Here is a 1,088,961-nt window from a genome sequence, read left to right as displayed (position 1 = left end):
ATCCAAAATCAACCATTTATAAACTTGTCTAGTAAGCTCTGAATTTTAATTTACCGACTTGTCTCCCATTACTGCATTTTCATTCTTGGCTTTTAGATATAACAGTCTGTACTGTTGTGGCCTACAAAATTGTACATTTTTACTTTATGCTTTAAAAACGTATAGTTTATATAAAAATTATATACATCAAAATGTAGTATTGAAACACAATGAATTCTTCAAATGCTTTGTTAAGCTGCAGGATAGTGGCCTTCGGATTTGGAAACCTGGTAAAGCGTCGCGGAATGAAGCAGCTACGCTTAGATGGTATTCACTACAAGCTGAGCTTCAAGCCGGGACTACAGATGGAGCCGGAGAAGCCGGAGCCTGAGAAGCGCATGGATGACACGAAATACAGTCCAGGTCGTTGGACGGAGCGGAAGTATCAGGCCACATGGCGGGAAGCTGTCATCGAAGAGCCGAAAAGCCATGAGGAAGTGAAGAACTCACACTCACAGGAGGAGCGACCACCCTTCCGAGAACTTCGCCGAACTACCGACCCCACAAGGCGCCTCCAGAGGATCGCAATTCCTGCCAACCAATTCATATCCCAGTTTATCTGCACCCAAAGCAAAAACAAAAGGCGTCACGTAGAAGCTGCCGCAGATCGAATGGCGTTTGATGAATACCAAACCATCTAAAATGCCAAGTAAAAGTCAAGACGTCATACCCGTTATTAATAGAGTTAAAAGGTATACTAGATTCGCTAATTTGCCCAACATATGAAGAAATTTTGCAATTTTTGATTCGCCATCCAGCTAACTCGCAAAACTCAACTACAGCGTTCTTTCTTGTTTTGTTTTAAGGTCGAATAGGATTTTCTGTCCTGTACAACAGGAGAAACGAAAACAAATTAAATGTCCAATTTTTAAGATAATTGTATAGTTTTTCTTAACTTATGTTGTAAGGCATGTCGTCAAATATTTTCTTAGAAAAGCATTCAGTTAAATTTGTGCATATTAGTTGCATGAAGTGGACATTATGATAAATGTTTTTTTTCGCGTATAAGCGAACGCTATAGTCGAGTTCCACGACTATCATACGGACAGACAGACGGACGGACAGACGGACAGACGGACATGGCCAGATCGACTCGGCTATTGATCCTTTTTAAGAATATATATAACGGGTGTTTTTTTTAGAGGTATAGAACTTTAAGTTGGCATTACTGTTCAAGATGGCGACCGATTTAACAGCTGTCAAGTGATTTATTCTCAGTTTGGTTTGGCAATTCGTCATGCGTGCTTACAAAATCCAACTCGTGCAAGAATTGAAACCAAACGATCATCAAGCAAGGCGTAGATTCGTCGAATGGGCCCAAAACGAGATTGCTGTTGTTCCCGATTTTTCATAAGCCTCCAAGATCTTGTGATTTAACACCGCTAGACTACTTTTTGTGGGGCTATGTAAAGTCATTGGTCTATGCGGATAAGCCACAAACGCTAAACCATTTGGAAGACAACATTCGCCGTGTTATTGCCGATATACGGCCAAATGTTGGAAAAAGTCATTGCAAATTGGACGTCCAGATTGGACTACATCCGAGCCAGCCGTGGCGGTCATATGCCAGAAATCATATTTAAAATGTAATGCCACAAGATTATCTTTCATGTCAATAAAATTCATGTCAATCGAATAATCCATCGTTGTTTTATTGCAATTTAAAGTTCTATACCTCTAAAAAAAACACCCTATACTTTATATGGTCGGAAACGCTTCCTTCTGCCTGTTACATACTTTTCTACGAATCTAGTATACCCTTTTACTCTACGAGTAACGGGTATAAACATTTTAAAAAATTAAAAACTGAAGATTTGTTCGGTTTTTGGCCATCGACTTGGCTATTGATCCTGATCAAGAATATATATATATATAAGCGAAAACGCTTCCTGTTACATACTTTCCACCGAGTCTAGTATACCCTTTTACTCTACGAGTAACGGGTATAAAAACCTCAGTTACCCGAGTAACTTGCTTCAAATCTCGACATTTTGTAAAAGATCACATTCCGTTACAACGCTCAGGATGAAAATTTCGCAGTGACTCCCAGTTTTTGTTTATATTTTAAATCAGGACAAAATTTTTGCAGTGTGTACGGCAACTCAAGTGTGCAACTCAATTAATACTCTACTTCGATTCCAGACTAATTGGAACACGATGATGCTGGCAAAGAAGACGCTTTCCCGAGCACCAGCTGCTATAAGGAGCGGATTGACGTCGAGGACCAATCAGGTGCGCGGCATGGAGTCGATGTTCGATCCGTATGAAAATGGTGTGCCCAGAATGCCCGCGATGCGAAAGGATCTGAAAAAGAAGGAGCCCGTGGACAACACCAAGGTGCCGCTCAAGGACCTGTGTTGGATGTCGATGCGGCGCAGTGAGTACAAGTGTCGTTCCGACCCCGAGTTCAATGTCCCGTCCTTCATTGACACCCGCAAGAGGTGCCTGGCTGATCCCTGCGCGACGTCCTATCCGCCCTCTGACCTCATCTTCTACAAGCCCACCGACAAGCTGAACCGCAAGTACCAGCGCACCTGGTGCGAGTGCGAGCTGAAAGAGCGCAAAAGGAAGGCAGTCTGCCGGTGCCGTCCGCCCAACTTCTTTCGACGGCCCCTTCGAACCCCGCCGCTCCAGGCTTCACAGGTTTGCCCCGATGGCAACGAGAGCCTGGGGCTGGGGCTTTGCCGCCCGAAGCCAGCGAAGAGCTCCTGCCCCAGGTTCAAGATGCCCTTCTGTAAGCCGGCCTCCAAAAAGGGCTGCCGGCCTGGACGCCCTCAATCCAATGTCATTCGCCTCAGGACCAAGTACCCCAGCTTTTCGGAGTGCCAAACGTATCCGCTTCCCGATGTGCCTCCCACCCAGTGCTTCTGCATCAACCAGCCGCCCATGTGCGTGGTTTGGAACTACTACCGCATGAAGAAGTCTTAGTTGCCTAGGTCGTCCTACAGTTACCAATTGCCAAGCATAAGATTCGAATAAACAACAGGATATACAATATTTGGGACTAAAACGAGTTTCATATTGGGTATGACTCAACTGGTAGCGCGCTTTGGGTTAAAGCTCCTGATCAGTAATGGTTTAGTAATGATCTGTTTCGTTGGACTTACCCTTTATAACAGGTCTCTTCAACGGTATATTTCACGCCCAATGCATAGAAATTTTTTGTACACAGAGTCCTTTGGCTAGCATGTCAGATATTCGCTGCCTCAGTCAAATTTTCAAGCGCACCTTTTCGGCAAACTCCTCTCTAAATTTGATATTCAAACAGCCAGGCACCATGATCACCTCGAAGCTGCGCCTGCGCCGAGCACAGATTCCAAGGTTCCCGATCACGAGTCGCTGGTACAACTGGGGCAACTATGACGCCAGCTCTGGGGAATGCTGCAAGATGCGCGACAAGGATGTCACGGCCTGCAAGGATGGAAAATGGTTCTGTCCGGTCAAGTACGAGCCCAACAAGTGTTACGAAAAACCATCGTTTGGAGTAAGCGAGTATCCCCAGTATCTGCAGGAGATCTACAATCGGGGCAAGACTGATCCCGACTGCTTGCTGAAGCTGATCCGCCACGACACCGACCTTTACAAGCCGTCGGATAAGCGCCGCAAGTTCCAGCGCACGTGGCCTGAGTGTCCGCTTCTCTGGCTACGACCTAAGGACACCTGCTGTCCTGATCCGGGTATATCCCTGCCCATGAATCGCCGCATCCGCCCCCCGCAGGAACCGCCACTTTCGGCCATTGATAAGCATCTCTTCCAGATGAGCATCTTTTGCAAGTCTGTCAAGGCTCCCTGCTGCAAAGTGGGTCGACGACCACCCAACTGCACCAAACCCCGGAGACCATCAGACTGCTGCAAGAAGTGTACGCCGATGCCCAGTTTCTCGGAGGCCTGCCGCCATCTGATACCACGATTCTGTGGCACCGAGTGTGCCTGCCGGGGAGGGAGCTTATGTGAAATGTGGAACACGTATAATAAGTGTAGCAAAACGCGGAGGAACTGCACCAAACCATTCATAGGCTATTCTCCCCTAAGATCCAGAATGAGATTTCCGTTCTGAGAGATCCCCAAGTGTACGGATGTGTTCGGACGCCGATGAAAATTCCTAAAAACTGGTGCCAGAAATTTCGCCATCACCATCTTTTGTCCAAAGGCAGCGACTTTGCAAACATCTTTACTATCCTCCATGGATATTCTAAAAAATCTTTTTTTTTAAGGATGACCTAGTTTTCCCAGCCTAGCTACTCACAAGTTTGACAGCTTTCGAAAAATCAGGAGGCCAAATCGAAATTCTTCCAAAATTTTAAGGATGCAGTCAGTACTCTGGGCCTTTTGCAGGCAAGGTTTCAGGAGCTTTGCCACGAAGACGCAAGGTTTCCGGAGCTTCGCCAGCAAAGTGACCTACCACGCGGATCCACCTTGCCAGCCTGCCGACCCTTTGTGCCACCATGTTCCAAGCGGCAGATGCGTGGGGGCCAGGAAGGTGCTAGCTCTCGAACTGCCGCACGAGAAGTTAATGCAGCAGGAACGCGACCAGGAGAAGGAGAGGAAGTGCTGTGTCCTGCGATCGGCGGCCAAAAATCCATGCGTAAAAATGGAGCGACCCAAAGCCCCCAAGCCGGAGGAAAAGCCATTTCGCTCGATGTGGGAGCCACCTTGCCTGTCGGACGAGCAGCCGTTCTGCAAGGAAATGCTGCCACGCTTCGATGCGATGTACTACCATCCTTCCAACAAGTGGCGCTGCTACCAACGCACCTGGGTGGAGTGTCCACCCGTTAAGCGACGCCTGAAGAAGGTTTGCTGCCTAGACGCCATCGAACCTCCAGAGATTCTGTACCGAATCAGGCCGCCCTGCCCAGGCACTTGCGGAATCAACTATAAGGCTCGAAGGCTCCTCTGCGAGGATGGAGACTTGGAGCGGGATCCAATGTCCAAGTGCCCGAAATTCTTTCACCCCTGTTGCAAGCTGGCTCGCTGCAATCCGCGTTGCACCAGAGGCAGAAAGCCCTCAAAGTGCACCAAATTACGGGCTCCATATCCCTCATTCTCAGAAATGGGAATTTGGAAAAGATTGCTCCGGAAAAGGGAGTGCCTTTGCTTGGAGAAAATCCCCAAATGTATAGGTCTTAGGGAAGAAAAGAGACGCCAGGATACACAAATCTGAAAAAAAAGGAAGTTGAGGGACTGCCTTTTAAAACGAAGTAATAGATGCAAGTTGGCGTTTCTATTACTTTGCTTTAGAAGTCAGGTCTTCGATCCTAGCAACAACCATGGAAACTACCCAATAATAATGTGGCACAAAACATTTAGATATAAAATTATGAGTCTTAATAAAGCATATAACTAAAATTCATTAAATGCATTTTGGAACCTTTGCTTATAGACCTCTATAAAAAATTCGGATTTTCCTTGTTCGACATCAAGGCCACCCACGCTATTGCAGTCATCCATAAAATGAATCGATCATTTCGGAGTGACCCATTTTTTAATCAAGCAACAGGCTTCCAAATCGAACGTTTCCATTTAGATACTATCCAACACAACTCCCACACAGACCGAAGCATTCAGGGAAACTAAGCAGCCGAAGAAGCCAGCGAGAACTGGTGAGGATCTGAGATGGGTACCTCTGTATTGGCCACCATGTGTGCCGAGCGCCTGACCAAGCTCCTCGTCCGCTACTCCCGTGCTCAGCCTCCCGTGGGGCGGAATCAGTCCCACTGCGTCGATAACGTGCTAAGTCCTTTGCCAAGAAGCGAAGCCACCACCGCCTTCCTGAAACCAATTAACACTGCTGCCCAGGACCATCCCAAACCGGTGCTCACCAACAAGTGGCAGCCGATGGGCACCATCACGAGCATCGGTCAGAGATTCCAGCGGGAGGCCATGGATGAAATTTGTGCCAAGGCCAAGGACCGCCTGCTGCCAAAGACCGAACCGCGACGTTTGAACTTCTCTAGAAACCATGCCTTCTTCCCCAACAAATCGAGAGGCATGGAGGATTGGAAGCATCCGGAAAGTGGACGCTGCTCAGCCCCATTTGTCAGCCTATTTCAGTCTCCGAACTGTCCAAGTCTACCGAAAAATACGTTTGCACATCCTCATACCTTCGACCGCCAAAAACTGTATCGAGACTGCTATTAACCGAACAAAGTGGACAGTCTTCGATCCTGATGCCAAACTCATATGCACCTCAATAACTTCACTTTAGCGTTGTGATTGGGTTGCACTTGCGATTGGCAACATGGGTTCAAGACTCTCCACAATTCGACGTATTAAAGATGTAATGTGTTAACTAATGGTCTATTTAATCAATGGTTTATAGACGGAGTAAAGTCAGGGGATGGATACTTTATGTTTTTAGAAGTTTAAAAATTGTTTTAGTTAAGAAGCACACATTTTTCATTAGATTTATCGACAGAAAATGTTCTGTGACAACCCTATATGATAAACCCCAGTTTTAACTCACAACCTCATACCTTTTCATTCGTTTCGGCAACACTTCCTCTCCGAGAAGGAACTCAAATTTAAGTTCAACAGCCATGCTCCAATCTTTGGCCAAGAGAATTGTGCTGATGCCCAGCCTTATAGCTCTGGAGGTCACTAGTCGAGCTATTCACCTTACCGCTTTAATGGCGAGGATGGGAAAGGACATGTGCCCCGAGAGTGAGGTTCCCGCCTGCAAAGTGGTAAAGAGGCGCCCATGCAGTCCCACGGATCCACCAGTTCGTCCTTGCAGCGAGGAGGACTGCACCCATCCGCGATACCCATGTTGCGTGAGTACCAGCATTGCTAGGAATCCGTGCGCTGAGCCGAACAAGAAGGCCAAGTCCGTCTCCATGTGGAAGAGCTACAAGGATATAGGTATCGAGCGGCCGGAGGCTATGTGGCACTACCCGGAGGAGTGCTGTCCGAAATGTGAGGATACGCGCTTCGACGTTCTGTACTACACTCCGTCGGACAAGTGCCGGGAGTTCCAGCGCACATGGTGGGAGTGCTGTCCGAAAATGGTACCGAAGCGAGTCTGTTGCTGGTGCGACGCCATTCCGCCGGAGGTCCTGCGACGGGATCTGCCCATCTGCCCGCGATCCTCTTGTCTCCAGGAGCACGAAAGGAAGCGCTATAAGTGCCTAAACGAACGGTACAAGGGTTGCATGCGCATCCGTATGCCGTGTTGTCGAACCGCTCGAATTCCGCCCAACTGCAAGGCATTCCCTGGGCCCTCCGATTGCGAGAAGCTTAAGTGCCCCTTTCCCAGCTACTCCGAGTGCGTTCAGGAGGATCCCGCTGTTATCCCAACGCGGCCACCAGAGTGCGAGTGCCTGAAAAAGGCGTCTACATGCGAGCAGATTCGACGGGGACAACACATGGAAGTCCACAACATTAGCATCTGGCCCTGTTTTCGCAGGGGATCGTGAAGATGAAGACCACAACCGATGGCTACAGTAACTGTGGTCTCCGCTGGGATTTCTGAAACACCTTATGTTACAGAGATCCCTACGGAGACCAAAGTCCCGAGCAACAAGCCACCCACCAGAAATCATAACCTTATCTTTATGGTTTCTGGTGATAATGGCCAACTCCATCCTAGCAACCCTGGTCTTTCACTGAAATTCTGTCAGTTGAGGTACGCCTGATATCTGATTTAATTGGCATTCGGAATCCTGTTCAAAACTCAAACTTCTAGGCCTCGTTCAAAATTAAAATATGCCTCGCCTCTCGGTGCTCTGCGGCATGTCGCGTAGAATCATCTGCTCCAGTAATGTTCACGGAAATCTTTGGCGACTATTGTCCGACAGTGCTGATTCGACCATTAACCCACCCGTATCGGACCGAACGGAAAATAATTTGAAGAAATTTAAAAAGGAAACGCAGGTGGAGCAAACAGGTCACCTGTTTGTGTGGCCGGAGGCGAAGGAAGAAAACGTGCACCATGTTGAAGAGATCAAGGAGGATAGCAATGACGATATAACTGCATCTTGGGGCTGGAAAAATGACGAACTTGACGTGGAGCAATTGGCAGGACTTCCAGGTCCCAGTGAGGTTGAGGATCCATACAGCCAGGCGATCAATGAATACGAGGATGAGAAGTTGCATTTCGCTGAAGCTGACCAATCAGGAATTCAAGAAGAATTACAATTCGCAAGAACGCGTTTACTGCGGGAACAGCTTACCCAGAATCAGGACTCCCAAGAACCTTTTACCACCTTCGAGAAAACTTCTCTCACATCCGTTCGAGAGAATGTGGACTTCATGATGCAAGAGCTTAGTCAGATTTCACTTATTTTGAATACTTTGGGAGAAGCTAAAAACACAATGGGAATGGTTAACTCTGAGCCGGAAATGGCCTCCTTTACACTCAACCAACCCAATATAAGCGAGAGTTTGGATAATGAGGATATATCAAATCAGTCTTTGGACTCAGAGTTAAACAGTGCTAGGACCGATCAATCTGGGCTAGGTGAGGTGATTTCCAATCAGTCTATGGAGGTCTTGTCAGAGGTAAACAGTGCGTTATCTGAATCATCTGGATTGGGTTGTGAAGAGAACATAGATCATCCGTCTTTAGATTCCGAACTACCCAGTGATATCTCCCGTCGACCCAAATTGGATCATGCGACGGAAGCAAATCAGTCATTGGGCTCTGAATTATTCGATGAAACGTCTAATCAATCTGGTTCAGTAGTAGCTGTTGCAGATGATAAGGTGATTTCCAATCAGTCTATGGAGGTCTTGTCAGAGGTAAACAGTGCGTTGTCTGAACCATCTGGATTGGGTTGTGAAGACAACTTAGATCATAGCGCGAGTGCAAATCCGTCTTTGGATTCCGTACTACCCAGTGATATCTCCCATCAACCCAAATTGGATAATGCGACGGAAGCAAATCTGTCCTTGGATTCTGAGTTATTCGATGAAACGTGTAATCAATCCGGTTTAGTAGTTACGAAGTCTTTGATCTCGAATGAGGACATCGGGGAAGAGCTGACAACAGAATCTCACGAAATCGAGCAAGTTGTGTCTGCTAGCGATACTCAAGAGTCCAGTCCTTCAAAGACTAATCACAATACCCCCAAGATTGATGACACGCCGGATATCCAGCCTAAGGAGACCATACACACCTATAGACCCTTTAGGACCATCAAAATTCCTGTCAAGGAGCCCACTAGTAACCTATGCACCGAGTCAATTGAAGAGCAGCCCTTGATCCAGGAACCCCAAGCCGCCACTGGTGTCCATTTAGATAGCGAGGGGTACAAAGTTTCTGCCCAGCTGACGGAGTCCGAGTCCCGCCTACTTATGCGCATGGCTCTGAAGCAAGCTTTAGAGGATCTGGAGTCTGGCCAAAACAAGTACAAAGCAACCATTCTGGAGGCCGAAACCGAGTGATATAAATAAATATTTAAAAAAACGCATAACATTTAAAGCTTATTTTCCTTTATTTTTATCCTTGTCATCGTCCTTCTTATCATTACATTTAACGTGCTTATCCTTGCTTTTATGCTTTTTCTTTTGCTTGAGCATGTCTTTTCTCGCCTTCTTGGCTTTTTCGATGGCACTGGGGCAAACATGGTTCTCACCATGAATCTTGACCCACTGGCGACCCCGCTCCGCCTCGCAGAGACTCAGGGGGAACCGGCACTCGCGAGGCCGATATGGTCGCTTGGCCAGCTTGGGTTGCTTACAATCCGACCAACAGGGCATCGGGGCACACAGCCTGCGGCAGCAGGAGGGCGTCTTGGCCCCGTGGCATCTGGGCGGACGACGTCCTGGCACGCATCGCGCCAAAGGAGCGAAATGGGGACAGGGTCCTGTGCCTGCGGGGCCTGACGTTGTCCGCTCACGCCGCTTGGCCACCCGACGGGCGGGGCTGAGAGCCTCCAGCTTGTCGTAGGCGCAGATGATCTTCTTGCGGATCATGAACTTGGGACACTCCACCCAGTGGCGCTGGTAGGGGCCGTTCTTGCAGGAGGGTCGGTAATACAGCTCGTCGAACGAGGGCAGTGGCTTGGTGCAGTTGGGGCCGCAGCACAGCTCATTGGATCGGCTGACCACGAAGGGATACGGCGGAGGCAGGTTCTTCGGCGGATCCCACATCGACTTAAACTTATCCGCTTCGGCGCAGAAGGCGGCCGGAATGCAGTGCGTCCGGATATTGCATTCCCCTTTGCCATGAGGAGGCTTTGGTGGAGGTGCAGACGATGGAGGCTTCGGTGGATTTGGAGGCTTTGGGGGCTTACTTGAGGAGCCGCTCTTACGTGAGCTGAAGCCCCTTAATAAAGAGGACCAAAACATTAGCCAAAACTTGTTTTAATGAAAATGGAATTTTGACAATTTTTTTGTTGGAAACCGAAAGGCCGATGAATAGCTAATTTAAAATTTTTCGCTTGGTACTCGAAACATTGATCGAGGCCTGCTGGACGAAAAATAGTTGTTCGAAAATTGGAGAAAATCAGAAGAGGGTCCTGTCGCACACATTCACTTCGCCTGCAACTCAACCTCAACGCAACGGCGACAGGCAACAGGCAACACAAACTTGCAAACAGCGGACTGCGCATGTTTAAATTTAATTGAACATTTAGCCAAATTAAAATGCATTTTATTACGCAGCCGCCGTTTCTGGCCTGGAAATGCAAAACAACGCGCGCCCAATCAGCCAGGCCAAGTCAAGTAAATCCAGCGAAGTTGGCCATACGCGCTGATAGACGGAGGAAAAGGCAAGTCACACTGAGAGAAATAATCCAGATGTAATGCTTCGTCCTTTAGATAAAGTCAGCTCATGCTTACACCATTTGTTTATGTACTCATTTCAGATTTTTAATGTTTGTAATGTGTAACGTAAGTATACTATTATGAAATTTGTTTAAGTGCATAGACGCAGGCACAGCCGAAAACCAAAGACGCTGACTGGGCCTAGGCACGCAACGGTTATTCAGTTTTGTCGGTTTTTCGATTTGGCCTTAAATTGGCATAGGCAGTGCCTATGCGAAATTTGGCACAGATTCGCTGCAGATTCGAAGCTATTCGGCTGGCATCGGATTGGATCGGATCGGATCGGATTGGATTGGACCGAGGCGGAACTGAGAGTTGCAAACTGGTTGGAGACAGGCCTAGCAAGCATGCGTTCTGCAATTGTTTAATAGCCTAATTAAGTGTGCGAGCGAACAGGTTGGCTGGCCAGGCCGGGAAAGTCGGAAAAGTCGGAAAAGCGGGAAATCGGAAAAGTCGGGCATATGCAAAGCCAAAGGAGCAGAGCGACTGTCAAGCCTCACCAAGAGCAGTGATGTGATGTGATGTGAAGTGATGTGATGTGACGGGACAGTGACTGCCATGCGGGTGGTTTGTCAGCTGCTAATGCCAGTCTGTCTTTATTTTCCTTTTTCTATTTTTTGCTCCTTGTTCTGGCTTGCAATTACATTTGGCTGTTAATTGCATTATGCATATTTATGGAAGCTCTCCGGCTGCAGCTCCTCCCCCGGCAATCGAGTTAGGTCCGGAGAAGGATCGGGAGCCGGAGATGGGGCAGGAGCAAGGGAAGCAGACGGATCCGGCTACAATGCCGGCTCATTAGCATACATCAGCGCGTTAAGCTTGGAGCGGGTGTCTGACTGAGTTACGACCAGCTTTCCACTGCCCGCCATCGCCCTCGCCATCATCATCATCATCATCATTGTCGTAGTCATCGTCATCGTCATCCAGTGAGTGGCTTAGTGGGTGTTGCCCTCTAATTTAAATTAAAATATGAAAAATACTCAACGAGCGAAAAGGGGTTTGGCTGTGAACAAAAACATCACGCTGCGAAAACTGAGAAACGTGCAGAAAAATCAAATCTAAAATAGCTGCTGGACATGGCATAATCAAATTGTGCGCATTAAGGAGAGTAGGGAAAAGATTATTTGCCAGGAGATTGTTGTCGCTGTGTGTGCTGCTGCAACTAATTATATTATTAAGATTTAAGGAAGCTTTCTGCTTCTGTATCTAACAGATAGAAATCAACAAAACTAAATAAAGAATACTCCTGATTGCTAGCTAAGACATATAAGAAGTCACACCAGAAATGAAATGAATTAAGGCACGAGGAAATTAATATAAACATATCAAAATATCATCGTACAAACATGAATCTCAATTGTAAAATTTGTTTGCTATTAAGGTATCCTATGCTTTCAGCATTTTACATAAAAACTTCCATCTGTATACCCCACACACAAGATTCCTGGCCTGAATGACTCTTAACTGCTTTTTCTCGCCAACACCCAAAGTATTTTCTCTGGAATGCTCAAAAGCCATGCTCTCAGTAGGTGTTTTCTTGGCTCAAGAGTGCGTGGGGTTCCTACAACTGGCGGAGAAAGCTGAGATACTTGGCTAGGAGCTGGGAGTTGGGAGCAGGGAGCTGGGAGACACTCAGCCGAATGGAACCTTCTGATCGCCTGGTGTGCCCAAATGCTCCGACGAGAGAATGCAAGGAAGCCGGAGAGGAAGTTGGTGGCACGGAGCACGCGAGCGTAATTCGTTCGAATGGCCATAATAAATAAATGTGCCATTAGCCCGCTTGCAAAGTCCGCCTAAATCCACATATACAGAAATACTAGACGGCATTCGTATATCAATAAGCCAACGGGCGGACGAAAACTTTCTAATCGCAGTATAATTGCAGGGGACCAACAAAAAATATTCGTAAAGCACATTAAGAAAGAAAAAAGCTGGGGAAATACACGCAGCATTAGCCACAACTAACATGACATGCGCCAAATTATGCTGCCAATTTCGCAGGTGGGGAGCGTAAGTCATGCAAAGCGAACAGCAGCTTATGATTGGGAAACGCTGGTAATCAGTTTGTTAACACCCGGCGACAATTAGCGACTGGGTTAAGTGCTTAGCTATATTGGACCATAAGCCAATAGCCGTCGATATAAATTCACGGAAATTTACTGGACAGCCGCTCGCACGACATTAGCATAATTAAGTTAACTTGAGGCGAGAACGGGTTTCTCTGATCCGCAGATCGATACTTTTGCCCATTGGGGGGAGACTATCTCTGATCGACGAGCGAAATGCCAATTAGGCCGACCCTAATGCCTCCCGGCCCCACCCAACTTATGGAAACAGGATCGCGTTCGGATCGGGACGAGGCATCGGGGGAAGCATTGCTTAATTGAAATAATTACACATTAAGTGCATTAATTATTTTCACTTGCATGCAAACAGCCAGGACGCCTGCAAGTCGCCACTTTGGTCGTGGCCAGCGCCTTTTGCCTTCTGCCTTCTGCCTTTCGCGTAATTATTAATTTAAGCCATTCGACGACTCCGCTGGGTATCGTAGGCCATTACGGACCACAACTACGGGCTGCAACATCGCGCAACATCGGCACGACATCCACTTGCAACTCGTTTTGTAGCCGCCGTTAGCTTAGGTCATAATTATAAACGCAAAATCATAATTAAAGTGTATTTAGCCGGACTTTGAAATATGTTTCGACCGCCCCCGAAGACAGCAATCACGTTCAGAGTGGCAGGACTCCGGCAGGAGTCGGTAATTAGCCGGAATACGTGAGATAATGTCGGGGCTGTCTAATCGATGGCATGGAATGGAATAAATATTACGGAGGATATACTATAAAATCAATCAAAATCACATATGGTAATGCTAAATCATTCATCAATGACACTCGTCTTAGGAAAATATCCCACATAAATATTGCATGTAAACTATGGCTTTATTTATCCACTTTAATAATGCATCTTATGTACATACAACCCTTCCGGTTGAGCCAAGGGGTCAATAGCTTTGGCCAATCACCAAAATATTGCCTCAATTTGCTGCCATCAGTCTCCTGTTTGGACAGCCTCCTTCTAAACTAATTAAAGCATACAATACCCAAATTAATTACTAAAACAGGTTAAGTTGGGCGCATAATAGCCGTCTATGCAGCGCGACTGCTGCTTCGCCGCTCCTGTGGATCTCGTCCTGTCGATGGATGTTGCTCCTGCACCTGTCGTTCTTGGCGCTTGAATAATTATTGCAGTCAACTACTGTTCGGGTCCGGTATCAACCGGCACTGGGTCTGGCTTTTGCTTTGGCTATGGCTTTTGCTTTGGCTTTCGGTGCCCCCCCCCCCAGCACGTCAATTGTTTCATTAGTTACCCTTAGCTCCGACGAGCTTGTTCGGCGGACAACCCGGCGTATGTGTAATGTGGCCCGGAATGTGCGCACTGGTGGTGGTGAGGGGTTGCGGGGGTGCCGGGTATGCAAATAAAGTGCGGAATATATTTACTAATAACTATTTTACCTTAGCGACATGTGTCGCGCTCACCAGCGGAACCACATTTGCGTTGTCCTTTTTTGACCGAAAGTTTTGCGTCAATGTTTTCGGCTTGTGCTTCTCAAGGGGGCGGGCGTTGGCCACGCCCACTGTTTTTTCCGACTATGTCGCATATGTCAGCTGCTCCTCTTATAATTTATTGAAGCACATAAATTTCACTTAATTGGCAGTGCCAATAATAAAGCACCAACGGGAAAGACTAACGATACCAACAAAGTTTTGAAAAGTCCTTTTCGCCATCTCACTTGTTTGTCCACATGCATATTAGCTGCAATTATTGAGTGGACTAATTACTCAGTAGAGTCAGTGGTTTAGTAAAAAGAATGTTTTCCGTTTGCCGTAAATGGCCAAGTCCCAGGTCGCCAAGTGTTCCTTTTTTCCGTTTTCCTTGAGGTATCTAGTACTCACCCACCTGGCGCACTCATTAAACAAACAAAATCGGCCACAAAACTCGTTCTTGCCATTGTTATTTCTATTTTTATTATCTATGCCACACCCAATGCAAAGAGTAGAAAATTATGCATTTTTCTTGGAAATTTTCTATGCCATCTGCGGAGTGCATCTCAGCCGTTCGCCTCCCTCTCAACCCGAGCTCATAATAAACGAATTAGCGCCTTTGGCTAAATTGAAGTAGAATGCAATTTCATTGCAATTATCAAGTGGAGGAGACTGGCGTCTCCTTCCACTGCCGTCCTCCTTTGCATGGCTGGGCTAAATAAACAACCCGGTAAGAGTTCGACTTTGACTTCTACTGGGGCTGCGTCTGCGTTTGGGTCTGGGTCTGGGTCTGGGTTTCGGACCTGGTCTCCGACTTGGACTTGCACTTGGACTTGGCCTCACAATGAGCACATAAAAAAATTAATGCTCTCCCGCTCGGCGAAACCATAAAGGTATGTCTGCTCATGGCCAATTTCTTTTGGGGCCAAAACGCAATGCTAACAAATAGAAAAATTATCGCAATTGTGGCATCTTTTTTATGTTTTCGGTTTACCAGCTTGTCTTGTGGGTTTTTCATTAGGCCAGAGCGAATGTGCATTTAGTTTGTGACGCATTCAAACAAATGCACGGAGAAAAATGTATTCGAACACAAGAAATTAATTTACAATTTAAAGATCTTACTAATACGGAATTGACAATACAAATAAATCTCACTATATACCACATAGAAAAGTAACCAGTTAATAAATGGGAAAAAAATGATAATTATTTTTGTGTTTGATAAACCCTTAACTAGCTAAGTTTATGCAAAGGTTTTTCAATTAAAAAACCGATTAAAGGATTATAAACCAGACTACTAATTATATTGCATAAACTATTAACTATTTCTCCCTGTGGATCCGAAATTGTCCCGCTGATGCATAAAATATCAACAATGCGATGCGAAACGATCCGACCAATTCGACAGTCAAAAAGCGAGACTCGTTCCTCTCTCGGGGACCTAGCCAACTTTTCGAGCATTTTGGCCACAAAAGAAGCGCAAAATAAATGCCAAAACCAACAGCCACAATAACAGCGAGCGGCAACAATAACACAAGCAACAAATATTATGCCTTCTGGCAACGTTTTTCATACTGCGGCGGACTCGACTTCTAGCAGGCAGTCGAAGCCGAAGCCACGAACTCCAAGTCCGAGTCGAAGTTGTACTCTTACAAACATGGTCATAATCACGCGTTAAATTAATGAGTTTAAATGCTATTTTTGGCTTTAACTATTACACACACACACACACACACAGACTTAATTGAAGCCAGCTTGCGGCAGAGTGGAGTGTCTCAGTTTCAGCTTCGAGTTTGAGTTCGAGTTCGGGTTCGATGCAATCCCCTCCCAGTCGCAGTTTCCCCGCAAATTATGAGACACATACAGCCAAGTTCAGGCTCAGCTTTGGACCAACCGGCTTCCACCGCGGCGGCTATATTAAATTTATTTTAATGCCAAACTCCTAGTCCAGCTCGGTTCCAGCCCGCACTGCATCCATTCGCTCACATGGCCAGTGGGCATGGTTTTAATATTTTCTCCCATGGCGGCCAACTGGCCCAAATCGCGTTTCGCTAATTATTAACGTTCCGATCCCTTTTCCTAGCTGCCAGCCATTCGGACGGATCCCATAGATTGCTAAGGGCAGATGTGGGGTCAATCGAGATTTGGAACAATTTTCCGAGCCATCTGGCATATGACTAAGGAAAGGTTACCACAACATGGAAGTCAAAGGAGAGGATGGACTATGATTCATATGCTAACGGATTCATTTGCTAGACACAAAAGTGAATCACCAGGAGATTTATGGTGATAGAGGGCATTGCTTTTTATGAGAATTCGATTCGTTTTCAATTAAAGAAGAGGCACCGATCTTAATGAGATCAGATTTGAATAATTTAATAATTCTTAAGAGTTCCATGTTAATACTTAACCCGAGTACCAATCAAGTCCATTATCACGCAATAGAAATTACCTTATTATTTATGATATTGTAAGCCACCAACCACAACAGCAGAAAACGTAAGTCGTTCATGTTGTTGTCGGCAAGACGTCAGTCACATTGTTAATAATTTTTTAATACCACCATAATTAAGACTGAGGCAATTGGCAATTTGCCATTTGCTGTATGTTTTGTTTTTGCCCTCGGTTTTGCGTAAATGAGTTAAATGAATTGAGGCAAAGCGCCGGGGTACTTAGAGCCGGACAACGTCAAAATCAACTTGCCAGATACTTATTACATTGGCTCGAAGTTGCCTGATGATTATTGGCATTACGTGGACGTGCATAAGTTGAACTTACAGGCAATATAATTAATTTATACTCAAACTCTCTGACAATTTCAATGTTGCATGCAGCTGGCGCAGAGACGAAAGCCGCAAACAACCAGCTCGACACACAAATTGCTTGGTAATTTATTTGCAATTAATTTTGAATTAATTTCAACGAAAGACGAGCGAACAAAAACGGTCTGCAAAGGAATTTGGGTTGCGCTGTCTTGGCCAAGAGACCCAAGAATTCGGCAGTGCAAGCCATAATGGAGTAGGGAACTTTATGAGGCCCCTTAAATGAGGGGTATAATGTGTGAAAAGTTTATATGCCGCGAATCTAAAATACTATAACCGCTTAAAGCCGAGACACGGCCATTTATCAATGCATCCACCATTTAAACCCCACAGCCGGCCCTCCTGTTTTGGTGCCGACAATGGGCCATCATCTTTGGCTCATTTGCAGTCAATTTAGCGCTCACGTGGTTAGTCATAAACATTTTTGCACAGAACATTCATTTAATAAGCAATTATTGGCTGCTCCTCTTTAATATTTTGTTCCCTGCCCGTTTGCTGTGTTGCATTTACGCGTCAAGACTTTCAACTAATTACAAACGATTTACATGCAACACAGCTGGGCGTACGCTAACCAGGGCCAAGAACATTGGAGCAAGAACCAGGCCAGGTTTTCGCCTGCTGCCTGCTCTCCGCCAGCTGAGTATCCAGGTCCGGATAATCCCGCCGAGTATTTGCAACATTTAAGGCAAAATGCAGAAACCGGTTGGCCGCTCCTCATCATCATGGTCATCATAATCATCACGACAGAACCGCGGCCAGGGAGCGAGGAAAAAACACCCACGAGAAGGCAAATCAAATCCGCTTGGCACGCACGTCTGAACATGGATGTGCAACTCATAGAACGCGCGGTTCATTGCGCATGCGCAACATGCTCCTCTTGGCCAGAAGGAGTGCACTTTGTGACCAGCTTATAATTAGCCGTACTCGCACTTGGGCCACATCCGTGCTCGACTTTCGCCAGCTGGCGACCAAAGGCCAAAGGCGGCTAAAGGCGGACGGCGGCTCATTAGACGTCCATGAGTCACCCAGCGGGTTGGATTCGTATAGTCCACAGTCGGCTTTCAAGAGCTGCCGCCTTGGCCCCAAAAAAATGGAAAATGGAAAATGAAAACCTGGGTACAGCTGCGTAGTCAGTGGGTCCGCTTAGATCAGGCCAGGTCTCGTAATTAGCTGTAATATATCTCCGGACAACTCAAGTCCGGTTCGGTTAGAGTATTTTCGGGTATTTTCCCAGATTTTCCGTTCTTGTTATGCCTCGAATCTAATTAATGCCAAATGAAATGTTTATTTGCTTTGCTTTGGGTAAAACTAAATTTAGTATAGTACCCAAACAGAAAGGGGAAATGTAAGTTATGTTATTTTAATTAAGTTAAGGTAATACTTCACTCATCATTCAAGTAATTCCAGTCATTTCTACGTGCTTATAAATATAAGCATGTATACCATTCAGAAGCTCTTTAAATAGCCGATTTGCTATTCCTACACAAGTTGCAAGGAAAGTGTGTTGATTCGTTTCATTGGTTTCCTTCCAGCACATTAATTTTCAATAGATTGTACTTATAACTTTATTTTTCCCCTGGCCTCTAATTCGATTTTTATTGCACCTGGATTTTCTTGTTTGGCGCTGCCAATAGACAATTTATTTCTCAGGTACACACATTTTTCTTCAAACGCCGCTCGAGTGTGTGTGCTGATTATTTCGCGCTTATTATTTGCTGCCTTTGAGCTTGCAGCCTTTTCCTTTATTTTTTGCTTAATTTTCAATAAATGTTGCGGCTTTGTTGCCGCTTGTCTCTCCGTCGCAGTCGATTACTCATTTGACTGCAGCACATAAATTTTATGCACTTTTCCATTTTTTCCTTTTCTATATTTTGATTGCTTTATTTTTATTAATTGCTTTTTACGGCACTTTGTTAGGAGCTAAGTTCGTAGTATCTCGCTGCCTCTGAGCGGCTGAGTGTGCGTGCTGTATCGTGTGAGCTGATTGTGTCATTAGAGTGGATCGCATTCAACGGATACTGAGACTCCGACAGAGACAAAGCGGCCAAAATGCCACGAAATGCGGTCGAAGAGATACTCGAGACCATGCAGCGAATTGATTTGCCATTAGAATTGGGTCAGCAATCGGTGAGCGTTCGTATTTAATTGGGAATTTTAATGGGTAAATTACAAACACCATATTGGATATGGTAAGTGGATATGTCAAGGCGTGCTAGGATTTCCTTTTTAGAGGGCGTTGTCTGCGAGGCATTTTGTTTAGTGTCTACTTGTGCAGCTTATGTTAATTGCATAGCAATTTAACTGGCGAGACCATGAACAAATTCAAAAAGAAGTGTTTGTAAACTATTATAGTCTGAAATCTTTGCGTATCAGGAAAATGTAAATTGATAGTCCAATTTTTTCCCGCTAAATCTACACTGTTTATTTTTATTGGGGCTGACACACTTCTGCAGCTTGAAGAACACTTAAAGCTGATACCCTTATTTCCCAAACTCATAATTTATACATTTTTACGATCAGCCACAAGAAGCGCCTTAGGTCTCAGAATTAGGCGAAATAAACTTGAAAATAGAACTCGCACTGATCAGCAGATCGCTTGTTGTTCTGAATCGGGCTGGTTGGCTGATTCGCCACTAAAGTATTTGTGTGCCACAAGGCAACAAGGCAGCAAGCAACACAGAAACCCAAGACCGCGAGCAAAACCGAGCTGCGAACCGACGAGGACATGCGAATATTTTATTTATTGCTGACAATTGCACAAAAGTTTTTTCCCTACTGTGATCGGTTTTTTATGGTCATTAAAATTGGGACAAAAATATTTTGACCGCGCTGAAGTCGCTTGGTTCTGGTTGCTCGTTTTGTTATTTTGTTATTTGGTAATTCTAGAGCACGACGGCCTGGGGCAAGAGTTTGAGTTCTGTGCCGCCGATTTGCCCTTGATTGGCTAGGTTGCAACATTCTGCGGCCCGTTGGTCGCCGATCGAGCTGATTAGCCGGTTCCTAAGCGGCGACTAATTAATGAGCTCACATGCTAATTAAAAGCGCGCTGGAGAAACCAACACGTAAGTCCCAAAGGGAGCGAAATCGCCACTCGGACAAATTTCTAGACGAAACCAGAGACAAGAGCATGGGCTTCTTGATGATAAACGCACCACGCTACCCAATCTCAGGGGTGCCATTTAACTCAACCCCTATGGGACCTACAGCTGTGGCCAGAAAAATAGTCACCGAGGAGTAATCATACGAAAAGAAAACAAGTTCATATCTATTCAAATAAAACATAACCTAATCTAGCTATGTGAGCTCATCTACATCTAAAAATTAAAGTACTAATAGTTTCTAGCTCCCTTCATCATTCAGTTGTGGTTAATGACATAGGTAGATATATGTTTTAATTTTTAATTGTTACTCTTTAAAGTAAATATTATTTTATAATCCGAGCTATGAGCTGACTTCGCTATTATTTTGACCACGAGCGCTGCAGTTGCTCAGCTTGAAATGGGTAATGCATGAATTCAGCGATGCTGTTCGACTCACCGACTCGGTTTTGATGTTGAGCGCCAGGACGTGGGACGAACTGTTGGAGGAGGCCGACGGCGGCGAAGAGGGCGCCGCTCCGCTGCACGGCGACTTGGCGGCAATGGTGGAGGCGATGGCATTCAGCGGCGAGCGGCTGCTGGGCAGCGGACTGGCCTCCCGGAGAGGACTGCTGCCCGCCCCCGCCCCGATGCCGATGGCCATGCCAAGGCTCTGGGAGTAGGGCGAGACCGGCGACTTGTTGGCATTCGTGGAGCAGTTGGAGGGCACCACGGCGGCGGTGGTGCAGCTGGTCAGGGTGCTGGTGGCGGAGCTGGAGGATGACGAGGATGAGGAGCAGGACGACGACGAGGAGGAGCTGCTGCTGCTGTTGTTGGCGCTGCTGCTCTTGCTGCATATCATGGTCTGCATTTTGGTATTGTTGTTGTTATTATTATTATTGTTGTTGCTGCTGGTGCTGCTGTTGTTATTGTTGTTGTTGTTGGTGGCGTTGGCATTGTTATTGTTAACACTTGCCCCAGCACCGGGCATCAGGCTGCCATCGCAGAACTCGCGCTTCACAATGTTGCTGCCGTTGTTGCCGGAGTTGGCGGTGTTGCCGCCGATGTTGCTGCTGCTGTTGCCGCTGCTACTGCCGCCGGGTGTCGCCCCAATGGCCGCCTCACATGGCAGCACCGTGCCCAGCATCTTGTCTAGCGTTGTGTACTGTGACTGTGACGTTGTGGATTCAGCGGCACCGGCAGAGTCCTCGCAGCCCTCGGCCATGTCACGTGTCACTGACCCGCTCGCATCCTGGGCCACTCCTGCAATGGGCACAGAAGGGGCTTAAGTACCTCGGTGTGCATTAAATATTAAGCCTATAATGGTAGGGGCTTTACAAGAAGGGGTTTATACAAGATGGGTGCAAGTGCAAAAATGCGTTTGGACACTGGTGCAATTCATTTTGACTTCAAAAACTGTTCACCTTCTGAATAAAAAGATGGCCACCACATTCCTTACTATTCCCAAACAGTAAGTATTATACAATGTTTTTTTAAGAACAGTGACTAACAAGAACACAATTCTCTTGAGAGTACCACTTTAAGAGTACCAAAAATCATTCACAGATGCTCACGCCGCAATTATCTGATATCAATGCAACTCCTTTCTACCCCTCAAATATCAAATGGCATCTGGCTGAACTCCCCCTCACCCCGCAACCCATTCTATGTCGCCATGCCGCTGGGGCCATCATAACTTAGAATTTACATTTATCGAATATATTTCGTGCACTTAAAACCCGTACCCTGGCGCATTAATTTCATTAATTATCCCTGTTGCCCGTCGGTTGACCACGGCAACAACGCACAAACAACAATGACGGGCAAGACGTGAGGGGCAGGCGGAAGAAGGGAGGTGGAATGGAGAACCCACACACGCCGCATAATTTTGCAAATGCAAAACGCAGACGACGCTCCAGTCTGAGGCCATGTCCTTGCCCAGCCACGACGTTCTGCACCGGACAACGGACGACTTTTACCGCCGGAACTGTGAGGAGGAATTACACTGCACAAATTGGGAGCATGATTAAATACAAAGAAGTTGGGAAACAAAAACAAACCCGATTTTAATATACAGCAGTATATACCAAAGAGGCTATATTTACCCCGATTTTCTTCCGGTGTAGGAATCGGCTTGATGGACACAAAAGCCGGAGCATACGGGTGGCCTCTGCACAGGAGGGATGCAAGTTCGGTGGAAAGTGGGTGGAGCAGTTGGGCGGCTTGCACATTCGTAATCGAAAATTTTACACCTACTCTGCATTATAATTTATAACCGAAGAGGGACAACTGACCAAAAGTGACCGGGAGGGGGAGTGAGGCGAACGTGTCTGGCAAGAAAGTTTTCCTGCATACAAGAAAACGGAAAACACGATGGGAAAAATTAAGAGCGAGAAGGAGAGAGGACTGAAAATGCCCGAAAATGTTGTTCAAGTGTGCAGGGGGTAGGGGGAAAGCTATCCGGGAAAGATAACGATGGTAAGAAGGCGAGTTTTCGGAAGGCTTATGCACGCACTCTGTGTGGAAGGGCATACCAGCAAAGGACTCTCGTAATCGTCACTCAACTGAAATAGATTCCACTAAATGTCATTTCTTATGGGATCACGATGATGGGACAAACTTCGGCCTAAGCTGCACCCAAAGGCGTCTAAATTTAGGCAACAATTTGCACTAAAGAGCTTACCTCCAACCCACAAAGGAAACATCAATGCCTATGCCTCAACGTTCGGACCCAACAAGGAGAGCCATCATTTCGTCCTGGGGTGGTAAGGAAAGGTCCTTCGTTGCATTGTCTGCAGGTCTACACAAAACGGGCGTTGATTTTAATGCATAATGCATACAGCTGGCTCTTGTCCCTTGCACGCCTTCCACACCCACAGCTCCCAACCTGTGTGTGTATCTGTGTGAGTGTGCTTGTATTTGTGTCCCTGTGTGTGTGTCTGCAGCTGTAATAATGCAAGCAACTGCACTCGGAACTCAGAACTCGGAACTCGAGTCGCAGTCGCAGTCGGACTCGAACTTCTGCGGCTCGGACTCAGACCCTCAGTTTGCTGTTTCCATACACGGAGCAAAAATGCGCCTCTTAATTGAGTTAATTGAAAACCTTAAACTATTTGAATCTATTAACTAACCCTTCAAACTTAAAGAGTGAGATGCACCATGAGCCCGCAGAGCGAAAGAAATTGGTAGGGAAAATATATATTATGAAATATAATGATGTGATCCAATTATTTTCAGAGTGCTCATTGTTTGTGTCGACGTTGGCCAGCCGGCAGCAGTCAACGAACGCACTTTTCCGGCCACATAGCCAACGCCGTAATGAGCCACATGAGGCGGGTACTGGGAGATGCCAGGAAGGGGAAAAGGATCTGGATCGGGAGGTGGACAGGGGGACAGGGGGACAAGGGGACAAGGGGATGGGGGAAACGGAATGCCAGGACTGTGCCTTGAAAGTTGGAGTGTGCAGGACATGCAATGCCAATGCCTGAGTCTGAGCCCGAGTCCGAGTCCGAGTCCTGAGTACGAGAATGAGAATGAGCAAAGCTCCGTGTTGTAGATTTTGGCCAGGAAAAGGCTGCTTTTCGGGGGTGGCAAAGGGGCGTAATAATTAATTTCGTACGTTGCATGCATATGTCTGGCCACCACCACCCCTGCTCCACCATCTGGCATATGCATAAGAAGCAAAAACAATGCATAATATCAGGGGCAGCAGCAGCAAAAACAGAGTGCACATCGGCCACATACAAAATAATTTCAAGCATGCGTCAACACAAAATGCCAAAAGCCTGCAGAGATGCAATCAAAGGGAACGGGGTTGGCTCATGGCTCATGGCTTATGGCTCCTAGTTGCAAGTACAAGTCGGTGCAACATGTTGTGAAAGCAAATTGTAGCGACAAAATGTGCAGCCATATTAAGTACAATTTGCGCATATTAAAGTCTGGCCAAATTACACGGAGGCAGCAGTGGCAACGGCAACATTTTGTCGCTTCCTGCGATCGCCGCCTGCCTCGAAATCTAATCAATAACCAGCAAACTAGTAGAATTTCATGTAGCACACTAAATAGCACGATTAATTATCGCCATGCTGGCAACTATAATTCAAATCAAGCCCGCTTCATTTTCAATGCACGCCAGCAACATGCCATCCGCAACGCAGTGCTCCTATCGACTTGCAAACGCATTACAAACCGGTCTAATTATACTCATTTTCTTGCTGCCTGCCACATGTTGCTGCTGCTGCTGCTGCTGCGGCTGCTGCTGCGGCTATAAATTGCAATTTCCATGCAACTTTCTATCGCCGGTTAAGAAGCGAGCTGGAAAAATTTATCATTCAAAGCCGTCCCTCCTGCTCGATGCTCCATCTCCAAGCTCCCCATGCCGCATGCTGCATGCCGCATGCTCCAAGTTCCAGCTGGATCGATCGCATATAGTCGTTTGGCGAGCGTTTTGTCTTCGACAGCAATTCGTAGGCAATATTCAAATTAATAAAATCATCAATAATTTCGCCCGGCCGGCACTGGCAAACATGTAGAACATGTTGCTGCTGCTGCGGTGCAGCAACTTGTTGTAATTAATAGTCAAACTAAATTGTAGCACACTTGCCATCATTTAGAGTTAGGAGCCAAATGTGGCACAAAGCAATTTTTGATTAGAAACCGGGCACCCAACTCCGGCCAACGGACATCGATCGCCCCTCGCCCCTCGGCCCGCAGACAACTTCATTTTTATGGCCAACTCTGGAGCTATTAAATTTTTCTTTTGATTTGTAATTAGCGCAAAATGCATATTAAATAGCGAACGCGACGAACTCGAGTGCCTCGCCTTTGAGGAAGTGAATGGAGGTTGTGTCGCTCGCAGAAGAAAGAGGGATTTGGGGAAGAGGGAGTTTTGGGCTGTTTTTGGCTGCTTTTTAGCAGGGTAACGTGGCCAAAATAATCAATAATGCGCCGGCACTAAGTCATGGAATTGAACTTATTTATGCAACATTTATTTACGCACACACACAGAGGGCGCATAAAAAGTTTTGCCACTTGGCTCTGTTGATCCTGGTCGACTGCACTGTTTTGGGGTTGTTGCTGCTTTTCCTGTCGGGGGTGTTCGGCAAAACGTGCAATTTTCTTAAAAATTACACACGATTACACATGAAATACAACGGCTGATATATTATGGTGCGGCCAAGGGTTAGGGTGCAAATGGAAAGGGAACTGTAAGTTGGCGTCATAAGTTTGCAAGGTGTGTCCTCGATGGAAGAAATTAACCAGGGATTACTAATGCTTATTCGAAATTTGTTTATTTTGTTTATCTTAAATTGAGAAGCAAACAATCCGGATGAACATTAATAGGTGAGAATAGGTGGGAAACAGGCAATACATATTGGATATACATATGTATATGCTTCAGATACGCTCTAGAGATAAAGATAAGTGATATCTTGATTTGCTTATTCTTTTGAAAATTGATATTGGTCAGAAAATCCTTTGTTTCCCATTTTCCACTGAAGGACTAAAAACAATGGGCACTTGCGATGCGGTCAGTGGTATCCAGTCAGCCAACTGGCTTTCATGAGCGCGTTTCATTCATTCGACAGCCATTCCCCACTCAAATCATTAAAAAAATAATAATAATAATGAAATTTGCGTGATTCAAGCGGAGCACGCACTAGGCCATGCAAATAGCAGCAACAACAATCGCCGGAGGCGTTCTCAATACAACAGCAACAACAGCTACCATAAACACATGTGCAGTAAACGCCCCCGGAGAAAATGCAAAAAGCGGGAAAGGAAGTCAAAGTCAGGCCCGGCTGAAGCTGAAAAATCAACCCTCTCGTGGCGCGAGTCCTTCGTCCTTCCTGCACACTCACACTCACACTCACACTCGCTCTTGCCCAGACATTGTCCTTAATGCGCAGCGTAATGAGTTATTCGCATTTTTTCCTGCTTTGTTTCGCCCAGCTGACTCCCCTGATCGCCCACATTTGGCGATTTTAATTCATTTAGAGCAGGAAATAATAATGAGAAATAATGGGAGGCACTGGCGTAATAAAGGTAGAACTTTAAATGCTCTGTAAAATGGTGATTCACTCACTTTGGGATAACTAACTACAGAACGTATTTCTTAACTGTATCACATTGTGTTAAATGAGTGTTTTTCTTTCAAAATCAAATCAAAAATCATATAAGAATTGTAGGGCTCGACACCTGAAGGTAACTTTAAGTCAAAACTAGACTTAAATTACTAGCACATGTTTCTCCAATAGTAACGGGTCTTTAATGTCAAACACACTCAACTTAAGCCAGTAGCTTTATTAGCCCACATACTTGGTGCCGACTCCGGAATACCCTCGCCAGGGAGCTCCTCGAGTGGGTCGAGAGTTGCATGTCCCGTTCCGTGCTGCAGTCGCATAATCTAGGGGTAACGCGGAGCGGAGTCCTGGGAACGGGCAGCAGGATTGCACCCTAGCCGCACACGACATCTAGACATGAGAGCACAAAACATAATTTCGCTAAATTAGCGAAAAACAAAAGAAGTGCCAGCAGGAAGGCGGCCCGCTCTGCTCTGCTCTGCTCAGTCCAGCAGCAGTTTGAGCTTCAGCTCCAACTCAGTTCATTTCGAATCCTTCCGTCCGTTAGCGTTCGAAGTGAAAACTCCCCAATTGAGCACGCACCAAAATCATTTGCGGAGTCAACTCCGGGGGTGAAGCGGCCATAATCAACGTCTAAATATTTGGTAAAACGTAGAAAAAAAGAAAAAGAGGGAAAAAATTGGATTGAAACCTGCATTTTGGTGCCGGGCAACGGACAAGGGGCAACGGACAACTAATTATAAAATTTTGCAACCCCCGAATCGGAGCGGAAACCCTTTTTGGCGAACTGCATGTGTCCCGGGGTAAGTGATTGTGTACGTGCTCATTATGGAAATTTCTTGCTTTCCCAATTTTATTTTTTTATTTCTGCAGCTCTGCGGCGGTGCAAAAATTAATGCAAAGACCGCAGTCGGCGGAGTGGGTCGTTAATGACACGAAGCCGAAATGTGGGAGGGGACTTGGCAAGCGATTCGCTTGACAAAGGTTTATTGGGGCTTTGGCACATGCGATACGCGATTATAATTAGAATTTGGCTGCGGGGTGTTGCACTGCACATGGTCAAAAGGACCTCGTGCGGCATGACATGACCATTCCGAGGGTGGTTCTACATATCTGGGGGGTTGTAAAGTGTTTTTATTCTGGCCGCGGGGCAAAGTGTTATGGTAATCGAATTTTGAATCGATTAACCGGGCAGCAGTCCTTCCGCAGCGGGTGTACGTAAGTCACTTAAAATGGCTGGCTTATTTGCACGAGTTTTGTCTTTGAGTACGCTTCAAGTCCTCACCGATCCTCACCGTCTAAAGCCCAGTCTTTAACTCACACATTCAATACATTCGAGCGCAGCTGTACAATTAAAATTAATCGCACTTTACAGATAGCTAAAAGAGCCTCATAAAAATAATGGCGATTTCCAATACTCGTAAAACTACAGTCATAATCGATAGCTTTTTATACTTACTAAATACTTGTTTTACATTTTTGGGCCTACTCAAAAATGTTTAATTATTTATTATATATTTTTTATATATATATATATATTTATTTAATTATATATTATTTTTATGGAATGTGCAATCTTAGGTTAATTAAAATTGAGCAACTTAAGTAAGCCTTAAGTGTGCTATAAAAGTCTAGCGTTTCCCCGATTCCCCGATTACCGATAACACTTAGAAATGCATCAAAATTCAGACACTACCATTACCATTTGCATACCCGTAAAATGCCGCTCTCTAATGAGCTGCACAATGTGGAAAATCATCTAAATGGCCGCAGTCCATCGACTAAGTTGCATTCAAATTGAGTCTTTAAGCGCTTTATTAACCACCGATAAAGTAGGACGCGGGAAGTCGGGGGAGTGCGAATTAAATCCAGTGTTGCACTTTGCATGTGCCCTTTGGCGAGTGCAATTAAGCGGAAGGAGACGGCAATATTGTGTGACTGTACCTGCCCGTCCGACTGCACGGTAATTTATTATTTATTTATTATAATTATTTATTTGCTTGACGCGGTCGCTTATTAAAAGCTACTTACAGTCCCGCCAGCGAACAATGGGTCAGGCCATTAGGAGCCACCACTTCCACCCCTTCCACCAACCCCTCCCCGTCAAAACAACCATATAACTTGGTCATAATTACTGCAAGTTGCAGTTTGCTCATTGCGAAAACATTCCACTTGATATGCCGGCCACGTAGCTGCACGCACCGCTCGCTAGATGGCGCTTGTATGGTATGGCATGTCATTTGTTTATGACAGCTAACCGCTCATAATCAAGAGGGGTTATAAATTCGCCAGAATATAAGCTGATTATAAGCTGATTGCGAGTGTGTGGGTGTGTGGGGTATGGGCGGGGGACTTTTTAATTAACTTGAGTTAAGGGGAAAGTCATATGCGGAGCCAACGGCTGGATAATGGCCGAGTTCAACTGAGATAAGGACTGTACTTATTAGTTTTGCCCTGCATGCAAAACTAACGGATGGAAAACGCAGTCAGGGCCGTTTGGAAGTGAAATTTTTGATTTCAATTGAAATAAATTTCCATTAATATTTGTTAATTGTTGGTTAAGTGAAAGAGGGAGTGGGGGAGAAGAAAGCAACAATCGTTATATTTGCTAATTGAGATTTGACCTGATGATATGGCGAAATGAGCACAACAATAATAACTAACGATGAGCGAAATTGACGTCAACAAAAAGTTGTTGCTAGAAAGAAATTCTGTGAAAGTATGTTAATTAATGGAGGAGGAACAGAAGCAAGCGGGATGGAGCAAGCAGGAGGAAGAGTTTATACGCAACAATAATTGACTTTTATAGCGAATTTTAATTTTCACTTGGAAACTGGAAAAAATTGGGTTTAAGGAACAAAGCTGGAAAATACGATTCATTAGGTCGTATGCAATACAATCTGCAGCCAGATGATGTAAGACGGTTGTTCATTTGCGTATAAGGGAAGAAATTAGAATTCCGAGCTGCCATAGGATCAACATCCTCGAAAGCTCGTAGTTTATATTTCAAATATACACTTATTATTATACAGATCAATGGAAAGTGTAGTTAATTTATGTAATTACTCTATGCAGGCGTTTTTATGGTTCTTACCACACAACCTTTGATTGGGCGACGATTGTCTTGGTAAACATCATCAAGCGATCGCAGACACCTTTCCATTATGCAAAGGCCCATAACTAGATGCCCAGATTTAAAGTGCTCCACTCCATGAGCATGGGCAATGAGCCTCGCGGCATTCGGCAGAAACCCACTGTGAAACAACGCCCAGCACTTGCCGCTCAGCAGACGCAAGAAATAGGGGCACGATCGGGATCCCGTCCCGTTACCCGTTACCCTTGCCTGTAATTTGTGCCCAGAGTGGCAACAAAATCAAATGGCACGCATGAAATTAAAGTTTAGGCGCGCAAAAATTTATATGTGCGACGCCGTGTGCCAATTAATGTAAATTACGCGACGGCGACGACGGCAACACGACACCGACAACGGCAACAGCAATGGAAATTGCAACTGCGACTGCAACACTGCAGCGATATGGCAACGCCGTTGGGCCGCAAATGTGGCCCCCAAGGGGCGCACCACGCAACTTTTTGAAAGTGCGCACAACAACGCCTGCAAGAAATTAGCGCCTGAAAGCATTGCAAACATTGTAAAATATTATTAAACGCGTCAATTTGTTGCCGTCAGTCGGCGAGGCGACTCAATCTCAATCTCGGGGGCTCATTAAGTGCGTGACGGCCCCGACTGATGCATAAATGCATGAGGCCAACTAAATCGGTCCGGGCCAACTGTACCTAAAGCGCCGCAGATGGCGCAGAGCAAATAGATCACTCGTTTCAGCATTACATTTGTTTTAAAAGGTCTCAGTCGATTTCTAACTTATTTATTTTATATATACGGCGGTCAAGATATATTTTAGCCCATTGGATAATAAATATATTATAAATGAATTCAAAACTGTCGGATAGTTATAGTTAAATGTGTGCCAACTGTACTCTCGTTTGATAATTATATTTTAGAACTTGATTATCTAACATCAAGCTCTGCCCGCCGTCCAGCTTATTAAGAGGTTAAATATCTTTGCATTGAACTCGTTTTCGCAATTGCCGTCGACGATATCGTAATATTGCAAAAGACCAATCAACAAAAGTATATTTATTTAAATGAGTCTAAATTACGGCTCATTGAAAACGAATTGTAGAGAGGCATTCTATGATTGGAAATCAATATGGAAACAAAAGCGGAACGAATACGTAAATTAATAAAATCAGAAATCAGTGAAAAACGGCCAGTAAATGTTCAATTTATGTGACAATAATTGAGGCAGGCAGGGGAACTATGACGACAATGAGCCGCAGAGGGGAAGAAAATGAAAAGAAATAACCAATCAGGGCCATATTAATCAATCTTTAATGAAAGTAATTTAAATGTGTTAATTTTTGTTCAACGTTCCACTATTGTTTTGCTGCTGGTGGCTGGTGGTGATTTCTTGGAAGTTGAAGGAGCCAACGGCAAGTATGAATCTACATCTCCTCCAGTATCTTCAATTAAATAAGGCGTCATAAATGACGCAATCAAGACTCGTTTTGCTCCTCAATTATGCCTATGCCTGGCCATAATGCCAATTAATCAACTGCGGCAACACAATACATATTTATTAATAATCAGTAAAAATAATTTAGCCAATTAACAGCAACAACATTCCATGCACACTGCTGCTCTAGTCAGAAATCACAGAAAACTCAATAGCTCGCAACATAAAAAACTCCGCTCGGCGGTCTTTGTCGGAATACTTTGTCCAATACTGTTGCAATTGTTTCCAGCGGCGTTTGTGGAAAGACATTTTTGAGTTGGACAGATATAATAATTGTAAGTAGAATTCAAACCAAGACAGGCAGGCCAAAGGGGTAATTAAGTGAAGTGGCATGAGGCCCGCACTTTTGAGGGAGGCACTTTGTTTATTTGGCTCTCCAAATTTATAGACTCTTTGATTAATCCCTGCCAAGAGAAAATGCACTGTTAGGAGATTCGATTTCAGCTTGCCAAGTAGCGGGGGTAATAAATTACTATAGATAACTAGTTGGATTGAATGAGAAACCAAAATGTAAAAAGCAGTTCCAGTGATATTACACTAAATATTGTTGAAGAACTGTATTTGACAATATTAATACAATATGGTTACTAGCCAAAAAGCAGTACTTAAATAAATGGGTGTCCCTATCTAAAGGGCTAATTCGGAGAATTCCTATCTGACACATGTCCCCGCCGCAAAGCTGTCTATCTCCGTTCGTCATTATATCGGTCTCTGTTGCACTGTTTGGTGCCAGTCAATGGAAAATTGATCAGAAATTATTGCCAATTGAGCGCCAAAATCGCTGGCACACAGCACACATGCAAAGTTCGCCAGTATATACACAGTACACTGAAATTTGCGCTCATTTAGGCTCATAAATTGCAGTCAAGACATGGATATTCGAGTAGACCCCAACAGAAAGAGACGGAAGAGTCAACAAGAAAGAGAGAGAGAGAGATAGAAAGAATGAGAAAGGGGGGAGGGAGAGGCAAGTATCGCATTTGGCATTCCTTTGCCAATAGAAATCAGCTTTATTTGAGGCTTTTTACATGCCAAAGTTGCCATACTCGCAGTGGTATTGTTGGATTTCTGCGGCTGTTACCGTTTATTAATTATACCAGCTCCAGTTTTCCGCTGCTTTATGCAGCTTTATGGACTGACTAGGTCGTGAATTTGAAATTATGCTAAATTACATATGCAAGTGTTGATGCCGGTAATGAAAAGTCGGTCGAAACGCTTCGGATTGGCTGCAATCTCAGGGCAATTACACATACGCAGCGTTGGCCAGATCTATAATTGCCAGCAATAAAGCCGGGACTCATTTAGATAACTTATTCCTGTTCCGAGCCCCGCCATCTGGTTCTGAATTCAGAGAACGGGGGCACCCTTCTTCCCCTTCCCAATCGAATCGACCAACCCTGGCCACAACGCACACACACACAAGCACACACACCTGCGGAGAGAGAGAAAATCAAGTCAGCGGCATAACAGAAGCCCAGCAGCAGCAGACAAAGGCCGACGTCACTCGAATGTACAATGTACTATACAAGCATGAATTTCTGGCGAGTGATGCGCGAAAAAAGCGGCCACAGGCGCCGTGACATTGCTGCCAACTTATGAAGTTGTAAGAGCCGCTGCTTAGCGTCTCGGCCATGGCAGAGAAACCAAACTTGGCCCAAACAGGCGGCGCAACAGGCGGCGGCAACTGCGACAACCGCAAACACGGCCAAAGCGACACAATCGGCCGGCGCCTCCACTTTGGCTAAGAGCAGCAGGCGCTCAGCACTCGGAAAACATCGCCACATGACCGACGGTGGAGCGTGCGCGCCGGAAAAAGCTCGCTGGGAAAAGCCCCCCCCAGATACCCCCACCCACAAGAGGTTGTGCTTATGCTGGCGTTGCTGTTGTTGTTCTTGGCAGTGGTGGTGGGAGGTGGAAGTTGAGGCGGAAAATCGGGCAGATGAAGTCAAACAGATTTGAGCAAGTGATTGCACAGAGGAGCGGAATGATGCGGCGATAAAGTGCCACGAATGGGGCGGCTACTTTTAGAACTAAGTGGCAGTAGTTCGTTTGTTATGTCTGATTGTTTTCTATTAGCTTAATAATAGTGTATTGGTACCTCAAGCAAAAAGGGGTTTTTGTAAATACTAATGTTAACTAAATTAATTTAATTATTGAATTTAAATCTGAAACCTTTTTATTTTTAGCGATTAATGAGTCAAACAAAATTAATTTCAGCCTTATAATCGTAGTTCATTTAAAATATAGATTCTTATGACTATTTTCCATTCAATTTCAACTTGAAACATGCAACTCGATCCCCGAAGAGCCGCCAATGCACTTAGAAAAAACACTCAAGAGACTTCCACTGAACACCCATTTTTTGTAAACAACCAGACACACTTTCGTCCCCTTAAAGTTAACAACCTCTATTAGATACAACCACTAAGAGAAAAATTACAGACACTTGGTAGACACACAGCAGAAGTCAAAAGGAAATACAAAGAGCGCTACAAAAAGGGAAACCTACACTTTTTGGCAACCTCTTTCAACTTTGGCAAATCTCCTTGGAAAATAAAACACGACCAAGTTGAAGAAACAAGCACTCCTCACGCCGATGTTTAACATATAATTTTGGCACACGACCTGGCAGAGAAAAAAGAAAAGGCTGTGGCACACTTGTACCATTGATGGGGAATGGGGAAAAGGCAGAGGGACTGGATGGATGAAGGGACTCAACAGGTTGCTTCTGTCGCCATCCTCAGAAAACTTCCTTTTTCTATGTGCGACTGGATGGGTGTGCTTGTGTGTGTGTGAGAGGGTGTCTGTTTTGGCCCTTTTTGTGAATGAGCTCATAAAACGTTTTTCTTTTCACAGCGCCCGGGTGTTGATGTCGTCGTTGTCGTTTGTAGGTTGTACGTTGTACGTTGTACGTTGTAGGTTGTCCCATGTCCGTCCGTCCCTTTTCAGGACTGGTGACTGGAGACTGGCGACTGGCGTGCGGCCCAAGTTGCTCTTTAGTTTTCAATTTTTTGCCTTTCAGCTCGGTAGCTGGCTTGGCTTTTGTGCTGCCTTTGGCCCAAACCGACCACCGGGGAGCTGCCTTTGATAGTCTCGGTTTGGGCCAGTCCGCTGCTCGTTTTGATTAAGTGCGAAACAATTAAGGCGGCTTCTGCTGCTGCTGCTGTTTACGTAGTTAATCGGGCCGGGGTCACCACGGGATGTGGGAAGTGGGAGGTGGGATGTGGGAGGGTAACACGGGGGCACGACCCCAAAACAGCTGCTCTGGCTAACCGAGCTAACTGCTTGTGGTTGCTCCGAGCGTAGAGGAGGTGTGTTTCGGCACTAATACGGAGAAAAATAGGATTGGCTAAGGTTATAGTTGAGGGAAGAGACCAATTGCACTACGTGACTATTTCCAATGTTTTCCAGAGTTTAAAAAATCAATCAATCAAACAAAATTAATTTGAGCTGCACCATGATAGCTCCATCTTATTATCTTGTAAACTATATTATGAACCATTACTATAATATGACTATTATCTTTTATCGGCAATGTGAAATTTATATCCGTAGCAGCATAGTGCTGCCTTTACATACCAATCAAACATCTCATTAGCAACTAAATCAGCATGGAAATCCTTTCGCCCTGGGCCTTATCACACTATCACACTTTGTTGGCTGCTGCCAACACCAACGCAACGCCAGAACATGATTCCTTGCCATCTGCTCTCCGCAGACTGCTTAGCCACTTTAGCCATAAAAATATAACACCTGCTTATCTAGAATGCCACCCGGGCGCAAAGTCCCCAAAATCCACCCCCCCTTTGGGGCAAGAGCAAAGCCACAAGCCTGAAGGCAACCGAAAACATTTCTCAAAACGAGGCTAAACGGGAAGGCAGTACTGAGATGGGGTTGGGTTTGCATGGTTTGGGCACTGACCTAGCCCCCCGTAGAATGCTTGAGCCAACAAATACCGTAGAAACACTTATACGGAATTCCTCAACGCCTGGTAAACCAGGGCTGGGGCGTAAAATCCACCCCATGAAGCAACCCAGGCCAAACCCAAGCCCGAAATTCAGAGACAAAAAAAAGAGTGGCGCAAGCCAACAGAACGAAAAGCAGAGCAAAGTTTCGAAAGTCGTAGCCAAGGGCCGACGGCAAATGGAGACGTAACCCAAACTCCGGTGAATCTTGGGAAACATTTAACGGATTTTCTGAGGGGGCGTTAGTCGTTTTACATGCATTATCCTGGCCAGAAACCAAAAGCGCTGCAAAAAAGTGTTGACATTAAAATAATAATTTTAATTGCCTCAAATAACACAAAGGTCGGCGGTGACCCTCGCACAGGGATGCAGCACATCCGAGCTGGGAGTGTGTGAGCGTGGTCTGCTTAAACACAAAGGGTAATTAACATTTTTCTTTTCGTCCGGGTCCTGGCCGAAGGATAAGCAGCTTGTTTAGCCCGGCCAAAGTCAAATGAGCAAAAAAAAAATACAAATGGCAGCGGAGCACAAAAAGGACCGGGCACACACATCACACATCACACATCACACATTACGTGGGTTCGTATGGGAGTTCCTTTTTTGCGGTTTCGCATTTGGTTTAACTTAGCTGGTAAGTACCCCCAGGTTCTTGGGTGGCCCTCTGGATTCTGGTTTCTGGATTCTCGTTTCTGGATGCGGGATCCCGGATTCAGTCGACCGCCTTTCAACACCTTCAACAAAGCGTGAATTAAGTGCTCGAGATTTTCTGCACTTAATACAACAAATTTACAGCGGCTCCGTGCAACATGTGCCATGCCCCTTCGCTCGTCACCCTGCCACCCCGCACTCCTCACTTCTCACTCCAACAAGCTAATTGCGCAATTATCTCGTTTTGTGGAACATCTGTGCAACTGTGTCGCGTCTCATTAAGTACGATCTGACTGCTCAAATGCCCAAAAGGCCGTGCGGACGGACAGTTGGAGAGAAATTGTTTAATTGCTTTAATTAACAATAGCAATAAGTTGACGAAGAATATTGAAACGAAACATCAAATTGGCTGAAACTTAGACCGAAATTCCTGGTCTGAACAGAGTAAGGATCATACTTGATAATATATGCATCTAAAATTGGAATGGGGTTTCACTGTTTACTTCACAATTTTAGTGTTGCAATCATATCTGGTCATATCGTCAACATTCGTCGATACAAAAAACGTTAGCCATAATAGAGGGAGAATCATTTAAAAAGATTTCGAAGTACCTTAAGATTCTCAAAGTAAATTAAAACAAAATGCAATTCTAATTGATCAGCAAGACAAAAGTTTACATTTAAATAAAATTAGACAATTATGCTTCTAAACCGAATTTGTCTATCGGCATAATTACCCAAACACGACAGACTCGCATTACAGCTATCGTTTATCTAGCATCTTTGACAATCCATCCATCAAGCATGATTGAATCCACAGAACAACCCCGAATTTCCGAGTTTAGTTCCTCGGTACTCCATTTCCATATTGCTATACACGCAATGGCAACGCGTGAATGGTAAAGTAGTGTTTTTAATAGCTAATTGAGCAAAATACTTTATGGAAGGGAATTAATTATAGTTTCATGTTTTTTGACTACGAAAATTCGGCCTGTTTCACATAGCTTCTCAATGTTCACGCAAAAGCATAAATTGTTTAATTGCTAATTAAGAATAGGAAACGGGCAACAAACGATAAATGTAATGAATTAGAAGGCGAATCGAAGGCAGTTGACATTATTTCAGTTCTAGCGTGTGACAATTCGCATTAATTACAAGAAATGCTCCAAAAAATAAGCCATTAAGAGGGCCATTCGAGTACATAGACGATTTCCCGGGCGGGGGACTCTGAAATGGCGAAATGAAAGTGCGCAGCGGAGATCCCCCGACTTTCCGCATTTGGCGTGTTTTAGGCTGCTGCCGCCGCAGTTGCTGCTTGGACACTTGTGACATTTTCTTAATTGAAATGATGCGCGTTCGTTGATAAAATTTCGTAGCCTCCATATACGAGGGTCTATATGTGCTCATACGAGTATATGTACGGAGCCACTTGGACACTCTCCTGCACGTTTTGCTGATGATTATTATTACTCTTCATTATTGTTCATTATTAAATGAGCGGCGTGTGTGCGTGTCTTTCGCTTTTGTGTAGGCTTTGTGGCATTTGCGGCATGCAACGTCTTATTTTGGTGGATCGGCGAAAAGTGAGCCAATCCTCGCAAGATCATCTCCAAATGGAATCGCTCAGAAAAGCATGTTAATCAAAATAATTGCGGATAGTTGCGATCTTTGTCCCATATATTAAGTAAAAACTAAATATCAAGGAATTCATGAATGTGCGGGTTCTATTATTACTTTAATAATAGTGATATTGAATAAATTAAAGAAGAGTTGATTTATTTTCAAAAGTTATTAATTTTAAGCATTTTTAAAAGTTGCTCCCCACGGAAGTTTACGAATTTACAATATTATCATTGAATGTTTTGTTTCTACTTTATTTGCATATAAGTGGTCATCTGAAACTCGTGTACAAAATAATCGCATGGATTTCCTTTGATTCGCCTTATAGTCGACTAGGCAATGCATTTTCGATTGCAATGGCAGTCGGAGAAACACACTTCCTGCACTTTCGCCACCGCCACCCTGAATGTTTTAGGGCAATAAAATCTCATTTTATGTGTGCGCAAGTTTGCAAATTGGCCACACATCAAAAACAGAAGTGAAATCCTTTCAAGATGCCTGGTCCGACCCGAGTTCGCCTCATTTGGCCAACTTCAAAACTTCAATGCCTTTGCGGGGCATAATTATTACTTTAATTATGCTTAATTAAAAGACCGCCCACACGGGGGCGTGGCCGAGGCAGCTGTCCAGAATGCACGGCACATAATTAAGCGTTTTGCTTTGCGGATTTTCTATCTTTCATTTTTACGATTTGCCTACGTTAAGTGACAACGTGACGTGATCGTTGGATATATGTATCTTTTCTTTTTTGTTTGCGGGGTTCGGGAGGAAATTGCAATTCTCCGCTGGCTTTTGGATATTTTTAATGAGTGTGTGTGGTGTGTGGTGTGTGATAGTCGCCTCCTTGTTGATTTGTCTGTCCCGCAGTCGGTTTGTTGTTTTTCCGCTTCTGGTGCCGCTGCAATTTTATGCGTTCGTCATCCGTTTGCCATAAAAAAGAAACATCCACTGCAGCAACAACATTTAATTTTTAATTTAATATCTAATCATTTTCCGTCGACGTTGATTTTCTTTTTCACAGCTATTTGTGCATTAAAAGCTGTCGCAATGCATTTGACCAAAGACCCGCGCAACTAATGGCTTTTCCTGATTTGTCGAGGATGCCACTCCAAATAGTAAAAATCCTTCACTAAATTTAATGAGATAATTCACTTTCGCAATCAAACGAAGCCGAAATTTTAGTGGAAAATATTATGTAACACTCATCGTAAAATCGTAAGTAGTAGATTTAGAATTTAAAGTGGAATCGAAGGCATTGTCGGATCGAAGATTATAAAATGCCGACGGCTTTTTCCAAACACTTTGGACTCAACTATTAGATGTCAAGATTTCTAAACACTTTGGATTTTGCTCGTGTAAATCCAGGCTTCAATAATTAAATAACAAAAATGTATATAGAAACATTGTTGCATAATTTGATTATAATTTAAACTAGTAAATACTACATATCTCGTTATATTGGCTAAGCATTTAACCAGCCATTTTTAAACGTAAAACTTTATAATAATTATAAAATCAACAATGGTAATTTAAGACACTGACTTTTAATCAAAATCATGCGTGAAGAGATCCGAATCTAATGATTGTAATTTCTGCAACGAAAGCCGCTGAAGTACGTGGAAACCTTAAAGTTAAATGCACCTCATTAGGCCGTAGTATGCACCCGCTGAATGTCATTCCAGAGTTTGGCCATTGCATCTGTGTGGCCGGCCACTGCAACTGCGACTGCGAGCCCAGTTAATTCTCGCTAAATAATTGCCGGCGATAACGAGGCGTGTAGAACGTGTAGCTGGGAGCAGGGCAGTGGCAATAGCAAGCTCTGCTTGGCAACGACAATGGAACAGGCAACAAAGAGACTAAATTCTGTATTAATTTGCAATTAATGCAGCTAATTATATTTAATTAAATGAGCGGGCCGCGCTAACAATGCACTGCATAGATACGATTTCTACTCGGATGCCGATGAGGGGTGGTGGGAATCAGCGGGATCGCTGGGATCGCTGGAATCGGTGGGCAGCAGGGATCCAGAGTGGGGCAGGGGGCTCCAAGTAGGGCTTGGGTAGTGGGAAAAAATGTAGCGCAGGTTGGTGCGGCTTTGAAATGAAACTGATTATTACAATTGTTGTTACGCCCGCTGGCGCTGTTGTTAGTGCGAATTGTGCGCTGCTGCTGCTGCTGCTGTTTATTGTATCTCATAGATACGTTTAGATTATTTTTGCAAAAATGACACTGAGCCACCGGCGAGTCAATTGTAATACGTTTTAGTAATTTTTCGTGGGGTGGCAGCAGTCGCAAGGCTCAGCACATTAAACTATTTATGTGTAGAGTTTCATTCTGATTTCGTTTTGGCGATCGTTTGATGAGCCTCATTGTTGCAAATTGCTACTGTCCACTGCCGTCGAGCCGTATTATTAGTTTGTTTATGGCTATTTATTATATTTGGTTTTATTATTAGACACTCGCAACTATTTTTGAGACCCTCGCTAAGTTTGCTCATGCACATGCCCATGCTCATGCTCATGCCGGTCCAACGATAATGCTGATGTTGATAAAATTAACGTTAATTAAAGTTATTAACCGCCTGCAGCGAAATCGCATCAATTCATTGGTTTTTGCATACTACCATGTCAGGGTTGAGATTTACATAAAAACTGCATTTGGCTGTTTCGAACACTATTCGAGTGAGCGAAGTGCGTGAGAGCCTAAAAAGGTTTGATATTTCTAACTTGATAATGATGATGAGCACTTTACTTAAATGATTTTTTTATTAAGCCCCATTATTTGGTTTTAAATTTTGGGGTTGAGTGGTTTGCAAAAATGTTCAGTTTTGTGGAACTTTTAAGTTTTCTAGTAAGATGTAAATTATTCGATTTTTTCACTATTTTTAATTTTTGTCTGCTATAAGAGACAATAAAACTTCCACCCAACTAACTACATGTATCTGTATATTTTATTAAATCAGGCAATAAAATATATATTTACCAATCTGGCGTATAAGTTAAATAAATGCCCTTAGCTTGAGTGACTTTTGATTAAAAGTTGTAAAGTGCCTCTAAAAATGTGAAATATATTTTACAGCTCACACTTCCGGACAATCACATGTCATTACAATAAATATATGTAAATGTATATTAGTTCTATTTATCTAAAATATACATGATGTACGTTTTCTAAACAACATCCCACTAAAATTATAATATGTATTAAATAATACACGATAACGAAAAAAGCTAAAATCAACTACTTAGCGATATTTACCGTTATTTAGATATTCGCAAGCGGTTGCCAAAATCGACGAAGGAGTTGTTATGTTCCAATAGCTTTTCTCCAATCCTGTTTTTCATTCACCTTTTAGTGGTCGTTTGGATTTGACGTGAAATTTCTTAACTCTTATCACAAATGAGCACTGTATTCAAAGTATTCATGAGTACTTATGAGTAACAACGAGTATCTGACAGATGGTTATCACCCACGCACTTCAGATGAGACGATCGCTACGCGCCAAAAATTCGGAGCTGAGCAGTTTCGAAACGGATTTAAAAATCGCGGAGCTACGGATGTACAAAACACTTGGGGCTCAAAAGTTGCAGTGGCAGCTGTTAATGATGAATCGTGGGCACACGCCGAAGTTTATTTGCTTGGGTATTGTATGTTGCACTTTGGTTGTTTGTTTGTTGCACGAGTCGAGGGGCGTCCAAGATATATGTGGCCGTTCGTTGCGATTCCGGTTCAGATCAGCCGTCGTACGTTCAGGCGCAGCGTCGTCCGTCGACTGAATGAACGTGTGGCGCACGAGCGGCGCTTTGGACCCCCAGCAATCGCAATCATCAGCATAAGTAGCAACAGAAAGGAGCAGCAGCAACAACAGCAACAGCAACAACAGCAACAAGAGCAACAACATCGGCAAACACGAGCAAACAAAACGAAGGCAAGGAACCCGAAGCCGCAGGCCCAGCTCAGCGGGTGCGAGCGAGAGCGCGACAGGGGTCTCTCTCGCTCACCGCCTCTCCTTCTCTCTCGCTCTGGCTCTCTCTGTCGCTCTCTCACCCACCCCCTAGCCCCACTGGCGGTGCAGCGACGCCGGCAGAGCGCCGACTGCGCAGGAGCAGCAACGGTATATATGCAATTTGCTTGGCGCTGTTAAAATAAAAATAATGACGTCATTAAGCGCACAAATGAGCGGCGCTGCTGCCGCAGTCGACGGCGACCGCGACGCCGACGCAGGCTGAGCTTATAACTGTTGTTCTGAGAAGGAGAAGTTGCACACTTGACGAAAAACGAGCACTTAACGACGGCGAGGCAGAGATAGAAAGAGAGGGAGAGCAGGCGTGCGAGAGGGAGAGGGCGCGAGTGTGGGTGAGCGCTTTTGTGAGCGAATTTTGAGCATTTATCACAGCCAAACATTGCACTTCTTACACCGCACCGTTCGGTGTGAATGCATTTAGATTATACATATACCCCTCTATGGAGATGGGCAAAATAATATTAAAAATCGTGAAAGTTTTTGAACTAATAATTGCTGGGTCTCATAAACCAAACCTATGATATGCATCAGCAGACGACTTGTCAAATGCTCCAAAATTTCACCCCGTCTCGAGCCTTCGACAACTATTGCTGTGCATTAATAATTTAGCCTTCGATCCGCAGAGCAGAGCCAATGCCAAAAGCTCCAGTCACTCAGCTCGTCGGTCAAAAGCCCACTCGAAAGCCAGGACCCTCTCGCTGTTACTGCAGCCCTCCTGCCCTCCTGCCCTCCGCCCTCCAACTCCCAACCACCCACAATGTGACGTGTGCCGTGTCCACTGAACCACACCCCTCCACCCCCTTTTGCAACGGGCCGAACCGCTTCCAGAAAACCGAAAAGTGCCAATAAATATGGAAACGTTTTGCCTTGTTCTGCCCACTCTTCCTCCCACTCTTCCATCCCATTTCTCTTCCATCCCTCTCTGCCACGTCTTCTGCTCCTTCTTCGGTACTCTTTCAGCTCCACTGTGAAAAACTTCACCAAAGTTCAGCGTAACGCTACAATTAAATTTATATTTATGTTGGTTCTCACTTTGGGTAAAATAAAAATATTCCTTTAATTAGGATTTAAATTGTAAAAACATAAATTTCACTTCATTTAATTTTATCTTCGATTTGTAACAAATATATTTGTAATAACTATAACGCTATATTTATAAACATATATACCTAAAAAACAGCATCTTATCTATTTTATTCATTTAAAATTTTGATATAAAAATCTTTCTGTAACAAATACTGAGTACTTTTTTTTTTATTTGAAGTTACTTAGTATTTTATTAATTATATAAAACATCGCAATGAATACATGTACTTTTTTTATTTAAATGCTAACGCTACTACATTTTCTAAGTGTATCCTTGCTCCTTGGCTACCTTTGCACTAATTCACATTTGATGTTTTGTTGTCTGCGCTTGTTGCCGTTGCCGCTTGCATTTTTCTGGTCAATGAGGTTACAGTCAAGTCACTAGACAAGCCCCCGCCGCAATTCGCACTCCCCCTTCCCACCCTCCAGGGGACAGAAGATGCAGCAGCGACCGGTGCGGTCTACAACCGGTCGAGGCTGTCGGTCAGTCGAGGCTGCCAAACGGGCTGCCCCTGCCGACTCCGCCGCCGTCGGTCCTCCAGTCTGGCCACCCACCCGCCTCGACGACTATCGGAGGTGTCGATGACGTCGTAGTAGTAGTCGTAGGGTCGTCGTCTGGCTGAAAGCCCCTTGAAAGCCCCCAAGGCCCCAAAGTCGCAGCCGGCCTCCCCCAAAAGCAGATTCTGACTGCAACTGCCTACGCCATTTGATGATTTTGTTGTTGCCCCTCCTAATGTGATTTGCTAGGGTATGCACTTAGCCTGTTCGGCTGCCGATCGCACAGATTTCGAAGCCAGAACCATAGTGTAGTGTGCTCGTGTACAGATTTCTACGGAATCGAAAAAGATCTGTGATATAAAGAAGTGGAAATTATTATTATTTATTAAAGGCTAACCTCTACTAACCAATTTTAGGTGTCTTGGTATGCTGTTTTTCTGATATCATACTAGTTATGTAATAATTCACTAAGCTACTGGCACATGCAAATATTCTTTCCGAATGGGAACATAGCGTATTCCCCATTCGGACATCTTAAGAATGGACTTTGGTACATCGTTCCTTCTACTGGTGGCTGATTTTGTTTTTAGCCAATTTTGGTCAATATTTAAGTGCCGCTTGATGCTTCCACTTCGACGGGCACTTCACTGTTTTGATACCCGGTGTCTAGGCCTGGTCCACATCACCTCATCAACTTAATTTTCGGAATTTCAACTCGGACCCTGCTCGCTTTCGTCTCTCTCACACTCCCTCGCTCCGTCTTTGTCTTCCACGTCTAATTTTGTGTTGCATTTTACCGGCAGCTATGAAGCGTATTACCGTTAAATGTTGCACTGTCGACTTGTCGTCTAATTTGCCTCACCCGAGAGGGAAATGGGTGGCGAAAAGTGAGCGGTGGGTGGGGTTCTGCTGCGGCTGCGGCCGAGGATGAGGATGCGGATGCGGATGCAGTGGGCCACTGCCCACTTTCCATCTTGGCTTGATTGTCATTGCAGCTCGCCGGTCTGGCCGGCAAACTGATTAAATTCAGCACGCGCCCTGCGGGCGTCTTGGGAAACTTCTTCCACAGCAAGCGAGATGCCCGAAAAGGGGTTTAAAGGGGGGTTAGGGGGGATGGATGCACACGAAAAACTTTAATGATTCCTTCTCTTTATGAATGAACTATATATACATATATTAAAATCCATTTATTTTATTTGATCGAATGTCATATCAAGATTAAAATTCAACTGGTTATTAGGGAAGAGATTACCAAATTATAGTGGATTCCGAACTAACAGTCATACACATTTGACTTTAAAACATAAGAAATGGAAAAAAATATTCGATATTCAATATATATATTCTCATACACAGAGTCGAAGAATTCCCCGATTTTAAGGATATTTTTTCTGTGTACAAAAAGGAGGTTGCTGTCGGAGCGTGGTGGTAACTCAAAGTCATCAGCTTAGACGGGCCGAAACTAGACGCTCTACATAAATTTGAAATTAACGTTTTCTTGCACATTGTCATTTACCTCTCTCTTTCTCTCGCCGCTACCCATCTCTTTCTGGGCAAGCGCCTCTCCCTCTCTCTGTCTCTCTCGGCCGCTTAGATGCTTTCTGTAATTATCATTTGCCAGTACGTTTGCCTTGGAACACACACGCGGACCAGCGTCTTGGCCTGATCTCAACTTGGCTTTCGGGCGTACTCTATGGCCCCTCCCCCTCCCCCTCATCCGCAGACCGCCCGTAATTAAATGCAAATCTCCCGTCCCCCGAATGCGTCAAATATATGGCCGTAGTGCCACGGGGCAAACTGTGGCCACATTTTCAGCAACGTTCCGAAACTTGTCAGCACCGCTCGGCGGTGCAAGAAAAATGAAGTGAAGTGAAATACTCGAACGTGTATAAACCAAACAACATTAAAATTATCGCCTAGACAAGCCATAAAGACTTGGAGCTGAAGGATCGCCCACGACACCGGATCGGAGATACCCTAGAACTCAAAAGCCATTCGGTTTCTCTAGACAAGAATCACTATTCCAATTGAATATTCTTCAGTTTTTACCAATATTATATGAAGCATTATAAATATTTTTAAATTTTAGATGATCCCAATAGCCTGGTGAAGAAGATAGAATGAAAAGCCTATATATTATAGACAGATTACACGACCAGAGACAGAGAGGGAAGATGCAATGACAGAGAGGGAAGAGTAATTAAGAGCGCTCCAACTTTTTAGTTTTGTTGGATGGCTCTCGTTGAAATGGCTGCTAATTACAAAAGGCATCCTGGCCAGCATCATTTGAGATATTTTTCCATTAACCGGCGACGGCGTCGTCATGCCCATGAAGCTATAGGATTGGGGCAGAGGTTCGAAGGGGACGGTGCATACAAAACATATTAAAATTAACCTGATTACTCCGCAGGCGCTGCCAGCTCTCAGATTGTGGAATTGGAGTCGTGTATGTGTGCATGTGTATCTGGACTTGGAGGAGTTTTGAAAGCCAGGCACAAACTAATTTCAAATAACATAATTCATTCGCTTAGCCAGCGGGGAAGGGGAAGGGGCGGGGAATGAGGCGATGGGGGATTGGGGGCCTTGGCATCAAGGAAAAGACGGCAGCAGCTCTTGGACTTGGCCAAGACTCCCCGACCGGTTTCTTCGGGAGCACCAAATAAGTTGGAGTTTGATCACAAGCCACTGAGAGCGGAGAATGTGAAAAATTTACAGGAAAATGATCAATAATTAAATTTATTTTTTTTATTACCATTACCTTAGCTTTACTAATATTGAATTATTTTAAAATGGTTAAAAGTTATCTTTTTAAAATGATTTTTCTATTTGCTATTGATATATGAAGCCAATTGTTGATTTAATTTTAACATATATTTCGATTTTTAATCATTTAAGCTTTAAGTGTTTATAGAGCCACAGTCATTTTAAAATTATTTAGGAATCGTAAGAATCAGAAAATATACCGAAATATTTTTTTTTAGGTTTAGCATTTGCTCAATGCAATTTTAAAACCGTATAACAAAATATGTTTTTCCAATTGTGTATGCTAGCAAACATTACAGTTTTTCTCTGTGATGGCGGCGATTTACAGGGACCAAACAAAACCTCCAGCTGTCATAACAGGGAAAAGGACGGGTGATAAGAGAGAAAGAGAGAGGCAGAAGCGCAGATTGGTGTGCGAATGCGGAAGGTGCTAACTGACAAATAAATGGACTCCAGCTCCAACCTTACGAATGCTAATTGTTATTGTACTTAAACCTGAAGCCTGCCTCCTGCCTCCTGCGTCCTGCAGTCCCACTTCCATGCCTCCATTATCCCCATTCCCTACAGCATTCCTTACCAAACATGTCCTCAAACTATGCGTCGCCTGCAATAATTTCGCGAGCATAAAAATTTAATATTATTGAATTTATATTGTAGCATTCTACCTTATTTTAACCATGGCTGTTGCTGCCCAGCCACAATAATCGAAACAACAGCATCAATACGGCCAACTGTAACAGCAACTGCATTAACAAGCGCCCAAAGGCTACGCGAAAGCCTCACTATGCCACAATGGGTACAGTGCTCAAATGAATTTTAAAACTTAAATACATAAAAAGTATGGATGTGAGATCCATTGCGATCTATGTGGGATCCGTGTGGTATTTATTGGGGTTCATGTATCGAATATTCACCACCACTAAGGCCGGCAAAATAACATTTGGTAACTGAGCTGCAGCTGTAACTGACTTTAAATGAATATATATTTTTATTGGTACTACATGGACCTACAAATTTAGAAGACTTCTCGAAAATGGTCAAAAGCAGTCAATTAGTCACTTGGGCTGCTGAAATACAGCGATTTCATTCCACTGTGCACAGAGTTGTCTCGCGCAGCTTGTGCCTCAAGTGGCGTACTTAATGCCATTCGAATTATGCGCATGCGTCCCCTTGGAGGACGTGGCTCTGGAGCCCGAGCCTGAGCTGCAGCGAGAAGGCAGACTGCAATGCCCTTGCACCGCCCATTCTTCCAGAACGACGCCTCAGCGATCCACCAATGCAAGCACCACCCTGGTACGTGGTAATTTTGTAATATCGTAAAGTATTTTTTAATTGAACGTACCACCTTCGGCACACTCATAGAGCGGGCTTTACGAGGCCTACGAGTTCTACGAAGCTCTCTGAACTGGTAACTGCTCTCCTGGCTTTGTCAACTCTGGAGTTTGGAGTCTTGAGTCCAGAGTCTAGGCGACGCGGTCCTGCAGTCAAGCTGGTGGTGGCAACCCTGGAGCCAGCCCACTTTTATGACTCACTTCCTTTTTGGGTGATTTATGGGGACGCGAATGCCTTTCTGCCGACATTAAAATTAGCTCTAATTATGAGAGTGGATCGGTACGCAGCCAATTAAAAGTGCATTTCCCGCCAGCATAAATCAATAAAAGATTTATGTGACTCTGCCTATAGACGGGTATAATTTTAATGATTAGTCGCGAGCACATTTGGCGTTTTGCATAACCTTTGGCAGCCTTCTATCCCTCGCCACATCTTGGCGAGGTCTTCGCCAGCATTTCTTTTATTTTTCGGCCAGTCGGAACGGGTCTGGGCCATTCATTCCGCATTCATTCATGGGCGAGCCAGATCGGCTCAACCTGGGATCCGAGCGGATCGGATCGGATCGGAGGTAACCTGTTCCTGTTCCCCAGACTCACGACTTTATAATTAGGCAGCCTCGCTTAGCTGATGCTGCTGCTGCTGCTGCTGCTGAAGCTGCTTCTTCTTCTGCTCGGGTGGTTAATGCATTCATAATAATATTTCTTTTTGCTGTTAAATTTATGTTTTCTGCCTTGTAGCCTTTCGCTGAAGCTCCTCTGCTCCTGCTGCAGCTCCAGCTCCTGCTCGTCCTCCTCTACATCATCATCTTTTTTATTTATTTTTGCCAGTTTTAATTTTCTCGCTTCCACTTCCCCGCGCCGCCTCCGTTGGCGAAATCGTTTTGCATTCTTAAACATAATTGCATGTGGGCGTGGTCACATATGAAATTTCTTTGATTAAAGTCGATTAAAATCGCGGCCTGCTTTGCCTGCTGTTCTTGTGGCTGCTGTTATTGCCGTAGTTATTATTGTTGCTGCTGGTCAAGTTAGCCAAGTTGGGCAAGTTGGCCAAGTAGTTGGCCAGCATATGAGGCAGTCACTGCCGCAGATGAGTCGGAGTTTTATGGGTTCAAGGATTAGGGCGGAAGCAGCCGCCCAATCTCTTCTTATTTTTTAAAAAAGCATTGGAAACCGCGTTGTGAACTGTTTTTATTTACACAAATATAGCCAGTTTAAATATCTTTATTATGACTTGTAATTAAAAAAATCGTTACAGGGGTGAAATATAAATGTAATTTTATATAGTAATTGTTTCTTATAAGATATAGTATAATTTTGTATACTTGTGCAAGTTAAGCTGTACAAAAGGAGGTAAGTATAATTACTAGAAGAAACGTGCAAGTGCTTGTGTACAAAAGATTTACATTGTAGCTTTAATAATACTGCAATCAAGTGATCTGTGGTACATTCTTAGCCATTCATAAGGGTTCGTTTAATAAGTTCTTCAGTTCTATAATTGATCTAGCCTGCTAAGTACTCCACTCGTACATTCTGATCATTGGAAGATCGCAACGCAGAGCTTACATGCTAGCTTAAGATCCTGTGCCTTTTAACTTTACACCGAAAAAAATTTTTAATTAATTAGTAATAAAAAGTAATATTAATAAAAACTAATATTTTATTACTGCAAATACGATAAGACCAAGGACATTAGAATAATGTCTTTAATATAATTTTTTTATAAAGTACTATAAAATAGATAGCAAGACTATTAATAAACGATCTTTTAAGTGATCTGTCTTTTTTTGTGTACCCATACCTATCGGCATCATCATCATTACCATCATCATCATCATCATCAGCGGCTGCGTGGCCAGCTGGCCACTCCCAACTCCGGCTCCCATTGGCCCCACCAACACCCCCTCCTGCGATGGTGGACATGCCGCTTCTAATCTGCACTCGAGTGAATTGCAAATTACGTGTCTTAAATTGAAGTTTTACGAGTTGCTACTCTAAATGTTTGCACCAAAGTGCTCGGTTGGATGTGTTTGCACAGGGTTCCAGCCTCTCGGGATTCTAATGGGCGGTGGAGAGGAGTTGCATCTGGGATGTGGCTCTGGAAGACCGCGCTGATGATGAGGATGAGAATGAGGATGGTGCTGCGTGTTTAGGCGCGAGTGTTGTATTTCATGTTGCCAGCTCTCCTCGCCAGTTGCGCTGGCCATTCTCCACTTGGGATGGTTGTTTATGCGATGCAGGATATGATAATAATTACACCTTCAACGTTTGCTGCTCTGTGCCAACTCCATCTGGCCAGGAAGTCGGCCTGCTGCTCCTGGCCCGGTTCCCCTTCGTATCGCTGCTGCGGCCTGGCTGGCGATTAAAAATTGATCTCATTATAATTATTTTTTATAATTTATGAAGCCTTAAAACTTTGTGTGCTGCAACATGGCCACAAAGTAGTCATTATAAATGCCATAAATTTCGATCCCCCCAAGCACCACGTCCCTCGCTTAATGATGGAAGAGCTTGTAGGATCCGAGGCGAAGCCCTGCCTCAATCCCTATTGGCGAATTATGAGCAAACGCGTGTGATTTCAATGCTCTTCATATTGGACTCCATCTGTTTGCCCGCTTGATTTTACAAGGCAGAGGGAAATATTCAGAGTACTCCTACACATATTCCTGCCTCTCAGGGACCTCCTGGGCCTCCTAGTCCACCTTCCGGGAACCCACATATCTCAGATAGAATTCAGGCAAACATTATGCATATTACCATAGACCTGAAAAGCACCACCATCCCAGCACCACAGAACACGCACAGCGACCTATGATGATAAACGGGTAGATGCAAATACACTGAAAATTATAATAAGCAAGATTAAAATGTTTCATTCGGGCCAACAAACTTGATTGAATTGTGTTGGGTATTGTGAATAACGGAGCAATGCGGTGAAATGATATTCTTTAATTTTAGTAAAACGAATATCTTTTTAGATAGTTACAAAACTTAAGAATTTTAACTATTAATTGTATTTTTTACAAAAATGTACTTATATTCCTTGCAGTGCAGACAGAGACACCCGCACATCCACAAATAAAGGGGTGAATTGAGGCCCTCCTGCTCATTTTGCATTTTAGTTTGTAATTTAGTTTCATTTATTGCGATTTTACATTGACGCCTGACACGCAAATTCGTGTAATCCTTTCTGCCTTGCCAAGGAGCCCAGGAGGACAAGAGGACAGGGGTGGCGGGACAGGGGCTGACTTCGAGTGGCTGTCTTAGCCATGGCCCGAACCACTGCCCCTTCGAGCCATCGCCAATGCGCCACACAAAGTCCAATTAAATTATGAGGGTCCACACGCCAAGACAACGACGACAGCGACGACCACAGCAGTCTCAGATTCAGCTCCCCCTTGCCCCCCTCATGCCAGCTAGGTACACTCAGAGAATTTCTCCTAAGTAACAGCATTGCCATGAATAATCGAAATAAATATTCTAGCATCATGCCTATAAGTTACAGGTGGCTGCAAACGACAGCTCAAATGCTGAACCCTCAAAGATTACAAGACCAAGGTCTGCACTTTTTCGCTGAGTGCATCATCCACTGAGACGTAGCAATTTCAAGAACTGCTTATGCCTAACTTCAGGACATTGGACTTGGACTGGCTCATTTCGAGAGCCTCCTTTTTGGCCACATTGCCACTACCTTTGCCGTTGGCTTGCATTGGCACTAGCACTGGCACTGGCACTGGCATTGGCAATGCGGTGTAAGAGTAATTAAAATCCCTTGATTAATATGTAAATTTAATGAGATTACGAATTCAGCGAACAAGATTAGGAATGCATGGGTCGCTCTGCTTCGACTTGGTCGCCACCGCCACCGCCACCGCCTTGCCTTCTCCACGTATTTCTGTCACTGTCTGAACGGGCTGGTCTCCACTTCTCCCCTCTCGCTCTGACACTCTGCCAGCTCTCTTTCCCACTTGCACTGAGTACGGCGTGTAATTTTCACTATCTTAACCCTTTCAGGTCAGGCTGGCACTCGTAATTTTAAAACATTTCGCGCCTGTATTTCAATAGACTTCAAATTAGCTACTGGAAAGTTGGTAATTTCCACAAAACGCATTGTTGTACATGACTTTACTTATTTTATCAATTCTATATTTCGGTATATGAATCAATTAATATTCAAAACACTTGCAGAGGTATTCAAAAGTATTCAACAATCACTTGTATGTACATATATATATATAATTTCGAAATATATTTCATTAATGTGCAATGTCCACTGTGCTCATAAGAAAAATGAATATTATTATTATTATTAAATGCTGTTGTACTTGTAGGGTTAAGCAGCGGACCCCAGCCGAGCTAAATGCCAAGTCAGGCCAATCTAGACATCGGCCAGCTCCACAGCTCCACAGCTCCATAGCCCCCACAACCGTCTCCAACCTTCGCCATGTGTGTGCCAGTGTGTGCGAGTGGGTCTGCTAAGAGCTTGTTAACATTTCTGTGGAAAGCCGCAGCAGCGGAGGCCACAACTCGAGTCGAGTCCAAGTGCAAGTCCAAATCGAAGTGCTTTTTGCTTTTGAGCCACCCAAAAAGCAAATCGACATCGACGGAAAATTGGAAGCGCGAAATAAACTTGTACATAAATTGTGTGAAATGGATTTGCTTGTAGTTCAAAAGGTTTTCGATTTGTTGTTGCCGTTGTTAGTTGCCCGGTTAGTTTGCTGGCTTGTAGCTGTGGGTCCCATTTGCTTAATCTGTCAGCATCTGGCGTGTAGCAGTTTTTGATCCTCATGTGATAAATTTTCATTAAATTAGAGGGGAGTGTGCTGTTGGCCACCTTTCGTTGCATGTTGAAGTGGACTTAAAGCAATGGAAATCCCACGAAAATTATTATTCATTTGGCAGTTAGATGTGTATCCCCTTTACATTTCTCTGTAGACAAACTAACTCCGTATTGCTCATTCGTTTACGGAATTTTCATCCCCTATTCGGCAGCCTCGTTGTTTAGTAAACTCCGCGAGGTTTTCATCAACTTTTTGCTCATTATCCCAAAACGCGCCCGCGTTTTTTGCCGCGCCAGTTGGAGGCACTTGCCAACTGCGTCTGCCATTGGCCTGGCAACTAGAAATCCTGCTGATTGGACGGATGAGGTCCTTAGGCGCCAAATCGGGAACGCTTTTGCTCTGTGGATGTTGGCTGCGGATGAAGGAGTTTTACTGCTTATATAATAATGGGGTAAAGTTTGGTACTTTAAAATCGTACTCCAAAGAAATGGCGTATTATAACTTAAAAAATTAAACACACCTGTTGGTTCTTTATATAAAGGGAGTGTTTTTTTAAATATGTGTAAGCTTCTGGATAGATGGTTTGTGAAGGTCACCCAAAGGCGTTTCGGGCAAATCAATGTCAAATGAAAAAATGGGTGCAACGTGTTGAGTTTGGTACTCGGAAGACATTGGACAGAACGCAGGGTGGCGTGTCGACTGTGAGGTGGTGTCAGTTATGAGCTCAATGGCCAAATAGCAAGCCAAAGGCTTCAATGAATGAAAGTGAGCCCGAGTCGAGAGTCCGTAGTGCAGAGTCCAGACAGTCGGACAGACTGACTGCAGGACAGGGTGAAGGGTGGCTTGTGGGCGGCAGACGCAGCAGACGCACGCAGACAGGCGACAATAGCGTCCATGTCCGAGAGCATGTTCCTCGTCCTGGTGTCGCCCACGTCCTCGTTCATGGCCCGGAAAAACTGCAACGAGTGGACGGAAAATGCATCTGTAGTGTGCTACGGAAAACGGGAAACATGGGAAATGGGAAGTGCCTGTTGCTTTTGCAGTTGCAGTGGCTTGCTAAACATGGTCCAAACACGAAGCGCTGAAATATGCAGGACTTCTTCTCTGGGTCGTTCCCAGTCAAGGTCGCTTAACGCCGGCTTAAAGCGACTGGCAAAAGTCGCAATAAAAACGCAAACAAACTCGGCAGACGGCAAACGTAAAAGAAAGAGCATGCAGTGTTGGGGGTAGAGGGTGGAGCAGAAAAAGATATAGACGTTCGTTCAACTTTGGCTGGCTTAGAGATGGTCCCGCTGTGTGAGAAATGCCTTTTCAAGGACTGCCACCCATACAGGCACACACACACACACACATGGGGGTGGGTGGGGTGAAAAAACGTAGAATACTTTTTCGAGCGAGTGGCCCGAGTTTTTCCTGGCAACTGGTTTTCGGTTCTGCCACTTGTTCCTGGCCACCTTTCACCACTTTCGCCTCTTTCTCCTTCTGCATTTCCTTGTCGACCAAACTCTCTTCACACTCCCTGGATTCCTAGTGTCTGTCGGTGTAGAAACTTCAACTGCGAAGTATGCAATATATTTTTGGGTCCGACTAGAGACGTTTGCAACTCGTTTTGCCGTTTCCGCCCAAAGTAAAACCCCCTTTTTTGAGGCGAAATGTGTCAAGGTCGTTTGCCCATTTCGCCACTTTAAACACAAAAACCGTTCGGCTTTAAAACTTTCCGTTCGTCCAACTGTTGCGGCCAAAAACGGATATGCATAAAATGTTGCGTGCCAACCACGCCCCCTGGACCATTGCCAGAATGCAGCCGCCCCCTTGCGCGCTCTTCCTCTTGTTAACACACAACAAATAACAGATTTTCGTGGTGCATGTATGTACGTGTGTGTGTGTGGTGTCTGTGTTTGATTCTGTGGCATACTTTTGGCGCCCGTTGGCGGGCCTAACTATAAAATCGGCTGATCCCATACCATTTAGCACGACCACTTGTCGTTATGATGATTCATGTGGCCGGCCACAGGACCTCGCTATCCTTCTGTCCGCGCTCCCATCTTTAAGCCCCATCCGAAAGCACAAAACACAGCTCGTTTCGAGTGTTTTGTTAAAAGCCGCTCAATTGGAATGCAATTTTCATTTGAGGTTGGGGTCAACGCATTACGCATACGCCGTGTATGGCTGCGATTTTAAAGTAATTGGCGTCGGGCGGACACTAAAACCGAAAAGAGTATACATTAAGACGTGCTCTGGTTTTAAAGATAAAGTGACTAATTCAGAGACATTATAACTGACTCCATATTGATTTAATTTCAACTACATGAGATCGTAGTGTAGTATTTATTTAGTATGCCTTTAGCAAATTTCAGGTAAATAAAAATAAAAATAAAAATTAAATTGAAATGGAAGTGTATACAACTAGCAGAGAAAAGAGATCTATAGGATTCTTTTTCTCATTTTTTTTCTTGGTTACGGTTACGGTGGTTATAAAAAGTATTTCACCAATTATACCCCTACCATGTACAAGACACAATTTGTATACTTTATATAAAAGGAAAGTAAGTTTTTACTATATTTTTGGGGTTGCTAATTAATTTCATTTTGGTAGTCACTCCATCGATAAAAAAATGACACTGTTATCGAGAAACAGGTTTAATAATATTATTCCTGCGTTCCAGCCCAATACTCGTAGTATAAATTTCGAAACATCCTCGGCTGAACATATTTTTCCGTTTAAATAAGCTCAACCCCCCAGTCACCTCATCAGTAGTCATCACTGTTTATCAATAAGCTGGCCGGCTGGGCTCGATCGAAATGCAGTAGTAATGCAGGAAACAGGTGAAAACCAAGTAAGCAGCGCTGTTCTGGCCAAAACAGCGAGCCAAACTGCCGGGGATGCACACATTTGCATATACTACACGCGTATGTACGCAAAATAAAGCTCAAAAAGTCAGATGCAAAAAAATTGTCAAAAATCAACTATGAGCATTTTTTTATGTTGATTTCTTGCCACTTGCGCTGCTGCGACGCCAACCGCGCTGCCATCATTTTTTGCGTTTTTTTGGAGGGCGGAGCCTTGTGTGGGAACGACTTTTGTTGTTGTTGCTGTTTTCCGGCCTTTTTCCCGCTGCCGTCGCGGCTTTTTTACTGAGCCGCCATTGCGTAGTTTTTGCCGGCATTTGTTACATTTTCTTCTTTTTAGCAATGGGCGTGTGTAGGCAGGCTGCAGGATTGGGTAGACACTGAACCGGGCGGCGGGAAAACAAACAGAGGAAGGTGGGGGAGCGAGGAACCGCTGTCCGGCGAACAGAGACGGCACGACGGCGAGTGAGGGAGAGAGAAAGAGGCGCAAATGTAACATGCCAGTTAAAAGTGAAACAAAAACATTTCAACATAAGAAGGATGCATTTTTATCCCAAAAATTATGCCGCGTGTTCATCGGTAAATATGAGTGTTATATTTATTTTTTAATTCGATAGGCGTTATCTTGCCCTTTCCAAGATATGTGTGATTTTGAGGGAACATATATATATATACCTACTATATATTTTCTCGAATTAAATAAATATTAAAATCCTTTTTTTGTTCATCAGTTAATTTGTTATTTAACTTATTTCAAATTATCCTTACTTTGGCTATATGAAATAAAAAAGTTTGGTGTACTCATATAGGTATACACTTCTTGGCGCTTTGATACTGCTGAATACTCTAAATCTCCTTAAAAATGAATTAAAAATATGGACGCAACTCCACCTTGTGACAAAGTATACGAGAGTGTGCAAAGGCGACTACTACAAGAAGAAATGAAATTTTGTTGTGGTTAATAAGTTATAGCTTCAGTAATCAAAAGTTATACCTAAGGACTAATAATTTTTCTTATGACATTTTTAATTAGTTCAAGGTAAACTTACAATAATTTTTTTAATTTGCTATCTAGTTTTTCTTGCGTTAACCAAATAACACTTCCCTCCACACTCAAAAATCTACCATCTTATTCAACTGCCCTTTAATGACGGTTTTCCGTTCGAGGATCCAAACCTTCTTCACAAGAAATCCTTGAACGTAATCCTCGCTGCATATTGCGGTCATCGCTTCACGGCTCTTTGCTACGCCGTTAATGATTTACCAAATTTTGCAGCCGCAAATGTAAAATACACGACTCTGGAGGCCTCCGGTCCCACTGCTCATGGGGACCCTCGACCCTCCGATTCGCCCGCGTCTGCCGTAATCATGACCGGAGTCAGTCGCCAAATGTTTATTAATTGAAAACGTAAAATTGCATTTTTGTACTGTTATTGGCCAGCCCGCGACGCTCTGTGGCCATTGCCATGATTTCGATAATGCGGTTGCCACTGGCCACAAAAACAGTTTGTCGCTGTCAGCGCATCCATGTTGGCCCAGTGACCAGGAGGTGGGAGATGCGGGCAGTGGTGGTACGGGGCGGGGCGGTGAGGGGTCAGCTGCAACGGGGCTGATAATTGGCATCGGGTCAATTGCAGCCGACGATTTGGGGTGGGGTTAAATGCACACAGAGTGCAGCGGAGCCTCGCCAATAAAATTAAATATGACTTTGTGTCACATTAAATGTTAAGTACAACTTTCTTCTGTTCATTTTGCAGTACTTGAATTTCGAAAATTTAAGTTTTTCACATTGTACTGACTGTATATAAAAACATATATTTTCATAGGAACCTATCTACAAAAAGCTGCGGCCACAAATCGTTTTTATATGCATAATATGCATTGCATATATGTATACTCTTCCTCAAGGCATATGGATTTATATAAAGTCTAAATATTCCTTATCAGCCGAGACTTTTTGTCCGTCCGTCCGTTTCTAGTCTCTTCCTTTAAAGCTCTAAATGAAATTTTGGCGAATCGGGCCACTACATCATTAGCTGTCATTGGATTAATCGAACAAGAAATTACTGGCATAGAAACAGTCAGAACGAAAGGAAATATGAGGAAAGAACTCATTGTTTCATTGTTTCGTTCTTATTTGGCACAGACTAGATTATTTTATGACATCATTTATGCTGAAGATAGCTTTCTTTCTTGGTATATGGAAACTGTTCAATAATTTTAAGTAAGGATATGTATATTACTTGGATGCATACAAAATATGTATTTATTATCTTTAATAATCTATCACTCAAAAGTTTCTAAGAAATAATTATTTATTTTTATTTGTTGAAGCTATCATTACATTTTTGATAGATACATTTTTACATTAAAAGCTTTCAAAACAGCCTTTAAAAAATAAACTAGAGACGAGTTGCGTATGTTCTTATGTTTATATGTTATGTTAAGAACACGCACTCTACACACACGTCGATTCCCCTCAGATTGCCCTCCAGTTTTTGTGCAATTTAGCCAGGAAACTGAAAAAGCAAAACTTTAATCAACATTTTCATTTGGTTTATTGCATAAAACATTTCTCTTAATTTGAAGTCACCCACACTGGACCGAAACCACTAAGTCCTGGCACAAGACATTGCATTGCGTTCGTCCCAACATCAATTCGCTTTCGATGCAGCAAATTTTCAAATTTTCAATTCATTTGCACCGCACATCCACACATTGCATTTCGAGGATGGCCAGGATGTGGGTGTGCAGCCGGCTCATAAATTTAGCATTATGTGCTTTAGATGGCTATCGCATATTCATATACAAATCATCTATATATCACTCGTATATGCTGGGCACAGCGCCTTCTCGGGTGTGTATATATGTATCTGGGGATCTCCAGGCTTGTTTGCACTTTGGCAGCCGCTCACACAAGGACTAACGAAATTAAGAAAAATTAGTTGCATGTGCATGGCATGTACTGCAGTCTGTGGGTGTGTGCGTGCGAGTCTCAGAAATCATAAGCCACACTCACACACACACACACAGGACGAAAACAACAACAGGAAGGACACCTGGCCTGGGGCATTGGAGTAGACTTCAGCATGATTTTCAACATTCTACGCAAGATTTTCGTAGCCCGAAGAATTTTTGGCAGGCGATGGGATTATGTCACATGCCTGGGCAGCAATTTGGATAGACAGAGACGGCCATAGCCGAGGTGCGAGCGGGACAAAGCTACCGCTTGCCGCATAGCCCAAATGGCTAAGACCATTTTCCCAGGCCGAAATTCGCATTACACCTATTCGTGCCATTTTAATTTCGTTGCCCTCTGCTGGTTTTCGCATGCAAATAAGTCGAAATGAGAGGCTCCGCCCGTGTGTGTGTGTGAATGTGAGTGTGTGCACCTAATTGAGCTTACCATAGACTGCCGGAATGCCACTTACACTTGTCTCATATTTCTAGCCATGCAAAGTGCAGCAAAACTATTGTTGCAGTCACAAACTGCATGTGGAAATAGACGACGAGGGACAAGAACTTACTTACGCCGCTTAATTAGTAGGAAGTGGTACACTCAGCCGATTTTATTCCAACGAAGAGTCTGGAATATACAAGGCACTTAAAGAGGTGTCATTTGAACATGATTGTCAGGTTTCTATATATCAGGATCTGGATATTACACCGATATCACGCTATTCGCAGCTGTAGTTCATTATTACCATGTGTTCTTTAACCGATGAATTTTCATGAGCCAATACTTTTCATTTAGTTTATTCCATATGTTCATTAGTGGAATTGTAGATAGCAATGTTATTTTTATCCGCATTATTTTCTTAATGTGTACGAACAGCAGCAACGAAACAAACTGACAGCTACAAATACAACGGGGGCGATGAGTGTGTTGTTGTGTGCTCACTTCCGCCGACAATTGTGTCCTCGTTGAGTTTGTCGTCCTGCAGAGGCAGACCCCCTCTCCACCCGCTTTCGTTCCACCCTCCTGATCCCATCATCCTTTGGCTGGGGCTAATGATGTCAAATTACTTGCGGGCATTTTTATGTCATAATTAAACTGACAACGAGAGGCAATTTTTTTATTTGAGTGAGCGGCACTTGGCGCTGCAACTGAAACTGAACTGAGCTGAAACTGGGGCCCAGAAAAGTGCGCTGCGCTTGTGTTTTTTATTTAGATGCACAATTGCTGCAATTGCAGTTCCTCATCCACGCTCCGCTCCTTGTTAACATACTTAAATGCACACAGTGGGCCAAAAGGAAGAGGAAGCCGGGCATAAAAATAAACACACACACTCACTGGTGCACGTTTGAGGACCTGCAAGTATGCCATGAAGTTTTGTTATTGCCACTAATTACAAGCAGCCGCTGCTGCTATTGTTGTTGTTCTTCTGGGCTTATCATCCACTAGTCCACTTTGTTTGCCGACTCTAATTTGTTTGCGGGCCAAACACCGGCAAGGAGCGGCGGAAGGAGGGGAAGGTCCTTGGGGTCCTGGAGTAAGCCAAATATTTTCGAAGCTTTATTAGGTCCAAGCTCGGAAAGGACTGCAGGCCTTTAAGGATTATCAAATAAAAATATAATCCTGGAAATGCACAATAAACCTAAAAAGGGAAATTAAACCATTGGGTCAGAAAAAAAACACATTCGGGAAAAGTGTAGATTTTTGCCTTGCTACTCGTTTAATTTCGAGAATAAGCGCATTGTTTCTAGTCCAAATCCTATCGCCACATTCCTAAATGGAATGATATAATAAATTATCATGTACAAAATGTAGAACTCCGAAATTAAAACGAAATCTTAAAACTCGGAACGCAACCGCAATGGATTTTTGTGGTGAGCAGCTCGCTTGCTGTTCGGAGAAGGGGTGGAGCTCCACCCATGTGTTTTCCTGGCCTCCCAAGTTGGCCAGCCGAAAATGGACGACTAGCGACTTCCTTGCCGCTCGCATCCTTGATCCATTGGCCACCGGATATGCGTGGCCATTAAAGTCCGCTCCCCCTGCCTGACCAACGTGTCCGTTGCCGTTGAGTGGACAGGAGAGCCGAACTGTTCAAACATTGTAATTCGCGCCCTGGTCGCATCGACAGCAGGGTGGCCTGGTGGCTGACAATGGTTAAAAATTGTTTCGATGTTACCTGTTTGGAGCCAGCAAAGCGGAGGACTGCGCATCCATTTTTTTTCGCGCGGTATATATATTTTATTGCGCTGGTAGTTGAAAGGAAATGAAAATTGTTTTATGCGGTTACGCCAAAAAGTATGCGATGCATTTCATTTTAACTCCTTTTTTGCTTTTGCCGCTGCCCATCAGGCCGCATCGGGCAGCAACTCAGATCCTGGCAACTGGGCCGCAAAAGTTTAAATAAATGTTTGATGGAATGCACAATTTGGTCGGCAAGCCCTCGGTACTTCAGTTAAATGTTAATCACCTCCCCGGTAACAAAACCGAAAAAGCTGTGTGCTTTTTGCATTTATATTTTTCGGAGAAGTGCAGCTGCCGCCACCACATCCGTTGGCCGATTCCTTCGAATCCTTCGTACAATTAAACTAATTTCCGCTGATGGGAAGACAACTTATTTTGCATCGACAATAAGTTGTCCCCAACTGTCCTCTGCCTGCACATGTCAATCGCTGGGGGCCATCGATTTCATTTCGCGACGAGTTCGCCAGCTGCCTCGCCTTCCCCATTTTTGTCCCCCATTCGGCCCCAAAACCTCGCGACTTCTGCTCCTGCTCATCAGTTTCTTATTTACAAAAGAAATCATGCAATTTGCATTTGTCTCTTTGCAAGCTGCTGATGCTGATGTTTTGCACTGCTTTGCCCTGCCTGATTTTGTTTTATTTCATTTTCGACTCGTTTTGTTGAGACGTCAAGTACAGCGATTGGTTGGCAGTGGTTCTACAGTGGGAAAACTTAAATTATATGATTAAAGTTGAGTAGAAAAATTGATTTTTAATTTGAACGTTTTTCTTTTTTTTTTTGTTATTTTTTTTTTTATTTTTCGTTGCTTTGTTAATGAGTTTGGTCACATTGACTAAGCCACATAACTTAAAACCTGTAGCCTTTGGTTCTTTTCTTTTTCGCTTTTTTTAACATATCTCCTAAATGGTAATGCAAGAATCAAATGCTTTCAGAATTGGCTTTTTCAAATGGAATAGGTTCAAAATGAAGTATTATCGCGCTAAATATGTATGTAAATACGAGCACCGCTTGGACACTGTGCCAACTTGGTCAACTGTCAGGCCATCAGCTGATTTGCATCGAAACGAAGCGAAAGCCACCAACAGTCAAATTGCCAAGCGCTGTGAGGATTAATTCATTACAAAAACCCGTTCAGCACAAGAAATAATAACAACAATCAGTGGATAGCAAAGGACCGGCCCTAAGCGATTCCGATTCGGATTCGGAGTCGCTCCTTATTTTTGTGTGTTTTTTTTTTTTTTTTGCTGTCCCTGTTTTGCTGTCTGTCCTCTTAATGCCACCGAAAACTCATTTGAATTTAGTTTTCATTTAATTTAATTTAATTCGCTAGTGCCCGGGCTTCACGTTGGCTGGCTGGTGTTTGGCCAGGCTTTCGGTTTTCCTTCATTACGTTTTGGATGGCTCTGGGTCTTGGCTGATTTTCATTAGTTTTTTCCATATAAGTTTCAAATCGATAACGAGCATTCGTCGAAATCATATACATATATGAGTGGATGCCACAGTAGCCAGTAGCCGGACTTGCAGTCGGATTGGGTTGTCCGCGCTGGTGAGTCTGGCATGCGCATTGGCCAGCAGCATCATTATTGGCATCCTCATCGGCATCGTCATCGTCAACCGCTTCAGCTTCAGCATCTGCAGCACGCTTAGCCCACGGGCTGCTTAGCCAGGATCGAGGGCCACACCAGCTGGCCGGCAGTTCGGGCCACGTTAAGACAGCCGGCCAAGTCGGGCAGAGCGGCTTGTGAGTTATGTGAAGCGGCGCTGCTGTGACATAAAATGTTTGCTTTTGTCATGCTCCACCGGGCGGATGAGGACCACCAGCAGTCGGGTTTGATAAGGGGAGAAATACCTTGTGGATGGCCAAACGAGGGGAAGGTATTGCCCCAGGACCAGAGTCAAGCTAAGCAATTAATAATCAATTTAAATTTCCTTTTGCTCTTACAGAGCTTCTCTGGTGTTACTTAGCACGACAAGAAAGTTTCATAAAATTGTATAATACAAGAAAGAGAACTTCCATTAAGTTGATATTTTAAAAAGCCCATTTCAAAATAAATTATATTAAACGAATAAACAAATATGGAATGTGATAAATGTTGATAAATCTCCATTAGGTTATATCGATGTTTTCAAGAATTTCCGAAAGGAACTGCAAGGAGATTGGAGGCATAAGTAATTTTATTTCCTGACACATCCTCCTCCTCATTTGATATCCAAGGCATCTAAAGCACCAATCGACTTCGCCTCGCTCCTCAGCTGGGCGTTCATCACCAGACGGATTTTGCCATCTTAGGCGAGACCCCAATGATAAATTAGCATACGTTTAGAGAGCCAAGAAGACAGGACCACCCATCCGCAAACAACGAAAATTTAACCCTTTGTTGCCGGCTGAAGACGGGCGTCTTCATCGAGATAATTAAAATGCATAATTATAACGAAAATGCGACAACATTTTCCCGACAGCAGCAAATTACGACAAATGCCGACAACGCATTTAGAAATGCAAATCAATCAGGGGTGTCCTGCCGCAGGACGACGACTGGACCGAGTGGCATGGCAATGGGCCGTCGTCTCAAGTAGGCAACCCCAAAGGTCCGAGGCGAGGCGAGGCATTATCATTTGGATACGCTTTTGTGTGTGACGGGCACCAAAAAATCAACTTCTAATTAGCATAAAATTTCATTCGACAAAAGTTTATTGAGTTCTGCATTAATTGTACGCCGGTCCGACGAATAACCCTTTAAGATGTGCGGAGGTTGGGGTTGCGGGGTCTGCAAGGTGCGTAGACAATTAATCTTGAAATTGGGCAATATTTGACTTTTGTAGTCGCTCTCGCCTGTCCTGCCTACCCACCTCCCTCCGTTCCCTTCCCTTCCCGTCCCTTCCCACAGAACGCTTTTAATGGGCAAATTTGAATTGCTAATATGCGGTGACTGGTGGGGGGAATCAGACTGTTTTTTGGGGCTTCGATGTTGACATATCGAGCCATATAACATAATGAACGCTTTGGCCGCAGTTTTGCATATTTACCCCTTTCCGCCTTTTTTCTGGTCTATTTTTATTAATTTTCTCCCAATGGCCAGAGCATTCTAATTAGTGTTAGATCTGCTATCTGCCCAACAGGATTTTATGGACTATTTTAATTGAAAAATCCAATGGAAATGGATTTAGAAAAATTGGAAATACTAAAATGATGGGGAGATAAGAAAAATGTTTCTCCCGTTGGTTAATAATAACGCAAGGGAAATATAAATACTTTTTTTTTCCAACATGGCTCAAAAGCTATAAAATTTATTCACTTAAAACGCAGTCAATTACGAAAAAATTTACCTAATGAGAAAATTACATTTTGCACTCCCACACTTTTCAGAATTGAAATTTCCCTTGCAGTCATGCCCTTTAACTAATTGCAGGCAAACAAAATTGACACAGAGAAGGAAGCTGAGAATGTGAGATGTGTGCCAATATGCATTATAAGAAATAGCTAAATAAAAAAAATTTCAACAATTCATTAAAAAGCTGTCAAATGTTTCGTAATTCAAATTGTATGGTATATATTTTTTATTTATGTTGGCACACATTTACATATTAAAATAATATTTATTAAGCAAAATAATACAAATAATCATAATTAAGTTATATAATTAAGTTATTAGTTACTACATATCAGATCGTAATATTAGATGGCTCAATACACATTTAACTACTATCAAACAAGCTCAGAATAACCACTTACATATTCCGATTTAGCTAGAAAATAGCAAAATTCGCAACACATTTGTGAAGACAGGATTGCAGAAGGCTGCTCCTGGCCGGGCGCAATCTAATTGCATACTTTCGGGCGCATAACTTTGCACTAAAATTAACCTCTAACCTATTTTACGCTGCTTCCCGCCAGCGGCCCATATAATGAAGGACGCAGCCGGGGTCCTGGCTGCGGATGCAAATGAAGAGCTGCACGGAGATGCCAAAGGACCTGGACAGCAGATAGAACCAGGGGACACGAACATCTGGCAGCCAAAGGACGCGACCGCCAAAGCGCGTGGAACTCTGCTCGCTCGCGGAAGGTGCAAGGGGGCGGGGGGTGGAGGTCTTGGAGGTGAGCGGCCAGGTGAGAGAGACCTACCCGCAACAACATTGCAACGCCATCATCATCGCCATCAGGAGAAGCAGCGCAACGGTCTTAATTGCACGAATTTCATTTTGTTTAAATGAACAGCAATTTGGATTGGAGGTCACCGCCTAGGAAAGTGCAGGTGTGTCAGGTGAGTGAACTGGAAGACAGCTGCGCTCCTGTTCATCTAAGAGGTAAATAAAGTAAATTTATTCAATTTTGCTTTCCTGTCTTTAAACCTAACTTAAAATTATCTAATTTAACATATTTATCTATACTATCATACTTCATATCATATTTAGCAAACTTTAGCTTTCTATAAAAGTCCCACTAATCAGGCGATGATAATTCCTTCAATTCAATTTTGCTTTCCTGTCTTTAAACCTAACTTAAAATTATCTAATTTAACATATTTATCTATACTATCATACTTCATATCATATTTAGCAAACTTCAGCTTTCTATAAAAGTCCCACTCATCAGGCGATGATAATTCCTACATGGACCAATGCCATATTAAAGTTCCCTAATATGTTCTAAATGTAATCTAGTTAACGCTCTATGTACCATACTCTAACTTTCCATCTTCCTCGACCGGATATGTTCATAAGGAACTAAACGGTTCCTACGCAAAAAAAAATACAACAAAAATGTCATGTTATTTTGTTACAGCATACTTTAAGACACTTATCAGTACCCTTATAGTCATTGAATAAATGTTTTATTTCTGAGAATACCTTAAACAAATTGTACATTCTTATACCTGTGGAAACGCCTTTGTCCCCATTCACTAAGTTAATTAATGACCTGAATCACTAGCAAAGGATATCTACAAGTGTCGGACCCAAAAACCCTTACTGTTGTCCATATTTTCTAATATTTTAAAGGTTATAAACTCAAAGAGCCCGTTATAATAAATGCAACCCCTGCGCTCGGCAGGAGCTCTTTTCAGAGTAATTGACACCAATTTCCCAGTAATTATGACAAATTTCAAGGTTCTAATTCTTGGCAACGTCAGCATAATTGTATGCAATGGCAAATTTTAATTTGCGCTACAAAATGCATTATCATGCGCGTCCTCAGAATAAAAGGGTCACTATATGTGTGTAAGAGTAGCCGTGCTTGTGTTTATGAGCCAAGTAAGGCAAATACGTGATTTGAATATTAATACTTGCTCATTGAAAGTGGAAAAGCAGCTTGCCGCACTGGAAACTATGTCAGGGCAGGTCATGCCATAATATAGAAAGCTTGATTGACACGTTGATTGGTCATGGGGTGCAATAAATAAACGTGGGCTTAAGTTGACAAAAAGTTACAAGTCAGACTCTTCATTGAAAACTCCCAGCAGTACGCAATTATTTTTAGTATTTAAATAAACGATTTGGCATGGTATCAACACATATGGAAATAATCACATTTAGGCGAGATACTTGAACACTTTTTGTATCTACCCTCAGAGACACCAATCCGTTTTCGGAGTCTTCTTTTCCGCTGCTTAACAGTCCAAGCCTGCCCGCCCGCTCCAGCGAAATGTTTAATTTATTACGTCTGTCGATGATTTTTCTACTACTTTTTATGGCGATTTAAGCAACATTTTTTTCTGCACCCGTCGTCCCCGTTCCGCTGGCACCCACCCACTTCATATACACATGTGTACATTGCGAGGCGAATACGAAACTCGCGAAATTCGTAATTTTGCATTTTTATACAAATTCCGCGAGCTTGTTCTTATTTTTATTTTGGCCAAAAATGGGGGTGTGGCAAAAAGTGACAGAGAGCGAGCAGAGCAGAGAGCCAGAACAGAACAGAACAGAACAGAACAGCAGGAGCATTGTTTTCCTTAATTAATGTTTAATCAGCAGGACTCGAACAAACGGCCAGCGTCCGTGGCTGCTGACCAAAGCAGCGAACCACACGCGATAATGGTCAAAATAATAAAAATGAACAGCTGAGCATCAGCATCAGCATCAGCCAGGGAAGCCACCCAAAAAGAACCCCTACCCCATCGAAAAGCAGAAATGGGGGTTTGCTTTTTAATGCTCGGGTGTGCGGCTTAAGGTGGCGCTGCGATGGCGACGTCCTCCTGCATCCTCCACATTGCTCGGCTTCTTCGCGGGCATCGTTTTTTACCAATTTCCAGTGAACCGAAACCAGCGCGTTGTTTTCGAATCCCCCAGCACACACACACACACAAACACACACACACTAGCGAAAATGGGGTAAAATGGGAATATGGCGTTGGCCTGGGCAATGCAAAAACGTAAATGAAAACAAATTCGCGGCCAAGAAAAAATTAACAAAACACAAAACAAACTTTTGGGCGCATGTGAAGGCGTCGGGATGAGTTGGGGCCCCACATACGAGCACATACAGGGCATACAGGGAGGGCATGGAATGGGGCAACATGGGACTGTCGCTGCACATTTTTCCAACGTGCACGTACCCATAATCAGTCCACGGGGTGGTAAGGTAGGGCAGGACACCCAGCAAGGCGACTCGGGGGCAGTGGCAGTGGCAGTGGCAGTGGGGTGGCGACCATTTGGTCAAGCGACAGTTCCCCCCAAAACGGAAAAAATGTATGAGAAAGTTGCTGGCTGAATTTACGCGAGAATAAAAGAATTTCGGCGGACGGAGCCGGAAGGGGTTGAAGCGCTAAAAATGGCAAGGCAAAAAATCGCTGGTCGCCAGGGTAAGCAGCTTCAATTGAGAACATAGACGGGTTGGGGATAATGGTGGGGCAGGGGCGACCAGACGACAACCGAGTGTGTGTACCACCACCCAGCCAATGACCAACCCACCCACTGGACTCAATCGGTCCTGGAGCGATGGTCAATTGCAAGCCAAGTTTTGACTTATGAGGTGTGTGTATAGAGGTATTCTATGAGAACTAAAGTGACATTGTAATACTGCTTTCTCGCTTCCAACCATCACTTAGCCATATAAAATTAGCTTTAGTAATTATATAATTTTAATTTCTAATTCCATTAATCCTATGAGCTCACAGTTAAATTGGCACATTTTGTTATACGTCTTGAAAGTTACTAACAGAGACCAATAGTTTCGTCCACCAGCAACATTGAGAAGCGGTTGGCACTCGGAATCAATAATCAATATATGTATGCATGGATTGCCGGGGGAATAAGTTTGAATGCGAAATCAAAAAGTATTTTGCCGACTTAAGGCTCGTATGTATTCGATACTCCAGTGCATACCTGGCCCAACAACCCTGCTATGCGGCTGAAATTCTAATTTACTTAAATTACATTTTATTCCATTCAATAACTTAGAATGACTTTGGAATACTCGCACGCACACAGACACGGAGCTAAACACGTAACCGAAAACTTACATGCACAAAATGCTAGGCAGGCTGAGAGAGAGAGAGAGAGAGAGAGCGAGAATCGAGAACTTTGCGACGTAATGAAAACCTCCTAAATGTATGCAATGAAATGCATTTCGAGGCGTACCCACCCGACCAGAAAGCACCCCCAGCCACCCAACCACCCAGCCACCCAGCTACCCACCCAGATACACGACTGCAACTTGTACTAATAATAATGCAAATGTCTGCCTGTCATTTCTGTTCATTTACTTAAAGTTCCTTCGGGCCCGCACCACAACGCATTTGGCCGCCCCAAAACTGAAAGGGCTGAGTGGTTGGGGCATGGGAGTAGGCTATGAGAGTTCTGGCGTCAGAACTTAACTACGCATACTAATACATGCAGAGGCAAAGCCGGCCACCCGCCCAAAGCTCACCCCGTCCATTTGTATAGCCGAAAATGCACACCAGACTTTTTGGGTCCTTTAACTGAATTAACTTGTACGGCATGGCCACCCCAGAATACCCAACCCGAACCTAGGACACGGCCGCCCATACTAGCGCCTGCTATACTAACCAACTATTGTGCGTCACTCGGAGACGGAGTCGGAGACGCAGAAAGAGACGGCGACAGGATGGCCAGGACGAAGAAGGAGCGGCAGGCGAAGACGGTGACGGCGACGGCGGCGGCGACGATGGGGGAAAATCCTTGCCCAAGCTACGTTCTCATAACATTTTCGTTTGTAAATTTTGAATTTTCGTAATTCCAAATGAGAATGCAAGCCCCGCTCCCAACCCGCTCCCAACCGCCCCAGATACCCCAAATACCCCGATCCCCTCTTCGCAGTTTCAGTGAATTTCCAGAGTCCTCCGCCCCAAAAACATTCCCCCACCCCCCCTTGGCCCTCCCCGCACTGCGGCAGACTTAGACTTGGTCATTTTATGCGTTTGATGCTAATTTTCCAAGGCGGTTTTGGCAGCGTTGGCAAGGACATTGCACTGGTGTTGGTGTGGTGTTGTCAGGCACTCCGGCTATGTGTTAGTATGTGTGCGCAGGAGAGTGAGTGCGAGTGTGTTTGGGCTTGGGCTTGGGTTTCCGTTCTGGTTTGATGGCGACCGAGGGGGGCGGGGGCAGTTGGGTTGGCTGGTAGCTTTGTTAATGCCAAAAACTTAAGCAGCCGTAGCGTCGTCATCATCATCATGATCATCATCATTATCATCGTCGTCGTCATCATCATGACCATCATTGTCGACGTCCATGTCCGAAAAAGGGGGTAATTTCGTCCCTGTGTTTGTGTGTGGACAGATTTATAATTGTGCGCTGTTGCTGCCATTGTTGTTGCTGCTGTTTGCTGTATATATGTATGTATGTATGCGAGTGTGCATGTATTGAAGACGTGAGCGGAAACGCCGGGGAGCAGCAAGTCATCTACATGAGTGCAAGTAGCTGGCTGCATGTCCTGACGCTTCCTAACGCTTCCTGTCCAACCCAGCCAACACAGCCAACTGGCCAAGTTGTTGTTGCTGCTGCTGATGCTGATGCTGATGCTGATGCTCCTCCTGCTCGGTGTGTTTGTTGTGTTTGCAGTTATCGGTGCGGAATAGGCTTTTGTATTTGGGCAAAATAGGGAAAACGAAGAAACTGCAGCCGGAAAAGGACAGCAGGAGTCGGCAAAGGACAGCGACAGTGGCAGCTTTTAATGTATGCAGACAAGTGCTTAATTAAGCCAGAGTCGTGGTCAAAGCTTCGTCCACTTGAGGGGGAGAAAGGATTAGGCCTCCGTGGGGGATTAAAAATTAAGATTATGATAATGTAAAATGTGACCTAATATAAAAATGTCTTTACACTCTTTCCTTTAAATATAGTCTTGCAGGAACTCTCTGGAGACTTTTCCAAATGAATTGGATATTGTTTTAGGCAACAACACCATAATTTTTGAATGCAATCTTAGAAAAAGTATTTGAAATAAATCTCTGTTAGCGAAGTTCGGAAACATATTGATAGCTATGTCTCGGAAACCATCGAGCAGGCTTTGAAAATAAATTGTTTTTATAATCCGATCAAATTTAATAAATGTCTTATCTCTTAATAAGTTATTTAACATATCAAATAATTGTTTTAAATTCATTCAAATGCCCGTTTAAATTAAGATTATACATACATGTTCGATCTTTCCATTGCTCGAGTGGCGTCCGAAGAGGAACAATTGCTCTCCAACATCGCAAAGTCTTTAGTGCGACTTGATCCCCGTAAAAACTGGCCCAACGCCGTCACTGTCTGGCGACTAATTCATTTACACTGCAATAGTTCATTTATATATGAAAACCAGACACTGGCACACAAACTCATGAAGAGGAGACAAACTCTGGCCAACTTATGTATTATATGCGAGCTTAGATATGTACGTACGTACGAAAGGACAACATGCAACTAAATACATGCACAGACCGATGTCTAATTGTACATACACACACATTATCAAATTCCACACTCACACTCTCACTCACACACACACACACACAGGCAAAGCCAAAGCCATGGTTGTGTGCGAGCGCAAGACATGGACATGGACAAAGTATGTTGGTGTCGTCGTCAAATGAATCTCATTTGCATTTAAATTAGGAACCTCGAAGAAGCAGAAGCAGAAGCCGAAGCCAAAGTTGATGGGCATCGGGAGGGGGCAGGGAAGTGGTGTCCATGCGGCTGTCCGCCCGTTCCAGCTCGATCCCCGCCACTCCCGCTTCCGTTCCCGTCCAAAGAGCCCCCGTTTCCCGCTCCCTCCTCACTGGCTGCATAAAATCTGTTTCAACATTTCGATAAATTTTCTTAAGGGGGGCACCACGGCAGTTTGCATTTTGGGGCCATCGCTGCAATGTCTTTCCAATTCGGCTTAGTTAGTTCGGACTGGTGTGTTTGTGGGCTTAGGGTCTTCGGTGGGCTTGGGTCCTCGGTGAGGACTTCGGTGTGGGGCGGGTGACTTCTGAATGCATAAATGTTGATAATAATGTTGAGTAAAACTTGATTTGTTTAGTGCTCTCGAAGCATACACATCTATCCGAGCGTCCCTGGCATACAGTACAGATACATGCGCACAGCGCTCCGTCTCTTTCCCGCCCACTCGGCCAATACATAATGCATATAATGAGTATGCAGATGGAGTTGCAGATGCCTCGGATGCAGTTGTGGTCGAATCTGGCTTGCAGCGTGGAAGGAGCTACGAGTTCGATGGCTGCAGGAAAGATTCTGCACCCTGGGACAAGGTCGAGTTATGTGCTCCAAAAAAGATTGTTTGAAAACAAGAAAGGAATGAAAATGGAAACCTCTTAAATGGGCAAACTAACTAATTGGGATACAAAATACAAAAGACATTACAATAAATCCGTAAAACATCTGTGGCATATGGCAATATTTGCTTATAAATAAAGTTCATGAACTGAAATGTTATGTTATGCAGCAAGCAGATACATTTTGATCAGGAACAGATATACTAAATATTTTTGTATAATTACGTGAAATTTTATTTCAGTAAAAGCAATTTTTGACCACTTTGCCCCACTGTCCAAATAAACACCAAACTACACTCAACACTCATCTGCATATTGACCATTAGTTCTAATCATTTTATATGCCTAAAGAGACAACAACAGCAACCGAGCGAGTCCTGGCAAACAACAGACAAAGCAGACATTTCTGTCTTTGTCATCTCGACAAGCTCGCACGCAGAGACACACATACTAGGACATTATTTCGCAGGAGCGTAGGATCGAGCGGGAGAGTGCAGTGTGCAGGACCTCAAGTTGCATATACCTGCATATAAAATAATCTGTTTACTATAAATATCATTTCATATGCAACGTAAATACATAAAAGCCAGCACACACACGTCAGGCAAATTTGCAGCACATCAAAGTTATACGAAATATGCATTAAATAGCCAGGGCTGGAGGAGGGGTGGTCCGATGTCGTTGTCCTGCTCAGGGCTGTTGTTGTCTGCTGCATATCCTTAGCAACTTCGCTCGGGCATGTGTTTGTGCATTTTTGAGTTTCTAATTATAAGTGATACTCAATGTCCACATATAAACACCCCAGCCACACACACACAATCATGCACATACGGCACAAATTGGTAATTTTGTAGACGTTCTCCAAGGCGCCTGGAAGTATGCAAAGCAATTTATCGCAGCACATATATATCCTGGCTTCCTTCACTGCAGCTGTTGTAAATTCGTTTATTGCCCAATACATAATCGTCTTATGTGCCATTACATAGGACGTACAGCCACATCGAGTTCAAAATATAATTGTTACATAAGCAACGACTTCGGCCGAGGCTCAACATTTCTGATTATACACATTTTAATTAAAAATATTCGTCAACTCCCAAACACCGAGCCGGAAAGTACAACTCGAACAATTTTAAGCATAAGCGAATTATGCAAAACTTTTGATGTTTTTCCTATCCCCAGCCCAGTTCCCCCCTCTCCAGCCTTCATAATCAAGCATTTGGATTTTTAGTTTTCATTATGCCCAGGTTCTGGACGATGACGGCTTCTCAGCATAATATTTACCACTATGCAGTGGATAACCACCATCCACCCGCCCACATTTTCACTCCGAAACCGAAACCAAGCTGCTTAGCATTGTCATCCATTTGCTTGTTTTGCATATTCATAATTTTATTTTACGTATTTCAATTAGAATACCATCAGAGAAAGTGCTCTACTTAGAACAATGGAACTATCCGAGTGTCTGCAGGATTAACTGGTGAGCGGATAATAAAGTGAGGCAGGGATATTATTGCAGTGTGTTATAGTTTTAATATCATAAGTAATAACTTGCGTTAGCTTCGAAAAGCCTACTCCAAAAGAATGCAGGAGATAAAGAGTTATATACAAAATCCAGCTAATCAAAATCCGCCCAACCCATAATTACGCTCAAACATAATACATATATATTATATATGAAAACTAGTATAATTTATACTCCCTTATGCCATCTCAGCAAGCAGTTAGAAGACTTGAACTCTGCGAAATCTTTCACTGACATTGACGGCACAAAGTCAAAAGTCAAAGGAGCAGCCATAATATATTGATTACGAGTTTAAATAGGGGACGCAGCAGGGCGGCAGGACGGCAGGACGGCAGCTCCATGTATACAAGGCAGTTTGGTGTGGTGGGTGTGCGCTTTGGCCTGGGCTCACAAAGTGCGTCCTGGCTGCGATGTCGCCATATATGCGGTTGCCTTTTGTCACGGCCACAATAACTTACTCATTTTGCTCAATAATAAATGCAATTATGTGCCGGGGTGCTCGGCGAACCCCTTCGTGGCCCCTCGCTGGCATAAAGGAAACGCAGTGCGCCCGAAAGGACCAAAAGGACGAACAACAAGCAAATTAATTTAGACACAAAGCCCGCGCTGACGACGAAGTCCTGGAAAGCGCTGTCAGTTCTTGGCCCGAAAATTTGCATTTGGGCGCAGCTTCCCGAAAATGCCTTTGTTTAGATTTTCTTGTGAAATTAATTTATTGGAAAATTAGCGCACGTCACACACAAGTTGCAGAACTAATTGAAAAGGGTGGCAAAGTGTCTAGATAGATGGGCTCGGATTGGGGCAAGTCAGCTGCATGCAACATGAGTACTGCATAATTTTAACATATTTATAAGTCTGAATTCATTATTGGCCAAGCCAAGGCGGCCAGACAATTACCGGCAATTAGTTGCGGTCTTTCAACCGACTTGGCTAAGTAGTTGCAGCTCTTTACTCCTCTACTTACTTTCTATAATTAGCACATTCTTATTTTGCCAGTGTTAACAGGTTCCAGGCACGCAGATTACCACAATTGTGGCTCATAATCACGGTGTTTATCCGTGGGAACTTGGCTCTTGACTATCGCACGCTAAAATGATTATGTTCGAGAGCAATTGCCATTCGAAATTGTTTAAATACGTACAAGGATAGAGAGAAATAATTATTAAAGCGCACTTTGCACTCTCAACAAAGTCTAAGCTAACAATAATTATGCATATCTTCAAAGCTTAAGCACAAAAGATGTATAAAAAGGGTTTATATTAATAAGTTATATTAATTCGTCAAACAAATCAAATGACACTGAATTTCGACAAAAAAGAAGATTATTTATTTAACTTTTCTCGGGTTCATAACAGCCCTTGCCAAGTAACTTCTGTTTTACCTTTGAATTAAACATAGTAGGAAGAAAATTGTATACTCCTGGCACTTCCTGTCGTTCTGTCCTCCTGCGCTGCTTGTAATGATAATAATAACCTTTAATATTTTATTAATTAACTTCCGTTGTGCGTATGCCAGTACCTGAACCCAGAATTCGGAATCCAGATTCCAGAATACCGAATCATAGAGTGCCGAAGCTGCACGGACGGAACGCATTAAAACGCATGGAAAATTAAATCCTGACGCAAAACCGATTATGTCAGCTGGATTTTTTGGCAAGTCCTTCATTAAAATGTCATTCGGCACAGGAAATTGAAACATTTACCATTTGCAAATGGCACACGCCCTGTAATGTGCAAAAAGTGCGTTAGCCCATGCCCATTCCTGCGCAAATTGTTTTCGTTAATTTCCAAAGTTTTCACAATTTTTGCGCATTTGCCAACACGCCATTTGGCTGGAATTATTTCGACTATTTCCTGCTCTGCAATCGCATTTGGCTTGCAAATCGAAGACCCCTTTCGCCCCACCACGACCGATCACTCAAATGTAGTCTAATTTTGTATTACATAAATGTCGGAGTCGCAGAACGGAGGCTGTGCCACTCGGAGGAACCCCTCCTTTCCCCGTTTCTTGGTTACTTGGTGTTTCAAGGGGGTCTGTCGTCTTTGGTCTTTCTGGGTTTGGATATCGCCGATGTCCGTCGTCCGGTATAATTTGTGCGCGTTTAATTTGTAATTCTATTACCCAGGCAAACCGAGTAGACTTCGGCCAACTGGTTCCCTCCTCATCTGCAGTGTCCAAGGCGCCCATGCCCCCCTCTCAATTATGTTAATTCGAGCTTCTGTCGAAACAGTTATAGCGCGGTGTCCGATCGATCGGCATCGATCAATTCGCCTGTCCGTATAATAATATGAAAATTTAGCATTTCCGCTGTGTGTGTATAGCCAGCGAGCGGGGGATTGGGAAATGGTCTGCTTTTGTTTGTAGCACGATCAGGGGCCTGATTTGTGTGCATAATATCCTCTCTTTAAGTTGCTCTTAGTTTTCAGGTATCAGTGAACTCGAGAGCTCGAAACAATACATTTTATTTTGGAGAACGCATGAATTGCAAAACGATTTTTTTGTTTAGAGATTTAAATAAACGGATCATCATGGTATTTTGAAGTCAATCTTTTAAATATAAATAACGATAAGCTTTGCCAAGAACAATCACTACCCTTCTTAGCATCTAAATTACCATGACGTATTTGTATTAATACTATTGTATAACACACATACACATATACAAAAGTATACAAATATTTAAAAATGTATTTATTACTTTAAGTTTTCTATGTATTTATGTAGACATGAAAAAGCTTTGTTTTTATTATCTATCTATAATATCTTATCTTATAATATTTAAAGCCCAATTAAGCGATCATGGTACCGAAATAAATTTTAAAATACTTGAAAATTAACTGAAATTCTCTAGAAAATAGTTTAAATGTTGGCATTCTGTTCGAAAACTGTTTGTTAATAAATGGTTCTGTAAACCGTTAAAGACTTGTTTGAGTAACCCAGATACCAGAACCCCTTTTCAATAGCCCGGCTTTTTGTGCCCCTTCAGTTATTGTGTGCAAAGTATTCGGTTGACTCAACTAAGCCCCTGGAACCAATGCGAATCCCTTTCCCAACAGCTGGCGCCCATTTCAGTTCACGTAACCTGGCCAAAAGCAGACCAAAGCAGACCAAACCTCAACCCGCCGACGACTGGACCACATGCCTCCGCGCACTCCGAGGACCAACTGATGGATGTGGATGTGTATATGGATGCGTACGTGCCAGCATCTCGAAGCGAAAGCCAAGGAATGCCCAAAGAAGTGGAGCAGCCGGCGTGACGTCACGGTCGGTGAGTAAAAACTGCAGGAGAAACCGGAGCCAACGAAGCCCGAAAAAAGGGGAAAAACAAACTCAACGAACGAGTTAAAACCGCCGGCCAACTCGAGTGAGTGGGGCGCAATTGAGTCAAGAGTGCAGAAAAAGAGGGAATCGAACTCAAGAAGATGCCAGAGGAAGGAAGTATGAAATGAAGACGCAGGTAAAGGGTTGAAAGGCCTGGGAGGCGATGGAAAAATTCACGGGGGGAACGGGTGAGCATTTCTAAGAGGGGCAAGTGAAGCAACCTGTTTCCCAGAGAGTGGTGGAATTCAAATCAGAAGTCGGGGAATGGGGAAACTGCTGTCAATTTGGCCAGCTCGACTTGCTCAGTGCTTAGTGGGCTAGGTCGTGTGGGAAGGATCCACTAATTGCTTGGGTGGCGCACATTTTTTCACTCAATTGCCAACTGGGGCATAAGGAGCGAACCGAAAGTGGAGGGTGCTCCAGGGAATGGATGCTAAAATGTGTCAAAAGTTTTGGATTAGTCGATGGCGAATGGAACGCATTTGAATCTTTCGCAAATTCTATTCAAAAATAAACTTTAAATTTAGATAAAATCCAATTAAAACAATTTAAAGTCATGATGTACTCGTTTATAATACATATATTTGTACACCTATCTAAAATAACGATTAATTTAACTTTAGTGAATAACTTCTTGGAATTAGACAGCATTAAATACTCTAACTGTAGAAAGTTTAAAGACTTACAGGGCAGATTAATAGTAAACCTTTCATAAACATGTAAAAACACACTTTTGTAAAATAAAGTTAGATGTATGAACATTGTATAAATTGGCTACATAAAATAGGTATATTTTGTGTATTTTGCATATAAATAATACTAATTAATTACGTAATTTTGTTAATTGAAATATGGATATTTTGTAGCTTTTTCATTCAAATAAAAAATAAAAATAAATCCGTCTAGTTATAATCATCTAAATTCAGATCTGCATTGCGGAATCTACTTTGCGACTTGGCAAAATCCATCTTGTGAAATTATTAATAACCCTTGGCCAACTGCACAAATCGGCAAAAACTTATTAAATAAAACAAGCAATAATTTAGGACAGCAATTTCCCCGAAAATAATCACCTTCATAAATTTGATGCGAGATAGCTGAGCTGAACAGGCCGCAAATCACAAATTCGACTTTAAGAATCTGAAAGTCCTCTGAACTCGGCGACAATTTAAATGATCTCCTAGCCGGCAGGCTGTTGTAATTACTTCATAAGAAGCAGAAAGCCGGTATTGGCCAACACCCTTGATTAGCATGCCAAAGCCAGCAGAAACTGGTAGGAGCAGTGGACTCAAGCAGCTGCCGCTGCCGCCAGCCACATCAGCATCATCAATAGACGGTGAACTCCTGCTGCTCCTCATTCTGCACCGCCATCTCCAGGCACCATCTCTAGTCCGCAGCTCCGTTGGCTGCTCCAGCCCCGATTTAAGCCAATAGCCCAGGTCCCCTCCTGCTGCTGGCCTCGTCATGTAACTTAACCTCATTGACCAAACGCATTCGACGAACATCAAATGTGAATTAGTGCACTACGATTGCGGCGACCGCCACACACAGATGCACTCAAATACCCTCAAATACCAGTGCAGTTGGTAGGTCTTCAGTACTTGCAGTGCTTTTGTTGTCGGCGGTTGGTCGGCGAATAGAGTCTTGCAGTTGTTGTTGGCCTGGCCGCTTCTCATCGGCGACCGCTGACGCTGCTATGCATGCATAATTCGCAGGCATAATTTAATTTATAGACGAGGCAATTGCATTTGCATAGGACAGCGCAAGTGACTTAGGCGAGGTCCCAACTCCGCGGCTCAACGGCTCTTCGATCTGCGCCCTCCACTTCCTCCCTCCCTGCCAACATCACCCACCACCTCCAATCTGCCGGAGCAGAAATTATTACAAGACCCCAGCGTGGACCCGAAAACGAGCGGCGCGAAAAGCCGAACGAAAATTTTAATTGCACCAAATATGCAACGGACTTGGAGTCGGAGGCCCAAGAAATCGTCCAGAGATGTGTGGTCTCCTCTGGCATATCACTAAAAGCCAACGCAGGTTAATGGCGTAAATGTTAACAATGGACAAGGAAGTGTAAATCGTAGCCAAGTCCGTCTAAGGTACACAAGAAAAAACACATTCCGCTGATTTTATTTTTTAATATAATACCCTTCAACATAAGATTAATATACGTATTTGGCAGCTAAGAAAAGCAAATAAGCACAAAATGATACCTACTTTCAATATAAGATTATATTGTTTAAATATGTCTACTTAGTCAGAACTTTTTCTTTTGTGTAGTTAGGCCAACTTAGCTGGCCAACAAATGACTCGGACTCGAATTGAGCCAGCGACCACCTGGAATCACCTGGAATAGAAGACGTTGTAGTTGGTGTTGTGTTTGGAGTAGGGTTCTTGTTGTGGCCTAAAGTGCTTGGCTCATTTGGGTCTGTTTGCAAGGGCTTGCTGTTGGGATCGATATTGATTTAGAGGACTGATTAAATATTCTAGTAATTTAGGAATTGGGAAATCTGCCATTGCACATTAATGCCAGTGCACTAAGCATAAAATTAGGAGAAAACAAATTCATTTAATTTTATGACTTCTTTAAAATCTGTTCAAAGAAATTCAACGCTGAGCCATTTTTGTGGGCATCTCTTAGCCAAAACATAAGCCTATTAACAGAATTTCAATGCAGTCCCTTGGCACTCATACCATTAAGCGCATCGGCCAATGACTTTCCAGCCAGACACATGGAATTCGGGTAAGGACTCAAAGGATAAGAGCGAGATATCGCCATAGTTATTTGGCGCCCAATTTACTAATAACATGGCTGATTCTGGCGGCGCGTAGCCAATAAGTCGCCTGTGAAGCATTTTTTCGATAGCTCCGCGGCCATTGTTATTTATTTATATAGATTTTTATTTTAATTTTTATTGCCGCGGCGACTGGCAACACGGAAATAGTTTAATTGCATTGCCGAGAGGCAGCCGGCGAGGGATCAGAATCAGAGCCAGGAACCAGGACCCTGCAGCGGAGGAAGGGGAGGAAGTGGAGGAAGGGGAAAAGGGAAACTTTGCTACAATCTCAAAGTTGAATGGCGTCGCATTTGTCGCCACGTCAATATGTGACAGCGGCACTTCCGTTTCCGGAGTCATGGCGTCGCTCGCTGCGCTCCTTTGGCCTCTCTGGCAGTCGGTAATCAAATTGTTTCATCATATTTGGCTTAAAAGCGAACCCGGGTTTTTCACAAGCAAATTAAATGCAAAATGTTTCTCGGCCGAACGACAATGCTGTGACAAAACACAAAACGAAGGCAATCTGATTCACTTTTTTCAGCGATTACTCTTTGATTATTGTTGCAGTTTAATGGATTTAGCCGCAGATAATAAATTTCATTATTATACGGCAGACCATCTACGTTTATCTGAAAAAAATTTTAAATTAAGCTCATATGTATTTACATAAACTAGAACAGTCAACAAATAACAACTGAACAACAAATTAAGATAAATGTACCAAAGAAATTTTATATTGTTTTATGCACATGGCTTAAACACAGCTTTAATAACTTTCTTTCAAACTCCTAAGTATTTTATATTTTTATCGAAGCCTTTAGAATAAAACATCATCTTTATAAAGATTCTTGAAGAATTCCCAAGAAAACCCTTGAAAACTCGCTCATAGAGTTGAGCACCTTATGTCGTCTATTGTGTAATGAAAGGCAAGCAAACAGATGAAGCTAACTGTATAGAAGGTTGCATAACTTTGGGCGAAAGGAAAACGCTTCCGGTTCGAAGGAAGTGTCTGTGGGGAAAAGCTTAGAGCCACCCGGTTCTCCCAACTCCAGGAGCGGATTTCCAAAGTGTCACACAACGAAAAACAGAAACAAAAACGAGGAAAAAATTAAAACGTTTTCCTGTTGCTCTCCTTTGGTCCTTCCTCCGGCTCCTCCTGCGCGCTGCTCCTTTCCGCATCTACAGACTCCGGTCTCCCAGCTGGCTGAGTGTTGTTTTTCAAGGACGCAAGACGACGCGCAGACAAAATGTTTGCTAGACAGGATGTGGCCGGCGAAGTGGGGCAAAGGAACTCTGCCACTGGATGTGGCAGGGCGATGTCAAAAATGTCTTTATTGGCTGGGTTTTGGGTCAAAGCTCGGCATCCTTGGGGGGTATGAGAAATTTCGACGGTTGGCCGTGAACGGCAGAAGACCGAAAGTTTCTTCTAAAACAAACAGAAGCACTGAGTGCCAACAAAGACGAAAATCCAATTAATCGGCAGTTAATCCTTATGAAAAAATGCGAGATATGCTACACAGTAAGGAATTTTACACATATGTATAAAACGATGCAAATTAACACACTTACTATTTTGACAATTTTACAAAGCAGGCTCTAAGAAACATACAAAATAAAACTTAATTTTACAAAGCTGAATATTTCTTGGGTAAATTTAGGGGTACACAAAAGGACAACCAGCAAATATTCCTTTATTAATATCTTTGCATGACATTTTTCTCAACTTTCTCTCGCTGTAGACCGCCCAACCACGGGAGGAGGATGCTGCTTCTCCGGCGACTTGGGCCGCTTATCCTTTTAATCATAATAAGGAATGCGCCAGCGTCGGAGCCATCCCCCAAAAACGCTAAACAGAGACAGAGTCAGCGTTCTGGCTCGCGACTCGCGGAAAAAATGAGCTATACAAGTGTATGTGTATATATCTGTGGAGGGGGAACATTTTCCGCGTCGTCGTTGCGTTGTCGTCATCGTCATCGTTTTCCTCAGCATCCTCGTCGGCGTCGCGACCAATCACAAAATTTCGTGGAAAAGCGCGCAAAAATAAATAACGCAAAAAACGAAACGAGGAAAACATAAGTAGGCAACAACAACCGCTGACAATGACAGGCGCTGCTTGAGGTTAGCGACGTCGCTGCAAACTAATGCGTCGCTGCCTGCAGGAGAAAGTGGCAGCGGCAGATGCGCGGCGGCAGAGCAGGAGAAATGGCTTTTCCCGCCGCTCGGGGGTAGTTTTCTTGACTTTTCCGAGCAGGGGAGAGTCGCTCAAATGGCTGCAGTTCTTTGAGTGCGAGCATTGAGCAAGAAACCTCAAACTATGAGTGAGCTGACATTTTCCGTTTGTGGTTGTGGGTGATGAAAAAGTTTTCAAGGTTGGCCTGCCAAGTGTTCAAACTCTGTGCTAAGTGAGTGGCAATGGCCAAAAGATGGCTAAACGAAAGTCTACAGTTTTGACAGTTAATATTAAATGACCCCGAATCGAATGTGTGTTGAGGCGAACCAGAAAGAATTTCCCTAGCTTTAGATATCAAAAACCTCATTGCCTCATGCATAAGTAAAGTTCGTATTAAACTTAAATTCATTAAGTATACGCCATGTACTCAGAATGTTTAATTTATCAAATATACGATAAGTGAATTTGTAATTAAGCCAATAAAACGTACATTACGTATACGTATTACGTACGTATCTATCACATCAAGTATACGCCGTGTGCCAAACGACTGCTCCCTTAAAGGGCTCTCTTAAGCTTTCTCTTAGGCGTACTTTAGGTTTCTTCCCCATCTCAGGCTGTATCTCTGTCTCTCTGTCTCTCTCTCTTTCTCTCATATTACAGTTTTAATCACTTTCTGATCATGTACAAAATGCTTTGTGTTCGAAGAAAAATGTGAGGAACGGCAGCCAAGAATTTTGAGCATTTTTTCCGCGTCTCCGCTGCTTAAATGATTACTTTCAGGGGCCAGAGAAAAGGACACAGGCGAAGAGAAAGCACGTTCAGGACCAAGCCTATTCGCAATTTTCTAAGCCAATCGCAGGACGACGGCAACGACGACGACGTCGGCGCACGACAACAAAACAACAACGAACGACGAACGGGCGGCGAACACTCACGAAGCCTGATTATGTCCTGCCCCAAGGATGCGAGCTGAGTGTGAGCCACAATTAATTATCCCAGGCTGATTTTTTCCCTTTCGCACCACAAATTTTCGTCGGATTCTTTTTCTTTCAGCTGCCAGATAATAAAAATGAGGAAGGCCAGAAAAACAGTGCCACACGCCACGCCCTGCAGCGCCCATTAAGAGCCGCACACACACTCGCACACACATAGATCATTTAAAATGCGCGTCGATGACCATTTCAAATGTTAAACCCACCGCCGGGCAGGAGGATCCACCGCCACCGCCCCAAAACCCCCATGTCGGATGTAGACTGACAAAAAGAGTAGAAATAAAACGGCGAACAGAAAGCGGAGAGAAGAAAAGCCGGGTAAGGTGTGGTGGAAGAACCGATTGCCGCTCAGAGACAGAAAATAAAACCAATGCAAATATAACACAAATATGTGTACAAAGCGAAAGAAAAATTCTACAATTGCTGCGCCTCGTGCAGACCACCCCGGATAACCCAAACTCTATCTGAAGCTCCACCGAAAAAACCGCGTGTCTGCGCCAAAAAACAAAGTCAAATGGAAAGCGTTCAGGGGGCAAACAACAAGCAACAACCAACAACGCCAGCAACAACATCAACAACAACGCAAAGTTAGCAAAACAATTGAACAATCGCCTGGCATTTTGAAGCTGGCGGCCAAAATATAGAGAAAACGGGTTCGCATCCGCGGATTTTGGACTGAGGTTGGAGTTGGAGTTCCCGGGATTGGGATTGGGTTTGGGATTGGGATTTGGTTTGCCATTGGTATTGGTCTGGGGATTGGGATTGGGATTGGATCCGGTCAGCGAGCACCAACTGACCACCATGCATAGGTTGCGGTTTCTCCGGGCTTCTCCGTGAACTTCCTCCTCAAGCCACCACATGAGCAACAAACTTTATAAATTGAAGCTCGCCCTCATGAGCTATGATCTATTTGCTATGAGTTTCAGGAACAAGATATTTTCTGTTTTCGGCTTCGCATTTACAATCAAATAATTTACTTAGTTTTATTTGACACACAGCACTGCCACAAATGTGTAATTATATACTTGGGAGTTTCTTTATGCTTCCATCTTATTTTATACAAATATCCATTATATGCCATTATGTCTAATTGTAGTTAAACTAATCTAACCATCTTTCTAGATCTCATGGTTTCCGAAATTTCCGCGCACTTACTAAAAAATTATGCTATATACATACTCATGCTTCTCTTCTAGGCCAACCATTTCAAATAAATCTTTTATTTTTAAGTACCATTATATACCATTTCAACACTGTGACTTTAAAAAACTATTTTGAATATGAATATCAGAGAATTTGTTTTTTCTCCCAATTAAAACTAGGAACGATGACAGTAAGAAAGTCTTTTTTTATATCTACTATGTATGTATGTATGTATATTGTTGCCCATGAATAACGCCTTTGTTTAAATAATAGGCCGCAGGAAAGTCACTTTTCTCATTTGCAGTATGCGTAACAGCACAATTGTTTTTAAAGCCTCAAGAGAATTTTTAGCGATTTAAAGTCCAATGAAAATGAATAAAAAATGCGTGAGAGAAGATAAAAAGTGCATCGAAAACGAAGGTCGCTTGAATTTTGACCGCGATCAGGGTCATGGGAGCAAATACTTCAACTGCATTGTGCATTGAATGCATCAGTTGAATTTACTGCACTTTTTACTCTCTCCCTTGCATCCGCTGTTTTGGCTTCTATACGCTATATATCCTCTTTGTGGGTTTTGTTTTTGTACGTATTTGGTATTTGGGACACAATCAAGTGCAATGGCACGAGCTGCAATAAATCAGACATTGATCCACATATATATAGCAATATAGATACATATATATGTACATATATGCATTTTCCGCACACATAAAAACCCCTAGACTCGACGGACTTTTTGTTGTTGCGCTGTCGAGCGACCTTGAACCCCAGTACACTGCAGTGCGAAGAGCGTTCAAACAAAGATGAACAAAAACAGACCAAAAAGAATCGGCAGCGCAGAGAGGCAAACGAAAAAACCCCCTGCATGTGTATAAAATGTGTTAAATAAATATCTATATGTACATACATACATACATATATACCAAAGCCGGCCATGAATGGCGGCAGAGCCCCAAAAACAGGCCTCCGACCATATGTTCACAAAGCCGGTCCATAGTGCGTGTGCCACATGTTGCAAGCGTTGCACTCACTCAGCCCGAGCTGCACACAAAGTCCAGCGAAATGCTGCAACAATCTGGGGTAAGTCTGGCGTCCAGAGGAACGGACTTTCCCGCCCACTGAGAGCATATTTGATGCCAGTGCAGTTGCAGTTCCTGCTGCAGTTGCTGCAGTTGAGTGAGAGGCTAGCTCCAGCTGACAATAAGCCAAAAGCCAGGTCGTTCAAAGAGAATCTGTAATGACATCGAACTGCAGCTGACAACTTATGAGTTAAAGTTAAATACAAGTTAATAATTAATGAGTAAATAGTTAATAGTTCACATCAAGCCAACCCTTTAAAACTAGTAACTCAGCCCATTGCGGGAAATAAATCATGTCATTTGGCAACAACAGAAGAATATTATATTTTTAAAAACTTGTGTAATGCAACATAAACATTGTTTGTATGCTAAGCAAATCAAATCAAATGCTTTCTAGGGAGAAAATTTGCTACCTCTTAAGAAAAGACACGCGCCAAATATTCTGTTTACTCACATGCCAAACATCTTTTAAGCAAACTTCTGTGGGATTAATGCTGCCTGTTTGGCTTTTAAATCCCCAATTCGAATGTCACAATCTTTGAAATTTAAAATTACACAGAAAATATCAGATGGCATTATTAGTGATTGATGAAAAAGAATAAATCTTTGAGCTGCTGGCATAACTTATGTATTCGCTCGTAAAAACACTTTTATGGTGGAATACGGACAGGATACACTTACGATATAATCATTTCATTGGGATTAAGACTTATAATAATGATGTAACTTTTTATCTATATGTAACTATGCAGCGTACTTCTATTGAAATTATACTTGGTATACCATTACCTCGGGCTCTGTAAAACATATTCAGCGGAAGACTAATGTCGCTCTCTCTGGGAAGAATTTCTTGCGAAACCGCAATGCAAAACTGTCATTTGCCTGCTGGATCCCCATTTTTTCCGCTGGCTAAAACCACAGACAACGACAACGACAACGGCACACAAGCACAAGGGACATGTGTGTGTGTGGGGCGAGCAAGAGGAGCGCTTTTCATTAAAAGAAATTCTTTGCTTTGAATGCTTTGAATTTTGCTCATCTTTTTTGTGTTTTCCGCCAAGCGAGTACATAAATAGGCAGCAGCAGCAGCAACAACAGCGGCACATAGGAAAATGTGGGAAAGCTAACTGCAGAAAGGGACGTAGGGGAAAGTGGCGTGGGGAAAACGAGACAGAGAGCGGCAACAAATGGCGAGCATCTTTCGCTTTAATTGCAAACTAAGCGTGCGGTTGGCAGGGCCTAAAAAAGTGCATGCCAAATGGTAAAAAAGGACCACGCACATGGGAGACGCCAAAAAGTAGGCTCCAACGGGCGGTGCGATAAACAACAACAGGGCAGCGACGCCGACCGAGGCAGCGACAGCAACGGCAGCGGCAGCAACGGCGACAGCGACTGCAACTGCAGCAGAGTCCCGTTAGTTGCAACCCCCATAACCGAAACCCAAATACCAATCCCAAAAGCCAAACGTGGGCCTGTCGGTAGTTTTTTTCCCCAGCCACCCAAGCCACCCCCACCACCCTTAAGCCCCCCTTTCCCTCCCCGCTCCCCTGAACGCAGTTGAACGCAGGGCGGAGCCTAGGATACATAAGGGGGCTCGCACACACCCTTACACACTCTCTCACACACACACACACACACACTCAAAAGGGGGGGCCCATTTTTTATTTACCCCTGCTAGTGTGTGTGTGTGTGTGGGTGGGTGCAGCGAAAGTGCACTGGTGTTTGTGTAGTTTGCACGCATTTCATCATTTTGGGGGGCGTGGATGGGGGCTTTGAGGAGGGGCTGCGCGTAGAAATTGTTTTTAGAAATACGCGAAAATGTTTGCTGCACAGCAAAAAATGTTTTTTACATATTTTTTTTGGCTCTGCCGCCTGGAAATGAAAAATTTTTAGTGTCTACATAGAAGGCGGCAGATAAGCGAAAATGACGGCAGGGGTATTTCTGTATTTCTCTGATGGCTGCGTGCTGTTGACTGTTCCTAATGGCCACTGGGCGTGTGTGTGTGTGAGTGTGTGTAAGCGTTTTTTTAGGCCCCAACTGATGTAGAGACAGACACACACATACACACACACGCAGATCGCAGGTTAGAGGTTGAGTGGGCAGAAGGGAAGGAGCGCAGACAGCAATTGGTTTCCGTGCAGAGCGGGAAAGTAAGCTACACGTAGGCATAGATAAGCACAGAGGTGGCGCCCAGAGGGGGTTAGAGAACTGCCTAGAACTACTGGGAATATATTGACAGATTTGCCATATCATTCAGGATCGATGGATACCAATTCTTCTTATCTATTGTACCAAACAAAGCTTTAAAAACTACAAGACTATAGTATTTTAGGATGTATGTAATGACAAGTTACGTTATAATCTAATTTCAAATGTATTCATAATTTCCCATGCAGTCATTTTAGTACTCACACTATTTGGTATGCATAAATAGTGTTTTTAATTTTGATGTCATTTATTTTTAAGTTAGTTCAGCAAATATCTCATAGTTGATTATTTGGAGCTATAAATATGTTTAGCTACAAGTTAGTCTGTTTGGTTGCATTTCAAATATAATGTTAATGAAACACACCATCATAATTACTCAGTTCCAAACCTATTCCCTTGCCTAATATGTTTAACAATATAAAAGCTACAGTTAGTCTGTTTAGTTGCATTTTAAATTAAATATTACCATAATATAATGTTGATAAAACATAACATTGGTAATTACCCAGTTCCCCAAACATAATAGTATCTAATGACATATTTTAATAGGTCCAATCCAGTTCTTAAGAATTATTTTTTTTTTGTCCTAGCATACCTTCTCCCATCCCCCTTGTCGCCCGCCCATGTGTCGGCAATCTGTAACTACAGCCACCTCGCTCCAGAAGCAATTTTGGCCACCCAGCCATCTTCTAGTACATAACCATTACGCTTTAGTAAATGCCCCTTTTCGACATTATCCTTAGCCATTCGCACTGCAAGCGCTCTTCCTGCGACTGAAGAGCTGGGTTGAATGCAAGACGCTTTCCTCAAAAGTCGATCAACTCGACGATTTGGTCGAGTTTGCGGCTGCTAATGAAGTGGCTCGGGTCAGGAGTTGGCATTAAATGCCAGAATTAAGACACCCGGCGAGGAAACGGGTACGAAAATTAATGCAAATAACCGGCAGGTATTTTAATCAAGCGGCACCCGCCCACTTCGCAGCCCCAATTGGAATGCGAGGGTGTGCAGGACCTCCTAATACGTTTTTCCAAATTATTTGATATGTGCGCGCACAATAAAAAGCCTGCGACGGGGTGTTGGCATTGATGATGGCCACGGTCCCCACTCGACATCCTACACCCTGGACACTCTGGGCCCGAAATTAAAGGCTAACCAAGGCAGAGCTCCCGGAAGGGGCTCTGGAGTAGATCCCGGCTGTACAAGTGCGCATAATAACCATCAATCAAGCGGCATAGACAGGTGGTCAAGCGGTGGGGCAGGCAGACGCAAGCTTCACCGTACCGGCAGACTCAAACAAACAACGGTGACCAGTCGCCAACTTGCAGACTCACACACTCGACAGCGACAAAAAATAAAACGCGAAATTTTCGCATTTCACAAAAAAAATTTCGCATTAATTTACCAAAAGGCGTTGGGCCAAGGCAAAAAAAATAAAAACGGCACATTTTTGACTCCCTTTCCCGTGGAAAAAAATTACGCCGCATAAAATGGACAACAAGAGCAACAAGCCAACAAATTTTTAGAACATTTTTTCCCCACTCAAGTGCCGAAGGGTTGGGTCACTGGAGGGAGGGGCTGGTGGGGTTGTGCCCTCTTTTTTTGGGGGTAAGCTTTAGATTTGGCCGGGCCACCAAGTGGAAGTCAGAAAAGCTGCGAGTTGTATGTGTTTTGCGTTTAACGGGCATTTTTCGCGGAATTTTTTTTTCCATAGATTGAACTGGGTGGGTATTAAAGTCAAAAAATAAATAACTCATCTATTCCAGAGGTTGCAAAACTTAAAATATTTTACGAATATTATCTATGTAAGCTGTAACTACTAATTAAGGAAATACTCGTAGCAACCTTATCAGATAATACACTTCAATCATTTTCAATTGCGAAAGTAAACCACTCGATGGGGGCACAGAGGAAAATGTTGGTATAGCAATTAAATTGCCTTTTCCGAAATAATTGCAGGAATGTAGTTTGAAAAAAGCCTGAGACAAGTCTTGTAAGGAATCGAGTGAAAAAACCGGTATGCCACAAAGTACGCAACAGAAAATGCATAAATTGATGGAAGAACACACACAGACGCACTCAAAGATGATGAAAAGTTGTGAGGCAAAGTAAAGTGAATGTTTTGGCGTATGGAAATTAGAAAGTTTTTCTCGTGCCGGTCAAAACCCGATAGCAACATCCATAGATTGTGTAATAGACAAACTACAAATTATTATTGCTATTAAATGCACAGCAAGAAGTTCTTTTCAGGCAAACTTTTGCTTTTGCTCACTTCTTGGTCCGTCATTATGAGGCTAGCATCTTAGGGCGGTCTTTGGACTCGGACTCCGTACTTTCGACTCCGGACTTCGGACCTCGGACTACGGACCTCGCTCTCCGGACTTTTGAGTGGGTGAGTCGGGGAGTGCGTAACAAAACCAATCAAGCGGCTGTCCATCGGTCCTGATGGAGATGCTGGCCAGGCCAAAACTTTGCCACTGGGAAACTTAATTAGTGTTCAATCAACAATAAACTATAAACACTCTTTTGCCTTAGAAGTTGGACTTTTTGCATGAAAGGTTGCGGTTGCCATGGCTTTTCCCCAGTCCCGAAATGCCGGAAAAACCCTAAGACGGCCAAGTCAAAGACAACCGAGATGAAGGGCGGCCAGCATGCAAATTATAAGTTATTACTTTTGAGTGCCAGAAGTTTCTCTCTTTCTATGCAATCGAATTATTTAGTGATGCACTGCAATTTAATTAATGACTTTGTGTGCAGCGCGGCTGAATTTGATATGGGAAATGCACGCAGAAAGCTCCATTAAATTGAAGCATTTTCGTTTTACACTTTAATTGGCAACTTGCAAATGCGTTTTCCATTTTTCCTTTTGGCTGCCACCCTGCTCGAGTTGCAGCAGAGAACGAAAGAGTTTGACTATCAATTAACTATGTATTCAAGTTGGTGGTTATACCAATATGAAGCGAACAGGAGTCCTTTACCCTATCACAACTTATTCCCGATCGAAAGCCAAACACATGCCTGACTGCAGTACAGCGAACTACTAGAAAAGGATGCTGTACAAGAAGAGTCCTCCTTTGCAAGTACATTTTCCATAAAATATACAAAATTATGTAAAAGTTATTAAGTGCATGCAAAGAAGAAAAACATCACACGCACACACTTGCACCTGCAAGGAAAAACTTTCTAATCACGTGGACATGCCGGCAGCCAAACTTATATTACTTGGTCTGGCCAAGACAGCCGACCGGTATGTTCACATACTCGCACATACAATACATATATATTTATGTATTGCCAAAGTTTTCTATTTGAAATGTAAACAGATGCTTGATTGGAATTGGGATCCAGCGAGGGCACAGATATTTTAATTGCTGTTATTATAAGTTTCAAAGAAAAAGTCAAGTCAGTATAAAAGAGCTAAAGAATTTTAAAATCCCTTGAGTTTTCTGTTTTGCCACCTGAAGCTTCTTAAAAAGCAGCAGTTTGCCGTATGCAAAATATACAAAACCTAATGCACCAATTTACAAACTTACAAATGGCAGGGAAGGCATTCCAATTTCTATTTCTTGTATGTACGAGTATACAAAGCTCGCATTTGTACATATATGCTCTGATTCCCGGCCAAATCTCACGAGGATTTCCTATTTTTCAGCACTTTTTTCGAGCGTTCCCTGGTTTTTATTAGAATTTTTTTCTAATTTGCCAAGGCAAAGCTCAGCTCGCACAGCTCTCGGCGCTCATAACTCACAACACCTGGCGGCCAGGTGAAACGCCAAAAGTGCCGCAAATGAAAAATGCAGGCGGAATTAAATTATAGTCAGTAACGAAACAGCGAAAAAGTGCAAAAAACACTGTTAAAATAACGGCAGAAAAAGAGTAAACTAAAAAGTTCAAGCAGGCGGCGCATAGTTGGATGGCAGCGATTTTATTTTCTACCCACTCCTCCCCTCCCACTCACTTGAACGAAATTAAATCTGAGCGGAAGCAATGCACACTAGCGCCCCTCGCACCACACACACATGTGCACCTTATATGCATCCCTATATACATACTCCCTAGAGATGTGCCCGTGAGCCAATTAAAAATCTACTCACGCACAGAAGCGTTACCTTTGAAAGTAAGTTCTGTGTTTCGTCACGAAATTGTAGTGGCATTAAATGATACAATTTACCGCATTCCACGAGATAAAAAAGTTGTTTTTTAATACTAATTTACAATTAGTTACCTTGAAATCCTTGTGTCGTGTCACGCTCCCACCTTCAAATGCACTCGTCTATACTATAAGCAAATACATAATTCAGAATCCTTGTTTTGTGAGTGTTATAGTAACACTAAAAATAGTCACATAGCTCCCATCTCTAAGTATACACTCACACAGGAATAAGTGTCGTAAAGATGCAGCACCGCGCTTAGATAGCATTAAGTGGGTGGCTGAAGGTGGAAAAGCGGCGAAAAGCAGAATATAGCTTTTAATTTCCGCAAAAAAATCAAATTTAGTAGACGATAGATTATGAGATGGTATAAAAAGAAGGAACTAAACTTAAATTTAGCAGTGCATCAGTGTATTCAATACTCCAAAAGGCAAAAAAGTAATTCAATAAAACCCATTTCTTGCAAACTTTTGGTAATTTGAGCACATTTCATTGTTGCTCTCGAAGCAAAAGTTGAAAGGCTAAAAAACCACAAGTGAATTATTTTTATATGGTATTTATTCTTTCATATTTGCCATTCGCTGCTCTCTAATTAAAACATCATATGTAATTTCACCTTTTTCGTCCGTTGCCTTCTCTCCTCTGTTGCATTAAAATTAATTTCCACATATGTTTTTATACACTTTTTCCGCTTGTCAAGTCAAAAGCTTAGCCCACATGAAGAACAACTTTTTCTAGTTGCCATTCGAGTTTGCCAAGCCACACAGTATTTGCTGTACCCCCACCTCCATCTCCTTTTTTGTTTGTAATAAAAATATTATTTTTACTGCGCTCGTTACCTTAACAATGTCCCTAGTCCGCCGTCGAGTCCTTCCAAAAGTTGAGGAGTGTATGCGGCAGAATGAAAAGCTCAAATAACCTCGCGAGCATTCAGCGCCGGCCAGCAAGTTAAAAGTTAATGAGACAACATAACTTTTGCGGTCCGCAAATGAGTAACAAAGTGTGAAAAAAAATCCCCTCTGGAGTGATGGAAAAGGCTTATATATCTATGTTGCCCTTACTTTAAACCTCTGGGGACCAAGTACCTTTGTAATCAATGGACGAAAAAGCGAGAAAAACAACAAAATATGGGAAATATGACAAATTTAAAGTTTTTACTGGCTACTCAATAAAATCCTGTTAAGCTTAACTAAAATTAATATATATTTAATATTTAATATTTAAAATAAAATTCTTTTATTTACAAGAGCAGTCAATTTGCTTACCATTCAATTATTCATTTTATCCCTGCGCATCCCTTAATCAGTGGACATGGGAAAATTAGTGGAAAAACATTTGCCTGTCCAAACGCTACTAGCGGCACTTCAACTTGTGTCTTACGTCGTGTTAACATTACGAAATTTATACCATCATCCAGCGACTGGCACAGTGACTGGCAACTAAAAACTGGCAACTGGAAACTGGCGACCAACACCTCCAGCCAGAGCTGGCCGTGCCTTATCCTTTGGCAAGCATCAGCCATTAATCAGGACGAGTTCCAGGACTCAACTCCCACAGAGGCCCCTTTCCCACTCGCTTCTCCATCCGCATAGTTGTCCGTCAAGTGGTGCACGCTTATCACTTGCACCATTGAACGCTCGCCGCGGCGTCTGGCATAAATATCACTTAAATCAGTTGACTTAGCCGGAGCCAGAATATATATGCTATGGCAAGTCAGCTGCCCAGGACATATCAACTTGTAATTGTGACAATTGCTGTCAACAAAGCGCTGCTGGAAGCTGGCGAAGATGGGGGGGCACAGATTCTGCAGGAAACCGGAAGCCAGACAAGGACTGCTTGCCAGGACCCTTTTTCCATCCATTTCCCACTCTGCACCCATACTCGCAGTCTCTTTTTTCTTTTACGCTGACACTTTTTTGACAAAATAAGATAAATGACTTTGTTTTTCGTTTTTTTTGGCTTGGCTTGGCTTGGTTTGGTTTGATTTGGCGGAAAGGGCAGTTGGATCGGTTTGCTTGGGAGCCCAAAAGATAATGACTGGTTAAAATTGCTTATATCACAACTTTTAACAAATATTTTTGGAAATTTACACGCATGGAGATATAGAATGATTCAAGTTACATTAATTCCAAACATTGACTAAACTAGTACAACTGCTACATATTTTTATATTGTTGAAAAGTAATTACCTATTTTTAAATATAAATATTGCCTACATATATTTGTACAAATTAATGAGAAACGTACAGACTGATGGCAGGAATGCTGGTCAGGATGCTACTCAGGAAGCAGGACTGGAATACTCTTCAAGCCAAGGTTTATAACTGATAGATGTGGACAATATTTAAGTGCACTGAGGCGAATAAAACTGATGTTATAAGGTGTTTGGAAGAACCCTGCTGCAAAGCCATTCGCAGAATAGCGCTCCCATCATTTTTGGGGGAACGCGTCAACAATAAATTCGCGATTTCACTCAGTTTGTTGGCTCCATCCGCTCTTCCCGGTTTTGGCTGGCTTCTTTTTGCCGTGCAGGCAGTTGGGGAACTGCTACCATCTATGCTCAATGGCTAGCATTTTTTTATTCCTTTTTTGCTGTGTGGACCATTGACTAAGCCAAACAAAGTCTGATGCTCGAATTTATTATGCTCACTCCAATCGCCGGCTGGAATCGCTCGTTTTCCTTTTTGGTTTTGTCTTTGCGTTTTTTCTGTGCTCTCGCCTTTTTTAATTCAATTTATTTTTGGATTTATACGTATTTATGCACATGGGATTCATTTCCGCTTACGGTTTTCTAACTTTTCGCGAGCTAGGGAAAAAATTCAACTTTTTACGCGCCGCGCGTTTTAATGAAAATTGATGCAGCAAAAGTGCGCAAAGGTTATTGGCGTGCCTAAATTAATGTCGTGCATATCAGGATGGCAGCATATCTGGTGGCCATGGAGCGGAGCCTGGGTGACCCTGAAGCAAAATCCGGGATCCGCATTGTGTTCAATAAAATTTTGACATTTCTTAATTGAATTCCGCTGCACAAAGTTTTGAGCGATGGCGAACTCGAACAAAAGCCAACAAACCAAAAATCAAATTACAACAAAAGTCAGGCCAGCAATGAAATTTTCACCACAGCCCACCGACACGCACACGACTTCACCTGTACATATCTATCTATATGTATCTGTACCAACCTGCTCAGCACATGGGCAAAACTGTATAACTTCATTAAATAATTGCGCGACCCGAAATGCAGCGCCAAAAGCCGCAAGGACCCAAGAGCAGCGTTGTCCTGGCAAACTTTCCGAAGCCATCGCTAACTGGCAAAAGACGAACGGAACGGCGGTAAGAAGGCAACTTGCCACCTGAACCATGGAAGCTGCGGCTCCGGCAGGAACAAGCCCTTCATAACCCAATCCCTTCTTGCCTCCATTTTGCTCCACTTTGCTGCATTATGCTCTATTCTCCTCCGGTCTTTTCCGGGTTTGCACTGGCATGTGTTGCAAATGCTCAAATATTGAATTTTGCGATATTCCATCGAACATTTTTCGGGTTATGTTCGTGTTGTGTGGCCTTCAGGGGGTAAATGAGGTGGGGTTGGCCATACTTGTAGTCAATTAGGCAAAATAACCAACGATATTTGAGTAGCTTTTCTGAAAATAGTTTGGCACTAATGCAAGAAAGGAGGAACGAAAGGGGAAATCTCATTTTATTGGGGAGATCTTGAAAGCTCTACTAAAATATTTAGCTTAGGGCAAATAAAAAAAGTAAGTAGTATTTACTAAGTCACTAATCTTAATTTACAGAAATATGTAGATACGTATTAAGTATATTCTCATTCGTAAACTGACTTTCCATAAAAAAAACTGATTAGTTAGCAACGTGATCCAACTAAAATCATGCAATTGTGTACGTTCTGTTCAACAAATAATTATTTGATCACTGCCACGCCGCTAATCTCACGCTCTGATAGATCAATTAAAAATCCAACTTCATTAAGTGCATATTGAACCAATAATTCGTGGCCACGTAACCGATATGCATACGCAAAGTGGCAATTTTATCATCATTGCCATTATTTACAAGTTATCAACAGATGCAGCTGGCTCTCCCCGTGCAGCTCATTTGCAGTAATTTTCAATAAATGCACCGCTATCAACCGTCTGCCATCGGCCAAAGGATGTGGAAGGATATATGGGGAGCTGAGGAACACCGCAGGTCGTAATTCGCGGCAATAATTTTAATTTTAATTGGCTTATTTTATATTTCAATTAAGTGCCCGTTGCCAGTTGCCAGCCAATAAACCAAAACGGCAAACCAAACAAGTTGACAATGTGTGAAAATATGGAAAATATTTGAAGTGAAAATTGTGCACGAGCGTGGCTGTGTGCGGTGCTCATTAGTTGACCGGAAATCGCACACATACACATGACCGGGTCTGTTTCGTACGAGTATGTGTTTTTACGCGGTTTCACGCGGCGTATGCGTAATACGAGTACATACAATTTTCTGGGTAGCTGGGGCATTGCAGGTGGTCAATAAATATTCGATTAAATAGTATAGAAAAATCAGGCTGCAATTTAAAGTAAATAAACATCTAGTTGAACTAAATTCAAGCGCTTACATTGTGTATTTACCCCAAGTAAACATGAGAACTGGGCAATGCATTCCCTAATACTTTATTAATTTATAAAAGCGCCTCATTTTTGGGTTGAGCTACCCCAAACCATCCCGAGCATTGTACCTGATTGTCCTTCGATGTCCTTTGTAAACATGTTGACTAAACAAACCGCGACAACTGAGGCAATCTCCCCTTCCCACAGCGGCACTCGCACCCTTTGAACGGCCATAAATGTCACGACATCGCGCACAAAAGCTTAATTTATAATTAAATTAATTGTTGTAATTACTTCATTAGCGCCCACCTTGGCGGCTTCATTAGGGGCCATTCCGCGGCTATTATAGGGCGCAAGTTGGAGATGGGACAGCTCCATTGTTATGTCCATGTAAATGGCAGCCAAAATGCGACACCACGAATTACACAATTAGGCGACATTAACGTTTAATGCGTTATGTTTACCGTTTCATTTACCTGTTTGCCTCCTTCTTCCGATCCCGAAAATTCCCCTAACCATTAGTTGAGTAATATCTGCTTACAACGCAGCACGCAGGTCATAAGCTGCCTAATCGATTCTTGGCTAATAGAAAAATGCTTTGGGGACATTGCGCGCAGTTGTACAATGCTCTATTTCTGGGTTAATGAATGTCGTAAAGTCTTTGAGTGATGGAAGAATTGGTTCTGGTAATTTTGTGTAATTATGGTACCTTTTCTTAACTTCTCTTGTGAAATGTGTTCCGTTTAGGAAATGGCTTGGAAGTTGTGTTACAATTATCTTTTGTAAACAATACAATAGAAGCTCCCAATGTTCTATTTAGAGCCTTAATACGGGATTGTTCAAAAATACAAACTTTAATGTTAAATGGAAACAAGCCGCTAGGCTGGTGAGTATCTATAATACCGAAAGGAAATACATTATGATTAAAAACAACGAAACTATCGTTTCTTTTTTTTTTGTTTTTAATTATTGCTTCGGCTGTTCCTATGGCAGCTATATGAAATAGTCGTCGGACTTAAATCATATTAAAATCTAAATTGTAATGTTGTCAAAGATACCGAGTAAAAACACTTGTTTGTATTTATTATTAGATTTTTCCTAGCTTCAACTAACTAGTTGATTAACTAGTTTGCGTAAGAACGGACGGACGAACCGATGGACATGGCTATAGCTACTCAACTGTTGGTTCTGATCAAAAATATATATTCCTTAGATGGGCGCAATTGTCTCCTTCACTGCGTTGCTAACTTCTGAACGAAATCAATATACCTTTATCAAATGTATAATAGTAGTTTCGTTCTCGTGTCAATGTAAGCCAAATAGTAATATTTTTTCAGGAATGTAATTTGTTTGTTAAATACAAAAATGTAGGTTTTAAAATACGATATATGTTCTAAGAAGTTATTCCATCATCTGGTCTTAGCTTAATAAGTGCAAATAAATTTCTTAAATGAGTGCAAAAGTTTATTATTATTATTGAGAAATTAACGCATGATTAAAATTATGCGGAATTTTGGATTAGCTATAGCAGCTGAGGGCCTTAAGCTAAAGTGCAAAAGTTATTTTTAAAGGATGAAAGGCATATAAGCTCGAAGATATATTTATTTATTTCTTAATTTTGTCTGTGTGGAATTACAAAAATGTATTTTCCCATTTCTAACACGCTGAAAAAATTGTTCGTACGCGATGAAGAAGCATTAAAAGCCACCAAACAAACAATACCTACGATTCTCTAAATTCTAAACATTTCTGGGTTTTTAAAAAAAAATGACCCCCGTGTTAAGCGATGTCCAATAGTATAGGTAATGTATTATAATGTTTTGTTTATTTATTTTATATTAGTTATGTTATTATTATTATGTTATTATGTTATGTTACTGTTATTTTTATTTTATATTAGTTTCAGCATTTAAAAAAAACTGCTGAATTACATTTTGTCCTAAGTGAATTTACTTGATAAATAAAATGTGATATTAATGTTTCAAAATCAGCTGTTTTCATATTTTAAAACTAGCAAACTTAAATCTTACAGCTATGTTTATTATTTTATATTAGTTTCAGCATTTAAAAAAAAGTATTGAATTAAATTGTGTCCTAAGTGAATTTACATGATAAATAAAAAGTTATATCCCCAACATTTTGCCAAATCCAATAAAATTTAGTTGAGGCATTGCCTGTCGCTCTCGTTTCCCCCTCGCATTCATTCATCAAACATTTACAAACATGGACCATTCAATTAAAATTTGTTGACCATATTAACTAAAACGTCAATCGACAGAAACCCGTTTGCCAGCCAACCAAAGCGAGTATGTGCTGCCCGCTGCTCCCCACCGCCCCCGGCATTTTCCACCGCCCTCCGCCTCGTGAAAACTCAACGAAGCAAAGAGAGCGCGGTGCAAAAGAGAGCGCTCGACACGTGGCATTTGAGGGAAAAATAAAAACTGTGCCGCGAGAGGGAGAGCAAAGTGTGGCGAACAGAGAGAGAGAGTGGAAAATGCAAGAGTTCGGTGAGCATTTTTCTTTTCCCCAACTGTTTTCTTTCTGTTGCTTTTGCCACCCAATTCGTAAACAAATTCTGCCATTGGCCGAGCCAGTTGCTGGGGGAAAACGCTCTTTCCCTCTATGTATCTGCATCACAGTGTCTGTGTGTAGTTTTTGCCTCACGTTTTCCTCTTATTAACGCGTTTTTGTGATTGGGTTTGGGTGCTGCGGTGGTGTGTGTCATGTGTATGGCGGTATGGTGGTATGGCGGTATGTGCGAGTGTGTGTAGGTGCGGAAAACGGAAAATTGCCTATGCGCCAGCCCCAAACTATGCGAAATGAGTGTAATGAGCGAATGCCAGAATGAGAGGCAGCGAGCGCAGTTCAGTTCGCCAGCTTGCGTCCCATTCGCACATTACACATACGCCGCGTTATCTATGTATGAAATATCATGCAATTTTTCCCTCTGCCTTAGTTTATCCCCCCCTCCCCCATCACGCGACGCCTGATTTTTTCCTTGGCTCTAACTGCGATGCCGTTGGCCGAATCCGAGGCTGAGGCTGGAAAACTCAGCAAAAAATCGAGGCTCTGTTAATGTTTTTTGCGTGTTTATGTTAATCGGCGACGCTGGCAGCGACAGAGCGTTGCTTAGACGCATGCCAAACAAGCCCACCCACCGAAGCAAAAAACACGCCCAAAACCCCTCTATGTACAGCCCATATGTACTTGCTGGCAGTGCGTTTTGTTTTTTTATGCAGTTACTGGGCACACCAGTTTTGTGTTTTTGTTTGCCTGCGGATTGCTTGCTCTTTTCCTATGGCCATTTTTTATCTGACGTGGAAATGGAAAACTGTACTGGCCAGAGGGAGATAGTTGGTGGTTGGTGGCAAGAAAGCCAGGCCCGTTTTTTAATTGCAATTTTTCATTAATTAAAATTTGCTTAGTTTGCATTTGAAAAGAGTTGGGCCCTGAAAAAAAGCGGAAATTTGTATGGATTTATTGTGATTGAAGGTGCAGCAAATTGAATATGTTTTCCGTTCCGTCTATATGCGTTTTAACTGAATTTCAGAGAGTGTAACTGGGAGCTAAGGTGGATGGGAAATGCCTGATGGATGCGCCGATTCTGCCGGATTACGGTCTCGGAAACTGCAATTACTATTTATCGATTGCATACCTCTTATTCGGAGGTCATCGGCAACGATTTTGATTAGAAACTTGTAGATTGGCACTTAACATCCTGATACCTAGGAACCAAATTTGCAATTTCATTGTAAATATACAAATAAATGTATTTAGAAAAGCCCTAAGAACTAATAGGAATGAAACAAAGTCGATTGTTTGATAACAAGAAAAAAATTTGTATATACCTTTTTGGAAAAATATATAAAATAAAAGAAATTTTGGAAACAGTTTTTCTACTACCTATAAAATAGAAACACCTTATTTGGTTTCACCATAATAATCAACAAAATCGTTTGTCTGTATGTATGTACATATATGAATGAAGTTAAGGATTTAAAAATCCAATAAAAATATAGAGAAATTTAGTATTCAGTAATCAGAGGTCCAAAAACATATCATAAAATTCAAATTAGAATTGCTGAATTGCCGTTCTTTAGTTTCCTTCTATTAAATATTGAACCACACTACTAGATTTTCCTATCAACTCCCATTTCGGCATTTCCAATATGGTATTTGCCACACTCCACATTTTTATTCTCCCTCCACACCCCTTGCAATTCCAATAACCCACTAATTTGCGTGTGTTCGGGGCCTTTTCATGCCCGGTTCCTGTTACCAGCTAACGGCAATTAATGATATGGCCACAGAGTCACAGCCACATCAAATGACAAGCCCTGGGAAAATGCACTCCAACTAACGGAAAAAGAGACATAGGCGGAGGGCAATGGGTGGGGGGTGGGTGTATTTGGCCAAGTTCCAGACCCAAAGACCCAAAGAGAACCCATCCCCAGTGGAGCCCACTCGGCAGCCAACCAATGCATGAAAACGCATTTTCCCCAACGAAAAGTCAAAAAGTGCGTAGCGCAGCCCACCCACCAATACCCACGCGCAGTCACACACACCCACACACACACTGACACACTGGCGATGTGAAAGAGGGAATGCGATTGGTGGAAAGCCAAAAGGAGCACAAAAAACTCTAACACATAAACTGGCTGGGGAAGGGGATGAGGATGGAGGGTGATGGGTGGTGGGGCGACCGCAACAATACAAAAGTCAAATTAGTGGAAAATGCAAATGCATGGCAAAAAAAGAGTACACAACAAAAAACGCACAGAAAAATGTGCAAAAAATGTGTGACACTAGAAAATATAGACATTGGATGACTATGTGCCTGGGCACGGAAATTAGAGGGGGCTGGGATGGGCGTGGAGCTCCAAATGTGTTGGGAGCGTTGGAAAAAAGTACATTTTGTTTCCATATTATAATTACACAGCTCGGGGCATCCTGTGACAAAACTGCTGCATGCTTTTAGGCGTTTTTTATGTGATGGGTATGGTACCGATGGGTATTTTTGCATAAAGTCAATTTTTGATGGACAGATTGCTTGATTTTCATCGACATTTAGCTCCACCTTGTCAGCCATTACGGCTATGTTCGTTTTGTCGATTTTCCCAATTGATTTTGAGCGCAAATTTAATTTTTGTCCTCTGCTTCCCATTGTGTTTTCAGCATTTAAAACTTTTTCAATACTACAAGTTTCCGCTACTTTGACACAGCATTACAAATATTCATAAGCGTAAACATAATTAAATATCGACATATGTTTTTCCTCACCTCCACTTTCTACGTGTAAATGATTTCTTAATTATTTGTTTTGAACAAGAATATACATTTATATATAAATATAATCAAATGTTACGCAGTGTTTGCTTTAAGCCAATTAACAAACATTTTGCAAGAAAGCTGTCAATTTTTGTGTGAAATATCAGTTTCTAGAGTTTTGTCTATTAAGTGATATAAAGATATAAAGGTATAAACCAAATAAGGCCAACTCTTAAGATAGTTGTACTAAAAAATACATTTTATAGTTAATATGTATACATCGCAATCAAAGCAGCGTGTTTGCCATTATAAAATTAAATAAATAATAATTCCTTAAATGTATGTGGTAGATAATATTATAGATAGCTCTGCTATCTTAAAATGGTAAATAGTAGAGAAAAAAGTAAATTAACTTTTAATCTGTTCAAACAGATCTTCGAACGTTGACTCCATGTTTTGTTTTCGCACTTAGTTCTTGTTTTTTGAGAGCTCATTATTCAGAAATCGTTTATTTGCTGACGGCTTTGGCTTATCACCAGGCTAACAGCTGTTGGATAACCCTAGGCTATCTGGGCCAAAAGGTGTAACGTGACATACGAAAATTGAATTTCCCTTAGTTGAGTTGGCAAATGCAGTGGGTGTTATCAACCAAATGGAAAATGCCAAGGCACAATTGGCCAAGTTCAAAGACGAAGTGGTATGCATTTGACAAGGCCGTTGGAGTGTTATATGTACATGCCTGTTTGCACAACTGCAGACTGAGGGCGAAATCGCTTTCAACCTGTACGACTAATTCCGTACTATCATCCGCTGGAACGCGGCCTTTTATTTATTTAATTAGCTTAGCTCTACCTTTGGTGTTTTGCCTGACTTTAGTAGTGGGTGGCATTATCGCGTTAGCCCAGTTGAGTGCTGCCTTCGATGCCGAAAGGTTTGGCCAAAATGCTAAGTCGCCTTCTAATCTCGCTGCTGCTAGCAGCACCTGCTGTTTTGGCCTACTTCGAGGGCTGTGATAACAGCTATACCCTGAGTCCGGGTACCACCTACGTTGAGTCGCCCTACTACCCCAGCAATTATCCTGGCGGCACTTCCTGTCGCTACAAGTTCACCGCGCCCCTGGACTATTACATACAAGTGCAATGTTCCCTAGGAATTCCATCGGTATGAAACTCCCCCCTATACAAACATACATGGTTTTTCAAATGGAAAACACCTAACGCATGTTTTCCCACCTCCAGAGCAATGGTCAGTGCACCACGGATAACTTTTGGCTCGACACGGAGGGCGATCTTCTGATGCGCGGTGCCGAAAACTTCTGTGGCTCCGGCTCCCTCTCACGGGAGTCTCTTTTCACGGAGCTTGTCTTCGCCTACATTTCCACCGGCACAAAGGGAGGTAACTTTAAGTGCACCTTGACCACCGTCAAGCAAAACTGCAATTGCGGCTGGTCGGCCACTACGCGGATTGCCAATGGCCAAAAGGCGGCGGAAAATGAGTTTCCCAGCATGGTGGCCCTCAAGGATGTGACCAAGAATCAGGCTTCCTTCTGCGGCGGAACCATAGGTGCGTTAATAGAGAATACAAGTGAAAGGTACAAAGTCGACAGACTCGTTTATAAGTGAAATAACCATTCGCATACACGTAAGCTTAAGTTACCAAAATTTCGAGTTATAGAAGGCAATAACAGAATTAGTTTCTTATAATAGTTTAACTGTAATTATAAGGTTAAACGTATTAGGCTTGATTGATAATAACTTATTCAGTTGACATATTTTAAATTTACTATTTCAGTGGCCCATCGTTATATCCTAACTGCTGCCCATTGCATTTATCAAGTTAGCAAGGCAACGAATATTGTGGCTATTGTGGGGATAAATGATCTGAGTAATCGTAAGTTTTCAAAATTGATAAAGCAAAGAATATGATAAGCTAATCCCCTGTCATTAATAAAAAACTTTCGCTTTCCGCTACTAAGCTTCCAGTTCCAGGTACTACCAGCAATATAGTATTCAGCAGATGATACCACATGAGCAATACGTGAGCGAGGGCAACGTAAACAATGATATCGCAGTTCTGATAACCGCCAGCAATATTCAGTGGTCCCGTGGCGTAGGTCCCGCTTGTCTGCCTCCCGTGGGAACGTAAGTATCCCCTAAATATCGGGGTTGTATTGAAAATAATTCGGTTTCCCGTGTAGGACCACGCCATTCACTTACGATCTCGTCGACGTGATTGGCTATGGCACCATCTTCTTTGCCGGACCCACGTCCACAACTCTGCAGAAGATCAACCTGAACGTGGTCAGCAATCAGGACTGCCAGACGGAGTACAATGATGTGACCACGATATACACTGGGCAAATGTGCACCTATGATTACTCGGGCACCGGCCGCGACTCCTGCCAGTTCGACTCCGGCGGCCCAGTTATCCTGCGAAAGTCCAGGCAGTTTTTGGTCGGAATCATCAGCTACGGAATGAGCTGTGCTGCGACGCAGTACCCGATGGGTGTCAATACCAGGATAACGTCCTATATAAGCTGGATACGCCAAAAAATAGGGAATTCCAATTGTGTTGTCAGCTTGTAATGTAAATAAATGCGCCGGACATGCGTTTATATTGAAAATGAGTTAAGAAGGATTTTTACTTCATTTAAATTTGTCTAATTTTTCTAGCTATTAAGCGAAAAACAGAAGGAAATTAAAATGGTTAAGTATGGAAAATACTCTTGAATTTAAATTTGTATTATCAAAGAAAATAGTAGATTTAATTGCAATGCGAATATTTGTGTTGCGGGAAGTCATTTTGTATGCATATACTCTATCTGCTTGCACTCAAAAACAATGTCAATAGTAATATTTTCTTACCTTGACCTAAAAATCCAATTTAACGCTCTTAAATATTTTTTCGGCTTTATTAACCAACAAATATATATATTCCCTATCAATTGGAAGGTCCTATATAAGCTGCCGCGAATCTTCATCAAGTTTACAGTTGCAAAAGCTTCGCATCCATCATGTACGAACCAAAGATTGCGGCAATACTTTCGTTACTATCATTTATCAGTTTGTCGTGCGCCCAACAACAGTGCACTAGATTCTTTGATTTGATCCCAAACCGAACGATTAATATAACCAGTTTCAATTACCCCGGTGCTATACCAAGTGGTAGCAACTGTCGGTTTCGCTTGAAAGCGCCCAGTAATCACGTCATCTATTTGAGCTGTCGATTTGAGTTGGTAAGTACTGTTTTATCATATCCACTATAATTAAAATATTATTTTAAAATAGTTCTCTTGCTAATAATATTTGATCCCGTTTCAAACATGATTTACCTTAGTTTCCTGACACCTGTGGCTCGGAGTTCCTGTTTATCTCCCGCGACGGCGACTTGCAGTTCCGCGATGGCGAACGGTACTGCCGCATGGGCCAGGTCAATCGGATGTCCAACTTCCAAAGCATGGCCTTCGCCTACTATTCCAGCAGTCCGCAGACCCAGCAGCGATCCAGACTCAATTGCCAAGCAGTGGCTCGTCCGGCGCCCTGCGATTGCGGCTGGTCCTTGCCAAATCGCATAGCCAACGGGGTGGAGGCGGGCAAGCACGAATTCCCCTCAATGGTGGGCCTCAGAGATCTGGCCTCCAACCTGCCCATCTTCTGCGGCGGCAGCATAGTCAGCGACCGGTACATCCTGACCGCTGCCCACTGTACCGCTCGCCAACCAGTGGCCAGTCGTCTATTGGCGCTGGTCGGGGAGCATGACTTGAGCACCGGTGAGCCATTTACATACATAGTTTATTATATTTGGAATTTTGAGACGAATAGTACTAAAATCTCTTTCAGGTAGCGAATCAATCTATGCGGCGCAGTACCGCATCCAAAATATCATCAACCATCCTGGCTACATGGAAACGGAATCGGGCAATATAAATGACATAGCCTTGCTCCAGACTGCAACACCCATTGAATGGTCTCGCGGAGTGGCGCCCATCTGCCTCCCCATTCGACAGGCGTACGTGTAGCTCTCATATCTAAAGTGATGGAGTCTTAAAAGAAATGCTTTCTTACAGGGAGAGCAGCTTCAGCTACCAGAACGTGGACATAATGGGCTGGGGAACCCTGGGCTTCGCTGCCTCCAAGTCGAACACCCTGCAAAAGGCCACCCTGCTGACCATGGACAATGCCGTCTGCCGAAGCCGCTTCAACTCCAGCATAGCTCCCAGCCACCTCTGCACCTACGATGCTGGCGGCAGGGGCCAGGACTCGTGCCAGTACGACTCCGGCGGCCCGGTGATCCTGCGTCAGCGGGAGCGGATGTTCCAGCTGGGCGTGATCAGTTTCGGCCGGGCCTGCGGCCAGCCCTTTGGCATCGGTGTCAACACTCGGGTCACTTCGCACCTCAACTGGTTGTGGCGCTATATAGGCGGATCTGTGTGTGTGCGTTAAGGATGTGCTTCGCATGAATAACCACTTTTGTGCACAGAGGGAAACTATATGGATCATATAATTAATTTTACCAAATATTTTTAGTAGCATTCTATACATTGGGTACATTTATGAACTTGACTTCAATATATGGTAAAATTAAAAAGAGTCTTTTTGTAAAATCATACACAACAAGAGAGAATGTTATAGACGATGTCCTCAACTTTAACATTTCCATGGGCGTGCGAAAATACAGTTAGGACTTTTTTTTAAAATCGCTATAAATTAACAAAACAAAAAATTTAAATACAAAAAAAGGGAAAGAAATAGGAAAGTTAATTGAAATAGTACAAATCTAATGATTTATAGTTTTGTGAGGTTATTGGGCCTTCTAAAACAGGCAGACGAACGGGCAGAAGAACGGCCACGCCAAAAAATCACAATTTTGATATCATTATTTTTTTGCCAATTTATATAATTTACTCTCTGATTTTGTCTGTGTTTATATTACTTTACTTATGTAAATAATTCATGTCCGCAAAACTTCTGCGAAATACCAAACTAATTAAATTGGTTAATAAAACGTTGGTGAATACTAGTATGTTGCTTTCCTTCGACACATTTATTTTTAAACAGTGTACATGGTTTATTGGCCATGAACAACAGCTAGTGCTGCATTTTTTCCCGTGCACACGCACATTTTAGACATATACATAGTTCCTCAGAATCGTTCCTTGGCCGACCTCCTTGCACTTTCTTCAGGCATTTGTCAGCGTTGTCTTGAGTTTGGCAAAGTGTTGACAAAGGCCTTAATTTGCATTTAAATTAAAAAGCAGTGACATGTTTCTGCCTACATTTAAACAACGAACAAGCTCGGCAGCCCCGCACTTACCAATCATACCCCGCTGGCCATCAAGTTCCGACAGGCGTAGTTCTTTGTGTGCAATAAAGTTTTATCACATACCCTATCTGGATACGGCTGGCACTATTAGTTCGCAGTATTATTTCAAGTATTCAATTAGAGCTATATAATCGAAAGATCTGGTGCTAGTAAATCAGAAAACATTTTAATTTCAATTTAGTTGGGTCATAACGCTAGTTTTTCCGAGCTCGAAATTAATATGTGCATAAGCGGGAAGTGTACAGAGTTTTCACAGTTTTCCTGCATATTTTGGTATTTATTGTAAAATTTCTCTGCTCATAATTGTTGTTGTAATTGTGGACTAACTCAATTTCAAGTCTCGCTGTTGTTGCTGCTTCCATTTGGAAATTGCGTTAAATTCGTACCAGGACTTATCGAGCCACCAAAGGACCTCGCACCACTGCAGCACCACGATGCAAAATTAATAAATGTTCATGTGACGAAGGCAAATTGTGTTTTTGGTGTATGATTTCCATTTTGGCTTTGTTGTTTAATTTGCCCGAAAGACTCAAGTCGCAATCAAATTGAATTCCTTGTGGCTGTAAATAAATTATGATATTTTCCTTCGCAGCACGCACACATATTCTTTTTGCTCTGTCTATTCAGTGAGAAGAAATCGAAAACTAAATTGGCCGAGCACAGTAAACATTTGTATTAGTGTCAGTGTTTTACGAATACTTCAACACACGACTCGTTGTGTATTTCATTTTAGAAATAGTTTTCCCCTAAAGACAACCAAAATTTGCTTTCCCGAGCGCCTTGCTTTTATCAATTTAAAATTTTAGTAGATCCAATTTCGGCCGAGGAATCTGAGTCTTCATACAAATTAGCCGTTTTATCAGACAATTTAGGGGAACCAGAGACATAACAGAGATGCCATTCTTCGTGAAAAACCTGCCATCCATTCGCCACCTGGCCAAGCGAAGTTTAATCGAGGGGCGACGCTCACTGACCACCATATCGGGCCTGGAGAAAGGTCCAAACAGCGCTGTCCAAAACTCAAATCCCTGGCACAAGGACTGGCCCATGAGGGAGGAGTCTTTTGCGGCAGCCCAGCTTCTCCGCCAGCGGCAGCAGAACCGCCGGTGGAGCAACAACTACTCCGGCCTGGACTCCGCCATGTTCCGACCCGTCGCCAAACCGGATGAGATCGTGCCCCGCCGCAACAATGTGGTGGCCGCCCAAAACGCGGCCCGCAGGCGGAACTTCAAGTCAGCGCAGGTGCCCCAATACGAGGACATGCAGAGGCAGGAGGAAGAGCAGCAGCGACCGGGCGGCGAACCAGAAGCCAAGGCCGAGGAGCACGACTACGAGTCGGATCTGGAGGTTCGATCAGTACGAGAGACTGTTTTCGGACCGCCAGAGGACAACTCGGAAGAGGAGATGGACCGCGCCCGTGCTGAGCAGGAGCTCCTCCAGCGCGTGGCCATCGCCTCCAAGCAGGCGGAACGTTTGCCGAATAGCGCCACCATTTCCCGGAAGGTCATCTCGCCGTACAACTCCTACCGCAGCCATCGCACCCGCTGGGCGGAGTTCCGGCACTGCATGATCTTCGGCCGTACGAGCTACTGAGCCAACAGGGACTCGTCAACAGAAAGCTTATCCTTATCCGTTGATGTCTCTCTTTGCGGGAAACGCACGTGAAACTCACGTTTCCCTTTGTATGTGGGGGCTCTCGCGTTCTTCAAGAACAAATACAAATTCGGTCTTCAAAATTAATTGATATGCTATACTCGTATATTATTAAATATTATGTGCTTTCACTTGTTCGTCGAAAGTCATATAGCGGGCTAGAGGTGTACATATTTCTGATGAGGCTTACTAGCGTAGTCCAGGGTGCCATGCTCATCCATGGGAGTGAAAGTTAGAGGGTAAAGTAAGAGAAAGTAGTTTTATTACAAATAAAAATCACTGACACTAGCAATCGTGGATTTTTAATGTTTGGAGAAGCTAATAGTAAATCGCAGTAGTCTTTCCGGCGTACATCCCAAAAACCTGGGATTACAAAATTATCCAAATTTATCATACTCTACAGCCATGATCAAGATTCTCAGGACGCTGTCAGGCAAAGGACTTCACCTCGCCAGGAGACTTCATACGCGACTGCAGGTCTGCCAGGAAGTCGGCACCTTTGTTCATCCGGAGCTGCGACGCACCATTCCCCTCGTTTACTTCAGCAAAGGGGAACTGCCGCCTAAGCTGAATCAAGGAGTCCCAGCCAAGGGGCAGTGCGAAATATCTTCCTTGGAGAGGAGTCGAAGATGCACGGAGGCTTTTCGTCAGTTTTGTAGTAGACAGCACCAATGCTTTTCCAGCACGTACCAGTGGGCAGAGCTCCGGCGAAAGATGATCTACGGCAGTTACTAGCTTGCAGCCACCCACCAAAGACTAAATCCAGTGAAAAACTTTTAAATAACTCCAGCATCGTGGCTTAAAAAGTGTATTGTTCTGATTTGATTCGTCAGCAAAGTCATAACAGGACGGTTTCTAAGTCGCAATGCCTGGTTCAGCCCAAAATGCAATGTTAACTTCAAGCAATAAAATAGGATGACATAGCAACCAAAAGAAATGTGTTTCGTTATTTTTATATTTATAATAATCTTGGGCACAATACTGAGACTGCTGCAGAGCAGTTCATTATTATCCCAAGTATCCTTAACCCTTTTTTCTACTTAGCACGCGAGTTTGCACTCAAAAACTAGCGACATACTTTGATACTTTGGCATACCTGCGCATCCTTCTGATCGGAGAAAATCCGAGTGCAAGCAAGGACTGGGTGGGAAAAGTGGCAAAGGAAAGAATGGAGAGAGGCACCAAGTGCACTCAAGTAATATGCTTCATAATTTTTATTGTCAAGCCCTTTTCTTTTGGCTCGGGTGGCACTGGCGGGCACTCGACAACAAAAGCTCAAAAGCGCTTGGAAAAAATGTGAAAAAAAATGACTATGGAAAGCAAAGGCAGAAAATGAAGTGCACCGGGGGGTGGGGCTGGTGATGGTGGTGGCAGAGACAAGAGTGCAACAAAGCAGAGCGGGCAGCATAAATTTTATAATATAGAAAAAATCAATGGGCCACGGGGGCACAAAAAATGTAGAGAAGAAAGGATTACAGTCCGGGACTGGACTGCCGAGGGTCCAGCCACTTTTCATTCAAAGCACTGTCCTACTAGACGGCACTCGAAAAAAAGTGTTGCAACCAAGAACTAATTAACGAACTATGGTCGCTAGAGAAGATTATTTTCCACTTATTTACTTAAATTCAAGCCAGTTACGTTGTTTTTCTTTTCCGAGAATTTAGTATTTTGGGTTCCCCTTTGTACATGTTACTATAATTATTTTTTCCGTGTTCCCCACTCACTTCAAAGCTGCACATTTAACTTGGCCCGCAAATGCTGTGATTTCGCCACTCGCTCCCATTGTTGGCAGTTAATTTTGATGGATTTTGTATTGCCTTGTTGCAAATTTGCATTTCACTGCACTTGGCCGCGTAATTAGGAGCACAACTCTTCCACGGCTTTGATGTGCCTTCCTGGGAATTCGGCTAAGTAAGGACGAGTGCCAAGGGCTTTAATTGTTTAATTATGTTTTGTGCTTTGGTCTCGAGTAGGTGCAATGCGATAATTGCTCAAAAGGCGACTTGAAAGGGGACTCAAATAATGTTACATTATCATATTTAGACTTTGCAATCTATCGCAACATTCCACACGACAAGCTAAACATCAGAGACAGCTGGGACCTTGAATCGGACCACCTGTCTCTCATCACTACATTAAAAACAGAAGCCACACAATGCACTCAACGTAGGCAACTTCTTAGCAAACACACAAATGTAGCTGTTTTCAAGGAAGAACTATGTAGATCGATACGCCTTAACATTAAGATCAACTCTGCTGCTGAAATTGACGACGCGGTAGACCTCTTCACTACCAATGTGACAAATGCGGCGAGGAGTGCAAACATGCACACTGTAAATAATCATAGCAGAGCCCTCATACGCCACTCGAATAGATTTGATCCAACCATTGCAGAGATGCTAGTCCGTAAGAGAGCACTGAGAAGACGTTATATTCGAACGCACAGTCCTGAGGATAAAGCTCAATGGCATAGATGCGCCAGAGAGCTTCACGTTGCCATGGCTGAATTGAAAAATGCGCAATTCGAACATATGCTAACCAATATGGATTATTCTAATGATTCCACTTTTAATATGTGGTCCTTTACCAAAAAAGTAAAAAGAATGCCACAGAAAGTTACGCCTCTGAAGAACAGCAATGGTAACTGGTGTCGCTCCTTAGAAGAGCAAGTACAAACATTTGCGGAACACCTTGGCGACAGATTCACTGCGTTTAATTTCGCATCCGAGGGGGATATCAACAGTATAAACGAAGTACTACAGCGCCCATTCCAGATGTCACCTCCAATAAGACCTATCCGTCTGGAAGAAGTCTCAAACATGATACGTACCCTCAAAAGACGAAAGGCGCCAGGTCACGACCTAATAAGCAACGCAGTACTTAAAATCCTTACCAAGAGAGCACTATTACTTATCACATTGATATTCAATGCGATACTTAGAGTGCAATACTTTCCCAAAAAATGGAAGAGTGCTAGAATCAGTATGATTCTAAAGCCAGGGAAGCCGGAACAGGATCCAAGCTCCTACCGGCCTATCAGTCTCCTGCCCTCCTTATCGAAGGTAATGGAAAGGCTGATAGCTTCCCGACTTATAATACATCTAGAAGACAATGATACTATCCCAATGCACCAATTCGGATTCAGAGCTGGCCACAGTACGATTGAGCAACTGCACCGTGTAGTCAATCATATCCTGAAGGCCTATGACCATAAAGAATACTGCAACGGAATCTTCCTCGACATTGAACAGGCATTTGATAGAGTTTGGATCCCGGGACTACTAGCCAAAGTCAAAACAGCGCTGCCAGCCAACCTGTTTGAGCTCATCAGATCGTTTCTCACAAACAGAGAGTTTTGCGTCCAGTCCAGAGACGCAACCTCTGTAAATGTTGCCATTGCAGCTGGCGTACCTCAAGGAAGCGTCTTAGGACCGATACTTTACTCCATCTATACAGCAGACATCCCCAAGCCAAGCTATTATGAAATGACCAATGACAACAGCAAAATGCTGCTGGCCAGCTTCGCTGACGACGTCTGCTTTCTCAGCTCCTCGAACAGTGAGACCGAGTCGTCACAAATGCTGCAAACTTATCTCAACGAATTCGAGAAATGGGCCATGGCGAACAACATCAAAATTAACGAAAGCAAATGCGTAAACGTTTGCTTTACGTTACGCCGTAAAACAACTCCTGCGGTACACATTAATAATGTGGACATAGAGCAAGCAACTAAGGCGAAATACCTAGGCCTCACACTGGACAAACGCCTAACCTTCCGAGATCATATTGCCAGAGTCGTCAAAATGTGCAACCTAAAGCGTAACCAACTATTCTGGATGCTAAATAAGAAAAGCAAACTACCTTTAAGATGCAAGCGTCAGATTTATCAGCAAATTATCGCACCTACTTGGAGATACGGCATCCAAATTTGGGGAGTGGCGGCTGCGTCCCACCGAAAACGATTCCAAACCGTCCAGAACAAAACATTAAGACAAATCACTGGCTGTGACTGGTTCGTTAGCGGCCAAACGCTTCACAATGATTTAAACCTGAGCCTTGTTGAAGACCAAATCTCGTTCTTCTCAAGCAGATACAACGATCGACTAACTGCCCACCGTAATCGTCTCGCCCGGAGATTACAGGGGGCTATCCCAATTCGCAGGCTCAAAAGAAGACATTTTGGGCTGCTTCTAAGATGATAGTATGAATATATTATTTACCTGAAACCTCACTACTCGAAATTTGACCTATTCCTATATATTAAGATGAAAACAAATTATATTTTATAATTAAGAGATTATTTACTTAAGACAACATTTAGGTTAAAGGCTTTAATTGACCTGTTCCTGAATAATATTAAATAAAGATGTTAATTAATTTAAAAAAAAAAAAGCCATATTTATTTATTTACATTTAGCTGCCAAGCGAACAATTAACTGAACATGTTTTTAGTAAAATTAAGTGTGAGGAGTATTTTTAACCCAGTCACCCTAGAGTCAGCTCTTAGAAACATTTCATTTCGTTTCACTTTTCTACGTTCCCCTCGTTTGACAGACAAACAAGTACAATAGACAAGTCATAAATTTAAATTCCTTCCTTTCGGCCAATCCTTTAAGCCATATAATCGCCACACTACAGTACAACTGCCATCCAAATATAGGCTTACCAATACCATCAGAATCCGGAACACCAAATTACAGACAAATCCGACTAGTTTCATCCCCCTTCCAAATGCTGCCAACCAATAGAAACCTGTCGGCCCTACCCGCCTATGTCCGACTGGCGGTCCAACTAGCCACGTCCCGGATGAGTGGAAGATTCGCCTACTCGACACGCCGAAACCAGGGCGTTGGGGATCTGAAAAAGATCGACGAGTACCAGTGTCGCCAGCGGGATGAGCCCAACCCGGAGTACCACCATGCTCCGCGATGCTTTGTGAAGAACTTCCATAAGTACCAGGAGCAGGCACAGGATCGCGGAGAGGTGCAGACAACCCGCTTCCGCAATCCACGCTACCGCTGGGCGGACTTCCGGCGACGAATGGTTTATGGAACCTACGATATCTAGACGGTTTCCCCTGATGCAATCCTCTCTGCAATCAATTTTCATCCGGACTTGTCGTGTACGACAACCCATCTTGCCCAACCAATCGATCCATAACGAAGTATCCAAAACCCATATGCATACTGTAAAATTGTCAGAATTTTTTGGCCAGAAAAACGGATTCAACTCGGTCTTCCGTTCAAATTTCAATATAATTCAGCACAGAATGCGATACTGGATGTTTCTTTATTGTGCACTTAATTATTACTTATTGGGGCTTATTTGGACATCTAGAAAAGTCTTTTCAAGGCTGAAGGCTCTTTAGTGTAATTAACTTAAACAACTGCAAGCATGCAGATCGCTAGATTGATCTCTAATCTATTAGCCATGACCCATTTTATAGATCTTTATAGATTTTAGCTTACTTTACCGTCCATTAGCCCCTCGATATATCCAAGGAAATTAAAGTTGAAATCAAATTAAATGTTTAAGTAGGTCAATGATTAAAAGCTTGGCTTTAAACGTTTAAACATTTCTTATCCCTTTCATTTACTAGAAAACCGTGCAGCCCTCTCAAAAATATCAAGCTTTATTCGATAAAATTAAAAAGAAACATTTATTATAAAATACTTAAAACATTCTCCTCCCACTCACGGCTTCGAACCCGAGTCCAAAGCTAGCGGATTGGCATCCATCACGTCCGCAAATCGTTCCGTGTCCGAAAACTGGCGATCCGGCATCCGCAGGATGTTGATGAAGAGGGTGCGATGCGGCTGGAAACTCAGCTCGTCCGTAACTCGCGTGATATCCTTCCCGTAGTCGGCGTCCATGTGGCGCAGGTTCAGGAAGCTCTTGACCAGCAGGAAGGGCGGCCTCTTCAGATCGGTCGTAGAACTCTTGCGCTCCTGAAGCTTCACGGGCACTGGTCTGCGATGGAAGGGAAGCCTGTGCTCCGACATTCGACGCCTCTGCTGTTGTCGGAATATCGGGAATCCGATGAGAACCCGGCCTGGGATCATTATGCGACAGGTGGATGCGTTACCGGTGCTCACTGAAATACTTCTAAAATTTAGGTTAACCAACGTATGTAAAATAAGCTTTTCATAGTTCTCATTTTAGAAATGTATTCAACGAGCCTACTGTATGCGGTACTTATGTATGGCTTTGTAACGCTGAATAAAATTTGATATATTTATAATTAATATTAATATTAATATTTAATATTAATTTAGTTTCAGTCCCACAATGCACAGCTCTTACATAAGCTTCATACATAAGTCTGTCTATAGTAATAAATTGACCATTAAAAGAATCAAAAATATTCTCGTCAAAAATAAATCTTTCAACAAGGCAAAAACCTCAATATATTTTTACAACAGTATTTTTTCCAAAAACTTTTAATTTCATGACTGCAATGGCGGTTACCAGGCTATAAATGGTAAAGTCCAGGAGGTGTATCATCTTTTTGCGTTTTTCCAGCTTGACATAAAAAAGTCTCTAAGATCGCGAGGAGCACCCTGCATGTAAACAGAATCCAGATGATGGAGGGCCAGGAAGCTCTTCACCAGTATGCGGGGTGGTCGGGATGACTGCGCTGGGATCTTCATCCTGGCGTCGGGAACCACCGGAAATGGTCGCCTCGTTCTCCGCTGATGCAAACTCCTGCTCCGGGAAAGTTCCATAAATGATAGAGCCCCGAGAGCTCGACCTAAAGACATCATGGCTGAGATTTCGGGGCTTAAAAAATGCGTTTACTGATATTTCCAATTTTATCGAAGCCAAAAAATAAACTAGGGTTTCTGATTTCATTAAAAATGCCTACTTCATAAGCTGCTAAAAAGATGTTGTAATCATTTCAATGCAAACTGCTCCGAACGTGTTATTTCTATGGTATAACATACATAGGTATGGATTCTATAAATAATTTCGCAATCCACCTCTAGTTGGTATTGGAAATAACGCAATGAGGAAACTTGGTAAGGCTAATACCTTTTAATTTCGATTTTGAATCTAGAATTAAAATGGTTTCACATACTCGATTTTTGTGATGTAAATGGATTTAATTGGCCCAGTCGTGTGTGCAGGGACTACGTGCCGAAAAAAAGTGCTGTGTACTAATTTCTGACCACAAACCGAATTTACTTGTGAGGGCCAGCGAAACAGTTTCGCAGCTGTTCCGAAAAGCGTATTCTTTGTGAATATGTATCTAGAACATAAAGTGCAGATTCAATTTAATTGGTATTACGCTTATGTGCCCATATTTAATATGCAGAACCGCTCCTTAAATTATTAACATTTTGTATCAGATAGAAATAGTTTGCTGGAACTGTGCGGAGTTGCATGTGGCTCGGCCATTTTGTATTTTCATCGCTGGGGCTTTTGAGCGACGACGATTTGGCGGCTTTTGTGCAACGCGTGGTTTTATGTAACAGACCCCAATCCCTAGTCCGCGAAAATCCCTCTCCCACTCGCCCGCAAAACGTCAATTGCATGAGCCGGCACGTCGATATTTTTGCCAATTTTTTAGCCGGCCTCTCGCAAATTGCTTTTTGAGCTTGTTAGAGTTTTTTGGCCCTCATCCTGCCGCACAGATACAGATGTACACCCACAAAGTCACACACTCACACACCCACATACCCACACCAACACACATGCTAATGAATAGTCAAAGTCCAGGCGATTGCAGCAGTTGTAGATGCAGCAAAACGAGAACTAAACGCAATGTTTAGGCTGCATTACGACTGCAACAGGAGCCAGCAGGTCCTGTAGCTCGTGCAGGAGCAGCCAGGATACCGGACAGCCGCCATTTTGTAATCAAATGCAGCACAAAAGTATGCAAAGGAAATTGCCAGAAAAAAAGCACGAAGTAAAACGCGTTGTGCGCATTGGCTTTCTTCGTACAGTGGACAGTCGCAGGATGATTTCATTACACCTTGCAACTAAAATGATGCTTGTATTTACAACAATCTGCAGTTAGTAATATAATTTTCTTTATTATTTTTTTGGTTTCAATATATATAAGTTGGTTACCAGAAAACTAACCCTTCAGTGATACCCACTTTTTCTTGAGTTCTTTTAAATTCTGGTATGGTTTCTTTTTACTATGCTTGTGGGATACCCAACATTAGTTTTCAATTCAAAAACATGCTAACTTCTTCTACTTGCCGATGAGATGAGCCACAATTGCTCTGCTTCCGGATTAATCAAAGTTATTACATTTCTACTGTAGCATTGCTCTCTAAACCCAATCCCTTGGCAGCCCTTTAGCGGCGGCTGCTGCTAGTGGCTGCTGCTTTTCAATTAGTGCCACCAGAGTACGGGAGCACCCCCATCCCCACCCATCCCCACCACGCCCCCGAACACAACCACACCACGCACCACCGCCCATTTCTATGCGGAGCCGCCAATCCCTGGCAGCACTTGATGCCACCGACTGCAGTTGACGTGGGTTTGCTCTGTTCTGGCCGCGTTTTACGTAAATTGAACAACAGGCTTGCAAGGCTTGCAAGGCACCGGGTACCCGAAACTGCAAAACTGCAAAACAAACACGGCCAATACACTGCAACAGCTCGGAAATGCAGGCGAGCTTAGCCAGACATACACAAAACGCGCCGAGGGTGGAGCATTGAAAAAGTGCAACGCCACCACTGCTGGGTTAGACAAAAAACAGGTCCTCCAGAAAAACGAGTAAAAAGACGTTGTTGCTGTTGCCAGACGAGTTCCGTGCTGCCTTTAAGCCTAAAAGCGAGCTCCATCTGTTATGCGAAACGTTTAATTATTTATCTGAAAGGAAGATCCCGGCTGTCTGTGAAAATAAAGCAGTTGAATGGAATTTTATTGACAAGCCCCCACCATGCGGATGACTGGAAGGTTGAAGGTTATAGGTTGCAGGCAATCGCCGTCCCCCAGGTTAATTAGTTGACATTTGCGCTTAATTGCAACGCCTCGGGCGGAGGACATAGAGCTCCAGCCAGGCGTTCCGTTCCATTCGCATGACAGCCGAATGGAGGGCATATCCATCCACCTGGTGGAGCCGATACATGCGTATTGATGCCAAACGCGTTCAGGCGGAGCGCCAAACTTGACACCCACTCAAAAGTGTTAAGTGGTTCAGCACTCTGAAGATGGGAGGGGAATGGGGAGTATTTCTATAACATACTCAATATGGCAGGGAAAATTACAGAACTGATGACATTTCTACTTACTGTCTGTTGGAACTTTAGGACCACTCTCTTAAAACCATTTGATATTAATAATGTTAAGAAAATTACGGTAAAATTGTACAACTATTGTAATTGTTCCAAAAATGTTCCAGCATCGTTTAATATTACATACAAAATAAAAAAAGTATTTAGACAATTTACCAGGAGTTATTACATAAATCTTGGAGTGCAAACATAAGAACTTGATGTGTTACATTTAACTTACACAATTCAAAAGTTTCACAGTGCTAGAAGCTCCATTCACTCATCCATTCACCTCGCAGATCATCGTATAAGATATTTTTCTTTACAACCCCCCGATTACCCATTAATCAACATTTTTGTTTTCCACATAAAAAACTTCTTAGCCCTATACATACACATAAATCAGAGTAGTTGCTGGTCTTATGTTCGGCCAGGACAATAGGCCACCTCGGGGCTGTTGATCCGGATCCACTTGATGAAGGAGGCGACGCGAGTGTTGACCGATGGCTGCTGGGCGGCGCAGGCCTGGCCAAAGCTGACGATGCCCACGGCCACCAGGCGTCCGTTGATCCGCTCGTAGAGAGCTCCTCCCGAGTCATACTGGCAGGTGTCCCGCCCGGGCGTGTATGTGCAGAAAGTGTGCGGCGGTACTCCGCCGGCGGAGCTCAAGGCCTGTCTGCAGCGCTTACCATCGATCACATCCAAGGTGGCCTTGAGCAGGCGATGGGTCTGTGGACCGCCGTAGGAAGTGGTTCCCCACCCGGCGGCCACCACCTGGTGACCCGCCAGCGGCGGTTTCCGGCCATCCTCCGCCGGCTGCAGTGGCAGGCAGGCGGGACCCACATGATGGCTCCACACGATCGACGATCGCGTCCTCAGCAATGCGATGTCGTTCCTCGGCTGTCCACTTGCCTGGCTAAAGTCCTCGTGCAGAATGAGGGCGTCCAGGTCGTAGCGCCGGGTGGCGAACGTCTCAAAGGAGCTGGCCAAGTCGTGCTCACCCACCACCACCCGCAACTTGGCAGCACTGCTCGTCTCCGGACCCTGGAAACAGTGGGCGGCCGACAGCAAATAGTGGTGATGAACTGTAACAAAAATTACCAAAGCTAATTAAGTTATGTTAAGAAAGTCCCTTGTAAACATCAGAAATATTGTTAAATGTAAATGGTTTTTAAAAATACATTTCCAGTAACCAAGTCACCTAAGGTATTGTTACTTTAAAAACACAGTTGCAACTCTACCTATAATATTTATTAACTGCATACCCTGCAGATACTATCAATGTTTTGATCAAAGGTGTGCCTCGCAGAGAAAGAGCTTGAAGTGTGTACTTTGATGTTTATAAGTTACGGATGTGAAGATATTATAGGATTTAGTTTTATTTGTATAAATTTATAAAAGTTGCACGGATCGGGAGTTTAAAGCTTAAAGGATCTGCTAAGCCGGGAGTAATGTCTATAGTTCTCTTGAGATTTTGGGGGTTTATCCAATTACAAACCTTCCATTCAGAAACAAATGTTTGCCAATCGATCGACTATACAGCTCTCATAGGGATAGTCTCCTGTCTCGCCTTCTAAAATCTGTTAGGAACTTAAGACTACGATCAGGTAAAGCTAGCTATCATATCTTTCAGAAGTATACGAGTAGTTATATGTCTGCTGCAGCTTGCATTTTCATGTTACTTAAATAACTTTATACTAAGAAAGCTCTGTAATTCGTCTGAGCAAACTTATATAAGTTTTATATATACTCATTATTTTAGCAGGGACTTGATTTCCATATTCTTTTAAAGCCCCCTTCACAATTTTTACGCGTATACTTACTGATCGCAGCGCCGCAAAAGACCTTTCCGTGGGCTTTGGTCAGGACACCGGCCATTGGCGGAAACTCGTGCAGGACGGCCTCCTCGTTGGTGGGACTGGCAATCCGGGGAATGCGGCTCCAGCCGCAACTGCACGTGGGCTGAAAAGCCTCCACGAGGCAAGAGAAGCGTCCACCTCCGTGGGCAGGCGAGGGGGCAGTTGGGTAGCTGGAAACAATCCTGGCACGTTTTGCGGAAGTCTTTGAACTGCTGTGAATTGGCAACTTGTCAAGGTAAATAGTAGTGCTGGACTTTCTCGGCTCCTCGGCGTCGTAGAGCAAAGAGGCCACATAGGCCAGGGCATCGCTGACGCCCACATCCTGCAACACGTGCAGCACCTCGTCACTGAGGTCCTCGTCGGCTTCTTCTTCTTCTTCTTCTTCTTCCTCTTGCAGCTCCTCGTCCTCCTCGGCGTCCTGTTCCTCTATGGAAACACCTTGTGGTGCCTCGGTGGTTGTGCTCACAGTGGTTACCGCGGAGAGTTTATCCTTCAACTTGACGGCTGAGGGCGGCTCCGAATGTCCACTGGATATGTACGAAATCACCGCACGATTGAGAAAACTTTTGCGCTCGAATTTTCCGCTGCCGCAAAAGTATTCGGAACTTGTTAACACCTCGTCGCCCTCGGAATTGAAGTGAAACACCTCCGTGCGGCATTTCAAGTCCGTGGAAAGCTTTAGAGATTAAGACGTAACATGGCAGTGATTAAAAGTGGACTATAGCGATGTCGCTCTACCTATGTATTATTCAAAATATAAAATATAAATGTATGACTTTCTATTGATTCATTAAGGCATCATTCATTTTTTTCATTCATAAACATATTTAATCTAATGGGAACTTTTATTTGTTTATTACTTTAATTACGAACTTCAGAGTTACTTCAATCTTTAAGATATGCACTCTTTATATGCATTCTTATTCTTTACCGAAATAATACGAAAATATAAAAATAATTTCACAGAGCGGAAGAACACAATCTTTTAACTTAAAGAATTGAAAGTTAAGGATTCCATTTGAACATTTATAACAAGCTTCTAGCATCACTGTTTTGTTTTCACTTCATTTCCTTACCGTTCGAAGTTGGAGCTCGCACTTGAATTGGAGCACGTGATCCTTGGGAGCCTCCACGGCGTAACGACAGGAAGTGCCCACAGGATACAGAGCAGGGTAATAGGGCGAGTTGATGAGAAGTTTCTGGTCGGATTGCAGCTTCACCTGGTGGTTGCACTGCTCGAAGATGGCACTCGTTGAGGAAACTTTCAGAAGAGGAAGAAACAGCAGCCAAGACCACATGATCGCGATCGCGACGAAGTCTCAAGCGGCACTGAGGCGGCTCCACAGACGACAGCCTCTTAAGAATAATGGAGCTAACACCCAAGTCATCACGCGATCTGCCTACATATCCATGCGGGTCTCTGGTCTCTGGTCTCTCAGCACCTCTTTGGCACCCACGCCCCGTTCCTGCCTCAAATACCAATTAATTAGGGTCTCGAAGAAATCCGAAATTGTTACCGCCAAAAAGAAAAGAAAAGACAGCAGCAAACACACGAGCGTCTTTGACGGCTAATTGAAAGAAAGTGCAAGTGTGTCAATCCAAAACCGGTTATCGGAATTCGGAACACTTTGGAATCTGTAGGTGGAAGTGAGCATAAATAGAACTTCAAGTTGGCCATCAGTTGGGGTAGGTCACAGCTGAATCTTAGTCTTGTGTAATTCATGTTTTGCTTTGCATTTCATTTACAGGCGACATTAGCTAAACAATAATACATAATTTAATATGATATGGTAAAATAGTAAATTGTGTAGTTAAAATATTGAATTTTAAACAATTATCCTTCAATTTATTTATATTTTGATTCAACTCCGCCAGTATCATCTCAAATATAATTATATACTTAGTTCACTTTATCCACCATTCAATTTCCTTATACTTTCGCTCTTATGTTAATTGCTTAATTTTCAATTTCCCATCATGTCACGTGCAATCCTCTCATACAGTCATTAGTTCCAATTCCCCGAGATCCCTTTAAAGTCGACAATTTCGCACCCGTCGTTCCGCCCGCCTCCCCCACCAGAAATCATTTTTTAGAGCACTTTCAGAGCTGCTTAATTGGATGTGCTCCATATGAGCAAAAAGAGGAGAGCACACAAACTACAAGACCAGGAGGAGCGAAAAAATGGAGCCTGCAAAACCAAGCCGGCAAGTTTGTCGCCCATTTTGTAAAATAAATATCAGAAAAAAGGGGAATCCTTGGGATGGTCGACGGATGGCGCCGTGTCTGTCAGAGGCGCAGAGACAAACGCTTAATGCTAATATTATTTTCTTGCTTAACAAGTGATGAGCTACACGCGGGGCACATTGCTGCTTCGCTGGCCGGGCAGGATTTTCCCCGGCAGTTTCGCGGATTTTTGCGACCCCACTGCTCGCCGCCTGCCTGCCTGGCTGTGACTTATTTGCACAAGCCATAAAAAATTTAACTTTATTTCGCCATTTTTAATTTCCTACTCCGCGGATCGCCGCTACGTGGCGCAGCGCATTCGGCGTAAACAGTCAACGTTGGACAATAACTACAAAACCGGACTCGGACCACCAGAACTGGGTCCTAGACGTCCAATCTCCACCCAGAAGTCCGCGGAACAATGCTGGTAAAAAAGAGCTGATGCCGTTTTCTATTTCCTTTTTCCAGTTCCCAGTTTTGGACGGCGGAGCGTGTGGGGAAAACAAACAGCAAATAATTCAAAGTGGATACAACTAAAGCAAAGTCAAAGCTAATATACGAAAATGTAATAAAAATTAAAAAGAAATAAAAACGAATTAAAATGAGTTTCGAAGGAGCAGCAAAGTCCTTCTGGCACTATAAAAAATATACAACAGGGGGATCAAGGACCCCAAGGTGTGGGCTCCATGGGGGTCCTCGCAAAAGCGACAGTTGTAGGACTTCTTTTTGCGCAGTGGGATGATGACACATGCGAGTGGAGGTCTCTGCACCCTCGAAAGGGTCATCCTGCGGGAGGAGGGATAAAAAAATATGTGACCATTTGAAGTATGCAATTTATAGGAGCGTATACTAAGTCCACTTTAATTACGTTAAATGCCAGAACAAAAGCGGAAAATGTCAAACTAACTTTATTTTATTTTTGCATTAAACAAATGCAATCAAAACATTGTCTTGAATGCTTAAATTATAAAAGAATGCATCTCATTGTAGAAACTAATCGCCCCAATACTTAGATTAGATAGTACCTTTCTATGATTTCTATCTATACATTACTAAAGGGACGAATATTTTGACATTTTGATATAATATTTTAACATCGTCTCTTCTGCACTTCTATTTAAGAAATATATTGTTTCAAAAATTTAAAAAAAAAATGGATTTAATTTAAAATATTTCAATTTAAAATACATATATCTTGTCTCATGAAATCTTAGTTCTGCGTTTACTAACAATACACCAATTCAATCGAATTATTCATAAATACATGTTGGTGTATTGTTAGTAAGCGCAGAACTAAGATTTCATGAGACAAGATTTGCACTACTCTAATTAAATGCAATACATTATTTGAAAGCTTATTATAAAGAACTTTATTTTAAATTATTGTTTTTTATATAAATGTTTTTTATTTTTTTGTAGTAGTACAGCGCCATATATTGACGAGTAGCAGTACTACTATCACTAGCTTAAAGGGACGGCGTATAGGTGGCGCCCTTATGTCGTGTATATAACGAATCTACTATCGCTGATAGAGGGCGCTAGCAAAACTGTAATAAATATGAAGATAAATTGACAGATTTTGGATACCTATTTATTGTAGTCTACATTGTATTCTTTAGGCAAAATAGAACAAGCTGAAGGTCCAATAAGAACGATGGTCCTCTATAGGAATGTTACATTTAATTTAAAATCACCTACTAAAATCCAATCAGTGTACTTAGGATAGAATTTTCTAATGAATTTATATTCCATTTCTGTGAAGTTTTTAATAAAGTTTGTTTCTTGCATGCCAAAAAAATCATATATTCAGCCATAATACAAATCAGCGTTTGATAAGACAGCTAGACTAGCTCGTGTTATTAATAAGTTTTGAGCAAAATAATCGTAGTGAGTTGCTCGTGGTGCATAATTAGATTGGATGTCAATATTACTATATTTAAGTCTTGGTTAATAGGAATTCTATTTGGTTAAGCAAAAATACCTTATGTGTAGTATGTATAGAACCAGCACATTAATATCCTTCACTCCCTTAATTATTACCTGGCATCCATGCCACTTCCTCTTCCCAGGCGTCCTGCTTGACCAGCACAATTAATTAACAATAGATTGTTTTGGCCACAGGGTTCCAAGTGACCCACAGGAAGTGCCTGGCAAGCACAAAAGGAGCCAAAAGGACGAGCAACCATCATTCCGGAAGGAAGAAATGAAGCCAAGCGCAACAGTTGCGTGAAGAGCGGGTACTTCAAATCAATAAAAGGAACTGCACATAACAATGGAAATTAAATGGAAGAGGAAAGGTCAGTCAATTGAACGTCCTGCGGAGAGAGATGTGAGCAAGTGCATGTAGTCCTGGCTGCGTGGGGTCCTTTCCCACAGGTGTGTGACTGAGATTTTCCAGAGTTTCCACTGACCACCACTGTTCAGGACCTTTGATCAGGACCGCTCGGTGCAAATCTAATTAACGCTCCCCAAGAACAACGATCGATCTTCGGGGCCAAGGATTTGTTTGCTTGCACTGCCATTCGATGCGCCAATGTGAGCCAGGACAAAGGATTCCCATGCCCTAAGGACTACCTGCGCGTCCTTGAAACGCGCACTCCATAAGTGTGCGCGTATCAAATTACCATTTCATTTTATTTCATTAGTTCGTCTTGTTCTTCATTTTTTCATTATCGCTTTTCTCGGACTACTTAGCCTAATTGCTGTTACTGAAATGCAAATGAAATCCGAACCATTGCAGGCGTTCTCCGATTTATGGGACGGCGAACATGCTCCATTCCCTGGCCCTTGGATTCCGTGGATTGATGGCTGACCACCCACTCCAGATATCGCATCCCATCCATCGCCCTAATCCTGACTGATCTCTGGGCTAAATACCTGTTAACCTGTTTCGAGCACAAACAAGCAAATGTTTCTCCCAGGCGAACAAAGGAACCCTCTGCGTTGCCACAACAAACGAGATTTTCTCAGCACCTCCTTTGGCCGATGATCTTATCGATGGTGCGAGGGTGGGCCCTCATCAAATTGGTTCCTTTTCCCGTTCCCTTTCCAGTTCCCATTCCCACAGGCCGTGGCCCATATTTTGCAATTTAGATTTCTATTCATTGTCTGGCCGGAGAATATCCTTTCTGCGTGCTGGTTGCCCCTATGCGCTCCTTTCCTTCCGCTCACCGGAAGGAAGTGCACAAAATTTGTGTGAAATGTCTCAAAACGTCGACCTGGGGCGGGCACAGGAAATTAGCAGAAAGTCGAAACATTTGGCTGTGCAAGGAAATAAAATTAGAATTTATGCGTTGTTAAAGTGGCAAAAGAAGTGAATTAAAACTAAGATCTCCCACCTACTGTACTCAACATAGTAGTTGACCTATTGGGGTATTTAACCATTTAGGCATTTAGTTATAAATTTAAGTAAGTGGTTAGGTAATTTTATATACTTCTTATTCATTTATTATTTTTATTTATTTTTATTTTATATTTATTATTTTTACAATTAAATGGCCATAAGAAACAATGTGTGCATAAACTAAATAAGTCATTTTATTTCAGTGTTCTTTATAAAGTGATGCATATATATTATCATTATCATTTTATTATCCACTATTTTTTAACTTTGCATTTACTTTGTTTTAAAAATCTCTGTATAAAATAAAATACATATATATCATTTTTAATATCCACAATGTTTTAACTTTGCATTTATTTTGATTCAAAAATTGCAATAAAAAGCATTGCAATTTGAGTCTAAAATAGAATATATAGCACCAATTACTGGTCCAAGAAGAGTATTCCTTGGGAACTTCCAAAGAGTTTCCTAACTCCTCCTGATCTCCCACCCTATCACCTCTGACAAGACCCAGCGTATTCATCAAATTCACACCAAACAAAGGGAGCTGAGCGAATTCCCACCGCACAACACAACACACACTTGCACTCAAAGACTTTCCCAAGCCAGACACCTACAAATTCCCATAGCAAACAAATTTGACTTTTGCATACCTGTGCAGCAGGGCCAGGATCTGAACCTGTTACCACTACGGACGAGCCCCTCCTTGAATGCATTCGATTCTCACGGCCAGCAACGGCAACACTCCAACGCACACACAAAAGGACATCCAACCCTGTGAAACAGGTTGCCATGGGACCGAGAATGGGACCGAGAATGGGAACCAGAATGAGAACAGGACGATGACAAGTCCTGAAGTAGGCGCTTCGTTTTCGTTTCGTTTCGTTTTTATTGATTCAGCTCGTTGATCATAATAAACGATTAGTGTAGCACCGGAGGATCCTTGCTGATCCTTTAGATTTTGCGCTGAGAAATTCCTCAATTTTTTATTGTTCTGTTATCCTTTTTGTGTGCACGATATGAAGATATGGGGATGAAGCAGGGGCTGGGAATATTAGTTAGTAGGTTCGCCCTCGTATTTTTGGGCGAGATTTACAATTATCAACAGTTTACTTTTTTCCCAAATATTTTGATAAAAAATGTACTCAGCTTATCGGTAGATTATTTATGATTGCTGCTGTCACTCAAATGAATTATATCGTAAAAACACAGTAAGCCTTTTTCCAAGAATTTTCTATATATGGAAGAATTGCCAGACAAGCTTACATAACATTGCCGCATAACCAGACAAAGCCTGGCAGGAATTCGCCGTTTTTTAAGCAAATGTAAACACACCTTTAATGCCAAACAGAGGAGGATTTCTCGGAAGGATCCCTGGAATTTGAACTGACTCTCCTAACCGTTGGCAAACGCTTTTTACGCAAATCTAGCTGCATTTTTTACGCAAAACTAAAAAATGCAGGGAGAATCGCGCAAAGGTTCCTTCGCTTCCTGGAAGCTCGGCTCAGCCCTTCCACCCGCCGGATGTCCCGATGGACAAGCCGCTAATCGTCGTGCTAATGGCTTGAGGATGCAGAAGGATATCCTTCCATTACCCTGCCACCCGCCGTCTTTATTGTGACCAAAACAAATAATCACCCATTGGTCATATTGTTCAATGCTCAAACGGTCTTTACGAGCGGCCCATAAAGTTATCCTTTCTTGCATCCTTCCTCGCAAGCAGTTCTGCCGTCAACTTTGCGCATCGCATCCTTTCGAGCCCTTACTCGGAACTCCCTCGCTGGAAATTCGCCAAATCATAAACTGCAGCCTTGAGTCGAGGACACTGCATCGCACATTATACACATGCGTAGTGGGAATGGGAATCGGAGTGCCATATAAAGCCATTAGCGCTCCCATCAAGGTCGCGGATCTGTTTACATTGACTTGGCCGACAATTTAGGCCTAAGTGCTCAGAGACATTAATAGGGAACCCGAAAACTAGAACAGCCCAAGGTCTGTCTGGATAAGAAGAATGTATTTTATCGAACCTGGCCGTTTTGATAATTTTCCAACAAACAACATATCAATGTTATTCACGCGAAATGAAGAGCTCTTTGTTCTATACAATGCTACAATTTTAGAAAACTTGTTTTTAGATTTACTAAGATCAAAAACCGATCGGTTTTAAAAGCTATTGTTTTCAGGGACGCTTTATATTTTATTATTACAAAAATTGATCAATATTTTCTTGCACCAAGTTAAGTGTATGCCCAGAGATGAAATGAAAATCTATAAATCCATACATTTTATTAAATGAAAATCAATTCGAACGAAGCACATGCAATATTTAAATATTAATTGGTCACGGGTGATTTGCCACAAACCCGTGGGATATCCCTTTTATTGCGCAATCTTCCTTTCACTCTATACGAGTATATGCCACAGTAAATGGGGATTGTTGCTGCCTGCTGCTTTAGAAGGAATCCAAAATGTACGACGTTTAGCTCGCTTCACAGGAACTGTAATTTCCTTGGCGAACTTCTTTTGTTGGCACACCCTGAGAGCCGGGCCAGTTTTCTCCCCTAGATCCCTGAGCACACGCTTCTGCCACATTCCCCCCACTCGTCCACAAGGACGAGTTTCTTGTGCGTCGCAGCCAGATCGGGAATCGGCTGCCCAAGAGCCAGGATAGTATTGAACAAAATGGCTGAAGCGTGGCCAGGAATACGGAAACTACGGAACTGCGGAACTGCAGAACTTTCACACGCGTTGCACACAACCAAGACCAAGACTGCTTTTTTCGGGGTGTCTTGACGAAAATCTTTCGTTCAAGCAAAAACAACAGCTGCAAAAGCAAAGAAAACCCCGGAACAGGGAAAGGTCGTTGCGCCTCAGCGACCCCTGGCAACCTCCTGCTCCTTCCCGAACCCCCTTTCTCGTCGGCTCTGTGTTCCAACCAACCAACCCCCTGATTGTACATTTCGCAAAAGATTTATCGAGACAAAGCCAAGTTACCAAGGGGTGGAGACCTCCGAGCTGCACATGCGCAACAAACTTTTGCTCGTTTTTTAAGGCGATTTTCTAAAGGCGACGGGGTGGAGTTGCGTCTATAACATCTATAACATATGCATAAAAAGGTCTGTACAGATATATGGGTTGTGCAATGCGATGTCGTCACACGACTTGGCGCACACCTGGTCACGAGTTGCCATGCGATCCATGAGATCCAGGCGATCCGGGCGATCCCTTCCGTTTCTGACCTCAGGCAAACTGGCTTCGATTCGTTCTGGCTGAGCGATATGTTAAATTAATAGTTTACTTATGTAGAACGAAGTCGTTCTAACAAAGCCTAATTACCTTTTACTTTCCTCCCAAAAGGCAAAAAAAACGAATTTTCCCAATCATAATCGCTTTATGGCCCACCTACAAAAATCCCTCAAAGAAAGGGAGATTGTCACAACACTGGCCCAGCCAGAGTCAGTCGAGGGCGTTACCTGATTTTCCCCGCTTTTCCGGGAAAACGCGTTATGGTTTTATAGACACTTTTTCACATTCACCACGAAAACTGCAAAATTGTGAACTGTGCACCCCCAAGGTGGCATGCATAATGCGTTTATGAGTGGCCAAGGATCCCGCTTTCCTCCTTATCCTTATCCTCCTCCTTCTCTTTCCCTTCCGGGGAGTGTCCTTTGGCCAACGGCGACACTTGCTGTGGTCAGCGATGCTCGGTTTTCGCCCTAAACCCCGCGTCCAGAAAACCCGGAATAGATAATTTGCTGGCAACCATGAAAATGGTTAGAGAACTTTGCTCTGCCGCTGTGTTCGCCGGAATTCCAAGGCTGAGACATTTCACGCCCTGTATCCTTAGCAAGGATATGAGTTGAGTTCGGCTTTGAGTACTTCCTTGAGTGGAGTGCCACATTTGAGTGAGCTAGAGTATTTGAGTCAGTCTATCTCGAAATAGAACGAGTTTTATGCATGTTTCATTTATTTGGATGTACACTACTATTTTATTACATATTTATTATACATTTTAATTCTGAAGTATTAACATATTTAATAAGTTCTAGTTATTTTAACTAGCCTATCAATACCTAGTAACACTTCAATTTGGTGCACTTTTAAGATCGTTTTCCATTTAATTCGTGAGATTTTGTACAAACAGTAAAAAAATATGTAAACCCAAGTGTCAGCTTTACTTTAAAAATATCACTACATATTGACAGCTTTAGTGACCCTTCAAATAAAGAAGATCTGAAATATTTCAAAAAACATAGTGACACATTCTGTCAGATTTGAGTCGAAGCAGTGCTACCTTTCTCACAGATTCAGTGGTTCAGCTAAAAAAAGAATCTGGGCTGGCACTTCAATTACTATGAAATGTCCTGCAGGAGTCGGTAAAAAAGGAAGAGCAGCTGTTGGTGGTAGAACGGAGTGGGGGATATTTGTGGCGCGTGCCAGTAAAAGAACACCGGGCCTAGGCCCTAAAGTAACGTTCGTTTCAGGATCAACGATAACAATTACTCAAACAGGACGACGCTGCAGCTCAATGTGCAACTGCAACCCCGAAGAGAGTGCTCCTTGCGGGGCTCAACGAGGATCCTGCCGGCGAAGAGGGGACTCTCTTTTGTGCAGGATCCTTTGCTTCTCCGAAGATTGCATAAAGTAACGTATTTTTTCCTGCTCTTCGGCAGATGATAGCTTCCTGGCACGTGTGCCGCGTTCTAAAACGGCGCTCACTTCTCTCACTCCTCTCATTTCCGCTGTCTAATTCGGCCTAATTAAATCAATTTGATGTGGTTACACAAAACCATCATCTGCCCGATTTGCAGCAAGCATAACAGAGAGTAGAGCACAACACAAATCTGTGGCAAGTGTCTCTGCCTCAGCACCGCTTGCATCACCATTCATCAGTTATTTGAACATCAATTATGAGCAGAGACTCGCACTGAATGGATGATGATGCGTTTGAGGGGGTTCTTTGGAACGGGGATTCTGGGGACGGGGGATAGCGACAATCCGGCCGACATCCACAGAGGATGAGCAGCACTCAGCATGCAGAGACATTCAATGGAGCAGGCCCGCGCACAAAAAGGGTGGCACAAGCCAAGATGCATCACAAAAGGCCGACCAGCAGTAACAGGGTCGTCTGAAAGAGGGGACCTTATCTACAGTCCCACATGCAAAAGATTTAAGTTCCAGAATTTTGAAAAGTCTCTATAGCTGATATAATCATATGATCATAATCGATATAATCATAATAGAAATTATTAGGTAGACTTTAAAAAAGTGTGTCACAGAGATTACACTCACACTTTTTTATGTACAAGAACTTATGATAAAATTTTACAACTAAGTATAGCAAGAATGTCTAATAATTGCAGAAGGTAAAGAAGTATAAATAGTTAATTTTAAAAAGAAGTATAAAGTGTACATTTTATATGTATACAAACACAATTTATCCTCGTTAATAACACAACATTCCAGTGCATGAGCTGCTAAAAGTATCTTGCACACATTACGGATATGCCCCAAGGGGCACCCTCAAACCTCAAGCCCCCTTGTGGCACCACTGCACCCTCGGAAGCACTGAGCAAAAGCTTCAGCATCCCATCGAGCTAACCTACATTCAGGTCACTTGACGAACTGCCTCAATGTGAGCAGACGCCATGCCCACCGCAGCGCCCCTGCGACCCCTGGAAATGTAAAATGTTACTGACCCAATTGGGTTTGCATGACCGACCGGGGCAACTGTCAATGGCCACGGAAATGTGTTCCCAGGGTCAGGATGGCAGACCACAAATCTGCTACTCGCCAACTGTCCCCAATTACATGAAATTATACCCGAAATAGCCCTTTCAGTTTTGATTTTTTCCTCTTTGTCCTTTGTGGCGTCTTATTGTTGGCAGCGTTTAAGAGCCATAATTGTGCGGATAGTGTTCTTGAGACCATGTGTCAAGTGGCCTGACAGATTGTGGGATAAATGGAATAAAATGTCCGAAAGTGAGGAAAAAGTGCAAAAATCTGTGCATTAGGAGGGAAACCCCCCACCTCTAACTGTGCCACATGTATTTAGAGTCGTAAACGATGAACTACGAATTATTATCAACGTTAAATTATTGGCAAAGCAATTAAGTAGATCGTGGGGTAAATAAAATATGAATTATTTGATCAGTTTCGCGTAAACAACTCAATTAAAAACTGAAGAACTCGAGTTCTTCCCACAATCGGAAACACAACAATACCAACAATGGGCCGAAATCCACCCTCATAACAATCTGAATCCTAAGTATATTTTCACACCTCCCCAAATGAATTATCAGATAACGGGATCACCTGTGCATCACTGCAATTCCCAGGATGTCGGGAAGCGGAATCCAAATATTCCAACTGTAAAATGAACAACAAAAGCAAAGAGAACGATTTGCGGAAATTAAAGGGAAGTAAAGAGCGGATGTTGTGCACGCTTCGCGCGCAAGCGTAGCGGAAATCAAAAAAAGGACAATGAAAGGACGAACGAAGAGAGGCACACAGATTGTGAGTGAGGAAGTAGAGGTAGAAGACGGCGAATCACATTTTACCGCTATGGGATCGACATAGCGACAAACGGATGCGAAACACAATCACTTCCGATTGCGGGCAGGATAGAGGACCACACGCAGACGGGCGACTGTGTCCACTCTTAGGTCATTTAGCAGGTGCCTTTACTATCTCAATCTCTACATCAATTAAAATCTCTTTATAATAAAGTCTATTACTACAATATTCTTTTTATAAAAAACTTCCCTAGAAATATACTCTTTTTCTTGATGCTGACTCTAAAATTGAATTGATAACTGACCTCTGCAATTTGGTTGAACTGAACGAGTGAGTGCATTCAAGATGCCCAAACAAATATGTGTCAGTTCCAACAAGTGTTTGTTTATCTAGTCGCGCCGGATAATTTATGGACCCAGCGGGTTTATCAACGCCTCGAAGTTGCGTTCCCACAACTGTTGCATAAAGCTGATAGAACGTCTCGATCGCTGCCCGCACGATCTCAATTTATTTGAATTGTAAACAAGAAAATATATCCTATACATATAACGGGTGTTTTTTTTAGAGGTATAGAACTTTAAGTTGGCATTACTGTTCAAGATGGCGACCGATTTAACAGCTGTCAAGTGATTTATTCTCAGTTTGGTTTGGCAATTCGTCATGCGTGCTTACAAAATCCAACTCGTGCAAGAATTGAAACCAAACGATCATCAAGCAAGGCGTAGATTCGTCGAATGGGCCCAAAACGAGATTGCTGTTGTTCCCGATTTTTCATAAGCCTCCAAGATCTTGTGATTTAACACCGCTAGACTACTTTTTGTGGGGCTATGTAAAGTCATTGGTCTATGCGGATAAGCCACAAACGCTAAACCATTTGGAAGACAACATTCGCCGTGTTATTGCCGATATACGGCCAAATATGTTGGAAAAAGTCATTGCAAATTAGACGTCCAGATTGGACTACATCCGAGCCAGCCGTGGCGGTCATATGCCAGAAATCATATTTAAAATGTAATGCCACAAGATTATCTTTCATGTCAATAAAATTCATGTCAATCGAATAATCCATCGTTGTTTTATTGCAATTTAAAGTTCTATACCTCTAAAAAAAACACCCTATAGTATGTACATATGTATAGGAGCAATCATAAAGCAAAGGAAACAAAACGGAAAGGGCGCCCTTATCACTGTGACATTGAGTCGCTGGGGGGCGAATGGGGGGAGCGAGAAGGCAATTGGAATGGGCAATGGAATGGGAAATGTAAGAAACCCAAACAAACAAACAAACCAATGAACCAACCAGTCTATAAAAATCACTTCCCATTGCCATTTGACGTGGAAGAACTTGTGTAAAGAAAATTTAAAACTGTAAACGGAAATCTCAAATAAAAATGTATTTAAGCACTTGGTTAAAGAGACTTGTAGCTATCCTATAATACAAACATTTTCAACATGTATGTATATGTATACATAAATAGTTATTTTATTAATAGTTATTTATATATGTATGGGTGTAAGATAATAAGTTTGTTTCGTGCCATAACCAATAAATAAAAATAAATCTATATATCCATGTTAGAATAACGAAATATAACTTTAAAAATCTGTTTTTTTAGAAAAAAAAGAATCTAAAAAGCACCAAAACAGCATACACTGTGCATACCCTTGAGCACGGTAAAATTAAGAGTAATGCGCGTGCGCAGCTCTGCTGTTCTCTCTCGCAGTCACGTAAGTGTGTCGGACTGACGTGGGTGTGTGTGTGGGAGAGAAGAGGGCTCAGTTTTCCTACCTCTTACTCCCTCTGGCTACAATATGCCGGCTCGTTAGAAACGGTCAACATTTGTTTTTGATCTAAAGCGTTTGGCTTGCGGTGTTTGGGATCGGTTCTTTTGCGCGTTTGACGTGCAGGAATGCCGTCCGTCCACAAGCGCGGCAAGCGCAGTAACAGGGTGTTCCTTATACGCACGCACACACTCGCACCAGATGGACGCCACATGAAGTTCACCCACAAGCGAAAACAAACGCGCTGTTGTGCTCTCATTCCAGCCCGATATTCTCCACACACACACACACACTCCTACCTTCTCACCCCCTTCTCCAACGACACCCCTGTTCTGTGTACTTGAGTCATCGTCCTAAAAACAACACAGCAACGAAACGAACTCCACTTTAATACACTCGAAAAACAGGGGCATAAGCTTTTAATAGTTGAATGAACTGCGGAGAGATAGTATATAGAGGAGTATATAGGGAGTATATAGAGAGAGAGGAGTATATAGTACACAACAAATTTAATATTAATCATACTTTTGGAATATTCAATGATCAGTATTTCAATGGTTTTAAGAAAATCTAAGACAAATATCCGAATATCGAGATATTCATTCAGTTTTTGTTCAGTGTACGCCACTCACACTGGAGCTTCTTCTCTGGTGTTGCGTTCATTGATCGCCAAAGCCAATTGCTTCGAGTTGAGTTAAGTGCTGCGTCAACGTTGTTGACTTACATACTCGGCACACACACACTCAGGCAAACGTAAATATATATTGATTGCCACCCCTCCTGCCGCCCACCACCCACCGCCCCTGTGCCCACTCTCGCTCCATATTTCTTCGACGTCTTTCACCAATGGATTTTCATTTTACGCTTTATATGGCTCTAATTGAGTGCTTTCCAATTGGGTTATGGATTAATTTTTGTGCATAAATTAAATATCCATGCACACATGTCTCTCTATAAAGCTTGTGTCTGCGGCATTTAGAAAGCAATTTCAAGTGGAGAACCAGCGAATGTGCAATACTTTCATGCGGAAACAAGATCGGCCAAGAAACTAGTAGTAACTCTTGATAAAAATCTTGTTATCCATCAGGCAAATGAGATATACATATGTACATATGTACTTTCCAGAAGAAATGCTTTTGTGATATGACTAAACTGATCCAATATTGACAACACGCAAACCAGTTTATCTTATCTGATAATATAGCTCATTACTACCAACTGGTGGGACATTTCGTTTATACGGTCTTCGAATAATACCTATTAATTTGACCCAAATTGTGACCACAGAAGGCATAAGATTGTATACATGTATTCACATAAAGGGAGTGTCGGTTTTCGAAATTGCTTGAGTCGCATATGGGCAAGAACTACATAAAGGGTATTTCTTATTAAACGAAGAGCATGATATTTTTAGGCGTTACTCACTGTTCGCGTTAGTTTTCACTGGTCCAATATGCACCCACTGTGCAGTGTACAGGGTAAACACGTTTAATTGTTTGCGACGAGTGATTTACCTATCCGCTTGACGCGCGCCACGTTCACAGCCAATGCTCCTGGGGAATGACTCATCCATTAGCCATCGCCATGCTCATGGATAACTAAGAAATTAGTCAGAGATTGGAGAAGGTAGCGCTCCAATCATGACCACCCAAATGCCCAAACCCATCGTCATGCCGATCTTACCCAGACCAAGCAGACCTGTGCCAAGCAGCCCCGAAAACACCCTGTTCGAAATCGCTCTTTTCGCTGCAGTTGAGTAAACAACGAAGTCAATATGGAATTCTTTTCGGTTTTTATGTAGTTAAACTAAGGAGAAGACTTTATTTTGTAAAATGCAAGAGTATATTTTGTTTCTTGATGTTTTCTGCTGCGGTTGCGGCTTTTGCCTTGCTGTTGTGTGTTCGGGTGTTTAATGACTTTATGCATAATAGGTAAAATACAATTACAATATCAATAGCATACGTTATACATGGGTTCGTTATTCGTTATAATTAATTTTAGGATCAATTTCGCCTCGTTCTCGTACATTCTGCTTAGATCTTGTTTGTGATTAGGCTTTAAGATACTTAAGTATTTTGCAAATACCGTTTGTTACTTGTCTCGGTTTAATTCGTTTGCGTGTTCAATTCATTAGGCTAGCAAATGTGTCTCGTCAAGTAATGCGTGGATATATATTGATAAAATACTGCAACTGCTGTGTTATATGTACTTGAATAGTATGTAGAAAACAAATGCAACGCCGTCGCGGGCCGATTGCTGTGCGAATAGAAGCCTTGTGGGGCGGCCGGCCCAACAATAGATATATTTATGCACTTTTCGAATTACTTTATGCGGTAGGAATAAGAGTAGGATACGCTAGGGGTTTCGTTTGCTTTGTTCTCGAGATTAGCGCTTAAGTATAAGGGGAGCGGGGAGGGGAATGGGTTTTTTGAGCGGGTTGACTTAGAACAGACCCTTCTTTTTCTTCTCCTTCTTGCCATCCACATTGTCCGTGCTGCTGTTGGCCCCCAGGCTGCGTCGCTTGAGCTCCTCGAGCGTCACGTGGTTGACATCCTCCCACTCCTTCTTCTCGCGCTCGAACTCGCGTCTCTTCTCCTCCAGCTCCCGGATCTGCAGCTCCAGCGCCTTCTTGCGCTCCTCGTGACGCCGCGCCAGCTCCAGCTCCGAGTCCCTGAGCTTCTGCATTTTCTCCTTGACCTTCATGTCGAATACCTGCTCCATCTCGGCCTCCATCTTTTTCATCTTCTGCTCGTGCTCCCGCTTCTCCTCCTCCATCTGGGTAAGAGGGTTCTTGTTGGACAGCCTAGCCTTGCCGTCCACCAGTCCCAGTTCCGATAGTTTCCGGCAGCGATAGTTCTCGTAGTGGACGTTGTTCGTCACGTCCTTGAGGTCCTGTAGGTGAGTGCGTATGACCATGTTGCGCAGCGCTATAAAGTCGCAATGCGTCAGGTTCTCTACCTCCACCAAGCCCCAGGGATAACGCCTGCCCCGCACCTTCTTTCCGTCTTGCTCGATGATGGTGTTGGCACCCACCACCGCAAATGGCACTCGGCTGCGCAGATTCTGCGTGGTCTTGGCCTCCTCGGCCGCATCCTCCAACGTGGCAGGGAAGTCGTAGATCTTGATCTTGTGCTGGGCGATCTCGTTGAGGATCTGCTTCTTGAATAGGTGCACTTCGTCGGGCGTCATGGTGTCCGCCTTGGCGATCACCGGCACCAGATTCACCTTGTCCGACAGGCTCTGCATGCAGGCAATGTCCAGCGGCAGGAGTCCGTGTCCCGATGGTGCTATGAAGTAGAGGCAGCAATGCACCCGGCTGTCCGAAATGGTTTTACGGTACACCCGCGACTCGGCGGTCAGGTACTCCTCGTACTTGCTGTCCACGTACTCCAAAATGGGCACCCAGCAGTTGCTATTGTCCACGGCATCGCCGAATCCGGGTGTGTCCACCACCGTGAGTGTCAGATTGACGCCGTTTTCCTTGAGCATCACTTTGGTGGCCTCCACGGCTACGGTCTTCTTTTTGCGCAGCGAGGGGCCCGGATACTGTTCCGCGTTGTAGATGTCCGACAGGAACATGGAGTTGATCAACGTCGACTTGCCCAGCCCACTGGCGCCCACCACCATCAGGGTGAACTCGAATCCCCTTTTGACGGCCTTGCGGTAGACCTGATTGGGCAGGTTGGCGAAGCCCACATAGCCGGCGATCTCCATGGGCTTCTGGCGCACCGGGAGCGGTGGCTTCTGTGGCTTCTGCGCCTGCTGGTGCTCCTTCTCCTGCAGATCGTGGGTCAGTTTGTTCGAGTCGCCGTTGGAGGCGCCTCCGCTGCTGGTGTCCAGCTTGCCACTGACGGCCACTGGCACACTGGGCGGCTGATTGGGCGGTCGTCCACCGATTCCCACCAAGGACTCGCTGCCGCCGCTGCCGTTGGTGGCAGAGGACGCCGACGCCGATGCCGACGCAGCCTGCTGCTTGTCGCGAAGAGCCAGTTGGGCCAGAGTGCTGGGCAGAGCGGAGATGGCGCCGCCGCTGCCGCCATTGACCGCGTTCGAGCGAGGACTATTCATTGGAATAGCGCCAAATTCGCCTTTGAGCCTTCGATATTCGTTCGCAGGTGGGCTTCACTGTATTTATTCACTTTGCTTGCACAGAACCGTTTCTTTTTGCCCGCTTTTGTCACGCCTACGCCAGCTCTTTTTCGCTCTTACTTTTTTTGCATTTTCTGTGTCAGTAGGACCGTGCGCAGCAACGCGATAAATACTTCTGCTTCGCTCTCGCACGCAACAACAACGCCCCAGCTCAGGCGCAGTGTGACCCTGGAAAATACTAAAGGGGAGCCAGGAAAATACCGAACTACGCTTGGAGTGAGAGCGCATGAGTAATACCACACATACAAACAGAGATACACACACGCACACAGGCGCAGCAATGCACATGCACATGCAAACGGGCAAAGAGGACTGTTTTTCTGGAGGCCTTATCACTTGGAATGGAATGTTATGTTTAAAAATAGGCAATGAAACGCATTCATGTGTCCCCGCACTTGGGATTCCAGATTTCTGGCCTGAATGACTGCTCTTGAGTGGCCACGGATCGCATTACAATCGCCCGCTGATGCACAGGAAGAAATTATATGTTGAGATGAGTTTGCCTTTTGCTTAACGTCCCATGTCCAGCGTCGGATTAGTGAGGGGTTTCTTGACTACATTTTGAATATGAGTTCTTGAAAAACATTTTTGAAGTAGAATTTTATTTATGGTCCATTTTTATAGGGAACTAATTTTCATGATACACCTAAACGTGTTTTGAATAAAATGTTTCTGTCCCCTATCACTACGCCCTTGATTATTGTGGTTTCGGGTTCCTTTTGGTTTTTGCAATGTTGCAATGTTGCGCATGCCCGTGAGAGCAGCACAAAGCTGAGCTTATTTCTCTCGCCGAGAACTAAAGATGCTTCTTTCGAGTGGGTGTTGTTATTGTGACGCTGAGAACGCGACTTTCGCATCTCTCTCAGACTCTCGCTTGCGACTTGCTATAATTTCATTTGACTTCCTTTGGAACGATGTCGGTGAGCTTACTAACGCTCTTTGTGGGCGTGTGAGAATTGCCATAAAAAGGAGCTGGATAATAACTGCCCTCTATCGTTTGACCCGCTTCATGCTCGAGTGTCCTCGTCGAAAGTTCCCACACACGCCTCGTCCTGGCACCCTACCCCCCTCCCTCTCCGCGTCATCGCATGCCGATGCACACACGCACACGGACAAACCCCGTTGATTGTGCGCTCTCCGTTTCTGTTTCTGTTTGTTTGTAATTTAAATTCTCATGCACTTCTGGCGATCGTAACTGCGGGATGGGGTGGAGGAGGGAACAGGGAAGAGGGAGGTACTAACCACCACTAAGAGGGTCCTGCGTCCTACTCCGCCTGCTTTGGTGGTGGTGGTTTCCTTCCTTCCTTCCTTCCAGCCATCCAGGCTGCCTTGCTTCCGAACTTCCCCCTTTTGCACGTGGATTTCCACCAAACGCCGTCTGCGCGACATCAAGGTGATCGTGAGAAAGTTTTTTTCTCACATTATTCCACGGCGACTCCTGTTTTAATTTTAGCCTCTATCGGAATTAATATGCATTTATGAATTGATATGACTCGCGGTGGTGGCTCGATTTTTACCCAAGGGGACGACTGTACTTATTGGAAGATTTACAGTTGTTGTCGTCAGGGGAAAAGGTAAATTAGTGGAACTTCAGGGGAATTTTGTTGCTACAGATTCTCTTGTTAACATTTTTGTTATCTCTACTAATGAGGCTATAGATTGAATTCAATGTTTATATTTTTGTATATATTTTGTTGATGAATAAATGAATGAATTACTTACATATATTTAATACATTTAATATATTAAATTAGCCACAACAATTTGAAAAACCTGAGAGAAGTAGAGAAAGATGATGTAAAACAAGTCTTAAAAATGAATTTTGTATATAGCTTACCATTCCATTTACCAAATGTTTCGTTTAAATTTAGTTTAGAGTCTTTTTTGGTGCAAGTTAGCATTTTATATCATAGACATATGTATATACATATATTATAAAATTGAAATGCTGATTTTCTAATGTCGTATATACAAATACTTAGTGAATTTTACCCTTGCCATGGAATACGAAACTAGATGTTTCTTACGACAGATGCTAGGTCTTAAAAAGTGTCACCGCAACTGCAACCGCAAATCTCTACAGCGAACAAATCCACCTAATCTCCTCGCAACCCTTCCTCGTGTTCGTAGATTTGTGATCTTGAGCAGCTGTTTCGCATCAGGCACACTCCATACGAAACGCATTCGGAGACGCATCATCTTCTTCAATATTATGTAAGATGCTTGCCAGCAATTAGAGCCCGCCAGAAGCCAGAGGAAAACCCCGTGCGCCCCTGGAAAGTCAGTTTTCCTTAGCGCCGACCATTGTCCGGGCCAAATGCATTGTTCACATGGCCCGAAGAAGTGGCGGGGGATGCAGCAGGGAGAATGGAGTCGGCAGATGTGCCAATCCTTGGCACGATGGCACGAGAGCAAGGACAGTTTAGTGCAAATGTTGGCTTAGGAGCAGCTGATCCTCCAAGTGGCCGTTACATCAGCTGGTTTGGGTCATCAGCCATTGGGATCAATGCTATGAAGTCGACCCAACCCATGATATGTGTTTAGCTCAATAAAGATCAATGTGTTCCTGAAGTCCAACAACTTACGCTACTTACATACTTCTACAGATATCTTTAAGGGTTTGAATCGCTATTTTAAAATAAAAAACTTCTTTAAATACCATGAAAAGCTATTGCCAACGTCATAATATTTTAATTCAAATTCTTCAGAGAAATATGAGATTTCACTACTCAACAAATGGGTTTCATTATGTCTGGGTTTTAAGTGCGAATACTCCATTTGAGTTCGACAATAAACCTTTATTTTTTAGCTCATAGGAACACAAAAATTTCCTTATGAAGCTAAGTATAACTAAAATCGATAAAAAAGCCAAAAGCAATCACCGCACGTGTGACGACTTCACTTTTTCGAGAACATATAAATTATAGAATTGTTTTTTGGGTGAAAAATACTTTCCCCCTTTTTGGAGTCTGTCAGAAAGAACTATCCAGTTATTAGCCCAACTCCTGGCTGGCCATTTATCAAATTCATAAAAATGAAATCTCCCACAGCAGGAATAACAATCAAATAGTTGGGCGGCCCGTCACGACTTCTAATGCCCCGCAGACGACCGCACACTTCACTCGGATTTCCCCTCGCTGCTAAGCGCCATAAAAATCAACAAGGAATTCATTTAAATCAACATATATCTTGCCCAAAGGAGTTCTATTCCTGCCCAGCATCCGAAATCCACTTGGGTCTAGTTCCGTTTGGATCAGTTCACACATTTGCTACCGTTTCATATTTTTCATGCTCATTATTTCACGCATGTGCATATATGTATGCATGTATAAGCGAGGGGGTGCGGGGGCGTTGCAGCTCGCACACCCCAAGTAATAACTGCAGTTCCCACAGCTAAAAATACATACCCCAAAGTCACTAATTTGAGGTTGAGAAAGGTCTCCATCTTCGTCTTAGTCCGCCGGTGTCTTCATTCTGCCTCAGAATTGATTAAAAAAGAGGGAAGTAGATCGTCACTGGTCGACAGATCGAAGCTCCCAGCTTCGTATGTACACCCGACCGGGTGTACAATAAAAATTAAAGTGTTTTAATGTGTAAATCGTGCGTTGGGAACGACGCACCGAGGATCCCAGCCCGGGAAGCCCCAAAAAGGAGGACTGGCAGACACAGTACAGATACAAATACAGATACAGGCCTGGCTACCGATCGGCAGCGATCGTGCCACACTAAATGGCGTTTACCTTGATCCCTGAGCCAGGAATGAAGAAAAAAGGAAAGAGCGAAGAGAAGCCACAGCAGCGGCGTTTGGGGCTGATATTGAACTTTGATTTCAGCCTGGTTTCTTCGTTATAGAATTTCAATTCTCCGTTTCTGAAGAAGCTCGGCAGACAGACTCTGCACGTTTCGCCAGACGATTGATCCACATATGTCGGATGGTTCTGAGGTTTCTTCTCCCTGTCCCGTCCCATGGCACTTTTACATTCTGCCAGCTCATCGTGCTCATTTCGGGTTTCGTGGGAAAATGTTTGCCAAATTTGCGGCGTTTAAAGGAGCCAAAGTGATCGCTATTACCAGGTGTACAAGTATGGAATGTCGGTTCGAACATATAGATGTCTCCCAAACGTAAATATTTATCGATTGTCTTAAAACTTTGACCTTGTGAAGTGTCAACCTTGACTGTCGAACCACCATAGTTTTGCGCCAATCGAGCGTCATTATCGTTTACTCTCAGTGCAGTCAACATGTCGAGTTTCGTGCCGAATAAAGAGCAAACGCGGACAGTGTTAATTTTCTGTTTTCATTTGAAGAAAACAGCAGCGGAATCGCACCGAATGCTTGTTGAAGCCTTTGGCGAACAAGTATCAACTGTGAAAACGTGTGAACGGTGGTTTCAACGCTTCAAAAGTGGTGATTTTGACGTCGACGACAAAGAGCACGGAAAACCACCAAAAAGGTACGAAGACGCCGAACTGCAAGCATTATTGGATGAAGACGATGCTCAAACGCAAAAACAACTCGCAGAGCAGTTGGAAGTAAGTCAACAAGCAGTTTCCAATCGCTTGCGAGAGATGGGAAAGATTCAGAAGGTCGGTAGATGGGTGCCACATGAGTTGAACGAGAGGCAGATGGAGAGGCGCAAAAACACATGCGAAATTTTGCTTTCACGATACAAAAGGAAGTCGTTTTTGCATCGTATCGTTACTGGCGATGAAAAATGGATCTTTTTTGTTAATCCTAAACGTAAAAAATCATACGTTGATCCTGGACAACCGGCCACATCGACTGCTCGACCGAATCGCTTTGGCAAGAAGACGATGCTCTGTGTTTGGTGGGATCAGAGCGGTGTCATCTACTATGAGCTCTTGAAACCCGGCGCAACGGTGAATACGGCACGCTACCAACAACAATTGATCAATTTGAACCGGGCGCTTCAGAGAAAACGACCGGAATATCAAAAAAGACAACACAAGGTCATTTTTCTCCATCACAACGCTCCATCACATACGGCAAGAGCGGTTCGCGACACGTTGGAAACACTCAATTGGGAAGTGCTTCCGCATGCGGCTTACTCACCAGACCTGGCCCCATCCGATTACCACCTATTCGCTTCGATGGGACACGCACTTGCTGAGCAGCGCTTCGATTCTTACGAAAGTGTGAAAAAATGGCTCGATGGATGGTTCGCCGCAAAAGACGATGAGTTCTACTGGCGTGGAATCCACAAATTGCCCGAGAGATGGGAAAAATGTGTAGCTAGCGACGGCAAATACTTTGAATAAATGATTTTTTCTTTTTCCACAAAATTTAACGTGTTTTTTAATTTAAAAAAAACGACATTTCATACTTGTACACCTGGTAAGCAGGGTGATGTGCTCGTCATCAGTGCAGAATTCAACCGAACCCCATGGTTTTGTTGCTTTAGATGGTTTAGTTGGTCAGCCGTAGCCATGGCATTTATTCAATTTACGAAAGTTGACATCAGATCAGTGCTGCAGAGCTTGTGCATGATGGATGATCGCCACAGATCATTGCTCAACACGGGATTTACGCTCAAGCCGCGAGGGATCAATTTGCACAACCAGGGTTGCCAGGCGGCGCAATATGCGTACGATCCCTCCCAAACTCCCCAAATCGGTCCATAGTCCATAGGTAGATCTACGTCAGCTGTCAGCTGGCGCATGACCCGCGTCCGTGGTTATTGACAACTCCTTTGGTCTTAATCCTGCCAACATCGTAAAGTAATAAATTTGCCTGAAAAAGGAAAATCTGCTGGGGATCGACTATAAAAACTGGCCCAGTCAGGTAAGCTCCGTAATGATTGACCCCGACCCCGATCCGAGTCCCAGACCCAGGTCCGATTCTGATCCATTGCCAGTCGCGATCCCGTCCCAATCCCAAGCAACCCCCTTAAGACGCTCCTCACGATGAGCAGGGCAGGCAAAAGCGGAGAATTTGAAAATTTGAAACTAAGGATTTCGCCTTGCAAGGGGGTTGGGTTGTCACGGGGTTGTGGCAGCTGCGCCGAACAATTGCCAAGGAGTTCTCCTTAATGAATTGCAAATCATTCCGTTCGCCGGGCAATGATCAAGTTTGTCCTTGCCAAGGGTGAGATCTTTGCGACTAAATTCGCCATCAGCCACCGAAAAAGACGGGCATATAGAACATCTGTCGCTATGTGCTATTCACAGATAATTTATTTCCCAAAGTCAATACGTATTTCCAATATTTAAAAAAAGCGGTTGATATTTCTCTGAATATCGTTCACATTTTTGTTAAAAGGCACTATAATTACAAAAGCCAATTTTATGATGACCAATACGTGTTATACATTATCGGTAATCAATAATTTATGATCTTTTTCTTTTTGATATTCTCATAGGTTAATACTTATTCTAAATTGATAACATTGGGTTTATTTAATTATAAATACAACTGGCTATAAGTTTATTAATGGTCATGATAATAAAATTTAGCTTTTTCCTGTTTATTCTTTTAACTTTTTGTTTATGATAAGCAATGTTCGTAATGTTTTAAAATATAAAAAACCTATATAATGACTTGGCTTACTCGAATGTTGTGGTGTTTCTCGATCAGGCTCGACTTAGTCGCGTTTACTTGAGCTAAGCTCCTATTTCCACTAATCCTCCAGATTCCGCAATTTCTTGACTCGACAACTCTGCCTGCCCGGGAATTTCACTCACTCACTCAAATCTCACTCCATGTGCCCGACTCATTGGAATTGAGATTGGGGTGGTGGTGGTGGTTGTGCACTCACTCACTCGCTCTCCGGTTGAGTGGAACTGCGCTGCTGCGGTGAATAGCTCTCAGTCTGCGGACGGCGATCGTTGGACTGCCTACCTGCCTCTGCCGCTGCCGCTGCCCGCGTCACCAGGTAAGGAGTTCCTCGGTTTCACTCGGGGACTCGTTTCTGCTTCGGCCCGATTCGTTTTTAGCCGGTGTCCGTCGACTCGGAGGATCAGTATCCTTTTGGCATCTTGCGAGCGCGGTCGTTTGCCGCTCTCCTTCGAATGAACATTTAGAATACAACGATTTGAAAACCAGAACGATCTGAAACCGCCTGTTAAGTTTTTGTTGTTCGGACATTACTAAAAAGTACGTGCAATAATTGTTACAACTATTTTCGAACTCGAGCCAAAGTTATTGTGTTGTGAAAAAGACCAATTCGAAGCAGAAACATCTTGGATTATCTCCCACTTGGATATACAAATTAAAATCGTTACAAAATGGATTACAAAAACGATATTAATTCCGACGACGACTTCGACTGCTCCAACGGCTACAGCGATAGCTATGGCTCCAGTGGACGCATGTCCAATCCCAATGGATTATCAAAAGCAGAACTGAGAAAGGTGAGTTCGCTATTACTTACTACAAGTATTGACTAAATAATTGGGTAATTAGTATCCATCAATGGCTACTAAGAATGCCATATGATTGGAATATTTTATCAAAAATATGTAGTTTCTTTTACAATCGAACAATATATTTTTAATGGTCAAAAAAAAATTAAAACAATAATAATTTTTAAAATGAAGTGAAACATATTTTACACAATCAGATATTCCTAAAAATTAAATAAATTCCAACGAAATTAACTAATTCTTATCTTCTTTTTTTTAGACAAACAAACCGATTATGGAGAAACGTCGCCGAGCTCGCATTAATCACTGCCTCAACGAACTGAAGTCCCTTATCCTGGAGGCGATGAAAAAAGACGTAAGTATCTTGCCCGAGATTCAAAACAGGGAAAGGCCGCGAATTAGAAACTAGCCCCCGATCCGTATCGGTTGACTTTCTTATAGATTATATCAGCCCATAAAAAACCCTTAAGGCACAAGTGTCCGAAGGGCGGCAAAACTACAAAAGAACAAAAAAAGAAACAGTATAAAAAGCAACTCCTACGACACAAGAACTAAAAAAACACAAGGCAAGGGCTCTAATTGAGTATTAAATTTTATTGATGATCATTACACGAGAGCGCCGACGAGCAGTCAGTCAAGAGACCAAAAAGTGTTAACAAGTCGAGGAATTACGCAGAAATCGCCGGAGATGCGAACGAAACCAGTTTCCAAGGAGTGATCCTGCTGTGAGAAACTACAAAGCAGAAATCAAGTAAAATTTGCCGCCGCAGAATTCCGCAGGAGAGCCGGACCAAAAATCAAATAAGAAAGACATTGAGGGAAAAAAGCAAAAGTAAACAAAGGTTCAGACAGGGGAGCGGGGGAGGTTGAGGGGGCGGGGCTGGCGAGCGACCTGCGTGGGAACCTTTTGCTATATGCAGTCCCAGCGGCGAGAAAGGGACGGAGAATTGGAGAGCGAAGACTGCCGAAGATCGCACTGGGCGAAAAAAGACGATAAAGAACTGCATTTTCAGATCTTTTGACGAAAAAATTAGCTTATATGAAATCTACAAACATTGTATATGAGTAGATCAGAGACTAGGTTTAGAATCAAGACACTTTCCGAACAGCGGTAACTATTACCCAGGACATGTGATTTGAAATCCACTTTTTTTTTGTCAGTGCACAGTAGCAAGATCAGTCGTTCTTCTCGCTGGAGTTGCTGAATCTCACCTTGGTCGTGTGATATTTACAGAGTGGACTCGACTGAAGTGGATTGCAGATTACACGCGAATAGCTGGACATATGAGGCACGAAACGTGCTTCTTAACTTTGTTTTTTCCCAAGCCATTGAACTTGTTGTAGGGCCCCAAACAATTAGCCCGACCATCTCCCACCCCATCCCCAGTTCATCAGTATCTGACTTTGGTTCCTTCGTCTTCTATACTTTTAGCCGGCTCGTCATACCAAACTGGAGAAGGCCGACATACTTGAGATGACGGTGAAGCATCTGCAGTCGGTACAGCGCCAGCAGCTCAACATGGCCATCCAATCGGATCCCAGCGTGGTCCAGAAGTTCAAGACGGGATTTGTGGAGTGCGCAGAGGAGGTGAACCGCTATGTTAGCCAAATGGATGGCATCGACACGGGTGTTCGTCAGCGGCTCAGCGCCCATCTGAATCAGTGCGCCAATAGTCTGGAGCAGATCGGGTCAATGAGCAACTTCAGCAACGGATACCGTGGTGCTATGTTTCCCGCCGCAGCTGTCACGGCTGCTCCCACTCCGCTGTTTCCCTCGTTGCCGCAGGACTTGAACAACAACAGCCGCACGGAGTCGTCGGCTCCCGCCATCCAAATGGGCGGACTTCAGCTGATTCCCTCACGTTTACCCTCGGGAGAGTTTGCCCTGATCATGCCGAATACCGGATCCGCTGCTCCGCCTCCGGGACCCTTTGCCTGGCCAGGATCTGCAGCAGGAGTCGCAGCTGGAACAGCCAGTGCCGCCTTGGCCAGCATTGCCAATCCCACACATCTGAATGACTACACACAGAGCTTCCGAATGAGTGCGTTTAGCAAACCAGTCAATACCGCAGCTCCGGCCAACCTTCCGGAAAACCTCATCCACTCGCTGCCCGGGCAAACGCAGCTGCCCGTAAAGAACAGCACAAGCCCACCGCTGAGCCCGATCTCCTCCATATCCAGCCACTGCGAGGAGTCGCGGGCTGCCTCGCCCACCGTGGATGTGATGAGCAAGCACAGTTTCGCCGGCGTCTTTTCAACTCCGCCACCAACCAGCGCTGAGACCTCCTTCAACACCAGCGGATCCCTCAACTTGAGTGCCGGAAGCCACGACAGCAGCGGATGCTCGCGATCGCTGGCCCACTTGCAGCAACAGCAAGTGACCTCTACCAGCGGAATCGCCAAGCGCGACAGGGAGGCGGAGGCCGAGTCCAGCGACTGCTCCTTGGACGAACCCTCGTCCAAGAAATTCCTAGCCGGCGCCATCGAAAAGTCAAGCTCCGCTTGGAGGCCGTGGTAGATCATCTGCATCTGCCTCTGCATCTGCATAGGCCACTTCTATGTTACGTTTATACATTGTTAATTTATTTCATTGCAATTTTTTTCAAAGATCACTTCAATGCTTTAGAACCCCATTAAGTTTCTACGATTTCTATATGTTTTTATGTATCCCCGTTTCGCTTTCTTCTTTTTAAGTTCAGCTGTGATTTTGTATATTTTTTGTGTAGTTCTCGTTTAAGCTTTTTATACGACTATTATGTAGCTCATTAACTAATTCTGTTCTTTAATGTTTCTTTAACTGACCAAGTATTTAAGCACTTAAACGTGTTTTTATTTAAGTTATGTAGTTTTCATTGTATAGCGTTTATCATAGGGTCATTTACGTTTCTATTTTAGTGTTTTAATATAACGATTGTAATTTTAACTTTTAGTTAATGCAAAATTCAAAGGAGTGAGAATAATCAGAATAAAAAACAAATGCTGCAAAAAAAGCAATCAATCGAAATTTAATTGTTCTTGGGAACTTAACAGATTAGAATTCGGAAATTCAAGATCGCATTAATAATCTAGTACTTGAACTCACTGGAAAATCGGAAGCTGAACTCAAACCTATACGAAAACAGCCTTGTCATATATGTTGATTGCATGTTTTCTCAAAGTTCGATCGAGTAGATAACTCAAACTAAAGCTTTCAATTCATGCTATATAAGCTATAGGCGCACATTCAGTGTGTGAAAAACAAAATTATTGCAAACAAGAGCGCGCAGTGACTTTCAGGCGTGCATTAAAAAATTTCAGAAAACTCTAAAACGCTTTATTCATACAATTCAATTTTTACCATGCCACGAAATGGGTTTCAATTGTTACTAACTGTGGCGATCCTGCCAGTTATCAGTTTGGCCGCTAGTCCTGCAGATGGTCTGCACAAGTACCGTGCTTCTCCAAAACTCACGGGTCCTGTGAAACTTCTACACGATCCCGAGGACACCATTCTGAACACCTTGGATGGCGCTCTGGAAAAGATCTCCACTATCTACATGCAGGCCTTGTTCGCTGGTACCCACACACCGGAACTAGAAGCTCCGCTGAGAGCCCTCGAAATGGAGTTGTTCGATCTGCTGGACGAGCTCTATAATCAGAATCGTCTCAAGGACTATATAAAGTACGAGGCGGAAGTGACGCGACAAATGATAATCTACAACATGCTCAAGAGATTGTTTGGCTACACACAGGAAGTTGAGGCGGGATCTATCGAGCTATAAATGCTAAATATATTTCCTATTTATAAATCATTTTATACATGCAAATTGAAAGCAGTCGATTTATTATTTCAATAAATTATAATATAATACTATTCTTTTTGTTGTTAATACTTGTATCCCCTAGTAAGGTGGTAAGACGGTAAGTAAGAATGTTTAATGTTTTGTTTTATTTAATTATTTTTTTTTTGAAAAGAATTTTAAAATGTACTTTGCGTAATGGTTATATAACAGTGAAGGAACTCTTTTGCTAATTGTACGATTTAAAATGATTTCGTGGCAAAAGTATGTCCTATTATATTTATACCTAATGAAAAATGTTACTGGAATCATTTCTTAATGCTTTTGGTGACCTTAAAACTATTTAGCTTACAAATCATCTGTCTTAGATTTGACCCAAAATGTTTATTTTGATCTCCGAATAAAAGTGGTTGAACAGGGTATCCAGATATTAATTGATCTACATCCTCTATCCCATTATTAATTTTTAGTTTCCCCTTTCATGCCTTTCCCTTTCGACCTTTTTTAATTTTCTTCACGATTTGATTTTACTTCCGTAATAACTTCCGCAACAGCCTGTTCTCGTCCTGCGGCTGCCTTGCGTGTGGCTGTCGAGTGTCGCCCCGCCGTTTAGGGACTCAGATCCTCGAACATTTCGATCCCGGTACTTCCCACACTCAATCATATCGGCGCTGCTGTTACCCGATCCTGCTGTGAGAAAGGAACAACACCTTCGCCGAGCGATCGAAAATTATCATAATTTCCATTTCCTTCTACACTATTATCCTTTTGCATTTTCAAATACCGTTGCACTTGTTCGTGTGTTTCCCACACATGCTTGAGATCCCGTATCTATGCTTGCTTGCTTTGTGGTTGTTCGCATATCCCCCACCACTCGCCTCCTTGCATTCCACTTGTCTCGCTGGATCCTTCGGTTTCATTCCTTTGTGCGCTGTGTGCGCTGTGTTTGCTGTGATTTGATGCTGGGATCGGGATCGGAATCCTGTGCGTTTTCCGTGGGGTTTCGGCTATCACATTTGTTTTTACTTTTGATTTCTTTCTTGGGAATCTCTGTGGGAACGCACACCTACCTCCTTTTTATACCCGTTACTCGTAGAGTAAAAGGGTATACTAGATTCGTTGAAAAGTATGTAACAGGCAGAAGGAAGCGTTTCCGACCATATAAAGTATATATATTCTTGATCAGGATCAGTAGCCGAGTCGATCTGGCCATGTCCGTCTGTCCGTCCGTCTGTCTGTCCGTCTGTCCGTCTGTCCGTCTGTCCGTCTGTCCGTATGAACGTCGAGATCTCAGGAACTACAAAAGCTAGAAAGTTGAGATTAAGTATACAGACTCCAGGGACATAGACGCAGCGCAAGTTTGTCGATTCATGTTGCCACGCCCACTCTAACGCCCACAAACCGCCCAAAACTGCCACGCCCACACTTTTGAAAAAGGTTTTGATATTTTTTCATTTTTGTATTAGTCTTGTAAATTTCTATCAATTTGCCAAAAACCGTTTTGCCACGCCCACTCTAACGCCCACAAACCGCCCAAAACTGCCACGCCCACACTTTTGAAAAATGTTTTGATATTTTTTCATTTTTGTATTAGTCTTCTAAATTTCTATCGATTTGCCAAAAAACTTTCTGCCACGCCCACTATAACGCCCACAAACCGCCCAAAGCTGCTACGCCCACACTTTTGAAAAATGTTTTGATATTTTTTCATTTTTGTATTAGTCTTGTAAATTTCTACCGATTTGCCAAAAAACTATCTGCCACGCCCACTATAACGCCTACAAACCGCCAAAAACTGTGTTTAAGACTCTCCTTCTCCCTTCCACTAGCTGAGTAACGGGTATCAGATAGTCGGGGAACTCGACTATAGCGTTCTCTCTTGTTTTTGTATTAACTCATATACCATAGGCCATTTACCAGATTTTTGGGCAAACTTGTTTACCATTATTAACAGAAATCGTCTTAGCGCCCCCTTGGTTCTTTGTCTTTGGAACTCCGGCATATTTAATTGTCATTTAACAAATTAATTTGCCAAAAATTCAAAAACTCTGGCACTGATTTTCCCACAGACAAATTCCCCTGCTTACAATAGAATTATTCGTACGGAAAACAAAGTCATGCGGTGTTTCGCAGGAACTCTCCCACACACACATTTTGAATATGCCCCTGTGATCCTTTTCTGCTGCAAGAAAAGGATGAAATGTATCCCGGCTACCTGTGCATCGGCAAATTCAAATCGGCTGCATTTCTCACAGCCAAACCGAAATAGGTCCTGAATGGACCCAGCTATCTGCGTTTCTTGGGCCGATTTGGATTTCTTGTGGGTAACAAGTGTATCTATCAGTATCCGTGAGATGGTCGTGATTGAACAGCTTTGCGCAATGGGAAATGTGGAAATATGCTACCCTTAGTTTTCCCAGGATATGAGCGCCGTGGAAAATCCTTGAGAAAAAATTCATTATTATTGCTTTGTATCGTTTTATTTTATTTTTTCTTATTTCGCCTAAAAGAAACACTCCTTAGCTCTATTTATTGCAAATTAATGCATATTATTTTTTTACAGTGATTTCTTTCAGTGCATTTGCTGTTGCGCGTTAGTTGAACGACTTGCGCTTCGCTTAGCTAATTACATTCATCATTATAAATATCATTTTTACATTATATATTTGTTAAAATTTGGCTTTTGTCTGAGCATTATTTTTACAATATATCCCTTTCGGATTTAGGTCGATAGATTTAAAAATCGTGCAAACTAAATAACGCTACAAGTATGTAGTCATAAGTATTCTAGATGTGTGAAGTATTCGGTAATGTAATTATTTCTAAGAAATTTGATCGTTAATTGATATATTCTGGATGTGCTGGCGTTGTTTGTCCTGGCTTTGTGAATACTTAATTAATTTAAATGCATATTTGGTCAATATCAAAAGACGATTTCAATTTCGCCCGCATTCACTAATTGGCAAATTGTTAGTGACTGCTCGAATGATTTCTTCGTTTAAATGTTAACTAGGCTGCTTGTGGGCAATAAATGTATAAAATATGTACAACTTTCTCTTCAGCTCGCGAGCTACAACTAAATCTACCAACTATTAAATTTACAGATCCACAAAACGTTCCGGATATACACAGATTCACGTATATTAAAAATTCATTTATCAAAAGGCGCTTGTAGAACGTGTAGGCAAATAGAAAATATAAGGACATCGTTGGGGACATAACAAAGGTAGCAAGGCTGCCCGAGTTATAGCTCTTTGGATGGGAGCTGAGGTCAGCCCAAAATTTAAATAATATCAATTAAAGAAATATCAAGAAAGAAACAAAATATACACAAACGTTTACAAAAGTTCGTTATATGGCTAAACTATCAGTCCATTGTTCGAGTTTAAATCATTATTGAGAGTGCGGGATGTGGATATGGATGTCTCCATGTATGACTGCGACTAGCGCAGCTCTGGGTTGCAGCTGGTTAATCATCAGAGGATGTCCGGCGTGTGATTCTCGTCGTGCGTGTGCTGCAGCAGTCCCTTTCGCTCGTCCGGAGCCGTGCTGTGCGTTATTTCCGTGCTCACTGGCTCCGGAATGGCATCCGCGTACATGGATTCGTACACCGGATTTGCAAAGTTTCCCTGCAAAATAAACAAGAGTTAGTTGTGGTAAATAGCATATGTAGGCTGTGGACAATTAAGTCAATTAATTATAAATGGCAAAAATCATTAGAGCTACAATTTTAGAAAAATTGTGAAAATATGGACTCACCTTGTCATCTTCACTGGCAAATGTGGGCGCCTCATCTGCATCCCCGCGATACATGGCATTGGTGAGCATAATCTCCACGTTGTCCGTCAGTCGAGCGTGGGAGAATGGCTGTGCTATGCGATGTTTCCTGCGTAAAAGGCGTAGATTAGATAAGCTAAAATATGTCACACTAAAAAACACCCACCTAAGGAAGTAAGCGGCACCAGCGAACAAGGCAAGTACGAGAAGGATCACAGCCAGGACCACGACTAGCACAGAAAACACTCCGTCCGATTCCGTGGGCTCCTGTTCACCCTTTAGGGCATCGGCACTGTCCGATAGACACGGCACCACCCTGTTGTTCCCACACAAACACTCGTTTATAGAGCTCCCCGGACGACAGACGTTGCACTCGCCTCCGACGCAGTGAGGCGGCAATTCACAGGCATTGCCCTGCCACTCTCCAATGCAACTGCAGTGTGGCAATCTATACTCGTCCAGATGACAGACGCCACCATTCGCACAATACCGGGCGCAGGGATTGTCATCCGTAACGGGTATGGTGCATAAATCTCCATTCCACTGGTCTGTGCAGTTGCAGAGTGCCACGCCCTTGATTATGTGACACGTTCCCGCATTCTGGCATATCATTACCGTGCAGGGATCCCTGGTGGGCACCTTGGTGTTGTCACAAAAGTGCGGTGGACTGGAGGTGTTGCATAGATCCGATTCGCAACTTTCGCCAATGTAACGCGGCGGACAAGTGCAACTTAGTCGACCACCTCTCTCCGAGCAAGTTCCTCCGTTGTGGCAGAAGTCACGGCATGAATTGGACTCACAATGCTCGCCGAAGAAGCCACTGGGGCACTTGCACTGCCGTTGACCCTTAGTGCTGATCGCACAGGATCCGCCATTCTTGCAAAAATCGGCGCACTCGTTTATCTCGCATCGTTTGCCGGTAAAGCCATCCGGACACTCGCATTGTGGGGTACCCGTTAGCGTTTCCCTGCAGATACCGCCATTTTCACAGGTTAGATTCTTGCAGTGCTCGCATTGCTCGCCAATAAACATTTTGGGACAGCTACACTTCATGCCCTCCGTTTCGGAGATCAGACACGATCCGCCATTGTGGCAGCGGCTCTGGCAAGCAGGCATGGAGGTCTCGCATCGTGCCCCCGACCATCCTGCTGTACAGGTGCATTTCAGCGGTGGCGGTTCTTGAGATCCTGGCAACGATGGCGCAACAGAGCACACTCCGTAATTCTGACAGTAGCCGGAGCACCGATAGTGCTCACAGAGCTCGCCCTCAAACTGCGGCTGACAGATGCACTTGGGCACGTGATCCACGATCTTGCAAGTACCCAGGTTACACTGCAGAGGGCAATAGTCTGGTATATCCGCATGCGCCTTGCAAACCCCATCATCGGTCATCACATAGCCTTCAGCGCACTTGCAACTGTACCCAACGGACGCCTCCGAGGAGAGAATGCAAAGGGCGCGAGATGCCTTGCAGGGATCCTTGGCGCAGGGATTGCTTACTAGAAATAACAATATTATTTAAATATAATAAAGAAAAATGAATTCTCAACCAAAAGAGGCAACTCACTATTCCTATTCTGCTTCATTGGATGCAGGATGCCAATGTCAGATGAGCGATAGCCCTTCAGCAAGTAGGTGCCGTTGTCGTTGCCAAACTTGTTCATCTTAATGATACTCTGATCGTAGAGTTTGATATACAGATAGTCCTCGAAGACGTCGATCTTCTGGGGTTTCTCTCGATTTCCGAAACGCCTCACCACGTTGCGATCCTTGCCATTGAGACGACACGTTTCGATTGTTCCCTTCCGATAATCAGCCCAGTACAAACGTCCTGTCGGGTAGTCCATTGACAAACTAATTGGCCAGCCCACGTCTCGCTCCACCAAACTCTTTTTGTTGCTGCCGTCCAGAGAGGCCACCAATATACCGTTCTCAAGGGTGGACCAGATCATAATGCGCGATTCGGGTTCCACTACAATATCCGTAGGATTCATACCCGTCGACACCAGAGAGATGTACTTTTTACCCTCAATATCGGTGGCTAGTATTTGATTATGCCTTGAGTCTATGATGTACACACGCTGAGATATCCAATCCACGGCCAACGATTTTGGGTCGTCCAACTCGGGAATCTATCGGGTAAAAATAACAGACCGACCGTATGTTGTGATATGTAAAAGATTAGTATAAGTAGTGAATACCCACATTAAATGCAGTAAGCTCCTTGAGATCACGGCGTACCCTTACTCCCGTACCCTCCACATGCGGTGTAGCTATCTTCATGGTGTGAACCTTGCCGTGGTGCGAGTCAATCCAGAAGAGCAGCGTGTCCTTAGGCCTAATCAGTATGTCGAAAACGTCTATCTTAAGGCTGTCCGTCTGGAAGAAGCCAACTATGGTGGTGCCCTCCTGCTTGGCAGGAAGAATAAATCGGAACTCCTGCTCCGAAGCCAGCAAGAGGATCTGATCCGGTCCGGATGCTAGGCAGGTGGCATTCTTCTCCGGCCCCTTGTGATAACCATCCGTGCACTTACAATTGAAGTGGCCTGCCTTCTTCTCAATGCAAATTTGAGAGCAGCTTCCGAATCCGCAAACAGGTGGCTGGCAGTTCATCTCATCAGACCCATCGACGCAGTTGTACTGCCCATCGCATCGAAAGGCTTTCGAGATACAGTCGTCGTTTTCGCATTGGAATTGATCGTGTCGACACTTGGGCAGCGCCGCACACACAGCATCAGATTCATCCTCGTTCTCCCCACAATCATTGACGCCGTCGCAGAGCGCCGAGTTGCGGATACACAGCTGGTTGCGGCACTTGAAGGCGTTTGCGTGGCAGTGAGTTTTGGCACAAGTCTCCAAGCTTTCGTCACTGCCGTCCAAACAGTCATCCCAGCCATCGCACTTCCAGCGGGACATTATGCACTTTCCGTTTCCGCAGCTAAAGTGATCCAAATTACAAGTGCAGTTCACCTCGTCAGATCCATCCGGGCAGTCATCATCGCCATCGCATTTGTATTGCCTGAATTAAGGTACGTATAAATAATTAGATATATTTATTTTCGGATACTAGTCCTGATCACTCACTTGTTAATACACGTGTTGAAGGCGGCGCACTTGAACTGATTCTCCTTGCAGGTGATATTGCAGTTGATCTCATCACTGTTGTCGTCGCAGTGGATCTCTCCATCGCAGCGATAGTTGTGCTTGATGCACTTGCCCGTTCCGCAGCGAAACTCGCTCTCCGAACAGTTGCGCATCTGGCAGTTCAGCTCGTCACTTCCATCACCGCAGTCGTTCTCGTAGTCGCAGCGCCAACGTCCGGGAATGCACTTGGAATTGTTGCACTTAAAGTAGGTTGGATCACAGGTGGCCTTGGAGCTAAAGCAGCTTTCTGGTTCGTCTTCGCCATTGGGACAATCGTGGTCGTCGTCGCAGCGCCAAGCCAGTGGAATACATCGACCCGAATCGCATCTAAAAAGAAGAAAAGAAAACAAAATTTATTTTCACATACATTTATGTTCTAACAAGTCGAAACGGGATAGTCGACTGTTGCGACTGTTAGTTTTATTCACGGAGCTAGGTTTATAGCAAGCGGCAAGGAAGCCTACCGACTATGGATACAACGAACAAAAAGTAAAAGTACATTCAAAATCATACTCACTGGAAATCATTAGGCCCGCAAGAAACATTATCACAGTTAGCCTCGTCGGACTTGTCCGGGCAATCGATGTCCCCATCGCACACCCACACGAAGGGCATGCAGCGGTTGTTGCCGCATTGGAACTGATCCCTCTTGCAGACGAGCGGCGTGCACGCGGACTCATCTTCTCCGCCCGGACAGTCCTTAACACCATCGCATCGCTTTACGTTGTCCACGCAGAACGCACTCGAATTAGCCGTCGCTCCGCACTTCATATGGTTGTCGAAACAGGTGAACTTGTCGCAATTAAGTTCATCAGAGCCGTCTCCACACTGGTTGATGCCGTCACAAAGGTTCGATGGGTGGGTGCACTTCTTGTTGGCACACTGGTATTGTCCTGGCTCACAGTGAAAGGGAGGACAGGTCTCCGGCTCATCGCTGCCGTCGCCACAATCGTCCTGTGTATCACAGCGCCAGTAGAAGGGAATGCACTTGTAGGTGTTAACGCACTCGAAATGGGCTGCCGTACAATTAGCCCGACAAGTGCGTCCATCGTCCGCCAAGATAAAGTTTGTGGGACACATGCACTTGTAGTAAGGTTTCTCCGGCGACAAAACGCACAGAGTGGAACAGTTGGCAGCCAGGCAGGGATTCCCGCTCATGGGCTGCTGCTGTCTGTAGGGATGAAAGACGCGTAGGTCCATCGGCCGATGGATTGTGGTAATCAGAGTGGTGCAGTTTTGCCCATTGAATATACTGCAGTACTCAATGGACTTGGTCTCCCAATCGGACCAGTAAATGTGACCCTCCCACACGGCAATAGCAAAGATGTGGTGCAGATTCAATGCTGGATTAATGCTCCTTGCCAGTAGCAATCGCGTATGATTTCCGTCCAAATCACTCACCGAGATCGTATCTTCCCTGGCATCGCCCCAAAACAGCTGCTGCGTCTCAAAGCTAATGGTCAGGGCGTTTGGCCAACCCAGACCGTCGCGAATAATCATCTTTGGATTGGAGCCATCCATGCCAGCCTTGCCAATGTGCGGAGTGTCCCCCCAATCTGACCAAAAGATCTGCTGCTGATATGGATGCAGGGCAATGCCCCGCGGTTCCCGTAAATACTCGTTAATTAGGACCTTCCGGTACTTTCCATCAAGCTGGGACACCTCTATGGTATCTAATCCCTTATCGCACCAGTACAAATTTTTGGCCACCCAGTCCACGGCCAAGCCATCCGGGTTCTTAAGCATAGCTTGATGCAATGTCTGCGTTTTATTTTCCTTGGGACAGTGTCGTTTGATGGTGCCCACGGTGCTGGTGACATCAGACCAGTACAGGCACTGGCTATCCCAGTCGTAGTCCAGGGCGACTGCATTGGAAAGTTCGTTGATCAATATGCTGCCGTTGCCCGTCATGTCGACCTGACGGATATAATAACGGTTTGAAAAGATCAGCTCCATGGACACGTTGCTGGTGGCCTTGCAGGTGTGGTGGTCGACCAAAGCATAACCCTTCGCGCACAAGCACTTGTATGATCCGTAAGTGTTAACACAGATCTGAGAACACGGCTGCTGCTCACTGCACTCATCGATGTCCGTGCAGAGATGCGTGCTGTTGGGAAGAAGCTTGAACCCCGATCGACAATGACATTGGTAACCAACCACCTTGTCCTCGCACTCGTGCTCGCAGATATCTAGAATCAGACATTCATTTACATTGCACAGCTCTTCGTCCGAGAAGTCAGCGCAATCGTTCCTTCGATCACACAACAAATCAGCATGGATGCATGCTCCATTCTTGCAGCGGAAATCATCGGTGCCATTGCATCCACGAGTGTGGGCACACAGACTGCTTGCCTCATCGGATCCATCGCTGCAATCTAGTTTGCCATCGCACGTCTGGTTCTTGAATATGCAGTCGCCATCTAGACACTGGTGCATCAACATTCCGCCTGGACAGGAGTGCGGCTGAAAGGCTGGCACACAACCTTCATACTCATCGTCTCCTCCGGGGCAGTCCTCATCGCCATCGCACACGTAATGAGAGTCGATACAGAGCCCTGCCGATTAAAAGTTGGTGTTACTTTTAATTAATTGTGCAATACAAGTGTAATCACAGTACAAGAAATGATTGGTTTAGTAAGGTAGACCGAAATAAAAAGAATCCTAACTTACCACTGGTGCAGAGGTGGGCTGGTGGTGGACAGTCAGGAATGTGAGCGACGCCCCCGCATTGGGGTCCTTCGTCCTCGCTGCCCTCGTCCCCGAGGCCACTGGGGCAGTCCTTTTCACCGTCGCACACCCACTTCTGAGGAATGCAGCGACCGGAGCTCTTGCACTGGAACAAGTGCGGTCTGCAAGGCCGACTCGGGCACTGCGGCCCCTCATCGGAGCCGTCTTCGCAGTCACTCTTCCCGTCACATTGCCAACTGGCTGGAATGCACGTTTTATCGCAGGCGAACTGATTGTGCCCGCACTCGAAGCGGCAATTCATCTCATCACTGCCATCTGCACAGTCATTTTCACCATCGCAGTGCCAGGAGCCGGCAATGCAGTTCCCAGCAGCACAGCGGAACTGCCCGGGATCGCAGCTTGCACTGGTGTGGTTGCCGCAGTCCAACTCATCCGTGCCATCTGGACAGTCGGGATCGCCGTCGCAGCGCCATCTGGGCAAAATGCATATAGTGCTGTTCCCGCAGTGCACAAACGTCATGTTCACCTCGCAGGGAATCGGAGCACACATCTTTTCGTCGCTGAAGTCGCGACAGTCCTTTAAGCTGTCGCACAGGAACTTGCGAGGAATGCACTCTCCACTTCCGCAGCGGAACATATCCGGAGTTTCCTAAAAAACGAAGTTTCGAATATTTTCATTTGAAATCTTAGTACGTTAGACGAACGGAACTTTGCATCTACTCACCCTGGTGTGGTTATTGGATTGATGCACGTCTATCTCTTCTGACTGGCACTTGCAGAGCAAGGGGGTCTCATCACTTCCATCGCCACACTGCTGTTCCCCGTCGCACTTTTGCTCCTTCGGAATGCATCGATGGTTTTGGCACATGAAGTGCGTCTCAGGACATTGGCGGAAGATGCAGTAGCTGCGGAACTCGTCCGATCCATCTGCGCAATGGGTCACATTGTCGCAGGTGAGCTCCAAAGGAATGCATTCGCCGGAACGGCAATTGTACTGCGATAAGCCACAGCTTGTGTTCACTGGAGCAATGCAACGACGACCATCGGGAGCCAATACTCCCTGTGTGCAGTGGCAGGAGGCTTGACCACTCTTGTTTAGGATGCACACGTCCTCGCACTGACCATTGAGTATCTTGCACTGATTCGCATCGCAGTTGATGCTGGTGTTCTGCACTGCCACAATACCCATTGGCCGGGTCACGTGCTCTCGCAGAAAGAGCACATCCGTGCCGGTGTACTTGTTTGCTCGAACCACAGCATGAAGTACCCAGTCCGTCCAGAAGAGAAGATCCCCATAGACAGCCATTGCAAAAGCGTGCTTGGGCGTGGAGTGGGCTAACACCACGCGATTGCTGCCATCATAGTTCGTCCGCTCAATTTTGTCCAGCCGGGCGTCCGCCCAGTATAGCTTCTGCTGCTCCAGGTCCAAGGTCAGCGCATTAGGCATTTTGATATCCGTCTTTATGATCACCTCTGTTCCATATCCCGTAAGGTATGATCTCTGAATGCAGGGCGAACCCTCGTTCCAGTTGGTCCAGTATATCATGCCCAGGCAGGGCTCTACCGCAATGCCACGCGGCTTGTCATTCTCCCGTAGACTAAGCACTTTCTTGACATGAATCAGGTTTTGATCAGCGTGCTCAGAGAGATGCCGCAGCTCAACGCTACGGATAGTCGCATTGTTATTCGAGGTCCAGAAAAGCTGCTCGTTGACAATATCGTAGGCCAAGCCTTCCACTCGCTGTTGTTGCTCCAACAGGACGCGCTGGCCGGTGCCATTGAAGTGCACCTGGTTTATGGTGCTGAGCTGTACATCCGAATAGTACACCAACTGTTCCTCGTAGTTATAGGTGATGGCAATTACGTTTCTCATCAAGCTGCTATTCGAAATCATTTGAACTGGCCAGTTTTTATTGGCATGGTCGGTCATGTGGATGCTCTCAATGTTGCTTCGATAGCTAAACAGCAGGAAGTTTTCGTATGGCTCACAGCTGGTGCCATCTGAAGCCAGACGGCTATGGGCACAGGCACAAACGGCACTGGTTCCGTTAAACAGGCAGAGCTGATCGCAGGCTCCGTTGCTCTGGGCACAGGGATTGCTTCCCCGCTGAAGGTGCTTGGAGTATATTTTCAGATCCCTAATGGCATCCTGCTCCGTCTGCAGGACTACCTTTGACTGACTTAGATTTGCCAGAGGAGCCACCCGGATAATTCCCTCGTTGTACTTGTTTTCTGCCCAATAAAGATAGTCGCCCATCTTGGCCAGAGCCACGGGATTGTTAAGGCTTTCATTCATCAGCTGCTCCCGAAGATTTCCATCGTAGTCCACCTTCATTAGAGCATCCGGATATCGCTCACACCAATACACCTTGGTGGCTTCTATGTCAAGAACCAGACTCCCAACCGCCCAATTGGCTCGTGTTTGATTAACTAAAACAAAGGGCTGACTTCCATCCAGTCCGACACGCCCTATGTGTTGTTGGGTCACATAGAAAAGCAGACCTTGTAGTGGATCCACTGCCAGAACAGTAGGTTTTTCCAAATTGGAGACCACCACATATCGATGACTGCCATCCAGGCGAGCGACCTCGATGATATTTCGCTTTGTGTCGCTCCAGTAGATGTTTCCAGCCACCCAGTCGATGGCAATGCCACCCAGCCAGTCCTGCTGCTTGTATCCCACCAGGTTAAGGGCCTCTAAAATAGTTTCCCTTTGGGTTCCGTCGCGTTTCACGCGAGAGATACTACCCAGTTCGTTGTCGCCCCAGTATAATGTATCCGTTTGGGCAAGGTAGTCAATGAAGCTCGCCGAGCTAACGCGGGAAATGGGTACCAAAGCCTGAAACATTGATTTTCTCAATTTGTATTTTCCAAAGATCAAACGGTTATATTACCGGAGAAGGCGTATCGAACTGCTCCGATGGGTCGATCATTTCCACGCCCTGCAACACATCGATGGAGTAGAAAATAAATTCCGCCCGCGGAACACAACCGGTTGGGTTGTTTGGCTCAACGTCGTAACCAAGCGCACAGCGGCAGACGTGTTCCGTGGACGAAGTTGACAAGCATAGCTGCTGGCAGCCACCGCGATAGGCCCACTCGGCACAGGTATTTGAGCCGGTCTGGGCATCGGCATAAAACATCTTCATGCTTTGAATGCTCTCTGCAAGAGGAAGTGGATAAGATAAAAGATCAATAGTTTAGTTTTAGCATTCGCGTACTTGTATTGACTCTGAGATAGGACATATTGGAGCAGGCTTCCTTCTCGCATTGCATGATTACACTCTGAATATTCTCCGGAAAGTACAGCGTTCCATTGTAGACAGTTAGGGAACTGATCGATGTAATAGGACTGGCAACCAGTACTTTACGCGTCTCGTTTCTTGGAATGTCGTAGTAGGCGATACCTGAGTTGTCATATGCATAGTACAACCGCTGAGAGTCGAAATCCATTGTCAAACTTTGAAGATTGTTCTCGTGCTGATAGATCAACAAACGACCTGAACCGTCAAGATTAGACTGCTCCAACTGAGACAGACTTCCATCGGAGGCGGAGTGTATCCAATACATTCTACCACTGCAAATATAAAAGGATAGTGTCATGATAAGTACAGTTTGTAGACTAAAGAGAAGATTACTTACTTGGCAGGATCCAGGACAATGCTGTCCACCATATTAAGATCCTCGTGAATAATAGTCACGAATTCGCCCTTAAGGTTACTAGCCAAAATATTGCACTTGATCTGCCCAGAGGAGAAGTACATGTTCCGGGCAATCCAGTCAACTGCAAAGCCATGGGGTTTCTCAATGTTGGTGTTAATTATGGGCTCTATAAGGCCGTTCGAGATGCCAGCGCTTGAGATCTCATTCTGCTGGATATCTGACCAGAAAATGCGACTTTCATCTACAAGGAAATCAATGCGTTGTGGAGCGACCAACTGTAAACTTTGAAAGTTAATACATATTCTCAAAAGTGTATATTTAGTGCTATATTTACCCTTGGAGACTGCCGAATCGTTGGTATGGTGTGGTGATTGGGCTGATGCAAATCAATACCCCGAATCTCGTCCCCCATGACAAACAGAAGAATCTGCTCATTGGGAACACAACTACGTTCATTGGCTGGATCTAGGCGCATAACATGAGGACACTCGCACTTGAAGGTTCCCCTCCCACTCAAGAGGCAAAGGTGGGAGCATCCTCCGTTGTTCTCGCCACAGGGATTCCGATCCCAGGGCTGTCGACTAGAGTGCAGTACCTGAATGCCAAAGGGCTGGGACTGGGTACGCTGCAACACCTGTACATCGCTCCCATTCCACTTGTTGGCACGTATAACCGATGTGGTTCGCCAATCCGTCCAGTACACGTAGTTCTCGAACACAGAAATGGCGAATGGGTGGGAGAGAATTTCCTTGTTGCGCAGTACTACATGATGCTCGGACCCGTCATACATGGTACTACTAATCGAGTCCGACTTGGCATCCACCCAATACACTCTTTTTTGGGTGTAGTCCAGAGTTAAGCCATTGGGCCATCCTGCACTTAACTGCCAGCTGGTGGAGATCATGCGTCTTCCATCGCCCGACATGCTGGCCCGCTCAATTCTTGGCGAGTTATCATCCCAATCCGTCCAAAAGAGAAGACCCTCCCTTGGGTCCAAGGCTATGGCTCGTGGGCTCTCCATGTTTCCAGCAATCAGGGTTCGACGGAAGCTTCCATTCAGTTTTGCCACCTCGATTTGGTCAAGATTTGAGTCGATCCAGTATAGGTTTTTGCCCACCCAATCAACGGCCAATCCCTCGGTAGTTGAAAGTCCGGAGTGAATAACAGCTTCTACATTTCTCAAACTCTCGCCCACCAGTTGACCCCTATAAATCTTGTCGTCTATCACATCCGTCCAGTATATCTCAACGTTGGATTCGTTATTGTACAAGAAATCGAGAGCAATAATATTCCTCAGGGAACTGTAGAAGTTGCCCACGTTTAATGTCTTTAGGTTGATGCCCTTGATGTCCTGCCTGTTAGTGAAGATAACGTATGGCTCATCTGGAGCGGTGCTTTTGCATGTGAACCGATCAAAGCCCAATTCGAATCCATCCAAGCAACGGCAATCAAAACCCTTACCGCTACTTTCGCAGACCTGTGAACAAGTATCCCAGTGATCGCAGGCGTGCTGCATGCTGCAGCGCTTTCCGTTTGGCTGCAAGTATAGGTGGTCTGGACAGGAGCATATATATCCCTCCGGGGTGTTATGGCAACGATGGGAGCACTCGTGTCCGCGATCACACAGCTTATCCGCGCATAGAAAGCCCTCATCCGTGGTATCCTCGCAATCGTTCTTGCCATCACACAGCTGATCCACTGTTACACACAGCTTGGAGAAGCCACACAGCCGATCTGGGTGCTCGCAGATCACCGTCTCGTTCATATCAAATCGACTGGCATTGATATGCGTGCAGTTAAACTCATCCGTCTTGTCAAAACAGTGCGGTATGCCATCGCAGCGCAGAAAGTTCGGAATGCACTCAAATGGATCCATGCAAGCGAACTCGAGGGGACCACACTCGCTCAACTCTTTCCACCCAGTCATCGGATGGTTATCGCTCTTGGTCTGATTGCAATTAGCCTCATCGCTGAAGTCCACGCAGTCGTGGATACCATCGCACATGTGCATCTCACCATAGCATCCGATGGGCCGGCAATACTTCTCGCCGTGCTCGCACTCCTGATCACATTCCACCTCGTCGGCATTGTTTCTAGAGAATGGAAGCAAGATATTTATTTATTATAAACTCTTATTGACACTGCCCACTGTCCACAGACTAGTCCAGGAATTGCAGAACCTACCCACAGTTATCAACGCCGTCGCAGACATCGGCAAACTGGCGACACCGCCCGTTGTTACAGTCGAATTCCGGGCATTTACTGGCGAAGATAGTTTCCGACGTCTCATCGGAATCATCATCTGGTCCACAATCAACCACTCCGTCATTTACCCACGTTAGCTGAATGCACCGCCCACTTTTGTGGCAAGTGAACTCGTTGCTATTGCAGGTGTTCTGGTGGCAATTGGCCTGATCTGTTCCGTCCGAGCAGTAGGGAATGGTGCTACACAGCAGCGATCGCTGATAGCAGCGACCATTGCAAACAAAATTATGGGTTTTATCACAGGTATTGACGTTGCAAGGTCCCTTCGGATCAGAGCTCTCGTCAATGCCATCTTCGCAGTCCTCGAAGCCGTCGCACATGTCCTTGCTGTCGATACATTGCCGCGTGCTGCGGCACATGTAGCCGGAAGTGCAATTGGGTCGAATGGGGGAGGGAGCCAGTTGGGGAATGCAGTGGCTTCCAGTGCCGTTAAGCGTGAACCCATCGGGACAACGGCATATAGCGCCTTTGGGCGTGTTCAGACACATGCCCGGGCACTTGGATTGCGCACAAGCACTTGGAGTTTGGGGGAGTGGTTGTGTAGCTATATCAAAGATCCGCAGATCTGCAGCTCTACCAGTTCGCTGCAAGTGCACTGTTGAGCTAAATGTGTTTGATAGATTTGCCTGGTGCGCATGAAATCGCAGAATAGTAGAGTTCTTGTTGTCTGCCCAATATATAAGTCCATTGCTCTGCACAATCGAGTACGGATGAAACTGGTCCGACTTGAATAGCACCTCCCTGCCAGTGCCATCCAGCTTCATGAGCTCAATGGTGCTCAGTCGGATATCGCACCAGTAAAGCTCTTTTGTGCGTCGATCCACGTCAAGGCTGCGGGGCCATTGCATAGGCATCGCGATGGTGCCCTTAGCTAGCAACTCCTTATGTGTACCATCCATCCAGGCGCTGTATATGCCCGCTTCGCAGGATTGCGACTCCCATTGCGTCCAGTAGAGCAGTCCGGTCGTGGGGTCAAGTTCCAGGGACCTTAAAAATAAAAATTCTCTAATTGGAGAACGATGCTTATTTTCGGTTTCTTTAAACTTACATGGCATCACAGTCAGTGTTGAATGTCAGCACTTTGCTCAAATTTCGCAGGGGAGCGACCTGCATTCTCTTGTGGTTGGACCAGTACAGATGATCGTTGATCCAATCGAAGGCCACGGCGTGCACCCTTTTGAGACCTTGGGTCAGCAGTCGAGAGACACTACCATTAAGCGATTGACTCCGAATGCTGCACGAGGGTTCACCGTTTCCAAAGGGACTCGCACCCGAGTCGGCGACCACATAGAAAACCGATTTGCCACGAACATTTACATCAATTGCCAGGGTTTTCGATACATTGTATACCGGCACCATTACATCCGGCTGCTCGCCGATCTGCTCCAGCTGCTGAACTCGCTCGGTGTCGAGCGGTATGCCACTGATCCTAGCTAGATGCTTGTCGCTGTACACGAGGAACTTGTCCAGGACGGAAAGAAGGCAGGTCGTTTGATTGCGCAATTTATAGCCGGCGGCGCACAGACACTTGGCGCTGGCGAATCCCTTCGTCCATTGCGGCACACAGATCTGGTTGCAACCGCCGTTGTTGTCTCGGCACGGATGAGCCACCTCGGGCTGCTTTTGGCGGTGGAAGATTCTCAAATTGGCATCACGGCTGACATTCGAATGCAGAATGCGCGCTTTGAGCGTGAATTTGTCCAGGGCAACGATAGCCGTGTCCATCCACGCCGCCAGATAAATCGAATTCTCAAAAACTTCCACGGCATGAATGGTTTTCAATGGCACTGGCGACTACAAAACGAGATACAGAAATAATCAGATAGTCCCTCAGCTGCAAAATGTATGCTAATCCATCATAAAACTCACATCTAGTGGCCTTTTAAGGGTCCAACGATTCCGGCCCTCGTAGTCCACTCGGTTCACCTCATCCTTGTAGATGTCAATCCAGTACACCAACTCGTTTGCCAAGTCCAATGTGACGCTGCTCGGGTGATAAACTTGGTCGGTGACCAGAATAGTTCGATTGCTGCCGTCCAGCAGCGAACGCGACAAACTGGGCGTCCAATCCGTGTAAAACATAAAGCCCTTGGTGGGGTCCAAAGCCAGCGATGACAGCGGGTCCACCTGCTGCAGTATCACCCGGCAGTAAGTCATCGCATTGGTGCACAGATAGACCAGACCGTCGTCCTCGCTAACCAGATACCAGTTACCCGACAGCCAGTCCAGCCGAAGCTCAGAGAAAACTGTAAGGGAACAATAGAGCCAAATGTAGTTTCCTAGGCTTACAGGTTTGGTTTTCTTTATATTGAAACGGATATAATTTAAGATTAACATATAATACGCGAAATTGATTTGCAAGGTTTAATATTGTTGGCAAAACATATTGTTTCACGTAGTTTAGATAGAAAGCTATAGTTATTTACTCGCAAGATTCCCGACAAACGAATGCAAGTGGGCAATGAATTCTACTTTTGAACCGGAATACCCTGTGCAAGGACCCACATCGGGGTCAAGATAAACGGTCACTCACATTGCTGCGGCGAGACAAACGAGGAGAAGGGCAGTGTCCAGTTAACCCGGGCGTCATCGATGCGCTGGCACCGCATCTGCAGTTCGGGCCAGCTGAAGAGCAGGGAGCAGAGGGTGCGATTCCGGTGCCACACCTCGAAGGCGTGCACGAAACGAAGGGGTTGCGAGAGCAGCAGTTCCTCCACACTTCCATCGCCATCGCCATCGCCAGCCTTATCATTATCCTTTGCCCCCGGGGGACCGGTGACTTCGCCATTCGTTCCAATGCTCTGCACGCCGTCCCGCGAAAGAAAAATCAGCGTGGCCGGCTCCGTTGGTGGCACTATAAATTGAGAGGGATTAGCCGGATGTGTATCTGCTTCGTCGTGCTTTTGTGGCCCTTACCATTGATGGCCCGGCAGCGACCTCCCTTGGTCTTCGCATAGCCGGAGACGCAGGAGCACTCGTAGGAGCCCGGCGTATTGCGGCACAACTGGTCACAGGTGCCCGGCTCGGAGCACTCGTCGTAGTCCACGCAGCGGGTGGAGTTCGACGACTCTGGCACCTGATCCTTGGGGCAGTAGCAGCGTGCCCCTTGCGGGGTCAGTTTGCAGTTGAAGCTGCAGTTCAGTGCTGCACAAGCAGCGTCCTGTTTATCTATTCAGAAGTGGACATTATCGTAATGAGATTGTTTGAAAAAGAGTTTAGAAGGACACAAAATGGTGTGTACCGGATAAGAAATCAAAATAATAATTTATAACATGAAAAGCAGTTTGTAGAGTTGCTATATAATTTGTAGAGTTGTATAGAACAATTTTGTTTGGACCAACACACAATTTTCTAGTACACATTTAGGGACTTTAGGAACAGGATGTTGTACTACGATTGTGCCAGCTTGGGCAGCCCAATTAGCCGAATCGATCGGCTGCACTTACCACATTGCAGCTCATCGTTATCACAGTCCCAGCGGCCGTCGCAGAAGCGGGACAACTCCAGGCAGTCGCCGTTGCGGCACTGGCCCTCGAAAGCGCGGCACTTGGGCGTAGCGCCATGCGGACCTGGTCGGGAGGCAAATGAGGCGGTGGTCAGTGGGTGGCGTGGCCAGGGCCGCGGCTTACTTACAGTTCAGTTCGTCGGATGTGTCGCCCTTGCCGCAGTCGAACTCCCCGTCGCAGAGCCAATTGTTCGGGATGCAGTGGCGGCTCGCCCCGCACCGAAACTGCCCCTCGTTGCACTTGGGCGCTTCGGCTGGAAAACGGATGAGAAGCAAGCTGAGTACACTCCTCCCGTACAATAACAATAAGCGAAATGAAGATTTATGGCGGGGTTTGTTAGTGGTCTTGGAGCTGGTTGCTCGTTGGTCCGCATTTTGGCCAACAAAAAGTTGCTTCTGCTGTTGTTCGTACAAATCGCTGAATTATTTCGCGAGATATCGTAAATAACACGCAAACAAGGGCGGTCGTGGCCAACTTTTGCCAGATATAAAACTTTGAACTCCCGCTTTAAGTGGAAAACCCTAGAAATAACCCTATAGTCCTGGCACTTATAATTGGAAAGTGTTGGGCGAGCCAAACGAAAAGTGTCATCAATGTGGTTATCGGGCTTAAGCTGTAGATGTATCCCCAAGAAATCGTTGAAATATTAGACCGCACGAAACTGAAATCGTAAAATGGAAAATTGTCTCCAAAGAACCACCTAGTAGTATTCCATGGGAACACATACATACATCAAAGGGAAGCAGATTAGTTTGGCGACCATCTGGTGGCTTTCTGAAATGGAAAATACCCCTAGTGTGCCCGTGCTCCCTGTTCCTTTCAAAGTCATTACCCAATTAGCTCGCCTTTTATTAAAGCCAGTGAGTTTTATTCTTTTTTTAGGGGGTGACAATGTCCAACCCTCACAAGACCTCGAAAAAATAACTGTGACAAATACGCTTCGCTAAATGGCACGTTAATTTTTCGAGTTGACTTCGCATCCAGTTAGTTGAACTCCCCGTGGCACTTGAAAATGTTTAACAATTGGCGGCCAACATAATTTTTGACCATTTTCGAGGGTCCGGGTTGATTAAAAAAACGCCGGGCTCCAGTTTGCGCTATTCTCGCCCTGCAATTTCGCTGGTGGTCAGCATCCCATGGCTCCGTCGCCACGACTCCCTTGATAAAATTTCTGGTCCTGGTTTCGTTTTTCGCCCGCTTACTCCTTCCTCTCTGGGTTCAGGGAAAAATAAAAAATTTAAACTTTCCTCTGGACCCGGTGACTGCATGCCCTTGGGCTTATTACGTATTATATCCGTGTTGCCTTCCGCCAGCGCCATGCAAATTGCCACACGAACACCCGAATGCCCGGATACGGGAATACGAGAATACGGGAATACGGAAGCACGGCAGACGGAGACATGGACACGTCCAATGGATGTCTCTGGAGTTTAACCTCTTGGCAAGCAAAATATTTTTGGCCGTTCCCATGTGTTGCCAATGTGGCTTTTATGGTTATAGTCGCGTACGGCGGTCGCCATCCGTCCACCCATCTCACATCTCCCATCTTCCGAGTCACCCATGCCACCCGTTCGATGTCAAGGCATTGTCATGGCTGCCTTTGATTTGGACCACCATTGCGGAGAGAGTACAACGCGTTATTTGAATTCTTCTTTGCACACATCCCCTTATTTGTGTCAAGCAATTTGCATCTCTGAAATGCTCACAAGGAGCACAAATGTATGACTCTAGGAAACCAGGAAAATATTATAATATTGTTCGTAATGTCTGCTGTATGGGAACATTCCATTTGCAGTCAAATGGGGAAGGAGATCTCGTAAAAACTGATACACTCGAAAATGGCGAATGCATGAGTGTGAGCATATAACACGATTGGACAGGAAAGTGAAAGATGGGTCAATAGGTTAAAATGGCAAGGAAGTTGTTACATTTACCCACCCTCTTCGTTTGAACTTTAGTTACCAATTTAAAGGCAATGTCAAATTCAGCAGAGTCTCCATTTCTCTCCATCTACAAAATGACTCCCTCATTTCAAAGTAGCAATGCTTAGATATTCACAGTTGTTAAATCCCAAGGGTCCATTTAAGTCAAGCCCCATTTATAAGTTGAGTATAAATTTGAATGCAATTTATTTGGTCCGACGATCTGAGGAAACTTTTTTGTCGCTAGTGTAACGAGGCCAGTTTAAATGCAATATATCAAGAGGCTTATATATATGACAACACTTTATAACTCAGTGTGTGGCTGTGTGTGTGTGGCTGTGTGTGTAGCTGTGTGGCTGTGTGTGTGTCCCTGTGTGTCTGCATTCAGTTCAGTTGTGTTTAATTGAAATTGCGCGAACGGCAAGAGGGGCGGGGGAAGGGGCGGGGCTGGGAAGTTGGGCAAATGTAGATGACAACGATGTGCCGGGCACATTTATTATAATCTGTTGCATTAATATTTGCCGACAATTTGTCGTCTCAGTTGTCGTTCTCTCCCCGCTGCAGTGCCACAAAAATTAAATTAAAAATGCCAGAAGAACTCTGCGACCCAGCAGCAATTGTTGCACTTCGCAGTCGTCATTGAGTCGAAAAAAGAGGATATAAAAATGTCTACACATTAATTTTAGTCTTGTGGCTTTTCCACTTATCAGCCCTCGAGAAAATTAAGGACAAGCGCATTCATTTTCCACAGACAGTCGACCAGAGTTGGCTTTTATGGACCATGACAACTGGGCTTTCAATTTACGGATTTCTCGGCCCCAAAAATGGTCCGACAACTAATTGCATTTGCTGCGGGCAGCTGGTGAATATTCCGGTGCTTTTGACCATGTATTTGCGGTGGATTTTTAGGCCCGCCCACCTGTCAATAGGACGAAGGCACGGGGTATAGCCGAAAAAGCGTTCCGACCAAACAGCCAAACCAATAATAAAGCAATCACCGCCTGCTAATGTCCCCAGCGGGAGTTGCCAGCACATGTGGGGGATTCTGGGGGGGCTTACAGTGATCGAGGGACATATTGAATACTCACCGCAATCGCTGCCCTCATCGGACATGTCCGGACAATCGGCCTTGGAGTCGCATTTCCATCGCATCGGTATGCAGAATCCATCGTTGCATGTGAAGTACGAGGCTGGACAAGGACCTGCAATGGGATAGATGACGGAATAATGGTCATTCAGGATGGAAAGGAAGAACAAGGATGTGGAGGCAGCCATTCAATCGTTTGAGTCTCTGCCACAGTTTGCATACTAATGAATGCAAGGAGGTGTGTGCGAACGAAACCATTATGCTAATCACAAATAGTGCCATTGTAGTCACTGAGGTATTCATCCCAACACTGGGGATTAACTAGAGTGGCCAACCTGTTCTTAAATGATATCTTAAGTGCGATATAAGCATGCAGATCGATGGCCAGGCTAGATAATTAAATGAAATATGACGCTATTTCATTGTTTGGAAAACAAATTCTATCCTTCTATTTTAGCGCTTTTCATCCTATGCAATATAGCCGACAACGCACACTCACATAAATTATTCCCGAATAATATTATTATCCTTCACTTGATCCACAGCTGCGACCAAAAGATTGCCAAATTATTTTTCCATTTAATATGCAGAGTGGCGACGTGTCAAACACCACACCACCACCACCCACCGAAAAGCCCGATGCTGTTCCATTCTCTTCGCCGAAAATGCCAGATAATTTCAATGTTTATGCAGTTGTTGTAGGCCAGTACGTGCCTACAATTAAGCATTAACAACGAAGCTACATTGCTGGAAGCCAAATGCCGATGTACGTGACTCTGGAACAGTGCATCATTAGGCTGGTCGAAGCTGTTTCTAGCTGCTTCCGTAAACAATAAAAAAGTAATTTAAATTTGCTTAGCGCATAAATAAGAGGGTGTCGGAAATGGCCCAGCTTCCTTGTGACAGCATTTTCGGATCCAGAAGACCCACTTTCCCAAGTCAAACAAAAAGCATTCGACTCGTTTACTCAGCCGCCCAAAAGCTGAACTCTGGTTCCCCATAAAAGCCATGTCCGGCACAGTGCAGCAACATAACGCATCCAACAGCCATGTCATTGAAGTGGCTCTTGTTTGTCGCCCTGGTGGCGCTGCTCAGCATTGGAACAGGTTCCCTGGCCCAGCCAAGGAGGTCCGCCATCCGGGCCAGACCAGCTCTGGAGCAGCAGATTCGCCTCCAGCGCTTGAATGCCAAATACTATGCCATTCAGCAGGACGAGGAGGATGGCGATGACATCCTCGAGCATGAAGAAGACCTGGCCGACGATGGTGAGGACGAGGAGGAAGATGATATCAACGATGGAGAGGAGGAAGAAACCCAAAACACCGAAGCTGAAACGGAAAACAAAAAAATGGATACCAAATCGGTGACCGCTAACAGCACACCCGCCAAGTCAAAGACTGAAGTCAAGCAACAGTTGCAGAGGGAGGACGAGTCTATCGATGAACTGCAGGACCTTGAGGAACCTGAAGATGAAGGCGAGGACGAGCTTGAGCAGGAAATCGACCTCCCACGCGCTGAGGCGCGTAATCGCCGGCGCGGGGGCGGGCGAAATGGCAAGGGCGGACGGAGGGGGCGTGGCAACAGCAAGCGCAGGAGGGGAAACCGCAGGTGCGGCGGTAAGGGAAAGCGCGGCCGTCGTGGCCAACGAAGACGCTCGCCTTCAAAGCGCAGCGGCAACAAACGAAGAACGGGTTCCAAGACAAAGCGACAGGGTCAGAAGAACAAAACAGCCGCCAACAAGGAAGCTGGTGCGCCGTCAAACAAGGTGGCCTGAAGCGGTAAATACTCCCATCTTCGAATGCAGCTTTAAAACTCATTTAAACAGCAGCGAAAATCTTAATAAATAATCCACAATCAAATGTATCGCGTATTCTTATCTTGCGGTTATCCAACCCTTTTGCGGTTAAGGATACTGCAATCGATTTTTGCAATTTTCGAAATATTCTTCAATATTGTTGTACCCGTTAATCGTAGAGTAAAAGGGTATATTCGATTAGTTGAAAAGTATGTAACAGGCAGAAAGAAGCGTTTCCGATCTTAGGAAGGATAAAAGCTAGAACGTTGAGATTAATCCTGCATTCTAGAGACTTAGGCGCAGCGCAAGTGTGTGATGTTGCCACGCCCACACTTTTGAAAATTGTTTTTATTTATTTCTTACCAATTCCTATCGGTATATGTACCAAAAGTATTTTAGTCATTCCCCTTCTAACGCCCACAAGCCACCCAAAAGTGTCACGGGCAAACATTTAAAAAGTTTTTCATTTTTATATTTTATTATATTATATTATTATCTGATAGCTGGGATCCTTGACCTCTCTTGTTTTCATGTTGTAGTTCCAAAGGATCTAGGCCAAAATAACTATACTATACAAGAAGATATACAAGAAAAGTAGTGTGGAAGCTAGACTGAAAGAGAGATCACTGAGCCAAACATATAATAGTTAGAATTTGCAGAACTTATTGTATATACATAAGTAAGCATTAGATTCCCATTGAGTAATAGTCATTTATGAATGAATGAATATTAATACAAAATAAATTAAACAAGGAAAACTGAGCCATAAAATTTGTTTTCTATACAAGTTTAGCTCACTAAATAATAGATTAATTTCAAACAAATTCTGCAGGATGTGTTTTGCATCTGAACGTAGTAAAAGAGCTTAACAGAAACGAATTGCAAATATTGCTGGAAATATCCCTCGGAATAATCTTTATTGTAGCATACTTTTCGGAGCAAACACTCACGTATTTCGCCAGAGAAAGTTTTTATCGCGAACTCATACACAGGTGTGTGTGCCGCCAGGTAGCAACCGCAAGTCATAAATTTCGTAGCTATTACGCTTTTGTTATAGTGATTTTTTATGTATTTATGCTGTTATGCTCGCATGACCCCATAAATTATAGAGCGCTGCAATTTCGTTTAGCGGTTTTTGCACTGTTCAAAATTAGTTTTACGCCTCTTTTTGATTTAGTTCCCATGGAGGTTTAGTGCTTGCGCCACATAAAATCAAAATAAGGGATTCGCAGTAAGGGGGTGCAGTTGGTGAGCCAGCTCCAACTCCAAATCTGGGATGCACTCAATTTCAGAATGTTTTCCCTTCAGCTTATCTTTTGTCTGGCTGGATTGGCCACTGGGTTCGTTTACCTGACAGCGTCGTCATGCCAATCGTTGGTTTAAGGATGTTCCGCAGAAAGTTATTTTCAAGTCAATTGGAATTGGTCGCAGAGGATTCGAGGAAATTAGGTTCTCGTTAAGAGTTTTCAAGCAGTTCATTAGAAAGAGAAACATAAGTACAATATAAGGGCCATAACTACTTGCGATTGAAATAAAAAAGTCGAAACACGTCAAGCGATGGACTCTTTAAAAAATTATAGTCGTCTCCTCTTTTCTCCGGAAGTATGTTTTTAATGGATAATAGAATTTTCAACTATAAATATTTTACTAAGTAATTACACCTTGAGTTAAAATAAAGTGAACAGGAAGTCCAATAATTAAAGATAACTCTATTGCCTTGCTTCACTCCCTCGCAATTTTTGAGAAATTCCTTTTGAGAACATTGAAGGACGTTATCCTGTGTTTGCTCTGTCTGTCTACCCGGTCTACCTGTAGCCAATTTCGAGTTGCTCTTATCTGTCTGAACTGCTGTTGGCAGTTGGTCAGCACAATGGGATGGGCATGTGCTCCTCCGCTTGGTTGAGTGGGTGGCTGGTGAGTCCTGTCTCTGTTTCAGGTCCCGGCCCTTCTGCCACCCAGCGTCTGTTAGCCAGCCAACGACTGCCTGCTTCTGACATTTGCCAAATCAAATAGAAATTTTAATTGACTCTTGGCTGGCAGACGTGCCAACGCTTTAGTTTCCGACTGGGTTCCTGCTTTTTGTAGCAGGCTCTTAAACCAGAAGCGGATCTTTAACGCAGCCCTATTACTTTACCCTTAAAGCCTTTGTCCTAGCTATTTGCTCTGATTTTGAGCGACCCGACCTCTGCCCTGAATCTCCGCTTGTTTTTCCATCAGCAGGAAAACGGGTTAAGCGCCTTTTGGGCTTGAAGGGAAATTTGCATCTGTCGCTGTTGCGAATTATGTGGGCGCACACGGAAAACAGAAACTTTCGGATTCAGGACTCGGATTCAGTTCAGCGCCACTTCTCCACCTCCTGATCTGCTCCTCCCTGTTTGTCAACAACTTTGCGCGCACCTAATACTGCTGGATCAAAGGGGATATTTGTTGCGTGTAGTATAAGTTATTTGTATAGCAGACACCACCTTCTGACTGTAATAAAAATATAATACTGCTGGATCAAAGGGGATATTTATTGCGTGTAGTTATTTGTATAAAAGACACCTCCTCCTGACTATAATACAAAAATATACATTTCTACAATCTTCAATTGCGCAGTCAATGAGATTCGTTCTAATGGTAAGATGGGATATGGATCCATTCCATTCTGAAATAACTAATACGTTTAGAACCCCTTTGAAAAAACAGATTAAGCCTTCAAATAAAGATCAGCCCAAGTATAAAAGATGAAGTATCAGTTAGTCGTGACCGTTAAGTATGGAAAGCCATCTTGTTTTTTGTACTTGTTTTTGTTTGCTTTTTGGGTCAAAAAGATCTGTGTTTGTGCGCGTTGGCTGTCTGTGTGTAACATAGTTTTTCACTTAATTAGCGCGCTGAATGACGCGTTGACAGTTGGCAGGAGTACGTGCCACGCCTGAGGGGCATGCAACACACAACTTTCCGTGATTGTTGTTGTCTCTTGTTGTCTGCGGGAGCGGCAGTTGTCAGCTGAGAAATGTGCCAGAGATTTTGGGGATATGGTGCTGCCTGAACCTCTCACTGCTGTGAGGTAGCGCTCATTATTAAGGACAACTGGTGTTTATTACGGAAATCATATGGCGAACTTATTTTTTTGTAATTGAATTTAAATGATATTTGAGTAAATACTTAAGTAGAGCTGGATAGTTAAAACAAAGAACATTTACAAACTGGTATCTTTATACAAATATTTATTATGGCGAGGATTATCCAGGCAAGAGAATACATCGGTGGATTGGGCCGAAGAAATTTACCACAAACTTAACGATTGAATGCTTAAATTTACACCAGTGCTCTGAGCCATCCCTCGTTCGGAATGGAGCCATTGCATATCGTTTACATTTTCACTGCCGGCAGCCGACGAATTTCCGTTGTCGGCTCGTGCAATTTGCAGTTCACACATTACTTTTATGTCTGCCACCTCCCGTCTCGCATCTATCAGCTCTTCATCCTCTTACTCCTTTAGTGAAAAACATAGTGAAAATTCACACAACGCTGGGAAGATGCCTTTTTAATGTCACAACATTTTTCCTTTACATATAATGAGCAGCATCAAGGTAGCGAATTTTTCCTTTTAAAAATCACAGCTTTTACAAGCATTTAATACGACACAAAATGAGTACACAGAAAAAACATAAATAATTTTTAAAAAATTATTGTAGAAAATAATAATTATGGTTCTTTTAATTCACCAACCTATACCAACTAATTAGCTAATAGGATTGCGGGGGAGAATTAAAAAAAAAAATGATTGCCATAACTGCTGTATGAAGATTCTAGTAACTGTGATTTGCGAGTTTAATTCAAAACGTTGCCCCGCCCACAAAACGCAAAAAGTTGGCACTCCCACGTATATGATTATATATGATTATATCTTTTCTGCCAGCTTCTATCGATAGATTAAAAGAACTTTTAAATTTCCAGGTGTATTCGATAGTCGAGGAAAACGATTATAGCGTCCTCTCTTGTTTTATAATATGAGCTTCCTCTGGCATAAAAATCATGAGAAAGGTGACAAAGAGAGATGCGGGCAGTCCAGATTTCCGGTTGCCATTGCCCATGGCCTAAACCAAGCCGTGGAGCCCGCAGGAAGCAGGAAGTTGGAAGCCGGAGCTGCATCCTGTGGGGATCCCCCGCTGCGGTGCCGGTCATCATCTGGCAGTACATACAAATTCGGCGGCTTCCGTTGGCATTTCAACTTCCTTGTACTGCGGTCTCAATTTTCATTTATATCGACAGCAAAATCTGATGTAATGTCCTCGCATGCTCCACTCCATGTCCCTATGAATAATTTAATGCACTGGAGTGCGCATAATGAGCGTGAATGACATAAATGCACTTTAAATTCTTGCGGGAATTGGTTCCGAATTGGGATAGTAAAGGGGGTACAAGGTCGGGAAATGTTGTAGGATATAACAGGCCAAACAACACCAATTGCCTTTTAATTAAAAAAATACAACAAATATATATTTCATTATATATCAAGAAAATAAACCTGAGTTTACTAAAAGAAAAGTTTTTTTTTTTGAAACTAACATTGTCATAGGAAAAACTAGTTTATTATTTGCTAACCAATCTATTTTGATTTCGTCTAGTTGTTCTCTTTTTGTCCTAATTTTTTCAGAATGGCTTGCTGGCACCACTGCATGTTTGAGTAGGGTGGTAGTGGGCGGTGGAAATGGGGATTGCTTTGGGCCAGATAGCTGTGTCCGGCTTTCGGTTGTTTGCCTTGGACATCGGACTTTGCCGGCGTTTTTGGTTTCGGTTTGCTCGCTCGGTTTGTTGTCTGTGGCCGTATGTTTTCGGCACTTAAATCGAGTTTATTACGTGCTTTCTATTTGGCCAAATGGAGAAAATGGGGCCTGAGAGCACTACTAAAAGCCAAATCACTTCGAAGCAATAAGTAAAAAAAACTTTAACCCTATCTCTACTTGAACTGCGCCAGCGTTTTGTTGTGTCTGTGACCACGCAAACTTGTAAATGAGTGTTTCGTTTATTAAATTGAATTGTTTTTGGGAAACTCAAAAATACACACAGAACTTCTTCCATCGACAAAGTTTTGTGGGCATATATGAGGTGGAAAGAATAGGGGATTACGATATTAGACATCTGAAGTGCACTTGCACATCAGTTAGAGGCTACCTGAATATTTAGAGCATTTTGCATAAAATTGATAAGCTAAACTATTTACTTTATACAAGAGCATCCCACCCCTTTTGCACCCTTTGCCGAAAATTGAGATATAATTTTGCATCTGGATGGACCATAAAAAGTTGCAGCATCATCAACGCTTGTCGAGGGACCAAAATGCAGAAACGGCGAGAAGGAAATCCTGCAAAAGGGCTGAAAAACTTTCTCTTTGCAGTTGAGGAAAAACTTTGTAGCAAATATTTGAATAAGCTACCCTCTGCTTTCTTTTTTCACTCGCACTACCAATTTTTCTTGCATTTATTGCTATGTTTTTCGGTTGCCTAGGGCCAAACTTTTATTAATGAGCCAAAAGTTGTGAAGAAATGGAGCTAAGGAAAGAATGAGGCCTTCAACGCCTTATATATGCCATTATTAGCTAACTCAAAACAGCAATATTACAATTTAGAGAAAATTCAATTTAAATACTTTTCATGAATATATTCGTTGAGTCTTGGTATTTCCATAAATTTGATAACTTTAGATCAGTAGTGTATTACATTGAATAGCATGCAAAACTAAAAAAATGAGATAGACAATGCAAACTTTTCCACTGCAGCATAATTTTGCCAGTCTGAAAACTTTACCCTTCCATCGATCCATGTTGTGTTCAAGTTTCGGGTTAGGAGTTGAGTCAATACCTTAAAGCACTTGATGCCTTTTCATGCTTTCCACCGGCTGCACCATCATCATTGCCGTTGTGGTTCGTTCTCTCGTCGTTTTCAATCTCCCTCTGGATGTTGAAAATTTCCATCATAAATGTTTATAAACACAATTTTCTAGTTGCGGCAAAAGTTATACTATTGGAGCAGCCTCTTTCCCTGCTCTCTGATGCACTATGATTTATATGTAAGCGATCATCAATCTTCTTTTGCTGACATGGTTGTTGTTGGTTCAGTTACTGCCAGTTGAGTGGAGCCGAACAAGCAGGCCTTTAAAGATTTTCTTTTTGTCTCCCATTGATTTCCCAGCTCCTAAGACTGCAAATTCATTTTGCTTGTTTCTGGGCAGGAAGGAAGGATGTCAGGACGGAAGGAAGGAAGGATGTGGGGCGTGGGGCGTGGGAGTGTTGTGGCTTGTCGTGTCTGTCATTGTCATGTACTTGTCGTACTCGAGGACAATAAATGCATTTGCAGCAGCACTAAAAACTCCAGTTGCCCCCACAGAAAACGGCAATCAATCGATGATTTCTATTCATTTTTAAACACTTTGGACCAATAAGTGGAAAAGACCGAGCCTGATATTTTAGGACATACATATATAAGAATATTAGAACACTCTAAAAATAAATTTCGGTAGTGCACTTCACTTTTCGAAATATAGATTAAGCACCTTTAATTCGAATGCAGATACATCATTATTTTGTAATTATAAAAAATAGTTTTTCCTCAAAACTATTAAAACACCGTGGAAAGAATATTACAGTCTATAATTCAAGCTAACTTTAATTGTATACTTTCCATTTGAGCTACTGCATCAGCGGCATGATAGTTTAGCTTGATTTGTGGTGATTTTATTATGTTGTTGACAGAGCTTTACGCCTGATTCGCCTTTTGTGCGCCATACCCGGCGTATACGCAATGTTTTACCACATAAGCATTACACACACGCCATGCTGAACAACAAATTTATTTACCCAACTACTCAGCTTGAATTGCGCAGGCACTTCGCCTAAAGGGATAGCCTGACGACAATGTATTTGGGAGCAGATATCCACATTATCCTCTTAGTCGAACAATTCGTTATCTACATGCCTGCTCAGTGCGAAAGCACTTTCTTCAAGCCTTTGAGGTGACCCGCACTTCGAGGCACTTGTGGAGCTCCTGGCTGATGACTTTTGGAGCTTGGCTTCAGCTCTGACCTCTGTGCATCTGCATTTACCACTTTGACATTGGCAGCAAAAAATGCCCCAAGTGATTAGCCAGCCAGATGGATTGGACTACGAAAACTTAAAGCCACGCATATTTTAAGTGGCAAAGTTTCTGAGGGCTAAAGAAAATAGTTGCCCCAACTACTCTTTCCACTTTTCCATTCACACTGCCATGCAATAAAAAATGCTAGTAGCTGCAGAGGGGCAAAGTCAAGTAAATAAAAAAATTATTGCAGAACTTTCGCATGCAATAAACGATGAAAGTAAGTCCTTCTTCAAGAAGGCACCAGAGCACGAAAATCGCAGTAAAAATAGTTACAGCCACGACACTAAGAACAGGATCTTTCGCAAGAACATCATCTTTCAGTGGCATGTCTGCCTACACTGTCACGGCTCCTCCAATACCCCAATAGTGTAATCAACGCAGGTTCCACCCAACCAGATCTGCAGCAGTAGCATTTTGGGGATTTGGGCGCAGTTAAACGGCCTACTGACAATCCAGCCCCCTCCGTTTCTTAATCCCATAACGCCGAGGAGCGGACAACACTTTCGTTGGCATGGCACACACGCTTTCATAGTTGCGGCAGACGTGACAATGACCAAATGACACAATGTTGCTCTGCACAGTGGGCATTGTGGGATGTAGACTGGAGAATGATGTACTTGCTAACATCTGCGCAGTACTGGCAATATTATTAAGAATTATACAGCATGAATAACAAGAAAACTTATATGTTCAAATGAAAATACCTTTTAGACAAACAAATTAAATTAATTAGTTAATCAAGGCATCTTTCAGCAATGACTTTAGTAATGTTTCCATCATTTTCGGCTGAACTGATAAATGACGCTTTGATTTATTATGATTAATATTTCCCTACCATTCCAATGCTGCATGACAGGCGAATAAAATCAATCATTCCAATTAATTGTTGTGCAAACTCCATTGGCGTTTATATATGTAAGCAATTTAATTGAGCACAGCCGTTCGCAGCCCATTGTCCAGTGTCTGAGCAGTTATTAGAGATGTTGCAGCTATCAAAATGCCATAAAGGCGAACGTTAAACTGAGCTGCCGTAAACTGCTCGAAATACGGCCGTGTTCCATGGATGCTGATGTGCAAGCAGCGGAATGCCGGGCACTCAGTTAAGGAATAGGGTAAACGGACAAGTCGAGTGAGGCGGCGTCAATTAGGCCCCAGTTTGATTAGAGGATGGGAGCAGTTGGCCGAGGGAAAAATTTCCATTACACTTAGCATGCCACACGCCCCATATCATCATCTCCATTCGCTTCTCTCTTAGGGGCTTTTCCTTTTCATTAGCTAAGTGGCTGAGTGCGGGCTATCCGTTGAGCCTCCGAACAATATACAATATAATTTTTATTTGCCCCTCTGTTTTTGTAATTATCCAATACGAGCCGCAATACCCGCCCTGAGCCGCATTAAACATTTCGGGCGTTGATCTATTTTATCTGTTCTCTCAAGTGGCATAAATCACACAGAACACTGGGGCACTGACACAATTGGGTAATTAGATGGGAATTGAGACGTTCAATTCAAACTCGAATAGATCTAGAAGTAGAGCATGTGCGTTGTACAATGCTTTTGTTTCACGAAATTAATTCTTATGATAAAGGACAGATGACCAAGTATTATGATAATAAATGAATTTTTAAATAATAAAACTGGATATTCTTAAAATAAAAACATCTTTAAAATAGATATTCAAAAAGAATGATACAATGATCAAAAGGAAATATATATATATATAAATAAAACTTTTTGCATTCCGCCTTGAGTAAACAAACTTGCGTTTTGCCTACGTCTCCGAAATCTGCGTGCTTTATCTCAACTTTCTAGATTTTAGAGTTCCTGAGATCTCGACGTTCATACAGACAAACAGACGGATTCGTCTATTAATCCTGATCAATATATATATTCATTATGTGGTCGGAAACGCTTTCTTCTACCTGTTGCATACTTTTCAACGAATCTATTGAACCCTTCTGCTCTACAAGTAACGGGTATAATTACAAACCCAATTATTTCATGATTTAGATCTAGAAAAAAAAAAACACTCATAAGCGCAAGTAAAAATGTTCATGCTAGTTGATGGTTGCAAATTGCTATAAGAGCACTTAGTCAGCGGGCATGCAGTAAATAACCTTTATTGTCATTCATCACCGCATAATACACAGAAATACAAATTGTCACTCAAACCAAGGGGGTATTATAAATATATTATGGCAAAGCGCAGCCTGGGGAAATTTCAAAATAATGGACAAACGTGACCAACGCATAACGAGGACGAACATGATTTTCACTTAAACGAAAACTTGTGGCAAGATATCCTTTAAAGACCAGGATATGCGGAGTGCAAGCCAGAGGAAGTGGTGACTCAGGGACGTCTGTCAGAGGCAAGCAAAAGCGATTTTGCGGTTAGTCTGGTAAGCCACAGTGTTGTTGACCCCCTCAAAAACCCCTTCGACTGCACTTGACTCTGACCCTCCCCGCTGCTCGTCTTCTCTCTTCTCCCCTCTGCCGATCCCCGTCGACGCTCATTAAAAACAACAAAGACAGTTGACTCCACCGGTCACAGGTAGCTCAACAAGGAAAAAGAATTCCTTAACATTTAAATTAAAAACAATATTACATTTTTATTGAAATACATTTTTAAAACTTTCTGCATTCCGCCTTGGCTACATCCGTCACATTTTATAACCTCAGATACCAAGAAAATCTCGAATATTCTTATTAAAAGGTAAAATACCCGATAGCAGTTTTGCCAGTGCACCGTGTTTGCCCAGTGCCATCAGCGGGAGAGCCGAAGAGCTGCAGCATCAACGGCCACGTAACTGAGACAGGAGCAGTCCACGTAATTGAATCACCCTCCAGAACATATTAAAAGCATCCTGAGCAGCACACAGAATTCCCCACGAGTCTCTGGCTCTCTTTTCTGTATTTCTGGATGTTGGACTGCGGTTTGGCCTTCAGGCAGAAATGACCGATACCAGGGACCAGGATTTACCATCGCCCCCTGGCCGGATTGTTGGTATTTGGTTGTTCTGAGTTGTGCAACTGATTGCCAGTTGGCTTTGCTATCCGTGCGTTTCATGTAGTAAGTTCATTTGCTTATTTTTGGGTTGTAGAATTATACATTGTAAGTCAGTTAAACTTTAAACAGTATAATTCCGATAGAACTTATTAATCGTTTGAGTATGATTCCATTAAATAATAGAATGCCGTTCATTGATATAGGCGTTATACATTTAAAAATACTATATTTGTTTAAGCTGTAGCATAATGCACTCTTTAGAATTAATTAACTTCAATTGAACTTATACATATGTACATATGTATGTACTATGTATTATGTATTATGTAAGTTGTGGCGCCAATAAAGGAATGCGAAAGTATATCAGTTTTTTAAAATTTCATATTTTTAAAACCGGACGTGGGCAGTAAAGTTTATTGATAAGCAACCAATTTTCGCTTTCAAATTTCAAACATTCGATGTATAATTTTTTGCTGACTGCGTAAAGTGTATAAATGCGTCGTGTGATAAGCTTAACTACCTTGGGACACTGACTTCCCCGACCTCCCCAACTTCCCCGCTTTCTTGTTTTCTTTTTTTCCTGTGATCCAACTTGAAGTTGCTGCTGTCCATTGCTCACGTTCCCGCTGCTGTTGAACCGAACAGGGTCAGAACGGCCACCTGAACAAAGCATATGACGAGAATAAAAGGAAAATCACGACTGATAAATGAAACAAATATATATATGTAGATGTATATACACATATATGTATATATATTCGTGTATATACAGATACTCTGAAGCACACGCATGTAATGTTTAAATTTAGATATATCTGCAAGTTCCCCGAACGTCGCGAGCACTTGGTCCGCTTATCATTTCGTCTGTGTCGTAAGTCTGTGATGCCTTCTGCCTGTCAAGTAACCAACTCCACTACTCCCGGCCTTAACATATGTTGGCCAAAAAAAAAACAGGGCCTGAAATAAAGGAGGGATCGCAGAGAAGAAGCCGGAATGCAGCGCCAAAACTGCAGCTCCTTTGGACAACTTTTCGTTCTGTGTCATTCTAGAATCTAGATGCAGAAATTTGATGCCAGCTGCAACTTGTTAGCCCCATGTCTTGGCTCAGCCTTCTTCTTTGCTTTCCTGATTTTGTTTGCGCCTTCGAATGACTTTAACTTACTGGTTTTGGGTTTCAGGAGCTCCTTCTGCACTCGCTGCAGTCTGTTAATTGCAGCAAAGTTTCCCACATTAAGCTTGAGAAACAATGAAGAATTGAAGACCGATGAAGGCCAATAAGAGAATTTCGCTAATCATGATTTGCTTTCTTCACAATGTTCTCTGTTTGCCTTGGTATTGTTCATTAAGGTAAAGGGTAATGGCGAGTTAAACTTTTTCCTTGGATCGGTTTGAACTTTTGCGAATGCCAAGTCCAACGACCATTAGGTTGTGCAAAAGGTCTAACCTCTGTCACAACTGGCTTGATTTTAGTTTAAGTTACGTGAAGTGTATACAAAATTGAGTAAGAAATTTTAAAATTTCTTAAAGAGAAGCGTTTGCACAAGCGTTTGCACAAAAGTTTTTTCGTTATCTAACCAAACAAAAATCATTTTCTGGGATTTTTTAGTTTGTGTAGTTCTCTCGTGTTTTATTTTCCTTTGAGCCTAAACGAATTTCATTTAAAAGACTGCATTAAAAAGGCATAGAGAAGAGCAGATTTAATCTGGGAGCAGAACCTGCCATATCACCTTAAGCCTTCGCACTTGGGACCTCACCTTAAGAGATCCGCTTCCATTATTTATTATCGGGTCATGAGGTGTCCACATTTTCCTCTTTTTGTCCAGACACGAGTTTCAACTTAGTTGAGCCCAAACCCACACACAGAGGCTGCCATAAGGCTAGCTAATCGCATTGGATTGAATCAATCTAAAAGCAAAATCGATAACTAGACCATGCTGGCAAACACATTTTAATGTGATTCCTAGGCTGTAAATGTGCAATAATTTATTTAAATTCCCAAATGTGTGCTCTCGCAGACATTGTCATTAATATTTACTCGATTTGATTTTCTTAGCCGTGTCTTTTGGGTCAAGCCATTAATTCGAAGTCCAGCAGAGCTCCGCGTGGGCCGCTTCCAACGATCTCTGGGCAGCTTGGAAAGCCGTTAACTGGCAACCCAAGTCAGCCAAGTCAGCCAAGTCAGCCAATCAACCTAGCAAACTAGTTTAGACAGACGGACTTCTTGGCCATCTGGGGGCAGAAGGGAAGTAGATCGACTTGGCAGCCAAAGAACGAGAAGCTGTAACACGAAATGCGGCTGAGTGACAAGTTTTCTGAGGCCGAGGCATACATATTAAATGGCATATTTAATAATTTTGTGTTTTATTAGGGGACAAACTTTTAAGAGATATTCCTGTGGAAACGATTATGTTCAGAAACAATGAAATCCATTCTATAAGTATGCCTTGCTCTAGTATAGCCGACTGAACTGAAATTAGCTTTGACGTTTTCGATGAAGCTGATTGCAAAAATATAATCATATACTACCACCACAGCAAAAGTTTTAATTCGTCAGATTTTCCGTTTTTATTTATGGTTTTGCTTCTGGGACGGCAACCTTTTGGCCTCTGACTGAACTTTGATTACAGGCAGATCTGTTTGCTCAATAAGCACGTTTTCGTGTTCCAAATATTTCCTGGTCGTTTACCCTGATACAGATAATCAAATCCTTAAGCCAAATTCTCGCAGTTTTTTGTCTGCATGTCGTGGGAGCTGAACCCAATTATTTTTTCGCAAGTCGTAAATCTATCTGAATTCATATAGATGTATAAATACGCTATAAGCGCAAATTCGGTCTCTAGGGTAAATGAATAAATGATATCCTTATATCCGATATGTGCGATAAATATTTATGTGGCAATTTGGAGCACACTCCTCCGTCAGCTCCACAACTTTACCCCCTCTCGAAAGCTCTGCTGTACTCTGCTAAGGCATTGGGACATATGTGACACATGTCAATAACATCTTACAGCACCACAAGCTCCACGCAAAAAGAAATCATCACAAAGCATAATATTTTTCATACAACCTTATGCACAACCCAACGTTAAGGGGCAAACAAATTGTGAGTAAGAAACATACAACCAATAATTAAGAAATTAATTAAGGGTAATATCTAGATTTTCAAAGTCTCAAGTAGAATTGGGAAAGTTGTTGTTTAACTTTTTCACAATAGTTTTTACACGAAAACAAAAACGGTTGATTTTTTCAAGTGCACGCTCTTCATATTGTCAATCCCTACAACGTGAAGTGTTTTTATCACGCTTGTGTGAAACTTATGCTCAACGATTTCAATTTCCATAGAGTCCCCGCCCAAACTCTCGAACCCATTCCCCTATCCATTGATTGGCAGCTGGTATAACTTTAAACAACCAGAGATTGTTGTTGCCATTACCTTTTTAAAATGTGGACATCAACTAAGCAACCACAAGGCTTTCAGCAAAAGCTACAAAGCTCCTAAGCTGCTTAGTTTCAAAGGCTTAGAGCACTTGTACTCGTATAAGAAGGAGAAAAAAACTGAAGGGGTAAAATTAAGAGAGAAAAACTGTGCAATCAGTTAAAAAAAATGTGTGGGTACTTGAAGCTAAAGAGGCTTATGGAAACCTTAAGTTGACCCAGTTTGATGGACCCAACACTTGAGAATCTATTGAAATTCTAGTTGAAAGCACATCCTTCAGGCCCTGAACTAAATCCTTCAGTTCATTTTGCACAACATTTTCGAACGTTTAATTAGTAAATTCTTGGGGAATTTTTCGTTTTTCCAATGATTGGGCAGCAGTTTGCAGTCGTCCACAGGGCTAATAAACTGTCGATGTTTGCCACATCGCTCACCCAACAATTACGAAAAACCTTCAGACTCTAAGCTCTAAATTACGCTTAAATTGTTTTTACGCATCTTTTGCTTCAGACATTGAGCAGAGATCTATAAAAAGAATTTGATGCAATCTAAACCCAAGAAATAGGCAGGAATATATATATATATAGCCGTAAAACAACTATTTGGTCGAATGAGAAGTGCATAGTCAAGAGTCATGGAAACGTTGGTATCTATGGAAATGTGGAATGTTAGAAGGTGCTTAATTTGTATAATGGCGTATTTATTTTCATTATACAAGGATGGTGAAACTTATCTATAAAAAACTCATTTAGAGCATTACTCCTACGTGCAGCTTTAGTGGCTGTAAACCATTTGCATCTATAATTCAATGAATCCTTAGTTTACTTTTACTTATTCTGCACCTTGAAGAGCCCAAAAAGAGGGACAGCAGCATACTGTTCAACAATTTGGCACATTTTGCTTTCAGATCTAGTTTTTATGGTCTCACCCACTAAAGCTCTTGCCTTTGGCCATCTTCAGCAGACTTGAAGCATTGTCTGCTGGCCATCAATAATTTATGCATTCGACCATCAATCACTTTGAGCTGCTTTGCGTTAGCCAGGAATTGAGAATTGAGAGAGACGTTGTCACAGAAGTGAAAGGAGGTTTTGGGGATTCCGAGCCCAAGCTAAGTAAAATCAGTCAAGTGTGGAAAGCAAGGCGCAAATGGTTTGAATTCAGCCCCCACTGTTATCGAATACTCCTTGAATGGGGAGTGAAGCACATATTTTATGTATTTGCTTTACTCTACTTTGTATACAATTCTGTTAATTTTTTCTTGGTATTTGCCTCTGGTTTCTGCCTGCTATGCCAAATTTCCATCCTTTGTTATGACCCAAAGACCGGAAGAGCAGGAGAGAAAAACTTTATCCATTGGTCCTCTGTAAATTTGCAAAATTGCTTCCTTATTTCATTTTTGGCAAATAAACTGAAAGAATAACATTCCCAGCCCCCAGGACATGTGAAGATACCCGCTCGCTTTGCCAATTTGCCAGAGACATTTCAAACAGCTGACGGTGCTGAAGCATTTGATTTATGCAAAGTTGTTGCCTAAATTGATTTGCAATTGCCAATTTTCTCAAAGAAAACTCATAATCAGCCTAGGCAAGCCGGCATACCCAATCCCTCGTGGGGAAGTGAAAAGCTATCCCCATACCGAGCGCGTTGCGTAAATGTTTTACACCGAGGCGTCAATGTGGCTCAAGATGTTAACAGATCTTCGCCGGCTGCTTACGCCACCCACTCCAATTTAAATTTTTAATATGCGAGGCGGCGAACAAGACGATGACAATGAGATGTGAAGCAAAGTTCACGCCCCAGAGCGACGAACAAGTCAACAAACAATGAAATCCTTGTATGAGGCCCGGCCTCGCCAATGTAAGCACTCTGAACTACCGTATACCCTGTAATCATTTTATATAACTTTGAATGGCTTTTCAAAATATATGCTTCCCATATAGAACTTACTTGTATGGCAAACTTGTTAAATCCCAATAATAAATAAAAGTCATAAATTTGTTATTTAAATAATTCTTATCATTTTAAATTGGATTACTTATTGATTTCACCAAACTGTTCAGTCCTCAAAACTACCCTCTAAGTACAACACAAAAAATTCATTTAAATTATATTGAGTTTGTTTGCTGGTGTGCCAGGTTTTTTGAGACTTTTGGTATCGCTATAGGGGCTTCATTTACATATGTACTTAACACGTGTCGGTTTGGGTGCTTCGGTTTCACTTTGGGGAAAACAGGGAGCAATTACTTAATGAAGAAACAAAAGCATGAAAAAGTTCTGGGCCAAAATGCAAATACTGGTAGCAATACGCGCCCAGCTTTATGCTGCTTAATATATTTATGCAGACAGCCGACAAATGAGACCAACAGGGGGAGAAAGTGAAAGAATGAGCTTTTGTGCTTAATCAAATTACAGCTCTAATTAATTTCAATTGTTGCGGTAATGGGATTCTTGTGAGCTCGCTGAACACAAGAAGCATCTTAAGAGGCGTTCTGGAAGATACTTTCGGATTATCATTAGCAAGGCGAATAGCTGTGAAAACAATACAATGACTGTGCTGTCTATGTTACAGACATGATTTGATATCTATTTTGAATTATTTGAGATATAACTGTATACTTTTTTATTATTTTAGATATAACTTGAATACTTTTTTATTACATTTTATGCAAAATATGCATTTTTTTGATAAAGAAATATATTGATTTTGATAGTTCTTATGTTTGTAAATTTTAGATGTAAATTCTTCTTTGCTGCAGGGTGCGATGAATATTTTTAATCATTTTATTTCTATACTTTTTATTAATTAATTATTAACCTGTGTTCTACTTATTTTAGTAGTCACCTCCTTAATAATTGTAACAAATGTTCATCTGAAGTTAGTGAAGCACTACAATGTACTTCATTTTGCCCACTAGTTTCTGCCACGCTGCCCACAGTGGTTGCCGCAGCCAAGAGGCAGCACACCGTTGCAAGTTCATTACAAACAATTGATTTGGCAGAACGGCGTAAAACTTGGCACAGGTAAGAAGGATGGGCCAACTCAGCGCCAGCACTGTCTGGCGAAATGGTAAAAGCCGGCATAGAAAGGGGAAGGCGCCGCCGAGGGGAGGCAGGAAGCAGAAACCCACTCGGAACGATAAAGTCTGCTCATGACCAACGCAATGTGGCTGCAACTCTAGACAAAAAGCCAAGTCAGCACTTGCGCCGCAGACGCTCCGCACGGAGCGGAGGTGGGTGGAGGTGCTTGTGGCATTGGGCAGGAGCCAGGTGGGAGACTGGCAAGGGAAAAGGCAGGAGGAGCAGTTGGTGGGCTGGGGCATAAATGAGGGCGAGATGTGATGACTGCTGGCTAGCATTAATAATGAAAATATTCAGGCAGCTGCTGCTGCGGCAGCCGTTGATTGAAACCGAAAGGGCAGGAAAGTCGGGGAATGGTACAAGGTACTCCAAGGAACTACACTTGCACAAACTACGTCGATATCGCGTGGGATCATTTTAAAATTATGCAAAATCCTTACTTTCACTACTAGGAAGAAAACATTTATTTTATATTATTTTTAAAATAATAATTCAGTTTGAAGTTTTTATATACGATGAACTATGCAAATTATAGTAGGTATTGCAAAATGGTATTTAAAGTATAGCATTAAGGAATGGTGTATGCGAGTGGGTGGAAAATCTTTTGAAAAAGGATTAACATTAAATATGCATGTGTGTGTTTGTACCGAGCAGTTTGAAAGTGTGTTCGGGTGAAAAGTTGCCCGTTGGTTTGAGTAATGTGCGCACATAATGAGTAACAAAGCGCCCTAATGAAGTACTCAAAACCGTCGAGCAGAAGCCAACTTTCAAGCTCGTGGATATAAAGTTCGCCAAGTGTTAGGGGCGAATTGCCAGACTTAAACCTTAAAAGTTTCATAAATGCTCAGCTACAAACAGGAAAATTGGACCCAATTGCCAAATCGGAAGTGGCGAGCAACTTCAAATAAAGTCAATAAGCGAGAAGTGCGTTAAAAAGTAAACAATATGCCAAAGGATTAAACCATTCGCACAATAGCATGTGAAGCGTTATAAGCCCCGCACAAATGCAAATAGGTTGAAGAGGATAGTTTGGAGAAAGAGAGATTGGAGAAAGAGAGTCTGGAGAAAGAGAGATTGGAGAAAGAGATATTGGAGAGAAGAAAGCGAGCGAACGAGGATCGAGACTGCACAAGGTAAAGGAGGACGCCAGAAGATCAGAGTGTTCGAGGAAACAACGGTACAAATATGGACTTTGAACCAGACAAACGGTAGGACCGTGGACATCGCACCTGGGGAGAAATGAAGGAATCACTGTTAAAGGAGACTCATATAAGAAGACTGCTGGAAGCAACACATTCAAGGATAACCAAAAGGTAGTGAACATCGTGAAGGGAGTATTCAAGCAAAGGAAGTACGGCCGTGAAAGTCAGCAGGGAGCAAGATCGAAACGTCGAGATGTTCGGGACGAAGCAAGTGACCAAGAGACAGAGGTAGCTGAGGTCCTCTAAGGCAGAGCACGGTTAGGTTGAGACGTCGTGCTACCAAACTAATCGAGACCAGATTCTGGCGTTCTGGCTAAGGCCAGATCAAGGACGACGAGAGGCAGGACAGCGGAAACGAGGTTCACGAACCCGGTTGAGGAAAGGCAGTCTATCACTGGGCGTCTTGCTAACTGAAAGTGGAAACTGGACAGACGTCTGGCGGGAATGACCGGGACAAAACAATAGACAAGAGGCTCTAGCAAGCAAGGCGGTTCCCTTGAGAGCCCAGCACCTGTCTAGGAACGGCGACGCTTCCCTAAGTCCAACAGCCCAATTCCTCGCCAACAATCACGCGTGGCACCTGTATTTCCTGGGGTAGGAACATCACACAAGCAGAGGAGGATCTCGAGGATCTCCAAATGTCCCACGAGAGATAATAAAGACCATTGAAACTGAAATATGCAAAGTGCTGTTACTGAAAAACGGGTGATAAGCTCAAAGAAGCTAGGTTCTTCTTCTTCTTTTTTAAGAGTGGGCAAACGAAAATATTTTGGGCAAATATACGTGGACAAACAATGTTATTGCGATTTAAAAAAATCAATATTTTGATTTTCGAAAATTTTTGAAAATCTATATCTTCAAAACTGGACGTGGGCGGAAAACTAATTGGTTGGCAAACATGAGCAAACGATTCCAGCTGTCAAATTTCAAAAATTCGATTTAACTAAACCCGTATAACTTTTGGTGGGACAAACACGAAAAATTGAGCTAGCCGCACGTTGTTCATAGCAAGCAGCAGTTCGATACAAGCATTGAAATTGAAATCGAGGTGTAAATTCCTTCTGGTCATTTGTTTCCGCCCGAAATATGCTTCTCATTTTATTTAACCACAGGCTTCGTCTTTTCGGTATATCAGTTTCGTATTTTTATACCCATTACTCGTACACTAATAGGGTATACTGTATTCGTTGAAACATGTAGATCAAAGCGTTCCCTGACCGTACAAAGATTAGGATCACTAGCCTGGTCGATCTGGCCATGGCCGTCCGTCTGTCCGTACTTGCTAATGTATGTGAATATGCGAAAAAATATGTTAGGAATTGTTAGGAATCAGCTAAGTAAAGTGTAACCGAAGTCGAGGAACTCGACTATTGCGTTCTCTCTGGTTCACACACACTTATACACAGTTGTTTTGAATCTAGGGTATTTTGATAGTCCATATTCTAAATATGTAGATATGTTTACTTTTCCAATTATCTTGAGAAAAATACCTGCCAGCTGCTTTAAATTGTTGATCTAAATAAATACAATTAAAATTTCAGCAATGATTTCATTTACAATTTGTTTGACCAAAACAAAGTATTTCAATGAAGCAGTTTGAAAAAATGTGAAAGCACTTTGAAATTTCAAATTGAATGGAATGTCACAAATCTTGATAGTTGACTCAAATGAACTTCATACAATAACACATGGCGAAAACAATGCATTTAATGCAATAAATATTTAAAGCAAGTTTATTTTTGTATAGTGGAATTTATGAAAGTGTACTTAGGTTGATTTTCATTCGCGAAGATGTTTACAAGAGTATACGTAACATGTGACAAATAAAACGCAATCTTGCGGTTTTCTGCCTTTTTTATTGAGGCAATCACGAGCATAATAAAATTAATGATAATAGTGAGCATAAAGAAACCAAGAGTAGTCCTCCATCGCAATAATAAATGGTAATGATGACAACAATGGGTGGTACTTAATAAATTTAATACGTCCGTTTAGGCTCACAATTAGGCGAACGATTTTTGGCCAATTTAATTCCTGAATACTTCCGTCTGCGGTTAGTGCTTCATTTGAGTGGATAAACACGCGGGACTTAACACGATTTCTGGATTTGTGTGCATTACGTGGAAATAAAGGAAATAATCATTAGTAACTCCGTGGTGTTCTGAACATAAAATGCGAATTAATGCGGTATAGAAAATGGGGAATGTATGGTGGCACCACAACTTATAGTAGGAATGAGTTACACCTTTATTTATATTTTATTTTCAAAAGGACTCCTAGAATTTAATAACATAATTTCTGCCTTTATCTTTAATATATATAATAATAATAATATAATATAATTATAATTTTGGATTATATTTCAACCAGACATTGGTTTACCTTGTGACGTGGCAATTTCGATTTCAATTGCACTTCGCCAAGGTGGAACCGGGCCGCAATTGGAATGCCGGGAGGAGACATATTGGCTAACCCGATCCGAACCCCGTGCCGCCAATAAATCGCCGGTGAACGACAGCCGCTAGATAGTTTATCCGTACAGAGAGCACCCATGAATCGCCGGCCTAAGCCCGCTGAAATTTATTATAAAATTCAATCTTTTTATTTTTCGCTGGCTTAGAAGGGGCAAGAACTTTCTCGCCCAAGTGTCGAAAGCGCCTGCGATAAGAGGAATAGCGAAGAAAACATGGCAAAAGGTATTTAAATCGTTTTTAATGGAAAAATATGCAAAGCAGCCGCGCGGCGGACTCGTAAGCCGCTGAGAGGCTGAGCAGGATACCAGACAAATCTCTGCCGACTGCCCGGCCACCTCCTTCATTAAAATTCCAAGCATTTTCACTTTACGAAAATACACGGCAGATGAGGGGCGGAGTAGGTTGTAGGAGTGGGGAAAAGAAGTTGCGGCAGTTGGAGAATAAAGAACAGACGGAGAATACGGCGGGAACTGCTGACTGACACACTTTAAAACAATTTCCTGGCCTGGCATCGCTTCCTTCTGAATACAGAATACAGATCCCAGAAACCAGAATCCCGCCCGAGGAGGTTGGACACATCCTTGTCATCCCAAAGTGCAAGCAGGACATATGACAAACTTGACGTAGCATGTCAAAAGATTTGAAGCCAATTTGTCTGACGAAGTGGGATACAAAATGGGATGAAGTCGGAGCCAAAAAGCTAGAAGTTGCGTAGTGCTGCCGTATTGCATGTGAATTTTACATTAGAAAAACTTACAAAAGGAAAGGAAATGCAATTCAGTGCAGAAGCTAGCTAAGTATATCTCATTCTAAACACGCTGCATATGTTTTGAAGCATGGCTAACTTGCGAATCGTTTAAGATACAATTTGCGCAGCTTATACAAGTTACGAGGAAAAGACATGTGGATTTAAAGAAATCAAATATTTCGATTGAGATTTTCAGATAATGTCGGCCTATTAAAATGAAAACAGAATTAAACTATATCAATCACAAACGGAATCCTCTATCGTCTATCCTCTATCGCCTATACCCTTAAAACTATAATTGGTTTAACGTACAACCTGCCAATTCTAAGATTACATAAAATTCAATAAAAGCTTAAGCCTATTAGCAGTCAGAGCTGATTAAATGAAGTATACTGTTTGAAATAAACACAATCATTACGAAAACTATTTATAATATAACACTATTTACTGCCATATTTCGTTCATACAAAATCACAAGTCCACTCAAATCTAATAGTTGTATTAATAGAATAATTATGATTCAATATTTTGGCGCTCTAATTGTATGAAAAGCCCAGGAGATATTTCATTTAATTTACGCCTGTAAATTCAAATGCTGATATTATATTGTCTCTCTAATTGGGCATCCTTTGGGGGACGAGCGGCGTGTGTTATGTTGTGCATACCAAATGCATATTTAAACTGATTAAATTAGTTGAAGCGTTGTCATAATGAATGCGAACCGTGCACACACATTCAGGACCTTAACAAGTTCTAAAGTGCCACTAAAAAGTGCAGGAGAGATAGACAGTTGGCAGCGACGGAGTGGGTCTATGCGCACTCTCCACAGAAGGGGTCCTGGAATGTTTGCTCGGAAGACGAGGGCAAAGCTTTGCACTACTATAAAATTAAGATTAAAAGCTCCAGCTGTAAATGAGTATAAAAAGCCAGTCTTTGGCCCCCTTCTCCGGAGTTCAGTGTTTGTCTAAGGTGAGCATTTGTGTGTCTGCTTGTGAAAGGATGCTTCTCGCAAAAGTCAGAAAGGCTACACACAGAAAAAGTGGGGACAACGACAAATAGAAACAGGCAAACAGAAGCGACCTCTCCTCCTCTCCAACCTTTGCTTACTTCTGTCCCCTCATTGTCCCCTAGATTAGCTGCAAATTCTTTTGTGGCTGCGAGGAAATTAAAAATTTTTACTTCAAACACAGAACAGAAGTGAAACAAAGCTTTTTAATTTCCTAGAACGTTAAAGGATGCGAAATATATTATAGAAGAGAATGGGGACAAAAAATAATGAAGAAAATGTAGAAAGTGAGCGTTGTCTATCAGCGTTTTTTTCGGCAAACTAAAGCAGCACAAATAACACCGACCACTGAGAAGGGTCATCTTGTTTTTATATATTTAATAGTTCTATATACAACGTATTCGTTATCAACCTTAAATTGGATTTCATTATCATTTTCCAGATTACCAGGTTACAAAATATTTTGTATATATTCAAGGTACTTTAAAACATTGTAGCGTGATAACTAATCTTTGGTTTTCACTTTGGGGCAAGATTTTAGAATTTAATTAATTTTATTCCAGAAAGACAGTTCTCGTAAAACTTCATATCCGAAAATTTATTTGGATTTTTCAAAGAATCTCGAGTGATACCACAGAAGCTGCGGGTGCCCGTACAATTTGAAAAAATTCTATTTTCGTTCCCTATTTGAAAAAATGTACTACCAAATATATTGCTCTTCGTTTTTAGAAGCTCCCTTGTCGGAAAAAATGATTTACAAAGAATGATGAAAAGTAAAGGGTGTCCTAATTTTTTTGCGTTTGGTGGTGACTTTTGTGACTTTAAAAGGAGGTTTGGTTTAAAGGCGGAAAAAAACTATCCAAAAATGTGCCACTAAAAGGGTTTCATCCATGGCTGAGCCAACGAACAACTGGGATATACGAAATACTCTCGAAAACGGATAGAAAATTTCAATTGAAAATGGCAAGGAACAAATTCCAATAGGATTCGAGTATTCAATTATTTAATTGGTTCATTTTATTGTTTTGCTGCATGTCAAATGAACTCGGTAACGCGCCGCCAAACCAAAAGGTTACATATCATTTATAAATATTTCCCTGCGCCTCTGCAATGCCAAAGTTGTCAATCATTTGTCAATTAAGCACTCTATCAATCCGCATGTCTGCCGGAATTCCATCTTGTTTGTTTATGCAGCCAATCGCGGGTCGTGTAATGTATCTCTGATATATATTTCAAGCCTACGATACACATTTATTATAGTGTGTTTTTTGAGTTTATCCCGAGCATAAATTGAAATTCTGTCAGCATCGGGATTATATGGATATGTAGATATGGGTGAAATGGATGAGAGGGGCAGCGGATGTGATCCGTCTTTTTCACTCCGCTTTCATTAAATTGAAAAATTGTTCGCCAGGCGCAAATTACACAAATCATCAACGGCGCGGCACTGGAAATATTGTGAAAATGAATTGCAACTTTGCGCTGCTTTATTGTTTTATCCTTTTACGATTTTTTTTTAAAATATTTATTGCTTTATTATTTTCAACAATTAAGGCAATTCAGAAAAAGTGGATATTCAATAAAATGTTGAGCTCGGTAGGTTTTTTTATCACTTCGGCAGCAGTAATTAACTAAGGGCCAAACAAAAGAATTTGATTGATGGGCGATACTGTTCCTGATTTCTGACGGAAGGTGTTATTAAAAGGCATCAACAGATATTGAAATAATTAAACACCTTACCACATATGTATATTTGGTAAAGCTTAAACGCATAAGCCTCTTGAAGGTATTAATGGGCCATTTCATTATCGTTTCGGAAATCAGCTTCCGCGGAAAATAACCTTACTTTCACATAGCATTAATGTTTCTTCACTCCCTTTTCCAATCCACTTCACGTTTGGACTGCACAAAATGCCACATTTCCTAGTTATAAGTACGCGGGACAGAAAATGAAAAACTTTTGCTAATCATTCAACCCGAAGCGACCTCCAACCCCCAAACACCCCCCTTATCCGTACAGTGTCTGACAAAACGTGGCTGGAACCAGTCTCCGCCAAAAGTTTGCACATTAAAATTGGCGCTAGAACTAACAAACTTTGTCACTAAGCTGACGGAGACAAAACTCGCACTCCACTTTTCTCCTTCAGCCACGCATAACGCGCATAAAAACTTCTCCAAATGAACTTGGGAAAAGGATGTACATACATATAGATGGATATGGCTTAGCTTATTTATCAGGCGAAATATTTTAATTAGATTGTAGCTTTTAAAGCTCGTGCCCCTCGTTTTCGAGTCTGTGTCGTCGAATTCCTCTGCAGCACCCAGATGAGTTGGGCCTGAAAGCCTTTTTCTTAATTAAATAGTTGGCAAATTTAATTAAAATAGTGCTTATCTGCTTTATGGGAGACGCAGCGGAATAAAACGAAAAATATATTAAATAAATATTTTGTCGTTTGTAAAAATGTAAGAATAAGCATTTAAATACGTTTCTCTTAGGGAGTAATGATTGAAGCAAAGTCTGTAATAAAATACGCATAGATTCGATGCTTATTACTCGAAATCTTAACGGGGTTGGCTTGGAGCAATTAATGCGAGACAGACTCATATTTCATGGCCCGCTTGCCTCAGCGCGGTTCCGTCCCGTTCCACGACGCGCGTTCCGCTGATAAGGATCTGCCCATCCATCTAACATCCACGTCCACTTCAGTGCTTCCCTGCACCGATGCTCCCCCAATTGATGGGACAAAGCCATAAATTAGAGAACAAAGTTGCGACGCATCAACGAGCATGTGAAACATGTTTCGACGGGGAAAACTTATCATCGATGGCCAATGCAACGTGTATCTATGAGGACCCTACACTGTGATTAACCGGGGGCTGCCAGTGGGCGGGGCGCATTGGAAGGAAGCAGTTACTCCAAATGGATCGGGCGCAACAAAAGCTAGCAAATCGGGACGGGGGACTCGGAGCCGCCAGATCCGAGGGAGGTGGAAACAATTTTACAAAGCGTCGAGCGCTATGCAAAAGCAACAGCAGCAAAAGCAACAGCAGCAACAGCAACAGCAGCAGTCGGGCAAACAAAGGAAGAGGAACAAATTACAGCACAAAAACCAGCAGTGCCAACAACGAAACCGCCCGACGAGTGCGCCAAAGGTAGGCAAATATGCTAAAACAAAAAAGAATACAAAAAAAAAGCGGTGGAGAAGCGGGGGGAATCGCGGCAAAAGGGAACATTACAGGAAGCTGTACCTAAAAGGGTACGACTACTGAGCGCGATACCCCTCATGGAAAAATATAAGTCCTCTATACTTCCCGGACTGTGTAACTAAAAAATCGATAGGGAGTATCTCCTTTTATCATATAAATTATCATTTATGAAAGTAAGATTATGACGAAAAAAGTCATAAAAAAGTAATCAAAATATAACAAAATTTTAATGACTTTTAATACAAAAGTGTGTCTTCTATTATTAAAGATGTAATACAACATGTAAAAGCAATTTAACAATTTTCCTTATTAAGAATTAATTTTCCGTATTCCTCTATATTAAAACGAGATTATTACATTTTGTTAACAAACCCAAATCAATTTAAATAAAAACTTTAAACTTTAATTAAAATAAAAACCTTTATAAACTCCACTCAGAAAACATCGTATATGCACTAATTGAACGTAAAAGAAAAACTCTGTAAAACTTGTTATAGTTGCGCTTTTAGTCCTTAGCCCATTTTAACCAAATATTGTTGGCCAAAACTGGGAGGCAGCCGACTGTTATTAATACAACTAATTGAGAACCTACCACAACGTGATGCGGAGTCGGACATGCAGTGGTGCAAATGGTGCGAATGTGAAAAAGCGGGCAAACGACAGCTTGCAATTACATCCGAGACCACTTCTGCAGCCCGCGCCTCTGTTGCACCACCCACCTCGCCACCACCACACCATCGCACCACCGCACCACTGCCCCACTGCACACACACACACAGGACGAAGTGCACTTCAAACAAAACGTCGCCCACATGGAAGCGTGCGATTTGCCGCAATTGCGTATCATTAATTTGCGTTTTGCCTGCCACCTTCCCCCTTTCCACCCGCCCTTTCCATTTCCTTAACCTCCATAATACCGCCTGTCGTCGTTCGGTTAAATTACTTTGCAAAATGTTTCATGGATGCAACGCGAAGAGCAGCAGCACAACAATTACGAGTACATAGGAATGGTTACTCATAAAATTGTGGTACCTGTAAATTATGAGTCGATTTGCTAAAATGATATTATAGTCATCTCACGTCATATTATATTTCCAACGCTGGAGGTATATTAGTTTAAGAAATGAGCATTAATATTACATAATCCATTAACGACATATATAAATTACATAGTACATTAAAGACACAACCTTTTTACCTAGATAAGAGTTCAATCTTGTTTAAACAAGTCTTAGATATAGTCTGTCTATTACGTAGATATTCAAAAAGTAACTCAAAGCTTGTTTTTCTTATATAAATCTTAAATCTTGGAAAACCTTTTATATTTTAAATAAACTTTAAAAAAGGGACAGTAGTATGAACAGTATAATTAAATAAAATATCACAGGTAAACCCGTGAAGATAGCTCGAAATATAGTTCGCAATATCAGTCACCGCATAAACCAAGGAAAAGAGTAGACAAAGTCCGTGGGTGATGGATTGGTTTGGCTTTGCGGTTTTGCTGTTACGCGGGTACAGCAGTTACTGCTTACGTTGCACCCACACCCCCCGTTCCTGCCCCCCTAATGGTAGTAGGCGAATCCGTAGCGCTGTTTTAATACATTTTCAATATTCTAACGATGCCACAGCAAACTGGCCAGGCACACAGCATCGAGAGCTGGCCATATATAGTGATTATACGATGGACCACCGCTATTGATGTTTTCCTGTTTCAGAAATTAATTGCTTTGGAATAAGTATTAGCATTGTGCCATTGTACTACTGATTCCGAATTATAAAGTGGTTAAGTAAATTATAATTGTATCCAGTTCCAGCTTTAGGGTGCAGCGTGAATTTTTTGCGCTTCTTTTTGAGTCTATTCAACTCTCAACTTTCGCAACCCGACATTCTACTCAGTTCATCTTGTTTTTAAGCCCCGCATTTCGAAGCTCTTCCAATCTGAATTGAATGCTAAAATATATTTGCCCTCAAGTAAACCATTTGATGAACAATTATAAAATATATAAATAAATATTTAAACAAATAAAGTGGCCAAATGGCGAGGTCCACTCGAGATGCTTGTTGAGCTGCGTACAATTATTTCATGCTCACTGCTAATTAAAACTAAATTGAGTGCACTCTGTGGGCGGGCAAATGGGTGAGCATTGCGGGAAAAGTGAATTCACGTTTGACAAATATTCGTATTATTAATCATTCAGAATTGCAAAAATGAACAACACTTCCAGCAATTTCCTTTTAAGGGGAATCTGAAAAAACGTGATAGTAAGCGTTCGCTTAATTAAAATCGTGACGGACAAGAAAAACACTGCAAAAGTATTTTATTTGCAAATTAAGCTCGCGGATCTGCATGCACCGAAAAAGGATTTGATTTATTAATAAAATTAAAGTCTTTTTGCGAGCGCAATTTTTTTCAATTTTGAATATGTACCAATTCCGTTGTCACAGTTGTCTTATTTATTGTATGCAACGGGTGTTTTTTTTAGAGGTATAGAACTTTAAGTTGGCATTACTGTTCAAGATGGCGACCGATTTAACAGCTGTCAAGTGATTTATTCTCAGTTTGGTTTGGCAATTCGTCATGCGTGCTTACAAAATCCAACTCGTGCAAGAATTGAAACCAAACGATCATCAAGCAAGGCGTAGATTCGTCGAATGGGCCCAAAACGAGATTGCTGTTGTTCCCGATTTTTCATAAGCCTCCAAGATCTTGTGATTTAACACCGCTAGACTACTTTTTGTGGGGCTATGTAAAGTCATTGGTCTATGCGGATAAGCCACAAACGCTAAACCATTTGGAAGACAACATTCGCCGTGTTATTGCCGATATACGGCCAAATGTTGGAAAAAGTCATTGCAAATTGGACGTCCAGATTGGACTACATCCGAGCCAGCCGTGGCGGTCATATGCCAGAAATCATATTTAAAATGTAATGCCACAAGATTATCTTTCATGTCAATAAAATTCATGTCAATCGAATAATCCATCGTTGTTTTATTGCAATTTAAAGTTCTATACCTCTAAAAAAAACACCCTATACATGACAACTCATTTCGCATGAAAATGAATTGCCATCTAATTATTTGCAATTCCCCAATTGACATTTTTAAGTAGTTGTATGTTGTAGTTGAAGATGGATGAGGATAACACAGTCGAAGGGGAAAAAGTACTGTCGTACTTAATGGGCAACCGAGGGTTCAACTCTATGCTCCTGGCAGACAGTCAAGTCATCACTGATGATGACAAGACAACGTATGCGTTGTCCAACTGTCCTGCCCATGACCATATTGGGCACTTCGTCTAGACCCCCTGGCGATGTTGGTGTCTTTGCTCGACGTCTTGAACCAATCCGATCCGATCTGAACCGGTTCCAGTTCTGAGACCCACACGGCAAAAAATCATGTGATATGGGGTCTGGTTTTGCCAATAAATTGAAAAAGATCGGAACAAACCAATTTGTAATCTACAAATCGGGTTGATAAACTCATTACATACAAGGCCCAGGCTAAGAGAAGCTTAAAAATGATTATTTTTAAGTAAATAAGTAATAACGACTTTCGAGCTGCTACCCAGATTTGATCCCAGATTTTTTCGGTGCAATCCCCATATCGGTGGTGCGTCATTCGAGGCCAGAAGGGCCATAAATGCCCGGCGCAGCCAGCAGAAATAAAGACAGCATACAGCAGCTCGCCTGCATTGAGCGGCAACAATAAAATGTACAATAAATCAATATAGAAAAACGTCTTGCATAAAAAGTTTGCAAAAGAGGGAAAAGGAGAAGCGAGCGAATATCGTTGTGTGAAACCCTGAATGGATTTTCCACATAATTGTTCTGCAACAAATTACTGGCCTAACCGATTTTCCAGACTCCATTATGAAGGGGAGTAAAAAAAATGTATTTATATGTACATCACGAGGGAAGTCCGGCAAACTTTAAAGGTTGCTCACCAGATTTTTCCCCGATTTTTTACCACCCTTGTTTCGTTTTCCTTTCCGCAAGCCGGCCGGCTTGTTCATTCTGTTTTTAGCCCGTTTGCTTTGCTTTGGGCCAACTTGTTTGGCTTAAGGCAAATTGTATCTTTTTGACTATGCGTTTTCGTTTTATTTATTTTTTTTTTGACTCTTTAAGCAGGTGTTACCAGTTTGTGTGTGTGTGTGTACCAGTGTGTTTGTAACCCACCTTACAAACTTGTTTGTTTCTATTGTTGTTGGTGTTACTTAATCGTCTGCGGACAGGTTATCGGTTGCTCTTGAACTTGAGGCGAGGAAACAAACAAACTTAAAGTGGAACTTGAACGGACGCGACTGAGAATAAATACGACAGCCCAAAAAATTGATCTAAAGGTGACTTCCAATCTCGAATGTTGTCCCTTGACAGATTGATGGCCTTTCTGCACCTGATATCTACATTGGGAATCCACTAAAGATAGGTATGGTTAAATATATATATATATATACTCAAGATCTATTAAATTATTTGTTGTCCATTTTAATTATTAAAACGGTGGAATAGTTTTTCTAAGCCAATTCAAACATTTTCAAAAACCATGTAAAAGCACCTGTTTACATAAACAAATAGAACAGCTTTATTGTTCAATGATTTCGATTAATTATAAACAAATAATTAACCTTTAATCATTACCTACAAACCCCAATCAGTGCCCGACTTTGTGACTTAGTAACCACAAACATGATAAGAAATAAATCCGTGATTATAATTTCGTTAAAAAGGTCACATATTTTACTACACGATTTCACTAATTACTATAACAAAAATACAATTTTTTGTTCACCATATCCTGGGCGCATTTTCAAAAACATACTTCGCTCGAACATAGGAATAGTTACGGTCATAAATATAACGCTGGGAACAATCAGTGTGCTTTCACCACTTCTTCTGCCTCAGTTCACGAACACAAATGAGGCGTGCCACTCCCACTTTCCCTTCCGGTTTCTCTGCCCTTTCCCACCCGTCCGTTAAACGCGGACAGCAATTATTAAAACAGAGCCATTGGCGACATGATAAACGATTTCCGCAATATTTCCGCCAGCCCAGGTTGGTCGGAGCGGAGAAGGCAGCGGAGACGAATGGGAGAGTTCACTGTAGGGTCGCAGGCACGGCCTTCACCCCTTCGCCCCTCCACCCCCTAAAAGCCGCGGGGTAGAACGCTCACTGCGGAACACTTTGTGGGTGCGTCTCAAATTTTTGAACTGCTTAAACGGCTGCGGCAGGTTACAAAATTAGACAGAACTCTTGCGTAAAGTAACATAAAATATGACTCAATTAAAAACAAATTCTATCTTAGAATTAAAATTTAAATACATTGCAAGCTGTTCCTAAAAATGGTGCAAGAACGCCCAAACGTGATTGTTGAAAATAAGATAGTTAGTTAAGACACATCAAAACATTTGAGGCAAAACAGATTTCATCGAATTTTCAAGAATAAAATTCTTTCACTAGCCAAGTCCATTTATCTCGATTAACTAAATGCAAATTGGCTTAATTATACGATTTGTGAAATGGAAAGTGACAAACGGAAATCTATGCTGTAAATGCATTCCTGTAAATAACTGGACTTCGAATGTAAGTAAGAATACATATTTTCTGTTCTAACACAACGTTCGTATGTTGTTCACACTTCAGCTGAAAGATTATGAAGGATATTTCGAAAATTTAACAAACAACATGGTGTCATTAGCATTTGTGGGTGCAATCCATCGCAGAAAAAGCATATACTGAATCTGCGTAGGAATAGGATTACAGAGCTCGCAGTGAATGCGAAATAAGTGCACAAGCTTAATAAATGAATAATCCGCGTCGCCTTCTAACTTTGTCGTGTATCTCATAGCTCGTTGTCTTGTTGGAATTGCCAGACAGACAATTCGTTTGATTGATTTCGGTGCCTTCTCTGCATTTGCTCGCTCAAATTGTCACTGAGTTCTGGCGTCGCATCGCCTCAAATGAGGAAATGCTTACTTTAATTTTATTTACTTCTGCGCGTTCCTTATCTGAATCTTAACGAGATGGGGGCAGCGGTGGCCTTTGTGCGGAGACTTTTGGACCCCCGGGTCATGGATCATGTGCATGCATAATGCGTCCGAGTCAAGCAGTTCATTGTATGTACATAATTTATTTAAATTTATTTGTTGATGCTGTGCAAATTTTCCGCGGACAAAAGTATTTCATTCGGTGTCAGCAGCTGGCACGAACTACGAGTACATGTGTAAAAAGTCAACGTGTTCACGTGTACTTTTCTAAGAGTATTTAATTATTGCTCATTACTCTTTCAATACCATATAAAGGTGAAATTACTTTTAGTAAACTTTTGAATCCAATCCAATAAATCGTCGAGTAAACTCCAGTTGTTTTACACTTTAAAAGCTTTTAATACTTGACAAATCTTGGGAAAAATGCGCAAACTTAGTTCGTTTAATTTGTTTGCACTATCCTAGGGATCTGCATCTTTGCATGATGGTCAAAAATTTGGGTTTAATTCACGTTGCGTGAAAATTCCACCCGAAAACGCAGAAAAAGCGACTAAAATATTTTGCATTCCATTGTGTTTGATTCTATTTTCATTTGTTTTGCGGCGAGAAAACCAAGGCATTTGCATAACAAAGTGATACGACGGTTTGCGGTGGAAAGGGGGGCCAACAGCCAGCAATACAAAAACAGAGAGACAAAGACACCGACAGAGACAGAATGGCAGACGGAGAGAGCAGTTGTTATTTTTGGCACAGCAAGGAGCAGGGAACGATTGTGAGAGGGGAGAGGAGATGTTTACTTAGGCCAGGTTAATGCACCGCAGATTAACAACAATTAAGATGCGGGGGAGCGAGAGGCAAGAGGCAGTTGGCGAGAGGCAGATAGCACACGTACCTTTTTCAGGAAGGGGACGCAAAGTGGGGGCCTCCTGTTGCTCCTGCCACTGGAACTTCCTGTTGCCGCTGCTGCTGCTGCGACTATTGATGCGCCCGCTGCTGTTGCTGCTGCATCTTTCCACGGCGACCAACAACAACAGCAACAACACCCATGAATTCGCTGTCGCCGGCATTATGCCGCTGGCCGCTCTCCTCACACACACACACACACGCACAAACACACGCGCGCGACTCTCCTTGTTGTTGTTCTTCTTCTTCCTCTTCTTCGTGTTGTTTCAGCCTTCCGTTTTGTTTTCCTTTTACACAATAACACAACACTCACACTAAGAGACGCACTCGAACGTACACCAACACACGCGTAAACCGGGGGTGGCAAGGAAATCACAAACAGGTAACTTTTTTACTTAGATTTCCATTGAAACAAGCATTTTGTTTGTTTACTTTTTCGAAACGCTTTGCGCGCTCAGCATTCGCTGCATATTAGTACACCGCACTCAAACACTTCAGCATCCCTCATGCCGCAATTTTCCATCCGCCAAACACAACGGAAAAAAACAAATATTAACTCATTATATTTCGCCGGCTGTTTTTACCGAAGCGGCGTGATTTCCCGAATTTTCCCCGATTTTCTCGATTTCAGCAGCGGGACTACCGCTCGATTCAAATAGATTTCAATTTCTGCTCTGCGAGATTTGCGAGATGCGACCGAACACCTTCAACAACGTTTACCGATTGAGCGCTACAATCGGTTAAATACTACGTGCATTTGTGGGGCGGTATTTTTTACGTGCTTTTCTGCGGTCACACTGTCGCTGTTAGTGAAACGAAGAACTTTATCAGTGCTGTTAATGGGGCTTACGAAAATTGCTAGCCGCTAATTTTAAATTATTTTAATTTAATATGTCCTTATTTATTTAAATTAGGATTGTTGTCCGTAAACATGTATTATCAAGTTGAACGCTAAGCTATGATATTAAGTTGTGCACTCTTAGTCATTTACAAGGTAACCTTTTTTTTAAATTTAGAAGTTAATAAAATGCTAGGACAAACTGCTTGCAAGTGGTAATTTAAAATAAAACGGGGGAAACCCCTTAATAAAAAAGCTCTGTAAGACACACAACGCTCTTTTCGTTTTTTAGTCACAAGTTTAACGGCCGGCAGTTGTCAAAACATTTTCAATTTTCAAATTTTCTGATAGTCCAACACAATCCAAAAATACTTTCTAAGCCGAACGAACACCTAAAGAATTTCAGATTTATTTGCTCCTAAAATGTTGCGCCAACTAAGGGTGAGTTCTGGAAATATGCCCCAACCGGTTGCGTAAGAATGCAATTGAATGCAATTTGTGCAGTTTTCTACATACATAGTTTCTATTTATATTTTCGCAACGACCAGTTGACAATGGATATTTCGGGTTGGATTTTCCTCCCGTGGAGACGTTCGATATCCAACATTAAGGATTCTCCTCCGCCGCCGCCTCTGGCCAGCACTTTCGACGACGTGATTGTGGACTACGAGGACCCGGACTATCTCCCACTGCCGGAGTATCCGGTGCGTCCCAATGAGCCATTGGAAACCCGCAAACAGCGGTGAGTAAAGCTATTAACTCACTTCAATCATACCTTCCAAAAGTTTCACACAACTATATTTGTTTAAAAAGTAGTTAATTAAAAATGATCATATTTAAATTATATATTTTATCTTCGCTTTCATCCATTGTCTTTAATTAACTTTATGTAAGAATGTAGTACAATTAGTTCAAAATTTGGTTTCCTATTGTTTTTTCAATCAAGCATGACTCACTCTATATATTTTCATACAATTATTAATTGTTAAACTAACGAATTTCACAACTTTGGCAACTGAACGTATTCAAAGGTCAATTTTTACCCTTAACCAGAAATGTCCTTCACTAATCCCTTCCAGGCTTCTGTATCAGTCGCGCAAGCGCGGGATGCTGGAGAACGATCTTCTGCTGAGCACCTTTGCGGCCAAGCATCTCCAGAACTTCAGCGCCGAACAGACGGCGCAGTACGATCAGTTAATAAACGGGGTTAGTAACGACTGGGACATATATTACTGGGCCACCGATGTCAAGCCCACACCCAAGGAGTACGACACGGAGATCATGGGGCTGTTAAAGGAGCACGTCAAGAATGCTGAACGCGTCACGCGTCTCCGCCAGCCGGATTTAAATACTTAGTCATGCAGTACTTTGAAGTTGAAGTGATCCAGGAGATCATAACCATACCATAATAGCCAAAACGCAAATATTTTTGTTTAGAATATCGAATATACTGGGACCTAAGCTCCTATAAAAAAAAATGTGGAACATTTAAAATCTAAACTAGCACCTCTCAAACACTTTGTACAGATTGGGAAGGTTAGTGAGCTCGTATATCTGATCCTTGATACGTGGTGGTGGCAAAAGATATTTCTTAAAGGCTGGGAATAGAACATGTTCCATTGTCCATTTGGAATACCCCGCAGTCGCACCTTCCCGCCAATCCAATTGCGAGTAAAATCGAGCAGTTTCCCTGCAGAAAGTTTCAAAGCACTGGGCCTCCTGCTCCCAGTCCACTTCGGTGGCCAAGCGGAGTAGGTAAACGGGCAGGAGGGTCACACAAGGTCGATACTGGTGCAGCAAACTTGGTAGACTTTCGAGCATTCCCTCCTCCGAGATGCGCAACCCGAAATACTCCCTCATAATTGGCGCCTTCTTCAGAAGAATTTCCGCAGCACTGTCCGCTAGTTCACCCTTATTCCCGTCCTCGGGTGTCCATCCGGCGGCTTCGCTTTCCAGCGACAGCATCAGCAGATCCTTGAGAGGCAATGGTGGAGCTATTGTGATTTCAGAGCAGTTTTGAAACTCGTAAATCATCCGTTGGTAGAACAGTTCCTCACTAAAAGCGCGTGTGTTGCACAGATAAAGGTGCGTTTCATGCTGGAACAAGGCTCGCTTCTCATCCACACAGCCCACATAGACCAAGTTTTTGAGTGTGCTCCTAAGCTGAACGCTGCACTGCCTCTCCACCCGCTGTCTCATGTCTAGCACGCTGCTTAAACGCACGTCTCGGGATTTTCTTGCCGCAGTTACACGAAAACTCTCTTCTGGCAGACGAGGTGCTTCTTGGGAGGAACTGGAGGACGCACCTGAATCACTTTTGACCAGAGGCGCCAGGAACTTATCTAGCTTTTGCTCAGTGGAATCAGTGCGCACCAGCTCCTTGGGATAGATGCGTTGCGTCTTATCAGCAGACTGAGTTTCATCTAGGTCGGGGGCTCCTGGTAGCCTTAGCTGTTTGTAAAACGTCCTTGTGGAATTGCTGCCTAGGAGTTGGGCTTCAACCTGCTGCTTAATGCGATCCACAATCTCTTCCTGGTAGAGAAAATGCACCTCATGTTTTGTGGGATGAACATTCACATCCAAATTCTGGGGCGGCAGCGTAAGGCTCATGTATACGAAAGGATGGTGGCCACGGGGTAGGTAAGTGGCATACACCGAGTCCACGGCGGTCTTGAGAGCTGGGGGATATAATGAATTTGTTTTCTGAATAAAGAGATGTTTATGCTCACTAACCCGGGGACTCCACTAGTCGCTGGTTGATGAACAGCAGCATCTGGCTCTTTTTGGCTGAATAGTTAACCTGGGTGATTAGGCATTCGGCCTCGAACTTGAAAACCTCATCACGGTGGCTAAACCCCAGCAGCTCCTTGGAAATTGCTGCCCCGTATATGATACGGATGTTTTCGGAACGGGAACTGTTCACTGGTGTCCGCAGGGCAGGTTGCGCGTCTCCCTGCTTACGAAGAGTGAAACCCACACTTGGATTGTGAACAGCGTACCTAGCCAGAACCTCCGACAATCTCTGTAACTCCTCGGCTGGGGAACGGAGGGCCTGCCTTCTTTGCGGCATGTTGTAGAACAGATCCTCTATGCAAATAATGGTACCTTGGTTTCCAGCACACGGTTTCGGCGGACCTTGGAGTTTGCCATCCGCATAGGTTGCCTTGAAGCCGCACTTCTCCTTCGCCGTCTTGGTCTGGATGCTTAGGTGCGCCACATGACTAATGCTGGCCAAAGCCTCCCCTCTGAAGCCAAACGTGGCTATCTGTGACAAGTCCTCGAAGCAGGTTAACTTGGAGGTGGTAAACCGCTCGCAAACGATGGCAAGATCTTCGCGCCGTATCCCAGTGCCATTGTCCTGGATTTGGAGCAGCTTTAGTCCACCGGCCTTTACATGCACCTGGATGTGACTCGATTGGGCGTCCAAACTATTTTCGAGCAGCTCCTTTAAAGCGTTGGCGGGTCGCTGAATGATCTCTCCGGCGGCTATGCGGTTCACCACAACCTCGTCCAGCTTCCGGATGACACCAGGCTCCAAATCTTCCGGCATGGCGGGAAATCTTAACGCAAAGTTTTATGTAAACAAAAAACCAGTGTGCCCGTTTTCTTACGCGGGTTAACATCGGCAAAAAATAGATAAGTTAAGTCCACCGAATATAAGATACCCGGTACTCAGCTAGTGACGGTACGAACAAGAAAATTTCACGATTTTTGTGCCATATCGATAGAATTTGGAAAAAATAAATTTTTTAAGAAGTGGGCATGACAGTTTTGAGCGTCGTCTAGGCGTTAGAAGGGGCGTGGCAAAATATTTTTGGTAAATCGATGTACCATAAAGATAAAAAGTAAAAGAAATAAAATCATATTTTCTTTTTACCTGTTACATACTCTTCAACTAATTTAGTATACCCATTTACTCTAAGAGTAACGGGTCGGGCGGTAAATTAAAATTGAAAACTTCTATGACAACATTTTTAGAAACAAATTAATTGAAAACTAAAGGAAGAACGGGCTGGCTAGGTAACAACTCCTTTATTTATCGGTTAACAAAAATACAATTTTCAGTTTTTTACATTCGACGTTTTGCTCATATATATGTACATATATATATTGTTTTCGTCATAACCTTTAGTTAATACATTTGAATATTAGTTTCAGTTTCAGGTAATTCATCAGTTTTGAGGTAACGATTGATATATTCCTATTGCGTGGTAACAAATATTGTCGTAACGAGTAAATTGCTGTTCAATATATTAAGAGATTGCTCGTTTTCCGATAATTCGAAATAACAATTAATAAACTTCGATTCGTAAGAAGTATGTTATACTTAAACTAAACACTTTCACTTAAAACTAGTTTGATTTGCAAATGAATTCCGACAATTCAGAGCGGTTAGAAAAACAATGTGCTTCGTAAACGTTGGAAATAATATAGGGAATGTTTTTCAGCGGATACTAGGAGAACCACTTGCACTTAAGGCAAATGAAAACTGAGATTCCAAGGATAATGGTGGTGTACTTGAAGTAGTTACGGACCGTTTTGCGTTTTCGCTCTGCAAGAATTTCATTGAAGTCAATGAACAGGGGATTCTGAGAGGGACTGAAAGAACCAAGCTAAAAATATAATTAAAAGTAGTGAGAGTCCTAAAGTAAGTACAGTTTTAATGGGACACTTACATATTTAACTGTCTTTGTGATTTGGTGAAGAACATCTTGATACCCCCCAAGACTGTTTTTTATCGCAGCCAACTGCGTCTCGGAGGGTTGCCCCATTATTTTGTGCTCCTGTTGTCTTAAAATGAAGCGCAGGGAAGCCTGAATAATGATCAAGTGCTGCAGATGATTTGCGGTTACCATCAGTATCTCATAGAAGCTGTAAGCACTCTTGGGTTAGTTAAAATAGTAATTATAAGACCACCGCATACTTATTCATGTCATCTTTTTTGACCCGAGCTATCGACGAGTTGCACCAATGATGAAGATGAAAGCTGCAATAGCCAATTTGTTATGGGTTGTCAAATGATTTGTACTCCATTAAAATTCACTTACTCAAGAATGCCCGTCAATATCTTGTGACGAAAGATAGGATACTCGATGCCGACCTCGCGAAGAGACTGCTCATTCATGACGAGGAACTCGGCCAGCGAGATCCTTGCAACGGCAAAGTATTGGACCATATTTCCAACATTGATAGCTTGCAGAATACCATTAAGTTCCTGAAAATATTCCGGACAATCGCTTTTAAGAAAGATGCGTGGAATGTGATCTCTTAGCGTGTTGTAGCCCAGGAAGTGTGACGGCACCAGATAAGTAGAGGCTGGACGCGGCAGGATCTCCAGCAGGTCATAGTATCCATGGCACTCTGCCACCTGGGTGGGCGTGTAACCCTTGTTGTTGGCTATCGTAGCATTCACTCCAGCCTCCACTAACAGCTTCACCACCTCCACGTGATTCTTCTCAATGGCGTGAAAGATGGCAGTGCAGCCCTGATTATCCACAGCATCAAAGCTAACGTCCTTGATGAGGAGACGCACAACGTCGGTGAAGCCATTCTGGCAGGCGAACATAAAGGGTGTCATTCCGTATTTATCCGACACATTGATCACGGCTCCGTAGCGGAGGAGCAGGCGCACAATTCTCTCCGCAACATACGGATCCTTGTGGCTGCTATTGCAGGCCATCATCAGCGGCATTGAGGAATCAAGCTGCCTATTTACGTTGGCCCCTGCCTTTTCTACCAGCCATTCAACAATGTTGTAATGGCCCTCACGACAGGCGAGCATCAGTAAGTTGAGACCACCTCTTACAGCCTGATCCACTTTGAGGACGAGGCTGCGCATCTCGTGCTGCATTGCCTTTAGATCCCCGTCGAGGACTGCATCGTAGAGCTTCTGCTCGGGATCCACATAAGGAGCTGGTTTCGAGCGTTTCACCTGGACAGAAAATACAGTCACGCACGGGGACACTAGGAAGAACAAAACAAGGAACACCCACCTCATCCGAGAAGTAGAATCCGTCGTAGCTGCTATCCGAGTCGGAATCTCTGGGAGGTCCATATTTGCACTGGCTGCTCATCGTTCAGAGATATAGATAAATTTAGCAGTTTAAGCACATTGTTGTGGCCAAAATCAGGAATAAAGCAAAAGGAAAATGGCCAGGCACAATTAGTGAAGGGGGACGAAGTTCTAAAAAGTTTGCACCATCGATTATTATCGATATCATTGGCGCGCCTTTTAAATTTAACTAATTTAACTAAGATAGCCGAAACTAATTTAAGTAATATTAAAAATTAATTAATTATTCATCCGAACAATCTGAATAACAAACGTAATTTTTCGTTAAATAGGTACTCTCAATTTTTGTGAGGTGCCATTTTTTATGTAAATCAAAAGAATTAAATGCCTTAAAGAAGAAAAAGTTTTATTTTACAAGTTTACTATTTAACATAGCGTAGTTTGCAGCTCTACTTCTTTCTATCCTTCTTGGCGTGACGAGGTCCTCCGAAGTTCTTGCCCTTGTTGAACTTATTCTTTCCCGCCTTGTTTGTCAGTTTGACACTGCTTGCTTTCTTCTTGGCAGCAATCTTGGTCATTTTCTTGTGCCGATTTGCCTCGGACCTGGAACAAAATGTACAACATTAAAACAGCTATTAACTAATATAGAAAAAATAGCTACTCACCTTAAACGCAGAGCTCCACCACGACTCACATCGGTCAAATCATTTGTGAACGCTGACTGACCGCCGCGTCGCTTTGGCTTGCTGTCGGATGCGCCGCCTCTGTGAACTTCGGTGGCGGCCCCCAGTTTGCCTGGACGTTTGCGTAGCTTGGCCATCTTGGCGCGCACAAGGGACACCTTCTCGATTTCCTTCATTGCTCGCTCTTTAGCCAACTGCTCGGGCGTCTTCTTACGGGGCTCCTCTTTCTTCTTTTTGTTGCGCTTTGCCTCGAGCTCCTTGACCGGTGGACCATCCTCGCCATCGCCTCCGTACTCGGGTCGCTTACGCTTTCCGGCCGTTTTGCCCTTGCCCTTTCCACCAGATACTTTATCCTCGTCGCCGGTTGTTAAAGCTAAGCGGTCCTTCTCCGCCTCGCGTTGCTGCTTCGTCTGGAACCATCCACGCCGCTCGTTGGTCTGACCCAGCAGCTTTCGCTCCGTTTTGGAAAGCTGTTGCTCCGTTTTGGCTAGCTGTCGTTCAGCCTGTTCTTCATCCAGAATGTTTTCTATTAAAGAATAAAATTACATTAGCAAATTAAGAAAATGCTACACTTAATTTAACTTACGGATCTCTGGCTCCAAGCTTGTCAGTTTGTTGCGGTATTTTTCAATGATCTCTGGCGGAATAATACGATTCTTGATGGTACTCTCTGCATTCTTGATAATGTCCTTAACGATCTTGCGCTCTTTTTCCCCGGCAAGGGAAACGGAGATACCAGCACGTCCAGCTCGAGCGGTACGGCCCACTCGATGGATGTAGTGCTCTGTGGTGATGGGCATCACAAAGTTGATGACTGTTTTCACGCCCACAATATCCAGACCACGAGCAGCTACATCTGTGGCGATTAGCACATCAATCTGCTCCTCCTTGAACTTCTTAAGGGACTCCAGACGCTGTTGTTGGGTGAGGTTGCCATGCAGTTCGCCGGCTCGGACGCCCAAGAGACCCAGTAAAATGTGCAGTCGATGGGCCTGCTTTTTGGTTTGCACAAATACCATGCAGTGATCGTGGAACGTCCTACAAATCAAACTAGCCAGGATAGGTTCCCGGTCACCTTCCTTATCCTCACGTATGCGAATAAATTCCTGACGCAGATTGAAGGCCACTTGCTGGTTATTGTTGACGAACACCTTGATAGGTTTGTCCAGCGAAACGGCTGCCAGATCTTTGACCTGCTCACTCATTGTGGCAGAGAACAACATAGTCTGACGTGTTTTACAGCAGGAGTTGATGATCTCCTTCATCTGTTCGGCGAAGTACTCGTCTAGCATACGATCGGCCTCGTCCAGAATGAGAACCTATTCGGGTTATCAAAAGTTATTTAAAGTTAGGGTTCAGGTGAAGTAAACAATGCAATCACAATAGCCGTAGAATCAGCTTGCATCTGCGGCGCAGAAGCAAGAACCAGGGTTTCCTCTTAGATCCGAAAAGACCTCAGAGCGCAAGGATGGAGAATCATCATAATTAAGATATAAAACTGAAGTTCTTCTTGATATCTTACCTCGATAGAATCCAATGTGAAACTAGGCGTATTTTTAATGTGGTCAATTAGACGACCTGGAGTGGCAATGACAATGTCGGGATTCTGGCGCAGTACTGCCTCCTGAGCCTTCACATCCAAACCGCCAATGGCCAGACCCACATCAATACTAGTGAACTGGCACAACTGCTTTGTCACCTGGTAGACCTGGGCGCCCAGCTCACGAGTGGGCACCAAAACCAGTACCCTGGTTATAGCCTTATTGTTAAGAGGACGATATAGCAAACGTTCTAGAGTAGGCAACATGTAGGCAGCCGTTTTGCCCGTTCCCGTGGCAGCGCAGCCACAGATATCACGACCTAGCAAAGCCACCGGAATCGTAGAGGCCTGGATCGGCGTAGGATAGATGTATCCCAGGACACCGATGGCACGCATCAGGGGACGTGACAGATTCATCTGGTAGAAGGAGGTGATCTGCTCGTTCGCCTCCACAGTGTCGTCGAACTGCATCTTCTCTCCCTCATCCTCTTCATCCTCCTCTCCAGCCTTCTTCTTCTTTTTCTTCGACTCCTTCTTTTCTCTTAGCCGCAGGTTGTCATGCTTCAATTCGTCCTCGGAAAGATCTATTTCACTTCCATCGCTCTGCTCCGCGGCCACAGCTTCTGCGCCACCCCGCTTTTGCAGCCGGGCGGCGATCTTGTCGTCGGTCTTTGTACGCGCCTTCCGCTTTACGTACTTCATCAGGTCGTCCCAAGTGTCCTGGTTGTACTCCTTCACCGAGGACACGAACTCGAAACCCTTCTCAAACTCAGTCACCTTCTTGTGCCTCAGTTTTGTGGGTTGGTACTGCAGAGGCACTAGGAACTTAGTTTTGGATTTGGATTAAAAGTGTGAGTAACCTACCTCGACCTCCGCATCGGAGTCCTCCGACAAGTTCTCGACCTCGGCATCGTCCTCGATGGTGCCAATCAAGTCCAGGTTCTTGGTTGCACCCATTTTTGCAGCAAAGAACTATTTAAAACTCCACCAGCGCGTGTTTACAATTTAAAACACACGTGTGGCGTGTTAGAGATGGGCGAGCCGGTGGTCAAATCATCGCTTGCAAGCGTGGGTGGAATTTATAGTTTAATAGTTTTATTGCTTTTTAAAAATTGTTTAAATTGAAAAAATAATAATAAATAAACTTATACTAAATATAAATAACATATTATCTTCAATTAAGTGATTTCTGACGCTGTTTCGTTAGCTATCGATACATCGCGATATTGCGTGCCGGCGATAGCTCTCATCTCTAAATCGTCAGCTGTTTTACCAATTTTGTTATGAAATTTGTTTGAGTTTCCCATCGAAAATGCTACGTTTGCTGACAAAAACAAGAGTGCTGCGGTGAGTTATTATAATGGTATGATCCCTAACCAATAGAGTGACAAATGGCTGTCTTCGTAGGCAACTGGTGCCAACCACAGGCGCTACTCCACCTGCCTCCCGCTTTTATGCGAAGAATCAAGAAGCAGCCAGCCAAAAAGACGACATGGTCAGCAACGAGCCCATTAAGTTTTTCGGCAGCCAGGCGGCCACTTGGCGTGCCAAGGACACACGCAGTGGCGGAAGTGACGAGAGCCTGTGGTACCAACCCTACGTAATCTCCGTCAGCCTGGCCGTCTTCCTCGTGTACTTCTGTGCTCTGCGCGAGGAGAGCGACATCGATCTGCGGTTGGAGGGCAACTTGTACGAGCATGTCAGTGGTCTGGAGGAGGTGCAGCTGACTGTCAACTATAAGTACAACAAGGAACATGGACTGGACACCAAAGAGCAGGAGAGACGGCTCAGGGAACTGGGTATTGATCTGGGCCAGTTGGACGCCAAGTTGGCCGCCCAGTAGACATAGGGTTGGTTTATTGTACGTTTTTGTTTCGTTAAGTGAAATTAAACAATATTAATAACTAAAAGTGTACGTATTACGAAGAACTCGAAAAATTTGCCAGAAATTTTAGTTGCTTACACGGTAAAATATTTATTGATATTTTGGTTACGGCTCGGTGCTATTTTTATGAAATTGTAGGAAGCTTTTGTTTGTTAAGGTTTTCAAAACTCAACTTTTAATTTATTTGTTGTTAAATTTTAAGCCGATTGGTTTAATTTATAAATCTAATTGCCTACCTACGATTTCTAATGGTGAAACACATACTTGCGTGACTTACTGTCTTTCCGTTTGTTTATAAATCGCTCAAAAACAAAATTTAAAAGTTCACGACTTACAACTTTATCAATCGCCTTTTACAATTTATTTACAGATTGGTTTTATTGGATCGGTTAGAAATGATTAATTTAAAAAAAAAAATTGGAAATAATTTTCTTTTGTATAGCATACCCCGATCATTTCCTTTTTTTTTTTGAGTGGGCGGAAACTTTAAGTGAAAGGATTATAAACTATAGTATTACACAAAATGTATTAAAATTTATGAATTATGTGACCATACCGCGTTTTCCTTGGAAATCGCCCCAGCTGATTGCTATCGATAGGAACAGCTGAGTTCAGTCAGCAGGTGTGCACACACTGTGACTGCGATAAGAAACGCGCAGGAAAAACAGAAAAAGGTAAACTGAACCCGAAAGCTATAGCCATTAGCTGTGCGTTTCATGCACATATTCGCTGACCCAAGGCCGGTCCCACCCCCAAACCCAGATTCCAGTGGAAGGCGCACAACTCCGACAGCATGGTGAGTAGACAAAGAAGCCATATCGCAATGGCCCCCGCCCATCGCAACCGACTGATTTGCACCCAATCACGCCCTCGCAGAGCTACGATGACGATGACTATCCGGCGGACACGTTCCCCAAGGACTTTGGCTACCGGGCCTACAACCAGGATGGCTTGGAGCTGGAACCCAATGCAACGGGCAACAGTGAGACAAAGCCGCGCATTCTGCTGATGGGAATGCGCAGATCCGGCAAGAGCTCCATCCAAAAAGTGGTCTTCCACAAGATGTCGCCAAACGAGACGCTCTTCCTGGAGTCCACCAGCAAGATCGTGAAGGACGACATCAACAACTCCAGCTTTGTGCAGTTCCAGATCTGGGACTTCCCCGGCCAGATTGACTTCTTCGAGCCGACCTTTGATTCGGACATGATCTTTGGAGGCTGTGGAGCACTGGTTTTCGTCATCGATGCCAAGGATGACTACAACGAGGCGCTGACTAAGTTCAAGAACACAGTGTTGCAAGCCTACAAAGTGAACCAGCGCATCAAGTTCGAAGTGTTTATACACAAGGTAATATCTGCGTATACGCGCATATCGAGCTGATAACCCACTGACACCTGCACTTTTCCCAGGTGGATGGAATTAGCGATGACTCGAAAATGGAATCGCAGCGGGACATTCACCAACGGTCGTCCGACGACCTAAGTGAGGCTGGCCTCAATCAGATCCATCTGAGTTTCCACCTGACCTCCATATACGACCACTCGATCTTCGAGGCCTTCTCCAAGGTGGTGCAGAAGCTAATTCCCCAGTTGCCGACGCTGGAGAATCTGCTGAACATTTTTATACCAGTACGTTAAACTTGGTTTGTCTTTTTCCAACTACACAGCTAATTCCTTATCTGTTTTAGAACTCTGGAATAGAAAAGGCATTTCTGTTCGATGTGGTTTCCAAAATTTACATAGCCACGGACTCGTCACCAGTCGACATGCAGACCTACGAGCTTTGCTGTGACATGATTGACGTAGTCATTGATCTGTCCAGCATATACAGGCAGGCAAACTAGTTTTGATGTTTTTACTGTTTAATATCCATTGCTTCCACGCAGCTCCGAAGAAACCGCCTTTGATAGCGGGAGCTCTAGTCTCATCAAGTTGAACAACAACACGATACTCTACCTGCGGGAGGTGAACAAGTTCCTGGCCCTGGTTTGCATCCTGCGCGAGGAGAACTTCAACCGGCAGGGAGTCATCGACTACAATTTCATCTGCTTTCGGGACGCTATCAGCGAGGTATTCGAGCTGCGACTAAAGCGCCAGAAGCAGCTAGAGAACAACGGCCAGGACGACGATGATCTGGTCGATGAGCAGGCCCTGATTCGACATGGCCACGACGCAGGTGGAATTTCGAGAGCGCAGCCGATTAATTAGGTGCACTTTATCCCCAAGCGGCGGGCTCCTTTTATTTCTCCCCGCGCTAGCTTCTCTGTGGAGTCTTCGATTCCAATTTGTACGTTCTCTTCCGTTTTATCTGCTGTTACCTTTGTCTTCTGATACGTTAGGACGCTACTCTTACAGAGCAGCGTAACAAATTGCCCAGCGGTTGAAATTAATGATAATACTACCAATAAATATGTCTATTTTTAAATACAAATGTACTTTGGACTTATGTATTAGATTTTTCTTACGCCACTTAGATTGGTTACTTGCATGCTGCCAATGAGGCCTACACACCCATCTGAAATGAATTATGACAGTGATGGGACGCCAGCTTTTCCAATATTCTAAAAAGTACTAGGAAAGTTACATTTTATAGGTCAATTCCCAGAAGTAATTACAAGCATAATTAACATTGAGGCATTAAACAATTTAAATTGTTTGAAATGTAATAGTTCTTATTATTTGAGTAGCACACAACTACGAGTAAAAACTAATAAGAAAAGATGTTTACGAACATTTTATCTAAGAATTTTGCAATACATTTGTATTAAAAAGTGCTACTTCACGTTAACGTTGTGCTTTTGCCTATCTGATAGTTTAAAACTTGACTGCAAAGCTTAAAAACTTAACCTGCTATTCGAAGAAGGGAAATATATTATATATATGTATATAAGATACATGTTAAGCAATAGTCTTTCTTATCTTTTGTAAATAATTTTAAACCAATAAAAATCTATTTCATTATTTTTATTTCGTCCGTGGATGAATAAGAACATTTTTGACTTGTATAATTATTTTTTCTTGCGGGATTCATGTAAGTAAAAATTTCGAAAACATCCAACTTGCTTACTGCTTTCTTAAAAATTCCCCTAACTCACTTACGTACAAAGACCCATTTCCTTCTCCTTACATCGGCTTTTCCACAAGTTATGTTTAATCAACTGTTTTCAGGAACTATAACTGAAGCCACCGATCTGATCTCCAGACAAAGATTATGCTGCTCAGTCGCTTAGCTATCGCATTAGGGTTCAGTTGTGGTTTCAAATAGAGTCTTTAGCCTTTGACGTAATTGCAAGACAATAAGAAATTGGACACATAACCAACTTCTTGTTTGCACAAGTGATCCATTCTGGGTTACCAATTGAAAGGGAAACTTAAATAATAATAGTTGCGAGCGGTGCAGAATGACGAGTGCAAGTCTTTTGTCGCGTTCTCTGCTAACAGAAGGTGCATATTTTAAAACTTAATGTATTTAATTTGTATTTAATGTTATCTTAATCCACTGACCTTTTGCAGCTCCGCGCTCCAAGAATCGCTCGGTGTTCACCTTGATTGTGGGCGTGGTGGTCGGTTACTGCCTGGCCCAGCTTTTCTCCGGTATTGCGCCGAGCCAGAGCCTGTATCCCTATCTCAGTAGACGCCTTAGCCAGCCCAGCGATTCCCAGGTGGCCACCCAGGGTCAGTTGGCACAGGAGCACAGCGCCTTCCAGCATGATCATCGCAACGACAACGTCACCGTGGCCGAGCAGCTGAAGAAGGAGGTACGCATCCTCTGCTGGGTGATGACGAATCCTACAAACCACAAGAAGAAAGCTCGCCATGTGAAGCGAACTTGGGGCAAGCGGTGCAACATCCTGCTCTTCATGAGTTCCGCCGCCGATGAGGAACTGCCCACCGTGAAGCTCGATGTGGGGGAGGGCCGGGAGAATCTGTGGGCCAAGGTCAAGGAGGCGTTTAAGTACGTCTATCATCACCATTACAATGACGCCGACTTCTTCTACAAGGCCGATGACGACACATACGCCGTGATGGAGAATATGCGGTATATGCTTTATCCGTACAATCCCGAAACACCCGTACACTTCGGATTCAAGTTCAAGCCTTTCGTGAAACAGGGCTACATGTCCGGCGGAGCGGGTTACGTACTCAGTAGGGAGGCACTGCGTCGGTTCGTGGTCGAGGGCATTCCGAATCCCAAGATGTGCCTGCCGGGCACGGTGGTCAATGAGGACATCGAAATCGGGCGATGCATGGAGAACCTGAACGTTACCGCCGGCGATTCCAGGGACGAAATCGGTCGTGGTCGAATGTTTCCCTTCATACCAGAGCATCACTTGATCCCAGCCAAGTGGGACAAGAACTATTGGTACTGGAACTACCTTTACTACAAGACGGATGACGGTCTCGACTGCTGCTCGGATTTGGCCATTTCCTTTCACTACGTTGCTCCGAATTCCTTCTATGTTCTGGACTACCTCATCTATCATTTGAAACCCTACGGTTTACAGCGTTCCCTAGAACCTCTGCCTGCTAAACTCAAAGTGGGTCAGTTGCTACCGCCCCCCGTAGAGCGTCCCCTGGCCAGTAACGAGGATTCCGCCGATGATTACGACAGGATCTACACAACCACGACTGAGAAGCCAAAGGAGCCCGATGCCCGGGAAATGGACTCCAAGGAAGTGGAAAAGGAGGAGGTCAAATACAGGGAAAAGCTTTCAAAGGAGGCCGAGGAGCACGAAGACTCGCGAAATACTGGCAAGGACTCGGAGTATACTGAAGAGGAAACGAATAAGCGTTCCAAGTCCAAGGAAACATCGGATGAAAATTAACATGTATTGAGTTTAGTTGGTAGGCTTTGGAACCATGTTGTTTCTAAAACTACTCAGCTCTTTTAATACAAAGTTTTTAAGCTTTACATAAATTTATTATGAAAGCCACTATAACTAGTTGGCTTGGAATTATTAAAGGTTGGATGGAACAGACTTCTTTAGCTGTTCTCGCCCAAAACTCTTAATCTTAAAACCCTAAACTGAATAAAAGCGAAAAACTTCCGGAGAAGGTGAAATGTGCACTGGGATTCTTTAAGACCAGGCCACCACGTTCACATACCCTTAAGAAAGATGGTTATAATAGACATGCCTACGGATTCCTATATGTTGTCATCGTGAACCGGGCTCATAAATAAGTGGCATATAGTCGAGTTTTGCAGATATCCAGTTAAAATTGGCATATTTAATAAATAACCAACTCTTAACATTTAAACTGCACGCCCATAAAAGACAAGAGCATTTTAAGTGGATCATGCTAATTTTATTGGAGTGGTATCTATTTTTATCTAATTTTATTGGAGGCGGCAGGCGGAGGGCCGGTATGCAAGCCGACGGAAATGGCTTAATCGACATGGCTAGTTATTAATTAGACTAAAAGCAAAAAATCTAGTGGCCCATGAGGGGATCGAACCCGCGACCTTCGCGTTATTAGCACGACGCTCTAACCAACTGAGCTAATGGGCCTTCGTGAAAGAGGCGTTCTGGGTTATTAATTTATATTAGGGGATGGTTCTCTAACCACTCATATTGGTATTTATTTAAAGTTATCTTTATATAAATTACTTTTATTGTATTCCTACCTATTCGGTTATAAATAAATGAAAAGAAATAATTGTATACATTTAAATAATTAAAATACAAACCAATAAAAACTGCATTCTTTTTTATTCTCATCAGCCAAGAATAATTACGAAGTATCCAAGGAATACTCACAGGATGGCGCTTTTTGGAGGAGGTTCCCTGATTTTCCCCAGGGTTGTACTAACGGCAGCCACCCTGCTGCTGTCCAAACCCGCAGATGAGATTGTGGTCAGAGCTGTCGAATGGGATATAGCGTCCGTGGACGAACTGCGACGGCATGAGGATCGCCGGGTAGTGAGGGTGGATCGACATAAAAACTTCGAATACATGACATGGGGATAACGACATAACGATTCTGTATCTTGACTCTTTCAGCTTACTTATTCAAGAGGAGTCCTATGACCAAACACACTGTGTGGTATCCGGATGGCGAAAACGTTTAAAGTTTAAAGTTTCTCTCTTCAAGAGGAAGATTGCCAGAACATGTTGAGAAAAAGCATCTTGGAAGGCAGTTTTTAAGAAGAACAAGGATGCCTGCATTGGTGACGGTGGTTTCTCCTTGTTTTGTTCCACTGTATTCCAACCAATATTGTCGTTTCACTCAAAGAGCCCTATGTTTTAAATAAGAAACGTTGCGATTATAATTAATAACATCGTATTCAATATATATAACTGAACTCTGAGATTGGATTGCGCTGCTTAATATATAAAAATATACATATTATCAAAATAAGTAAATTACTCTGAACTGATTTTAAACCTCTAGTTTGAGTTTTAGATTAAATTTGTTTAAAATGAGAATTTTAGGAAAGGACCTTCTTAGTCTTAGTTTAGGATGCAAAAATTGTTTCTGTTAGAATAATCTTATACTAGTTCGAATATGCTTGATTGTAAACAATAAATCAGTTTTTAGTCGATTGTGAATGAAATATTTATAAAGCCGCATGATATGAGGTGCAAAACTATTTGAATTGTTATTTGTTCTTTAATACTATTCAACTATCGATATAGCCCCATATTCCTCGTCATATTCCATTTTTTATGCAAAGAGGCCTTATACCGCCATAAATTTCAAAACTCACCGAGAACGTTTAGTCAAAAGTACTCGATACGCCGATTGCAAGCATCGATAGCGGCATCGATGTTTCCCCACCACCACCAGCCCGGCTGGCCACACTGGCGCTCAGCTGGCGCAGTTGTTGTTATTCTTCCATTTGCCCAGCGCGAGGTACGAATTTTCGAGCGCAGCGTAGCGACAATTTTCTGGGGGTTAGTTCACCAACGCGACTAGTTTAATTAGCGGAATTGTGCGACGACGTCGTGGTCGAAATTCAATTGCAACGCCCAGACGGTAAATCGGTAAAATCGCGACATCGTAGCAGGCGAGTGAGTGCAAAGAGAACCCTGGAAAGTGGTCAATGTGTGTGTATTTGGCGAGCAGTGGCGGAGCACTGAAAAAACCAGTTAGTTGGCAGTGAAAGAGATTCAATAACGTGTTGGTGGGGAAAAGAAGAACAAATTGTTTCGAGTGTGCGAGGCGACGACAGCCAACTGGTCCGGTACGAAAAAGTCCGCTTTCCTCGCTCATTAGCGGTGCTTTCCTCGGGCCCACGATCTGGAAATCGGCATTACCTAAACCGGGCCGTAGCCACCACTATCTTATCGGCCAATTGATATATGCAAGTGCAGCAGCGCGACATCAGCACTGTTCCCATCATCGCCTAGCAGGTGCGTATTGTCCACCACTTTCGACATTATATTGGTCTGATCGGGTGTCTCTCTATCTCTCTCTGGTGCGTGGTCTCAACTATATACATATATTATACGTATGTATATGCTCCGTAACAACACACTTCACTGTCTTTCGGCCATTGTTAACACCCCGGTGGTGGAGCATCTTTGGCATCCATTCAGTCGGTTCCCCATTCATTTGCCTAACAGACTCATTTCTGCCCCAACCGACGAACAAGTAAAGTGAAAGGCGGCGGCACGCGTTTCCCATCTTTTGTATTGAATTCGCTTCGGCAGCGAGGAAAGCGAAATCGTTCTTAGTCATCAGGACGTTTGAGTGGTGGAGTGGGGTGAGCCAAATTAAGGAGCAGATACACATGCATCCGCCTGGCAACAGGGATGTCACAAAAAACATTTTAAACATTATATACGCCTACTTGTTTCATTCTGGGATTACTAATTAGATAAAAGGAACAAGGATGAAATCCTATTTATTTTTTGCCGACTCCAGGAGGAAATCAAAGTCGGCCGATAACATAATTATATCGATATCTGTAAAATCAACAATTGCAATTTGTTAGGAGAACAAAATTTCATTGTTAAAGATATTTCAGGCTTTTCGAAAGCCTGATGCATGCAAAATACTTTCCATTTTGTATGTTATTTTTTATGGTTGAATACTTGTTCTTGTATTGAAAATATCCCGGTTTTACCTATTCCAGCGTTTGATTATCCATACATTAGGACGAAAAAATGATGTCTAAGAAAGCCGGCAAGACAGGCCAAAGCACTGTTGACCCACGACGTTATTGATTTTTGCAGCTGCTTGGCGGCTTAATCATTCGTTTTGTGGCGTGACAAGTGTTTCGGCACCACACCCACTTACATACATACATACATACATATGTCATAGGGAAAAGCGTAAGCGGAAGTGATTTCATAGACCGAAACTCACCCCGAAAACGGAAAACAGAGCACGTTGAAAGCGGGTTTTCCGTGCTTTGTGGCCATTGCCTGCACCAAGTAGATAGTTGAGGTCTATGTTGAGGTTAGGACTTTCCGAATCCATGTGATTTTCCAGTGTGCCGGCTTCTGTGCGTCGTCGCAAAAGTATGCTGCACTTCGGGGGTGCAAACAGCATGCTTTTCGTTTCGTTTTCGTTGAATTTTCACGGCCGAATTGATTTTTCCAGTATAGACATTACAAAATGCCTCGTAGCAGCGGCAATAATAAAGAGCCATTTCAGTTTTGCAGCCAACACGCACATCGGGGCAACTATTACCGCTCTTCCGTTCCCCGTTTTTCACTTTTACAAAAAAACTAAGGAGTAAATGCGGCCAGCACGTGGGTCTACGCATTGACTTTTCCGTTCCTCAGTTTTCATCTGGCCAAGCAATTCTCAGCTGGTCCCCGAAGAGCAAGGGGAAACGAAAGACGCAACCATGACCAACGAAACTCAAAACTCCAAACTTGAGCAATTTGTAGACTAAAGTGTTAACTAACCGTGAAGTTGGTCAGTGGGAAACCCAGAGAAGATGGTCTACCTCCAAAGCTCATAAAGAGCAACAAAAAAGGCACAAAGACTTTGAATATCTTATATCTTTTTTTTATAAACTAAGATAAGCAGCTAAAAAAGTTTAACCTTACTGAGGCAAACATATCCGAGTTTAACGAGCTACGATTTCTGGCAAAGCACTTGCAAATATTTCTCGCTGTGTAGTTGCGGCAGACAAGAAGCTCGGCAATTGTTTGATCGATTCCTTCGTCCGCTTCCGCTCCGCCGCTATTGGCTGTTGCCTTTTGCCCGGCTATTCGCCACTTGCTAACAGTTGTTTTCGTACGTGAGCAGCGCTCGGATACACAGATACTCATACTCCCCTTCAGATACTCAGATAGCTTCCTCTTCTGCCTGGATGATGCGATGCACTGTGTCCAAGCGGAAGCAACTCCATTTATGTAAATTGCTTGCGTGACATTTCAATGCGACGGGGCGCTTTTGAAAAGCTGGAGCGGAATAGGTCGAGCGGGATAAGCGGTGGCTGGGGAGCGTTGAAGAATCAGCTCCATTGTTGGAACCTAGCTGGTCTGGCAGCTAGGGCTGCCACGGGCTGCTCCGTCATGCCAACAGTTGGCAATCAGTTTAACTGTGCTTTTTATGGCCGTACTTTGCGCTTTTTATGCGCACTCGTTGCATCACATGTGCAATATCACTGCACTAATGTTTTTCCAATCAGTATCAGATGTACTCGCAACTAGTGCGAATGAATCTGCATGTTTTCCATCTGCGTGATTTTCTTACTCCGCTTTAATTATCCACAGTTCCTCATTCGATTCATGTCATTAATACATGATCGGGCACAGCGATCTTTGTTTTTACAAATAATAAGGCGATCTTGGAAATATTTGCATCTAAATGCTTGGCTTTATCCTGCAACCAGGAGTAATAGAAACATAAATAAGGAATTGCTTTAATTTAAATATATTGGATTTGCATTGCTTAATAGCAGTACCAGATATGATATGATTCCTCTTTTTGCCCCTTACAGTCTTTACATTCCCAAATTTCCGCTCCGATTTCATCACCCCAATTTGTGAGCTGATGAAAAGGGCATTACTAAACAATACAGCCTTTGGATTACCATATTTTGGAGAAACGTTACAAAGAGATAAAATTCATATTTGGGTTTAGTTTGTCGGGCGCCGTAAACTTGGCCCAAAACAAACATTGCCACGGGTTTTCGGCTATAATTCGTTTGCTTAATTTGCTTTTTCGAGCTCGCAGTTCAGCGAGGTGAAACGGTTAAATGTTTTCCAAACTGCCCCAATGCTTTCCTTCACCAAACGTACATACATATGAACATACATACTTGCTTTGCGTGTGGTGCTCATGGTTGTTGTGCTGTGCCGCCCCTCCCATGTGTGTGCATTATGCTAACTAGACCCTAATGTCGGTGCCCGGTGGCCGGGTGTTTTGAGTGCTCCACATTAGTAGTTTTTGTGGAATATGCCCCATAAAGGGCCATTCGATACGTTTCAGCCAGGGCTCCAGCCAGAGTTCATTGCACTGGATCGTCGAATCGTAGAGCAACGACTTTGGGTCGCGACCATGCCAAATGGAAAATGTCAGCAATTTATGAATTATGTAGTGGGAAACACAGGAACCGCAGAAAACGTGATCGGAAAATGCCACAGAAACAGTGCATAAATACGTAAAAATATTCAAATTTGGGTTATTAAATTTGAATAAACGTACAGAAAGTCTCTCGAAGATTTCAGGATTATTACCTATGTACATATTATTTAAAATAACGGGTGTTTTTTTTAGAGGTATAGAACTTTAAGTTGGCATTACTGTTCAAGATGGCGACCGATTTAACAGCTGTCAAGTGATTTATTCTCAGTTTGGTTTGGCAATTCGTCATGCGTGCTTACAAAATCCAACTCGTGCAAGAATTGAAACCAAACGATCATCAAGCAAGGCGTAGATTCGTCGAATGGGCCCAAAACGAGATTGCTGTTGTTCCCGATTTTTCATAAGCCTCCAAGATCTTGTGATTTAACACCGCTAGACTACTTTTTGTGGGGCTATGTAAAGTCATTGGTCTATGCGGATAAGCCACAAACGCTAAACCATTTGGAAGACAACATTCGCCGTGTTATTGCCGATATACGGCCAAATGTTGGAAAAAGTCATTGCAAATTGGACGTCCAGATTGGACTACATCCGAGCCAGCCGTGGCGGTCATATGCCAGAAATCATATTTAAAATGTAATGCCACAAGATTATCTTTCATGTCAATAAAATTCATGTCAATCGAATAATCCATCGTTGTTTTATTGCAATTTAAAGTTCTATACCTCTAAAAAAAACACCCTATATCATTAGTATCATTATCATTATTATTAGTATACTTAAATTAATAAAAACTGAAGATTTTACACTGAAAATCAATGTAATTGGGAGAACGACATCTGTGTTCGAATATGCCAATTGCCTATTCATTTTACAATTATCCTATGAGTTTTACATTTTTCCTTAGAACATGATCAACAATTATGTTAAAACCGGATTTATAATAAAAACCTCTAAACTGAAATTTCAATTTGAATATGTTAAACCAACACTTCAGTTTTTTCAGTGCACCGTTTTCTTCGATTTCATTAGATATGGCAGCTCAATTTTCTGCTTGTCTCCGTGCCTTTGCCCACAAAATGTTGACTTTTCGAATTAAGTTTCACCGTTAGCAAAGATCAGGCGGTCTTTCGCTGGATTCTCGCCTTTCGGCAGCGCTGCCGGCGATTTTCGCATTCAGTCGAAAAAGTTGACCTAGTCAACGAAATGGAGATTCGCGATATCTTTTCCCTGAGTGGGAACTAGTTATATGAGCTTTTGGTAAGCTTTGTAAAAGCTTTTAAACTTTCTTTCGGAAGAGAAAACGCTCTTAAAAGCAAAACTTTGCTCTCTTGCGCTTCTTATTTTGACATTGCAATACGCTCTTGTAGTTGCTGTATATTGTAAGTACTACGAACATTATAAACAACTATAACCAACCTTTGGGTTCCCAAGGTTTTAAACCTTCAAAACCTATACTTTGGGAATGACTGTTGGGCACAGACGTTGAAAATGTAATGCAAGCAGACGATGGGCAAAGTTTTGAGGGCATTTAAGTCAAGGCTCACTCAAGTTGAGGGCTCACCTTTCCTCTCATTTTCCCCTTTACTTACTAATACTCGGTAATATTAAGCAGGTAAAAAGTTGTTTACAAACCTACGAAAATAAAAAACAACGCAGGTGTTTGACTGTGCTCTAATGAATAAAAACAAGTGCAGCGTCGATGAGCAGCACACAGCTCAACTGATAATATGAACTTAATCATGCTGTGCGCAAATCGAAAATCAAATACCCTACTCTGGTAGATTCTATTGTTTCTTATAGTTTGTTTTTAATTTTTGTTACACCTACAAGCAATGCCAAAACTTGTAGTAAAATGTGGTATTATATGGCTAGACGGCAAAGAATGAATTGTTTTGAATTAATTTTTTCAGCACTATTTTATTGGTATTTCCCCAATGGACTTCGCAACTAAAACTCTAATTCAAAACAGTTGTTTTAACACACAGCTTAGAAAGCGATGATTAGGTATCTTTGATATCGTGTAAGGCTGATTGTCTGCACTATAGTGAGTATATAGTGAGGGTATTAGAAACCAAAATAGAGTGGATATATGAGTGCCCACGCGCGTGCCGATCGCGCAATGGTGTGCGATATGTTCGGTGGCTTGTTTGTGACTTTACTGTGCTGTAACAAAAACAAGTAAATAAAACAGCAATTAGAAACGCAGTTCCAGTTCCATCATGTGCTTCTGAAGCTAACCCACACTCCCTCAAAGATTTCGGATACTACTGCAATCCGTCAATTGTATGTACATATATCCAATCCCGATCCGTGGGGGCAAACAAACTCACATAGCGTTGTTTACACATTCGTTATTTTTAAGTGTGTTTTCTGCAATTCGACCAGAGGCATGTGCACTTGTTGCCGCGGCCTGTTGTTGTTTACAGCAAATCAAAGCTGCTTTACATATCCAACCGAATGTCCCACCATTCTCCACATTCTTAGCGCCGAGCCCTCCGACGGCGACCAATGGCAGCCAAGTAAACAAGCAGCGGGCAAAACAAAACACACCATCAGCCGGCAACGCGGAAGTGAACTTGTTTACGTCTTATCCGAGCGGCAATTAAATATCGGGCCATATCGCAGTGCCACTAGCTCTGTATCTATGACTACCCGCACTATACTTACTTGTCGTATCGGAAAAACGCTCCACTATGCAGGCCTACCCACCAGCTTAGCCTTGAAAATTCCCTCAGAAGGGATAAACATACGTATATTGGAAAATACTAAGCAAATATTGTAGGAAGCATCTGCAAATGTTCCAAAAAGATTCAAAAAGTGTCATTTCATGTGTTGGTTTATAAGTTAAACTTCCACTTGATACAGTATCCATTTCGTTAAAATGAACTGAAAGCAACATAATCATGTGTGGTTCATGTAATAAATCAAGTCCATAGGGCTAACAAAAACGCCATTGACTACCACTCTTCGCACCCTTAAAGCTTGAAATCTCGGCCATATACACATGATTTAAACAAAAACGAGTTGATTGAACGCAGAAATAGCTGAAGTGTCAACACTGCCCCCCAGCAAATGACCCTGGCTGCTATAATTTACGATAACTCTCGGGCGTGTTTATTAATATGAATCTCTGACTGCCAGAAACTTAAAGCCGAAGCAGCTTTTTCGGATGGCGAGGTGATTGCTCGCACCGGTTTGTGGTCATCCAAGGGGGCCTGCCCTCTCAACCGGCTTCCGCCTTTGGGGATATACACAATTCTATGCTCCCATGCTCCACCTCAACTGCGTAGTTCGACCAGTCTATTAAATAGTGCTTATAGTGGCATATAGTATCTGCCGATGTATGTCAAGCTATTTGCTCGCTCATATATGTTTGCAGGATCTTGGTCTGCTGAGGCGCGAGTAAGCCACACGCGCTCGCAACTATTTCGACCTTGAGCGGACTAGCGGCACTATCATCCACTGGCGGTTGTTTTGCTCGTTATCCCACTCTGATTATATTACAGTGTAGAACCCGATTGCACGTGTGTATGTTCACACATGTATATACGTATATGGGAATGGCGCAGATACATGTGAATGAAGGGGCTCGTCTCATGCTGACCGCTCGATTGGGATGTGTGTTACGTGTTTTTATTTAAAGCTGAGAAAAAACCAGTTATTGGTGGGGCATATTTATTCTGTCTTAAGCATTCTTGGATGGTGTAAACAGAACATAAACAGAAAGGTCTCGAGTTCATGTTACTCAAGTTGGCAAGCTTTTAAAGCAATTTAATCTCTAATTTCCTTTGATTCAGGAACAAAAGTACTGTATACACTGGTAAACGAATCTAAGGAAGCCTGTGGCTTACATTTCTCTGGGCCTTTTTATTTAAAAGACTTCTCTTCATCGATCAAAATTTTAGTGTGTAAATGCAATTCATCGGATCTATCGCCATTCCACTCATGTACGTACAATTAGCGGAGATTCAGAGGTTCATGAACTGCTGCATTTCTCCGGCGGAAGGGCGTGCACATGTACATATCTGCGGGGAATTGGCTGCCATCAAGTGGCCACCTTCGGTCGACGTTGGTTCAGTTCACTTTGACGGACTGCTCCGGACAGTCGTGCTGCGATAAACCCTCGGTTCCACCCGTATCTTTTGCCGAGGCCCCTATCGTGCCAAGTTTTCTTATCGGGCATTGGGGCAATCTTATCGCCAGCACCAGAAAGTCGGGAAAAAAGTGGTGGAAAACAGCCAGCTCAGTCAGCTCAACTAAAATTGGTCGGAATTAATGTGTTTTTTCGCAGCTCGTCGCTGTTATGCTGCCTCAGTAGGGTAATAATTAATCAATTGATTACCAAGTTCGACTAAATGATTATAAGTGAGAGTGTTCATGTTCTTAAGACGTTATCTAAAAAAAATTCGAGAAATAGAAATAGAGCCCCTTGACATGTGTATAACCTCAAATAGCAAAAGAATTCGATCAAGTTCTTCTGACCTACACTATCAACATAGACCGGTGATAAGTCGTGACTTAAGAGTACAAGTTTGTACTGGCTTTAATATCAATCTGCGCAGATCGATTTGTGATTCATCACTTGATATAAGTGGCCTTGGTATTTCCACTTCCCGTTTGCAATTTACGACCGATTTGAACCGACAGACCGATTAGATAAGCCCGTAGCATGGTTGTGGGTTGTACTTTACAGTCTTAACTCTGTGCTGACAAACACACGCACACACATCCCCCAATTAATCGCCACTAACTCACCCACCCCTGACTAAGTTTATGTGAAAGCAACAGCATCATAAATTACTAAACGCAACGCCTAACACCCAGTGTAATCGCCTAATCGCAAGAGCATCCCCATTTCTTCTACGCATACAGATCAGTATCAGGATCAAGAGCAAGGTAACCTTCGAGCACTACATGTAACAAAACTAGAGACGGTTCTCCAGCCCGCGGACTAATTGAGGTCACTATCCAATCCCATTCAATCATGCCGCTCTTCACAAGAAAATCACCAAAACAAGGACCCACCACGGATGGGGGCTCCCAGTTCGGCAGTCGCTCCTCCATGAACTCCGGATCCTCCCAGGGCAGCCACATTAGCAATAACAACAACAATAGCATTCCGGAAAAAACAAAGCCCCCGCTGGTCTTCCACTGCCAACTGGCCCACGGCAGTCCCACCGGTCTAATCCACGACTTCTCCAGCGTTCGAGAGCTGTACCAGAAGATTGCCGAGTGCTTCGACATATCCGAGAAGGACATTCTCTTCTGCACCCTCAACTCGCACAAGGTGGACATGACGCGTCTGCTGGGCGGGCAGATCGGGCTGGACGACTTCATCTTCGCCCATCGCAAGGGTCGACCCAAGGAGATTGAGATTGTGAAGTCGCAGGATGCCCTCGGGCTCACGATTACCGACAATGGAGCCGGCTACGCCTTCATAAAGCGCATCAAGGAGGACTCGATCATCGACCGCATCGAGCACATCTGCGTGGGCGATCATATCGAGAAGCTCAACGGCCAGAATATGGTGGGCAAGCGGCACTACGAGGTGGCGCGCATGCTAAAAGACATAGCCACCGGTGAGACCTTCACACTGCGGCTGGTGGAGCCCGTACGGAGCGGATTCCAGGGCATCGGACCGCGCAGCCAGTCAAGGGCGTCGGGTTCGGCCGGAGGAAAGAACTACGGCAGCGGCAAGGAGACGCTGCGGTTCAAGGCCAATGGCAATGCCCAGATCGAGCCACAGTTCGATGAGGCGACTGTGGCTGGCATCGAGGCCATTAATAACCTGCTGGAGTCCTTCATGGGCATTAACGACACGGAGCTGGCGTCCCAGATCTGGGACTTGGGCGACCAAAAGTCCAACTCGATGGACTTCGCCGAGGCCATCGACAACTCGGACCTGGAGTCGTTCGGTTTCACGGATGACTTCATCATCGAGCTGTGGGGTGCCATAACGGATGCCCGCCGCAAATCCACGACCAGTCCCAAGTAATTGGGTAACCATACCAGACGCATTTCACTTTGCCGGTTACTACTGGGTCCAATAAATGAGAAGTCCTTCTTAGTAACTGCTATTATCTGCTATCTGCTAACTGAGAATGTTTTGTTTTAGAGCCTAGTTTTTATTTACACATATCATGCTGCAATCCCATATACAATCATATGTCGTCTGCCTTTGCCAATTGTTTAATAACCTATTTATTATATATATTTTTGCGTTCAGATGAACGGAGGGATGGGATGTGTCGAGCCATCCCACTATACATATATTTTTTGGTACAATTTGTTCGATGTACATACATACGTATAACTATACTTTTTAGTTTTATCCTTTAAACAATACAAATATATTTAAATTATTTAAATCGTATGTGATTTTGCTGTTGTTTTTTATTTTGATTGTTATTGCTTTCTGTTTTGGTAAGTTTGTTTATTTGCTCGGGTCTTAAGTTATAATTTGATTCACAAATAAGAACTATTAGTTTGTCGTAGGCGTTGTTATCTTTTGTTGGCACCGATCGCATGGCATTCGAAAAATATTCCACAGTCCCCAACTGTGACGAATTGTTGGCTGCTTTTCTCTTGCGGTTTTTGTTTTTCTTCAACTTGCTTAAGTAGCGACGGTCCTAGTAAACATATTTGGACCATGGATCATTTAAAATATTCTCATTAGTATATTCTAAAGCAGACTTCCTGTACAAAAGAACAATTTATGTACATAGTCATCGGGAAAACATCTCCAGTGACGTAGATCGCGCCATTCCACAGTGACGTTCCTTTCGATTCCCAGATCTGATCAGATCGCACAAACATATGCATATATCTTTATTTTATTTATTACATGTGCGAAGCTTTTGATTGCGCATAAACAGCTGCTGTTTGGCGTGTGAGCAGCTGATAAGCACAATTATTAAGGCTCGCCAAAAGCAAAGAACGGCAGAGAGAGAGAGAGAGCAAGAGAGAGAGATATGATTTTGCCCACTAACACTGACAGAAATCGCAATATACAGCGGTGGTCAATTGTACAGCAACTGTTGAACATTTTGTTTACACTCAGGTCATTTAACAATTAATATCGTATTTTTAACAGATTAGAAACGAAAATTTCTTAGATTTAAAGAACTTAAACAAGTTATAAAGCTTGCGCTATTAGTACGGCCACAGCTGTTTGTGCACACATACAAATGTAGATGGCAACATGGCAACAAGAGTTACATGACTTTCCGGTTTTACAGGTTCGTGTCTGCTGCAAAGCTTTCGCTCTCCCATTCACTCACACTCTGGCACCTGCCTAATTCGATTAGCCGCACCGCTTGAACGCTCAGTCTTCAAAGCGATCTCGACCGAGCAACAAGTGAACGGAAGAATTCGAGCAGAGAAGAATCAGAAACGGAAAGACCGAGGAAACACTCGTGAACTCTTTAATAACATTGTGAACCGAAAACCAGAACTGAACCAGCCACTGAAAATACACGGAAAGCAGAGTGATTCGCCATAGTTTTGCTTGTGCTTTCAAGGGCACCTATCATACAGCTGTGCTGCAAATTTTGTGCCAGGTAGTGAATTTAAATGAAAGGCCGAAAACCCACGAATTATATTGAAAATTTCCATTATACTAGAGATTTGTCGAGAACGTATGTACGCCTGCAGACGTATTCTTGGCAAGATTTTCGGTTAGACTTTGGTCGCGTGTTTGCTTGCTTGTTTGTTCGCCCCCTTTTCTTCGCTCGCGGTTCCCGATCAAAAATTCCCTGGACTTTGATCGTGACTCAACACAAACAGCCGCAGACCCAGACCCATTAAAAAGTGCATATTATAGCTAAACTCGTCGCGAAATAAAACCAATCTGCTGGGAGTGAAATTAGACGCGGTGCGGGAACGATGTTGCGTGATATTTTGTGCACAGCGAAAAAGCAAGGCTCACTTTTTAGATGTGTTTGCAGATCTATATTGTATCAACTAACACATTGTTCTGTTTGAACACATCTTGGGAAACACAAATGTTGCTGAACATCCTTATCTTTGGAGCCTCTGAGTTTTTTTGTGTGGAAATCCGAGTTCTCCTTTGTGCCTTTGTTTGGATAACTGTATGTACATATATACAAAGTGCTTACTTGAGTTCTCCCGAAGTTGGCCCCATTCTTAGGTTTCTTTGTTGCCCTCTGTAGTTAGGCTGTTAACATCGGCTGATTTCCATGCGTTTCATCGCATGTTGTTTTGCTCCACGTTTCTCGGCCTGCTTGCCTCCCCAGCTTCGCAGGTGAAAGTGAAGCGGGCCGCAACGCGTCAGATGGCGTGATTTCTGCGGTTCGAGTGCGATTGCTGCGTGCAATTGAAGGACCCTTGATTAAGTGCCCCACCTATCATACACTGAGAGAAAAGCTTTAAGTCACCGAATAATATGTCCTTATGTCTGTCAAAATAGTTGGTCTGTTTAGAACAGAAAGCAATATGCATTAGATAGCTATTTCCTGTTTGTTTGAAGTTTATTTAAGCCTGACACAATTATCAAAAGATTATGACAAACTCGAATGTTTATAAACACATGGCTATATGGGTGTGAATTATTTGTTGCGATGGCTACAGTTTAAACTTACAAACAGTATATGTATGATGTTTGAATTGTTTGACTGTGTTTTCAAAAATAGTCTATCTTAAAAAAAAGTAAGCAGAGGTCGCAAGAACGATTGTGTGTGTAAAATCGTTTTCTGAACATCCGATGTCCAGCGATCTTTGATTAAAATCATACTTTATTCGTAGAAATCATTAATATACATAGTTATGACTTTGTAAACAAATACAAACATGCATATTATACAAAATATCACTACAAATGAGATGTTTAGGAAACTATTTCACGTGTAATCTGAGTGTTAAGAGACAAAAACAGAGTAAAATATGTAACAGGTACTAGAAGCACTAGAACGTATGAACTCGGGAAAGCTCAGGAACTGTAAAAGATATACCGTTGAGATTAAGTCAAAATCTCAAATCTCAAATTCAAAAAAATATAGACTATATTTTAATTTAAAGCAAACAAACAACAAATAAACTAGTAAGTTATTTGGTAGTTCGAGCTAAATCCAATCAAAAATTGGTATCAACAAAACCACCTACTTTTTGCGTATTTAGATCTGACTCTTATCTATCAAATTCCTGCAAATTCCCAGGTATGGTAACTGCGATAATCGGCAGATTGTCAAATGTGTGGATTGCCGATACCGACGACCGACCGTTGGCACGGCTGCCAAAAGCCAAAAATCTATCAATTATTGTTTGTCGAATTCGCTTAATTACTGTACAATGTTGGACGTTGAACTCCATGGCTAGTTATTAACGAATTCGCTCGGTTGTATTGTTGTATTTCGAGTTGTAAAGCCCGCGTTCCACTCGATATAGCGTGATGTCTTTCGGAGCCCACGATTAATACAACTTATTACGTTTGCGAATGTGTGTGCACTTCGAGGCGATATTTGTTCTGAGTTTTATCATTCGCGAACAGTAGAACACGCCACTGGCATCGGTAACCGTCTTTGATAAGCGGCGTTCGACTGTATTTATCACCCCAATTCATCGGTGACACTCGTAAATAGTTTTTATCCCAGATAAGTGCTCAAAGGTGCCTTCACCACAATCCACTGCCCGAATAATTTTATTAACCCACCACCTTGACAGGTTTCCAATCTCCTTGAACTTGTAAGAAACGTAACGTAAATAAAATGAATTTCAACTAAGCGATGTTTGCACTATTCAGGATTATTGTTTTCTTTTATTAGTTCCAAATATACAATTCAAGACAAATTATCAAACAAATATTTGCATGATTTTGGAGATATCTAAAATTTTAGATCAAACTTGGGACTATTTAAATTATTCCAGTGTCCGTGTTAAAAATTGTCAAACATAATCATAGGCATTTCTCTGCGGTTGCTATGGCTGTGACCACTGCTGTAGAATATATTTTACATACATACATGTTTATGTAGATACGCAGCTGCTTTGTTTATAATTTTCATATTGCACTCGTATTTTCGACGTCACGTCCGCCGTTTGGCAACATTTCAGCGTGAGTACCTCGTGTTGCCGAGGTGACACAACCACAACCATGTTGCTGTGGGGGGGAAAGGGGCATGTTGCCGGCGGTCAGCAACACTTTGCTACGCGGCTTTGTCTCTGGTCTGTTCACCTTGACTTTGAGAACCGTCAGGGAGAGGATGGGTTATAAATACCATGCAGGTGCATTGGCGGGGCTTCCAACCACAGGAACACAGGCTGCTGATGCAATGCATCTATTTTCTCCGCGACGCTGGCCGTTGCCAAGCCGAAAAGAGTGTCGGAAAATGGTAAATGGCCTATACAAATTACTCATGACCGTTTCCGCTTTGCCCTTTACAGTTGCCGTATCTCAGAGGCGGGTCCAAAGTATTGCCGAGTACGTCGCAGAACCAATTTCTTCGCCAATAAGCGGCGCATTTGACCGCCTGCCCATAAACATGGCCGTCATATAACCGCACACGGCGGACGCAACCACACAAAGTCGGAGCTTTGCGATTAGACAAGCACATAGCGCGGAGTTCAAGGAGAGATCCCCACCAGCAAGGAAATCCATTTTGAAGGGAGACCAACCGCAGCAGACCAAAGATGAACAGCCTGGCGAGGGTCTTCAGCAACTTCCGCGACTTCTACAACGACATCAATGCAGCCACCCTCACGGGAGCCATCGATGTGATCGTGGTGGAGCAGCGCGATGGCGAGTTCCAGTGCTCGCCCTTCCACGTCCGGTTCGGCAAACTGGGAGTACTCAGAAGTCGGGAGAAGGTGGTAAGTAACATGATCAGATCCTAAATAAGGTTTCTCACCAACTCATAAATATTACCATTTAGTGAAGAAACTTCCACTTTTAAGGAGGTAAACCAAGAAAAAGCAAACTTTTATGTCACAGCCAATATTTATACCTTCTGAACTTTGTATTTAGAAAGTACTTTTACAAGATAATTCATATCTTATGTACACAGATCTTGTAACAGGAATAATGCCGAGTCTATTAATCATGACTCGGTATAGGTATGAAATCAATTGAATATCACTGTGGATGATTTTAATTTAGTTGCCAAGACTACGAGAATACATATTATATTGTACATACATCATAATAAAAGCAGACAGAATCCCGGAATAAATTCACATTCCATAATAAAATAATTTTAATTAATTAACTCTGTTCCATTCGATTCATTCAGGTGGACATTGAGATCAATGGCGCACCCGTCGACATACAGATGAAGCTGGGCGATTCTGGCGAGGCCTTCTTTGTGGAGGAGTGCCTGGAGGATGACGACGAGGAGCTGCCAGCCAACCTGGCCACCTCGCCCATACCTAACAGCTTCCTAGCGTCGCGGGACAAGGCCAACGACACTATGGAGGACATCAGTGGAGTGGTGACAGATAAGTAAGTAACGTTTGCTTCATACTCCACAAGATCAGTTTCACCCTATCACTTGCGAAACCATTTTAGAAACGCTAGCGAGGAGCTGCTCCTGCCACTGCCATTGCCGCGGCGCAACTCCATAGACTTCTCCAAGGAGGAGCCCAAGGAAGCCGTTGCTGAGGGCAGCAAGTTCGAGAATCAAGTCTCGGACTACACGCAGCGCAGGTACATATGCCTTTTCATGCCCACGAGAACCGGGACAGAGCTAACTAACAACATCCTTGACCCAAACAGACACACCGACAACACTCTGGAACGTCGCAACCTAAGCGAGAAGCTCAAGGAGTTTACCACCCAGAAAATCCGGCAGGAGTGGGCCGAGCACGAGGAGCTGTTTCAGGGCGAGAAGAAACCTGCGGACTCGGAGCTGGAGAACCAAAGCAAAGCTTTATACGATGCTGAGGCGGAGAAGGAAGTTCAGGCGCTAGTTAAAGACAAGGAAAAGGATCAGATCAAACCAGACGTTAACCTCACCCCGGTCACAACCAGCGAAACCACCAAGGAGGTGTCCAAGAGCAAAACCAAGAAGCGGCGCAAGAAGTCGCAAATGAAGAAGAACGCCCAGCGCAAGACCTCTTCAAGCAGCTCTTTGGGCAGCACCGGTGGCGGGGACTTACCTTCGGCGGAGACGCCATCTCTGGGAGTGATCAACATTGATGAGGGAGATGCCCCCATATCGAGTGCCACAAACAACAACAACACCTCATCGTCGAACGATGAGCAGCCATCGGCTCCCTTGGTGACAGCTCGCACTGGGGACGATAGCCCGCTCAGCGAGCTTCCCCACACCCCCACTACCAATCCCCGTCTAGATTTGGACATTCACTTCTTCAGCGATACGGAGATCACCACTCCCGTGGGCGGTGGTGGTGGTGGGTCAGGTCGCGTCGCTGGCGGACGACCTTCGACTCCCATCCAAAGTGACAGTGAACTGGAAACCACCATGCGGGACAAGCGGCATGTGGTGACTGAAGAGAGCGCCGCATCATGGAAGTGGGGCGAGTTGCCCACTCCGGAGCAGGCCAAGAATGAGGCCATGAGCGCCGCCCAGGTGCAGCAGAGCGAGCATCAATCGATGCTCAGCAACATGTTTAGCTTTATGAAGAGGGCTAATCGGCTACGCAAGGAGAAGGGCGTCGGCGAAGTGGGGGACATCTACCTGTCTGATCTGGATGCTGGCAGCATGGACCCCGAGATGGCGGCCCTATACTTCCCTAGTCCGCTGTCCAAGGCGGCAACGCCGCGTGAGGAGGACGGGGAGAGCGGCAATGGCACCAGCCTACCTCACTCGCCCAGCTCGCTGGAGGAAGGTCAAAAGAGTATTGACTCGGACTTTGACGAGACCAAGCAACAGAGGGACAACAAGTAAGTAGCACTCAGGGTTGAGCTCCAAATTGTATCCTAGACTTACATCTATAATCTGCCTTCAGGTACTTGGACTTTGTGGCCATGTCCATGTGCGGAATGTCAGAGCAGGGAGCTCCACCTTCGGACAAGGAGTTCGACCGCCACCTGGTCAACTATCCAGACGTGAGTATTCTTCAAATGGCCCAGTGCCATGTTCCGTGTATGTGTTTAAGTTCCATGCACTTCACTGCGCCTCCACGCACTGCATCCCGCCTTGTTAACAAGTCTCTTCCCATGCAACGCCCTCATTTGTACCTGTGCGCAGGTGTGCAAAAGCCCCAGCATTTTTTCATCGCCTAACCTAGTCGTACGGCTGAATGGCAAATACTACACCTGGATGGCTGCATGTCCCATTGTCATGACAATGATCACCTTCCAGAAGCCACTAACCCATGTAAGTTGGTTCAACGCCATGCCTTTTGTGTAGCCCCATGCCTTGTCTGCTGCCGGTTTTATTTAAATTATGTCCAAAATTGCCATTTGTCAGGATGCCATTGAGCAGCTGATGTCGCAGACGGTGGAGGGAAAGTGTCTGCCGGGCGACGAGAAGCAGGAGGCTGTCGCCCAGGCTGACAATGGGGGTCAGACGAAGCGCTACTGGTGGAGTTGGCGCCGTTCACAGGATGCTGCGCCAAACCATTTGAACAACACTCATGGAATGCCATTGGGCAAGGATGAGAAAGGTACATCAGGGGTACCTTGAAATAGTAATGAACAGCCCATCTAAAAGTTTTCATCTTATATTTCAGATGGTGATCAGGCAGCTGTGGCTACGCAAACCTCGCGGCCCACCTCGCCCGACATCAGCGATCCCACGCTGAGCAAGAGCGATTCCCTAGTAAACGCAGAGAATACCTCGGCGTTGGTGGACAACCTGGAGGAGCTAACCATGGCCTCAAACAAGAGCGATGAGCCCAAGGAGCGCTACAAGAAGTCGCTGCGACTCAGCTCGGCGGCTATCGTAAGTTATCCAATGTAGGCTTCAAATCGATCTTAGCAATGTCCATTCTCCTTCAGAAAAAACTAAACCTCAAGGAGGGCATGAATGAAATCGAGTTTAGCGTGACCACCGCCTATCAAGGCACGACGCGCTGCAAGTGCTACTTGTTTCGCTGGAAGCACAACGACAAGGTGGTGATCTCGGACATTGACGGCACCATCACCAAGTCAGACGTGCTGGGCCACATCCTGCCTATGGTGGGCAAGGATTGGGCGCAACTTGGTGTGGCGCAGCTTTTTTCGAAGATCGAGCAGAACGGCTACAAGCTGCTCTATCTGTCGGCTCGTGCAATCGGCCAGAGCAGGGTGACACGCGAGTACCTCCGGTCGATCCGACAGGGCAACGTGATGCTGCCGGACGGTCCGCTGCTGCTGAATCCCACGTCCTTGATATCGGCCTTCCACCGCGAGGTGATTGAGAAGAAGCCGGAGCAGTTTAAAATTGCCTGTTTGTCGGACATTCGAGATCTGTTTCCGGACAAGGAACCCTTCTACGCCGGCTACGGCAACCGGATCAATGTGAGTCTGGCGGGTTTATCTCAAAAAAATAAATTTATTGTTTCAACTTATTATTTGTTATTCCAAATAACGAATTATGCTTATATGACTAAATTAAGTTACTAAATATGGCTTTTTTTTATTCTTTCCAGGACGTATGGGCATACCGAGCCGTGGGCATTCCCATCATGCGCATATTCACGATCAACACCAAGGGCGAGTTGAAGCACGAGCTGACCCAAACATTCCAGTCCTCGTAAGTAGCGATCCGTTCACGCCCTAGCCTAGTGTTAATTGTATCCGCACAAGTGTCTCTCCCATGTACCTGGTACCGGTGTTGCTCATTACTGAACTCATGCCACATCCGATAACGTTAACTAATTCGCCAAAGAACACCAACAAACAAACGCTAATTGGCTCAAGTCGAATTAACTTCATCAAGTAACGCTAGGTGTTTTTAGCCTTATAAGTGTACCTTCTATCTGTGTAGTATGTATCCATTGTACTACCCAAACCGCACCACACTCAATCAATCAATCGATCAAAAGCCTGCCAAATCCAATTCAAGCATTTTGGTTGTCAAATTTACACAGTGGCTACATCAATCAGTCGCTAGAAGTCGACGAATACTTTCCCCTGCTAACCAACCAAGATGATTTCGATTACCGGACGGACGTCTTCGACGACGAGGAGTCCGAGGACGAGCTTCAGTTCAGCGACGACTACGACGTGAGCGTCGAGCAAGACCCGAGTGAGGAAAGCAGCGGGGATGAGGACGATGACGAAGCCCTCTACAACGATGATTTTGCGAACGATGATGATGGCATTCAGGCGGATGTGACCTCCGGCGACGAACAATCCGCAGATGTGGGTCTCATTATGCGAGTCCGCCGCGTCTCCACCAAAAACGAGGTCATTTTGGCCTCGCCTCCCAAGTGGATAAATTCCTAGACTAGCTCCAGTCCTACCCCCAGTGCAAGGTTGTGCAGCTTACAAATTGTGATAAGTTCTTTAAGAGAGTTAGGATTGTGCTATATATGTATGTGTGTACATCTGTGCCTGATGTGCCAGGTCAGCGAACTCCAAGTTCGTCGACCAGTTAAGTTTTGAAAGTATTCTGCTCCCGCAGGTCTTTATGTTTAGTTCTAAGGTTGACCATTATATAAATTACCCAACAAAATATACCTTAATTCTCGCCGTGATTGAACTCTTTTATTTCTCCGAGTGTGGCATGAGTTATGAGCTAGATTAGATTATTTTTAAAAAGAACATCGGTATTTTAGGAGTTCGTAAGTCTAAGCCATATAATTCACGTTTTATAGAATATCCTACAATACAAAAAAATGCAGTATATCCCGAGGCGCCTTTTCCCGATTGAAAATGTCCAAGAAATCGCATTGCATACCCTCGGGCTGCTCAGATCGGGGAGATTATAGCATAGCCATGGGAGTTGGCCTTAAATTATTCGTTGATCTAATGCATTGCATTATTTTCCAGATACTGCAGCATGACGTACATCGTCGATCAACTGTTCCCGCCGGTGAAACACGACGAAGCCTCCGCCGAGTTCTCCAACTTCAACTACTGGCGCGACCCCATCCCCGACCTGGAGATCCCCGAGCTGGAGACGGCACTGGTGCAACCGAGCACCAAGGTGGACATGGCCACCCTGCGTCCCATTCCCGAGAAGTAAAATGGCTACCTAGAAGCCTAACTGGCGTACTACAAACATATTTATACGGATATGCAACACACTCTATATATGTATAACAGATATCGCTATTCCAAATTGTTTGCCTAGCTTCAAACCCTCTAGATGTGCTTACCAAAAATGAAATATCTTTATTATGCATAAGCTTAGCCAGGATTCACGATTACCTTGGTTTCATTATCATTTCCTATCGATCGTTTCCAGTTAAATGGGTGGTTTAAGTTGTAATCAAAATTCAGTTATTAATAGTAACTACTACATGTAAGTTCCTTTGAGACTCCCGCAGGTTCTTAGAAGATGCATATTCCAAACGGCGTATAGGAGTTGTGATTTTGATTTCATTATTTTTCGTATGTGATCATTTAAATTAAGTTCATTGTGATGAGGTTTTTATTTGGAGTTTTTCTGAAAACTGTGCTCTAAACCTATGTATACTTAACTGATAGTGTTTCAATAAAAATAAATGCTTCAAATTCAAAGAAAACCAGTCTCCTCACGTCTCTGTCTGCGACTGGAAACCACCTCCATTCCCAGGCGGCTTTTCTCATATTGCAGTGGAAAGTTCTCGCATTGGGCTGCGGTACCTCCATGACAGCCGATAGCAGGGTGTGCGTTGGCGGAGGGGGAATTTCATTTGTCAACGTAATTTTGCCAATTCAATTAATGCTCATTTAATGCAGAGCAGGCCGACCGGCCAGCCTACAGCATACACATTGGTGTACAAAGGCCCACGGACAACGAAGTGGGCAGTTAAGTGACCACAAACGGTCGGTCGGTCATGCAAACTCAGTGGCAGATCCACAATTACTTTTCCTAGGGGGAAAGTGGGAATTATGAGACACAAGTTTTTGCATACATATGTGAACATGCCTTTTGGTTCCTAGTTCTATTAATTTTATTTCCCATTTAAACAAAGCCTGTATGAAAAAAAAGAATATTTTTCAAAAGATTCAAGTTCAAGATGAATAAATTACAATTGTTTTAGTCTTAGTTTATTTTATTTATTTTTAAAAGATCAAAAATTGAAGTCAGAAAAGATGGAAAATTATTATTCTTATAAAAAGTTGTTCCTAAAGAAGTGTCATTACATTGACTTCATGTCCTATAACAACGAAAACATTGTTAGATAATTCTATCCCGTGGGCCCCACCTATGTGAATCTCAGTTATGTTTGAATTTTATACTTAACGCGCGACGCCTCCAAACAAACAATGGGAATTTAAACAGATTTTGCTGCTTATGCTAATGCTTATGTCAGCTCAAATCAAAATCAGCTGATTCTTCTATTTAAATGTTGTTGTATACCATGTTTTTGAAAGACTGCGAGAGAAGAGGGTAGGTTAGGTGGGAGAATTGGATATATTGATTTTCGTCAGAATAAGGAAACTTTTGCGACTATATAAAGTATGAATTTAGCCATGTCCGTGCGTTTCTACGCAAAGTAGTCACTCAGTTCTAAAGCTATCTAAATGAAACTTTCCATAAAGTTTGTTTTCTATTCCAAGAAGTACATAAGTCGGCACAGGGCGGATCGGACAAGTAGTAATAAACCAAAAAAATAAACCTTTGTTGTAGCTGATCATAAAGTTGGTTTTAATTTGATACAAATTTGACAAATATATCATACAGCTGTCATAGAAACAGTCGGAAAATTATTGAAAATAGTAAAAGTGAAATCATAGTTGTGGATCATAGTGACCTTCTTGGGAATAAATATTTTTTAAATTTAATATACAATTGCTGCAAGACTTTAAATCTTCCTTTCTTGTTTTCCCCTTCCAAAAGGAAATGATATTTAATATTCATATGTTGGTAATTTAATGTAAACTATCTAAGATTGTCAGGTGTAAGTAAATTAGGAAAAATCGTATTAGCTCCCCAAATTGCCCACGATTTACTTGCTTTAAACGGAATAAATTATCTATCATCTATTCCACTTTTCCTTTCTTAACGATATACAAACCCTTCAGTCCTAGACAATCCTTTATTTCTCGTCTTCTCAACAACCTCGAAATTATTCCGTTGGTTCCAAAAATTCCATAATGAGATTTAAATTACAGCAGGCGAGTGCAACTCAATTGAGCTACACTCAAAATCGCCACACAATTGAGTGCGATATACCCACATTGAGCGGGGCTCAAAGGTATAAAAGCTGGAGCAGCCCAGACCACAGTCAACAGTTTCCTCCGGTCAACCACAGAGCGAGCAATCAGTCCTCACACAATCTTCCAAAAAGCAAAAAAGAAGAGACACTATGAAGAACGCTGTTGCCATTCTGCTGTGCGCCCTGCTGGGTCTGGTAAGTTCCAAGCAGAGAGAATCCGATGGCAGCCAGTAATCCGCTTGTTCCTCGACAGGCCTCCGCCGCCGACTACAAGCTACGCACCGCCGAGGATCTCCAGAACGCGCGAAAGGAATGCGCCGCCACCAGCAAGGTGACCGAGGCTCTGATCGCCAAGTACAAGACCTTCGACTATCCCGACGATGACATCACCCGCAACTACATCAAGTGCATCTTCGTCAAATTCGACCTGTTCGATGAGACCAAGGGCTTCAAGGTGGAGAACCTGGTGGCCCAACTGGGCCAGGGCAAGGAGGACAAGGCCGCGCTGAAGGCCGACATCGAGAAGTGCGCCGACAAGAACGAGCAGAAGTCGCCCGCCAACTCCTGGGCCTTCCGAGGCTTCAAGTGTTTCCTGGGCAAGAACCTGCCACTCGTGCAGGCCGCCGTCCAAAAGAACTAGGAATTCAGCGTAGTTTCACGCCAATTTTGGAAGCGCATGAACAAAACGTCAACAAAGCGGAATTTTCGAGTTGAAACCCGCTCAGGTTCTGCAATCCTACAATTGAAATAAAACCATATAATAGTGCTTGAATGAAGAAGGTTCTTTTTATTAGCTGACACGCATGCATTCACATTATTTTTCAGGGCTGGAAGAGCGGGGCTGGTGGATCCGCAGGAATAGCTTGACATCGCATCATTAATCCCAAAAACCTTGTCCCGCCCAAAGGAAAGGCATTGATAGCTTGTTTAATTCGATTATATTTGTCATCATCTTTTTCAGTTTAGTAAATTCAACTTCTTTTCTTTACTCTATATATTTTTTGAATATATAAATTACGCACTTTCTTTTTTATCTATTTTGTTGATTTACTTCTTTCCCAAGAGTCTTGTGTTCTTTTGATTTTTTTTTATTATTTTCTTCCTTCTTTTACTGGATTTTGCCTTCTTTTAACTTCTTTTATTACGGTTTGTGGTTTCTTTTGTGTTTCTTTTATATATACTTATTGATATATATTTTTTGTTTTTCTAAATCAACTTCTTGTTTTTCATATCTTTTTTTTCGATTTTTTATTTGAAAATTAAAATGTGTGAAAAAGGGGAGTTTGGTGTTGGGTGCTTCAAAAAACATTATAGCCAAGTCAAGATATTCGTTTTCCATGTTGATTTTATATTATTTTCGAGGTCTCTTCTTTTCGCCTGTTTTGTTGCTGCTGATGTTTTTTTTTTATTGAAACGATATTTTTTCTGGCGTTTTCTCTTGCGATTGTTTTCTCTTTTCTATTTTTCTATTTAGCAAAGAAGTTTGGCAATAAAATAATGTTTTTTGAAATAATATTGTAAAAAAATCTGAAATCAAATAGTTAATGGATTAAAGACGAGTGTCGGTAAATTGAATGGAGGCATTATAATAAGTCCCAATACGATGCGGATGAGAGCAAGGATTTCCCTTAACGGCTTCTGAATATTATTACTTTTTGAACTAAAATTGTAGTCTATTTAAAATATTTGGCGTTTTCTAAGAATCCAATTTCGTTATTCAAACCAACCGTTTCAGAAAAAGTCAAAATTACCATAGAAATTACCTAAATAGATATTCTAAGATCTAAGGATACAATAGGTAAACGACAAAAATCGGACGCAACCCCACAAATGAAATTTCGTTAATCAACCAATTTTAGTCTCGTTCGTCTGGGTTTTTAGGAGATCAGTTCGATATTGTTAACTCACCTTACTAGGGATTTAATAAAACAATCAGTATGGAGCATAGTAATTGGCGCGACCACGGTAACCCCTACTGGAACGAAAGACAGACCGGGATTAGCTGGATCCAAACGGAATTGGCCAGAGCCCACTTACATAGCGCGACGAGCGCCTCGGAAGGTGGAGTGACAGCACGCCCTGGAGACACGTGCTCCTCGACCCCGGAAGCTGCCGCGGGCAAAACGGTTTGTGGTGGAGAGTCCAGGGCGGTTTGTGCGCTTTGACATGACCTGAAAGAGAATTTAGAAAGGATTAACTTATTGCGAGTTTCACACTAAATATCTATTTGTATAAGAGTTTATTAAGTAGCCGGTATAGTAAATACAAAGTTCTCCTAATACTCACTTTAATTTGACGCCCTCGGAAAAGGGTTTCGTTCATGGCCAGTGCCGTCTCAACGAACTCCTTCGATCCGAACTCGATGTACGCGAATCCCTTGGGGTGCCCGTCAGCCTTGTTGCAGAGTATGGTTACTCGGTTGATGGTGCCGCAACCGTGGAAGTGGGCCTCCAGTTCCTCGGCTGATGCGCCGTAGTCCACATTGCCCACGTAGACGGACCGCGTGTCAATTTCCTGCTTCTCCTCGAGGGAAAGCGGCACTGTGGCCAAGCCGGTGGTAGACCCACCGGCCATTTGTTTGTCCACCTCTGACTGCATTTGCTTTATCTTTTCGGCCTCCTCCTCCATCTCCTTGACGCGAGCCTTAATGGCCTCTAGTTCCGGGTCGATTTGCATGCTGCCCTCCTCCTGGCGACGTGGAAAAGATGGAATTTAATAGTATTTGGCTTGGAGTGATGAGCAGACGCCCATAACCACAGCAGACAATGGATTGGCGGTGCGAAGTGACGCTCTGAAAAAGGCAGCCATTGCTGCGACTTTTGGCTTTGTATATCCCCCAAAGCTTAGCGAGCTTTTCCAGGGAATTCGGCGGGCTTTCGCAGGGCGGGCCAATAAACTGGTTCTTGGACACTGTCAACAATGGCATCTCCAACTCACCTCGGTCTCTGTGGTGATTTCAGTCTCTTGCTCGCCGTTTGTCTCCTCCAACGACTCCAGAAGCTGATCCTCGTTCAGTGTGATATCCTCATCGGCCATGGTTTTGGATTTGGGTTTGTTTACGTCTGCTGCAAAAGCTTGGTTTGGTTGTTGCAAAAGCTTCCGGCGTGGTACACAAAACGGCAGTTGTCGTAACTAGCTGCCAATGAGAAAGAGCGGCGAAAGTGAGTACAAAGAGAGTTGAAAATTTCAAGAGAGCGAATGAATTGTCCTATGCATCATGCAAATGCAAAAAAAATCCTAGCCCACAACTAAATAAATTCGGGTTGCGGTAACCAAAATTTCTAGAATTCACTGCGTTTCACGCATTAATACGTAATTTTAACCACTATTCTTACGTTGAATATATGTACAAAATAGGTGCTCGTTCTGCTGACGTTGAAATCGCCCAAAATGGCCGCTGCCCTGTGAAAGCACGTACGTTGGGTTGCTGTTTTTTGATCAAAAGTCTACGTTTTTACAGCCTTTTTAACTTTTTAACGCGCTAGACCACGGCAGCTTATATATTACCCGTTTTTTATTGACTAATATTTACAATAATACAAAAACGTACGTATTTTCTGCCACCGAAAACAATTGTATTCGCCTCGTTTTTAGGGATGACAGTTTGGTACAGTTTTCGCCTCGATATGTTGTTTGGTTCCGGGTTGCCCAATCGATGGTGGTATTTAAATAAGCAGTTCTTGGGTGATAGTAATAATAGTATTTTCACACTATAATGCAAATTTACCATAAGAAGGGATATAATAACTATATTATTTATTATCTTTTTATTATTATTTATTATTTAAACTATATTATTTTAATGTGTAAAAGAAAACCCCACTTGTAAAAACGGACAAAGTATTGTTTTAAGAAAGTCAATAAAATATAACCCTTAATGTATTTGCGGTATTAGATTGAACAAGTCTGGTAGTTTAGTTTGCCGGTCTCTCCAAGTCAAAACTTTAGCGTATGTTTACAAGATCTATTGCGAAGTAACACAAAATAAAGTAAGAGCTATAGATTCTGAGTTATCTGCTCAACCGCAATAACCATAAAAAATCGCACATGAATAACAATAAAAAGGGAACATGAACGATTCCTCCGATTCGGAGTACGAGGACACAGAGTACCTGGTATTTGCGGATTTCAAGAACCACATTCATCCGCACCAGCTGAAGCACGAGGACGCGGCCATCAAGATCATTGGAATCGAGAGTGACACGCCTATGGCGGAGGTGAATGGAAGCATATACCGGGGACGCTACGAACATTCCGTGGGAACCAACGTATTCTTCGAGAAGGAAAAAGACAACCTGGCAAGTGATCCTCTCTTTGAGTCTGTGTGTCGCCAGCGGTACCAATACGTGGACAAGTCCTCCAAGGTGATATCTTTTGAAAGGGTTTATGTCGACAATTTGCACCAGGAGGTCGAAAAATCGGTTGAAGCTGATGAGGACGAGCAGACCGAGTCAAAGCCAGAATCATTAAAGCTAAATATTACCTATAAGGAGGCTATCAATAAGTTTGGAGAAGAGCATTAAGTGTGCTGAGCTTAATAAGATCCGCAATAAGAAACACATTTTCAAGACTCACTTTCAAACAATGGATGAAACCTATATGGCGACGGAGCCAGCTTTAAACCTGCAAGACTTTCTAGCCGACTACCAAAAAAAATTATCCGTTACTGCGGACGAAGTGCCCTTCTTTCTGCAAACAACCCCACCACTTGTTGACGTGGGTGAAAGCTGTTCCCTGGACCTGATCGAGTCACCAGACGACAGCTCGGTTGCAGTCTTTCAGCCCGCCGCAGACAAAAGCCGTCTGACCCTTGCTCGGCCGCGGGAGAATCAGCATGTGCCCTCCACCTATTCGGCTTTAAGCCAGCACAAGGCCAAATCCCGTAAATGTTCCTTTGGCCGCACCCAGTACAGCCACAAACTGAATCCGCCGCCGACAGACTCCCCAAACCCCTTCCTTGATGCTTGCTGTGAGCTAGAGCTAACCGTGCGCCTCTATCGACCACCGCGGGCCTACCATCGAGGGTTTAAGGTGGAGATGCCTGTTTTTGCGGAGGAATACGTTTGTCTGGGCAGCAATTATCTGACCGAGCTGCGAGACAAGATAAGCTGCGTTTGCCATGGAAAACGCTTCGTCGACATCAGCGACGACCCAGATGCACCGTTGCCATCCGTTGACACAAATCCCGGATACCTCTTCATCAACGACACATTCTACAATGACAAGCGCAATCCAAACAATCCCGACTATTCCCAGACCGTATTGCGCTGGGCGGCCAGAGCGAACGGAGTAAACGGAGAAACGCTGAAGGTGGAAAGTATGGAGGGCAAACGATTCATTGATCTCACTGTCAGCCCTGGGTCACCGCTACACTACCTGCACCATGGCAATTGTGAGCATCTATTCGTAATCTCCCAGATCGAGATGCTAACGCCACGAAGTAAACGCCCAGATCGCAGCCTGTATCCTTATCCTCACGCCTTTAACACATTTAATCGCAGGACTTGCTATATGTGCGGCATTCGCAGCTATAGCTTCATCGTGAATCAGTCTCGGCGTCAGCTGCACGATCCTTCCTACCTGTGCCGCAGTTGTTTTCTCAGCTTCTTTTACGTGGATGGTGTCAAGCTGGGCCAGTTCAAGGCTTATCGCATGTACGACCATGTGGAGGTGGAAGACGAAGAGGAGGAGGGCAGGGCAACGGAACGCGAAATTAAATAATCAAGTCCCCCGTCCTGAGTAAACATAATATAAATATGTGTGGTTTTTTTATTTGCGAGCTCCATTGACTGCAAGATTGCCCAAGGAGTTGATTGATATTTTGTTCTTGCAAAATATTCGTAGATAGATTTAAATAAAATACATACACGTTGCAACAAGAGTAACTGGCATTGAATATACTCGACTGCCGTAAGCTGCATAAATTTCATGCAATCTAGATTAGCAAAAAGTTAGTGTCCAAGTTAGGAATACAAAAATGCAAACAACGTAAATAGTACGATACATCTGGCTTAGAACTAACGTTAATAAATATATGCAGTAGTTAAATTTTTAAAAATTTGTTTAGGGATTTGCACACTTGGGTGCAGAGTATAGACTTGACCAAGACCCATATAAAACAAACAAATAGACTAAATATGGCCAATAACATAATTCATTATCCTAGACAAGATACTAGTACTAATGGTACTTAGCAGTACAATACAGTAAAATTCTGTGCACTGGGACTTCGGCGTGTACGTGATGAGAAACTGTGCGCTTAGTTACTGGGGCGAAGAAATGCATCAACAACATATTGCCAATCCCACCAACAAATATCATTCAAATAACTGCAGGCTGGAATTCCATTCGCCCGAACCTCTTTGGTGTACGCGCTTGCGTTTACTTCAATGTTAAAGCTTTGACCAGCGGCTTCTTGACATCGAACAGCGGATGCTTAGCTCTGGAAGACCAGCTCCCGCTCCAGCGACAAGTACTCCAGCATCTGCGCCGGCACTGGCAACAGAGCTAGCTGCTCGCGTGACATCTGGCGCTGCAGGACGCGGCGGCATAGGTCCTGCAGCTTGGGCATGTTGGCGTACCGGCTCAATGGGTACTTGAGGATCACTGGGAACGGTGGCTGCATCTCGTTGGGAACCTTAACAAAGCACACAAAGTTGTCGTTGGTGCAGCGGTGCAAGATATCTTCGATCATCTCCACAATGGACTCGTACTTGAGTTCCTCAAAATGCCAAAAATCGTCGCGAAATTCCAGTCGGTAATGCAGGGTTACGTTCACAATCCGAAAGCTCAGTGTGAATTGGGATCCACTGGTTTCCGAGTCGCGGACTAGAAACGACCCAGTTGGCTTGTCGCTCAACTGCCGCTGCGAATCGCGCCTGGAGATCTCACCCCAGTACCACACTTGGCTGAAAACAAAGGGCATGAGTCATCGATCGTTTATGAATGGAGAAACACGGCGCTTACTTGAGCATCTCGGAGCAGGCCTTGTACATGACCTGGTTGGGCGAGTGGGCGTCCTCGCGTTCCAACCACTTCTTCCGGATAAAGCGTAAGTAGTCGTGTGTAAATGGTAGCGTGGGTTCCGGGCAAATGGACGGCGTAAGGAACTCGTAGGTGGCATCGGTGGTTCCGCCGTCGTCGCAGTCACCCATGGAGTGCCAATTTCGCAGGGAGCTGAGCCCTTGGCCCACCTTCCGCCGCAGTCTGGCAAACACGTTTCGCTTGTCCTTGTCCCGCCTTCTGCGCAGAGTTCCTGTGCCCGTGCCCCCAGTGCTGCAGCTGGCCATGGAAGAGTCCGCTGCCTCAAGGACGCTCACTTCGTTGTTGTTGTTCTGGGATCCGCTGGTGGAGACGGATGCAGACACGGCTAGCGCCGAGTCGGACTTCTTGCGCCTGGTCAGGGAGTGGAACCAGCCCTTCTTCTCCTTCTCCCTGTCCCTCGCGGAGTCGCCACCGCCAGTGAGCGCCTGGCTCCGCTGGCTGTACTGGTTTTGACTCTGGTCGCCGTGGCTCATTTTGGAGTGGGATCGGAACGGAACGGCGTCCTCGTGGCGTTATCACATCATTGGTCTAATTCGGAGCCGTGATTAATGCCTAACTTTATTGATAAGAACTATTTGTTTTCGTTGTACACAAGAACTGTCTTATCGCTATCGGCCGTGCATACCTGGTTTGCTATCGATAATATAGTGGAGTTAAAAAAATTAAATTCCCCAGAATGTAAGCCTTTATCCATTATTTCAGCACCCTGATTTAAGTATTTTTAAAACTGACTTAAATAATTTAAAAATAATATCGCAATGACTTCACTCAATTATTTTTCGTTTTGGAATTTATTTTTAAATTTTTAATATATAATTTATTTAATATTTAATTATTTTGTAATTCACACAGGCATCATTTTTATGAATTAAAAAAAAATATTTAATTTATTCTACAAAAAAGTAAACAAATCGACTTCACGATAACGTAATCGATTATACTTCCATCTCTAGCCAGGTGGGCGCATTTTAAAAACATTTTGATGAGAAGAAAACTAATTGAACCATGCGCCACTCCAGCATGAAAGTGGATTTATCTAACTTTTTTAAGGACGAACGTCGACATTCGTTAGTTTTTATAGATGCAGAATGGCAAAACATCAAGGACCTCCAGGACCACATACAAAACCTCTTCAGCTTGGCAAGATCTTTAAGAATCGGTAACTTCTAATTCTAAACAAATTGCACTTCAACAGAAGGATATTAGTCTGCTCACCACAGATGGATGCTTTCTGCCCCCGAGGGAGTCTATCAAAGTGCTGAAGGCCGCCGAAGGGCTCAAGTAGGTAAGCTTATTCCTTTTTACGAGCTACTCGAGCCTATTTCGTCTTTTGCAGAGCCTTTCGGTTGGCCAGTTTCGATAATGAAACCTTTTTAAGTCCTGCTCCTGTAAAATGCAGCAAAAAGCGGAAGAACCGATCCGCTGATGAACAGGTTCACCTATCTGCTTCCACTCCCCTTCGACCATCAAAGCGCTCCAAGAACCACAGCAAGGCAGATTGGCTTGAAATTGCGGCAGGACCATCTTGTGTGAGAACGGATGAGATGGAAGGTGAGGCTCCTGAATCTTCGGTGCAGTCTAAGCTTTTAAAAAACAAGAGCACTGCAAAGACCCATGAAACTAAGACAGAAGTTTCGAACATGTCAGTGACAATTGTGGCAGAGAACAAGGAATCTTTTCCTCAGACTCAAAAACTATCCAGAAGCACGAAACGGCCAAAATCGCCCGGCGGTACTGACCAGGAAGAGAACGAACCTGATCCTGAGGGTATTTCTCAATGTCCGCTCAAGGAAGGTAAAGTGTCAGAAAGCAAGAACCAAACGAAAACGCCTAACATTCTATTAGAAAAATTTGGTGCTGTAACGCTGCAGGAAGACAAAACTCAAGAGGAGCAACAAGAAAATGCTCAACAAAAAGCTGTGGATCAAATTGAGAAGGGTCCTAAGATTTCTGCTAGTCTCCCATTGATCTCCTTCCGCTCCCCTCTTTTGGATATGTCCTTTAATGTTCCGCGCATATTTCAATTTGCAACTCGAACAAAAGAAGTCGAAATTTTGGAAAATATTAAACTTACGCCTATCAACGCACGCTTTTTGCCGCAAAGGGAGGCTAAGATCGATGACTCGGCTAAACAAGTCTCAAGCAATGGGAAAGATTCAACTTTAGAGATCGAATCCGACACTGTACGCGAAAAAGAATCTCCAAATGTTCAAGATAAAGAAACAGTTTCAAAAGATACAACGACGGCAGACGCTACTATTTCGGAAGACATAATTGAAACATCAAAAACTCTTCGGCAGACTACAACTGGAGTTGAATCCGCTTGTCTAGACAATTCGACTGAACCTGAGACCACTCTTCTGTCTGAAGCTGAAGCAACTAATCCACTTGAAATTACTGATTCCGAATTACTTCTGCAGAACAACACAACTATGGAAGAAACATCCAAAGCAGAAACAATTCTGCCACATGACGCGAATGCATCTCTGATTAAAATTAAAGTTGATTCTGAGGATGTTAAGCTGCCGCCAGTACGCATTTGTGCTGAACAACTAGTATCCGATTCCGATGACGACGTGATGGTGGTAGATGACTCCAATATGGACGTTTCAGACTCTGATTCGGAAATAGAGCCGGTTCCAGGTGAAATCCATGCATTATATTGGAAGTCGGTATACTTATAAGCTTTACTTCAATTTTTAGTCGTAGAAGATAGGCGGTCTATAGACATTATTAAGGACCTAATGCGAAGTGCAACTCCGCTTACGGGCCTGCCGACCAGGGGCGATACGGTTCTATTTAAGCTGCTGAAGATTAAGGGAAACGCAAACTCAGGAACAACCGATTTTATCGCCGGGAACTGCACTTACGTGAACCGGCGCACAAAAATCGTCACAGTGGAAACAATAAGTGAGGGACATTCCATTAAATTGTTTACCCGAAACTGACATTTTTTTTTAAATTTGTAGCTTATCCCCCCGAAATTGGACGCATAATGACTCAATATTATATGAGTGGCATGGATGAGTCTTTCGAAGATGTGCGTACTTTAAGTATCCATCTTAAAGATATGAATGAAGCCAAAATCGTTGTTGCCACAATTGACTGAATATTATCATAATTTTGTGTACATTCTTGAGTTCTATTTCCAGGGCTTCGTAAATTTATAGCTTTTAAAATACAAACGATTAAACAACATCTATATGTACGAATTCATGTTAGTTGTCTACCCTCTACTTAATGTGCTCCTTGATCTTCTTCAGCAAGTCGTCGGCTTCGTCACCGGTCTTTACGCGCAGCAACAGCGATGTAGCCTTGGAGTCCTCTGGCGTGGGCACACATACCATCATCACATTGTTCTTGCCCATGCGCTGGCAAGGTATACCCTCGCTTAGAATAAGGTTGACCAGGATGTTGCCTAGGTTGGTGTCGGCGCGGACTAGCAGTTGGGTCTTTTCTGAGCCCTTGACGGGTTTTAAGTACAACGTGCCTACGCCGCGTTCGCCAAAGTCCTTGTCTTTCTTAATGAATACCTTACACCGCTTGGAGTATACAGCGTCATCCTCCACGACCTGTTAAAGTTACGTTAACTTCCAAATGAAAAACAAATTCTATTATAATTCACCTGTTTAAACTCGACTTTTGGGGGCGTGTCCTCTTCTTCCTCCGCTACTTCTGTTGGTGGCTGAATGTTGCCGATAGAGAAGGGCGTGGCACTGTTGGAAAAGCCCTTTGTGCCGCCTTCTGCTCCTTCAGGCGCCTTTCCGAAACCTGCAAACAAGGAGGTGCTTGGCTTGTCGTCGCTGTTACTTTTCAGTCCAAAGGAAAAGCCATTGGTCTTCGGTGGGGAGAAGTAAGGCTCATTCTTTTTGGTGGTAGTATCCTTTGCTCCAAAACTGAAAATGCTGGACTTAGGGGCATCATCGGCTTTGGCTTCTCCAGTGTGTTTTGTTGTCAAAGTGAAGATACTGGCGGAAGACGGCACGGGCGCATTGGAAGCTGCCGTGCTGCCGAAGGAAAACAGTGGTGTTGTGGTCGTGGTGGTTGTCCCACCACTTGTTATGGTGCAGTTGGGCTTTTTAGCAAATGGAGACACATTGGCGCCTATTGGGGCGCTGGGCTTGCCAAACGAAAACGTAGCAGACGGTTTTGATGGCGAGGATGCACTGGACACCGTCGCAACTGGTTCTTCAAAACGGGGTTGTGCCGGTTTGGACTTCGTGGAGTTCGTTCTGGCGCTCTCCTCGTCTTGCAGTTCCTTTAGATGCTCCTCATAGTTCTTAAACACTGGAGTCAGTATGCAGTAGGGAGTTTTGTCCATGTGTTCCTGCAGGAATTTCATGATGGCCCGATTCAGCTCGGCAACGCTTTCCCGGTACTCGGAGCTCTCTATGGTGGATGTAAAGCTAGTGCTACTGCTGCTGGCTAGCGATATTTTCGCCTCGCTGCTTTCCTTCTTGGCAGCTGATATGTTGCCAAATATGGAGGTGGTCGGCTTGGCGCCATCGATGGTACTTGTTGATTCCTTTGCCGGAGAAGATGACGGGGCCGTGCTGCTGGTGCTGGCGGAGCCGAAAATGCTAGTGCTGGCAGGCCTATCGGTAGAGCTGGAGTTGAGCCCGAACGAGAATGCAGGCTTTTTTGTCTCGCTGGAGGAGGTCGTGGCTGGAGCCGGCAGATTGGCCAGGAAGGAGAAAGGCGAGCCTGCGGCTGCGCTCGGAGCTGGCTTGCCGAAACCTAAGAGCAATCGATGTGAGCAAGTCCCACAGGTCTCAAAGGGTTCGATAGCTTACCGGAGAATCCGCTGAACACGCTTTTCGGCTCTGCCGTCTTTTCTTCGGCGCCATCCTCTTCAGCGGCGGACGATCCACCGGCAATCTTGCGGCGCGCTTTCTTGATAACGCGGGTCTTTAACTCTTCTTCTGTGGCCGTGCGGAAGGTACCGCGCTCCTCGGGTTCCTCCTCCTGGTCCCAGTTGTCATGGTTCAGGTTCGAGGTGGCCTGTCGCTTGCCAGCCATCTTGTTCTACTCTGTATTGAAATTCAAAGCAAATGCCAGTGAAAATGCAAAAACCAAATGAAATCCACACCGCGTTGCTGCCGGTCGATAAATCGCTCCCTCGATTGGCTGACGCAGTTATGAGTCGGCGGTGCAGGGCTGCTATCGATACCTAATCGATAGGGTAACAACAGCGAGACGCCAGCAGCACAAAATCGCAATAAAACAAAAGTATTAAATCACGCCTTAAGTTAGGTCGACAATGTCCAGTGCCGCGAGTCCCAGTCCCAGTACCAGTCTGAGTGCGTTCCTGTTCCTGCCATGATTGCCGCGATTCCGGGTACTGCGCACTTCCCTCACCCAGAACCAAAGTTAATTGTGCATCTCGAGTAGTACTAACAGTACCAAAAACGCAGAAAAGCGAAAAGCAAAAACCAAAATCGCAAGAGGATGATGAGAACGTCAGTGTGTGGATATATGGATATAGTGCCAGGGAAAGTGCGACGAGCAACAACAAAAATCGGGAGTGAACAAAGACGCGGAGACACGTACAGTGCTTAAAGGCGTTATCCTGGTTTCTCAGCTATTCGCCGTCCCGCTCCCACTCCCATTTTGCTCCCGTGCCACGGCCTTGGGCGTGAGTTGGTGTGCGTGCGACTCGCGTGTGTGTGTGTGCGGTGTGCGGTGTGCGTGTGAGTAAGAGATACGTTGTATATACCAGGACATCGGAATAGCCTGAGCAGCAAAATGCCGCCATCCCTGATTGCCGTGTCCGAGTTCGTGGAGGAGACGCGCTCCGACTACAGCTCGCCCACTACCTCCACCTTCGCCTCCCGGATGCCCGACTGCCGCCACACGATTGGCGTCCTGGAAGAGGTAAGTCTGTTGTCCAGGGAATTCCCGAGCCATGTTCCTTAGGTAGGCAGGTAGCCCAGCCAGCTAGCCGTCCCTGTACCTACAGCCAAACCAATACCTAGTTCAAGGTGGCCGATCAGGAGGGTTTACAGGTGTGTTCCGGGAAGCCCAGTCACAGCTATATTTTCACATTTGAGCTGAGCACATTCTTTCTATGTATGTTCATATATAAAAAGTATTATGTATATGGGTCACTGATGATTTTATGGAATTTGACTGATGAGTATTTGGATTTGTTGTTGAAAAACTAATATCTAGTTTGAAGAAAGTAATGAATGTCTTATCGTCGTTACTTGTTTATTTTATTTATACTAGGGGTCTACAAATAATGGCTAGACATTATATCTTTTATAAATAGATAATCAGTAGTAATTCAATGCTATTTTGTTTTACACTTTAAAGCCAACTCCCCATAGTTCCTAATGGAATCTAATGGATCCGTGAAAGTGAAAACAGGAGCTGGGCTATATTATATATCCGTGCGATTCTGCAGCAAACATGGCAGACGACGCCCCCTGCCACACGGCGATGATTATTGTTTTTTTTCCGGGGGGAGCAGCGAAAAGATTTGTAAATTGGCGCGGCGCCAAAATGAGCCACCGCCTGTTATTTTAGTGCGATCCCTCTCTGACCGGCTATGGCTCTCTCTTTCTGCCCGCAAGGTGGTTTTCCGCGATTCCACAAAAATAGTATAATGAAAATGCAAAGTGCATTCCCGACCGTGCTGGTGCAGATGGAGCTAAGGGCGCAGGGAACTGGGCGCCGAAGTGGGAGTGGGTGCCACATGAGCATGCTGCAATTTCTATATTTACTCAAGGCAGCTGTGATGTCGCCTCCACTTTCATGTGTATATAAGTACACGGATATAATACACCCGCTGATAAAGCTAAGCACACAAACAGTATTTAACAGTATTTTACGGCCGGAAAAAGGCGTGTGATAAGAGAAGCGATTCCGAGAGCCGAGAGCCGTGGCTATTCCCGTGCGTGAACAGTCAGTCAGTTGGGGATATCGCCCACAGAAAACGCAGAGCGTCTAAGTGGAAAATTCATCCATGCTGTCATCCGAAAGACCCTTGAGTGGGCCGGTTGTGCAATATACACAAAATGCTCCAATTCCCCATGCTAATGCAGAACCCGGCGAAACAAAATTAGACGATTTATTGGGCACGTCATGCCCAGCGTTTCCCGGAACTCTGCGCCGCCTTCTTGGACGCCACAACCACATCCACGTCAAACGTTTAATATTTAATTTCGCTGATGGATTTTTGGTGTAGCCCAAGCAGCCCAAGCAGCCCAGTGACCTCCATTCCCCGCCAGTTAAATGAATTTTATTTCATTTTTTCAGCCAGTCTCTCCCATTGCGTGTTTATTATATTTGGAGCAGCTGTAAAACTGTCTAAAATGAAATTTAATTTGATTCGTCCAAGAGTTTCTCTCTGTGCCATTCATTTGGCCGCTTCCACAACAAAGTGTTGCTGTTTTAGCCTTCTTATGGGGCTTTGACTTATTAAAAATTAGCATCTTTTGTTATCAAAACAGCTAACTGGCCGGGCAACTCGTCCAAAGAGCAATACAAGTTGACGAATATTATTAGCTGGTTTTTGTTTTCGTTCTAGGCGTGTTGTTTGCATTCCCAGCAATTTGCTCAACCTCTGCTCATGACTAATCTTCTCCAGTCGATGGCGGATTGCTAGGGGTTCGATTGTCCCCAGATGTTTGCCACTCAACGACTATCGCGTAGTATAGAATTGCAATCGCAAATATTCAGGTTTCCCCGAAGTTCGTTCTTGGCCGATTCGCTTGTAACTTTTGTTCAGCACATAACATTTAATCTAATCTGCAGTATTTATTGGGCAGTTGTTGACTGGTAGCTCATATATCAGCTTCAGCTGGAATGTAACCGATCTTTACCGATTCCGATGTGATTCGCAGCCAAGTCAGGATCCCGCGCCCCTCCTTGGCGGCTAATTGAATTTTGAATACAGTAATTCGAATTGAAAGCAATTGGGGAAAGTCAACGGGTTAATGGGGGAACGAACTCTTTCCTACTCGACTTTGGAAATCTACTAAAATAATTGTTTATGCGGTTCCGGTTTTGGTTTATAAAAAACTTTGCCACATAAAACATTTATGCTGCAAAAAGGGGGTGTGTATAAAGTAGGGAAATAGCATCGAATCTTTTTTACTTGCTTTCTTAATTGGTGCATGCGACTGCATTTGAAATGGGGCTGGTTTGGTTATTAAGTTTAATAATAGAAGTGACCTTGTCGTACATTTTCAATTAGCTGGTTCCATAAAAAGTAAGGGGAATATAGAAGTGGGGGGTCAACCGGCAGGAGGACTGAATACCTAATGCCGATATTGACGCGATTTCAATCTGGGAATATTGTTCATTCGGCGTCCGTTCAAAGCGTTTCCTTTATTGTTTCTTCCCATCTTTGGCTCAACTTGGGAATGCATTGTGGTTGTTTCTCTAAAGCACAAAATGTGCAGGTCGTTTATAAAAACAATATATAAAATTGATCGGCCTTAAAACTTAACGATTTTTCTATATCAAAACCACTCAATTAAACAAAACCCTATCGCTAACAATTGTCTTAAAAAACTTCTTTAATGAGTACAAATAATTTAAGAACCATTCACGCTCAATTGTTCACTATAATAACTATGGGATTTCCCTCTTTCAGAGATTGGAGTTTGATCGGGAGGGTCTAACTAAGTTGAAAAAAGCGGTCAAGGCTATTCACAACTCTGGAAACAGTGAGTACATTCTCTTAGATATGATACTATTTTTGTTATTTCCTTTCGAATAATCTTTTCGCTTTTATCTTTTAGCCCATGTGGACAATGAGATGTTTATGGTGCGTGCTCTGGAGCGGTTGGGCGGCAAGGTCATTGAGCAGGATGAGCCGGACATCGGCGCCGCATTTCTTAAATTCAGCGTGGTCACCAAGGAGCTCAGCGCACTGATGAAGACCCTGGTTGGTATCAGTGTTTTGTAACCGTTACAGGGTTATCTAATTGATAATTTGTTCACCCACAAAAAACAGATGCAAAACATCAACAACATTGTGATGTTTCCGGTGGACTCAATGCTGAAGAGCGAACTGAGGGGCGTGAAGGGGGACATGAAGCGGCCGTTTGACAAGGCGGCCAAGGACTACGAGGCAAAGTTCATTAAGATTGAGAAGGAGAAGAAAGCACAGGCCAAAGAGGCGGGTATGGTGCGTACAGAGATCGACGCCGCTGTGGTGGCCGAAGAAATGGAAAAGGAGCGTCGACTTTACCAGCTGCAGACTTGCGAGTATTTGCTGAAGTACAAAGACATTAAGACCAAAACGGGAATCGAGCTGTTGCAGCACCTTATAGAGTATTATCATGCGTTAAGCAAGTGAGTACATCAATATAGACCAGAGATTATTACTAACATCCTATCATCTATACAGCTACTTTAAGGACGGCCTACAGACGATCGAGCACTTTGGCACATACATCGGCGACCTCAGCGAGAAGCTACATGAGATCAAGCAGAAGCAGGACGAGGATCGTCGCAGTTTGCTTGACCTGCGAACAGTTTTGCGCAGCACTCCGGACTTTGAGCGAGTCGACAATGTGCCATCGTCGGAGAGCCGAAGTGGGGGAGCTGGTTACTCTCTCCACCAGCTGCAAGGTGACAAACATCACGGCGTCACTCGACAAGGCCACCTATTCAAGAAGAGCGAGGGCAAAGTGCGTCGCGTGTGGCAGAAACGACGATGCCGGGTCACCAGCGATGGTTTTCTTGACATCTTCCATGCCGACGAGTCCAAGCCGCCAACACGCGTAAATCTGCTTACCTGCCAGATTAAGCCGGTGCCAGATGACAAGCGCGGGTTTGATCTTATCAGCTGTAAGTGAAGCTCCATAGAAGTTGTAAAAACTTAGTTCTCTCTCTCATCACTTATACTGAAATGATCATTGGGCTTTTCCTTTATACAGACAATCGTCCGTATCACTTTCAGGCGGAGGATGAAGGCGACCAGAAGGCATGGATGGCCGTCCTGGTGAACTGCAAGGAGAAAGCACTTACCAAGGCCTTCCAGCACGCCAATCCGCAGATGAGTCCAAGCCTGGTGGAGTTGCAGAAGACTGTGATCCGATATGTACAGCTACTGCCGGGAAACGATCGCTGCTGTGACTGTGGATCGCGAAACGATGTGACCTGGATCAGCCTTAACTTTGGCATTTTGGTGTGCATTCAGTGCTCTGGTGTTCATCGCGACCTGGGCGTGCATCACTCGCGTATCCAGAGTCTTACGCTGGACAACTTGACGACGGCTAACCTGTTGATTGCACGTGCCATGGGCAACAGCACACTGAACGACATTATGGAGGCGAAACTGGGAAGGTGCAAGCTTCAGCACGAGAGCAGCATGTAGGTGTTATTGGGATATAAGCAATTGTTTTTATGTGCTTAGTTTCAATATGTTTTTGCAGGGAAGAGCGCTACGACTTTATTCGCGCCAAGTATGTTGCCAAGCGCTATGTCATGCGCACCTGCTCGGATGACAACGACTTACGGTGCGATTTAGAGCAGGCAGTGGTCAATGCCGACATGAGTCAGTTGCTCCAGGTGTGGGCAGAAGGAGCGGATCTCACTTGCTGTCTGCCCAGCTCTGATGCAGGAGAGACGGCCCTTCACCTGGCCGTGCTGCGCGAGATGGGATCCACGCTGCACATAGTCGACTTCCTCATCCAAAATATGCCGCCCAAAGGTCTTAACAAGGCTACCAACCCAGCAGGCCTTCTGGATGTGACGGGAAAGAATACGGCTTTGCATTTGTGTGCTCTTCACGATCGGAGAGAGTGCATGAAGCTGCTGCTCCGCTCAGGAGCGGACTATGAGCTCAAGAACTCACAGAATAAAACAGCGCTGGATATTGCCAAAGAAATGGGACACAATAGCTGCAGGGAGCTCGTTAGTTTCATAACATACACATCCACTCAAATGAATATTAATCAGCATTTGTTATACTGTAGATTGAATGTGCCATTAAGAGGGAGAAAAGCGCTTTTGACCACATCAACACCGACTGGAATTTGCCAAACGAGGATGGTTCCACGGATTTCAGCGACGATGAAACAGTCATCGATGAGCGCGTAAGTGGCACTTTCCGACTAGCTAAGTTCTATGCTGATCCCCTGTTGGTTTGCTTGCAGAAATCCCGTTCGCGTCCCCCCAGTTTTGCTGGCGGGGACTCGCCCGTTCTGCGCTCTCGTTCCTCTACATGCGACTCAATACAGTCCAGTTCTAGTCCAATCGCCAATTGTCCGAGTCGGCAATTTACTCTACCCTCCGGTCTGCCGAGCTATACACATTCTGCAGGGACTTCGCCCAAACAGCATATTAGCGTGGGACAGTATCTGGGCAGTGCTACCAATGTTGGAGGCGGTGGGGCCGGGAATGGTGGTTCAAGTCCCAGTTCCGCCTCCAGTCAGAGCGTTCGCGCGGCGAGAAACAGCTTAAATATGCAAAGCGATCTGGGCGGGCATGTGACTGGCGCTCGGAAATCAACATCTACAGCCAACATGAATTCGCTAAAGAAGCGTACAGCCCCAGCTCCACCACCTGGAACATTGGGAAGTGCTTCGTCCAGCTCTTTTTACGGCACTTTGCCTCATCCTCCACGCCATTCACAAAACTTCGATGCCAGCGACATTCGAGCCATCAATCACAAGAACCAGTCCCTGGACGTGGCGTATGGCACGTTGCCTCACCTTCGGAGCGTAGAAAGCAGCCCTAGAGGCGGAGGAGGATACGGGTATGGAGTGTCACAAGATCCAGGAGGATCTGGAAACGGGAGCAACAACAGTCTGATGCCTGCCATGACTACATTCGGCCACAAGCGTTCACCCAGCGGTGAGTCGCTGAACAGGAATATCCATTTAGCGGGCGCCAAGCTTGTTCTGCCGCCCACCGGTGAGTTGCCCACGCTGAAGCATGTGGACAAATCGGCGTTAGCAAGGCCAAAGATACCTCCGCCAGGACCGCCATCAGGTGATTATAATAACAGATATTTAAATGGCAGTGTTTTTAATATTATTCTGATCGACAGAGCGTGAAATATCAAACGGACAGTCTAACGAGAGCATCAGTTCCATGGACGAGGGTCCAGTGGCGCCTCCCCGTAAGGTAAGTCCTCTAAGAAAGTTGCGTAGGTTACGAAAATGTCCTGTAGATCAACACCCAAACCTTTATTTGTATTTGATCTAATCCGCACTCGGAAAACAATTTGCAGCGCAAGCAACACATCAATCAATTGAGATTCCAGTCCAGCGAGGAGACGGTAAATGGCAAGCACCAACGCTCATTTGCACTTTCATACAATGTTTGACAAGCGAACTACGCAATTTTATTGTTGTTCTTGCTGTTGCAGTTGTCGTTTCTCTACTAATTGTCTCGCTTTGTGCATCTCTCAAAAGCTCTAATCTTTTACGCCCATACCCACAAATTATATCCAATATAAAATTTTCTATGTTCCAGTTGTTGTTGCATTTTATGCCATTGTAAAATTTACCTTGCTTATGTTTGTCCCTTGAAATCTTTCAGCTGGTTAACCAGTCGGCCAATTTCCCCGACTACGAGTCCTGGCATACGGATATGGACAGCTCTGGTGGCGGTCTGGATCACTCAGCCGAGTCGAATGTGTCCTCGAGCGACAACGACCGCCTCAACTCATCGCCGGACAATCCATCGAAAACTGGTGGGACTGGGCTAGGCGGAAAGTTCCACTATGTAAGGGTTTTTATGTACTATCCTTGGTCTTATTAAAGACAAATCCATATCAATCTTTCCAGAATGGTCAGCGGCGGTGCCGAGCTCTCTACGATTGCGTGGCGGACAACGATGATGAGCTGGAGTTCAAGGAAGGTGAAATTTTGATCGTGCTGAACGAACGCACCGACGACGAGAATTGGATGGAGGGCATTATTGAGGGACAGCCGGCGAGGAAGGGCATGTTTCCTGTCAGTTTCGTGCATATGCTGCCTGATTAATAAAACCCCTGTTTGTGCTGATTGTGTGTGGCTGCGCGTGATTGTATATAGATATATATATAGATGTTTGTATGCGTCTTTTAAACTCTAATGATATATAAAAAAAGTTTTTATTTATTACGACTATTTTATCACAAAGCGTGTGACTATTAATTTGCCTAAGACTAAACATGTAAACGTCTCAAGTAAGTTTCTCTTAGCTTAGAAGCCAACTACTCATTTACACTTGTATTTCAATCAAAGCCTTTAAGTAGAGATCTTGCTGTGCATTTCCCGTTGGCTTCCTTCCCAAGGTTAGCGCTTTAATAACTGAATATTTCCTGCAAAAGCTGTAATTCGTACCATAACTACGTTTAACTTTATCTTAGCCTAAAACGCTGTGCGCAAAAATTACTCAATGTCAGAAGAATTGTCAGGAGATATAATTATGTATTGTATGCTTGTACTTTATGCTGCCATAAACAGATACTAGCGATATGCACAAAGGCCCCCCCGCTCTGATCGGGCTCTTGACTTACACTCGTACTCAAGTATTCTAAATCTGTTGTTAATGGTTTGACAAAGAGTTTATAAAACAACGTTGAAAGAAATATCAATTTAACCAAACCTAAGCCCAAACTATCCATATTGCGGACAAAATTTGAAAGCCAATAATGCTTTTAAAAAGAAATACAAGCATATTCTGCAAAAAGGAAAGCAAAAGCCCTTTGTACCTAGAAGTTGTTACCAATTACGTACCCAATATGTATAAACGTATCTAAAAATTACAAACTGCGAGATATCAATAATCGAGACTTGTTTATCACATATGATTAATTTGAAAATTCAAAGTGTATATAATGATTTATTAAGTCACCACACACCTTATTCTTTTTACTCATTTTGTATACACGTTTCAGTATTTATTTAGCAAAACCTTAAAATATATTGATATTATATGTAAGTCAAATAAAAGGAAGAACATAACGCTTATTACATATATACACATATATAAGGTTGTGTTTTTACCAAAAACAATAATCGGTCTGACTTGTTGGGAGGACTAATGGGTAAAGGGTAGATGATACAAACTAGGACAGAATAGCATCTAATGATTCGTCTAATGCTTCCTCCTCAACTGTGGGGCTTTTCGGAGGCGTCGGTTCCACTCGCAACTGCTCCATTTTTGTGTAGAATTTTGGGCACTTTTGAAGAACCTTGGAATATTCAGTGAATGTTTGGAAGGAGGCCCTTTGGAGCAGAGTGTCTCCCAAATGATTGGAGGCCAGTATTTTAGCCAAATTCTTGTAGTCCCGCTGCATTAGGCAATTCCGGGCCAGTCGTAGTTTTTCGTACGCAGTTGATCGTCTAACGCTGAAGTAAAACTCATAGCTGGCCGGAGGAGAACAAGATGGGTTTTGGTTCAGCCAAAAGCCATCTTCGGGACTGGTGGCGATTTCAAGCGTGCGTTTCAAGACGTTTGCGGGTATCCTTCTCGCTGGAAAATTCTCCCCCTTTATTTTACGTTTTGCATTTCTGAAAGGAGGCTCTTCCTCAGCTTTTGTTTTCATTTTATATGGGTTTATTAAGCTACACGTTTTTTGGAAAAGGAAGCAATGTATTTAATAGGTAAATATTACACGTTTTCTTTAATTGATAAATATTTACTTCCTAATTATTTTTGAGGAAAAAACAATGCGTCGTTCTAACAGCGATAGGCAATGTTAACCTGATTTACACCAGTATCGATAAGCAATGATATCGATTACAAGCAGCCAATCGATGTTTTGATTCGCCCGATATCGTACAAAGCAATATTTTCCGCATGCAACCAAAACCGAAATAGTAAAATGCTGGCTGTGTAATTGTACTTGCGAAGTTGTTTCGTTTTGAATAGTCTCCCAGGCTTCGAAGGAACCCAATTTGTCCACCAGGACACCGTTTGTCGGAAAAACCTACTTCGCAGCCGGAAAATTTACAGGTCTCTTCGCCTTGAGGTCGCGAGTTGCCAATTTGTTGTCGGCCCCAGTGCAAAAGTCGCAAAAATATTAGGAATATTCGCTGGTAATAATTTGAAGGGTAAGTATATAAAAACCAACTGCAAATTATCACCTTACAGGCAGATCCTGCAATGAATAACTGATTTTAAAGGTCAGGACTAAACAAAGCCGGTGCGACGGAAGCAGGCCAGGATTAGGCGCACAGGAGCGAAGTGGAGAGCCTGCTGGCAGCAGGGGCCCAAAGCTATGAGTGCGGCCAAGAAGTACAAGCCCATGGACACAACTGAGCTGCACGAGAACACAGAGAACATCGCCGCCTGCCTAAAGAAGGCCGAGAACGTTGCCCCCACCGCTGCCGCCGCCTCGAGCCTGGGCCGCAGTGCCTTCGCTGCCCAAAACATGAATTCTGCGTCCACCAACGGCGAGCGCCTGCCAAATTTCTCCAAGCTGGGCGGCAGCCATGGCGAGATCCGCACGCCTTCAACTACCTCAAATCTTCTAAATCGCATGGGGGCTATTCACAACAGCAAGCCCGGCGATGTCAAGAAGATAGTTATTAAGAATTTTAAGGGTAGGTCCTGTCTAGATCCAAACGGTTTTTACACTGCCTGAATAAACTTGCTTTTTTAGATAAGCCCACACTGCCCGATAACTACTCCAAGGACACGTACGTGAAGCTTGAAGAGGCCGTTATCGCCATCCAACTCTCCAAGCCCATTAAATATTCGCTGGAGGAGCTCTACCAGGCGGTAGTGAATATGTGCAGCCACAAGATGGATGCGCAATTATACGCGAAACTCAATGAGCTAACAGAGCAACACGTAAAGCGCAATATTAAGCTCAAGGAGCTTACCGGCGGCAGCATGGACAAACTGGTATGTTGCTGTTTAGATAAAAAATGCATTATGCAAGATAAATGAATCCTATTCTATTGCCTTTTAGATTTTGCTGGAAAAGATCAACCACTGGTGGCTCTCGTTCTGCCAACAAATGATCATGATTCGCAGCATATTCTTGTATATGGATCGAACTTATGTGCTGCAGAATTCGTCCATTCACTCGATTTGGGACATGGGGCTGGACCTTTTTCGCATCCATTTCGCCCAAAACAGCGTTGTCCAAAAGAGAACCGTCGACGGTATACTAACGCTTATTGAAAAAGAACGACAAGGCTCCACCGTGGACCGTGGTTTGCTGAAGAGTTTGGTTCGCATGTTATGCGACCTGCAGATCTACACCAGCTCCTTTGAGGAGAAGTTCCTCGATGCAACCAACCAATTGTATAAGGCTGAGAGTCAACGCAAGATGCAGGAAGTAGAGGTTCCCGAGTATTTACAGCATGTTAACAAGCGTTTGGCCGAAGAGAACGAGCGTTTGCGTCACTATCTAGACTCGAGCACCAAGTATGTACGCCAGCAAAAACTAAAAACATTTATTAATGTATTTCTCGCAGACATCCGCTGATTTACAATGTGGAAAAGGAGTTACTCGCTGAACACCTAACGTCAATATTGCAGAAGGGCTTAGATTCATTGTTGGAAGACAACAGACTGAGCGACCTCACGCTGTTGTACGGGCTGCTTAGTCGAGTCAAAAATGGAACATCTGAATTGTGCGGCAATTTCAACGGTTTCATTAAGGTATGTGTTTCTTCTAAATACTATAAATTATTAAATGAGTCTCTTTGTTTAACCATAGTGTAGCATAATAATAGATTGTATTAAAATGCCTATTTTCAGAAAAAGGGACGCACCATTGTCATTGATCCCGAAAAGGATAAGAGCATGGTCCAAGATTTGCTAGATTTCAAGGATAAAATGGATGTGATAGTTCGCACTTGCTTTGAGCACAATGAGAAATTCACAAACTCGTTGCGCGAAGCCTTTGAGTTCTTCATCAACCAACGTGCCAACAAGCCGGCTGAGCTCATTGGTAAGCCCGTCTATTACTTACTATTAATTGGAGTTGGATAAACCTTATTCTTCCATTAGCTAAATACGTGGATATGAAATTGCGGTCGGGCAACAAGGGAACCACAGATGAGGAGTTGGAAAAGACTCTAGATAAAATTATGGTTCTGTTTCGCTTTATACATGGAAAAGATGTCTTTGAAGCGTTTTACAAAAAGGTTGTGCCAATCCACTGTATATTATTGTGCATTAAGTAGTAACCAATATGTTTTTAGGACTTGGCCAAACGATTACTTGTGGGCAAATCGGCATCAGTGGACTCCGAAAAGAGTATGCTCTCCAAGCTTAAGCAGGAATGCGGTGGTGGTTTTACGTCCAAGCTGGAGGGCATGTTTAAGGACATGGAACTGAGTCGAGATATCAACCTTGCGTTCCGCGGACACGCATTGGGCAACAACCGCGATGTCCAAAACTTGGACTTGTGCGTCAGCATTCTGACCATGGGCTACTGGCCCACATATGCGCCTACAGAGGTCACAATGCCGCCACAGTTCATTAATCCGCAGCAGATTTTCAACAAGTTTTATCTGGAAAAGCATAGTGGGCGGAAGTTGCAGTGGCAGCCTACATTGGGAAATTGTATGCTGCGTGCTCAATTCGATGCGGTAACTAAAATAACTCATAATGTTTTTATGCGGTTGCAATGCTTACGTATGCTTCACAGGGTCCGAAAGAATTGTTGGTGTCGCTGTTTCAAGCGCTTGTGCTTCTATTGTTTAACGATAAGCCAGTTCTAAGCTACGAGGAGATATTGGCCGCCACCCTAATCGAGGATGGTGAGTTGCGCAGAACACTTCAGTCCCTGGCTTGTGGGCGCGCCCGCGTCATAACAAAATCACCGAAAGGGCGCGAAATTTTGGATGGCGATCAGTTCGATTTTAACAATGAGTTCACAAACAAATTGTTTAGAATCAAGATCAACCAAATACAGATGAAAGAAACAGTAAGTGCCTTTAATTTTAATGAAATATTCCAACACTTAATTATTTTCCTTTTCTATTAGAATGAGGAGCAAAAGGCGACCGAGGAGCGAGTATTTCAGGATCGCCAGTATCAAATTGATGCGGCTATTGTGCGCATTATGAAAATGCGGAAAACGTTGAGCCATAATCTTCTCATCACCGAGCTGTTTAACCAGCTTACCTTCCCTGTCAAGGTGGGTCCACTTATCCTCTTTATTTATAGTAGAAAGAAGCTAATAAGTTTGTTGGTATTATTCCAGCCCGCTGACCTAAAAAAGCGAATCGAGTCGCTCATCGACCGCGACTACATGGAGCGGGACAAGGATAATCAAAACCAATACAACTATGTGGCATAAATGCCCTCAAATTCTGTGTAACTTGTTCTATACCATACACATACATACTAGCAGTATAATGAAGTTTTTGGAGTGTCCTTTCGGCGATATGCAGAAAGTTTTTCAGCTGTAATTTTGTTTCTTTAACTAAATCGTTGAAAACTCCGCCAGCTAGCAGTGTACTTGCGACAGTTCTTTTTGTAAGTTACCTTATCACACAATAAATTAAGCGTTTAATTTAAAAGCCGAGTCCCTTGAAGTAGGTTATCGCTCCAGATAAGTCGATACCTCCGGCAATTCAAAAAAGTTTTCGAACTGAAAAAGAACTACGTGTTCAATAAACGTATTTATTGGACTAATTCTAACTTGTTTACTTTTAATTAATAATTCTCCTTCAATTAACAATAGAAGTGACATTTGCAGGCTAATTTTCTAAAGGAAGTATTAAAATAATTATAACTCGTACTAGTAGCTCTGTATGCAAAAGAGATACGCATAACTTAATAGTTTTTTATTTACCATAAATAAAAAAATTACGTGAAAATATAATGCACTTCGTGTTTCATTTGTAAAATATTACAAACTATACTGCCTTGAAAAATCAGCGTCGAGCTCTTTGATAAGCATTTAGCAAAAGAATATAATATATACAGTTGTTACACATAAAATTGGGAAATAATGTAGATTATATACAGATCAGAAATATATATTGCCACCGGTATTGGGTGCAGGGGCTCACTATATAAATGACATTGAAGATGCGTTAGGTATCACAAATTGCCTTGGTGTTATCCTCCTGTCATTCTTTCGTATGCAAATCAAAGCCGCCAACTTGCAAAGTTCTCAGTGGCTTTTGTAGATATTTTACAAAAATATTTGTAGTGTCTCCCGACAATAATACCATTTACGCCTCAACACTGTTGACGCTGTATTGTGAGCTGTCGTACTCGGACACGCTATCGGAGCCATAGCCCCCAAATCCTGCCACAGAGGGTCGGACACTGCTGGTCCTTACTCCATTATCTTTAAGCACATCGGGCACGTAAATGGGTGCCGGTCCGGCAATTTCCACAATGCTCGGGCGCCTCGTGGCAGCACACCGTTTAATTGGTGACATAAATGTGAACAAAGTCAAGGTGATAGCTAGGCTGATGATAAGCAGCAGAAACCGAGCCATTCCGTCATCGCCGCGGAAGAAGCATATCATGGCCATGACCAGCACCAGGATCACGACCGAGAACTTGGTCATCGTAACTGCCGTGGAGTGGATCTTACCACCCTTGCGAGATATCATGTTTGACGGACCGTAGGCAAAGTAGAGGTTGTGGCGATCCACGAAGTGTTTTAGGCAGATGTAGACCATGGCAAAGGGCATGATCAGTGGGCAGGCTACGCTATACACAATGGCTATGGTGAAAACGAGCGTTGTCCAAGCGTAGTGCGTTCCAAAAGGAAACTCGATTAGGATAGCCTTGCGAATGTACGGCGTCTCGGCCTTCGATTTCGCCTTTAGCAGTGACCAGATGTAGACAATCAGTTCCGGGAAGCGTAGCAGCTCCAACGCAGTACCTATAAACGCAGCCGTAATGATGTAGTTCACATAGAAGGAGCCGCGTTCAGGCAGGAAAATGCATTGCCAACGATCCGTCTGATTTGTGAATCCCCACTCTAGCAGCGCCTGTGCCGAGGTCAGTCCAAGGGAAGGCAGAATCATGATCATCATAAGCAGATAGCCAAAGCACTTCGTCATGATTGAGTAGTTCTGCTTGGAGCGCGTGTAGTGCCTCATCCACTTGTCCGAAATAGCAACAATCACGGGCATCAGTGCCGATAGGGTCCAAAGCATCAATGTGGGCAGGAAGTCGGCAACGAGCGGCGATATCTTACCCTCCGTTTCCTTTACCCATGGTCGACTGTTTAGAAGGCTTACCACCATGGCCGGCGTGGAAAGGAAGAAGAGGACAAGGAAGAGCACTGCATTCACGCAGAAGAATTTTAAGTACCAGTGACTCTTATTCACATTTAAGTTCTCCCAAAAGAGATCATCAGGCGACGGAGCGAACACCAAGTGCCATTGACGGTAGGTGCCCGGTGTAAAGTGCGTTACAATGTTCTGGGCCTCCTGCACAGTGGACACGGTAATAAACGCAATGTCCAGGGGCTCATTCATGGTGGAAGCACGCAGACGGGCAACATCGCCGGACAACTTGCGTTCCTCTCGCTGGTAATACTCGTAGGCGTTTTCCTTTTTGCAGGAACACATGTCTGGTTTGGCCTATAATAGACTGTGTGAAACAAATGCTCTACAACAATTTTGAAGGGTATGAACTTACCATAAGAGTATCCCTATTCCTATGCTGCTCGCAGTACAATCGTGCTTCGTGAACTCGCTCGAACTCCGCGTTTCTTACATAGAGTCGTGAAATGTTGTATGCTATGGACACATTCTCGATGGTGACATCCGGAAAGAGCTCCTGCATATAGTTTCGTACAACAGTCTTGTTACGATCGCTGGAGGATATGTTTGAAATCATAATGGTGCGGGTGGCTGCCTTCTTGAAGGCATTTCGTCCGGAAGCTCGCCGCATAATGAGCACTACCAGCGGAATGTACAGAATCGTGATAATCGTGTGCACCCACAACCAAGGCGAATCCGGCGATAGATTCGCCATTGTGGTGCGACCGAAGGCATTCACATCGTACGGATTTTCCTTGGGACCGTTTAGGAAGTTGACAGGCAGAATGATGACCAGGGAGACGATAGTAACCAATGCCATTACAGCCATTAGATGCTGCTGAAAAGATAGGTAGTGCACGGCATCCGGCCCAGTATGCAGCAGAATGGTCTCCTTGCGCAGTTTCAGCGTAACCTGTATCCAACCAAAAAAGCCCTCCTCCGGCTGGATGGGGGATAAGGGCGTGGAGTCGGCAATTCCTTGGGAGGTGGTACTTGGCCTTGGCGACACCTGCGTCGAAGTGCTCGGCTGGGGATCGAAAACACTGGTGGCTCGCGAGTAGAAAATCTCGGTCCAGCGCTTTTTACTGCCATTGCTGTTGACCAACGCCAGACGTCCAAAGTCACCTGCCTGGTGTCGCAGAGTCGTGAACAAAAGGATCAGGAGAACCCAAAAAATAGTGTTGAGTATTAGAGTTTCCGGAATGCCATTGTAGGCGGTGGTAAAGAACGAAGTGCGGTTGGCCACCGCTTGGCAGTAGGAAATGTTGCTGTATTCCGCCATGACCATGAATCACTAAAAAAAAAGAAACCAGAAGCTATAAGTAGTGTGTTTGAAGACACTGATAAGGCCTCGATAACAGCACAGCTGATCGGGTTTTCTCCAATGCAATTCCGTTTTGTTTGTATATGGATAAGTGCGTGGGAAAATCTAGACGCTTGATTCTAACACCGATTATCGGTTTCTCGCCTCCCAGACTGATTCATCTCTTTGGGGTCACTAGGGCAAAACAAACAATGTCCGCAGACCACAGATTCAGATGCTGGGCTGGAAGGCAATGCGCCCACAGATTAACCCAATTAAAACTAGCAGATACTGTATCTTCATTGACGAAGGCAGAATGTTATAAATCATGCGTCTTGGAAATGAGATAATGGGGGGATCAAACATGTTTTAGTGTTCGTGAGGCAATCTAGAAGGGGTTTGTTGTCCGTGGGGGGAAGAAGCACTACGTCATGTTAGTCCACCTCCACCACCTTTCTTTTGGCTTTGTTTCCGAAATGAATCATCGTTAATCTATTTTCGACTTGGTCTGTCGCGTGTCAAGTGTGCAAAATGCAATAAAAGAAACCCACTCGTGGCATTTACTTATTTAATTATTTTTCACTGGCTAAATGGCATTGTATTTGTGTGTTTCTGATTGTTATTTGCTTTCATTGCACTGCGATTACCAAACTTTCACCATAATACCTTCGCTGAATTGTATTATTCCCAGTGACTCGTTGTTCGTAGCTTCACATTAAACATAACCCATGAATATCCTCAATTGTTTTGATCAATAAAAGCCACTTTGTGTCGTAAAAAGTATATGGAATAATTGCCTTTCGCTCCTTAGCTGCATTTAGCTGGCAGTTATCGATAACTCACTGTTAAACATCGATTGGCAGGTATCATTAGAGGTAGTCGTGAATAGAAACCTTTTATTAATTATAAACTGTGTTGAATAATAAACAAAAATAATAAATAGGATTAAAGATTATATAAATATCTATTATTAATAAATATATTTGTTATTTTAATAGGATATATCGTGTTGAGAAAATACCATCACTAACACACATCACATTAAGGATCGTATACGATGCAGCCCTGTGCTTCCGTTTTTTAGAATTGTAATCGTTTTTTAGTTCTCCGCTGTCCTGTTCACATTACTATTTGGTATGTCAACTTGACTTTAAATTACAATTTTTAGTTCGTTTTAACGTTGCCTTTTACAGACAGGGAACATTTTGTTCAGACTTTTATAAGACTTGAACCGGCACTTGCCCACCAAATCATAACCATGCAACGTGCACCAACAAAGGAGTTAATCTTCAAGATCCAGCTGCTGTCCGGCAAAAATGTTCTCCTAGTGGAGAGTCCTGACTACGAGAGCGAGCTTTTTATGCCGCAAATCGTTGGGGGGCGAATCACCTTGCAGAACATTATACCAAATCGCAGGTGCTGTCCAGAGAGCAGGATGCTGTCGGATCCCGTGATGGGCGACATGGGCTCAGGAACCAGGATTGCTAAGAGCCCTCCACGGCGCTCCTTTGCCGCTGCCAATCCCCCAACCCCACTGGCCAAGAGCACACCGATGAATACTTCGTCTCTGAGATCTCGGGCTGGTAAGGAAAACGCCGTTCCGCAGCTTACGCCAGAGGGTTTGCGCTGCCGCCCCTTTCGGCTACCTTCACAGGGTGAGATGCCCATGTACGAATTGTCCTGCCAGGAGCGGGCACCTGGTAGCGTGGCATCCTCCAAGTCTATGGTGTCAGCTTACACAAATAATAGTCTCTCTCAGACTGAGATGACGTCGCCAGTGAATTTAAGCAAGAACGTCACCTATGTCCATGCTAACGAATCGGGCCGTAAAATATTTACGCCCTTAAGCATCTCTAAGACTAGAATCTCCCCGGTAGTCTTGCCAAATGAGACATACACCGAGCAGAACCCTCAAGCGATTGAAGTCGTCCACAACAAGAGTAAGCCGAAAGTGGCCGCCGTAAGGACATATTCTCGTAAAAAAGCGGGCACCGCCAGCAAAGCAAAGCCGACACCCGTGTGGTCTCCTCTTCAAAAGAGGAAAAAGAACTCGTCGGTATCATCCACCAAGGTGCCGTCTCCAACCATGAAGATGGAAGTGCGTAATCGCAAATTGATAGTTGACACCAAGAAGACGCTAGCTGCCCATGATCCTAGCAAATTGTCCTCGGGGCCTATTACAATGAAGAAAATCATAAGGAAGCAAGTGACGGGAAAGACACGAAAGCAATTTGAAGCCCTCAAAGTAACAGCCTTTGACTTATTAACCAATTTGTGTGTGGGCAATATTTCCGAGGATCTGGCCAAGCAATTCCAGAGAGCCTGTGCGAACAGGGTTTGCACTACCTTGCCCAATTACGCAGAGATCGCAGTTGTCCCACCGCTGGAAATGGATCGAGAGGTGACTGCGATGATTGCCAGGCAGAAGCGGTTGGAACGGGACAGCCAGAGACCAAGGACCGCAGTGGGTTAGAGGCTCATTTTTTTAATGATGATCTCGATGTATTTGTTATATCATTCAGACAGTAGTCCAAATGCATGTATGCTCTTGTCAACCCGATTAAACATATAATACTCTAAAAGTCATGCTTTGATCTCGATTTATGATTACAATACATATACCAAAAAGGAACACATTTTGTCTAGTTTTATATGTACAGTTCTACCTTAAGCTAGCCTAGGAGAGCCTATACTAACAGCGAATAAAAATATGACTTTGTACGACGGGACATCTTTGTGATTGGGCCACTTGGTTCCTAAGAGGTGCGGCACCGGAAGCAGGCCTTGAATGCCCTCTTGATCGCCCGAATGTTGTGAACGACCTGTTCCTGCAAAGAGAAAATGCCTTAGAAACGATATAGGGGGTATTTCTGTTTAATTTACCTGCATCAGATTGAAGCACATGGCAATCACGGCCATCCCGAGCAGCAGATATATGGCGCAGAGAATGAAGCTGACCTCCACCTTATCTTTGTCGGCGGTTATCTAACAAATGCAAAATTAGTTGAGCATTTTAGGTATCTTTTCAAAACGCTTTAAAGTGTGTGAATTAATAAAACAATAGTAATCCTTAATCAAAACCTTTTGTTTAGGAATGACAACTATTGAAACTTAACATTTATATGCGATTTCGAAAAAGCGCTGAAATAAAGTGAAAATCTATGAATATCCTTACCACACGATCGCCTGGCACCAGATCTCCAAATCCAATGCTGCTGAGCGATATGAGGCAGAAGTAGCTTCCATCCAGATAGTTCCAGTCCTCCCAACGACCGAAGAGCAGCGCACCCCAGAGGATATACCTGTAATTATGAGGTGCCCTTAGAAGTTCGTAATTGGCCAAAGGAGGATGAGACTTCCATACCCGACCATAACGAAGACGCACACAGTGACTGGCACTGTAATCTCATCCGTGCTGCCTCGTATTTCGCGCTCGATATCCGAGTCGGACTCGGTGTACGGAATATCCATGAGGCTGGAACTCTGTCGGGAACTCCTGGTGTATTCACTACTGCTGCTGTTGGATGAGGTGTTACTGCTGGTGCTAGTGTAGCTGCTGCTTCCCCGGGCATTCTCCATGTCGTGCATCTGGAGCTGCAGTCAGATACCCAAAATCAGTGAATCTAAATCATTTTTAAAAGTGTTGTGTATTTTCAACCCACCGCTCTGGCCAACTGGCGCATCTTTCGTCTCTCGCGAATTATCCGGCGCTTGGCCACGCCGGGGCAGATGCGGCACAAGCACACCTTTGAGTAAATCCACTTAAAGGACTTGGCCAGGACGTCGCCTATGTTGGACAGGTAAAGCAGGAACAGCGGCATGCCAATTATTGCATACAGAATGGTCACCAGCTTTCCCCACTCAGAGTGCGGTGTAATGTTCCCGTATCCGATCGTCGTGATCACCGTTAGAGAGTAGAGAAAGGCTCCGGAGAAGCTCCACTGCTCCACGTCGGGTCCCTTGAGCTGCTTCTTCACTATGGCCCTCTGATAATCCAGAAGTACATCGTTGACCCTGCCGCGATTACGTTGGGTTTAGGGTACTCAAAAACCAAATATGTAGCTTTGTTTGGGAACACATGGACGACTTACCGTCTCCTGTAGGCGTGGTGGTCGAAGAAGCTGATGTTCTCCGCCGTCAGCTCCCATATGCGGCTGAGGCATTCGCCGCTAAAGTTCCGGGCTATGAAGCGGTGCGGTTTCTCCGACTTGAGCCGCTCGTACTCGAATATCTCGATGCTCTGGAATATGAACGCTCCGCCGATAATATAAAATGTGACCAGTAGAATGATGCCCACGTTGCTGAACATGAAAGCCGTGAAGTGGCGGCAGTGGTCCTTGAAGCGCTCGAAGGCCGGCTTCTCCTTCCGGCGAAAGGAGCTGCGTCGGGAGGACATCTCTTCTCGGTTCGTTTCCGTTTTGGTCTTAATTCCGGTTCCGTCTGGCCTTCCACTGGCGAGCGGCTGGACATGCTCGGGTCTGGTCAAGCACTCGCATTGATGACGTCTGAAGGGATTTCCGGCTACCTATCGCTGAAAATATACACGATTAGTTTACCGAATCGCCAGTTCAGAGTGGTAAATAAACAAGTTGCTACATTATCAAAGTGTTTGGCGGCATAAATCTTCTTAAATAAAATGTATGCGTTGAATTTTCTTTGTGTGTGGGTGGTTTATTTTCATGGTTTGGGATTATCGTGAATTATACGATCTCAAGATCGCAAAAAAGGCATATCAATTCCTGCTGGAATATTTATGTACATGCTTAATATAAATTTAAAACTACATTTTAAACCATCTTTTCATTTTTATAAAACCCAATTCACCATTTTATATATAAATTGACATATTGACAAATTGTTGTGTGAATAAATAAGCTTACAAATCCCACTCGAAAATATATACTTTTTGCCATTAACATAATTGATTATATTTTATTTTCCCTAACTTGCGCTGTTTAGTTGTTGAAAATTCTGAAACTGCATGTAACTCATGCGAGGTGACGGTTTTCGCGCATTTTTGAGGGCATCGAATATTTCGACTAGCAGCATGAATGGGTTTTTTTATTTTTAATACAGTGTTTTCTATGCTCTCTAATGAACAGCCAACATGAACATGAATTATTGGACTACGATCTTGGCAGCTGGCCTATGGAACAGTCACATCATCTCGTCTCATCGCGACTCATCTCTTCCCATTCCCACGGATCGGTTGTGTGTGGTATTTCAAATTTCTCGCGTGGCCGGAGGATGACACTCGTCTAGATTCTAGAATTGATGGCGTAGCCGTGGCGTCAAATTAGAAAGTTTCTAACGATCCAATGCGGCGTCTGCGGTTGCCAAACGCAGCGTTGTTGTTTGTTTTCCGTCTTTTTTAGGGTTTTATTTAGTGGGTGTGAAATACGAGTTCATTGGGGATTATTTTTATAAACTTCTGTTTTGGACGGGGCCGACAGTCATTCGCTTGATTTGTGGCTGCCGAAATTCCGCGGATCCACGTATCTGGATGGCCTTGGAATCCACCTTCCCATCTGCCTATCTGCCCACCTAACACACCTCATTCGCTTGCCCAGCATATTGGGGATATCTGGCAGACATACATATGTATATAATTATTGATTTGCTCAATCTCGCACGCACTCTGCCAGCAGGCATAAATTAAATTCGATTTGCAATTGATGTCTGCCTTGCTTATACATAATTAAAAAACACAAGCACAAAACAAATAGAAACTAAAAACTGAGGCCCACCAGCCTGTGTTTGCAATGAAAATACACAAAACTAAGGTAGGAAAACACATTAGTGGATCAAGCTTTTCACAGGGATAGACCGCAGAGGGTCTGACATAAAAAACATGCCCTGCTGTTTATGTTTTGGATGCAATTAAGCCACGAGAGGGACAGACACGGTGATTCTGGCCAAGACCGAGCGCATTTTGTGGCCGACACTTAAAATGCACTTCGGGCGAGTTGGCCGGGATATTTTTGGCCAGCGGCAATAAAGCCATTTTCCGTTTGGACGTACACTCATTAGCTCGAAATGCCTGTTTCGCCTAGCATAGAAATTTTCAATTATAATTGCTCTGAAAATTTCCAAGACGTCCTAACTCGAATCCGCAGATTACCGAAAAGATCAAAGCAGAAGGCGCAGGAAACGGCCGGCCAATGCTAATGTAATGTGTTTAGATCTTTCTCAGAAAGCGAATCCATGGGCAACAAAAAGAGATATTGAATTTTCAATATAGGTTCTGTAAAGTATGTTTATTTACTAAGTGTTCCAATATTTTGCTCGGCCACTTGAGTTGCCTTTTAGTTAGAAACTAAGTTGCGTCATATCTCTCGGATTCTGTTTTCGGGCCAGATATGACTGCAGTGATTGGAAGCACACTTCCCTGCTACGTTTTCATGGACTAGCCAAGTCGTCAGCCAATCTGTGGTGTCAGTTGTCAGTCACTGTTCATACCAAGACCTGGTACCCTGACCAAGTACTTTGCCAGGCAGATCCTTCGGCCAACCCACTTGCACAATTAATTCTGAGCGCTTATAATTTGCAACGCCAAGGCGAAAATGGAAAGCAGAATTGCTTAAATCTGACAGACAGCCCCAGAATGTTAAGTGTCAGCGGCTACACGAGAGGAGATTTTCAAATTTAATTACGGTGAAAATACGGCGACAATGGCGGGGCAAAAAGGTGTCCGGCACGGAAAAAAGAAATAACGGCGACGACATCATCACCGTCTCCACACATTGATGACCAGCAGTCCAATTGACATGACATCGGAGCAGAAAATGTGCGTTTTGAAAACTAATTTTCGAGCATTGACCGCAAATTGGGAAAATTGGTTGCGTATCCGGTTGCTTTTCTTTGCTTGTGACGACGGAAAAAATTAGTTTTTAAAATACTAATCCGTTTTTTACCTGGACGAAGCCATACAAAGAAAGTCGCGACTATACGAACACAGTTTTTGAAAATGTTCTCAATTAATTGTCGTACAGATCGCAGTAGATTATTTTAATATTTCTTTAGATTTTTTGAAAACCAAGTCTCTGGAATAGTGTGGGATTTAGCTACAAATATGCAAATGAATGGTCAATTTTAAAACTAGGTATATAAACGCAACCCTAATATAATATTTATATTTTTCTAAGCAGCACCATATTTTATTCTCTACTCTTCACATTGATTAATATTTTAAAAGGATTTTAAAGCTAATTGATTTGTTTTTGGTAAATTGTTTAGCGATTTTTACGGTGGGATTGCATTAGTAGTATCCATTTTGTGTTAATTGTAAAGGATCACGAACCTGATTATCGTTTCGGTTTGTTTCGCTGCTGAAGGTGATGCTACTGATGCTACTGATGCTACTGATGCTCCTCGCCAGATGCTCCCCCGTGACGTCATGAGCGGCGGACGGGTGGCTGTTGTTCTCGTTGTTGTTGGAGCTGCGAACGCTCCGTTTATTTTAGCAGCTGATGTATTTGCGAGCTATGCATGTGGAATATTATTTATGTTTGCGCGCTCTGTATATTATTTTATCAGTGTTATTCAACGCGCGCCAAGGAATGCCTTCTACCAGCTACTTTAGAGATTTCGATTTTCCCGAGAGTTATCCGATCCCGATTCCGGCTGATCTGCACAGAACAACTTCTTCGTTTGCTTCGCGTGCCTTGTTTATTTATAACCGAACCACACTTCACCTCACTTCATTTGACCACAGCCATCTCTGCCCGTATCCCGATGCCGAATGCGATTATGGAGCAAGTGCCTCATCCGCCGGTCGTGCGTGCTGCTCGACGTTCCGCTGCCCACTGAGACCCGTACTCGCACCCGTATTTATAGACGGCCATATTGACGCGCTACCTGTGACGTCGCTGCGCTGTTGGATTCCGAATGGTGATCTCTTGGCGATCTTTCGGAAAGAGAGGAATCCCTCACTAAGGTGGCTGGTCGCACCGACTTCCTAATGCCCTATATTTATCACTAGGCTGAGTTTGCGTGGGATTTCAGTACTGATAATGCTAGCCATATTGTGTAAAATATTATGTGAAATATTAAAAAAAAATGTATTTATTGCATTTCTATATTGTATATTGTGGTTTCGTAAAATGAGTACTTAGATTTTTTCAATTGTATGAGATAAATAAAAGTTTTTTTTTAATATAACTAACACCTTTTTTTTGGATAACAGGACACAATTTTGTTCATTTGCTGGTTCGAAGCATTTTAAGCTTTTGATTACAAAACGAAAATTTCGCTCACAATGATTACAAAGTATTCAACTTACAAAGAAATCTTTATTTGAATGAGATCCTACTAGCATACATACATATATGTATATTTTAAAATTATAGAAAAATTCACCAGTCAAAGAGTCGTGCCTGATCACTCGCAGATTGACCCTACTTTATCTTGGACTTGAAGCCGTTCTCCATGAGCAACGCGACATCCTTGGTATCGCGGTTTCTCGTCTCGGGAAGATATCGGTAGGTTAATAAGAACCCATATGTACAAAAGACCACACATATTAGGAATACAAATGGTCCAATCGACTCGTTTAGGGTGGGGAAGATCATGCTAAGGACGAAGTTGCCAAGCCAGTTGAAGAAGCTTCCAAAGGCCATCGCCGAGGGCCGTGATGCCGTCTCAAAGATTTCTGTGGGATCGAAAGATATGAGCAATACTCCGGTTACCACCGCGGATTTCAACCTGAGCCAATAAAGTAGGGAATAGGCCCCAGACCCATGTTGAATGTGATGAGGTACAGCGTCAGAAAGACGATGCTGGCGAATGAGAACTCACGTATGGTTAACTATGGGCGGATAAAAAGGAAATCGTATCATAGTATGAAAACCCAAAGGGCAGCTAAATGATATCACCATTAGTTTTAGGCCAACGACAAGTAGGGTCAGGAAGATGGCAGTGAAGAGGCAGGAGATCGTCATCATAAGGCGTCTGTTGAAGCTTCTCATTAACCACGGTCCCAGGAGGGCGGATATGAAGTTCAGAAGTCCCAAGGCGAAGTTGAGCCACATGGCCACTGCTGCAGTGAATCCGGATTGTGTGAAGATCTCTATGGAGTAAAACCATATCTGTCAAATTGAAAATGTTCTGTTAGTATCTGTCGTTATGGATTATATATTTGTATTCAATGTAGCCCACCGCACTAATGCCGCTCATCTGCTGGACAAAGTGGAAGGAGCAAACGATGATCAGCGGCATCTTGAGCCTGCTATTACACAGCACCTCCTTCGTGGTGACCCCCTGACCCTGAGCTTCGGAGGTGACCTCGATCTCCGCCATCTCCGCGTTCACACGTCCCTCATCCCGCCGCAGACGCATCAGCGTGACCCTGGCCTTCTCCCTCCGGCCCTGGGACATCAGGAAGCGCGGACTCTCGGGGAACCAGAAGATGGGCGCCAGTCCGATCAATACGAAAATGGCGGATCCGGACAGCGCGTAGGGCCACAGTTTCTCCGTGCCGAGAAGGAAATCAAAGCTAAAGACCTGGCCCAAAACAATGCCGCCGGTTATCCCGATGCAAGTAAAGACTCCTACGCTGCCACTTAGCTCTGACGGAGCCAACTCCACCAAGTACATGGGCTGCGTGGCGTAGATCAGAGCGGCAGCCAGTCCAGCGATCAGTCGCCCCAGCAGCAGCATCTCGATGGAGTTGGCCATTCGGCAGAAGAGCTGGCAGATGCAGGACACCAACAAGAGCAATCCACTGAGCGTCAGAATTCCTCGACGGCCTAGTCGGGCACTAAAGATCGGTGCAAACGGAGCGCCGAGCATACCACCTATCAAGAATATGGAGACCACGGCCGACATCATTATGGTCACCTGGGAGTCGCCCAGCCGCGATGAGTACCGCGTTAGAGCCGATTCCACTATCCACGACCTGATGAACTAGAGGTGCCTTTCAGTTGGGGCTATTTTGCACATCTTCTCGGTTTACTCACGGCATACGGAGCATTCACCACGCCGAAGGCATACCCAACGGGAATGACGGTGCCCACGGTGATGCTCACACATATGAGCATCAAAAGGCACGTCCAGCCCTGTTTTCCCTCGGCCATTCCGGAATTTATGGTAGTGTATTGCTTTGTAATGATTTAACCAAAATGATGACAGCTTGGCCCAGCAAATTACTAAAGCATACTTTAGGGCTATTTAATGAAGCGAGATCAGAGAGACCAAGATCTCAAGGGCTACAATTCTGGGTCACCAAGAGTGGCTTTGGATGCCTCATCGAAATTATTGATCAAGGCTCAGAATGACTTGGAAATCAACTAAACTACTATTTACTACGAACTAAACAACTTTCTATCAGGAGTTCATCTTCTACATTAGAAATCAGAATTATATAGAAACCATATTTATTAAATGGATATCTTTTGAAAAAGAGGTGGAAGCAGTTTTTGATGAACTTCCAGCTTGTGCTATTTTCTGTGTAAAGGTACATGTCACGTCAGTTCCGTTTGGAGGAAAACCCATGGCTCATAAGCTGCTTGACATCCTTCGGCTCCCGGCCACGTGTCTCTGGCAGGTAACGCCAGGTGAGCAGAAGGCAGTAGAGGCACACGCACATACACGGAATGAAGGCAAAGGAGCTCCAGACACTCTGCAGCAAGGGAAAACACATGCCCACGAGGAAGTTTCCGATCCACGAGAAAAGACTGCCCATTGACATGGCCACAGGACGAGGTGAATCCTCGAGGAGCTCTATTCAAAATGTAAAATAAATTATAAATTGCAAATGTTGTCTTTGATATGCTCTACAAACCTGAGCCTATGAAGTAAGCGATTGGGCCTAGTCCCAGCTGGAAACCCAGGATAAATGTTAGAATGAAGGCGGCACAAAAGTAGGTGAGAACCGTGCTCTCTGATCTCTCCAAGAAGAATAGCCCCAAGGACATGGCAAGCAGGGCCAGAGCACACATGGAGCAGGAAATCATCATCAGAGGACGACGCGAAAACCTGCGAATTAGAAGTGGTCCCAGAAGGGAGGTGCAAAGATTGAAGCCTCCGATTCCCAGATTTAACCAAATGGCTGCCCCGTCGGAGAAACCAGCATTAGTTAAAATGGAGAGCGAGTAGAAGAATATCTGCGATAAAACCAGAAATTAACACAAAATGCAATATGAGAAATATGTGTTGTGTTACTCACGGCATTGATACCACTAAGTTGTTGGGTGGCCTGGAAGGAACAGACTAGCAGGAGTGGTAGCCACAGCTCCCTATTCCTTAATACCGAGCACAAAGAACTAGCTTCGGAGCTGGACTTGGCTTCGAAAGTGGCCTTCATTTCAAGCAGTTCCTGATGCACTTCCTCCTCTGCATTTCTTCCACGCAAACGGAACAGAGCTTTCTCACTGGCGGCCGAATCCCGCTTGTGCAAGTAGAGCCATCGCGGACTTTCCGGAAACCACCAAAGAAGCAGCAGCGATGCTACAACGAATAGGCAGTAGAAGCTCAAGGCATAGGGCCACAGCCGTTCGCTCCCCAACAAGTGGGAAAGAGTGACCACCTGGGCGAGCAGGATACCACCAGTTACACCAATGCAAGTAAACACTCCGACGCTGCCACTGAGCTCCGATGGAGCGGACTCCAGCAGATACATGGGCTGAGCGGTAAAGATCAGAGCGGAGGCGATGCCGCCTAGGAAGCGGCCAGTCATAATCATTTCCAGGGATTTGGCAGCACGACACCAGGTGAACAGGATGCCGGAAACAACGAGAAGGATGCTACTGATCACGAGGCATCCCTTACTGAAAGGAAAACAGGACTTAATTATTATAAAGAAAACCTTTGAATTGAATGAAAAATTGGCACGTCGACTACTTTTCTATTAGCAGCATTACAGACTTTCACAAACACTTTGTAAATTATGGAAGGAATCCAATCACAATATGGTATGAAGGCCTTACCGGCCGTATTTATCGCTAAGCACAGCGCTGAAGCAAGATCCGCAGATGCCTCCAATCAGGTAGATGGACACAATGCTGGTCCATAGGATATCTAGTTGGCCGGCAGTGACAATGGTGTCGTATTCGGTCGCCAGTATGTCCTGGCACCACTTCTTAATAATCTCGGCCGGTGCATTGAGAACCCCGAAGAAATAGCCTACTGGAATGGTGGTGCCCAGCGTCACGGTCAGACAGATGAGCATAAGAAGTGGGGTCCAGCCATTGACTTTTGGCGGAGTCACGTGCTGTAAGGAAGACAGAGATTTACATGATTAGCACTGTGCGATAAGCGCAAACGAAAGACTTAAGCAACAAACTCGTCCCGAATGAGAAAGTTTAGAGAAGAGGTTTTAAATCACCATTACAACAACCATGGCGATGAAACGATTCTGGCACCGCAAAAGCCAAACCGAAAGTGACTCGCATCCGACGGTTCACTCAGTGCCATTCGACAGATTGTTGAGTCATCCACGCCGCTTGTATATCAATCACATAAACACATCTTCACTTCGGTTGCCCCGGACTTGGAATACATTTACAGCATATAACCAGCCATAGATAAATTCAGCGTTTTGTCTTACGAATACTTGTTTTCTTATCATTAGACGGGGGCGTTTGTTTGCTCCAACTACTTCCCGGCCATATATGTCAATAGTTAAATACTCTCACGAATCGATCATAGATCTTTCGTAGTGAAAAATACAAAATTTTATTAACCGACACTAAGGCATGGACAATAGGGGGTAAGGATATATTTAAGTCTTCCAAGTGTTGACATAATTCTAAGTTGTTCAACCCAAAGAGCCGTGAAAGAGTATCCAGTGATTCCGCTTCGCTCTTGTTCAACAATAAATCTAATTAACAGAGTATTACTTGGCGGACCGTCCCAAGGTGTCTAAATTAAACTTGTGCAGTGATAAGAGGACGCAGCGCTCCAAGCTTTCTTACAGGGTGACTCTTAAAGTTATATAAATTTTTGCATTTATTGGTTTTTACAAACAAACTTACAGGCTAGGCGGGAAATTACAATTAGAAAGAGCAATTTAACCCTGAACAACGTGGATTCCGGCTTATTGTCAATATCTACAAAAGGCACACAATTTGACGAATCACTTAGCAGCCCACTGCATACATGAAGTTAAACTGTATTTCCACAAACCACCGGCTACCTATGGCTAATTGTATGTTGAGCCCACTGGGCTAGGTCTTATTTGACCTTGGAGCGGAAGCCCTTCGATACGAGTGGCGCCACCTCCGAGGGATCGCGTCCCCGCGTTTCCGGCAGATAAAATTTCGTGAGCAAGAAAAGCAGCACGCAGGTAATGGAGAAGGGCAGGAAGACGAAGGCGCCCCACGCGTTCTGCAGCAAAGGAAACGATATGCCAATTATGAAATTGCACGTCCACGAGGCCAAGCTGCCCATCGACATGGCCACGGAGCGGGGAGCCACCTCAAACAGTTCTGCAAATTGGAGAGTACAAATCGAATCAGTTATAGGTTTAAAAATAACCAAGCCATCCAATTATATGGCAAGTGTGTCTGGTATCTGGTTGCCGTAAACAAATGTGTGCTGGGCAGCCATTGAACCCAATTCGATCCCGATTCCGCCTTAATTGCAGAATCACTTCTTCGAAACACGAGCAGCTGCCCCAGTAACGATTAATGGAGCTTTTGAAATGCGCACAAGCAATGGAGTCACTCGACAACTTACCCGCGCCAATAAAGTAGGGAATGGGACCCAGTCCGAATTGGTAAAAGAATATGTAACCCATGATGCAGACGATGCAGGCGATAGCAAACCAGCTAACTTGGTCCTTTGAACAAAGAAAAAGCACAGCATTAATAGATGTTGATTTGCCCGAATAACAAATATAACTCACAATATAAAACAAAACAAAGGCTATGGTGAACAGAAAGACGGAGCACAGAGCGCAGGAGAACATCATCAGTGTTCGTCTATTGCACTTGGCCATTAGCCAAGGTCCCAACAATGAGACGGACAGATTCAGGCAGCCAGCTCCCAAATTGGCCCATTGCGCATCCACCGTGGACAGTCCGGCCTTTTCGAAAATGCTGACCGAGTAATAAAATATCTAAACGGGAAAAAAATTAATAGGAAGGCCCAGGAAAAAGGGAGAAGTATTCGCTTCACTTACCGCATTAATGCCCGAAAGTTGCTGACCACCATGGAAACAGCAGACAATGATCAGGGGCAATGTGAGACGAGGGTCGCGCAGCACATCGCAAAAGCTGCTCGTCTGCACCTTGGCATTGGCCTCAGCCTCCATCTCGGCCATTTCCTGGGCGATAAGTTCTCCCGCATCCTTGCCCCGTAAGCGTTGTAGCTCCCGCTTGGCAGCTGCGCGATTTCCCTTAACGATAAACAGGAACTTGGGACTCTCGGGAAACAGGTACGATGGCAGGTAGCAGAGCAGGATCAGAACCATGTAGGCGGTCAAGGCGTAGTGCCAGAGATCCTCAGTGCCAAAGACATTGGCCAAACTGCAGACCTGACCCACTACCACGCCCCCCGTGACGCCGACGGCAATGAAGACTCCCAGTGTTCCCCGAAGAGCCAATGGAGCTACCTCAGACAAGTACATGGGCAGGGTGGCGGTCACGAGGCCGGAGGCCAGGCCCACAATAAACCTTCCGATCACCAGCATCTCCACGGAGCTGGCTGCTCGGCAAAAGAAGAAGAGCACTGCTCCCACGGTGAACAGGACGCCGCAGATGAGAAAGCATGCTTTTCTGAAAGGATAAGGTAATTATTGATTTATTACTCAGAGCTGGTTTTCTACGTTTTAACATATGTACATACAAAATTAATTTTTACTCACTAATAAAAGTAAAAAAATTAAAAAATTGTTTTCATTACTTAAATGCCTTTACCGTGCAGTAAATAATTATTATGGCATAATACCCGCCACTTATGAATGGTTTCTGAATTGGTGAATTGGCGGATTAGAAACACTTCAGGAAATCCAAGTGGCTTATCCTTATCTTATTGATTAATAGCCAAATACCTGCCGAATTTATTGGCCGCTCCAGCTCCGCCCAGTGAACCGATGGCGCCTCCGACCAGGAACACAGAAACGACGCACGACCACAAGAGATCTAGACCGCCAGTGGTGAGGTTACTCCCGTAGGTGTCGTGCAGGGTCTGATTACACCAAACTTTCATCAGCTGAAAAGATATCGTTGGAATCGGCTTCACTTGCTGGGGCTGTCCATATCTCACCTTAGAGGGGGCGTTGATAACGCCTATGCAGTAGCCTGTGGACACGGCGCCGCCAAATGTGGTTGCCAGGGCCACCAGCAGCAGGAGGTTGCCCCATCGCGGTTTCTGCAAGTGTTCCAAGCACAATTATTTACTCTGTAGCTATAGTTCCCCTGCTTGTTTCTAAAATTCGGACTCTGATAGCGGTTCAGTGCGTCATTGTGCGGGGTCATTTCGAATGGGGGTTGCGTTATCAGTACTCTCTGATTAATTCCTGTTTTGGCATAATCAGTATAATTGGCGCTAATTACGACTAAACTTGACCCACGGGCAAAACTTTCCATTTTTCAGCAGGAACATTTGAGATCAGATGCGATTAGGTCGCTATTAGCTATACTATTTATAGCCAAATGAAAGTCATAAGGCGGTGTCTCTTTATAACTGATAAGCAATGACTGGGAACTCAGCTGAGTATACACTGGGAGATCAGTTTATTTACCAAAAAAAAATTACGGGGTCAAAGTTGCAGTATTAAAATTATTATTGCTAAGTGGAAAGCTTTTAAGCTAACGCTAATAAGGCATTTCCATAAAAAGTACCTAAAAAGTGTCCCCCTTACTGTTACATTATCTATAATCTATCCGTATAGGGGGAATCATATCTTTCGTATCTTGTAACTTGTATCTTATAAGTAACTTCTTAATTCCGCAAAATTTTGTAGATATATACAAAGAATTGGATAAATAGAAGATAATATAGATTAGATGTTCAGAAATAATTGTATGTTCCCATTTGTATTACTATGACCCCAACTGTATATACTTGTTTATATGTCATGTCCATATGGGCTCCACTGTAGGCGAATAGAACATATGCTAATACGTCGGTTGTGTGTGCATGCACATAAATATCTTTTCGACTTTGAAAACAACTATGCGTGACAGAAAATAAAATTTAAACATAGAAGCGCATAAAGCCGAGTAAATTTACATACAAAAACAAAAGGAAAGAGCGGAAAATATTAAAAATAAAATGCGTGAGATAAAAGCGTGAGCAACGGCATCGAAAAAGAAACAAAAAGAGAAAAGTGCAGAGATACAGTCCACAGAATAACAACAACAACTACAAAACAAAGGTGGTAGGTACGAGGGAAATTCGGCGATCTTTATTTGAAACATATTTCAATTCTGCGATCTTCCCGCTCTCTCTCACATGGAAAAATGTCTCACCTGGTTGGGATCCGTCTGCGCCGAGAGCAGCTCCACTCTGTTGGGCTGTGGGTACAATTGCTGGGCCTCCGCCGGCTGACTTTTGGTAGCCATAACAATGGACTTTGCCTGGTAATCACTTTTTAAGGAAACTCTTCCCAAGGCACTCGGAGCACACGGTTGCGATGTGTGTGCGTGTTACCACGTTTAAAGCAATTGTTAACAATTTGCGCTAAGGCAGGTAATCGGGTTCCGAAACAGTGTTGTGCAACGGACACCGAGTGTAGATTCTTAGTTCCCGGTCCCCCAGTAGTTAGGAATGCTAAACCACAATTGTTTGTAAACGGCGCACCGCCAGCAGTGCACGCGGGATCGACTCGGAATCAAAGCGGTACGGTACGGCAGCGTTGGAGTCGGAAGCACGACTGAGCGTCGCCAGCTGAGCAGCATTGGTGGAGAAAAAGCTTTTGCCAAGAACGAACCGCAACCACAACAACGCTTTGGGTGCCGGCAACAGATAAGGGTAACCAAAATAGAACAAAACGAAGTAGTTATACCCTTGAAAACGATTCAAATAGCTTTCATCAAAATGTGTGATTGTTTGTGATAAATTCTCAATCGAAGGCAATTAATAAATAAGAAAGAATGCTATAGTCGAGAAACCAAGGTAGAGGAAGTGTGAACGAGAATTTACAACATTTTGTGGAATATCGGTAGAAATTGGGGAAAAAAATATAACAAAATTTTTTTTAATATTTTCAAAACTATGGGCGTGACAGTATTGGGTGGTTTGTGGACCTGACATAGCAACATTATTTATCAAACTTGCGCTGCGTCTATTTCTAATCTGAATATTTTTAGGTTTTATAGTTCCTGAGATCTCGACGTTGTTACGGACGGACATGGCCAGATGTATATAATTTATATGGTTTTTCTACCTGTTACACTTTAATATTTTAAAAATACTTAAATATTTCCTAATAGCATTAACAGTTTCTAAATAATCAACCCTTTGCTAGAATAAAACAAGATATAGTCGAGTTCTTTGACTATCAGATCCTTAGCTGGTGGGAGTGCGAACGAGAAAATTCAAAATTGATTTACAATATCGATAGATATTGGCCAAACAAATAAAAAAATAAAAAATATCGAAACTGTTTTCAAATAAGGGTGCATGAAAGTTTTGGGCGGTATAATGGGCGTGGCCAAAATGTTACTCGGCATACCGATAGAAATGGACAACAAAGCAAACGGACAAACAGAGACAAACTGTCTCTGGAAGGCGTATCCAGGATTTCAACGAACCTAGTATACCCTTTTACTCTACGAGTAACGGGTATAAAAAGCTCCTTTAGTTTTCATTGCCAGAAACATTTGGTAGCAAAAAAATATTTTCTAATAAAAAGAAGACCACAAAAACATAAAAACCGAAAATGTAATAGGGGAACAAAATATTTTCAGGATTAAATTATTTCTTGATTAGCGCTGGTCTCCGAATAACTTTAGAATTGCGCTCCCGGTATCGATAAAAAAAAACGTAGTGATGCAAAATCTTTTGTGACAGTATGCGAAAAACGTTAATTTATTTCGCAGATACAAAAAGGATTTCCCAGACAACATAAGACATTTTTAAATTTAGTTAGCCCCTGCACACGCGACCATCTCTAGTCGAAAGTGCCATCTCTACGCCCTCGACCAGCTGTTCAGTTTTTTGTTGACGTTGTAGTTGGAACCGCAGCGTCTTCAACCAGCGTTTAGGCTTAGCGTTAGTTACTAAGAAGATCGATCGCTATGTCGGCGGTGGCCTACGACTCCCTGCTGTCCACGACGGCGGTGATCAGCACCGTCTTCCAGTTCCTCTCCGGCGCGTAAGTCATCGTCATTAGGCTCTCATAAGCCCATGCAACTGGCTTTGTCCAAAGCAATATCAACTGTTTGATTTCCCTTTACTTGCAGCATGATATGCCGAAAGTACATACAGAAGAAAAGCACGGGAGATTCTTCCGGAGTTCCCTTCATATGCGGATTCTTATCGTGAGTAGAAACTGCCGACTTGGCACTACTAAGATAAATTTGAATTGGTCGCGCTTGGCGGGGCTACTTTTTCTTAAAATAAAATATGTGTACTGGCGCATGTATTAAACGTCTTAAGTGGCATGTTATTAAGATTGAACCATAGCTAAAATGCTCTAAGTTTTGAGTATACTAGCTGCACAGGACTATTAATTATTTTAGCTTTACATACATATTTTAGAAACATTACATGCCAAACTTGACGGATTTAGCATTAGATATCAGCTTAGTTCATTCCCTTAACGGTTTATACAGCATCTAAAGTTAAAGACATGAATTGTGGGAACTTTGCTTGGCTGGCAATACACCCCTGTGTTCGGCCTTTAACCAACTTAAATAATTGAAAATATTTGAACAGGTGTAGCTTTTGGCTGCGCTATGGAGTCTTAACCAACGAGCAGAGCATTGTGCTGGTCAACATCATCGGATCGACGCTTTTTCTGGTCTACACGCTGATCTACTATGTGTTTACCGTCAACAAACGTGCCTGTGTAAAGCAGTTTGGATTCGTTCTGATCGTTCTGGTGGCGGTCATTCTCTTCACTAATCAGCTGGAGGATCAGCGCGATCGAATGATACACGTCACAGGTACGAGCACGTTTTTGAATACAGTTCTGCAATGTCAGGTTTGCTACATTCCGGAATAAACTTCCAGGAATCGTGTGCTGCATCGTGACCGTGTGTTTCTTCGCCGCCCCGCTGGCTAGTTTGCTGCATGTGATACGGGCGAAGAACTCCGAGAGCCTTCCCCTGCCCCTAATAGCCACGTCCTTCTTGGTCAGCCTGCAATGGCTAATTTACGGCATACTGATATCGGACTCATTTATCCAGGTGACCCACTTCCCACAACTGGCTAGACAAACAGCAAATAACGACGGCGATTGTTTGCTTTGCTTTTTCAGATTCCCAACTTTCTTGGCTGCATACTGTCGCTACTGCAGTTGGGTCTGTTTGTCCTGTACCCGCCACGAAGCTACTCCGGCCATGGCTACAAGCTGGTCGAACAGGCGGTGCCGTTTTAGGGAGCTAATCGAACGGACGCAGCCACGCATTTTGCTTTGGCTTCCGAGCGTGCTGCATACAGGGTTTATACATGCTGCTTGCTTAGACGCCAAGCTTATTTACTATAGACATACGTAAAAGTAAGCCTATATTTATTGTAAAGTATTTATTAAATCCGAGGATTTGCCTCGAATATCCCGCTACTTACGTTGCCTTGCTGTTCGGTGGCGCCCATTTAAATGTAGCCTGTATTCCTAATAAACCAACACACGGAAACGATTGATTTGAACTAATCTAATATTAACACAAAAGCCCGAATTTGTTTCGGCACGTTCTGAACAGATAGAGAGCAAATTGCTGACTGGAAATTATAATGAGTGAACCCAGTGCACTTTGCTGGGCTGCGGTCATTGGTATCGATAAGCTGATATGCTGATATTCCGGGCCATAAAATGTTGAATTAAGCGACCGTAAACTGGCTGTTTTGCACCTCTGATTTAATGAAAATATTCGTTGGCGCGGGGTGAGGTCTGATCAATGAAATCGACTTGCCTTAACTCAATAATAGTGCTTATCGACCTGCGTGGAATTAGCCAGTAAACATGCAACCAGATAAAGCGGTAATCTTTATTTGGCGCCCAGAAAACCACCAGCATCGATAAGGTGGCATTTTGGGGGGCGGAAATGATAAAGCGAGATCATAAAAAATATTTCAAACATTCAAATTTGAATTGGAGAGACAGACGTTTATCACTCTGGCGTTAACCAATACTGGCTTGAGAGTTTTATGGGTATGTGCGCAACGGTCACACTGCTAGAACTCTGAATCATTACTTTGTATTCAACCCAGATAGTATTTAAGACAAACCCCGTTTTAAGGATGCAGGAACAGAGCCCCGAGCTGTACGAGGAGGTGAAGCTCTTCCGAAATGCCCGCGAGCGGGAGAAGTACGACAACATGGCCGATCTGTACGCAATCATCAACACCATCCAGCAGTTGGAGAAGGCCTATATACGTGACTGCATTACTCCCCAGGAATACACGGCCGCCTGCTCCAAGTACCTGGTGCAATACAAGGTGGCCTTTAAGCAGGTGCAGTGCGACGAGTTCCCCTCGGTGGAGACGTTCGTTAAGAAGTTCCGACTGGACTGCCCGGCGGCGCTGGAGCGGATTCGCGAAGACCGACCCATTACCATACGCGACGACAAGGGCAACACATCCAAGTGTATTGCCGAGATCGTGTCGCTGTTCATTACCATCATGGACAAGCTGCGCCTGCAGATCAACACCATGGATGCCCTGCAGCCGGATGTCAAGGACTTAGCAGACAACATGAACCGCCTGTCACTCATACCGGAGGAATTCGACGCCAAGCTGAAGGTGGAGAAGTGGCTTGGCAGCTTGAACGAGATGCAGGCCTCCGACGAGTTGAGCGAGGGACAAGTACGCCAGTTCCTTTTCGACCTGGAGTCGGCGTACGCGGACTTCAACAAGCTGCTGCACAGTCAGTAGCTATCAGTTTCTCATTGCTTACGTGTATCATTAAATTTATATAGCATATTCCCATATTAAACAAGTTTTCTATATACCTCATGATCGCGTTGTATCACTTTAGATAATGGCAGTAAGTAAATTGAAAAGCGGTCTCAAAAAATTTAATTCATTTTGAATTAACAGGGGTAGCTGTTTCGTAATTTCGAAATAATATAAAGCAGGACTTTCTTCAAATTACGTTAGCTTACAATATTAATAAAGGGTTATTTTCAATACTAATGGATACGTATTTAAACGGCAATACAATAAATAATTGATTGTTTTTAGTAAGTTGAGCAGTAGCGAGACTTTTAACCTAGTACAACTTCTATTCATTCCGTTAACTTAAAGTTACGATATAGCTTGGCCCCTTGCATTGAATCATGATACGAATCATGACAAAATTAAAAATATTTAAGAAAAAAATAAAGTCTTATAGTCCCACCATTAGTCAAACATTCCAACAGATTTAAGTAAAAACGGCAAGGCACTTCATTTTTTGCATTTTGTTTGGATTTAATCGTATCATCTTTTTTGTATTTAGTTTAAATATTAAGGTTATAATTATACATATAAGTTTAAACCGATTACAATAATTAATTTTTGTTTGTTTTGTTTTTTCTCATTCACGTTATGTTTGTGGTTTTGTGTTCTTTAATATATATACTTGTATTTTTAATTTACTGTTCTGCTCTTTCCGGTTTCTCTCTTACACTCTTAAATCTGTTAAATCGTTTTACGCCTTTAATAATTAATAATTGTTACTCTTTATCTTTGTAAATTTATTTGTATGCAATGTGAAAATGGTACTTGGTATATTTATGCGGATGTTGCTGTATGTTTTGTTTTACTCTTTGCTGTGTGAGGGAGTGTGTGGTTGGTTTTAGGAGTCTCCTCCTGCCACATGAAACACTTTCATGCTGGGTTTTTGTATGCAAGTGTGGGGTATGCAAGTTGAGGCTGAGGGGAGGAGGGAGGCGTGGTCAGGACGCTGCTGAGCGGCGCCTTTACAGTGCGTTCGTAGTAAAAACGTTTCTTATTAAGTAAAGTATGATCGCTTATCTTCGTATATTAGATAATCCTCCTCCGACGCTGGAGAAGATTTCTCGCTCTCCACCCCGTCGGCGGGTGCTTGATGTGGTTGTGGTGGCGGCTGTGGTTGCTGTTGTTGTGGCTGCTCCTTGACGAGCATCAGCAATTGCCCGGGAATGCCCGGCATCGCTGATGTCGTCTTCACTATTGCTGCTGAAGGCGTGCTGGTTGCATCTACGGTCGTTGTGGTGTTGCCGGCTGCTATTGTGGTCACTTTTGAGTTGGTTGCGAGTGTAATGGGAAGAGCTCGGGCATTGCTGGCGCTGCTCTTGCTGTAGATGTGGTGAATGGGTGTGGTTGTTGTTGTTGTGGTGGTGGTGGTGCTGCTGCTGCTGCTATTGCTGCGAAGGCTATAAAAGTCGTTCGCGCGGGCGATCTGCAGGGGCCGCCAGATCGTGTTCTCCGGAAGCTAGTTCTGTCCGGCCCAGTACGAGGGCGAGTACCCTTGCTTGCCAGCAGACTTCGACTGGCTGGTCGACTGCTGACGCTGTCCGGCACTGTTCGAGTCCTGCAACGGATACGGTTGGCGATCAATACCTATGTTAAACGCAATCTGCACTCATTGATGCTGCCGCCTTCCCAAGCAGAATCAGAATAATCTGCTTTTTTTTAGGACTGCACCCGGCCATCCATATAACAGTTTTGGATACACATATTCCTTGATTATATACACGGCAGTTTTATAATAAAGTAAAGGCACATAAACATGGATATGCATCTGATTAGAGTACAAGCCCTTCGGCGATCGATAACTTCTTTTTGGCGCCGCTTCTGTAGGACACATGCAACTAGAGACTAGATGATACGAAACATATTCTTTCGATAGGACAGGTTACATGGGGATAAGGCATGAGTGGGAGTGTTAAAGTTATGCAGTTCACCAAGAATTAAGCAACTTTACACATGATTACAACAAAGGAACTTACCCGGCGGGATGAGCTATGAATCCTGCCGTCCATCTAATAGTTGTCCCATAAAAAATCAAAAGAAATTATAAAGAAAAGTCAAACAATAGAACAGTTTCATGCATTTCTCAATTATATGCCTCACTACCGTGTATGTAATGTTTAATTCCGAATTAAGCCAACAATCTTCCCACGGACACGGCTTACTCGTACTGATGCTAATGCTCTAAATCAATTTCAAAATATCAGAAAATGCATGAAATGTTATTTGTTAGTAACGATCACATGTGAAAAGAAAACGGTTTAATGACTGACACAAATAAAATACTTTGGGTGTGTGTTTTACAGAAGATGTGCGTGTGTAACAGTGATTAGTGACGTACAAATACTTGATTAGTTAGTGTTAATGTGGTGTTATATACTTTAATAATGGGGAAAAAAATATACAAATACATGCAGTTCAACAAAATCAGCTTCACAGCCACAAGGAAAACAAGATTAATGTGATATCCAGGATTAGTGTAGGCGTGAGCTTATTTAAGGACATAAACAAATATCTAAACGAAGTCAACAAATGTGGAATGTAGTGGCGGGTGTGCAGCTACACGATTGATGAAAAATAAAATTGTTGTTGTGTACATATAACGAGATGAGTTCCCTAAGCATTTCATCAGTCGGCGAAGAAGGACAAGTCGTTGTGATTGTCGCGAACACAGCAGTCGATATTCTGTTCAAAATTATTGCATTGACTAGAAACGCGCTGATTCTGACACTGGGCAGCGTCTGTTTGCCAGATCTGCTGGTATGTAACTTGAGGACCATTCCCATGAATGAGGACATGACTATCCGCCCCTCCGCCTACAACAACCTGGAGTGGTAATTCTGAATGTACCTGGTGGATGGGCTGATGAATCATATTGTGGTGTCCGGCCGCTGGCATCGGCAAGTACATGCCGTACGGTTGGGCAGAGGTGCCTCCAGCCGTCTGGGTGTTGGGCATGTTAAACGGCGGCGGAGTGCCCGAATGGAAACTCTGCTTTTCGTACGACTGAATAACGGAAAATACAAAGGTAAAATGTAGACAGGTGTGGAAAAGGTGTTTTAACCAGGGCTGTGAATTCTTATTGTTGTGTTGTTTAATAATGGCGCAATATAACGCGGCCATCATCCCAGCAAGTCAAATGATTTGCTTAAAGATGATTTAAATGTTTTAACATCGAGGACAGGGTTAGAAGATCCTGTATCGCAGTCCACAGCCCTGCTTATAACCATACGTACATTAACCTTGTTCAGCGCCACATGTCCCTTCCCGTACATAGAAGAGGTCAGATCGGATCCAGTGCCTGCCTGTGACTGGTTAGACACCGTCTGAGTTTTGCTCTGCTGATTCACGCTCGACGAGTAGCCGCCCTTGCTGTAATCCTGCGTGGTCTGCGACAGAGTGTCATAGCTGGTCGAGCCGTAGCCCGCGCTATACGAAGGCTTCGGGAACTGTTGACCGGAGGCAGTGTTTGCTGCCGGTATTTGCTGCTGTTGAATCAGTTAAGACGTTGTTGGGAATTGCATACAAAATTATCCGAAATGATTAAACTTACTGGATATATGGCGGGTGTGCCATATTGAAAACTACCGGGCATTACATTGCCGCCATAGAAGTAGGCGTAAGGAACATTTAGCATGGGCGCACTTGAGCCTGCCTGTTGTGACATTGTGCTGGAGACCTGCAAGATAAACATTTTTACCATCTGTCTATTCATTTAAGGTGAACCCATACATTGCCGACCGGACTGGAGTTATTGTCAGTGCGGGCAAAGCGTCCGTCATTCATTGCTGAATACGTCACAGAGCCGAGGTTGTCACGTCCAGCTCCTAAACTGGGCGGCGGATAGGTCAGATCGTAATATCCCTGCTGCAATTGAGAATAAATATTTAACGTTTGCCTTACGGGAGTATGCTGGGCGTGTTATTATGGCTGTGAAAATAATGAACGTCACTTTGTCAGACCCTTTGAAAAAGGAAGTTAATATGTGAAAATGGTCTGAAAAAGCCACGTACCGGTTCAAACAAAAAAAAAAAAAAATGAAATATGTTTAATTCAATGTAATAAATTTGTACATTAGTCAGATGTTAGGTTGAAAAAATGAAATGAATACGATGTTAGTAATCGAATGAAATGGGTCAGTAAGGAGGACAGATTTAGAATTCGGTGTTATTGGGGATGCAAAATAATTCAAAAGCTTGAAAACATTTTGTAAGCATATTTGTTCAATTTTAATTGGTTTTGCATCCCTAATTTCCACAACTACATTTTAGATTGAAATTAGGAAGAACGTTCGGATTAGTTTTTGGTTAATTTTGAGTGTAAAGCAGAGCCTGGGAGGTAAGCAATACATGTGGATTCTTTTTTCTTTTCTTTTTTTTTTGTTGTGATGATAATGCCAGGAATTTGGGACTGGATAGAAACGGAAGCGGATGGTTTAACGAAATGAAAATGCAGGAGTGTCAGCTTTTTACACAATCACACACACACTCAAACAGACACAAGTAGGAATAAGGACTTGATCACAGACATCGCGGTATATGTTATAATGTACAATGCACTCTTAGGAACGGTAAGGAGTGGGAGGCCGCAACGTCAACGAACCCGAGCCGGAATAACGATTTCGATCAGCAGCGGGAGGCAAGTTGGAATGCGCTGAGCAGTTGTCGTATGCGTTTTAATGGAACTAAGACTTGACTAATGCGAAAACGTTGTAGCAAACATTATGGGAGGATATTGATAATATTAATGATTGATTAGAAACGGTTCGATTGATTGGTCGGTTGCATTATGTAGTTGTTGGTTTGGTATTTGCTTTTGCTTTTCTCCATGAACTCACCACATGTGGCACTCTCTGTTGCATCATTTGCAATTCCTCGTAGGAATACACTGGTTGCTGATAGTATGGCAATCCAGTCTGAATATATTGACTAACCATTTGGATGTTGGTGGGCACCAAGCCGCTGCCGCTGCCACCACCACTACCAGCACCACCAGCACCCGATGCTCCGCCCACGCCGCCGGTGCTCGCTCCCGCACCTTGTCCGCTGGCGTTGCCCGTCGTCGTGGCAGAACTGCCCCCGCTGCCGCTGCTATTGCTGCTGCTGCTATTCTTGTTGGTCAGCGAGGCTAGCACTGCAGCGGTGGTTCCGGTAGCTGTCTGGGCAACGGCCGATGTTCCCACCGAGCTGGCGCTGCTGCTGTTGTTGTTCACATTCACACCGACGCTGGACGCGCTGCCACCGGCCACGCCGACTCCACCACTTACGCCGCTCTGGCTGACGCCTCCGCCCACGCCGGCTACGTTGCCACTCGCAACGCCTGCCGTCACATTGCTGACCGAGCTGCTGCCGGTCACGTTGTTATCTAGGATTGGTAAAGTTTTAGTCTAAATGCGCATACTGGAAGGTGGCCGAAAATTGAGATTTTGCTTAATATTATGTACAAAAAGTCGCAATTAAAAATTCTATTTATTTTGGAAATCCATATTACTGCAGATCCAAAGTGGTGGCTTATAATAGTTTTGTTAAGCAAACTCTCTAACTTGGCAAGAATATGCATTTAAGATAACTAAACCGGAGAACTAAATGTTCATGTGGGCATGACTGCAATGCCTGCTCTGTATTATTAAATCCGCGATTACTTACTGTTCGATACAACCGCCTGGTTAGCACCTGCTTGACCGCTCACCCCACCGCCATTGCCAGTACTTCCGCTGTTGCTGCTCACTCCACTGCTGGTCGAGACACTGAAAGGTCAATAATCAAAATTTAGTGATGCAGGGACCCGCGTCTGAACGGAATATGTACTAAAGAGTTGGGTTAGTCGGAATATTGGAAAAAGCGGGACATGCTGAGCGGGAGTTTCGCGCTTACCTGTCGTAGTGAGCGGCGCTGCTCGCCGTGGTCGCATCCTTTAGCTTGGCGCTGGAACTGAAATTGGCGTACTGCGAGGACGCATTGCTCGCACTGCCAGAGAACCTGAACGGGCGAGAGGCCGCAATTAACCATAATGGAGAACCAAGTCCAAATCAGCAAAATAAGGTACGTGCCATCCCCAGGGAACTGGTTATAATGGAATTGGGATTGACGCATTTGATACTTACCCGCTGCTGTTGGACAGTCCAGTGTTGCCATAAACACTCTGGCTTGACTGGTAAGCACTTTGTGGTGTCGAGTATCCGGATGTAAGGAAGGCAGAGCTTGCATTGCCACTGTTAGGTGCGGAGCGCGATTGCGGATTAGGTTTTTGGGACATGAACGAGCATTTAATGTGTTAGGAGAGAAGAAAAACAGTAAACAAAATTAGGATTAGCTTTCTTTCGGGTGGTGCGAATTGTTAAGCAGAACTTGCATACAAACAAATAATGGAATCTTGAATAAAAATATATATTCAATAAGGATTGTACCCCTTATGGATTTGTAAGTTGGCCTTTTTGAAATTAGGCTGTTGCTTACAAATATTTTGTTCAATTTAACATATATTATATACACCAAAAGGTTATTTTCAGCGGTAATACTCTTTGAATAATAATAATTAAATAAAAAGAAAAGAAAAGGAAGCGCAAAAGCCACGACTTTACTGACCTAACAAGTTTAAAAATAATTTAGATGGCACCAATGGATCTTCTACATAACATATTGTACTGGCAATGTTAATTATTAACCAGAATATGAACATCTAACGACGTTTTGGCAAAGCAAAATCAATTCCCATTTAAATGAGCACGCCAATGGTAAGTTGGAACAAAATAAATCTATATGTTATAGCATTTATTAATGTTCATATCATGACTTTCAGACATACGAGCATGGCTAGATCGACTAAATCAGTGATCCCTATCAAGAATATCTAAAAAATATTTTAGAGTGAATCAAGACTCTCTGCTAGGCTACCCTTTAGAATTAAATATAAAACAATTAGTACTGAATCATGTCATACCTTGTGCTGTTTTGGCTGCTGCTGCCTCCGACCGGAATGTTTTGCGTCGCCGTTCCTCCGCCGCCGCTTACCGCACCTGTACCGCTTTGTGCTCCGGTGCCAGCCTGCTGCTGGTAGGAACTGGGCTGGTATGAGCCGTATCCCTGCTGCTGGTAACTGTTGGCCACCGAGCTTTGAATATTCGCGTATGTGGAGCTGCTGTAGCCACCGGGTGCCGTTGTCGGAAAGCCACTGGTTGCCTTGCTCGCTCCACTGCTCTGGTATGCGTTTTGGTAGGCGTTACCACTGCCGCCCGTCTGTCCGTACGGATCATTCTTGGCTAGCTGATCGATTGTGGCATTCACCGCTGAGCTAACACCCTGCTGCTGTGCCGTCGATCGGCTTGTATAGCCTGCTGCACTCAAGGCATCGCTCTAAAAATGGTTATTGCTATTAGATTCTCAAAAGTGTATGCAGTATGTTACAAACAATCGCATTAACGAAATCGTGGTAATAATTACTTGGGTAATGATAGGGATACAGTACGGTACTCACAATCTGGGAACTCTGCAGTCCCGCCGCTAGCGTCACCTGCTGTTGTTGCTGGGATTTGCTTTGGTAGTCTTCTGCCTGCTGTTGCTGCTGCTGACCATCAATGCTAAAGCCCGACCCAACCTTTTCCGGCAAAGACTCGAAGCCATCGTCCGTGCCGAAGTCCAGAGCCCCGAACTGCACGTCCAGGTAGCCAATGTTGTTCAGTGCATTGTCTCCAGGCATTTCAACGGCACTCGCAGGAATCTTCGAGGGTGGTGGCAGCTTAACGCGAGCCCTTCGTATCTGCGGTTGCTGCTGCGATTGCTCGCCGGTACCAGATCCAGCTCCCGTTCCAGAGGCAAACACGTTTGCATAGGTGTTGGGATACGGGCTGACACCCACGCTAGTGCTAGTTTGGGAGTAGGCGGCTACGGGGTTTTGCGCGTAACCCGCTGGCGCCGACTGTACTGGTACAGAACCTGGACTGACGCCCTGGCTGGCCAACGAGTTGAAATACTGAGATTGCTCGACAGACAAGGTAGCAGACGGCTTAATAGGCGTCGTCTGCTGCTGAAGTTGCTGCTGCTTTTGTGCTTGGTGCACCAGCGTGGCAGCTGCCGAGGCGGCGCTTGAGAATGTGTCGGGAGATGCGGATACAAAGGATGGCGGTGTGCTGCCCGCTCCTCCGCCGGCAGCTGCGCTCGCTCCTGTACCCGCTCCTGACTGTGTGGCCTGGGACTGCAGCTGGGGTGGTGGATTACTGACCGCTGCGCTGTATTGGAGCAACGGCGTGGTCGCCGAGCCAGTCAGCGTTGCTGGCGGTGTGACTGCCGCTGGACCACTGCTGGAGCTCTCCTCCAGATGAGATCCCTGCTGCACTAACTGATGTTCAAGACCTGGTGGCGCCGATATCTCGCTTCCAGCCACCGCGACGACACAAGCTCCAGTTCCGCTAACCACATTAGCAGCGGATTGTGTTGCCAGGTTGCTAGTGGTAAATACCTTGCTGTCCTTAAGCGAGCCCTCATACTCCTCGTTGTTCCAGTCACCCCAGGCATCGTCATGAGCCTGTTGCTGCTTCTCGGCGTTTTGGGCAATGGTGTTGTCCCACAGCTCAACCTCGTGGTGATCCTCGTTTGCGTTGCCACCGCGACCAGATCCATAAGCACCGCCAGGGCCTCCGCTTCCGCGATCGCCACGAGGGCCACCGGTGCGTCCGCCCATGCGGCCGCCGCCGCGGCCAGATCGAGAGACAAAGCCACCGCCGCGTCCACCGCCACCGGCACCACTACGTCCGCCGCCGTTGCGCTGCCCGCGGTAGTTGTCATTAGTCCGATCATCACCGCGGTCCTGACCAACGTTTTGTCCTGACCATGGTTCACGAGACTCCCGTTGGTTGCGCTCGTTCTCGCGAGTCTCTCTTCCGCGCCCTAAAATAGAAAACCGTGTATTAGTTTATGTTCAGAGGAGGAGGATTATTTCATTAGTTAATATTTCGTCTAATTACAGCTAAAGCTTAAATGCCAATTATCATCGAAATATTGAATGATCTTAATTTGAATATATCTCCCACCTTGGTGCTGAACCAATATCTTTAGTAGTTTGACAATGACTAAATTTTAATTTTTATAATACTTACATCCACGACTGTCACTGGAGCCACGGGTGCCTCCGCGATTTGAGCTGCGGTTTCGCGACTTTTCCCGCTTGTCCGCGTTAGCATTGCCATCGGCCCAATCGCCATCGCCAGCAGCGCCATCACCCGTGTTACTTGCAGCCTTGTTCTTGCGCTTTTTCTCGTACTTGGCAAAGGCGCCCTACAATAGATTCAATTAAATACCTGGAGCGATGGATATTAGAATCGAAACCAACCTGCGGTAGCTCCTCGATCAAAAAGTTGGCCGCTGCCTCCAAGTCGTAATCGCACTCGTTGAGGGCACAGCAGACCTCCTCTTCGGAACGTTGGGTCATGGTCAAAAGGAGGAGAACCTTCTCGTTGATCTGCGGATCTTCTGTGGTGCTATTGGTGATCTGGGCAATGCGCAACTGTTCGGTGGTAGCCTTGGGCTGGGCCTTCTCTGGCTTGTCTGTCTTGCTGGCATCCTGACCGCCCTTCTTGCCAGCGGCCGCAGCATGTGAGACTCCATCGAGATGGCCGGCACCTCCTCCGCCGGAGTTGCTGGCATTTGACTTTTTCTGGTTGCGGGTATGGCCGCCGCCTCCCCCGCCGCCGGAACGAGTTTGTGTGCTCATCTCTATGTACACTGTATATACAAATTAGCTGCAATACGGAAAAGATGAAAGATTTAATGTTAAAACCAGGGAATCTACAATCTGAATGATAAAAATTTAAGTCTGTGCTGACTGGATGCTGAATCTAAAGAATCTGAATATGCTGAGTATCTAAAGATCAATACAGATAAGTTATAAGAATAGAGAGTAATAATTGTAATGTGCCAAGTAACATATATTTAGTAGTGTTAATGATTTAGAAAGTCAACCGACTCTGTATTGTATTAAAATAATCTATACGGATTTAATAACAAGCCTAGCTAGATTCTAGTTGCTTGATTAGATATATGTATGTCAGTGGCAACAACTTTTCGACCAGCAGTACTAACTATAATATAATATGAATCTAATCAGAATTTATGGGGTATTTAAATGTTTTCTGTAATTAGCGATAATGGAATGGATAAGATCAAAGTCTTGGATCGTCGGCGTGAAACTATTAGTGATAAACTCCCACAATCCAGACATCTTTTATCTACGGATGTGTAAAAATGGCTAAACAAGTGGCCGAAAGAGAGCAGCGAAGGAAAAGCTGGCAAACTGAGAGTTCAATGTACATTTAATAAAAGAGAATGAAAGAACGTGAACAAGCAGACACAAGCCGAAGCAAAGGAGTGCTAGAGGAAGGGAAGAGCGTACGCACAAACAAAGCGAGCATTCAGAAATAACAAAAATAATGAAAAGAGATATCAGGGGGGAAGGGGGAAAATATATTGGCAAAACAGGTAACAGGGGTGGATGCGGGAGACGTTGGCGGGGTACATGACCACAATGCATCCAAGCCGAAACGACAGTTTGGTTTTCCAGGTTGGGGTGCTTTATGGGAAAGAGAGCGGGAGAGGCGACCCCGATACTAAGTGCATATCTGAATTACTCAATTTTTGTTGTCAAAACAGTTTTATCAACGTTTGCCGTGAATAACGCCTTTCCATGCATTATTCATACACAAACACTCATGTACTGCCGCACACAAACAAAAGACCGCTGTCGCCATCACTTTTCCATCAGGTTTCGCATTTCGCACGTACACCATGATATGGAAATTTGACCACGGGAACTGGGGACCTGCGATCCGGAACCCGGAAACTGCTCAATACCAATTGCAACGGGAATCGCGGGGACTGACATACACAAAAATTGATTTATAAACTCCTTGGCCTCCTCGCTTCGGTTTTTCGCTTTCGCTTTTGTGCTCGCTCTTCTGCATCTGCCGTATGGGCATCTCCCTCGCACTTGCACCAGCGCGGGCTTACCAGTGTTGCCAGGTTCGAACGAAGCGAGACGGCAATTGGCAAGGCCATTAAATCAACCATAAATTGGAACACAATAGTACGTTTAGTAATCGAGGTAGCGGGTCCTAGAACGGGCAATGAGAATTAACTACAATATTTGCACAAACACACCAATTCACGGCAGGACTCGGATTGCACACATCACTAGGCACGCCCCGGCACTTCGCAACACTGAATGCGAGGGCATTGAAACCGAATGAAGCGCACAAAGAGGAATGCAAAACCGGACAAAGTGGCGTACACTGCGCCGAAGAAAACAAAATGTACGGAACGTTGGGGTTGAAACTTGTCCAATATGTAGCATACTCGGCAAATATAACGCACTCCCAGTTGCACTTTTTGGGGCGAACGGGAAATATAGCCTAAATAGAACCAGCCATGTGCACATACTTCGACGCCATTTCTGCAACGCCACACTAGCCGACTCTTTCGCTCTTATGTAAACCAAGGGACCCAGTAATTGACGGCGACCGCCGCTCCAGACAGCGGCCACTATTGAATTTTCAAGGGAATTTTACGCTGACAAGGCCCCGGAAAATAAGTCGAAAACACGTTCCATAGTTTGGGGACCACTTAAACTACACTTTAACACCTCAGCAGGCTTTCGCTAACGGCTTTAAATTGAAAAAACAAATTTTCAAAACGGAGTCACACACAATACCTGCAAATGCGCCGAGAAACGCACTTTTAATGTGACCGCTTGTGATGTCGATCGATATGCCTTTATGTGGTCATGCAGCCCTCAATTCAGAGTTAGAAATTAGCGGTGCCTCAAACCAGTTCTGATAGTTTTTAAATTTTTAACAAGTTTCTACCAACGCCAAAACGGAAAATTATCAATTTGCTTTAAGCTAACTTAAGCAACTGCATTTGATTTAAGCAAATTGGGCCTCAAATAAACTATTTGCTTTAAAAATGTGATTTTTATTTACAGGCACATTAAGGTTCCGAACTCTGATTAAATCAAGTCGTGGGTATATCGATACCAGATGACAAATTTATGGCATTTGCACACCTCTATCGTCAACAAAACATTACTTTTGCCAAGTATGTAAACAAAAACAGTTCATGTATAAAACTATGAACAAGATGGGACGTTTGATGACAAAACATTAATTATATTTACCCAGGCGGGCAATGAGAAAACATAGTTGCACCAATTGCATGAGTTATTGGTAGATGCAATGGAGGAGCTGCAAAGTAAGTTGGATAAGATCCTAGTAAACCAAAATGATATTCTCGCACGCCTTTGTCAGGTGGCTCACATTAGGCCCACTGGTGACTTATACAAGGCGGAACTCGACCTTTTTCCCGGGATTGATCCCCAGGAGCATTTCAATCTGGACGCGAATCTTTCAAAACCGGCCATAAATATAAGATTGCATGCAGCTTAAGCCTAAATGTCGGATTATTATTGATCTTACACTCAAATTATTCACCGCATCCTGAACCGCTAAAAAACAATTTTTCAGATTATATGATTACGATATTTTCTTATTATTATTATTTAAGTAATTGTTGTATTAAGCAATACAAATATATTAACAAAACTATTTTTGATTAGTTAAGTAATGCTTTATTCCGATTATAAACATTCATTTCGTTTTGCTTAACTATTTATAATGTGGTCTAACAAATCTATTCTTTAGAATCGATCTAATTAATTTATAATTGCTAGTTTATTGAATAACTAAATTAATATTTACATGGGTGCTGAACAAATTTTGCTTACATATATCAGCATATGAAGTCCGCCATAGTTCCTTTTCTAGAGCAATTTGTAGTTTGTAATTTCTATGAACCTTTATATTAAAGTTATTAAAGTTCGGAAAATTACATTAGTCGGCAAGAATGCATGTAGTATCCGTATGTACTATTCCAAGTAGGTCGCAAACAAGATAAGTTAAATAAGATTTAAGTAAACATTTTCGGAACAATACGTAATAAACTTTCTTTTCCTCACAAACAGGGATACTGAAAACAGATGGATATATCCAGGCGAATACATGGCCGATATGAGAGGTGCCTTTTAGACATTTAAGCGACGTTATCGTAAAAGAAACCACAAAGAAACATACGGAGAAGGATTAAACGGACCCAAAAGTGCAAGCTAGATTCTGATTGGGATTAGCTGATCAATTGGTACCAATGCTGGATTTCGTTTATTTGCAACGTTTAATTGAGCGAAAGGAATAAAAAGCCAAACCGGTTTTGGCTCTCTGAAGAATGTTGTGTTCTTTCCGCTTAAATGAGATTATTTTTGGCCTGCATAGCACCATTAAAAACGCCAGTTTTTAAACCGTAACGTTCTGGTCGACATCCCCTTACAAAAATATGGATCAAAGATTTCACCACCTAATATGTCTTCTAAGTCTTTATAATATTTGTTATTATTTACCGTCAATTGCAAAGCAACCTAAAGTATTTTGGATATCACTGCCACTAACATGTTTTGTATTTAGTTCGATTGTTAAGGAACTTGTTAATATATTATAAATTAGGTGTTTTTTATCTGAATTGTAAATGTTCGGACAAAATAAAGGAAAACACTTTTATTCAAACAATTTGAAGAGATGTTTGTTTTAACGTTTCTGAAGGTTTTGCAAAATGTTTTCCTATATAGGGTTATATTCTAACATATGTTTTGAGCTCATATGTACATATTTTATATTTGCATATGGGACAACACCATCGATATACTCTACTCAACATTCTTCAAGGTTTCGTCATCATCATAAAAGAAGTGCAAAATTTTGAAGAGACACGATGCACAAGATATATTGCTGGTGGATGGATACTTAATCGCCAGTTCCACTAAGACAAGTGATTTGAAATGAAAACGACAAGTGTCGCTGCTTTTGGTGAAAAAGTCAACCTAGCAGGGTTCAGTAAACTTGTATCCAATTTGAAAATGGTTATGCCAGCCGGATAAAAACATTTTCCTATGGTTTTAGGCAATGCAACAACAAGTACCAGTGCTCGGTTGCACAGTCGGTGTAGCGGGCCATAAATGAGAACTCAATTAGAACGTTTACATTTCTGTAAGAAACGAGTTGCTGCTGCCGCCGCTGCCACTGCTGCCTGCCGTAGTTGCTGTGGTACATTATTTTTTGGCCTAAATAGTAGGCCTTGAGGAATCGGAATCGCTTGAGTTGTTTTTGTTTTACCGAGCGCCACGGCAGCGCAGCCAGCAGCGACGCGCGCAGCGACAGAGCGTCGGCGGAGCGGGAGATACCGATTCCGAATCGGAATCCGCTCAGAGTGGATTCGTCTTTTGGCCCATTCGGATGTGGCCTCGCATGTGGCGCGCGCGTTGTCCACTGACAGTTTTATTATTATTATTGTTGTTATTATTATTATTATTATTATTTGGGGCCCAAAGCTAACTCTTGCCCTTTCGAGCTGCGCGTTGTTTCGATTTCGGTTTGATTTCGACTCCATATCCATTCGGCATCTCGGCGTTCGCGTTGTTTCGAGTGCATCCACATCCACATCCGACTCCACATCCACATCCACATCCATTGCGATTGTTGTGTTGTGTTCCAGTTGCCGTTTTTGTGGGAGGTTAGTTGGTTGAATAATACGCGACTCCGCAGTGTACGCAAATTGCAAATTGCAAAAGCAATGCCCCCGCTCCATGGAAGTCCATTGAGAAACATAGATCCAAGAACTGCAATAGTGCCCTAGTGTGTGTGTGTGCCAGTGAGCGGGAGAGCGCACCAGTGCCTGTTTGTGTGCGTGTGTCTATATGAGTGTGTGTTTAGAATGCACCTTGTGGTATTTTGAAATCTAAAATTGCCAAACACCCAGCGCGTTTCTTTTTTTCGAGAGCATTGCAAAAGACTCCAGCTGTGCTAATGCTAAGTTAAAACGAAAAAACTATCAAACCGAAGAATCGAAGAACTGAACAACTGACAAGCTAAAAAACGAAAAAAAAAAAACTGAAAATCAGAAGCCAAGGCTGCCGCTCTTTCATTTTAGCGGGTATGTAATTACGAAACTCCTGCGAGCGCCTGGCTATTTCGGATATCTGTCGGATTGCGACAGATTTTCGTGGATTTTCCGCCATGGATTAATGGGCGCCAAGGGTACAGTCAGCTTTCCCACACGAACACGCACACACTAACGCGTTTATTGGCCAACATACAGTAAAGATTCCATAGGTGGCCACACCAGCTGTTCCTCTTACAACTAGAGTTTTACTAAAATTGCATAAAGGTATAAGTAATCAACTGTTTATGATCACAGTCAGATTCATATTAACTCTTTTCTTTTGCCTACTTTATTTTAACAGGAAAGATTGTTTTTATTAGCCATTTTTGGGATAGGCCAAGTCACAAGTTTTAGAAAACATTCTGCTATTAAACCGACCACCATATCTAAAATCCCATTTCCTTGGAGTTCCAAGAATCCAACTTCGCGGAGTTGCACCGTATTTACCTACGTCACGCCCACCTGATTTCAGTGCAATCGCGTTGGCCCAGTTTACGGGCATGCTCCAAGACAAAATACACTCCTACAAGGTCGATTGCCTATGTGTGCTGCTGTTTCTGTTGCCGTTTCTGCCTTTGCGGCTGTGGCTGGCGTTTTTCTATACCAGTTTCTAAACCTGCCGCAGCTAGTTTCAATTTCTACTGGGATTATCTGCTCCGGCTTCGGTGGCTGCGACGCCTCCGTCGCTGCTGCAGGTGGTGATGGCGATGGCGATGGCTGCAGCTCTCTGGGAGCTCATTACTTGGCCCGTCCTCGTCGCCCCCTCCACCTTCCTCGTCCACCTCGTCTGTGTGATTGTGACACAGAAACCAACTAAGAAGTATGTGGAAATCTCTTGGCTGCATCGAAATCAAATCAGAAACCCAAGTTGGTCTCGCCAGTCGGCGGCTCCGCGTTGAGTTTCCATTTCAGAACATATGTGCGTTTTCGCAACAGTTTTCAGATAGAAGATTGCTCGGACCTTTTAAAACGACAGTCATACCTGTTCAGGTACAATTTGGTTAGAAGTTAACTAAAGCGTATACCAAGAAAGAGCTCTTTTCCCTTAAATGTAACCAGCAGACAACATTAGGATAGTATTATATTACTGGATATATTTAACCGCTTTTAACTTATTTAGTGTGTGAAATGTAATGGAACATTTTATCTCAAAATGAACTGACTGTAAGATATATGAAGACCGAATAAGTTTATTCAAAAGGGCTTTAAAAAAAAAAAAGAAGATTCACTTCCTAATTTCTCTGCTTAAAGAATTGGGATTCAAGAAAATCTTGGTGATATCATATGTTTTCGCAATTTAACCTATTGAATTGATATGAAAGGCCTCTATGAAATGTTGTACAATGGTCACAGTTTTACAATCTCTAAAACTTGCTTTTACCATGTTTTCCATTTAGAAAATACGTCTTAGAAGGGCTTTACTGTAGTCGCTTGGCGTCAATTTCGTTCCCGCTCCCTTATCGATTCCGAATTTGTCTCTTGCAGTGGGATGCTAGAATTGTGCTCTGCATCTCTGGTTCATTCCCCAAAAGCAGTACACGCACACAGTGACGTTCACCCGTCACCCCTTTCCCACCACCCACAACCCATCGGGCACCTCCCGCACATCCACAGAGCAGTGTGCTCAATTAGGATTTACGGCTGTGTGTGTGTGTGTGTGTGTGTGTGTGCGAGTGCATCTCCCCCTACAGCAACTGCAAACTGCAAACTGCAGACTGCACGAACTGTGGTGCAATAAACGACGAACGGCGTGCGGGACGGAACTGAACGCATATTGCGTTGGCGGCGATAGCTTGGATGTAGTTGCTGCTGCTGCTGCTGGTGCTGCTCCCTCAGCTCCCCTACTCTACCACAACTCTGCTCTGCTCCCCCCTTGATGATGACAGCCGAGGTCGTAGGCAAAGACGACGGCATACGCTCGAGTAACTGGCCCACCACTACAAGCAGCCAAACCTGTTGACCTAATTTCAAATTCTGCTGCGTCTTGTTGTTGCTGCTGCGGCTGATCTGTGTCTCTGTGCCATCGGTTGGATGAGTGTATGTGTGTGAGTGTGTTTGAGTGAGTGGCGGCTCTCTGGGTGACGGTGTAGTGGTGTGCCGGAGAGCCAAACGATTGCAAATCTTCGGCAGTGGTGTTTGGCGCTAAGGGGGATCCACATCCACTTTTAATGGGAGAATAACCCAACAAAAAATAAAAGGCCTTCAAACTCAAGCATTCCCCTAAACGAAGATCTTCAAGCATTAGTTGGCTGGTATACATTTGGGAACATATTTGGTAACTTCGGGTGTACCAATGATTAGTCGTGCGAGATGAAACATAAAATGCTTACTAAATTTGTTAATAATGAATTTAGATGCTACGGAATAGTGTTACGTTAGAAAAATCTTCATTTAAGTCTTCATTTAATAAGGAGACAATAAAAGTGCATTGCAAGTTTATAACTTTTTAGTTATAGTTCTTACTTCAAAATAAGAAAAAGTATTAAATACGAGATTGATGCAATGACAGAATGGCATTCAGCTTTATTTACATATCTTTATAATATTCCATGCGCTCTTATTATTAGTAAACTAAAACTTAAATAGGAATTTTTGTCAGTGCAGAAATAATTGAGGCTAATATCTATCTGATCCTTATCCCCATCCCTTCGAACTCTGACTCACCTGAAGTGGTGACCCCCTCGGACGCCAGCCCTGGCATTTTCGTTCCAAACAAAACGAAGACAGACACAAATACGTATACGTATGTATATTGCATATTGGGATTCGGATACCGATGCAGATGGTGTGGAACTTCCACATTCATTTCCACCAGCTATTGCAGTTTGGATTCAGTTATGTTCGGTTTGTGTCGGTACTTGGGAATTTCGGAATCGGGAATTATTGGCAGACTTCGATGCTGGGATGCACTGGCTACGTATCATACTCTGGGTTTCGAGTGGGTGTATCCCACCTTATTTATATTTTGTATTTGTTTTTGCGTCCCAGTAACCACAAGAAATTACGGTCGCTGCCACAAGCTGCTGCCTCTGCCGGCGTCGCTGCCTGCTCCACTTGTCGCAGTGACGAAACGTTCGTGCCTGTGTGTGTCTGTTTGCCAGTGTTTGTGTGCAGAGAAAATCAAGTGAATCAAAATGAGCGTATAATTAGGTCAACACAACAAAAATTATACGCTAGCCACTTAGCAAAGAGAGCAGAGCGGCAGACTCTCTCTCTGGGAATCGGAAGTGGGGCAGAGCATGGTTGCTGGTTCCATCAATTAGAAATTAATTCACGCGCCTAATGCTACAAAATTGCAATAGCAGCAAGAGAAAAAAACGTGCACCTGCAACAACGGGAACAACAGCAGCGGCAACAACAACAACCACAGCTAGAGAGAGCGGGTGTGAGAAAAGCATAAACAAAAACGGGACATGCGCTGCCTGCTGCACTTGCCGAACGGGAGAGAGTGGGAGAAAGAGCGTGGGAGAGATGTTGTATACAGAGAGCTACATGGGAAGAAAAGATGTTTAACAGCTGTTCGCATATTTAAAGGTGTAACAATATAATTAGTGGGATAATGAACTTATTAAAATAGCAAAAAAACAAATACAAATTTTCAAATTCCCTAAAATTTTTAATTTCATTTAAATTTTAATACTCCATTGACCTTTATTTTTTTCTCAGTGTGCAGGAGAGCGCTTAAACTCAGAGAGCTCCAACGTTCGAATCGGCTCCCACTGAACTATTTTTTACCCCACGTTTTTTCTCGCCCGTTTCTTGATTTTCTTGCGTTGTTGTTGCTGCTGCTGCCCGTTGCTTGTTGGCCGTGGCAAGTGTTTCGCAATGAGTGCAGGCCAGGCCAAAACCAAAGCCGAAATGAAATCATCGCCGTGGCGTGCTCTCTGGCATTGATAGAGGGGGGAAATTCCTGTTCCACTTTCTATTATGGGAGTCGCGTTGTTGTTGTTGGCGTTGTTGCTGCAGCAGCAGTAGCAGCAAAAGCGGCGACTAAAGTAGCAAAACAGCACGTAGCATAAAAGTGTGTCACCATGGAAAGTGGTTTTCTCTCTCCCGCTTCTCTTTTTTCGCTCTGTTCTTGTTCTCATTTCGACGCACATGTTACCCGCTTGTAGTTGTTGTTTTGTTTTCTTTTTTTTTTGGCAATGCTTCATTGATTTGGCAAGAAGGAGAACAAAAAGAAAAACAACTCCATCGACCGACTGACTCATTTTGTTGCGTGACGAAAGACGATCTCCCCGCCATCCCACGCTGGAAAACCGGTAAAAAAAAAAAAAAACGCTGCTAAGGTCAAATCTGAAATATGGTCTATTTTGCATGAAGATCCAGCCTTCGAAAGTCAGTTGCCTTCAAAAAGATGCGCCACCTTCGTTTTTAACTCCACTTCCACTTTGGATCCCCGTCCACATCCAATTCCGATTTCAATTCCGACTCCCATTCCGCTGCGGATTCACCACTGGTCAATGCAATGCTAATAAACTAGCTTTTGATTTAAATTTGAATGGGAATCGTGCGCGGTGGCCTAAGGCTATGCAAAAGATTCATTTGGCCTACAAGCGAACGCACAGTGGCTTCAAGCCGACGAACTCGAATTTAAAGGCCAGTCTTTTAAAACATTTTTCTTTAAATGATTTCACTTTCTACGTTCTTAACAATTCGATAAGTTACTTAAGTGAAGTTTGTTAGAAATTTAATCGAAATACAGGGAATGTTCTTTAGAATCCATTTTTAATGCTACATACTAATTAATTAATACAACAACAAAATTACTAATACGCAATGTAAGTGTTACTCATCCGCCCTGATGATAAACAAAAACATAATTGATATTGTTTGAAAGATATGTAAATACACATGTAAATTCACATGTCTAACAATAATACATATCGACTTAAACAGAACTTCTTTGCGACTTTTTTAAAGTATCTCTGTATACACAGAAATCACTTCTTTGAACACTAATTTAACTATTAAATTCGGCATCCTAGGACGAAATCATAACTCTGTTGGAATTCCCACACCCGTTTTTGGACTCCCCTGAAAATAAGCCGCACACGTGGGCACCCCTTTATGGACGCCCGGCGGACAGTGTGCGACATCATTAAGGGCTCTCGGGGCGCTCCAATTATGTCGCTCACTGTGTGTGTGCTCCCATTCGCATTTCTCCGAGCATTTCTCATTTCCAGAGCGCTTTATGTTTTCTTTTGCTCTCGGCTTTTGGGGCTTCAAATTGGGAACAGCTCGGCGGGCAAGTGAAAATGCGGGACACCCGAAGACCCGAAACCCCAAGTTGGGTCGTACATACATACATATGTTAGCCAGCGCTTGGCCAGAGATTATGGTGATGATGATGATGATGGTGGTGGCGATAATGATAATAATGATAAAGCCTGACCCAGTTGCACTCTAAATCTTGACCCTATGACTCCATTGGGTTGGCAACTATGGCATTTATAATGCCAAAGCCAACAGCGCCTCATAATTACTGAAAATGCAAACCGAGTTTTTGTGCGTTTTTCTTGGGCTCGCAACGCTAATGCTTGCGAGCTTACAACACTTGAGTGGCCTGGCCCGAAAAGAAGTTTGGTACCTCCGAAAACCCGTTCGGCGGGGCATCGAAAAGTGAATTTGTAATTATGTAGATGCCCCCAAATAGGCCTATGACACACATCTCATTTTTCAGAGTGCTGACCTGGCCAGAAATGCACAGCCACTCACACAACCACTCTGTGGCACAGGGAAGCTGGTCGGGGCTGAGGTCGGCCCCATGGCTCTTGGCTTTGTGATCTGGCTAATGCTAATGCACAACCATTCAAGGTTGAATTAAATTAGCTGCGAGAAGAGCTGGCCCAGCTCTGTCCAATGATTATGGATGATGATTTATACGCTGCCCGATATACACCGACACCCCGCACATCTGCACATCCGCACATCCGCACCTGCTCGTATGTGTCTAACCTGCACTATGTATGGGTATCCACATTTGACCTATTGCCCAATTCCGGGCGAGACGACGGGTGACATGCGTCACTAAGCCAAAGTTGCACAATGGGACGAAACTCGAAACTTCAAATATAATCGTTGTTTATGGAAGCACCTTCAAAGCTCAATTAAAATACAAAGATGCTTTCTAGTTCGTTTATGAGTTTGCTTTCTTAGGGAAAATAAAGGCTGAAGAAGGGTCAACATATATGATTCAAATATACATTTGTGTAAAAAACAAACATAAATGCTTTAAAACAACTTGAGGATGATATTATCTTGTTTTGTTAAAACTATAATTAGGTTATTGTAGGATTGAAGTTGTTTGCTTGAAACAAGAACGTCTTCAAAAGAATTCCAAAATGTTGTGCCAAATGCCATCTGGTTGCCATTGTGTTTGCCGCACAGCTTTGAATGATTCGCTCGCCGTTTGTTGGTGTGGTCCCCATCTCTGGTTCGGGCAGCGTTTCTGTCAGTGTTTGGGTGTCCAAGTGATTGCCCACCTGCAAGACCAGTAATTGGCCCCAATAACTTTGGTATTTTCGTAGCACGAAGTCAACGTCAACGCCGGCAACGACTACAGCGACAAGGCCGCCCAAAAATGGTCGGTGCCGATGTGGTTGTTGTTGTTTCTGCTTTGGTTCTTGGCGAATTGTCCACAGGTTCCACCTGCCCCCTACCGCACACCAGTTACCCCTCCCACTGCCCCTCATCCCCATCCCACAAAGCTGCGACGCTGACACCAATTTGGCTTATTAGAGTCGAAGTCGAAGTCTGAGTTTGGGCTTTGGTCTATGGGCTGGAAGCACTTGAAATGCCAAAAACTGACTGCAAAATACAGCAACAACCGAAATAGCAACCACAGCTTGTCATCGATTTTCGGGCGTGGTCTGGACTAATCTTATTCGCACTGAGCCGACATATGTGTGCTAACATACATATATAAATGTGCCCAATGATATAAGCCATTAAAATAATTTAAAATCAATTTTAACATACATAGATTTTGGGTCAAGTTGGTGTATAATTTTAATATTCAATACAAAATATTATATATTTCGAGCAAAGAGCTTAAAGACAATGCCCACTTTGTACTTCCAGATGGCCGAAACGATCAGTACAGCAGCCAGCGGGATGGAGTTGGCCCTAAAGGACCCCAATCCGACGGTGGGTGGCGGCATCATTGTGGACATGACGCCCACCACGGCTGCCCTGCTGCATCATAACGCTATGGCGCTGCGCAGCCTCAAGGAAGCCGCCTCATCCGCCTCCGAGTCTGAGCTACAGGAACCGCGATCGCCGACACCCACGCCAACGAATCTCAGCACCGGCCCCCACTCGCCACCCATGACCTTCCGCTGCGAGCGTTGCGACAGTTTCGAGACCAGCTCGCGGGCATCCCTGCTGCTCCATGTGGTCCAGTGCCTGGCGGGTCAGGCGGCGGCGGCGGCAGCAGCGGCGGCGGCATCTGCGCGCCTGAAGAGCGAGGACCTGCAGGAGCCGGAGAACATGAGCCTGGGTCACATGGAGGGCGGTAAAGGCGATGGCCAGACAGGCAATGGTTCTAGCTCCTCGGCCAGCTCCTCGCCGGCCGGGAATAGCGGCGGAGGAGGCGGTGGCAACAGCAGCTCTCGCAAGGTCTTCGAGTGCGATGTGTGCAACATGAAGTTCTCCAACGGCGCGAACATGCGCCGCCATAAGATGCGACACACTGGCGTAAAGCCCTACGAGTGCCGGGTGTGCCAGAAGAGGTTCTTCCGCAAGGATCACCTGGCGGAGCACTTCACGACGCACACCAAGACGCTGCCCTATCACTGTCCAATCTGCAATCGTGGCTTCCAGCGGCAAATAGCGATGCGCGCCCACTTCCAGAACGAACATGTGGGCCAGCATGATCTGGTGAAGACGTGTCCGCTTTGCAGCTACCGAGCGGGGTCCATGAAGTCGCTGAGGATTCATTTCTTCAACCGTCACGGCATCGATCTGGATAACCCGGGACCAGGTGGCACCTCTTCGCTGCTCCTGGCCCTGGAATCACAGGCTTCGGCGGCGGCAGCGGCGGCGGCTGCTAGTTACGTGCCACCTGGACTCAGTCCGGTGCCCGTGCAATCTCAGTCCCAGCAGCAGCAGCAGCAGCAACAGGTGGCTCCTCCGGCCAGCGATAGCGGAGAGTCCATGCGATCCCTGGAGAATGCAACGCCTCCCATGCACTTCCTCACGCCCCACGTGGAGATCTCGACGCTGGGAGAGAGCGGCAACACGGAGTTGTTTAATGTAAGTCAATCGCTGTATACCAGTCCATCCCTTTTTTGAGCCCCTTCTCTTACAAATGATAAACTAGCTGATTTGCGTTTGGCGTGAATCTGCATTACAGGGCAACAACAATAACAATAACAACAACAACAACTGCGCTACCAACAACAATATAAATGGAGGGAACCACAACAACAACAACAGCAACTCCATTAGCAATGGAAATGCCGAGTCCAATAACGATAAGGTGAAAGATCGAGCCCTCATCATGCAATCGCCGGTGGAGTTGCCCATGGATTGCAACACAAAGGCCACGCCCATCACATCCAGTACCACAGCCAGCAGTCTGAGTGGAGGCCTGAAGAGCCACCACCAGCATCCGCATCACCACCACCACCATCACCACCACGAGAACCACATAACGCCGTCGATCAGTCTTATACCGATTAAACAGGTGAGTTGCCGAGTGCCACAATCGGGAGATAAAACAAATCAACGCTCGCCATTTTACTGGGCGAATGTGCTCCTATTTATTGGCATTATCAAATGGGGCTATACACTAGAATACCAGAATTATGAAAGCTATTTAATAGGTATATGGATATCTCCAATGCATAGTTCACTTCAGAGTACATAAAACAAACTAAAAAGACCAATTCACATCAAACTTTTTGTTAACTTAACTTTTGTTAACTTAACTTTGTAAATATTCATTTTCAAGAGATGGAAGATCTGTTCGTAGTGGATCGAATCCATACTACATCTGCATGCGAAGGCGGAACAATTTTTAAAAACCTGTTGTGCATCATAAAAGACTGCATACCTAATTTGGTTGAACTGGCTCTAATACACTGCCGAGATCCAGGGCTTTTATAATAATGGTTGATTCAGAGCTTGATCTTGACCTGTAAAATGAATTTCTGTGTACACTTTTATGATTCGAAATGCCATGAAATACGTATTGAATGGAAATTATTGTATTTTGTTATTATATATTAATATTTTAACCAATTAGCCTACTGATTTATATATTTATATATATTATATTGTATTCCTGTTACTTGTAGAGTAAAAGGGTATACTAGATTCGTTGAAAAGTATGTGACAGGCAGCAGGAAGCGTTTCCGACCATATAAGGTATACATATTCTTGATCAGGATCAATAGCGGCGCAAGTTAGTTGCCCATGTTTCCATTCCCACAATTTTCGGTATATTAAAGTAAAGGATTTTGTTCAATGAATGGAACGTATGAACGTCAAGATATCAGGAATTATAAAAGCTAAGATTAAGCTGATATTATTTACATGCAGCGCAAGTTAGTTGCCCATGTTTCCATGCCCACAATTTTCGGTATATTAAAGTAAAGGATTTTGTTCAATGAATGGAACGTATGTAAATGAGATAACAACATAAACATATTTATCTTGTACTTTTATATTTCTTGTTTTTTAACACTAAGTTTTTCTCTTATTGATCAAAAGGAACCTATGTCGGAGGATATGGACAAGAAGGACCTGATGAACGGCAGTGATCCCAACAGCGACACAGAACAGGCTTCCAACAATAACAACAGCAGCAGCAACCACAACAGAATCACCTCACTGATCAAGGTGTGTTAATATGAAATATATATATGAACATTTTAAGCCACCATACTAATCCATCGGTTTTTGGGCTAGGTCTCGCCACTGAAGTCGCTTCTGCGCGAGGATCTCAAGCGTCGCATCTGCGCAAAGGCCAACAACCGGATCACCCGGAATAATTCCACGCCGCTGGAGAGTAACAACAACAACTCCGTGCTGTCTAACAGCCTGAGCAACGGATCCGGCCGGGGATCACCCGGTGTGAATGGCGGCAGCGGAGGAGGTGGAGGCGGAGGAGCACCCACGTCGGCAACACCCAGTGCCACCAATGGCGCCAGCTCGACGCCCATCTGCAACGGGACCATCACGTCGACCGGCCAGGATGGAGACCTGCTGATCAACCGCAAGCTGATCCTAACCTGCCACTTCTGCGGCATCGAGTTCCCGGACGAGACGCTGTACTTCCTGCACAAGGGCTGCCACTGCGAGAGCAATCCGTGGCGGTGCAACATCTGCGGCGAGCAGCTGAACAACGTCTACGAGTTCAACTCGCACCTGCTCAGCAAGAGCCACCAATAGCAGCCACAGTTGGCCGGCAAGTAGGCGGATTGAGGAGCTTGCCGGCTTGGGATCTGGATGGTCCCAGGAATCGGAATCGGAGTCGGAGTCGTACTCGATTCAGAATATTTACTTAGCTCAATTTTGAGAGATTTTCCACAACCAGGCACACAGTTAAGCTCAGAGCAAATTATACACTTACCATCTAGTTCTACGTTTACACTTACGTCTATGTTACATATATAGTTAGTTAGAGATAACTCATCATATTTTTATGATCTGCATGAAGAGAGTATGAAAATCCAATGAGAGCTACGTAGTTACCTAACCCCTTGAAAAGTCGGAGACGAAGTTGAAGTCGAACAGTCGAGATGGCAGAATCAAAAACGGAGTGCGATGGATATACACACATCTATACCTTCCCGGAAACCAACCCTGTTATGTAGTCTTATTATGCATTAGGTTTTGTAGTTTAGTCCTTAAGTACTTGGCAATAATTTCCAGCCGGTTCAACTGGCCAGCAAACACTTGCGTCAACGCGGGTCCGCTTTAGTCGGTTTAGTGCATTATATAGCTAAGCTCGCCTCAAAGGTGGCAGTCTATGGTTTTAAGCATCCACAACTCACACTTCACACACATACATATATACATCCGATATAGATACATATACATACATATATATATGCCTATAAAATTGCAGCGAAGGGCTTTAAATTTGTTATGTTTTCAGAGTTTAATACGACAGCAGCAAGTTTGATTAGGCGGATATAAACGAGAAGCTATATCTACATATATTTACATATAAACAACAGGATATATACGTACATAGCCAGGTTATATACTCCACTGTCACACAGCAGACATACAGCGACAGACATACATACTACACACAGAAACAGATGCAAATACAGATCCAGATACATATGCAGATATAGAATCGGATTCAGATTTAGATTCAAATTCAGATTCAGATAATGATTCTTTTAGCTTAGCAGAGGGTTATCGAATTATGAATTCAATTATTATACTCGTACCTTTTACATAGCTCCTAGTTTGAGTAACTAATCTAACACAATAACAACAGCGATCGGGGGTTACTTCGATTGTGGAAAACATTTCGAATATTCGCACAGTGCTGCTCGTAAGTTTGCATACAACTGGAGCGTAGGAACATTTTTTAAACAAGCAAGACAAAAACATGCAAAAAATACAATTGTGATACGAAATTGTTGTAAATAATTGGTAAATCGAAATATGAGTAACACGAACTTTATCGTTTAGACAAAACTATGCCTTAGATGCCTATGATAGCATTACATACATATACTGATATACTGATATCTACATCTACGATACGAGCGATCACTGTACAAACAACCAACTGGACATGGAACTGTTGATTAGTATAGATAACTTTAGTGTAAATCAAAATTTGGAAAGTAATCCCTAGACCACTCCCCTCCCACCATCCACCTTCCACATCCCTCCATCCCCCCTTCCATTTCAAACTTCCCAGTCCCACCCCCTGCTGACGTTACGGGTTGTATGCAGCCAGCATGGCGCCACTGTGCGCTAAATTTTACTTCAGATTAACATCCGTCCATGATGTTCACGAGTTCTAGCGAAAGTAACACACTTATCCATAAAGCCTATGTATGTAAAAAGGAGGACTCGAAGCCAATCACATTGCTTATTGCTTAGTTCCCTTCTACTCTGTTATTTGATCTGTACTTTTAGCTAGCGTTAATTCTTAGTCGAAGTTTTTTGTTAATCATTTTGTTGTTTATCCGTTAGCACATAGAAGACACCTGCAGCACTTGCACATTATGTACATTACGTTCTTCCCGACCCTTCTTATAGCAATACATTGTAATAACCCCTTATTTTGCTCTACTCTAGCCAATTCACTCGTGTATAAATGGTTTGTTGTGTTCAGTTAATATTTACTACTTACTACTTGGTAACTCACCACATAGGGCGTAATTTTGTTTTTGTTTTTAACTTTGTTAATGAACTATTGTCACGCTGTTACACGAATCAATCCATTTTCAAATCAAAAGGCGTATAACGTTGAATGTAACAATTGAGCAATTTTTAGCGATCTTTCGTGTTAAATTTTAATAGAATTAAACGATAACAGAATGGAAAAATTAAAAACACCAAATGGATTAAGAACAGAAACAAAATATTTACTTAATTAGTGATTATAATTCTAGCTACAAACAAAAAGGCATGTTAATTTTTTAGAAATAAAAATGGTTTAAAACAAGCAATATAAATGTCTCTTTTTTGCCGCCGTGCATAACGGTTGACTGCTTGCGGAAAATTAAAGCAGATCGCGTATGTTAAAATGCCTCTGTTAGTCCACTGCTTGACGATGTTAACTCACTGCTTGTTAATCGTCTGCTCAATGCGGAAAAATTAAGGGGAGAATTGTTTCGCATTTATTGTTACAGTTACATTTCAAATAAAATTTAAGAAACGGAAAGATACAATTTTTATTTAATTTTTACTTTATTTTGAAATTACCAATTAATAAATAATAATGAAAGCTTGTTTTATGAAAACTACACTAAAAGTTACCACTTGCTTATCTCGCCCACACAATTATGTACATGTCCTAACTATTCTATTAAATATTTTAATACCGGTTCGATAATGACTTTACTTTACGTCTAAAAACAGATGTAAGTGACTTTTATTCAATCACTTCACTCGCCTTTTGTTACGACGCAGCTCCAGTGTTCCGTACGTCACAGGATTGGTTGACTGGCAATTCACCAATGGAAGCTCCTTAACAGCACAGTGGTTGAAAATGTACCATAATAGCAGAGAAATTCTGACGCCGGCGCAGTGAGTGTTGTATGTACATATCATGTCAGATACATTTATCTGGTTGACAGGGGTTGGTTACGAAATGCGAATGAGAGACCTTTTTTAAAAGGAAACAATATGGGAGGTCACATCAGCGGTCCCGGTTGTGCGTCTGTATATATGGCAGCTTAGCATATACTCCAATTAAAAGGAGAGCTAACGTTCTAAAAATAGTTGTCAGGCCTGTGACATGTTACCCATACATGGATATATACTACAGTATTAAAAGAATTCCTCAATTATTTTACTGAAATGGTAAAAGGCATTTTATATATTTTCGCTTTGATATTACAAAACATTCTGTAGCTACCTAAAAAATAGCTATCTTTTGGTCTTGTTAAGCAAGCATAAGTTGGTGAATTCAATTTAAATAATATATCCCCTAAAGTAAGATGAAATGCCCGTTGGTAATTTATATTATATTATACAAATATATATATCCATGATGTTTTATAAAACAAAACTGTAAATTATAGAAGTGCGTTATAGGAAAATTAAATAAACGATACATTTTAAATAGCCATTTGTTCGTTTTTTTCTTTATTTGAATCTAAATATGTCAAGTTCAAATAAGGGGTACATCTTTTAATCTTCTAATGAAAATAAAATACGTAATAAATCTTTATAATTTTTCCAACCTATTAAACATAATATATATTTTAAAGGCAAATACATTATTTTGAGGTTCGTAAACATTTTTGTCCCATCCTAGTTTGTGATTTTAAAGATGTTTGTTTTGGCATATACATGTATATAATTAAATAATCGCAATACTCATATGTAAAAAAATATAATTTTATTTTACTGAATGATTACAATATTTTTTAGTTGAGAAGAACACCGACCGATTATAATTAGGTCTCAAACTGAACTCTGATAATTACTCTGATTTGATTGACGTTCAAGCCTCGGTTTCGAGCTTTTCTAATATGGACTTTAGACTTTAGGGTTCTGATCAAATGAAGAGAGAAAGCTTTGGAGTTGCTGACTTTAATAGTCTTCGCATTTCTCTTGGATTCAAGTGCATTCGCTCTTGGATACAAGTGCTCTTAGAATCTTATAATTTTGTTTATTGAAATCTAATACTTCTGTTTTCGGGATTGCGAGTCCGAGCTTTGAACGTGGGAACGCAACGATGATGCGAGGGCTTAAGCATAGATTGTTTAAATTAGGCAACGGATGTTTAGTCTACCAGTGGGTGACTTATCAGGTATCTGGTATCTGTTGGGTACATCCAGAGTTGTGTTGGGTGTATGGGTGTGTGGGTGTATTTGGGTGTACATGTTGTATGTGTATTAGTGTGTAGGCATGTGCTTAAGTCTTAGGGACTTATGGATATGTCACTCCCCCAATCATTGAATTTGGCCTGTCCTCAGGTCGTTAAATTTGGATATATCATAACATTGTTTTCTGGTTGAATATTTTCTTTGACATTAGTTTCAAGGTGCGGATGTTCTTCTTTTTGTTTACAATGTTTGACAATAATTTTCTTAGGTATATTTTTAAACTTATATGCTAAATACAGAGTCAAACTAATTATCATGATGACAAAAGTTGTAATGCATATAATTTGGAAAAAGTTGTAGTGTTTTACATGTAATTTTATCATTTCTTTTGTTTCTAAGTGATTTATTGGTTCTAAGCGTGTAACATTGTTGGTGATATAAATCGTTTGTGTAAAATCTGCTACATTATTAGAAATTAGGAATTCATCTATTTGCATGGTACAATTTTTAATTTTAATGATGTTGTTTCCTGATATTAATATTTCGTTGTTTGTACAATCTTGGTTGACAACTGTTTCAGGAATATTCCATGTTAAAAGTATATTTGGTTCTATATAATTTATTTGGAAATTTCTTTGGGTTTTAATGTATTTGCATTGAGTTTGCTCTTGTTTAATAAGTCCAACAATACATTTGTCGAATATTAATTTATCTGTATCTTTATGAAATACTTGGTTATTGAATACATAAAACTTATCGAATATTTGCTCGGTTAGAATATAGTTATGTTCATCTGGGTACGGAACTATTTGAAATATCGGAACTTTAGTGACCTCGCTAGGAACGTGGGATATAATCAAAATTTCGTTCGTGTCTGTCTTGAGCCAAGTTGATGTTTTTATCTTTAGCATTTTCTCAGAATTTATGTGTTTCAAATAATCATGTTTTAGTAATTTTGGGTTAAAGATCCCTAATCTGGTTAATTGCATACCTAACTCGATGTCTTCTATGTATTCTGTAAACTGCTGTAGGTTGAATATCAGTATCGCAATTTGTTGGTTCTGTTCTTTTTCCACCTTGAGCCTATTAATTATGTCTATACCGCTGTTGATTATGTCGATAACTATGTTTAGATCATGGGTTTTAACGGAGTCTTCTGACATGTTATTAATTTTTTCCTCTAACTCCTCCCTGTCGTCTTCATCTAATGTACCAAATAAGTATTTATATGCCTTCCCTACTACGTTCAAGAGACCTCTTTTACTTCTGTTAATAATTCTTAATCCATTTATTTCCCGTTTTAGTTTATCGACTAAATATTGTATCTGAGGTACATTGGGATAGTCATTTGCATCAGTTACTAGATTTTCGAACATAAGCATTGTCTTTGTTATGTTTATACTTAAATAGTGGTATTCGTAGCTGGTTGGAATTTCCATCGTTCCGGTTTGGAATATAAGGTATCCATTTTTCGCACTTATTGGGTTTACTTCGATGTTGCTGCATTTGACCATAGTGATAAGTGATAACATGCAACTAAGCATTATTAGAAATATATTGCGTACTTTGCGCTTCTTTGGCTGGTCTGGAATGATCGTATTTGCTCTTATTAATTTTTTTTTGTTTCTTGAATTTTGATTTATAATGAACGATTTTCCTGCCGCGGTTTGTTTCCTCAAAATGTTTACTGTCTACTTGTTCAATTCTTCCTGTCTTTTTAAATGGATTGGTGATTTTACTCTTCACGAGTGGAGCCTGTCTATATTTTATATCAACTTCAAAATCATGCCTATTCTTATTAAGATATTCGATCTTATCAATTTTGTTTTGTTGTACGTTAAAGTCTGGGCTGCCTGCATATAGAAAAATGTCTGCCGGAGATAGTTTTGTACTATTATGTTTAGTTTTATGATTATAGACGTATAAGATTGTTTCGAACCTTGTAAACCTATCTTCTATATTTTGTTCACTACCGATGATTCTTAGCTTTTCGTTTACGGTCTTGTGAAATCTTTCTATATCGGATACACCATTTTTGCTGGTTGTTACAGAAATTTGTACGCCTTCGGATCTTAACCAATTTTGCAAAGCTATGCACATAAAAGCTGAATCTTTGTCTGCTTTAATTTCTTGTGGCTTTCCCATATCATTGAATATTTTAGTAATGGCTCTTTTCGCTTCTAGCCAATCTCTACTTTTTACTTCAACTAGGGAGGCAAATTTTGAATAAATATCAATACAAGATAAGAAGATCTGGTTACCCGTGAGATAAAAATCTATCACGTATTTTTCTCTTGTGTTAAATATTTCTGGTGTTGTTTCAAATGTCAATTTAGTGTCTCGATGTTCTGTTTTTGCTAGATTACAGATTTCACATTCATTAATAATATTTTGAATTAGCTTTTGACTATCTGGGTAATAGTATTTTTCTTTAAACCAATTAATGGTTTTTTCTATACCTGGGTGTAAAACTTCCTTATGTCTTTTTAGGATTAAATCCTTAAATTCTGCATAAGTTAGTATATCAATTAGCTTCGTGGTACATCTCAATAGTTTTGTGAAATTGTTAGGGCTTATGATTTCGGTAAATGCTCTCTGGAAGATCAGAAAATCCTCATCATTAGGGAAGTAAATTGCGCTTTTCTTGGTGCACACATATTCCTTAATGAGGGTTTTGGCGAGTTCAAGTGTCATTTCTTTATAGATTATTTTAATCTTTAGTTTTTGAAAGTAGTGGATTACACTTGTTGTGTCATTGTCGCCTTTTTCTATCTCTATTTGTCTAGAAAAGAAATTCATTGGTCTCTCCGTTATGGATATATAATTTAAATTATCTTCATTAGCACTATGTATAGTTGCGTCTGCGCTGTTTGCGACTTCGCCAACCATGACTTCTTCTATCTTTGTGCGGGAAAGAGCATCCGCGACATAGTTTTCTTTGCCTGGAAGATATTTTATTTTATAATCGAATTCATTAAGTTTGATTTTCCACCTTTGTAATTTCATGTTTGGCTCTTTGATATTATTCAGCCATACCAATGGCTTGTGATCACTCATTATTTCAAATGGCCTGCCGAATAAGTATGACCTGAAATATTTTGTCGCCCAAACTATAGCTAACAATTCTTTTTCAATGGTAGCATAGTTGATTTCGTGTTCGTTCAGCGTTCTGCTGGCATAACAAACGGGCTTATGATTCTGTGAGAGCACTGCACCAATAGCTACATTACTCGCGTCAGTTGTTAGAGAAAAAGGCTTCGAAAAATCGGGGTAGATTAATATCGGATCTGAAGTTATCAAAATCTTTAGTTTTTCAAATGATTCGATGTAGTCTTTACATTTAATATCTATTACAGCACCTTTCTTAAGTTTGAGGGTCATGGGTTTAACTATCTTGGCAAAGTTAGGAATGAACTTGCGATAGAACCCACATAATCCCAAAAATGATTTTATCTGTTTAGGTGTCTTAGGTAACGGAAAATTTGTGATTGCAATGGTTTTGTTTGGGTTTGGTTTAATGCCATTTGTTGTGACAATATGTCCCAGGAATTCAGTTTCTTTTTAACATTTCAGTGTAATTTGATTTATCTACAGGGTCGCTTTCTAATTCTAACTTGTCAAACATAATCCAATATTGTGATTCGAGCTTCTCGATGAACTTACAGATGTTTCCGGGGTATGATGTATCCTCCAGTTGTCTTATGAGTTGTATGTAGGGCCTGTGATCCTTGAATGCCATCGCCAGGACCGTCTTTGTATCCAGCCATGTGTTTACTCTTTCTTGGGTCACGACCTCCAATGCTGCATCTACTAGTAACCGTTTCACTGCTCCGTAGATAACGTGTGCTTGTCTGGCATCTTGGGTAGGGTATAAGTTGAGTAGCTGCTCGACCTGGTTAACAAACACAGACAGCTTGCCAGGTGTGCCATCGTAGTAGTTCAGTTCTTTCATTTGATTTAATAATTGATTTAGGTGGGTTTCCGAAAGTTGCGGAACTGCCATGGTGTATTTGTATAAGTATTTGGATACACGTTGTTTATTTAAATTCTTTGTTTTAAGTTACGGAATTAAAAATTTTAATTAATTTTGTTTCCGACCGCACGGGATTTTAAATTGTCTTGCAGATGTTACTGACCACACGGGATTTTTTCTTGAATACTACTTTCACGTAGATTCTTTTGCGGATCTTAAAATAATTTAAGAATCACTGTTTTAATTCGCCGATCCTGGATAGCTAGTTGTATAGCGTATCCTTCAATGGATCAGTACCGTACTAAAAGGACTCTTTATTTAACAAATCCTACCGACTGCGCCAATTAAATAATCGCAATACTCATATGTAAAAAAAATATAATTTTATTTTACTGAATGATTACAATATTTTTTAGTTGAGAAGAACACCGACCGATTATAATTAGGTCTCAAACTGAACTCTGATAATTACTCTGATTTGATTGACGTTCAAGCCTCGGTTTCGAGCTTTTCTAATATGGACTTTAGACTTTAGGGTTCTGATCAAATGAAGAGAGAAAGCTTTGGAGTTGCTGACTTTAATAGTCTTCGCATTTCTCTTGGATTCAAGTGCATTCGCTCTTGGATACAAGTGCTCTTAGAATCTTATAATTTTGTTTATTGAAATCTAATACTTCTGTTTTCGGGATTGCGAGTCCGAGCTTTGAACGTGGGAACGCAACGATGATGCGAGGGCTTAAGCATAGATTGTTTAAATTAGGCAACGGATGTTTAGTCTACCAGTGGGTGACTTATCAGGTATCTGGTATCTGTTGGGTACATCCAGAGTTGTGTTGGGTGTATGGGTGTGTGGGTGTATTTGGGTGTACATGTTGTATGTGTATTAGTGTGTAGGCATGTGCTTAAGTCTTAGGGACTTATGGATATGTCACTATATGTATGTTTAGATAAAAACGGTCGTGTTCATTTTTGTGTGTTCTTTTGGGGTATTTTTTTAGTACAGAAGAAACCCATTTAAGTTCCTAACTAATTTATCAGCAAACGGAACAAGATCAGATTAAACAACCCCGATCAGAATAAACACCTTTTCGCAGATCAGTGCGAGGCACAGTCTGCTGGTCGGATATATCGTATCATTGGCAGCTCACTTCCTCTGCTGCGGAAGCCATTTGGCAATTTCCTAATGCCAAATACCCTCCCGATTCGAATGCCGATCCGGATTCCGAGCATATGCTCCGCTCGCCTCAAATCGGTGTGTTTTTCTTGTTTCGGGTCCCGCTTTGCGGCAATTTGTTTGCAGTTTTGTTTGCAGTTTTGTTTGCGATTTAGGGGATAATGCGCCTTAAAGCCAAAACACGATTGACTGAGACCCCGGTCACAACTAATCGCCCGACGAGCAGAGTGGCGAGCAGAGAAGAGGAGAGGAGAGATCTGTCTGGCTGACTGGCTAGCTGGCTAGCTGGTTGGCTGATCGGGTAAGGATAATGCCCGGCAAGTCCATTGTGAACGCATCAATAGCTATAATCGCAGCATCAATATTTACCCTGCGACCGACTCCGGATTCCTCCTTTCCCCGATCCCCGATCCCCGATCTCCGAGCCCCGACGGACAACAATGCGAGCAAATCCGCTGCCAGCGTTCCAATGAGGCGATTAACACCTAAATATGTGTGTCATTAGAGGCGACAAATGGAAAACGCATTGACAGCCAGACAGACGGTGGCTTTGACATCCTCATCCTCATCCTCATCATCGTTCTCAGCCAGTATGCTGAATGCAGCCGCGGAATACACCGTCAGAAAACTGGGACGCTTCACTTGAAGTTTATACCAACAAGATTTTATATTATTAAGGCGCTAAAGACTGGCAGTTCACTCGAAATTTGTATTACCTTCAACATCAAAATTTGTAATAATACTGCATACATCGTTCATACTTTTACTGTATATAATAAGAATTGGAACAATGCTTTGTAGAATTTGAAGTCCCAGTCCAGGCAAATGAAATCGAAGACCCATTTCTCGCAGTGCACTGCCACATATCAACCTTCTGTGCTGCTTGGTGTTGATAATGCGCGTGTTTTTATTTTCAAATGCCGATAACTTGCCCTTAAGCCGATTTGGCATACGTGTCATAAGGCCCACGAATACATACAAACGGAATGCAGATGGATTTTTAAATGGGGCTTGAGGTCGGCAAAACAAAGACCACGGTTTTCTGCCAAGCAAATGACGTCACCAAGAAGACCCCTCACGGAAATGCAAGCCTTAAATCGAAAATAGTTGAAATTAAAGTAAAACTGCTCTGCACTGTGTGTTGTTATTTAATCTGTAGGTAAAGAAGATGCCTTCTAATAATTTCAAATTTAGTTAGCTAGTGACAATAAAGTTGTTTCGCTGCAACTTGAGCCGCACTTCTTTCAGTGCACAGCTTACCAATTCGCTCACACTTTCCCTAACCCCTTGTGGTCACCAATGGTTGGTAGTGGCATCCGCGTCCCTCACGGCTGACCGAATATATCCCCTCCATCTGTGTGGGCGAGTGTGTGCGGCCTGGCCTAAACCGATTTAAAGCTGACTTGGCCGAAAGGAGGCTCAACCAGAGGAGATTTGCTAACTAATTATTGAATAACTCAATGAGGCTTTGACATTCGATACTTTCAAAGTGCAGCGGGTCATAATCTCCAAAAAGTAAGCTCATATGGAATAGAATACTATCCATATATGTAAGAAGATGCAATACAACAACAAGGGATAACTCTATAGTGGCTTAGCTAGTAGAGTGTTGGCCTATCAAAAGAAATTGAGAAGAAAACCATACAAATAAAAAAAATTAAAACATTTTTTAATATTGTAGTCTTTTAGTCTTATTGTAGGTTTATAAAGATCCTGATCAAGAATATATTTACATAATTTATAGGATACAAAGCGTGTGTCCCTGTTGAAAACATGACAACTCTATTATCGTGGATTCCTAACTGTCAAGCTTCGTCGACTAGAAGGAAAGTTCATTTAACAATTAATTTGAAAAAAAATGGCAGAAAACAAGAACTTATATTGCATCCAATTGGAATCATGTTTCCGAGCAATTATCTTGTTTATACACCAATTGAAAGCTTCAATCCGTACGAAAATAATTGTCAGGGACGCGATTATCAAACACTATCTATCCGACTTCTAGTCGATCTCCCCCGAAATTGGTGTTTCCAGCCCCTGCCGCACACCATCCATCCAGAATCACACAAGCTCATGTCAGTGAGTTCAAATTACATTTAATTGTTGGACATTTTTTTGTGGCACGAAGCGGGGAGGCAGCGAGGGAGTACTTATGTAGTACATACGAGGGGCATGTGGATGGAAAGCCGCCATGAGGTCAGGGGAAAGGGAAGCTGGGCTTAATTTGTAAAAGAGATAACATTTACACGTCAAAAGCCTCAGACATGCGTTGGGTTGCAAATGGCTTTGGCTTGGATGAGGGCGGTACGGGCGGAGATTACGGTGGTGGTAATGTGGCGATGTGCCGGGTCGGCCAGCTGAAATACTAGAACCTGAACCCGATGGGCTGGGGTAAGTGAATTTGAATCTCAATTGAATTGCGAGTTTGGGCGAACTTTACGCCTGTCTGCCCGCTTAGATCCTGCCCTGCTCATCTGCGAACCCAATTATCTTCCAATAAAAGGGCAGCGGAAAAGTGCATCCTCAAGTTACGACACACACACACATCCCAATCCCAATGTTGTTGTAACGGATTTGTAAGCTGGCTGCTTGTTTGCCCAAAAAACCGAAAAGCCAAAATCTACTTTGCCACAGGGGTTGACTTGCCCTTGTTGTCTTTCGGCCGGAGTAACCGAAATCTAGCCTGCGGGCGAACATCTTTATTAATTCATAATTCAATCGGGAATCGCCGGGGAAGACAATGGAAACAACACATTTGCCAACATTATGGATTTTGATTTAACTTCAATTTTCCTAGCCCTATTTCGCTTTTGTCTCAGTAATTCAATACGATTTTTCAATCTCCGCACAATGCGAGTCAGTCGAGACGATGCCTATGGAAAAGCTCACTTGGCCAGCAGCCGCACTTTTCAATTTTCCAGCTGCCCATTCCAGCTGATGAGATGATGATGGTCCAGGGCGAATCTCTGAATGCAAGTGGAAAATTGGAATCTCTGAATGCAAGTGGAAAATTGGAATAGCAATTCAGTTTAATTAGCTCGAATGCAGGAAGCCGTTGGCCGATTAAGTTAATGCACTTCGAATTAAGTAGTACACTTGCATTATGACTCGAAATGATCACCAATTGGTCTGTAAAAAGATAGAGAAATTCAGAAATTCTAAACCAATAACTCGTCTTACATATGCCAAATATGATGCCGTTAAAATACCTCAAACTCATAGGTCTTAGTCCTATCTTCCCAACCAAGTCATCCCTTCAGAGGAACAGCATCCAACCTAAAAATGGTCACATTTTACTGTCCACATTTTAGCGATGCTATCTAGGCGCAAACCGTTTACACGGAGTTCCAGTAATCGCCGGAAAATCTGCAGCCGTCCCTGGCTCATGCTCATGAATATTATGGGCAGAGCATTTAATGCGTTCTCCGCTTCCCTAATCCGTTTCCAAATCTCCAAATCCATGCGGTCTGTGGGCTAGAGAAACAATAACAATGGCAGCGGAAATGTTTTCAGAATCGGAATCCGTTGGCTGAGTGCTTTTGTTAATCCGAACTCGAATACGAATCCGAGGGAATAGGAATGGGAATGGGAATGGGAATGGGTCTGGGACTGGGACTGGGTTCTGGAAGTGGAACTCCCGCTCCAGACCGCAGTGGAGGCGAGTCTCTTTAGCACCGAGACACGACCACAATATGGCCACGCCCATTGGGATCGGGCCAGGATGAAGACATCATCGCGATAGAGACCCGGGTACTTTGTTACTGTAGCTGTGGCTGATGCCTTTTCAATGCTCTTATGAATTACGCATCGACGCCTCCTTTTGTCCGATGATGAGCACCTTTCGCAGGAACACGATTCCGATTCCGATTTCGATTCCGAATCCATGCTAGTGTGAGTGCGAATACGAACCTGACTCCCTCATCTGGATGCCGGTATATAGAGGTACATACATATACATATATATATATGTATCGATGGCTCTGTGCGGGGCAAATCTCATTAGACGACAAAAGGGAAAGCGACTGAGACGGCGACTCACCTTTCATTGGGACTCCTGGGCGACAATTAGTACGAGTGTCGAGTTATTCACAACCGAAGGCAGTGTATTTCATTAGTGAAGCTGTCAAGGGTCCTCGGATGCCTCACAGCCACGCCCCCGGGCCACCGAGAGGGGCGGTGGTGGAGATCCTGGAGCTGCAAGTGGAATTTCCCTTCCCGCACAATGAAAACGAAAAGGGTTAAGGGCTGAGCATGTGTGAAGTGTTTGTCTTGCTCATTTAATGCTGCAAATATTTTGACAAAGTTCACGCACAACCACCAGACCCAAGCCCTTTTACACACACTCCAGATGCACTGAAAACTAAATCTTTTATAAACAAACCATGGTATCGAATCAAAGCGTACTAGTTGTAATCACATCACTGCTAAAAGATAAACTTTTATTAACAACTTTTTATCTATATCTTAACAACACTAGTTATATTTCTTGAATGATTTTAGGTCCAAACACATTGATCTTTTCTCCCTGTGTTCTCTTCCTCTTCCTCTGACAAATTATCATAATAAAGTTTCATTTATTGATTCGCCTTGTTGACTGTTCACAATTGTCAGTTGAACAGATGGGCGCGGATGGGCTTTTCTCGGTTTCCACTGCTGTTTGTTCAGGGAATTTGCATTGCTAACCCGCCAGCCATCCACTCCATCCATCCATTCATCCATCCTTCCATCCACCCACCCACCTCCACCCCCTCAAAAGCTTGGCAACAATGCAACTCTTTTGGCTAAATTTTATTCAAAGCGCGTTTGTCTATTTACAGTACATTTACGCACTTAATGATGGGGTTCGTTTGTGCCGCCCCTCGGACCCCCGCCCCTGTTCAACCCCCTGGCAAATGTGGGCAAATGTCAGTCAAAAGATTTAAAGATGCGCACGTTAAATGTTTTATATTGTGGTAAACGCTCGCTGTCTATGTGTGTTTGCACTCGCCTTGTCGATAAGCTCTGCTACAGTGGAGCAAGATGTCCTTGCAAATGTTTTATTCATAATAAATTTATACCAGTTATTCGTAGAGTAACAGGGTATACTAAACTATACTATACTTAAACAGGATCAATAGCCGTTCGTCTGTCCGTATGAACGTCGAGATCTAAGGAACTATAAAAGCTAGAAAGTTGAGCATGCAGACTCCAGAGACCCATGTTGCCACGCCCACTCTAACGCCCACTAACCTGAGTAACGGGTATCCGATAGGCGGGGAACTTGACTAGCGTTTTCTCTAGTTAATAAATCTTTACGTTATTTGAGACAGAGATAGGCATATCTTACGAATAACAGTTTGTGTCTGAGATATGTTGACTAGCAAATGGCACCTTTTCCCAAGCAAGCAAATTAAAAACATTAAATTAATTATAGGTTTCCCTTAGAAAAGACAGAATCGAGAGTTGGCCTTTAAATAAAATACAATAATAAATGTGGGACAGGGGATAAAAGCAATATAACCATAATTCCCACTGGTTTCTTATCTATTTTTATAATTTGTGCAAGCCCATACAAACTAATAACTTTGTGCAATGAGTTTGTCCAAATATTTTGTGTACGTACCATGAGTTGGCACTCCACTGTGCGAGTTCTTTGTTCGGGGAGTTGTTGGATGGCAATTGCCAGGCGAGACGACCCGATCCGTGGAACGCGATGAGGATGGGGCAGGGAACTGCGGACAAATTGACAAAAAATAAGGCAGGAATGGAGGAGCGGGGGAAAAAGAATTCGGCCAGGGGTGCATAAACTCAATTTCAAATACGTAAACCTTTGCATTGGGGCTTTCGTTCGGCGGTTAACCTAATTGAGTCGTCTTGTAAAATATGTAAATGCAACCACAACAGTCCGAGGTTGTTTGACTGCTCCGTGGCGTTAATAATTACGAGCAGCAACCCTCGACGGCCGAAATTTGGCGACAACGCATTAATTTGATAAAACAACAACGGGCGCTTTCGCCAGACACGGCAGTCAATCAGTCAATCAGTCAGTCAGTCAATCAGTCAATGAGAAGCCACCCCCTTGTGGGCGATGCATTTGGGCTCCTGTAATTGGTAAATGGCTCTCGAATGACGCATTCCCGCGCTGGCCAAGTGTAAAATCAATTACTTGGTCGGCCCGGCTAATTGGAGCCATATGGCGTCCGTCTAGCGCCTATTGATTCCCAATTCCGAGTACCCAGGGCAACAGCGGTGCCAAATCCAAATCCAAACACCAACCAACTCCAGACGACGCCGAAAATTGGAGGGTTGCAGGAAACAGGGTCAAAAGTGTCACATCATGCATAATGATGACGGTGATGAGGCGACGCGACTCAACTCAACTCAACTCAACTCAAGTCGACTTGCCTAAAAATAAAACGTGAAATGGCCGAAATGCCTGCATTGAAAATTAACTGACAATGCGGCGTATACTTAATGCGCCCGGTGCCCAGCTACTGATAATTGCGCCTTCAAGTGTTTCTTTCGCTGACTGTCGGACGGCCTGACAACTTGCACATGCTCGCAGTCGTGGTCGTGGTCGTGGTCGTCCCTCTGCCCACCTCCCATTTGGTTTGGATGGTACCTAGGGCCCCCAGTCTCACCTTGTAATTTGAGCCGAAAATTTGTTGGAAAAAGGAAGCACTTATATCCAACTAGTCAGTCAGTCATCCATCCACGTTTGGCCCATCAATCCGGGCAAGTGAGTCTGTGGCGCTAGCTGGCATCAGATTAGATCGTATACTCGGGCACTGAGAGAAATACATTGATCTGCAATGAAAATGAATCTAATATAACCTCCGTTTATGTTTATTGGCTCCCTTTTATTGCTGAATATAAATCATAAGAAACCAAATTTCATATATATAGTTACGAGGCAAATATGGGAAGAAAGACAAAGAGATATAAAAACCAACTATGTATAAACTAATACAATTAAGGATAGCTTAACTGTTAAATATTAATGCTGTTCTCTTAATTTAAGCCATATGAAATCTAATATTAACCAGCTAGAAAAGCTGGTCCTAAAATTGAAATGGCTAATATCAAACTTCTTATATCCGAATTGTTTTGGTTGGATGGCTAAATTTTTCCTTGTGTGCTGGAACGATTCTCTATATTCGATATATATACATATACATAAAGGCAGCCTGTTCCCAGGGAAGATCGGAGACTTTTGAGCCCGTAATGACGATGATGTGGTGCATTTGTGTGAGTGACAGTGACGCGTCAGTTTTTCATCTCGCTGCATTTTCGGTGAGAGGTTGTGGATTCGGTTGTGGTGGATGTGGATGTGGATGCATCATGTGTTTGCCCACAGCATTGGATATTTTCATAAGGCAGCTAAGTAAACCACTCAAGTAGGACATGGCAAGGCCGGACATGTCATCGCTGGCGCCATCCGCCGACGCCATCAGCTCGGTTCTGGGTTCTCCGGCCTCGGATCTCGCTTCTCGGTTCTCAGTTCTCAGTTCTCAGTTCTCAGTTCCCAGTTCGGTTGGGCTGGAGTGAGAGGCTACCAATGGCACTGGCACTGGCACTGGCACCGATCTTGGATGTTGTTCTTTCCCCTCGGACTTGACTTGGCTTTCGCCCGACTCCCGCCGACTCTTGTGGATGTTTACACAGAAACTGATATTTTATTTCAAAATATCAACAGACATCGAGGAACAACACAATGGCAACAGCGGCAGCAACATTAGCAGAAGATGAATAGTTGGTAGTATCAGCCCGAAGAAAGGGAATTTCTCCTCCCCCTTGCTGTTTTTCCAGTTTCCACGGACTGTTTACCCAGCAGTCTGTGTTTTTGTGTTGAAGGAAAGAAGCACATGACAACCAAAAAAGTCTGCTATGTAATGTGCAGGATATTCCGACATTTTTATCCTTGCTTACTGTGCAGCGCTATGTAATGTGCAGGATATTCCGACATTTTTATCCTTGCTTATTGATTTTTCGTGCTGAAGTATTTTCTGGACATAAATTGTTGGTTCAAACCAGATTTAGTAAAAGTCGAACAGTATAAATAGTAGAGTAATCTATAATCTTCTTGAGTTGATCTGAGAAAGTTTTAAATAATAATTAAATAATAATAAAAAATAATAATAAATAATTCAAATTTTTTACCAATATTGAATATTTTTGAACTACCCATCTTCATATTTACTCTCGCTTTTAAATGGCTTGTAAGGACATTCATCCCGTGGTATCAACATTCCTTTTTGCAGCAGTTGAAGACAGCGAAATTCACATAAATACGATCGTCAAACCTAAAGCGAAACTTGACCAGTTCGATTCGATTTCCATTTTGTATCCCAAACACAGAACGCATTTTTGTATAATGATTCAAATTCTTAACTGTTCATTCGGTTTTATTGCAATCTAATTGTATACGTAAGCTCTATGATTTGCATACTTAAACTCTATTTACAAATACGTACACACACACAAAATTAGAATGAAAACGTCTCGAATTCAAGTTCAGTTTTGGGGCCACTGGGACCGCCATCTGGATTAGCTCTAAATCTGTATCTCTGTTTCCATCCGGCTTAAATGGCTATCTTTGAAGAGTGAGTGTGCGACGCTTGCGATTTGCTGCTGCTGGGTAACGGTATAGGTATAGGTCTAGGTATAGGTAAAGGTATGGTAATTATGGGTGATGATATAGGAAACAGTTCCGGATCGAATATTGCTCGAACTCCGCCGCTGGGATGCGCTTAACTACGGGCTAACTTAGAAGTACAATTGAAACAATCTGAATAGCTGGGCCTTAGTGCTTCGGAGCTTATGGTATTGGGATTGGGATTGGGATTAGGATTAGGATTGGGATTGGGTTGGAAGGTTAGTCTGGGTGGGCTAACATGGGTGGACACCTCAGACCCGCTGATATCATGTGATCTCGGGAGCACTGTGCTTCAGTTCCGGAGACGTGGAGAAGGGCCGATGGAGCATCAGTTGGCCACTGTGATGGTAGCCCATGGTGGTGGGCTCATGGTGTTGGTTGCCACCTCCTCCTCCTGCTCCGCCCGTTGCCGCCGCCGCCACTGCCGTGGAGTTGAGCTTCTCCGGTGAGTTGATCCTTAGCTTCGGTGGCGGATGCGGTGGACCACCATGACCACCCGGAACACACTCCACACTGTAGGCAGCCGCGTAGGCCGGATGATGCAGTGGTGGTCCGCCAGAGGCTCCATTCAGTGCCAGCGGCTGCGGCAGCTGCGGATGCGGACGCAGTACAATCGGCTGGATGGGGAACTGCTGCGACATCTCCTTCAGGTTGCTGAAGCTCTGCAGGTAACAGCCGGCGCTGAAGAGACTGGTGGCCGCGTCCAGCTTGAACGGAGGCAGGCAGCCCGGAGCGGTCAGCGGTCCTCCGGGTCCTGCGCCCGCCCCACCGCCACCGTAGCCCGCCGTAAGTTGGGGCGGCGTGTGGGTTGGCGAGGCCAGCGGCAGGGGCAGGGAGAGGGGCAGTGGCAGCGATCCGCTCAGATCCCGCGGCTTGTCGTCGTCCACGCTCAGGCTCTCCTCGCGGTCGTTGGCGCCGTTGGAGGTGCTGCCCGGACTGTGCTGCAGCTGCAGGCTGCTGGGCACTGGCGAGTGGGTGCCCAGCGAGATGTCCGAGTCGGAGCTGTCCGAGGGCGTCGGCGAAGCAGCTCCGTCCGCCCGTCGGCTGCGGCAACCCATTCCCGAGTTGTTCTGGCTATGCTGGATGCTGGAAAGAGGCAGAAACGGAGACAATGTGTAAGTATTTGGAGTCTTAATTTATATATAATGTTGTTGATTTTCTAAACCATATATCATATATCATACATATCACTTCTATATCATCATATACACATCACTTTTATATCATCATATGTATCATACTCAATTTAATATGCACAACATTAGCACGTTCTAAAATTTTATGGCTTTTAATAAATTGACCTAATAAAACTTGTTATCAATGGTGTTGTTATCTTGTGATGCGTAATGTGCACATTATTCTCGAATTTAAACATTGAGCCAATTGCAAATTATTGGAAAACATAAAATACACTAAAAGGAACGTTTCTAAATCTGCTTGCCTTGATAGACTTATCATTGGATTATATTACATTGGAGTTATTACACGCCTATTAATCATTAAAGGGCCAGTTTTTCAATATTTTCTTGACAGACCTTTTAACTGGCCTATTAGGGCTATTTTGGAGTAAATTTATAGTGTTCCGTAACGGTTTAACTTTAACTAAAAGCCGTAGCTGATCGAATGTTAAAAGAATTTGAGAGGAGCCATTCTCTTGCAGTTCCACGGCTTTTTGCCGCCACGCCAGATGAAGACATCAAGACATCAAGGCATCGAAATCGGATTCGGAATCGTCGGCATCGTTAATTAGTCGATGCTGGACAGTTGCAGTGGCCGCAGTGGGCTAAACGCCCATTAAGGCGGCCCATTTGTCGTTGCCCTCGGAGCAACAGGGGGCTCCAAGGAGCAGGGGGCAGCACATAAATCTGACACAACTTTCACACATGCTTAAGATAAATCGTCTGTGGCCAAAACAAAAGACGCGCCTGACGCTCTGACCAGAAGATGACTTGATTAGCCGCCATGGATTTAACACCGGCAGCGGGCAGGAGATCCCAGCCTGGCCAGGAGCGGCGGAGAAGCATTCTCATATACATCATCATTTGCCATCACGCCATGACTCCTGCAATGTCATAATTATCGGTTAGGATTCGCTCAACTTGCCGCAATTTGTTCCCCTTCTGGCTGCCTTTGGCTGCCCCCGAGATCCTGGAGCGGCTCGTGTTGTGTGATTAATGGTGCTCCACCGGCATGGGCACTCCGGTTGCGGGAGCAGGGACACCACCATCACCACCATCACTACCATCACCACGACTCAGTTGGAGCTGCGAAATGTATATGCGGCTACCTTGCTCGGCCCTTGTCTCGGAGGGAGCACTAAATCGTTTAGTTGCCTAATGTGCCAACTTGATGGATCACTCACAGTCCGATGAATTGGGCAAGAGAATGGGGATCGGAGATCGGGACTTCCCGCTGCTGGGATACTCCGCAAAGAAGGCCCTTCCGATTAGAAAGGTTTTTCGGCTCGTTTTTTCTGTTCTCAGCTATTGGACTTGGGTAATTGGAACCTAACTATGGGAACTTGGCTTGGAACAGCTATCTGTGTGTGGTGGATCTGGGGGGTGAAACTCTGGACGTGGATCATAAAAACCCAACTTTTATTTGGATATACGCAAACAAAGTGGCTTTCAATGAGAAAGGTTTTTGCTCTCTTTTCCCGATTTTCTCGGTTATATTATATGGTTAATTTAAGTTGTAAGACAGTTGATTATGAACTTTCAGATGGTACCTATGAAAAAATGGCTTTTAAACACATTAAATAGAGCAAGCAAAACGGGATTCCTTGATTGTTGAAACCACGACTAAGTATGTTAGGTAAAGTAAAGTATAGTAGGTAAATATGAACTTTAGGGCCAAGTACAGAAGCTAAAGCTTCAAATAAAAAATGAAGAATTATGATATTTTTATTAGGCCAAGTCGATTCTATCACATTATATGTACATATATGTTACGTAACTTATGCTACCTGAATCTGAAGTATAGCAATAAGTTTAAATGGTTTGGATATTACACTTCCCAGAAATGGTAATTGGAGCCTGTATAATAGTAGTAGTGGATCGGTGAGGTGAAACCTCAAGTCAAAGCCCACGACGCTGGAGTCCTTGTGAGAGCTTCTGGTAGCCAGATTTTTGGCACGGGCGACTCAAGGCCATTTTCACACACGAATGGAGCTGGAGCGACTGGATTTGCTGGGACTTGGCACGCTCGGCTTGAGCCCAGAAACCGAAAACTTGGATGCACGAATATGATATACATTTTCCACACAATTGACTAGGCAGCGAGAGGCTTACGGCGAAGGAGAAGCACAGGAACGGGGACAGGGGCAGGGACAGGGACAAGGGCAAAGGGTTGAGCGAAATCGGATACCCTGTGGCACCTAACCTAACCGAAGTGACACGTATGTAATTACCAGCCTGGACATGGCCAGTCGGAGGAGATGGCTGTGCGGAGTAACCCGAGATGCATTGAAATGCTCCTTAATCGGCTCATGTCAGAAGATGGGGATTCCGATTCGACTCGATTCGATTAGATTCGATTCAAGTCGAGTCGAGTTGAACTGAAACCCATTCAGGCTGCAAAGAATGCCAGCGGAGTAACACGATCCGCTAGGCCAACAAAAGATGCCCGCCTTGAATATGTGGCTTAAGGACCGAAAAGCAGAAAATATAGAAAAGATGGGGAAATCAATGAACCTGCAGATAACACTGAGTCAATAGCGCGACAAAATCATACGGAAAATTGCAGCGCTCTGCTGGAGCATTTCTCCAATAATTGTGTCAATTCAAATTGAACGCCGTAAATTGTGTAAATATTTGGACGGGCGCGAGCAGTTACCATTTAGCAGTTGGCAATAAGAGCAATCCGCAGTCCGCAGTCCCAAGGGTTCCTAAATGCAATCAACATTTATTTTATATTTATTCCTTTTCTCTTTCCCGGAGATCTGTTGACAAACGGGATTTAAATTTGCTCGCATTTGAATATTTCACTTGCAACCCTTGGGCCGGAGTGCCCTGTTCCGCCGCCTGTTCGCTTATTTGTCGAGCCTCTTTCACTTGTCAAGTGAACAAAGGCCACATCCGGTGATGCTGCTTGCCCAACCATCCAACCATCCAACCATCCAATCATCCAGACATACAGCCATCCAGCTATCCAGCCATCCTATCGTCCAACTGGCCAGCCGTCGATGAAGAGTCATCTGCCTGCCGAAGATGATGACTCGGAGCTGACTTCTTATTAATTTCTTTAATACACTTTCTATGCGGCATTGAAGTGTCCGACATGGAAGCTTCGCTTCCATTCAGCTCATTCTGGGAGCTCAGATACGGATACACAGAGAGAAATCCATTTTGGGGTTTAAGCTTTAAATTACATTTAACGTTTTTGTATCACTTCCCATTTACTTTGGAGGTTATTAAACTTATGGTCCTGAAAGGAAGTGCCTTCAGCCATATCCCATTCAATGCCCAGGTTTTTCTCTGTGTATCTTCTGGGTAACTCCGACTTCTGCTCCCATTGGAGAGCTGATTGTATATTTTTCTCACAAGCCACCGAAAACGGTAGTTGGTGTTGTGCAAACAGCGTCGAGTGGTCCGAGTTCAGCTCCCTCGGATCGCATGGAGCACGGGCATGGATGGTATGGATGGTATGGGTACTTATGGGGCTTGAGAGCCCTGTCCGAGCGCTCGGACAAGTGGGCCCTCCGATTCGGATATTGACAATGGTTGGGGTTGAGGATGGGAATGGGAATGGGGATGGGAATATCAGCTTCTGCATCTTCCTTTCTTCATTAGAATTTGAGAGAGGCTGGGAATCGATGGACCAAAACCTCTTCAACTTTGGTCCCTGTATATTTCGAACGATATCTGCTGTCCTCAAGTGCGTGTTTGTCGATTTGATTGATAATTGACATTTACAACATATTTGCTGGGTACTCTCAACTTTATTACACTTTGCCCGCAACCCAAAAAAATGCTGACTGATTCGATTTCGTGTTCTGGACAAATTGCTCGCTCAACGACGCCCACTGTGCTCCTAATTTGGCCACCGCTTCTGGAGACTCGAGATGGATGGATAGATGGATGGCTGGTTGCATGTGGGCGAATCTCATCTTATATCCATCTCCAGTGGCTGTCCACGAGCCACGCATTTCGCTCGCCGGGTAATTCACGCAATAAAACCATCGGCGCGAGGCGGATTCAGTGGATTGAATGGATTCACTTTATTCATTTGATTCGGGGGCTCCGTTTGGCCAAGAGTTTCGTATCGCTGTCGTGCATCGTCGAGTGGCAATTGTAATTGATCAAAATCAAGTCTCGAGCCGGGGTTTCGGCTTAATGAATTTGCACAATAGAAGCTTCTCGTTTGGTTTTCTCCAATGATTTGTGAAAACTTCTATGACTCAGCCGTTAATGGGCGCAGATGTATTTACATTTTCGTAGTCCATTTAACTAGCAAACACAGTACCATTAACACATTCGGAATTGATGTACTACAAGTACACAAATGTATTTAACTTTAGGAAGTGTTTAAAAAGCTTTCGTTCTATGATTTCTGCAGCTGGTGATGAAAGTATCAGTAGCACGATCTAGTCATGATGTTTGCATGAAAGTTTTAGAATACTTCTCGAACAGAGGTAGTAACAACTGAATCAATATCCAGTTTTAGTAATGCCAGATTAATTACGTTCCCATCCGCTCCTCAATGGGCATTGCACGCCTCGAGGGTTCCGCTGAATCAAACAAATGGTGATGACTGGGGCATCTGCGTTTTACGGCAGGCCATTCAAGATGCCTGCCCAGAATTCCTGTATAATGCGCGGCAATCTTGATTTTGAATATCTTGCAACTGCCACTGCTTGAGCCGCTGCAACTGCAACTGCAACTGCTGCACTCCACTTGCAATGGCCACTTGGTGGTTGGAGGCATCAGAGCATGACAAGTCAGCAGTCAGCAGCCAGCAGCGCCAAGTTTCCGCCGTAACGACTCAAGTCGAGTTGAGTAGTCGATCAATCTCCGATGTCTTAATTACTCAATTCGGGAGCGGGAAACGTGCCGCTGCCTTTCTCCGCGGAGCCTTTCTAATAGAGTGGATTGCACCGGAGCTGTGCATTTGATTGATTTACCATCTCGTCTGGAGCAGCAAACAGCAACAAACGTTTGACATCGCAACTCCTTCTGCCTTCACGATCCGTTTCTCGTTTCCCAGCTCCAGCTGCCTTTTCCATGCTCTTCCTTGGGGCGCTTCTGTTTGGGCCAAGAGGTTGCACAGCTCTTAGGCAGCTTTCTTTAACCACAGATACTAATACTTATTGTATCATCTTTTTGGTATCAAGGGATCCAGTTAGGGAATGGCTTTTCATTGATTTTTCAATTGGAATTAGAGCTCTTACTGAATAATTTTCGAACAATTATATTCCATTACTCTAAGGTGTCATTTAACTTATTAAGAAGCGATGCAAACAAGTTATTTTGGGTGAGAAGTCACTGGGAAAGGGTGTTGAACGATTCGGATAGGATATTATCCTGCCGTTCGCGATTCCGACTTGTCCGCCTGTCGCATTTGGTTCGCACAAGTGCAGTAGCAAAAATGTTAACAATTTTTCAGCGCACAATGCTCGAACAGTCAGCGCCTGCTGGTTGGGGTCTGGTTTGGGTCTGGTTGGGGTCGTCGGTTAGAATGGGTCTGGAACCCCTTTCCGCTGCCCCCGGAGAGCGCGTTGAGGACGCCCCTGTCTGCCGCCTGGCGCTGTCGAAGTTGTCTGGCCGTCGCATATGAACGGCTTTTAATTTCATATTTTTTATATGGGCATACTTTGTGTTTCGTATCGCCAGTGCGCCTTTTTGTCTCATCTCTGGGGCTTTTGCTGTGCCGCCGCTGCTTAATAACACGATGACTACACGAAACCTCGGAGCCAAAAACCGAACCTCGAACCTCGAACCTCGAACCTCGAATTGAAGTTGGGATCCGCGGATCTGCGGATCTGTGGATCTGCGGATGGAGTTGTAATGGCCGCGTATCCGTGGTTGCTGCCGCTTTACAAGCGAAATAATCGCCATCATTTTAACTAATGACCCGCTCGCATCTGGTTTTTATTCGTATTTGTATACTCCTTATTTTGTTTTTTTGGGGGCCATATGCCATTTGCTTGGCGCTTTGTGCAGATTCATTCAATTTGAGACGAGACCGCTGCCGATGCTGCTCCTAACTTAATAAACACGGCTCTTTGGATGGGATCTTGGGGCTAGGGGCTCTGGGCTGTGGGGCTGTGCGGCTGCCAGGTTTCCGAGGAATGCCAAATGCTGTCTCGATTTGTTTTACTTTTCCTTTTCCCTCTCTTGCTTTTTTTGTGATCAGGTAGAACTTGAAATATTTGCGCATCTGCAGGAGCAGCCAAACACTTGAGTGGACTACGATTTCGACTCCAGATCTGCGACTCCAGCGCCGACTCCGACTCTGAATCCGGATTTCTTGCAGTGTCATTCCACTTAACTTGCCTTCTTTCACTTCGAGCGGATCTTCTTCATTTCAACTTCGCGCGAATTGGTCGAGTTTTAACTTCTCCTGCCCATTTTCGCAAGCGGTTGCACCTTTCCAGCTGAAGCATGAGCTGCGTTTACACTGTCATCATCGTCATGATCATCGCTATCATGATCGTCGTATCTGCTCGTTGTCTCCTTCACCATTACGGCCAGGCCGGGCCAAGACCAATACCCATACCCATACCTAAGTCCAAACCCAAGCCCATCGTCATCGTCATCGTCATCGTCGGCGGTCAGTTTAATGTGGCCAAAAAGCGACGACCGCAACAAACAGCAGAAATCGAGAACGCTTCACTGGGTGCCGCCACCGCTGCCGCAGATCGGCACGGATCAATGAAATGGAAACGCTCCTGTGTGCCCCCCCTCCACGGCATCCACCTCACCCACTGCACCCACTCCTCCGGAGGATGATATCCGCTTACCCAACCCCGATCGGGTTACTAGCCCATCCACTCCCCAGACCCCAGACCCGTCTAACTCCAATCTCGAAACTCCAATTGCTAATTGAGGCGGTCGATGGTCGATAACTTACCGATTCTTGGCCGCAGCAGCCCGATCCCGCTGGCGGCGGTTCTTGAACCAGTTGCCCACTTGCGTGGGATTCAGGCCGGTGGCCTTGGCCAGCTCCCGCTTCTTGGTGGGATTCGGGTAGGGATCCTGTAGGTACCATTCGCGCAGTAGGCTCCGCGTGCGCTCCTTGAAGCAGTGCGTCTTCTGCTCGCCATCCCAGATCGTCGGCGGCAGGGGGAACTTCTTTCGCACCCGATACTTGTCCACGGGGCCTGCAAGTCCAAATGGGAGTTGGATTAGTCAAAGGATGAGGAGCGATATGCTTTCAATGTAATTACCTAATGGCCAAAAAGCCTAACTAAATAAACTGCTTATGATATATGTATGTTCAAAAACTATTTTACTTGTAAAAGTGTTAAAGAAACATTACAAGAAACAATTATGAAGTATATTTGTAAGAATAAAACGGGTTTGATAATCTTTAATTAGAAGACATTAATGTAAATTCCAATATATCGTTTCACTGAAAAACTGGTTTATAAACGATACAATTCAGAAATTAGCAAGATATTAACAAATTTTAAAATATTTCGTATCCGCCTTATTGTTCAGCGACGACGTTCGAAGTATCAAGTTTATTAACAATTTATCAATATTAACATTAAAATTGGGAAGTGAATAATTACGTTTGCTATTTATAACACTAAGTTGGGGTTTTCTAAAACTCGTTTACTGCTTACTTGATTACTTGATTTTGTTTCAAAGCATATTAAATAAATAACGTATGTATTCGATCAATGCAAACATTTTGCGGTGTTCCATTGAACCCATGGTGATTAGACAATTGGCCTAAAACCGAACTCTTCCTCGGCTTTGACTAGTGTTTCTATCTTTCTCGATGAATCTCCCTCACGAGTATTTTACCATTATTATCATATCATACATATATCATATCTAGCTTTAAAGTGAATGCCTTACTCACCCAGTGATCGACCGCGCAGCTTCTCGGCCTCAATGTAGTGGGCCTCCAGCCACATGGCCTGCAGTTTGCCGTAGGACGCCTTTGTAAACTTATGATTCTCTATTATTGCATAAAGTTCCCTGAAAAGAGAGTCTAGGTTAAGTATCCGTAGTCGAACTTAATGCGAAAGTTAATGCGCAGAATTTGCCATCCCGATTTCAAACCCATCAACCCCCGAATCCTTTTGGACTTTTGGGACTTCCCGCTGCGAAAGCCATCCCCACCTCCGAATCTTTACACCCCTCGACGCTCGGCGGGCGTCCATATGTATTTTGAAACAATTTCATAAGCATTTATTGTCGTCACTGGTGCTGACAGCTCGGTTGAGTACGTCAAATGGTTTTAATTGGAAGTCGTTTATTTACCAAGTCAAAGCAATCAAATCACTTGCATCGCATCGCATTGCCAGATCTCAGATCCGTATATGCATGCCCAGGCCTTATATGTTTATATTTACTGCCTCTGGACATTGATTGATTATACTCAAATTACACAGTCGCTCTAACTGCAGTCAGATGAGATGCAAAACCTGATGCAACCGTTTATAGTTGTGATTGCTTGAGCCGATCGGATAATTGTCGATATCGATTGCCAGGGACCTGTTTTGCCCACTTTGAAATGCGGCAAATGGCAAATGGCTGACTCGTCTAGTCGAAAACCACAAGGCTAAGTCTACATTAGTGGTACCCCAGGAAAGCTAATCTTTCGCCATAATTTGTGAGAGCTTATTGCGAAATTCCCATTGGAGTGCAATGTTTCCGGTTGTCTAAGAAGGCCGAGTGAAATGTGAGAACTTAGAATGTCGTGGCGACGGAAGCCGAAACCCCGATCCTGGCGTGGAACCTATTGTTCGGTCGGTGTTTTATTAATCAAGCCTGCTCCACTTGGCTTTGGGCAGCAGCGAGTTCTTTAATTAGTAAATTAATGCCATTGTTTATTAATTTAGCGGCTCATTGTGCCCTCATTAAGCTGTCGCTGTGCAAAACTATCGGATGTCGGGGTTAATCAGGACAGGAGGCTGCGACTCTGGGTCTCTGGGTCTCTGGTTGCTGTTTTTCTGTTTTTCTGATCTTATGGTTTTCTGATTTTATGAGAGAGTGTCATTCGAGCAGGGGGCTTTTGTCTGGCGGATTCCTACCTGAAGTTGCCCACATGGTAGGCGACCACTGCGCGGGCACGGAGCACCGCCTCGCAGTTGAGGATCTCGTGCATGTTGGGCAGGGCCACCGGCAGGCTCCAGAGGAAGCGGGCCAACCGCTCGATGTCGCCGGAGTCCTCGAGCGTCTTGCACACGATCTCCACCTGGGCGGCGGAGAAGGCCAGCGTTGGAACGGCCAGGATGGGGCTGGGTGCTATAATCTGGTGGTGCGTGGGCGAGAAGCTCTCTGAGGGCGGCTGTTTGCCCTCCGTCGGTCCAACGGCCATTTTATTCGTTGAATCCACTGTGAACAAATGGGCATACTATTCTCCACCGGAACGAAGCAATCTTGCTGGGCACTACACTGGTTTAGTCACTATCAATTCAATTCCTTGGCTGTCTTATTTATGATTGTGATTTATGTGTTCACTAGCACTTGGGTTGCTCGATCCGACTCGATTCAATCCGTTTTGGGGTTAGCACTTTGCACGCGCGATCGAGGGCTCAGACATCTGGCCGTCAGGATGTGTAAGGTGGCCACCGGTTCGACTGGCGTACGGTTCCAAATGATTGCCAATGAGCCAGCTCATGAATGCGATACCCGTGCCCGGTCCACGAACGGAGCGCAACTGCTGCTCCACATCGAAGCGATAGAGGGGGCCTTTGGCAATGGATATAACCGATGCGATGCGGTGCGGTGCGATGCGATACGATCCAGCGAGCGAGAGAGCGACCAACCAAACGGCCAACCGAGCGCGCAAAAAATACGTCAAATAATGGTCTTGTAACTGAGCTGCCCACTAGGCGACGGGAACGGCACAGAAGCTATACACACTATAGAGGCTATAGAAGCTATGGCTATGGCTATGGAGCTCAATCGGCAGAGGCAGCAGCAGCAGCAGCGGCAGTAGCAGCACAACAATAGCAGCACAACAATGACGCGCCACAGATACAGATACTCTGGCTGGCAGCTCGGCTCTCCGGCTGCCACTGCTACTGCTTGCCAGCTGCAGACACGGATACAGATACAGATAAAGATACAGATACAGATACAGATACAGATACAGATACAAATACAGCTGCGGACACAGATACGGCCTGAGATATGGAAACAGAAACGAGTTGGCACCAATACCAGGCCACAACCAGTTTGCCGCACACACAGATACAGATACGCGAACAGATGCGGACACGGATACTACGACGTCGCACCACCATACACCACCATGGGCACCACTACCACGGGGTGGGCGTGGTCCTCACTGCTCGCTGCCCTACGTACGTCTCGCTCTGGCACACGGCCATTCAATGGCGCCACTGCCGACAGCCGTCTCTTTTCCGCCGCTGCGGTGGTGCCATCGCCTTCATGGGTCTCGTTTAAATGAATCGTACATAAGAGTCGCACACACACACACACACACACACTGGCGCACGGGAACTAATACTGTTGCAGTTGCAGGATAACAACGGGTCGTTGAATAGGGGTTACGAACGTTGTGGCGGCAGTGGTAGGGCTGGGTGCCGCCACCGAGGGGGTAAGGGGTGAGCGGGTGAGCTGCAGGCAAGCCAGCTCAGATATTGATAAAGAAATCAAATAAAACAACCCGGCGCACAGTGGGTCGAGATCAGCTGGATTATGTTTATTTGCCGGGCAGTACTGGGGTTGATTTATTTACAGACGATATTTTGTCAAATCATACTGGGAAAGCGGAGAATTTACATTGCTCACATTCAAGTTACTAGTTGGGAGGGAGAATAGCCGGAGTCAAGATCACACGGATATGAATTTTGTCTAATTTATTAAGCTTCTACTTAAAAGCTTCATACATGAGCACTTCACTAAATTATTATTTTGCCCTTATAGATTGGGATAAACCTAAAACATTAAAAAAACATCAAAATTAATTGGAGAGTTGTAAATAACTTATCAACTTACTAAGCTTGCTTTGTAGCAGCATAACGTAAAAGAAGGAGCACATACAAAAACTAGTTATAAATTAAATGGAAATACCAAGCTTAGAGCCGCTGTTCATTGATTTTGCATCACGGTAAGTGAAGCATATTGTATAAGTGTAGCAAAATGTTTGACACCATGTGGTCTGGCAACCTCTGCCGCCGCTCACCGCTCCACCCACCCCTTCTCACGCCATTTCCCCTTTTCTGAAGCCCCTACTCTGAGTAAGCCATATCCTTATGCCAGGACGAAGCTCTAGCCCTCTCCCCCCCTGGCATTTATATGCACATATATATGACCAAGGAGAAAATCACGTTTTCATTTTGGCAAAGGGAACTTTTGATTATGCCCGTCGAATAAGGCAAAGTATTCACGAGCAAAAGTTTTTATTGTGGCGCTGTCAGTGGTGTTGGTTGTCGGGTCCCGGTGCTTCATCATGCTCCGGGTTTGACAGGATCCGGAAATAGCCAGGAGGAGGGGCTGACAAGAAGTTGGATTGTGTTCGCGGGGATAGGCGGGGACGGGGCACACGCTAATGTATCGTTCGCGCTTTTGTCCGGAGTGTTAACAGATTAGTTGTTTACATGCCACAAGTAAATGAGTTTTCCAAAAGTGTAGCCGCGGGCTTCAAACGAACCGCCACCCCGTGAGACACCCCCAGCCCCCTCTACCAACACTTACCTACATACCTACAACCAATGTAAAACCTAATACACACATACTTATATACGCATGCACAGCGTAGAAACACAAGCACACGAACATCGCCATTGCTGTCTCTCGCTCTCTCCGCCTCTTTTCCTCCCCCCTACCCACTTTACACCCAACCCCCCACCGACCACTAGCCACCCCACACCCCCCTCCATCCCACCAACCTTGTTAAATCTGAACGATGACTTTTTGAGTAGTTGGTTGAACATTTTGGACAATTGCATTACGTGAGCGACAAACGCTGCGTATGGATGTGAATGGGTGACTGACGTCGGCCTCACAGATACATGCTCAGATACAGATACAGATACATTCGCCAAGAGTACGAGATACAGCCTTGCAGATGCTCGGTGATAGCGCACGCTCTGCTCCAGCTCCCACATGGCCACATTATGTGCTGCCACGGCCGATGTCCTCTGAATACGCTCATTATGGTATCGATCACCTTTCATGGGCCACAATTGGGGCTGGAGTAAGAGATACAATCGCATCATGGCCACACCAGATACAGATGCAGATACATGCTGAAATGCAAAGTAATACCGAAAGGGCCGCGGGCTATTCGGTTCGGGCAGCGACATGAGTTCAAAGTGGAGGAGTAGAAATATAGCAGCTGCTTAGGACAAAATAGGGGAAATATATATTTAAAAAAATCAGTTTTATGGCCACAGTTTTATGCCGCAAAAACACAAAACTAAAAATGAAAAGATGCCGCATTCAGAATTAACATGACTTCATCGTCCGACCTTTAGAATAAAATGCTTCAAAGGATCTTGAATAAAATAGGTGTTTCTGAATTATTTGATAGTACTAAATTTTATAACTCTCAAAATATAAATGAAAGGAATTTATTCAAATGGAGGGCAATATTTCAATGTATAATGAACGGCCAATAAACTTTTGAAGTAGACTGTCATGTTTCTCATGTTTTCAATTTGGGGATCAATCAGTTGAGCAAACATCTTTGAATCAGTGTACCCAGCTATTCTCATCTCCCATCTGAAGGCCAAAAAGCAATCGCAATCCCATTTGAATTGCCTAACGAAGCATGGATTTTCGTTCGGGGTTCACTTGGAGCACGGTGTATAATATCATATTGTTGACAATTGCGCTTGCGGTGCTAATCAAAATATCCAACTCCGAGTGGAAGAGCAACTTCCCCGTAGTGAGTGAGTGACTTCTAACGGCTAACTGTGTCACTGGCGCAATCAAATCACACGCCCAGTGGTCCATTAAATGACAAAATTTGCGCACCAAGGCGGGCGAACTCACCCTTTCTTGGCCTGGAGAGCTGTTGAAAGCGGTGTAATTAGGCCAAATACGCATACCGTTAGGGCGCTCAAATGAGTTCGCTTTGCGAAAACAATTAAAAGGCAATTAAATGCCATTTTTGATGGGCGCTTGGCCAGGCTTTAAAGGCTTTCCACTCGCCACACACAAAAGGCAACCGCAAACAACAAAGGGACCTGGGACCACCGCACACGACTGGCTTTTCGATGGGGAGCCCGCGGGCAGAAAGTAAATCTCTATTATTGCAGTCTAGGGTGCCCTGCCCACATATGGTGGGGTTACGACGGGACAGCCATCCGGCCAAAAATATAATCTAAATGTACTCGCCTGTGTATTCGCCTTTTTAGTTTCGGCTTTTCCACCCTCGGGCGAAAGCAAGTTTGGCTGCGCTTTGTCTGCGTCTCAATTTGTTTAAGATAATTTAATCAGAATCCATGTACCTGAATATTTATAAATCCATATTTATATTTTTTGAAGCGGCGGGACAACAACGAGGGTTGTTGTGACGAATATTTAAAGGGCATTAGGCGAAAGTAACACCTCGATGTCAATCATTTTTTATTGTATTTCCCTTTTAATAGGCGCTCCCATGGTGTCGTTTATTTTTCGCCTCAACTGACCCAAGTGTATCCCACATGCAGTACTATATTGTAATACAATTACGAGGGCAAAGGACCCCTGAAAAATGGGACCCAAATTCAATTTAAGCGATTTTCCTTTGTGACTTTTGTGGCCAATAGTTCGTTAACCTAGCCCGAAGGTTACAAAATATTTGCCAAAAATAAAATGCTAAGGAATAACAACAAGCTGGGTAATTAAAGGGTTTTGTCGCCGAAAATATTTAATATTTTAATTTATACGAAATTCAATAAATCGAGAAATAACGCGGAGGAACAGAATTCGCGGGCTCAGTGATTGAAAACGAGGATGAAATAACTTCATAAGCAAGTGGTGACTGGAAAGGCGGGAAGGGTCATGATGTGGCACCGATGATGAAAGATCGGCGCTGAGGCGAGGTATTCCTTTAATTTACATCGCTCTTCTCGTTTGGCTCCATCTCCAGGTCCTGTTCCTGTTCCTCCAGACGCGCCGGCGTTTAGAGTGGACTCTTTCGAGGAGTCCCAGGTCCCAGATCCAAGTCAAAGTCAAAGTTATAGTCACATTTTGATTCCCCGGAGGGAATATCTTGTTCTGGGGGCTTGCTTACATGAATGTTTTAAATATATAGTTTAAAAGTAATTATTTTATGTATATTTCATTTAGGCGTGAGATATGAAATAAATTCCACAATTTAGAAGCATATATTTGTAAATGTTACAATCATAAATTAATCACTGAATTAACGTTACAAAGCAATGTAGTTTAGTTCAGTGTGCTCAGTTTTCAGTTCAGGTAAAATGTTACATTTTTATAACTTATTTATGTACATTACATTATTAGTGAAAACTTATCCACCCAAGTTTATTTCATGTTTTTACCTATCGACCGCAACATTAATTATAAAGGGTAACTGATAGTCGTTACGCCCCACGGCAACTTGCTCCTGGTGCGATTGGGCTGCATTCCATAGTCATAAGGCCGCCGGCGGCTGCGTCGGCCCCAAGAAATATCTTTGGGCATTAGGTTGCGCAGGAATGCCAGCGATTCGAGGCAAATGTATTGAGCTGCATTTAATAATTATGTTGGGGACGTGGTCGCAAACCGAGCCGACCTGAACCGCACTCCGTGGCTTTACTTTTCGGCTGTGCTGCTCTGTTCTGTTCTGTTCTGTTCCGCCTAATGGATATGTCAAGGAGTGCGGTGACTGTCGAGCGGCTCAGTGTCATCTGCTCGCCCATCGGAATCAGGAGCAAAAGCAGGAGCTGGAGCTCGAGCTGGAGCAGGAGCATGTGGCCGCGGCTACTGTTTGGCCAGCACTGCGCATATTAATCAACGCACCTCTCAGGTGAGCGACGCAGACCCACGAAGGCGAGGAGCTGGCAGGGAACGAGCATCCTCCTCATCCTCCTCATCATGCGTGAAATCTTCTTGTTCTCTCGAACAAGATTAAGCCAGGACCAGGAGCGGAGATAAGGGGTGCTGGTAATACATTAAAGTACCGAGTAAAGTAAGGTGTGCATTTAATTATAATGCAATTAGCTATATAAGGATTTAAAAGGCAGTTAAAAAACCATGATAGTATATACATACATATTTCGAAAGGAAAAAAGTTGTTTTAGAAATAATTAAAATCCTAAGATATAATGTAAGATAGAAATATGAAAAAACTATAGATTCTTTTCACAACTGTATTGTATTGGAAATTTGCCAAGAAAAGGAACCCCAAATAAACCCCAAATTTCCCTTTCTAGACCCCCCTTAACCACGCCCCTGTTGGCCCAGACTGTGTGTACCTGTGCACGTTTGCCTTTCATGCGACAGTTTCACCAGTCGTGCCACTTTTGATATTGCCATTGCCACGCAAAAAGTGTGAAATTGTCGGACGGACTACTGGAAAAGCAGGCACCAATTGGGACTTGGAGTGCGACTCCGGATCGGTCGGTTAGCCTGGTGGTTTAATTAAGTCATTAACACCAGGGTCTGTCGGTGTTCAGTGGGGAAACTCAGCGTGGATCCCCTCTCACCGCCTCTCGCCTATCCAGAGGCATCGCTGATTGTCCTTGTGGCCAATATCGAATTTGCCATATTTGGTCAAAATAATCGGGCCCAAAATGGTCTGTGGAAGCGATACTGCTGCCTATAAATATGTATATATAAATTATGCATTCGAGCCTCGGCTACGGGGGGATGGGGGGATCGAATGTATAGGGAGGGGGGCTCTATCGAATCAACTTGGGAGCACATTCATCAATGCGACTGACATTTCGCTGCCATGAGAATCGGAATCGGGATTGTCTAACAAGCGCTAAGTGGATAATTACTGCGATAGCTGCCTGCCAGCTCGGATAGTCTTAATCGGTGCTAAAAAGCATCATTATACCGTGCATACTCCGGGTAATCACCACTAATGATCGATGCTCTGGTTTTGCATGTGCCGTCGATCGTTTGCGAAGAAACGAAATAGTACAGTGAACGCTATTTGGGCTAACTCGCTCTTCAATCTCGATCATCTCGAGCATTTTAGGGGTATATAGCGATACAGCTCGATGCAAATTATATAATTGTAATTTGTTCTGAATTCGATGAACACTAAATTCTGTGATCTAACTCGCTGATCTGGTCTCCGTTTATATATCAAATAATTGGAACCTATGAAGCTGCTATATTTAAAACGCAGTTTTTAAGGTAAGAGCTCCTTAATGGGTCCTCAAAAGTAAATGCTACCGACCAATTTCGGCGAGCGGGTGTTGACTGTACAACGGAAAAGAAGCGCGCACAATTATAAACTAGCCGTTGACGAGCTAGAGGTGGAGTGTCAATTAATGATCCCTTCCCCTCCACCTCCCCGTCACCGTCCCACTTCACTCGTCTTCACTTCGTCTCTATCTCCATCTCTATCTCTATCTCCTTCTCCGTTCCCACTCCGATTCCCCTTCCCCTTCCCCTGCTCCTCCGGTGGCGCACAAAGGAAACGTCAAACAGCGCGTCAAATGCGCAATGAGCTTAATTCGATGCGCCTGCGCACCACTTACCGCCCGATCTCCCCGTCCCGTTCCCACGCGCAGTGCTGCCATCTCGCTCCGTCAATTGCCGTTGATTGCCTTTGTTTCCCTGGTAATTCCCTGTCCCATTCCCCCATCCGGCTGGGGGGACCAAGATGGAGATAGCGGGCCTGGGTCTCTTGACTCTCTCTCGCTCCGCTTAATTGAACGGGAACGTTTTGTTGACATTACCGTACTTGGCACCCCCTCTCCCTCTCCCCCTCCCCCACTCCCGTGCACTTCAAATTATAAATTGCCGAAACGCCCACCCAACGGAGAGCCGCCTTTGTTTTTTGGCAAGAGGGAGCGATCACCTCGGAGTGTCCGAAGTCCATTGTTCTTGGCCACCCGCTCCTCGCACCCCGCTCCCCGCTCATTAGGAGTGCTGAGTTGTGAATGGAATCGAAATGGAACTGTGCCACACAGCCGCTGTCGGGCTATTAATTAGATAAGTATCTCGTGGAATTGCCCATTTTCAAATAGTCGGCGAGCATTCGCGTAATTAGATTTGCTTTTCACAACATTTACGTTGGGCGCGGCCAAGTCGAGTTGACGGTTTCTAGCGTGGTTTCGAGTCGAGTGGAGGTGGGGATAGCCGAGCCAAGTGTTGGCCAGGTCAAAACAGATATCCCCGAGATGGTAGCGTGAGAATTTAGATCGGTATTACAGGTACACGCAATATTAAACTTCACTTACTTCTTGGATTGCAGCATTAACAACGCTTCTGATCTCCAGTTGCTGTCTGGTTTGTTAGCATCGGCATAAACTGTACCTTACCTATTTTAGCTTATGAATTTAGTTATGTTTTATAACTAATCGACTAGCATGAGACTTCAAGAATACAGTTCATGTTCATTCAAAGTCTCTACAGTCAATAAAACAAAGTTCGAGCTATGGAAGTTATACTGTACATATTGACTAAACGAACAGTTGAACAGTTCAGTTTGCGATATCTAACAAATTCGATGAAACTTAGTTCCGTATTATAATCTAAAAGGCAGAGTCGGATACATTAAAGACTCAGAACTGAATCTAAACCCATTCCTAATTAGGGATAAATTTCTCTTTTACTTTTCTAATTGCAAACTTTATAGAAGAATAAGTTTGTTAAATCATTTCTAGGTGGTTTTATAGTTCTAAAGAACGTGCGGATTACAGGATCTGTCGTGACTCACGGCGGTAACACGAGCGATCACGCAGCCACCTCTAGAGCCCACGGCTATGTGGCCCGTTGATTGCATTTGGCGGCAGCGACTCAACTAACTCGGGCGATTAATCATCGCCGACCCGGGTCCGACCCCCCACTCCCTCTCCGCAGTCCACAGTCCACGGGCTCAAGTCTTGGGTCTGGGCTCGGGCAAAGGCTACTGACCATGTGTAAGTGCCGCCTTGCGGTTTGTCGCAATTTATGAGGTGATAATTATTCATCGCGAGCCGCAGAACTGTCATAATATTGTAATTAACATTGGGCCAGCAATGAAATTAAACGCACTTGATTGCATTTGCAACTTTCTCCAGTGACAGGACGGGATTAGGGCAACTGGATCCGGCCGTGTCCAGACCAGGATGGTTTCCTTATTGACTTCAAATCCGAGACGGAAATGAGGCAAAGCCGCAGATGCGGAGGAGTCCAAGTCAATCGATTGATAACATCGTTGTGCTAGAAATGAAAAAACTGAAATGGAAAAACATGGAAAAAAGTAAAAACAGAAACAAATCAAATTCCAAAGCCGTAAACTAATCACCCAAGAAGGATGTGGGCAAAGGTAGTAAGATGAGAGCCATCCGAGTCTACAATCAAAGTCAAAAAATCGTTGGCCATCCGAGAAGAGGCTTTTTACTCCAAAAGGAGATTTGTGGATGCAGCTGCTCGGGATTTAAAAGTATCGATAAGATACGGATAAGATACACCTACTCAGAATGGTAAACTTCATGTATTTCAACTAGTTTATGTACTTATATATGTATGTATTATAATATATAAAATATTGGTTACTTTCGGAAATTAATTAAAAACGCGAGAAACCAGCTGCATATATCACAAAACCAAGCAAGTTTCACATGTTTCACTAAAAGCCTATCACTAATTCCTATCACCGCGAGGATTATCATAATTAGCTTTGTTAATTCTTACAAATATGGCAACATAATTCCCTCCCGAGGATCTAACCCCTAACTAGTGTGCCACCCCGATGGTCGGACTTTGTAAATTGACTCATCGTCTGTAGTCGGTGGGATCCGACTGGTTCTGCTTCAAAAATATGCCAAATGCTGTAATTCGAACTCACATGCAACCAACTGGGGCAGGGGCAAATAGGGCAATTCTTTCTATCGCCACCTTATTTCTATTTTCCAGATTTGTCCGCTGCGAATGGAGTACGACGTGGTATTGTGCCGTCTGCTTTGTGTTTGGATGGCAGGCATGGCTCTGCTAATGGCATAATGTACCTTCCCTTACCCGAGAATTTCGGCACAACAGTAACTGATTTTTTAATTTCATTATGGCGCACAATAGGCGTTTCGCCTGTGACCCGTTGGGCAGGATCTGAAGGCAGGCAGGGATCTGGTCGCTGGGATCTGGAATCTGGGCGGGAGGGAGTTGGGCAAATTGTTGCCATTTAATGTGGCCATCCAGGCTGCCATTACATTGCCTTCCGAAGGGCGTGAGCCTGCCCCCTGGAACGTGCAATTCCACATATACATACATATATATATTATGTGCGCAATTGCAATTTATTGTATGGCAAAGTTTGAACTGGCCAGGGTCTTTTGCGGAGTGTTGCGCTAACACGGCTTTTGTGGCATTCCGGCTTCTGTTGCCACTCGATTCGGGGTGGTTCGCTGCCCAAAGTGGGCGGCGCGGAGTGGGAGTGGTTTCTAGCACCGCCATTTCCAAAAGAAAACATTACGAAATCACTGGCCAGGGGCGTAGTTGGCTTTTGCAAGGGGACATGTTCAGGAGTCAAGCGATTTTGAACAGCTAGAATAATTGATTAAAAAAGAATTAAGCAATAATAAGCCGATAATATACAATTATACGAAAGTTGTTTTAATTTTCTGTAATAAATCGCTATAAAAACTATGCTACAAGCTAAACTCATGCCATAACATCTCTTTTGAAGCCCCTCGTTTCACAGTATCTCCACCCCAGCTGCGGCCCTATTGCTTCCGAAAGTTAGACCCCCCTCACAGCTGCTATACTGCCTCTCCCTGGCACATTCAACCCCCATTCCACAGACGCCTCTTTTCACAATTGCAATCAGCACACGTACTGGATGTGCTACAAAATGACTTCCATGCCATGTAACTGGCTGCTCGCTCGGCGGATGGGTCGAACAGATGGACCGGGATGACGCCCATTCTGGCTTCCTTTGAATTGGGCTTGAAGTGGGAACTGGGTCCACCTCTCGCCTTCCATTCCAAGCTCGAATTGCCGGTCCTTGGTGGCCAGTGAACATGTTGGAAATCACATAATGTGTCATTTAATAATCAAGCTCAATATTGACAGCGACACAGCACAACAATGCGATGTGGCAACGGCGACGGGGACATAAAGAAGTACAACAATCCCGCCATTAGGCATAAATTCATTTGCGTTTGTCTGTGTACTCCGACTGGATTCGAGTGCTCGGCACAGCTGCCGCCATTGGCACAGCCGCTCATCCATCCATATCCATCTATAACCATAGGCACTCTCCGCATTCATATGCTTCCGCACCGCACCGCACCTCACCTCCCATCCCATCGCATCTCATCGCGTCTCACATCACATCATCTCATCGCACATCATCCCATGGCATCGAATCGCATCCCATCCCATCTCATCCCATCTCATCTCATCTCATCTCGAGCGCTGTGTGCGAATCCCTGCGGCCGGCTCTTCCTGCTCGCTGCCTGGAAATGGAATAAAAAAGTTAAACAAACCTTAAATGAAAAATTCAACTCAATTGAATTCGTTAGCTGGAAATGTCGTTCCTCCTTGTTACTTCATCGTCATTCCCTGCCACATTCCCAGCTCAGACGATGATGACGCTGCTGATGATGATCACCATCCCATCAGCATCGTCGTCAATGCCCATCCATGTCATAGAGAGGGCTGGACTCGCCATTGTTGGTCTTGTCACCGGCAATGTCCTTCGCACCGGGCAAATCCTATCGGAAGGATGTCATATGAAAAGGGCTTTAAACGCGCTCGGATAGTTCCGTTTAGGCTTCAAAAGGCTTTTTAAGGACACTTATTTAGGATAAACTACCATAGACACGATGTAAAAGTTTCGCTATTCTAATATGTAATTAGGGTTTATTTTGTTTAAACTATAATGTTTTTACTTCGTTGTTCTTTCGATCCATAGTAATATAAATATATAAAACATGGTTAATTGGTTGGCTTTTCATGGTTTAAACTTAGAAAATTCTTAGCAAGGACTTAGCAATACAGTAAATTAATATGGAGTGTATTTATTCTGTTTTTTAATCAACGGAAAAGTCAAACAAACATTCTATTAAATTAAATAAATGATACATAATATATTTTTTATTTAATAAAAAATATTTCAAATTAAAATTCGGCATAATGAATTTGAAAACGTTTTCAACATCATAAGATAAGAGTTTGCCGAGGTATATAATTTTATTTGCTTTCTTAATTAAAATTTTATTAAAAAATAAGCAAGTTGTTTACTCCTTATTAAAAGATTTAAAAAATTAAAACTCTTGATACAAATTGAGCTTTGTGTTTCATCTTCTATTTTGATATTCTGAACGACAAAGTGGACATCATGGTTTTATTTGGTTTTATATCTTGAAATGATTGCTAATATAATTCAAACTTTTACATGCCAAATCTCTTTAGACATTTTATGTTACTTATGCGTTATGCCTTGCTTTAGTGTGCAAAATGTAAAAACTTATTTAAGACCGAGTCAGTACGCTATTTCGAAATTCATCTGTTAAAAAGGTGGACTTTAAACTTGGGAAAGGGCTGCCAAAATTTGAATCTATTTTTTACTCCGCGAGGTGCTACATTTTGCATTTTATGAATTCAAATGTATTTCATGCGTCTTCCACCAAATGGGTTGACGCAGCACAGGGAGCACAGGTAGTACAGGTAGCACAGGTGGGTAGGTGGTGTGCGCCAGAGTTTCCTCGCACTGAGGGATAATAAGATACTCTGCCGCGGGGAGAGTTGGAGGGTGCGGGTGGAAATGGAGGTGGAGGTGGCATGATCATCCCGACGATGATGACGGCGATGATATGGCAAAAAAGAGCGGGCCAGGCCAAGAGTTCAGAGCCGAATGCCAATGCCGGCGAGAAAGAGCGGCTGTCAGCGCGACGCGGTATCTACACGGCTACCGTGTGCGGGGGCGACTTCCATGCGGTCGTACGTCGCCGCCGACAAATTGCCATTTACACCACTTGCCAAGACAGCAGTTACAGCAGCTGTGTGTATGTGTGTGAGGGGGGGGCAGCAACAACATAACAAGTGGCACCCCCACACAGCCCCACTGGCGCGCTCACACAGATACTTTGTGCGCGTATATACACTTGCCTGGCGGCCCTCCGCCATACGGTTGTCTCCCTCGCACTGCAGCAGGGGCGTGTATGAGGCCGCGCCACGCCCCCTTTGCCAATGGCAGCCACACGGCGGTGGGAGGGAGACAGTGCGACAGGGAGAGAGCGGTACATAGAATGTATCTCACAGATACATTTCTACATTGTTGCAGCAGCAGAGCGGAGGCAGCAGCGCCAGCGAGTGCGGCAGAAGTAGCAGCTTTGAGTAGCTGCCGTTGACGTATTTTGAATAAATTTTAATTGAATTCGCACAATGAAACTGTTTACTTAACCTGCCACTTTGCCAGATGAGCTTCATCTGAGCGCCAATGCAAAGATACGGTTACAAGGCTGCCGCACACAGTGGATGTCCACCGCTCCTGCGCTGCATAGCCGTTGCAACCCCCCGCAACGGTGAGGGGTTGTGAAGAAGGATGAGGTCCTGTGTGCTGAACGCACTCTTTGTTTTAATTACAGCAGCCGACGGATTCGGTTTGTTAGCTGCTGTTAAATCTGCAGGAAGGCAGCTGAAAGTGTTCAGAATAGAGATACTCTGAGCATCTAACCCAATTAGTCTCCTACTCAAAAGTGACTCAAAAAGCTCATTCCTTCGATAAGTGCCATCTCGGCTAGTTACCGCAATAATTTATTGTTCATTTTGTTATCTCGTTTGGAGTGAAAAGTATTTACCATACATTCAAGTCAGTCAATTATGAAAGTATACTTAATTTCCGGATAAATTCTGATAAGTTGTATTGTATTTTGGAACACACAACCTGCTGCAAAAGCTAAAATCTTATATAAATCGGCCTTTTACTATTTCTTCTCGACAACATGATTGAAATAGTTATATTATATAGATTAAAAAATACCATTAAGGATGCAGATTCCAGTTTGAATCCCTATTCTAGGGCCCACAATCTTTGCTAAAAAAAACACATCTCTTTAAAAAAATTTTAAATTATTATAAATTTTGTTTTGTTATTTCAAAAAAAATTTCAAATTTCTCGTTCGCACTAACGCAAGCTGTGGAACTATAGCGTTTCCTCGTGTAACGTTTTTAGTTCGATGCGGATAAATTCCATTAATTCAAATATGTAATTGGGTAAGGCGATAAGACCATTTAGACGCCAAGCACGATTTCCAGTACGTTGAGTAGTCACCTTAACGCACTTACAGAACAGGAAAATACTGAAAAAAGCGAGTTGGTGTGGAAGAGTGGAAGATTGGAGGGGCGCAGCTCCTTTGTGGGCCGCTCAGCTTCCGGTTCACTCCGAATCACGTGTCAGGTAAATGTGGCACACAACACTCCTTCATTAAGTTAATAACAGTTTTCCAAGTACAAAGTGAAATTGCGAAATTCCGCTTCACAATTTTTCAGCATCGCTTTCCCAGCGCCTTCCGCCGCCCCCTCCTCCTCCCCCCCAGCGATTTTCGTGGGGCTACTGCAACTGTAACGCTGTAATTTGCCATCGCTTTGGCTTTTGATTCCTCAACGGTTTTGTTTGGTTTTGAATTACAACCACCTCGCCCTCCCCGCCCGATTGTGTTTTACATCTTGATTATCTTCCGCTTGTTTATTCAGGACTCACACTGTGAGTAACCTCCTTGCAGCACAGCACACCCCCATTAGCCTCGCAGGAAAGTGAAACACAATTTCCATTCAAATCCATTCGAGGATAAGAAGTCAATCAGTCTTCAAAGTGTGAAGGATTTTGCACTTTGACGCAGCCAAAGTCCGACCATATGCTGATGTGGCGGTGGACTCCACCCGCACATCGCCCGTCGCCCATCGCCCGTCGCACTTCGCAGCCGCCTGTTGGCGAGAAAAGCCACTGGGACACAGAATCGGAATCGAACGTAATCCCGAAACAACCCCAAGACGCTCCGTTCGTTCGGCCAAAGAATATCAAATTGAAACTTTGCGCCGGTCGAAGGCGTCTTGCAGGCACGTGGCCATGTGGCAGGGATATCCCAGGTTTTCGCTTCTTCAATTACCCTTTCGACGACGACGACGTCGCTCGTATTATGATAATCGCATCCTAATTGCGAGAAAATTACGCCCACGTGCTGCTGTAACCCGATCAGGAGTGTCATCAAAGGATACGCTGCTGGTGGAGCAGTCAGCTGGCGCAGTGAAAGTCGGGCTCGAACATGACCCTTTCACTCGCTCATCTGGGAGTTAGTATATTGAATTCGCAGACCTATTGCGGTTTTCTTGAAATAAATTAATTGAAATAAGTAATCATTCTTTGTAGCTGCACCGAGATGAAACAGAATTTTCTTTACAATTATTTATTTTTTTAATTGTTTGTTTTTATTTTGTTGAATTAAATATGTTAAAATGTCAACATATTTAAAACATGCGTTTGATCTAACATTATACTTTATATTCAAATTCAAATACGTTGAGTAGTAGTAGCAGTAGTCACGACCCTGCTTTGACTGAAGCAGGTTTAGTTTTATAGCATGAAGCAGTTGAACGAGCAGTTTATGACGAGCAGTGGACACTAACACTGCTTTGACAAATCAGTATTACTTTTATATCATGAAGCAGTTGAACGAGCAGTTCATGAGAAGCAGTTAACTGCAAGCAGTGGATACCAACACTGCTTTGACTGAAGCAGTTTAAGTTTTATAGCATGAACCAGTTGAACGAGCAGTTTATGACGAGCAGATAACTGCTTTAATGACAGTAGGTATAACAGAACATAAGCAGTTAGCGGAAATAAGCTGTTCAACAAGCACTTACCGGAAATAAGCTGTTCAACAAGCAGCAAGCTGAAATGTTTGGTTCAGTTCATGTAAAATGCCATAGGTGGCTCTTTACATATGGCAAAACAAAAATAAAGGTTTTGTTAAACTATGGACAATACCGTTATTTTGTTTTGGTTTTACAATTCTCGCAAAAATAATGTTATATTAATGTAAATATTTTTCCAATCAAATTGCCAATGGTCTGACGTTATTGACCTTATTGTTTAGATGATGCAACTGCAGCGACTGCACCTAACGATTGATAACAGCACTGAGTTCCCAAGTAGGAGTCACTACGCGACTGCTATGAGCGCTGATTGGAGCTTTCGCTGATTCTGAGCTTGGAAAAGCTCAAGCCACCCCCGATAGTCAACTCTGGTGCTGGTATTCAATTTCACGCTGAGAGCCTCAGTCCGCAATCGTCGGTTTTGCCAACCAAACGTGCTTCATTTTCCATCAATTGTCGCTTCGAACCGTTTCAAATATTTTCCGATTCTGGATTCAGGATTCGGGGGCTTGCCAGTGGGATTCGGCAGAGGATGCAACAGGATTGATACCTTGTACGGAGGGCTGAGAGCCTGACAGAGCGATTATAGCCTGACTAGACCTGCATCCTGGCTCGCCATTTTCAGCGAATGTAACGGAATCCAGTGGAAAAGCGCCTTCGATTCGATTCAATACGATTCAATTCGATTCGATACTGGGCTTACTGGGCAGTAAAGGCTGAGGCGAGCAAAGGACCCTTCGAGGACTGTTGAATTAGTTAGAGGCGAAGCAACAAATACAAACAAAGGGGCCATTCAACAACCTCCCGAAGTCGCCGTATCGATTTTCCGTTACATCGTTATACACACACACTAACCCAGTTGGCACACATCCATTACGCATACGCCCCATAGCCACCCCAGAAAGCGAGAAGAGCGTGCGGCTCCAGCTGCTCCACTCCACTCCATCCCACTCTGCGAAGAGAAAGGGAGAGCCTGGCGGATTATCGGACTGGCTTTGTTGCATCCCGCAGCCACTGGAGGCATGTTTCATTTGGCACTCGCCAGCAGCGGACGGACAAACCATTTAGGTGAGAGAGCCCTGGGGACGGAGAGGAGCAGCAGTAGCAACAGTAGCAACAGCGGCCGGACGGACAGCTCAATTGCGGGCAATTTATATTTAATCCGCGGGCACACAACCCAAATAAAAGCGCGCATTGTGCGCCCAATTAAAATCCCCTAACCTCTTCTCCTTTCGCCCACAGGGCTACGGCAATAGCCATTGTAGGTAGCATTCACCAGCATCGGCATCCGCGACCAGTCACGACAGTGACGCTTTCTGCCGCGGAATAAGGAATCCTTCACCCCATCCACCCAATCACAGTCGCCCCAACGAAATCGCAAGCCACCAGCAGGTGTTCAGCATGGCGGGAATTCAGCTGCAACCAGGATGCACGATGGCCGTGGTGGTGGTGCTCCTGCTGCAGGTGCTCGTGATGGGCCAGGTGCTCGGCCAGGGTCCGCCGCAGGCCCAGGTGTGCCCGGAGCAGAGCGAGATCGCGCCCTGCATCTGCACGGTGAAGAAGAACGGGCTGGACATTCTGTGCGAGACCACCGATCTGGCGCACATCACCAAGTCGATGGGCACGCTGAAGGGCAAGAGTCCCATCATCTTCTACCTGAAGCTGCGCCACAACAATCTGCCCAAGCTGCAGGGCTTCGTCTTCCTGGCCCTGGACATCCGCCACCTGACCATCCACAACAGCAGCCTGGCGGCCATCGAGGAGAACGCCCTCAGCTCGCTGGGTAACTAGTTGGACACCAGTTGGCGATGGGTATCCTAATCCTTTCTCTTTGTCGCATTCACAGGTGCGGGGCTCACACAGCTGGATGTGTCCCTAAACCAAATGAAGACGGTGCCCTCGCAGGCTCTGCAGCACCTGTTCCACCTGTTGATCCTTAATCTAAACCACAACAAAATCACCGTGATCCACAACAATGCCTTCGAGGGACTGGAGACCCTGGAGATTCTGACGCTCTACGAGAATAAGATCACACAAATCGATCCCGAGGCTTTCCGAGGACTAGAGGAGTAAGTTGAAATGGATTTTGTAAGTTTCCTTTGGCACTCATCGAAACCCTTCTTTTAGCCATATTAAACGCCTGAATCTGGGTGGCAACGATCTTACAAATATCCCGCAGAAATCTCTTTCCATTTTAAGCACCTTAAAGAAGCTGGAGATTCAGGAGAACAAGATACGGACTATCAGCGAAGGCGATTTTGAAGGTGGTTATTGGAACACTTCCATGGGCTATGCAGTTGCCAACGATTGTATTTTATATTTCGGCAGGCTTGCAGAGCTTGGACTCATTGATTTTGGCCCACAACATGATCACCACCGTGCCTGCCAATGTGTTTAGTCACCTCACCCTGCTGAACTCCTTGGAGCTGGAGGGCAATAAGATCAGTGCGATTGACAAGGATGCCTTCAAGGGCCTGGAGGGTGGGTTGTCCCTTGCATTTTCCCATCCACTTTCTAAACTGCTTTCTGAACCCACAGAGAACCTGCAATATCTGCGCCTGGGTGATAACCAGATCCACACTATTCCCAGCGAGGCACTGCGGCCACTGCACCGCCTTCGCCACTTGGACTTGCGCAACAACAATATCAATGTTTTGGCCGAGGATGCCTTCACTGGCTTTGGAGATTCCCTAACTTTCCTCAACCTGCAGAAGAACGAGTAAGATTCTCCCCCAATAATAACTCACCCTCCAATTCAAAATCCCTTTTAAACCCTTGAACCCTTTTCAAGTTGTATTTTCCATTTGATATAAGAATTCTCTCGCGTTTAGTTTCTCTAGATTTCATCACAATGTATCTGTAACAATTATATTCTCCATTACCTAGCATCAAGGTTCTGCCCAGTCTTCTGTTCGAGAATCTGAACTCTCTGGAAACGCTGAACCTGCAGAACAACAAGCTGCAACGCATACCGCAGGACATAATGGAGCCCGTCATCGACACCCTCCGCATCATCGACATCACCGGCAAGTCATGGGCTCTACTGCCCAGCCAAGCACCTAACCGAACTAACCGAGCTAATGCAAATCCGAAATACCCGCGCAGATAACCCGCTGAACTGCTCCTGCGAGCTGACCTGGTTCCCCAAGCTGCTGGAGGACCTGAAGAACAAGGACGACGAAATGTCGCAGAAGAAGAAGCCGCTGTGCCACATGTCGCTGGACAACCGCGAGTACTTCGTGCAGGCCATGCCCACCGAGAAGATGCACTGCGCCGGCCTCAATGTGAGTCCCTCGCCCACCAGCGGCGGTCTAATGCGGATCCTGCAAGTGAACATCCTGGCCCAGATTGCCGTGTGTAGCGTGGCCTTTCTGACTAGCGTCTAAGCATCTAGCCTCTGTCCAGCTAGACGCGGTGTTCCATGTGGGTCAGTTTCAGCTTCAGTTTCAGTTCCACCCCCGTGATCAGTGATAGCATCCAACAGAGCGACAGTTCCATTCGGTTTAATTCGGTTGCCACATAACGAATCACCCAAAAATGCAAAAATGCAAAAATGCAAAAAGCAATCCCAGACCCAAGATCACAGACCTCTCGTACGCCCACAAGCCATTTCTGTGTTGTTGTATTGTATGTTTTCTTATAGATTATAGGGAATCCGTGAATTATGCAACTCTGCCAGTAATTAGACTCAGAAAGCACGCTTTTCGAACCAGCAGCAGGCTTCCCCCACCCCCGAAAGTTATTGAGACGACGCCCCTGGAGAGGCACCACCACCACTATCCGGTCCACCCACTGCACTCCGCTCCAGACGTGCACGGTAGCTCGACGAGAAGGGGAATGCTGGGATGCTATTCACTTGTCTGCGGACGTAGCTTAGATGTAAGGCTTGGTTTGGGCACCAGTGCACCAGTGCACCAGTGCGGAGGCAACCCAAACCCAAACCCAAACCCAACTCCAAAATCAAAACCCAAACCCAAACATATCGGAATATTGTTACGTTTAAGCGTGGGATTTTGTTGTTACTTGCGTTAATCTGTACGAGCTTAGTTGTGCAGCCTAGGGCTCCGTATGCCCATCTATTATGTGTAGTCTATCGTCGTCTTGTCGTCGGTGTTGTGAGATACAATCATTACTAACGAGTTTTGAAGTCCCTTATCCAATTCGAAGCAGGCATGGCCAATTGTGGCTCCACTTTGGGTGCCAGAGGCAGGCGAAACGGAGGGAAAACACAAGAGAAAGTAAGAAATTTCATTTGCATCAATCACCAAGAACTGATTATGGAATAAGTAGTTTGTACTCTTTATTTGCCGCGAGCACGGGCAAACTCCCAAGTATCCCAAGTAATCCCCATCCCCATCCACATCCACATCCCGATTCCCATTCCCAAAACCCACATCCAGAACCCAGAAGGAGCAACCCACAAAAATCAAGAATGCATATCGTTATATTGTTATATTATATCGTGACATATCAAGAGCTCCCAGTAGTAAGACACTCGGAAAGCTCGGCACAGCTAATATAGTGACATTTTATAGAATTTACTTACATTTTTGAGGCATCTGACAAGTTTGATATTTATGCAAGAAGTGAATTAAGCAAATGCGTATGCAGAGTGGAATTTTTGAAATTTTTTATACATATACTTTTATACACACATACATACGTACCTTTTCGATTATGTCTACGCAAACTAAGTTGTAATTCGATTAGCTATACTATACACTGACACCCCAATCCGCCCGACCCCAATCCCCTCCCTCCGCCACCCCAACCACGCGGTGGCTTAGGTCAGTAGCCACCCACTGGTGGGCGGTGGTGCAGCGGGAGCGGGTTCGGGTTCGGGTTCGGGGCGGGAAATATTTTCAAGAGAATGCGCCGCACCACCGATTCGGGTCAGTTTCCTTTGGCTAGAGCTGTTCTTTTCAAAATATTGCTAACACTGAACCCCATCGAAAGCTGGGCTTGCATAATGCTCTCCATGTGAGCAGAATCTGAGAATCTGTCTAATAAAGAATCCATGTTGGTTACAAATGCAAGCACGAGTTTCCTTTACTGCCTCAAATCCGATGAATGGCCAAGAAACGTTATATTACTACTTTCAGAACTAAAGATAACTCCCTAAAATCCTGAGGAATCCTCTTTGATCTTTCCAGTTTCCCCAATTCCTAGCAAGTTACTTAATTGGTGGTATTGAGCTGATCTGTTTCCCAATTGTGCTTGTGATTTCTTTGCCGCGAAAAACACCAATAACTATTAAAAATCCAGGAACAGTTCTGAAAATTCGTATTTAATTATAAGTTGAACATAGCAAGTATTGCTCTTAGAGTACTGTAGAGTTACTTTGCCCTGAAGTACCTGGTCTCTGGCACATCGAATCCATTGAAGGGGCTGGCAATGGGCATGGTGTAGGCCCCCATGTTGTGAAAGCCCAAAAGGTCGCCCGGGTTCAAGTTGGGCAATAGCAGGTCCCCCAAAATCTGAAGGTGAAGAGAAGCAAATTATGCTATTGCCTTTTCTATTGTCTTTTAAAATTAGCTTACCTTATCCAAAGCATCGCAGCTTGGTCCCCAAACTACAGATTTAAACTTTGGCAAGCTCTCGGCATCATCCTGGAATTGGAGAACAATATGTTCGATTATTACTACCTTAACTACTAAAATCCAAGGTAAACTACAAATACTGTTTAACGACTCGCTAAAAAGTTATCAGGATCGTGGAAAATAGAGAATTTATGGGTTAGGGATTCTCCTTTGCTCATTCTTTAAAGTCGATACAACATCTCCAAATTGGGAGAAAAATATAGAATCTTGTATTATTTGTGGGAAAGGTTAAAGGCTTGTGTTCTTACCAAGTAAAGCACGGGGGTCAACTCCTCAGGGTAGTAAAACATAGCCGCGAACGCTCCGAAGATGCCATCATTCAGGTAGTACATCATAGTGTCCAGCTTGCCATCCTTGCCGCGGGTTTCCCGCTTGGCATGCACCTTGCAGATCAGTGTGTTGGCGGCCTCCACAAAGAAGCGTCCAGGCTCGGAAATTATTCGGACACGCTCATCGGGGAAACGGAGCTCCAGCGACGTGTTTACAGCCTGTGCTATCTATGAGAAATATGTGCCATTCAATAATAGCTTGAAACATAGACCATTTCTGCACCCACTTTCTCGAACATGTCGTCATCAATGCCAGGAAAGCCACCGCCGATATCCAACATCTCCATCTTATAACCCACGAGCTCGCCGACCTTAAATATGCTTTCCGCCCTCTCGATGGCACGATCGTAGGCCTCCACCTCGCTGCATCCGGAACCCACGTGGAAACTGGTACCGGTCACCTTCAGATCCAAGGCCTTGGCCAGAAGCATCAGGGCTGCGGCGTCCGACTCCGCATCGCATCCATACTTGTCGCCCAACGGGCACAGCGCCTTCTTGGCCTCACTTTTGAACCTGACTATAAGGCTGTAAAAAGAAACATATCACCAAGCTGCCAGAATCTTACATTCGTATGTACTTACTTGGAGTCTGGATAGTGTTTCTTCAGCTTGTAAACCTCGTACTCGTTGTCCACCGTGCCGTTGACCACCTGCTGCTCCTTGGCGTACTTCAAGTGGCTGGCAGGACGACAAGGATGTGCGAAGATAATGCGCTCAGGCGAAACGCCAAATCCTAGAACCTAAATAAGAACATCGATGATCATAACTAATGAAATAGGAAATGGGAATATGAATAAATCTAAATCTATTCTCTTCAAAATAATAATAATTGGAATTTTGACCGTGTAACCTTGAAATGTGTTTATTTGGCAAATCAGTTTCAAAATTGAATACTCGATCGATCAAAGGTCGATCCCAAACTCGCAAGCCTTTAATGCCCACGCACATCTGTACCTACCAGTTTGAGTTCGTTTTTGGAGGCGCAGTCGAATCCAGTTCCGAGATCCGCTAGAAACTTGACCACCACCGGATCGTCGTTGCACTTGACAGCATAGTGGGGCTCAATCCTGGGCATGAGTTTGTGCCACAGTCGCAACTTCCGCTCCAGACTCGACAAGTCACAGATGTTGAGGGCCTGGTCCAGATTTTGTAAGTCCGCCTGCTCGATAACCCTGCGGATGTCGAGGTCTTTCGAGTAGTATTGAATTCGCGTGCTTCCGTTCACCATCTCGATTAGACTGACAATGATAGAGAGGTGATGTGCGTACATCCCAAACGGTCAAAGCTTTTGGATTATCTATGTGCGACCGACAAAAACATTATTTGTACCCAAACCATAACGTCTTTGGGCATTGCAATGCAATTCATCCAATGCATTGGATGAATTGCTTTTGGTTTATTTAAAGTCTGCGCATCCAAAAATTATGCTACAAGCCAAGAGTTTTCGAAAATTAATTCTTTCAGAAGATAGAGCTCAAATAATTCGAATTTAGAATACTCTGTATTTAGAAGCATTATGAGCCTTTATTTCGTATTTGGCACTTTTCCATTGTTCAGCTGATATCGCTTTCAAGATATGCGATGTGTGTGACTTGAAAGTATAAGCGCAAAGCTAGGACTGATATACTTGCTTTCACAGCAACATTACCGACACTTGTAAGATCCCAAATATGTTAGGAATAAATACCCAAAGAGTGTCTTTTATAAACCCAAGTCCACTACATTTGAAAGCTGCAAGCAAGTAAACAAGTGAGTCCACAAGATGCTGGTTTTATTGGATTGAGTAAGTGTTTTAGTCATATTGCTTGGAAATACAGCGTCTTGGGCACCTCGAATCCATTAAATGCGCTGGCAATGGGCATTGTGTAGGCTCCCATGTTCCGGAATCCCAAAAGATCTCCTCGGTTTAGGTTGGGCAAGTGCAGGTCCTCCGAAATCTGAGGACAGGGGCACACATTACTTGGTTTTGCCAAGTTGAGGACAACATTTAACTCACCTTATCTAGGGCGTCACAACTTGGCCCCCAAATCAGGGACTTTAACTGGGGCAAAGAGTCTGCATTGTCCTGTGGTATAAAAAGTGGTTTAGTTTTAAAAAACCATGTTGGTTCAATGAAAAATATAAAAAACATGTAATAGGTGAATGTATACATATGTTATTAGTATGCATTAGTAATCTCGGGCATTCTCACCAGATAATGCTCTGCTGTCACCACTTGGTGGTCGTACAGAATGCAGTTGAAGGACCCATAGACGCCATCATTCAGGTAGTACATCACGGTGTCCAGCTTCCCAGCTTCATTCCTGATCTCCCGCTTGGCGTGGATCTTGCACACCAAGGTGCAAGCTGCTGCCACAAAGAAGCGTCCTGGTTCGGCGATTATGTGAACGCGCTCGTTGGGGAAATGACGCTGCACCGAGGTATTCACACTCTCGGCTATCTGTAAAAAGTTTCCTATAGAGGCCATCTCTTCAAAAACCTCTGCTTACTTACCTTCTCAAACTTTCCGTCATCGCTGCCGGGGAACCCACCGCCTATGTCCAGAAGGTCCATGTCATAGCCCAGAAGGGCGCCGAACTTGAAGAGGTTCTTGGCCTTCTTGATGGCCCGATCGTAGGCCTCCAGCTCGCTGCACCCGGAGCCCACGTGGAAACTGGTGCCGGTCACCTTCAGGTCCAAGGATTTGGCCAGCAGCATCAGGGCCGCGGCATCCACATCCGCATCACAGCCAAACTTGTCGCCCAGTGGGCACTGCGCCTCCTTTGCCTCGCTCTTGAATCTCACGATCAGGCTGGAATACAATGTAAATGTATACTAATGATCGTTCCCGAGAGTCATGCACCTACTTGGAGTTGGGGTAGTGCGTGTGCAGCTTATACACCTCGAACTCATTGTCCACCGTGCCGTTGGACACCTGGTGCTCCTTGGCGTACTCCAGATGGCTGACGGGGCGACAGGGATTGGCGAAGATAATACGCTCGGGTTGGACACCGAAGCCCAAGACCTTTCAATTAAATCAATATTAAAAAAAATGAAAGTCCGGGAATAAACTATAAAACACTTATGTCTGATTAAAAAATAATGGAAGTATGTAAAGTAACTTAACGTATGTCTAAATCTAGAATAACACGAGCTAATCGCTTTAAAAATTAATAAAAACATTGAGGAATTGATAAGACGCAGTCGTTCACTACAAATACGTTCAGTCACTCACAACATCTTTTGTATAATAATATATACAATATGTGTGGCACCAAAAACTTAATTCCATAGATCATTTGTTGTTTGTTGTTGTTTGGCACTTGCAGTAGAATAACGAGTCCACCCACCAGCTTGACTTCGTTCTTGGAGGCGCAGTCGAATCCGGCACCCAGCTCGGCCAGCAACCTGACCACCATGGGATCGTCATTGCACTTGACGGCGTAGAAGGGCTTAATCCTGGGCAGGAGCCGCTGCCAGAGGCGCAGCTTGCGCTCCACGCTGGACAGGTCGCAGATGTTGAGGGCCTGGTCCAGGTGCTGCAGGTCGCACTCCTCGATCACCCGGCGGATGTTCAGCTGGCGCTCGTAGAACTGGACTTCTGGGTAACCGGCCGCCATCTCGAAAAGATCACAACTGATCAGAAGTGGGGCACTCGCAGTAAAGCCATATACTATAGCTGTTATCAGTCAACGACTTGGGTTTGAATCGCAACAGACTTGCGAAACATTTAGGAACACGCTCCGAAAACGTTCCTCTCGGCGGGAAACAATGAGGCTCTAATTAGCGGCAAAGGTCAAGCGATTGGACGTCACACTCCCCTTCTCTCCTCCCTTCTCTCCGCTCCAGAGCAGCGATATTTGCCAGAACGCGTTATTTACAACCAACAATATTTGGCATCGTAAATAATTTTAATGCCCCTGCCCGGCTGCACGGGCATGTAAAAGTAATAAAATGTAAATTTTGAACGCAACTGCCCGAGTGGCCATCGAGTCGCGCATAATCGACACTTGCCCTTGCCCCGCGGACACTTCACACCGCCTTTGGTTCGAAATCGTATATGGAATCGCATCAAACCCCTACACACCCCTAGGAAATTCCACGGCAATGACAATCGTAATAATAATAGTAGTAATAATAGAAGTGTGCGCGACGGCGGAAAGAGGAGGGTTGTTGTGGTCTGTGTCCCGGCCAATTTAGCAACCCTCGACTGCGTCCGAACTGGCAATTAAAAATTAAAATCAAACTTTCGTAATCGATACTGGCAATTGGCAATGCCAATGGCAATGGCCCTTCACGCTGGAGTGTCCTATCAATCAACCTTTAATTGGCCAAACCCATCAATATTTTTTCGCACACCCTTTGGCCTTCGGCGAAGATCTTCCCAGCGAAAGGAGTTGGATTCTCCGGAATGATAACTGTCAAAAAGTTGCGAGTATTGAGCGATGGCCGCGAAACGTATCTTGTCATGCTCAAAATTCGAGGCGATCCGCGTTCACCCGAATCATTGCGATTTGATTGCAATTTGCTGCGAGTGTCATCATTCACTCGAATTCGAATTCGGTTTTCCAGCTCCGCTCCGATGCGATTCAAAACTAACCCGAAACCACAGCAGGCACTCTTTGAGGCCCACTTTGAGTGATGTGACAAATCGACGACAGGCCGAAAAGTGCTCACCAAAAAAATATTCGAATTCGGAATAGGAATAGGAATAGGAATAGGAATAGGAATCGGAATCGGAATGCCAGGCACTCGTACCATGCTGAATTGTAAAACTGGTTTCGCCTTTTTTACAACTAAATGCGTTTAAATCATTCGCCCAAATTGCTGGAAATTTACATGCGAATGTCATTAGTTCAGTCGCCAGTCCCACCATTTCCCATGGCAATTGATTTGAATGTATCCATTGCAACTACGCTCGTCAATGGGAAAGTCAAATGGGAAACATAAGAAAACTCTTTGCTTTTTGAAACCCCATTGAAAACCCCTGAAAAGATCAGATTTCAGCAAATGCAAAGTAAGAATTGGGGTCACCATACTCGGTTTTGTCTGGGCAACAAGTTGATTACTCAAATTTGTATGAGTCCAGTGATGAGCCAAGCAAAAGACTCTTTTTCATAAGAGAACTTTTAGACAATTTTGCATCTCAAGTTCCTAGATTAACTCAATAAACTTCACTGGACGATAACACAATTGTCTTTGCAAAATGCAATACTTGCTCTTGTTCCCAAAATGTAGCATTAATCGGTGCTAGCTTCAGAAATCATTACCAAAACGGAATTATAAAAGTGGACAAACATGAATCATCAACATTTTTCCGCGGACACTTACACTCAGTTTTCCTGAGACGTAAAAACATATTTCACCTTTTTTAATCAGATTCTAAGCCCCACTAGCAGTTGTTTTCAAACCCAAAGTGCGCTGTTTTGTTTAATAGGTGTCAGAAAGCAAATAAGAAGTTATTGTGAGGTTGTTTCTCCACCATATATTTGCTGTTCGCAGGAGAATTCCCTTCCACTTCAGCATTCATGGCATTGGCCCACTATTTATAACGCAATTCGCGTGGTATACAAATTCCCATAGTTACATGAGCGCCTCCCGCAAGTTCAGCGGCGACCCTCTCCTCCGCAAATAGTTTCATAACAAACCTGCCACGGAAGGCAGCGCCAAGTTGGCGCCCCATCGGCACACGCACCGAAATAATCAGGGAGCCGGACTCACCTTTGGTCCTTCGGAGCACCCCAGGCACTTGACCGGCTGGCCATTCGAGGGCCGTCGCTTCAGGGGCTCTGGAGGGGACTCTGGAGGGGGCGCTTAGCCGGGCCATTACCGCATTAGCGACGACCCACTCGAGATTCCCAATCTGTGCGCCAGGATCACACTGCGCCTGTGCGGACAGAGGCTCTCAGCTGGCGCGTGCACTGCTCCCCAGTACACTGAAAAAAACGCATAGTAGTATTTCAGAATATTTCAGAAACATTTCCACATCTACATTAGCTCTACGGCAAGAGCTCATGACAAGATCAATTATATACAATCAAGGACTTCCTAACATTATTGCAACAATTAAATCACTTGAATAAAACTTAAAGGTACTTTCAATGGATTGCGAACACTTCATTTTTCTGCGTGTTTCAAGCCGCGCCACGAGGATGAGTCATTTGGCAGGAGCGCGGCATGGGAGGTCCTTGCTCCACCTGCAAGGGTTCGCCGCGGCGCTTCCTCGTTCAGTTTTGTTTGGATAGCCCAACGGGCTGCAGCGGTGATGAGGCACATGCCCCGGCTGACGGGCGCAACTCCGATGGCAGGGCAACAATAGCCACAGTAATTGCAGCATTCACTTAGGGAGGATAAAGCGGCGGCGACACAAAGACATCGCCAGCATGTCGCATTTGCTGAGGCGCACCAGGAAGTCCTGTCTGAAGGTGAGTCCTCGTGTGGCGCCCGCGTGGGTGGCAATCTATAGGAAATCGATGGCGACCAGCGCCGCATGAAAATAGTCAGTTAAGTTTGCATGCCAGTGCTTTTGGCACGTTAATCATACGCCGCGTTGCCCGCTATGTTTATGCGTATCGATTTGTGTCCTTGCAGTTCCTGCGCAAGATATCGACTTCAAAGCAACTCTTTGTCCAGCGGCTGGACGAGGAGGACGGGGACGACGAGGATGTGGAGGAGGAGTTGAATCTGCAGCGCGATCTGGAGCTGGATGTAAACAGCAATTGCCAGGTGACGGAGGCTATCTACGAGGAGCTGCAGCTGAGTGAGTGCAACCAGGCTTTGGACTTGGCCAGGGAGGAGGAGGAGGAGCTTCAGCCCGCAGCCAAGCATGATCTGCGCACCAAATACTTGATGAGCTGCGGCAACTACGAGGTGTTGGCCACCCCGCCAACGACCGTCGAGTTCGAGCGGGTGAAGTACAAGGCGAATGTCCGCTACCTGCGGCACACGCCCTCCAACTCCAGCCTGGATCTGCAGCTGGAGGAGCAGAAGGAGGAGCAGAAAGCGGAGCAGAAGCAGGAGCAGCCAGCGCAGCAGCAGGCCACCCCGCGAAAACAGCAAGTGCAGCAGCAGGCTACTCCGAGGAAACAACAAGTGCAGCAGAGGATTCCCACGCCCAGTCGCTACCATCCCTGCAGCATCAGCCTGGGCTCCAAGCTGGAGGGCAACTACCACAGCGTGGTGATCATGGAGCCGCCGCACGACGACTTCCCCATTGTTAAGTGGGACATCAACGGCAACTCCCTGGATGACGACACCTGCGATCGCTGGGATGACTTCGACGCCAGGTGGCGGCAGGCGGCGGTGGCCACCAGATCCCTCTCCCAGTCCCAAAAGTCCAGCCACCAGTCCAGCTCCTGCACCCTAGAGACCTGGGTGGACGACACGGAGCCCCTCAGCCTGGAGCTGCACCGACACGACAACGCAGTAGCCGGAAACAACTGCAATCTTTGCCTTAGGAGCTTCTGAGTCCGGAAACGGACACTCAGCGGCTTTGTAACCTCCACTTTGCGTCCAGCGATAGAGCACGAAAACCAGTCTTGTGAGAATTATCTACATTTATATATGTAATCGAGTATTTGAGTCGGCGTCGGCAGACCGCAATTTTCATTATAGAAAGTTGTTTTCGGAAATATCCATTAACAATAAAGTGTGTTTGTGTGTGCGGCGCTCCTTTGGCTCCATACCTTGAGTAATGCACTTCAGAATGCGAACGTAAATGCGAATGCGTATGCGATTGCCCTTTGCCCTGTGGGAGGGAGTAAGTTCGTCGTCCACCCACCCATCCATCCATCGATCCATTCCGGCGCACGACCCGCACGTGCTGGACGCTCGTGAGAATCCGTAGACCTTTGGCTTTCCCACGAGCCACGGCTGCGATTTCGTGGGTTCGTCCCGTCGCCGCGTCGGTGGTGCAACTTGCCGCCTTGTCGCTACACCGCTTCAGCCCGGCACTATCCATCCACTTGATTCGGGGTGGGTTCCGGCAACTCGGAGCGAGTTTGTCCCACGCTGGCACTACCACTCGCATTGGCATTGGCCATTAGGCATTTCCACTTTGCTGCTTGCCGCGGTCAAAACCTGAGCGACAGCATGCCGAATCAAATGAAAAGCACTTTTTATAATTTTCGATTTTAATGTACTTTTTTGAAATTGATATGGGCGCCATTGTAACCAAGGCCTGATTAATCGAGAAAATAGCAAAAATGCTACACTAAATAACGTTGTGGGGGAGAGAAAATAATGATCTTTCCAGTTTCTTTAACCGGCAAGAACACATAGACCTTGGTAATGTGAGATACTTAGATACTTTTAGAGACGCAGGACTAATGGGTTTGTACTGAACATCTTTACACAGCTATCCACAGATGCATTACTTTCTAATATAATAATTCACACATTTTCTCTTGTTTGAATTATTCTAATGTAAAAACGATGCAATAGTATCCCGATATCTGCAGGCACAGATATCAAATGTAGTTTGGGATAGTTCTATCACACCACTTCAGCCATAGATCAGCAATATTTGCCGTAGATGGTTTTATACACGTTACTCGTAGATTAAAAGGGTATACTAGATTCGTTGAAACGTATGTAACAGGCAGAAGGAAGCGTTTCCGACCATATAAAGTATATATGGTCGATCTGGCCATGTCCGTCCGTCTGTCCGTCCGTATGAACGCTGAGATCTCAGGAACTACAAAAGCTAGAAGGTTGAGATTAAGCATACAGACTCCAGGGACATAGACGCAGCGCAAGTTTGTTGCCACGTCCACTCTAACGCCCACACTTTCGAAAAATGTTATGATATTTTTTCATTTTTATATTGGTCTTGAAAATTTCTATCGATTTGCACAAAAAACTTTTTGCCACGCCCACTCTAACGCCCACAAACAGCCAAAACTGTCAGTGTCGAAGACTCTCCTGCGCACTTCCAATAGCTGAGTAACGGGTATCAGATAGTCGGGGAACTCGACTATAGCGTTCTCTCTTGTTTTGTATTTGTGTTTTAATCACTTTTAATCTACTTCTAGCTTTCAGTAGTAATAGGCGTGCAATCTTGAGATGATATAATATATTGGAAATTATTTATTATATACAAATTTATAAGTAACATTGGAATTAATAATAATATCAAGCAACTGGCCACAAACTTTGCGAGTAATTTTTTGAGATAGCGGAGAGAGATATAGCAGAGAGTATTATGAAAGTATTTAGATGGTTCCACAGTCTAGGGTTATGTTAAACGATTTCCTCTCAGAGGAAGCCGCGACAGTCCATTTCGTCGATTATCAGATACCTATTACTCAGATTGCAGGAGTACTGGGTATAAATACTAGGGATTTCAACATTTTATTGGCATAGCTATTAAAATTGGCCAAACAAATAGTAAAATCAAAAATCTCAAGACATTTTTCTAAACGAAATCTAAAAATTTTCTAAGTATGACACTTTAGCTCGGTTTGTGAGCGCAACAGTGGGCATGGAAATCTTCTGTAATGATCCAGCGCTGCGTCTACATCTCTTCCTGATCCCTTCCTTCCTGCGTTCATACGGACGGACAGTCGGACAAGGCCAGATCGCCTCGAAAGGGTATAAAAATATTGGCGTTTTAGAATTAACGAGTTTAACCTCTTAAGCAAACACAGTTTAGAATGGATCATATTATGCGCAACTGAAAGTTCAATAGGCTAGAGAGTTTAATAGATAAAGAATTTAAATACCTCCAAGGATCACGTGTTCTTTTACGTAAAAAATGTCAAATAAATTTGGGTTTTTAACGTCGCAGTTAATTTAACTTATATTCATTTTGCGATTTTCTACAATGATGCTTGGGACTTAACACTAAAGCTCCCAAAAATATAAAAGGGTATTATTTGCGCATAAGCATAGCTCTAGGTAAACAACTCGAGTTTACCTCGAGCAATTTCTAAGTCAACCTTGGTCACCTGCCGTCGTCGTCGCCATTATCTCGGCTTCTGCACCTGCCGATGCTCCCGTTCCTGTTCCGGATTCCTGATGCCGCAACCTTGAGCCGGCGGCACTGACCTAGAATTGTGTGGGCCACCCACCAGCACGCGTCCCACTGCTCAGATAGAGGTCAACGACGGCTGTTGCACTTGTTGGGGCTTTCCCGGCGCCACGCAATGCCGGGCAATGCCACACGACCGGCGCGTGCTCCAGTTTGAGTTCCATGGTCGGGTGCAGCCGCTCCAGCAGCAAACAAGTGGACAGACGGACGGCGGACGTCGCCAGTTTGTCGCCCACGGCGCCGATTAGAGGCCGTGCTGCAGATGCCTTAGATACATAAACACTTTAGATGCTGCTGAAAGGCTGTGTCAGATGCTCGGGCGATACAATCGGATGAATCGATGACAGAGGCTTGCTCATTTGCCGGCTTGCCGCTCCTTGTCGCACACACCCTTGCTCACTTGGCGGCGATCGCCGTGCGGCGAATATGTTTATTCCCCGTTTCCTACCCCAATCTCGGCCAGCACGCGCTACGCGTTGCCAGGGGGTGGTTGCTGCTGCATCTTATTGGACGGCTGCCGCAGGCGGTAAAAAGGGGTTGAGCGGCGGCAGCGGAGGGCAGGTCGTCCGCTCGACGTGTGCTGCAGAATCAGTCGAACGCCGTTCGCGCACACGATAAGTCACGTGCTCAAACTAGCTCCGCCAGCCCGGTCGCCTACTGCATCTGCAACTTGCTGCCAGTGCCACTAGCAACACTAGCAACACTAGCAACACGCAACGCGCAACACTCGCCCAGCGACAACTGCTACAGCAACACACCAGTGTCAAGTGCGCAGGAGCAGCGAGTAAACACTGCGAGTCACCACACACAATGGATCACAACATGCACGTGAACGCGCCGTCGCTGCACCACTGGGGCTACGCCGCCGGACCAGGAGTGGTCATGCCCGGCGCCAGCGTCACAACACCCCAAAGCCACTGGGTGCCGCCGCCGCAGAGCCACCACAGCGCCCACAGCAACCACAGCCATGGGCACAGCCAGAGCCAGAGCCACAGCCACGGGATTGGCAGCCTGAAGCGGACGCTCTCCGAGAGCGACTGCGACGATCTGTACTCCGAGGAGTCCTCTAAGGAACAGTGCGTATTCCCGACTTCTTTCAAAAGTGTTTTCAATTTACTGCATGAAGAGTTTCTCTAAAGAAGCTTAGGAGTTTTCTTGTAAAGGAACAATTCTAAAAAACTGTGCGATTTAGTGCATCAAAATAATGGATAACTCTACTAAACCCAAGAATAGATAGGTTTTAGAATGGTTCAGTAACTCTATGATTTTCATAGCTATGCAGTTAGGAGCACCATTGAGTGTTAGATAGCACACGCTTAAAAGAAGATATAATTATAATCCATCCTTACTTTTAATCCATACCTAATAGAAACCCTTTGTGCTTTTAGAATCTCGCCCAGTGAGCCGGGCAGCTGCCAACTAATGAGCCGCAAAAAGCGACGAGGAGTGATCGAGAAGAAGCGGCGGGATCGGATCAACTCCTCACTCACCGAACTCAAGCGCCTGGTGCCCTCCGCCTATGAGAAGCAGGGATCCGCCAAGTTGGAGAAGGCCGAAATCCTCCAGCTGACCGTGGAGCACCTCAAGAGCTTGCAGTCCAAAAGTAAGTGTACTTCGCCAACTTGAGCTACCTTCAAATTAGTGAGCGAGTAGTGAGTAGTGAGCGACTTGGTTAGAACTAAAGTTAAAAGCGGAATTAGGTCATATGACACATCGGCTTTGGAAATATTAAGGACATTTTGTATTTCGCCAGTTCAAATCACTACTCTCCCACTGACATATGAACTACAATCCCAGTAAAAAAAAGCATTCGATGGGAAAACTGCAACCAGAATCCCCATACAGAGCCCGCTGTGGGAAACAATTAAGGCACGAAATTAAATACAATATGCGGCAAATTATCACAAATCTGGGTAAACAATCCTGACCTGTTGTCCCGCACAGGGTCGCATGGTGGGAAAAGTATGATTGCCATAAGCAAAGCAGGACCACCACCACCACCCTAGCGCTCAAGAGAATCTCGAATCTCGGGGCTTCCCACGCTCGGAAGCGGCACCACCACGATAGCAAAGTTGTAGCCAGGAGCGGGCTTTCACCCCCTGATAACCACCTCACAACGAGCCATCCCGCCGAAGGACATGGGTTTTGGGGTTGTTCTTTATGCTCGTCGCGTGGGAACAGCTATTTTAATTGTTTGCCTGAACTGGGATTAGACAGCTTATTGACTTTCTCCACCTCCTCTTATCTTGTTGCAGCTCTCGACTCGCTGAGCTACGATCCGCAGCGAGTGGCCATGGACTACCACATCATCGGGTTCCGCGAGTGCGCCGCCGAAGTGGCCCGCTATCTGGTCACCATCGAGGGCATGGACATCCAGGATCCTCTGCGCCTGCGCCTCATGTCCCACCTCCAGTACTTTGTGCAGCAGCGCGAACTCTCGGCAAAGAGCTGCGCCAGTCCGGCCGGCTGGACACCGGCTGCTCCCAGCTCCTCCGGCTACCAACCCAACTGTGCAGCTGCTCCCTACCAGAGCTATGCGGCGCCAGCGAATCCAGGTGCCTATGTATCCAGCTACCCCACTTTGAGCGCCTCGCCCTCGCAGCAGGCTCAGCAACTGGGAGGACGCACCAGTGTCTCGCGGACTAGTGGAACTGCCGTAAACGAATCGCTGCCCAGCCATGATCTCCACTCTGAGAGCAGCAGCCAGCAACAGCAACAGCAGCAGCAACAACAGCAGCAGCAGCAGCAACAGCAACACCAGCAGCAACATCAGCAGCAACAGCAACGGACGCAGACAACACCTCAACCGGCGCAGCAGCAGCAGCAGCAGCAACACTACACCCACGACCACAGCGCAGTGCATCCCGAGCAGCAGGTGCCCACCTACATAGAACTCACCAACAGCAATCGCCCGGCGGCCTTGGGTTCCGAGAGCCTCAGCTACAGTGCCGCTCCCCAGTACCCGGTCAGTGGCCTGCCAGGCCAGGATTACAACAACTCCAGCGTCCTACAGTATGCCACTCCAAACGGAGCCAAGCCCTATCGTCCTTGGGGTGCCGAGATGGCCTATTGATTGGAAAAGTTAGCCTAAGAAGGAATATTTCAACGTCTAGTCAGAGCAGACCAAGTGTGATAGTCTTAAGTTTCGCATCCTACACAGAGAAAAAACAGAGAACAAACAGAGAAACAACGCAGTGAGATTAGCTAGTGCCGTTAGCATATAAACTTAAGTTATTCATAATGATACCTATGTATAGTTTGGAACATTTTGTGAATCTATTGTAAATAAACGCATGAGTTTGTAAGAGAAAATGTTGAAACGCGGTCATTAATTGATATTTTATCAGGGAAAGGGGCTCACATCATTCACGCATCAAAAACACGCGGAATAAAAATAACTCAAATATGGTTATTATAAATTAAAAACAAGAGAACGAGAGGAGTCTTAAACACAGTTTTTGGAGGTTTGTGGGCGTTAGAGTGGGCGTGGCAAAAAGTTTTTTAACAAATCGATAGAAATTTAGAAGACCAATACAAAAATGAAAAAATATCAAAACATTTTTCAAAAGTGTGGGCGTGGCAGTTTTGGGCGGTTTGTGGGCGTTAGAGGGGGCGTGGCAAAAAGTTTTTTGGCAAATCGATAGAAATTTACAAGACCAATACAAAAATGAAAAAATATCAAAACATTTTTCAAAAGTGTGGGCGTGGCAGTTTTGGGCGGTTTGTGGGCGTTAGAGGGGGCGTGGCAAAAAGTGTTTTGGCAAATCGATAGAAATTTACAAGACCAATACAAAAATGAAAAGATATCAAAACATTTTTCAAAAGTGTGGGCGTAGCAGCTTTTGGCGGTTTGTGGGCGTTAGAGTGGGCGTGGCAAAAAGTTTTTTGGCAAATCGATAGAAATTTACAAGACCAATTCAAAAATGAAAAGATATCAAAACATTTTCAAAGTGGGCGTGCAGTTTGGGCGGTTGTGGGTTAGAGTGGCGTGGCAACATGAATCGACAAACTTGCGCTGCGTCTATGTCTGGAGTCTGTATGCTTAATCCTAACTTTCTAGCTTTTGTAGTTCCTGAGATCACAGCGTTCATACGGACGGACAGACAGACGGACAGACGGACAGACGGACAGACGGACAGACGGACAGACGGCCATGGTCATATCGACTCGGCTATTGTCCTGATCAAGAATATATATACTTTATATGGTCGGAAACCCTTCCTTCTGCCTGTTACATACTTTTCAACGAATCTAGTATACCCTTTTACTCTACGAGTAACGGGTATAACTATTATAATCAAACAAAAAAGAAAAAACAACTAGCGACGACAAGCATACAATAATTTCGTTATTAATGAAGCATACTTTTGTATATTGCGAAAACTTTAATTAGTATTATTTTCCGATGATCAGATCACATATTAACTTTATCGTACATTATTGAGGTGCGCATTGTCACTACGTGGACTACTTTTCACTGACGTACGAGTAGCAGCTGCATAATCCGTAGGTAAATGTGAACACTCCTTATAAGTATTACACGTCAGTTAGAATAAATTTTTTTAAAAAAGCAAAAAAAAATTATTTAAAGAATTAATTGACTTCAATCTATGGGAGAAGACAGTTCGAGGCGCCTCCCGCGTTGGTGGTTTGGTGGGGTTTGTGCGGCAATCGCAGTGACCGTTACCCATCCGCTGGATCTCATCAAGGTGCAGCTGCAGACCCAAACACAAACGAACCAGAAGCCCGTGGGGGAGATCCTTAAAAGCATACTCCAGCGGAACGGCTTACTGGGCTTTTATAGTGGCATTTCGGCATCCTGGTTCCGGCAGCTGACCTACACCACCACCCGATTTGCCTTGTACGAGGCTGGAAAGGATTACGTCGACACGAAAAACGTAACTTCCAAGATGGCGCTGGCCACCTTTGCAGGACTCGTGGGTGGGGTTGTGGGCGTGCCCGGGGACGTGGTCACAGTGCGACTCCAGAACGACATTAAATTGCCGGAGGAGAAGCGACGTAAGTAAGTACTACCACGGTCTCCTTTGCTAGAAATCTCCCAAGCTTTGTCCGTCCGTTTGTCCGTCTTCATGTCCACGTGCTTGTTTGGTTTGCTATTAGTTTGTTTTGAAAATATTTAAATTGCGAATCATGATTGCAGCACTCCTTCCCTCTCCACATATAGACAATATAATTAAGCCGAATTCCGCAGCTACAAGCACGTTTTCGACGGCCTTTTTCGCATCTACAAAGAGGAGGGCGTGTCCAGTCTCTTTCGCGGCTCATTGCCAGCTGTTTCCAGAGCAGTGCTGCTGACCATCGGAACGAATGCGGCCTACGACCAGGTGAAGCAGATGCTCAGGACCGCAACCGGGGCAGCCGAAGGAGTTCCACTGCACTTTGCCACTTCCACGATAGCTGGATGCATTGCTGTGGTGATAACGCAACCGCTCGATGTGATCAAGACCACTTTTATGAACGCCAAGCCGGGAGAGTTCTCCGGGCTTGGAGGGGCCTTTCTCAGTATCGCCAGGCAGGGTCCCTTGGCGTTCTACAAGGGATTTATTCCGGCCCTGATACGGGTTAGTCCCAATACGATCATCACCTTCGTTTTGTACGAGCAGGCGCGAATGCGATTTGGATATCTACCGCCAGAGAAATAGTGATGCTCCCAAATCTATATCCATTTCGAATATCTACTTAAATTATATTTTATACTCGTGATTAAGGAATAAAGAATCTTTCGTAAAAGACCATTGAATCGGAAATAATCCGGACCTAATCGGCTGCCACTGTGCTCATTAGCACCGCTGGACCGCTGGACCACTGGATCGCGGACCGCTGACCACTGCCCACTAACCAGTAACCACTAACCGCTGGTCAGCGAGCTCTGGGGGTCAACGAAAGCCGCTCACGGTTTATGAAATTTGCATACCCACTAACCACGTGAGCACCCAATCCGCGGCGGTTAGCTAAGCCGGCTGCACACTCGCTGCTCGCAATTAGGGAGCGGGGTTAGCAAGGTGCAAGGGTCGCAACCCAGAACTCCAAGTTCTAAGCCGCAGCCGCACGGGAAACGGGAAATTATCGAGAAAAACTGGAAACCTGGCGCGCCCAGTATCTTGTCCCTGCTCCAGAAACATAATCCTTCAAAGGGAAACTGTGTCACAAAGGTAGCAGGGTTAAAAAATTGTAATATGCAATGACATATTAGTTTAGTTTAGTTTAGGGTGCTTTTGTAAGCCAAATGTGTTTCTAGGGACTAGGTACCTAAACCGCTCTACATGTTGTCTAAAGGGGGTTTTTAATGGCAATATTCGGTTGTGGCTTTATGGAAGTTTCACGATTCCACAATTAGAAGGAGAAACTGATAAAACAAAGCAATCCTAAGTTGGAAAACTTACAAGCATTATTATTAGAATTTGATACAAAGCTGTGCAATCTTAAGTGTGTGAATAAACCTTTACCCAAAAATAATTAAATAACACATAATTACAATATATTAAGTGCATTTTTGCATTCTCATGCTTAAGACTAGAGATAGACACTTGAAATATTTCCCGCGGATCCCACAGGACCCATTTCCCGAGCGCATAGTTTAATTTAATTAAACACAATATAACTACTTGTAATAAAACCACTTGGCCCACGGCAAAAAATCACTTGAACCGAAATTAATTGAAACCGGGCAACCGGGCGAAATTGCCGCCTGTGGAATGTGGGAACATTCCGAACCACCCCTGACAAAAAACAAGAAACAATCTTTTGCGCATTAATTTCTTTTTGCCGGTTAAACACATATAAACGACTCGGGACCTACCACGTTCTCAGCCATGTGAGAGACCCCTGAGCTTTGACTTCCCACGCGGTGAGCTAACCACCACCCACCAAGTATTACAATATGCGAATGCAGTATGCCCCATAGGGGTAGTTCGACCCAGAGATCGGCGTCAACACCATCGCCTTCAACATAATACACACGTCAAAACTTCCAATTAGAGACAATCATTCGGATCTGGGACAGGGGAACGAACTTGTGATATCGATGCGGGGTGGTTTCATCGCTCGACTCTACTACGGTGACTACAAAAGGCATCGGGCTGGTCGGTCGGGACTTCATTCCTCGGATTACCAGCACAGCGACAGGATCGAAAGGACGCAGCCCGTGGAGGGGTGATTGCATATCATTATTATTATCATTTTAGTTGTGTGGTGTCATCGAGAGTGAGATGATTCCGTTTTTATTGCGGTTCGAGTCAATTAAGTGGAATATTTCGCGACATTTCTGAATGGTTTTCCGTGTTAAACATAATAATAACGGGTATAAAAACCCTGTTTCGGGCACTTGTTGGCGTCATATTTAATTTATGCACATGTGGATGGAATGTAAATGGGAATGCACTTGAAAGGGATTTATGATCCATTCATTTTGTTCCCATATGAGAAGTTAATCAAAAATACATAACCCATAAATAAAGCTCAATAAATTCGATTTGAATGCAACCACTGAGCCCGAAAATGCGTTTTCCTCCTCACTTCTGGTTCTGGTCCCAACCCACTCGAATCTATCTCGGATTTGGCCCATGTTCTAGGGGTTTAAAAATAGCTAGCACATCAGGTCTGCCGCTCTCACTCACACACGCATGCGACCATAAGGAGAGCGTTTCCTATTATTATTTAGTGCTCGCTCTTTCTCGTCGTGTGAACTTTAATTCTGTTTTAATTATTGATTGTCCAAAATCAATAGTTGCTTGTTTGTTGCTAGTTTCCCGGCAGAAGTTTAAGTTACATCCCATTCGATTCGTTAGTGTCTGGTTCTGGTACTTTGGGGCATTGATGCCCCCACTACGTGTGATGTAACGCGAAAATGCCCTATGAAAAACCATCTGAAGAACACTGAATCAGGGAAATGTGGACCAGAAAGCTAATTATTGGATTCGCGAGAATGCCGGCTCCTAATCCGAGATGTAAGTGGTATCAACACAGGTCTTCCTAATACTCGGTAGAATGTTTGTAGGCCCCATTTTGTATGTGAAGTATCTGAATTACGCAAAACATCCTATTTATTGATTAGTATTTCTGGCCTACTACGATTTATTTTGTTGAATGAAAAATTAATTTCTTTTTCAAATTTCCTTGGTAGATTGTTATTTGCTATGTAGCTCTCGCACACTCCCATGGTACGCTTCGTCACTATGTGGACTATCGGTCACTGTGATTACATGTTGCTTATACAAATATTTATATATTTGACTTTCAAAACTTTATTGAGTTACTAAGATAACGTTTGATCAAAAAATATTTTTCTTAAAATTCAATTCCTTTTCCAGGTAAACAGGAAAACTACAAAAAATGCTCACACCTAATTAAAGTTCATAACAAAAAGTTACATTTTTTGCAAAGCATTAATCTACAAAATGATTTTAACATCAATAACTTTAACTCTAAACTTAACTAAAGAAAAACTACTCATAATGAAAAGAATGCGGCTGAGGATTAACTTATGAATTTATTCGGGACTCTTACAATTAAGAACAAGATCAGTGCCACGGCACCTGGTTGCCGATGGTGCCCTTCTTGTAGAACTTGGCCGTGGCCGAGGCTGTAGTAGCCAGTGTGGGAGTGGGCGGAGCAGGCTCGTAAGTGGGTCCGCTGCCCTCTGCCTTCAATACGGCGGCACAGCGCCATTGTCTGTTGTAGTTCATCCGCCATAGACGCACGCAACCGTCGTCGCCCGTGGAGATCAGCATCGTGGCCAGCATATTCCAGCAGACGCGCCACACAGGGCAATTGTGCTCGCTAAACTTAATAGTTTGGATGTCCAGCTTGGAGATGTCAGTGGCGTCCCTTAAATTGTAAAAATTATTATTGTAAGATAGTTTCTTTTTGTCTTTAAAATGTCGATCTTACGTTACACCACGCAAGTTCACAATATAAAGATCCTTGCTGGCCACTGCCAGCATGTGGAAAGTCCGTCCGGCATTTGGAGCAAAGGCCACATCCGTGACCGGATCGGTTATATCGTTGACAGTCTCGATTTTGACGCACTTTCGGGTATTCTCGCTGTACGCAAACAAGAACACCTTGCCAGTAGGCGTGGCCGCTTCGTCGCTGCCAGCCTGCAAATTAAGTAGATAGATATTAGATTTCTTTCCACACCGCAGAGATAGATTAATCTATTCTGCCTATTAATAGATCTTTAATAGTGTAAAATAAAGCACTGTCTTATGCATTTTTAGAAATACGCTCACCGCTATCAGCTGAGTGACCATGTAAGTGGAAGTGTTCCAGGATAAACAGCTCAGCGGCAGTTTGTTGGCAATCTCGTGCTGCACAGGCCACTGCGATAGGTTCATTATGTCGGGGGCCTCATAGATGCGGATAATGCCGTCTGCGGATGCAGTAGCCAACAGGAGTCCCAGGTACTTGGGCGCAAACTCCACATCCGTGACACTGGTCCGCGAGTCCACAAGGGTGGTACGGCGCACCCAGCGGCGTGTGGGGGCATTGGTCGCGGATACCTTGTCGCCAATCACCTCCTCCCAAACGGAGGCGGTGCGATCGAAGGAGCAAGTGGCCACAACCTGGCCAAATTCCGGGTGAGCCCAGGAAACGCGCCAAATGGAACCGGAGTGCGCTTTCCAGCTGCTGGTGACATTCCACTTGCCTTGCCCGTCTTCGTCCCAAATCTGCAAGCAGAAAATCCGGATTGCCTTAGTTGTTTATCGCAGAACAATTCGAGTCCCTACCTTGACCGTCTGATCGCTGGAGCAGGTGGCCATTCTGCGGCCGTAATAATCAAAGACGACGTCGTGTATCACATCCTTGTGATCGGCAATAATAGGTTCCACGTCAAACATGCTTGAAACTCTCGTTATTTCCGTAAATGTTGTTTATAAAATGCACGCGCCGAAAAATCTGCGCCGGTAATGCAGCCCTGCAAGGACAGGGTTGGCTTGCACCCGCCAAACAGCTGTTGATTACCTCGCTCAGTATTTTTTCTGTCCTCCGAGGCGAACGGTCACACCGGCTAAGTGGTCCGAATTACGCGTGAAATACGAACAAAAAATCAAGCGAAAAATAACAAAACACAGTGCTTCAGACGGTCACAAGCTGATAACGTATCAGCCGTGCCACACGCCCATCTGGGACTCGCGAGAACCACAAAAATCGGGGATTCAGGACTCAAATAGCCGAAAAGAAGCCGTTTTGCACCCGGAAAAGAACAGTTACACACAACAAAATTGCCAACCGAAAGAAACGTGCGAAGCGCAGTGCGATGGAGAAGAGTAAGTGCGGTAATCTAAGCGCTAAACGGGTAATTACGGCCCGATCCGAGCGAAATGTATGCGCATATGTGTATGCAAATGAGCGGGGTGAATAACCCCACAGCATAGACGTAGATCGGGACCCGCGTTTGTTTAGCATTTGAATTCGCTGGCTAAAGTGCGGATTTCAATCAAAGTGCAATGGACAACATAAATTCCAATTACTTCCATCTGCAATATGCTCGCCTTTCCTCGCTCGCCCTCTCGCTCTCGCACTCGCTGCTGACCTTGATTCCTATTGGATTTTACACATCGCGCGATGCCCGTAACGTATGTGTGTGCGAGTGTAGGCGAGAGAGCAGCATATCTGCCAGCGTGTGTGTGTTTCAGCCGGCATCAATTACCTAATAAGAACTAAATTGGAGACTGCATTTATTGTTGCTATTGAATTGCAAAAATATGATATGATATATTTATGATATAAGAGCAGTTCAGAATAACTCAAAACGAAAATTCAATCCGACGCAGTAACTAAATTCGTAGTATTTTCTTAAGAAATTTAAAACAATTTAACTGTATACACTGCACTTGATAGTAGGAAACTATTTATGTCAAAAAGTACACACAAATTGGTTCAAACGAAGGCACAGGTTGTTTGTTTCTCTGTAGAAATCCTAGTGATAAGCCCATCGAAATCAGGCGTTTCACACGCGACCGACTTTCGGATCTATTATTATTTGGTGGTGATATCAGTAGACGGTTTCTTTCTGGCCACGCGCCAAACATGAATAATTCGACCAGAATCGAACACCGAAATACAAAAATTTCCGCGCGATAAGATGTCGGGAAAGATTTGAGCTAGAGTCCGTAAAGACCCGTCACCGTTAAGTATTAATCATAATCGGTCGCCAAGGCCAATGCCGAAATCGGAAGATTTTTCAGGCACTCGCGCCTATCTGAGATTAAAGCTGGCGTCGCGTCGGTTCGGGAATTTCTTTTATGACTTTTAAAAAACCTCTGCTGATGCCGGGAGCAGCAAGCAGCACAAAATGAAAACAAATCAGCGGCATTCGCGTGTTCTGCTCGTGGCAGCGGACTGAATTCGTTAATAATTCGATTCGAGTGCATCGTGCTAATCAATTCCTATCGTTTTCGCTCATTTAACCCTAATCAGCATCGCTCACCACTTACGCCAGCAAATTGAGAAATTATGATTGTTGTTGTTGTTGGTGTTCCCAGCAGCAGAGTGCATTACCGTCAGCGGATGGGTCAACTCGCAGATTAAATCCAGCTGGCCCAACCACAACAAAAATGCTAAATTCCACCGCCGACCTTGACATTGAAATGCTCCCGCCCATGAGACACAGATACATTGAAGAGAAAAGAGAGGGACGGACTAATAGAGACAGAGAGGGGTAGACAGTTGTTGGCAACAGCTGATCGCCATCAACATGTCGTTCTTATCTTTTATCATCGGCAGACTGTTAAGGAGTAATTGCCCTGCAACAGTGAAACTTACTATGTAAAAGAATTTAATTTTAATTCAAAATGAATGACAATGGTCTTCATTTCAGAACTTTTTAAGCCGGCATAAAAGGAAACCGTATTTATCAGCGACAGTAAAGAAATGTTTTTGTAAAGTAACTGCTAACTCGGTGTGTCACTGTACCAAACATATGTTTATTTCGAAATTGTTATGGCATAATTGGTCCACAAAGATGACTTGAACCGACATTAATAAAAATTGTTAATAAACCCGGAGGTTTCGCTGCTTAATTCGTCCGCCTTTCTGTTTGAATTAGTGGCGATCCTTGTACATACATATGTATGTACATATGTACATAATATATACATACATGTAGTACACATATGTTCCTCCTGGTCACTTGGCGCTGAGTGAGCCAGCCATAACCGAAACAATAACAACAACAATCGGCTTAGCGACCCGCGAGACCCGCCGGCGATTAACATACGAGCGCAACAACCTGAACACGCACAAACACAGGTCCGCGCACGAAAACCTGGCCGCAGCCAAAGCTATAGCTACAGCTATACTTATAGTTGATATTGATAGTGGCGACGACGAAGTCGGCGCTGCGCGGACGGAGAAGCGGCGTTCAGGCATCGATAGCGCTTTTCGGACGAGCATGGCCCAGTTGAGTTCCAAGCGTCGGTCACTGCAGTAGCCATCTAGAAATTGTGCGGAACCAATCAGTCTAGGAAGTTAAATCCGATCCTACACGGTCTTGTTCGATCCCATCCGAAATCGTCTTCGAAACTCACTAAATCACTAACTAGACAAAGGCACACGCAGAGTGGTAAAGCGAGCTGAAACCGTAGACCTATATAACCTACAGTAAAACCTAAGACAAACCAAACCCAAAACACAACCGTATAATACCCAGCCAAGGTCCCGAAAAGTGCTGCCCTAGAGATAATCGTTCGGCGAGTAAGATTTTTGGATTTTCGCTGTTGAATAATGGCAGCAGAGTTCTTATCGCAGGATCGGTGGAAAATAAAATATTAGACTCCATTGCGAGAGTGTTTTCGAAACTATTTAAGTGCGGGGCCACACCTGTTGAGTCGTTTCCAGCGCGAAGTGTAACCCAAGTCACAGTTCCCTGCGCGATTTCCGAGTAAGCCGTTACATAACACCCCGCTGGTTGCTAGAGATCGATTCCGGTGTCCAATCCGGAATCCGACTTTCCGTGCCTTTCAAAGCCCGCCTGGCTGGCACACTTACACACTGTAATGCCAAAATCATTGACCTCTTCTGCTGGCCATACCAATTTGCATTTCCACACACCAACTGGGGTTTTTGTTTCTGTCAGCTTAAGTTTCTTCCATTTCCCCTTCGCACTCCTCTGCGTTTTGTTTTAATTTTAAATGCGCTGCACATTGAACCCCATATCCGAAATAAATTTTCGTGTTTTTAAGTTTTATCGCCCTGCCAAAGGGTATTAGTTGTGAGTTGTTCAGTAATGGAGCCATCTTTGACCCGGAAACGGTTTGAGCTCCTGTATTACCGTATAGTATATTGAAAACTAATTGTGTACTTACTTAGGTTGGAACTATTAAGTAATATATGTACAGTGTTGATTAAATTGTATTTCGACATCTGTCAGTAATTTCGTAGTTGTCTAATATAATATACACGTATAGACGTATTAGTTAACCTTATGAATCTGCTTGATCTTGAATATCATTACAACGAACTTTAAAATACTCATTGCATACTTTTGATGTAACCAGCCTGATCTATAAATCAGTTAGTAATTCCCCTAGAGTATACCTTGTTCGTTGAACATATCTCTTATCAACAGCCTCATTGACCTGGCAACGATTTATTTTTGGGTCTCATATGGTTGTATTTTGGTTTCTTAATTGTATCTCGCAAACTAGTTTATGCATAAATTAGCATTTTCATTTTGTTTTGTTTCGCCGCTTTGGCCTACAATTTCGTGGCAAGGTTTTTGAACTTGAAAAGTATCCAAAACGAGATGATGCACAGACACTTTCACTGTCCTCACATTGTAAACTAAACCAGATAGCAGCCAAACACGATTATCTAATCCGATTGCATTCACCGATCTAAAGCAGCTTTTTGGATTTAGCCGATGTTGATCACGATATTAGGCACTCTGGCTGCTTTTCTCGCATTCCTCTTGACATTGATCTTTGGCCGCGGCCAGAAAAGATTGAAACTTGACCAATCGTCTTCAGCAACATCCGCCACGACAGCAACAACTGGCGACAGCGACAACGGCAACACCAATCGTAAGAATCCTCCACTTTGCTAAACCGAAACACTTGAAGGGCACACAAATCGCACACCTAGCTGATAACCCAGTTTAATTAGTTCATTATGTGTATACGACTTTTGACCACGACTAACACGTACATACATTGTTTGTGTTATCTGTGCTTTCAGACAACTCCAGCGTGATTGCAGCTACAGCTACAGCAACAACCACCACCAGCAAACCTCTCACTGCACCAGCAGCACCTCCCCCGGCAGTTAAAGCGGGTGACAAGCGGTTTCCCAAGGCCTGCATCAAGAAGGTCAAGTTCTCCAGCGAGAGCCTTCGTTCGGAAGTGGAGGAGCTGTGTGACCAGCTGAAGGATAGCGCACTCACCGACCTAAGCAACGACAACATCCGCATTGCCTGCCACCAAAACAACAACAGCATCAACAAGAACCAAAACAACAACAACATCGACATCAAAATCAGCAAGATGAGCGAAACAAATGAGTCCAATGACACGGCCGCCCAATCCGCCGAGGGCGAGCGGCCCAGCTTCTTGGTACGAAATTATATTCCTAATATCTTGGCACCACCACTCAGCTTCCGTTTCCCTCCCACAGGTGGGCGATGAGATCGACGAGGGGGCCGCCGAGGCGGGCGAGGCCTGCGACGAGTTTCCCCAGAAGATGCAGAGCGATGTCCGGCAGAATGGGGATATTTCCGAGCGGCGCAAGCGGTTAAGGTAAGCCGATTTGGGTTTATCCCAATCAAAATGGGACAGACAACATCATAAGTACATTATCGTTGTGGATGAAATGTGATTGCAGAGTCTTGATACTGAAATTAAATTCATTGAACATAGCAAAATGATATATGTATATAACGACACAAACAGAGGTTAAACTGCGAGTTCGTAATATATTTTATAAATATCAATTTGGATATGATTTTAATATCGTAAGCAAGCTATATTATCCGGTCCTTTTCCAATGAACCAAAAAATGTGGTTTGTGTAATTGATTAAGTTCAATATATTCTCCCAATCTTATCTTCAATATACTTTAAGTCGCAGCAGTATCAGATTAGGACTCTTTTGAATCTGGCAACCATCCACTTCAATTAAAGCTATTCCTTCATTTAGACACTTGAAAAGTGAAGCGTTTATAGCTCAAGATATTTGCGCTCAGTGTAGTGAACAAAACAAAAACAGGTGGGTGCGTCAGAGGCAAACGCTGCCAAACATATCGCGTGAGTTTAGGGAAAAGAGACGGCACAAAGCTCGGGACCGTGTGTGCGAGTGGGAGGCAGTCTCCCAGCCAGCTTTCCGAGAACTTTTGCGGTGCGCAAACATGGAGAGAAAAGTGAGAAGTGGCGGCAATAGAGAGTGCCATGTGGGGACGCCGCATTTTGTTTTCATTCATATTCGATTCAAAACTCGTTTGGCCAGCGAGTGGCTCGCTCAGTGGCTCTCTCCGCTTCTCCGGGCCACGAGGCATATGAACGATGGTGGCCAACACCGCTCTGCGGTTCAGTTCCCTGGCAGTCGTCGGCTCCGTCGGTCCGCAATCCGCTTTCCGCAAACCCCAGAAACACGTCAGATATAACCCAAGACCCAGCCCGTTTCCCAAATAAGTTTCTCGCGTGTGCGGACATCGTTCGACATTGATTTTTGTGTGTGGATATTTCGGCCAGCGGAGCGCGGTGAAAGTGGTGCAGTGGCATTAAAATATTTTGTGAGCTGATTGCTTACTAGTCACACTTGCATAATTACGAGGAGCCGATACAGCACCACGACGATCCCCTTGCCACAGTTCCCTTTGGATGCTCTTAGCCCTCGTGGAGCTCATTAGAATGTTGAAGCGTCGCGCCAGCAAGCGTTTCGTACTTGTTGAGTCCGGTGAAGATAACACCAATGGATCCGGCTCTGGATCAGGAGTGGGAACGGTCTCAGGTGCGGTTATACCCCAATTTGTGGCAGTGGATTGCGGGCAGAACGAGAGCAACAACAACAATGTCGGCGAGATGAGTGCCAGCATCAGCAATCACAATAATGCCAATAACCAGTCGTCGCCATCGCTGCTCAGCGTCCCCGTGGTGGGAACCCTCAAGTAAATTCCATGTTTAATTCCCCATTTGTTTATTGCAATGCGACACTCGTTGACAAGATGTAAACAAACGCGAATTATGTGCAGAACTTTTCACAATGTCAGCCAAACCGGTTTTGTCAAATCTTATTGTGCCTTCTTTTTCTGCACCACCTGTCCCATCGCGCCATTACTTACACTGACCAGCATAAAAAAGGTTTGATTCAGTTGATACTGGTAACGCTTTACTTTTGGCGTGGTCGCAGAGTATAAGATCTAAGCAATCTTTGGAATCTAGGAATCTATGCATCTCTTAGTATTTAAGTTTTTAAAAGTACGATGAGAGTAATATTATGATATTGACTTTCTTCGAACTCCCCGACTTTATTTATGAAGCAGTTTCCTATGTAGCTATCTCATTTGATTGTTTAGGTTAGTTTTGTTTCTAGATTATATCCATTAGCAACTAACTTTCTAACTGACCACTTTCAGGCCAAGTATGTCGCGTGGCACTGGGCTGGGCCAGGACCGACATCAGGATCGCGACTTCCACATCGCCACCACCGAGGAGTTCGTAAAGCGCTTCGGCGGCACCCGTGTGATCAACAAAGTCCTAATTGCCAACAACGGTATCGCGGCCGTCAAGTGTATGCGATCCATAAGGAGATGGGCCTACGAAATGTTCAAGAACGAGCGGGCCATAAGGTTCGTGGTGATGGTTACTCCGGAGGATCTGAAGGCGAATGCCGAATACATCAAGATGGCGGATCACTATGTGCCCGTGCCCGGCGGATCCAACAACAACAACTACGCCAATGTTGAACTAATCGTGGACATTGCTCTTCGTACCCAAGTGCAGGTGAGTCCGGAATCTAGGGGACACCGCCATAGAAGTGGCCAGTGTCGGTCCGAGTTGTCTATTTACCTTGGCCAGCTCCACCCAAAACGCATCGTTCGATTTGTATTTGCACTCCGTCAATCGGGGGAACTGCCAAAGTCAAGCGATCGCCCCGCATACCAATAAAGAGACCCCTATTCGTATTCGTGTGTCTACGAGACAGCAGACTTTGAAGATGACTGTGTGTGTCAGCCAACACTGTGCTACAAAATTTGACTAAATTCCCCTGGGTATAGACGTTTATCGCCTTCATTTGTGCTACTTACAATCCTGCCTCATTCCAACATATAATGTATGCTCGAGAACAATTTAAATGTATTTTATACAAATCTTCGACAGTGTAAACGATTGTACGTGTCAATTACCAATAAGCAAATATAATTACATGTTTTTGAACAGGCTGACATACAGGTTAGAAACAATTAAGATTCGTTAAAAGTGTAGTGTTTAAGTATCTAAGAGCTTCCAAATACCCAGTGTGTTTATACCTCACTGCGTATATTACCTTTAAGATTTAATTGCCTATCCAATATTCAATGCTTGATCTTTAGCAAAGTGTAAAAAAAGCAAGCCGTGAAAATAACTGCGACAGCACACTAATTATTTTCTTATATGTATATAAAAACCTTGTTGAGTATAAGAGTTAACAACTGTAAATAATACAATTGTGTATGCTTGTTGCAATTTAAGAGTTGTTTAAGTGCCAGAAGATTGCCTTTAAAGCAGCATAGCACACCTGTAATCCAAAACCTTCCACCATTCCACTTCCCTGCGGAGCTCTCCCAACAACCTGGAAAGCAAACACTGGGCGGTTAGATTGGAATGCATTCGAAACACTTTCAAGTGGAAATTCAGTCTAAGGTGTTTACTTTCCCTTAGATATAGCAGGGCACTTGGGGTTAATTAGCAGCCGCGTCGACATCTTGTTGCACAGTGTGAATTATCTATTTTGTTTTGCTATCCGGGTGTAGCCAATGAACGTCGCAATGACGTCACGATTGATTTTTACCGACAATAAAGCTTCATAATTTTCCCCACACCCACGACGTGTGCGCTGTCCTTGGGGTATTGGGCTTATTAAATCAAAATGTACTGATTATTAACCTGTGTGCAATCCCTTTCTGATTTCAGGCCGTGTGGGCTGGTTGGGGTCATGCCTCCGAGAACCCGAAGCTGCCGGAGCTCCTCCACAAAGAGGGTCTGGTGTTCCTTGGTCCTCCGGAACGTGCCATGTGGGCACTTGGTGACAAGGTGGCCTCCTCGATTGTGGCCCAAACAGCCGAAATTCCCACCCTGCCGTGGTCCGGTTCGGAACTGAAGGCCCAGTACAGTGGCAAGAAGATCAAGATTTCCAGTGAACTCTTCGCCCGCGGTTGTGTGACAAATGTGGAACAGGGTCTGACCGCAGTTAACAAGATCGGTAAGTGTAATCTGTAAAAATATAGGTTAGAAAAAGTTGTTTAAGTTGTTGTTTCACCCAGGCTTCCCCGTAATGATCAAGGCCTCAGAAGGAGGTGGTGGCAAGGGCATTCGCCGTGTGGACACCGCTGAGGAGTTCCCCGGCCTGTTCCGCCAGGTTCAAGCTGAGGTGCCTGGCTCACCGATTTTCGTGATGAAGCTGGCCCGCGGAGCTCGCCACTTGGAGGTGCAACTGTTGGCGGATCAGTACGGCAATGCCATTAGCTTGTTTGGTCGTGACTGCTCCATCCAGCGTCGTCATCAAAAAATTATTGAGGAAGCTCCTGCCATCGTGGCCCAGCCAGAAGTGTTCGAGGACATGGAGAAGGCCGCAGTGCGTCTGGCCAAGATGGTGGGTTACGTCAGCGCGGGAACCGTGGAGTATCTTTATGATCCGGAGGGTCGCTACTTCTTCCTGGAGCTGAACCCCCGTCTGCAGGTGGAGCATCCGTGTACGGAGATGGTGGCCGATGTGAATCTTCCCGCTGCTCAGCTGCAGATTGGAATGGGAATTCCCCTTTACCGGCTCAAGGACATCCGTCTGCTCTACGGAGAGTCTCCGTGGGGCTCCTCTGTCATTGACTTCGAAAATCCACCGAACAAACCGCGTCCCTCCGGACATGTTATCGCCGCCCGTATCACCTCAGAGAATCCCGACGAGGGCTTTAAGCCCAGCTCAGGAACCGTTCAGGAGCTTAACTTCCGGTCGAGCAAAAATGTGTGGGGCTACTTCAGTGTGGCTGCCAGTGGAGGACTGCACGAGTTTGCGGACTCACAGTTTGGGCATTGTTTCTCCTGGGGCGAGAACCGTCAGCAGGCTCGAGAAAACCTGGTGATTGCCCTGAAAGAGCTGTCTATTCGGGGTGATTTCCGAACCACAGTGGAGTACCTGATCACTCTGTTGGAGACGAATCGATTCCTGGACAACAGCATCGACACCGCTTGGTTAGATGCCTTGATCGCAGAACGTGTGCAATCCGAGAAACCGGATATATTGTTGGGCGTAATGTGCGGATCGTTGCACATCGCCGATCGTGAAATCACTGAAAGCTTCTCCAGCTTTCAGACCTCTCTGGAAAAGGGCCAGATCCAAGCAGCTAACACTCTGACAAACGTGGTGGATGTTGAGCTAATCAACGATGGCATCCGTTACAAGGTGCAGGCCGCCAAGAGCGGAGCCAACTCGTACTTCCTGCTGATGAACAACTCGTTTAAGGAGATCGAGGTGCATCGCCTTTCCGACGGAGGCTTGCTCATCTCTTTGGAGGGCGCCTCCTACACCACGTACATGAAGGAGGAGGTGGATCGCTACCGCATTGTGATTGGGAACCAGACATGTGTCTTCGAAAAGGAGAACGATCCTTCGCTGCTGCGCAGTCCCTCTGCGGGAAAGCTCATCAACATGATTGTAGAAGATGGCGCACATGTAAGCAAGGGACAGGCCTATGCTGAGATTGAGGTGATGAAGATGGTGATGACTCTAACATCCCAGGAGGCAGGCACAGTGACATTTGTGCGTCGCCCAGGAGCTGTTCTGGATGCAGGATCCCTTTTGGGCCATCTAGAGCTGGATGATCCATCGCTGGTGACGAAAGCGCAACCGTTCAAGGGTCAGTTCCTGCAGCCAGAGAATGCACCGGTGCCCGAAAAACTGAATAGAGTGCACAATACCTACAAGAGCATCCTTGAAAACACTCTAGCTGGCTACTGCCTGCCAGAACCATTCAATGCGCAGCGACTAAGAGACATTATCGAAAAATTCATGCAAAGTTTGCGAGATCCCTCGTTACCGCTGCTGGAACTGCAAGAAGTTATCGCCTCCATCTCAGGTCGCATACCCATCTCCGTGGAGAAGAAGATCCGAAAACTGATGACGCTGTACGAGCGTAACATAACTAGTGTCCTGGCTCAATTCCCATCGCAGCAGATCGCCAGTGTTATTGACAGCCATGCGGCCACACTGCAGAAGCGCGCTGACAGAGATGTCTTCTTCCTGACCACCCAGAGCATTGTGCAGTTGGTGCAGCGCTATAGGAATGGAATCCGCGGCAGAATGAAGGCCGCCGTTCATGAGCTGCTGCGTCAGTACTACGACGTAGAGTCGCAGTTCCAACATGGGCACTACGACAAATGCGTGGGACTGGTGCGAGAGCACAACAAGGAAGACATGCAGACGGTGGTGAACACCATCTTCTCGCACTCTCAGGTGGCCAAGAAGAATCTGCTGGTTACTCTGCTTATCGATCACCTGTGGGCGAACGAACCTGGTCTAACAGACGAATTGGCCAACACGCTGAGTGAATTGACCTCTTTAAATCGAGCTGAGCACTCTAGGGTGGCTCTGCGGTCCCGTCAAGTTCTGATCGCAGCCCACCAGCCGGCCTATGAACTGCGCCACAACCAAATGGAGTCTATCTTCCTCTCCGCCGTTGACATGTACGGTCATGACTTCCACCCCGAGAACCTGCAGCGCCTTATTCTGTCGGAGACCTCAATCTTCGACATCCTACACGACTTCTTTTACCACTCTAACCGGGCAGTGTGCAATGCTGCTCTGGAAGTCTATGTGAGGAGAGCCTACACATCCTACGAGTTGACATGCTTGCAGCATTTGGAACTCTCCGGTGGCCTGCCCCTGGTGCACTTCCAGTTCCTCCTACCCACAGCTCACCCGAACAGGCTGTTCTCGCGCATGTCCTCCCCCGATGGATTGGATCAGGCGGCGGCAGAGTCCCTGGGAAGCTCATTCGTGCGCACCGGAGCGATAGCAGCCTTTGACTCTTTTGAACACTTTGAAATGTACTCGGACGAGATTCTGGATCTGCTCGAAGACTTTGTCTCGCCGGCCATGGTTAATGCCAAGGTACTGGAGGCCGTGGAGGCGGCAGATTCCATCTCGGACAGTCGACACAGCACCTCGATCAATGTGTCGTTGTCGGATCCCGTAACTCGGGCGAATGCTGCAGAAGAGGCAAAGTCCACGGAACCGATTCACATTGTTAGTGTGGCTGTGAGGGAAACGGGCGAGTTGGATGACCTGCAAATGGCACAGATCTTTGGAAACTATTGCCAAGAACATAACGAGGAGCTCTTCCAGCGACGCATTCGTAGAATTACTTTTGCTGCTTTGAAAAAGCGGCAATTTCCCAAGTTTTTCACGTTCAGAGCCAGAGATAAGTTCGCAGAGGATCGTATATACCGGCATCTGGAGCCAGCATCTGCTTTCCATCTGGAGCTGAATCGCATGAAGACATACGATCTTGAGGCTCTGCCCACTGCTAACCAGAAAATGCACCTGTACCTTGGCAAGGCCAAGGTGTCGAAAGGTCAAGAGGTCACGGACTACCGCTTTTTCATTCGCTCGATTATCCGTCATTCGGATCTAATTACCAAGGAAGCCTCTTTCGAGTATCTGCAAAACGAAGGAGAGCGCGTGCTTCTCGAGGCCATGGATGAGCTGGAGGTGGCATTCTCGCATCCTCACGCCAAACGCACCGACTGCAACCACATCTTCCTGAACTTTGTGCCCACTGTCATCATGGATCCGGCTAAGATCGAGGAGTCTGTGACAAAGATGATTATGCGATATGGTCCGCGACTGTGGAAGCTGCGTGTACTACAGGCTGAGCTTAAGATGGTCATCCGCCAGTCACCACAGTCACCCACTCAGGCAGTGCGTCTGTGCATTGCAAATGACTCCGGCTACTTCCTGGATATTTCGATGTACACGGAGCAAACGGAACCAGAGACAGGAATCGTAAGTTGAAACTTATCTCTTGTTGAACCGTTTAAAACTTTTTCTAACATTCCTTCAATTCCAGATTAAATTTAAGGCCTACGGTGAAAAGCAGGGATCTCTGCACGGCCATCCTATTTCCACGCCCTACATGACCAAAGACTTCCTGCAGCAGAAACGATTCCAGGCGCAGTCCAACGGTACCACCTATGTCTATGATGTGCCCGACATGTTCCGCCAGATGACCGAGCGTCACTGGAGAGAATTCTCCAAGGCGCGTCCCACCGTAGATATTCGCACTCCTGACAAGATTTTAATCGAGTGCAAGGAGCTGGTCCTCGAGGGCGACAACCTTGTAGAGATGCAGCGTCTGCCTGGCGAAAACAATGTAAGCATACTTAATATCTGACGCCATCGAAGGAACTGCAATGTTCTCTTTATTTGTTTCAGTGCGGCATGGTGGCTTGGCGCATTGTCTTGGCTACTCCCGAATATCCGAATGGTCGTGAGATTATTGTTATAGCCAACGACCTCACCTACTTGATTGGTTCCTTCGGAATTAAGGAGGACGTTCTGTTTGCCAAGGCTTCCCAATTAGCTCGTCAACTCAAAGTACCAAGGGTAAGTTTGGGTTTACTTCGCAGTTATTCGCTATAATTACAAAATCCTATGTGCTTTCCTTCAGATATACATCTCCGTTAACAGCGGTGCACGCATCGGACTGGCTGAGGAGGTTAAAGCTATGTTTAAGATCGCATGGGAGGATCCAGAGGAGCCAGATAAGGGTTTTAAGTACCTCTACTTAAGCACCGAGGACTACGCACAGGTGGCCAACCTGAATTCGGTGAGGGCTATCCTGATTGAGGACGAGGGTGAGCAGCGCTACAAGATTACCGACATTATCGGCAAGGACGACGGTCTGGGCGTGGAGAACCTACGGTACGCCGGCTTAATTGCCGGTGAAACGTCGCAGGCCTACGAGGAGATAGTTACCATCGCCATGGTTACCTGCCGTACTATTGGCATTGGATCCTACGTGGTGCGCCTTGGCCAGCGCGTTATCCAGATCGATAATTCGCACATTATACTCACAGGCTATGCTGCGCTCAACAAGGTAAGCTATTACAGTTGATTTTTGAAACCGTTTGCAGATCTGCACTACGCAGATTATTTTGACTTATTAATTATTTCAAAACTATCAACCTAATGATTAATTAATTTATTATCTTCATTTTAAGCTGCTTGGACGCAAGGTGTATGCCTCCAATAATCAGTTGGGTGGCACGCAGATTATGTTTAACAACGGAGTCACCCACAAAACCGAGGCCATCGACTTGGACGGTGTCTACACCATCCTCGACTGGCTCTCGTACATTCCCGCGTACATCGGTTGTGACCTGCCCATTATTCTGCCCAGCGATCGTATCGATCGCCCCGTGGACTTCATGCCCACCAAGTCGCCGTACGATCCGCGCTGGATGCTAGGCGGCCGTGTGAATCCCGTAAACGCGAATGACTGGGAGAACGGTTTCTTTGACCGGGACTCCTGGAGCGAAATTATGGCCTCGTGGGCCAAGACGGTAGTCACTGGTCGCGCCCGTCTAGGTGGTGTTCCCGTGGGAGTAATAGCCGTTGAGACCCGCACCGTAGAAGTGGAAATGCCCGCAGATCCCGCCAATCTCGATTCGGAAGCCAAGACCCTGCAGCAAGCAGGGCAGGTGTGGTATCCTGATTCCTCGTACAAAACTGCTCAAGCAATCAAAGATTTTGGACGAGAGGAGTTGCCGCTGATTGTTTTCGCAAATTGGCGAGGCTTCTCCGGCGGCATGAAGGACATGTACGAGCAAATCGTCAAGTTCGGAGCATACATTGTCGACGGTCTGCGGGAGTACAAGAAGCCTGTGCTCATCTACCTGCCGCCCAATGCCGAGCTGAGAGGTGGGGCCTGGGCCGTGCTGGATTCCCTCATTAACCCGCGCTACATGGAAACGTATGCCGATCCGGAGGCCAGGGGTGGAGTTCTCGAGCCAGAGGGCATTGTGGAAATAAAGTACAAAGAGAAGGACTTGGTGAAGACGATTCATCGATTGGATCCGACCACCATTGCGGTAAGTTTTAAATGAGAATTAAGAAACCTGAAAAAGTTCTTTCTTAATTTATGTATGTTATGCATGACAGCTGAAAAAGGAGTTCGATGAGGCAAACGCGTCTGGTGACAAGGTCAGGGCTACTCAGGTGGACGAAAAGATTAAGGCCCGCATCGCTGTGCTTATACATGTCTACCACACGGTGGCAGTTCACTTTGCCGACCTGCACGACACGCCGGAGCGAATGCTAGAAAAGGAGTGTATCAGTGAGATTGTGCCTTGGCGCGACTCCCGCCGTTGGCTGTACTGGCGTCTGCGACGTCTTCTGTTGGAGGACGCATATATTAAGAAGATCCTGCGTGCTCAGGATAACCTCTCCGTGGGTCAGGCCAAGCAGATGCTGCGCCGCTGGCTGGTAGAGGAGAAGGGTGCCACAGAGGTGAGACATTTGGCTATGCACTCCAGGAGACATATAAATTATTCACTTTATAATTTTAGGCTTATCTGTGGGACAAAAACGAGGAAATGGTGTCTTGGTATGAGGAGCAGAGCAATGCCGAATCTATCGTTTCGCGCAACGTGAACTCTGTAAGACGGGATGCCATTATTTCTACTATTTCGAAAATGCTCGAGGTAACAGCACCGCAATCTTGATTCTAATAAATCGGAACCAAACTCCTCTGATTTTATATCTTTGCAGGACTGTCCCGACGTAGCGCTGGACGCTGTAGTTGGTCTTTGCCAAGGTCTGACGCCCGTAAATCGTGGCGTGGTCGTACGCACATTAGCCCAGATGCAACTGAATGAGGAGACCTCTAACAGCAACCAGGGATGATTCTACGCTTTATTCTAAGTTCTTTTTAGACCCTCTATTTCATCCTTCCCGTTCCCGCCCTTCACCACATTTCTCAGTCTCGCTTTGTGCTTGTAAGATATCGCAAAGCGTGCATGATGTGCATTTTGTTTAGTTGAATTTGTTTAAAAGTAATTAGCGTAAATCTAGTTATGTATTGGAGTTGTAGGCATGGGTTAATTTGTTGCCTAAGTGGCCCGATAAACTAGCTGTATCGTGTACATATTTGATTATGTATATCCCCTGAATACAAATCATTCCATTAGTTGTCTAAGAACTAAAGTCCTTTGTACACAGAGCTTTTTGAATTATACGAGTTACTGAAATATATATGTATGGTACACTAAATTTACAAAACTTGCTGGATGGCAAAAAGAGTTTTTTGTTTTTTTTTTTTCTTTTTGGTTCCACAGGATCGATAATGTACATAATTTCATTTATTTTTATAATTTAAAAATGAAATCTATCGCAGTCGCGGGTTATATCCTCCGATTTACTGCGTTCCTATATGCCGTCTCAAGGAAAATGAAGATGAGTGGGGGAAGATGGGATGGTGAGACCCTGATTCAGTTCAGGTTATCCAGCCAATCGGGCTCGGCGACACTTATCTTCTCTATTATGGAATTGACTTGATAGCATAGCGACTGTATCTGTCTATCCCACTGAGGCAGTAGTTCTCGGTTTTCGAAATGGACAATGCCCGAGATCTGATCGATGTGCCCGTTCATGCGACCTTCAGTTATCATCTGGGAGGCAATCTTCTCTGCCTTAGCAGCGGGTATATCCAGCAGAGCGCCTAGCTCCTCAAAAGTTATGTTGTTGTACAGCTTACTTGCCGACAACAGATTGTGCTCGAAAACAGCCCGATCCAGGATCGAGGAACCATCGGGAGTGGCAGCCTTTTGGTGGTCCTGCAGCAGTGCCTCGAACTCCTGTAGCTCTGAGCGCCGAATGATGCGCTCCAAGTACATCTTTTCCAAAATTCCGTAGGCCGGCAAGTGCTGACAGCGTTCGTCCTTAAAAAGAGTAGCCAGCATGCGGGAACGCTGCTGCCCGGCAGAGGCAAGGACTGTACAGATGAGCGCTTTCTTCAGTGCTGTCATTCTTTCGCCTTGGTCGACTATCTTGCGGTAGGAGAGTTCGTTATATCGCTGGGCGGCCTCGATAAACTTGCGCCTATAATCCAAGACTCTGGCATAACAGACTTTGTATAGTACCTTAAAAATGTTATTTTTAATAGACTAGCGATAAAAATTGCTTTAAGAACCAATTTACCTGCAACTCCTCGGAATTAGTTTCGGCCTGGAGCAGCGATGCCCGGTTGATGAACAGCTCCGCCTGCACAGAATCGTTGTCCTCCAGATAGAGTCGAGCGATCTTTAAGTAGGTGCCCAACTTGCACTCCACAGAGTACTGTTTCTGGCCTGTCTCTAGAGGAATGCCAACTAGCACTATGGCCGCATCGCGCCACTGCTGGTTTCGCTCATAGATGTTGGCCAGGTGGAAACGAATGCCGGCCACTTGCTCCTCGAACGAGATGACGCGCGGATTGACCTTTTCCAGAGTGAAATGAGAGAGCTGCTTGGACAGGTCGTCAGGTAACTTGCTCAGCTCGCTGCCCACATCGTTAAGGATCTGCCGCGAAATTACAAGACTGACGTGCTCGTTCACAATGGCCTCCACAAAGAGCCGGAGCCCATCGATCAACTCTTGGCCGGTGTTCGCCAGCACAGTCTTCAGCAGGTGGCGATACTTGTCCGCTTGGTCTTTGTGGGTGCCAGTGAAGTTGATCAGGCCCATCAGCTGGTTGCGCAGAGCCCCCGTCGAGATGCCCTTGTTCGTTTTTGCATAGTTTGCGGCCATGTTCACTTGTTTTCCCAATTACTTCGCACTAGCTAAGAACAACAACGCAAGCTCATCCCAGTTATCGATAGCTCGCAAATCCGGCCGGGACAGTGCAGGACGCTCAGCTTTTATCTAGCTGGTGTTGGATAATTTTCGATGGTGATGCTCAGCGCACATATTTTTTTTATATTTTTATTTAACTTATTAAAACTTATGAGTAAATTCTTAAACAGAGGTTATAGCCGTCCAGAGTACGGTTTCGGCTATAGCTAAAACTATATAAAAGTTAGACATTTAAAAATATATATATTAAATATTATGTAAACTGAGGCGGATAAACGATATAATTAGGAACATGAAATTTTAAAAGTAATCTTTTTAAAGCGTAGGTGTCTTAAGGCCTCATTCGAATTACTGTTTTAGTCCTCCAATAAAATATTTATGAATGACAATATTACCAAATTATGGCATTCAGCATTCGATTGGTAAAGAAAGCCTTAAGAAGATTCGGTAAGGTTTGAAATCTACTTAATGTATCTACTTGCACATATTGTCCCAATGGAATAATTAATTTTTAGAATTTTACGCGATATACAACACACTTCATTTTAAAATTTGCGCCTTGCTTCTAGCGGAGCCGTAGTGCTGCAGACTATCGATACCTAGATACATGGAAATATCGATATGAAAATGACAGTGCGCTGCAGTAAACAGTGAAAAAATATATCTGAGTGGAGTCCAATTGGGCTGCGAAAACTGAATTAAACTTGGTACAAAGACAATCTGCAGGTGCTAATAGCTGGAGTTTTATTTAAAAACTCGGGATATTTATTGCAAAGTTCATTCCATTCCACATCTTTTCGAAAAGGGTGGAGGCCAGGCCCACACATACATACACTTTCAACAGCAGCGCAGCTCGCCGAGTGAAGTGGAAAATGTATCCAAAGGAGTCCAATGGCCGTATTTGCGAGCAGATATGAACGAAAATTGCCAATTGACGACACCCAGGCGCTGAGCTGCGAGATAACCGCCGTCCAGGAGGTCACCGGACATACGGTAATTAGATCGCGAGGGGAAGACTTGCTGACCCCAGCGAAAAATCAATAATTGTTGATGATTTCATGCAAGCGGCGAATGTGACTGTGTGTGTGTCTGCTTGCAGGAGTACCTGCTGCGCGTGTGGAGGGGCGCCAGCAACAAAGACTACTGGACCGTTCTGCGCCGCTACAATGACTTTGACCAACTGGACAAGTCTCTCCGCGTCTCCGGCATCAAGCTGCCGCTGCCTCGCAAACGCATCTTTGGTAACATGCGCCCGGAGTTCATAGCTGAACGGAAGCAAGCCCTACAAGAGTACATAAACGCCGTACTAATGAATCCCATATTGGCCTCCTCGCTGCCAGCCAAGCGCTTTGTGGATCCCGAGAGTTACTCGCAGTCCTTTCACGGTGAGTTCATATGCTCATATGCAAAGGCCTTGTAATCAATATCATCCATTCCTTTACAGACCATGCCGTGCAGAATGCCATGCTCTGCCTGCGCAACGACGCTACATGGTTGCTGGGTGGAAGTATGGGCGCCATAGGCTGGCGCCTTCGGAAGCACTACTTTAAGGTTACTACAAAGCCGCCTGAGAAAAGCAGCAACAAACAACTGGTTAAGAGCGGCTCACAGACGCACCAGAGCAAACATTTTGCCGCTGGAAGCAGCAATGGCAGCGGTCACTCCATCGACGCCGGAACCTTAGATCCCGGGTCAGAGGTGATAGCTGAGTGGCTGGAGTACGGACCCGACAAGTTTATCGACGAAAAAGAAATCGGGGGCATAATGAAAAGCTTGATGGGCCTGCAGCATCCGCACATCGAGCCGGTTCTCCTGGCAGCACACACCGAAAACGGTTGCCTGGTCATAAGAAAGTCAGTATTTCACGTTATCCGTCACAGAATATAACTGAATTTGTGTCTCCACGTAGATTTCACAAGCATGGTACTTTAAAGGATGTTTTGTGCATGGCCGCGAATCCAAAGAATCCTTTTCTTAGCAAGTACGGCAATCCCAAGGGGCGCACTGCGCTTTCAATGAAACAAGTGGCTACATATGGGAAGCAAATTCTAGAGGCTCTAATATTTTTGCACTCAAAGGGATATGCATATGGTAAAAGGAAACTCTGTTGAAAGCTACTATTTATTTAATAAATGAAAACATTTTAAGGTCACCTACATTCCGGAAACATAGTAATAGTGGACGATTGTGTTAAGCTGCTGGACATCGAGAACTTTTTGCTGGGCGTACCAGCGTTTTACAGGCCATTTTTCATGCAGCACAGTAAAATCCATGCTATCGAAACCATAGATGTTTACTGTTTTGGTCATGTCCTTTTCGAAATGGCCATGGGTTATCCGCTGCAAGAGTCTGTTGTGCGCCAGATTACCGAATGTCCCGAAGCGCTAAGTAAGTAATTATTTTTTTAATAATTTTATTTAATTTTTAATCTGGTTGTCGTTCTAGAATGTCTTCTGGAGAGCATTCTTTCCAAGGAAGCTTGCAAAGCTGGCCTGCCGACGCTGGAGCAATTGTTGGGTCACAGATTTTTTTTGCAATACGCTTCTACTGAGAGCGCCGGCGTCGCTGCAACTTCTGAAAAGCCGTACTTTAAGCTATCATTGAATGCCAAAGAGCTGCTAAAGCAGGCGGCTATCAAGAGCGAGAACCGGCTCCGGGACGAACAAAAGTCTGTAAAGAACCAAAAGCGGATTGTGCGGGTCCAGGAACTGATGAGCTCCGAGGAAGAAAAGCGGAAGTCTAAGCAGAAAGCAGTTAGTTACCCAAAGCCCGAAAATTTCACGTAGTTCAGTCTTACACAGCTCATTTTTGGTTTCTTTTTTCGTTTATTTCAATGCTTTCGTATAGAAACTAGAGCACAAGCAGTCGAAGCTAAAGCAGCAAAGTTCAATCCAAACAAACAATGGACGCTTGTCGCTTGTGGCTGCGACTGCAGCGGCAGCTTCCTCCAGCACCGCGGTGGTAGGTGGGTTATGTGGGACCGACTCCTTCAACCGCTCCGACAGCACTCCCGAGGAGCCCACACTGGCCGGCATCAAATGTAGTTATTCAAATCAGATCACAGCTTCAAATTAGTAGTTTGTTGGCCTGTTCGCTTGAATTTACACGACTCACTTTCGATTTCGTCTTCCTTTCAGCACCACCGCTTACTCCGGGGCCCCACTTAGGCGGCATATATCAGGAAATACCGTCGTCGACTGGCGCACCGGTGGAACGGCAGTCCTCGACACCAAACATGCTGTCTGAGGATGTTGAGGGCGGCGATGGCGAAGAACCAACCCGCTCCGCTCTTCTCGAGTCCATCTGCAAGTTTAACCGTGGATCGCTGCGTAAAGTGCGATCCAACGACTAGCTGAGGAACTGAGAGATTAATAAACATTAAAATTTTTGGACCAAATGTGGCGTTATGAAATAACGATACCATCAAAAATAACTTGAACTAATCGAATTCCAAAAGCTACATTTTACATAGTAAGAAACAGAAAACCAGCAGATCGAAGACACCGCTGAGTATAGCATATACCCAAAACAATCCAGCAATTACTATATGTACTAACGAAACCCACTGATTATAATTATTGCATCTTATACGTGTCCACCATACATTGCATACGATATATCGGCTAAAAAGAATGTGTCTATTTATGAAAACAAGTTACATGTCACTCACTTGCGAGCAGATTTCCGATCGCAACTAAAGCTTTACCTATGTGTCCACTACACGACTGAAACTAACTTTGGTACGAATATCTTAATTGAAAAATGGAAACAAAGAATCTAAATCTTAAAACAAAAAACAACTCAAAAGAAACGACATAAAGAGAAATTAGAACTTTCCAATATTTACATAAGTCTGCACCAAAATTTGCACTAGACGAAAAACTATTCTTTTATATGGCCCACTGGCCAACATAGTACATGGATGTTAGATGTCTTAAGAAATCGTTCCTCGGTGTTGTGCTATCTCCACCACCGCGGTATTATCGCCAATTTTTAGTAGTTGTACTGCAGGTTTTGTAACTGAGTTTGAGTTTTAATATTTCGAAGAGCCACGAATGTTTCAAAAACACTCAACTGTTCGTTAATGTCTAGACATACACCGAGTCCTGGACTCAAAAATAAAATGAAAGCAACAGACAAAGACAAGAATATGTGGCCAAGAACTCGCACTGTTATTGTTTAACTTTTTATAGATATTTTATTAGGTGTGTATTTAACCGAATCCAAACGTATCGAGTATATTTATATTGAATTATGTGTATATATATGTAATTGGTGTTTTGTGGCCACAAGAGCACCCAGTAATAACGTAAATATCGTAACTTGGATGTGTATTATTGTCTACTGACTGTGTGTATATGTTTGATATATATACTTTAAATGCAAGACCGACCCGAAATGTGAAGCATACTCCCACACATATTGCAAACCAAATAAAGTGTAAACTAATTGTTGTAAGTAAGCTTATCTTTCAATTTCTGACAATCTAAGAAGGCTCTTATTTTTCAACGTAGCTTTAGGTAGTATATTTTTACTTCAGTCTAGTTCTATAAAGCATTTTAAGTTAAACATTGTGATCATGGGCGACTCTCCGGAAGAGCGGCGTAGCAAAGAAGTCTTGCCAGAGCCCTCCTCCAAGGAGGCGGAGACTGGCAAGGGAAAAAAGGAGAAAAAGGAAAAGTCGGCCGAGGGCAGTAAGCCGGTAAGTTGGGCTGACAAGTGGCGCATAATTTCACTGGTATTGATTCAACAAATCCAAACGCCACGAATTGCCACGGCGACAGGCCGTCAGGTTATCTGGCAGGGAATGACTTAATGGCATAATCATTTGTGGTTTTATGGCTAACCTCTACGCACTCGAGCCGAGTCAATTCCATTAATTCAAAAAAATGGCAGCCGCAGCAGCGAAGAACTGGTCGGGGCTAGTGAATCTTTACCTGGGCCAGGAGCGTGAGAAGGTATACGATTGATTTTGCCATTATGGTTACAATGGGATATTGATGTCTTTTTAATGAATTGATGCTTGTAACGGGATGTGAACACGGGAACCACACTGTTTGTCGAAAATTTGGCTAAGTCACGCCATATCTTGTGGGGATTCTATTGGGGGTATGGGCATCGTGGCTGTGACTGTGGCCAAACTAACATGCATATTTGGTTTCCCATTTCATCGACATGCAGAGGCCGGCGAGCAGCCAGCGCGGATCGCTGACCAAGTCCCATATGGGCGTTCCCTTGACGATGGGTGCTCCGGCAGCCAAGGTAAGTCCGTTAAATGTCCACGCAGCTGACTTTATGCCCTGAAATCTGCTTAATTTCTAGCCCACAATGCGGTTCATGCCCACCTACCGCCTGGAGTCCAAGAATCCGCTCAACAAGGAGCGCGTAGAGAACATCATAAAGGCGGTCATGAACCGACACTACAACGATGAGTACATGTTCCATCCGAAGCACTCACTGCACATGGCAGCGCAGGTTAGCGAGGAAATCAAAAACCGTATCAAACTCGACAACTACGACAGGTGACTTGTTCGGTGGTAAGCTATATCCGACTAACCACCTTTTCTATCCAGATATCGATACATAGTGCTGGTCACTGTGGGCGAGTTCCTGATGCAGGGCCTCTACTCCATGGTAAACTTCCTGTGGGATGCTGAAAAGGACGGATTTGTGACCTATAGCGTGGAGAGACCCTCGTACTTTGCGGTCTGCACCACCTTTTACCTGTACTACGATTGAAATCGAGATTCCAGGTCCTTGACGCGTTCCAGTTGTTAATAAATTGAAGTTGGTGCTAGCATTGGTGCTTAATTTCTTTACCTTCTTTTGTCATCAGATGGTTCGGTTCACTGTCTTCCACACTTGGTTGCACTATAACTCACAACTCACAAATTGTAACACTAGGTTGTATAACACGTAGGATTCGACAGCTGTCGTTTATTTGGATATCAGTACAATAGTTTGATATAATATTTTTTTGAAGCATAAATTACTCGAATGCAAGATGATGCAAGATAACTGCGTTTGATCGTTATTACTACCTCTGAGTGTATAGATTACGATTGGTATATATAAATAATATATTTGAGAACACACGCATACACAGCACATGCACTGGGGGAACTCCTCGGATTATCATTGTGTATAAACTGATCTCGGTCCGAGGAATGACACTTGAACTCACCGAAACAAATGTAGCATGAACGCATTTATGTATAAATTATAAACAAAACACTATTCTGTTGAGCGCAGCCACAAGAAAACCAATGTAACAATTGCCAAACCAAATCAAACAGCATAGACATTTTGGAGCAAATGCTACACGACGTTCTCTCTTCGGATGGAAGACGGATATTGATCAGGGATCGGAACACGATTTGGAATTGCTAGCCACTTTCACGCACCCAAAGGCCAGAAACACCAAAGAAACTCTTGCAGATCGGGGGAAACTGAAACTCAGCTGAAATTAAGCACTTCGCACTGATGGGAAATCGCACTGCAAACAAACGAAAACTTCTGGAGCCACTCCGCAATTTTATTTTGGACTCAACTGGACAATCAGACCACTACTGGGCGCACTTTCGGTCGCTCTGCATTTTCGTCATCGATCACAAACGAAAGAACGAAATCAGCGTAACACAAATCAAAATGGAAAATCAATTTTAAGGAACACAAAAACGTTTCATTGACATTATTTGGCACTGTTGATCATATGCGGACACTCGAATGGAGCTTTTTAGAAAATGTTTGGTTTTTACTCGTGTTGTTTTCATTCTGTTGTACACTTTTATCATAATAAAATTGGAAAATTTGTATGGGTAGCTTTAGATACAATTAAAACTTTTTAGCACAATAAAGAAAAATATGTATAAACTTCACTGTCACTAACACATCGAGAACTTGAAATAAAACCAAAAGAGAGATCCTGTCTGCAAAAGAAGGTTGATTAATGGTTGGTTAATTCGGGTTTTGGTCATGAGGTGTGGGTGAAGTCTCCTCGGTTCTGCTTCTGTCTCTGTATGTGTGCATCATGTGTGTGTGTGTGCGGTGCTAGGAGGAGCCACATACACGTCCCTTGCATGTATGTGGCCCCCGTTTGTCCTCCTCTTGAAAGAGGGCGAGCAAAGATATGACTACGGCTGCTATGTTATAATTATATGTGGCGGAGTTTTTTCTTGAGCACTGTGGCTAGTTATTACCTCCAGTTTGTCCAGCACTTGCTTCCCAACCCCACCATCGCCAGCCTTTCCAGCTTATGCCGTTCCGCCGCGCACCACCACAATCACCAGGTGGTCCTCCTTCAGACCCTCCTCTGTTAGACTGTGACAGGTGCGCTTTAGCAGCTCTGTAGAAAAGTCGCAGGGCGGAAAGGCATACAGCACGCCAGTAGCTTCCGTCTCCTTGTTTAGCAGCGAGATCACGCCAGCCGCCTCCTTCTGCTTTAAATAGGAAACCAGGTTCCTTAGTGGTCGCGTCTGCACACTGGCATCGTCGCAATTTGTGTCGATTGTGGAGCCGGCCAGGCCCATGAAAATGGCGTGTGACGATGAGGATGCAATACGTTTTTGCACGTCGTCCAGCTTTGGCGGATCCAAACGCAGTCGTTGGGTGATACGTAGATTGTGCTTGCCTTCCTCATCGCGCATCAGCGACTCCACAATATCCGTATCCCCGTCCGTCAAATGGAACTTGGCTGGAAACAATGAGCTCTTAAGGATCAGAGCTCCGGTCCACACTGTGCTGCACTTGCGCGCCACCTCTGGAACCGTACTAGCTGATCCAAGGGCTTCGTTGCGACGAGTCGAGCTGTCAGAGTCGGATCCGGGGGAGCGAGCCCGCTTTAATGGGGATCTAGAACGAGAACGTTCTACACCGGGTTCGCGGGAGCTCGAGCGGGCTCCCCTGTCGTAGGATTCTCCTGGCGGGCGTCGCCACTCATCGTCCACTCCGCCGGGAGGGGGAACCGATGAAGAGGAACCTGCCAAGGACCCAGGATGCGGTGGCCTATGCACATCGTTGTGGTAGTGGTACATGCCTCTCCCTCTTCCGCGATATCCACCACGTCCACGGTAACCACCCCTAGGTGGATACGGTGAATAGCCACCACGCGGAGCATAGGCCGCGGACTCTTCATAATACGGATCATATTCCGGACGTCTGTACTCCAGCGCACTTTCATCATACGGCGGCTTTGAGCTCTTGAAAGGTGCTGCCGGTGTAGCGCCGGGCAACTCAGCGAAGTCCGTACGAAGTCGACGTTCGGGTCCACCCAATGGGAATCCTCGCATCTCCTTTACCGCCGCCGTGGCTGCCTCCACCGTCTCGTACTGAATGTAAGCGTACGGCTCGCCCTTCTGATATTCAATCTTCTTGATCGCGCCGAAACGATCAAACTCTCGCTCCAGCTGAGTTACAGAGGTCCAGGCACCTAAGCCTCCGATCCACATACGCGTTGCCGGAGTCACTTTGCCATATCCGATCTTGCACTGAAACTTGCCAATGTACTGGCCGGACAATTCGATCTTCGCACGGTGAGCCATATCCAAGTTCTGGTAACGTACAAACGCGAACGCGTTCCCCGTACCCGGCGGCGGGCGTTTGATGTCAATGTCATCTACAACTCCGTATTTGCCAAAGATACGACGCAGTTCGTCGTCGGCGATGGTAACCTCCAGATTTCCTGCAAACAGTGTGCGCGTAGAAAGGGGATCATCTTCAGGCTGCACATGATGTAAGTAATTGGGAAATTTGTCCTTCTTGCTCTCAGGCTTTTCATAAGGAGCGTGTGGGCGGGGTGCCAATGGCCTCATTGGAGCATACTGATGCGGCGGGGCATGGCCGTGAAGGTGATGTGGATGGCCGCCTCGATGTAGAGGTGGTCCGCGTGGCGGATGAGGATAATCATGGTGCAATGGGCGGTAATCACGTGGATGGACTGCGTGCGGATGCATATGGGGAGGACCGTAGCGGTCGTAGGGATCAATCGGAGGTCGACGGTGATCCAAAGGAACGCCTTGGCCCATGGGGGACCGCGAGTAGTGGTATCGTTCGTAGTCCGGTGGGGACATTGAGTGCCCGCGTGGTCTGCAAGACATCTAAGATTAGGCAAGGCTACCAAAAAAAAATGTAAAATAATCCAACCTATACTCCGGTCTGGTTGTGGACTTGTACACAGGCTCCACAATGGCCATCTTGTCGTAGATGATCAGGCGCGGCTTGTGATGTTTCGCCTCTCGTGCATCTTCAGGGGTTCGAAAGCAAACGTAAGCAACCCGTTCATCCAAGTCGTGCGCCAGTCGCACGCTAAAATCACCAAACTTCTTGTACTCGCGGTACAGTGTCTCTTCGATGAAATCGTCCGGAGCCTTCGGCGGCAGTGCGCTGACGCAAAGTACCTTGTAACCAGCTGGTCGTTCTGTGGGCGGAGGACCACGCATGTAGGGCTCCCGGTGCGGAGAGCCATAACGGCTCGGCGAGCGGTCCAATCGACGTCGCATACGATCCGGCGACAGGCGCTCCGGCGAATCGCCAGGCACACCGCTGCCGTTGTCGTACCCACGACCCATGCTCCGCGAATTGCGCGACAAACTGCTCCTGGAGGCCGGGCCCGGGGAGCGCGAGGCGCTACGCTTCATGTTGTGAATTTTGATTGTGATTCGATCGGCTCCGGCTCCGTCTCGATGACTACTCATGGGCGGCTATTCCGGGGCGCTTTAACTCGGTTTGTGCTGCCTGAGAACTTTCTGGCAATTTAGTTCCGGGGATTCTGCGAAAAATTTGAGTTACTTTGTGAAAGTACTGGCGAAGGCAAGGACCGGCGCCAGTGAAAATCGGCGCCCCAAGACAAAGAAAATCGCTTTAAGCGAAAATATTAAAAAATCCTAGCACTTCAGATCGTTTTTAGAGTTCTTACCACTTCCGGCTCTTTTGGATGTTTTTTTAAGTGCTAGTTTTCTATTAAATCGTGGATTATCCACAGATTCTTCAATTTTCTCCGGCTTTTATAATTCTGTATGCGTCGAAAGTGGAGTGCGCTATCGATAACTATAAGTTTTGGCTATCGGTAGTGCTGGTCCCGCTTCTGTTATCGAGCCAGTTTTGTCCATTTTATAGGCAAAAGGTTGGTTTGTTATAATAAATAGTTATAATAATATAAATTCTCATGTACATTTTTGTGAACTTAAGAATAAAAATAATAAATGTATCGGCTAAAGTACCAGCGCCCAAATATTTTCTGTTCTGAACCTTTGAACATGTGAGATAACAAAAACAGGATAATGTACGCGACTTACACCGGATGTGTAAGTGTTTATGGCTATAAAAGTTTGCTGTTTTTAGTCGATGCAATCGGGCAGAACTGCCTCGATAAGTAACTAAGGCGGCACTGCATTTAAAACCGTCAAGGCTTCAGGTAAAAGGAATCACAGGTAGAAAACTGTTAGATGCAGTAAAATTCTCGGTATTCCACCAGATGTAGGAAAACCCAAACGGTTTAATAAAAGAAAATAACTAGGGTTTACAAAGGCTGCACATACGAGATTTTCGGGTATAAAGAGTGGCGCCTGTTGCTGGGTATTGGCATTGTAATAACGAAAGCAATAGCGAAATGGTTCATCTATTGACTGAAAAGAAGACGCAGGAGGTGGTGACCAAAGCCCCAGGCAGCTTCAATTGAGCGGTCACGTGGGGTTCGACACGCTACGGACCAGCTGGTCAACAAGAGCGTCCAGAATGGGTTTAACTTCAACATTCTGTGTATCGGCGAGACTGCACTCGGGAAATCCACGCTCATGGACACCCTGTTCAATACCAACTTTGGATCCACACCGAGCCCGCACAGCCTACCCAATTGAAGCTGAGGCAATACCGTCTCAGGGGCAGTGCCGCTAATCACCTTTGTACTCGCGGACAGGCTCTCGATAAACGCCAGCTCGGCGTGCGTGCGAGTACTGTACCAGCTGGCGTTTGCGGAGGCCAGATAGGGTCGGTGGAGAGCCATAACGGCTCGGCAGCGTCCTGACTGCATCGCCGACAGGGCTCGGTCGAGCATGGTTGTCGTCCAGACATGCTCGCGTGGGACACTGCCCGGGCCGGGGAGCGCGAGGCGCTACGCTTCATGTTGTGAATTTTGATTGTGATTCGATCGGCTCCGGCTCCGTCTCGATGACTACTCATGGGCGGCTATTCCGGGGCGCTTTAACTCGGTTTGTGCTGCCTGAGAACTTTCTGGCAATTTAGTTCCGGGGATTCTGCGAAAAATTTGAGTTACTTTGTGAAAGTACTGGCGAAAGGCAAGAAGACAAGCGGCGGCCAGGTGAAAAGAAAATGGCGGCGCCCCAAGACAAAGAAAATCGCTTTAAGCGAAAATATTAAAAAATCCTAGCACTTCAGATCGTTTTTAGAGTTCTTACCACTTCCGGCTCTTTTGGATGTTTTTTTAAGTGCTAGTTTTCTATTAAATCGTGGATTATCCACAGATTCTTCAATTTTCTCCGGCTTTTATAATTCTGTATGCGTCGAAAGTGGAGTGCGCTATCGATAACTATAAGTTTTGGCTATCGGTAGTGCTGGTCCCGCTTCTGTTATCGAGCCAGTTTTGTCCATTTTATAGGCAAAAGGTTGGTTTGTTATAATATAATAGTTATAATAATATAAATTCTCAATGTACATTTTTGTGAACTTAAGAATAAAAATAATAAATGTATCGGCTAAAGTACCAGCGCCCAAATATTTTCTGTTCTGAACCTTTGAACATGTGAGATAACAAAAACAGGATAAATGTACGCGACTTACACCGGATGTGTAAGTGTTTATGGCTATAAAAGTTTGCTGTTTTTAGTCGATGCAATCGGGCAGAACTGCCTCGATAAGTAACTAAGGCGGCACTGCATTTAAAACCGTCAAGGCTTCAGGTAAAAGGAATCACAGGTAGAAAACTGTTAGATGCAGTAAAATTCTCGGTATTCCACCAGATGTAGGAAAACCCAAACGGTTTAATAAAAGAAAATAACTAGGGTTTACAAAGGCTGCACATACGAGATTTTCGGGTATAAAGAGTGGCGCCTGTTGCTGGGTATTGGCATTGTAATAACGAAAGCAATAGCGAAATGGTTCATCTATTGACTGAAAAGAAGACGCAGGAGGTGGTGACCAAAGCCCCCAGGCAGCTTCAATTGAGCGGTCACGTGGGGTTCGACACGCTACCGGACCAGCTGGTCAACAAGAGCGTCCAGAATGGGTTTAACTTCAACATTCTGTGTATCGGCGAGACTGCACTCGGGAAATCCACGCTCATGGACACCCTGTTCAATACCAACTTTGGATCCACACCGAGCCCGCACAGCCTACCCAATGTGAAGCTGAAGGCAAATACCTACGAGCTGCAGGAGAGCAACGTCCGCTTGAAGCTGACCGTTTGTGACACGATCGGATACGGCGATCAGGTTAATAAAGCGGACAGCTACAAGGCTTTGGTGGAGTACATAGACAGCCAGTTCGAAGCGTATTTGCAGGAAGAGCTCAAGATTCAGCGGACGATGGCCAGTGCTCATGATGGACGCGTTCACGCCTGCCTGTACTTCATCTGCCCCACGGGCCATGGTCTGAAAGCTATGGATTTGGTGTGCATGAAGCAATTGGACACTCGGGTAAACATCATTCCCGTGATCGCGAAGGCCGACACAATCTCCAAGTCGGAGCTGCCAGGTTTTAAGGAACGAATAATGAACGAACTACGGCGGAACAATGTGTGTATCTACCAGTTTCCCATGGACGACGAAACTGCGTCCGAAACCAATGCCTCGATGAACGGTCATCTTCCCTTTGCCGTTGTTGGCAGTACGGAGTTCGTAAAGGTTGCCGGTAAGCAGGTTCGTGCCCGTCAATATCCTTGGGGAGCGGTGCACATAGAAAACGAGTCGCACTGCGATTTTGTGAAACTGCGCGGTGACCGTATTGGATATGGGCACCAGCACTCAGGGCAACGCAATCAAGGGCGTCAAGCTGACCAGCAATAATAATAACAAGGCCATCTTTATTGAGAGTGGAATTCATGCCAGGGAGTGGATTGCCCCAGCCGCTGCCACCTATATCATCAACCAGCTTCTGACCTCCCAAGATCCGAATGTGCAGAAACTGGCCAACGAGTACAACTGGATTATCTTCCCCTGCGTCAATCCAGATGGCTACAAGTACACATTCGAGCACGACCGAATGTGGCGCAAGAACCGTCAGCTGTTTGGAACCTGCCGTGGGGTTGATCTGAACAGGAACTACCCGGACAACTGGAACTCGACGGGATCCAGCAGCGACCCCACCCGCTACGATTATGCTGGACCCTCCGCTGGAAGCGAACTGGAGACCCAGCGCTTGATTGAGTTCATTCGCGCAAATGTGGGCAAAGAGCAAATAAAGACATACATTGCTCTTCATTCCTACTCTCAAATGCTAATGTTCCCATATGGTTACACCAAAGAGCGGGTGTCCAACTACGATGACCTGCAGGAGTTTGGTAAGAAGGCATCGGCAGCAATCAAGGCCGAGAGCGGTAGGGATTACGTGAGTGGTAGCCTGTATGAGACCATATACCCGTCGAGTGGCGGCAGCATGGATTGGGCGCATGCAGAAGCCGGTATTCCGATTGCCTACACCTTCGAGCTGCGTGGTCCACCAGATAGCCAAGACTTGTTCATCCTGCCCGCTGTGCAAATCCAGCCCACTGCCAGCGAAGCCTTCACTGCCATTCGTACCATCGTGGAGGCGGCAGCAGAGAAGGGCTACTACAAGTAAGCACAATAATGTTCGGAAGTAATCATTTTCTACGTTCAACGGTTTATAAACCTTATCTTTATAAAAATAAACAGACATAAAAGCAAAAGTTTGTGTTGTGGTTACATTTAAAGCGTTAAACGATAAGGATCAGACGGGTCGCTTTTGTGTGATATATGGTCAGATTAGGGTAATTCTACCCTACTTAATCTACGTCTTCAAGGCGCTGGTTATGTGGTTTCTAGGCGACAGGCGCGGGTCAAATATGGCCTTTATCTGTACTTGGCATTCTGCAAGATAAATGCTTTGAGTAATTGATATAGTTTGCCTTTAAAACATGATTTATACCATTTTCCATTAGAAACAGGCAGCGATCGTAAAGAATAATACTCTCCACCAGCGGAGCCATCATTAATCGAAGTGTGTAAAATGAAACTATTTGTTGCCAGTTGGCCAAATCTGTTTCCGTCTGCTCTTTTTTTAGAATACGGCTGTCCAGACCTTCAAAGCGAGTACCCTGTACCGCTTTCTGGAAGTATCTGCAAAACATGGTTTAGATTTGTATATATCTTTCGAATTTGTTATCTTACTCGTGAAACGTCATGCCGGGTGAGTACTTTACATTTCGCAGCGCACAGTGACGAAGTTCTGGAAACTGATGCACTATTATTCGTTCTGCTGCGGCTCTTAGGGAGTGTATGCGGAGATGTTGGTAGTCCCCAATCAGCAGACGATCGTGATACACCTCGATGGCGTGGCAGGAGATCTCACGGGCCTCGTAACTCAGTTGGCACCCGCTTTTATCTTTGAGTACTCTGCTCAATGGGTACCCATGCACTTGCCCCCTGGGATGGGTTGCCTGTGTGGTCATTTTTTGGTAGCAACAGCCCACAAAGTTAAGAAACTTGGCCTGCGGGCAGGCGACAAACATGCGCATCAGTGTCGGTCCAAGATTGCCACAGGGATGCAGGCCTATTACACCAAATCGAAAATTGTCGTCTGTTAGTTGGAGGGCCATCCGAATGCTAGATAGGAACTGCTCTGGTTTAGTGGTGCTCTCCAAACGATGTGTGAGGTGCACTGGTCGCTGAAAATGTCTGGTCGCATCCTGTGACAGGTGTTTTGCAGCCATGGACTCCAGCTTCAAATCAATTTCGGTTGCTTGCTGATTGAGATCGGCTTGCATCTCATAGCAGCACACTCGCAGTCCATATCCGTAGCCCAAAACACGTGCCAGGTGACCAACACCCGCCCCAAAGTCCACAATAAAGTCGACAGGAGTATTTTTTTGACTTAGGGCACAAATTTCGGCCATTCGAATGATTTCATGCTGCTTCTTTGGCTTAACCCGTTTTAGGAATACGTGTTTCAGCTTTGGGTGATCCAGAAGTAAGCAAGGGAAGGAGTTCTAAGTGAAGAAAGATATTTAAAACCGATTTCGGATTAAATGCTGACGGGATTTTACCAACATCAGGGGGGTTCTTTGGTACTCGGCTGACGCAGAGTTTCCTTAGCTCATGTTGCAGGCACTTCAGATCCGATGGTAATGACAGCTGGGTATTCTCATTTTGTAGCAACTCTCCAAGGTTTTCCAGTTGAACGCTTTCCAAGTACTTTTGCCAATTCTCTGGAAGTGTACCCCAATGATCGTCTATGAAAAAGTCCTATGAATAAAAATTGTTACATCAAAATAATAAGGACTTCATAATGGAGATATTGTAAGGATATTGTAGAAAACAAATCTAGCATCTTAATATTTAAAATGACTTACCAGTACATAGGCATTCAACAACCATTCATATTTCTGCAACAACTCCAGGCTTTTTTCAAGTTTTTCTCTTATAACCAACATTTTTAACAAAGATATACTAGATATTTGTACATCAAAACATTACCCTCCTGCACAATGTTTTTAATAGTCAAGTTGCCAACCATGTGTGGCTTAATTTCCGATAGTTAAAAATGGCCGATAAATTGACAACAAAGTTTTCTTCCCAAAACGCGATACTTTACTTTTATTTAAGCCCGGTGTACTTAGATAAATTCAGATAATAATGGTTATTGCCATGCTAGACATGAAGGTATTCCTATTATTAGTAAACATAAATCTTTTTTTTTTCATATTTCAATCATAGGAGAGATTAAGAGATATAAGAATCCAATCTCACAGCAACATATCCTAAACCCAAATTTAAATTTAGAATATTGTGAAACCAGAAAACACAGGCTGAGTTCACACTATTCCGATTATTCGATAAGCCTTAAAAACATCGAATCACCCGGTATCGATGTTCCTGCAGCTCGCCTTCCCACCTCTATCGCCCAACCAATTTGCATAAAAAACTTTCATCGAGCAAAAAGCGCGGACGGAGTTGCCGATTCTTATGCAGCTGCTAAAATTCGTCCTGTAATATCGAGTTGCCTCTGGAAGATGCACTGTGTCCACTTTAAAATCTGGTGAAAACGCCAAACGCAGTTTCCTTTTATTGGCAACAACAACGAGCTAAATAAGTCGTCTTTTGAACTGCAAATCCAAGTGTTTTGTTTGTTTTCCGCGCCGCACGACTTATTTACCGTTGTAAAGGTGAAACCGAAAGTAAAATCCGCAAGCCGCAGAAACTGTAAATTATGTAAAAGTGTGGCTAACAACAAGTCGTTCTGTGCATCAGTATGAGTGCGTGCATTGAGTGAGCTTATCAGAAAAGTTTAATGGAAGCTGCGCCGGTAATTTCTCCTTTTCACCACCCCAGTCTGCAGCAACAACAACAACTGCACGCGGCGAACAACAAAAGCAACTGTAAGTAACTGCTGCCCTTTGATGAGCGCACTATTAAAAACTGTAAGTCGGCGCAAATTGCATATCATTGCCGCCGCATCGTTGTAATATATGCATGTAGATACACGTGTGCATACATACGTACGTACATCGCCATGTTGCCCTCACCTTGCCCTCGTCATCACGCTTTTTGGCACTGCGCCAAGAAATAAACCCCATGAAGCCGACGAGTTTTCAGCAGATGCAGTTTTTTATACCCCAGATCACGAATGATAATGTTTTTAAAAACTAAATGTTATTCTAAAAAATGTTTGTGATCAAAACCGTATTTCATCTTTCTCACATTTCAAGGCTTTAAAAAATAAAGTACACTAAAAGAAATTGTAATAAGCTGTAAAACAAGTGCAATAAGTATAAATACTTAAAAAGTAAATATTCGAAGCGCATAAGTATAGTTCAGAATCCACATTTCAAATTGCATCAAATGCAATCACCAACCATTTGAATTGTATTTTTTCTGATGGCAAGAAAACCAATGCAAGCCAAAGTCTTTGTAAGTGAACCATTTTGGGAGGATGGTTCGAGTTTTTGTAGATCGTCTATACTACTTTATAAGTCGTTAAATTACTTTACTTCACTATTTTTTTAAGTTAACTTTTATCTTAATTAGACGTATTTTCATCAACAAAAAAATAGGAAAATCGTTATAATAATGTATTGATTCTAATTCCTGAAATATGACGAATATTTTGACTTGTATTAATATCATTAATATTAAATCCCCACAAATAAGTGTTTATTGAGTGCGTGCAGAATAAAAATAATAAAAATTCCATAATATAGAATATTTAAAATAAAATATTTCATTCGAATTTCCCATATATGTATGTATGTATAGGAGGGTAATAACTGCTCATAAAGAGTGGTTTATTGAGAGCATGCTGAATTAAACTGACTTTACTTAAAGTAACAAAGACCAAACCCACGAAAAATTAACATTTCTACGATGCGTGCTTTTACTTTTCATTAGCAGGACACCCAATAATGTTGACAACGGGAAACAACAGCCATAATGAAGAAGACGAAATAAACAAGTAAATGCTCAATAGGCCAATTGCGTGGCAAGTCATAAAATCGAACGATGGTTTAGTGTCTAACGCAGTGTAATAGACCAACTCTGCCACTAGGCCAAAAGGTAAAGCCAAAAGCCTTCAGACTGGAGGCCTCACTTACGCTGAAGCGCATCTTTGCCCGCAAAATTGGCTACAAGGCGAAGTCGAAGTCAATTTTAGCGGCCATGCGCACGAAACACCTGATCCTTATACTGATCGGAGTGATAATCGCCACGATCGTTTTCATCGCATTCGGTCCAGCCGGAGAGCCTAACGACTCATTCAAGAACATCGTTGTCCAGACGCACCAGCAGTTCAAAGAGTTCCAGGTGAGTTGACTCACGTTTGGGGGTCTTAAGTTCCCGGCCCTGATACGGACACTCCGCGCCCCAAATTATGCTGAATGACTTAGATAAGGGTATTAAATAACAATTATCTGGTCGTATCTGGTGCTGGTGCGTTGAAACTGTCACAGATATATCGGGAAAACTGAAACCCCAGTGCACTGTTTGTCATTTGTTGTTCTTTGATTTGAAGCGCTTGAAATTATCGCCATGGTCTACAAGCACATCAGCCATGATTCATAGTTTTCACTATCAGTAGATAGTCAAGAGCCTATGTACATCCACGACTTTTCTGGCAATTGCTTTTGGCAGCGTCTGGCTTTTGACATCACACTTGGCCTTGAACTGTGTACCGCCCCCCGGCAACAACTTGTCATGTAGCTTATTTTCCTCACTCTGTGCTCTTAGCCAAATTAGGGCACGTCCTGTTGGTCTGGTCAAAAGCTTGATACGCCAGGCTGTCTGGCACATTTGGCCAAATCAAACAGCCGGCAGCCATACGAAAGTCATCAGCATCACTCACATAGCCGTCTGTAAGACGGGGGAGCAGAGGAGCTGGTGTTGACCAGGTTCGGGTTTATTTCGGAACACTGTTGGACGTGCTGGCAACCAAAAACTCGAGGCCAGTGCTGGCTGTATTTACGTTTCGCCTGCCAGAGCGTTTACTGTTTACACTAATTAGATCCGGCCGGAGTCCGGTTGCACAGCCCGATGAGCTACTGGGTAACCTGAGAGGACTGCGGTTAACCACTGCTCCGAAATTTCTCAGGAAAACTATAGATTGCATAGCAAGATTGTTATAATTCATCGCTTTGCATTGCATGTTTAGCTGAGCAAGAGGTTCTTTTCCCATTTCTTATTCACAGAGGCAAATTTAATAGAGCCGTAAAAATGAGGCTTTGCTTCGAAGTTTACAACTGGTCGTTATCTCAGACAGGTAAACAGAAACCTACGATGTTGCTATCATGGCAAACTGAGATAATAAAAGCATTAATTAGTAATGCCGCTGTTTTGATAGGAATCAACTTATCTTATAAAAATCATTCTCCACCCGAAAAGAGCTTCAACGCATATAAAGCCACTTTGTTTGTAAACCAGTTCCTACAATTGCAACAAAATCTATAGCATTGTTCGGATAGAGCTTAAAATGCATTCTTTACCTAACTGGCTTGCACCAGTACTGCTACCCATACATATTCAACTCGAATTACGATATGTGTTTGATTAAATTTCCACTTCATGCTTATATAGGCAAGCATATAGATTTACCATTAAAGTGATGGAGTGTTCGACTGCCAGTACTTGATGCATGTCAAACACTTACAGTAAGTCCAGGAGAATGTTTCTGCACACTTTATTTATGTAACATATTCATAGCACAGCTAAGGTTCTTTGCATTAGCTATTCTATTACGAACTATATATTTTTAAGTGCTTGTGTATTAATAACTACACCGGAGACTACCTAAAAGTAGTATCAAATTTCCATGAGGAAACATGAGTATAGTATAGGTAAAGCCCACCCTTATAGTTCATATTGTTAGGGCTCGGTTCGTGGGAATTAAGCAGGTGCTGGGATTGAAAAAAACAATTGGAATTAAAACTGTGGGCATATGGAACTGCTATATAAGGCAAGCAGAATTTTTTTTTAGTCAATTAGCCAATTATGGAATATTTCTAGAAAATTAGTTGAATTTTTTTTTTTTAATTTCAAATAATAATGCTGCTTTATTTGTGACAATTTGTGTCAAGTTTCTTAATGGACTTAAATTACAGAAAATACCGCAGGCTTTATCAATACGCTTGCACAGCGATTACCCATATTTCGTATTAAGCTTTGTGAGGAGTAAACAAGCCCTATTGATTGCCTACAGCCATCGGTTCAATGTCGCACCGCCACTCGCATGCAGAGTAATGCAATTAAACTGTAGCTGAACGATAACCTATTTAAATTATCCATATTTGGCGATAGAAGAATGTGAATGTCAGACTGACCTCTCGACTTTTGATTAACAATATGCATGAGTCGTAGGTTGTCTGTAATTCGACTAATATTCTTGCGGTGGGGGTTTGAGGTTGGACATAAAATAAATAAATATAAATAAAATATTTTTATGTTTATTGTAGGTACTCTTTTACAAATAGACATTAGCATGAGGGCGCATTAAAATATTTAAATGAGGTCAGAATAACGTTACACCTTAGAAATTATTTGTCATTACTAACAATAAATTTATTAGCAAGGCGTGCTTTAAAGTTGTCACATGAGTCATGAACAATTTATGTTGTATGCGTATTAAGGGTGCCAATAGATAACAAGGCAATTTAAAGAGCAAGTTGCGATAAGACTTGAACCCAAAATCATTCCACTTGTAAACTTGGTCTGACAAAAGAGAACCATTGAGTCCAGTGCATGGTCAAATATTTAAATTGGCATCGTAATCAATGTGGCTTATTTTTATGATTGCTCTGGCCCATCGCCATCACCCTTTCGAATTGCTTGGCACTCCCCCAGAGACCATTAGGCACATGCGACCGTTTCGGAGTCACGCGCCGTGCCACATGGACACACACAACTGGACCTCTGTGGGACACGGTTTAACTGCCGACTTTCTGGCGCTGTGCTGAGGTACCCAAAGGAATTTGTTGGGAATTTCAAGTGGTGCCGTCTAGGCGTATAGAAAACGCGACTGGGATGGGCTCCTTCGAAGGGGGTTCGTGTTTAATTTGTGCCTACAATTTTGAATGCCTAGCTTCGCATGGCAGCAACAAATTCGTTAAAGGAGATTTTTCCATCTTTATCCTGATCAATGTCCTGGAACAATTCGCGCAAATCATCTTCGGACATCTTCTCGCCCAGGTTAGCCATCACCATTCTCATTTCGTTAATTGTAAAGCTGTTCACTTCGTTGCGATCAAAGATCTTGAAGGCCTGCTTTAGGCACACCACACTGTTCTGCTCCTCCAGTCGTTTGGCCATCACGTATAGGAAGTCCTTGAACTGTACCTGGCCACCAAAGTCCACGTCGCTTTCGTTGGCCAGATCGTAGATCTCTGCCTCGGTGAGACTCTCTCCAAGGGCCCGCATTACTCCGCCGAGCTGTCGGACGGAAACAAATCCTGACCTTGCCGTGTCATACAGACTGAATGCTTCTCGGATCTCTTCAATCTGGGCTTCGGTCAAACTGCTCATTGTTTCAAAAGTAATCTGTTTAATTTGTTGTGTATGAGTGTTTGTTTTTGGTGTATACTCCTTCAACAACGAACAGAGAATATAAACTGAATGCCGACAAAACGCCTACTGGGAGAAAAGTACATTATGATCATACAATTTGTAAAAAAGAGTTCAAAAGAATGATGAAAATATTGTTACGAAATTGTAAGTAGTTATGCTACAATATTCACATGAAGGCTATCGCATTGTCATCATGTTAACAAACTCCTCGTAATTGATGTGATTGTCCTGATCCAGATCGTACTCGCGTACCATTTCATCCAACTCTTCGTCGCTAGGCTTCACGCCCAGCGCAGTGAACACATTTTTTAACTCGGTGGAGGTTATGTAGCCGTTGTTGTCCTTGTCAAAAATCCTGAAAGCTTCGCGCAGCTCGTCCTCGTGGTTCGTGTCGCGCATCTTGCGCAGGATCACGTTGCAGAACTCCGGAGCCTCGATGGATCCGTTTCCCTCCGAGTCGACCTCGTTGATCATGGACTGAGCAAGAGGTTCTTTTCCCATTTCTTATTCACAGAGGCAAATTTAATAGAGCCGTAAAAATGAGGCTTTGCTTCGAAGTTTACAACTGGTCGTTATCTCAGACAGGTAAACAGAAACCTACGATGTTGCTATCATGGCAAACTGAGATAATAAAAGCATTAATTAGTAATGCCGCTGTTTTGATAGGAATCAACTTATCTTATAAAAATCATTCTCCACCCGAAAAGAGCTTCAACGCATATAAAGCCACTTTGTTTGTAAACCAGTTCCTACAATTGCAACAAAATCTATAGCATTGTTCGGATAGAGCTTAAAATGCATTCTTTACCTAACTGGCTTGCACCAGTACTGCTACCCATACATATTCAACTCGAATTACGATATGTGTTTGATTAAATTTCCACTTCATGCTTATATAGGCAAGCATATAGATTTACCATTAAAGTGATGGAGTGTTCGACTGCCAGTACTTGATGCATGTCAAACACTTACAGTAAGTCCAGGAGAATGTTTCTGCACACTTTATTTATGTAACATATTCATAGCACAGCTAAGGTTCTTTGCATTAGCTATTCTATTACGAACTATATATTTTTAAGTGCTTGTGTATTAATAACTACACCGGAGACTACCTAAAAGTAGTATCAAATTTCCATGAGGAAACATGAGTATAGTATAGGTAAAGCCCACCCTTATAGTTCATATTGTTAGGGCTCGGTTCGTGGGAATTAAGCAGGTGCTGGGATTGAAAAAAACAATTGGAATTAAAACTGTGGGCATATGGAACTGCTATATAAGGCAAGCAGAATTTTTTTTTAGTCAATTAGCCAATTATGGAATATTTCTAGAAAATTAGTTGAATTTTTTTTTTTTAATTTCAAATAATAATGCTGCTTTATTTGTGACAATTTGTGTCAAGTTTCTTAATGGACTTAAATTACAGAAAATACCGCAGGCTTTATCAATACGCTTGCACAGCGATTACCCATATTTCGTATTAAGCTTTGTGAGGAGTAAACAAGCCCTATTGATTGCCTACAGCCATCGGTTCAATGTCGCACCGCCACTCGCATGCAGAGTAATGCAATTAAACTGTAGCTGAACGATAACCTATTTAAATTATCCATATTTGGCGATAGAAGAATGTGAATGTCAGACTGACCTCTCGACTTTTGATTAACAATATGCATGAGTCGTAGGTTGTCTGTAATTCGACTAATATTCTTGCGGTGGGGGTTTGAGGTTGGACATAAAATAAATAAATATAAATAAAATATTTTTATGTTTATTGTAGGTACTCTTTTACAAATAGACATTAGCATGAGGGCGCATTAAAATATTTAAATGAGGTCAGAATAACGTTACACCTTAGAAATTATTTGTCATTACTAACAATAAATTTATTAGCAAGGCGTGCTTTAAAGTTGTCACATGAGTCATGAACAATTTATGTTGTATGCGTATTAAGGGTGCCAATAGATAACAAGGCAATTTAAAGAGCAAGTTGCGATAAGACTTGAACCCAAAATCATTCCACTTGTAAACTTGGTCTGACAAAAGAGAACCATTGAGTCCAGTGCATGGTCAAATATTTAAATTGGCATCGTAATCAATGTGGCTTATTTTTATGATTGCTCTGGCCCATCGCCATCACCCTTTCGAATTGCTTGGCACTCCCCCAGAGACCATTAGGCACATGCGACCGTTTCGGAGTCACGCGCCGTGCCACATGGACACACACAACTGGACCTCTGTGGGACACGGTTTAACTGCCGACTTTCTGGCGCTGTGCTGAGGTACCCAAAGGAATTTGTTGGGAATTTCAAGTGGTGCCGTCTAGGCGTATAGAAAACGCGACTGGGATGGGCTCCTTCGAAGGGGGTTCGTGTTTAATTTGTGCCTACAATTTTGAATGCCTAGCTTCGCATGGCAGCAACAAATTCGTTAAAGGAGATTTTTCCATCTTTATCCTGATCAATGTCCTGGAACAATTCGCGCAAATCATCTTCGGACATCTTCTCGCCCAGGTTAGCCATCACCATTCTCATTTCGTTAATTGTAAAGCTGTTCACTTCGTTGCGATCAAAGATCTTGAAGGCCTGCTTTAGGCACACCACACTGTTCTGCTCCTCCAGTCGTTTGGCCATCACGTATAGGAAGTCCTTGAACTGTACCTGGCCACCAAAGTCCACGTCGCTTTCGTTGGCCAGATCGTAGATCTCTGCCTCGGTGAGACTCTCTCCAAGGGCCCGCATTACTCCGCCGAGCTGTCGGACGGAAACAAATCCTGACCTTGCCGTGTCATACAGACTGAATGCTTCTCGGATCTCTTCAATCTGGGCTTCGGTCAAACTGCTCATTGTTTCAAAAGTAATCTGTTTAATTTGTTGTGTATGAGTGTTTGTTTTTGGTGTATACTCCTTCAACAACGAACAGAGAATATAAACTGAATGCCGACAAAACGCCTACTGGGAGAAAAGTACATTATGATCATACAATTTGTAAAAAAGAGTTCAAAAGAATGATGAAAATATTGTTACGAAATTGTAAGTAGTTATGCTACAATATTCACATGAAGGCTATCGCATTGTCATCATGTTAACAAACTCCTCGTAATTGATGTGATTGTCCTGATCCAGATCGTACTCGCGTACCATTTCATCCAACTCTTCGTCGCTAGGCTTCACGCCCAGCGCAGTGAACACATTTTTTAACTCGGTGGAGGTTATGTAGCCGTTGTTGTCCTTGTCAAAAATCCTGAAAGCTTCGCGCAGCTCGTCCTCGTGGTTCGTGTCGCGCATCTTGCGCAGGATCACGTTGCAGAACTCCGGAGCCTCGATGGATCCGTTTCCCTCCGAGTCGACCTCGTTGATCATGGACTGAACCTCAGCGTCGTTGGGCTGGCGACCCAGGGCGCGAATCACCACCGCCATCTCTTTAGACGTTATAGCGCCCTCGTTCTCCTTGTCCAAAATGCGGAAGGTGTCAAGGATCAGGAGTTGCTCCTCTTGTGTAATATCCTCCATCTTAAATGGTATTGTATAGTTTATTGGTAGAATTGTATATTTCTGTTTGTGGGTGTCAACTGATGTTTTGCCCAAACAAGGGTCCTGACACTGAATTCAGTTCTTACTCAGTGGCAAAGCGGTGAAATGTGAAAAATGTTAAAGTAAACATTCTCCGGTGGCATCACTGCGTTGCAGAGTGCACAACGCCGAATGGCACAAAATCAATATACTCGTTATATAAGCACTGTGTCGCACGGACAGAGTTGATTGATTCCAATGTCCTTGCGCCAGGAGGCCTTGCAGCTGATCGCTTTCAATTGCGGCTCAGCAACAGACGTCAGCTAGTATCTATCTCATCTAGTTGTTCGTTAACAGAAGGAGAGTAGCTTTTGAAAAGAGTTCAGGAGTGAAAATGTGCACAATCACAATCATTGTCCCAAACTACACACAAAAAAAAATTACACCAATCTTACAATTTTACAGCTCGACTTGTGATCCTTTTAAAAATTTCGAGAACCTTTAAAAATCTCGTATATTTTGTGTTTGCAATAGTTTTTTTTAAGCTGCTTTATATTAAAAAATCCATCTATGAATCTGCATAGTCTCGAACACCATCACACCATACATACTATGTAAAAACGAAACACTACTTTGGTTTTGAGTGTACTGCTATACAAGGGTAGTGGTTGCTATCGGCAGGGCAAGGTTGTCATGCGATTTGGGTTTGGCGCCTAGCCTGCAACTTTGGCGGCTGCCTTTTGCCGCAGGTTAATTCCAGTCACCTGTCCGCGTGGGGCACACCTTACGCCAGTTTTTGGCTTGCGAAGGAGGGGCGGAGAAGGTGGCACTCTATCCACAGGCAAAACAAATAATAGACAAGAATTTGACATCGGCACGAGAGGGTTCCATGAGACTCATTTGATTTTTGGGTTGTGCTTGGGTATTTGTTTGGGCTAGTTTCTACGGAACAGAGGAAGTGTGCTAAAGGGCCATAATGGAAATGTGTCTCACATGTGTGTTTTGGAATTGCTCCTATGACGAGGCATATTCTGGTCATATTTTTTTAACATTACCACATTAATAATTTTTTAAGAATGGGTTTTGGGAACCGTTTGTCGAAAAATAAATAATAACCTCTAGTTTATTATATATTATTATATTATTTTAATAAAAATGTAATTTATTTTTTGCAGGAGAATCTTCGCGTTGGCTTGGAACGAAAGAAGCTCGAAATAGACCCAAAGTATTTACTTCTTCTGGGATTCACCTCGCCGAATGACGCTGCCGGCCAACAGCAGCAGCTGGTGGACATTGGGTCATCAGGTCAGCAACTGCCAAAGACAGATGTTTCGGCGCCGGCTACAAAAGCGGAACTGGAGCTTAGCGAACTGCGAGGACTGCGGCGTCCACAGGATGCTGTTGCCTTCGGTAGTCAAAAGGGCCAGCGGAAGCGGATCACGACGCCGTACAACGGTACAAAGAGCAACTTCACAATCGTCAGCTATGTGCTTGAGGGGCAGGCCGCATCGGCTATTCTGCTCGCCCAGAATATTGCCGCAAAGCTTCCGAGCGAGTACCTGCTAATCTACGATTTGGGCGTTTCCGAGGAGCAGCTACGGGATTTGGGCGCCTACTGCAATAACAGCCGATGCTCGGTGATAACCTACGATCTATCAGAGTTCCCCTCCTTCGTCGCTGATCAGCGGACGCACGCCTACCGTCCCATTGTAATTAAGGACGGTCTAATGCGTGCCCGATCGGTTCTTTTCTTGGAGAACTACATGCGTGTACGCGGAGGCTCCACCCAACTGCGAAATCTGCAAAGCATCGTTATGAATCCAGGAGTGGGAGAAGCTGAAGTCAAGTCCGCTGGAGTCCTTGGATGGAACACAGCGACAGCGGTATCCTCTCTGACTCATCCCAAAATGTTCGACTATTTTGAGTCGAAAGCTGAGGAGTTTAACTTTCTTCGGATGGTCGACCTGGATGCTGTCTTTTTCTCGGACAGTTCCTTAGTGACCGAGAAGATCATGCTTCCCTGGCTGAAGTGCTGCCTCACCTTTGAGTGCATCGATCCAATCGGTGAGTCGGCGATAGGTGGTGGCTTCGGGATATGGAAAACCGTCATTAGAAATGTTCACCATACTAGTATACCAGTATAAATCAATCAAACATACGTTCAAACCACCACCCCAATCTCTCCTTTGGGGCTGGGCTTGTCAACTAATAACTGTCATTTGCACGGCATTCCGTTGATGGAACTCACATCAGGAAAATTTATGTAATTACCGTCTGAATTGGGATTGATGGCAAACGTGACATTGCTTTTCTTAACGAACAATTCATTTTTATTTGACCGCCATTTCCCAAACTTAGTAGTCAACAATACGCACATTGTGGCTGGTGATTATAATGTTTACCAAGTATAAGTGAAATTGTAATACAAAAAAGCGTTAATTTCCTTGAATTCATTTAAAATGAACTCTGTGTTCACTTCCTGGCACTTCTGCGAATTCTGCGAATTCAACACAGAGCTCATTCTCAATTGGTTCATTCAAACAAAGAACATGCTAATTTCTGCTCATTTCTGCTTTTCATTGATTGACTACATTTTGGTACTTCATGGTCGAAAAATATTAGAAAATATTCCGTTCGTTCGTTGCTCGGCTTCAAAAAGTGTTTGATAACATCGGGATAGTATTTTATTCACATCGAGAGTTCTGTAAGCCTCGAATAGTTCTCGAGTGTAGTTATCAAACCGGAGGGGAGATGTAAGGTTCTCATAGGTTTCGGAAATGATTTTGGGGTAACGAGAATCCAAATGTGTATCTTTGTCACTGCAATGATTTCTGTGTGGCGGGTTATAATCGCTTTGATTGGATTTAGATTCCCCTTTTTCTAAAACATCTGGCGCTTTAGATTTTCTATTCTTAAGATTTTCCATGTAGTATTGCCGTTGATTTAAGAAATTTCTTTTCATTGCCATTTCCACAATCAAAGGTGATATGTTTTCGTTCTTATATTTTTGCATTGAACTGCAAATTTCACACTTGTATTCAGTCTGCGTACCTGCTTCAGTTTGGGGAACGATAAGTCTTTTAGATCGTTTTTTTCTTCGGTGATGAAGAGGTTGGGGTTTCTTGTCGGCAAAGGGAACCACATTTACTTGATAATCATCGTAAGGCAAAAAGTCGAAGGGCAAATCTCTGCCGTCTGAAGTCAACTGCGCTGCATTCGCCTTGGACTGATTTATTCTTTTAATCGACGCAAATGTTCTATTTAGTTTTTCAGAAATCTCATAGCCCAACGGCGAAACAGATTCCTCAAGGTACTCAAAATTTTCACTATTCAAATGTCTTAAAGTTTCTAATCGATTTAGTTGGTCCAAAAGTTCTGACTTTGAGTTCACTTTCTTGTCACTAAGTCTGTTTACGTTAAGGAATATGTTAGTAGCAGTTTGTCTAGTGGAAGTTCTCAGATTCGTGTCCATAGTACGGAAGGCCTTGCGATTAGAAATAATTTCTGCCTCCCTCGGTGAGTGTGTTTTGGAATCATTGATAGCGTCATGTTTTGAAACTCCCCTCTTGAGATGCTTGAAACCATAGTCGTGGACTTTTAGTCCTTTGCCTAGCTTGAAATTAAATCCTTTGTTCCCACAGGATTTGGTCAACTTTATTTCGTTTGTCCTTTTTCTCTTTGCTGTTGTCTTCGATGATTCAGGAAATGATGTTTTATCGCGTTTTATGCCACTTTTTTGAAACTTGTACCTTAATAGATCTCCATACTCGGTTTGCAAATTAATGGCACTTCGTGATAACTTCTTTAAAATCGTTCTGTTTGATGAAATTTTATCGCGTTTTATGTAACTTTTTTGAAACTTGTACTTTAATAGATCTCCGTACTCGGTTTGCCAATTAATGGCACTTCGTGATAACTTCTTTAAAATCGTTCCGTGCATTTTCTCAGTTAGCTTTTTAAGATTCTTTATACCTTTTAGCTCGCCAAGCTCCTGCATCACTGAAGCCACTTCTATCAGTTTATTTTTCATTTCATTTCTCCTTTGTTTTTGATGTTGTAAGGATAATTTGAAGAGCTTAGACTTGTTCATAGTGTCCCTTTTATACATTTTCTTAGGCTTGCGATTAAATTGACTTCTTTTCTTAAGTTTTTTTGCCTGTTTTTTGGTGAAGACATACTTGCTTATTAGTCCATTAAGAAGCTCTTTAAGGCCTAAGACAGGTAACCGTAAGCTTAAAGGTGTTGCTCTAGGTATCGGATTCGATAGTGGTTTAATCTTGTGTTTTTTGATTTTAGTTGCCTTAATTGGGAAATATTTCTTATTAGGAAGTTTCCTCAGCTCAATGAATTGCTTTCCCCTCACTCTAGGGACATTTTTTCTTGATTTTGAATTCTTCAACAGCTGCTTGTAAGGGGCATACATGTGTGTAAGCTGGCGGATGTGAGTCTTGAAGTTCTTCCACTTCGGAATCTTTAAGTGCAGGGCCCCTTTAGGATTGCCCAAAGACTTCGCAAGATGTTTCAATTTTCCGTTCACTGGTTTTGGGGATTCTTTACTGAGTCTTAAGACTCTTTCATAGTTCTCTGAGCCAGCGTTTATTCTAGTCCTGCTAAAACATTTGCGAGCGTGCGTCAACCACCCTTTTATCTCAAGCCCAAGCGCTGGATTAGGCGTTGATTTTGATAGGCCTTGAAAAAGTAGTGGCATTTTTTGAGATAGAATGACTTTATTAAACAATTTTGACAGCTTATACTTAACCGAAAAATAAACAATTTTCAAGCCAACCAAGTTTCCATCAGCAAACCTCGGTCCTGAAGCATTCGCGGAACATGCGAACGGCCTCTACAATTTTGCTGAAGAAGAGCATCTTCATCAGTCGCCACATTCCCTTAGGCAGATCGCAATGTATGTTGCAAGCTGCATAGACGAACTCCCCGGGTCCAATATTGTAGCCATGACGACCGCACAGCATGTAGTGGGTGTCGTAGATTACGTACCACGCTTCTACGGTGCAGGCCATTGCTGAGAAGACCTCCATCATCCGGTTCAATCGGTAGGCCAGCAGGAGAAACAACCCAAAGATGAGGCAGATTATGGAAATACCGCGAATCTGGGTAAAACGAAAACGCTCCTGGGAAGAGTACAGCATTAGGCCCAAGATTTCAAAAATAAGAATGGCTGGATAAATATATACCTGTAAAACAAAATGCTAGTAATGAAGTTTTTACAAGTTAAATGCACTGGGTATTTAGTCAAGGTGTTTTAATATAACTTCTTTACAAATAAAACAGTTATTTTATCTCCATTCATGACTCAGGTTTATTCACTTTAACCAAATGTGTTGATCCAAAATGAGTAATTCTGACTTACCCAATGGGTCTCCACCAGGTTAAGTAGATATACGCTCCTATTAAAGGATCCAATCAATGTGCTCAGAAGCAGTACAAAGTGGTTGTAGGGCCGATGTCTTCTCCAATCTCGCCAAATGTAAAAACACGTATACAGAAACACTGTGAATACCATAGATGGTCCAACGACAAAGTTGTAAGGCAAAGGATATTTGAGAAACAACTCAAGGCAGGGCAAGGTGCAGGCCACCTGTAGCTGAAATAATGGGTTTACTAGATTACTTTTTAAATTTAAAATTGAGCTTGGATAACCTACGATTAGTATGCCATAGAATCGGCGCACTAGGCGCCGTCGAAGACCGATATCGGTTATGTCGAATTCATAGGTCCTTTGCATATGACCGTTGGGTAACAGTAGGTCACATTGCACAGCGATGCCCGGGACTTCTGATTTTTCCACATCCAATACCGCGTCCATTTCATCATCATACACAAGTGACACTACCGCCGCCTAATGCCCATTTATATTTTTCTATTTGATAAGGCCAGTTTTCCAGTTAATCGTTTATCTAATTTACCCCATTTTCCTTTCTGTTTCCATAAATACCCCACCCCACACAAAGAAAAAATTGTTAAAATAATTCGATTATATATTGATTAGCCATTGTGCGCTGTGTAAAACAGAGCTCAGTTAAATGCTCATAAAAATTATTGCTTTAAATTGAGTTACTTTATTACTCATATATCAGAGCGGTCGATAAATTTATGTTAAGACTATTGGTCGCGGCACTCGACTATAGGAAACTTAGTGTGGATTATAGGAAAAATGGGAGCCTAAAATGTTTCGTTTTTCATGCTAATATTCCATGTACCTCAGCGGAGTAATAATAAATTTGTTTTATTGCTAGGTGCCCAATCGAATGGCTGCAAATTCAATAAGAAGCCCATGTTCCGATACTCTGGATGCCACGGCTACGATGCGTCCGCCTTCAACATCGTTTTGGGCCTCACTTTCCAAATGGACACCTCCGAATACTCGCTGCCTGGTGACAGTCCGCGTAACATTTTCTACAAGGAGACCCTGGAGCAGGCGACCCGTATACTGGAGAGCAGGCGGCGCAACAGCAGCGAGACATCTGACCATCCGTTTACGGACGACTGAACTGGGAAACCTGAAATTTGAACTGGACGAGGGGATGGCCAAAGCATAAACTCAGGAGCTGACGGAGCCAATGCAGATTACTAGGTACTTTGAAGGAAATGAGAGTTCTTGATATAAATTAGATAAAGGGAAGCCGATTCCCACTTAAGCAGATATAGGCAGATGACTTGGCGTCCAAGAAAAGATCATAAATGAACAGACCACAGCACAGTAATTAAGCGTAGCCTAAAAATGTGCAGATTATCAATACTTATAACAATTTAGTGCAGCTCTTATTACTTATTTAATGAAAAATATAATGTCCCCGTGTTTTTGCAGCGAGATTGTAATTGAAAACACTCCTGTTTAGTTAATGTCCCAAATGTAAATACATAAAAACATCAAATGGCATACATTTTGTGATTGTATTTTATAGTTTCTCACGAGTAGACAAACATATACAGTATATAAATATAAATGTAATGTAACTATAATAGAACAAGACGAGCCAAAAAGTAAGTTAATAAAATTCTGAATTACGAATATCAAATAACACTCTTAATCTGACTCCGTCAGTTGTTAATATCAGATAAAACTTTGGTTTGTAAACGGCACTTTTTGACACATTTTTTGTAAAGCTGAGTGTGGTTAAGTCTGCAAAAGCTTAACAAGAAGAAAGGCTTACGTTGTTTTCAAGAGCTGTGACTAGGATTAGTTCCACTAATAAAATTTCTCTAAAATTCGAAGGATATAAATGAATATGCGAACCACATCGACATACAGAGTGAGAGCTGCAAACACGTATTCCTCGGGATCCAACTGTTCCGAACGATTGCCGCCCACTATCGACTGCATATCGACGATTAAAAAAAAGCAGCCAATAAAAGTGCATAGGCAAGTTATTGGCAAGCTGTCTACGAAATCGGGCATCCAAAAACCGCACACTGATAGGACGAGGAGGATCATCACAAAGGTTAATATAACCCCTCCCGCAGCTGTGTAATCGTACTTGGTTTGCACGGCGTAGATGCAAAGAGCGATGACAAGGACTGTGGTAATACCCACGGCCGAGATTACAACGTTGGAATCCATTAGGCTCGCTGCGGTTCCCAGGAGCAGCGACATGGTGAAGGTATAAAGAGCCAGGCAAATCAGATTGACGGGATGCCTTCGCCGCACGTTCTCCACACAAACGATTGTGGTTAGAACGATTACGTTAACGATCATGGCGACCAAAACTAAGAGGAAATTTTCCTGTATGAAGTCCTTGGTGGGTTGGTGGTAAGCAAATATTGCTATCACAGCCAATGTGAATAGTAATTGAACCTGCAAGAACCACATAATTATAAAATGTTTAATTGAATAGATCTAGCTTACCAAAAGGATTCCAAAAACCTTTCGGACGAATCCCATGCGTATAGTGGGATCCTCGAATACATTGCTTTTAACAATCAGATCTTGGGTATTAATCCCATTTTCGATCAACTGTTCGCCATCTTTTGGAGCGGAATTCGTGGCTTGGGACTCGATTTCCGTCGGAGGGGCTGACAATGAAATTGGTGGGTAAGGTTCAGAGTTTCTAGGTAAAGGGAGAAAATTAAACAACGCTGAAATCAAAACACGAATAAAAAAACTATTTTCAACTTTATTATGTAGAATCGTGACATGATTATATGTTATGGCTTAAAAATAAATTTGCGCAACGCATGTAGATGGAATGGAGTTGTAGATACAATCAACGTGAGCCCATTGAAGGGAATGGTTCTTACAAATCAACAATGCACGCTCACTTGAATAAATTAAAATTTGAACTGCCTTGGTATACTTTAAAATGTCTTGTAATAAAAAAGTACAAAAATGCCAAGCAAGATTATAAAATATTCTAAAAGAATTTTTACTGTGGGCTGGGAATATAATAACCAAAGAGTGCGCTAAGCCGGCCATTGTTATAAGTCTGTCAATTAAATTGCAGCGGTCGCAATTCAAATAAGACAGCAGCAAAGCGACTGAAGTGCACACTGGCTCCACCTAGCGACTGTTGTATAATTTCTAATCACTTTTTAGAGTGTAAATGAAATAGAATAATTATATTAAAATCTTGGCCTTTGCATTTTGTTTTTGGCGTATCGGTAGGAAATTTCAGTATACATTTTGAAGATTTAAAAATATATTTCATAATATTTAACACTTGCTTCAAATCGAAGGCGAAGCTGATTAATATTAACATTCGTTTACAGCACAAGCAATTAGGAAGTTTTTAAATCAGTTGAAAAATTATACATATATTTTGTAGGTCTCTTAAAGCTCACTTAATAATACTTTGAATGTAAGTGAATTTAATGAAAGAGTCCCAGCAGGAAGCTGAGACATGAAATACAGTTCTAATGAGTTATCAGTTCAACTGAGACAATTTTATGTTCTAACACATACGCATGCAGAAAAAGAAGGCTTATTTATGTATATATGTATATGTATATGTATATACATATTCAAGTCCCTTTTTCATAATCAAATTTTTGCTGTGATAGCACTTTTACACAAAAAAACTCTTTAATTTTTCAATTCTATTATTAACTTTAAGAACTTACCGTACAGTGAGACCTTATCTAGGAATCCTGTTTCTGCTTTAGGTGAATCCATGACTTCCACGGCTGGACTTTTTCCAAGGATAACTGGCAATCTTAGGAGCTCAACTAGACAACTAATAAGAAAAATAAATAGTGTATGTATCCGTATCTCGAACTAAAGGAAAAGCGTGAGGAATGGAAACTGAGATGCCGGTTTTATTTCGGGCCAGCGGTGCCAGAGTTTTCGCGAATGGCGCGCAAGAGCGGCTGAGTTTTGCATGTGGTGACTTAAACAACCGCCTTCATGCCTACATATGTAGGTGCAATACGTGTATATTCACCATAGTTTCGTCAATATCACTTCAGTTCACAAATGACACTGGGCGCACGAAGTCGGACTTAAACGGGTTCAGTCAGCCAAAAGTAAAAGTTACTGCCCGCGTGTCAGAGCAATTGTGCGATAATGAACGTAATTACGCTATTGCTGAAGACTTTGGTTGTGCTCGGATTTGCCGTGCTTTTGGGACCAGGAAGGGTGGCTGCCTACGATCCCAACGATCCGAAGATAGCCGAGTGCTGCCTGCCCCCAGATGGGATGTTCGAGGCCTTTTATCCCCGCGAGGTGGAGGGAATCCCCAATAGCGCCTCGCGACCCGCACACGGGCATGGCAGCTTCTTCAAGCACCGGAACCCAGCGCTGGTGGACACCAAGAACGCGGCGGCCTATGGCTATAGGTTCGATGGCAAGAGACGTTTCAACTTCGATTAGTTCTGGCCACAAATCTGTAATCTGTAATATTGGCAAATAAAGTCCCTTACTGAAAACTTTAAAAAACGATATATTTTTTCAACGGTAAATCGAAGCGCCAGAAAGTTGGCAGCCCTGCCATGCGTGCGTCCCTAAATTTCCGTGTGACTGACACTTATGTCAAGAGCAGAAGAAGAAGAAGTCGTCAATTTTTGCTTCGAAATTTATTCGTTTAAAAGCGTAAAAAAAATGTGTTTCTGAATCAAATTCAAATATAATTCACATAATTCTGTAAATACCGTTACAAAACCCAAATCACCAACACATGATGAACGGGCGTAGCATTGGCATGCTGAAAATGCTCAGGCACACCTGGCGCACGTAAGAATCTCACGGGGTGGTGAAAAGTGGGCTGTTATGGAGCCGGCGAATCTAATGAGTGCCCTGTACCCAAACACAATGCAGGTTTCCACGACGCATGGCCACCAAAGTGACCAGCCTGGGCGGTGACGAGGTGGGCAGTGGCACCGGAATAGGCCAGATCACCGGCGGCGTGCGTACGAGTGATGGGTCACAGAAGGTGAACACGCCTTCCAAGGAAATTGTCACCCACCTGCCGCCCCTCACCGACCCACTGCCCAACCTGCCAGAGGCCGTTTATGCAGCTCCATTGGCGGAGAGCGCAATTACGAAAGTAACAACGTTGCCCAACGGCCTGCGGATTGCTTCGGAACCGCGGTACGGACAGTTCTGCACTGTGGGCCTGGTTATCGACTCCGGCCCGCGCTACGAAGTAGCGTACCCTAGCGGGGTGTCGCACTTTCTCGAAAAGCTAGCCTTTAATGTGAGTCAAGTTGCGCTTATGTAATGTAGGATCTCGGCTAACTCGGCTACCCATTCCAAAGTCCACAGTCAACTTTCCCAACAAGGACGCCATACTCAAGGAGCTGGAGAAGAACGGTGGCATTTGCGACTGCCAGAGCTCTCGGGACACGCTCATTTATGCCGCCAGCATCGACAGTCGCGCCATTGATTCCGTAACGCGTCTGCTGGCGGACGTCACATTGCGCCCCACACTTAGCGACCAGGAGGTGAGTCTGGCCAGGCGTGCCGTCAACTTTGAGCTGGAGACTTTGGGCATGCGGCCGGAGCAGGAGCCCATACTGATGGACATGATCCACGCAGCAGCATTTAGGGACAATACCTTGGGCCTGCCCAAGCTATGTCCACTGGAGAACCTGGACCACATAGACCGCAAGGTGCTGATGAACTATCTTAAATACCATCATTCCCCTAAGCGGATGGTCATCGCTGGTGTAGGCGTAAGTCTACAAAATCCCTATTAAATATACATTTCAGTTAAAGAGTATCCTTACAGGTGGATCACGATGAGCTGGTTAACCATGTGCAAAGATACTTTGTAGAGGACAAAGCCATCTGGGAGACGGAAGCCCTGGAGGACTCGGGTCCCAAGCAAGTAGATACGTCTATTGCACAATACACTGGCGGACTAGTAAAGGTGGGTGCAATAATACTCTTTAATTAACTCTTTAACATCAATTGCCCACAGGAACAATGTGAAATCCCAATCTATGCAGCCGCTGGGTTACCAGAGCTGGCCCACGTGGTTCTCGGATTTGAGGGCTGTTCCCACCAGGACAAGGACTTCGTTCCCCTGTGCGTCCTGAATATAATGATGGGCGGTGGTGGTTCCTTCTCCGCAGGCGGTCCTGGCAAGGGCATGTACTCGCGCCTGTATACCAAGGTGCTAAACCGCTACCACTGGATGTACAGCGCCACCGCCTACAATCACGCTTACGCCGACTCTGGACTCTTCTGTGTTCATGGTAGCGCACCGCCACAGCACATGAACGACATGGTCGAGGTGTTGACTCGAGAGATGATGGGCATGGCCGCAGAGCCAGGTCGTGAAGAGCTTATGCGCTCAAAGATTCAACTTCAGTCCATGCTGCTGATGAATCTGGAGTCGAGACCAGTTGTGTTCGAAGACGTGGGACGTCAAGTGTTGGTAACGGGGCAGCGAAAACGACCGCAGCATTTTATCCAGGAAATCGGTAAAAGCATCTATGACTTAATTAATGCATTTCAATTAACTCGGCATTTTCTTTTGTAGAAAGTGTAACTGCCGCCGACATCCAACGCGTTGCCCAACGTCTCCTGAGCTCCCCGCCTTCTGTGGCCGCGCGCGGTGACATCCACAATCTTCCTGAGATGAGCCACATCACCAACGCGGTCAGTGGTTCAGGACGTTCCGGACTGGGACGTCGGCTTTCCTTGTTCAAATAACGCTGGGTGTGAGACCGCCACCATCGGATATCATTTTGCTTTGTTCACAATATTGTACTAAGGGCAACCGTGTTAAGTTTAAATTGGCTAAAATATTTTCCAAAATTCGACTCTGAGTATTTTATTTGTAGCTTTAATTATGTTTTTGAATAGGAAAAAACGTCAGAAACACAGTAAGTTAAATATCCTGGTAGGAAAAGGAAGCATTTTTTGTAAGTAATATATTTGAAACAAAAAAATTGAATTTTCTATATGAGCGATTTATTAAGATAACCCATCATATTTTTGCGCCAACCCCACAATTTTCGTACTAAATTTGGGCCAATACTTCTATAGCATCCAGCTGTTTATCCCAATGAAGTTTGTGAAGATACCGAGGAACTCTTCTTTAATCGCCGTTTGCACTTTGGAGAACTGGTTGAGCCATCGCTATCACTGCTGCTGCTGCTGCTGCTGCTATTCCCACTTCTGTTACTTTTTAAGGGCACTAGAAACGAAAAAGGATACATATAGAGCTTTGTAGCACTGCACACAGAATTTATTAACTTACTTGATGGGCTCTTGGGGGCGGTGCTTTCAAACTCTTCGTCTTCCGGCAACTCGTCGCTGGAAATGTTCTCGTGCATGCGATACTGCTTAGGAAGATGGCTCTCATCCTGAAGCGGAGCCGCATACTTAGGCCGTTTGATTTTTTCCTCTTGTTGCTGCCGATCACTGTCGTTGTCCAGCTCGTTGCCCGTTTGTTTCTTTATGCTCTTGGCAATCACGCGCTTTTGGTGATCCAGCTGAGGAAACAGGTCCCTCGAATTATCTAGCGCCTGCTTAGCAGCATTCATCTCTGCCTGTTGAATTGAGGAGCCACTTGAAGTGGCCAGCCGCTTTGAGCGGAAATAAACGGCCACCTTGTATACCCGCGTATTGGTTGGACCACTGGCTTCCACCACCTTGTAGTAGGGGATGTCCGGCTCGCCGCCATCCATCGTGCGAAGGGTGAGGCAGCACTGCTGCAGCTTCGACTTAGGATCGTTCCAGTCCTGATTCATGATAAACAACTGAAGTCGCGGGAACAAACATACGTGGCAAAACTGCTCACAGTACAGGAGACCCTTGTCCACGTACAGGGCGCCGAGGAATGCCTCTAGCAGATCGGCACGATCTTTGGTCTTCAAATCAGCCTTGGGATTTGCATACACGGCATATTTGGGCATTCCCAAATCATCGCAGACCACTGCTTGTGTGCGGTTATTGACCAATGAGGAGCGTAGCAAGGACAAGTGGCCCTCGTGGTGTTCAGGGAAGTGACGATATAGGTACTCCGAGCAAATAAGCTGCAGCACCGTGTCGCCCAAGAACTCTAATCGCTGATTGGACCCAAGGGTCAAATGTGTGAATCCAATGGAACGATCGGTAAACGCGCGAGCCAACAGTCGAATATGTTTGAACTTGATTCCAATAGAGTCCTCGAATTTGGTTAACTCCTTAAGCACCCGGTAGGAATCGATACAGCTGCGATCCCCAAGTGGCTCTTGTTCCTGTAACGGGTGCTCCGGCAGATTTTTCCAGATACTCAGCAGTTTCTCGTCCTGCCGGAATAGAGCATCCGTAAACACCTCATCTGCCACCTTGATTCCGCCATCCAACAGAAGAGCACCCATTAGGGCTTCAAAACAGTTGGCCATGGCGTGGCGCAGTTCCAACTCGTGGCACAGATCGGATCCGTGTGCGTACAACATAAACTCTTCCAGTTGTAGCTTTTTGGCCAACAGAGCCAAGTGCTGGTTTTGGACAATTGCCGCCCGATAAGTGGCCAAACCACCCTCCTCCAGTTCGGGGAACATAAAAAACAGATGAATCGAGCTGAGGAATTCTACCACAGCGTCACCAAGGAACTCCAGTCTCTCGTTGTGGGTTATGTTCGAAACAGTTTCATGATCCTTGCCAAATCGGGACATAATGCTCACTAAGGTGTTGATTCCGCGCTTGCGTGTGTTCATGTAATGGATCTTGCGATCTCCGTACTCCGGCTGTCGAATTCCGCAGTTCGTCAGTGAGTTGCGGGCATGATCAGGATTGGTGCCATAGTTCTCCTTGTAGGATGGATGAGTCAGCGCCAATTGGAGCAGATACCGATTCTTAAAACGGTATCCAATACTCTCCTCTAGCAGGTCCAGTGACTTGTGAAATCTAAGGTGACCTGTTAGGACAGGAATCAACATGGCATGCTGCACAACATCGCACATAATGCCAGTGCGATAGAAGCCCTCTGAGCTGATCGCCACTGTAATGTTACGTTTCATGCGCCCCTGAGTTCGCATCTCCTGAAGGCGTTGCTCCTTCTCCTCTAGCTTGCGTTTATCTTTGAAAGAGGGCTTAGACATGTTGGCCATCAGGTGACGAAACTTAACGTACTCTCGCCACGCCTTTTGGTACTCCGGATTTCCCGCGTAGCTTAACTGCGGCGGACGAATGCCGAAGTGTACGATCGCGGGGTGTGAAATTCCAGTTTCGCGATCCACGCACTCTGGCAAATCGGAGTTATTCCTGTCCAGTTGGTCAACACGCAGCGAACACGGCTTATGACCCGGCTTTGTGACCAGCATTCCCTTTATGAAGTCCACGTAGTTTTGCCACTCGCTCTGACTAATCTGGTTAAGATGCAGCAGCTGCTGCCGTTCTACTAGTTGTGCGGAATTATCCAACAAGTAGCGGAGTACCTCGACCATGGCCAAAACCTCCTTTCCATTATCGGGGAGGTCGCGGACGAAACGCGGAAAGAAGTGAAAAGCTGGACAGGATTCATCGACGCTTCCGGACGCTAAGTTGGGCATTAGATTGAAGTCCACCAGCTCCAGCAATTCATGAAACAGGTATTTGACTGAATTTGAGATGGGATGTTAGTAATGCTTTTACAGTAAATCTCAATTTAACTTACAAAAAAGGTCTAGCTCATGGATAGTAAAGTTCTCTGGCATCTTCTCCTCCTCGTACTCAATGGTGTACTCGATGTTGAAGCGGATCACCTTGCAGACGGGAAGATCAGTGAGGCGCACATGCGAAAGAAGTGAGAAGCCCTCGAATAGAAACTCGTGCTCATCATGCTTGATAATAGTGGGTGTCTTTGTCAGGAAGTTAGTGGGCGGTGAGATGCTGATCCTGTAGTGGAACAGCTTGCCAGCATTGTTGCTGTTAGGATCGCAAACCTTGTAGCCAGTCTCGCCAGGATATATGCCGTGCCGTATGCCAATACGTCGAGACTTGGCTGAGCACCGGCAGAGAGGACCGTCGTTCATCTCCCCGGCGTCGTTGTGCCAGAGATCCGCGTGCACACGCTGCGGATGTTGCACCTTGCGGGAAAGCTCCTCCATGCAGCAGTCCTGCTCGATCTTAAAAGCGTCATCGTCGGAGTCGTCATCAGAGGAGGAGGACGAGGAGCAGGCCTCTGACTTGTGCTTGTGCTTGCAAACACGACGACGAGCCTTTCTTGGAGGCGGCACGTAAGCGGGTAGCTTTTCGCGCACGCGCTCCGCTCTTTGCAGCAGCTCCTCTTCGAACAGGCTGCACAGCTTTTGCAGCCGCGCCCGACCTCTGACCTCGTTTTCACTTTTGGTGCGCTCGTAATAGAGCTCCGCTGGCGAAGATCGCACCCAGGACTCGACAGGGGCATCCGCCTCGCTGAGGGCGTTCATCTTTTTCACATAGTCCTCTGGTTTTTCGCAGAAATTAGAACACCACTGTCTCAGCAGACGGTCCCTTTCGGTCTCTACCTTCGGTTTGGGTCTAGTTTTCTCTAAGGGCTCACTTCTCTCCCTATCGTGATAGCTGCGTGGGGAATAATCCTCACTAGCTGGGTGCCTGGCAGAACCATAGTAGCCGTGTTGCGTTCCCTTTGGCGGCCTGTGGGCATATTGTCCGTGTCTTGGCTCGTGGGTATATCGGGCCTCCTGAATATGACGGTGTTCCTGATCATGTCTCTGTTCATACCGCCTTCCCGAGCTATGGCCGGGATAATGGTGGTAGCCTTGACTGGAGCTGTGGGAATTATACCTTTGCCGTTCGGATGGAGGTCGGTAGTTGGACGCGTAGGAAGGATAGCGATCTGGGTATTTATAGCTTTCATATGGGAAGGATGATCCGGATGTCGGGTACTGGTATTGGTAAGGGGACTCCTGGCCACCATACTTCTGTGCTGGTTCGTTATAAGCATATCCCTCGTAGCCGTACACTGCTGGTTGCTGGTACGGATCATAGCCGGAGGTGAAACTGGCATAGGGAGCTGGTGTCTCCGGATAGACGTAATCCAAAGGCTTTGTGTTGTGAGAATGGGAGTCATTTGACGGATAGTTATGAGAGGAAACACCTACTCCCGGCGGAGATATTTCTTCTTCCGGCGGAGGTGGAGGCGGTGGAGGAGGAGGAGGCTGGACTGGAGGCGGCGGCAAGGGCGGCTGGTACATGGCGATGTTTTAGAGCAACCTCCGGTAAAATCGACAATTGTAATTTTTTCCTCCCACACTTTTCACCGCGATTCGATTGATCTGGCAACTCGCCGGGTTTGTTTACACTCGTACATCCGGCAAGGCCGTGCCACATATGTTTCGATAGACGACGCAACAAAATTATGTTACTCCCGCGGTATTTTTGCTCGAACCTCCAACGCTGCACGATGGCCTTCTACGCTGTAGCCAGAGGGCGGAGAACTGGAGTCTACGACTCGTGGGCAGAGTGCGAGGAGCAGGTCAAGGGTTTTAATAACGCCAAATACAAGAAGTTTAAAACGCGGCAGGAAGCGGATCAGTTCGTTAATGGCTGTAAATCGTATGCACCGCAGGATGTGGCCGTGCCGCTGGGCAAGAGACAGGCAGCACTGGCCAGTTGGAAGAACAGCACCGAAGTGATTGGGAACCCCAAGTACACAGAGGAGTGGCCCGAAGAGGATCACGACTTAGCAGAGAATGATCTGGTAGGCTTGAATATACATACATATGCGTAATTTATAAATCCTGACTTCTCTTTCAGAATGCTGCCATGAACGAGGTGGAGGGAGATCCTAGGCCATCTAATAGTATTAATTTAGTAAGAGGCGAAAGTAAATTCTCTAGAGAAAGTTAAACATATCTTCTTTAAGGCAGACATTTTAAATCGCAAGCGAAAGGGCACGGATAGCAGCGATAAGCGGAACAAGATCCCACGACATGTCTCCCAGGTCTCAGAAGCCAAAGGACTCAAACAAGTGGGTGCCTTCCAGTTTGAAATCGATGCCGAAGGCTATGTGATTGTGTATACAGATGGCTCCTGCATAGGCAATGGACAACCCGGCGCCTGTGCCGGCTATGGAGTTTACTTTGGCAAAAATCATCCGCTGTAAGTGGTAACTAATTATCACTAAGTGTACTTAAAAGCTTTTAATTCTTTGAAGAAACGCAGGCAAGCCCGTGGATGGACGCGTTACAAATAATGTTGGTGAAATACAAGCGGCCATTCATGCCATAAAAACAGCCATTGATTTGGGAATACAGAAGCTGTGCGTCTGCACAGACTCCCAGTTCTTGATCAACTCAATAACCCTGTGGGTTGAGGGTTGGAAAAAAAGGGGCTGGAAGCTAAAGAACAATCAGCCTGTGAAAAACGTTGTTGACTTTAAGGAACTAGATAAACTGCTTCAGAACAACAACATTACCGTGAAATGGGTGCGTAATTATATTTAAATAACGTGCTCGATTGTATCCATCTTATGTTTTTATCCTCAGAACTACGTGGATGCCCATAAGGGCATAGAGGGCAATGAAATGGCAGACAAATTGGCGCGCCAAGGATCCGCCTTGTATAAGGATAGAAATGGGTGATAAGCCCATTTTTAAATTAACCGCCTTTGTAGTATGTAATTGATTTGGCAACGCTGAATAAATTGAAGTTACATGGTAGCCCTGGCCCAAATGTTTTTATTTACAATTTACTTTAGTCGCGTTTAAGTAGTCAGTTTAAAAAATGCATTCCAAGGAAAATAAGAAGTGTTTATTGCTTACCTCGGTTTTGTGGTTACTGGGAGGGGCAGGCATGTGTTATGTAGTCGAACCACCTATTGTTCACGTAGAAATGGACAAAGCCGGCATGCACAGGTTTTTCTAATGGAGAGCGGTCTATGGAATACCTAAATTAAAGTGATAAATGTTTATGCAGGACCCTTAACTACCGTCTACGATTCGACATTCCGCTGGTGGGCAAGGACTGTGAGTATGCGCTGCTGCAGGATTTCCCCGCATCCGTTTATATAAGCACAGACGAACTGGATGACCTGCAGCGTTTGAAGAGGGTGCGTTAGCTTGGGAATGAAGTTATAAGGATTACTATGAAGATTTTCCTTTCCAGTTGAATGCCATCTACCCCAAGTTCGTCAACATTGAAGTGGCCACGGAACGGGCGCAGCCCTTCTCGGTTTTACTGCTCGGTACACCAAAGATAACGGAATCGCTGGCTCTGCCCTTGCATTTTCGCTACCATGCCCCCAGTGATAAGCGGTGTGGTGATCTTGAATTCCAAATTGCATTCGTCCACTAGACTAATCAAATAATCCTAACAGATCGATGGCCACAGTGGCCATACCCTTACCCGAGCTCTATCTTAACTGCCCGATGGCTGATAGTGCGCTCATCGAGAACGAGTTGGTTGTCCGGCCTGATAAGCATTACTGCCTGAATGCGCCGGAAAGCCGTTTTGACGAGAACCACGTCAAGGATGGCCAGCCCACGACCATGGATAATCTGGAGCGCTGCAACTGGAGGCGGGTGCACGTGGACTGCCAGCTGAAGGTGCCGCTGCGTGCCGAGATTCCGGTAGGTCAGGCTAACGCCTACGGTCCGGTTCTGTGCGGCACCATCCTGCTTGGTTGGTCTTTGGCCCTATGGACAATCATACACTCGATGACCAATACGCGACGCATCAATCAGCGCCTGAACGAGCAGCGACTTCTGCAGCAAAAAGTCAAGTAACAGGCGACGAAGTCGGTGCGATTTAAAGTCAGCAATGGCTAACTAAACAATACATTCTTGCAATGGCACAGGGCTGTAAATATTTATGATTATGCTGCATACGTACACCACTCACTTATTGACATAGTTAAAGCGACTTAAGCACCTTCGAAACGTGCCACACATAGTAAAGTCATATTATCACACAATTAAGTCATATTAGGCTTCCCTAAGCATAAGCATTATATAAACCTTTATCTTTAGTTATAGCTAGGCTTAGCTATGCTTAAATAGGAATAACTTATAATTACTACAATTAACATGAATGTACATGGCGTCCAGGTGCAGGACGTGGGATCAGAACCGATTGTCTTTATCTGATGTGGGAACAATGGACTTTGAATCGTTCTCCTGGTGGTTGCGGAGCGTCATCGTGCTAGACGTCGATGGCGGTTCGTTCCACGTCTGAATAGTGGCCTTGCCAAATATAACAAAAATAGTGTTGCACACTAAATAAATTCCTCCTGTAATAAAGAACACCATTCGCCACTGGCTGGGATCCTCCTCATCCGATACGATCGCTCCCACCACTAAAGGGGCTATTATGGAGGTCACTCCTGCAATCCCATTGGTAACTCCCATCATAGGACCGGCAAAGTTGGGCGACAGGTCGATGTGATTAATCAAATATCCACAGACACAGCCAGCATTGATGCCCACCGCCAGCGTCAGCAGAAGAATGGCCCACGTTTTCTCTTCGGCTGTCATGTACCCAAGTCCAATCAAACAAGCCATTGGTCCCCACTGTCCAATCGAATTAAACAGCTTTCGAGCCGTGGTGATCGATATAGTCCCTCGGTTGATGAGCAAATCCGATATGGGACTGACCACAAAGCAGAGCAGGCCCATAACAAAGTACGGCAGCGAGGAAAGGAAGGCATTGGACTTGACATCAAGCTGCAGAACCTTGCTCATGTATGTGGGCATTTCAGTGAGCAGCGTGTAGAAGCCCCATGTGAATCCACAATGTGCTGCCAGGAGACCGTAGAAAGCTGGGGACCTAAAGATCGACATCCAGGGCACAGGCATTGACTGAAATAAAAGGTTGCACCATTACAATTTCTGCTCAATGGTTCTTTCACATCCTCACTTACCTGACCGGCGCTGGTGCTGCCCGTAAGGCTTTCGATATACTCCACCTCGCCTTTGCTAATCCGGATGGCTGTAGCGGGATCATTAGCCGCCTGCCAGAAGAATAGCAGCGCCCAAGCCAGGCTCACCCCTCCGGAAAGGTAAAACAACCCTGGCCAGCCCATGACGGATTCGAAGATAAAGCCACTGGTAACCAGGATAACAGCCGTTCCGAACTGTGCTCCCGAATAAACGCCAGTCGTTAGGAGACCCCGCTCCGTGCGGGGCACCCACTTAGCCAGTAGCGTGTGGACACACGGATAAACTGTTCCCTGGACCAGTCCGGTGAGGACGCGCAAGACGCAGATACTCTGCCACCCACTTTTGGCTGCAATGGGATGGAAGAAGCACAAAATACCGCCGACTGCAGTCGCAATTCCCAGTACTAACTTGGCCCCAAATCGCTTGGCAAGGAGTCCTACAAAATTGTGTAAGACGTGGTAACTAGATCTTGGTCATGATTCTAGCTACTCACCTGCCGGTACCTGGGAGACCACATAGCCCCAGAAAAAGCTGCTGAGGATCAGGGACTTTTCCGACGTACCCCAACTGTAATATGGAGCACCCGCGGTGGACTGCGTCATGGGAACAATGCCAGCCGAGATGTTTACCCGCTGGAAGTAGTTGATCATCATGCCCAAGAATAGAACAGCCGCCTGCCAGTGTCGCACGCCAAGACCTCTAGCTGAGATAGAAATGTAAATGATGTATTTAGTTTAGAGATTGAAAACTTATTTGGGTGTTGTTACAGGTTAATTTCCTAAGCGGATTCGGAACTACTCCGACTAGAAGGGGTCTCCTCTCTCCAGTGGAATAATAAACCATGTCTGATCAGTTTCGGATTTAACTAGCGTCTGGTCATCCAATTAATTGATTGCACCATTATAAATGCACGGTGCAAATTGTTGTCACTTGGTCGATATTTTCTGGGACCTCAATCTACGGTTTATTGCCGTTTAACAACGCTCTGATAGTGGTGATTTCATTAATTATGGGTCCGACGGAACTCTTTGGGTTTTATTATAATAATATTTTCATTATCATTAACGCCTGCCAATGAGGAAAACAAAAGCAGCTCTGCTCTCAATGGAAAAGTTCCCGTAGCGGAGCAGATTCCACCGTGGGACATAACGTGTGAACACAGTCGTAAATTTTGATTGCCCTCCTATGAACTAAATGGATCTCCAGATTAGGTCCCCCGAAATTCCTGCCCTGCAGATGAACACGATTGCCAACCTTCGTGCAGATAATAAATATTTTCTTTGTGTCATACGTATGTATCTCTGTTGATCTTCATAAAGTCGTAAGTCTCGGCAGATGTCTGATATATTATATGATCTATCAAGATATGGTTCGCAAATATAGCCAGACGTCTGGACTGTAATAACGTTGAATAAACTCTTAGGGTAGGTCTAGTGATTTGTAAAGAGCAGCCATGGTAAGATTAAGAGAGCAGCGGTATAACTGATAGTGTTCTATAAGTTGGTTTTGCCTTTAAGATCAAACAAGGGACTAGCACACCCAACCTGCAAAAGTTCTGATATTAACTTTCGTGACGAAACATTTTGCACTTTATAAATAAAATTTTAACATTTACAAAATCACCACACTTTATACAAATAATTGATTGGCCACTAGGCCACTAGGCCATTTCATTTAATTTCTTCATGTATATACATATGTATAGATAGTAGTCGTCTTAGCACACTTTCCTGTTGCGCTCCGCCACTATGATAACGTCCACAGTGATTAAATGTAACCAAGTTGTGGCAAGTAATCTCGATTTCATATAGATCGAAGGTAACTGGTGGATCATGCCGTTGTATTAACGAAAATACTGAATCTTAATATTTTCTTGTAAGATGGCATAAGCTATAGTACAACACAATTATGTTTCTGCAAAGCTCCAACCTGATTCATTAAGTAATATCTCTAATATCTCCCTCTCTTAAACTGTGATATTTGGGAATCTCTTGTTATGGGATGAAAGTTTTCAATGAAAACTCTAGTGTCTATAATTTGCTATATTTTTGAAGTATTCGAGTGATCGTTTTTGCACTGATTTTCAAAAGCTTTTACAAACTTCACTCTCACACTATCTTGAGCAACAGTGATTTTCTCTTCGATCCGACACTTACGCCTTGCCTTATCCTCAGAGGGTTCGAAACCCATTTCAAGTGTCTCACTGATTTATTTATTATAACTGAGAGAAGTAAAAAATGGCCGAAGTGCCTGGCCCCGAAAACGATGGTAAACTGCGAGGCGATTGTTGTACCTTTCGCTTTTATACTGATACTACAAAAACTCATTCTCCTGATTACAGGGCCTCCGCCTCCAGGTCTCAAGTACCCGCGCGGCTACGCAGATCGCCCGTCATTATCGCGACAATAATCATAAACCCATAAACCTCCACCAAAGTGCTTGGCACTTGCCCCGCGTCCAGTCCAATGCAAATTACATTATGTCTTCGCTGTGATTTTATTTCAGTGGCTGTAACCGATTGAACCCAACCGATCGCATCTGTCTGGTAGTTAAAAATATTGGTTCAGTCCTTGTTGTAGAAAGGGTAATCTCATATGTACATCATACATATATATCGGATGTTACTGGCCTGCACTCGAAATCCCTTTGAAAGCCTATGATTCAATTGTTATCTCTTGTTGTGTGCACTTTTTCACAGAATTGTGCCGAGAAAGATTTGTTGATTATCCCAGTCTAATTGTTTTATAGCTTCCGATTAGAGCTGTCAACACTTGTGATCCCAAGCAGATTCTGGGGAAAGCCTTAATAGCTATTAGCTAAGATATACCATGTGTCAGCTTTCGGGGCTTTCGTCAGGGTAATCACATATTATGTAAGGAGAAAGTATTAACATATTTATAAGTCAAAAAAACACGTTTTGAAGTGGCTTTAAATCTTTTTACAAAAAAGATGATATGTCTATCCAAAGTAAATGAAGTGGTGCTTACCATGATTTAAATGTTTTTAAATTGTGGCCGCTAGAACATACGTAATTTATTGAACCTCTTTAATCATAGTTATATTTATTATTATTATTTATTGGTAATAAGGGAATCAAACAAAACGTGGGCTTCACCTCGTGATCAGAACGCTGATATCGTTATGGATCTTATTAAAGCTTCATGATCTTTTTCAAGATCCGAAAACCATATTATCCTAAAGAGAAATATTTTATGTAGACATCTAGATATATTTCTCCTCCCCTCTTAACAAGATTCAACGTCCTCGTTAAATTTCAGTTATCATTTATAAGAAATATAACTGTTCATAACAGTATATCGCACTTGCAATAGCTGAGTAACGGGTATCTGATAGTCGGGGAACTTGACTCGTTTTCTTTTGTTTTTTTCTGTTTTTCGCTCTGTCTTGGATCGAGCTAATTATCATAAATTTATGGATAAAGACCACATACAGAAAACCATATTTATATATATTTATTTCGAAATCTTTATTCTTATTATATTTTTATAAATAGTAGTTTTGTTTTACATCCTAATATGTTGTGTGTTGGTTCATTGTGATTTAACTACTTTGCTTGAAATCTTGAAAAATATTTTATACAGAAATTTATATACATAACCTACCAGTATTCGATTAAGTATTAACAATCTGCTTGTTTTTTTATCTATACATTTTCTAAATTGTTTAAAAAGAAAACCTTTTTAATTATATTTCAAAACAATTTTGTAACGGAATCTTGGAATTTTGTTCTTTGGCAAATTATACTTCATGTAAACTGGTCACACTAGGCAAAGGAAATTAGTTTCACTTGATTATTTTTTTGTTGCTCCTTCAATATGTCCACGAGATCTTCATTCGGCGATGAAGAGCAGAACAAAGTGCCCCGCATCATGACCTTCCGTCCCAGCTACGAGGAGTTTAAAAATTTTTCCGCCTACATAGAGCACATTGAATCCCGCGGAGCACACTTAGCCGGCTTGGCCAAAATCCAGGTAAGCTGGCCAAGTTCCCAACTTTTTGCACATATATGTCATTCATTTTGTTATTTTTGACCAACAGCCACCTGCGGAATGGGTGCCCCGGAAGTCGGGCTACGACATAGAGAACATTAACATGACCATTCCGGCACCGATCTGCCAAGTGGTCACAGGGTAAGTGGTTATCATATACGACTCAATGCCCCCAAACAAGAAAACCCATTTGAAACGCAGGGCCCACGGAGTGTACCAGCAAATCAACATCCAGCAGCGCCGGCAGATGACCTTGCGCCAGTTTATGGAAAAGGCCAATTCCGAACTTCACCAGACACCGAGGCACTTCGACTACGAGGATCTGGAGCGCAAGTACTGGAAGAACATCACCTACATATCGCCACTGTACGCAGCCGATGTCAAGGGATCGCTGAGTGACGAAGAACTCGACGTGTGGAACATTGGGCGGCTGGACACCATATTAAATCTGGTCAATACCGACTACAACATAATCATCGATGGCGTGAACACGGCGTACCTCTACTTTGGCATGTGGAAGAGCTCTTTTGCCTGGCATACCGAGGATATGGATCTGTATTCCATTAACTATCTGCATTTTGGAGCACCCAAAACTTGGTACGCCATCCCGCCCGCGTATGGCAGACGACTGGAGAAGCTGGCAAACGAAACATTCACTGAGAACTACCAGGAGTGCAATGCCTATCTTCGCCATAAGATGACCATGATCAGTCCGAAGGTGCTCCGCCAGCACAACATACCTTACAACAAGATCACTCAGGAGGCGGGTGAAATTATGATCACATTTCCCTTCGGGTACCATGCCGGATTTAATCATGGCTTCAACGGCGCCGAGTCGACCAACTTTGCGTCGAAGCGTTGGATAGAGTACGGCAAGCGGGCAAGTATTTGCCGATGCCGAAGCGACATGGTTAAGATCTCGATGGAGACCTTCGTACGCCGTTTCCAGCCAGAGCGATACGAAAATTGGTTAAGAGGTCAGGACATGGGCAGTCACCCCGAGGAGCCGGGTAAAGTATGCGCTGCAGCACCCCCCACTTTGAATGAGTATGAAAAACAGGAAAGGTATTACATTAAAGATCAAAATTGACTTTCTTACTAAGATAACCGCATACCACAGTTTACGTGCTGCCAAATCCAAGGAAGAATCTCCGCAAAAGCGGGGTTGCTCGCTGGCTGGCAATGGATGTGAGTCAAACGAGGGTTCCGCCGAGGATGTCGACGATAGGGCCAGTGTGAGCAGCTATAACAGCTGCCGCCAGCTGCAGCCAGTTGTCAAACTACGCAAACTCCCACCCACTGCGTCTGTACCTGAACCATCTTCGGCGCCAAAGAGATACGACTTCAACTCTGAGGCTGTGGTGCGCGTAAAGCGCCTATGGAATGAACTGCCCTGTCCCAATCCTGGGGTTAACCTGCTCACCAATGGTGTAGTAAAGAACACCAAACGAATGCGCTTCCAGACAAAAGTACTCACTCTTGACGACGAGGATTGAGGATTCCAGATGTGACAATGCTTTATGGCAGTTTTTTGATCTCCTTGTTAGATTTTCGCCCCGCAGCAATCAAAGATCTAGTATTGATATTTTTTTGTACATTTTTATACATTTTAAGCGGACATGACGCCATCACAAAGCAGATATGTGTATAGAATTAAGGAGACAAGCAAATTTTTGCAATTCGTTGAATCAAATATGTATAAATCTTTAGGCTGTAAATAGGACAGACTAAATTTGACCGTTCACATTTTTCAAACAAGTGTCTGTTCCCACCGAAAGAAGTATTGCATTACAATTTAAATCGGATAAAACCGAAATCATTTTTAAAAGAAACGCCCTAGGGTCAATGTCTATAATCAAACAAAAATATCGCTTAATAATTTGATATGTTATGACATGTGTGAAATTCCTTGCAACAGAAAGAGAACCGCCTACTAAATTGGCAACCGGTAATTAAGAACTAGAAATCGTGGACTATAAAAGCCCTCCAAGCTCCTCCTATCGACAGTTACTTTAAAGCCTCAAACATTTGAAATTACAGATGTTCGGAAATTTTAAGCTTATCTATCCGGCTCCTCTATCGGAGCCTATAAGATCTAGGGATTCGAATGCTTTCCTAATGGTGACGCTCCGAAATTCGGGTTTAGACTTGAACAACGATTTCGGTATAGGCCGCAAGATGTGGAGGGTTTTTTCTTACATCTACAATATGGTGATACTTCCCGTAAGTTTCCCAATTAACTACATGGTCCATTTGGCGGAGTTCCCCCCGGAGCTGCTACTGCAATCCCTGCAACTGTGCCTCAACACATGGTGTTTCTCTCTGAAGTTCTTCGTTTTGATAATGCATATGCACCGTTTGGAATGGGCCAACAAGCACTTAGACAAACTGGATGAATACTGCGTAAAGCCGGGGGAAAAGCGCAAGATACGCGACATGGTGGCTGCCGTTACCAGGCTGAACCTAACCTTTTTCGTGGTCTACGGCTTCTACGCCACCTCCGCGCTTGTGGACGGACTTTTGCACCACCGTGTTCCTTACAATACGTACTATCCGTTCATAAACTGGCGAGTTGATCGGACCCAGCTGTACATCCAGAGTTTTGTGGAGTACATCACCGTGGGTTTTGCCATATATGTTGCCACGGCCACCGATTCCTATCCTGTGATCTACGTGGCAGCCCTGCGGACTCATATTCTGTTGCTCAAGGACCGTATTATGTACTTGGGCGATTCCAGTAACGAGGGCAGCACCGACCCGAGCTACATGTTTAAATCGTTGGTGGATTGTATTAAGGCTCACAGAACCATGATAAAGTAAGTCAGTTTGATCAAACTATAGAAAATGTCTACAGATTTTAATTTAAACAGAAAATAAAGTATAATTTTTATACGAACACCTCTACAAAGCGATATTTGTTAATATAGATATCCTATAATACTTTAAGAGTATTCATTTACATTCAGGATAAAATAATTGGCATATCAAACGATTTGACATAAAACTATATTATATTCAATTAAATCCAGTTTTTGTGATGCCATTCAACCCATCATCTCTGGCACGATATTTGCTCAATTCGTCATATGCGGATCGATTCTAGGGATCACTATGATCAACATGTTGTTGTTCGCTGACCAATCGACCCGATTTGGCATAGTCACCTACGTGATGGCCGTCCTTCTGCAGACCTTTCCGCTTTGCTTTTACTGCAACGCCATCGTGGATGACTGCAATGAGCTGGCCGACGCTCTTTTCCATTCCTCCTGGTGGGTGCAGGACAAGCGGTACCAGCGGATAGTCATTCAGTTCTTGCAGAAACTGCAGCAGCCTTTGACCTTCACAGCCATGAACATATTCAACATCAATCTGGCCACTAACATCAATGTAAGTCCTCTGCTTTCGGATAGAACAGGGAGACAAACTCCGAACTTCAATCCTTGCAGGTAGCAAAGTTCGCCTTCACCGTCTACGCCATCGCCAGCGGGATGAACCTGAACGAAAGGTATAACATTCAGGAATAGAAAAGAACACTCAATAAAAATGACCGCACCAAAGGTAAACGTACATAGTTTTATGATCTTAACACTTTTTGCTTCGTAGAATTATAATAATCGTATATGCATACAGCGAATTATGAATAAACGTAAGCTAGTTAAAACAAATATTGATCGAACAATGGGTATTAAAGAAAATCGCCACATACGTATGTATACCGCACAGCCCCTGCAGAAGTCTATTGCAGGCTGGGAACCTGGGATGTCATCGGAAATTGAAATTACAAAGGCCAGACTCATGAGCTGTAATCTGGTCAATGGGTTCACTTGATCCCTGCGACTGGCATTTTCTTTACATGAGGTGCTGAGAGACGGAAGATGAAGTTAGTGACGCGTTGGCGAGAATTGCACATATTATGCGAAGCATGGAGTATTTTTAGCTCGCTAACAGTTCGAATGTTTCGGCGGCAGTTTATTTCGGGATGGGAGGTTGGCGGAGGGTCCACACGAGTCTAAGTATATTGATGATATTTTTAATGGCTGGCATAGATGAAACAGCGAAAGTTGTACAATTAACATAAACTTAGGCGAGATAACTATATGTGTCTTTGTGTCCCTCCATTCGCTCTAGATACTCCTTCTCGATAAGGATGTCTATGCACTTCTTGATTACGGGCACCTTAGGCTTAAAGCGCGTTGACAGCTGATTAAGCACCTCCGAAATGAGTTGTGTATGGTTGAGTCGTTTGCGCATCTTCATGATGCGGACGATCGCCGCCTGAATCAGCAATTTTCGGTCCTCCTCTATATGCTTATGTACAGTCTCCTGCTCCACTTTAAGTTCAGTCTTCAGAGGCTGGTTGATGTTAATTCGGCGCTTCTTGTTCTTGTAATCTAGGAACAACTCCACCGTCGACTCGGGCGTCAGCGAGTTCTCATTGTCGCTGGAGGTCAGCACCTTCGCCTTGAGCAGTATTTGCAATACCTGTAAGAAGAAGACCTTTAGTAAGTTCAAATCTAGCGATTGACACGACTCAATGTCACCTGAATCAAGTTCTCCTGCTGCGTTTGTGTGTTGTCCTGCAGTTGCTGGACTGTAAAACTGAGCTGATCGTTGAACTGGAGCAGCACTGACATTTGGAAGGTGCTGGCCTGCAGGGTGTAGGTGGAGGAATTATTGCGGTTGACGTTCATTATCAGTTCGCCCTTGCACATCTGATACAACCAGTTGAGCTTGCGACCAGAATGGCGGGCGGCATAGAACTCATTGAACTGTCGCACTGATCGCTCCAGCTCGGATGGAAGCAGGAAGGTGTTACTCAGCTGGAAAGGCCATGAGCCTGAGGACAGGACCTCGATTCCAAAGTCAATTTCCATGGTCACGTTCTTCTCGGCCAGGTACTGCTTAAAGTTCGAGTTCAAGTCCTTCGAGACGCCAATGTCCTGGAACATACGCTGTAGCTTAACGGTGTACTCGTAGCCACAAGTCTGCTTAAGCTTGGAGATCATCATAGCCTCGGCGTCATCCGAAGCCGATGTGTGGTTTACCAAGCGCTTAGCAAGCATCTTGGAGTAATATTTTTGGAAGACGTCCTTATCCTCGATATACTTGAACACGACCATCACCTGGTTAAGATTGTCCTCGAGCTCCTTGTCCTCTGGATTCTTTGATGACTTTTTCAACAACAGATCGCAGTACTTGGCCAGCAACTCGGGCGACTTGCTAGCACTGTTTGCGATTGTGACCACGTTCGAGTTTATAAACTTTCCGCACGCCTTATCCAAGGCAGCCACGAATCCGTTGTCATTGTTGAACGCCGTCAAAACTAGGGCGTTGTACTTCTTGTGCACGTCCAGGATGGTCTGGACGTACGTCTTGGGATCGTTGGCCGCGTCGGTAGTGCAACATTTTGCAATGGCCTCCGTGCCCTGGTGGAGTATATGGTTCTCAAGGATGGACTTGAGATCTGTCAGGTTTTTGGGCGAGAGGGCGACCAAGGAGTACATCCGTTTCAGATCATCGTTTCGGTCTGCATTGAGCAGATTCTGAAACTCGGTGTGAAATATTTTCAGATGTTTTTCGATAAGAACCTGAAAGACATTAATTCGATTAGTAGGCTGCTTTAAAGTTCAACACGGAAGGCAATCCCACCTGTTCGCATGTGGACTTTAGCGCATCCGCCGTGGTCTCATGCAGATAGGAAAGACCGTTCTTTGAATTAAAGCCGCGAACGCGCTGCGTTTCCTCCTCCAGCCTGTTTTCGACGTGCTTCAGATACTCGGTGACCGTGTTGGTGGACAGAAAAGCGTCCGACTCCTTCTCGTAGAAGGCATACGTGTCTGCGATGAACTTGCTCTCGAAGTTGTCCTTGTAGACGGATAACTTCTGCTGCTCGGCATCTGTATCCTCCTCGTTAAAGCTGAGCTCCACGTAGCACTCTATAACGTCGCGGACCAACGACCGGTTGATGAGCTTGCCTTGGCGCTCCTCCTCAATGGACTTGAGCACTGCCTTGGTGACCGGCTCGTTTAGCACTTGAAACAAATGCCCCTTCCAGGCGACGAGGGCCAGTCGGTAGATCTTGTAGATACCCTTCTGCCCCTCCTCGCACTCGCGCTTCACCCAATTGCGGTTCAGGTAATTGCAGATGCCGTCCAGAACAGTGCTGGAGAACTGGTACGACTTCCACTGTTTGGTGTAGCGCGACAGGAGCACCTCCTCGCCGCTGATGGCCTTAAACTTGGTGAGCAGCTCGCTCAGGTATGACTTTAGGAATTGTTCCAGCCGGTCGTACAGCTTCTTGCCCACTAGCTGGGCTCCGCCGGTCTTCCCGCTGCTCCGTCCGCTTGGAGCCGCATTCACACTGGTGCAGTAGTCGTAAACGTGCGTGTAGAAACGCATGTACTGGCTGCGAGTGAGCGACTTCTCATGCTCAAACACCTGCAGAATGCCCTCGACCAATTCGCTCCAGATATCGTCCAGGTTGACGAGTTTCTGTGTGGTCTGGGAATTGCCGGAGCGGTTCATCGTGGTGGCGGTGGGTGGTGGCAATGGCCTTCTGCCTTCTTCCACTGGAGGATGCTGTCCCTGCAGTGGTGCTGGGCTGAAGGAGGCAATGACCCTAGGTGGTGATTGCTGCGCGGGCGACAGGGTATTGCTGCTGCTTTCCAGGTGGCGTCGTTTCGCGGCTCTCGTCCTGGGAGCTGTGGCCGGAATCTTGGCGAATCAGTGTTCCAATTTTGGAATTTAAACTGTCAATCTGCATAAGAGACGAATCGGTACAGAAACGGAATAGGAGTGGGAATGTGGTAGGCCTCGCCACGTAAAAAGCGACGACCCGAAGGTCGCCTATTATGATCCAATGTCACAGCAATAAAAGAGAGGCTTGCGGAATACACACATGCACGCACCGAGCTCAAGCTGTAATGCAATGCGCGGTGGTCGGACATGCCCTGCAATGTAGGGTATTGGCCAATCGGATGGCAGGTAAAGCCCCACCACCGCCCCCGCTTATCGATAGATCGTGTTCGAAAACCCAACTTCCTGGTTAAATAAACACTCACATACACACATATGCAGTCGCCCTAGCCTTCACAAACACACACAAAGGCACATAAAGCCAAGAGAAAAGATAGCGCACATAACCATTTCACAACTATATAGTTAACATTTTTTCGATTTTTCAGTTAGCTCCCTTCAAACGAAATCAATTTTCCTAGAAAACTGAGCTGTGCGCCTGAGTTTTCTTTTCGTGACGTCGTGATTTGATTTCCCCTTGGAGCACACACACTTTTTCTCTTTTGTTCGCCATTTTCACAGTCTGAAATATCGTCTGTCGTTGCATTTTCCCCCATTTCACTTGAAATTACCTGTTGATAGTTGCTCTTTAAATTAAAACTAAACTAAATTAAAACTTTTTTTCGCTATTATGCTTATAAGTAAATCAACTTTTTTCTGTGAAAATTACTAACTTTCGTTTATTCCTAACTATTAAAATAGAGTGACCGCGCGGCCATTAAGATGCAAATCCGTCCACGGTCGTATGAATTATTTGGCCACTGTAGGTGGCGATCTGATATTTTCATGACTTCAGAAAATTCTTTACACGAATAGTAGTTGCAATATAATTTAATATCTCCCATAAGAAGCCGAAATATTAAAAAGATGTTTATAGTGCTCAGGTTCTACATGACGTGTGGTAAAATATCGAAAATGCTCGTTCTTATTTCAAATTTTACAAATTCATTATTGTTTACATCCACCTTCTAATAGATGACATTTTCAAGGGAACAGTTCCTGAAACCTGAGAAGAATCAATAGTTTTGAGTAATTGTTTGGTCTTTGCAGTCAAGAGAACTGCATATCCATACAAAAGCATTTTCAGATAGCTAGGTCGTGAATGTATAGTTCAATACAGGTTCACTCTAATATAGGTACACCACAACTCATCCGGGACTCAAACCAAGGTGACCGTGTACACTTACCCATACATTTCATTCATCTTTCGTTTGCTTTGATGTATGTGACAACTCTGACGTTAAGCAAAACAAAAACAGTACAGCAAAGAAATTTAAAAGGTCATTGTTTATCCCAAGAAGCGGCTAAATTTAGTAATTTTTATTATTGGATTCGAGAAAATGTCCTGTCGCTGCTTCTGCTTAGTGGCTGCAGCACTGCTGCTGCTACTGTTCCACCAGCAATGTGACGCAGCCACCCAGGGGCCCCCAAACACGGTGGTCATTGCGGAGCAGAGTGCGCCGGCTGTTGAGAAGGAGGCCAAAAAGCCAGTCGTAAAGAAACCGCAAGCTGGGAATTTTATGGTGGTCGTCGACAAGGGTGAACCTGCTCCGGTTGCTCCAAGTGTCCCGGCTGCCTCAGCAGCAGATGCCAAGGCACCGGATGTGGCGCAGTCCCCCGGAAGTCTTTCGGCGGATGATGTGCATGTGGAACGGTCTCCCATGTCACCCGATGAGGACTTTCCGGGCCAAGCTGTTGTCTACATCCTAGTGGGAATTACTAGTACGGCAATACTTCTGCTCATAATGAGGGTTTATAGGTGAGTTAATAGTGTGTAATAACTATTGGTAACTTTGCATGCAATAAGATATTTATAAGATATATGTAATCCTCCGCATCGTACTAAAGCAATTATAATAACTCGTAGAGTTTATTATTGCATGTTTAGAAATCATTGTACTATCGATTAGTGGTGATAAGACTAACTAAATTGCAAACCATTGCAGGCTGCGACTCTCCCGGGCGGAGCGTAAGTACGGCGTGCAAGGCGACCGGGCTAATCAGGAGCTGACACCACTGCCCATGGCCATTGAGGACGTGAATAGTGACGAAGAGGACCACACCTTATTCGAGGTCAATCGGCAGAACATACGCATATTATGAAATAGCAAAAACAAGAACACGCTACAGATACGTTTGGTCGCACCACTATTTCAGACACTTCTCAGCAGAACTTGCCTTGTTTCGTAGCTATTTAATGCTTTGTAGATTTGCTATATTGGCTGTAGCTGTCAGCCAATAGCCGACTAAGCCCACTAATAACTAAGTTCTGTGCATTTCTCCTACTCGCAGTTGGTTCAGGTTTAACGAATCAAAAGGAAAACAAAACCACTTGTGATAACGATTACGATGATATGTATGTCTTTATGTACGAAGACGTCGCTGGAGCCCCGAAGGCATTAAAAATCTCAAAAGTACCGATGCTTTCAACTCGCCTCTGCATCGATGTTCCATATTAATAAATGTTATATAACATGTGCTCGCTTCTTTTTATTCTTCACGCTTTCACAGGACTCTAGCTGTTATTGGTTACAAACGTAGACTTAATACAGATTGATGGGCTTACAAATAGCTTTGACAAAGGATACATAGACTGGATACAGGCAGTATACGCGTACGCATGGAAACAAATGCACTAACTAGTACTTATTAACTAGGATCACATAAATAATTTATTAACAATACTGCGACTACGGCTGTAGCTGTGGCGGCACTGCCCTGCCTTGGCAGCCACAGGAGCTTACGACTACCGCTAACACTAAACTTGAGCTTCGCTAACGTTTTACATTTGTGGTTGGCACTGTAGTTTGTATTATTCCGCCGATCCATTCTCCCAAGAGTCGGACTTGGGGGCTAACTAGTGTGGCTATATAGTCATCGGCGTTCTTCGGCGATCGGGAATGTTTAAATCATGCTGCCGAACATCCGTTTTCCGCGCGTCAGAACCAGGCTGACCACCATCACAGTCAGCAGGAAGAAGACCAGGCTGAGGAACGTGGTGATGAAGCGACATCTTTGGCGGAACTTCTTCTCTTTCTCCATTTTTAGACGCAGCTGCTCCGCCCGCGGCAGGTCGAGTGTGAAGTCCGATTCGGGTCGCGAGGATGGCTGCGAAAAGTAAGATGTCATCTTTAGTTATTTTTCAAAAGCATTGTTTTCTACATTGTTTTCCTTTTAATTTACTATCAAGAATGTAGGGTAGCTTAAGAATAGAAGGAAAAACTGTATAAAAGTTCCAAATGGATGTGGCTTAGTTAGGTACTGTGGGTCCTAGTGATTGTTAATTTGATATCAGTACGATATAATGCACTTGAATTTTGAGTTAAATTGAATTTCTGTATTTGCGATTTGGTTTTTTAACAATTAAAGAGAAAACCACCTCATACTTCTGCACACATTTGCACTTTACTATTGATTTCGTTAACAAAAATAGGCAGTTCGAGATGAAGAGGTACCACTGTAAACGCCACTTGGGTCTGCAATTAAGTAAATTAATGTTTGATGATATAAGCGCTTCGCTTTTATGTAAATCACTGACCATCAACGACCGCTGACAATCTTCTCTTGACATTGATTATGACCACTTTAATCGCGCATAGATGCACCGATCCATTTTGAGCCATTTTTGAGAGCTAGTCTCGTCCAGCGTTTTCGGCCACTAAATGTTTGGCCATAAATCACGGCCCAATCCAAAAAACAGCGTCGCGCGCCTGCCAATATTTGCAGGTTGAGCAGGGCGTGGCTGTGTGCTAAAAACTCAAAACATTAAACGAAAATAAACGAAAAGGGCTACCAACGCACAACACTTTGACCCACTAAGCTTTGTTTTCTTCGCTTTTGTCGCTTTGCCTTTGCCTGAGCTCATCTCAATTTTTTCCCGCTCGCCTTACTTTTGGCGACGCAACCTTGAATCTTTCCAGTAACAGCGAAAAAAGTCAAAATACAGACCTGAAACAATACGTTAACAGTTTTTGTTTTTGCTGATCTTTTTTGTTCGTTAATTTTTTTTGTAATTTTTCGATTCTCGCTGAGCACGTCACAAGTTATGAAACCCTTTCGGAAATTTCACCCAGCAGGTGTAAGATGCGCAAAATATAACTAACTAACTGCTATATTCCTACGGCAAAGGATCAAATGCAGCACATTCAGCAGCGACTTCCGGCGGAAGTTAGGTAATATCCCCGCTGAATACCGATTTCAATTGGGCTGGGAGCTAATTCTGCTGGCCAAAATGTTTGCTAACTCAAATGGGCTGGTGCCAAACGACAGATGGGATCGCTTATCGAATTTCAAGAGAAAGTGGCGTATACGCAATGCGGCTATTAAAAGGGCATTCAAGTGAAGTTTTGCTTGTGTCTGGAGTGCTTTCGACACACACTCGCACACACTCACTCGGCATGTGTGTAATTGAGCTGTGGCGAACAAGGCGAACAAACACTTTTGCCTGCAACAATTTGTGCACACCTATTTTTGCATCTTATTGTGATTGCGACTTTTTGCGGTTCGTATTAAGCTGCATTGTTTTCGATCGGGGAGATCAACTCTTTTTCTGCTCACCTAACACAGTGCATATCGCATATGGCAAGAAAGTACATACATATTTCCATTTTCTTAAAAACTTGATGCACTCTTAGAAAAATGTTAAACATAGTCAGTATACAGTATTTATGATTATTCTATTATACCATGAATGGCCATCCATTTAATTGTTACTTTTTCTATATGATATCTAACCTATGTCGCATTCCTATTTGCCCTTCCCTCCCATTAACCGTCTACCTTAGCGAACGTCTACTGTACGACACACACAATCGAAATGTGAAATTGAAATGAACTCAGCTTTGCGGTACATTTGTGCCTTCCGGCTTCTTTTCTCTCCTTTTCAGATGATTCGCTTGTCTGAGGTTAGTGATGCCGTCCAAAGTCGGCGACTATGAACGAATATCTGTATATATGTATATATAGATCTGTATGTTCATGATTACCGCTGCTGTTTATCAGCCAAAGTACTGTGAAAAGGCAAGACGTAATCGGCCAAAGATGACGGAGTCATGGAGTCGGAGGCTGCGGGGCAATTACCGCATTCCGGCATTTGCAAGTGTATTGGCTACTAGCGGTGCACAGCGAAAAATATCTACTACGTTCATAATGATTGATTGGATATTTAACCTTTACCCAAAACGTGATTTTGTCAGTTTCAGTGGAAATGGGAATAATTACAATAGGGTTTTATATGCATAGTCAAATTGAGATGGCAATTTTTAGATTGCCTGCCTACTTCCATCAAACTTCTAAACGATGATGGATCCTATTAGAAGCAAACTTGATCTTAAAATATCTGCCATTCGATGGGATTCGTTACTATAATTATATCTTAGCAAGTTCATTAGCACCAATAAAACGACTCAAGATTGATTAATTATTGGGCCGATGTGATTCCCCGCGGTGTGCTGACATGTGCACATATCTTTATGTTATTTTACATAATTTTTTCTTTGAGTGTACTATTACTTTTTCCCAGTTTGTGGGAGCTGGAGTGTAACGGTTTTATTGGCTTGCCAAGCCAAATGAAGTGCAATTGTGGTGTAAAACGCCGTGGGCGGATATGAATTGAAACTTGGGCCCCTAACCCAGAGGTGCCGGGATGGATATCTTGCCGATTTTGACGCCTGGGGAGACGCCTGTCTCTAAGCTAATTTGCAAATGATGCCGCACACCAGCACACCAACACGCACACGCAACAAATAATAAATAAATAAATTATATACAGAAAAAAATAGCATAAATTCGGCAAAGATATGCAAAACGATGAGAAATCGACTTGGCTGTAAATTCCCGCTCAGTCCAACCTTGAAACACATCGCATACACACATATCGCATACGCCGTGTGCCCCCCAAATACGGGTTCAGCTTTTGGGTGTGTGCTAATTTCTGAAAGAAAATCCATCGATCGGCTGGGCGTTTTAATTTGCGGCACACGTTTTCCGCCGCTGACATTGAAGGTGCTTCTGTGTGCCGTTTCCCCCCTGGAAGTTGGCCAAGTTGGCCAGTGCATCAGGTTTGAAAAGTCACTCGCAGAGAAAACAACATTAAACACGTCCACGAACCACTGGCTGGCCATCGTAATCTCCGCCGGATGGGGGATTCCGTATCTTTGCTCACGTCGCGGCAATGGATCTCACTTAATGCACCTCGGATTGTAGGCTTCGTTATCTTGGGTTATCTTGTACTTCGTGTTATCTGCATACACAAGAGACCAGGTATTTTCCCCGAATACTTCCACATATTTGTTGCTGAGCACTCAGCACGATGCAAAATCGATTCTGTATCATTTTTGGAATGCAACTTTTCTTAAATTTTTGATAGTTTGGTATAGTACGTTCTGTACTGTTTTTGGGAGTTAAAAAAGTTAAATAACTAATATAATATTTGTTGTGCATATCTACTCAAGTATTTGCCCTACTTAACTGTTTTGGTTCTAATGGTTTCATTGGGTATGTACCATTTTTTGGGAATCGGTTTACTGATACGTTGTTTCGCATACTGATATCTGAACTTAGCTGTAACTTTTTAAAGCATCATAGCTGCCAAATGGATTGAAAGTAGTTCAAGTTCACTGGATGTGTACCATTTTTGGGGGAACGGTTCCCACTTGTTCACTTGTTCATTGTTCGCGACACAAATCACTGATCCAAATGCGGTGAGCTGAAGTCAACAACTGATCTGGCCCGACGTCTGGCCCAATCCCAGGTGAATGTCTTCAAGGGGCACTTCTACACACATTAGCCGTATTTTGTCTTCGCCAATTAGCGGGCTTATGCTAACTCCAGCAAGTGTGGCAATAAGTCCACTAGTCGCGGGCCTGGGTGCGGATTTAATTCAATTTAAAAGTGTGCAAACATTTATGCAATTGCAAATGAATTTTCTTCTTTCGCCTGCTTCGCTTTGCACCGCAGGCGGTGGGGAAATTGCTTTTGGAGGCTGGCTGGTGGAGGCACCATCGACGGAGAGGGCGGCTATGCCTCCGGGTAGGCGTGGCAGAATTGCGAAATCCAGGTGGCAGTGGCTGTCTAATTAGTTGCTGCCTTTCCCTCGGCGCACACGGCGTATGGGCAATAGCTGCAAATTTGATACCATAATTGCGGGCAGCGCCGCAGCTTCCGTGGAAGTGGAACCAAATACCCCTGGGCCACCAACGGCCAATATTCATGTGTATGCACTCCGAGGGAGTTCATGGCGGCCATTGCACAGGGAGAAATAGTTCAATGAACTATCAGATTCATTTAACTAAAGATCGTCCAGCAATCTGTATTGTAAGAGTTTTAGATTTTGAAATATATCTTGTCAGGCGCTATAAAAGTAGTTAATCCTGGAGATAGTTAATTAATTATATTCGCCACTTGCTGTGCTTAAACTTTATCCTAATAAAATGATTTGGCCATAAATTAAATCTGCCTTCCATATGGAAAATTCAAATCTTTCTATGAAAAGAATAATAGTACCAGAAACTGCCATATTTAACAACCATTTAATTTAAGAAAACGTGCTAAGAATAGATGGACCCCAATTTGCCCCAATTAAATACACAAAATGACAAACGCAGAAGGTTGACGACTCCATGACCAGCGACTGCTCTTGAGGCCTGCCCCCCAAATGGAATCCGCCATAACCTAGTTAACGTTTGGGTGGCAGTGGTGGCACCCGTTCTCCGTCCTCCGTCCTCTGTCCACTATCCACTATACATTGTCCACTGTCCAGTGGCGATTGCGATTGCAACACTTTGTGGCAACTAAAACGCGTGCAACTTTTGGCCGCTTTTGGACCAGATCGCCTTACATCTCTCTGCGTTTTCAGTTTCGTTTCGTTTCGTTTCATTTTCATTTTCATTTTGGGTTTCGGTTTCGATTCGTTGTCGTTTTGGCATTCATGACAGCAAACCCGTTTGGTTTTCAGTTTCGATTGCTGCCGGCCAATTGCCGTGGGACGAGTTTCGAGCGGGCTTTCGAGGAGGCCGCAGCTGCAGGATGGCTCTTCAGAGGCTTCTGTGCTCGCGGAATTCCAGCCAACGTCCTTAAAGGTCATTTGAGTTGTAGGGCAACTTCTTGCCACTTGTTGCAAGGCAGCCAACCGCCCTGCCACCTTGTCGCCTTGGCAACTTGGCAACCTGGCACCTTGCTGCTTTCGGCTGTCCGGTTATCGCGGCCACAATCGATGGCCAGTTGGTTGAGATGCGGCTGCCACTGCCGCCGTCTTAACGGAATTTAAAGGTTAACTGGTACAGTGTCGCTTAACCGTATCTCTCGCACGATTACCCCACAGCACTCAAGTTCAAATCGCCCGCGATAGATCGGCTATCTGATCCGCAGAGGTGAACAAACCTTCGCCGAGAGTGAAAACTCATTGGGATGCCGGGCGTGAGCTCGGCCGTTCAGTAGCTGGCCAGAATCACTCAAATCGCTTGAATTGCGGCTGCGGATATTGCATAAGCGGCTGGCCGAAAACGGAAGGCGTAGAACGGAAGCCAAAATTGGTAACGGAATTTTTCGAGTATCCGTCTGAGGAGGAACCAATTCTCAAGCGGATATCAGGCAGTGAAATACCCTTTCAGCAGTAGAAAAGATATCACTGAAGTCTAAGTTTGATTAACCCATGCAAAGTAATTATTCTGACTAGACGCTAGGCTCATTGATATGGTTACCCGATTCTCAATGTTGTTGCTCTCGATTTGAACTCACTTACTAGCATTATGACTTAATCTGGCATTACCTGAAGGGCCATTGAGTTGGATGGCAAGGCAAGGCAGCTTTTGAGTTAGGAGTACTACCAGTATTAGATGTAATTAACGAGATCTTTGGCCGAAAGGGGATCAGTAGCCATCAGTAGCGGATCCATTAATCAAACTGCCGCATAGCTGGGACCCTGACTCTGAAACTGGCTCTTTAGATATAAATATTTGCGACTATATCGGTGCTATCGATGGCACCGCCTTGCGCATAACAATCTCTGACGTGGGGACTGATGACGGGCATGCGAATTCCGAATGACGTGGCTCGAGTTCTGGCTAAAAGTGCGCGGGAGTTGGCATTCGGGCATCACGATGCTATCAAAACGGCTGGCATTGCGGCCAAGGATGAGGCTGATCAACTGTGGTGCCACGAAGCGGCTTAGAATGCGAATTAGACGAGGAATTGGCCGGGCTAATGAGCTGAGGGCAGAAAACATCTGAAGCTATGCAAATCGCTTTACAAACTTGAGATAGTTTGGCTAGTCGACTGCCCGACCTCGGGCTGCAACCTAGCTTGGCTGCAATTAGCCAGGGCATTAATCATACGCCTCGTTGGCCAGGCCAGCTCATAATTATCTCTGCATGCGGCTGTCGATCTAAATACGGCTATCATTTCGAAACACACTTGACCCGAGCATTGCTACTGATGATGTATTATTTGATACAATCCGAGCAAATCCAAGGTCCATCAAGCATTTAAGCTCATCCTCAAACTAGAAGGATTAATCACGTGTGTAATTGGTTTTCCATCAGGCACTTACCCTATACTGAACCAATTTTAAGAAGCCTTTAATTGCTCTCTTTGGGTACTAGTTTCAGTTTCAGTTTCAGTTTGATTAATTGGGTGAACGGAAGTGGATCTTGTTCGCATAGAATCCCATTGAAATGCAAATTGAATTAAATTATCATTAAGCAATTTACTCGTTACGGGGTGAATTGAATTGGGGAATTATTATGCGGTTGCATGAATCTCAACCAAAGTAATGTGCATACTCCTCCACCAAATTATCCGTGGGATGAATTTTATTTATTGAATTGGAGGGATAAATATTTATGGAATCGGGCACTAAAATGCAATGCAAATTTACAGCACTTTTTTCCATGTTTATCAACTTTTCTCTTTTGATGAGGAGTTGAAAATTGTATGAGAAACTCTGAAACGTATTATTGCTTATTGATTATTCTTGAAAAAGTATATTAATATTATTTTAAGAATTTTCTCAATTCGTCAAGGGGAAAAAACATAATAAAATGTATAGATGAAGTTAATTTAAAACAAGAGAGATAGTCGACTATAGCCCGACTATGTGATACCCCTTACTCAACTAGAGAAAGAAGTAAGGAGAAATTTCAACACATAGTTTTTAGCGATTTGTGGGCTTTAAAGTGGGCGTGGCAACCTGAATGAACAAACTTGCGCTGCGTCTATTTCTAATCTCAACTCTATTGCTTCTATAGTTTCTAAAAAGTCGACCTATGTACATACGGACGGACAGACAGACGGACAGATGGACATGGTTATTGACCCTGATCAAGAATATATGTACTTTATGTGGTTGGAAACGCTTCCTTCTGCCTGTTACATACTTTTCAACGAATTAAGTATACCTTTTTACTCAACGAGTAACGAGTAACGGGTAATAATAATTCCGTTACCTCTTCAAATTAACTTTTTTATCAATTTGATTACAATGCAGCTCAACAATATATGAGTTACTACTCTTTCAAAAGCAATTGTATACATAAGGAACTTTACTTCTCGAATTATTACAAAGTGCTTTGTAAAACCACGTTCACTAAATCCCATTTCCCAGGTACCCCCGATACTCACATAGGACAGAGTGGGCTGGGCACTGCTGATGACCAATTCGCCTCCACCTCGCTGCTTGCCGAGGAGTGACTGATGGAGCCGGTTGGTGCCGTAGTACATCTCCCAGATGCTGGGCTTCTTGCGGTGCCACTCGGCGAGGCTCTCCCGCTCCCGCTCCCGCTCCCGCTCCCGCTCCCGATCCCGTCCCCGTTCGGCCTTATCCCCGCCAGCTCCGTCGACCGTCACATGTCCACCTGCAGGATTGCTGTTGGACACCGTGAGGATGGGCTTGTGGAAGGTGAGATTTCGCTGCATTTGCGTAACGATTGTGGTCGTAGCCAGGCCTGGATGAAGCGCCTCGAGCTCCAACTGAGGTGTGGAAGCGGGCGAGGGCGTGGCACTGCGCGAGAGACTGGTGGTGGTGACCTCCGATTCTACATAGCATTCGGCGGCGGGGAAGATCTCCGCTATGGACTTGCGCTTCATCTTGAAGTTGGGATCGCTGGCGCAGCGAATGGTCATGATCTGCTCGCGAACACCGAGAGGTCGGCCGTTGGCGGAGATCAGGACTCCATCCCGTACTGCCTCGTAGGCATTCAGCTGAAGATCGGCGCAACTGCGTCTTCGTTCCAGGGCGTTTTGCAGGCGGACCACGTGCTGCTGGCGTCCCAAGCCGCTGCACAACTGCCGGAGCTCCAGCTCACTGTGCTGGTTCATGCGCTGCAGGTACGACTCCAGTTCGTGCTTCAGCGTGTGGATCATCCCCTCCAGCTCCTTGGGCACATCGGAGGGCGGGGTGCTGGCTGGTGTGGGCGAGGCCGAAGCCTGGGGTGTGGCACGCGATAGAAGGCGGATTTTATCACGGACGTCCTCCAACAGCTCACGTGTGTTTTGGAAGTGCAACTGATCCTCATAGCGCTTGACATATGTCTCCTCGGCCACGCCCACATCGGGTCGCCCAGCTCCACCCCTTTCGCTCTCCAGGCGGTAGGCATCCTCGGGACAGGAGTTGATGTACTTAACGCACTTGTAGTTGTTCTCTGCCAGCTGCTCGTCGTTCAGGAAGCTGGGATTGTCGATGCCACGCTGCCTCGCATTGGGCGCCAACAGAAAGGCATCCAGGTCAATATCCAGCAATGAATCATCCACCATCTGCTCCTGTTGCTGCAACTGCTGCTGCTCCATGATGGTGGGCAACTGGTTGTAGGCCCTCAGCTTCTCTCCAATATCCAGAGTATGCGGTGGTGGGCCTTCGTTTCTTCCTCCGGCCAGCTGCATGAAGCTCACTATATGCTCCTGGGCATATAGGCTGGGAAAAGTCTTCAGGTGGCGGTCCAGATTCTCGATGCTCGTCTCCAGAACTCGCAGCTTCTTGCTGTAGTGATGCTGCCCCTCGGCCGCCTCGGCCTTCGACTGCGTTTGATGATGGCCATTCGATGCGGCAGCTCCAGCTGCATCTTGCATGTCCGACCGCCGACTCTTCACTGCGGACAACTTTTCAGGCGCGTCTTCCAGTGGATCTATCGATGGCGCCTCCTGTGGAGCGACCGCTTTCGTTGGTAGCTGGAGCGGTGGTCTCTGCCGCTGCCTGGCGGCCACACTCTTGATCTTCTCCTGGACATCGATGACCGGTTCGCAATAGATGTGCTCGTCCAGCGAGTAAGTGGAGCACACATTGGAGCTGTAATAACCGGACGAGCCACTTTTGTCCGTCGAATAGTGTGAGCCACCACCACCACCACCAGCACCAACAGCTGCTGCAGCAGATGTTGCTGCAGTCGCAGATGTGGCCGCTGATGCTGCTGCTGCTGCTGATGCTGCGACTGGCAGTCCGGAATCCGTGGAATGCGTGCTGCTGACATTGGACGCAATTGAGCACTTCTTGCTACGCTCCCCCACGACGGCGGACGCCTCCAGCTGTTGGTCGTGACCAATTGCATTCCCCATTCCATTGGCCAGTCCATTCTTCAGAGGCATTGGGGCCGCCACCGTGGATGTGGATGTGGATGATGGCGGGGCTGAGACTGAGGCTGTCGCCGTGCTGCAATGAGAGCGGGAAAGCGAAAGAAAGAGCCATAAAAAGCTGTGAAAAACAGTCGGATGAAAGGGAAACCTGACGTTGGAAAGCGGTTTTTGTTGGTTTTTCGCAATCGCCGCCGTTTTGTTTATACGTCGCCAACTGGGAAACGACCAATGTACCATGGGCAATACCCTATTTTTTCTTGCCAAAAACTATCTTTGGTTTTTTAGAGCTTGCTTATCTTACAATTTCATAAATCCTCAAGAGTACATCTTTAGAACATCCAAAAAGAAAATAACTCAATTTAGCTAATTCAATTTACTTGAATCACTTTGCCGTGAAATATTTTTAAGCGACTAAAAACAGTGTAGTTTCATTCTATCCCATGGTGTAAGCTATTAAAAACTTCACAGTCGAAAGCGAAAACTGGTTAACTAGGTTAGTGGTTTTGTTTACATTTTCCATTTCTACTTTACCAGCTGACATGCAAATATCGTAGGAGAATCAGTTTGGAGTTTTCCAAAGAACATCTCCCGGATATTCAGAGGATACTTACTCGTTAATCATATTTGGTTCTTGTTCTGCTTGTACTATATGAGCCAACAAGGGTTTGAAAGCGTGTTTTAGAAATTCAGCATCCACATATAAATTCGATTTCAATTCAAATAAACTCGTTCTAAACAGGCTTTCGGCTTCACTTACTGTTGCAATTCGGTTAGCTTTCGGTTTGTTTGATTTTTGTCTGCTTTTCGGTTTTATTTCACTGCCTAACTGTGAAGTTGGCTATGCAAGTGAAGTCTACTGCTTTGAGTCGCTTTTGGCCGAGTTTCTGCTTCGCTCTGCCAGCGTGTGTGGGTAAGTTTGGGCCAACTTTTTGGCGAACCATGAAATCCGGCGGTGCCTGATGACTTGGAGGGCACAGGATGGTGAGCGGTGGCCTGCTAAGTGCAGCGAAATGAAATGGAAACTTAATTGAATGGAACGGAAGCATCCCACTGTGGAGGGCACTAAACTTCGCCGCACTCTTTACAGATGGCTACCGACAGCTTTTGGGGAAATTTACGGGGTCACTTTTTGCGAATCGCTGTGGAGCCAACTCTTTTAAAGTCAAGTTACTTCTAATCAAAGTCCTGCAATATCTGTGTCTTAGTTATAAATTTATATACATAGTTATAAATATATTTTAAGGCATATGTATGTGTTTGTTGCTTCTGATATACTGTTTTCAACTGATATTTTAATCTTCCTAATTAGTCCTCTTTTACCAGGTTTTTGGTATGACTTTCCAATTAGTCGTAACTGCAAAAGACATTATTTATTCGGATCCTTATCTCGTATTGAATGAATTAACTTTACGTTCCCTCCTCGCTCTCAATCGTATCATCAATCACTTGAGCAAGTTTTACGCTATCAAAAATTGTGTAAGGCTTTCGAATTAGCCATTCGTTGTCTTTCGAACAGTTTTCTATTAATCTGGTTTTCAGATTACAAATCAAAGGCAATGTATATTATTTGCTATGGCCAAAAGACTCGAAAAGTCAACAACATCGACTGGTCCCCTAAGGGACGTATTTTGCCAAAGCTGCACTGATTGATGGCTCCTTCACGCAAGTAGAATTATTCGAAATTCTAATCGCACGGCATTTGCATTTTCTCTGCGGCGGATTTGCATTTTTGACCGCCTGGCGCCAGTGGCACTGCTTTAATAACTCACTTACGATCGGTAACAAGTCCGAGATTCGGTTCTATATGCACTCGGCGATTGGCACTAGGTCAACGCTGGCTTTTGGCCAAGCGGAATGAGTGCTGGGAATTGCGTAATAGCGGCTCTTGCTACCAGATACTGTGGCTGCAGCTCTTTGGACGGTTCTTGTACGGCAAGTCGGAGCGTTACGCACCCAAAAATTGATAAGTTTGGGCCAGTTGATTGGCGAGGTGTTGTTATATCTCTTTTGGCAGCGCGGCCAGCGATGCATGGATATCGCACCAACAGAAGCGGCAAGGTTACCTTTTTGGCTCATGAAATATTTTGCAATCTCGGGGCATGGGCATATGTTTATTTTGTTTGTTCGAACTGTGTTAATTAAAATGTTCAGCCTCGTTTGCATGCACGGAACACTGGCGAGCACTGCTGGACTTGCAGATCGGCGGAAAAGCGGACAAGCTGATTTGGCGGACAAGGGAACTCGCGGACATGCGGACTAGCGGACAAGCGGACGATTATGGACCGTTAGCAAACACCATCGTGTGGCCGCTAATTTCTGTTGACTGCTTGCCAAGACAAATTACAGGCGACTGGAAGTTGGGCATCTAAGCCGCGATCTATCAATTGCAAATCAATCAATGGGCCAACGCGTTTTTATTGCAGCGATTATAGCGGCGATTATTTCGCACATGCTTAGCGCTCGAGATGGATGTGCTGGCTTTGGTCGGTTGGACTGGCTAAACGCCGACCTTGGCATAAGCCAGAGATATAACTATGGCCTAGGCGGTCTCAAAGATTGAATACAAATTAGCGACGAGTATCAACAATTGATCGCCGCACCGTCTAACTGCATTGATGGGGGCTAATGGGACAATGGAATCGCACTTGGCCAAGGTCGCCTTGGAAGAGCTACTGTGCGAAGTCCCCTCCCCCTTTGAGTTTTAGTTAGCATGCGTGAGCTGTTAACGCAAAAATAAACGGGTATGTATGTTTGTATATAGTTCCAATCGCAAATCGATTTGGGTTCGTTAAAGGGCGTGGATGGGTAGACTGTGACCTTGATGGGAAACTCGGCTCTTTCCTTGATCCGCTGCGAATCGTTTGCTATTTTGACAGCGTATCTGCCGGATTATCTTATCATGGCTATCGTGTCAATGCCTGATTTCCATATTTTGCCCCATGCAATGACCAAAATAGCTGAAACGAGTTGCAAACCGAAACTATCCGCAAATTAATTGAAATTGCTGTCAATACGCGGCACGACTTAATGCATATGCATACTCATATATCCATCTGTATATGCACATGTGTATTCGAGTATTTATTTTGTATTTTTGATAAATATTTCAAACCAAAACGGGCTCTCAGCTTCTGACCTTCGGCTATTCGGAGATCATGAGCTGCTGCTGCCGCTGCTGCTGCTGTTGGTGGCTTCTTTAATTTCAATTAATAAACGTAATTGTTGCAGCTGTCTGCAGTTGCTGTTGTTGCTGTTGCAGCGATGACCGCCGTCAAGTGTTTGCCAAGCTTCTCCAAAGGCAACGAGATATGTGCACTTACATACATACATATCTACACTCATGCGCAAGCGTACGAAGAGAAAAAGAGGTGAAGGCTGACAACAGGCGCCAAAAACCGCATTGTTCGATGCAGCAGCAACTGCAGCGGCAACTTGAACTTCGCCGCCGCTGCAGACATGATTTACATAGCTGCGGCCGCACGAAAGGTTGCCCCCATCGAATCTCAGAAGATGGTTCTGGCAATCATAAGCTCCATTTAGTGCAACACTCCGGCGCTGATTGCTATCCGGCTTAATGCCGCGCTAATTGGCTAGCAACAACATAATTACAAAATATCGCTGGCTGATGCTGGCTTATGATGGCTGCTCAAGTGGCTGGATCCGTGAAGTGTTGCGTCCGTAATTGCATTACCAGCGCATAGGGTTTTCGATCTGCAACGGTCGTGCCTTTTTTTTGGGTCTGGGGTTTTCTCCACCTCCTCCCACCCCTACCACTGAAGTCAAGGTCGCTGCCGGAGCGCCGAGGGTCAATGCACCAGTTTTTAATTCGGGCACATTGTGCATGGCTAGAAAATACTACTACGGTTTTAATATGTCCGAAGCATCGTCTAAAATTTATTTATAAAAACTGTGGGCATGGCAGTTTTGGGCGGTTTGTGGGCGTATCTGGAATCTGCATGCTTAGTCTCACTTCATTGTTCCTGAGATATCGACGTTCATACGGACAGAAAGACAGACGGACAAACGTACGGACATACGGACATGCCCAGACCGACTCCGCTATTGATGCTGATCAAGAATATATATACTTTACATAGTCGGAAACGCTTCATATTGCCTGTTTCACACTTTTCTAGTATACCTTTTAACTCTAAGAGTAATGACTATAATTACGCTTATGTTGAGAACGTAATTTCAAATCTTAATTTGCAGTTGCATATTTCTGTTTTAAATATTCTTTAAATATTTATTTTATTTACTTAGTCCTGTATCCTCACCTTTGATATTTGAGAATGGCTCGTGGCAGTAGAAAATTGTCGCTGCTGCCCTTGGTCGCCGCGATGGATGCACCTCCCCCACTTGTAGCAACTATACCAGCGGCTTCTCCCGATCCCGATTCGCCTGCTCCACCGCCGTTGCGAGCAAAAAAGGCACCCAGGCGCTGCAGATAGGCGAACTTGTTGCCGGCACCAGGATCCTTGGCAGCGGAGTAGCTCCTGGTGCTGCTGCTTCTGCTCCGGCTGCTTGAGCTCCGACTTTGGCTCCTGCTCCTGCTGCGGCTTGTGGGTCCCGCCTCGTCGCCCTCCTCCTCGTAGGGCAGCACCTCGATTGCATCGAAGTCGTAGGAGTTGAAGTAGGCCTGCTCCCGCGTCCGCTTCACCTGGGCCGCTTCCGTCACGTGGTCGGCGGATATATCCGTGGCTGTTTTCTTGCTGTCCGTGCCCGGTGAACTCTTGCAAATAGGCATAGTCGTCTGTAAAATGCAGGAAATATTTTAAAATTCGTTCAAGGCTTAAAGCTTACATAACAATATTAAATTCCGAACAAAGCAAGGGTCCTGAGCTAAAAATATATTGTCCATATGCCATAGACACATATATTAAGGCTATTGAGGCCCATGGCACTTAAACACTTTTATGCTTGTTCGTAGATATGCATTTCATTTATACAACAGTTTATGTAACGCAATAGGATTTGGTGTACATAATTATGTTATTTTGGTTTGTCTTTCGGTTTATATTTGAATAATTCTAGCAATTACTTCAAAGCTAAATAATTCATCACATTATACGTTTTCATGAAAACCATTTACACTACAAATTTAAAGATACAGCCGTTTTAAAGCAAAGCTATATAAATTCTAAATGCTGCGAACCTGGAAACACTATCGTGGCTGTCTTAAAGGGGGGTTATTATCAGCACGAGTGGGAGCTTGCACAATTTTACGCTTCGGCGTTACGGCTCTTTGCCAGCGGCGTCTCCAATGCATCCGCTTTGGCCAACTGGAGCTGCAAGTAGAGCTGCACGTAGAGCTCCAAGTGGAGCTCTTAGTGGAAATGGCACTCCGAAAGAATGCACTTGGTGGCCACATTGCAGTCGCGTTTCGCTGATGCAAGCGTTTTTGCCTCGCTCATGACTTTGCATTAATTAGCCAAAAAGGGTTTTGCGCAATTGCATAATTTTTGTGCAACGCGTGTTGCCTCCCCCAGTCATAATTTATGGTAACGTGTCTAAATGCACGCCGATAGTGCACAGCACAACCCTTAAACCAATGATGCACCCAAATGCATTTGCGGGAAGGCGTTCCATAGGCAGTTATGTCTGTGATCGATAGATAACTGCACCGTGCTGACAGCTTCATCATCGCGGCCAAAAGTGGCCAGTGGGCTCATCGTCGTGCAATAGGTTCCGCGTTATCGACAAAGAGCTGTCCAGACTGCAGTTTCTGCGGTTTCGGTTTTAGTCGCTGGTGCGGTAATCAGCAGTTTTGTAGCCGCGCAGATTGCAGACCCCGCAGAAAGCATTAACTGATACCAGCCACTCGCCGAAAGCCGAAATTATTGCCCACCTAAGCAAGCTGCCCCATTGACGATGGGAATGGGTGGGTGGGTGCAAATCCGAAATGCCATTTCGGCTAATGGCTCATTTTCCTATGCATCTGATTGGCAAAATGTAGGCATGCAAAATCGGACTTTGCATAACTGCTCCTCTGTCGAAACAGAGGGACTTTTGTTGAAGTAGCTTTAAAGATACAAGCTTATTAGGAAGTTACTGACTACTTCCTTTTTCTTTAAAATCATGCGCAAATACTTCTTATGTTTTATTAATGAATTAGTGGATCGCTTAATTAATGCGTGTTGGTTGTTTTTTTACTTGCGACTATAAGTTATTTCTCATTTATGCGATTTAAGTCATAGGTAGTTTTTTCATCTGTTGTATATCTATGCACATACTTTGAACTCAGTCAAATTCTTTGAAAAGTGTAATCACTGTGATTTGGGAGACCAGAGCTATTGAATCTGATGGGTTTCTCGGTAACTCTGCGGTTGACTTGGCCGTCCGCACCTAAAGGGGCTGATGAGACGCAGCGATTGACGGATTTTTGTGCCAGCAAACGCCATAATCGCGGAGATAATAATGGTGGTGGATTAATCGCCGATCGTGTTACCATATGCTTTATAACACACCGCTGCAGTTGCTGATGACATGCCACATGCATTTGTGTGCCATGGTCAAGACAAACGTACAGTGACAAACGTGCGAGCACTGAGCTTTTCTAGTTCTATTGGCCAAGTGACAACTCAAAGTAACTTTGTCGTCTTCCAAAGCACTGACTGCAAATAAACAACTCCGAAGGAAAAACTTAAACGGCAGTTGGCAACTTCAAACGCTGAGCTGATTTCCGTTGCCTCCACAAATCATGGCGACAAACCCATCAAACTGGAGCAGTCCGTCAAATCGGACGAGCTGGGCCTCCATTCCATTCACTGGGTCTGGGCATATTCGCAGCTAGTCGAATGCAAATGTTGCACAACTTTGGCCGAAAAACAAAAGTGTTGGTTGGAGATATAATTGAACTTCGACGGGTTCTTCTTCTATTGGCTGGCCAAAAAATCGACTGCTGAAGTGACCGCCACTTGAGTTATGGAAATGCGAATATAAATAGTGGGCATGGGGACGTGAGGGTTTTATTTATAGTTTGCTCTTCAATCAGAATGCCTGCGGTGGCTTTTGATATTTTAATGAGTCAATTGCCCCAGCACGTCCGAGTACCAGTCTAAAAACGGAATGGCATCGAAATCGACTAAATCGATTGCGTTGCCAAGCGATGCCTCCGCCTTGACTTATTTGCCATGAATTTATCAACGCGGCGGGCTAAACAAAAGACTTAAGCGACAAGCCCGGATTGCCCAAGAGAGTCAAGCCAATCCGCAAAGAAATCTCCGCAAATGTTGCCGATGTAAAACCGCAACACAAAATCTGCATTGTTTTCCAGCCGCATTGCAAAATTGTTGATAGTTTTTGTTGATAGTTTACACTACCCTACAGGGCACAACATCGCAACATCAGCTGGCAACACCTTCATATGCCATGCGGCAACATCAAACTGCATTTGCACAAACGAAAAAAAATGAAGTCTAAAATGAGATAACCAAATTGCTTATCAGGTTTATCTGCATGCAAAGATGAAACATGCAGAAAGAACTAATTCCCTTATAAAGCTACTAAAATTTAAACTACTAAATTTGGCAAAAATTAAAGGGGTTTCTCTTAGTGTACACTCAAAACTGAAGAGAATTTATTATATTATTATCTACTTTTTAGATAGAATAATTAAATAAATGAGAAGAAAACATCAAGCTATGGACCTGGCACTAAACATTCAAAATTGTTTCGAAAGGGAAATAAAATCAAAGCCACTCGGCACATGAAATAAATTAAGCAAGACGTATGTACGTTTGACTTTTAGGGTGCTTTAAGCCCTTAGTTATATTGTTTTTAACACTTTACGCCCTCCTACTCATTATGTCCAATGCTGTTTACCACTTTTGAACGTTCACGGTTCGTTGCACCACCCACTCCGCCGGGCCACCTCACCACCGCACCTCAACCACCCACCCACTGGTGGTTTCGCCGTCAACTGTCGCCGTTCGTCATTGAGGCTGGAGCCGCCAACTGGCGCAAAACCTCTAATTAGTTGGACTCAAAGAGACATTTTGCAATGATGATTGCGGCGAGTCGGTAGCAATTAATGCGCTGCACTGGCCGCTGAACTGAACCCATAATTGCGTTTCAGTGTGATAAAAAACGCACTAGGTTAATGCTAATTGCACGCGCATTAGCCTCTTGTACAAGTCTGCCTTTTTCCCGCTCTTGGAAGCCATCTAATTAGGGTCTTTGCCTCGGATCGAGACTTTGTGAAAGCTGCCCCTGGCGTATTACAAAAAATACCTAGCCAAGAGCTAAGGGGAGAACTATTGCCCTGGTGTTTTGAGTTTTTATAAAGAAATATTTAAAAGAGTTAAAAAAAAAATTAAAATCTATGGTGTTTTCATAGGATGTTTTCTTATTCAGGTGAGCAAACATTCAAACAATTTTTAAAATAAGTCTTGCAGATTTTTCTTGCTATCTAGTTGTTAAAGTGGACTTCTTTTTGTGGTACAAGTATTCATATATTTAGCTGACCTAACAATCTAATTCATTATTAAAAATCTCTTACAAAACTACTCGTGATGATTGATTGTTGAATTAATATAAAGATTCCTTTGGCTGCTAGAGCGCTATTATTAAATTGAGATTTATCCAAGTGTGAGCCATCAAATCAGCGCGCATAAATTGGATAACCGCCGCCAACTCCCGACTCATAGTAAATAAGTTATAAAATTTAACGAGCATAATTAAGTGCAAGCCATGGGAGTGGGCCGGCTGGTCTTTTGGCCAATAAATCGCGAGTGGCAGTGGGACTCGTGGTGCTGGCCAAAGATTATGTAAATGGCCCACAGCCACTTGGCCGGGCGAATTTCCGTGCGATTGTGTGCAGTCTCGGATCGAACTGGAACTCGAACTGGAACCGGTCTCCATTAGAACGGTGGCCGCCGTGTTGACAATAGATAATGCCGAGGGCCGTAGATTTATGCAAAGCCAAACCTTGCCCTTGGGGCTTCAGATACTTGGCGTAGTTCCGTTCATCATCGGATACTCAACGAAATCTTCTTGTCAATGAAAACACAGCGAGAAATATTTTCACTTTTAAAAGCAGTTTAATTCATTTAAAGTATTTTCATTGATTTCTTTAGCTGTGGCAAATAATCCATGAGTTTTATGTTGCACGTTCATTAGTAGGTACTTTTTGAAGTCAGATTACAAGTCTACTTTTACTATATACCCTGTTAACCGTTCAGTTTGATAATTTTTTTCAGTGTGCTGTAATAACCAGGCAGTTTTTCAGCCACTCGATTGCTTTGCTTGTAGGAGAACGCTGGTTTCAAAATTAACCTTGCCTGGTCGCATTGGCCATCAACGACGCTCTAAAAAAAATTCGGTCGAAGAGCAGAAGCTCCGGCCCGAAATAGAATGGAATAGACATTGAACAAAACCAAAAACAACGAGAGCTACAGGCACACACATATAATATTTTGTTTATAAACAAACGTGCGATGGACGGCCGCCAATTATGCATGCACATCAAGAGGAACTAGGCGCGCAGCCAACAGCTGCTCCACGGAGCTTCCCCTGCCCTCCACTGGAGCTAATCCCGCCGACCGGATCAGTCAAGCGGCAATCACTTGACTCACCCACCCAACAACTCCCAGCACCCCCTTTCGGGTATTTTTCATTGCACTTGCCGTTTGCCATTTGCTTTTCCTTTCTGTTTATTCAAAGCCGAGTTGCAGGCAATCTTGTTTTTGTTGCCGGTGCTTGAAGTTTATTTTTCCAGCTTTTCTCATTTCCCAACTTTCGCTCTCGGGCCAAAAAATGTTCACTGACTTTAATTAAAAAAGTGGAAAATACAAGAATGTTATTAAGACAAAGGAGAAGCAAATATAGCAACTAGACGTTTGAAAGGCGTTCGAAGAATCTTAAATTAATTACCTGCTATATGGAAAGCATAAATATCTAATCATAACCCAAGAGGCTTTGTAAATATAACCAGAATTTAAATTTAGTTTTATTATTCAAAGCAAAGCCAATAAGTGGTCCTGAAAGCAGCACTGGCAAGAATTTGACCGAGAGAACTAACCTGACTAAGAAACTAACCTTTTTGTATTTACGGCACTCTTCAAGCTGCATAAAATTAATGTTCCGACTTTAATTAAAGGCAAAAAGTTAAAGAAAAAAACACAACCAAATATGAGAGCAAAGGCATATAGACACAAGTTGTTCATAAGTCTCTTTCCATGGTCCTTGCCCCATAAAAATCATTTGCAGCTTAATCCAAATAAACACACAAGCTGCCAGCCTGGCACTAAAATGAAATTTGAAAAAATGTTAGGAAGGCAGCTGCATCATATAGTGCGATTGCGTTTTGCGTTTGTGGATGTTAAACTAGTTTTTGCCTCTTACATTTTTCCCGGGCGTCCAAGTGTCATTGAAAAGGATGTTCAGGGGCTTAAATACTCGGGCTTGCCCTGCGAAATGCGAGATGAACCGGCTTTGCGGCTTGTTGCAGCTTGTAGATTGTAGGTTGCCATGTGCCACTTGACGCACTGCGTCACTGGGAGTACGCGTGGGAGTGGGTGGCTTTTGGCCTGTTGAGCACCGACAACTGCGCAAACATGGCGAATAGAACCCACTGGCAAGCCAGCCAAAAGGTTTATCATCATGCCAGATACCAATGTTAGTGGGCTCAAGGCTTTCCTACCCTCGGAGGAACTCTTCTGCATTGTGAAACCTACCTTGGCGAACAATAACTTTCGAACACTGAACGGATTTGACGAGATGTGTGATTATTGTTGCACGACTTTGCAAGCCTTCTTAAAACTTTCCCAGTACTATATAGATATTATTTAATTACCTAATTACATGACAGCGTGTGATGTATACTATTTTAGGTACTGGAACGCTTGAAGGAATGATCCTTCCCCAATTGTATTTAATTACCTTATAGCACAACAAACATATGTAAGAGTGCCATTTTTCAGATTATGAGTGGCTCGAAATACGCCTTAAATCAATTTGAACTCGCCCAATGCCCGCAAAAATAACGAAATCCACTATGGGCTACCTGCTCCATTTGAATACACTCATATGAATAATCTTTTTGAAGTTGAACAAAGCACAGCAGCTGAGTCAAGGTCAATAGCAGTGGCCAAGTCAGCATTTGACATTTGGTTTTTGTTAACCCAATAAAGAGCTGTCATAATTTAATCGCCGCAGCAGCAAGAGCAGTAGCATCAGCAGCAGCAACAGCAGCAGCAGAAGCAGCAACAAGTGCGGCGCAGCAAGTGCAACAAGTGCGATTTATTGACCGCGCTCTGAACTTGAAAGTTGCAAGTTGAGCAAGGCAGGCAGTCAAAGGGGCCGGATGTCCGTGTATTTGGGCCAGCGAGAAATGGCCAATTAATTGGCCGTAAGCGACAGAGGGAAAACCCAGAGGCCCGCAACCAGTAACCCAATCAATTTGGGGCCTGGCCGCCAATTAGGTGGCATTTGTTTCGAAGGCTTGAATGCACTTGCACCGAATGCCTCGCTATTTCGAAGCTGTGTGTGTGTCTCTATGCTAATGTGTGTGTGTGTGGAAACGGGTTTATGGCACTTGGCCAGGCCGAGATCCATTATGATGGAAATTAGCCTCATAATCGTAATAGTGGGTTTCGGGTTCAAGTCTGCCGTGGTGGCCACTGGTCACTGGCCATTGTGTGAGATGTGGCTGTGAGCCAAATGGCAAACAATTAAGACCATTTAAATCAATTGAAAGCTGATGTATCGATGTCACCGGATACCCTGATCTTGAAAAATTACCATTTAATGCGCCAGCTCAATGCGTTTTGTTTTTATGTTCGATGCGAATTATTAATTCGATTTTAATGTCTCCAGATCGCAAAAGCGATCCCAAGCCCGATTATCCGAATGCTAATGGATGTGGATAGCACGACGAGTGTTTGCTGGCTGGAACTTGTTTCCAATTGAGTTTCAGCGTTATTTTTGCTTAATTAGTTGACACGCTCGGAACAAAACAGCCCAACAAGACCGAAAATAAGTGCCCAGCGGTGGTCAATAAATTGTATATCAACTTCGATCTGCTTTGCTCGGATCAGATCTCGATATGCCACAGCCTCTTGTCCGCAGAGACGTTCTAATAAATGGATCACACAAGCTATAAACGCGATTGTTTGTCAGCGAGTCGGGTTCGTTATCACCAGATAATGCCGATATATTCGCTCGATCCGTATCATTCGCTTGGAGTATGGATGGACTGGGTTATAATTTGGCGTTGTTTATTTTTAAATATTAGCTTAATACTTATTTTAGGCTGTCTGTTGTCCGATCCAAACGTGTTTCTGACCATGTTCTATGCACGAGCTTATCAGTCTTGACTGGTTTATCGCCTTCGCAGCCAAATTCGCCTGAATAATGCCCGAGTCTGGCCGCAGCTAATTCCGGTTCGACGAACCTTTCACTTGCCGGAGCTGAGCGAATTCCATAGTTCCACAAACTGTTAAATAATCCACTTGACGTGCTTTGTTGATTTGACATTTTTAGTTGTTTCAGAAAACCTATAGTTGCTTGTATATCAGGTGAATTTGTGTGGGCGTAGTGTGGGAAAGTATAATCGATTTGCAAGGGAAATCTCACTGCAACTTCATAATGCCCTAATTCAATTATAAATATTCTTCAATCTCTTCAGAAATGCGTATGTGAACTTTAGCCTCTCAAAAGCTTGGGTATCTTTTTGGCCATGAACAATTTAGAAAACCGCAATTAGTAATTGTGGCCAGTCTGGAGCTCGACTTGCAATGAACAGCCCAAACCACATAATGAAATTGGAATATTTATTTGCCTACTGTGCAAATGCGTGCTCTTGGTTTTAAATATTATATTTATTGAAAATGCCCCCGCCTCGGTGTGTGTTCATAGTGTGTTTGTCAATGACCGCATTCATTCATTCATATTTTAAGTTGGTTGCCTCATTAAGCTGAGCCAAAGCTGAGTTAAGGCTGAGCCCCGAGCAACACCCACAATTGTTGTAATCCATTTGCTTTGGTTTTTCTTCTCTATTAATAGACATCATAATTGTGGGAGATGCGCATCTGTGGCGCAATAGGCGCAATGGGTGTATGTGTAATATGATTAATTATCGTTTTCGGGTGGACGATGGACACTTAAACACCTCTTAGCAGTTTTCACTGCAAACACCGGGGTGATAATTGAAATATATTGCTGTATGTATTTCCATTGCATATTTGGATTGCCGACATGCCCATACTCACCGCACATTCGAACAAATATTAATGTAAACGAGGAGGGGCGCCCATCACATTAAATATTATCTAATTCCAGCTTCGTTTGAGCCGTTTGTTTTGGGTGTTTGGGGTTTTTTGCATGACGATGATTTTATATGTGTTTTATCTGAGTTTCTGTGTTTCCAGCCATTCAACTGGTTTGGCATCTCTAAAATTGGTGAATCAAACTCGTTATGATGCCCCTTTCGACGATGCCCAGTCGACCAATTAATGCACACATCTTAGTGGGAGTCGCACTGTGAAAAGAACTCTAGTTCGAACTACAAGATCGACTTGTCTAATACATTTACCCGATAAGGATAAGGATGACTGTGGATATTTATTGGCCTACGAAGCTAATGAATCTCACCCACCTGCCTTTTTTGGACACAGCGCTGACCAAAAGACGTTCATTGGCTGTGACAGGAATTTCTATTTATGATTAGCCAAAAGACCAAACAAAAAAACCAATTTAAGGCTGCGGCCAAATTAAATCATCAGCGGGCAACTTTCAGTATTCTGGTGGCTGGTTGGCGGAGTGCAGTTGGAAAATTGGGAAATTTAATTAACACTGAAGTATGTAAATGTAATTTGTAAATAAATGCACCGCAATTTCAATTTATTTGCCATTGAAATTGCTGAAATTAAGTGTTTGCTGAGCCGAATACTTTGCAATTAAGAGTGCAAAGAGATTTGAGGGCTGATTACAACATACCCTTCAATTGGGAGGGGAATATGCACAATTTTAAATGGTTTGGCGCATAAGAAAGTAAAGCGTACCTAAAACCGTGTAAAAATTTTGTTTTCTTCATAAGGCTCATTTAATAAATCTTAGTTAGTTAGTTAGTTAGTGATTTGCCTTAATTCTGCACCATTCATTAGTGAAATTAAAATTTTTTATTAATAATGTATAATGTTTGAGAATATCATTATGTCATTAAATAATACGATAAGAATTTTATTTAAGCTAACTAGGTGGATAAATTTAATTTGTAATGTTAAAAACTTAAGACATAATCCATTAATTGTTTGACCCCACTAATATTTTGTGGATGCATTTTGTGCCAAATTCAGGGTATTTGTCTGCACCAATTACGTACACTTTGTTCCTAATTGTATTTTGTTGCTCTCTGTTTATGTGAGGTCATTAAAGGCCAGGACAATATAAAAAATGCCACATCCGTTTTTAGCCTTCATGGGTTTTTGTTCTATTTGCTGTTAATCCTTATCTAATTTATGCAAATGCCATATCACTTTAATGGCAGAACCAGCGGCGATTCGAGCACGATTTGCGGCGACTAATTTGTTTAATTGTAATTAGGCGTAATTGGTTTATGTTAATTGCCTCACCTCACATAGACTTCAATTGCGGATGGAGTACGTCCCTTGGCCAGATGTTGCTGCTGCTGCTGCTGCTTTCGGCCGAGTTGCATAAATGTTTGACTTTAACGGCGAAAAGGCGCGCACACGTACGTAGAAATATAGAAATTGGATGGCAACAATTGCATTAATGGGCTTTAGTTGCCGAAAACGCACACCGCGAGCCACAAACTTGACTGCAAACTTGTTCGAAAAAAGTCAAATGGTCAAGCGAAGTTGGCCCAGCGGAGTTGATTAAAATGTTGTAAAAAGTCTCTCGGTATTAACTCGCTTTTTTTAGTTGTTTAGTTGTTAAGTGTTTTTTTTGTTTTTTGTTTTTCTCGCGGGATAAACAGCAGAAGCCACTCAAATATTGCAGCAGCTAGCCAGAAGAAGATGCGCAAAGCGCACGCCAAAATCCGACTTATGCAATTTCTTTTTGTTTATTTCCAATTTCTGCCTCTTCGGCACCTCTTCGCTTTTGTTTCTTTCCTCACTTTTCTCCGCTATTGTTGTCGAATGCACATTTATGTTTCACACACACGTTTCTCGCTGTTTTGCGCTCACTGCTCTTGCGGTTTCTGCACTCTTCTTTGAGCTTCGCCGCAAAATTGTGTCAGAATAGCAAAAGACAGCAGTGTTTTCTTATTTCAATCTACATCCCACAGTTCGCGTGTCTGCCTCTCTTCAGTTCGAGTGTCGCACGGAGGCTGCGTGCAGGGCGGAAGAATCGCCGCGGCAACCAACGGCAACCTAGGGCAACCTGCGACAACGACCCGCCGACAACACGCAACACCGAACGCGCAGCAACGAACAACCGACAACGTACAACGGACAACCGACAATGGACAACCAACAACGGACAACCGACGCGAACGACTGGCTGAAAGAAACTGAGCGCTGCGAAGACAAGGCGAAGAGTTGAGTCTGCCAGACTCGGTCAGTCGGTTGCTTCTTGTTTTTGTTGGGCGGCACATGCGGTTATTGCCTCGATTACGACAAACGGTATTCGGGCAGATCAATTGGCTGGCATACTTTTGGGCTGAAGCATTTAAATAGGTTTGGCTATAATCGTCAATATCTCTCGTAATTTGGTATGGGTTTAAGTTCAAAGAACACCGCTTACCTAGAACAAAAAGTATTTGCAATACTCAGCGTTTTTACATATTTTAAATAATGATGAAAGATCATTTATAATAATAATCTTGTAATAAATAAAAATATATTGCTCAATATTTTCATTCACATTGAGAGTGTCCGCATTCCTCAAGAACTGCATTATAGCACTAATATAGACTTTCACTTAACTTTTAAAGCCAAATCCTAATGTCTGGCTGTTGACTTCCGTTTATGGCCAAAATGCCGCACTTCAGCCAACAGTCCTACTGCCAACTTGCAATTTTAAAGAGCGCCCGAAAGTGCGCTTCGAGTTAATGGCGCAACGTCTCGCCGCTTAACCGCACTCACAGGCGTGTCCATAAAAAAGGAACAGCCACAAAAAGCAGCATTCTGCTATTTGGCCACTCAGTCATTTAGCCATTGACGTCACTGAACTGGGGACAGAGTGGAGCGCATTGAGTGCAGCATCCTTCGGGCCGAGCCCTTCATCAAAGAGGAAGTAATAGCGCATAAAACAATAACAACCCAAATGGCGAAGGACTCTAGTGGCGGCAGGGGGAAATTCATTGCCTTTTTTACCTGGGGGCAGGGCAATGATTGAAAAGTCGCATAAGCCGGGAAACGATGCACGTGCTCATGATTCAATTAGGCCACCGAAATGTCATTGTCTTCCTTCGGCTTTGGTGACCTTTGCACACCCAACGGTCACTTGGCAAGTTGTGTTTTCTTAGCCGTTTTATGGCTAAAGGTCCTTTGAAAACGAAATCGTCCGTTTTTTCACTCGCTACATGTAAGGTAAAAGGGTTTCCTAGACGCCTTTAAAAATGTCCGATCCTATAAAGGATATACATATATTCTTAATCAGCATTACTAGAATCTGTCCATCTGTTCGTCCTAGTATCTCGGGACTAGCTAGCCCACTGATATTAAGCAATACAAGTGAAAGCGATAATTTTTTTTTAAATTACTTAAAATATTCGTGGAGTTGTAAGTTTGAACACTAAGTATTACATTAGTACTGCCAAGCTAGCCAGATTTTTGGCCCCCCAAACCGATGGCATCACTGCAGTCGGCGATGGAATTTTGTTTGGCTGCTCCGACTCTCCGTCTCTCCGTCTTATGTCACCATCGACTGCGCATGGCTTCCTTGCAGCGGGACGTTAAATATCAAATCCTATTTATTTGCCAATTTTACATTCGAGTTCACAGGCAGCAGTGACGTCAGCGCTCCCATAGGCGCCACAGCAGAAGCCAAAACTATTCACACCGACACGGCACACGCACACACACACTCCTGCTTGCAACCGAAGGCGGTGGCAAAAATGGCAAAGAAACGCATAATTTCATTACCAAAGCTTGGAGCTCGGGGTTTGTTTTCAATGATGTCATATGGTCGCTGCGCTAGCCGGAAGTCGGAAAGAGTCCTTGCTCCGCGCAGACGCTCTCCACATGGCGCTCTTCAACTGCTTTGCTGGATCTCTTGGCAAAGGACATGTGACGTCACGACTCTCTTAGGGCAGGCCCAATGTCCTCGGACTGTTTGTGTGTGTGTGAGTGTGTGTGGGTCAGCAGCTGTTGTTATGGACATGTCTTTAGTGGTTCATTTGCCACGATTTTACGCCGCCCGATGCTTAATGTTTATCCTCAAAGCCCCATTACTGGTTGGCAGGACAACGTGGTCATAGCCAGGATCAATGACCCCATGGAGCCGGGGATTGAAATATTAAATTACCAGACATCGTTGCTGGCTTTTTGATAACATTTTGCAGTAATTTGTGGGAATTCGTGCTCGTATTTGATTTGGCCCAAAGGCTTTTCTCCCCCCTCCCCCCTCCGCACACGGCCATCATATGTAATGTAAGGCAAACAGTTTGCAAATTTTCTTTGTCAATACTCGTAGCCATTTGCCGGTTGCCATTTCCATTTCCATTCCCATTTGCCAGCCCCCCCATTGGCCATTAGTGCATGGGGAAAGCCATGAGGAAAGCCAAACAAACAAATTCCGAGTTAAACAAGCAAGGATATCCCCCTCTCGAAGTCTGCAGATTCGATTGACATTGACGCAGAAGTAAAATAAATCAAAACACACACACAGTGTTCCTGTAAAATGTCAGTCGGTCCTCAGATATTCCTCCGCCAGCAGGGAAGTTCTTCCTGTTTTTGCGAAGTAAAAGGAAAGCTGAAAGCCAGGGCATAACCGAACGAATCGCTGCCTGCATAACAAATTTATCGCCGGAAGTGATTTTCACTGAAATCCAATCAATAAAAAATTATGCTACTGCTAAAAATAAAGGAGAGTAGGCGGAGGCAGCGGGGTGGGAACAGTCGGCGAGTAAGAGTTGAGGGGGAGGGATGTCGAGTTCCAATTTCTGGCACAGCTTGATGGCTGGAAGTAGGCAACGATAAAATGGCAGCGCTTTTGCATGCCCATCTCACTGAGTGCGAGTGTGTGCGTGCGTCTGTGTGTGTATGCGAACCAGGACTCTGGACTCCCTGTAGAAAAAGCAAGTGGCAATCTGCTGTGAAGCGCAAAAATTGAAGCGAATTTTTATGCGTAAACGCGGAGCAAAGGAACCGAAGCAAGTACTTTTTTCGGCAGTACATGAGCAATTCGCGGGGCTTAATCTATGCTTCATATGGTTCATATTTCGCTTCACAGGGTTTTTCGTGATGAAATCGCCAGGACAAGCACCAAATAACTGATTTTTCTAGGGAAATCAGCAGTATTTGAACGATCCTATAAATTATTACATTTTGCACGATTTTAAATCGTAATCAAATGATTAAGGTAAAGGAAAATTCCTTGTTATAATAGACCTATATCTTATCAGAAACTATCAGTTTAAAATGAACCGCAACCATTAATTTGTATTATTTTATTACCAGTTCTTCTTTTCTATGTTGCTGCTACTTATTTTAGTTTAGCCTAATTATTCGGCACATTAACTCCTTTAGCAATTTAACATTTCGGAATGCCCTTTCCCAATTCAAAGACTGCCCGAATGCAGCACAACTAGAAACAATTAAACATAGCCAAGAATAAACTTTTGTGATTTAAAAACGCCGAAACTTTGTCTAAAGTCTAGAGGCTGCTTATCAAGAGAACCGGAAAAGTACACAGACATATTCAAAACTTTTCCTGCTAGCATTTATTCATATTAAATTCCCGGGGGAGTTTAATTTGTTCGCCATTCCAGGATAACATATTTTCAGATAAATCAACAGAGAGCCCAGATGCAAAAGGCACAACAGCAAGAATAACAATAACAAAAGAACCACTGGCTGAGAGCAAAAACCGTTGAAGGAGAGAAGTGTAAATAGAGAAGAAGAGCAGCTAAAATCTGGACAAAAGCAAAGGTTAATGGTTAATTTATAGCCTGAAGTCGCCAAAGTCCATGACCATTATGCACTATATACACACAAACATGCACAAAACGTGCAATTGGCTAAGGGCTTTACAGTGACGTCACAAGATGCGAGAGGTGCTGATAAGAAAGTGCATTTTGAGGTCCGCTAAGAGAGTCCCTCAGCTGTTTAAGAGATTGGCGGAAGAGAGCGAAGCCACTGATAACAGAAACAGAAATAACGCTGGAGGCGAGTAAGAGAGCGGCGAAAAGAGCGGGCAGCTATAAAAGAAAGCCCCAGTGGCCGTAGCCCTCACTTCGTAAGTGGACGTGCCGGCGATCGCATCTGGGAAAAAAGTTGAGAAAGCTCCCCGAAAATTAAGAAACGGTCTTGAGTTCATCAGGAAAACCCCCCAAAACAAAACATATATTTTTGTAGTAAACATAAAAAACAAAAACAAAAAAAGAAGCTAAAATCCTCGCAAGTCAAAGAAACGACAAAGTGCTTTGACTTCGCCCCATCGCGAAGATATAGAGATATCGCAGGAAAACGCCTTGTAAATGATTTCAAAGTGAGTGTAAACAGAAACTGTTCAACATACGCCATGTGCCGGGCTTAAGCGTGAATAAATTACAATTACACGCGTCAAACTGCGCAGCAAAATATGCTAGTGAAAAGTGCCACAACAGCAAAAGGAACCGCACTTCCCAGGTCCTCGGCTGCAGCATTAATTTAAGCGAAAGCAAGGAAAACAGGAAAAGCGAGGACAACCAGGAAAAATTCATCCAGCGAAAAGGTGAGCCAAAGTGCGTGGGTGTGAGTGCACGTGGGGTGCCCTCAAATTAACCAAAGACTGGTGCGAACAAGTTTCTGGCCCGGAATATGTTAATTTTGGGAAACCTTTGGTGTTGGGCTGGTCGGAAAATTCATTTCATCATGAGTCAGAGCGGAAAAGAGCAGCACTCGCCGAAAATGCCGATGGAAAGCCAGGCCACTATGATGACATAAAGAACCGGGAGCACTGTGTTCAATAAATAATGGCCGATATTGCCTGGGCCGCGGCAGACTTAATATTTCGCGGTGCCAGTGCATCATGTTAAGCATCCCGAGGTGCAATTACCAAATATTCCCGAGCCCCCCATCCCGCAAAGTACATATACCATATACAGCCGTGTTCGATTATGACCCCGTTGACAGGCAAATGTTTTCCGACTCATTTCCGTGTAAACCGCGGAGGCCAGGGGGATTCCTTTGCAATTGAAAACAGCTCACAGAGAAAAAAGTAAACACATGCTCTAAACAAAGTGGCAGCGTTACATATTAAAAAATGTCAATATAACTTTTTGTGCTGACAAATTACATAAACGTCTTCAAAAGACCACGTTTCATTCGTGTACATTTTTTAAAGACTAGATGTTTATTAAAAAGTAATGGTTCTAAAAATCGTTAATTTTGATTTTATTATAAAAGTTTTAAACCAAATGTACTTGCCTTTGTGCCTTAATAATAATAATAATAATAATAAAGTCAATAAAGTAAAAAACATTTTTAGCATGTATATTATTACATTTGATTTTTATGATTTTTATCTTTGAACTAGAACTGTTTAGTACATTTAAACGATCAGTCATTAAGCAGTCCGATAAAAAGAAATTCTATTCCTATTTTACATTTGCGAAAATATTTACTCTGCAATAAAAAATGTTTGATTATCTCTCCCTGTATACAACAATTATCGAGCAGCGGTCATAATTCGCGTGACGCTGAATTTTCGATTTGATTTCCCCTTTCATTAGCTTTTCACTGCTGGAAGAAAAACGGTTTTTCGATTAACGGCGCTCCTCGCAATTCGCAGAAATTTGAATTGCGTATTTTTGGCATTGTGCGAAAGGGGTAGATGCCCATTCCTGGTGGATTAATGTTTGCTTCACTCCGCGCTCGAGTTCGTTTAATTTCGTCCAAAGCAGTTTCGATTTATTTAGCTAATGGTCCGGTTTAGCCGTTTCGTTGCCTCTGGCTGTGCTGTGCTGTGATGTTTACCAAGAAAAGTGACGGATGGTGACTGCTTAACTTATGTTCCGCACTGCAATCGCAATTCATATATGTATAAACCCATATATCCTCGCGACCCATCAGAGCGTTAGTAGTAGATTTCCATAATTAAAAGTGTCAAGCAATTTGCTTAACGTCCGGGAAAAGTCAGCATCAGACGGGTAAACGGGTAACATCGGTTACCATCCGTGACGTGGAAAACGAAGCAGGCAGTTGCCTGGAGGCTGGCGGGCGACATGTCCTGCAATTTGCTCCTGATTCAATTATTTCGCCCATTCACTTCTGGTCTTTGCTCACCTTTGCGCCCCACGTGCATAATTCGATTTTGCCGCACAAAGTAAGCAAACTGCGGGGCAGAAAGTGCATCAGACACCAGGGCGTATGCTTGATAATGTTCTTAAAGCTACATTGCTCCACACTCAAACTCATCCAAACAATTTGTCGTGTTTCTGCTATTGCTACTCCTGCTGCTACTTAGCTGATGTTTTTATCTGCACCCCTGTCCGTTGTCGCTCTAATTTGCGATAATCTGACACAAGATTGCAGCTACTTTATTCAAATTATGTGATAAGCCGCAGCGTCGCACAGCCAACCAAGCAAACAAAATGGCAAAATAACACGAAGCTCGCAACAGAAATGTGACACAGCACCCAAGTATCCCAAATATCCAAGAGCCCCCACCCAGTCCGTTTTTTTGTTTTTTGTTCATTATTTACTTTTTGTTGTGTGTGCTGCACGCAAATCTGTGAGGCAAGCGTTTTGCCCAGGGCGCTCCCACTGAAGTTAGTTGCGCGATACGCAGGAAAGATACGCAGACCAACTCATAACACTAGGTAACAAAGTCCGCGTAACAATGGCTTTGCAGACAATGAGAAATTACTTTTACAATTTGTTGTAAAGCCATGTTTAGACAAACAAATTTTAGGGGAGGCATAACTTGGCCTTGAATTTCCATTGAAAATATATATACATATATAGTTAAATATTTTCCCTCGTATTGTAGTAAATGTCAAGGTCCTCGAACATTTTCTTCCTATCTATTGTGGACAATTCTATTTCAAAGTCTGTTTATTATTAATATATATTATTATATCAATAATCTCTAATAAATAAAGGCAAAAGTAAACTGATTGCATTTGCTGAGTATGTACATATATATTTTTTAAGAAAGCCTAGATAAATGGTACATTTTCTTTTAAATTTTCAAATGCTGCCCTTCTTTTTGAAAATTGTACAAATATGCTGTTAGCCAGTGTAATGGAAAAGAGCCATTCGGTACTCTGTAAATTTCATTCATGTCAGTTTTTTGTTTGCCCAGCGCTGATTAGAGGAGCAATGCAAACGAGTCGCTGGCTGATAATTTAGCAAATACTACAAATACAGATATGGCAATGACTACTAACGAGCATTTAATGGTTGCGACTTATCGCCACGCCAAGTGATCCAAATCGAAGTTTGGCTTTACTATTTAACCGCTCGAAACAGCTAGATTACGCATACGCCCTGTTTGCCGTTCGCTGCTAATGAACTTCCCTTAAACTTGAGCAAAACCCCATATCCCATTGGTCCTAGCTATTTGGGAGCTACGAGCTGAATTAATTCCCATTTCACACAAGTACAACGCAGAAATAATTTCAGCAACAAACTTTGATGTCAAAGTTTTGCACTATTCACAGTATTTAACATGTGTTCCACGCCATGGGATGGAGGTCTGAATGCGAGCCGAGTGTCTATAGTTACAGTTTCGGATGGGACAATAGCTCTAGTCCTTACAAAATTATTTTATAAAACACAGCTTAACATTTACGATTTTAAATGAATGTCCTTTCATTAAAATCTTAAAAAAGAAAGTAGAGTATTAAATGAAATATTTAAAATTCATCTACTTTCTGAGCCAAGCCTGTACGTTCTTGAATCTATCCCATATGTTACCTATGTATGTAACTAAATATATAATTTGACATTGTTTGCGGTGGCTCTGGGAAGAAAAGTTTGCTTGCAACGTGCAGACGACTCCTTTAGAATGAAAAATGCGCTCAGACGACCGAAACTTCCACACTGCTTGGATATTAAGATGAATTTATTGCGGGGCAAATTCTGAAACTCACAGAGAAACTTCAAGGTCGCAACCACCGGTTCAGGACTTGGCCAAGAGAGCAACGGAAGTCTGAGCTCTATTTGTTGGCCAAGTTGGGCGCCTTGATTAAAAGCAAACCCCTTGAATTAGTTATCTAATTCGTTCAACTAGACGTCAAACACCAGTCGTGTTAATTTGCGATTAAGATTGAGTTTGCAATTGAGTATGCGATTGAGTATAAACAACAATATTTGCGGCGCAAACATGGATGGTTTGTTTAGCCTTATCAGAATGTTTGTGCAAAAGATTTCCTCACAACTTCCGCTGACTTTGTGTGCGCTAATTTCTTTGTAGAATGCACTAAGCCCGAGGAGGAGCCCACTCATCTCCCGTCTCTTTCCGGCACGCTCCACTGTCGCCGTCTTTTTCTATTGAGGAACCAGCGCGGAAGAAGCAGCACAGAGGTATGTAAACACGTATAAATAGTCAAATATTTCGCTTCTTCGGGCTCATCAAAATGTAAACAGTCCCTATCCACAGTGAACATCATTCTAGTATCTGTGCACAGGGGAAAAAGTTTGATTGAAGTTACCTTTAAAATAGCTTACCCTACATAGCTTGTAGTATGCACATATTATACTTTCTGAGATGGATTTTCCATCTACTGAGGTAAGAGGTTATCAAGTTATTCTTTGTATGCAAAGGTACACTCTTGAAAGAACAGTTTCGTGGCAGTTGTTTTTTCAGCGTATCTGTATCTAAATATGTATCTGTATCTGTCTGGGACATGGCTGTTAACCCTTGTTTGGCCCGGTTTGCCGTCGGCCCCAAAGGTTATGCCAAATACAAATTATTTGAGCGCGTGTTCAACAGAATGCTGAATAAATAAGAGTGCGGCCTGTTTGCGCTGCCATAAAATGCAAAAGACGCCCGTCGAGAGGCTTGTAAATAATTTAATTTCATTTTGTTGCCACTGCCATCAACTATCAGCATAATGATGAATGCGTGTTTTGTGGAGCTACTTTTACGGCGCATAAAACACTAATAGAAAGCCATTACAAAAAGGCGATAAAAGCTGCACAAATTATGGTCGTAAAACAATTTATCAAAATATGTGACATTAACTACCCCGCGCACACACTCATCACATCACATCACATCACGTCAGTCATCGCAGGACATGCTCATTAGGCGTGGCCCGCCAATACTCCATTTTCAGTGCAATAATTATCCGACCCTTGGCATATTGGAAAACGGAAATAGATATAGAAATAGAAATGGGATATGTATGGGAATGGGAATAGAAATAGCAGCGGAAATGACACGTCGGCCATTGTTGGAGCTCGAGAGCTCCGGATGTTAATGAGATGCAAATAAGGCTCATGTGCAAAAGCGATTTGACCGACTTGGCATTTGCCTTTCAGCATTTACCATTTACCATTTGCCATCCACCATTTGCCATCCACCATTTACCATTTACCATTTGCATATGTCCCAGATGCGGATATGCGACAATGCGAATAAGGACTCGGACAGGACCTTTGGCATACGATTGTTTGGGTATTTGCGCATTACGACCACAGAAACAGCGGCATTGGCGAACGCAAAGTGACGGCAATATGTGATAATGGCGTCTGACAGCCTCGTCAAGAATGTGCAAGAGTGTGAGTGTGCCAGTGCGTGTGTGTGGGTGTCGGTGTGGGAGTGAAGCGGCCCACAAGGACGCTTCTAATCCAAAGTCCGTTTCGGGATGTGCCATTCAAGGGTAACGTGCTGTAAAGAATCGTCCTGGAAGAGTGAGTGAGAGCGCAAAGATGGACACAAAATGTGGTGCTCCCCCGAAGTTGAGAAAAACCAACTTCTTATAACAAAGGTATTAATTTCCACTATAATACATTTATTTTAATTTTATTCCGATTATCACTCCATTGATGAGGCCATTAAGTTATAATCTCCAAAATAATAATTTCAAAAGACCTTTTCCATAATAAGTTTCATCAGTTTTACATATGGAATCAATCTGATGGCGTGAGCTTGGCTTTCAGTCTTGTAACTGAAATATTTGTTGGTATGCCTGAAAATACGTCATTATTTTTGCACGAGGGATGTTCACTTCCTTCGTTAATAGCACGACAGATATCGTTTCGCATTTGGCCTGTCGAAACTGCCAGTCAAAGTCGCCTCCTCCTTTGCATTCCTCGTCTGCTGAGTGGCCTTCGTTTTTGTATTTGTTGCTGCAACGCGTGGCACCCCAATTAAGCGACAAATGCCTTCAATTTTTTGTCATGTCTTTGATTTATTCGACTTTCGAGTGATCGAAATTCGTTACATGTGTCAGGCATTTCCCATTTCCATGCTGGCCAACTGTCGCCAGTAGCAAGCCGAGCATAATACCAGCTTACTTTTGAGACTTCTGAGAGTATCTGAAGATTATAACTTTGGCTACGGGTGCATTCACTGCATTTGGAAATCCTTAATTGAGACACATAATTGATGACTGGATACACTGGACTTGTATTTTTTCAGCTTGCCAAATGGTTGAGGTGATGCGTGAAGCACAATCAATTTTTCATCTATCTCTGACTATAGGTTTGACCAAAACAAATACTCACACACACTCACTCGCCGCTGAATGTCAATAAACCGCACAGATACCACACACACACTAATACGCACACCCACACTGGCGACCGCAGGAGTATCTGTGAGTTAAACAATAACAGGGCAGAGACAAATCCGTTACTCGCAACGCCGTCGACGTCAACATTTCAATGGCCATTTTCGCAGCGGTCGAAAGGGGCTCTGACGTCACAGGCCAATCGGGTGATGAGTGCTACGCGCTGTGCGCTACACTGAGAAAACAAACACCTATGCTACACCATATTCCCATTTGATTTATATTCCCATGGATTAGACTCCCATATAGAGTAAATCATCCGACATCAAAAGTACAAAGATACTCTATTCATTACCATTTCATACAATAAATAATCATTTTAATATATATAATCTATTTATTTTTGTATAAACTATATTTCTCTCACTGTGTTCACTTGGTTACGAGATACCCCACAGATTTATATGCCCCATACATGTGCGTTTGTAATCTGGGGCAGCCAAAAAGCGTTTGCTATTTTAGGTTGTGTGTTGTAAGTGCGGCCATTGCTGCAGGCCAAAGCGAATCCGACTCCAGTTTCGAATCAGAATCGATTTGGCCACTGGCCCAGGAAGTGCTTTCATTTCTCATCTGTCACGCTGACCGGAGGGGCGTGGCCTAGCTTAAATACACCCAAATAGCGCAAAAAAAAATACAGAAAATAAGAAGCAAGAAAGGAAATCCAGCGAAATTCGGCTTAAAAGAGGTCCGAGCTCAGGCACTTGATTTCCCGCTGCTTGCAGCACTTTGTCCCTTCGAGGGAAAAAATGTTCCACTTTAGTACAGCAAATATTTAACCGCAGGGGAAATGAGGAGCCGTGGCATCCGTGTAAACATCCACGAGTTCGGGAAGCGGCTAAAACCGCAGCCAAAACAAACTCAAACAAGGCGAGCAAATCTGGAAATCTTTCTAATTGTGGCAATTCAATCAAATCGCCTTTCCCTTCCTCGCGAGCCTCTTGTTTCGCTTTCCGCTGGGATTTTCGTGTTTTGTCGTCTTGATTTTTGATTACTAGCGCAGATCCCAATTGAAATTAATCAAAGCCCCCCACAAAACAAACCATAATTTAAATTAAATTGTTTAAAATACTTAATTTCTAAATGAAATTTAAGGCCGAGTTTATAATTTGACTTAATTACTACTGTTGTTGTTAAGGAATTCTTAAATTCCAAATGAAAAATGCAAATGATTCCATGTTTCCAGTGAGAATCCATAGATTGTAGAGTAGGGTTTCGAATCCAAAATGTAAATAGTTGAGTTATCCTTCCTTCTCGAGGAGCATGTCCAAGGCAAGCCATAGCTGTCATAGCGAATACTGTCATCTCTGTTGGCCAGAGATTGGCTCCTGGTTGCCATGTTGGATGGAACCGGTTAGTTGGCCAGGTGCTGCAAATGTGTAAGGTCGGCCATAAGATCACTGCGTATTTTTATATGTGCGGAAAGACGCGGCGTCCCTCCATTCAGGCATCGATTGTTTGTTTGGCTGTCTATTTTTATAGATCGCCGGCATGCACGGCCAAGCTTCTCCAGCACGCTTCTGTTTATCGAAGACAAAACAGTTTTTATTGTTCAAGAAATTATATTCGGCAGCACATGAACATGAACACACCTCCCAATACAACAAATACAACGAATACAACATGCCCCCGGGGAAATGGGGCAGGCGAGGTGTGGCGTCATCAATTTCCATTGAAGGCTGTCCGGCCGTCGATCAAAGTGAAAAGTCAGAGGGCGAGCTCGCCGGAGGGAAATCTCTCCAGAAGCCCGGACGGAAATGTATTTTAGCACGTTGGAACACTGGGGAGAAAACTGCTAAATGAACGAGGAACTCAATTAATTATGGCTTGCTTCCTAGTTAACATAAAGTTCAAGTAAACAGATAAGATAATCGCCAGCAACGGTACAAGAACTACATATTTATTTATTTACATTATTATATGGAAACTTAGCTTTTCTCTGATGTTTAGTTTTGTAATGCTTTTTTGCAGTGTTCAATAGCTGTATCTTTATGATTTTAAATTGCATGTTTTATCCCACTTTAAATAATTTTCTACCCTTCTAATCCTTCATGTTTTCACACCGTGGAAATCAGGTGGAAAATGGGTTAAAGTAGGAGTCTCGGAGGAGGGAGTTCGGTTATGGTGCCTACTTTCATGGTTATGGCATGGCATTGCTGGGAATTTTCGCAGGCTTCCTTTTTGAACGTGGCCTCCACATCCTGCACTGCTCGTAGTGGGAAGCCTTTTTGTCGGAGTTAATTTTGGCATAAAACATGTTCGAGCATTAATTACGCATTCACGGCACGTACTTGTCGGTCTTTTGGCGTAAATAAAATTAAAAGTTGCCCCAACACCCAGCTACCTTTCCCTTTATATGGCGCTCCTCGCGCTGGCAATAAAACAAAGTAACATCAACTGTTTAGCTGGCCAATTAACAGCAATTAAATCGCGCAGAAGTACAAAGAACCAAATGTCTGCATCACTCGGTTGGCCAGTTTAAAGTGAGATGGGTGGGGAAATGGAAAACCATTTTTCATGACCACGCTGCTGGAAAACTGAACGCAAACAAAGGCCAATGGGGCGAGGCAGTACCCTTTAAATCAACGTCAGTCGAGGGTTGTATCAGCTGACATTTGTCTTAAACTTGCGATAGTTTTATTCAGGTTCCTTAGAACCAAACAAAAGATACTCAGCCAATATGCATTTGGATTCCATATATTTTTTTCAAAACCGCTGTTAACCATTTTGTATGTACATCTACATAGATTATTATTTTTTCTTCGTTGCTTCTAATGCCATTTCCCGCGGGCTATTGATATTTTTTATCGCTCGAGTGGTGGTCAAAAGCTTAGAGCCAAATGCACGCGCAAATCTCATTTATATATAATTTTTTCATTTCAAACCGCTCCGGCGTCATACTTTATGCACTTGATCCTCGTAAAAACAGGACGTGACATTACAAGCCGCGCTGACAATGGGTTCGCTACTAGGACGTCGAGTGGAAACTGCATGGCATCGGATGCAGACAATAAATTTGATTCAATTGCTGTCACAAAAGCGAAGAGCGCTGTGTATTGAGGAGTCCCAGTCTCGTGCCCTCCAGAAGTAGTTGTCATCTTCCTTTGTTGCCAGCGCCTCCAGTCTCGCGTCTGATTGTGCCTGGCCAGCATTTGATAAAGGAGCTCCAGCCATGGCCATAACAGGGGAACTATGGAACTATAAAGTCGCCCCGACAAATACAGCCGTTCTGAATCTAACCGATCCGAACTGAACTGAAGCGGAACAACAATGACAGCGTGCTTTTCGCTTTCTCCGTCGCTTTCTCCATTGCTTTCTCCGTCCTGTGATTACCCGCCCCCATATCCGGTCCCCCAGTTGACAAGCGGAAGTGTGCAAGGAAGGCGAAAAGGACGCGACCAGACGCCATGATTAAAGCGCGCTTCCTGTAGTCCGAGACCAGTGTCTGGAGGATTAGGAGAATGCGTAGAGTTTTATGGTTGAAAGGAAACTCAAATGCATTAGTTTTAAATTTAAGAGTTAAATTTTACCTATTTTATCTTTGATTATAACTCATGGCTTTAAAAAACTCTACTCTAAATATCCTTAAACATCTTAAAAGAACTTGATGAGTGAATGTAACAAGAATAACGTTATTTCCGTGTCAGCAGGATAACTTCAAACAAAGAAAACTCTTTGAAATACATATGTTCAGCAATTCTGAATGATTTACGTTTCAGCTTTCATATGCATTATTCGATGTATGTTTAAAATGCTTTTCTCTGGATTCTTACTAAGAAAAATGTAATCAATCGAATTTTGTTTTGTTACTTTTTTTTTTTGTACTACAGTGTAATCAAGCTAGAATATGGCAGTATATTATGTATTCCCTGGATTTGCTATGCCTGTTTCTTTCAGTGCAGTAGTAGACTTGCTCGACGGCCTCTGTCAAAGTCAGCGCAACACAATTGCATTTCACTCCGCAGCCGCGCCCTGCCATATTTCCACAGTTTTAATTGCTGCGGGGCTTCCCTTCGAGGCTCCCCTCCCTATCCCACTCCCCTTCCACTCCCCTCCCCCTGCGGCATTTCTGTCTTTTTATCCCAGTATTTTATTTAGTGCAGCACATGTCCGGTCCGCAGGCAGCTCTACTCCGCGGGCATGGTGTGTGACATTTGCTTGCGGGGTCGGGGTTACACGGAAAAAAAGTCCTTTGCAGAGATGGTTCAACCGACACGAATGAATGCGCAATGGGTGTATGAATAAAAGCGAGTATATTGCAATTGTTTCCCTTTTCCCTTTTCGTGCACTTTTTACGCTGACCATCGATGCGGGTGTGGCAAGCTGGCGGCTTACGACGGAGCCATAGTGTTTGGCGAGCGGGCATACCGCACACACGCCACATGCGACATGCGACATCGGGTGCCACATGCAACATGGATGTAAGCCCCGTTCACACATTCCCCAAAAAGTATGCTAACACTTTTGTTTGCAGCGGAAAACTTGGGGATTAAAAGGGGATTTTCCGATCGGCCACAACTCGAAATCTAAACTTGTATCAATGCTGACAAGTGAATTGACAAGAAGTGCTGTCATGGGGGTATCAAGATTAAAATAATGAATTAGGAGGACCAACAGACACTTTATTTAAATATTGATAAGCGCTGTTTAATGGCAAATGCAACGTGCTTGGAAATCACATCAAGCTCACATTTACTGAGTATTAGAGAGTCTGGAAATGTATCTATTTATAGCTGCTTTGTTTTTCTTTGATATCCCATATCTTTACCTAGGCTTGTCCCAAAAATGTGCGGCAAAAGTGCCTGAAATACGAGCATTGCTGCTGACAGGCCACGGGTTTCAGGGCTCCAGGATCCAGGACTCAGATTGCCGACGGCTGCTGTGCACTGAGCTAAAAAAATAAAACGCAGACTAGTGAGTTGTGTGCACTGCTTATTGACAATCATGCAGCGCGTTTTTTTCGCAATTCGCTGGCTGTTTGTATTATTGTCAGGCAAAAACAATTGAGGAGTTACTGCGAGGAAGGCCCACGCATCAGATAAACAATAATGTCAGTTTCATAAAAGCAAACTCTGGTTGCTATTCAAATTCGGCGGGATAAACCTTTTCCGCACTCGACGCCCTAAATGCCAAAGAGACGAGCAGTCGATTGATTGATTCGATATTCGAATTTATGCATGGCTTGGCTATGCTGATGGATTTATTTCTGCCGATCAAATCAGGCACGTTAATTAAAGCGTTGCTCGTCTTGGCCTTTTTTGGAGTCCTGTTTGCACACGGACGTGTGTCCCTTAGCACATTGCATTTAAGTCTGAACATTGCTGGTCCAGCTGGCATCAAAATAAATTATGTATGGCTGACATCAATTGATTTGCAATTATTTATTTAATGCCCACTTGTATGCACTCCTCAATGATTCATGGCGAAAATATCTCCCAATTGGCGATTCATCAAAGGAATGAAATTTAATCAGTCACGAGTCTGAAACAATTTATAAATTTATGAGTGCTAATTGTAGTTCATTCAAGAACATCTAAAAATATTACTAAGGAACTGCGGAAAATGTATTAAATCCTTGCCAAACTAACACACGTTTCTCTTTTGTAATAAACATAAAAACACTTCGATATATGGATTGTATTCCCGCTTTTATTAAACGATTAATGATTATTTGTTCGCCTGATTATAGCCATTAAATCATATTTATACGGCATTTGCGTGATATAAAAACAAAACACTTTCCCGATATAAATAAAAATCTGTCTTAATGGAGAGTTTTTTACAAACATAAATTTTGTTTTACTAATTAAAATTTGAAGGTGGGTGGGCCCCCTCCATTTGAACAAATAAAATGGGTATTGATGTGCTGGAAAAATGATTTTTTTTTGGTCCGCGATCAGAGTTGGCCATTAAACAGGGCCACAAGCTAAAGCCCATAAAAAACGCAATATGCTGCTGTTTTATTTGATTTACTTTTATTATTGCTCTACCCAAAGATAGAGGACGCTGGACCGCTGGACCGCCGTACCTAAGTACGAGTATAATGATTTGGCGGTCCAATTTGAAGCGTAAAAAGAAGGCAACACGAAAATGGTTCTGTGTCGGACATTTATGTGCCCGGTTTTATGGCAATTTTGTTTCGGCTAAAACAATAAGAGGACCAACATGCACATAAACATCTAAACGCGCGAGGACAAGCTGAATCGGAATCAGAATCGGAATCTGGTGCTCATTGTGTGCGAGTGGAGCGGACGCATAATCTAATAATATTTTATGTGGACAGCATAAAAAGCACGGCACTTGGCAGTCCGTTGAACTCCACATCTATCCATGTCCTATCCGTCCTTTTTTTAGCCCAATGTCAAGGGGCGGCAGGATGACGAACAAAGACTGAGAAATCCAAGCCAATTTATTGAAGTTTTTGACTCGGGCCAAGGACCATTACGAGCAGAAGACAAACGGATGTCCAGCTACCCAGATATCCAGTTTCCCAAAATGCGAGTTTCATGATGATGCCTTGAAAAAAAACACACTCGAAGACACACACATCCCGCCATTAACGGCGCAATTAGCATTCAGATTGCGTATACGCCGTGTAAGCTGCACTATTTATTTTTGGGCGCTTCATTTGCATTTTCATTAGTTTATTATCCGAGCATTGTAGGTACTATTAACGCGCTGCGGCCATTTAAGCCAAATAAGCTGCAAATAATGGCAATATGGGGCTCCATTAAAGTTTTACGAGCAAAAAGGGACAAACTACGATTGCAATATGCGGAAATAGCTCGTGAAATATCATTCTCCATTTTCCACTTGAACATTTCTAGTGACAAGTGCTCGGCGGTGGATAAAATGATAACTTGGCCAATCAGTTGATTATAACCATCTAAATATAAACATGGCAAGACAAAAGCTTTAGAGAAGATTTGTGAAATGAATAAATAAAAACGCTAAATGGCCAGAGAGTAAAAATAAACGCCAAGCGAATTGGGAACGCAGAAAAGCCAAGCCAACAAGTATAGGCACATATATATATATCAAATACCATGCCTCCCTCTACTTTAAAAGATATACATATACGTGCTGCACAAACATATATGTCCCTGCCTGTCTGTCTGTCTGTCTGTCTGTCTGGCTGGCTGACTGTCTGTGACACATACCTTTGCCTCGGCCTGTGTGTGTGTGTGTGTGTGTGCGTGGGCTTTTGATGCCCGAAATGCCAGCAGCTCGTGTGACGTCACAACTGTGACAGAGATACCGCAGGGAAATTATGCCATTGATTAGCAGCGACTCGCGATTGCGTCCATCCTAACAACAAGGATGACGACGCCGATGATAATGATGGTGGTGACGATGGCGATGATGATGCTGATGATACTAATGCTGATGATGATGATGATTCTAGTAATGACGTGTCAAACGGCTGGCAAAGCGCCTGGCATATGGCAGGGAACAACTTGGCTAATAGCCTTTTGCACCCATTTCTCTGGCAAGTTGGGAAAGTGGTTCATTTTCCGGGCATTTCAGCCCTAAGACCCGTGGGAAAAATTCCCTTTCACTTCGCATCAACTTGAAAATTTAAATGTCACGTATATTAACTGTTGTTTTATTCATTACTTAAAAATATTCGAAAGGCAAACACAAAAATTGATGATGATGTATGACCTCATATAATAAACAGATAACGGAATAAATTCCTATTAAAGACCAAAGTTGTATAATTAAGTTAAGAGTATTGTATTAATAACTTCATAGACTGTTAATTATTTTTTTTAATATTAAATCTGTTTGTGCTACATTATTTACCTTGCTCTTCTTCACTCTGGTGAGCTTTACAAGTGCTATACTGCTGTTTTAGACAGCCATCACAGGACCTATTCGCATTGCCCACTCGAAATGTCTGAAAATATCTAGGATATGTGCGAGGGTGGAAGAATGGAGTGAGTGTGCATGTGCGGGGAGGTGGGAGATAACATTTTAAAGCAATTTAGTTTTTATCGCACACATTCAGCAGAAAGTATTGATTGTCGATGCCACAATCACGTACGCAGGACCCACGTATTTTCGTGGCAATGTGTGCGTTTTGTCGATTGTTTGGCACTTGCATTGCGAACTCGTAATGCAAATGCCATAAATTATGCGCCCCCCCTTTGCCAACAGATTCCCCCGCATTATGATGGAAATTACAATTTGTCACCATTTGTTATGTATTGCTTACTTTCAGGCAAAATGAATATTGGCATCGCAGCACCGAAATGGGATAAACTGTCGCCACGCGAGTTTTTGCAGCTGCAGGAGTTGGCCTCATGTAAGTGGAAAGCAGTAAATCAAATCGCACTAATCAAAATCATTTGACCTTTTAGTATTTTAGTACCAATTAAAACTTCCCCGTTTCCCTTTAACTCAAATTCAGTTAGCTGTCTTTATACTTAGAGAACATACCCGATCGATTCAAATCGATTAAGAGGTGCATATAACCTGCATATTGTAGCTTAATAGTTTTTGAACATAAATGCAGATACATATACTTTTTCGCTGGCTGGGACTGGCAACTCAGAGCTTAAGAAGGGCAACTTAAAGAACGATTGTGAGCACCATCCCTTCCACACATCTGCTCCCATCGCCTTCAGTTATGTCTGACACTGTTTGCATTCTTTGCTGCAGCAGCAAAGCTGTTTGACATGGTAAAGTAGTTTACCTCTGGGTGAGCACTTCGCTTCACTTCATCTCGCCGGCTGCCCGGCGGAGGGAATTACCGGATACGGCAAATGGGAATGTTGAGCTTATAGATTATGGGATGTTGCACGGAACACACACTGCGTCAAGATGCTGAGCTTGGAGCACTTTCAAGCTCCACTTGGTTGATGGAAAGCTCCGCGTTTCAGCCAGAACAGCTCGAAATCAGAGGAGCTCAGCCAGACAAAAATATTACTTTGTAATGCCCTAAACTTGGAAAGGTACCTCCGCAAAAAGAACTCTGTTGTTATTTACTTCATACTTATTTAACATCATAAAATGCAGTCTTAATGAGAGAGAGAGCTATAACCAACTAAATTATACGCAATAAAGACAGTACAGTACAGTTTCCTTTTATAATTAGTTAAAGAGAAAAAGAATCGAAACCATATCAACTAGGATTTAATTCAATTAAAGGAATCGAAGAGTACGAGCTCTTGTGTAGCAATTTGAGGGGTGCTTTAATCCCGTCACATATCCCGTAGTTGCAGTTTGAGACAGTGCCCATTCAGGAGTCCTGTGTGTATCCTGTGCAGCTCCACAGGATACATGGGTGCGGCTGCAGGTGCTTATTAGAGTGCGGTTCAATGTTGTTAGTCTGCGGTGCAGGTGTCAGTGCCAGCTGGTGTTGCCCAGGAACAGAAACGGAAACTGAAACTGAAAATGGGACTGCGACTGTGCTCAAGTGCAGACCAAACTCTCATTAGTTTAATAAAGCTGTGGGCGCAACATTTTGGACCGAAGACTCCCCGTGGAGTTAACTCTAAGTTTATACACTTGGAGCATGTCAGCCTGCCCGTCCAAGTCGTTCGTTTGGCTCATCCGCACCCACCAGCAAGAAGCAACCACTCGCCTTCCATTAGTTAATTATCCCACTGCGCTGCAGTTCAGCCACCTGAGTCACCTGGGGAGACACACACACCTGTCCACCTGGGCTGGCCCACTTAAGACGTCGATTTAGTTCACCTGGCGCCAGTCGAGCGATTGACGTGTGTCCTGCCCCGCACGCAGCCGGTAGCCCGGCTAAACTGAACTTTGCATAATCCCTGGCTTACACCACTCACCTGTGTCGTATTCCTTGCAGATTCCACCCGAAAGCTGCAAGATGTACTGCGGGAGTTCAGCTCGCCAAGTGCCGCCACCACGCCCAAGTGCATTCCGGATGGGGTAAGTATTCCCAAAATGTCCTGCTCTGCTCCTGCAATTAATTGAAAGCGGATGAGAGTGCTACTATGGAGGAGTGTTGAGGAGTGGAGGGCAGACCCTGCTCAGGGCACAAGTCAAGGGCTTCGCTGGCTTTGGTTCGGGTTGCTTCTTACACTCTAATCCTCAGCCTGGCGACTGGGGAAGACCGATGAAAGCGATTCAGCTAAGCTTACGGAAACTCACGTGTGTGCACTGAGAAAAACGGGAAATATTCAATTACAGATTAAACATAGAAAACTTAACATTTGTATACAATTATTCCTCGTTAAAAATAATATGCAAGCTATTTATTCTTAAGACTAGGTTTAAAAGTCCAGTCTAACGGGCTTGTTAGATCTTCCTCTCGATTGCTCAAAAACGATTCGATTTTCCAAATGTGAAAATAATTTCCGAGTAAAATAGATTTTCCAGTAGTATGGTTGGACAGACAAGGAGATGGAGCACTCTGAATAGAAATTGGGCCAGGGGAAAGGGCAGCCAGGTGGGGCGAAAGATTGAAAGTAAATCTTCTTATACGTACAATAAATCACAGACTTTTCAAGTTTACGCCTGAATGCCAAATTGAAATTGAATCCCAACAGAGACAGAACAGACGCCGAGCTGCCCGGCCACCCTTGTTCCCGAATGAATATCCTGACAAGTTTATACATACAGAATTAATTTGAAACTGCCTGCATCGCCATCAATTTGGTTAAAGCAGGACCAGGAGCAGGAGCCATTGGAGCTGCATAAATGGTTACTCCCTCAATGGGGACAAGCGGGCCAAGCGGATCCAGCTACCCAGATCACCATGGGGTTACCAGGGAGACAAGCGAAGGACGTGCAGTTTGCACAGTAATATACATTTTTAATTCCGGAATTTGGAATCGTTCGAGCCAGAAGCATGTATGCAAACGAAATCATTCTCGACTCTCCCTCCCTTTGTTTTTCCGGTCTATCATTTGTTTTGCCAGCGTAACGAAATGGAAAAAGTATAATTAAGTTTCCGTCACTCTGGCTCACCTCCTGGCTTCCTTCCCTCCACATGCAACTGGACTCGAGCGTGAGTGAATGATTTCATCGGAATTCACTTTGATATCGAACACCCTGCCTGCCGGGAATGTTCGGGTACTCCTGGCACTCGCTGTTCCTCAATGCCAGCATTTTGCGAACGAAAGTAATTCCCGTAAATATTTCAGTTAGCGAAATGAATTGACATGCCACGAATTGTGCGCTGCCTGGCAACAATTTCCTATTCCCAATAAGCAGCTTACACGGCCCGTCCTCTTTTCACTTTCCACCAAGAATCGGCTTAAAGCCCGGGATCTTTAATTAGGTTCATTAAGTGCCGCTTGTCCTCAGATCTGCTTGGCAAACAAAAATTAAATGATTCCCACTGCTTCTCGGTGTGAAAAACTAAAAAACAGCAGGACGAGAAATTAAAACATCGCTCAGATGGTCGTAACTTATGCCCCGGACATTGCGATGCATAATGAATGCAGAGCGCAGACTATGTTCGCCGTGGAGAAGTGATTCGAGTGCCAAATGGCCCGTATGTGTGCGTATGTGTGATTATGAGCTTAATGAATATCGCGCATACGCACCGAACGCCCGAAATGTGCTTGAATATTTATTCATTAAGCCACGCGCTCACGCATAGCGTCACATAACGCATCCATGGGAATACCAGCCCAGATTGAGGCCACAATTACAGCAGAGATCGGTGAAATACTGCCACTTGACATTTTCATGATAATATTTCCATTGAGTTCATTGCCTTTAAGCACATACCATTCCAAGTTTCTTATAAGCAAATAAAACAGATAATACTATTCCAAGTTTCTTATAAGCAAATTAAACTAATAATACTATTCAAATTCAACATATTGATAAAATCAAATATATTTTAAATTGTATGCTCCAAGTTTGCTTAATAATAATACAATTAAATGTATGTCATCAATTTATAAATATTTAAAAAAATATATATTCAAAGCCATGAAATATTTCGGAAACGGTCCTATTATTGCGCCGTTGAATGTCTATAAGCAAAAGTTGAAACAGGACCCCTACCCCGAAATCTACATAGATAAAAAGTAGAGGAGGGAGGGAGGAACCTTCGCACGCGTATCTCGTTGCTCCTTGTTGGCTAAATAAATTTTGCTAACGCAATTCACGCCATTATTATAGTGCTGGTGTGTGTGGTGTGACTCGTTTGCAATTTATGTGTGTGCCTGCGAGAGTGTGCGTATCTGCGTATCTGGGCCCGGGTTTACAATATGCCGATGTTTCTCCACTCAGGCGAGTCGCAGCCATTTGCTTTCACTGGCTTCAAGCAGTTTGCTCATGGCACATAGATACTGTGTCTATGGTGTAGTGCCAGTTTCCACGACGACACGAGCATAAACTTCCATTTGCCTGTATTCGGTTTCATTATGGCCGAGCATCCAGCAGCCGGCGAAACAGCTAGCAAGTGGTTGGGCACACAGAGAGAAAACAGTTCGTAGTATGTTATATATTATAATAATCATCCATTCCTAGGACAAATTTGATAATAAATAAAGCAGAATGAAATTTCCAGTTCGAGATAATTGCCTTACAGAAAGAAATTGTTTAATTTAGATTATGTAGGCATCTAGTTCAATTTGATAAATGAATTCCCAAGGAAGTCTGAACTTTTGGGATGAATTTCACATTCATATTTATATTACTTTCTACATTTCTTTTTTTTGTATTGTATTTAATCAAACACATTTTGTAAAGCACTTTGTTTTTCGTGTGAGCCCAAACCTCAGCGCCCTCTTAATGCTGGCAGCCCCGGCTCGTTTACTTTGTTTTATGTTTCGAAATTTAAAACGATGCAAAACAGCAGCCAAAGAAGCAGCCGCTCGTGAGGAGTCTGATAATAAAGGCAGAAATAAATTTGGTAGAATAGAAACACGTGCCGTGGTCCTGGCAGCCCAGCTCCCGCTGATTATATCGTTACATGCGACTTGCCTCTTGCGCAATTAATCGCACCCCTCGTGCTGTCGTCCTTGATTAGCTGTTATCCTGGAAGGGAGGCTGCAACTCGAGCTTCAACCCGCGACTGTAAAATCCGAAAAGCTGTATGGAGCTGTGTGGAGGACGTCTATCAATGCCAGCGGATGCCAGCGTCGATCAATGTCGCATTGTTGATTCACGAATCGCGCCGCAGCTGTCAATGTGTGGACATTACACGTGGTGTTGACATGTAATTTGCCCCGATTCCCATTCAGCCAGGTTCCATTCCATTCCGCATCCATAAAACTCCGAACCCCTCTGCCAAATGGCAAATAAAGAGGCGCCAGATCTTTGGGGTACATTCCCCGGCACGTACGAGCCGAATGGAACCTTTTTCACAGACACACAGAGTTCGGATTTATGTGGGAATATTGTGCACCGGACAAATGTAAATAAAATGGCCTGCACTCGCCCACAGCAGAATTATGTATTCCATACGCGTAAAGCGGGAATTTTAAAGCAGAAATCCCAGCTTTGAGTCGACTGATATTTGACCTTCAATTAGGCCACAAACTCAACAGCTTCCTCGTACATCAGCACCATCATTTACTCGGAGATAAATGTACTTTCGCTTCACTTGGCACGCAGAAAATCGCCTCCGAACATGTCACAATATGGCGAGTACTTATTAATCATACGCTCCGTTGTCAACGTTAATAAAGTCGATGACGGCGGTTGCTCCTCACTCCCTTTCCTACACCCACCCGAAAAGATGAGAAATACGAGGATCTCATTGGAGGCAACTGCAAAATGTTTTTCGCCATAATAACGCCAGCATATTATGTTATTATAACCTCCCCTCCTCCACTCCCTGCCACAACAAACTCGTGATACTTTCCCGGAAAAAAGAAGACGGTGGGAAGGAGCGATGCAACGACGAGTGTTTTTCACACATTTCAACTTGTCACTCGTGAATGGCCTGTGGCAGATTTATTACACACTCTTGCAGTAAGAGAAATGAGTAATAGGTTGGTCTTCCCTCAAAACGCTTTTAATGTTCTCAGTATTATCTAATAAGGGAGGAGAACTGCGAGGATTCTTCATTGCTGATAAATTTCTCTACACTTTTTAGTGTCAAATACTCATACTAGTTGCTTTAGAATCCACGTAGTTAAGTTACTCAAGTGCAAAATATTCAATTGGTTGAAAAACAGTCCACATATGCGGGTATAGCAAGAGATAAGTGAGAAAGAGTCATTAAGCAAATTTTCTAACATTTCGCATAAGGAAAAAGTTATGTGCTCCCTAAGACATTTTATATACTTTCAAAACAAAGCTCCCCATAAATCTTTGACTGGACTCGCTATATTTATATGTTACAACTCTTTCTGCAGGACATTGATTTCGACGGGTTCCGGCGCTTCCTGGACGCCTTTCTCGACTGCGAGGCGCCGCTGGACCTGGCCAAACATTTGTTTGTGTCCTTCCTCAAGCCGAATGTCACCCAGGCCCAGCTGCATGGCCGGGCACTTAATCAAATGGCCGCCATCAGCAGCACGGCCGCCTGTGCGCCGGTCACGTCGCACACGAAGGGTAAGAGATCCTCCTTGCCACCCAGCTCCCCGTCCTACCCATTCTGCCCATGCTACCCATGCTACCCAGCCCACCCACTCTCGTGTGCATGTGAATAATCGCTGAACATTTCTTTTGGCCCATCCCGCACCCACATTGCCCCCGCCCCCCACTGGCATCCCTACCGCCTGTAATTAGGCTCCATACCAAACATCAATAGCATTGCCGAGCTGATGCCGCAGTGCAGCGGAGGCGGAGGCGGCATCGGCGGCACGGGGGGCGTGGCCGGGGCAGAGGGACACGCACAAGCCCGCAGCAGCTTTGTGGACAAAATCCATGGCATCACGGATAAATTACAACACTCGCTGGGCGGACATCTATCCCATGATCCCAGCAAGACGGGTAAGTAACCGGGGATAAGTTTACAGAACAGTGTTTTTTAAAAAAAGAGGATTTTGGTTTCATTGAACTTGTCTCTAGACTACTTCTTGCTGTTTAAAGATATGTAATGTTGTAATAAAAAAGGAATTGAAAACTTCGTTATTTTTTTCGAGATAACTTGTTTCCAATTAACCAAATAACTCATGAAAAATTATAAAAGAAATTCTTAAATATATAAAACATATTAAATAAGAATAATAAATTAATCGAATAATTCTTTGAATCTGTCGTGTTTCAGAATCAGTTTAAAATTAAAATACAATTTGTACTCTCGATAGCTCAAAAAAGGTTTTCGTTTAGTTTAGCGTTTAGTTAATTATACTTACATATACCTTTAAAACCCCACGTAATAAGTGTGTCTATTTCATCGGACGCTCCAATTAACAGGCAGTGTCCATCCGATGCTCACGGTGACGCCGAGTCCCTTGGCCAGCGGACCCAGCATGTTCCAGGCGAGCAATCCGGCACGTCGCTCCGTGGACTCCAGTCCCTCGCACTCGGCCACCAACCACTCGCAGATGTCCCGCAACTCCTCGAAGAAGAGCAGCAATTCGGTTAATTGCAAAATTGATGGTGAGCATTAATTAGGCATCTCCGCCACAGAGTGCGCCCATCCGAATTGCGACTTGCATGCGACTTCCAATTAAGACGCCTATTGTGCAATCAGCAAGTAATGTGGAATTGGGACAGGGACTCGCATTGAAATTGCACATCCAGCTGATTGGCCAGCCGACATGTTTCAGCATACGGAACCGGCGAACAATTTAAATGCAAAAATTACCCGTCTATGTGCTCCACTTGTTAGGGCAAACTAACTTTTGTGATTGCTTTGTGAATGGAGAGAAACATTCGTTACAATAGTTGTGCATTCGAAAAGTGGTTAAAATGCGAAAATTGGGATGTGAGGTTGGGAGAGGGTTTTCATAAGTAAACAAGCGTGTTTAGATCTATACCATTCATTTAAAGTGTTAATTTAAATTTCCTGATGCTTGGATTGATAAAGTGAATGGTGATATCCTTAAAACAATTGGTGTAGTGGAACAGGTTGGCAGACTAAGCAAAAACCCCACTTATTTGCCATTTACTTAACTTAACTTCCTCGCGAACTTGCTAATTAGTTGAGCGAGTGGAAAAAGCAAATATCAGCGCGGAAGAACAACAAGGCAGACATTCGCTAATTCATAAATTATGCGCCCAGGACCGCCGCGCGACTTGCATTCCCTGGAAAAGACGAAACTTGGCACCGGAAGTCAGCCGCCCCTCTTCCGTTTCCCCCTGCGAAAACAACAGAGAACAGCTAAAAAACAAAAGCCAAGGGTCTCTTGTCTCGGAGATGGTGTCGTAAATCAACGCCCAATTAGAAACATTTCTGCATTTCACGAAGTCGCAACGCAACTCGTAAAAAGCGAGGCCTGCGTTAAATTAACATTTATTGCTTACACACACACAGACAAGCGGCAGCAGGACACTCTCACGCACACAGACAAAGCGAGGCGCACTTGCGGCCTGAAAGTATGCAGCACAATTTTTCGCTTTTTGCGTCCTCGCCTTGTTTCCCTTTTTGCCTTCATTCATTTCGGTTCGTTTGCAATGTTCACGAGAATGATTAATGATCGTAAATTTCTTTTTTTTCTCTCGTTTTTTTTGCCTTTGTCGCTGGCCAGCAGTTTCACGCATTTTGCCAGCAATTGAACGGCATTGTCGTGGCAGCTTACAGAGTGGGAGTACACAGCCAGAAAACATGCTTGAGTTTCTGCGAGAAGTCCTTCTTAATTAATTTAAACGTGCATAACTCTTTGTATCTGACTTCAAAAATAGGCAAATATCAAAGTGATTTATCTAACACGAATACCTAATAAATCAAATGTAATGCTTAGTAACATTAAGAATAATTACGCAACAAATTGATCACGATTGCAGGCGATTTTTTGCTCTGCAGTAATTTGCGGAAAAGGCCCAGCCATGAGTTACCCATTAGCATTAGATATTAGGTACAACCAGGACAAAGCACCTACTGTCTGTGTGTTTGAGCGCCTTAAGCGCTAATTGGATTAGTTTTGCTTTGCTTTTTGTATTCCGACTTCCTGTGTGTGTGCGTGAATTAAATTTATTAGTCGGAATGTAGGCCGGCAAATAAGTTGACATTGATCCTGCACACACACTCAGCCTGTTTGCAAAACTTCCTGCACTCCTCGCGGAGCCGACAGCCTCATTTAGTTGTTAAGAAGTCGGGCAAATATTGGCATTGTATGCGCGCATATATATCTTAATTTATTGCCAACAAACGATCCCCCACAGTGGGCAAACATAATTAGCTAGAGTACAATCATCTCCATGTCTTTTTCGGGTGTTTGCCTGGCTCAGATGGAAACTCCGCATTAACATATAAATTAGCACATCAACGGCACACATAAATGGCCTGTCAAAGCACCGAGGATAGAAATCATTCATCCTCCCGCGCAAACAAAGAGCCATTCTTTCTTTTTTCTCCTTTGTAAATTCCCAAACAAGTTGCTTTGATTTTAATGCATTATGTAATTGCGCAGAACTTGACTGCCAGCCATGGGGAAATGCTGCAGGGAGCCAGAAATAGGTGAATAGATTTGTAATTATGGAAAAACAACGTTAAACGTGGGAGAAAATCTGCAGCAAAGAATGGAAAAAGTTTTGGGTCGCAGGCTTAAAGCATTAGAAAAGGAATCGAGGCAGCAATTTCCGAAACTCATGTTCATTAAGAGCCATAACAAAACGCAGGGTGCTGCCTTTTGGCCCGGTCAACTGTAGGCAATTAACATTAGGCATAATGGCGCCTGACTTGTCAGCTGTCGATGGCATTAAGGATAATGAGGGGCGGCGTCCACTCTGTCACTTTATAAATGCACTGGCACATGCAGTCCTTCAGTCCTCCAATCCCCCAGTAAGCAGCCACCCACTCATCGCCTCTTTCATTTGCAGCTGACATTAAGCTCCTCGCGCGAAAACTCTCCCATTTCGATCCGCTGACACTCAAGGTCCCGCTGAAGGATGTCGTCTGCTATTTATCACTGCTCGAGGCAGGACGTCCGGAGGACAAGCTGGAGTGTAAGTGCAAGCGGCCAGTCTTCGCTCCTTCGCCTGCTTCCTGAACGGTTATTTATTCATTGCGTTGCAGTCATGTTCCGGCTGTACGACACGGATAGCAACGGAGTCCTGGACACGGCCGAAATGGACGCCATTGTCAACCAGATGATGGCCGTGGCCGAATATCTCGGCTGGGATGTCAGCGAACTGCGTCCGGTGAGTGCCACCAAATCCGACTTACATTAAAAACTCATTACGCGATTGCCACTGCAATCGATGCTCGGGAAATCCACTTAGGTCACTCACTGCAAACAGACCATATCTCCCACACTCTATCAGTCGTCCGGTTGGTGGTCACGAATCCCGAAACCCGTTCGACTACTCATTGACCCAATCCAATCCAATCCAATAAAACTTTTTCAATTACTTACCAACATTTTCAGCAGCCAACACAACAAAGCGCCAAACAAAACACAGTGGAAAAAACACTTGAAATTAATTTCGCCTTTATTGTTTGAGCATTCCACTCGGCGATAGTCCCAGCTTAGCTACACTTGAAGAAATATATACATTCATTAAATTTAATATACAAAATAATGATATTATTTTCGAAAGTTTAATTGATTTTTGAGTTGATTGCATTTTATTTGAAATAATCAATGTATTTCTTTTCTAGATACTACTGTTACTATAACAGTGCTGTAAAATATAAATACATTTATGATTTACCCAATAAAAGCTATATTATTACAGCTTTTTGTTGGCTCCTTGATTTCAAGTAATATCAGACTGCGCTGAAATCAATTAAAAGGCCTCTTTTTCGTGTTGTGTTCCCCGTGTTTCCATTTCAACCGCAAATTTGTGGAGCTGCCACAGCTACCACATCGCATAGGCAACTTAATAGTTTCGGCCACAGCAAAAAGAACAGCCTTAAACCTCCAGCCTTCCTCCCCTCACAAGCCCGCCATGCTGACAGGCAGAGCAAAAAAAATATACCCAGAAATGAAAGGAATATAAAAACAAGAAAGAACTGCGACCGCAAATAAAGTCAAAGCGCCACAAAACTCAATTAACAAAATACCCCTGGCTATGGCGGAATGATTCCAGCCACATTTCCCGCCTGTCCGCCGTTCGCTGTCCTCGAAGGACTTCCTTTTCCGCTGCTCGAGATCCGAGGAGCCCGAGTTCCAGTTGCGTTGCCATCACGACTTTATGACTGCCGCATACTTTAAATTCTAGGCAGACCCAGAAAATATTTTAATCGAAATATTTTTAGCCAAGTTGCGCCAAGAAGACAAGTTGGGGTCAGCCCTTTGGCCCATTATCCTTTTCGCTCTCCGGTTGTGCCACACAAATAATCAAAGTACTTAATGAGTTGCATAATTCTGGCATTCGTTTCCGGGCGAATATGAAATTCCTCAGAATAAACAAAAAGGAATCGGAAGTTGAATAAATTTGAGAGTGAAATTTTCCCTCCACCCTGAATAATTTATAGAGCTCAGGATCCTCATCGATTTGTTTGGATTTGGAATACTGTGTGCAATAAAAGCCAGAAAGAAGAGAATCCCTTGAAATCTTCATCTTCTTTATCTACCATAAACCAGTGGCTGAAAAGACATCATATTTATTTAGCTTGAGATATTTAAAACCGTAGGAGAGACGTAACGTATAAAGTACGTTGGTAGAGACGCAAAAAATATTCGTACATTTCAGCAGGAAATGCATTTGCCCAACCAAGCCAGTGTAATAAGTTTACATTCCCCCAACCGAGAGAAGTGCATTCCAAACAGGAAGTTACCTTTCCGTTAAGTTTCATTCCATCTAAGAATTACCCATTTTTCGGTTTTACTCCACTCACAACACTCACTGCAATCCGCAATCGCTTTTTGTACTCACAGATACTGCAGGAGATGATGGTTGAAATCGACTACGATGCCGATGGCACAGTGTCCTTGGACGAGTGGCAGCGAGGCGGGATGACTACGATTCCACTGCTGGTGCTGCTAGGTGGGTAATTTTCCATTTAGCACGGCAAGAAAATATCACCATCTTCTTCAAGTCGAATTTTAATCGAAATATAAAATAAACATTCTGTATACAGAAATCAGAAATATCTTTTAGTAAACACCTAAACTCACAAGAAATAAATTTCATAATCGAATAACCAGGGTATATATTCGGTAATGCTTCTGATACAAATACTCAGATACCCAGAAGTGGTTGATATTTTCTCTCTGTGTGGCTGCTCCCCGTTCGCCTGCTAAGTGCGCCTTTGCCGGCTGAATGCCTTGATCTGTGACTGGTTGGCTGCTGCCGTAATAATCAAGTCATTTGCACAGGTGCCGCAGGGGGGAGGGGAGCTGCTGCAGGCGCCCCTTGATACGCTTATGCAAAGTGACAACTCTCTCTATCTCGTCCGTCTTCTCCCTGCCACTTGCACACCTCACACCCCAATCTCTCCATCTCTCAATCTTCCCCAGGTGTCGACAGCACCACGCTCAAGGAGGATGGCATCCACGTGTGGCGCCTGAAGCACTTCAGCAAGCCGGCGTACTGCAACCTCTGCCTCAACATGTTGGTGGGTCTCGGCAAGAAGGGTCTCTGCTGTGTGCGTGAGTATCTGTGTGGCTGCCTGAAGTCAGGAAATTGTCTATCCAAATGGTCATTTTAAGGTTAACTTTAAGGGCATTTTACTCTCCACAAAATCGCCAAGAGCTTACATTTATCCCATTCATAATTAAGTTATTTTCAAGATAAACCGTTTCTCTGAAAATAGTTACAATGTTGTTTTCATGCTCGTTTTTAAAATATGTGTCTCATTATTTGTAGTTTAATCTATTATTCAACTTTTATTAAAGCAAACAGAAAAACAACATTTGTCAACATCAAAATATGTAATTTTATTGTTTAAACTTGACATCAAACAGATTAATCGTTATTTTGGTTTGAAATATTTATTACTCATGGCTGATTGGACGGCTTTAGTCAGACTTACATATATATATTAATCATAATAAAATGAAATTTTCAACGTTAGAGAATCAGAAACATTTTAAATAGGTTTGCCTTACTGCAGGATTATATTAAATAAAACTATTGTATGTAGGACTGCTTTTATAATTGAATTAATCAACACAATTTACCATTTACAATTTACCATTTACAATTTACAATTTACACATATACTTTTTTGTATTAACTTGAATTATTTAATTATGCTTGTGAAGCAAAGTAAATTGTATTATTTTCTCTTGCAGTTTGCAAGTACACGGTGCACGAACGATGCGTGCAACATGCCCCCGCGTCATGCATCACCACCTACGTGAAGTCGAAAAAACCAAAGTGTGGCGGAGACCTTCTGCATCACTGGGTGGAGGGCAACTGCTATGGACGGTGCTCCAAGTGCCGCAAAAGGATAAAGGCCTACCACGGAATCACCGGACTCACCTGCCGTTGGTGCCACATGATGGTGAGTGATGGGCAAGAGCTCGAAAACAGTCCTGATATTTGTAATATTATAAACTGAATCGGAAACGAATAGTTGTGGTCGTAGTATAAATTTGAAACAAAATGTTTAAAATTAATCAGACACTTTAAGTATACAAATTTCAATAGTATATTTTAAGGAATTTCTATTTGGTATTTGGTCTCTTAGATATTAAAGAGTATGTTATAATGGTAGTTCGAGTTACATTGAATTGACAGAGTTTCTAATGCCGCATAATCAATCAGTAAGAAGAGCAAATCAGATCAGTTCTGGCAGAGATTGCCGGCATTGTTTCGTAACAAAAATTCCAATTATCCGGAAAAACAAGGCAGCCTTTGGCCCAGCACTCCCTCTGTAGTTTCTTCGGAGCTGTGACTCGCAGCAGGCAGGAGTACCAACACTTCCAGTAGCAATATCCCCCGAATTCCCGCACCCAACCGGGACTCGGATCCGTCCCGATCCGATCCCGGCCACACATGAGACAGCAACTTCGTTATGGCTGGCAAATTGTCACGTTCCAAACAAATTGCGCTACTGCTGCCGCCGTTGCATGCCACCAACTTTTGTGTCCTGTGTCTTTGACAAGTGCAGCGGAGATAATGCTGAGTTCCTCACTGCCAGAGGGTCGTCGGCGGGAGCGAAGGTCGGGGAACTTGGTCCTTCGAGCCGGATGCTGCTGCATCGGCAAATACTTTGTAAGCCAAATGTAGCCGACGCTTTTGACAGTCAATAACTTCGCATTTTGAGTGGATGTGTCTGTGTGGGCTTCTAGTTTTGCCCACATAAAAGGGGAATGCGGTTGTCAGCCTTCCACCGGCACGAAATTCCTCATCACAGATATACTCCACCTACTGCCGCTGAACTTTCAGACCAATTTAAAGTGAACATACACTACACAACTGCTACATTTAGACCCTTGCATTTTAGCCAGTTTTTGCAACGCATCTGTTTGAAACATTCCCAAAACTCTGTAGGTTTTAAGTTGATCAATACCACTATAGGAAAGATTCTGTATACAATTCAAGATTCGCTTAAGTAGAAACAAACAACTTTTGGGCTGGTCATCAGTGTACGGCCAACTCAAAATCAATTTTAGAGGCCGCAGCTGTGAAAAAGTAATGCGAAAAAAGGAAGCCGCGTGGCCATTAGCAAAAGAGGCAAGAGACTACACTCCAGCCAAATTGGTATTTAAATGAAAATCCGCGCCAAAATCTCATTTAGGCCAAAATTAACCATTTTTTCTGCACCACGGGTCGGGTAGTCGGCGCTAACAAACTTTTAATCGGATTCATTAGGGCGAAATGAACACTTGAGAGTCAACTCCCTCCACCTTTTCTACAATTTTGTGCCATAAGTGGCCTTTGGCCGGCAATGAAGTGGAAATTGAATTTAACAGCGTAGATTTTCTACGAGACCGCGATATCTGGCAATGTACTCTGGCTAATTTGATTTGTCCCCCATCTCATTCCATGGATAGCTCCACAACCGCTGCGCCTCGTCGGTGAAGAAGGAGTGCACCTTGGGCGAATATGCGGAGCTAATTGTCCCGCCCACGGCCATCTGCCCAGCGGTTCTCGACCGCCAACGTTCCGTGAACCAGGCTCACAAGGTGAGATTGCATGTGTATTTATTTCATATCTTTAAAGCTGCTTTCTCACTTCAATTATTCGAAGACATACCAATTAAATGTGAAACTTTAAACTAAGATATTTTTCATAGATTATTTAAAATATGTTCAGTGGTAAACGTGAACAAATGAGTTTCAATTGCACATTTTTATATTATTATTTGTACCACCATTTTAATTAAAGTTATCCAGTTTTTGGTGTTAAAAGAAATTACGGCAGAAATGCATTCCTATACAATTGATATACAAGATTTTATCTCAAGAATTTACCTGTGGCCAAAGGCCTTTTATGTATTTTTTAATATTACATTGTTGCTAGCTGAAAAACTATAATAATATTCAATGTGCAATGAAAAGATAAGCTATTGAACTTTTGAATCGTTTTCCACAACCTCCTAATTTGGTTAAGAAATTTGAACACCATCCTGCTGCAAATTGAAACTGGCAAAACTAACCCCTTTCAAAATTGACCTTCCGCTTCAAAATTTAAAACCAAACCTAACAATTGGAACTGCTGCTCTGTGCCCACCACCCATTCCCTTGTCATTCGCTGAAATCGTAACCAGAAATCCCAAATGCATCACCACCAGGCCACGCACTTCCAAATCACTCCGCCGGACGAGCTGAGCTGCCCGCTGCTGGTGTTCGTCAATCCGAAGAGCGGCGGTCGCCAGGGGGATCGCATCCTGCGGAAGTTCCAGTACATGCTCAATCCGCGCCAGGTGTACGACCTGTCCAAGGGCGGGCCCAAGGAGGGTGTGTGTGTGTGAGTGATGGCCGTTCAAGCACGGTGATTGATTTCCGCTCTCGTTGCCAGGACTCACGCTCTTCAAGGACCTGCCCCGCTTCAGGGTCATTTGCTGTGGCGGCGACGGGACCGTCGGCTGGGTTCTCGAAGCCATGGGTAAGTGTCGTAAGGGTATACTAGATTCGTTGAAAGTATGTAACAGGCAGAATGAAGCGTTGCCGACCATATAAAGTATATATATTCTTGATCAGGATCTATAGCCTGTCTGTACATCCATCTGTCCGTCCGTTTGTCCGTCCGTTTGTCCGTCCGTTTGTCCGTCCGTTTGTCCGTCCGTTTGTCCGTCCGTTTGTCCGTCCGTATAAGATCTCAGGAACTATTAAAGCTAGAAAGTTGAAATCTAGCATACAGATTCTATAGACATAGACGGTCAAGTGTTGACCCATGTTGGCACGCCCAGACCGACACTGCCACTGTTTTGCTATTTTTTCAGTTTTGTATTAGTCTCGTAAGTTTGTTTGCCACAACCACTCCAACGCTCACAAACCGCCCGAAAATTAGCCGCCTTGAAATAAATAAACCTTAATATACACAAAACTACAAATAAATCGAAATATACAAAAGTAACTTATGTGTGCCCGATTTCCCTGCAGATTCCATAGAGTTGGCCAGCCAGCCGGCCATTGGAGTGATTCCCCTGGGAACGGGCAACGACCTGGCCCGCTGCCTCCGCTGGGGTGGCGGCTACGAGGGCGAGAACATCCCGAAGCTGATGGACAAGTTCCGAAGGGCCTCCACCGTGATGCTGGACCGCTGGAGCATCGAGGTGACCAACACTCCGCACAGCGATGAATTGCGGCCCAAGGTGAGTCTAAATACAAACCAAGTGGAACTAAAAGTTCGTGAAATAAATAGAAAAACATTTTTTCCGACTATAAGCGACAGGTATATTTGATATCTTACAATGAAGCAATAAGAGTAATGCAAATAAATTAAAATCTTCTTTGAATATTTAAAGAAATAAATGCATATGCAAATCCACATAAATCCATATCCGGAAAAGTTCTCAAAGATAAGAACCACTTCCCAGTTTCCGATTGGAGTTGGTGGAGTGACATTTCAGGATAGAAAATCCCATTAACATGTAACATATTAGGCCGTACTGTTTTATTTATTGCTCTATTTAGCCTAAACCTGGTTATATCTCCCTACGTATCAAATCGAATCGTCCATAACCCGCCCGAAATAGGCGTTTGTGGGCGTGACCTGTCCTTACCAGCTGGCAAATCCAATTATTGGCCACAAAGCGCTTGCCACGCATATCATTCCCATCCTCGCCCTGAACACCAACCTTACTCTGCCTGTTGGGAGGAAAACGATTACACAATCTAATTTTACTGGCTGGAAGGCGTGTTGCTGACGCTGCAAGCCGGCAACTCCAACCTCCATCTGGCATTTACTAAGTGAAGTTATCCCTTCTTTTTCCGCCGCAGGTGACGCTGCACTCAAACATGCAGAAGGTGATTGAGCTGTCGCAAAGTGTTGTGGTCGACAAATCGCTGATGGAGCGCTTCGAGGAAATCCAGCGGCAGAGCAAGCAGGTGGCCACGGCCATGGGCACGGCGGCCTCCAGCACATCGATTATGATGGCCAGCAAAACGGAAACGGAAACGGAAACGGAAATGGAAACAATGACCGCAATGAAGTTCGGCAGCTGCACCACCACAGCCAACAGAACGACCACGACCAAGAGCATTTCGATGTCCACGTTCGAGACGCAGTGCCTGCAACAAACCCTGAGTAGAGCGATGAGCAGCAGCAGCAGCAACACGAGCTGCGATAGTCCTTGCAACGGCAACCAGGATGCGAAAACGGAAGTAGTTCCCCTAAGCGTTACAGTTGACCAAGTTGGAGAGAAGTCCGTGCTCAGGAGGTCGGGTGAAACGGAAAAGCAATCACTTGAGACTCTGCTACTGCAACACAAACAACAGATGCAGCAACAGCAACAGCAGCAGCAGCAAGAAGCCACACCGCTGGCTGCCAAGGAAGCTGCAACAGCAACGCCAGTCGGGAATAATCAAAGCGATAATAATAGCCAGTGCAATAAGCAAAACAACATCCTTAAACAGCAAATTACATTGTCATTGGACTTGTCCGACCATGAAGATGAGCCCAAGAGCGCCGTGGAAGGCGATGGCCGGGGCGATGGCACGAGGAGCAACGGCAACAGCATTCCGGCCACACCAGTCACACCAATCACACCCACCACTCCGAATGCCACATCAAGCGTGCCGCTGCAGCAGCAGCAGCAGCATCTCCAGTTCGAGCAGCAACAGAAGCCCATCAAAGTGCAATCCGACAAGGACTGCACGGTGCCCTACAACATAATCAACAATTATTTCTCCGTCGGCGTGGTGAGTACTCATCCATACATACACTGGAAAGAAATCTTTTTAATTCTATATCAAGCAGCATTTGTATGGCAGTGAATTTACCATACATTGCTGCACTCTCTTGGTATCCTTTATAAAAAGGATATTTGTTTTAAAAGGGTGTTTCAAGTACAAAAGAGGCCAAGAAGAGGCTTTGCAAATAAGATTATTGATAAATAATAGTTCGCAAAGGAAAGTATTTAAAATATTTATTAAAAATGTACATCAAATTCTTTGTAAATGACTATCTGCTGAAGTACTTTAAGTGTACGTAACAGAATCCCTAGAATGCATTCCCTGCACTGCTGTTCCTGCTGTGACTGTGTAGCATATAACGAAGATTAGTTATATTGCGAGCAGATGTAATTGTCGTAGTGCTAACAGTGGCACGCGCTGGTTCCGGCTCTATGTTGTCGGCAATGGGCTGGGTTAGAATTTAAATACTGTAATACTACGTGCTCTTGAAAGTTAAAACAAATAAACTAAAATCGCGTGCGAATAGCCAACAAATAATCTTGAGGGAAAAGAGAAAGCTAGATCGGAAGGAAAAAAAAATATAGTTAAAAAGAAAGGAAATCTCAAACAAAATATTCTAGTGGATCTTTTAGGCGCACCCCCGGAATCTGGAGTGGCCGCTGCCCCACCCTTCCATGATCGCCACGAGCAAAACCATGTTTATTGGCGATCCCATTGGTCCACTAAGAATTCAGGTCACTGCATCAAATCCGCTGTTCATAATCCCAGATAAATAACTTCTATTCGGACTTCATTATAAATTTATTCATTAAAATTAATTAAACCAAAATCTTTCATTTGTTGTTCCTGCTTAACTTAATTTTTAACCTAAAATCCTAATTAGATAACATGTAAAATAGATTTATATATTAATAGAAAGAAAAAGTAAACAAAAATTTTAAAACCCCAAGAAATTACCTAACCTTATTTTGGTTCTTTTACTTGTTATCATGGGCGATTATTATTTTATCATTATTATATTATATATATATAGTTTTATCCTATTTTAATTATTAATGCAAAAGAAATTATTCCTAAATTATTTATTCATTGTAATAGTCGTTGTATATACATATGTAAGTATGAGTGAAAATACAGTGGCTGAAAAGAAAATATGTTTCAAAACCACCTATACCATTCGCATAGGTATTAATATAATATAAATGTAATATAATTCGATAAGAAGAAAAAAAATTAAAATATTTTCAATTTACTACCGGCGTACCCAATATTTCGGTCCTCGACTGTACCTATACACGAGAGAGGCTCGGTGTACACAATATTTCGATCCTCGACTGTACCATGCAATAACATGTTGTCGTAGGTCAAGCCTGGGTTTTGGGTTTCGCGACGAATTAGGCGATCAAAAGAAAGAATAGATTTAATATATAAAACTGTAAAATTTAAAGACTGAAAGAGCCATCCCCCAAAAATGCAATGCCTTTTTTTAAATAATATATCGTTGCAATTAATAGAGACAAATTTTGAGATATAACTTACATGTTATTTTCTCCCACGGCGAAAGTACTTTCTCCGGCGAATTTCTTCTTATTGTTTCATGTTTTGGTCTTGATAAATGTTTGCGGAAAAAGTTGTGTATGGATATATATATATTATTGAGGTATTGCGTTGGATGAATGGCTGGAGTATGATTAACCCATTATGTTTTTAATTTTAATTATTTTTCTATATTACTATTTATTTAAAAAGTTTTTTTTATTTTATTTTTTTTTTCTAGCTGGCATGGCCAAATCTTTCCACCACTGACTTTCACTTTTTACCTCTTTTTTATTTATTTAATTTAATTTAATCTATCTATAATTTAATTTATTCTATATTTAAAATATATATAATTTCCTTTTTTTTCTTTCTCGGGTATAGTAAACTCGTAGTTTTCGTAACGTTTTAAATTGAATTCATTTTTTTTGTTTTGGCGATCGTTGGTGTCCAATTATTTTATTAGTGTATTAGCACATGTTTGGTAATGCGTGCGGTAAAACCATTAGTTTGTCACCGTGTAGCCACCTCGTGTTATAACCAAAAAAAATTGAACCGCTTAATGTGAGGGCTTTTGTTTTCCCTTTTTTTTTCGTTTTTCGCTACAGGTTTTGTTTTTCACTGAACTTTTGCGGGGGGTAGATTAATTCACACTAATAACACTTGAACACCGATGGCTTCGGCCAAAAGAGATGTTCTGATGATCGATGTGCATCGGCTACTCTGCTGGACGTGCTGCTCTGGTGGTACGGCTTGGAGCCGGCGGTTGCTTGTGGGTAGCACAAGGTGCCAGAACCTTGTGAAATTATTAAATTTTCAGTTAGATTCTGAAGTAAAAAAAACTCGAATAAATAGTTACCTTTGATCTGGCACCGAAATAACCCCAAATTTAAATACAGTTGGTGGGATTTCTAATCTGGGCTTGGGTACTAAAGACGAAAATAATTAGCAAAAGCGAATTTCACTTTAGAAACTAACTCACCGAAGAATATCGAAATACAAAAAAAAAATTATAAAGAAAACGTGGGTGTGTTTTTTTTTTTTTTTTTTTTTTTTGGTTGGTCGCACCTGTACGTCTGATCACCTCCAAGGTTAAAACGGAAAGAGAACGACCGGCATGGCGTTCACTAGTATGCCCAGGTTGCGTTTTCTTATCTATTACAGTGTAAGCTTGCAATTTCGATAGAACCCAAACTGCATTGATAGGTTAATGGGTAGGTGGCCCTACTTAAAGCAAGTTCCTAACCCCGATAATGCTACTTTCGGACTAACCCAAAACTGTGACAAGCGACACTTCAAATCCCCCCACTAAAATCACGCTTGATTAGACAATCAAGGGTGATCCACGCTTGGAGCGGAAACTATTGTTTAAGATCCTTCGCATGAAATTTTCCAACAATTCGTCCTTGTAAATCCTCAAGCTCATAATATGCCGAGCCTAGTTTTCTTCTCACTCGAGCTTTTAAGAAGGCTGGAGCTAACTTGGCATTGAAACCTTTTGCAAAATTGCTCTGTTGGAAGTTTCTACGGTAAATTTCTTGACCTACCGCATACGATACTTCTCGACTACGCATGTTGTACGTCTTTTCGTTGCGCGCATGTTGCTTTACCACCTTTTCTTTAGCTTGCTCTCTCATGATATCGAACGAATCGTCCCTATTAAATACAATGGATCTATCTTCTAACAGATTCAATCGTCGTAACAATTCGTATGTAGAACCATTAGTTATCATGTGTTGTCCGAAAACAAGGCGATACGGCGTTTGCTGTACGGCAGTGTGAAGACTTGAGCGAAGTGCACAGCTAATCTTACTGAGGTTCTCGTCCCAGTTGGTCTGATTTGGATGGACATAGGCTTTAATGGCAGCCAGAACGGATCGATTTACTCGCTCAGATGCGTTTCCTTGTGGTGCATATGAAGCAGTGTAGGCGTGGTTAATTCCATAGCTATTTAACAGATTGTTAAAAGCGTGCGACTTAAATTGCACACCGTTATCGGATACGATAGTTTCAGGTACGCCAAAGCAATGGAATAACTCTTCCATATACGGCACGATTGCATCCACAGTAAATTTTTTTACTGCTTTTAGAAAAGGAAATTTGCTAAAATGATCAAGGACTATGAATATGCCAATGTGGCCAGACTTCGTCCGAGGGTAAGGACCCAAATAATCCACGTATAGCCTTTGAAATAGTCGCATACTGGTCGTTACTTTGGCTAACGGTGGTCTAAGCACTTGGTTAGGGTGCTTAGTGCTTTTGCAGACCTCGCATTGGTTAATATAATTGCGAACATCGGTTACCAGATTAGGCCAAAAATAATATCGACGAATTCGCTCTAAGGTTTTATTTATTCCGCCATGAGAAGCTAAAGGATCGTCATGGGCAGCCTTAATAGCCACTGACACTAATTCCGAAGGTAGCCAAAGTTTCCAAACTGATTCATCAGCAACTTGCTCAGCCGAAGCATGCTCGGTACGACGATAAACATAACCGTTTACAACTTTTACGTCGGGACTTAGAAGACTTCCTTGCTCAATTTTTTTCTTCAACTCCTGATAGCTCGGTACTTCAAAAGCTGCTGATTTTAAATCAACCTCAATCGCCGAGAGATCGTTAGCGTGCGTCCGTGACAGCGCATCAGGAACGATGTTTCGACTACCCTTGCGATGCTGTATCGTGAAGTCATAACCCTGGAGCTTTAAAGCCCAACGGGCTAGTCTACTGCTTAGGTCAGATTGATTCATCAACCATTTCAACGACGCATGGTCGGTAATGACGGTGAACGCATGTCCTTCAACATACGCACGAAATTTTTTTATGCTTAATATAGCCGCTAAACATTCTTTTTCGGTGACCGAGTAATTTCTCTGACATTGATTAAGTTTCTTGGACATGTAAGAGATAGGAACTTCGTCACCTTCGTCATTTATCTGCATAAGCACGCCACCAACGCCGGTGTGGCTGGCGTCACAGTGGATATAAAACGGCCGTTGAAAATCTGGGGTATGTAACACTGGGGCATTACAAAGCTGCTTTTTTAAATTCTCAAAAGCTTCATTAGCTGCCTCGGACCAATTAAAACGTAGTTTTCCTTTCAACGCATCCGTTAAAGGTGCTGAGACAGAAGCATAATTTCGAATAAATTTCTGGTACCACCCAGTCATACCCAGGAATCGTCGCAATTGCTTAATAGACTTAGGAACAGGATAATCTACGATAGCACTAATTTTATCCATATCCATTGCGATTGCGCCATTGCCTACAATATGGCCTAAGTAGCTGACCTCCTTTCTACAAAATTTGCTTTTCTGAACATTGATGGTTAATCCCGCTTTTCTTAAACAAGATGCTAATTCTTTCAGAACTAAGACATGTCGTTCAAAAGTATCGGATACAATCAAAAGGTCATCTAGATATATAAATACTTCGTTTTTTAAAGTGCATGGAATTATTCGATCCATTAATTTGGACATGGTTGCAGGCGCGTTGGTAAGACCAAATGGCATTACAGTGAATTGGTAGAGAGGTCTACCTGGTACCGTAAATGCTGTTTTATCACGCGAACTTGGCTCTAGTGGGATTTGCCAATAGGCATCTTTAAGATCCAGGCTCGTTAGATATTCCGCTTTAGGCAACCGGCTTAGGATGCCATCAATGATGGGCATTGGATAAGCATCCTTACGTGTCGCTTGGTTCACCTTTCGGCTATCTATGCATAATCGCACTTTTCCGGGTTTGCGGACCAATACAACAGGGGAAGACCACGCACTGGTCGATTCTTCAATAACCCCTAACGCAAGCATGCGATCCAGTTCATCATACATAAGTTTTTCGATAGCTGGGGACACAGGATAATGTCGCTGCTTGATAGGTACGGAATCGCCAACGTCAATGGAGTGGGAAAGCATGGTCGTTTTCCCTAGACCCATTTCGGCAAAAGAAGGAAAGCATGTGACTACGGCGTTCAATTGCTGTTTTTGTTCTTCCGTCAGAGAACGAACATCGTCTAGGTCTACTGCTGAGAGATTACTTTCTGGACTAGGTTTCATGATAGTATATGGCAATAGCTGATATTTTATCCAAAAGTCGATCCCTAAATACAGTGATTGTTTTAACGAAGGTACGATGTACAAAGTAATATCTTTGGTCATATTGTTATACTGAACTTCTGTGCGAATCTTGCCCACGATGTTTTGGGATTTTCCATCGGCAGTATGAACAATACTTTGAACAGGCTTATGAGGACACTTTTCTATCAGTATTTCTTCGGCTAGTTTTCCACCTATACAACTAATAGAGGCACCAGTATCCATTAATCCAGATACTGATCGGCCAAGAAGTTTTACGTCTGCGTATGGTCGTACATCAGAGGCAATAATTGCTGATAATAAAAACCGTTTTTCGATTTTTATCTGGTCATAAAAATCTCTAATACGCTGTGCAGATCGCGAAGGCTGTCTCTGGTGTTTATTGAAAGATTCGCCGGGTGGACATAATTCGGTAAAAGGATAGTCTGGTTGTTGAGACAAATCAGGGAGAGAGGGTACAGAGCAGCTATTGGTTACTCCGTATTGGTGGCTTTCGTCACCACTTGTTTGTGTGCCCCTTTCAAAGGTGCACGGCCTCGGTAGTTTTTTGAGCGACAATGAGGACATGAAGGAAGGTAGGTGTCTGGTTTGCCACACCCATAGCAGAACACACGACGTTCGGCTAAGCACTCCTGATATCTGTGTCCGATTTTGCTACAATTCCAACAGGATAAATTAATTGCGGAAATTTCAGCTGTCTCTGAATCCGACTCCACTTCGGACTCAAGACTTACCTCCTGCACAAACCTACGAGGAGCAGGAAGAGGTTTTCGGAATCCTGGCTTGACAGTCAGCATGAACGTTTCCCTTTTGCGAATAATACTCCTTAGCTGAGAAATGCTACTGATCTCCTTATATAAAAGCTCATGTTGAATTTCTGGCAATAAGTTTGATCTAATGGATTCTAACACTGATAATTCTGACAATGGTTCAGATAACTTATCAGTTAATAGGATGATACTTTCGTAAAAGTCATCAAAGGACTCCCCTTCCTTTTGTTTACGACGATAAATTTCTGCTTTAATGCTAACATCTGGACGTTCTTCCTTAAATTGATGCCGTAAGGCTTTGCATAAGGCCTTCCATTCAACTTGGGGTACACTTTGGTGGTAACGCCAATACCAATCACTAGCAACCCCTTCAAATAAAATGTTGACATGGCTAGTTAGAAGCATAAAATTACCTTCTAGTGTCTGTTTGGTAAGAGCTTCGACCCTATAGATAAACATATCAATGCTCATGCCTGTTCGTCCAGCGAATCTAATTTTCCAGTTTGCAATTATTTGGCTTACGCGATCAAATCGCAACCCTGACCCTATAGTTGAGAAACTAGATTGATTTGGGACATTACTCTGCACTTGCTGTTGTCGATCTATTAACTCGGCTACTGGAGGTCTTGGCTGTTCGGGTCCAGTAGAAAGTGTCGATAAAATGTTCTGCAGCCCGGTGTGTAAAACCTGCGCTAAACGTTCGGTCTGTTTTGCCGTTGCTACGGCCATCGCCTCGGTTATCTGCTGCATATCATTTAGACCTGGAGACATATTCCTATTGTTTGCATCCTCTGAGGTCGGTATTTCGTTAGATTGGTCCATATTTAACGTTCCTGGACTAGAGTCTATCCGTACTTGTTCTTCAACACGAGTATTTATGCGCGAGGTCCCTGGAAGACTTTGTGTGGACTGACTTAATTCGGTGTTTACAGTTAAATTAAGTAAAGAAGCTTGTAAGGACGCTTTACAAACTGGACAACGGTCGCGATTGGTAACTTTTGTATTGAAGCAAACCCAATGGAAGGTATGATTGCAGCTTGTAGACAACAACTGGGCAGTGTATTCGATAGGTTTCAAACAAATATAGCAATGAGTTTTTTGTTGAAGGTGTTCATAACTACGAGACAACGGCATTTTGTTTTCTTTAAAGAAAAGTTAATTTTTTTTTTTTTTTTTTTTTTTTTTTTTTTTCGATAGTTATGATATAATTATTTTAGGTGTTTATAATTTTATTTTTCAATATAAATGCATAAAAATATCTAGGGATTATGAATCACTTCAATGAGCAGTTTCGACTATTAACTTTGTTTGGATTGCCCTTAGGATTAAATAGAAAATAAAAGGGAAGAAAATAGTATGAAAATAGATAAGAATGAGTTTTATCAGGGGTAGAGTGTAGTTTATTCACCCACAACTCTAGGTCTAAACTGAAAAGGAAACAGGAAATACAAAAATGTTAACCTGTTTAATCGGTAGGGTATGGTTTATTCACCCATATCCCTAAATCCATACTAAACAGGAACGAAGCTAAGTTTACTTTACTGGACACGAAGCACAGCCGAAGATGAAAAGGCAAACGGCATCAAATTCACTTCCTGCCACTCACGATCCAAGTCAAATAAACTAAGACATCGATACACTTTAGCGGTAGATTGTAGATTCTTTCCACAATATCAAAATCCAGCTAAAATGCAAAAGCCATCATGTGAACTATGGCAAGCGCGGTGAGTAAAGTTTATTACCTAATCCAGCGTCTAGCTCATAATTACATGCGAGTGTTACTTGGTAATAGCACCGTCATACAAGGTACTAGAAAATCCATTGTAACTGAGTCACCAAAAGAAATAAGAACATCAAGATTATTTGGACGCGGTCGAAAGATGTAAGTGACCGATTAAAATTTTATTATTCATTTGGGGCCTGCCGGATCGGGCCCCACGTTGGGCGCCATTATTTATTTGTAGCATATAACGAAGATTAGTTATATTGCGAGCAGATGTAATTGTCGTAGTGCTAACAGTGGCACGCGCTGGTTCCGGCTCTATGTTGTCGGCAATGGGCTGGGTTAGAATTTAAATACTGTAATACTACGTGCTCTTGAAAGTTAAAACAAATAAACTAAAATCGCGTGCGAATAGCCAACAAATAATCTTGAGGGAAAAGAGAAAGCTAGATCGGAAGGAAAAAAAATATAGTTAAAAAGAAAGGAAATCTCAAACAAAATATTCTAGTGGATCTTTTAGGCGCACCCCCGGAATCTGGAGTGGCCGCTGCCCCACCCTTCCATGATCGCCACGAGCAAAACCATGTTTATTGGCGATCCCATTGGTCCACTAAGAATTCAGGTCACTGCATCAAATCCGCTGTTCATAATCCCAGATAAATAACTTCTATTCGGACTTCATTATAAATTTATTCATTAAAATTAATTAAACCAAAATCTTTCATTTGTTGTTCCTGCTTAACTTAATTTTTAACCTAAAATCCTAATTAGATAACATGTAAAATAGATTTATATATTAATAGAAAGAAAAAGTAAACAAAAATTTTAAAACCCCAAGAAATTACCTAACCTTATTTTGGTTCTTTTACTTGTTATCATGGGCGATTATTATTTTATCATTATTATATTATATATATATAGTTTTATCCTATTTTAATTATTAATGCAAAAGAAATTATTCCTAAATTATTTATTCATTGTAATAGTCGTTGTATATACATATGTAAGTATGAGTGAAAATACAGTGGCTGAAAAGAAAATATGTTTCAAAACCACCTATACCATTCGCATAGGTATTAATATAATATAAATGTAATATAATTCGATAAGAAGAAAAAAAATTAAAATATTTTCAATTTACTACCGGCGTACCCAATATTTCGGTCCTCGACTGTACCTATACACGAGAGAGGCTCGGTGTACACAATATTTCGATCCTCGACTGTACCATGCAATAACATGTTGTCGTAGGTCAAGCCTGGGTTTTGGGTTTCGCGACGAATTAGGCGATCAAAAGAAAGAATAGATTTAATATATAAAACTGTAAAATTTAAAGACTGAAAGAGCCATCCCCCAAAAATGCAATGCCTTTTTTTAAATAATATATCGTTGCAATTAATAGAGACAAATTTTGAGATATAACTTACATGTTATTTTCTCCCACGGCGAAAGTACTTTCTCCGGCGAATTTCTTCTTATTGTTTCATGTTTTGGTCTTGATAAATGTTTGCGGAAAAAGTTGTGTATGGATATATATATATTATTGAGGTATTGCGTTGGATGAATGGCTGGAGTATGATTAACCCATTATGTTTTTAATTTTAATTATTTTTCTATATTACTATTTATTTAAAAAGTTTTTTTTTATTTTATTTTTTTTTTCTAGCTGGCATGGCCAAATCTTTCCACCACTGACTTTCACTTTTTACCTCTTTTTTATTTATTTAATTTAATTTAATCTATCTATAATTTAATTTATTCTATATTTAAAATATATATAATTTCCTTTTTTTTCTTTCTCGGGTATAGTAAACTCGTAGTTTTCGTAACGTTTTAAATTGAATTCATTTTTTTTGTTTTGGCGATCGTTGGTGTCCAATTATTTTATTAGTGTATTAGCACATGTTTGGTAATGCGTGCGGTAAAACCATTAGTTTGTCACCGTGTAGCCACCTCGTGTTATAACCAAAAAAAAATTGAACCGCTTAATGTGAGGGCTTTTGTTTTCCCTTTTTTTTTCGTTTTTCGCTACAGGTTTTGTTTTTCACTGAACTTTTGCGGGGGGTAGATTAATTCACACTAATAACACTTGAACACCGATGGCTTCGGCCAAAAGAGATGTTCTGATGATCGATGTGCATCGGCTACTCTGCTGGACGTGCTGCTCTGGTGGTACGGCTTGGAGCCGGCGGTTGCTTGTGGGTAGCACAAGGTGCCAGAACCTTGTGAAATTATTAAATTTTCAGTTAGATTCTGAAGTAAAAAAAACTCGAATAAATAGTTACCTTTGATCTGGCACCGAAATAACCCCAAATTTAAATACAGTTGGTGGGATTTCTAATCTGGGCTTGGGTACTAAAGACGAAAATAATTAGCAAAAGCGAATTTCACTTTAGAAACTAACTCACCGAAGAATATCGAAATACAAAAAAAAATTATAAAGAAAACGTGGGTGTGTTTTTTTTTTTTTTTTTTTTTTTTGGTTGGTCGCACCTGTACGTCTGATCACCTCCAAGGTTAAAACGGAAAGAGAACGACCGGCATGGCGTTCACTAGTATGCCCAGGTTGCGTTTTCTTATCTATTACAGTGTAAGCTTGCAATTTCGATAGAACCCAAACTGCATTGATAGGTTAATGGGTAGGTGGCCCTACTTAAAGCAAGTTCCTAACCCCGATAATGCTACTTTCGGACTAACCCAAAACTGTGACAAGCGACACTTCAACTGTGACTCCTTAGTTGCATCCACTAATGCCAGATATTCCGGATCCAGATTCACTCCGTCACATGTCAGATGCTAAGCCGGCGGTTGTCATGCCATTTCCATTTCCATTCGAACTCACTCCGTTGCTCGTGGTGCCCATCCGGTTTGAGGTCCACATCCACATCCATGTCCATGTCCGTGTCATCAGCAGTGGCCACATCAGTCGTAACAAGAGCAGCTATGGCGCAATTTTCATAATTAGTGAGGACGAGCTGTCGTGGCTGTTGACATGGGATTTGCAGTTGACAAGCTCGCTAGCCAGGCTTAATTTGATTATCCGAGGAAATCGCATCACAAGTCTTTAGCCTTTGCAAAGGCTTTGTCTTGAGCTGATTGTCGGAAAATTTGGCTTGTGTAGGTGTAAAGCAATCAAAACGGAATTCTTAATTGGAAATTTGCGAAACTTTGTCAAGTGAGTCAGGTTCTTTACCCTGTATTAAACTTGGTATTTATTTAGCTTTATGAATTATCTAGTTCATCAAGATTGTATTGAGTTTTGATTAGGGTGTCAGCAGACATCGTTGGTCCATTCTAAGGCAATTAAATGAGGTTTTGAAAACTCGGTTCATTTAGTAAAAGCACACTGCGAACACAAGCCGTGCAATCTTGATTACAAGACCAATAATATGAGGGCTAATGTCCCGCTGATGGCTAAGTGAAGCGACTCGGCGTGGCTGTTCGATAATTAATTTATTCAGCGTTTAGGACAGGAGGCCGCATAATTCCGGAGCACACAGCCCAAAATTCAGCGCTCAAAGCCCGCAAATGAATATCCTTTGGGGCAGGCAATGGTTTTTCAGATGCAAATTTGCGAGGAACGCAGTTCAGCTGGATACATTCATAACTAAGCTCAAACAAAGGCGCTTCAATAAAGAGGGGAGATGGCTCCGTATCCCGTGGCACCTTGAATCGTGCCTGGCGATTATTCAAAGACTCTGCCGCGTTGCAGAACATTTTGCATGCAAAGTGGCTGATTTCCACAAAAGTCGAATGCCACACGCCCGTGGCTCACTTGCAGATACAATTACTGATACAGATACAGATGCGGTGCCGGTGTAGGATAGCAGACAGACAGATGCAGATACTTTCGCATCTGCATCTGGGGGATCGGGCACATGCAAACGTGGTAGCACACAATCATCAGCTGCGCATTTGCATCATTGATGGTGCAAAGCTTTCGATTGGCAGCTGCAATTTGCACTGTTTGCTTGCACCTTTTCCAGCTTTCGAGACCAAACGGCCCCGAAAGGTAGGCAACACTCTTCTGCAATTCAAATTCACTTAATTCGAGCGTCCAGCCAACCGGAATTCCCGGAAACCCCAAATACCCGAGAACGTTTAGATTAATGAATGCCCACCAGGCTTTAGGCAGAACGAAACTTGTGTCATTATAATTTCCAGCAAGTGTTAAATTAGTAACAGCTCAAGGCGACGCCAAAGACCACAAAGTCAGGAAAAGTAACAGATTGCGCCCCAGGGACCAACATGTGCATATAAACAGGATAAATAGGAGGATGGATAAAACTTTGCCCAGCTTCGCATGGGCCCTTTGAATAATTTAGTACGATGTGAGATATGAAAACGGCCAAGAAGCAGGGAGTCCAACATGAAAATCACAGATACTCGCACTTTCAGCAGCCTGCACTCTGCTTATCGGGCCACGATTTAGTAGAGCCATAAAGTAAAGTTAAGTGACAACTTTACAGCTCGGCCTAGCCACAGAAATGAAGCGAAATGGACGCCATGTCCTGCCCCCCGTTTCTGTTTAGTGTCAGAGTGCAAACACGCCCATTGGCCAAAGTACACAGCAAATAAAGGGTATGTAGGGTCAAAAGAAACAATCTTTATTTATTATTTAATATCTAATACTCAATTAGCGAAACAAGGTCACAATTGCTTCATAAATTGCATTTAAACTTCAATTCAAATACCTTTGACTTAGCCTTACACTAAACTCCACAGATCACGATTTATTATTGACTATTATAAAGTAAAATCAACTCCAAATGCGTTTTTGATTGATGAAAATCGCATCGAATACCTACACGATCTGCGCTACTCACAAACTTTGTTGCTGCTAAAAGCACAAAGCTCTAATCGTTCAGTGGTTCGCTGTGTACAAGCAGGATATGTGGCAGGATGTGGAGGTGTAGAGGTGTGGGTCCTGCGTAAGGTCACACCATTTGTCAAGTGGCGGCTAAAGCCGAAATCCTTTTTGTGCAAACATTTTGCGCTCCCCAGCGCCGCAGAATTCAGCCTAATGCTCCTGCCACAGAGCCCCAACAATTGCACATCGGATCCCACAAAATCCGCACCAGAGCCAAAATAAAAATGTGCGCCCGTGTGGGCTGGATCCTTTGGATACGCCGCCATGTTAGGGTGTGGATTTGGGCTTGGGTTTCCCCATATTTCTGTGTGCGTGTGCGTGTGTGGCGTGTTAGTTTATTTATGACTTGATGTGCGTCTGTTTAAACAGTAGGCGTCTACAGGCGAAGTGATGGCGATGATGTTATTGCCCTTTTTTGCTCCTCCTCCTGCTTCTTCTCCTGCTGAAGCTGCCGGGATTTCACTTGTCGGACACATTTCACACGGAGAGCTCTTTGTCCTGGGCCCATCACGAAATCCATTTAACACTCATGTACATGAACATGTGTCTGCTCTGCCACGGCAGCGCTCCGGTTCAAGTGGCCCAGCTCCTTGGGCACCAGCGAGCATCCTTGGGGAAAACGGGCGGAGCAGGAGCAGGAGCACTCCGCTCGGTTCGGGTAATACAGCATGAAAAGTATTTCACGCTGACGCCTGGGTTTAACGTCAAACAATTGACGTTGAGCGCCAACTTGTGCGACGATAATAAAAGTGCGAGTTCCAAGCAGTTTTGGGAGCTCAGCCCATCATATAGCCGGTGAATGTGTCTTTTTGGTAACTTGGTGCGGATGGTACAAGAGAGCTGGCACCTTCGTTTGGTTTAATAAAGTGTTCTTACAGATTGCAGATTTAATAATACGACAATCATTTGGTACACAGTTATTCCACATTTACCTGTAATCAACGTTTATCTTTTTATTACGATCCAGTGCTAAAACTATACATTTATTTACATTTTTATTGTGTCGCAAATTAATTAATTGAACTGACAAACTAGCAATTCTCGGACCATCCAAATTGTATAAGATAGAGTAGTTTAGTCAAATTCTGTCCTAGATCTAGCTTGTTTTCGGCAGACTCTGGCGTGCAAAAGTGGGTTTTCTTCGAAAAATCAGCACTGTTTGAGAACAGGGACTATTGCAACTGGAGGCTGTTATGGAGTTGATGTGTAATTGTCTGAGCTTTGGCTTTGACTGTGGCTCAAGTTTTATGTGCCAGGACACAGAGATAGGAGGCTGGATGCGTATTTTAAGGAAGGCCTTTTGTACCTGAGTTGCGCATACGCCCCGTTGCCTTGAATGGATTTTGTCTTATCTATTACTGCTCGCATTTTGCCTTCCAGTTTGGGTACACAAATTATTTCATTAACCTCACACCTCCAAGTCCTTTTTTTGGGGGCCATCCTTGGGCAACGTGCTGCCTTCTATTGCTGAATTCTCGGGCACCATCGTCAAACTTTCCCCCAATGCAAACAAGCTGTCAGCCCGTGCGGTCTCCCCACCTCCTCACCTCCTTCGACAAGGACTAATGGGTATGGTGCGGTCGAGGCATGCTAATAAGCTGGGCTGTCACTAAATTAGTTTACCGCACGGGCCGTGCATAAAGTGGCATTGGAGATGCGGAAGCCGGTTGCGGATGGAGCTAATTAAAAAGTTTTTCGTTGATTTTTGATTTTAAGCTCTGGCAGGCGCTCGCTCATGTTGACAATTCAATTTGACGTCGAGCGGTAATAAATCTTATTTGCTGTGCAACCAGCAGGCCGTAATTGGAAGACCTGCCGCCGCCACCACGTGCCCTCAATCCGGCGGACAAAGGGACCAGAGGCGCGCGTGCCTGTGTGTATTTGCCCAGCGACATGCATAACAAATGCGTTGGCAGCCAGTGCAACGTGTCGTATGAGCAACGCGGGCCCACAGGGCGGGAACGCAACCGAATACCCGCTTAAGAAATTAAAATGCAACCCTCCCGATAAGAACTCCCCTTCCGTGAAATGGAGTTACCAGTTTGCAGGCACCTGCGGCTCCGAAAAGCAAACACTTTTGCACGGAAAGGGAGCATCTGGCACGTGAGCTCATCCAGTATCCATAGGAGGCCGTCTAATGCTGAATGACATTTGTGGTGAAGAACTTGGTTTTCACTTCTTCCAAAATGAACTCAATCAAAATTTTCACTGCATAGAATTTCTTTTTCAAGCTGAATATTAAATATTCCATACTGCTTCTTGACAAATTCTTGAAACTTGCAAATGCTTTCGAGTAATGCAAACACCTGAGATAAAAAGCTGTAGTGCCACCCGCCGATTGCTAATATAAATTAGGAGTCGTGTCCAAGGCTCGGCCACAAGATTAATTAGCTTTGCTGCGGTTCAGCCAATCCGATTCAATCCAAGTGCATTGCCATGGCAGCCGTGGCAGGACTGTCATTCTAATTGAGATTTCTGGGCAAGTCTGAATGGCAAATAGTAATCGCGTTCGAACGCAATCCGCCGAACGTGACCTGGAATTGCACGCTTCTTAGTTGACCTTTTGACTGGCCTTGCTTCCAACTCATTCCACACCTGAATCTGAATCTGTTTCCCCAGGACGCCGCCATCTGCGTTAAGTTTCACTTGGAGCGGGAGAAAAACCCGCACAAATTCAACAGTCGCATGAAAAACAAGCTGTGGTACTTCGAGTATGCAACATCCGAGACATTTGCCGCATCCTGCAAGAATCTCCACGAGAGCATCGAGATTGTGGTAAGTGTGGATGGGTTCCATTGGACTGTAGGTGGCGATATACAGTCGAAGAGGTCACCCTTCGTCCGTGATTCAATAACGGATGCTGGACCGAGAGCTGCGCAGCGTGTAACCTTCGCTCCATATTTGCAGTGCGATGGCGTGGCCCTGGACTTGGCCAATGGACCCCACCTGCAGGGAGTGGCTCTCCTCAACATTCCGTACACACACGGCGGCTCCAATCTATGGGGCGAACACCTCTCCCAGAAGCGGATCCGTAAGAGCGCCGGGCCCTTCGGCAAGAGCAAGAAGCTCCGGGCGGGCGACAAGGAGTTCTCCGCCACCAGCTTCAATTCCGTTGACCTTTCGGTGGCCATTCAGGGTGAGTTAACTATGTCGAAGTTAGCCAATAATGATTTAAGTGATCGGTACCTTAAAAAAAAATAAAACCTGTTTAGCAAACATTAGAACTTGAATTAGAATCAGGATATGAAAATCCAAAACTTATGTATACAAACAAGAGCACTGATGAGCGGAACAAGTACAAGTAAAGTTCAAATGATTTAAAAAGTCAATATTTCTTTTGAAAAAGTAATTTCTTTCTTTAAAAAATATGCTATTCTCAATATTTAGTAGAAAAATTAAAAACAGCTTTTATTAAAAACAAATTAAGAATAAAACCATCACTAATTAGCTGCCACACATCTTTTGCAGACTTTGGAGATCGGCTAATCGAGGTGATTGGGCTGGAGAACTGCCTGCACATGGGCCAGGTGAGGACTGGACTCCGCGCCTCGGGACGCCGCCTGGCCCAGTGCAGCGAGGTGATCATCAAGACGAAGAAAACATTTCCCATGCAGATAGATGGCGAGCCCTGGATGCAGATGCCCTGCACGGTGAGTGGCCAGCAAATAAAGTTGGTGCTCAAATAATAATAATTTCATAATAACGGTGGATTTTGCTGCTGCAGATCAAGGTGACACACAAGAACCAGGTGCCCATGCTGATGGCACCGCGATCGGAGAAGGGACGCGGGTTCTTCAACTTGCTGTGCAGCTGATTCAGGCGCAGCGCATCGAGTGACTTCATGGGCCGGACCGCCCAGGAGTCGGCCGATGAGCTGGATGATGACTTTCGGATCGTTACTAGAAGCACCACCGTCCATAACATAGCCTAGCGTGAATAGCTTTAGCCCCAGTCCACCTGCGACCGCATCGAATTGGTTTACCACCCTAGGTTAAGGTTTCCCTTATGATATGTCTAGATATGCTATGTGTATATACATATGTATTCTTGTATGCATGGATGTCGAGTGAGTTACAGAGCTTTATATTTAGTGTTAGACTAGCCAAATATACAACCCAGTCAAGTCCATTCCAATGGGATCCGAGTGCAGTGGCTGTATATAGCAATACTGCTACGGCTTTAGGCCACAGGATATTTTAAGAACACTTTAAAAACGATAACATAGCGAAAATTGTCCAAAGATGCAACTGAAATGAGACCAACAAAGCAACAAAGCAACAAGAACAACAAACCAAACAAACAGCATAGCAGTGCGAATTTTATGCCTTAGGCTAAGTAATTTATTCCGTCATCACCAGTGGTGAGTGTTGCTGGGATCAACGAGATATATGTATGTACATATGTATGTATACCGACGTCAAACTAAACACATATCATTGATTTCCGACTCGAGATATTGCATTTGAGCAGCACTCGCCACTGACCTACGAACTTTTGTTTTGTTTTTGGTAATTTATATTGTAAATAGCAAAACAAATGTAACTTGATATGCAAATGTCAACTAAATGGTGCAGCTTTAAACGAAATTTTATATATGAATACATATATTGAGATGACACGAATCGGATGTTGAACAATACTACAAGCATGTATATTTCATATAGTTGTATATGTATGTTTAGTGTAATAAGCTCCTCACAAATACAATACTCATAAAAAAAACGCTCCAAAGTAAATTTCAGATCGAAAATCCACATTCCAAGCATTTGCGATACCACAAGTACACTTTTAGACGCAAAGCACGAAATAGTGCAAATCTGGTAAAGTGAAGTCATTAATAAAGCTCGATTGTTAAATGTAGTACACCTAGAAAGTGTTTAGCTAGTAGTTATTTAATAACACAAAACCAAAGAGCACTATTTTTGAACTATTAGGTAATATGAGCGACACTTCTGTGGAAGGAGACTCAGATGGAATGTTAATTGGATATACTCGCAATATAATATGTGTCCTTTGAATCGTTAATCCCCCTAGAAGTTCGGAAAATTAAAGATTATTTCAAAGACTAACCATAGTATTGAAATTCACACCTAATGTTATGGATTGCGTCGAGTTATACTAGTCACTTTCCGAGTCCAAATTGAGTTCTCCTAGTACGTGCCATCCAAACCACCCTTCGACTTCCTCAGCAGGATATCCGTACTGCACACCATTAATCTTTAATGTACGTGAACCAGTATATGTACCATCGTATTACTATTGCAAACCAACGTAATATACATAAAAGTCGATTTAATTTTGCAAATAAACATTTTCAATGCGATTCCCCGCGCCCTCGAGTCCTTGGTTTCGCCAGGAACGTAGGGATTTGGTGCCAGCGCCGGGACGCCGCTAATGCCACACAGTAGCCAGTTAACATTAATTATAAATGAAACAGTTAATATTAGTAAAATGCAAAGCGAAGCGGCTCAACTAAGGCCACGCTTGTGTACAGTACAATTAGATGTAAGCGTATACATGTCTAAACTAAATCGAAGTAATCGAAAAGTAGCTTCTAGTTGATATTACCAGAGAAATGAACGAAAATAGCAAGTGCAACTTGAAAACTATACTCTACGTTAAGAGATGATAGTCATTATAGACTAATTCGATGAATGTATCCCCCAAGCGGAGTAATAATATATGTACAAAGCTAGTTTCTATTCGTAGGTTCATTAGTTTTTAATTTTCAACTTAAATTATCCACCGATGTGCTGCTTTAGGTATCACATGCTATAGCCCTGTGTCCCACAGCAGTTCACCCCTGAGCATTCTGCTATTTAGATCTTCACATGTGCCAAGTACTGGAGGCGGATGGGTTCCATATGGGTCCATGTTCTAAAGTTAAGCATAATGCAAAGGTGTAACCACTTTAAAATAGGGAATGCAATGTAAAACTGTAAAAGCCATTATAATCCACACATGTATACTCCTATTACCAGTGTTTAAAACAACCACCAATAAATTCAAATTACGTATACTCTTGGCTTAAGCCGTATGCATTTTGCAGGTGCAACTGCACGTGTGGTCCGTACAGGCTGATGAAGGAGAGAACCTGGTTGCCGCTGGGCTTTCCGAACTGCTTTAGCACTTCAGCTGTGCGGCATGGATGCAGTGCCATGAAAGGTCTGAAAAGCACGGGATGATCCATCTGTGTGAGTATCTGGTGGAGATCGCTGGCCTTCGATTCGGGCATGAACAGTTTCCAGGTGGCCTCGACATCCAGAAGACTTCCATCTATGAGAAGTGGGTTTATTGACACATCTAGTACGATTTTTTGATATACATACCTGATCTGTGTGCTTGGAAAAACAACATTGGTACTTGATAGGAAACACTGAAGACTACGTGATACTCCACACTAACCAACTCCCCTGCGTTATTTTTGCCACTTTGCCATCTAATCTTTTGACTACATTTGAGGTAGACGTTTGGTTCATTCGAGTCCTTAATTGCGAAAAAGAAGTATTAATTAATTAGCTCGATTTTAAGAATCTGCACGAAGTGATACCTTTTGCGCCAGCACCCAATTATCACCCAACTTCTGGGAAATTTCCAGGAACTGCTTAGCCTGGCTCAAGAAATCTTTCCAGCTCAAGTCGCCCATTATGCTGCAAATAAAGTATATAAATAAGCTTGATAAAATCTTTAAATACTACCCCCGCGTTAAGATACTTGAAGGAAAACAATTTATTTGCGTGGGAAACAAGCCTCATACATATATTTAAGAATGTGCTGTATTCTAGAGCAAAATTGAAACGCCAAAGGTAAAAGCTCCTCAACACAATATACTTAAGCTTAACACAATCAAGTCAGTTAACGAATATCAATTGCAATAATCCATAAGTTAGGCGCTGCGCAGGTCGCCGTCGAGGGCGGTAACCTGCACATTTTCGTTACGCCGAACCTGAACCACGGTCACCGTGCCGGCCTTGTCATCGAATTTGCACGTCACCGTGACCTCCCGCAGCTGGAAGGTAAATATTTGCGAGCCGTATTTTGTGCGCAAGTAAACGGAGCGCGGATCCGCCTCCAGAATGTCCACGATGCACTGCTTCTTCACCTGCAACTCCGATAGCTGCGCCTCGGCATGTTCGTTAAAAGTCACGCTAAGTCTATTGCTGGCCACTACCCAGTTGGGCACTCGCACGGCGCTTGGTGGCGGCAGAATGGCATCAGCTCCAATGCCCGAGTTCCCGCTGTATCCAGCTGCTCCGTACAGTTCCAGGTCCGATTCTTCTCCGTCAGGCTCCTGCCTGGAATCGTAGAAGTCCAGGCTGCTCTCATGCGGACCAACAGAGGTTCTTCCTGTCCGGAACAAGAACTTATGTTGCATTTCTGCTTGTTGTATGTCCAACGTACCTGAGTCAACGCTCAAGGATGGTGCATCGTAATGTGGAATGTAGGGCTTAATGTCTAACACCGGTGTGCCGTCTACCATGTCCGTACCAAAGAAACTGATGGTGGCGTTTTCGATCTTCTCAATCTCCACCAATGAGAGGCCAATTGGACACGGGCGGTGTGGTGATCGAGTGGAAAACACACCCACCCGCTCGCCCCCGAGACGGGGGGGCGCCACTTTAGCCTTGGGATGGGCATTGTTGCGGTGGAAATGGTAGATGACCCACAGATGCGAGAAGTCGGCCAGTCCCTCCAAGGAGTGCTCCGGATTGGTGAACACACCGTCGTTCAGTTGGATGATACCGCGCAGGCGACTGCCCACAATTGACTGCCTGGGCACGGCCCGCTTCTCTGGGAAGGCTGTCCGGATCACTCCGATAGGCCGAAAGTGGGCGTAATCCTCTCCAAAGCTGTTCCCTCCATTGGTATGGTTGCTCTAAGGATTGGTTGCGAGGTTTGTATGTATCTTTCAGTGTGTGGGAGGGTCAAACGCACCTGACCTTGACCCGTCTGGTGGTCTGGCGTCTGCTGCTGGTGCTCCTGCTTCTCGCCGGCGACCTTGTCCTTGGCGCTCTTGTTGTTGTTCGCACACCCCTCGCAGCGGAAGTCCTGCAGCAGGCGGGTTATCGTCTCAATGTCCTTGCGCTGCACATGCTGCAGGTTGCGCACTTGCTGCCTGCATCATGGTCAAGGCAAAATCGGTGTGAACTTGAACTATACCAGTAGCAAAAGGACTCTCATGGCAATTTGCCTGTCTCAAACGAACCTGAGATTGTTGATCTCGTTCCGCGCAATGGTCAACTGACTCTTCAGATCATCCTCGTGCATTTTCGCTGCCGGCAACGCGCACTTGGCTCCCAATAATCCGTAATTTCAGCGTTCTCTGCTGTTACTGACCAATATTTACCTCGATTCTCAATGGTTACATCCAGCTAGAGTTGGCCATCACTTACGCACGGCACCGCGACGTTATCGATTGCCGATAGGTTTAACTGTATTGCTATTGGTATTGGCCTTATTTCCAGTTAGATCAGGCTTGCTATTTGGCTCCTTGTTTATAAACATTTACTTACGATATTTCGATGTACGGCTCTAAAAATAAATTAAAAAAGATCCCAATATTATGCAGTAGATGTTTTGTCTTTAATTTACTGAAGTTTTTTTAGAATATAACTTTTTTACAAATCACATTGCTTTCGTTTACTTATTTTAGAATATTTTTAACAAACAAATTCGTACAATTCAGCCTATCTTGTAAGCGTAGCTTCACTTCAATAAGGCTTTATACACATATTCGATTTCAACGATAACAAATAAGTTCCAGCGCGCGTTGCTTTTTTGGTATTTTTTAGGTTCATTTTTATGTTGAGAATGACAATCTGAATTTTGCCCAGGTTCGATTTAAAGCGACATTTTCCCTGCTATAACAAAAATTTGTAAATTCTTTTTGTTCAAAAGGTGTGTGTTTTACGAATAACTTAGGAAATGCATTTTAACCGGCTTTATCTATTGCAGCTACCGAACCAAGAGGAAAGCAACATGTCTCGCGGAAGTTCAGCCGGCTTTGACAGACACATTACAATCTTCTCTCCGGAGGGACGCCTCTACCAAGTGGGTTAGTATCCTGGCTCTTGCGGCTCTATAGCATCCACTCTGACTTTACCTTATCCCCGCCAGAGTACGCCTTTAAGGCTATCGCCCAGGAGAACATCACCACGGTGGCGCTGAAGAGTGGCGACTGTGCCGTGGTGGCCACCCAAAAAAAGGTCACCGAGAAGAATATTGTGCCTGAAACAGTGACCCACCTGTTTCGCATCACCAAGGACATTGGGTGCGCAATGACCGGACGCATGGGTATGAACAATAGATACTTTCAATTCTTGTGAATCCCGGCATGGCTCGATTCATATTCTAGTAAAGAGTATTTTGTAAAAAGTTAGCCCATTTTTGATATGTCCTATTAACCCTCTAGTTTAATTCATTTCGAATTGTTTTTCAATTCTGATTGTGCTAAAATCTATAACTATAGCTTGCCAAAGGCAAAGCATAGGTGTATAGCGCTGTTCCAATCCCAACTTACAAATTCTTATTTGTCTTCCCTAGCTGATTCCCGCTCACAGGTGCAGAAGGCCAGGTACGAGGCCGCCAACTTCCGCTATAAGTACGGCTACGATATGCCCGTGGATGTGTTGTGCCGGCGAATTGCGGATATCAACCAGGTGTACACACAGAATGCCGAGATGCGTCCGCTCGGCTGTAGCATGGTGCTGCTGGCGTACGACAACGAAATCGGACCCAGCGTTTACAAGACGGACCCGGCTGGCTACTTTAGCGGATTCAAGGCCTGCTCAGTGGGTGCCAAAACTTTGGAGGCCAACAGCTATCTGGAAAAGAAATACAAAAACAACTTGTCCGAGGAGAAGGCGATTCAGCTGGCCATCACCTGTCTGTCCACCGTGCTCGCTATAGACTTCAAGCCGAACGGCATTGAGATCGGCGTGGTCAGCAAGACCGATCCAACTTTCCGCATTTTGAATGAGAGGGAGATCGAGGAACACCTAACCAAAATCGCCGAGAAGGACTAAGTTTTGTTCCGCTTACTGTAATTTTGTCATATTTTATAAAGCCTCTCCTTGGATCTATGGTTAAATAAAAAATGCTCTTGGCTTGCATTCAAAACAAAGGCAAATTCCAAAAACGTTTTATTTCTTCTTGTGCACCTTACCGCCGTATTGCATGACAAAGGCATTTACATCGAATTTGCGTTTGCATCCCTGATAGTTCATGTACCGAACCTTGCCGAAAATAGCCCGCTCCTTCCAACCCATATCATGGACGCCGCCAATTGACCACATGCAGCCCACATAGCCGTTGGGATCGCGTCCATCCAGACTGTACTTGTCGTTCAGCAGGATCGCGTACTCCAACGCCTCCTCTGGGGTTGCAGTCCATTCCAGAATCTTTTTGGCCCAGTACATCCGTAAAAAGCCGTGCATTTTTCCCTCGCGCACCAGCTGCAGTTGCGCCGAGTTCCATAGGTCGTCATAGGTCAGAGACTAGGGAAAAATAATAAAATCATAGTAGTGGCAAATCCAAAGAAATAATTTTATGGCGAACCTTCTCTAGTTCCTCTAATCTGTAGCAGGGATCCCGCTTGTCCTTGCGATGTGCATCTAGGGTTTGATATGCCCAAGAACTAAGACCTTTAAGACTATCATAGTGCTCATTGTAGAAGCAAAAGTTATCCGCCAGTTCTCGGCGCACAATGGCCTCCTCGCAAAACGAATCCGCCGAGGCTTTGTATTGGCCCCGAAACCGCTGCACCTCCAGAGCACACCGCTGAGCCGAGATGTGACCAAAGTGCAGCCAAGGCGAGAGTCCGGACAAGGCGTCTGCCGTGGGATCGTTTCGTTTGTCATTAAAATGGCGCAAACGACGACTGCAGAACTCGTAGAGCTGCTGGCAGGCCGCCGTATAGCCCGGTTTCGCCCACTGTACCTCTTCCACTTCCATGTCGCACTGCAGTGAAGCATAGGCAGCTAACCAATCCACGGTATTTACATTCTTGCAGCCCGTTCCAAAGGGATGCCGCACAACCGGTGGGAATTCGCTGAGGAACTCCCCCAGCTTGGAGTTGATTTTGTTGCGAATGGTGCGGGCAGCATACTCCTGTTTGTCGGAGGCCACCCACAACGGAACTACATTATGTGCATCGACTTGCACCATCGGCACGCTCTTGGGTAGTGCCTTGCTTACATTCTCGACCCATTGGCGGGGCAAACGCAGCGGGGCAAAGTCGCAGATTACGGCTCCAATATCTTTGGATTTCACAAATTCTGGCAACTTTTCCACGGCGGGACCCATTAGCAGGTGGAAGGGTATGTCCAGGGCGCGACACTGCTGCTCCACCTCCTGCAGGCCGCCCATCATGAACTTGTAGTGCCTGATGGTGGCATTCAGGAATTTGGGAACTAGGCAAAATACCACCGATAAGGGTAATTCCAGCTTGAAAGCCAGACGCTGAGCAAAAAGCAGGGCCCAGTTGTCCTGGACGCGCCCGTCGCGGGACATCCAGTAGACGACGCCGCCTAGGCTGGATTTCTTTACATCGTCGGTTTTGGACAGAACGCGCACTCGTTTCTTCCTGAAAGGGAATTCCTGAATGTTTGCTGCCGTGCAGACTCGCTGGTGTTCCAAGTGGGTGAGAAACTGCTCAAAGTTTTGGTATTCCGGCTTAGAAACCAACGAAGTCTTCGATGTGGAGGCCTCCTCATCGTTGCTTTCCTGATCACTTTTGGGCTTGGAGCTGCCTTCCTCACTTTTTGCAGCCTTTTTGGAAGGACCTACCTTCTGCGCCTTCGTACGCTTCATGGCCTGCAGCGGCAGAAAACAAACATGAATGAAAAATCCTGATTTGATTTGTACTAATTCGATTTAACTCACGATCTTAAATGATTCGCGCCAATATAATGCATTTGTAAACATAACTGTTCAACAATACGGCAACTCTATCAGCTGTTCAATAAAACTGGAAATTTAATCCAATAGCCGCACGCTGAGTGCTCTTCCAAAAGGTAGCTCTATATTTTAAAACTCATTTCCAACAGGCAAATTAAATAGGAATATTGACTTGTTCTAATAATAATGGGAAAAAGGGTTTTGAAAAACTTTTAGTTTTAAATGTTTTTAATTCATGAATTTTTCTTAAGATTTCAAAAGTCTCAGTATTGCATACGATATACAGCATCGATTTCGATTACAGAAAGAGTGCATCTCTGAAAGCGCACGTAGAAATCAAAGCGACTTATTACTGTTTTATTTTAAAATTTATTATATTCGCAAAGGAAATGGACGAAACTGTGGACGAAGTGGCGTTCAATGCCAATATCGGCCGTATTGCTAGATCCACGCTGCGCGATACTGAACATTCGATTCATAGGGAGTTGATCGACTACGCAGTGGCGTCTTGCCGACTGTTTTACATCCAGGATGCTTCAGCCTGGAAGGAATGGAAAACCAGCAATGAGGCTTTCAGGGATCACACTGCTGAAGAAGTGTGCTATTTATTCCTGACCGACGTTCTGCCCCAACTAGACACCTTTCAGCTTCCGGAGAGGGCCAAACAACGTCTCAAACTTCTGGATCTGCATCCATTTTTTAAACGCGTTTCCCAAGGCTATCAATATACTCCAGATTGCGAGCTTGCAGCTCGATTTGTAGTACAGCCGCAGAAGCATTTTATCATGACTAACGATATCAAAAATATAAAGGTAAGAAGATTGCTTATATTTTATGGATTAGGCTGGAGTTTACCCAACCAAAATGGTTATAAATTCTGTTGATGTTTTCGTTTGTTGTTAACGCAAGTGCGTTGAAAGCCAACCGTTCTGTCGGGAAAGGGACAGTTAATTGGGATGTTTTTAATGTCTAACTGGTGATGGATGCAAAGGAGCATGTGTTGGGGAGGGATCCGTTAATGTAGTGGACATTGGTAACGTTGGTGTGGGCAAGCATGCGCCTGTTCATAAGGATTTCAGTTCTTCTTTTTAGTGTTGTGGTTATGTAGGAGTTTATTGTGGTAGCTGGAAGGATGAGCTTGTTACCGACTTTTCACCGTTGAATAACCGCTTAGTAAAAATTACAAGGGGTTTATTATTCACCGCTTAATTTGTATGAAAACAAGGCATAACATTGGCATGTCCTAGGAAATCATCGCTATGAAAAATATCACATAAACACCTCTAGCAGAACGCAAAATAATCGCTTTTAATCACAGTTATTAGCGCATTTTAATGGGTAAATCATACCTCAATTCATCGGCTTTTCGCCAACTTTTCTAGAACGAATTTTCATCTCCTCTTTATCGATTCTTTAGGGATTATTCTGGTCCTATTTTCGTCAACCTTCCATCAATGAAACATCAAACTTATTTCAACAAATCTTTTATTAATACAATTTGTTATTAATACAATTTAGGAGATACGGTCCATACCTGGGGTAACACCTTAAGGAGGTTTTAAGGGTGTTACATTTCTATGTAAAATATGTCATTGTATATTTGACAGGCTGATTGGTATGGTGGGTGGTCATACCGTTGGTATACTAGATTCGTTGAGAGTATGTAACAAGCGTCTCCGACCATTCTTGATCAGGATCAATATCTGGGTCGAACCGGTCATGTCCGTCCGTTTGTCCGTATAAAGTTGTCATTAGTTTCCGGGGCTAATTCAGCAGGGGCAAGTGAAAGATCTAAATACGTGAATAATTTTATATCACTAATTTAATTCAAACAAAGTTGTAAATTTTTTATTTTTTTATTTTTAAAGAACAAAGATTCCCTAAAAAGATGTCAAACCGTGCTTATAAAAAGTGATGAAGTGGAGCAGAAGATCTGCGTTGGGTACCGAAGCAAGGTCACCCTGGAGTCCTCCGTTCTGTTCTCGGTTCTGTTATCCACCAATCATGAGCTTTCTATTGGGAAGATGCTCGATATGAGTGAGATTCACGAGCGGCTGCGGCGCGCCAAACAGTCATTTGAGGATACTGCCCGAGTTACTCCGTACCGAATGAACATTGACGACCTAATCTACAATTTGGATGTCTGTGCTAAGGTCAGATCTAAACTTTGCCGAGTAATAAGTGATTGTAAAAAGTATTAGAAAGGATAAGTAATACGCGCGCTTTATGATATTCGAAAAGCAATTGACCATTTCGAAAGTCTTGGTTCTGTGCATACATTTTCTTTTAAGCTCTGAGAAAAAGCGGTTTTTATCATTTTATAATGAAACTTTATTTATTTTACATTTTTATTGGCTTATAATTAATTAAACATTATATATTTATTTCTCTGAAATCAAGATGATTATAAGCAGTCAACGGCGTCTATTTGTTTGAAAAACCACAAAATTGAACAACCCATTTGTATTATTTAAGAACTACTTAAGCTTAAAATTCCTTTCCAAATTTTAATTAATTTTACTATTACTATTACTAAATTGAATTTATAAGAATCTTTATATATACAAATATAATTTAAGCTTCCCATTTCCATCGATTGTTATCTATATAATAAAATAATTTATGAAGGACGTTCTTGATAATTGTTAATAGTTTGATAGTCTACAAATGAAAGAGATGGGTATTTTTTTTAGCTCTTACTATATTTCTCTGTAAAAAAATCTTATCCTCTTCCTAAACGTGCAGAATTGATGATTGATTTGTAATACATATAAGATGGAAAATTAAGGAATTCCACTATTTTTTAAGAGAACTATCGAATCTCTCTGGTCAAACGTCGCGCCAAGTCAAATTTAGTACATTTTCTGTGCTGAATCATTTTCGCTGTGCCGCAATATTTAATTAACTGCAGCGATCATTGCAGTTTTAGCCACCAGTGAAGAGAAACATAGAACTCAAAATGCAGAAGGTTGCACTGCTGCTAGTTGCCTTCCTTGCTGCGGCCGTGGCCGACTCAAATCCACAGGAGAAACCCACATTGCTGCGAGTACCACTCCACAAATTTCAGTCGGCCCGCCGACACTTCGCGGATGTGGGCACAGAACTGCAGCAATTGCGCATTAGGTATGGCGGAGGTGATGTGCCGGAACCCCTGTCCAACTACATGGACGCCCAGTACTATGGACCCATTGCCATTGGCTCGCCGCCGCAGAACTTCCGTGTAGTTTTCGACACCGGCTCCTCGAATTTGTGGGTGCCGTCCAAGAAGTGTCACCTGACCAACATCGCATGCTTGATGCACAACAAGTACGATGCCTCCAAGTCGAAGACCTACACCAAGAACGGCACTGAGTTCGCCATCCAGTACGGTTCGGGCAGCTTGTCCGGATACCTGTCCACCGATACGGTTTCCATTGCCGGTCTGGACATCAAGGATCAGACATTCGCCGAGGCGCTGAGTGAGCCGGGTCTAGTCTTCGTGGCTGCCAAGTTTGACGGCATTCTGGGCCTGGGCTACAGCTCCATTTCCGTTGACAAGGTGAAGCCGCCATTCTACGCCATGTACGAGCAGGGCTTGATCTCCGCTCCGGTGTTCTCATTTTACCTGAACAGAGATCCCGCCTCCCCCGAGGGCGGTGAGATCATCTTTGGCGGCTCCGATCCCAACCACTACACTGGTGAATTCACCTACTTGCCCGTTACCCGCAAGGCCTACTGGCAAATTAAGATGGATGCCGCTTCCATTGGTGATTTGCAGCTGTGCAAGGGTGGTTGCCAGGTAATCGCTGACACCGGCACGTCACTAATTGCTGCTCCCTTGGAGGAGGCCACTTCTATTAACCAGAAGATCGGTGGAACTCCCATCATCGGTGGTCAGGCGAGTACCAAGCTCTAAGTTATTACCCGAATTACTGCTAATCCGTCTAATAACCTACTCTAGTATGTGGTATCTTGCGATCTCATCCCCAAACTGCCGGTAATCAAGTTTGTGCTGGGCGGAAAGACCTTCGAACTTGAGGGCAAGGACTATATTCTCCGCGTGGCCCAGATGGGCAAGACCATCTGTTTGTCCGGTTTCATGGGCATGGACATCCCCCCTCCAAACGGACCTTTGTGGATTCTGGGTGATGTTTTTATTGGAAAATACTACACCGAGTTTGATATGGGCAACGATCGTGTGGGCTTCGCCGATGCCAAATAATCGAACAAAGAAAAGTATACTTAAAATTTAAATTGTAAACATTATCGATCCCCTTGCGGATTTCTCCGAAGAACCTATGGAATATATATATAATAGCTATAACGTTTCTTTGTTTGATGGCGAGTTGTTTATGCGAAATCAGCAGAATGTTTTTGCTGGCTCTACTCTTTGTGATAGGGCACAAAGCTTTAAAAGGTACTATGTACGTGAATGTGTATATGGCATTTGTCATGATTAGTGGCGAGTCTAATTGATAACGAATGTATATGATTGCTTTTAAAGCTTTTTCACTCAATTAATTTGTATAATATACATTTCCATACAGTGAAAAGATCGTGTACCCAGCCAGTTGATAACAAATCTCTGGGGATCGACGACTTTCACAGTTTTTATACAAGACTATTTATAAGAGATCCGTTCTCTTAAATATGAAATGCCTTAAGCCAATGAATCATTTACTAATAAAATCTGGTATAATCCTAGTATAAAGAGCCGCTCCCGTTTTCAACTACATAATTCCATTGTTTTGCTGGCTATCAGCTAACTTAAGATAGCCTTAGACCCAAACCAAAAGAATTGAAAACAAGTGGCGCGTGTGGGGTCTTCCGGATCGATGTCTGACGCACGTTGGGCAAGGATTGCATTCGTAGAGAACTTTTCGGCGGAGCTTTGAATTCCTCCATTCCTCCATTGCTTATCAGTCAAGTTATCAATGGAACTCCATGCGCGGTGACAGTGCCCCTGAAGTGACCTTTGTACTCGGACTGAATCAGCACAAATTAACGATAACTGCTACAAAAGCGCTTGGTTGCCAGCGCAATCCATTTTTTTTATGAAACGTATATACCTAGGTCACTTGAAACAAGGAGTTTTTGACTAAGTTGATTTTTTAACAAAAATAGATATATATTTAAACTATTTAAAAACTTGAAATCTCAAAGAACATAAATAAGAATACGCCCGTCTTGGGAGTTATTTTAGTTGGCCAGTTTTGACGGTAGAGTAAAAATAACGGCTAATTGGATAAGATGACCATTTAATACTAGGCAATGACACTAAGCTATTAGATACAGGCTGGCAGGCGAGCTGTGATTTGTTTGGTTCTCAGCGAATCCCGCTGCTTCTGCTCACTTCGGTTTGATGTTCGCCGCCAGTTCGTCGGTGGTCGGCGTGGATGTGTCAGCTGCAGTGACTGGTTCGGACACCGGCTGCACTTCGGGCTGGACCTCTACCGTCTTGGCTGTGCTCAGGCTGGGCTCGCGCTCCTCGTCGGACTCCGTAGACTCGCGGATTAGCTGCAAGGGCGTTATCAGCTTGCCTCCGGCCACGTTGTACATATCACAGGTCTCGTTCACGTAGCGGTTGAATACGTCCGGCTTGTCGGCATATACGTGGTGGCCGGCGCCCGTTACGATCTTGATGTCCACCATGTTGCTGCCGCGCTGCGACTTGATCTTCTCCCCAGACGACGAGTCGATCCACGACCGGGAGCCATAGATAAACGTGATTGGTATGTTGCTGCGCACGTCTTTGATGCGGTGAATCATGGGATGCTTGGCCCATCCGAAGGATTGCATCATTGTGTGGAAGGCGGACTCACCGCTGGGGTTCTGGGCGTTGCACTGATGTATGTACTGCGGCAGCAAGTTGATATCCTCCTCGATGGTGCTCTGGAACTTCCGCATAATATCTGGCCGTGTCTTTTGCACCACCCACTGGCCAAAGGGGCCGGCGGCGCGTAGAGCCCACAACGGATTAAGCGGGGTCAGTACTCTAGCTATGGCCCGCACCCAGAGCGGAATTGTTTTGCCGTTGGTCGAGTCCGAGGGCTTCTCAGGGAAGCCCCAGGGATCGGCCAGTATGAGGTGTTTCACACGCTCCGGGTGTGAAAGGGCGTAGCTGGAGGCAATGAAGCCGCCCATCGAGTGGCCCAACAGAATCATGTCGTTGATGTTCATTTCGCGGCGCCACTCCTCCACCGATTTGACAAATTGCTTCTCGCACACCAGCGCATCCTTGGCGAACTGCGGCCGGGAGCTGCGTCCGAAACCGAGGATGTCCATGGCGTATACTGGACGACCCTTGGCAAAGGCATCCAGGTTCATCACCCACAGGGCAATGCCTGCTCCCAGGCCATGCAAAAGCACCAGGGGCACCTCCTTGGACTCGGTATTCATGCTGATGGTCCAGATCTTATCCGCTTCGCCCACCGCAGGCCCGATGTCCACAAAGAAGCCGCGGTAGGGCAGCTTTACGTACGACAGTATTTTCTTCTCCACGGCACGCAGCATTGTCGGTGAGCTGGATGTCCAGTTACACAACCATTTCCAGAGAAAGAATCTATTGTTTCGGGGATCCTGCAGGTGAGAGATGAAAGTGACGAGTGAATTTGGGGAGTTGCTGAGGTGACTGAGCGTTGTGGGTTCGATGGGCACCTCTAGCCGCTGGCTATGTGATCCATGCCAGGTGCTCCGTCCCGAAAATTACTTAACCAGCGGCTGTCAGTTAATTGCGCAGTTGTTTGCAAAATGTGGCAATGGAAATGGGGATATATTTAGGGTATTATCGTGATATCACAAGGCAGGGCTTACTATGATGGTGAACCTGGCCTGGGCCTGGACCTGGTCGCCCTGCTTACCTCTAGGTCCATGCCCTGATGGGATACCGATCCCACAGCAACTGTAGGCTGCGGCAGGTTCGAAATAGAGACGTCTGTGGATGCTGGCGTTGGAAGCACCACGCCACCGCTCGCCACTGCCAGCGTTTCGCTCATCTCGCTCACGATCTGATCTCTCACTGCTGATTTGTGTGGGTACAATGGACGGCTGTGTGCGGGTGTGTGCGGGGGGTCTGGTATCCTAACAATAATATTCCGCCACCATTTGCGCGCTACATGCGTACCCGTCGAAAGGCGAGAGTTTCATGAATACTGACACGAGAATAAATTCCGATTTGTACCCCTTAGAACTGCCGAGCTGGGATGACTTGTAACTTCTGCTAATGCTCCGCGGAAAGTGGCCTGGTTTGGTCTGAGTCAAGTTCCGTGTCGCAATTACATGTTATCTATTCTAATGGTGAAATACTGGTTGTTGTTGCTAATTCAGTGGGAAGAGCCACTAACAAATACAGGCGCAAAAACCAAGCGAGTGCGGTCACACCATCAGCTGGGCTGATCAGCTGGCCGCCGACAGTGCTGGTTAACGGTTAGCAGGGGCGGCAAAATTAGCAAAATTAGGGAAATTAACCTTTATTAGCCTTTAAAATGTAATATTTTAACTCTTATCCATCCTGTTAAGCACAAGTTATAATTCCATTACGTTGTGAACGATAAACGGTGTCTTAAATACTCTCTAAAATAAAAACATTTTTAAAGCCTAGCTTAATGAGACAGAACTAATAATAGTTTGTTTATGTTGCACTTCTAATTAGATTAACAAGGAAGAGCAATATTAAAAACGTTTGCTGAATTATTTTGAGTTTGCGTTAAACTTTTTATTAAAAAAAATAGAAGTGTTTACCAAGTCAGAAAAACAAAAGTCGAGGGCTTTTTTTTAATTCGAAACATAGCTTACATATATAGTTGTACATTCACACCAGATACAATAAAAGATTGCGGGAACGGAACCGAGTCCTAAATGTGCGTACTTCCTCAAAGAAGAAGAAATACGCATCACTGGACCCGGGCGTATACGGTCACTTTAACTTGGCCGTGCTCCAAGAGTATTCCTTTTTGCGCCCTTTCTTGCACATGGACGGCATAAACAAGTACAACGAATTTGTGGCGCTGCACAAGCCGCAGCTGGAGTCCTCGGCTGTTCCGTTGATCTTTTGGCCGGCGCTGTACCGAAAACTGACTACGGAAACATTCGACGCCGGCGAAGCACTCCAGTTGATGCTGATTGACTACGATGAGGATGAGGAGCAGAATCCTGCCGAGAACGACGACAGTCCCAACCCCGTGTTCGCACTGGGCGTGGCCCGAGAGCAGGGAATAAAGACCAGTGATCCTCAGGCCATCTTTTTGGTCGATCACGCTTGGACATTCAGGTTGAACGGAGCCCGGCAGCAACTGGAGCAGTATCCGCAACTGGCGGACCGTCTTTCGGCCATCACTGGCGTTGATCTCGAGCTGGAGAACCGGGTCGATAAGATACTGCGCCGCCTATGGAAGTACTGCCACGCCTACTCCATCGGCAGCGAAGGCTTGTCGGACGAGGAGCGCCAGCCCATCTGGTACGTGATGGACGAAGTCGGTTCAGCGGTGAACCACTCGGACGATCCCAATTTTCGTCTTGTCCCTCTGCTCTACCTAAACACCCAAACTACGTACAGTGTGCTCTTTCCGATTCGGGACTGCAATGTCGGAGATTCAGTGACCCGCGATGTGGTGGAGTACGTGGCCAAAGAGGCGCCCCAGCGGGATGCCCTGCTTTTACCCTGGCGCGATTCCGACCTCACGGGCGAAAGCTTCTTGCAAGTTGAACCCCGGGTAGACTACTTCACCAGCGGTCACATCCCTGAAACCTATCCCAAAAGCAACATCGATCCACTGCCAGCCAGTTCACGTTGCGACCCCTTAAAGGTGTATGCAGAGTACGAGGTGGTGCGCCGTCATCTAACTTCGCCTGAGTTCATCCAAGTTAACAACCCAGACGAGGCGGATGTCCTTTGGCTCACACATCACTTCAAGGATTTTGAGAATTTTGCCGATAGGTCGCCCGGCAAGTTCATCAATCAGTTTCCCTTCGAGTACGTAATCACCATCAAAGACCTCCTAAGCATTGTGGGCCGCCGGGCGGCCAAAGAACACCACAATAGCCTTACGCTTGAAACGTTTCCGACATGGCTTCCCACCACCTATAATCTTTCCACCGAGCTAAAGGAATTCGCTGCTTACTACCAAACGAGAGAAGCCAAGGGCCTAGACAACCACTGGATTATCAAGCCGTGGAATTTGGCTCGCGGGCTGGACACACACATCACGGACAACATCAAGCAGATCGTACGTCTACCGGCCACTGGTCCAAAGATAGCACAAAAGTACATCGAGCGACCAGTTCTGTTTAGGCGAGAGGAACTGGAAGGACGCGTTAAGTTTGATATTCGCTATGTAATTCTCTTGAAGAGCGTCAAACCGCTGAAGGCATATATACACCGGAAGTTCTTCCTGCGTTTTGCAAATCACCCCTTCTCGCTGGATCACTTCGATGACTACGAGAAACACTACACGGTGATGAACTACCAGACGGAGGCGCAGCTGCATCACGTCAAGTGCGACGACTTCCTGACCCTCTGGCAGGATCAGTATCCGGAAAATAGTTGGTCAGCTCTGGAGCAGCAAATCTGTAACATGCTTCTCGAGGTGCTTCAGTGCGCCAGTCAAGCAGATCCACCCTGCGGCCTGGCTCCTTGTGCCCAATCACGAGCTCTTTACGCAGCTGACATTATGCTCCGGTGGAAGGACGATGAGGAAAAGGTGATGGAGCCCCAGTTGCTGGAAATCAACTGGACTCCCGACTGCAAACGCGCCTGCGACTATTACCCCGATTTCTGCAACGACATCTTTCGTCTGCTCTTTCTAGACGAAGAAAATGACGAGAGCTTCCGGGTACTGACAGCAGACGATTGACATAATCCCAGCCAATAAACCAGATTTCCTAATGTTAAATGCTTAGTCGTGTATTTCATTTCGTTTAGACTATACAAAACTTAAATAGCTTGCCATTTGTACAATATACAAGTAGGTGTGTATGCTTCTATGCGTGGGGAACTAAGTCCTAAAGGCTTAACTAACTAAGATAGCAAGTCAATTGGTGGTGTCGCTTATGGTTCTATCATAGCATGGACATGTTCTATAGTTATGAATTTAGTGTAAAGTTCAAAGAGTGAGCTTAAAGTTAGGGCGTTTACAATTCTCAATTGCAAATGGCACTTGATGAACGATGAATAATGGTAAATAGTGAAATGACAACTTTACAGGATGATATCCCAAGAACATACATTAGAATCGATGCTAACATTAACTTAAGGCAATTTTCAAGGCACCCTATTCAGGCTAGGCTCACGGTGGAACGGAAACGATAATGTCAATTCAAACATAAATAAATATGTTATAGTCTTCTATGTATAAGTTCCCAAGGGTCTTGTACTTGGATTAGTTAATTCAACACGAAGGATCTTGGCTTAGCTTTGAATAATATACCTACGAACTAATAGTGTGAAATGCAAGGGTATGTCAATGAATGAATCTTAGACTACCTAGGTGGTACACCTAAATTATCGCTTACTGCTAGGGCTCGACTACAACCACTAAACGCAGACCTCGTCAAAGTCCAGGCGTATCTTCTCGTCGGCGGAAGCTAGCTTATGTATAGTCTTTTTTATGCGCAGCGCTGGCAAGCGCACGTTGGGGTTTTGGTGCCAGCACTCCCTCATGAGCTTGGACATTCCAGCCAGTAACTAAATAATGAGAACTATTAAATTGAAAATCCTGACAATGACATACGAAAGCGGCTTACCGAATCCGAGCTCCAACGATTGGGGATAGAGGGCCTGTAGTTGTCGATGCAGACCACCTTGCGCATATCCTCAAAGCTGGGATCCATTGGTACCACATCGTAGAAGGGCACCTTGTACTCCTCTGCTATGCCGCAAGAAATGGTGCGACGACAAACCTCCCAGAGGACCAGTCCAAATGCGTAAATATCTGTGCGGCGTAGTGCTTCGAAGCATTCTAAATCAATGCTGCAATCAAATTTTAAAGTGACATTTTCGTTTATGGTACAGCCAATAAGGACATACCTTTCATCCAGAACCTCTGGGGCCATGTAGCGCTTGGTGCCCACTTTAGGGTTGTTGCCCAGGTCCAGTTGTCCTGTGACATGCGAATGGGTAACGGCCAGTCCAAAGTCAGCTATCACGCACGAGCCGTTCGAGGTGACGAGTATATTTTTTGACTTCAAATCACGATGGGCCATAGCTGGCTTTCCTTGCTTGCCGAATATCTCTGTGTGCAAGTGCACCAGCCCATTAGCTATAGACAGGCAAATCCATACCATATCGTTGTGGCTTAGGGCGTTACGGTTAAGGTGATCAAACAGCGAGCCCAGTGGATAGTAATGTGTCATTAACCAAAGTTGGGTACACGAGTTGCGCGACGTCATGTCGGAGCCGATGAATCCGAGAATATTTTCATGTCGAAGCAAAATGGTGCTGAAAAAAGTGCGATTACTAAATGATTCATAGAGCATTCAAAGGTAGCAATAAATCGTATACTCTATAGGACACATTTAATGGGGGGAAGCATTACAGAGTATTTTTGGGGGTTTTTGTAGACTGATTTTAATGAAATTGAAAACTAGTGTAGGAATTCCTTGTATAAAGTTATACAATATACCTTAAAGTAATTTTGTCCTTACCTGTAGATCTCCGTTTCCCGCTTCCAGGACTCTTCGTCGCGACTGAAGAATATCTTGACGGCGATGCTTTCGCCATGCCAGTGTCCGCGCCAAACCTCACCGTACTTGCCTCGGCCTATGCACTCGATAAGGGTGACCTGTTTGGCTAGCGTGCGCTGGACCAGCAGCGGCAACCCGCTGCCCGATCCGGAGGTCACAGAGTGCTGAAGATACTCCCTCAACGTACTATCACCGGCGCTGGTGGCGCGGAGCAGCTCATCATTGACTAGATACGCTTCCGGGTCCTGTTTGGTTCGCGAGGCAGCCAGACGCTTGCGATGGCTACGACGAATGAAGAAGATGGTCACGGCGCCCAGCAGAGCGATAACCAAAAAAGGACCCAGAATGGCAACAGACATCTTGCTTATACTACTGGTATCCGCGGTTATTACCGTCACATCATTGCTGTCGAAGGGCAGCAGTTCTGGAAAGTCTCCTTCATTGCAGTAATCACCGGCACAGCATACCACATTTACGAACTTTCCCGTATTGCGTTTACTGGGTGCATTGATCTTTAAGGAGTTCTGGCTGCAGATCATGGGCAGTTGATCCGGCGAAGTGCTGCAACCGCGTGACTCCTGCACCTGACCATCGGCATCGCGGGTGCGCGACTTCCAGCACTGTTAAAAGACGGAAACCTAGTTACTTTTATGTTTAATTAAGTTTAAAGTGAGGAACTTACCTGAATCGCATTCTGGCAGGTGTGGGTAAACTCATACGGATCCCGGCAGGGCGGCTCGCAGGAATAGCATTTGTATCTGGTAAAAGAGAGTGTTTAATATGATAATACAAGTAAAATTATGAAATTTTTGATTTTTTTTTTTTAATATAACCATTTATTATGTGGACTTAAAGCATGAGTCGTACAAGTTTTACCTTCTCTTCATGCGGCGCTTACTCTTAATGTGTCTCCTAATTAGGGATTAGCAGCATGGCAATTGGAAGGTAGCAGAGATTAGCAATACAGTGTTTTTTGCACAAAAGCGGGGGTTACAACCTTGGGGTTCTGGACTTAAGATATAATTACCTGGGATGCGTCTGCACAGAGTTCTGTGGCACGGCCGGTAACTCTTTGCCATTGAAATGGGCGGATGAGGCGGAGGATGGTTCCATGTCTAAACTCGGAATGTCCTCCCGCAGATGATCACTGATTTCAGCTGAAACACAACAAATGCACATTAAAACACATGCACATAGCACATATGTACACACATGGAAAGCCCCACCAATACCACTAGCACTAAAACACACACAGGCGGCCCAGCAAGTTCTGTATACACACACGGAACTATGGTGTGCGTGGGTAAATCATTGAGAAAATGCACTTATGCTGCAAACGCCCACGACATCCGTTTATATAATCCGTTCTATAGGATCCGTCAGAAGCTTCTTTTACTAATCAACATCCCGAGAACACTTTTCCGATTTTCCCTGGCCAAGTGTACGCAGCACAGTTGGGCAGAACCACAGCATATGAAAACAAATCGAAAACACTCCGTGACTTTTCAAGCCATTCCGTCTGGCTCTAAAACCCCTTACAATCGGAATTTCTCTTGCGCACTCTCTTCTCAAAGCACTCAATAACTGCCTAATACTAATTAAGGCCCACCTCTGGCATTGTTGTTTAGCAGAAATGTCAATAGAAAAACTAATAATATATTGGACTCCATTGCTAGAAATGTTTTAAGTCCGAACCTATCGGGGTCTATCGATATAAGACAGGGCAGTGTGACCAGGGCCAACGTCTGCACATAACATAGTAAACAAAAATACTAGGCCCTACATTTTCCAAATCCCATGAGTAGAAATACCAAAGCACTGCACACACACAAACACGAGCAGCCGGTCCAGCGGAAAAATTTCTAGAACGTCAAACTCGAACTTCATGAAAGCGTCTATTGAAAAAGAGCCCATTTAACAGACAAATATTGTATTTAGTGCCGTTGTGCCCACAAGAGCATAAGTAATTCCAGTTCAGGTGAGTGAATAGTGTCTAATTAAGCAGTGGAATGGCAGTGAGGAGTTTGCGGGCCATTAGTCTGTTGTCCTGTGTGAAATTAACTGATTAATCTGCTCGGTGCCATAGAATAAAACTAACCATTTGTATAGTTGGAGTTTTCATCTCAACTGCGACCGGTTTGTCCAGGAAATCAATGAGTTTCAGCTCGTATCGATCAAACGACAGTTTTTCCCCTCCCACAGCGCAGACATGTGTTTGGTCACGTAACTGTTATAATTTTCCTCGTTTTCCTCGGAGTGGGGATACACACGCCGTAGGGAATCATCTAACTGACCCCCTATTCGCCGCCCACCCAGCACATATATATGTACATATGTATTTAAGTTTGTAATATCAGTTGGCACACGCAATATGTACATATATCCATACATACATGTGTTTGTAGAGATGCGGTCGTTTATTGTACAATTAGTTGGGTTGCGCCAGAAATCGGATAATGTGTTGGGGCGCGGGGCGCAGGGGCGGCGGGGCAGAATCTCGCTAAACAAAAACAATTGGGGGCAAGTGGTTTTTTTCGCGCTTATCAAAAGGCCCTCCACTGCGCAGAGGGCGCTCTCTTTTTTGACTCGCGAGAGCCTCCAATATTTGCCGGCGTTTCGGGCGGTGCGCTCTCATTCTTATAAACACGCTCGTCGGGAAGGCATCGCACCAAAGCACGAAAAAAGAAAATAAAAATAAAGAAAACATCTACGCGTTCTTGTGTTTTAGAAACTACGCAGTTGGTTTATTTATTGGCTGACTTATAAAACTACTCGTGGTCAGTTTCTGGTCGTGTAGAATTTACACTCATCTGTATCTACTTACATAACGCCCATAATTCCGGCGGCTAGCCGGCGATTTTCGCGAGCGACCTTACTGCGTCATTGATTTAATTTTTGTTTGCTTATCTGCCGAATAGAATTTCATTATATTCAGCGGTGTTTGGTTACGAGTTAGTCAGGACCTAGGGCAACCTTGGGACCTGGTACTTCGCTTATCTCGGCTTCGATTGGAAAGTTTCCACAATTTCGCCAGGTTTCACAAGATTCAGTTATGCCCTGTAGGTTTATTTACAAAACGATAAAATAGCCAGGTATACATATACATACATATATATATACATGTATATGTTTGTAGTCGGAACAGAAAAACTAGTCAAACGTTCCAATCGACTGATAATTTAGGACCTGTCTTGTTGTTATTGCAGTTATACACACACGTAATAATCGGCTATATTTCATTTGTAATTTCAGAACCTTCCAGAAATAGAAACCAAACGCATTTGCCAAGGAAACGTGGCCCGAAACTGAGCAACCCTAAACAAATAAAAACAAACAAAAACAAAAACAAAGCCCGCCGAAGTGATAAGAAAATTGTTATTTGTGCAGTAAAAGTGCAAAGAAGAGGAGACCCGAAGAGATCCCTCCGTGAGTGAAGTGTGCCTGTGAGAAAGCTATGTCCGCATCCGCTGCCCGATCGCGTAATAAACAATCCAAACTTCGTGACGATGAGCAGCTCGACATAAGCAAGGACGAGTTCAACCGCATCCAGGAGGCCTTTGGCCAAGAGGAGTTCCGTAAGCTGTTCTTCGACTACGTGGAGGAGATCCAGGACCCTGAGAATCGCAAGATCTACGAGGAGGAGATCACCCAGCTGGAAAAGGAGCGTGGCGTGGAGGTGAGGTTCATCCACCCGAAGCCGGGATTCGTGATCAAGACCGCCTTAGATGGCGAGCTCAAGTGCTTCATCAACATCGCTGGCTCTGAGGAGATCGAGAGGCCCAAGAACGAGGTGGCCACGGATCCATCGAGTGGCAGCCGTGGCCTAAGCTGGTCCATTCCGATGGCCCAGACCTCGTCACGGGATGACTGCGACGCGAAAAACAACCACTGCAAGGTGTTCGACGTGGTCTTCCATCCCGACGCCCTTCACCTGGCCAAGCGGAACAAGCAGTTCCGGCAATGCCTCATCGATACTGCACTGGACGCAGTCGAGCGCGAGTACAAGGTCTCCCTGGATCGCGCCAACCTTAAATTCCCCAAGCTGGACTACAAGGGTATTCCCCGTCCCACTGTGATACGCAAGCTGGCCGACAATCCCACGGCCGAAGAGCAGGAGCCACATCCTCTGGCGCACATGTTCCCCACAAAGCCACCCGCTCCCGGGAAACCGGAGCCCCGCGTCCTGCCCATGAAAACAAAGCCCACTCCGGTGCCAGAGTTCACGGTGCCCAGATATTCAATCAAGCACAGCCACGACGTTGACTTGTCCGAGTACACGGACGAGCTGGATGCCAAGCTGCATGTGACCGTTCCTCGCTCCCTCGTCGTGGAGATCGAGCTTCCTCTGCTTCGTTCGACAGCCGAGTGCCAGCTGGACGTCACCTCTAAGTCCGTATACCTGTTCAGCGAACGGCAGGGAGCAAAGTACCGCCTGAAGCTGGACCTGCCCTTCTCTGTGGACGACAAGGCGGGCCAAGCCCGCTTCGACACGGACCTGCGTCGTTTGAGCATCACGTTACCTGTGGTCCGGAAAAGCACCAAGGAGGAAGCCCAGATGCACGACACCTTGCGCCACTTCAGCCGCGAGGACAGCGGCGTGGAGCTGCACTCCAACAGCGAATCGCCCGTGGAGGAGGATCCTGATGGAGAACTCAGCGATTCCAAGGCGGATATCTCTGAAATTTGTAAGTTTACCATTATTAATACGTTATTTAAAAGTCATTTATTGGGTTTTTTTCAAATAAATTTTATCGCAATTTGGTTAGTTAGTTAGTTTTCTTTTGCTTAAATACTATTACGTTGATTATTAATATGAATTAAATTGATGTGCCATCTTAGCCTCGCCCACTACTGCGGCTGTGCGCCTCGCTAACAGTCCGTTCCTGAAGAACTCCGTGCACTACCAACTGCCAAGCAAGTTTGATTGCAACGTGCTGGACAATGTGATGGCATTCGTGCTGCACGTGCCCAACGTTCAACCGGACTCCATTGAGCAGTTGAGAGAGCAGCGAAGCCTGCACCTACAGTTCGCTACCATCGGCAGTGGCTACTATCCCACCCACTACGCTTTTTACGTAGAACTGCCGGCGGAGCATGAGGTTTCCGCCATCGAGAGCGTGGAGGCGGAGGCCTGGGACAACAATGTAGTGCTCAAGCTGTGTCTGAGCTCGCAGAGCGAGACTCCGGCTAGCTATCTGGCCGGTCTGGATGCCACGGAGCTCAAAGAGTACCCAGTCCATGGGCAGTACAATGTAAAAAGCAGCGGAAAAGCAAACGCAAAGGAGAATGCTCCTCTCGATGTTAAATTCGTGCACAACCAGGAGGGCCAGGCCCTTAAGGTTACCATTCGCCCCGGCACAAAGGAGGAGGAAGAGAAGGGGGACCAGGATCAAGAGCCCGAAAGCGATAAGCAGCACCAGCAACAGTCGCAGAACAAGAAGGCCGGTAAAAAGCAACGGAAGAGGAACAAGAAGGAGCGCTCCCTATCAGAATCTGCCTGCGCAGATATGATCTTCCAGGAGCCACTGGCTAAAAATCCTGAGCTTCAGCCGAAGACTATGTTTAAGTTTCCGTCGCAGCGTAAGCAACGCAGCTACTCGGAGTGTAACGATAGCACCGGTGGCTCCCATCGCGGCATCCTTAAGCGATTCAGCCGCTATGGACCACGACCCTCGATGTCGGACAGCTGCTCCTCCATTGACGACTGCTCCTCGTACTCGTGTTCCGTGGACGCATCCGGAACCTCGCTGTTTTCTCATTCATTCGGCGGCATTCCCGAGGAGGACCGTTCGGATGCCGGGCTCTCGGAGAGCTGCAAGAAGACTGTTAGGTTTAATGATCACATCATGAAACAAGTGTTCCGGTAAGTACCAGTTATAACCCCTAAATGGTTCGCAATTTTATAATTTACTCAATCGCTCAGACTCGACTCCAGCATCCTGGGTCAACGCAAGAAGAACCAGAAGCGACGCGATCTCAAGCTGCGGGCTCAGCAGCGTCGCCTCAGCGAAGGGGATTCCGTCGACTACGAAGAGACACGGGGCTCTGCCCTCAAGGTGAGATCAAGATCTAGTTAATTAAGCGAATATCTCCGCCGTTAGGTTGTTAGCTTGCTAATTGAATTAGAGGCGATCAGCAAAATCGGGCAGTTTGGCTTTATTTTCGTCACCAGACATTAATATTGATCAAGTCTAAGACAATATTGACAATTAGTGTAAAAATATAACTTTATTATTTGGCAGTCTGGTGTGGGATATTAAATATGTACTTTCGCATAATACTAATAACGTGTACTCAAATTTACAGCAACAAGAAAATCAATCAAGAAACTGTAACAAGCCAAATGGCGGGTCCGTGCTCCACGACAGCGGACTGGATCTCACTGGAGCACCAGGTGCCCACAACAACCACAATGAATCGGAAGCTAAGAACGCCCTGATGTTTGAAATGGATGATTAAGATGTTATTTAAACCATAAATATATTCATATTTTTTGAGTGATTTAGATGCATGTTTTCAGAGTTTTTAAATGCTACCTATATGTTATCTAACGCTACGTTTTTTAATATTTATGCTGTAACTCCTTTTGTATCGAAGCAAATTGCTCAATTGAAAGAAATATACAAAATTGTATTAGGCAACACGAATCAGGGCTAAATCAGAAATCAAAATGTTAATGAACATCAAGTAATAAGTGTTATTTAATTCGGTTAATCATTGAAGCTGTTAACTTGAAAGATGAAATCCTACGCTGAACTGAAAAACCTATTATAGATTAATAATTTCATATTCATTCTCATTGAGGAACACAACTGATGTCTTACAAATTAGCAAACTGAAAGTTTTAAGTGAACATTAAGTGCTAATTTATTGGCTCCATGCTCAGCTCACATAACAATCATAACATGATACATTTAAACAATATCAATAGTTAACAATTCCTCTAGTATTAAACACAACAGAATCACCCAATGCATAAGTAGACTATAAGCTTTGTAAATGTTTAGAAGCAGTGGCTAAAGCAATGCATGTAATTTTAACTTTTATAAGCAAGCTGAAAGTTAAAATACATTACATCCCTAATGAATGATAAATCCTGTATATTGGCATTAGAAGTGGTATTCAAGAAGTTTGTGCCAGTGCTCGATTTGGTGGAGTTCTCTTCGCTTTCCTTCCAAGACGTACAGCACTGGGCAGTCGAGGGAGTCACACTGAAGGCTGCCCAGCCGTCCGCAACAAGCCTGACAGATCTGTCTGGTTAGTTGGTAACCTCTATCCAGGCGCGCTGTCTTATCTGATAGCACAACTACGCATTTGGTGGCGTTTTTCATGCAGGTTGTACAAATGCCTGCCTTGGTTTGACGGCCACAATCAATAACGCAGTTGGTGGTAGAGAAATACTGGGAAATGGTGGACTTGGCACCTCGTGCACCCGCTAATTCGTTGGCATTTCCTACGGCTGGCGTCAGGAGTAACTTCCTTGGCAGACTGGCAAACCAATCGTGGACATTGGCGCCTATGAGCAGCAGGCAGCGATTCAGCGGCGGAATAATTGCCTTGGTGATGTAGTAGATGGCGTTTATCTTATGACCCTCGTTGCCCAGGATGTCGTGCGGGCTGCGCACCAGACGGATTAGTTGCATGCCTGGCGGGCCGTTCACTATTATAAAAGGGACGCGTTCACCCCGACGAGGCACATGTCGTGGGTCTTTTTGCATCCATTTTCTGAAAAAAAGGGCTATGATACAATTTGGGGATAGCAAAGGAATATCGTCTAATTTACCGCGTGAGTTCTAGTGCTGGCACACAAGCCGTGGGCTTATAGCCATTAAGGCCCCTGAATTCTTTTGCGAAAATCAGGTCCTGCAGGTTGGCCTTGCCCGACAGAAGCTTTGTGAACTGCCGGCAGACGTACGCCTTGATCTTGCTGACGTCTTGCGTCTCAAACAATATGCGTAGCACCTTTTCCAGCATTTTGGCCACCGCCGGACACCCATCTCGCCGTACAGTTTCTATGCCCTTTGCTTCGTAAACGGGTTGCGCCTGGTCGGCTGTCTCGTACATATATCCCACGTAACGCTTCTTGGTCTGCAGAATGCAAGGTTGGTAGACCTTCTCCAGTTTTAGCTTCACTGGCTGTGGATTCATTTCGGTGACGGCCTTAGCGATCTCCTCACCGAGTCGAAAAGCTTCAGCTCGATTTCGACCAGGGACAAGAACGAACATCGAATCCGTATCCCCATAAACGACACGCACCTTCCACTCCTCGTTGTTCTCCACTAGTTTGATAGCACGCTCCAGGGTCTCCCGTCCTTTGGAAACTACAGTGTCACCCACTTCCACTGCAGGCATTCTGCCACTGAAGTTAGCTGCGGTGTACCCATAGGTGACATTGGCCATCAGTTTAAGGCCAAGCTGTCTTGAGTGAAGGATCCGTTGAAGTGCAGAGCTATCCTTATGGAGCTTCATCGACTGCTTGACCATTTGGCGCGTGTCCAAGATCTCGGTGAGCATGCGCGGCAAGATACCCTCGCGCACTTCGCGCTTCACAAATACAACGCCGCATGGCGAAACGGTAACCAGATCGTGCTCCAGTAGCTTCTGCAGCATCTGCCGTGAAACTCGAAGCTGCGATGCCCCAAATTCGAAGGGCGTACTACCGCCCAAGTGCTCTACTCTACCCAAGCATGTGGAGAAGCAGTAGTTGTAGGCAATGATCATGCTGGGATACAAGCTCTGGAAGTCAAGCACGATTAGTGGATCAGCATAGAATCGTGACTGCGGCTCCATTATTAGTGCCAAATACTCGGGGGCTCTCATATGAGCACGAGCCTGGACGCTGGGTGAAAGTGGCACCAGATTCTTTGGCTTGGCGATTCTATGAAGACAGAGAGATCATAAGAGTAGAATATTTTGTCCTTCTCAATGCTACCACCTACCTCAACATCATGCTTTCCACGCGAAACTGCGAGCCGCGCGATAGCACCTCGTAGAACTGAATACCAATGAGCTTGGCCATTTCGCTAGTCCGTCCCAGTAAGTCCAGCTGATCCAAAAGAGCCAAAGTGCCGCGCACTCGCTCCAAGTAATATTCCATTACTAGCCAGCGGGTGCAGGGCGAGGCGAACCATTCGGTGAGGGATTTGGGAGTGTGCCAGGGACATCGTTTATGTAAGATGTGATACATTACGTTTTCGAAGGTGTACGACGTCAATGCGATCTCAGATCGCATCAGACGCCATACGTCCAGCAGAATGCGACCGCAGAGTTTCATTTCAACATCCAAATCGGTGAACTGCTCCCGATCCTCGTCCACAAAGTCTCGGACCTTCTGTGTGGGCACTCGGGACAACAAGGGAGCGATGTTAAAGCACAGATGCTTGGCACGATCAATCACATAGCCCCAAGAAGACATCTCGATTTCGTAACCTGCAAATATATCCGCATCCCACCGTCCACACAAAGCCAACAATGCCTCAAACGCCTCCGCTTCATTGGTCACAACTTGCACCTCAATATCCCGATCTATACCATGTGAATGGCCTTCACTTAGCAAATCCTGGGCTGTATTCACCATTATATAGCCGCAGGCTTTGCTAGGAAGATTTTCATCCGGTAAACTGTGTTCGATAGCATAAAATAGACAACGAATCTCGTCGTGCATGGGATCTGGCTGTAGATCACCCCGCGTGGACACAAACACCTCTAAAGTTATGATTGTCAGATGGTTGCATTCAATGTCGGCTTTCGCCTGCTGCAGGTTCTCCAAATTAACCTTAAACCCGAACGTGTTGTCCATGGTGGCGTGGCTAAGTCCAAAGCTGACGTCGTGCTGCCTCTCCTGGCTACTACACTCTAGTTGTCGCAGAAAGGAACTACGATCTAGCTCCAACTGGACCGCGCTACTGGAGACGCTTTGTTCGCTAGACTGCGAGCTTGTTGGTTCTTCCTCCTGGTTTTCATTAAAGTTGAGCCTGGTTCCAGACTGAAGGCGATTCTTTCCGGTTTCCTTAGTTTTGATACTTATCGGGGTTGCCTTGCCTTTATTCTTAGCTTGGGACAAAGGTGTAAGGCTCAGACTGCAGTCGAATTCCTCACCAGCATCTTCATTCCCACTGCCGCCGTCGCCTTCCTCGGCCGGCAGCATCATAGTGATTTTCTGCCGTTTGATCTTAATGGGGCTATCTATGTCATCGGAAGACTTTTTGGGTTCCTCCCGCTGACGAAGAAGTTCTTTGGCTTTTAACCATATCTGGGCTTCTTGCCATGTGGGTGCTAGCTGTGCAGGCTCGATTGCTATTCTTTGTTTAGTGCTGAAGTACTCCCGTATTTTTTGTTCTCCCCGATGTCGTTGCAACATTGCCGGACCACCGATGGCTATCAGTTGTTGACGACGCCAGGAGGCTAGTCCACGATCATTTCCCAGTACGCTCTGGAAGGGTTCACAGTCATTTAGCTTGTTTCCTGGGATGTGGAGTACCAGGAAGCCCACCTCCGTTACCTTGCTCACATCGGAGGGATTGCTGTAGTAGGGCTTCTGGAACTCGTACTCGGGAATGTCCATTTTGCGGCTACCGCGAATTACCTCATCGTAGGATGGAGGCAGCTCCAAGGGAGTAATCACGAAGGAGTTACTATCGGGAGAAGGTGGAGCAGTCTTAGGAGAATCCATATTCATCTGGGGACTATCTAACACGTCACTGAAGACCGACGGACTGTTCACAATCAGAGAATGCTCATAGAAACTTCTCATTAGCTCTGGTGTGTTGCTTTCATTGCTTTTAGGACTCAGCTGAGGCGTGGTCTGGATCTCAGGGGGTCTTATTGCTGAACTAGGAGTTAATTGCTTAGTTAGCAACTCCGACCGAATGCTCCTTCGCAAGCGTTTCAAGTTGGGTGTTTTACGAAGTTTGGTGACTATATTATCGCTTTCAGTGTCGGACTCGATGGCCTCATCATCGCTTGTAGGATATGGGTTCTTCTCACTGGAGTTTGCCGAATCTTCAGAAGAAATAACAAATGGTTCCTGTGGAAAAAGTTCACTTTGTAACTTTTCATCACTGCCTTTTTGAGTTTTGAGATCATCCAACTTTTTAGAAACACAGTTTAGCTGCTGCTGGGGATTTTCTGGGTTAGTGGAAAAAACGTTTGTTGTTTGTTCTAATGCAACATTTTCGTTCAAACTAGTTTTAGTATTTTGTTGTGGACTGTGTGATGGTCTGGCTCTTGTTAGAGGTCTACCACGACCTCTACCTCTACCACGTGACTTAGTTTTTTCTATTTCGCTGAAACACTCATCGGGACTCTGGCATGGTTGAAGCTCAACGAAACCACTTCCTTCTGATCTGTGGGACTCCATCTTATAGGATGCCTCACACCCAACCATGGGTAGATTATCTTTAACTTGATGACGAGTACTCCTTCGCGGCTTCTTAACCTCTTCTTCTGGTGGTAGTTGCTTGCCGTCAGCTGATTCGAACATGTCGGACAAACAAGGATTTCTGTCCCTCGGTGTAAGGGAACAAATAATGTGTGTTTTGTCCAGATTGCGAGTAGATCGTCTCCTACTACTAACAGGAGTACAACTATCAGGAAAACAATAATATAAAATGTCTTGCCGTATAGAATATAAGTTAACCATACTCGTTCTTTAAGAGCACAAAACTGTCCTCAACACTTTTTCGTCGTAGCTCCGACATGGCAACTTTCTTGCGCAAAGAGATTTCTGGACTAGAAACAAAATGTTCGTCATCAAAAGCCCTACATATGAAGAAAACAAAGAATTTGATTACCGAAGTTGTCCCGATCCTGGTCCTTGGTCTAGCTGCAAACTGAGGCGTGGATTAGACGCTCTCCCTGTGAAGTCATCGTTGCTTTCTGCAATTAGTTATGATTTATGAAAGTCTACTTCTAAGTAGAAGTTCTATGTTCTACCCACTCTTTGCTGAACTGCTTCCAATAGTCAAAGCCAGCGGGGCATATTTCTTGGCCGCACTAGTTTTCGGAGTACGTGGCGATTTGGGAAGGCTTTTCTGACCTTTCGGGGTTGTTGGAGTCTTTGGAGGACTCGACTTTGGCTTAGAACTGCCCGATTTAATGGGTGTTCTCTGTAAGCGATCATCAGCACCATCGACTTGCGGCAATTTAGTGGATGCTTCTAGTTCCTTTGATTCAGCAGGTTCCAACTGACTTTGAGTTAGCTTAAGCAACAGCTCATCTACATCGTCGAGGGCGGTGGAGTAGTCATGTCGGGTTTCTTGGTCTGCATCCTCGTCGGTGTCACAATCTTCGTCGAAGTGACCTGCAGCAGCTGCAGTCTCCTTGTGTAACAACTCGGGTTTCAGTTCGACTACAAAAAAAGATCAGTATAATCAATTCAGAACAAAAAACTCCATAAAGCACTCACAATTTTTATGTTGCGACAAAGGAGCCAATGAACTGTCTAGATCCACATGGGATTCATTTTCATTCTGCTCCTCCAGCAGCTGCAACGCATCCAAAAGTTCCAAATCCTCCTCCCTCACTGAAGCAAAAATAACGATTCGTTAATTATCAAAAAGTAAGTTTCAGTTTTGGCAACCGTTTACCCACAGGTGGCATCATGGGGTATCGCTCCATGAGGCTGTGTAAGGCTTAGAATTAGTTCCTCATCCACTAGAGTTTCGTCCATGTAATCGGACTCATCCTTGGGGGTTGACAGGCTGACATTGCTGCTGTTTCTGCAGCTAACATGGTTTTGTATAAAAGAAGCATTAACCAAAAGATGCTGCTGATCCTGTGAGCACTCCTCCGGATAAACGGCGTTGGCTAGAAGTTTTTGCAAGTTGAACGTGCGTTTCTGGGCCTTTGTGCCGGGCAATGTGGTCTGCATGGTTACATTAGCAAGGGTTGTCTGATCTGACAACGTTTGCTCGGACAGCGTGGACTGCTCCAGTGTCATCAGCTTGCTCTCCAAAGCGGTGCGGTAGAAGATATCGCTCTCGGCAATTTCAATCTGATGACGCTCTTGTGTTGGCGGTAATTCCAGAATTGGCACCTACAATGAAAAGAAGGCTGTAGGATCTATCAATACAACATAGATTCCCGGATTACCGCTTGGGCCTTCTCGGCATCGTCAGCATCGGTGTGCTTCTCGACAAGTTTTTGTCGGCGCAGTTTCTCATCATTCCAGATGGCCTCAATGCCTGGGTTAGTGTGATTGCTCTTGCTCTTTGCCACCAGCTGGAACCGATTCAGTATGAAGTTTGAGCTGACATCCACCTCTAAGGCACTGCAGGCCATTTTCTTCGCGCTTATGAGGTCCAGCAGCTGCGCTGGCTTGACATTCGCGTAGGGGATTTCTAAAGGGTAGACAGGTAAGTTTGCAACTTGAAGAGATTATGTACCCAGCTTACCCTCATCGTCATGGCTGCGTCGGAACTTGAGAACCTCCAGCGGGACATGCACATAGCTCATCCCGTACAGATTGTAGTCGATCATAAACTGCAAGATATAGGGCACATGTGACTCGTGCGGACTGAAGTTTTTGCTCAGGATAGCACCGCTTTGGAGAAGGTTGGCGGCGCGGCGAACGAACCGGGGATTGAACATGTAGATCTTGAGGAACTGGTGTTCCGCGCGATGGTAGCCATAGAAGGGTCTGCAAAGGTATGTCGGCTAAAGATTTACACCAAGAAGACGTTTAGGAAGAACTCACATGCCTTTGACCAACTGAATTTTGAACACATGCTGGGCGTTGGAGCTGCCTTGACCCAGGGATATGTTGATGGCCTTGTCTAGGTGCATGGCTATCTGCAGAATGCCCCGCTCCAGGCACTCAAAATCCCTCTTGTCATACGGAATGTAGAAATAGGGGAACACGCCGTGTACATGCATGCAGGTTTTCTGGCCTCTGGAGTTGCCGCCAAAAACCCGAATCACTGGCACCTGTAATAAAATAGATCGTTATCCCAGTCTTTCAAGAGTGGTGAAATAGAACGGCTCACCCGCTTGATCTCTTTGCCGCGCAGCTCCGAATAGCAAGGATCCATGCCGAACTGCGGCTTCTCCATATAGAAATCCGCGATGACGAGGCGGACGGAGTATACTCCGTCGATTCCCTCTGCTGCGGCTGCCATTTCGAATAATACATAGATTTGTTCTCGCGGAGATATTTGTTTTCAATTCAATTTAAATTAGAGTGACCCAGAATCGAAAAAACATCGGTCTATCGATTGTTGCTATATGAATTCAAACTGAATAAATGCATGCAACATAAAATAATTAAAAAAAAAAATTTTAATTTAAAAGCATATATTTAGAATTGAACTGCTTAAGAAAAAAATTGTTATAAATAAATAGCATCTTAAGGCCCTAATGCAATATGAAGTAGTTTTATACTTTTACTTTTTTATAAATTATTCCGAAATTTTAAAAAGTATCCTCTTACTAAGATCTTACAGTCAATGCATATCTCCAGTTGTTTTGTACCTGTGACCTTCAAGCAGTCAAACCCTTTATATGAATGCCTTATCATAATTTTCCAAAATAATTAAAAGTTTTAAATTCGAATCTAATCGATTTATTTCAGGCTAAACTTAATTGAAGTGTGACCTTCGCAGTCCGCTGGCAAAATACACACCTACCCACCGTCACCCCCGCAGGAACCAACACATAGTTTGCGAAAAAAGCTCCAGAAAAAGGAAAAAGCGGCAGTCGTAATAGCGAACTGAAACTGAACGAGAGGAAAAGTGAATAGGCAGCAGAAACTCAACCATGTCGAAGATTGGAATTAACGGATTTGGCCGCATCGGCCGTCTGGTGCTCCGCGCCGCCATCGATAAGGGCGCCTCTGTGGTGGCCGTCAACGATCCCTTCATCGATGTCAACTACATGGTGTATCTCTTCAAATTCGACTCGACTCACGGTCGTTTCAAGGGCACCGTTGCGGCTGAGGGCGGATTCCTGGTGGTGAACGGCCAGAAGATCACCGTGTTCAGCGAACGCGACCCCGCCAACATCAACTGGGCCAGCGCTGGAGCCGAGTATGTGGTGGAGTCCACCGGAGTGTTCACCACCATCGACAAGGCGTCCACCCACTTGAAGGGCGGTGCCAAGAAGGTCATCATCTCGGCCCCATCCGCCGATGCGCCCATGTTCGTGTGCGGTGTAAACCTGGACGCCTACAGCCCCGACATGAAGGTGGTCTCCAACGCCTCGTGCACCACCAACTGCCTGGCTCCCCTGGCCAAGGTCATCAATGACAACTTCGAGATCGTCGAGGGTCTGATGACCACCGTGCACGCCACCACTGCCACCCAGAAGACCGTCGACGGTCCCTCTGGCAAACTGTGGCGCGATGGACGTGGCGCCGCCCAGAACATCATCCCGGCCGCCACCGGAGCCGCCAAGGCTGTGGGCAAGGTGATCCCGGCCCTGAATGGAAAGCTGACCGGCATGGCTTTCCGCGTTCCCACTCCCAATGTCTCCGTGGTGGACCTTACTGTCCGCCTGGGCAAGGGAGCCAGCTATGACGAAATCAAGGCTAAGGTCGAGGAGGCCTCCAAGGGACCCCTGAAGGGAATCCTGGGCTACACCGACGAGGAGGTGGTCTCCACCGACTTCCTCAGCGACACCCATTCGTCGGTCTTCGACGCCAAGGCTGGCATTTCGCTGAACGACAAGTTCGTCAAGCTTATCTCGTGGTACGACAACGAGTTCGGTTACTCCAACCGCGTCATCGACCTCATCAAGTATATGCAGAGCAAGGACTAAACGCCACTATCGTACAAATCCGGGGCCCAGCAGCTGGTCAGGAATCACTGTTGCATAATCCAAAAGGCGCGCAATTCAAATTGCTTTTCTTGGTTAGCTCTTAAAGTTACCATTCAAATGCACAAAATAGCCATAACTACGCAAAACTATTTATTGTTGTTAAATAAAGTATCGCCCTGTTACTGTATTTAAATGCCAGCTATTTAAAAAATAAAACTTGTGCATAGAATGAACTTTGCTTGTGTAAGCCCAAGGGCGTGTGAAGGTTAGGGCATCGACAGATAGACTTGCTGAGATATGCAATATATACGTAAAAAGTATCTCTGCTTCGCCTGGGAGCCACGCAAAACTCAAAGGAACGACGTTTCTATTTATGTACATATGTTGTTGCCAATTCTGGGAGTCTGCAATTCACAGATAACAAACATATACATATTTTCTTATCGCTGCACTTTGAAACCTGTGCGGATGCTGTTTGTTTGCCTTTGATTCTTCGGCAAAACAACAACATATGTATATATATAAAACATATAATTGAACTCAGCCTATATATACATAAATGTTTTCTTTTTTTTTTGGTGGAATGTTTTGTTGCCATATATCGACCTGCATTCTTTTACAAAGCTGCATTTTTATGAGTATAACCAAGGTCATGGAAGGTCATATGCTGTTTTGTACATAGCTTTTCCGCATTTCAGAATCGAATCGATTAGTATCAGCCAGGGCTGCAAAGCGCGGGATATTTGAAAATGCTGTCATTCCAAACACTTTAGTCGAGTTCCTCCACTATCAAAATAGAATACAAATTGGAAAAACAAATAGTAAAATGACAGCAAACATTCACGCATTTTTCAATTGAGGGCAAAATATAATAATTTATAAATATAATAAAATTTAAAACAATCTAAACATTTTGGGCGTGGACGTTTTGGCGGTTTGTGGGAGTTAAACGGCTATATAAAGATGGCGAACCAAGTAAAAAAATTATTTCAGTTTTCTTTTTTATGATCTTACAAATATTTTAGAAATATAATAAAACCGTTCAAGATGTAGTCCACAATAATAAATATAATTATTGCAGATTTAACAAAGCGATAAGCGTTAATAAAGACAGTATATAACTTATTCGTAGATGTGTACGTGTTTTTAATAAACTCACGATTGGCACAAACCAAATTCCATTCCAAATGCATCATATGTAATTTACAAAAATACTTTTGATTTGCATGTCGGGATACGTCGGTGGAAGCACATCCTTGATCATCCTTCGAAAGGCCTTTTGCACCGCATCTATCGACATTCCAAGGCAGCCTGAATGTAGTTTTTAATTTAATAAAAACATTTGCTTTTTCTACGATGAGGGAATGTTATTAAAAATTGGGTAAACGGATTGGGGGACGTGGCCTACCTTTGTGGCACAGAGGATGAGGACTGCGCTAGTGATGATGTGTATGGCCGCAAAGTGAATTCCAAAACTTTAGGATATCTCTGATTCGAAATTAGTTGTGCCCGTTTTTGAACTTTTACCTCGCTTCAGTTGCGGTTAAGTTTTTAAAGTAGCAGTGCATCCTACTACATATATATTATTATTTTAAATCATCAATAAATTTTTCTAAACTCTAGAAAAGGTGTAATTTACCCTGAAGAAATGATAAGAAATCACATAGATCTAGGTTTGATTCAAATAGCTCATAATAAGCTTTTACATTCAAGCTATCTAATCTTCCTTTAATAATGTTTGTTTTCATATTGCAAGTGATAACAATCTCTATATATCTATATGTGATTAATGAAATCCTTCTTGTCGGACAAGGTGGTATATGCAGGTGGCCCCTCCTTGCGCATCCTGTCGAAAGCCTTTTGCACCGAGTACAAGGCGCAGCCAAGATAGACTGAAAGTGCAGGATTTAGTTTAAATAGCTGCTTAATTTCTGTGTGCTAACTCCCTACCTGTGAACGGAACCACCATCGCCGGTATGAATATCCACTCTCTTCCCTGGACTATCAGTATAATGAGCAGGTAAACCATCAAGTACATAAAGAATCCTGTGGTTATCATCCACGGCACAAAAAACTTGTGCCTTTGCTGTGTTGCGCAAAGAGATAAGAGATACATAAGATAATGCACAGGGCACTGTCCACTTCACTTACCTTTACAGCTCCCACTATGAGAACTAGGCTGCCCAATATCTGCAGAGACGAAATGTGTATTCCCAGTTCGTAGAGGCCCTCTAAAACGAAACAACACTATGCATCGCAAAGATCTCTCAGAATAGTGTGTATATACGCCTACGTCTCCAGAAGTAATCGTCCATTAAAGCCAAATAGGTTATGGCAAAGGCTATGGACAGGCAGCCCGAGCAGATGATTCCTCCTTTGGTGTCCAGCTTCAACATGTTTCCGATCCCACAGGGAACCTGGCAGACTGCTGATTATTTCACAACTGATTGGTAGTACCCGTGGTAGTGAGTAGTTGGATGAGCAAGCTTTTGCCGCAGACCTTATCTTATCTTGCTGTAGCTCCACCATCGCACTACCAACCATTGAAAACCTTTGTTCGTTAGTGTATAATTTTATTTTTTATTGAAGGATTTGCTTATTATTGCTTCGACTGGCCAGCAAGCTGAGCCTTCCACGCGGGCTTTTCAATGGGGTCCCAGCTATTTGGCTACACCATTTTACAATGATATATGATCTCGAGTCGATTACTTTAAATAATGCAATGAAATTGATTAGCTAACAAATTGAGTGGCGAGTGTGCTAAAATTTGTTAATTGTAAAATTTGTAACATGCATTTTTACTATTTGGTTTTCTTGCATCTTTAACTAGTATAATTAGGTATAAAAAAATGTTACTGCAATAGCGCCTTGCACCCCACCCACGGCATTGCTTCATATGTATTGATGTATAATTATTCGATTTTCAGTTAACTCGCTTTATAAACTGCAAAATGTAGCATATTTTAGAAAACTTTCGAGGCGTAATTCTGCGTGAGAATTGTTTAATTTGAGTTAAGTGGCGGTAGATTAGTTAAGGTAGACTTTAGAAACGGCAAACTTCGCCTTCCCCTGGTGTTATCAAGTTAGTCAAGATATATAAAAATACGTAGGTTATAACATTCGATTAGTACAAGTAGGTATGTATAAATATATAAAAAGTACACAATGTGTAAATTAGACTAAGTCAATAGAGAAGAGCGCCTTCGGGCAGATTGCTTAGCTGCCCCGTGCTTGTGTTCTTCTCATCATACTTCATATTTCGATTTGTTTCGTTTTGTTTTTTTTTTGGCAAAATCACAGGAGAATTAGAAATATAACATTAACATGATAAAGCGAAAGTGAAAAACTCTCATTTACCGATTCGAAAGAGCATTGGTTCAACTTGGTTTGCTTTATTTGCCTTTACTTGCACGAAGTTGGTTTTCGCTTTAGTTTAGTTTTGCTTCTAGGGTTTTTGAATTCATTAAATGTATAATTGTATAATAAATTATGACTATATATGCATTTATATATAAGTATATAGATGTATATATTTAAGAAGTAAGTAGGAGGCGCATTTTTCCACTTTTCAACTTAGGATAACAACATTGCATTCACGATTTCTTCCTAAGCCTTCAATCGCTGTACTGACTGACTGAACTGGCGCGCCAAAGGCTTATAACAATATTTAACTATCGAATTGCCGATCAAAAATAATAACCATATAAATAGTGGTGATAGTGACAATCGAAGGATGCCGACGTGTATAAAATAAATAAATAACATCGCGTAGAAAAGGGGATCTGCGTTAAACCTATTTTAGACATCGACTACCATCTTCTTGTGAATGTCCGTATTGCCGACCACAGAACAGAACTCATCGAACGAGATCTTGCCATCCTCATCCTTATCCGCGAAGCCGATCGTCTTGTCCACAATCTGCTGCAGTTGCGTGTCCTTCAGATTGTTGCCCACCATCATTTTTAAAACCTTTAAAACAACTTTTTAGTGCGATAAGCTTATAGTGAAATTCGTGGGTCTTGCCTGAAACAGTTCGCCATTGGAAATGTAGCCATCGTTGTCCATGTCGTAGATGCGAAAGGCGAACCGCAGCTTAGAAAGCTTGTCGCCCTTGACGCTGAACTGCGACACGCCCTGAATAAACTCTTTGAAGTCCACCTCGCCGTTGCCGTCCGCGTCAAAAATGTCGATCACGCGCTGCACCAGCGGATTCTGTTGCAGCTCCGGCAGCGACATGAATTCATCCACGCTCAGCGCCCCCGAATTGTCCAGATCCAGTTTCCGGAAGCGTTTGCCCAACCGCCGGATCTCGTCTGCATCGACTGTAGAAAGAAGTGAAATATTGGAAAAGATTTTGTTAAAAATTCAGTACTTCAGTGTCAAGAGCGCTTAGGGTATGATTACAGTGGAGCTTCCATAATCCTTCTCTTACATTTTTTTAAAATTTCTGTAGCGTTGATTAAAATTTATTTTAAAGACTACTTTTTACACTTGTACGTACATTTACATATGTATATAAGATCTACCTTGTCACAAATATAATTGACAAAATTCAAACAAAAGTTATTCAATTATTATTCAAGCTAAGCTGCTAATAAGGTAAATAGTTGAAAATAATTTGCAAATATCTGCATATTTATACATGCTGTTAGTAGATGTAATCCCAGATTTCGAGATTCTGGTTGAGATTGTTGGCGATTTATATTTAGCATCCGGTTGTCTGTCGATCATCAGATAATATCTGTGACAAAGTGTGACAAAGACGCATTCTAGAATGCCAATTTCGAAATGGAATGATTTGGTGTAAGATCTCGTGATGGTGCGGAATAAAAAATTGTGAATTTAAAATTGTATTTCTACGCCACGTTTAGTTTGCATTCCACTTTTGTTGGCCATTCGCGTATTGACATATGTACATACATATATGCATACGTGCGTACATTCGTACATGCATACCGTATCTAAACGTACACTCTTACATACATATGTGCCCATGTTTGCATATTCATAAATAGCTGCCATTCTGTTGAAATGACATTGAGTGAACTATTTCGTACTTACAATTGGAACACATTTCCATGGGCAGTGATGTTTCATTTCCCTGCAGGCAAAAATGTATATGTTAATCGAGAATTTTATTATTTTGCAATGCCAAGAGAGGAAGAGGTGGGGGGTGAAAAGAAACACAGAACGGAATTTGACTTTATAACGGTACAAGCTCCCACTGCCTTCCTGCGCTCTCGTGTTTGCCCTTTCCCGTTGTACGCGTCTTCCCCTTTTGCACTTGTTCTTCGCTTATTTTGGTGGCATTTTATTACCATTTTGGTTTCGCCTTTTGTGGTTCTCCTTGGATGCTATCTATAGAGTAAAAATAGAGTTCGCTTTTTACGTCGTTTCGCTCTTGGTTTTCCTCTAGTTCCTTTAAATTCCTACGCCGAGGGGTGTCCTGCACATGCTACTAGGGTTCTTTGGGCGAGGAATTACGGTTATGTTGTGAAAATATTCGGTTTTCTATTTTCTATTGTGCATGAGTTTTTCCACAGCAGCTTTTGGTGTGACCGAGGTTTTAGCGACAAATAATACCTTGCAGCGCAGGCAAAAATACCAGAAAGCTTAGCGTTGGAAACGCGTTGGCAAGGCTGGTTAGTCATGTTAATTTAAATTGCAGCGGTTTATAATTTCGATACATGAATTGTGAATTTTTGTTTTATTCTTGAATGAATAACCTACTTACTGTATGGCAAACATCTCAATTGTTTTATACAAAATGTTAAAATCTTAAATTTGTTACCCGTTAAGCATTATTGGAGTAGTACATTCCGTCTTTAGTTTAGTGGTAAAATAATATTTATTCAAACCGTTTCCCCCCGGGCCCGTATTCCCTGTCGCCGGGCCTGCTTATGATTACTTAAATTTAACATACATACATGAGAAAACGCTAAGCCGAGTCCTCGACTATCAGATACCCGTTATTCAGTTTTTGGGAGTGCCAAGAAAGTGCTTTAGTGGGACTGGCAACGTTCTGAAGAAACGTTGCATACTAGAATATGCAAGCTATCCTGGTTTTACAGTTTTGTATATGTATATAGATCTCGACGCTTATGCGAACAGACAGTGAACCTGTTCATTATATACATATATATTTATTTGATTTAAACAATTGACAGTTAGCAGTTAAGAGTTAACAGTTGAACAGTGTCTAAAGATGTGTTTAGACATGATAAGTAGGCAAACTATAAATATGTTCTATTTATGGGCTGCAATAAACATGGCATGGGACAACATAAGTGGCAACTACAGATAAGTACGATTGCAGGGGTCTATTGCCGAAGTGTTAAGAGGTATGATCACGCGGGAGGTGATTAGCGCGGTCATAGGTCACAAATATAGATTTAAGATAAACCTCAGCTGCATTGACCAACGCAGACTGCAGCGTCTTACAAGCGCTGCATTATATAATTAGATGATAAGAACCTATGTAAGAATGAATAAAATGCGATGCCCTCGCAGTAGCGAGTCAGATTCAAACACCCGAATTGAACTCATTAAGTGTACGCATTAGTTTATAGTGTGTACAACAGTTTCTTCACAACTCAGGAAGGAGACCCCAAGATAAATGTTTGTGGCTACGCCGCTGCATTTGGTTGGCTTCCCGCAGCAACATCAAACAACCATAGATACCATTTACTGCGCCTCTGACATAATCTCTTGGTTAAACATTTCCCCAGCCAGTTGGCTGGCTTCCATTTCGATCCCATCTTCATTTCGCTGCCAACGAACCACCAGAGCAGTCATGAGCCCAGGAATCATCAGACAAGAGGTGAACGGCCGCCAGGAGTCTACAGATGCTGGGGGAACCGAGAGACATGGACGACGGCGTAGGGTGGCGGTTGTCGGAGCAGGACTTGTAAGTGTGATAAAGTCTTATAAATATCTGAAGAAACTCCTACATGTTTCAAACTCACTACGAAATCATGTACAGATTGCAGGTTTATAAGTGTAGTGCATCAAATTTACATGTTCTGTATTTAAATTAGATTAGTACGTTCTTACACTTAAGAGGATGTACCAATCTTATTTAAATAAGGTTATAATTATGTTCAGAGTAAATGATTGTTATTCATGTTTTTTAAAACAATGCTTTGCTACGCGGTTGATCATAATGAAATACACATCGTAATAATTATAAAAATAGTATTAAAATTTTCCTCAACATTTTCAACTTATAAATCATGAATGCTCCAAGGCTAAGCAATCTTCCAAATATGCTAATGTGTTTCATGTGTCTTTACATACATAGTTTGATGCCTTATCTTTAGTGATTTCAAATCCCGTGTTCCAGATATAGTGCTCTTATCACACTTTCTACGCATCTTATTCTCCATAACATTAGGTGGGTTCTCTGGCAGCCTTGAACTTTGCCCGCATGGGCAACCACGTGGACTTGTACGAGTTTCGGGAGGATATCCGCCATGCCCTAGTTGTTCAGGGCAGGAGCATCAACCTGGCTCTGTCCCAGCGTGGGCGGAAGGCGTTGGCCGCCGTGGGTCTCGAGCAAGAGGTGCTGGCCACCGCCATACCAATGCGGGGTAGAATGCTCCACGATGTCAGAGGAAACTCCAGTGTGGTCCTATACGATCCCATTAACAATCAATGCCTGTACTCCGTGGGACGCCGTCAGCTCAACGAAGTCCTTTTAAATGCCTGCGATAAGCTACCCAATATTCGCTGCCACTTTGAGCACAAACTAACAAGTGCTAATCTAAAAGAGGGATCCTTGGAGTTCCAGAATCCCGCCAAGGAAGCTGTAGCTGCCCATGCAGATCTTATAGTGGGCTGTGATGGGGCCTTCAGCAGCGTGCGCCAGCACTTGGTCCGCTTGCCGGGCTTCAACTATTCCCAAGAGTACATAGAAACGGGGTATCTGGAGCTCTGTATACCCTCGAAATCGGGGGACTTCCAGATGCCTGCCAACTACCTGCACATATGGCCGCGTGACACATTTATGATGATTGCCCTACCGAATCAGGATAAATCTTTCACGGTCACCTTGTCCATGCCTTTTGATGTCTTCGCTAGAATTCAGAATCAAAACGATCTCCTGGAATTCTTTAAGACGAACTTCCGGGACGCACTGCCCCTGATTGGAGAGCAACAGCTCATAAAGGATTTCTTTAAGACCAGGCCACAGTTCCTGGTGTCCATCAAGTGCAGACCGTATCACTATGCGGATAAGGCACTGATCCTCGGCGATGCCGCCCATGCCATGGTTCCGTACTACGGCCAGGGAATGAATGCTGGAATGGAGGATGTCACGCTACTCACCGACATTTTGGCCAAGCAGCTGCCAATGGACGAGACGTTGACCCTGTTTACCGAATCTCGCTGGCAAGACGCCTTTGCCATTTGCGATCTGGCTATGTACAATTATGTGGAGGTGAGTTTCGGAGCTAGAATAAATATGGTTTCATATTGTACTTCGTGTATTCCCTACTTTGCAGATGCGAGACTTGACCAAACGCTGGACGTTCCGCCTCCGGAAATCGCTGGACACACTGCTCTTCCGTCTGTTTCCTGGTTGGATTCCCCTCTATAACAGCGTCTCCTTTTCCAGTATGCCTTACCGTCAGTGCATCGCAAACCGGAAGTGGCAGGATCAGCTGCTGAAACGAATTTTCGGCGCCACTATTTTTGCCGCCATAGTGACTGGAGCAGCACAGCGATTTTTATGAATTCAACATATTATAAAGTTTATCGAGAGAGTATGTTTTAAAAATTTGTTTATACTAGTAACTTTTTTAAACAATAGCACACAAAAATTGTTCTAAAATTTAAAACTTGTACGTAACTGTTATGGTAAATGAGAAGTGTGGATATAATATTTCTGATGATAAAATAACTTATGCTTAAATTACGCAAGCCTTGAGTCAAAAGATAATAACAGAAGAACATTTCAAAGTGGATTGGGTTTATGAAAAGCAATATTTGTGTACCACTGACCATTTAAAAAATTACTATTACTACTGATGTGTTCATATGCCTAATAAATGTTATGTATGGAAATGTGTTCATATGTATGTTAAACTTCAAATGTTGCTAGCAGCACAGGCCTGTAAACATTTACATCCACACATTTTGTATCTATACATTTCTGGACTATTAACGAGGTTATAAAATTGGAAACGTTTTGTGGAAACTTCTTATTTTTTCTGTTAGATTTAATTAGCATAGTGATTGGATTTATGTATGTATGTACATAGTTCTGACTGATCTGCTAAATGAAAGATGCTTACTTATGTATGTATTTAAAATTGCCTAACAGTGAAATGCTCTCGTGCGTTTTCCCTATTAAACAAAACATTTTTCAATGGAAAACTTGGTTAACATGAGTCACGATGTATGTATGTATGTATGTATGTATGTACGTTCAGTAAATTACAAAGCTAACACTTACAAAATGCAATTTCAAAAGGTTATTCATTTGTCTCCATTATATTTTTATAACCAGAACAGGGCTTTAAGTTTATTGAAATGCGCAATTTTGTATTAATATAACCTTTAATAATACTAATTAATCATACGTATGGATTAGGTGATAGACGCCAATTTCAATGTCATACCAACAATGTTGGAGGAATTTATAAGCGAAGAAGTAACGGTTAACTATTGTTTACTGTGGATTCACGCAGTTTTTATAAATACGTGCACATGCCCGTTCTTTTTGTTGGCAAAATAATTGAAATGTGTTATTGGCCGCGTGGCTACTACGCATCGCATTTGGTCTAAGAGATTTTCAAACGGTGGATGTGTTAAGATATTTTTGGGTTTGTTTCATCGCTTTAGCTATTGAATCGGCGACAGCCAAGAATACCGCCCTGACAATGTGATTTTAGCTGCTTCGCCAATTATGTATTTCTAGTCGCAGTTTTGCAGCCTTGGTCACGTGATCGTGATTCCGAGCGCCCGGCAGTTGCACTTCCGAACTTGTTTTTCTACAGATTCTAAAGGATCAGTGGGCTATATCCTATACATGTGTACAAATACATATGTACATACATAATTCATATGTATAAATGGTAATAACTCAAAAGCTTTTTTGCTGCGACAGTGACAGGGAGAAAGCTCTCAATTAATTAGCATTCGGTTGCCACCCCAACCCTCTCGCTGTTTCATACACCCACCCGTTCGGATGGTGAAGGAAGAAGGGAGACACATAAAGAGAACACAAGGTCGGCGCTTTCTCAATTTCGAAACGCCAACGCCGGCCGGTATTTCGTTATTACAACAAAGTGATCGTAAAAAGCTACCTCGTCTTCACTACTCTAGCTTCCTCTCTCTCATTACCACTTTGCCACCACCACCTTTGAGTAGAGCTTATCTTTTAAGCACAGACGACAGATCAGTTAGAAACAAGGCTTAAAAAGTGAAAACCGAGTCAAAACAATATTTTCAAGGCATTTCTTGACCTACTACTCAAAAGCTCTAAAAGCTTTTCTTCACCGAAGGTAGAAAGACATTTATGGTTCCGAGCATTTGAAGAGGGAGAGCTTAGTGTAGTCGAAGAGCGAGAGAGACAGCATGCTCATTTCGACTTAATTGTTGTTGCTAATTCCGTTTCGCGAACTTTTCGATGGCAATCTCTAGAATTGTCGGCGCCTCCGCTTTGCCCACACTCACTACAGTGGAACGTCGACGGCCAAACCAAATGGCCACTATGTGCCCCCACATAAAATAGAGGCATAAAAACTCATTTAAACTCTAGATAGTGTTATACAATATTTTAACGTATTTATAAATATTCTAATGTCAATAATAAAATGAACGGTGCGAATATCTGGATTATAGATTTTTGCTCAAAATGCGATTATTTCATTAGATATACTTTAAAAACGTTAGAAATTAACCCATAAATAGACAACCCACATAGACAAAATAAATATGTATATCTTATGGTTTCTTAGCCACTTTTCATTTGGAAAAATGGCAAAACCCTAAAAAAAAGTTGACTTTTAACGGTGAAAGTGATAGGCAGGCTCTACTGTACCCGCTATACCGCGTCGCGCGTCTTCGCCTGGCCGGCGGACCAGTGGAGCGGGCCAGCGCCATCAGTTGCTCGTCACATGTTCGACACTCAAGTAGACCAAACAGGGAGCAGTACAGTGCCCATCGAGATCCGATCGATCGCAGAGCAGCCGTTAGACAGACTATTGACTGTAGAAACTCACCAGCAGTGCAGTTAAATTTGCAGAAACTATTAATTCTGGTCAAGGGAATATCGCTCTTTTCAGCCAGGTGCAAATGCAAATTTACTCAGCCCTTTTTGCTGTCAAATCGAAAAACCACATTCTCGAAGCTTTTGGGCAAGCTTCCGCAAAACGAAACGATCGAAACGCGTGGTCCGAAAACAACAAGGCAAATACGGCAAGAGACGAGCGAAAAAAGTGAAATTAAAATACATAAATCGAAATCAACATCAAATTCGTAAAGTTGGGAGTTCAGTAAGCGAACGCGAGTGTTTGTGTAAGTGTGAGTGTCTCTCAATGTGTGCAGTGCAACGGTATTGAAAGACGAAAAGTAACGGTAGTCGAGCAATTGTGGTGTTAGCTGTCAGAAACTGAGCGCAGAGAAAACCGAAAGTTTTGGCTTGTTACCTTGCCGTAGTAATCCAAAATCAAAACCGAGTACCGGATTCACCAATCGCCATCCTGGCCCGCCCTTTGACTTTAGTTTGAGGCGCTCTGCCAGCGGTTCGCCGGAACGGTAAACTTCACCCACACCCTGCTGCCCGTCGTCGATAGCATACCGATTCCGATAGCCCACCGCCGATAACGATACCGATAGCCGACTACTTTGGAACTTCAGGAGCTCCCAGCGGCATCCACTTAGCAAAACCCAAAGCCGTTATCCATTATTTTGGATAATACGCGACTATCCACGTGCTGTCCGAATTGTTCAGGTAAATAAGTACATACATATGTACATACGTATAAGGTGCACACACAATCACCGTTATTGATCTCGCTCAATTAGTGGGTCTACGTGACTGCATCGCCGATTCTCAGGGTCCGGGGTATTCGCAGATCGCATCGTGCATGGCGTTCAGTTCTGCCTATAATGAAAAACAAACCAGAAATGCGGATAACGATCTAGGCACACACCACACCATACACCATTCCCTCCCCCTTCCACCCCCCGCTACACTACTTTTGGTTCTCGGGTAGTCTTGGCATCTGGCATTTCCGGTTTCGCTATTTTTTGTCGGTGTAGAATATACACATATATTTACGATATGTAGATGAAAACACCTTCAGATATTATTCAACCCGAACCCGAACCCGAAGTCCTCTGTAAGTGATTTGGTTTCGTATGTTTTGATTGCCGCATATGCGTCTTTGAGTCCATCTTTAAACATTTTAATGCAAAAAATAAGTTGAGGGCAAAGGATCAAATTCGAAACCAAAGTTCTGCATTAAAAGAGGGTGAAGAAACCATTTGAACATATGTGTGTACATATGCATATTCAAATTTTAATATAACCTTATAGCAATTCGTATTTTTTTTGTTCTTACAGTCAACAATTTAAATGAACATTTAGCATTTAAATATATAACGTTTGTAGCCTTTTGAATAAATGAACTTTGTGAAACACTTGCAATAACGATGCAATTTAACGCACGTGGGAAACCCCTAATGTTGTTTAGTATTTATTTGCCACAAAAACTAATACGTTTGCTCGTTAGAAAAGAATCATTATCGTCGTTCCTACGTTCATCCATCACTTTTGGGTTCAAGAACGGTTAGTGTTTGACAATTCGGAAAAAGCAATTAACTGATTTGTAAGAGATCAGTTCGAATTTCTCCCATTGCGATTGAGTCATAAAGTCTGGTAAACAACAATAAAAGTAGCTCGAGAACTGTTTAATTTTGTAAGGGGCATATTACTTTTTATACCCTTACAGAGGGTATATATACAGGTCTTGTATATGTATGTATGTGCGTATCCATATTATATTGTTAATAAACTAAAGTAAATGCTATTTGAATTTGGATACTAGGATGATTTCAAGTGCAATAAAGTGCTTTATACGAATAACATCGGTATACAATTTTAACACGGGTTTCGTTCACTTCTAAAGAGTTTAAAGAGGAAGCGTAGCAGTTTATGGGGAATCAAAGTTGTTGATCTTGTGATCGGTCAGTTTACTGATCATCACACATTTATTCGGCGACTCGCCGCCGTAAGGAAGAGCAAGGGAACATGAAATAAAGCATTCCGATACGAAAACTTACATCATCGGACTGGGGGATAGAAAGAGTGAGAACCAGATGGCAAGCATTTACATACTGACACACTTAGCAACAGACATACACATACTATATATTATGTGCTATTTTTCGGCTTCTTGTTTTTGCTTTTTTTAATGTACGCAAAAAATAAGTAATACGAATTGCGCGTTTGAAAATCTTGGGTACTTTTATACGTTTAGCTCCTTTAGAAACCAACAGCAGTTAATCAAAAACAAAATGTGTGATAAAGACTTACCAAAAAGGGGGACGGGTGGGCAAATGTGAGGCATATCGGTTTATACATAAGTGATTTTGGCTTGATAAATCAAATGCATTTAGAAAAAATAAACTAAGGTCCCGAACGGAATGGCGAAAATAATTATTTGAGAGAAAGCAAATAACCAATAACTAATTTTGTTTTTTTCTCTTTTCTCTTTGCTCTCTTTTATATGGTGATGCGCTGCCACTCTCTCTCTCCCCTTCTTATCTTGCGGTAAATGCCATTTAAACCAAAAGGGGTAGCAAAACGAAGAACAGCAATTTTGCCGAAAAGACGCAGTTAAAAAAGTGTTAGCAAGTGAGAAACAACATTCGTGAATTTCGTGATTAAAAACATTTCAAAAGGTGTACAACAAAAGCTCATTTAATATAAAAATAAAAAGAACACAAGCGAAATATACAAAATATAATATCGCAACACGCCAACAACAAAACGTGGCATCAACTAAAAACACAAAAAGCTCAACGAAAACGAGAGCGAATGCGCGCGCGCGAGTGAGATAGCCGATAAGCAGAGAAATTAAGAGAGAGCGCCAAGAGCGACAACAACAAAACACAAGCGCAAGCACGAGCCAAAAGCCAATTGCGCACGGAACGTAGAACGAAGAGAACTAACGGAACTATAGAATCGCAGCACGGACAACAGTTAACAGGGGAAATCCGAAAATGGTAAACAAGGTAAACGGCAAGAAGGCGGACAAGGACAAGGAGAGGCAGCAAGAGGCAATGTTGCCGGCGGCGGGCAAGAACAGCAGTGACATTGAAAACAGCAGCGACCTTAGCAAAATCAACAAAGCGGTAAACAAACCAGCAGCAAACAAGGGTCAAAACGCAAAACCCAACAGCAATAACAACAGCGCTAACAACAAAAAGAATGCAGGCAAAGGACATCAGCAGCAGCCGCAGCAACACCAGCGCAGCGGCAAAAAAGCAAAGCCACAACGCCAACAGATATTCCTGCAGTCGCTGCCACGCGACAGCAGCAACTACAGAAGCAACAGCTACAGGAGCAGCATCGACATAAACAGCAGTAGTAGCAACAACAGCAGCAACATCTCGGACACACCGGCAGCATTGGACAATGGAGTGGGAAAAATGAATCCTGCTGAGCTGTTGACAGCCGCCTTGGCCGTGCCCTGTGCCAAATGTTCCAAGCCATCGATGATCTCCGGCCTCACCACCGCCGTATCCGCCTCCACGGTCTCCACGTCCACGTCCACCTCTTCCACTTCCGCCTCCTCCTTCTCGTCGTCTTCAACCAGTTCCGGATCGGAGACCGCCAGCAATCACAGCGATCTTCACTACCCAGAGCCGATTGTCTACTCCGCCAAGCAGTATCGCAAGTCAAAGTCCTACATGGGCGTATCCCAGTACAACAGTTCACAAAACGGTCATCAAGCGGGTCGGGGGCCCAATACCGCTAGCGGTGGTAATGGCAACCACGTGGCCTACAGACGCTCTCACAGCGACCGGCGCAACTCGTTTGATCGCACCTTCGCAGAAAGGAATCGCGACTTTGTGCCTATCGTCCCTCCGCCGCGTCCGGTTCTGTCCTCCTCCAACATCGCCGGAGTCATGGCCAGTACCACCAAGCTTACGATCATAGAGCGGTTTGGCAAAGGACGTGTCGCGTATCCCATAATGCAGGTGAGTCCAGAACGGATAGCACATACATATGTACATACATATGTATATTGTGTATAAGTAAGTTAAAGTTAATAATATTCGATGGGTGTGTGCTGTTTATTTACGTTGATGAACTTATTTATTGGCACAGTTGGTAGTTTGACTTTATCGTCTCTGTATCTGCTATCTTTAGAAAATAGAGCCAGAAAACCTGTAAACTTAAATAGTAGAGCTTAGCTTAAATCCAAAACAAAGGGAAACAACCTCTGACTGGTGAAAAACAGATCAAAAAATCAGCGCATTTGTTTATAAATGTATTGATTTATATTCATATATTCTTAGAACGGAAATTCCCCAATTATGAGTTTGGAACAGGAAATAATACGATAAAAAGTCTTTTGAAACATAATAACGTTGAGTTATTTAGAGAATGCGAATAATAGAAATAATCGAAATATTGAAATTGTATACGTTTCAATAATAACTCTTTCCCTTTTCAAGTTACACTTTACATTTATAATACGGCCAGAAATACCATTAAAAGATGCTTGGAAGTAATGATGGAATAGAAAGACTGAAAATCATAAACGTAAGCCATGATGGCCCGAAAACTTTCATAACTTTCCATACGTGAACTGTTGTCACCTTTCGAGAAGTTTGCGCTCTAATCAGCTGCAGCAGCTACCGAAGGAAGCAGCCATAATTAATGGCACACAAACAAGAACTTTTGATAAGGAAAAAGAGACAGAAAGGCAACACATACATAGTCATCCATATATTTTTGATAAGCTGATTTCATTTCGGGAGTTGCGAAATGAAGCCCAAACTATACTGTACAACTTGAAACGAGCAATCAAAGACTTTTCCCCCCCTGATATGTGTTTTTTTTCTTTCTATTGGTGTGCAGCTTGCTATCTCTTTTCTTTGTAAATTCTATTTGTTTGTTATTTACGGTTATGCACTTGGCGAAATATTACGTATACGCCCTGACCGACAGCGGAAATTTGGTGCCACCGATTTTGTGCAATTGAGAGAGGCAAATGCGATGCTAATATACGGAAATATCGATGTCTCGCCTTGAATCTCCGTCACTCTTAATCGTTAGCTGCTTATGCATATATGTATATTCTGGCCCAACAACTCAAGATCCCCATAATATGGTAACCAAATCTCTACCAGAAGTCCGAGTCTCAGGTATTTTATGCAAATTCCCCGCTGACGTCTCTTGCCTTTGAGTTGAATTTTATTGTGGAAAAATATTAGCCGAAAGTGGTTTGATTAGCATGTGCCATGGCACTTAGCTAGTTACCAAAACTAGTTCTAAACGAACTAATACTCAGGAAAACAGGCTAAAAACTAATGCGAAAAGTGAAACTTGTTTGTGTTTTGCCAAACACTGCTAATAAAATGGGCTGATTTAGAAAGCTTGGCGCAGACAAAGGGACTCATTTACAAAACCCTTAAGATCTAATCCAGTCACAAGGTTTCTCAGTTACCGGCATTTTTGGCCGAGTTGTCTTCGTTTCGAACCGCCTTACCAACTGTTTCAACAATTTGCTTAGCCTTAGCATTGCCTTATCTGGCCTCCAATTGGTTAAACAAAAACTAGACGAAAACATTGAAAATTTGAGAAAAACAATCCGAACATACATTTTCTAATGAATCATTAGAATTGAATCTCTCGCCGCCTGTTGATGTTTACTCTTTGGGCGCAGACATACACACAAACAAAGATAATTTGCAAGAAAAATTCGTCCCACGTGAATTTGTTTGAGGCTCAGTGGGACAGGTTGCTCCACTGACTGGTGAAATTGTTTTGGCTTGGAAACAAATCTCTTCACACGTGGCCACCTCTTGGACAACGGAAGCGAGCCCATTGATAAGATAAGTGTAAAAGTTGTCACTCTGAAAGCTCCGTTTGGCATATGTGCAATCTAACCGGGAGGAGTAACCTGCTCCCCGTGTCTGAAAGTCTTTAGAATGTAAATAATTAACATTTTGATATTTAACATATGTATGTCAAAAATGCTTAATTCCATTGATGTTACCCTTTTATATTTTTTAAATCGGTATTAATGTTCAATAAATAAAAGAAAAAACGGTTAAGTTTTTGGAACAAATTTATAATTAAAATAATATATAATAATAAGCGATAACGCTTTAGGTTAGTTCCTCGACTATCAGATACCGCTTACCCAACTAGTGTATGTGCGAGGGAAAAACTTGTAACATTTTCTGGTATATCGGTAGAAATTGGGGGAAAAAATAATTAAATGAAAAAATAAACATTTACAAAGTTATGTGCATAGCAGTTTTCGGAGGTTTGTGGGCGTTAGAAGGGGCGTGGCAACGTTTGTAAACAAATATGGCTAGATCCGTTCGGCTATCGATGCTGATCAACGATATATGTATATACTTTATTTGGTCGGAAATGCTCTTAAATATAATCACTCATTTATCCAAAACAGAGCCAAATATAATCATCGTATTAAATATTTTCTATAATAGAGGGAAATTGTCCAGCGATATTGAATAATGATCGCAGGAATTAGAAAACCAAATATTGCGATAAAACGATCGTGACAGATCATTTACTTAGAAACTATAAATAAGTGATTTTGTATATATAAAGTAAATGTGCAGCAGTGGCAAGTGATAAAACTCTACCCCTGGCATTTGCTTTTCCAGTCGATTCTTTTTTACTGTTCGACTGTACAACTCGAAATGTTTTAAAACTGCTTTTACAACTTTTCTACATGTATTTACATATTCATTTGGAACATGTTTGTAAGGCAAATTTGCAGCTCGCCTTACATTTTTGAAACGCATATGGAGAACTCAACTCATAACGCGGGGATTTCCAGTCAGATTCGAAGATTTGCAAATATTCTGAAGCTTATCAGGCAGGCACGGTGATTGTACAAGTATGTACATATGGATGTTTGTACATATATTGTACTATATATTGAAATATATCAACTCTTCTGCTTACGTCAAGCCTCACTTGATTCTGTTTGTGAATGCTGTGCTATATGGACAGGTGGAAATGTTTACAAAGAACCGAACCGTCTGAGTTATGAACTTTCTATTGGAGCAGTGGCAACTGATATAACTCTACCCCTGGCATTTGCTTTTCCAGTCGATTCTTTTTTACGACGATTTCCATTTACTCCCATAAATATATTTAAAAAGTAGGTATATTTCTGTGTTTATCGCAGATGTATATCAGAGTATCTATAGCGTGCAAAGCTTTTTATTCTTTTTCTTAATTATTATACTCTTCTATTATTTTTTGAGTCCGTAAATATTACGCTACAAATTGCATATTGTTTTCGCGAATCGCTACAGCTGTGTGTGGCCAACATTTGCTTCAGTTGGCTTCCACCAACTCAACTGCGTAGTAAAAATCATTTATAAATATGATTTTGTTGGCAAAAAATTGTCGATTAGCGATCAAAAATTTAAAAAAATAAATGAGGTGAGAGTCAAAACTGCAGTAGTGTGTGCGATTCCTTTGATTATGGAAATAAGTGGCAGAACAAATTAAAAATAAAATGACTCGCATTGTCAGGGGCTCCTAATCACGTGTGCTTCAGATTCCACACGCTTATCGTGGCTGCCAGAAAGCGTGCAAAATATAATAAATTCAATTCCACAAAGGAGAAGGTCTCCATTATCGTGGCTAGAAAGTTGCATGATAATTCAAATTTTGAGATTTATCACTCTTCATACCGCCGGATCTCCAAGCAAAAGTACTGAAAGCAATTCTGTTTCATCTTGGCAAACTTTGCGCCAGGCTGAAGATGTTGAGTAACGAGGCGTACCTACTTTTGAGCCCAGCCTGAAAATAGGCAATATAAACTGCGTTTTTAATTTTAATGTAGGTGTGCCCTTTAAACAGTTTGCTATGTTTTAAAATTTAAAGATTCTCAAAATAATTGAAGGGTTTTTCGAAAAGGTATAAAATTAACAAAAAGAGGATTCAAACTATCGTAAATAAATATACAATATTTTTAAACAAGGAATGTATGTTATTATGTTTCGCGTACATCGTATAAAAGACATCATATGTACAGAGAATTTAGAAGATGTTTTTAGATATATACCAACTAGACATACCACCTAAAGTCGTGTATTATTCTGTTCGGTTATATCGTGTATAATTCTGCACTTAGGCGCTGGCGACGAAAGGTAGGCTCACTTCCACTCCGCCTGTCGCTAATTAGGGACGACAATGGACCCTGTAATTAGGGAGACACCCGATAATGACACGGGAATAATGGCTGGCGCCTGCGAAATCAGAGGCGACGGCAATCGTCGGCAGTGGTAAAGTCTGTTGGGATGGCGATGACCCCCAAACCTGACATCACAGCATATCTATGGGGAACGTGTGTGTATGTGGCGGGGGGACGCAGTAGTGTGCACAGCATAACAACTTTTTGATAAAAGTAAAAACAAAAGCATCGAAATTGTCAGCACAGCGATAAGAAGAATAGAAATGCGGTGGAGATCGAAATGTTTGCGGTTGCCACTTGAGCAAATGCATTCCCATATGCCCATTTATTTCTATGTGTCTATATTTGTGTACTTGGCTCGGGAGCTGCCTGTTGCCGTCGTGATAAGAAAGCGAGAAAAACTGAGAGAGAAACGCAAGTTGAGCGTTGAAAATGCAGGTTCATTCGATGGTGATAAGGCAGAGACACACTGGCACTCCAATCAACGAAATTGTGTTTATTTTTAAGGCGCACTCCAACAGATCCGAGATTGCATTCATTCCTGATACCGCAGAGTCCACTCGACTAAAAGCGAATCGTAAAAGCAAATCGCACTACAATGTTTGGGCCTAGAGGTTGTAACTGATAACCATGGCTCAGAAGTAGACATCGCTTGTCAGTGCAGCGATCATCAATGAATCTCTGGAACAAGTAATGCAGTGGCTGCACTTGATTTGACCGAAAGTTGGTTGAACCCGATCTTTATATACTCATGTGATGTCGTAACAATCTGCTGCTCGTACATACAAATATTTGAGCAATGTGCCGAAAATAATAATTTCTGCGCGCTTACTTTGTGTCCAGCAGAAATGATTGCTATTGTTATCACTTTCCTTTTTGGGTTTACAGTGGCTTTTATATATATCTTCATAAGATTAGACATTTGCTAAAACTAGTCAACATGATCAATACATTAATAAACGTTACTTGCGATATGAATTTAGGGCAGAGGGATTTGGTCAAAGGGTATCTGGGTGTAAGGTGCAACGCTTTTGCTTTGCTTTTCAAGTTTCCAATCTCAAATGTAGATATAAATCCGCCCGTTAGGGTTTTCTTAAGGCCTCTGATGACAATCGGCTGGCCACTTGGAAGTCTGTTGGTTTTTGTGGACAAACAGACGCCAGATATACATACTCGTACATACAAGCACGTTGCTGTGAGTGTGTGCTTCGGATTGTGTACGTAAATTACTTGTTAGTCGCTGCCACTTGCATTCCTTTGTTGCAAATGCAACAAAATGCCTGCAATGCATTCGCGTGCACCTTTCAAATTTTTTTCAGCTTCACCTAATCTCTGAGTTTGACTTGCAATCGGCATTTTGCCGCCGTGGTTGTTGCAGTGTTGTTCGGTGTTATTGTTATTGTTATACACTGCCAAAAGGTATTATGCATTTATTGTCAGAATGTTTTAGTTCGCATAAAAAAGCATTCACGATCCCATCAATCATTCGAGGTGGTTTAAAAACGATTATATCTATATACATATATATATCGCACCATTTGCTGTGAAAATAAACAGTGGAATATTTTAAAAACACCAAATGAAAATTGTTTTTTTTATCGCGAAAACTTCCAATTGAAATGATTGCAGACAGAGGCAAGTGTTTATTTAAGTGTTAGCTAAAAACGTATTTAAACTTTATGGAATTTAGTTTCTGTTATTTTGATTTGCACGTTGCTTATATATTTTTATTGTTTAGCTGTCATCTGTAAATTATGACTGTTTTCCTTATTTTTGTGGTTTTAGTGGTAGCTATTAAAAAATGTATCTGTTTACAAATATCAGTCTTTTAATTTATACCAGTTTTACACTTCACAATATTGGTTGCTCTGTGGGTTATTTTATAAATTAAATTTGTTTATATGTAAATGTATATATTTAATTTTTTAAATTAACTTACAGATGCAGTTTAAGGTGTACTATAGTTATAGTTGAGTAACAATCAATCCGATTACACCAAGTATAGATTTTTTTGTTCAGATTTTGTTGTTTTCCAGTGGTATGTGTGTTTTCATTTGCGACCTCCTCTTTTTGGTATTTAAAAGACATCTAACATTTATGCTTGACTAGCGCCTTATAGCCGGCTTTTCTGACATTTAAATCGGCTTCTGTGAAGCGGTTGAGCTGGCGATGGGAAATTGAAATCCTGAGTAGAATCGATTTCCATGAAATATTTTGAGATCGTTTAGCCAATGAACAACTTCTTTAACTGTGTAATTGCGATTCCAAGAAATAAAGCCTAGAAATTGTTTCAAATGTTGCCAAATGCCTTCTGATAAAAATATAAATTATCTATTGTCTGCGTGTGTTTTGTCTGTCTGTGCGTGACACAACTTACTTCCGGCAATTATCAACATTTTTGGGCTGTCTTCGCTTTTGTTGTTCAAAGTAATGAAAGAACACACTCAATCGCATATGTATGTATATAGTAAGGTTGAATCAAATTTTTGAACAATAATAAGTGGGCTGAATCGGATTTGATGTGATTTTTGTAAAAAGTTTTTGTTTACACTTAATTGTGACTTTTTAAAACAAAAAAATCAACAAATGTAGAAACACTATTTATACCAATTTTCCCGCAATTATGACGAAGCAAAAATAAATTGTTTTGCCAAAATTGTCATGCACAGTGACGAAACGATTTTTGAACTTTGGTATGAAGGTGTCCCAATTAAAACCCAAGGCATTTACTTTATTAGTGTGTGATACCTGGACGATTATGAATTTAATAGATTCTGTTCTTTAAAGAAGCTTAAAATCACGGATTAATAGTTAATACAGATTAGCTTTGTAAAAACCTTGTTACAATGCCTAAACGGTCGTAATTTATTCGAACTAAAGTAATTCAATATTTTTGTTTATTACAAAGAATTTATCTCTTCAAAGAAACGTGGTCAATGAAACTATTATTGTTTTCTAATTTAAGTGCATTTTAATATACCACTTGTACACCCCAGAAGTTATATTTAAAAATGGCGAATTTGTTTTAGGAAGCACTTGTGGCGATCATCACAGACTCCAATTTGTAATGGCATCTGCTGCTAAATAATTTGCAACTCATGTAACATCAGATTCAGATTTATAATTGCTCCGACACTCACTTGTCAGTTGCGCGTAATCGAAGTAGGTGAACACTTGAATATTCACTTTGTTTCCAGCGGATCTCGAGTGAGTCAACATCACGTGCTGCGACTGTTAGCATTGAATAAAAAAATACCAATATAAGACCTTTGAGTTCTCCCTCTGTGCACCTTAATTATCAAATTGTAAAGTTTTTGCGATTTGGAGTGTAAGTTAGAATGCGGATATGTTGAAACGGGCGTTATTCTATAACGAAATCTATTTTTGTGTACCCAAACCCACTTTGCTCCAAATCGTTTACGGTTCCGCTTTTGTTATTAAAGAAGCAGTGGAGGCAAATAGCCAACAATAGGCAGTGTTTTTTTTTTCATTTCGTTGCCAATTTTTCAGTTACGCTTGGGTATTAGGAGCTGCTAATTCTTTTATTGCCAAATTCGAAAAGTCATTTTTTCGACTCCGCTTTAAGATGATGATTGCCTTCGGCAAGGTCAATCATTAAAATCGTACATATATCTTATGTTCGTTTGTATTTATTTTATAGCTTGTGGAAAAAACCGTTTCTGCATTTGTGCCTGATGATTTCTTGGAATTTTCAATGCGACTTCACGCAAACCGTAGTTAACAGGTGCTGGAATGTCGAATGCTAAATATGTATATATACCTACATACGTATATCTATTTTTGCGCAGCTATTGTTACTTATTTGTTCATTTTGAATTTTTTCTTTTGGCGTTTTGGGCTACGGCCATTTGCCAACTCCGTTTCGCTGCAAATGCGCAAAAAATAAAACGAAAATTCAAGAAGAGCCAAACACTTTGTATCAAGTTTTTTCGAGTTATTTTGAAGGGTTTCAACACTTGAGTGGTGCGGTATGTGCTCGAACACATCGTCAGACAAGAGACCTTATACCAATTACTTTGGCTTTAGCTGTTATTGTTGCTTTAAGTGTAGCTAAAGTAATTAATGCTCCACTTAATTACATATTTTAAATTGGCTTAAGGTTGGAATTTAATGGCTCCTCCTAATTGTGTTGTTATTTTCGAAATGGCAAATTTTGTGGTTTTACATGGTACTTACATACATACTAATCTTAAGAAAGAATTTAAAAGATTTAATGATTAAACAATATTACTATTGAATCTTCAAATACAGGACTGTCAAGAATATATATTAAATATATTACATGCGTAATTTAAACTATTTTTAATAACGGTCACAAATCAAGTTGCAAAGTTCTATTCATATGCATACCACTTACGGGGCTTAAATTCATTTCAAAACTATAATCGGTTCAATTTGATTGCGGCCCGTCGGTTATGGACTGCTGGCACACACTATTACACGTATAAATACTTATGAATATAAATCTCATTGTATAAGCTGATTTTGTTTGCATGCATATTCATTGGGCTGCTCGTGGTTGTTGTTGCTGTGGTTGTTGTTGCTTTGTGCTGATGTGGTTAAACAGGCAAATTAAAACGCCAATTGCAAGAAATGAAAGGCAACGTGGAATGAACGCATTTACAGCAGCAAAAAAAAAACATTGGTAGGTTTGGCCTGGTCTCTTGGTCTTTTGCCGCAAAGTAAGCTAAACGAGCGAGCACTATAGTTAACAACAGCATTAACAACAACTGCCTTCAATGTCAATTCAATGCAGGTGGCTACGGCTGCGCCCCAGCTACATATATTCGACTCAGTCGAGTTCAGTTCACTTCAGTTGGCTTAACTCGATTCAGTTTCAGTTTCAGCCAGAGTCAGAGTCAGCTTCAGTTTCATTTTCATTTTCGAGCCTTAAGCTCTTGGCTTTGGGCCAAACTATTGGGGCTTATTGATTTATCTTGAACGTTCACAAACAAACTGGATCGCTGGATGCTGGGCTGCGTCCGCTTAATTGTTTTGCTCGGATCAAAATGGTTATGTAATCGCATTATGGCTTATTATGGGGCACAGAGAAATTGGGGGGAAACGGTTAGGTGCTGGGAATTCCAGTTCTTGTAGTCATAAGTCAACAGACCAACTACGCTGTACCTAGGATATTACAAATGAAATTAACCATTTTTGAGAAGACAAATTTCTACTAAAGCCGATAGAATTATATTCCTTATTACTCGCTGATTCAATTCTGGTGTTTCAATGTACATATGTATGTACATCCGCTTAGCCTGCCTGTCACTACACTGATCGTTTAATAGTATATCAGCTTTTGCATTCGACGCATGAATATCAAACGGTTATTGTATTTGATTTATATCCAAACTGGCAACCCAAATACTTCTTGGCCTTCCAGCGCCATCTCGTGCCCACCCTCCAGATCTGATCAGGTGAATGAAGGATTACCCAAACCCAATCCCAAACCCAAACCCAAGCAAAAACACCCAGAACCGATACCCAGTCCAAGTTTTTGAGCCAAGTGGAGCTTGTCTACAGCTTCAAGCTGAAAACTGACGTGACGGCGGCAGTAGCAATACAGCTAGATCTGCACTGAGCGAAATGATGCCCATAGTATAGTAATATGTTGAAACATTTGTTAAAGACGTGTCATGCTAATACAGAAACTAAAAGTACGGTTCATTTTAAATACTTTAATGAGTTGCATTGCATTTTCTGTCAGTGTAGGACATGCAGCTACCGCCACAAAGCACCAGTTATAGCAACAGTTCACTGTGTCTCTGTTTGCCAAACTGGAAAGATCGGTTTCAGGTTTCAAGGACTTTTCGGTGGACATTCACTTTTGCCTATACTTATGTATAAGCATGTATGTATGTATATGTATATGAATTTTCGTACAGAACCACTCGAAAAATTAAAACCGAAGACGCAGAAACAAAACTCTTGAGTTGAACTGCATTTTTGCGACTCGCAATCAGATGCAAGAGTTTTCCACCGCTTCTTGTTCTTCGATCAAATCGGATCGTTTCGGATCGGATCGGATCGAAAGAAATCCCAATAAACCATAAACAAGGCCTCGCCCCAAAGCTTTCAACTTGCCTTTCAATTATTTTGTCTGCTGAATCCGCAACTGTTCAATAAAGCAACGGTACATTGTATTTGCTGCTTATCTGTTTTGCATGCCCACTGCATTAAAGAGCGGTAGGTGCGGTGTGCTGCCGAGGGGGAGGGAGATGCAAACATTCATTTGTCTCTTTTCATTCGTTGTTGCTTTTTTGCCCTAGCGGAGCAAGAGGGTCCATCAACTATGGCTCTGCACTGCTCTCCAGAATTCAAGGTTCTTTGATTTATAAAAAGTAGTGGTTTACCTAAATTTAAGAGGTATTTGTTTTATTTTGTAATTTCTGATAGCAAGCTTAATTAGTTAATTAATTAAGAGCTCTACCAAGAGTAAATTATAGAAAGTGTAGTTCTAATGTAAAATTATTTTTCTTTAAGAAAATGTACATGATTTACTTAAAAAGTCTCACGAATGTCAGAATGGCGAAACTAACTTATCATTTTTGACTAAAAATAGATTAGGGTTTGAGAATCCTTAATGATATCAGCATTGCTGGGTATTCTCCCCATCGACTTGAACATTTTATCGAGCTCGAGCATTTGCTGCATTCATTACACAATAAATTATAATACGGGTTTGCTGTGGAATCCAAAAGGTTTCGCCTGCTTTGGCGCCCACTCGCCACCCACTGCCCCACCTGCTTCCCCATTATCGTCGTCATCATAATGCCGATCATTAGTATTATATTGCTCCAATGCTCTTTGCGATTGGATTGGATAACTCGTTTCGATTCGCAGCCAAGTGTAAACTTGATTCGAAGACGTCGCATCTGCAATTTTGACATTTCGAATCAACCTTGAATTCAAATCGAATGCGCGAGTGAGATTTGCACCACACAGCCACACAGCCACCCGCCAAAACCGCTCAGTTTAAGCCATAAATCCATCAGTTTATGGCGATATGTTTTGAGGGTTTGGCCGAATGTAATGCCGATTCTGACCATATGCTAAGCCGGCTATTGATATAGTGTGGAAATGGAAAGGTCGGATGGTTCTTTTTTTACAACTTATTTGCTTAGAAGCTTTCACTCAAAGCTGCAAATTCCGCTCAAGACCTGCGCAGTGGCGAAGGTCATCGAAGGACTTGCTCTGTCGCTCCTACTCGATTGAATTTTATGAATGAAATGCACGAAGCCCAGTACACCTATGCCTCCCACACCACCCACACTACCCCCAGGTGGCCTCTCTTTCTATCGTCGTCGCTGTCTCTGTCTGTCGTGCCCAACCTGCGACAAAGATTGTGGGTATCCATGAATGAATGACGCAGTTTCTGGCGTCTGCTAGAAGGTTCTAGTGTCTCGTTCCCGCCCGAATTCCCCATGACCCCGCCGGAACTCTCCTCTCCTTTTTGGCCATTCATGGTGACGTCAGCATGCGTAATTCCCAAACGCGTGGGTGGGCGCAAACGCGTGGGCATGGTCGTGGCCTGCAAGCCGTGTAACTTACGTAAAAGAGCGGCAAAGCGGTAGTGATATGTCATTATTCGCGTATGTTGCGCTGGCTGAATACATCAGATAACATTCACCCATCCCACAAAGTGGGTGGCTTGGTATCCGAGCGGATGTGGCCCAAGATAAAAGAGCTTATGGGCTTATTCCCTACCATGATCGATTACGGATAGTGGGTTCTCTTATTTAAGATCGTAGACCTGAGAAGCTAAATTCCCCTGGGTAGAGTAAGAAACCACTTAATTCCTTATTGTCTTGTTAAGAATTTGTATATAAAGAAAGCATTTCAACATGTGCATAGTGTATAGAAATAAATGTTATGTAAGTGCTATTCTAGTTTTAGGAACTCTTTACTATATAATATTATATTTCGCCGTTTTCATATACTTTGTAAGATTTAAACTTCATATACTGGCAAATTCTAGTAAATTTTGGGTTTCCTGGGTGGTTGCGCCTAAAATTTCGTATACAATCGCTGCCCAGGGGAACAGTCGCATTTATGATTTCACCAGTAGTCCTTAAGGCAAGAACGGCAAAAATAGCCTTAACGATAATTATATGTGTCGCCCAGTCGGCCAATTCCATTGCCAATCCTGTCTTGTTCCGTTGAAAGACTTACGTAATGCACTAGTTAAGCTTAAATTGCACTTAATTGAATGTTATATTGCTGGTCATGCGCACGCCCACGCCCACGCCCATGACGGTACTCCGGCGCCATGTACGGTAAAAAGCCACGCCCACCCGTCTTCCGCCCTCTACTGGCCACCTCCCACCCCCTGTGGTCATATTCCCTTCCGCCGCGTCCGTTTCTTGGCTCTTTTTCATGCTGGTAGCAGGCGCCAGCAGCCTGCAAAGTCCGACTGAGTGGGAGCTCCGTTTTGGAACACACTCGGCAAAATAAGTTGCTATAATATCCAAGAAAGTAGTTAGTTGATCAACATAAATTGACTTATTTTTTTTTAACTTTTCTTAAATCTTAAATTTAGCGTGGAAGTTAAAATATAGTACGTGTGGCTTATTCTCGCAATATGCGAATAAGCAGTAAACAATATTAGGTGTCATGAAATGAAAATAAGTATTTAAATATTTATTTGAGTGGCCTACAAGCCACAAGGGAAAACGGGCGCCTGTTGGCTGCCAACCTCCTGTTGACTGGGGGAGTTCGCTCCTGGTCAACCCAACCTTCAAATCTCCTAACCTCCCAGTCAGTCGCCCTAGTCCCAAAGGGCTCCGTATGGAAGCCAGTTGCGAACCGGCTTATCGATTTTTCATTACTTACTCAATTTAACTCTGACGTCGTTTAGGGATCTGTGGCAGGCTGCTGCAAGGATGTGCGAATTTGCGGTCCTTGTTCTTGCTCTTCGTTTTTCCCCGCCTTTGGCATCTGCCTTTCTGCGTTGGCGCTTTAAGAAGAAGGGCTTATCGCTAGATGCCTTGAAAAGTTTTCCAGCGCCGACAATTAAACTGAAGGTGAAAGTTATACCTTTTGTTGATAATATCTTTTGTGGTTACCGTGGAAATTCCTACTTGTGACTTTCAGTTTGTTGGTTAAAAAATAGTTGGGCTGCTTAATAAATCCTTTAATGTGTGGTATTACTTCTTAAACAAGTTACTTCAAACCTCAAGCTTTTGCATTAGAAACTTTTTTTATGAAAGAGACGATCTCCTAAAACGGAGAAATGTATTAATTTTTCAGCCTGAGAGTATTTAATATTCAGTCATTTCATCGAGGAAAATACTCACCCACACTTTCCGCATTTTCTTTCTTTTTTTGTTTGGTCTTTTTCCTCTTTGGCTTTCCTTTATTTTTATTTTCTTTATATCTGCTTGCCGTTCTTTTTCGATGCGCCGGCGTCAATGGGATTCTATTTTTAGCCAACTAAATTGCAAATAAGGTAGTCATTCAGTTGAGAATAATACCTTCGCACTCAGAAATCGGAATCGAATTCCACTAAATGGGGGTGGAGCACGGAGCTCGGAGCACGGAGCATGGAGCACGGAGCATGGAGCACGGAGCACGGAGCATCATGCGTTCGGCGGAAGTGTAAGAGTGAGATGGGACTAGGTCCGGATCCAGCATTGTAGCACGGGTTAATCTGCGGTCCAGAGCCTTTTGGCCTGCTGTCGTGGGTTTGTGAGGTCGTGTGTCGTTGTGATAAAAAATGTAAGTGCTTAGCAGCAATTTGCGATTATTTCGCACTCGACTTCCACATGAAAACACGGGGAACGATTTTGGGTATGTGTGGAAAGGGCTTGAATCGAAAATTTTAATTGTATTGCGTTAATTGTATATTTGTTATTCGCTGTAAAGAATGCTGCTATATATGTATGTCCTAGTTCACTAGTCGAGTCGACTAAGTTTTCCGTTTGTCCGTATTCTTGTCCGTATGAACATCGAGATCTCGGGAATTATAAGAGCAAGAGAGTTGGCAAGCTGTTACGCCTTGTAGCGTCCTCTCTTGTTTAACAAATACCTGAGGTTGAATTTAAAACTTCTTTGAAAATCTGAGAATTTTGTCTTCTTCCTCGTATTTTATTCAAAACGGATGTTTCAAGTGTAACCCAATTTTGGAACACAATTATAATGTTTCATGGGAAGTAAGCCAACGAAAGCGGGCGAGATTTAGCCATCCAATCCCTGACCATGCCGTTGATAATGCCCTTATGGTGACCTCGGCTCACCGGCGACATCCGGGCGACAGGATATCATCCTTGGGGCTTAGGTGCTAGCAATGTGTCGCCGTTTCACGCTTCACTCGCTACCGGCGACAACCAGACAACTTTCAATTTCAAACCGAAAACGTCTAAAAAAAAATGGCAAACCGAATAATAATAATTGTTGTGCGTGTGTGTGAGTGCTGTGGCCGGGGGTGCTTTGTATTATCAAATTGGTTCATGGCAATTCTTGTGCGTTGTTGTACCGTCGTTGCAGTTGCAGTGGCAGTTGCTTTAGCGATTGGAGTTTAAATCAGAGACGGAGCCGCAGAGCCGCAGAGCTGCACGAGCTCGTTAGCGGAGGCTGTTGCCTCCATGGAGGCGTTGTTGCTTACTCGCGACTTGGTGACTTGGGGACGCATTTACTCGGTTACCCGACGACTGAAGAGTGTTAGGACACAGCTGCTGCAACCAGTTCCAGCCTCAGGCCATTCTAATGTGTCCGTGTCTGCAAAGTGAGCGTTGCCACGGTGGGCACTCTATGCGGAGCAACAGGGCAGAGATCAAATTATGTGAATCGTACATTTCAAATAAGTTTCATTTATTTTAGGCTAATGATAAATTATTTTTTTTGGTGGAAGCAAATTTTTGGTAGGGAAATTGTGTCAAAGGCACAACATCCAGAGTCGCGGAAACAGAACAAATACATATAATATCATAATATAATAAGAGTATAATACTTTATTTAAGGAACGTCTTGCTTTTAGAAGACAGAGTTATGCTCCATTTCGTTGGTCCTTCCATCGAGACTTGACTATATGCAATTTATGTGGAGTGCATGCGTTGCATTGCTGCTGCTGCGGCTGCTATTACTGCGACTGCCCTTGGAGTCGTTTCTTGACGTACTGCAATAAAAAACATAAAAAAACAAAAAAAAAAAGAGAGAAATACAAACACACACTTTCAGAAACTCCGACACGGACACAATTAAGGTCGTTTCTGCGTGGGCGTGTGGGGATGAGGAGATCGTTAATCTGCAATCCGCCGGCGGCAAGAACGTGGCCGGCATCCAGGATGCCAATTCGGTGGCTTTCTGGCCTGACCAATCTTCTGCCTCTTAAGCCTGTTGCGCTTTCAACGCTGATCAACACTGCGTATACGTAATATTCAAGCTTGGAGGTTTGTGCTCGTTGCTGGATGACTTTCACTTTTTGTTTGGCTGTGCTGTGCTGTGCTGTTGCGCCTGCAATTTAAAATTCTTGCATAAAAGCGAATGCAATAAGCAACTGAAATGCTGGCAAAATAGCTAGCAAGCAGATAAGGTAAAAAGTGGCCCTGAAAGTGGGTTAACCATGCGGCCAGAGTTGATGGATAGATAAATAAATTGGCAGTGAGCGTGCGATTCTGCGACACAGACTTTGGTCTTAATTCAATATTTCAACAATTCACTTTGCATTCTCTCGTCCAGCCATAATCAAACGACATTTTTTGCAAAGCGACTAAAGAACACAAACAACAAACGGCAAACAGCAAACAGCAACAACTGGCAACAGCTGCTGGCCAACACCCAATACTGCTAACACACACACACAGTCACTCAAAGGCCGATTTGATTGCATTAGAGTAGAGTCGCTGAAGGGGCAGTTGGAGGGGTGACGCTAGTGGGGGACAGTAAGTGTAACAGAAGCAGCAAAGCTTAAAGTGAGCTGGGCAAACTAAACCAGTCTTGAAAGGTGTCTTTTATATATCTATCTGTATTAACCTGGCACTACTGGCCTGGCCCACAGATACACACACAAATTTAAGGCAAAACACTTTTTGGACAGCCGAGCAAAAGTGAAGTCGTCAACAAGTTCCAGCCAGAACTTGTTGTTGCCTATCGGCTGCCTTTGCCTTTGGTTTTTTATACTACTTTTATTTGTCTTTGCTCTTGCTGATATTGTCTTTTCTGCGGTCTTACCAAAAACAATCGAACATGTCTTTCTTGGCTATCACACTCAAAAGTCGGCCCATTCCGACCGAAAATCTGCAGAAGTAGGAACAATTTGGGTCCACTAAATCCAGGTTGGCAGCAGGTGGAATGAAAAAGCGAACCGCCTATTGCCCAGATGAAGTTTGCAAAATATTTTCGCATTTTATTTCAATTCACTTGGTTTCGCTCAGAAACAATTTACCTCTGATTTGATAATTAACTTTAATTGCCAAAACATATTTTAATGAGAAAGTAATCCCAGTTTGGCGTTTTTATTTTTGTGTACCCTTTTCAAATCGATTTTCAATTTAATTAGTTTAAATTAATTTGGATTTATTGTAACTGCCACAAGTTGATTTATTTTTAATACCAATTAATCATGAAGATATTGCAGAACACTTAGTAACTCTTTTTGGTGTAGTAAATTGCTCTGCCCGTTTTTTGGTTGGGTTCAAACTTATGCTAATTTGAAATATTAATTACAAAATACAATAGTCTGCACTCAGTTCGGTTATTCTCTGTGTTTCTTTCGATATTAATATTTTATTTATTCTTGTTCGTTTGGTATTCCGCGTCGCGGATTTCAGTGAATAAAATAGCAATTTAAACGTTTCTTGTTTTGTGTCGAGGCGCTGTGTGTGTGTGTGTTCGCCTCAGAGTGTAGTAAACACATTTTGAAAATCGAAAGCAAGGTCTTTTCTGCAGACAAGATTGCTTTTTGTTGTTACTGCTGCTGTGGCTGGTGTACCTTAGGTTCGGACTTTTAGTTTAGAACGTAATTTGTAAATTAATTATTGGGCATAGTCACATGTTTGAGCCACGAATTCGAGCGCTTCGCCCGCGATCTCCTATCTAACGTACTAACCATTATATTTCGTTGTCGTGGTTTAGGTTTGTATTGTAGGGCTTTAAACTATTTTTACACGAGCCAACAAACAAACAAACTAGATGCAGGCAATGGAAGAAAAGCAGGCAAATGCATATGTTTGAGATAGCGAAACAAGAAGCAGGCACTCTAAGGCAGAAAGGGTGCTTTGGCACGTGTCTGTCAACCCCTCGACGTCATCGGCCACTAATTGCAATTAGCAGGGCCAAAACAGCAGCAGCAGCAGCAGCAACATTGGAAATTGCTTCTTTTTGTTTGACGTTGTCAGGAGCAGACGTGCGATAGATAAGCGAAGCCCATAAGTCCTGGTACTCTACCCCTAGGGTTATATTTCCTACTCCCAATAATGCAGCAGCTTTTGCTGATAGCTGATAGCAAAAGTATCACCAACAGCATTTCACATCCGAAACGAGATTGTGCAGCATTTGGCAGCCAAGATCATTATCTGCATCAATAATGTATGGTAATTCAAGTGGGGAGATTGCCTTATTTTTTTATTTACCGTATTGTATGCGTTGTCGAAACATTTAAAACACAGTTTAAATCCATTTGAATTCATACGTTTAGCAGCGAAATGCCGCTCATTAATTCTTAATTGATTTGAAAGTTTGTATAAAATTTTTCCATATGTTCGTCTCACTGCGTATGCGTAATATAATATATTTTGTAAAATATATGTATAATACTATACAGTTTGTTACGATACAAAAAATTAGGGTAATAAAACGGGCAAACTTTGTAAAAGAAAAGGAAACCGAAATCGTTTGTTTGTTAATCATAAGACGCATTAGCATTTATTATAATTATTTTTTTTTGTTCTGGACTAGTTTTCTGTTTATAGAATGCGTTGTTTTAATCACGTTTTGGCATTTATTGATTGGTTTAACTTGGAAATCGTTTCCTCCAAATTTTTAGCCCACATGCCTGTCGTACACATGATCTTAAGTGATTGTACGAAAATAAACAATTAATTGAAGAGCAGAACAAATAGCGAGAGATGCAAGTAAAAATAAGTTGTTTATTTCTAAAAATAAATAAAGTCGAGCAAAACGTTGACCAAACGAAGAAAGAGCAAAGGCAACAAAAAGCAATTAGGTGCTCGAGCTGAAACGCCAAAAGGCAAGTTTTTTTGTATGTTTTCTATTCGTTTTTAAATAAGGCACTTTTGCGATAGTTTAAATTTTAATTAATTAAGTTCTTGGGAGCTGCCAGAAAACCGAAAAAGCTTATTTTTCTGACGTAATTGTGCCGTTAGCAGGCCACAAACAAAGTACTCAACGCCATCTGTGTGAGTGTGTGTGTGTGTTTATTGTTGTCTTTTGATCGAAGTATGCTCGCTTTGCCGGTTTCGAAAAAGCGAAAAACAGACAAAAAAAAAAAATACGAAATAAATAAAATAACAGCATAGCAACTAGTGTCGGTGGCGCAAATTATAATTACACTTTCGAATGGGATCAGCTCGGCCTGCAGTTTCATTTTGTTTGATTTTCACTCAATTGAGCGAGCTTTCCGCCGCCGCCAGAGCTTTTCCCACTCAACTCGAACGGTGGAATGGCCGCGTAGTCAAGTTTCATGCCGACGCAGATTGCCGTTGAAATCAGTCGTTCAACGAGAGTGACCGCGTGCGAAAGCCAGAATCAAGACAACGCACATCCACTGTACTATAGATACTGCATTAAATTCAAAAAAGGCAGCTGACAACTGACAAAACAAGCTAAAGAAGACAAGCCATCGTCTTGCTAAGCAAAATTGTATCGGCTCTTTATTCTATACACATATAGTATAAGCACTAAGCACCGACCGACGAGGTGTCCATCGAAAAGTGTAGAAAGAGCACAGGAAATTCCGAAAGCCCAAGCGGAAAATTCGAGGGAACATTCTAGCAACAGGACTGTTGCTTCTCCACCACCACCACCTTCTGCGCCCAACTGCGCCCACATCGAGTGGCAGAGCCAACATATGTTCGCCTGGCTACACCCAAGCTGAACTGTCTTTGGACCATATGTTGTTAACGTTGTTGTTTCGTGTGTGAACCAAATAACATATATATAGCCATAGCCATAGCCATAGCCAAACAAGAGAAATTTCCCGAGTGCGCGTGTGTGTCTAGTGTGTCTAAAACATAGCAAGAAAAAAAAAGTAAGAAAAATCAAGCAAAAAGTGCAATTGAAAACGAAAACGAGGGGAAGAGCCGCCGAGTTAATTGCCAGCAGCACAACAGCACAGCAGCCAACTCTCGCTAAAACCAGAACCATCTGGAGTGCTGTTATATTTTCGCCCATATATCCTGTCGCTCGTCGCATCCAGCATTCTTATGAAACCGGAAAATCGGCATGAGTCGTACAATGCAAAGGTAAATGTCAAGACCACGCCCACTCCCACTCCTCCCAGTGCACTCCACGCTACTCTAGTACAATCCATCCATTTCTCTGCCTGCCCCTTTCATGTTGCATGTAGCATATGGCGAAACTTAAATGCGCATATATCCATCCTATCTGTATCTCTCTATCTGTATCTGTATCTGTACTTGTATCTGTATTGCGCCTCTGTCGCCGACGAATCTCGATAGTGTTGTTTTATTTTTTATTTCGTTTTATGTATCTTTAAGTGCGTTTATGGCATTCGACTCTCTCAACTGTTCACTGCCGTAGTTTGGTTTTGGCTCATTAAGTTTGAAGAATTCGAAATGATTATCGTGATGTTATTCTGGTATTAAATTTCATTGTATGAAAATAAGAAGCAGCAACAGATGTTTGACTGCAAATAGAAGAATCCGCAGATGTTGATCAGAATCAAAGTGATTTGAAGTGCTGGAATTGTAAAAAAGGGGACGATGAAGAGTGTTTTGTTTGAAAATAACAATGCATCGTGAATTGTCACAATTCCACTGAAAAGGTACTTTCAAATAAGTTAAAGCAATATTCTCAAAAATTATTATTATTAAAGACACACTCCAAAATATAAGTTATATTTAATTTGACAGTTTGTACAGTATTACGATAGGTTTTATGTATTTATTTTGTGCTATGTTAAAATGATTTAGGACTTTTTCCTCATTAGCAATTATTTACTCAAACCGATTTATTTTCGTTCATTTGTATGGTCCTATTAATATAGCCAAGAAGAGAGCTTTACAAAAAGATCTGGCAAATCATTTCAGCAATATTTCAGCTTATAAAAAGATCATTTACAAAACTCCTTGAGCGGACAAACTGCGTAGTGCTCTGAAATATTGTTGGCATAGAAACCCCAGGTTTCGCGTACGACATTCAAATGAATGCAATGCATATGGCTGCCGTTGGCTCGGAATTTCAAATTGGAATCGGATTCGGAATTCGGAATTGGTATTCAAATTCGATTTCCAATACATAATGTCTGCGCTCACAGGCGTTATGTGTGATATATATGTACATGGGGGTACATAGGAGTACCAAGCTGCCCATATCCAAGCACATATCCGGGTTCACCAGCTACGTCAGTTTCGGTGGCGGCCTTAGATTTTCAGTGGCTGCAGGTGAAACCTCACCTAGGCGACTTGGTCGACTTGGTCTTGGTCTGTTTTTTCGTGTTTCTTTCGCTGGTCTGGACTGGGCCAGCGATTCCACGTCTGGTCACGTGTAGGGTAGGCCAACAAACGCAAATTACATTTGACGTACGTAGCTAGTAGCTACCACTGAAGCAACCCTCACTAATTACATTACATTATATATAACACTTGGCGTAATGTCTTTGTTTGTTTGCTCGGTTTGCAGTTTGTTCACGTTGTCTCACCTGAATTTGAATTTAAATTTTCGTCTTTAACCACATGGCAAAAGAGGCATTTGATACCAGCCTCGAAGAAAGAAATTATGTAAACAGTGGTGGGGAAGGTAAACGTAAACAGGAGACACTTCAATACGTAGTTGAATAGAGAGGAATATGTGGAACTTCTGTTTTTGTTTCGTGTTTAAACAGTTTGGGGCTTGTTATTATTTGTGCCTGTCCCGTGTTTATTTGACTATGGCCACCATGTAGCCATCTAATCTTGGTGGTTGGTTGGTGATCCACTGCACTTGTTGTTCAATCGAATGGTGTTTGTCGGTTGTACTTGTGCGCACATGCAAATATCAGGCTCATATTTGCCTATTGACCACGCAAGCCTCGGGTTTTCTCTTGATTTATGATTTTTTGTGTTTGCAGAGGTTAATAACCTGAATTTAAATTATCCAAGCTCAGCCGCAGTCTACCTGAGTCTCTGATGTATGTGTATCTCGTCTCCGTCGTTCTCCGTTACCAAGTTTGATGGCTTCTGACCCCATTTAGCTGCGGGCAGCTTCAATCCGAATCCGAATACGATCCGAATCAAAATCAAAATCCGAATACATAATAATGCCGTGCCGCTTTGCTCCAGGGCAGAGCTGTGAAGTGTGTTTATCTTGGAGATATTAATTACCAGGGCCAAGCCCAGAACGTGGCTCACAGAACGTAAGCTGATTATGCCGCGCCTGTCTATTTACAATCAGATCCTCAGAAGTTTAATTATGCAACCCGGGAGCTTGGCCTTTTCCTCCTTCTCTCTCTGTCTGTGGGGGCGTTTGATTTATCCCCCAGATTCGTGATCTCTGTGTCTCTGTCTTTTGAAGAGGATCTCTCCAGCTAGCAGACTGTTTCCCCCCCTGAGCAGGTGAGCTGTTGCCACAGCCTAATTGCAGTTTGCGTGGCCCGACTTCGTGACTTGTAAATAACAGAAAAACAGCCAAGCTTTTTGGCCTAATGATGCAGATATACAAGCAAACGTGTAATAAAACTGCGTGCTGAGTAATTCTGTGATTGCCGCCAAGTAGGGAAGTTGCCTTCTATGACTGGGCGTAGAACTCGAGTTTTTGAGCAATCATATGAAATAAAGATCGCATTTCTTCCGTACACTGAAACATTTGCCTTAAAAATGATCTGGAATTTAAATCCAATTATCATTAATTATATATGTAAGAAATTGGGCGAAAATAAGGCTTTGACAGGAAAACTACAAGCTAATCTCCCAAATAAACAAGAGAAAAGGCTATAATATTTATAGAAATTGGGAACAACATTAATACATAATAATATATCGGGTATAATAATATATCGTTATACTTAACATTGATTCCTTGAAATTGCACGTAATGCTTTCTACTTTCCTGCCGATCTCCTTGACCTACATATCGATAAAGCTGTTTGTATTTTGTAACCTATTTTCATCACTGAGCCATTTGCATATCAACCCATTTTGTATATGTATTTTGAGGGGGGGAAAGGGGGACTTATCAGTTTTCGTTTGCATTTGGCGCCCGGGTTTTTACCATTTTTTCCATTATGCATGAGTCGCCTAATCAAAGTCGCATTGGGCAACTTCAAGACGGTAAAACAAAACCCTTTTTTAAATGCAATCAACTTTGATAAGTTGTGTTGTGCTCTAGTTAATGTTGTTGTTGCTGCTGCTGCTGCAGTTGGTGATATTGTGGTTGCTACTACTACATTATATTATTGTTGTTGTTTCTGTTGCTATTGATTGTCAACCTTCAGCGAACAACGTTGTATGCCGCACACGGCGAAGGTCGGCCACTGCGTTCGTTGTCCGTCGCATTGGCTGTTGTTGTTTTTGCCGTTGGTGGTGTTGTTGGTGTAGTTTTGTTGTTTTAGTTGTTGTTGGACGGCGGCCTATCGGCATTTATTTCATGCACAAAGCCCAAACCGAAAACCCAAACCAAAACTAAAACTGAACTGAACCGATCCGAACGAGCTTTGAGCTATATGCATTTACATGCATTTGGATACGTATCCGAGACGCACATATGCCTATGGCTATATATCTTTGACTTTGATTATATATAGATTGGCCCGAGTGTGCGCTAGTGCGATTGCGAAATTTGCACTGTTCTAATTAAAAATGGATACGTTCAAGTTAAGGACGGACGCAGCTAATTGAATTAAGGCGAGAATGCTCGTGTACAAATGAATTGGATACGTACGAGTGCCTACAAGTTTGCTGAACACCTCTGCTTACCTTTACACCTGTAAAGATGTTGGCTATTTTAGGGCCCGAAATTATTAAACGTAACCGCGGTGAATGGGTTGGGTTGGGTGTAAACTGCATATCCACGTTGCCATAGTTTCCCACTTCGAGAGCTTCGCTTTGTTTGGCTTTAGACAATGGCAAGCAAGGTAAACACGAGCAACTTTCAGCTGTTTAAATAGCATGCGAAAGCCCAAATTAAATATGAAGAAAAGAAATTGGGTATTATAGTTCGGATACAAATACAAATATAAATATAAATATAAATATAGATACAGATCGACTGGCCGTATGTAGAGCACAAATGCTGTTCTAGATTGGGCAAAAGAATGCGACAATTTTGGTTTGGTTTGGGGTACAGTGAAGGGTCCATTAGTGTGGCTGAAATATATACATTACGATAGGTTACTTTTGCTGCAGTGCTCACTTTATGGGCCAAATTAATTGAACGAAATGGTGCGCCTTGGCAAGATCCCATTCGAATGTGTTTTCTTGTTCTAATTTATTCTTGTTTGACAGCCAAGCGCCGTCGAATTTTCCCCAGTTTTAAATAGTTTTAAATACATTTTTCTATTTTCTGCAGCTTTTTAGTGGCGACACGTTTATCTGTCGCATGCATAATAAATTTATTCTCTTTATTGACCTTTTCACATATTTCTTTTGTTTGCAGGTAAGCTGCCATATCCCATGTAACATTGATATCTGCCCTGCAAACTCTGTATTGTGTAAGTATGGATCGCTTTTCCAATAGGTTCACTGACCAGAGGAAGGTACCGAAAAACACATTTCTGTTTGGCCACACAGAGAAACCAAAGAAAGGCGCGTTTGCACAAAATCCTAACAAAAAGTAAAAATGGCTAACAAGATTTCACTTTCGCGCTTTAAACGGCAAATCGCAGACAGTCGCAGATACTTTGTTGCACTCGCAATGCCAGTTGCACTTGTTGCATTTGTTGCAGTTTTTGCAGTTGCACTTGCTGTGGCAATGGCCATTGCAGTTGCACATAGAAGTTCCACCATCCGCAAAAGCGAAGATGAAATTTCTGTTTGCTGTGGCTTTGGTTGCAGTTTCATCAGTGACGCCTCTCTGCGGCTTTTACACAAAGAGGCAACTCCAAATGAACAAGTTGCGGTCTACTTGGGAGATTTTGACTAAATTGCATTTTATTGCATTTGCACAAGTGGCTGCTGATCAACATGAAACGGGGTTCTAGAACTATCCTGCAATTAAAACTGCAAATTAAACTTAAGCTTTATTGCTATTAATCCTGAGAACAAACTGTGCATCTTAAAGTTCGCCAAGAGGTTTCGATCTCAAGACTGTCGCTGCATCTTTCGGCAGCTGGCTTCAATTTCGTTTTCAACTTCGTTTTAAGGTGCAAACGCAGATGGAGTTGCCTCAGTGGCGGTCTCAGATTAAGTCGCGTCTTTGGGTTCTCAGGTGCTTGTTTTGATTTCAGCCTTTATTTTTTCTGGTGGTGCTGCATACAGTAACAGTATGGCCATAAAGCCACTACTCTACTCGCTGGTGGTGGTGTGTGGTGTTTTTGCGGTGGCGCAACGCTTCGGCATGTGCATGTTCATGTGCATGACTCGAGTGCATTGTACAACACACAAAGGCAAACACATGAACAATTGCCACAACATTAGCAGCAACAATTTGCGGCTTGTTTGGGCTCTGGGTTGGGCATTTGGTTTGCTTTGGTAGCCGCTGTTTGCTAAGTGAAAAGCCTTGTTTTGTTTTCCAGACATTTTCACCATTAACCGGTGGATTTCCTCTCCAGTTTAACAGGTCAGGGAGCCCATTTGGTTTGACTCATTTAAAAATCCTGTGATGTGTTTCCTTTAAACGCAAATGTCAAGATACATTTTGCAGCGAATAATTTTAATAACAAATACACAAATGTTTGAAAACTCCTTTCACTTTTTTGAAAAGTTGAAACCAATCCGTCGTTGTTGCTGTATGGCTGTGTTGCTGTGTTGCAGTCGTGCAACGAAGCATTGCCCGCAGCCGCAACTTCGCAGAATATTTGCCACATTGCCACAGATACACGAGGCAAGGTGGCATTTCAGAGTTCCACTGACACAGAGACCAACTAAAGCGCAACGCAAATTCGCAACGCGAAGCGAAACGAATCGCGAATCGAGCCGAAGTACGAGTGCCTGCCAGATACAGATTCACTTACCGAAGCAGATACATTTACAGATACAGATACAGGCATAATGCAGCGTTGAACGAACTTTTAGTGGCTGCCACTAACCTTTCAGCCATACAAGCCATACACACACATGCATATTTGTATCTGCCACTCACACCAAATACATTCCCTGATGATCCAGCACTGCTGCAGACGATTCTGCTGGTCCGGCCAAGCGCATCGAATGTATCTCGGCGTCGAGAGAGAACTATAATTGAAATCGGGTTTCTATTTTTATTGCCATTTGATTATTTGACGACCGCCCGATGGCTGCGCACTCGAGTGGAGCACAGCAAAAAAAACCGAAGGCATCGACTCATGTCTAATAAGCAGATTACGCAGCTCGCACTTGAATGCCCACACATCGGTGCAAATCAACAGGGCACTCCAAGCTCAAGAATATGCCAAAAAAATGGAAACAAAAATGCTTGAACAAACCAAAAGATATTCATGACGTAATTTCTGCTGGATTATAATTGGAGATACACTTTTCTCATCCACAAAGTTCAATTTAGATGATTTATTATTATTATTAATATTATTATTTCAATTCAAAAATGACTTGGGGAATTTAAAATGCTGTTCATCTTTCATCATCCAAAATTAATCTCGCCTGGATAAATAATGCCTTTCGATTCGAGGAAGCACTTCAAGCTAGGCAGCAAAAGATATTTGGAGCGTGCATATTTTGTAGTACGATTTACAATTTTCTTTTAAACTATGCTTTATATCTTGCCCAATTGCGTAACCGCTCTTTTTAACGATCTACTTGAAATGGCAGCCACGTAGCTGCCGAGAGTTGTTGTCACGTCGAAGAAAGTGAAATTACAAAATTTTAAAAATCAAACACAAACCCAAAAGTTGGTTGACGCAAGGGCCAGACACAGGCCGTTGGGTCAACTAATCGACAATCGACCAGCGAATTCCAATAGTCCAGATATGCAGCACCACTTCCACTGGGTGAATGAAAACTGACAATAGGTGTATATAGATAGAAAACGGATTGTGTACAATCTATGGATGTCGATTGGAGATTGCAGTTGATTACAGATCAGTGCGATCGTGATTGGTTCGGGCCATTAACCGATTGGGCCTGCACGTGCTGACTACAGCAGAGGATTGTCAATCATCTCGAACATCATCTGAGCTTCTGAGCATCTGAGTGGCGTTTGATGTGGTGATAAGTCCGACTATATAAGTTTGTGGATGGATTCCTGTCCGCCGGTGGTGTGCTTATGTATGAGATGTAATAAGCAATAATTTACGGAATTTTTGTTTGTGCAAGCAGTTTAATTTCGCTTTATTTGTTGCCGAGTCGTCTTCTCTCCGCCATCTCGTTTTATTTTTATTGTGCTTACTCGCCTGCATACCTACTATACAAATAAAGTATGTAAGCGTCTTCGCGGGGCAATAAACCCTGCTCGACTTTTGCACGCCGATGTGTGATGGGGGGAAAAGTAAACTTAAATCGACCAAAAACACGATTATTAAATTATTATTTCAATTTATTTAAGCATGGCCCAAATCTTGAGCACTTAAGGGACACTTAGCGCAAGCAACATAAATCAGCTGTTGGACTTGTTTGGCCCAGCGCACGATCACTTAATTGCCTTGTTTTCGATCCCAGTTAGCATTAGCAGTGAATCAACCCATCAACCCAGCAACCGACAGCACAGGCAAATCCCAACTGGCTTAGTCACCATCCAGTATGTAGACCCAGCCCCTGATGTCGGGCCAACCCACGTTGGCGTAAATACTTCTGATCAATTCGTTTATGGGTCAAGATGTGCAATTCGCGATTAATCAGCCAGCATCTATATCGTTCCGCGCATGCCAAAAAAGAAAAACAGAAAACAGTGTGGGGGAGGCAACAGTCAAAAAGATACTTTTATTCGTGCTAAACAAGCCAACTAATCCACACCTGAATCTGGCACAAGTGCCGACTGTAGGTACAACTGTTTCTACCCTATTTATATACATCATATATATAGATACAGATTGTTTTAGTTGACATTTTTTCAGCTTACCTGGCATGTTCTACTTGGTGGTTGCTTGGTTTTTGTTTCGCCGATTTCGCTCTTATCATTTTGCCAGCGGAAAAGTATCTGTTGCGGTACTACTTCTTTGGTTTCGAAGGCGGAAGTAAATGCTAGGAAACAAATTCAGCCACAGCTTCAAGTAGAACAAAGAAGTAGACAAAGTCTAATACAAATTTCCGTGTAAAGATTTTGATTGATGTATATAAGAAAAAATCAATAAGTATTCACGTTTGTGTACTCCCAAGGCTCGGGACAATAATGAGTTTGGAGTGGCCACTTTTTGAGGAGATTCCACATTTTCCACACTGTTATTGTATTCATTTTTCCCGGCTGTCGGTGCTTATATGGATACATGAGTATATTAACTTTATTCGAGCACACAGATAGATGGCACTTTCTCAGTTCCCAGGAAGCAATTGATAGTGGCTAAAAATCAGTTTTAATGACACGAAGTCATTTATCAATTTTAATTACTTAGAGGCATCGAAAATTTAAACGTTTATTAAAACGGTGGAGGCCAGAACGAAGGGAGTATGTGGCATAGTATAGGTTTCAAGGTCGCCCAAAAGCACACGTCGAAAGTATCTCGGAGTTTCGATGTAAGCGATTTTAATTGATTTCAAGTCAAATTGCCATTAACTGATAGATGGAAGGCACGTCGACAGACAGGTAGAGAAAAAGCACCAGAACACACACACATTTGGGCCTCTCCAGAACCTCTGATACCCCTGATATTACTCGCTACCCCTCGATAACGACTGCTAAATCCGCATGCCGCAACTTTTTACTATTCTACCTATTCGACGGAGTGCTTGTATGTGTATCCCATGGATACAGAGATACTCATCGTCACATTGCTGTAATTATAAGTTGCATGATTCTAAGTCACGCTAGAAAACAATGAGTATCCGAAACAAAAGTAACAATCGCAGAACAACACTCCAGACACTAAAACACATTAAATTGATATCAAACTAGGCGAACAGCAATTCGCCATTTCCAAAGCCTATAAAAAGTAAATATCAGAACTACGCAAAAGCCACAAAGACAAGACGAGTAACGAAAACAAAAACACCATTTGCAATTGAAAGTTTGTTTATCTGTTGACTCAATCGCCAAATTGAAATCAGTTGATACGCAAAGCGAAGTGAACTTAAACTCGTTTAGAGTCGGAATAGTCGTTAGTTTTAAAGCGAATGAAAATGGCAATAAAAAATACATTGTATAGTATCGAAAATATTGAAGATAATTAAAAACCTTTGGTAAAGCACTCGAAATGAATAACTGAACTCTCCAGCATAATAATTAAAATCGGGTAAAACAACCACCTAAATATTTGTATATTTCAGGTAAATATTTGCCACTCAGGCTTTCATCGAGCGTTAAAGCAACGAATAATTATGACATGGAAAACAAAAAATTTATACAAATTCGCCTACCATTTCTTGTTGACAATAATATTTGCACAAATGCTGAACAGTAATTTTGTGTTTGTCCATAATCAGTTGCGTTATGAAAAAATTGAATGATATAGATATAGATTATATAGCAGAGTATTAGGTTTTCCAATTTTCCATCTATTTAATAATCTCCCTTTTTTGTGGGGCAGATTTCGAATTTGATTCCATTTTAATGATCTTCTATTAAATGACTTTATATAAATACAGCCTATTACAATTTGGACTGCAATTTACTTTTTCATTTATAATTAGGTTATACATTTTTTGCCTCCAGTATTTACTTTTTATGACTAATTTAAGCACGAGTCGGAAATGAGCCTATTTGATTGCATAATCGGGATAATGTTGGAAAAGGGAAAGACAAACCGACCAGCCCACGAATAAAATATATTACCCGAGTGCCAATCGTCCAATAAAGTCAAATCAAGCCAGACAAATCCAAATCAAATCAAACTTGAATGACTCTCCCTCTCACTTCCCCACTTCGGTGTCACGTTTTGACTCGGTTCCAAAATTTTGACACAGAAAATAAATAAGGAAAATGAAACCTAACCAAAGTCTGCCAAGAAACCGAAAGTTAAGAAGCAAAAAAGTGCTGAAAGCCGAAGTCAAAAGCAATTAAAGGTAGATAGAAATGATTCAAAAGGAACGGAAGGAAGTGCAGCCTAAAAAAATTTTCCGCTTTGTCGTACACCGCAAAGTTCAAAAATGTTATGTGCACTCCGTAGTCACGAAACAAGTTAATGGAATCTTTTAACAAACCTAGCTTACATTGCTTTAATAACAGTTTAGATTCTAATTAGGATCGATTTGTCAGAGAAGGGTGTATTATACTAAAAAGCCTTAATCTAAGCTCAAAGCAACAAAACGTTCTTTAAATCTAGAAAAGGTCTATGGGATTTGGGTTAAATAATTCATAGGGGAACCACTTCGGTTTACTCCCAAGTACTTTAAAATTCTTGGGCGCTGTCGGCACTTTCATTTTCTGTCTGGTTGGAAGTATGTGAAACTATGCCAAAAACGCAAGTGTATCTCAATCTGATTTCGAGCGCGTGTTCGAAGCTGATTTTGTTGGATCGAATTGAGTGCGTATTTGAAATGTCGGTCGAACCGGTTTGGTGGTTCGGGGCCTGAGGCCTGAGGTTTTTCGATATATACCCGTCGCCTGGCATAACAATTAGCCGCGACTTGCATTTGTGGATGGGGTGATAGCTAGAATTTGGCCGCCACACTTTCGTTTCGGCCTGTTGGCCAAGCCAAGCCCTGTGTTGAATGGATGGAATGGCGGAACTCGAGGTATCCAAAGGCAAGCGTGAGATACAGATATATTTGCAATGGACATGGCTTATTGGGTCAGGGTCGCCATAAATGAGTCTGCGTCTTGCCAAACAAACAAGCGACCACGTCGCACCAAAACCTCATCCATCGGCCACAGATACAGATACAGATACAAAAATGGTGAGCTGCGGTATACGGTGCAGGGTATACTGCTAACAACTAACTGACAACAACAATAGCATTCATAATGGCAACAAGCTTGGCTCCACTGCGACCTCAGCTCCCAGCGTTTTATATTATATTTCTCGTGTGCTGGTGCTGCAGTGCTAGATGGTTTCGTATCTGCAAGATACATTAACGCTTGCCTCAATCTCAATGTTACTGTGCTTTTTCAGGCTTCCATCACGAGCGTATAGGCATTAATCAAGCGATATCCGAAAACAACCTTTCAAAAAGATAAGCGAAATACAAAAACAGCAAAATCACAAATAGCGTTGCAAAATGTTGGTTAAATTATAACTTTGAGCCGACCGACAGTTATTCTAATAACGGTAAGGCTAATGAAGCTTAATTATAATTAAGTGATCTGCATATCTTATGGCATCGAATTGCTGTGCTAATCTCATTACTCGATATTCATAAGCAGTCGAAACGGGATTAATTCCTTTACGTCTGTATAATAAGTATTCATCAGATAAATATTCCAGATAGTATTTCATGAGATTACGGTTGCTAAGCTTTGTATACATACATATGTATGTCGTTACCAAATGATTATTTATACAAGTTGTGTAAATTTTTGGCTATCGTCGTCTCCCAATTACCATACATAATACTAATTCTAATCCTCATTGGACGCAGAAGAATTCCGTCTTATCGCAAGAGGACAGCTTTTTTTTTTGCTTATTGGTTCTTGGTTTGTTGTTTTGCTGCTTAGTTGTTTATTTAATTTTTTCTGCATTGTCACTAAAAACAAAATGTACTTTATTAGACTTAACCATTTGGCGATTAATTCATAGCATATAATCTCCTGTTTTCATGGAACTATAGGTTTTCATCCCAGAGCAAAGCATTAATAATGAAATTAAAAAATGCATTGCCAATATGGATAAAAAAGGCCCACGCACACACAGACAGTCACTCACCTAGAAGACCCCATTCTTCTTCTTCGCTTTATCAGCTGAGCGAGCAACACCCGCATGTTGCAGTGCACTGAAAAAAAGAGTGTGGGGAAGAGAGAGTGTGAGAGGGGGAGCGAGATCGACCGACTAACCCAAAGTTGTTGTTGTAGTGTGTGCGTGTGTGTGTCCCCTTCTAAAAAAGCCCCAAAAGCATAAAACTCACTCAAACGGCATTCCACTCAAGCGCCTCGTGACGTCAGCTGAGAGAGAGAGAGAGAGAGAGCGCGAGTGGGAAGGAGCTTTTACCACTTGCGCTTTGCTCTCTATATAGTTTCTTGTTCGCGATTCAGATTGGAGTTATTTTTCAGAGCAAGCGGCAGCGTCTACGTCAATTCATTTCGTTTTCGAGCGTACAACTGAACGGTCGTTCTTCTCTGCGCGAACTAGAAAAATAAGAAGCAATCGAGAGTGTGAGAGCCGAAATTTAAATTAAAAATCATACGAAATAAAAAGTGTACAGTGCTGAAAGAAAAAGAAAAAACAAGAGTGTGTATGTCATTGCAAGCAGATTGTATTTAATTCACATACAAACACGCGAATACATCGAATCGCATCAAAAACCGTTTGATTCGCTTAGTTGCCTTGAGTAGGCGCCAATTGTGGGCACCACCCACCGCCCGCCTCCTCCGCTTGTTTTCCTCTTTCTTCGACGGTAATGCGGTGCTAAAACAAAATCCACACGGAGTCCATATTTGTTTAAGCCTGAGTTTACACTAGGTATGTCAAAATAATAGAAAATGGCAAACCCCAAAATATGTACGAATGTGTGATGAAATTGGAAAATAAATCAAATTGATAGTGAATATTGTTCTAACGAAAAGGTTGGAAACAACTGAAGCGCTTTGCGATTTGTTTTAACATAAACATACTGCCCAAATACCCATAATTCATGATTTAAATAATGTTACAAATTAGTTATGTATGCAATTAAAATTAGTATAGCATTTCTTCTGAGTGTAGGCTTTGATTTTTCGAGTTTTTTCTCGCCACTTATTTTTTTCTATAATAGACTTTCTGCCATTGTTGGGCATTCGCTGCTTTCCTTAGCCGCGAAAGATGGGAGAGAAGGAGGGCAAAAAACAACGATTTTCACTTTTATTTGAGACCAGTCTAGGCCAACACACACACACGCTCAAACAAACACACTCACAAACACACACACGCAGAAACACCTGTTTGCATGTCTGAGTGAAGCACCTGCACTGCCACCGAGAAACCGTTATGATAATGATAAAGCCAAAGATAATGCATTTCGAATTGTGCATTTACGAATCGTACGCAAATTGGTGAAAATTAGGTGGATAATGTATACAAAATTGTGAAATTGAGCTGTGATTCATAAAGAACAGTGTCTGAACTATCTTAATGCTACAAAGCATTATCGCATTGATTTCATGGATGACTATTGCAGCATCATGCTTTTATTATTTTCAAATAACTAAATAGTAGACAGTATTTGTTTGATGTGTGTCGAAAAGTATAGAAAGTAATTAACAGGAGCATAATCAAATTTTATTTGATTTCACACGTTGTCTAACCATTAACTAGCGCAGCAAAGGTGTTTATTAAATCAAAAAGAAAGCCGCATCCGAATTGAAGTTTCTGCCTGCAATATTCCAAGGGCGAATTCTCCTCAAAACGATTGTCGTCTCATGAAAATGCAGTTTAAGCAATTACAATAAATACATGACAGCGGCAATTTGTGCTTGTGCGCGACGTCAATGGCAATTAATAAATAACTAATTGTCCGGCTGTTGGCAAAAACAACAAGAAGGCTAACTTAACTGGAACTGAGTGAATAACAATACCGTGTTTTTCCACCGCCCCTTCCCCTCTATCACCCATTCTCAGCCATATAAAGTGTGAACTGAGCCACGCGGCAGTTCTCAAGATGCTAAGATCCAAAGCGAAATCGCACCGACCCCGGCGACCCGAAACAAAATTTAGTTATATTACCCAATTCACACGAAACCTGAGCACAAAATTAATACGCCACAGAGCTGCGCGAAGTTTCCCAAAAAAGCTAAAGATATACACAAATAACTAACATTGAGTACTCAGTGCAAGAACTTTGCAAATAATACTAGAATTTTACCAGCTTTTTACTTATCTAAAAGTTACGGCAGCGATACGGTGAAACTATTGCATCAGCCGCAAAAAGAAAGTATTGCAAACAATAAAACCGAAGGTACAAAATCCTGTGCTGAAAGTTAGCTCAACAAAGTGATCTTTTTGGTGTGAATGATATCATTGGGATTTGAAGAGGTCTGCGGATAGAATTGCAGGCGACTAAGCTGTCATCGCAACTGGGCGAGTGCACTGTGAATCATTCGAGGCAGAAATGCATTTGCATGGTATTAAAATTCCAATTAAGACGGTTCCTCACTCGTTCATCACCCCACCTCGCTAATCGGCGCTCGGAATTATTCGTCCGCCTCCTATATTTCTATATTATATACATATATTTTGTGCGGTCGCCGGTCGGTTATGCCAGAAAATTAATTTTTTTTTTTTGTGAACGCACAAACAAAATGATAAAAAGAGAACCCAAACCCACACACACACACACACACACACAAACGCACACACACACACTCGCAGATAAAACTCATGCAGGAGATAGAGCTAAACGATATAATAGCCATTCCATGTATACAACAGTAGCACAAAACAGAGAAGTGGGATAACGAATAGGGAATTTTGGGGGCTCCAACGTCGCCTCGATAAGAACGCGGAACTTTCGACTGTTTCGACTGGGCTATGTAGATCCGATTCTATCCCATTCGATGTGATGCCAAAACTCTGGTGGCTTCTTTGGGCGTTTGGGCGCGGAGAACGCGAATTCGTGAAATAAAATAAGCAATAAATAGCTCGGCATTTAGTGTTTGGCGCGTAGGCCGCTCTAGCGCACAGCAACAGCCGAATAGTCGAATTTAGCGAATTTAAAGCAAATTAATTAATTAAAAGAAGAAGCCCCGGGCAGCGTTTGGCATTGGCCAGATAAACTGGCAAAACAAATAAATAAATAACAGAGGCGACAATATCATGATGATACAACGACATGAAAGCAATCGAAAAGAGCCAGAGTGCCGAGATAATGGAATAGAACAGCAATACATATAAGCTGTATACATACATTTGTATATGCCCGCTCCCTCTGCAAAGCAAACAAATTAATATCAAGGCAGCACAATACTATCTACTATCATATAAAAAACAAAACAATGTATGGGCCTTGCATGCTGAACATTTGTTATTTATTTGAAATATTTTGATAATTCCTTTTTTCAAAAAACTATTTTTCGAATTTTCCCTGTTAAAATCCAACAACGTGGCTCTCGAAATGTAATCAAACATTTGCTTTTTAACCAGTACTCATTCGTTAGACCTCGACATTTCCACATCCACCCAAAATTCCTAATACAAAATTCGGTTTGTTGAAAACCCCGAAAGCAAGCCAACCACATACGCCACCACAATTACAATAACGATGGTAGTTTAGATCAGTGGAGGAATCGAAACCAGTAGCAACCAAAGCCATAGCACTAGATTATTGGTATTATAAGTTAAGCCTAAGACATTCCCACGACGCTCTACTAACTTTGGACTCTCTTCCTTTTGCAGTGCGGGACACTAGACGGAGCCGAACCGTTGTATCATCAACAGCGCAGCAACAGAATGGACGTCTATCAGATCGACGATGGATTCCACTCGGACGGCGGCACCGAGACTCCGCCGCCGTCTCCCAGTTCTGGGTCATCGATCGCCTCGACCTCGGACCACGGATCGCTGGAGAGCGTGGATACCGGGGGGACGCAGCGGCTGGCCGTTCTATCGTTCGAGCAGGTGAGCAAGCTGCACGACGTCATGGACGAGAAGGTGGCCATCCACGGACGCGGAAACTTCCCTACGCTGGAGGTAACGCTAAAGGATCTGGTCAACCTGGTGCGCCGCAAGCTGGAGGCGGAGGTGAACGCCGGCGGCGCCGGGGTGTTAGTTAAGGACATCCGTCTCAACGGCGGGGCAGCTAGTCATGTTTTAGCCAGCGAGGATCAGCCGTACAATGACCTGGACCTGATATTCGCCATCGAGCTTAGTTCGCCACGCGTCTTTGACCGCGTCAAGGTGGCGGTGCTCAACACCCTGCTGGACTTGATGCCCGAGGGCGTCTGCAAGCGCCGCATCTACACGTGCTCTCTGAAGGAGGCCTACGTGGGCAAGATGGTGAAGGTGAACAACAACAATGACGGCGACCGCTGGTCGCTCATTTCGCTGGGCAACTCGCCGGGCCACAAGAACGTCGAGCTAAAGTTCGTGGACACCATGAGACGCCAGTTCGAGTTCTCGGTGGACTCGTTCCAGATTGTGCTGGATTCTCTGCTACTCTTCTACGACTGCGCCGCTCTGCCCATCTCGGAGAACTTCTATCCGACGGTGGTCGGCGAGTCGGTTTACGGGGACTTCCAGGAGGCACTCTACCACTTGCAAAAGAAACTGATCTCAACGCGTCAGCCGGAGGAGATACGAGGCGGCGGCCTGCTCAAGTACTGCAATCTATTGGTGCGCAACTACAAGGCCGTCGACTCGCAGCTCATCAAGACCCTGGAGCGATACATGTGCTCGCGCTTCTTCATCGATTTCCCGGACATCAATACGCAGACTACCAAGCTGGAGGCCTACTTGCGTAACCATTTCTGGGGCGTCGATGAGGAACCGCTGCAGTATCAGTACCTGATGCATTTACGGGAGGTGGTCGAGATGTCGACGGTCTGTCTGATGGGCCACGAGCGGCGTCAGTCGCTCCATCTAATCCAGTCGTTGGCCGCTCAGGTGCTCTTCAACAAGCAGGAGAAACAGCAGCAGCAGCAGGCTCAAGAGAAGTACCAGCAGCAACAGCAGCAGCATCAGCAAAATCAGCATCAGCAACAACAACAACGTCAGCATCAGTTCCTGGACCCAGCGCAGCAGCAGCAACAGCAGCAGCAGACACAGACGCAACAGCAGCAGCCGCAGCAGGCAGCTACCCTGACCCTTGTTCCGCAAGCGTCGCCCACGGGTCAGGCGCAGACCATTTATGTGCAACAGGCCGCACCAGCCGCCGTGTGCTGTACGAGCAGCGCAGATCAGACGCCGGCAGCGGCCCCACAGACCATACAGATACAGGCCGGTCCGCCGGGACTCATCTATGCCAACGGCGTCTACTATGCACCTGTGATCCCCAGCACCATCTGCACGTGCAACTCCACCTGGCTGAGCACGTGATTAGGACGGCAGGAGCAGGAGCAGGAGCAGCAGCAACAGCACGAGCAGCAACAGTTCCAACAGCAACAGTGGTCAAAGAATGCATTGGGAGCGACGCTTTTGGCTGAAACTGAAACTGAACCACCACTAGAAACAGCACCGATAGCACCACCATCTCAACCACCACCATCTCAGCCACCATCATCACCGTCACCAACAGCACCCAGAACCCCAGTCCAAAACCAGATCAGATCCACGACCATCAGCAGCAGCAAAAAGAAGAAGAACAAGGCCAAGCAGCAGACAGCAATAGAAGCAGAAAGCAATTGCAACAAGACGACGACCACAGCATCCATGACAAGGACAACAAAGAGCAGAGGGATTAAGCAAACGGCAGCAGCATCAATTGAAGCATGTGCATCCCAAGAAGGAGCCGGTGGAATTAAGGGAAGCTTGGTGCTGACACCTCAGCAGATCAACGGACTGCCCGTTTACAACCAACTAGAGGATGGCGGCCGATCGGCGGCGGGAACGTACAGCGGACAGTTTGCCTACTTCTATCCGCACGACGGCTCGGCGCCCAGTATGTTTCTGCTGGGAAAGGATTCCTACCTCAATGTTACCGAACAGCAGGAGCAGCACCATAATCATCAGTTTGTTTAGGATGTGGAGAAGAAGATGTGGAAAACGGTTCATGCTCGCTAGCCGTGCCCCTTGGCACTTTACGATTACTGTTGATTCATAATTCATATATTCGGTTGGCTACTTTCTTCGTTAACTGTATGATCAGAGGTCTATTTAACTGTTCCTTTTCTATATCTCTAATTCGATGTGTCTGGCGACTTAAAAGCCTTTCTACGACACTTGGCACACACGCGCTCCTACTTTAATAATGTAACTATCCCGAGAGTTTGAACCGCAGACTGAACTTCAGCCGCTGTTAGATGTTGAACAGGGACACCACCTAAATCACTGACCCACGAAAAGGACGAAAACGATTGCGTATCATCATTAATTTGGCTATATGAATCCTTTTACATCATATTTACGTTTATTGTGTATTTTCATTTGCTTAAGAAAACTAAATTTTAATTTGAAAAACATAGAAAGTCAAACCAAAAAAAAAAACAAAAAAAAAAAGATAATTTAAAGCCAAAATTTAATTTGTTTGCTCGGTCGAAAGTCGTTTTCAACTTTTCCAACATTCATTTTTTTTTTGTAATAAACCTACCCAAAAACCCAAAGCTGTAATGTAATTTTGGATTTGCCGACCCACATATCCCCCACAATATCATTGTATTTTTTAATAAACAGACACACAAAACCTACAAAAGTGATCAAAAATACGGTGCATATAGCACGTTAATTTCGAATTGACCTTTTTGTATGTCGACTGCAACAGACGAAGGCGGCGTTTTGGGTTCCAGTCTACAAATTCCAAGCAACAATCTAATTGCAGGCTGAAATGATAATTTAAAGCGATGATATGTAAATATTAGTCAAATTAATGTGGACGAGGATTCGAAAGTGTAGAGAATATATATTTGTATGGTGTACCAGAAGTTGCTCAATGAAATTCAATCCACAAAACAAAGTTAAACGAAATGAAGTTTTAAGTAATGTGTAGAAAGTGTAAAAACAAAATCTCTGATCGAAACAATGAGATATGTCATATTTTGTAGAATATTTTCGGTGTGTCCTGACAACAGCAACATATGTATGTGAATAATTGATTGAGTGAATTGTTAAATCCAGGTGGGTGATAATTTATGAATGGTTAACTGATATAGGCATGATATACATAGATATGCTCCAGACAACAAATATTAATAGTTCGAAACGAAACATTTCTTGGAAAACCATCTAGAAATGTTAAATTATTGTGTAATTCTCTTATTGCAATTGCAACAAAATACCACAAGCGACTAAGAAATATATACTTATATGCAACCATAAATATATATTTATATCCACAACATATGAAAGACAAATGTTCCACAAAACAAAACGAGTTGAAGATGAGTGGATGTCAATGACGATGGATGATGGTTAGTTTACGATGTCTCCTCTCTGTGTGCATTCTTTCATAACTTTGAGAATTGTCTACCAACTACACACTTTTGTATAATGTTAACCTTGAACTTGTGTTTTGAATTTATGTATTAACTTTAGTTTAAACATTGTGACATAATGTACGATCTACGCTGTATGTATGTGTATATATCCAGATTATTTATATGCATATTCGACAAGGTCCAAAGCCAACGTATTCCAATTTGCAATCTGCAAAACATTTTACTTAGTGCAAACTTTAAAACTGATACCGAATTATATAACTGAATCAAAATCTAAACCAAAAACTAACAAAAAAAAAAAACAGGAAATGAATTACGATTTGTTCGGTCGAAATTCTTTGGTTTTGCCAACTGCAATGAAGAGGTTTATTTCATATTTGGGTCCCTTAGTTAAAGATTGGGCTGGGCGGATTGTGTTTTTACACAATATAATAAAAAAAAAATACAATATATAGATATATACACATATATATATATATATATATTAGCTGTAAAATAGTTGGATAAGCCTGTAGAGAAGAGGACATATTTTGAAATATCTCTAGCGTGTAATATTAAATTTATATATCTACATATACAGATAAAGATAAAGATACCAGATACAGATACCAGATATAATTGTAAATTCAAGCAAATCAATCAACAATCTATTGAGATTTGTATATAATATATATACTTAATTACGTATATCTAATTATTATACCAGCACACAAATACACCACAAGCAGACACCACACACACATACACCACAACACACAAACAATATATAAATATTACTTACATATTACATTATATATATAAAAGATAATAATAATAATGTATCTATATCTATACCATATACAACAATTACCATATATATTACTTCTGTGCGCTTCTTGCGATCTAAGGAATTTCAATAAAAACAAAGAAAAATACCTAAAAAGTATAAAACCGACGAAAAATACAAAAAAATATACAAAAAACAAAAATATAAATCCGTTTGAGCATTTATTACTGTCAGTTTTCAACATGGGCCATGGGGCATGGAGTTCGAGAAATTCGTTGGCAGATTCGCCGTCGATGTCCATAACCAGTTGGCCAATGGAATGGAATAAAATGGTCAACTGTTCGTTTCCTCCTTTCCAATTTTATGGCTAACATCTGCCGATTATGAGCGAGCGGAGCTTGGGGTCCGCCGAAATGCATCTTGGGAGTGGGATGGAGTCCCGACTCCGACTTAAGACAGCCTCAACCTCGACAACTTCATCTTCATTTTCATGTGCAGCCGGCTGGCTTTCGCTTCTCGGGCTGGTTTCACTTTTTGTTCAATTTAATTCGCATGTGTTTTTCGGGTAAAATGTATGAGTTTTCTACCAATTGCACTCGTGTAGCGTCTTCAGCATCCATGTTATATGACCCGGAGCGGGTCCATGAAGCTGTTGATAAGTGGTAACTATAGTTATATGACAAGTACACATAGGCCGCTGGTGAATGGATAGCTATACGGCAGCAACTTTGTAGACGGAATGTGTATATTGGTGATTTATGCCATTTGATTAACTTGTTAATGGCCCAAAGAGTTTTTCGCGTGCCTGAGAAGATACTAAGCTAGTCGAAAATAGACAGCACGGCCATGTAGATGAGCCAATGGCTTAAAGAGTACTTGTCTAACTAAAAAGGAATGCCTTTAAGCCCGTCTAATTTTATTTGCTGGCACCATGAAAGGTAAAGCAATGATGTCTCAAAAACACACATTGTAACTATTTTCTTAAATGGGCATTGAAGATATCAGAAATCAAGTATAAGCGTTTAGTTTATCAAATATCAAGTATACGTATGAAAGGTATCAAATATCTAGTATTCGCGCCATGACATTCGAAAAACTTTCAGAAAGCTTTGAGCTTTGCATCAACCAGCTTTTGAAGGTGTCTGTAGCTACATTTATTTTACATATTGGTATTAAATAGACATAGTTTACGGATTTTTGGTTATTTTTGACATAATAATAAAACAATTGTGTGAATATATTGGGAAAATAAATATTTACAAAAACTTTATTTTTTCAAATAAAAAACTGAGTTTAGCTGTAAATAGTTTTAATTTCTCTTTTAACCCTTTTATTGGAGAGGATTAAATTCAGCAGATACTTAAATTTTAAATCCCAGTTAAATTTGTTTGCTGCTAAACAAAAGTTTAACAAATAAAAGTTTGGCGTAAACAAACAAATTTTCAAAATGTTAAATGAAAGTTAGTTATATTTGAAACTTATTTGCTTAATTTTGAATAACAATTAGCTTTGCTGTTACCTAAAACTATTGCAGGCTAAATAAGCCCCATCGAGTTAATTTTATTTGGTCCCACTACTTGAAGCAGTCAAAAGTTTAAAGCTGGGCCGAAAGCTTTCTCTAACTTCAGTGTCGAACGCGGATTTCAGACGTGCGGTGGCCGAGAAAGAGAAGAAGAAGTAATTTGTACCGAGAAACTAAAGCTTGCAACACACCAAAAACACACACACGTACACGGCACACCACACACACACTACCTTTGGAGCTGAAATCGAACGCCAAGAACACTGAGCATAACGTTTGAGGAAAGTGATACGAGCTGCTACCTGGAGTTGGAGTTTGATTCATTGATCGACGAACCGAGTGCGTAAAGCCCGTAAACTTAGGATTGCAAATATACACACACGCATGCAGGCGCAGCCAGGCAAGCACGCACTCGCTCACTCACTCACACGAACACACTGTCACACATACACACTCTTACTGAGAGTTACCTGAATAACCGCCGCGCCTACCACCGTCGACCAACTACCGCGTTTTCCTTTATCTGACTCCCACCGCCCCTCGCCCGTTTAACGGTAAACGGAGTATCTGTGTGTGTGTGTGCGCAGTATCTGTGAGTGTTTGCCTACGCATTCGCCAGTGAGCGTGTGTTGTCTTTTGGTGTTTTCGTTTCGAAAAAGTTGTGTGTACATTTTCCAAAACAAGAGAAAGAAAAATCACTGAATTAACGAAAAGAAAGAAAAAGGAGGCAAAATAAGGTCTCGATTATACAATAACGAACATTTTGATTTTATTTCTGTGGAAAACGTAAAGCGTTCTTTTTTAACGAGAGGGTGAATATAAACACAAATGCAAAGACAGTTACGAAGAGACACGCGCACACACTCACAAAATAAGAAACAACAAAAAAAATATAGTGAAATAACCTTCAAGTGCCGAGCTTGTGCAACTTCCACTTCTCGGCCATACCACTAATTATTTATGCTTTCGGTTTAGTAGCGAGCTCCGTTAAGTTTATTCAGTGACAGGTTTATTCACCAAGAACACTTACCTCTGGCCACCCTAATGGGCGCCCCCAATTTCCCGAGCATTTCCCAACCATTTTCCCACCCGCTGCTCCACAACTTTGTACGTGCTGCAACATCGGCTGCGAATGCATTAGGAATTTATGCGAAAATACATAACTAAGCGAGTGGCTGGCACCGGACGCCAAAAACTGGGTTTTCCTCTTTCATGGATTTCTGTGCTGAATATCAAATATGATTGCAGTTTCAACGGGTTTCCCGCCTGTCAGCCACTCAAGTCATCATCGAAACCAGCTCCAAGCTCCATAGCCCACTGGATCCCCCGGGGTCGCAGTTAATTGCCAGCACAGCCCAATTATCAGGCGATATTGAAATGGCCCGCGGCAGTCGCCAACTCAAAATCCCACAGACTAGGCAAAGTCGGTCCTAAAGTTTCAAATAAGCTCTTAAATATTTACGACCATTTACGGGCTGTTTTGTGTGTTTTCTTAACAATCTTTTGCTTTAAAAGCACTGAGAGATATTATGTAATAACTGGGTTACCCAAATTATACATTACTGCAGAACATTAAGTTGTTAAACCTAAAAAGGCACAAAATAGATCTATTTTGCTGAGGAATTCCCCTATTATGATGCAGTTTTAAAAATCACCCAAGAAGTAGAAACTATTTTACCTTGATAGATTGAAATATCATGTAGACCTGTTAGTTTTTGCCATATACTAGGCTAAAGAAATTTCTTGCCCGTATGAACATATTTTGCCCCACTGTGCGTGCCCGCTGAAGCTGACAATTATTAATAAGCGTTTTAGCATTTGCCGCCGCACAGTATGTGCACACATAAACACACAGTTGTGTGTGGAATTTCCCTAATAGAAATGTAATTTACCCCAAACCAAGCCGCATCAAACTGGAGTTATTGTTCGGGCAGTCGGCCAGCTTATTGGGGTCATTGGAGCTGGCCAGGCACGACAATAACAACAAGAACAACAACCGCAGAATGAGTCCATTGTCAGGACATTTGGCCATTCACTTAATACTTAATCAGCAAACCGGCCATTATATAAATGCATTCGCATTGCTGATTCGTTTGAAGAAGAACGCAGCTCACTACTGCAGATTATATTTATTATTTGGGGCCTGCGCGACAGTTCTACACAATTTATTTGAAGATAATGCCGGGAAAATTGCTGCAATTTGCGCTCAACAATGGCGGAGGGAAATTAATCCCGCTGACGTCAGGTGGAACTAGGCCCAGAGTCGCCCCGTCTAATAGCCAATGATTGGGAAGCTATAGCTCGAGGTTAGACCTCGCCTATGACGCATCCGAAATAAATATAAACAGCAAATATTTGGGCGACGTTGTTGACTGGAAGATACACAAATCGGAAAGCGGAACGCTTCCCGCCTGGCACTGTTTGCTACCACTGGGATTGGGGACCTCGTTCGGCTTGTTCTCCGGGCCAGAGATCAGAAGGCAAAGGACAATGCCAACAACCTCGAGGCGCACACACGGCGTATACTCAATGCATGGAAACTGAATGTTGGGTTTCGGTTTCGGTCCGTGCCAAGCGCAGCCCAGTTGGATTCATTGCCCACCTAGGCGAAGTAATGCCAATGCTAATGGAGCTCCTGTGGTAGTAGTCTTACATGCCCCCGACGCCAACTGAAGCCAAGTATTTTGTATGTATTTTCGGCTGTTTCTGCCTTGTTTTTTGTTTTTTTGAAGAACCTGCCCGGCTCGGCAAAGGCCTTGGCATGTGGGCGACAATTTCGCATTTATTATGCAACAGTTTGGCGGATTGAGCGTGTAGCGTAAACAAAATTGCTGCCAGCATTTCTTGGCCCAGATTGCAAAGCGGGTAGCAAAGGGGGGATTCGGCATCCGACTGAAAAGTACCCTGGAGAATGAGGCAGATACATTGACCGAATTCTATTCCTGTGTATAAAAATATGCTATTTGTCAATGATTGCTTAAAGGCATTTAATTGCTTTTATCTAAAACAATATATAGTATGTATGTACTATCCAATCAATAACACACATTTACTGCGCTGTTGGCAAAACACACTCCATTTCAATAATAAACAATTTGTACTATGTAGATGATACCTCATATTGATCTTAAACTGTCGCAATTTGCTTGGCTCCTGTATTCTTTATTGCCTTACCAATTGTCTGCAGTTGGTTCAATACAAAGACAAAAACCTTCACAGATTTTCGTATCATTGAACCAATAAATGCGGATGACCCTTGGCCCCTGCACTATTTACATTTAAGTCGTTCGCCTCCCCTGCAACTTTTCACAATTTTCCGTTCCCCCTGAAAATCAGGTGGAGAGGGGGAAATCATGTCATGCAGCACAGTTGAAATAATGTAATTGACTTGGGCACGCAAACTGGCAAGACAAATCAAGGCGAGGCGAAGGAAAAGCTGGGAGTCACATGTGCGCCCATTGGACTCTAGCCAGTGGGTGGTGGTTGGTGGTGGGTGGGTTGTGTAGGTGGTTTGGCTGCGATAGCTCAGCCCGAATGCAATTCGAGGAATAACTGCAAAGCCAGTTATCGGCCAGAACCCACGCTGCCACTTGCCACAACATGCTGCAGCTTAAAACGAATCTCTTGGCAGCAGACGTGAAAAACCATTCAGAAGTGCCAGCCTGGGAAGTCATTGGTTCTGAATTCAGATTTGCCAGTGTAAGTCAAAAAGAGGTTTATTGTATTGTGTTAAATTGCTTAGTTAGCATAGTGCCAAAGTATTCTTATGACTTTCATGTAATCAAAAGCATTGCCAAACAAATTTAAAAGGTTTTTAGGTTTATTTAAGTATAAAACCCCAAGCCCACAAACTGCCACGCCCACACTTTTGAAAAAGTTTTAAATTTTCTTTCATTTAATTATTTTTGTTCCCAATTTCTACCAATACTCCAATAATGTGGAGTATTTCCACTAGATGAGTAAGGGGTATCTGAAAATATATCTCTTGCTTTATGATATAATCATACAATATTATTTGTGGCACTTATTTATGGATCATTTTTGAGTAATAAGCTCAATAATAATTACGTTTTTAAAAAATACCTACACTTCGACACTTTAAAAATATTTACTTAATGAGAAGGTTAGGACCATAAAAGCACCAATTTCGGCTATATTTTGTCACTATATGTCAACTTTGTAGCACTTTGTTTGTTTGCATACACATAATGCTAAAATAAGCGAGACGGCGAGGAAGTGGGTGGTTGGCCGGCGAAGCTAATCAAATGCCAACTGAGCTGAGACGTAATTTACGTAAATATGTATGTATTTCTGTTGGCCATTATACCATAGAGCAAAAACAACAGAAACGACCATAAGCAAACAAGCTGTAAAATATTTGTCAATTCTGATTACTGGTTAGACCAGTCGGACTTGTATACAGGGTGCTTTCCTTCCATATAAGAAGAAAAACCTTATGCAACCCCATAAACAACACACGATCACGTAAGCTCTATCACTTTCCTTGCCTTACCGCTCAGATCTTCGGTTGCCGATTAGGAACATTTGAATGTGAGGCTAATTGTTATTTGCTGGATGATCCGGCCATTAGAATGACGTTATAGGGGTTCCATGTACGGAACACCCCCAATGGAACTCATCCGGCACTATGGAAGCCACAGCAATATCTCATCTTTGTTTACCAACCTTCTTATCTGGTTTGAGATTCTTCCCATTTGATGGTGTGGGTTTAAGGTGCCAATTCAGATTGGACACGTAACTTCTCAATCTGCGTTTTACTATTCCTATTTTTTCTCATTAAGTGAAAAGAGTTTATTTCAAGAAGAAAACCCTGATTTAAAAGCCACGATATACTTAAGCGAGTCTGAACAAAATTCATATAGTAGGAATATATTAATATTACGAGCCTTGCATTCCCTATTCCTTAAACTTTGTGAAAAATGTTTGTACAAAATTAGTAAATCGTGGGACGTTGAGATCAGTATATATTTCTAGAAAACCCTCATTCATCCCAGATAACAGACATTTCCTTGAAATCAACGATGTTTACTCAAGTGGTAGTGGCTGTGAAAAGTGGAAAGTTTTGCATTGTGTGACGATAGCCGCACTCGACACACATCAAAAAGACAATAGCCGCGATCTGGGCGTCGCTATATATAGCCGCTCGAGTGCCAATTTGGGTCACATCTCCCACCTGGGCGTCCTCTTCTCTGCTCTTCTGTTCATCTGGAAAAAAGGGCAAAGTTCGATGGGCTCAACTGGTGGGCGTGGCAGTGGGTCCGCCCCTCCAGCGTTTTGATATGGCAATTAAGCGCAGCTGCAGTTTGCATTCGCCAGCGTTTTAGTTGCTGCTGTTGTCGTATTTGTTTTTGCTGTTACTGTTGCTGTTGCTTTCACCATTCACTTGGCTCGTGACGCACACGCAGCAGGTGAGAAATAGAGGGAGGTGGGGGGCTTTCGCTGCAGCCGTCCTTGCACTACGACGTTGTTTAGTCAGAGATGGGAAGCAACTGCCTGTGATATGCCATCATAAAATATGGCCAAACACATCAGAGGGTCTGCTTGAATATCATCGACGACTAGCACTCCTACAGCAAGATGCTTATTTAAATAATCCTCGAATAATTTAGTCATATTTAATATAAACATAAACCAAGCTTGGTTTATCTAGCATAGCTTCTTATTTTAAAACCATAATAGGCTTCTTTCACTACTGCAACTCGCACCCTGCACAGAATAGCTTTTCAGCTCTTTCAGGGTTTTTGTGTTTACCCGCGAATTAAGATCTTCCGTCTACGTGATGACAACTAACAATGACAATTAGAATGCAAATATTTATAGATTTCATTTAGAGCCCTCGGTTTCAGAAGTTTTGGGTGAATGCGAGGTGTCGCTCGGTACCATTGGTGATTCATCCAGATTCAGCAGAGTTCTGGGCACCCAGATAGCTTTATAATCACCATATCCACGCACACAAGATGAAACTGGCTAAAGCCGGACAACGAGTTGATTGTAAACAAATGCCGCGACCGTAATGGGAACGGCGGAGAACAGGTTATGTTGGGGACAACTAAATTTAGCCAGCTGAAGTGACTGAATGATGGTCGAATTACTGGTGCGCATGAAACTAACTATAGCTTTTGGTTTATTTATTCTAGAGCAATGCGTCTCGACACGAACTCAAATGTGGACTTTAAAGCATTCGAATCCAGCTCAAGCTCATGTGTAAGTGCTCCAAAGTAAATGCCCTGAACATCGGCTCTCAATTTTTACACCTTTAGCCCATCAAATTGGATAATCTGGCAACCTGGGGTGGTTCACAGAAAACAGACACACGGCTGCCGATCACGGACTACTCCAATCTGGGCGGACCCCGGCACAATCGAAGTCCCTTTCCACTGTGCAAAGAGGTCAACAATCGCTTTGTAATCTGGTTAGTACCCCACAAAATGTTAGCTCCGCTAAAATCGAGATACCTCTGAGAAATTACTTTAAAAGAAATCTTGATACAATAACCACCATAAAATTTCTTTCAAAATTAAATACATATTTGCCTGATTTTTTAAACATTAATCAAACGATAATTATGATAATCTACTTGATGTTAGATCTAAAGAAGTTACAACGCAGATTAGTTACTTGTCAATGATAAAACATATGGAGATACCTAAATAAGTTAACTTTTATCGAATATGTTGAATCCGTCAGCGATTTCTAAACGTCTTTCATAAATCCTTTATAACGTTTGTGATTTTATTTCACCAGGGATGGTGACATGACCACTCTGGATGTGGACGCCATCACAAACACCAGCGATGAGACTCTGACTGAAAGCAATAGCATATCGGAGCGCATCTTCGCAGTGGCTGGTAACCAGCTGCGCGAGGAGCTGAGCACCACGGTTAAAGGTAAGTGTGGTCTGCAGCAATGGCATCCAATCCCATGTAATATCTGAAATGTCTCCCACTTAGAATGCCGCACTGGGGATGTGCGCATCACGCGTGGATACAATCTGCCCGCCAAGTACGTGCTGCACACAGTGGCACCTGCCTACAGGGAAAAGTTCAAGACGGCCGCCGAGAACACGCTGCACTGCTGCTACAGGTACTGTAGCTTTATAAGTATATTTTTTTGGATTATTGAGTTGTCAAGAGTTTTCATTAATACCCTAATTATGATTTCATCAAAAGTTATTTTAAAATGTTGGAAATTACTCATTGGTAGAGCTTAACCGCAAGTTATTTTAACAGTTTTGTATGACTATATGTTCTAGGTTAAGTTTTAGGTTTAAGGAAAGCATAAAACCCCCAGTTATCGCGATAAATATTTAATTTTTAATACACAGACTTTAGATTTTTTGGAACTAGTAAGCTTGCACTTATTGTGTAGGGACAAAAGATTTACTAATTATTACATACTACAATTACATTATAGGTGTATTATATTTAATTATAAATATACTTCAGTTGTAATTAAATATGTGGTTTTCTTTTTACAGAAACGTCCTGTGCAAGGCGAAGGAACTGAACCTGCACACCATCGCCTTGTGCAACATCAGTGCCCACCAGAAAAGCTTTCCCGCGGATGTGGCAGCCCACATTGCCCTGCGTTAGTACTTCATCATGTACATTCAGCACCCAATTCTCCAACTGATCAAAATCTATAAACCCAATATGCAGGTACCATCCGTCGCTATCTGGACAAGTGCACCCTCCAGGTTGTGATATTGTGCGTGGGCAGTAGCGAGCGCGGCACCTACGAGGTTCTGGCCCCACTGTACTTCCCCAGGGATCAGCTGGAGGAGCGCAGTGCCCTGTGGCAGCTGCCCAAGGACATTGGCGGCGAGTTTGGGGAGCCGCAACATCCGGATCCCGATCGCCAGATACGGATCATCCGCAATCCGCAGCACAGTGTCCACATGCGTCACCGTTTAGGTGAGTAACTCAATAACAAATATGAGCAAATATGAGGGGCCTTTGATCCCAGATGTCTGATAATGTATGTAAAAACATAAATATATATTTTGTTATAGAACTGAATATATAAAACGAAAGTAATAGTGTATCTTGCAGTAGTAGTATCTTGTAGTTAAGATAATATATATAGATCACATAGCGCATTGATGACTGTAGCTGTGCGATGGTTGCTTGCGTCACTGTTTTCTCACTGGCGGCTTATCAATCGGCTGTCGATGATAAAGACGGCTATCAGCATGGCAATGATTCCATATGAGATACATACAGTTCCTTTGTTGCCTGTCGATAAGATAGGAACACAGCAGTTGAACAAGTGAATAAGGTGTGAAATACTAGCGCAAAATACGAGAAATTCGCTGGTCTGCTATGTTGACTGGCCTTTCGACTTCTATGGATTCAGTTACGCTGCAAAGTCGGTCGAGTGCGGGTCACTTGGCAGTAGTTGCATTCGATTGGTCACGGAAAAGTCGCCAGTTTTCGATATTTGGGCCACCGTACCCATAGCACCGTTTCTATAATACCATACAACGTGTTTGTAAGTGTTTCCACGCAGAAACTGACAAGGTTTACCTTGTGTCATAAATCCAGCGAAGAGTAAAAGTATCTTTTGGTAGTTACTCTACTAGGTGACAAAAAGCTAAGTGCTATGAATCGGAATAGATTCCGTTGCATACTTTCGGGATATATTTCTGTTTGTGAACGTGTAAATTCTCTTGTCGTTCTACAAGTTTTTTTTTTAATAGTTTTATTAAAGCCACGAATCCGTACATGCAGTACTAGTACCATAACATTGCAATTAAACATATAAATAATATAACCAAACCTCTCACTTATCGTGTTCTACAAGAACATATTTAAAAGGAAAAATACACTTCATTCGGATTATTGTTCGCTGTTAACCATTTTCCAATAACTGCTTAAATTTACTGTCACTTCGTTTGAAACAAATATTTGTAAGAAATAAATTTAGCTTAAATTAGATTTGACCATAGCACTTTTATTTTTGGTAACGTTTACAAATAGAATTTTTTATGACCATATTGTCTGATCCGATTTCTATTACTAAATTACTATGACTTTTTAGTGGATTGCAGATTGCGTTTACATTTATATTGTGGATTGAGTTTCTTTATATAATTAGGTAATCTTAGTTAATTAGGTAATCTTTGACTAAATCCTTTTATTTGAACATGTAAGCGAAAGCTAATAACATTTTGTATTCCTCTTACGTTGGCTAATCTGGCCAAGTTATTTAACTTACTCTGGCCCGTTTATCACGAGGAGTGTCACTCAAGTGTTTTGGCTTGGCCAAGTTCCGTCCTGGGCCTAAATCATGTCGTGGCAGTCGTGTTATCAGCATTATCAGTAAGCTGCCGGGACCGGTGCACAGCGAGAGTTTAAGCGAGAGTAGGGAAAGAGAAGAGAAGAGAGGGGGCAGCATCCAGTTTTACTCAACGCTCGTGCGTTTATCCGCTCCGCTGCTGTGTCGTATCAACCGCACCAACCGCCCAGAGCTGGCAATCAGTTCAACTCACATTCCGCAGCACTGAAGTTCGCAGATTACAGAAAGCGTTTGCTCTGCGGGGTTAATCGAAATCCAAATCGTAACCAAAATCCAGCGCAGAATGATAAACAACTCATTTGAGTTCTCGTGTAAAGACCACAAGCCCAAACGCCCGAATTGAAATACAAAGAAAAATGCCTATGCTCCAAGTTTCGGTTCAAATTCACTAATTACGAAAATATTACATACCTCTTCTGTTAAAACGTTTTCCCGATTTAAGGATAAAGAAAGAAAACATTATAATATACATGCAAACTTGTAATTTAACAAATATGTTTAAATGATCGTATATTTTTAGTATCCCTATATAATAGTTGAAAGTATTTTATGCTAAATCGTTTATTACGCGAGCCTTAGCGGTTTTCATTATAACAAGTTATCACAACGCGTTAACCATCTGTTATCTCTTTCAGCCGACGACGATTCAGACGTGAGTCCACACGACATGGAGGGCAATAGCTCAGATCTGGAGTACGGAGCACGGGATATGAACGGTCTCAGCCTGAACTCGTACAGCAGCGGATTGCAGGCTCAGCTGCAGGTGAGTCGCCTTTAAAAACCCGAGCTGAAGTTGATTTACTAATTCATTGATGTCTTCGGTCCCCAAAACAGCGCGATCTGGACCGGCAGCACCTGCTCAGCGATCGCCCACGCACTGGAGTTTACGAGAATGTCATTTCCGAGGGAGTCGAGGGCATTGAGCACCAGGAGAGGTAAGCTATTTTTGTTACTTGTTACCAAACGAAATTTCAGATAGATTCGCTAAGTAATAGCACTTCACCCAATATATTATGTATAATATTATATTATTGTTGGAAATTATTGCCTCATTATGTTAGCATGGAAAATTCTGGTTAGTCATATTCCCATTTGCATTTACTCGAGAAAGTAAACAAACTCTAAGCAAACATTAATGGGAGTAAAATTTCTTGATTTTCGTTTAATGAGTGAATCATTTTAATTTTATTAACACAAACACATTTCTGTCAAATGTTGATTAAAAGTGAATATTCTGATAAAAAAGCAACACCCATAGAAAGAATTCCAGAAAGTTAAGTTGACTTCAATCATGTTCGATTTACAGATCCCTTATTAGATATATTCACTTATGTATTTCATTCCAAGTCTTTGTAGTTTATCACTTGATCGTTTATGATACCATAGACGCACTGCGTCACCGAATTTCCTGGAGTGTGTGTGGCACGCGTTGGTAGAAGTTGGCCCACAAATGGCCCTCCCGCTCCTGCTCCTCCAATAAACACCTTGTCAGCGAGCCTTCCTCCAGTTTTTTTATTACAAGAGCATGCCGGAAATATCTTAACCGTCTAGCAAATGCCTTTCCCCTATGTAAATTCCGCCGCTTGTCGAAATTTTAGAGGCCCCAGGCACGCAATCCGTTAGCTCGGCTCAGTTTCTGGCTAAAATTAAATTGGAGCGGCTTAAATGGAGTGGAGAGCGGAAAGTGCTCGCCCATCGTCCTGCACAATGCTAATTGGACTGGCCAAGTGTTTTGTGACCTTTTTCTTGTGACGCCAACTGTGACGTAGACATATTAAGCACTGTGGCGTCATAGTTTGCGTGAAATTTTCACAACCGCCTGCAAATGAATATTTACAACTCTGTAGGAGGTGTACAAAAAAAATGGTGTGACACTTGGAAATACTGTAGCATATTTTCCACAAAACTTAGGCTTTATATATTTCATTATGCCATGAAATATATACTTTCGTATGGGATCCTTCTAAGATACTCTTAAGATTATCGCATCAAAAATATTTATTTTGCCGTTTTATTCGTAGAAAAAGATTAGAGGTAAATATTTATGAATATTTATAAGTGCTCTTATAAGCGGAGATAATTTGTGTTCACTTGGAACGTCTTAGGGTTACACTATTAAATTAAATATGAATGAATTTCGAAGAAGAAGAAGGAGGCCAGTATAAAATATTTAAGAGATGAAAAAAACAAAACGAAAAAGGAAATTAATGTAAACATAAACCATTCGAATCTCTCATCAAAATGATGCATACTCTAAATATTGTCGACTACCCGAATTAAAACAATTCAAGTGACAGCTCGATCGAAGTGGAAATCGGAAACCGGATCGGCCGGTGGCTATATAATCAGAACATCAGAATATCGAACCGTTGCAGTTCATTGAATGAAACCGCACAAATGCCTCGCACACATTTTGTAAACATTTAAATGCAACATCTCCCAGGCAACTTAATTTATTCAACCGATTTCTGGGGAGCTGTGTGTATGTGCATTCAGTGGGGTAGTGACAACTGGACGCCGCTTCCTGGACCAGTTTTCCCTTGTCACTCGCCTTTTTTGTGTGCGTGCGGGGGGAATGCACCCCACTGTGCAGGCGCCTCTTCTCTGGCGCGTTCAATTAAACTCAGTCTGAGGTCATCCAGGCACATGCAGAAAATATAATTTTAATTTATTATTACTTTCCTACAACTAATTATTTTATAAAAGCCCTGTTATTTAGCTTTTGGGGTAAATAATTATTCACTGTTATTGTTTTTTTTTCTCAGCCAATTTTTATCGATTACATTCTAAGGTCATCCAGTCTCACGTTGACGTAAACATGAAGTTAGCTAGTAAGCATACATATGTATGTACATAGATGAGATAAAAAACTAATAATACTTAAGCTTTATTAGCAATAACTTATAATTGAGCTATACAGTTATTGCTTTCTTAATAGAAGGTCGATTTTTGATGTTTATATAATGTCCATGTGCTAAGGTTTTTATTTTTTATTAGTTTTTTTTTTAATAATAAATTGGAAATTGTGTTCTGAGTAATGATCCCTTACATCGTACAAGTTGAAATTGTTTTGATAATATCATGTACAGTTGTACGATTTTATACGCACATTAATGAGTCAAGGGTATGGTTGTTTATGCTAGCCGCGATGTTTTTTAAACAATCCATTCTGATGGAAATGTTGCACATTGCACGCATACGCCCGTAATTCCCACTGAATGTGCAAGTGTATGTGAGTGGTGGGTGGCTGAACCGAAATAGCATTCGTGTGTTCGTTTTTTGCGCATTTAGCTGCCAACTGACAACGCAAACATTTGAACTGATTTCATTTTTGGACAGTTTTGTTTTAGCCCGACTGACATTAGTGCAAATAAAGCCGCTAGCATGATGTCCTTGGGTTGTTGTTGGTGCTGCCCTGCCTCTAACGGTTCTTGCTCTTCTGGGCATTGGTGTTGTAACTGATTGCCATTGGAGAGGCGAAAAGGGCGCACGCTCCAAAAGTGAGAGAACACACTCTCGCGAGCAACTTACACTGATAGAAAAAGCGAGTTTGATACTAAATGCGCAGGTCAAACAAGGTAACTCATTCTTAATTTGATTGTGTTGGAACAATTTATGCAAAACTTTTTAACTATAAACACGATTATACTTATGGTATTTTATGTTTAGCGTAATTCACACGGGGGTTTATTTTGTTATTTTGGTTATATTTGGTTTTGATTAGTAATGCAATCTCGACTAAAATGTTATTTCAAAGTAACATGATTTAGCAAGTCGTGTCAGCTTTTCTTTCTGTGCAGCATCATCGCGTGGGAGAGAATGGGAGCAAAAGTTTGCGGCGACGTCGCCACTGCGTCTCTCTCTTTCCACACTATCTTTCCCACGCTCCTTCGCGGCTGCTGGGGCGGCGAAAAAGATTCAAGAGTAGCCCCACTCGCCGCAAACTCGCTCATTCGAAAAGCTTTACTCGCGGCGAACGGACGTGCACTGAGATATATATCCGTGAGGGCGCCAATTCTATTAGGAATCGGTGATAAATCCATAAAATCGCATCGACCTAAAAGCTGAAAGTTTAAGGAAAAACTATTTATATTTTCGCATTTCCACGAGCCGCTTCCGTACAACGCAAAAGTCTGGCCACTTCGCTGCCCGCACATACATCTTATTTAACGGAGAAAAACACCCTGAACTATTTATAAGTATCTGGCAAAATAGAAACAGTCTATTTTGCGTCAATTGAATGCTAAATCGGTTCGAAAACAGCAGCTAGCAAATCAAAACGTACAGTTAACCGTTGAAAAAACGAATTTCTATTTTGACTTCAAATCGATATACCGTAATTGTGCGCGAGAGGCGAACGACGAACTTAAAGGGAACAGCAAGAAGTGCCACCCACCAGCGAAACCAGCAACAACTACAAATACAACTACAACTACATCCACAAATATAATCCATCAGAAACTCAGTAAACTATGACAATGCTAGAAGGCATGACGTCGATTGACCTGGGCTCCAGTCCCATGCAAGAAACTACGGGCGACATGAACGACGTCCTCCCCGATGAGCTCATGGAGTCACCGGAGGAAAGGTAAGGGCCTCGTCAGTTATGGGGTTCAGGGCATTGCGATGTGTCTGTCACGGAGTCGAACGGGCTATCGAGACCCTCACTCGCGCCTCCTGGCCGTAAACGATTGCTCCTTGGCAAGGGTTTGATGACGTCAGCGGTGGGCAGGAGTGCACTACGGCCTTACTGTTCCAGTTCGATTCAATAACTGTCAGATACATAAAGCTGGGAGCCACTTATTAGCTATGGCCACTAACTATACGATAGTCTACCTTGAATTACCTAAAGCTTTGATCAAAATTAGTCTTTTGATGGGTCAAAGATCAGAACTACATGTAGATACTTACATGTTTGATAAATTCGCTTCGTTTTAATGCCTATAAATACTGTATAAATGAAAATGATAGGTGGTTTATCAATTAAATGAGTGGGAAATCAATTGACTTTGTAAAACGAAGTCTTATCCTGCGCATAGCAGGTTCCGTTCCAGTTGAATAAGTTCAAGTTGCACCATTGCATTATTCACTATTCGCAGTTAATTAAGTACAGTTGAACATTACCCTTTCCAGTTGCCACAAGGTCTATTTTTAGACTCGTGCATCCTTTAGTTTGCCGTGCAGCTTGGCCATGACTGGTTGTTGCGCCCAAGCAACCTTCACCCGTCCGCCCACCGCAAGTGAACCTAAGCAGAACCCCAGAACCTTTCGGCCTTGTTTTTCCGTACGTGCCAGCCAATATTAACATGCAAAGTGTGTGATGGCATGAAATGAGAAATGTGATCTAATAATAATGTTTATTATTGTTTAATGTTCTGCGGCACTGAGTTGTTAAAGTGTGAGATTTATTCTGCGGATTAGCATTGCGCTTTAACATTCATTGTATATTTCGCACGATAATCACATTCAGGGGGCACCACCCACCAAATCTACCTGCATCCGCATCCGCAGCTGTATCTGTATCTTTAGCTGGGCAAACACCGACTATGAGATTATTATCGAGACTGAGTCGGTCAGCACTGCGTCACAATGCGTCACATTTGGGCCCTATCTGGCCCATTATCTGGCCATCTCTCCGCAGTCGTAAACGGTTATCGGTTGCTGCTACCGGAGTTTACTGCCATCGCGGCAGGCGGTAAAAAAAACATCACATTTAAGCCCAATTTAATCACAGCACTAAGTCAGCTGAAATTGACTCATATTTGTCCGCATTTGGCGGAGGCTGAGGCATTCAATTAGCCAGATCTAAAGTTTGTATTTCGGCGTGTGGCTTCGAAAGCTGTTAATCACTTAAACCCACCTTTTGCACACATATGAATATATAGATAAATCTTTTCTGAAACGGTATGAATGCGTCATACTTAATAACAAAGTGCGCACTCATTCTATGGCCAATTAAATGAACATTAAATTCGAAACTGAATCGGTGACCCATTTTCCTTGCCCATGCCCATTTTAATTGTATACTTTAATCTCGCAAATATTTGCAAAAACTTAGCAACTTAGCTAAAGAGAGACAGCCAAAACATGAGCATAGCACGCTTTTTGCATTTGTAATTCGCCAGGCAGATAAACACGATGTTCAGCGTCTTTGTTTTTAGCGAAATGAATTTCAAGCAGTCGGCCAAGGCGACTCTACACTCTACAATAGCTTCTGGTGACTGTGTCATTATATTTGTATGCTTATATGGCCTGGAATTGCGTGACTCCACATAATAATCGATCGAACTACCCTCCCCAATCAACCCACCCAATCAATATGGGTTTCACATAATCGTTATATGCCTAGTACTCGAAAAGTCAGAGGCCAGAGTAAACAAAATGAAAGCAATTTCAACTGGAAGCAGTCGTGCGTGTAATGCATTTTGCAATTGATCTTAGGTGGATGATATTAAATTTCTGAAAATATAAATTATATCAGTATATGTATATATATATATAAATATTTATATGTGTATGTCAATACGTCTTACAGAACTAGCACCATAAGTCAACAAATCATTGAAAGCTTAAGTGTTTCGAAGCTAATCGCCTGAAACATTAGTTATATAGGATCTACCATATCCATATGAGACTAACCGCTGTGTTTTATTTTCATCCAGATACGAGCGCCTCCTACGTCGCGCCCAAGTCGAGGACTTGACGGAGGTGTCCGGCATCGGCTGCCTTTACCAGAGCGGCGTGGACCGCCTGGGTCGGCCTGTGATTGTGTTCTGCGGCAAATGGTTCCCCGCCCAGAACATTGACCTGGAAAAGGTAAAAGTGTTTAATCAAATGTTCCTATATACAAGTACTAACACTTACATTTGAACCGCAGGCCTTGCTATATCTGATTAAGCTACTGGATCCCATCGTTAAAGGAGACTATGTGATCTCGTACTTCCACACGCTGACATCCACGAACAACTATCCATCGCTGCACTGGCTGCGTGAGGTGTACAGTGTGTTGCCTTACAAGTAAGTTCCTATCTCGAGACCCCTCGCAAAAGGACATTGTGCTAAATTCTACTTATATTCGGATAGGTACAAGAAGAATCTGAAGGCCTTCTACATCGTGCATCCCACTTTCTGGACTAAGATGATGACCTGGTGGTTCACCACGTTCATGGCGCCGGCCATCAAGGCCAAAGTGCACTCGCTTCCGGGTGTGGAGCACCTGTACTCGGCCATCACAAAGGATCAGCTGGAAATTCCCGCCTACATCACCGAGTACGACATGGCGGTAAGTCGGATCAAATACAGTTACCATATGTATATACGATTACAATATATGTTTTCGACCTTTCTACAGACCAATGGCCTGCATTACTTCAATCCTGTGCCGACTGCCTCGTAGATGGCGGCCATCGTTGCTGTCTAGGACAGCTGGCAGCCACCATAGCTTATAGATACATATATATATATAAATCACAGATACATTTGTGAAGTTTTTATAGATTTTATAGAACATATTTTATTTTCGTGATAAGTAATATTTGTTTACTTGCGCATAACTTTCGATGTTGTCGTTTATCGATTGACTTGCCGCAAGTTTTGTTGAACATTGTGTAGCATACTTTTATGGGAGGTTCCGAGTCGCCCGGTAGCCCAAAACCAATTAGCTAAAATATAAATCGGCAGCCCCAAAAACGAGATAATTGTGTAAAACATTCTTATGAATTGCATGGAAATTAGTTGATTAGTTGGCATCGGCAGAACAAAACCTTGTTATTTCGCTATAAATAGTTGAAAAGTTGAGATATTGGTAGGAAATCGATGGGATGAATGAGGAGAAACCAAAAACGTTAGCAATGCTAAACAAAATAATACTTGATTAGTGAACCTGCATGTACGGATATACAATATTATTCTAAATATGAAATTGATAAATTGTACTTGATACTTGATTACGGAAGGGAAAGTATATATGAATAAGTATAAATATTGTTAGTTATCTTTGCAATTACAAATTGTATTATTAATGTATTAATACTAGAACTAACGCGTATGCAGTTTGATCCCCCGATATACATATACACACACATACGTACTATAATTCAATTGTATTTATACATAACTATATACTAAATATACACAATTAATAAATTAAACCTAACCAAACCAAACCAAACCAAACACGGAGGAGAACTCGACTCGCAGAGAAGCATATATTTTAAAGCTCTGAGAAGCTGAGAAGTGCAGCAGGAGCCTGCAGAACCTTTTGTAGATACTTACTAGAGCTCACCGTAAGGCCCTCCCAGCAATCGAAACACCAATAAAGAACCTAACGAATAACAAGTAATGAATACTGTATACTGAATACTGAATACTGAATGTTAAATGTTCAACTTTGATATGATATGTTTATGCGCTGGAGATTTCCAACTCGAGACACGTCCCTTTATCTTCCATGCACCGTTTGCGCTCAAAAAAAAAGAAAAAAAGCCCCAGAATCAAAGCCAATAGCACGCCACTGCTATACGTACTATATATTTGTAATTGTGAAATATATAGGTATTGTAATTAGTCGATTCAATTATGGCACTCGCTGGCAGTAATCAAAAACCAGAGCCACACTCAAACCACTGCGCACCAACAGTTGAAGAGCCAAAAGACAGCCACAGCCAACACCAGCAGTTGATTTAGCAACTACGCAATTAAATGCAAAGTAAAATGCACTCAGGGATTGATTTAAAACTAAAAACCAAACCGAAAACAAAATATTAAAATGAATACCCAAAAACCAAATACCAAAAATTAAGAACGGAATGAAATTTAGATAAACGACAAATGCGCTTTCCTCGAACCACAATCGGCAGCCTGGCTAGTACCTAAAATGAGAAATCAAGTAGAGTTATAGCGAAACACCAAAGTGAGATAGTTTTTGGACATGCTCTTATAGGCACCTACATATGTACTATATGTCGTAGGCAATTCGTCCGACAATTATGCCAATTACATATTTTGTATTGCCTCACCAGCAGAATTTAGGAAAATTAACCAGAGTGTTATGGGTAAGTTAAGTTCCCAGCTCTAACAATAATCAGAATTACGGCAATTGCGCGAAATAGTGTACTCAATCGTTAGGCTTGCATGAGAACCACCTTACAGGAGTACAAGAATCGGGACTCGCACAGATATGGTGGCCAATCCTATAGCTTACTCAACTGTTATTGAAAATTCAAAAACTAAATATTACTAAACAGAGTCCCAAATCGAGAATCCAAGTTATGCCAAGTGTTCCTTTCTAAAGAGTATATATTTAGACGAATACTTTTCGTAATATTTCAGTATTTGTAGGTAAATCTTAAAGCCAGCCACAAGTAACTAGTAATCTTATTGAATCTTAATATTTCCCTTTCCCACTTTCCCTTCTAATATTGCTATTGCTTTAGCGTTAAAATTCGAAAACTAAACCAAACCGAAAGAAAACTAAAATATCGATGAAAACTGATTTGTTGCTAAATTAATGAAATTGTACCTTCGAAAGGAATTTTGCGATCGATTCTTTCTAGCGTAGCACCAATTCCTTATAGTTGTTAAATCGGAAACGAGATTAAGAATGATCGTCGTGGCACAAAATGCGAAATTATGTTAAGCTTTTCCAAAATTCGAGAATCCAGCTCCTTGTTCTTTTTGTATATATAAGTACATACAAGGTAACAAATTTAATTGGTAACTAATAAAAGAAATCAACAAACAAACAAAACAAAACATTCTCCTTCTTTAAAATAGTCTAAAACTTTGTTCCGTTCAAAAATCACAGTCTGAGTTATTTTACTGTATTATCAGTTTGGTCTGCTTTGAGTTTGGAGCGTACTTCTCTTTGTATTCATCGAACATCTTCTCCAGCGCTCTCATCACCTGCCCATGAATCTTGTCCACATATTCGGGATCGGGAGTATCACATTTTGCCACATCGATGGGGGACCCAACTGAAGTGGTGCGGATGGCATTGGTATTATAAATTATAAGTAATAGGACGAGTTTTTGGCACTTACCAACTTGGACAATACGTCGGCGATGGGGCAGTATGCCATAGTTGTAGTTGAAGATACCCCGACCTTTGGGAAGAAGCGGTGAAATGCCTGTGAATTTCTTGACCACATTCTGGAACCGACGGAGCGAGGAATCCGGAGGATTTGACACCTGATCAAATATGTCCACCTCGCCAAAGGACAACGAGGGCACAATCGACGATCTACAAGCAAAGTAATGTCAATAAAATTCCTTACAATTTATAAGCTTCTCACTAACCCAGTGCGAGTGGCCATTTTAACGAAACCCTTCCTATTCTTGAGGGTTAAAATGTACTGCCCAGGATGAGAGTCCATGGCTTCTTTGGCACCACCAACAAGTACGGCCACCGCATTAGATGTGAAACCATCCCGGTTGTCCTTGTGCTTCGGATCATTTGACTTGCTGAGTAAATAGGCCAGAGACTCCTTGGAAACCGATACCATACCCCACCAGCGCAATATGTCCCGCAGAAAAGGCGTCTTGAAGTGATGATCAAGGGTGGCGATCTTGGGTCGAACTTGTGGAAACTGGGATAGCCAGTTCCCGATGTCCAGGCTCATGTTAATACAAGTCCCAGTTCTAGAGGTGCAATTAACATACGATAAGATATAGTGAGTTATTGTGTAATTAGTAATTACCCAAGTATTCCGTGTGGAAAGCTTGCTATGATATAGTTTTTGTTGGGAGGCAGCTCAGCGGTTTTCACAAGTTCGACGGGGAAATAGTCTCGATATCTCCGAATGCCGCGGTAGAATAACCAGCTGGGGAATGTGAAAAATTAGTGGGGCTATAATCTCTTCAGCGGTCGGGATACTCCACATTCAGCACTTACCCATTACCTTCCATAATGCCGTAGTTTCTTTTATAATCCAAATAAATTATTACAAAATAAATAAGAAGTAGACTACGCACGAACATTTCGCCGTAATACTTGAGGATATAAAAGTAAAAGTACTGTGGTTATTTCTTCAGATAAGTAGTTAATTTAAATGGTATAATTGAAATGTTTCGTATCCTTTACGTAAGCTTATTCTAGGAGTAATTTACTTAAAGACTTTTAAGGAACTCTATTAGAACTATTTCCACCTTTAACTCAACCTATTCCCTAACTCGAAGCTATGCCCTCTAGTTTCAACACACTTAGAGTTGCTTCTATAAGTTGGGCTTATTGAATTTACTAATCTGCCATTTGCACAAAAGGATTACCAGCAGGATAGCAACTGCGAGGCAGGATGAGATGGGCAGCGTGAAGAAAGTGTAGGTAAAGAACGCCGTAACCAGGGTCTGCAGCCGCCGGTTCATCGGAACTCGGAGAGGAGCCCATTCGATGTTCATGTTCAATTCAACCGATCTTCAACACAAGAAGCGACTATTTCGACGATTTTCCAGCGACTGAGCGATCGGGTGTCAGCACACACAATTGGTGTAACATGGGGTACTTATCCTTATCAATGACGACCCGCCTCTTTGGAGCGATCCGTAAGAGTCGTCAACAGTTTGAGAACCACACTTAAATGATAAGCCATTGATTATTGCCTAAATCCAGACACTAGACTATACACACTAGGTGGGCGGGCATAATGTAAGATTAGGTCACTATTCAGATACTCTGCTAACTAGCCAGATATTCTCAGATTTATTTGCCCAAATTATAGTCAAATCAGTCTGATAACGGATCTTAAGTGGCTGTAAATAATGATTCGATCTTAGCCGATTGTGCTTTAATCGATGGGCGCTGAATCATATCTTTGGAGTCGACTACTACCCTAATGTTTATTTGGGCATGCCGGCAAAAGTCACTCCTATCCCGATTGATTATTGACCTTTACTCGAAGAACTTCATGTTTAGGTCCCACGTTTCAGCAGTGCTTCGCAACAGTCAAAACACTCATTCCATTGTGCGTGTCCCATTGGTGCGTTCATCGATAAGGAATCCACCCGATTTTGTCGTAGACTCACTAGAGATCTGTGTCGCCCTTATCAGCCGAGTGCTTCATGCACATTAGTGCTGATTCACGCAGACATTGTTACATTGAACTGAAACGATATTGTAATAACTATGAGCAAGCACATTTATTTATTTGCACTGATAGCTGTAATCAACTTGTAAAGATAATAAATTGAATTAATTTAAATTAAATTAAAGAGCTCGTTTTTATTGCTTTCTTGAAAATGGGCTTACATTCAACAACTTGGAATATTTCAATTACAAATTATTTAAAGCAGTCGATGGAATAGTAATAGACAGTAAGTATCTCTAAAATTAGTGTACAACTAGAGTAGCACTCTTCGAGTTCTCCAAATATTTGTCTTTGTACTCGTCGAATAACTTCTCCAGGGCCTCAATGACCTGTCCATGCACTTTGTCCACATACTGCGAGTCTGGTTGGTCGCTCTTTACGACATCGATTGGAGCACCAACTGGGAAATTGAATATTATTACCGCTTATCTAGGAAATATATTCCAAATATTACTTACCAACTTGGACAATGCGTCGTCGGAATGGCAGGAAGCCAAAGGTGTAGTTGAAGAATCCGCGACCCACAGGAATCAGCGGAGAAACACCCGTCAGTTTTTTTACAAAGTCCTGAAACCGGCGGAGCAGGGAGCTGGGAGGATTGGCCACCTGATCGAAAATGTCCACCTCTCCGAAGGAAAATGAAGGAACAATCGATGAACTGAAATCAGGATATGTAAATAGGAATTCTAATAATGCTCAAACGCATTACTTACCCCGTTCGAATGGCCATTCTCACGAAGCCCTTCCTATTCTTCAGGGTTAAAATGTACTGCCCAGGATGAGAGTCCATGGCTTCCTTGGCTCCTCCAACCAGAATGGCCACTGCATTGGATGTAAAACCATCCCGATTATCCTTGTGCTTGGGATCATTTGATTTGCTGAGCATACGGATCAGAGCCTCCTTGGACACTGACACCAGACCCCAGCAGCGAAGGACCTCGCGCATGAAGGGAACATGGAAATGCTGATCAAGAGTGCCCAGTTTGGGTCGCACTTGCGGGAAAAGTTCCAGCCACTTGGAGATTTCCAAGCCCATGTTTATGCCAATGCCTGTGCTGCAATATAAATCAGTGTCTATTTATATTTGAACGATTAGATTGGCTATCTGTCGAAGCACTTACCCTAGAATTCCGTGGGGAAAGCTGGCCAAGATGTAGTTCTTAGTAGCTGGCAGTTCGGCTGTTTTCACCAGCTCCACGGGAAAGTAATCGCGATAGTGTCGATGTAAGGGGTTGGTGCGGGTTATCATCCAGCTGAGCGAGGTACACAGCGATATAATCTTACAGAGACTTTCATATATGTATTTTCTATTTACCCATTACCATCCACCACAGATTGGGTTTTCTTGTGATGTACAAAGACATATGCCAAGTAGGTTACCATCAAGCTGCGCACCAAAAGACCTCCATATATCTGAAAGGAAACTTATGTTCTGTAATACTCATGCATATTACTAAATGATTTTAAATTACCAGTGATCCAGCTACCAAAAGAAAGGAAACAGATAATAATATCAGAAGCATGGAGGTGAAAAAGGCCGTGACCAGTATCTGAATGCGACGTTCCAGAGGAACTCGAAGCGGTACCCATTCGATTTTCATGTCTGCTGTGTCCCCAAATGGTCAACAAATTCCACCAGCTGCTCTTTCGACGGTTCTCCCACGACTGAATGATATGGAACCAGTGACGGTCAGATTGCCCTGTACTAGACTTATACTTATCCTTATCGGTTTTCGGCTTTATGCAGGGAGCCCGCATTACCTGCTAATCCATCTAATCGGAAACCAACTAACCAGTAGTTCTTTGTGTGGGGCTGATGGAAGTTCGCGATTGGAGTGATGAAGATTATAAGGTCGGCATGCAATCGTCGTCTGGGTGCAAAGGTATGCGGCGATTCCAGAGATTACCCGCAGTATGATTCAAATAGCACTTTATGCTCTGGGCTGTATTTCTTCACGTAGATAAGTGATAAGTTGGGCTATTCTTAAACTACATTGAACGAAAATCAATTATCGAAATATTAACATTATTAAATAAATATTAACATATTAACTGAAGGCTGTAAAACTGGATTAGCAGGCATTTTTAGAATTTAATCATAAGGCTGTTACTTTTACATTAGCGCTGTAAAGACTTTGCAGTAAAGTGTGTTTTTTAAATTGAACGCCAAGGTGTACTGATCGTTGATTAACACTACCTATTGTTATCGATAAGTGCTTCAAGATTTCGATCCCCAACGGTCGATTTAAAAAGCTTTTTATGCGAGAATAATAAAAACCTTCATAAAATAAGTGATTGTATTCTATTAAATGGTTATAAAGCACTAATTTGATCACATTGTTTAGACAATAACTTTTCAACTAGTGAATAATCAGCTTGTCCTGCTTGGAGTTCGGTATGTACTGATCCTTATACTTGGCAAACATCTTCTCGAGGTCATCAATGACCTGTTTGTGTATTTTATCCACATAGGCTGCGTCTGGTTGATCGTTCTGAACCACATCGATGGGCGCGCCAACTGAAATATTTAAACATTTATTTTAACGTCATCAAAGTATGAAAAATTTGAATAAGCTGGGGACTCACCAACTTGGACAATGCGTCGGCGGTTGGGTAGAAAACCAAAGGAGTAGTTAAAGATGCCCCGCCCAACGGGAATGAGCGGAGATATCCCAGTAATCCTCTTTACAAAATCTTGAAAACGACGAACTGGAGAGTTCGGTGGATTAGCCACTTGATCCAGAATGTCCACCTCCCCAAAGGAAAACGTGGGCACAATTGAAGACCTAAAGTGTGGAAAGAAAACTATTAAATCTTACTTTTAGTTATATCCGAATCTACCTACCCTGTCCTAATGGCCATTTTTACGAACCCCTTGCGGTTCTTCAGGGTCAATATATATTTGCCAGGGTGCGAGTCCAGTGCCTCCTGGGCACCACCCACCAGAATAGCCACCGCATTGGAGGTGAACCCATCGCGATTGTCATTGTGCTTGGGGTCGTTGGATTTGGTTAACAGGTATACTAGGGCTTCCTTGGAAACCGACACCAGGCCCCAAGATCTCAGGAGACCACGCACAATGGGCGTCAGGAAGTTTTGATCCAAAGTGGCAACCTTGGGCCTTACTTGCGGGAACAGTTTCAGCCACTTGGAGATGTCAAGACCCATGTTGATGGAAATGCCGGTTCTATCAGGGTTTTAGTATGTGCATAAGTAGGTATACAAATGTTTCGTCACCTAAGCAACCATTGATAAGATTGACTATCAGTCAACGAGCTTACCCCAAAATTCCGTGCGGAAAGCTGGCCAAAATGTAGTTCTTATTTGGAGGTAGTTCTGCGGTTTTGACCAGCTGCACGGGAAAGTAGTCCCGATAGTGTCGGAACAGCCAATTGTTGCGGTTAATCTTCCAGCTATAATGGATTATCTTAGCTTTTAATGTTCTTGTAGACTCTTATTGACGCCTACCCATTGCCATCCATAATGGAGTGGGTTCTCCTGTGATTCGCATAGACGTAGACCAAGTAGATGACCATTATGGTGCGCCACAAAAGACTACCATAAAACTGGAAGAGAATACTTTACTTCGAAACATATTGGTACACTACTCAATGATATTTACCAGCACGGCAGCAACAAAAAAATAAGATCCAAAGGAGAGTATCATAAAGGAGAGAATCAGGAAGGCCATGGCAAACGTCTGGCGACGCCGTTCCACGGGAACCCCAATGGGAGCCCACTCGATTTTCATGGTGTCAATGCTCTCGAACTCGAACTCGAACAGTAGAACTACTTGGTAGCAGAGTTCTTCAGCGACTGAAAAATGTCCAATGTTTAGTTTCCATTTCTTATCCTTATCAGTATCCGCCGATGGCGCGAGTTCGTGGCTATCGGTAACAGTCGTTAAAAAATACCTCCGACTTAATGGCTATTCGCTTGGGGTGTTTAACAATTTGAGCAATCGAGATAATAACTTGCTCTATATGGACGTCTGGCTAGAACGGCGATATGATCTTATATGATATGATCTTATCATTGCCAACAACAGCGGGCTTATACATTTGCCCAATACTTGCGATCTATTATGTATATTTATTACTGTTTTGAAATCTTAATTGCAACTGGCTTGTATGCCTTCAGAAAGAGAACAAAACTGTTTGCACGATAACCTCCTCACTTTAATTCAATGGTGATAAAACTAGCTGGGAGTTGCTCGTATTGCTTTCGATCGGATCCACAATTGACCTATTATCACAGGCAACTTATTCAATACTTTTAAAGCTTTAATAAACCAGACGCTCTCATAGAAATATATTATTATTTATTTTTAAGGGGAGAGGGCCTTTCAAATGTTTACATACGTAATGGATCGTTATCGCGTTTTAAGAGCAGAACCGACGACGCGAGCGTGCAATATTTAACTAACCAGGCGAGTGACACTGAAAAGTCAGAGAGCAATGCTCGAAATTCCCATGTGAGTGTTTCGAGTACTCGAATGCGATGCAACAATTGAGTCCCCAACGTAATCGAGCGTTCTCTACACGAATAACCTGAATCAGAAGCAGCTGAGTTCAAGTGCATTTACAAGTCTCTATATGGAAATGCCTGTATTAGCGGCTGGGATCTAATTAAAATATAATCAGCAAAAGCGTGCTTATGCAAAAGCTACAAAGTGAGCCAAATTTGCATAGAGGTTTTTTGCCTAAGTTTGAATATTGCCGCCCAATATCGAGGTTCCTAGGGATGGAACCGACTAGCACTGCATTCTGGGTTATCGGGTTGTTGCAGTGTACGCTCTTTTGGCGCAACAGATTATTTAAGATTGAAATACATTGTTAGTGGTACCACTAATGAGAAGCTTAAAGAGGAATCTGAATTCAATGATATACTTTTACCATTCGCCCAAGGGAATGCCAGGCAATGGCCAATCCGCCCTGGCGCTACGATGACGGAGTGGCGATCAAAATTTTGCATTTCAAATGACCCCTAGTCCAATCCAATACCATCCAACACGATCCAGTACAATACGATGCAGCGAAGAGGTGAAAATCAAATCAAAACAAAATAGCGCAAAATATATTCAGCGAGTCCGCGGCTTCTCATCATTCCTTCTTCTTCGTCGCTTTCCACCATCGCATTTTGGGCCTCCGTTTCGCAGTTCCTCAGTTCCTCAGTTCAGCAAGATAATTCGAGAAGGACGGTACGGATCTCGAAAACTAGGATCTAGAAACTAAGTAGTAAGTGTTAAATGCTTTGGGGACACCGAATGCTCGTATCAAAGTGCGCGGCAAAAGTGAAATAAACTTTAAGTCGGATTTAAAGAAATACACATTTTATACCAGCACACACACAACGAAAAATAAAAGAAGGTTCTTTGGAAGCAGAACAAGGAAAATGCTGATTTTCTATGCGAAGTACGCATTTATCTTCTGGTTTTTCGTGGGCAGCAATCAAGGTGAAATGTTGCTAATGGACAAAATCTCCCACGATCTCCTCCTCAACATCTCCGCATGCACACAGAATTGCCTGGAAAGTGGAAAGAAGGTGAGTTTATTATATGCAATACAGTAAAATACGGCTGTGATGGAAGCACAACTTAAGAAAAAGCCTACACTGATAGGAAAATCTCCTTAACCAATAATGCATATTCCTTCTTATGGCAGGATTTCCAAAGTTGCTTTAAGGACTGCAGGATAAATGGGACATTTCCTGGGGCTTTACGAAAGGTGCAGGATAACTACCAGCTGAACATGCTGTGCCACACGGAGTCCGAAATCGTTTTCCAAATAGATTGGGTGCAGCACAGCAGGGGAAACGAGACGGCTCCAAATGCCACTTATATAATCAGGTTGGATGCTGTCAAGGACGAAAACAAAGAGATTACGCTATACCTGGTCAGATAATAGATGTAAACTGATTATTGTTTTTTTTTTATATATATATTTGCCATTTTCCAAAGGGAAATGTTCCAAATGTATTTATCAAGACCTAATAATAATACGTTTTATAAGTCGATTTACTCACTGGAACGCTCCTCTATTCTCGTCGTTTTTAGTCTGATGATAACTTTCTCATCCTTCCGGGCTTGGAGTCCAACTCCAGCCACAATGTCACCGTCCTGGCGATGCACGGAGATGGCAGCTACTCCCTGATAGCGAAGGACCAGACCTTCGCCACCCTCATCCGAGGCTATCAGCCCAGCAAAATGGGAGCGGTGAATCTGCTGCGCTTTGTGCCTCAGTTCGAAGACCTGCATCACATTGCTGCCGAGATTGAGTGGAAGCCATCGGCAGGTGAGTAGCTCCAACAGTTGGGGAAATCCACGAACTATCCTCCACATTCATATTCCAGAGAGCAACTGCTATTTCGACATTGTATCGTATTCAACCAACAGCGTGAACATGGACGAGCCACAGGAGGTGCAGTTACGGGATGTAAGTATGCCATGACGCTCACGCAGAGGTAGACAAAACCTAATCTTTTCTCGCAGCGCAAAAAGCTGTACAGGCACACGGTGGAAAACTTGGAGTTTGACAAACAATATCATGTAGGCGTTAGAACGGTGAACATAATGAATCGACTGGAGAGCGATCTGCAATGGCTGCCAATTGTAGCTCCAAGCTGCTTGGATTGGTATCCCTATAACTACACACTCTGCCGTAGGTTTCTCGACAGTCTTTTATATAAATAATAATATTGTTTTACCCTTTAATAGCTCCCCATAAACCCGAGAATCTTACTGTGACACAGAAGCACTATCTGCCAAATACCTTGGCCCTTAACATCACCTGGTCACGACCCAGTCACCTGCCGGATAGCTACACACTGCACATATTTGATCTGTATAAAGGAGGTACGGAGCTCAACTATACACTTAACAAAAACAGAAGCCACTTCTATGTACCCAAGATCACGATACTGGGGTCCCATTTCGAAGTACATTTGGTGGCCCAGTCGGCAGGCGGAAAAAACGTATCCGGTTTGACCTTAGACAAGGTTCCTCGAGGTGTGTTGCTGAGTGGTATGTACGCTGACAAAACTGAAATATTTAGACATCGATTTCCATTCCTTCTTTTGAACAGAGGGCAACATGGTCAAGCTGGTACTCTTCATTATAGTGCCAATTTGCTGCATCTTGATGTTGTGCTCCCTGACCTTTTGCAGACGAAATCGAATGGAGGTTCAGGCGCTGCAAATGGAGCCTAAGGACGCCAAGGCCAGTGAATTTCATATCTCCTTGATGGACAGCAGTGGATTGCTGGTCACCCTCTCGGCCAACGAAAGCATGGATGTAATGGACGAGCTGGAGGTAGAGCCACACTCGGTGCTCCTCCAGGATGTCCTCGGCGAGGGAGCCTTTGGCTTGGTGCGACGTGGAGTTTACAAGAAACGCCAAGTGGCCGTCAAGTTGCTGAAAGGTAGTACCTTTTAGTATCGAAGTCCTTGAATGAATCGTTAAATGGTTTGCTTATTTTTGTTCTCACAGATCAACCAAATGAAGAGGACGTATATGCGTTCAAGTGCGAAATTCAGATGCTCAAGGCCGTGGGCAAGCATCCAAATATTGTGGGTATCGTGGGATACTCCACTCGTTTTAGCAACCAGATGATGCTGCTTATTGAATACTGCAGCCTTGGAAGCCTGCAGAACTTTTTACGGTAACCTGTACTTATACATATTCGACAAATAATGATCCTAAAACTTATTTCCTAGTGAGGAGTGGAAGTTTAGGCAGGAGCAAAATGCAATAGGACTTATGAAGAACCTTCAGCAGAACGTGGACAACCGTCGGTTTCAACGACCCCCTCGAAATTCCATCCATGATCGCATAGAGGATATCAACAACTCTATGCTGTCCACTGTGGAAGAGGAGAGCGAATCGGATCGGACACATTCAAGTCGATGTGAGACCTACACCCTCACTCGAATCACCAATGCAGCCGACAACAAGGGCTATGGCTTGGAGGATATTGAAAACATCGGCGGCAGTCTTATTCCGAAAGCAGCAGAAGCTCCAACGGGCCAGTCAAAACAGAAGCTAAAGCCGGAGCTTGAGGATGACCAGAAGCAGGATTTAAAATTGGATAGAAAGAAAAGAATCTTTGAGAACAAGGAATACTTTGATTGCCTCGATTCTTCGGATACAAAACCCAGAATACCACTAAAATACGCAGATTTGCTGGACATCGCCCAACAGGTGGCGGTGGGAATGGTAGATTACTCCTGCTTGATTCTTTAATGTAATGTAAATGTGTAACATGTGTCATTTGCCATTTTAGGAATTTCTAGCACAAAACAAAGTAGTGCATCGGGATCTGGCTGCCCGCAATGTTCTAATCTCCGTAGATCGCAGCATCAAGATAGCAGATTTTGGGTAGGTATCTCCGGAAGTTCAGTGATTCGTGAAGTTATTTTGTATTTCATAAGGCTGAGTCGGGATGTATATCATGAGAACGTGTACCGAAAGTCCGGAGGAAGCGGAAAACTGCCCATCAAGTGGCTAGCGCTGGAGTCCCTCACTCATCAGGTGTACACTAGCCAGAGCGATGTGTAAGGATATATTTTTGTTAGGGCCGAAACGTTTTTTTAGCTGATGTGCTACCCTCTTAGGTGGTCATTTGGTGTACTGCTCTATGAGATTACTACTCTCGGTGGAATGCCGTACCCATCGGTGTCTCCCAGTGATCTCTTGCAGTTACTACGACAAGGTTATCGGATGCAGCGACCGGAGGGATGTACGCAGGAAATGTGGGTAGCAGGGCTTAGGGTAGTACAGAATTGTTGAAATCATTTGCTTAACTCAGGTTTTCTCTGATGGAAAGCTGCTGGAGCTCCGTGCCATCACACAGACCAACGTTTTCCAGTCTTAGGCGCAGACTTGGTGTCATGATCTTGGCTACTAACGAAGTTCCAGAAAGGTTGAAACAACTGCAAGCAGAAACTGAGTCAAAATTAAAGTCATGTGATGTTCTAAACAGGTCAGTTATCCTTAAACAACATTTACGTTCACATTTTCACGTCTTACAATTTAGTGAAAGGGGACAATTGCCCTGCGAGGAAGAGCTGTACCTAGAACCTTTGAATTAATCTTAACTGCTTTAAGAGGATACTGGAAGAGTGCAAAGCACTCTAAATTCGAGTTCCAATTCAGACAATGCTAGGCGGCAGATAACTTTACATAGCAATAAACATTAAAAATAGATTAAGAAAAGAACATTTTTTTATTACACATTTTTTGAGAACAATCAGTGCCTCTTTTGTCAACAATTTTGATGCCAATTGCTCGTCGCCATTTCAAAGGTTTGTGCCTTCTTGCTGCCTAAGCTTCGAAAGAATAAATCGTTTATTTGGACCTTAATCAGCATAATTTTCGAAAATTCCAAATTGAAAGTCTGTCCAAGCTGGCTTATTTACACTGCTTCAATTCTACTTCTGACCACCTCGATCGATGTGCATCCACTGCTGTCGCCTCCGCCGGACACCATGTCCACCGATTCCCTACAGCTGTCCACACTGCCCGGTGCGCACCATCTCAAGCTGCTGCCCATTGGGCAGACGGCCCTTCACCGAGAATCCTTTTATTGGGGGTCAGGATCGGGGGCCAACCCCCGATCCCGGTGACACCTTGCCACCCCGCTGGCTGGAGGTCAATCGAAGGGTCATTTACGCCTTGGCGAATAAATTGTATCGATCTCCAGAGGCTGCTCATTATATTTTGCTTCGCCTACTTTATGCCAACTATAGAAAAGTGATGATGATATCCCGAAAACGAAGGAGATACAGGGTACCATTAAGTGGCTTTCCAGGTCAGGATTTGTTCTCCGCTAGCGCACTTTTCGATAGCAATGGTTACCTCTCCGAACCCATGACTCCCGAAACTCTAGGAAAGCTACTCCACATGATGCAGGACTATATTCTTAGGCTGAGAGCGCTAAATCGGAAGTACAAGTGGTGCGGAAACGGCGAGGATTTTGGAGATGTATTGCTCTTATTGGGAGAGAAAGACGAACTGGTAAGATTGTTAAGAGATCTCTTTGGAGACAGCGATGTTGTGTCGATTCCAAAGCTCCTATGCGCCCTGAGCGAACTGGAAATCAATAATTTATTTGGAAATTGCAAGAAGAAAACCGTGCCCTCAATGGTGAGAAGTATATCCGATCTCTACTCTGAAGTGACGGAACCAAAAAGTCCAATTCTAATATCATTTGCGAACAGAGCCAACAAAGCAGTTTCCCCGCCTTCAGTTGGGGATTCACATTGCAGAGATTATGGGCCGAGCCATCTAAAAAACATCTCAGATTTCAGTACAAAGTTCTTGCCTCTTGGAAGTAAAAGTGAAAAATGTATTTTAGCATCAAAGACAAATTTAATTCCAAGCAGCATACAATGTCCTCAAAAATCCAACATTAAGCAAGCAGAAAACAGTACTGGGATTTTAAATACACCTTCCAAGAACGTAGAAAAAGATACCATCCACGTCAAAGCCACTTCCACCAAAACAAACCAATCTATTTATGAACCCTTTGATGCCCAAAAGAACTCCTCCTGGATCCCCCGCCACACAGACTCACATCGATTGATAACAAATGGTCGGATTGCCGAGAGACGGGTCCACTACTATAAAAAATCTGGATGAGTCAGTTCAATTTGCCAAGAAGGTGAGCGGCCAACAGCGAGAAATCGGTCATTTACGGAAGCCTACCATTAGAAACAATAAACAAGCATTATGATCTTGTCACCGGTACACAACAAATCGTTAGGCAACTTAATGCAGTCAACCAATTAATAGGGCAGATGAACCAAAATGTTTTCATTGGAGCAGTTGTCCGATCCATTGGTTAAGCTAGAAAAACAGTTGAACTTCTCAAATAAGCAAATAAGATAGCCACTGTTCTTATCATAACTTCTATGAAGATTATTCTTACTGGAAGGCTTTAAATGAACAATTATACAACTGTGATTAGCCTCAAGCGAAATAAAGAATAGAAAAAAGCGCAACCACTAGTTTAATGTTAAATTTATTTACCCAAGCCTTAAGTAAACCTCAAATTTCCGATAGCTTTATCTATGCAAAATCACTTAAGCGTTACAACTGCAAGCTCGAAGGCCCGAAGGTCAGGCGCTCGATAAGTCAGCAATTGGACAAAGCCAACTATTCAGAAAATGAGGAACGTTAATGGGATACGCAAATAAACGAACACAAACTTAAAAAATTATGGACACATTTCCGTGTTCCTTTTATTTGCAGTTTTAGGTTGCGAATAAGAGCATAGTGAGACAAATGGAAAATCTAACAAAATTTAAAGAAACCCTTCCCAAATAAGCTTAAAACACTCATTGCGTTGTATAGGGTGTACTTATATGCACATATATACATATGGATCTAAGGTAAACATAGGTGTAGATCTTTAAGGGCTAGCAGAACCGTTCCCACTAGAATTATTAATCTTTGGACTGCGTGTGGCACTCAAGGCATCGGATACCGGGATGGTTTTACTTTCGTGCTAGTTACGATTATAGCCCAGACCGAGAATATTACGCGCCTAAAATCAAAATGAAGAATTAGGGTACCACAAGTACGATAAATATTTGAAAACTTACCGTGATGAACGCCGAGTTAAAGGAGCGTTGGAACGTGTGCGTCATCCCCTCTGTTTGGGATAGCATCATTTGTAGTTGCACAGCCTCGTCCATGCGGCTCTTCAGGAACTCCCAGGTCTGCGCATGACCTGGAGACTTGTCCTGCAGGAAGTATAACTCGGTCATCTTCATGATGGTTGCCAGACCCACACGTCTCGTGTACCAACCGAACTATAGGAAGCTCATTGATTAAGTCAGGCATTGTACATACGATATCATACGTTACTCACATCCACAGATCGATCGCCGGAGTAGTAGCAGATGTCATCCACCAGAGTGAGCACCTGGGCCAGGGCTGTCGGCGCATGCTGAGGCTGGGCTAAGAGGGCCATCGCCTGGGGCCAGTGCGTCTTATAGGGGGTAACCATCTCCAGACGCTGCCGCACTGCTTGCACCAGAAAGTCTAGAGGATCCTCCACCTCCTGCTTGCCGCCATCTGTCATTTGCTGCAGGCTCTCCACCAACTGGGCGTTGCATTTGCCGTTGAAGTGGGACACCAATGCGAAACCACCCTCGGGGAACATGCCATGCACCACGCTAGGATAGCCACTTTCCTCGGCACCCAGAATGATGGCTTGGCGGGTCCATCCCTGCTGGGGCACATGCTGCAGGGCGGCGTCGAGGATCTTTGCCCTTATGGCATCCACCTTGGCTTGCTTTGCGTCATCTTTGGATTCTGACCCTGTTGCACCCAGCCCACCACCTCCTCCTGCTTGTTTTTGTGCAGCCTGTTCAGCAGCTTTATCAGCCGCATCCCTCTCCCTTTCGCGCTGCTCCTCTCGGGCTCTAAAATCTTCTAGATTGGCTGCTTTTTCATCCTTTCCATAACTCCTTGCTATCAAAAAAGTCAATGGTCTTGGCTGCATCGGGGCCAACCGGGAGCTGGTCGCATCTGGAAAAAGGCGAACCTTTGTAGTAACACCATTAAAGGCTGGAAAATGCTTTTATTACCTAGCTAAATGATATATATGGAATACAAAAACATATTTAAATGACTATACAATTTAAGAAAACATTGCGAGTGAATCAATACCAGCGCAGGTGTAAGGTACGCAACTATGTGGAACTTAGGTTCAGTACGCAGATCGCAAGTTAAACCCCGCATCGCTAGCCAGTTAATTAGCACACCACAACTGGCTCAATTAGTCTGTTAATTATCACCCCTGCTCAGAACCCCCAAACCACATAGATCAGTTAAAGTTTCGATTTCGTTTTCGGTTCTGTTTACAAACAAAGTTTACGTTGTCATTTCGCTTTCATTGTGGCCAAAATACAAGCTAAGCATTCGATGGATTTGCGATCCGTCGAAGGCGAGTGGACTGTTCGATGATCTCGCTGGCGCGCAGATATAAGGATTGCAGTGTTTCCAAACTGGTAATGGAGCTGGCCAGCACATCGAGCTTCTCCTGGCGTCCAATATCGGGCAGCTTGCTATCCGCGTCGCCGCCGGCCATTCCGCTGTTGCTTATGTTTACGGCAAGCATATTGAGTTGGCGCTGCATTAGTTCATCATCCGAAGCACTCTGACCCTTTTCAACGCGCTCCTTGTACGCCTTGTAATGGGCCATCGAAAAGTTAAGCGCTTTTCCCAGGGGATCTAGCAATCCCTTTTCGATTTCCGGCAGAGCCTGCCAGAAGCCGGTCACATCTTTTTTGTCTCTCACCGCAAAGTAGCGTAGGATATTTAGAGCATGACAAAGGCGATCCGAGTGCAGAAGAAGATCTGATTTTACGTCATGTGGCAGCACACAGACGCATAGCAGCAACATCTCCTGGAAGAGCTTTCCGCTAAAAACTTCCGGTAGGGGACCGGATTTCTCTAGCGCCTTGTCGACCAGATCCTTGTACATCCCTCCGAGGTAGCCCATTAATCCGTCGTGCTGCAGGGTACCCAGCAGATTTTTGAGGATGAGGTACTTTCCATGATCATCAAAGGCCAGAATAAATTGCCTAAGCACATGAAGTCCCAACTGCCGAAGTGAAACCTGCGGGGAGTAGCCCACAATCTTGCAAAGTGCCTCACAAAAGCGCTTATGGACATCCAGTTGGAGGGAACTGGTGGGAACTGAGTCCTGCAAGGTACTCAATAGATGCTCCACTAGTCGAAGTCCACAATACTGTAGGGGAGGCTCCTGCTGCCTAAGAAGCACTTCTGCCAGATAAACAATCGTTTCAAATAGGAATAAAGGTGCATATATCCTCGGTGCGTTGGGGGGCAGTTGGTTACCCACGAAGAGCGAGTGATAGTACATGGCTACAGCATGTAGCGGAAGTTTCTCCTCGATGAGGAAAACATTTCGGCAACTCATCTCGTAGACACCTTTCGAGGGATCTAGCTTCCTTAGCCATCTGGCACGCTGTTCTACGAGATTAAGCAGGTAGAAGGGATCCCCCAGGAACTGGGTGGCATCCTGAGTCAGGCTCTCTGTAACCTGCTGCACATAGGTTCTGGTAAGGTCCTCCTTGACGTGACTCATCTCCAGCAGGGCCAAGGGACGACCCAACAGCTGGATGAAGAAGCAAGTAAATATGTTGCGTCGGTTGAGGCCGCAATCCCTGAATGTTTGGCTGGGAGGCCGCAAATCCTGCAGGATTTCATCTCTGAGCGGCTGCCGAAAAAGTCCCACGGTGATGTAGTGAGCCAAAAGGTCCTCAACCTGCTCGTTTTGCTCTATGAGTCGCGCCTGGGCCTCGTCATAGCCTTCGGATAGGTATTGTGGCAGAGGCAATTCCTTTAGCCGGGTGACGATGCTCTGGAGGCTCCACTCGACGGCCTGCGGTTTGTCGCGTCCCTGCCGCTGCAGTACCACTTGGAGGGCCCTCAAGTAGGCGCCGAACACATTGATACTGCTGCTCTCCTCCAAGCGCTCCATCAGTTCCAGCATTAGCTCCTGCAGTGGGGCGTACTTAGCCAGCAGCTTGAGCAGCTCATCACAGCAGTCGAATAGCTCTGGCTCCTGGGAGTTGACCTCGTCGGAAAGGTTCTCCGAGCACACGTCATGGTAGAGTTCCATGGCTATGTGGGGCAGCAGCTGGGTGTTCCTCTCCGATTCCTGGGCACTTTGGAACAGCATCCGTACGCCATCGTAAGCTTTTTCCAGTAGCAGCTGCTTGATGAGCCGCAGCAAATTGGACGCCTTCACCGGGTCCCCCACATCCACCTCCATCTCCTGTTCCAGCATTTTATTTATTTTGCTTTATATTATCACTGGTATTTCACAATTTTTTTGAAAGTAGTCGAAAAATCAAAGCCGCCGGCATTTGGCAGTCAGCATTTTACACTTCCCTCTACTCGTTCTCTCTCTCACCCTCTCTTTCGCACGCACGCACAACTCGATCGAACAGCTGATTGTCGGGTTGCGGGCTCTCTTTCGTAATGAGCGCACGCGGTGAATTCGAGGCTAACAGGTGCAATGGCAATTCACACTACTTACTGAGCGGCAGCAGGATCTTCTGCAGGCGAATCAGCTTGTATAAACAGCGCACGTTTGCCATTTAAGCGTCTTGAATTCGTTTAGGCAATTGAAATCGGTTTGTTTGGCATTCACCAGGAAGCCACTTTCGTAGTGTTAGAAAGCGGCGTGACCTATTGGTGCTGTAGAAGTTTTGGTATTTTCTTGCTCTCCAGTGATTACCAGTAATATTTTGGCGATTAACGATAAAAGCTAAAACTGATTTCCAGTTTGAATGTACAAAAATATTCTGCTACCATTGTACACCAATTGCCCACTTATTGCATCACAAAATGCGATTCAAAAATGGCCACCATCAATACCTATTTGTTGGTTCCTTACTGTTGTGAACTTTAGCTACAAAGTAGCAGAGCGCGGGGCACACATTACTGTTAACTGCGAATGTCAAAAACGGTTGCTGTAAACTCCACAATAGGCCAGAAATATGGGCACCTCTCTGGTCACACTGAGTCGAAACTGAAACTGAAACTGGTGTATTTGCGGATCGTGTATTTATTAATTTGTTAGCCATTTTCGCAGACTAACTTTACTTGCCGGGTTTAGTTAGTTATAAATTAAAGGCGCCGGTCCGATCAGTATTTCTCTGAAAATTGCAATTTTAGCTCCAAAAAGGAAACATCGAAATGCCGAAGACGAAGTGAAAAAAAAGCGAATATACACAAATATTCCGGGGAACTCGGTGTTAAAGTGCTAAACTAACGATTAAAACAACAGAATTTAAGCCCAAGTGTCAGTGGAAATAAACTGTTGTCTGTGCGGCGGCGACTCAGTGAATTTTCCGTTTTCCGACCCCACGAAGAGGGTGGAAACGCGTGAAAAACCGACGCGAAAATCCTGAATGTGTGTGCAAATAATGTGAATTGGCTATAAAAACAAGTTGGCCAAAAAATAAATTTAAGTAGTTAACACGAAAAGATGGGCAAAAAGGCGCAATGTTCGATTCGCGGTTGTTAATGAGGGAGCAGCTCAAAAATCCAGTTTCGGGCTGCAAGGCGTGTCAGGATTGAAATCGAACCACCACCAACACACCAACAGCAGCAGCAACAACAGTGAAATCAGCCGCTTTGAGCCAATTTCGTTGGCCCTTTTTTCCTGGTCATTCCTGTTTGACTTCATTTTCGCCCAACTTTCGCCGCAGAATTTCGCATTTCGGAAGACAAAATGTCGACGCGCTCGCAATTAACCAAGGACCTCAATGGTGAGTAATGCTCTCGCTCTCTCTCCCCTTACTCCCTGCTCTCTTCGACCGCCCCTTCTCCATCATCTGCCATACGCCGCCCCACCCCCTATCACCGTTCTTTGTTTTGGAAAACGCATGAACAAAAACAAATGCAGATGCATCCCCTCCGTAGCGTCGGAGTTTTGTTTTCGCTCTTCACTCTTCTGTTTGGGCCGCCGGCTTCCTTTTTCTAAGATGTGACACCCCCAACAACAGACATCCGCACACACACATTCCACACCCACTACATGCCCACAAACAGTGCGACATTGCCACCCACCAACCCCCCGGGAAATTCCCACCCATTCACAGTTATGGAAGCACTGACTCCTTGACTGAAGGAACATTTTTAACATTAAAATTTGAAAACAAGAGAGAACGGTATAGTCGAGTTCCCCGACTATCTGATACCCGTTACTCAGCTAATGGAAGTGCGAAAGAGAAATTTCAACATTTTCTGGAATATCTATGTCTCTGGAGTCTGCATGCTGAATCTCAACTTGTTCTAGCTTTTACATTTTCTGAGATCTCTACTTCCATACGGACGGACGGACAGGCACACTTGATCCTGATCAAGAATATATTGGCAATTCCACGCGAAGGTCAACCACTTCTTCCATTTTTTGTCCCGTGCGACAACGGTAATTTTTTGCAATTATTTTGCAAATGAAAAGTTGGCCGAACTCAACTTTTTCACCAATAATAGAGCTATGGAAGAGTAATAATTTAAACCTACTCGCCAAATTTAAAATGCTTCAATTGTGTATTTTTTCTCCTTTAAAAGCGTACAAATGTCCCGTGCGACAGCATGGAATTGCCCATATATACTTTATATGGTCGGAACCGCTTTAATGGGTATAATAATTCGTGAGTTGTTTGGAATACCAAAAAGATAGTTATTTATATTTTTTTTAATATATATGTATACATATACATTTTGCTTCAAAAGCTACTAAATAATAAATAAATATATAGTTCATTTTCCAAATTCATTTTTAGGGGCTCATGCTAGAAAGTTCGAAGTTAGATTCCGTGATAGTTAATTACGCTGAAAAGCAACGCAAAGTCAGAAAGTGTAAATCCCATCAGACCGCGAGCGATAAACAATTATGAAAATAAGAAGCACTACATACATGTGTAAATATATACATACATATTTGTATATATACACTCGATAAATAACAGTCAGCGAGAGTTACCATATAAATGACATTCAAAGCGCGATATATTGATATCATTGAATGGTTAAGCCTTAAAAATAAACAAACTCATTGTTCAATTGCAGCTAATGAGCAATATGGTTCCACAAACAAGCCACATGGTTACCATTTTAGTTCTGGTTCCTACGGAACTCGCTCACTGCTGGCCCGTTGGCATCTCCGGGGGCGTGAAAACCGATCTGACAAAAGCCGAATCACTCGGCGGCGGCATGCAGACCGCGTAATGCCCCATGACAGGTGTCTGCTCTAAGCGCGGTCATCCGTGAAGCACATCCACATCCACATTGGTTTCGAATTCAGAGGGAAACCCGGAAAGAGCTATGCCCCACTTACTTCGATTCGAGCTGATTGTAGATATTCGTACAGCTCAAAGAAGCTGGGTTCAGTAAAATCACATTTTTGAAATTTGAAAACTGGAATCGTTTGCCCACCAATTAGTGTTTTTTGCTCAAGTCCAGTTTTAAAGATATGGAATTTCGAAAATCGGAATTTCATAATCGTTTGCCCACCCTTCAGATTTTTGAAAAAAGTTTTATTTTGGAAAATAGTTTTTGAAATTCCATAACTTCAACCACCCAGTTCTACGCAGTTTCTTTGAGCTAAGTTCATTCACTTGACTCTGATACTAGAGCCTTTGTTAAACACACAATTCGCCAAAATAAAAGAAGCCTTTAAAAAATTGTTTGGCCCATTAAAAAAATGTTTTCTTCCAGGGTTTAGAATAAACAAGGCTCAAAGCGATCGTTTTTCCAGTGAAAAATGTCTAAAGTTTCAAGCAAAATATACTGTTCAATGAACTTAAGAGGTAATAAGAATTAGATCCATTCGATTTATAAAATTACTCCTCAAAAAACAATAACAAAATCAAGTAACGTACAGAAACAAGGTGTGTCATGTTTATAATCAAATAGTGCACTTAAATGGTTAGCTTTTGTGGGCAGTGGCACTGATTTCGTTGATGCAACTAACCCTGTTTGCACGCAACACTATCCTAACTTGGCCAAACCACTGTGCCGGTCCCTAGGAATTTGGACCCAACTCGTCGCCGGGCTAAGTAATTTAATTTGAGTGCATTGACAGCAGCCTTTCCCCAGTCCTCTTGCTGCTCGGAGCATCAGGCTCCAAGTATTCCGTTCGCGAGTCCTGTGCTCAGTCGTGGGCGTTGACACCTTCGCTGTTTGTTTGCTCACTGCCTGACTTGTTTGTGTTGCCTGTCTGTATGCTACACCTAACAAGGCCATCCATCTCCGACTTGTTGTTTTATCCTATTTCCACGTCGGCACGGCGCTTGCTTCCCGTCTGCCAATTAACGTACTCTGATTAAGTGGGCGGGGTGTTGCGCCATCGCCTCACTGCCCATCATTTATAAAATACTTTAATTTCCACGGCAGCTGCAACAGCAGGGGAATCCGCCGGAATCTGGAGCACTCACTCCAAATGGAGCATTGACAATTTTATTTATGATCTTAGCGCTGGCTGCCGCTACTGCCGCTACTGCGGTTCCAGTTGCCGGTCCAAAATAAAATTCATTCCGGTTCAATGCGGCGGCTGCACCCGAATCCGATTTGGGCATTATATAATGGGCGCGATCGGCTGTCTGATTTATGCAATTTGGTCCGGGTTCTGTTGTTGTGATCTCCCCTACCTTTTTTTCTCCAGGCTCCTTTCTTGTTTATTTAATTTAATTTTAATGTTTGGACACCTGTCGGCAGCAGTGTTTCTTATAAATAAGTCACCAAGTGTGTGTTCCTCTCTCATGAAGGCGAAAAAGAGCAAAATCGGCTTTGATACAAAATGATACAAAAATTTTAAAAAATATTTGAACAAAAAAAGAATGGTCTCTATAAACTTGTTGGGTTCAAGTTATTTATACGGACAGACGAACGGACATGGCTATTTTAAGGGGGGGGTAGGGTTTTGAGGGTTCAAAAAAAGTGATTTTTTTTAATTGCATATTATGAAAGTATAGTAACTCAAGATTGTTGTCTGTAAATAGGAAGTCAATCGGAGCAAAACTCACAAAGATATAGCTTTGGAAGTAGGCGGGTCTCGAACGACTACCTGAGTAATCCCTCAGCGGGGAAGACAGCAACAAAAACTTTAAACACGTTTTTCTCAAATCGATGTTTTTTGAGTCGGTGCACTCTGTATCTCAAAATCTATTCAACCGATCGTTCTCAAATTTTTTACAGTATTTCCTTACATAATTTATGAGGTAACGCTGTCGAGATTTTTTCGTTTTTGATTTTAATTTTTTATTATTAACAACAATAGTCATGAACTTTGGCCAAAAATCGGTATTTTCACTTTCAAGTTTTGTAAAAAGTTCAAAAATTATAATAAATGGAAAAACTCGACAGGGATACCTAGAGGGACATAAAAATTGATGGAAAAACTTTGGGTATTTCATATCAGATTATCCAGTGCTGAGGTATGACGTGCACGCAAAATGTATTTTTCTGAGGCGCCTGCGAAGAATTGCTGCCATTCGTCAATTTCAATATTTTCAACCAATATTCACAGAATATAGTTCAAATACTACTTTAATGTACAATAATCAGAAATAAATTTACTTTTACCGTACGCCCAAAAAAAAATCTGTAAAAACCTGTTTTTTTCTCCCTTTAAAACCCTACCCCCCCCTTAATATACTTAAAAAGGTCAGAATCGCTTCCTTCTATCTGTTACATATTATTCAACGAATCCACTAAGTCCTTTTAGATTAACGGGTCTAAGAATGGCTTTAATTCTAGGAAACACATTCGAAGTTTACAGCAGTACTCTATCACCCTGTAAGCTATCATAAGTTTACCCTCCGTTCGCTCAAATTCCTCCACTCTCCCGCTACTGATAAGTGCAAAGTTGCCCGATAAGACCGATCGTGGTTATCATCGCTCAGTGCTGAAATCGCCGCGCTCGGTGCCTAGCCTGCCTTTGCAAGTTGGCAGCGCACTACCAAGGCTAATTGGCCTTGCAAATCCGCTAAAATCGCGCCGCCTGCCTTCCGATTTGAAGCCACATATCATCGCATCGTAGCCCCATAGGTGCAATTACCATTGTTCGTATTATTGAGCACCGTTAGTGCTGAAATGGGTGAAATGCGCACCATGGAGATGATGACTCACATCGACCAGTACCTGCGCCGCATCATCGAGCTGCAGATACGGGACGTGGTCAAGCAGAATCGCGACAAAGGTGAGCAATAGAAGATCACCTCGAAATGGACGCATGGAATGGGTGGTAGTGCTAGTGCTGTAGCTTCATTTGTTTACCGTGTGAGTCATTGCACATTTTACATATCAGCACCACTCCCCAAATGCTCACTCGCAATCAGAGATTCCATTTAAGCGATTCTGACTTTATTTTCCACAAATTCTGTGTACTTCTTTTGTTTCAGAAATAAGCCCTTCTATTTATGAAACTAAATGTTTGCATATTATATATGTACTTTTATTTTTAAAGGATCCAGGATGCAGCGTAGAAATGGGGATGTATAAACAGATATTCACAGAATGTATTCGTAAGTGGGTGACGAATAAATGCTGTAAAATACTTCAGCTAAACTGATTATTAAACAAGATAGAATGCTATAGTCAAGTTCCCCGACTATCTGATACCCGTTACTCAGCTAGTAGAAGGGCGAAGGAGAAATTTCAACACTATCAGTTTTTTGCGGTTTGTAGTCGTTAGAGTGGGAGAGGATAAAGATTTTTGGTAAATCAAGAAAAAATTGACAAGACTAACAAAAATGTGAAAAAATATCAAAACATTGATATTCAGCTATTGATTCTGATCAGGCATATATGTTCTTTATATGGCCGGAAACGCTTCCTACTGCCTGTTACATACATTTCAAGGAATCTAGTATACCCTTGTACTCTACGATTACGGGTATAACTATCTGTTATCAATGTGTACATGTATCATATGTTTTTTGTTTTCTATGTCTGTGACTAATTTTGTTCTCTTTCGAAACCGCGACATCGATGTGCGCCGGTGATCGATCTCTAGTTCCGTTTGGTTTGGCTTTCGGCCAGGTGTGATTGCTCAGGCCATTTTGCACTTCATAAGGTTGGTACTAACCCCTCTCCTGCGGGCCCACACCTCTGACCGCACCTTACTCGACGGAAATTGACTTGTTGAAAGTTTATTGATGGCTTGGGTGGCTGTTGTTGTTTTGGTTCTGCCTGTTGCGGCGAACTCTCTTTGTTTGTTTACGCATTTGTTTGGCCTGCCTTCAAAGGCTTATCTCGAGCGGTTCGGCTGCATTTACTCATCCAGAAGACAATTCCCCCAGCGCGCACATTGTAAAGCCCCCGAGACTCCAATCGTTGTTTTGCAATCCCACATTCGAGTATGAACATAAGTACATACGCAATGTATATGCAATGGGGCAAATAAACAAATGAAATGAGTGTGCTTTGTGAGCCGTTCTCGTGATCCACTGAAAGCGTAAATAAAAATAATTTAATGAGTTGGAGGAGCGGTTGCCCATTGAATGGTAGGGTGGAATATTGCAATAAAAATAATATTTCCATTAAATGGAAATGAATAAATGTATAGAGCTATTAACCAGCAGAAGAACATAAATAGTAAACTATAAATAGATGTTCACACTTATTAAATCCATTTTTAACCTTACATAACCCTGAAGCATCCTTCCAGTAACCTGAATTTAAAGTAGGGCCCACAAAGCTCTGTTGCTTGTGGCTGAAAAATGGCAAAAGCGGTCTCAAATCGTTTGACCTTCCCCAAGTGGACGCAATAAAATTGATTGCCCCTCCGAGATGTGTGTGAGAAAATTCCCAGACCAAAGTTCAAAATGCAAAGCTATTCAAATGATATGTATATTTAAAGCAAACGCTCGAAACAAAAGCTCTTGAATGGGAATGTCCCAATTGGCAGGTCTTCCATCGCTGACCTCTGGATGACCTAGTTATGGAGAGCATATCCCGTGGATATCAATACGCCGGTCGATAATTTATGCCAGCAATTAACTGCTGGCCATTTGCCATCCAACTAAGTGGCAAATTGCTCACAATTAGCGCGCATACTTAATCGCTGTATATATACATACATACTACTTTATACTTTATCCTCTCCAGCTCCAGCAGCTTCTGTTTCTATTTCCAGTGACCTATTAATGTTCTCCGCCACCGTTTTACTCTCGCTTTTCGAGCTGCTCCATTTTACCGATACCAGTGCTCCGTTCCACATATTTATGGTATCCTCGCTGCTCATTAGTGGCGCATAGACGTTTTTCGCGTGATTTGGCAACTAGTTTGGCCACATCTCGAAGTGCCACAGAAAATGATAATAAAAAAGAAAGAAAGAACGCACGCGGCATCCACAAAAGCCGAAAAGCCGAAACACGCTCATGTGCTCCATTTTCCAATAGACAAATGCGAATATCTCCCCTCTCTCTCTCTCCCTCTCTCGCCAGCCAGGTGTCTACCCCTCTCGTTCTCGTTCTGCATCTCTGGTGTTTGGCGAAATTGTGTCACCCAAGAAGTGACGTTAATGACGCCGCTCGCATCCCTGACCTGGCTTTAAGCCCCCGCGCCCCCCCTCGCCACTGTCTTTCGGATAGTTGCTTTTGGCCCACTTCTTTTTCGGGCAAAGCGACAGGGGAATGGCCTGTTAGAGAAAGAGAGACAGAGACAGAGAGAGAGAGAAAAAGAGAGCTCTCGAGTCGTAGGAGAACCTGAACCTGTCGCTTTCTATTGCTCGAACGAAAAACTAAAATTTCGCACAATAAATTGCGTTTTGAGGTCAAGCGAATTAAACCCGCCACATGCCACGCCCACAATTGGTCGTCGCCACTTGTTAACAGCAAATAGATCAACAACTGTGACACACAGGCAATAAATTGAGGCCCATTTATTTGTTTACTTCTACGCACGGGCTTCAATACAGTTTGAATGCAGCAGCATTTCCATGGGAAGTGGCCTGAATTTCGGGCTGGAATCTCGAAGCAGCTGCCAAAGTTTGTAATTTGCATTTCTGTTATCGCTGAATAAATGCAGCCACTGCCCATCGTCTCATCTGCCTTTCTACCTTTTTGTGACTGTCCGCTCCATTGTGCAAATATAATTAACATAACGTAAAGTAATCGCAACTTTTGAGCCAAGAAAACGAAAATAACCATCCTCGTTTAACTTTCTTTTGTGCCGGCAGAGACGCCAAACGAGACAGAGGCCTTGCCATTGTTTGGTATCTTCTTCGAATAAAATGGCATAAAGCGTGGCTGTTGCTGGATTTTTCGGTCGTACTTGTATTTTGGGTTATTGCAGACTGACTTCCCAAACTCACATTTTCCGTAATTGCAACCCAATTGTCGTTCACTGAACGTTTTTGAACACTATTAGACTTCTTATTCATACAACAAAAACGTAAGGAATCTATCTTAAAGCCTAGCATTTGCCTAGTTATACGAAATTGTTTAATATTATAAGAATTGTAATTTCAATAAATATAACTTAGGCAAAACAGACATGACATGAATAGAAAACCTAACTTATTCATATAGCTGGATTATCTGTGATGCTGTGTGTATCTGTATCTCAATCTTGTAGTTTCCCGTTGCGATTATTGTTGGACAAGTTCTTCCTGAATTTCTAAGTGTAGAAGCGCCTTCCTCACTGTCATAAATACCCCCCTGAATCCACTGCCTCCTGGTCAATTGCTGTCAAACTGGGAAATGGCTCCCTGTCCACTTCGGTGCTCCTATTTATTTGTTTGTCGACTAGTTTTGACAGCCTTTGTATTTGCACAGGCAACGATGACGTCCATTAGAACCTGCAGCGTATGGAAAGCGTACACTTTGCTCCACACAATGCGGACTACAGATTGAAAAAACACCAACTACAAACACGGTGTTAAACGAAAAGGCGCTGTGAACAGATGACAACAGATGACACATGCACCTACACTCGCAGATACAAATGCAGATACATTTACGGTCTCAGATACAGATACAGATACACATTGTATCTGGCAGTGGAGTATTTTGAACTCGTGTAATCTCTGGCATTGTGCTGAGCTGTGCAGCTGCAAAATGTGGAAAAAGTGGAAAATGCGCCGAATTGGGTCACACTCGTTGGCTTTTATGCCAGCTTAGATTGCCGTCGATGGCTCCCCATGCCGCCTGCAGGTTTCCCAGCCGAGGGCAAACTTTTGACAAACTTTTGAGAATCAGTTCCTTGAACTCCAGGGTAGCCTATAAACGGACCAAGTCGAAGAAAGTTGATTAAGAATTAAGGAGCTAAATATAGGTTATTCAACCAATAATTTTTCAGTCTAGAGTTTTTATTTTGACTATTTTAAAATACCTTTGAATTAATCGTTGAAAAGCGATATAGATAAATTACTCTTTTAATGAATTACAGTATAAATCACTTTAAAATTTTTGCAAGTTAGTTGATGTATTAAAACGTACATGTGAGCCTTTAAATAGTTTAGGTCATATGTAGATTAAATCATAGGAATATTCAAGTTAAGAAACTCGTGAACTGCATAGGTTCCTGTTCACCAAATGTATCAATTAGAAACTTTCCCTAAAATTTATTTTCGTTTTGAGATGCAATAAGGCTATTCAACCTGCCAACTGAGTGAAATAACCACAAGGGCCAATTAAAATCCCATTTCCTTCAGTAGGAAATGGAGTCGCGACAGAAACGGACTGGCAATGTCCGGGGCAGACAGCTAATCATGGCCCAGAAGTTGCAATCCAATGCAGCACTCAAATGGCAGACAAAATGTGAGGCCAAAGACAAATACCAAGCAGAGAGCCATGTTCAAGTGTTTTTCATACTCATATCCCAGATAAACATCCACGAACTCTTTGGCGTCCAATGTTGGCTCTTTCAGCCATTTATTACGCTTCGAAATCAGTTCCGAAACTATGACCGATTTTGACATATCAATCGGAAGTAGAAATGTTAATAACTAAGTAATTTCTCCAAAAATTGTGGAAATTTGTTGTTGGAAACAACTAAAGAATATTTTTAAAATTCTTTCTATCTTTCTTTCTATATAAAATAAATGTATCCTAATTCATATTTATAATAGAAATGAGCAATGTAAGAGCGCCTAACTACTTTGAGGAAACCTTGAATTCATTGGTTCCTTAAAAAATACTTCTGCCGCATTTGTGTGTGGATTGTGGTTTTTCTTCAGGAAGCAAATTTTGATTGGGGGTTTATGCAGCTGACTCAGTCATTAGATAACAAAGCAAATACAGACGACACCCCGAAGAAACTTCGGTAATTTTCGTTTGGGTGCGCAACCTAACTGCGAGCTCTTTCTATTCCACATGATATGGACACAGTCATCTCTGGTGGCGTTTTCTCTGTCCAAGTTCATTGGCATTCGACGCGCTTGAGCCCCATAATTAAGAGAGAATCAGTGAGCTGATTTGTTTGATTTGTATCACACACTTAGTGTGCCTAGTGTGCGTGTGTGAGTGTATGGTGCGTGCCGAACCGTCTTAACCATCTATTTCGGTCATAACGCGCAATTGGCACTCATTATCATAGGCACCCACACCCACACCCACTCCTCCAGCCCCGCTGTCTGTTGTGATGGGCGGCCATAAAGACAAACTGTCACTTTATTTATTTTGGCCCCACTCTGAGTTTCCGCCGCTTGAGTGTGGTCAGGATCGTGGGAGCCCCGCAGCTCTGTTTATGGCCCACTTTATGCAAATCCCTTGCTAAGCTAACGGGCGTATTTCTCCGTCTATCTTTTCGCCCTCGAGGCATTTCGGTAATTACTGGAGAAATTTCTCGTTCTGATTCATTTCTTTATATACTCGTATGCCTTGAAAGTACATAAATGGTTTTCGACATGCTCTTGTTAGTTCTTGATCCTTATATGATCTTTGAAGGATATATTATTAATGCGATTCAGTAATTATATTCCGCTTGCTAATACAGCTGCTTGTAGTCACTTTGTTGTAAATTAACCACAGACCTGTAGGAAAGATAAAACTATGTTGCCCATAGGTAATATAACCTCTCCTAAGGTAAAAGCATTACTCCTTAGTTTTGGGGAGTTTGTGAGCGTTGGGCGTGGCAGGTATGCATTAATTTTCGACATCTCTATTCCGATTCCCCTCTGGCACATGCCTGTCATTTCGGCTGCTCCTGGTCCTTTCCCATTCCTTTACGGTGGCGTGCCCAGACGGGGAGTAATAACTGCCGGCTTTATGGCGGAGGTGCTTGGGAATCTGGCATGCCCTGGCATGACATAATATGGTCACCCCCAGTAGACGCTTCCTCGGCCCACCTCCTTCTTCTCCTCCTCCTTCACATTCCCATACACTCACATATCTCCCTCTAAATAATTCGTCATCGCTGGCGTGTGCACAAAGAAAAGAGAGTATACCTTGTTGTTGGGTTATATGCTAAGTAGCTGTCGCTATGAACGGGGGAACCGGGGAATCGGGGAATCGGGGAATCAGGGAATTGGGTGGGAGGTTAGGAGGAGGAGGCTTCAAGGGTGTTATCGCCTGAAAATTGCTATGTCTACGTGCTTCGTTTGAATACGTTTGAATCAATTCGTTTTACTGGCTGCTAGTGATATAATACTCGGGTTTGGCATGCACAACAAAGCCCCAAACTTGGGTATATAATAATGTCATTCATCCATACAGATATCTGTATAATGTATGCAATTGTGCACAGGAAGAAATGTAGCTATAATTTATATATTTATATATTTTTATTTATAAATATTAAACTGAAACTAAAAAGAGGTGAAAGGACAATGGTCTTTGTATTTGTAATTACATAGTTTATTATACTCAAGAGAAATTTTTCAAATGAGTAACATAAAACTTAGACATTTTACACATACCATATGCCATTGGATTTAATGAGTAATGCCAGTTGAAATTTCCTTGTTTTTGAGCAGTTTTCATCGTTTTTTTTATCGCAATTCGCAGTTACGAGAGCGACTTGAGTTGGCCTCGGATGTGACTAATTAATCGGCAAACGAAACTGCCACTGGGTCTCTTAATTGCATTTCCGCTTGGTGTCCAAGCGATCTTCGTTCTTATTCCGATTCTCAAGCTCCTCCCCTCCATTATCTCTTTGCAGAAAGCGTCAAGTCTATTCTGGGTCGCCACACAAAGATACTCGTCAAGTATATGGTCAAATTGGAGACGAAAGGCGATAAGACGGAGAATCGTGTTCTGGTAAGTAAAGCGCCTCCTTGGCTAGCTGCCTAATTGGCCTGGCTATCGGCCTTCTGCCAGGCCAGCTACTTCAGATCTTTTGGCCTCCAGATCCGACGACGGCCAGCCGACGCCGTCTGTCAGCGGCACAGATTCAAAATGCCGCATCTGCGGACAGCCAGCGGTCCAATAAGTGCTAGCAGATTGCATCCCCCAGCCTAATTGCCTCAAATTCGAAGGAAACTACCGTTTCGCCTGAAGTGCCATCAATGTAATGAATATCTGCAGATTTAGTCCGCGAATTATGTACAATTGTGTGTAAGGTTGCACTTTCAAGAAAGGTTTTGAGGCAATTATAGTAGACTCATATAACTATATTTATGTTGTTGTAGTGAGAACATATATATGTAACTAAAGTATTTAAATGTGGTTTGAAGGTAAACGAAAAATAACTATTGTGCCTTTCATATTTTCTAATCATCTTAAACAGAAAAACGTTTCATGAATTGTAATATTTGAGTGTCAAAGTTTTCATCCTAAACTGTTATAAAGTGTTTGTTTAAAACTTTTAATTTTCAACTTTTAAAATTAAGCTTAAAGTTGTTTGTATCTAGTATAACCCTGAGATTCTTTTTTTCTTTATGTTTGCATCTACCATAAAGTAATGGAAAATGTATAAACATGAAAACACTTAGTACATACAAAGTCTAATCGTTTTGTAAAGCTGCTCACTTAGTTAATCCTCTGGAAAATTGCGATAGGGTATCCGATTTGTAGCTGCCCGTAGGCACGTGATGATAATATGACCCAGAACAGTAATTGATATTCTATAGCATACTTAGCGGCGCAGGGGCACGAATTTTCTTCCACCTGGGCATTCCCTGTAGGCCGGTCTATGCTAATTTTATTGCTGGCCACTTGTACGGCCGCTTGGAGAGCGCACACAGCTGGAAAATTGATTTGTGGAAGCGGCTTACAAGGTGGCAGAGACAAAGTGTCCAATTACCAAAGTCGATGGGGCCAACTCTTCTCCATTAACTCCGACTCCTAGAGCTCTGGGCTTCTGCATTTGAAGAGCTAAACGAATTACCCGACGCACTTTGCGTCGCTTTTGCCATTAAAAGCAGCGAACTTTTCTCAATCAATGCTCGCTAGACAAAGGCCGTCCAAATTGAGTTTTGAGTCTATGGTTCTCGTGAATGCCTCCACTACTGAATGCATGAGGAATGGTCTCCATCTGCAACGATGCCGTGCATTATCAGCCAGACATGTTAGCACGCATGTCTGTTGTGTGTTTTCTTTGCCAATTACAACACTTTTCACCCGTGTTTTGCAACTCCTTTCTATTCGCAGGTCTTTACTCCCGTGAGGGTCTATTTGCTCAGTGCCAAAGTGCCCACCAAAGTGAGTTAGCTATCTATTCTCTACTATCATAACTTCAATATGAATTCATATCCCCAAACAGATCGAATGCCATTTCCACTACCTGGACATTGTGGGGGTCGAGAGCAAGAAGTCCACCCACTTCTCCATTGTGACCAACGATCGGCCATACTCGTTCGTTACCACCGGCGATGCGGGCAATTTCAGCTCGGTAAGGCAAAACAGCTTACTGGTCATTATGCGCAGTGTTCTCTATGTAATTATCTATGTTTTATTGTGTTATTGTGTTCATTCTGCAGAACGCTGATGTCATTCTAACCGATCTAGCCTCGGCCATCAAGCAGATATTCCCAACAGTTCCTTTAAAGTACATCATCCGGAAGGTAAGTAATAACAATATTAAAGGACTTGTTTATTAGAAAGCAACCAGGACTCTTTGGAGATTACTGTTAATATGGTTCCGTTGATAAACTGTAATCAATTCAGTTATCCACTTTTGCCAAAATTCTTGTTACAACTGTATGTATCCATAAAAAGTGTGTACCCATCTCTTAAACTCACTCTGTGTGGTTGGCCAGTTCAGTACCGACCGCTTCTGACTCACGTCTGGATTTAATTAATGTTTAATTAAATATTGTGTGTATCTATCGAGGGTACATGCATGTATGTGGTATGGCACCCACTGTGTCAGCATGCCACCCCCGCCCACTGCCCAATTAGGCCATAAGTGCATAAGCGTCGTCACTTGCACAAGATGGGGTTATTAATTCAATGCATTTGTAATGCTCATGCTCATGGTCCCAGTTCGTCGTAAATTATGCCCGGTATGTTTATGCAAATCGCCTGAGATTCGCCCACGAGTCACCCACGACCACCATTCCGTAGCACGCCCCACCCATAGATGTTGTTGTTTAGCGACTTTTATCTAGTGATTCGTCTAGTTACAACAATTGAAGATACATCGCTGGGATAATTGCCGCAGGGCACGCGACACAGGCGTCGTCGAGTTGACGCCTGGAAGTGTGACTATCAAAACTCACATTCAAGCAGAGCGTTAAATGCGAGATTAAGTTTAAGCAGATGGCAAAGGAAGGAAGCACAGAGAAACACAGTTTTCGAGGAGTTAAGCAGGCAGTCCGAAACTTTGCATTGTTCTTCAAGTTGGTCAACTTCAGCACAACAAAGGCGTACTCTTGAGACCTTTGAATGCCCTCCTAGAACTTTTTTACCCCGAATTTCCCATCAGGTCAATGAACTGGTATTTTTGTGCCCCCACTTCCAGATTGATATACAGCCACCGGAGCGGGAGACCATATTCTCCGAGGAATTCAGACCCTCTGATCCCCGAAATGTGGGTCCCTGTGGGGGATTCAGTGCCCAGTATGCCTGCATGTGCGATTTCCATGGCGTTCCCTATCGCGAGGAAGTGGCTTGGGATGTGGACACCATCTATCTTTCCCACGACACGCGAGTCCTCAACTTGCGCGACTTTGACCACCTGGAACCAAAGTAAGTTGTCGCACAAAATTGTCCTAGGTAATTGAGGTCTAATTTTCTTGGTAATTGATTCCAGAGACTTGATGGCCATCGTTTCGGCTCTGGAATACAACACGTTCTTTCGTGGCCTGAAGGCAGCCCACATGCGATTGTCCCACGAGACCCTGGAACGCATCCTGCACGTCCTTAAGCGTTCGATGTGGCTGGAAGAGCTGCACCTGGAGGCATTGGGCTTAAGGTAGGGAGTGGTATTAGCTAGTAGCATAAATTGATAAGAATTTGATTAACAATTTGTTGATCTTTCTTGCAGATGGGATTTCCTGAACAAGTTATCGATATCTGTGATAACGAATAGCAATCCCGCCATTCGCACCATCGATCTAAGCCACAATATAATTGAGGATAAAGGTGCGTATTCAAATCCCCGGATGCCAATCAACTGCCCTGTTCCCGGTGACAATGCTGCCCCCAAACTGCCATCGAATTGTAATCGAGACCAGCTTCGTGTAATCCAATTAATCCAATTCTTGTCTACCTCTCTGCTATCGTTTCTCTTCCCCGCCGTTACCATGTATTGTCGTTTATCGGTTTGCCATTTTCATTTGCGATTTGTGTAGGAGCAAGTTCATTGTGCGCCCTATTTGGAAAGATTGTACAAGGTTTGCAGCCACCATTAGACACCAAAGCACCACAGCCATCTAAACAAAACATAGACATTGCATTGGTTTTGTGTTACTGTGCTATATTGCTATATTGCTGTTAACGTTCATGTTGTTTTCTCTAAGTTTGCAAATTATTTTGGCGACATGTGTGGCCATTGTTAAGCCACCAAATTGATTCTTGAGACCATTTCTCACATTGTCATTGACTATTGCCACACAGGTTTACCCACAACAATTCTTCATTCTGGTCTTCAAGCCTTCTGCTCTATATGAACCAAATTTATCTAATAGACAAACAAATCTGTAATTATTTTAATTGGCAACAAAAATCATGCTTTTCATTCATCCTACAGTCGTTGTGAGGTCAACATATTGCTCTGAATCTAATAATATATCGTTTCTCTTTGAATTAGGTGCCATTCATTTGGCTGGGCCAATAGCCAAGGTATCCAAGGGCCTGTGCAAACTGGCCTTGGCCCACTGTGGACTAACTTCAAAGGGAGTCAACCAGATGTCGCACTCGCTCACGCTCAATCAGAGTATTTCCAACTCGCTCACGTATCTAGACCTAAGTGGTAATAGTCTCAAAGATGATATAACCGTAAGTAGTGGGAAAGCGAAACATTCTAAATGTCAATAAAATATTTAATTTATTGCAGAATTTGCACAATTTTCTGGCTCAACCCAATGTACTGGAGCACTTAGATCTGGCCTCGACTGACATCACGCTGGAAAATGTAAGCTATTCCAAGCCCATAGAAGTTCCAGGTCCCAGAACTCATTTTTGGTCTATATGCTTTGTAGTTGTTTGGAGCTCTGTTGCGCGGCTGCGCCACGCATTTGGCCCATCTGAACGTGTCGCACAACTCGTTCAGCACCAAGAAGGGCAAGGAAATCCCGCCCTCGTTCAAGCAGTTTTTCACCAGCACTTTCAGTTTAAAGCACCTCAATATCGCCGGATGCAAACTACCCATGGAGGCACTGAAAAACCTGCTGCTTGGTCTGGCCTGCAACGAGTCTACAGCCGGGCTTTATCTGGATCTCAGCACTAACACGCTGGGCGCCCAAGGTGCCCATGTGCTTGAATCCTGCATCCATGGAGTGCGAGTTCTGCAAAGCCTAGACATTAGCGATAATAGTAAGCGGAAATGACGATAACCATTGTCTTTAAAATTTAATTTCTTAAATTTTTTTTAGATCTTGATGCTGAGCTAGCGCCTGTGTTGACAGCCATTTCCAAGAACCCCTCGATTCGGACACTTCACCTGACCCGCAGCCTTACGGGAATGAAGCCAAAGCACATTCCGCCCGTTATGGACGCCCTGGTGAACCTCATCCAAAAGGACGACTTTCCGCTGGTCGAGCTGATACTATCGGAGAATAAACTGAAGCACGACCTGCACGACTTTATCAACGCTCTAGGCAGCAACCAAAGCCTTCAGAAGCTGGACATCAGTGGCAACTTTATGGGGGATGTGGGCGCACGACTCCTGGCCAAAGCTTTGCAGATTAACAACCGGCTGCGTACCATATATATGGATAAGAACGGAGTGACGTTGCAGGGCTATGCGGATATCGTTTACGCATTAGAGCACAACCATAGCATGCGCACTATTCCCTTTCCTATTTTCGATATAGCTCCGCATCTGAAAAGCCACCCGGATAAGACGGATGCGGTAATGCGTAAGATGCAGGAGCTGCTGCAGCGCAACTGCAATGGATTAAAACGGGCCACCGGACAAGGATTCCGGCTACAGCACGGCTTCATGCTCTCGTCCACACACCAGTTGGTTGATAAGTTGGTGGCCGAGACTCAGGACACAATTTCCTTGGCTAAGGGAGGCAGTGAATCCGCCTCGGCGGTGCAGCGCCTGATTACCGACGCCGAAAACTGCAAACAACTGATGCCAAAGCTGCAAGAGGCCGTTCGCAACGACAGTCATCCCATTGAAATGAAGCTGACCCGAGTGGCCAGTGAACTGAGCTACACGATTAAGAGTTATCTGGAGGAGACCCTGGAGACGATGATGCGCACTGGAATCGAGCAGTGCCCCAAAACTCTGGGCAACCAGATTGTAGTTCAGGATCTTCGAAAGGCTCTTGCCGAGCGTTTGGTTGTCCCCGAAGAATTCCTGCAGATCTGTCTGCTCAACAACGCCGGCAGTGAGATTATGAACAAAGTTGGGTGAGTTTCGACCAAGTTAACAAATTGGGAGTGTAGACTAAAGAGCAAAATATTCAGGAGAACGATTTTTTTGTTTTTAATGAGCGTGACAACAGTACTTATCATTATTAACAAACTATACAAAAAGTAATAGGAGAGAAATCAAGTTTTTGACCAGTTCAATGCAAATAGCGATTATGAAAATGTAAAAACAAATTATATACATACATATGTATACGGCTAACGGAGGTAAATAAATTTAGATTATTAATATTTATAGTTAATCCTCGATAATGATATATGCGAAATAAATGTAATTTTTTGCTGTAGAATTGTTAGAATAATATAAGAGTATAGAGATACACAAATAAATATGTAAGTATAATGAGTAATATTCTCGGAAACGTGAACATGTTAATTCTGGCTATTCGCAATAGAATTCGCACATCGCCACAAAACTGAAAACATACAGATGATACTGTTTTTTTTTTTTTTGCATACTAGACTTCCAAAACCACATCTATGTGGAACTCTCTGCGCGCTCATTTCGCTCCAACGAAAGTAGAAAAATGTCTGTTTGTTTACGTATTCCCATATACACATGAGTGGGAGAGCTACCACTTAGATAAGATTAAAAACAACAGACCAAAAGCCAGAAACAGCTGAATGCATTTCCACTGTCGTCGGGATTTCGGAGCCCAACACTTCGGTTGCGGGTTTCGCCAATATATATAGGTTTATCTGTGCTTATTAAATCAGACCAGCGCTTAATTCTTTAGTTTACTTCCATATGTTGGGAAAAAGTGTCGCGAAGAAATGAGTCTGATGCGCACTTTGTGCTGCTGCTTCGGTGGGCAGAGCAGCCAGTCTTCTGGCGCCAGTCCCGCTTATAAGGAGTGTCCCGACGAGGAACCTTTAGAGGAGTTGGCCGCAGATCCAGAAAGGGCGGATTGTTCTAATAAGAAGTAGATTTTCCAAACCCTTGTCTATTGATTTAAATTTTGTTTATTTCCGCTCTGCCCACAGTGAGATTGAACAATCCTTGGCAGCCGCCATCTCAGATCGGGCTACAGATGAGGTGCTGGAAGCACTGACCCGCTACCGCCGAGGCATGGGCATCGCGGAGTCGCCATCGGTGCTGCTGGACGAACCGCAGACGCCGGATATCGTGCGCAGTCGCTCCAGTCATGTAAGTGCTAAATTCGATACGGACTGCGAGCAACCGTATCGAGTGGGTGGCTCTTATCAGCCCCAGCTAATGAGAAATGTGATGTCATGGTCCTAAGCCCATCGGCTGGGTTCACTTTCGCTTCGACCCACAAAATTGAGGCAGTTGTTATTTTGGTCGCCGGTGCTGCTGCTTTGGCTCTGCTTATCAGCGCATTCGATTACAAATATTTTCTTCACTTTAAGGAGTAGCCGCATGAAAGAACTATTTAGAGTGGACCCAGACACTAACGAATATACTGTACGCTTTTTTTCTAGGATGCGGATGGTTTGATCATACGACCGGGTGGACGAGGCTCGATATTGCCCAAACTGGGCTTGGAATCGCCCACTGTAAGTGTTGAAAATCTGTCGCTACCCAAGTGGATGCAATAAACGCTACCGAAATCAGCTAAAATGAATTAGTCCATAACCACATCACATATTAAAGAGTATATGCGAACAGTAGAGTGCCAAGACTTATAAGAAGAGATATATATTATTCAAATACATACGCTCCACAATTATCCAATCACACGCTACCACATACATACATATATAATATGCTTAGTACATTCATGTGTAAAACAGAACACTTATTCCATACCCAACTAGCTGGATGTAGTTGACACATGCAAACTGAAAGAACAACACTTGCATCACAAACTTCCCACAATAAATAAATTTCTTAAATGTGTATACCAAATGCTCATGCTCATTATTTTTCTCGTGTCTTCCTGCCCTGATCTGATCATCATCATCACCATCACTGTCAACCAAAACCGAAAACGAACCAAAACCAATTGTACAAAATCGCAAATACTCGTAATCGTAATCGTACTCGTTCTCTAAACTTACTTTAATTAAACCTTGTCTCCAACTCATTTACATAACTACATTTAAAAATCCAAACAAACACAAAAAGAAATTGGAATATCTCAACCTTGTAAGTAGTTTTTGTCTTGTCCTTAAGTCTATATATCAATCTATAAATTCTTCCCTAAGGCAATGATTTTCAAAAATTTAAAGAATCCGAATTTCTTTTGGCTTCTTTAGTAGTTTTGGTCACTGTTCTTGGGGAAGTCAATAAAGAATTCCTTTCTACTATCCCTCTGTAGACAGTTTGTATCTGTAGACTATCTATCGTATCTCTTTAATCGTTTTTATTTGTAGTCCTTGTAGAGTCCCTCAAGAAACCTAAAACAATCTTCATTATTTAATACACTCAATAAATCATAAGCATCTCATACTATACATACATCCACACCACACATATATTAATCCTGTTTGATCTACCACAGGCCACACCACATTTACCCACCAAGCGACGCAGTCTTGCCAAGAAGGTACGTCCCCAGTCCGTGGTGGAGAATCTCAGCCTGGGACACTTCCCCGACCTCCTGGAGTCACCATCCTCGCACCGCTCCAGCTCCCAGTTGTCTTCCCGTGCAGCTGCAGGTGCCGCCGCCTTGGTGGGAGCGGCCAATATGAACGACAGCATCGTTGTGGACGACGGAGGAGTGGATGAGTGTTGCGATTCCATCACGGAGCTGCCCAGCGCCTCGTTCCAGCTGCAACACCTGGTCAAAGGTCGGCCAAAGCGGGCCAAAACGCGTGCGCCCACTCGACCGCTGGTCGCCACTGAGTGTGCCGGGGGCAGCAGGGAAATCGGCGAAGGCTTGGAACACTTCTTCCGGCCCGGTTCTGCTACGCCCACCACCCTGACTCCGTTAGTTTCACCTACGTCGGAGGAATGCAGCTCCTTGTCGTTTGTAGACAGCCCTACGATGAGTCGCGATGGGAATGGACACATGACCTCTGAGGAGACCACTCCCATTCTAGAGGAGCGCCGACCTATTAAATTGGAGCGCCAGTCGCCATTGCTCAAAAGTAAGTCAAAAACTCCCTTCGGATGTGATAAGCATCTTTAAATTGTTCTTTTGTTACAAAATAAAACTGAAGGTGCGTCATGGGCCACCCGCTCCCGATCCACGGACAATCTAGAGAAATATTCGCCACTGGTGGGTCGTAAGTCCCCGCTGGTAAAGATGAGAACAGAAGGTGGTCCCGGCTCGGGATCTGCAGGCGGCGCTGACGAGACGCCCATACCCAGTTGTAATCTTCTTAAGGCAACCGCTCGAGAGGACAAAACGCGTTCGCCCAGCAGCGATTCGATTAAAAGTCATGCCACAGGCGAGGGTAGTGTTATTGTGAAGACTGCCAACGGCATCCTGCGAACGCCCATAGTTCTGCAGAAACCGCGACCATGGTCAGTTGTTGGCAGCGAGCCAAAGGCAGGCGGAGAGCTTATTACAGGCAACGGGAATGCCGAATCCAGCAAGACCACGCCTGAAAAAGTAGAAGAAGGTGGGTAACTAAGTTAGAAATGATTTAGGATTAAGCAATTCATGTTTCTTTCCGTTTAGATGACGTCGAGGTTGTGACTTTTGGATCTACCTGTGGCTCAATTGTAGGCATTACGCCGGGAATAGCTTTATCTACCAGTGGCGGTGGAAGCATTGTGGGCATTACACCAGGTAAGTCATTTCGAAATTCTTATATATGTATCAATTTAATTCGGCTTTTTTCAGGAGGTGCCCTTGAAAAGAAGTCTGTGCGGGAACTAGCAGCGGGTCTCAACAGAATGGGTAAGTTGTTCACTATGCATGCGCACGAATAGTAGTTTGAAAATGCCTGCCCAGCACTTACCTCCTCTGTTAGTAAATGTAATGCAACCTCTTTTGACTTTCTTTGTTTTGTATTTTATTTATTTTCATATTTTGATTTGTTGTACTCGTTACCCGTAAAGAACTTCCCCTAAAGCCGCCCGTTATGCCAAGAACCTTGCTGAACGCTTCGAGTGCCCGCACGAACACGTCCTCCACAGGCTCCACCTCAAATAGTGTATCAGTCAGCTCATCCAAGACCACCAACACATCGTTGACAGTATTAAACCAGAGCCAGACACGATCAAGGATCGTGAGCTCGAGCAGCACTGGCAGCACCGAGACCATCACAGCGCACAGCACCACCAGCACCTCTTCCAACAGCCACGAGAAGCAACATGCCAAGGCTTGTGCCAATTTAATCAGCAACGAGATCCTCAATATGCGCAACGGACAGTTGGGCGCAAAGTCTGGTAGCTGCGCGGAAAGTGGTGGCGTGAAGCGAATTGCCGGCAAGGAGATCTCTACGCTATTCGAGGTTTGATCTCCGAGGCCGGAGCTGCATTGCGATAAATTGTATTCATCACCGTTCAAATTTTTGGCGTTCTTCGTTGATTACGGCTTTCATCCTGTGCGTCTAGCATTTGCATTTGTTGCATAATCCTTAAGTTGTGTCTATTAGCTAGTATGCCGCATTTTGCTTGTAACTCCATCTAGTTTGTGGTTGCCTGTTTGGCCCCTATTTAATCGAGCTGTCTAATGGAATCACTCTTTCGCTTCCCCACAGGAGACATTAGTTGAAGAACTGCAGCAAAGCATTGCGACCAGACGCGGTTTTAGAGACTCGCCCTACACCAAGGAGGATGTCGTTGATTTATAAGTGTTCTAGTTATATGCTCAACATTCCCTTACATCGACCCCTAGTCCTTCACCCAACCTGCCACAGTTTCACGTGATAGATAGTAAGGTTGATGATAACGTTAAGTGATGATGAGATGGTGGAGACAGAAGGATAGATGAAAACAAGGTTGCAACTTATCGTACTGAACCATTAATTTATGTGCAATGCCGCGTGTGTGTTGTTTTTATTTGGCAATTTAGAATGAACGTGATTTATTTATTGATGTAATCAGGGTTTACTTTTATCCAAATTAACCTTTGCATAATTTTAAAAATGTTTTGTGTACTATATTTTATATTTTTATGTATTTAAATGATTTAAGTGCCAATTATATACAGAACTAATCTACATATATTTTTAGCGTGTGCTATACAACAATTTCAATGAAACTAACGAAGATAACGCAATGAATATGATACACTATACATATTATGTAATTCGATTGCGTGTATAAGAACTATTTTAATGGCCTAAACATAAACAAAACTAAATGAAATATAATATTTTTTATAACTGCTTCCAAATACAAACTATATGCTTTATTATTTCCCCTTTTTTGGTTACCTTGCCTATACATATATTTATAGTATTTAAGCGACAATCCGTTTTCAAATTTTAAAGCGCGTTATGCCGCCAGAAACAAATGCATTTATTTTAAAACGGAGCGAACACTGACGATCTTATTGATTATTTTCTAAAAGTTAACAATTACGCTAAGAAAGTAGGCGAAAACAAAACCGATATAAAATTACTAAGCCATTAAACGACAGAAAACCGAAAACTACTGAAACCTAACTACCATTATCGCTCAACGATCAATTTAAATTTTGAAGATCTAGTAGTTTGCACCAACGACAAAGAAAATGTTAAGAGGCGTTTAAACTTTAAACCAGCCCACCACCGACCACACACTTCGAGTTTTGAGTGTATCCCGTTCTCATTCAACTTCAAGCCCCCGAATCGAAACAAGAAAAACTTTACGTGTTCATTAAAGTTAAGCAATTAAAACTTCATTGTAATCTATTGAAATTCAAATAAAACGGTAACGATATTGGACAGCAGTGTTATTTATTTTTAAATTTTTAAAGGTTGTGCGCCCAAATGGCAACATGGGAGTTTTTCTAGTATTAGTATACTGAATGGTGGACGCCCGGCAGTCACAAAAAATACCAAAAACACACCATTACAATTTATGATATCGATACCGGCATTGCCTGCTATCGAAAAAAGGGTTCATCTCCAACTCGCGTCGGCAGCGAATTGTTTTTCTGCATTTCGGAAAATAAACCTTTAAAAATATAAAAAAAAGCGCATCCAGACCAATCGTTAGCACACTGCGATTGCCAAGATGGTGAAACTAACGCCGGAGCTGATAAACCAGTCGATGCAATACATAAACCCATGCCGGGAGCGCGAGCTGGATTTGCGCGGCTACAAGATTCCACAGATCGAGAACCTGGGCGCCACTCTGGACCAGTTCGACACCATCGATCTGTCCGACAACGATTTGCGCAAGCTGGATAACCTGCCGCATCTCCCGCGCCTTAAGTGCCTACTGCTGAACAACAACCGCATCCTGCGCATCAGCGAGGGACTTGAGGAGGCGGTGCCCAACCTGGGCTCCATCATTCTTACCGGGAACAACCTGCAGGAGCTGAGCGACTTGGAGCCCCTAGCCGGATTCACTAAACTGGACACCATCTGCCTGCTCATCAACCCGGTATCCACGAAGCCCAACTACCGCGAGTACATGGCCTACAAGTTCCCGCAGCTGCGACTGCTCGATTTCAGAAAGATCAAGCAGAAGGACCGCCAGGCGGCTCAAGAGTTCTTTCGCACCAAGCAGGGCAAGGACATGCTTAAGGAGATCAGTCGTAAGTCCAAGATGAGCTCCGCAGCCGCCATAGCCGCAGAGGCGGGGAATGGCAAGGGAAGAGGATCGGAAGGCGGACGACTGGCCAATCCGGAGGATATGCAGCGCATCCGCGAAGCCATCAAGCGGGCCAGCTCGCTGGCAGAGGTGGAGCGTCTATCGCAGATCCTGCAAAGCGGTCAGCTGCCGGATAAGTTTCAGCACGAGAAGGAGGCGGTGGCGCAGAACGGGGCGGGGCACAACGGTTCGGGGGCCGTGGCCATGGAATACTAGGATTAGAATCCCCCGCTCAACTGTCAGCTACCTTATAACCGTAGACCAATATTTTGTAATAAAAAGCCAAAAGTTGATTCATTGCATTCTGCATTTTGGAAACTCAAATACATATGGAAACTTCTGTTTTCAACTAGATCGTTGGCCGAAAGATCTTTCACGGAAAGATTTGGGACAATCGGCCACATCAGAAATGCATTTACATGAACGTAATTGGCTAAAAGTTTAACAATCTACAGCAAGTACAAAGGAGACAAAACGAGAGGAGCTGCTGTGTTATGTGGAGAGAGTGGCGTGGTGCGGACCTGGCTCCTGTAGTCTGGTATTGCTTGGGAGTGTTGTTAAGATCCTTTCGCCGCCATTATGGCGTCGTAGTGCAGGCCCGTATAGAAGATTATCCACGTCACCAGGAATCCGGCAAACGACGTGATGAAACCTTCCTTGATCAGCTCCCAAACTCCTCCGTAGGCGTCCTCGTCCACGTTTTGAAAGTTGATGGCGTACAGGTAGACGATCCCGCAGCTGATGCCGGCGAATCTGGGGGCACATTGGATGGATCAAGTGGAGTGACTCCGGCTATTTATAGGTTATAGGTGGCTACTCACAGTACAAGTCCAAGAAAGCCCTTTAGCGGAACAATGCCCCATATGACGCCCAGAAAGATGCCGAACACCTGACGAGACCAGTAAATAACGTCTAGGAACTCCTCCTGCGAGAGAATTGGATTAGCATGCGAGATTTAGCGCCGGGAACTTTGCTCACCTTGTCCTCCCACTCCGATTTTGTGATGGCGCGCGCGCAAATTTCACGCAGTGTGGAGGTTTTGGCCGAGTGGCCGTTGCGCTCGATGGTACTCGTTTTCGTGGACATAACTTAATTCAGATCTGACCCAAATTACTTTAAATTATTTTGTTAATTAATTTTTTCACTATCAAATGACTAACGCGTTTTGGCGTAATGAAAACCCCAAACGCCTGCGTTTCCGATAACAAAATACTGAGCCTATACCACCTTAGTGTTGTTAGGCTTACTAACATAGTGGTGACAACCCTGCAATCAGCTGTTTGATTATGTGAATTAGGTATTTTCATAAGTACTGCTTAGTTTTCGATAAATAATGCTGAAAATAACAAAGATCTGCTTGGCCCCCTTCGCCACAATTACAGGTAAGCAATACCTTTTCTTACAAGCGCTTTATAATTCATAAGCTGTTTATACTTACACAGCGCAACGAAGCATTGCTCTTACGGCCACCCGTGCTATAGATCAGAAGTGGCGTGCATCCAGAGGATTGCCGGAAAACCCAAATGCCTTTGGCCCACTCACCAATATGCCGGACTACACGTACTTAGATGGCAGGCCCACACCGCTGGGTGTAAGTATTCCCCCGAAACGCCTCAAACATCAGCCTTATCATTAATTGTTTTCTCATATTTTAGGCCAACCAGAAGAGACGCTTGCTTAAGCAGCAAGAGATAGCGACCAGGATCGTGGAGCTAAGTGGAGAGCTGGAGTTTGCCAAGCAGCGACATGAACGTCTTAAGGAGAATGCCGAGTCCGAGAAACAGCGCCTCATCCGAAGCAAACTGAAGCCGAAGGGCCACTTGCTGCTCAAAAAATAGCGTCCTAATCTTAGCCAGTATAAGCTATCATAAGTCACTTAGTGAATGGAGACGAAATTATACGATGGTCTTTTGATGTGGACACATGTTTGCCCAAAACACGTTTCAAAAACGTTCCCAAACAGCAAGCGTGGCGCAGTCGATGGTTCATTAGACGCGTCGCTAATCAGCTTTTAATTGCAGCTGGGCGACACGCCTGCCGCATCTTAATTGTGTTAAAACGCCAGTGACGCACTCGCCGGAGTAGCGTGTCCTGGCATTTAGGTGAGATGAAAGCGCTGCCCGATTTTCCGAGCTCTCCAAGAGCAGCCCTTGGGGAGGGAGTGAGCTGCCATTCACACATTGGCTGCTAATAAGAGGCTTACGCTCGCGCATTCGAGTATCTTTACAAACTATTACTGTCAACAAGGAAGTCGTCGGCTTTCTTATTGTTTATTGGTATGGCGTTGTCCAAGGCCAGTTACAAGCGGAATCTCTTCCGGCCTGCGCAATTCGCTGCAGACCGCGGTGGATCAGCCTGGAGAGATTGCCAGATTGATCGTGTTGGCGAATCCAACCAAGCATGACAAATATAATCCCTACTGTTTGCCTTTCTCGGTAAATATGTACCATGGTTTAACAGCCAAATATTAGCACACCTTGCCAGTCCGACTCCCTTGTTTCTCCAAGTGTTTGGCTTTTCGGTTAGGATATCAAGAATTTTGCACGGCCGGCAATGTTTGTTTTCGATTTGGTTGATCCGCTGCCCATAAAGCGAGCACCTTTATCATAAAACCCAGAGGAACGTGCTCCACTTTGCCATGTTTTTTACAGAGCCCGTTGAACCAATTTAATAGCAATAACTGTATGATATCATTCTGGATTTATATTATTACTGAAAGCATTCGACTTGGCTGGTCTCACACTTCCCGAAAGAGAGCAACAAATCAGAAGATCCACTGTTCCCCTAGGTGGCAGACATAAAATTTCCATAGCCCTTTGTTAATAGTAACTCGCACCAGGGTAAAATCGGTAAAAGTGAATTAAATAAGCGGACAATGTGCCACTGTAAATACACAAATATTGCAGGGTGCAAATTTAGCTGTTTACGTTCGCACATTCGGCTAACAAAGAAATCAAGTCGAAGGAAATTTTCTAAGCAGCTGAGTCTCCACTTGGAGACGACTTGAAGTGCAGAAGTTTGTCGCACTTCTTGCGGAAATTAGCCAAGGCGTACGAAATTTTGCACCGTCTATCACGTTTCGGGTGTGACAAAAATAACCAGGCCTCCTCCGGAGCATTCAATCAAGTGGCAGAAGTCACTGCGCTTGGCTCCGATGCAACCAATCGTGCGTATAAGTAATGCTATCTAAATTCAACTGGATGTTTATGTTTCCTTTATCGCGGGAAAATCTCACACCTTTCTGTTGTTGTTGACGACGGTTTGGGTGTGCAAAAATATTTACCCCCATTGGGAGGCATGAAAAAACGCGAAGTTGTGGAAAACAACTGAATTTTGTTATTGCCACTCGGCAGCCAGAGATTTATATTTATATAATTGTATAAATTTATTAAATTAGCGGGTTTATATTTACAGCCGAATCTTTTCGAAACAGCCGGCGATAATGAAGCGCAAATTAGTCTGGATCGCAACTTATGTTCATTCCTCAATTTCGTCTGTCTAACTATGGGTTACAGATGCCTAGCTGGCTTCTGATTCATCACTTCTTCGAATGCAGGCCCCAAAAACGGAAGTCATGCCCCTTTTTGGAGTCTGTTTCAAACTCAAAGCGCATTCCGCAGTCGGGTCGAGTTTGTTTGTTAATTGCTTTGTTTTACTTCTAGAAAATCGCGGTATTTAACACTTCCTGAGTCAGACGGCCACATTTTCACGACGAATTGATTAGGCGCCGCATGAGCCACTGCGGTTGGATATTTATAAAGCCTGATCCGTATTTTTAGACGCCGTTCCATTTGCGTGTCTATGCTGATTTATGATAAAATAACAAAATCACCGAGTTTCGTTACAACGACATTCGAGGTCTGGATTTAGATTTAGCGTGTGACCACACAAAAATTACCACCCAGCGACCACAGCGCCTGGTACACATATTACTCATACGCCCAGTGCGCCGCGAACCTTTCCAGCCGCAAGCAAAATGCCAAAAGCCCCTAATAGCTTTCGTCCGATCGCACACCGACGTCAGAGCGCCCAGCATCAAAATCTAGATTATTCACTTTAATTGATCCAAGCCGAAACAAAATAGTCGCAGACAATGACAGAATTCCGGGGGACCGTATCTTTCCGCATTGTAAAAACTTTTCCGAACCAAACTGGATCCCCGCTAAGCGAAACAGTGCAACCGGCAATTAGAGCCTTTGTCTTTGCCCAATCCCGTGGAGATGAGACCGGGTTCAAGTCACAGACACCGCGCATGCTCAAAACAAAACCCAGTCCGTCAACCGAAGAGAGTTTGGATACATTCGCAAACGCAAAAATATCGTTGCGTTTCCTTCGGACTTGCGTCAAAGCCGGAGCATCGGCTCGGCCCGAAAACAAAATTTCACATTTGGGTGCGAATGTGCTGGCCGGTGCGTATATAAGGAAAGGGTTCTTCACACCATAGCATACAGAACTCGCCAGACGTTCAAAGCATTCGGAGCAGCCAGACAGAAATCAAAGGATAATCCCAAAACAGCCCAACCAGGATTTACCAAATCAAAACTAGTTTCAACCGAACCAATCCCAGCACAATGGATCTTAAGGTAAGCATCATTATAGCACGGTCCCAATGGGAATTTAGCTCACCCATCCCTCGATCTTTTCCTCAGCAATTGTACTCGTGCATCTGCCTGCTGATCAGCATCATCATCTGCAAAGTGTCCGAAGCCAAGCCCACCTACTACGACCTGGATAGCTACGAGACCTACGACACCGATCGCTATGACAGCTATGGCGGCTCTTCGTACGCCCTGAGCTATGGGAAACCGCTCACGGACAACCGCCTGAAGAAGCTGAGTCCGGGCTACTACTACGTTGACGATGGGTACATCGCCCCGGTGGCCTCCAATGCTGGCTACACTCGCCGCGAGGGCTCCAGCGCCTCCGATAGAGACTCCTTGCCCCACAATGTCAAGTTCACTCCCATCGTGCGCGTGCGCCAGACCAAGACCAAGCGCAAGAAGCTCTTCGTGCCCAACTTCTTCGGCTAGAGGGGCTTTTACCTGTTCTCCTCCTGCCGGGATTGAGACTACAGACTGAGGATGATAGCATAGGATTAGCATTAGCATTAGTCGCGTGGCTCCCACACCAAAAAGTACCTTATACCTACATGTACGTTTACCTATTTTATACTCGGTCACACGTTTGGCCAAATTATATTTATATACGCAAAGCTCCTAAATAAAAATATTCAAATGTTGAAAACATATATGCGGTTGCCAACTAACTGTCTTTCAAAACGAATAAGAGCCGTGAAATGAAAATTACATTTTATTTTTAGAACACATCACGACACACAAGTCGGGACTTAAAATTACTTTAAAATATGAAGTTTTATTGGTCCGCCAACAATTATATTACGAAAGATCCGCAGAAAATCCATAAAATATTTGAAATATCAGCACCTTGTGTACTTTCGCTAATAACGTACTTACTTTTCAATGAAAAGCACCGTAAAGAATTTTATGAACCGTAAAGTGTTTATACTCTATCTAGTTTGGCAAATTGATGCTAATTGGTCACTTAAGGGATTTCATTAACTTAAAATTGTATTGTTGCTATGACGATGACGTACAATAAACTTTTTCTGATGATGTGATCGTTCAAAATAAAACATATGTAAGCCGAAAATATATTTGCTCTCCTTGGGAATTCTAATAGGTCTTAATTGTGTTGTTGAACAACAAAGTGTGCACGAAATTGTAAAAGAATTTAAAATTTTAAAATTATTCAGTATATATCTAGCTCTAAAATTGAAACTATACTAGCGTAGTAACGAATATCTGATAGTCGGGGAACTCGAATTTAGCGTTCTATCTTGTTTTTAATTAAATAGATGATACACTAATAATAAACATAAATATTTACAGTCTCTATGGCCTCCAAAAGCTTAATTTTTTTAGATCAAAGCGATAACCAATTGCTTTTAAAAAAGTGCGCCTTGTAAGTTTCCCCGCAGTGCAAAGAATATGGTTTATTTTTTCCTTTGAAAAACAATCCCGAAAACATCTTTAAATCTTTCCGTTGAGCTTTAAACAGCTTTGTGTTTGACCCGTTAAAGATTATTAGTTAAACCATTCACTCCAGGAATCTTGGCGGCATTACGTCAAAAAATTGGCGACAATCCTCCAGTGCTGCACAGCATGGTACTTTAATCGATGACTACATGACGAGTCATCGAACTATCGATATAACAGCTGTCGTCATTTCCGAAAGAAGAAGAGAGATTAGCAAATTTTACAAAGAAAACAGGAGAAAACCAGCGTCGCCAAGATGAGCTTCATGCAACCGAGTCCCGTTAAGTACGCGTGCTCCTGCGGCATACTAAACCCGATCAACAAGCTCTTCTTCTGCCGCCACTGCCCCAAACTGCGTTGTGGCTTCTGCGTGACGCATGAGATCGAGTCGCACTTCTGCTCCAACTGCCTGGAGAACATTCCATCCACAGAGGCGCGCCACAAGAAGAACTGCTGTGCGAACTGTTTCGACTGTCCCTGCTGCCAGCACACCCTATCCGCCAGAGCCTCCACCGTTCCGGTGGTGCGCAAGACGGAGGAGGCAAAGGAACCAAAGGATGGGGACTCCAAGGGCGACGCCACGCCCCCAGTCCCTGCGACCAGCAAACCATCTGCGGTGCCCACCACCAAAAAGATGTACTATCTGTCGTGCTTGTCCTGCCGATGGACAACGCGAGATGTGGGTATTCCCGATCAAGGCGTGGCCACGGGCACCTGGCCGGATAACGAGTGCTTGTACCAGGCGCGATTCAATGCTCTGGTCGAGTACTTCCAGGCGGTGGTGCTGCAGGAGAAGCAGGAGAAACTGGAGTTCATGCGGCGCAAGGCGCCGAAGCAGCACAAGTTTCCCAGCCTGACGGATCGCACTGGTCTAACCGTATCACTTATTCGACGCCAGATCGGCTGGAACGACAAGGCTCCCAAGGCCAAAGCCGTAATAACGCCGGTGGAGGCCACGGCGGAGGTGGAGGGTCTACCGGCGAACATATTCACGGAACCATTGAACTTGCGGAATGTCACAACTATCACCCAGCGACATAGTCAGCCGGCGGACCAGCCCATGGCCGTTGTAAGTCTTTATCCGCAGCGCAGGTCGCTGTGGATCAAGCGGTCGCTCCGTTGTCGCCAGTGCGAACACAATTTAATCAAACCGGAGTACCATCCCACGTCCATAAAGTACCGCATCCAGCTCTTTGCCAGCTACCATGTACCTGAAGTGGTGATGGTACGCTGCGAGCAGCCCCTAGTTGCAGGAAAAAGCAACGCCATTTTGCTGAAGCTCACAAATCCAACTATGTACGATATGACAATTCGACTGCTGACTACATCGCCGCCTGAGGATCCGCAGCTGTTAACGGAGGGCACTCGTGTTGTCAAGGAGGAATCAATAACTTCTTCCCCACTTCTAAAAACAGTGGGCATCACCTTGTCGCGTCAAAACTCGACACGGGAGGTAAAGAGAGACGTGATAGACGTATCTAATGCCGAGATTGTCCCGTTGGAGAGCGATTTCGTTCTGAGCCAGCGCGATGACTCCAAAGAGTTCGACGAGGACGTGCAGCTGCCCACCGAGGAGCCCAAGTTTATTGTCTGGCGAAAGGGCAATAAGGTGCTTTTGCGGCTTCAGTTCACCCCGGCAGAGAAGCTGCCCGGATCAACAGACGTCGTTCTGGGTTTCTATATGCAGTACACATACGTCAACACCGTAAACAATACGCCAGAGAAGAGAGAACCCACAACCCATGCTCTCCACTCCAGAGTGTTTATTACAGCTGGGGCAACTGAGCAGAAAGCCAACTGAATTGGAATCTAATTAGCCAACAGGCATACTAATCGACTTTTGAGAATCATAAAACATGCTTTATGAAAGCTTTATTTATTAATCCATTCGTGAAACAGCAACTAGTATTACAGTATAATAAACGGCTTGTTTTAACACTACTCGGAATTATTTTCTTCTTTAGCTTCTGGCTTATCTAAGCCGGTCCATTTCTCACTCTTGGTCCACAGGAACTTTGCCAGCTTATCGTCCAAGGCACGAGGATTCACAGGCTTTGGCTTGCAGTCGCTAAAGTACAGGCCGGAGATGTCCTTCAGTTCCGGATCCAGAGCAGCATAGATCGAAGTCTGTGCTCCGCTTTTCGGTGTCTTCAAAAGCGGCCAAATCATAGGCTTCAAAACGAACCTAAAGGTTGGAAGAGATTTTACTAAGAAGGTTCTAGTACAGTTAACTTAATCTTACTTACTTCGCAAGGTTTGTCTGAAAGAACGCCCAGTTCCGGCCCAGCTCAGTATCCACCACACCAGGGTGAAGTGCATTTACTGTGACGCCGCTACCCTTCAAACGCTTGGCTAATTCCCGGGTGAACAGGACGTTGGCCAGCTTGCTCTGGCTATAGGCTAAGCCCTCATCATACGACTTCTCGCTGTTCAGGTCAGCCACGTTAATATCGGCACGTGTATGTGCCAGACTGGATACTACGACAATGCGACTGGGAGTGGAGTTCTGAAATTTAGTAAGACCATTATCAGACGCACTAGATAGACTTATATAGCACACTTACCTTCAGCACGCTGAGCAACAAGTTAGTTAGCAAGAAGTGGCCAATGTGGTTTACTCCCAATTGCAGTTCGTAGCCATCCTTAGTCAAGGTCTTGGGACAACGCATCACGCCGGCATTGTTGATCAGGACATGAAGCTTGGGTTGCTCCTTCTTGAAGCTTATTTATAGAAGTAGTTCTTGGATTTTACAAAGATGAGGAAAGTTCACTGGCGCGAGCTTACCCAGCAGCGAATTTCCGAATGGACTCCAGCGAACTCAAGTCCAGCTCTCTAGAGAATACATTCTGATTATTTGTCTCCTTGATGATGTCCTTGCGGGCCTTTTCACATCGGTTCATATCCCTGCAGGCCATGTACACAGTTCCCCCACGTTTGGCGATCTCCAGAGCCGTCTCCTTGCCAATTCCAGTGTTGGCACCGGTGACAATGAATACCTTTCCAGTCTCATCGGTGTCCTTCGTGAACTTGCCACCTTGCATGTACTTTCTGAAATTATCAACAGGAATTACCTTAAAAGCTGTTATCTATTACCCGGTATTCATAGTTGCCAGTCATGAACCCGAAGTCACAATGGTATTTTTCATAATTGCATACACTAATTTACGCAACTCACTTCAAGAAGTAGATGCCCACGCCGATAATAGCTGGCCACACAATCAAAGGGCTTAATAAACAATCAATGAAAATGCACATTTTGAATAACTCTGTACAATTATTTGTTTTTAGGGTGTTGTCAGATCTTGGTTCAATAGTTGAATGTGCTATGGTACGAACACGAACAGCACAGCTGTTGAAATACTGAGCACAGCCAGCTTAGCACAAATATATTATACTCGTATCGCAAATTCGCAGTGAGAACCTGACGAAATCGAGAATGTAGAACGGCGATGGTCAAGAGAATAGTAAACATTTGTTGAGTTATAATGGAAAACATTCAAACAAATTAAAATAAATGCTAAAAATAAATGCTAAAAATAAATTGATTTATTATTTTATACCCATTACGCGTGTAGTAAATGGGTATACTAGATCCGCTGAACGCTATGCATTAATGCATATATTAATTTATTTAATATATATAACTTATATAAATTGATTAATTACTTTTTATTAAATAATTTTTCATATTTAAGGTTTGCAAGAATAATTTCCATAATTGGTTATTAAGTGACTGGTTTAATGAACAAGAAATAATTCTTTCAAATTCTTTCAAAAATTATACAAAATTATTCCTGATCAGCAAAGAAAAGTCGATGCGTTTTTTTCTATTTATTTTTTATCAGTCATTTTTATTATCGAGTAATTTAATTTGGTGATTAAATACAAATGAATTTCATCACCTTACCTAACACGATATCAAATCAAAAAATTATTGATTAGTTAACGCTTCTTAGGAGCACTTTTTTATTTTTTTCTTTTTTTTTATTATTAAAATAATAAATTATGAAATGGCGAGTGATGTACAAAGAGTTGCTTTATCCTATTTGGCTGAATTCACGCCTGTCCACTTCTCGCTCTCCGCCCAGAGGAACTTTCCAGTCTTGTCGTCCTGGGCAGCTGCAGACACATCCTTTGGCTTGCAGTCGCTGAAGTAGAGTCCGGAAACCTCTTTGAGTGCGGGATCCAGGGCTGCGTAAAGAGTGGTCTGTGCTCCGTTGCGAGAGGTTTTGAAGAGGACCCATTGGAGGGGCTTAACCAATAGCCTAAAGGGTACGAATTAATACCAAGCTCAAGTAATGCCCAATTGGGTTTTCTATCTTACTGTGCAAGGGGATGTTCCAGGAATTTCCAATTTCTCAACAGTTCCGTGTCCACGGCTCCGGGATGTAGGGAGTTGGTTGTGACGCCAGTTCCCTCCAGGCGCTTGGCCAATTCCCGGGTGAACAGGACGTTGGCCAGTTTGCTCTGGCTATAGGCACCGATTCTGCTGTACGATTTTTCACTGTTTAGGTCACCAGTGTTGATGGAACCATGGCTGTGCGCCAGGCTCGAAACGTTCACGATTCGACTGGGTGCGGATTTCTAGGGTGGGATTTTGGTTAACAATGCGCTCTGAAAGTCCTGAGTACCGAAAGTACCTTTAATACGTCCAGAAGTAAGTGGGTGAGCAGGAAGTGTCCCATATGGTTGACTCCCAACTGCATTTCGAAGCCGTCCTTCGTCAGTGTTTTGGGACAGTGCATAACTCCTGCATTGTTGACTAGGACATGGAGCTTATCCTGCTCTTTCTTGAATCTGATGAGCGACAGAAATCAGTGACGCATTTATCGGGCTTATGAGCTCATGTGTGCTTACCCAGCAGCGAATTTCCGAATGGACTCCAGCGAACTCAAGTCCAGTTCCCGAGAGAATATGTTCTGGTTATTTGTCTCCTGGATGATGTCCTTGCGGGCCTTTTCACATCGGTTCATATCCCTGCAAGCCATGTACACGGTGCCTCCACGCTTGGCAATCTCCAGGACCGTCTCTTTACCAATGCCCGTGTTGGCACCGGTGACAATGAACACCTTGCCCGTTTCATCAGTCTGCTTGGTGAACTGACCGCCCTGCATGTATTTTCTGAAAATCATTGGCGAATATCACACTATTACAACACAATCCGTAATTCTAGAGCTTATTACTCATACAAAGTAGAACTGTTTCATGCTAAATACCTTAGGAAATAGGCAGCCAGTCCAATGATGGACGGCCAAAAAAGAAGTGGGCAGCACAAGCAATCGGTCAGACAGCCCATTTTGTTTGGTTGCAGTGTGGATCTCGTCGCAGTTCGTGTCACTTGGAGGTTCTTTCAATGAGTGTGAGCTCACGCCGGCTGGAGCTGCCTTTTATATGACATGGGCACTATCTGCTCCAAAATACGCGACAGCCATAAAACGCTTACTCACGATGAGTAGAATTCGAAACTGCGAGAAGAGAACGAAATATCTTGGGGAGAGCTTTTAGCTTTTAGTTTATAAAACTCATAAGTAAATATTGCAAGTCGAGCAGCTGCATGAAAATCAATGTAAATATCTGCAAATAAATACCTAAAGAAATCTTTTAAAGTCATAATACTAACCCTTATGCCAATATAAGCAGGAAAAACGGAAATAGTCGACTATTAGATACCCGTCACTCAGCTAAACGGAGTCCGAGGATGCAGTGAAAACAAGAGGTGTATATCGAATCAGAAAACTTTATAAATAACCAAAAAACTATGATTTCTTTTCTATTATTTCCTATTTATTTTTCACCTGCTCAGCTTATGTCGTCATATTTTTATCAAATTAAAACCGAAATTACATATGTGTGTGTGCAAATGTATATTGTCAAATAATAATTGCCTATTCTAGTAACGCCTTCGCAACGAAACTGAACTGAAAGTTATTTGAAATTATATTTTCTTGTGATGTCATATGTGCAATTTCTAAAGCAGTCTTTTATTGACAATTATTTTACCTAGACAATTGGTTTTAATAGATGCCTGGCCAAGTGTTTTAAAAATGTTTAATATTTGTACAAAAGCTGAACTCATTTAGATTAGCCCATTTAATGTATTTTATGCAATACAGGGTAATAGTTAAAGGAGTCACAAAGTTACTCAAATTTTACTCCCGTCCACTTTTCACTTTCCGCCCATAGAAATTCAGCATCATCATCATATTGGGCGGCCGAGCCCACGTGCTTCGGCTTGCAATCGCTGAAGTATCTTCCAGACACGTTTTCCAAACTGGGATCCAGAGCAGTATACAGGGTCGTCTGAGCGCCATTCCTAGCCGTCTTTATAAAGATCCATATTAAGGGGGCTATAATGAATCTAAAAGTGAGCGAAAAGTTTATAGCTATAAAATAGGTAAATTATGTAATTAGCTCACTTACTTTCCAAACCTCGATCCCAAAAACGGTGTGTTGCGGAATAGCTCCGTGTTCACAACGCCGGGATGTAGAGCATTTACCGTCACTTTAGTTCCCTCCAGTCGTTTGGCCAACTCCCTTGTGAAGAGAATGTTGGCCAATTTGCTCTGACAGTAGGCCATCTTTCTATCGTAAGACTTTACGCTGTTCAGATCGTCACGCTTAATCCTTCCGAACCGGTGGGCTATGCTGGATAGGACCACAATGCGACTGGGGGCGGAGCTCTTTAGGAGGTCGAGGAGCAGGAGCGTGAGTAGGAAGTGGCCCATGTGATTAACTCCGATTTGCATTTCAAAGCCGTCCTCCGTTAGCATTTTGGGGCAGTCCATGATGCCGGCGTTGTTGATAAGAATATGGAGCTTGTTTTGCTCTCGCTTAAAGCTAAACGATCTCAATTTAGTATCTGTGAGATATTTATTTACGTTAGAAGAGAAATGCTTACCCAGCAGCGAAGTTCCTAATGGACTTCATAGAGCACAAGTCCAATTCGCGTGCAAAGATGTTCTGATTGTTGGTCGCTTCGATGATCTCTCGACGAGCACTCTCGCACTTTTTCATGTCCCGACAAGCCATGTATATGGTGGCTCCCCTGCGAGCCAGCTCTAGAACGGTCTCCTTGCCAATCCCCTGGTTACAGCCGGTTACGATCGCCACTCTGCCGGTCTCGTCCGTTTTCGTTGTGAACTGACCTCCCTGCATATATTGCCTGAAGGGCTGAGGTTACTGGGCCTTCTGTTCGAAAGTTAGGAAAACTCACCGGAGCAGATATATTCCAATGGCCGAAAGAGCTGACCCATATGCCAGCGGGCTAAAGAGGTAATCCGTAGGTGAACTCATCCCTCCGATCTGGATGCTACCAGCTTCAAGTGGCGACTGGCAAGATCAGGCCAACTTACACATTTTTTTATACGAGCAATATCAAAATCTTGGAATGTGCATACTTGAAACATTAACGTGAACCGGTATAAAACATTGTTTTAAGTTTAAGGTTGCAGGGTTTACGATTGGCGACTCGCCAACTGAACACTTCCGTAAGTGTTTGTCGTCTGGCCAAAGTTTTATATGTAGAGTATATAAAATCATAATAACCATCGATCAAAGGGTGTTGTAGAAATGGCTAGTGCAAGTGCTTACACAATAAGTATCTAACTAGAATGAATTTCAGACATAAGCTTTCAGATCGTCTTGAATGTGATAGAAAAGCGTTTAATTCATATACATAATTTAAGGCACGATTTATAGAAATTAAATTTAACGACTGACTTCTGCGATGGCCAGGTGTTCATGTAAGTAGTAAGTGTTCAATTTAATACCCTTGCTTAATTTAAATAAATGGTTTCCCTCTGAACAGCTTCGTTTCTGTAAATATGAATAATAATATGGGTGCGGTGTATTTTTGGATTAAGCAATACCTAATTAATATCGTGTAATATATTCATTATTTTCGGTATGTATCTTTCCTTTTTGTTTTGTTTGGGCTTTCTACTTTATTTTGGCCATTTCCGTTAATGCGAATAATACCAACACCTGAATTCCATTCGATTAACGAATTGGCCGTTACCCAATGAGTTTTACTTACCCGGAGCCATGTTGTGCGTGTCCAATTTCCGGCGGCATGAAAGGAAGCCCAACCAAGTGCTCCATCGTTGGTTTTTCAAGGGCTGTGTCTGGACCCTTTACGCTATCGCCTGCGGACTCCACTTCTTTAAGCTGCACTACAATGGGCGCACCAATCAAGTGGAGGAGACCCAATACCATCGAATATGGTCCAAGATCATGGTTGCCCTCAAGGTGATATTGCTGGCCAGTCCCTATCTTCACTACTTCGTACTCGGACTGTTCATATACATCCACAGTACACTGGTGGAGAATAGCAACGCCCAGAGCCTCCTGATTAGTGTTATGGTGCTCGGAATCGTGGTAGGCGTCCTGCGGCGTCTACTAATCTTTCTGCATCTGAAAAGGGATCGCAGGTTCGTGAAGCACATTGTCAACGAGATCCTGCAAATCACGAGCGCCCTCGAGCAAAAGTTCGGTATGCAATTTAAGTGCGACTTCACATTGCTAGTGGTATACTTGGTTAAGCTTTGGATATTCATCGTCATGCTGGAGTCCTTATGGAACAAGCCCTACTTCCTCTCGTCCATCTTTCTCTACTGGCTGCTGTTGGAGTACTGCTTTGCAGGGTACTTCGTTTACCAACTGGTCCTGCTCAGCTGGTACCACACCATTATCCTGTTCCTCCAGCACTTTATCGCGGACCATGATAATCGGCCGGACATTGAGGATCGCTACAATCGCCGCTTGATCCCGCTCTTCGAGCTGCATCTGCGCATCAACAATCTGCATAAATACGTTAGGGACAACGTCTCCTGGCTCTCGACCTCTGTTTACCTAATGATCTTCACCTGCATCTATAACGCCGAAACTCTCATTGAATGCAGTCTGTTCGCCGAAGACGAGCTGGAGAACAAGATGTACATCATCGCGGATGGCTGCTTGGGACCCGTCTGTACTCCGATACTATATGTGCTGATCCTGGGCATGTGCACCGATCGATTCCGCGAAGCAGAAGTACAGCTACAACAGTTGTTTGTAATAGTTCAAGGCTTGTTTATGAGAAGGGGAAAGTCCCTCCTTCTGATCACAATGGTTCTTGACAACGAGGTGGGATCTGGTTCCAGCTGCCCGAATTTCTAATTTCCCTAATTCGAATTACATTTCCGCAGCACACCTCCTTGATAATTCACCAAAAGCTGAAGCCGCTCCAAAACATAATCATTTTGGACATCACTTGCGACAGGGAGTTCGTCTTGGACTACATTGTTACGGTGATCCTTACAGCATTATCGCTGGTGCAGTACACCATATCTACTGGCGGATATATAAGCGAGTGTGTGACCCATAAATAGCTACTCATCCGAACCATACATATTTGGGCGAAGAGAAAAATAATATTACTAGAGATAACTGTGTAGCTGGCAGAGCACCAAATTTAAAAACACGCACCTTTAACGTGTTTTCCCAATAATACCATTAAAAAGAAGTATACACGAAATCATAAATAACTAAATGGTTAATATATTAATGCGTTAAAAGCGGTTGTATACTTTTTATACACAATTAGGGAATTATTGATTGTTTGGTAGTAGTAAACTTATGTTTTCATCGATTGAATTGAATATGACAATTGTATGACACACATAAATATGTATTACCTACATTAACATTACCTCATTTTGAATTCAGTATACCCCATTATTCTAAGAGTGCGTTGTGCAAAAACCATGGCTGTTGTGGTATCAAAGTGGCTTTAATTGCGACTAGCCAAATCACAATACTAGGAGTGCTGAATTTACAGCGCAATTGCCGACCACTTTTCGGACTGCGCCCACAACCACTGGGCCATCTGGTCGTCGAGGGCAGCGGGAGCTACAGGAGCCAGAGCGCAGTCGCTGAAGTATTGGCCCGATACTTGTTCGAGATCAGGATCCAAGGCAGCATACAATGTGGTCTGCGCTCCGTTCTTAGGTGACTTCATCACGGACCAAAGAAGCGGCCTTAAGATTGTTCTAAAAAGACAAAAAATTACCAATTGAATAACAAGTGTATTGACAGAGGACACACTCTACCACATACTGAGCAAACTTTGTTTGGAAAAAGATCATGTTCCTGGCTATCTCCGTGTCTGCTATCCCAGGATTAAGGGCGTTGACCGTGACACGCGTTCCCTCCAGCCGCTTGGCCAATTCGCGGGTGAATAGTATGTTGGCCAGCTTACTTTGACAGTAGGCTACTCCCTCGTCGTAGGAATCAGAGCTGTTGATGTCATCCACTTTAATCTGACCCCGTCCGTGGGCCCTGCTGGCGACTACCACCACGCGACTAGGAGCTGACCTCTTTAGCACATCGAGCAATAGGTTGGTTAGCAGGAAGTGACCGATGTGGTTTACTCCGAGGTGCATTTCGAATCCCTCTTTCGTCAATCTATGCGGCTCCCAAAATACACCAGCATTGTTGATAAGGATGTGCAGCTCCCTCTGCTCTTTCTTGAAGCTGTACATGAACAAATTATTAGTTCAAAGCAAAGGCACTTCCTAATGGTATGACTCACTTTTCTGCAAAATTACGAATGGAATCCAGAGACGACAAGTCACACTCCCGTGAGAAGACGTTGGGGTTTCCGGTCACCTTGACGATCTCCCTTCGAGCTCTTTCCCCCTTTTCTTTACTGCGGCAGGCCATGTAAACGGTGGCTCCTCTCCTAGCCAACTCCAGCACCGTCTCCCTGCCAAGGCCCGTGTTTCCGCCAGTAACGATGGCCACTTTTCCCGTCTCATCGGTCTGCTTCCTGAACTTTCCGCCCTGCATATACAGCCTGATGCGGGTTAAAATAATGCAAGTTAATGCGGTGATAACTACTTAGTCGTCACTGTTATATGTCGTCGATAACGCTTCTCAGCGTTACATTCTAAATTGGCGCCTCACTTACCTCACACAGAAGGCGATAATGCCGACAATGCCGTGGGCCAAGAAAACGGGGGCTATGCTTTGCAGAAACCTTATAACAATTTCCATACTGGCTAAGCGGTCCGCCCCTTGTCGTGGTCTATTCCAAAGTGCCACCGCGGGCGAAATTTGGTGGTTTTTTAAGTGATCGCCGCAGCGATTACCGGACAACAACTGATAAAATTGATAGTGCGGGCTTCTATGAGTGTTCTTTAATCAGGGAACCACTACTCAACACATCAACGATAGCTTATAGCGACAAGAAGCCGAAAACCGTCTTACTTTCCCAAGACCGAAATTGTTTCATACTGCTGAAATGAACCTAAACTTTTGGACCGAAGGCTCAGGCTAAAATGTAATGGATATACATATCTATTTTAAACAAATGATGTAGAAATTGCCCCTAACCGGTTTCGGGGTGTACGTAAGTTCGAACGCATACAAGCCTTGAGCTTTCAGCTCTTATTAGTCGGCAACGCTAAAATAACTAAGACAAGATAAATCAAAGATTTGTAGACTGTAAAAAACAGAAAATTTATGCGAAGTAACAAAGAAGCCCTCTAAAACATTTTTTACAATACGAACTATTGTATCTTAATCATTGCTGGCTTCGTCCACTTTTCACTGACTGCCCAGAGCCACTTTGCCGTTTGGGTGTCGGTGGCAGCCGGCGCCATTTCCTTGAGCTTGCAGTCGCTAAAATATTGTCCTGTCACCTTTTCCAGTTCGGGATCCAGAGCCACATACAACGAGGTCTGAGCACCGTTCCTCGGAGTCTTAACAAAAGGCCAAAACAAAGGCTTAACAAAGAGTCTGAAAAGATAAATATTTCGTAACAAAGTATTTTAATGGAATTATTTCTCCACCAACCCAGCAAAGAAATTATTGAAGAAGCCCATGTGCCTGATTATTTCCGTGTCCACAACACCTGGATGCAGAGCATTCGCCGTTACGTTGGTGCCCTCCAATCTTTTGGCCAGCTCTCTTGTGAAGAGTACATTGGCCAATTTGCTCTGGCTATAAGCCTTTCCTTCATCGTAGGATTTGTCGCTGTTCAGATCGCCAGTATTAATTTCTCCTCGAGTGTGCGCCAAGCTGGATACATTTACAATCCGACTGGGTGAGGATTTCTAGGAATAAAATTGATATTAATTCGATTTGAATTCTAGACAAGCTGTGAGGTACCTTGAGTAGGTCCAACACCAAGTTGGTAAGCAGGAAGTGACCCATGTGATTCACCCCCAGCTGAAGTTCGATGCCATCTGAGGTTAGAGATCTGGGACAGCGCATAACACCGGCGTTATTGATCAGTACGTGCAGGTGTTCCTGTTCCCTCTTGAAGCTGCGGATATTGAATGCCAATCAAACACAACTTTGCTCGTAGGTACACTTACGCAGCAACAAAGTGCCGTATGGACTCTTGGGAAGCCAGGTCACATTGCCGGCAGTACACATATTTGTTCTTCGTTTCCAACACAATTTCCTCGCGTGCCTGTATGCGATAGGTTTTTAGTCGTGTTTTAAGGAATAATCTCAATAATCTCAATAAAGTTCGTACCTCCTCACATTTCTTTAGGTTCCTGCATGCCATATAGACGGTGCCACCCCGCTTCGCAATCTCTCTCACCGTTTCCTTGCCGATCCCTGTGTTGGCACCGGTGACAATGAACACCTTGCCGGTTTCATTCGTTTCTTTGGTGAACTGGCCGCCTTGCATAAGGTCCCTGTAAGGCGGTATAAATTGTTTGGTCAAAACTATGGAATCCTGTGTGGGAAGCAGAGCACACACTTGACGAAGAAGGCCAGTCCCGTCGTCGTACCGGTGAGGCTCAGCCAGAACACAGTGCGGTTCCTCAAAAACGCAAATAGTGACATTTTAGAAACACAAAAAAATATATAAGCTATCTAGTAAGCGAAAACAGCTGTGTTTACTCTGTTATGGCTAACAGCACTCTTTAGGAGAGTGTTATCGATATTTTCGGTCATCTGTGACGGAGCTTTCCATTTGTTGTTGCTCGTGAGCTGCTGTTGAGAACAAACTTTACACGTAAATAATCTAATTGCGTTAATTAACTGACTTGAGCTAAACAAAGAGGTGCGAATTTATCGAGAGGAGGAACGTAGACGAGATCTGACCCAGGAAATCCCGCCAAGGCAATCAGGACAACAATGCGACGCAATGCGTAAGTCAGCGCCAACTCGACTGTTGCTTCTCCAAGAGATCCAAATGTGATCGGTGTTCTCATCTCATCGTTAGGCGTCAGCAACAGCACATTCAGGAAGAAATCGGCCCCGACGACGTGGAAGACATCTTTGCACGTCCCGCCTACGATGACGACGAGTTCGAAGACCTGCTCCCTCTGGCCAGGAGGGCCAATGGTCACGCACGCCTCGGGCGCTACGAGAACACGCTGGAGGTGAAGGTCCAAGAGGGAGACACACTCCAGGCGCTTGCCTTGCGCTTCCACTCCTCTGTGGCGGACATCAAGCGGCTAAATAAGATCGACCGCGAAAACGAAATCCACGCACATCGGGTTATTCGCATTCCGGTCACAGTGCACAACGTCCTGCTGGGCAACGGGGGCCTTGAAGCTCTTCCCGCCGTCCACCGGAGCGGGAACAACAGTCCTAGGCACAATGTGGAGCGTGAACCAGCTCCCGAACGCAATCCCCTCGAAGATGCGCGCCAAATGCTGGATGAGCGACTCCTGGTGGCGGCGGTAAACGCTTCAGGCGCCTTGGATCACGACCAACCATCGACGAGCAGAGCGGCTGGACAATTCTATGAGGGAGCCCAGGGAGCGCCCAATGACGAAGGTAAGTTCAGAAGCTGCAGTTGGGAAAGAATAGCCCATAACTCGCCGCGGTTTTTATTTTTACTTAAAATACACTCTTGGTGATGAAAGGTTAGTGCTTATTAAAGTATGAATTTATATACATTTAAATTAAAAAAAAAAATACAGGTAACGTAGAGGGTTCGAAATGAATCAATCATAAATATAATACTATTCAAATGAGTGCTTTTCCATGTTTGATGAAAAAAAATATCAGTGCCTAATAATGCCAGAATATTTTTTATCTATTTCAATTGTAATATCTACTAATTTCAAGTACAACATGCTATGAGCTAAGATAGGTATAATATAGATATAACTATAAACATTTAGGATTCAGTCACTAATAAGTTTATTTCCAATTGTAACACCGAAAAATTGTTTTGATTTTAAAGTTAAAGGTTTGTATTGTAACAGTAGAAGTAAAACGTGATTAAGTATCGATAGTGTGCAGTATGAAGTCAGTGTTGGGAAAGAATGTATCGATACGTCGATAACTCCAGCGGTGTTTCTCCCATCTTTATGCCAAATTGTTCAGTCATTCTCGCCGTAAAACAAAAGGAAAACATCGAATAAATTCATTTTTTGCCTTGAAAACCGTACAATTGCAATCATACAAGATGCCGGATTACCTGGGCGATGACCAGCGCAAGGTGAAGCACGATGAGAAGGAGGATAAGGAGATAAAGTCCCTGGATGAAGGCGACATTGAGCTTCTGAAGACTTATGGCCAGAGCCAGTATCACAAATCCATCAAGAGCATTGAGGAGGACATTCAGAAGGCTGTGAAGCAGGTGAACGAGCTTACTGGAATCAAGGAAAGCGACACGGGTCTGGCGCCACCAGCCCTCTGGGATTTGGCCGCCGACAAACAGATCCTGCAAAACGAGCAACCACTGCAGGTGGCCCGCTGCACCAAGATAATTAACGCGGATTCGGACGACCCCAAGTATATCATCAATGTAAAGCAGTTCGCCAAGTTCGTGGTGGACCTGGCCGACTCGGTGGCCCCCACCGATATAGAAGAGGGAATGCGTGTAGGAGTCGACCGCAACAAGTACCAGATCCACATTCCTCTGCCTCCCAAGATTGATCCTACGGTAACCATGATGCAGGTCGAGGACAAGCCAGACGTCACCTACAGCGATGTGGGCGGCTGCAAGGAACAGATTGAAAAGCTGCGCGAGGTGGTAGAGACGCCACTACTACACCCGGAAAAGTTCGTCAATCTGGGTATTGAGCCTCCTAAGGGTGTGCTTTTGTTTGGCCCACCTGGAACGGGAAAGACCCTTTGTGCGCGTGCAGTGGCTAACCGCACCGACGCCTGCTTCATCCGCGTGATTGGCTCTGAGCTGGTGCAAAAATACGTGGGTGAGGGCGCCCGTATGGTACGCGAACTGTTCGAAATGGCTCGTTCCAAGAAGGCTTGTCTCATCTTCTTCGACGAAATCGATGCTATCGGTGGAGCCCGTTTCGACGATGGCGCCGGAGGCGACAACGAGGTGCAGCGCACCATGTTGGAGCTTATTAACCAACTGGATGGCTTTGATCCGCGCGGAAATATCAAGGTGCTGATGGCAACCAACCGACCCGACACCCTGGATCCGGCGCTTATGCGACCCGGACGTCTAGACCGAAAGGTGGAGTTCGGCCTGCCTGATCAGGACGGTCGCTCGCACATCTTTAAGATTCACGCCCGTTCCATGTCCGTGGAGCGCGACATTCGCTTCGATCTGCTGGCGCGTCTATGTCCCAACTCGACGGGTGCTGAGATTCGGTCAGTGTGCACGGAGGCGGGCATGTTCGCTATTCGGGCGCGTCGCAAGGTGGCCACAGAGAAGGACTTCCTCGAAGCCGTCAACAAGGTTATCAAGAGCTACGCTAAGTTCAGCGCCACTCCCCGCTATATGACCTACAACTAAGTTAAATTTATTGGCACTATTTTGTATCCTCTGCAAACTGTAACACATTATGCAGCTGGCAATTTATGAAATAAAGCGAAAACTATACCTCCACGTACTAAGAGCTGAGGTTTAATATATATTTTATAAAAATTGTTGGCATTGTCTTATAATTGTGTAATACGTCATGATCTCTTAAATTTGTCTACAGCCAATATGGAGCAACCCTACGAGGAAAGTGCCACTCTGCTTAACCACATGGTGGACAGACACGCTCCGCTGGTGCGTCCCATTCCTGGACCCTCTTTGAGTGCCATCGACTGGTCTGGATCAGATTGCGACTTGTCTTGGATATGTCTGCTGATCTTCATACTCGCCTTGTGTGTCGTCATACCCTTGGTCTACGTTATCTACCTGGCAGAGCATCCACATCACAACCACAGTGCCCAGTAGTTGGGTAATGTAAGCATCATTCCAAACGACACCTCCTCACCTGGCCCCCTCTCAGATGAGCCTATCGCATTTAAAATGCACTCCCTGGCTACGGAATTTATTTTTATACCTATACGCGTAACTTTGTATTGACTCTTGTTAAAAATAATAAGGTTTTTGTGGACAGAACTTTTAAATTACCACGATTTTGGTGCTTCAAAGATGCGTTGGCTTGTCTATGCCCCACTTCACTTCTAGCACTGGAATTCCAAGACCTAGGGTCCGATTGTGATGTGAATTTTTATCGTAACCCCGCTAGTTTTCATTTTCTATATGTTTTATTGAGTACAATTATGTAACATTTTAACTTGTTCGGGTAAAGGGAAACATTCAGCTGAATTTGGGAATAGTTTCTCTTACACCTAAAAAGTACATAATACATATCTTAGAGCTAAATAAATAGTATCCACGGATAAAATAATCATGTAATAGTAAATACGAACTAGAATTAACAATGGCGCATGCTAACGGCCAATGTATGTTAAGTACTTTGTTTCCGTGATGTTTCGACTGGGAAATGGAGGCCATGGCACATGGTATTTGGCGAGGATTTGGTTTGGATAATAGGCCGGGTGCTTTGCCATTGTCGTGCATTTTCCCCAACGGGAAGATCAACCAATGGTCGCACACCATCAAAACTGCAGTCGCATATTCACTTGAACTTTAAATTCTCAAAGAAAGCAATATTGCTCCGGAGGAAGCCGTGACGAACAGGCACAGGACTCGCCGGAGAGGCTACAGGTGGATTGGTCTCGGAATGGATGGAAGGATCCCTGAAATGAGGTGCAATGTTGATTAGTAATAACTCGACTAAGGTTCTGTAAGGATCTAACGTTTCGAGTGATGATAAGTCGGAGGCGATCGTAGACTCATCGGCTACTTCCGCCATGGAGACGGCGTGCTCCAGTTTGTGCCGCTTGGCCAGTGACGTGTTTGGCTTATCTGGTGTCTCTGGCGGGGCTGCTATTCTAACCTATAAAAGTGATCATTTTACTTAATAAAATTACCATTGATGGGAGAGATTTAGTTAAATTGCCCTACCTTGGCCCGCCATCTTCGTTGGGGTTGTGTGTGCTTGCTGGTCAGGAGGAACGCCTGCGCCAGAGCCTTAACAGATGGCATGGAATGAGCCACCTCATCTTCGATGACGGGCTTTTCAGCCGAGGGAGTCGTTGTTTCAGGCTAACGATAGGACAGTGCATTACCATACATAACCAAATAAACCATTCACCAAGCTACTCTTACCACATCATCCTCGTCGACGGATAGCACCTGACTGGGATCGATGAGGCGACGTTTGGGCTGCAAGAATCTAAAAGCAGGAGGAGTAGATCCCCGCGTGGGTGTACTAGCAGGTGATCCTATTGTGGGCACCGAATCGGCTGGACCGAACTGAAGAACCACAGGACGCTCTCGCTTATTGGACCCTGTTGAGTCATTAGATGAAGATGCCGAAGGTAAAGCACTCTGGGCGGACTCCATGGATGAAGTGGTTGAGTCGCTTGGCTGCTGACCCGCTGGAGCTGCTCTGATAACTGTTGTTTCCTGCTTGTTAAAGTCGTATATGCGAACCGTATTGGATTCATCGCTTGTGTTTGTGGTCGTAGTCTGCAGGGAGTACAGCGAGGGATTCGATTGCGAGTCCAGGGACTCGTCCAGGACTTGGACTGGCGTGGCTTTGTACACCGATTCCTGCGGCGGGTCCTGCTCAGTGGCGGGTTTGTTTGCCTTTTGAGCCTTTTGGTAAAACATTATCGGTTTGGTAGTTGATAGTTGGTTTTTTTTAGGTTCGTGTGGTTTTGTTTGTTGGTTATTGTACGTGTTAAGGATTCGATGGAAATAAGAAGTGTGGGCGTTTTAGTATTGAATATTAGTGTAGGCGTGGATTGGATCTAGAGTTTAGCAGATGTGGTGGACTTTTGTGGGTGAGAACGCTAAGGCAGCATGCAGGCAAGATTGTCATTTACAGGTAGTTAGAATCACTTGACTTCGAAACAAATGCTGTTAGCTAAATTTAAATTACTATTACGGCTAGTTTTGGCTTGGTTTTGTACTCACCAATTCGCAAGGATTATTGGGATACGGATACTAAAAACATTTGTTTCAGTGGTTCAGTATATGCCTTGTTTGTTGGTTGGTTTATTGTTTGGCTTTATTCGGAATTACTGCATTATAGATTTCTAGATATCGCTAGGCATAGTATGTGTGTGGTGTTTCGTAAGAAAGAGCTTTAGCGGTGTGCATACAGATACGGTACAGGATTTATCATATTATTTCATAAAATTAACAGCAAGTATAATGATTAAAAACAAACGTTGCATACACTAGGGCATTAGCATTACGTAAGTGGTATTAACTAAAGGTACGATCAGAACAGTAGCTCGACCCTCTAATTCTCATTCGTGGTTTGTGCAACAGGTAGCGGTGCCGTGGAAAGGTCATCCACTGGATGCCCATCCAGTGCGGGAGATTCTGTGCCAGCCCTTGTTCCCGGTTCTCAATATAATGGTGTTTTTTGTAATTTGTATTCCCTCCGATGCCCATCTTATTTCATCTATCATATGCTATACTGACTAGTGTTTAACGTCTGTTTGACTAAGCTATGCATAATTTGGCAAATATCCATTGGGGTTAAGACCCAAACGATCCCCAGAGTTCCTAGAATAGCAGACTATTGTTGCTGTACTTGGTGTCCGCACCGCTGAAGCCGTTCAGGCAGCTGTCCACCCCCGAGTCGCCCTGGTCCTCCGTCTCCGGCCGCAGGGCCGGCTTCCCGCCAATCGAATCGCTCTCGAAGAGCGGATTCACGACAAAGTCCTTCGAGGTGGCGGACACCGCTCGGAAGCTATTCCGCTTGAGGTCCTTGTGCAGCAGCTGCTTTTCAAATTGAGTAAGGACGCCGGCGGCGGGCCCACCTGCCGTTGGACGTCTCTTGGACACGGACGAGCCGAAGGACATCCCGCTACCATTACTGTGCAGGCTCATCGAGGACTGTGTGTGTCGCTTGGGCAGGGAACTGTAGCTGCTGCGCCAGGAGAGCTGGGATCTCAGGTCAAAGTCTTCGTCGTCACCCAACCCCAGACTCGATTCGCGGTAATGGGACGCCGAGGTCGAAGGTCGTGCGAGGGGCACCGATCTTTCGTAGCCCATCGAATGGGAGGGGGAGTGGAGGGGGCGACTATTAATGAACTTTAGTGAACTACTGCGGCGCACTGGCGTGGATAGGGTCCAATGAGAGAGGTCGGCAGCGGTGCTCTGAGCGCTACTTGAAATGCGGCCATGCGGTGGATGTTGTTCTGGTTCTTGATTTACCTCGTTGATCACGATGTCCTCCACCTCCTCAAGTGCGCTGGACGTAGCGGCCTTTACACCACCCGTGCTGTCCGTGGCTGTGGGAGCATTGTTGATGTAGTAGTCGCGGCTATAGCTGCAGATAAGAAATTTACCAAAGTTACTTGGGCTTAGCAAACTTGTAGATGTCTATCTCCCAAACTTACCGTTTGTAATCCGTTTTTGGCGCTGGAGGATCGGGATTTTCCGTCAGCGCGGATGCCAGTGCCTTTTGCTCAGCACTCGGACTGATGTTGGGCACATCCATGTAGCGCTCCTGGGTGCCACTGATGCGCTGCTTCAGGGCCTCCGGGGAGTACGGATTATTTGGCATCTCAACGGCGTTGTACCACTTCTTCACCTCGCGCTCCGCAATGGAACCTGGGAATGGTTACGATCAACATCGTTTAGAAAGTTATGGGCTTGCTCCTAAATAGTGCATTTCACCGAACTTGAACGAGCATGGAAAATTTGCGGTGAACGGAAAGTAATTAACAAACTAGGTCTAAGCTATTCTCTCTTAAAAGTTTTTGTACACTAATCAATTTTGAGCTTCCCAATTACAAATGAAAAACTTGAATTTTTTCCAGTAAAAGTCTTTTTGTTTGATTTCTATTAAAATTCGTAATTAACTTCTTTATTACAACATTCAAAAGGGATAAATAATTAATGTTACTAAAAACTATTATGATTACAAGGAAATGTGAATTTGAATGGCTAAGTGTTTGAAATCAAACAAAAACTTGTAAATAAAACTAGTAATATTGACTTTTGAAAACCTATATGTATATATTATCATAGCAGGAGGTTTTCATACCCGTTACTCGTTTAGTAATAGGGTATTCTAGATTCGTTGAAAAGTATTTAACAGGCAGAATGAAGCGTTTCCAAACATTTATACATGTGTATTCTCTTGTTTCATTTAATATAGAGATAAATAGAGACTGTAGAGAGTTCATTAGACGGCTATTAATAACTTTCAGTTCCTTACGTTCCATGGGTAAATAGGATCGGCCGCCGATGGGTCACAACACACAAGGAACACAAGGGACACAAGGGACACAAGGGACACAAGAGTGTGGTAAACATAAACACGTATTTAAGCAATGGAAGTGGGAGGACAGCAAACACCGAGAGATGACAGTTATGGCCACAACCGAGTGTTACCTGGCACGAAGCGCCGCAAGAGTACAACATCGTCATCGGCAACCTCGTCTGGCTGGGCACCCGTGGATCCGCCATTTGAGAGCTCGTTAGCATAAGTACCCGACCATCGAAGGGAACCATTTGTTAGTTTTCCATTGGTGCGTCTACTTCTCGATGTCGGGTTGTTAGTTTGGGTTAGAGGAAGAATCAGGTGGGGGTGCACATTGTTGTTAGAGCTTGTGTTAGTATTAGGGGATCGCTGATCGTCTAGGACTAAGAGCCTCTGGCTAACAAACTCCTGTTCAGAGTCACCATCTGCATTGAATGTCTCGCAGGCGGTGGAGGGTTCACTCTCATCGCTTTCAATGGACTCTGAACTTAATTGATCTGAGAAGAGAATTTTGTTGATAAAGTTATATGTGATTTCGCTCAAACTAAACGCAATGGTGGAGTCAGCTTCTACTTCTTGTTCATCAACCATATCACAGGACGTTTGGCTGGCCATATCTAGTCTTAAGATTACATTTCTACGTACAGTGGCATCTCCTTCTAAATGCCTTAAATGATCTTCAAGCCTATCTGAAGCGTCTGTATCAGAACAAGCGGCATGCGCGATATCAGTTTTACTTTGGAAGTCCAGCGACCTATCTCTGTTTTTTGTGCTAACAATGCACGGAGATCTCAATGTATCTATACTATCCACATTATCACATTTAATTTTGGAATTAAAACTTAACATATCAGTATCTACGCTAAGATCATCTACCATAGAAGTTTCAGTCTTTTCGGTCTCAAATGCAAAGCAATTGTCTACAAAGCGAATAGGGTCAACTTCAGAGACTGGAGTTGCCGCCCTGCCTGTTGGAGGCTGAATGTCCGGGGAGGAATGTAAGCTATTTTCATTCAGTTCCTCAAGAAGGCTAGAATGGGGGGAATCATACGGAACTTCGTCAATGCTGTCATCCAGGGAATCAAAGGAGCTAAGGTACTTGTGCATGACCAAGGAGCGTTGGCGCCTTCGTTCGATTGTGGCCTGCAGTCGCTTGTCTTTTATGTAAAACTTGCAAATGGTCCCGAAGAGGTTGACTGGCTTGGATCTTTTGGGCGAGTCTGCATCGCTCGGTGGTGTGTTTGGGATGTTCGTCTGTCTGCGCAGATACTTGTGGGTGGCTTTCCCTAAAGCAAACCCATCGCCATTGGTGGAGTCTAACGATGTATTTCTGTGTATACCTTCTGTGGCAGGATCCAATGCGATTTCCTGTAATTCTTGGTCTATACAGGCTAGTTGGACATCACTTGATAAGTTCGAAATCGCAGTTGTAATGGTCTTGGATTCTTCATCAACCGGAGTTTCAACAATTGGCTTCACCTCGACTACTTCATCCTTTTGTGGCTCAGAAACTGGTTCCTCTTCATCGTTTAATATTCCATCATCCCTCTTTGAATTATCTTCATCATGTGGCGGTTCTTCATTAGCGTTACTCTGCTTTTGCCCCACGTGGCCCAAACTCACTGGGGTTGCCCTCTCATCCTTGGTTTCCTCTTTCAGATGTTCCTTATTAGAAACAAATTCCATTGGCATTACTGGTGCAGCAGGAACTGAATCTAGAGGTACCGATGCCACAACTTGTAGATCTGGAGTACTTATTGCACCCATAGGCGATGGGCTTTCCGTTTCTGGTTTCGTATTAGGTTCCACAGGAGCTATGGTGATTGCATCTGCATGTTGTAGAACGATTTCCACAGGAGAGGGTTCAAACTCATGGACATATTCATCAGGAACCATTGGAATGCCCGATAGGGTTTCCATATCGACAGGAGCTTCTTGTAAAAGACCTTGTGCAGGATCTGGTAAATCATCAGTGCATGATACTGATTCTGGAATAAGCTCCTCACAAGCTCGCAGCTCCAAATCCTTTGGTTCTTTTGGAATTGTCACCGCGGCTGGTGCCGACAAAGGTACTGAGTCTAGTTGAGGAACAAAGTTACCGGAATCCACACTGGTATATTCCGGTACGGAAATAGGTTCTTCGCCCAATACTGGCTCCAAAATGACGGACTCAGCAGCTGGCAAGGGTTCCCCATTGGTGCTCTCCACATTCAAAACCATTTTCTCATTTTCAAGCGACTTCTCCTCCGCTGAAGTTCCCACGGCAACTGGTTTCACCTCTACTACGTCCACAGTTTCAGTTTCTGGAATAGGTTTCGATTTAGAAACGGATTCTTCTTGGGGAACAACATTTTCTTGTAGTGTACTCAGATTGGTTGATTCCTCTTGGTAAACCGTGTTTACGGACACTAAGGGCTCCAGAACTGCTGATGGTTTTCCATCGATGGTCGTTAATTCTTCCATTGTTAACTCCTCCTTTAACTCTAAAGTTTCTATTTCCAGTTGATTGGTTTCCGGGATTACATTCACTGGCTCAAATTCTGCAGGATTGTTTGGGTCCACACCGATTTCATTATCTGCGCCTGATGATTCAGTATCTGCCACAAAATCTGTGTTTCCTGAGAGATTTGTGGTTCGCTCTACAGGATCATTTAGTTCCACAGCGACAGAATCAGTCACAGAAGTTTCCGCAGACGCCGGATGATTCTCTATAACAGGTACAACATCTGACACATTCTGTGCACTTTCTGGTGGGTCTCCTATCGAATCTTCGCTTTGCTCGACAGGAACAGATGGATTCACTGCGACTGAATCAGTCACTGAAACTTGAGTAAGGGTTGCCTGAACGACTAAAATATCTTCGACTTGTTTCGTCTCTTTTGCTGGTTCTTGTGGATCCCCAGAGCTAGCTTCGATTTGAGAAACGGGTTCAACATGAGCAGATAGTTCCTTTGGATCAACTTGGATAAGGTCCTCAGAAACAATCTCGGTATCTAGGTTAGTTTCCAAAGATTCAGTTGAATCCAATGCGACAGTTTGTGTTATTTCCTTCGGCGTTGTATTTTCTATAGTTGGCGTTTGAGCTTCTGCAACTGGTTTAACAACGGTATCGAATGGTTCAGAAGCTGTTACTTCAACTGGCGTGGCTTGAGTAGAAGTTAATGGTTCCACAGCTCGAGAATCCGGCTCAGACTCAACATCTGCAGGTGTAATTGGTTCCATTGCAACTGATTCGGATTTGTTCTCTGGAATCTGTTGCGGGGTTGGTGCCACTTCATTTTCGAAAAGGACTTCTGCAGAAGCTGGGGTATCAATTACTACAGGCTGACTGTCCACAACGATAGACTCTTGATTTTTTGCAGGTACTGGTTGTTCTATTGCGATTAATTCTGATTCCAAAGGAACTGTTGTCATTGCTTGTATTTCTGGGCTAGGTTCCACAAGCAATGGGGGGTTCAGGACAATTATGTCTGGAACAACTTCTGTAGTCGATAACGTATCCACTTTTTCTTCGGCTTCCGTATTATCTTCTTGCAAATCCACTGGATCAGTATTTTTTTGTGAATCTCTCTCTGAAGATTCTGTATCTGGTGGATTTTCACCTAAAGTTAATTTCGGTTCTTGAATAGGATCCACCAGCTCTGGTACATTTACTCTGACTCCTACACATTCGAGGTCGACTTCAACATGTTCTGTAACATCCATTGAGATGGGCTCCATAAGTATTTCATCTTCTTTAGATTGTGGTTCAGCGACCTCTACATTTCCTTTAGATCCCGTGTCGCCATTTACCTCTGATTTAACCTCTATTGATGTGGGCGGTTCAAGGGCTTCAACAGTATCTTGTGGAATAGTGGCTTCTGGGAGAGTGGTGTCAGCAGTGACCGATAGCATCTCTACAGCTTCGTTTGCTTCTCTTTCTTCTGCTGCAGGGGGTGCAGTTTCATAATGTATTTTGGGAGGTTCTGTGGTTGCTTCATCGGTAGCCGTAGAAGTTACTTCAACCGACGTTGTTATTTGGACAGCTTCATTTTGTGTGCTCAAACCCATTTCCACTGACTCGGGGGTTTCTTTATCCGCATGCTCAGAATAGGTTTCCGAAGGTTGGGGGCGTTCTTCAATAGGTGTAATCTGTAGATCTGCTGTTGAATCGACCATGGTTTGCACTTCTTCTGCTGCTGGGATAGGGTTATCGGATTCCACTACGTATTCAGCTTGGGGGAAATCTTCTGTTGTGGTAGAAACAATCTCCACAGGTGCAGGGGATACTATTTCCTTAATTTCCGTTTGAGCCGCATTTACCACGTGCACTGGTTGTTCCAGTGATTGTGATTGGATATCCAACAAAGTGGCAGATGGAATAACTGCCTCAGAAGGTTCAGATTGAGTCTGCGATACTACAGATACTAGGGGGGCGCCTATATCAACCGCCTCCGCCGGTTCAGATAATTCTAATGGTAATGGCACGGATAGTGGTTCTATCACGTGTGAATCCGACTTATGCAGATCGGATTCGAGTCCTTCTTTCACAGCTAAGAAAGCATCTTCGCCAGGCTCTGAGTGTTCCACATCGACAGCTTCAGTGGTGGCCATCAAATCTGAGGTGTTGCATGGTGTTTCTTGAACGATTTCGATAGGCTGTATAGCATCCATTGGAACTGTCTGTTGTGGTTCTGACATGGTTTGCTGCTCAATATGATTTTCCGGACTAATTTGGTTTTCCACATCGATGGAATCCGCTTCAGCTGATCTTCCGATAGGTGCAAGTTTTTCTATGATAATAGATTCTGGTTCTGGTATCGTTTCTATAGGATCAAGGCTTTCTATTGCCATGGTTTGCGTTTCTGGGTCTGTTCCCACAAGCGATGGGGGTTCCAAAGCAACTACGTCCGTAACATCTTCTACAACCGGTAAGGGATCCACTGCAACAGGCTGTGATGCTTGGGGATTAATTGCACAAGATTCAGACTCTGGAATCAATTGCGACGTTGTGACTAAATCATTTTGAAGCTCAATTGTCGGGTTATTTTTGAGTTTCGGATTCACAGGAAGAGTTGAAGATTCAGGAACTGATTCACGGCTCTCAGGTGAATTAACTGGGACATTGTGTACTTGCGGATCGATATTGACGGGCTCTGATGGTTCAACTGGGGCAGGTTCTGTAAGTCCTGAAGACACTGAAGTCACCACGTTAACATCGGAAGGATATGGTAGACTTATCGTTTCAATTGTCGATATGCCTTCTTCTGAAATGGATTGCGGTTCTGAAACATTGACATCTAATGCAACTGGTTGATTTTCTGAAATTTCTTTCACAAAAGCTGAAGGGTTAGCAGTTTCATCAGTTTGCGGCTGCTTTCCTGCGATAGAGTCTGTTCCTATTATGACATCAACAGCTTCAGAGCCATTCGCATCGCCAGATGTTGCCTCTCTAAGAATCCCTTCAGAGACAGCATTTTCCACAGGCGGTGGTAGCTCCGATTGCTCAGATTGTAGTGAATCCACTGTAGCACCTCCTAAAGGAGTTGATTTCACGGGTTCTGACACTTCTAAGGGTGGTGATGAATCGATTGCAATATTTTGAGGCTCAGAGTCTATTTGCATTAATGAAGGATGAGTCTCTGAACCAATTTTCAATGGCTCTGGTGAGTTCACAGAAGTAGATTGAGTCAGGTCATCAGCTTCCACAGGCAATTGGGGGTCCACTATTTTAGGTTCTGAAACGGTTTCCATTGGGACAGATGTCTTAAGGGATTCAACTTCAATAGTTCCTAGGTTATCCAATTGTGTACCACTGTCTACTGGGACAGGTATGGGACTAGGCTCAGGTTGTGCCGCTGCTATGGGCTCTGACGTCATATCTGGAATTTGTTCTGACACGTTTTCTGTTGAATCCCCTATGACGAAACCGGTTTCAAGGCTGTGATTGAGCTTCATAGGTGATGGTAGGTCCTCAGATCGATGTTCTTGAGTTGTCACAGTTTCAGGATCGCTTTCCAATGGATCTGGCGGCTCCAAGATCAGCGAATCCAAATGTATTACTTCTGGTAGATCCAAGGAGTGAAGCTCAGAATAAGCAATTACGACGGTATTTGGGATGATTTCAAAGGGCACTGGGATTTCTGGACCAGTTTCCACATGGACAACTTCAGATTCTGTTGTTGGAGCTGTTATTATTGCTTCCACGTAAGATTGCTCTTCTGAGACAATATCCAAAGTAGATGTTATTTCTGGGACAATTTGCACGGACTTCAGAGCAGTAACATCATCGGTTTTCATCTCTGGACGAATTTCTACAGGCGCTAGTTCGGGGACAACTTCTGCAGGATACAGAGAATCAGTATCTTCGACCAGTTCCATTGGCGGCGGCGGTTCAATCTCAGATATAAGCTTTGATTGTGGAGGAGGTGGTAGCACATCCAATTGAACAAGGCACTCCTGCTCTTCTGGGGATATTTGGTCGGTAATCTCTTCGAGCGGTGGCTGTTGGACCAATTCAAAGTGCTGCTCTGGGCCAGCTTCTGAAGGCTCTGTGTTCTCCTCTTCAATTATGTCCAGTGAGTGGGCGTGCACCAGGTCCACTGTGCGAGCGTTGATCTCGGCGAGGGCCAAGTCACTCAGTTCTTTGAGGGTGTGCATCTCACTGGGTGTCATGCCACCAGGCTGTTCAGATGCTGGAACAGCTAGCATAGGTCCCAGCGCCATGGCCGCCAAGATCTCAATCACCGATGGCACAGTTTCGTGCATCTGTCCTTCATCGATGTACTCGACTGTGCTAAAGCCAGTACAGCCATCGAGGCTGGCCAGCTCCTCGGATTCGCCTTGGGCTGCAACACAAACGACTGCTAAATTCCGGTACTTAAAGATCACGCACAAGTGGACTGAGTTACTAGAGGAGGGGTTCCGGGCTGTCTACACCTAAGAACGATCTAGCTATCAACGATCTAGCGAGCTTATAATCTAGGTAAAGGGTTAGTTAACTTATAGCAATAATAATGAGCTTTTACAGTTGGAGGTGCGTAAGATGAGATTGAAGTTACCTGCAATGGGAGTGTGGTCTGGCTCCTCGTTCAACAAGTCGTCCTGGAATATCATTGGTGGAGGAGGTGGCGCCGGAGATGGCGCCTTAATATCGGAAGGCACTGCCATCGGGGACACCACGAACTCATTGGTTGTCTCTGTGAATGCGGGCTCATTCTCTTCCAGCAATGTGTGTGAGGTGAGACTGGTGCGATCGACGAGCTCGTCTAGGACCAGCTTAGTGTTTTGGCCACCAATCAGGTGCTGGCTCAGGAGACGATCGTTGAGATCGTTGCATCGCAGGAGATCCAGAGAGCTCTCCTCGATGTCCGAACCGATCTCCGAGAGATCGCTCACCTCATCGGTGGTCTTGTCCCCAATCTGGGCACGTACATTCTCCCTTGGTGCCGGCACTAGCATGCCAACGCTGCTCTGAGTCGCCGAGCTACGTTTCTTCTTGAACAGCCAGTTGTCCTCCCAGTTTCCATCACCGATCATGCCCGAGGTGATGGATCCAATATCTAGATGGGAAATAAAGGTAATAAAGGTGCCCTTGTATACCCAGGAAAATGTATTTGATCACTTACCATCCTCGGATTCGGTCACGGATGCTGAAAAGTCTGGCAGTGGCACCATGTGTGCGGCTATATAATCACTAAGGACAGATTCCCTTTCCAAGTCCGCTTGCAGGGATTGGGATTTGCCATTCTGTAATCAAATGTGAAGTGGGTTTAGGCAGTGGGTTTAAACTACAAGCAATTAGTCACTTACATCCAGTCCGATTTCATGATCGGTGAGGCTGCAATCACTTCGTGGTTCAATGGAGCTTCCGGACGTGGTGCTCAGCGCTTCGGCATTGAAATTCTCGTCAATGTGGCGACCACTCAAGTCCGGAGTACTCTCCGCCACCAGCCTTGTATTCCCTTCCTTATCCGCAATCTGGCCAGAAACCGTAAAGGAAAAATTGCAAAATTTTAGCCTTGGCATTGTGAAAAAGCAATAGTCGTGTTGTTGAACCCCAGAGTTCCCGATTTGTTGTGGGTCAACTGCTTGTAAGAAAAAAAGCCCTTAAGCTGATTACACCCGGCAATATTTAGCTACTACGACACTTGACGACCAAAGCCTCGTTTCGTCATCGATTACCAGCCCAAATTGATTGAGTGCCGTTGCGAAGTCAATTACTGGCCAAGTTGCAGAAGAAGAATTTGATAAGGCAATTGGGCAGTTTAATGCTGACTGGATTAGTGACGCTGTGATAAGATCGGAATACCACTGCTGATATGGCTCGCTCAATCATTTCACCAGCTGCCCACGTTTATACTTCAGCAATCTCATATATTTACTTGATCGTCTGGATGATCAGCCATGATCCTGAGTCGGCTAATGAAACTTATGCGACTTTCCAACAAATTGAATAATCCAATTATCTTTGGAATTGATTCCGCTGTTCTTCCGCAATGTACACCAGGTAGTTGGCTAAAACGTCTGCACGGGCAAGACAATGGACTGCAACTAATTAGCCTGGTCCGTTTCGGCGATGTGCCAACTGGAATATCGAAGCCTCCCAAGTGCAGGTCGAATGAAAGCGAAAACTGGGCGGAATTGGCCAGTTAAAATGGCGGATATGGTCGGCTATGGTCACGGGGGAGGTGTTGGAGGGGTTGGTCAATAGGGTAGTTCCACAGGTGGTGTAGTGGTGGAGTGGATAGTGGGGTTTCAGAAAGCTTACCTTATTTAGCACCGCTGTGGCCAGCAGATCCTGATAGATCTTCGGCTCGAAGTAGTGCTCGGTGCGATGGCGCCGCTTCAGCCCGTTTCCGTTGGCCAGCTCGGACACGTGGGATCTGGTGTCCAGGCTGATCTCCGAGACGGCTCCGCTGACGCTGAGGGAGGAGCTCCGCAAGGTCTCCGCTATGATCGTCTCGATGAGACTGCGTAGTCGGGTCTGCGAAAGGTCCGCCAGCTCGGTATCGGCATTGTTGTTATTATTATTATTGTTGCTATGGCCATTTACGATGGCCGGAAGATCTGAAAGCAAGTGTCGAGCTTTGTTAGCAGAATTTACAAGAGCCAGAATGCCAGCCGAAACCACACACTACTCGTACAAGATATGCTTGGTTAGCAGAGATCGATACAATAAAAGTGAAAACTCGGTTACTTCTAGACTGGTGCTTATGAGTGTGTGAAAGGCGAAGAAAGTAAATGATTGAGTGAGTGTTTTAGCCATACCTAATTTCACCTCAATGACGTAAACCACGTAAAAGACAATTACGGCCAAAACGGCATACATGCCAGTGACTAGGCCCAAAGTAAAGTCCATGCTGCATGCATATGTATATAGGTAGATATCGCAAATATCGTATACGTCTGATACCGCTGAACCGTTGATATCTCGCCTATTTGTTTATTTACGTTTGTGTTTCGTTTTTGTTTGGAGCATTCATTGATATAACGGTCGGCTGGGCTGCTAATTATATTGAGCACATATTTGAGTTTGGCTTTGTTGTTGCTGCCTTTGTTCCCCTAATTGAGCTGAAAACATAAATTTGTCACCGCCTCCCCTAAACGCTTGAACAACCGTAGCTCCCCGAACTTCGAGAGTCTAACTCCAGTCAGGCTGAAAATCGCGATTCGCGGTTCGCATATTTATCATTTTCCTTTGACATGCTAAGTCTGTTAACGTATTGCGGTAAATACCACATCGCATAATGAATAACCCCGAGTTATCTATTTTGCGTTACAATGCCGCCTATATTTCTTTATCTAGCTGATGTCTAGCTGTCCATTCAGCTAGTCCCCCGTTAGTCATTGCAAAAAGGTGTGGAAAAAGTGTCACAGACCCACACTTTTGTATCCAGAACGAGTCATCAATGGAAATAGCCCCAGAAACTGGCCCCTAGGACAGACAGAACCAACCGGATCGGATCACTTCTCGATCTCTGAGTCTATTGTGCGACTCCAAAGATCCAAAGTTCAGGGTTCAGGCGAAATCACTCGGGCAATTATCACTCGCTGTTTTCCACTTTATTTTTAATTTCACCGCCCAACCAGTTAGGCAGTGGGTTCAATTGCTCTATAGTGGCCCTTCCGACAGCTCCGTCTTCGATCGGTTAACTGGCCCGCGATAAGTTGGGTGCACAGGGCTTACTTGGCCCAGAGCTGCTTTATTTAGTTAAGGTCAATGATAAACTACCGAGTGAATGGGGTTACGGAAGCGTGTTGAAAGTCCGCGATCATCTTTTCACGATCATAATTCGCTGTTAATCTCGGGATTACACATTCGGAGCTTCAAGCGTGGGGATATCGGGGATGGGGATCATTAATATTTATTAGCGTTGATTAAGGCCTCTTCCTCGTCTGCCGCTTTGTTTTACCTCACGATTATTGATTTAAATTTTTGCTCATTATATACTTTTTGCCAACTTAGTGCCGGGTCAAGGTTGTTGATAACTCGTCACTTGGTGTCTTGGTCTGTTTGACTTAGGGCCTAATCTGGCTGCTGGAAAAGTTCCTTTATCTGCAGCCCGGAATTCTTGTTCTATGGACGACTACGCAATGTATGTTGGCTTATACGATGTTATCACACGCGTTTCGGACGGAATTTTTGGGCCGGAGCGGAATTGGCGTTTCGATCGCGACGCGTCGCTTCTGGCAACTGAAGTTAAGTTCGGTGCGATTGCCGAGCGGTAAGCGGCGAGCGTCTAAACGCTCACTCACACACTCAAGTTCATATTTTGTACGGGCACAGTGGGCCTGGTTGTGAGTTTGGTTTGGCAATTTTCAGGCGTTTTACAGCCCAGATCGCCGAACTAAGCTGGAAGCGTGACCAAATCAATCGACTGTTCAGACACAGCATCTTGAGTGGTCTTGTAAGTAAGACATTTACGCCAATTTTCCAATCACGAAACCTGTTGGTGAGCAACCCGCCAACGGTGCGTATGATTAATGCCTATCGCTGTCTGTCATTTGATCTGAGATTCGGACTATGGATAGCGCAGCACTCGAAAAAGTACCCTCAAGACGGAGTATCATAATGTTCTCGCTGTCATCGGAACTTCAATAGCTAAAAAGCCTTATCAAAGCGGTCTTATCACCAACTCTCTAGCACTTCTTATCAACCAGCATTGACCGCGATTTCAGTAGGTTAAACAGAGAGGCACAGATTGTAAGGAGGGAGAGCGCTGCAGGTTGTTGATTTTGCCATTTTAATTGGACTCTCTGGTTATGGCCCACTGATAGGAGATAGGAGCTTTACTACAGTCGCAAACATAGAATTGTTTTAGGGTTTTTGGTGAAGAGCCGCAACATACAGCCGTATTGATGAATACCAAGGGTAGGAAATACATATTACTGGGTTACGAATAATATACGCTTTTTTTAACAAAAACTATTTGATAAGTTAAACGATTAACAAGCTCTCTTTTTGCTGAACTATATATACATATATTAAAAAGAGTTTATTTTTAGGGGCATACAAATTTTTAAACATTCAAGGTTAAATTTGGTAAATTGTTTTTTAATTATTGCTATTTAATTTTTTTTTATTTTAATTAATACTGCTAAGCTAATAATACTGCCTACAAAACCTAGTAATCGACGTTACAAAGGTTAGCGTACAAAACGGGCGATTACAACGTGCTCGATCGATTAGTCACTATCGATTACCGATTACTTACCTCCCCTGAGCGCAAGCGCGAACAAACTGTTTTCCAAATTGATAAGCAGGTTACTCAGCTTCGCATGGAACTTATCAAAGAGTTGCAAGTCTGATTGTGTGTCATGTGTGTGTGTGTGGGGTGCAAATATCGGTTAATGAGCGAACAAAACAAAATAGACGGAAAGTCTTTTCAGCAAGCTCTCACCTGAAAGCTTGCCTAAAAGTATGCTTCGACTTATCGTTCACCAGCCAGCAACAAATGTTGCTAAGCGCTTGGCAACACGTATATGTAGCGAGATTTAAAAAATGTTGCAGCACCAATTGAATTTGATTTGCACAAATTGCATGAATTGCATTCGCTCTAATCGAATCTCAGGCAATCTGGGTACTTACAGTTCTCACTTTTGGACAGCTGCCCCACTTTGACGTGATCCAAATTGTCGCCCAGCATTTCGGCCACAATCTGCTCCACGTACTCCCTGATCTTGGCCCGTTCGTCCATGTGGGCGGTATGACCAATCTGGCTAACGCTTTCGAATTCTGCAAATATAGACTAGATATTCCAAGTACTCCTTTCCTAAAACTGCACTCACGAATGCTGCTGTCGTTGCCATCGGGCACAATCGGTATGTACACCTCACTCCTGGCCCTCATCGGATAGACAAACTTGTGGCGGTTGAAGGACATTTGCTCGGCTACCCACGAGGAGGTGTGGGCGAGCGACTCCTTGGAGCTTTGGCATAGCTGGCACTCCCACTTGGCGTCTTTGGGCCGCCAGTCAGAGCACTTGGGCCCGCGGCAAACCGATTTTCCGCAGGTGCAACATGTCACGTAGCTGGAAAAGTTTTTCCCAGATCATTACTTTTATAAAATACTCGTCGATACTTTTGTATATTAAAGAGATATTTAAACAGCTAGAACGTAAATCTTAAACCAATTATATAATAGCTATATAAAGATATTTATTGATATATAGAATATATTTATATACTTTTTATTAATTATTATATACTTAATTTTGATTAATTTTTAGTTCGATAGGAGTAAATACCTCAGCCAATGCAGAAGAGAGTATAAAAGTCCTTTCCAAATAATTTTTTGCAAAGGTGTGTGTTTGATTAATTTATTATATTTCTATGAAGAAGCAAGCATTTGAATACATTTCAAAACGCTTGGAGAATCTGGAGAAACGAATTGTACTCACTTTTTGGCACTGCCCAGATCCAGGTCCGCACAGCAGACGTTGCAGGCGTGATCCTCGCTAGACTCCTCCTTCCTCCACTTCTTATTCGCTAGTTTGCTGGAAGAGAGAAGGCGGAAGGAATCGCGCGTTAGTTCGAGAATGTTGGATGGTGGAAACCAGATGATTAGTCAGGTCGGTTCTAACGATTAGCTGGGGTTATTCAACGGCCAGAAGGTCGCTGGCTTAAACTCAACTCAATTAGTCGGTAGCTATTGATCGTGCTGCCAACTTTTGGACCAGTCCAGTCCAGTCCAGTACTTCCCCCAGCAAATAGTGGGCGGTACACCCAACTACTTCACAATTGCATGGGGCAATTGACTTTCTCCCGGCTGTTAAATTGCATAACAACGCAAACCCGTTGGACCGGGCAAACAAAAAGGCAATGAATGGGGTTTTAAAGCCGAGTTTAATCAACTTAGGCGAAATGGCGCGGCTTAAAGTATACATGTAGCTCTATCACACATCTTACAATCTAGGAGACGCACTGCCTCGATAGGGATTCGGATTATGTCAGTCACTTACAGTTCTTACACAAGAGAGAAGAAGGGAATTCCTGGGTGTCTTGTACGTGCTCGAAATGAGTAATCGGCCAGCGGATTGCTGCTCAACTTATTCAAATGGCAAAATTCGCAATTTCGCTTACAAACAAACAAATATTACTTAAGGAAAAAGTCAACCGTTAACAGCCTTCAAAAACATTTCGCTTGCGAAAGATTCAAATAACTTGCATAGACCGTAGGAAATAGTGGAAAACAAAAGGTGTAGGAGAAGATCAGTCAATATACCCGCTTAAACCAATCTAATTTAAAATTTACATATATTCTAGCCTAAGTCGAAGTGGGCAAATGATGCTGCTGCTGCTGTTGCTGCTGTCGCTGTCGGTGGAATCGCATCCTCCTGCGCGCCCAGTGCTCGTAGTTGTTCTCCAAATTCTCGTAGTAGATCTGCTCCTCCCCATCCGGGCCTCCGTTCTCCTCCCAATCCTCGGCGGGAGGTCCGAGGACCGGATCGGTGGTAGTCAGCTTAAGCAGCACCACCTCCATGGTGCAGGCCATGAATAGGAAGCCCAGCACCGCGAAGCTGATGGGCAGGCACATCAGCCGCTCCACCTGGCACAACACCACCGCGGAGAACAGCATTCTCCCTGGATCTCGATCTGGAGCTGGATCTGTGGTAGGTTCTATGTTGGTTGTTGGGCTGGCTCCAGGTGGGATCGGGTTTTCAGGTATTCGAAATGTTTGTCGACTGATTAGCGCCGTTGGGCTTGCTGGGATTTGGCATGGCACTCGCGTTAAACCGATTTCGCCAATGGAAGCACTTAATGCCAATTCGCTATCAAATGGCGATCCGCGTCCCACGACACTGACAACTTTCTCGCACAAGGTTCGCCTTTGTTATGCGCAGTTGGCTTTGAGAGTCGGCGGTCAACAGCTGAGATCGCGTCTCTGTGGCTCCACAGAAATAGCGCTATAGCCTCTCCATAGCCCCACAAAGCCACAGCCGTATTCCATGCCGGTTTTGATCGTGGAGAGCGGGAATCCACTGCCTCTCCAAGCGCTAAACAAACTCGTCAATGACGTAAGTTGGAGTCCCCCTGCACATGATCCCCTCTATAGTAGGTATATAGCGGAATGGGAGCCATGACTGCGCACATTTCCATGCAGATTTATCGCCTTTCTTCTCCGATCTCCGATCTGTTTGATGCGAGAGCTGGAAAGCTGGAAAGCTGGTCGAGCAGGAACCGTTTTGGGGGAGATACGTGGTCGAAAATCAGCAGTCAGCAGTCCGCATCATCGCCTGTCTGCTGCATTCATTTGTCGACTAATTTATTTTTGGCAATTTTTGGCTCGCCGTCTTGGCCTGAACTTCATTAATTTCCAAATGCTAATTGTGAGAAACATTCCGCAAACGAGTTAGCTTGGTTCTTGTTTGGCAAAATATAATGTATGCATGCTGCGAGCGGTTTTTTAACTAATCAATCGACTGCTGCCTGGATTTGAGTTTTAATCACTATTTTGGCAACAAATGGCGCCACGCAGCGGCAACACTTTCATCGGCATTATGCTTCTCAAACAGCGATCTCATGTCTCGAGTGGCCGAGATTCCCTAGAAATCCGTGCTGGGAATCTGGGCTAATATATGTATGTGTCCCATTAGCATATTCCCGCACAAGAAAGCGTCAAGCCCTCAGGTTGCGTCGTTATTAATATCCCAACCGGGCCAATAGCTTTCACAAACGCGCCATTGATAACATAATCTCCAGAATTTCCTAGAACTCCAAGCCGGAGATTAATAAATTCTTCGTGAAACCAAGCAAGTGGCATCGTAAATTATTTTATTGATATGAGAGTAATAATACTTTGATTATCTCCGAGTTTACTATCCGACTTTTGTGAGATCATCACTGACCGACCGTATCTAAGAGGATTTATACATTTTCTTGAATGTCTTGATTCACCACCACCTGGCAAAATATTCAATTTGTTTAATTTGTTCAATAATACAATTTAACACGTAAGCCTAAAAGCATGCTTTATTATGGGATTATTGGAGGTGTATGCCCATATTTAAACAGCTATTTCCACAAACAAATTCGAAAACAGTACTGCCCATCATGCTTGCTTAAAGTTTAAACCATTTCCACAACTTGATATTGTTCTCAAAATCGGTTTTGAATCGCACTTTTAAACACTGAAAATACTTCGGTCATAACTTTTTGCGGCTTTTCACTTGCCATAAAGCCAACATAACTGGTTTGTTCTCACTTTAATAGCGTATAAAACCCAGAATTTCTGTGCATATCTGAGCTGTGCCATCGGCCAGAGTTAATTGCATTTGGCTGACTTTCCATAATTCCACAACTAGTTTGGCTCTTCAGAGACGTTTATAAAATGTCGTCTTTTAGAGCCAGAAATTAAAAAGCAAACTAAAATTCTCTTTTCTGTACTTAGAAATGAAAACAGTAAGTTTCAATTTAGCTGTTCCTGTTTTTGTCTTTATTAAATATAAAATTTGTAAAAAGACTTTCCAAATATAATAATAAAAAATTGCATTATGTTTGCATAACTTTAAGTCATATAGTTTCGATACGCATAGTTCCCTAACACAGTGAAAAATGATGTGTAACTGCCGCCGCAGTAATAATACAAATAATATTGTCAACAAAGCGGCTAATTAAGTTGCCATTGAAAAGGCGACGAAGGGAGAACAAATGAGGGGCGTTGTTAGTCATGGCCAATTGTTATTGCCAATTTGTGACGCTTTTTAAGGAAAAAGCATGTGGCGGGGGCGGTGAAAAGTCGTTCCCTTTGTTGGCCAACGACTTCCGCTGGCCATTCTTCGAGATTCTATGGGCTTGTGCTTGTGACCGGATTCGCGATAAGTCAATGACAGTTTGTCTGGACTGAGAATGTTATAAAACGTCTAACGGCGAGGCACAACAGGTGCCGCATAAATTGGCGGCAGGTGGCGGAGATTGCGCAATCCTTAATTAAGGCGAAGCTACGCACTCGATGCCCAAAGTGAGCAACTGCATCGCCATCGCCATCGGTGGGGCAAGAAACCAGTGGCAAAAGAGCAGGTGGAAAACGGCGACTGGAGAAATGGCAACAATTATGTCAAATCTCCTCAGCTTGGTCATTTCCCACACGCAAACGCAATCAAGTCATGCGAAACGATGGCCACGTAACCAGGCTGGAGCTGCTGCAGTCAAGAAAGTTTAGTTTCAGTTTCTATTCGGATTTATCTCGCGCTGCATTTGTATCTGCCACTGCAGCATATACATACACATATGAAAGTGCATCTGCACGTGCGGAGCTTAGCTCACGTACCCGAACTTATATCCATCGGATGCCATATTTTGATTTATCTCCATTTGATTAACTCACCCCAAGAGCTGCTGGGCGCCACACTGCAGCAGATAGGCGCCTCCAATAAGACCCACCACGGAGGTGAGTCCCAGCAGCAGGTTCCCGCTTCCAGGTCGGTTGATTGGCAACTCCATGAGGCAGATGTAGGGGCGCATCCAGCGCTTCAGGCACTGTGGAGTTCGCATTCAATTCAATTACAATATCGATTTCGATATTGATTTTAGGTTTGATTCCGTGGCATTTGCATTAGAAGCACACACACACACACTTATCGGAAGCACCTCTGATTTAATTTCACTTCAAGAGAAACCCTCAACTAGACTAAATCAACAAAATAGCCGGAACAATTCTCCACTTTACTATTTTTTTACCACTTATCAGAACTACAAATTCTCCATGCTTTAATCACTTTGTGAGCATTTTACGTGGGTTTCGGCCAATACATACTTTGGCCTTAGCCTTATCAAAAAGTTTTTGTTTGTTCAGTTTAAATTGCCTAGATTTCGACCTGAAGTTGTATGGGTAAATACCCTTTGCCGGGCATTTAAGTTTCGAATTTTTAGTTAAATTGGAAATAGGTAAGACTGTAATGCAGTTAGTTCCCAGAGCAAGCATCACGTAAATGAATATTTTTAAGTACAACTCAGTGCAATTGCTTACACTTAAATTCGTGACTACTAGAGGTAAATAATTTCCAACATAATGCAAAGAACGATAACTGAAATTGTTGTCATATACTCGTATCACTTAAAGAACATTATTCATTTAAGTATGCAAATATCGTAGTTTAGATGCAATCACTTTCGAGAAACTTAGAAACACTTAGAAAACTTTGTCTACAGTTTGAATCACGTACTATAAATTATTTATTCATTAATTTATTTGCTTAAGTGTTTTCCTTTGTGTTTATTTTTGAACATTGCGATTAGCACGAATTAAACTTGATAAATGCCAGTATGTGCTTTTTGCAAAGCTCCTATCGACAGTATGTCTTTTTTCTAGCGAGATCTTCACCAGATATATGTAGTTGTTAGTTGCATAATTTCTTGTGATTTTGCATTTATTATTTACAAAAATTGTAGCTTCCGTTGTGTGTGTGTGGTTCTAAGGAAGATGTTTTTAATTATCGTGCTATTCACTTCAGTTGGCATTTAAGGTGTGGGATTTATAGATTTATTTATGAATTTATTGGTAGTAGTTGTGGAATCTTCCCACTGAATCGAAGTGAACTTCACTGGCGGAATATCTGAATAAATAATTACCGCAAAGTTTGATTTTTCGTTTGGTTTGTTATTTCTGTTTGCAGTTACGAACGACGGTTATCAATCACTTTTCGAGCAGTATGCTTCTGAGGTGTCTGCCACACGAACTGAGACCGCTAATTGCCATTGCCCGTTCCCGCCGATCACCTTACTCCATCTTTAAAAAAAACCCAAACACCGAAAACAATCCCGAATGCATGACGCACAAATTGAAACAAGTCTTGGGCTATATATTCGCCGGAACATACAGCAAAGCTGATTAAAATCACGTGGATAAGGGCCTCCAGTGCCAACGATCTTCAAGCTAACTTAACGAATGGAGCAGCTGACTCCGACTGCGACTCGAGCGGCGACAGGTTTGTTTTAGCAAAATTGTATTCGGTTTTGTTTACTTTTTTGCACAATATATAACTGGGGTATATGGGCATTATATTGGATTTTGTTTGCCCACTTCGTTATGGCGGATCGCGTATATAGCCGTATATAGACCGCGCGTTGATTTGATAAGATGTACATATAAATATACGAGTATATCTCGGTATGCGACGAAAAACTCGCAGATAAGTGTCAAGACTATTTGGGATGTTAGGTCACAAGCGGGTGTACACTCTTTTCGATTGGGTTTAATATACGGCCAAATGTTTCCTGATTATTACTTGTTTTTATTAATATTTTTGTTGTTTTTTTTTTTTGGTTTTAGAATTTGTGTGCGTTGCGGGCGAGTAACCAAAATGGAACTGGAATGGCCCCTAGTGGCGCAGTGGGTCAGAGCATTGTTGGCCATGCAACTAGGTGGTGGAAGGCAAATCCCTATTGAGCCGCAGAAATATGGACACCTATAACCCCACCCCGTCCAATATTCTCTGGCATGCCGCATTGTCCAACGGACCTCTTGCAAATGCAATTGCAAATGCCACTTGGCAGCTGCCAGTCACATGTCCGCCGCTTGAATGGGTGCAAGAGTTTGTGGCCAAAAGAAAAAACTAACGAAACGAAATCGATTGGCCCTGCCATTGGCCATGCAAAGCTTGCGGCAATTAATTGGCATTAATCAACTTAATTATGAAATATTCGATAAGATTGCCACTCCACTCTCCAGCCGACGAAGCTTGTGTGGTAAAACGAAATTTTCATGGAATGGGTTCGAGATTTTGGGGCTCTAATGGTAACTAAATGTGGCCAAGTCGAACGGTTATTTCGGTTCTATAAAACTTTATCAAAAATAATTATTATAAAAAAAAGAGGAAAATTATATACTTTAATTTACTACAATTATTCCCATATAACGTGTACCTTTTCTATCACTAAAAAGACAACAATATAGTTCAAAGAGGTTCTCCAATTACGATCGCCGAACTGGGTTGTTCCTTATTATCATTATAATGGAACTTCCCCGCCATATTTTCCCAACCAAATGGCGAACTCATTCGAAAGCTCCGTGGTCAGGAGCAGCGGGTTTCTCTATGGCAATTGTCGAAAAGAATTCCCAGAAGACTCAGACTGCTCACGGAATGACTTCTGGCTGTACGAATGACATGGCTGAGTGACTAGTGAGTGACTGCGCCCGAGATATTGTCATTTCCATTTTGAGGTCGGCAAATTTGCATAAATTGATATCCGCCCGCAGTCTGGGAGATGCAGATGCAGATGCATGCACCCAGTGCAGTGTGTAGTAAGATTGTGGGCTTCATGGGTACTCAATTCGGTTCAGGCCAATCCCAGATGCCAGTGGCTTCCGTTCTGGCCACATGGTGAAATCAACGTCCAATTTCCACAACTTCAATTTATTGTCATTAAAATGTAACCCATTGAATTAATTAAAAGATCGAAATATGGCTGTTTCCCTGTACTTTCAAATCAAATTGAAGAGAGAATCTGGCTCTAAAAGTGCTAATTTGGGTCAAAAAAAATGTTGAGACAATGTGACCAATATGACCAATGAAAGGTATGACAAGAAAGAGCTTTACTCACCTTAATCTATCGCGCAGCTGCTGGTGGGTGAGCTGGTCCCGCTGCAACACCTGGAGGATCCTCTGGCACTGGTGCAGTCGCTGGCGCCTCCTCATGGTGGGGGACTCCGTCTCGAGCACCGCAATCCCGCTGTCCACGCTGGAGTTCAGCTGCTGCTGGGCGGGATTGGGACTGCTCTCCTGGCTGTTGTTGTCGCCGTTGCTGGTGTTGCATTCTGCTGGCGATGTTGTTGCTGCTGGCACTTCACTTGCCATGTTGCTGCTGTCGCCGATGGGCGGTGTGTGTAGTTTGCTTGTGAATCGGGAGCGGCCTTTGGCCATTTCCATTTCCGCACTCAGTGTCTTATGCAGGCACTGTTTTACACTCACGCACATGAAACACTTTTGGCAAACAAATTCGCCTTACTGCTTGTTTTTGGCCTTTTTTTTTTGGGTTTTTAGCTTTTGTGTGTTAATTACGCGCCAGTTACGAGCATTGTTTTGCCTCTGGAAGCGGGCACTGCCGCACTGCCTCCACTTGGGCCACCGAAAATAAAAATCGCTTACGGAGCAGCTTATCAGACGACGCGATACACAAATTTGAAACTTCCCATGCCGGGGTGCTGGTTGTGTTGGTATGGTGTTTTTGTGCCTGGGAGCGTTCGCTTTCGTACTGCAATGAAAGGAATTTTGGTTTATTTTTACGGCAGAGACCCATAAACAAATGCGGCGGCAGATAACGAACCCCCGCCCAGGTCCAGATAACCGGAATCTGGTTATGCCTCATCGCTACACATCTTAAAAAAGCTCTGCGACTTCGCTGCGTTGGTCTGTCACCTTCGACTTCATATGTATATTTACGAGGTACATAAATGATTGTGTCTGCACCCAAAGTGAGATGTGCACTCACAGCCTCAGTTCGCACGCCCAAATATGTTAATTTCTGGCACGTAATTGCGCAGAGTGCTTCGATTCAGGCCGGTTAACCCATTTGGCTGGCAATGGGTTAAGTGGCTCAGTGGTACATTTTGGAAGAAGCCACAGGCCCCAGGCTCCCAAACACTATTTGGCAAATATAGGCAAGCGAAACTGGCCGAAACAGAAAGGCGCACAAATTGGAAAAGAGAAATTCTCGGTCGCCAGCATTTCTTCTCTTTCCCAGTTAAATGGTAGACTTCAAACGCTGACAGTGCGTCTGCCAAAGTATCTATAGATAGACAGATACATAGATAGATGGATGGATGGATGACTACGATTTCGTATTCGACGCACTTGTTGTTCGGTTTCCAAAGTTCGTTGTTCAGTGTTCAGCGATTGTTGATGGTTTTGGACAAGGGAAACGCAAAAAGTAAGGCCTGCGGGCCTCCGAAGTCATTTCTTTTTGAGTTTTGAGTGAAAACCGGGTAACTGAGATGTGTGGAAATTCTCTGAATTGGATTTGCTGGGGATTTGAAAGATAATTTAGGATGTGCAACAGCATGATATGCAGTTCCCCAAACAATGCGGCAATTAAAAGTGCATTTGCATGCATATCAAACCAAGTCCGGCGTTTTGCATATCATTTGGTTGAGATTTCATTGAGGTTGGTCAACTGAAATTGATTTCCATTCCAAGTGTGTTACCCAATATGCAGCAGATTTACCTGCACATATTTTTAGTCGGTTTTAGTGTGCCGGTTTTTGTATCTGCAAGTTGGATTTGTGCAATTTTCACACAATTGTTTGCGGCATTCGCATGGCATGTCGAATTAAGTTGTTACAGTAACTAATCTGATGATTAATTAGACAACAATTTCAGATGCAATTGGGTCGCCGTAAAATGGGTCACCTCCATCCGGCGAGCTGACCAGAAGGCCGTGCTTAAGCTTCGCCTGCCTGATGGCTCAATTAATTATGACAGCTCATTTGTACAGAGCGAAAAAAAATGATAAGTTTTACATTGACATTAATATTCAAATTCAAATTATTGATTAAAACGAATTCATTGAATTTATTTATTTATGTAATGTTACTAATCGCTGTAATACTGTACCGTTGAACAGTAAAGATTCTCATGAGTGAGACCTTCCTATAATCAATTGATTTCTATGATAAGACACCTCGTTACGGCCGAATGTGGGGCAAGTCTGATACTCTTTTCGCTCAGTGCACATTTGCGAATATCTGAAGGGAAACTATTTATCAAGCTGCGGGTGAGAAGCGGGTGACCCGCAGTCAGAGTAGCTCTTACTAACGGTTTCACACACTCTTCCCGGCCAACTTTAATAGCCATGCCCCACACATGAGTCCATAAATATGTATATGTATATGTACAGTATATATATTGGAGCCAGAGGGCGCAACCACAACTGCCGATTCATTGGGAAATTAGTCAACGCAACTCCACGCCAATGATGCGTTTTGTGGAGTTTCTTTCTGTGGTAAATTGAGCTGCTGATTTGAGGGGGACCTCAAAAGGGGGGAGCCTCTTGCCCCTTGGGACTGCAACAAAAATCAGCTTAAATGAACGGAAGTCGGCAGTAAGACGCCAGTCGCTGGTTAATACTGTTAACCGATGCTGTCCGATTGGTTTTGGTTATCTCAGTTTTCTCATTTTCCCGCTGTTACTTGCTCACTTTTGTTCGTTTTCAATTTACGGGTGAAATGGCTGTTATTTCAGATATTTTTTCCCCTTTTTTTTTTTTTTTGGTTTGTAAAAGTTGTTTTCACAGCCATGGCTAACTAGAAAATAATGAACAAACAAATTAAAGCACACACGAAGAAAATCAATGGCAACGATTGGACGCCAGCGGAAGTGCAACCTGTGGCCATTCCTCACAATTGGGGGTTGCTCAGGGTTCGATTGCAAGTGCATGGTATCTACAGTATTCAATCAAAAGAGCGGACTGCGGATTTAGGCGAATGTTCAAGTCTATAATTTCACATGCATAATATGTTAGAAAGTAGTATGTGGCGGATACACTTGATATGATTTACCTCTATTTTCATTTCATTTTGATTGTTTTAAATATTTTAAAGGTTAACTTAAACACAAGATTGTTATAAGTTCATTTAGTTCATAATTATCTACGTCACTTATTTTGTTTCCTTTGTACAATCATCCACACAGCATATTGTTGATTAATAGTAATAGTTTAAGTAATTAGTCACAATTCCACACAGCATATTGTTGATTAATAGTAATAGTTTAAGTAATTAGTCACAATTCTGGACTGATTCAAATTTATACCAATGCTTTAATTTAGCTTAGTCATTATATTGCTTAGTTCGCCATTACATTGTTTTAGAGTCCCAAGAGATCTATTCTTAAAGATCCCATTATTTTGTATTAAGGTTTTATCTTTCGATTGAACAGCGAGTTGGTTCATGCACCTGTATCACCAAATGCTTCCCTTTTGGGATCTCGCACTGTAGCAGCCTTGTTTAATTTCGGCTGACATTGACACCTGTTCACCTGTGCACCTGTGCACCCTGGCACCTATCACCCCCCTTTGGCCCCCCACTGCCGTTCGTTCTTTCCGTTTTTCGTTTGTCGCCTTTGTGCTTCTGTCAGTTGCTTTGCTTTGCGCATGAGTCGCACGTTTAGTCGCCGTAGTTGTTGCTGCTGTCACTTTGGGCATATCGCACGCTCCAGTGACCCATTATGTACATGTACACACGAATATCTGCATATACAGTTTGTTTAGTATGGCAGGAGTGCATGGCTCCCCCACCAACACAATCGCACTAAATTTTTCGCCGTTTCGGACAAGGCTCAAAGGGCTGCCCTTCGAGGTCCCGCTTCAACGGTTCGAGGTTTGAGGTTCGTATTTTGTGATTCGAGGTTCGAGGTTCGTGATTAGGGGTTCGGAATTTAGGAAGCGGGGATCGGGGTCGAGTTTATCGCCGACGTTTGTTTGATCGTACACCACACGGTGGTGTTCACGTACTCCTCGATTTCGAGCGCCACTCCGTTTGTGCAGAAGGTTGAAACGCGAATGAGAGGAGAGTCGCACGCTTTGAGCCGCGAGTCTGGGTCTGAGTCTGGTTTGACGAAGTTGCGCTGCTTTAGCTTTACCGTTTGTTGTCGGTTCTCTCCGGTTCTCTTACTGGCATTATCTCTCGCGGCTCTCTTTATTGTTGCTGCTCAACAGCTGTCACGAAAATTAAGCGGCAAAGTTTTGTTCTGCACTCTTCGCCAGTCGTCGTCGTCTTCCTTCACATTTTGCATTGGCTTTTTGGGGTAGAACTTGTTTGCGGGAGGGGTTGGCAAACGGGTTCCGATTTCAAGTTCGACTAGGGTTTAGTCTAGGGCATGGAAAGTGCACAATTAACCCTTTCTGGGGTTGCTCGCTTTCATATGTCAAACTAACTATCTAGTCTCTACTAGTTTAAATGTTCTCTTTCATGGAATTCTCAATAAATAGCAATTATCGAAAGCTAATTGTAGTCAAGACGCAACTGATACAAAATAACATTTTAATTAAAAATTGTAATACAACTTCTTCCTCTACACTGTAAAACTTTAATAATAATTCTACTCTAATACCATTACAAGTTTAATATACTCATTTTTAAGCGCATTTTCCCGGTCTAAATGGGTTAACCATTTGCATTACTTAGAGTTGTTGTCCCAAGTACTTAACTTTTTCCTGTCTGCTTTCTTCCCATTTGTTTTGTCTTCTGCTCTCCGGCTCTTTGATTCTTTCTTCCTGTCAGCCTTTTTGCTCGCTCAAACTTTTTCACTTAACGCGATGTGTGCTAAAACGTTAATTTGTATGCATAGGGAAGCGATTGGAGGTGGGAGATTGCGCGAAAGAGAGGGAGTGACAGCCGGAGAAAGAGGCAGAAGATAGAGGAGACTGCGGACTGGAGACTGGGACTGACCACTGAAGATTCGGTTACACAAGTTCAGCTAGAAGGAAGTCTCGCGAAAGTAGCGACGGACAGCAAGAGCTATAAATAGTTTATGGGCCGGCCAGTCGGTTTTGATGGTACCCTACCTCGGTGGCTTTGGAGTGAGAAAGAGACGGAGTGCTGGGCCTGGTTTGTGTTTATTGCCTCACTCTGACCCAACCAGGTATTCAACATGGTACTTGGCTCTGCGTGGAGTAGGAAGCATTTAACTACCTTTGAAAGACATTTGATACATGGCGAAGTCGAGTTTTGCGGAGTTTATTTTCGTCTGCGTTTTCTTCTCGCTTTATGTGCTTTTCGCCGACTATCGCGCTACGCCCCACCATGCCGTCCAAAGCCATTCCCATCCCATTGCACCTGACACACTCACCTAAGATGGAGGAGCAACATGCGGTGCACTGGAAAAGGTGTTCACTTCTCAGTAAGTAAAGACATCCCCATGGTGGGACAATTTGAACTCGAGAGCTTCCCATTTCAAATGTGTATATAAATATTTTAAAATTCTGCTGTCATTAGATACGCCGATAGATTGACAAATAGGTAACATTTTATTGTTAACATAAGTAGTTGCACGATAAATTATACATATAATATTTATTTTTCAGTGTATAGCATAACAATATACCTGTAAGTATTATCTCCAGCGTTTTGTACACTTGGTTTATTTTTCCCATTTCTTGCACTCTTTTAGTTCTGCTATTGATAGGACAGCGAGGACGGGAAGGGGAATAATGCAGAATTACCAGATACCAGATGACTTTCCGTTCTGCTCAACATTCACATCAAAATTCCTCGCCATCATCCCAGGTGATAAAATGCGCAGAACCTCTGTAAACCGTTAAGATAATCATCAATGAATGCGCGAATGGGTGAATGAGTGAGTGAGTGAGTGAATAAACAGTTCGGCACCTCGCATTCCGTTGTTTGTATCGCATGGATTCAGTTCGTTTTTGGACCAATCTGCCATGTCAAAGAGGTTTATTCGGTGGCCAATTAAATTAGCTGGCGCTTCCATCGGTGAAAGCATTTCTTCAACCACTTTCGTTGAACAGGGCCCAGTTTGATTAATTTCTTTGCATCAATCAAATGTGGCAGCTAATTTGGTGCTTTCATGCAAATTTCTAGACTTTCAGCCTTGAGAATTAAATCTAGAGAATTGATACGAAAATATTTACGATTTAAGTTTTCACTCTAAACATAAACGGAGTAATAAATTAAAGGTTCCTCAAAACTGCAAGAGTTTATAATTATCACAAATATCAAAACATTGGTGAATTATTATAAAGAATTTAGATTGTTGACATTTTCTAATAATAATATACATATTTTGTTATTACACAGAAATATTTAAAATATTTATACAGACGTTACCAACTACTAAAAATGTTCTGTAAAAGTGCTTCCCAATAATCACATAATTCTGTAAAAGCTTTGTAAACTTCAGTTAAACTCGGGGAAGCAGAAAACGCTTTAGAAAAGCAACAAGTGGCTGACTTAAATTTCCGCAGCTGAGCACGGTCCACCCTAATTCAGCGGCAACTGCAGACAGAAAACGTTGCATACTTTCAGGCGGCAGCTGATGTATGCCCTGATTAAGGAATGGCTTATTATTGAAAATGAAATTTCATTAGTTACCAAAATTACCACTAAATATTAATTATGATTCGGTCAGTTGCCTGCAACCGTTCTTGTTTGTACCTGCGCAGTGGAAATCCCGGAGAGCCACCAGCATCCATAGAATCCACAGCATCCGCGACAGCTGATTGCTGCGAGTGGATCGCAAGCGCACGACTTATAAAAGGGACCGAGTCAATAGGATTCCAGTAGTCCTGTTCAGCGATTCCTCCCCAAAGTATTGGTCCTTAGAGAAGCAAAAAGGCCGAGACAGCAGCAGCAGTATCCGCAGAAAAGGAGGCAACTTTTGCAGTGCAGAGCAAATATTTAAAGTGCCCCAGTACGTGTGCTTGGTTCCAAGCTTCGCTCGAATCGAAAGTGGGCTGACTGACAGTGCCGTGAATTGTACCAGTTTCCCTACCCTTCTAATAAATTAATTCCGTTTCGCACTTTTGTTCCTTGCTCTAAAACAAACACAAACGTAAACGCACAATTGCAGCTCAAGGCTCTGCTGTAAAGGACGGTAACTCATTTTGGCGCGCCAAGCGAAGATATCCGGCTATATCCTGCATCCTGCCAGGTAGATTGAAAAGCGCGAGGAAAGGGGCTTGAGGCAAGGGTAAGTAATGCGGCAAGCGTTTTCGTCTCATTTGATTGCAATTAAAAGAAATTGCTGTAATTGCGAGTTGTGAGGGGTAAGTGGTGCGATGGCGCCCGAGCAGGGACCTTCCGATTCGCCGAGGCATCAACAAGCTGCCAGACGCCCTGAAAGACTTGAGAGGTGCAAACGTGCCAAAGAGATAAGAGGCTGAGGCAAATAAAAACAAATGTGAACGAAACTAAAATCCATAAATTGATTTTTCCGCCAGCAAGAGCAAAAAACGAGTGCAACAACGGATAAATGTGTTGCCCAGATCCGGGTCCAGGTGCCTTAACATTTTTCTCCTTTCCACTTTGGCCAGCCAAGCCGAGCCAAGCCAACCCCAGTTGAACAGAGCTAGACAATTGCAAAACACAGACGCAGAGGCATCATCCTTAACCCCGGTTCCCGCTCTTAACCCACACAGCTGCCCCTGTCCAAAGCTCCGGCGCGGCAAGGATGTACGAGAGCAACTTGAATGCCATGCCACACCACACCACCGTGTCGGTGTGTTAGTGTGTTGGTGTGTTGGTGTCTGGCCCGCAGCACTTTTCAATGTGTGCCACTGCCTCCCCGTCTGTGTGGATTCCAGCTTGTGACGTAATGTTTGGAGGTTTTTGAACTGAAGCACTCTCACAAACACGCGGCCACGCACACAGGTACACGAATGCCCCAGAACGAAAAGCATTGAATGCTTAAGCCCATTACAGCTTCAGCTTTAATTGCCACTTCGCCCAGGGCCATCTATTCTGACTTTCAGCGGAAAGGACTCCGAGTAAACTCGGAGTCCCATGCAGATCCTAGTTAGCGCATTGTTCAATGCTCAAATAATATTTTTGTGAACTCGTCTTAAATAATTTGCCTACCTCTTGATTTGGCGCATGAATTCAGTGCTTGTCAAAAGTGGCTGCACCCAAAGTATATATTTATTTAGGGTTTTTGTGTAAAGTTGCACCAAGCTTTTTAATAAATTGCTTGTAATTTCTCAAACTATTAGCTTAAAGTTCGCCATTCGCTGAAGTATTTTTCGTTACAACCAGCTCTATTAAATTTAATTTGCTAGCTTAATTCTAACATATAATATATAACAGCATTGGCATATTTACATCGGCTAAAAATGCTTTCCTTTAAAAATACAAAAAAATTAAAACTGTGGGAAAAACTGTGATTGAGCTCTATGTAGGTTAGCACAGCGTCTATAGAAAAGTAAAGTTATTGTAAAGTTAATTATCCCCTTAAAAGTTGTATGCGTTGACAGTACAAGTTTACTTTTATATGCAACAATTATTTTTTGCACTCAATTTCAAAATACTAGTTAACTGCGTGTTCGAATTTTATTTGACAGACTTTACCAAGAGCATTTATCAGTTTCTGTAGCCAGCCGCAAGTTATTTATCGCTCGCCTAGGTCAATTGCCACCTTTCAAGGCCGTTCCTTAAAATAGAACCTAGAACTGAAACTAAGGTAAACCGGTGAGGGTCTGACCTTTTCAACAGCTAATTGAGTGCTCGAGAGCTGCGCCACAGCCGAAGACATGCAACTTTAATGGGCAGCAGCAGGGCGCCCAAGAAAAATATTGATTTGGATCGGGCGGAAAGTAGGCCACTTCCTGCGGGCAGCACAAATGAATTCGAATTTCAAAAGTCGCCATTATAGGTGAGCAAATGCATTTGCAGTGTGCAGCGAGCTAGGTTAATTATGACAAACCGGAGACACTCGCCCTGGCAATTAAGCCCCTTTGTTGCCAGCCATTTGCCATTTGTCAGGCGGTCAGGGGTGCCCACGCTGGACTTGGGTAAACTAAATCCGACCTTGTCCAAGTCCCCAGGGCAGCCGATAAATAAGCGTCCACCGAAAACTAACGAGCGATACATAAATAACCCAGAAAAAACGTTGGAAAAGGGTCAACTGCATTAAATGCCAACTGCATTGGTGAGAAATGAGCCAAGTGCGAGGCGGAAGGAACAAAAAGTGAGGCGCCAGAGACTGCCAGTGAAGTTAATTACAAATGTCCAATTAGGAAGCTGACAAGGCCGATCTGTCCAGAAGCGGAAGTCCTTTTTGATGCAATTAAAAACGCATCTGGCCGCAGTGAGCGAAAGCCGAACAAAACTGCATACTAATCGCAGGAGGCAGCCGAGAATTGCATAATTGGGCCGCAACTGGACCCCATTCCTCCACTAATCGGCAAAAGGAGCAACCACAGCATGTGGTTGGTTGGGCATAAAAAAGGGTACCAGACTTGCTCCAGCTGCTGCGGCGGAAACTTTTTCCCTGATAATGGCAAAATCGCAGGGCGTTGGAAAGTATGCTACAAATTTTCGGTCTTTTCGGTACTCGGCGGCTGCTGCTGCTGCTAAAGCTCGTCGTCCATTCTCTTTGTGATGTGCACAAAACTCGGGCAATAAAATACAATTTATGGTAATTTATCTAGCTTACTCGTAAGCCCCGTCGTCAATGGCACAAATTTTTTAATTAATAAATAAATGTTGCGGAAATTATATCGCAGTTAGGCGCTGCCATTGTGCACGTACATACATAATTACGCGATTTGCAGAGGATTAAGTGCGCCTAACAAATGCTGTGCCTGCCCCACCGAGGAGGCATTAATGAGCGATTTGGTTTCACAAAGCTCCAGGATTCCCGGATACCACTTATTCCTCAAAGCAAGCACGCAAAAACAAATACAGTGAGGCTTCCCAAGTCGTTAGTATCCCTAAACCTGAAAGAACTAAACGGCAGTGGTCCTAATCGAAATTAATGTCCATTTTGAGGGAAACACTAAAGCACAATAATTTTAATGACTCTAGTCTCAGCAAAAGGCATTCTAAAGGAAGCTTTAATTTTTATACTTTTATAGTAGGCTCTACTACACATTGAAATATTCTACAAATGCCAAAAGTTCGTATTTCAAGAGTCCACAAGAAAAACGAAATAACTTAATCTAAGATTCATTTCCAGGGGCCTTCACCGTGAACCCTTAATATCGGGCCATGATTCTTCCTGTCACTTCCGCTCCATGGAAGCGTGAAAACGTAATCCTCGCAGGGATGTTGATTATGCTTATGATTTGAGGACCGACATTAGCTGAGCTCGGCCACAAATGGCCCAGAGGTGTGGGACGCTCAAATTGGGTGCATAAATATTTCCCTTTCCCTGGGTCCTTTGCCTAATTGGCCCAAGGATTGCGCTGGAATTTGCGATTCATTGTGTCCGCCGGCCACTTGTCAGCAGCAAATTGCATTTCGAATTCAGCTGGCCGACTAAAGTGAAATCGAGACAAAAGCCGGCGGAACGCGAATGCAATTGTTTCCAGCGAGGCGCATGAGAAATGTTGCAATCGCCCCTCGGGCGCAGCTTTGCACACTTCTCAAGTGGGTAAGTGGGTGGAACTGGTTGGAACTGGGAGGAACTGGGAGGAACTGGACGGGTGGAAGTGGGTTAGGTGGTGGGTGGGACTTAAAAGGATTACGGGCGGGTGGCGAAGTGAGAATCCATTAGCAGCGTATACGGTTGTTGATTCCGCCAAAGAGTGTGGCTCGCACTCACGCCTTCTCCCAACAACCAGGTGCCACTGTGTGGACACCGACCAGCTGGGTGGTGGGGAATCTAACGTGGACTCCTCTGTTCACAGTTGGCCATATCATCCCTTTTGTTGGTCGATCGTCAGCAGAATGAAAGATTGACTAAAGCTCTGTGTGGAATGCAAAGAACTTGTTACATCGTTTGCAAATACGCATTTCCTTGCCCATTTTCTTTTTTTGAATAATGATTTTTTCTTGAAAATGCAAATGCTAGAAAAAATGGCAAACCACATACTTGACCACAATTCTTTTTAATCAAATCAAACCCATTTAGATGAAGCGAACCTACTTTTTGTATTCTAAGTATAATGTGATTTTATCGGATACGTAGTTTATTTATAGAGCAGGTAAATAAATTATAGCTTTAATACCCGATTAAGATTCAACCATTAAAGGCTCTAAGTAAACACGTTAATATATATGTTAATGGGTACCCGGTACCCGGTTGGGGCAAAACCTTGGATGGTTTTCCATACTCGCAAGGTCATGAAGGCAATGAATCGTGACCACTCCACATGACAGGGAAATCGGTGGAAATCATCCGATCAACGGGATGTCCAAGCACTGAGGCGCTGCTATATGTCAATAGTAGTAATTCCCTTAATGCACTAATCGGCCTAATATCTCGTTTAAATCTTATCAGCACTTGAATTACGAGCTTATCATCGGCGAATGAGTTGAAGAAACTGATGGGGCCGCACAAAATATTCGCATAGCCGGGTGACAAAGTACAAATCGGTGATAAGTCCGGTCTCCGAACGTGGCACTTCAAAAAACTAAATGAACGTTTTTAAAGTTTTAATTAAACTCTTTATCCATACTAGCTGGCTATATTCGATTAGTGTTTTGATTTAGCTTTGAGCATGTATAAATAAATGCATAAACGCTCTATGACTATCACAAATAATGTTCACTGTAAAGGTACCAGTAAAGACTTAGAACAAATGTTTCAATCAAAAATATGATGTATTATAATCCCCTCTTACTATTTTCTTTAAACTTTTAATGAAATTCTGAAGGTATACAAAAGTATAAGCAATAATACATATTCTGAAACACATTAATTATATCACAGCCAGTGGTTTTTTCTCCCAGTGTATGGTCTGATGATAGCCACTCGAAACAAATAACAGGGCTTCCAGACCACCCTCACAGCGAATCTCTGCCACCGCCCGGCCGTGTCTGTGCTGATATTTGCATTATAAATAATAAAACATAATAATTTCCCTTAATCGAATAATGACCCCCAACCACGGCGATGGCGTCGCCACCATCCGCCAGATCCGTCCTCCGGACTTTGAGACCAGTGAATCCAGAGAGCGGGGGACGGGGAGACGCCGACGTGAACCGTGGATGTGGTAAGTGGGAAGTGGAAGTTCTCGCAGGCAAATTATTCAATAAAAGCCACAATAAGAGCAAAGTGAAAAATATAGAGACCTGTCCCCCGAAAGAAGAGAGGTGCATAAGTAGCAGAGGGTAGCCAGAAATCCACGTGCTTCGGTCGCTAAAAAAAAGTGGGGAGCGGGTTGCGTCAACGAATAACAGACAATTTAAAATGTATTGCAAATGCAATTGTGTGCCAGGTACAGGGGGGCAGCGGTAAGGTGAACTGCAAAGCGGAGCACTTGGCCTTGAAGAATAACTAATTGGTTACGGTTTGTCTACGGAGTATTAGGCCTTTCTGCATACTTAAGCCGTACTAATGATACTCTTTAGCTTAGGCGGCATTAGTTGCATACATAAAAACTATCTTTTGTTAAAATGTGTTTTTATAAGTATTACAAATTCCAATGCTGTCAACAATTCGTTCTAAATGTGTTACATCCAACACAACTACATTACTTTTTCAAATAAATGGGTTAATTTGTTTTCCCTACCCCAGTTTTTTTTAACTTCTAATAATAATTTATTCTTTCAACTAATATCTATTATTTATTTAACTATTTAATATTGGTCGAAAAAGCAATGTTTTTAGCGTTATAGGGTGTTATATACTATTTTGTGTGGTCTCTAATCAGACATAGGTGAATATATTGAGAAAGTTCCATTTAGGAAGCAAAGTATGTTTATGCATGTGTGAGTGTCGGTTCAATCCAGCGGGCGTTCACTGTGCTGCGCTGAATCACGACAGCTGGACTTTTTTTCGATGAGGGGGCGATGCCAGAAATGAGTGTCCGTGCGCCGGGCACAGACGTAGATCGAGCAGGTGACCGACTTTTGGCGGGCACCGTGGGACTCCGGATTTACAGCTCAGGTCTGGCAAACGTGTTTCAAATTTGTCACTCGATTCGGCGCGATAATTCGAAAAGAAAATAAACTCAGCAATAAACTCTCGACTGCGACTGAATGCCCTGCGTGGCGGGCTAGGCCCTCGTAAAACAATCAAACGCCTGCGAGTCGCTGTTCTTAGCCAGTTCGCAATCATTTATCACTCCGGGCCCGAAGCGCTGGGCACTCGAGGCGAGTTACTTAGTTGTCATCTACATGGTGGAGTCGAATCAGCTGTTGGCATCAATAACAAGCGAACGAGCCGAAAGCGTTTTGCACACCAACATTTGCGCTCTTGGCGGAGCGTCGTCAAGCGTTTCGAAATCAGTTTCAGTACCACTTTGTCCGTTCGCGATTGCGTGCTCCGTAGTCTTCTCTCCACCAGCACCACCACCGCCATCAGCTGCTCGGATCGGAAGCCTCCGTGCTTGTGTCCAAGTGGGTGAAGTGTGCTCGTACCCCGGTGGTTCAAAGCGGGCGTCAAGGCCATCAAGGCCACTGTCAAGGCCATCGGTTTGGGCCGCAACTATTCGCTCCGTAGAAATCCCCTTCGAAATTTACGTACGTGTGTGTTTTTAACAGCGGGGGTTGAAAATCAATTTCCGATGCCAGGCAATTCGGGAAGTTATTTACGGTGATTTGCAGGTGCACTGAGGGAAATACTCGTAACCAACCCAACTGCAAGTTCCTAAAACAAACGATGTTAGAAGCATCGGAGTGGTGTTAGTCTGGAAAAACGATCACTAGAAAGGTGAAGTGCGGGAAAAACAGATTAGTAAATGGAACAACACTTGTAGCGAGCTACTTAAACAAAAAAAAATTACAGACATTGTATACATTTTAAATATTTAGTAATGGACTGCTGTTTCTGGCCTTCCTTTGAAACGAAACACTCATAATTAGAGAAATATAAAAAGAGGAATATTAATCCATAAATATTATCTTGCATTTTTAAATTAATCACACTCGCTTTGAAGGTTACTGACACCAAATTATAAATTGTTGTGCTAGTATGTCAATGAAATTTTATATAAAAAGCGGACAATATCATTCAACTTATTTAGAAATCACCAATATTGATTGTATAATTTAAATAATATTATAAAAGTGCGAAACAAAAAACCAAGCATGAATACATTTGCAACGTTAATGAGTCTTGAACAAACCATTCAATGAAACGTTTTCTTTAAAGCTGTGAGCTCCCACAACATTGTGGCTGCTTTTAAATGAGCTGTTTTCTTTTTGAGAAATCGCTGTCTAGAATTCGTCTTATCGCAGTTTGAACACTCATCGAATAAAGCGATATAACCGCCCCATTAACGAGTATTTATCTGGGCCAAGAAACACCCACCCCCCGTCGATTGTGTTGGACAATCGGCAACTATGACGCCAATCTCGAGTGTTTGAGAGGCCCTCGGATAATCAAGTTCTTGATTTACGGATTCATTGCGATCCGTAGTGCTCGGGAGGATCGGGGTCTTCGACAGTTGGCCATTATCTCTGCTGGTTGTGCAAAACGACCTCCGGTTGTGCGAAAGCAAAACTCAATGGGAAATCTCCCTTAATTTGCACTTAAAGAGGCAAATTGATTTGAAAGCAGTGATTAGGCATTTTAAATTCAATTGGCTGGCATGCGCTATCAGCGCCAGAACGAGCGATCTAATTAGGCGATATGGAAATGAGGAAAAACTGTTTGCACACGACATGTTTTTTTTACGAAAATCAGTTTCATCTCGCGGCGGCTGCGGCTAATGGCAATAAGCCATCGAAATGCACGTGCCAAATGAGGCGGCGAAACTATCAGCGGAATATAAAGCCCCAAAATAGTGACCCAAATGCAATCGGAATCCGAACCGGAATCCGGAATCCGGCATTCCAATTCAACTGCGGCAGATTGCACTTACCAAGGCCCCAAGCCGAATTCGAAGCCAAATCCAAAGCTAAATCCATCGCTAAACCCGAAGCTCAAGCAATACTAAAGCTAAAAAATCTGAATATCTGAATATCCGGACTCGAAAGTCAGGGCAGAGCAACAAGTGGCATTGAGGGTGAATGCCGCGCTTAAATTTAACTCAATGGCTTTATTAAAGCAAATTACAATGTCACAACAGCAGCAAATGGAAATTCGCGTGTAATCAGCGCAGTCAACAAGCTAATTAAGGCATATTAATATCGGGCTTTACGTTTGTTTGGTTTTTGTTTATCCAAAACCACAGCATTTTGATTTGGGGCTGAAAGAGATCGGCCAACGAAATACAATGGAAATTATGCAAAGTGCCTGGTGCTAAAGGGTATAGAATTAAATTTATGGCGCTTTTTGCTGGTTAACCAATAAAATGGGACATCATATTTAAGTAGATTGGTGACAAAAAACGATACGAGTGTTGTCATATGATTTATGGCTGAAAGGCAATATAGATAGATTACACTACAATTTATTCATTTGTTTTCCCATTTACCTAAGCAGTTTAATCTGAAATTTTCCACACATCTGGTTATTGTTTTAGTAGAACGTGCTGTTCTGGTGATGTCTGGTGACAACTGAACCCAATTTGAATACCAGCTGTTCTAGCTCAAGATAATCTCACCTTGAAGACATAGCTCTCTCTTTTGTGAGACGAAAACCAGAACTTTCAAGTTCATGGTCAACACACAATAGCCTCGTTAGCAGTATCATTTCACGCTAATCCATAAACGCAAACGGATTGTAAGCCACAATGCAAAGTAACTTATTTCGACCGCAAAGAACAGGCATGTTCTATGCAAACACCAGTGGTTAGCTAATTCCCCAATTAAGCCTGTTGATGCAACAATTTCACTGAATCTGCTGCCCGCTTTCGCGCTTCTAAATATTAATTTTTATAATTAAACTCTAAATATTCATATTTTTCGGTCCGCTTGCAGAACCGCTTTTGAACATCAGCTTTAAGCTATCACAACTGCCGGAAAGAACAGAAGCTCAACGACACCACCGATCAGGAAATCGCTGCCACAGAACCACAGAACCACCGCCCACAACCACCACCTCTCCCAGCTGCCAGTAACACCTCCCTCCACCACCCACCACCCAACGCACACAAACCACCAGCGCCCGCTAGATGGATCTGAAGCACAGTGCGGGTGGAGCTGGCGATAACAGCGAGACCTTCATTGCCACCAGCAAGTCCACAGACATGATCACGCCCAAGGAGAAGGAGGGCAAGGGGGTCAAGGCGGTGGGTGGGCCAAACCCTCCAGCCGAAGGTAAGTCATATGCGATCCTCATTATCCACAAAGTGTCCCATTGCATACGGATTCGCACTTTCACCAATACTTTCACTTAGCTCAATACGTTTTCGACAAAGAAGCAGGTTTTCAAAAGCAAGCAAAACTGTATTAAATTTAAGATTAGTCATCTTAGCAACTAGGTCAGTTATCAATACCGTATAACGTTTTATTGAAACGGATCAAAAAATTAAAAGGTAGCAACACTGATCGGTGGACAAAGTTTAACTTGCAAGACTAAGGTATGACTACTTGAGAACTTGGGAACTCAAATACAGATAGTTGCGAATCAAAATAGTTTGATCTCTAAAGCACTTGAAAACGTCAAAATGTAATCAGTTTTTCCACGAATCGTACTAGTACGACCGCAACAGAACTAGTATAAAATTTAAGCGAAATGATTGAGGGGCAACATGAAAGCGACATTCATTTGCTTTAAAAGATACTTTTAAAATAGATATTAGATACTTTCGAATAAATTCCCGCACATTCTGCACATTTATTTATGGCAGCAATTTGCATACCTGCGATCGCCATCTGAACCCAATCCTATAAGTCCTGCACTTCGCCCGCTCATCTGAGACAATGTGGGTGCAATGTGGCATTACTTAAGCACTTGCCTAGCTGGCATTTCATGCCACACAGTCGCGCAGTTGCCTCGCCGCTGCAGCTGAATGTGCACCTGCACTTTGCATGTCGGACCCGAACGAGTATTTTGGCCTAACTGCGCCTCAAGGTAGGCAATAGTATCGCCGTGTTTGTGATTGTGGTGCGGGTGGATTGTGATTGTGGGTGTGTGGGTGTGTGGGTGGGTGAGTGCGCTTATGGAGTGTGCGAAAGGGTGTGCGCAGAGCTGGCATTTGTATGCATTGCAATCGAGGCACCACACAACCACCGCACACAAATGCACTTGGCAAGCCTGCCAAAGCCACAGCCGCACATTCACTTAAAAGCAAGCCTGCTGCAGGCACTGCAAGAAAAAACTGTTACCTTACATAAGATATACATTTCTTTAAAGTAAAATAATTACAAAAAGAAAACATTTATTTAAAATCGAACTTTGACCCTTGTTGAAACCTAAACAATTGTTTTGTTTTACCCCTTTCCATTTTACTTGAAATAAGTAACTAGGTAATCCATATAATACCCTATATTTTTTCGGTGCACTGTAAACATATGTGTGGCCATTGTACCTGAATGTGTTTGTGCATGCACGTGCTTTAACTGAAAAATACAAACAAAGCACGGCATCAAAGCGTTTTGTACTTTCAATGCCATGCAAGCCGAAAAGTTAGCGACGTCCCCTCTGAATTGTCACAAATTGGAACAAAAAAGATGGATATAAATAGACCAAAGTCGATGTATATATATATACACCAGCTGATGCACACGATATGCTGCAAAAAGCCATTTAATTCGAGGTGTAGATTGTATGTAGATTGCCCGTTTTACTTATAATCAAACATTTCAATCAAAAGTATTTGCTGGTGTTTCGTGACTCTCCTGGGAAAACTAAAATTTCTCAAAAATGAACGAATTAAAAGCGAGTGTTACGAGTGCGTGAATAGCCTTTAAATCCAAACCTAATTTAAGCACAAATTTTATTTGTTATTCAAGTTTCATTTAGGTCAAAGCCAAAATGAATCGGAAATAAAAGATATTTATGCAGCTCGACTACACTTAACTTTAAATTTCGAGGAAACCTTTGCAAATGAAATAACTTTTCAGGGCATTATTTCACCTCTTCCAGTCTTCAGTCCATAAAATATTTCGGGTATAAAATGTTTAGCTTACGCCATTGAACTGTATTAAATATCTTCAAAACAATATAATTCAAGCAATACAAAATTACTTAAATCATTAGTAAACCAATAATGGGAAGTCATTTATAAATTCTACAGTAACTTATTTCTCTAGACTGCGTAATACCAAAGATTTTACACCACGTATAAATTAATAGACTGTATGGTACGACTTACATAACTGACATTGGAGGCCTTTAAGTTCTACATTTAGAGAAGTACCGAAAAAGATTCGAGGCACTAAGAAAGCAGAAAGCGCGGATTAACTTGTTACGATAATGGGGCGATAGTGGGCGCCATCATTTGCATGGATATTAGCTTCGGAAAAGACCTTAGGCCCGAGTGGAGGAAGTGAACTAGTGAGTAGTGTAATCCCGTCCCCTGATCCAGCTAATCCGCTGCAGCTACACGAGGTCCTCCTTCGCTTAATGTTGGGATGGGAAGCCTTGGGCCGTGTCAGGAGCACTCTGAAGTGGCTTTCACCTGGCTGGCATTCAATTTCCACTTTCCATTTCTCAGGCTACAAAGTATACGCCCGACGCTGGGCGGTGCTCATCCTCTTTGTGTTCTACTCATCCTCGAATGCCATGCAGTGGATACAATACACCATCATCAACAACATAATAACCCGGTAAGTAAACGGCTTGCGAGGGCGGGTCCTGCGGTTCCGGCATCTTTCGTTCAAAGTTCAAAGCTCATTAAACAACTTGACTTTGGGGCTGCTTAAATTAGCTTAAAGTGCACTTTCTCGCCCAAGAAATTCCCCTAAAATAGTCATTTGGTTCCATCCTGCAGCTACTACGGCATCAGCGACAAGTGGGTGGACTGGACGTCCATGATTTATATGATCCTGTATATACCGCTCATTTTCCCCGGCAGTTGGTTTTTGGACAAAGTGGTAAGTGCGAAGCTACTGATGCAATTATATAAAAGGTTTAGCGAGTTCTAGTTGCGATTTGTGTTAATTTGTTTCATCGGTTTCATTAACAGGGTCTTCGCATCACCGCCCTGGTTGGAATCGTGGGCACTTGTGTGGGGGCCTGGATCAAGGTGTTCTCGGTGGACCCGTCGCTCTTCTATGTGAGCTTCATCGGCCAGTCGATCGTGGCCTTGGCCCAGGTGTGCATCCTGTCGCTGCCCGCGCGATTGGCTGCCGTGTGGTTCGGTCCGGACCAGGTGTCCTCGGCCACCAGCGTGGGAGTCTTTGGCAACCAGGTGAGTGTATACCCGGAACACGCATACGACCCATTTCCGTTCATATCTTTGGGACACTGTAATGCCATGTAAGCCGTTCCAGCATTTTCTTGTGATTTAGTGAGCCGTTGAATTTGCATTAACACAGAAAAGGCAGTGGCCCGCCTCCAACCCATTTTGCTGGATTGATGCAGCAAGTCGGGCAAGGCCAAGTTGGGGCGAGGGCCTAGGACACATCCGGAGAGACGAAAGTGGCTCACTTGGACATTTACGAACCGGCTGGCCTGTGAATCCTGGCCAGTCAATCATGAAATTGCCCGAAAGAGTTGCGAACTGGCGCACAAGTTAAACAAAACCGACAACGGCAGGGACGACCCGTGTCACGCCTCTTTCCGCCTCAATGGCTCCCGTTGGTAATGCATGCGGAAGGCTCTTTGAGTGGGTTCAATTTGGCGCACTGCATCCGCATCTCTGGCCAGCGGCAAGAGGTTCAATTTATTCAGCAGCGACAAACAAACGAAATGACCTCACCGAAATTCGCCGAGCTTAAGTGATTGCCCGAGTACCTTCATTGTCGTCATCTTCTTCTATGTTCCAATGGGACTTGACAATTGAAATGTCGCCGTAAGAGGAGGAGGAGGCTGGACGAGATGGGCTGGGCTGGGCTGGACTGGGGGGTAACATGCATTATGCGGTTGCAAGTGCACAATTCGAGCTGGTGGCCAACCGAGTTCTTGACTTTTTAACTGCATGAGTTACTTAGTGACTAGGACATTTGGAATTTGGAAAATAGATTTATTTAGTTGTTTCCCGAATTAAGGCCAATCTGTAGTTGCAACCAATAGATGCATTTTCGTCGTTTCACTGGAAATTCCCAGTTCAAATGTACAACTACTTTTTTTGGATCAGAATTAGTGTTTTTTTATAAAATGATAAATATTTATTTATTTGTTTTATTTAAAAGCTATAATAGCTCAAAAAGTAACGTCAATTTTAGATATAAACTATAGCGTTCCTATAGTCGAGTGTCCCGATTATCAGATACCCGTGACTCAGGCAAATAATAAAACGAAAATCAAAAACGAATCAAAATCACAATTTTTAACATCAGTAAACTATTTCTGCATGCTTTATCTTAGCTTCCTAGCTTTTATAGTTTCTGAGATCTTGCTACTCATACGGACAGAGAGACGAACTTGGCCAGATCGACTCGGCTATTGATCCTGGTTAGGAATAGATGTTACTTTATATGATCGCAAACGCTTTCTTCTACCTTCTACATATTTTTCAAAACTAGTAAGCCCATTTATTAGGAGTAACGGGTATAATAATTTAATTGTTTGATGTAACATTTTGTATACCTTAGATAGTGTGCATTTACACAGAACTGAACATGCCACTGCATGGCATATTGAGTGTACTTTTTGTTTCGGCAGGTTATGGGCTTAAACACCGCAAAACAATTAGGCCGCTTGCTTAGCCATCAGCCAACAGTGTCAGGTGCGCCGGTGATGAATGACAATGGCGCTGCTGAAAGCCAAGGACGGAAGAGGGTGCCTGGAAATGGGAATGGGAAAGTGGAGGGCATGGAGGGTATGGAGGATGTGGAGCAGTTTGCTCTTTATGTTGATTTACGAGCGCGTCGTGCAGGAGGACTGAAAGTGCAAATATGGGGTTCAAATATCCAGAGCTGGCTTGCACCTCCACTTGCACCTCCACCTCCACATCAACATTCACTGACATCCCGACAAGACACATTGCATCCTAAACGCACCTGTGCGTCATATTTGTCTTTCACTCGAATGCAGATGAAAAGGCTTATAATTTCCGTTCGTCCCAGGTAGGAAGTCACAATGGGATGTGACATTGTGAGGCTGGCAACGTGATGATGACGAGGACGGGGCGATGATGTGGAACAGTGGGCCGGAAGGCGAAGGGCTTAAAGCCAGTCCGGGTAATCTCTTGCCGGAATGCCAAGTCAAACTTGTGCCCGAAAAAAAAGAGCCTTCTAAAAAACGCAGCATGGGGCCACGTAGGTGGCCCACATACCGAGTGACATTGAATGCGAACGCCCAGCCACCCACTCAATCGCCTTGGCAGCCTTATCTGGCAAGGACGACGCACCACACGCTCTTGGAGCCACCAAGAGCCACCCCAAATCTCTGATTTCTGACTGGCTGAGCCGGGCTGAAACGGATTTGGCGGAGGAGCATTGTTGCAAGAGTGCTGAGCAAACACAGTTTCTTATCCCTCCGCTTTTTTTATCCCCTCACGCTGCTCGTTTTTTTTCCGGATGGCCATGTAAACACGGCCGGAACAAGTTGTGCCACCAAGTCGAAAATAACGTTCTCCAGGGCCGCCAGCGAACATTCCGCCGAAGCAGTTGGCCAACCGGCAGTCCCTCCAAACTGGGCTCAGACGTTCGATCCGTCTCCAGCCGAATCAAATATTTACTGGAGGGGATCAGACTGCAGCCTGGGGTCCCACTCGAATGTCCTTTTGCGCTCCCTCGTTAAATCCCAAATGGCTTAGGGTATGGCAATGGAGATGAGCTCCTGGTTTATGACCAACCTCTCGAATACATTTATGCAAATGGCTGCAATTCTATGAATCAGCTCGGACTCAATTTACCAAAGTACATATTTCAAAATCACATTTATTTTTCACTCGATTATACCAATACACAGTTTCATTGCCGAATCAGGCGGACTTATATAAATTTATACGTTCCAGCCAACTGGAACCTTGACATTTATCGCGGGAAAATTTTCATTGACAAACTGGACTTACATATATGAAAATCTTTCACGAGGGAATATTTCTCTTCACAACTTTTGAATTGCCATGCCATTTTAAATACACTTCTGGAACTCCTTTTGGGAAGTTGCAGGACGGCAAACTATGATTTTCTACCTGAAAAGGGTTTCCATAAGAAAAAGTCCCCGATTGCAGCGCAATTTGCGAACATTTTCCGAGGTAAACCCAGATTAATGCGAAATCTTTGGCTTACCCGGAATAATCTCGATTCCTAAAGTCGCGCTGCCATAAAGTAGAATGGCAATCTCCTAGGTAAAGTTGGAAAAACTGATTATGTTTGCGTGCTCCATTAAAGGGTGGCTCTATCCGAAACACGGACTACCTGCAGCTTCGGCATCGGTGTCTGTTTGGCCACGATAAAGCCAAAGGTCAGTGGGAATTGAGTTTTCCCCTTACCCCATTGGTTTTTCTTTGTTTGGGAAAACCAAAAGATATGGCCAAAAAGTGAAGCTCTGCTGAGTTTATTGTGTGTGGAGCTGAGCTGTTCAACCGGCTGACATTTTCTTTGTCGTCTAAATGAAAACAATCGGGACTCAGGTGATTATTTTTGCACAGAAGTATAAGGCTTCAATTCAATTAAAATATACAAATTCGCCGAAGACTTTTTCTAATTAAATAATCCTTTTATGCGACTGGATTAAAGCTTTAGTTTCGAGGACATATGAATTTAATTTTTCGCCACTAATAACGCTTTTACGGTCCAATTTATTTTCCTGACAGTCAAATGTCAGTTGGCCCTAAATACCGCCATTGCCGATTTATAGTTTGCCGCTTAAACCGATTTATAGCAAAAGAAAAAATGGTTTATAAAATACCTTTATCGCCGGAGGAGCTCGACTGAAGGACACCCTATGATCATGAATACCCTTAGAAAATGAATAAGAAGTAGTAGCTTCTTGACGTTGAAAACGGCTTTATTTATTTCAAACTACTTGAGCGAATAAATTTTTTGTGATAAAGAAAATGCTCGTTTCTCATGCGTTACATATTTCCCCGCGAGTCCTGGGAAATAACAAAAAATTCGTATGGCTCAACGTTTGTGCATTGGTGTGTGCGGAAAAAACGGAGCTGTCGCAGTCGTACATCTATTTTTTCGCCTGGAACAGCACAAACTTTGACGCAAACAAAAACAGAGAGTTACTGTGAATTCCGGCATTGGGGCAGTAGTATGCATCTATCCGGGCCAGGCCCACCATAAATCAATTTCACAGTTGCAGCGTGAAGAACACCAGTCCAAAGTTTTGTGTTGGGGCGATGAGGAAAGGCCGGAAGCAGGGCAAAAACATCGGCGGATTTAGAGACAGCGTCGGAACCGGAAACAGTTTTCCCTTTGAGCAACTTGCGTACTATCGAGAAACTCGTTCTCTCTTTTATTTTCAGCTGGGCGTGGCCGTGGGCTTCGTGCTGCCCCCTATGCTGGTGCCCAATTCACCGGATCTCGAGACGGTGGGCAGTGATCTGCAGATGATGTTCTACTTGGTGGCCGGACTCACCTCCATCCTGCTCGTCCTAATGGTGATATGTAAGTTTAAGTCTTCAATGCGCATTATTTTACATTTGTACATTTCATGATAGGTAAAGTGCCTTCAAAATATTGCATATCCTTCACATCCCTTTCACATTCTCATACGAAATGATAATCCCATAATAAATCTCTACTTTCGGCAGTTTTCCAGGACAAACCACCCACTCCGCCATCCGCCGCACAGGAGGCAGCCCAACTCTTGGAGAGTTCCGGAGCGGAGCAAGTCAGCTTCATGCAGTCGCTGAAGAACCTGATGACCAACCGGAACTTCATCTTCCTGCTCCTCTCCTACGGCATCAATGTGGGCGTCTTTTACGCCATTTCCACGCTCCTGAATCCGGTACGAGCGCATACTCTCACTCTCACTCTCACTCGATTAATGAACGGCTAATGGGGATTTTTTTCCAGGTGGTGCTGAAGTATTATCCCGGCCACGAGGTGGACGCCGGACGTATTGGCCTTAGCATTGTGCTAGCCGGGATGCTGGGCTCCGTGGTATCGGGCATTGTGCTGGATAAGACGCACAAGTTCAAGTGAGTATAGCCGCAAGCAGCATATTAAAACTCATTACGCATACGACCTGTGGCCCCGCTGAGAATGGGCTGCTTAAGAAAACTTTAGCACAGCACTTGCAGAAGTTGTTATTTATTGAATGAGATGCTTTCTCAATGCGCTTAACCTCCATTTCATGCAGGGAAACGACGCTGGCGGTCTACGCGCTATCAATGGTGGGCATGTGGATCTTCACCTTCACCTTGGACACAGGTCACATAGCGGTGGTCTATCTGACGGCATCGCTCCTCGGGTAAGTCCAGTCTAGCCCAGTCAGGCAAATAGGTTTAGCTATTTCTCATTGAATTCCTATTGGAAAAGGAATTGATATCAGTTGTATATGTGATCAAACTGCACGTAGACTACTCTTAATGGTTACTCCGTGGCTTAATCCCTCACAGCTTCTTTATGACTGGTTACCTGCCTGTGGGCTTTGAATTCGGAGCCGAGCTGACCTTCCCGGAGCCGGAGGGCACCTCCTCCGGACTGCTCAACGCCTCTGCCCAAACCTTCGGCATATGCTTCACGCTCTTCTACTCGGAGCTGTTCACCACGTTTGGCGACATAGCCGCCAACATAACCATGGCCGTAATGCTGATCGTGGGCACGATAATCACGGCCATCACCCAGTCGGATCTGCGGCGCCAGAACGCCCAGGTGCCGGCGGCCAGCGGGGCTGGGGCTGGAATCCCATAGGAAACTTAGGCCGATACGGCGACAGTCTTTTATGTATAGTATTCTACGCATATCGTTTTACTGATTAATTTATTTGATTGTTTACGTTTACTGTACATTCCGTTGTAGTCTTAAGTGTTGAATTTTAAAATGTTCATTAAAGGTGCATAGCAACATACACACGAACAAGAACAAGAACAGGACACGCACACACGCACATACCAAATATGAGTAAGCTTAGGCAGTTATTTTTTCAATTTTATATTGGCCACCGATTACGGTTTAGTGCTTAGGTTAGATGAATCTAAATTCAGCAGCCCCGAAACTTGCATCGAAATTGAGCTTTATCTTTGTGTTGCCACTGCACCACCAACCACCAACCACCAACCACAGCCAAGCCACACAGTACAGACAAGTGTTACATATATGGAAATATGCCCAGTATTATACCCCTAATATTCTAGCGAACGTTGACAGTTTTATTGCTAAACGGAGTATCCAAAGCAGTTTGAGGCGGTGTATCCGAATCCAGCGAATGCATTACCGAACAGTAGCTGCTCTCGTTTTCGATTGTTCCCTCCTTCCGCCACAGAGTGTGTACATAATACATAATATGCATAATTGTATTCCGAACCCGATCCACCGAGGGCGCTGCTACTGTTGTACAAAGCACAAGTATATCCTGCATATCTGGCAAACTGTAATATTTTGGAGGATTTACAACAAACAGCAGATTCAAGTCAAAATATATATACATACCTATACGAAATATATATAGAATATCTATACATTTGATAGCGTTGTGAACTAGAGGAAACCCACACTAAACACTCCGCCGACGGCAATGCGTAATCCACTTTTGTAGATAGCCTTTAGGCCGACGGCCAAGTGACAAACGTAAGGAAGTTATGAAGTTATCTTCGACTTAAAGTCAATTCAGATGGCCAAGGAGCAGACACACTGAACTACCTGACATGAACCACCTACACAGTACAGAAAACCGCGCGAGACGTTTATCTCAAACGGATCGGATGCGGAACCACCTGGTGCCGAAGCCGAGATAAGCACTAGAACAACCGGCGTCGTGATAACACGCTAGCTTTAACTCTCACTTGTTGTTAGATTCCGAATGGTCAGAGATAGAAAGATAGTTAACACGCGGAAGCCACGTAGCGATTTCTTCATAACCAAGAGTTCTTGCAAATCGATATATGTGAATGTAAATGTGTACGTGTATAAAAGTATTCAATAAAATATTAAATAATCAGTGTCTAACTGGCGTTAGTGTTTTAATGGGTTTTACACATATTATATATTTAGCGAGACATCCTAAATTTATTGTACATATGTAAAAAGTTATTTAGACAATACTTTGTCGATATAGACGAACACGAACGTGTCCCACTCCAAGATGGACACGAATAATTTGAATCGGAAACAAAACAAAATGAATACCCATGCAAACGCGATTAAAATAGTAAATTGAGTAACTTAAAAAGAGAAAACTTTTAACAACCCGCCCATTTGTTGTCATTGTCCGTGCTGCTGACAAGATTGCAATGGGTCAGCGTGTCAGTGGGTGGTGCCCCAAGCGCGCAGCAGTGTCAGTGCCTTGTTAAGGTAGGCGCACCATTCCTCGCGCTCCTCCTTTGTGTCGGCTGAGAGAAGATGGCGTACCGTGGTGGTACGTCCGTTCGGTACAATTATCAAGGACTCTTGGTCCGTCTCCAGCGCCGCTCGTTCACACTCCAGCAGCATGGTGTTGAGACGGGCGCAAATGTCGCGCGGTGCAGTGGTCACCTTTTGGGAACTGCAAGAATTCAGATCTATGCTGCCCATTGGCGTCTTGCGCTTCTCATCATCCGGGTACTTCCAGTAGTTGATTACGGAGCCATTCAGATAGCACCAACGACGATGCCATGCGCCAAATCCGGAGATGTCTTCGAACATGGTCAGGAATCCTTTATACTCCACGCTAACGGATAGTTCACAGTTGACCTTCATATGAACCACCCCCTCCAGGGGGCTGACGCCCAGCACCTGGGTCAGCGTCCACGTAGTGCGTTGAATTTCACGCAGCGAGAAAATGGCAAAGCCGTATTGCACCAGCTGCGGCGTCCGTACCACATGTGGTCCCGCCGGACTTTGTACTGGTGGCATCACCAGTCGATTCTCGCCTCCCTTTTTCTTTGGGGTCTTGATGACTCCCTTCTTGTTCAAGTTGATGTGGTACTTAAGCTCGTGCGGCAGCTGATCGCGTTGGGCTAACATGCCATAGATTTCTAGCGTGATCTGCAGACGAATGTTTTACAATTAGAAAGGATATTTGCTTCAGAAAGTGTATCAATATTTACCCTGAAGTCAGCATATACATTGTTCAGTTGCAAGACATCGGGAAACTTGACTGATAGCAAGCCAGGCATTGTGGGTACTGTCTTGGTGGCCAGCACGTGCTCATTGTACTTCAGAAGGCACACAAGATGATGGCCGTTAATGTTGTTTGAGGCCATTTTACGCACGTACTCCTGACGCAGAGGAATGGTTATGTCCTTGACCGTCAGTAAGCCCTTTTCTTTTGGTGCACCCACCGGACGAATACTGTTCTCAACTCTTAAACGCTGAACTTCATCTAAACATGCCTGGCGTCGATGGGCTGCAAGGGTATGCAAGGTTAGATGTGAGCTAAATTTGGCATTGGGACTTTAGGGTCCAATTTCGAATTTCCAATTCGGTTTAATATATTTCCAGGCAAACTATTAGTCTAAGAAATACTCGAATAAAAAAACTTACTTGCAAGAAGCAGATATCGCTCGCCCTCCACTGACTCTGTGGAGCCAGAGAACTCTACGGTGGCAGCGCAAAGGTTCAGGGCCTGACTGGCTTGCCCTATCACCTGCTGCTGCTTGCACACCTCGCTCAACAGCTTTTTGATCTTGTCTTGTGCCTGTGAGGCATCGTTTACTTCCCGCGCATTTTGCATCTCGGCATCGTCCTCGTCGGTCTGGTCAACTATGTCAGTTGCTGCACTGGCGTAACCTGCTCCAACCTGCTGAGGAGAGTCGTACTCCAGTCTGTGCTTGGCATGACAATCGCCTGCTAGAGCTGATCGCATTACCTGCTGCTCTCGACAGATCTTGCGAACCGGTGTAGAGCTGGAGCTCTATAAGCAACTATTATTTAGAATTTTGTTTTAAATATAATTAGTTAACTTACGTTGGCGCTCTGCTGGCGGCGATAGAAGCTGACCGTGTGCACCAGGGTAACGAGGTTGTCGTTGTCCTGGTTAACACTTAACTCCGACTTGACCGGCTGGGCACCACTGAGCAGCGGCGTCTGCAGGTCTACCATCTCATGATGCTCCTCGATAGGCGTGCAAGAAGAAGCTGGATTCTTTCGGAATGAAAAGCTGTTTGAGGCCGTGGTTCCTTTGCTCTGCCAAATTAATGTATAATGTATATTAATAATGTACAAAGACGTATGTATAATTGCTTTGATAGGCAAAGAAACTGATTTAGTAAGTACTTACGCCCAAGGACAGACGACTGCCATTTTGCTCATCCCCGCTGTCGCTCTGGTCATCCTGAGTGCTGCCATAGTCCTCGACAAGTGCTTCATCCAGATAATCATCGATGCCCGCAGAGACCTGCGACGAGTTCAAAGAGCTGTCGTCGTAATACATGTCCTGGTCCGCATAGCGCACAGTCTGTAAAGGTGTGAAATCTTGTTAATGGAGACCACCCGCTGTGTTGCCAGTTTCTACCTGCACTTACCTTCTTGCCCGGCTGCTGTTGCATCTCCGCTTCGTTGCGCTGCACTGCACTCATTATCTCGCGACCAAGACTGCCATTGCACATGCCGGCGCTACTGTCCTCAGTCTGCGACTGGTCTTCGGACTCATCCATGCAACTGCACGAATCAAAGATAAACGGTTAGTTAAAAAAGCGATTTTATTGTTGGTCTTGTCTAGGGGATGGGGTTTAAAGCTATGTGTTATATGCCTATCAGTCTTAGAGTGCTACTCGATGCAAAGCAGAAATAGCAAGCAGGAGTAACATTTGTCAGCGCACCTTTCGGTTTCCTCCTCATCCAGTTGATGGCTGTCATCCGTAGCTGAGGCAGTTTCCGCGGCACAGCAGTTGTCACCGCTGGAGTCGAGGTCGGACAGGGCTGGATAGAGTCGATCCGAATGCGATTTGCGGGCTCGCTTCGAATCCTCGTCAGTGATGGGCGCATCACCAGCTGAAATTGCGGATGTATAAGGACAAGTCCTTAGAATAAGGGTTTAGTCATTTCTTACGTGATCGCCTCTTGCTGCTGGCGGGTGAGAGACCTGCGATGGGCGGCGGTGGAGGCGGTGGCATGGGCCGCACTACTTTGCTAGGAGCTGGAGCGGGAGGTCGAGCTTGAGGAGCCCCCGAACTGACGGATGGTTGAATGTCAAAGAGCTCCTTTTGTTTGTTAAAGCGATTAGAAATAATCTGCATGTCTTCCTGCCGTTGGCGATCAATGTCCTTGATTCGCGTCTCTGCACTTGATTGCGCATTTGCCACCAAAGCGGCCACCTTGTCACGCAACTTGCTTTCTGGTTTTGGCTTGGTCGCTGCAACCACGTTAGTAGCTGTCACCGGATGCACTGCAGCCAAATGTTCTGTTAACAAAGGAAGGTGAGTATTGTCGCTTTATTAAAAATGAAAGGGCCGCTAAACTTACGTTTCACCTCTTCCGCTCGGATTTGTGTAATACTGGGAGCAGATCCTATGGGCGCCATCGGCAACATCGCTTTGTTGTTGCCCGTTTCAAACAGTTTCATACGCTCCTTCAGCGACAGCTCGCAAGGATCCTTTTGGTTGCGTAGACCTTGCGACTGTCCACCGCTTCCCTTGTTTTCAAAAAGAGCCGCCCGTCCGGAAACCAAGCCGGATTTTACACTAACCGCAGGCGCCGGTGCTGGCTTGGGCGCTGGTGCAGAAGAGACAAAATTTTTGGCGACCTGGCTGACCGTAGTTGATTTCTGGGGCACTGGTGGCTTGGCAGTTAATACCGCCTCTTCCACTTTTGAGGCTGGTGCAGCCTCTTCCTGTTTGGCATAATCATATGTGTGTTTAATGGTTGATGATTCGCGGCGTTGAAAACCTTGTGCCTCCAGAGAGCTTAATACCTTGGGATCCCACTTCAGCTGCTTGGTCCTGGTAGCCTCGTCGACTTCGTCCTTCTTGGGTGGCAGTGGAGCTGGACCCTTCTCGGCCCTTCGGCTGGACAAATGCGGTTTCGGTGGAGGTGCTTCAAGGGGTCTGTGCACTTCGTGGTGCGACGTGTCATCCTCCCACTGGTTAATGGTGTCCGCCAAGGCGGCAAGTTTGCCCAACCGCTGTTTGGGTTGTCTGCTGCTACGGTTACCACAGTCATCTTCCTCACCCGTTGTCACATGGAACTGCCCCTCGGTTCGGTGGATTGGCGACGATAGATCATCCGTGTTTGAGTACAGGGCACCCATGCGTTGCAGTCTGCTGCGGGAAGTGTCCCTTAGCCTGGCTAGGGGCTGGTTTATTGGTTCCGCCTCCAGAAGAGGATTCCGAGCACCTCCTTCCTCCTGCTCTTCGTCATCCGTCACCTCCTGCTCCTGGATCTCAACTTGCACCTGAAGGATGTGCAGCAAGGATGAACAAGATGAAATAACTAAGTTAAGGAGAGAGAACTTACACCAATTGGCTTGTCCGTGGTTATGTTTATTTCGATGCCCATATCCAAGTTTTCCTTGTTTACCGCTGTATAGTGACGCAGCGGCTTGGCCGGCGAAGCCTCCAGCGTGGCCTTCCCCAACATTATAACCTTGCCGCCGCCGCTGGCCGTGCTCTGGGCTCCAGGCGACCGGCTCCTCGGGGCCTGGACCCCAGCATCCCCGCCTGAAGAGGAGGCGGCGGAGGAGCTTGGAACGCTGCACTCGGCGAGCGGAAATTTACTGGCGTTGCTGATGCCGAGGGCGCGACTGCGCTGTTCCGCCTTCTCGAGCATGTGCTGCAAGTGAAAATGGGAAATGGCAATGAAAATCCGCGTGTGCCAGCACCAATACCCTTGCAATCCCAGACAAAGGGCTTCGTTGTGTGCGAATTGGCCTCGTACCTGAGTAAACGGGTCCATTGTTCTTGCTGCAGCTGCAAATGCAAATGCGAATCGTTATTGCGCGCACTATGCTATTGAATTCACTGTACTGCTCCACACTCAACGTTGGCAATATTCGACGGATGTTTGTTTATTACTGGCGGGCTTCGCGTCCGTTTGCATTCGAAAATATGCGCGTCGCTTCTGCTCGTTTCGGCGGTTGGCTTTTCAGATGTGTTGAATAATTTTAAAACGACGCGCAAATGCCGTAGGACCCTCAACTGACCACGGTGAAATACCGAATTTAGGTAGAACAAGCTCGTGGTGAGTTTCCGTTAGATGCCACCCTATCGGATTTCGCAGGGTGGCAGCTCTGTCACATCGATTATTAAACCGGTTCGCCAATCGCACATATTTACCAGATAAATGTAGACTGCCAGCTGTTTACGTTTTTTTAAGCGGTTTAGAAAAAAGGATTTTTATTAATGTTTTAAATTAACATCTTAGTTTAATTTACCACGTATCACATTCAATATTTAACTAGCATTGTTGGTAAGTTAAAATTCTGGAATTAAACACAAAATTCACCTTCGTTTTACTGATGAGCTGTGCACGTTGTGCCGTCAGTGCTGTCTGTTTTGGCTTGAATTTTGGCATGTTTGTTTTTATTCAAAGGTTAGTTGTTTCGTTTGTTTTAGTCAATGTAAATAATTTTCGTAAAGCTTTAAATAGTCTTAGCTAGATATAAGAGCAAACTTTACGTTAAATAAAATGAATATTATAAAAATGTTTGGTAAAGTTTTTATTTAAATTTAAATTGTATTTTGAAATGCAATACAATAAACTTTAAGATATAAAATTTGTTTTTCCAGACTTTTTGTAAGCTTTCGTCATGAGTGATCAAAAAACAGTTGATTTGCTGTGGAACTGTGCCTCCAAACTAACCGACCAAACCCACACAGAACGGATCCTGAAATCTTATTACATGTGAGTCCGCTGTTTCTTCTTCTTATACAGCCACTAAACTTGCGTTTATACAAAAAACACAGAACCACCTGCAGGAAACTGGCCCGGCACAATGTCCAGTTGCCGGAGGACAGCTTTGGATCCGCACGCATGTGCTCCCGCTGCGGGAACCAGTGGACGAATGGGAGCTACCAACTCCAGCTCCAGCCACAAGAACTGAAGCAAAGTGCCAAGAACCGGAGACTTATAGCACGGCTAGAAGCCGTGAATAGCAAGCTGGCAAAGGGCGAGATGACTAGCGGAGCCAGGAAACGGGGCAAGTGGCTGAAAAAGCGAATGGCCAGCAACATGGTGAGAGCTAACATCTTATGGAAGAGATGTAAATATAGAACAAAAATTAGTTTCGAGGGCTTAAACTAATTAACATATATAATTATTAATAATAATATTGCTAACCCTAGACACTTAAACCACGATTACCTATTTTTCATATAAAATATTTATGGTTCCAGTATAAATGGATAGTTTAGTTCATTATTGGAGCAAATGAAAATAAGAATTCAGCTTCTGGGTGAATGATATTTATATTTAAATGAAAACAAGGGAATCTGAAACATCTTTAATTATACAGTGACTTTTAGACTTCTACGTGTGACCATATGAACCCAATCCTTGCACTCTAACCATAGCCCAATTCCTTTTTGCAGGCCGTGGACTGCGACGTTTGCCATCACAAGACGATGTTGGCCTTGGAGAAGGGCCGAAAACGCGCCAAAGTTAAGGACACGGAGGGGACTGTGGCAGCCACACAACTTGCGCCAGCGGTCCAAAATAATAAGAAGGCTAAGAAGAAGAAGTCTCAGGCGCCGAATAAAGATATTAATGCAGGCCTGAAAATTCGGATGCAGCAAAAAGCGCCGCAGCAAGAACTTCCCAAATCGTCAGCGCCGCCTAAAAAGGCATCTCAACCAGTCGGAATAGTTGCCCAAAACCCAAGTCAGACGTCGAAGAAGAAAAAGAAGAAGCCTGCCCAGCCAGCGCCAGCCGCACCCAAAACTCAGTCCAAAACGCAGAAACAGAACGTACTACTGCAACTAGCCGCCCAGCTGAAGTCGAACGCGTTTAAAGACGCCAGCAAATCGCAGCAAAACCGCCTGCAAGAGTTCCTCAAGTAGCTGGGTAAACAGCCCCGGCCATGCATTAAAGTACAAAGAATGAAAATACTTGTTATGGCACATAATTAAGCGTTAGCACAATACTAGAAACAGACTCTTTGTGCCGCTTGATAAAGCCAGCCAAGGTGGGAACCTGTTATCCAGTCGCCCGGTCTTCTGGGTCGAAACACGCAACGGCTATGCACTTATCACTGCCTCCCGAGACAAGTCCAGGCGGGGGGACCCAAGGTTGTCCAGATATTGCGCAGCCAACCTGGTCAGCATGCTTAATTTATTTCTCGGAGCGCAACGTTTAATTAAAATTGAGTTGTTTGCCACAGCGTCCTATGAACGCGTCCTTCAAAGCTGCCCTCAAAAAGGGCAGCCGATCGGCACTGGACAGCCCGCTTTATCTGCTGCCGATAGCAAAGAGCACACGCACAGGAGAAGGCTCCAGTCTCGGATGGTCTTCGTCTTGGTCTTCGACCCATGCCTCCACTTCTCCCTTTCTGCGCGGAAGACTCAGATTTCTCGGCAGCTGCGGCAACAACATCTGTCTGCCACATTAGAAGATTTCTGGTTCCACAGACTAGCCTCTGGGCACGAACTTTTTCAGTCATATTTAGAGTGAGCAAAAGGTAGTTTACAGAAATTGTGTAATTTTTAAGAATTTCTCGTTTAAATTAAGAAAAGTTATAATATTAATATGTACAATAATTCCTACTGTTTAATTTAAATAGAATAGAATAAACTGATTATAAACTCGATGAATATGATAAATGTCGAATATAGGGGAGTCAGAATATCGACTAGCGAGTGTATACTGTACACAACAATGTATTTGATGGCACATATAACAATCATAAGACGTTCTTCTTATGGAAGCTCGACCGTAGTTGATCGGCCTGTTTTGCCATTGCCAAAATGGGCATCGTGCTCTCTAAAATATGATATCAGCAGCGTGATCGCTCTCTAAATGTGGCAAGAGAGATACAGTTTTCGGGTGCCTACTGAAGGATGGGGCATCCGAATGGGACACGCCGGTTGGGCGTGGGCACCTAATTCACCAAGCCGGCCGGCCGGCTCTTTATTCCCCCGAAAAAGCACAGTGAAAACGTATAATATGTCAGTGCAACACGATAAAAATTATGATTTACATTTTGATAGGGCGACATGAACAGGAAGCAGTTGGTCATACAAATCGCAGTACTTCTAATCAAATCATTTTCGGATGGTAATCATGTTAAGCAAACTTCTTTTGGCTTTTCATATTGTTCGTGAATAAGTAATATACTTAATTTAAATTTTGAGCAACAAGTTTTGGGCTATATTTTCGCGCAGTGCAGAGAGAGCGAAAAGCCGAGGGCACTTCGGTTGCATTCGGGTGGCCTTCGGCTGGCTGCCCAAGCTGGAGCTCCCAGAGCTCCAAGTCGGGCAGTTAAGCTCGAGTGATTCATGGTGGCGCAACAGCCGGAAAGTCGCGCTCGCTTCTTGGCTCCGGCGATGAAAAGTTCGCCCGCGAGCGAAAAGGTGTCAACGTAGTCAGAACGCAGTGGAAAACCGGATGCCAAACCGAACTCGGTGCGTGGATGCATTCGTAATTTCGTAATTCGTAATTCGTTATTCGTAATTGGGGGCTCCTCTGAGGCAGGAAGCCAAGCAGTCGGGGCGGAAATGACCGGAAGTGCGCAAGGAGTGCGGGGAGGGCGGGTAGAACGATGGCAGTGAGGTGTCGGATACGCCTGCGCACAGGTTTCCACCGAGTGCATTTTCGTGGCCGGAAAAGTTTTGCGCGGCCAAAGCAGCTGGCCAACAGTTTGTTTGGCTTTTCCGCGGAACGAGGGCCAGTTGGAAGCTCGCCCCATTCGTTTATCAATTGCAAGCAAAGGTGTCTCGGTGTCGAATTGCAAATGTTCTAAATCAATAAATATAAATATTTTTAACGGCTGGTGGCATAAGGGAAGCAAATAGCCAGGGCGCTCGGTGCAAATCAAATTACATTTCTGTTTTATGGTCACGATAAAAAATAAGGTATCGAAAAGTAAAAGCAACCTCTGGACACGTACATATGGCAGGTGTATAGTGGGGCCCAGAGAAATGGTCAGCAGTTTGGATATACAGTAGAACTTCTTCATAAGGTTCGAAAAGCTGACAATACTATAAGTTGTTAGATAGTACATATATGGGGATTGAAATCATATCCAATAAGGCAGTTATACAAAATAGGTAGCTTAAGCAAATATTCTTTGCAGCAGATACAATTTGGGTAGCAGAAGCTCGATGGTGTTTTGCATCTCGCCGGACATACGGTCGCTTCTTTGTGGTGACACGCGTCGCCTGCAGATGAGTCACAATTGAAAGGCTTGGCCCAAGACAATGGGACAGTCGAAGGCACAGGTCCCAAGTCCCGGGTCCGAGCTCCTCTGCGTGTGGCCCCCCGATTTGTATGCGGTTCTCGGTCGCAACACAGTGGAAACCGCAAATGACAGACACCCCAGAGGAGTGAAAAATAAATGTGAAAATTATAAACAAAAACGGAGACACCCGACAAGTGCAGAGGCCGAAGGACGGGTATTTCGTAATGGCGCTTAATGGCAAGCACACACTGTTTCCCCAACAGCGAATCTAGATACACTAGCCGCCAGATACCCAGATACATATGTATGTACATAACGTCATCGGTTGATTTTCCATGGGGCGCCAAACGAAGCGTGCAACCGAAAAAGCGAAAATAGCAGACAATAGTAAAAACAAAAAAAAAACGAGTAGAGCGCAATAGAGATTGCATCGTACTTCGATGCGTATTTATGTCTGGATATCTAGGTATCTGGATATCCGTGCTGCATCGATGGCCCATCTATTTATAGGACGGCTCCTCAGCGGGGGAGGTTGTTGCCGATAGTCCGGGTATGGGAATACGCGTGTACCTTCAGTAGCTCTCCGGTCGTATCCCGCGCTCCACTCTCCACTTTTCACTCTCCAATCAAAGATAGTGCATCCCGGTATCTGTTGTGCATGTGATCTAATAAAAATACAAATGTGTTATCCCATTTTGACAGCAAACTGTTAATTTCTAAGGCAAAACACCGTGTGTGCAGTTGGTGGATATGCCAGATACAGATGACTATTCAGATCCAGATCGGAGCGAAGCCACAATAAAGCCCGGGCGAGAAATCGAGCGATCGATCGGCGAAACAACAACTAGCTCTCAACGCACATTAACGCAAATCGCCTCAAATTAACACTGAACACTTAAATCGGAATACAAAAGTGCGGATATAATACGATCTACAAGCCATGAATTCGAAGCCAACTACCAAGCTGGCCGAAATGGAACAGTTTTTGTTGGGTAAGACTTGGTTGTTTTCTATGCCTAGTAGTTGCACACAATCAAACGATCGCGGGTGCTAATCATCTAAGTAGCTATTTAAATCGATACAAGTGCTTATGGGTTGTTTATTTATGACAACTATTTAAAAGCCTCTGGATCTTAGCCCCTAATTCAAAACTCAAAAATAGCAATTGTTTTCTACAAAAATAATAAATCTTTAGCTTACAATACTCAATCCGATATTTTTCAAAAAATACTTACTTTTAATTAAAAGTTCTTTTATCTCATATATTTCAAAACAAACCGTTTGGTTTTATTTATGGCAGCTTACTTGATTTCCGTACCTATTTTTCCGCGTGTAGCTAAAATCAAAAGAGCAATTTTGATGCCAGTTAGTGTGAGATAGATCAACAGAAACTTTGTTAATTTCGCCAGGCAAACAGCGCCAACAAAATATGTATTACAATCCGATTCGAAGTGGAGGAGCCTCCGCGGAGCTCCGTTCCGAAACATAACCATTAACAATAACACAGGGCCAGAGTATTATTGACTCATTCCGCAGGCGTCCAAGCTTAATACTCTTTTGTTCTGCTTCTGGCTTAAGCCCAGACCATCGGACTCTGGGATTCTGGTTATTTTAGTGGCCCTCCTCCTCTGTCCCGCGTATATTTCGTACACTTTATCGAGTCCGATATGGGCTCCACTTTGAAACGCTGTTCTTCCGAATCGTTTATAAATGTACATATGTAGTTATGTCGTTAAATCGTTCTATATGTGTATGTGGACAGGGTAGATACTAAACAGTGAATTGAACATGCCGCAAAACTAAGCCTAAAGCGCATGTTTCAGCCCTTCTTCTTCTGGGCCCTTCCTTAGTTGGTTCAACTTTCTCAGGTCTCGGTTCAGTGGCTCTGGGCAAGATCACGGGAATAGGAGTATATATAACTACCCTCCTCCGATGACTGTTGCTTTCTTCGGTAGGCCACATATAGAAATATTTTACGAATGAGTTGCTGGGGAGTTCCCAATGATCCTGATTAAGCTACAGTTATCAATTTACTAGTTGTTTTCTTTTACGTTAAAGTTAAGATATGTATAAATTATATAATCGTGATTTAATACTAGATGAGATGCCCAAGTGTAATTTTAAACCTAACTACCTTTCCACGGCTGTAGTGCTGATTTTGCATACCGAACAAACAAATATGTACTTTTAATGCCCTTTTCTTTTATTCATTTGGGTAGTAAGATATGCATCGTCAAGATCCCATATCCATAGTTTAAATACAACAAATTGCTTTAATACAAAACGATGTACTGAATTAGTTTTGTTTCTATTTCCTAAGAACGCGGAAAGCTTAAATCAACAAAGTTAAAATTTAATGGCAAAGTTTTAAGAAAAAACAAAAGTTCTCTTCCCAACTAAATCTAATTAAAATTGGGTTCCACGGCATAAAAGTAAAAAAGTTTAAAAATCCCTAGTGATCAAGCTCTTCTGCTTATAGTCTTATGATGTCAAGTTCTTTAGAGCGCATTCGCATTTTTAAGGGCATTTCCAGTTCGCATTTGCCAGCACGACTTTTGGATTTTTTGCTTATTTCCATATTCGGACATCTTACCTTCAAGAGCAATTCTCCGGAGCTTTGCGTGCTTAAGTTTTAACAAGATTTCGGGCAAATTTCAGTATCTTCTGATTTTCTGTGCATGTGGGCACTACTACTGGCAGAGGGTGGGGAAACAGAGTAGCAGACACCAGAGTTAACTTTCTTGGCCAGTGAAATTATTTTTAATTGCCCCGGTCAATTCGCAGTTGACTCTTGAGCGAGAGCTTATGAGGTCACTTATGTACGTACATATAAGTATGTATACATGTACATGCGTTTGTGGCCGGACTTCTGGCTGGGAACGGCAAAGCCAGCACTTCACTTCCCGCCCAGTGAGTCACGGCTGCAGAAGAGACACCACCGCTCCACTGTCCCACTAATTGCCCCAAGAAAGTTGCTCTGTTGCTCAACTGTCCCGCCATTAGGCCCAATGAGGCGTTTAAAAATAATAGCTGCCTTTTTAGCCAGCTGAAGAGCCAAGAGCGAACACTGGATCTTACGATCCTCCCCTCTGCTTGCATTTCAGATGTACGCGCCCACTTCCGAGCCTCGCTGGAGACCTCGGAGTACGAGAACACCTCGAACCTATTCCACGTGACGGCCGCCGAGCAGACCGCCGCACTTCTGGCCCGCTGCGAGATCCTGCTGGCTGCAGCCAGTTCTGGATCGGGACTGGAACTGCCATCGGGGTTGGGATGCGCAGACGAGCAGGCGGCGGTGAACCACCGTTCCTGCCAGGTTGACTGCGTCGACAGCAAGGTGGGCGCGGATACCGGTCCCAGCGGCTATCTGGAGATGCTTGCCTCCTCGTCCCCCTCAAAAAGCTCACGTGAGTGCTGAACACTGCTCTTAAATATTATATACAGTCATGCGTCCCTAACCCAAATCCACATTACAACAATAAGAGAGGATGTAAAACAAAAATTTTAAATTTATTATCGTATATATCTAGAGTATTCAAAATCCTAAAAGATAGTTTTGAAAACGTCAAAAACAAATCACCTAGTTACAGAAAAAAGTTCTTACATCTTTATGATTTTTTGTTAAAATAAATCTAAAAAAAAAAAAAACCACAATAATGCAATTTTTGACCGCTTATATCTCGATGCTAGTAACTTTAAGCTGAAAGTTAACTCTTATTAGTAAGTTTTATTCCTGAAATAGAATTTAAAAGCACGACTGTACCCAATGAATACTATTCGCACTCATTACCCGTAATTGCAGTGTCCGCTTCGCGGGAGTACATTGATTTGGGCAGCAGCGGATCCCTGGATCGTTGCTCTGTTAATCAAACGATTCCGGGAGCGAAGGACAAGGAGCCACATCAGCAGCTCTACGAGATTTGCCAGGGCCAAGGCCAGGGATCGATACAGGACGAGGACGAGGCGCAACAGGCGATCACCTTCACCCATGAGGTGTTCATTGACTGCCCTTACGCAGATCTGCCCGCTGGCCACTTGTCTCTGCAGAAATCCACAAAATACGGACAGCTGCAGAGGATTGTTCCGAAACGTCTGTTCTTCGACCAGACCCGCAAGTGCTACTGTGGCATCCTGAACGACTGGATGCTGTGCTATGCCGACGGACCGACCGCCTGTCGACCCAGCAGCACTCTCTACTTGAAGTGCTCCTCCATCGAGATAGAGCACTTTGGAGAGGGAAAGCGGCGTGATATCTGCTTCCAGATCACCACAGACGATCCCAACAAGAAGTTTGTGTACCAGGCCAACAACGAAGTCGATGCCAAAGAGTGGATACACGCCATCGAGGCGGCCATCCGCGGAGATGCCGGTGCTCAGTCAGCCCTGAAGAGTCCACCGCCCCGGAAATTGCCCACGCCACCGGTCCAGAAAAAATCCACCTATGCAGCAGCGGATATCATCTACGAGGAGCCGTCGCCTGTGTATGGCCTCATGGACTCCGCCTCCATGGCTCTACCAAAGCTGCCGGAGAAGAACAACAGTCCAAGCGCCCTCGCCCGGCGTCTCGAGTACGATGTGCCCAAATGTCCGGCTCTGCCGCTGCAGGACGCCTCCGCCGGCGTATTGGCTGTAAGTGGTGAATTGGAATCCCTGGGACTTCTACACGAGGGAGATATTAAGGTGCAACCGCAGCCTTCCAGCTTGCACGGAAACATATCGCTGGACTTCCAGGCCAGGGTGAAAACAGTGCACAGCGAGCTCTCCACCCAGTTGTCAACGGCCGGTCCCAGTCCGGATCGTCTGAAAAAGGCATTGAAAAAGAGCTACTCGAATGGCACTGAACCGGAAATGCTCTCTCCCCTGACCAGCCCCGCCCACACGCCCACCAAGGATCAGAAGAAGCAGCGCAAGTCAACCACCTCACCGCAATCCAGTCCGGTTAGCAAGGACTGCGACAAGCTGGCTCGAAACTGGTTCCTTAGTAGGCTGAACAAGACCACCGGAATGAAAGCGACCAACGCAGGCAGTGCATCACCAAACAACGTCAAGTGCAAGCAGAGCGAGAAGGAGAACCTGCTGACGGAAACGGAGCTTGGCGAGGGTTACGATGCAAGTCCGGGTGATCGGGATCACGGCCTGCCGGGCAGCCCGCAAACGTCGCCGTGCCTGAAGGCGGAGACCAAGAGCAAGGTGAACATGATTATCAACCAGTTTGAGAGCAGCGGTCACTTGTCCACCATGTTCAGCGTGGAAGCGTTGGCCGCCAATGCACTCGCCTCGCTGACATCCTTTTGCGAAAATGATGGTTGCAACAATTACGAGCCAATCATGCCCCTGGCCACGACTCCCAGCAGCTTTCTGAAGAAGGTGTAGACTGCCGCACATCCGTCATCTGCTATTTTACATCCGACGTCCTGGAGAGCTCGTTCGTCTCTGTATTTTAGATTTAATCCTTAGGCTAGTGAAAACCACTCTCCGGATGTCACATAACTATGAAAAAGTTTTAATATCAAAACAATGGTTGTTAACATACGTAAAAGTTCGACACGTAAGTGTGAGTTTTTCAATTGGGCGCATGGTGCTTGGACAGAAAAAATCTTGATGATCGAGGTAGATTTCCATGTCGTTGCCAGTGTCGTCGGGATGTAATTGGATTATAATACAGTTGGGAAATAAATTCAGTTCTATTGTCAATTATTAGTCGGATAGGCGATGGTGGCCCTTAAAGGATTAGGATCGGAGCGCTGAGATTCTATAATGTCCACAAGAGCCGTACGTTTGCGCTCATCTCCCACGAGCACTAACTTTCGAGGTGACTCCTTGCTACTAAACAGACCAAGTACCTTCTTGCCTTCCGTCTTTACGGTGAACTGAACACCGCGAGTGGATGCATCCACCGAGCTAATTTCGTTCCATAGGTAGGACCAAAGAGACTGTGTGCAAAAGAGTTATACGTAAAATCCAACCACTGAAAGTTAAACAGTGAAACTCACCGTCCAAACGCCAAACATCTCGTTACGCTGCACGTACATCACCCGGTAATTGGTCACCACCAAGTATTCCGACTTCTGGATAATCTCCTCACAGTGAATAAAGTTGTCTGTGGTGGCAAATTTACCCTTGTCGGTCTCCCTGCGAAAAGAGAAGATTTATTAGTATTTGTATGTGTCCTAAATATTATGTAGCTATAGACACTTACTTCATTATTTTATTTCCTGTCGCCTCCATTAAGCAATAGGGCCTCAACACGAAGTCGTAATGCTGGAAACGCGGCGGTCGCATACGCTTTACATCCTCGCTTGCATCCGCCGCCCGTTTCACAGCCTCGAAGCTGCCACTGGCAAAGTCAACCACGCCAGCGGTGGGGCGAGCAACCAGGCCAATTGCACCTTTACCCAGGCCCTTGAAAAAGCCCTCGACTCCGTTATCGCGAGCCCCAGTCACTGGTTTGGTTACCACGCCAGTAACGCCGTCCACAAAGCCCTGAGAAAATTGTAAGTAATAAGGATTCAAATTTGAGGAGTCCTACTTACCATCACTAAGCCCTTACTGCTGCGGGCCAATCCTTCGTGGAAGTTCTTCGGTTTGTTTTGAATACCTTGACGTCTTTTCTTTTGATAGTCCTCGTCAAAGGTCAGCGCAGCCAAGCCCTTTCCCATAGCCCCAGTAATTCTAATGGTTAAAAGAAAACATAATATTAAAAGGCTGACCACACTTTGAATATGACACAGCTTACTTGGACACAGCTCCAGCAGCACCACCCACAGTATGACCGAAAAGAGACTTTACGCCCAGAACCAAACCCTCAGCGAATTCTCCGGGACCTTGGATTGCCCCCTTTAAAATGATAAACCAAATAGGTAAGTGAAATACATAATTAAGTAAAAATAATTCAGTTTGATTTACCTGGAACGGTTCGTAGAACAAATCTTCGACGCCCTTTTTAAGACCAACCACTAAGCCATAGGGATTTCCAAGGACATCAAGTCCGAGGACGAGAACATACAGCTGCTTTAAGGCTTGGCCAGTGTAATGTGAGGTAATCTCATTGATTAACTGCTGCTGGGTGAAAAACTGATACTCGCGCTCAAAGAAAGCTAGTCGAAAAACGACATCGTTTACGTCCGTTAGAGTCACACCTACGCCCTGGACCAATGAGCCCAGGAAACCGGGCAGCGCCTTTGTGTCAGACCCGGCCATCGAGAAGCTGACATGGATCTTGAGCGGACCCAAATGCAGGTTATCGTAAAAGCTCTTCTGCTCCTCCATCGAGTGCTCTTCAAAGAAGGCTGAAAGCGGTAGCTCGATAGATTCTACGTCCTGGCGAAACTGTTTAGCTGCTGTCTCGTCTGAGACTTCCTTGGCAAACATATCCGCGATAGCAGTAAGGAAGTTCAGATCGACTTTGAAAAGGAACTCCTGGATCAGTATCCTAGCGTATTTAAACTGACGCACAGTTGAATTTGGCATAATGCGTTGCACCATGCTGCACTCGATAAATGGTTTCAGACTGGTGGTACTCGCCACACTCTTCGGCGGCGGAATTGGCGCCAACACTACGGGAAATATTGGGTCCAGGAACTGATTATCCACCTGAATACGATTAATTTTCACATGCAGCTGGTTTTGGAATGGTGACGAGTTGCGGGACAGCCAAATCGCTGGATAGAAGCTGCGCCTTATGTTCCTCTCCACCGTCTTTTTAAGGATCATAAGGTCAAAGTCGATCTAAAAAATATACGATAAAATCTCAGAATTCTAAGGATCTCCTTATTGACTTTTCTTACCGGGAACTTGTTATCTAGCTTGTAGGTCTGCAGATCGTTGACACTCTTGTGAACTAGATATTTCTGATACTCGATTTCCAAAAGTGCGTTCTCGTTAATGGTGAACTCCTTAAAGCGATTCTTGGACACTTTCTTTGACTCCCATATAATGCCAGAGCTGGTAACTCCCAAATAAAGTATGTCTAGGCCCGTCTCATTGTTAATCACTGACAAGCCAATGCCGTGAATACGCAGATCAATGCTTTGGGTAATAGACTGTAACGAGGCAGTGCTCTCCGTACGATTGGCGATCGATTCATTTTCCGTAAAAAGCAGCATACGTTGCAGACCGTCGAGAAAAGATACCCATAAAACCTTTTCGCCGTCTTGCATTCTATGAGTTTGAATTGTTAATAATGAAATAGATGTTATTAGTAATTTACTTGCTTTTAAAAGATACTTACATCACTTCGCCAATTCCGTCGCGTTTCAGATCCGTCTCTTCTTTGTTTGTGCCAAAAACAAGAATTTTTGGACCTGTAGGGTCATCCCAGGCATACATTATAGTGCTCTTTGCATTCAGTATATGCTCGATTTTACTTCCCTTCTCGTAGTAAACAATCTGCTTGCCAGTGTGATTAATCAGCAGGCCGGGCGCATCGGCTGGCTTATAATCCGTAAATGTGATATAGACGCCGCCCTCCGTTGTCTGAACGTCTACATTGACGCCGCCATACTTGCTGTCCTCCAGTTTTAGGAGCGTACAGATCACCTCTGTGAAGTCAAAGGCCGGAGTCATCTTGCCATCCACGCGCACCACTAAATTGTTCTTGGTGTCGTTCCTCGGCCAGAGAGGTTCCATCTGATTTGGCTTGAGGGGGAGCCATGGGTCGGCTGGACGACTTTGCTCCCGCAGGTCTATGTCAAAGTGACACTTGTTGCACACGATATAAAAGGGGATGAACGTGATCTGCTTGGTCAAAGAGTTCTGAGTCAAGTGGTTGTGAACACCGACAGGGTATTTCTGATTGTTTGCGAAGCAGACCACTTCGCCTACGGAACCCGCCACGTCCAATGGGATCTTTTCACTCCATTGACCATTATCTATACGAATTGAAGCTTTTTTCTTGTCGAAGAACAACTTATCCCGAAAAGTGAACAAAATGGGTCCAGAATATTCGGGAGGATGGTACAGAACTTCCACAGAGGTCGTGTCCGACTTGTAAGTAAGCATCATTCCGGTCTTGTTTATCATCCAAAAAGGACTAAAGAGCGTAAGCATCAAGCTGCCATGTCGGTTTTCGGTCCTGAGAAATATTATAAGTGTCATTGTGAATTTAAACTGCAATATCAGGACATACTTCACATATAGATCCATGTCCACCTTCATTTCCGAGTCATAGGATGAAAACGTCCAGGTAATAACATCATCAGGGTAATCCCCGATCTCGGTAGCGCAAGACCAGTCTTTTTCCAGATATTGAACCAGCTAAGCAGACAAGTGTTTTGTGGTTGTGATAAATTTTTGTAAATTAAGAGATACATACCCGCACAACTAGAAAACTTTTCGATTCCTTGCCTTTTGAGGCCAATCGAACGGTCGGCAGGTGAAGCACATCACCGGAATCTACTGGCTTTTCTCCGTAGTCCAGAAAATCTTCCTTACTGTACCCTCTGTCAACCACGCGCTGCGACGATTGAGCATCCAATCCATCCTCTTTTCGGACAGAGCACCCGGCAACTGAGACTTGGATATTAATAGGCAGAGAGTTGCGCAGATAGAGTGGCGGGCGCAGATGAATCGTGTAGAAAGCGCTTAGCAATGTATACTTGTTGGTGTTTTCGAAGTACACCTCCGATTTGGTTCGTCGAGCGTTTATGATAAGGGGCTCAAACGTCTGTATCGGATCACAATGCAACTGATGCGAATAATTCAGGTCCGAGGGATTGGAAGCCCACGAAATGCCCTGCACCGATCTTCTGTATCCGTGCATTGAAAAATAAAGCTCCTTGGATTCCGCGTAGATGGCGTGCAGAGGTACATGGAACACATCACCGGGACGTATACGTCCCACGAAAATATCCTCAAAACACTCTGCAGTAGGTGCAGGATTGCGTCGATAAATATGCACTCCAGTCGTAAAGTGATTATGAACCTGCGATGAATGGAAATGGAATTGAGAATATGGTACAGAAGTCTTAAGCCCGTACTTACACTAACAACACCGTGAATATTGACTTTTGTTGTGCCGTACTCCTGCTTTACTTCAGAAATAATACCCCAAGCCTCATGGGAAGTACTACGCATCAGGTTGAAGAAACGCGTATCCGACTTGGAAACAGGCAGTGCGATCTCCTTGTTGATGTCGCCAATCTATAAAAGAAACAGTTTAACAGAACTGAGGACAGGACAGAACAACATTTTCTCCTACCGTCACATAAAGAGTGTAGTCCTCGGAGTCCTCCTCTGACAACGTGCTCAGATCCTTAGTCTGCAGATACGCCCTTCCGCCCGAAGAAATTGTGCATGTTTTTATTACGCTGGGATCGACCTCTTCGGATTGGGTAAACAAAAGTAGGGTACTACTCGTACCCGCAGGTGTGCCGCCGCGGTGTACTTCGTGCAGTGTAAAGATGCCCTTTCGCAGATTCAGGTTAACATCGAAGCCAGTGTCGTTCTCCAACACGTAAGGAGCCACGATGTCTGGCTTGGTCAAACCGTTCTGGTCAATAGCCTGAGAGAAAGCCTCGGCTAGTTCGCCCAGTAGACCCAGGCACGTCTTGCTCAACGTAATTTCAAGCGTCTCTGCCGAGTGGATGTTCATGTGCATTGCCTGCTGTTCAATATCGTCTTCCACTTCGCTCTGCACCTTCTCCATGCCCATTTCAAACTTGAGCTCCCATGGCGTGTACTCACGAACTCCGTTGCGACCAACGACCTCGTTCAGCTCAATAATAGGCTCCCATTCGGCAAGGGCTTGGTTATAATAATTCTACAAAATAAGTAAAATATTACATATTAAAATGGGGAACAAAAATATACATTTGGAAGTTTCAGAACTATCAAAAAGCGTATATTAATATATATCAAAACTTTGGAACTTACCATATTTAGTGTCAAGGAGCCATGAGCGGTGAGACTGCGGCTCCAATTGTTGAAAACAGCTGTAATGCGGGTGTCTAGTGATATAAGTGGTTTCGTGTAATAGCCTACACCGGACTCGATCACGACCGTAATGCTGGGAATTTCAATTACACACTTTTCTGTCTTTTGCTTTTCGATGTCGGTGGTGGTGTTGTTTATCAGTTCAGCCTCCAAAGCATCGACGCCCCGCTCCACCTTGGTGAACCAATAGCTCCGGCTATGAAAGTGGTGCTGATGCCACAGTTTCGAATAGTTTCGCGACTCCTCGGCAATAGCGCACTTGGTCATGGTGCCACTGGAGACGCTCAGCATTGCCTTGTTCAGCAGCTCGATGGTGGCTGGCGACACGTTGATGATAATATCACTCAGCTTTAGGCTAATGTGCATGCCCTCTTCCTCAGGAGTGGATCCTTGCAGACTAATTACGCAGGGGTGAAGGATGTAATGACGCGTCATCTCCCGGCGCTCTGGTAGAAAAGCACACATGTACATCTTGAGAGCATCGATCTGTCCGTTTACAATCTGTTTGTCGTTTATGCTGCGGTAATTTAAATGCACTTGAGCCTGAATAAAAATGAAGAACAATTACTTCGATAGGAATTATGATTATAACATTTTGGATAACTTACATTGAAAATAATACAACTGGTATTAAGGTCATCGAGGTTTTCCACTAATATTATATCTGGTTCGTCGATGTGCAGTATTAAATTCATTTTTCGGTTTGGAACTTCATGACCTGAAATGAACATATGGGCGTCATGAAGTCGTTAAGATTTCATTACATTTGTCACATACTGGGCATCTCGACGGGAACAAGCTCGCGGGCAGCTAACAAGGCGGAGGAGCGAATAGAGTGTTTGGTATCCCGAACCGTCTCCGAAACAGGTGCGGGCTTTATAATAAAAGACTCGCGAGGCGTCTCATCAGGCGGCAAAGTAAGAAACGTAGTCAGCTTAAGCAGGAAGTCGATGCAGACGATCAGATCGAAGCCGCGCACTCGGATCTCAGCTGCAATAGTCGTTTAGTTTTGTATTTGAAAGAACTTTAAAGGAAATGGTATGACCTACCAAACGTATCATCTTCTTTTATTATTGCTGTCACATCGACCATAAAGTTGCGTTCGTTGTAACAGGCATTGATGATCTCGTCTGTATCCAACTTAGGCTCAACCCAATCTTTGCGACTTAAGTACTGTCGGATCTGGCTTTTGGAATTTTTCCGCATGTCATCCATCTGGATATTGCACAAAACAACTGATGTGCTCAGTGTGCCGTTGTCAAGTTTGGTGCCCTTAACGGAGAGAAAATATATTCCAAACCTGGCGAGTCCTTCGCCTTCAGCTAAGGGCAAAGCTGGTTAATCCTGAGCTCAGCTTATCTTCGTTTAGTTACTTACCCTCCATTAAATTTATGACCACACCGTCAAACTGAAAGTTAAACTTGATCGATTCATTAATCTTTTCCCTTTTTGGAGAAGCTTGAACGGTACGAGGTGAACGTCCCACACGAGAGTTACGCCTTTCCGATCTGGTATGTGGCTCCTGCGGTGCCTCTTCGCTTGGAGGGAACTCATCCAAGCCCTCGTTCAAATTGCGATTGAGAACAAGCATTACCAACGCATAATCATCAGAGAAGAGAGTGAGCTATACGAAAAGATGAAATTATTATTTTAAAATTATTATTACGATTATATCTTACCTCAATGGACTTTAATCGACCAGAAAGATTGAGTTCGGGCACATCGCGGTACCAAGTGTATGACAAATTACGCGTGATTGATAAGGTGCAGCTCATGGGATTCATCATATTGAATTTAGATAGGAAACCCACTTCAGCGTCCACTTCTACATTAGTGTTTAATTAGTAGTTTGAAATATGTTGAACATTTAAAATATGTTGCAATTATTGATCTTACCATCAACCGTTGACTCGTTGCCATCTAATAAGACAATTTTGGAAATCTTCACATCGCATATTTGCAACTTGATCTCGTCTATGACAGCTAGCCGTTCCTCATCGGTCACCGGTACCTCCACCGTGTTATTTGTTAACTCCAGCAAGCCCAAATCCAGCAGCAAGGCATTTCTGTCCTGTGAGCCTATTGGCACAATGATAATGGGCGCCTTGATGCGAATATTTAGTTTCATGCGCGTTGCCGTTTCGTATGCATCCATCGCCTTCTGGCGAGCGGACTCTGCAGCCGCAGCACTAGCCTGCGATATGGTTGCTTGGGCCGCTGTGAAGTTGTTCAGGAAGTTCTGCAAAGGCGTCAGGTATTGAAACACACAAATCTATTTTACAGTAATAGTTCTTACCATAACACCTGCCACAAACCAATTAAGGAAGATGATCTTCATGCAGCCAATATCCACAGTTATTTTCATATCATCGGAATTGTAGTCCTGGGTCTCCTCCTTGTTGTAGAGCACAACCTGACAGTTGAAGGCGTCCTTGCCAACAATACTCAGAGTCTGAGGAAAAATATAATTTTTAATTCTGGTTCTTGGCCGCTTAAATTACTTACATTCTTGTGAATAGTGTGAGGATTTAGGTCCAACACCTGTATATCTTTAAGGCCAATGTTGACTTCCGTGTAGGATGACTTCATGATTAGACTGGTCACGAATTTTTTCACATTCATCTCTGCTATCGGTCGGTTTTGGCTGGTCAGCACCAGACCCACTTGGTCCAAATTAGCGATAACACGCACTTTTACAGCCTCTACGACGTGAGTGCGGCGCGTCTTCTTGCGCCGATTCATCTGTTTGGTGGTCATTATTTCCTCTGTGTCCTCAAGAATAACGTTAAGCGTTCGTTTAATGCCATCTCCTCCCCCAATGGAGCCCATCCGGTCCCGTGGTCGGCTACTTGATAGTACAACATCCAGATTTCTTTGGAAATTGTTTGCAACCTCTAAAATCCTTTTTAGGCATTCCTGGTGCAGCACGACCTGAAGTACCTCAAAATTAGCCACGACCAACTGCTCGGTGGAGTTGTACTTGGTGCTGAACTCTGGCGACGCCTTGTCTGCAATTTTGCACGAGACGGTGAACAGGTAATTAGAACTGTTCTCCTGTTTCGGCGTGTAGATAACATCTAGTACATCCATGTCAATGTCGCCGCAGCCATACTGTCGCAGGTTGATATCTCCAAGTCTAAAAACAAAGAAAGTATGGTAAAAAGATAGTTTAAAGAAAGATTTTGTAATATCCGTACTTGACCGTGGCCACCGATTCATAGGTTTTTGCTACGAAATGGGCCTCTAGACGACGAATGTCGATTGAGAGAATCTGCTGTGGTGGCATTTGCGGTAGCTGTTCAATAGGCTCTTGAATGCTCTCTTGCAACTGAGAAGGAACGACATCACCATCAGGAGTGAGAAATTCAATAGAAACATCGGAGCTTGTCTCGCATTGTGTACTAGACTGAAACAAAACGAAGTATATTTCTCCAAGAGAGAAATTTACATCGAGACTGGTGTACTGGATGATCTCGTCCAGCAGCGGGTCCCTAATGCTAGAGCTCGCCGATGCCGCAGACCCAATCTTTTTCACTTCCTTGTTGATGAAATTAGATATGGACATTGAGCTGCGCGAGTTCGTCTGTGTAAGTTTAGCCGCCGGTTCCTTTTGCTCCGGCATTGGAATACTTGTGGCCACCCTTATGGCGAGGAAAATGCGATCCTCTGAGACATTTACCAGGATCGCAGGCAAGTCGATGTCCACCTTGACATTTGGAAGACGCGGATCGTTGTCAACCACACAAAGGGCGGCAGTTACTTTCAAGGAGACGGGCCGCAAAACGTGCATCTCTGTTGAGTTTGCTTCTGTTAGCGCATTTTGCCATGGCTCTCCAGCTCGCACCACTAGCATCTGCACATCGTCAACTGCGACCGTAAACCTGTCATAGGCATTTTCCATCACCGTCTTGAGAATCTCTTCCTTATCCTCGCCGGCTGAGAAAAGATTATGCAGCTTAGACGACTCCCTACGTGGTTGGCTGGAGAAGTGAACCTGACCCATGCTTACTACGAGCAGGGATGTATTGTCCGCCTCGTAGACTCCCTTATGGGGTACAACTAAGATGTTTGGCATTAACAGGATGTCCACATCCAGCACTGCCTTCTTGTCGATCATGTATTGCATTCCAGTGGCTGAGCGCTCCTTGAAGTTCGAGATTTTCGTGCTGGCCGCATCCTCAAACTTGGAGAGCGTGACATCACCAGGCGGCTGGAATGCACTGATCAGGGCCAGTATGGTTGGCGCATCATACGTTATTTGCAACGGGCGCGCAACCACTTTTACTCGCTGGTCACACAACTTGTCCTGTGGGTTTGTCTCGAAGAACACTTCCAGCAGGTTAAACTCGTCGGTGATTTTTGATTCCACCAACAAAGGCGTGTAATCTTTGCGTGAAAGTCCTGTCACCTTGAGCTCCTTCATACCAGCGTTAATGCTAATGGCTTCGGCAGCCGGTCGTTGGGTGACCGACGCTGTGGCCATGGAAAAGTTGAGAAGGACCAGCGACGGCAGGTCATGGTAGTCGTTCCTTGCAGCGGAACTATCACGCTCATCCTTGTAAAGGCCGACTTCCAAAGCTATAAGTTTAAAGTTCATCCTGATTGCCTCGTAGCTTTCAGGAAGGTCTGTGGGCTTTGCGTTCTCTTGGTAACCAATGGCTCTGTACATCTTCTCTTTCTCTTCGCTGGTCATTGCCGCTTCGAACTTCTCAACTGAAAAATCGAATTGAAACATTGAATTAAAAAATCGTTCCTCAGAAAAATGATTAATTACTTGCCCAGCTTTTGACTTGCAGTTTGGTCATCCTTCTTGGCTCCGCCACCCCATCCCCAACCGCTGAACCAACCCGACTTTTGTTCAGGCACTGCTTCTCGATGCTTGGCAATCTCTATGTTGACCCTCTGCCGGATAAGGAGCAAGTTGAATACGTCCAGCTCCGTTTCTAGCAACCGGCATGTTTCCGTAAGCACAGCTGAAGGTTTTTTGTTTAAGCACTGCTCTTTGTATTTCTAAAAAAATGGAATGGAATTGTGAAGTTTCTAGTTTCTTTGATTAAGACATTCTACACACCTGTGCATAAGTGTTGCATCGTTCTCTGTGGGTTTTTATGTGTCCCCAAGTCCAGCTCTCTCTGGGTTTCCTTACTTCCTCCTCTAGAATAGAATTTATTGCAAAGTGCCACCAGTCCTTGGCGTGGCCTTTGTAGGCTATAGAATAATACATCAATTTATAGTACGTACAGCAAAAATCAGATGGTGAACAATACTTACGTGTATTGTGGGGACGATATTTCCGGTAGGGTATGCCTAACTGCTGACGGTTCATAGCATCTCCAAGCTTCATAAGATTGTCGAACTGTGTGTTTGTCATGCCGACATTAAGCTTTTCCATTTCCAGGGTGAGATCGATTTTAGGCTTTTCGAATGGCGGATCATCGAGCTCCGGGTTCATGTTTAGCTTTAGCTTGGCATTGCATGAAATAGGACCCAGCACTATAAGCACAAACAGAAGATTAAGCGGTTTCCCGTACAGAATTGTAAAATATTACCATAGTTGTAGTTGGGTTTCGACTCCTTGCGAGCAATATTCGTTTGGAACTGATCTGAAAAGTCACTTTTGTTATTGGCGTACAGTTGTCCACCACAGTTCAAATAGGCGGAGAGACATGAGAGATTCGCTATTTTGAAGACCTCTGACGCCTGCTGGGCCATGTAGCACTTTTCCCAGTCGCAATTGGTAGTGTAAAGTTCCAGCTCATGTAGGGATATGCCGAAGGAGAAGGGACTGCCCGTAGTTGTGGTGTCCTCGTATCGCAGATGAACATTTGTTATCTGCACCTGCAGATTGTTAACGATCTGTGCCGTTAGCTTTTCCGCAAACCCTGCATCTGCCTTGGGCTGATCTGTAAAATAAAAGAAAATATTATAGATAATTCATAGAATAAATAGGAAATGTCGTTTACCCTTTTCCAACTCCTTCTTGCGAGCTGCCTCCAGGGCATCAAGAGCTGCCTTCTTGAGGTCCATCTCATATTTGGCCTCCTTTTCGGCGTCGTACTGGACATTGTTGTTGGGTGAAACTAAGACATAAAGATCCTCGATGTTGACAATTACCGGCTGGCTGTACAGGTTCTTCCAGGGGATCTTAAGCACTAGTTTGCCTGAAAATTGATTAAATTTACACTGTATAAGTATCCCATTCTAATCCCAATGTTGGAAACTAATGTTTTACTTACCCAGGTAACCGTAGATAAGCTGTACAGGCAGGTCCAACTTGTCCAGGGCATTCTCCCGTATCTTGAGGTTCTGCAAGACCACATCGCCTGCCAAACAAAGACAGAATTTGCTACCATTAGTCTTATCAGTTGCAGTAATCAGTCATTTGCAGTAGTGTGCGCAAATGCTCATTAATTAATTGTTGATTAATTACAAAGGGAGAGCGCAATAGCAAAATTTTTATATGACGATGGCTTCTGGCTTTGGAAAGCAGCAGACGCAGCAATATTTCAATACTGTTTACAAGCGTTTGGCATTTTGGGCATGCGGCATTTTAGTTGTTTGTTATGCTTGGAATGCAAAATGGGCAGCACAATCAGTAAATATCTATTGAACTACGCATGTGGGTCAATAGTTTAACGACCAGGCCACCCCATTAACTTTTTAGGCAGGCTGACTCGCACTGATAGGAACATGTCTGGCCTTACTTTACAAACTTCATATCTGAGCAATAATAATAATTCAACAAGTGGTGTTGAGTAGAGTATTTAGTATTATTATAAGTTGCTCTGATAACAGTGTTGTTACAACTGATTAAAAGTAGAGTGAAGTAGAGTCATTCACCTGATTGTATTTTAAATTGTGACATTAAATTGCAAATATATAACACGTTATCGGATGCAAAATGAATACAAATATGAATCATTATTTAGATGATCAAAACAAATAATTATATATATATACATATGTATATGTTCAAGTATTCATATAGTATAACAAATAGTAAACAAATGCTTATATATGTATATGTACATATATGCATCTAACGAAGAATGAGCGCAGGCTTATCTGAATGAAATAGTCTACAAAAAAATGCTAATTAATATGATTTTTGAACGCGAGGCATTATGTCACCGAGTTCAAGATCAGCCAAAATAAAACAGGCTTGTCGCCGAGCGTCACTCGCGACCTCAGTCAGTTATCGCTAAACAAACCCGTTTACTTGGTTGGTTTCAAGCCCATCTTCGTCAAATGGGATTCACGCCCTATTTAAAAAGAGGTATACACTTATACATATGATATGAAATGCCGATTCCATTGGTGGGAAGTCTGAAGTAATGTGAGTACTTGAAGATAAAAGACCGGAGAATTGTTTACGTTTTACACAGACATCTATGTAATACATATACATATATAAGTAAATTAGTACATGCAAGATAAATGGGCAAAGAGGAAATGAGCTTATGAAGAGCAAAGAGCAACCACACAAATTGCTCTATCGCACAGCAAGATGCAACAGTTGTCCCACTCGAATACTCCTCGTTTTTCTCTCTCCGAAGAATTCATTGGGTTCGCATAAACTTGCGAATGTCTTATTTAGAAAAGTACATATACAATTGCCTCGACAGAATTAGGTCATTAATAGTTAAATGCCAAGGATAAGGTCAACGGAATCATATTTTTTGTGGCTATTTGCACGCAATGCGTAAGGGTGGAGCAGAATGGTGTCATCCTCTCCGGGGAACTGGAACTCACCTCCCCAAATGCCAATCTTTAGCTGGTTGCGATCCAAGTTCTCGATGTAGTCACCAAGCACCTTGTTCAGCACATCCGCCACCACCGCCTCGAAGACCATTGTGTCCTAGCTGCCAAGTTGGTCCTATTGATTTTCCTCCAAGTTTTGTGGTTGTTATTCCAATTGATGTGGTCGTAGTGTGTGCTTCAAACAATCTAGCGTTCGCTGTGCGGTCTATAGTTGTTCTAAAATACATGCACATGTAAACACATAAACACAGAAACCAAACAGATGGAACGGATAGTAAGTTTAAAACACAATGTCGATGATGTCATCGTAGAACGCAGTTCGAATGTTTTGGCACAATCCGCCAGGCCCATTGTTTCAGAAAAACAAGCAAAGAAGCAAAACCACTGTCCAGGGCGAACTGGTGTAGGGTCAGATTAATTTATAACTGCACTCCGGTGCACGTGTGCATCGTCTGGTCTTATCTTTATTTACTGCACCCAATTACCAGCGGCATTTCCACCAACAACGAAAAGAAGTAGATCGTGCGATACGCGCTCTTTGAATGCTCGCCCGAAACTAACAGCTGTTGTGTTTTGAGTTTACATTCATCACCTGGACGCCGAATCAGCTGTTCGCTTGCGTTTCCGGGCGAATGGCAAACTGTTAGGTGACGTGTTTGGCCGTGCAAACTGAGCTATAAAACGAATACATATTTATAAAACAACATGCAAACACGTCTTGTTTTGGTACTGCTTGCCCTGGCTCCGCTCGTCCTTGCCAAGAAGTTCAAGGAGGAGGAAAAACCGGCTTGGGCCAAGAAGGATATACGAGACTACAGCGAGGCGGACATGGAGCGTCTGCTTGATCAGTGGGAGGTTAGTAGCACTGCGAGCACTTATAGAGACAGACAATTAAAAACCCCTATTGAAATCTCTCAGGAAGATGAAGAGCCCCTTGAAGATGATGAGCTGCCTGAGCATCTGCGCTCCCCCAAAATAGATCTGAACAATCTGGACAGCAAGAGCCCCGAAGACCTGCTCAAGGTATCCAAAAAAGGACGCACTCTGATGACCTTCGTTTCGGTGACCGGCAATCCAACCCGGGAGGAGAGCGACACCATCACCAAGCTGTGGCAGACCAGTCTCTGGAACAACCACATCCAGGCGGAGCGCTATATGGTCGACGATAACCGCGCCATCTTCCTCTTCAAGGATGGCACACAAGCCTGGGACGCCAAGGACTTCCTCATCGAACAGGAACGCTGCAAGGGGGTAACCATCGAGAACAAGGAGTACCCAGGCGTCAACGCCAAGAAGGACGAACTGTAGGCCAGTTGCACAACTTCTTCAAAACATTCTCATGCTCTCAAGTATTTACTTTTTAAGCTCAAAGTTGAACAAATTTAAATAAATCGAAAATTTAAATATAATTTAAATATTTAAGCAGTTATTTTGTTTGGCCATTCACATAGAAACGGCGCTTCTTGTTGCCAAGAACTAAGGATGGAAAGAAAAGACGTGACTTTTAAGATTATAAATAACATTTATATATAACATTTTTATTTTATTAAAGGATTTATTTACCCTGTTTTTTTTGTCAAACCCAACACAAAATTAAATAAATTAAAAGACATCTAAGTGTTGTGCTAACGAACTTGAGGACTCACGGTGCCATCTGCAGAGTTATCGTATCGCCTTTCAAATGTTCCGAGCTCCAGCTCCCCTCTGTGTGACCTTAAGTCAACAAGACGCCGCCCGCGAACCGCGACGTGCTCCACTTGCTCCGCCTGCTGAGTAGCTGTTCCAAGAAGATGCCCGTGCAAGCCAAGATCGGTCCCAGCATTCTCAACGCGGATCTCTCGAACCTAGCGGCGGAGTCCCAAAAGCTACTGGATAATGGAGCAGACTACCTGCATCTGGACGTGATGGACGGCACCTTCGTGCCGAATCTCACCTTTGGACACCCCATGGTCAAGAGCTTGCGCAACAAGATCAAGGTGAGTTTGCGGTCCTCTGAGCCAGATATACGATTACCTATTCCACAATCTCATATAGACGGCCTTTTTCGAGACGCACATGATGGTCCAGAAACCGGAGCAGTGGATAGAGCCCATGGCCGATGCTGGTGTCAATCTCTACACCTTCCACGTCGAGCCGGTGCAGGATGTGGTCAAGGTCTGTCGGCAAGTGCAGGAGTCCGGCATGAAGGTGGGCCTTGCCATAAAGCCGGGCACCGAGGTAAGTTATGGTTGGGGTTATATCACTTTTGCTACTTGATATGTACTTCCTTTCACATGTCGGCTTTCCTAATGTTATTTATTTTAAAATATACATAATTTTGATAGTTCTACTAGCTACATTTTAATGTTATAGTTAGTTAACACAAGCTAGGTCTGCTTTTCTTAAATAATTTTCAAAATATTAAATGATTAACCACATGATGCACTTACCTTATAGGTACAAGAGCTGGAGAAGTACGTGAGCATTGCCGACGTGGTGCTGGTGATGACCGTTGAGCCTGGATTTGGCGGACAATCGTTCATGGGTGATATGATGCCCAAGGTGAAGTGGCTGCGGGATAACTACCCTAACCTGGACATCGAGGTAGACGGAGGTGTGGGACCCAAGACCATACACTGCTGTGCCGAGGCCGGAGCCAACATGATCGTCTCGGGAACCGCCGTGGTGGGTGCCTCCGATCAGGCGCAGGTGATCAGGGAGATGCGCGATGTGGTGCACAGCTACCTCAAATAGAGATGCATTTACCAGCTTAAGGATCGCTAGCTTAAAGAAGAATTTATTAGATAGGCGAAGAGTTTTGATTGCAGTTCCTTCAGAAAACTTCTAATAAAACAAATTTACAAACGTACATATATGGTTTTATACATTTATTTATTAACATTTATATAATATATGTTTGTAGGTATATATCATGTTTGGTATGACATGTTGCTTTTAGCTTTTAGTTGGTTATACGTGTCTGCGTGTACTTTATGTAGTTACATTTAGGTTACTGCACTTTCCCATTTATTGTCGGACATTGGTGAAATGCCGGCTTTATTGTCATGGTTTTCCTCCCTGTGTTTTCAAAAATAAATTTTTAACAATATTCGATTCGCGTCAAAACTTCAAGATCTGAATGTAAAACTTTTCATAAATTCTCAATGCCTCCGATGCGCTGGTCCAGCCACAGGAAAAGATTCAGTTTGTCTTTATTGTCAAAGTTTGTTATTGTAAATTCTTCACAAAGTTCCGTCTGTGCATAGATAACAAGTGCTTTTCATCAAATGATCGTCTTTAAACATTTACATATAATATTCTGATACGTGAGTACATATACTATGCTTCATTATTATGCGCGACACATATAAATTCAACTAGTTTTTAATGAGCTCCTGGTTTTTGGTTTTGCTACACATAACATTTTCGCTACAAATTCTTGTGTTCTTTGTTTTTTGGGGCTTGTCCTTGTATGTAGTGTCCCTCCATTCACATGGAGCATGAGAAACTGAATCGAATCCTTGGGGGCGATCCCCGTTAAGCGCAGAATTTCAACTAGGATGTGCGATTCTGAGATTGGGTATCAACTGTTTGCGTATAGTACTTAGTAATTATCTAGTCTGCTATTTATGACGCGTGTAAATTATTTCACTCACTCCAATCGCCAATGCTAAGCATTTTACATCTACAATATATATAATATATGGGTTGTGTTTCGATTTAGTCTAAATGTACATAAAGCTAAGCGTTTTGATAGTAGCCCGGAGCATGGGGTGTATAAAAATAGCTCGCCATGATCCGTGTGATCGTAAATGCTCAGGGTTAGGAGAGTGAACCCCAGAAAACTGAAAGTATTAAAGGGTGAAAGGGTGGCTTACTGTTCAAGGCAACAGCAAAGGAGTCTTGCCTGAGTTCAAACACAAACTATGTATATTTATCCGATGTGATCCTGAAATCTGCAGTGATTTCACGCCATTGCATCTGAAGCTTATACAAAACTTTACTTTACTATTTCAGACTCGCTTGGTAGTAAAACCCCTGCGAGTTCCAGGAAAAGACGGACATGTCTTGATGCACTGTACGATATCGAAGTTTAGAAGCATAGTTTCTATGATATGGGTATATCTTTTTGTTAAGTTTGTATTGTCCTGGATCTGTCCTCTGCTTTTATAGCTAGTATGCTCGATCTACAACAGCCCACAGATTTGTCTCGAGTATAATCTAAGCTTTACACTTTTCGCTTGATAATATGCATGTATAAATTTAGACACCATCACATCTGCTTAAAAGCTAGCACTACAATATATATATAGAATATATGTATGTATCCGTTATATGTATATTTCTTGTATATATTTCAGTTACATATTGGTTTGTGTTCATGTTCCGCCTAAAACACCGTGTGCCTTGTGTAATATGCGCTTCATTTAACCCCCCGTTAAGACTAATAATACTTTTCCACTTGTAAACTGATTGTACAAAACATGCATATATATTGATAGGCATAATATGTCCAACTAGATCTAGTAGTGATCGGTTATACATTTGCAATCTCTTTAAAGCATTTCAACAGGTTTTAGCTAGAAACTAGAAACGATAAGTCAATAACATGGAGCTCCTGGAATTCCGACCCAATTCGGGTTGCTCTTCTGTTGCGGTTCCAACTCAAAAACAATATCAAAGCTGTACACATCACGAAGCTCCGGTGTGTTTGTGTGTTGTGTTTGTTGAAACAACCGATTTTGAGTCTTTAGTTACGCGTATTTTACATTTCCTTAGGAGCGACTCCTCTGCAAAATAGTCGTGCCTACGAATGTCTGCACTCAAGCATTATATCTTCCAGATGACACACCTGGGTTATGGATGAGTAGAGATCGAAATCAGGGCAATACCTCGAGCTTCGACTTAAGCGGCCAGTCTAAGTGGGCTTGACAAACGAGGTGCGTTGGCGTGTAAATAGTTCTAAATATTAAGTTACATTGACATTTCTACCATAGAAGGGTGTATACCTTCTGTAGATCACCACGTAAATAGTCGTTTCGTATGCTATGTGTATAAGTATATTCCTTCTAATCCCCACTGTAATCCGACATCTGCCAGACGCAACGATTTTCCATTCGTTTTTCATTCGTTTGTGTTCTTTAAAGCTGAAACCCACGCATTGTAGTTATTATTTTCATGACTTAAATCTAAACGCATTTAGTTGCTTATTGTGCATTTCTCATTATTGTCAACTGCACTTTCTTATTTTTTTTTTAGATTCATTGTTGTAAGACAGCATATTTGGGTTTGGTGAAGAGTCTACTGCTACATCTATCAAATGCCCAAGATCAGCAATGATTCCTTGTTTTCTTTCGTTTGGTTATAGTTACATTTTCTACAATTGATTTGCTTATATTTGCTCCTGTTTTAATTTTCAACACTCAATAGCAATACTTCACAATATTTTTCTGCATTCTTTTTCGATTATCATAATTTTTCCCGTCGCAAGTAATACTTATTATAGTAAAGGATTCGTTTTGACCGGAACCTTTCAACACAAAATTCAGCTACAGAATTGAATTCTATTCTGGGTTTCGGGGTATTTAGACACAATTATTAATTATTTAGATATCGGGTACATGACAGTTATTTTCTTTTTACGTGTTAATATATAAATCGCGTTTGCAATATGTATTGACATGTGTTCGCACCCCTTTTCGGGTTGTCTGGGTTATAAATTGTCTGGGGTTTCGGGTTCATACAAATTTTGTTTGTAAAAAAATTGACAAATAAATTCGGCAAATTGACACATGATTATGTTGCCCAAATCGATACTAGTCGGTTGGCTAATACCGTAAGTTCAATAGCAAAATATATGTATGTATCCTATAGGACACATGGGTTCCATGTGACTTTCGTAATTTGTGCAATCGTTTCATGGATATGCTCTGTTCCAGTTAGTCCTGACTGCGGCTCTTTTTGCAGAGTCTTATCTGTAAGCCGTGGTAAGGATTAATTTTTGGACGACGTCCTGGAATGAGTGTAGTGGTGAGTACCCTCACGCATTGGATCAGTGGCTATTTTGGATAGTATGTCGGGTCCTCCTGGATGTAGGTCGTACTTGTTAACGCGGTCCTCTTTAATGGGACGTGTATGCTTCGCAATCTGCTCCTGTATCCAAGGCACATATTGCACCACGTTCGCATACACGCCCGGCAGACGGGGATGCGCACACATAATGCCCCAGGAGACTATGCCGCCCACGAACCAGCGATTCTTCTCCCCTGGATACGGACACAGCAGCGGACCGCCCGAATCTCCCTGGTATTTGGGTTATATACGGTCTTAAATATACGTTCAGGATAGGGAACAATATCGCTTACCTGACAGGCATCCTTGCCTCCGTCATCGAACCCGGCACAGACCATGCCCTCCGACACCGTCAGGTTGTCCAGCCATTCGTCGCACTGATTACGCGTGATGATGGGCACTTGCACCTCGTTTACTATGTACTCATACGTCGACTTGGCTGTGGAACAAAGGAAAGTGTGATCGATCTTGCGGAACCCGGAGATTATGTCAAGTAGACTCACGGTCCTTGTCCTCCCGCTTCCCCCATCCGATGACGGTGCACAGGGTGCCAGGATGCAGATTCCTCACGCTCGGCGGCGGCAAACATACGGGCAACAGGTGTTCATGAAAGGCAACGCGCGTGGCAAGCTGGAAATGTATCCAAAAATATTAGAAACCAAAGGACACATTTTAAGTTATTAGATTTTCTCACTTGGAAGAGAGCTATGTCATTGTCGTGGGCAATGGCCATGTTGTATTGCGGATGCGGAATTACAGCCTTGACCTTAACCTTCTGACCCGAGTAGGTGAAAGAATTACGACGCGTTACGCCCAGCTGAATAGTCCAGTCCTCCAAATCGATCACGCTATAGCTGTCAAACAAGTATCTCAATTAGTGGCCAACATATTAGCATGCCTAGAATTTAACTAACTTTCCCACGCAGTGTGAGGCTGTGAGCACCCATTGATCTGATATTAGGACGCCTGCGCAGTAGAAAATTTTCTCCGGACCGCCCAAAATTGCAGCCAGGAATGGCCAATTGCCTGGATTGGCTTGGGTTCCTCCAATGATGCGTCTTGATGGCTTGTGTCTACCCCGCTTTACTCGTCCGCACTCTGAAATAGATAATGAATTAGTAAAAGCATGATGCGAATTTTCCACCCAGACCCACTGACCATAATTGGAGCACGTTAGATCGGCCATAGGATAATCCTCCGTCTTCTTGCAGTTGGCAAACTCTTGCATCAAGGTGGACTTTCTTTTGGCGTACATTTTCCAAATGTCTGTGGACACATTTACCGTGGCCAGCAGTGGGCGGTGAGTAAGCTGGGTCAGGACACTGGTGGCATTCACGGCCGAGTAGCCCAGAATGGAACACACTGCGCTGGGCGATACTGCTCGATCCCAGTTCTTTACACACGCGGGCATCCACTGCCGCTGACCGATGCGGTAGACCTCCAGAACCCCGGTGCCCACATCGCCGTTCCGCTCACTTAGCCTCACTAAAAGTGATTGGTGGAACTAGTTAGGTCATAGCTAAAATCAATAACCCTTTACTTACAGCAGTTGCGCTCATCCTGGCCATAGGGACAGTCAGTGATGCCGTCGCATATGTGCTTGGTTCCAATGCACTGGTTGTCGCCGCAGTAGATCTCGTCTGGTCCGCACCGCTCGCACTTGGCCTCGTCTGCCTGGTCCATGCAGTCGAGGTGGCCATCGCACACGTACTCCTGCGGCAGACAACGGTTCTGGTCGCACTGGAAACCATCGCACTTCGGATGCGTAGCGGCTCTCATCACCTCACGAACCTCATCCAACCCCACGCAGTCCTCGGAACTCGGAAAGTCCTTGAAGAGCTTGCAGTTTAGGTACTCGGGCAGACTCAGTCCGAAAACGTCGAAAAAGAAGCCGCAGCGGCGCATCGTCTCCGTACAGAGGGTTTTGCAAGGTGGCACCGTGGCCCTATACGTATGTACATATGTGTGACCATCATTAATGAGTAAAAGCAAAAAATGTAGATCCTACCCGCTCTGTCCGCACTTGGGCACGAAAAGCGTGCAGAGAAACAGGGACACCAGCTCATAACATCTCACATCCACCAGGGCCTCATAGGAATCCAAGTCCTGCAATTAATTGAAGTTAGTGAAATAAAGGGCTATGCTGTATACCCACATAATTACCGTTTGCGTTTCCAACTGTCCGAAGTGGCCGATATAGTTGGGGAACACGGTGTAGTTGTAGGGAATCTGGGGACCTTGGCAAAATCGCACAATAATGGGAAGGCATGTGCCTGGGGCTGGATTCTTGCCAAAACTTGTGGTGTCCTCCACGTGAATCGTGTTGATGATAGTCTTGTTCACGAACTTTATAGTCGGATATGCATTAAAGTAGGCAGCCAAACCTCCGGCGATGGCCAGCAGGGCAAAGGCGTTGATAAGGATTTGAAACAGGCGGAACTTTAAGCGGCCGTTTGTGATGTACGGATTGGAGCTCTTGCGCCGGTTAATAATCTGTAATGGAAGGTGGTAGGATATAATCATTACAATATCATACAATATTTTTGTAAAAATGAATGTTTTACCTGATGCTGTAAGGACATGGTGTGCGGTGCTCCATTTTGAAAGCGGACGATGGTCTGCAGACTGCTGGGCTGCCCAGCCGCCTTATGAAGCGGCGAGATCGTCTGCGGCGGTTCCAGCTCCTCGATGGGCTCGTGCTGTACTCCCTGACGGCACACGATCGGGGCTGGCGCTGAAAGGGCAGAGGAGAGGCAGATGAGCTGTGACAAAGCCCGAAGAATTGGAAAGACTTTTACTCACCACTGCACAGCCGCTTGGCGGACAACGAGGGCAGCAGCGGCGCCTCCATGAGCTTGGAATTGTATCCCGGACTGGACGTCTGGCTAAAGCTGTCGCTTGAGATGGTCGAGTCCTGGCGAAAGTTGATCTTGCTCCTTGGTGGCGGCATTACGGGAGCCTGCTTGCCACTTCCGCGTCCTCCGCCGCCGCCGCCTCCCAGAAATCGAGTGGGAGCCAAATCCATGAGCGGAGTTTGGCGCTGCGCGGTGCCGGGTGCGTTGGACTTACGTCCCCCTTGCTGGGAACCCAGCAGTGGTGCTTCCATAAGCTTAGAGTTGTAGCCCGGACTGGAGCTGATTGAGTAGCTATCGCTGGACAGCGTGGAGTCCTGGCGCTGTTGCACCCGAGGGTACGTAATTGGCGGCGGTTTATTGCGTACGAGCTTATTCCGCACAGTTAAAGGAGGCGGCGGGTGACCCCGCGATCCCGTCTCCACTGTGTCAAATACATTTGCCTGCCGCAATGGTGGTTCTGGGGGCCCTGGACGTTTGGTAATAAAATCAGTGGGCGGCACAACGGCTGGACATGGACCAGACAAAGATGACATGGTGCCGCTGGAGATGGTGCTGGATCCTGCTGAGGCGGCGGACGAAGTGGAGGCCGAGGCCGAGACGCTGCTGGGTTCTTTGGAGCTCTGGGAGTGAGTTTCGCCGGTCGAGTGGTTGCTGTTGCTGTTGTTGCAGCCCTTCGCTGACGGCGGCTGCTTCCGGGCGGGAACCACTGGTAGCTTGGAACCATCGCTTCCCACACTGCTGCTGTTGTTGTTATTGCTGGCCGTGTAAAGGGCAAGTCCCAGACTGGTGTTGTTGTTATTCAGCTTATGCATGGCATCGTTAAGCACAGCACGTTCCCTGTACGCCTCCCTGGGATCTCTGGCCAGCGGCGTGTCAATCGAACTAGACAGAGGCTTCTCGTCGAGCGAGGACTGGGTGTCCACCGAGGAAAAACGACTGCGAAAGTCCACGCTAGTCGAGCTGCTGGCGAACCGCTCACTGTGCCCGCCCAGCGATGAGCCGTAGGCGGAATCCACGGTGCTGCTGGAGGAGCGCTGCGCCCGCTTGGCCATGTGACTTAGCCCGGCGTAGCGGCCGGTCAAATAGCCGGCGACCTTGACGGGCGTGGATGTTAGCGACTCGTCGAACACGGAGTTCTCCAGACTCATGCGGTCATCATCGGAAATCCCATCGGCATCCGCATATCCGGACGCCGGACGTGTGGCTATGTCAACAAGCAGTGCTGATTGCAGCCCGGTACCTCCTCCTTGTCCGTCGCCTGATCCCCGGACTACTGCCTCTGCGGTCACGTCTTCTGGCTGCGGATAAACAAATACTGTGCCCGTGCCGTGGGCGCCATCCTGTCCGCCAGCCGAGAGTGGAAGTGTGTGACTCGACGACTGCCAGGAGGACTTGCCGCGCAGCAGACGCCTCGGAATGGGAGGCGGGGGCGTCACTGGGGTGTCCACCCGCACCAAGTGCTGCTGGTGCTGATGGACCTGCCTTCCACCCGCGATGGCCCTCTGGAGCGCTGACTGGCCATATTTTAGCTCCGTCATGTTTACCTGCCAGCGAAAAATGAGGAAATTCGAGGTAAAAGAGGTAAACCAACAGAAAAGAGTCGAAAATCGCATAAGTGAATGTAACAAAAAAAAAAAAAATATGACTAGTTTTTACGGAATTTTTTCATAATTAAACTGGGCACTGTGTAGAAATTTCCTTTGATAATTAAATTATTAAGTATAAATATAAGATAGTTAAAACAAACAATGATGCACTTATAAGGATATAGGAAATATAATTTGTTAACTAATAATTTGAAGCAAGTATAATAATAGTCCCTGGTGGTAGAACCCTTTCCCACTGTAATGATTACCACTCTGATCATCCACTGTGGCAATATTATCCAGCAGCAATATCCTGCAACTTAAGCCTCAGCCAGGTGCCGAGGATGAAGTGGAGGAGGAAGGACTAAGTCCTCGCTAAGCCGAGCGCAGAAATTCTGACGCGCAGCAAAATAATAACTCGGGGGGATTTTATGCCAGGTTCTGCTACAAAATGAACCAGTATGAGGCAAGTGGTTTTGGCTGCCGTCCACTTCGATCTCTTGGGTCATGCAAAGCCAAACTATGGCTAATCCCTCCTCTGTCCATCACTCGAAACACCCTGTGGACCGCCAGTCGAATAACCCAAACTTGGATGAGTATGTAATTAAATTTGAATACTGCATCCTTGAAGGTTGCAAAACTATGGAAACTTTTGGCTTTGTTTACTTCCCCGGGAAAAGAGCAATAGCAGGATTATTTATTTTTGAAAGAGCATTATTGTATTGTGCTGCACTTCCCAAACTTTCTTAAAAATGAAAGAGTATTGTGAAGGAAAAACTCGAATATTTCGCGGGAGGCTCAAAGTTAAAGTATTTATATTTTCTTACGTACCGAATTCATAAAAATTTATGTTCGCTTAAAATGTAGAGAGAGGATTCGTATATAATCTTTATTAAGTTCAACTGACCTCCTAAAATCGTTTTTAATCCAGCCACCACCTTTTTATCTTAATTTCGGTGAATAAATTGGTAGATAAGAATATAATGCTAAACTAATTGATTCTCCACAAAAATCTCTCTTAATGAATTCTGAGCCGGGTCAAAATGTAACCATCACCTTTCTTGAGTTTCTTTTATCTATGGAACTTTTTTCAGTTCCGATTTTGTCTGTTCAATTATGCTTGAAGTACCAATTTTAAGACTAACTACCCCTAACATGCTCTGGATCATCTTTATGGCTTAAAGTATTTGATCTCAAAATTGATATTTAGTTAGTATATGGAGCTGGTCCTTCCCTAGAGGCCACTGAATATCCTGGTAAAGTGTTCTAGTATTACTAGAATGGAACCATTTTTGGTTAGTCTTTTCAGTTTCAGAACTTTCAACATAAATATATTACTCACAAGCATTTCGGTGGCTGCCTGGGGCAGCTGCGACGGCTTCTGCTTGTCCTCGAGCATTGGATAGTAGTGGGAGGAGTGTCGCCGCACGATGCTGTTGCTGCTGGTGAGGTCGCTGCTCTCGCTGATGCCGCCGGAGTTGCTGGGCAACGGCAGCAGAGTCACGGACTTGCACTGCTCCTGCTGCTTGTCGTAGAAGTCCAGCAGCGAGTTGAGAGGCAGCGCAAGGCTGGCGGCGCGCTCCGATCTGGAAAGAAGGTTGGTTCAGTGTGCATCATCTAGCATTTGAATGGTGTGGCACCAACTCACCTTGAGCGACTCCGCTGGTCCGCCACCGAGGTCTGATGATGATGGTCCTGGGAGACGCTCAGAAATTGTTTATTCATATCGAGTGCGTTCATGGCTTAATCGCGAGGTATTTCGAAGTCAGTCTGCAATGGAGAAGCGGATAGGATTTGTCAGGTTTTGTTTTTCGCCGGCGTTGTACATGCCATGCATATCGAAAGAGAACTGCTCCATGCGGAACATTAAATGCCCCACAGACCAGAATGATTCCGTTCATGCAAATAGCTGCGGGGCCTTTTGGCCACAGGAATCCAAATCAATTACTCAATGGCCCCCACTCACACATTCACACACCCACACACTCGCAGTCCGGCACGTGACAATAGATGCCACAAAAGTTGAAATAAATGCAGTGTGTGTCTGTGTGCCTTTGTGCCGGAATATACATAGTACATACATGCGTTTAGTATGTGCGGTGGGCATATTGATGCCATCGGAATCGGGCCAAGCAATTTGGTCTTTTGTGTCTAATGGATGCCATTAGTCGGCTCACAGCACAATGGACCCCGCGCGCGGCTCTCCCCATCCCAATGCTTATAAAATGTGGCCAAAAGCCGATTCGAAACGAATTTAGCCACACTGCACCATAGACACATAGGCACAATTGGAAGCGAGTTGACTACCCCTGCGTTTCCCTGCACGGGTTAATTAAGTCAGTTAATCGGAAGTGGTAAATATTGTGCAGAAAATAATATACATAAACTGTACTGAAAACAATGAATGATCATCACGGATTGTGGAACTTAGTTCCATCATGTTGGTCTTTTGTGTTTAGTTTAAAACATAGAAAACTTTTTAAATTATCTTATTACTTTAAAGCGACCTATCTCAATCAGCTGCATGGATGCGAGTGTCATGTTTCGGACTGCTGTTGTGTAACAGGTTGAAAACCGCAATGCAAATTTAGCGAGCAAAATAAGAGCGCTCACCGCCCACAAGCGCCACGCCCACCGAACAACCTCACGTGGTCGGCGGCAGATGACAGAGGTCAGAGGTCAGGCACCGGAGATCACAATGTGTCAAGGACGTATATTGACCCTAGTTTTATCCCATCAGTTCGGTGAGGTGAGGTTTGTGAGCTTAAGAGCAGGTTGGCAAGTAATATATATCTATATCAATCATCCTGTAAAATTGGCCACAGCGGATCTTACGTGGCTTCTAACTTGGAAGAACTCAATTTATTTTCTAATGCTGTATGTTGTATATTTATTGGTAACTTTTTTCTTGACACCTCTGTATTATTTCTCCATAAATAAATGCTCTTCAGTAAAATCAACCTTAACTATAACTTCTACACTAAAGGTAATTCAATATGATAACGGATTGTTCTCTCAATTTGGGTGTTCAATCATCAGTAAACTGATGGCACTGAATAACACGCTAAATCCACATAATTGTCCTGTCTTTAAATCTCAAAATCATGTTGTACTTTTGGATACCTTAAGGAGTTTTATTGTTTCGATTCATATATAAATGAACTATTATCTGCAGAGAACGTACATGCGCGGAAAAATAGATGGAAGGAGGATTAAATAAATTTGTATAATTAAACTTAAAGTTATAATTAAACAATTCATTACACAATTGAATACAGACATTATTGGAGAGAATACCAAATTCACGTTTGCCAGTTAACAAACGATGGCCCTAACTTGTTTCCAAACTCTCGCCGAGATCATAATCGTTTATGGCAATTATACCTACGCGGCTGTGCTAACAATCAAGCATTTGACCTTCCACCACTTTAGCAGGGCAAATATCCAGCCGCAGATGGGTATGCATAGAGTGCTCCTATTAGGGTCCACGTTTCCGGGGGACGGTCGAGGACTGAATAAACACACAAATTCTATTTGCTCGGCATTTGTATGCTGAACACCAATTCCAAGCTCATATGAACCATAAATTGTTTGCTTTTGTGTCGGCCCAATCCCCATCTTCGCTTCGCCAGCAAGTTTGCCAGCAAATTCAGCAGCAAATTCGCAACGCAAAAGCAAACCCACTCCGGTCACAGGAATGGGGAAATCAAAAATGGGTCTACGGCGCTTTTAAATTGTATTAAGTCGAAGGCAGACGCCGAGTAGTCCCGGCAACAGCATTTGAATTTAAGGTTATTACCCAAATTGTTGGCGCATTTGCCAAGTGTCAGCCGCTCAAATTCCAATCACAAATCTGAAATCTCGGCCCTGTCACATGCAAAAAAAAAAGGTTAGAATTCCAATCCTGTCCAGGCCGAGTACTCGTACTGGTTCCCGTGTACGCCTGCTGATTGCTTTGCTAAACAGTATTAAGTATACGCCCGGTGGCCCATAGAAATATTTATCCATAGAAATGCTGGCGCACAAAACTACACATTGCGTATGGAAATGGCAACGGCAATAGAAATGGCATTGGCATTCCGAGTTAATCAGGACACAGTTAAATACACGCCTTCAGGACTTCAGAGCTTTCCCAGAAGATTAGCACAGTCAATTTGAACTGGGCAGTCAAGGAGCATTCTAGATTCCTGAACTTGCGGCTGGCACTCCCCTTAATCAGTTTGCTTTTGAATTCCTCGCATTACGCAATGAATTCAGCTGGGCAACCACTTGGCCTCCCCCTTTAATATAAAAAATAGAGGATTGGGCATAATCAATCTTTTATACTCGTAAGTCTATGTAGCCCAGGCACACACATACTAAATTGAAAGGAAATCATTAAAAAAGCGCCACATGAGTCCCAGTTATATAAGGCTTGAGCCAATTACAGTATGTCTGCCGGACATCTTTCGCTTCTTCCAGTCGTCCAATCAGCTTCATGGTATGTATGGTGCCGGCCAAATTCAAATTCCAAGACGGAGTCCTAGGAATTTCATTACCAAAACATTCTGGCGAGGCCAGAACGTAAAAGGAACGTGTGAGCCCCTCGAGCAGCTTCCTTACATTTTTGTTGGCGGCAATTTTTGCACGCAATTGGCCTTTTACATATTGCGCATTCACTTTTAGGCGGGTATAATTTAAATTTATGGCCCCTCACTGGTTGCGACCCCATTTATCTGTCGCACACATAAATTACGTCTTTTTCTATATAAGTTTGCCTTATTTACAGGACCTTCTCAGAAATTATGAGCCTAACAATAATTGTGCAATCCTAATTATATACAACATTTAACAGTCTTTTGATCTTTATTCTGGAAAAAGAAGGACCTGAGGAAGGACCGCTTTAGAATGTGAAGTTAATTTGCTAACGGATCTTATGTTCTGGTCTCTTTGAATAAATCGTTTCGAATGCTTCAATGATTGTCCCCAGTATCTTCAAAGAATATGAAGGATGTGACACCATAGTTGTCACATGCTTATAATAGAGTTCATTTGTCCTATTTAATTGCCAGTTAGATAGTAGTATGCTTGTGGGTATGTCTTACAGCGTAGGCTCTGTGGGAATTTTGGGGAATTGTTTTATTTTAAACATTAAACCATCAAGCCAGATATTGTCAAAAGCCTGAGAGACATCCAAAAATATTCCCGTTTTTGAACCCGTTCTATATTAAAAGAGATCTAATGGCTAGAGCTAAACTATATTCGCGCCCTTGTTAGTGGTCTTTATTTTAAATTAAATACTATTATTTCGCATTCTAACATCATCCCATGAATAAAGTTATCAACATCATTTACATCAGTGTTCACTATCAACAACGCAGCAGCAAGACCAATGACAGACGGACATGGCCAGATCGAATCGACGATTGATCCTGATCAAGAACATAGAATATATATATGGTCGGACACGCTTCCTTCTGCCTGTTACATACATTTCAACAAACCAAGTATACCCTTATACTCTACGAGTAACGGGTATAAAAAGTGCATCGTTAGGCCAATTAGATAACTTTCGTGTTGTGTAGCATACTTCCTTGTGTTCTCGCGGGCAGCATTACTACGATCTTTTAACAACAAACAGCCGACGAACGGGTACGTAGTACGTACCACACGCGCCAGAATGCGAATACGAGGCAGCTGACGGCATTCAGGCATTCCTAATGAGCAGTCAACGAAAACTAAATACCTTGGTCTCACCCTAGATTCCTGCTTGACTTTCCGCGACCACTTAACTAATATTTTCGCAATGTGCAGCTCGAAACGAAGGAAACTACATATACTGGTTGCTTAGTACGAGAAGCAAGCTACCACTTCGATGCAGGCTTCTAATTTTCCAGCAAATTATTGTTCCAACTTGGAGGACATTGCCGCAGCGTCACATCGCAAAAAATTCCAAACGCTACAGCTTATGAAAATTTAACATAGAATGATGAATAAAGGCTACACACCTGATTTATTAAAAAGGACTACATAATATTATCTCCATGTACCATGCACGTACATCCGACCTTCTGGGAATTTTCTACTGGTCTTGCGTAACGCACTCAGAACTCATTCATGGGAGTTAGATGCAGAATTGTTGTTCCTAAGCCAGGAACAAAGAAGAGGTTGGCCGAAGGGCGTGGCGCCTGGCACGCCCATACAATTAACAAACAAAATATTAGAGACCTACACACACACACACTCGCGCAGAACAAGAGTGCCATTGTTGGTAATTGTGCAATCAGCAATGCGATAGTGTGCGCCATAATGCGATTGTGTGCCGTGAGTGCGTGTGTGTTAGCCAGCGCGTGCCCCGAATGGCTTTAAAGTAAAGTTAAGTAAGTGAGGGGCTGAGAGGGGAACATAAAAAGGCGGAGCTGGGGGCAGCCCCAAGCAGCGCTAGAGCTTAAGCTGGTTACGCGCAGGAGGGGCTTCCAGTTTTGCCCACTTCCGCTCGACGCCCGATTCGATTTCCATTTCCATCTCACATTCAAAGGGCGTTCCGTCGACTGACAATCATCAGCGATGGGTGTCTGTTTACTATTGCCTGCTTATCGGCGGTGCCGGCGAGGCACCGCAGTCCAATCTCTACGCATCCACTTCATTGAGTCTCATTTCCGGCAGCAGTCAATCGGCCACATGCAATGCAGCCAGCATGGAAAACAAATGCTCGATAACATTGGCCTTTTATTTGGTTCGAGTCAATGTTTTTTTTTATAAAGTTGTGCGAAGTTGTTTCAGTTAATTGTCTAATATATCAACAGTATTACAAAATAACACTTGGCACTGGAAAAGAAAAAACCTCATTTTTCTCTATGTAGTTATCACTGCATCGGGACTCTGGTAATCAAATATAATAATGGCCTCCGAATTAGCAAGGCTCAACTAACTGAATTAAGTGACACAGCTTTACATTAATATGCAAGTAATAAAATAAATATTAATTCAATATCAGCTGTTAGACACTTTTCTTTTGTATACTAAACATGACATATATACATATGTAAATTAAAGTTATACACAGTTTTTCCGCTTACATGCATATTCTGTCAGTCAAATTGTCAGTTACTATGTCACTGTGTTAGTCAGTCAATCAGGATTGCAACTGCCACAACCCACAGCCTCACAGCCCCACTGCCCCACAGCCCCATAAGCGATAACAATGGTGGGCATTGAGCAATTTGCTGGATGCGTTCGCTCAATTCAGTGGACGAGTATTTGTGTACGAATACATTGGATACATTGAACGAACAGGATTTACTGTCAGCGTCAACGCCATTGTCCTCTTTGTCAACTTACGTTCCGATCAAGGATGGTCGGCCCCCTGTCCCCCCTGTTCCCCTGTCCCCTGTCCCCCCAGAGCCAGAGCCTGCTCCATCCAGCCTCTGGTTGCCCAAGTCTTGTCTGGTGTGGAGCCCAGCTGGGTCGCCAGCCCCACTTTCATTAGTCAATGCGCCAGTGCTGGCGCTTTGTTTCTGACATCCCAATGGGCGCACGTGGCGCTGCTCGCAATGTCCTCGATGGGCAGCGGGTGTGGAGGCCAGCAGATGTGGCGTCATGCGATGTGGTGCGGCTTATGATGCCTGGCCGAGCACTGATGGCTGCCTGTCTGTCAGCCAGTGGTGCTGGCGATGTGTGTGCAAATAGATGGAACCACGCAAGCGGAAGTACGTCGGAGGTTGGGGCTGCTCCCAGACATTCAAAAAAATCATGACTAGCTTATTTTAAATCGGGCTTTTGGCGGAATAGTAATCTATATAAAAATATCTATGTAAAAAGTGACATTTCTGAGAAATTGTAAAATCTTTTTATGATTGATATAGAAAGTTAATAATTTACTAATTCTTTTTCTCACTGGAACTTTTGATACAAAGCTAGTGCAAAAATGTTAGCTTTTGAACAAAAATTTTGAAAGTATATGTTGATACACGCCAAACCTTATTATTTTAATAGCAATTAATCGCAAAGATAAGTAATAATAAGTACAAAAAGTAGACTTTTTTGCTTAGAACCACTAGCCGAATCGACTTAACCATGTCCGTCCGTTCCTCTCAGAAATTTAAATAAAGCATTCTGATTCTAGTGACGATTACGCAGGGCAGGGTGTATAGTCACTGACAAAATACAAGTTTGTTAAAAAAATTGGTTAAAGATGATAAAAAGTTTTAAAAGGATTTTACTACATTCGTTGTTTACTACCTTCCCGATAACTTAAGGGCACCCAGGAAGACCATTCAGATCAAGATGAGATTGTTTTTACATTAGAGCTAATTAAAAGACGTTTACTCATTCCGCGCGCTTTATCAAAATTATTCATTGTACCGCTGAGAGTTTCTATAGACTTAACTTGTTATTATATTTATGAAACGTTTTTCTGTGAGGGATATTTCAGTTCTACTTTAGCTTTTTCTCCGCTCATTCTTCTAGATCCACTATTATAGTTTTGCTTTATACGTATGCTCTACGTGGACTGCTGTCCACAGTGATAAGTAAATTCAAAATAAGAATAAGAATGAGTTTCAATCGTCGCACTTTTATTTAAGTGTACCTTAGCTGCCTAACTGGGAGTGGGTACCTGTCCCCCGTATCGTGTGCATCAAACCGTTTACGGCAGACAGTCGCGTAGAGGAGCAGCCGTACAGTGGACTATGGGAATTCGACCTGTTTTTTTGGCATAATTAATATCTCGTAAATATTTAAGATACGATGATAATTTTTTTTCTATTCTTATACACACTTTACAATTTGGCAAGTGGGCGTGTCGCGCTTCGAACAACGCCACATCAGCCCCCGCCTATCTTTACGATTTTTTTTTTCTACCCATATATTTTCAGTATCTATTTTAACGTTGAAAATAGAAATTTTATTTTTCATTTTGTTCGTCATAAGGCAGAGCCGTTTCAGTAGTAGTTTCATATGATGTTCAACGGCCTTGCTTCCGTCCAGGCGGGTATTATAAGCTTTTTATTTATTTATTTATTTTTATTTTCATTTATGCAAAAAAGTGTTATGAACATGCCATAAGTACCTTGATAATTCAGAAGACTGTCGTCGATATGCCCAACAATGCGTGCGCCACGCTTCTAGGAGGGCCGCATTGAAAATTGAGAGGTTGCTACCTAATAATTTAATTTTCGCGAAAAGTCGCAAAAATTCGCAAATGAAACCTATGTGTTCTAAATAGGGAATTAATCACTCTACAGCATGGACTAACACACTTACTAAACAAATTTGAACAATTTTTTAAAACTCTATTCAAAGTTGAAATTTTATTTTGAAAGTTGGACGAGAACATCACTTGATAAATATACAAATTGTTAAGTTTACGCGCACGAACTAAGCAACATATTAGTAGAAACACATAGTACACACCTCAAGAATGAGTATTCATTTCAAATTTGACGGGTTTAGGCCTTGTGGTTCAAGAAATATTAATTTTAGTAAGCACTAAAAAAGAAGCTCTCCGATGGCATGTGCTTTGTGTTTGCAACAGCTGACTTTACAGCTGTTAATTTTAACAGTGGACTGTTAATTTAACATTTGCGTTACAGATTATATCTGATCATCAAGTGGAGCAGTGGAGCAGTGGAGCAGCCACACAGCTGGGGCCATATGCTGTCCGTAGTTATCAGTGGGAAGGACGGGCAATGTGGTGAAACGGAGAAACAATTCCCAATCGTGGAGCCAGCCCCTTTGAATCCAGCTAGCCGTTTTGCTGTCCTACTGTCTGAATTGTCGACGGTTTAAGCGGAAATTGATTTTCGTACTTCGACGCCTCAACCGGCATAGGTACCTCCCTACCTGTGGGTAGTAATTTATGAGTGCTTCTCGGCAGACAACCTCCACACACATTTGTTATCCATGTGTTATCCAACTGGGTAGCGAGCTGCACTCGCACCTCCTTTCTCAATTAATGCTTCGACCAACGTCGTTGAAATTGCAAAACCAATCAGTTGACATCCCAGTGAAGCCTTTAAAAAAGGGTGTGGTGGCTGGGTGGCAACTGGGTTCACTTTTCAAGGACACACACAAGCCACAGAGCAGCTGCAGCTGCTTCTTCAAGAAGAAGTCGGTTGTTCTGAGGAATTTAATTATACCGCCCCACCGCCCACTTTGAATTAAAATCAAGCAGACTGTTGCCTCGGATTCAGATTCATTAAAATCATGTCAAAGCAGTCGAATTCAGCAATTTATCTGTTCCATTAGATTGGGGCGATTTCTCGCTCCTGCATCTGGGCTGCCAGGATAATACATTTGTTGTATAAATTCCTTGGCAATTTACCTTTTGCGTAGGTTAAAGATCAAATATTTGCATATTAATAAGAGTCCATGTTAGCTGTAGGATAACACTAATTAAACAATTAAAGGTGATAACAAAAAGCTTTGATGTACATGGAAAAATTTAACAAAAATTAATAAAGCCTTTGTGTTTATTGCAACAAAGACGGATTCACGAGAAAATACTAGATGTATGCAAAGTGTGTTAAACGAGTTTCCAGTAAGATATCGTTTCACAATTTAATTGTATTATCTGTACTTTGGGATGCAAACCAAAAAAAGTACAATAAATTAATGTAGACCACTTTTTGTTTAAAGAAAATTCCTGAATGAGTATCATAAAACTGTTGTGATGATGACCCACGGTTTCTAAATTAATAAAATGTCGTATAGCTCATTTAAATGCAATTTTGCCCGTCCGCTGAACTCCTAAATCCACTGTCTTCTTTTCCATTTTTTTCAGGATCCAGACGCTTCTAATTGATTTCTCATTAGCGTGAATCGGAATTTATGGAAAAATTAATATTCGAAGCTTGGTCAAAGCGTTGCTTAGTTATTAAGTATTTAATTCAGATTTGAGGCCTATAGAGGAAAACCTGATGAGCTAATGCCAGCCAAGGACCAAATAGGGAAATTGTTGTATTTGCCTCTGTCCGCTTTTCGCAGTTCTTTTCGTCCCATCGATTTTTGTCCTACGTGCGGGTGTGAGTGGGACTGTAAGTGTGAGTGTGAGTGCGAGTGTGTTGGTATTTGGTCCTTCCAAATTGAGTTCAAATGCTGCGCGACTGGCCGAGGTTCTTGGGATAGCACAAGTTGATACAACTTGGGTAGCGAGCAACGTGGCGCTTAAGTGTGATTCCCTGTAGGCTGTGTGTGAGTGTGTGTGCGTGCGGCAAAGACACACATAGGTGTGCTGTGTGCCAGTGTGCCAGTGTGTGTGTATCTGCCTTGTTGTCCTGTTTGTTTTCCACTTCAACTCGCCTGGGTCTAAGGTTCAACCAATTTATTCTCTCACCTCACTCTTCGTCCTTTTTTCTCTTTTTTCCCGTTGTCTCTTGCGCTCTGCCTCTCTCTCTCCTCCTGGAAGCTTAGAATGTTCGTGCCTAAGTCAAATAATTCGCTAACACATCATTTCACACTTAAATGCTGTAAAAATAAGCACAAAGCTCTTGGTCCAAGCTCTTGTCCATAAACAAACTATGCAAGTAGAGTAGAATTCCCCTTCAGATTAGTAAACCTTATGCCTTCCAAAATCTTACACATCACAAAAAAGGGCACCTATGACCCATGGCAACATGGGTCAACAAACTTGTGCTGCGTATATGTCTCTGGAGTCTGCATGCTCAATTTCTAGCTTTCATAGTTCCTGAGATCTTGACATTCATACGGACAGACAGACGGACAGACGGTCGGACAGACGGACATGGCCAGATCGACTTGGATTGAGAACAAATATACTTTATATGGTCGGAAACGCTTCCCTCTGCCTGTTATATACTTTTTACGAATCTAGTACACCCTTTCTACGAGTAACGGGTTTAATAATAAAATTCATTAATGCCACCATAGACTGTTCCATCCCAACGTCTAACATTTATAGCAAGCAAAAATAAAATAATAAAATAAAATAAAAAACCAAAGGAATGTTGCAACTATATTACCACATCCGCACTATGATTACCTACACAACGTGCACGAACGGGCGCAACAGTATTTAATAAATCAAAAAATCAATTGTGGCTTAAGTTTTAAAGAATGTTACGATTGTATTCATTTATATTTCCAAAAAATCCTTACAGCTTTGGAAATTTTTCGGCACAATTGGTATTTATGGAAGCTTCACTGTCGGACGTGTGTCTGTATGCGTTACTTACATATCTCGATTGCTGTCGTTTGTCTGCTCACATTTGGCGGTTGTCACTGCTGCTGTTGCTCTTGTTGCTGTTGTTCTTGGTTGTCGTTTGTCTCGGCCTTATTATTTGTGTTGCAGTTGTTGCTGCTGCTGCTGCTGCTGCTGCTGCTGTGCTTGTGGTTGTTGTTGTAGTGGGTGCTGTTCGTTGGCAGCCAGCATCAATCTCCGTCCAGCATTTTGGCATCTTTATGTTTCGCTTCTTCTTCTCCTCTTTTTTTGGGCTCTGTTTGTTTGCCTTGCCTTTGGGCCATACACCTCAGCGTTGTTGGGTTTATATTCTATTTATTTCGTGCAGTGGTTTTGTGTTTTTTCGCCAAAAATATGAACCTCCTTCGGGCAAGTGCGTGTGCGTGTGTACTCGTGTTTGTGTGTGTGTTTGCCTTGATATTTTAAGTATCCTGTTTGCGCGCTGCCTGCTTCTCCGGCTGCTGCTCCTAATTCTTATGTTGCCTACTTATTCGCCCCTTCTTCTTCTTTCTCCTCCGCGCTCCTTGCGGATCATTATTTGCGTAAATAGAATTTCACGTTTACGTTTCTTGTGTTGGTAAATTAACTTTGATTACTGCTGGTTCTTCTGGTCTCCTTTTGTGTGTTGTTATTAATATAATAGCAAAATATATAATCCACTTTCGATTCATGTGCAAATAACAAGGTGCAGTTTACAGCTAATTTATTGTCGCGTTTTCATTGTCATTCCCACTAACTCACTCTCTATCCCAGTTCCTTTCTCCAACCCTCCTCTTGCTCACACATTGTGTATTTACACACATTTGCAATTTGGTGAATTGTCCTGCTGCTTCTTCTTCAACTGCTTGTATTTCACTCAAGTTAAAATCGGTCCCCGCTCGTCACCTCCCTTCTCGCGGCCTAGCCCAAAGAGCTTGTTGTTGTGATACTAGCGCTGTGTGTTGTATACTCTGTGTGTAGCTTTTCAACTGGCTGCTCGGCTGCTGATGCTTCTGCTGCCGTCGTTGTTGTTGTTGTTGTGGGCCACTACAGCTGCTGCTACTCCTTTTTGCTGCACGCGCCGCCTCGGTAAGCACGTGCTGTTGGCCACGACGTCAGTCAACGACAACCGCCTACGCACTGCAGGCGCCGAATCAGCGACGCTGGAATTTCAATTACAATTTTCACAGACTCAGACAGCCTCTCTCTCTCTCTTTAGCTATAAGTCCCGCTCTTGGGGCGTGGTGAGTTTGCCGGTAGAAAGAGAGCACTTGAAGCTGAGCCTGTAGCTTAATTTCCAAGGCATCCGAAGTTTTTGCAACAGATTAGTGGATTATTTAAAAGCTTATTGCTTTCACTTACCGTGAAAGCAATGGCAAAATGTTTTGGTTAAGTACCTTCAAAGAAAGCAGGTACCTTCATAAAGCATGTAAAATGGTATACTTTTATTAATATTACTAGTAAACGTGTATACGGCATTGAAAGAACATTAAATATTTTGCAAAATTACGTATACGACTAGTTGGACCTTGCATACTAGCTAAATAACAATGAGATTAAGTTTAAGTAACCTTAAAGGTATTCATAAATTCTATTGAAGACTATTATCAACGGTTATAATATGTTGAAGTAAAATCTTCAAAATGATTAAAAAAATTGCACAATGATATACATATGTATGTATGTACAATGTACATATCAGAAAATATTTTTATACAGCTCTACATGCAAGATTTTTTATTTTTAAACATTTTCATGATTTAAAAATTCGACGCATTCATTTCACTGAAACACTACAAGATCATTTTCTAAAACTTCATGTGGTATATATTATTTACCAATGATAGATTGCCTTATTATTCTCTCTTGAAGCAAAAGAGAGTTAAAGGCGAAGAGATAGAAAGCGAGCAGCGAACTCACCACACTCGGATTGCTGTGAAAGGAAAGTGAAAGCCATTTGCCGGCTGACAGCTGGCTGCCCTCCCCTCCTCAGAATCTCCGCCCACCACCCCCTGTCAAGGTGAGTTAGCAAGGCGGTGATGAGGAGGATTGCGGGGATACCATCCATCCTTTACTTCTGCTCGAATAATGCGCTTTGTGTGCGAATTAAGATTCCATGTTGTTGGCTCCTACTACTGTGTGGTGTATTTTCTTTGCATTAGTGTGTGTGTTTGCTTCCCTTAATGCGCTTAACCCTCTCTTTCACTCGTTCTCTCTCGTTCTTCGCACTTCCAGCTGAGCAACAACTAACAACAATGGAGAACGCAACAACAAGTAAGAAAGTCATATTTTTAGCCAACGGTTAACAGGTGCAATTGAAATGCTCGCCTTTAGAGGCAGATAAATGCACAGATTTGCGACGCGTGCATTAGTGTATGTGTGCATCCTTGTGGCGCTACGAAGTACAAGAGTCTATCTAGTTATATACCATCGAGAAACTCGGTAAACTTATTTCTAATACGGTGGGCGGATCTTGTGTGTTTTTTTTACTTATCTACTAATGCGCCAAATATCCCCAGCAGATCAATCATATTCAACGCAACGACAGCAGCTATCCCCTCCGCCAACCCTTTCTCAATTTATCAAGACGTGGCCTACTCACCGCCAAATCCTTGCAAGTCAGCTGCAACGGGAGCGCCGAGGTCCTCGAAGTGCACTGCTCGACGGTTAGGTTCCAATTCAAAGTCACGGCCAAAAGCGACGGCCCAGAGCGGCCGCTAATCGAAATTCTGCAACGGAGTGTCGCGTACATGGGAAATTTATGCAGAAATGCGAGCTGTGAGTCAGCGGGATTTCAGCGAGGGAAAACTGTGTGACGCGCTGTCAGCGAAGCGGAGCTCGGAAAACTCCGTTGGCAGGACAGCCTGTTGCATGCCACCCGACAACCACCCACCACCCACTTCGGATGAGTGGCAGCTCGGCGTGGCGTTAATAAGCGCCTTCTCCCACGCAAATCCCCCCAAGAGCCACTTGAATCAGGAGTGCCCACTATGCTGTTGTTTAATGAAAGCTTTCATCACAGGATGTCCATTAGGTTTGAGTCTAAGCAAACGTTTTGACCGTTGGAAAACCCAAATGGTTAATCACACTACGGCCCACTACAGCACAAGAGACCAAGTTATTCGGCCTTAAAGCACTGTGAGCGCTATAGGTCTCTTTTAATTTTGTACCCATTTCCAACTGTTTTAAAACAAATTTTCAAATCAAATTTTTAAATATTTTTTTTACGCTTGGAGAAATATATATTTTAAGTTTACAGCTATTTAATTGATTTTGGCAATTTGGTCATTTAATATGTATATTATGTTTAAACAAGAGAAGCTATAGTCGAGTTCCCGACTATCTGATACCGTTACTCAGCTAGTAGAAGTGCAGGTTTGGGGTTAGAGTGGGGTGGCAAAAGTTTTTGGCAATCGATAGAATTTAGACGACTAATACAAAATGAAAAATATCTAAACATTTTCAAAGTGTGGGCGTGGCAGCTTTGGGGGTTTGTGGGCGTTAGAGTGGGCGTGGCAAAACGGTTTTTGGCAATTGATAGAAATTTACAAGACCAATACAAAATGAAAAATATCAAACATTTTCAAAAGTGTGGCAGTATTGGGCGGTTGTGGCGTTAGAGTGGCGTGGCAACATGAATCGACAAACTTGCGCTGCGTCTATGTTCTGGAGTCTGTATGCCAATCTAAACTTCTAGCTTTGTAGTTCCTGAATAGGTATAATAATTAATTAAAAGGGGTATTTTGCATTTTAGACCACAAAGGAAAAGGTTTTCTAATACGATGGATTTAAATATAAGTCACAGATATTTTTAAAATTAACATATTGGGGTTTTCGTTTATATATGTATATCAGATACCCGTTACTTAGATAGTGCAAGGAAGATATTTCCAAATTCTAATGACCTTATTAATTAAAACTTGGTTTTATAATGTCCCTAGTGTAATTTTACGTAGAGAATAATAAGGCTCAAGTAAATCCCTTCTTCTTTCCCTCATTTCGGAGCTCTGGCTTGTTGAGAGTGCAGCAGGCATCGATGAATGCCATAAGGACTCCAAAACTTTCCACTTTCCACGCCAAACTAATCGGATTTAATTTAATTAGTTGCTCAAAGGCAGCGAGCTGCGGAAAGTGGAAAGCACCGGCGGCGACGAAAGTCGCGGAAAGCGAGGAGTGCAGAGACAAAGTACTTTTTCATTACATTTTGTCAGAACAAGGGGGCAGATAGCCGCATGTCGCGCGGCAAATTGTCAGGTGCTAAGCTTTGATAAAGTGCGCCCTCGAAGGACTCGGAGGACTTGAAGGACAATGAATAAAAAGCTAAGCTCGACCAGGTGAAATTCGGGGAAAAAGCACAAGCCCAAGCCAAATGCAGACAGAAACATTTATTAAACGCGCCCCAGGAGTGCTCTTTTCAATGTTTGTTTTTCTTCGCATGCAAAATCACACATTCTACGTTTATGCGAAGAGTGATTTTGTGATTGTTAAGATAATATACTTAAATAAATTTTATAGATAGCACTTTCTACAATCTGCTTTTGCTTAAAATGACACTGCACAAGACAATAGCAAAATAATAGACCCTTTACACGTGGTACCAGTCAATAAATAAATAAATAAATAGAAATAATTTATTCTAAGACAATAGCTAATACATATGTCGTTGCATGAACTTTAAACATTTTTATACCCGTTACTCGTAGAGTAAAAGGGTATACTAGATTCGTTGAAAAGTATGTAACAGGCAGAAGGAAGCGTTTCCGACCATATAAAGTATATATATTTTTGATCAGGATCAATAGCCGAGTCGATCTGGCCATGTCCGTCTGTCCGTCCGTCTGTCCGTCCGTATGAACGTCGAGATCTCAGAAACTACAAAAGCTAGAAAGTTGAGATTAAGCATACAGACTCCATAGACATAGAAATGAAATCCATAGACAAAATGAAATTTTTTCATTTTTGTATTAGTCTTGTAATTTTCTATCGATTTGCCAAAAAACTTTTTGCCACGCCCACTCTAACGCCCTCAAACCGCCCAAAACTGCCACGCCCACACTTTTGAAAAATGTTTTGAAATTTTCATTTTTATATTGGTCTTGTAAAGTTCTATCGATTTGCCAAAAAACTTTCTGCCACGCCCACTATAACGCCTACAAACCGCCAAAAATTGTGTTTAAGACTCTCCTTCTCCCTTCCACTAGCTGAGTAACGGGTATCAGATAGTCGGGGAACTCGACTATAGCGTTCTCTGTTGTTTTTATTAAAAAACGATGTCTTTGGAATTAATATTTGATTTAGTAACACGTATGAATGCATTTCTAACACTTTGTTATCAAAAAACCAACATAATTTAACAACATTTATAAGTTTACAATACAAGAAAACAACAAATATAACTTATTTGGTTATAACATTAAAAATAGAAATCTGAAATGAATCAGTTTCCTGATTTAAAACCGCATAACCGAAAGCGAATTGTCTTTTCCCCATCGCAGAGCAAAGTTTCCCGTTGAAAATTTCGTATGGGAAATTGTGTGAATGGGTGCCGGGGGCGGGGGCGGAGAAGCTCAGGTAACGGTAACTGAAACGTTGCCACCGCTGATTTCAAGCAAATTGGCCGTCCATGTGTGTTCCTGTGTGTGTGAGCTGGGTTTTTTGTTTATGGAAAGTGTTATTGTTTGACTTTGAACTTTCCGCTTGTTTGCTGTCCTTACGCCAGTGGCAGTGTGTGTGTGTGTGTGTGCGGGTGTGTGCTTTGGACCAAAGCCGAGAATGGCCCAAACAATATAATAAAATTTAATGCGCACATATTTCATGAGCCAACAAACGCACGCACGCACAGACTTGCAAAAAGCGGATCTCAAACACCCAGGGCTGGGCAAATAAATAAATCATCCAGCCAAATTTATCGCTTTATTTTTGAACGCACTGCCAGAATGATTAAAACGTTTCAGTCGCCTAAAGCGGGTTTACACTCTCATAAAGCAAAAACACTCTTGTTTTTTCCCAAAGCGATTTGTTTACCATTTACTCAGTTAAACTTTTTACAGCCATAAATGGGTTTTCAATAAGCTTCTCTGTATCAAAATGAAAAGTCATTTTGGTTGTACAATTTATTTTCAGCTTGGCGATAAGTTGATATCTTAAAATTGTCAAGCGTGTGTCATTTTCCCATAATTAATCTGTTTTTAATTTAGCTTCTTAAACAGGCGATAGATAAAATTGATACCATTTTTTGCATTCCACATCGATTATACTCAACTTTTTACCTGTCAGGGCCCATATAAGTGGGCACACAGCTGAATTCGATCCAATTATAAAAGATGAACTCTCAGTTTCACATTTAGATTAAACGAAATACGCTAAATAAAACATATTTAATTTTTTAAATTAAATCAACAAAAAATTATACAGTCAACTGTCCCGACCGTTAGAGACCCTTTAATATACAGCAGCAGAGCGAAAGATAAAAGATTATTATGAGATGAAGGATTATTATAAAAGCATCAGAAAAGCTTCCTTTCCAATATTACAAACCTTTCAACGAATCTGGTACTCTCTTTTAACGTAATTAGGAACAAACCAGAGACCAATTCACTATAATTCACTATTCTAATGTCTTTGTAGAAGCCCATGTAATATATACAAAATCCCTTCCAACTGAATATTAATTTAAAAACTACTAATTTTTAAGGATACATTACATTACAGTGTATACGAAGTCCTAGGCTTATAAAAACAATTGAGATAACGCAATATGAATATATGCAATACAGAAGAAATGTATTTTAAATTTGTTTTATCTGATAAGCACTCCACTCACAATAATTGACAGGCACTAAAAATGGTCTAGCTCTGCGAATAAGTTAGTTTACAGCACAGCTTCCGTATTCCGCGATAAGGAGAAATATCCGAGTTAAGAAACGACAAAACTTAGTAATGGACGGAAATCGGTGGGGTTTTGGGGTGCAACACACAATGATACGAAGATACCGAAAATCGAAGCAATTTAACGCGGACGCCCACCGACGGAGGGGTTTTCACAACTATTTTTAGTAGTACACAGCCATACGGTTTTTGTGTTCCCTTGTTGCTCGCATTTTCTCGCCGACACTTGGGCTTTGATAAGCTCGCGATTTGCACAATTAACAGTGGCGGGCTGTGTGGGCGCGGGAGACGCGGAGATGGGTCAAGCATCCGCGGCACTTATTGTGATTTTCTTGGGCTGCTAGCGCGCTTTGTGCATTTAATAGGCGCGATAAAAGCAGTGGAGCTTTGAGCATTTACGCAGCAACAGATAATAAAGCGTTATTTTGCTGTTGCTATAACAATTAGTTAAAACTTATGTTAGTTTCTTGCACTCACTGGACAATATTTATGTAGATTTGCAAAATTTCAATTTTAAATAAACTTATTTTGGCGCCAAATGACCAATCAATCAAACCCTGGTATTGCTGGTGATCAGCTGATTTGAGTGCCTATCGACTTACATGTCTATCGATTATAGCTTTGCCGCTATTCCAGCATATTGGCATTGGACGGTCACTCTGCTCGCCAGAGTTCATATTCATTGCTTATAATTTCAACTAATTTCCTACGTGTCTCGCTTTAGTGGGCATTATGGTCGACAATTTGGAGCCCCTGGAGCCCAGCCTGCAGAATCTCGTTGAGCAGGACTCCCTGAAGTGGATCTTCGTTGGCGGAAAGGGCGGCGTGGGCAAGACGACCTGCAGGTGATACAACAATAACAACAACAAGGCCGCTTTCTTGGCCGATCTGTGTTAATCTCTGTTTTATAGTTCCAGCCTGGCCGTTCAGTTGTCGAAAGTGCGCGAATCGGTTCTGATCATATCCACAGATCCGGCCCACAACATATCGGATGCATTCGATCAAAAGTTCACCAAGGTGCCCACAAAGGTTGGTGGAAAATTCCCAAAATGAAGTCATTTACAATTGGGTAAACTGAGCTAAAACATCCGAATTCCTTTTTCACACCCAGGTTAATGGCTTCGACAACCTGTTCGCCATGGAAATCGACCCCAATGCCGGTCTTAACGAGCTGCCCGAGGAGTACTTCGAGGGCGAAAACGAGGCGCTGCGCGTGAGCAAGGGCGTCATGCAGGAGATGATTAACGCTCTACCCGGCATCGACGAGGCGATGAGCTATGCGGAGGTGATGAAGCTGGTCAAGGGCATGAACTTCTCGGTAGTCGTCTTCGACACGGCGCCCACAGGACACACACTGCGTCTGATTGCGTTTCCCCAAGTGGTGGAGAAGGGGCTGGGCAAGCTGCTGCGGCTTAAGATGAAGGTGGCGCCGCTGCTGTCACAGTTCGTCTCCATGCTGGGCATGGCTGATTTAAACGCCGACACACTCTCCCAGAAGCTAGACGACATGCTGCACGTCATTACCCAGGTCAACGAGCAGTTCAAAAACCCAGTGCGTAGAAACATTTATTTAGCTCTTACAACGCCTAATCGGCATTCTTTCTGTGACAGGATCAAACCACATTTGTATGCGTTTGCATAGCAGAGTTCTTCTCGCTGTACGAGACAGAACGTCTGGTCCAAGAGCTAACCAAGTGCGGCATCGACGTCCATAACATAATTGTAAACCAGTTGCTGTTTCTGCAGAGCTCACACGACTCGTGCAGCATGTGCGCCTCCCGCTTTAAGATTCAGGAGAAGTACCTGGACCAGATTGCCGACCTGTATGAAGACTTCCATGTAACCAAGTTGCCGCTCCTCGAGAAAGAGGTGCGCGGTCCAGAGAGCATCCGTTCCTTCTCCGAGAACCTTATGAAGCCCTACGAGCCAAAGGCAAAGCCCAAGGAATAGGAATGGCCGCCGAACCCTTTACCCATCCGTTTGTAAGTTTCTTCCTTAGTCCGTGTGTAAACAGAAAGTGCGTAAAATAAATTAAAGTTGAGGTAGCGATCCCCGAAGGAAACTGCTTCGACGTGTAATGCGTAGACGATGGTGACAACGAAGACTATTTTCAAAGGCCGCCCCCGGCCCGCTCCATTTGCATTACGATAGGAAAGTTACTGCCTTTCATATGCTTTTTGTGGTCCAAATACAGCCGTGCGTACCGCAGGTACTCGGTGTTGCCCTGCACAATAGCCGACATGAGCAAAAGGAACTCGTACAGGTTGACCTTGCCCTGGGCATGGACATCAATGTCCCGCAAGACGTTGTGCATCAGGTCGACGGGCACCTCCTTTACGCCCATCGTTTTCATGGCCCTGCAACAGTCGGCAATCGACACGTACCCCGTTTTGTTCTTATCCATTTGCCTGAACTGCCCGGCAAACTTCCGCACTTGGCCCACACTCATCTTGATGGGAATGTTCAACTGCGAGGCACTCTCCTTGGTCAGCTGGCCCATCTGGGAGTTTAGAAAAGTGCGCGTCTTGCGGATCTGCTTTTTAATTTGCTCTCGCGACCAACTTAGCTCCTTGGCCATAATGTTTGCCACTTGCGGTAGTATCTCCTCGGCCACCTGGACATTTAGAAAGGCCACACGTAGTCGGCGGGCCACCATGTCCTCCAACGTGCAAGCGAAGTCCCGAACGCCCTGCTTTACCTCCGCCTCGATGTACGGGAACTCCGAATGAAGTCGCTTGCCCACAATGGGCCATGCCTTTCCACTGCTGTCCGCACTCACAGCCACTTTGAAGGCATTCGATCCGTACGTGTTGGACAGGTGCTCAGCCACGTCCCGCTCCATTCCAAAGTCCTGCACCAGCCGGATAAACATCTTCGGACCCCAGCCACTGGCTCCATCCAGTTTGCAGGACTCGGCGGTCACCGATTCTCTGCGCAGCGGTGAAAGATCTCCATACCGTATGGCTGCGTTGACAGTTTTCTCAGCCAGAACCCGAAACGACGACCAGGTGCCGCCCACAATGGAAAGCATGTTTCGGGGCCCTAGCTGAATTACATGGTTCTTGAAAAGAGTATGGTGCAGGGAATCGGATTGCACGGGCAGAGGTTTGTAACCACCCCAAACGGCCAGTACATCGCATCTTCGCACATCGAAATTGGGCGTTACAAAGTGCTTAACGCAGTCTAGTAGAGACTGCACATCCGTCTCCGTGGGCTGCGTGTCCTGTTCGGGCAGATTGAGCGGCTCATCGCTGGATCCCACTAGCGTATGGCCCTGCCAGGGCAGGAAAAAGATCGATCGGCCACTGGGCGTGTGTGGATCAAAGACGCCCACCTCCTCGGGACAGTAGTATCGGGGCAAGACGATGATCGAGGACCAGCTGCGCGTGCAGAGCGGCTTGGCTTCCGAATCCTCCATCTGGCGGAGGCTGTCGCTCATGTGGCCAGTGGCGTTGACCACCACCTTCGCCCGGATACTGTACTTCTTGCCCGTCAGCTGGTCCACCGCCTCCGCACCCGCCACATTGCCCTCCTTGTTCTTGATTAGTCTCGAGACCTTCATGTGGTTGCAGATATCTGCTCCGTAACGAGCCGCCGTAAGAGCAACCGAAAGGCACATCCTGGCATCATCGTGCTGGCCCTCGTAAAAGACGAAGGCGCCAAACAGTTCCTGGCGTCGCAACATTGGAAATAGTTCCAACGCCTCGTTCGCACTCAGATACTGAAAACTCCTGGTGGTCTTGGGCGCCATCAGGTGGTAAATCTTTAGCTTCATGTAGTAAAGCGGCGCCTCCCACCAATGGTGAACGGGCAGCAGGATGGGAACTGGCTGGCTGAGATGCGGCGCCAGATTGCCAATGTGGCTGCGCTCCTGCAAGGAGCTGCGAACCCTCCGAAATGCAGCCACGTCCAGACGCGAGATAGCCTGCTCCAGATCCCTTAGGCCACCGTGCAAGAGTTTGCTCGATTTGGAGGAAGTGCCGCTGCCGAAGTCATTCGCTTCCACCAGGGCGGTCTTTAAGCCCCGCGTGGCAGCATCAAGAGCACAACCGGAACCCACAGCACCGCCGCCAATGATGAGGATGTCGTAGTGGGTGCGCTTAAAGGCCTCCAGGCACATCTTTCGCGTGGGCAGCTCCCGCTTCATCTGCGGCACTGGAGTCGAGTCCGTTTGCCTTTCATCAAATCCAAAGGCGCCGTGGCCCAGCTTGGAGCTGCCCAGCATCACCGCCATCTGAAGGACCTTGGCCATAATATTAACCCGTGCTTACACAACGAATTTGGACTATATCTGCGTGGGCAGACAATATATCTGACATCTGACGGAAGCAAAAAAAAATTTGGACGGGTTTGCTTGCTTTTGGAAATATGTTTATTGTACATACATGTGAAGAAAAACATTCTGTTTTCGTTCCGTGCCTCAAATGTTGGAATATCAATGGGATAAATTACTTTAGAGTCTAGACCCGCCGTCTGAAGGAATTACACGTGTAGAGGGTTGTACAAAATCGCCAAATGCCAAAATTATCGTTAAAACTTAGCACAAATTTACTATAAAAATCTTTCCCGCTCCACTGTCCCGCTCCTCAGTGACTTTTGAGCTTTCGTACATTAACTAAGTGACTCCGGAGCGGGTTGGAAAGTCTCTGCTGGGCATTGTGGCTCCTCCTACTGCTTGGCACCGCCAAAGAAGAACTTATAAAAGAGCGTGGCCACCAAGCACAACACCAGGGGCACCAGCCACGACTTCACAGAGCTCTCCTCGGTTTGCTGGTCCGTGCTCCAGGTCGGCTCAGACTTCTGGGCCACGCTTGTCCTTTCGCTCTCCACCAGCTCGCCGATTTTGTACTTCTTCATCATGTCGCGGGCATCGTTGCTGTGGCCAACGTCCTCAAAGTTCTCCGTGGCATCCTTGCCGGCCTGCTCGATGAGCACCTCTTCGCCACCGGGATGCTGTTGTGAAGGAAAAGAACCAGATAAATATTCGCATAAATAACTGTTGGCTGGGCTTGAATGAATGCTAATGGACGTCTGACCCTGAATTTTATGCAGCTGACAGCGGAGGAAATTTGTTCAAGGAAGCTACATGGTAATATTTTGTACTTCCGTTGAAAGTAAAAATAATATATGTAGTTAAAGTTCTAACTGAACAAGAGTACTGAAAATATCACTACTAATTCTAGTTACAGGTATATTTACAAGCAAATAAAGTTCCGTCAGCTTTGATCTTAAAAAGTCGAGCTTAATTACGTTTTGGGTGTACCAATAAAATTTGTGGAAACTTTGTACTATGGTCGCGAGGCAAGTATGGTGTAATTATTGTTATTAACTACTACTAAACGTAAACTATATGCTGAATGATAAGACAAACTAATTTCAACCGTCCTTTGAAAGATTGCCGAGTGCAATTGAATCGAAGACAATTCTTTAATCTTTTACATTGTCTTACTCAGCCCTATCTAATTTAAATGACTACTTGGTTATTGCTGTTCTTATTTAGACGAATTAATTTCTATGTGTTAAATCAGAATATACATATGTAGGAACATATTCTTTAAAATATACTGGTCATATTGAGCCATATAAACTGCTAAAATCTCTTCAGATCCAGCAAACACTCTTAAATCTGGAAGTCTAATTTGCGATTTGTGTGGTGATGCTGTACGCAGATAGCAAGGTAGCAGTACCTAATGTTATTCTCGAAAAGACAGAAGAGCGAGCGGATAAGATTAGGGGCATGTTTTAAACATGGACTGGATGGCTTCAGTCGATAGGGTACTGAAACTTTGGAATGATATTATAAATGTGACGCTTGGTCACCCTCACTATTGTTATTTTCAGGTACTGAAAGTGCAATGTCATCGTTAGAATGGAATTTTCACGGAGCTTATCTTATAAGAGTACGCGATTCCGCCGTAGCATACAAATGAATACATATATATATATTTGGTGATGACCCTACTGCTGCGTCAGGGTGATCCACATTTTGGAGCCGGCGGCACTCGGTGCACTTGCATAAGAATCCAAATTCAAATCGGAGTCCGTAAATCAAATGAGATGCAAATGCAGACGCGGATTTTGCTTAACACTTGACCCTCGTCGTCCATACACACACACACACATGCGTATATGTATGTATGCAAATGGATAGTTTCGCCATGTGGAGCTCTTTCGACAGCTGCGAGTTTCGACAGGCGAAAGTGGCTGCTGGAAGTTGCGACGTCGCAGTGAATCTGCGAAATCCGGACGCAGGTCAAACTACTATCCGGGGGTCAAAGTACAGACCTAATTGCCCTGCGATGCAAGTTTCACACGCACGTAGAGCCGCTACATGTGGCTACGTGGGATTGGGCTGGGCTGGGCCCATCGCCGCCATGAGCTCAGCGGTAGAAGTGGAACCTAGATAACGCCTAATAACACCCGATGACCCCCATTTAGGGTCGGATGAGGAGCGGTTGCGGGTGCGGGGCGGTGGCATTCAGCTGCGACGTGTTTCGTGCGATTCTTACCTCGTTCAGGAAGGCGGTGACGTCGTAGATGTTGTTGTGGATGAGCAGCCAGGTGTCCTTGTTCGTGTTGTGCTTGGCGACCTCGGCCCGCGTGAAAGTCTTTGTTCCCTCGCTCGACATGGTGATCACTTGTTGATTTCTACTGCGCGTTTGATTTGTGTCACGGAAAAACTATCTGTCCAGCCTCGCACTCTTTCTCTACGGCGCACGGTCTCACAAAAGCGCTGGCCGGCGGTCACACTGGCCCGGAGCAAAATGGATTGTTTACACCAATGCATATTGATATCGACTGCCTAACAATATCGCAGAGTAACCGTTTAGACTAAGCAGAGTGTTTGTGATTTGAACTTTTATTTATTTCAATACATAATATATTAATTACTTGTTAAGTACTCATTTATCTAGCTTATAATTTGTTTGCACCACCCATAAACTGCAGATTTAAAGCGGTGGATACGCTATTACTATATAGTGGATCCCCGCTATTTGCCTATCGACCTGCAGAAAATACTGCATACTTTTAGGTGCGATAGTACCAGTGCTCACAAACACCTCATTTATTTTGGCGCCAATTCGAAAATGTAGGAAACCCCTTAGGTGAAGCAAACAATCGATTTCAACGTAATTTACGAACAAAATTCGAGAGCAATTTTATTTTTTATGCCATTCACATAATAAAACTGTATTAAAAGAGCTACCCCAGCAAACTGGTTCAGCCGCAACCAAAAAAAAAAAATAAATTTCTCTACCAGCGACGAATGCGCAGACTCAGATCTTGTATTTACACTTGAGCCCTGCCTTTATTCCATACTCGGCAAAGGAGACTTCAAAGTCAAACGTATCCTGCTGTACGCCGTGCGGCTGCGGTGCTCCTTCAATAAAAACAGTCGACACGCATCGTGAAGAGTTTTCCAAAAGCTACAGCGCTGTCCAGGCGTTTTCAACTACCATAATTAAAGTTAACAACAAACTAAGCATAAATATATTGATAAGTGACGGCAAGAGTGCTTTTGATACGCTGCCCTTTTAGCTTTTTTACAAGGGTAAGTTGCAGACGAGTCCTTATTACGCAATTGCCATCCTGGAGCGGCCTACGTGCGGTTGCCATTTTCTTGGACCCAAAACTTCCTTTCGGGGTTATACATCCTCTACGCATTTCGATCCTTTGGCTGCAATTTACGTAGACCAAACAGAGAGTTGCGGCAAACGAGAGTTATTTTTAAGTTTCTTCCAACTTCAATCATGCCCTTGGAGCCCGATGTACGCGTGCTTTGGAGCCCCGAGGGTAAACAACTCTTATGGGGGACAATCCAAAACTCTGTCGAGTGGCCTGTAAATCATTCAGATTGTTTGTGTCTTCACAAGTATCAAAGTGGGCTCCCGTATCACGCTTTTCTGCTGGGTTATCAGCACCTGGAGATTTGACTGGCCAGTAAACACTTACCAGCCGGGGGATACCTTTGATAAAGTGTTAGGACCACAGCTCGATCCAATAACCGATATATATATATATCGGGATATATTGGGATGTTCTTGAGGTAGGCGAAATGCTTCGGAATAGTATTAAAACAAGGAGTACATGTAAAGTTGAAATTAATTGTGGCGTTGTTTCAATTACAGTGGAAATTACTACTACAGTTATATGTATGTACATATATGTTTATATATGTAGTTCGCATTAGAACCCATTTAAACGCAATCGGCGATTGTAAATTTGTACGCCACACGCGTCGCAAGAGAAAAATAAGAAAAACAAAGTCGGAACTCAGATGTGGATTGCGATCGAAGGCATTATTGCCACTCACACAAAGGGTCTAAAAATAGCCCTGTCCCTGCATATTTATTACACAGAGAGTTCACGCAATTAAATTTTATGTGTCATTGCTGCATAATTGGCGACATTTTCCGACCCGGGAAAACGACAGTGGTTCGTTCACATTTTCTTGGCGCGACAGTGCCACTGAATTTGCATTTTCAATGCATCATTAGAATTGATTGATTCCGTCATTAAATACAATTGACTGGAATTGAGCAACAAATGTTTTCAATTCAAGCGCGGCTCTTGGCCAACAACAAAATTAATAAATAAATAATTCAGTAAACATTTTGCTTGCTCGATGATCTTTTGATCAGGCGATGGCGAATCGGGAGGTCGGATATATTGTACATATGTATTTTCGAGGGACTGATATTAATTGGTCGAGCAAGAGTCCAGTCGCAGCTTTTAATTGAACACATATTGTTTTTAATTATGGCATTTGCGAATTTTGCTTAACGAGTGTTGTGCCACTTTCGCTTTCACCTTCGACCAGATGCTTAAATACTGAAATATCTCTACGAACTCTTTAAATGTAGATGTAAAATGTAAAGTAAAACGATGCACATTTTATGGCATCTATAAGTCCCATATACACACATACAATAATTTGTTGCATTATCAAATGTGGTTGTACCACAATATTGTAATTTACGTGAATAGTCAATTAACTATTTGCGATTTCTTTCAGTGCTTTTCTTAATGAGAACAGACTACAAAAAGTGATTTTTACATAAATTGTTTTGTTTTCATTTATTTGATGATTGTCATCGTACATTTTTGATTAATGCATTACATACATATGTTTCTAAGTACATAAATACTTCTATTCATATCTATATAGATAAATGAGTGGCAAAACCCAATAAATATATACATATGTACATATGTATGTAGTTATGAAAATAATTCTCCTCAGTGTTTGTGGCTGTTATTCACACGTTTTTTTTGGTGTCAGGATGTAAATGTGTAAAACGTAACTGCGTAAATATTTGGCGTATTTATAGCGACTTATTTACGCATTGTTATTGTGTGGTCGCACAAAGAGCAACAACAAAGCGGTGGAAGGATGCCCAATTCCATTTTGCATTGCATTTTATGTATTTCTGCTGCGCCAAGGAGCGAGTGAGACAGAAAGACATGCCACTCAGAGAGTGCGTGATTATCATGCAGCGAGCACGTGCACATGACTTTGGATTTGTTTTGTTTGCCCCTGCCCCCTCCCCAAACAGTTTCTTCTCACCGTTCCATTACCATGCAAACATCCACCGTTCCTCGCTCCGCAAACACAAACAACAAGCAGTTAGAGGTGCACACATACATAGGTACATATTTGCATAGAAACATATGTATAAACATAAATACGGCACCGTTAGATGCACTTTACCCCGCGGAACGCATTGGGATTAGAGTTATCACTGACTAAAATAAAGATACAAAAAAAGCGATGAGCAAAACAGAATATACTAGGTTTAGAATGTAACTAGGTTTAGCTCAGTCCCCAAAAGTCGTTGAAAAGTGAATAAGTATAGCACCGTTTCTATTTATCGATGCAGCGCATATGCAAGTTGTTTGTTTATTTTGCTTTCAAGTGAAGGCCGGACGACGCATTTTAATTGTATTTTGCAGGCAATTGATAAATTTCCAATTTCTACTGAAACTATATGTTACCACCCGTCGAGAATCGTGACGTGACTAATGGGGCATCCACCGATCCGCGTCGCAGCTTTCTTAGAAGATTTTGTCATCGAAAGATCTATAAACGGTTTCGATGGCCACTTGGCAACGAGGTCTAGATACATATGGCTTTCGTTCTTAATCTCAGAGAGATTTGGCCAGCTCCTGGACTTTGTTTTGGCCATAAATCGGTCGCACGCGTTGGAGTAATGCATTTGTTGTTCTTTATTAAATTGTTTTGATTGCTGTGTTTGTGGCTTGTTTTTCTGCGTCCTCCGTGTTAATTCGAATGTGTAAACAAAAGATAAACAATAAACTCGTTGGAGTACACTGCTAGAAAAGTGGGGCAACTATGTGCACATAAATGGCAGAAGCTCTAAAGGCCAAAAGATTTTTAGATTGTTCTCAGAAATTATCCAAAACAACCAAAAGTGATTTTTTCCAGCAGTGTAATAGTAATAGCTGGCTCAAAATATTGAAATGCATTTCTTTAGATGCGAATGCGTCCAAGCAGTTATCACAAATGAAAACACTCATTTCAAATGTTTCACGCATTCCCTGCGTGCTGTGTATGTGAACAACACACAGTGGCGTGCGGATTGTTTAATCGGGGACTTGGTACTGAAGCTGAGATTTGAAGTATGATTCCCCCGATGGTTACCACCCAATAAGCACTATCCTAAGAAACCAAATATGCTGACATACATAGATATATGGAATGGTATTGTTATGGAGAATAGATGAACTTTCGACCCCCTTCTGCGCGCCCCTGGGCGTGATGTGTGCGTGTGGCTGTGTGCGAGTTCCACTCGTTCCGGCTGTGCTTTTTAGCTGGCTCATCGGCCGAATCGCTTCAGATGTTCTTTGAAAGTGCGCTGGTCAAGACGTGGATGTGCAGCTAAAGAGAAAAATCTAGCCAATTACAAGTACAAGTAAAAGTGTTACCCAGTTTGCAAGGGAATAAAACGAAAAAAGTGAAGAAATTAACAGAGAACTATTACAACAGTAAAATAGTTAGCAAAATGCCGGTCGATGTGTGCAGTCAACCACACAATTTGCTCAGTTCAATGAGGTAAACTATTAAACGACGCCGATTGAATTTTCCCATTTTCCCGATCAAGTTTTCCAATTACCGTGGCCTTTATTGTGAACATATGTATTTTTAGTTTGCAAGCATACATTTTTTAACATTTATTCGTGTAATTTTTCAAAGTCTCCAGTAATGTGATAACTTTTACAAATAGTTTTTAATATCATGTCCCTCAAAAGGGGAAAATAAATAAAAATAAAATAATTAAACCATGTCGAGGTGATGAAAATATGAATTTTTTTAAATAATAATGTGCACATTGAAAAGTAACGAAAAATAAAGTGCAAGTTGAGTAAACTGTAATATGTACATTCGTCACTATATTTTATCACTACAATATAAACTAATTGGAAAGCCAGACATCAGACCAGACTAATATCCGATATTGGGCCAAGCATTTTATCTGATATCTTTATGACCCATGGGTTTCCGGCTTTGCTGTATATTAACCAAATCTAATGTCAGAATTTAGCTTTATCTTTTATTAGAGCCCTTGTCAATTCATTGAAGTGAAGTGATCCGTATCTGGATTGGAAACAAGTGCAATGCAAACGCTTGACCTTTCAGATACTTACCCACTGTAATTACACCACACAAAAAGTAGCTAGAATAATGATATTTACATCGAGAACTCTGAATTGTGGCTGTCCCTGAACATCAAGATAATCGTTTCGAGTGTTAGTACATACATATGTATGTATATAGGAAAGGCAGCGGAGAATACGAAATGGAACTGGCGTACTCTAATATCATGATGCGGCATTGAAACTATCAAGAACTACGCATTGCGACCTTGGATCAATCAAAAAATCAAATCGGAGATATGTATAGAAATGAATAATGTATGGGAAATGATTAATATGGGGATCAACTTCAGCTACTCGATGCTACTCTAGGAAGTTCTCTGAAGGAAGAAAGATTTTTAATATGGAAAACATGTAGACATATTAATACATATTCTCGGAATAAGCTATTAAAGTTTAGTGACCCATTTATTCTGCAGGAGTATTTTTAGCAACATCTCTAATATATATCATTCATTCCTTTGTCTGATTGCAGCGGAACAACAGATACCTCGTTGTCATTGAACCCACTGTCCCTGACTTCCGCTCTGCCGCCAACGGATCCCGATCACCACAATCCACACAACATGAACAAGCTGTGCCGCCAAGTGTCAATTGAGTCGCCCGGCCCGGGTGCCAAGAACTGCGTCTTCAACTTCTTCGTGCCCATCGAGGACACGCCAGCGATGGGCGCCCGCATCCGGATCGTTTGCGCCGGAGCTTGCTATCGTCGTCGCGATCGCGCCAACTCCATCACCAGCATGTCCTCAGTGTCCTCGGAGCTGAGCGACTACTGTCCATCGGTAAACTCGATATCCTCGCCCGCACACCAGGGCATACGGGAGGGATCCTTCTTTCCCGGCTTCGAGGTAGCCGGCGTGATCGAGTCCCTGGGCTCAGAGATCACCGAGGCCAACAACCGTGGCCTGCGCATTGGACAGCGTGTGATCGTCTATCCATTCGATGAGACCCCAGCCGGCTATGCCGAGCTGCTGGTCGTGCCGGACCTGAAGCACGTGGTGCCCATTCCCGACAGTCTGCCCATGGAGGTGGCCGCCATGCTGCCGACGGGTGCCCTGCTCGCCTGGAACGCCGTCTTCAAGGCCCAGGCCGTCGTCACACAGATTCTCAGCCAGAGGGCTGCCACGGAGCCAAAGCGGAAGCCCAAGATCCTGATCGTGGGCACTGGTGGCCTGGCGCTCTGGGCCGTGCGCATCGCCTCCTATCACTTTGCCACAACTGGAGCCGACAACGTGGACATCACAGTGGCCAGTCTGCGGGACGAGGGCTTCCGCCTGGCAACAGAGATCAAGAAGTAAGCATTCATCTTTCATTCAAATCCAAACTTAACTCTAACCACACAATGCCTCATTTTCCACCTTGCAGCGTCAGCGTGGTGCAGTGGAACGAATGCCTGTACGAGCCGCAGCTGATCGAGCGCACCAAGGACGTGTGCGGCGGGGCCGTGGACGTGGTGATTGACTTTGGCACAACCTCCAGGAGCCTGCACCGCTCGATGCACTGCCTCTCGAAGGGCGGCGTGGTGCTGATCAGCGACGAGGTGGCCGAGAAGCTGCTGCCCAAGTTCTCGCGGCTGTCCGAGCAGTACCAGCAGGAGATCATCGCCATCTCGAACGGCACCGCCGAGCAGCTGGCGGAGGTAGTGGAGCTGGTGGCCAACAAGAAGATCGAGCCACCGCCGCACTCCGTCTTCCCCTGCGAGCAGGCGGCCGAGGTCATCGCAAAGCTGTGCAACTCCGAGATACCCGGACGCGCCATTCTCCGCTTCCATGACATAGAGTAGGCGTTTCGGAGATTAGGAGACTCGGAGGAAGCGAGATCGGAGGACATGGTTCCCCATTAAGGCATTAACTCATTTAATATGGATATCTGTTAGCTGTACTCGGAAGAACACCCGACAAAACACTGCAACCTGCAACACTCTCGAAGCGGATTCAGAAATGTGCTTATTTTGTAGTCGGTCATTGTTTTGTAACCTTAATTTTGGACTGCAGACAAACTCCTCGTTTTATTGTCTTAGCGTTTTAGGCATTTTTAGTATTATGTACATATAGATTGTGATTTATTTTATTCGTAAGCCACCCCACCCATGATTCTACTTTTGCCAGTTCATCTATCACATCGCCATATTAGCCGAAATCGAGATTCGGAGCTTCTTTAATCATTTTCGTTTAAGTAAATACCCCAGCAGAAGAGGATTACAAAATAAATGTTATGCATATTATACACAAAATTGTTACGCATGTGATGCAAATGTTTGATTCAATTGCTTGATGTTTGTACTCATTACGTACCCAACATTATACTCTACTCTTATTCACAAATAAAAACCATTAACTATCAATCCACGGGGCTGTTATGCTAGGTATGCTGCACCTGCCCTTCGTGTGTGTAATGTGGTAGTCGAGTTCCCCGACTATCTGATACCATTTACTCAGCTATTGGAAGGGCAAATCAGAAATTTCAACAACATCAGTTTTTTACGGTTTGTGGGCGTGGAAAAAAGATCTTTGGCAAATTAACAGAAATTTACAACACTAACAAAAATGTGCAAAAATATCAATACATTTTTCGAAAGGGACGTGGCAGTTTTGAGCGGTTTGTGGGCGTGGCAGCATGGATCAACAAACTTGCTCGGGACTCGGCTGATGATCCTAATCAATAATATATCTACTTTATATGGTCGGAAACACTTCCTTCTGCCTGATAAATACTTTTCAACGAATCTAGTATACACTTTTGGTTTTGGGTATTAAATTAGATTCAGGACTGACTAACAAATAGAATTTAATATTCGTATACTTTATCAGATCGAAAATACAAAGGTAATTATGTTAAAAGGTCCATTAAATTTGCAGTTGTCTAATTTGAAATATAACACTTTTTTTAAATGTAAGCAATAACTAGATGTGGCAACGCTCTGAGCCCACAAAGAAGAGTTGGCAGGCCATGCCGCACCGATTGGTGTTGGATAACGTCGTTGGTGGAATTGCGCCAAAAACTGTAAACAGCGCGGCAAGCTGATCGCAAACGCAGGGGAGCCAATCTAGTCGAGACCCAATTTAATTATTGCTGACGTTGGCGACTTGGTACACCACTGATAGTGAATCGCAGCGCGATGGTTAATAAAGAGAACGCCCGCAGTGTGGGCCAGCAGGTGAAGTGGATCGGAAGCCAAGAAGCACTGCCGCCTGTAAAGAATCTGGAGCACAAGAACGTCTACTGCTACCAGAAGTGCATCTACGGTCCGCTGACTTTGTCCGTTGGCGATTTTATCCTGGTGTCGAACGCGGATGCCGCCGAACCGGACACAGTGAGTGGATGCGACGTGGCAAGGATCTTGCACATGTATGAGCTGCGCGAGGTAACCGATCGCGAACCCTGTCGCGCCATCGTCCAGTGGTATTCCTGGCCGAAAGCCATTCCGCACAACAAATACGACGACGACGAGGTGGCTATAGACTTTAGCCTGGAGGTGATCGAGGAGCATCGCCCGTACGATAACGACGTCGCCCTCGGTGCCATCTACCGCAAGTGCATCGTACTGGAAGGCATCTCTGAAAAGTCCGCGCAGGAAATTCTCAGCCGACACTCCCACTCCAACAAACTGAAGTCCACGGCCTGCCCAATGTTTGTCAGCCGGTACAGGTTTGTCAAGGTGAAGCGGAGATATCGATTAATTCCCTTGGAAATTCATTTGGAGCAGCCGGAGGACAATACCAGGCCATCCCGTTCGTCACGCAAATCCCTAACTGCACACAGAGAATCCAAGCGATCAGATTCCGCCCGTCACGATGAGACCTCTGGCGAGAAACGACGACGTGCATCAATGGCAGGTGCGAATTCCGTGGAGTTCATCGATGTCAACTGCTTCACTTGCGAAAATAAGGTGTCGCCCATCAAGATCGTGGGCGGACGCAGTGTAGTACGGTTGTCTGAGAAGAAAACGGCCCCGGAGATTAATGCCAACTATCTTCCGGCCTCTCCCCTCACCGAAAAGAATGCCAAGGTGGAGACGCCGAAATCCCGGGCCTCGGCAGCCCGCCGCAACCTTAATCTCAGCTTAGATCGCGGAGCGGATACCACAGCCGACTCAGACTGTCTGAATTACTCAATTGTTCAGCAAACTCCTGATCCCAAAACGCCTTCCAACGACATGAAGATCAAGTTGCGCCTCTCGGAGAGAAGGCGTTCGGTGCGTCTCGCATCCATGGACTTGGATCCCTTGTCGTTAGAGGAGGCCGCACAAGAACCCAATGCCCAAGGACGAAAGCGATTGGGCGTGGCCAGTGGCGATATCTACCATACCCCCACCAAGAAATCCAAAGAGCCTTCGGGCGTTACCGAGCAAACGCCCTCGACAAGGCGTAAAAGCATCCTGAAATCAGCCACCAGTCGTTTGGGTAAGTAGTTGATCTTCCACACATATTAACATGCACTAAAGGACTTGTCCATGATTTTTTTAGCCGAGGGCACGCCCAGACGTAGTATTCAATTGTCTAGCATTGTGGAGAAGCGCGTGTTCAAGGATGATGAAGTAATATCCACTCCAAAAAGGGGGCGTCCTAAGAAAACAGTTCAAGACGAGGACGAGGACTACTCGCCAAAAAAATCAGTCCAAAAGACGCCTACGCGAACGCGTCGTTCAAGCGCCATCACCAAAACAGCGACGACACCCAGCAAAGGGATCACAACCGCAACTGCACCGATGACGCCCTCGCAAAAAATGAAGAAGATTCGAGCTGGTGAACTGAGTCCCAGCATGCAACAGCGCACTGACCTTCCGGCGAAGGAATCTAGCAAATCGGAACTGCAGCTGGCACGGGAACAGCTTCACGTGTCTGTTGTGCCAAAAAGTTTGCCGTGCCGCGAACGGGAATTTGAAAACATTTACGCCTTTCTGGAGGGCAAGATCCAGGACCAGTGCGGCGGCTGCATGTATGTGTCTGGAGTTCCGGGCACTGGCAAAACTGCCACTGTGACTGGAGTCATACGCACCCTGCAAAGGCTGGCAAATCAGAATGAGCTTCCTGCCTTTGATTATCTGGAGATCAATGGCATGCGACTAACTGAACCGCGTCAAGCCTACGTGCAGATCTACAAACAGCTCACGGGAAAGACTGTGTCCTGGGAGCAGGCACACGCTCTTCTGGAGAAACGGTTCACTACTCCGGCGCCTCGTAGAGTTACCACTGTGCTACTGGTTGATGAGCTGGATATCTTGTGCAACCGGCGCCAAGATGTGGTCTATAACTTGCTCGACTGGCCCACCAAGTCGGCGGCCAAGCTAGTAGTGGTCACCATTGCCAACACTATGGACTTGCCTGAGCGCTTGCTGATGGGTAAGTATTCCTAACATAAATTTCCAACGGATGCTATAGCTTTTATTGTTCCTCTTTAAGGTAAAGTCACATCTCGTCTTGGCCTTACCCGCCTTACATTCCAACCGTACAGCCACAAGCAGCTGCAAGAGATCGTTACCGCCCGCTTGGGAGGATCTGAGGCATTCAAAGGCGAGGCCGTGCAGCTAGTGGCGCGCAAGGTAGCCGCCGTTTCCGGGGACGCTCGCCGAGCTCTGGACATCTGCCGGCGTGCTACAGAAATTGCCGATATATCTGCTGTCAAGTGTGTAACAATGCTCCACGTGCAGCAGGCATTGGCCGAGATGATAGCCAGTGCCAAGGTGCAGGCCATTAGAAACTGCTCGCGGATGGAGCAGATCTTCTTGCAGGCGGTAGCAGCGGAAGTTACACGCACAGGCGTCGAGGAGACGACTTTCATGGGTGTCTACCAGCAGGTGGAGACCATCGCCGCCTTCATGGGCGTGACCTTTCCACCACCAGGACGCGCCCTTCGCCTGTGCTCCAAGCTGGGCGCGGAGCGACTCATCATTAGTGAACACTCCCGCAATGACCTCTTTCAGAAAATCCTGCTAAACGTCAGCGCTGATGACATTCACTACGCCCTCAGAGTAGCAGAGATGGTCAACTAAAGCAAGAATAACGAATAAGAATTAACTAACAAAAAAAAGGCTATTCAAGCAATTATAACATCAAATTCTCATCTGCATTTTTAACACTCAAATCAAGCATACTTGAACCGTTCGCCACGCTACACATTTTTAAATAATTCATTACTCATAAAACATTGTAATAGCTTAAGCGTTTTTAAATTATTTTTTTTTTAAGCGTCATGTTTAAACAATTTAAAGTACAAACTCGTTACTAAAAATACCAAATAAAACACCAGCACAGTGTAACAGTCGTAAAGTACTTTTGGGGAAAATACGGAATATATAAAGAGGTGGTAGCGGAAGCCAACCAAAAGCCAGAGGTAGAAGGCCGCCGGCAACATGATCAGCGCAGCGTAGAGCGGAGCTATCAGCGAGTCCGCGGCTATGGAGTAAGGAGGCTGTAGCTGCATGATACCCACACTGCGCAGATCCGAGCGCAGGGTATGGACAACTAAGTAGAGGAATGCATGAATATCAGCACTGTATGTGTTGAGGGTGACAAAGATGGCAACGATCGATGGGTTGTAGCTTGTTTGCCCGATGTAACCCGGCGTCAGGTCAATGGTGGACAGACTGTTTGAGTTTCCCTGGTAGAAGAAGAACATCCTAGCCAGGAATATAGTCATGATGATCTTGTACACATGTACCAATCGCACGGAGAACTTTCTGGCACTGGTCCCATAAACATCGCACAGCTTGTAAGTTTGCTGCAGGGCCACGAGAAGTACGGGAAGGAGTAATATATTTTGCACGCGTTGCAGAAGCGCAGCTAACAGCAGGGAACTGCTCAGGTTTGTCTGTAGTAACTGCAATAATACACTTGTGGGCGGCACCTTCCCAAAGCTGTGCGTTGGCGGCAGCGCTGCCCGATAGCCCAGCACCAAAACCAGTGCCAAGCAGCACCAGAATGCCACCAGCGTTGGCACCATAAGTTTTGCACTGCAAATGGAAGAAAACATTATAACGGCTGACATTACATGGACATATTTTAACTTACGCCATATGCGGAGGCACGTCGAAGAAAAGCACCTGGCCGTTTAGCCCTCGGAAGCAGTAAACCATACATAAAGCTAATCCACTGGCCACCGACTGCGGCACCTGGCTGTGACGATGCAGGCGTGCCCAGAGCAACAGCAGCGAAAATATCACAACGGTGCTCCGGATAGCCTGAAGCCTGTGGATGTAGCGCATCAATGTGAGTAACATAAGCACCACAAGCACTTTACGCATTTGCCACAGACAGGTTGACGCAATCGTGTACAGATGACGGCCATTTAGTTCCACGTTGGTCTTGGTAATGCGCCATCGAAGCGTTCGGAATGCCGTCAACAGGATTAGGGTATTTCCCAGGTAATACCATGTCTTGTACTCGTACTCAATGAACGAGGAGGAACCCAGAGTTAACGTACGTATAGCATAACAAGATAGCAGAGGTAGCGGTAATGGAATGCAAATTTTTAGGCGACGTGCGTATATAGGAGGCAATGCAATCTTAAGCAGCGCCTGCGCCACATCGATTGCAAGGTAAACAGCGATTGAAATGGGTACCACAATTAGAACGCTGTAAAACGTAGAACTGGTCATGATGATGTCCAATGCATGACTGATACAATTTAAGATAACAGCAGTGATCCCAGATAGCCACAGTTGTCCCACTTTTAATCCGTCCAGCTGAAGCTGTTCGGTGAGATCCAAGTACAAGACACTGATCACAATATGAAGTGATGTCTGAAAGATCATGGTTACTATAATGTACTTCATAACTGGTCGGAAATCTTACCAATGTGGTCAATGCCAGTCCAAGGGATATAAATCCGTAGTCAAACTTCACCAGGGATTCGGAGAGTAGACCGGAAATCTCACGAGCGACGCGCATATAATTTAGCTTTGCGTTCTGGTAGTAGACCTGACTAGCTCCACCTCCACCGCCCTCCCGTAAAGGTCGTAATAGCTTCTTGTGCAACAAGGTGGCATTCTGGTACCAGGTGTAGTAATCTGGAGAATGAACAAATAAAGAACTAAACAAATCGCGGAAAGATCACATCCTTACCACTCCGATGGACTCTTTCGTGGCCGAACTTCACTCGTGCCTTGTTGAGTAAGTGGTGGGCGTTGTAAAAGTAGGCATACAACTGGTGCTCCAAAGACAACGACTCCAGCATCTCGGGTATTAGGCACCCAATGGAGAGAGTGGGTATTTCAACAGACAGAAGCACTGAAAGCGTAGGCGCCAAGTCGATTTGATTGTAGCGTTTTGTGACAGATCTGTGCGAAAACAAAGCAGATTAGTATTTTCCTTTAGATTGGTTTTTATAATTTACGTTGTTTTGCTGCAATTGTTAGAATACAAAAATAAAGGTACTAGAGTTTCGGCTGGCGTATTGCCGCCATGTCCTCCGCCATCAGCCATGCCATGATCTCCAGTCAGCATGAGCAAAACGTTGGGGAAACTCTAAAATAATGAAGGTGTTATAGAACCCATTTATATTAAGCTATATATCAACTTACCTTATGATCCAATATTTTCTTCACTACCTCATCCATTTCCTTTAGCTTGAGGGGCACCCTTGGGCTGGAATTGCCTTCGACATGTCCAATGTGATCGAGGCCCAGATAATGTAAAATCAGCAGAGACCAGTCACTCCGCTCCAGCTCAGTCTCTAGTGTTTCGGTCACATTTCTATCGCCCTCGTAGAAGTCGTTAACATAAAATGAATCATGGTTCTCGGCATGCCGTGTGAACTCGCTGGGAAAGAGCTTCACCCAGGTGTGGTCACCGGCGAAGGAAACAACACGATTCTGCTGTTTAAGGCGGTGCAAGAACGAGTCCTGCATCTGCTCCGTGTGACCCACGTTTAGCGCAATGTCGATGAAGTTTGAAAGGGTACCGGTGGTGATGCTTTTCAGGCGTGGCATAGTCACCGTTGGTATGTCCACATGAAGCTTGAGCTTCTCGCAAGCCCTAGAATAAGCCACCGGCATGGACGTGGCATCTGGAAAATCATCGCGCAACGCGTCGACCAGTAAGAGCACAAAGGAGTCATAGGCAGGTGGCGGCGGCGTCAGTCTGCAAAGGGTAACGAGCATTATCGGGGCGCTATCTCACGCAATAATCAGCTCCAGAACTCACTCCACGCCGAGCAATGCGGTGGGCCGGCCTTCTGGGACGGTGCTTTCCTTCTCCGCCACCGAATAGGAGGCCGGAAAGAAGCCAATCAGAAAGAGCACTGCGCCGCAAAGAAACACCGTGAGCATCCCGATGCTATAAACCAGCCGACTTCTGTGCTGTTCCATCTTCTCGTTTTCATCGAAAGTTCCGCGCTCCACCAAAAACCACAACAAATAAAATTGCCGCCCGTCAGCTGGAAGTGAAATATAAACACTGGCCAATCGATGAATGCTGCATGCTATCGATAGACGAAAAAGCAAATGCTGAGTTATCAGAATGGATACCTAATATATATTTAATGTTATATATTTATAAAAGCTATTGTTCTATGAATACGTAAGAGTTTTATTTAGAAAAACTTTTAGCCTTATGAAAATAATTATTAATAATTAAAATAATTATTTGCGCAATTTTTCCAAATATATATTATTTTGTATTAAATTTTTAATATTTAGAGGTAAATTAATTATAAAATCATAACAATGAATCTAATATTTATAAAAGAAAAGAATTTAATAAAGTCTATCGGCCCCTTTTGCCCATTTGTGACTGCGCCCATGACCCAATAGTGGGTCGGATGTAAACAAACGCCTTTGATTATTGCTTTAAACTTAAAATGGAAACTTGCGGCCTTATCTGTGTGAGCAGGGACTACGAGAAGTTCCTGATGCGCTGTTCCTACTGCCCAACGGACGTGGATGTGGCCCAATGGCAGGAGTTTGTGCTGCACATTCGCAATATGCATAGCAAAGTAAGGAGCATGGAAAACGACTTCGACCAAATAAGAGAAAATGTGTCTGAAGTGCTAAAAGTGGAGTCTGGGCAGATAGATCCTTCAGAGGAGGAACACCAAGCGGAAGAGCTGATAGCTCAGGAAAAGGAATTGGCGGACGGGGCCAGTGTAAAGCCGAATGTAGACTCAGTTCATTCGTCAACAAACGGGACAGAGGAGACAGAGGAGTCGGACGCCTGTTTGTTTGCGGATCAAGAAGAATCCGACCAGGAGGAGGACCCTAGTGAACTAGCTTTGGATGATCTAAATTTAAAATCCACACCCACATACAAGGTATTTTCAGAAGTTATTCATGAATGCCCTAAACTAATTCGAGCTTTCAACTTCAGTTTCATCCATCCTTCTTTCGCCGAGACCACCGAACCTTAAAGTTCATAGAGATCTACAAAACTCACCCGTGCCTCTGGCATCCCGCACACAGCGACTACAAGGAGCCCAAGAAATGCAAAGAAGCCCTAAGGCGTATGGCAACTGAATTGGAGGCAACTGTGTCTGTATTCCTTAGCGAGATTAGCCTAAAGCTGGCCATCAAAAAAGTCAACATGCAATTCAACACCGTGCACAAGCGAGTGCTGTCCGGAAAACAAAAACCTCAATCGCTGGCTTTTAGTATATATAAATTGTGTAGCTTCTTAAAGGCTGGCAGTGATGAAGAAGGGGCTAAAAAAAACGAAAAAATCAAGGCAAGACATTTGACTTAAAGAAAATAAAAATGGTTAATAACTTTACTTTGCCCCCAGCTCGATTTCACCAAGAAAAACAAGCTGACTACCGACTTGATAGAGATGTATGCAAACTTTCCGCAACTGTACGACTCCGCCCACAAGGAGTTCTCAAATATGAACTCTCGAAAACAGGCCTACGAGAGCATGGCTGCAGAGTTTTCGGTACCCAATGTGGACATCAACAGCGATGACATCTTCCGGGCCATCCAGAATCTCCGCCAATGGTTCTACAAGAGCACCAAACATCCCATTATTGGCAGCAGTGCAGCCGAAAAGTTCTACCTAGAGGTGTGCCGGTTCATGCCTCCAAAGATGTACAAGCAGCGGCTGGTCTGCGAGTTTTGCCACCAGATCACGTCCTCAGATCACGTCCTGCAGTCGCACATCTTCAAGGCGCACAACATCGGTGAACTGCCATTCAAATGCACCTTGTGCGACCGGAGTTTTGTGGGACGTTGCGAGCTGGCGAACCACATGCAGCGGGTCCACATCGGCAAGACCCACAAGTGCAGCCATTGTGAGCGTACATTCGCTGTGATATCAGACCTGCAGCTGCACATCCGTACTCACACTGGCCATAAGCCTTACGTCTGTGAGCATTGCGGCAAAGCCTTCCGACTAAGGTCCCAAATGACGCTTCACGTTACGGCTATTCACACCAAGATCAGAGCATTTAAATGCACCATGTGCCCCAAAGATTTTGTGAAAAAGGTCGATCTATCGGATCACATCAAGGGCCATTTAAATATCCGCGACAAAATCTGCAATGTGTGTGGTAAGGGATTCACCAGCTGCCATGCATTGATCCGACACCGGCAGATTCACTCCGAGGTGAAGAAGTTTGTATGCAAACTCTGCGACACCAGGTTCTCCCAGTTTGTGGGTCTTAATACGCACATGAAGCGCACCCACAACATTCTTCGTAACAATTCACAAAAGGGTAAAGATGCTGCGGATGCCGAGCAGTGAACTTGCTTAAATTTGCAAAAAAAAATGCATTTATTGAAGAGGAAATCTTTTCCAAAAGCGGAAAAATAATAAGTAAATACACAAGTTAGTTAAAAACAGCATGTTTAAATGTTTTGTAAAAAGTATATTTATTATTGATCAGGATCACTAGCCGACTCGATCCGGCCACGTTCGTCTGTCCACGTTGCCACGCCCAAAAACTTTCGAGAACTGCCACACCCATACTTCTGCAAAACGTTTTGATTTGTTTTATGTAAATAACTAGTTATAATTTATTTCACTTCCATCCACTAGCTAAATAACGAGTATCTGATAGTTAAGGAATTTGCTTATTTTTGTTTTATTGTTTAACATTTCTTAACATTCTTATACGACAATTAAAATGTACAGTTATTTCAAAGATTTATTCGTGCAATTCTGGCCTTTTTTCATAGAAACCGCAAAAAGTATTTAAAACATAAATGTATTTTTAAATACAAACTTTATAAAATTGTGTTTAAATCTTATTTCAAAACAAGAAATTATATCGAAGGCGTTACTTTTCGCGATAGCCTATCGATAGACAAGTATTTCAGTAGTTGCTCAACACTGTCCCAAACGCACAAAAAAATTATCGTCTTAAATAAACGAAGATTTTTTCAGAAAAGGGAAATTATTCAAGCTGAAGTCAGATCAGAGCGTCCAACGTAAGCATGGAGCTGTGCGGCAGTGTGATGACCAACTCCAAGTACGAGCTGTTCCGGCTAAAATGCCTCTACTGCAGCATAGAGAGCGAGCTAAAGGATTGGGAGCTGTTCATCGTCCATGTGAAGACGGCGCACTACTGCGATGACGAGGACCTTAAGATTAATGAAACCAAAGATGACTCCCAAGATCTATACTGTGTCGTTGATGCCGCGGACCCAGCCATCGCCTATGGTCCGGACGAGTTCTTCGAGGTGATCGAAACCAGCAATGGGGAGGATCAATGGATGGAAGCAGATAGCAATGTAAGGCTTTGCCTCACTTACCAGATTGTGGCCAAATAACTGGGGGTTTCGTTTTTCGTAGGATGTTCAGTACGTAGAAGACGCTAACGCTTGGTCTGCAGCTACAGGCAATTTTAGCGAGTACGGTCCAGGTGTTAGCTCATCGGAGCTTCCAACTGAAACTGAAGTCACACAAATGCAGGAGTCGTCTCAAAATCACATACCCTTAAACACAGACGATGATGATTGTAGTGACTTCTTTATGTCTGAGGATGACCTGGTACCTCCTAAGAAACCTGGACGACCGCCCAGACGAACAAGACCAGGTCAGGTTTTCAAGGTTAGCACGGATTATATTTCACGTGAACTGAATCTCCCACTAATCGCCTTCATTTAGTTCAAAGTCTCGTTTATTCGGAGCAACCCTCGTGTGCTGCATTTGATTCAAGCGTACAAGGAGCATCCCTGCCTATGGAACCCCTCCGATGAACACTATCAAGACGAACCTGCTCGAAATATGGCCTACGAGACGATAATGGAACGCATGGACTGCAAAGCCAATGTTCTCTTCACCGTGGAAGAATTAAAGAAAACACTCGAGCAACTGCACGTGCAGTACACACTGGCTATGGAGACAAAACAAAAGGGCAAGCTGGTTGGACTTGCAGCGCGTTACTTTGCCAAGTGCGAGTACCTCAGTGTGGCGCCTGTTGTAACGCCCAGGGAAATCGAGGAGGACAACGACTTGACTGCAATTAAAGTATTAAGTAGCCCACTATAATTTAACTCTATTCTAACCAGAAATACTTTTTGCAGCTTAACTTTAAAGAGGAAAACCTGATCACCAGCTCATTCATAGAGACCTATGCAAACTATCCCGTGCTTTATAATCCTGCGCTGGAAGATTTTGGATCGATAGAAATGCGTGCAGATGCCTACAGAAGAATGGCAAAGGAATTTCAGCCAGTGGTCAAGGCCAACGAAACGGACGTTTACATTGCAGTCAATAAGCTGCGCCGTTGGCTGTACGATGCCATGCGTCGCCTCAAATCCAAGGAATTAATTCAGAAGTGCAGCAAACAAGAGGTCCAGTATCTGCAAATGTGCAGCTTCTTGCCCGCCAAGGGCTCTGAGAGCCAGGTGCTATATTGTGACTACTGCGAAAAACGTTTCCACGGCGACTATAACCTACGGGTGCACATCGTCAAGGCGCATGAGGTGGGCGAACTACCATACCTCTGTTCGTTTTGCCCGAGGCGCTTCGACCGACATGTGGACATGGACCGTCACAAGTTGCGCACCCACTTCGAACGCAAGCTGAAATGCCAGTACTGCGACAAGACTTTCGCCGTAGATACCGACTTAAAGGTGCATACACTCATCCACACAGGCGAGAGACCTCACATATGTGACATCTGCGGCAAGACTTTCCGGCTCAAGCTACTCCTGGACCACCACGTCAACGGGGTTCACCTGAACATAAGACCCTATAGCTGCAATATGTGCAGCAAAACCTTCCGCAAGAAGTTCGAGCTGGCCAACCACATTAAAGGCCACTTGAATATCCGTGATAAAAAGTGCGAGTACTGTGATGCCGCTTTCTATGACCACTCTTCACTTTCCAGACATCGCCGCAGTCATAGGTCGGAATGAATTTATGCCTTAAGGAAAGTTTTTAGAAACTACTTTGTTTTTTGATAATTAGATTCAGTTTATTCGCTCTTTATAAGATTGTTGTTAGGCTTTTGTGTATATGACTAGAACATATGTATGTATGATAAACATTATACACAAGCTTCTTACTTTTTAATTTAATTTTAAAATAAGTAGACGGAAAGATAAGTTAGTTTTAAACTCAAATTTTTGGAATCGGAATTGGTGTCAAAATCCGTGCTGCACATCAATAAACGATACGATAATGCTAAATACAATTCAACGAACTTATGTTTTGGATAAGTCCCATAAGTGTACAAATAATAATAAATTTAAATAAAATAAAATGAATACAAAAATTCATTTACGGAACAAATATAACACAACTAATTTTATAATTCCAAATAATAGTTTAAACGACATTTAAATTTCAACTAAAGGTCTAAAGTTCTGTAAATCATCTATAAAATATTTTCCAACATTGAGTAGATTTTGTATCAATGGATTTCCCCGGGTGATTTCCCAACACTTATAAGCAGGTGTTTATCGATATATCGCGTTGTTGTTGTTCTATTTTGCATTGTATTTTATTTGTTTGAAAGCAAATCATGGTCGTTTGCGGAAACATTTTGGCCAGGAACAACTTTGGGCACTTTGTTCTTGCGTGTGCTCAAAAAAATGACTGCTACGTGGAGATGGAGTTGGAGAGGTGGCGTGAGTTTATCGTTCACGTCAAGGAGCACCTGGAAGCAAATCCAAACACGCAGCCAGAGCTCACTGCTTCCGGAGTCATTTCGTCCGCCAAATGCAAGGAGAATGTATTGCCAGCAAAGGTGTTCATAGTGGAGGAGCTGCCGGAAAATTGCCTGGCTGAAGATATGTTCGTTGACCTGCCAGCTTCCTCGGAGAACGACGAGAGCACCAGCCCGGAGGAGGACGACCAGGTGGACTCCCATTCGATGACAGTTGACAGCGAAATCGACACCAAAAACTCCACAAATTTTGCTCCTTTATCCAAAGTAAGCAACTGACTTCACCAGCAACAAAGATCAACAAATTAAAGCAGACGTTTTGCATCCCGGCAGTTCAATCCCACGTTTTACCGACGTAGTCCACGGATCACACAGTTTATAGAACTGTACAAGCAGCAAACATGCCTCTGGGATCCAGCGGATGAATCGTACAAGGACAAGGAGAAACGCACAGCTGCATATGAAGAGTTGCTGGTGCAATTAAAGGCCACAGTCAACCTTCACCTAACGGCCTACAAGCTGAAGAAGTGCATCACAAGCCTACACGAGCAATATGCGGCGATTACGCGGCAGAAGAAAACCCAGAAATTAACTAAGGTTCCACTGTACTACCATGGAAAGTACAGCTTTCTTGCAGAGCGCGGTAGTTTGGAGGATGCGGACAGCGATGATGACGACGGCGATGGCAAGATAAAGGTGAGTCCGAGTAAAACACGACTTATTAAACAACTATAATGCTTACCTAACCCACGACAGCTGGTGTTCACAGAGGAGAATCAACTGACCACTCAGTTTATCGACTTGTACTCCAAGTTTCCCCAGCTGTACGATCCCGCGCACAAGGACTTTTGCAATCTTAATATACGAAAATCATCGCTTTTAGAGATCACTGACCTCCTGACTACGAAGTTTTCGTTCGGCCTGATCACCCACTACGATGTGTACGACAGTATTCAGAGCATGCGCCAATGGTATTCCCGACGGATCAAAACCCTCACCGACGTCCAATCGGTGGGTCTCTCGCTGGCCGAGAAGCAGTACATTGAGCGATGCAAGAGTTTTATGTCCACCAAAACATTCCGGCAAAAGCTAAAATGTGAAGTTTGCGAGCAAGCCTTTAGCACAGATCATGCCCTGCAAGCCCATCAGTTCCGTGATCACAAGATGGGTGAGGGAGGCTGGTTTCGTTGCACGCTTTGCGAGCTGAACTTCGACCGAAGGTGCCACCTGCAGCAGCACATCCAGCGTGTGCACATGGACAAGAACTTTGTCTGCGATATCTGCAGCAGAAGTTTTGCCTTTGGCAATCAACTGGCTATACACAAACGCACCCATGACGAGAAGCACGTCGCGAAGCCCTTTGTTTGTGAGTTCTGCGGCAAGTGCTTTAAGCAAAAAATCCAAATGACCACCCACGTAACTGCGGTTCACACCAAAGTCCGAGCCTTCAAGTGCGACATGTGCCCCAAGGACTTCCTCACTAAGCGCGACCTTAAGGACCACGTAAAAGCGCACCTGAACATCCGCGACAAGGTCTGCGAGGTCTGTCAGAAGGCCTTCACCAATGCCAACGCCTTAGTCAAGCACCGCCACATCCACAAGGAGAAGACTCTGCAATGCTCGCTGTGCACGACGCGCTTCTCGGAGCGAGTTAGTCTGGGCGTACACATGCGGCGCACGCACAAGATTATCAAGAGCTCCCTGTCGACAAGCGAAGCGTTGTTTACACACACATTCCCCCAGCCTTAAGACGTTTTTAAACAATAACAAATATTTACATATGTATGTTAATACTTAGAAAATATGACTATAGTGCCAAAAAAAACTGTCCATTTTTTAATATTCATCTTAATGTATAAATAATCCTATATATATTTTTTAATATTGGAACTATAAATTTTATAATATTTTCCTCTAAGTTTGCAAAAGTAAAAAACAAAAACGTAATTCTTAAACCGTATGTAAAACATTCGAAAAAATATTTCTTTAACTTTTATTTGATTTTGGAAATTCCTAATAAAGACAGTGTTCAGAATTACAAAGGCATTAACTTTGTTACCATCTCCTTTTTATTTTATTTGTGGCAGTGCCGCTAGCTGAAGCTTTTCCCACGGCGGAGTTTTCCCTGTGCCACACATGAAATGAAAAGCAGTTCGCGTAACATACTGGCTCCCAATAGAAATAAAATGAAAAGCAGTTCATAACACCCTGGCTCCCAATAAAAATAAAATGAAAAGCAGTTCGTAACATACTGGCGCCAAGTAGAAATAAAAGGAAAAGCAGTTCGTTATTTCGGTAATCAAAATTTTTAAAATTATCAGCACTTATATTTTTGCTGTGCAGCACTGGCTAACAGCTGTTTGTGTTTTGATTTTCCTCGACATGCTCGGTGTTACGTGCTCTGCACCAATACTGCAGATCTGGAGAGGAGAAATGAGCGGACTTCTTCCTAAGTTGTGGCGGCCATGTGAAGTGGGGCTAGTGGGCCGGCTCAGACAAGCACTGATCGGCCCCGGCGCCAGTCACAGTCGGTGGACAGGAACTCGTCTCCTGGCCACCAGTGCGGATAATAAGCCAGCAGCTGGACTCCGGGAGCTGCCCCACTGTAATGTTGGCACCATTGGTCACGTGGACCATGGTAAAACGACACTGACCGCCGCCATTACTAGAATCCAGTCTCAGAAGGGTCTAGCGGAGTTCCTGTCCTACGACCAGATCGATCGGGCGCCCGAGGAAAAGGCGCGTGGTATAACGATAAATGCTTGCCATATTGGGTATTCCACTGCAGAGCGCACCTACGCTCACACGGATTGCCCGGGTCATGCAGATTACATAAAGGTAACTAATGCAAATGTACAAGTTGCACCAACTTAACGAAACTTAAGATCTAACATCTGATCTGCAGAACATGATCTCGGGCGCCTCTCAAATGGATGGTGCCATCCTAGTTGTGGCCGCCACCGACGGCCAAATGCCCCAGACTCGCGAACACCTGCTTCTGGCAAAACAGGTGGGCATCCAGCGCATCATAGTCTTTATAAACAAGGCCGATCTGGTTGACCAGGAGGTTCTAGAGCTGGTCGAAATTGAGATGCGTGAGATGTTGAGTGATTTTGGCTTTGATGGCGTAAATAGTCCGGTTATTTGTGGCTCAGCATTGCTGGCCCTTCGCGAAGATAAGTCGGAGTTCGGAGTTCCGTCAATTGAAAAGCTACTTGAGCAATGCGACTCTTACATACCAACGCCGCAGCGGGATATCGCATCCCCATTTATTCTGCCAATAGATAATGCTTTTACGGTACCCGGAAGGGGAACCGTAGTCGTGGGAACCATCAAAAGGGGCACCATTCCACGGAACGCGGATGCCGACCTGCTGGGCTTCAACCAGAACCTAAAGACGAGCATCAGTGACATCCAGATATTTCGGAAGAGCGTGCCCCAGGCACAGGCTGGCGAGAACGTCGGTGCACTGCTGCGAGGTATAAAGATATCCGCCGTGGAACGGGGAATGCTGCTGTGCGCAACCGGCTCCGAGGATATATCCAACCACTTTGAAGGTTCCATGTACCTGCTATCGCGGGCCGAGGGCGGTCGTGTCAAGCCCATGCTCTCCAAGTATATCCAGCAGCTCTTCAGCCAGACGTGGAATGTTCCAGCCAGAATTGACATAAGTAAGTTAAAACCTACTAATTTCAATGTTGAAGCAAATCAAAAGATGTGTTATTATGAACACACTTTTGCTACCATTGTCCACCAAGCATTAAGCAAATTAATACCATTGCAGTTCCAAGTGAGGCTATGCTAATGCCGGGTGAGCACGGCCAGGTGCGCGTCACGCTGATGAGGAAAATGGTCATGACGCCGGGCCAAGCCTTCACAATTCGCGAGAACGGAGCCACGGTGGCTACCGGAATGGTGACGCAGCGTCTGCCGTCCCTTGACCTGCCAAAGAACAAGTTATCAAAAGTCATGGTGGACTGTTAACGACTCGAGATTGTATTTGTAAAAATTTGCTGTTCATCATACACGAGTACTTGAATTCTAATATATATTTGTATATGTTTAGGTAATCTGTTTTAAACAAATGCTAACGCGTTTTAGGCTTGCATAGTCTTCCGACTATGGGACAAAATACAAGCAACGCAAAAAATGAGAATACATAAATAGATGAAATGCAACATCAATGCTTAAGTGAGCTCTATGAGTCTTATTCTATCATCTGTAGGCTTTACAAGTTTTTTAAGGCAACAAATCAGCCTGGTTAAGTACAATCATTGTATGTATATATATTTATTTATGATTTAAGGTACAAGGTGTAGGCAAGGAATGATTTCTTTATGGTCGGAGTCTAACTCCAAGCATTTATTGCGTTTCACATAAAGGTTGGTTCTTAACCTTCCATAACTTTTGCTACAAATAGTTCGTACAACAAAAAACAAATCTTGGCATCTTGGGACGGGTTCGCCAATCGAAACTCGGAATGGATACTATTGGAATGGAAACACAACGGTTATTTAAGCTAAACAGGAACTACACACATTTCGGCAAAACTGCTCTACTCATCGTTTCATTATCTAATAGATTCTCTAAATATAAGAACAAATTAAATTTCTAGAATCGTTATACTCGTATAATACACAAAAACTAAGCGGTGTCATGTCATCCAAAATGGCAAAGTTCTCGACCGGCAATATGCAATCACGCGACGTTTAAATCTTTGTAAGGAACTCATCCAGATTTAGATGCGAAGGTAGATCAATATCCTCGAGCTTGATGTCGCTGTACCTGAAGACAACCTTAAATGGCTGAATGAACTTCTGGTCGATGGTGAATTCGTCACTATTGCTCTTTTGCTGTAAGATAAAATCGGTAAATGGAAAATGTAGACTTCGTGATTTTTACTCATACCATTTGTCGGGCGTTGAGTTCCTTGGTGAGTTTCTCCAGAAAAACGTTCGTTATTTCGCTCTCATAATCATCCAGTTTGTAGGACTTCATCACTTTGAGGACCTGTGCAGTGCTCAGAGAAGTACATAGATCACAAATGGTCTGAACATCCTGCTCGCTCTTCCGGGATTGCAGCAACTGGGAGACCTGATTCAGAGGCGCCAATGGTGTCAGCACATCGTTAGACTAAAAAATCAAAAACGAATTAGTCTGGAAACTTTGTAATAAGCAGAGGTTACATACCATCTTTTTACTGCGCACCCAATCCTCAATGCAGCCGATATTATAGCGAATTATCATGCCAGTCTCCCACATGCAAATATCGCCCCTAAGCATCAGACAATTAAGAGCCACAGCGCAAACAAAGTAAAGCAGTTGATGGAATATCTGCTCCGCATAGCAATTGTCCAAGCCAAAGTGCTGGAACTGTTTGTAGAAGTGCTCCAGCTGCCCGATCAGTTGCTTCCAGGCCGGACCACCACCGTGCTCCGGCGAAGAGGACGCTCCAATCGAGGTAGCCCGACTACGCATTCCGTGCGCCTGCCGCCCGCGCTGAATCTCATCGTTGTTGAGAATCGCTGGCACTATTTTTGGGTCCAACAGACCCTGAATCTGCATGATCAGCGCCTGGTATAGATTTACTATAAGATCAAGAATTACGCGACGGTACTCAAACAGATTAAAGTTCTTCAGCTGCTGCTGGTTCTGCTTCTCAGTATTGAACTTGACGTACTCTTCCACATCGCCGTATTGCTTCATAAGATTTAGCAGCCTAAAGGTCGCGGAAATGAGTTAATTTATGAATTTCAAGAGCGTATGAACACTTACGTAATGGAATTGACGAGCCAAATAACACGATTCTCGATCGGATGGGGTGTACGGTGCATTTTCTTAATCTGAATAACGAACTTGCTTAGCAACTCGCGCACATCATCGTCGGCATTGGTCAGATCGGTATATCTATGATAGAAAAACCATAAAATTAATAAAGTGAACTATCGAACTCTATCCAGAACTCACCGAATACACATAAAGATAAGATAAGCTGGGAAACCAGGTAAGAGACCGACCACTGTGCGTGGAGTCAAGGCGCTCAACAAGCGGTTCAAGATCTTGTCTAGGTCGCTGCTGTGGAACTTCATAAGTCCTTGCGGATTCTGAGACTTTTGTTTCGTCACATTCGCGCCTACATCGGTGGACGTTCCGTTGGACTTGTTGCGGATCATCTCCTCCTCTAGCTTGTGCTCCAGCTGGCCACCATCCTGCCGATAAGCCTTAAGCTTGGCATTTGCAAGCTTGAGCTCCTCCTGAACGAGCAGGAACTGGGCAACAGCCTTCTGCAGTTCCCGCCGCAGATACCGATCGTTCTGTCTCAGCGTATCCACATTTGCATCCTCGAACTCGTCGATGCTCTCAAAGATTACCTTTTGCAGCTCATCCTTCTCATTGTTTAATCTCTCGATATCCTGTGTCATCTCCACGAGTTTACTGTTGTGCTCCTCAGTGATGGCCTTGAGCTCAGATTCCAATTGGCTATAAAAGTTAGGGAATATATGGAAATTATGCGTTTGGCAAACAGTCGACAAAATCCACCCACCGATTAATTAGCTTCTGGGAATGGAAGGCTTCCATTAGTTCGTTGACGTCGTTGCCACGCATCTGTAGACTTTCCGGCTCGAGGGATCTCATGGACTGGCTCTGCTGCAGCAGGACTGCCTTTAATTGGATGCATTCCTCGCGGCGCCTACGGACCTCTTCCTGCAAGGCAGCATGCTGGGCTGCAATAGTAAAGGTTGGAAGGAGGAGGGAAAAGAGGACGTATGTCAGTAGGGCAGATCGTGGGTCGCACGACGTGCGTGGGCGGTTACCATTGAGCTCGTTGATCTCAACACCGTGTTTAATGCTCGTTCGCAGCTGATCGTACTCGCTGCGCAGTTTTTCATTCTCTACCTCAAGCTCGGAGACGCTATGTGAGTGGTAAGCAGTGTGCGGCAATAATACATAGATGTAGACAAATGGAGTTTTTTTCAAGATTTAGTTGCGATAGTGGGTCATCGACCTTGGCGGTCTCGTGTCTGTGTAGAATGGAGGCCCTAAATACTTACCGGAAGGAATCCTCGGTGGGCTTATGCCGACTGGCCAACTTAATATACTGCTCCTGCAAGTTCTTGTGCTTTTGCTTCTCCTCCTCGAGAATGGCTCGCAACTTCACCACCAAACTGGTAGAGTCATTGTACGAATCTGTTCATAATAATTTACGGATTACATTACGCTCTAAAGCAAGAAATTTATAGGTAATGCTCTTACAATTTTTGCTTAGCAAATCCGGCGGCCGATTGATATCCAGAGTGTTCTTTCCGGAGGCGTAACCCACATCGTCCTCGTTTTGGCTGGAGGCGTTGCTAGCCTTGCGACCGTGCAAACTAAAACTGCCAGCCGTTAATCGGCTGAGCTCTTCCTTCAGCATGTAGTTTTCGTTCTCGATCACCTCCTTGTCCTTAATCGCTCGTTGGTAGGCCTCATTAAGCTCCCTGTTATCGATCTCGGCTAGCATTCGGTCCTCCTGGTTACGCTGGCTTACTTCTGCGTTCTTTGCCATATCGATTATCTCGTCTATCTGGCGGCGCAGCTCCTCGTTCTCCTGGCGCCACGTCTGCTTCTGGCTCAGCCATTCCTCTTGAGCATGTCCGTTCTCCTCCAGCAACTGCATTTTTTCGTCCCGCTCCGCCTCCAACTGCTTGTTTAGTGCTTCGATCAGCTTATCCTTGTCCTGGCAGGCGGCCTTGACATTTTTGAATTCTGCCTCCAGGGTCTTCTTCAACTCAAGTTTCATTCTGCAAGATAAACAGGATTAAACCCTGGGAACATAACTAAGTGAGCTTTATATTCATACTTCAATACACTGATTTCGCTGGTCTTGTGCTTAAGATTGCTGTTGTCTCGGTTCAGCTCATCGATCCGCTGCTGCATAGATATAATCTTGTTTTCCAGACCCATGTATTTGTTTTCCATGTGCGAGATAGTCTTGGCCTCGGCCTTCATACGTTTAAACTTACGACGGGCCAAGAATCTTCGAATCGCCGCTTGACAAATGATGATGTTGCGCCGACGCTTTTGGTAAGCTCGCCGTGCCAAAGCACCACGGACAAACCGCTGGATCTGAACCGCACGGTAATGATCCCGCATTGCGTGGAACTTGCTGCGGGCCAACATGCCGCGGGCATAGGTCTGTATACCGAAAATCGAGTGGCGTAGGCGCAAATAACGACGACGGCACAACCAACCGCGGGCGTACTTCGACAGGATCAATCCCGCCCGAGCCTCACGCATTTTCTGGACACGCTGGCGGGCAAGAAAGCCGCGCGAATGCCTCTGGATACCATTAATCACTAACTGAATGCGCAGGAACTGGCGCCGGTAGATGAATCGCCGCACAACCGACTGCACAATGGTGATGTACTTCTTGCGCAGATTAGCCCTAACTTGTTCAAGGAAGGCCACTTGCCCGGCGCGGAAGAAAATCTGCGTGTTGCCAAATCGATACTTATCCTCGTCTTGGATCCATTTAATTACAATGTTGCGGCACGACAACTTCATGTCGTTCTTGTCAAGCTTCGAGCGGTAAACCAACAGCTGGTACCGCATATAGAAGTCGGGATAAAGCCATCTCGATGGGAATCCCGCTGCGGAGATGCGCACCGTTTCTAGCACACCACAAGCTCTTAACTGCTGAATGATCTTGGCCGTCTCCCATTTAAAGGCGACTTTGTCATCGTTGGGCTGCACGAAATAATCATTATATAAGGTGCTCTTATTTTACGTAAGTCCCAATAGCAGTTTTTACCTTAATGCAGCGCACATAGTGTGGTGTTGTAGCATGTAACGTAGATATCAGCGAGGACAGACTCTCCTGGAACTGCGAACCCACCGTTTTCCTATGCTGCTTGGATGGCACCACCTTATAAGAAGTAAAAGGATAAATTAGTGGATCGTCTGTGAAAATGAACTAACATGGTCAAAGTGAAGATAATGAACACATTTTACTGAATATGAGTATAGATGTAAACTTTTGAGTATGATTATATTTGGCATATCCTAATGAATTAACTTGATTGATTATTTTAAAATTTCCAAGAGTTTGCTAATTATTTTGCATATCCTTGCTGAGGATATCAGCATTACTAGGAAATTTAGTCATGACAGGTTGTTTTTTTTAGTTTCAGGTCCGAACTAAGTTACTATCTTCTATTATCAAAAATGCAATCATTTCAAAATTAAATAAAATTGTTAAAGTGTTTGTGGTTTAGTGTTAATTGCAGTTAATTTAAATAAGTTGGTAACTAACTCTTCGACGTGTGTCATTCCCTTGCTGTTGGGCCATCCGAGGGAGTTGGAGGTGAGCGAACAAGCGACAATTGTATGGAAAATACAAATAGCAATAAGACAACAATTACAAATGAACACAATTGGAAAGGTATTCGATTTCTTGGGTCCATGAAGAATCTGGGCGATCACAAACCTGTTTGCGGCCAGCACTGATGACGACGCGGCCTCCTAAGGTTGAAGATTTAGCGGAATCCACGCTCAATGTGTCAATTTCCTCAAGGGTCATCACCTGCTTGACCAAAGACATGTTGGACTCGCTTAGCACTTGAGTCAACTCCTTCGAGACTGTGTCACGATTCTTTTCCAAGAATCCGTTCACGTCATACTCGACCGTGTCCGAGAAATGTTTGATAAAAAAGCCTCAAAAATAGAAATGTCAGATTCTCATTGAAATGGATAATAATGGATAAGATCGGAAATCACTTACTGGTTGAGCCAAAGCGTGGCTTCTCGAAATGAGGAAATTTACTGCACTTTCCGATGAGCTTGCCAGCCCAGCTCTCGTCCGAACCCTTCGGCATCTGTAGGTATACGTGGTTTAAAAATAATATAAAACCATATATTATATTATATCAAATGACTCTTACTCGACACTCCTCGTCGAGCAGGTCCAGCACTCCCAGTCGAGATTCAATTAGATCAATACACGGTTGATTGTCGTAAAAGTCAATCATCGTCCAAGTGATTCCTTCCTTAAGGTACTCCTCCTGCTCCAGCTTGAAGACATGCTGGTTGAACTGCTGCTGAAGCTTTTCGTTCGCATAGTTTATGCAAAATTGTTCAAAGGAGTTCACCTCAAACGTTTCGAAGCCGTAGATATCGAGGACGCCAATGAAGCTGCACTGCTTGCTACCGTTGTTGAGGCTCTTGTTCAGCACACCGACTATATACTGAAACAGTTTCGCATAAATGTGCTTGGCCAGAGCGTCACGAGCCGCCTGAGCCGCCTCAATGCTATTCGGTATCAGCACATATTCATTGACCGACTCTATCTTACGCATCAAAAGCCACCGGCGCAGATCCTCAGCGCTCACCCGCAGTAGATCGCCGGTGATCTGCAGGTGGATGTCGTTATGCTGCGAGATGGATGAAGTTAATGTATATATAAGTATATACAATAAGAAAAATGTAAACAGGTATTGTGAAAGTGAGCTTACAAATATATCGCAGGAGTCAGTGTCTTCCTCTTCACTACCCTCATTGAACTTCTTGGAAACCGTAATGTTTCCTAAATGGAGTATTCCTGCCAGAATCTTCACAATATCAGCGATCTGCTGAATAGAGAAGCCAAGAACGGTCATGGCCTGCACGGTTTCGTTAAACTGCTCCGCATCCGAAACTCGTTCAATTTCTGGAGCCCCGCCCATGCTTAGAAACTGGAACTTGTCCTGATGATCTGAAAAAGAATGCCAATATTACTTAATTTTCTAAGCTGAAATAGGAGGGAACTTCCAGACTTACCCAGCACCAATTCCGGGTACTTCGATCGCGCCGCGCACAACTGATAGAATATGTGATAGTTGCGCTCTCCCTGCGCCTGGTACACTACCCGGGACTTCTCCAGTAGATAGGTATGCATAGTGGCGCCCTGCAGAAACATTACACCCATCTGGTTTCGAAACAGCAACTTGGTGAACTTTCCGAAGCGGGAGCTGTTGTCGTTCCGAGTCGTCTTGGCATTGCCAAAAGCTTCCATAATCGGCGAAGATGCTAGCACTTTGCGCTCGACCTGGGTCTCCGACTCGGAACCTCCGACAGCGGCAAAGTACCTCATGGCGTATTTGGCGGACACGGTCTTGCCGGCACCCGACTCCCCACTGACGATGATGCTCAGGTTGCAGTTCTCGCGCTCCAGTTTCGTGTAAGCCTCCTCCGCCAGTGCAAAGATGTGCGGCTCCAGATCGCCCATAGCATGTCCTCGATACGCACGGATGATGCTGGGCCCGTAAAGGGGCATCTCCGCGTATGGGTTGATAGCCACCAGAATGATGCCGCAGTAGGTGTAGATAATCTGGCGCTCGCAGAAGCGGACACGCAGATTGTGCAACACCCCCGGCTCATGCAGGTAGGACAAGGTGGTCAAGTCGTTCTGTCCCACCAGAATGGCCGGATTGCGCAGTGGAGGCAGATCACTGCCATCGGCCTTTAGCTTGACCTCTTTCAGTTTTCCGGACTCCGTGCATATCTTCAAGAAGCCAGCGCCCTTGCGGTAACTCTCCTCCAAGGTGGCGCTCTCCCACACCAGCTCCGCATGGGGCACCCAGATCTTGGCGCCCTAGGAAAGAAGTGAGCCTTATTAACAAGTGTCATTTCACTGGGAGTTAAGCCCAATCCCCATCAGAGACGTCGCGCGGCCTGGTGTCTTATCAATCGAGCTTATCGCACAACCCATTCCCCTGTCGATAAGACACCCGCGAATATTGTACATGTGTGAATCATTTTTAAAACATTTCGGGTGCTGCGATGCAGTCATCAATGGCTAATCACCTGCCATGGAAACAAATCAGGGCCAAGAACTGGCAAATGGCCCGTACACTCACAAGCAGTTCGGACGGGGAAATCACGTTATGGGTGCGATTTTATATTGGCACCGTTTGCAGACGACACTGACACCGCCGCAATCTGCCACGATGCACTTGTAGGGCATCAATATATACTGTGTAATACCTGCGCGTATAGCATCTCCTCGCTCGACATGGTTCCACTAGCTCCTCCTCCTATTCCGCTTCCACCTCCTTCTTTCTCAACTCTCCTTCTTCCTACTCCGCGTGAGAGTGAGTTGGGTGCATAAATCCCGTTAGGTTTATTTTCCTTGCTGTTTTTTTTTTTTTTTTTCAGGCCCTGACAGCCTCTTTAAAGGACCATTTTCGTGGTCTTATGGTTAGATTTATCTAAATTTATTGTCCCAAAGTACTTAAAATTAGCTACAGAAATTTATAAAAAACATTGATAATTTTTTGATCACAACGCCGAAGTGGGAAAAAAACAAACAAACTTCCGTCCCTGTCACCGACTGACTGACTTATGCTTTGTTGTTGGCAAAAGGGCAGGGTTGCCAAAGGGCGTGCAGTTTGGGCCCCAAAAGAAAGTGGGGTTTATACCACGGACTAAGTTTGAATTAAATAAAATACATTAAAAAAAGAAGATTTTGTAAATGTACAGTAATTATAATTTACTTGCATATTACCCCAGAAACCCCTAAACATTTGGCGCGCAATTCCCTGCAGTGCGATTTCTAGCACTGCTTGACTCACCCTTAGGTATTCTCTAACACTGCAGCTGGCATTTTCCCGCCAATTTTTAGCTGGTCTGCCGAACCACATCGTCGGAATTTTTGTCACAACAGCTACAGTTTTTGCTCAGGAGGGACGGATTAAATAAATATATTCTCTAAGGAAATGTCAAGCCCCGCTCGTTCGCCCAGTGTTGGAGCTGCGACGCCCAAGCAAGGTGCCCGCACACCCACCAGAGGTCAGTATCGGCGTGCCCCAAAATGTTTTTTCTGTTGGCAAAGCTAGCGTCTTTTTGCTTACAGGCATTGCGTCGCAAGATGTGGAGACACCCATGCGTATGGGTCCTGGGAGGGCTGTCAGGCCCTCGGACAACATAAGTTTGCCGCCCACCTCGCCGGGAAATATCAGCTTGCCAGCCACCAGTCCGGCTCGAGGATTGGGTGCGAACATGAGCGAGATCGATCTAAGTTCGCCGCTGAACTACGGCACGCCCAGCTCGATGGGCTCCATTCGCACGCCTCGTTCCGGAATTAGAGGCACTCCGCTGCGGGCCCGACCCGATATAAGAACGGACAAGCGCATCCGCCAGGTGGCCATCGGCGGCGGCTCTGGGGTAAGTCTAAGACTGCAACTCACTTTAAAAACCACAACTCACTTGCTCCCCTTTTACAGCTGGAACCCATTCCTGAGAAGGGCTCTGAAACCACCGATCCCGTCTCTGAATCGTCGCAAGCACCTCAACTTGTCGTCTGGGGAACCAATGTGGTCGTCAGCCAGTGCAAATCCAAGTTCAAGTCGTTTATAATGCGCTTTATTGACCCAAGTGCTGAGCAGGATGAAATCTCCGAAAATATCGATGTTAACCAGCCGCTGTATCTTCAGAAGCTGGAAGAGATTCACACATTGGAGGAGCCCTATCTGAATCTCAACTGTGCCCATCTCAAGACCTTTGATCAGGACTTGTACCGCCAGTTGATCTGCTATCCGCAGGAGGTTATTCCTGGTTTTGACATGGCAATAAACGAGATGTTCTTCGAGCGATATCCAGCTGCTCTTCTGGAACACCAGATTCAGGTGCGACCCTTCAACGCTGATAAGACGCGCAATATGCGATCCCTAAATCCAGAGGATATGGACCAGTTGATCAGCATTAGTGGCATGGTTATTCGGTCGTCAAACGTCATTCCCGAGATGCGCGAAGCCTTTTTCAGCTGCAACATCTGTTCCTTCAGTACAACCGTCGAGGTGGATCGCGGTCGCATTAACCAGCCAACGCTCTGCACCAACTGCAACACGAACCACTGCTTCCGTTTAATCCACAATCGATCGGAGTTTACAGATAAGCAACTTGTTAAACTCCAGGAGTCTCCAGATGACATGGCGGCAGGGCAGACTCCGCATAATGTGCTTTTGTATGCTCACAACGATCTGGTGGACAAGGTGCAGCCGGGTGATCGCGTTACGGTCACAGGCATCTACCGGGCCACGCCACTGAAGACTGGAGGCATTAGTTCGTCGGTTAAAAGCGTTTACAAGACGCACGTGGATGTGGTTCACTTCCGGAAGGTAGACAACAAGCGACTGTACGAGGAAGAGGAGGGGTAAGTCTCATATTCTATTACTGGTTAAAATAAAATTGGCTAATTTTAAATACCTACCAGCAAGGATCACATCTTCCCGCCAGAACGCGTTGAGCTACTACAGTTGCTGGCCAAGAAACCGGACATCTATGACCGCCTGGCCAGGGCCATTGCGCCATCTATTTACGAGAACGACGACATTAAGAAAGGCATCTTGCTGCAGCTTTTTGGTGGCACTAAAAAGAAGCATGCAACTCTCGGCCGTCAGAACTTCAGATCGGAAATTCACCTGCTGTTGTGCGGTGATCCAGGTACTTCCAAGTCCCAGATGCTGCAGTACGTCTTTAACCTCGTGCCAAGATCTCAGTATACCTCGGGTCGCGGTTCTTCGGCTGTCGGTTTGACTGCCTATGTGACCAAAGACCCGGAGACTCGTCAGCTGGTCCTGCAAACGTAAATCTAAAAGCTTGATCTACGATTTGAATTTAGGTTGTAATATTATGTTTGATTTTCAGAGGTGCACTGGTTTTGGCCGATAATGGAGTATGCTGCATTGACGAGTTTGACAAAATGAACGACTCGACACGCAGTGTGCTGCACGAGGTGATGGAGCAGCAGACCCTGAGTATTGCCAAGGCGGGCATCATCTGTCAGCTAAACGCGAGGACCTCCATTCTTGCTGCCGCCAATCCCGCAGAGTCTCAGTGGAATAAGCGCAAGAACATCATTGATAATGTCCAGCTTCCGCACACCCTGCTGTCCCGGTTTGACCTAATCTTTCTGGTTCTGGATCCTCAGGATGAGATCTTTGACAAGCGACTTGCCAGCCATTTGGTATCTTTGTACTACGTGACCCGTCATGAGGAGGAGGATACCATGTTTGTAAGTAGCTTTGATAAACTTTCAAATATCTCTCGAATATCTCTGTAACATATATAAAAAATTTTGTAGGACATGAGCGTCCTGCGCGACTACATCGCCTATGCCCGAGAGCATCTGTCGCCTACGTTGTCGGATGAAGCGCAACAACGACTTATTCAGGCCTACGTGGACATGCGAAAGGTGGGCGCCGGCCGTGGTCAGATTTCTGCTTACCCTCGGCAGCTGGAGAGCCTAATCCGACTGTCGGAGGCGCACGCCAAGGTTCGGCTCAGTAACGAGGTAGAATTGCTGGACGTGGAGGAGGCTTGGCGGCTTCATCGCGAGGCTCTCAAGCAGTCAGCCACGGATCCCCTATCCGGTAAAATCGACGTTGGCATTCTCACCACCGGTTTATCAACAGCCGCCCGTAAAAAGCGCGCCGATTTGGTGGCAGCCATCAAGGAAAACCTAAAGAAGAAGGGCAAAGTGCTTACTGTTCCCTATCAGAAACTGTTCAACGATATTAAGGAAGGATCTCAAATTGTTAGTGATAACGTAATATTCCTCAATAACCAATAATAATTTAAACGATCATATTTTTCAGATGATCACACGGGAGCAGTTTGAAGATGCTTTGAAGGAGGTGCAAGATGAGGGCGCTATTGTTGTCATGGGAAAAAACACCATTCGCATTTGTTAATTTTATTGTATTTATCTCATTGAAAACCAACAACAAATTCATTCATTCCTATTTTTAAGCGCATCTTAAAAAATGTTTTCAATAAAAATTGTCCAAATACGCATTTGTTTTTTCACAATTTTTCAACAGTCTAGCATAAACAATTCTAATCAATAATTTGTGAACGAAATTGACTTTTATTTCGTAAGTAGGTATTAAATTATATTCGAATATAATTTGTTTACTTTTCGAGTAGTTTTGTTTTGTAAAATATATATATTGGTGTTAAAATTTGCTGGCAACAGAATATTAAAAGAAAAATAAAAAAACTTTAAAATGCAGAAAAACTGAATCTTAAAATTGGAATAATTAATAAACCACTGCTGTGGGCAAAATAGGACTTCTGAAATTGAAAGAAAAACAAAATTAGAAAATTTTAGAGTGCCCCTACTAATAAAGGAATACCCTTAAGTACTGCCGTTTTTTAGCGCATTTGCGCAGGCGAAGTGCAGATATTTTGGCGCTCTGGCCGCTGCCACACTGTGTGTACGGAAAATGATGGAGTTCGGGAAATCGTCGGAGCACTCCCAGCACAGCGCCTCCGAGGCGTCGGCGGACTCCGGCAGTCTGGCCAACAGCGACTTGTCCGTTACGCCCACCAAGCGGGAGCGCCGCAAGTCGCCGGCTAACAGTTCAGACAACACCAGCACCAGCGTCCAACCGCCCATGTCGCCGTCCTCCTCGGTGGCGGACACCACCTTTGAGCCCACCATCGACATGATGGTCAACGACTTTGACGACGAGGCCACGCTGAACGAGGAGGAGGCTCTTGCGGATATGGAGGCGCACAGTGCCGAGGACGAGATCGCCACACTGCGCGAGGAGAGCGAGATGCCCATCGAGGAGCTGCTGGCCAAATATGGCGGCACATCGGCCTCGCCTGCATTGAGCAGCTTGAACCGTTCAGGCTGTAGTTCACGACGTGCACGTAGGGCCACCAAGCGCCAGTATCAGGAACTGGACACGGAGATGGCTCAAACGTCGACTTCCACTTCGAGCAGCGCATCGCAACTGGAAAAACATGACAGTATAGACCAGGAGGATCCCAAGGAGGTGACAGATAAGCAAGCATCACCACCAGAATCAGGAGAAGCTTCGTCCATGGACACAGAGGATGCGCCAAAGTATGAGGCGATCAAGAAGCAGCATCGCTCGCATTTGCTGGATCTTTATCCAGATGAATCCTTCATCGACCTGGCGCCCACATGTGGAGAGGAAACGGAAAGATGTATGTTTAGAGTTAAAGCGAGTCCGAATCTAATTAACACTCCCATTATGTAACCCTTTTATAGTCACTCCACTTCAAACGCTGTTCGATGAAGTGGAGGCCGAGGAGGAGGAGGAAAGCGAGTCCGAGTTGGACGATGCACGGAAAATAATAATGGTGGGCAACGACTATCAGGCTGAGATTCCGGAGGGGCTCTCGCAATATGGCGACATATTGCCATATGAGAACGAGGATCAGTTGATCTGGGAGCCCAGTCAAGTCAGCGAGCGCGAGGTGGAGGAATATCTGGCCAAGATACAGGAAACCCGTTCCATAGTTCCGCCGGAGGACGGAACTGGGGCGGACGAAGAAGGTGCAGCTACAGGTGCTACTGTCGAACCGCCGGGTCCTACTACATCCCCAACCACGCCTCCAAAGGCTCCGCCTGCCCCAAGTGCCTCTGGCGATCAGGAGCTGGTGGTAAAAGACAACGAGCAGGCGCTGCATCTCCTTGTCCAGTGCGGCTACGACTTCAAAGAAGCCCTTCGACGCAAGCGCATGAACGTCCTGCCCCTTACTGATACCATGAGCAGCTGGTCCGAGGACGAGTGTTTAAAGTTCGAGGAGGGCATTCAGCGGTTCGGCAAGGACTTCTATCAGATACGTCAAAACCAGGTAAAGGAGCGTCCATTGCCTGCGGATCGCCCAAGCAAGTAATCTATGGGCTCGTTGGGCTCTTTCAGGTGCGCACTAGAACCATGCGCGAATTGGTCCATTTCTACTATCTGTGGAAGAAGAGTGAGCGCCGAGATCAGAGCTTTGCTTTAAACGACACCATTGATCACATGGACGTCTTCATCAACGAGGCGTGTGCTGGCAACGGTAATGCAAACGGTGCTGGGATCGTATCGGGAACCGCTAACAGCAATGGTAGCTGCTCACCGCATAGCAGCAATGGTCACAGCAATGGGGACTTGTCTGCTTTGGAGAGGGATACCGTCGCCAGTCCCCGAAAGCCTGCCTCTAAAAGCTATTCTATTATGACCGTGAGTCAGGCAGCCGGTAATCCTACCGGGGGAAACCGAAAGCGTTGCACGTCCGCATCTTTGCCCCTGGAAGACGAGGACAACAACATCGAGGATGAACACAGCCTGTCCGCTGTGTGAACGACACCTCCACCACCATCATCATTATCATAACCGAGCGCAGGCGCTTTCGATTCGGTTGGGCCAGTATTAGCAGGGCGCTTCATTACCTTTACCACTCACTATAAATATGCATACTGTACGTGTAGTATATACCATATGTCTAAACATATATATTCCAGATTCTTAAAACGACATCTCTCATACACCGTAAAGAATTTCTCTATTGTTAAGTGTGCGATTCGACTATTTGTTACATGTACGTGTGGATTCCGGAACCAAGTACTTATCGCTTATATATACAATATATGTTCGCTCAATCCTGGAGTTTCGTTGAATGTCAATAAATATAATATGTATGTATGTATATCTGTAAAGTCAGTTCTCAATTAATTTTTTGTGGATATCGAGATTTGACAAAGGGTTTTTAAAAGCCATTTATTCAATATTTTATCGAAATTTAATTAAAACATAATTATTTAGGTACATTAAAACCCCTTGTGCTGTAGCAAACACTTCGGCATTCAAATCAAACTCCGTATTCCTTAAAGTTAACCGGATCGGAAACGAAGAACCGGTCCGTATACATATACATACACACCTCGTATACATAGATACTTAGGTGTGTCTGTATATTTTCCCTAGTTTTCTTTGCAAGACGTTCTTGAAAATGGCCAATTACGGTGTTGGATTCCCATTTATTGGCCGGCTGTCCGTCCACATACATACAAAAATACGAATGTGTGTGTGTAACTTTCGCAGTGTGGCTTGGAAGACGAGTATAAATTGCGGCGAGGATCAAATGTCAGGCTGAAACCCAACCGCAAAGCTACAGAAGATCTGATAAATAACCCCGGTCGCCACTTGTCGTGTCTGCTTCACTTGCATTTTCGCAGTCCCAAGAAGAGGAGACGAAACGAGCAAGCATATATGTACGTACATATATATGTACGTATGTACACACATACAGACAACGGATACAGTCTTCGGTTCCAGGCTCACGATCGTTCCAGCTGGAGCTTTTGTTCCCACACACCCTCGTCTGTATGTACATACATATGTGTGTACGCTGTGGCGGTGGCTCCACTGGCGTGGCGTGAATTTTGTACGTTCACTCCAGCTCCATTTCCAAGCGGCCCAGCCAGCCGACCGTAGTAAAATCCAGTTTTGATAAAAATAAACAAAGTACGCTACACCGCTCTTAATACGCTACACTATGAATTTACAATCGTTGCTACCGGGAAAAGGATACCAAATATTCGAGAAACGAGGGGGGAGGTGCATAGGGCTCTCTGGAAAAACCTTTCCCGCAAGAGCGTGACATGTCCGCTCAAGTCGCTATACGGCTGGAATGTTATTGCAATAACCTCTTTTCAATGCAGAGCATATTGGATTCGTTACGGTGGGCCCACAACGGCGAAGTTAACAACCGTAAAAAGCGCAAATACGACTCAGAGTTGCGGCCAGCGCAGCGGAAGCTTAACATCCGGATAATATTGTCAGTTGCTGTTCTGCCGCCTCGCCTGCGCCTGCTTCTCCTCCTGCGCCTTCTTCTTCTTCTCCTGCTTCTTCTTCCTCTTCTTAGTCTTCAGTTCGTGGCAAAGCCTGTTGCTCAAGCCTCTCTCCTCCTTCCCGATCCCGCTGCTCCGCCTCCGCCATCGCCTTTGCCGTCGCAACCAGCTCCGTCCGCTCTTTTCACGATTCTCTCTCGGCACCGCCAAAAGGCACGTAAACTGGTTGTTGCTGGCTGGGCCGTACACTTCGTGGTGCCCGTATTTTCGTATTTTCAGTGCTGCCTGAACGCTTGAGCTGCGCGAGTCGCTTGCCGGGAAACTTGGTATCGGAACTGGATCTGGCTTACTAGTTTTCTGGCTATCGGAAATTGGCCACTCGGATCTGGACATGGAGATGGCCTACAATGCGTCATCGTCGGCGGCCTCCGTTGGCTCTGCCTCTGCCGCCGCCTCTGCCTCCGCCTCCTTTGCCTTCACCAACACAGCCAAACTACCCATTGAAACGGTGAAGCGCCTTATTGCCGCAGTTTCACGACGTCCGATGTTGTGGCTGCGCAACAATGCCAATGGCCAGAAGCGCAGCGACATCACGCCTGTTTGGTTCGAGGTGGGTCAGGATGTGAATCTGCCAGGTAAGTGTATGCCTGACTATTGCTCCTCTGCGCTCCCCACTAAAATGATTTCCCCGCCACAGCCGACATCTGCCGCATTAAGTGGGGCCACCTGAGGGACAACTTTCGCAAGGTGTACATCCGCAATAACCTGTCTAATGAGACGCCCTCGTCGTGGCGCTTCTACAACGACATGCGGTTCATGGAACCCGCCGTTCACGAGAATATCATGCGTCAGACGCGGAGCAGCAGCAAGAAGCACCCACCCGGACACTGGACGGAGAACAATAATGTGCTCGGGCCGGACAAGTATGACTCAATGCCCATTGTGGCCACGGAGCCCATCTGCGAGCTTAGCCACAGCTATGACTCGGAGCTACATCAGCCCAGCTTTTCGGACATTAGTTCATTCTTCGAGGATCGCGAATGCCAGCCGCCGGAGAATAAGAGGTTTAAATCGGAGCCCTGTCAGAGGGAGGAGGACGAGGAGGATGACGATGACTTCGATGAGGATGCCGCCTCGGAGAACTTGGAAGAGGAACGCGGCAATCGTGCCGATGCTGCTAGTTCCGGTGTATTCACCATAGAAGTGCTGGATGACGATGACGAAATGGAGCAGGCGGTGACCAAAGCCAAGGCTAACAACACCAGTCACGGATCAAGCCTAAAGAGCGAGCAGGAGGCCAAGGTGTTCTCCAACTCGCAGTCACCCTCCGCCGATCTGCCTTTCAAGTATATAAGCACGGATGCGGCCACGAATACGGATCCCTCGGGGGGAGATCTCCAGGACGAGGCGGATCGCATGTTCCTGCTCAGTCTGATGCCCTTCCTTCAAAGATTGGACAGCCGTCGGCGGCTGCGCGTGCGCCAGAAATTGCAGAACGTGCTCATCGAGGAGCTGGAGTTTGGCTGATTTCGCGAATGCCCGGGGGGATGTGGGGATAAGTACTTTATAAGCCTAGCTTACAGTATTATAAGAACTCGACTGACCAACTCTGTGAATCTGCCAACATTCGTAGCATGTAATCAGTATTCCGGCCTGCTTTCCTTCGTACCAACACACTTCAATACATACCATATTGCATTACAATACATATCTACACTTAAAATAATCGACCACGCCAGCATGATTACTTGTGTCTTCCTGTATCTGCGTTCCGGTGCACCTGCGCCTTTAACCTGCGCACACCGCCCGCAGTTCGAGTTTCCAATTATCCACGGCCACGGCTGTTGCAATTGTATTTTTCCAGCCACAGGCGGCTTGAAATTTCTGTCAGTGCAAAACAAGTTCTTTAAGGGTGGTGCACGCGGCAACAACAACAATCCGTCCGCAGTGCAACAACAACAACCACAAAGTGATTCCATCCGCATTTTCGCGCCACATGCGCCGTTAATGCTAATGTTTTGCGCTCTCGCTTGCTCTTTTCCGCTCACTTATCTCAATCTCTCGTTCCTCAGTGCGCTCCGAATGGGGAAAATTTGGTAGAGCGTAGGCAACTTGGGAATTCTCTATGAGAAAGCGGTATTTTTCAGCAGAAAATAGCTTCATATTGTGAAAATTAAACAGGGAGTTCGGTGAATAGTGACGGTGATTAACAGTTCCGATTGGAAGGGGGCTTAAATTTCTAAAAATTTCGCCAAGTCTGAGATTCGACTTCAATGTTGAATTGTTCTTGCTCGAAACTAAAAATTTTAATTGCTGATTTATAAGGGATTTTTATTTAATTTGAGCAAAATAAATTCCTTGTGATAAGCAATCACAAATAAGCAATCACAAATATATTTATGACCAAGAGAAAGGATTTAAATATATAAAGTATATAAATAAACTTTATTTTCGTTATTCAAAATACTTTGGGGTAAACAAATTCAAGTATAAAGAAACAGACACATAATTGTGTGACGTGATCATTAAAAACTAAACATCCAATTCGGCTATGCCCAATACCCTGAACGAACAGGGGCGCAAATAACAAAAACAACAAAAGCCAGCTAGCAGAAGGGCAGCGTCGAAACAAGAGAGCCGGCAGAAATAAGAGGAAGAGTCAGCGGCAGCGCCGAGCGCATGAACGTGAGTTTTGCAGTTTGTTGGTTAAATGCGTGCGTGAAGGTTGGAGTGAAGATTTTGAGCCGAACTCGAGTCCTAGTCCCCGCCGCAATAAGTGGGTCAGAATTGGAGACGTTCGATTGGGCCAAACAAAAAGCTGGGCGCCACCGCAGAGTGCAGCTAAAACACGCCGCCAAAGTAATTGAAAGAAGAAGAAGACGCACAATAGGAACAATTGTTCATGGCTTTTTTCGATTTCTCGTTCGCTTGCAGGAGAAGTGCACGAGGGTGGTACCACGGGTAAATGAGATTCTACCGAAAACGCTTGGAAAATGTAAACAATTTGTAAACGCAGCGACGATAACCGATTTCCAAAGAGTTTGCCAGCTTTTTACATCGATCAAACACTCGCATAATTAAGGAAGAAAAACTGACGATTAAATCGAATTGAAGCAGAGTGACGACTATGGGATACCCTAGGACCGCGTAGAGCGAATGAATTTGACAAGTGAGTGAAAAAACAATGGTGCACGTATTAAGTTATTGTTATATACATAATCAGAATCAGAGTTATTTACTCAGTTGGATGGGGGAAAATTACTTTCGTAATCCGCGTAAAAAAGACCTGCTTGTCAGACAACACATACGCCCCTGATACCCTGCACCGAAACGGACGCCATTATCCTATTAGCCGTTATTCCCCATCGAGCGGTTGGATTGTTTGAGGTTAGTAACAGTACATCTAACCAAACTTCTGCGTCGACCCTCTGTATTAAATGCAGTTCTTTGCGGCATAAGTGAAAATAAATAGAAGATAAAAATGTACATGTGAGCCTCCCGTGCATGAGTGTGCTAGTGTCCGTGCGCCCCTGCGAAGGAGAGATAGAGAGCGAATGAAATAGGAGGAGAGAGCGAGCGAAACAAAAGAGAGAGCGACTTTTTGGAGCGCGCGCGCGCACATCAAAATCGAAAAACAAACTGTGAGATACATTTGGGTTTATTTTTTATATTTTGTTTAGGCTACATAGGCGATGATGATGTTGATGAGCGGCAAAAGCAACAGAGAGAGACAGAGAGCGAGCGATGAGTGTTATGTTGTGTTTTCAGTTTCGGTTTCGGATGTATCTTCTTCAGTCGGAATAAGGAATACACGATTGTCGGAGCGAACGGATTACGCATAAGAACTCCCTGGAAAACAAAATTCGCCTCGCGAAAATCCGCAGAAAAGGCAAAGCCAAGCCAATTCAAAACGGAATCGGCACCGCATCAAATCAAAAATCGAATCAATTAGCGAAAATCGGTACTAAACGCGCGACCCAACAACAAAAGCGAAGCGTCTTGCATGCGGCTGCTAAACAAGGTGTGTACGCGAAGGAGATGCACGTAGAGAGCGAAAGAGGGTGCAAGAGCGTGCCAGTATCAACAGAATTTGATAGACTTTAGTCCAATTTCTGCCAAATGCATATATTGATTTTCCCGACTCCTAAGATTTATCAAAAGATTCCTCTCGACACTTTTCCGTTTTTGGAAAATATACATACACCTATATACATACGTACGATTTGCGGCGCAGAAACCACCTACATACGGACATGTACAGAAACTTGTGTAAATACAACCCTCGTCCTCATCCCCCGATGTTTTTGCGTCGTATCCTTGCTGCACGAACACAAATGTACCACTGTACGCGTTTGTGTGTGTGTGTCTATGTGTTTCTAAAAGGACTTTAACTTCTTGGTCATGTTTTTTCCACGTCCTGCTACTCGGAGACAGAGCCGTTTCAATGGAAAACGTTCAAGGGTGACAAGGGTAGTTTCGCTGATGCCTCCTCCTCCTCCCCATCCTCCTTCTGCACAGAGTCCTTTTCCTGCTCTTGTTCTTCTTATTCTTGTTTTTGTTGCCGCTCTCTACACGGTTGGAAAATATCCTTAAAGTGCATTCCTTTCCGAGGGCGTTGCATTGTTTAGCTGAAAAAGAGTACCAAAGCTGAGTTTGTGTATTGATTTCATTGCAACCATTGCCCACAACTCCTTTTCTTGGACCGTCGATAGTATTGTTGTTATGATTTCTTTCAAAACCTCTTCGAACGGATTATTTTCTTTTTATAAAATGCTAATTTAAAGTTGCATATTGAATAATGTAGCATTAAAACATTTCCAACATTTTGACGTTTTGTTAGATCCTCTTGTCAAAATGGTTTTAAAATTAGAGTTCCTTTAAGTAACGGAATATAAAGGTAATCCTTAAAATTGATTTTTTATTTTAAAATTTGTCTGGTCTAAATTCTTAGTTTGTTTTGAAGTTAAAAATATGGTTTGCTTTTAAATTTTACCTTGATTAGAGTAAACCAAACTAGAAAGGGTATTCCTTTTTATCAATATGCAAATTTGTCTAAATCCTAAGGCCATTTTCTTCTAAAGAGATATATTAAAATTAGAACCATTCATAAACTGGATTTGCTATACCTTAAGTCATATTATAAATCACCAAAAGTCAAAACGAAGGAAATACTCGTTTTGTCGTCAAGTTTTCCTCAAAGTGTGTAAGAAACAGCTCCGTAATCCTTACCCGGTGGAGGGATAAAAGTCGGTCGTTTTGTTGGGACTACGCAGCTCGTCTTGGAGATTGAAACCAGTTCCGTCTGTTTTTTTTTATGACGTTGTCTTTGGGTTTTCCACCCCATTCTCCCCTCCGGAAAAGTCGCTTGCGCATTGCCGGCAATGCGAGGTGGTGGGTGTAAAAGCAGGAAAATTTTGTAACTACGTGATAAGGTTGAGCGCTGAGCTGGGGCCGCGGTAGGGTGGTTTCTAATCTCAGTCCAGGTTGTTTTCCCGTGTTTTTGGGGAGTAAGTTCCCGACTCTAGTATCTGGGTTACAGAAAGTATCTACGGAGCACAGCCAGTTCGCCGAATTGCGCGCGAAAACTCGCCATTTTTGCTCATAAATTAGGAAATGCGTGGCTAATGGTGAAATTCCGGGTTTCCGAATAACTTGACAATGGGATGAATGCAACGCAGACTCTTAGAGATACAAAAGATACACACAAATCTGACCTGCTGCTGCTCGCGCCGCACAGCTGCCTTTCTCGGGTTGCATTGCTTTTCTCGGATTCGGGACGGGCCTACTTAAAGGATCAAGGGTCGGGGTCGGACCTTGTGGATCGGCATAAGAAGGCAGGCAAGCGGTCGGGAAATTTTCCAGCTACCTAACATGATGCCTAGATCCAGCTGCAACTGCCTGCCTAGGACTACTTAATGATGCACCTTTTTCTTGGCCAATTTAGTTAGGTGCTATCCTTCGGCAACTGACGACGTCGCGCGCGTTCCAAACGCAGCTTAGAAAAAAACCAAAAACAATTATCCGCGAGCCCTCCGCTTCTTAGAGTTTTCTCAAAACGTCTCTAAACTTATTCGTAAATCTAAATTTTTGTAGCGAAAAAGCGCCACTCCATTGACTGCCGCCTTGTGCTATAGAAACGTGATCTCCCCACTCTTATGATGGAACTTTTGTCAAACAATTCGGTTCCGCAACAAATGGCCAGCAGCAATGCGCCGAGCGCCAACGGTGTGGCCAACTCCTCAACGGCCAACGGAAGTGGAGGCGGCAGTGTAAGCAGCAACGGCAGCAACTCCTCCGAGCGACTGCTCGCGGGCATTCTGGAGAGCTTTCCCGCCTGGGACCTCAACGTGGGACTACTGCCCAACGTAGGCCAGAGGTAAAATAAAAGCACAGTAAATAACCTGGAGAAGCTGAATTAAATCACTCATTAACTTTTCTAGCTCACCACCACGCGCAGACTTCTTTATCAATAACTTCCTGGGCGGCCTGGACACGCATGGCGACTTCAGCATTGGACCCATTGGCAGCGGTGCCCGCAGCAATCCAAAAATGTCACCAGAGTCATCAAACAATTCGAGTATCAGCTGCGGCTGGTGCGAGGTGAGTGCTTCAATACGTTGCCTGGAGTGCAACGAGTTCATGTGCAACGACTGCCTGAGGGAGCACCGCAACAGTCCGCTGTCCTCCAATCACTCGATCGTGTCCTTGCCCACCCCTATTGGAGCCTCCCCCACGGGTGGCAGCTCGGTAAATGCGCAAACTCCGCCCAGCGGCAACTTTATCTGCGACATACACAACGAGATGTTGCGCTACGTATGTGACTACTGCCGGAAACTGGTGTGCCAGTGCTGCACACTGCACGAGCACAAGGAGCACAGCTACGCATCCATCCAGAGCTTTATGGTGGGCTCGAAGGAGAAGCTGGAAGGCGCTATTGAAAGCAGCCAGGTAGGCACGCGCTGCATTAAGAGCAGCATTGACAAAGCGCTGGCCTTCATTCGGCTTATCGAGCGCAATTGCAGTGAGCTGAGCGATAATATACGAAAGGCATTCCGTCAGTTTATCATTGCCATCGAAGACCGCGAGCGTTTCCTTTTAGACTTTGTGGAAAAGCTCCGCCAGCGTCGTCTGGCCATCCTGCACGATCAGATGGCAGGCTTAAAGTCTGCTCTCGCTGGACTCTCCGAAACCTCAGATATGCTTAGCAAGGTGGCGGATAATGCCTGCAACATGGACCAGATCGAAATTGCCATGAAGTTGACCAATGGCCAGCGGCAGATGGAGCAGTTTGCGGGCATCTATAAGGACCTACAGCCAAAACAGGAAGTCTTTGCCTTCGCCCCACCAGATTACAGCTTGCTACAGGACATCCGCAACCAGGGCGGCGTAATCCTGGTGGACGACAAAAACTTGCCCATCGTCTCTAGCAGCAACGGAATCGTGCCAAGCGTCTCTAGTGTAAATGCCGTGGCCGCGGCCTCCGTGGGAGTTGTTGGAGGCGTTGCTGGAGTAGTCGGAGGCGTTGGCGTGTCAAACGGTATGGACTTGGCCTTCGGTATGAACATGCCCAACAATCCGATGAGTGTTGCTTCCACAACTGTTCGGCGTCCCCTGTTGCGAGACAATAGCTTCCGGATTCCATCGCCCATCATGCAACCACGCGGTGGAAGTGCTTGTGGGATGTCCGGTGGCATGTCCAGCGCTGCGCTTGATTGGGAACTCAATGGACTGCGCAGCTCACCGGGATTACACTTCAGTGCGCCGCGAACCACGCAGGCCATTCCGGGATGCATGGATCTGGTCAAGGTGCGTAACTCAAATGCTCTCTCGCTATCCTTCGCCACTGAGGGCCACGAGGACGGACAGGTGAGCCGGCCATGGGGTCTATGCGTGGATAAGATGGGCCACGTGCTCGTATCCGATCGCCGCAACAATCGCGTTCAGGTTTTCAATCCCGATGGCTCCCTGAAGTTCAAGTTTGGCCGCAAAGGTGTGGGCAATGGAGAGTTCGACCTGCCCGCTGGAATCTGTGTTGACGTTGACAATCGCATTATTGTGGTGGACAAGGACAATCACCGTGTGCAAATATTCACCGCCAGCGGCGTCTTCCTACTCAAGTTCGGCAGCTACGGCAAGGAGTACGGCCAGTTCCAGTATCCGTGGGATGTGGCAGTGAACTCGCGCCGCCAAATTGTGGTCACCGACTCTCGCAATCATCGTATCCAGCAGTTCGACTCTGAGGGACGCTTCATCCGCCAGATAGTGTTCGACAACCATGGGCAAACCAAAGGAATCGCCTCGCCACGAGGCGTTTGCTACACGCCCACGGGCAACATCATAGTGTCTGACTTTGACAACCACTGCCTCTACCTGATTGACCCAGACATCAACGACGTATGTATGATTGCAAATAAGTTGGTTCCATTGGTGGTAATTTGTTTTCGAATTTATTGCAGATTCTTTCCGTGAAAGGACATGAGGGATCGGGCTTCCATGAGTTTAATCGACCCTCCGGCCTGTGCTGTGACGACGAGGGCCGCATCATTGTGGCCGATTCCAAGAATCAACGCATCCTGGTCTTCAATCAAAACCTGGACTTTATGTGGGATGTAAGTCACACTTTTCAGCTTAGGATCAACCAATAGACTCTTTGAACTTTCCTAACATGTTATTTTGTTCTCCCAAATAGATCGAGGTGCGACCCTCCATCAATCCCTTGATGCCGCCCACGCTGGACGAGAAAGATCGCACTTGCGATGTGGCCATAATGCCAGACGGCCGCATTGTGTTCCTCATTGAACTGTCGCCAGACTCCAAAGAAGGGTCAAACCCTTACAAGCGGTTTGTGCACGTATTCTAAAAAGGCCACGAGTGCCGATCTTTTTTAGACCATTTACAAAAGCTAAACGTTAGCGTAGAGTTCCAAATAACAGAACGATTATAAACAGGTGCCGAAACCGATTTAATAAGGAAAAAATCTGAAATCATGAAAATTAGCGAAAATTTTTAGCTTAAGTGCTACAACGATTACCTCGATATTGCTTAAGAGTTACGGTTACGATTTGGTAATTTACAATACAATACGAATTACACATATGTATCTATGGATATCTATATCTATACGCATATGCATATATCTAGCGAATATACAAGCCCAACCAACTAGAACTATAACTAAAAAAAACTAAAGCGAAAGGCAGAGTTGAGTAGGATTTAGGAGATATATAGACGTAGGGTCCGTAAGCATTCAGTAGAGTTACCGAACCTAGTAAAAGATAAAGCAAAAAGGGAACTCAACCATTTACTAGATGAAAATATTATTACCTGTTAGTTAGACTGAAAGGCAGTTTGCTAGCTGATAGAAGAAGGTATGATTGTGTTTTTTACGGAGTTGCTTAGCAGAATGAGGAAACTACGTTCGACAAAAGTTACTAAACATGATTTGCAGAAGCACTGTGGAATGGTATTAATGTTTGTATTATATTTATAATTTGTTTTTTCAGTTCTGATTTGCGTTTATTTTAAAATTAATTTTTTTTGGGACATATATGTATTTTTATAATTTTCTTATAATTGAGACTGAGCATTTGAGAACCCGAACTTTGTGAAAGGAAGCAAAGCAAAACAAAGAAACAAACAAAACCATAAAATATGGAAGGAACTCGCTGACTTTTCGTTGAACTTTATATAAAGACTGATTAACTAAACCGCAATTTCGGAGCCAACTAAAGAACCATATATGGTGAGGCCAAAATAAGTGAAAAAAGCAACACTCCTAAATTGCAATGACATTGATAACGTAAAGTAATTTAAAATAGCTTAACATACATACTTTCGCACATAAAGCGATACAGATATCATATAGACCCGATCATCAAGTCACGAATCATAATGGGCATAGCTGAAACCGAGTTTAACTGACAGTCATCGACATTTCCCCACTCATTCATACCGATCATGCATCACAGGGCTTTGGTTTGTGTCGTTACTTTGTAATTATTGTGAAAGGATTTACCTACAGGATACACGGCAGGTTGAAAGAAGGAGGGGTTAGCTAAAATTAGAGGGAGATTTGGGGAAGTTAAAAAAAAAAGCAAACCTGAAACAAAATAACGAAGAAGTTATAATTTTTGACTCAATGTGTTCATTAGCATTTAGTAGACTTAGCGGGCGTGGCATAGTAAAAACGTATGGAAAATCCAGAGCAATATAAGAGCGTATTGAATACACATTTAGGTGACATGTTCCTCGCAAAAGAAACAAATAAAACAAAAACAAAACGATGAAACTTAATAAAGTCATGGACAACGCATGAATTAGCTGAATTATCTGTCTAGAGGTGGAACGATTTTTAATAGCAAATGTATACACACACGTAGAGCCGACTAGGACCGATTGTAGGAAAAGAGCTAACGAGCAGGCGTGGATTGTAAAATGTATTAGACAACTTAGTTACTTAGTTTACGTTATGTTCTTACTGTTTTGAGGCGTTCACGTTCTATTCTTTGTATTTGTGTTCAAACCCGACTTCAACGGATCGACGGAGAGATGATACATAGCTAACACTCCTTCCACAAATAAAGCAAGATTGCATAAAATGCGCAAAACAAACAAAAACCCTAAAATCTAAAATCTAAATCACTAAACTAACCTAAAAAAAAAGATGCAAAAATGCTGACGGCTCTACGAGAGCGGTGGCAACAAAAAACATATACAATATTTATATACACATAATATACACCAGAAGGCAGGGGGCAAGAGGAACCCACTTAGAGCTATATAGAGTAGATATCGTAATTATTTTACACCTTAGTTTAGCCAGCCCCCGGGCAGAGATCTCGGGGACACACACGATCGCCATAATATACTCGTAACCTCATTTTATCCAATCGTACACCTTAAAGCGCCGTTCATTTCTTGTGATCCAGATCGAATCATTCAAAACACTCGCACACAAAGCGCACGCAGGGCATCCCCAAAAAATAACGCATGTATATATATATCATATATATCGCATCGTTTCGGGCCTAGCGACATCTGAGAGAATGCCATATTTTATATTTGTGTGAGATTTACTAAACCAATACTAAAGAACTAATACTTATATCATTACAAATGAGCGCCGTTTTCTAAAAGCCACAGTTTAGAAATTGTGTAAAAAATAAAAAAGTGAAAAAAACAAACAAAAAAACATTAACTACAAGCGAAAACAAATAGGGAGGACAATTATTGAGATTTAAGCGAATACCGAATGCCATAATTCAAAATATAAAGCATTTAAATGTAACGTATATATCTATAGAATAATGAGTATGTTAGGCACAACCAATTACTACAAGTCATGAGGATACTGAACAATTTGCCAAAGGCTAAGAATCAAAATGAGAAATGAGAAACAAACCAATAACTTACATAACTACTACACTCAAATACACACATTCATACAGATAGTTAAATAACTTTTACAAAATACATACCAAAAATACTTAATTAAATGCAAGCAGGTATTTTTTCAAATAAACCGAATATTCCAAAAACACGTTGCCCATTTACACCTACGAATAATTGTAATGCAAACAAAATGCTCATATACACGTAGCAACTAATGTAACTAAAAGAACACTAAACGAATCCAAAACTTAAATCAGGTATTCAAATTTTTTTCGTATTACTTAGTCTAAAATAAAGCGAGTCGGCGAACAACCTTATGACTAATAATCATCCTGAGATGATTTCAAAGATTTTCAAAGATATAGTAAAGAGCGAGCATTGTAATTTGCAAAACCCACATAACTATTTACTAAGCAACGTTTTATAACAAAACATAACAAATCGATTGACGATGCTAAAGCAAACGGAATGAACTCTTATCAAAATACAATTTTGAGTAATACTTTTATCGACAAATGCAAAAGAAATTCTCGGCCAGCACAGAGAAACGATTTCACTAGCTACTAAAAAGATCTTTAAAATTAGGTACTATGCATACATACATATATATTTTGGCGCGATCATTTAGTCATTAAGTTTCTAAGAAAACACCCACGATTGTAACTAAATTTAATGGCATTTCTTATTTGAAAATTATGTGCATAAACATACGCATACGCAAACGCATACGCATACATACATACATACATACACACATACATACACGTACTAACATGTGTAATAATTATGGAGCAATTGAGTACAAAACGAGTACAAATTTAAATTATAAGCCAGATCAGACGACACGGACACACACACAGCTTAAGTTACATCATACAAGGTAGACCGAGCGGAGGAGCGCAGCAATTGAAATATTGGTAGGCCAGCTACTGGTTTCGCATAGCAAGTACTGCATGTATTCATATATTCATATTCTAGCGAAGGATTCATCGAAATAGCCAGCATACTAATCACACTTACAAGCATAGTCGCATACATACATAGTTACTTAAAATAGGCTAGCCTAACCCCGCATACTATACATGGTACGTACATATACCTAGGGCAAACGACTACCAAATTACCAAATTATAAAATTACCAAGATCCCCTTCCCCCGCCCTCTAAATCTTCAAGTATGATTTGCTCTCGATAGATGGGCGAGATCGCGTTTGGCACACCCATTTTCACCCACTCAGCATTCTGCATTCTGCATTCAGCATCAGCGTACATAGACATATTCATATGTAGGGGCGTGCGGGTACTAGGTACACCCACAAGTAAGCATATATAATAAGTCAAAATACGGCGATAAATCGAAGTGTAAGGAGAGATCTACCAAATCAAGCGACAGATTCAATAACGAGTTGCAGTTTAAAATTGTAATTGTCTAGTAGTGGAAAGCGAGGAAAAGGGAAACAAGCGCGGACCACGGGCTCCACTCCACCTGGTGCTGCGTGGTCCGCCACTTTTCTATATACATGCATACACATACATATTTATATACCCAAATATATATATACAAGCATACATAGGTGTGGACTTGACGAGACAAGAGTAAGAGTATATTTTATACGATAAACAAATTTTATAACATATTTAATAATAAATTATACACTAATAATTGTGGAAACTGCTGCCTTTTCTCTATCTCTCTATCTGTTGGAACTTGAGAACTTGAGTTCCACAGCGAACGCCTAAAGATAGGCTACTGTATCTTTCGGGTGAAGCTCGAAGAACTCTGAGCATAGATACAGATTGCTCACAAGTGCGATCGTTTAACTATCTAATAGTTGTATGGGAATACGTGTGGATTGATTGACAACTTTGGCATGTAATCACTATATTCCTTTTATATTTTGTAGAGTCAATTTAATGTTTAGTTGGGGCACCAAATTTAATTGAAATATGATGTGGTTTATATAAATATTAACTTGATGAATCCGAGTTCGTTTCTAGAATGATTAATTTTGAACAAGAAATCTTAGTTATACAAAGCGAAAATCTGCGTTGTTTGCTGATGCAAAAAGAAGGCGGTATATTGGATGCACTTATGTATCTTTCAGATGCCAGCATCTTTAACTGTCTGGTTTAATGGGTGATGCCGTCACGTACACCCGGAACCTGGGTCAAGGCCGCACTTCCATCTCCATAGAGGCACATACGACGCAAATGGGTTTTGGGTATTGTCGAAAAAGTGCCGAGAGACCATTAGAATGACAAAAGGAATCGCTAAGTACTCTGGACATAATAAGACTTTGCAAAGCAGCGGCGAAGCCAACTGAAAAATGTGGAATACTCGTATTATTTGGAATCGCATCTATTGCGTGACTACAATTGCGGTAGCTTTTTGTGCAAACAGCACCATTCGAAATCACTTTTACAATCGTTTGCTGGCTGTAAAGTTGGGCAAAATGAGCCAAAGTCCACATCCATTACCAGCTAATTTCAGTGGCGAGAACTGGTAATTACCACAATAGAATCCAGACTGATACGCCGCCGATTACGCCAATTGACAGGTTTACTGGACTACGAGTATACGCGCCCCACGCGATCTGTTTAATGGGTCTTAACTCTCGATCTCCAGCAGACGCCGACTGGCACTGAGGGTTCGTCCGGATTTCATGGTCAGGGTGCGAAGCTGTCCGATGTGATTCGATGCAAGTAAATACTATACCTTTCAATAACCGGTTATTTATTTGCGAACACTTCACTTGCTGGCTTCTGGCCCAAACAGCTGCTCAAAATAACAAACACCTGAAAAGCAAACAGTTTATTGTTTACCGGACGATCTTTAGCCCGGCGTACCCTATTCCTAATTGGCTAAGGCGTCGGACACAGGCTATACTCTCTTAAAAGAACAGACAGGCAGGTCTGTGACCAAATCTTAACTAAAAAGTACGTGCATTTCAATCACCATTCATGGTCAGTAGTTATATCTTCTGATGGCACATGTATCCTTTTATTTTCGTCTTAATATCATTTAAAAAATCTTTGCTTACATTTTAACTTTTATTTTAAAAAAACCCCCATCCAGACCAGTTGACAAGCCCAATAAGTTGCCATGAGCTACTACTACTGGTATCAAAAATGTGCACTTAATTTGAGGAAAACAGATTTTTGCAGGCCCAGTTTTTAAATTGGCTGTTGGTGGTTCCAGTTTTTCCAATTTGAGCCACTCTTTTGCAATGTGACAAATATCTTAGAAGTCGGGTTCGATCTACAGAAGCCGGACTGTATCGCCATACGGATTAGTAGAGAGGTGGCTGGCATCCATCACCATTATCTGGTGACTTTGGGCCGGGAATGCGTGTGCATCTGCGACCTGTGATTAGTGCCGAAGACCCCCATTAAGAAATTCAAATCAAAATTCGAGATTCGAGATTCGAGAAACAGTGTGTGTAATCAAGACCGCAAAGAAAACTGAAACTGGAAAAGCGGCGACGACTAGGGTACGGGCCAACTTGGAGCGGTTAGCAGGGCTTAGACGTGTTTCGAGCGCGCTGGCGTCTGGTGAATCCGAGAGTCCACCTGAATCCAAATCCGAGTGACCGGTGCGTGTTCAATACGCTTTTGAATTCCGAGCTGTTTGCTAGCTTCTTTTTTCGAGCGGCGGGCTACGCATACAAATTAGACCAGCACAGAGTGTCCATGTGTAATTAAAGCAACCCGAATCGCTGTAAGCCGCCCCACCCGAAGTGTGGTCGAGTGCATCGGTCCGGCTTTCCGCCTCCAGATACCCAACCGCGGAGGTGGTCAACAGCCAGTGGCCACTTCGCAGTGCCCCGCCGCTGAAATCAGTTGGCTTTCGGGCGTTATCGCGTAAAGATTTGCTTTGATTCAAACCAAAGTAACGGATAGTGGTTATTTAATCTACACATGCGATTAGCCAACCCGCGTTGACAATTAGCCGGCCCAGATGCTGGAATGAAAGTGAAACTGGGTCTGAAAACCCAAACCCAAACTGAACCGAAGCCAGTTACATGATAACTGCCATGTGAATATGTTGTCATACAGAAACGTGATCCTCTGTGCTAATCAATTCAATTCATATTGAATCATCGAGTGTGTTGGCCAACAGCCATATTTGCATGGATGAACTTGAAACTGATTACTTGATTACTTATTATGGAGTGCTGGTGCATTTGGGTGCAAACTGGACTTTAGCTCAATCAAAGCGCATTATCTACTATTAGTCGATACATAAAAAAATAAAATCGTTTTTGATGATTGATATGAGAAGCATTAAAATCTCTATATGCAACTAATTAAAGCTTGAATTATATAAAACATAAAGCAAATACAGAAATAAGTGTTAATAAACAGTAACACTTTTATTTTTAATGAGGAGATTGCGTCAACTGTCACGACTAGAAGATATCCTTTTTTTGTGGTTCCTAAGAATTTTTTAAAAATTTAATCCGTATAAAGTTGGAAATTCAGTAATAATTTTGACTTAATGAAATCTATATTCTACCAAGAATAAATGATTTAATTGAAAAGATAATATTTTAATTTCTTTAATACGTATTTTTGGAAACTAATGTTCGTTTGATAGTGAATAGTTGGACCAAAAACAATACGGTAACCAAAAAAAAAGAGAGAACGGTATAGTAGAGTTCCCCGACTAACAGATACCCGTTACCGAGCTGGTGGAAAGTGTGAACGAGAAATTTTAAGATTTCTGAGATATCGATAGAAAATGAAAAGCAATAATGAAATGAAAACAAAAACGCAAATTGGTTTGTGGGCGTTTCAGTTTTTGTTGCCTATCTATATAAATTTACAAGACTAATAAAATTAAAAAATATTGAAACATTTTCCAAATGTGCGTTAAAGTGGGCGTAGCAACATTTGGAAACAAGCTTGCTTTGGAACCTAGCTTTTATAGTTCCTTAGATTGAGGCGTTCAAACGGACAGACGAATTTGGCCAGAACGACTCGGCTATTGATCCTTACAAGAATATATATATGTATATATACTTTATATGGTCCCTTTACCTGTTACTTTTCAACAAATCTAGTACACCCTTTTACTCTACGAGTAACGGGTATAATTACCACCAAAAATAAATACTTTAATATGGGTACTGGAAATATTGAACTACTATTGTAATAATTAATTTTAAGGCTAAAATGTTTCAATATTTTTGCACCTAAACCAAGTTACTTGTGGAAGTCAATGTGATATTTGTGAACAATTTCGCCAGTTGGTTATTTAATTGTTTTTCCCACGAGGACAACTTGACAAGTTGACATTGATTTATAAAGCCTTTTACCAATTTGGTTTGTTTATATATGTAAGTTTGAATAGCGAAACCCCTAGTTTGAAGAGTGGCCACTATCCAGTTTAAATTTGCCACCTACTTTTCATGGGAATCGTAGCAGATTTCGAGACATAAAACGTGAAAATTTGAAAGCAAAAACATCACAAAACGCACGATAATGTTTGACAATGCGATTAAACCTCATCCGGAGGTCAATGGAGTTCCATTAAACGGTAAGCTAATAAAAGTCTAATTTTTTGACAAGCTCGATTTTATAGTTTCCGTTAAAACAGGAGCAGATCGGCCGATAACAACCGTCATTAATATAGGTAAGTCGAAGTGATACTTTGCATACAATTTCTATGAAATGGAAGCAGCAGTTTTTCTAAAACAGTTTAAAACTGGTACAGGAATTATTCGGTTTTTGAAGAAAACCATAGTCAACACGAGGTTAGAAAAAAATGTATTATCGCGAAATCCAATAATCCTAATAGGCGTGAGAACTTTTCTAGGACTGGATGTAACATAATTTTATAGCTAATAGAAACAAATCGTGCGACGCATTTAGTCCACATCATGATGACTCTTTCTTATATTGTTTAACCGCAATCATTGTTATAAGCCAATAGTTTAATCGGAGTCACCGTTACTAAGCACTATCATCGGAAAAGAAAGAAGTGCGATATATAAACAAATGTATTCCGTTCAAAGTCGGGAAAGTACTAGTCGAACTAATAATGTTAGCATTGATAATAGCAGATTAGGCTGGAGTTTCGCTCAGAATGCTCTGAACTTGTGCTAACCGAGTCCAAAACATACTGATTCGTTATCGGAGCGACACGCTTGACTTTCCCCCCAGTCGAAATCCAGTGTCCGTATCAGTTTGTATATAGCGTATGTACATTCTGAACGAAATACACATGCATTCAGGTCTGATAATGAATGCCAGCGCCCCTAGTCGAGTATATGTTCAGTTCGTGGAGTAATAACACACTCAGTGTCGGCCGGCATTTGCGTTGAAAAGGTGTGTTCTGTTCTCGGAGAGATTAATTTTATTTTGCGAATTTAAAAAGTGTTTTCGGTAAGCCAGCTAATTTCTGGGCAAAGACTGGATTTGCTGGTTTATGGGGCAATTAAGTTGCGCTATTAAATGAACAACCAGTTGCTTTCGTCAATTGGTTTTTTAGCGATCGGAAGGAGTCATAGTCTTGTTTGAAAAACTGTTACGTGTTTGCATAGTTTAAATTTCCCTGTATGGAAAGTTACAGGCCGAACGACATTAGCCAGCACTGGATTAGCCGCGACATGAACCAAGATTATCTTACCAATTTGAACGCTTACCAAATAATACGAAAACCAAAATCTTTCAGCAAATAGGTTGTGACTGCTTAGCTATGACCATGAAGCCCTTAAACCTGTTTTATCATCGCGAAATTTAAGGCTTTAGCTTTTCTTTTCTTAAGCACCCTTTGGCACTTTTTAGCATCAAAGTCAAACCAAGGCGCGGTCACACTGGCAGTGAGCAGTGAATTTCGCATCCAGATCCGATCCAAAATCTCGAAATATACAAGTCTTGTTGTCGCGGTGAACGGTTGGCGAAGCGCGTGAACTTCATGCGTCTGACTCTTGTTTCTGCCAGTTGACGTTACCGAAAAGTACATATAATTTTAACAACAAACAGAAGACGGACGAGAAATAACGGTATATGAGAACAAAAGTGAAAGAGTGTCAGTGTTGTTTACATTTCTCTTGCCTCCCGCTCACGCCCCGTTCCCTTTCTCCTGAAACGCAGAACCAGAACCAGAAATCGAAAGTCCAATTGGGATCTTCACATCACAACCGGAAAGGCAACAACAACCCGAACTCCAATCCGAATCCGACAGAATGGCCAATTTCGACGATGTGAGTGTTCAATTAGGCAATTTACTGCAGGCGAGAGAAAAAAAGATGTGTAACGATTATTAACTTTAACTGACACATACACATATGTATGTTATTAAATGTATGAACGTACACAGATGAGCTCCGTGCACGTAACGAACATTAAGCGCCTTTTTTTAGTTTGATTTGATTTTTATTTGAATTTTTGTTTCGCCGCTTCGTCGTTATCCTCCCGTCTGTATGCGTGTTGCATGTTGCTATTGCGTATGTGAAATCCCAACTGCCTCCTACGAACAACTACAAACACTACAACCACTGTAACTCCGTTGGACGGACTGGAAACTCCAATTGCGATGGCCAACGACAACAACAACCACAATCAGACATTGCAACGCGCCCGCCTCGCCTTTTCCAGTGGAAAGACCAGGAACGTCAACTTTCGGTGAGTCTACTTATATTTCGGTAGTTATTCGGTTTTTCGTCAGTTAATTTTCGCAAAGGCTCCTCGGCTTCGGCTTGGGCAACTTGGGCAACGGATTGCGTTGAAAGTGCCGCTTTGGTGGAGATTTTGTTATGTGTTTCACTAGTTACAGTAGCCGTTGGTTCGGAGAATCTGGAAAGTGTAAGCGGGCTAACTTCCAACTGGAAGTTACAGCTGGAATAAAGAGCGCCTTGGAAGTTATTTAAAAACTTTAGTTGTCATCATAATATCTTCATTTATTCGACTTTTGTTTTGAATATCATTGATTTGTGATTTTAATTTATTTATCCATTTAACTAGATGCGTAGTTTTGTTTAATTGGACATTTATTTGATTTCATTTCCATCTCTGGTTCTCTGCTTCGATATGAATTTGGATTGCTTTTACCGCATCATTTGAATTGAATTTAAACTTGAAGGGTATATTTTTATACTTTTTAGCCACAATACACAATTGGCAACCTTTTTAAATATTTGTATATATGTATATTTTTACATACGGTTAGGAGGTAGGATGTCTTAAACTTAAAATTACAGATAAAACATTGCTCATATGCGAAGTGATTTCCCAATCCGCTGGCCACTGTACCTTTGCTTACTTTTATGACTGGGAGCCATTACAATGCCATTGCGGCAGGGCAGTCACCGAACTACATCTGTACATACAATCTCGGCTCAGGGGCATAATCATTTTTCATGGTTATTATTCCATTTGGGCCAACGAAATGCGGAGATCTTAATCCGATCCCACCGACTTTCACACGCAATGGAATGGAAGCTTTGGCCTTTGAGCCACACGCCCTCGAGCTTTTCACGCCGCCGTGATAAGAACTACAGATAGCAGAGCACAGATGCTAAAGTCTAGTTGTATTCCGTTTCGATATGCATTAATGAGCCCGCGGCGGAACTTTGACTCCGCCAAGTGCTTGTACTTTGAATGCAATCAGACGGCGGCGGCGGACGGAATTGTAACATGTAACCGGAATAATTGCCATTTTCACGTCCCAACCAACCAGCAGTCATCCGCCAATGTCCACAAACTCAAACTCAAACTCAAACAGCAGACTCATACTCGTTTATGGCTATGTTAATGTACAAAAGAGGCCGAGGGAAATAGGAACAGAAACCGACTGAAAACAGGCGATATACCCGCCGAGATCGCGGTTTCTTGAGTGCGAAGTGTGAAACGGAAGTGCGGAAGAATCTCAGCCCAAGGCTGCTGGCTGCTAACTGCTAACTGCTATTGGTTTGGTTCCATGATCTTTCAAATAGATCCGGACAAACGAACACGTTCTATCGCTGTCTTCGCCTCCGGCGACTTGTGCTCTCTGCTTATATTTAAATACATTTTATACGTGCAAACACAGTTAAGCCTCCATACCCCGAACCAGCGAAAATTAATAAATCATTTCAAGTTTATAAGAAAGTTATTAAATGAGAGGATCCACTCAAAGCGTCAATTCTCGACACAATTTCCATAAGCTATTACTAAACCCATTTAGAAACCCATTTATACAACGTAATAATTGTAGAACGGGAATGCTAGTCCATACTTACTTGTTTTTAAAAGTCCATTGACTCTGCTAAATCAGCGCGATAAAAAGGAAAGTAATGAAATAAAAGCACTTTTTATTCCAAGATCCCTGTGGTCAAGCTTTATACTATAAATTAGTGTAGTCAGGCGTTCAAAAGGTTAATTTCCGTCGTGAGGTATGGATGGTTTTATGTCTCGCAGATTTAGGTCATAGGCAAGCTGCCCTGTAGTTGGAAATCGAGACACTATATTGAACCCCGCCCGGCTAATTGCTTTATTTATATTCACGGCGATCGGCAATCGGCGATCGTCTGTCCGCTTATGGCATTATTTTATTGCTTGTCATGAGCAAATAAAATAATTCAATTGAATTGCAAGTGCACCCCGGGGGGCTGTTCACCTGTAGCTGCGGATCACCTTGACTCGCTCGATCACCTCCTCCTCCTCCAGCTGGCATGGCATAGCATAGGATCAGTGGTTGAGGTTAAAGTAGAGCACCGCAGCGGGCAGTCAAGCCGGTTTGCACGGTTCTAATCCCCCGGAGATAGAGATGCAAGATAGAGTTGGAGCTGGAGCTGAGTCATGGCAGTTGGAGCATCAGAATCGTAGAGCGTCTTATAACCGGCCGTATAGCTAGCATTGACCTTCCCCAAGCGCCTCTCGTGCATTGTGATTAGTATTGATTTTGTTTTGGTCTTTGTTTCGCGCTCCTACCGCGGAACTTGTCCCATCATCATCATCATCATTTGTTCATTAATTAATTCTCATTTTTCGGACTTTGTTTTCCGCTCTTTTTCAGACGCAAGCAGCTGGAGAATCTGCTGCGTTGCTATGAGGAGCACGAGAACGAGATCATCAGCGCCTTGGAGGCGGATCTGCGGCGTCCCAAGCAGGAGAGTCTCATCGTGGAGACCGAGTTTATGAAGAACGACATCAAGCACATCCTATTCCACCTCGACGAGTGGGTGCAGTCGGAAAAGGTGAGCCACTGCCCATACATTTCTATGCAATATCTCTTAAATGCTTGACTTTTTGGCATCCTTGCTAGCCCTCCAAGTCGTTTGTGAACCTAATGGACGACGTGCAGATCTACAATGACCCCTTCGGAGTTGTCCTTGTGATCGGCGCCTGGAATTACCCACTGCAGCTGCTGCTGGTGCCCGTGGCTTCCGCCATCGCCGCCGGAAACTGTGTGGTGATCAAGCCCAGCGAGATTGCTGCTAACTGCGCCAAGTTCATTGCCGATGTCATTCCAAAATATTTGGATAATGTGAGTCTTCCTTCTGAATCATCTGATGAAATCAGCTGAGCTTCAAGCACCGCATCGTTTCGACATAAACTGGGGTCGCACATTAACCTGTTTCCGCAAAATTCTAAAATATTCGCTCGCTTTAAGTTGAGAATTTGTTGAAACCCTAGATGTGACCAAAATGAATGGAACAGAAATATTTTGGGTCGGGGGGTTTTTAAATTGGTTTTAAACGATCACAAGATGTTTAATGTTAGCTATATAGTATAAAGTATATATATTCTTGATCATTTCCTCCTCCAGGATTGCTATCCAGTTGTCTGCGGTGGCCCCAGCGAAACCGCGGAGCTGCTTAACCAGCGTTTCGACTACATCTTCTACACGGGCTCCACGCGCGTAGGCAAGATCATCCACGCTGCGGCCAACAAGCACTTGACCCCCACCACCTTGGAGCTGGGTGGCAAAAGGTGAGCTCGCTTTGGTTCCCACTAATCGGAGCTAACTAACTGGCCGGATGTTTTGCTTTCAGCCCCTGCTACATTGACAAATCGGTGGAGCTGCGCACTGCGGTCAAGCGCATCCTGTGGGGCAAGCTGATTAACTGTGGACAGACTTGCATCGCTCCGGACTACATCCTCTGCTCCAAGGAGGTGCAGGAGAAGTTCATCGCGGAGGCCAAGGACGTGCTGAAGGAGTGGTACGGCGAAAATATCCAAAGCAGTCCCGATCTTAGCCGCGTGATCAACGCCAACAACTTCCAGTGGGTGTCTTGCATCATTCAACAGTGAAATGTTGGTGTAAATGGCGTTTTCTATTTTTAGGCGCCTTCTTGGCCTGATGAAGTCTGGCCGCGTGGCCGTTGGTGGTAACTACGATGCCAGCGAGCGTTACATCGACCCCACCATCTTGGTGGACGTGAAGGAGAGCGACCCCATCATGGAGGAGGAGATCTTCGGTCCTATCTTGCCCATCTTCAACGTGGAGAGTGCCTACGACGCCATCAAGTTCATCAATGCCAGGTATGCCAGTTTGTGGCCCAAGCGAAGCTCTTTGTCGTTGCCCCCATACCATTTACTCACCATTTACACACGAAAACAACCTGAAACAACCTACAATGTCCGATTCGCAATGTTTTTCTCTTAGAGAGAGTCCACTTGTCCTGTATATTTTCACATCGGAAACAGAGGTTCAGAATCTGTTCATAAACGGCACCCAGTCGGGCGGACTGTGCGTGAACGACACGATAATGCATTATGCCGGTAAGAGAGTCACCCAGTCAACCCTAAAGTCGCTCCAATCGAGATGCTAATGGATGTGGATTATGATAAAAAATGCGGCCACTCGGCGTGTAGTCTCTGTTGCTTGCTTCTCTACTCCTCTACTCCTCTACTCCCCTACGGTTTGGTTTTGGTTTCTCCCAATCTCCCGTTCTCTAATTGCCCCGGCTGAACCTGTTTCTGATAGCTTGCTAAGTGCTCTGCACACCCGTAATTTATAAAGCCTTGTTTGGTGACGGTGATTCTAATTATTCCTGTACAGCTGCATATGGTAGATGATCTAAGATCTCCAGTCTAGTGGATTTAAGTAGCTACACCTCCCACACTAGTCATTGCTCATGCATTTGTATATGTATATGTCATTGATGTTTGCAGATCTGTTTGCGTATCTTTTGGTTGAAGCTGTATCTTAGAAGTTCGAAATTGTATCGCACAGATCTGCAAATGCTCCTATATGTCTTTGTTCTTTTGAAGCCCTCAACGATGGCCGAGGAACTTCAGCTATGTCGTACTTAATCTATTATCCGTTCTCCCCCCTCCCCGTAACTAGAGAAAAGCCACTTGTAATTTACGTGTTCTCCAACTCGAATAAGCTAGTTAAGGAGTTCAGGAGCAACACCACTAGCGGCGGATTCTGCAGCAACGAAACCATAATGCACTGTGGAGGTATTTCGCTATTGTAATGTATATATTTAGATTTAGTCAGACATCGCAATAATTCCTTTGTAACGCACCCACCCGAATTCGAAGTTAAACCCTATTTACACGAATCTTAAGTAGCAGCCTTAGTGCACTTTAGCAATCCGATTTGAAATGCAAATTCCAGGGATTCTAGGCACTTGACCACAGCGAGAATCCGGATAAACACAGCTGAATACGTAAAACCAAAGCTTTCGAGCGCTCAATTACTTATACGTTGTTTTAAATTTTAATTTGTCGGACTATTGGAATTCACATGTACATGCATATGTATTATTGGCTTTGAAAATATTTGTTTACCACTTAAAAGCTTGGTAAAATGAATACCCTCTTAATATTAATTTTATTTTAACATTGCTGGTGATAGCTGTAGAAAATAATACAGGGTGTTGTTTAGCCTTAAGTTAATATTGCTTTTACAATCAAACGGGTTGGCTTGTTATTTGCAAAAGTGAATGATCTTGTGCTAACTCATTAACCATATTTTGCAAATAACAAAATATTCTCGGTGGTTGGCGAGTTTAATTTATTATTCCCCTGTTTCGCAGTTGATGTGCTGCCTTTCGGAGGCGTTGGCATGAGTGGCATGGGCAGCTATCACGGAAAATACGGCTTCGAGACCTTCACACACAAAAAGTCTTGCCTGGGCAAGGATTTATCCGCGTTTGGCGAGAAGTTGGCATCGTAAGTAATCCGGGGTTGTTACTCAAAGAATTTGAGTAATTTATGCTTGTATCCTCCTGCAGAGCTCGCTACCCACCGTACTCGGACCGCAAGGGATCGCTGCTCTCCTTCCTGCTGCGCAAGCGCCGTCCGCTGCCCAACCTGCATCTGAGCCACGTGCTGGCCATCGGACTGGGAGTCGGATTGACGGTGCTGGCCAACTACTACCTACAGGTAAGGAAGGTATAGCAAGCCGGCTGCTCTCACTCCGTTGTGCCCAATAAAATACGAATTTCTTCCATGCATCCACGACATTGGGAAACACACGACACACAACATCACTCTCCACGCATCACTCCTAAAATACACATTACCCGCCGTTTGTCGACAATTGCAGGGCAAGTTGCTGTCGAAGTAAAAACTATGAGGGAAGACGAAGCTTTGTGAGCCTGCGCCTGAGGAACCCAACCAATTATTATTGAAATTGTGTGCAATAAATGTTTAGGCGTAGCACAAGATGCTTGGGCATGCACTTACTAACTTCATTGCACATTCAGACAACTCACCTAACTGAAACAGGGTCATCTGGTGTTATAATGGGAGCATTTTGTATAAAATTAAATTATATTGTAAAGACGTTGACATACGCCTGCAATTTTGTACTTTCAGAAAAGCTCAACTGATTAAGGGGCCAGCAACTTTTTTCTTTTTATACGCATATCGGTGGGTGATGTGAAGCTTTGGATACTTCGTTATACATATAGTTATTGTTATTTAGTTGCTATTTAATAAAAATGTGAATGCTGTAATGTAATGTACGACAAATAAACAGTCAAAAATGAGCACTTGATTTTTGAATTTGAATTGTGAGAAATGGTGTGACCAGCGCTGACAGAAAATGCTTGTTTACCAACACTGTTGCCAGCTTTAAACATTTTCGACGTGGGTACACACTGCCAAGCACAGCTAACGTCTCGTGGTCACACTGGTGTGCGATTTTTTGTCAATCATTTGCTGCTGAAAATATATTAAAAACACGGGTAAAATGGCCGCGCGCGGCGATTTGATTGCACAATTCATAGAGATCACCGGAACCGATGAGAATGTGGCCAGGTTCTACCTGTCCAGCTGCGACTGGGACATCGAGGTGAGCTTTCGCCCAACCGGCGTCAACAATGATGCAGCAAATGCAAAAAGTACTAATGCATCCAAAAATTGTGTGAAAATTTTGCGACTCCAGCATGCCCTGGGCAACTACTGGAGCACCCAGGCGGACTTGCCAGTTCCGGTGCCGTCGGTCGGCCACGCAGACAACCCAAAACCAAAGCCGACTTCGAGCAGTGGAGCAAGTGCATCGGCATCTGCTGCTGGGGCCACCAAAAATGCGGCCGCAGCCTCCGCTTCTTCGTCAGCTTCGGTGGACATTGCACCGGCTGCGTCCAAGGCCAAGCCAAAGTGAGCGATAAAAGCTGCAAAGTTCACAAGTTCCACAATTAACTTCCAATTTCCTATCCAGATTCGCCACCCTTAGCGACATGTCGAAAGAGTCATCTAGCGACGATGACCAGCAGGCCTTCTATGCCGGCGGCTCGGATCGCTCTGGTCAACAAGTCCTGGGCCCGCCCAAGCGCAAGAACTTCCGGGAGCAGCTCACCGACATGATGCGTTCTGCGCAGGAGCAAAACATCGCAGAGGTGGGACCCTCCACCAGCAGCGGCAGTGCCAGCGGAGGATCTGGTGGAGCCGTCTGGGGGCAGGGCATGAGGCTGGGCATGACCGATAATGATCATACGGCTGTGGGCACCAATAAACCAGCTCCGACCAGCGAAAGCAAGCCGGTGGTGGTGCTAAAGCTCTGGAGCCAGGGCTTCTCCATCGATGGCGGTGAGTTGCGTCACTATGACGATCCGCAGAACAAGGAATTCCTAGAGACTGTCATGCGCGGGTAAGTGGCACTCATTCCTATTGTTAATATGGTAACGAAGAGCAGGGAATGCACATATCCCAAAACAAGTTAATTTTAATTGTTCTTTGCATTCAAGTATTTTTATGATATTAATGCTTATTAATAAGCTTTATAAAGCTATGTACTCAAACCCAATAATAAAATGTACTCTATTCCAGAGAAATTCCGCAAGAGCTACTGGAAATGGGCCGCATGGTCAATGTGGATGTAGAGGACCACCGACACGAGGACTTTAAACGCCATCCAGCTCCGCAGACATTCAAGGGATCGGGACAGAAGCTGGGCAGTCCCGTGGCCAACGTGGTGACGGAAGCACCAACAGTTCCAGTGGCATTGTCGCCCTGCGAGGCAGCCAACCAAGAGGCCAGTGCTCGTGATGCCATTAACTTAAATTCCGATGCACCGTCCACTACGCTGCAGATTCGTCTGGCAGACGGTTCGCGTCTAGCTGCGCAGTTTAATCTTTCGCATACCGTCTCCGACATACGTCGCTTTATACAAACGTAAGTCACTTATTTTATTAAAGATCAATTGAAGTGATTAACTTAAGTAATTTTCAATTCTCAGGGCACGCCCTCAGTACTCAACTAGTAATTTTATCCTGGTGTCCTCTTTCCCCACTCGCGAGCTGAGCGACGACAATTCCACCATCGAGAAGGCTGGCCTCAAGAACGCAGCTCTTATGCAGCGCCTCAAGTAACTATAAGTCAAGTACGCGTATATGAGCTCCCAGCGATGGGAGCAACAACCTATGAAATAAAACTGGATTTGGTGAAGTCGAGAAACCTATTCGGGCCGATCCGATGTCTATAATTGTCTACGATATATATAATATACCAAATTCGTTTGCTTACTTGTATTCACTTTATGGCAGTCAAGTAATCTCTCAAAACTACATATAAATCTCAACCCTAACATACGTTGCTAGATGAGTAGCTCCACCTCGTTGCGGAGCACGTTGATGTGGTCCATAAAGTCCTCGCGCACTGCGTTTCGCCAGTCGTGCAGGCCATCGCTGCCAATGTGGTCGCAGTCCACATAGCGGTGCACGAATCCGGTTGATAACGAAAGTTCCACATCGGATGTACTGGCCAAGATCTGCGCCGGCGGCAGCTCCAGGCGATTCAGCAATGTTTTGAACTCAGATCTTCGCTCCGGGTCGTACTGAACGTTGTCGGGCAGAAGTTTCTTCCGGTCATCGAAGCACACTGACATGGTTGCCAGTTCAAAGCGCGTGATTTCAGACGAGAAGTGTCGTAGCTGCTGCTGGAGCGATCCTTTCGGCAGATCCCCAGAGAATTTGCAGTTGGGAAAGAAGAGCTCGTTGGGGCGGAGCAGGAGGGTGAAACAGGCGTGGTTCACATTCCGCAGCAGGCAGTCCGAAAGTAATAATTGATGGATCCTTGAACGTGTGCCGTTGGTCTGCTGGAATGGAAAATTAAACGGCAACCCGTAGAGGTGGATGTTGCTGCGCTCCAACAGATGAATCACTTCCTCAGGCAGTTCGTCGTAGTTGTAGACCAAAAAATGCTGAATTCCCATGGCCTGGTGAAATAGGAAGAATTGCAGCAAAGCACTTTCAGTCCGTGCGAACTTGGAGGTCATGTTGAAGCCAACTAGATCCACGCAAATGGTGGCCGGTAAGCGGGGCGCTACACCTACTGCCTTGGCGTCGGTCTTTTTGCTCGCTGGCTTAAGGTTTCGCAGACGCAGCTTCACTGGACTCCTGGTGGTTGTTATGTCCGTGAAGGAGACACTAACGGGCTGGCCGAAATCTCGGCTCACCTGACAAAAGAAGTGATAACTGGTGAAGTTGGAAGACTTGTCATCCACCAGGCTCTCAATAGAGTCCCTCTGAAAACGAAACTTTCCCTGCACATTGCGTCCGCCTAGAAGGTCTAGGCTGCAACGGAAGTCCACCACTGCTCCCTTTTTGCCGACAACTAGGACGTGTGCTTCTCCGCCGGCCACCAGTTCGTTGCGCATCCAGAAGGCGGAGTAGGCATGAAAGGAGTCCCCGATCACCTGCCACACGGGCAGAGGGCGCCACAGCGCCTGTGCTCCGTACTCCTTGGTGCCGTTCTCCAGGCGCCGGAGAACAGCAGCATCGTTGCGTCCGAAGAAGTTCACGTACTTGATCACGTACTTGAGGCGATTGTTCTCGGTTTTGTACATCAGCAGTATGCCCACGCTAATGCAGGAGATGAGCAGCAGCAACAGCTGCTGGTACTTTCTCATCCTAGTTAGTTTCAACTTCCAAGTAAAACAAAAACAATTAACAATACACTCCCTAAATTGATCCCGCCAGCAACAGCTGATTTTTAGGGCTGCCAGGTGCTCCGATTTTGAAAGAACAGAACGTTTGGCGGTAAATTTAAAAATCCGTTAAGCTAGCTTGGTCAACCTATTTATAATATTTAGGGTAATCATCTAACCAATGAGCCGGATATAAAATTTTAGTTAGGCGTTAGATATAGACATTTGAATTAAACTAAATTAAATTTATATGCGTTATTTTTTACCTTTCTGCGGGCAATGTATTCAATGTGTTAATATTTTAATGTTTTCAAATGACCCGCCCAACAGAGCTGCCTGCTTTTATATATCTAGCGGGCGTTGCCAGATGCCAGCAGCTCGGTTTTGTTGATTGTTGTGTTGAGCCGGAGCAAAAAGGAATCACCGATAAAAGGAGTGAACTGCGAAATCCCGGAATCCCCGTCCTGAGACGCAATTTCCCCAGCAAGGACATGGCCAGCAGCAAGGAGTTGTGCTCCATCAGGGAGTGGGCGCCGCTAACGGAGGTCATTGATCGGATTCCGGCGCGTCTGCAGCGCGGATTCTTTCCGGCGAATCTCAACCTGACCTGTGTGGACGCCACCGAGGAGTTCCTGGCCATGGGCAGCGACGCGGGCATCGTGTTCTGGTACAATCGCCACACGGGCAAGATGCAGAAGCTGAAGGCGGAGGTATGTGATGACTCATTCTCGTTCCCCCGGCGTGCGTGTGATTTCCCCATTAACTCAAAGTCCCCGTCCCCTTCTAGGTGGCCACTCGGATTACATGCGTTAGGGTTGTCAACTCCGTGGAGTATATGGTTGCGGCTGGGTGCGTCAACGGGCAGGTGAGCATCTTCCAGATACAGAAGGAGCTCCCACAAGACCTCGACTTGGTGGCTCCTTGCACCAAGAGTCGGCCCATAGAGCGGTACACTATCCGGGATCTGCACAAGTGCGTGGTGAGCTGCTGCGAGTGGTCCAAAAACGGGATGAAGCTCTACACCGGAGATCGCCAGGGAGTGGTGGTGCTTACGGAGTTTGATTACCAGGCGGTAAGAACCAATCGTATATATTTTAAAATCATGCAATTACTTATTGTGACCGTTGAACACAGCACCTTAGCAAGTCGGTGGAGATTCTAAGCGAAGCGTACGAGATCGTGCAGCTTAGCGTGCAGCAGAGCCACCTACTGGTGGCCACCCTTTACCGTTGCATCGTATGCCAGCTAGACGTCCACACCTCGCAGTGGAACATCACCCAGGTGGGAAAGAAGGATCGCAAACAGCTCATCGACTGTGGGGCAATTTTTCTGAAGAAACAAGAATCAAACAAGCCGCAACTAGTCTGCGGACGTCCTGGCCTGCGCTTCTGGGTGGCAGACGCTGCAGGAAACGTGTCCAAAACAGTGCTTTTCAGAGATGCCGTTCTGCGCAGTCCCACCTGGGAAATACCTATTCTAAACCCCAAGCAGCGCAGTGAGCCGTCCACAACCCACAACACGACTGCATCCACATCTTCCAGCAGGCCTGCTGGACTATGGGATGGCAATGTGGGCTACGTGGCCAGCAGCAACTTCCGGCAGCTATTCCTGTACGATGGGCACGACTCACTACTGGTAACACACGATGATGCCACCCTGTACATACTCAACTTGGATCGACTTAAAGTGGAAGCCGTTGCGCGAGGATTCCGGAAGATCCTTGATTTTTGCGTCTTTGGCAAAGAAATCTTCGTGCTGGAGGGAGATCGCACATTGCTGCGTTTAGCTCCTTTGCCAGAACCACCAAACAAGACGGCCAAAGTCATCTTCAATCCCCTGATGCCGCCTCCAGTTCCGGTTCTAGGCTCGCACCAATCGCGACTGGAGTCGCCGATCGAGCTTCAGGCAGATCCCGTGCTTCAGAACGCAGAGGAGTGTTTCGAGCTGTTACCTGTGGAACAACTGAACCTGAATGTGCCCATTGAAATAGCTGTGGAGTCGCCACTGGCTCAACAAAATCGCCGCTTGGAAATCTTCCGCCGCATTGGAGAAATGGACTTTGAGCAGTCCATTGTTCACACCACCCGCAAGACATCCGTGGGCAAGCCGCCGGAGGTCAGTGGTTCGGGAATTGTTGAGATTGGCCATGAAACCCATGAGCTTCGGCTGCCGCTTACCAATGCCGCTACTTTAATGGAGGCCAGCTACTGCCAAATGGAGAAGTAAGTAACTCATATTTGTACCCTTCTTATTCGATACTAACATTGTTTCCCATAGCAATGGTCTGGCCTCACCATTGGACATGAAAGCAGCCTACCTTCAGCATCTGCCCGATGCGCTCAGTCCCACCACCTTGCAGAAGACCGTCGCAGAAAAGGCCAAGACACTGGCCGCCGAGCTGGATCTGCCCGAGGTGCATCTGGCCCCGTTGTCCGAGGAGGAGCTCCATGCTGTCCAGCTGCGGACTCCCCAACTAAGCGATCCGCTGATCAGGTGCTACCCCACGCACCTGGAGGAGGCCAGTGTCCAAACAAGTTCAAAGAAAAGCCCGGCCAACCCAGCAGATGATTATCATGTCGGTGAGCCCGTGGACGGGATACGGTCATTTGACGTCTCCAAGCGTAAAATGGCTCCTCTGAAGTTTGTCCTAAGCCAACCGAAGCCGACGCTGAAGTTGGAAGAGAATAGGGAAGAGGAGGAGTACACCAGTTTCCTACCCGACTTTAGGAGAGCTGGCGATCCACTGTGCAAGGAAACGCCGGCCACCAGTGACTCAAACACCTCCAGCGAGTGGGAGTTTTTGGACAACTAGTTCAGTATTAGAAATAAGTGCATACTCCTTAGATTCCATTTGCATTATCGCACTTTTTTTTCTTTGTTTCTATTTGCAAAAGGTTTGTGCTTATCAGATTGTGATCACCGTGATTTAGTTACTTTTTAGTCAAATTTACATTAATGTACATAATGTTAGTCGTATACAGTACCCACCAGTATCTATATTTCAAGTTCGAAAGCAACCAAACCATTCTTTAAAATTTGATTATCCAAAAAAATGTTATCGTATAGCACCTAAGCACCAGTGTAAAATATTAGCCTTTATTTGATATCAATGTATCATTGCACCCCTTTTTAAGATATTCGAATACTTAAAGTATTTGCTACTTAGGTTCAAGGTCGCTTTACACAAAATAAATTTATTTGATACAAGTGCAAACATTTCGTCCAAAGGGTGTCTCCCCCCAGCAGGAAATGGATACGTACTGATACCGCGTACTTTTTCGCTGTTGTTTTTTCTTGAACTACGTGTCAGACTTGAGCCGGCGATAGAGTTGCATCTGAGGGAAACGAGACGCCCACTGCAGCATGTGCCTGGTCTGCTGATTGCTCCAGCGGAGCAATTCGTCATAGAACCTTCTTGATCTGCAGTGTAAGCGGACCGCCCCACTGCATTGATTGATCAACAAATAGTAATTCGAGCTCCCTTCGCACTCAATTGGCTGCAATAATGGAAAGTTTTGGGAAGTTTTGTTTACATCTAGCTTCCAGAAGATTCCACAAAGCCTTCTTTAGTGCGGAAAGATGGTACTGAGATTTGTGAAATTTCTTATAAACTTGATATACTTAAAGGCAAAGTGGTTTTATGATGACTCCAATGCGAAAAATTGTGCAAAACTCAAGATTCTAAGAAAGCTTTTAGTATGGAAAAATTGCAGGCTTGTACCGAAACCACATGGTCTATGTAGATATAAAAAAAAACAAAAGAGAACGCTATAGTCGAGTTCCTAGACTATCATATACCTTTTACTTAGCTAGTGGGGGTGGGAGCGAGAAATTTCACTATTCTAGTGGTATATCGATAAAAATTGGACAGTCAAATATTCTTTTCAAAATTGTGGGCGTCACAGTGGACGTGGCAATGTTCTGAAACAAACTTGCACAGCGTTGGCGTCACTATCTCAACTTTCTTCTAGCTTTCAAAGATCAGGAGATCTCAGCGCTCATACGGACAGGCATACGGACATGACCATATTGACTCCGCTAGCTGTCCTGATCAAGAATATAAATATTTTATGGCATATTAACCTTGTTCTGCAATACTATTAAATATTAGTTCACTTTAAGCTTCGCTTTTAATTCCTTCGCCTTTACTGCTAGAAGTGGATAAAATTAAGATTACAAAAAAAACTTCGACTCTTAAAAAGTATTAATTATACTATAGAATCGCTTAACTTTTAAATGGATCCCTTTTAAAAGAATGGAAATTCTGGATTTAGGAAGTAAATGTGAGACGTCTTACTACTCATTGGTTTTGTCATTTGTTTCCGAGCCACTTTTTGTTCTATTAAATTTTATTATAAATCATTACAAGTGATTTGAGAATAAGAGCAAGTGGGAAATTCCACGAATGAACCATTTCCTTGACTTCAAACTCAATTGGGCACTCAATAAATTATGGAAATAGGTGTATTACGATCTCCGGCTGGAAAAGAGGCGGACAGAAGGACTCCGTGATGCTGATTGAGAAATCCCACGCTTGCCGGAAAGTTTCCGATATCATCTGGTTCCCTTAAGTGCGCCTCAGAGCGTTTTGGAGAGTATATTCACATGCACACATATTCACATATCGTATATGAGTCGGAAGATTCGAACCGCTTGGAGCTTTTGCAACGGCACCCACAAAACGCGAGCAGTGAAAATAATAATGTGTAACGAAATGTCGGCGAGCCCATAAAAGCAGCCCGCTTTCCACTCAACCGAGTCATTCGCCGCGAACTTTTGCCTCGACCGCATCGCAGTCTCCTCCGCAGAACCGAGAAAATCCAGAAGCAAGCACATAAAAACGCGCTAATTGAAAAGACGAGAGTGTTAGCAAAAACATCCCAGAATGAAGCCCACCAAAAACTCAACGCTGGAAGTAATCTCGCCGAAGGTGCAGGTGGACGATGAGTTCATCACCAGCGACTACGACTACCAGACCTCCCATGTGAAGCGCACCGCCGATGGACAGCTCCAGGTAGGTCCAATCGAGAAGGGATTGCTCCCGAACCATCATGGCCATCAGTTGCTTGGGAGCATTATTGAATGTGGTGCGAACAGCCATTTTCCAGCTGACCTTCACATTGAACTTTTCCAACGGCGGGATGGATAAGCTCTCCCTCAAATGCGCACTCGCCTGCACAGGGAGAAAAATATTCCTCATCTGGATGATGGAAAACAGAATTAGAGTGGTCCGTATTCTTTCGGGTTCAGAATAAGCAATCTATAGCCTTCGAATTACATTTTCCAAAACTACATTTTTTATAAATTAAAAAGAAGCACAGTTGAACATTTAACAAGAGGGCATTTTCCATCGAAGCCAAATCAGTTGTAAGTCTTAACTTAAGGATAGACAATTCTTACTAAGAATGTAATGTTAAGGATACAATTAAGCTGCCAATATAAGCGTTAGTGTACTAGATATATTTCTCTGCGTGTTGAGAGGCAGTAAAGTTTTCCATTATCCAGCGAAGGAAGGACCGAGCTGTGCCGAATTCTCTGCGTCCATTGGAACCACTTCCCGTCGAGTCGCAGAAGACAAAAATAGCGATAAGGGGCGCACTCACAGGCGAGGCATTACAGTTAAAATCTATTGATTGCTCGGCGGAACAGCTGTCGACAAATACGGCCGATATCTCGTCACTATTCCGGACTTGATTGGCGTGGGTGGCGTGATTCTGTGCGCAGGCGCCTTTTCGGCCGCTCAAATGGCACCTAAACAAATAGGGATGGCTGGGGCACTCGCATCGAAACCCAATAGTCCATTTTTCCGAGTGATTGTGGTCGCAGTACGTGCTCTGTTTACATCGCCTGCAAACAATACACATCACTCTTCACTCTTCGCCCTCCTTCCACCACTCACCGCCCCTCACTCCCCGCCCACGGACACTTGCTGCGCCTCAAGGTCACTGTCAGGCGATGCCCGCGAAGAGAGCCGCTAAGAGAGCCGCCAAGAGAGAGCGCCTGCCAGTGATAATTTCGCCGGCCGGCAAATGGACATCTTGTTATCGGACTTTGGACCAACACGTTCCCAAATGATTCTTGCAATCATCATCATCATTATCATAACTTATTCATCAGCCCATACGATATGGCGTATTTGTGGTTCAAATCCAAGAGCGCGTTGACTCGGCAGAATCAGAAATCGAGCAAGACCTGCAGAAATCAACAACAGCCAAGTGCTGTTATACGACCGTATGATACCTCTTGCGTGTAAATATTAAACCTGCCACAAGAAATGTATTTTGTATTCTGTTTAGAAATTATATATTATTGTATTATTTTAAGTTTGAATATTCGTTGTACCTTTGATATGATAACATTGAACTGGTAACTTTAGTAATTCACACGAATCGAAGCAACCCGTTGCCAGAAGCAACCAATCGCAGATATACCCGTTGTCATTTTGAAGGAGGGGTGAATTTCGGGTTTGCTTCGCAGAAATCGCGCGATCATAATTTATGCGGCTACCTGACTTGGGTGGCAAATGTGGAATATCGATAAGGTGGCCGGACCTATAATAAGACCAAACGGGTTGTGCCCCTCCTGGTGCTAATCTCTGCTCTAATCTCCGACCAATCTTGCAGGTGCACCCCCAGACGACGGCGCTGAAGATACGGACGGGTCGCCATGTGCCCAAGCTGGGCGTAATGCTGGTGGGATGGGGTGGCAACAACGGATCCACGCTGACCGCCGCCCTGGAGGCCAATCGCCGCCAGCTGAAGTGGCGCAAGCGGACGGGCGTCCAGGTGGCCAACTGGTATGGTTCCATCACCCAGGCGTCCACCGTGTTCATTGGATCCGATGAGGCCGGTGGCGATGTCTACGTGCCCATGAAGGAGCTGCTGCCCATGGTGGAGCCCGACAACATTGTCGTGGATGGCTGGGACATCAGTGGCCTCCACTTGGGCGACGCCATGCGCAGGGCCGAGGTCCTGGATGTGGCTCTGCAAGATCAGATCTACGATCAGCTGGCTCAGTTGCGCCCGCGTCCATCCATCTACGACCCGGACTTTATCGCGGCCAACCAGTCGGATCGGGCAGACAACGTGATCCGTGGGACTCGGCTGGAGCAGTACGAGCAGATCCGGAGGGACATCCGTGACTTCCGCGAGCGCAGTGGCGTCGATTCGGTCATCGTCCTCTGGACCGCCAATACGGAGCGCTTTGCGGATGTTCAGCCTGGTCTGAACAACACCAGTCAGGAGCTCATCGCCTCCCTGAAGGCCAACCACGCGGAGGTTTCACCCTCCACGATCTTCGCAATGGCCAGTATCGCCGAGGGGGTAAGTTGTCCTCCTTCCTTCTATTGATAAGTATTACTAATTACCCAAACAACCATGTATGCTGCTCTAATTTCACAGTGCACCTACATCAACGGCTCGCCGCAGAACACCTTTGTGCCCGGACTGATCCAGTTGGCCGAGGAGAAGAATGTTTTCATTGCCGGCGATGACTTCAAGTCCGGCCAGACTAAGATCAAGAGCGTGCTGGTTGATTTCTTGGTGGGAGCTGGCATCAAGCCGGTGTCCATTGCCAGTTACAACCATCTGGGCAACAACGACGGCAAGAACTTGTCCGCTCCCCAGCAGTTCCGCTCCAAGGAGGTAAGAGTCCAGCCTGTTTCCACGATTCTTGTCTCTTATTAATACCCCGCATCCGGCAGATTTCCAAGAGCAACGTGGTGGACGACATGGTTGCCTCCAACAAATTGTTGTACGGACCCGATGAGCACCCCGATCACGTCGTAGTAATCAAGTACGTACCCTATGTGGGCGACAGCAAACGGGCCATGGATGAGTACACATCGGAGATCATGATGGGCGGCCACAATACCCTGGTGATCCACAACACCTGCGAGGACTCGCTGTTGGCCACCCCTTTAATCCTTGACCTGGTAATTCTCGGCGAGCTGAGCTCTCGCATCCAGCTGCGCAGTGCGGAGAGGGAATCCGCCCCTTGGGTCCCCTTTAAGCCAGTCCTTTCCCTGCTGAGCTATCTGTGCAAGGCGCCTCTGGTGCCCCAAGGCTCCCAGGTGGTCAACTCGCTCTTCCGCCAGCGTGCCGCCATCGAGAACATCCTGCGCGGCTGCATCGGTCTGCCACCTATCTCTCACCTGACCCTGGAGCAGCGGGTAAGCAGGGTTAAGCCAAACCAGTAATTCGGGATCCTTAATATCCTTGATCCTCTCCATATTCACAGTTCGACTTCTCCACCATCACTAATGAGCCGCCTCTAAAGAGGACCAAGACCCTGGGTCAACCCTGCTCCGTTGAATCGGCCCCCAATGGGAAGAAGGTCCATGCCAATGGAAACACCAATGGGTCCGCCAAGCTGGCTACCAATGGCAATGGCCACTGAAGAGTGGACCCATCACAGATTTTCAATCGGAATATATAACTGAAATATATATGGTTTTATAAATTACGAAATAGACTTAAGCTACTATTACTAACTGAATCGTTTAAATATAAAAAGCGTAATGGATTGTTGTCTACATTCTACAAACCAAATATGTATATTTTATTGGGTGTTTCGACCACGATTATATCTCCGTTTCTTCTAGATATAGATGATATTTTGAAATGTGTAAGGAACAACAATGAAAGTTCCTGTTTTAAATCCTGCATTTATCGATGATAATGAATGGTCAAAACATTTTTAAAGTAAAAATAGTTTTTATATTATAAAATATATATATATTATAAAATATTTCTTTATCATATTAAAGGTTTTTTGTTCTATAAGTCCGAATTAGTTTTTTGAAGGCTGGACTAACAAAAAATAAAAAGATTAAATGCCAACTTGTAGGGGAAATTCGCTATCTCTTATGGTCTAGCTGCTAAGAATCTCAACGACTTTTAACAGACGAAACCGTTTGATCCGATTATTTGTGCTAAATAATATATTGCAAAATATTCCACGAGTGAAGAATACCACCCGGTAAGAGAGGCAACTTTATTTTAAGAAAAGTAAACGATCTTTGAAGAAATAGGTACTAACAGATACTGGTATCTAAAGCACTCGAATAGTGTTTGTTCTAGTTTCTCGTATATCTTGTTAATCGATTCAGCAAATGAATAACGAATGTGTACCCGCTATTAATAGAAGAAACAGGTACAAATATCCATAGTACAACCTTAAATAGTACAAACTTAAAAGAAATCTCTTTACCGCATCTGTGTTTCATGTGTGTATAACAGTTATAACAAATATCCAACAGAATAATCAAAGCCGCTGAGCAGTATGCTACGAAAATATGTTTTTTCTCAGATTATGTCGACAATTGATAAATACATTGTGATAAGATTGTTTTGAGAATGGTGTGAGCCCACAATAAAGATTTTATTGTTTTTCTGCTGCAATATCGAACTGAAATTTTCTTATCTTAGATATAAAGTGTGTGTCGTACCGCAGGCCTCAGAATGTTACACAAACGCTATTAAGAACTGAAGTATTTACTTTATAAACTAACTTTTTTACCTGGCAATTTGGTCCACGATTACACTTAGAATCAGCATGATTAATCCAATTTATATTTATGGACAGGCGTAAAGATTACTCGCAATATACAACTAAATTCCAGTAGATTTTTGTTGTGATACTAGTAGTAGTAGTTCAGGACAAAGACGGCCGCAGACTGGACTCCTATGGCTTATTTCCTTTGAAAGCGGTAGATGTTTTACACTCCTTTTTATCCTACTATTATAGTATGCTGTCACAAGTGATTAATCTGCTTATGGGTGTCACATTAGAGAGTAATTAGTTCCTGCTCAAAGCAGGCTTATCGAAGTGACCCAGCACTTAAGCCAATCAATATGATTCCCATTCGACTTGGGTGATATAGTAGCTGTGAAGGCGATTGATGCACATGTGTATAATTAAGTTTATTCTCCGATATACATATGTATGTAGTCCCTTGCGATAGACAATAACTAGTGACGGTGGGCCTTGGCTTGGCCCTTAAACGTCAAGTTGTTGGCACAGACTGACGACTCTGAAGCCTATTCCCCTAAACAAAGTGAGCACAACTCACCAGAGAATAAACAATATATTATATCCTAATAAAAAAAAACTATTAGTATACTTCTACCGACTGTAAAAGAGATGCAAACTATAAGTGGGTTATCCCGCGGTTTCTTAACCTAAAGGGATGCCTTACAAATTCACCTTTGTTGTTTGTACTGAGCAATTGTGGCTTATCTAAACCTGATAGCTGGGCTTTACTGTTACTCAGTCAATCGACTTCATTCCCAAGCAAGAGAGAACGCTATAGTCGAGTTCTCCGACTATCTGATACCTGTTACTCACCTAGTGGAAAGGCGAGGGAGAAATTTCCACAGTGTCAGTTTTAGGCGTTTCGTTGGCATTAGAGTGGGCGTGGCAAAAAGATTTTTGGCAAATCGAGAGAAATTTACAAGAGTAACAGAAATGTGAAAAAATATCAAAACATTTTTAAATGTTTATAATCTATATGCTTAATCTTAACCTTTAGCTTTTATAGATTCTGAGATCTGGCCGTTTATACGGACAGACGGACGGACACACGGACGTGGTCAGATCCACTCGGCTATTGATTCTGATCAAGAATATATATACTTTCCTTCTGCCTATTACTTACTCTTCAACGAATCTAGTATACTCTTTTACTCTACGAGTAACGGGTATAAAAGACAATTGAGTTTTACCACATAATCAAGAACTTATCTGGGATCTTGATTTTCTTATTAACCAAAAAATACAAGATTTGTTGTTTCGATTTCTGAGAAATGTTATATTTTAAATTAATATTTGACATATGTTTTGTTACATTGAATAATACAATAAAACAATACTATGTCAGCAACATAATTGAGCAAGTGTTATTGAGGTTATTATAACACTTTCAATCTCAAACTACCTATAAGCTTGGCTGGGAAACTATTTTAAAATAGGGCATGAATTCTTTTATGAATTTAATTATGTCTTAGCAAAAAAATGGAGTGTTCATAACCCGAAAAGCTATTTGGGCATATGTAAGAATTAACAAGAGGGGACGCCGAATAGCTACTCATCCGAAGAGGTGCCTCCATATCCTAGTAAGCACCGAGGAAGTCCACCGAGGACGACGATTATGCGTGATTCATTTTTAATTTCCGAAATCAGAGCTCCGATCTGCGGTGACTCATCTGGGAACAATTTCCAGCGCTAGCATGGATCGGGCTCCACCGCCGATCGTTAATCGCAATCGAGAGCTACGTCAGGATTGTTTAGCAAAATTAGAACACGCCGCGATAGCGGTCTTTATGGTGTCTTGCAAATTGGGCGATAAGAATTTGGATCGGTACAAGCGTTACCGGCAGTCCTCCCGCTCCGTGGAGCACTGTATCTGGAACTACAGCTAAAAATCGTCCAGGTTTATCTTATCTTCGGCGCTGCGTGGTCCGCTTAGTCTGTGGCAGTGTCAGGAGCACCAATGGCTAGTGGTTAGAGCTAGAGGTGCCGGTAACTAGCGGATAGAGCCCACAAGATAGCACTGAGCAGCGCCGTCGGCGTTGCCGCCACGGATGTGTTGGGTGGGTGGGCCATAGTTCAGTCGTGAGTTGCGTTGTGTTGCGTGCGGTCAGAGGCTCCGCCGACAATTGGGAACCAGGTCTAGACCAAAGTGTTTTGTTTTGCAAGCAGTGCGAATACGGTAAATAAATAATCCCGTGGTACAAAAGACTGAATTTATGCAAATTGCTCTGCGAGTTAGCCCATGAGTTAGCCAAACTATCTTCGATACTGTGTCATCATCTGCGATAAGATACCTTCGCACCCAACTTGCGATCCACAGGTTTTCACTGCTAGCACTGCTAACCCGGATAGATAAAGCTTTGCTTGCCACTATCACTGCCCCAACAAATGCCATTAAGCTGGTGTAAACACGAGAGCTGGGCTTCGTTTGATGGCTCCGCCAATGGACAGACCATAGGTGTTACAGGTCTGCGGACAGACTTGAGGACGGGCAGACGGTGCCCAGCCTATCCGTCTATGTGTCAGATAGATACCATTAATCAATGTGACGCAGCCCCCGCCCGGGGTTGAGTCAGAGCACCTGCTCCACCCTCAATCCTATCGCAGAACTCCGATTGGGAACTTACCACTTGCCACTTTGACAAACGAGCCGTCTACTCCCACTAGTCCAAAACAAATCCCCGCGCTTACAGGCTTTCCTATCAGCATTGATAAGGAAAACTACTGACGGAGCAACATCGTCCGCGGAATGGCGACGCTCAGTGCGGCGCGTAGGCAAAAGGCAAAATACCCGGGTCATGAAGAATGGAAATGTTTGTGCGGATCCCATATTGGCACGCATCATCGGAAAGAAACATCTGGCGCACTTTGGGAATGCCAAGTTCACTTGAACCCCTGACAGCTAATGGGTGAAATGCCTCCAGTGCATTTTCAACATTTTTCTTCAGGCTGCAATTACAACCTGCAATTGATTTGCCCTAATCGCTGTAATTAGATCTATTACCGAACCAATTAAACAAATGATGTACAGGCGTGGCGCTTATAAAAACATTCCCACACCCATCTGAAATCACATAATTTCAATGCCAGGATAGAAGGACTCAATCCAAGAACCCTTAGTTTAGAAGCGAATTAAAAGTGCAAACCATAGGTGCAGATACTTTAGGAAATGCTTCATGCATTAGAACATTTAGCTTCGCCAATGAGGAATGATCCATTTGATCTGAATACAAAATAGACGCCCTGCCTAAGAGAATTAATAAAATGCATTATATATTTAATTGACCGTGTCCGATACAATATGACATCGTGCTGCTGCTGAGCACGCAAAGTAATTAATTTAAAAGATAATCAGTGGCTGTAATATGCTCGTAAAGGAACAACCAAGTCTTATCCGATTGTTTTTCGCATTGCAGTTGCCAAATTGATGCCCATCGAGATGGATAAGTCAAAGGAAGCGGACTCGACGGACAAGTTCGTAGTGAAGTATCGCCAGCAGTATTACGATTTGTCCAAGTTTATGCACAAGCATCCGGGAGGCATAAACACGCTTAAAGGTCTCAACAGCACGGACATGACTGCTCGCTTTTTGAAGGCGCCGCCGCATTCGGATGCGGCTATGTACTTGATGAGGGAGTACAAAATCGATCCAGTGGACTCTCAGAAACCAAAGTCGAGCAAAAAAGAAACCATGCATGATGATGATGATGGAACCATGCGAAAACGGCAGAGGGAAACCGAGGACACGAACAACAACCAGATTGACGAGAGTATGGAGGTAAGTTGGATGAGCGGTTTTTAATCTGTAACTCTACTTGCTGGTTGATCGGATCGCTCGTTAGGTTGTTCTGAATGTTATCGGCGTAGGTCTGCGATCCAAATCTCAGCTAGAAAATATATAATAAACGTAAGGCATAGTTAAAAGGAACACGCGTGTTTTGGAAATCCAAGTTTTCAGGAGCTTAGTCGATAGAATGCTTCAAACTTTTTGGGAGCTACGCGAGTTTTCACAAGTGGCGCGACTTGTTGGCCAACACGAAGACCTTTGCTTTGGAGTATATACGGATGTCCTCCTCCACGGTGGTTAGCTCCTTGTCGATTTCCGCCTTTCTGTTGCGCACCCTCAGCGTCTGCGCGGTCATGGGCATGTGGTTCAGTTCATTGACAAGCTGTTCATAGCCTGTTAAATATCGTGGGATCGTTAGCATGGGTCCAACTTATAATAGTTACATGAACTCACGTTTCTTAGCATTAGTGAGGTGCGTCAGTCGGTCCTGATCGCTGAGCAATACATGGCCACGGGGACAGTCGGGATCCAGCGATTCCGCAAGCTGCTTGGCCACTGCCTTTTCGCGCTTCTGCTTTTCCAGGTAACGCGGCAAGCGCACCTCATCTCGGGCTATTAAAAAGTACAAATTTGTAGTTAGTTTAAATCAAATAGCTGTTATTTTATGATTCGTACTTAAAAAGCAGGAATAACATTTTTGTCACTTCCGTCACCGATAATATCGTATTGTCATATATTATGGTGTTTTTATTTGATTGTTCGATATTTTAGGGCCATCAGGAGGAAAAAAAAAGGCTTTTTTTTCCATAACTGCCACAATTACTTAGCTTTAGCTACAAGGGATATACTTACATCCTAGTTTATGTTCACGACGCTTTGACTTAGAGGTGATGGTGGTGACATTGGAGGCCGTTGTGAAGCGACTACGGGCACTAAGTGGTGCCTCGTCGTCCGAAGCTCCGTAGTTTGTGGCCTCGGCCTCGGTCATGGGCATTGCCTCCATTTCGGACATATGGAAGCGACTCTGCTTCGAAGAGCTTGAACGCGCTGAAAGCGGCAGCTGTTCCAAATCTTCCTCGTATTGCATTGGTTTGTAGTTTTCTCCGTACTTTGTACCGGATTCCTCCATTATAGATCTGGCATCAAAGTTGCACCTGTGGATAAGAGAAACCTTTATGGAAACCTTCGAGCATGGTGCAAAAATCATACTTTTTTAGAGCATTTGTTAGATAGATCTCGTCAGTAATGTCCTCAGTTTGAATGGCTATGCTGGTGGAGCTTCGATTCGTGCCACATGATTGACAGCGATCTACGGCTGGATCCGAAGAAGACTCTAAGAGATTATCGGATTCAAAATCTTCGGACGGGTCATGGTCATATAAGATGGGATTGCGCTCTTCCAGGCCATCGAAGCGTTCGCCATCCGCAGGAACGGCCACGGCGAGTTGGTGCTGTGAGCGAGAGGTGCTGCGGCCGTTCTGCAACGAGTTCTGTTTTTCGGGTTTTCCCCTAGCTGCCGGTTTCTCCATCTTCGACTCCCCCATCTCGGAGGAAGTGCGTCGCAGCGAGGGCATCCATTTCGGGCGAACTGGCTCCTTAGCAGCCAACTTCTGGCTGGTGGACTTCTCCAGCGAGCGCAAGCTCACCTTGTTTTCCTTTAGGAAGTTTCGGGACTGTGTGACGCCTGTGGGAACGGAGACCAAAACATATTACCAACTGGTTGCCATGGCCAATCGGCTGTTTGGAAAAAAATCTTACGCGGCACCGAAAAGATGCCCTTTAGTGTTGGAATCGGGCGAACTGAAGTATTCGACATGTTCCACCTAATCCCGGACTATAACTAGGCGTCTGGAACTCCAGATATGTGATCTCGACTACGGCGAGTGGAAACTGCGTCGTTATGTGTAAAGTAAGGGACAGGTTCAAATGACAATTTTGAACCAGCTGCTTGTGATTGTACCTGCTCATCGATGCTCGATAACAGTATATATCGGTTCGGTGCTGCCTCGCGGCTGGCCACACCATGAATTGAATTAACGGTTTATGGGATATCCAAGTCCTTAAAAAAATATTAAGAAAAATAACTTAGCAAAATGAAATGTTTACTCTTCTATAGGTATAATAATCCTTAAACTCTGTAGGTTACTAATTTTAAATAAGTATTTTTCTATGGAAATAATGATTAACAACAGTATTTAACTCTTTTCATAATTTATTTAAGTGGTGTGTATAACTGTATTTATTTATTGAATAACAAATTATGAACTTATCTGTTCCAGCACCTGGTGGACTGGTCAAAGGCAATGCTTCCGCAGATCGCTAATATAACGGAGTGCTACGATGACTGGGTGCACAAGCCGGTGGACAGGCCACTGCGTCTCTTTGGTCCGTGGTACTTGGAGATGTGCACAAAGACCCCCTGGTGGCTGGTGCCCCTGTTTTGGATTCCGGTGATCATTAAATGCGTCTTGAAGGAGTTTAATAGCGCCTGGCAGGATAGGAACCAGGTGAGCAGTCCCTTATAATTCTCATTCTTGGGATAGCAACTACAAATACCTCGTTCTTGCAGCTGGCTGTGTTCTCCGGTTACTTTTTGTTTGGCGTGCTTCTCTGGTCTTTCTTGGAGTACACACTCCACCGCTGGGTGTTCCACGTGAAGCTGAGCACCAAGAGCGGAAGTTGGCTTTGCACTTTCCACTTCATGATCCATGGGTTGCACCACAAGGTGCCCTTCGATCCGATGCGACTGGTGTTCCCACCTCTTCCCGGTGCATTGCTCGCCGCTATCATCTACACCCCGCTCAGCTTCATCCTGTCCCATCCGCGAGTGGTCTTGTCCGGAGCTCTGGCCGGCTATCTGTGCTACGACATGATCCACTACTACCTGCACTACGGAAACCCGTCGTTGAGGGCCTTTGTGCACATGAAGCGATATCACCACCATCACCACTTTTCGCATCAAACCCTCGGATACGGTATCAGCAGTCCTTTGTGGGATGTCGTCTTCAAAACGAGAATCCACCTCCGCAAGTTGAGATACCAACTGCGCTGGTCCTAGCTGCAATAAATGGATATTACAGTGCTACTATAGAACAAATTAAATACAGTTTCAGTGTGTAGGCTGAATATTGTGTATTAGGCTTAAGAATAATTTGTAAGACTTTTACCAACTTCTATTAAAGAAGAATAAACGTCCAAATATACCAAAGAACAAACGGAAAATCTCTTTGAAAACATAAACCCATCATTGCTAAACAATTCATTTAGGAAAAAAACAGCAAAAGATTAACACCATTAACATCGCAACACCATGAACAAAACAATCTTAACGAGGTAATAATATTGAACCCACAATTTTAAAATGTAGGAAATATAATTTTGTGTCACAAAAACTCGCAAAAGAGCTTTTGAACGAACTATAGTAGAATCTCATCTCCCTAAATTGCCTAAATTTTGTGTATTTTGAGAATAAATTAAATAAACATACAAGCATACAGATTGTTAAAATAAATTATATATTACTTAAATTAGAGATTTTTAAATTCTCCTAGTTTTTGTATACCATATAAATATAGAATTACTTATTGGTGGTGCTTGGTCACACTACCAAGAATTCAGCGAAAGTTTTGTTTATTTTTTTAACCCAATTTTTACTGCTGGAATAATGCTAAATGCCAAGATCGGCAAGGTTGGCAAAGTACTGGTGTGCGGGATGAAGGGCGTGGGCAAGACGGCGCTGATAGAGCAGCTGGTCTACGGCCACGTCAATCCAGAGACGGTGAGAATGCCTTTGGCCGTGCTTAAACTGAAGCTGGTAGCTGATTGCCAGGATCTTATTGCAGGAATTGCATCCAACCATTGAGGATATCTACGTGGCCAGCGTGGACACTGGCAGGGGCGGAGCTCGAGAGACCCTGCGCATCTACGACACGGCGGGATTGCAGGGGGAGCAGCAGCTGCCACGCCACTACCTCCAGTTCCCAGACGCATTCGTTTTGGTCTACGATCCCATGGACCCACGGAGCCTGGATATGCTGGCCGACATCAAGGCTGACATAGAGAAGCACAAGGAGAAGAAGGAGATTCCTGTAGTGGTGCTGGCCAACGTGAGGGCACGGGCAGCCCCAAATCCCGTCGAGAAGGTCATGGACCGCGCCAATATCTGGTGCCAGCGAGAGCGCATTAAGCACTACACTGTGAATGCCATGGAGCGGCCGTCTCTCTACGAGCCCTTCACCTCGCTGTGTGCGCGGCTGCATCCGATGCAGACGAAGAGCACGTTCCCTCAGCTGCGCCAGGTCATGCAGAACCGGCAAAAGAGCGAGGCCTAGCTGCGTTGATCGGTTTTAAGGGAAGAGATATAATTTAAGTTTTATTCAGGAGTGTTCCTAAGTCTCAGAGACTTTAAAGAGATTTTCGGAACCTCCCTAATCGTATCGTAATTATCAAATTAGAATGTACTTGCCTTATATTAACTGTTGTGCTTAAATGTGGCCTAAGCCACGGCCAACTTGTACTTATGTCTGTTTGTGAGTGTCCAAATGCATGTACTATTTATTACACATACATGACTTCTCTTATTTCGCGAGATTTAAGCGTAATCAGTATTCAATGCTCAATCACAGCTCAAATGACGCGTAGTGATTAAATAACCATGCCGAATTTCTGCTCTCCGGAAATCCCCTTGAATCAGTCGTCTGCTAGCCCCTTCATTGTGCGCAATGATTTCGCGTGCCGCCTTTCTTACTGCTCTTCTCATGCTGATCTGTGCCAGCCATGTGGCATTGGAGTTGAGCATAACAGTTCCGGGCACAAAGTGGTGCGGACCCGGGAACATAGCAGCCAACTACGATGACCTGGGCACTGAGCGAGAGGTGGACATGTGTTGCCGGGCGCACGACAACTGTGGGGAAAAGATTCCGCCGCTGGAGGAAGCCTTCGGACTGAAAAACGACGGAATTTTTCCCATGTAAGAGTGGATTTCATACATCCAGATGTGGATCAATAATCGTGCGATCTCCGCAGTTTCTCGTGTTCCTGCGAGGCTGCCTTCCGAAGCTGTCTCACCGCTCTGCGAAACGGCCACTCCCTGGCTCTTGGCAAAATCTACTTCAACACCAAGGATGTATGCTTCGGCTACGGACATCCCATCATTGACTGTCAGGAGCGGCAGGCCGACTTGTTCGAGACTCGATGTGTCAGCTACAGAGTGGACGAGGGTCAGCCGCAGTGCTGGCAGTTCTACGACTTGGCCTTCTACACACACGTGAGCGGCAGCGCGGAGGACTCCTGAGATTGAACTTCGACGTCCAGCGATAAGCGCTCAATTGTTTACAAAACAGATTGTACTGGGAGCGAAACCTAAAGTGATTAGGATTTTGACGGTAGGTTTTGTGTAACCAGTTTGTAATTCTATTAGCCTGGATTTTTATTAAAATTTATTCAAATTTTTATTGAACCTCAGATAATTGCAAGGGTTTTAATAATCATTTCAAATGGGTGTGTTGTAAGGTGTGTTAGTAATATTTAATGCGATGTGTAATATAATCTTATTTCTCGTTCACAAATCGCTCATCCCACGTCAGCCCGCCGAGGCTGGGATGGTGAAAAACGGCATGTCGTAAAACTGCCAGACCTTCGGCCTTGACTTGTCCACCTGGTAGCGGATGCAGCGCTTGCGGAAGGTGCCCTCCTGGTACTGCTTGCATCCGGTGGTGGGGTATCCGTTGGCGAAACACCTGCTCCTGCTGCCATAGTAGATACGTCCAAGGGTATTGGAGGTGATGCTGTTCACTGCCTGCAGGCAGTTGATGAACTGCTGCTCGCAGGTGCACTTAAGGCTAAATCGAGAAGCGGCGGTCAGTGTGCATAAATCGATAAGGGCTGTGGCGAAGACACTTCTTACATGGGAAACCAGTCTGTGTTGGTGGGCAGTCCGTGGAGTGTAGCATGAGACTCGATAATCTCGTCGCAATGGTCGTGGGCACGACAGCATTTGTCCGTCTCTCGTTCTCGGCCCAGATCCTCGAAGTTCGCGGCCGTGTTGCCCGGTCCGCACCACTTGGTTCCGGGCACCGTAATACCCGTGTGGGGAACTGGTGGCAGCGCCTGGTTGTAGATGTCCTCGTCCTCGAAGATAGCTTCGTCTCCAAAGGCACAAGCCATGGCCACTAGGCCACAAACGAACGCTCCGCGCAACAGCCACATGTCTCAGCTTCGGCAGTCGCACCACAACTAAGTTTTATTTCGTTGGCTTGAGCTGTTTTTTCTCGGGCTGATAAGGCGGCAAACAACAAAATGAAGCAATCAAAGTACTTCAGTAACTGAAAAATGATGTAAATGTATTATTATAGTCCCTTACACTATGTAAAAATGAATTTGTTTTTCAAATATTCAAATCTAAGAATAGTTTAGATAGTTTATTAGTTTTAACAATCTATACACTAGCTAAGTATATCTTTAAAAGTTTCGGCGGCTGTCTTGGCCGTTTTCCGCTTCGTATCTTTTGGCTGCTCCCCGTCCAGATGCTTGGACAGACTTTCCTGCCACTGGGTAGGTGAAAGCTTGTACGTGTCTAGGCGGTATTTTGTGTAGATGATCCGGCCGTGGGGTGATCCTTTCAGCATATTGGCCTTGGAAAACAGTTCCTTGGCCATGCGCAGCTTCTGGGCATCTTGGGCGGCCTTAAAGCACTGTTCGAAGACGCGGGAACCATGTCGAGTGATGGCCAAGTCCACGTAGAAGCCATCCAACTGGCGGATCAGACGCTCCCGGGATTTCTCGCCGATAAACTTGCTCTGCATGAAGGCGTCCACGATGTGTGAGCCATTGGGTGTGTTGAAGACTTGAGCCAGTTGTGTGGCGGGCAAGTCGAGGATGCAGTTGACCAAAAAAATTGGCTTGTTAAACTGCAGCAGATGTTGTGTAATAAGTGAACCGTGTAGGTGAACAAAGCCCGACTCGTCGCTGGCTACCACCTCGAAGGGCTTTAACTTTATTAAGCATGTAAAGAAAAGCTTTGATCTTTCCTTGTCGCCGCTGACTTGAAGGGCACTCTGCAATGTGGCTATCATTTGAGACTGCTTGGTGCCCAGGCGCAAGCAGGCTGCACTTAGGGCGGACACGACACCGGTATAGCCCATTTTGAGCAGCTCTTCTAAATGCGGCTGGAGTTCGGTGAAGACGGACTCGAAATCAGGGACTTCTTTGATGTGCTGAAGGAGACGCTGAACTGAAAAGTTCGTTCCTGGTTGCCGAGCTAGGTAACCTATTCGGTTGCAGAAGAGCATCGCATATAGCTGGATTAACAATTTGGCTCCCGCCACGCTCATTATAGTCTCGAGCAGAATGACAGAGCTTTGATGGTGGAAGACTTTGGGTAGTTTGGGCTCTTCCAGCTTATTCTCAGTGTCAGCCTCAGCTTCTTTCGCCACCTTATCCTCTTTTTCATCACTTTCGTCCTTGACTTCGATTTTGGTTTCTAATTCGTTTTTCTCCTCGTCCTCTTCGTTCGACTTCAGCAGACCGATAGTCAAGATTTTCTTAGCAAAATGCTTGAGCATACTTTTGTCCACCACACTGAGGGCCAAACAGATGACGCCCAGCAGACTTGATGAATGATCCTGGTAGGGGAAGTCTCCGAACTGGGGCCACATCTCCAGGCGCTGGGGAAACTCCTTCATCACCTCCTGCCACTCGTCCGGCACCGAGTACATCTTCCTGTGCTTGGCTATCTCAGTTCCACCTTTCTCAAAGGCGATTTTGGGAACGTGCATGCCCACCAGGCACAGAATGGCTGTGCGCATGATGTGGCTGGCGCAAGCGTCCCAAACGAAGTCCTCCAGATTGTTTAGCATGAACTTTGATACCCGAAGAACAAACTGGCGGCACTTCTCGCGGTGATCCTCAGTGAAGTCCGCCGTCAGATTGTACTCCTCCTCCTCTTGGGCGGCATCCGGCTTAGCCCGTTTGTTGGAACTAGCTGCATCGCTGGTATCCTGGATGGCTGATTTTTCCACTCCGCGCAGAAAGGCGATTTCAAGCATTTTCTGCAGGACGTGTGAGGCAAACCGATCTGAACACATGGGCCTAAGGTTGTCGCCAAACTTGCTGAAAAAGCGCTCCAACTGGACGTCGTCCACGAATCCCACCAACGACTCCAGAGCCTTGGACACGATCTGATTGGAGGCTAGATGAATCTCCTGATCGTGGGTCTGCTCAAACACATTGTTGGCCATGATGACTGCGGGAAAATTGGGTTGGTTAAGGCGATGCCCAGGAGATGTTCGACACTACTCACCTCGCTCCTCCACGTCCTCGAATCCCACTTTCATGGCATCCAGAATGTTGATGAAATAATTGAACTGCTCGTCGTCGATGTGCGTGCCCCTTCCGAATATCCCCTGCTTTGCGAACCCCTTGGCGTTCCGCATGAAGCGGTTGCCCTTCTTCTTGGGTCGCTTCCGCCTTGAGTCGCTCTCGGACTGCATTGCTCTTTATTTAATAATTAAAATTAACTTATATTTCCAACGTGCGCCAGAACACGCTGTGAAATTAAAATACCAAGCCGACCGAAATATACTATTTTTGGATCATAGTCAGGTCGCACTGGGTCCCAGACTAATCGATAAGTCTTGGCGATGAATCGATGATTTTAGAAACTAGCGGTCGAATTTGAATTCGCCTTAAGGGAACGGAAGTTAAGTTACTAAGCCATGTGTATTTATACCCGTTACTCGTAGAGTAAGATTGTATGTATACTAGATTCGTTGAAAAGTATGTAACAGGCAGAAGAAAGCGTTTCCGACCATATGTATATATTTTTGATCAGGATCAACGCCTTCAAACCGCCCAAAACTGCTACGCCCACACTTTTGAAAAATGTTTTGATATAGCGTTCTCTCATGTTTTTTATTAATACATTTGATATGTTTTGGGTTATGAAGGCTTGAATGTTGTATAGAATGACGTTAAATTTATTTATATTAATATTTCTAATCAATTTTGTTTTGCAATTAATTTTTCGGTGAATTTATTAACTTTAGGATCAATCCTGGGTTAAAGTAAATATGTATATTTCTTTTAATTTAAAAGCACGAGCAATGACGGAAGTTAGAAATCTTTAATTTGCTAGAAGCAGTTCTTAGGCTGCTCATCTGCCAGGTTTAATGTCATGGTCATTAAATCTGTCAAAAGGGCATTGACAGGACAGGATTAGAAATAATAATGGGAGAACAATAAACACAAATTTCTGGTTGGCATAGTGTCCTTTGAAGGCGTTTCGCAGATTTTCTTCGAGCGGAAGGACAGTGCATTTTAAAACCGTTCAGACTGAATACCCTTTTGAATTTGGATTTTCGTAGAAAAAGAGCGCACATTATTTCCACATGTGAAGCCAAATAATCTCGAATTAAATGTGGAAATTACAATGGCCTCATTAAACTCAGATGGGTAAAAGAAGCAACACTTTATAGTCGTTAATTAAATTATCGGCAAAAACACCGCCGCCGGATAAACGAAGTCAAAATATTTTGTAACCAGAGACGTGCCATCAATCTTGCCCAGACACGTGTGCGACGTCCTCCTCCGCCTGGCAACCCCAGAATCCGCATGATAATGGGGGTGGTGACGTCTGCGGAGTGTAACTACAGTATCAATAAACAAATCAAAGAGCTGCCGCCCTCCACCAGCGAGAAATCCACCCAGCCAGCCAGCCAGCCAGTCAGATAGCATCCATCCCTTGGGGGGGCAGCCTTGCGCATTCTCCGGGGTTGCCAGGCACCGCCCCGTTGCCAAGAGCGGCTCGATCCTGGCCACCGAAGCACTCATTACTCGGGACGCGACACGGCGCGTCTGAACCCAGAACTCCGAATCCAAGGAGGGGCAGGCCGCGTGTTGAACGCCGGAGGGAGAGGAACGCACGCGCCGACGCCGTCCATTAGACATGGCCATTAGCACCGAGCAGGCTTACCTGTCGGCGCGGATTACTGCTGCCATCCCACAATCCTGCCGACCCACAACCCACTGGCATTGTTGTGGTCAGCCAATGCTAATGGGCCCGCAGGCGTTGTCCTTGTCGGTGATTCTACAGGTACTGATCGGAAGGAAGGCGTGGGAATATCTAGCTCAAACATAAACATACATTAAACAAATGATTTCAGAAACAATGGCAATTCAATAAGGGGATTGCCAGAGTCCACTAAATTCGTAACTGTAGGTCTGTAAAATTTCCAATCTCGAAATAATTACGCCGCCGAGGGTAAATGCATTTGAAAATAATTTAATAGAATTTATTTTTAACAAAAATAAAATAACTAGGGGCTACAATTAAAAGTGTATAATTTATGCATGTATGTACGTAGGTATATATGTATATAATTTTTGCACGTTTCGATTTGATTTGCATTTTGGTTGGCCTCCCAACCGCACTAAACTAAAGCCTAGCTATTTACACAGATCGATGCCGTAGTCATTGTTCAAAGTGTTTTATCCAGGAGATTGTGCTGCAGCTCCAATTCTATATCCCTCTCTATTTCTGGCTGCGGAAATGCCAAGTTATGCGGAAAATGAGGGGCTATGATTGCATTTCGGTAATTGGCCAAAATACTGTCATGTTTGATGCCGCGCTTCCTCTAAGCCACTTTAGGCCAACTTCTTGAGTTGACTGATCCAATTGCCACTGCGGCTTGATATGGTTACCCGATAAGTTCTCAATCGGGTCGTAAACTGGAATTCCCTTGCCAAGCATTTGGAAGCTGAATATCGACTTAAGACAGCTTTTCAGCAATCGGGCGATATGTGAAGTTTAAGCTGCTATGCCGAAGGAGTCCGGCGATATTGCTAGGTTGCCATCCTCAAAAGTAGAAGCTCTCACACTGCTGCTGCTGCTGCTGCTGCTGCTGGCGCTGTCGCTGCTGCAGGGCAATGTGGCTGCTGCTGTTGCCGCTGACCCCGCCGCTGACCCCACCACTGCCACCGGCGGCAGCGGCCGCCTCCAACTAGAATCATAAGTGCTGGTACTCGCCCATGTCGTACATGGCGGTCATGGGCATGGCGCCCATCACGCTGTGCAGGTGCGAATAGGCCACGGCGGCGGTCAGCGGGGGCATTTGCATTTGGGCAGCGGCCGCCGCACTTACGCCCCCTCCGCTGCCACCGCCGCCCCCGCTGCTGCTCTTGGTGGCGACACTGGCGATGTTGCTGGCGGGATGTGGCTGGTGCGGATGGTGCTGCAGGCTCTGGTCGGCGGCGACGTGCTGCAGCTGCTGCTGATGCAGGCCGTTGTTGTTGCCGCTGCTGTTGCCGGGCGAGTGCTGCTGCTGCTGCTGTTGCGCACTCTGGCTGGGCAACATGCTGCCCTCCATCTCGGAGTCGCTGGAGGAGTCAAGGTGCTGCTTGTCCGTAGAGCCGCTGCAATGAAGATGGAGAGGTTGGTTGGTTAGTTACGTTGAGTTAGACTTATGAATTAATTTGCATATCACTTTGAGCATGTGATACTATAATTAGCATTAATGTACGAGTATCATGTTGAGAATTTCACGATATTTGCCCTGATCTTTGCCGCATTATAAGTTACAGGGCTTATCCATCAACCTTTTCCGCGCCTGCTGGAAACGTGACCCCTGGCATATGGTTTTTGGATGTCAGCATCGCTTACGCTAAAATGTGTCAATTGCTGCAACTAATTTAGTGCTGTCAACACACCCACGCACTGCACTGCATAATTTATTTATAAACAAATGAAAAATTACAAATGACAAATGACAGGGGCACAGCCATTGCAATTGAAACGAATTCCGGAAGGAAATCGTCTGCCTCTCGCGTTTCTATAAATGGTATCATGTTCGCCGTTGAGGTGTCGCCTCAGGGAATCCGAATGAGCATGCGAGGAAGCGGGAGGGTGGGGGACAGCATGCACTCCCTGGGGGCATTCGGATATGAAGCATCTGATTTCAGTCCACTTTCGAGGGGTTTGGATTCAAGTGGGTGCGAGTGCTGCACACACCCCCTTTCCATTTGAAGTAGCTGACTTTTATTGTTTGTGGCTGATTCCGTAAATGGCTTTCGAAACTCGAACGCCACTTTGAGGTTAATGTGACTCCTGCCCCGGGAGTGGGAGTGGAATCACCCAGTAATGGCTAATACCAAGCCATAACAAGAACGAAACCCGAGCAAATGTCAGTCCTCCTCTCCGCCGGCAATCATCGGCAAAGTGTTAATCTTGTCGCCAATTGCATGGCCGAGCACAATCAGTAATCGGTTATCAGCAGCCGCATCGCAAAACCAGTTTGCTGCGAAATTGATGACAGCCACGAGCAGCAGCAACAAACAACATGGGGCACCACCAGGAGTGGAGCTACCAAAGTCTGGATACCCTACTGGATATGCATGGCAGTGCTCCAGAGACTGCACATTTCAATATATACATGGATAATGGTACCTCTTCCATACCTGATAGTATATGTGATATACAATTATAACTAATAACATTAAATATATAATAATTCCCATATAAATGCAATGAAAAGATAAAGAGTCACTTAAGCACTAAGCACATGTTGAATTATAGGGATTATCGTTTTATAAATCCGTTGGGTCAGCGTAGCAAACCCTATCGAGGGTATGGAAAGGGTATTGAAGGGAAAACATTTAAGCGCACACTCGACAAATTTGCGATCTGGCGCAATGGGACGGAGACGGAGGGCAGGAGCGATCTGCTGCCCGCAAGATACACCTCCCAGCTATTTGCTGACTCCACTTCCCCAGCTGCCGCGGATTCCGATTCCCGATTTCTGATCTCTGATTCCTCATTCCCCAATCCCCATTCCCGATCCTCCATTCCGAGCGGGGGAGATGCAGTAGAAGGAGGAGGAGGAGGAGGAGGAGGAGGAGGAGCCCACATACGGCGCAGCTGTACGATATCGACAATCGTGTAATTGTAGATTGTATCCACCGAGTGGCAGCCACCAACGGCGATGGCATGTCATTACTTCTTGCAGCGTTTGCATGAACTTGAACTTGGTCCAGCGATCAGAGCCACGGCAGAGGAGGAGCCGAGGTGGCGGGCAAAAGACCATGTGACATTTGATGGACACCGCTCCCTACTTCCCAAATTTTCCAAAAACGAGTTCGCTCTGTGGACATTAAAGTAACGCTGCGTTTCGTTCCGTTCCGTTTGAGGCAAAAATCGATGGCCTAAGCACAGCAAACATGAGGAATGGCCCATCCCAGAGCGAAAAGTGGGGAGCAAACAAAAGGCAGCAGAAGCATATAAACAATGATATCGAATTACCAGAGTTTTCGTAGTTCTGCCCCCCATCTCCGCAGCTCACTGCAACACTTATTAACACATACAGACGGACAGCGCCCACTCTTGTGGCCATGCCCCATACCATCTCATCCTATGCCATCCACATTTCCAGTGATTGCATTATAAACACAAAAATGCCTCTGCGCGGTCCGCAGTTTGGTTTTCCTGGGCACGGGAACGGGAGCAGAGCGTCTCAAGGACAATTTCTGGGCCAGGAGTGAGTGTCCCATGAAGTTAATAACAAAATGGAACAGCAACCGCTGAGGAACAGCAGGTTTTGGATCCCCATCTACGTGTGTGGTCCCTTTGCAGGAAGGTTCTTCGGGCTTTTCTTTCCCGCACTTTGTCTCATTTCTTTTCTTTTCTTTTTTTTGGGGTCTGTGCCCAGTGAGGGGGAATTAATTTTTACTTGTTTGCCCAATTGATTTTTTGTAGCCGGACTCTGCTCTCGGCTTTAAGCAGATTCATTAGCTTGGTAATAATGCATGATCGGATTATGTTTAACTGGAATCGGTGGGATGGACCAGAAACGAGTTTGCCACGTGAGTGAGTCGTTCGCATTCCGAATCCATGTCTGCTCTATAATGCTATTTAACATTTTGGCAAGACATCTTTGCTATTGATCTCATGTAAATTGATTTGGGAAATAATAGAACGATAGGCCATGACAAGCCCAAGACTTTCACACGAATGAGTGGACTGAGGAGGACTGGGGCTTCCAAGGAATTCCATTGCTAATAAAAATTATAAGCCAATAAATCCTTAAAAAAACAAACAAGAGGCTCAGGCCCTGGAAGATCGCTGAGATCGCTGAGATCGGGATATAGGAAGATACGGGCAGATCGGGAGAATCGGAGGTATCGGAGGAATCGGGAGGATCGAGGGAGCTAAGGAACAGGTTGAGTTATCGCATTGCGCGATCGGTACACAAATCTCGGGACGTGTGCTCAGCAGGACACCCAACTAAACGGGCAACGGCGATCCATAAGTGGAATCTGAAAAGGTGTTGATCATAAATTATCATTTAATTTACGCATGTGTGTGGCTGTTGTTAATGTTCGTGGCGACCCGACCCTCTGACACTCAAAAACACTCACTACGTTCGGGAGGATGGTGAACGAGCCAGGTGGACTGGACTGAGTCCAGCTCAGCTCAACTGGGGCTTGGGGTTTTTCTCGGGTTTTTCTCCTCGTCTAGCCGACGTCTGGCTGGTTATTGTTGGGCATTGTCTACAACTATGTAAGATCCCAAAGATTAACCCAAAGTCCGAGCTCAGCGCTGTCATCGTTATAAGATATTTTATTATCGCTCCGCCGAAGAACCCAAAACTCGAAGGTGGAAAGTACGTAGCATGTGTGCCGTGTGGAGCATTTTATGCTGGCCGCGGATTGTTTTGACAGTTTCTTATAATTTTGTGGCCTTTTAATTGCCCAGCCCGAGGCGAATTGGTTGGTTCCTGAGGCGAGGTAATCGCGTCCCCAGCTCCCGCTGAGCAACCAAACATTCATGTAATCCCCAAGACTTTTAAGCACTTTGTGGCTTAGAGTCTTTCGTGGGAGTAACTAGAGGAAGACCCAGAAAACAATGGCTGAGGTCAAGACTAAGGAACACAAATATTTGTTAAGTTTTCCACTATTGTAACTAAGCCCAACTAAAGATATAACAAGGTAATAGTACTGGCTATATCCGCTAGCTAAATACGAAAGTTCGTTTACCTGAACACCTAAACTTTATCTTAATATATTGTGAATTACTGCCTGACAGAACTAATTTCAGTGCCCAAAGCTTTTAATAATGAAAATTAAATGAATGAATAATGTAATAAGGCAGCTCCTCATTTTGGGGAGCCTTTCATTCTTGTTTGCCCCAGATGAGATCTAATTATTGTCAAGAGAGTGTACAGAAGAACACTTGACACCCACTCCCGGAAAAGCGCATTGAGCGCTTGTCAGTGCGGATGGCAAGCGCCTCCGGGCGATTCCGTACCACCAGCCGGTCCATCATCACCAACAACATCATTATCAACGCCATCGGAGCACAGATCGGATGGAGAGGGAACGGGAATGGGAATGAGATTGGGAACGGGAACCGAGCTGGCGAACTGAGCACAAACACAAAGGCGGCGGGAAGAGAAGAAAAGAGTAGAGAAGAGAAGAGACCCTGCGACGGGCAAAAGCGCAAAATACATAATAATAAAAACAGAATGTACAGAATAAAACGAATAAAAATGAGTAACGTGCTGGCGGGGATTGGAGCGGGGTTGTCAGGGCGAACGAATAAAGAACACACGCACATTTTGTGGTAACCCGATACCCTGGCCAGCTACCCTCCAGCCAACCGTGGCATTCGACGAACGCAAAATGATGACGATGTCTGGGGGAGATGCGGATTCGCCGAGGAAGGGGCAGGGGAGTGGGATGGACTTGGGACTGGAACTGGAAGTGGAACTCGGACTGGGTCGCCTCGGTGGTGAGTATATACATACATGTGTGCATACATAGTTGAGGAGCAGGGATGGGAAGGGGAACCTCGTCTGGAACTGGGACTGTGTGCAAGAGAGTGAAGAAGAACGCTTGAGGTACTGAATTCCCGGAGAAATGGCTCATAATGCCAGGCAGATCAATCAAATCCAGCTGAAATGCTGAAATGGCCCCCTGAATTCCTCTTTCATAATAGGGATTCCTTGAAACAGCAAAAGAGCATCTTTGTCTCCGGTTAGATATTAAAGAAATCCACTGGTTTAAGGATCATTGTTCTTCTAGGCTGTTTGGGAAATAGGATGATATTTTTCACGCCTTTTAGCTTGATTTATATTAAATTTAAGTTAAGGTTTAAAGCAAAGTTGAAACATTGAAACAATTCTATTTATAAAAGAGAAAAACTTAGCTCATTACTCGGATACTTGTGCAACCGAAAATCCAGAATGTTATTGTAAAAGTTGCTGTGTGATAGTTGAAAATATCGAATTACGACTAGATTGTTTGGGTTAATTCTTTAAAACTTTTCACCCAACACACCGTATTAAACAATGCGACGGAAACCCGATATTGTTATTGGCCGGACTTTGTTCAAGCACTCAGTTACCCGTGACTTTCTACTCAATTCAAAATTTACAAAATCTTCCGTACAAAATATGCACAAGACGTGGAATAAGGCGTTCCACAAGCGCAAACTGGTAAGCTTAGTGCGTTCTACTGAATCAGCATCCGGAAAATATCCCCAATCTTTTCAGTGGAAGAGCGTATCCAAGCCTGGAAAGCTGGTGTACTACATGCAGCCGCTGGTTGAGCACTTGTTCGACACCTGGATGCAACCACTGCCCTTTCCGACGCTGCTCAAGATCCTCTACAGCTGCGTTCTGATCTTTTTCATAATGCTCCCGATGCTATATCCACTGCTCGTCCTGCTCTCCTACTACGGCATATTCCAGTACGCGGCGCAGGAGCACTTTGGACTGGAGACGCCCGAGAAATGGGACCTCCTGGGCGCCGCCAGCAAGCTGTGGAACTTCGAGGTGACCAACAGGAAGTACCTCCTGTTCGTGACCATGTACATCGATAGATACCGCGTCGTTCTAACCGCCATATCTTCGACAGTCGACTATATGCGCATGGCTCTGTGCTTCGTCTTCAGCTGAGTTGGTTGGAGTTGGTTTACTAACTGTCTTTGGAGAAAATCATTTTTCGGCATTTATGAGGAACTGTTTCAGAAACAACTGCTCTCCATACGATGAACTTATCCAATTAAAAGTTGATCCTGGTGTGCATTTTTGAAACTAATTCGCCGAGGATGTGGATATAGGATGGATCATCTATGATCATGGTCCCATCTACCTAGACTTTGAGCAATCTGTCCGCCATTCTCTGCTGGCCCTGCGAAGGTAGTGCCTATGCAAACAGTAACCACTTTGGCAGTTGCTGGGCCGTTCAAAGTGCCGCTTTGGATTCAGATTTGGCGCCGTTGTGGTTTGCTGGCTGCCACAAAGCTGCATGGAACATAGATACACACCCTCGTGCAAAAGTAAAAAACAGAAACGAAAAGAGTGGAGAGGAGTGGAGGGGAGGAAAACAATATGAAAAAGTTAAAGTAGCAGCACACTGAGTTGCTCATCGAGGCAACAGCCATAAACATATATCAGGTTACCTCTAGGAGGAGCAGGAGGTAGCTACGCAGTCCATAGTATGGCAAACTATAGCAGAGAACGGACGTGTATCTGTGAGATACTTTTGACGACTGGCGGTGCTTGGGTGTATGTGGTTGTATGGGTGTATATAAGAGTGTGTGTTAGTGTGCCTTGCGGTTGCCACGGCATCCAATTCATAATATTTTTAGCATTATTTCTGTTTTTTATTTTTTATTTCCATTTTTATTACGACAATTTCTCGCTTTTCGCCTGCCGTTCGTGAGGCGAAACTCGGCGTAAGTGATATACCATTTAGCATAATGGAACTATCCTGGCGCGAGTTTGGAACTTTTTTGCCAATTTGAGCTCGCTAATGATGGTCGCACCCAACTGGAATCGCTAGAAAGGAGGACCGTCACTTTAGATATCCCGTTTTCGCTCTCTATGCTGTTTGCTCTTCACATGACTTCCAGCCGGATCGCAGGACAAACAAAAGGATGCTCGTCGGCCAAAGGATGTTTAATATTTGAGAAACTAACTCTTATCGGTCGAGGATCTACGCCATCCCTCTGCCTCTGCCTCTGCCGCTGCCTCAAAGTGGAAACATCCGAAAGGAGTGGCTCAACTGTTCGAAACTATTTGCTTAAGCGGAAATGCAGATGTTCAGGAAAATCGGGTGGCGGAAGGGAAGCGAAAGGACTGGGGGATTTTAATTAGTGACGAGGCCTGCGAGACATATGCCGGAGATATGCGTGTACCGAAAGCAAACATCAACAAATCAAATAAAAATAAAATAAATATATAGGATCATTTTGAAATCTGGAACAACATGTTAATGACTTTGTCAGCGACTCTTTCTTTCTTTTCTCTCCCTCCGCATTTTACCACATCGTGTGCCAGTTGCGTGTTGTCCTTGGCACTAATTAGCCTGCCCCCCCACTGCCCACCCAACCCCGCCCACTTGGCGACCTTGAAAGTAAATGCCGTCAGCTTTTGTAATTGAAATTTTAAATGCAAATTAATATATTATATGGTGCGGTGCCTTGCACGCGTTGACACTTGTCACATGTATCGCAAATAGAGCATAAGTATATGCCGTATACCGCTGATATAAGCAATCTAGATATACATATCTATCTTCGGAATATACCCCAAAAATATCTCAGCTGCCCAGTAAATCAGATGGCAATCAGTTTAGATCTGTAGTAATTAGTGTTTAGTGCAACTCACTCTTTATGTTCGGCAGCTCGATCTCTTTGTCGTCGGTTCTTGAACCAATTGGAAACCTGTAAAGGCACAGAAATAGCTTAGATACATTCGTAAACACTCTCAGTTCTGCCCCATGATTAATGGTTTGCAATTAACATGTGGAAGACGGCATATGCGAGGAATTTCAATTGAAATTTGTCAAAAGATGCGTTTGACATTTATATTTCACTTGTGCCGTCGTTTGCATCTCTGTTCTTGGCACCGCCTTCGCTTCGACTCACCTGCGTGGTGGTCAGTCCTGTGGCCTCGGCCAGATCGCGTTTCTCCCGCGGCGATGGATACGGATTGTGCGAGTACCAGTCCCTCAGTACCGAGCGGGATTTTTCCTACGGATGAAATGAGGTAACTTTAACTAATACGCTTGGGTAATAAAGCACGTCCTGTAGAGTTGAACTCACTCTAAAATGCATAAGTGCAGTTAAATGCTGTCTAATATATCAAATTGCTTGGTAACTAATTTATATAAATAGTTAAATAGCACTGTCAGCATAAGGTTGATTATATACATATATCTGTAGCTAATATAAACATATATAAAAACGGACAAACTTAAACTCAAGAACCTTTCCAAACAACGATTTTTTTAGAATAAAGCCTCAAGAAGTTTGTTGTTTAGAAAACTCTTATTATTTTTAGCAGAGAGCAAGCAGTAAAAGGGTATTCCGTTTTCTACTTGAATGTATCATTCCTTGTTTCTATATACTTGTAAATTGCATCAAAATCGGATGATTCGTGGGGCGTATCTAGGACTCATCCCACATTTGCGCAATCTACTTGAAGCAACTGAAAGCCCGCCGGAGAGCAAACAAAACGAATCCCGGCCAGGATGTGCCTCCGATAAGCCCGAAGGCGTTACCCCAGCGGATTCAGGCAGTTTGCAGTCCATGCAATCAGCCAGGCGAACGAACGGGCATTTGTACGATTTCCGCGCTTGCCACAATTAAAATGGAAAGCGGCCAGGACGACTTGGACCTGGAACCTGGGACCTGGCACCTGGGTTATGGGTACCCCGAACTCACCTTAAAACAGTAGCTCGTCTCCTCGCCATCCCAGATGGTGCGGGGCAATGGAAATTTACGGCGAACACGATATTTGCCAACAGCACCCAAGGGTCTTCCGCGCAGTTTTTCGGCTTCCACATAATGCGCTACAGTCGTGGAGATGGAATTGAAGGGAAGGGAAGTCAGTTTGGTTGCGTTTCTGGCCCCAAACTTTTGGGGTTAGGCTGGGGAGCTGGAGTTGGAGTTGGAGGCTCACCTTTCAACCACAGGGCCTGGAGCTTGGCGTGATTCTGGGCCGAGAAGTGGTGATGCTCGAGCAGGCGGTACAGCTCCTTGTACTGTCCCCGGTGGAATGCGACGACCGCCTTGGCCTTCAGCACGGACTCGTTCAGCTGCAGCTTATCACATTGTGGCAGCGACCAGAGGAAGCGGCCCAGTCTTTCGATGTTGCCCGCCTGCTGCAGAACCTGTTGGTGTCCGGGGATAAGTATTTATTTTATTGTTCTCTAAATATTTCACTAAGCTGCCTAAATAATAAATGAAGTTATCCACCTAAACATTGCATCTTTCACTTTCTCGATTTCGATTCATTTAAGCATAAATTCTACTTAATTTAACCTGTTCTATAAAGTTCTCTAAATATTTCACTAAGCTGCCTATTATTCAATGAAGTTATCACATCCACCTGATCATTGCTACTTTCACTTTCTCGAATCCGATTCATTTAAGCATAAATTCTACTTAATTTAACCTATTCTATAAAGTTCTCCAAATATTTCACAAAGCTGCCTATTATTCAATGAAGTTATTCATTGCTACTTTCACTTTCTCGAATCCGATTCATTTAAGCATAGTAGAATTTAACCTATTCTATAATATTCTCTAAATATCTCACTAAATTTAATGAAGTTAATTGATCTTTGCTTCTTTTTTTTTAATCATATGCATTTGTTTACCTCGCAGACGCACGCCACCTGCTCCTGGGTGAAGCCGAAGCTGGGCAGATTCTCCCTGCCGCCGGAGCCTCCACCACTGACCACTCCGCCTCCGCCTCCGCTACCGCTGCCGCTGTTCAGGTGGAGGCCACCGCCTGCTCCGCCGCCGTTGTGCGCCATTATGTCAAGGGTGCTGCTGCTGTTGTTGTTGTTGTTGCTGGTGTTATTGTTGTTGTTGTTGTTGTTGTGCAGGACCACCGATCCGGTGAGACCAGTGGGACTATAAGGAGGCGTGTGACGGGCGGTGAGAACGGCAGCCGCATTGGCCGCGGCCAAATCGTAGAAATCTGTGGCGGGATGCTGTAACATTTTGTGCGGAAATAGGATATCCGGATGGATAGTGATTGGCTGATTTCAAGGTGTCCTTGAAATAAGTTACAGAAGGAGTCGATCTAGTGAGTTGTGTAACCTAAACTAGTAGTTGCTAAATTCTTTGGTGTTTTGAGCTCTGTAATGATACAAATAATAAAAAATCACAAGTTTAGCTTTGCATATTGAAAATAACATTTGGAAAATCAAAAATTATACATCATAGTTGTCAAAGATAATGTTTTGAAACATATACTATATAAATAATCTTTTTAGTGTTGGGTGTTAACCAACAAATCGCATGATTGCAGCACGCAATTTTTGAGGAAACTCACGCCACAATCATCGAAGTAATTAGCGCCCTTGTTTTCATCTTTTTATTACCCCTCTCGATTAATATTTAAACATTTAAACAGCTCTCTAATTGAGACACATAAAGCTGTGAAAATTACCATTGAATGGCAAATGATTCGAGCAAATGCCAAACAAAACAAGCGTGTCTGCATGGGTTTCCTCCCATATTCATAAGCAGTTTGCTCAACAGAAATAAAAAGCTAAATCTAAATCCAAATCGGAATCGAAATTGAAATCAAAACAGTACGGAACCTCGATCCGACCCCATGTTGTCAAACATGATTAACCGAGTCTCGGCGCAATTACATATTAATGCCGCATATTTCGATGTTCGATGTTCGATTATCGGAAATATGGCTGGCCATAGCCATTGGGTAGCTCTCTAACCTGTCCGCACCCGACCAAGAGATCTCTTACGAAAATAAACTCTTTACACAATATACTCGTAGTACGTGTATATGGGGCGCATGGTGTTTCGGTCGGTATTCCTCCGATTTCACATTTCCCATTTCCCATTTCACATTTCACATTTCTGTGTATTCGGTTCTAAGAATATTTCTAAAATTACCTAGCGGCGGCGACGACGACTGCTGCTCCGCTGCCTTCGCGCGGGAGCGAGCGAGAGGCCAGAACGTATCCCCCAGATAGAATAACCGTCTATAGATGTTTTCATATTTCAAAACATTGCAATCGATCCAGATATATATGTATATATAGCCACGGATATCTGTGTATCTGGTATCCCGAAGCTAAAGCTAAAGCTAAGGCTGAAGCTAAAGCTAAAGCTAAAGCTAAACCCCCCGATCGGACTATATGCGCACAGACTCTCGTGTATCGAGTCGAGATATTCTTGGATTTGCTTTCGGTTTCAGTTCTCGTGTGTGTGCTTGTCGGATTATATACGAGTATACAAAAACAAGAAACAAGAATATAGAGATACGTTCTGGCTGCCGCTGTAACGAAAATACCATCGCCAAGTTGGCTGCTCTTGAGTCATCGGCCTAGGCCAGATCCCCCGCAGCCGCCTCCTCGAAGATTTCCATCGCATCGCATCGCATCGCATCGATTCGATTTCTTCAGAGTCTTCAGCTTGCTGGGATTCTTCATTCTCCGCTGCTTGTATTTTCGTTGGCCTGTTTCATGTTTGACGCAAGTAAACAAGCAAAATGCGAACGTGAAACGCAATACGCGATAAATTTTCAATCTGTTTTGGCCAGCAGTCTCCAGCACAAGTGGCTAATATTCGACGGAACCCAATGCATCTCCCATAATGGTGGGCACAATGCTCAGCTATTAGACGCGATTTCTGGCCTCCTCAACCACATTGGATCACTACGAACTATAAGCATACCAAGGTTTATGGCCCTGTACCGTTGCACCATCCGAATTCAAAGTCCCTGCCCCAAAACGAAGAACACCAGCAGCTACGACAGCAGCGGCCTTTGAGAGATATTGTATCTGATATCGGGGCCCTATCTTTTGGCTGCCTCTTCAGTTCGCCTTGTGGGAGATCTCTTATCGCCGTGGTCAGGCTGTAGCTGTAGCTGTAGCTGCCTGACTTTTGTGGCATTCGAATAAAATTAATTTAATTTATTTTACAAGTTCTGTAATTTATTTCCAGAGGTGCTTTATCTATTGGTTTCTGTTTCTGTTTCTGTTTCTGTTGCTGTTTCTGTTCTCCATTCCCCCGTGTTTCTTCTGACTTTTATAAGATTTTAATTTGAGTGTCGCTGTGCCAGTGGGGGAATCTCTGGAAATCGGAAAGCGGTCACCTAACTCTCTATTGGGTTGTTAATCAAATTGAATTGTTACAGCTGCAGCGGCTGCAAGCGTTCGCCTAATTAGTTTGTAATCAAAGTCAGCTTACGATAGACTTGTTGATGCACTGGGTTCACTTTGAAGGGCAGCTCCCAACACGCTTTCCGAGGCAGTGCACTCCGGTAACTCTGCAGGTGGAGTGTTCCTCAGTTCGAGGAACCGCCAGCTCAACTTGGATGGCAACCCAACGCAATCCGAAAGCAGCGCGCCTGTTTCTCGTGGCTAACACCGAAATCATCTGCTCCGGCGTCTGTGTTTATACATTGTAATCGAATGGGACTGGGATTGGGATTGGGACTGGAACTGGCACTGGGACTGGGACTGGGAAGCAGTGTGCCAAGCAACCTGTTGTGGGCCAGCCCCCGTTCCGGGTAATTCGAACGGCTTTCTGGCCGCTGGGCGGGATTAGTAAGCAGTACGGCCAAACTGCCGAGACAATCGCTATCCGCCAGATACTATTTTTAACATTTTCCGTTTAATTGCCGCGTGAGGGAGCTACGTACAAAAAAATTGCATAGAGCGCGGCGCAATGAATGAAATTTGTCAATTTAATGGGTTGCACACATGTGTCTCTGCCTCCGCAGCCGAATGTATCTCATGTATCTGATGTATCTGCATTTTGGTTGCTTTTCGCCTTGCTGCGCCGCATTACCCAGACTTTGAATGAAACTGAAGTGCAATGGTCGAAAGTCCCGATGGGTGGGGAACCCGTTCCCAAATTACGGCGTATTCTGCACGCCGGTGCGTAAAATGATCAAAGCCGCTGCGGCCAAACTGCGTATCTGCATCTGTTTGCCCAAGTCCCGAATCTCGGCGAATCTCGGCGAATGGAATGCGTAAATTTGTCAATTTGGCCACTTCCGAGATGAAGTCCACATTGCCGGTCTTGGATCTTGAAGATCCGAAATAGGCACCCAGAACCGTACGCAACATCTGCTCCCATCTCCGCACTCAATTAATCATTCCACTTCTGACGACAAACACGCGCTGGCCAATTCGTTTAAACGTTTCCAATCCTCCGAATATCACAGATATCGTATTCAGCCGAGCAAAAATCGGTCAGTCGCTATAGTTAATAATTTCATAAATTTCTGTCGAAAATCGAAATGATAAAGCCAAATGGTTTCATAAATAAACACTGTCTGCGTTGGTTTCAAGTTCGAAACTGTTGCGACAGCTGGAAACGACTTTTTTTTTCGGCTCAAATCTATCTCATACTTTTCTTTTGATTAATAAATACATCTGAGGTGGGTGGGCCTTTGAGTTGCCAAATTGGAAATGTTAAAAACGGCAATTGAGAGGCGAATAAAACAACGGAATTTTGCTATTGGTGTGTAAGCATGTTTCCATTCCAAATATAAAGAAACATGCAATTAACATGCTATTTCCTTCCATTCGTTTCCTCAGAGTTGGTTCTTAAGTGCCTCGAGTTGGTTTTCCGATGGCTTTTGGCCATTTGGAATTCGCCAAAAAGCTAAATGCATTTTGGCTTTCAGCTCTCCCATTGAAATGGCCAAAAGTTGTGAATCTATTGACTTCTGTGATAGATTGATCCAATATATGAACTGCATTAAAGCATCTTTAAAATAATTCCTCAAAGTAAATGGCAAATATTTTGAAACCTACTCAGAGGATTTGAAAAATGTTAAGCTTTTCAAATTCAGAATAGCACTTTGCTGAGATCGTTTAAAATTATTCGGGCTTTAATTAAATATTTCATAAGAACATATGTTGAAAAACTTATGTTTAGTTATTGGTAAAAATATTTAAATACAAAAAAAAGAAAAAACAAATTTTTAAACACTTGTTTCTAAAATTTATATGTATAATTAAAACAAAAATACTTATTGTATGTATTTGTAATTGTCCCGACATTTTTTCTCGTTTTTGTTTGAATTATACCAATTTAAAAACAGTTCGGAAATAACCAAATTATAATCTCGTTTGCATTGCTGCTATTTGAGCCCTAATAAGAAAGGTTTAATGATATTAAAATACCCTGCATTGGAAAAGAATCGCCAATATAACATGTGTTTTTGTTAATGTGAAAGATTATCTTAACTACTTATGTATATTTTATGCCATGGGTTCTAGTTTTCAACAGTAAACTGTTGCCGTCGGCAGGCAGAAAATTGAAACTGGGTGCTCACCTGTATTTTGATTATTTATTGTTGATACGTATCCGAGTTTGTTAGTTTTTGTTTGTTACTTTTTACTTTTTGTTTGGGTGTGAGCTCAGTTGCTATGCTCTCTGATTTAAATTGTGCTATATCCGCAGTGTTAGAGGTGGCCAAGAAGGCGGTGATTCTGGCCGTGCGACTTTTCCTTGATGTGCATTTTTTCAAGCTCTTCAAATCGAAGCCATGTGCTCACTCACGCACACACACTTACTCGCGATCACACTGGGCACTAACACAAGCTTGCTGTCGAATATTGCTCATACGCACCGTGCAAACACACGTGTTGCAAATTACTTTTCGCGAAAACTTTCGCCGTCCTGCGACTTGTGACTTGGACAAATTGGGCGGCAAAGCTGCGACGACAGCAGTGAAGCAGTGCCAACCAAAAATGGTCGACCGCGGATTGATTTGCTTAATTTTCACCGCTTTTTTCTCGCTTCTTGTGCGTTTACTTGGCGCGATACATATGTGTTCATTCAGGAAACTCGAAAATTAAATATAACTTTGTGCGCGGGACGTCGAAACACCGCCGGATCCGGCCTGGATTACTGAGCGAGCGACGTGGGGAGATCGGACAGCGAACCGCACGCGACGGAATCTCGAAAACAACTGAGAACTCTCCGGTTCTCCAACCGCCTCGTACCGAAAACGCCCGAGACAAAACACAGAAAATGGTTGGTGCCGCTGTCGGTGTGCGTGCGCCAAAACGAGATGTCCGACTGGTCGTGCAAGTGTGTGAGTGAGCTAGCACCAAGGGTGAATCGCACAGTGGGGTGGATCGCTGCATTATCGAATCTAAAATAAATGAATCTTTAGTGAAATCATAAGGTGCGCAATCAAAGATCAGATAATTATTGCATTAGTGTCCCGCTTTAGTTGTTTTAAAAGTGCTGTCTTTATTATTTTAAATTCTAATAAGTTCGTTATAAGACTGTAATTTTTAGCATACATATAAATTAAGAAATTATACAATTATAAAGAATTGGAAAAATATTTTCATATATAAAAATAAAAGTTGGTCCACCTACACTGTGGCATTAGTTTATGAATTTGTCCCACTGTGCGATGTGACAGTTTGAGAGCCACAGTGAAAGGGGCAGCGTGCGAAAGAGCGAGAGCGCGCATAAACAGGTTGCCCGAAAGAACGCCCCCTCGGCTTACCTGTTCGCTCACACAGACGCACGCACACACACAGAGATGCCCTCACGCATACTGGCACACTGGAGCAACAACAACTCGCTGATTGGTCAGTGGTTCGCTTCCCAGCGAAAAGGCATGCGCATTGGGCGCCATATTGAAAGGCGCAAATCGGAGGTGAACCCAACTGCATCGCTACTTCTCCCCAGGAACTCTTCAACCTGGCTAAAAGGATGCCCTGCCCGATGCAATAGCTGCCATCCTGTACTCCCACTTGGCTTTCTCACCGCAATTGTTCCTCGCATCTCTCGTATAATTGCAATTACTGGCCTTTTCTCTTCGAGAATTCCGCAGAACGCGCTTCCTCATGCACTCCACACCTTTAGGTTAAATAAGCCTATTGGTCTTTTAACATTATTGCAGCTTGACTTGTTGTATTTAATGATTGCGAAGAAGATAAAGTAATTATGAGGTAATTTAAGTCAACTTATTATGTTAATGATTTACCTATACGAGACAGTGCTAAGAGGGGTTCAGAATCTCTTAGTAACTTTATTAATACAAAAGGTGGAATAGCATTTTACAGAGTACTAAACTGCCAAGTAAAATTTTTAGATTGTTATAGATATACAACTAAAAATACACAAATTAATTAATGTTTCAGTGTTTGAATAATAATTCCCGAGATAAAGAAATTGTATTATTTTCAGCACTTCTCTATGAAAAATGTGTCCCATTTATCGGTAGCTGGATCTCAGCGTGTGCCATGAAAATCGCATGGACGACCACACAAAGTGCAATTCGGAAACGGAGCTGGGACATTTGATTGAAACTCCACAAAAATGATGATGGACTAATGGGGAGTCGGACTGGCGCACCTAATCAAGATCGGCAACTGCCCACACAGATCCCAACTGAAGATTCTACCCGCTGGAGATTTCAGTATCGTTTACAGAGATAGATAAAGTTTTGGCGCCAGGCCTCGACAGTCACCAAATAACCAAAATAAGTGTTAAAAAACTAGGAAATCGTAAAATTTACATAATAACAGATCATATTTCAATCGAATTAGAAAGACAGACGGCAACGACAACAGTTGGGAATGCCAGAGGGACCAGAAAACACGTAAAGATGACCATAAAACAAAGTTGGTGGATGGAGGCAGCGATACGGGGTCCCACAAAATGTTAATGAAAAAGTGCGATAAAAATCTTGTCCAACATGAATGAGAAAAACGACGAGGCAACAAACCCAACAATGCAGCGATCAACACCACGTTCTGCGGTCCAAGATGACCCCCACCCCACCTCTCCGGAGAAAGGGATGGAGAAAGTCATCTGTTTGATGGGGGCCCCGAGTATCCGAATGCCTCGTCCTCCATTATTGGTGTTAAGAATGAAGACAATAACGAGGCTGGCACACGCTCCCCTAAACTCTTCGCCGGACACCTGCTGTGCGGGACAAACAATGAGCCTCCTCCTCCGGCGATCCCTCCACTTTTTCTCCACCGGACCCGGTGGTGCCCCTCACTCCAGACTCCAAACTCCAGGCGCCCGAGGAGCCGGTCTGGGTTATGGCCCCTTATTAGAAATATGGTAAACAAACAGGCATGATCGCGCCGGATCGTGCGCACATTGTTAATCATCTGGAACTGGCCATAAAGCAGGCTCCACTGGCCGTTATTAATTCGGTTGAAATTATTATTAATTTTTCGCCATTAATATCAGCGCTGCGTGAACCTAACCCCTTTTGTGGTACGTGTGGGTAATTAGCTTTCAGTTCGCCGGGATTAGTTGCTCATTTGCTGGGCTTATCATAAATTTGTGGCGATGATGTTCTTCACTATACGGAATCTACACCCTATGTATACATAGGCTTCATACCTAAAGACAGTTACAATATATTACATATTTTTTGTTTGCTTTATATAAAAACCAACCGTAAAAAACAAGATTTTACGTTCCATTTTTCGTGATCATCCTGAAATAAAATATAGCATAACAAGTTCGTTAAAAAAGCCCAATGTGACAAGGTTCATTTCTATAAAAATCACGGGATATCCTTTGTAAATGTTAAGGGGTGTTTACATGTGAGCCTAAACTAGGAACCTAAACTAGGAACGACGATGTGATTGGGATGATTTTGATTTCCGATCATCAATGCAACTCTCTTTTTTAATACATTAGTTTTTATAAAATTATTACTTTCCAATATTTTTTGTATTTATGTATTTATATACCCGTTACTCGTAGAGTAAAAGGGTATACCAGATTCGTTGAAAGGTATGTAACAGGCAGAAGGAAGCGTTTCCGACCACTTTAAGTATATATATTCTTGATCGGGATCAATAGCCGAGTCGATCTGGCCATGTCCATCCGTCAGTCCGTTTATCTGTCTGTCCGTCCGTCTGTCCGTCCGAGATCTCAGCGTTCTTTGTTGGTATAAATATAATAAGAATCAAGTATTTTCATTTTATAAAAACATACAAATTTGTCATTAACTGCGCTTATATTTTGACCATTTTTTTTTTTTAGTAATTTTAACGTTTTGACTTATATTATATAATGTTCATGATGTGTACTATAGCGCTTATTACTCACTTAAAATAAACTTAAGCTACTATTTTTAAAGCATTTTAAATTTATTTTCGAAACATCAAGTGTAAGGAATATTTTATATATAAGGTGGTAATGACTATACATGACTTTTTTACATCTTTAAGAGCTGCGTCCCTGGAAACAAACAAGCAATACTGTTCAGGTCAATGCGAAACCGGAACTACTATCAGCACTCTGATACCCTTTCCAAATGTTGTGTTTGTTAGAACCAGCATGCATTGACCCCATCAAACTAAAACGTTCCGCGTACAAGAGGACTCCTTGCTGCTACTCCTTGCCACCACATCCAGCGGAAATTTAAAAGTACTCTCACGCGTCCCATGGCGATCCCAGGGCAATCTCCTTCCGATAATTGGCCGCCAATTCAATTACGGACTTACATTCACTCGCTGTCGCCTTCGCGGTCGCCGGTGGGCGGGGGAATGGCCACATGCAATTGCCTTGTAATTTGCCACAATTATTCATATTAAAAATGAGTTAAGCGTCGCCTCGGGTGCCAGGTGAAGAGGGAGGGAGGGGAGAGGGGGAGAGAAGGAAGAGGCCGACAAGTAAGTAATTTTCACGCGTAGGTAACTTTAAACGATCCCAGTTCGGGGATCCGAAGGGCCGGGGACGGCGGATAATAATCGCTGCCACATAAATATTACAAGCATCTGACAACTGAAAATTATCTCCTTCACTCACGAGCCATTTAAATCAATTTTACACTTCGGATTTCACAGGCGGTCGATCTGGATACGGAGGACACGATACCAACTCCTGCCTTCCCCCCAGGTGCCCTCCCGCTCTCCTTCCCCTCTACTTTTTGCACTGGCCTGCAAGCTGGAAATTGAAATTTATTGAAAAAATGATGACAAACGAACGAAAATAAGCGAATGCAGCAGCTGCAAGGTGGTCCCGGGGGTGTGACGTGAGAAGCCAGGCCAGCGCACTGCGGATACATATGTTTGTGGTCGAGATAGGTGCTGATTAGGGTTGCCAAGTCGTCCCAAACCACGACAACCATCGGAGTCATTTGTTAAGTGAAGCATTCCACATGCACGTAGATAGTTTATAATATTTCTGTTTACGCAAGGGAAATTCATCAAAAACATATTTCTATCAAATCATATGAGGCTATTTTGATCCTTACAGCTTAGACTCGAATTCGTATCTGATTTGTCAATATCGTGTTATCTTTCGTGATGGAGTTGATGTTTTAGAATTGGTTTCTGAATATTATGTTAGAATTTATATGACTGAAAGTTTCTAAATAGAGAGATGTCTTATAAAGACACTTTGTTCGCATAAATAAAACGGGTTAAATATAACCTCTATCTCACAAATATTAAACAATTTGGTTTAAACTAAACCAAAGTCATTTAAATTGTGATGACCTGATTTATTTTATATTATACCCAACATATATAATTTGAATTATTTCCCAGTAAAACGACTATCTGCGCATAGTACAACATAGTATGAATAGTACTTTGAAGCTAATGGTGATCTGTTTTCCAGTGTTAATGATCATATGGTTTCGTATTCATTAGACAAACGACAACAGCCAACACAAGTCGCATTTGGAAAACGTTTTATTGAGAAGCCATAGCAAATGAATTTTACACAAAGTTTTTGCCAGATTTTAAAAATTTTAATGTAGAATATTGCGATCCTAAGCTCCTCGCTTCTGGCCCAGAATTCAGCTGGGCTCGACAACTCTGGGCATGCTTCACATTTCACTGGGGTGTCATAACGTCGGCCAACCCGCCCCTCTGGACCCCTCTTCCCCTCACCAAGTGGGGCTCTGTGCAAAAGCGTTTAAACCAACAATTACGCGAGCATAAATCAAACCGTCGAGTAGAGTGTCGAGGAGCCAGGCGGGCGGTCCGTTTCTGCCCGGTATCCCAGGTCTCCGCTCCTCCAAGTGGGATTCCCCTTGCCGAGACAGCGGGTCGCGTGCACAGAAGAGTTGGGGATGAGCGGAATGGAAGGGCGCGCGGATCGAGGGAGAAGGTGCCTGGAATGCCGACACCATCTGCTGTCACAGGCGGCGACGCCTTGGCCAACCATCCTGGCCACTTGAGGACTCCGCCCCATCCCCCCTCCCCGCTCACGAGATGAGGAGGCTCATCTTCCCGCTCGGTTTCGAGTGTCAATAAATAATAGTGGCCAGCCCCCCAAAGTTTACTGATGGTGCAGAATTCACTGATCTCGTTCTGATCACTGCCAGAGATTAGATTTTGATTGCCATGCTCCACCGCCTGCTGCTTCCTTTCTGCGTCTGGAGCTGAATCTTTAATTTCTGGTGGTCATCGCATGGCGAGGCATATTTAAATAATTTTTCTATTAACTAATCAGTTTACAGGCAATCCTCACGTGGCCAGCGGCATACCAAATGAACTTGGGGCACGCGACGCAGCGGGGCCTTGTCCAATTTGCAGATATGATCGTGGAGCTGCCACATTTAGCGTCCTGCTAGTGGGTGGCCCATTGGCTTGGGGACTCTCTCCTTGGAGCATCGCGTGTGTTGACACGATCTCAAAAGATTCAAGTCACACGTTCTCTGTGACGTGTATCTCGGAAATATGTCCACATACTTAGTGTGGTTCAGATCACAGAATATCAATACTGAAAAAGGTCGGAAACGCTACCTACTATCCTTTAAAATCTCTTCCACCAATATCTGAAAAAGCGTCTATTAGAACAGTAGCAATGAATAAGTGAATAATAATATTAATTCTAGAATGAATTAACTGTATAGAATCATAGTTCTTTGACATAAGACTGTAAGGTAGAAGCCAAAGAGACCTCACTGAGCTCTGTTACAATCAATTCTCAATGGGAAATCATTTCAAAATGTGCCATATTGAGGGAACTTATTCGATGCGAGGCTTATTTCAATTTAATCATCAGCTGACACTTATAAATAACCAATTTCCTCTCGCTACCAGAATTGGTGTCGATGGGCGAATGGAAACCCACACGAATGCGGATCACGCATGGGGAGTGCCAAATCGAGGCTGTTGCATAAATCAATGCCACAAAGACACACACAGAGTTGAATTGTGTGCAGCGCTCGCGGCACTTGACCACTGACCACTGGTCCCATCCTCGAGCCGACTACTCCGCTCCAGCAGCCAGGAAACCAAACTCCCAGAGAGATCCTCTGCCAAAGGTGTTAATATTCAATTAAAATTCTAGGCTCACCGGTCGAGTGGCTAATAAATTAGCGCTCAACAAGCGCGTTGCCAATTTCAATTTCGAAGGCGGACGGGGGAGTTGGGGGGGTTGCAGGATGAGCTTGCCAATTTATTTATTAAGCTACGCAGGTGGCTGCGATTGAGATTTGCTGCGAATTTGTTTGCATTGCTGACCCCGGAGGAGGGTCACCAACGCTGGGAATCGGATCAGATCAGATCGGAAATGGAAATTGAAATGGAAATGGAAATGGAGACCAGTCTCAATCACGACCCGTGCCGTGGCCAGCTCACTGGGCTGCTCCGCATGGGATCTTGTAATCGATGTTGTAGCCGGACAGGCTTTGGACTCGTGGCTGCCACGGAGCGATATTTATCGCCTCAGATTGAGTTGAAGCTCCGATCGGAGGTGGCCACAACATGCGGTCTTTTGGGAACCCCATCTTTGGGCCACGCTAAATGAACGAGCTCGAGCCACAATTAGCTGCGATTGTTTCCTATCATAAACTTGAAAGAACATTTAAAGTCTAAAATCGCTAAGCAGCTACAAGATACAAATTCTTGATTAGTATTATCAGATCCTTCATCCTTTCCCAGAATTAGACATTACTTAGTATAAATATAGCTTGTCTAATTTCAAAAGCATACTATGTTTCCTAAACATTACACATATATTATGCAATACAAACATAAGCAACACCCGTTTGTCAGTGAGATTAACATGCTCATTACTGGTGGGCAGGTCCCTTGATCTTTCCTGACTGGGGGTCCATGGACACGCCGCCAGGAGGGGGGAGTTCCATTAGAGGCATTAAAATAATTTCAAAAGACATAAATTTTGAATTATGGCCACACAACGTGGCCACGATGCCCCTAACTATGTGGTATATATCCATATATCCGTGAATGTAAATGTGATTCGGGAAACGCGATTGCAGGAGTATTTTAAATCAAATTCGCTGGGGGAGTGCTGTGCTGTGCTGTGCTGTGTGCCAAGTGTTTTCACTATAATTACAGACAATTTCAGGCATTCACCGTCGTGCCCTCGGCGGAGCGCCTTCTCCCCCAGATGCCCTGCAGCTCGCTGAGCTGGCCATTTAAATTGATTTATGACCGCCTGATCGAGTGCATTTGTAGAAGGCTGACTATATCGGGGCTGACTATATATTATATATATGCGGCCATAACTCACGATCGCCTTTTGCGCCCAGTTGCTGCTAATTAAATTTGCATAGGGGGGCGCACTTATTTGCCGGTGGGCGTGGCTCTGGGGGACAGCTGCCGCTTGTTGTTCTTGTGTTCACAGTGATTCCCATCAGGTAGCAGCCAGATAGGATGGCTGAACCCTCGTCAGCGAAAATGAAGAAGTGCTCGCGATGGCCTAGTTTTGAGTTTTGAGACAGCCCCTAACAAGGCCAAAAGGGTCAAGGGGTCAGTGGTTCGTTAGTCGGGGAAACAATGCCTTCTTTAATTGATTTAAGATGTCGGAGATCCGATGCATTTGTCAGCGATCTTCGGAGGATTTTAATTGCCTGGGAAATCAGGAGCTCAATCAGTGCGGCATTGTATTGCACTAGTTGAGTACTAATTGCAGACGTTGGAAGCTAAACTCTTAGATGCAAAACGGTAATTGGGTTCGAACCAGCAGAACTGGGGAATAATAATGGAAAAGGCCAAATATGACAGGCATATTTCTGCGACTTTTCAAACGAAAGTGTCGATAGGCGGAACCACATTTGCCGAGGGACAAATTATGCGAAGGAGCGGAATGGAGTGGAGTGGAGTGGAGCGGAGTGGAACCAACGGAACAGCCAGAGGAAGTGCCATAAAAATGCAATTTTAGATTCCATCAACTGATAAGAAAAGTTTTTAAATTAGCCGCCAAATGAGAATGCGAGGTTCGAAACTGTAAAGTGAGCAACAGACAGCAGAACTCTTTGATTAGAAAACGGAAAACAAGGACAACAGTCGTGGATGGAGTACGGTGGCGGTGGCGGTGGCGTTGGCTGTGGGGCAGAAGAAATCCGGCTAAAAGACCTGCAAATTGCCGTCGACACGCCACGAGACCGTTAGAAACTTTCTGCACTTTCCGCTGCACTCGCTGCATTCCGACCACCCACCACGACCCACCATTACCCGAGTAATGTACCTGTGTGCCATGAGAATCCTCCTCAAAGGGAAACGCACTCCACCGAAAAAAAGAGAGCAAAAGTATCGGTTTCAGCTTATCAATTGCCTGCCATCGCCAGTGGGACAGATTAGGAGCAGTATCAAAAGGAATGGAATTGAAAATGAAAATGCACATGAAAATGGAAATGGAAATGCAATGAAGCGCGCTATTTCGGCATTTCGAAATCTTAAAGCCTCGATCTTCGGTTCGACGGATCGACAGAGACGGCGCTCAAGTAATTAACGCCCCTACAGAGGAGCTGCATCCGCATCCTTCTTCAGTCTCAAGAATACGGTAGCTGGCCCTCGGCGCCTAGAGGATTTACCAAAATGTTAATGATGATCCGATCTCCGAGGGGAATACCCTACCTTAGTGTGGGTGTGCTACTGCTGTTGCTTTCCGAAGCAGGACACAAAACTCGATCTGGTGTGAAGATCGGGTCGGTTTTCAGTCTGTTTGTTTTCTGTTTACGCCGATCATCGCTAATATTAATTAGTGAATTAGTATTTACTTGGGTAGTGGAGAAATAAGAATGATAATATACATATCTGATATATTATAAATTAATATATTATAATATTTTGACTATATTGAGTTGTATTAGCTACTTCCACCTTCAGCGAGCTAACGTTTGTGTGCCCTTGCCTATAAAAAAATATCAGACTTTTAAAAGTCCAGTTTTCTATTGCAGCTTTTTCGGATAGTCACCAGAACAAGGGCAAAAGCAACACTTTAATGGAAGTAATATCCCTTTTTATAGTCTTTATTAGATCTATATTATATAATGGCTCGGTTTCATTTAACTTCTTTAAGTGTACTTGTCCTTAGGTATGACTAATTCAAGCCGTGTCTGACTAATAGATGCATTATATTCGCCATATAAGGCGGGTATCTAAAGATTCTATCTGAGTATTGTCGCCAGAGTCAGAAATGCAACTTTTTCCACTTTACTGTGGTAAGTTTAAGTTGCTCTATTTCGAAACCCAATTAATACCCAAATCCTTAGCTTTAATCTACCTGTTTCAATATGAAGTCTGAGCAATATCGAATGAAATCAAATCTGAACTACGAACCTGGTTTGGAAATTTAAAGCACACGCAAAATGCTGTAACGCTTAACACTCTAAAAAAGCTTTGCGTTGTGGAAGTGATACGAGGCAGCAAACATCGAATAACTGTTGGAAATATTGACATATTGAATAAGAATACTTTGGAAAACTTCATAAAGATGCCGAGCATCAAAATGCCGAACATTACAGTAGTCATCGTGGAAGATGAGTTGTCTAAAAAGGCAAAGGCAAGAACGGCGAATCGGTATAAAGAACGGGAAATGGAAAAACTAATTGTAAAATTTAAGGAGTGTATTATTAGAAAACTAAAGGTACTATCTTAGTTACGAGACAAAGATCTTATAGATATCGTAAATATAAATTTAGTACGATTAAATTATTTTTACAATATGTCTTTTTTCGATCTTTTTGTATATTTTGTATTTGTAAAGCTTTTTAATTCTTAATCAGTTTCCCGGGCCGTAGCAATCCAGAGTTGTTGTGGTTATCAAGTAATGTGATTCTTAGATCCTTAGAATAAAAGCAAGAGAGAACGCTGTGGTCGATATCTTCAACTATCAGCTAGTAAAAAAATAATTAGAAATAGGCAAAAAGATTTTGAAATTAATAAAGAACAAGAGAGAACATTATATTCGAGTTCCCTGACTATCACATATCCGTTACTCAGCTATTGGAAGTGCGAACGAGAAATTTCAAACTTTGTATTGCACATCGATAAAAATTGGGAAGAGCAATAATAAAATAGAAAACGCCTTTACCAAATTATCATAATTGTATATAGTCCGAATTTCGGACTCCGAAACGCTTCTTTCTACCTGTAATATACTTTATAACGAACCTCGTACACCCTACAAGTGTGCACATGGCAAATTGATACAAATAAGCAAGGCAAAAAACGACTCGGCCAGTGATCCTGAACACGAAAATTAGTAATGTGTAGAGTTTGAAACGCTTTCTAAGTCTAGAGGAAACAGAGATAAAGATATTTATTATTTTAAATTAACAGCTCCTTACGAAAAAATAGAATGCCCAATCGATTTATGATTTGTTGACCCAACAAATAATTTTAAAAAGCAATAAAATAATGGTCGTTCATTTCGAAAAGACATATATTTTAAACGGAGTATTCGATATTTATTGGGGCATTTTGGGCCACCGATCTCAACAGCTTTAATTTTTAAAATTTCAGTATACCAACTTTGCTTCCCATATTTGCCTAACCAATCCTTTAAATTCACAATATGGAGTTCCAAAGAGCATTACAAACCGAAACCGGTTTTCATCGAACCATCGTGGTAGTTATTCAATTCTACGACTCTATCTATATTCATAGTATTCTTCTTCCTATATATATAATTAGATATAGATGAGTTTCTAAATTAAATTTAGGGATTCTATCAATAAAGTTTCCAGCAAAAGGTTTTGAACGGCAATACCCGAAATGTAATTATGTGGTTTGAATACTGGCTTAAATCGCAGCAAAGAGCTCAACCACGATTTGTGAAATGCATTGTGCCTGCGGTCACTCTATTTTCGATAGAAATCATTTTGGTCAGGTCAGGTCTGGTATTTTCGGCATTTGCCACCAGTGCGGCTGCACTGAATCGTAAAAAAAGTAAAAAGAGAAGCAACAGCGTGAGGTGTAAATAATGTAAGACAATGGAATATTGTAAAAACAATCAGCAATTGGGATCAGTGTGCTCGCATCAAGTTCGATTGGAGCGGCGGAAAAGTGGTTGGCAGTTAGCAGTGCGCAACGTATTTGTGGAAAACGCAGCACACCCACACACAGCCAGAGTGCACACACATATTGACTGATGATTTTCGTCTACGTTTCAATTCGATTTTCGGAAATTTCACCTTCGCGTTGCTGTTTTTCGGCTATTTCAAACTTGTTTTCAGCTGTGCGCGCCCCGCCCCCCAACTCCCGCCCCTTTCGTTCCGCTGGCAGCCGCTCACTTTTTAACTTGCTTACGTATTACGTTCGCGAGCCAATTCGCAGTGTAAACCGTCCATTACAAACGCAAAATCTCGCATAATTCCACGCACATTACTCGTCCGCCGGCTTCCAGTTTCCCCGTTGTCTCCTGTAATTGTCGTATGGAAATCGTGTGACGCCAAAAAGAAAATACGGATCGGTGGAAAGTCGTGAAAAGCGCAGGAAAACCCAACCAAATGTGTGTCAAAGAGGAGCAGCAGCAGGTGTAAATGTAGTGTTCTAAAGCGCTGCAATCCTGTGCGTGTGTCTGTGTGTGTGTGTGTTGTGTGTCGCAAACATATGGCAGCAAATAAATATTAATCGCACTTGATATTTTCGCCATACTCCGCAGATTGAAGACTAATGCTGCCGCCAAGTAAAAGTGACTAAGTAGTGGTGGGGTTCGCAAAGTGTGCCAAGCAATCCAACCCAGAATCCCAGAACCATTTCCAATGACAAATGTAACAACCGAAACCCACCAGCCGCCCTGAGGAAGCAGAAGAAAGTTTGCCGACCCACCACCACCACCCCCCGATTTTGTATAATTTCGTTTTCGTTTACTTTTTAACCCTCCGCTCGAGAACGTGGTTTCTTTTGCGACGTGCAATACTCTGTGGCAGAAGTCTTGCATCGTTCCAAAAGAGAGCAGCACGTGGAGCGACGAGCACGGCCGTAAAATACCCAAGTCCGTGGCCACCAAGCTGCAGCGTCTCAAGGCCAAGGCGTCTGCGAGCCAGCACTACGGCGGCACCTATCGCAAGCCCTCGTCCTCAGCGTCAGCGTCCGTCGGCAGCCACAGCGAGTGCAGCGACAGGAGCGTATCTGCTGCGCTTCACGGCGGGTATAGCCATCAACGCGGTGGCGCCGCCGAGGAGCCCCACTTTGCTCTGGCGGATGTGGCCGAGAAGTCATATCAAAGCAGCAGCAGCAGCAGCAGCAGCAACCACAACAACAATTATCAAAAGTCAAACCACACCAGTGCCAATTACAACCACGCCAACTACATCAACCACCCACAAAGCACCACCACCAACCTGCCTTATCAGCCCAACAGCAATACCAGCCCGATGATAATGACCAAACAGAAGAATTCGCTGGCCGAGCGCCTCAACATCGGCGAGGAGGTGCGGGAACTGAAGCTGGGCGCAACCTTTAACCCGAAGAACACCTCGACCGCTTTTCACACTATCAAATGTAAGTGCTGTCCGCAGGGAAATCCCTGAGAATAGTCAGGGGATTCTCAGAACCCAGAACTCACCCACAAACGCCTCGTCTTGCAGATGACTTCAAGCCAGCGAGCGTGGACACCAGCCGCATGGCATCTGTGGACGTCGGCTCCAACAATCAAGTTACTGTTACCGTGCCAAATTCAGGTGAGTGTACTCGAAAGAGTACTGAATTTTGAGTTCGGTCTTTATCTTTTTGACGTCATAAAATATTTACTTTTCAACTGCAAGTATTTATTTCGGGCACAATTTAAATGTTGTGAATAAACAATAGTTATCCAATCTACAATCGACAAATGACGTAAAAAAGTTTACCGATACTAAGGTTGTGCCGAAAAGCAAGCTGAATTTTGACCGGCTTGGTCGAATGCAGGTGTTTAAATTCAAGTAACAGATACCGGAATGTGCATCTCGCCCAGAAGCTTCATAAAAATTACTTCGAGCTATCAAGAATACGTGCATCAAGTCAGGTTCAGATACAGCTACCCTCAGAATTATGAACATATTTATATTATTAATTCCTAGAAACAAATAGCCTGAATACCTCTATTAAGAATGCACATGTATATCTTTTTTATTACCTCTTTTTAAAACGGATTTTATATCCTTTTACAAGGAGAGTTTAGTTGCATAAACCTGACGCCAATCACCGTGTTATATTGGACAATCAGATAATGAAATAAGTAATAATATTTAATAGTATTTGGTGCGGCTTGGGATTATTGATTGATAGTTATTGATTAAAACTCGAAAATGTTGACCTAATTACCCACAGTTTTGTTAAAGTCTTTCAAACTCAGATAAAGTAGGTCTGATTATTTCGGCCTGCATCGGCTATCTGATGACATAATGCATAATCCATTAGACGAGACAAACCAGTTGCAATGTCTATTCAAAGATACAAATTACTGGCTAGCCCTGTGTAATATTTGAATCGAAAAGGAGAGAAAAGGCCAGCGCTGGAGCAAAGACACCAAATTACAGCAACTCAGGAAAAATGCAGCCAAGCGTTCAAGTCTTTCTCCTCGGCCTCTCAATACTGGTATTATTCCGCTATGCTCTTTGTGGCCAGACATTGTCGTCGTCATCGTCTGTGGGCCGTCGACTGTGGTGGGGCTGATGCTTTGGACCCCATTGCGGCCGAGTTGGCTTGTGTAACGCTCCGTTGATTGCGAGCGCCAAGTCGCCCAAGAGTTTAAGCGGCGGTGGCGACAACACAAGCGGAATTTGGTCAAGTGTGGGTCTCTGGAAGTGGTGCGTTCCAAGTGCAGCCAAATGCTCACAATGATGAACATGTTCCCAGTTTGGTACCGTCCACAGCCAAATTTCAATTGAACACTTTTGGCGTGCTTCAATAACCAAAGAAAGAATAACTTCATTAGCTAAGTAATCTAGCAATGGAAGTCTCTGGTAGTAAACTAAGTTGAATTAAAAAGTATTTTTAATAATACATTGTTACGCATTGATTCATACTTATTCTTCTAACTTGATATCAAATTAGTTTCTGGAAAGATGTGTAAGGTCTCTCGAATTCCCCCAGTCTCCCCGTCTGAACTTTATAAGTTCAACTACAAGCTAGAAGCTCCGCCTTGTTAGCGTCTAAAACGCTTAGATGTGGCAATTTGTAAACCGCAAGTCAATCCAAATGTAATGCAAATTTATTGCAAAATGTTTTGTAGATCGAAGAGAGGTCCCGCTTAGCAAAGCGGATGATTATTTGGATTATTTTGGCAGGAACGCTAAGCCAGCCTTGAATAGGTCAGTTATATTGTCCGAGTTCGCATTTCCCTGCCGACTGTCCCCGAAAATCTCCATCAGTGATCCCAGGTTAAAAGCCGTAGAAAGGCCCTTCTTGATTTCGTTTGCTGTAGAATTTAAAAGTCTACTTTTGACTTCCGTTAGAAGAGGCAATACGACCAAAGCACTGTACGAGTATACCTGCAGGCAGACCACTATGTTCCTAAATCAGTATGATCTTTGCTGATGGCGAACGATGCTCACCAACAATTAAAACTCCGATGCGCATTGTAAACTTATCCCCTTGGCGACGGAGTCCACGTTAATGGAGTCAGTTGCAGTCGGAACCCGACCACCTGCCGAGTTATATAGTCAGCATGATAATTGCTATTAACGGCCAGGCCGATCCGTGAATATCACGCTATGAATAGCAGGAATTACTGAAATGAGTAATCCATCGGAAGATTCAGATGGATTCATATTTAACACAAAGGTTGAATGTATTATTACTCGTGATTTATTCAGTTTGGCCTATTATCCCCGCCACTTGGTTCTGGAGACTATGTCCCGCATGGGACACGCTCCGAACCTCAGAAACGATCTGGCCGCCACGGGTTGATAAATCTTGGGGCAGTAGGGCTTCTGGCAATTCATGGGCGGTGGACAGTAGGGTGGCACGCAGCTTGCCATCCTGCCTTCAATGTTTCCGGGAATACACATTGGAGAGGTACAGGGACTCGGGCAGTAAGGTTTCCAGCAGGTCGGTGGGAGCCTACAGCCCGGCTCTTTGCATGGTGGATAGCAATCTGGCGGGACGCACTTGGGATCGCAGTGTGGCGATCTGCAGGGATAGCAGTAGGGTGGCTGGCAAATCGTGGGGCAGTAAGGCATGTAGCACCAGGGAAAATAGGAGCCATCGGGGTACTCCAGACCGTCCGATATGTGTGTCGGTGGCAGAAATGGTGGTTCTGTACTGCTTACCTCTGATGTAGACGTAGCAGGAGGAGGCGGTGGTGGTGGTGGTGGTGGCCGCGGTGGCGGTTTTGGTTTTGGTCGGTTGGACGAGGGCGGGGGATAGTATTGCGGAGGCTTCGGGCAGAGTTTCTGCACTTTGTGGGCCAGTATGTCAAATAGAAAACATCGCCTGGATGATGTTATATGCACCTCTTCAAGAGCTTGGCCCAGCGACGGAACCCACTCGGCTCCATATTTCTTTCCAGAATTAGCCTCCGCAATGGCATTTACCAGATCTGCGGTTAGTTTCTTAAGCTTGAGGTGATCCTGCGTCCTACATAGCTGCGCCCACAGAAGACCTGCAAAGTGGATGCTTTTATCTCATGCAAAAATTGGTTAGTTCACCTGATTTGAAAACTCAGGTAGGCTGCCATTTCTGCCTAGGTTCTTATCTCAATTTGTTCCCAAAACTTACATGTCATGAGCAGTAAGAGCCGAAACTTTCCGTTCATTTCGAGCGACTTTCCGACTTGAATACTTATGTAAATTAGTTATATGCATATTTCCTAACAAGCAGATCCAAATTAAAATGCCACGATGTAATCAAATAGGCAACACTCAATATCCGTGAGTAGCATCACAAAAAGCAGCTACTCTTAAATAAATACAAAGACTATATCTGCTTATTATCGCTAAACTGATTGATGCACTATTTGTATAGGCTCAAGGCACATTTGTAAAACATCTAATCTTAAATATTTTAATACGCATTTGTTTTAAAGCTTTTTCTGGAAACGATGCATTGAACAATGCTATCACTTTCAACCAAACCATACATTTTATAATACATCCAATCTATTTGGCACATCACAAAAATGTTTCCACGAGAGATAAGATCCATCTAGAAGCAGTAGCTTTTTTATTCCTCTAAGTGGTCCAGAACGTTTATTTTCTTGGTTATACAATCTTTAAAAAGACCAATTGCTATATCTAGTTTCTTGTCTCTATTTTGTTCTTGTGATCTAGCTGCTACACGCAACTTTTCATCTGCGATGACAATTGTAATGTTTGGAATTTTGATGGTCGGGAGGATTATGTAGTTTTGCACAGTATTCTTGTTGGTTATCTGAAAATCGATCTTTGCCGGAAGCTTGCGCTCTGCTTTCATTTCTATGACGCAAAGCATTATAAGTGTGTCAATCGTGGCCGAGTCCTGTCGCCCTTTAATGTTCTCATCCAGCCAGGACTTCAGATCGTTAATTTCATTCAGCACTGCTCCTATTTCCCATTGAAACAGGTAGAAAATGGCTAAAGAATCGAGGCTTACTTTGGTTCTGGTTCGAATAGCAACTCGGACTTACCAATGTGTACAGCAAGCCGTCGCATTTTCGATTTCAGGGATACCACTCTGATTTTACCTTTTATATTCCATGTGCCAAATCCATTAGTCAAACTTTACATTAACTGGTGGCAAAAGCAGCGAATTGCCTTAGCAAAAAAGATCAATATTGGATACCTGAAAATCATAGCTACGCCCTTAATTTTTATCAGTGGGGGCTTTCGACCCTATAAAGAACCATTATTGATGATCACTATGTCTTGTCCTTATAAACATCAAGATCTCGGCAATTTTAGGAGCTAAAAAAATGTTAGAGATTAGGCATGCGCATTCTAGTGGCGCCTATGGAGACAAAGTACACGTAACCGGCAGACATCAGACTATAAAAATATATTTTGCCTTTGTAAAAAAAGCTTTCCTCAAATACCAAATGTTCCCGTTTGAATTGAATAAAAAACATTTTAGCCTGTATGTGTATCTTCAATTTAGAAAGTGCGTTTACGCTCTGATTACATTAAGTTCTTTGATTTTCATGAGGACGCACTTCTTAACGTCCGCAGGCAATCCTTTCTTCGTCCTTTTTTCGTGCCCCGATCTGAAGGCAGGCTTGGCATCCTTAGTGCGGCTAGCACGTTGGATTATTATGGTCGCGTTGTTGCTGTTTGAGTTTTTAGATTTATCTTGGTATTTCTCCAGCGCCTTTTGATCCTTCACGATGACAACCGTAATCGGTGGTAATATAATTTCCGGCATGCTAATGTTGTTCGTGATCGTATTTAAATTACGGATGTTTTGTTCGCCAAGAGAAACGTCTAAGCCGGAATTTTTTCCGTTTCCTGTTTCTGATTTGCAAAGCTTGATAAGTGTGTTTAAGAATTTCCTCTTTACGTCCTTATCGGGACTAGTATTTTCCTTTTTATCGGAATTAGGTTTCGTGTTATCCGTTACCAAGTAAGCCTCACTGTTACCATTGAAAATTTCATGCAGCTTTGCGAACTTATTCTCGAAGTGTTTTTGGATGTGGTCAACCACAAATAAAAATGGCTTTGAAGTTGAAATGTGGAGCACACAGAACAGCACTATAAATGTCTCAAATTGAAATTATTGTTCGGGTGACTACTTTGAGAACTGCAAACTCACCCAAAAATATCGTGCAAACCCGCATTGTGCGTTGTAAGAAGAGGACTGAATTATTTCTGTGCAATGACAGAAACAAATGGACGCAGTCTTGGTTTGCGAAAAAGCCGCAAATAATCCATTGGTACCAGATCACATTTAAATTTAGGTATAAAACGACTTTCCAAAAACGCGCTACCAACCTAAATCTTTAATCGTTTCGGCAAAAGAAACGAGTACTTAAAGGGTATAAATACATAAGTCAAATGCATGAGACTAGTCAAGCGCAATCAGCGCTTTTGTTCTATAGCACAATTATTTCTATACTTATTCTAGGTATCCTTTGGATACAATTTGAAAAAAAAATAATTTTCTTAAAAGTACTTATTATTTTACTCAAATTGAATGAATATTTTTGAAGGTAAAATAAAACCAGAAAGTAAGCTAGCTTTGGCAAAACGAATCTTATGTAACCTAGCAGTAATTATATATTACGGGAAAAACAGTACATTTATTATCAAAAACAACGGAATTAAATTATTTTCCCGCTGTTATTATGGCCACTATATGATATTTTTTGGATTGCTAGGTTGAATTTCAAACTTCTGAATAAATCTAGTATTCCTCGACAAGGAATGATGGTACCAAAGCATTCATTAGTTTTTATTTAACTTGCAGAAAGTTCCGGAGTGCCTCATACAGTTTATAAGGGTAATCAGAGAGAGTATGCAAAGGAGTGTTTGATGATCTACGACAAAGAGACGGGCGCCATCACAATAGAAAAGCTAAATCACAATATTCAAGTAAAGAAGACCAGGCAAGTGCTTTAATCAAGGGGGATTCCGAGCAGCAAGCTTAAATGTACAATCCTGCAGGAGCGAAGTCACCAGCAAGTCAGTTCAGCTGCCCGGTCAGCATGCTTCCGTGAATATGGGCCAGGGTCAGCTCCACAGTCAGGGTGCGAACGGAGCGGGAACGGGACCGGGACCAATATCAGCACCTGGGCATGGCTCCGGAACAGCACCCAAAATGGAGAACAGCACAATGCGAATCTCAACCAAGACGAAGGTTTCTACCGGCAGCCGCAGAAATAATATTAGTAAGTAAAAACAAATTGTATAATTGTTCAGCTTACTTAAAACCTGGAAACAGTAACTCGAATAAGATTGAAGCGTTTGCTCTAATTGTTCTATATATTAATATTTTCAGTTGACTTCAAGCCGCGCAACTCGCCAATGCAACAGAGCTCACCATCGCGTCCAGTGCCAGTCCACCGCAGCCCCCAATCTGCGCCGGCGTATGTTCCTTGCGTAGCATCCTTGACGACGTATGATTAATAGAATTAACTTTCAGTTGGGACGCAAACAATGCACAGCAGACGTTGCCCAGCATTCCCTTGATCACCGATGACGATGACTTTGGGTTGAGGGCGGCCCTACACAACAGCGGCCATGCGAACACATCAGGCTCATCAACTGGCTCCGCAACAGGTCAAACGGATTTTGGATCTATTTCCTCGTCCTCTCACATTGGCAAGCAGCGGCAGGCTCCCCCGCACGGCCACGGCAAGCGCCAGCAGATGCACCAGCGCCAAAGCCCACCAATGGCTCAGCAGCAACAGCCATCGAACTATGGGCGTGGTTACAATGGCGGTCAGAGCCACGCACAACAACAGCGGCAACGGAACTCGCCGCAGCAGCAGCGTCCTCCTGCTTATGGCCACGGCAATAGCATGACCATGGACTTAGACTCAACCAGGGAGCAAGAACTGACCTCGCAGTCCGTGGCGCAAGCGGCTGCCGCCTTGGAACAGGTACGTTGTGATTGTGAATAAGTATTGTGCATTGCTAATCTGGGGGTTTCCTTTCCTGCAGCAAATTGGAGGTGCACTGAGTGCATCGAGCTCCAGTTCGGAGTCGGATTCCAGCGACAGCGACAGTGGCAGCGATTCGGATGACAGCACTGAGGATGATCGCCCCATGGAGGGCCAGCAGCCGGTGTATCAGAATCAAAACCACCAACAACAGCAAATGGCGCAGCAGCATCTTAATCAGCTGCCCAACCTGGGCCTTGGCTCCATATCACCAGCATATGGAAGCAATCATCAACAGCAGCAGCAGCAGATGGTGCCCCATCAACAGCAGCAGAAGCAACAGTCCGGCATTTATGCGTCCAACGGTGGCTTTCCGAACGATTTGCTACAAAATGATCTGCAGTTGTCGTCAAATTCGTCCGACGATGACGACTAGTAGCTATTTAAAGTTTGATCTTATTTGCCTTCTTTTTACTAAACCAACGACAACAAGAGCAACAACAATTATTGATATTCTGTCTATATGCGTGTAATTTGTAATTATTGAGAGGTGATTTTACTTGCTAGTGAAATTTTTTTAAATAAATTCTTAGTTCTATACCACGATATCCACAAAAATATATTAATTAATTTTAAATATTAATTTTAGACCTTCCAAATGTGCTGGTAAACATTGAACTAAAACGAAAAAAGATTAATCAAACATTGAACTAAAACAAAAAAGGTTAATCAAAATCATAAGTATAAACATCAATTAAAGTCTATATTTGTCAGTACATATTCGTTTTTAATACAAACAAGTGATTATGTAAAACTTGTTGGCACACTAATAGATCACACGCAAATAAAACCAACAATTATGCTATAAAAAATAACCAAGAGATATAACGGACGATGTAGAGGATGCAACTGAGGAAATTATTTAGTTTGTAATAAAAATACTGCAAATCAAGAAAAATAATTTTAAGTTTTCCAGAAAATTGTGACCACTTTGATTTTTTGCCATTAACCACGCATTTTAATTTAAGCCTAAAATTCTTATTAATATATTCAGATACCAAAAGCGCAAAGAAACATATTTCAAATGATATTTTCAAGTGTTATTTTGTTTCCCTTTACTTCGCTCATTTTTGTAGTCAAGCTTACATTTATCGTTGGCGCTTTAGTTATGTTTATGAAAAAGTAAAAGCTATCTAACTTCGTTTTTGATTAATTTGTTAGTTATATTTATCACGAATGTATTTTTCAGCCTCTTCTCTTTATTAGTCACATAATTGTGCGGTATAGACATTTGTGTTTTTAGCTCATGTTTATTTTAATATATTTGTATTTTTTTAATTAATTTTTAATATATATTATTACGATTTTGTTATGAGCTTGCAATAGTTAAAAGCAACGAAGGAAAATAAATGTGAAACGAAATAACCGGCCTGGTGAAAGTCCTTTTTATTTGTATTTCCCCCAGAATGTCAAAATAATTTGTTACACAGGTGAGCAGAAATGCTCTACTCACTGAAAAAAAACTCCTTCCATATGTGAGCGTGCACGAGGTCCAGATACACACTTATACTTACTGAGATAAGCACTATTTAATTTGCCAAGCCAACAATGAATTGTATTTATGAAGTACCATCCACGAGAGAAACGACCAATAACTGAGAAAAAGCGAAATGATGATAATACAAATTAATTTTTGTACATGCAAATGCGCCTAGGATTAAATGGTTTTTGCTCTAGAAGGAGTAAAATGGGACATTCAATACCAACTCCAACAACAAATTATGAACAAATCATCATCAACTACACAACAAAATAATTCAGCTAATCATAAGCACAATATACACATGCAAAGAATCTAGATCTAATTATGTAACTAATTCTGTAAAGAGTCCGAGAATGCCTAAGATCACAATGAAATCCAGCAAGTAAAATAGTCTTATTGGTAAGCAAATATATATATATATATATGTATATTATATACAAACATGCATGTACACGACTTTATACACAAAACATATAAGAAGATTACTTTTCGTTAAATTAGTTATAATACCGACCATTAAACAGTCAACAATCAATTACAAATATTTATCCATGCGTTTAATATGAATTATTGGGAATAAAAACTTGTAAATCCGGAAATATTCGGCACTATATTTAATACTTACTTCCTTCTTATCCTTCTACATGGAAATTAAGATTTGTCCGAAAATTACAATTAACAATTGCCAATACAGTTTTAAGCATGTTATCAACATTTCCTTTTTAACTGCTATTACGTTTTATTATGTGTTTTAGTTAGCTAAGCACCCGTTTTTTGTAAATATATTAGTTCGGACTTAAATCAATCCATATCCGATCAGTACATCATACAGATACTGTATAAGCAGTCCGAAAAATTATTTAAATGAATAGGAAAGAAATATCAGTTTATTTGGTTTTTAAAGTTTTATAAGCCTATCCTCTGTTAGGGTATAAATGGTATGAGGGTATAAATTAGTCGGCTCGCAACCCAAGTTACTTTTCGCGCGCTTAAATTGCGTGCAGATTCTAGCCGCCCGATAGTATGTTTTACCGGTCGAGCGACGGTCACACTAATAAGTTCCTCGCGGATTGTATCAACAGGTGTTGATTAAGTGGCCAAAAGTATCGAAATGGGCGACGTTACAGGATTGAGCAATGCCGAGGCCGACGAGCTGTGCCAGAAGCCGGATTCGTCCACCAAGGTGAGTGGGTGCCAACCGGCCCAGGCCGCCGCATCACGGAGTGCCACTGACCCGCTGTCGGCGGCGTAGGATTTCCTCTTCCAGCAAACCATGTACCGCATCAAGGATCCACGCCGGTCGCTGCCCTTCTACACGGGCGTCCTTGGCATGACCTTGCTGGTGAAACTGGATTTCCCCGAGGCTAAGTTCTCGCTGTACTTCCTGGGGTAAGGTCGATTGCTCCGGCTTATCTTGATGCCCAAGAGTCCAACTGATATTGATGGAATGACAATCGTTTATTTATCTTATCCAGCTACGAGAACGCCGCCGACGTGCCAAAGGATCCCAAGGAACGACGCAGCTGGGCAATGAGCCGCAAGGCCACCATTGAGTTGACCCAGTAAGTGGTTTTCCATAAGCAAGCGATTTGCGATGTTCCATTTGAATTGGCCCTTTTAATGTCATGACTCTAGGAAAGCTTATTAAAATACTCTATAAGGGCGATTCAATAGCATTCCTAATACCGATGTAAATACTATCTACAATGAGCTCTTCCAACAGAAACTCCGCAATCGGATGGAATTCCATTCAAAGGAATTTTTATTCCATTCTATTTCTATATTTCTTAAATCGTTTACTTATATGTGGTAGATCCATATATTCTTGCTCTGAAGATATGTGCTTAAATAGCATAAACAAGACATGCCAATTTATTTGTTAAATGGAATTAGTTTATTTTTAAATTGTATTATATCCAATGTATATAGTATATCTTAATTCGGTCTTTAGTTGTTAGTAATTGACAAATAACGTATTGAAACTTACAACCAAGCTCGTGGCACTCGATTATATATGTACTTTAAAAGAAATACGTATACCTCTATAATTATATCTTCTGCCATTACCCGTAGCAACTGGGGCACTGAGAGCGATCCGGATCAGAGCTACCACACCGGCAACACCGATCCACGTGGCTTCGGACACATTGGAGTCCTGGTGCCCGACGTGTACGCCGCCTGCCAGCGGTAAGTAATATAAATGGGAAAGTGACCTTTTTTTCAAAAGTATCCTTCCCGCAGCTTCCAAGAGCTTGGCGTTGACTTCGTAAAGAAGCCCGACGACGGTCGTATGAAGGGACTGGCCTTCATCAAGGACCCGGATGGCTACTGGATCGAGATCTTCAATGCACACTCCGTCTAGTCCGGCTGGCAGATAGTTTTAATTTGATTGTGCATCTGCCACTGTTCCTTAATAGCGATTCCCACCACTGAGCTACTGAGCTACCGAGTGGATTCACTACAATAAATGAGAATTTGTGTAATAATTGGCCTGTGGACCTCATTCACCTGGGTGCACCTGTCGCAGCTGCCGCAGCTGTCAACGCCGGCCCCAAAATAATTGGCTCCTGCTCCTGTGTCCATTCCGGCTTGGTATTTTCACACGCTAATTATTATTTACATCGCGGACAGCCGAGCTTTTTGATAAGCAAATGTGTTACTCACTCGCACATGGGGTGGTGTTTGCCCAGACGGTCTGCGAGGGCCATGTGGAAGCGGTGGGGGGCGGTCCGCTAATAATAGTCAAATATGGGAGCGCAGTATTTGTTTGGTGTCGAATATGGCGTTTTGCAATTTAAGGTCCTGTATGTGGCCACTTGGGAACAGTTCTCGCCCGGAGGTCCTACTGCTAGTGTCCCTCGTCGTAATATACCATGGAGATATCCCAGCCCAGCATCGGCATCTTCTACGTCAGCAAAGTGCTGGCCCTGGCTCCATATGCTACTGCTCGGAACTCCAAGGGCCAAGTGGAAATCGGTCGCAGCTGGCTCTTTACGGTATACTCGGCCACGTTAACGGTGGTCATGGGTAAGTTAGGCAGCCACAGGGAATGAAATCCTTCTGACCAAGAGCTATCCACATCTGCCTAGTTTTTCTCACCTATCGGGGTCTCTTGTTCGATGCCAACTCCGAAATACCAGTGCGGTAGGTACTTCCGACTTGCTGTTGGAACTTTTGTTTCATTTATGTGTCCTACTTGTATGGTCCCAGTCCTGTGCCGTTCCCTTACTAATCTTTACATGCTTGTTTACGGGAGGTTTTCAAATTAGTGACATTCGAAATGAAAATTTCCATAGAATCCATATCTACATGATGTGTTTCTTCAGATTTGAATGCTTAGTTTCTAACGTTCTTTTTTGTAAAAAAGGATATGAATTAGTAGCTAGGGAGTGTCACTACTTTGATCTTAGTTGTGTGTATACTTTTCTCTATTTTTCACTATCTAATCATCACCTCTGCTCCCCTTCCAAACACATTTGATCTTGACCAATTAATTGCTCTGACAAACTGCAAACAAAACCAACCAACAAATCAAAAGTGCATCTTTTAGAATGAAGTCGGCAACGTCGAAGGTGGTGACGGCCCTGGACGTTTCTGTGGTTGTCATGGCTATTGTATCCGGTGTTTACTGTGGTCTTTTTAGCCTTAACGACACTCTCGAGCTCAACGATCGCCTAAACAAGGTGAGACCACGGAAAACAAAGGTCTTATTCCTAACATTTCATTATACTCCCGTATTTATTATATCCACAGATCGATAGTACTTTAAATGCCTACAACAACTTTCGAAGAGATCGATGGCGAGCCTTGGGAATGGCTGCCGTCTCCTTGGTGGCCATTTCCCTTCTGGTCGGCCTTGATGTTGGGACGTGGATGCGCATTGCCCAGGATATGAACATTGCTCAGTCGGATACGGGTAAATATTTCCACTTATTATTTAAAATAAATCCAAATTCGTTTTCATTTTCCCTTTGACAGAGCTCAATGTGCACTGGTACATCCCATTTTACAGTCTCTACTTCATACTCACGGGCTTGCAAGTAAATTTTGCCAACACGGCTTACGGACTTGGCAGGCGCTTTGGTCGCCTGAATCGAATGCTTTCGAGCAGCTTTCTTGCAGGTAAGTGGTACATTCAATTTCTACGATCAATGATTGGTTGTGACACACCCAACAGAGAACAACGCAACCAGTGCCATTAAACCCCAAAAGGTCAGCACCGTCAAGAACATAAGCTTAAATCGCCCTTCAATGCCATCGGCACTCCATGCGAGCCTGACAAAGCTGAACGGCGAAACCCAGGCCAGCGAATCCACAGGTGACAAGGCAGCCGCCCGCAGTCTAATCCTCAACGTGGAGTTACTCAAATTGGGATATTTTCCAGCCAAAAACAAGGGGTTGCTCCTGAAATCTCTGGCGGACAGTCACGAGTCGCTGGGAAAATGTGTCCATCTCCTGTCCAAGTAAAGTTATTCCACATCCCATGTTGCTTGCTTCTTACCCTTTCCGAATTTGACAGCTCCTTCGGCATTGCGGTTCTCTTCATCCTGGTGTCCTGTCTACTGCATCTTGTAGCTACGGCCTATTTCCTCTTTCTGGAACTGCTCAGCAAGCGGGATAACGGGTACCTGTGGGTGCAGATGCTCTGGATTTGCTTTCATTTCCTGCGATTGCTCATGGTGGTGGAGCCGTGCCACTTGGCTGCCCGAGAGTCCCGCAAAACGATCCAGATTGTTTGCGAGATCGAGCGGAAAGTGCACGAGCCTATCCTTGCGGAGGCGGTTAAGAAGTTTTGGCAGCAGTTACTCGTGGTAGATGCTGACTTCTCCGCCTGTGGATTGTGTCGCGTTAACCGCACCATTCTAACATCGGTAATGATTTGTACTATCATAAATAATATCACCGTATTATTCTTTTGTTTTCTGCTTTCAGTTTGCATCGGCCATAGCCACCTATCTCGTAATTCTCATTCAGTTTCAACGGACCAATGGCTAATGTTTTCAGATATACAAAAAGTGGCTTTTTTTATTAACACTATTAACTAAACGGAGTTCTTGGATATCATGATCTGTTAAAGTGTCTATGTGCTTGAATTAGGTTAGCAAACAATAAAAAGCAAACGGGTTATTTTTCTTATAACTTGCTAAAATTCACACACTCATATCATCATCCATGATCCCTTCCTCATATTACAACTAGCCATACTCTGGGGACTTAAAAACCCTTCTGGTATTGCTTGGTCTCCATCCGCTGCTGTAGCAACTCCAGCTGTCGTTTCGCCTCGCACTGAGGGAAGTTATTCAAGTCATAATATTGAGGCGCCAGGGAGAACAACCATTCAGCTATAAAAGAAAAAAATGCTTACAAAATAGATCCAGGACGTGGAAAGCTACGTACGTTTTACATCTGTCACAGTGCGAATGTAGTTCTTTGTGGTCAGCACAAACTCATTGTAGATAACCCAATCGGGCTTGTGGTCGAGACACGTCGACGGATGCAGCTGCACGTTCTGGTTGTCCTTGATGGTCAGATAGTAACCAGTGCGCTCCAGGTGGGCCACCTGCATGAAGAAGCCCTGCACGAGGGCCTTGCGTATGTTTACGTAGTAGTCCTTCGATGTGAATTCCGTGCTCGTGCGCCGCAAGTTGAAGCGGTCCATGATCCTAGCCAGCTGCTGGCGCACGTTATCTGCACTCTTCAGCGATCGGAAGTTTATGAAGTTCTCGTAGCACCAATTTGGATCCTCACTGCCTGAAAGCGTCAAAGCAACAATTGTCTTTCTATTTTCGATACTGGTTTGTTTAGTTTACTTACTCTGCTTGAAGGCGTGATAGACATTCAGCAAGGTCAGGTGGTCTCCGTCAATATGGGCGAATCGCATCTTGGCCTCATCGGCAGCTTTCTTTGCCTCGTTGGGACGAACGAAGCATTGTGGGACTTTTGCACGTTTGAATTGGGTTGGTTTCGATTAAGCGCAAGTTCAAAACAATTTTTTACATAAACAAATAGATTGTGCTTACTTTTTGTCAGCTAGGCAATCTAGAGGCTTGATTCAAAGATTGATTGCATTTGTGAGTTGCAAGTGCGTTCAATGAACATTAAAAGATAAAAACAATATCTATTTGGGCATACTTTGCTCATCATTCCATTCAAATAATGGGCTTTGACTATTAACGCATGTGCAACTTTTTTTTCGAGTTGAATGCAAAGAACAAATAAATTGAAAAACTTTCTCCTTTGCATTGTTTCTTAAGAAATTACATAAATTCTTTTAAGAATATCAAAAATTCTTCCTCAAAACTTCAGACTTTCAATTTACAAATGAAGAAGTGAATCATGGCTGCCACTTAAACGGATAAAATGTTCATGTATGCATCCGCAGAAATCTAAGTAAAGGACGAGTCTTACGTATTTGAAAAACGAAGAGTGGCAGCCGTGAAAGTATTCGTGCGAGACCTGAGTGGACTTCTTAACTTATCGAAGACAGTTTCTTAGAGTTGTATTTTATCTCACCCGACAACATGGCCGTTATGGAAAGTATTTCATTGGAGCAGTTATGTTGGCAGCTGGCGATCAGCATCTTGGCCAGCTGCGGATCCAAGGGAAACTCGGACATAACGGCGCCCAGGTCCGTTAGATTGCCGTCATCATCCAGGGCGGCCAGATAATTGAGCAGCTCCAGGGCACGCATCAGGGTCTCTGGAGCAGGGGGGTCCATGAAATCAAAATGAACCAGGTCGTCGATTCCCAACTTCTTGAGCTGCAGAACCACAGTGCCTGGTGAGAAATGAGTAGCCGGGTATGAGAAATTGAGTAATGTATTATATGGATATAGGCATTACCCAAATTGGAGCGCAGGATTTCTGGGTAGGTGTTGTCCTGCATCTCGTTCTTAAACGCCTTTTCCGTGTACAGACGGAAACACTTTCCAGGACGCGTACGTCCAGCACGACCGGCTCTCTGCTGTGCAGACGCCTTCGAAATGGGGGAGACGAGAAGACTCTCCACTCGAATGCGAGGATTGTACACTTTTTGCTTGGCGAAGCCTGGATCGATCACGAACACCACTCCGTCAATGGTCAGCGAGGTTTCGGCGATGTTGGTGGACACCACCACCTTGCGTCCTATCGCGCCATTGGCATTTGGCGGTGGGGCCGCCTCAAAGATGCGCTGTTGCAAATTGGGCGGCAACGTGGAGTACAAGGGAATGCATTTTAGCTCTCCAATTTCAGAGCCCAAATTGTCGATCTCGCGCTTGATGCGCTTGCACGCCTCCTCAATCTCTTCCTGTCCCGTGAGGAACATAAGGATATCACCTAATGTTGCAAAATAAAGTTTGAGTTTAGTTTGCAATGGGCAAAGTGAATGCAATGTAACAAATATTATTGGAATTTAAGAACTTCCCATCGGCAATAGAAAGTTGATCTCTTGCCTTGCACTTTTGCTTCTGGCATAGCTAAGAAATTGACTTCCAATAATTTTATAAATATTTTGAATAGAAATTGTTGGGATTATCGTATAAGATTACTATAAATGCCGGTGAGGAAGCAACTTATGATATAAACTTTTACCGGAATCCATTAACTTACCCTCGATTTCCTCACACATGTGTATCTGAATGACCGTGCGAATGGCAGCCTCTAGGTAATCCCTTTCTGGTTCGGGTGTGTAGAAGATCTCCACGGGATGTGTGCGACCGGGCACATTCATGAGCGGTGCGTTGTCAAAATACTGCTGGAACTTGCCGGCGTCCAGTGTGGCGGACATGACCACCAGCTTAAGGTCGTTACGCTGACGGATGACCTCCTTGAGCACGCCCATGAGGATGTCCGTGGCCAGGGTCCGCTCGTGAGCCTCGTCGAGAAGGATGACCTGGTACTGCTCCAACATAGGATCAGACATGGCCTCGCGCAACAACATACCGTCGGTCATGTACTTGAGCAGGGTCTTGGCCGTGGAGCAGTCCTCGAAACGAATGGAGTACCCGACCTCTTCGCCCAGTTTAACGTCCATCTCCTCCGAAACGCGCTGGGCCACGGACATGGCGGCGACTCGACGTGGCTGGGTGCAGGAAACGCCTTTGCGCCCCTTGGACACTGCAAAGTCCACACACCACTGCGGGATCTGGGTCGTCTTGCCGGAGCCCGTCTCGCCCACCAGCACAATGCATTGGTGCTGGCTGAGCAGCCGCATGAAGTCCGCCTGGTACTCAAATACGGGCAGCGCAATGCGCTTCTTGTAGAGATTCTGGTACCGTTGCGAATACGGCGTGTTGGTCAGTGGGTTCATCGTGGGCGGCTGCTTGTTGGGCACAAATCCGCCCAGGATCTGGGCCACTGTGCCGGCAGCGGCTGCCGCCGACGAGGAGGACGCCTCTGTCTCCCTGTGGAGAAACAAGCATTAAACTACTGCCGTGTGGTGGCACTTACACACTTACTTCTTCGCCTTGCTGCCGTAGGTCTCCCCTACTTCAATTCGACGCTTGGACATGCCGATTTATGCTGATTACTGGACTTAATTCTCAAAACGAAGCGTTTAGCACAAAAAAAAACACGCGCTCAGTGAGACCTTTTAACATACCAACCATGCCGAACGAAGTTTTTCAAAATACCGAAATGTACTTTCTATGTATACTGTTTAAATACCATAAATAGCAAAGATCACCACCAACACTTGCCGGCAAGTTTACACTTATTTGTTTAAATATGTAGATAAGAATCTACAGCAACCTCTTCTATTAAAAATTAACTTTTTTTATAAGAGAAGTTGCGAAAATTATTGTATACGTATTATTGTATACAAACTTAGAATTGACTTTCGGTATCAATTTGGTTGAAATATACTTGCGACTATAGTCATTTTTAAAGGATTAAACGGATTGTTTCGTTCGATTAACAAGAATGCATGGATTTGGTATTTTCGGCTTGTGTTGGCGCTCTAGCTGTGGTCACACTATTCCATTGTATCGATTCGGAGGGAGCTGAATTTTTGCACGTATTTCAAAGTGCAAAGATGCGAAACAAAGCTCAGGATACCGAATGAAAGAGCTCCTCCGAGAACAGGACTAGTTGCTTAACCACCATGGAAATACCCATTCAGGTAGCGGTGCGCATCTTCCCGCATAGAGAACTCAAGGACTTGTTAAGGAGCTTTGGTCCCTCAGAGCTCAAAAAGGATGTCCAGGCGGAGGATGAGGGGGCGGACTCCAAGGACCCTGCGGTACAAGCTACGGTGGCTAAAATAAACATTGCGGCAAAGGCGGACCCAAACGGGAATGTTAAGGAGGGCAGTGCGACTGATTCGAAGACAATTCCAGATGCCAATGGCAACGACAGCGGCCACAGGGATTACCCGGACTCCGCATATTGCGTCCAGGCTATTCCCATCAGCGCTTCTGCCCTAGGATTGCCCAGTGCTCTCCCAGGGGGAGATCCCATGGACAGCATTGCGGCTGGACTGATCCAAGTGGGTCCCCACACGGTTCCTGTCACTCACGCCCTGGCCAGCAGCAGCTCCCAGGAGCAAGTGTACCACCAAACGGTCTTTCCGCTCATTACACTGTTTCTGGAAGGTTTTGACGCATCTGTAGTCACCTACGGTCAGCGGGGCCAGGGCAAAAGCTACACGCTCTACGGAAACGTCCATGACCGTACCCTGACTGATTCCACAGAAGGAGTCGTCCACCTTTGTGTCCGTGACATTTTCTCGCACATATCATCGCATCCAGGTGAGTTTATTAGAGGGTCTTATTAGCATAGATATCCTAATTCCATTTTTACTTTAAGGACGCACCTATGCCATCAACGTGGGATTCGTGGAGATATGCGGAGGTGAAGTATGCGACTTGTTGGGCATGGGTAACATACACTGCACCAACGTCGATGCCGTCTTTCACTGGCTGCAAGTGGGTCTATCGGCCCGCCAACCGCTACCTGCGCACACCTTATTCACGCTTACCCTGGAGCAGCAGTGGGTATCCAAGGAAGGGCTATTGCAGCACCGCTTGTCCACGGCCAGTTTCTCGGATCTCTGCGGCACTGAGCGATGTGGCGAACAGCCACCGGGTCGTCCCCTCGATGCTGGCCTGTGTATGCTAGAGCAGGTGATCAGCACTCTTACAGACCCAGGACTCATGTACGGGGTCAATGGCAACATTCCGTATGGTCAGACCACACTTACCACTCTCCTGAAGGACTCGTTCGGCGGACGGGCTCAGACGCTTGTGATTCTGTGTGTGTCACCGCTTGAAGAGCATTTGGCCGAGACTCTGGGCAACCTGCAGTTCGCCTTTAAGGTGCAGTGCGTGCGTAATTTTGTAATTATGAACACCTACTCCGATGACAACACGGTGATAGTTCAGCCGGCTGAGGCTGCGCCAGTTTCCAATACCTCTGCTGGACCTTTGGCGCAGGCGGGACCTGGGGACAACTTTGGCCTGCAATTCGCAGCGAGCCAATGGTCTAAATTAGTGACCAACGCCGAGGGGCTGTTTTCCAAGTAAGTGTACACGTTATTTCTAATGTGAAACTTTTGACGACGAAGACATTTCTAGGCTGATAGATTCCAAGCTAATTACTGAAGTGGAGAAGGAGCAGATCGAGGAGTGGCTCTTTCTCAAGCAGGAGTGCGAGGAGTGTCTCAGCTCAACGGAGGCTATGCGTCAGCAAAAACAGCTGGTTCCCATTCTGGAGGCCGAGGAGCCCGAGGAGGTGAACTCAGAAGCAGCTAATTCTGAGCCGCCAAACTCCGACAATGAAAACGACACAGACAATGAGTCGCATCGTCCCGATCTAGACGACAAAATAGAAAGCCTTATGGAGGAGTTTCGCGACAAAACAGACGCCCTTATCCTTGAAAAGCACGCTGATTATCTATCCAAGCACCCGAAGGCTGTTATGCAAAGCCAGGACCGCGAGAATGGGACACAACCACCAGCAGAAAATGGCGATGATCGCAAAATCAGCATTGGCAGTATGTCCTTACTTCGCACATCCTCTATTATACAGTAACATTTTGGTTTCTTATTTAAACAGGTCGAAGGAGAAGTGTTCAGCCAGGTGCTAGCTTAAGTACTGCAGAGCTCGCCATGCTTAATCGGGTAGCTTCCCAGCAACCTTCTCTGCCCATTGATCCTGAGTCGGTCGTTGATCCTCTGGAAAGTTCTTCGGGCGAGGGACTGCGTCAGGCAGCTCTCGCTGCCGCCGCAGCCACTGCTCCTATTGAACAGCTACAGAAAAAGTTGCGCAAACTGGTTGCCGAGATCGAGGGCAAGCAACGACAGTTGCAGGAAATCGAAGAGACAATCCAGGTGAAACAAAACATAATCGCCGAATTGATCAAGAACAGTGATACACGTAGCCATGCAAAACAAAGATTTCACAAAAAACGGGCCAAGCTGGAGACCGAGTGTGACAAGGCCAAGAAGCAGCTAGGTAAAGCACTAGTTCAAGGCCGGGATCAGTCGGAAATTGAGCGATGGACTACGATAATCGGACACCTCGAGCGTCGTCTAGAGGACCTTAGCTCCATGAAGCATATTGCTGGTGAGAGCGGACAGAAGGTGAAGAAGCTTCAGCAATCGGTAGGCGAGTCACGAAAGCAGGCCGATGATCTAGAGAAGAAGCTTCGAAAGGAGTGTAAGTTGCGCTGCCAGATGGAGGCGGAGCTGGCCAAGCTGCGAGAATCTAGGGAGACTGGCAAAGAGCTGGTGAACGCCCAAGGCTCTCATGAGCAACAGGGCCGCCAATTAAAGGCAGTGCAGGCTAGGATTACGCATCTTAATCACATTTTGCGCGAGAAGTCGGATAACCTAGAGGAGCAGCCGGGACCAGAGCAGCAAGAGAGCTTGCGTCATGAGATCCGCAACCTGCGCGGAACTCGTGACTTATTGTTAGAAGAGCGCTGTCATCTGGACCGCAAGCTTAAGCGGGACAAGGTGCTGTCTCAAAAGGAGGAGCGCAAGCTGCTCGAGTGCGATGAGGCCATCGAGGCCATAGATGCGGCCATAGAATTCAAGAACGAAATGATCACGGGCCACCGCTCCATCGACACGAGCGACCGAATCCAGCGGGAGAAGGGAGAACAGATGTTGATGGCCCGCTTAAATCGTCTCTCAACGGAGGAGATGCGAACGCTTCTGTACAAATACTTCACCAAGGTTATAGACTTGCGCGACTCCTCACGAAAGCTAGAACTGCAGCTGGTGCAGTTGGAGCGCGAGCGGGATGCCTGGGAGTGGAAGGAGCGCGTTCTGTCCAATGCCGTGCGCCAGGCAAGACTGGAAGGGGAACGAAATGCGGTGCTGCTGCAGCGTCAGCACGAAATGAAACTCACATTGATGCTGCGTCACATGGCAGAGGAAACTTCGGCCAGCTCAGCCAGCTACGGAGACCGAGCCTTGGCCCCCGCCTGTAGTAGTGATTTCGACTACGATCATTTTTACAAAGGAGACGGTAATCCAAGTAAGGCACTGATCAAAGCGCCAAAGCCGATACCCACCGGCTCGGCGCTGGACAAGTACAAGGACAAAGAGCAACGCAGCGGGCGCAACCTCTTTGCCAAGTTCCATGTACTCACCAGGTATGCTTCAGCTGCTGCAGCCGGGTCCTCAGGCTCCACGGCCGAAGAATCCACAGCCCTCATTGAGTCAACCACCACGGCAACGGCAACCACAACGTCTACAACCATTACCGGAGCCATCGGAAAAGTAAAGGAAAAGGCCCTGGTCAGCTTCAGGCCGGAGCAGCTGAAGCGACTGATGCCAGCGCCGACGGCCACGAAAGTGACGCGTCAGAAGAACAAAATAATTATTCAGGATGCAAGTCGTCGAAATTAATTACGAATTTACCCATTTCCAGTCCAGTACGATATTATCTGGTTAAGCCAAATAGCCATATACAATTAATAACCCTGAGTCGAAATCCAGCCACTTTAATAATTAACTCGACAATATTTTGAATACAGTTTGCTAAATCCTTAAGCTCATATCCAGCACATAAAACAAAGAAATGATTGAGATTGTTTACAAAAAAATGATTCATTTTAATTAATCGTTCGTTTTAAAAATTATGCGTTTGTAAGACGGATTAGTTCATTAGTTTAGTGCTTGTCGTTTAACTTATTGAAGTGGTTATAGTTCGATATATTTTTAAGTGTGAAGCAAAGATCCTGGTATAAGAACTGAACAAGTTTCGTCCACAGTCATGACACAAATAGAGCACACATGGTTCTCATTCTGGATCTTTAGCTGGGGAGCATTTATTTTACAAACCCTTACACGTACACCTAGCATATGGAAATAACTATCCTCATGAGATTCAACCGTAAAGACTTGACCTGATACTTAAGATACTCGCAAGACAAACCGTACACAAAACTCGCTCAAAGTGTTGACCTACACATCCTCACTGTTTAACTTGTACATAACAATAATTGTTAGGTTACCATTTAGTTTTAATTGATTTTGTTAGTTTTAGGTTAGTTGTAACACTATTGTGTCTTCCCTCGAATTTTAATTGACTTCCGCTACCAACTACAATACACGTACTAAATACCCAAGTGTTAACATTTAATACTCTACCAAAAGCATTTACTCTGTACTTAATGCTTAATATGCGCAGTATTTGTGCTATTTGTATCCAATACTAATTTTTCACTTACATTAAAATTCAACACTTTTTGGTTGTGTATAACGTATTTTCTGTAGTCATTCGGATAGGTGAAGTTTCAAGATATATCTCACTATATTCCGAGTAACTTAAATTGATATTAATGTATGTATGTACCCTCAATATCAACATATATTTCGCATAATCGCTTGTCATGGCTTTGTGTGGATATTGTTGGATAAGCAAATAAATATATACAAACCAAAATAATCATATATTGAGTGTTTTATTTTGAAAACAAAATTAATATTGTACAAGATAAAATCCAAACAAACAAAGTCCACACAGCAACAGGTGAAAAATGTCCCAGAAATTTCCCAAACAATCGCCCCTTCAGACACACACACACATTGAAAGCGGAAAGAGAGAGAGTGCCGGTTGGAGCGGAGTATCTGAATCCGATGGCGAGTATCTGAGCATCCGATTCAGTCTTGTTTGGACCGTCGAGCGATCGAGAACCGGATTTCAGCGTTAGTCGGCGAATCGCGAGAGCGTGTGTGTATTTGTGTGTGAGCGTTGTTTTGGGACACCGATACGGATACGGGTACGGATATACGGATATACGGCAGCGGTACGCGATTAGCAATCCCCCAACCGGTTGCAGTGGTGCTGGTGCACCTCCAAATAAGTGAATAATAGTGTTTAAAGGTATCTGAAAGATAGCCAAGAGCAGAGCAAAGTATCTGTGTTTGTGTGTGCGGTGCTTTTGTGCGGAGTCGCCACCCCCGTGGATTAGTGGCACCCTGCTGCAAATAGCCCACCACTCTCACTGAGTGTGATAGTGTGTGTGTGTAAACAATTAAAAATTTTGCATTTAAACAACAATCAGCATCAGTAGCAGCTATAACGGTAAGAAAAGTCGGCAGTTCCGCTCGGAAATTTTCACCGTTGTCTGGCAACTTCTTTGTGCCCGTTGTGTATGTATAGGTTGCATGCGGAAGTGTGCGTAAGTCCTGCCCACGCCCACTGAGTAGCGCTAGTCTGCGAAATCAATTGCGGCATGCTGTATGTTAATATTTAATAAGTTAACTGATAAAAGCCTTGGGTCTTTCCATTGATTTTTCGCCAAACGTTAAGTTTTCCTGATTTTAGAATGCAAAAACGGTTACTTTATGCCCTGTATTACACACACTTGCGAAAGGGTGTGAAAATGTACTGCCAGGAGGGAGGAAAATACATGTTCTGCGACCATCAACGCAGTTAAATGGTAGATTTCTGAATGCCATGTCTAATATCTAGGGAGTTTTTATACATTTCGTGCTAGTTTTTATTTATAAATCGACTTTTGGAGGAAATAATTGCAGTTGTGAATTTTCAGCGAATTTTTTTTCGGCGCATGCGCCCTTGGAACCGCAGAAAAGCAACTCTGCGATTACCGTTGTATTCGCCTGGGCGTCCATGGTTATGTTTGTGTGTGTGTGCAACCTGTGCCTCCTGCCGCCAGGTCCTTGGTCCTTTGTCCTTTGTCCCCGTCAGGTAGTTTTCAGTTTTCCCTACTCAAAACGCCTCATTCTCAAGAACCTTTTTAAATTCCTGGCAGTTTCCATGTGGCACACATACGCCGTGATCCTTTATGCGCTTATGTATATGTGTGTGTGTGTGTGCTAGCAGGATGCGAGTGGTGGTTCATCCCCTGCTTGTAAAATCTCTGAAATTCCGTGCAGCTGCCTTCGCCCTTTCCTTGCTGCTGTGTCTGAAGTTTCCACTATTTGATTTTGCAAGTGTTGCACTACCCTCCGCCTCCTCCCCCTCCTCCTTCTCCGTCTGCTGGCGATATACTTTTTATTTTCCTGCTTCTTTTCTGTATTTTTGTCGGCTCGCCATCCTGTTGCTAGGCGGGTTTTTCCCACTAGCTGGGCTAGTGCCAATTTTCTATGTTTCTAAGTTCCCTGCTTAAAATGTTCTGTGACTGAAATAGGTATTTGCAGTACAATTATTAAAAATATTTCTAGGCACTATTGATTTATTTGCTGTTTTGGTACAAGAACTTACCAATTCGACTAAGAAATATTAGACTTGTAAATATCTCTCGATTTGCCAAACAACTTATTGCCACGCCCACTCTAACGCCCACAGACCGCCAAAAAACTAACGGGTATCAGATAGTCGGGGAACTCGACTCTCTCGTTCCCTCTAAAAAACATTTTTAAGCAATTCTTTCTATTGGTATCTTCATATAAATGGACCATCGTGCCAATTCAGTTAATAGATCCTGGATATCATTGAAAATAGTAAATTCGAAAATAGCATATACAGCTGTGGATCGAAGTATTCAATGTATTATTTCATCTTTTTGAAGGAAAGTTGTAAATATTTTAAAATATATGTAAACATATACGTATATATATTGCACACTCGAGCTCAAACAAATATCCTGTGGTCGCTCTTATCGATTTGATGAGAACGCTCTCATCGGGTCGGCTGTGAAGCCAAATATTGATTTCCACTTGGGCAGCAACATGACACAGCGGAAAAGGTTAAAGTGAACAAAGGACCGAATAAATATTTCCTTTTGTTTTTGCTGCCGCACTTGAATCTCAATTAGGGGCGCAGTGCGCGAATGGGTCATACGTAGCAGCGGTTCTGGACAATGGATGTGTCTCTACCTCCGCCGACGACCCTGCACTGGGCCACTGCCCTCTGTCCCCCAATCTGATCACCACCAGCAGCAACCATCCCTCCGGGCACCACCCTGCCTAAATTTATTGGCTCGTCACCCCAATTTAAAGTTACACATTGCAGCCAGACGGGGCAACAAGAAGAATGCGAAATGCAAGCATGAGTAATATTAAAATGCTTTTGATTCGTTGATTTTACCACGCGATTGACCAAACGGATCCGCTCAGGGAGCGGTTGTATCTCTTTATGTAGGTACATTGTATATGGTATATATGGTATGAATGTATCCACACATATGTTGCCTATACGGATGCCTGGATCTGTTGACTGATTGCCAGATGTTTTCCAAATTGCTTCAGTCGAGAATCATTTGTCGGGATGAAAAGCGAACCATTTCTAAGCTGAAAGCTCAAGGAGACAAGTACTGATGCGTCATTCATCGAATGTTACAGTGCTTTTTGGCAATTTTTGGACAGATGACATTCACATGTATTTACTTTATTTTACTTTAATACTTCATTTTTTAAAGCAAAAAACTAAATTCGCTGATTTATTTGCTTGGCTAGCAAAATGCACTTCATTCATTCCTTCATACTTATGTATGTAAAAGGATACACTTATTTACCTTCTTAGCCTTTGAATGACAACCTTTGTGGAGGCATAAGCCTTGTGCCCATGCACGTGATTCAATCAAATTTCACAACCATTACCATATGTAAACAAACTTCTTCGCCTTCGTCTAGTGTAACTTGTTAATGACATTTAAATAAATGCATTAAGGGTTTTTCGATTTGCAAACACATTTTACAACTAATTAATATATGTATAAACCTATGTATGTTCCACCATCTGCAGTCAGCTTTTGTAAAATACTTAGTAGGCAGCTTAAAGTGAATTTTTCGGTTCGTAAGTTCGTAGGTTTGGTGCCACACCCCTGCTGGAATATTTTGGCCACCCTAGAGCCTTTGAGGCAGCTGTTCCCCTGTCAAGCTGCTCAACTTGGAGACAGTTAACCCTCGCTGAAAGCGACAGCTAGTTCATTAGTCCAATTGAAAAGCTAACATGGGCAGTGGACCCTCCACCACACAACCTATTTTATTTATTTCAAAGGGGATAGAGTTCTCTGTACGTCTGCGCAACCCTCTAAGCAAATAAAAATGAGTCGTGGATAAGACATAGTCATCTAGCTGAATGATCCGACTTGAATTGAATGCGGAGTAAAAAACGAAATCTTCGTGGCATACGAAATTAAGGAATCCACTTAAGAGTTAATTAAGCGTTAAGAATATAAATTGTTCAACTTTTCAATCTATTTCTATGCTCAAGCATATGTGTATATGGAACAATTAAAGGCAAGCTCATGGATTAAAGTAAGTCGCTGGCCATGTGGAGGAGCTGGAGCTGGAGCTGCCACGTTGCAGACACCAAGGGGATCCGGGGACAAGCAGACAGAAATGTGGAATCGTGACTTCCTGCCTTTCATAAAGTGTTTTCTTTGCTCCTCCAAACTGCCGCGGCGGCGTGGAAGGGAGGCGCGTGACATTTTATGAATAGCAGAAGGCGGAAAAATGAAGAGTAGTTGCCTTCTTCTTCTATCGCCATTTGTGGTTTAATTAATGACATCCCTCCGCGGAACCCTCCTTCCACGAAGCACTTTTGCCTATTTCGTTTTATTCCATTTGCTAATCGCTTTTACAGGGCTTCTTTTGCTTGGTACTTGTTGGAGATAGTTTACGGGATAGACCTCAAAGTCTTTTGAATATTTTTTATTCGACACTTGCTGTTATTGTTGCTCCATAAGCAATATTATGACAGATACTTGTCAATTGAGAACTTTCATGGAGGAGCATAAACACAGCTATCAAAGGAATAATCCTCAAAGTGTTACAAAACAATCAATGAATATATAAAAATGATCAAATGTGTATAAAGTACACGTATTAAACATTTAGTTTCAGATAGTCATTAGGGATTGAGTTAAAATGGTTAATAGGATGGAGCACTGTCTTACAGTAGAGGGTGGTTCGCCTAATCCAATTACTTGCACTTCAATTAACAATAGAGCGACATTTTGCAAAAAGCTTTTTAAACCCGCAACTTATAAGCACAACAGGAAAACCCCTATATAAATAAAAAAACTTACCATATTATATAAAATCATATAAAATAATGAAACAATGCTTCTCCCCTGTTTTCAGATAACTCGGGCGTGCCAAAACCGCAGCGAAGGGTGCTCTTCAGTGAATTTTTGCGTAAAATCGATAGCCAGATAGACCCTCCTTCTACTGCCAACCTCATCAACCTCACACAACCCGCTCAGCGGAAACACGGCATACGGAATGAATATGCCCAACGAACGCCTCAAATGGCTAATGCTGTTCGCAGCTGTTGCCCTTATTGGTGAGTAATAGTACTTGGCACAGTCTCTATTTGAGTTTCAGGTGGCCCTGTAAATTTGTGTTCTAAGGCATTCTGAACTGGTGAACTGTTTGAACCTTTTCTATTTTCACAACTATCATATACCTATTACGCATATAAAAACATTTAAAGTTAATATGGCTTCAAGCAGACCTGGAGCTACACATGCATTTACGTACTGCAAATTAAGATTTATCTTATAAATATATAAAATAAAAGGTTTTTAATCAACCTTCAGATTATGTCTGGAAGAATAATGTATACATATTGTTGTGACGGGTCGCAACTGGATACAGAATTTCAACTGTGTTTGCTAATTAAAAATAACGTTTTAATGTTAAATAACTACCTATCTGTTGTGGCATGGCTTTTCGTATACATTCAGATTCGCTTTCAGTTTAATTTCACGCTTCTTATCTCTCTTGACACAAGCGCCACAACTTTTTACCCACTTTTCCCGCTTTTGCCGCTGCTGTGGATTTCCAAACGTTTCTGTGGTTCACGTTCTGCGATTAAATTCTGTTTTTCTTACATTTACTTTGGCTTTCGCTTTTTGTTTCATTGCGCTTGTCGGCTGCTTGCAGTTGGTTATTTACTCGAGTGTGCGTCTGGACGGATACATTTGTATCTTTTTGTGTGGGGGAGGAGATAAACGTGCGGTTCATTGCCTCGACTGTCCGGAAAATGTTTTGGGGTTGTTGGGATTGAGGGGACTTGGGAGGGACTGTGCCACATCAGTGGGTCAGATTGGGAATTAGTCAGTCCCGTCGAGTAGATGAGTAATTCCAGTTCTTGGATAGACTGTGGAAATAGTTTTTTATGAATGAATTTATCTTTTCCTGTTTATGTTTTCTATAAGCTTTTTAATACACAAATTATTTTTACAATAATAAAATCAGTTAACTAATCTTGTGACGTAGGGTTCTCCTTTTCCAAACATCAAGACATCTTATATTTATTCAATTTTTGAATCTTTATTATTTAAGCTACCTCTTATGTTAGCTTAAATGAAATTCAATTAGGAGGGCTAGTATTCTTGACCCATCGCCATACAAAGCGAATTTACGAATTTATATAGTGACTACATCCATTTATGTTATTAGTTAGCAATGTATGGGTTGTTGCTTATTCTACTGTTGTACACGAAGAAGAAAAAAGAAGAATAATAAAAATAGCATAAGAATTACAGGAAATTTGCTCTGTCGACGAAGTGAGAAATAAAAGAAACATCTTTTAATGGCAATCGCGTGATGAGAGACTTTATTGGAATTTGGAATAAATAAATGCTAATGGAACGGATTATTTAACCAAGAGCAAAAAAATAATATTATGTTTGAAATGCGCTAAGCAGATCTGGAGAGATGATATTGAGAATAAAAAGAACACATTGTACAAAGCTTCAACAGCGAGTACAAATATTTGCCCACCAGAATGGAAAGATCTCAGGGATACAAGCTTTGAATGAGCGTCTTACGTTGATTGCGCGGGTCATCATTCAATTGAAATTAATTTAAAACATTTTGCGCCAATTTTTGCTTTTGTTATTATTATATGCTTCGCCATTGCGACCGTCCAGGCAAAAGCAAAGCATGTTTGCAAAAGCAAAGCATGTTGCATTAATATTTAAAGCCAGACTTAAACAATAAAATGGATTTATTGAGCAGGCTCCGTTATGGGAAAGTCGGAATGTGACGCTTATGTTGTTTTTCCTGTCTCCGCTGCAGTCGGACGTATTTAATTCGCAATTTCATTCGATCCAATTGAAATTCCGCTCGCACACGACGGGCACTGCAATGGAGCTTAAAGTTCACAAATGGCCACAGTGGGTTCAAAACACTGTAGCCGAAAAGTAAAAAGTAACCATGTAACTCACAGCAAATAAACAGGAAGCAGTCAATTTGTGTGCACATGTACATACATATATGTATGTGCAAATCAAATGGCACATGGACGAATGACAAATGGAATGGGCTTTGCTATGCTGCCGAAGCATGCTTTTTGTTACTTTCCGTTGAAAAAAATATGTAATAAAAACTTATCCGATTGTTAGCTCTAATTGGAGCATATGTTACTCATGTATCCCGTTTGCTATTGAGTTCTATTTATAAATCTTTCTGCTGCTAGAGAATAAACATATCTCGGAGCTAAGTTATAATATTAGCTCGACAAGAGCAAAAACCCATAGTTTGCCTACTGCTGATAAGGGAGGATGAACCTCGAATCCACTTATCAACTGGGTCACATTTCTCCCGCCGCTATCGTCAAGATCTTTCCTTAAGAGATTTCGTAACCAATTAGAAGCACTGCGTGCCACTCAAAGCACTCGTAAATATGACAGAGATCATCCGGGAGATCACTGAACCAGGCCCTCTTCTGGAAGAAACTATTTCCGTTTCTACACAAAGTCAAATGCTGAAGAATGAAAGAAAGGAGCCGAATTGTGAGGATGGAGTGGAGCTGTCCAAGATAGGAAATGCATTCCGTAATTTCAGATGATTGATGTACCCCTCCTGACACTTTCTTCGCCCTCTTCGGAGTACGTGTTATGATACCTCGACGATTGAGGCGCATCACACGCGTGGTTTGTGGCTGGGCTCCTATCCTATCCGTGCACTTACCCAAAATCTTAGCACTTCGGTTTTTCTAAAATATGTTTGATTTGGATAAAATACGCCGCTTAATATAGCATGCTACAAGATCACGAACACTGTTTTTTCTGAGTGGATCCATCTTTTTCTCGTTGGAGGAAGAGCAGCAACTGCAGACGGTTCAATACAATTTTGCCCCCAACCTATTACTTGCATCGCAGTGGAAGACGACTATGGAGCACGAGAATGGGGAAAGCATTCTATTTGCTAGTGACGTCATCATGCGGCTTGCTGCTTTATGAGCCGTTGCAGTCAATTCCATTCCATTTCCATTCGCAATACTTCAAAGCTGTTTGTCAACCCGAATAGAGAATAAAGATTGGAGAATGGCGAATAATTACGTAAAAATTGCCTTATAACGATCCTGAAAGTTGGCAACAATGCCGAGATAAATGCTATTCACAAGAATCCCAAGAATCACAAGAACTGACGTTTTAAAAACTCTTTACAAATCCAACGTGACTTCTCATCGTGACATCTCAGGGCATCAAAGCGTTTGTTGGCCCATTAAAAGCATTTGTCATATATTCGAGCTCATTAAGTGCTCCCAGAACTTAAGAAACTTTCGGATCCATGTGCATGTGTAGAAAGTATTAAGTTAACTCAAAATATTTTATGAGCTGTGCAGCCAGCGAAGGAATTTGTGGGGCCCACCAAAATGTATTTTAAGATATTTTTAAGTGGGTGCAGAGTAAATGCCGCTCTTGGCGAGACTTTTAAAAACTTCGGCAATAAAGTTTTTCTTTTCAACCCCTCCGTTGGTGGAAAACCCATAGAAAGGTCTGTGTTCTGCTGGCTCTGGCTCTCTTCCTCTTTCGCTGACACCCCTAATTCGCAGTGGAGAGAAAAAGTTGTGAAAATGAGAAATGTTTGTTTAGTTTGCCAGCGAAGATTTGCTCACAGTGCTTAGCCACACACTTTTCATTCACCCGGGAAGAGAGGAGAGTGACACCCACCCCCCGATTCCCCCTCACGGCTCGAACAGCTGTAATGACTAAGGGCCACGTTGGCGGCACGCATTTCCACCGCCTCCATGCCAAACAGTGTCCTACCCTCTGGAAAATGATTATACTTATTTACGTCTCCCTCTGCCTGACAAGCTGAATTCGAGCGACGCGCCGTTGCCGCACTTCACTCGGCGAGCTCCTGCCCGTGGGATTCCCCTTGCAGCGCCCCTTGCAGCGCCCTCTGGCGACGAATTAGTCGGTCAAGAAGGGCGTTGTGGGTGGGTGTTGTGTGTGGAAGTGGTTGCCATTTGGCACTATCCATCCAAAGGGTCTAAATAACATATTCTGTTACTTTTTTGTTACTTTAACTCTTCAAGCAACATTATTTCGAGTCAGTCTGATACTCAATGTAACAAAAACTCGTCTGCGATTTGAGTTCCTTAAGTCAGAGTGTGGCTAAGAATTTAGTTACGACACATAAGTCACAATAAATTGTGTAGCGTTAAATGAACAGAAATCTCTTGTGTGGAATGATACGAGCCGAAGATAAATATCTCAAAAATCAAGGGGTTAGAGGATTAACATGGTTTTTGGCGCTCCCTAAAAATGGATTGGAATCAAGTCGTCATAAAAATGTGTAAAGTATGTTCATGGCCCCACCCATCCAGCGATCCCAGTTCCAGTCCAACAGCCTCGGAGAACTGACACTTATCGGCACACATCATCTATGGATGCGATCGCGCACGTCCCGGCATTTCGAAGGCGGGATGTGATTGGAGCCCTATATACATATGTACATACCTTCCCCATGTTTGCCTAATCACGTTTTTTGGAGCTTTGTATCATTCCATCTCCATAATCTGCATGCGACAAAAAAGTGTTTAAACTTAAATTGTATATACGCATTTTTCAACAGTCTTTTACTGTCTTGCTCGAAGTCTAAATTAATGCGCACGAGACGATGACGACGTCAACTCGATTTTATATGCAAAACACGTCTGCAGTTGGTCTTCCTTTGTCATGGCTACATTATGTGTTTATGTACATACATACGTATATTTTTTGAACGCTTCTGTCAAAGAACCTGCCTTTATCTGACCATAGGAAGATTACATGCAGTCTTTAAAGATTGGAAATGTAGAACACGTTCTCAAACATTTCTATAATTGATCTGAGTAATTCTATATACTTTATGTTCTACATCGCATTGCACTTATGTATCTTTAAGATAAATTCCTTTACTTCCTGCTTCAGTTTTCTCTTCTTTCCGCAAATGTTTTGCAACGCTTTCAATTAGACAACAAATCCACCCCCAAGTTCTTCCTGCTCTTCTACTCTCTTTTTTGGGCCCACTGTGCAGCTTTCGATGTGAGTCTCTCTCAATAGACAGTGGTATTTAGGCTGCAATTGTTGCTCGAAAATTGAAATCCTAGCGGAAACCGAATTCAAGGCGATATTTCACTTTGCGATGTGTTAATTAGTAATACGTAGTGGGTGAGGGTAGAATTGAAAGACTTACAAAATGTTTGGAAATAAAGCACCTCATGATATTCAAACTGGCAATGATTTTTTATTTGAGGCGCTATTTATCAAAATAAATAAAGTACCAGAATAAAATGTTTGGTTATCATAACGTATTATGATAAAAATGGCTAAGCCCCGACAATGGCCCACTGTGACCTGGCATTTACTGTCATCATCATCACTCCCAGCCCTCGCGCTTGCCCTCAAGTGTGTCCATCCTCCACGTGGCCTGCTCCAGTTCGTCCCACTTCTGCCTCCTGTCGCCTTAACGGCGTTTTCCTCCGCTCCTGGTCTTCGCACCTGGCTGCGGTTTCGTCGCTCCCTGGTCCTCCCTTTGGTGTTCCCGTTGTCAGCTTCTGTCGAGTGCGGCGTTTCGTCACCGAGGTGCCCTGTCATCTTTTGACTGCCGGCGAGGCGGACGGGTGGATTGCGGGTATCTTGCGGTCTCGGACCTTTCCACGGGTGACTTGCACTTGTCGGCGGTTGGAGGCGTCTATTCAGCCAGATACCAGTTACCTGCTACCTGTTAGAGTCGCGTGGGCAGTGCGACTGCAGTTATGTGTGTCACGCAAAATGCAATTAGTTGGAGTCTGTGCACTGGAAGTTCAAAATTATTCATGTTCTGCATTGGTAAATGCAGAAAATTATAGCCAGGCTAAAAAAGATTCTTTAGATGCGCATTTATCATCATTGAAGTTTAATGTGATTTGTTTCTTTACTTGGCTGTTTCATTTTGTTTGCTTACTACTAATCATATTTATGAGTAGTTTTACCAAATGTTTATCTTTTCCAATAAAGAAGCTGAGAAAAGGAGCTAACTATAGGAATATGTATGTATATGACTCAGCACACCGCTTTAAATTCAGTAGATTCAGTGCAATCGTTGATCGGCGTTTTAATGGAGTTTTCCCTGTGTAGCTGAATTTGTATTTGCTTTAATATGTCTACACGAGTAATTGAGTTGATAATACTTTGTGGACTGTGACTGATCGTGACGAGTGTGTAGGTAAATGCCGCGCGATTCGCATGAATGAGTGAGTGGGTAATGCTGGCATTGAGACACCGATAGCGATACCTGTTCCCCGAATGCCGCAGTACTCCTCCGCTGAACAGCTGTCGAACTGGTTTCTGAACTCCCGAGCAGATGTTTCTGTCTTTTGCCGGCTGAATCGCGGTGAAAAAGCCGAGATTCATGGAGTTGAGAAAGGGGGGGATATATTCGATTGTGATATCCATCCTGGGCAGTTCCTTCCATTTCCTCTGACCTCGAAGTCAAGAGTGCGTGATGTGGACTAATTTCGATGGGCGGGGCGTGCGTGTGTGCCTATTGAACTTTTGGGCTCTTTGTTTTTGTGTATGTTTTTGTGATGTTATTAGTTTCCAATTTCCTAGCTTAAGGGGTGTTAGGGGATTGTATGTGCCACCAAATAAGTTAATTAGGTGGGCAGCAGCCTTTCGACGGGGAGGAAATACATATCGATGATTATATCTTTGTTATTAATGGCTGTAAAAAAAAACGAGCTCAGTAATTGTTAGCACCTCTCGAATTGCGTGTGTCTTTGTGAGGCACTTCTCTACCTGAAGCTTATTATTATTTTTACCAGTTGATTTCCTTACAAGTTTAGCCCGCTTTTTGTCTACCCAATTAAATACAATATAAATTTGAGCACCTCACGCTGAGTCACTCGGTCTCTTAAGCTTTATAAAGTAAGGCAACCGTCATCATCTTCATCATCAGCAGAATTATCATAAAATTTTGCAAATTGCCAGCCTGAGTGGAAAATTGCGAGGCGAAAAAACTTAACTATTCCGCACACAAAATTTCAAGTGCTTGATTAGCTTGAGTTTTGCCGACGTTGGCATCGCAGTTCTGCTTTTGCTTTCAAATGCTTTTGCTTATGCTTTGCCTTATTTTACTTTGCTTTTTTTTGCTCTTTAAAGCCGGCTTTTTAACCGGTTTCGTTCTGCGTGTTTTTGTTCGCAGAGCTTTAGATTTGGCAGCGAAAAAGGTAAAATAAAACACACCTGCTGCTTTTGCTGCAGCTCCGAATTAAAACTGAAACTGGGAGCAGGTGTAACGTAAAATGATGATATAATTAAACGTTCGTATATAAAATGAACCCCAAAAAAGTGGAGTACTGGACATTGGTATAAGAAACATAAAGGATGCAAGTTTTTGGATTTTTAATATCTTCTTTTTAAATGATCTCAGTTGTGCTCAACAGTTGCAAAATATAATTCGCTCTGCCTGTTTCATCTCTCCCTTCCCTACTCTACCCACTGTTTTTGATGTTTACCACACGATCCATCCAAGATTTTACGCTCTTGATTCCGAATGGGCACCATATGCTGAAATACACATATATACATATACATATATATATTAATATTTATGTAACCTTGTGTTTGCCGATACAGTCTGTTCTGAAACTGTTCTGTTCTGTAACATTTAAAAATTGTTAGTTGTTAATCAAAACATATAGGTCAGTTAAATTAAAGTAAAGTTAAAATAATTACATGAAGACAAAAGTATATATTTTGTTTAGCAAATTCAATAAAATTACCGTATTTATCTGATTCCTATTTTATAATTGGAAGTGTCTAATCTTGAACACAAGATTTATTATTGGAACGGAAATTGATAATTAAATACGAAGGCAACGTTTCCGGTGTGCCTTCCATGTTTCCTTCATTTAATTAATTTGGTTTATATCACTTGGAAACTTGTACACTAGTAAATTCTAACAATGAATTTTGATATAAAAAAATTTATTTGAAACCGGGTTTGAAATATTATGTTTCAGTTACGATTCGATTTTTAACTTGTCTTCAGCTTACTCAATTGACCTACGTTTATTGTATTCCATTGATCGTTCTGAGATGCTGGATGTAAATAATTAGAAATAATTGATGCATGGGTATGATAAAGCTGTCCAAGGGTATTAGGAATTATATTTCTACATGTAGAATATATTCTACTGTTGATATATGGGACCTTAACTTGTCCGGTTGCAGAATACAAATTACTTGCAGGAACGATGTTAATCAAGCCTATAAATGCTTTTGCGCTAGGCAAATTGCAGCTCTACGCCCTGAGATTTATATAAATGGGAGAAGAGGCGTTTGGTGGGCGTGTCGCAGCACAAAAATTTGTCAACACCTTTTGGTAAAAGGAAATGGGAGATGGGAGAATTCCGAGCGCCATGACGATGCATACATGAAGTCTAAAAGCGTTTACCAATGCAAAGTTGACGGCATCAACTCAACAAATGAAGCCCAGTGTGGAAGTGGGTGGAGTCTGCAAAGTGTCAACGAACGATTTTCAGCATGCTTGTCTTTTGTTTGTCGTCGGAGGTGGTGGGTGGAAATGGAAGTGGAACTGTGCCTGGTTTGGCAGAAGAGGCATTCCATACTGAACACGGCTTTTGTTGGCGGTACTGTGCCTAGGAGTCACTGATCCATGGCCCTCAATTGTCAAACAGCCATGGCTGAACAATAGCCACACTGTTGACATGAATATGGCAATGCACTTCCGCTGCGGAAGTTCTGACCGTGGAGCGTAGCCAAGTGTCTGACAATGGCTGACAAGCACATCAAATTAGTAATATGTATAGAAATCGAAGAGATTTTGGGATAAAACAGTCACCTCTTCAATCTAATCTAATTCAAATCTAAGTTCAAATCTGACAATCCTTTGTACCAGTTGTAGTACTAAACAAGAGAGAACGCTATAGTCGAGTTCCCCGACTATCTGATACCCGTTACTCAGCTAGTAGAAGTGCAGGTTTGTGGGCGTTAGAGTGGGCGTGGCAAAAAGTTTTTTGGCAAATCGATAGAAATTAGACGACTAATACAAAATGAAAAATATCTAAACATTTTCAAAAGTGGGCGTGCAGCTTTGGCGGTTGTGGGCGTTAGAGTGGCGTGCAAAACGGTTTTGGCAAATGATAGAAATTACAAGACCAATACAAAAATGAAAAATATCAAACATTTTCAAAAGTGTGGCGTGCAGTATTGGCGTTTGTGGCGTTAGAGTGGCGTGCAACATGAATCGACAAACTTGCGCTGCGTCTATGTCTCTGAGTCTGTATGCCAATCTAAACTTTCTAGCTTTGTAGTTCCTGAGATCTCAGCGTTCATACGGACGGACAGACAGACAGACGGACAGACGGACAGACAGACGGACGGACAGACGACATGGCCAGATCGACTCGACTATTGATCCTGATCAAAATATATACTTTATATGGTCGGAAACGCTTCCTTCTGCCTGTTACATACTTTTCAACGAATCTAGTATACCCTTTTACTCTACGAGTAACGGGTATAAAAAGCAATCTTATCATATTTACTAATTGGTGGCATTGCTCTTGTTTCATTTCAGCTGGTGGTAGTCAGACCCTGGCTGCCAATCCACCCGATGCCGACCAAAAAGGACCCGTCTTTCTCAAGGAACCCACCAACCGCATTGACTTCTCCAACTCCACGGGCGCAGAGATCGAGTGCAAGGCCAGCGGCAATCCCATGCCCGAGATTATCTGGATCCGCAGCGACGGCACCGCAGTGGGTGATGTACCCGGATTGCGTCAGATCTCATCCGACGGCAAGCTGGTCTTCCCTCCGTTCCGCGCCGAGGACTACCGCCAGGAGGTCCACGCCCAGGTGTACGCCTGCCTGGCCCGCAACCAGTTCGGATCCATCATCTCCCGGGACGTACATGTGCGAGCCGGTAAGTCAGCAGGGTTCAGAGGTAAATGAAGGGCAGTGCAAAGTGTATACCAATTAATATGCCGAAGATATTACTGATGTTGAATAAGTGATTAATAAAGATTACCATTTTTAAAGAACTCTCCATAGATGTGCGCTTTATATAATAAAAGTTTCTACAAATTGCATATTCCACTTTAATTAAACTTTTAATTAAACTTAACTGTATTTTAAACAGTTGTTCAATACATTTTGTATAGTCAGCTTGCTATCTGTTATTAACAATCAAAATAAGAAGTTATGTAATAGAACGATTAGCTAAAATAACTTATTTTATTTTAAAGCCTCTAGTAAATGAAATGCAGTAATCAGAAAATTACATTTAAATTGGAAAACCAACAGGTGACTTTGCACTGCCCTAAGTTTACCATTTCCTTTGCAGGTTCGCCCAAATGAAGACCCATCTGCGTTGGTTTCGTATGTTGCATCTTCTCTACGTGGCACTTTGAGTTCATAGCAGACAGTTGCCGATTCCCTTTGCGTGTCTAGTTGCTCTTCGCAGTCTTTAACCCCTTTGTGTGTTTGTCTTATTGTTGCAACGCCTGCGGCAATTAAAACGAAGTTTTCCCGGGATTTCCATTGAACGCCACGCGAATTACCAAAATCTTCAGCACGCTTTATTGTTCCCACATTTTTTAGTCGACCTCTGCAACGTTTATGCGAGTTAAATGCAAGTTGGCATTTCACTTTAATCGGTTCGTTTTCGCTGCTTTCCTCTCGTCGCAATGTTTTGTCGGCGACTGTACCTGTCATGTCCGTGCATGTCTGTTCAGCACCCTTGAACAGCTCCCCAGGAAGATGTGGCAGCTGGGACGACGAAGATGATGCAGAAGATGAAACTGTCAGCCCATTTAGAGCTGATAGAGTTATGGACCAGACCCAACTCCCCTGGATATCAGTCACTTCCGCTTCCATGGAGCCAGAGTCCCTAGATGGGCCAGACTTGAGCACATTTTAGCTAATTATGTCGGAGCCATGCCGCCCGCTTACTCATCGCCGACTGACGTGTTCCCTGGCAATTAGCCAGCACACCTCGACCAGCCCACTTTCCAGAAGCCTGACATCATTATTGTCGTTTGCTTTCGCTTGCTATTAACCGGAGGAATTTACCATTTTATAGTATGCTTATGTGTGAATAAGGCGCACACGAGGAAAACATTCTGCCCAGCTGGCCCGCAGCTAGTTGGCCGAAATGAGTTATGGTCTACACCCAGAACACGGGCTGGCGTAAAAAAATTGGTTGGTTAATTGAAATTAAATTTTGGCAGTTAAGCAGCGGCGCGATGATAGTTTCAGGGTTTTTCGTTTAATGAATTTCCGACCAGAAGGTGGCTATAAAGGCAGATTTTTCCAGGAACTCAGCTCCCAAGAACTTTCAAGGTTGTGAGAATATTTTGGACAAATTAGGTAATAATTGGCCTTTTTCCCAGTGGTTGCCCAGTACTACGAGGCGGATGTGAACAAGGAGCACGTTATAAGAGGCAACTCGGCTGTCATCAAGTGTCTGATTCCATCGTTTGTGGCCGATTTCGTCGAAGTGGTATCCTGGCACACCGACGAGGAGGAGAACTACTTTCCCGGAGCGGAATACGGTGCGATTCGAGCTGCAGATGCAGAGGGGAAACATGTGTTGTTTTTGCTCTACTAAAAGCATGCTGGGGTCGCAATTCCTCTAGTTTCACAGACAATCCCTTCATTCCATAAATCATTCATTCCTTATTTAAATCTGAAACTCACCACTATTATCGTTTCTCCTTACTGTTTAGTCGTTTCCCAACACTACGAAGAAGATATACACAAGGCATTTGTCATCCGCGGCAATTCCGCAATATTGAAATGTGATATTCCGTCGTTTGTGGCCGATTTCGTGAATGTTATATCCTGGCACAGTGACGAGCAAGAAAATTTCTATCCAGGCACTGAATATGGTGTGTGACTAGAAGAACTGTCTCTGTTTGTGAGCTTTTAGAAAAATAGCACTACTTTAACCACTACTGTATAACACTGCAAAGCAAACTCATAGAAACACTTGTGCACAGTGCCAAGGGCAGTTAACTTCTTAACTGGGAAAACTTCCCACACTAATTACAAAATACTGTAAAATATACAACACACCGAACTCAAAGTATAACTTATTAACCAACACTGTCTAGGCAAGAAAATGTTGAGAATCCTTCGCTCCCTCGTCGTAGCCTTCCCCATTCGTCACAGTTTCGTTTTCAGTTCTCCCCAAATTTTGATTTATTTTCGGTTTTATTACGCAAATGCATTTATTTGATTGCTGCCATTGCTGTTTTAGTCGTTGCCCAATACTACGACACCGATGTAAATAAGGCCTATGTAATACGCGGCAATGCGGCGGTTCTGAAATGCGAAATCCCCTCCTTTGTGGCCGATTTTGTGAGCGTTGTCTCCTGGCACACCGATCAGAACGAGGACTTTCTGCCAGGCAGCGAATACGGTTTGTTGGCTAACTTTTTGATTACATTTTGGGCTAGCTATTCATAGGGTTTGTACAGTTGCGTGCCACCTAAGAATTATGGATAAGTACCTAACCATTTTCCCTCCTGCATCTATTATGTTTACTCTTTTGCGTTTATCTATGCTATCTCTCGGGTGACTGCGTGTTGATGAGCCATGTTATCAGAACCATTATTAACCTCTTGCCCGGAGATTTTCTCAGGGAAGCGCGGAGGTCGCCAGCTTAGGGTCCCATTAAGTGCACTCCGCGATTATTGTCTGCGCTGTTAGAAGACACTCTCGTTTCAATTAGCTGGCTTCACATTTTCACACGCCCGCCGCACGCAAGGCTTGCACTTGGACTTGGACTTGGACTTGGACTTGGGTTCTGTAGGCGTTTCATCCCCTCCAATTCCCCTTCATAGCATTGCATCATTATGTAATCAGTAATCAGTGGCTGTGTGAACTTACCTCCAGTTGTGCAGCAGTTCTACGAGTCGGAGGTGAACAACGAGTACGTCATAAGGGGCAATGCGGCGGTGTTGAAGTGCTCGATTCCATCCTTCGTTGCGGACTTTGTGCAGGTCGTATCCTGGCAGGACGAAGAGGGCCAGCTCTACGGCTCGCTGGGCGATCAACAGGGAACGGGTACACATGCACTCTAAACGAAACTTAATGGTTACGTAGGATTATCCAGAACCCATCCCGCACCTACCCACCCAACTCCTTCCATCAGCAATTTCATTTCATTTTGGTTCCTCCTCATAAAAGCTCTTGCTTTACAGTCGTGAATCAGTATTACGAGGCTGAGGTTGTTTCCGAGTACGTAATCCGAGGCAATACGGCGGTACTGAAGTGCACCATTCCCAGTTTTGTGGCTGATTTCCTGCGCGTTGAGGCCTGGGTGGCCAGTGACGGCACTGAGTACGCTCCGGAAGAGGATTTTGGTACAGTCCCGCACCGTTGAAACTATTTAGAAGTTAGTCCTAAGCAGCATTCCCATTCCTTTCCTAGTTCAATTTAAGCTATTTCGATTTAGCTTCTGTTTCATTTCACCATACCTTCATCCCTTTTTGAATCGCAGTTGTGAATCAGTTTTACGGCGCCGATATCCTGATGGAGTATGTCATCAGGGGCAATGCGGCGGTTCTCAAGTGTTCCATTCCGTCGTTCGTGGCCGATTTTGTGCGTGTCGAATCCTGGATAGATGAGGAGGGTACCGAACTGCGACCCTCTGAGAACTATGGTATAATCGCAGGGCTAATGATATTGCAACGTCAACGCTTTGTGGGGGTTTCTTTCCTATCCAATCCAATCTCTCTCCAATCTTTTCTATATATTTTCGTTATTGAACACCTTTGCAGTTGTGAATCAGTTCTATGAGGCGGAGATTATGACCGAGTATGTTATCAGGGGCAATGCTGCCGTTCTGAAGTGTTCCATTCCGTCGTTCGTGGCTGATTTTGTTCGAGTTGAGTCCTGGATCGATGATGAGGGCAATGTGTTGTCCTTTTCGGACAATTACGGTGCGAGGCCAAGATGTTCATCCAATAGTTTTATGCTTAATTTCCAGCCCAGTGCATTTCCATTCCCAGTGATCCCCTCCTTTCGATTTACTTATTATTTTGTTTCGATTCGAAGTCGTTTCACAGTTCTACATAACCGAGGCCGAGAATGAGTACGTAATTAAAGGGAACGCGGCGGTGGTCAAGTGTAAGATCCCTTCGTTTGTGGCCGATTTCGTGCAGGTCGAGGCCTGGCTGGACGAGGAGGGCATGGAGTTGTGGCGCAACAATGCCACCACTTCCTATGGTACAGTTTAAGCAACACATACTTCTTCGGTTAAGTGCAGATAGAAGACACAAGGTCCCATTTTCCACCTCCTTACCCTGAACCCAATACGATTTTTACACTGTCTTACGTTATTCGTTATTTCGGCTTAGTGGTCATCCAAAGCTACGAATCCGAGGCGGACAATGAGTACGTCATTAGGGGCAACTCCGTGGTGATGAAGTGCGAGATTCCCTCCTACGTGGCCGACTTCGTCTTCGTCGATCTCTGGCTGGACTCGGAGGGTCGCAACTACTATCCCAACAATGCCGCGGAGACGGGTACTTGGCCAGGCTTCTTTCACTTAGCTCTCTCAGGCTTCTCTATAACTTTCCTGAAACCCTCTTCCCAGTTTTCTTCAGTTATTATTTCACCAAGTTCGCTCTGATTTCCTTCAGTTGTCCACCAGTTCTACCAGACACGGGTAATCGATGAGTTTGTGCTGCGTGGCAACTCAGCCACCTTAAAGTGCTTGGTGCCCTCGTTTGTGGCAGACTTCATCGATGTCGAGGGGTGGATCGACGAGGAGGGCGTGGAGATCCTGCGGCCCCTCCCGGACGACTCCGTTGGTAACCATTACGATTTTCGGCATTAGCTTAGTTAGAGTTAGAGTACGACAAATTCAACCCACTACGACCCTTCCCAGTCCTGATTTAAGTTTCTCACCTCCCGTCTTGCACCGTCTTGCAGTGGTGAAGCAGTTTTTCGAGTCACAAGTCTACGACGAGTACGTGATCAAAGGCAATGCGGCCATTTTCAAGTGCCAGACGCCCTCCTTTGTGGCGGATCACATAGATATAACCGACTGGATCGATACCGAGGGCGAGGTCTTCACGAAGAACATAACTGGTAGGACGCCGAGTCTCGTAGAGTTGTGCTCAGTTTGCTCAGTTACATGAATGGGGATCCTATTTGCGGCGCCTCCTTTATACTTATGATTTAACCCCACGTCCTACTCAAACAATCTCTTCGTAAACTTTGCAGTTGTGCCACAATCCTACACTGTCAATGTCATGGACGAGTCCATACTGCGGGGCAATAGCGCCATCCTAAAGTGCCACATTCCCAGTTTTGTGGCCGATTTCATAGTGGTCGACTCGTGGGTGGAGGACGAGGAGCATGTTATCTATCCTCAGGAGGATATCGCGGAAAGCGGTAAATTTACAGACTAAGAGCTTCGGCATTGCCCTCCATTGCACTCCTCCGTAACATCCTGCGTCCCCTATCCAATTCTGTTCGCTTCGATCTGGTCGCAATGTGGTTTTTTTTAGAGCTCTCAAAGAAATTCTCCAGAAAGAAATTCAGCGCTGCTTAGGCTTTCGAATGACCTTCTTTGTATCTTTCCTTTTTTCTCTCCACCTTTTCTTTTTATATTTCCGTTTTTTGTTTTCCCATCCCAACCCTATTTTGTTTTCCCCTCCAAACATCCATGAGTCGCTCCTGACTTGCCCAAAAGAAGCCGAAACCCCTTCATGTAGTTGAACGTAGCGTAGTGTAAATATATGCAAAAATGCTAATAAACCGTCAACCACGTAAAAATCTGTAGATACAAATCACTTCAAAAGAATATTCCATTGCTGTATATATACCATAAACATACGAGTATATATAACATATAATGTGTAACATGCATTTCATCTAAAATTATTGGCATTTTTGTTAACGCATGTCTAGAATTAAGCACAATGCCTAAGAATTTGAAGATTCGCGACTAAAGAAATCAAGTAAAACTATTTGAATTTAAAAATATTTCTATAGTCAAACAAAATGTAAATGGATTACAATCAATCTCTCGGGTTCTATTCTATTTGCTTATACTACAAACTCTTGGCATTGTTGGAACTTTGTAAAAACAAATTCAATCCAAATAAAATAGTTAGTACAGTTCCTAAAAATAGACTAAATGAGACTGAAATAAATCAAATGAATAAACAATTTTTAATTAAGCTTGTGCAAAATAACTAAAAGGCGTTCTCATTTAGTCTATAGAAATTAACTTAGCTGTAATCATTTCAAAGTCACATTGCATAATCAACGATTCGAATACAGTCAAGCTTTTGTTTAATAGAACATAAAAATAAATGAAAATATTTATACCTTCCATGTGACTTTCAAATGTAGAGCGAATAAATTCAATTAAATGCATGTTAGTTAATTGATTTTATTCGCCGTATAAATAAGTTGATTTATCCAAGTTAGCCGACAAGTCATCACTAATATATTATTTATTCTGAATATATTAAAATATCAGATGGAAAGTATCTGGTATTGCCCTCTGGAGAACTGCACATCCGCGAAGTTGGACCCGAGGACGGATACAAGAGCTACCAGTGCCGCACTAAGCATCGTCTGACTGGAGAAACCCGATTAAGTGCCACAAAAGGACGTTTGGTCATCACAGGTAAGTCCGCCTAGTTGGCCAATTTGCTCATACTAGTGGAACCAAAAACTTCAGTTATTGTGTTTTCTGACTAATAATCACTTACCAGTAATAAAGAAATTAACAAACCAAATTCATATTCATTTCTTGCAAAGTCATCGATAACTGAAGTTTTCTTGCAGTAGAGTAAATTTCAAATGATACAATGTGTAAATTCAATTGTAAACTTCGAGCCATTAGATAAATACAACATTTTTATGATTCCAATACAATATGTGTCCTTTGGAGTTTTCTCTTACATAGCTCAAAAAGAGAAAAGATACAAATCGATTATTAATATAAATAGTTTATAAATAATGATTTGTTTCTATTCAAATGTTCATAAAAATATTTGAAATATTGAGATATTAAGTAGTTCTACGTCTTATATTTTATATTACTGTTGCTTATAAGCATATATAATATATATAACAATTATAATTTGTAAAAGTTAAAAGAAATACAATCATATTTCAAATATTTTTGAACACTTTTAATTTCAAATTGTTTGGATTTTGCACTCAAAGAATTGTTTGCATTTAAAAGCTAATCAGGGTTTGCAGTTTCCAAACAAATATAACTAAAACAACATACAAGCAACAATTCTTGTTTTTTCTAGAGTGCAATCAAAACGATTTTTCGCTTAAAATCTCTTTCTTTGCGCACCGTAAATGTTCATATTCATAAATATAAATACTCAAATATTCCATATGCAAATACCTAAAATAATAACATTATAATAAAATTATCAAAAAGAATTGTTGCTGTAGCCTAAGTCTAAATTGAAAACTGCCTGAATGTTGGGATAGGGTACTCGACAATGCTGAGAGCTTGAAATAAAGCCAAATAGAGTAGGTGTGGTCCGTTCTCAAGTAATCCGAGTTAACTGAGTTAACACCGAGTTAACAACAAATGATTCATGTCTCAGTCGTTGGCCACTTTCACTTCACTTCTTAGTCTCCTTTGAATTGCTCTCCAAGGTAAGTCACTCCATAGATCTTCCATATCTTTACTTATTGGCATTGTACTATGTAAGGCTATTAACTTTGAACTATTTCGCTTCATTCACAGAACCAGTTGGCAGAGTTTCCCCCAAGTTTCCCAATACTCTGACCAGCAGCAGTTTCACGGGAGACGAGGGCTCTAGTCAAACCCTTCTATGTCCTGCCCAGGCTTATCCAGCTCCCCTGTTTAGGTAGGATTAATCTACATCCAGACCCAGACCCAGACCAACTTGCGTCAGTTTCCAATTCAGATTGCACCTCAGTAGTACTCGTATCCTTGCTATTTGTTTAATCCACCCGCTCCCTCTTTCAAGAACCCATTGCGAGTGTGGCGCCCAGACTTCTCTCTGGTAATGACATTAAGGTGCTTCAGTTCTCTGCTGGCCAAGCCACCACCCTCTTGTGTCCAGCTCAGTCATATCCAGTGCCAGTCTTTAGGTAAGAGTCCGCCTATCCCAACTCTCATTCGCTCCATTCGGGAATTAAATGTTGGCTTCCCGCTTCCCATTTCCCATTTCCCAGAGCCAGTTGGCAGTATTGGACCCCGTTTGACCAGCGGCGATGAGTCGCGAATTCTCCGAGTGTATCTGGCGGCCAGTGCCACGCTTCTCTGTCCGGCTCAGGCCTATCCGGTGCCCTTCTTTAGGTAAACCTAAACCCAACCCAACACTTAGGCTTCCAAGTAGATTATGTTTCCGTTTTATTTATATCCCGAATTCGACAGAACCGGTCGGCAGTGTAAGTCCTCAGCTCAATGGCAATGGCAACCAGGAGCACATAACTCTGACTCGGGTTCCCATGATGGGTAGCGTTTCACTGATGTGTCCGGCTCAAGCTTATCCAGTGCCCTTCTTTAGGTAACAAAGCTACTTTTATGCCCAACTTCAGGCAGGGTCTAGCAATTTAGAGCAGAACTTATATCTGAAAGGCCTTTTAAGAACCCGTTGGCAGCGTTGGGCCAAAACTCACATCAGGCGACGATTCGCGGACGGTGAAGATTAAGCTGGAGGCCAGTGTTACGCTCCTTTGTCCAGCTCAAGCTTATCCAGTTCCTGTGTATAGGTAAATTCTGCTGTTTATTTCAGTCAGTCCCCTCCCAGCTCAGGCATTACACAAACCTGTAGTTCTTTGAGCAATCCCAATGTGTTCTTCCTTTTAGAGCCTGTTGGCACTGTCAGCCCCAAGATAAATACTGGTGAGGATTTCAAGCATCTTAAGGGCAGGAGCAGTCAGGACTTGAGTATCCTTTGTCCAGCTCAAGCGTATCCGCAGCCTTTCTTTAGGTAAATGCTCCAGATCCATAAGAATTAGCCTGACTCCCACATCGGCAGCTTACAATTGGGTTAGGTATTTTGTACAACGAAACGATTTCCCCTTGCAGAACCAATTGGTAGTGTCAGTCCCAAGATCTCCAATTCCGATGACTTGAAACATGTAAAGGTGAAGAGATTGCTGAGCTTGAGTCTGCTATGTCCGGCTCAAGCGTATCCGCAGCCAATTTCTAGGTAACTTTCAACTTCTAGGTCAAGGAACAGGTTCCTTCTATAACATGGGGATAGCTAATTTACTTTTTATATATAAGCGCTAATGGTAGAGGTCCAGAGTGAGGTTTTACTTTTAAACACATTCAGTCAGTTACAATGAGAGCAAACGTCTTAAAATTTTAGAACCCGTGGGCAGTGTCCGACCCAAAGTGAATCCCCAAGATAAGCACCAGTTCATAGACGTAGAGCTGGCCAGCAGCTATGCCCTCCTGTGCATGGCTCAGTCGTATCCTACCCCGTCCTGCAGGTGGGTTTCCCCTTCCCAACATCATCATAACACAGTTTTCTTCCTTGACTCCTGTGACTCTGCTTGATTCTTTGCTCGTAGAACCCGTTGGCTCTGTCAGGCCGAAAATAAATGTCCAAGACAAACTACAGACACGCGAGATTGCCCGGGGAATCGGATTCGCCCTGCTATGTCCGGCGCAGTCCTATCCGATGCCAGCCCACAGGTTTGCATGCCATTAAATGGGAACACAATATACAGGGCTTAAATGCTTAAGGTTTCTATTAGGTTTATTAGGACGTGGTTCCTTCGCCTGCTCAGATAATTGGCGTCAAATGTCCAGCCACGTCATATCTCTTTCCCATTAGGTAGGTAACCTATTCCAGCTCAGCTTCCAACATTTGGGCAGATATCCTGGCTACTATCCCAGTGTTGAAACCCTAATGCTTTTGATTCGCCCAGAGCCCGTTGCTTCGGTTCCTCCAAAGTTGAATCTCTTGGAAAGAGTTCGCACAATGGAGGTTTCTTTGGCCACCACGTATGCCATGCAATGTCCTGGTCAGGCTTTTCCAGTACCCATAAATAGGTAATACGTTGCCCATCCCAACACCAATTCAGACTATTTTTTATTGACACTTCCTGAGGGTTTTACTATACTTGATGTTTCAGAACCCATTGGCTCTGTGCCGCCAAAAATCAACAATATCAACGACAAGTTTCAACTGATGCAGGTTAAATTGGAAAGCGCTTTTGCGATGCAATGTCCCGGTCAGGCTTATCCTGTGCCGGTCGTTAGGTGGGTTTCGTGTCTTTCTATCCCATATATATGCTTCTTGGGAATATTTCCTCTAAATGTTTAAAACAAACAGAACCCCTTGGATCTGTAAATCCAATTACCAATTGGATTTCTCTACTGTTAAGTTAGTTTCAATACCCTCCACCAACATTCATTTCTGTATGTCGAAGTATTAACTTAAAATTTTCCTAAACTCAGAACCAGTCGGCTCGGTGGCTCCCAAAGTAGACACTCGTGATGAGTTCACTTTTGCCAGGACTCGTATGGGCGCCGCCAAGGCTCTCATCTGTCCAGCTCAATCGTATCCAATGCCGTTCTATAGGTAATACCGCTGTCCAACATTCAGGTATCATTCAGCTTAGGAAGACCTACTAAAGTGTCAATTTCTCCCAGAACCTGTCGGTAGTGTGGCCCCAAAAGTTGATATTAAAGATGAGATTAACTACGCCCGGGTGGGCCGGGATCACAGTCTAGCTATAGTTTGTCCAGCTCAGTCTTATCCAGTGCCTGCCTTCCGGTGAGTAATAGCCGTCAGAATGGGTACCAACACTTAGGCAGTAAAGCTAAAGTCAAAGCCAATGTCTTCACTAAGCCCCCTTAAATCTTTGTAGAACCTGTGGGCAGTGTGGCCCCCAAAGTGGATCCCAACGATCGGATCAAGTGGATCGACAAGCCCATGGGCAGCTCTCTGAATCTGCTTTGTCCAGCTCAATCCTTTCCAACTCCAAGCGCCCGGTAAGCCTTCAGGCAGTTTTCTCAGTAGAGCTTAGGTTTTGTTGGAGAAATTACGAGTATTGTGCACTTATATTACTTGCAGAGCCTGTGGGCAGTGTAGCGCCCAAGGTGGATGTAAAAGACCGCATTACTTGGCTTGACAAGCCCCTGGGTCAACCTCTAAGTCTGCTGTGTCCAGCTCAGTCGTATCCCATGCCAGCTTATAGGTACAATATATCTCTCTTTCGCCTTCTACAGGCAGTTTTCAAAGTTAACTCTTGATGATGGGTGTACATGCAGTTCATACTGACCTTTTTGAGAACGCGCGGGCATTGTGAATAGATCCGTAGTACGAATAGATCTTTGATTTCATGTATTTGATAACCATTTCTTGCAGAACCTGTTGGCAGTGTGGCACCCAAAGTTGATATGCAGGATAAGTTTGGTGTAAATATCAGACAATCAAACAACTCGTTGAATTTACTTTGCAAGGCACAAGGTTATCCAATGCCAGCGTTTAGGTAAAAACATTGTTGAGTACATTCCCACAGATCGGGTTTCCCATTTTGGCAGAAGTTTAGAAGCTTTGTAAGAATATAATTTCAGAGCCCGTTGGCAGTGTGGCACCTAAGGTTGAAATTAAGGATAAAGTAGGCATCTTTCTGGCCAAATCCAATGTCTCCCTGGCCCTGCTGTGCCCAGCTCAATCATATCCAATCCCAGCTTTTAGGTAAACACACTACGTTTTGTAGGTAATGTCGAGTGCCCTTGTTGCCTTATTCTTGTAGTTTTTATGGGCTATTTCGGCGTAAAGTAAAACGGAAATGTTTTCAGAGCCCGTTGGAAGTGTGGCACCTAAGGTTGAAATTAAGGATAAATTGGGTATCTTTCTGGCCAAATCCAATATCTCCATGGCCTTGCTGTGCCCAGCTCAATCATATCCAATCCCAGCTTTTAGGTAAACACATAAGATTTAAGCAATCCAGTACGTGAAATCCTTGTGGCATAAAAAGCTCCATGACTATTTCCATACAATGTCCAGCTGTATAGGTAATGTCGAGTGCCCTGTTTGCCCTATTCTTGTAGTTTTATGGGCTATTTTGGCCTGAAGTAAATGGCAACTGTTTTCAGAGCCCGTTGGAAGTGTGGCACCAAAAGTGAATAAGAACGATGAGTTCAGTCACGATCGCATTGCCATCAATGGAATGGTGGCGCTTCGTTGTCCGGCCCAGTCCTTCCCAGTGCCCGTTTATAGGTTGGTCATTGTCGAGCTCTTTACATCCAATCATGTTCAGGCTGTCTTTAACTCGCAGTATAATCCTCTTCCAAAATTTGTAGAGCCTGTGGGCAGCGTGGCGCCACGTGTCAATAAAAAGGACGGCTTTAGTCACGACAGCATCCGCCGGGGCAGGACAATAGCCATTTTTTGTCCTGCCCAGGCCTACCCGGTGCCCCTCTATAGGTAACTTGTTGCTGTCAAATTGTGCGGCGTGCCAAAGTTTTCCAATTACAAGGGAGCTTAGCCCCGGTCCGCAAGCCTCATTGGCTCCAAACTCTAATTAGCTTTGTGTCCAAATCTGCCACCCGATTTAACCCATTCAGTGTCACAATCAGCCCTTCCCTTCCCCTGCAAAACTTAGTTGAATAGCAGCTGGTTTCCACTTGTGTCGAGTTCCATGGGCAGTTTTCAATCCCAGCATGGATTGCTGAATCTCACCCCCACTTCTATTGGTTCCAGAACCTGTGGGCAGTGTGCAGCCCAAGATCAGTGTGGGCGAGCGTCGCAAGGATGCCGAGGTTCGCACGCACGGCGACTTGAGCATATTTTGCCCCGCCCAATCCTATCCAGTTCCCGCATTCAGGTGAGCCCCACTCCATTTACACTCAGGCAGTTTTCACTGGAGTTCGGTTAGTAATCATTAGGTAATAATCATGATCTTTTTAGAGCCCGTTGCCAGTGTAGGTCCCAAAATTAGCGTGGGCGAACGTCTCAGGGATGCTGGTGCCGCACTCAGGTCCACCTTGACCCTCTTTTGTCCAGCGCAATCGTATCCGGTGCCATCGTTTAGGTAATCCTAAATCCCAAATTCAAGCAGGCTTCAAGACAAGCTTAAAATTGTTCAAATGACTTACTAAATTGGCTATCTTTTTTTAAGAACCTGTGGGCAGTGTAGCGCCCAAAATCAGCGTAGAAAATCGTCTGAAAAATGCAGAGGCTCGAATCGGTTTCAGCTGTACCCTCTTTTGCCCTGGTCAAGCCTATCCGGTACCCTTCTTTAGGTAAATCCCCACACATTCTAGGCAGTTTTAAGGTTTTCATAGTTCTAGGCTTGTAATTGAATACCTTTATAGAGCCTGTGGGGAGTGTGGGTCCACGCCTCACTTCCGGTGACAAAACCAGGAATGTGGATATATCTCTAGCAGGAAGTGGAACCTTGCTTTGTCCAGCCCAGGCCTATCCGGTACCATTTTTTAGGTGATTACTCTCAGACGTTCAGGGAGTTCAGTCATGGAGTATTATGACTTATTCAGAACCCATTAGTGGTGCTGCTCCCAGACTGGCTATTATTCAGAAAGCCAACGTAGAAAACAGATGATAATTAGATGAGAACCAACATTCGGGGAGTTTTAAATGCACAATAGTTTCGCTTTCTTAAATTGGTGTTTTTTTACATTTTTAGAACCCATAAGCAGTACTGTGCCCAAAGTGGTTTCTCTGGCGAAGTTCGATATGAAGACATATTTAGGTTCCTCAACCATCGCGCTTTTATGTCCGGCGCAAGGCTATCCTGTGCCTGTGTTTAGGTAATCAAAACGGTGTCAATATTCAGGCAGTTGTAAGGTGTTAGGTGTTATTAGGTGTTAGGTCTTTAGTCGCATATTGAAATCTCATTGCAGAGCCGGTTTCCAGCACTGCTCCCAAGGTGCCACCTCTTCAGTCCCGACCTCTGGTAGTTTCTGGTCACACCGATCTCTCAATATTGTGCCCGGCTCAAGGATATCCCGCCCCAAGTTTTGGGTCTGTGTAGAAATCCATGAGCTCTTTCAGAATAAGAAACAGCATTTTCTCTCCTTGTGATTCCCGCATTCAGACAGTTAGCAGCAATTGCTTTCCTATAATGTTATAACCATTGACTTTTGTAGAGCCCGTAAGCAGTAGTCCCCCCAAAATCAACGCCCTGACCTATAAGCCCAATATTGTGGAGTCCAGGGCGGCCACCGCAATACTCTGTCCCGCCCAAGGCTATCCAGCTCCTAGTTTTAGGTGGGTTCCGCAGGCACCTTAAACCAACATCAGGCATCGTTTTCGATTTCTTTTAAAATAGTGCTTTACTGTATAGCAAGTTAATTCCATGTAGAACCCGTCGGCGGCAAGGCACCCACTCTGCTCTCCAATGACATAAAGCGCTCCTGGATCGAACGGAAGCTGTCCACCAATCTGGCTCTGTTCTGTCCCGCGCAGGCCTTTCCAGTGCCCGCCTTTAGGTTAGACTATAAAAACTATCATATATAAATATAAAATTGAGTGAAAAGAAATAAGAGAATATGCAAATTTCGAGCTTAAACTAACTGCTTAACAGCAGAAGTAAGAAATAAACGAATCAATATTGTTGAGCGATTAGACCAACTTTAGGCTTGTATATCGGTTCAATAAAAATACTTCACCATGCACTTTGCAGAGCCCATTTCGAGCACAGCTCCCAGAACCCCAGCTCTGGTGCAAAAACCTCTGGAACTGCTGGTAACGCACGCCATATCGTTACTATGTCCCGCTCAGGGGTTTCCGGCTCCTGGTTTTCGGTAAGATAAGAAGTGCTGTAATCTGTTACTTCAGGTTGAGTGGGTTATTAAGGAGATACATTTCCAAAGAGTTAGATTCTTGTTTGCCATACAAAATGATACTTGGTTTAAGGGATGTGGTACCTTACAGCGAGCTAACTCCCTATCCCATGCATTCTGGCCAAGCCCACGATAGATTCTAACATTGCCATCATCCAACAGAGCCCATTTCGGCCAAGGCACCCGTGCTCTCGGTGGACACCAAGTGGTCCGGCATCGAGAGGCACCGCGACATGGACATCGTGCTCCTCTGTCCGGCGCAGGCATATCCGGTGCCCATTAGCAGGTTAGCAGATTCTGGCGGAACTTTTTAGGAGCCTTTGAGCGTTCCCTCGTGACATAAATAATGCATTGCATGCCACGAATATAAAGGGCCACACCATCACACACACTCGTACGCTGAAAAGTAAGCTACGTAAACAAACCATAAACAGAGCGGCGGAAAGAGAGAGAATCGGCACATGAGAGAGCACATGACTGTGCATGTGTGGGTGCTTCCCCTCCCCTTTCCGTGTTGCACTAGTGTGAGTGAGCAGCTCGTCACTGCGCATGCTTGGCATCCGCAGAAATTTCCCAAACAATTACCCCTCCCAAGCTGCTGTGGATCGCATGTGTCTCGCTCGCACACCGGTTTATGAATGAACGCACGTTTGTGGGTCAACAACCGTTGCTGTGTGCCACTTTCTTAAGGTCGAATGACATTGAGAAGGGGTGGTGGTGGGGGTGGGCGCTGGTGACCTCCACCTGTTGCGCGTTCAGCTGATTGTGTTTGTGGCCGTACTTCTGCGCATGTCCATGGCCTTAACTTTGACCGAAAGGAAATATGCATTAGTTATCCACTTCTTCTTTGCACCTATTGGCCAAAGTTTTTCCGAGCCATTTGGGTCAGGTTCACGACCTCGTGGGGTCACGTCCACTGACCTAAGTGAAAGTTTGTTGCTTCGCATTAAACGAACAATATTTGGGCACTTTCGTCGAACCCCCCGCACATTCAGTCAGTTTATAGTGAATAGTTTATTGTTTACGTTTAGCTTAATTAATGGGTGACTTCATTCACAGAGCCCGTTGGCGCTAAGGCACCCACCTTTTCCCTCGAGTACAAGCTCATTCAGGTGCAAAAGTCACAGGGCACGGCATTTGCCCTGCTTTGCCAGGCCCAAGCTTTTCCAGTGCCCATCATTAGGTAAGCCCCTCATTCAGACAGTTATTGAGTAACTAGTGGTACAAAGTTTGTAAAACAAATAATTTATAATTCAAATTTTAAAATTTCATAGAGCCTATTGGCTTTAAGCATCCGTCGGTTCCAACAGGAGTAATGGTCTTTCAACAACAGGTTCCGTTGCTCTCCACTTTTGCTATGCTCTGCCAGGCTCAGGCATTTCCGGTGCCATTTATTAGGTATGCCATTCCGAACCGAGCCCATAAACATAATTAAGGGAATTCCATTAACATTTGTGCTATACTCCTCAAAATGTTCAGAACACCTTTGCAATGTATTGCGAGGCCATACGACACTATGTTGTTAGTTGTTTAGGCATATCAATATGCTTAACTTTATGTCGATATATTAAAAATTCAAAAATATTGATTTATAAACTGAAACAAAATGTTCAGTTTGGTAGACCCAAACATTCAGTCAGTTTTCATTTAAAGGCATTTTCGCGCATAGCTAATAAATTCTAACCCTTTAGAGCCTGTGGGATTTAAGGCGCCAAGTTTTCCCAGCGTAGCTTCAACATTCACCATACAGGCGCCCCAAAATAGCGAATTGGCCTTAACTTGCGAAGCTCAATCCTATCCCGTGCCCATATTTAGGTAATTCGATTCAACGCTGCCCAACTGGTTCTGTTAGGGTTACCAAAATGAATGCCAAAGATACATATATTACGTTTATTTATTATAGAGCCCGTTGGGGCGAAAGCTCCGACCTTTTCGAGTGACTCCAAGGGTAGCATCTTCGAGCGGTCGATTATGGCCAGCTTTGCGCTCTTGTGCCAGGCCCAGGCGTTCCCCGTCCCCATTATTAGGCAAGTTACGTCAAACAACCTTCTAGATTATCCCTGTTTAAATACTTTGAAGAGCTCATTGGCGCCAGAGCTCACACCTCTACCACCCATTCCAATTTTGCTCTGCTTTGCCAGGCTCAGGCCTATCCAGTTCCCATTACCAGTTTAGTTATTAAATACTATGCATCAGGCAGCTTTTCCATATGCAAATCGTTACAATTAAAGTCTCCAATCACTGATTTCAGAACCCATTGGCGCCAGAGCGCCCACGTTTTCAACGGATTCGAATGTATTTTCATATATACGCCCAGTGGGTCATAGCTTTGCTTTACTCTGTCAGGCTCAGGCCTATCCAGTTCCCGCCATGAGGTACTATAAGACCAAAACCCGAACCTGTTCAGGCAGTTTATAAATCTTCCCTCAAAACACTCCCAGTTCTTACATTTATTTAATGTTCCAGAGCCCGTGGGCTCCAAGGCTCCAACCTTTGCTACGGCTTCAAAGATTTCAAGTATGCTCGACTCAAGTTCGAGTGATATTGTGCTACTTTGCCAGGCTCAGGCTTTTCCAGTTCCCTATACACGGTAATTCCAATTCGGGCAGTTAAGGAGACTTCTCTCGTTTTTTTTTACCAGAACCCGTTAGTGCCAAGGGACCAACGTTTGCTTCCGATATGAAAAGCTATACATTTGTGCGGCACTTTGGTCAGAGTTTCGCGTTACTCTGTCAGGCGCAGGCGTATCCAGTGCCCCTGATAAGGTAGCCAATAAGTAGACATAAGACTAAAAAATTCTGAAAGCCCCATAAGAATCATATTGTTATCCTTTTTGTAGAGCCAGTTGGCGCCAAAGCACCCACGTTTTCTGGCGAGTCCAAGAGTTTCACGTTTGTCAAAGAGAGATTCAATAGTTTCGCCCTTTTGTGCCAGGCGCAGGCTTTTCCAGTACCCATTATCAGGTTAGTCCAACATGTGGGCATTTTTCATCAGACATAGAGGGCAACTTTATATAAGTGCTATTAATTTTCAGAACCCGTGGGCAGTGTGTCACCCAAAATATCCGGTGACCGCCTGCAGGAAATTACTGAGTCGGCGACTGCTGACTTGGCCATTTTGTGCCTGGGACAATCGTTTCCCACTCCCGCATTTAGGTAATAAAGGCTAACTATCAGAAGGAAGCTCATAGAATTGGGATTTATTTCAGAGCCCATTGAAAGTTTAACTCCGATAATATTCGGAATAGCAAACCCTGAAGCTGGGCCATAGTTTCTCTATTCTATGTCATGGGCAAATGCATTCCCATTCAGTGTTTAGGCAATATGCAAGAATTTTGAATTGTCTTTAAAATTCCTCTTGTTTCCATACATGTGAACCTAGTTAAAAGCACTAAAATCAGGGAAGTGACCTTCTAGTTTTTTAACTTTGTCCATGTCAGGGTATTCAGTACCAGCTTAAACGCAGATTATGTCCCCTTTAATAGGTCGAGGTTAGGTTTTCCCTAATCCCCAAAAGTGTGGCACAGAATGAGCAGGTAAAATAAAAAGTAAAATATATATTGGCTATGAAGGTAAGTAAGATCCCTCGCCAAACCTTGGAAAGGTAAGTAATTCGTCTGTACATGAATGCTCTACACAAAAAGGACTGACTCACTCTGTGCCCACTTGATCCCGATGCCAACCATTGACCGCAGAGCTCCCTACTAACACTACGTTCTCGTTCCAGATGGTATAAGTTCATCGAAGGAACAACCCGCAAGCAAGCAGTGGTGTTGAATGACCGAGTGAAACAGGTCTCTGGCACTCTCATTATCAAGGACGCAGTGGTCGATGACTCCGGCAAATACCTGTGCGTGGTGAACAATTCCGTGGGAGGCGAGAGCGTTGAGACCGTGCTTACCGTCACTGCTCCCTTATCCGCCAAGATCGATCCCCCCACCCAGACAGTGGACTTCGGACGACCAGCCGTATTCACCTGCCAGTACACTGGAAATCCCATCAAGACCGTCAGCTGGATGAAGGACGGCAAGGCCATAGGACATAGCGAACCTGTGCTGCGCATCGAATCCGTGAAGAAGGAGGACAAGGGCATGTACCAATGCTTCATAAGGAACGACCAGGAATCTGCGGAGGCTAGTGCTGAGCTGAAGCTTGGAGGCCGTTTCGATCCACCCGTCATCCGACAGGCCTTCCAGGAGGAAACCATGGAACCCGGACCAAGTGTGTTCCTCAAGTGCGTCGCCGGTGGAAACCCCACGCCTGAAATCTCCTGGGAACTGGACGGCAAGAAAATCGCCAACAACGATCGCTATCAGGTTGGACAGTATGTGACGGTTAACGGAGATGTGGTTTCCTATCTGAATATAACCTCGGTGCACGCCAACGATGGCGGGCTCTACAAGTGCATAGCCAAGAGCAAAGTGGGCGTGGCTGAGCACTCGGCCAAGTTGAATGTATATGGACTGCCGTACATCCGACAAATGGAGAAGAAGGCGATTGTTGCTGGAGAAACCCTGATTGTCACCTGTCCTGTAGCTGGCTACCCTATCGATTCTATTGTCTGGGAGCGAGGTGAGTGCATAATTCATCGAAATCTAAAGATTTAGAGAGAGATTTAATCTTCCTAGCCACGATTTGAATCAACTTCCTTCGCCTTTTCTCATAAAACTTTCTTTCCTTTATTAGATAACCGTGCCCTGCCCATCAATCGCAAACAGAAGGTCTTCCCCAACGGAACGCTGATAATCGAGAATGTGGAACGCAACTCGGACCAGGCGACCTACACTTGTGTGGCCAAGAATCAGGAAGGATACTCCGCTCGAGGATCTCTGGAAGTTCAAGTCATGGGTAAGTTGAAAATGCTGCTTTTCCCAGAGTTTCCCAGTTTTGGGAAATGGCTCTGGTCGAACCTATTTTCTTGGGTGGGTCTACAATTTTCAGCCTCATCGTTGGTCGTTCGTGCTTCGCTCAATCGAATCCGCAAACCTCTTGCTCAGTTCCACCGCAGGTCGTACCCTTTGATTTTGGCGAGGAGACGATCAACATGAACGACATGGTCTCGGCCACGTGCACAGTGAATAAGGGCGACACTCCGCTGGAGTTGTATTGGACAACGGCTCCGGATCCCACGACGGGAGTGGGTCGCCTGATGTCCAACGATGGCATTCTGATCACAAAGACGACGCAGCGCATCAGCATGCTGAGCATAGAGTCTGTGCATGCTCGACATCGGGCCAACTACACGTGTGTGGCCAGGAATGCGGCCGGCGTTATCTACCACACGGCAGAGCTGCGCGTAAACGGTTCGCTTAGGCCCTCTTCGATTCGTAGATAAATTAGTTTCTTGGATTTTGAGTTATGTTTTCTTGACCCTCCTCGCTTCCTCGCCCTCCAACGCAGTTCTGCCCCAGATTGTGCCCTTCGATTTCGGCGAGGAGACCGTCAACGAACTGGACATGGTCTCCGCCTCCTGTACGGTCAACAAGGGCGACCTGCCCATCGACGTGGCGTGGACGAAGAACGGCGGCCGAGTCTACACCAACGATGGCATTGTGGTGACCAAGACCAGCACCCGTATGAGTGTCCTCAGCATTGAGTCTGCCAGGGCGCGACATGCCGGGAACTACTCCTGCGTGGCCACCAATAATGCGGGCGAAACTCGGCAATGGGCAGTCCTGGCCGTCAATGGTTAATAGCCTCGAATAGCCTAGCCACTTGATCGTTTTCCCGTTTGATTTTCCCTTGGTTCTCTTGTGTTAACCCAACCCCATCCCAGTCTTACCCCAGGTCGTGCCCTTTGACTTTGGCGAGGAGAGCATCAACGAGCTGGACATGGTCTCGGCCTCCTGTACGGTCAACAAGGGCGATCTGCCCGTGGACATCTACTGGACAAAGAACGGCGGTCGCGTCTACACCAACGATGGTCTAATCGTGACCAGGAACAGCCAGCGCCTGAGTGTCCTAAGCATTGAATCCGTGCGAGCGCGCCATGCGGGGAACTACTCCTGCGTGGCCACCAACAATGCGGGGGCCATAATCCAGTCCGCCATGCTAGCAGTCAATGGTTATTGTTTAGCAGTTAAGGAGTTCATTTCTTAAGTTTTTCTTGACAAATTTTGGTTTTTGCCTACCGTTCCCGGTCCGTTCACCAGTCCTGCCACAAATAATGCCCTTCGACTTTGGAGAGGATGTGATCAACGAGCTAGACATGGTGTCCGCTTATTGCACTGTAAACCGGGGGGATCTTCCCGTCGACATAGCGTGGACCAAGAACGGCGGTCGTATTTACACCAACGATGGTCTGATAGTCACCCGGAATAGTCAACGCATCAGCGTTTTGAGCATCGAATCCGTCCGGGCTCGACATGCTGGAAATTACAGCTGCGTGGCCACCAACAATGCCGGCGAGACCACGCAATCCGCCATGCTAGCTGTTAATGGTTAATCCCTGTTGATCTCTTAAGATTTGCTTTTGTTTTCTGCCTTTTCGTCTTAATCCTTTTCCCTTCCTCCCTTTGCTCCCCTTGCTCCATTTGCTTCATGCATTGCCATGCAGTGCCACCTTCGATAGCGCCGTTCTCCTTCGGCGATGATCCGGTGAACACGGGCGAGAATGCCGGAGTGCAGTGCATGGTCCAGAAGGGCGATGTGCCAATCACTATCAAGTGGACGCTTAATTCCCGACCCATCATCAACGGCGAGGAGGGAATCACCATATTGAAACTGTCTCCAAAGACCAGTGTTCTAAACATAGCCGCCGTGGAGCAGGATCATCGCGGGGTCTTTAAGTGCATAGCCGAAAATAAGGCAGGGTCTAGTTTCACGACATCGGAGCTCAAAGTCAACGGTACATGGACCCAGGCACCTCACTCCAAGCTCCTTTATTATTATTTTTTATTTTAATTTTATTTACTTTTATTTTCTTTCAACCCTTTGAAATCTTTAGTACCCCCCCATGTCCTGCCCTTCAGTTTTGGCAGCGAAGTCTTTAACATGGGCGATGTTTTGAGCATCACTTGTGTTGTCCTCAAGGGGGATCTGCCCTTAAAAATCCACTGGACTTTGAATGGTGAGTCTGTGGCCACAGGTGTGGATGGCTTCACAGTAATGCAGTTGAATCAACGTACCAGCTACCTAAGTGCGGATGCCCTGGGGGCCAAGCACCGCGGCTCCTACAGCTGCGTGGCTGAGAATCAGGCGGGTCAAGCGACTTACTCCGCTAACCTGCAAGTGAATGGTTAGTGACACTCCCTGTTGGATTTCTCTCTATATCCGCCTGTAAAGTTGCTTCCTAACTAACTAACACCATCCTGGTTTATTTGGTGGCTGAGAGTTTTTTCTATGTCTCGATTGCCTTAAATGGATTTCCCCTTCGTAGTTGCACCACAGATCAGCCCCTTTTTCTTCGGTGATGAGCCCCTCAATCGCGGGGAAGTGGCTAGTGTAACCTGTGTGGTTCCCAAAGGGGACTTGCCACTAGATATCTATTGGACATTGAACTCCGCACTCATTGTGAATGGTGAAATGGGATTCACGTTGGTGCGGCTGAATAAGCGGACCAGTTCGCTGAATGTTGACTCCTTGGAAGCTGTCCACCGGGGTAGCTACAAGTGCATAGCTAACAATTCAGCAGGATATGCTGAATACGTTTCCACACTAGATGTGAACGGTTCGTTTGACTTTATCACTATTAATTTATTTGATTTTATCTTTTATTTACTTTACCTTTTTTCTACCTCATCTCCTTTAAACTTTTAAAGTTTCCCCCCAAATCCAAGCATTTGACTTTGGTTCTGAGCCAGCGAATACTGGTGAAATAGCGGGTGGCTTTTGCATGGTGCCCAAGGGCGATCTGCCCATGGAGATCCGTTGGACCTTGAATTCCGCACCCATCATCACCGGAGAACATGGGTTTTCCTTGTCGCGCCTCAATCCGCGTACCAGCTCCTTGAGCATCGATTCACTTGAGGCCAGACATCGAGGACTATACCGGTGTATTGCCTCCAACAAAGCGGGAACCGCTGAATACAGCGCTGAATTGCACGTGAATGGTCATTACTCAAATCATACACATAAATCAACGTTTTCTATGTTTTCTATTTGAAGTTTGAATTCTTTATTTAAGTTTTAATTTAACACTTATTTCCCGTCCATTCAAGTGCCGCCCCAGGTTTTGCCCTTTAGTTTCGGTGAATCCGCCGCCGATGTCGGCGATATTGCCAGTGCCAACTGTGTGGTGCCCAAGGGAGATCTGCCCCTGGAGATTCGCTGGTCCCTCAACTCTGCTCCAATCGTTAACGGCGAAAACGGGTTCACCTTGATGCGTCTGAATAAGCGCACTAGTCTGTTGAACATCGATTCCCTAAATGCTTTCCATCGCGGTGTCTACAAGTGCATAGCCACAAATCCGGCTGGGACCAGTGAATATGTGGCTGAATTACAAGTTAATGGTTTGTCCCCCACCACAAGAATTATTGAATAAGGAGAAATAAGAGCACGCTTTCTATATATATTGTTTTCACTTAGTATTGCTTGCGGTGTTTGGTGTTGGAGCAGAAAGAAATATCCTGAGAAGCTGTTTTGTCCTTATGATAGATGAAATATTTGCATGTAGTGCCCCCCCAGGTTATGCCCTTCGTTTTTGGTGAGGAGCCCTCGAATTACGGCGACAGTACCGCGGTGCAATGCATGGTCTTCAAGGGCGACACACCTCTGCAGCTGCACTGGACTCTAAATGGACAGCCGATAACGAACGAGCACGTCGGCATACGCATCATCAAAATGTCCCCCAAACTGAGTTCCCTGAGCATTGACGCCATCAATGGTCAACATCGCGGACTTTTCAAGTGCATAGCTACCAATGCGGCAGGGAGTTCTGAGCAAAGTGCTGAACTGGTGGTCAATGGTTAATATCTGAACAAGGAAATGGCTCTAAAGTTATGTCTTTATTTCTTTTCCCACCCTCCCCACTATTACTCCTATCCCGCCAACTACGATGCAGTGCCTCCTCAAATTCGAGCCTTTGACTTCGGCGACGAGGCTTCCAACTCGGGCGAAACCATGGGCATTCAGTGCACGGTGGTCAAGGGCGATCTGCCCATCAATATTACGTGGGTTCACAACAATCACACCCTGAACAGTGGTGACCTAGACGTGGTGATCGGTCGCATGTCCAGCAAGTCGAGCACCCTGAACATCGACTACATAGCCGCCGAGCATCGTGGGTTGTACACCTGTCTGGCTCGCAATCAGGCGGGCGAGAGCAGTTACAGTGCGGAGCTGAAAGTCAACGGTTACTGCCCCTAGATACATTTTATTTTGGTTTACTTTGCGATTTCGATTTTTTCGATTTTTTCGATTTTAAAATACATACCCATCCATCCCAGTCCTGCCCAGCATCCATCCGTTTAGCTTCGATGCGGAGGCCAACGAGGGCGACAGCGTTCAGTTGACCTGCCACGTGGCCAAGGGCGATTTGCCACTGCGGATCCGCTGGACCCACAATGGTCTGCCCCTGTTCACCCACCTGGGCGTGATGGCCAGCAAGATCGGGGAGCGGATTAGCCTGCTCACTGTGGAATCTGTCAAGGCCGCCAATTCTGGAAACTATAGCTGCGTAGCGAGCAACAATGCGGGGAACGTGAGCTCAAGCGCTGAATTGCTCGTCAATGGTTATTAACTAACTTTCGTAGTCTTACATTAATGTTCTGTTGATTGAGATCAGTTTTAAACCCATCACCGTCCCAATCCAATCACTTCCCAGTTCTGCCCCAAATTGTGCCCTTCGCCTACGAGGATCTGATCAATATGGGCGACTCGATAGATTTGTTTTGCCAAATCCAAAAGGGAGACCGTCCCATCAAGGTGCACTGGAGCTTTGAGCGGAACGCTGCAGATTACGGCTTTGATCAGGCGCAGCCCCAGATGCGAACGAATCGCATCAGCGACAAGACGAGCATGATCTCCATTCCCAGTGCCAGTCCCGCCCACACCGGCCGATATACCTGTATAGCCAGTAATAGGGCTGGAACTACAACATATAGCGTTGATCTGACAGTGAACGGTACTCAAATTAATAGTGTCATGGCTTAGTTTTAATGGTTGCGGTTACTAAAGGCCCTGAAACGTTGCTACTAATCAAACCCAATTTCTCTAACTATCCATCTAACTGAGCGTGCGTGGTTAACTGTGAACTTTTTTTGCATATTCGCCTTACTTATTTGAACCCCAAAGTGGCACCCAAGATAGCGTCCTTTGATTTTGGGGAAGAACCTCTGAACTACGGAGAACCTGCGTCAGTGCAGTGCACCATTTTGGGTGGAGACCTCCCAATGAACGTCACCTGGCTACTGAATAACGCCACCATTGACACTTTTCATGACATCTCCTTCTCGCGGATCGGGAAGCGGATCAATGTGCTCTCCATTGAGTCCGTGTCCGCCCATCACGCCGGATTCTACTCGTGTCACGCGCAGAATAAGGCCGGAATCACGGCGCACTCGGCACGACTGGTCGTGAATGGTTAGCTACCCAAAGAGTTCGCCGTTTAGACCTAAGAAACTTACACATCATATATGAGTTATTTTTACTTACGTTGATTTAAATACCCATTAAACCCTATCTCAGCACTGCCAAAGATAAGTCCTTTTAGCTTTGGAGAGGAGTCCATGAGCTACGGCGAGTTTGTGAATGTACAATGCACCATTTCGGGTGGTGATCTGCCCGTGAACATCACCTGGACCCTGAACAATAAGCCCTTCGAGGACTACCTTGAAATCCTGACCACGAAGCGCGGCAAACGCATCAATGAGTTGACAATCGAAGCGGTATCGGCCAAACATGCTGGGAACTATGCCTGCATTGCCGAAAACAAAGCTGGGGTCGTCAACCACACGGCCGAGTTGAAAGTCAATGGTTAATAGTCTAGAAATATATCAATTGACCTTTCCCTTTTTTTATTCGTTTCTTCCTCCTTTATCCCCAAACAAAATCCTATGAAAAGTGCCTTCAAAAATTGCCCCATTCGATTTCGGAGATGAGCCCTCAAACTTTGGTGAATCGGCTAGTGTTCAGTGTCTGGTCACCTCGGGTGACTTCCCGGTTAGCTTCGCGTGGCTCTTCAACGGACGTGAGATCAATGAGAACGTTTACGACGTATCCATGGTTAAGTTAGGAAAGAAAATCAGCGCGTTATCCATTGATATCGTCCGGGATCACCACGCTGGCAATTATACTTGTGTGGCAGTCAACCGGGCCACCTCCGTTAACTTTACCGCCGAACTGGTGGTGAATGGTACTTTCAACAGTTTAACAATCCTTTTGTACTTTTATGTACTTCATCATTTTTTGATTTAGTTATTCCTTAACACTCCCCACTCTTCTACATTCCCCGAAGTGCCCCCGAAAATTGCACACTTCGATTTCGGCGATCATGCTGTGAACTTTGAGGAGTCCGTCTCCGTGAATTGCCTGATCTACCTGGGAGATCTGCCCATGGATATCACTTGGTTGTTCAACGGGGCCCACATAAGCGCGTATACTGGAGTGTCCATAGTCAAGGGTGGCAAAAAGGCCAGCATCCTGACCATCGATTCGGTGCACGCAGGACACGCAGGAAACTACACCTGCAAGGCTCGTAACGATGCAGATTCTGCAGAATACACGGCAGAGTTGATTGTGAATGGTATTAAGGGGGTTTTAGATCAGATAGTGCTACATGTTATTGCTTCGATTATAATTTTAATCCCTCCAATCCCACCCTCTTCACAAGCTCCACCCAAGATCACTCCCTTCAGCTTTGGTGAGGAGCCCGCTAATGTGGAGGACTCCGTTTCGGTGACCTGCCTCATCTCCACTGGAGACCTACCAATCGATATTGAGTGGTTCTTCAACGAATACGGCATTAGTTCCTATTCGGGAATCTCGGTTATGAAGGGAGGAAAGCGGAATAGTGTATTGAGCATCGACAGTGTTCAAGCTCGTCATGCGGGAAATTATAGTTGTCGGGCGAAGAATCATGCCGCTGCTGTTAATTACACTACCGATCTTATTGTAAACGGTATTAGATCATTTCAATTTAATATTTAGATAAATAATTCTATTCATTTTTCGCTTTAAATTGACTTTACTTTTATGTACTACCCTAGTTCCCCCAAAGATAACTCCCTTTCACTTTGGAGATGAGCCAACAAACTTTGAGGATTCTGTATCAGTCACTTGTCTCATATCCAGCGGAGACTTACCCATCGATATTGAATGGTTTTTTAACGAGTACGGCATAAGCCACTATTCGGGAATTTCTGTTGTAAAGGGAGGCAAACGTAATAGTGTTTTGAGTATCGACAGTGTTCAAGCTCGTCATGCGGGAAATTATAGTTGTCGCGCGAAGAATCATGCCGCTGCCGTTAATTATACCACCAGCCTGATTGTGAACGGTATATTTACTAAGGGTTGTCTCAACTAAACAATTAAGTTTTCTATTATTTAGTAAGATTTTCGTTCAACCTTACGCCTTTAACCCCAAAGTTCCCCCGAAAATCACACCCTTCGACTTCGGAGACGAGCCCACCAATGTTGAGGATTCTGTGTCGGTCACTTGCTTAATATCCAGCGGAGATTTGCCCATCGATATTGAATGGTTTTTCAATGAATACGGCATAAGTTCCTACTCTGGTGTCACTGTTGTCAAGGGAGGAAAGCGAAGTAGTGTCTTGGGAATAGATAATGTCCAAGCGCGTCACGCAGGAAGATATAGTTGTCGAGCGAAGAATCATGCAGCTGCAGTCAACTACACCTCCGATCTTGTAGTAAACGGTACCTTTACACCTTTAAAGGAAAACTTAAAATTAGGTTTATAATTTGTAAGTTCCTTAAATTATTATTGCACTCCAATCCCTTCAGTTCCCCCCAAAATCACACCTTTCACCTTTGGCGAGGATCCCACCAATGTGGAGGACTCAGTCTCTGTGACTTGTTTGATATCCAGTGGAGACTTACCCATCGATATCGAGTGGTTATTCAATGACTTCGGAATCAGCTCGTATTCAGGAATGACTGTTCTCAGAGGTGGAAAAAGAACCAGCATGCTGACCATAGACAATGTCCATGCTCGTCATGCGGGAAAGTATAGTTGTCGCGCCAAGAACCACGCAGCCGCCGTCAACTACACCACTGAGTTGATTGTGAATGGTACACTTAGTTGCATTATACATATTTAGTTGGGCTTATGAATTAGCTTATTGTTTTGTGCAATCTTGCATATTTATAATCATTTTTGTTAACCCATAGTTCCTCCAAAAATCACTACCTTCTCCTTTGGCGATAAACCCACTAATGTTGAGGATTCGGTTTCGGTGACCTGCTTGATCTCCAGCGGGGACCTACCCATCGACATAGAGTGGCTATTTAATGACTACGGGATTAGCTCCTTCTCCGGGATGACCGTTTACAGAGGAGGAAAGAGGACGAGCATGCTGACCATAGACAATGTCCATGCTCGTCACGCGGGGAATTATAGTTGTCGAGCGAGGAACCACGCAGCAGCCGTTAATTTCACAACCGAACTGATTGTGAATGGTACAATTGTATTACTGAATTTAATTGAATAGAGTTTATTTTTCTTAAAGTTTCATTTCTGTTCTCCTCCCATATTGCGCTCAACTCACACAAAAGCCCCACCGAAACTAGCTCCCTTTGACTTTGGTGACTCCCCTGCCAGCTTCGAGGACTCCGTTTCGGTTAGCTGTCTTGTGTCCTCTGGTGATTTGCCCATTGACATCGAGTGGCTGTTTAACGGGGAGTCCATCAACTACGCCTCCGGAATCGCTGTTTTGCGAGGTGGCAAAAGGACTAGTGTACTCACGATAGATTCCGTTCATGCTGGACATGCGGGCAACTATAGCTGCAAGGCCAAAAACAAGGCGGCCAGCATTGAATTCTCGGCGGCCCTAATTGTCAATGGTCATTAGCTTATACTTATAAAAATCCGTAGTGTACTTTCATTTAAACCTATCGTTTATTTCCTCCAATGAAAACCGAATAAAGTTCCACCCAAAATTACGCCCTTCGACTTCGGTGACGCTCCGACGAATGTGGAGGACTCTGTTTCGGTTATGTGTCTCATTTCCAATGGGGACTTACCCATCGACATCGAGTGGTTCTTTAACGACTACGGAATTAGTTCGTACTCCGGCATAAATGTAGTTAAAGGTGGCAAGAGAAACAGTATGCTAAGTATTGATAGTGTCCAAGCTCGTCATGCCGGAAAGTATAGTTGTCGTGCTAAGAACCACGCTGCTGCTGTGAATTATACCACCGAATTAATAGTTAATGGTACACCTAAAATTATCTTAAATTCGTTCTTAGTGCTAGGTATATTTTTATGTTCATTTAATTTTCATTAAAAACCACCTTTACTCCAAAGTTCCTCCAAAAATCACGCCCTTTGACTTCGGAGACGAGCCCACAAATGTGGAGGATTCCGTTTCTGTGACTTGTCTAATCTCCTCCGGCGACTTGCCCATTGATATCGAGTGGTTCTTCAACGACTACGGAATTAGCTCCTACTCCGGCATAAACGTAGTCAAGGGTGGCAAGAGGAACAGCATGCTGAGCATCGATAGTGTGCAGGCGAGGCATGCGGGAAAGTATAGTTGTCGGGCAAAGAACCACGCGGCAGCCGTCAACTACACCTCTGAACTCGTAGTTAATGGTACTCATGAAGGGACTTTCCCACCCACCAACCAGTAATATTGATTATTGTTTTTATTTCGTAGTTTTGTTTTAAGACCCCAAGCTTATTGTTGCTTTCCCTATCTATGTGTCACTAGTTGCCCCCAAAATTGCACACTTTGACTTTGGCGAAGTGGCGGCGAATTTTGAGGATTCGGTTTCCGTTAACTGCCTGGTCAGTTCCGGTGATCTGCCGCTCGACATCGAGTGGATGTTTAACGACTACCCCATCAACCACTACTCGGGCATATCCACCTCCAAGATGGGCAAGCGCCTCAGTGTGCTGATGATCGATGCCGTGAGTGCCCGCCACGTGGGCAACTACACCTGCAAGGCAAGGAATCTGTGGGCATCGGCTGTCTACACCGCCCAGCTGACAGTTAATGGTACTTCCCTGCGAAGTCAGAGCTTCTGTACAGCACTTCAGTGTCATTCTGGTTTAGTTAGTTTCCATTTTGTATACCCACTTCTGTTTTTCCTACACACAGTACGCATATACAGATTGCATGCTTGCTTTGGCTTTTGTGTCTTGGCTTTTGTAGCTTAGTTCTAAGGTTTTCAACTGGGGATCTGCAAAGATGTCTGAACATAATCTATAGATGTACTATACCCTTTGATTGCTCACCTCTTTCCAAGTACCTCCCCATATCAGTCCCTTTGAGTTCGGGGATGAGCCAGCCAATTTCGGGGATTCGGTAACCGTTCAGTGCACCATTTCGAAGGGCGATCAACCCGTGGACATAACCTGGTTGTTCAATGACTATGCCATCAACGAGTATCACGGGGTCACCACGTCCAAAATCGGCAAGAAGGTCAATGTGCTGACCATTGATTCGGTGAATGGCAACAATGCGGGAAACTATACGTGCCGGGCAAGGAACAAAGCCCAAATGGTGGAGTACACTGCAGCGCTCATTGTCAACGGTGGGATAGAGATGCAAATCTATGGATTGCATATGCATATACTGTAGATAGAGAACACCTTAGTTGTCTTCATTTTGGTCCTTCGTTTCGATTGTTCGTTTAGTTGACTGCTTTTGTTTTGTGTATCCCGCAAGTTTTGCCTCAAATCACGCCCTTTGCCACCGGCTCGCAGCCCACCCATCTGGGTCAGTATATAACGTATCAGTGCACGTTGACGGAGGGCGACTTGCCCCTCAATATCCGTTGGACGTTTAACAACCAGCCGCTCTTCAATGACGATGACCAGGACATCATCATAGCGAAGATGGGTCGTCGCAGTAGTGTTCTGACCATCGAAAGCGTCGCTGATCGTCATGCGGGCAACTACAGCTGCCACGGGGAAAACGCCGCCGGCCGTGCCACCTACAGCACTCAGCTGCGTGTCATAGGTCCACATTCCATAGTCTTAAAATTAAGAGAAGCTTACGTTGATGCGGTTGTGTTTTAATTTTATGCACCTTTTGTTTTACCATCACACCACATCACATCACCGAAACGTAAATGCACATCCAGTTCTGCCGCGCATCATACCCTTTGCCTTCGAGGAGGGCCCCGCCCAGGTGGGTCAGTACCTGACACTCCACTGCTCCGTTCCTGGCGGAGATCTGCCCATGAGCATCAACTGGACGCTGGATGGTCAGTCCATCTCGGAGGACCTGGGAATCACCACGGCCCGCGTGGGTCGTCGTGGAAGTGTGCTCACCATCGAGGCCGTGGAGGCCTCCCATGCGGGCAATTTCACCTGCCACGCCCGCAATTTGGCGGGTCATCAGCAGTTCACCACGCCGTTGAACGTCTACGGTTAGAAATTCTCCGGGATTGGGTCTGTCGAGTAGTTTCTTTGTGGCCGAGTACTAACCCAGCGTCGCTGCATGACCGTCTGTCTCTGCTGCTCTCCTGACTTACTTCTCTTAGACCTCTTTGGTCTAACCTCTGACCTCTGACCTCTGACCTCTTAGACCTCACTTCTCTTAGGAATGGCCTGACGCACATCCACACTGAAAGCTTGCATGTATGACACCCAGACTGCACTGAATTGTTCTGACCAGAATAGGTTAAGTTTCATAGACACAACAACTAGAAACTAGAATTATTCGCTCTAAAGCCAGAATCAATAAGGTTTTTAAAAGAAAGGAAGTTTTAACGTTTTGAAAACCGCGTCTATTATAATGGGAATGAGAGCGTCAAACGAATTATATTTTATGTTTAACCTTTATTTCTACATTTTTTGGTGGAATCACTTAACGCAGTGCCCCCCAAACTGGCTCCCCTGCCCGTGAACTCGCCCCTATACGTGGGCGACTACTACCAGTTGACCTGCGCGGTGGTGCACGGCGACGCACCCTTCAACATTACCTGGTACTACAACAACGAGCCCGCCGGAGACTTGGCCGGGGTCACCATCCTGATGCACGGCCGGCGCAGCAGCTCGCTGAACATCGAGAGCGTGGGTGGTGACCACACGGGCAACTACACCTGCAAGGGCGCCAACCGGGCGGGCGAGACCACGGCAGAGACCCACCTGAGCGTCAAGGGTTTGTTCGAATTACTTCTATGGAATCGCTAGCTTGGGGGTGGCGTCTTAGTCTAGAATAGACTCCTAGAATAGGAGCTAGGCATCTGCAAATCCCCACTCTCCGTCTGTGCCTTCTTGTCTGGTGTTGGTACTGCATAAGCACGAACCTGTATTATCTGTATTATACAACTGGAGTTGGGGACTTCTCATAGTACACCCATCAGAAATTCCTTTGCTGTACAGTGTGTTGATCCCTTGCACGGCTTTTACTTTTTATCACCCGGTCCCAGAGCTGCCCCAGGTCGATCAGTTCCACTTCAATGCCAACGGGGTGAATGGCGGCCAGGCGGTCCGGGTCATGTGCATGGTCTCCTCCGGCGACCTGCCCATCGACATCTACTGGCTGAAGGATGGCCAGCCCCTGCTGCGTTCCATCTACCACAAGATCGACGAATACACCCTGATCCTATCGCTGCGCCAGACCACCATTGGTGACTCCGGCAACTACACTTGCGTGGCCAGCAACGCGGCGGGAGCGGCAAGTCGCTGGTCCATCCTGAAAGTGAAGGGTACTCCGTTGTGTATATAGCCTTTAGTTGTGTCTTTTCTGTTTGTACAAAGTTATTCTCCTTAGAGTCCACCCCAAAAAGAAATCAAAATATAAGTCAATATATACAGTGTGGTAGTTCTGAAGTTAGTTACACAGAGAACAAAGGTTGCTAAACAGAGGACTAGGTTTTTTTAAACATTCACCACATACCACACTTAAGGACTATCATCTTAGTGTGGTGGCTAGATGGGCGGCAGGTGCACGATGACGGCAACGATGACGTCACGCAGGCCACAGTTGGCGAACACACCAGCCTGCTGCTGATCAACAGGGCGGGGGAGGGGCATGCGGGGAACTACAGTTGCCGGGCGCTCAACCAGGTGGGCGTGGCAGAACGCCGTACCAAGCTAACTGTGAATGGTAAATGGGCGGTAATCAGATATTCCGAATATTCAGAATTCCACCTTACTTTCGACTTCTCTTGCTGCAGCTAATCCAGTTTTTCTCGATTTCTCTGAATTATTAAATATTCCGCATCCGTAGGCCAAAGACCAAGTTGAACCAAGTCGATCGAGGTCTATATAGTCTATATATAGTTTGTGTACATATGTGAAGTTAAATCGCCGCAATCAACTCTATCAGTAAACCCAGCAACGTCGGGCAAAGTTAGCCTAGATCTAACCTAGGTCCCACTGTGTACTAGCTTACTCGAATCTTAACCCTAAAAGTCAAAACAGCTCAGATCTGACCCTGCACGCATACATGCACAGCCACACCCACACACACAGCACTACACTTAGCACTCTTCCGGAGAATAACTCAGAGTTACGACCCACGGCCTTCAATTTCGAATGTCTCATAGAGGGTTATGGTTTCTATGTAAAATACAAGTTCACAGGGCTCATGCTCCAACACCGAATAAACCAATAACAGCTAAATCTATTATCCTAATCGCTTCTAATTGTCTACTTAACTAAAAATAAACATAATCGTAACTATGGAACCCAGTCCTCCACCAAACGAGACTGACTCTTTGCGCTTCCACAAACGTAAACGTATCTGTCCAGCTGAAAAATAACCCACATCCTAATCCCATCCTGCATTAAGTATTCTTCGTTTGTTAATCATTATTTACCTAGACCATAAGACACAAAGCGAAGTCCTTCGGCAAGGAAACACAAAATGACAAAGAAAACCCTTTACAAGGACTTCGTTTTGCACTGATTGCATAAATGTTTACTTTTAGTTTGGTATATCATATGTTTCATTAATGCCCCACTTTCATTTGTCCTATTATCATCTTGGTTATTTGTGCTAATGTTTCCGTTGTAGTTTGGCCTTTTAAGTTAACCTCGTGTGTAAGCGATCGTGTGGAAATATTTTATTGTGTATCATAAGACGATGTTCAATCAACACTTAAACTTTTGCATTGAATAGAAAAGCATTATTATATTTCCACACTTTTTCAAGAAAACTGAAATGATATTGATTTATATTTTCTAAAACTTTTACCACGCAGTTGTTGAATTTCAAAACATCATTTCACTTTGCTTGAAACTATGTCCGTCTTTCCGATTCCGCCGATACTCCTGACCATATTGCATGCAACGACTTATGCTAGGAACCACCACAGCCCAACTAACGTGTTTTCTTTTCCCAATCGCGTCATCAAACCCGGTCAACAGTACCTCCCAGATGGATCCTCGAGCCCACCGATAAGGCCTTCGCCCAGGGTTCCGATGCCAAAGTGGAGTGCAAGGCTGATGGCTTCCCCAAGCCCCAGGTCACATGGAAGAAAGCAGTTGGTACGTACAAATCAGTAGTATAACTTGAAAGCATCAGGAAAACGAGTTCCTTTCCAGGCGACACACCCGGAGAGTACAAGGATCTGAAGAAGAGCGACAACATCCGCGTGGAAGAGGGCACTCTGCATGTGGACAACATCCAGAAGACCAACGAGGGCTACTACCTGTGCGAGGCTATCAATGGCATAGGCTCCGGCCTCTCGGCAGTGATCATGATCAGCGTTCAGGCCCCACCAGAGTTCACGGAGAAACTGCGCAACCAGACCGCTCGACGAGGAGAACCCGCCGTACTGCAGTGCGAGGCGAAGGGCGAGAAGCCCATTGGCATCTTGTGGAACATGAACAACATGAGACTGGACCCCAAGAACGATAACCGCTACACCATTCGCGAGGAGATCCTTTCCACCGGAGTGATGTCCAGTCTATCGATCAAGCGCACCGAGAGATCCGATTCCGCCCTGTTCACCTGTGTCGCCACTAATGCCTTTGGTTCGGACGACGCAAGCATAAATATGATTGTCCAGGAGGTTCCAGAGATGCCCTATGCCTTGAAGGTGCTCGACAAGTCCGGACGTTCCGTGCAGCTGAGCTGGGCCCAACCCTACGATGGCAACTCCCCTCTGGACCGGTACATCATTGAGTTCAAGCGTTCCCGTGCCTCCTGGAGCGAAATCGATCGCGTCATTGTGCCCGGACACACCACAGAAGCCCAAGTGCAAAAGCTTAGCCCCGCCACCACCTACAACATTCGCATCGTGGCCGAGAACGCCATCGGCACATCCCAATCCTCCGAAGCGGTGACCATCATCACAGCCGAAGAAGCGCCCTCCGGCAAGCCCCAGAATATCAAGGTGGAACCCGTGAACCAGACCACCATGCGCGTAACCTGGAAGCCACCACCACGCACCGAGTGGAACGGAGAGATCCTGGGCTACTACGTCGGCTACAAGCTGTCCAACACAAACTCGTCGTATGTTTTCGAGACGATCAACTTCATCACCGAGGAGGGCAAGGAGCACAACCTGGAACTGCAGAACCTGCGCGTGTACACCCAGTACTCCGTGGTGATCCAGGCTTTCAACAAGATCGGAGCGGGCCCACTGAGCGAGGAGGAGAAGCAGTTCACAGCCGAGGGAACTCCCAGCCAGCCACCCAGTGACACCGCCTGCACAACCTTGACCTCGCAGACCATCCGCGTCGGATGGGTGAGCCCACCTCTGGAATCCGCCAACGGAGTGATCAAGACCTACAAGGTTGTCTATGCCCCCAGTGACGAGTGGTATGGTAAGTAGATTCAAGTCAAATATGGGAACTACCACAACTGAATTGACAGAGAATGTTAATATGTTTACTTTTTCACCCATCAGAAGATAATACTTGTATGATAATTTGACTGTTTTTTCCAAACCAATTTAGATGAGACCAAGCGGCATTATAAGAAGACTGCATCCTCCGACACCGTTCTCCATGGCTTAAAGAAGTACACCAACTACACAATGCAGGTCCTGGCCACAACAGCCGGAGGCGACGGCGTCCGAAGCGTTCCCATTCACTGCCAAACCGAACCCGATGGTGATTCATAACCTTATCCATATATACCATAAAAAAGACAATTTCTAACATCTTTGCTTTAACAGTTCCCGAAGCACCCACTGACGTGAAGGCTCTTGTCATGGGTAACGCCGCTATCCTGGTATCCTGGCGCCCACCAGCACAGCCCAACGGCATTATCACCCAGTACACCGTATACTCCAAGGCCGAAGGCGCTGAAACAGAGACAAAGACCCAGAAGGTTCCCCACTACCAGATGAGTTTCGAGGCCACCGAACTGGAGAAGAACAAGCCCTACGAGTTCTGGGTGACAGCCAGCACCACCATTGGAGAAGGACAGCAGTCCAAGAGCATTGTGGCCATGCCCAGCGACCAGGTGCCCGCCAAGATCGCCTCGTTCGACGACACCTTTACTGCCACCTTCAAGGAGGACGCCAAGATGCCGTGCCTGGCCGTTGGAGCACCCCAACCCGAGATCACCTGGAAGATCAAGGGCGTCGAATTCAGTGCCAATGATCGCATGCGCCTCCTCCCCGACGGATCCCTGCTGATCAAGTCGGTGAATCGCCAGGATGCCGGAGATTACTCCTGCCACGCTGAGAACTCGATTGCAAAGGACTCCATCACGCACAAGCTCATCGTTCTGGCACCACCACAATCGCCCCACGTCACCCTCTCGGCAACCACCACTGATGCCCTGACTGTCAAGCTGAAGCCCCATGAGGGAGATACTGCTCCTCTCCATGGATACACCCTGCACTACAAGCCAGGTGGGTGGATCTGTTTGAATATAAAGTGGAATTCATATTAGTTCGATGCTTATACTTAAATTTGAATCCCCACTCTTAGAATTCGGAGAATGGGAAACATCAGAAGTGTCGGTGGACTCACAGAAGCACAATATCGAGGGACTCCTGTGCGGCTCCCGCTACCAGGTCTATGCCACAGGATTTAATAAGTGAGTGTTTAAAAGTGTTTAAATACCCATTATGAGATTAAACTAATTAAAAATCCTTTAAAGCATTGGAGCCGGCGAAGCGTCTGACATTTTGAACACACGAACCAAGGGACAGAAGCCCAAGCTGCCCGAGAAACCTCGCTTCATTGAGGTGTCATCGAACTCCGTGTCCCTGCACTTCAAGGCCTGGAAAGATGGAGGATGCCCCATGTCGCACTTTGTGGTGGAGAGCAAGAAGCGGTAGATAGCACACATAATAACACACTAATAGAACGCGATCTAAGATTGTATACCTCTGCCCTCTGCAGTGATCAAATTGAGTGGAACCAAATTTCGAACAACGTTAAGCCCGACAACAACTACGTAGTCTTGGACCTGGAACCCGCCACCTGGTACAATCTCCGCATCACTGCCCACAACTCGGCTGGCTTCACTGTGGCCGAGTACGACTTTGCCACCTTGACCGTTACCGGAGGTATTTATGATCTGTTCTCCGATTTCCAATTGATTCCCACATTGCTATTGTACATTGAGTACTCTACGTTGACAGCTTCGGGGTCTGATGCTCAAAATACCGCTCCGAGGTCTTTCAAAAAGTCCATTTACTGGGACTGGATGCCTGAAGAGTGGGTTTTCGTATCGAGACCCCGAAAACACTGTCCATATACAAATAACAAGATGAGAAGCACCAAGCTATACAATGTTGTACAAAACATTTCTTCAGTTTCTTTTGTCTTTACCAATCACGAAAAGTTATGACGTATTTTTAAAAAATATGAGCAAATTATAATTTTCTTGCTTTTCAATGTGAACAAATTGCACAGTATATAAAATTCTATTGTTGTTATTTTTCGTTGCCCAACAAAGCTTGTCGATATAGTTGTTTTAGTTCATCAATGTACCATCATTTTTTATATAGTTACTTATTTATATTTTTAACTGCCAGAACTCTGAACGCAGAAGCACCCGAATAGTGTAAAATAATACTGATTTTTCTTACGTAAATGCAATTTGTTTTTTCCGTTCTTATAAACAATCCCAGTGAAAAGCTATTGCCACATATATGCATATGTACATAACTGAATAGTTAACTAACTCACCGTCACGATTTTTATTTTATTATAATTTTTACTAGACCCAAGCCTTGTAGTGCTCTAGATCACAGAATGAATATGAATGATTTATAATAGTTCTTTATGATTTTCTTTTTTTTTTTTTGTATTTCTGTGTCCAGTCTGTGAAAGAGCATTTGTAAAATAAACAATGTCAAAACCGATGGAGCCCAAATAGCTGTCGTCATTACGCATATTAAATGGATGTTGTTATACCCGCTTAACCATTTCCGAATCTATTGAATGTACAGAACTAGATGCACAGAACTAGAACTAGATGTACAGAATAGATGCAACTTCCGCCAATAAGATTTTTGCAAGGGTCATTAACTGCCTGAGCTTGATATTTCCGCCCACAACTGGTCACAGAAATAATTCAATCACCAAAAACGACACTGTTATCATTTAAGCTAACTTGATTTGCTTTTTATTTGATTGAAAATATCAAAGTGCTCATTTAACAGAAGCTTGGAAAAGACAAAGCAAGTGTGAAACTCAACCCGAAGAATCGAGCAGAGCCACCATAACATGACAATCAATCACAACAACCAAAGTATCTCAATCCTGTTCCATGGGAGTCCTGGCCAGGGAGTCCAAGCTGAGAGAGATAATTTCTTAAACTTTTACTTATCGTTCCACTTATCACTTATCACTACAGTCACACGCAGACATTTTCTTTTGGTTTTTGCCATTTCGATTCGATTCGTTTCAGTTATGTCAGTTATGTCAGTTATGTCAAGTTACAGTTGAGTTCCATCTAAGTTAGTTGGTTTATTTGAAGGATATGTTTCTCCTTCTGGAATGCAATTCCATTCGTTTCGTGCAGTCTTAGCGATCTAACAACATACCTTATTAACTAGCTCTAAGCGAATCACAAACAAATTGCATTTAAACGTATTTAAAAAAAGTAAAATAAACTCTTTTTATACAAATTCGATATACAATTTTTCAATAGTTTAACTAGTTCTCATATCAACTTACTCACATCTTGATGCGTGCTTAAGTTCTGCGCCATGTAAAATAACCGAAAACCAATACTATTTAATTCTCTTAATACTCTTACTTTTCTCTCATATGAATAACGAAAACGACTCAATATCGACAAGTTGTTAACCTTTGAATTTTTCGCCTGCCACAGTCTGTATTTGTATATGTATGTGTGTTGAGTGCTTACGAGTTGTGCGCGGTGCAAAGGTCAATGTGCCAATGTGCAGAGGTCGAAGGTTGAAACCGATCCTCCTCTTTCTCACTCTCTCTCTCTCTCAAACACACACACACACACGCTCTGTGTATCTGTATATGTCTCCGCCTCTATCCGCCCCACCACCCACTGACCAAAACCAAAACCAAAACCACCCTTTGGTTGTTGTATTGTTGTTGCAGGCACTATCGCACCCTCGCGAGATTTACCCGAGTTAAGCGCCGAGGACACGATCCGCATTATCCTTTCGAACCTAAACTTAGTTGTGCCCGTCGTGGCGGCTCTGCTCGTCATAATCATAGCGATAATTGTTATTTGTATACTGCGTAGCAAGGGCAATCACCACAAAGGTATCTATGCTAATCACTAATTAAGAATTTCGTTCCTTTTCGGTTTCTCTCTACTTCTCTCTACTTGAACACCACGAAACTGCAACACCCTACACTTGCGCTTATGTTACGAATACCCAAAATATCAAAATACCATATTGCCTGTACTGCCTGCCCATATCCCCCCCATATTGCTGTTGTCCATGACCCAACTATTGCATGTGCGAATCCGGTTTGTATACCCCGTCCGTCAACCCCGAAAGGCACAATCGCGCCCCTGGACGACGGATCCAGCCACGGCAACGTGCACACCCGCATCCGCCTGCCCGCCTGGATGCCCGAGTGGCTCGATCTCAACTTCATGGTGCCTCTGATCGCCACCGTCGTCGTGGTGGCTGTGGGCATCTGCGTGGTGTGCGTAGCCCTGTCCCGGAGGAGAGCGGATGACATGCGCGGCGGCCAGAAGGATGTGTACTGTAGGTTCTCCCCGAGGGATCCACACAAGCGGATCCACCCCTTTTCTTGAATCCTAATACATTTTTAGCTTACTGTAGAGCCTAGATCGATATCTTATTTCTGTTTTGTTTCATGTTGGCTAAATGTTGGTAGGCCCCATTTACTTTATCAATTTTTTTTTGTTTTTATAACATATCATTTACATTCAAACATCATTTTTCGTTCTCCAAGAGATCTGAGATTCTGAGAGATATTAAGACTAAACGATTATTTGCATCCAATTAACTAATTTTGAGTTGATTATTATTGAAACAATTTAGCCAACATGTCGATAAATCTAGCCGTCACTCATAAAGCCCAAATGGTCGGATGGTAAACCTTTGATATCACATCATTAAATGTTAAAGATATTTCAATGTGTAGTTTGGCTTTGCATGATTTACTTATATTTCTTAACTTAAATGATATCAAACCAAGATACACGCACAGAAAGATACAAAAAAGTTCTCACTCCAAAAATATACCAACAGACAGACAAAGAAACTGAAAATATACCAAACAATCAAATAATATAATATATATCAATATAATATATTTAATTAGTGTCCATATCTGTGTGTACATACGAAAACCATCATCGATATTTCATCTTCATTAAAACCAATTGGTTTTTCAATTGCCAAATATGACTTGGAAGTTGTACTGAAGCACCCGATAACTTCTGAAGAATAGATCAGTTTGCAGACCAAATTGTAAATTTATTTATGAGCAGTTGTTATTGGACCTGTGGAGGACTCTATTTATATGCAATATTAGAATAGCCAGTAAGCGATATATCTATACTAGCCCTGTTGTTTGTACATACGTTTTGCTTATGAACTGAGCAACTTCACAATCAAATACTACCCTATATATACATATATATATATATATATAACTACAACCATATCCTCCACAAAACAAGACAACTCAAATCTATCTATTTTGTGTTCCGAATACTTTCCGTATTTCCCCTTATGAACAACCAAAACTAAGATGCTTTTTGAAATCACCATCGAGATCCTTGACCGATGACAATGAAAAGTCGAGTAAATCCAAAATTAAGTTCATCGCTCATCTCATGTCATTATTAACAATCGTAACCGTAATCGTTGACCAGTTGGTATATTTTGAAATAAAAAACAAATAACCTAAACACTTCACGTAACCTCTTTTGGAATCTCTTTTCGCAATCGTAACTTGTAAACTTGTATTTTTGAGCTACCAAATAGCACAATTAGTGTGTTGACATGCCGCACCAAAACCAAAACCAAAACCAAAGAACTACAAAAAGTCAATCCAAAATTAATTGTAAAACCAGTAACGAGTGACGGAATAAGTCGAGATCGAAAACAGAAGTAAAGTATGCGAGTTGATTGAATGCGAGCAGCATATGATGAAGGAAAAGCATCTTCAGTGTTTCAATATTGAGTCGGCGATATCATATATTAATTCTAGACGATGTAGTTTACAATCAGACAATGGGACCCGGCGCCACCCTGGACAAGCGTCGTCCGGACCTGCGGGACGAGCTCGGCTACATCGCCCCGCCCAATCGGAAGCTGCCCCCCGTTCCCGGATCCAACTACAACACCTGCGACCGGATTAAGCGAGGTACAGTCATAAGTAAGCATCTAAATTTCCAATGCAACATTTATTAATGCCGCCATCCCATGTCGGATCCCCGGACTCCTGGGTCCCCGGATTCCTGGACATGGATGGGGCTTAGTTCTTTCTTCCATTTACTTTGCGAACGAAAATCATAAACGAAAAGTATTTTGCGTTGCCTTGCATTCATACATATTGAGGGTATCTCTAGATTTCTACCCACAAACCCACATACACTCAAGCTAAGCTTTTCCGGACCCGAAAAATTCTTAGTGTTGCTTCTTAAGCCGCTTCCTCTTCAGTTCCTTCCAATGTCCCCATCAGTCCTGGCATGAAAAGAGCCGTGTTATTAAATGTTGTTGTTAATTTAGAAAAATTTTTTTGATTGGGCTGGGATTCCCAGCCTTGATTAAATCCATTGTATATGTACTTATCGTTTAAACCTCTTGCTCCCCATGAACCAACTCCAAATCCCGCACCTCTTCGGTTGCTTCAATTTGATTATGATTTCTATTGACTTATCATTGATGTTGTACGAAATTGGAAATTGAAAAACACCACACTCGAACACCTCAACCCGAACCACACAATACCACTCTACGACATGTCCAGGCCGCGGTGGCCTGCGGTCCAACCACTCGACCTGGGACCCTCGCCGAAATCCCAACCTCTACGAGGAGCTGAAGGCCCCTCCAGTGCCGATGCACGGCAACCACTATGGCCACGCCCATGGCAATGTCGAGTGCCATTATAGGCATCCAGGTAGGCGGAGTGGAGATGAGCAGCCGCTCTCTTCTACGGATTTATGTTTCTTTATCTCCCATAAATAACCCCACTAACCCAACTCGCTAACCCATCTTTTTAATGGTGCTGATCGACTTACGGATGAATTATATTCTGGGTTAGCTAGTCTATATATGCTCATCTGACTTTTGTTGCACTTCAGTTGTTATGGACTAGCTTTTTTCAGTATTTTGATTTATGCTGTAACACAGATCACTCCTGAAATCTACCCATTTTTAAGTTTATCCGCTCTAACATAAAGTCTAACAACTGGGGTTGCATCCAGCTAAATCAAGCTAACAAACTAGTAAGTAATAAAATGGTAAGGGAAAAGGAACGGGTACCAGGTATCATCGCAGCATACTAAACACTCTAAACCAAATCCACTTAAACAACAACACATGAATTCTCTGAGTATACACACGTGCTAATCGATTCCTTTTCCCGCAAGGCATGGAAGATGAAATCTGCCCCTATGCCACGTTCCACCTGCTCGGATTCCGCGAGGAAATGGACCCCACCAAGGCCATGAACTTCCAGACCTTCCCCCACCAGAACGGACACACAGGCCCAGTTCCCGGACACGCGGGCACTATGCTCCCACCAGGACATCCAGGACACGTGCACTCCCGCTCCGGATCGCAGTCGATGCCTCGGGCCAATCGATACCAGCGCAAGAACAGCCAGGGCGGACAGTCCTCGATCTACACGCCAGCTCCTGAATACGATGATCCCGCCAACTGTGCCGAAGAGGACCAATATGTGAGTAGTAATCTGCAATTGGCAGATTTGGAGTATAATGTGTCATGCTTTATGTTGTTGGTCCTGTAGCGACGATACACACGCGTCAACTCGCAAGGCGGCAGCCTGTACTCCGGACCCGGACCCGAATACGACGATCCCGCCAACTGCGCCCCCGAGGAGGACCAGTACGGCTCCCAGTACGGAGGACCCTATGGACAGCCCTATGATCACTACGGTTCCCGAGGATCCATGGGACGTCGCAGCATCGGTCAGTTTAGAACCTTTAAAGATGTAAGACTTGGTTAACTTATAACTTGATCCACAGGCTCTGCTCGCAATCCTGGCAATGGATCACCCGAACCTCCACCACCACCACCACGCAACCACGACATGAGCAACTCCTCATTCAACGACTCCAAGGAGAGTAATGAGATCTCAGAGGCAGAGTGCGATCGTGACCACGGACCACGCGGAAACTACGGAGGTAAGTCGGGAACATAAGTTCATTTCGGATGAAAGAATATTGTTACAATCTAACAAGCCCGCGATATATTTGAGAGCTCGGTCTAATCTTAACAATATCGATTCGCCATCTTTTTCAATTCTATCCGAAATTTTGTGTAAATATAAATCAGAAGACGCCAACGAGGGTGAGTGATCATAGCCGAAGTTGAGTTAGTTTGTGTGATTATCATGATCATTATTCGAGAATACCAATCACCTCTAATACTTCGATCTCTCACGAACCCCTCGCCTCTGTTGCTCATGATCAACTGTAACTATATCATAAGATATGTGCATCGATCATTGTAAGACCATCATTACCATCGAAACGTTCTCGCATTTATCAGAGATTTTTTGTTATCTCCTTCATTCGTAAATATTCATGCTGTGTTTTGCTACATTTTATTAAAAAACGTCAGTGTTTTGAGTGTAACAGTTTTAAGTTAATATGATTTTACTTTGGTTTTGGTATTTTTTTATTTTTATCCAATTATATTACACACATATCATTTCACTTCATAGAGCACATCGTTTGCACTTAAATGTTTTATGTTTTAACATGAATTGTCACCAGAAATCTGCATGGGATGACCTTTTGAGGGTTCAAATAAGTAATAAGAAAGTACCTGCACGAAGTTGCCCAACTCCGATTGGACGCCTACTCACTGTGTTTTTAGATCTAAGCTGGTTATATTTTTAAAATTTTATTTCCATTCCGAATTTTTCTTTCTACTTTCTTTTATGGAACCCTATTAAATTTATACATACCCCACTCTATCGGTTCGGGCAACAAAAACCTATTTCTTTTGCAAATATTCCGATCCACAAATGCTGAACTCGCAGCAGTGAAGCGATCTCCACAACCGAAAGATCAGCGCACCACCGAAGAAATGCGTAAACTGATAGAAAGGTAAGACCAGACCAATGGGCCTGACCATACATATTTACTACCCACACACGTAATTAACCAGATGTTAAAGCGATTGCACAGAGTTATACTTCTGATGCAGTAGCCCAGTCGTTTATCGCTAAAACTAAATAACTTTCCCCGTCTTTATTTACCCCCTTTCCTAATTCCGAATGGTTATGATCGCTGACACTAGTCGACGACAGTTGTAAGTCTTGAATAAGGAACCTAACAAATGTGACTAGCCACGAATGTCCTGCATGTCCAAGCACCCATCAATACTAATATACTAACCAAAAGTGCATCCAGTACTCACATCGATGTAACTATGTATAACACGTCTTCAGTTCTTGTTCGTATATTAGTTCTTACATTGGTTTTGTCTTTAATATATTTTTGTTTGGTTTTTGGTTCGACAGCAAATCACAGTTGAATGTGTTGAAACCTTTTGATAAACTACTCCATACAATAAGCAGACCTACACCATATTTGTCTATCGCGAAGTGTTCCCACAAATACTCGTCTTAACACTTTATTGCAGCTTTGCGCTTGGCCTCAGCTTGCCACAAAAAAAAAAAAAGAACCAGAAGTAAACCATGTTAACCCACGAACAGAACATAAAGACACGGCCAATGGGGCGAGATTGGATCTGGTTGGGGATACTTAGATAATAAGGAATCTTCCAAAAAAAAAAACACCCGAAAGATCCTGTCTCGTCTCTTGCAATGCTTTGGTTGCATCATAAACATAGTCCAAGTCCCGATTCCAAAGTTCCCGACTAATCAGATACATCTCTTCCCGTGCAGAAACGAAACCGGCCCAAAACAACTCCAACTCCAACAAGCAAATGGCGCAGGATTCACAGCCTACGATACTATGGCAGTGTAATTTGTAAGCGCCTCCTGCGGCGGTGGGCGTGGCATTTTAGCTTAGTGTTTTAGCTGCATGAGGTGCGTGGGAGTTGAATGACACTCAGAGACACAGGACACAGGACACAGAGACACACAGTCAGATCATCAGAACACTAGGAGAGAGAAGGAGTTATATACCGCATATACACGTAAAATATTCAACTACTTCAAGTAATTATAACGAAGGAATGCAAGTTTCAAGAAACATATTTATATTGTCTATGCAAGCAGCAAACCAAACATACATAAAGTATATAAGTACGTTCATATAAATAACTACCATAAGAGTGTGCAGGAAGTACTAAAGGAAATTACTAAAGTTATTCGATCGATGGTGCAAGCACAGCACGAAAAAACAGAAAACACTTACGTATTCGAACTAATTTTCAATAATGTACTTTAGTTTTAAGCGGTGTCTACCGAAATATTGGAGCAACAGCAACTGAAATGGATTCTTGTGTGTAAGAGATGATTCGAAATCTGTTTGTGTACACTTTTGCCATCTATGCCAGGAGCGGAAATATCATCCTTTGCCTAGCCTAAGTCAAAGTCATAATATTAACTCATCTAATTAATATATATATTTAGTCGTAACATATGCGATAGTATGATTTCTTCCTATGCATTTTGTAATTCGTATGGACAGCGCACATTTGGAGTTTTGTTTGCGTTTTGCGTTGACTTGTGATGATTGTTAATTTGCAGAGCTTTGTGAGTCGGTAATTCTTTATTTACAGACAAGTGATTGTCCTATCTAAGTTCGTATTTATTTTTAATTCAAAAATGCGCTTCCAACCGAACAAATCGAAACTGTTCAATGCACAAATCGCAGCCACAATAAATGAATGTATTATACAAGATCCACGGGACACCTGAAAGCCACACAGACACACTCACTCAAGCAGGATTTATTAAACCAATTCTGATATATACCGTTCTGAACATGAGTTATACGCATTTAAAGCTTTAAGAGAACCTGAAATTGTTTATTTCACTTCATTTGATCTATCTTAAGTTATTAGTTCATAAGTTGCCAAATATATGATTTTGATCTTTTTTTAAATTCATTACATTCGCTCTGGGTTAATTATTGTTTTTGGGTTCCGCCCTTTGCGGCCAGAAATCCGTGGAGATACCACCAACACTACAAAGACTGACAAATGCATGCTAAAAACGAAACCGGGTCAATCCAAGTTTTGCAGACTGAAACCGATGCAATGGAGCTGAAGAATATGCAGTACGAGTATTTTGCTCAATACGTAGAATAGCAGGGCATTTTCGGGTGAATCCACGATGTTTCAGCTGGGCACTGCCACGAGATCGGAATTGGATTTTGATCCTCGTCCCTTAAGCACATCACGAACTGCATTTAACCAATGGGAGACGAAGACAGTCAGGTTTATCAGGCTTATGATTTCATTTCAATCTGCTTCGGTTCCCACTTAACCTATCCAAGCTAATACTCACTCTTACCCAGACTATAACAGTTTTATATAGATATATATGTACGTATATATAAATGTAGTGTTGTGAAAAAATAAGATTGCTTACCTATATGAGTGTACTACAAATTTTCATGGCAAACGAACTACAAATATTAAGTAGTGTATAGTAAAGGCAATGGCATTTAATCAATAAGCAAATGAAAGAAATACACCTACAAATTTTCAAGTAATTAAAATAGCAAGCAATATTCTAGAGTCAAAAGAACGTTGGATTTCAGCAATTGTAACGAATAAACACGATTTTAATTACACTCGTAAAATTTATAAACTTTTCGGCAAATCAAAATCAAAACAAAAACTTTTGGCGTTAAAAAGAAAAAGAAAACGAAATATTTAACAAAGCGGTTTGAAAAAGAAACCAATTAAGCTAAGTACGATAATATAACATAATCCATTTTTCATACTATAAATCATACTGATATATGTATATGTAGAGTCCGAGTCGGATGCTTTTTGAGTTGCTTCATTGTCAAAAGGATTATGGCGAAAATTCACGTTTTGCATTCATCAAAAGGCGCTTCATATTTGTAATTATTTAAGCGATAAGCGTACATGCATATACAAACATATACAAATAATTTTTTACTTAACTTTACATAAAACGCATTAATCAAAATTCAACTCCCAAGAAACATTAACCAGTGGGTCAGACAAAAAACATAAGACACTCACACACGAAGGACATTCAACTTCAACGCACATCAGGCTCGACATCGAGGAAAACTAAGCACGATCAGCACACATTTGAATTCTGTAACCAAGTGGACAGGCAGTTTAAAACGCATTTATACTAATCACTCGCTCCTTCTTAACAGAACGAATATTATACGAAATTAAGAGAGAATAAATACCCCATACCCCAGTGGAAACATTCGTAACCATTAAGCGCGGCATATACGGTAAACCCCAAATTGAATACTACAAATATGTGTATTACTAATTACATTTACGAAAGCATACATATACATATTAACTATATTAAATATTAAATATTAAATGTATTGAATTGACAACAGCCGGCATGCCCGGGAATTACTACTCCGAACCGCTCCATGTGGAACGGATTGGTAGTCCCGCCCAAAACTCGAGCACTTTGCATGTCCGACCAGCGAACAAAGATTTGTCAGTTTCCAGTTTCAGTGTCATACAAGTCAAGCAGAAACCAATTAAAATTAAATAAATGCCAATTTATGTTGGATAAAACCAATTGCCCCATCGATTTTTATTCGCTATTGTAAAGCTTCTGGTGGTTACAATTGGAATTAAACAAATTCTTGGCATTGCCAATATGCCAAAAAGTATGTTCATATTTTCCTTCTGATTTCGGAGTATCAATCTTTTCAGTGCATACTTTAAGGCGTTGCTTAGTCAAGGTGGTCACCAAGCTAATTTACATGATTAAAATAAGCCGTTATAAAAGAATAAACGATGAAAAAGGTAAATAACCAAATTTCTTTAATTCTTCCAAAAATTTTATTTTAGGAGTATACTTTCACGGGAAAAATAAGCAACTAATTACATTAATCAATACGCAAGTATTAATTTAGGTAGATTTCTTTCTTTTCGTTGCGTAATCAACGCTGAAAACATTTATTCTCATTGGTCTTGAATCTCACTAGATAAAAACCATTAAACTGAGAAGTGTGTGTTTCCAGTAAAATTCAACTCCGAATGTGCTCGTACTCACTTCCCCGGTGCAAATTTTGAAATTTAGGACAACAAAAACCCGCCTTTCCAGCCGCTTTGTTTGCACGTAAATGTTTGGCCATCGGATTTGCACATCCAGTTAGCGTCTGCAGGCTAAGCTCTCTGCAAAGAACAAGTGCTGATGCAAACACTGCAGGTTGGCCATTCCAACTGAGTAACCAGTGGTTACTCACAGTGACACCTGCAGGTCCAGATCCGCTGCGGTGGTTGCCCAAGATTCGCTCATCATCATCATTATTTGCATACGAAGGCGTCCAGTGATTACCCAATTCAATCGAAACCGCTCACAACTCACAGCTCACATCTCACACTCTCCCAGCAGAGGTCTTGCGCAATATAATTAATTGTTGCAAAATCCGATGATTTTCAACTAATTGCGGCTCATTAAATATATATCCACGCAGCCATGCCCCCGAGTAAACGCCTCCCCAATAAATACATGTGGATGTGGTCGCTAGTTGGGCAGAAGCAAAAAGGAAAAAGTGATAGATATGAATATGAAAATTATTCGCAAACAATTGCGCTTGGCGCCCGGCACTTCCAACAATTGTGCATTGTCTTTGCTGCATAACAGAAATTTCAACATGGATGGGATGGCGGGGTCGGGAAATTGAGCGTTTAAGCGCTAAATGGCCTGCGAGCTACTGGCGATGGAAACATGACAAATACCCCCATCAAATATTGATCATTTAGCGTATCAGTCGCAGAACTCCGAGGAAGTCGTAAACTGCAATTGTCTTGGAGCACGGCCATAAATCTTCGGGTGGTGAGGGGAGGGGAGCGGAGGAAGGTAAGCCCAGCTGAGAGAGGGAAAATAATATAAAAACAGAGCAAAAATGAATAGCAATGTTTGACAATCAAGTCGTTTGCATCTGAACGGCTGGGGGAAGCCACAAGGGGCAAGCAATCCAAAAGCGAACAAACACTGTATGAAACGTTGCACGTTGCAAGTTGAACGTTGAGCGTTGAGCGTGGCCAACGTTTGCTTAAAGGGGCGTGGCAGCAAGTACGCCAAATGGGGGCATGGAGGCACAATTCGAATGAGCTTAGTACATGCCATGTGAAGTAAGGGACAAATTAGAAGTGGATAGCGCACGTTAAAATAGATCATTGGGCAAGAGGCAACGAGTCGTGGCCACTACATAGCTAAAAATCAATAATCTTTTTATGATGTGTTTTATATACTTCTAAAATGGTTGGTTTTCCAAGAAAAAACTCTATATTTATACCCGATACTCGGAGAGAAAAAGGGTATGTTGGATTCTTCCACTAACTGAGCAACGGGTATCTGATAGTCGGGTTACCCGACTATAGCATTCTCTCTTGTTTGTGCCTACAATTTTCTAAACTTTTTTAATAACTTTTTTTTTTTCCAATTTTCTTACGTATGGCTAAGAAGGTTTCAAATTTCCCCCTCGAACTCCCACTAACTGCGTCATGGGTATCTGATAGTCGGGAGACTCAGCCTTAGCCTTCATAAAAAACAAAAACATATTTTTAAACGCTGGCGTGCTCTATCATTAGAAAGTAGGAACATCGTTTAACGGTGGTAAGTAGGATAATTAAACGTAACTACATAAAAACTGCGGGTAAAGGAAATGTATTGTATGATACCAAAGTATCTGAAAAATGTAAATACGCATGGAAAACTTATCTCAGCGCTCTGCGAAATCGAATGAATTCGACAAGAAACAATTAGGCTTTCATAACTTGGCTAAACGAGTTCGCTGCCTAAGTCTTTTGTTTTTGACGGGCAGTGTGGAGTCTGGTCAGTGATAAAATGGCATTTATATAGATTAGAGATTCGGGACAAGCGCGTTGACAACGCAATCTCGGCGCCGCCTTTAATCATTTTTATGGCCCCTTGCTGCAAGTACTGCGTTAGTACTCGAAGCGCACGTCTGCTCGTTTGCAACATCTCGTTTGCCATTTCAGCAGCGTCATGGCTTTTGTGGCTCAGTTGCCTCACCGCTCGTTTTTCTTTTGCAGACTGCCGCTAATTCGCGGCTGCCCCGCTTTTAATCAGCCACTCTGGCCGGCGACCTTGCCACACACACGCCCTGCACTTGCCTAATGTCACCCACTCGGAGGCTGCGATTCCGCTCCACTTCTTCGTCGCCTTCGTTGTGACCCACATCTGCAGCCACAGTGCCGCTGGAAAAGAGTCAACAGCACCTGGCGAGCAATAACCCCTCCACAGTTGCAGCTCCACGCTCCGCGAGCACCAATCCGCTCCGCATTCATCACGTGCTCCGTCTTGAACCTGAGCCACTACATCTAGTTATTTGTACAAGAAATGTTTCGCTGCCGCTTTTGCCTTTTTTTTTTTGCTGGGTGTTGCAGCGTTGCGGGGCGCGAACAAAAGATTTATTACAATCAAATATTTCTGTCGCTTTTGTTTTGTTTTGATTTTTTAATTTTTGTTTTGTTGGCTGAAATTTATTTTTATTACATTTTTCAATTTCTTTCACTCGGTCTGTATGGCTGTGTGGCTGGCTCGTTTTGTTTCTCCGCGGCTGCGGCTTGTGCAATGCGAATGAGATGTTGCTGCTTCTGCTGCTTCAATAATTAAAACAAAAACAACAGCAACTATAATGTGCCTCACTCGAATGCGTTAAGTGTCGGTTGTTGTGGCTCGGTTATCATTTGTGTGGCCCGCAACTCCAGGCTTGGCATGACACTTGTTTGGTTACATAAAAGTCAGGTGGAATGCAATTCAGGCCTCGTTTTTGTATCACCACCGGCCAATTGCAGTTGAATATTTATTAATTTATTTATTGATAGGCATTTCTTGGGCTGTGTCGCAGTCACAAAGACAACAATGATGGCATAAAGGTCCCATAATTGAATGTCAATCCCATTGATATAGAGCAGGGCTGCGACCTTGGCTTAATTAGGCGCCAATTGTTTCGTGAAAACCAGAACACTTAACGCTGAATATAGGGACAAATGTATTTCCAAAGTCAAGGAAATACCCGGAACGAAGGCAGCCTATTAACAATATGCTTTCGCCTATGAGCCGCATCTGCACCCGCTGAAAAACTCATTTGGAAGCCGTGCCAATTGTTGATTTGCCGAAAACTCCAACAACATCATTAAGCAGGCAGCAACTACTAACTGAGATTTGGCAACGGAATGTTTGCTTGAACTCGAACTTTTTGCGGCAGTTATCTAATCTGCGCAGCTCCGCAGGCTCGGATTGCAACTGCAACCGGTGCAACAACTGCAACAACTGCAACAGTTGGCTTCCTCTGCTAACCTTATGCGGGCATAGCACCATGGCACACAGACACACTGCGCGAAAGCGGGGGGAGTCAATTAAGGCAACATGTGGCAACCGACCGAGTGACTTGGAATTGCCGAGCCGTTAGGTGGCATACCGCCGCGCACTCCCTTCGGGCTGAAACTTGAACTGAGACTGCATCTCAAACTGAAACTGAAACTGAAGCTGAAGCTGAAACTGCATCTGATTCCAAAGCCCGGGCAGCTGCATTCAGCTTCAGCATTCAACTTGGCAACAGGAAGTGGCAGCGGTATTGTTGCCGCTTATCTGACGCGGAGATGCTTCCTTGAGATTTATTTGGCATCTAGGCAAAAGGCATCGTCATCATCATCATCACCATCATCATCGCCATCATCTCCCGATGCAGTTGTTGACTTTGGCTCATGGCCTTTTCGCCAATTGCAGCTGAACGATGGTGCCGACTTCTTCGGTTTTTCGGTTTTTCGGTTTTTTCGGCACTTATCTAACTTCCGGGTGTCGTAGGTCGGAATCGAATTTTTATGAGTTGCATTTTCGGCGAATTGCTGGCACCGAATCATCGCCGAAACTACCAATATTGCTTCATCCGCATCCACAATCCACACCGGGAGCAACGCTTCATCCGCAGATGCTCTATGTTGGTATGGCCATCCAAAACGTAATTAAAGGCATTTAGTTTTTATGTTTATGCTTATAGTTATAGTTTTGGTTGTTTTATTATGTTTCAGCTCTTCGAAAAGTGTTTTTGTACAGCAATTTTCGTGTCTGCGGTTCGTATGGGTATCATAATTAAGATTAAGTACATATTTACAAAACAATTTATTTACGGCCCGTCTTTGCAACATTTCGCCCATATAAAGATCGCCAGAGTCGTTATAGTTTTTGTTGTTTTATTGAATTTCGTATAACTTAAAGACAAACGCGCGCATGACTAATTTGTACACTTGTGGGAAACGGCGATGAAGGAGGCGGGTAATGGGTAATGGGTAATTCAAACAGGTAACGAAAGGTATGAAGTTGTTTTGTACAAAATGCAGAAGGAATGCAGGAGGGTGCCTTACATCATTAAGTCTATGTAACAATTTGAGCCTGTTGGCTTGCATACAACAAGGATCGTGATCTGCGGAGGATGGAGCAGACCCCAAGGGACTGGCAGGATTAGCGGGATCAGTTATCGGGATATCAGTGCTGTCGTCTGGCTGGTTGCCAAACGGAGACCCCTGCCGCGGACCTAGTCCCATCCGTGGCCATGGCTCACTGGCACCCACACCTTCTCCCAGACGGGCTTCCACACCTTCTTCCACTCCTGCACCTTGACCTCCTTCCAGACGGGCACGTTCACCGACTGCCACTCGTCCTTCCACGCCTGCCGCTTCTCGGAAGCCCACACCTGGCGCTTCTCGGTGCGCCAGATCTGGACCTTCTCCTCGATCCAGGTCTCGCGCTTCTCCTTGATCCAGATCTGCTTCTTCACGGGCTTCCACACCTGGATCCACTCGTCCTTCCACTCCAGCTTCTTGTCCTGCTTCCACTCCTGCACCTTCTCCGTCTTCCATTCCTGCTTCTTCTCGGTGCGCCACTCCTGCTTCTTCTCCGTCTTCCACTCCTGCTTCTTCTCGGTGCGCCAGACCTTCTTCCACACGGGCTTCCAGACCAGCTTCTTACGCCAGAGATCGTGGCTGGTGTATTCCCAGCCCTCGTGATCCTTGCCCAAGAACTTCTCCCCGGGAATGCCCATTTTCACCTGAAAAGGAGTTTAAACTTAGTTCATGTTTCAACGGAGATCGGGAAGCCCGAAACCTACCCATTGGGGCTCGAACATTTGCTTCCAGTCTGCGACCTGTACTTCCTTCCAAATGGGCACTTGTATTTCCTTCCAGAAAGGGACCTGCACCTCCTTCCAGATGGGCACCTGAATTTCCTTCCACACGGCCACCTTTGTGGGCACCCAAATGGGTTTCGTTATCTTCTTCCATTCGGCCACCTTGACCTCCTTCCAGGCGGGTACCTCTCTCTCCTCGATTTTCGGCTTCTTTACAATCTTCCAGTCGGGAACCTTTTCTTCTTTCCAGACGGGAACCTGGAGGATATTCATTTATGTTTCATAAGGACTTCGGTTGAAAGGCAGTGCCCTGTTAGTGCCATACCTTGACTTCCTTCCAAATTGGGACCGAAACCTTCTTCCACTTGGTTTCCCACGCCTCCTTCTTAACGGTCTTCCACACCTGGACCCAATCCTCCTTCCAGGTGAGCTTCTTCTTCCACACTCCCTCGGGGGGATGGGCGTAGGCTAAGCTTAGGATTAGCGCGCAGCTGGCGCTCAGTAGCTGCGGGAGAAATGAAAATGGATCGAAATGGGTTTAATGATTTGACTCCATGATGTATTTGCTTATATCTATTATTTTATTGGATTCAACATGATAACTGATAATTCTAAATCAATTTCAATTCCGTATCAAAGATGCTTAGACTCGATGCTTATTTGTGTGTTGGATAAGAGGCCTAAATGAACTTGGAATATACTTTAAGATTTTAAAACGATTTTTAAAACTGAAAACATTCGTAATTTTTGAGGTAAGTTTTTTTCGGTTGCATTTTTTTTGTTTTGGTTTCAGACATAAATTTTAAACTTATGTGGGGTTTAATTAAAACGCGACTTTTGAATTTTATGTTAAATGTTTTGTGGTTTTTATTCATTAAGCTTGAGTTTGCACAGTTATTTTCACTTTGTATGTATATATATTGGAATTCCACAAATGGTTTAATGTTCGTTTCCCAAGGATGCACTAGTATCATTCATATTTCTGAAACACTAACCAACAGACTTAGGGATCTCATGCTTGGTATCCCTGCACCACCAACAGCGCGTCAAAACAGAAGGAGCTGATATGTGCCTCCTCTGAGGTCTTCTATGAACACTATTCGCATTTCCCTACCTGCACATCTATTTATATTTTGAATGGTCTCGTCTCCGAGCCACCGACTCCGCCGTCGCCGTCGCCATCGCCGTCGCAGTTGCCGTGGGCAGAGCAGTGTGGTGGCAGCGGTGGCAAAAACAAAAGAAGAGCCAAATCCACACCGCCAGCGGACCAAAGCTCCGCCACTCTGCCCAGGTGGGTTGTTCCAGGTGCAAAATGCACGCAGCAGAGGCGCCGCGTCGCAGCCGACGTCCCATCGAAAGCAAAAGCAAAGCAAAAGCAAAGCAAAAGCAAGAGCAAAGCACAGCAAAAGCAAAAGCAAACTGAAATCGAAAACCGCAGAGAGTGAGAGTGAAATGGAATGGCGCTCGGAACGCCAGCTGATGAAGCTGCCTCTTGGACCGCCGATGACTGCGCGGATTTTCCCAAGGTAACGGCGCAGCTTCAAAACAATGCGAACAAGACCACGAATACGCATACGCATACACACTGTTGTAGGCCGACTATTTCGTACTATTTCGTACTATTTCGTACTGCCATTGGACTCGAGTGCTCGGAGTGGACCCATGGGTCACTTGAGATTCGTCTTCGCGGAGTGGATGGTCGCGGTCAGAAGAAGAGCCCGCTGTAGAATGCGAGCTGCTCGTAGTGATGAAGTTGGCAGCAATTAAAGCTCAATTGCAACAAAATCCAATCCTACGCAGCTGAAAATTAAGAGATGTACTTTTAGGTCATTATTCTTCTGTGGACTTTTTTGTTTATACTGTCAATCCTGATTTTGTTGACTTTATTATCTAATTTTGTATTTTGACGGGGGCTAGTTTTAAAGCTGTGGCTACCGGAAGTTTGTAAGTAAATAGAGATCTATAAATAGATCCCCGTACAAATAATAGCTTTGTATAACTAAAAATAAAACTCAATTTCAATTGCCATTAATCTGATGATACGATCAAGGTCTTGTAAATGAACATTTAGCAATAAATTATTTAAATTCGTACTTTTATAATGTGCATGGGTAACCAAAATTAATTATCATTAAATGTTTTTTGCAAGACGATATAAAATAAAGCAAAATTACGGCAATGATTACTACTCTGACCCTACAACGCCCCATGTAGTAATTTGCCTTTACTAAACCAGCAAGCAAACTTTGTGTGCATTATTAATCATCTTCCACCATCATCCTCAAATGAGTTAATAGAGTAGAGTAAGGCGTCCTACCCCCGAAAATCAATCAATCAATCCCCGTGCAAAGTAGCTCACCTCCGGCCAAAGAGCTATCGATAAGGTCAATTGCTGTGGGCGTGTTGTTACACTGGGCCAAGACGCTAAGTAGTCTTAAGCTGCAACAATTTGGGCTACGTGCCCGCGTTTCATATGGCTCGATTAACCATGTCCGACTCCCTGCTCTGAACTTGAGTGACAAACAATTAGCACGACTGAGTTCAGCAGTCCACTGGCTTGCCAAACGATCGCGGGAGCAATCCGACTGGCCAAATCAAATACAACAAATGCCATTTATGGACGCGGCGACCTAACCGCTCAATTGGCAAGGTGACCTCCGCGGCATGAAGACGTTTAGCGGCTCCACTGCTCGCGGTCGAAGTGCTTCTGTGCACTGAAAGAAATTACATGTAATACTTTAGTTGCCTTATGTAAGTCGCCACTTGAACAGTTGTACATATTTGGATATTCATGATGGTCAAACAACACCTTTTAATATGTTATTTTTTTTTAAATACAACTTTAGTATTTAACATTGCATAATGGGACTTAAATGTATATGCTGTACTTAAATTTAGTTAATTACGATAGCTGACCACCTGAAGCAACTTCAAAGTTTGTTTTCAGTGCTATTCTGGTGGTGCGTTTTAGCTTCAACAGGGGCCAAATGGACTTTTTAGCACGGTGGTGCGGCCTGCGCTTGATGTTCATCACCCGGATAGATTGGGCATCAGTCCGTGATAAACGCACCAAGACCAAACAGTTGGCCACAATTAACACCCGAGAAACGGAACAAGCCGGAGTTTGAGTGTCCGATTTTGGGAGTGCACACAGGGTGCATTGGGCTGAAGTTGGGCCTTTGGGACGATCCGATATGATCGTAAATAATACAAGATGCCCAAATTGAAACCGACAGGCTTGTCGCCCCAGAAGTTGCATAACAATCCGGTGGGGAGTGGGGGGGACTGGGGAGCAAGGGGAGGATCGAGGAGGGGCGGTCAGACGGCCTTCAGTGCAGCGCTGCAAAAGGAGAAGCAGACAAAATAAACTGGGGCCCCGACATGTTAAGCCAATTTAGCAAAAAACCAAAACTCGAAATTAGGTAAAGAAACACGAATATAATGAAGAATGTGCAACAGGCTCGTTCGCTGCGCCGGATCGCATTTTGTTTCATTTTCGTATTTTTGTATTTCTTTTATTTTTGTATTTTAGTTCGCTTTTTGTTGTGCAAAATGAAATTGAAATTCCTGAAACGTGACCAGCAGATCTGCGACGACATTCGACTGGCAATTCGGGTTTCAGCTTGGGTCTGGGCTTGGATTTGGGTTTTGGTTTGGCTTCCCGACGAAGATGTCGTTGGATGTGGAGTCGAGTGAAGTGGAGTCGAGTCGCCTCTGGAGCTAAATGCCAGGATGGAACGATGGATCGATGGATGGCAGCCTGCAGGCCATGGAAACACCTTTCGCTGCGGTTTCCTTGTCCCTGCTCACCCAGTTGCATAATTTACGGCATCTCTTTATTGATCTCGACGCTTATATGTAGGTTATGCATTGCCTTATATTATCACTATCGGCATACAGACAGCAGACAGGTTTCCGCTGCGCGGAAGGGAGCGTGTGAAATTGGCTGGAAAACGTGTTAGACCAAGCTGCAAGGAAGGAAAATTAAATTGAGAGAAAGGTCTGATGGGACTCGCTGAAAATGTTTTGACAGTTCCCTCGACTAATCCCATAATGGCCAGATTTTATGGTTGCTCAGGAGGACCGTTAAGCCTGTACATTCAGTTATAAACAGGAAGGAAAACAAATCAGTAGTCTCATCTTAGTATAGACGCTAGTCAAAGATTTATAATTATAGGCGTAAGTATAGGCTATTTTAGGCTGTAACATAAGGTATAAACACAGTCGTAGATTCATATTATTTCATAGCCATAAGATGAGCTTAAATTTCGAAATATTTATTTATTTAAGGTATATTTTAAAGATTTTAAATGCTGTTAAGATTTTCGTGACACTAATATTAGATTTATTTCGTAAGCGATTTGTAGAAAATCCAACTTAAAGCTTTACATTTCGCATACGAATATGTTGCAATTCAGGTAAGACTCGTGATTTTATCACCTGCCCCACAGGCCAGTTTTAAATTGCAGCTATCCGCTTAATCATAGCCTCATGACGATTCACAAATTCTTTGTCTCACTTTTATTACATTTCTTGTTAGCCGAATGCATTTCCCATCCCCGAGCAGCGTATACTTAATTTTATTGCGCATACGCCTCATTGAGCGGGACGCTGTTGCAATGCGACAGCTAGAAATAGCAGTCACTTATCTGCCGAACAATAAGCCATAACAAAACACTCGCGTTCACACATGGCTAACCTTCAATCAGGCTCTCGTGGATCAGGCCTAATCTGAGGATAAAGTCTTCGCGGCGGTCTGCAACGTCACCGTCATCATTCCAGCGGTAATTGCCCGTGGCTTTCTTCACTACCACTCGACACTTGGCACTTGGTGCTTGGACTGCTCCAATTTGTTGCGTGGAGCTGGACCGCATTGGACCCGAGACTGGAGCTGCAGGTGGTGCGCAAGTTTCGACGTTAATGTCATTGTTGCCCCGGTCCAGCTGACCGACCCACTTGCATGGCAAATGAAGCGGAGCATTGAAGCGGATTGCAGGTCTATAAATTGATTTCATTGCAGTTGCATCACGCATTCGAGTCGGTGGGTGCGTTTAGTCGGCTTAAACGGTATGCCAAATTGATTGGGCTGGTAATCAGAGTTGAAAGTGCGTGCACACTTAGCCCCAGTGGCCACATTGGATTAAGCAGCAGGTGGCCAAGAGTGGAAGAGCCGAAGAGCGGCGCCAAGTGTTGGCCGAGATTCGAGATCCGTTCGGCAGATGAGCGGCACTCGTTCACTTGTTTAAGCCAAGGCCATCCAGCCGCAAGTTAACAACATGTTGGACACCGCCAACGGGTATTAACGCTTATTAATGGCCGCAGCCAGTGCGCCTTTGTTGTTGCTGCTCTGTTGCAATGGCCATTAAGCCAGAAGATGCTGACTTGCAGACGGAACATTGATTGTGGCCAGTTCCCCAGTCGTCCTTTGCTACAGATCCATATGTATGTGCAATTTGGCCGAGTGTGCCCGAAACCGGCTCAGTGGCTGTTACGCAACTTCTGGCCAAAAGCTAGCTTAGCCAGGCCAACCAGCCGCTTCATTCACACAGTCAGAGGTCTCGCATTCCAATTTGCGTAGACTCGTCGCAAAATTTGGACTCGGAGTCCGAGATGCTGCCCACTCCTGCTCCAAACTTCGCCTGCTGGCTATTGGCTTTTGGCTGCTCCAAGTTGGCAGTCAGGTAGGCAGCTGCACCCGCTGCAGTTGATTTCCTTATTGCTACACGGCGCAAAATTTTGCATGACTCCTGACTTCTGATTTGGTTATCAAGTGTGTGCAGGTAACAGGGAATGCGGTCAAGAGACTTCAAGGGCTTACATCGTTAACTTCTCCTTCAACTTGTAGGTTGTCATAATGCCATCATTCCGTTTTGAGACAACATTTTAAAATCACTTATTTTATATGTTTTATGCGTTTTCGACCCCTGAAAGTATATATGTAAGTATATTCTGAATCCGAATCAGATGCCGAGTCGATCTGGCCATTTGTATTAATCTCAGGAACTATTAAAGCTAGTAAGAATGGGCATGCAGAATGTAGAGACATAGACGCAACGCATGTTTGTTTCAGAAGACTGCCGCGCCCACTCTAACGCCCCCAAACCACCAAAAAAGCAAAAACCCAAAAATAAATTTTTTTTTTTTCCCATTTTATTACTTGTCTTGCCAATTTCTATCGCAGTATCAAAAACATTTTTCCCACGCCCACTGATTTATTTATTTGTATTTGCCAACGAAACGTTGTAATGTTGAAATTTCTCCGGGTATCTGGTAGTCTCATATTTTAAACTAAATTACAAATTTAAGTATAAGTAAGTATTAGTAAATTAAAATGCCCATGGTAAGTATCATTTAATATATGAGTCTTCCTACAAGTGGTATATGTATCCATTTTATCCAGCTCAGTTTCCACTTAAAGCTGTAGCTTAAACTTGCTTAAACTCTTATAGAACGCGAATAAAATCGCCGCACTTCATTTAAGAGGCTCAATTAAGGACCTTTTGTCTTTCGGAATTGTCATCTTATATGGGTGTCCGATCTCGGCACACATCCTGCTTGGCTTCCTCCGTTTTCGCGCAGTGTAGGTAAGCTGGGGCTCAGCTGCGATTTGAGATGAAGACACCGACACACGAAATGAGACTTGCCTAGGCAGTATTTTTGTAATACTTTGACAAATATTGCTAATTAAACGGCATTTCTGGCCACCACCTGGGCGCCGAAAGTCCGCCGACTGGCCAAGAGTGGTACCTAGTCGGGCTGGGCGAGATGGAACGGGATCGGAGGAGCGCCTGCGATCGTCAGGTCGGTGGGTCGATCAAGGCGGAACTGCTGGCTGGAGAGACATCTTCGGTTTCCTGCACGACAATTAGATATTGCGCAACCGGGCCGTGACTTACCCATCGATTTGAGGTGGAGCGAGATGGTAATGGAGGGGCCAAAAGCGAAGATGCCTCCGCATTACGTCAGCTCCCCTTTCACTCTTCTTGCACTGGGCACTAAGAGCATCATCTTCGTTTTGACGATCACAGCCACATTAATCGCTGCTGCTTTTTCGCGAGCTGCCCAATTGAATGTCCCCACGGCGGATGAGTGATGGTTCAGGTGGGCGTAGAGGAAGTGGCACGAGGCGAGGGGCCAAGTGCCAGGTGGCAGCAAGTGGCGGCAAGTGGCAGGCTATAAAAAAATGAAGTCATTAGCGTGCGTGCGAATCTCTTTTTGCTCATTAATATGAAAATTCACTCATTTTACTGTTTTGATTGGTGTTGCAGTTGCGGTTGCAGTTGCATTTGGATTTTGTCGCGCGCCCAGGAGCTTTTTTCTTGCCTCCTTGTAACGTGGCATGTCTTTGCGGCTGTTCCGCTTGCAGAAGACAGTACATAGAAGACAGAAGAAAGCGATTCGGGCCGAAAGACAGTCTCCCAGACACACTGGGTCTGTGTAACTATAACTCCACCGCCGCGCAATCATTTTCCCAGTTTTCCACACCAATTATCTCACTTTCCACTCGCTCCGCCGCCACCTGCCTTATATAACGACATGTGAGATCTGTTTGCGTTGTGGCGAGCTTATCTGCCCTGAACTTCCACTTGTTAGCCCTGTGGATTGCCGTCGAGATCTGTCCGCGGATTCGAATGCAATGATTGAATTGAAATAATGCATATTTTGTTGGAGGTCCGTATAGGAATTGTTTTATAACAAAAGGTTAATTTAATTACCTTTATATTGGAAAAAAAAGTATTTAATTGGGTTAAATAATAAATTTTGTATATTATGTGAGACTAAGCAAATGTTTAAAATTCATAATATAATGACATTCATTAAATGTTCTTATATTTAACTAACCTTATATTGGAAATGAAGTCTTGAATTGGGTTAAATAATAATTATTTAATTATGAACACAATAGATATATAATTTTGTATATTATCTGAGACTAAGCAAATGTTTAAAATTCATAATATTATGACATTCATTAAATGTTCTTATATTTAAGGAATATTTGAAACTTGTTTATTTATATCCTTCATTTTAAAAACATTACATTCAAATTATATTATTTAATAATGATAATTTTGTTCCGTTTTTAAATAAGCAGCTTCACAAAAATGTTAATCATGTGAGACAATAGAAGTATGACTCAGCTAATTTCAATAACATTATTTTTTTAACACTTAATTCAAACATCGTTATTAAGTTTAAGATTGAAGTGCCACAAAAAGATACACTTGAAAACTTAATACTCGTAAGTCATTAAAAAGTTTCCTAATCGATTTACCTAACACACTGCGTACATTGAATAGTTAAGTTCCTCGAATGGGTGACTGCATCGAATTCAATGAGCTCTGTTTGTCAAACATTTTTTAAGACTTTTCTTGATATTTTTGCGCTTTGCGGCTATTTGCTCATTTGCCTCAGATTGACAGCTGGCTGGCGGCATGAAGACAACCAGCGACTGGCGGCCAGTGACAACAATGCCAACTAGGAAGTCGGAGGCACATCTTCCACGCGCGCCCAAATATGACAAACGACAGCGGTGCCAAAGCAGGAGGGGAATCCCCACACCCACAGCACAGCACAGCACAGCCACAGAGCTGAAGCGCCTACTTGCCACACGATTTGAGGAACTGAGGCATTGAGTTATAGCTTGCAACACCTGCGGACTTTCGGCATTGTCATTGCCGTTTCGCAGACGCAACAATGTAAGTGGATCTGCGAATGGCTCGGGTAACAGCCCCCAGGCAACAGGTAATTGCCGGCATTATACGACTCTGGTTTCAAGCGCGCTCTTTGTGGCATTCTGCACAGCAATTGGGCAGACGCCGTTTGGCAGGAGCTTCTCTAAAAGGCATGTGACACAAAAAGGTGGGCGTGTCAAATCGGGGATTGGTTTGCTTTGGTTGGAATCAAGGTGTTAGGTGTAAGTCCTAATCCCAGTAACTTGACTTGCAATCTATAAATGCTGACTCCGTGACGCAATGTGGCCCAATAACAAGCGCAAATGGCCAAAAACTGACCGACAATGGCAAATCGAACTTAATGGAATGTGTGTGAGGTATTTTATTTCATCTACGTGATCAGCTTGGCACGGCGCCTGAATGGATGGACGGATTGCTCGGATGGCGGGCACGAACTGGAAGATTGCAGCGTCATTGCTACGAGGATAGGTGAAGCAGCTCTTAAGAGTGAAAAGAAAGGAAAATGGGTCAGCTGTGATGGTGGAGCACCATTTGCAGATGTAATGAAACGATCGCTTTGAGCCCAGTTTTGTGCAATTCGCTACCAGTAACCGCAAACGGATAATTATTAAATAAGCGTAATTAACGCGATTCGAGACGCCGATGGCCCATAGAGACCAACTCGACCTCCCAAAAAGTCAGCAACAATTGGCGAATGTCGATTAATTAGGCAGCGCCACTTTGAAGCCCCGCGCGGCATTGAACTTCGCACGCATCCACGCGCAAATTAGCGTCACCTAATGGCCAAATATTGATAATGTGTTTGCTGATGTGATTATGTGTTTGCCCCAGCAGCGGACTTCTCAAGTCCATTTCCCCCTGCAGGTTTCGAGTAAGCCCAGTGACATATCTGTAACATGTCGGCTAACGTAAGTTGCGACGTCGATATTATTTTGAAAACTTTATTTAAATGTCATAACAAATTTGTATTCCCGTTACGAGTAGAGTAAAAGGGTATGCTAGATTCGTTGAAAAGTATGGAACAGGCAGAAGGATGCGTTTCCGAGCATATAAAGTACATATATTCTTGATCAGGATCAGGAGTCGCCCACAAACCGCCCAAAACTGCCACGCCCACACTTTTGAAAAATGTATTCATATTTTTTCATTTTTGTATTAGTCTTGTAAATTTCTATCGATTTGCCAAAAAACTGTTTGCCACGCCCACTATAACGCCCACAAATCGCCAAAAACTGTCAGCCTTCGAACTCCCACTTGCTGAGTAACGGGTATCAGGTAGTCGGGGAACTCGACTATAGCGTTCTCTCTTGTTTTATTATGTTTTTCTCTTATTTTCTACCAACATTCGTTCGCACTTCCACTAGCTGAGTAACGGGTATCTGATAGTATTAGGATATCTCTTACTGAGATATAAAATATCTGCTTAAAAAAACCCAAAATAATAAAACACATAACGTAGGTCAACGTTATCTGTAGAACATCTTAATTCAATATTTGGCTGAATCACACATGATCTAGACTTCACCCCGAAAATCTCGACTCGAGGCACGACTAAAACCACTGATGACTGGCATAACAACAAATGGTCAAAATGGTGAATCTGCCTCACGCAGTCGCGGCACACAAACATTATATTCATTTTTCTATTAGATACATGCCTTAACTTATTTATGCGTGTGAACTGCGGCGACCGCAACTGAAAATTGTCATAAATTATTGCGTGACTTTTCTCTTTCTTCAAAAAATGTGAGAGTTCATATATTAACAAGAAGAAAGCTAGCTTCGACAAGCAGTGACTATATACCATTGCAGTATATTTATTTTAAAAAAACGAACAAACTATGTATAAATAATAATAACGTAATACGAGCGATCTATGATCAAAGAAAACAAAACTTTGATTTCTTTTTTTTATTTCACCTAATTTCCAAATGATTCTATGGCAGCTACGTAATATACTCATCCGATTCTGATCAAATTAAAACCGAAATTATATCTTGTTTACAAACTGGTGTATACCGAATAAGAACACCTAATGATCAAAAACAACGAACAACCTTTCTATTCTATTCAATTTCGGACTGTAATCAATATACCCCTTATACCCTCTATACAAACGGGATGGCACTGCGATTATCAACAAGCTAAAAGAGAAGAGAAACGGGAAAGATATTTTAAAGAAAAGCTCTGTTACACATATGAATGTAATATATGTGTAAAAAATTCGTACATTACTTTTAAAAATATTGTACCACGTTAAAACAGACCCATTGCAAGAACTAAATTTAATGTAAAAACAAGAGAGAACGCTGTAGTCGAGTTCCCCGACTATTAAATACCCGTTACTCGAGGCGTTAACTTTGTTCAAATTTGAATTAGGTAATATATCACAGAAGGTTTGTTCAAACATAAAAACTGCATTTGTTTTGAATTGACGATTTAAAAGTGCGCGCACTCCAACCGTGCCACTACAATTGCTGTCTCGTTCTTTCAATGAAGCAGTAGTCATCCCGCTCTAGTCAACGCATTCATTTATGCAGTCCCAAGTCTCCACGTTAGAGCGAGAGAAGGCCATACGCTGGAGAGTCTTACAGTTTTACAATCACTGTGTAAGCTTAAGTCGTTGGTAAATTTTGATCTTTTATTTATTTATATACACAAACAGACATTCCTACTGTGTGAACTTAACTAGTTTACAGATATCAACATAGTAAGCTAAGCAACTACTTTACGGGTCTTGACTTCCTGTGGACAGCAGTGAAATAATTTAAAGTTTTAAAATAGCTTTAATTGTAATGATTAGTTGTTGTTCGCATCGCTTAAGCCTATGGTCCTAAATCTACATCTGTATGTATAGTCCTAAGTCTACTGTTCTCATCCTCAAAAACGCGTCTCAGCTGCAGTCGTCGCATTGACTGGCAGTGGAAAGGTGTTTTAGTCGCCTTAGTCTAGGTCTAGATTGCATATGTACAAGGTTGGTGTTTTGGGATCTCTTCGGCCGGGGGTCACTTCATGTAGTAGCTGCTGGGAGCTCGCCCGGAGGTGTACGTGCTCATCGGGATGCCCTGCGGTCCCGGGATGTGGCTGTGGCCCGAGGAGTGCGTCACGGACTGGTTCTGCGACCCGTACAGGTGGTCCACGCTGGAGTTGCCGATCCCGTTTCCGGACGGCTCGTAGTCCACATCGTAGTAGATGCCAGATTGGTTCTTTTCAAAAGAGAGAGAAGGAGGAAATAATAAGTAAGGATATATTATACATCTATAAGGATTTAGGGCAGCTAAAGATATTTGTATAAAGGGACCTCTCTAGTGGAAGATATGATATATAATTTGTTTCGTATCCTACCGCTATGCTGCCATTGCTGCGACTCTTGGGACGTGGCACTTGGAAGTTGCGTCCCAGCAGATCGGCGCGATCCTCCTCCTCGCTGGAACTGGAGTTCTCCAGGGTGCGCATTCCATTTGAGCGGGGACCCAGGCCAAGTCTTCTAAGTCAAAGAAAAGCATACTCAGTAGGGGTCATATGTACATTTAGTTTAAACACGGCGATTCATACCTGGGCAATGGCACTGGAGGAGCCAGAGCGGCACTGGGATGCATTTGCATGGTGCTCTGAAGGGACATCCCGCCCAGGGTGCCCATTCCCATGGCGCCCAGGTTCGGGTAGGCAAACATCGCCGACGAAGGTCTAGTGGGCCCGATGGGCTCAGCCTGCTGGTACAGATCATTGAATGGTAATTAGTATTCGTAAAGCACAAGTTGGCAAGTTATTAAGTATGAGCAAAAGCTGTTTACAAGTCAGAACAACAGCTCCGAACATCTTTAGAGTCTCCTTTTACTCCATGGCCGAGTGGCAGATACCTACCCCGTAGTGGTTCGTCTGGGCCATGACGTCGGCTATCTGGGCCCACCGCATGCGGTCCTCCAGGGTCACCTGGTAGCCAGCCTGTGGCAATCCGGCTGACTTGAGGGGCGCGGTGTTCATGTATCCAAACACTGGTGAACCCATGGCGTTCTTCTGTTCGCGCTGCCAGCGCCGCGACCACATGATCAGGCACACTAGGGTCAGGACGATGATGATAATGGCCGCCACGGAGGCGCCGATAGCCACGCCCAGCACCTCGCCGTCGATTTCGCACTGGGCGCCATAGTGACTGGAGTCGCAGGTGCACACCTGAGCACCATCCTCCCCGTAGCTGCAGATGCCATGGTTGTTGCAGACGGAGTCGGCGCAGGCCTGGCACTCGCGTCCAGATCGCGCCGGCTGGTCAGCCCACGGATCACGGAGTCCTGCCTCGCAGGCGCAGCGGAAGCTGCCCCAGGTGTTGCTGCAACTGGCGCTGGGATGGCAGTCGTTCAATTCCGGTGACAGACACTCATCCAGATCCTGCAGCGCCGACACAGCACCCTCCGGGGAGCTCACGTACAGCACGGAGTTGCCGATGTTGTTGTTCCGCCGGTGGAGCACACCCAGAAGATGCTTCTGAACGTCACTGCGCAGATTGGGTCGCAATGTTTCCACACTTTCATCCAGCTGGAGGAGTAGAAACATAATCAGTGGGTTACCATGGGCACTGCCTGGATAATACACACCTTGATGGTCATGTTTACGTAGACTCCGCTGCCGCCCAGATTGGGATCTCCTCGGTAAATGTTGTTCACCTTCGCCTCCATGAACTCGTCCGAGTAGGGCGTCATGGACATGGCGGAGTCCAGCTGGAAGAGGTTGCATTTGAGTTATGTCAATATTAAATCGGCAATCAAACGCTTTTTTGATCAATGCTCATTTGTAAGCTGTAAGAAATACTCAAATATAAACATATAACTAACCGCTCTTATTGATTCGTAACTGAGTTGTCCAAAGGGTTCGCTGTGTTTGTCCAAGAGCTTTGTGTCCCACACAATTCGGTGCTCGTAGATTCGGTCCACGCGCATGCCCAGATGGAAGGAGATGACCCTACGACATGGCTCTCTATGCTTTCGCCGTGAGTAGCCTGAAGAATTCCAATTGTATATGTTATATATTATATATAGATATTTCTTTCAACCTAGTACATTGCCATGGAATCTTACCTGGTCTGCAGTGGCAGCTGGAAACGCCACTGTCCGTCTTGCATCGCTCGTGCTGCGCCTGATCGCAGGTGGAATCATCGCCAACGATGCAGGTGTCGATCCTCACTGGCGGCTGCGTCGGCCTCTGGCGGTAATGGGGTCTCGTGGGTCCGGCATTCGTGGTGGGCGCTCCACCTTGCGGCTTGCTGTGCCCCTGAAGGTCCACCACCTCCGTTTCGGGCACCACATAGCCACCACTGCTCTGCGTAACCGCGTTCGCCGGAGCAGCAGGGGAGATTGATGAGCCACCACCACCACCACCCCCACCACTGCTGAAGCCAACTCCCGGCGTGGATGCCGCTCCTGAGCCTGAGCCTGATCCGGAGCCCGGCAGCTGGGGCAGACGCGTGGCTGGAGTTGTCTCGCCCGCTGGGGGATCTGTGGGGTCACCAAAGAGATTGATGTAAGTGCGCTTGCCGTCGATCGAGACAAAGCCGTCGTCACCTGATGCCGACACAATGATGTCGCCCTGACCTCCGCCCGCCGCATAGCTGCCGTATGGCTTGATGTTGATCGTCTGCTGGGATCCACTGCCCTTGGGACCCGGTCCCTGGATGGCGGACAAGGTGACGTCGAAGATCTCCCCGTAGCCGGGTGGCAGATGCTGCCGAGTGGGCTGCACCGCTGGCAAGGGAAGGGTCTGCTGGGCGGGTGGTCGCTGGATAGGTGGGCGTGGCCGACTGCCGGGCTTAAACTCGGGATCATCGAGGACTATCCCAGGACGGGGATGGTAGGGGGCGGGCGGAGTGGCATTGGTGTTAGCATTGGAACTATTAGGCGGCACACTTTCAGTGGTACTCGTAGTGGATGGCGGGATAGTGGTCGAGGTAGTGGTCGAGGTAGTGGTTGAGGTGGAGCTGGTGGTAGTGGTGGTTGTGGTGTGTTCTTTGGAGGACGTAGGTTGGATGGCTGAGGCCGGGTTGGAGGACGAGGAGGTGCCCAGCGAAGAGGTGATACTTGGTTCCAGACTGGGTGTGCGATTGGCGGTCATGAAGATCACCTCCTCGGTGGAGGGATCCAGACCAAGGCTCTCCGAACTGTCCATGGACATGGGCACATAAGTGGAGGACATGCCCATCACGGTGTGAACCACGGAACTGGTCTCAATAATAGTTGTGAAGCCCTCATCCTGAGGAGACTCCTCTGGCAGCTTATTTTTCTCGCTTCCTGGCTTTGGCTTGTGTTTCTTCTTAGAGGAATTCGTTGGGAGAGTTGGTGGATTCCTGGTTGTAGGCGGTGGAGGGGAAGGCGGTTGGAGTTCGTCTTCCACTTCTCCGCCAGTAGCATCCGTATCCTGATCGGACACTTCGATGTACTGGGCATTGGCATCTTCGTTGGAGAACTCCGAGTCGTATGTGGTGTCGGTGGGCAGCACCACATCATCAGCTGGTTGTGGCTGCTCCTGATGGTTCTGCTCCTTCTCCTTCTCCTGCTCGTTCTTTCTATCAAGTAGATCCTGCTGCTGCAGAGGCGATTGCACTGGCGGAGCTGGAAGGGGCTTGTATTGGGGCAGGGGTCTCCTATTGCCGCCCACGCTGGTGGCAATGGGTGGACGTGGCTTGTTGCGGTACCAGGGCGGACGATTGCTCACGAATCCCGGACGCACGGGCACAATCTGCTCGGGAATGGGCACTCCAGTAATGAAGGGTCGTTCCGGACGATCGAAAGGATATGGCGGCGGACGCATGGAAGTGCCGGGCTTCTGGGCCTCGTAGTCGATTGGCAGGTTCTGGGCCTCGGAGATCCGCGGTGGACCCCGATTGTTTATCCTGCTGGCCGAGGGACGCCTAATGCCCTGTGTGTTAGCGTGGACATTGACATTGCCGTTCAGCAGCTTGACGATGCCCGTGATGATGTCCTGGATGTCGGGGTTTCCGTTCTGGCGCGGACTATGCGGCGCCTGGGTGGCACTGGCTGCCGTCGCTGAGGTGGCAGTACTGCTCGGACTCGGCCGGATCGGGGACCCCGACACTAGCGGTCGCAGGTCCCCCCTCCCTAAAAAAGACTGCTCTGTGGTGCTGGCGGCTCGCGACAGGGTCTTCCCGGCCCTGATCCCCTGGTGCGTGCGCTCCGGCTGCTCGTCCTGGTTGTCGAACGTGCCCGTGGGCTTGATGTTGTAGTGGAAGTACCGTCCGGCGGACACGTCCTTTTCGAGATCTTCCGGGAAGTGGACGTCGTTGGGTCCGATTGGCTGCCGGTCATGCAGAATGGGCGACGCTGAGCGCTCGACTCGCTCCGCCCGCGTTTCGTTATCGTTGACGTCCAGGGGCGATGACTGACCCTCGGCCATTCCGTTTATGGAGTCCGCAATGGTGCTCTCGATCATCTGGCGGGCTGGATTGCGGTGGCTGCTCGACTTGGGCGAAATCTGTGAGACGCTTTGATGCTGGCCAGCTGCAAAAATGAGTGGACAAATATGTTAGACCACATTTTAATTGTTCCTTTGTAGCGATGAAAGCAATAAAGTTAATGAGTAAAAGGGTATCCTAGATATCCTAGACCTTACATATATTCTTAATCAAGATCATAGCCTGGTCCATCGATAAAATGATAAATAATGGAACGAATTGAGAGAAAAGAGCGTTGAATTCCGACGTTCCCTTTCCCTCGAATCCATCATCGCATCCACAGAATCTTCACATTGGGGTTTCACTTTTCACTTGCCCATGCACCTGCCCTTTCCCAGTCCCCCTTTCCCACCCAATCCCATTCAGCTCGCCCAACCCAGCAGCCACTCCATCATTGTCAACGCGATTCATTTGCATGTAAGGGGAAACAATGGTCCGGGCGACCATCCAAAGTCGAGTCGGATCAGTTTCAATCTCTGTCGCAGGCTTGCCAGGCATCATTTGTTTTCGATGTCAAGTCTGAGCCCCAGTCTTTGTCTTTCAGCCCGACCTCTCGCATTCTTTTCACTCTCTTTGCATATAATTGCGTTTGTTTTCCTTCAAAATTGTGGGTCTGCGCACACAGTGTGTATGGGGATGCAAGCTGATGGCTTGCATATCTGTCACAATGCGAGAGCTATAACTGATTACCCTGGGTACTCGGCACACACAGATGCACAAGCTCTTGGCCACATATGTACATAGATTGGTGGCCTAGAGCCAGATCTGCACTCGCTTGGCAGCCTAGGAAGAATTTCACAAATTGCTACGTCAAGCGTTGAAAAGATGCCAAGCCGAGTTGCTGTGGCCTCTGATTTTCATCATTTCCTCGGATATGGCAGATAAATGAGCAGAGTCCGCCAAAAGCAACGTAAATATAGATGGCTGACTTGTAGAATGCAGATGGCAATCGAATGGGGACAAGCGTAGATCTTGAATAGGCACTCTTATCGCATCGGTACTGCAATTTCCCACTCTAATCCAGCTAGCAAACACACAGAGAGAAATACAATCGAATATGCAAGCTAAGTGATCAAAGCGGAGTACTTTTTCATGCATTTGCAGGGATACCAAAGGCTTTAAATGATTTAATATAAATCGGTTGAATGTAAAGACTTATCGATGGTCATACATATGGTTTTAAGTAAACGAGGTCAAAATGAGACACTTTATTGATTGGAGTTCGGCACAATACACACAATTTGAATCCATTAATACTCAAGCTGTGACTTGTCAGACAAACACAGATCTCACAGAGCAGTCGAGGGTGACCCAGCTATTCTTTGACACCTTCCGAAAAGAGATTTATTTGCCGTTGGCTTTCTACGGCTTTGTACTTTTCTCACCCATTTTTCGGGTGTCAGGTGCATGTCATCTTTTGGGCGTTGAGGGGGAGGGCCAGAACAAGTTTAGGTTGGAACAACAATCATAATTCACACTCGCTCGAAGAAACCCGTTTGGCTATTGAGCTTAACCCAATTGCCCAGCTGCATTGGTGGCTCTTTGTGAGCGTCGTGGTTTTTGATTAAGTTTGGCACAGATCTTACTTTCCCCTGTCGCTAAACTGGCTGGCTTGCCTGCCAGTGATTGAAATACACAATATTGGTTTCACTTTCTTCGCGACAGCTATTTGTTGCGATTTTGATATAATTAGCGCTTCCTTTTGGGCAGGCGAAACAAAAGATGGCGACACAGTTTTCACTTTCCTTGCTTCGGATTGTTAATTTTCCTGTTTTCCTTTTCCTTTTCCTTTTGCTTTTGCTTTTATTGATTTCGAGCTTAAGTGGGTCTGAGATTGCGATTTTGATTGGGGTGGCGGTAAAAGTGAGCTGGCGGCTGTGAAACTAGCAGACATGGCCAAAGCTGGCTAAATGTGTAACGCAAATTGGTGTACGAAAATTGAATTCCATTTCGGAGCGGGGCGTGCTACACTTTCACGGCCAGGCCGCAACGAAAGTAAAACCACTTGGCCTCCGGATCTCCTTGTCATTAAATCCAGACGAGCTGGGTTGAATGCACCCGATATGACAACGACATGGGCACCACAGCAACAGTCGTCATTAGTTCCAGTGCTTGCCCACACTAACTCGATCGCTACTCCGGCGAGGACGCACAACTTGTGCGCTGTCTCTTTTCGGATCTCCTCCAGCTCTGGAGTTGGACCAACCCACACGGGCGTCCATTCCTTCTGCTTCAAGCCAACGCCAAGCAAGTCTCCAATTCCAACCTAAACAACTTAAATTGGCGATTTCAGCGCCTCCAAATCGCCGACATGAAATCACTTTCTATTTCGCTGCACTTTTCAACTGTTTCCCAACGTGGCCAAAAGCGAAACAGAAATTAAGTCTAATGTGGGCAAAGCTGGCGCAGATAATTGCTTATGAAATACGACAATTTTCCGTTTCGACTTCAAAATTTAACACACGTCCCAAAACATTGCGCATACGACATGTATGCCCTGGCCACTTTCAATGCGCCGTTGCGCAGGCGTAGAAGGCTGGCTCGATTATGCAATAATATCATTTAATGGGTTGCTCGGAAGGCAGACGACAATTCGTTATGTTTTCACCATAAATAGAATTATGTAATTGCTTTTAAATTGCAAGCTGTGCCGAAAGGCGAGCTTGAATGTCAATGAAATATTTATAGAAAATATAATGTGAATTAATTGTTTCCATTTTATTATTTAAATACCCCTGGAAATATATTTCATACCTTTAATAAGCATTTCTCTTAGGTATAATATGAAAAGTTTGCATTCTTTTTGTTTATAAAAAGTAAAAAGGGCTTTACTTATAAAAGACTTTAAACTACATCTATGCAATGATTTGCATTTTTCAAGTAATCCGAACACAATATGATCCATTCACATTTTTAATAACATTCAGTCCCATTCCAACTCACTATTTTCAATCTAGGGAAACAAATCTAAAGAAATCACCTCTCTATTTTTATGGTTTTCTATCCTAAGCTTCTTTCATTTTTTTAGGTTGGCCAATAAACATAACTCAGGTGCCCAATTGTGAGTTCCGTAGACCCAGCGGCGAAGACATCCATTAAAGAAGAGATGTGGTCCCTTATCTCGGAATGCCATCGCAGCAACCACGCCCCGAGTGCCGAGCTGTAGAACTGAATCCAATCTGAACTGAATCCAATCCAATACAAGGGTCTTAATATCGGTCGGCAATATCTAACGTCCAAGTGAACTACTAAAATTTGATTTAGTGCTAATTGATTTCCTTGGCGTTCGGCTTTCGTTGTGGGCGTCGTGGCGAAGACCAAAGAAGTGGACGCAACCCAATTGACAGGAAAAGCCGTGGAGCAGTGGATTCTAGTGTAGCCTGTCCAGATTGCCCTCATCCGATTCGTGAGAGCTGTGAGAGTCATTCCTCGCGCTTTTCATCAGTAAACAAATAAAGTATCTCTGTCCCGGGCCCAAGCACTTGTGCAATCAAGCCGTCAACTAGCTGGTGCTGTTGCTCAAGTGTCGTGGCACCAACAATTGGCCATGGTGGAACTTGAAGAGCATCTTGGCCAGACTTTTCCTCGTCTAGGTGAAGTCGGGCTGAGATGCATGAGCTGCAGTTAACAAAGTGACGACGGCAACCGGCAACCGGCAACCGACACATGGCAGCATCGGACAGCCTGCACTCCACTCGACCCAAAGTAGTGGCTGGTGAAATTGAAGCATATCGCTGGAAAACTGATTTTCCGTATCCATAATTAGTGGTTTGTCATGTTCGGTCACCGTGACCATGACGTTTGGCCTTTGGCATTGCACGAGAGTTTTTCCCTTGCAAGCGCGTGCCTGCTAGTTCGAAATGTTTAAAAATGTATATTCAAATGCATTTTTTCTCTCGGTGTTCAGGCTGCATCCCTGTATTAGCCCCACAGACATCGCTCCAAAGCGAATGACCTTAATCAAGGTCTAGCTCTGATCTAACCGCCTTTGGCTCGCAGCGAAAGACGAAGCCAATGCCGAGGTAGAAGTAGAAGTGGAAGTGGAAGTGGAAGCCAAAGCTAAAGGCGATTGCTGTCCGGCTGCGTTTCTGTTTTGGCCAGGCTTCCGCAGATGCGGCTGCTGCAGCTGGTTTCGCTCGGCTGCCTGCTGTGGGCCGAGTCTAAGCCAGGCCGCAACCCCAAACTGAAGGGGGAAATTTATGGCCTGTTCGCGCTCCGTTGCCTTTAATCGCTGCAGTGCGCAGAAGCTGCAAGAAATCCTCGGATATCAATAGAAAATCCGGGGCGAGCGCAGGGATCCCAGGCCCGACTTAATGGCCCCCACTTATGGAATCTAATTGTCTCATATGTTTAATTAAAACGCAGGCGGCAGCGAACGGAGGCGAGGCCTCTAATAGCCAGGCCAGAACCATACTAAGCCCTGTAACTAGCTGCAATTTAGCTGGCGATAAGCGATCTGCACGATCTCTTGGGGAATGCTGGTAAATAGTTCAAATCGCACGCGGTGCAGCCCCCTAAGCACGCCATGAGAATACTTTAGCAGTCAATAACTTGGCTTGGGTCAGTAACCCAGTGCTGCGCGAGTTGGAGTGGCTCCAACATCCATAAAAGTTCTCTTGAGAGAGTGGAAATGGAGCACTGGATATGCAATAGCGTACTAGAGACGAAAAACAGACGATGATCTCGCTTTAGGCAATCGCCGGCCAACATTCGCGTCAAATTTAATGTCGAGTTGAGCTGAGCTCGAAACATATTGATTCGAAGGTAGATAGATACATCTCTCTCTGCGTGTTCCCATAGCAATATTTCTCATCTCTTCAGCTCCAGCGAAACTGGGTCATTGTACCCACAGTAGCCAGCTTAACTATATAGTCGCCAAACGGAAACTAGTTGCCAGCCAATATGGTCTTAATGGTCTGTGACAAGTTCAAGACTGACTGTGTGTGTGTGTGTGTCAAATAAGAGTCCACAACAAGTGGTCATCAGAACCGGCTCTCTACACAGAAAGAATACCACTTTGTATACAAACTGTCAGTCAGGCAGCTTTTTATTGGACTATCTCGAGCTGCGTGCCAAATAGAAATGGGGAGCTGCGCCAGTGTCAGTGAGTGTGGGTATTATTGTGTCATTTGGGTTTCTGTTTTGTTTTGGATAGTCAGTTAACTGCACCCATTTAACGGATTTTTATGCCTGCTTCTTTTTGTCACTTCTTTTTATTTTGGTTTGTTGATTGAGGTTGGAATGTGTAGCGAAATTTATACACTCTACAAGCTTAAAGTAGCCAAGTTCGTTGCCTAAGTCTTTCGATTTTTATGTGGGAATAAAATGTATTTTCAAATCTTCGTCATTCCTAAAAATATGGAAAATTAATAATTATCTACTGTTGTATAATTCGAAACTTATTTCCCCCTATTTTTGTTTGGTTCTACTATATTTAATAGTTTTAAAATTCGTTGTATGAGTGTTAAAGAGTAAATTAAATTAAATACCTAACGGTTGGTATCTAGACATTTCCTGTGACATGGGTTTCATGTTTTGTTTTGGACAAATTCACTAGCTGGGTCCAAAATCATGAAGACTTCTCTATTATAAAATTCCATTGGGAACCGGTTTGCAGCTGTCTCCCAAATAAAATACTGTAGGAGCGTAAAAAGCGAAAAAATAATCATTGATGGCCATTGATAGTCAACGTCAAAACATGTAAAAAACTCCAGGAAAGGGCCACGATCCAACTTCTTTCGGGCGGCAAGCCTCTCTGTTCTTCCAATGCCCACTGCAGTTTAATCTGGACCCAAAGCGCCCCAGGACGACCATTAAAGAAGATGAGAGGGAGAAGGTAGAAGGTAGGAAAATAAAAAGAAACGCACAACGACATGAATTGTGGATTCAGTTGGTTATACCCTCCGATGGGTGTGTGTCTCAATGTGCGATCGTGCCTGGCAACTTTCGATGTGCTGAATTTCATTGTACAATTTTGGACATCCCGATCCGAGAGCCGTGGCTCTTCTCACGGGAAAGGGAAAGTATGCAGTTATTGATACGGCTTCGGTTTCACGCCGAAGGTTGGGCAATCGGATACCAACTCAAGATCAGTCGGTGCTCGACTCTAATTGAATGGTCCAGTCAGCGTGGGGAAGAGCTGGAGTAAATTGATTTTCGGCGATCAGCATGTGTGCTGATTAACAACTGGAAACAGCCCATATCGACTGGGTGAAAAGGCAGTCCAAAGCTGTAAAGCCGGCTTAAAATAAATCTGAGTTCAGCCATATGATCATAGGATCGAATTTAGAAATTTAGTTATTTGGAGTAGTTCGATTTTTCTGAGACTAAAACATTTTTTTAGTTACTACCAATAACTTCTAAGAGATTATGGATACTGCATAGTGCGTAAATAAAAATTTACTGAGCTACAAAAAAAAAAAAAAACTCTTTTCCAATTAATCAGTCATTAACATTTTTTCGACCGTTCTGGCATCTGCCATAATCTTTTCTTAGCGGCTTCAAAAGCCCTAAAGAAATTCAATTATTTGATGCGTCAGTATTGGCAGTCTGTGAACAGGTGAACAGGTGAACAGGCTACCAAGTATACCCAGAAATTCAAGCCAAGATCAAGAATATGTGAGAAACATGCCGAGCGAACCTGCCTCTTGACCCAATTAAGAGTCAAGCGATAAATTTCTGCTCAGCCTGCAACGACGGCGGCTTCTTTCTTTCTTCCTCCTCTTTCGCATCAGGCAGTGGATTTTTGATTATTTATATGTACCTCTCGCTCTTCGGAGCCGGGCAAGTGGGCCATGTAACCGAAATGTGCCAAAAAAAAAGATAGAAACTAAAAAATGTGTAGGAAAATGGCCTGTGGAAGCAGCTAATCTGAAAACTTAAACAGCGCAGCAGCAGCTGTGAGCGAAGAAGTGGCTCTCCGGGAAGGGAAAACTGAGAAATGAAATCGAAAAACAAACCCATCGGGTTGCGGCAGTAAGTCAGCGGGTTACAGTGTCATAGCTGAGTGCCCCACCGAATCCGATCGAAACCATCGATCGTCTGCGGGGATTCGCAGAGTCAGCAATGCGGGAACAGCGGCACCGGGAGTACGGGCTGAAAAGCCCCAACTCATGGCGCTTTCTTTGACACTTTTCCAGTGCCGCAAATGGCTCAATTCGCTCCGATCCGAGTATCGTATCGAAAGCCCCGAAATGCCGTTAGCTGGGCGTAACTGTAAACCGTGGCACTGCTGCGCTTCTTTCTGTTTCACTAAGCCATAACTGCTCTTCATCACTTCACGAGCAGTCCAGCGCCGCGAGATTCTGTTTTCTTTTAATTAAGCTTGCTGTAAAATAATTTTCACTTCACCCAATTTTCCCGCCCAACTCTATGTAAATTCCATATTCCATTCCCCATTCCCCATTCTCCATGCCCCATGCCAATGCGGCTTATTAGCTGCATGAAAGGTTTTGGCCCCGCTTCAAATGGCCCAGTAAACAGTGCAGTTAGCTTTAATTGATTCCAGCCCGCCGAGAGCTGCCCGCCTCAGTTGGCCGGATTCGTGCAATTAAGCGTTTTCAGTGGAGTGGCACCCTCTGGCGGTGGAAATGGCAGCTATTCGATGGAATGCATAAGTAAATGGGAGCCGTGCCTCGGAATTGCTGGGCGTAATTGTACAGCTCACCTGGGAAGTTGGCGCTCAATCTCTCTCCGAGCAGCCATGAAATCCTAGCAGAGCCTTAACTTTTATTTAAAGACTGCAAATACTGGGTAGTAAATGTTTCTTATTTGAAGGCTTACCTTCACTTAAAATGCACCCCCATATTTAAAACTGCTTAGCTGATCAAAATATTTCAGCATGCTATTCATTTTTCTATTTTCTTTCTTAAAAGGTTTTAGCTTTTTGAATATTTTTTTTAATGGACATAATGTAATGCATAATATTGTCAACTTTGCTTAAGTCATGGGCTCTAACTAATTGCGTATTAATCATTCAGTTTTTGCACATTCTGGTTAGGAATGCATACAGTTTTCTTTACCCTCGTCATTCTGATTAGTTTTTATGTCCCCAATTGCAGCACCTTATAACGCTTTTTATTCCGCATATTGCGTAAGCTCAGAGTCACTTAACGATTATAAACCACCAGCACAATTCATAATAAACTTTAATTAACTTCGATTCACGCACGTCACGCACTTTGAAAGCGACAAAGCTGAAAAGCCCAAGACAAGCCCAGCCAAAGTCAATGAATCCGGTATGAATAATCGCAATTGTGCAACTCGGGCTAACCCTCCGTGGGCACTGGCCAATGAATCATAGGTGAATCTGGTTCGATCGGCACTGGAAACTTAGTTGCAACCCAGCTTATGGGCTTTAAAGCCGTTTCAAATGTGTCACCCGTATGACATATGTGGTATCTGGGCTTTTAGTAGGTCAAGCCCGTATTTCAGTGGCAAAAAAAGAAGAAAATCATCAAACTTCTTGGCGTGCTCGACAAGTGAACGCACTTGTGCGGGGGTGCTGACACCTCCAACTCAGTACAGTTAGCACACTTCATTACGTTTGGCACAGTTTGAAAGTAGGCACCCAAGTACCATAGTGCCCCTGCCCATCCAATTCTCCCCAACTACTCGTATGCATTCTCAGTAACGCCTAATAAATTATGCAGCAAACTCAAGCTTTCTAAAAGCCAGAAGACGAAAATGAGCAGAACAATCACGTACGAGTGCTGGCGAGGCATCTTCATCAAGTGCTGGCACGTCGGGCGAATTCCTCTTATTAGCTGCTTTTTGTGAGCCGACATTCTTTGGAAATGTATCAAATTAAAAATTAAAATTGTGCTCACGTGTGGAAAAAGATGCTCCCAGTAACTCCGTTTGTAATATCTAAATGCTCGCTTGAGCAGAACCCTTGGGATAATTTGAAATAAGACAAGTGGGAAAGATTCCCTTGCACGATGTAGTTGTAAATAAAATGTGGATAGAGTAGTTTCAGATGACCGCAAGGTGGAGTGGGTTCTTGTTGCACAAGAGTGCATTTGGTTTCGGTATAACTTTCCATAGGAATAGCAATTGGAAGCATATTTATATACCTATATAGAAGGTAATGCAACTTCCATTGAGGACAAATCCAGAGGATTTTGCAAGAATAGAATAATCTATGCAAAGATCTGCGCAGTTATTCGCCTTATCTCAACTTTCATCCTCCCACTTTGTTCAAGCCCGTGAAAGTTGGCTGCAGGCACAGACCTAGCAATTAAAGTTCAATTTATTAACTGAATGCAAGTGAAATTCTTTTGTTGGGCATGTCACTGTCGTGCTCCCCAGCCCCTTTCCCGTATGGAACCCCCACCTCCTGGCCAAGACTTACCTGTAGTTTGAACGAGGAGCAGCAAAAGAGCCAATGGCAACGTCGACACGACCATGGCCATCAAGTGTCGATGGTCTCTTGGTATTCTATTGTTGGAGATTGCCGACAGCCGGGAGGTGCTCCGAACCTCTCCTCCTCCTCCTCCTCCCCCACCTCCGCCTCTGTCGCCGGCTCTACTCGATGGTATGGTGTGTGATGAGTTCTGCGGCTTTCGTCGCATGTTTGCATAAACTACGAGTTCCGCGGACACACTCTTTTTCTTCTTTGAGGGTTATTGTCAGGGGTTTATTTTGTTAATTTTCGGTATTTTGTTGTTTTATTGATCAACCGTGCTGCGGCGAGGCATGTTTTGCTTAGACCGAGTATATTTATTTATGCTAAAAGGAAGGAGAAAGGTGGTCAAACCGGCGTAAAGCTCACAAATAATTCTAAGGTATGTGCCCTAAGTCTTTTGATTTTGCAGAGTGGCTGGCAAGCATAAAGCACATAAACTAAAATAAACGATACGCTTTTTGTGGCTTAAGGGTTTTGTCTTCGGCAAATGTTTTTGCATTGATAGCAGGAAATTGGTTTTTGTCTAATCTCACACAAAAGTTTGTGCCCTTAGTCTTTTGATTTGGAAGATTTTTTGCACTGGTTCTCGGGAAATTCATTTCTCCTATTTATTCAAAGTAATAATAAGGTTCGTGCCTTAAGTCTTTTGATTTGGTAGAATTTTCCGCACTGTTTAATGGTATCTGTGTTCAACTTTGCGCCTAAGGTATTTGGATTTGGAACTTCTTTTTTGTACTCTTCGTTGAAAATGGACATAGGGGTTATCTCTCCTCCCTTCATGGCCCCCAAAAGTTAACAGTTCGGGTTTTGTTGTCTATATTGCGTCAGACAGCCATGGATCGAACCCCCATTAGCCGGCAGTACTCCACAATAGTGGCATTAGCATATACATAAGCAGCATAAGCTTAGTAAGTCAATAAACGCGGTCGGATAAACGGTTGGAAAAGAAAACAGTTTCAGAAAAACTTCGGTTTTGGCTGCCAGTTACGTAAACTGAAGCGCTCCATTCAAGCAACCAAGCGAACTGATTGCGGCTGATTGAAATGCTAATTTTGATTGATGTCCAAGACGGTCGGAAATTCGCTGCAGCGAAAGTCCGGTCTCAATTGGAGGTGCCAGAAAGCAAAAGTGAAATGAAATTCCGCAACGAGCACGGAGCCATCAACTGGAGCAGATAATCTGTCGCCAGTTGTCCGTGCCCTAATCGAATCCAGCTGCCCGGGATTACCCAATGGCTGGCGTGCTAATCAGAAGCAAAAACAAGCCCGTTTTGCCGCAGTAACTGAAGCAATTGCCCGGCATTAGATGGAAAGTGAAAGCATCCAGAGCAGCGGCATAGCGGAGATAGCAAATAGAAAGGAAAGGCAAAGGTTGCCTCTGCAGCATGCGAGTGAATATAAATGTATAAATGTGTATGTGTATATGTATCTCAGACCGGATCGGACCGGTCGCTCTTAAGCCGCCTGCAGTTGAGTCATGACGCGAGTCCAGGTCTGAATCTGAGACAGATATTTTGGCAGATCTTTGCCTATGGCCTTTGTTTATCCCCCAAATTCGGTCTTGCGAGGAACCTTGAAATATCAGCCCTGTACGCTTGAAGAATTCCAGTGAAATAGAAAGTTTTACGTGAGCAGCCAGAAGAGCAAAACCACAACAAACTCTATTTTCTTCGTGGGTCGTTCGCATCTGTGTTTCTGTTGTTTTCTGTTGGCTGTCATTAAACGACTCCACTTTTCAGCGGATTGCTGGGCTTTTCCATTGAGCGACTCGCCCACGCTGCGGCTGTTTACATTTTCATTGGAATCATTTTTGGTTTTATCAATTTTGCTTTCTTTTCGTCCCCGGTGCCTGGGACTCTCGGCAGCCAGCGGAAGTCACAGCCGGTAATTAGTTTTCATTTGCTTCGCCTTCGGTCTTCTTCAGTTAAATGACTCATGCGATTTTTCATAAGCCATTTTTTTCGGAGCTTGTCTGTTGCGTAACCGATTTCTGAGCCGGCAAAGAGCCGAAGGAAGGAGAAGGTGCAAGAAAAGGTAGATATGAAGAAGGGAGTTGGGATTTATCGACTGAGAAAGAGAAAATGAGAGTGTGCGAGACAAGAAATCGAAAGTTGCATAGGACCCGATCTTTATGACTGTCAGGTGAATATAATATATCCTTTAGTACTGCCACTCTTTTCACTAAGTATCTGATCTATCTATTTTCCATTTCCGACTCACCTCAAGGCGTTTCCATTAATCACACGATTGCAATCCCCGAGATTTGATTAAGACTTTTGCGTGCAGCGCTAATGCACGTTATTTTCAATTAGATTTTGCACATAAATAACGCCAATAATGGAAAATTTCACCAGTTGGCTAAGGCCTAACAAACTGCAAAACGGCCAGACACACCAAATTGTAGATCTGGCCGACGCAGCCAAATCCAGCTTCGGATTCGGCCCAACCGGACGGTGGTTACCGTGTAACCCAGTGGAAATGCGGTTTTGCGGCTTCGAGGAATGCAAAACGCTTAACTCTGAATAATCGAAAAGCAAAAATCAAGCGACAGCTGCCCCCTAGAGAATTGGCACAAGTGCTCTTGAAATGGCACAACTAACAGTATCGAGTGCTGGAACGGCAACCGGGAACCGGGAGTGGGCAGTATACTTGGTCTTCAACTGGGACTTGGACTTGGACTTGGACTTGGCCTGGAGCCATGTAGCGGGTCGCGCAGTGCAGTGGACGGACGTGTGTGGACGCTCCGACAGGTTGCAGCGGACCACGTATCCGGTTTGGGGCAACCTGGCGGATGCGCGAGGCGCGGTGTGCAGCCACGCTGATTCTTGCAAAAAGAGCCCAATTAATGCTGGACTCCAGAGTGGCTCTATAATTGGGAGTGAAACGGCGGACAAATTATAAATTGGCAAGCAGTTTCACAGCAGCCCAGTAAACAAAGGCCGCAGACAAAACCAACTAAGCCAGCCGAGCAAAAAGGTAGCGCGAAAAAAAGAAAGTTTTTGAAGTTTTCGTTGCTGCCGCCTTGGGGTTCGGTTCGTATGTATGTATTTTGCTTGTCTACCTACACACACACACACACAGACAAACTTGAGCGCGTAGCATAAATATCATTTATTTGGCATACGTTCGCCGTTTGCTTCACTTCGAGTAAAAAACACTCATTTCTTTCTCTGGCTCGGCTCACTCACACTCACACGCATGCGCAGCGCTGGCTTGAGCCTCCTAAGTTATTCACTTTTCATAGATTCGAACGCACTCACACACGCACATGGACCCGATGTTGGCTAACCAAGCGATGGCTTCTTCAATTTGTGGCCACAATCCACGCTCACCTACCGAAAACCGTCAACAGGTGCGCACCGTTCGAACGCTCGACTCAAACTGACTCGTGCGAAGCCCGAAGAATCCGCGCAGAGCCAAAGAAAGAGCCAAGAAACCGAAGCTCTCGGGAAGAGAGCTCTTCGGAAGAGTGCACGCGAGTGGAAGCCAATCTCTAGCTCGATTCTTCAAAATAGGTTTAGGATTTGGTGGTGCAAAAGCAATATTCTGCGAAAAGTTTCCTTACTCTGCATGCTGATGGCATTCAAAACTGTTAGGCAATAAAAGAAACATAATTCCATAATTTCCAAGTTTACTAGTTTACTAGAATACTATTAATTTAAACACGGCTTGAAGGCCAGTATGGAAAATCTTAAATAAATTGCAAAATGATGCATCACTAAATTATGAAATCCTGCATTCTGGAATGGCATTCCGAGAAATTTTTCATAGAGTTTATTCATTTAGTTGTGTTACTCTCTATTATTATTGTGGTTTATTTATTATTGTTTTTGCAAGAGTACCCCAAGTGCTACATGGAATTTTCTTGACTCTGCGAAGTAGTAGAAATAGCCCCAAATGACGTGGGTCCGTGGGGAATTGGAGCTACTAACAGAGTGCACTTGAACGGAAACAGTAACAATAAATAGTGGAAACTTGGGAATCGTACGCGCCGTAATTAGATTATGGATTAAGATTGTCCTATCAATCCTGGCGGAATTGCTTCATATCAGCAGCAATTACTATGCAAATTGCCCATGCCGATTCCGCTGATTTCGGCTTTCGATTGAAAATGAGAATAGCTCGTTGGAGAAGTGGTAAAAGCAATAGCAACATGATGGAGAAGAATGGAATGGAGGCAGTCTGTTCGATAGTCTGCTCATCATGCCACAAAACCATGCCCCATGACCAGTGAAATTGTGTTTGCCGGGCTTGTTTTCTTTTATTTCATTTTCTTGCCTCTTTTGCGTTTTCACACTTTTCACGAATCGACGTATCCATTGTTGGGCAGCTTTGCTAATGGAATCGGCAAGCAGCCATCAGCCACCAGCCACCAGCGAACCATTAATTGAGCACGCTGGCGGCTTTAATAGTTCTAAAGCAGCTGGGTATTAGTGTCAGAGTCGAAGTGAATCGGGCAGCGGTACTCCGCTTTAGTTTTCACAATTAACTTTATTTATTCGATCATAAACATGTGCATTTACGGGAGAATAGAGCAGGACTACTTGGCTAGTATTTCGGCAGCTCGGAATAACGTGGCGGCGTGGACCACAGGACGCTGGAGTTTCGCTTCAGCTGGCTGGGGTCGATGTTCGGGAATATCTGCTTCAGGTCCGGCGTAGTGGGCGCCACCGAGAAGAAGCTGTCGATGATGTCGGTTGGGCAGTGGCTCTGCATAGCAATTGCCTCTCCCCTCACGTGGCCTGCAAAGTAGCGCATGGTTAGTCAAAACATATAAAATAAAAGGATACTTTTGTGTATGACCAACTTACTGCGACTCCAGGTGGGCGCGGGAGGACGCTTGTGGGTAACCTTTCCCTCGTCGTCAGTGGAGTCGTCCTCGTGTAGCATCTCCCAGGTGTACTTGGTTTTCGGCGGTGGCGGAAGCATCTTCTTGGGCTTGGCGCCGGTTAGCTGCTGCAGCTTCTGCTGCTCCAGCTCCTTGAGCTTGGCCTTTTTGAGGGCCTCAGCTTCCTCTTGCTGGCGCATCTTCCGCTGCAACTCCTCCAGTTCTTGCCGCTTACGCTCCTCAATCCGCTTTCGCTCCTCCTGCTTTTTGGCGCGCTCGGCGGCCAACTTGGCCATACGCTCTGCCCGCTCCCGTTCCTTGGCTTCGCGTTGCTGGGCAGCCAGCTGGTGTTTTTGCTCGCGCAGCTTCTTGCGCTCTTCCGCCAGGTTGTGCAGGCCCTTACGGAAGTCGTCCCCGCTGTTCTCGCGCGACAGCGTTTTTGTGGACGTAGAGTTGACCGACCTCAGGTTCGTACCGGTGGCAGTCTTCATCAGAGAAGTGGCCTTAGACGCGCTGGCTGGTCCCTTTTTGGGCTGCGCCGAGCTTAATGGAAGCGTGCTGCTCGTTTGAGTGGGCGTGAAAAAGCGTCCCATAGTCGGAGCAGGCAGCTTGCCAATTTTGGGAGTGTTGTTTGATCCTGGAGTGCCCTGCTGAAGATTTGAAAAAAAGGCAAGAGGCTATTTAAAATTGAAGAGAGAACCTCTTATTCTAAGGAGTTATCCAACCCTTTTAGAAAGCGTCTACGACTTTCACAACTTGTTATCGCCAAATGTGTAGACTGCAAAAATAATGACCTACCAGATCTTTTCCACGCTTAGGACGCATGTTCTGTGCATTTGCCGCATTCTCAAACGCCTCCACGCGCATTTTCACCGGACTCTGAAGCAGTGGGCTATAAATGTAAGAAAGTAAATATAGTTTAAGAGGTTCACATACATGAGAAGACAGGGGTCCTACTCACTTGAACAGCTCATGTGTACGGGTAGGCAGTTTTATAGCCTTGATGCTCGAGAGCAGCTTGGTCGTCGGCAGTTTCTCCTCCACCGACTCGTCCTCCGTTAGGAGGCTGTCTTGCTTACTCAGAGGTGGCTTCTTGTCGCTGGTGTGAACCTCAAAAGTGGCATCCCCAGCCGGTCCTATTGGGCTTTCGCTCGTTGGCGCCGGACCCAGTACCATGGTGGCGTTGGAAATTGTTACGGTCTCATTGACAGCAGGCGGACCAGCTGCAGCCACAGATTGCTCTGCAGCGGGCGGACCCTCGAGAGCGTCCTTGTATATGGAACGCTCCTCATTCATTCGCGAATCGCTGCTACACTTGCGTGTGCGCGAAGAGACTGGCAAGCTTTTGTCTAGGTCGCTGAAGCGTTCTATCTTGATGGGTCGGTGGCCTTCCACGTCCTTCTTCTTCTTGCGGCCCTTCTTGGAGACATCTGCGGACGTCGTTGTGTTGCTTGCCACCGTATCGTCCGGTCGTGCTGCCCCCGTTGTTACGGGGGTCGCTTCTGCCGCGGGGACCGCATCAGTTAACGGGGCCACTCCTTCGCCGCTCAGTTTCTCGCGTTTTATCTTTACGCGGAGTGTCTTGGTGGTGTTGACGTCCTCTGTGACTGAGTCCTCCGCCGAAGGCTTTTGCTGCACTGCTGCTGAGTCTTCTAGTTCTGGCTCCGCCAGTTTCTTCTCCTCTGACGCCCGTCCACTGGTAGAGCTGTTGAACTGGGAGACTCGCTGCTCGCTCTCAACCTTGATCTTTACGAGTTCCTCGTTGCTGGGCCTGCGCATCTTACGGTTGAGCGAGGGCTCCTTAAGTAATTTCTCGCTCTTAGTCTTGGCGGCGCGCTGTGGCCTTCCGGAGCCGATGGTGGTGTCCGCCGAGACGGGCACAGGCGGAGGCGGCATCAGCGAGGCCGTGGAGTTGTGCTCGTCCTCGGCAATGGCCAACAGCTGGGAGTTGCTGACCCGAGTGCCTTGACGGGCCGTGGCGTCTGGAGCTGCTAAAATGGAATATCAAATGGATATTTCGCCTTTTAAGCATTAAGATCGCCAGGTTACGTACCCTCGGGCTCATTCTGATCCTCGGCCAATGAGGACAGTCGCTTGGGGCGCTTTTTCGTCTGCTGCGGTGTCACCGAAGAGTTCTCCAGACTCTTCGCTGCCGGAGGAGAGTTCCTTGTTTTGACCTCCGCCTCCGCATGGACGGTGCCGTAGAAGAGGTGGTCCAGCTCCTCAAAGTGGGCCTAAAAAACGCATATGACGCCATGTTGACTGTGTTGGAATTTCGCATCCTGATCTTGGCTTACCTTGCGCAGGACCTCGAGCTCAGAGCGCAGGTCCGAAAGCGAGCCCAGCACGCCCAAGATGTCCTCCATATCTAGCGACTGTATCTGACAAACTGCATATACGGATTCGGCTCCTTAAATTTTTACGTTTTTTTCAAATGGCGGCAATTGAGACGCGCGTCAGCATCTGACAACAGGGTTTTAATTGTGCACTGTTGACAGTTAACAGCGCTTAGGGTGCTGTAAGGCGCCCTTATGTCTCCGCTATCCAACACTTGACGGGCGAGAAACTTCCCGCGCAAAATGAAAAACAGAATCAAAACTGGTTTTGGAGGGAATTTCGGGAGTTGTTTATTGCCATTCTATAAAATAATATTATTTGGATTGTTTAGATGGTAAAGAAGTGAATTTCTGGCACTTTACATTTTGAAAATAAACCCAAGAATGAACCAGTTCCAGTAGACACCCGCCACTACCATCTCTAGCCAGCAGTGCTGCGAAGCTTCACAAAGCGCGAATTGTTATTAAAGTTTGAAGAAAATAGAGAGGGAAATAATTCAAACGATTATGGAAATTCTAAATGTAAATTACGGAGGATAATTAAACACTTAAAGGCCCAAGAATAGGTAAAACATGTTTCATGAAGCCTCCAGTGCTGCACAATCCCCGCCGACGATAGTATCGCCATGGCGAGCTGACCAGAAAGCCCATCACTATCACATTTGTTAAAAAATTTGCAACAAGCCAACGAAAATCGACCAGGAACGGTGGACAGCCAAAACCGCGCGCTCTGCGACGACCACCGTGGGATGCACATACGTATGCGCACCCCTGCCGCGGAGTAGACTCAGTGCCCGCGATCCGCGACCAGCGAACCGCCAAATCCCGAGAAGCCAGCTGCAGCAGATCCACAGATCCCGCCGCAGATCCAGATCATGGGCCTCGATTTCGACGCAGTGGAGTACTGCAAGGGGGTGAAGACCCAGCAGTCCCAGCCGCCTTTCGCCTGTCCCGTCCGCGGCTGCGACCGCAGCTACAAGACCATCATGGGTCTGCAGTACCATCTTATGAAGTACGACCACGACAACCCACAGCCACTCACACCCGTGCTGACTCCCAGCCGCAAGAAGGCGCGCTCACGCTCCGGCGGCCACCATTTGACACCTCGTCCGCACAAGGATCATCCCACGCCCGGTGGCGGCGGAGCTGAGGCCAGAAACGGCTGCTCCTTGGCCAGCGCAGGAGATGGATCGGCGACCGGAGTCTCCGCCCGGCAGTACGCCAATCCAGAATCACTGGTGTCCTACAACGAGGAGGAGGCCACGGTGACGTTTAACTTAGACGGGAAAAGCGTGCGCCTGGGCATCGACGACGCCCTACCGCTTGTGGAAGATGAGGAGTTCGCCGCCCTGGTGGCCAGGGGCTGTATTCTAAATGCCGACGCACCACCGGTGGAGGAGAACGCGCCCTGGGCAAGGGTCCAGGTGCCTGTGGCCAGAGTAGCCGAGATTCCGGACTACCGAGTGTCCGACGCCCCGCCACGGCCACTGGCCTACTATCGCTTTATCGAGAAGTCACTGGAGGAGCTGGACGGCGAGGTGGAGTACGACGTGGACGAGGAGGACTCCGCCTGGCTGGAGCACATGAACGAGGAGCGTCAGCGACTCGGCCTCAACGCCGTAGGCATCGACACAATGGAGCTGCTGATGGACCGGCTAGAGAAGGAGTCCCACTTTCAGGCGGCGGCCAACGGCACACCGACAGGCGTCGAGGTAGACGACGACGCAGTCTGCTGCATTTGCCTCGACGGCGAGTGCCAAAACACCAACGTGATACTTTTCTGCGACATGTGCAACCTAGCGGTACACCAGGACTGCTATGGTGTCCCCTATATCCCGGAAGGACAGTGGCTATGCCGCCGATGTTTGCAGTCACCCAGTAAGCCGGTGAACTGTGTGCTCTGTCCCAATGCGGGAGGCGCATTCAAGCAGACGGACCACGGCCAGTGGGCGCACGTGGTATGTGCGCTGTGGATACCCGAAGTGCGATTTGCCAACACCGTCTTCCTGGAGCCAATAGGTGAGTATTTCGATCTCCCAGCTTTCTTGATGTTCCAAATGATAACTGGGTTTCTTTCATAGATTCAATTGAGACCATTCCCCCCGCTCGTTGGCGACTCACCTGCTACGTGTGCAAGGAGAAAGGTTTGGGAGCCTGCATCCAGTGTCACCGGAACAGCTGCTACGCCGCCTTCCACGTTACATGCGCACAGCAAGCGGGACTCTACATGACCATGGACACGGTTAAGGATGGGCACAATGATTCGTCAATGCATGTTCAGAAGTTTGCCTACTGCCACGCCCACACGCCAGCGGACGCTAAGCTAAAGATGAACGTGCCTGACTTTGAGGACACGCGCCATAAAATGCGGGAGGCGCGCAAGGCTTTGGCCAAGAAGCGCTCAACAGCTCCCGTGGTGCTGATTCCGACTATTCCGCCGGACCGCGTTCAGGAGATAGCCACCATGGTGACGATGCAGCGTAAGAAGGAGTTCCTTGACCGCATTATCGCCTATTGGACGCTTAAGCGACACTATCGCAATGGGGTGCCTCTCCTACGACGCTTGCAGAGTCAAGGGAATAACCACGGCGTGATTCAACGCAACGGCATTGAAGGATCGCCGGACACCGGTGAGTTGTACCGCCAACTTAAATACTGGCAGTGCCTTCGGCAGGATCTGGAGCGAGCGCGCCTTCTGTGCGAGTTGGTGCGCAAGCGCGAGAAGCTGAAAGTGGCTTTTGTTCGCATTTCCGAGGAGGTGGTAATGCTGCAGCTCAATCCGCTGGAGGCGGCACTAAACAAGCTACTGGATGCTCTGGAGGCGCGAGACAGCATGCAGATTTTCCGAGAACCTGTGGACACCAGCGAGGTGCCCGATTACACCGACATTGTGAAACAACCCATGGATCTGGGCACGATGAGGGCTAAGCTGAAGGAGTGTCAGTATACCTCGCTGGAGCAGTTAGAAGCTGACTTCGACCTTATGATTCAGAACTGTTTGGCGTACAATAACAAGGATACGGTGTTCTATCGTGCTGGAATACGCATGCGCGACCAGGCTGCACCTCTCTTTGTCCAGGTGAGGAAGGAACTGCAGAGGGATGGCCTGCTGGAGCGATCACAGCGCTTTCACGTCGACCACGTGGAAGCGGAGGTGGAACAGGAGCTACGCTTGCTGCTGGCGGCGCCGGCCAGCGAAGGCGTCGTCCAGAAGCTGCTCATTCTAGCCGACAAGTCGCAGGTCCTGAAGAACCCGACCTATCGCACCAAAAAAATAAAGCAGATTCGGTTGGAGATTTCGCGAATGCGCAAAAGCATCCAGAAGGCGAGATTTGCAGCAGTGAGTATAGGCTTTCTCTTCACATACGGTTCCGAAAATAATTCGCACTTTATTTGTTCACAGCGACACTCCTCACACGCTAATCAATCCCAAAGTGACGATGAAGACACGTTGGGCGGTTCGCCTTCTAAAAAGCGCACCCGGAAACGTTTCAATAGCAGTGGTGTGGACATGGAACTGGGGCACGATGACGATGATGAAGAGGAGGATTCTGATGAGGACTCGATGGGCGAGGATAATGTGTCTAAAGACATGCTCAATTCCACGCAAACGCCGCCCTGCAGCCCCATTAAGAGTTTGAACAACAGTAGCTCTCCCGTAGGCATCAATCGAAGGTAAGTAACTTAAAGGGTATACCTGTAAAATGACGAGAATTAATAATACTTTCTTTGACCTTTGACCTTCCAGTCACTTTTCTATCAGGCAAATAGTTTTAGAATTAGCATACAAAAGTTATTGAAAAACCTAAAATCTTTTAAAATTTCTTTCAGAACCGCCATATTGTTAACGCGCAAGGCACAGGCTGCCCTCAAGAGACCATCGGAACCTTTGACGACGCCTGTGAAAGAGGAGCAGCACAATTCACAGTCGTCCAACACTCAATCTACCAGCGGTAGCTCATCCTCCGCCACCACGGCGGCCACGGCAGCGTCTAGTGGAACGGGCACCCTGAATCACGTCCTCGCCTCCGCACCGCCAACTGTCTCTAGTTTTGCGTTGACGCAGAATAACAGCAGTGGTGGTGGAGCATTGTCCTCCTCAGTCGGAGCCGCTGCCACTGGAAGTTTGACCTCTACGGCCCTCACAATCAACAGCAAGCTAAGCGCGAGTCTGCCCGTCAAGTCGCCCAAAAGGCCAGGACGCTATCGTCGGGTGCCGGAAGTGAGGCACAGCTCCTCCATGTCCCCAAAGAAGTCCCCCAATCCGGCGGTAACCGTCAGTCAGGCGCTACTCATGCCCGAGCCCCTACCCTTTGAACGAATACCGGACAGTTTCCGGGTGTACAGAGCCAACAATCAGCGCGACGTTAGTGACAGCGACGACGCTCCCTCGCAGTCGAGCAGTCGGTGCAGCAGTTGCTCTGACTTCAGCATGTCGGGCAGTTGCTCTGATTTCGACAGCGATGAGGCAAGCGAAGGCGATGCTGATGGAGACCCCGATAGAGATGGCGGAAGAAGTCGCAGCGAGGAGAGAGACTCCACGTCCCAGGAGGGCACCACTGACGCCATGGACATGCAGCACGCCAGCCTAAACAATGTTAAGGGAAACAACGGCAACATGGCCATTAGCAGCAGCAGCGGTGGAAGTGGTGGCAGTTCCAGCGACGATGAAGAGGACCGGCCATTGAGCTCGCGGCAGAACAAGGCGGTAAAGGTGGGCCCGCGAGGCACAACCACTCCAACGACAATGGCACGAGCAGTAGGCTTGACAGCGGCACGGGGACGTGGCAAGCGGCGAAGCAATCTCAGTGAGTCGACCAGCTCCACTGCCACGCCGCCGCCTCTGTTGCGAAGAGCCGGTAAGCTGCGGTCAGCCACGCCCAACGCCTCTCCTCTAGTGAACAATATCAAGGCGCGTAGGAACACCACGGCGGCTGGCAGTGCAACTCTCACGAATAACAATCGCAGCAAGCACAGTGAGGATTCCGCATCGTCGGAGAGGCACAATAACCACTCGCACGGCCAGAAGCCGGCGTTGGAGCCGCTTCAGCTTGTTTGGGCCAAGTGCCGTGGCTATCCTTGGTATCCCGCCCTCATACTTGATCCCAAGACGCCCAAGGGATTTGTGTACAACGGAGTCCCCTTGCCCGCCCCACCCACCGATGTCCTGGCTCTGCGGAAGAACTGCCTGGACGAGATTGTGTTCCTGGTGCTTTTCTTTGATGTGAAACGCACCTGGCAGTGGCTGCCGGCCAACAAGCTAGACATCCTCGGGATCGACAAGCAGCTTGACCAGCAAAAGCTGGTGGAGTCGCGAAAGCCGGCGGAGCGGAAGGCCGTAAAGAAAGCGTACCAGGATGCGCTACACTACCAGAGCCAAGTCTCCGACTTGGAGGGTCAAGGACCCGATCCGATCATGTGAAAGCTGATGGCCCAATTGCAACTGTAGGCGCCGCTCGAAAAAATTTAGCCATTTAGTTAGTTCCCCCACAAGGGATCGCTGTATTTTTATATCTCGTTGTTGTTACATGATACTCGAAGATGACGAAGTTGAAGAAGGCCCTCCATTAGAGTATTTCGTTGGCGAATTTCCAATTTGCACTGCAAGTGTCTTTAATTTTCGTTTGTTGCCAAGTCACCAAGGATCGTTTACCCCTATACCATTATGTACAGTTTTTTGTAATACGCGCAGTTGGCGAAGTCGTTGGAGGAACCTACCTTTTGTACATTATTTGGCTTTTGCGACTTCGATTATGAAATGTTAAGTAGAGTAGAGTCCAGGAATCGGTCGAACTACAGTAACATGGAATTTATAACCTCAAGACGATTCACGCGAAATCAAATCAATGTTTAAGTTAAATAGTTTTAAGCTCTCTATTGTTAAGCCCCAAAATCAACATTATAAACACAAAGCCAACCGCTAAAACAAAGCAAGCAGTCGCCTCAAGTTAAAAGTCGTGTAAAAACTAAACCGCTATATAGAAGATTAGAGATGATTATAAACATTTACAAATAGCATTACAAATTGTATAGATGTGTGTGTGTGCGCGTGAGTCTCCATAAACTGATATATCTCTATATGCAAATAGTGTACGTCTTGATTTCCATATGAACAAATAAAACATTTGATTATTGCGATGTATTAAATAGATGAGGATTATTATTATTATTATTATTATTATTATTACTGTGTGTAATTAATGCAACACTTTCGTTTGCCGAAGTGGAACGCGTAGACAATTAAGCATTGAAGTAGTTGGCTTCAATCTTCCTTAGCTCCGCCACCCCAAACTCAATCCGACACCACCACCTTTGCCCTCAAAATTATTGAATATTGTTTAAACCTAATGATAAAATTAAATCAGAAAAATAAATGTTTTAAACGAAACTGTTTCACTCCCTCTTGATCCTTAAAACTCTTAAAACTGTTACTCTTCAGTTTGATGGACACTGGTAGCGTTTTTAGAAGGCATACGACATACGTTAAGTGCGTCAGTGGAGTTCAGCAGGAATTGACTTATATTTACTTTGAGTGTCCCCAGTTCGTTCACCGGGTTTTGAGGGGTCTGCTAACAGTGTCATATTCACCCAACATCAATTATCACCCTGGCAGATGTTTTGTTTTACAGTTTTCGGCAGTACGGATTTAGCCTGGGGGCACATGACACGTTATTCACCTGCTGTTGGTAATTGGCTTTCGATTTCATCCCATCGGGCTGATTAAGCACTCTTATGAAATCGTAGATCATTTTGGCATCTGTATGAACTGTAATGAAGGTGGTTGCAAGTAATACCATTATAATAATTTAGTTTAAAAAAATGAGTTAGCAACTAAGAGATGCAGTTTAATCATAAACTACAAATTGATAAATTCATGTGAGTGTTTATAGCTGCCCATTATTTTATTTACTGTCTAAACATTTCCGAGCATAGTATCTCTCGACCAAAACTCACAAGTCACGGCTCGCAGACATGATTAGGCCAATTAATTTGAAGAGCAAAGACGGAGGCTTAAGCAAGGTGGTTTTTGTGAAAAATTAAGTTGTTTGCGTGACAACTACAACGAATAACAAAAATAAATCTTGAAATATTTTCGACGCATTTTTCACGTGCTTAGACTTGATAAAGCGCGGCAATTGTGTTTGGGCCACAGTTCGCAAACAACTCGAGTGCTAAGCCCGGCTCAAAGTTGTCAGACCGGGCTTATTCATTGCTACCGTTCATTGGCGGCTATCGAGGGGCTATTAAACAACTCGATTAGTTAACAGCTCGCCATTTAACTGTAGATGATGATAGAACGCCCAAACTGTCAGATGATGACCTCAATTAACAATGCATATTTATTAACTCCGGCTTGGAGGACCACGGGCCACTCCAAGTTGGCCAAGTGCCAGGTGTAGGTCATTGCGTTGGCGCGCCAATTGATGTTTTCATTATGATGTTTTCAATTACTATCTATTTGGCCCCTTCGAACGGAACTGGCTGCGCGGGAAGTTCCCACAAACCGGATTTCGTATTTGATTCGGGCCACGTGACGTCAAAGACGGTGCTCCGTATTGGATACAAGAGTTTAAAAAAAGAATCTCGCGGTTTGGAAACAAACGGCCTTGGTGCTGGCTCCTCAATGAATGCCGCATCAAATTATTAGGAAAAATTACGAAATTTTACGGAGTTCAAGCTCCTGCTCCAAATCGTTGTCTTTCTCATATGCTGCATATACAAACGATTTGGGGAAATACGTAAGAAGTATAATAGGCTTTTGATTGCCTTTGGATTCTTTTCGTATAACCAGGAATAACTAAGCTTCTGCTCCAGTTTGGTCTCCATAAGCAGCTCAGCAATTTTGCTCGGTGATTTTATTTGCGTTGGAAGAAATACATTTTTCGCTGACGTTAGTAAGCGATGAAAGGAACCATCAATATAGTTTATTTACTGCGCAAGCCATCGATTGGACAGCTATTGAGCTTCGGTGGTAAATTACTTTAAATTCGCACAAATTCGCAGATGAAATGACGTCTTTGGTTATTTCCAAGCCACCACTCGCACGTGATAACCCCAGCGTGCACCGAATACTGGTATCTTGTGTTATTGGAGTTTTGGAATTTTCGGCGGATCTGCGGTTCAAGTGCGTTTGTTGGCCGTAAACTTACGCCTGGCCTTTTGTTGCCAAGCAGCAGCTGTGTTTGAGCTCTTATTGATTCACAAAAGTGCCGGCGACAGCTGATTCGAGCAGCTGGGATCCAGAAGCTACACTGAAATCAAAGAAATATAGTTAGGAAACAAGTGCAGAGTCTGAAACAAGTAAAAATATATAATATAAATATAAAAATAAGTGCCTGATTTATGAAATCGCATCGTGCTTCTGTGTCGTGATGTGGTGCCACCCCATTCTCAGACGTCTTAATGAACTCCGGGACGCGCTAATCGACAGCCAGTTAACACCTGATGAGTGCAGCGTTCGCAGATTGCGTATCCGCCACCGATTCCCACTCGCCGGAGTTTCGTATGCAAATGGCTGTGTGCGGCAGATAAGATAAGCAACAACGTGGCTAGCGGACTGTAGGCACTTTGAGCTGCTTTAATTAGCGCGGACGTGCCTCCGTTTCTACGCGTATTCATTGATATCAAGACTACATCTGATATCGGACAACAAAATCATTAAAGAATCAATTGAATCTTGACGCACGCGCCCAGATCTCTAGCCCCGAAAAAGACAAGTGGCGATGCTGCTTTCGCCGCCTGATGATCATCATCCTAGAAGCTTCATCAGCGGACCTACGTCACATGGCCAACGTGACTGTGGTCAGTTCAAGAAAGAAAGCTATATGTAGTATTGTGTACTAGACGTCGCCTGGCAACAAGATCCCAATCAGCACATGTGTGCAATTATGTCATGTTATGAAATACACATTTCGAATCGGGAAAGTTGGGCACCCTATGATCCGTCGTACGTGTGACTTTGGAGCCACTCTTCTTACCTCAGAGTGCGAAATATGAAAACCTCCAAAGTTGCCAAGGTGAAGTGTTTGTGAAAATCTTAACAACCAGCGAGGTCTACCCAAATGGAGCGGGTAATTGGGCCAGCATGTGATTAATGAATGACTGTTTTCGACTGGAAACTGCCATCACGAAGAAAATGATACGCATTCTTAGATAAGCCACTGTTCTTCTGATGAGATAGCTCTAGCACAGCCGCTCTTCATGTGCTATGTGATATGTAATCATAATATAGATTATCGGTTTGATTCTAGAACTGTATACTAACTACAGATTTATATGGGTAGTCCAAACAATCAATGTGAAATTCTAGCTTAGTTTTTAGACCCAATGAATTCCCCCACGAAACAGGTTACCCAATCAGAACGGTAGTATCTCCCGATCGCTTGAACTGACCGCACCGATATGATTCAACACCAGATGTGTGTTCTCTGCGATCAGACCGAAATATATATAAACTCTTTGTAAATCCTTTCTACATCCAACCGAGCCTCTTTTCCCATATATGTTATATTTGCTTGCGAATTGATTTAAATAAAAAGCTGGTTCTTAATTTAGGGTTCCTCCAAAAGCACACAAATGTGCTGCTATATAATGCCGGCGAGGAGTGATATAATTTGCCTGATTGACATTGTTTAACCTTAATGCACATTTGCCTCCGTCCAGCGCCCTGGAGCGGCCATATAACGGCGCCGACTGGAATTAACTTGAATTTATTGGGCAGCGGCTGGAGCGCCAAACCGGTTGAAGGAAGCAGCTGAAGAAGGGGCTCCACATCGGGCCATATCGAGTGACTGGCTCCCCGCCCGATCCTTTCCCTTGGCCACCAGTAATCGATTTCTGGCGCGACCAGACGGCGACTGTACAAAAATATGTATGGTTGAACTCCCGCTGGCCAAAGTTGGTAGCCAGGAAGGGGATGATCGAGACAGCCAAATCAGCGACCATTGAGCCCCTTTGACAAATTTAAGTAATTGTCCCTCGCATAGAGCGTGTCATTGATGAATCGATTGATCAGGCGTTGGAGCTCCAAAGACCCTTCACTCGATCGGACCGGGCCAATGGCCATAAATTCCCAGCAGCCTGGGCTAAAAATAAAACCAGACACGACCTTGAAGCATAACGGAAGAAGCCAAGCGAAGGCTGGTCCTGTTTCCCTGGGAAGGTAAAGGGCGGTCCACGAGAGGGGCTAGAGAGACCACTGGCCAATTAAGTTCGAGATAAAGAATCCCAGCGACCTGGCCCAACAGAATATTTATTGACACTTCCCGTAGGGCTGGCCGTGCGTTCAAGGACATCCACAGCCACAATTGCGGTTCTTTTCCACTCGCCGGGATGCAGGTATAAAAGCCCTCGGACGAGCAGCCAAACCGCATCAGTCTTCCAGCAGCAGTAGTCGAAGTTGTAGCGAAGTTTTGGGGCAACCGAGTTCCAGAAGTCCTACCAGTCGCTGCTACCCTAAAGTCAAACTCACGAGTTGAAAACAAAACACAAGCCCCATAAAATATGCGGCTTTTCGTGATCGCCGTTCTGGCCCTAGGTTCCGCAAGGGCCTTCTCTGTGATCCGCACCCAGCCCCATCCGCAGCTGGTGGCCTACGCCCCGGCCAGAGGGGAGTTCCCCGTGGTGAGTGCTTTGGCCCAGGGCTACGTCCGCTACTACGATGGCACGGGAGCAGAGCGACTGCTGCCCTACAGCTACCCGGAACCGCTGAACGGCATCCGGGATCTGTCCACCTCCAGTCTCGTCCGCTCCGGCATGGAGCAGGAGAGCCAACAGGTCGCCCTGTTCCGTGCCTGGTGCGAGCAGCGCTACCAGGCCATGCGCCTGGAACTGGATCGCCTGAAGGCCCAGGGCCAGAAGCCATCGGCCAGCATGCTTGCGCAGTTTGAGCCTCTGGAGCAGATCGTCAAGTTTTCCGCCTTCGAGGCCGTTCCCGGTCTGTCCCCGGAGGTCCAGCGTGCCCGAGATGAGCAGTTACGCATTTGGAACGAGGCCAGGCTGGAGGTGCTGCGTGCCGAACAGGCTCAGCAGCTGCTCGGCCAGTCCCCGGAGTACCAGACCAAGACGGAGAAGATCCAGCCTCTGCAGCAACAGGTTGTTCCCATCCAGGAGAACGTACTGATCAAAACCGCCACTCAGTACGCTCCTCAACCCGTCGAGGAGACGCCGGAAGTGAAATTGGCACGCCAGGAACACCAGAAGCAGTTCGATGAGGCCCTCCTCCGGCAGCCTGCCCAGGAATCCAATATCCTTAAAACCATTCCTGGAATTCAGCAGCCAATCACGACCCAGCCTCAGCCGATCATCAAGACCGCGACAACCACCTTTGAGACCCCTGCAGCTGGCCAACCCCAGGGCATCTTCCAGAGGGGCAGCTTCACAGATCAGCAGACCCCACAGCCCATAGGCGAAACTCCAGAAGTGAAGAAAGCTCGCGAGGAGCACCTTAAGTTATTCAATGAGGCCCTGCTCCGTCAACCTGCTGCCACCGCAGATCCCATTCTGAAGAACACGCCTACCAAGCACGATCAGTCCCAATCCTTCACCTTCCCAGAAAACAAAGGTCCTCAGCCTATCCAGGAAACCCCAGAGGTCCTGCGCGCTCGGGAGGAGCATCTGAAGCAGTTCAGCGAGGCCATCCTGCGACAGTCAGTCGAAGTCCAACAGCAGCCACTGACTTCCACCGCGCCCATTTTATCTTTCGCTCCCCAGGCCATTCTTAAGAGCCCCATTGCCGAGGCACCGCAACCCGTCCAGGACACTCCGGAGGTCAAGCTGGCCCGTGAGCAGCACCTAATGCTCCTCAATCAGGCAAAAGTCCAGGCCGAGGACAAGGTGGCCGACATTGCGGACATGATTCGTCTGGAGGAGCGCGAGCGGGAGAAGGAGCGTTTGCAGGAGCTGGAGCTGCGCAAGCAGGAGGAGAAGGAAGCCGAACTGGTCCGCCAGCAGGAGGCAGATCGTCTGCGCGAGGAAACTCGCATTATGGAGGCCGAGCGTATGAAAATCGAGCAAGAAGATCGCCTCCGGTTGGAGAGTGAACAGCAGGAGCTGCTCCAGTTGAAGGCTAACTCCATCCCCGTTCCCGAGAAGGACACTCCCGAGTACCTGCGCAAGGCGGAGCAGTTCAAGATCATCAACAACCAGGTGCAGCCCCAGCAGCAGCAACCCAACATCGTGACCCAGCAGCAGCAGGTGCAAAATGGCTTCTTCCTGCGCATCCAAACCAACCAGCCATCCACCGCACCAGTGAGCACTCCTGCCCTGCTGCTTCCCGAGACGGGCTCCAATCCCTTCCTGGTCCGATACACCACCAAGCCAGCAGAGGTGCAGCTTCCTCTGCAGGCGCTCCAGCCTCTACCCACGCCCATTGCCTCCGTACTGAAGCAGCAGATTAGCTACAGCTCCACGTCCCCCAGTGAACTGGAGAAAGCCACCCGGGAGCACTTCCGCGCCCACGAGATCGCCCTGGAGCAGCTACGACTGGCCAACCTGAGGAACCCCTGGACTCCAGACTGTCAGCACTAGGAACCGGACAGCCCTCCTCCGCCCAAAAAAACATCCGAGTCCGAGAACGAACTAGAATCACTTGCATTGCCTTAGGTTAGATCACATGCCCACATGTCCACATCTCATCCATAACACGTACACCCATAACACCCCTACAACTCATAGGTACTCATACTCGTACACCTGTATACATAGCTTGGCGATTCACGCCGATTCCCCCCGATTCGAAATGCATTCAGTTGAGAAACAACGCAAAATTCAGCGCCCAATTGACTGGGGGATCGAATGGTGGGTGATGATGGTTGATTGTGGGTGGTGGTGGGTGGTGGGGCAAAGGGGCGGAACAAAGGAAATGGCTCTTTCGACTTTACTGTTATAGAACGTTGCGATGCTAATTTCGAGTCGCCAGATTGTCGGATCGATCAGAATGCGCAT

General features: G+C 44.0%; 180 protein-coding genes, 4 long non-coding RNA genes and 1 other non-coding gene across 327 annotated transcripts in view; 103 read left to right on the top strand and 82 right to left on the bottom strand.

Moving 5' to 3' along the window:
- LOC120443970 (serine/threonine-protein kinase pakD) overlaps positions 1-40,922 on the bottom strand; it is a 68,719-nt gene extending 27,797 nt beyond the window's left edge. For 3 of the 4 annotated variants that reach the window (XM_039623439.1, XM_039623440.1, XM_039623442.1), the window contains exons 1-2: positions 40,420-40,922; positions 20,711-21,513 (exon numbers count right to left, since the gene is read on the bottom strand). In XM_039623439.1, coding sequence (XP_039479373.1) covers positions 20,711-21,475 — 765 coding nt within the window. In that variant the 5' untranslated portion in view covers positions 21,476-21,513; positions 40,420-40,922. Of the gene's footprint in view, positions 1-20,710; positions 21,514-40,419 lie in introns of those variants that run through there. The other variant, XM_039623441.2, reaches the window with a different exon arrangement.
- Positions 113-680, top strand: LOC120443981. Its single transcript, XM_039623455.2, has one exon. It carries the CDS (start codon positions 210-212, stop codon positions 678-680), a length of 471 nt encoding a protein of 156 aa, XP_039479389.1. The 5' UTR covers positions 113-209.
- On the top strand, positions 2,197-3,036 carry LOC120443978. Its single transcript, XM_039623452.2, has one exon. The coding sequence runs from the start codon at positions 2,197-2,199 to the stop codon at positions 2,965-2,967; it is 771 nt and encodes a 256-aa protein (XP_039479386.1). The 3' UTR covers positions 2,968-3,036.
- LOC120443975 lies at positions 3,218-4,104 on the top strand. Its single transcript, XM_039623446.2, has one exon. It carries the CDS (start codon positions 3,227-3,229, stop codon positions 4,094-4,096), a length of 870 nt encoding a protein of 289 aa, XP_039479380.1. The 5' UTR covers positions 3,218-3,226; the 3' UTR covers positions 4,097-4,104.
- On the top strand, positions 4,330-5,394 carry LOC120443977. The gene has a single exon (XM_039623448.2). The coding sequence runs from the start codon at positions 4,346-4,348 to the stop codon at positions 5,198-5,200; it is 855 nt and encodes a 284-aa protein (XP_039479382.1). The 5' UTR covers positions 4,330-4,345; the 3' UTR covers positions 5,201-5,394.
- Positions 5,485-6,328, top strand: LOC120443980. The gene has a single exon (XM_039623454.2). It carries the CDS (start codon positions 5,653-5,655, stop codon positions 6,175-6,177), a length of 525 nt encoding a protein of 174 aa, XP_039479388.1. The 5' UTR covers positions 5,485-5,652; the 3' UTR covers positions 6,178-6,328.
- Positions 6,500-7,467, top strand: LOC120443973. Its single transcript, XM_039623445.2, has one exon. It carries the CDS (start codon positions 6,576-6,578, stop codon positions 7,449-7,451), a length of 876 nt encoding a protein of 291 aa, XP_039479379.1. The 5' UTR covers positions 6,500-6,575; the 3' UTR covers positions 7,452-7,467.
- On the top strand, positions 7,724-9,446 carry LOC120443971. The gene is made up of 2 exons (XM_039623443.2): positions 7,724-7,909; positions 7,943-9,446. The coding sequence occupies exons 1-2, from the start codon at positions 7,741-7,743 to the stop codon at positions 9,418-9,420; spliced, it is 1,647 nt and encodes a 548-aa protein (XP_039479377.1). The 5' UTR covers positions 7,724-7,740; the 3' UTR covers positions 9,421-9,446.
- On the bottom strand, positions 9,452-10,426 carry LOC120443976. Its single transcript, XM_039623447.1, has one exon. It carries the CDS (start codon positions 10,324-10,326, stop codon positions 9,460-9,462), a length of 867 nt encoding a protein of 288 aa, XP_039479381.1. The 5' UTR covers positions 10,327-10,426; the 3' UTR covers positions 9,452-9,459.
- A 59,600-nt stretch (positions 40,923-100,522) lies between the features above and the next one.
- LOC120458677 (venom serine protease) lies at positions 100,523-102,268 on the top strand. Its single transcript, XM_039646414.1, has 5 exons — positions 100,523-100,803; positions 100,881-101,205; positions 101,434-101,532; positions 101,618-101,783; positions 101,840-102,268. Exons 1-5 carry the CDS (start codon positions 100,564-100,566, stop codon positions 102,225-102,227), a joined length of 1,218 nt encoding a protein of 405 aa, XP_039502348.1. The 5' UTR covers positions 100,523-100,563; the 3' UTR covers positions 102,228-102,268.
- A 381-nt stretch (positions 102,269-102,649) lies between these two features.
- Positions 102,650-104,255, top strand: LOC120453527 (venom serine protease). Its single transcript, XM_039638282.1, has 4 exons — positions 102,650-102,877; positions 102,979-103,411; positions 103,482-103,650; positions 103,709-104,255. The coding sequence occupies exons 1-4, from the start codon at positions 102,656-102,658 to the stop codon at positions 104,082-104,084; spliced, it is 1,200 nt and encodes a 399-aa protein (XP_039494216.1). The 5' UTR covers positions 102,650-102,655; the 3' UTR covers positions 104,085-104,255.
- A 1,411-nt stretch (positions 104,256-105,666) lies between these two features.
- Positions 105,667-106,748, top strand: LOC120458698. Its single transcript, XM_039646441.1, has one exon. The coding sequence runs from the start codon at positions 105,859-105,861 to the stop codon at positions 106,555-106,557; it is 699 nt and encodes a 232-aa protein (XP_039502375.1). The 5' UTR covers positions 105,667-105,858; the 3' UTR covers positions 106,558-106,748.
- A 188-nt stretch (positions 106,749-106,936) lies between these two features.
- Positions 106,937-107,550, top strand: LOC120458699. The gene has a single exon (XM_039646442.2). It carries the CDS (start codon positions 107,023-107,025, stop codon positions 107,350-107,352), a length of 330 nt encoding a protein of 109 aa, XP_039502376.1. The 5' UTR covers positions 106,937-107,022; the 3' UTR covers positions 107,353-107,550.
- A 3,574-nt stretch (positions 107,551-111,124) lies between these two features.
- Positions 111,125-111,899, top strand: LOC120451720. Its single transcript, XM_039635626.2, has one exon. It carries the CDS (start codon positions 111,349-111,351, stop codon positions 111,682-111,684), a length of 336 nt encoding a protein of 111 aa, XP_039491560.1. The 5' UTR covers positions 111,125-111,348; the 3' UTR covers positions 111,685-111,899.
- Positions 111,900-112,233: 334 nt separating this feature from the next.
- Positions 112,234-112,788, bottom strand: LOC120455074. Its single transcript, XM_039640931.1, has one exon. The coding sequence runs from the start codon at positions 112,677-112,679 to the stop codon at positions 112,311-112,313; it is 369 nt and encodes a 122-aa protein (XP_039496865.1). The 5' UTR covers positions 112,680-112,788; the 3' UTR covers positions 112,234-112,310.
- A 206-nt stretch (positions 112,789-112,994) lies between these two features.
- LOC120455839 lies at positions 112,995-113,485 on the bottom strand. Its single transcript, XM_039642312.2, has one exon. It carries the CDS (start codon positions 113,379-113,381, stop codon positions 113,118-113,120), a length of 264 nt encoding a protein of 87 aa, XP_039498246.1. The 5' UTR covers positions 113,382-113,485; the 3' UTR covers positions 112,995-113,117.
- A 2,782-nt stretch (positions 113,486-116,267) lies between these two features.
- Positions 116,268-119,004, bottom strand: LOC120458392 (transmembrane protease serine 9). The gene is made up of 3 exons (XM_039646011.1): positions 118,783-119,004; positions 117,671-118,382; positions 116,268-116,932 (listed from the first exon to the last, which is right to left on the bottom strand). Exons 1-3 carry the CDS (start codon positions 119,002-119,004, stop codon positions 116,268-116,270), a joined length of 1,599 nt encoding a protein of 532 aa, XP_039501945.1.
- Positions 119,005-123,932: 4,928 nt separating this feature from the next.
- On the top strand, positions 123,933-124,349 carry LOC120447014. The gene is given in 2 exon segments (XM_039628335.1): positions 123,933-124,085; positions 124,087-124,349. Coding segments are annotated over 2 exon segments (135 nt in total). The 5' UTR covers positions 123,933-123,983; the 3' UTR covers positions 124,120-124,349.
- A 9,044-nt stretch (positions 124,350-133,393) lies between these two features.
- On the bottom strand, positions 133,394-135,848 carry LOC120447000 (protein peanut). The gene has a single exon (XM_039628308.2). The coding sequence runs from the start codon at positions 135,640-135,642 to the stop codon at positions 134,017-134,019; it is 1,626 nt and encodes a 541-aa protein (XP_039484242.1). The 5' UTR covers positions 135,643-135,848; the 3' UTR covers positions 133,394-134,016.
- A 6,390-nt stretch (positions 135,849-142,238) lies between these two features.
- LOC120447010 (protein deadpan) lies at positions 142,239-145,972 on the top strand. The gene is made up of 3 exons (XM_039628322.2): positions 142,239-143,093; positions 143,365-143,460; positions 144,538-145,972. The coding sequence occupies exons 1-3, from the start codon at positions 142,968-142,970 to the stop codon at positions 145,621-145,623; spliced, it is 1,308 nt and encodes a 435-aa protein (XP_039484256.1). The 5' UTR covers positions 142,239-142,967; the 3' UTR covers positions 145,624-145,972.
- Positions 145,973-146,357: 385 nt separating this feature from the next.
- Positions 146,358-146,918, top strand: LOC120455601. The gene has a single exon (XM_039641980.1). It carries the CDS (start codon positions 146,444-146,446, stop codon positions 146,864-146,866), a length of 423 nt encoding a protein of 140 aa, XP_039497914.1. The 5' UTR covers positions 146,358-146,443; the 3' UTR covers positions 146,867-146,918.
- Positions 146,919-150,217: 3,299 nt separating this feature from the next.
- On the bottom strand, positions 150,218-203,631 carry LOC120443701 (low-density lipoprotein receptor-related protein 1B). Its single transcript, XM_039622942.2, has 22 exons — positions 202,889-203,631; positions 168,938-169,051; positions 166,055-166,180; positions 165,868-165,990; positions 165,338-165,589; positions 164,955-165,275; positions 164,291-164,667; positions 163,470-164,215; positions 162,341-163,408; positions 160,491-162,249; positions 160,136-160,431; positions 159,715-160,070; positions 159,388-159,656; positions 157,218-159,332; positions 156,476-157,142; positions 154,323-156,360; positions 153,746-154,132; positions 152,867-153,680; positions 152,229-152,793; positions 150,828-152,160; positions 150,644-150,770; positions 150,218-150,513 (listed from the first exon to the last, which is right to left on the bottom strand). Exons 1-22 carry the CDS (start codon positions 203,061-203,063, stop codon positions 150,361-150,363), a joined length of 14,181 nt encoding a protein of 4,726 aa, XP_039478876.1. The 5' UTR covers positions 203,064-203,631; the 3' UTR covers positions 150,218-150,360.
- LOC120443703 (protein nemuri) lies at positions 169,985-170,710 on the top strand. The gene has a single exon (XM_039622943.1). The coding sequence runs from the start codon at positions 169,985-169,987 to the stop codon at positions 170,708-170,710; it is 726 nt and encodes a 241-aa protein (XP_039478877.1).
- Positions 203,632-204,017: 386 nt separating the features above from the next.
- Positions 204,018-205,237, top strand: LOC120458098 (succinate dehydrogenase assembly factor 2-A, mitochondrial). Its single transcript, XM_039645625.1, has 3 exons — positions 204,018-204,178; positions 204,286-204,479; positions 204,817-205,237. Exons 1-3 carry the CDS (start codon positions 204,161-204,163, stop codon positions 205,091-205,093), a joined length of 489 nt encoding a protein of 162 aa, XP_039501559.1. The 5' UTR covers positions 204,018-204,160; the 3' UTR covers positions 205,094-205,237.
- On the bottom strand, positions 205,214-207,454 carry LOC120458096 (DNA mismatch repair protein Mlh1). The gene is made up of 2 exons (XM_039645624.2): positions 206,471-207,454; positions 205,214-206,415 (listed from the first exon to the last, which is right to left on the bottom strand). The coding sequence occupies exons 1-2, from the start codon at positions 207,285-207,287 to the stop codon at positions 205,238-205,240; spliced, it is 1,995 nt and encodes a 664-aa protein (XP_039501558.1). The 5' UTR covers positions 207,288-207,454; the 3' UTR covers positions 205,214-205,237.
- A 289-nt stretch (positions 207,455-207,743) lies between these two features.
- Positions 207,744-209,907, bottom strand: LOC120458404 (poly [ADP-ribose] polymerase tankyrase). The gene is made up of 5 exons (XM_039646033.1): positions 209,731-209,907; positions 208,786-209,669; positions 208,662-208,724; positions 208,414-208,609; positions 207,744-208,350 (listed from the first exon to the last, which is right to left on the bottom strand). Exons 1-5 carry the CDS (start codon positions 209,809-209,811, stop codon positions 208,192-208,194), a joined length of 1,383 nt encoding a protein of 460 aa, XP_039501967.1. The 5' UTR covers positions 209,812-209,907; the 3' UTR covers positions 207,744-208,191.
- A 228-nt stretch (positions 209,908-210,135) lies between these two features.
- Positions 210,136-213,032, bottom strand: LOC120448079 (probable ATP-dependent RNA helicase DDX27). The gene is made up of 5 exons (XM_039629855.1): positions 212,838-213,032; positions 211,956-212,780; positions 211,020-211,752; positions 210,416-210,959; positions 210,136-210,353 (listed from the first exon to the last, which is right to left on the bottom strand). The coding sequence occupies exons 1-5, from the start codon at positions 212,928-212,930 to the stop codon at positions 210,200-210,202; spliced, it is 2,349 nt and encodes a 782-aa protein (XP_039485789.1). The 5' UTR covers positions 212,931-213,032; the 3' UTR covers positions 210,136-210,199.
- Positions 213,033-213,161: 129 nt separating this feature from the next.
- Positions 213,162-213,883, top strand: LOC120448087. Its single transcript, XM_039629883.2, has 2 exons — positions 213,162-213,320; positions 213,381-213,883. The coding sequence occupies exons 1-2, from the start codon at positions 213,286-213,288 to the stop codon at positions 213,814-213,816; spliced, it is 471 nt and encodes a 156-aa protein (XP_039485817.1). The 5' UTR covers positions 213,162-213,285; the 3' UTR covers positions 213,817-213,883.
- A 580-nt stretch (positions 213,884-214,463) lies between these two features.
- LOC120448082 (ras-related GTP-binding protein C) lies at positions 214,464-216,288 on the top strand. Its single transcript, XM_039629870.1, has 5 exons — positions 214,464-214,654; positions 214,735-215,205; positions 215,268-215,486; positions 215,546-215,688; positions 215,744-216,288. Exons 1-5 carry the CDS (start codon positions 214,652-214,654, stop codon positions 216,063-216,065), a joined length of 1,158 nt encoding a protein of 385 aa, XP_039485804.1. The 5' UTR covers positions 214,464-214,651; the 3' UTR covers positions 216,066-216,288.
- Positions 216,289-217,162: 874 nt separating this feature from the next.
- LOC120458858 (glycoprotein-N-acetylgalactosamine 3-beta-galactosyltransferase 1) lies at positions 217,163-219,283 on the top strand. Its single transcript, XM_039646686.2, has 2 exons — positions 217,163-217,301; positions 217,371-219,283. Exons 1-2 carry the CDS (start codon positions 217,259-217,261, stop codon positions 218,681-218,683), a joined length of 1,356 nt encoding a protein of 451 aa, XP_039502620.1. The 5' UTR covers positions 217,163-217,258; the 3' UTR covers positions 218,684-219,283.
- Positions 219,284-219,293: 10 nt separating this feature from the next.
- Trnai-aau lies at positions 219,294-219,367 on the bottom strand. Its single transcript has one exon. It is a non-coding gene; the product is annotated as a tRNA-Ile (tRNA).
- Positions 219,368-221,073: 1,706 nt separating this feature from the next.
- LOC120443968 (PDZ domain-containing protein GIPC3) lies at positions 221,074-230,724 on the top strand. Of its 3 annotated transcripts, none has more exons than XM_039623435.2 (2): positions 221,074-221,212; positions 229,224-230,724. In XM_039623435.2, the coding sequence occupies exon 2, from the start codon at positions 229,336-229,338 to the stop codon at positions 230,344-230,346; it is 1,011 nt and encodes a 336-aa protein (XP_039479369.1). In that variant the 5' UTR covers positions 221,074-221,212; positions 229,224-229,335; the 3' UTR covers positions 230,347-230,724. The 3 variants fall into 3 exon arrangements, with proteins under 3 accessions (XP_039479369.1, XP_039479368.1, XP_039479370.1); XM_039623434.2 differs by lacking the exon at positions 221,074-221,212 and adding an exon at positions 228,145-228,298; XM_039623436.2 differs by lacking the exon at positions 221,074-221,212 and adding an exon at positions 228,450-228,670.
- Positions 221,078-240,936, top strand: LOC120443966 (phosphatidate phosphatase LPIN3). Of its 5 annotated transcripts, none has more exons than XM_039623430.2 (12): positions 221,078-221,212; positions 234,750-235,175; positions 235,595-235,803; positions 235,870-236,007; positions 236,077-237,207; positions 237,273-237,372; positions 237,515-237,643; positions 237,737-237,932; positions 237,999-238,210; positions 238,267-238,767; positions 238,899-239,002; positions 239,340-239,948. In XM_039623430.2, the coding sequence occupies exons 2-12, from the start codon at positions 234,996-234,998 to the stop codon at positions 239,695-239,697; spliced, it is 3,258 nt and encodes a 1,085-aa protein (XP_039479364.1). In that variant the 5' UTR covers positions 221,078-221,212; positions 234,750-234,995; the 3' UTR covers positions 239,698-239,948. The 5 variants fall into 5 exon arrangements, with proteins under 5 accessions (XP_039479364.1, XP_039479366.1, XP_039479363.1 ...); XM_039623432.2 differs by lacking the exons at positions 221,078-221,212; positions 239,340-239,948 and adding exons at positions 231,678-231,910; positions 240,244-240,936; XM_039623429.2 differs by lacking the exon at positions 221,078-221,212 and adding an exon at positions 231,678-231,910.
- Positions 240,937-242,595: 1,659 nt separating this feature from the next.
- On the top strand, positions 242,596-243,333 carry LOC120457390 (general odorant-binding protein 99a). Its single transcript, XM_039644954.1, has 2 exons — positions 242,596-242,756; positions 242,815-243,333. Exons 1-2 carry the CDS (start codon positions 242,712-242,714, stop codon positions 243,199-243,201), a joined length of 432 nt encoding a protein of 143 aa, XP_039500888.1. The 5' UTR covers positions 242,596-242,711; the 3' UTR covers positions 243,202-243,333.
- On the bottom strand, positions 243,323-246,208 carry LOC120457373 (polyadenylate-binding protein 2). 4 transcript variants are annotated; one of them, XM_039644921.2, is made up of 6 exons: positions 246,112-246,208; positions 245,499-245,697; positions 244,848-245,249; positions 244,599-244,732; positions 244,470-244,533; positions 243,323-244,088 (listed from the first exon to the last, which is right to left on the bottom strand). In XM_039644921.2, the coding sequence occupies exons 2-5, from the start codon at positions 245,595-245,597 to the stop codon at positions 244,494-244,496; spliced, it is 675 nt and encodes a 224-aa protein (XP_039500855.1). In that variant the 5' UTR covers positions 245,598-245,697; positions 246,112-246,208; the 3' UTR covers positions 243,323-244,088; positions 244,470-244,493. The 4 variants fall into 4 exon arrangements, with proteins under 4 accessions (XP_039500855.1, XP_039500847.1, XP_039500865.1 ...); XM_039644913.2 differs by having other exon boundaries at positions 245,897-246,162; XM_039644931.2 differs by having other exon boundaries at positions 245,499-245,693; positions 245,897-246,162.
- A 263-nt stretch (positions 246,209-246,471) lies between these two features.
- LOC120443949 lies at positions 246,472-247,084 on the top strand. The gene has a single exon (XM_039623401.2). It carries the CDS (start codon positions 246,632-246,634, stop codon positions 247,082-247,084), a length of 453 nt encoding a protein of 150 aa, XP_039479335.1. The 5' UTR covers positions 246,472-246,631.
- Positions 247,085-247,145: 61 nt separating this feature from the next.
- Positions 247,146-248,442, top strand: LOC120443921 (snRNA-activating protein complex subunit 3). Its single transcript, XM_039623366.2, has one exon. It carries the CDS (start codon positions 247,146-247,148, stop codon positions 248,280-248,282), a length of 1,137 nt encoding a protein of 378 aa, XP_039479300.1. The 3' UTR covers positions 248,283-248,442.
- Positions 248,313-250,219, bottom strand: LOC120443931. Its single transcript, XM_039623377.2, has 2 exons — positions 249,528-250,219; positions 248,313-249,469 (listed from the first exon to the last, which is right to left on the bottom strand). Exons 1-2 carry the CDS (start codon positions 250,076-250,078, stop codon positions 248,998-249,000), a joined length of 1,023 nt encoding a protein of 340 aa, XP_039479311.1. The 5' UTR covers positions 250,079-250,219; the 3' UTR covers positions 248,313-248,997.
- Positions 250,220-250,558: 339 nt separating this feature from the next.
- Positions 250,559-252,803, top strand: LOC120443907 (coilin). Its single transcript, XM_039623338.2, has 5 exons — positions 250,559-250,745; positions 250,801-250,886; positions 250,942-252,248; positions 252,309-252,515; positions 252,575-252,803. The coding sequence occupies exons 1-5, from the start codon at positions 250,611-250,613 to the stop codon at positions 252,712-252,714; spliced, it is 1,875 nt and encodes a 624-aa protein (XP_039479272.1). The 5' UTR covers positions 250,559-250,610; the 3' UTR covers positions 252,715-252,803.
- LOC120443913 (nuclear pore complex protein Nup50) lies at positions 252,695-254,624 on the bottom strand. Its single transcript, XM_039623354.2, has 3 exons — positions 254,399-254,624; positions 253,231-254,342; positions 252,695-253,177 (listed from the first exon to the last, which is right to left on the bottom strand). The coding sequence occupies exons 1-3, from the start codon at positions 254,622-254,624 to the stop codon at positions 252,839-252,841; spliced, it is 1,677 nt and encodes a 558-aa protein (XP_039479288.1). The 3' UTR covers positions 252,695-252,838.
- Positions 254,625-255,349: 725 nt separating this feature from the next.
- On the top strand, positions 255,350-262,693 carry LOC120443876 (arfGAP with SH3 domain, ANK repeat and PH domain-containing protein). Of its 4 annotated transcripts, none has more exons than XM_039623282.2 (13): positions 255,350-255,479; positions 258,208-258,280; positions 258,356-258,501; positions 258,571-258,911; positions 258,967-259,409; positions 259,499-259,934; positions 259,997-260,477; positions 260,540-260,659; positions 260,804-261,557; positions 261,616-261,692; positions 261,799-261,846; positions 262,110-262,295; positions 262,358-262,693. In XM_039623282.2, exons 1-13 carry the CDS (start codon positions 255,351-255,353, stop codon positions 262,553-262,555), a joined length of 3,432 nt encoding a protein of 1,143 aa, XP_039479216.1. In that variant the 5' UTR covers position 255,350; the 3' UTR covers positions 262,556-262,693. The 4 variants fall into 4 exon arrangements, with proteins under 4 accessions (XP_039479216.1, XP_039479197.1, XP_039479227.1 ...); XM_039623263.2 differs by having other exon boundaries at positions 260,720-261,557; XM_039623293.2 differs by lacking the exon at positions 261,799-261,846.
- A 305-nt stretch (positions 262,694-262,998) lies between these two features.
- On the bottom strand, positions 262,999-264,290 carry LOC120443939. The gene is made up of 2 exons (XM_039623390.2): positions 264,203-264,290; positions 262,999-264,124 (listed from the first exon to the last, which is right to left on the bottom strand). Exon 2 carries the CDS (start codon positions 264,103-264,105, stop codon positions 263,626-263,628), a length of 480 nt encoding a protein of 159 aa, XP_039479324.1. The 5' UTR covers positions 264,106-264,124; positions 264,203-264,290; the 3' UTR covers positions 262,999-263,625.
- Positions 264,291-264,335: 45 nt separating this feature from the next.
- On the top strand, positions 264,336-268,160 carry LOC120443886 (cullin-4A). Its single transcript, XM_039623308.2, has 11 exons — positions 264,336-264,613; positions 264,686-265,105; positions 265,165-265,409; positions 265,477-265,937; positions 265,988-266,174; positions 266,274-266,466; positions 266,526-266,662; positions 266,720-267,109; positions 267,169-267,447; positions 267,508-267,660; positions 267,727-268,160. Exons 2-11 carry the CDS (start codon positions 264,781-264,783, stop codon positions 267,820-267,822), a joined length of 2,466 nt encoding a protein of 821 aa, XP_039479242.1. The 5' UTR covers positions 264,336-264,613; positions 264,686-264,780; the 3' UTR covers positions 267,823-268,160.
- A 137-nt stretch (positions 268,161-268,297) lies between these two features.
- Positions 268,298-271,889, bottom strand: LOC120443897 (calcium permeable stress-gated cation channel 1). Its single transcript, XM_039623328.1, has 3 exons — positions 271,728-271,889; positions 270,135-271,052; positions 268,298-270,076 (listed from the first exon to the last, which is right to left on the bottom strand). The coding sequence occupies exons 2-3, from the start codon at positions 271,044-271,046 to the stop codon at positions 268,706-268,708; spliced, it is 2,283 nt and encodes a 760-aa protein (XP_039479262.1). The 5' UTR covers positions 271,047-271,052; positions 271,728-271,889; the 3' UTR covers positions 268,298-268,705.
- Positions 271,890-272,071: 182 nt separating this feature from the next.
- LOC120443680 lies at positions 272,072-273,643 on the top strand. Its single transcript, XM_044006888.1, has 2 exons — positions 272,072-272,195; positions 272,255-273,643. Exon 2 carries the CDS (start codon positions 272,320-272,322, stop codon positions 273,532-273,534), a length of 1,215 nt encoding a protein of 404 aa, XP_043862823.1. The 5' UTR covers positions 272,072-272,195; positions 272,255-272,319; the 3' UTR covers positions 273,535-273,643.
- Positions 273,644-273,757: 114 nt separating this feature from the next.
- LOC120457986 (potassium channel subfamily K member 16) lies at positions 273,758-278,880 on the bottom strand. The gene is made up of 7 exons (XM_039645481.2): positions 278,362-278,880; positions 275,153-275,592; positions 274,724-275,075; positions 274,426-274,655; positions 274,237-274,363; positions 273,945-274,046; positions 273,758-273,889 (listed from the first exon to the last, which is right to left on the bottom strand). The coding sequence occupies exons 2-7, from the start codon at positions 275,455-275,457 to the stop codon at positions 273,818-273,820; spliced, it is 1,188 nt and encodes a 395-aa protein (XP_039501415.1). The 5' UTR covers positions 275,458-275,592; positions 278,362-278,880; the 3' UTR covers positions 273,758-273,817.
- Positions 278,881-279,404: 524 nt separating this feature from the next.
- On the bottom strand, positions 279,405-281,160 carry LOC120451985 (solute carrier family 2, facilitated glucose transporter member 1). 2 transcript variants are annotated; one of them, XM_044006398.1, is made up of 6 exons: positions 281,018-281,160; positions 280,218-280,964; positions 279,935-280,147; positions 279,765-279,867; positions 279,658-279,711; positions 279,482-279,599 (listed from the first exon to the last, which is right to left on the bottom strand). In XM_044006398.1, exons 1-6 carry the CDS (start codon positions 281,132-281,134, stop codon positions 279,583-279,585), a joined length of 1,251 nt encoding a protein of 416 aa, XP_043862333.1. In that variant the 5' UTR covers positions 281,135-281,160; the 3' UTR covers positions 279,482-279,582. The 2 variants fall into 2 exon arrangements, with proteins under 2 accessions (XP_039491950.1, XP_043862333.1); XM_039636016.2 differs by having other exon boundaries at positions 279,405-279,711.
- A 308-nt stretch (positions 281,161-281,468) lies between these two features.
- On the bottom strand, positions 281,469-283,680 carry LOC120451389 (solute carrier family 2, facilitated glucose transporter member 5). Of its 2 annotated transcripts, none has more exons than XM_044006404.1 (5): positions 283,390-283,680; positions 282,986-283,269; positions 282,226-282,826; positions 281,842-282,163; positions 281,469-281,780 (listed from the first exon to the last, which is right to left on the bottom strand). In XM_044006404.1, the coding sequence occupies exons 1-5, from the start codon at positions 283,396-283,398 to the stop codon at positions 281,527-281,529; spliced, it is 1,470 nt and encodes a 489-aa protein (XP_043862339.1). In that variant the 5' UTR covers positions 283,399-283,680; the 3' UTR covers positions 281,469-281,526. The 2 variants fall into 2 exon arrangements, with proteins under 2 accessions (XP_043862339.1, XP_039490990.1); XM_039635056.2 differs by having other exon boundaries at positions 283,384-283,675.
- A 29-nt stretch (positions 283,681-283,709) lies between these two features.
- LOC120451381 (solute carrier family 2, facilitated glucose transporter member 1) lies at positions 283,710-290,853 on the bottom strand. 2 transcript variants are annotated; one of them, XM_044006403.1, is made up of 7 exons: positions 290,736-290,853; positions 286,266-286,370; positions 286,051-286,211; positions 285,181-285,775; positions 284,905-285,117; positions 284,736-284,838; positions 283,710-284,485 (listed from the first exon to the last, which is right to left on the bottom strand). In XM_044006403.1, exons 1-7 carry the CDS (start codon positions 290,760-290,762, stop codon positions 284,232-284,234), a joined length of 1,458 nt encoding a protein of 485 aa, XP_043862338.1. In that variant the 5' UTR covers positions 290,763-290,853; the 3' UTR covers positions 283,710-284,231. The 2 variants fall into 2 exon arrangements, with proteins under 2 accessions (XP_043862338.1, XP_039490977.1); XM_039635043.2 differs by lacking the exon at positions 290,736-290,853 and adding an exon at positions 287,474-287,889.
- Positions 289,148-290,803, top strand: LOC120451397 (sugar transporter SWEET1). The gene is made up of 5 exons (XM_039635068.2): positions 289,148-289,320; positions 289,409-289,486; positions 289,884-290,113; positions 290,181-290,356; positions 290,428-290,803. Exons 1-5 carry the CDS (start codon positions 289,244-289,246, stop codon positions 290,545-290,547), a joined length of 681 nt encoding a protein of 226 aa, XP_039491002.1. The 5' UTR covers positions 289,148-289,243; the 3' UTR covers positions 290,548-290,803.
- Positions 290,854-291,330: 477 nt separating the features above from the next.
- Positions 291,331-292,121, top strand: LOC120443905 (vacuolar protein sorting-associated protein 28 homolog). Its single transcript, XM_039623334.2, has one exon. It carries the CDS (start codon positions 291,408-291,410, stop codon positions 292,038-292,040), a length of 633 nt encoding a protein of 210 aa, XP_039479268.1. The 5' UTR covers positions 291,331-291,407; the 3' UTR covers positions 292,041-292,121.
- A 691-nt stretch (positions 292,122-292,812) lies between these two features.
- Positions 292,813-303,841, bottom strand: LOC120443904 (protein lingerer). 9 transcript variants are annotated; one of them, XM_044005722.1, is made up of 15 exons: positions 303,798-303,840; positions 301,425-301,833; positions 301,192-301,369; positions 299,574-300,982; positions 299,040-299,452; positions 298,204-298,311; positions 297,974-298,078; positions 297,746-297,846; positions 296,938-297,464; positions 295,833-295,967; positions 295,654-295,779; positions 295,337-295,585; positions 294,951-295,106; positions 294,080-294,112; positions 292,813-293,661 (listed from the first exon to the last, which is right to left on the bottom strand). In XM_044005722.1, exons 2-15 carry the CDS (start codon positions 301,803-301,805, stop codon positions 293,563-293,565), a joined length of 4,020 nt encoding a protein of 1,339 aa, XP_043861657.1. In that variant the 5' UTR covers positions 301,806-301,833; positions 303,798-303,840; the 3' UTR covers positions 292,813-293,562. The 9 variants fall into 9 exon arrangements, with proteins under 9 accessions (XP_043861657.1, XP_039479267.2, XP_043861661.1 ...); XM_039623333.2 differs by having other exon boundaries at positions 295,343-295,588; positions 303,798-303,839; XM_044005726.1 differs by having other exon boundaries at positions 295,337-295,588; positions 297,034-297,464; positions 303,798-303,839.
- LOC120443906 lies at positions 303,797-305,661 on the top strand. Of its 2 annotated transcripts, XR_005615608.1 has the most exons (5): positions 303,797-303,902; positions 304,071-304,183; positions 304,267-304,336; positions 304,393-305,018; positions 305,106-305,661. It is a non-coding gene; the product is annotated as an uncharacterized LOC120443906 (long non-coding RNA). The 2 variants fall into 2 exon arrangements; XR_006356454.1 differs by lacking the exon at positions 303,797-303,902 and having other exon boundaries at positions 303,992-304,336.
- Positions 305,662-306,408: 747 nt separating this feature from the next.
- On the top strand, positions 306,409-319,763 carry LOC120452849 (DNA-binding protein Ikaros). Of its 3 annotated transcripts, none has more exons than XM_039637289.2 (5): positions 306,409-306,700; positions 314,213-315,385; positions 315,486-315,818; positions 316,847-316,975; positions 317,045-319,762. In XM_039637289.2, exons 2-5 carry the CDS (start codon positions 314,213-314,215, stop codon positions 317,525-317,527), a joined length of 2,118 nt encoding a protein of 705 aa, XP_039493223.1. In that variant the 5' UTR covers positions 306,409-306,700; the 3' UTR covers positions 317,528-319,762. The 3 variants fall into 3 exon arrangements, with proteins under 3 accessions (XP_039493223.1, XP_043862460.1, XP_043862461.1); XM_044006525.1 differs by having other exon boundaries at positions 315,453-315,818; XM_044006526.1 differs by lacking the exon at positions 306,409-306,700 and adding an exon at positions 310,787-311,391 and having other exon boundaries at positions 315,453-315,818; positions 317,045-319,763.
- A 15,360-nt stretch (positions 319,764-335,123) lies between these two features.
- On the bottom strand, positions 335,124-346,471 carry LOC120458330 (protein Optix). The gene is made up of 4 exons (XM_039645947.1): positions 345,596-346,471; positions 344,419-344,537; positions 343,459-343,708; positions 335,124-336,474 (listed from the first exon to the last, which is right to left on the bottom strand). The coding sequence occupies exons 1-4, from the start codon at positions 345,880-345,882 to the stop codon at positions 335,655-335,657; spliced, it is 1,476 nt and encodes a 491-aa protein (XP_039501881.1). The 5' UTR covers positions 345,883-346,471; the 3' UTR covers positions 335,124-335,654.
- Positions 346,472-361,917: 15,446 nt separating this feature from the next.
- On the top strand, positions 361,918-366,541 carry LOC120457875 (slit homolog 2 protein). 3 transcript variants are annotated; one of them, XM_039645406.2, is made up of 9 exons: positions 361,918-362,573; positions 362,748-363,288; positions 363,352-363,574; positions 363,633-363,769; positions 363,834-363,986; positions 364,044-364,224; positions 364,392-364,531; positions 364,611-364,789; positions 365,149-366,541. In XM_039645406.2, the coding sequence occupies exons 2-9, from the start codon at positions 362,907-362,909 to the stop codon at positions 365,164-365,166; spliced, it is 1,413 nt and encodes a 470-aa protein (XP_039501340.1). In that variant the 5' UTR covers positions 361,918-362,573; positions 362,748-362,906; the 3' UTR covers positions 365,167-366,541. The 3 variants fall into 3 exon arrangements, with proteins under 3 accessions (XP_039501340.1, XP_039501339.1, XP_039501337.1); XM_039645405.2 differs by having other exon boundaries at positions 364,611-364,932; XM_039645403.2 differs by having other exon boundaries at positions 364,611-366,541.
- Positions 366,542-366,779: 238 nt separating this feature from the next.
- On the bottom strand, positions 366,780-368,666 carry LOC120450433 (ornithine decarboxylase 2). Its single transcript, XM_039633446.1, has 6 exons — positions 368,392-368,666; positions 368,016-368,173; positions 367,662-367,959; positions 367,354-367,602; positions 367,046-367,114; positions 366,780-366,982 (listed from the first exon to the last, which is right to left on the bottom strand). Exons 1-6 carry the CDS (start codon positions 368,659-368,661, stop codon positions 366,842-366,844), a joined length of 1,185 nt encoding a protein of 394 aa, XP_039489380.1. The 5' UTR covers positions 368,662-368,666; the 3' UTR covers positions 366,780-366,841.
- Positions 368,667-369,175: 509 nt separating this feature from the next.
- Positions 369,176-371,052, bottom strand: LOC120458786 (ornithine decarboxylase 1). Its single transcript, XM_039646567.2, has 6 exons — positions 370,763-371,052; positions 370,280-370,437; positions 369,927-370,224; positions 369,625-369,873; positions 369,430-369,498; positions 369,176-369,370 (listed from the first exon to the last, which is right to left on the bottom strand). The coding sequence occupies exons 1-6, from the start codon at positions 371,030-371,032 to the stop codon at positions 369,230-369,232; spliced, it is 1,185 nt and encodes a 394-aa protein (XP_039502501.1). The 5' UTR covers positions 371,033-371,052; the 3' UTR covers positions 369,176-369,229.
- A 2,572-nt stretch (positions 371,053-373,624) lies between these two features.
- LOC120458844 (probable E3 ubiquitin-protein ligase bre1) lies at positions 373,625-375,094 on the top strand. The gene is made up of 2 exons (XM_039646669.2): positions 373,625-373,837; positions 374,004-375,094. Exons 1-2 carry the CDS (start codon positions 373,796-373,798, stop codon positions 374,877-374,879), a joined length of 918 nt encoding a protein of 305 aa, XP_039502603.1. The 5' UTR covers positions 373,625-373,795; the 3' UTR covers positions 374,880-375,094.
- A 3,150-nt stretch (positions 375,095-378,244) lies between these two features.
- On the top strand, positions 378,245-380,528 carry LOC120458207 (hairy/enhancer-of-split related with YRPW motif protein). Its single transcript, XM_039645784.1, has 3 exons — positions 378,245-378,518; positions 378,831-379,045; positions 379,698-380,528. Exons 1-3 carry the CDS (start codon positions 378,253-378,255, stop codon positions 380,513-380,515), a joined length of 1,299 nt encoding a protein of 432 aa, XP_039501718.1. The 5' UTR covers positions 378,245-378,252; the 3' UTR covers positions 380,516-380,528.
- A 1,451-nt stretch (positions 380,529-381,979) lies between these two features.
- LOC120451616 (mitochondrial dicarboxylate carrier) lies at positions 381,980-383,193 on the top strand. 2 transcript variants are annotated; one of them, XM_039635461.2, is made up of 2 exons: positions 381,980-382,465; positions 382,655-383,193. In XM_039635461.2, exons 1-2 carry the CDS (start codon positions 382,053-382,055, stop codon positions 383,103-383,105), a joined length of 864 nt encoding a protein of 287 aa, XP_039491395.1. In that variant the 5' UTR covers positions 381,980-382,052; the 3' UTR covers positions 383,106-383,193. The 2 variants fall into 2 exon arrangements, with proteins under 2 accessions (XP_039491395.1, XP_039491404.1); XM_039635470.2 differs by having other exon boundaries at positions 381,980-382,461; positions 382,655-382,903.
- Positions 383,194-385,932: 2,739 nt separating this feature from the next.
- On the bottom strand, positions 385,933-387,560 carry LOC120447588 (nucleoporin seh1). Of its 2 annotated transcripts, XM_039629066.1 has the most exons (5): positions 387,427-387,560; positions 387,192-387,322; positions 386,694-387,131; positions 386,353-386,561; positions 385,933-386,289 (listed from the first exon to the last, which is right to left on the bottom strand). In XM_039629066.1, the coding sequence occupies exons 2-5, from the start codon at positions 387,300-387,302 to the stop codon at positions 385,983-385,985; spliced, it is 1,065 nt and encodes a 354-aa protein (XP_039485000.1). In that variant the 5' UTR covers positions 387,303-387,322; positions 387,427-387,560; the 3' UTR covers positions 385,933-385,982. The 2 variants fall into 2 exon arrangements, with proteins under 2 accessions (XP_039485000.1, XP_039484993.1); XM_039629059.2 differs by lacking the exon at positions 387,427-387,560 and having other exon boundaries at positions 387,192-387,397.
- Positions 387,561-387,599: 39 nt separating this feature from the next.
- On the top strand, positions 387,600-402,924 carry LOC120447560 (acetyl-CoA carboxylase). 3 transcript variants are annotated; one of them, XM_039629027.2, is made up of 13 exons: positions 387,600-387,731; positions 391,642-392,015; positions 392,077-392,198; positions 394,033-394,399; positions 395,570-395,858; positions 395,920-399,653; positions 399,718-400,020; positions 400,083-400,253; positions 400,318-400,746; positions 400,871-401,740; positions 401,811-402,158; positions 402,218-402,352; positions 402,420-402,924. In XM_039629027.2, exons 1-13 carry the CDS (start codon positions 387,722-387,724, stop codon positions 402,552-402,554), a joined length of 7,287 nt encoding a protein of 2,428 aa, XP_039484961.1. In that variant the 5' UTR covers positions 387,600-387,721; the 3' UTR covers positions 402,555-402,924. The 3 variants fall into 3 exon arrangements, with proteins under 3 accessions (XP_039484961.1, XP_039484951.1, XP_039484969.1); XM_039629017.2 differs by lacking the exon at positions 387,600-387,731 and adding an exon at positions 391,225-391,487; XM_039629035.2 differs by lacking the exons at positions 387,600-387,731; positions 391,642-392,015; positions 392,077-392,198 and adding an exon at positions 393,014-393,564.
- Positions 402,925-402,930: 6 nt separating this feature from the next.
- Positions 402,931-404,517, bottom strand: LOC120447579 (COP9 signalosome complex subunit 4). The gene is made up of 2 exons (XM_039629048.2): positions 403,848-404,517; positions 402,931-403,789 (listed from the first exon to the last, which is right to left on the bottom strand). The coding sequence occupies exons 1-2, from the start codon at positions 404,433-404,435 to the stop codon at positions 403,139-403,141; spliced, it is 1,239 nt and encodes a 412-aa protein (XP_039484982.1). The 5' UTR covers positions 404,436-404,517; the 3' UTR covers positions 402,931-403,138.
- A 578-nt stretch (positions 404,518-405,095) lies between these two features.
- LOC120444132 (PX domain-containing protein kinase-like protein) lies at positions 405,096-408,938 on the top strand. The gene is made up of 9 exons (XM_039623696.2): positions 405,096-405,206; positions 405,286-405,473; positions 405,580-405,865; positions 405,925-406,333; positions 406,390-406,571; positions 406,629-406,868; positions 406,926-407,233; positions 407,328-407,520; positions 407,618-408,938. The coding sequence occupies exons 2-9, from the start codon at positions 405,372-405,374 to the stop codon at positions 407,830-407,832; spliced, it is 1,935 nt and encodes a 644-aa protein (XP_039479630.1). The 5' UTR covers positions 405,096-405,206; positions 405,286-405,371; the 3' UTR covers positions 407,833-408,938.
- Positions 408,939-408,976: 38 nt separating this feature from the next.
- LOC120444133 (dynein light chain Tctex-type protein 2B) lies at positions 408,977-410,291 on the top strand. 2 transcript variants are annotated; one of them, XM_039623698.2, is made up of 4 exons: positions 408,977-409,182; positions 409,662-409,742; positions 409,803-410,002; positions 410,054-410,291. In XM_039623698.2, the coding sequence occupies exons 1-4, from the start codon at positions 409,060-409,062 to the stop codon at positions 410,217-410,219; spliced, it is 570 nt and encodes a 189-aa protein (XP_039479632.1). In that variant the 5' UTR covers positions 408,977-409,059; the 3' UTR covers positions 410,220-410,291. The 2 variants fall into 2 exon arrangements, with proteins under 2 accessions (XP_039479632.1, XP_039479633.1); XM_039623699.1 differs by lacking the exon at positions 408,977-409,182 and adding an exon at positions 409,234-409,438.
- A 99-nt stretch (positions 410,292-410,390) lies between these two features.
- LOC120444131 (RNA-binding protein spenito) lies at positions 410,391-414,535 on the bottom strand. The gene is made up of 3 exons (XM_039623694.2): positions 414,394-414,535; positions 413,622-414,246; positions 410,391-413,564 (listed from the first exon to the last, which is right to left on the bottom strand). Exons 2-3 carry the CDS (start codon positions 414,170-414,172, stop codon positions 411,734-411,736), a joined length of 2,382 nt encoding a protein of 793 aa, XP_039479628.1. The 5' UTR covers positions 414,173-414,246; positions 414,394-414,535; the 3' UTR covers positions 410,391-411,733.
- Positions 414,536-416,357: 1,822 nt separating this feature from the next.
- On the top strand, positions 416,358-417,424 carry LOC120444150 (septin-2; the record flags this gene model as incomplete). Its single annotated transcript, XM_039623726.1, has 1 exon — positions 416,358-417,424. A coding segment is annotated over exon 1 (837 nt), but the record flags the coding sequence as incomplete, so codon positions are not given.
- A 2-nt stretch (positions 417,425-417,426) lies between these two features.
- LOC120445990 (zinc carboxypeptidase) lies at positions 417,427-418,356 on the top strand. The gene has a single exon (XM_039626726.1). It carries the CDS (start codon positions 417,441-417,443, stop codon positions 418,266-418,268), a length of 828 nt encoding a protein of 275 aa, XP_039482660.1. The 5' UTR covers positions 417,427-417,440; the 3' UTR covers positions 418,269-418,356.
- LOC120445974 (protein RRNAD1) lies at positions 418,294-420,175 on the bottom strand. Of its 2 annotated transcripts, XM_039626709.1 has the most exons (5): positions 420,019-420,175; positions 419,717-419,911; positions 418,838-419,655; positions 418,596-418,786; positions 418,294-418,537 (listed from the first exon to the last, which is right to left on the bottom strand). In XM_039626709.1, the coding sequence occupies exons 1-5, from the start codon at positions 420,097-420,099 to the stop codon at positions 418,458-418,460; spliced, it is 1,365 nt and encodes a 454-aa protein (XP_039482643.1). In that variant the 5' UTR covers positions 420,100-420,175; the 3' UTR covers positions 418,294-418,457. The 2 variants fall into 2 exon arrangements, with proteins under 2 accessions (XP_039482643.1, XP_039482651.1); XM_039626717.2 differs by lacking the exon at positions 420,019-420,175 and having other exon boundaries at positions 419,713-419,853.
- Positions 420,176-420,560: 385 nt separating this feature from the next.
- Positions 420,561-436,120, top strand: LOC120445886. Of its 2 annotated transcripts, none has more exons than XM_039626548.2 (4): positions 420,561-421,044; positions 422,057-422,464; positions 430,395-431,283; positions 435,477-436,120. In XM_039626548.2, exons 2-4 carry the CDS (start codon positions 422,321-422,323, stop codon positions 435,728-435,730), a joined length of 1,287 nt encoding a protein of 428 aa, XP_039482482.1. In that variant the 5' UTR covers positions 420,561-421,044; positions 422,057-422,320; the 3' UTR covers positions 435,731-436,120. The 2 variants fall into 2 exon arrangements, with proteins under 2 accessions (XP_039482482.1, XP_039482473.1); XM_039626539.2 differs by having other exon boundaries at positions 422,054-422,464.
- LOC120445952 (calmodulin-like) lies at positions 424,687-426,024 on the bottom strand. 2 transcript variants are annotated; one of them, XM_044005980.1, is made up of 2 exons: positions 425,884-426,024; positions 424,687-425,779 (listed from the first exon to the last, which is right to left on the bottom strand). In XM_044005980.1, exon 2 carries the CDS (start codon positions 425,669-425,671, stop codon positions 425,228-425,230), a length of 444 nt encoding a protein of 147 aa, XP_043861915.1. In that variant the 5' UTR covers positions 425,672-425,779; positions 425,884-426,024; the 3' UTR covers positions 424,687-425,227. The 2 variants fall into 2 exon arrangements, with proteins under 2 accessions (XP_043861915.1, XP_043861916.1); XM_044005981.1 differs by having other exon boundaries at positions 424,687-425,776; positions 425,884-426,014.
- LOC120445960 (calmodulin-like) lies at positions 425,884-426,283 on the bottom strand. Its single transcript, XM_039626667.2, has one exon. The coding sequence runs from the start codon at positions 426,212-426,214 to the stop codon at positions 425,891-425,893; it is 324 nt and encodes a 107-aa protein (XP_039482601.1). The 5' UTR covers positions 426,215-426,283; the 3' UTR covers positions 425,884-425,890.
- Positions 427,569-428,553, bottom strand: LOC120445958 (calmodulin). The gene has a single exon (XM_039626653.2). The coding sequence runs from the start codon at positions 428,551-428,553 to the stop codon at positions 428,110-428,112; it is 444 nt and encodes a 147-aa protein (XP_039482587.1). The 3' UTR covers positions 427,569-428,109.
- LOC120445946 (calmodulin-2/4) lies at positions 428,773-429,299 on the bottom strand. Its single transcript, XM_039626630.2, has one exon. It carries the CDS (start codon positions 429,217-429,219, stop codon positions 428,773-428,775), a length of 447 nt encoding a protein of 148 aa, XP_039482564.1. The 5' UTR covers positions 429,220-429,299.
- LOC120445853 lies at positions 431,290-433,927 on the bottom strand. Its single transcript, XM_039626496.2, has one exon. The coding sequence runs from the start codon at positions 433,925-433,927 to the stop codon at positions 431,822-431,824; it is 2,106 nt and encodes a 701-aa protein (XP_039482430.1). The 3' UTR covers positions 431,290-431,821.
- On the bottom strand, positions 434,012-435,197 carry LOC120445968. Its single transcript, XM_039626697.2, has 3 exons — positions 434,885-435,197; positions 434,591-434,824; positions 434,012-434,414 (listed from the first exon to the last, which is right to left on the bottom strand). The coding sequence occupies exons 1-3, from the start codon at positions 435,044-435,046 to the stop codon at positions 434,016-434,018; spliced, it is 795 nt and encodes a 264-aa protein (XP_039482631.1). The 5' UTR covers positions 435,047-435,197; the 3' UTR covers positions 434,012-434,015.
- A 263-nt stretch (positions 436,121-436,383) lies between the features above and the next one.
- On the bottom strand, positions 436,384-438,705 carry LOC120445917 (protein lifeguard 1). Of its 3 annotated transcripts, XM_039626578.2 has the most exons (4): positions 438,618-438,705; positions 438,298-438,410; positions 437,087-437,253; positions 436,384-437,035 (listed from the first exon to the last, which is right to left on the bottom strand). In XM_039626578.2, the coding sequence occupies exons 2-4, from the start codon at positions 438,347-438,349 to the stop codon at positions 436,430-436,432; spliced, it is 825 nt and encodes a 274-aa protein (XP_039482512.1). In that variant the 5' UTR covers positions 438,350-438,410; positions 438,618-438,705; the 3' UTR covers positions 436,384-436,429. The 3 variants fall into 3 exon arrangements, with proteins under 3 accessions (XP_039482512.1, XP_039482520.1, XP_039482528.1); XM_039626586.2 differs by lacking the exon at positions 438,618-438,705 and having other exon boundaries at positions 437,087-437,288; positions 438,298-438,428; XM_039626594.2 differs by lacking the exon at positions 438,618-438,705 and having other exon boundaries at positions 437,087-437,316; positions 438,298-438,368.
- Positions 438,706-438,738: 33 nt separating this feature from the next.
- Positions 438,739-439,111, top strand: LOC120445967. Its single transcript, XM_039626682.2, has one exon. The coding sequence runs from the start codon at positions 438,740-438,742 to the stop codon at positions 439,043-439,045; it is 306 nt and encodes a 101-aa protein (XP_039482616.1). The 5' UTR covers position 438,739; the 3' UTR covers positions 439,046-439,111.
- A 98-nt stretch (positions 439,112-439,209) lies between these two features.
- Positions 439,210-441,441, top strand: LOC120445862 (mitochondrial-processing peptidase subunit alpha). Its single transcript, XM_039626507.2, has 6 exons — positions 439,210-439,405; positions 439,490-439,868; positions 439,930-440,346; positions 440,403-440,543; positions 440,595-441,099; positions 441,159-441,441. The coding sequence occupies exons 1-6, from the start codon at positions 439,350-439,352 to the stop codon at positions 441,329-441,331; spliced, it is 1,671 nt and encodes a 556-aa protein (XP_039482441.1). The 5' UTR covers positions 439,210-439,349; the 3' UTR covers positions 441,332-441,441.
- Positions 441,442-441,570: 129 nt separating this feature from the next.
- On the bottom strand, positions 441,571-445,797 carry LOC120445847 (ribonuclease 3). Its single transcript, XM_039626483.2, has 3 exons — positions 444,264-445,797; positions 441,882-444,206; positions 441,571-441,818 (listed from the first exon to the last, which is right to left on the bottom strand). Exons 1-3 carry the CDS (start codon positions 445,783-445,785, stop codon positions 441,679-441,681), a joined length of 3,987 nt encoding a protein of 1,328 aa, XP_039482417.1. The 5' UTR covers positions 445,786-445,797; the 3' UTR covers positions 441,571-441,678.
- Positions 445,798-445,945: 148 nt separating this feature from the next.
- Positions 445,946-447,265, top strand: LOC120445901 (ribonuclease H1). 2 transcript variants are annotated; one of them, XM_039626557.2, is made up of 5 exons: positions 445,946-446,291; positions 446,348-446,404; positions 446,457-446,692; positions 446,748-447,018; positions 447,079-447,265. In XM_039626557.2, the coding sequence occupies exons 1-5, from the start codon at positions 445,950-445,952 to the stop codon at positions 447,172-447,174; spliced, it is 1,002 nt and encodes a 333-aa protein (XP_039482491.1). In that variant the 5' UTR covers positions 445,946-445,949; the 3' UTR covers positions 447,175-447,265. The 2 variants fall into 2 exon arrangements, with proteins under 2 accessions (XP_039482491.1, XP_039482501.1); XM_039626567.2 differs by lacking the exon at positions 447,079-447,265 and having other exon boundaries at positions 446,756-446,931.
- Positions 447,258-448,385, top strand: LOC120445939. 2 transcript variants are annotated; one of them, XM_039626615.2, is made up of 4 exons: positions 447,258-447,447; positions 447,509-447,641; positions 447,698-447,851; positions 447,909-448,164. In XM_039626615.2, exons 1-4 carry the CDS (start codon positions 447,317-447,319, stop codon positions 448,022-448,024), a joined length of 534 nt encoding a protein of 177 aa, XP_039482549.1. In that variant the 5' UTR covers positions 447,258-447,316; the 3' UTR covers positions 448,025-448,164. The 2 variants fall into 2 exon arrangements, with proteins under 2 accessions (XP_039482549.1, XP_039482541.1); XM_039626607.2 differs by having other exon boundaries at positions 447,261-447,447; positions 447,698-447,846; positions 447,909-448,385.
- On the bottom strand, positions 448,375-451,755 carry LOC120445871 (putative inorganic phosphate cotransporter). 2 transcript variants are annotated; one of them, XM_039626527.1, is made up of 4 exons: positions 451,626-451,755; positions 449,963-450,172; positions 449,451-449,905; positions 448,375-449,388 (listed from the first exon to the last, which is right to left on the bottom strand). In XM_039626527.1, the coding sequence occupies exons 1-4, from the start codon at positions 451,657-451,659 to the stop codon at positions 448,654-448,656; spliced, it is 1,434 nt and encodes a 477-aa protein (XP_039482461.1). In that variant the 5' UTR covers positions 451,660-451,755; the 3' UTR covers positions 448,375-448,653. The 2 variants fall into 2 exon arrangements, with proteins under 2 accessions (XP_039482461.1, XP_039482453.1); XM_039626519.2 differs by lacking the exon at positions 451,626-451,755 and adding an exon at positions 450,237-450,544.
- Positions 451,756-453,232: 1,477 nt separating this feature from the next.
- Positions 453,233-455,360, top strand: LOC120458125 (probable lysine-specific demethylase 4A). The gene is made up of 4 exons (XM_039645666.2): positions 453,233-453,461; positions 453,529-453,620; positions 453,681-454,544; positions 454,600-455,360. Exons 1-4 carry the CDS (start codon positions 453,306-453,308, stop codon positions 454,973-454,975), a joined length of 1,488 nt encoding a protein of 495 aa, XP_039501600.1. The 5' UTR covers positions 453,233-453,305; the 3' UTR covers positions 454,976-455,360.
- Positions 455,361-455,490: 130 nt separating this feature from the next.
- LOC120458133 (odorant receptor 43b) lies at positions 455,491-457,267 on the top strand. Its single transcript, XM_039645679.2, has 3 exons — positions 455,491-456,295; positions 456,509-456,866; positions 456,926-457,267. Exons 1-3 carry the CDS (start codon positions 455,520-455,522, stop codon positions 457,001-457,003), a joined length of 1,212 nt encoding a protein of 403 aa, XP_039501613.1. The 5' UTR covers positions 455,491-455,519; the 3' UTR covers positions 457,004-457,267.
- Positions 457,268-457,493: 226 nt separating this feature from the next.
- LOC120458117 (cullin homolog 1) lies at positions 457,494-461,000 on the bottom strand. Its single transcript, XM_039645654.2, has 4 exons — positions 460,847-461,000; positions 459,129-460,236; positions 458,021-459,067; positions 457,494-457,961 (listed from the first exon to the last, which is right to left on the bottom strand). The coding sequence occupies exons 2-4, from the start codon at positions 460,002-460,004 to the stop codon at positions 457,560-457,562; spliced, it is 2,325 nt and encodes a 774-aa protein (XP_039501588.1). The 5' UTR covers positions 460,005-460,236; positions 460,847-461,000; the 3' UTR covers positions 457,494-457,559.
- Positions 461,001-461,494: 494 nt separating this feature from the next.
- LOC120448840 lies at positions 461,495-462,753 on the top strand. Of its 2 annotated transcripts, XM_039631053.2 has the most exons (3): positions 461,495-462,033; positions 462,221-462,347; positions 462,567-462,753. In XM_039631053.2, exons 1-3 carry the CDS (start codon positions 461,615-461,617, stop codon positions 462,579-462,581), a joined length of 561 nt encoding a protein of 186 aa, XP_039486987.1. In that variant the 5' UTR covers positions 461,495-461,614; the 3' UTR covers positions 462,582-462,753. The 2 variants fall into 2 exon arrangements, with proteins under 2 accessions (XP_039486987.1, XP_039486980.1); XM_039631046.2 differs by having other exon boundaries at positions 461,498-462,033; positions 462,221-462,753.
- On the bottom strand, positions 462,745-488,317 carry LOC120448826 (homeobox protein prospero). 2 transcript variants are annotated; one of them, XM_039631027.2, is made up of 4 exons: positions 487,409-488,317; positions 477,113-477,588; positions 470,892-472,911; positions 462,745-463,382 (listed from the first exon to the last, which is right to left on the bottom strand). In XM_039631027.2, exons 2-4 carry the CDS (start codon positions 477,580-477,582, stop codon positions 463,179-463,181), a joined length of 2,694 nt encoding a protein of 897 aa, XP_039486961.1. In that variant the 5' UTR covers positions 477,583-477,588; positions 487,409-488,317; the 3' UTR covers positions 462,745-463,178. The 2 variants fall into 2 exon arrangements, with proteins under 2 accessions (XP_039486961.1, XP_039486967.1); XM_039631033.2 differs by lacking the exon at positions 487,409-488,317 and adding an exon at positions 477,991-478,150.
- A 3,975-nt stretch (positions 488,318-492,292) lies between these two features.
- LOC120443724 (diacylglycerol kinase 1) lies at positions 492,293-542,048 on the top strand. Of its 5 annotated transcripts, none has more exons than XM_039622973.2 (21): positions 492,293-492,677; positions 496,365-496,474; positions 506,909-506,992; positions 508,505-508,587; positions 512,982-513,180; positions 513,358-513,561; positions 513,988-514,173; positions 516,556-516,681; positions 516,752-516,876; positions 518,559-518,667; positions 519,141-519,272; positions 519,918-520,129; positions 521,625-521,756; positions 522,341-522,530; positions 522,592-522,678; positions 523,176-523,387; positions 524,016-524,936; positions 540,540-540,695; positions 540,828-541,056; positions 541,389-541,570; positions 541,645-542,048. In XM_039622973.2, the coding sequence occupies exons 3-21, from the start codon at positions 506,914-506,916 to the stop codon at positions 541,732-541,734; spliced, it is 3,654 nt and encodes a 1,217-aa protein (XP_039478907.1). In that variant the 5' UTR covers positions 492,293-492,677; positions 496,365-496,474; positions 506,909-506,913; the 3' UTR covers positions 541,735-542,048. The 5 variants fall into 5 exon arrangements, with proteins under 5 accessions (XP_039478907.1, XP_039478908.1, XP_039478909.1 ...); XM_039622974.2 differs by having other exon boundaries at positions 492,296-492,677; positions 522,365-522,530; XM_039622975.1 differs by lacking the exons at positions 492,293-492,677; positions 496,365-496,474; positions 506,909-506,992; positions 508,505-508,587 and adding an exon at positions 509,636-509,668.
- LOC120443729 lies at positions 526,807-527,766 on the bottom strand. Its single transcript, XR_005615595.2, has 3 exons — positions 527,449-527,766; positions 527,326-527,395; positions 526,807-527,262 (listed from the first exon to the last, which is right to left on the bottom strand). It is a non-coding gene; the product is annotated as an uncharacterized LOC120443729 (long non-coding RNA).
- Positions 542,049-543,622: 1,574 nt separating the features above from the next.
- LOC120443728 (ubiquitin-like-conjugating enzyme ATG10) lies at positions 543,623-546,440 on the bottom strand. Its single transcript, XM_039622983.2, has 4 exons — positions 546,268-546,440; positions 544,471-544,570; positions 544,250-544,406; positions 543,623-544,196 (listed from the first exon to the last, which is right to left on the bottom strand). Exons 2-4 carry the CDS (start codon positions 544,564-544,566, stop codon positions 543,931-543,933), a joined length of 519 nt encoding a protein of 172 aa, XP_039478917.1. The 5' UTR covers positions 544,567-544,570; positions 546,268-546,440; the 3' UTR covers positions 543,623-543,930.
- LOC120443726 (tRNA (adenine(37)-N6)-methyltransferase) lies at positions 544,626-546,274 on the bottom strand. 2 transcript variants are annotated; one of them, XM_039622981.2, is made up of 4 exons: positions 546,127-546,274; positions 545,856-546,036; positions 545,322-545,796; positions 544,626-545,267 (listed from the first exon to the last, which is right to left on the bottom strand). In XM_039622981.2, the coding sequence occupies exons 1-4, from the start codon at positions 546,186-546,188 to the stop codon at positions 544,807-544,809; spliced, it is 1,179 nt and encodes a 392-aa protein (XP_039478915.1). In that variant the 5' UTR covers positions 546,189-546,274; the 3' UTR covers positions 544,626-544,806. The 2 variants fall into 2 exon arrangements, with proteins under 2 accessions (XP_039478915.1, XP_039478914.1); XM_039622980.2 differs by having other exon boundaries at positions 544,626-545,796.
- Positions 546,441-546,662: 222 nt separating the features above from the next.
- LOC120443727 (proteasome subunit alpha type-6) lies at positions 546,663-548,049 on the top strand. Its single transcript, XM_039622982.2, has 4 exons — positions 546,663-546,818; positions 546,876-546,975; positions 547,038-547,214; positions 547,464-548,049. Exons 2-4 carry the CDS (start codon positions 546,900-546,902, stop codon positions 547,943-547,945), a joined length of 735 nt encoding a protein of 244 aa, XP_039478916.1. The 5' UTR covers positions 546,663-546,818; positions 546,876-546,899; the 3' UTR covers positions 547,946-548,049.
- Positions 548,028-549,936, bottom strand: LOC120443725 (deoxyribodipyrimidine photo-lyase-like). Its single transcript, XM_039622978.1, has 3 exons — positions 549,804-549,936; positions 548,478-549,734; positions 548,028-548,416 (listed from the first exon to the last, which is right to left on the bottom strand). Exons 1-3 carry the CDS (start codon positions 549,843-549,845, stop codon positions 548,063-548,065), a joined length of 1,653 nt encoding a protein of 550 aa, XP_039478912.1. The 5' UTR covers positions 549,846-549,936; the 3' UTR covers positions 548,028-548,062.
- A 220-nt stretch (positions 549,937-550,156) lies between these two features.
- LOC120456298 lies at positions 550,157-552,236 on the top strand. Its single transcript, XM_039643048.1, has 2 exons — positions 550,157-550,630; positions 551,687-552,236. The coding sequence occupies exons 1-2, from the start codon at positions 550,208-550,210 to the stop codon at positions 552,017-552,019; spliced, it is 756 nt and encodes a 251-aa protein (XP_039498982.1). The 5' UTR covers positions 550,157-550,207; the 3' UTR covers positions 552,020-552,236.
- Positions 552,237-552,682: 446 nt separating this feature from the next.
- On the top strand, positions 552,683-554,121 carry LOC120446842 (lysosomal aspartic protease). Its single transcript, XM_039628036.2, has 2 exons — positions 552,683-553,695; positions 553,759-554,121. Exons 1-2 carry the CDS (start codon positions 552,778-552,780, stop codon positions 554,017-554,019), a joined length of 1,179 nt encoding a protein of 392 aa, XP_039483970.1. The 5' UTR covers positions 552,683-552,777; the 3' UTR covers positions 554,020-554,121.
- A 779-nt stretch (positions 554,122-554,900) lies between these two features.
- Positions 554,901-557,104, bottom strand: LOC120446821 ((Lyso)-N-acylphosphatidylethanolamine lipase). Of its 4 annotated transcripts, none has more exons than XM_039628010.2 (2): positions 556,954-557,104; positions 554,901-556,376 (listed from the first exon to the last, which is right to left on the bottom strand). In XM_039628010.2, exon 2 carries the CDS (start codon positions 556,308-556,310, stop codon positions 555,147-555,149), a length of 1,164 nt encoding a protein of 387 aa, XP_039483944.1. In that variant the 5' UTR covers positions 556,311-556,376; positions 556,954-557,104; the 3' UTR covers positions 554,901-555,146. The 4 variants fall into 4 exon arrangements, with proteins under 4 accessions (XP_039483944.1, XP_039483936.1, XP_039483962.1 ...); XM_039628002.2 differs by having other exon boundaries at positions 556,658-557,102; XM_039628028.2 differs by having other exon boundaries at positions 556,978-557,094.
- A 511-nt stretch (positions 557,105-557,615) lies between these two features.
- Positions 557,616-559,687, top strand: LOC120446810 (tubulin--tyrosine ligase-like protein 12). The gene has a single exon (XM_039627976.1). It carries the CDS (start codon positions 557,768-557,770, stop codon positions 559,646-559,648), a length of 1,881 nt encoding a protein of 626 aa, XP_039483910.1. The 5' UTR covers positions 557,616-557,767; the 3' UTR covers positions 559,649-559,687.
- On the bottom strand, positions 559,683-563,230 carry LOC120446817 (activin receptor type-1). The gene is made up of 7 exons (XM_039627990.1): positions 563,086-563,230; positions 562,504-562,633; positions 562,159-562,234; positions 561,438-562,096; positions 560,821-561,231; positions 560,538-560,763; positions 559,683-560,478 (listed from the first exon to the last, which is right to left on the bottom strand). Exons 1-7 carry the CDS (start codon positions 563,144-563,146, stop codon positions 560,329-560,331), a joined length of 1,713 nt encoding a protein of 570 aa, XP_039483924.1. The 5' UTR covers positions 563,147-563,230; the 3' UTR covers positions 559,683-560,328.
- Positions 563,231-563,299: 69 nt separating this feature from the next.
- On the top strand, positions 563,300-567,991 carry LOC120446795 (protein kintoun). Of its 2 annotated transcripts, none has more exons than XM_039627955.2 (5): positions 563,300-563,454; positions 564,729-566,161; positions 566,316-567,339; positions 567,400-567,532; positions 567,783-567,991. In XM_039627955.2, exons 2-5 carry the CDS (start codon positions 564,931-564,933, stop codon positions 567,933-567,935), a joined length of 2,541 nt encoding a protein of 846 aa, XP_039483889.1. In that variant the 5' UTR covers positions 563,300-563,454; positions 564,729-564,930; the 3' UTR covers positions 567,936-567,991. The 2 variants fall into 2 exon arrangements, with proteins under 2 accessions (XP_039483889.1, XP_039483897.1); XM_039627963.2 differs by lacking the exon at positions 563,300-563,454 and adding an exon at positions 564,104-564,253.
- Positions 567,992-568,478: 487 nt separating this feature from the next.
- Positions 568,479-575,657, bottom strand: LOC120446784 (DNA polymerase zeta catalytic subunit). 2 transcript variants are annotated; one of them, XM_039627933.2, is made up of 12 exons: positions 575,462-575,657; positions 575,173-575,402; positions 574,871-575,115; positions 574,569-574,816; positions 574,068-574,512; positions 573,883-573,999; positions 573,415-573,825; positions 573,269-573,353; positions 573,120-573,206; positions 570,416-573,061; positions 569,260-570,354; positions 568,479-569,201 (listed from the first exon to the last, which is right to left on the bottom strand). In XM_039627933.2, the coding sequence occupies exons 1-12, from the start codon at positions 575,591-575,593 to the stop codon at positions 568,586-568,588; spliced, it is 6,357 nt and encodes a 2,118-aa protein (XP_039483867.1). In that variant the 5' UTR covers positions 575,594-575,657; the 3' UTR covers positions 568,479-568,585. The 2 variants fall into 2 exon arrangements, with proteins under 2 accessions (XP_039483867.1, XP_039483878.1); XM_039627944.2 differs by lacking the exons at positions 574,569-574,816; positions 574,871-575,115; positions 575,173-575,402; positions 575,462-575,657 and having other exon boundaries at positions 574,064-574,217.
- A 499-nt stretch (positions 575,658-576,156) lies between these two features.
- On the top strand, positions 576,157-577,462 carry LOC120458362 (glyceraldehyde-3-phosphate dehydrogenase 1). The gene has a single exon (XM_039645979.2). The coding sequence runs from the start codon at positions 576,231-576,233 to the stop codon at positions 577,227-577,229; it is 999 nt and encodes a 332-aa protein (XP_039501913.1). The 5' UTR covers positions 576,157-576,230; the 3' UTR covers positions 577,230-577,462.
- A 1,175-nt stretch (positions 577,463-578,637) lies between these two features.
- On the bottom strand, positions 578,638-579,696 carry LOC120458381. The gene is made up of 5 exons (XM_039646003.2): positions 579,523-579,696; positions 579,381-579,460; positions 579,180-579,315; positions 578,869-579,121; positions 578,638-578,801 (listed from the first exon to the last, which is right to left on the bottom strand). Exons 1-4 carry the CDS (start codon positions 579,623-579,625, stop codon positions 579,006-579,008), a joined length of 435 nt encoding a protein of 144 aa, XP_039501937.1. The 5' UTR covers positions 579,626-579,696; the 3' UTR covers positions 578,638-578,801; positions 578,869-579,005.
- Positions 579,697-580,605: 909 nt separating this feature from the next.
- Positions 580,606-582,800, bottom strand: LOC120458370 (calcineurin subunit B type 2). The gene is made up of 4 exons (XM_039645993.2): positions 582,548-582,800; positions 582,291-582,330; positions 581,253-581,551; positions 580,606-581,198 (listed from the first exon to the last, which is right to left on the bottom strand). Exons 1-4 carry the CDS (start codon positions 582,548-582,550, stop codon positions 581,028-581,030), a joined length of 513 nt encoding a protein of 170 aa, XP_039501927.1. The 5' UTR covers positions 582,551-582,800; the 3' UTR covers positions 580,606-581,027.
- Positions 582,801-583,804: 1,004 nt separating this feature from the next.
- On the top strand, positions 583,805-586,375 carry LOC120458350 (kynurenine 3-monooxygenase). The gene is made up of 3 exons (XM_039645971.1): positions 583,805-584,136; positions 584,623-585,666; positions 585,731-586,375. The coding sequence occupies exons 1-3, from the start codon at positions 583,846-583,848 to the stop codon at positions 585,959-585,961; spliced, it is 1,566 nt and encodes a 521-aa protein (XP_039501905.1). The 5' UTR covers positions 583,805-583,845; the 3' UTR covers positions 585,962-586,375.
- A 1,953-nt stretch (positions 586,376-588,328) lies between these two features.
- LOC120443832 (terminal nucleotidyltransferase 5C) lies at positions 588,329-629,427 on the top strand. 5 transcript variants are annotated; one of them, XM_039623187.2, is made up of 4 exons: positions 588,329-589,185; positions 591,033-592,442; positions 616,448-616,502; positions 627,558-628,086. In XM_039623187.2, exons 2-4 carry the CDS (start codon positions 591,462-591,464, stop codon positions 627,932-627,934), a joined length of 1,413 nt encoding a protein of 470 aa, XP_039479121.1. In that variant the 5' UTR covers positions 588,329-589,185; positions 591,033-591,461; the 3' UTR covers positions 627,935-628,086. The 5 variants fall into 5 exon arrangements, with proteins under 5 accessions (XP_039479121.1, XP_039479117.2, XP_039479118.2 ...); XM_039623183.2 differs by lacking the exon at positions 616,448-616,502 and having other exon boundaries at positions 588,331-589,185; positions 627,558-629,427; XM_039623184.2 differs by lacking the exons at positions 588,329-589,185; positions 591,033-592,442; positions 616,448-616,502 and adding an exon at positions 611,357-612,099 and having other exon boundaries at positions 627,558-629,427.
- A 4,207-nt stretch (positions 629,428-633,634) lies between these two features.
- On the top strand, positions 633,635-650,547 carry LOC120458244 (protein GDAP2 homolog). 4 transcript variants are annotated; one of them, XM_039645836.2, is made up of 13 exons: positions 633,635-633,876; positions 639,696-639,762; positions 639,819-639,970; positions 640,303-640,445; positions 640,509-640,641; positions 641,036-641,145; positions 641,217-641,471; positions 643,491-643,618; positions 643,690-643,790; positions 649,518-649,671; positions 649,733-649,872; positions 649,939-650,137; positions 650,207-650,547. In XM_039645836.2, exons 2-13 carry the CDS (start codon positions 639,700-639,702, stop codon positions 650,249-650,251), a joined length of 1,623 nt encoding a protein of 540 aa, XP_039501770.1. In that variant the 5' UTR covers positions 633,635-633,876; positions 639,696-639,699; the 3' UTR covers positions 650,252-650,547. The 4 variants fall into 4 exon arrangements, with proteins under 4 accessions (XP_039501770.1, XP_039501785.1, XP_039501778.1 ...); XM_039645851.2 differs by lacking the exons at positions 633,635-633,876; positions 639,696-639,762; positions 639,819-639,970; ... (2 more) ...; positions 641,036-641,145; positions 641,217-641,471 and adding an exon at positions 641,920-642,048; XM_039645844.2 differs by lacking the exons at positions 633,635-633,876; positions 639,696-639,762; positions 639,819-639,970; ... (2 more) ...; positions 641,036-641,145; positions 641,217-641,471 and adding an exon at positions 643,043-643,166.
- A 618-nt stretch (positions 650,548-651,165) lies between these two features.
- On the bottom strand, positions 651,166-654,320 carry LOC120458274 (diacylglycerol O-acyltransferase 2). Its single transcript, XM_039645872.2, has 6 exons — positions 654,121-654,320; positions 653,747-653,844; positions 653,553-653,675; positions 653,152-653,493; positions 652,896-653,095; positions 651,166-652,829 (listed from the first exon to the last, which is right to left on the bottom strand). The coding sequence occupies exons 1-6, from the start codon at positions 654,247-654,249 to the stop codon at positions 652,672-652,674; spliced, it is 1,050 nt and encodes a 349-aa protein (XP_039501806.1). The 5' UTR covers positions 654,250-654,320; the 3' UTR covers positions 651,166-652,671.
- A 723-nt stretch (positions 654,321-655,043) lies between these two features.
- LOC120458539 (diacylglycerol O-acyltransferase 2) lies at positions 655,044-656,646 on the bottom strand. The gene is made up of 6 exons (XM_039646219.2): positions 656,408-656,646; positions 656,251-656,348; positions 656,057-656,188; positions 655,649-655,990; positions 655,394-655,593; positions 655,044-655,335 (listed from the first exon to the last, which is right to left on the bottom strand). The coding sequence occupies exons 1-6, from the start codon at positions 656,534-656,536 to the stop codon at positions 655,178-655,180; spliced, it is 1,059 nt and encodes a 352-aa protein (XP_039502153.1). The 5' UTR covers positions 656,537-656,646; the 3' UTR covers positions 655,044-655,177.
- A 549-nt stretch (positions 656,647-657,195) lies between these two features.
- LOC120458538 (diacylglycerol O-acyltransferase 2) lies at positions 657,196-659,363 on the bottom strand. Its single transcript, XM_039646218.1, has 7 exons — positions 659,297-659,363; positions 658,558-658,751; positions 658,404-658,501; positions 658,217-658,348; positions 657,781-658,122; positions 657,522-657,721; positions 657,196-657,453 (listed from the first exon to the last, which is right to left on the bottom strand). Exons 2-7 carry the CDS (start codon positions 658,684-658,686, stop codon positions 657,296-657,298), a joined length of 1,059 nt encoding a protein of 352 aa, XP_039502152.1. The 5' UTR covers positions 658,687-658,751; positions 659,297-659,363; the 3' UTR covers positions 657,196-657,295.
- Positions 659,364-660,032: 669 nt separating this feature from the next.
- LOC120458750 (tyrosine-protein kinase receptor torso) lies at positions 660,033-664,146 on the top strand. Of its 2 annotated transcripts, none has more exons than XM_039646523.1 (15): positions 660,033-660,172; positions 660,278-660,479; positions 660,599-660,829; positions 660,991-661,228; positions 661,287-661,369; positions 661,426-661,594; positions 661,651-661,941; positions 662,018-662,353; positions 662,422-662,593; positions 662,649-663,147; positions 663,215-663,309; positions 663,363-663,485; positions 663,546-663,683; positions 663,740-663,913; positions 663,968-664,146. In XM_039646523.1, the coding sequence occupies exons 2-15, from the start codon at positions 660,330-660,332 to the stop codon at positions 664,020-664,022; spliced, it is 2,754 nt and encodes a 917-aa protein (XP_039502457.1). In that variant the 5' UTR covers positions 660,033-660,172; positions 660,278-660,329; the 3' UTR covers positions 664,023-664,146. The 2 variants fall into 2 exon arrangements, with proteins under 2 accessions (XP_039502457.1, XP_039502456.1); XM_039646522.1 differs by having other exon boundaries at positions 661,651-661,956.
- Positions 664,147-664,169: 23 nt separating this feature from the next.
- On the top strand, positions 664,170-665,934 carry LOC120458752. The gene has a single exon (XM_039646525.2). The coding sequence runs from the start codon at positions 664,384-664,386 to the stop codon at positions 665,569-665,571; it is 1,188 nt and encodes a 395-aa protein (XP_039502459.1). The 5' UTR covers positions 664,170-664,383; the 3' UTR covers positions 665,572-665,934.
- A 338-nt stretch (positions 665,935-666,272) lies between these two features.
- Positions 666,273-670,162, bottom strand: LOC120458753 (ubiquinone biosynthesis protein COQ9, mitochondrial). Its single transcript, XM_039646526.1, has 4 exons — positions 670,010-670,162; positions 666,806-667,467; positions 666,537-666,746; positions 666,273-666,478 (listed from the first exon to the last, which is right to left on the bottom strand). Exons 1-4 carry the CDS (start codon positions 670,068-670,070, stop codon positions 666,440-666,442), a joined length of 972 nt encoding a protein of 323 aa, XP_039502460.1. The 5' UTR covers positions 670,071-670,162; the 3' UTR covers positions 666,273-666,439.
- Positions 667,770-669,980, bottom strand: LOC120458751 (glomulin). Its single transcript, XM_039646524.1, has one exon. It carries the CDS (start codon positions 669,755-669,757, stop codon positions 667,853-667,855), a length of 1,905 nt encoding a protein of 634 aa, XP_039502458.1. The 5' UTR covers positions 669,758-669,980; the 3' UTR covers positions 667,770-667,852.
- Positions 670,163-670,479: 317 nt separating the features above from the next.
- LOC120458749 (F-actin-uncapping protein LRRC16A) lies at positions 670,480-693,171 on the top strand. Of its 11 annotated transcripts, none has more exons than XM_039646515.2 (22): positions 670,480-671,246; positions 682,588-682,685; positions 684,018-684,068; positions 684,130-684,258; positions 684,347-684,430; positions 685,330-685,556; positions 685,621-685,782; positions 685,855-685,952; positions 686,162-686,203; positions 686,620-686,807; positions 686,866-686,943; positions 687,011-687,344; positions 687,404-688,391; positions 689,397-689,559; positions 689,856-689,930; positions 690,502-690,522; positions 690,878-691,466; positions 691,539-691,943; positions 692,003-692,113; positions 692,168-692,224; positions 692,386-692,780; positions 693,030-693,171. In XM_039646515.2, the coding sequence occupies exons 1-22, from the start codon at positions 671,210-671,212 to the stop codon at positions 693,120-693,122; spliced, it is 4,425 nt and encodes a 1,474-aa protein (XP_039502449.1). In that variant the 5' UTR covers positions 670,480-671,209; the 3' UTR covers positions 693,123-693,171. The 11 variants fall into 11 exon arrangements, 10 of the variants coding, with proteins under 10 accessions (XP_039502449.1, XP_039502451.1, XP_039502450.1 ...); XR_005617223.2 differs by lacking the exon at positions 670,480-671,246 and adding an exon at positions 675,429-675,682 and having other exon boundaries at positions 692,386-692,873; XM_039646516.2 differs by lacking the exon at positions 670,480-671,246 and adding an exon at positions 675,429-675,682 and having other exon boundaries at positions 692,386-692,818.
- A 1,191-nt stretch (positions 693,172-694,362) lies between these two features.
- LOC120458149 (probable U2 small nuclear ribonucleoprotein A') lies at positions 694,363-695,366 on the top strand. The gene has a single exon (XM_039645695.2). It carries the CDS (start codon positions 694,492-694,494, stop codon positions 695,287-695,289), a length of 798 nt encoding a protein of 265 aa, XP_039501629.1. The 5' UTR covers positions 694,363-694,491; the 3' UTR covers positions 695,290-695,366.
- Positions 695,363-696,260, bottom strand: LOC120458150 (respirasome Complex Assembly Factor 1). Its single transcript, XM_039645696.2, has 3 exons — positions 696,052-696,260; positions 695,895-695,998; positions 695,363-695,826 (listed from the first exon to the last, which is right to left on the bottom strand). The coding sequence occupies exons 1-3, from the start codon at positions 696,157-696,159 to the stop codon at positions 695,631-695,633; spliced, it is 408 nt and encodes a 135-aa protein (XP_039501630.1). The 5' UTR covers positions 696,160-696,260; the 3' UTR covers positions 695,363-695,630.
- A 38-nt stretch (positions 696,261-696,298) lies between these two features.
- On the top strand, positions 696,299-697,010 carry LOC120458151 (39S ribosomal protein L52, mitochondrial). Its single transcript, XM_039645697.2, has 3 exons — positions 696,299-696,455; positions 696,516-696,664; positions 696,729-697,010. The coding sequence occupies exons 1-3, from the start codon at positions 696,407-696,409 to the stop codon at positions 696,909-696,911; spliced, it is 381 nt and encodes a 126-aa protein (XP_039501631.1). The 5' UTR covers positions 696,299-696,406; the 3' UTR covers positions 696,912-697,010.
- A 1,439-nt stretch (positions 697,011-698,449) lies between these two features.
- Positions 698,450-700,321, top strand: LOC120451408. The gene is made up of 2 exons (XM_039635080.1): positions 698,450-699,656; positions 699,723-700,321. Exons 1-2 carry the CDS (start codon positions 699,645-699,647, stop codon positions 700,101-700,103), a joined length of 393 nt encoding a protein of 130 aa, XP_039491014.1. The 5' UTR covers positions 698,450-699,644; the 3' UTR covers positions 700,104-700,321.
- A 993-nt stretch (positions 700,322-701,314) lies between these two features.
- On the top strand, positions 701,315-703,070 carry LOC120456420 (dynactin subunit 4). Its single transcript, XM_039643255.1, has one exon. The coding sequence runs from the start codon at positions 701,386-701,388 to the stop codon at positions 702,928-702,930; it is 1,545 nt and encodes a 514-aa protein (XP_039499189.1). The 5' UTR covers positions 701,315-701,385; the 3' UTR covers positions 702,931-703,070.
- Positions 702,968-704,498, bottom strand: LOC120456431 (retinol dehydrogenase 13). The gene is made up of 5 exons (XM_039643266.1): positions 704,306-704,498; positions 703,915-704,178; positions 703,694-703,850; positions 703,376-703,635; positions 702,968-703,314 (listed from the first exon to the last, which is right to left on the bottom strand). Exons 1-5 carry the CDS (start codon positions 704,383-704,385, stop codon positions 703,068-703,070), a joined length of 1,008 nt encoding a protein of 335 aa, XP_039499200.1. The 5' UTR covers positions 704,386-704,498; the 3' UTR covers positions 702,968-703,067.
- A 594-nt stretch (positions 704,499-705,092) lies between these two features.
- Positions 705,093-706,503, bottom strand: LOC120458440 (retinol dehydrogenase 12). Its single transcript, XM_039646084.2, has 5 exons — positions 706,347-706,503; positions 705,988-706,251; positions 705,771-705,927; positions 705,455-705,714; positions 705,093-705,395 (listed from the first exon to the last, which is right to left on the bottom strand). Exons 1-5 carry the CDS (start codon positions 706,424-706,426, stop codon positions 705,173-705,175), a joined length of 984 nt encoding a protein of 327 aa, XP_039502018.1. The 5' UTR covers positions 706,427-706,503; the 3' UTR covers positions 705,093-705,172.
- Positions 706,504-707,090: 587 nt separating this feature from the next.
- Positions 707,091-708,476, bottom strand: LOC120458439 (retinol dehydrogenase 13). Its single transcript, XM_039646082.1, has 4 exons — positions 708,344-708,476; positions 708,029-708,292; positions 707,551-707,967; positions 707,091-707,488 (listed from the first exon to the last, which is right to left on the bottom strand). The coding sequence occupies exons 1-4, from the start codon at positions 708,421-708,423 to the stop codon at positions 707,269-707,271; spliced, it is 981 nt and encodes a 326-aa protein (XP_039502016.1). The 5' UTR covers positions 708,424-708,476; the 3' UTR covers positions 707,091-707,268.
- Positions 708,477-709,173: 697 nt separating this feature from the next.
- LOC120458933 (uncharacterized protein CG1339) lies at positions 709,174-710,498 on the top strand. Its single transcript, XM_039646787.1, has 2 exons — positions 709,174-710,253; positions 710,316-710,498. Exons 1-2 carry the CDS (start codon positions 709,174-709,176, stop codon positions 710,496-710,498), a joined length of 1,263 nt encoding a protein of 420 aa, XP_039502721.1.
- A 149-nt stretch (positions 710,499-710,647) lies between these two features.
- LOC120448638 (retinol dehydrogenase 12) lies at positions 710,648-712,459 on the bottom strand. 2 transcript variants are annotated; one of them, XM_039630766.2, is made up of 4 exons: positions 712,079-712,459; positions 711,701-711,964; positions 711,214-711,642; positions 710,648-711,158 (listed from the first exon to the last, which is right to left on the bottom strand). In XM_039630766.2, the coding sequence occupies exons 1-4, from the start codon at positions 712,162-712,164 to the stop codon at positions 710,942-710,944; spliced, it is 996 nt and encodes a 331-aa protein (XP_039486700.1). In that variant the 5' UTR covers positions 712,165-712,459; the 3' UTR covers positions 710,648-710,941. The 2 variants fall into 2 exon arrangements, with proteins under 2 accessions (XP_039486700.1, XP_039486708.1); XM_039630774.2 differs by having other exon boundaries at positions 711,226-711,642.
- A 149-nt stretch (positions 712,460-712,608) lies between these two features.
- On the bottom strand, positions 712,609-714,043 carry LOC120448625 (retinol dehydrogenase 14). Of its 2 annotated transcripts, XM_039630746.2 has the most exons (6): positions 713,885-714,043; positions 713,654-713,819; positions 713,490-713,587; positions 713,281-713,437; positions 712,966-713,225; positions 712,609-712,908 (listed from the first exon to the last, which is right to left on the bottom strand). In XM_039630746.2, exons 1-6 carry the CDS (start codon positions 713,968-713,970, stop codon positions 712,680-712,682), a joined length of 996 nt encoding a protein of 331 aa, XP_039486680.1. In that variant the 5' UTR covers positions 713,971-714,043; the 3' UTR covers positions 712,609-712,679. The 2 variants fall into 2 exon arrangements, with proteins under 2 accessions (XP_039486680.1, XP_039486688.1); XM_039630754.2 differs by lacking the exons at positions 713,654-713,819; positions 713,885-714,043 and having other exon boundaries at positions 713,281-713,430; positions 713,490-713,586.
- A 64-nt stretch (positions 714,044-714,107) lies between these two features.
- LOC120448652 (lysM and putative peptidoglycan-binding domain-containing protein 4) lies at positions 714,108-717,451 on the top strand. The gene is made up of 3 exons (XM_039630786.2): positions 714,108-714,278; positions 714,353-714,912; positions 717,042-717,451. The coding sequence occupies exons 1-3, from the start codon at positions 714,265-714,267 to the stop codon at positions 717,281-717,283; spliced, it is 816 nt and encodes a 271-aa protein (XP_039486720.1). The 5' UTR covers positions 714,108-714,264; the 3' UTR covers positions 717,284-717,451.
- On the top strand, positions 715,429-716,948 carry LOC120448618 (26S proteasome regulatory subunit 7). The gene has a single exon (XM_039630734.2). The coding sequence runs from the start codon at positions 715,550-715,552 to the stop codon at positions 716,849-716,851; it is 1,302 nt and encodes a 433-aa protein (XP_039486668.1). The 5' UTR covers positions 715,429-715,549; the 3' UTR covers positions 716,852-716,948.
- Positions 717,452-717,586: 135 nt separating the features above from the next.
- Positions 717,587-745,701, bottom strand: LOC120448548 (mucin-17). 15 transcript variants are annotated; one of them, XM_039630606.1, is made up of 18 exons: positions 745,617-745,701; positions 741,711-742,361; positions 734,570-734,665; positions 733,959-734,200; positions 733,759-733,905; positions 733,385-733,474; positions 730,438-730,736; positions 729,480-729,647; positions 729,296-729,416; positions 728,729-729,229; positions 725,379-728,515; positions 723,029-725,327; positions 720,820-721,033; positions 720,635-720,749; positions 718,568-719,059; positions 718,364-718,504; positions 718,156-718,295; positions 717,587-718,095 (listed from the first exon to the last, which is right to left on the bottom strand). In XM_039630606.1, the coding sequence occupies exons 2-18, from the start codon at positions 742,082-742,084 to the stop codon at positions 717,975-717,977; spliced, it is 8,697 nt and encodes a 2,898-aa protein (XP_039486540.1). In that variant the 5' UTR covers positions 742,085-742,361; positions 745,617-745,701; the 3' UTR covers positions 717,587-717,974. The 15 variants fall into 15 exon arrangements, with proteins under 15 accessions (XP_039486540.1, XP_039486554.1, XP_039486547.1 ...); XM_039630620.1 differs by lacking the exon at positions 745,617-745,701 and having other exon boundaries at positions 723,029-723,991; positions 724,055-725,327; XM_039630613.1 differs by lacking the exon at positions 745,617-745,701 and having other exon boundaries at positions 723,029-724,493; positions 724,530-725,327.
- Positions 735,001-736,721, bottom strand: LOC120448661. Its single transcript, XM_039630796.2, has one exon. It carries the CDS (start codon positions 735,745-735,747, stop codon positions 735,436-735,438), a length of 312 nt encoding a protein of 103 aa, XP_039486730.1. The 5' UTR covers positions 735,748-736,721; the 3' UTR covers positions 735,001-735,435.
- A 1,405-nt stretch (positions 745,702-747,106) lies between the features above and the next one.
- On the top strand, positions 747,107-747,498 carry LOC120457781. Its single transcript, XR_005617084.2, has 2 exons — positions 747,107-747,210; positions 747,275-747,498. It is a non-coding gene; the product is annotated as an uncharacterized LOC120457781 (long non-coding RNA).
- A 923-nt stretch (positions 747,499-748,421) lies between these two features.
- LOC120444083 (feline leukemia virus subgroup C receptor-related protein 2) lies at positions 748,422-767,793 on the top strand. 5 transcript variants are annotated; one of them, XM_039623605.1, is made up of 11 exons: positions 748,422-748,537; positions 748,697-748,816; positions 757,594-757,932; positions 760,275-760,386; positions 760,551-760,653; positions 760,746-760,970; positions 765,147-765,288; positions 765,435-765,631; positions 765,700-765,824; positions 765,986-766,096; positions 766,245-767,793. In XM_039623605.1, exons 3-11 carry the CDS (start codon positions 757,788-757,790, stop codon positions 766,537-766,539), a joined length of 1,455 nt encoding a protein of 484 aa, XP_039479539.1. In that variant the 5' UTR covers positions 748,422-748,537; positions 748,697-748,816; positions 757,594-757,787; the 3' UTR covers positions 766,540-767,793. The 5 variants fall into 5 exon arrangements, with proteins under 5 accessions (XP_039479539.1, XP_039479537.1, XP_039479538.1 ...); XM_039623603.1 differs by lacking the exons at positions 748,422-748,537; positions 748,697-748,816 and adding an exon at positions 754,554-754,675; XM_039623604.2 differs by lacking the exons at positions 748,422-748,537; positions 748,697-748,816 and adding an exon at positions 754,982-755,250.
- LOC120444082 (anillin) lies at positions 767,773-772,880 on the bottom strand. Of its 2 annotated transcripts, XM_039623602.2 has the most exons (12): positions 772,639-772,880; positions 772,219-772,533; positions 771,677-772,156; positions 771,229-771,595; positions 770,816-771,166; positions 770,586-770,757; positions 770,289-770,424; positions 770,045-770,221; positions 769,732-769,950; positions 769,309-769,678; positions 768,873-769,171; positions 767,773-768,810 (listed from the first exon to the last, which is right to left on the bottom strand). In XM_039623602.2, the coding sequence occupies exons 1-12, from the start codon at positions 772,654-772,656 to the stop codon at positions 768,091-768,093; spliced, it is 3,624 nt and encodes a 1,207-aa protein (XP_039479536.1). In that variant the 5' UTR covers positions 772,657-772,880; the 3' UTR covers positions 767,773-768,090. The 2 variants fall into 2 exon arrangements, with proteins under 2 accessions (XP_039479536.1, XP_039479535.1); XM_039623601.2 differs by having other exon boundaries at positions 771,229-772,156.
- Positions 772,881-773,023: 143 nt separating this feature from the next.
- On the top strand, positions 773,024-775,480 carry LOC120444085. Of its 3 annotated transcripts, none has more exons than XM_039623608.1 (4): positions 773,024-773,169; positions 773,490-773,604; positions 773,667-773,934; positions 774,291-775,480. In XM_039623608.1, exons 2-4 carry the CDS (start codon positions 773,510-773,512, stop codon positions 774,756-774,758), a joined length of 831 nt encoding a protein of 276 aa, XP_039479542.1. In that variant the 5' UTR covers positions 773,024-773,169; positions 773,490-773,509; the 3' UTR covers positions 774,759-775,480. The 3 variants fall into 3 exon arrangements, with proteins under 3 accessions (XP_039479542.1, XP_039479543.1, XP_039479544.1); XM_039623609.2 differs by lacking the exon at positions 773,024-773,169 and adding an exon at positions 773,193-773,292; XM_039623610.2 differs by lacking the exon at positions 773,024-773,169 and adding an exon at positions 773,340-773,410.
- Positions 775,481-776,183: 703 nt separating this feature from the next.
- LOC120450660 lies at positions 776,184-782,633 on the top strand. 3 transcript variants are annotated; one of them, XM_039633811.1, is made up of 4 exons: positions 776,184-776,318; positions 777,797-778,086; positions 780,199-780,501; positions 780,897-782,633. In XM_039633811.1, exons 2-4 carry the CDS (start codon positions 778,035-778,037, stop codon positions 782,465-782,467), a joined length of 1,926 nt encoding a protein of 641 aa, XP_039489745.1. In that variant the 5' UTR covers positions 776,184-776,318; positions 777,797-778,034; the 3' UTR covers positions 782,468-782,633. The 3 variants fall into 3 exon arrangements, with proteins under 3 accessions (XP_039489745.1, XP_039489746.1, XP_039489747.1); XM_039633812.1 differs by having other exon boundaries at positions 776,190-776,318; positions 777,816-778,086; XM_039633813.1 differs by lacking the exon at positions 777,797-778,086 and having other exon boundaries at positions 776,193-776,318.
- LOC120450648 (vacuolar protein sorting-associated protein 13) lies at positions 782,577-796,412 on the bottom strand. Its single transcript, XM_039633809.2, has 30 exons — positions 796,273-796,412; positions 795,779-796,003; positions 794,263-794,349; positions 793,990-794,187; positions 793,576-793,929; positions 793,298-793,519; positions 793,098-793,234; positions 792,805-793,036; positions 791,224-792,739; positions 790,532-791,162; positions 790,323-790,478; positions 789,923-790,265; positions 789,706-789,851; positions 789,404-789,650; positions 789,076-789,348; positions 788,804-789,016; positions 788,635-788,744; positions 787,967-788,569; positions 787,293-787,853; positions 787,076-787,234; positions 786,408-787,016; positions 786,222-786,349; positions 785,325-786,167; positions 784,882-785,254; positions 784,001-784,822; positions 783,831-783,931; positions 783,628-783,766; positions 783,294-783,577; positions 783,088-783,226; positions 782,577-783,027 (listed from the first exon to the last, which is right to left on the bottom strand). The coding sequence occupies exons 2-30, from the start codon at positions 795,876-795,878 to the stop codon at positions 782,785-782,787; spliced, it is 9,969 nt and encodes a 3,322-aa protein (XP_039489743.1). The 5' UTR covers positions 795,879-796,003; positions 796,273-796,412; the 3' UTR covers positions 782,577-782,784.
- Positions 796,413-796,492: 80 nt separating this feature from the next.
- LOC120450712 (LDLR chaperone boca) lies at positions 796,493-797,202 on the top strand. Its single transcript, XM_039633815.2, has 2 exons — positions 796,493-796,642; positions 796,706-797,202. Exons 1-2 carry the CDS (start codon positions 796,493-796,495, stop codon positions 797,093-797,095), a joined length of 540 nt encoding a protein of 179 aa, XP_039489749.1. The 3' UTR covers positions 797,096-797,202.
- A 173-nt stretch (positions 797,203-797,375) lies between these two features.
- Positions 797,376-798,635, top strand: LOC120450696 (ribulose-phosphate 3-epimerase). The gene is made up of 3 exons (XM_039633814.1): positions 797,376-797,763; positions 797,822-798,004; positions 798,224-798,635. Exons 1-3 carry the CDS (start codon positions 797,578-797,580, stop codon positions 798,518-798,520), a joined length of 666 nt encoding a protein of 221 aa, XP_039489748.1. The 5' UTR covers positions 797,376-797,577; the 3' UTR covers positions 798,521-798,635.
- A 3,125-nt stretch (positions 798,636-801,760) lies between these two features.
- LOC120450642 lies at positions 801,761-819,560 on the bottom strand. The gene is made up of 14 exons (XM_039633796.2): positions 818,453-819,560; positions 807,928-808,049; positions 807,622-807,865; positions 804,641-806,237; positions 804,403-804,572; positions 804,002-804,331; positions 803,847-803,944; positions 803,383-803,783; positions 802,997-803,323; positions 802,753-802,936; positions 802,533-802,692; positions 802,342-802,468; positions 802,132-802,277; positions 801,761-802,069 (listed from the first exon to the last, which is right to left on the bottom strand). The coding sequence occupies exons 2-14, from the start codon at positions 808,017-808,019 to the stop codon at positions 801,761-801,763; spliced, it is 4,185 nt and encodes a 1,394-aa protein (XP_039489730.1). The 5' UTR covers positions 808,020-808,049; positions 818,453-819,560.
- A 6,398-nt stretch (positions 819,561-825,958) lies between these two features.
- On the top strand, positions 825,959-827,408 carry LOC120449178 (ATPase ASNA1 homolog). The gene is made up of 4 exons (XM_039631524.2): positions 825,959-826,169; positions 826,236-826,353; positions 826,436-826,876; positions 826,936-827,408. The coding sequence occupies exons 1-4, from the start codon at positions 826,057-826,059 to the stop codon at positions 827,272-827,274; spliced, it is 1,011 nt and encodes a 336-aa protein (XP_039487458.1). The 5' UTR covers positions 825,959-826,056; the 3' UTR covers positions 827,275-827,408.
- Positions 827,356-829,592, bottom strand: LOC120449168 (glycerol-3-phosphate dehydrogenase, mitochondrial). Its single transcript, XM_039631513.2, has one exon. It carries the CDS (start codon positions 829,574-829,576, stop codon positions 827,435-827,437), a length of 2,142 nt encoding a protein of 713 aa, XP_039487447.1. The 5' UTR covers positions 829,577-829,592; the 3' UTR covers positions 827,356-827,434.
- Positions 829,593-829,678: 86 nt separating this feature from the next.
- LOC120449185 (cytochrome b5) lies at positions 829,679-832,039 on the bottom strand. The gene is made up of 2 exons (XM_039631537.2): positions 831,834-832,039; positions 829,679-830,277 (listed from the first exon to the last, which is right to left on the bottom strand). Exons 1-2 carry the CDS (start codon positions 831,951-831,953, stop codon positions 829,993-829,995), a joined length of 405 nt encoding a protein of 134 aa, XP_039487471.1. The 5' UTR covers positions 831,954-832,039; the 3' UTR covers positions 829,679-829,992.
- Positions 832,040-832,667: 628 nt separating this feature from the next.
- LOC120457003 (zinc-type alcohol dehydrogenase-like protein C1773.06c) lies at positions 832,668-839,344 on the top strand. 2 transcript variants are annotated; one of them, XM_039644167.2, is made up of 3 exons: positions 832,668-832,876; positions 837,476-838,294; positions 838,366-839,344. In XM_039644167.2, the coding sequence occupies exons 2-3, from the start codon at positions 837,567-837,569 to the stop codon at positions 838,781-838,783; spliced, it is 1,146 nt and encodes a 381-aa protein (XP_039500101.1). In that variant the 5' UTR covers positions 832,668-832,876; positions 837,476-837,566; the 3' UTR covers positions 838,784-839,344. The 2 variants fall into 2 exon arrangements, with proteins under 2 accessions (XP_039500101.1, XP_039500094.1); XM_039644160.2 differs by lacking the exon at positions 832,668-832,876 and adding an exon at positions 836,183-836,398.
- A 646-nt stretch (positions 839,345-839,990) lies between these two features.
- On the top strand, positions 839,991-843,052 carry LOC120447182 (origin recognition complex subunit 1). Its single transcript, XM_039628673.2, has 3 exons — positions 839,991-841,403; positions 841,467-842,342; positions 842,403-843,052. The coding sequence occupies exons 1-3, from the start codon at positions 840,119-840,121 to the stop codon at positions 842,990-842,992; spliced, it is 2,751 nt and encodes a 916-aa protein (XP_039484607.1). The 5' UTR covers positions 839,991-840,118; the 3' UTR covers positions 842,993-843,052.
- A 93-nt stretch (positions 843,053-843,145) lies between these two features.
- LOC120447180 (GPI ethanolamine phosphate transferase 2) lies at positions 843,146-847,396 on the bottom strand. The gene is made up of 8 exons (XM_039628658.2): positions 847,371-847,396; positions 846,144-846,420; positions 845,522-846,080; positions 845,335-845,465; positions 845,064-845,278; positions 844,794-845,008; positions 844,011-844,741; positions 843,146-843,952 (listed from the first exon to the last, which is right to left on the bottom strand). Exons 2-8 carry the CDS (start codon positions 846,305-846,307, stop codon positions 843,184-843,186), a joined length of 2,784 nt encoding a protein of 927 aa, XP_039484592.1. The 5' UTR covers positions 846,308-846,420; positions 847,371-847,396; the 3' UTR covers positions 843,146-843,183.
- On the top strand, positions 846,747-848,972 carry LOC120447192 (zinc finger protein 431). The gene is made up of 3 exons (XM_039628684.1): positions 846,747-847,248; positions 847,305-847,658; positions 847,716-848,972. Exons 1-3 carry the CDS (start codon positions 846,799-846,801, stop codon positions 848,667-848,669), a joined length of 1,758 nt encoding a protein of 585 aa, XP_039484618.1. The 5' UTR covers positions 846,747-846,798; the 3' UTR covers positions 848,670-848,972.
- A 283-nt stretch (positions 848,973-849,255) lies between these two features.
- LOC120458393 lies at positions 849,256-851,590 on the top strand. Its single transcript, XM_039646013.2, has 4 exons — positions 849,256-849,658; positions 849,720-849,977; positions 850,035-850,397; positions 850,454-851,590. Exons 1-4 carry the CDS (start codon positions 849,362-849,364, stop codon positions 851,288-851,290), a joined length of 1,755 nt encoding a protein of 584 aa, XP_039501947.1. The 5' UTR covers positions 849,256-849,361; the 3' UTR covers positions 851,291-851,590.
- Positions 851,591-851,855: 265 nt separating this feature from the next.
- On the top strand, positions 851,856-853,888 carry LOC120458771 (zinc finger protein 782). The gene is made up of 3 exons (XM_039646548.2): positions 851,856-852,309; positions 852,376-852,738; positions 852,799-853,888. The coding sequence occupies exons 1-3, from the start codon at positions 851,899-851,901 to the stop codon at positions 853,789-853,791; spliced, it is 1,767 nt and encodes a 588-aa protein (XP_039502482.1). The 5' UTR covers positions 851,856-851,898; the 3' UTR covers positions 853,792-853,888.
- A 408-nt stretch (positions 853,889-854,296) lies between these two features.
- On the top strand, positions 854,297-856,107 carry LOC120458772 (elongation factor Tu). 2 transcript variants are annotated; one of them, XM_039646549.2, is made up of 3 exons: positions 854,297-854,880; positions 854,948-855,713; positions 855,827-856,107. In XM_039646549.2, exons 1-3 carry the CDS (start codon positions 854,425-854,427, stop codon positions 856,024-856,026), a joined length of 1,422 nt encoding a protein of 473 aa, XP_039502483.1. In that variant the 5' UTR covers positions 854,297-854,424; the 3' UTR covers positions 856,027-856,107. The 2 variants fall into 2 exon arrangements, with proteins under 2 accessions (XP_039502483.1, XP_039502484.1); XM_039646550.1 differs by having other exon boundaries at positions 854,756-854,880; positions 854,928-855,713.
- A 265-nt stretch (positions 856,108-856,372) lies between these two features.
- On the bottom strand, positions 856,373-864,404 carry LOC120458769 (unconventional myosin-Va). Of its 4 annotated transcripts, XM_039646543.2 has the most exons (18): positions 864,043-864,401; positions 862,837-863,650; positions 862,533-862,771; positions 861,963-862,451; positions 861,803-861,896; positions 861,509-861,735; positions 861,335-861,358; positions 860,834-860,947; positions 859,883-860,769; positions 859,297-859,823; positions 859,095-859,230; positions 858,858-858,955; positions 858,587-858,767; positions 858,010-858,522; positions 857,818-857,949; positions 857,233-857,761; positions 856,951-857,175; positions 856,373-856,895 (listed from the first exon to the last, which is right to left on the bottom strand). In XM_039646543.2, exons 1-18 carry the CDS (start codon positions 864,070-864,072, stop codon positions 856,752-856,754), a joined length of 5,403 nt encoding a protein of 1,800 aa, XP_039502477.1. In that variant the 5' UTR covers positions 864,073-864,401; the 3' UTR covers positions 856,373-856,751. The 4 variants fall into 4 exon arrangements, with proteins under 4 accessions (XP_039502477.1, XP_039502478.1, XP_039502479.1 ...); XM_039646544.2 differs by lacking the exon at positions 861,335-861,358; XM_039646545.2 differs by lacking the exons at positions 856,373-856,895; positions 856,951-857,175; positions 857,233-857,761; ... (1 more) ...; positions 858,010-858,522; positions 858,858-858,955 and having other exon boundaries at positions 858,595-858,767; positions 864,043-864,404.
- A 259-nt stretch (positions 864,405-864,663) lies between these two features.
- Positions 864,664-867,848, top strand: LOC120458770 (DNA replication licensing factor MCM4). The gene is made up of 7 exons (XM_039646547.2): positions 864,664-864,846; positions 864,911-865,221; positions 865,281-866,209; positions 866,270-866,641; positions 866,704-867,070; positions 867,140-867,592; positions 867,654-867,848. The coding sequence occupies exons 1-7, from the start codon at positions 864,774-864,776 to the stop codon at positions 867,747-867,749; spliced, it is 2,601 nt and encodes an 866-aa protein (XP_039502481.1). The 5' UTR covers positions 864,664-864,773; the 3' UTR covers positions 867,750-867,848.
- A 398-nt stretch (positions 867,849-868,246) lies between these two features.
- LOC120458045 (mesoderm induction early response protein 1) lies at positions 868,247-870,507 on the top strand. The gene is made up of 3 exons (XM_039645553.2): positions 868,247-869,016; positions 869,081-869,670; positions 869,739-870,507. The coding sequence occupies exons 1-3, from the start codon at positions 868,284-868,286 to the stop codon at positions 870,159-870,161; spliced, it is 1,746 nt and encodes a 581-aa protein (XP_039501487.1). The 5' UTR covers positions 868,247-868,283; the 3' UTR covers positions 870,162-870,507.
- A 235-nt stretch (positions 870,508-870,742) lies between these two features.
- Positions 870,743-873,377, top strand: LOC120443963. The gene is made up of 2 exons (XM_039623427.1): positions 870,743-872,286; positions 872,349-873,377. The coding sequence occupies exons 1-2, from the start codon at positions 872,043-872,045 to the stop codon at positions 873,176-873,178; spliced, it is 1,074 nt and encodes a 357-aa protein (XP_039479361.1). The 5' UTR covers positions 870,743-872,042; the 3' UTR covers positions 873,179-873,377.
- Positions 873,378-874,681: 1,304 nt separating this feature from the next.
- On the top strand, positions 874,682-882,268 carry LOC120443962 (protein wech). 2 transcript variants are annotated; one of them, XM_044005739.1, is made up of 5 exons: positions 874,682-874,820; positions 877,745-878,027; positions 878,092-880,045; positions 880,108-880,260; positions 880,341-882,268. In XM_044005739.1, exons 2-5 carry the CDS (start codon positions 877,807-877,809, stop codon positions 880,509-880,511), a joined length of 2,499 nt encoding a protein of 832 aa, XP_043861674.1. In that variant the 5' UTR covers positions 874,682-874,820; positions 877,745-877,806; the 3' UTR covers positions 880,512-882,268. The 2 variants fall into 2 exon arrangements, with proteins under 2 accessions (XP_043861674.1, XP_039479360.1); XM_039623426.1 differs by lacking the exon at positions 874,682-874,820 and having other exon boundaries at positions 877,599-878,027.
- Positions 882,269-888,488: 6,220 nt separating this feature from the next.
- On the top strand, positions 888,489-896,972 carry LOC120454278 (aldehyde dehydrogenase, dimeric NADP-preferring). Of its 10 annotated transcripts, none has more exons than XM_039639569.2 (13): positions 888,489-888,580; positions 888,641-888,676; positions 890,140-890,249; positions 890,612-890,670; positions 893,042-893,222; positions 893,291-893,512; positions 893,795-893,958; positions 894,021-894,251; positions 894,313-894,510; positions 894,635-894,750; positions 896,016-896,151; positions 896,214-896,373; positions 896,528-896,648. In XM_039639569.2, the coding sequence occupies exons 1-13, from the start codon at positions 888,526-888,528 to the stop codon at positions 896,546-896,548; spliced, it is 1,689 nt and encodes a 562-aa protein (XP_039495503.1). In that variant the 5' UTR covers positions 888,489-888,525; the 3' UTR covers positions 896,549-896,648. The 10 variants fall into 10 exon arrangements, with proteins under 10 accessions (XP_039495503.1, XP_039495426.1, XP_039495675.1 ...); XM_039639492.2 differs by lacking the exon at positions 894,635-894,750 and adding an exon at positions 895,319-895,434 and having other exon boundaries at positions 888,490-888,580; XM_039639741.2 differs by having other exon boundaries at positions 888,492-888,580; positions 896,214-896,364.
- On the bottom strand, positions 889,987-890,605 carry LOC120454890. The gene is made up of 2 exons (XR_005616690.1): positions 890,362-890,605; positions 889,987-890,273 (listed from the first exon to the last, which is right to left on the bottom strand). It is a non-coding gene; the product is annotated as an uncharacterized LOC120454890 (long non-coding RNA).
- Positions 896,973-897,084: 112 nt separating the features above from the next.
- On the top strand, positions 897,085-898,955 carry LOC120454858 (NSFL1 cofactor p47). The gene is made up of 5 exons (XM_039640441.2): positions 897,085-897,277; positions 897,371-897,585; positions 897,647-898,075; positions 898,255-898,599; positions 898,664-898,955. Exons 1-5 carry the CDS (start codon positions 897,176-897,178, stop codon positions 898,794-898,796), a joined length of 1,224 nt encoding a protein of 407 aa, XP_039496375.1. The 5' UTR covers positions 897,085-897,175; the 3' UTR covers positions 898,797-898,955.
- Positions 898,956-899,018: 63 nt separating this feature from the next.
- On the bottom strand, positions 899,019-900,429 carry LOC120454809. Its single transcript, XM_039640305.2, has one exon. The coding sequence runs from the start codon at positions 900,332-900,334 to the stop codon at positions 899,021-899,023; it is 1,314 nt and encodes a 437-aa protein (XP_039496239.1). The 5' UTR covers positions 900,335-900,429; the 3' UTR covers positions 899,019-899,020.
- A 295-nt stretch (positions 900,430-900,724) lies between these two features.
- LOC120448060 (WD repeat-containing protein CG11141) lies at positions 900,725-903,683 on the top strand. The gene is made up of 4 exons (XM_039629820.1): positions 900,725-901,062; positions 901,140-901,424; positions 901,487-902,574; positions 902,630-903,683. The coding sequence occupies exons 1-4, from the start codon at positions 900,844-900,846 to the stop codon at positions 903,162-903,164; spliced, it is 2,127 nt and encodes a 708-aa protein (XP_039485754.1). The 5' UTR covers positions 900,725-900,843; the 3' UTR covers positions 903,165-903,683.
- A 1,382-nt stretch (positions 903,684-905,065) lies between these two features.
- On the top strand, positions 905,066-908,901 carry LOC120448065 (inositol-3-phosphate synthase). Of its 2 annotated transcripts, none has more exons than XM_039629833.2 (5): positions 905,066-905,366; positions 906,976-907,674; positions 907,753-907,995; positions 908,055-908,522; positions 908,591-908,901. In XM_039629833.2, the coding sequence occupies exons 1-5, from the start codon at positions 905,238-905,240 to the stop codon at positions 908,747-908,749; spliced, it is 1,698 nt and encodes a 565-aa protein (XP_039485767.1). In that variant the 5' UTR covers positions 905,066-905,237; the 3' UTR covers positions 908,750-908,901. The 2 variants fall into 2 exon arrangements, with proteins under 2 accessions (XP_039485767.1, XP_039485776.1); XM_039629842.1 differs by lacking the exon at positions 905,066-905,366 and adding an exon at positions 906,861-906,893.
- Positions 908,902-911,933: 3,032 nt separating this feature from the next.
- LOC120458131 (dihydroceramide fatty acyl 2-hydroxylase FAH2) lies at positions 911,934-916,879 on the top strand. Its single transcript, XM_039645673.1, has 4 exons — positions 911,934-912,062; positions 913,300-913,661; positions 915,950-916,177; positions 916,240-916,879. Exons 2-4 carry the CDS (start codon positions 913,311-913,313, stop codon positions 916,726-916,728), a joined length of 1,068 nt encoding a protein of 355 aa, XP_039501607.1. The 5' UTR covers positions 911,934-912,062; positions 913,300-913,310; the 3' UTR covers positions 916,729-916,879.
- Positions 913,663-915,595, bottom strand: LOC120458130. The gene is made up of 5 exons (XM_039645672.2): positions 915,429-915,595; positions 914,880-915,354; positions 914,523-914,824; positions 914,124-914,282; positions 913,663-914,063 (listed from the first exon to the last, which is right to left on the bottom strand). Exons 1-5 carry the CDS (start codon positions 915,484-915,486, stop codon positions 913,891-913,893), a joined length of 1,167 nt encoding a protein of 388 aa, XP_039501606.1. The 5' UTR covers positions 915,487-915,595; the 3' UTR covers positions 913,663-913,890.
- A 373-nt stretch (positions 916,880-917,252) lies between the features above and the next one.
- Positions 917,253-918,236, top strand: LOC120450870 (NF-kappa-B inhibitor-interacting Ras-like protein). Its single transcript, XM_039634097.2, has 2 exons — positions 917,253-917,448; positions 917,513-918,236. The coding sequence occupies exons 1-2, from the start codon at positions 917,335-917,337 to the stop codon at positions 917,999-918,001; spliced, it is 603 nt and encodes a 200-aa protein (XP_039490031.1). The 5' UTR covers positions 917,253-917,334; the 3' UTR covers positions 918,002-918,236.
- Positions 918,237-918,256: 20 nt separating this feature from the next.
- Positions 918,257-918,984, top strand: LOC120450883 (phospholipase A2 large subunit). Its single transcript, XM_039634122.2, has 2 exons — positions 918,257-918,639; positions 918,696-918,984. The coding sequence occupies exons 1-2, from the start codon at positions 918,392-918,394 to the stop codon at positions 918,961-918,963; spliced, it is 516 nt and encodes a 171-aa protein (XP_039490056.1). The 5' UTR covers positions 918,257-918,391; the 3' UTR covers positions 918,964-918,984.
- Positions 918,985-919,070: 86 nt separating this feature from the next.
- Positions 919,071-919,917, bottom strand: LOC120450877 (phospholipase A2). Its single transcript, XM_039634108.2, has 2 exons — positions 919,576-919,917; positions 919,071-919,510 (listed from the first exon to the last, which is right to left on the bottom strand). Exons 1-2 carry the CDS (start codon positions 919,875-919,877, stop codon positions 919,252-919,254), a joined length of 561 nt encoding a protein of 186 aa, XP_039490042.1. The 5' UTR covers positions 919,878-919,917; the 3' UTR covers positions 919,071-919,251.
- A 134-nt stretch (positions 919,918-920,051) lies between these two features.
- On the bottom strand, positions 920,052-922,250 carry LOC120450863 (nucleolar protein 9). The gene is made up of 2 exons (XM_039634084.2): positions 921,970-922,250; positions 920,052-921,912 (listed from the first exon to the last, which is right to left on the bottom strand). The coding sequence occupies exons 1-2, from the start codon at positions 922,157-922,159 to the stop codon at positions 920,114-920,116; spliced, it is 1,989 nt and encodes a 662-aa protein (XP_039490018.1). The 5' UTR covers positions 922,160-922,250; the 3' UTR covers positions 920,052-920,113.
- Positions 922,251-923,968: 1,718 nt separating this feature from the next.
- LOC120446305 (protein sine oculis) lies at positions 923,969-939,636 on the bottom strand. Its single transcript, XM_039627254.1, has 7 exons — positions 938,999-939,636; positions 934,329-934,815; positions 933,629-933,839; positions 933,391-933,518; positions 932,593-932,697; positions 932,333-932,388; positions 923,969-925,079 (listed from the first exon to the last, which is right to left on the bottom strand). Exons 2-7 carry the CDS (start codon positions 934,674-934,676, stop codon positions 924,674-924,676), a joined length of 1,254 nt encoding a protein of 417 aa, XP_039483188.1. The 5' UTR covers positions 934,677-934,815; positions 938,999-939,636; the 3' UTR covers positions 923,969-924,673.
- On the top strand, positions 930,001-930,758 carry LOC120446662. 2 transcript variants are annotated; one of them, XM_039627862.1, is made up of 3 exons: positions 930,001-930,154; positions 930,212-930,516; positions 930,576-930,758. In XM_039627862.1, the coding sequence occupies exons 1-3, from the start codon at positions 930,008-930,010 to the stop codon at positions 930,637-930,639; spliced, it is 516 nt and encodes a 171-aa protein (XP_039483796.1). In that variant the 5' UTR covers positions 930,001-930,007; the 3' UTR covers positions 930,640-930,758. The 2 variants fall into 2 exon arrangements, with proteins under 2 accessions (XP_039483796.1, XP_039483711.1); XM_039627777.2 differs by having other exon boundaries at positions 930,002-930,154; positions 930,212-930,758.
- Positions 939,637-949,047: 9,411 nt separating the features above from the next.
- On the top strand, positions 949,048-949,591 carry LOC120446937. Its single transcript, XM_039628228.1, is given in 2 exon segments — positions 949,048-949,087; positions 949,139-949,591. Coding segments are annotated over 2 exon segments (411 nt in total). The 5' UTR covers positions 949,048-949,062; the 3' UTR covers positions 949,525-949,591.
- A 30-nt stretch (positions 949,592-949,621) lies between these two features.
- Positions 949,622-955,723, bottom strand: LOC120446396 (leucine-rich repeat extensin-like protein 3). 3 transcript variants are annotated; one of them, XM_039627539.2, is made up of 3 exons: positions 955,572-955,723; positions 955,124-955,455; positions 949,622-949,762 (listed from the first exon to the last, which is right to left on the bottom strand). In XM_039627539.2, the coding sequence occupies exons 1-3, from the start codon at positions 955,606-955,608 to the stop codon at positions 949,637-949,639; spliced, it is 495 nt and encodes a 164-aa protein (XP_039483473.1). In that variant the 5' UTR covers positions 955,609-955,723; the 3' UTR covers positions 949,622-949,636. The 3 variants fall into 3 exon arrangements, with proteins under 3 accessions (XP_039483473.1, XP_039483397.1, XP_039483310.1); XM_039627463.2 differs by lacking the exon at positions 949,622-949,762 and adding an exon at positions 954,642-955,006; XM_039627376.2 differs by lacking the exon at positions 949,622-949,762 and having other exon boundaries at positions 954,642-955,455; positions 955,572-955,722.
- Positions 950,753-960,239, top strand: LOC120446176 (ell-associated factor Eaf). Of its 2 annotated transcripts, none has more exons than XM_039627052.1 (8): positions 950,753-950,852; positions 951,532-952,373; positions 952,460-952,552; positions 958,230-958,368; positions 958,427-958,650; positions 958,761-958,848; positions 958,905-959,364; positions 959,426-960,239. In XM_039627052.1, exons 2-8 carry the CDS (start codon positions 952,247-952,249, stop codon positions 959,798-959,800), a joined length of 1,506 nt encoding a protein of 501 aa, XP_039482986.1. In that variant the 5' UTR covers positions 950,753-950,852; positions 951,532-952,246; the 3' UTR covers positions 959,801-960,239. The 2 variants fall into 2 exon arrangements, with proteins under 2 accessions (XP_039482986.1, XP_039483066.1); XM_039627132.1 differs by lacking the exon at positions 950,753-950,852 and adding an exon at positions 950,920-950,936.
- Positions 954,046-954,527, bottom strand: LOC120446863. The gene is made up of 2 exons (XM_039628106.1): positions 954,407-954,527; positions 954,046-954,357 (listed from the first exon to the last, which is right to left on the bottom strand). The coding sequence occupies exons 1-2, from the start codon at positions 954,429-954,431 to the stop codon at positions 954,128-954,130; spliced, it is 255 nt and encodes an 84-aa protein (XP_039484040.1). The 5' UTR covers positions 954,432-954,527; the 3' UTR covers positions 954,046-954,127.
- On the bottom strand, positions 956,012-956,603 carry LOC120446788. The gene is made up of 2 exons (XM_039627984.2): positions 956,458-956,603; positions 956,012-956,404 (listed from the first exon to the last, which is right to left on the bottom strand). The coding sequence occupies exons 1-2, from the start codon at positions 956,480-956,482 to the stop codon at positions 956,016-956,018; spliced, it is 414 nt and encodes a 137-aa protein (XP_039483918.1). The 5' UTR covers positions 956,483-956,603; the 3' UTR covers positions 956,012-956,015.
- On the bottom strand, positions 956,895-957,692 carry LOC120446589. The gene is made up of 2 exons (XM_039627654.1): positions 957,576-957,692; positions 956,895-957,514 (listed from the first exon to the last, which is right to left on the bottom strand). Exons 1-2 carry the CDS (start codon positions 957,598-957,600, stop codon positions 956,934-956,936), a joined length of 606 nt encoding a protein of 201 aa, XP_039483588.1. The 5' UTR covers positions 957,601-957,692; the 3' UTR covers positions 956,895-956,933.
- Positions 960,240-961,932: 1,693 nt separating the features above from the next.
- Positions 961,933-963,393, top strand: LOC120450060 (lactoylglutathione lyase). The gene is made up of 5 exons (XM_039632834.1): positions 961,933-962,090; positions 962,160-962,296; positions 962,383-962,469; positions 962,981-963,094; positions 963,149-963,393. The coding sequence occupies exons 1-5, from the start codon at positions 962,019-962,021 to the stop codon at positions 963,267-963,269; spliced, it is 531 nt and encodes a 176-aa protein (XP_039488768.1). The 5' UTR covers positions 961,933-962,018; the 3' UTR covers positions 963,270-963,393.
- A 143-nt stretch (positions 963,394-963,536) lies between these two features.
- On the top strand, positions 963,537-965,955 carry LOC120450059 (gustatory receptor for sugar taste 43a). Of its 3 annotated transcripts, none has more exons than XM_044006360.1 (7): positions 963,537-964,590; positions 964,661-964,711; positions 964,760-964,823; positions 964,886-965,029; positions 965,085-965,370; positions 965,427-965,778; positions 965,840-965,955. In XM_044006360.1, the coding sequence occupies exons 1-7, from the start codon at positions 964,459-964,461 to the stop codon at positions 965,900-965,902; spliced, it is 1,092 nt and encodes a 363-aa protein (XP_043862295.1). In that variant the 5' UTR covers positions 963,537-964,458; the 3' UTR covers positions 965,903-965,955. The 3 variants fall into 3 exon arrangements, with proteins under 3 accessions (XP_043862295.1, XP_039488754.2, XP_043862294.1); XM_039632820.2 differs by having other exon boundaries at positions 964,661-964,823; positions 965,085-965,225; positions 965,292-965,370; XM_044006359.1 differs by having other exon boundaries at positions 964,661-964,823.
- Positions 965,905-969,505, bottom strand: LOC120450041 (putative pre-mRNA-splicing factor ATP-dependent RNA helicase PRP1). 2 transcript variants are annotated; one of them, XM_039632800.2, is made up of 7 exons: positions 969,345-969,504; positions 968,497-969,290; positions 967,750-968,223; positions 967,421-967,684; positions 966,722-966,844; positions 966,305-966,658; positions 965,905-966,249 (listed from the first exon to the last, which is right to left on the bottom strand). In XM_039632800.2, exons 1-7 carry the CDS (start codon positions 969,395-969,397, stop codon positions 966,122-966,124), a joined length of 2,190 nt encoding a protein of 729 aa, XP_039488734.1. In that variant the 5' UTR covers positions 969,398-969,504; the 3' UTR covers positions 965,905-966,121. The 2 variants fall into 2 exon arrangements, with proteins under 2 accessions (XP_039488734.1, XP_039488742.1); XM_039632808.1 differs by lacking the exons at positions 965,905-966,249; positions 966,305-966,658; positions 966,722-966,844 and adding an exon at positions 966,919-966,953 and having other exon boundaries at positions 969,345-969,505.
- A 353-nt stretch (positions 969,506-969,858) lies between these two features.
- On the top strand, positions 969,859-974,789 carry LOC120453014 (kinesin-like protein costa). The gene is made up of 4 exons (XM_039637533.2): positions 969,859-970,634; positions 970,693-971,404; positions 971,460-971,878; positions 971,941-974,789. The coding sequence occupies exons 1-4, from the start codon at positions 969,989-969,991 to the stop codon at positions 973,740-973,742; spliced, it is 3,579 nt and encodes a 1,192-aa protein (XP_039493467.1). The 5' UTR covers positions 969,859-969,988; the 3' UTR covers positions 973,743-974,789.
- A 225-nt stretch (positions 974,790-975,014) lies between these two features.
- Positions 975,015-1,036,063, top strand: LOC120457109 (Down syndrome cell adhesion molecule-like protein Dscam2). 17 transcript variants are annotated; one of them, XM_039644338.1, is made up of 26 exons: positions 975,015-975,423; positions 979,392-979,593; positions 989,115-989,459; positions 993,599-993,769; positions 996,039-996,188; positions 1,000,388-1,000,511; positions 1,008,057-1,008,901; positions 1,009,016-1,009,177; positions 1,014,093-1,014,392; positions 1,023,774-1,023,893; positions 1,023,951-1,025,177; positions 1,025,310-1,025,465; positions 1,025,531-1,026,214; positions 1,026,294-1,026,402; positions 1,026,466-1,026,642; positions 1,026,711-1,026,877; positions 1,029,308-1,029,520; positions 1,030,998-1,031,165; positions 1,031,760-1,031,909; positions 1,032,382-1,032,692; positions 1,032,762-1,032,942; positions 1,033,000-1,033,158; positions 1,033,310-1,033,324; positions 1,034,022-1,034,088; positions 1,034,282-1,034,293; positions 1,034,892-1,036,063. In XM_039644338.1, the coding sequence occupies exons 2-26, from the start codon at positions 979,533-979,535 to the stop codon at positions 1,034,971-1,034,973; spliced, it is 6,156 nt and encodes a 2,051-aa protein (XP_039500272.1). In that variant the 5' UTR covers positions 975,015-975,423; positions 979,392-979,532; the 3' UTR covers positions 1,034,974-1,036,063. The 17 variants fall into 17 exon arrangements, with proteins under 17 accessions (XP_039500272.1, XP_039500266.1, XP_039500256.1 ...); XM_039644332.1 differs by lacking the exon at positions 1,000,388-1,000,511 and adding an exon at positions 1,000,170-1,000,293; XM_039644322.1 differs by lacking the exon at positions 1,000,388-1,000,511 and adding an exon at positions 998,370-998,493.
- A 6,337-nt stretch (positions 1,036,064-1,042,400) lies between these two features.
- LOC120453509 (golgin subfamily A member 6-like protein 2) lies at positions 1,042,401-1,044,381 on the bottom strand. Its single transcript, XM_039638258.1, has 4 exons — positions 1,044,288-1,044,381; positions 1,043,618-1,043,797; positions 1,043,275-1,043,550; positions 1,042,401-1,043,214 (listed from the first exon to the last, which is right to left on the bottom strand). The coding sequence occupies exons 1-4, from the start codon at positions 1,044,306-1,044,308 to the stop codon at positions 1,042,702-1,042,704; spliced, it is 990 nt and encodes a 329-aa protein (XP_039494192.1). The 5' UTR covers positions 1,044,309-1,044,381; the 3' UTR covers positions 1,042,401-1,042,701.
- Positions 1,044,382-1,054,635: 10,254 nt separating this feature from the next.
- LOC120458806 lies at positions 1,054,636-1,072,222 on the bottom strand. 4 transcript variants are annotated; one of them, XM_039646602.1, is made up of 10 exons: positions 1,072,113-1,072,221; positions 1,068,800-1,069,176; positions 1,057,544-1,059,493; positions 1,057,061-1,057,477; positions 1,056,818-1,056,981; positions 1,056,581-1,056,703; positions 1,055,853-1,056,521; positions 1,055,544-1,055,698; positions 1,055,334-1,055,475; positions 1,054,636-1,055,194 (listed from the first exon to the last, which is right to left on the bottom strand). In XM_039646602.1, the coding sequence occupies exons 2-10, from the start codon at positions 1,069,017-1,069,019 to the stop codon at positions 1,054,994-1,054,996; spliced, it is 4,041 nt and encodes a 1,346-aa protein (XP_039502536.1). In that variant the 5' UTR covers positions 1,069,020-1,069,176; positions 1,072,113-1,072,221; the 3' UTR covers positions 1,054,636-1,054,993. The 4 variants fall into 4 exon arrangements, with proteins under 4 accessions (XP_039502536.1, XP_039502534.1, XP_039502533.1 ...); XM_039646600.1 differs by having other exon boundaries at positions 1,057,061-1,059,493; positions 1,072,189-1,072,222; XM_039646599.1 differs by having other exon boundaries at positions 1,057,061-1,059,493.
- A 1,101-nt stretch (positions 1,072,223-1,073,323) lies between these two features.
- Positions 1,073,324-1,076,162, bottom strand: LOC120458182 (inner centromere protein). 2 transcript variants are annotated; one of them, XM_039645749.2, is made up of 6 exons: positions 1,075,978-1,076,162; positions 1,075,734-1,075,914; positions 1,074,642-1,075,671; positions 1,074,479-1,074,572; positions 1,073,664-1,074,330; positions 1,073,324-1,073,594 (listed from the first exon to the last, which is right to left on the bottom strand). In XM_039645749.2, the coding sequence occupies exons 1-6, from the start codon at positions 1,076,044-1,076,046 to the stop codon at positions 1,073,401-1,073,403; spliced, it is 2,235 nt and encodes a 744-aa protein (XP_039501683.1). In that variant the 5' UTR covers positions 1,076,047-1,076,162; the 3' UTR covers positions 1,073,324-1,073,400. The 2 variants fall into 2 exon arrangements, with proteins under 2 accessions (XP_039501683.1, XP_039501690.1); XM_039645756.2 differs by having other exon boundaries at positions 1,074,642-1,075,668.
- Positions 1,076,163-1,076,656: 494 nt separating this feature from the next.
- On the top strand, positions 1,076,657-1,082,163 carry LOC120458173 (peregrin). Its single transcript, XM_039645738.2, has 4 exons — positions 1,076,657-1,078,035; positions 1,078,098-1,079,356; positions 1,079,420-1,079,691; positions 1,079,848-1,082,163. The coding sequence occupies exons 1-4, from the start codon at positions 1,076,892-1,076,894 to the stop codon at positions 1,081,436-1,081,438; spliced, it is 4,266 nt and encodes a 1,421-aa protein (XP_039501672.1). The 5' UTR covers positions 1,076,657-1,076,891; the 3' UTR covers positions 1,081,439-1,082,163.
- Positions 1,082,164-1,086,519: 4,356 nt separating this feature from the next.
- Positions 1,086,520-1,088,544, top strand: LOC120458798 (trichohyalin). The gene has a single exon (XM_039646591.1). It carries the CDS (start codon positions 1,086,520-1,086,522, stop codon positions 1,088,542-1,088,544), a length of 2,025 nt encoding a protein of 674 aa, XP_039502525.1.
- Positions 1,088,545-1,088,961: the final 417 nt, after the last annotated feature.

Source organism: Drosophila santomea, chromosome 2L (genome assembly GCF_016746245.2).
Source record: "Drosophila santomea strain STO CAGO 1482 chromosome 2L, Prin_Dsan_1.1, whole genome shotgun sequence".
NCBI classification, from domain to species: Eukaryota; Metazoa; Arthropoda; class Insecta; order Diptera; family Drosophilidae; genus Drosophila; species Drosophila santomea.
Note: the sequence above shows the minus strand (reverse complement) of the source record. Positions and strands in the feature narration are given on the sequence as shown.

Coding starts and splice junctions, on each gene's coding strand:
- LOC120458117 (XM_039645654.2), bottom strand. CDS start 460,004: ATGAACCGCTCCGGCAATTCCCAGACCACACAGAAACTCGTCAACCTG. Junction 459,068..459,128: donor TAAAGTCCACATGCGAACAG/GTGGGATTGCCT, acceptor AATGTCTTTCAG/GTTCTTATCGAAAAACATCT. Junction 457,962..458,020: donor AGCAGGAGAACTTGATTCAG/GTGACATTGAGT, acceptor TTCTTCTTACAG/GTATTGCAAATACTGCTCAA.
- LOC120448625 (XM_039630746.2), bottom strand. CDS start 713,970: ATGTCACTATTTGCGTTTTTGAGGAACCGCACTGTGTTCTGGCTGAGC. Junction 713,588..713,653: donor ACCTAAAGAAATGTGAGGAG/GTACGAACTTTA, acceptor TATCGCATACAG/GCACGCGAGGAAATTGTGTT. Junction 712,909..712,965: donor TTCAATAATTTCTTTGCTGG/GTTGGTGGAGAA, acceptor TTATCTTTTCAG/ACTCTTTGTTAAGCCTTTGT.
- LOC120445862 (XM_039626507.2), top strand. CDS start 439,350: ATGATGAACGGGCGTAGCATTGGCATGCTGAAAATGCTCAGGCACACC. Junction 440,347..440,402: donor TGGTCATCGCTGGTGTAGGC/GTAAGTCTACAA, acceptor GTATCCTTACAG/GTGGATCACGATGAGCTGGT. Junction 441,100..441,158: donor GCATTTTATCCAGGAAATCG/GTAAAAGCATCT, acceptor TTTCTTTTGTAG/AAAGTGTAACTGCCGCCGAC.
- LOC120451616 (XM_039635461.2), top strand. CDS start 382,053: ATGGGAGAAGACAGTTCGAGGCGCCTCCCGCGTTGGTGGTTTGGTGGG. Junction 382,466..382,654: donor CCGGAGGAGAAGCGACGTAA/GTAAGTACTACC, acceptor CGAATTCCGCAG/CTACAAGCACGTTTTCGACG.
- LOC120445917 (XM_039626594.2), bottom strand. CDS start 438,349: ATGGATTCACCTAAAGCAGAAACAGGATTCCTAGATAAGGTCTCACTG. Junction 437,317..438,297: donor AGATAAGGTCTCACTGTACG/GTAAGTTCTTAA, acceptor TTTTGATTTCAG/CGTTGTTTAATTTTCTCCCT. Junction 437,036..437,086: donor AGGTTTTTGGAATCCTTTTG/GTAAGCTAGATC, acceptor TGGTTCTTGCAG/GTTCAATTACTATTCACATT.
- LOC120453509 (XM_039638258.1), bottom strand. CDS start 1,044,308: ATGAGATCCCTAAGTCTGTTG. Junction 1,043,798..1,044,287: donor TGAGATCCCTAAGTCTGTTG/GTTAGTGTTTCA, acceptor TTTCTCCCGCAG/CTACTGAGCGCCAGCTGCGC. Junction 1,043,551..1,043,617: donor CAATTTGGAAGGAAGTCAAG/GTATGGCACTAA, acceptor AATATCCTCCAG/GTTCCCGTCTGGAAAGAAGA.
- LOC120458698 (XM_039646441.1), top strand. CDS start 105,859: ATGCCATTCTTCGTGAAAAACCTGCCATCCATTCGCCACCTGGCCAAG.
- LOC120456420 (XM_039643255.1), top strand. CDS start 701,386: ATGAGCTTCATGCAACCGAGTCCCGTTAAGTACGCGTGCTCCTGCGGC.
- LOC120443897 (XM_039623328.1), bottom strand. CDS start 271,046: ATGGTCATGGCGGAATACAGCAACATTTCCTACTGCCAAGCGGTGGCC. Junction 270,077..270,134: donor GGAATAGGGATACTCTTATG/GTAAGTTCATAC, acceptor AGTCTATTATAG/GCCAAACCAGACATGTGTTC.
- LOC120458933 (XM_039646787.1), top strand. CDS start 709,174: ATGTTGTGCGTGTCCAATTTCCGGCGGCATGAAAGGAAGCCCAACCAA. Junction 710,254..710,315: donor CAATGGTTCTTGACAACGAG/GTGGGATCTGGT, acceptor ACATTTCCGCAG/CACACCTCCTTGATAATTCA.
- LOC120443977 (XM_039623448.2), top strand. CDS start 4,346: ATGCAGTCAGTACTCTGGGCCTTTTGCAGGCAAGGTTTCAGGAGCTTT.
- LOC120445958 (XM_039626653.2), bottom strand. CDS start 428,553: ATGAGCAGTTTGACCGAAGCCCAGATTGAAGAGATCCGAGAAGCATTC.
- LOC120443939 (XM_039623390.2), bottom strand. CDS start 264,105: ATGAAAACAAAAGCTGAGGAAGAGCCTCCTTTCAGAAATGCAAAACGT.
- LOC120450877 (XM_039634108.2), bottom strand. CDS start 919,877: ATGTGGCTGTTGCGCGGAGCGTTCGTTTGTGGCCTAGTGGCCATGGCT. Junction 919,511..919,575: donor AACACAGACTGGTTTCCCAT/GTAAGAAGTGTC, acceptor TTCTCGATTTAG/CCTTAAGTGCACCTGCGAGC.
- LOC120446795 (XM_039627955.2), top strand. CDS start 564,931: ATGTCCGCATCCGCTGCCCGATCGCGTAATAAACAATCCAAACTTCGT. Junction 566,162..566,315: donor GGCGGATATCTCTGAAATTT/GTAAGTTTACCA, acceptor GTGCCATCTTAG/CCTCGCCCACTACTGCGGCT. Junction 567,340..567,399: donor ATCATGAAACAAGTGTTCCG/GTAAGTACCAGT, acceptor TCAATCGCTCAG/ACTCGACTCCAGCATCCTGG.
- LOC120458393 (XM_039646013.2), top strand. CDS start 849,362: ATGGAGCTGTGCGGCAGTGTGATGACCAACTCCAAGTACGAGCTGTTC. Junction 849,659..849,719: donor GGATGGAAGCAGATAGCAAT/GTAAGGCTTTGC, acceptor CGTTTTTCGTAG/GATGTTCAGTACGTAGAAGA. Junction 849,978..850,034: donor GACCAGGTCAGGTTTTCAAG/GTTAGCACGGAT, acceptor GCCTTCATTTAG/TTCAAAGTCTCGTTTATTCG.
- LOC120458538 (XM_039646218.1), bottom strand. CDS start 658,686: ATGAAAATCGAGTGGGCTCCCATTGGGGTTCCCGTGGAACGGCGTCGC. Junction 657,722..657,780: donor AAAATGGCCATTAGGACAGG/GTAGGTAGATTC, acceptor TCCACACTTTAG/GTCTTCAATTGTGCCCACGT. Junction 657,454..657,521: donor CCGACGCATTGTCCAAGTTG/GTGAGTCCCCAG, acceptor TAAATATTTCAG/TTGGCGCGCCCATCGATGTG.
- LOC120458045 (XM_039645553.2), top strand. CDS start 868,284: ATGATGGAGTTCGGGAAATCGTCGGAGCACTCCCAGCACAGCGCCTCC. Junction 869,017..869,080: donor TGGAGAGGAAACGGAAAGAT/GTATGTTTAGAG, acceptor ACCCTTTTATAG/TCACTCCACTTCAAACGCTG. Junction 869,671..869,738: donor ATCAGATACGTCAAAACCAG/GTAAAGGAGCGT, acceptor GGGCTCTTTCAG/GTGCGCACTAGAACCATGCG.
- LOC120445847 (XM_039626483.2), bottom strand. CDS start 445,785: ATGTACCAGCCGCCCTTGCCGCCGCCTCCAGTCCAGCCTCCTCCTCCT. Junction 444,207..444,263: donor CCATGAGCTAGACCTTTTTT/GTAAGTTAAATT, acceptor TCTCAAATTCAG/TCAAATACCTGTTTCATGAA. Junction 441,819..441,881: donor CGCCCCCAAGAGCCCATCAA/GTAAGTTAATAA, acceptor TTTCGTTTCTAG/TGCCCTTAAAAAGTAACAGA.
- LOC120451389 (XM_039635056.2), bottom strand. Junction 282,827..282,985: donor CTTAGCGATAAATACGGCCG/GTAAGGCCTTCA, acceptor TTTTCCTTTCAG/TAAGGGATGCCTCGTGATCA. Junction 282,164..282,225: donor AACTTAGTGGTATCAATGCC/GTGAGTAACACA, acceptor GTTTTATCGCAG/ATATTCTTCTACTCGCTCTC.
- LOC120448638 (XM_039630766.2), bottom strand. CDS start 712,164: ATGGAAATTGTTATAAGGTTTCTGCAAAGCATAGCCCCCGTTTTCTTG. Junction 711,965..712,078: donor ATTATCGCCTTCTGTGTGAG/GTAAGTGAGGCG, acceptor AACCCGCATCAG/GCTGTATATGCAGGGCGGAA. Junction 711,643..711,700: donor ATTCGTAATTTTGCAGAAAA/GTGAGTCATACC, acceptor GTTCATGTACAG/CTTCAAGAAAGAGCAGAGGG.
- LOC120458381 (XM_039646003.2), bottom strand. CDS start 579,625: ATGTTGAAGCTGGACACCAAAGGAGGAATCATCTGCTCGGGCTGCCTG. Junction 579,316..579,380: donor TCATAGTGGGAGCTGTAAAG/GTAAGTGAAGTG, acceptor TGCGCAACACAG/CAAAGGCACAAGTTTTTTGT. Junction 579,122..579,179: donor GATGGTGGTTCCGTTCACAG/GTAGGGAGTTAG, acceptor CTGCACTTTCAG/TCTATCTTGGCTGCGCCTTG.
- LOC120458151 (XM_039645697.2), top strand. CDS start 696,407: ATGCTGAAAATAACAAAGATCTGCTTGGCCCCCTTCGCCACAATTACA. Junction 696,456..696,515: donor CCCCTTCGCCACAATTACAG/GTAAGCAATACC, acceptor ATACTTACACAG/CGCAACGAAGCATTGCTCTT. Junction 696,665..696,728: donor GCAGGCCCACACCGCTGGGT/GTAAGTATTCCC, acceptor CTCATATTTTAG/GCCAACCAGAAGAGACGCTT.
- LOC120458330 (XM_039645947.1), bottom strand. CDS start 345,882: ATGGCCGTTGGACCGACGGAGGGCAAACAGCCGCCCTCAGAGAGCTTC. Junction 344,538..345,595: donor TACCATGTGGGCAACTTCAG/GTAGGAATCCGC, acceptor CTCTCTTTTCAG/GGAACTTTATGCAATAATAG. Junction 336,475..343,458: donor GCTGCTGCGGCCAAGAATCG/GTAAGTTATCGA, acceptor GCCTCTTTCCAG/CATCCAGCATAGCCAGAACA.
- LOC120446788 (XM_039627984.2), bottom strand. CDS start 956,482: ATGCGACGGCTTGCTGTACACATTG. Junction 956,405..956,457: donor ACGGCTTGCTGTACACATTG/GTAAGTCCGAGT, acceptor TCGATTCTTTAG/CCATTTTCTACCTGTTTCAA.
- LOC120447000 (XM_039628308.2), bottom strand. CDS start 135,642: ATGAATAGTCCTCGCTCGAACGCGGTCAATGGCGGCAGCGGCGGCGCC.
- LOC120458750 (XM_039646522.1), top strand. CDS start 660,330: ATGCTGATTTTCTATGCGAAGTACGCATTTATCTTCTGGTTTTTCGTG. Junction 661,595..661,650: donor CTATAACTACACACTCTGCC/GTAGGTTTCTCG, acceptor ACCCTTTAATAG/CTCCCCATAAACCCGAGAAT. Junction 661,957..662,017: donor TCGAGGTGTGTTGCTGAGTG/GTATGTACGCTG, acceptor TCTTTTGAACAG/AGGGCAACATGGTCAAGCTG.
- LOC120458362 (XM_039645979.2), top strand. CDS start 576,231: ATGTCGAAGATTGGAATTAACGGATTTGGCCGCATCGGCCGTCTGGTG.
- LOC120443905 (XM_039623334.2), top strand. CDS start 291,408: ATGCAGGAACAGAGCCCCGAGCTGTACGAGGAGGTGAAGCTCTTCCGA.
- LOC120443904 (XM_044005720.1), bottom strand. CDS start 301,805: ATGAGCACACAAACTCGTTCCGGCGGCGGGGGAGGCGGCGGCCATACC. Junction 299,453..299,573: donor GACTGCAGAGTTCCCAGATT/GTGAGTACCGTA, acceptor AACCATTTTTAG/AGCGATGCCTTGAGTGCAGC. Junction 297,847..297,973: donor AGCGCCGCTCACTACGACAG/GTAAGCGCGAAA, acceptor TTGACCTTTCAG/TGTCTCGACCAGCAGTGGAG.
- LOC120443962 (XM_044005739.1), top strand. CDS start 877,807: ATGATGGAACTTTTGTCAAACAATTCGGTTCCGCAACAAATGGCCAGC. Junction 878,028..878,091: donor CTGCCCAACGTAGGCCAGAG/GTAAAATAAAAG, acceptor TAACTTTTCTAG/CTCACCACCACGCGCAGACT. Junction 880,046..880,107: donor TTGACCCAGACATCAACGAC/GTATGTATGATT, acceptor AATTTATTGCAG/ATTCTTTCCGTGAAAGGACA.
- LOC120443963 (XM_039623427.1), top strand. CDS start 872,043: ATGGAGATGGCCTACAATGCGTCATCGTCGGCGGCCTCCGTTGGCTCT. Junction 872,287..872,348: donor TCAGGATGTGAATCTGCCAG/GTAAGTGTATGC, acceptor TCCCCGCCACAG/CCGACATCTGCCGCATTAAG.
- LOC120443973 (XM_039623445.2), top strand. CDS start 6,576: ATGCTCCAATCTTTGGCCAAGAGAATTGTGCTGATGCCCAGCCTTATA.
- LOC120458098 (XM_039645625.1), top strand. Junction 204,480..204,816: donor TTGGAAACCCGCAAACAGCG/GTGAGTAAAGCT, acceptor AATCCCTTCCAG/GCTTCTGTATCAGTCGCGCA.
- LOC120448087 (XM_039629883.2), top strand. CDS start 213,286: ATGCTACGTTTGCTGACAAAAACAAGAGTGCTGCG. Junction 213,321..213,380: donor ACAAAAACAAGAGTGCTGCG/GTGAGTTATTAT, acceptor CTGTCTTCGTAG/GCAACTGGTGCCAACCACAG.
- LOC120443725 (XM_039622978.1), bottom strand. CDS start 549,845: ATGTTTACAAATGCATTATATTGGCGCGAATCATTTAAGATC. Junction 549,735..549,803: donor GGCGCGAATCATTTAAGATC/GTGAGTTAAATC, acceptor CTGCCGCTGCAG/GCCATGAAGCGTACGAAGGC. Junction 548,417..548,477: donor GATTAGAGGAACTAGAGAAG/GTTCGCCATAAA, acceptor ATTTTTCCCTAG/TCTCTGACCTATGACGACCT.
- LOC120458125 (XM_039645666.2), top strand. CDS start 453,306: ATGTCCACGAGATCTTCATTCGGCGATGAAGAGCAGAACAAAGTGCCC. Junction 453,462..453,528: donor CCGGCTTGGCCAAAATCCAG/GTAAGCTGGCCA, acceptor TTTGACCAACAG/CCACCTGCGGAATGGGTGCC. Junction 454,545..454,599: donor GAGTATGAAAAACAGGAAAG/GTATTACATTAA, acceptor CGCATACCACAG/TTTACGTGCTGCCAAATCCA.
- LOC120443931 (XM_039623377.2), bottom strand. CDS start 250,078: ATGAGCCACGGCGACCAGAGTCAAAACCAGTACAGCCAGCGGAGCCAG. Junction 249,470..249,527: donor GCCTGCTCCGAGATGCTCAA/GTAAGCGCCGTG, acceptor CTTTGTTTTCAG/CCAAGTGTGGTACTGGGGTG.
- LOC120458149 (XM_039645695.2), top strand. CDS start 694,492: ATGGTGAAACTAACGCCGGAGCTGATAAACCAGTCGATGCAATACATA.
- LOC120458539 (XM_039646219.2), bottom strand. CDS start 656,536: ATGAAAATCGAATGGGTACCGCTTCGAGTTCCTCTGGAACGTCGCATT. Junction 656,349..656,407: donor TTTTGGTAGCTGGATCACTG/GTAATTTAAAAT, acceptor GTTTCCTTTCAG/ATATATGGAGGTCTTTTGGT. Junction 656,189..656,250: donor TCTGTGGTGGATGGTAATGG/GTAAATAGAAAA, acceptor TACCTCGCTCAG/CTGGATGATAACCCGCACCA.
- LOC120447180 (XM_039628658.2), bottom strand. CDS start 846,307: ATGGAACAGCACAGAAGTCGGCTGGTTTATAGCATCGGGATGCTCACG. Junction 845,279..845,334: donor AACAATTGCAGCAAAACAAC/GTAAATTATAAA, acceptor GTTTTCGCACAG/ATCTGTCACAAAACGCTACA. Junction 845,009..845,063: donor CGAAAGAGTCCATCGGAGTG/GTAAGGATGTGA, acceptor TTCATTCTCCAG/ATTACTACACCTGGTACCAG.
- LOC120447560 (XM_039629017.2), top strand. CDS start 391,328: ATGTTGATCACGATATTAGGCACTCTGGCTGCTTTTCTCGCATTCCTC. Junction 400,254..400,317: donor GTCAACTCAAAGTACCAAGG/GTAAGTTTGGGT, acceptor GCTTTCCTTCAG/ATATACATCTCCGTTAACAG. Junction 402,353..402,419: donor CTATTTCGAAAATGCTCGAG/GTAACAGCACCG, acceptor ATATCTTTGCAG/GACTGTCCCGACGTAGCGCT.
- LOC120450059 (XM_044006359.1), top strand. CDS start 964,459: ATGAAGTCGGCAACGTCGAAGGTGGTGACGGCCCTGGACGTTTCTGTG. Junction 964,591..964,660: donor TCAACGATCGCCTAAACAAG/GTGAGACCACGG, acceptor TTATATCCACAG/ATCGATAGTACTTTAAATGC. Junction 964,824..964,885: donor CATTGCTCAGTCGGATACGG/GTAAATATTTCC, acceptor TCCCTTTGACAG/AGCTCAATGTGCACTGGTAC.
- LOC120457003 (XM_039644160.2), top strand. CDS start 836,349: ATGCCGGTCGATGTGTGCAGTCAACCACACAATTTGCTCAGTTCAATG. Junction 836,399..837,475: donor AATTTGCTCAGTTCAATGAG/GTAAACTATTAA, acceptor GTCTGATTGCAG/CGGAACAACAGATACCTCGT. Junction 838,295..838,365: donor CTGGCAACAGAGATCAAGAA/GTAAGCATTCAT, acceptor TCCACCTTGCAG/CGTCAGCGTGGTGCAGTGGA.
- LOC120446662 (XM_039627777.2), top strand. CDS start 930,008: ATGCGACGGAAACCCGATATTGTTATTGGCCGGACTTTGTTCAAGCAC. Junction 930,155..930,211: donor CGTTCCACAAGCGCAAACTG/GTAAGCTTAGTG, acceptor CAATCTTTTCAG/TGGAAGAGCGTATCCAAGCC.
- LOC120446821 (XM_039628002.2), bottom strand. CDS start 556,792: ATGAGCGAAACGCTGGCAGTGGCGAGCGGTGGCGTGGTGCTTCCAACG. Junction 556,377..556,657: donor ATCAGGGCATGGACCTAGAG/GTAAGCAGGGCG, acceptor TCTCACCTGCAG/GATCCCCGAAACAATAGATT.
- LOC120458173 (XM_039645738.2), top strand. CDS start 1,076,892: ATGGGCCTCGATTTCGACGCAGTGGAGTACTGCAAGGGGGTGAAGACC. Junction 1,079,357..1,079,419: donor AGAAGGCGAGATTTGCAGCA/GTGAGTATAGGC, acceptor ATTTGTTCACAG/CGACACTCCTCACACGCTAA. Junction 1,079,692..1,079,847: donor CCCGTAGGCATCAATCGAAG/GTAAGTAACTTA, acceptor AATTTCTTTCAG/AACCGCCATATTGTTAACGC.
- LOC120458772 (XM_039646549.2), top strand. CDS start 854,425: ATGCTCGGTGTTACGTGCTCTGCACCAATACTGCAGATCTGGAGAGGA. Junction 854,881..854,947: donor GTCATGCAGATTACATAAAG/GTAACTAATGCA, acceptor TCTGATCTGCAG/AACATGATCTCGGGCGCCTC. Junction 855,714..855,826: donor TCCAGCCAGAATTGACATAA/GTAAGTTAAAAC, acceptor ATACCATTGCAG/TTCCAAGTGAGGCTATGCTA.
- LOC120455074 (XM_039640931.1), bottom strand. CDS start 112,679: ATGATCCCAGGCCGGGTTCTCATCGGATTCCCGATATTCCGACAACAG.
- LOC120450642 (XM_039633796.2), bottom strand. CDS start 808,019: ATGAACGCACTCGATATGAATAAACAATTTCTGAGCGTCTCCCAGGAC. Junction 802,937..802,996: donor TCTAACGTGCTCCAATTATG/GTCAGTGGGTCT, acceptor TATCTATTTCAG/AGTGCGGACGAGTAAAGCGG. Junction 802,693..802,752: donor GCCTCACACTGCGTGGGAAA/GTTAGTTAAATT, acceptor CTTGTTTGACAG/CTATAGCGTGATCGATTTGG.
- LOC120445960 (XM_039626667.2), bottom strand. CDS start 426,214: ATGGGAAAAGAACCTCTTGCTCAGTCCATGATCAACGAGGTCGACTCG.
- LOC120446589 (XM_039627654.1), bottom strand. CDS start 957,600: ATGCGGGTTTGCACGATATTTTTGG. Junction 957,515..957,575: donor GGTTTGCACGATATTTTTGG/GTGAGTTTGCAG, acceptor AGACATTTATAG/TGCTGTTCTGTGTGCTCCAC.
- LOC120448618 (XM_039630734.2), top strand. CDS start 715,550: ATGCCGGATTACCTGGGCGATGACCAGCGCAAGGTGAAGCACGATGAG.
- LOC120445886 (XM_039626548.2), top strand. CDS start 422,321: ATGCGCACGAAACACCTGATCCTTATACTGATCGGAGTGATAATCGCC. Junction 422,465..430,394: donor AGCAGTTCAAAGAGTTCCAG/GTGAGTTGACTC, acceptor TATTTTTTGCAG/GAGAATCTTCGCGTTGGCTT. Junction 431,284..435,476: donor TGAGTGCATCGATCCAATCG/GTGAGTCGGCGA, acceptor TTTTATTGCTAG/GTGCCCAATCGAATGGCTGC.
- LOC120458806 (XM_039646600.1), bottom strand. CDS start 1,069,019: ATGCGACGAAAGCCGCAGAACTCATCACACACCATACCATCGAGTAGA. Junction 1,056,522..1,056,580: donor ACGTAAACATGACCATCAAG/GTGTGTATTATC, acceptor CTACTCCTCCAG/CTGGATGAAAGTGTGGAAAC. Junction 1,055,476..1,055,543: donor CCTCCAGTGCCATTGCCCAG/GTATGAATCGCC, acceptor TCTTTGACTTAG/AAGACTTGGCCTGGGTCCCC.
- LOC120450863 (XM_039634084.2), bottom strand. CDS start 922,159: ATGCAGTCCGAGAGCGACTCAAGGCGGAAGCGACCCAAGAAGAAGGGC. Junction 921,913..921,969: donor CGAGGACGTGGAGGAGCGAG/GTGAGTAGTGTC, acceptor ATTTTCCCGCAG/TCATCATGGCCAACAATGTG.
- LOC120444082 (XM_039623601.2), bottom strand. Junction 772,157..772,218: donor CCACGGACAAGCCAATTGGT/GTAAGTTCTCTC, acceptor CACATCCTTCAG/GTGCAAGTTGAGATCCAGGA. Junction 769,951..770,044: donor GCAGTCGTCTGTCCTTGGGC/GTAAGTACTTAC, acceptor TTAATTTGGCAG/AGCAAAGGAACCACGGCCTC.
- LOC120449185 (XM_039631537.2), bottom strand. CDS start 831,953: ATGTCGAGCGAGGGAACAAAGACTTTCACGCGGGCCGAGGTCGCCAAG. Junction 830,278..831,833: donor TCACCGCCTTCCTGAACGAG/GTAAGAATCGCA, acceptor CCTTCACAACAG/CATCCCGGTGGCGAAGAGGT.
- LOC120445967 (XM_039626682.2), top strand. CDS start 438,740: ATGAACGTAATTACGCTATTGCTGAAGACTTTGGTTGTGCTCGGATTT.
- LOC120458133 (XM_039645679.2), top strand. CDS start 455,520: ATGTTCGGAAATTTTAAGCTTATCTATCCGGCTCCTCTATCGGAGCCT. Junction 456,296..456,508: donor GCTCACAGAACCATGATAAA/GTAAGTCAGTTT, acceptor AATTAAATCCAG/TTTTTGTGATGCCATTCAAC. Junction 456,867..456,925: donor ATCTGGCCACTAACATCAAT/GTAAGTCCTCTG, acceptor CAATCCTTGCAG/GTAGCAAAGTTCGCCTTCAC.
- LOC120450712 (XM_039633815.2), top strand. CDS start 796,493: ATGCAAACACGTCTTGTTTTGGTACTGCTTGCCCTGGCTCCGCTCGTC. Junction 796,643..796,705: donor GTCTGCTTGATCAGTGGGAG/GTTAGTAGCACT, acceptor GAAATCTCTCAG/GAAGATGAAGAGCCCCTTGA.
- LOC120443703 (XM_039622943.1), top strand. CDS start 169,985: ATGTCATTGAAGTGGCTCTTGTTTGTCGCCCTGGTGGCGCTGCTCAGC.
- LOC120451985 (XM_039636016.2), bottom strand. CDS start 281,134: ATGGCCGAGGGAAAACAGGGCTGGACGTGCCTTTTGATGCTCATATGT. Junction 280,148..280,217: donor AGATGAGCGGCATTAGTGCG/GTGGGCTACATT, acceptor TCAATTTGACAG/ATATGGTTTTACTCCATAGA. Junction 279,868..279,934: donor TCGTTGGCCTAAAACTAATG/GTGATATCATTT, acceptor ATCCGCCCATAG/TTAACCATACGTGAGTTCTC.
- LOC120448065 (XM_039629833.2), top strand. CDS start 905,238: ATGAAGCCCACCAAAAACTCAACGCTGGAAGTAATCTCGCCGAAGGTG. Junction 905,367..906,975: donor CCGCCGATGGACAGCTCCAG/GTAGGTCCAATC, acceptor CCAATCTTGCAG/GTGCACCCCCAGACGACGGC. Junction 907,675..907,752: donor TGGCCAGTATCGCCGAGGGG/GTAAGTTGTCCT, acceptor CTAATTTCACAG/TGCACCTACATCAACGGCTC.
- LOC120457373 (XM_039644921.2), bottom strand. CDS start 245,597: ATGGCCGATGAGGATATCACACTGAACGAGGATCAGCTTCTGGAGTCG. Junction 245,250..245,498: donor AAATCACCACAGAGACCGAG/GTGAGTTGGAGA, acceptor CCACGTCGCCAG/GAGGAGGGCAGCATGCAAAT. Junction 244,534..244,598: donor CGAGGCGCTCGTCGCGCTAT/GTAAGTGGGCTC, acceptor TCGTTCCAGTAG/GGGTTACCGTGGTCGCGCCA.
- LOC120445853 (XM_039626496.2), bottom strand. CDS start 433,927: ATGCCACTACTTTTTCAAGGCCTATCAAAATCAACGCCTAATCCAGCG.
- LOC120444085 (XM_039623608.1), top strand. CDS start 773,510: ATGAGTGATCAAAAAACAGTTGATTTGCTGTGGAACTGTGCCTCCAAA. Junction 773,605..773,666: donor ATCCTGAAATCTTATTACAT/GTGAGTCCGCTG, acceptor CAAAAAACACAG/AACCACCTGCAGGAAACTGG. Junction 773,935..774,290: donor AGCGAATGGCCAGCAACATG/GTGAGAGCTAAC, acceptor TCCTTTTTGCAG/GCCGTGGACTGCGACGTTTG.
- LOC120443876 (XM_039623263.2), top strand. CDS start 255,351: ATGCCGCCATCCCTGATTGCCGTGTCCGAGTTCGTGGAGGAGACGCGC. Junction 258,502..258,570: donor GCGCACTGATGAAGACCCTG/GTTGGTATCAGT, acceptor CACAAAAAACAG/ATGCAAAACATCAACAACAT. Junction 260,660..260,719: donor AAACAGTCATCGATGAGCGC/GTAAGTGGCACT, acceptor GTTTGCTTGCAG/AAATCCCGTTCGCGTCCCCC.
- LOC120445990 (XM_039626726.1), top strand. CDS start 417,441: ATGGGCACCAGCACTCAGGGCAACGCAATCAAGGGCGTCAAGCTGACC.
- LOC120444133 (XM_039623698.2), top strand. CDS start 409,060: ATGGGCGACTCTCCGGAAGAGCGGCGTAGCAAAGAAGTCTTGCCAGAG. Junction 409,183..409,661: donor CGGCCGAGGGCAGTAAGCCG/GTAAGTTGGGCT, acceptor ATCGACATGCAG/AGGCCGGCGAGCAGCCAGCG. Junction 409,743..409,802: donor TGGGTGCTCCGGCAGCCAAG/GTAAGTCCGTTA, acceptor CTTAATTTCTAG/CCCACAATGCGGTTCATGCC.
- LOC120458749 (XM_039646511.2), top strand. CDS start 675,577: ATGGGTGAAATGCGCACCATGGAGATGATGACTCACATCGACCAGTAC. Junction 685,953..686,161: donor CAATATAATTGAGGATAAAG/GTGCGTATTCAA, acceptor CGATTTGTGTAG/GAGCAAGTTCATTGTGCGCC. Junction 692,781..693,029: donor AGATCTCTACGCTATTCGAG/GTTTGATCTCCG, acceptor GCTTCCCCACAG/GAGACATTAGTTGAAGAACT.
- LOC120458439 (XM_039646082.1), bottom strand. CDS start 708,423: ATGAGTTCACCTACGGATTACCTCTTTAGCCCGCTGGCATATGGGTCA. Junction 708,293..708,343: donor ATTGGAATATATCTGCTCCG/GTGAGTTTTCCT, acceptor TCAGCCCTTCAG/GCAATATATGCAGGGAGGTC. Junction 707,968..708,028: donor ATTAGGAACTTCGCTGCTGG/GTAAGCATTTCT, acceptor GAGATCGTTTAG/CTTTAAGCGAGAGCAAAACA.
- LOC120444083 (XM_039623605.1), top strand. CDS start 757,788: ATGGATCTGAAGCACAGTGCGGGTGGAGCTGGCGATAACAGCGAGACC. Junction 765,632..765,699: donor TTTCCACGCTCCTGAATCCG/GTACGAGCGCAT, acceptor ATTTTTTTCCAG/GTGGTGCTGAAGTATTATCC. Junction 765,825..765,985: donor GATAAGACGCACAAGTTCAA/GTGAGTATAGCC, acceptor CATTTCATGCAG/GGAAACGACGCTGGCGGTCT.
- LOC120458771 (XM_039646548.2), top strand. CDS start 851,899: ATGGTCGTTTGCGGAAACATTTTGGCCAGGAACAACTTTGGGCACTTT. Junction 852,310..852,375: donor ATTTTGCTCCTTTATCCAAA/GTAAGCAACTGA, acceptor GCATCCCGGCAG/TTCAATCCCACGTTTTACCG. Junction 852,739..852,798: donor ACGGCGATGGCAAGATAAAG/GTGAGTCCGAGT, acceptor AACCCACGACAG/CTGGTGTTCACAGAGGAGAA.
- LOC120448652 (XM_039630786.2), top strand. Junction 714,913..717,041: donor GGGAGCGCCCAATGACGAAG/GTAAGTTCAGAA, acceptor ATTTGTCTACAG/CCAATATGGAGCAACCCTAC.
- LOC120446176 (XM_039627052.1), top strand. CDS start 952,247: ATGATAATGACCAAACAGAAGAATTCGCTGGCCGAGCGCCTCAACATC. Junction 958,369..958,426: donor ATTCAAGTAAAGAAGACCAG/GCAAGTGCTTTA, acceptor ACAATCCTGCAG/GAGCGAAGTCACCAGCAAGT. Junction 958,849..958,904: donor AGCCCCCAATCTGCGCCGGC/GTATGTTCCTTG, acceptor ATTAACTTTCAG/TTGGGACGCAAACAATGCAC.
- LOC120450060 (XM_039632834.1), top strand. CDS start 962,019: ATGGGCGACGTTACAGGATTGAGCAATGCCGAGGCCGACGAGCTGTGC. Junction 962,091..962,159: donor AGCCGGATTCGTCCACCAAG/GTGAGTGGGTGC, acceptor TCGGCGGCGTAG/GATTTCCTCTTCCAGCAAAC. Junction 963,095..963,148: donor GTGTACGCCGCCTGCCAGCG/GTAAGTAATATA, acceptor TCCTTCCCGCAG/CTTCCAAGAGCTTGGCGTTG.
- LOC120448082 (XM_039629870.1), top strand. Junction 215,206..215,267: donor TCGAAGTGTTTATACACAAG/GTAATATCTGCG, acceptor CACTTTTCCCAG/GTGGATGGAATTAGCGATGA. Junction 215,487..215,545: donor TGCTGAACATTTTTATACCA/GTACGTTAAACT, acceptor TATCTGTTTTAG/AACTCTGGAATAGAAAAGGC.
- LOC120443728 (XM_039622983.2), bottom strand. CDS start 544,566: ATGGGCGACTTGAGCTGGAAAGATTTCTTGAGCCAGGCTAAGCAGTTC. Junction 544,407..544,470: donor ATTGGGTGCTGGCGCAAAAG/GTATCACTTCGT, acceptor TTCGCAATTAAG/GACTCGAATGAACCAAACGT. Junction 544,197..544,249: donor TTTCCAAGCACACAGATCAG/GTATGTATATCA, acceptor CACTTCTCATAG/ATGGAAGTCTTCTGGATGTC.
- LOC120453527 (XM_039638282.1), top strand. CDS start 102,656: ATGTACGAACCAAAGATTGCGGCAATACTTTCGTTACTATCATTTATC. Junction 102,878..102,978: donor TGAGCTGTCGATTTGAGTTG/GTAAGTACTGTT, acceptor GATTTACCTTAG/TTTCCTGACACCTGTGGCTC. Junction 103,412..103,481: donor GGAGCATGACTTGAGCACCG/GTGAGCCATTTA, acceptor AATCTCTTTCAG/GTAGCGAATCAATCTATGCG.
- LOC120443978 (XM_039623452.2), top strand. CDS start 2,197: ATGATGCTGGCAAAGAAGACGCTTTCCCGAGCACCAGCTGCTATAAGG.
- LOC120458274 (XM_039645872.2), bottom strand. CDS start 654,249: ATGAACATCGAATGGGCTCCTCTCCGAGTTCCGATGAACCGGCGGCTG. Junction 653,845..654,120: donor TCGCAGTTGCTATCCTGCTG/GTAATCCTTTTG, acceptor TATATCCTCAAG/TATTACGGCGAAATGTTCGT. Junction 653,494..653,552: donor TTTCCACACGGAATACTTGG/GTAATTACTAAT, acceptor TTGCACCTCTAG/AACTGGGACTTGTATTAACA.
- LOC120443907 (XM_039623338.2), top strand. CDS start 250,611: ATGCGCCACTCCAGCATGAAAGTGGATTTATCTAACTTTTTTAAGGAC. Junction 250,746..250,800: donor TACAAAACCTCTTCAGCTTG/GCAAGATCTTTA, acceptor GCACTTCAACAG/AAGGATATTAGTCTGCTCAC. Junction 252,516..252,574: donor CGTCACAGTGGAAACAATAA/GTGAGGGACATT, acceptor TTAAATTTGTAG/CTTATCCCCCCGAAATTGGA.
- LOC120450696 (XM_039633814.1), top strand. CDS start 797,578: ATGCCCGTGCAAGCCAAGATCGGTCCCAGCATTCTCAACGCGGATCTC. Junction 797,764..797,821: donor GCTTGCGCAACAAGATCAAG/GTGAGTTTGCGG, acceptor AATCTCATATAG/ACGGCCTTTTTCGAGACGCA. Junction 798,005..798,223: donor CCATAAAGCCGGGCACCGAG/GTAAGTTATGGT, acceptor CTTACCTTATAG/GTACAAGAGCTGGAGAAGTA.
- LOC120446817 (XM_039627990.1), bottom strand. CDS start 563,146: ATGGAGTCCAATATATTATTAGTTTTTCTATTGACATTTCTGCTAAAC. Junction 560,764..560,820: donor CCAGAGGTTCTGGATGAAAG/GTATGTCCTTAT, acceptor ATTTGATTGCAG/CATTGATTTAGAATGCTTCG. Junction 560,479..560,537: donor ATCGTTGGAGCTCGGATTCG/GTAAGCCGCTTT, acceptor CTCATTATTTAG/TTACTGGCTGGAATGTCCAA.
- LOC120443971 (XM_039623443.2), top strand. CDS start 7,741: ATGCCTCGCCTCTCGGTGCTCTGCGGCATGTCGCGTAGAATCATCTGC. Junction 7,910..7,942: donor ATTTAAAAAGGAAACGCAGG/TGGAGCAAACAG, acceptor TTGTGTGGCCGG/AGGCGAAGGAAGAAAACGTG.
- LOC120443949 (XM_039623401.2), top strand. CDS start 246,632: ATGAACGATTCCTCCGATTCGGAGTACGAGGACACAGAGTACCTGGTA.
- LOC120445946 (XM_039626630.2), bottom strand. CDS start 429,219: ATGGAGGATATTACACAAGAGGAGCAACTCCTGATCCTTGACACCTTC.
- LOC120458182 (XM_039645749.2), bottom strand. CDS start 1,076,046: ATGGAGGACATCTTGGGCGTGCTGGGCTCGCTTTCGGACCTGCGCTCT. Junction 1,075,672..1,075,733: donor GGATCAGAATGAGCCCGAGG/GTACGTAACCTG, acceptor ATTCCATTTTAG/CAGCTCCAGACGCCACGGCC. Junction 1,074,331..1,074,478: donor CTAAGCGTGGAAAAGATCTG/GTAGGTCATTAT, acceptor TCAAATCTTCAG/CAGGGCACTCCAGGATCAAA.
- LOC120458370 (XM_039645993.2), bottom strand. Junction 581,552..582,290: donor CATGGAAATGTGTTCCAATT/GTAAGTACGAAA, acceptor TTCTTTCTACAG/TCGATGCAGACGAGATCCGG. Junction 581,199..581,252: donor CCAATGGCGAACTGTTTCAG/GCAAGACCCACG, acceptor GTTGTTTTAAAG/GTTTTAAAAATGATGGTGGG.
- LOC120443913 (XM_039623354.2), bottom strand. CDS start 254,624: ATGGCTGGCAAGCGACAGGCCACCTCGAACCTGAACCATGACAACTGG. Junction 254,343..254,398: donor CGTGTTCAGCGGATTCTCCG/GTAAGCTATCGA, acceptor GATTGCTCTTAG/GTTTCGGCAAGCCAGCTCCG. Junction 253,178..253,230: donor CAAAAGTCGAGTTTAAACAG/GTGAATTATAAT, acceptor TAACTTTAACAG/GTCGTGGAGGATGACGCTGT.
- LOC120454809 (XM_039640305.2), bottom strand. CDS start 900,334: ATGAGAAAGTACCAGCAGCTGTTGCTGCTGCTCATCTCCTGCATTAGC.
- LOC120448079 (XM_039629855.1), bottom strand. CDS start 212,930: ATGGGTGCAACCAAGAACCTGGACTTGATTGGCACCATCGAGGACGAT. Junction 212,781..212,837: donor ACTCCGATGCGGAGGTCGAG/GTAGGTTACTCA, acceptor GTGCCTCTGCAG/TACCAACCCACAAAACTGAG. Junction 210,354..210,415: donor GGTGGAGCTCTGCGTTTAAG/GTGAGTAGCTAT, acceptor ATTTTGTTCCAG/GTCCGAGGCAAATCGGCACA.
- LOC120458798 (XM_039646591.1), top strand. CDS start 1,086,520: ATGCGGCTTTTCGTGATCGCCGTTCTGGCCCTAGGTTCCGCAAGGGCC.
- LOC120451381 (XM_039635043.2), bottom strand. CDS start 287,566: ATGGCTACCAAAAGTCAGCCGGCGGAGGCCCAGCAATTGTACCCACAG. Junction 286,212..286,265: donor TTATCAACGCCCCCTCTAAG/GTGAGATATGGA, acceptor ATATCTTTTCAG/CTGATGAAAGTTTGGTGTAA. Junction 284,486..284,735: donor TCCCTACTTTATTGGCGCGG/GTAAGTTGTCGA, acceptor TCCAATTTGCAG/AACTGTTTGAGGTGGCTCCC.
- LOC120458770 (XM_039646547.2), top strand. CDS start 864,774: ATGTCAAGCCCCGCTCGTTCGCCCAGTGTTGGAGCTGCGACGCCCAAG. Junction 867,071..867,139: donor AGGAGGAGGATACCATGTTT/GTAAGTAGCTTT, acceptor AAAATTTTGTAG/GACATGAGCGTCCTGCGCGA. Junction 867,593..867,653: donor TTAAGGAAGGATCTCAAATT/GTTAGTGATAAC, acceptor CATATTTTTCAG/ATGATCACACGGGAGCAGTT.
- LOC120446842 (XM_039628036.2), top strand. CDS start 552,778: ATGCAGAAGGTTGCACTGCTGCTAGTTGCCTTCCTTGCTGCGGCCGTG. Junction 553,696..553,758: donor CTCCCATCATCGGTGGTCAG/GCGAGTACCAAG, acceptor AACCTACTCTAG/TATGTGGTATCTTGCGATCT.
- LOC120458244 (XM_039645836.2), top strand. CDS start 639,700: ATGCGTCTCGACACGAACTCAAATGTGGACTTTAAAGCATTCGAATCC. Junction 640,642..641,035: donor ACGCTGCACTGCTGCTACAG/GTACTGTAGCTT, acceptor TTCTTTTTACAG/AAACGTCCTGTGCAAGGCGA. Junction 649,672..649,732: donor AGAACATTGACCTGGAAAAG/GTAAAAGTGTTT, acceptor TTTGAACCGCAG/GCCTTGCTATATCTGATTAA.
- LOC120454858 (XM_039640441.2), top strand. CDS start 897,176: ATGGCCGCGCGCGGCGATTTGATTGCACAATTCATAGAGATCACCGGA. Junction 897,278..897,370: donor GCTGCGACTGGGACATCGAG/GTGAGCTTTCGC, acceptor TTGCGACTCCAG/CATGCCCTGGGCAACTACTG. Junction 897,586..897,646: donor GCGTCCAAGGCCAAGCCAAA/GTGAGCGATAAA, acceptor TTTCCTATCCAG/ATTCGCCACCCTTAGCGACA.
- LOC120445968 (XM_039626697.2), bottom strand. CDS start 435,046: ATGGACGCGGTATTGGATGTGGAAAAATCAGAAGTCCCGGGCATCGCT. Junction 434,825..434,884: donor GATTCTATGGCATACTAATC/GTAGGTTATCCA, acceptor CCATTATTTCAG/CTACAGGTGGCCTGCACCTT. Junction 434,415..434,590: donor ACCTGGTGGAGACCCATTGG/GTAAGTCAGAAT, acceptor TTTGTTTTACAG/GTATATATTTATCCAGCCAT.
- LOC120458207 (XM_039645784.1), top strand. CDS start 378,253: ATGGATCACAACATGCACGTGAACGCGCCGTCGCTGCACCACTGGGGC. Junction 378,519..378,830: donor GAGGAGTCCTCTAAGGAACA/GTGCGTATTCCC, acceptor TTGTGCTTTTAG/AATCTCGCCCAGTGAGCCGG. Junction 379,046..379,697: donor CAAGAGCTTGCAGTCCAAAA/GTAAGTGTACTT, acceptor ATCTTGTTGCAG/CTCTCGACTCGCTGAGCTAC.
- LOC120443980 (XM_039623454.2), top strand. CDS start 5,653: ATGGGTACCTCTGTATTGGCCACCATGTGTGCCGAGCGCCTGACCAAG.
- LOC120443968 (XM_039623435.2), top strand. CDS start 229,336: ATGCCGCTCTTCACAAGAAAATCACCAAAACAAGGACCCACCACGGAT.
- LOC120447588 (XM_039629066.1), bottom strand. CDS start 387,302: ATGTTTGACGTGGAACCTATTATTGCCGATCACAAGGATGTGATACAC. Junction 386,562..386,693: donor TGGTCACTCAGCTGATAGCG/GTGAGCGTATTT, acceptor CTTAATTTGCAG/GCTGGCAGCGACGAAGCGGC. Junction 386,290..386,352: donor GTGAACTTGCGTGGTGTAAC/GTAAGATCGACA, acceptor TTACAATTTAAG/GGACGCCACTGACATCTCCA.
- LOC120455601 (XM_039641980.1), top strand. CDS start 146,444: ATGCCACGAAATGGGTTTCAATTGTTACTAACTGTGGCGATCCTGCCA.
- LOC120457875 (XM_039645405.2), top strand. CDS start 362,907: ATGGCGGGAATTCAGCTGCAACCAGGATGCACGATGGCCGTGGTGGTG. Junction 363,575..363,632: donor GCTTTCCGAGGACTAGAGGA/GTAAGTTGAAAT, acceptor CCCTTCTTTTAG/CCATATTAAACGCCTGAATC. Junction 363,770..363,833: donor CAGCGAAGGCGATTTTGAAG/GTGGTTATTGGA, acceptor ATATTTCGGCAG/GCTTGCAGAGCTTGGACTCA.
- LOC120458753 (XM_039646526.1), bottom strand. CDS start 670,070: ATGGCAAACGTGCGCTGTTTATACAAGCTGATTCGCCTGCAGAAGATC. Junction 667,468..670,009: donor GAAGATCCTGCTGCCGCTCA/GTAAGTAGTGTG, acceptor GCCTTTTTCCAG/ATGCGACCAGCTCCCGGTTG. Junction 666,479..666,536: donor TTAACTCGGCGTTCATCACG/GTAAGTTTTCAA, acceptor TTTTGATTTTAG/GCGCGTAATATTCTCGGTCT.
- LOC120457390 (XM_039644954.1), top strand. CDS start 242,712: ATGAAGAACGCTGTTGCCATTCTGCTGTGCGCCCTGCTGGGTCTG. Junction 242,757..242,814: donor TGTGCGCCCTGCTGGGTCTG/GTAAGTTCCAAG, acceptor GTTCCTCGACAG/GCCTCCGCCGCCGACTACAA.
- LOC120448826 (XM_039631027.2), bottom strand. CDS start 477,582: ATGCCTATTTGCAAGAGTTCACCGGGCACGGACAGCAAGAAAACAGCC. Junction 472,912..477,112: donor GCCATTCTCAAATATCAAAG/GTGAGGATACAG, acceptor CTCTCATTGCAG/CACGGCGACAGCCTCAGTCT. Junction 463,383..470,891: donor CCCAGCCCACTCTGTCCTAT/GTGAGTATCGGG, acceptor TACTTTTCGCAG/CCATCCTCGCGACCCGAATC.
- LOC120457109 (XM_039644338.1), top strand. CDS start 979,533: ATGAATATGCCCAACGAACGCCTCAAATGGCTAATGCTGTTCGCAGCT. Junction 1,026,215..1,026,293: donor CACCCTGCACTACAAGCCAG/GTGGGTGGATCT, acceptor CCCCACTCTTAG/AATTCGGAGAATGGGAAACA. Junction 1,032,943..1,032,999: donor CATGGGACGTCGCAGCATCG/GTCAGTTTAGAA, acceptor CTTGATCCACAG/GCTCTGCTCGCAATCCTGGC.
- LOC120453014 (XM_039637533.2), top strand. CDS start 969,989: ATGGAAATACCCATTCAGGTAGCGGTGCGCATCTTCCCGCATAGAGAA. Junction 971,405..971,459: donor GCCGAGGGGCTGTTTTCCAA/GTAAGTGTACAC, acceptor AGACATTTCTAG/GCTGATAGATTCCAAGCTAA. Junction 971,879..971,940: donor TCGCAAAATCAGCATTGGCA/GTATGTCCTTAC, acceptor TTATTTAAACAG/GTCGAAGGAGAAGTGTTCAG.
- LOC120458858 (XM_039646686.2), top strand. CDS start 217,259: ATGACGAGTGCAAGTCTTTTGTCGCGTTCTCTGCTAACAGAAG. Junction 217,302..217,370: donor GCGTTCTCTGCTAACAGAAG/GTGCATATTTTA, acceptor GACCTTTTGCAG/CTCCGCGCTCCAAGAATCGC.
- LOC120447579 (XM_039629048.2), bottom strand. CDS start 404,435: ATGGCCGCAAACTATGCAAAAACGAACAAGGGCATCTCGACGGGGGCT. Junction 403,790..403,847: donor CTAATTCCGAGGAGTTGCAG/GTAAATTGGTTC, acceptor AACATTTTTAAG/GTACTATACAAAGTCTGTTA.
- LOC120448060 (XM_039629820.1), top strand. CDS start 900,844: ATGGCCAGCAGCAAGGAGTTGTGCTCCATCAGGGAGTGGGCGCCGCTA. Junction 901,063..901,139: donor TGCAGAAGCTGAAGGCGGAG/GTATGTGATGAC, acceptor GTCCCCTTCTAG/GTGGCCACTCGGATTACATG. Junction 902,575..902,629: donor AGCTACTGCCAAATGGAGAA/GTAAGTAACTCA, acceptor TGTTTCCCATAG/CAATGGTCTGGCCTCACCAT.
- LOC120443724 (XM_039622973.2), top strand. CDS start 506,914: ATGAATATTGGCATCGCAGCACCGAAATGGGATAAACTGTCGCCACGC. Junction 513,181..513,357: donor GGTCACGTCGCACACGAAGG/GTAAGAGATCCT, acceptor GCCTGTAATTAG/GCTCCATACCAAACATCAAT. Junction 521,757..522,340: donor CCGTGAACCAGGCTCACAAG/GTGAGATTGCAT, acceptor AATCGTAACCAG/AAATCCCAAATGCATCACCA.
- LOC120455839 (XM_039642312.2), bottom strand. CDS start 113,381: ATGATGTCTTTAGGTCGAGCTCTCGGGGCTCTATCATTTATGGAACTT.
- LOC120458786 (XM_039646567.2), bottom strand. CDS start 371,032: ATGGCGGCCGGTTACCCAGAAGTCCAGTTCTACGAGCGCCAGCTGAAC. Junction 370,438..370,762: donor CCAAGAACGAAGTCAAGCTG/GTGGGTGGACTC, acceptor TTTAATTGAAAG/GTCTTGGGCTTCGGTGTCCA. Junction 369,499..369,624: donor TGACAGCAGAGCATTATCTG/GTGAGAATGCCC, acceptor TTTATACCACAG/GACAATGCAGACTCTTTGCC.
- LOC120450870 (XM_039634097.2), top strand. CDS start 917,335: ATGCTAAATGCCAAGATCGGCAAGGTTGGCAAAGTACTGGTGTGCGGG. Junction 917,449..917,512: donor GCCACGTCAATCCAGAGACG/GTGAGAATGCCT, acceptor ATCTTATTGCAG/GAATTGCATCCAACCATTGA.
- LOC120443966 (XM_039623430.2), top strand. CDS start 234,996: ATGAACAGCCTGGCGAGGGTCTTCAGCAACTTCCGCGACTTCTACAAC. Junction 237,373..237,514: donor ACCTGGTCAACTATCCAGAC/GTGAGTATTCTT, acceptor ACCTGTGCGCAG/GTGTGCAAAAGCCCCAGCAT. Junction 238,211..238,266: donor GACTCAGCTCGGCGGCTATC/GTAAGTTATCCA, acceptor ATTCTCCTTCAG/AAAAAACTAAACCTCAAGGA.
- LOC120445871 (XM_039626519.2), bottom strand. CDS start 450,312: ATGGTTTATTATTCCACTGGAGAGAGGAGACCCCTTCTAGTCGGAGTA. Junction 450,173..450,236: donor TCCGCTTAGGAAATTAACCT/GTAACAACACCC, acceptor TTTCTATCTCAG/CTAGAGGTCTTGGCGTGCGA. Junction 449,389..449,450: donor GCAGCACCAGCGCCGGTCAG/GTAAGTGAGGAT, acceptor CTTTTATTTCAG/TCAATGCCTGTGCCCTGGAT.
- LOC120458699 (XM_039646442.2), top strand. CDS start 107,023: ATGATCAAGATTCTCAGGACGCTGTCAGGCAAAGGACTTCACCTCGCC.
- LOC120443886 (XM_039623308.2), top strand. CDS start 264,781: ATGAGTGCGGCCAAGAAGTACAAGCCCATGGACACAACTGAGCTGCAC. Junction 265,106..265,164: donor AGTTATTAAGAATTTTAAGG/GTAGGTCCTGTC, acceptor TTGCTTTTTTAG/ATAAGCCCACACTGCCCGAT. Junction 267,110..267,168: donor TGCGTGCTCAATTCGATGCG/GTAACTAAAATA, acceptor TATGCTTCACAG/GGTCCGAAAGAATTGTTGGT.
- LOC120458150 (XM_039645696.2), bottom strand. CDS start 696,159: ATGTCCACGAAAACGAGTACCATCGAGCGCAACGGCCACTCGGCCAAA. Junction 695,999..696,051: donor AATCGGAGTGGGAGGACAAG/GTGAGCAAAGTT, acceptor ATTCTCTCGCAG/GAGGAGTTCCTAGACGTTAT. Junction 695,827..695,894: donor GGCTTTCTTGGACTTGTACT/GTGAGTAGCCAC, acceptor ATGTGCCCCCAG/ATTCGCCGGCATCAGCTGCG.
- LOC120445952 (XM_044005980.1), bottom strand. CDS start 425,671: ATGAGCAGTTTGACCGAAGCCCAGATTGAAGAGATCCGAGAAGCATTC.
- LOC120446863 (XM_039628106.1), bottom strand. CDS start 954,431: ATGCGCATCGGAGTTTTAATTGTTG. Junction 954,358..954,406: donor CATCGGAGTTTTAATTGTTG/GTGAGCATCGTT, acceptor TTAGGAACATAG/TGGTCTGCCTGCAGGTATAC.
- LOC120458677 (XM_039646414.1), top strand. CDS start 100,564: ATGCCGAAAGGTTTGGCCAAAATGCTAAGTCGCCTTCTAATCTCGCTG. Junction 101,533..101,617: donor GATAAATGATCTGAGTAATC/GTAAGTTTTCAA, acceptor TCCGCTACTAAG/CTTCCAGTTCCAGGTACTAC. Junction 101,784..101,839: donor TGTCTGCCTCCCGTGGGAAC/GTAAGTATCCCC, acceptor TTTCCCGTGTAG/GACCACGCCATTCACTTACG.
- LOC120458751 (XM_039646524.1), bottom strand. CDS start 669,757: ATGCTGGAACAGGAGATGGAGGTGGATGTGGGGGACCCGGTGAAGGCG.
- LOC120443701 (XM_039622942.2), bottom strand. CDS start 203,063: ATGCCGGCGACAGCGAATTCATGGGTGTTGTTGCTGTTGTTGTTGGTC. Junction 162,250..162,340: donor GACGGCGTTGATAACTGTGG/GTAGGTTCTGCA, acceptor TCCATTCTCTAG/AAACAATGCCGACGAGGTGG. Junction 153,681..153,745: donor TTCAACACGTGTATTAACAA/GTGAGTGATCAG, acceptor ACCTTAATTCAG/GCAATACAAATGCGATGGCG.
- LOC120443976 (XM_039623447.1), bottom strand. CDS start 10,326: ATGTTTTGGTCCTCTTTATTAAGGGGCTTCAGCTCACGTAAGAGCGGC.
- LOC120450883 (XM_039634122.2), top strand. CDS start 918,392: ATGATTTCGCGTGCCGCCTTTCTTACTGCTCTTCTCATGCTGATCTGT. Junction 918,640..918,695: donor AACGACGGAATTTTTCCCAT/GTAAGAGTGGAT, acceptor CGATCTCCGCAG/TTTCTCGTGTTCCTGCGAGG.
- LOC120443726 (XM_039622980.2), bottom strand. CDS start 546,188: ATGCACGAGGATGATCTGAAGAGTCAGTTGACCATTGCGCGGAACGAG. Junction 546,037..546,126: donor AACGAGATCAACAATCTCAG/GTTCGTTTGAGA, acceptor ACCATGATGCAG/GCAGCAAGTGCGCAACCTGC. Junction 545,797..545,855: donor ACCAGACGGGTCAAGGTCAG/GTGCGTTTGACC, acceptor ACCAATCCTTAG/AGCAACCATACCAATGGAGG.
- LOC120446305 (XM_039627254.1), bottom strand. CDS start 934,676: ATGTTACAGCATCCCGCCACAGATTTCTACGATTTGGCCGCGGCCAAT. Junction 933,840..934,328: donor AGGTGGCGTGCGTCTGCGAG/GTAAACAAATGC, acceptor GGACACCAACAG/GTTCTGCAGCAGGCGGGCAA. Junction 932,389..932,592: donor CAGGACTGACCACCACGCAG/GTGAGTCGAAGC, acceptor GTGCCTTTACAG/GTTTCCAATTGGTTCAAGAA.
- LOC120451720 (XM_039635626.2), top strand. CDS start 111,349: ATGCTGCCAACCAATAGAAACCTGTCGGCCCTACCCGCCTATGTCCGA.
- LOC120458350 (XM_039645971.1), top strand. CDS start 583,846: ATGTTTGTGGCTACGCCGCTGCATTTGGTTGGCTTCCCGCAGCAACAT. Junction 584,137..584,622: donor CGGTTGTCGGAGCAGGACTT/GTAAGTGTGATA, acceptor CCATAACATTAG/GTGGGTTCTCTGGCAGCCTT. Junction 585,667..585,730: donor CTATGTACAATTATGTGGAG/GTGAGTTTCGGA, acceptor CCTACTTTGCAG/ATGCGAGACTTGACCAAACG.
- LOC120448840 (XM_039631046.2), top strand. CDS start 461,615: ATGTCCTGTCGCTGCTTCTGCTTAGTGGCTGCAGCACTGCTGCTGCTA. Junction 462,034..462,220: donor CTCATAATGAGGGTTTATAG/GTGAGTTAATAG, acceptor AAACCATTGCAG/GCTGCGACTCTCCCGGGCGG.
- LOC120458769 (XM_039646543.2), bottom strand. CDS start 864,072: ATGTCGAGCGAGGAGATGCTATACGCGCAG. Junction 858,523..858,586: donor TCCCAGAAGCTAATTAATCG/GTGGGTGGATTT, acceptor TAACTTTTATAG/CCAATTGGAATCTGAGCTCA. Junction 857,762..857,817: donor TGGCTCGTCAATTCCATTAC/GTAAGTGTTCAT, acceptor CGCGACCTTTAG/GCTGCTAAATCTTATGAAGC.
- LOC120458130 (XM_039645672.2), bottom strand. CDS start 915,486: ATGTCGAATACTTCAGTTCGCCCGATTCCAACACTAAAGGGCATCTTT. Junction 914,825..914,879: donor CTAACAAATGCTCTAAAAAA/GTATGATTTTTG, acceptor TCTTATCCACAG/GTGCAACTTTGATGCCAGAT. Junction 914,283..914,522: donor TCGTGAACATAAACTAGGAT/GTAAGTATATCC, acceptor ACTTTTTAATAG/CCCGAGATGAGGTGCGCTTG.
- LOC120452849 (XM_044006526.1), top strand. CDS start 314,213: ATGGCCGAAACGATCAGTACAGCAGCCAGCGGGATGGAGTTGGCCCTA. Junction 315,819..316,846: donor GTCTTATACCGATTAAACAG/GTGAGTTGCCGA, acceptor ATTGATCAAAAG/GAACCTATGTCGGAGGATAT. Junction 316,976..317,044: donor GAATCACCTCACTGATCAAG/GTGTGTTAATAT, acceptor TTTTTGGGCTAG/GTCTCGCCACTGAAGTCGCT.
- LOC120447192 (XM_039628684.1), top strand. CDS start 846,799: ATGGAAACTTGCGGCCTTATCTGTGTGAGCAGGGACTACGAGAAGTTC. Junction 847,249..847,304: donor AATCCACACCCACATACAAG/GTATTTTCAGAA, acceptor TTTCAACTTCAG/TTTCATCCATCCTTCTTTCG. Junction 847,659..847,715: donor AAAAAAACGAAAAAATCAAG/GCAAGACATTTG, acceptor CTTTGCCCCCAG/CTCGATTTCACCAAGAAAAA.
- LOC120451397 (XM_039635068.2), top strand. CDS start 289,244: ATGTCGGCGGTGGCCTACGACTCCCTGCTGTCCACGACGGCGGTGATC. Junction 289,321..289,408: donor TTCCAGTTCCTCTCCGGCGC/GTAAGTCATCGT, acceptor CTTTACTTGCAG/CATGATATGCCGAAAGTACA. Junction 290,357..290,427: donor TATCGGACTCATTTATCCAG/GTGACCCACTTC, acceptor TTGCTTTTTCAG/ATTCCCAACTTTCTTGGCTG.
- LOC120445974 (XM_039626709.1), bottom strand. CDS start 420,099: ATGTTGGTTATAAGAGAAAAACTTGAAAAAAGCCTGGAGTTGTTGCAG. Junction 418,787..418,837: donor CCCGGCATGACGTTTCACGA/GTAAGATAACAA, acceptor CATGTTTTGCAG/ATACTTCCAGAAAGCGGTAC. Junction 418,538..418,595: donor CCTGTTTCTAATGGAAAATG/GTATAAATCATG, acceptor TTTATCTTGCAG/AATGCCAAGTACAGATAAAG.
- LOC120458404 (XM_039646033.1), bottom strand. CDS start 209,811: ATGAGCAGCCAGTGCAAATATGGACCTCCCAGAGATTCCGACTCGGAT. Junction 208,725..208,785: donor ATATTGACGGGCATTCTTGA/GTAAGTGAATTT, acceptor TGGCTATTGCAG/CTTTCATCTTCATCATTGGT. Junction 208,351..208,413: donor TCACAAAGACAGTTAAATAT/GTAAGTGTCCCA, acceptor TTATATTTTTAG/CTTGGTTCTTTCAGTCCCTC.
- LOC120445901 (XM_039626557.2), top strand. CDS start 445,950: ATGTTACTCCCGCGGTATTTTTGCTCGAACCTCCAACGCTGCACGATG. Junction 446,405..446,456: donor CATCTAATAGTATTAATTTA/GTAAGAGGCGAA, acceptor ATCTTCTTTAAG/GCAGACATTTTAAATCGCAA. Junction 446,693..446,747: donor TTTGGCAAAAATCATCCGCT/GTAAGTGGTAAC, acceptor AATTCTTTGAAG/AAACGCAGGCAAGCCCGTGG.
- LOC120456298 (XM_039643048.1), top strand. CDS start 550,208: ATGGACGAAACTGTGGACGAAGTGGCGTTCAATGCCAATATCGGCCGT. Junction 550,631..551,686: donor ACGATATCAAAAATATAAAG/GTAAGAAGATTG, acceptor TTATTTTTAAAG/AACAAAGATTCCCTAAAAAG.
- LOC120443680 (XM_044006888.1), top strand. CDS start 272,320: ATGCAACGTGCACCAACAAAGGAGTTAATCTTCAAGATCCAGCTGCTG.
- LOC120448661 (XM_039630796.2), bottom strand. CDS start 735,747: ATGCTGTTCTCCGCGGTGGTGTTGTGCCAGGTGGAGCGGCTGATGTGC.
- LOC120456431 (XM_039643266.1), bottom strand. CDS start 704,385: ATGTGCATTTTCATTGATTGTTTATTAAGCCCTTTGATTGTGTGGCCA. Junction 704,179..704,305: donor GTGGGCATCTACTTCTTGAA/GTGAGTTGCGTA, acceptor TGATAATTTCAG/AAAGTACATGCAAGGTGGCA. Junction 703,315..703,375: donor TTTCAGACAAACCTTGCGAA/GTAAGTAAGATT, acceptor TCCAACCTTTAG/GTTCGTTTTGAAGCCTATGA.
- LOC120457986 (XM_039645481.2), bottom strand. CDS start 275,457: ATGTCCTCCCGACGCAGCTCCTTTCGCCGGAAGGAGAAGCCGGCCTTC. Junction 274,364..274,425: donor TGCGTCTTCGTTATGGTCGG/GTATGGAAGTCT, acceptor TCATAATTACAG/GTATATCCTCTGGGGTGCGC. Junction 273,890..273,944: donor TGTGCTTCAATCTGATGCAG/GTAAATTAAACA, acceptor TTCTCTTTGCAG/GAACAGGTCGTTCACAACAT.
- LOC120447182 (XM_039628673.2), top strand. CDS start 840,119: ATGGTTAATAAAGAGAACGCCCGCAGTGTGGGCCAGCAGGTGAAGTGG. Junction 841,404..841,466: donor ATCAGCCACCAGTCGTTTGG/GTAAGTAGTTGA, acceptor TGATTTTTTTAG/CCGAGGGCACGCCCAGACGT. Junction 842,343..842,402: donor GCCTGAGCGCTTGCTGATGG/GTAAGTATTCCT, acceptor TTCCTCTTTAAG/GTAAAGTCACATCTCGTCTT.
- LOC120444132 (XM_039623696.2), top strand. CDS start 405,372: ATGGCCGTATTTGCGAGCAGATATGAACGAAAATTGCCAATTGACGAC. Junction 406,334..406,389: donor GGTTGCCTGGTCATAAGAAA/GTCAGTATTTCA, acceptor GTCTCCACGTAG/ATTTCACAAGCATGGTACTT. Junction 407,521..407,617: donor CACACTGGCCGGCATCAAAT/GTAGTTATTCAA, acceptor TCTTCCTTTCAG/CACCACCGCTTACTCCGGGG.
- LOC120446396 (XM_039627376.2), bottom strand. CDS start 955,608: ATGAACGGAAAGTTTCGGCTCTTACTGCTCATGACAT. Junction 955,456..955,571: donor GCTCTTACTGCTCATGACAT/GTAAGTTTTGGG, acceptor TCCACTTTGCAG/GTCTTCTGTGGGCGCAGCTA.
- LOC120443975 (XM_039623446.2), top strand. CDS start 3,227: ATGTCAGATATTCGCTGCCTCAGTCAAATTTTCAAGCGCACCTTTTCG.
- LOC120458752 (XM_039646525.2), top strand. CDS start 664,384: ATGTGCATCCACTGCTGTCGCCTCCGCCGGACACCATGTCCACCGATT.
- LOC120447010 (XM_039628322.2), top strand. CDS start 142,968: ATGGATTACAAAAACGATATTAATTCCGACGACGACTTCGACTGCTCC. Junction 143,094..143,364: donor CAAAAGCAGAACTGAGAAAG/GTGAGTTCGCTA, acceptor TCTTTTTTTTAG/ACAAACAAACCGATTATGGA. Junction 143,461..144,537: donor TGGAGGCGATGAAAAAAGAC/GTAAGTATCTTG, acceptor CTATACTTTTAG/CCGGCTCGTCATACCAAACT.
- LOC120446784 (XM_039627933.2), bottom strand. CDS start 575,593: ATGGCAGCCGCAGCAGAGGGAATCGACGGAGTATACTCCGTCCGCCTC. Junction 574,000..574,067: donor GATACCCCATGATGCCACCT/GTGGGTAAACGG, acceptor TTTTTGCTTCAG/TGAGGGAGGAGGATTTGGAA. Junction 573,354..573,414: donor TGGAAGCAGTTCAGCAAAGA/GTGGGTAGAACA, acceptor AACTAATTGCAG/AAAGCAACGATGACTTCACA.
- LOC120443981 (XM_039623455.2), top strand. CDS start 210: ATGAATTCTTCAAATGCTTTGTTAAGCTGCAGGATAGTGGCCTTCGGA.
- LOC120445939 (XM_039626607.2), top strand. CDS start 447,317: ATGCATTCCAAGGAAAATAAGAAGTGTTTATTGCTTACCTCGGTTTTG. Junction 447,448..447,508: donor GACAAAGCCGGCATGCACAG/GTTTTTCTAATG, acceptor ATGTTTATGCAG/GACCCTTAACTACCGTCTAC. Junction 447,847..447,908: donor CATGCCCCCAGTGATAAGCG/GTGTGGTGATCT, acceptor TAATCCTAACAG/ATCGATGGCCACAGTGGCCA.
- LOC120444131 (XM_039623694.2), bottom strand. CDS start 414,172: ATGAGTAGTCATCGAGACGGAGCCGGAGCCGATCGAATCACAATCAAA. Junction 413,565..413,621: donor ACAACCAGACCGGAGTATAG/GTTGGATTATTT, acceptor GATGTCTTGCAG/ACCACGCGGGCACTCAATGT.
- LOC120448548 (XM_039630606.1), bottom strand. CDS start 742,084: ATGTGCGTGAGTGTAAAACAGTGCCTGCATAAGACACTGAGTGCGGAA. Junction 733,906..733,958: donor TGGCAACGACAGCAGCATTC/GTGAGTGCAGTT, acceptor CTATATTTGCAG/AATTCGAAAGCGTTAGCCAG. Junction 721,034..723,028: donor ATTGGATCCTGCCACAGAAG/GTATACACAGAA, acceptor AACCATTCCCAG/GTTCCATTGCGGAGCGCGAG.
- LOC120446810 (XM_039627976.1), top strand. CDS start 557,768: ATGGACGGCATAAACAAGTACAACGAATTTGTGGCGCTGCACAAGCCG.
- LOC120454278 (XM_039639569.2), top strand. CDS start 888,526: ATGTTTGACAATGCGATTAAACCTCATCCGGAGGTCAATGGAGTTCCA. Junction 890,250..890,611: donor GAATGGCCAATTTCGACGAT/GTGAGTGTTCAA, acceptor AACCACAATCAG/ACATTGCAACGCGCCCGCCT. Junction 896,374..896,527: donor ACTACCTACAGGTAAGGAAG/GTATAGCAAGCC, acceptor CGACAATTGCAG/GGCAAGTTGCTGTCGAAGTA.
- LOC120450433 (XM_039633446.1), bottom strand. CDS start 368,661: ATGGTGAACGGAAGCACGCGAATTCAATACTACTCGAAAGACCTCGAC. Junction 367,603..367,661: donor ATGACGACATGTTCGAGAAA/GTGGGTGCAGAA, acceptor TATTTCTCATAG/ATAGCACAGGCTGTAAACAC. Junction 366,983..367,045: donor GCTGCGATGCTTTGGATAAG/GTAAGCTAATTT, acceptor CTTCACCTTCAG/ATTTTGGGGGACCTGCTATT.
- LOC120449178 (XM_039631524.2), top strand. CDS start 826,057: ATGGTCGACAATTTGGAGCCCCTGGAGCCCAGCCTGCAGAATCTCGTT. Junction 826,354..826,435: donor TCACCAAGGTGCCCACAAAG/GTTGGTGGAAAA, acceptor TTTCACACCCAG/GTTAATGGCTTCGACAACCT. Junction 826,877..826,935: donor ACGAGCAGTTCAAAAACCCA/GTGCGTAGAAAC, acceptor TTTCTGTGACAG/GATCAAACCACATTTGTATG.
- LOC120443727 (XM_039622982.2), top strand. CDS start 546,900: ATGTCTCGCGGAAGTTCAGCCGGCTTTGACAGACACATTACAATCTTC. Junction 546,976..547,037: donor GGGACGCCTCTACCAAGTGG/GTTAGTATCCTG, acceptor TATCCCCGCCAG/AGTACGCCTTTAAGGCTATC. Junction 547,215..547,463: donor CGCAATGACCGGACGCATGG/GTATGAACAATA, acceptor TGTCTTCCCTAG/CTGATTCCCGCTCACAGGTG.
- LOC120450660 (XM_039633811.1), top strand. CDS start 778,035: ATGAATTCGAAGCCAACTACCAAGCTGGCCGAAATGGAACAGTTTTTG. Junction 778,087..780,198: donor AATGGAACAGTTTTTGTTGG/GTAAGACTTGGT, acceptor CTTGCATTTCAG/ATGTACGCGCCCACTTCCGA. Junction 780,502..780,896: donor GTCCCCCTCAAAAAGCTCAC/GTGAGTGCTGAA, acceptor CCGTAATTGCAG/TGTCCGCTTCGCGGGAGTAC.
- LOC120450041 (XM_039632800.2), bottom strand. CDS start 969,397: ATGTCCAAGCGTCGAATTGAAGTAGGGGAGACCTACGGCAGCAAGGCG. Junction 967,685..967,749: donor AATCCTGCGCTCCAATTTGG/GTAATGCCTATA, acceptor ATTTCTCACCAG/GCACTGTGGTTCTGCAGCTC. Junction 966,250..966,304: donor CACTGTGACAGATGTAAAAC/GTACGTAGCTTT, acceptor TTTCTTTTATAG/CTGAATGGTTGTTCTCCCTG.
- LOC120458844 (XM_039646669.2), top strand. CDS start 373,796: ATGTCGCATTTGCTGAGGCGCACCAGGAAGTCCTGTCTGAAG. Junction 373,838..374,003: donor CCAGGAAGTCCTGTCTGAAG/GTGAGTCCTCGT, acceptor GTGTCCTTGCAG/TTCCTGCGCAAGATATCGAC.
- LOC120458096 (XM_039645624.2), bottom strand. CDS start 207,287: ATGCCGGAAGATTTGGAGCCTGGTGTCATCCGGAAGCTGGACGAGGTT. Junction 206,416..206,470: donor GCGACTAGTGGAGTCCCCGG/GTTAGTGAGCAT, acceptor TATATCCCCCAG/CTCTCAAGACCGCCGTGGAC.
- LOC120443832 (XM_039623183.2), top strand. CDS start 591,462: ATGGTAAACAAGGTAAACGGCAAGAAGGCGGACAAGGACAAGGAGAGG. Junction 592,443..627,557: donor TCGCGTATCCCATAATGCAG/GTGAGTCCAGAA, acceptor TTCCTTTTGCAG/TGCGGGACACTAGACGGAGC.
- LOC120450648 (XM_039633809.2), bottom strand. CDS start 795,878: ATGGTCTTCGAGGCGGTGGTGGCGGATGTGCTGAACAAGGTGCTTGGT. Junction 788,570..788,634: donor CCAGTTGTATTATTTTCAAT/GTAAGTTATCCA, acceptor ATTTTTATTCAG/GCTCAAGTGCATTTAAATTA. Junction 787,017..787,075: donor ATATTCACGGTGTTGTTAGT/GTAAGTACGGGC, acceptor CATTCATCGCAG/GTTCATAATCACTTTACGAC.
- LOC120458392 (XM_039646011.1), bottom strand. CDS start 119,004: ATGTGGTCTTGGCTGCTGTTTCTTCCTCTTCTGAAAGTTTCCTCAACG. Junction 118,383..118,782: donor GCGAGCTCCAACTTCGAACG/GTAAGGAAATGA, acceptor TAATCTCTAAAG/CTTTCCACGGACTTGAAATG. Junction 116,933..117,670: donor CTTTTGCGGCGCTGCGATCA/GTAAGTATACGC, acceptor TTTTTGTTACAG/TTCATCACCACTATTTGCTG.
- LOC120443921 (XM_039623366.2), top strand. CDS start 247,146: ATGGATGAAACCTATATGGCGACGGAGCCAGCTTTAAACCTGCAAGAC.
- LOC120449168 (XM_039631513.2), bottom strand. CDS start 829,576: ATGGCCAAGGTCCTTCAGATGGCGGTGATGCTGGGCAGCTCCAAGCTG.
- LOC120458131 (XM_039645673.1), top strand. CDS start 913,311: ATGCCCATCGAGATGGATAAGTCAAAGGAAGCGGACTCGACGGACAAG. Junction 913,662..915,949: donor AGATTGACGAGAGTATGGAG/GTAAGTTGGATG, acceptor TATCTGTTCCAG/CACCTGGTGGACTGGTCAAA. Junction 916,178..916,239: donor CCTGGCAGGATAGGAACCAG/GTGAGCAGTCCC, acceptor TCGTTCTTGCAG/CTGGCTGTGTTCTCCGGTTA.
- LOC120458440 (XM_039646084.2), bottom strand. CDS start 706,426: ATGGGCTGTCTGACCGATTGCTTGTGCTGCCCACTTCTTTTTTGGCCG. Junction 705,928..705,987: donor ATTCGGAAATTCGCTGCTGG/GTAAGCACACAT, acceptor GTCGCTCATCAG/ATTCAAGAAAGAGCAGGATA. Junction 705,715..705,770: donor TACTTCTGGACGTATTAAAG/GTACTTTCGGTA, acceptor ATCCCACCCTAG/AAATCCGCACCCAGTCGAAT.